This window comes from Mesoplodon mirus (assembly GCF_964341445.2).
Source record: "Mesoplodon mirus genome assembly, chromosome: 5".
Taxonomy (NCBI): Eukaryota; Metazoa; Chordata; class Mammalia; order Artiodactyla; family Ziphiidae; genus Mesoplodon; species Mesoplodon mirus.
This window is the reverse complement of record NC_138980.1, coordinates 95,593,584-96,586,221: the sequence shown is the minus strand read 5'-3', so window position 1 is coordinate 96,586,221 and position 992,638 is coordinate 95,593,584. Positions and strand designations below refer to the sequence as shown.

Here is a 992,638-nt window from a genome sequence, read left to right as displayed (position 1 = left end):
AAAATGCTTTATGGGAAAAATTTCCTCGGGCACGCCCCCTCGTTAATGACCTGCGTGTAAAGCCGACAGCAGCGGCAACCCAGCAGCAGCAGCCGTACCGGAGCGCGAGGCCGCGCGCGTGAACGTGGACGTGGGCGGTGCGGGGGGGGAGTGGGCGTGGAGCGCAGGGCGCGGGGTCGGAGGGCGGCGCGAGCGCCGGTGTGAGCTCCGGACCGAGAGGGGGAGGCGCCGCCAGCCCGAGCCTAGCCAGCGCTGTTGCCGCCGCGGCCCGGGTCATGTGGGCTGCTTTTTTTTTTTTTTTTTTCCTCGCAGTTTACTTGGGAAGGGGTGGGGGGTGGCAGGAGCAGCCAGTCAGGGAAAGGCCTGCTGTTTGCTTACAGATCGAGTTTTTTTCTCTCTCTTTACTCCAACCGGATTGGTCTGCTCCACGAGAAAGAGGCGTTTTCCTAATCTCCTCCCTTCCCCACGCCTCCTAACCCCCCTCCCGGGCCCCACCTTCCAGAAACCTGACTAATTGAATTACTGGGAGTGCTGAGGCGCCCTCTCCTCCGCCCGAACCCGGCAGCCGCGCGTAACCCTTTGGATGCTGAATTCCGTCTGGCCTGAGGAATGATTTGACATCTTTTTAGCTGAGGGTAGGGTCTTTCAGTTACAAAGGAACCGCTTCCCACCCTGTATCCGGAGAGCCGAAATCTGTCTCCGGGGCCCCTCAAGTGACACGCAGTCCCAACAGCCGGCTGGCAGGCAACGACAGTGACTACGTGTTCTTGGAAATCTCTGTCCTGTTCTTCACAAGGCGCATTGCCCGGCGCCGGGCTATCTGAAAACCTGAGCATCTCTCATGTGCCTTTCAACTCCCCTCTTCCTACCAGGGATTTAAAGGTTCATGAGCAGGAAGCAAGACTTTTCTTTAAAGTGATGCTTTGAAAACACGGTTTTTTTAGATCGAGAAAATCACAGGGTAAAGTGATTACAATTCAGTGCGAATCTTCGGCAGGGAGGAAATGAATGCGGCAGGGCAGCCCACCCGAAATACCGTACACCTTTTCTATTTCAACTCCGAGGTTGGTTCACTGCCCACTCCCCAAAGGATAAATGCTTTGAACGAGCCCGGTGGGGGAGGAAATGGAGGTCAGGGAAGGAATTCCTTTATAATTGGAAAAGGCCTTGCGTTCCCGAGTTTCTAGAGCAGGTTGCAGTGCCTCGGGCCCTCGGCCGCCACCGCCGCGCGATCACCTGACAGCGAGTCGGTCCTCGCGCCTCGGGACGTGTGCCGGTGTCCTCCAGCGCCCGGGAAGCTAGCCAGGCGCCCGGCGCTGCGGGGCTACAAACTCTCGAGACTCGCCCTCGTGGGGCTCCGCGGGCTGAGGCCTGAGTGGTATTATTCTCTCTAACTCTCTAGGGAATTTGCTGCCTCAGCGAGAAGGGCTAATCCCAAGAAAGAAAACAGCGTACTTTTGCTCCCAAACCTGCCTGTTCTTCCTTTACTTATTAGCCCAATAAAATCAAAGATCACGTTCTTCTTCCTCCTGCGCTTTCCAGTCCTCGAGCTCTAGATTTCCAGGCGCTTCGGAGCTGTTTGGAAGCGTCCAGACGCCCTCCAGTGGTTGGCCTGCAGTCCGCACCCAGCGGGGCTATTACCTATAGTTCAGCCGGGATTGAGTTTGATGGAGAATCTGGGGTCATGAACAATACCGATTTGAGAGGAAAGGAACAGTCCACATCGGCATGGGATTACCTGTATGTCACGGGCTCTTGCCTAGAAGTTGAGTAGTTTCTCAATTACAGAGATTTTTCCTATCTGCAGACACCTGAAATTGTCCTAGAAAAGTAACTCTTCTGTTTTGTGAGTAGATATAAATTGCAATCTGTGTAATTATAGATTGCACTACAGACCACTCTAACAAACCAAACACCTTCCTAAATTAAGAAATGTAAATTCAGAATATTAATACAAATTCTTCTCTACCATCTGTATATTTCACAAAATTCCAGCAGTGAGAAGTCGGAAAACTTAAGCTAGAGAACTGAAGGATAAGCTTTAATTTTTTTTAATCAAATTTTCACTTAAAGCATTATCTGATTTCCTGCCCGCCCCAGTGCCCCCCAGTTTTGCTGATGTTCAAGTTCTTGGTCTATTTTAGGGTGCACTTTTTTTTTCTGTTGTAGGAAGGATGCATTTCTTCCTTCAGTCTTTCTGATAGTAGCTCTAATAGGTGCTCCTGTGACAGACAGTTTTGCAGGAAATATTCTGGACCCTTTTAAGGGACATATGTATCTTTAGGAAGATGAGAATTCACGACTCCTATCTTGGGGAAAATGCTGATTCTCATCGGAGAGACTTTTTAGTCAGGGAAATATCAGGTATCAGGGAGTTAGCAAGCTGGCTTCCTGTGGCATCAAAGCCAAAAGGAGTAAAGAAAAAGAAATTATATCCACTTATTTCCCATTTAAAACACATACTGTAAGCAAATGTGAAAAATCAATATATCAAAAGAATATAGATGTTCTGATATTTCAAATATTTCCAATTTGTTTTAAAGTCTGGTTAGTCACATTTTAAGCAGAAAAAGAAAATCATACATGATGGTTTTCCTTAAAATGATTCAGGGAGTTGGAATAAAACACATTGGAATTTGCAGCTGTTCAGAACATAATTCAAATGTCTATGAGAAATAATTCATAAACTTAAATCAAATGCCTCCTTCTGGGATTATATACCTAAGTAATTATTGATATTGGAGTAACTAAGCAGCAATATGACAGATACACACTTAGATAAAGTTTGAAGAGAGGTATTATTAAATATACATACCATTAGATAATGTGGCTTTGTCTCCTCAGGAAAATATTGAAGTGATTTGAATTTACACAAATCAGCATTATAGAAAATAATTACGATTAGCCCAGTGTCACAGAGGCAATGACTCTAAAGTTGGCCATTTAAAGGATAAGTAGCGTTTTGCCAAATTCAGAAGGAGGTTCCAGTATGTCAGAGAGAAAACAGCAAGAAGCTAAATCATGGAGGAATAAAGGTGCAGGGAGTGTTCAAATGCTTTGAGTTCAACAACATTGAAAGAGGGTTGAAGGGAGCTGAGACCTGAAAAGTTGGTTGGAAATGGACTGTAAAAGGGCTTAGCTATATTCTAAATATATTTGGGTTTAAAGCTACCGGTAACCAAGTGCACTGGTGGTTTTAAAACAAGTGACACTGAAAAAATGACACTGAAGCAATGCTTCAAATTAAAATACAGATAGGGATTTATCTTTCTATTTATTTGTTTATTTATTATTTTTTGGCCTTGAACTATCTAGGTGGGTGTTCTAACCTTGGCTGTGAGTTAGAATCACCTTGAGAGCTTTTTAAAAAAGAATGTGCCAAGGCCCCACTCCCTGTTTTAGGTTAGGGGCCGGGATTTTGGATCTGTAATTTTTAAAAGCTCTCCAAGGAATTCTAATTAGCATAGAGAATAGAGAATCACTGATCTAGGTAATTTCTTTTTACCTTAATGAGTTCAATATTTCATGAAAAAAAAAAAAAAGTAAGTTCTGTACTTAGGAGAAATGTCCCAGCTAACCATCAAGGCAGGAATGTTGATACTTCCAAGAAATGAATTTCATGATCCTCTCTATTAAAATGAAGTGATACTATAGAAATAATTTTCACACGGCACAAAACAGAATACCATCTCCAAGACGTGGTTGCAGTGCAAAGCTTACTTTTAAATATGGATTAGTCTTCCTTTTTAGACTAGTCTGGACTTCCTTTTTGTATTAGCTGCCTCCAGATAGAAGTGGAGATCTATTGAGTCAAGTGTCCAGATAAATAAATGGAACAAGCTAGTGTATCAAACCCCACAGTCCACAGACTAAGCAACTCTTGTCTAACACAGCAGTTATATGCAGAAGAAATAATAAAGGAAATAAACTCAAGACCAAAGATTAAAAAAATAATAATTAGACGAAAAACCTTTCTAACAGATGACTATCATAATGGCATTTAAGCTAACCCCGCTATCTATCTTCCCAGAACTTTAGAATTCATTCCAAAGGCCTAAGAACCCAGGTTCTATCACCAAACTGTCACCCAGCTATCCTGTGCACAGACTATTTGAAGTTACTTAATGAAGCCTCCTCTCTTCTTTTTTTTTTTTTTTTTTTGCGGTACGCGGGCCTCTCACTGTCGTGGCCTCTCCCATTGCGGAGCACAGGCTCCGGACGCGCAGGCTCAGCGGCCATGGCTCACGGGCCCAGCCGCTCCGCGGCATGTGGGATCTTCCCAGACCAGGGCACAAACGCGTGTCCCCTGCATCGGCAGGCGGACTCCCAACCACTGTGCCACCAGGGAAGCCCCCCTCCTCTCTTCTTTACCCCCTTTTATAAGAGCTTTCTCAGAATCTTTAGGAATAACTCTTCACTAGCTTTTCTTTCCTTACAGACCTTAGGAAATGCTCCTTTTCTATTTCTGATCTAGTTGCCTCTCCTGGGTGCAGCCTAAAAGAGGGAGGAAAAGAACTAAATAGAGTACCATGTCTTTACCTTCAGCTGTGACCTTCAACTTCCATCATGAATTTTCCACTTTTCCTCATTCTCTCTTTAATTTTCTGGCACTTCCTGGAGTTTGTTTCCCAGCATGCCTTCTCTTGAAGTCTGTGCATAAGTAGAAGCAGTTTTACAAGTTGCTGAAATATTCTTAAAGAGGCATTTTTAGAATTTCTTACTTATGAATTGCCTATGTGTTGTTTTGCTCATTTCAAAATACAGTTTAAATAAGACCTACATAGCAAACTTTTTAAACATACAGAATTTTGAGCAGTCATTTTGATAAACAGCTAAACCAAATATTTAGGCACACATGTAAATATGTGTTATGTTTCTGTGTACTACAAATGTGTATGTGCTTACATATAATTTCAAAAGAAGCAAACAAGAACTGGTTGATTCAATCAATTTCCACATCACTTTTCATTAGCTAGACTTCAGTATATATACCATAGAGCTATGTGGCCAATATTCAACCATAAAGCTGATATTGGTAGGTGATATTATTCCCATGAGAAATGTTTGTCTTGTCTTTTACTATTTGAACATGTATGTACTGCTCTGTATTTCCCCTCTTCGAATTTTTAAATAAAAATCACCAAATAAAATCTATCTGAATTTTAAAAATCTAATCAATCAACTAAGTATACTATCCTAAAATGGCCTTTGTGAATTATTAAATAAGATTACACTCCTTGCTTAAAGGAATACAGATTACCATGAACGCACATTACAAAATAAATAAATAAATAATAAATAAGAATTTGTATGTTTTATTACAATGGCAACATAGATATCTGCAGCATACCTTTATTTAAATAAAAAGACTATATGTAGCCTTTTCAGAAATAAAGTTAACCTGTACTTTGTTTTCAAATATATACAAACTAATAATTAGGATACTTTTCTCCCACCAGCTACAACTACCATCATCCAAAAAGCATGTAAGTTTGTGTGCTTTTGTATTTTTTTGTTTAGAGACACCCCCCAAGGGGGCTAGAACATCTTTTTAAAAATTTAATTGATGCCATTATGTACATACACATATATACACATGTAGCATATTTATCAGCATATATACAGGCAGAGAAAGAACTTATTTTTCAATCAATGTTCACCCAAGATTTTCATCAACTTCTGTGAGAATTCTATTTAAAGACGAGCAGAGGATATAACCCTTAGTCAGTGAGCATGATTTCATGAAATAGGAAATGCTGTTTCTAAGCCCCTTTTTAGCATTGGCTTTACGTTGTCTCCCCAGATCTAAACTGGCTAAGCAAAATAGAATTATGGCAAACTAAGAAACTCTTTCCTCAAACTATGTGCATATTTTTTACATAAAAGTCTCAGGGGATATTTTGGAGTGTGGATTTTTTTTTTTTTTGTAGTCATCTAAATAATTGTCTCAAATTTTTTCCCATTTTTCTTGGCCATGGTCGAGATGGTCTTTTAAAGTATATTATTTATTTTTTAGGAAAATTGTCCTCTTACTGCAGATTTATAACTCTAGTCTGAGACTTCCAAATACCTTATGCCAACATTGTAAATTTTACTGTGATGTCATAAAGTTACAGTTAGGGTATAATTTTTAAAAGGCATTTCATTTTGTAGTTTGGAATAATAGTTATAAAGCTGGTCTCTATAGAAACCACTGTAACTTGTGATTTTAGAACATCAGCTAATAATGCAGAGGATTATTGGCCAAAACTTTTTTTCTTTTTGGATTTTTAAAGAATTTACTCTGTTAAGAAATATAACAGGGGATGATGGCCACAGACATATTACAATTGCGGGCCCGGGGCAAATAGTAGAGAAAAAGCCTCCTTTTTTTTTTAATCGCGATTAATCAAAGACTCTACTCCTAGTCCCTGAAATGAAATATAGTCCCTTTCAGGGTTGATGTTGAGTTTCCAGACCTTTAAGCACTATTAACAGCCAGCTCTCATTATTTCTAGGTGAATTCAACAATACTCCATTCTTGGGCTTCCCTGGTGGCGCAGTGGTTGAGAATCTGCCTGCTAATGCAGGGGACACAGGTTCGAGCCCTGGTCTGGGAGGATCCCACATGCCGCGGAGCAGCTATGCCCGTGAGCCACAACTACTGAGCCTGCGCGTCTGGAGCCTGTGCTCCGCAACAAGAGAGGCCCGTGCACCGCGATGAAGAGTGGCCCCCGCTTGCCACAACTAGAGAAAGCCCTCGCACAGAAATGAAGACCCAACACAGCAAAAATAAATTAATTAATTAACCTCCTACCCCCAACATTAAAAAAACAAACAAACAAACAAAAAAAACCCAACATCACTGCAGGTAAAACTCTGAACTTTAATTGAAAAAACAAAAACAACAACAAAAAAACAATACTCCATTCTTGTTAGAAATTGTGAAAGATGTTTCTGTGAAAGCTGTTAAAACCACAGTCAAGAAATCTGGTAAATTCTGCTAATTGGCCAGTTCCATTATTCTGTTTCTCATCTCAATCTAACTATCATTTGTTTGTAAGATACACCCATAAACAAGAAACATCGAGACAGAAATACAGAGGCACTGTCCTCAAACTCTCTGAGGGCTAGCAGTCTTCATGAAACTTCATGTGGGAGTAGAAGGCTTCTTGATCTGGGAAGGTTTTCCCACAGATGTAACAGGAACGGCGCCATCCTCCTTGTGTGAGTGTCGGACATGGCTGTTGTGGGCAGCATGGGACGCAAAAGATTCAGCACAGTACTTGCATTTGAAGGGTTTCTCCCCGGAGTGCTTCCTGATATGTGTGCGGAGTATACTAGAGGCAGTGAACTTCTTTGTACAATACACACAGTGGTAGAGTCTGTCTCCAGAGTGGACTCTCATGTGTTTGTTTATGTTGGAAGATTGAGAGAAACATTTCCCACACATAGAACACTTGTGAGGCCGATGCTTCTCATGAACGTGAAGGATATGGATCCGGAGCCGTTCTCACTTCTCAAAGGATCGTTTGCATAAAGAACCGGGAAATTTCCTGTCACCCTTGTCCACACGTGGGGTGTACTTGAGATGCTTGTCTCTGTAATATTTGTAGGTAAATACTTTTCCACATCTTTCACACCTGTATCCTTCTGCAGGCTCTTCCAAGGTTCCAGATGCCTGGTTCCCCTGCTTTATGACCTGCAGGCTCACAGGAATGTCCAAAAACTTCTCAGAGTAATCTCCATACCACACAAGGAGCTCTGGCTTCTGGTAGATCTCCCTGCAGCTTTCATAAAAGATCTGCCCTTGACATTGTACAGCAACTAAGTTCTGCTCCATGGGGAAATGAGCACAGTTGACATAGGACATCCAGTTCCCTGTACCTCCTTTTCCATCAATAAAGTGGCTCAAATGACCATCTTCAAAGAGGTCCCACATCAGGGAATTATCCCCGTACATCCTGACTTAGCTGGTGTTGACCACTTTACCCTGAAAGGGCCCGAACCTGACTCCTTTGTTTGTGACAGGGCTACTGAAGAACACACCAAAATATGCCACTTCACCAAATTTCGTCCGCCCGAGGCAGAGACTTTCTGGTAGCTGAAGGGAGTTGTTATCCAGAGTCTGAGGAAGAGAATCAGACCCAGAGCTGTCTGTGGGGACCAGGAGGCCCAAAATTGCATGGTGCAGGCGGGCGGAGTTCTGATGGCTGGGCATGACCCCATATAGAACTAAGTGCAGGTCTTCCTGGGTACAGTGGTAATGGTGAGATGCCCTCCCCTCTTGGTTCACGAGTTTGGGGCCATCCTCAGAGCGCTCTCTTTGAGAGTGCAGCAGCCGAGCACTCCAAAACTTACAATGAGAAATATGTTACTGAAATGACTCTTTCTAAACTCAAGTCTGGAAGGAAAATGTGCCGTTAAAATGATTATCTTTTAATCAGAGATTATCACTCTCATTTTCCATTAGTCTACCTTTTTGGGGGCATATGATGTATACTAAATTAAATAGGATTTATTGGTTCATCTAGATTCTGAATTACCCTCCGTTCCTACAGATTAGGAGAGTGTTTTCTTAGCCCTTTTCCTTGAAATCCATCAGGATCTTTTACGTGGACTAGCTAGTATTCTGCACACTTCCAATGCTTAATAAATATTACATTATAATATTAGCATAATAATAAATCATCTAAAGTATTACATGGACTATTAAGTGAGATCCTATTCAGTTTGAGCCAAGACATCAAAAAGTTTTGTTTTCTCTATATGCATACAAAGTAATTTTAAAACTCCCTTTCCAGAAAATGTCCTTGAATCCATAAGATGTCTACATATTACAGAGTGAAGTGGTGAAGTGTGTATCTTCCAGTTATGTATTTCATTGGCTCAATTTATTCTGGGGCCTGAATTTGCCATTTTAATAAGAGGAAATTTAAAATTGGGCAGACAAAAATGGAAATAGCACCATTTGTCAAGTAAATGCCCTTTTCCCAATGGCAATTCTGAACTCTTTATAAAGGATTTCCAGGCCAGCAGCTAGGTAGTGTTCCTTGCCACTAAGAAGTCCTGCTTTGTCTGTGATTGGTTATGTCACACACACCTAGACTAACAACCACTGAAAACAGGAGGATTTTCTTTATAGTTACAGAAACAAGAATGAAGTAAAAAATATTCTGTTAATAAAATCTCATTCTAACTGGTTGCTCTGAGGGAGGTCCTAGTTAGAAACTGCCATCAAAGCTAAAAATAAAGACATTTCCCCTTCCAAAAGTATTGTTCAAATATTACACATTTTATCTACCAATACGCGACTCAAATAGGATAAAAATGATGCAGAATCTGTGATAGATAGCAAAATGGCCAAAACATTTTTCTCCCGTACAGTTTAACTTTGCAGTTAGCCCCTCGCATCAATAGAGTCTATTTTTTCACCCCTTGAATCTGAGCTGACCTTGGACATCCTTTGGCTGAAAGACTGTTGAGCCAATTCTGAGCCACACCTCAAGAGGCTTTCAAGTTTCCACTGTTTCTCTAGGAACCCTGCCCAATGGCCATATGGACAAGCCGAAGCTAGCCTTCTGGTTGATGAGAGACACGTAGCTCATTCACCCCCACTGTCCCAGGCAATCCCCAGATGTAGAGCTAACCAGCTGACTGGCAGCGACCAGCAGATACATGAGAAATTTCCAGCTGAGACTAGAAGAGCTTCACAGCTGAGCCCAGCCTAAACTGCCCACCCAAAGAATCCTGTCCTCAATAAATGGTCCTTGTTTTGAACAACTAAATTTTGGAGTGGTTTGTTATATAGCAATACACAACAGATTCATCCATTTCTTAAATTATAGGAAATAAAATTTTGGATATTATTCACGTCAAATTAATGTTATTCTTTCATAACTTTGATTTCCATTACTGAGTTACTTGGTGCTAAATCTGTAATTGGGGAACTTCCCTGGTGGCACAGGGGTTAAGAATCTGCCTGCCAATGCAGGGGACATGGGTTCAAGCCCTGGTCTGGGGAGATCCCACATGCCATGGAGCAACAAAGCCCATGCGCCACAACTACTGAGCCTGTGCTCTAGAGTCCGCAAGCCACAACTACTGAAGCCGCGCGCCACAACTACTGAAGCCTGTGCGCCTAGAGCCCATGCTCCACAACAAGAGAAGCCACAGCAATGAGAAACCCATGCACCACAACTAAGAGTAGCCCCTGCTCACCACAACTAGAGAAAGCCCGCATGCAACAAAGAAGACCCAAAGCAGCCAAAAATAAATAAATTTATTTATTTTAAAAAAACCTGAAACTTTAAAATAAATAAGTAAATAAATCTGTAATTGGTGACATGGTTTTCTGAATATTTCTAATAGGAGTGTTTGTTTCTGCTACTTCATAAATTTCATAGGGAGTCTTTTTTCTTCAATAAAAACTTTACATGGAACCCTAAATGAACACAATTAACATTCAGGCCCTTCTGATCCTCTTAGCATAATGTCATTTGGTTAGAATAGCAAGCCTGAAGAGATGATTTATCCAGAGGTGATTCTTCTTCTAAAGTGGCATCCAGCCAGAAAAAATGAAAAGGTAAAATCAAAGGAAGCTATGTTTAGCTTCATCTCAAATCTCCACATCACTCACTACATTGATTTAACGTCATGGCACCTCCATCTTTCAGCAGGAGGATCTGGCACAGACAGAAACTGTAGTGACCCTGTAAGGGTCATCTTGCTGCCAGCCTCAAATTACAACATCTCTGCTCTTGGCTGACAGCCATGGCAGGACTGGGGATGTACAGCCCTCTTTCCATAGGTGGAATAGATGGGTTTCAAGGAAGTGAGATATAAAGTGAAATGTCATATATCAAGTCTTCTCTGCCTATAATTTAAAGTTCTAAAATGGGAGAAAGTTTTGTCAAGTTCCTTATATGCAATCCCCCTAAGTCTGTTTACTAACCTGAGTTTCTAATCTGTGCCACGTAGGGTGGAGTCTAATCCAGACTCAAAGTTGTCTTGTCAGCATTCATCTCACTTTCTTCCTCTGCAGCAACTGAACCACTGGCCACCCTTTCTTCTCGAGACTTCCTTACTCTTTGATATTTGTTACTCCACATTTTCAGAGTTCTCTTCTTTTGTCTCCAACTAGTTTCTTCTGCCTGCTTGACTATGACTCACAGCCCAGTGCCAGGCACACAGTGAACACAATACATATTTGTGGTATGAATGTCCAGCCCTTAAATATAGGTGTTTTTCTTTAGCCCTCTTTTCTTTCTTTACTGACATGATCTTTAACAATCACATTCATATTCATAGCTCTAATTATATTTTCTTTGTGGATCAGGATAAAGAGCCCCATCAGTTCCCAAAATGAGAACGTCTCGCTAACAGACTTGATAAAGCAGTGGACTCAGCATTCTGCCAAGGGACGTAACACTTCGTTTCTCGATTTCTCATTTCTATATCCAGTTGCCTCTGAACCAATCTCAGCCACCCACTCTTACCTCCATCCGATATTTACTGCATTCTGCAGCTGGAGTTCCAGAGGGAACCGTCACACTCTACCAGTTAATGGCTTCCCATACCTGTCAAAATAAAGATAAAATTCTTAACATGGCTACCAACCCCTGCATGAGCTGATCCTTGCCTTCCTCTCTGACCTCATCTTACAGGACCCTCCCCACACTCACTAACTCCAGCCACAATGACTTCCTCTCATGTCCTCAAAGAAGCCATGCATCTCCCTGTCTCCAGGTGCCCCCTCTGCCTGAAACATTTAGAGTCCAACCTGTTTGACTCATATCCATCCTTCAAGTCTCAGCTCAGATGCCATTTTCTAGGGGAAGTCTCTTCTGACTCCATAGAATAGAGCAGGACTCCTCTAACCACATGGCACCGAGTTCCTTTCATACTATCAACACTGGTCCCCTGATTGAAATTGTATACTTGTGTGGCATTTCCTCCGTTTCCCCTTCTAGTTCAGTCTCTCCCCATCACCTCTCTAGAGCTTAGCACTGTACACAGCACACAGTAGACACTCTATTAATATATATTCAGTGAGGGAAGGAAAATAGTGTACTAGTACTTTACACTGTGTTTTCCCTTGTGTTTTCTGTGAGGAACCAGATCTCAGGGCTATACAAAAGGCAGTGGGGATGAGAGGGAGGGACAGTTAAGTGCCTCTCAAAGACTTGGAAATGAAGGATTTCCTTCAGAAAGTTTAACCAGAGAAGTTCCGCACAATGAACCCCAGCAGAGATGTACAAAAACAGCCTTAAGGAAGTACTTGCAACCTAGAGCCAGACCTAAAGGAGGGTCTCTCCATTTCTAAAGAAGGGAGGTGGCAACCTCAAAGGGAGCCAGTCAACTATGGAGCAAAGAAAATGAAAGGAACTGAGGCAAATTCAGTTCTAATTCCTGAAGTAGTAGTCCCAGGAAAGGGTGCCTGGTCAGCTTGACAGGTAAATCCAAACTGTAAACATCTCCACCCAAGAGTCTCAGCATAACACCTGAAACATTTAACTCATCTAATGTCCTCCTTTGTTGTGAGGCCTCCAAACATTTGCACACCCTCCCCACCCACCCCCGCCCTCCGCTGCGAGTAGCTTGCCATTCATTTATTTTTTCATTCATTCATAAATTTATTGAGCATCTAATATGTGCTATGCCTTGAGGATATAGTAGTAAGTAAGACAGAGCTGGTCCCTGCCCTCACAGAGTATTACAGTCTATCAAGTGACAGACAAGAAAGCAATTTACCATAAAAGTGTTGTGTCCTAAAGCATAATAATGCTGCCTGCCTGCCTAAAATCCTTTCTTCAGAGAATCTCTCCTTCTCTCATCTGGTGACGCGATCCACTGCCATGACATAGCACACTACCATACCACCGCACCCTTATCACCACAGGGTCAATCAGGCTGGTCAGGGCCTCACTGAGATTTGTGAATGAAGCCAGGATTGAGAGGGCCTCTCTTCTCTGGGGATTTTGAGTTATGTGGATATAGGTTTGGGGCTGCCAGCAACCATCTTGCCTATGCTGGGGAAGACAGGCACCAGATCTAACAAATTGAAATACAGTACACAATTATTTGTTCAATCAACAAACACTTATTGAGCACCTACTCTGTGTCCAGTACTTTTCTAAGAGCTGAGAATTCATCAGTGAACCAAACAGATTAAAATCCCTGCCCTATGGAGTTTCCTTCCTATGGAGAGAGAAATTAACAAATAAGACTAACAGATAAAATATATGGTACATTGAAGAGTGATACATGCCAAGTTAGGGAGGTAAGGGAGCAGCCACATGAATACGGGGAAAAGCAATCCAGGCAGAAGGAATTGCAAGCACAGGGGTCTGAGTGAGGAAAGAGTCCAGAGTATTGGGGATGCCACCCTGGCTGGGGAGAGTTGAATGAAGTGACCAGCAGAAGGAGATAAAGTCCTAGGAGGTAGTAGGGGCCAGATCTTCTAGGCATCACAGGCCTTTGCAAAGACTGCGACTTTTACTTCCATTGTGACTCTTACTTTGAGTGAGATCGGAAGAGTAAAGGATTTAGAGCTGAGGGTCAGACTGACGTTTCAGAGGCTCAATCTGGATATTCTGAGGATCCAGGGCAGAGCAGAGAAGCTGGGAGACCAGAAGGAGGACTTATATTAAGGACAAAGTCTGTTCTTGGTTAGTTGCTACTATCATTAATTACATTACATTCACATTAGGTAAGTTGTACATGTCAGGATTTCAGAATTACTATATACTTTTATGTTTTTTATTAATTTTTTTCTTTCCTTGGTACCACTTGACATTGAAGCCCAACAACGTTCAGTTTGCGGTTGAGGAAATGGTAATGGAGATACTTACATATCAATAAATGATCCCTATCCCAGGATTTCAGTTTTAGAAGCATTATTATATGAGGGGAGATTTTAAACATCGTCACCCTTGTTCCTTGATACCACAAGTCAAAAAGCAACCCTTCTACAGCCAGAGGGCAAATTAGTTGCTGGTTCCTGTGTAGATGAATTATGGCTTAAGGAGTAACAAAAATTTTGAATTTCTAAACAACTTACATTGAAAGAAATAAGAAGAGAGGAAAGATGCATGAGCTTAGGGAAAGGACTTTATAATGTACCCCAGTCGACTCAATGATAAATGTACATAATTAATCATAGATGCCACTTTTGCAAATGATATTTTTAAATGATAGAGGCAATTATCTGTACAATTACATATGCACAGCAATGCATTATTTTCTGCTTTCAACAGGCAACCTACCCTACAGAACAGGTAAGGAAGAGACTTACCTAATTTAGCATCCTAATTTTAACCTCTATCTCAAGAGGACATTTTTTGGTAATTAGAGGAGGTTCAGAAAAGGAATGTAAAATGGTGACTTCTTGGTTCGCCTACTATCCTGGTGAAACTATTTAATCACTATGGTTTAAAGCCATAAAATATAAGTTACATCCTCTTTATTTAAAGAAATATAAAATAATTTTCTAAATGCTTTTCCAATAAACATTCTGGAAATAAATTATAAAACTTGTGAAAATGAAAGAATATTTGCTACTCTCTTTTTGTTGTTGTTGGGGAATGCTTTTTTATTTTTTTCTTTTTCTTTTTTTTAAAATTCACATCTTTATTGGAGTATAATTGCTTTACAATACTGTGTTAGTTTCTGCTCTATAACAAAGTGAATCAGCTATATGTATACATACATCCCCATATCCCCTCCCTCTTGCGCCTCCTCCCACACTCCCTATCCCACCCCTCTAGGTGGTCACAAAGCACCGAGCTGATCTCCCTGTGCTATACAGTTGCTTCCCACTAGCTATCTATTTTACATTTGGTAGTGTATAGATGTCAGTGCTACCCTCTCACTTCATCCCAGCTTACCCTCCCCCCCCCCAGCCCCCATGTCCTCAAATCCATTCTCTACATCTGTGTCTTTATTCTGGTCCTGACCCTAGGTTCATCAGAACCACTTTTTTTTTTTAGATTCCATATATATGTGTTAGCATACGGTATTTGTTTTTCTCCTTCTGACTTACTTCACTCTGTATGACAGACTCTAGGTCCATCCACCTCACTACAAATAACTCAATTTCATTTCTTCTTATGGTTGAGTAATATTCCATTGTATATATGTGCCACATCTTCTTTATCCATTCATCTGTCGATGGACACTTAGGTTGTTTCCATCTCCGGGCTATTGTAAATAGGGCTGCTATGAACATTGTGGTACATGTCTCTTTTTGAATTATGGTTTTCTCAGGGTAAATGCCCAGTAGTGGGGTTGCTGGGTCATATGGTAGTTCTATTTTTAGTTTTTTAAGGAACCTCCATACTGTTCTCCAGAGTAGCTGTATTAATTTACATTCTCACCAACAGTGTAAGAGGGTTCCCTTTTGTCCACACCCTCTCCAGCATTTATTGCTTGTAGATTTTTTGATGATGGCCATTCTGACCAGTGTGAGGTGATACCTCATTGTCATTTTGATTTGCATTTCTCTAATGATTAGTGATGTTGAGCATCCTTTCATGTGTTTGTTGGCAATCTGTATATCTTCTTTGGAGAAATGTCTATTTAGGTCTTCTGCCCATCTTTGGATTGGGTTGTTTTTTTTTTTTGATATTGCACTGCATGAGCTGCTTGTATATTTTGGAGATTAATCCTTTGTCAGTTGCTTCATTTGCAAATATTTTTTCCCATTCTGAGGGTTGTCTTTTCATCTTGTTTATGGTTTCCTTTCCTGTGCAAAAGCTTTTAAGTTTCATTAGGTCCCATTTGTTTATCTTTGTTTTTATTTCCATTTCTCTAGGAGGTGGGTCAAAAAGGATCTTGCTGTGATTTATGTCACAGAGTGTTCTGCCTATGTTTTCCTCTAAGAGTTTGATAGTGTCTGGCCTTACATTTAGGTCTTTAATCCATTTTGAGTTGATTTTTGTGTATGGTGTTAGGAAGTGTTCTAATTTCATTCTTTTACATGTAGCTGTGCAGTTTTCCCAGCACCACTTATTGAAGAGGCTATCTTTTCTCCATTGTATATTCTTGCCTACTTTATCAATGATAAGGTGACCATATGTGCATGGGTTTACCTCTGGGCTTTCTATCCTGTTCCATTGATCTATATTTCTGTTTTTGTGCCAGTACCATACTGTCTTGATTACTGTAGCTTTGTAGTATAGTCTGAAGTCCAGGAGCATGATTCCTCCAGCTCTGTTTTTCTTTCTCAAGGTTGCTTTGGCTATTCAGGGTCTTTTGTGTTCCCATACAAGTTGTGAAATTTTTTGTTCTAGTTCTGTGAAAAATGCCATTGGCAGTTTGATAGTGATTGCAATGAATCTGTAGATTGCTTTGGGTAGTACAGTCATTTTCACAATATTGATTCTTCCAATCCAAGAACATGGTATATCTCTCCATCTGTTTGTATCATCTTTAATTTCTTTCATTGGTGTCTTATAGTTTTCTGCATACAGGTCTTTTATCTCCTTAGGAAAGTTTATTCCTAGGTATTTTATTCTATTTTTTGCAATGGTAAATGGAAGTGTTTCCTTAATTTCTCTTTCAGATTTTACATCATTAGTGCATAGGAATGCAAGAGATTTCTGTGCATTAATTTTGTATCCTGCTACTTTACCAAATTCATTGATTAGTTCTAGTAGTTTTCTGGCAGCATTTTTAGGATTCTCTATGTATAGTATCATGTCATCTGTAAACAGTGACAGTTTTACTTCTCCTTTTCCGATTTGGATTCCTTTTAATTCTTTTTCTTCTCTGATTGCATGGCTAAAACTTCCAAAACTATGTTGAATAATAGTGCTGGCTACTCTCTACTAAATTATTCTTTCTATTAAAATGAGAAAGAAAATTTCAGCAACTACAGTAGGCAATGGTCTTTTTTTTTTAACTTGATAGAATGAATACTCCTCTCTGTGCTATTTCTTTACCCTGATGGTCTTATCTTACAAAGGCAGTAAGCTGTGGTGAAGGGTTCAGTCTGGAATCAGACCAAACATAGCTTCAAATCTGGTTCAGCAATTTACTATGATTCTAACCCTGAGCAACTTACTTAACATTGCTAAGCTTCAACTGCTTTGTAAAAGTGAGTCTAATCATATCAATCTCATAAAATATGCTGTGAGCAGTACAGGAGATAATGTTTATCAAGTATCTGGTCTAATGTCAGGGATTCAACGCATGTTCAATACTGTAGGTAGTATTAATGTTAAGTCCTCCCCCTCAAGTTCTTTAACATCTTACCTGACTAAAATAAATCGTAATGTCAACTATCATTCACTCATTCTACCAATGTGTATTGAGTGCCATGCATACTTACAAGATATCAGTGTATAAATAAATGAGTCATTTTGGATGTAAGTAAAGAAAGGATGGATTATTCAGGTTAGCAATTTTGATCTCTAACTCAGATTGTCTAAAACTGTGTTGTCCACACGACAGCCACACACATGGCTCTTGAGCACTTGAAATGTGACAATTTTAAATTGAGATATACTGAATATGTAAAATATACTCTAGATTTTGAAAACTCATTTTTAAAAAAAAGACTGCAAAGTATCTCTTTATGATTTTTTTTGATATTGATCACATGTTGAAATGATAATATTTTGTATATACTAGGTTACATAAAATGTATTATTAAAATGAATTTTTTCTGTTTCTTTTTACTTTTTTTAGATATATGGCTATGGGGAAATTTTAAATTTTGTTGCTCACATTTGTGGCCACAATTATGTTTCTATTGGGCAGCACTTACCTAAATATTTAAATACAGTAAGAAAGGAGGAAAGATTGGAAAGGAGGGAGGGAAGGGGGAAGGAAGGAAAATAAAAAGAATCTTCAAGAACTAAAAGATATAAGCCTTAAAATATCACATGGTGGAACAGTCATTTCTCCACATAATACCAATGACAAAAAAATCTGGGAGACTGAGATACTGTGCTTATAGTACAATGCCAGTTACTTGGCAAATGCCAGCTTGTAATACTTATTTGTTTCATGATCACCTCTCATATTTTAGGCACCATACTAGTTGCTACAGTTACAATGATGAACAAAACAATCCCGTCTATCCAGGAGTACTCAGTCTAATGAGAATTACAAACAAGAAAAAATTTTGCAAATTTTTTGTTTTGTATTTTATATTGTTCTCATGGACATAAAAGGTACAATGTTCTAATTTTCTTTCAAAGAGCTTGTACATACCTCTCCACATCTGACCCTTATTAGCATAATTTCTGTTTTGTTCTTGTGAAAATTAACAGCAAGGGGATATCAAAAGGCATTTTTAGTTCCTCTGGCAAAAATTTCATTGACTAATATACTGCAAAGTTGTTCAGTAACAAAAATCAATTTAGAAGCATCAACTGGCATATATTTCTATATCATACATATCATTCTCACGCAAAATCATTCCTGAATCCTCCTACAATATTTCAGGCTGCCTATGTAGTCATGCTTGTATATGTGTGTATGCAAACCATTTGCATTCAAATATGCAGAGCAAACCCTTCATTTTGGAGCAATCACAGCCCTCGCCCGCCCCCTTCCACCACCACCTCCCCCCACCAAGCTCTAAGAGGAAGGAGCCCGCAGCTCTGGCGGCTCCTGGCCTTTTGTCGTGCTGATTAGAACTGAGCTGAGCTGCAGGATTTACATCTTAAAGGAAACCAAGCCCTGGCCCCAGAAACCGATCGATCCCTGAAGGAGGAGGAGGGAAAAGGAAAAGCTTACTGGAGCCAGAGTTGGGAAGCCAAGTTTGGGGGAGTGGGGAGAGAGAGAAAGGAAACAGAGAACAGTTACCATGGCGAGCCGTGCAAGATATTGAGATCTGAGATGAAACTGAAATACTGAGCTATTGATAAGGGATGAGATTCTGAGAGAGACAAGAGAACTGAAGGCAGAATGAGCAGAGGCAAGAAGATCCCAAGACTTGCTGAGGGTCATGTAATCCTTTGGTGATTTTCTGAGAGGCTGCAATGAGGATTTCAAATGCTTTTCATTAATTCTTGCCTATCCAACTGGTGTTTCTACCTGCTTTGTAACCATTGACACTGGTGAGAGCAGCTGGGTTAAATTAATTAAACAACGAGGCTGAGGCTGTTAGACTGAAGGGGCTCTAATGCTGTGCCAGCCTGTAGGCAAACCTAAATCTAAGCCTGTAAATGCCTCCAGGTTAGGAATGAAAATGCTAAGGACAGCCAATCACAAACCACAGCCAGTCAAATAATTTCCTTTCTTTGCTTCCACGCTTTCTCTGTATAAGTCTTTCCTGAGCTCCTGTGGTCCAGTGTTCCCACCACTTCTGGTTTGGTGCTGCCTGATGCAAATCAATTTTTGCTCAAACTTAAAATTTTTATTCTGCCTCAGTTTATCTTTCAACAGTTCAAAGCAGCCCAGCTCTCTCTGGGTTCCTGGTGCTACTTCAGTAACTCAGTCTGGAAAGTGAAGGCTGTCCCAAGCCCTGTGCAGCACAGCGGCAACTATGGCGGTCTCTAGCACCCTCAACCAGAAGATGCTCCGGAAATACGGGCTGAATGAAAAAATCTCTGGGGTCTGAAGGGAGATTTGATGTTGGTATCTCCAAACACAGACTAGGTATGCGGCAACTGACTGAATAAACGCATCTGTATGGCTGGAGAAAGTGACAAGTACCGCCCCAAGCACGACCCTTCAACCTTCATGTTTGTGACACCAAGAGCTAGAACAGACCTGGTTTACTGGTTTTGTTCAGCTGTTTTGTTTACTTTGTTTAGTTTTTTGATATTCAATTGTCCTTGACAAGAAATACACATTCTCAGTTTAAATACACAGGTCACTTTACTGCCTCTCCCACTTCCTCCTGCCCCAGGTTCCCTAGTTGCAGGGCCATCCCACTGTCTCTTCAGCCCAGGGCAATCCTGGGGGAAGGGAAGACCAGGGTATGTTGCCTAGAAACCTGAGAGAAACCATAGAGTTCCAGGTGAGGTGCACAATAGAATCATCAAAATCTTGTTTAGGCCCAATCCAGAATAATTAAAATTGAATTCCTGGGCCTCTGTAATTTTTTTCAAGTCCCTGGGTCATTCTGACACTTCGTTAAGAGAAGAGAAGCACTCTCCCCTTCATCCTGACCAAGTTCAAGTCTGAGTCTTCACTTTCGACATCATAATACCATAGGTTACAGTGAAGGTCTCCAGGCCTCTACAATTTAGTCAATAGCCCAGGTGTGAATCTGAAGGGAGATTCCTTACTCTATCCCTAACTATTGAGACCTGATGCCTTGGCTGGCTGGGCCGGTCCCAGATCATGCTGGCATCTTGGAAAAATTACTAACAGCTCCTCTTTCTCTCTTAAAGGAGCTCAGGTTTGGATGGTAAATTATATGGTCCCTCTACACATATCAAACAGGGAAAACCTAGCCTAGCGTAGTATTTACCTGGGATTCCTTCCAGCAACAATGTTAATGTTCTTTCACTCTCTTCCTTCCTCAGATGTCTTTCTTTCCAGTCCTTTCTTCTTTCTCTTTCATCAGATAAGGCTTAAACACTCCAAACAGTCCATTCCCTCACTCTCCCCCGACCCGACATCCCTGAGAGGTTTCCTCTTCATCTCCACATGTGGAGAGCTCAGGAGGAGGCTGCAGCTTAAAGAGTTTATCTTGTTTGTCCTGTTTGAGAGCCAGGAGAGAGGGAAGTAGCCTGAAGCTCTGTGGAGCCAGATCACCCCTGGCTTTTCTCCAGGAAAACTAGAGATATGGATAACTTGGATAAGTAGAAATATGGTCTATCAAGCACAACATTCAAAAGGAAATCACTGCAACTGATGAGGGAATCAGATATTGTCTGGACCTCAGACCTCAGTGTGGACCTCAGACTACTACAGATCGAAAAAGGAAACCATGGGTTTTCCAGATTCACCCAAATCAGACTTCCCAAAAAGGAATGCGAAGGCCAGAAACTGGCATCTGTGTCTTTCTGCATCTGGCTTAGGTTCTAAACTTAGTATCCTAATTCCTGTATCTGATACTTCTTATGCTTTGGTACTGGGTTTGCTTTTTGCTCCACCTTTGCCTTGTACCCTGATTGCAGTGCACTGTAATTCCCTCCACCCCCTATCTTGGGCTGACTCTCGCCTCATGGAGCTCTTCCTGGATTCCGTTTCTAATTCTGGTGATTCCCCAGGAACACAGGCCAGGACTAGGAACTATCACTTGGGGCAAAGATGATATACAGGCCATGTCAACGGCGGAGAGTCTCTGACATTGTTATAAATGTCATTGATTTTTCTTCATGTTTACTACCTGGCCTGCTCTCTTCTCACCAGAATTCACAAGATTTCTCTGCAGAGCTAATACTAGAAAGCAGACTGGATCCCCTGAATCTGTTCTCACATTAAAGCGTGATTCTTTTCATGACCCTCCCCTTCCATTCAGTCAGGCTCTCTGTTTTCATCATATTCCCTACCACCCTCCTAAGCTGCCTCAGCTCTGTATCTGACTTCGATATGAGTTGTTAAATTAGTTTATGAACCAATTTTTGGATCATAAACTAACTACTGACATTTCCAGTTACAGAACTTAATTGTCCCATAAGGAGCAGCAGTTGCAAATTCAAATGACCACAGGGGGCGGAAGACAAGGTAACTGAATGAAGCAGGCTGGGTGGCAACTAGAGCAAGCTGGCAGGCACCTGCCCTGGATAAAGGGTCTAGCTGCTGTCCTTTCTCAGTGAACTGTTGCCATGAAGGAATGCTGGCCCCAAATGCTAGATCTTTCCAATTTTCCAGAAAAAAAAAAAAAGATATCTAGATTCTTATGAACAGTCTACTATTTTTTAGAATATTGATGACTCATTTTAAAACATTTAAATTTCATCCTGGATAAACAAAACTCATCTGTGAGTCGGATCTGGTTTTCTGGTTGCCAGTGTGCAATGGCTTCTCTAGTGTATGCTCAGACAAGTTTCTACATAATTTTAAACATGATTTTAATATGGAAAAATCATCTGAGGCAACCCAACATCAAGGGATATGAAATGCTAAAGGATATTCTGGAAATCTACAGATGCTAGTGTTTATGCATAAAAATGACAGCAGCAACAACAGAAATTCCTACTAAGTGACAAATAGCCACTTAAGAAAATCTTTGAACAAAAGGAGATTTTAAACGTTCTATAAGAGGTCCACTGTGCATGTTTTGTGCCTGAACACTTCATTTTTCATAAACAAAAGCGTCTCATTGTCTTCCATTTTAAAACATCTTTGTCAGCAAAGATATTGAGGAGGTAGTTAGAGGGGAAAATAAAAACACTATAAAAGCTAGCAGTGAAATCAGTTAATCTCTTATCCCTTATGACAGTTTACATTTTGAGTGATAACTAAGGTTATCTACTTTGCAAATACTGTAGCTTTATTCTTGAACAAGGTGATAGGAAAACACATTATTTTCCTCTATTACTGGACATTATCTTTTTAAAACAATCAGGATGTAATGCTTTAATACTTCAACACATGCAATACTTTGAAATGCAAAGTATTTCAACATGGGATGACAAAAATGGTCAACTGACGAAAATGCTAGAGCGGGGCTTCTCAACCTCAGTATATATAACTGACATTTTGAGTCTGATAATCTTTTGATTTGGGGGGGTGTCCTGTGCACTGTGGGCTGTTTAGCAGCACTTCTGACCTCTATCTACGAGATGCCAACAGTACCCTCCCCAGCTTGTAACAACCAAAAAGTATTTCCAGACATTGCCAAATGTCTGCTGGGGGCCACATTTGCCCCCGATTAAGAACCATTGCTCTAGAGGAAATGTTGTACCTCACAACTTGGATTTTGATTTTCCAGGAAAGCCTTAAAATGGCACTTCACACAAAGGGGAAGATACTGGAAAAAGCATCACCCCTGACTTCATTTAAGTCCTCAGGGGACTGTGGGGATTGGGGAGGGAGGTCTTTGAGGCAAGAGCAGTGAATGTATACTGACAAGAAAGCTGCTGTGGGGGGCAGGCGGGGTCACCCCTAGATGTGAAATCCACTCTTCTTGACAATAATGCCGTGACAAGCAGGAACCAATAGAGATCTATCAGGCCAGGCAGCAACATCTGGTAGATTCCAAACTACATATGGGGAACTCCAGCCTTCCTCTGGCCAAGTCTGAGGCGAATTTTCAACATCTTGAAGAATAGGATGATACCAACCAGTTACACATTTAATAGGAAATCCTTTTTTTTTTTTTTTTTTTTTCCATTTTGGAGAGAAAACATTTTTCCAGAAAAACATGAAAGGTTATAATAGTGGTTGGAAATCAGTAACTCTCAATTTTTTCTTTGTGGTTATGGAAGAAATCATCAATTCCATTTCTCAATAGAACCTCATAAACACAACAGGCCAGATGCCAGAACAGAAATTAAATGGCTTTGTGAGCCTCAAGGGAAGACATACTTTAACTATGAAGTATTCACACCAAACTTTGAGAACAGTACACGAAAGAGAATGGGCTAGAGTATGTGGTGTTCGCATTTGCTGCTTTTGACAGCACTGTTTATCAAAATAACTACAGCTTTCAAAGACAAGCCTACTTAATTTTTACTATACTGCTTTTCTGACCGGTAGGAACTATAAAGAATAAGTTCACTAAGTTTTGGGTTGAGTTTTAGTTCATTTAACTTGTTTCAGCCACAGTTAGATGTTTCAAAATGGTATCTTCCAGTCTCCTTTTATACTTAGTTTAAAATCTGTTTGGATGATATTGTAATGGTGGATACATGTCACTATGTATTTATCAAAACCCCGTGGAATGTACAAAGAATGAACAGTAGGGCTTCCCTGGTGGCGCAGTGGTTGAGAGTCCGCCTGCCGATGCAGGGGACACGGGTTTGTGCCCCCGTCCGGGAAGACCCCACATGCCGCGGAGTGGCTGGGCCCATGAGATATGGCCACTGGGCTTGCGCGGCCGGAGCCTGTGCCCCGCAGCGGGAGAGGCCACAACAGTGAGAGGCCCGCGACCGCAAAAAAAAAAAAAAAAAAAAAAAAAGAATGAACAGTAATGTAATCTATGGTTTAGTTAACAATAATGTATCAATATTGACTCATCAGTGTATCATATATATCACATTAATGCAAGATGTTGATAATAAGGGAAGCTGGGGGGTGGAGTGGAGATGTGTGGGCAGAGAGGGCGCAGAAGGGAACTCTGTACTTTCTGCTCACTGTTCTTGTAAACTTTAAACTTCTCTAAAAAATAAGGTTTATTAAATTTTTAAAAATCTGTTTTGTAAATTTTATAATAAAAAACCCAAGAGAGTTAAAATTCTTTAAGTGTCTTTTAAATAGGCCTTTTGATGATTGTTCCGCTACCTGCTTATTTACTGATGAAAGATGATTGTTCAGGATGAAGTGGGGAGAGGACAGGACTTCCTTCCTTGTCTGAGCGTGGTCCCTGACCACTCTCATCTAAGCTCCTGGAAAGCACTATTTGAGCACTGTAAACAGTGAACCTCGAATTGCATTACATTTATGCATTTTCTTCATATCAGTGATTTCACATGCTTTTATGGTTTTTCCCCACAAAATAACTTTTGAAGTAAAATTCACTCAAAACTGTTTATAATGCATTTTACATGACAGGCCAAATTTGTTTCTAATTAACAACATATACTATTTGCTACAGAAGCAGTAAGTTATGATGAATCAAAGAGCTTTTTGTTGGACTTTATGCAACAGCAAACAAGTTGTGTTGCAATATAGTAAATTTGCTTTCTCAGTGGCATTCTATTCACCCTGTCATAAAAACTGTTGGTTCCACTTTTAATCTCTGCCACAATGGGACATTTTTCAACACAGACGCTTCTTGGATGGTTGTCAGAGACCCTCCAGGCTAATTAGCCCATCATTTGTCAAGGGAAGGCTCAGAGCAAAGCTTCACACTAGATGCTCTGAGGGGAAAGGGCAATCTAAAGAAAGTTTTCAATGATCCTGTGTTCAAAGGATACTCATCTAGTTGAAGGGATAGAACTACACTTACGACAACATTAAGAACATACCCAAAGCAGATAAGAGTAAGCACAACTGAATTTAAGAGAAAGCTAGTGCTGAAAATTGCCAAACACTTAGAGAGTTACGAGGTACAGAACAAAGTAGTAAACTCATGGGCTCTGGAGTCCTAGAGACTCAGGTTCTACTCCAGATCGTGGAATCCTGGGCAGGTTATTTCACCGCTCTGGGTTTCCAATCTTGCATCTGTGGAGTGAAGCAAGGTGAGGCCATGTCTTTAGGGAGCTAGGTTCGTGGGAAGAGTGCAATAAGTGATAGTTTTATGATTACTGTTGAGAGTAGTAATAGCAGTAGTAGTAGTAGCAGTAGTTATACATCCTGAACAAGAGACATGTTTTCCAGGAGGGTGAGACATAGACGAAGGAAGGAGACTGGATTTCAAGGTGAACGTCTGTATTTCCAAAGAAGTGGGAAAGAACAAGTCACATTTTGTGGTAAGACTAAGAAAGGGAAGTTCCTCTGGGAGATTTATATGAAGTAAAATCAATGCAGTCAATATCATTTAGGGAATAATATCTGAAGGTTTTGGGGGAGGAGAGCAAAAGGTAGAAAGAAAATTGGTTCCGGAGTCAGAACACCAGGGCTCTGAACTAGGTTTTACCTTCCGAATACTAATTCCTCTGCTGACTAGTTGTGTGACTCTGGGAAGGGCAAATCCTCTCTGGGACTTGAGTTGTTCACCGATGAAACTGGATGTGTGGTCTTGGAGGGTCACACAAGACCTGTGGCAAATAAGAGTCTAAGTTCTTAGGTATACAAGAGGCATGATGAAAACAGGAAGGCAGTTGCTCTACAAGTTCTTTGTAGAATTGATTGGAGAGGGAAATAGAGAAGGACCAGGAGAGAAAAGAGTTACATTTACAAAGTACTGTCACAACAGGACAAGAAGGATTGAATCTGTTAACTTGGTGCAGGAATGGATATTAAGAGGCCCATGAGTTGGGAGAATGGGAATAACATGAAAATTACTAAAATTGAGAGAAAGGAATTATTTGTAGAAGAAAGGGAACATGATAAGCTAATTTTTCAAAGAAGTTAAGTGTCAAGACATGGCAGGAGATCTTTAATATTGACTAATGAGCAATAAATTAGATTTGATATAAGTAGAATAGATTATATTACACATTTTAATTACCACTTTAACACATTAAAGATTTCCTAAAAACTGACTATAAAATTCATATAAGAGCATAAAATTCCAAGGATAACCGAGACAAATTTGAAGAAGGAAATATGAAGGAAAGATTTGCTTCATTAGAGATCATGAATTACTATAGTGTACTACTATATCAGCTAAAATAATGTGGTGTTAGGGGAAGGTCAACATATCAATGAATGGAAAAGAAACCAGACCTATCACTGAATGGAAATACCTAGTCTTACATAAGACCTGAGTGCAAGCAGAGGTGACCTTAAAAGCCAGCAGGCTTTATAAGTAGCTTCACTCTCCATATGGAAAACAGTACAGTTAGAACCATACCTTACATATCATACTTAAAAAAAAAAAAATCCAAATGAATTAAAGACATAAATGTGTACACAACACTTTCCTAATGCAGAGAGGGAAGAAATTCTTAAACCATGCTCAGCAAGTAGAAAATCATAAGGAAAAGATTGATTAATTTGACTACCTTATTGTTGGTGAAAGTATACATTTGGAGAGCAATCTGGTAGAAGATGCATGTACTCTAGACCCAGAAACCCCAGTTGTTGCCATAGACTTTAAAGAAACTTGAACATTTATACAAAAGGAGACATGCTGCATAGTCTATATAGTGAAATATTGGAAGCAAACTAAATCATTAGAAGAATAAATAATTAGGGCGACTATTTAAATTTATTTAAACCTTGATCTACATGTATTCATATAGGTAGAACTTAAAAACAAAATACTGAGTGAAAAAACCGAGACCGAAGTATAATATCATTTATGAACTTTTTAAGAACTCACACAAATACTATTTACCAATTATGGTAAAATTGGTAAAATATACATTCAGTAAAAATGTTGGCAATAGACAGGCACGGTTTATGCCTACTTTAGGATAGAAGCTATTTTGGAGAGCGAGGAAGGGAAATAACACCAGGGAGGGGTTTAACAATTCTCAAGTACATGTACCTATGCTTATTTTTTAAACAATAAAGAAAACTTGTTAGTATTTTAAAATTCTGAGAAGTGGGTAATGAATCTTTATTATATCACTCTTTATATTTGTCTGTATGTTTGAAATATTCCACAATAAAAGACTGTTAGTAAAGCACAGTGGGAAAATTTTTATCACTCTAATAATTTAAATATTATCTATGTATGGCTACTTGAATTTTAAGGCATTGTAATTACTGTTTTGTAAGTGTTTGGAAATTTTATTTCAAATTTTCGGAATGATTTTGTTTGTTTGTTTTACTTCTCCATTTCCCAAATTGTTGAATACAAATACATGGGAAAGAAAACCTGCCATAAAACACTGATAGTTACATCACAAAAGCATTCTTAGCTTATAACAAGATTTATTTCATGTCTCCACTTCAATTTGATGAATTAAATGATCAGGGGCCATTACCAATTGAAAGGATTAGTGGATTAATAAAATTCAACTCACTAAAATTTACTTTCCAATATGTTTCAAACATAGAAGTGCTGTGTAAAATGAGGTACACCCGTAATTCCAAAGTGTAACTCAGGCTCCTGGGACCATAGACCCCTTTGATCTTGTCACAAATTAGCTCCTGGAAAGCAGAAGGCCTCCTGGACTCAAGTCTCCAGGGATTTTACCTCTGAAGCATCTCAAAACAAATAAAATGACTGAGACAGATGCTGGATCCAGAGAGAATGGCAACCATTTCACAAAATTAACCCCCAAATGATGAGAACCGACAATTCTCCACATGTAATTATGGCTTTTGTTATTTTTCTCCCATGAAAGCATTCTATTGCTTTGGCTTAAATGCAACAGATAGAGGTATTCAGCCTCGCCTGGCAATATTTCTGATCCATATTTCAATAGATTATCCTGAATTGGCCTCCTGGAAGCATTTATGCTGACCAGTTTTGAAAACCTCTTTGTCAGCCCTCACCCTTACCTGCTAACGCCCAGCTCTAATGGATGAAAGCAGGGGGTGATAATAATCACTGTCTGCCCAGCCCTGAGTGCAGTGCCTGCGTCTGCAAAACAGTCTGCCTGGCGGGGGAAATAAAAAAAAAGGTAACGAGGAGTGTAATTCAATGAATACTTGAGAACCAAGCTTGAGGGTTACTTTTTCTTTTTAAAGGAGTAGTGATATCAGAAGCAGGATTATGAAAAAGAAAGAGTTAGTAAAAATAGGATCTTTGTGAATTAGAATAGCAAGGCCATTTCAAATTGAATTACACAGGATCATGGCAATTAGAATTGGAAAAGATCTCTCAGCCTTTCTCTGTCAAAGCATGATTACTCCCAAAGGTACATTCTCCCAAGCTAAGTTCAGTCCAATTTTAAATGATTCAAGTGATGAAGCCTCGTTGGCTTCTCTTGGGATATCACTTCACAGTCTAAAATAGCTAACTGGTAGGGAAGCCCCCCCATATATATATTTTTGTCCAAAAAAAAAAAAAAAATATATATATATATATATATATATTTTGCCTTATTTCTTTTTTTTTTTTTTTTTTTTTTTTTCGGTATGTGGGCCTCGCGCTGTTGTGGCCTCTCCCGTTGCGGAGCACAGGCTCCGGACGCGCAGGCTCAAACGGCCATGGCCCCCGGGCCCAGCCGCTCCACGGCATGTGGGATCTTCCTGGACCGGGGCACGAACCCGTGTCCCCTGCATCGGCAGGCGGGCTCTCAACCACTGCGCCACCAGGGAAGCCCTAGCCTTATTTCTATTATTCTGTTTTGTATTTCCCCAATCCACCTTAAAACTATTTGAATTTAATTTTAAATGGGTACAACCTACATTTAAATGATTAAACCCAGCTGAGTCTGGGTCACTTTGGATGGGTTAATGTCTCTCTCTCTCTCTCTCTCACACACACACATCACACATTTACTCACATATACAATCAGAAAATATTACACAGCCACAATGTATTTATGGGAAAAAATTAATAAGGACCCTTAAGTTTTAGGTCATTCATTGATAAAACAATATAAAAAAATCAATAACCTACTGCCTTTAAACTGACAAAGAAGCAACAAACAATAAACCTAAATGTTATTCCACTTTGTGAATATTATATCTATTGTACATGAGTAAAATAATATGATCTAATAAAGTGTTTTCTATAGCTTATTCAGTATAAATAATATAGATATACAATATGGTGCTAATGCCATAAATATATTTATAGAAATTATTTTATTGAAACATTTTTTGCATCCATTCAAACAATAGTGACTCATACTTTCTTTGTAGATAGACTCATTCTTACACTAAATTTGGTTTGAGCTTTGAGTAAGTTGTAGAGCCTGGGGGAGCAGCTTGGAGTGTTCAAGGTTAATGGAGGTTGCTTAAGGGTATTTAAATTTGATCAAGATTTTATATAGCTTTCCATGTCCTTTCCAAAGAGCTGCCCTAAAGTATTTTTCACACCTGTCAATTAATCAACCAATATCCAATCAGGTATGAAAATGAGTACCCTGGGAAAAAGGAGAAAAAATGTAAAGAAATGATTTGAGTTTAATTTAAAGAAATGGAATTTACCATTTTTGTAGGCATGATGTTTTTATGTCATCGGTTCACAAAATTTTGAGCTGGAAGGAGTCTTAGAACTAGGAATCTTTGAGCTAGAATCATCTAGCTCAATGATTATACAGTCATGGTGGAAAAATTATAAAGAGAGACTGTGCAGCAATTTAAACTTTTGAATTTGTCAGTTGGGTGAATTTTAGTTGAATATGTGGATTGAACATGTTTTTACACCAAATTCCTCCATAAGTCTTATGAAAATTACAACAAAGAAATTTAAAAGAACAAAAAGGAAGTGAGAGAAGACAGTAGCCAAGGAGACATGTCTATGCAGTTTTTTGAAGATGAAAGCAAATGGAGGGGTAAGTGAATGACTTGAATGGAGGAAGTTAATAATATCTAATGATTTTTGAGCATTTATTATGTGCTAAGCACCATCATAAAAGTTTCACATAATTTAATTCAGTAAACCCTCACAACAACACTATAAGGTAAGTAACATTTTTATCTCCATTTAATAGGTGATGCTTCTTAGGCAGAGTAGGTTACTAAGAAAGCTGTTAAGTGACAGTAACTGGTGTGTAATCCCAGAGGATCGAACTCCCGCATCTGTGAGAGGGGAATATCAATGACAAGCAAGCCAAATTGCCCCACCCAACACCCTCAAAAGCTAAGTGGAAGAAGGAGTGAGCAGTAGGGCTGAATGATGGTTGAAAGAACATAGAGAAGAAACTTAGACCACTAGCTCCCCTTTACCACACCAAATGAAAGGAGATTTTGAACATCCAAGTGGATCAGAAGATTGGAGGAGTCTTTACGGCAGAAACTGATCTCCTTGAAAAAATATTTACAATACCTGACATTATGGGTTCCCATAAAAAAGCCAGATAGCCAACAAATCCCCACACAGTGGTGCCTGTTTACAAGCTCCACTCGTGTACGGAGAGTGTTAACAGTCAGATTTTACTGCATCTTTCTTGATGTCTGTTTATATTGACTGCTTTATCTTTCACAAAAAGGTTGCTTTTCCCTTGCTTCTTTGTGTCTCATTTTCCACTGAATGCCAGACAGTATGTGCAGAAGACCAATGGAGACTGAGGAAAATTTCGTCTGAATATCCATATTAAAAAAAAAAAGAACCTTGACTCCTACCTTGCCCCATACACAAAATTAATTAAATATGGATCATAAACCCAAATACAAGACAATTAAGCTTTTAGAAGAAATCACAGGAAAATATATCCAGGACCTAGCGGAGCTTTCTTAAAGCCCAAAAGGCACGAATCCTAAAAGAGCAAACCGATAAACTAGATTTCATTAAAATTAAGGAATTTGATTCACAAAAGACAACATTAAGAAAGTAAAATAAGGGCCTCCCTGGTGGCGCAGTGGTTGAGAGTCCGCCTGCTGATGCAGGGAACGCGGGATCGTGCCCTGGTCCGGGAAAATCCCACATGCCACGGAGCAGCTGGGCCTGTGAGCCATGGCCGCTGAGCCTGCGCGTCCGGAGCCTGTGCTCCGCCAATGGGAGAGGCCGCAACAGTGAGAGGCCCGCGTAAAAAAAAGAAAGTGAAATAAAGACACAAACGAATTATAAATCTGTAATACAGATGTATGACAAAATACTTATGAGATTATGCAAAGAACTCCTTCAAATAAATAAAAGACAAGTTATTTGTAAAAATTAAATGAAATACTTGAAAACAAACATCGTAAAAGAGTATATCCAAATGTCCAATGAGCATAGGAAAAAACTACTCAACATCACTAGTCATCAGGGTTATATAATTTAAAATGACAATGGGATATCACTGTTAAACCACCAGAATGGCTAAAATTAAAAAGAGTGACTATATCAAATTTGGGTGAGGCTTAAGAGCAATTTGAACTCATATACTGCTAGTTGATGTGAGTATAAATTGATGCAACCACTTGGGAGAACTGTTTGGCAGTATCTACTAAGTCTAAATAAATAACTAGTATCTACTAAGTCTAAATAAATAACTATTGCACAAGTCAGCAACTCTAGTCCTAGGTATATACTCAAGAGAAATGAGTTTATATGTATACCAAAACATATGTAAAAGAATATTAACAGTAACTTTATATATAATAGCCTCAAACTGGAAATAATCAAAATATCCATCAGTGGGAAAATAGATAAGGAAAGTGTAGTATATTTATATGGTAGAATAGTAAACAGTTACTTTTTTTTTTTAAGTTTTAAAAAAGAATGAACTACTACTATATACAACAACATGGATAAATCTGCCAGGCAATATTTTAGTGAAAGGCAGATGTAAAAACATATATACTACATAATTCAATTTATATGAAGTTTAGGTACAGGCCACACCATCTATGGTATTAGAAGTTAGTGATCACCTCTCTGGGGGTCTTATCTGCAATGCTGAAATGTTCTGTATCTTGACCATCTGTTGGTTACTTGAGTTCATACGTGTAAAAATTCATCACGTACATTTAATATCAGTGCACATTACTGAATATATACACTATTCTCAATGAAAAATTTTAAAAGGCTAAAACAAGTTCAGCTAGGATCATGACATATTTGAAGAAACCTCTAAAAGAGAACAAAATGAAACAAAACAGACTATCCTTTTTCCCAGAAAGTCAAGAGGATATATATATACATCCATGAAATAGAAAGCAGGAATTAAAAACATAAAACAAAGAACAGAGAAAAAGAAATAGGTTTTTTGGGGGAAAAAAAAGATAAAATGTAAAAATTCAATAGAAAATAAAGTTGAGGAAATTATCTAGAAAGCAGAACAAAAAATTGGGAGATAGTCCATAAAAGTTACCAGGGTTTTAAACAACTTAGCCACTCTAGGCAAAAATGCTCATCTCAGGACATGGTAGTCCTTGCCCTCCATGATTTCAGCCTGACCTTGGGAGGGCCTGGGCATATTTTCCTGTAACAAGGCTGCTCAGTGACTGCAACAGTGTATTTTTGATTTTTTGAGAAATTATATCAACCCAGCTTGGTCACAACTATTTCTTCAACTATGATTGGCAAATATAATTTTTTGAAAACAATTGAGAAAGCACATTAGTTAACCTTTACTTAATTTTGTTTGGGAGGTAGAGGAAACATTTCAAAACATGAGGTCTATATGAGAGGGAGAAAATAACAAATATAGTCCCTGGTGGTTATAAAAACAACAGCAACAAAACAATAAGAGAGGTGTGAATAGTTGAACATACTCCTTTTGGTGTATCACAGAATTATTCAACCCTCTGGATTTATCCATTTTAGAATATTGTATGTTATCATTTCAAAATTGTTTGTTTTTCTATTTTCTTAAATAAATAATGTACATTCTAGAAAATCTGGATAATACAGTTAAGACACAAATAGAAAAATCAGTGATGTTTCTTCTGCACACAGATAATCACTACTGATATTTAGTTAAGAATTTTTAGAGTTTTTTTCTCTTTCACCATATATATATATTTGGGGTGATAAAATCGAGATCATACTATATATATATCAATATAAGCTTGAACCATCTTTTTAGTTAATAATATATTGTGGACATCTTCCTATGTATATAATCATTTTTAACTGGTAATATTTCACAATATGGATGGTATATGGTTTATTTACCATTATCTTATTGTTGGACATTTAGCTTGTTTCAATTTTAAAATATTATAAATGATATAAAATATTTGTACATTTTTAAGGTATCTGATTCTTATTGCCAAATTGCCCTGAGAAATGTTATCTAAATTTACATTTACACCAGAAACTGCAAGAAGTGCTTGTTTCACTGAGCTGCAGCCAAATCTGAAAATTTTCATTTTCATAAAATCCTCAACAATCAAAAGGGAAAAAAAAGTAACATTGCTCTTTAAACTTGAATGTCTATGTTTCTAATATTGTTGAACATTTCTTCATATGATTGCTGGCATTTTAATTTTTTTCTTTTATGACTTGCTCATTCATGATTTTTTCCCCAAGTTTCCATTTTTCTTATTAAAGTATAAAATCTTTAATAAATTAAGGCTAAGACCAATAATTTTCAAATGCTTTTTCTCTTTGGGTGTTTTTGTTTGGCAAATTATGCATGTCTACACAAAGGAACACGTGTGATGGGAAGATAAGTGGAAAAACAAGGGTCAGAGGGGTTGACAGCTCACAATACCTTAAGTGTGGACATATTTGAAGATGGCATCAGTAAATCAAGAAGGAAAAGAAGGCTAGAAGAAAATGGTTCTTATGGATAAGATGTATTTTGGGGAGTTTTTCATATATTTGTATAACATAAGTAGGGTATTAGCAGAATAAAGTCTCTCTCAAAATCTGGAAGTCAATTCTTTGAATGATGATAGAAATCTTTCTTTTGCAGCATGAATAAGTCTTTTGGCTAAACATAGATAAAAGCTTTTGCTCAATATGGCATAATAATTCCAGTAGGCTCACAGAAGCAAAACTAAGTCTGTCTCAAAGTGTCTTATTACAATAAAATCAAATTTAACCTCCTAAACCCAAGACGTACATCACTCACTTTTCTTTTCTTTCAAACAATTTGTTAGTATATTATCATAAATGCTACCTGTCACAAGACTGATAGCTGTCAGTAGCTCAAAACTATGAATAAAATTGAAAATGAATTTGAATATGGGAACCATAATAGCATTTCATAGAGAGGTGACAATAATAAGAGGTTGTGGCAGACAAGAAAAATTCTCAGGAATAAGGAAATCAAGAAAACTTTCTTCAAATTAAATAAGCTCCCAAATCAGTCTCACCAGAGTTATATTTCCACCAAACTTAACAGTCAATAAAATACTTATTGGCCCTTGGTAGTCTGTAGCAATGGCAAATTGAGTTTACCTTGTGAATTTTTATATTGTAAGTATGTATCAAGTTGCAGAGCATAATTTCAAAATAACACAATCTGAGTTTTATGTTTCTTTCCAAATGATACCTGAAACTTTCATTAATATTTCTCCAACAATGTAAAAATCTCACTTGAATTTTAAAATATAATTTTAATCACTAACTAGGATCAATAAACACAATGCCTTTTAAAAGATCCAAGTCAATATATTTCAGATAAAAGAAGTTTCATCCAAATTTTAGGACTCAATTTATATTTCTTTTGCATTTTCTGGTTTAAAAAACAGTATTACATGCAATTATTTGGATGGATCTCAAGGGTACTATGCTGAGTGAAAAAAGTCAGTCTCAAAATTTATATACTTTATGGTTCTATTTATGCAACATCCTTGAAATGACAAACTGTAGAGATGGAGAAGTGATTACGGTTGCCAAGGGATGGGTGGAGGTGGGTGTGACTAATAAAGGGATAGCATAAGAGAGTTCCTTTGTGTTGCTAGAACAGTTCTGTATCTTGATTGTGGTAGGAGTTGCAGAAATCTATACACAGGACAAAATTGCAAGAACAATACACACACAGGTAAATAAGTACATGTAAAAACTGGTAAAAAGTGAACAAAATCTGCACTCTCTGATGGACATACTAATGTCAGTGTCTTGCTTTTGATATTGTACTACAGCTATATAAGTTGTCACTATTGGAGGAAACTGGGTGAAGGGATCATGGAACTCTAGGCATTAATTTTGCAACAGCCTGTGAGTTTAAGTATTTAAAAATAAAAAAGGGTTTTAAAAACATGTTTTCCACTTATCCACATGTTTAACTTTATATAGACAATTGTCAGAAAGGGAGCAAATTAGAACTCTTAGCAGCCACTACTGATCACAAAAATTCATGCACTGACAATAATTCATTTTACTTATTGGAGAATTCCTCAGGTTCTCATGCAGTGCTGACTTGCTCGGACTTCAAACACATTTCTAGTATACTTGGTAATCTGTTTTTCTCAACTATAGCAGATACATTCATCCAATCAGTCAGCAGTCATTTATTCATTTATTTATGTTTATTCATTCATACTTTTGCTGATTGTGCCAAGTAATGTGATAAGCATGACGTCCTGATGAATGACACAGTTTCTGTCCCCAAGAAACTTATGACTTAGAGTGGTGATTTCTACACAGAGGTTCAAAGAGAAATGAGGAAATATGTATCTGAAAGTTACAAGCTTTTCAAAATACATACTACCCCACCCCCCAAACTCTTATATATCCCTGAGGAAGACATCCTCCCACTTCCTAGAATAGAGGGAAGATGATAAATGGGAAGGGAGAGGTGAAGATAGATGGGACCAGATCAGGAAGAGCCATATATGTAGGAGCTTTGGACTTCATCCTTAAGGTAATGGGGCACTACTGAAGGGTTTAGGCAAGGGGGTGGGGTAAATAATCAAATTTACAGTGTCTTTCAAGATTACACCAGCTTTAGCATGCAAGTCTGGAGGATGGATGACTAGTTAAAAAGCTGTTGCAGTGATTTTGAGATGGCATAATAATGGCTGTGGGGATGAAGATAAGTAGACATGTTTTTGAATTCATTAGGAAGAATAACTGACAGGACTTGGTGAGCAGTTATTCCTCATCTCCACAGAAATGGAGGTAGCCAAAGTTTACCCATTGCAAGGTGGAGAGGGTAATGACTGGGTGGGACATAGGAGGCCTTCCAGGTTTCCAGTAATGTTTTGTTTCTTGACTTGGGAGCTAGTTAAACTGATCTATTTACTCTGAAAATTCATTCAGCTTGTATACTTATGATCTGTGCACTTTTGTTTCTGTGTATGTTAAACTATGATTAAAATTTTACATAAATTATGTACATAGTAGCAAAAATGCACTGAAATGCTATATGATTTACATGGTAATGAAATGTATTCAACTGCACATCACATGGGAAGAAAAAAGATAAATTTTAAAGATTCTCCTGTCATAGTGATAAGTCCTTAAAAGCCAATATATATATGCAAATAAAAGAAAGAATTAGGCCTTTGGGCTATCACCCATCACATTCAACAGGCTGAAAAAAATATGTGCAAAATTTGGCAGTTTTGAAAGTACATATTTTGTATTAGACCTACAGAGACTGAAAAAAGTTTTCTTACTGACCTTTGATAAAGATGAACACGACTTTCTTTACTTAAACATCATCTAGAGACAAGTCTAGGTTTACCCATAAAAGTAGGTTCAGGGACTTTGTGTTTCTCATTGGTGTAAGGGGCTTAGAAGATGCCATTTCATCCTAACATCAAGTATAAAAGTGAACAAACTGAAAAGTCAGCAACTCTTCCTAGATCTGTCAGAGAAGTGAGGTCATAAGCAAACCCTTGCCCCCCAGATTGGAGAGAGAGACAGGCAATTTCAGAGAATGCCAACCTACTAGAGCAGGAAACTCAGCAGAACCAGTGCTGGGGTAAGAAAACCTAAACTGTAATTGATGAATTGCTAGAGGCCCAGTGTGGACAAGTCTGAGAGTTAAAAACTCCAGGTGGACACAGTCATAGAGGGTACAATACTTTCATTAGTTGTACCTACCAGTTCCTCATATTGAATATCAGAGAAAAATCTCTTCTTGTGCTTCTGGCAGGGTGAGAGGAAAGGAAACCATTTTGAAATACACCAGAGCATTCTGTTTCTCTTAATATAGCCTGCCTGAGGAGAAACTATTTTACTAGAGCCTAACCTGCTAGGGTGTTATCAGAGCATAGCCTGGGAAGTGAGATACCTAACTCCAGCCTCCTGTAGCCATCCAGATTCACCAAAGGAGGGAAAAGGGAGAGAGAGAGAGAGAGAGAAAGAGAAAGAGAGAGAGTGAGAGAGAGAGAGAGGGAGAGGCGCACTGGTGAAGTTCACAGTCCAGAGATGCAGGCTCACAAAAGGCTGAGACCTAATCATAGAACTGTAAAATGCTTTTCCTCCACACTTGCCTTGCCACTTCATTATTAAAGTCTTAATTACTGTAGTTCCTTTTCCAAGTACATCATGTACACCATTCAACAAAAAATTACAAGGCATACTAAAAGACAAAAAAATCACTTGGAAGAGACTGAACAAGCATCAGAACCAGAGTCAGATATGGTGAGAATGTTAGAATTATCAAACAAGAATTTTTAAAAACTATGATTAATATGCTAAGGGACTTAATGGAAAAAGTAGACAACATGCAAGAACAGATGGATAATGTAAGCAAAGAGATAAAAATTCTAAGGAAGAATTTTTTAAATACTAGAGATTAAAAACACTGCAACAGAAAAGAAGAATGCTTTTGATGGGCTCATTAGTAGACTGGACATGGCTGAGGAAAGACTCTCTGAGCTTGAGTATACAGCAACAGAAACTTCTAAAACTAAAAATCAAAGAGAAAAAAACCTGAAAAATTAAAACAGACTATCCAAGGATTCTAGGAAAACTAAAAAAGGTATAACATATACATAATGGGATTATCAGAGGGAGAAGAAAGATAAAAAGGAAAAGAAGCAATGACTAAGAATTTCCCCATATTAATGCCAGACACCAAACCACAGATCCAAGAAACTCAGAGAATACTAAGAAGGACAAATACCAAAAAACCCTACACCTAGGCATATCATATTCAAACTTCAGAAAATTAAAGATAAAGAAAAAAATCTCAAAAGAAGTCAGAGGGGGAAAAAATTCTAAGAATTACATCCAACTTCTCCTCCAAAACCATGCAGGCAAGAAGAGAGTGGAGTAAGATATTTAAGGTGTTGAGAGAAAAAATATCCACCTCTCTAAAATTCTGTACCCTGCTAAATTATCTTTCAAACTGAAGGGGAAATAAAGACTTTCTTAGACAAAAAAAAATTAAAGAATTTTTTTTTGCAAGTAGATCTACCTTATAAGAAATGTTAAAAGAAGCTCTTTGGAGAGAAGAAAAATTATATAGATCAGAAACTTGGATCTACATAAAGAACATTTGAAGAAAGAATAAGTGAAAGTAAAATAAAAACTTTTATTTTTCTCATTCTTAATTGATCTAATAGATAAAAGTTTACTCAAAATAATAGTAGTAACAATGTATTTAGATATATGTAAATCATACATAATTATATATAACCATATGTGATACATAATTATATCTATGTACATATATGATTCTGTATGCTTATGTATAAGTGAAATGAATGACAGCAATGAAACAAGGGACAGGAGGGAGATATTAGGAATATTTTGTCATTATAAGTTACTCACACTACCCATGAAGAAGTGTAGTGTTATTTGAAAGTGTATTTGGATTAGTTGTAAATATATATTGTGAATTCTAGGATAACCACTGAAAAAAGCTTTTAAAATGTATGATTGATATGCTAAGAAAGGAGAGAAAATGGAATCAGGTAAAGTGCTCAGTTAAAATCACAAAAGGCAGAAAAAGTGTGGAAAACAAAAATAGGAGCAAGGAAAAAAGACAACAAATAGAAAACAGTAACAAAAATAGTGGATATTAATCTACCATATCAGTAATAACTTTGAACATCAATGGTCTAAATACACCAACTAAAACATAGAGACTGTCAAAATGGATCAAAAAACATGACTTATCTATACATTGTCTCAGAAAACCTGCTTTAAAGATAATGGCCCATACATATCAAAACTAAAGGAATGGAGAAAGAAATACACTAATCAAAAGAAAGTGGGACTATGTTTTAAATTTCAGATGGAGCAGATTTTGAACAAGGAAAGTTATTGGGGATAAACAGGGGTACTATATAATAATATCTCAAAGAAGACATAGGAATTCTAATGTGTATGTACCTGGTAACAAAGCTTTAAACTACATGAGGTAAAAAATGGAAAAATCTACAAGGAGAAATAGATGAATCCACTATAACATTTGGAGATTTTAACACAGTTTCATCAGAAATAGACAGATCCAACAGTCATATAGTAAATCAGTAAGCATATAGTTGAACTCAACAGCATCATTGATCAACGGGTTATAATTGACATCTATAGACTAATGCACCCAACAACAGACGACTACACACTTTTCTCAAGCTCACATGAAACACTTACCAAATAAACCACATTCTGGGCCATAAAACACACCTTAACAAATTAAAAAAAATAGAAATCATATAATGTCTTCTTTTAACCACAGTGGAATTAAACTAGAAACCATCAACAGAGAGATAACTGGAAAAATCCCAAAGTATTTGGAAATTAAACAACATACATCCAAATAACACATAAGTCAAAGAAGAAGCCTGAAGATTAAATTAAAAAATATTTTGAACTAAATGAAAATGAAAATACAACTTATCAGTATTTGTGGATGCAGCAAAAGCAGTGCTAAGAGGGAAATTTATAGCATTGATTGCAGGTATCAGAAAATAAGAAAGATTTAAAACCTAAAATCTAAGCTTCAATCTTAGGGAACTAGAAAACAAAGAGCAAAATAATCCAAAGAAAGTAGATGAAAATTAATAATAAAAATTAGAGCAGTAATCAATGAAATCGAAAACAGGAAATCAATAGAGAAAATCAATAAAAACCAAAAGATAGTTCTTTAAAAAAGATAAGTAAAATCAATAAGCGTCTAGCCATGCTAACTAAAAAAAAAAAAAGAGAGAGAGAGAGAGAAGACACAATTGATATCAGAAATGAAAGTGGGAACATGACTACAGATCCCATGGATATTAAAATAAAGATATATTAAAATAAAATAAAATAAATTATATTAAAATAAAGATAAAGATAATAAAGAAACATAATGAACAACTCTATGCCCACAAATTTGATAACCTAGATGAAATGGTCCCATTCTGTGAAAGACACAATCTACCAAAACCCACACAAGGATAAATAGACAACCTGAATAGGCCTATATCTATTAAAGAAATTGAATCAATAATTAACCTTCCAAAATAGAAATCACCAGGACTGGATGAATTTACTGGTAAATTGTACCAGAGATTAAGGAAGAACTTATACTAATTCTCTACAATTTCTTCCAGAAGATAAAAGCAGAAAGAATATTTCCTAACTCTTCTATGAGGCCAGCATTAAGCTAATAACAAAACCAGACAAAGGCATTACAAGAAAACTACAGATCAATATCTTTCATGAACATAGATGCAAAAATCCTCAACAAAACACTAGCAAATCAAATCCAACAATGTATAAAAAGAATTATACATGATGACCAAGTGCGGTTTATACCAGCTATGCAAGGTTGGTTCAACATTCGAAATCAATTGATAAAATCCATCAAATTAACAGGCTAAAGAAGAAAAAACTCACATGATCATATCAATAGATGCAGGAAAAACATTTGACAAAATCAAACACCTATTCATGATAAAATTCTTGACAAACAAGGACTAGATGGGAAACTTCCTCAACTTGATAAAGAATATCTACAAAAAAACCTAACAGCTAACATCATACTTAATGGTGAGAAACTCAAAGCTTTTCCACTAAGATCAGGAACAATTCAAATTAAAACAATGAGACAGTACTACCCATCTATCAGAATGGCCAAAATCTGGAACACTGACAACACCAAGGACGTGGAGCAATAGGGACTCTCATTCATTGCTGCTGGGAACGCAAAATGTTACAGGTACTTTGGAAGACAATTTTGTAGTTTCTTAAAAAACTGAACATATTTTACCTACAATCCAGCAATTATTCTCCTTAGTATTTAACCAAATGATTTCAAAGCTTAAATTCACACAGATATTTGCACATGGATATTTGTAGCATCTTTATTCAGAACTGTCAGACCTGGAAGCATCATGATGTCCTTCAGTAGGTGAATGGATAAATATATTGTGGTACATCCAGACAATCAAATATTATTCAGCACTAAAAACAAATGAGCTATCACATCATGAAAGATATGGAGGAAACTTAAAAGTCTATTACTATGTGAAGGAAGCCAATCTGAAAAGGCTACATACTGTATGATTCCAACTATATGACTGACATTCTGGTAAAGGCAAAACTATGCAGATGGTAAAAGATCAGTTGTTACAGGGGTTAGGGAGGAGGGAGGAATGAATAGGGCAAGCTCAGAGGCATTTTTAGGGCAGTGAAACTACTCTGTATGATACTATAATGAATACTTGTCATTATACATTTGTCCAAACCCATAAAATGTACAACACCAAGAGTGAACAAGAGTGACAATGATGTGTCAATGTAGCTTCATCAATTGTAACAAATGTTCCACTCTGGGGGAGGATGTATGTCGATAGTAGGGGATATTGTGCATATGTAGGGATAAGGGCTATGTTAAAACTCTCTTTACTTGGTGCTCAATTTTGCTGTGAACCTAAAGCTGCTCTAAAAAGTAAACTTTATTAATTAAAAAAAGGTATGTTCAGAAAAACTTACACCAATTTTCACACTCACATTTAGAATTTCCCTACACACTGAACTGTGAAAACTAGAGAGAGATGATTTTATTCAATTGCTTTTAGAATCATTGACACCACTTAGGTCTCTTATTTTTTTTGAGCCTTGAGGCAATGCTTCTTTTCATGGCAGAAATATAGAGAAATTCTCTTCTTCTCATGCTACTTTCCATTTCATTTTTTTTTTTTTTTTTTTTTTTTTTTTTTGCAGTATGCGGGCCTCTCACTGTTGTGGCCTCTCCCGTTGCGGAGCACAGGCTCCGGACGCGCAGGCCCAGCGGCCACGGCTCACGGGCCCAGCCGCTCCGCGGCACATGGGATCCCCCCAGACCGGGGCACGAACCCGTATCCCCTGCATCGGCAGGCGGACTCTCAACCACTGCGCCACCAGGGAGGCCCCCATTTCATATTTTTATATAAGATTTCCATTTCATATTTTTATACAATCCTCTATGATTTTATATTTTTATAGAGAAAACTATTTCATTAAATCTCTTAAAAATAACTTTTTGGTGTTTCTGCTGAGGCTTTAAAAATATGCTAATAATTATTTTACTAATCTCTTTTACTTAGGCTAGCATAAATATGAACATATACATAATTTCACTTTAATGCTAATACATAATACATTGTGTTTAGATTGGTTAGATATTGAAAAAATTTTTTTCAATGTGATTTTTTTATTACCAAAGAAGTAATTTATGTACTTGAAGAAAAATGGAGCAAAGTATATGCTATCAGGTACATTTTGTGATTATCTGCAGGTGGTAATGTTTATGAAGAACTAGGCAATTTTTTTAAAAAAAGTGTTCATCCCTGAGCAGATCTTTTTCTGTCATCTAGTCTGTGCCCCCTTCTAACTGCACCTGTTATATTCAGAGATCATGTTGCATATAATGATATAATTATCTGCTTTGGGAGATTACTGATATGCTATGAATGAACGATAATGGATCAGTCACTATGTGTGATTATAATTTTAAAAAATGTTACCAATAATATTTGGACAATGAACTCCATGAGGAATGAGTAGAAATCGATTCTCAAGACTTGGGGAGTCCTAAGAACCAGTGGAAAAAATATTTTAAAAGACTTCTCAAGGTCTCAAAAGCAGAAAGTTTCTACAGACTCACTGAAAAATTTTTAATGTATGTTTTTTTAAAAAGTAACTCCCAATATATTTATAGAAATGGCCATCTGATGTTTCAAGACTTCATTCTCTACTAGAGAGTATTTCCTTCATACCAAATTTACTGACCTTATTTCTAATTATTTTCAACCTCATTTTTCTCTGATTTTACTTAATTGCCTATCCTCCAAAGAATTCCTATAAATGGTCCTAAATAACTATCTTTTAGTTTTCTTCCATGATTTCTGACTACACTTCTATGCATTATTCTCTCTTCTGACTCTGTAGGGATAATGAGCTCCATGCTTTGACTCACCTGCTCAGGCCTCTTGAGAGATGTCTGAATGTCACCATGGTGACGGGGTACCACTCAAGGCCCTGTTGGGAATGGGATAGGGCTCAAGGGCTGAGGCATATGTCTGACAGAATGAGTTTAAGTACTCTTAGTTGGGAGAGAATAAGAAGTAGACAGAGGTACATAAAAAAACTATGTTCTGATGCTGACAGGCCTTGGAAGCCAAATTTAATTCACTATTTCAAGAAACTAAATCTTGGTTTTGCAGCTTCTCTCTCTATTCAGGTGTAAGGGTAGTCAAAATTAAGGCCCCAGAAATGTTGCTGTGTCACCTCTGTGTTAATGAACCTGGAAGGGTGTGTGTGTGTGCGCATGTGTGTACGTATGTGATACTATAACACTCTCAAACTAGGCTGAATGTTAGGTTCCTAGTCTTCTATTTGTAGAGGTAGTTTGGGAGTAATTAGTGTTAGGAAAAATAATCATTAGCAACCTTGTTTTATCAAAGTGCCCTAACAGAGGACAAATAATTCAGCCATTTCTTTTTTTTTTTTTTTTTTGCGGTGCGCAGGCCTCTCACCGTTGTGGCCTCTCCCGTTGCGGAGCACAGGCTCCGGATGTGCAGGCTCAGCAGCCGTGGCTCACGGGCCCAGCCACTCCGCGGCATGTGGGATCTTCCTGGACCGGGGCACGAACCCATGTCCCCTGCATCGGCAGGCGGACTCTCAACCACTGCGCCACCAGGAAGCCCAGCCATTTCTTCACTGACTGATTTTAGATCACTATTGTTTGGAGATGTCCCCACAAATGCTGAACATCTAGGGAAACCTGTTTCCTTAAGAGTCCATAATTAATGATGCAGTAGCCAGGGGCTTCCCTGGTGGGGAAGCAATGGGAGAGGCCACAACAGTGAGAGGCCCACGTACCGCAAAAAAAAAAAAAAAAAAAATGATGCAGTAGCCACTTCACAACTGTGGGCTGGCATATAGAAATATATATATATATATATATATATATATATATATATATATATATATATCAAGATCTTCAATACAAATTTAAATCTAGGTTTTTCATTACAAACTTTTAGAAAGCAAAATTCTAAACCACATCTTTTCTAAAATGTCAAAGCTATTCCAATAACGTTCTCAAATGGCTGCAGAAGGGGTAAATAAGAATCACTTATTGATCAAAGTCAAGAAAAAAGAATCACTGGCTCAAAGGCTAAAGTTAAAGAAAGATTTGAGGCTACAAAATGTGTTTTGAGTTTCAAAATGCAGGAAGTAAAGAAATAACAGACCACTTAGGTAGTGCTTTGTAATTCTAATTTCAAAGGTTTGGTGTGAGAACTGAAATGAACATCTTTTTATATAGGAGAAACATTATAACCCAGCATCCTACATAGTTTCCTCCTCATTATTTGGTTCCATGTGCATCACTCTCCAGTTGGACCCTAAGTTGTTCTTGTCCAGCATGGTGCTAGGAATGAAAATGTTTTCTGCCTCTGGAACACGCCCTCCACAAATACTTCGGGATTAGGGAAATTTAAGGATAATGACTGGATTGGAATGCAGTTTCCTTGAGTGCTAGAGCAATGGATCTCAGACTGGAGTCTGCATCATCTGGAGGACTTGTTAAAACAGAGTTTGCTCAACCGCCATCCAGTTTCTGATTCAGTAGGTCTAGGGTGGGATAAAGAACCTGCATTTCTAACAAGCTCCCTGGTGCTCATCTGGGGAGCACAGGTTGAGGGCCTTTGTTCTAGACCAGTGGTCTCAACCGTGGCTGCACATGACAATAAGCTGGGGAGTTTTTTGACTCCTCACGCCCAGATTATTATCCAGACCAATAACATCAGAATCTATGGTGGTCGTGACTAGGCTTCAGTATTTTTTAAAGCTTCTTAGTAGATTCCAATGTGCAGCCCAGACTGGGAAACACTGTTCAGTCTCATAGTTGTTCTCAGCCCAGGCTGTATATTAGAGTAACTTGAGAAAGCATTTTTTTAATTGAGCTATAATTGACATGGTATAAAAATCACCCACTTCAAAGTGTACAAGTCAGTGGTTCTTATTTATTCACAAAGTTGTACAACCATCACCACTATCTAGTTCCAGAACCTTTTCATCAACTTCTAGGGAGATTTTTAAACAAAGTTCTGATACGTCGGTTCTACTCTTAGAGATTCTGATTTAACTGTTATACAAGGTAAAGGCATCAGTGTTTTTGTAAGTTCCTCAGGCGATTCTAACGTCCAGCTAGGGCTGAGAACCACAGCTCCTGAGTTTGATTACTGACCTTCCAAGACTGTTTTAGGAGTTAAGACATATTCAGGAGATTTCACTGACCCAGGCAGGGATGTGGTAAGTACAGAGGAACTAGCACACATTTTCTGTCTAAACTCCTGCCTGTCCATTAAATATGGTCAATCACAATACAGGGAAGACATCATCCTTGATTTCTGGCGCTCAGAGCAGAGAGCTGGGGTGGCCTTTAACAGATGGACCTGGAGGTGACTCTGGTAGTGAAACTGGCTCCACTGTCTGCGGCATTTCCCTGAAAACCATAGCTCCATCTTAGAGACTTCAAGAGCCTCTAAGGCTCTTTGGGCCCCCAGTAGGACTCAGAGCTGTTAGTTAAATTTTTAAACATTTGCTTCCGTTGGTCTGATGTTGTTTCAGTGACGGGCTTCTGTTGATTAAGGCACAGAAGCCGAGTTAGAGTCCTGGCTCCTGCAATGACTATTGTCTGATGTGGGGTAAAAACAGTTTCTTCATTTTGTAATAATCTCTTCCTCCCAAAGATATTTCCGTTATTAAGGAAAATAGTGTATTGGGTGCATTCACCTCTGTACAATTAATTCAGTAGAAAGATGATGAGATTTTACATCATGTGATCTGGATTCAGTCCCTGGCTCTGGCCCTTTTAGCTGATATGATTTGAGCAAAATGTGAGCATTCACACTCTATAAAAGGGGAATCCAACAATGACAACAATAATAATAGTACCTGACTCACCTTGAATAACACCTTTACATATTTTTGTGAAGATAAAATGGTATAGTTCACATGAAAATGTTTTATATACTATGGCACCATATAAATGATTATGCCTTAGGATGTAACTAGAGGGACAGACTTATGAAAGGAGGAAAGAATGCATAATTTATAAATTAAGATGATTCCTTTTGCTATGTAGACAGTTTGAACTTTAGGACCTCAGGAACAAAAGGATATTTCTTCTACAGATCATTTAAAAGCAGCTATTGGGCTTCCCTGGTGGCGCAGTGTTGGGAATCTGCCTGCCAATGCAGGGGTCACAGGTTCGAGCCCTGGTCCGGGAAGATTCCACATGCCTCAGAGCAACTAAGCCCGTGAGCCACAACTGCTGAGCCTGCGCTCTAGAGCCCGCAAGCCACAACTATTGAGCCTGCGAGCCACAACTACTGAAGCCCGTGCACCTAGAGCCTGAGCTCCCCAACAAGAGAAGCCACTGCAATGAGAAGCCAGAGCACAACAATGAAGAGTAGCCCCCGCTCGCAGCAACTAGAGAAAGCCCGCACACAGCAAAAAAGACACAATGCAGCCCCCCCACCAAAAAAAAAAAAAAAAAAAGCAGCTATTGCCTGAAATCTAGGTAATGAAACCTCATTAAAATGATTTAGGGAGACGGGGACTTCCCTGGTGGCACAGTGGTTAAGAATCCGTCTGCCATTGCAGGGGACATGGGTTCAAGCCCTGGTCCAGGAAGATCCCACATGCCACGGAGCAACTAAGCCTGCGAGCCACAACTACTGAGCCTAGTGCGCCACAGCTACTGAGCCTGCGTGCCTAGAGCACTGTGCTCTGCAACGAGAAGCCATGCAATGAGAAGCCCGCGCACCACAACACAGAGTAGCCTGCTCTCACCCCAAATAGAGAAAGCTGGCGCGCAGCAACGAAGACCCAACACAGCCAAAAATAAATAAAATTAAATAAGTTAATTAAAAAAAAAGATTTAGGGAGAAGGAGATCCTAAGTTGGTATCCCATAAGTAGTCATTTTTTTACTTTTCCTGATTCTATCTATCTCCCCCTTTTTTGGGGTCTTTGCCTATACAGAATTGAGTTAATTCTCCTCTTTAGTTCATAGCACTTAACTGGTCCATATGAGGCCCCTCCTTTTAATTTATTCTCCTCCTTCATCTCCATCCCTGATCCCATTTCCCATCCTTACATAGTCCCTATTCTTGTGCTTGCAATGTGGATTCTTCCAATCTACCTTCTGTACATTTGTTTATATATCTGTAAAAATATTTTTTAGTATGTATGAAATTTTTGACATTTACACAATTATTGTGCTATAAATTTCATTTGTTTCACTTAGCAGTAGGCTTTTATTCATGTGGTAAGAATACTTACATGAGACCTACCTTCTTAACAAATTATGTGTATAATACATTATTGTTGACTATAGGTACAGTGTTGTGCAGTAGATCTCCAGAGCTTATTCATCTTGCTTAACTAAAACTTTATGCCTGTTGAGTAATTACTCCCTACTTCCCTCTTCCTTCAGTCCCTGGCAACTACCATTCTACTCTTTGATTCTATGAATTTGACTATTTTAGATACCTCATATAAGTGGAATCATGCAGCTTTTGTCTTTCTATGACTGGCTTATTTCACTTAGTAAATGTTCTCAAGGGTCATACATGTTGTCACATATTGCAGAATTTCCTCCTTTTAAGGGCTGAATAGTATTCCATTGTATGTATATGCCATTGTGAGATTGGTCGTCCTACTATATGAAGATCTAACTCATTTTTTTTTGACTGCTGCATATCATTCCATTTTAGGCAAGTGCTCTATCATACATACCTATTCCCCTAGAGAGGGATACACACTGCCCCCCAACTCCCACTGCCCAAAACAATGGTGCAGTGTTCCTCCTTGTGTGTCCCCTTGTACATCACGGTACCAGGAGTGGAGTCCCATTTTTCTGTTGGGCTTCTGTCTTTCCTTGAAAAATTTTGAGAATTTCTAATATATTCTGGAAGTTAATGTTTGCCTGTTATAGATGTTAAGATCTTCCAGTCCATGAGTTACTATTTATTAATAATTAATTAATTAATTTTATTTTTGGCTGCGTTGGGTCTTCGTTGCTGTGTGCGGGCTTTCTCTAGTTGTGGCAAGTGGGGGTTACTCTTTGTTGTGAGTGGGGGCTTCTCATTGTGGTGGCTTCTCTTGTTGCGGAGCACGGGTTCTAGGCACGCAGACTTCAATAGTTATGGCACGTGGGCTCAGTAGTTGTGGCTTGCAGGCTCTAGAGCATAGGCTCAATAGTTGTGGTGCAAGGGCTTAGTTGTTCTGTGGCATGTGGGATCTTCCCGGACCAGGGATCGAACCCATGTTCCCTGCATTGGCAGGCGGATTCTTACCCACTGCTCCACCAGGGAAGTGCCCATGAGTTAGTTTTTAATATTGTGTATAATGTTCTTTGTTCAATAGAAAACATGAGTTATTTTGATGTAGTCAAATTCCATCCTTACTCTTTTTAGGGATTGTACTTTGAGGGTCTATTTTAAGACACCCTTTTCTGCCCTGAGGTCCCAAAGGTTCTCCTGCAGGGACTGTTTCATAACTCTATTATTTCTTTATCATTTGTTCTTTCCCCAGTGACATATTAACTACTATAGTTTTTCTTAATATCCATAATATTTCTTAATATCTTTTAGGTCAAGCTCCTTATTTGTTCTTCCTTTTCAAAACTGTCTTAGCTGTTTATGGGCTTGTATTGTTCCATGTTAATCTTAGAAGCACTTTATCCTGTTCTCCCAAAATATTCTGCTGGAATTTTTTTTGAAATTGCATTGAATTTATAGATCAATTTGCAGAAATCTATATCTTTTAATTGTAAAGATATCAATCCATTCACATGATGTGACTTTACATTTATTCAAATCTTTGTTCCTCTTTTATTATAATTTTAAAACTTCTCTATAAAGATCTTTATTAGATCAGTTTGTAGACAGTTTTTAGCTTGTGTGTTATTGTAAATGATGTTTTATTTTCTACTGTATTTTCTAATTGGTTATTGCTGGTATAAAAGAATGTTACTTATCTTTGATATTTTATTTCTCGAACTTGCTAACCTCGAACTCCTTTATTTATTACTTTTCATAGCTTATTAGTTCTCTTGTATTTTTATGTAAATTATATAATCTACAGACAATGGCAATTCTGTCTTCTCCCTTCCAAATTTTATCACTCTTATTTCAATTGATTGTCTGATTGCATTGGCCAAAACCTCCAGGACTATGTTGATCAATAGCATTCAAAGAAATTAGCCTTGTCTACTTCCAGACCCAATCATATCGTGGTTATGAAACTCACTGTCATATCTTCTTGGTTAGAAATGTGGTAGGTTTTTCCATAAGGCTCTTATCTTCCTGTGGTGGGGAAGGGGAATGGGGCAGAACCTGGCTAAAAAAGGAAATATATGAAAAGTCTTAGGTAACACTTATAAAGCCAGGGACTCATTATACCAAAAGCTGGGTAATTCTAGTAAAGATGCATTTTCAGTTTATACTTGAGTGATTACTATAATCCAAAATAAATCCCCTTCCTTTATTTTCACTCTATTCTCTCATGCCTTAAAATTGCTCTGAAGCCCCTCTGTCTTTAAACACCTCCAAACTCTTTCTTGATATGAGCCCACTGGCTTTTCTGTCTCTTCCTCTACAGGTCCTCCTTTCCCGCTTTATTATGTAGCTTACTTTTTCTCCTGGAGAAAACATAACCCTTCGTTTTTGGAAATAGAGTATCCAAATAGCAAGTGGGTGCAGAAAGAGGGCTGTGAACATTCTCATTATTAATTTTTATACTTTCTGCTTACATGGCTTGGCACATTGAGGCAGATAATTAGATATCCAGGTAGAAATATTTGGAAACTCTAGTTCCTTTGGCTCTATATCCCTCTGCCCTATCAGTCTAACCACAATTTGTTCAATATGACATCTGCCTCCATCACCATTGTGTCCTATTTATGCGATGAAATGTAGCTTTATCTGTTTATTTATGTAGGCAGCTGTATCACATTTCTGATCCATTTTGAAATTACACTTAACTAAGCTTCTAGTGTTACCCATTTATTTGTATAATTCGTTTTTGGATTTAATTGAAAGATTTTACATTTGTTCTTAAAATTCCATTCTGACGCTCTAACATATGAAGAGTTTTATAAACTGATTTCTGTTATCTAACATACTATCTATTGCTCCAATCATCTTGTCATCTGTGGAATTTGATAGGGAGGCCATCAGTGTGCTCATCCAAATCTTTGATAAATATGTCAAAAAGGACAGGGCCAGGGAAGAACCCTAAGGCACACCACTATAAAATTTCCTTCAGCTTGACATGGAATTAGCATTCTTGGACATGACTCTTCAATTATTGATGAAGTCACCTGACTGTACTTGCATTCACTCCACATTTCTGCACGTTATCCACAAGGTTTTCATGAGAAACACTGTCAGATTCCTTGCTGAAATACTAACACACTGTGTGTGCAGCATTTCCTTGACCTACCCAATTAGTAAATCCATGTATTATTCAGTTCTATTTTGGCTTCAAGTGACAAAGTTTCAACTTAAACTAGAATAAGCAAAAGAGATAATTCGTAATTTACCTAACTGTACATTCTATACCATCAGAGCACTGGCTCTTTCCACCTCTTGGCTCTACCATCCACTGTGTTGGCTCCATTCTTACATTGTCTCTCTACTCTTGGCTTCAAGATGACTACCCGCGGGCTTCCCTCATGGCGCAGTGGTAGAGAGTCCGCCTGCCAATGCAGGGGACATGGGTTCGTGCCCTGATCCGGGAAGATCCCACATGCCGCGAAGCGGCTGGACCCGTGAGCCATGGCTGCTGAGCCTGTGTGTCCGGAGCCTGTGCTCCACAACGGGAGAGGCCACAACAGAGAGAGGCCCGTGTAACGCAAAAAAAAAAAAAAAAAAAAAGATGACTACCCGCAACCAGGGAGTTTTAACCCAACAGTTACTCTGACATCTAGAATTGAGTCTCATTGTCTCAGACAGGATCATGAGCCCATCTCTAAATCAAACCCAAGGAGATGGAAGGATCTGAGCAGCCAGCCTGGGTCACATGCTCACCCTTGAAGCTGGAGCTGGAGTTTGCTTCACCCAAATTACATAACCTGAGAAAACCTCAAAGATAGCAATGATATCAAAGGAAGAAGAATGAATGGATATTTTCTCACCCAACAAAAATGTCTCAGCCCTCAGTGTATGCTCCAAAGTATCTTCTCAGGAGCCTCACAACTCAAGGATTATTCATATTATGCCTACATTTGTATAATCAGTTACTTTATACAAATATACATACACACACACACACACACACATATATGGAATACATATATTCAACTATGTATATATATATGTCCAGTTGTTACACAGTTGGAAGCAAAGCTCTGTTTGGATAAACAATGTATCATCAGAAGTTTATTTCTATAGGGATGACTAATGAGTGTTCTCCACTCTGCAGCTGGCCGGCTGACTTCAAACCCACTCACCACAGAAATCTGGGCAAGAGAGTGGTCTACAGATGAGGGGTGAGGGTATCATGTATGTATTTGTGGTGAGTTGTCCTGCAATGAAGAGATAATTTCTTGTTCCTGATTTATCTGGATGGCAACAGTAATATATGGTCCAAAATATAGTGGTCTTAAAGCAACAGGAAATGCCAGGGGTGAAAGCTATAAGAACGAGAACTGTATTTGGCTTTAATATATCTATTACAATTCAGGGCTGAATTGCATTTTCAGAGATGGATTCTCTAAAGGCACTTAATGATCTGATTGGTTTGTCACCAAGGTACTTTTCTATGTGCTTAATTTTATTTGTTCCAACCACATTCAAGTCCATGGAGAAGTCTTACTCACTTGTGCAAATCTGCTAATGAGAGAGCCCAGCAATGAGCGCTAGAGAAGATGCTCTTAGGGAACACTTTAAGGGGATGCTCTTGCAGGGGATAACCTTGGGAACTTTTATTTCATGGAGCTTTTCTAGAATCATTTATAACCAGACTCAAGGACAAAATGAGGACACTTCAGGTCTGACTGCCTGATAAGAGCAGCTTTCTCATGTCTATGCTGTCAGGCATCCCAGAAAGAAAACCAATAGCAACAAAGGCAGGACCCCACTCCTGCTGCTTGACCACCCAAACAATACAATAAGGCCCTGGCCTGAACTATATACCTCTATACTTTTGGGTAGTGTCTGCTACCTTTCCTGTTCTTATTTAACAAATGTCCTGTCTTTTGTGTTAGACACACTTGATGTTATCAGAGTCAATATCTAGGCAGCAGCAGAATCACTATATCTTACTTACACTGAGAGACAGATAGGCTGGCAGCAGAGAAATAACAAGAGGATTGTCAATTGTCGGGAATATATTAAGCTTTTCCTGAATGTAGTAGATATAAGAATGAAAGCAAAAATCTGTTGGGAATTTTGCAGCTATGCTATGAATATTAGTATTCATATGAATAATAATTCATATTAATTATATTAGGGGACCACCTTCAGAGAATGTAGGGAACCAGTGGATATCTTAGGAATCCAATAGAGAAGACAAATAAGCCTCATGTTTTGACACGGTAGAGCCAACCTTATAACCATAGGAGTGTTGGGGCATCCTAGCACTTTTCAGACTGATCAATAACATTAAACACTGCAGTTAAGTCTGACAAAATGAAACTAGCAAGAACATATCAATGAACACAAAGAACCTGATCATTATCACTCCTAGAGTGTAAAAAGCAACAAAATTGTAATTTATCTGAGGGTCCCACCATTAGAAAATAGGACAGAGTCTGAATTTCCTTTCTCATTTTCACAATAAGAAAGTCAATCTAGTGCTCCAGGCGCTATTACATTAAATACTGATATGGAGTCACTGTATAGTAAGTTTTCCTTCTAAGAAATTGATTAATCCTTAATGAAGAATAGGGAGACAGAGCCCAACCTAAATGGGTAATTCGTTCAAATACAGTTGACTTTTGTCTTTAGAGTCATTCTTTTCCCATATTACACAACGAATGATTTTCTTTGGAATTTAATTTTTCTGACAGTAACACATACATACCTAATAAATCTTTCTAGATTCTAAATGGACACTCTTGGAAAACTTTCATTTGGCACAAATGAAAATGAGCTAAAGCTAGCAGGGAACTGCCTTAAAACCTATGTTTCATGTCAGGCCCAACAATCAATAGTGCCCACTAAGGATAAAAAGATATATATATATATGTGGTTGGCTGCAAGGCTTCTGCTCCTGCTGCTTTCTGAACGTTTTGAGGCTATCAACGTTCTCTGTGCTTCTAGGGAAGAGTGGAGGGTACAGGTTTCTGGAACTAAGAGGGCCCTGAGATGTCCATCTGCATCAGAGCTACACAGAGCCATGGAGGTGCGTCACTGTCAATTCAAGAGTTCAGTTCCATTCACTTCAGCTCAAAAGTTTTCTGCTGAGCACTTAAGTACAGAGGTGTAATGACAGCTAGAGATAGGAAAGGTGCAAAAGACACAATTCCAGTCCTCAAGATGCATATCATCTAGGACTTATTCAAAGCACCCACACATGAGCTAAATAGTCAGGATCAATGTGTGATGATAATATTTACCAAGCTACATGCAGAGATGCTAAGTGGGTGGAGTTATTTTTTGGATTGAAGTGTAAAGAAAATGACAGGGTCATCTTTTGGCCTTAGGATGCACACACCTATGGTATCACTGGAAGAGTGTCCCAACTGAGATGTGCCTTAGGAGCTCTGGATGAAGAAACCCAATGGGGAATGCTCTTGGTAAGCTAAAAAGGTGTGTTTTCTGGAACTGAGTGTGTATTTTTCTGGAGATCCCAGCAGAGCACTGCTCAGAGGATGGCCAATGAGATGTTCCATACAACTTGCAGATGACCTCTAACCAAATAACCAGAAACTGGAGGGGGCCGCCCAGTCATTATTTTGCTGTTCCCCATTCCAGGATCATACAGAATTGGGGAGCTTACCTGGATCCCAGAAAAAAAGGGATCAGACTGCTAACTGTCTATTCCAGACTGAAGATGCTGACCATATTCCAGTCTGAAGAAGCTGACCATTCTTATTTACTGAGCCCATAATGGCCCCTTAAAGTCTTGTGACTCTGCTGTTTTGAGACACAGTGGCATATAGGAATCTTTGCTAAGGCTTTGAACATGGTCTCACCCCCTGGGTAGAACCTAAAGCCAATGTTTGTGAAGTTGTGCCTTTTGCGGGGGACATTGCCGCAAAGGACACACTCAGTTCTCTATCTCAGCAAACTCTACGCCCTTTTCTGAATCTTAAGTAATCACTCTCTCTCTCTCCTGTGGCTACCTTCAAAGTCTTCAGGGAACTCAGGTTTTAAGAACGTGACTTGCAAGGTATCAGTTAATACAAATTTCCCTCCAAGGAAGAAGACAGCCAAAAAGCTGGGCTGCCTTTGTGGAGTGGGGTAGGGAAAAATAGATGGGGAGATCTCCTATTAATTAATATTTCAAGGTGTTTTCCTGCCACACCTGGATATTTGGAATTTTTCTTATAGACAATGATGCTTTAAGTGGTAAAATGATTCTTCTGAGAGCAGGGGGCAGGATGGATTGGAGAGGGGAAGGCATTATTGGGAAACCAGTTAGAAGTGTATTGTCAAAATCTAGACATGATGTGAAAGATCCTGGACCTTAGTAATGGCAGTGGCCATAGGAAACAGGACAGACATTAGAGGCATATAGAGAAGACTTTAATCACTGACTAGACACAGAAGTTGTACGAGAAGGAGGAGTCAACGACAAATGTGAGCTTTCAAGTCTCAGGGACTGGAAGATATTGACTTGGAGAGATAGGAAGGGGAAAGAGGGGGCATGGAGATATGAAAGTGTTAGCAAGATAGTCAGTGACGTGAGATATTCAACCAGATGAGCAAGTTGTGAGGTTGAAATTCTGGAAAAGAACTAAGGGCTAGGGAAGAAAATTTGGGGACTCACTTGAAAAAGGAAATAGTTGAAAATGTGAAGATGAATGAGAACTCTGACAGAAAAGTATAAAGGAAACCAAGACAAGGCTGGTTCCTGGAGTTTGCTGGTGTCTGGCACAGGCAGCTAAAATCCAGAAAACTGTCTCATGAAAAGGAAGAGAATCTCTTCAGAGATCTGTCCCTGAAGCCTCAGGGTCAAGTCAGGGTCAATGAAACTAGACGTTTTAGAAAGAACAGGAAGAATGGGAATAGCCAACTCAATATCAAGTTGGGAAACTAATATTAAAAAGTTATTGGAGTGGGTTTCTAGCATCTTTGTGAGAAAAGATTTAGTCATTTAGTGGGAAGACAAACAAGGATTTCAGGAAAAACTAGGTGGTGAAGAAAAGGAGACAGGGCTTATAGACCCATTCTTTAAGAAATCTGGCTGTGAAAATATGGTGACAAATAGAACAATAGCTAGAGGGTATTGTAGAATAAAAGGAAGAGTTGTTTCCTCTTTCCACATACCTCAAGAAAATATCTTTTCTGAGGGCCAGAAGTATCAGCCAGATACTGTTGAAGGAAATAACCAGGTTTTATAAGAGTTTGCCATTTGTAATAGGCATAGTGGAAGCTGTTTGCCTAGATTACTTGGCTTAGGCTCTACCATGACTCAATAAATGATTAAATGTCCATTTTTGTGGCTTTCTGAAAGAGACATTGACCACCATGGCACAGTCAGCAAATGACAGTGGGTTCTTTATTCTCTGTTGTCATCACAGTCACTAAAGTTGACCACTCCTGCCCAGTGGCTGTCAGTTCACTGCAGAAGATACAGGAAAGAGAGCAAGAAGTTGGAAAGGAAATGTATACTTCAGTCCCACACAGAGATCCAAAGGGCTGGATCTAGACGTGTTCTCTTTTCAGAATTTGGATTAGAAATAGGCAGAGATGGAGTCTAGGAGAACAGTGCCTCTGGCATTATGACTCACTATTTAAGGATTTCATTAGGAGGGGAAGTACATGTCCTTCAGCCAGTCATCAGCAAATCACGACTGGCCGCTTATTCTACCAAATCCTGAAGAATTTAGCTGGAGAGGGTAAGAATCTGGAGGTGGAAACTTCGACATTGTAATGATTTCCTTGCCTAAATCCAATCTTTTCTATTTCACGTCATGAAAACACATATTTTTAGATGGATTGATAGACATAGACACATACAGAGTGCATATATATTATCTTTTCATAAACATTTACCTGTCAATGTCGGTAACTTAGGGTGCCTTTAAATAAAATCCCAACTGAATTAACCTAAAATACGATGTTCTCTATACCAGTTCCTAAAAGAAGATGGATCCTAAGAAGGACTACTTAAATTCCTTCCAGAGAAAATAGGGAATAAATGAGAATACCAGGTAGAGTTAGAGGGTTATTATGATGAACTGATTTCTATATAATATGACGGAAGATTAGAGCTCATAGGGTTCTGCATTTTAAAATAAATCACTGCATGGAGGCAGAGGAAACATTACTAAGACTTTTGTTCTGATGTCTGGTTAACACTTTCCTCTCTTTAGAGATTTCAAAATTTCAGAGGGAAAGCACAATTTAAGCAGTCCTTTCACCCATTCAACAAAAAAGGCATTGAGGGCCTCCCGTGAGCTAGGCACAATGTTAGGCTCCAGGACAAGAAGGTGAACAAAATAGACCTTTCTCAGTCCTGGAGCTGAGAGGATAGTGGGGAGAGGGGGAGAGCAGTAAACAATACTGGCACTGATGAATGTGTAATTACAAACTGAGATAAGTGCTTTAAAAGAAAAGAATGGAGCCCTCTAAAAAGCAAAGAACAAAGGACTCAAGGTGGAAGGGGGGTGCAGGGACACGGAAAGGCTTCCCTGAGAAAGGGCTGTTTGAGCTGAGAACCAGGTTGAGTTAAAGCTAACCAAGGAAGGGGTCGGGGGAAGCTGCCGATACCCAGAGAAGAGCATGCGCAAAGGTCGATCCCGCCCCCAAGCTCAACCCTCACAGGGGCCTGGCTGTGCAGCTCCTAGTTAAGGGTTTAGTCTTTATTCCGAGAACAGTGGGACGCCATTCAAGGGTTTTAAGCAGGTTGGTGACATGATCAGATTTGTGTTTTGAAAGAGCACTCTGGCTGCCACGTTGAAAACAAATTGGAAAGACATTGTCTAAAAGCCATTGTTTCACAAAGTAAATGCTAAGGCCTGCAGCTGTCACAATCACTTGCTTGTGGTCACCTGACCCCACTCATATTTTTCTGCCCCCCTGTGGACATTTGGAAGCTATTTGAGGCTGAGGATTAAGAATTTATTGATCCCAGATTATTATACGATTATGTCAACATTTGGGCTAGAGACACAACACCTTTCTGTCTGCTCAAAATTTTGATTAGCATGACGAATCACCATCCTTGTCCGTGATTGAACAAACAAGGCCTAACAAACAAACTTCCGCATTTTACAGTCAGTCACGGTATCATATTACCCTTCTCCTCCTTCCACCTCCATCGTTGTAAATGCTCATCATCTTTCTAGTGGCCCTGTCTGTGTTTTGACTCTCCATGTATCTCACCCTGTCTCTGACTTCCCTGGTTTCTCATCATGAGCCCCTGGTCAGTCGTTTCAACAGTGCTCTTGCTGTGGTGCGTGACTGAGGACAGCAGAGAAGGCACCGTCAAGAGCAAGGCAGAGTCTTGGGTACCGGGCAGATTCCAGTCATCCTGAGTCGTCTGTAACTTTATTATAGAAAGGCCTGATTGCATAGGCCAATTTACCAAATTTCAACTAACCAGGACTAAAACCATGAGTGTGCAATTGCCCTCACCAGAACCCTGCATTGCCCTCAGGTTGCCTCAGCAGTAGTCCTGGAGCCCAAGGAGGGCTGAGCTGCAGTATACGCTGGTGGTCTTGGCTGACATACACAGAGGAAAGCAGGGACGGGGAGCCAGGCCGGTCCTGATGATCCCAGCCTGGAGAAACCACCTTTCACCATACCGGCTGTGAAATGTTGCTGTAGAGCTGATGTGCTTAGGGAGCATCCAAAACCTCCCCTCCACCGTGTGAAAAACTCTCTTCAACATTCCAGGCAAGTGGCCATCCCTTGGTGTCAATAACATGGCTTTAGTTGTTATATCTTCCTTATATGGAGCCTAAGCAGACTCCTCCCTTAACTTCCACTAACTTAAACTAACTGTGGCCTCTGCCACCACATAGAAGGCGAATTCTTCCTTGACAAGGTGGCCCTTTAGTACTTTAAGTGTGTCATTATGTTTCCTCAATCTTCTCCATGCTGAAGCTCCCTATTTTCTTGCATGGGTGCTTCTCTGGTGAGGTTACTAGGGCCCTGTTGTCTTGGCTGTACTTCTCTGGACTTGCTAAGAGTTTGAAAAATACCATTCTTGAGAAATGTGTAATTGGCTGATTAAACAAGCTGGGCCCAATCAACTTTATTCTTGTATCCGTTCTTTTCAAACCAGTTCTTTTTCCATCTGTGTACAAAATTTGAAACAGACCCCATAGCTTTTCCACTATGGGAAATATTATTAGTCTCTTTGTTTGGGCACTAAAAATCTAATAACTCTGTCCCAGTCCAATCCACCCCAGTTCAGTAAAAATTCCAAATACATGTCCAGTTTAGGGCTTACGCCCCACTCCTGCTCAGATCTGACCCAGTCTTTGAAGCCTGGAGTTGTGAACAGTGTGGTTGCCTGCTCTACTGTTTCATAGCTCTTCCTCTTCTTCTCGGCAGCTGCTGTTTCCAACCACACCAGAGCTGGGCTGGGGTTGAAGAGACTCGGGGAAACTGGCTGGTACAGTTAGGTCTGTTGATGTCCTCTAGGCATAAGAGATAGGCAAAGCTGATTCTCTTATGTGGCACTTTTGCCTGTTCCTCAGAGATGCTCTGCTGGTGACATCTAAGCCACTGCTTCTCAAAGTGTGGTCCACAAATGAAAAAGTTATTATCACCTGGGAGTTTGTTAGAAATACACATTTTGGAGGCCTTCCATCCTAAGGAATCAGAAACCCTAGGAGTACGGCCCAAGAATCTGTGTTTTAACAAGCCCTCTGGGTGATTCTAATGCAGGCTAAAGTTGAGAAACATCGATCTAAACAATGGCTCCTCCCCTCTGGCTGGTCACTTACAACTTTGTTCATACCCTGGGTTCCTGGGCACATTGCACCTCCAGGCCTGTGTTGTCCTGCTGAGCTGAGCCCACAAACCAACCTCAGGAAACTACACTTTCCCTGCAGCTAAAGGCGGCACATTTCCCTCCCAACATTATCTTCTCATTGCTGTACTCCTCAGGGGTCCTTGCACCTAGATTGTCCATCTTAGACTTATGGGGACATGTAGATGTGAATGTCTCTGTGCCCCAAACTTCAGGAAGTAAGTGCCAAGCTCTCAAGATGTTCTCTTGAAGCCTCCCTCTCTTGGCTTAAGGAGAAGAGTATGCTCCCCTCCTTTACCTCCTATTGAAGTGGGTGATGAGCTCTTGCTGACCAAACTGGACTTATGATCTGTTAACATGTTTCATGAAATGGATCTAGCACACCCCTTTGGGACATGGGAGGACTTTGATCACCCTTGTACTATTCATGTCCTTTGGGGCCTACTGCAAAAATCCAAGACAACAGTGGAGTTAATATTTAACATCTTTTTGGACATGGCAACCAAAACTCAGTCCAATTGGGTGGTCGTACTTTGTTCTGCATGCTACTTTTAGTAATGCAGTCCAAGCTTACATTGGTCAGATCCCAGCATTGACATATAAGGAATATATTGTCAATTTCCTTAAATAATTTTCACTCATGTTCCTCTTAAGTCATGTCTCCCAAAATTTATTCTTAGTTAGGTCTTTGTGTCAGTTTTAAAACTGATTTATGCTTCTCTTTATATTTAGCATGGTTATGTGCCACTCACGCCTTCTTGTATTCATACATTGCTGAGCTCATGGGACTTTTCAGACATTAACTTGCCTAATATCTAGACTATCTGTCCAACTATGCTATCTACTTTTAAGTGAAATAATCACTGTTCCCATTATTCCTAGCATTTTTCCTTCTTGTTGATCAGAATTAAGAACAAATTGCTCATTTCCTGATCAATTCCTCTACATCTGAGAGATGAAATCATCAACAAGGCAAATGAAGAACTTATCAGATGTCCTGCTGTCATTGCATTAAATATCCTACAGATGCTCATTCTGTATATGAGCTATGCACCTTTCCTAGTTGGGCACACACTGCTGCTTGGCAACTGATTTCTTAACTGCTCTTTATTGCATCTCCATGGAGCTTACACTAACTCTTCTTTACCCCTTAAAATCCAGGCACCATTTCTTCCCATCACTACTCATAGATGACCCCTCATCCATTTAACTAAAGAACTAACGTCAGACAATATGAGCTCCCTCAACTTCTTGCCTCTTGATCTCAAAATCTCCCATAATTTGATTCTTTTACTTTCTCCCTGTTATTATCTCAGAAAACATACCTCTTATGCTTGCCAAGACCATGCCTCCATCTTTGTCATCTTTTCTCATCCTCTTTGGGACTTTCATTTCTTGTGCCTCCTTAATGTGTCTCTCTCCACTAGCCCCCTGACACGGGCCAAAAAAACAACAGTTTTAGTCCCATATCCTACAAACCAACCAACAAGAAAACACCCCTAGACGCTGAAGTTGCCATCATGTTGTTTTCCTTTGCTTCACTCCTGTTGACCAATCTCAGCTCGCTTTTCTCCATTCTCCTGATAACTTTCCATTCAGAGTTACTCAATGATCTCCTAACCATCAAATTCAACAGCTTTTTCTTATTTTTCTTCTTCTTGGAACCATAGACTTTTCATATTACACTTTATAGTCTTGACTCTCCACTGGGCACATGATAAGTCCTCAATAGAGATCAGTCTCGATTGTTGTAATCGCATCAGCTTCAAAACTGATCTCCCTACTGAAAATCTCATTGTATATTCCATTGTCAGAATTACTTTTGTAAAGGAAATACAGCTTTGCTTAAATCTCTTAAATAATCTAGCCCCAATATCCATCTCCAGCCTTATTGCCTAATGTTTCTTTTTTCTTTTTCTTTTTTTTTTTTTTGCAGTACGCGGGCCTCTCACTGTTGTGGCCTCTCCCATTGCGGAGCACAGGCTCTGGATGTGCAGGCTCAGCGGCAATGGCTCACGGGCCCAGCCGCTCCGCGGCATGTGGGATCTTCCCGGACCGGGGCACGAACCCGTGTCTCCTGCATCGGCAGGCGGACTCTCAACCACTGCGCCACCAGGGAAGCCCCCTAATGTTTCTTGACACACCAATCAAAGTGGATGACACAGGATAGAACCATTTCCCTCTTCTCCAAACAAAATGTTTTTTATTTCTTCAAGCTTTTGATTATGATGTTTTTCCACTTTGAACTTCTCCTCCATCCCAGTTCTTTGTCATAGTACTTATTCTTTAAAATCTATCACAAATGCTACCTCTTCTGTGAAGACTTGCCTGATTCTGTTAGATGAGTGACTTCTTTTCCTCTAAATTTCTATAGTCTATTGGCATCCCTCATGTTATGCATTCAAATACACGAATATGAATAATCACTAAATTTAGGCAGCATAACTTTTTTTCTAAAATGACTACATCTTTCTCACACAAGGAAAACAGTATAAAACCAATCCAGGGCTTCCCTGGTGGTGCAGTGGTTGAGAGTCCGCCTGCCGATAAGGGGACATGGGTTCGTGTCCCGGTCTGGGAAGATCCCACATGCCGCGGAGCGGCTGGGCCCGTGAGCCATGGCCGCTGAGCCTGTGCATCTGGAGCCTGTGCTCCACAATGGGAGAGGCCACAACAGTGAGAGGCCCTCATACCGCAAAAAAAACAATTAAATTAAAAAAAAAAAAAAAAACCAATCCACCTTTCTTGTCTTGCATTAGTTTAGACAAAACACCATCTGAGAACTGGGAAAACCATAATTTTCTTTAATGTTTTGCCTGTAATTTGTAAAACAACAGAAAATATTCCTGTGGACGTGTTTAAAATTTTTCCCAGATGCCATAATCTCAGTACTGTATGGCAATGTCTTCATGACACCCACTGAACATCCAGATGCTGAAAGAGTCTGGAGGACAGGAACTAAAATGATTAGCAATTGTGGAAATAGGCCCTTTGTGGAAGTAATTTATATATGAAGAAGAAGGAGGAGGAGGAGGACAAAGAGGAGGAGGAGGGTGAATTATTTGACTCAGAGAAGAAAAGGTAGGGGCAGGAAATGTTAGTTATTAGTATCTGAGTGTCTAAAAAAACTATTATATGAGAGACAGTGAGCAGCTTTTTCGTGTTCCTACTCAGAGGAGGACAAATGCTTTGGGCTGTTGCATGAGAGATTACAAAAAGACAGTGGGATAAGTCTCCAGACTCTAAAGTTGATAAAATTGTGAGGTGTGATAACATGTTGTCAAAGAAAGGGAGGAGAGACATCTTTCTACACTGGGGTCAGGGTGGTACCTTGGCTGAAAGAAAAGATACTGGAGATAGGGTTTTTATTCCCATGAGGTCACACATGTAGAGAAATGATTCTATCACACAGCGTATGAGAGAGCTCTTTCAGGAATCTAATTAGGAATCTAATCTATACTCAAGGAAGGAAGAAAGGTTCTGAGAATATGGCCCTGTGGGTAGATGCAGTCTTTGAAATGACATTCTGTTTACTTCTCATGGATCACCCACTCCCTAGCATTGTGACTCTGGGAAAGTTATTCGACTACTCTAAGAATCAGTTTTCTCATCTGCAAAGTGGGGATAATAGCTGTGCCTCCTTCACAGAGATGAGAGTACTCTCTGAGATGATGCTCAATAAATGTTAATTTTTAAAATTGTATTCGATATGTAGCACCTTCTAGGTACTATGTTAGGCATATTCCCAATCATTATCTCCTTTACAGAGCAATCATCCAAGCCCTATATAAAACAGATGATGTGACGACTTTTCACCAGAGTTATGTTCTTTAATTAAAAATAAAAGCCCTAGGTATCAAAGACCAGCCTGCTGAGTTTCCTTACCTTTCCCAACCACGAGACATTTCCCTGATGTCTGCAGCACGTCTTTGACGCCTGGGACAGAAGACCAATTTGCCTTTACCCCCACATGGCTCCACCTGTCACCATTATTATGTGATCTTTATAAAATTAAACAGAGAATATACCAACCTTTTTTTTTTTTTTTTGCTATGCTTTCTACCAAAGCCATTAAGCTGACAAATATGGTGTCTGTTTAGTAAGATGAATGGATACAAGAAAGAAAATTCCTGTATTTAAGTTTATATTTTCAAAACAGTATTTATACCCACTAAAGTATGTGTGATCAATTTGAGCTATAATGTATTTCTCATCTTCTGATGAACTTGTGATAGAGGGTCTATTTTTAGCCAGTGGTTATTATAGAAAGCATATTTTCCTCTGGGTCATTGCTTCTTTCTTCCTCTGCCACTTACCTGCACAAAAAACCATTTTCTCAAGGATTCCAGGGTGTGAATCCTTTAACTCTTCTCTATCAAGAGATCACCATTCTGATCTGGGCAGTAGTTACTGTGTATCAATATAGACAACTGGTAAGCTTTCAATACCCCCATTTGAGAGTCAGTTAAGAAGCACAGAATGCTAAAGTTACCTATGTAGTTGTATTAGAGTGTGTGTGTGTGTGTGCACGTGCGTGTATGTGTGCGTGTGTGTATACATATGCATTCCCTTTATTTATTTATTTACTTATTTTTTGCTGTCCGCGGGCCTCTCACTGTTGTGGCCTCTCCCGTTGTGGAGCGCAGGCTCAGTGGCTATGGCTCACGGGCCCAGCCGCTCCAAGGCATGTGGGATCTTCCCAGACCGGGGCACGAACCCGTGTCCCCTGCATCAGCAGGTGGACTCTCAACCACTGTGCCACCAGGGAAGCCCTTCCTTTTTTTAAGGAAAGTTTGGATACTCAGGAGCAAGGATAATGAGACATATGCTCCATTCTTAGCAAAATAAAGAGTTCAGTACAAAGCATTATATATAGCTTAATGCAAAAATATATTAATGACTATCTCTACGCTAATAGTGAAATTTAAAAATCCGAACTGCACGATTGAATTTATATGGCTGAGTCAGAAAGAGTCATCATAATTGGAATTCGGCAACATGTCTGGATGATAGAAATCAGTGGGGCATGACAATCTTTACTTTGAGTTATACATAAAGATAGCTTAGGACTGGAATGAGACATGTGTGATGTATAAAGGAATCCTTAGACACTATGAAAATAGTTCGCCACTGTGAAGAGAAGAGGGGAAGGTTAAATTACTTTGGCTATAAAACCCCATGTAAGGCTTCCCTGGTGGCGCAGTGGTTGAGAGTCCGCCTGCCGATGCAGGGGACATGGGTTCGTGCCCCGGTCCAGGAGGATCCCACATGCCGCGGAATGGCTGGGCCCGTGAGCCATGGCCGCTGAGCCTGAGCGTCCGGAGCCTGTGCTCCGCAACGGGAGAGGTCACAACAGTGAGAGGCCCGCGTACCACACAAAAAAAAAAAAAAAAAAAAAAGGAAAAAACCCCCATGTAATGCAAAAACCAACTGAACCAACTTTGTTTTCCAGATGTCTTAAGAACTGCATAATTGCAGAAGTTGGAGGAGTATATGAAGATGATTTCAGGGTATGCCTGATACATTATTACAGAAACAGCAACAATAATGATAAAAGTTTTAAATGATCCTAAGATGAACAAAGGAAATACTACTGCACAGGTTTAATAAGACATCCTTTTATAGAAGATGCCTAAACTATCAGCCTTTAGAGTAAGAACCACTTGAGTTTGAGCCCCAGTGTCACCACTTACTCTCTGTTGGACCTTGAAAATGTCCTTTACCTCACTGAGCTTTAGTTTGCTCATCTGTAAACGCTGACCAAACAGGGCTAATGTGAGGTTTAAATGAGATAATAAAATAAATTTCTTAGCATAGAGTCAGGAGCAAGGATTAAGGGCTCAATAAATGTCAGCTATGGTGTTGATAATGATGAAGAAGAGGAGGAAGGAGAGAATGAAGAGGAAAATCAGCTAGATTGTCTATCTATAAATGCTTGTTAAAAGAGACTCCCAAGAAGAAACAATTGTCTGATGATGAAATGAGAGAATCCTCTCCTTCTAGGGGAAAGTTATATTATAGTAAATCATTTAGGTGCATTCCTATCTGTCCTTGTAGAAGAATATTCACCGTAAAATTGAAATGGGGTCATATGACTTCTCTCAGATGGAAAGAGGAATTTTTTTTACCTAGAATTAAGAACAAACCTTAAATATGCTATTAAAAAAATCTGTCCTTTGGCTAAATCCCTATATAGCTAAGAGTTTATGAAAGAGAGCAGTTTCTTCACTGTCCCTGAGTCTGCAGGGACAGTGGGGGTAGAATGTGGCACATCAAAAGTTAAGGTGCGATGAGCAGCAGTTCTTGAAATTGACAAGCCAATCCTAATATTTATATGAAAATGTAAAAGACTTCAAATATTTGGAGCAATCTTGAAAAAGAATAACAAAGTTGGAGAACTTACACTACCTGATTTCAATATTCTGGGAGGCTACAGTAATCAAAGCAGTGTGATTGTGGATTCACAGAGCAATGGAACAGAATACAGAGCACGAGACTCCCACACAGGTGGTCACTGGATTTTTGGCAAAGGTGCCAAAGTAATCCAATAGGAAAAAGAAATTTTTATCAATAAGTTGTACAATAAATAAAAGGAAATAAGTATCAATAAATAGGATATCCATATGGAAAAAAGTGAATCTTGGCCTCTACCTCACATATACACATACATTAATTCAAGATGGATAACAGACCTACACATGAAAGTTAACACCATAAAATTTTAGTAGAAAACATAAAAGAATGTCTTCATGATTTGGGGGTAGGCTAAGGTTTCTTTTGTGTGTGTAATGGGACAAAGAAACACTAGCCATAAAAAATGTTTTGATAAATTAGTCTTCATTAAATGAAAAGCTTCTTTCATCAAAAGACACTACTAAGAAAATGAATAGGCAAACTGAAGACTGGGAGAAAATATTTGTAAAATAGATATCCGACAAAAGACTGGTATCCAGGATCTAAAGAACTTTTACAACTCAGGGACTTCCCTGGTGGTGCAGTGGTTAAGAATCTGCCTGCCAATGCAGGGGACATGGGTTCGATCCCTGGTCTGGGAAGATCCCTCATGCTGGGGAGCAACTAAGCCCATGTGCCACAACTACTGAGCCTGTGCTCTAGAGCCCGTGAGCCACAACGACTGAGTCCGTGTGCCACGACTGCTGAAGCCCGTGTGCCTAGAGCCTGTGCTCTGCAATGAGAGAAGCCACCGCAATGAGAAGCTCGCACACTGCAACAAAGAGTGGCCTCTGCTCGACACAACTAAAGAAAGCCTGCGCACAGCAACGAAGACCCAACGCAACCAAAAATAAATAAATAAGTAAATAAGAGCAATCATTAAAAAAAAAAGAAGAACTTTTACAACTCAGTAATATAAAGTCAAATAACTCAAAAATAAAGGGGGCAAAAGACTTGAAGATGTTTTCCGAAAGAAGATGTATGAATGGACAATAAGTACACAAGAAGATGTTTAACAACATTAGTCGTCAGGGAAATGTAAGGTAAAACTACAATGAATATCAGTATGTATCCATGAGGATACATACTAAACTAAAAAAAAACTGACAACATCAGAATTTGATAAGGATGTAGAGTGATTAAAACTTGAAAATATTATTGGTAGGAGTGGAAAATAGTACAATCTAAAGTTAGTACAATCTACTTTATGACCCAGAAACTCTACCCCTAGGTATTTACCCAGGATAAATTAAAACATGTGTCTACAAAGGCTTGTACAATACTGTTCATAGCAGATTTATTCATTATAGCTAAAAACTAAAGACAGTCCATCAACAAGATAATGTAGAAACAAATTCTGTTCTATTTATGCAATGGAATACTGCAATAAAAAGGGGAAAAGCCATACTGATTACAGACAACAGTATGAACAAATCTCAGAAACAATACTGAGGGGGAAAAAGAAATTTTAGAACAGGCAAAAGTAATTTATGGCAGAAAATGTCAGAACAGTGAGTGCCTGAGGGGGGGAATAATTGACTGGGAAGGAGCATGTGGGAGCTTTCTGGAGTGTTGGTGATGTTCTATATAGGGGTTTGGGTTATATAAGTGTCAAAACTCATGGAATGTTTCTTTAAGATTTGTGCATTTCATTACATATAAATTTTACCTCAAGTAAAAGTAAGACCATAAACAAATATTGAACCCTAATTAATAATATGCATACTGAAATGTTTGGGGGAAAGTGTACTGACATTTGAACTGGCTTTGAAATGCCTCAAAAAATAAGATGGATTGATAGATGCATTGAGGGATGGATAGATGGACTGTTACATGATATGTGATAAATCATGTGACTGATATGTGATAAAGTAGGTATAGTAAAATGTTAATGGCACAGTCTAGGTGGAGGGTATGTGGGTGTTCACTGTAAAATCCTCTCAACTTGTCTGGATTTTTGAACAGTTTTGTAATAATATGTTAGAAAAAGAAGTTAAGGTTGAATGGGTAGTTGATGGGTTGATCTGGGTCTGACCAAGACCCAGATGAGTGAGTCTGGTCCTCTCCTGTGGAGTATAGAATAGAAGAACCAGGAAGGTTTTAAGCAGGGCAGTGCTATCATCAGATTTACACTTTAGAACGACCTCTCTGCCTGAAGTGTACAGGGTGAATTGTAGGCAGAGGGAGAGGAACTAACTGCAGTCTAGGAGACCAGTTAGGAAACTATTCCAGTTGCACATGTGAGATATTTAACAGGGTAAGGTCTATAGAATTACAGTAGGTGATAGTTAGGTAATGGGGGAGAGGGCCAGGAAGGAGTCCAAAAGGGCACCCGGATTTCTGGCATTGTTCACAGAAAGAATGGCCCGACAACCTCTGGAGGAAATGGAGATGAAGCAAATGAGGGGTTGAGGGTGGTGGGTGAGAAGAGATGTTTCATTCCATATCAGACATGCTGACTTTGAGGTTCTCTGTGGTTCTCTGAGATGAAGATGTCCAGGTGGCATTAGCAATAAGGGTCTAGAGCTCAGAGAAGTCTAGGTTGGAGATATGGATTTTGAAATCATCAGCTAAATGATGGCAGTTGAAGCCATGCCAATGGATAAGATGGTCCAGGGGGAGAACATAAGTAAAAGAGCCCTGGGGTTACTCACTCTTTAGGGTTTGGCTGAGGAAGAGGAGCAGGCAAAGAAGGCCAAGGAGGAACAATGTAGAGCAATGTTTGTGGATCTCAAAAGGACTAAGGGCAAAATTCATATAGAGGAGGGTACAAATAACTCTGTTCCGGATTTTGGAGTGGGAAGAAATGGGCGCAGGAAAGTTTTCACAAAGGAAATACCAGTGGAACAAGACTTTAAAGGGTGAATAGTTTTCCATGTGAACAAGGGAGGTAAAAGAAAGGCAAAAGGAACAAAACGATAGGCCAGAAGTTTCAAGGAGTATTTAGGGAATTTCAGGCCATGTTTTGTGGGGGTTTGTTTTGTTTTGTTTTGTTTTTGACCCTAGGTTGGGGATTACAGTTTGGCTTTTTCACCAAATATCAGCCTGTTGGAATATAGTGTTGGGTTAGGGAAGGACGATTTCTGTACTTCTCCCAGATATAAACTACTAGTTTTCAACTGCAGTGCACACCAGAATCCCCTGGACAGCTTGTTAAAACAGAGTGCTGGGCTAGACCCCCAGAGTTTCTGATACAGTAGGTATGGGTGGGCCTGATAATTTGAATTTCTAATAAGATCCCAGGTGATGCCAATGCTGCTGCTCCAGGGACCACACTTTGAGAACCACTGAGAATGCAGAGAAGAAGAGGTGCCACACTACCCCCCAGAATCAACTTCTAAGGGCAGGCTTTCCCTGTCAGAGGGGACTAGTTATATTGGGAATAAGGGACTGTTCACATCACACAGTCTTCACATCTTTCTCACTTTCTTGGTAGACAGCTCCTTCCTGTTTAATCTTCAACTTATAAAAATTTTGGAAAATTTCAAGGCTGGGTTCTCTTCAACAAAGCAGACTCATGCTCGTGAGTCCCAGGGCCTCCTCTGTCCACTCACCCTGGTGACACACAAAAAAGAAAATGACTGCCGTGCCTTTCTCCCCAGTCTTGGCTGCCTTGTGGAACTGATTTACATCAGTTCATCATTTTCCCCTCCTAAGCCAGCCCAGTTATTACTAGAAGATAAAAGAAGCAAGTGGTGCAGTGGTTGGGAGTCTGCCTGCCGATGCAGGGGACGCCGGTTCGTGCCCCGGTCTGGGAAGATCCCACATGCCGTGGAGGCCGCTGAGCCTGCGCGTCCGGAGTCTGTGCTCCACAATGGGAGAGGCCGCAGCGGTGAGAGGCCCGCGTACCGCAAAAAAAAAAAAAAAAAAAAAAAGAAGCAAGCTGATAATATATCAAATTCCCCACAATAGCTCCTGGTCTGGTGGTGACCCTAGTGACACCACAGCCTGTCCTAGAAACTGGTGACACTTTTTCATTTAAAATTGATCTCTTCTACAGTTCTGCGACATTTCAACAACACAATCTAATGCAACACCCCCAAATTAATCAGGAATTGTAGTCCCTCCACACCCTCCCCTCCCAGATTGTAGGGTTTTATGGCAGTTGAATTTAGGACACCTATTACTTTGTGAGAATGAGCTGCTTTTAACTCTCCTCCTTCCCCCCAAACCTTGAGAGTACGGGGGTCTTGCGTATGTCTCTGTGCCACCATGGTGTGGGAATAGCATAGTTGATATGTCTGCAAGGTGAGTGCCAATTTACTACCCCAAGCCTCCTTGAATTGGTGGAGAAGAGCTGGGCTGTTCCTGTGCCCACAAGAGGAGCACAAAAGGGATGAGCAGGAATCAGAGGATCAGATTAATCTGTAGCAAGGAGGACATAGCGTGACCTGCGGGGCCCATGACAAAGGCCATGGTGAGAGGGAAACTGAGCTTGTTAGACGACTGATCATAATCCAGAGAGGTGTTTACACCAGGTAAGAAAGTTTAAATAGGGAGAATTATACACAATGGTAGAGACAGGGCCAAACTAGAATATACTTGCGAGATACTTCAGAGTTTTAGAAGGCATTCAAATCAAACTTAGCCAAAGAAGAGATAAAGTGATGCAATTCCAGGAGATTCTAAGGGAGACATTATCACCAAAACACGAGGCTCCTATAGTCTAATGCATTCCTCTACCAAACTAGGTTCAGTTTATGATAAAGATATTAAAATGGGGGGAGCGTGTAGGATTCAGAGCATCAAAGAGCCCTTACACAGTGTGTGATCTAATAGAAAAAAAAAACAATGCAGCTGAGCCTCAAAAACAGACAATTCAGGGGGATGTGACACTGAATATTTAAAAGTCTGTCATGTGAAAGGGGATGAAACTTGTATGGATGGGTAGATGTTACAGGGAAAAGATTTTAGAGCAAGAAATATAATAAGGAATTTTCTAGAAGGTAGAACAGCTTGAGGAGTTAGGAGATGGGGTTTGGAGCAAAGCTGCTTAGGTTTGAAGGTCCTGTAGTAACCTTCTGATTGATTTACCCTCTTGGTACCTCAGTTCTCTAATCAGCACAATGGCATTAAGAATAGTATCTTCTAAGAGTGTTGTTGGGAGATTAAAGAGTTAACAGTTCTAAAATGCTTACACAGTGTCTGGCACATGCCAAGGGTTATAGTTGTTGTTATTCTTGTTACTGATAGAGCTACTGATGGAAGAATGGCTTTGAGGGATGGTGTGTACCCTCTGAGTTGTTGTCTGAGCAGAGATGTTCAGGTAGGCAGGAAATCAGAGAGGAAGCAGTGGTAGGAGGGCAATGGCGCCAGATTGATGGTTTCAGTGACAGGCAGACACGGGACTTCAGAACAACTACAAAGGATTAATTCTCCACCATCTCTATTTCCACTCGTAACAGCATCGTGACTACTTGTAAAGGTTGTTTTTGCTTTAGTAAAAGCATGAGAACTCACTCCCACAAATACTTCCACAATTATAATATCTTTAAAACTGTCTATAGATGATATTTACATTTTCACAAACTAATAAAAGTCAGTCTTGAGAAAAAGTGAGCATTTTGAATCAGGTAAGATGCGGGGACATTCATTCATCCTTTCATTCAATATTTACCTAGTAATTCATACATCGGGCACTGTGCTAGCATTGGGGATATATATATTAGTAGTGATAAGCTACATTCCCTTGCCTTCAAGGAGTTTACGATTTAGTCATATTGGTCAGAAATAAGATACAAGAGGTTAAGAACCACTATGTGACATAAACCTAAGAGAAGCCTTTCAATACTGAGTGAGAGTCTACAAATCTACAATTCTTGCCCCAGTAAGTAGCAGCAGCAACAGTCCCGTGGACAAATTTAGTACAGAGAACAGATAAAAACCAAAGCCAAACCCCAAAATCACAAAGCACCACTCCCTCCGCCACCCAACCCACAGACAGCAGCCTAGAACCAGCCTTGAGGTTGTATAAGCATGTTGAGTTAAAGGCACTGAGGGTCACTTTGCTTTTGAGAAGTAAAGCATAAGGGCAAGAAAGAGCAATCCCTGTGTGATGAAGCAGAGAAATGACTTCTTCAGAAAGAAAACAGAAATTCTTTAAAGTAAAATATAATCTAAAAAATAAAAATCTACCTGGCTATAGCCATTGAGGTGTTAAAATACATACATTAAATTCCAATGGAACGAGGTAGATAAACATAGGGTACAAAAGAGAGATTGTTGAGAACCTTTATGAAAACTACATATTGTAGTTTAGAAGCTGGATGAAAGAATCTGTTGCTAAAGATAAATTTAACAAAGAATAGAGAATTTAAGACATACAGTTTCAACAAAAGAAGTTTAAGGCAAAACAAAAATTTCTCCTGCAATCATTTTTAGCAAAATGTAGATGGAGACTAAAGTCTCTTCCAGGCAGTCGTTACGTAGCACTTAAGACATGTAAGTGTTTCAACTCTCCAAAGCCAGATGGTATTCATTGTGGGGTCCCAGGAGGACTCACATGTGAATGGCCACAGTATTGGCCAGGATGTAAAATACAGCCTCAGTGTTACATACTTACCTAAACATCAGGCTCCACTGGGATTTTTTTCTTGAATAAAGGTTTGAGAATTGGGTCCCATCATCTATTAGTGCAGAGGAATTATTTCTGGAAATTAGAAAGGTGTTTTGTCCTCCAGAGATACAAGAAATTTAAAAACTCTGAGCCTCTTGAATTCTAAAACACTTTCTTCAAAGATTAATTGAATCACTATGCCGTTATAATCATGATATATTCTGAAGTAAAAAATAAAATCAATATTCAATTTAAATTCTTTCTGGGAAAGGACAACAAAATGGGGAGAAAAATAATCCAACATTACTTTCTAAAAGTGATTTATATTTTTCTGGTTTTTTCCCCAAATCTTGTCTCTTGAATATGTATCATTTCCATAATCAGGAAAGATGGTTGAAACAAAGAACTATAATATACCAATATTAAGACATTTCTTAAAATATTTATCTTAAAGAGTGCAATTAATTCTGGTAGCTCCACTCAAAAAGATTTAGGATAGCCAAGCATAATAAGAGTTAAGGTGACCACTCTGGATTAAGATTCCAAATAGAGAGTGCAAGTTGGATGGTCCAATACATGGTATGAAATTGAACAGTCTAATGTTATTTTATTCTAGAACACAGAAAAATTATTAGAGACTTTGTTGAGCTATTTAAGCCCTCAGTGTAATCTGAGCAACTCCACATTTTAACCTATGTGCTAAGGGGAAAAGAGGGATGCTGCATGAAATTAATAACCAGGAGAATTAGTAAAAATATGAATTAATTTTTCACTCCATATAGAGCTGAAGTATAGAATATTGTGTCAAAGTTTATAGTGGGAAAATCATGGAGGTATATGTTTTACAATCATTAGTTATATTTGTCTCCACAAGTATAAAAATATTATTCTATCAAGTAGGTAATATAAAGCTATCAAAAGCAACAGGACATCAGTTGATTACCTACAAAAGAGATTACATTTATTTCCCTTGCTCAGTAATATCACACATACCCATTGGTTATTGTACTATGGGGTCAATGGCCAGCTTATTTTAGTATTAGCAGATGTTAGCTACTAATGAAACAGGACACCTGGTGAGGGGGACCAAATATTTGATCATTTATGGGAGATCTTTATTTCTCTTGCAAGATTTTTCTTTAAGAGAAGCTCTTGGTCCTTAGTTAGGAAGACTAGTATATTTCCCAGGGAACTGAAAGCTCTGTGTAAAATAACCTCTATTATGCATGAGATACCATCTGTCTCTGGGTCAAAGAGATGATATACTGTGTTGCAGGACACTGGTTCCTTTTTGCCCCCATTAGATTAAGTCAGACACTTGGCTTCAAGGGACCGTCTGCACCAGTCCCATACCCCAAAGTTTACCCATGGCCTAATGTCAATCAACAGTCTGGAGGGAAGAAGCTCTTCCTATGTAGCAACAATACTTCATTTTAACTGACAGCTGACATCCTCCTTAATAGCAATTAGCACACTGAAAACTCCCAACAATTAACCTTGGCGGGAAAATAAATAATTACGATTAATGTCTTTACCAGGGTCAAAGACTATCATTTCATTATGCTCATACCCTTGTTAGTACATAGATTTTCTATTAATTTGCTGATCATGTATGGACTTCAGTCTCAGTGTACATATTTAAAATTTGTAGAAGTTGATCCTATAAAAAACACTATCCTGTGACCGCTTTAATAGAATTAAAATGCCTAAGCAGCCCTGCCGATACAATTCTTCCTTTGCGTATCTGACTTCTAAAAAACACACATTCTCTTTGTAGTGTTCAAGCAAGTAGCCTTGAGCTGGAAGCAAGAGTGAAGGTCACATAAGAGAGGAAATCTTAACTAAATCAGATACATTTCATTTTGCACAAGAATTTTCTATCAGTCACCTCTATCAAAAACCAGCCTATTTTCCAGTTTACTTTTTACCAGGAGTAAAAATTAGTTTGCAAATTGTAAATGTAGGGGGGAAAGATAATTCAGCTCACTGTTTTATCACCGTCAACCCAGTGGTTTTCATAACTGAATCCCACATAGTCTGAGAACGTCATTACTGCCTTGCAGTGTTTGTAAAGCAGAGTGGAACAAGCCCATTGTAAAGCGGAGTGGAACAAGCCCATCTCCGCCAAAGGTCAGAGAGAGAAACCGAATGACCCAGGGAAGTGACCTGTTTGTGACCAAACTCTGAACAAGATCAGCTGAGTTAGTATAGTAGGCAGAATGAGAGCGAAGGAAGATACACACTGGGAGCTCAGCCATATTCCTGAGGTTTTTCAGCCCCCCTGCCCCTGCACACCCTGATGACGCCAAGGCTGATAACTGCTCTTTTTATTTTATTTTATTTATTTTTATTTATTTATTTATTTATTTATTTTTGCGGTACGCGGGCCTCTCACTGTTGTGGCCTCTCCCGTTGCGGAGCACGGGCTCCAGACGCGCAGGCTCAGCGGCCATGGCTCACGGGCCCAGCCGCTCCGCGGCATGTGGGATCTTCCCGGACCGGGGCACGAACCCGTGTCCCCTGAATCGGCAGGCGGACTCTCAACCACTGCGCCACCAGGGAAGCCTGATAACTGCTCTTTTTAGACCAGGGCATAAATGCTCTTTCCTAAGTGTAGTCATTAAAGCCAGGAGAAGGTCAGGATCTTACTTAGTGATGCCAGGATGCACTTCTGTTTATTCCTTTCTACTTAAGGACAGAAAGAGGCAAGGGGAGTTTACCCTGGGTTTCAACATCTGTCCACATCCCTACAGAAACGTTCAGCAGCTGAAGTCAATCAGTTTCCACAAAGTGCTAAGCAACTGTACCAAGCGCTCTCAACCAACATTACCTCCGAATGTGCATGACCAGGCATATTTCAACGTGCTCTGCCAGGCGGTGTTAGTAATGTGAGCAATATGCAGCTCACTTTACTTGCTGACTGGCTTAAAAAGAGAAAATTAAATACATTTCTCATAAGGATATTTTGTGGAATTTTTCCACATCATTAAATAAAATGTAGCCCTGGTTTAAAGGCATTTCCTGAGAGAAAACATTCCTTAACCTAAACTAACTGAACGATGTGAAACAATCTGCCTGTATACACCATAATATTTTTTTCCTGATTACATGTAATGGCTCTCCTATCATCCTGCAAGCTTACCCATATCATCGAATGTTTCATGGCCATCCGAAAAAATTGACTGCCAACTTTTTAAAGCTGTTCTAGGGAAATGGGTGGTTATTCAATTTTCTCCTCGTAGGTACAAAAGACTGGATGGTATCAGAGATGACGTTTCGGAAATAATTAAGGAAATAACGACTTACTTTCTTCAGCTAGGTCCATGCTTCCTTCACGACTTTGGCATAACAAGCTATAACATTGCTTTCTTATTGCTAGAATAAGGAAGATAAGCTCAAATGTGACAGACAGCAAGAAGCAGATGCTATAAAGAAATACAGAATCAAATGGAAAGCTTTCTTGTTTGCCATCAGAATGCATATTTTTCACTTTCTTCCCAAGGAAGGACTGCACATCCCTAGTGATGACTTAAATCCATTCAGAGTTTGGGTTTGCAACACCGTTTAATTACTTTAGATCCCCAGTGAGGTAAATTACCACTCCTAACTCCGTCAGTTTTGGTTCCTGCATAGGGACTGAGGTGCTGTACAAGATTTGTGTTTCTTTTTATTTTCCATTGGAATAGCCACATGAGATGTTCTGATTTTTCAACAGACTCTCCTGGCCTCTTTGTCTCAGTCAGAAGTTTTCTATTAAAAAGAAAGAAAAAAACATGCTCCTTACAGGAGGATACCACACATCTTCTGTTTAACCCCAGGAGTCCTCTCTCCAATTTGAAAGTCAACATCAGACAGAGAGGTAACGCTTCTTTGTTTTGTTTCAATCCGAACTCTCACAGTTGTTCAAATTGAATCAAGAAGCAAGAGTTTCAAACTAAGTGGTGAGCTAAAATAAAACTGGGAGACATTCGTTCTAAAGGTTGTATGGGAGAAGTGCTGAGTACACCCTGAGAGAAGAATAAAGGAGGGGGTAAGGTCTCCATAAAGAGGTTATGGCTACACAAAAATCCACAAAGCAATGTGTAGGAAGAAAATGTACACACCGCCCGCAGCATAATCCAAGTTGCTGTAATACAGCTTGGTGAAACATTTCAGCACTGGGGTTTTTGAAAAAACTCTGTGAGTGAGATGCCTTCAGAAATAAAAACAAAGTTGGGTTCCAAGAATCTTAGTGATTCTTGTCCCCATCTGGCAACACGGACAAATGTGCATGTGTGAGTGCGTGTGCACCCACCCCACACACACACGTGATAGGACAAGGCTGCTGTGTCTAAAGAGAAACATAGAACAATTTTCTCTTTGGGATGCTGGATCAAATTCCCAGTCTCCTAACTAGGTTAGGACTTTGTCCCTGCTTTGGGCATTGCCTTGTGGCAGAGAATAACCTCCTGCTCCATTTCTATTCCCTGCAAAAATAAAACCTTCAAGAAGAAAGAATGTCCTATTGTTGGAGCAGAATTATTCCTCCAGCTTCTCAAAGAGGAGGTATTTTTGGCATCTGGGAAGAGATTGTGTCCAGAGGGGCTTCTTAGTTTTACAGCTGGGTCCACTCAAACCAGTCCAACAAGCCAGCATTACATAGAGGAGCCCAGCCAAACACAGGCACTTCAATCACGCTCAATTCACTTGGGTTCTGGTAAATGAAATAAAACCCCAAAGCTTGGGCTTTTTATTTTTCTTAGGGCAAAGTCCATTTAGAATTGATATAATCGCTTGCTATGGTTACATATGCCACATTTATTTTTAAATAGCTCCACATCCCCAGGGCTCCTGATTTCCATCCACACGGCAGGTAGAAAGGCTGCAGGAAAATAATTTTCAACACAGCCTACATTTTACCAGGTTCCAAAAAAGCACATCTGGAGATGCACACCTAAGTTGGTAAGAAGCTGGGCTGCTTGGTAAATATGCCCTGCATTTTGTGTCCTGCTAAAGGATGCCCAGCCAAAGACAAGGCTGGGGATGAAATCTATCCCATAATCTGCTAGCCAAGCTGAACCTCCTGTCATGGGGCTGCAACTGCCTAGAGGAAGAGGCCTTTTTTTCCCCTACCCTGTGTAAATATGTCACCCACTCATAACTCTTGTGCATGTGGGGCTGTGTCTGCAAGTCACCTAATAGGGGACTGGGGGCCCTGATTAAGAAGTCCCGTGTTTGCTCTCGAATACCAGTGGAGGTGGATCTATAGAAGGCTGTTCCTCTGCTATACGAGGGCTCAGGGGCCAGACTTTCACAGCCCCTGCCAAGAAGCTGACTAAGATGCGGACCAACACTGGGATAAGACTCAAGCTCTCTGACTCGGGTTCCTCTGCTTCCTGGCTGAATGGTATTTTGTGCTTCTCCTGAGGAAGGTGACGACATTTGCCTACTGTTATCCAGGACTGGTGCTTTACTCCTCTTCCTTATCAGTTCCTTGCAGTCAGGGACTGGGTCTCACTCATCTTTGGATGCTAAATAGAGGCCAGCTGAGTCTTGATGGTTAATATCTTGTTTAATCCAGAAACTGCAAACTGTGACCTGTAGACCAGCCTGGCTGCTTGTGTATCATCTGGCACAGATAGAGTTTAGCAAGTTATAAATTAGGTTTTATGTTTTACATACATTCTTGCATTTACAAACGGAGAGGTTTCACATTAAAATCTGCATTTCTGGTTTCTTTGGAAAAACTGGGAATGCTGGCATCACTGGCTTTGCTTTGTCTCATGACAGCATTCAGCCAGAGCAAAGGAGCTGCTATGCTTTTTGATCTGGCGTGTTCTCTAGGTCACAGAGTCACCATGGTGCCTTATTCCTTCCTGTGAACTATCTGCCTTGCTCTTCTACGAATACGATTTAATTGAATAGGAGTCCATTGGAATAATGATCCAATAATCTCCCTTATTATATTCAGTTACCGGATCCAATGCTGTAGCATGGAGTTTGTCAACATTTTTCTTCCTTGTCATCCATGGTAGATGACTGTCACATGTGCAACACACTCTCAAGGGCGCTGTCAGTGTTATTCTAGCTATAACAAGACTGTGAGATGGTTGCTATAGCCTGGAGAACTCTCTTCTTAGAAAAAGAAAGCAAATACTTTGCAGGCTTCAGAAAAGCTATTACTGGTAACAAATTTCTTGTGACATCTCACAACTGATCATGACACACTAGTGTGGAGTGAGAGTGCAGTTGCGAATAGCTTTGAAGCTGAAAAAGGAAAAGCATAAATAAGTTTAGAGAATTGTGTTTATAAAGCACGATAGAAAAGAAGCATCAACAAGACCTCCCAGTAAATAATTTTAGGTCAGGGTAAATACTAGGTTTACTAACTTCAATTCAGTTTCCCACACATATATTTATGACCAGGGCCAGCTCACTACATGGGAGAAATTGGCAGCCACCTTCTTCTTGTGATCGGGCTGGTAAGGAATCTCTACTCTTAGACTCATTTCTAGGATTTAGGTAAAGACAGGGTATTGTCTCTAGGAGACTCTTGAAGACAGAGAAGATCAACAGATTCTCTCAGATGCTCTCCTAGAACTTGAATTAGGGTTGGTGTCTTAGATTTGTAGTTTGTACCAAGAGAGTAGCAGGAAACCTGGATCTGTCTCAAGAGAAGGCATGGAGGCTGAGAGCTCAGCAGCAATCGGGAGGGAGAAACAGTAGGTCTGGACAGGGGGTGATAGAACCAGATGAAGGATTGACAGAGAGCCCTGGGGTGCTGAGTGCTGACTTAGGGAAAGAGACCCAGGAGATGAGGCTTTTGAGAAAGAAGAATGGAGTAATGGCAAAATCCATGGGGATAGATTACTCCAGAAGTTCTTTCCAAAGCTGGCTTTGCTGGTGATTTTGAAATTCACCAGTGTTATACTGGCTCATTTAAGGCATGGTTGATGGATTGCCTTCACCTGGGGGGCAAGTGGAAAGTCAGATGCTAGTCCCTAATGCAGAGTGTGGTTTTTGTCTTAATCACCAATCTTTGTTTTTCAGGATTTTTAATAGGGTGACTGGCATTTTGCCTGAGAGCAATAGGGTCTTAAGATAAAGTATTGAAAGTCTGATGTTTCTAGGAATTAGATTGTTAACAGGCACAGTAAATGGATCAGGTGGTTCATTTTTCTTTGCAGTCTGGATTATGTACAAGTTGGCCTGGGCAAATTAGGAACCATCTATTGAGAATTAAGTATTTATTACTCTGCCCAGGCTCTGATTTCTTCAAATTCTAAGATGAAGAATTTTGAAAGAAAAAGAGGTTTCAGAAGCTTCTAAAAAGGTGGTGTAGACTAATGGTTTTAGTCATAGCTCTTTAAGTTGTTTTTACCACCTCTCAGAGGGACTTACATTTCAGCTGTCTGAGGCTGGCTAATTACTGAGGTAAAGTCAAAAGTTGTTCTGTGCTCAGAGAGGACAGGGGAATAAAAGCAGTGAACCACAAAACGGTGTCAGGAAAGTTTACTTTTCATGGTCATTGAATTAACGAAGGAACACGGCAGCTCTGGTCTGTCTCTGTCTGTCTTCGTGTCACCCTGGGCCTCGGTGCCACAAAGGGAGAGACTCTTGTCAGACCAAGCACCTTTTCCACCAGAGGGGAGCTGGCAAAACAGAATGCTCCTTGATTAGAAAAAAAAAAAAGGTTGGAAATCGCTAATTCTCACTTTTTTAAAATGTGACAATTGTGTTTCTGGGGTGTCCTTTGAGAGACACAAGGATGAGAAGTGGAGTGGGGGACAGAAAACACAATGCCTGCCTTTTTTCCCTCTGGAGACGGAGAGAGAGCAGAATGACTTGCAGGTGGCCCCATCTGCAGCCACAAGGAATGCAACGACTTGGAAAAGAGCTCCACTTTTTTTTTTTTTTTTTTTTAATTGCAAAAAAAGAATGAGAAGAAAATGCTAATAGTTGCAGCTAGAAAATACGCCTGGGAGAATGGCCTTTATCATCTGCTTTTGAAGTAGCGGTTGAGAAAGAGATGAAGCCGGGGAGAGAACCCAGAGGGCTGATCAGGCTTACAGAGCGCTGTGGGCACCAGGACACATTTGGCACCTGAGGGGGAAACTTTTCTGTAAAGTCATTTCAAACTTGCTCGGTGATTTGGTGAGAATAATTTACATGGTCTTCTAAATGGTATATTCCTGTTTCATCTCCAAACAAGAGCACAAGAGATGTTTATAAAGACCTTAGCCTCTGTTTAGGGATGTCTAAATACATTCTGGTAATTAACTTAACTTTGATCCAATGCAGTGCTTTTTCTTGGTAAAATAAATAAATCAGTGAAGGTTCTGGAACACTCTCCCCATTGAGACCCCTATCATTAATATCAAACTGAATTATTTCAATGGATATTGTTAAGTCTGTTTTTTTTTAAATCTCCTATCTGGTTTTCCTATTAATAAATAATATTAACTATCTATTAATAAGAGTTCAAAGTGAAAAACTTTAATTATTAGTGCAATGCTTATCTTTTCTCATAAAACAAAACCTAAAAGTGTTCTATATAAGACTGTCCACACGTTGGTAATATTCTTGTCATAATCTGCATCTCAGTTTCTCACTATATTGTTAGAAAGGCTTAGTCACATGGCACAAGCAATAAAGAGAAGAGACCACAGTTCAGCTTCCATAACAACGAATGGATTACGTACATTCAACTCCTCTTGCCATTTTTATGTATCTCTCTTCCCTGAAACCCAGAAGGGAAAGAGTGAGGTAGAATTACTATTTAGCTGAAAAGTATCACAGGCTAATATATACTAGATATTCTGTCACCCCCCTCTTGTCCCTGTTTCCTGGTATTTCCTCAGTTGTGGTGTCTGTGAAATGGGCTGGTCCCATATCAGACCTGGAGTTATGAAAGGAAGTATGATTCTTTTCATAAAGGGAGAAACAGATATATTTAATCATTTCATATGAACATTGAATTTCATCAATATAGAGCATAGTCTCATGTACTAACAGCTGATATCTTTTTAAAGAAAGATTTTAGAATGCTGTTTCAAATTGTTTAACTGTAAGAGTTTCTAGATAATATTCTTCTATAAAATAGACCTGACCCAAAGGTAACAAAAAAATATACTTTAAGGAAGAAAATTTACTTGTATCTCACCACTTAGAGATAATCACAATTAACATTGTGAACTATTCCCTTTCAGAGTTTTTATATGCACACAAAATGACATTTTTATAAAATTTGGATCCTACTGTATACATACTATTGTACTCTGATTTTTTATTCAAAGTTAAATCCTTTCTCCCATGTGTTATTTTAAAATGACCATTACCTTTTCGTAAATGAAAATTATACCTTTATATGGTGGGGAAAAAACCAATACACTGCAAAATATGATGATGGAAAGGAACACTCCCATTATAGACCTCAGTTTTAAATGCTTCCTAGGGTTAGGTAAGCATGGTCAACAGTTTCTCATAGAGATTAATTTTTAGTGACTGGGCTATACTGTCCTTCTAAATTAGCATCACACTAAAGCATTGAGCAAAACATCCCACAGAATGTTAATTAATGAGAAAGGGAAAGTTCCCATGCTGTACTTTTAAGATGATGTGAAGTCAAGCCCATTGTTAACGTCAACCGAATTATTTATGTGATTGTGCAGGTGAACAACTGAGGATTTGTATAGGTAAGTGCAAACAGCCCTAGAGAGTCATAGTATGGTTTTGCAGCGGTCCCCAACCTTTTTGGCACCAGGGACTGGTTTCGTGGAAGACAGTTTTTCCAAGGAGGGCGGGGATGGGGGTGGGGAATGGTTCAGGCGGTAATGCGAGTGATGGGGAGCGGCAGATGAAGCTTCGCTTGCTCGCCCCTCACCTCCTGCTGTGCGGCCTGGTCCCTAACAGGCCGTAGACTGGTACCAGTCCACCGCCTGGGGGTTGAGGACTCCGAGTTAGACTATCCAGTGACATTGGCCCCTAACGAAAAGACTGTGGCATCCTTGAGAAAGGCAAGGTATTGTCATGCTTGATATAGGATACTGCACCCCACAGTTCTTCCCAGCCACACTCCTGCAACTCGAAGTTTACAAATTCAGGTGCCTACTTGGCCAGGAGAGGAAACTGAGTGACTGAAGTGGGAAGGTGTGAGAAATGAATAGGGAAAGATGGGAACCATGGTAAAGAGGAAAGAATGTCTCATTCTTGTGAGGGTGGAGTTACCACTCAGACTAGTACTTAATGGAAATGCAGCCTAGTGTTACCCTTTTGATTTTTTAAATGAGAAATATGAAACGTAAATTTTCATGTGAATTTGCCCAATTTTTTAAGGTTGGCAATTTATTTAAAAATTTAACAGTGCTGGACTATCATTGCCTATTGGCTGCCTTAGAGGGCACTCTTATTTTTCTTCCATAAAAGCCCCCTCACTGAAGACGACCATTGCTTTAACTTTACCTGCAAGCCCTAGCTTCTCTAATCTCTGGAACAGACCTCCCCCTGCCCATCTGTTTCCCAGAAGGAAGCTCATGTGACACGGCTGGCTGGTACAGGCCCTGACATAACATCACAGCATATCCAGGGCAAAAGATGAGCAGGGCCTTGGGGCAGGCATAGAATGAGGACAGTCCCATTTTTGCCATAGACAGAAAGTGGCATTTTGACCTCCTAGTTCTGCTACTGTGATAATATAAGGGGACACCCGAGGCTGCAGGGTTAGGACGGTACCCACTGCCACAAAATGGCCCTGTCTGTCTCTGGTGGAATTCTCCTTCCTGTGAGGGAGCACGTAGGCCAGGGAAGTTGTGGGTAAGAGATCTGAAAATGGTCTAAACATCCTTTTTAAAAAATCCACTTAAGATGGTCTAAAACCTTTTCCCCCATCCTAAAATATTCTTTCTGAAACCCAGCCCAACTCCCTTTATTTGTGTTAGCGTATTTGCCCTTGAGTGTGCCTGGGTGAGTTTACTCTGTCACCTAAGAAGCAAAAGAAAGCAAACTCAATTTTATGTAAGTAGTGAAAGAAAAATACCATCAAGAATCTTCAGGGGGCTTCCCTGGTGGTGCAGTGGTTGGGAGTCCGCCTGCCGATGCAGGGGACACGGGTTCGTGCCCCGGTCCGGTAAGATCCCACATGCCGCGGAGCAGCTGGGCCCATGAGCCATGGCTGCTGAGCCTGCGCGTCCGGAGCCTGTGCTCCGCAATGGGAGAGGCCACAACAGTGAGAGGCCCGCGTACCGCAAAAAAAAAAAAAAAAGATAAAGATTTCTTGGGCTTCCCTCGTGGCGCAGTGGTTGAGAGTCCGCCTGCTGATGCAGGGGACACGGGTTCGTGCCCCGGTCCGGGAAGATCCCACATGCCGCGGAGCAGCTGGGCCCGTGAGCCATGGCCGCTGAGCCTGCGCGTCCGGAGCCTGTGCTCCGCAATGGGAGAGGCCACAGCAGTGAGAGGCCCGCGAACCCCCCCCCCCCAAAAAAAAAAGAATCTTCAGGGCAGCAATTGTAGATGTTTTGCACCAGGGGAATTGAGAATGTGCTTTGTGAAAATGACAAAAGGTTGCTAACAAGTGTCAACAAACCAGTTTGGGAACTGATGTCCCATAAAAATGATGGCCACTTGACAAGGTATGGGTGCCATAAAGGGCACTGGTACACAACAGAGACCTCAGGTCCTATTTTTACAATGAGGCAGACATCAGTTCACTCAAAATGGCTTACAATTGATGTCTTTGCTATTCTCCTACATAAAGCAGTGTCTCATTATTTGAATATTGAAACATGGAATCAAACAAACCCATCAATCTATTTCTCCTAGTTATTTGCATTTCAAATTAGTGAGGTCTTTTAAAATATTCATGTTCTTTGACTCAGTAACACCACTTGCAGGAATTTAGTCCAAGGAAACAATTCTACACAATAGCAAAAAACAGAAAACAAGCTAAATATTCAATAATAGTGGAACGGTTAAGTAAACCACAGTCTATGATCTCAGTGAAATGTTATACAACCATTGCAATGATTATAAGGACTATGCAATAACATAGAAAATACTTATGTTAAAATGTTGTCAGAAAGGCAAGATGCAAAATTCTAAACCAGCATGATTATATATTATACAAACCAGCCAACTAGCGAGCAAAAAAATCCTTTGTACAGGAAATACAGGATTACAGGAAAATTCATTGAAAAGTTAACAGTAGCACTGCCTGGGTGATATCAGTTTTTCTCTTCTTTCCTTAATTTTCTGTATTTTCTTAAATGAGCATATATTACTTGTGTAATGAAAAAAAGTATACATTTAAAAATGGGGCTCAGTCCCAATGCTTTAGAAAATGATAGCTAGGGACTTCCCTGGTGGCACGGTGGTTAAGAATCCGCCTGCCAATGCAGGGGACACGGGTTCAATCCCTGGCCCAGGAAGATCCCACATGCCGCGGAGCAACCAAGCCCGTGCACCACAACTCCTGAGCCCGTGCGCCACAACTACTGAAGCCCGCGTACTCTAGGGCCCTCGTGCCGCAACTACTGAGCCCGCGTACTGCAACTACTGAAGCCCGCGTGCCTAGAGGCTGTGCTCCACAACAAGAAAAGCCACCGCGATGAGAAGCCTGCGCGCTGCAATGAAGAGTAGCCCCCACTTGCCTCAACTAGAGAAAGCCTGGGTGCAGCAATGAAGACCCAAATGCAGCCAAAAAAAAAAAAAGAAAGAAAGAAAAAGAAAATGACAGCTAACAAAATGAAGCAGTCTCTTCAACAAAGTGGATCTAGGGTTACCATTAGCAGGATTTTCTAAAGCGAAAATGTTCATCCAGCACAATAATAATCCAAAAACACTGCTCATGAGGAGGGGAAATAACTCCAACATTTCCCTCAAATAACTCTGCCCACACTGTGCACAGAGTCAAGTTAATTATTCCAAGGATGGTTTACAACCCAAAGCAAGAGATTTTCTTATTTTTATCGTAATCTCAGTGAAACCTTGTACATGTGGTACAATCAGTGAGAAAATTAACCTTATTAAAATCCAGCTACAGTATTAAATAAGGGATTTCCATGGAAGCAGATTCAGAAAGTTGAATGAATGTAATGTGAAGTGGAATTTCCTTTCATTTTGTACCCCCTCCCCTCATAAATCTCTGCCCTTCAATTTCATCAAGTGATCCTTTGTTCTGACATTCTGAGCAGGAAGTATGGAGAGAACTGATCAGCTTTCCTAACACCTCTTGTGAGTTTTGAATATGCACGTGTTTGAATACATCAAACACATCTGCTTCAAGACAGTCCATGCTAAATAACCTCACCATGTGTAATTCATACACCACACCAGCTCCCTTCCTCCTGTCTCCCCTTCATGTAATAGCAACTCACACAGACACACACTAGAGTTTTCCCAGCCTGATCTTTAAAATGGAGGAAAACAAATTTGCAACAGGAATGTGAAAAGCACTATGTTGCTATGTCCAAATAACCATCAAGAGAGAAATAAATCAAATTCAGCAAGTGAGGGGAGAGATGGGAAAGGGAGAGGACTGAGAGGAGAGGAGAGAAATTTAGGCTGGAAATTCCATTGTGTGCTTTTCAAAGGCTTTTCTGAGCTTTCTCTTTCTATTATCACCTTACAAATAGCCTATTGAGTAGAAGAGGATGCAAATATTTGTTTGGGGTTTCTTGCTACCTTCTTCTAGAAGATGGAGAAAAATGTTAAAGAGGATATTTTATTATTCTTGTATTGTTTTTGCTTTATTTCGCTAAAGTGGCAAAAAGACACAAAGTGAACACACAAAAACAAGCATTACTATTGATGCCACATTGACTTACTTTTTCATCTTGTTTTCTTTGTGTGTGTGGCTCAGGCTACTAGAAGAAATGTATTGATTGGTCAACAATTATTCCTAAGATCCTTCCATAGGGATGTATGTGAATTAAGTTTGTATGTTTTAAGAATTAAGTTTGAAGTAGACAAAGTTTATATTAGCTTTCCCTAGTCATTATCATCTTTCATTTGTACAAATTAAATACTACATGCTTTCCCCTGGCCTCTTTCCTAGTTTGCTTGGTTGTATCTGAAAAGTCTTCAAATTTGCCACGGCTTATCCTCAGAGGAACAGAATCACCGGCATTGACATCTGCAACAAGGCTTCAAATTGGGTTCTGAAAGTAATCTGGGCAGAATTATTTTCTGTCTTTGAGCATTAGTTTACTTATTTGAGTCTGTTCAAAAAACAAGGTTAAGGGCTTCCCTGGTGGTGCAGTGGTTGAGAGTCTGCCTGCCGATGCAGAGGACATGGGTTCGTGCCCCGGTCTGGGAGGATCCCACATGCCGCGGAGCGGCTGGGCTCATGAGCCATGGCCGCTGAGCCTGTGCGTCCGGAACCTGTGCTCCGCAATGGGAGAGGCCACAACAGTGAGAGGCCCACGTACCACAAAAAAACATAAAAAACAAAAAACAAGGTTAATAGTACAGAGCTCAATTGAATGGAATTCCCAAGATGTTAAGTTAAACATTTATGGAAAACCGCATTTAGTTCATAAGCCCATCAGCAACACTCAACAAGGACATGAGGATGGATGTCCGATCACTAAATGCTGCCTCACAAATCCAGCAAGTCCTTCCCTTTCTTAACTGGTTTTCGATTCACAAAGGGATCTGACCTTTACCCTATGGTTTCTTATTTCCTTTAAAAGTCAGAAAAAAGTTATGAAAGAGTTTACTAAAATGTCTTATAAAAGACTGTCCATTCCTCAAAAGCTGGCTCTTGCCTCTCAGCTTTTCTCTTCATCCATCTCCACTGGGATTTGAAACATTACTTTAGTTCCCAAGTCAGGGAGGACATTTCTCTTTATTTCCCACATATTCCTCTGACCGGAGCGTATATTTAAAATAGCAGTAGCTTGCAAAATTGAATAAACGATTCCACAGGTGTTCCAGTGCCCACTCAGACTTACCAGGAGGTGTGGAGATGGCCTCTGAAAGGTTGGGAGACTGGCACAGTGGTGCTAGAATTAACCAATGTTAAGGGTTCCTCAGTGAGTTGTTTCTCAATTAAAAAAAATAAAACAAAAATACAGCCCCATAGCTACTGTGCCCTGTGTTAGGAACATTATGCATTACCTATTCCAATCTGAACGATTCCCTGGGCTCTACGAACCCTTCGTTTTTCCTCCCAGTCCTCTGTCTCAGGAGGAATTTTGCTATGTGTGACCCTAGCAGCCAGCCCAAATCTTTACTGGTCTCAGCTCCTTAGTGATTCCACCAACATCCACCTCGAGAACTTTGACACTTCCTTTTATAGTGACATAGGACAGACCATCTCTTTGTGATTGTCCTAATGAAAATGGAATTCAGCTAGAACACACAAACACACACACACCCCCCCCCCCATATACATACAAATTCTTCTCTTGCTTCCAAATCCAAATGCTTATACTTTCCTTTGATTTTCAGCATGCTTCTTTGGGAGTGAAGAGCTTCATTGTTCGAGGCAAGTTTCAGTGAATGGGTCATTTCCTGGCCTTCTGCATTGCGAACACACTCATGATAACAATTAATGAGAGGAAGGGTTTTTATGATAGCGTCTAGCTTCCGGTTTTCAGCTCTTAGATTCTCCCTATGTGCGCACGGATCCTATTACCTCTGGGAGAGCTCTTATTAATCTCAGTGTCAGAGCTGTTTCAACAAATCTACTGTAATAATGAAAAGTCATCTTATCACACTTTGCTCTCAGTAAATTTACCATTCTTTGATAAGGTTGCAAACAACTGGGAAGTAATTGATCTGTAATTAGCGTGGCAACTGCTGAAGAGAGTCTGGGCTGGGGTTTCATCATTTATCTGCCCAGCACAGCACATCCTTCTCCCCAATGCTACATTATTTAGCATTCCTTTCAAATACAAATGGTCTCAATGGGTTCTCCATTATTTTAAGAACTTTCTGAAGAGGAGGCTAACATTTAAATTTGTGATTATCTGTCACCAGTGCAGTGCTTAGAGGAGCTGGGAGTGGAAAGGGATCATTTTTCACACATGACTTGCCTGCTGAAGCCAGCCTGTGCTATGAATGGAGAAGGACAGGGGCTCTTTGATCTGAACCAAACTTGCACAATTTATCTTTCAAATGCACTAAAGCTTCTGATAAATGTCAATTTGACAATTAAATTCTTCAAGGGCCACAATATATCACCATCACAGTGTCTATTTTTGAGGGTTGGTCAGCCATAACATCTTTCAGCAGACTGCAGCAAGCAGAAGTCACAGGAGAAATGATAGCTCTCAGGCTTTGCTCTTCTACACATGGTATTTTTATCTCTTGCTGAGTAAAAGAGCTGTGATCTTTTCCTTCAAGACAGGGCACAGCTCTGACGGCAGAGTTTAGGGTTTGCCTTGCAACCCAAAGGGATTGTGTTTGAGATCTGTCCTCTATCATTTCTCTGATAGTTCAGGGGAGAAATGAATGAAATTTTTCTTGTCATTTGCCCTTTTTGACAGTCTATTTGCTACATTAATATATATATATGTATAGTCTACTATATTAATATATATACGAATATATATGTATTTCTCTTCTCAAAGGTATTTTCCTTTGTGTTTTGCAAGAGACAAGGCAAGCCTGCCATTTTCAAAAGTGTCAAAGTTGGTAGGAGGGCAAAAGTAGGATCACTGAGTTAGGACTTTGGCTTTATGTAAAACCCAGTTTAATGACAAAAGCCATTGTTAAGTCAAAGAGTGTAGATCGTAGTTGCAGGTTGAAGGGAATGGAGAAAATAAATGGTAGGCATGAGGGTTTGAGGTGAGATTTCACCTTCAAGGCCATTTCAATCTTTTAGGGTACAGGAACTACAAAGTTATTTCATACCTAAGCCTGGATCTTTCTATGCTTCTTTGAGAACTAAAATAGCTATCAGATCATGAAGAAGGACTGGTCGCTGCCTTCTCAGGGTTGATGTTCAAAAGCACTTCTCCTCTTTGCTCTTTTTGCTCCATGAAAACTCAACCCTTACTGGAAGAATAACAATTGTAATGTGACATTTTGAAATGTTTCACATGAAAGATTATTGCGAACTCCATGGTTACGAAGGAGTTTCTGAAGTGCTGACAAAGGACAATGCTTTGGACGGAGCAACAGTGCCTCTGTGATCACCTTTTAAGCTCTTCCGTCATCACAGATAGTGCTGCCATGGCCCAGTGTGGTCCCACCACCCAGACATTTGGCACGGATATGATTCTATCGTTTCTTTTAAGATTACCATCTCTGGACATCTTAGTTTGCTTATTTGTTTATTTATTTATTTATGCTGTGTTGGGTCTTCGTTTCTGTGTGAGGGCTTTCTCTAGTTGTGGCAAGAGGGGGCCACTCTTCATGTCAGTGTGCAGGCCTCTCACTATCGCAGCCTCTCTTGTTGCTGAGCACAGGCTCCAGACGCTCAGGCTCAGTAGTTGTGGCTCACGGGCCTAGTTGCTCCGCGGCATGTGGGGTCCTCTCAGACCAGGGCTCGAACCCGTGTCCCCTGCATTAGCAGGCAGACTCTCAACCACCGCGCCACCAGGGAAGCCCTGATTCTATCTTTTGACAAAACTGACATTTCAGTATGATTCTGAAGAAGAGTAAAGCTCCCTCATCAGTTGGCTGACCTGCTGAAAATACAGACATAAGATGCTGCTCTGATGTCTACGTGGTACCTTGTCTCAAGAACTGAGGAGAATCGCTATAATCCTTACTATCTCTAAGAAAAAGTAAAAAAGAACCAACTGACTGAGTGTCTTGAGGGCATCTCACTGTTTCCAACACAGATTAATTTTTTGGATGGGCTATCATGCACTATTGTCAATCAAACCCTCCTAGAATCATAATGTGACATCAGCCCTCAGTACAGCTAGAGTCATGAGTGCTGAAAGTTAGCTACAAAAGAAATGGAGGTCACGTCCCTGACCTTCAAAATGTTTGCAGTCTCTAACTTTTTTTTAAGGACTGAGAATAACAATTATTCTGTAGTTGGAGCTACCAGAGGATATTTGTCATATGCTTAAGGTTATTTCATGATGGCAAAACTGGGTGTAATGACAGGAAAAGAAAAAGTTATTTTGGTCAATGCCATTTCAAAGTACGGTTCTAAATAGCACCAACAACTCTAGCTGAAATTTAGCAAGTGATCATTTAGCTTTTCTATGGCAGCCGTGTAATATTTAGTTCTTTGTTCTGCTGTGCCTATTATTGTAAGGTACACACATGCCCTGCAAGTAAAATTCTCTTTTTTGTTTTTCTCGTATTTTCTCCAACCGTATCTTATTGGATACACTTAACAGATCAGTAAGTAGGTAAACCTCTACGGATGGATAAACAATTATCCATTTTAAGCACTGATATTCAGACATTCCATATATCATAATGCCTTTTTTAAGAGATGGGCAACGTCCTTTGGAACGATATTGCTGATGTAATAAACTTCTGAACTTTCATTCTCTATGTAAATTGTCTACTGAAATATCACTAAATTAATCATTGACATTAAACATATGAAATCAGATTAAAAAATTAATCCATAATTGAAAATTTCATCATTTACCCCCAAATAGCACTTGGTAAGTATCTCATGTTATCTAACACTCTCCCCTGCATCACTGGATGAACTGCTTCCAGAACTGCCCAGATTTTGTCCTTTTCACTGACTTTTGATACATCACACACTGTAGTAGGTGGAGTCTGAGGCAGAAGCACAAATATAGGCCAATATATCACATCTAAATATTTAAAAGTTACACATTATATCTAAAAATTATAAAACTTACACATTAAAACTAGCACTCAATAAAATATGTTTATTCTTCTACTTTGGTAAATATATGTTCATAATAACAAAATTGAGTAACGTGTTAAAAACAAGTAGAGTTTTTATATGACTGAAAGTCAGCAAAATATAAAAGATGACAGGGGCTTCCCTGGTGGCGCAGTGGTTGAGAGTCCGCCTGCCGATGCAGGGGACACAGGTTCGTGCCCCGGTCCGGGAAGATCCCACATGCCTCGGAGCAGCTGGGCCTGTGAGCCATGGCCGCTGAGCCTGCACGTCCGGAGCCTGTGCTCTGCAACGGGAGAGGCTGCAACAGCGAGAGGCCCGCATACCACACATACATACATACATACATGCATACATAAATAAATAAATAACAGAATTCAGTTACTTTTACACATGTCTGGATGTTTTGGTGATATGCTGCTGATGTTTGGATGAATAATAAAATAAGACATATATAATTCATAAGTTATTATATATATTTATCCCCTAAAATTCTTTTTCTTGCCTTCCTTTCAACAAAATTGTATTGCTTTATTTATTTTTAAAAAATTGTATTTAGGTGAAATTCACATAATATAAAAGTTACCATTTTAAAGTGAACAATCAATGACACTTAGTATATTCACCATGTTGTGGAATCTAATTCCAAAACATTTTCATGACTCAAACAGAAACCCCACCCCCTAAGTACTAACTCACCGTTTGTCACTCCCCCAACACCTGGCAACCATGAACAAAATTATATTGTAATGATTAAGATTTTTTTCATAAATTTTCGTTCTATTGCCAAAAATCATCATGTGTTAAATGTGAAAGGTACTAGTAATCAAATATATGAAATTCAAATACATTTTTTAATCAAAAACTTAAATCACTGGGTGGGAAGGAGGGGACTCTGCCCTGCAGATGCTGGACCCGCTGGCACCATGCATGTGGCTGTCCTGCTATACCTGTGACGCTGGGGCAGAAAGGAAGCAGCTATTTCTATGCTTTAGTGCTCAGAACAGTGGGTGCTAAGAATGGTTTGTAGCCTGACATTGCAAAAAAAGCCAAAAAAACAAAAAAAAACCCACTTAAATCAAACATAAAAATTTATTATTATTGGGTTGGCCAAAAAGTGCCTTCAGTTTTTAAGTAAAAATAAGACACATTTTTCATTTTCACCAAGAACTTTTACTGAACAAAGTATTCTCCATTTTGTTCCACTACCTTCTGCCTTTTTTCAGGCAACTTCATAATTCCATCTTCCCAAAACTTTTTATCTTTTTGAGCAAAGAAGTGCTCCAGGTGCCTTTTACAGTCTTCCAAGGAACTGAAATTTTTTCCATTAAGAGAATTTTGTAAAGACCGAAACAAATGGAAATCCGAAGGTGTGATGTCTACTGAATATGGCAGATGCATCAGAACTTCCCAGCCAAGCTGTAACAGTTTTCGTCTGGTCATCAAAGAAACATGCGGTCTTGTGTTATCCTGATGGAAGATTATGCATGTTCTGTTGACTAATTCTGGACGCTTTTTGTTGAGTGCTGCTTTCAGTTGGTCTAGCTGGGAGCAGTACTTGTTGGAATTTATCGTTTGGCTTTCCAGAAGGAGCTCATAATAGAAGAGTCCCTTCCAATCCCACCATATACACAACATCACCTTCTTTGGAGGAAGACCGTCCTTTGGTGTGGTTGGTGGTGGTTCATTTTGCTTGCCCCACGGTCTCTTCCATTCCACCTTGTTGTACAGTATCCACTTTTCATCACCCATCACAATTTGTTTTGAAAACAGAACGTTTTTGTTACGTTTCAGTAGAGAATCGCACATGGAAATATGGTCATGGTCAAGAAGGTTTAGCTTCACTTATGTGGAACCCAAACATCAAGGCAATTAACATAACCAAGCTGGTGCAAATGATTTTCAACACCTGATTTGGATATTTTGAGTATGTTGGCTATCTCCCGCGTGGTATATGATTGTTTTCAATTAATGTCTCAATTGGATCACTATCAACTTCCACTGGTCTACCTGACCACGGAGCATCGTCCAGTGAGAAATCTCCAGCCTGAAACTTCAAAAAACACTTTCGACAAGTTCGATCAGTCACAGCACCTTCTTCATACACTGCACAAATCTTTTTTTGCGTTTCAGCTGCATTTTTATCTCTCTTGAAATGATAAAGCATAATATGCCGAAAATGTTGCTTTTTTCTTCCATCTTAATATTAAAATAGCTACAAAAAATTCACCGATTTTGATGTTTTTTTTTTAAATGCACGCTGGTATGACAGCTGTCACAATACAATCTAACAAAATTGTTTCGAATGAAGTTAAAGACAACTAAGCACTACTAGAGCCAGCTTACAGAAAAAACCAAACAAACTTTTTGGCCAACCCAATAGTTTTCATACATTTTCCAAGAGTGTTATTTTTCTTCTACAATATTAAAATTACATATTAAAATTAAAAGGCAAAATATAAACTACAATTACTGACTATATGAATTTTTCATAAACTTTCAAAAGTAAAGTTGACTTTTTAATGTACTTTTAAAAAGTTGTATTATTTTTACAAAAATATACACAATTTTAATGTTCAGTGTTCGATACCTACATATATATAAATTTAATAGTAACATTAATTATTTTATATTGCAAAAATTTCCTCAGCTACCACACTTTCAAAACTGTTGCAAATACCATGCTAAGTTGTGGGTACCTCCAGAACAATGAAAAAGGACATGACTAGACAAAAAAAAGAAAAAAAAAGGAAACTTCACACCAGTATGCTGCTAAACCAGCATAGGGAGAGAGGGGATTACTACTAATTAATTACTAATTAGTACTAGGAATGTCCTGATTAGTAGTATTTACCAATTTCATTTAAGGCTACCAGTGATTTAAAATCTGGCTTGCAAAATTCCTGCCTTTTTAACTACTGGCTCTCGGGAGCGGGTATAAGCTAGCTCCAGCATACCACTGTTAGCACCTTGGGAAATGATACTTCACTAGGCAGGATTTGTAACATTTATGCGCTCTGAGAGTAAGAATTTGACAAGTTACTTAATATGTCTTTTCTCATAACTAAGCATCCTCAGCTTAATGCTCCCCACTCTCGGAAGCAGTCTCCATCTGTGATGTAGAGAGAAGCACAACCTCCAAAGTTTCAGGTCACTTGGACATAGTTCCCTTTTGCTTCAAAGACATAGGGCAAGAGATGTGGTGAAGTGTTTCTCTGGGGCCTGAATGGTGTTAATGAAAAGATGGATGTTTAGGAATTCTAGTCACTCTGTGCCAATGCTGAGCAACAGATTCAGAGAGAAAGAGACTCCTGTGTATTATTTAATCAGTTTTATGTGTTTGCAAAATTCAGAGTCCTTTAAATCACAGGGCCCCAGGGTCCCTTAATGGTGAAACTGCTTATCAATCAGATCAACTATACTACTTATGTTTGTTAGATCTATCTCTTTTTTAGGCTCTGATCTACTTGATCTGTCTTACACTCAGAGAAGTAAATTAAAATCTTCCACTTCTAGGACTTCTATCTATTTCTCTGTACATATCCTTGTGATTCTGACGTACATTTGTCTCATGATTAATGATGTTGAACATACATAAAGGTGCCATCCGTATATCTTCTTTGGAGAAATGTCTATTCAAATCCTCTGCCCATTTAAAAATTGAGTAATTTGTCTGTCTACTGTTAAGTTGTAATAATTTTTATATATTCTATCCAAGTCCTTTATCACATATATGATTTACAAATATTTTTTCCCATATTGTGGTTATTTTTTCACTTTATTGATAGCATCCTTTGAATCACAAAAGTTTTTAATTTTAATGAAGCCCAAATTATCTTACTTATTTATATTTTTTCTTTTCTTGCTTGTATCATTATGTCATATCTAAGAAACCATTGCCTAACCCAAGGTCGTGAATATTTACTCCAATGTTTTCTTCCACATTTTATAGTTTTAGCTCTTATATTTAGATATATGACCCATTTTCAGTTAATTTTTGTATATAGTGTAAGGAAGGAGTCCAACTTATTCTTTTGCATATGGATATACAGTTGTCTCAGCATTGTTTGTTCAGAGGATTATTCTTTTCCCCATTGAACATTCATGACACCCTTGTCAAAAATAATCTGACCATAAATGTAAGAGTTTGTTATGGAATCTCATTTGTATTCCATGAGTTTGTATGTCTATCCTTATGCCAGAATCACACTGTCTTGATCACTATGGCATTATAGTAAGTCTTGAAATTATGATATATGAGTCCTCCAACTTTATTCTTACTTTTCATAATTATATTGGCTATTCTGGGTAACTTGCACTTCTGTATGAATTTTAGGATTGGTTTATCAATTCCTTCAATAAAGGTATCTGAAATTTTGATAAGAATTGCATTGAATGTGTAGATGAATTTAGTGATTATCGCCATTTTATCACTATTAGGTCTCCTGATTCATAGACATGAGACATCATTCCACTTATTTAGGTCTTTAATTTATTTCAACAATGTTTTGTAGCTTTCAGTGTTCAAAAAACTTTATCTTCTTTTGTTTAATTTATTGCTACCTTTTTCTTTTTGGTGCTACTGTAAATGGAAGGCTGGAAGTCCAAGATCAAGGTTTTGGCAGGTTTGGTTTCTCCTAAAACTTCCCTTCAAGCCTTGCAGATGACCTTCTTCTCACTGTGTTCTCACATGGACTCTCCTCTGTGTGTATACACCCCTGGTGTCTCTTCTACCTCTTACAAGGACAAGAGTCCTATTGGGTAAGGGCCCCTCCCTTATGATCTCATTTAACCTTAATTACCTCTTTAAAGACCTATCTCCAAATGCAGTCACTTGGGGGCTTAGGTCTTCAACATATTAACTCTGGAGAGGATACAGTTCAGTCCATAATGATCGATAACTTTTGCTTTTGTTTTCTGCCATTTTAAAAAACAGAATCTTTGTATCGATGCTGGGCCTATTCCTTATTTCTTATCACTGAATGAGTTGTATTTTTTCAGACCAACTACTTGCTTGTATAGCTTCCTCTGTTTCTCTGAATCAAAATCAGCCCAGCAGAAGGCTATACAAACTGCCAACCATCATTTGAAACAAAGTATATATAGCTTGTCTGTTTCTGAGTCTCACCTTTAGAAAATGTATTTAAAATTGAGGTATAACTTATATACAGTGAATTGCACAAATCTAAAGTGTTCAAGATGATGAGCTGACCACTGTTCATACCTTGTAACCATCACCCATATCACATTATGGGACATTTCATCACACAGTAAAGTTTCTTTCTTGTCAATCACTACCCCTTCCCACCTTCATTTTCTTGCATGTCAAATGCTATTCTTATCACCATAGATTAATTTTGCTTGTCCTATGATTTCATATAAATGTAAGCATACACTATGTACTCTTGTATATGGCATCTTTCACTCAGCATAAATTGTTTGAGATTAATTCATGTTGTTGGGTAAAACAGTAGATTATTCTTTTTTACTGGTAAATAGAGTTTCATTATAAGACTATACCACAAGTTGTCTATTTATTCTCTTTTTGGTGGACATTTGTGTTGTTCCTAGTTTTGACTGTTATGCCTAAAGATGGTATGAAATCTCTTGTACATGTATTTTTATAGACAAATGTATTCATTAATCTTGGGTAAATATCTGGGAGTGGAATGCTGCATCATAGGCAGATGTATTTTTAACTTTATACATCAATCAAAGTTGTTGTACAATTTTATATCTTCACTGGAAATGTATGAGAATTCTAGTTGGCCCACATTCTCACCAATACTTCATCTTATCAAGCCATTTTAATTTCACCCATTTTCACGGGTTGTAGTGGTATCGGTGTTAATTGGCATTTCCATGATAACTATCAATGTTGTACTACATTTTGTGTACACTTTGATCAATCATATAACTTCCTTTGCAGAGGTTCTTTTGCCCTTTGTAGTAAAAAAGTTAGTCTCCACAAAGAGGAGGTTTGGCCTTTGCCTTTGCTTCTGGAAGATAATCTATATCATACCTGATAGAAGTGTCTTTACTAAGGGCAGAGGCTGGCCACCAAAAGATCAGTCATATGAATAGAGGGTGGGTGCTTTAGGTCACATGGAGTCAGTTGACCTAGAGGCTGAGATCAACCAGATGGGCAATCAATCAATCATGCCAATGTAGTGAAGCCCCAATAAAAATTCTGCACCTCAAAGTTTAGATTAGCTTCCCAAGTTGGCAATACTCTATGTGTACAGTTACACATCAATGCTGGGAGGGTAATGCGTCCTGGGGACAACAGAAGCTTCACATTTGGAACCAACCCCAACTATACCTTAGGAGTCTCTTCCTTTGACTGATTTTCTGAAAAATTTTTTTCTCTCTAATAAACTGTAACCATGAATATCAATAGCTTTCAGTGAGTTCTATGAGTACTTCCAGAGAATAATTGAACCTGAAGGTGGTTTTGAGAACCCCTCTTCTCAGAAGTGAGGGTGGTCTTGTGGAGAACTGTGCCCTTAGGCCCTGTAATTTAGCTAACTCTGGGTATGCCCCCTTTTATTGAATTATAGATGTTTTTACATATTCTGAATACAAACACTTTGCCAGATATATATATAAGGCAAATATTTTCTCCCTGTGTGTGGAGGGCCTCTTTACTTGTTTAACAGTGTCTTTCAATGAGCAAAAGTTTCAGCTCTGAAAAAGTAAAATTCATTATTTGCTTCTTTTATAGTAAGTGCTATCTATGTGCTAAGAAATCTTTCCTGGCCCCGGTGTCATAAAGATATTCTATGTTTTTTCTAGAAGTTTTATGCCCCTTATATGTATTTTAGAATTTCTTGATTATATCTGTCTCCTATCTTCTCACTGAAAATGACGTTTACAGAAATTTCTTCATTTTCTTTTGCTTTTGTACAGAGCAAAGGGGAGACCATGCTGACCTGTACTGCTCTGGTCATACCAGGAGTCTACATCAATGTAATTTGAATTTAGAAAACCAATCCCAATATCCCATTAATTTTATATATTTGGAATCTGTTCTATTACAAAAAGTCATGAATTTATAGCTCATTTAAAAGTAAACTTTGCTCCAGGAGATTGTAGGACCAGCCCCAGATAAGCCAAGTATATGATATTGAAAGAACACCTCAATCCTGAGGGGGGAAGAGGAGGAGATTAATGACATGTGCTTTTGAGACAGGTACACAATGCCCCATGCACAAATATTACCAGCTGGTGTGTGAGTAAAGGAGGAACAATGGAAGAAACAGAACAAAAGAAACCATGGTAAATTCTTCAATCTAAATGTTTTCTTTTTCCTTAAAATAATATTTAGAAAATCTGTAATTCCTCTTTCTATAATAAGCTCAAAAGTCCCTCCCACAACCCTGATGACTTTTACAAATGATGGTCTGGTCCAGATGAAGGAATGAGAACTACATGCACTTTGCATAGAAAAGAAATATTTGGTAAACACAATCTTGAATAAGATTGGTAAACTAAAGTCATAAATACAAATATGTTGCTGTCTAGGCCTACTTACAACTAGTAAAATATAAATGGGCTCAGAATTTCAGTGTTGCAAGAGATTAGATGATGAGTTAGTAAGGTTAGTAGAAGGAATGCATATGACAGTGGATTTAACTATTACTGAGTATCCTAGACTTAGTTGAGATCATGTCAGAGCGTTTACTACTGTGACACTATAATAAGACAGCATTGTTGGGAAAAATCTTTTGTATAAACATTTTGCTGCAGTATCAACCAAATGTGTACCTACATGTATGTGTATACATATGAATGAATATTATTTGTAAAATATGCACATGGTTTTCTCATTCATCATTTCCTGTCTAATAATACAGGGCAAGAACAACGTCTATATGAGTTAAGACTAAGTAATTCTCAATTTTGTTTGTTTCCTTTTGAGTTTTTTATGGTAAAGGTGACTAGTTTAAGAAATTAAGATGTTATATGAGCTTTTTGGTTCCATTTGCAAAACTTATGACATTTAACTCAGACTCTTTATAAAACCCTACTCACCCTTCTAATATGACAGTCTGAAAAGTTTTTTAAATAGGATATAGTCTGGAGCTTGCCCTCTTGTAATGGCTCTGAAGGTGTTTTGCGGCCTCCCTGTGTTTAGAAGGCAAACTTAATGTTCATCATTGGCTATAAAATAGTAATTTCCTTTCACAGATGGCTGCTGAATGCACTACACCCAACAAAAGAATATTCAACTGGTTCTTGCTAATGTAAGTTCATGAAAAAACTGAAGCAGAACTCCTTGGAAAATAGAAAATGTTCTTTCCTTTTCTCTGTTTCCACAAAATGACAAGAGTATCAATGAACTGACAAATGAGCAGAGTGCCAATTTCATCTGAGGATTTCACTATTTCAGAAATACAGGTGCAGATTAATATGTCTTTAGATTTGTATATATATATATATATATGTTTTTGGTTTTTTGTTTTTTTGGTTTTTTTTTTTGCGGTACGTGGGCCTCTCACTGTTGTGGTCTCTCCTGTTGTGGAGCACAGGCTCCGGACATGCAGGCCCAGTGGCCATGGCTCACGAGCCCAGCCGCTCCATGGCACGTGGGATCTTCCCGGACCGGGGCATGAACCCGTGTCCCCTGCATCGGCAGGCGGACTCTCAACCACTGTGCCACCAGGGAAGCCCTAGATTTATATTTTGAGATGAAATTTTAACATTGTAATACCCTTGATATATAATAAAATATAAATAATATTCAGCTGTTATGTTCCATGCTGAAATTATCCTACCAATTCTCATCATTTATCATTCCTTTCTAACTAAAGAAATCTATAACTCTTAAACTGATGAGTTCTCTTTCATTTACTTTGAGACTGTGATTGTAGCAGGATTAATAAATTCACTTCTTGCCTCAGTTCAGTAGCTATCTATAACCTCCATTTGACATATTTTTAATCCCCTCCCTAATTTCAATAAAACGGTTCTTTAGAAATAATAAAAACAAAATAAATGTATTATATTCACATTCATTGATTATATTCTGGAAGGTTTACCTATTAAAGCCACCAGGTCATTTGTACTTTTAATAGAACTGCACTCTGCTGATAGTGTTTTCCTTCTAGTTTCATTTTGCGCTGGAAAAACCCTGTAGCAGCTTTTTCCAAAGTGTGTTTCTTGAAATATCAGAGTCCTGCAGGATATTGTAGTTCTTCAGCCAAAATAAAGGGAGGCAGGATTTAATGAGCCAGTGTATTTGGGAACTTCTGGGTTAAAACAAGGGAAGGCATTTTCACCTCTTTACTACAGAATTCTCAGGGTTTTTGAAATGCTGGTATGTACTGTGACTTTCTAAAAATGCCATGAATTCTAAAACTTTTCTCAAATATTGGAAACCATGAAATCATTCAAAAATATATGTTTTTAAAATGAAAACAGGTTGTATCAAGTTAATATCCCAAGTCCCTTTCCATCAAGATACTGAAATCAATCTTAAATCAGTTAAAGAATAAAGAAATAAATTACAGAATATACAGAATATTGTACAGCCATCAGAAATAATTCTTTAAAATATTTTTAATGGTATTGGGACATGCTAATGATATAATAATATTGAATAAAAATAATATACAACTATGGAGAATTTGGCAATATTACTGGATGTTATTGAAAATTACCAGAAAAATAGTAGAAAATTAATGAAAGGAAATACACAGGAAAAAAATGGCCATGGTGTTCTGGCTTATTTTTTTCCTTGCATTTTTCTATAAATTTTACTTTAAATATTAACATGTATTAACTTTATAATACAAAGAAAGTGAAAACTTTCCCCTTCATTTCATTTTCTCTACTATTGTCAACCCATCATTATTTCTCTGTTTTAGCTGACTCTTTACTTTCTCTTTACCTCAATTCAATCCTCTGTATCAGGAGTCAGCAATTGGGATGCTGCCTGTTTTTTGTCAATAAAGTCTTATTGGAACATGGTCATGCCCACTTGTTTATATATTGTCTGTGGCTGCTTTTGCTCTGTGGCAGAGTTGAGTAGTTAAGACACAGACTGTATAGCTTGCAAAGCCTAAAATATTTACTTTGTCACCAGGCTAGGACCAGAGAGGTAAATAGGGCCCCAGGATGCACTCACTCTCAGGAAAGAGGCACTTCCTCTTGGGGCAATGATGGGTTCAAATGTGTACGGCACTCATCTGTCTAGTAGATGCTTGTGTCAGTTTGGCCTGGGAGAAACAGATGCAATAAAAGAATTGGATGTGCAAGCGATTTATTGGAGGAAATGCCTATGGAGAGGAAGAGAAAGCAGCAGCAGGAGGAGGTGTGTGCTCGGGGAGAGGAGTCATCAGACCCACATGCAGGTCTGACCACTGTGACAGGAGACAGGGACAGAAGATCTGTTAGGAGGAGCCTCACAGTGCAGAGCTGTTCTGTTTCAGCACTGGCCCACACGGAGCCCAAGAGCAAGACTGACGGTACAGGAGTCCCACAGTGAGCAGGAGTGGCCTGAATCTAACACCCCTGCTTCAGCAGGAACGTCCAGGTGTGTCCACAGGTGCCACTGCTGGAGGCTGTCACCTGAATATACATGTATCACAGAAAGTTCTTTTGAAGAGACATCTGAGCGGTACATCTCCATCCACCACAGGGCTTATAATATTTGCTTCTGTGATTTGAGGTGTGTGGTGAGCATTGTGATTATTTTCTCCAAACCATCACACCTCTGATTTTCAGCTTGGGAGAGATTGATTGCATTTTGGACTAAGGCAATCAGGGGTAAGTCATTCTGGGCGATAGTGGTGCATGGATGGTTCAGTCGGAATGAACTTTATGACTTTTATTAAGTGGGTGGAGTTTGTAGCAGGTTCTCTCTCCTTGGATATGAACAAGGAAGCATGTAACCATGGCTGTTGCTGGGTTAGTCAAGAATGCTTTCAGCTAAAGGTATCCAAAATACCTGATTGGAGTAGTCTGTTACAGTTAAAGAACAAGCGGATCAGAGATGCAAGGTTGCTGGCATTAGTTCAATGGTTTTGAAGGAACATCCACTTGGCCTCATGACTGCAGCAGCTCCATCCTCACGCATTCATATTCAGCAGTAGGGGGTAAAGTGGCACAAGGTACCTGGCATTATTTCTCCTCAAGTGCCTTCCGGCCCTCGTCCCAACAGGGGTGAATAAGTATCATTATCAGACACCTCAGAACCATGACTGGGTTACACACTGACATCTAATGCAGACCATGGACCCACATTCCCTGAATCAGGGAATCTCTACACATAAAACAAAAGTAGGGTTTCACCTAGTGTGCAGGTTCCAAGGAGGTGGAAAAATAGCTTCTGGAAGGGCAACACACAGAACTAGCACTTAGTTATCTTACAAGGCCAGCCTGAGGATGAAGCTGACACACAGAGATAGAGCTGGGAAAACAGAGAGAAGTGGAGCCAGAGCCCCCATCAAACCACACGACGATGTTCACGACGAATTTTCTGTTACGTGAACCAATGTAACCCTTTGGCAGTACAGTAAGTTTTAATTGGTTTCCTCCTTCCTGCATCTGAAGAATTCTAGTTAACTGAAGGAAAGAAAGGTATCTTTGTCTTTAGACTTTCTAAAGTTGAAAATAAAGGGGGTTGGGCTGTATTAGTTAAGATGCTTTGGGTTATAAATTACAAACAAACAAAAAAATTCCTAACTCAAAGTGACTAAATGGTAATGAAACACATGATCTCTTCTAGCAGGAAATCTAAAAGTAGGGCAGCATGCAAGAATTCAGCAGCTCAAGAACATCATCAAAAAATGAGATTCTTTCTGTCTCTCCACTCTGCAATCAGCATCAACTTCAGCCTAAGACAAAGATGGCTGTCACTGGCAATGGAAGCTACATCTAAGAGGAGAGAGAAAGAGCACAGAACCCAAGGTTTCTCTTCAGTTTGATAGGATCAACCTGGACCAACAACACATGAAAAAAAATGGAGAAGCAGCAAGGATGAGATTTGGGAATAGCTGATAATGTATGTATATACATGTGCATGCACACACACATACACACATATCTGTGTAGCTAGTGGCCTATTTCTTCAGTTTAGAATAAATATAGTCTTAAGTACCAATTTCATCATAATTACATAAACTAATAACTGCTAGGTGTTTACCTTATGCCAGGCATTCTTCTAAACATCTGTACATGCACTATCCATTAAATCCTCACTGTAACTGCCCTTTGAGGCTATTTTCATCATCCCTGCTGTACAGAGGAAGCAACTGAAGGCACAGAAATGTTAAGTAATTTGGACAAAGTCACATGGCTAGTAAGTGGCAGAGCTGATACTTGATTGCAGGAAATTTGAGTACAAGTTTTAGTTTCAAACAGTCCTGGATTTGGGTCCTTGGCTCGGTTATTTTCTGGCTGTGCAACCTTGAGCAAGTCACTTCCATCTCTGCAAGCTTCATGTTCCTCCTCCATGCAATGAATCAGATAATAGATTATGATCCACATCATGGATATGCTCATCACTGTGCTGGAGTTCTCCAAGACCACCCTACAATTCTTCATTAAAAGGACTCAGAACTCAGAAAAGCTGTTTTACTTATGGTTATAGCTTATTACAGTAAACAGATACACATTAAAATCAGGAAAAGGAGTACAGTGCAGACATAAGCTTCCAGTTATCCTCTCTCAGTTGGAATCTCCAGACAATGCTTAATCCTCCCAGCAATGACGTGGAGCAATATGCACAGTGTACTGCCAACCGGGGAAGCTCATCTGAGCCTTGGTGTCCAGGGCTGCTGATGCAGGTTGGTAATGTAGGCATGGAGTACCCACATGGCTGACCATAGTGGCTCAGGCTCCAGCCCAAGGACAAACGGATGGAGTGTGGCCCAACGCTGCCACCATCAATCACATCATTAACATAACCCAGGGCCCTAGCTATGCAAAGTCACTCTTATCAAGCAGGATATTCTGAGGATTTAGAGGTTATCTCCCAGAAGCCAGAGAAGGGCCAGTCCTTTCTTTGGGATACGAAAGGTTTGAACAACCCAGGCCTGCTAGTTAACCCTTTACTGCATAATCAGATTACATGAAATTTGTAAAATGTAATCAGTAACATTTGTCTCCTGGCAATCACTTGGTTCTCTCCTTTTACCCCCATCTTCATGGCCAGAAAGCAGCATTTAGCAATTAAAGACTTGAGAGGATCTATCCAGTTTCAACTCATTGATTACCCTTATTCAGAGATTAATACTATTCCTGGTCCCACAACTCATAAACATCAATAAATTGCAATATTTTGAAATCTCAGAACCAAGCGCTTTTAAAAGGGAAGATTCCTCAAAAGTCATAGCATTGGGCAGAGTTTGCGTCTCCCCACAACTGGGGCACCTGCCAGATGCTGGTGGGGGACCCCGACGAGCCCAGGGAGACGGGAAGAACCCCCAAGTGAACCAGTAGGACGTGGGGGGACTAAGGGGGGAGGAGAAGTGGAGACCAGATAGGACTGGCACCCCTGAGGGGTGGCTGAGAGGGGGGAGGGGTTCCCACACCTGGAGGGACCCTCAGGGGCTCAGATCAAGGGGGAACAGGCCCAGCGTTTCTCCTGCCCAATCAGCTGGGGAAGTCTGCCCAGTTCTCAGACCAGGTCCTACACACTCAGAGGTCCCCTCGGGGCTGGGTTGGTCCTGTGGGCGTAGGAGGGAGGCCAGGGAGATCAGGAGAGGCAGGCAGGAGGGGCGCTCCAGGACCAGAGGAGCAAGAGAGGAGTGGAAGCTGTTTACCCCACCCACTTGAGCCCAGGAAGCCTGCTGGGCTTCCAAGTGGGGTCCCCTGCCCTCTGAGACCAGAGGCGGGAGGCACGTCTGGGCCCCTTCTGTTCTGTTGAACCTAAGCCCACCCCCCACACCTCCCGGGCCTTTTCCAGGCCTGTGGGTCCTAAGTATAGGCCCCGCCCACCACCTAAACCTCACTCCTGCTTAGGCCCCGGCCTCCACAGCCAGGGCCTTTTCCACCTTTTTTTTTCCTCCTCCTCTTTTTTACTACTGTGGTTCTGCTTTACCTTCCGGTTGTTGTTTCATCTATGTTTTTATTTTTATATTTTTTCTAACGTAGCTGTTAGTTTCCTAGTCTAATTGTATTTTTTACTTTGTTATTGTCCTCCTTTTTTTTGCTGTCCTGAGCAGCTTGCAAGATCTTGGTTCATGAGCCAGGGGTCAGGCCAAAGCTCTTGCAGTGGGAGCTCTGAGTCCAAACCACTGCACTAACAGAGAACCTCAGAACCCAGGGAATATTCATTGGAGTGAGGTCACGCAGAGGTCCTCATCTCAGCACCAAGACCCAGCTCTACCCAACAGCCTACAAACTCCAGTGTTGGAAGCCTCAGGCCAAACAACCAGTAAGACAGGAACACAATCCCACTCATAAAAAAAAGAAAAAAAAAGAAAAAAAAAAAAAGAGAGACAGCAAAAAAATACGTCACGGATGAAGGAGAAAGGTAAAAACCTAAAAGACCAAATAAATGAAGAGGAAATAGGCAACCTATCTGAAAAAACATTCAGAGTAATGATAGTAAAGATGATCCAGAATCTCAGAAATAGAATGGAGGCATGGGTTGAAAAAATACGAGAGATGTTTAACAAAGATCTAGAAGAACTAAAGAATGAACAAACAGAGATGAACAACACAATAACTGAAATGAAAAATACAAAAGAAGGAATCAATAACAGAATAACTGAGGCAGAAGAACAAATAATTGAGCTGGAAGACAAAATGGTGGAAATAACTGCTGAGGAGCGGATTAAAGAAAAAAGAATGAAAAGAATTGAAGACAATCTCAGAGACCTCTGGGACAACACTAAACACACCAACAGCAAATTATAGGGGTCCCAGAAGAAGAGAAAAAGAAAGGGTCTGAGAAAATATTTGAAGAGATTATACTGGAAAAATTCCTGAACATGGGAAAGGGAATAGTCACCCAAGTCCAGGAAGCACAGAGAGTCCCAAACAGGATAAACCATAGGAGAAACACACCAAGACACATATTAATCAAACTAACAAAAATTAAATTCAAAGAAAAAATATTAAAAGCAGCAAGGGGGCTTCCCTGGTGGCGCAGTGGTTGAGAGTCTGCCTGCCGATGCAGGGGACACGGGTTCGTGCCCCGGTCCAGAAAGATCCCACATGCTGCAGAGCGCTAGGCCCGTGAGCCATCTCTGCTGAGCCTTCACGTCCGGAGCCTGTGCTCTGCAATGGGAGAGGTCACAGCAGTGAGAGGCCCACGTACCGCAAAAAAAAAAAAAAAAAAAAAAAAGCAGCAAGGGAGGGGCTTCCCTGGTGGCACAGTGGTAAAGAATCGGCCTGCCAATGTAGGGGACACGGGTTCAAGCCCTGGTCCGGGAAGATCCACATGCCATGGAGCAACTAGGCCCATGCACCACAACTACTGAGACAGTACTCTAGAGCCCACGAGCCCCAGCTACTGAGCCCATGTGCCACAACTACTAAATCCCATGCACCCAGAGCCCATGCTCCACAACAAGAGAAGCCACCACAATGAGAAGCCTGCGCACTGCAACAAAGAGTAGCCCCCAATCACCGCAACCAGAGAAAAGCCCACATGCAGTAACAAAGACCCAACACAGCCAAAAAAAAAAAAAAAAAAAACCAGCAACGGAAAAACAAAAAATAACAGACAAGGGAATCCCCATAAAGTTATCAGCTGATTTTTCAGCAGAAATTCTGCAGGCAAGAAGGGAGTGGCAGGATATACTAAAAGTGATGAAAGAGAAAAACCTACAGCCAAAATTACTCTACCCATCAAGGATCTCATTCAGATTGGATGGAGAAATCAAAAGCTTTTCAGACAAGCAAAAGCTAAGAGAATTCAGCACCACCGAACCAGCTTTATTACCAAGACTAAAAAAACTTCTCTAGGCAGGAAACACAAGGGAAGAAAAAGACTCACAAAAACAAACCCAAAACAATTAAGAAAATAGTAATAGGAACATACATATTGATAATAACCTTGAATGTAAATGGATTAAATGCCCCAACCAATGTAAATTGACACAGCCACTATGGAGAACAGTATGGAGTTTCCTTAAAAAACTACAAGTAGAACTATGATACAACCCAGCAATCCCACTACTGGGCATATACCCTGAGAAAACCATAATTCAAAAAGAGTCATGTACCAAAATGTTCATTGCAGCTCTATTTACAATAGCCAGGACATGGAAGCAACCAAAGTGTCCATCATCGGATGAATGGATAAAGAAGATGTAGCACACATATACAATGGAATATTACTCAGCCATAAAAAGAAAAGAAATTGAGATATTTGTAGTGAGGTGGATGGACCTAGAATCTGTCATACAGAGTGAAGTAAGTCAGAAAGAGAAAAACAAATACCATATGCTAACACATATATATGGAATCTAAGGAAAAAAAAAAGGTCATGAAGAACCTAGTGGTAGGATGGGAATAAAGACACAGACCTACTAGAGAATGGACTTGAGGATATGGGGAGGGGGAAGGGTAAGCTGTGACAAAGTGAGAGAGTGGCATGGACATATATACACTACCAAATGTAAAATAGACAGCTAGTGGGAAGCAGCTGCATAGCACAGGGAGATCAGCTCGGTGGTTTGTGACCACCTAGAGGGGTGGGATAGGGAGGGTGGGAGGGAGCGAGATGCAAGAGGAAAGAGATGTGGGAACATATGTATATGTATAACTGATTCACTTTGTTATAAAGCAGAAACTAACACACCATTGTAAAGCAATTATATTCCAATAAAGATGTTTAAAAAAAAATGCCTCAGGGCTTCCCTGGTGGCGCAGTGGTTGAGAGTCCTCCTGCTGATGCAGGGGACATGGGTTCGTGCCCCGGTCTGGGAAGATCCCACATGCTGCGGAGCGGCTGGGCCCGTGAGCCATGGCCGCTGGGCCTGCGCGTCCGGAGCCTGTGCTCCGCAACGGGAGAGGCCACAGCAGTGAGAGGCCCGCGTATAGCAAAAAAAAAAAAAAAAAAGCCTCAACCAAAAGACACAGACTGGCTGAATGGATACAAAATAAGACCCATATATGTGCTGTCTACAAGAGACCCACTTCAGACCTAGGGACACATACAGACTGAAAGTGAGGGGATGGAAATAGATATTCCATGCAAATGGAAATCAAAAGAAAGCTGGAGTAGCAATTCTCATATCAAACAAAATAGACGTTAAAATAAAGACTACTACAAGAGGCAAAGAAGGAAACTACATAAGGATCAAGGGATCAATCCAAGAAGAGACATAACAATTGTAAATATTTATGACCCAACATAGGAGCACCTCAATACACAAGGCAAATGCTACCAGCCATAAAAGGGGAAATCAACAGTAACACAATAATAGTAAGGGACTTTAACACCCCACTTTCACCGATGGACAGATCATCCAAAATGAAAATAAACATGGAAACACAGGCTTTAAATGACACATTAAACAAGATGGACTTGATTGATATTTATAGGACATTCCATCCAAAAACAACAGAATACACCTCCTCTTAAGTGCTCATGGAACATTCTCCAGGATAGACCATATCTTGGGTCACAAATCAAGCCTTGATAAATTTAAGAAAATTGAAATTGTATCAGGTATCTTTTTGAACCACAACACGATGAAACTAGATATCAATTACAGGAAAAAAACTGTAAAAACCACAAATACATGGAAGCTAAACAGTGCACTGCTAAATAACCAAGAGATCACTGAAGAAATCAAAGAAGAAATTTAAAAAATACATAGAAACAAATGACAGCAAAAACAAAAGGACGCAAAATCTATGGAACGCAGCAAAAGCAGTTCTAATAGGGAAGTTTATAGCAATTCAATCTCACCTCAAGAAACAGGAAAAATCTCAAACAATCTAATCCTACACCTAAAGCAACCAGAGAAAGAAGAAAAAAGAAAACCCAAAGTTAGTAGAAGGAAAGAAATCATAAAGATCAGAGCAGAAATAAATGAAATAGAAACAAAGAAAACAATAGCAAAAATCAATAAAACTAAAAGCTAGTTCTTTGAGAAGATAAACAAAATTGATAAACCCTTAGCCAGATTCATCAAGAAAATAAGGGAGAGGACACAAATCAATAAAATTCAAAATGAAAAAGTAGAAATCACAAATGACACCATAGAAATACAAAGGATTATAGGAGACTACTACAAACAAATTATGCCAATAAAATGGACAACCATGAAGAAATGGACAAATTCTTGGAAACGTACAATTTTCCAAGACTGAACCAAGAAGAACTAGAAAATATAAACAGACCTACCACAGGAAATGAAATTGAAACTGTAATTAAAAATCTTCCAACAAACAAAAGTCCAGGACCAGATGGCTTCACAGGTGAATCCTATCAAACATTTAGAGAAGAACTAACACCAATCCTTCTGAAACTCTTCCAAAAAAATTGCAGAGGGAGGAACACTCTCAAATTCATTCTATGAAGCCACCATCACCCTGATACCAAAACCAGAAAAAGATATCACAAAAAAGGAAAATTATAGACCAATATTACTGATGAACATAGATGCAAAGATCCTCAACAAAATACTAGCAAACAGAATCCAACAACATATTAAAAGGATCAAACACCATGATCAAGTGGGATTTATCCCAAGGATGCAAGAATTCTTCAATATATACTAATCAAACAATGTGATACACCACATTAACAAATTAAGGAATAAAAACCATAGGATCATCTCAATAATGCAGAAAAAGCTTTTGACAAAATTCAACACCCATTTATGATAAAAACCATTTAGAAAGTAGGCATAGAGGGAACTTACCTCAACATAATGAAGTCCATATATGACAAATGTATGGCCAACAGAGTCCTCAATAGTGAAAAACTGAAAGCATTTCCACTAAGATCAGGAACAAGACAAGGATGTCCACTCTCGCCACTCTTATTCAACATAGTTTTGGAACTCCTAGCCACAGCAATCAGAGAAGAAAAAGAAATAAAGGATCCAAATCTGAAAAGAAGAAGTAAAACAGTCACTGTTTGCAGATGGCATGATACTATACATAGAAAATCCTAAAGATGCCATGAGAAAACTATTAGAACTAATCAATTAATTTGGTAAGGTTGCAGGATACAAAATTAATGCACAGAAATCTCTGGCATTCCTATACACTAACAACAAAAAATTTGAAAGAGAAGTTAAGGAAACAATCCCATTTACCATCGCAACAAAAAGAATAAAATACCTAGGAAAAAACCTACCCAAGGAGGTGAAAGACTTGTACTCAGAAAACTATAAAACACTGATGAAAGAAATCAAAGATGACATAAACAGATGGAGAAATATACCATGTTCTGGTATTGAAAGAATCAATATTGTGAAAAAGACTATACTACCCAAAGCAATTTACAGAATCAATGCAATCCCTATCAAACTACCAATGGCAGTCTTCACAGAATTAGAACAAAAAATTTTACAGTTCGTATGGAAACACAAAAGACCCTGAATAGCCAAAGCAATTTTGAGAGAGAAAAGCGGAGCTGGAGGAATCAGGATCCTAGACTTCAGACTATAGTACAAAGCTACAGTAATCAAGACAGTATGGTACTGGCACAAAAACAGAAATATAGATCAATGGTACAGGATAGAAAGCCCAGAGGTAAACCCACGCACCTATGGTCAACTTATCTATGACAAAGGAGGCAAGGATATACAATGGAGAAAAGACAGTCTCTTCAGTAAGTGGTGCTGGGAAAACTGGACAGCTACATGTAAAAGAAAGAAATTAGAACTCTCCCTAACACCATACACAAAAATAAATGCAAAATGGATTAAAGACCTAAATGTAAGGCCAGGCACTATAAAACTCTTAGAGGAAAACATAGGCAGAACACTCTTTGACATAAACCACAGCAAGTTCTTTTTTGACCCACCTCCTAGAGTAATGGAAATAAAAACAAAAATAAACAAATGGGACCTAATGAAACTTAAAAACTTTTACACAGCAAAGGAAACATAAACAAGACAAAAAGACAACCCTCAGAATGGGAGAAAATATTTGCAAATGAAACCGCGGACAAAGGATTAATCTCCAAAATATGCAAATAGCTCATGGAGTTCAATATCAAAAAAACAAACAATTCAATTACAAAATGCATGGAAAACCTAAATAGACATTTCACCAAAGGAGACATACAGATGGCCAAGAGGCACATGAAAAGATGCTCAACATCACTAATTATTAGAAATGCAAATCAAAACTACAATGAGGTATCACCTCACACTGGTCAGAATGGCCATTATTAAAAAATCTAGAGACAATAAATGCTGGAAAGGGTGTGGAGAAAAGGGAACCCTCCTGCATTGTTGGTGGGAATGTAAATTGATAAAACCACTATGGAAAATAGTATGGAAGTTCCTTAAAAAACTAAAAATAGAACTACCATATGACCCAGCAATCCCACTACTGGGCATATACCTTGAGAAAACTATAATTCAAAAAGAGACATGTACTCCCATGTTCACTGCAGCACTATTTACACTAGCCAGGACATGGAAACAACCTAAGTGTCCATCAACAGATAAATGGATAAAGAAGATGTGGCACATATATACAATGGAATATTACCCAGCCATAAAAAGAAATGAAATTGAGTTGTTTGTAGTGAGGTGGGTGGACCTAGAGTCTCTCATACAGAGTGAAGTCAGTCAGAAAGAGAAAAATAAATACTGTATGCTAACACATATATATGGAATCTAAAAAAAAAAGAAATGGTACTGATGAACCTAGTGGCAGGGCAGGAATAAAGACATAGACATAGGGAATGGACTTGAGGACATGGGGTGGGGGGGTGGGTAGGGGGAAGCTGGGGCAAAGTGAGAGTAGAATAGGGTATATACACTACCCTATGTAAAATAGTTAGCTAGTGGGAAGCAGCAGCATGGCACAGGGAGATCAGCTCAGTGCTTTGCAATGACCTAGAAAGGTGGGATAGGGAGGGTGGGAGCGAGGCTGAAGAGGCAGGGGATATGGGGTTATATGTATGCATATGGCCGATTCATTTTATTGTACAAAAGAAACTAACACAGTGTTGTGACGCTTTTATACTCCAATAAAGATTAAAAAAAAAGTCACAGCACTTATCATAGCAAGAAATGTCAATGGTTTGGGGTTACACTTTATGATGCTACATCAGACTGGTTCCTTTTAAAGTCAGATTATCTCTTTTCATTGTATTCAGAAATATGTGGACAGATCAAGGTAGCTATTTTTCTGTTTGCACTTCTATGCCAGTACTCTCAAAGATTTTTTGATTGCACACCTACTTCTAAAATAACTTTGATCTCTCCCCTCCAATTTATGTGTATTAATTATAAATTACATGTAGCTATCCTACTGTACTAATATAATACATGTATGATAACAATTATACTCTCAATAAAAATCTTAAGAGGATGAAATTGAAAAGTAAATGTAAAAAGAAGTTCTAATACTGTCTTCCCTTACTTGAGTGGATCATCTTGTGAAACCCTTGGGGTACCTGTCTCCTACGTGGATATCGTTATTCTCCACATGGGAACCACACCACAATTCCTTTATGTCATGCTATCCTGGTTAGCCTGGGCCTCTCTGAGGTCCTCACTTTAGTATTATGGCAACAGCATTGAATTATGGAGAATATTACTTGATAAGGGAGAAGGAGAAAGAATCGATATGTAGGAAATAACCCAAAGCAATGGAATGCTAAACTGTGTGTCAAGGGGATTAGAGGTTGAAGGCAATCTCCAGGTGTTGGACTTATCGGACTAGCGTATCCAGGAAGGGTCCATGAAAGAGGGAGAATATGGCTGGCTTTTAAGATGGATGGAACTGGGTTGGAAGATGGAAGCATAAAGTGAGCAAAGCCCTGGAGGAAGGATTAAATGTGATCAAAATTGGGGAGAATGTGAGACCGGCCCAGCTGAAAGACACAACCCAGGCCAACCTTGAAGCTCTTGACCCTTTCTCCCATTAGGCCACTAAAGTGATTCAATCTGGTTCCTTTCCTAATTCTCAGGAGCTCCAGAGGCTGAAAGCTGTCCTCTCAAGCCTCATCTGTCAAGGTAACTAAGGACTGTCCATAGTTCTCAGAGGTCAGCTCCTTGCAAACTCCTTTCTGAGCTTTGTAGCCTCTGGCTGGCTTTCAGGCTATCCCCTGAGAAGTCATCAAGCCCAGGCTTCCCCTAGGTAGAACTAAGCTGTAGGTGATGGAAAGGGAGTTTTTGACAGGATTAGGACCTCCCTGCATGGTAAGCAATTTGTGTTTTCAAGTTAAAAGTCCTGACAGTAAGCTATGTAGTGTCATGTGCTGTGTGCAGTTTTCATTTAAAACGTGTGTGGGGCTAAGGTTGAAATAAGATTTCACTGATACATCAACTCTCTCAGTCAAGTTCACTTGGGATCATGTCTTGAGAACACGCCCTCTCCTGTGAGTGGGTCTGAAGGAAGATCACTGAGAAGAGAGCGAGGATGGTGGGTGGTGTGTCAGGAAGTATGAGTTAATGGAGTTAAAAATTAATCGGTGTGTGTGTGGTAACAGGAAAAATGAAAGGAACAGATGTTGAGGAGAGGCCAGTTGCCAGCACACAGGGATGGATGGTCTGCCTCTCTGCCAGGGCTCAATCCGAGCTCCAGGGAGAAATGATTTCGCTGCCTCAAGGTCTTAATGGAACATTAGTCAGGGCTGTGGGGACTAAGTCTTTGCCAAGGAGACGTCATCTCAGACCAGAATTCAGAGAGGCAGGGGAAGTGTGGGACTCTGCCCCTTATATGCTGTTTCAGACAGACAACTTCCAGGCTTGTGTGCTTTTGTAGCACCTTTACGAAAGCAAAACTGAAGGAGCCTGTGGTTTTCTCTCGACACTCATTCTGAGTGATCGCTGACACATTATAAGCCACTGAATCTCCAGATTCAATCCAGTCACAAAACAGGACTCAGGCTGCATTGGTTATCCTTTACAGAATTACAGCCTGTTAGGACACTGGGGCTTCTGCAGAGATAGGTTTCCATGCATAATTCTGTTCATTCATTAAATCAGAACAAAGATACAGTGAGTGCTCCTGCTGTATTTTGTGGCTATGTACCAGAAATATATCAGTGAACAGAACAAACATTTCTGCCCTCATGGAGCTTACATTCCAGTGGGAGAAGATAATCAATAAACAATATTCATAACAAATAAATTATATATTATGATGGAAGGGATGTGTGCTATGGATGGAAAGAAAAAGTAAAACAGAGTAAAGGGGATAGGGAGTGCCAGGGCTGGAAGTGAATGACAATTTTAAATTGACTAGTCAGGGCAAGCTTCTTCATTAAAGGGGGTATATGGATATTAGGGGGAAGAGTATTTAAGGCAGTGGCAACAGCCAGTGTAAAAGCCCAACGTTGGGAGGTACATGAGCAGAATGAGCAGAGGAGAGAATAGTAGCAAATTAGGTCAGAGAAGCATGGGGCCAGAGCACCAAGGACCTTGTAGACCATTGTAAGGGTTTTGGCTTTGAGTCCAAGTGAAATGGGAGCCACTGCAGTGTTTTGAGCAGAGGAGGGACATGATCTGACATGTTTTGAGAAGATGTCTCTGATTGCAGTGTTAAGATAAGGGGCAGTTATAGACACAGGCAGATGCTTTAGGAGGTCACTGCAGTGATGCAAGGAAGAGATGATGATGGCTTGGACCAAGGTATGAAGGTAGGAAGAAGCAATTGGATTCTAGACATATTCTTTTGAGACTGTCCTCCTCTTATGTTTGAGTGTCCTAAAGTATAAGCTACTGCATGGCCTTCACCATGTGTGAGTGACTCACTCTATCTTGAATTTCCCAAACATACTTTTTCATATAACATTCGTTATGATTAATCTTGGAAAATGTTGTTTTAATGTCTAAGCCTCGGGGTGAAGATGGGTAACTGGCATCCACAGGCTATATCTGGTATGAAGCTTTTTGTTTCTGCAAAAACTGAACTAGCATTCTAAGAACAAGAGATTCACATAAAAATCTGAATTCCCAGTTAGCTTCATTTAAAAAATCAGGAAGTTGGCAATACATTTTCTTATGGCAACCATCAGCTGGAATTGAGTAACTGTTCCCACTGTGTCCTTCAATTCCCTGCAGTCTCTACTTGGCCTCTTTCACATGTTGACATTACTTGCTTAGACTATGTACGCATCGGGGTTTATGAAATGGCCCTAGTCCAGGGGGAGTTCTGAGGAAGAGGAGGAGGAAGAACAGGGCTATGGGTCAAGACCACAGAAACTACTGGGCCATTAGTCTCAGACTGTGGGACACTCAAGCAGACGAAGAAGTTTAAAGCTCTTTTGTCTAAACAAATACCTTCTTTAGATTTTCTCTATGGGCACGTCTGTCTCTCTTCCTCAGTGGCTCTGTCCCCTCTCACACAGTGGTGTGATGAATGAAACCAGGCCTCTTCCAGCTTGTGGGAAGACTGCTTCTCTCCTGTAGAGAGCCCAGTGGGTCCAAGGAGGGCTTCAGGCACTAGGACCCATGGAGTGGGTGGCAGAGGCCACATGCTCTAGTCTTTAGGGTGAAGACTGCTCTCTCTTGCTTTCGTATCTACCATTTTCTGCTTTTTCTTGCCTTCTGACCAGTAAGGATTGGAGGGCCAACACTAGTAAGAAGTTCTAAGTGACAGACTTGAGCCAACGGCCTTGGGCAACTCCCCCGCCCAGCTCTCCAGAGCCAGGGGCTCCATGGAGGCCTCGGGACAAATTTTCTCTAGTCATGAAACATGTGCATCTGCTTAGTTTTCCTTGTAAACCTAGAGTGTCTGTAAACAAGTGTTCAAAGACATGGTGACTTGAGGCTCTGACCACCTTTCTTTACATAAGATGTATGTGGCCCTCAACTGAGAGTGCTTGTCAAAGAGAAATATTTCAAAAAGCCTTATTTCTGAATTTATTAGGAAAATGCAAGGAAAGACTCATTCTTTCCCCTCTCCTCTTGCTAGGGATCCTGAGGATGGAGCAAAAAGGTCTACCTTACCCATTTTACAAAACAACCTCAAGCACACACTCTCTTCCATGACCCTTACCAAAATCATCCACACTCTTTTTTTTTTTTTTTGCGGTACGCGGGCCTCTCACTGTTGTGGCCTCTCCCACTGTGGAGCACAGGCTCCGGACGCGCAGGCCCAGAGGCCATGACTCACAGGCCCAGCCGCTCCGTGGCACGTGGGATCTTCCCAGACCGGGGCACGAACCCGTGTCTCCTGCATCGGCAGGCGGACTCTCAACCACTGCGCCACCAGGGAAGCCCTATCCACACTCTTGATGAGGCTTGAAATTCCAACAGTCTTTCATTCCACAGCTAAAAATAAGACTCAAAATGCAAACTGCAGAAACACCATCCTCTAGTACTGCTGCTCCTATTAAGGTCTCAGGGAAGCATGGAGAAGGCAGAGGTGATAAGAGAAAGAATCCAGGTGTGTTTACCCTTCATCACATAATGAGAATCAAGCAATTTCTTGGTCTAGGCTAGACTCAGAGGAGGACATATTCACAAAAGTTTTATAGCATCTCCTCTTCTTTTCCTAATTCCCATCCTCCCATCACCATGGCAACCCACATGTTACAAAGGCAGGTGAAGAGGTTTGTGAATCTTAGCTCCTTGACCTTCAGGCCTCTTTAAGTTTTATTCTGTGCTTTTGAAGAGCATAAGTTACCTAACTTGTGCATTGCAGGGAAGAGGATTTCTATGGAGGATGTAAGAAACAGAACTTCTAAATGTTTAGCTGAAAATAGCAGGAGAGCCTTCACACTAATGAGTGGCCACTCAAGGCTATTCCACCAAGAGAAGAAGATGTCAGGCCCCTAACTGAGAAGGGCTGTGGGGAGAGAACTAAAATGCTTATGACTCATCTAAGTTCACTCCAGTCTTGTTCAAATGTTAGACCTTCTTATCATTAAAGTTTACCTTTGCAGACTAAACTTATTATTGCATATAAGTAGAAACACGTGAGAAAAGTGATGCGTGCACGCACGTGCACGCACACACACACACACACACTCTCTAATTCTCACTAAGGTAGAAATGACTGACTCGAGATCATTCCAGAAGAACCCAGTTTTAAACAGAGGAAAGAGAACACCAAATCTAAGAGCAGAGGTGAACACAATGAAGCAAAGAAAATCAACTAACTAGAAAAGTTAGTAGGCGATAGGTACAGAAGAATGCTGGAGTATAGCATTTAAACAGTTTGCTTTTAGATGTATGAATTACACCTGAGTCTAGAGTGCAATGGGAAGGTCAAGCTGTAGGGATGGTCTTTGCTCTCAGAAATGAGTTTACATAGTGAGTTTGATAGGGTTTTAAATTCTAATGCATGTCTTGATTCTGGGTGAAATTTCAGAATTTCACCTTTCTGGTTCAAATGGGTCTCAGCATTAAATCATTCCTGGTATGAGGCAAGTCCATTCAATGTGGTTCCCAGATGCCCCTTAACAAGCTCTAATTTGAGCCAGGTGCTCAGGCATGGTCACCTCCCTGTACTCAACTAAGTCTGAGCTGTTGCCTGAATGGCATGTCCATTTTTCTAAGCCCAAAGAAGCATACGGTCAATGCATTATTGCTAACGGTAATTAGTGGCCCTGCTGAGGTCTGGTGCTTTCTCCTGGCTCCTGCACAGAGCCACATTTGTTGCTGCCCACAGCCAAAGAAATGGTTCTTTTTTTTTCAATCGTTTGAAATCTGAAGAGGGATTTAGACCTCAGGATGTGAATGACAAAATGCACGTTGTACCCTTGTAAGTGGTTGGAGCCCCTGAGATTCTAGTGTTCTCATCACTGACACAAGGACACAACATGCCAAACGAGGAGAAAGATTCTGCTTCAGCAGAGAGCGATTCCCGTGGACAGCCTGCTGTTCTCCAATAATAGCGCCGAAACGGAGAAACAGGAAAACAAGATCAGCCATTCCGGAAATCAAAAAGAGATGGAGTGGAGGGTGAGGAGGGATGAGACAGCAAACATATGGAAGAGTTTTCAGTTATGGAGGAAGGAAGCCAAACACGGGGGCCATTATTTCAATTTTCTTCAGTTTTCAGCCTTAAGAGATGCCCAGGAAATACTTTATGCTAATTCTCTTTTCTTAAAAAGCTGAAAAATCTTTCAAAACTAGAGAGAAGTAATTGTGGCTTACAGCTGGTTTGGTGTTTTTTTCCCTGTCCTTCAAAATAATCTGCATTTTTTTCCACCCGGGGGGTTAACTAGTTCAAATTCGATTCATGAGTGACAATTTCACTAAAATAATCTGAAAATATTTGCTATGAGGAAATTCTCATGAAGCTAAAGACTGCATGGGAGCCTTTTATACAACACTGGATTCATTCACTTTAGAAATCCTGAACACATAGAGGATACCTTCTATTAAGAAGAGCACTGTGGACTTTTATAAATTTCCACAGTGCTTCTTGGCCTATTTTCACCTTTTTGTCAGTAGCATTCTCTGTAGAGAAGCAATTTAGCAGAAAACAAGAAACAGATCAGAATTTAAAGCAACTCTTTTATTCTTACAAGCCTTAAATGGCTTCTATTTCAATCAACATAGCTTAAAATTTTCATGGGGATAAACATCCTTTTGTAATATTTTGCTAACAAAAATTTTCATACTTCTTTTCAAAAATTACATTAATTAATACTCATAGCCATCAAGGTGAAAATGGTACTAGTTCTATTACAAAGTCACTTTAATCACTTAATAAACATAAGGTGTTGATTGTTTCCTTGGATAGCAAGACAAGCCAATCAAAATAACAGAGAGTAGAAAATAATCTCAGGCAAATAGACCCCATCATCTCTTCATACACAAGTGTAAGTTTGTGAGTGTATGTTTGTGCATGCAAGGTACATTTTAAAGTAAGTTTTAATTCTCCCAAAATGTCACTTTTGAAACAAAGCAAGATTAAAGGTGAAAATTTGAGAAATTAAATCTTAGCAATAGTTCTATCTTTAAGTTTAGTAACAGTACTACCTTTTAAAACACAGTGTTGCTTGGAAAAGAGTTCCCCTAACCTCGTCTTCATCTTAAAATTTAGGTATTTAAATTAAATATGCCTATTCCTTGGTACATATACCAGGATCACAAAAGCCATCGTATCGTTTGCCACAATCAAGAAATAAATATATCATTATCACAAGTAATAAGGAAAATTGAGATGCTTACAGTCCCTTGGCAGTGAAACCTCTTGTATGTGCCAGTTCCTTGTGGTATCAGAGTAAATCCTTTTAGAGAAATCTGTGGAGAACCACACCAATCCCCATAACCAGTGTCAAGGGAGCAGGTAGTGGAGCCATGGGAACAGAGGTGCGGTTGGGAAAGGACGTCTGTTGCGGGAAACTAATCAGAAGTTCTGGCTCCTCTTACAAAAGGGGACAACCCGACAACAAAGAGCACGCGTTCCTACCAGGAAACGCTGGGCTGGAGCCCTGCCCACTTTAGACTTTTAGACGGTGCGCGCATTTCTGTCTGCAGCGTTTCTCACACCTCGCCTGTTGCAGTCACGTGTTACCTTCCTCACAGCTGTAGGCACTTGAGTTGACTGACTTTATGGAACACGTGACCCAATACCCTTCACCTGGCAAAATTCTCCCCGGCCTTAGGCGCCCTCATCTAGGAGCCTTCCCTGCTCCTCTGAAGACGAGCCTGGTGTCTGCCATTGCGCTTTTCACAGGGCCCTGTACCCTTCTCTGCCCTGGCACTTTTCATGTCACCTGTAGAGGACAGCTTAGTGTGTTTGCCACCCCAAGGTTTGTATATAGCCCCTACTCTCCGCCTGGTCCTGGAAGGATGCTGGAATAAGCATAACATATTCTCCAAAGACATGAAAAGATAGAAGATGGGATAGGATAAGGGCTATATTCATTGCTCACTTAAGGAGATCAAGAAGGGCTTCTTGGAGTAATTGACATGGAAAGTGCTTTGTGGAGGTTTTCACAGGAAAAATGAGGCAAGGGATGTGTTCCAGAAGGAGGAGACAGAAACTGGAGGAATATTTAAGGATCAGTGAGTTTATAGGGTGTGTCTGAGGCACAGGAAGGACCAGCAAGCAGGGTGGAGGAGTGGGCACTCGTATAAATAAATGAGAGCTCTTTGGGTTGCACAGAGTGACATAATCAGTGCTGGACTGTGGTGACAAAGCAGGAGGAACCGGAGAGGAGAGACATAATGGGAAAAGAAGCAAGCATTTGTTGAGTGTGCCAGACCTGAGCTACATGCTTTTTATCTATGGTTTCTCTTATCCTCACAGCCCTGTGAAGAGGTTGCTAGGATTTTTGTTGTAATTTCAGAGGGGAAAGCTCAGACACAGCTGGTTAAGTAAATTGCCAAGCTCTCAATTTCTGTACCCTTAACATCTTGCCCGGTGTTTGTTGTATGAGTACAGAAAAAAAGAAACCAATGGGGACTTCCCTGGTTGAGAATCCGCCTGCCAATGCAGGGGACATGGGTTCGAGCCCTGGTCTGGGAAGATCCCACATGCCGCGGAGCCACTAAGCCCGTGCGCCACAACTACTGAGCCTGCGCTCTAGAGCCTGTGAGCCACAACTACTGAGCCCTCGTGCTACAACTACTGAAGCCTGTGCGCCTAGAGGCCGTGCTCCACAACAGAAGCCACCGCAATAAGAGGCCTGCACACCGCAGTGAAGAGTAGCCCCTGCTCGCCCCAACTAGAGAAAGCCTGCACACAGCAACGAAGACCCAACGCAGCCAAAAATAAAATTAAATAAATAAATTTAGAAAAAAGAAAGGAGTGAACAAACAAATGAATGGAGCTGGCACTGAATCAGTTCTGCCTCATGCTAAGCCCATTTCTTGCCTTCCACTGGCTGGAAGGTATTCAGTAGGCAAGAACAGGCTCAGTAAAGGCCAGACCTTGGGTTGTGGTGCTGAGGGTGGATGGAGGAGCCAGCAGGAGAGGGGGCGGTGTGCTATAGACACAGTGTGGAGACGTCATTTCTAGGGAGGCCAAGCACCTGATTTCCCTGGTAAAACTGGGACAATACCAGACAAACCAGGATTGTTAGTTCTCCTAACTGGGAGCCCAGAGGTAAGAGTCCTATATTCCAAGGCAGAGGTTCCAGGACACCCACTGGAAAAGAAGTAATGCTATAAGTGGACAGTGGTGGCTCTAAAACCACCAGCAGGCATCCGCATCCCCTGGAGGGCTTGTTGAAACACAGAGTGCTAGATCCCACCCCCAGAGCTTCTGACTCGGTGGTGTGGGGTGGAAACTGAGGATCTGCATTTCTAACAGGTGATGCTACTGCTGCTGGTCTGCAATCACACCTTGAGAGATGCTGCTTTCCAGTCTGCAAAGCTCTTCTGCAGCCTCAGCTCATTTGCTCCTCATGATGACCTTGCAGGGTGGGCTGGGACCACTGGGAAGGTCTGAGGATGACTGCTGGCCTGTGGAGCTGTACGGCGTCAGACCAGAGAAAATTAGAAACAAATGTCAGACTAGACACTGCCTTGGAGTCGAGTCCCTGGGGGTTTCTGTGTACTTTCTTGTCAAAACTAACCCTGTTGCTCTTATACTGTATACATCCTCGCACCCCCAGAGAGCTTTTACGCACAGTGAATGCTATCCTGAAGTCCCAGAATTCATGAAGTCGGTCTCTTATAACTAGACAGAATCATAAATGTCTTTCCTTTTCCTGCCATATGCTGTGCATTTCTTACCCTGTGATCGTGAGCAAATGGTTTCTTTAAAAAAATTTATTTTCTTGAAGTATAGTTGATTTACAATGTTGTGTTAATTTCTGTTGTACAGCAAAGTAATTCAGTTATATATATATTCAGTTTTATATATATGTGTATTCTTTTTCATATTCTTTTCCATTGTGGTTTATTACAGGATATTGAATATAGTTCCTGCTTCCCAAAAGCACTCTTCCAGAAGCTGCCCTCTTCTGGTGTTTACAGAGATGCCTGGCTATAGGAAAGGAGCTATTCATTTGTAATTATCCATTTTCCAAAAGCACCCATAAATCTTTATCTGACAGTCTCTGGATTAAGCCAAAAGTCGCTTGCATTAGTTTTTATGCTTAACTATTGAAGATGGTATATAGGCTACCAACTTTTACAAAAGAGATCAGAGGGGAAAAGCTTATTTTTATGTATTCCTTACAATTTACAAAGTCTTTCATAGGTCATGTCGTGCCCAATCCACATAAAATCCCTCTGGGTATATTCCATGTTTCATAGATGAAGAGGATAAAGTGATGTATCTTAGGGTTGACAGCTAAGAAGAAATACAGTTAGGACACATTCTCACTTCTACCCATTGTCTATCTCTACCATTCATAAAGGCAGAAAGTCAAACCAGCTGCATTCTTTCATATGTACATCATGAACATGCATCATTCTTTCATATGAATGTCAAGTCTGTGAAATATCCAGATCCTAGCCAGACCTTCAAACCCATATCCCCATTGTGAGCACCCCCTCCTTTCCTATAGTTCTTCATCCACTTTGTATCATAAATTTCATATGTACATGTTTATTTTCTCCAATTAGATGGTAAGTCCTAGCAGACAGAGTCTTGCATTCCTTCCATTCTTCCTAAGACCCTAGAACAATGCTATGTACATAGCAGGAGCTCAGCGAGCATGTGCTGAACGCTCAGTGACTATTAAATAAGAACCTGGTCTTCGTGCAGCTCTATAAATACCAGACAGAGTGAGATGTGTTTTAGTTTCCTATTGCTGCTATTACATATGACCACAAATCTAGCGGCTGAAAACAACACAGATTTATTATCTTACAGTTATGGAGGCCCAAAGTTTGAAATGGGTTTCATGGGGCTGAAACCAAGGTGTTGGCAGGACTGCATGCCTTCTGGAAGCTCTAGGGAAGAATCCCTTTCCTGGCTTTTTCCAGCTTCTTGAGACTGCCTGCATTCCTTGCCACACCATGACCTCTCTCTTCCATTTTCAAAGCCAGCAGAGGGGGTTGAGTCCTCACACTGTGTCACTCTGACCTTCTCTTCTACCTCCCTCTTCCACTTTTGATGACCCTTGTTGATTAGCAATCTTAATTTCACCTGCAACCTTAATTTCCCTTTGCAGTGTAACATAATATTCACAGGTTTCAGGGATTAGGCTGTAGACCTCTTGGGAGGAGAAGGAGAGCCTTATTCTGCTCACAACACTGAGGGAGGAAGAGAGTAAAAGGTGTCCAGAAATCGGTAAAATCCAAATAAACATAACTCACTAAAAGTGCCTGCTACCACTGCCTACTGTTTGAGCACTTATGAGGCATCTAGCTCTTACATATATGAGCACATTGTGTATATTTTGTGCATCATTTGATCCTCACATCCATCTAGTGATACTGGTATTAGGCCCATTTTCAGACTAGGAAACAGAGGCAAAGAGAAATCATGCAAATTGCTTATTATCCGCACAAGGGCTCAGTAAGGGAGCCAAGAGGGCGCTATGCTCTTCACACCACTGCACACCCAGCCTCCTGGGGTCCATCTCAGCTCTGCTCTGCAGGCCACACACGGCCTTGCATTTTCCTCAGCTCCCTTTCTGTAACTCCCAGCCCCAGAACCTGCTTAACTACACAACAAGAGGTAGGGTAAAACAAGACCTGGCAAAGCTCTCCAGCAGGTAACTCTTAGGGGATTTGTTTTTCCTCTTATTCTTGTTGTTCAAGGAGACATGATAATTAAAATGTCAGAGCTCTTCATGCTTCCCTGATCAAGATAACTACTTTACCACAGGTGATAGAAAGGCAAGGAGGAAACTGTCTGCTGCGGGGGAAGGTAGGTGATGATTCTGACAGGGGGCGAAGCTGGGGAAACTGATCCCACTGAGCTCAGGGGGGAGTTGATTACAGCTTCGGCTGAACCAGGATGAGTGCTCACCCATGGGGTCTTCAGGGAGCTTCCCACCCCAGCCCTCCTCCCCAAATCCCCATCCCCACCGGCTCGAAGGGAGCCAGTTCCCAGCGGATCCATCCAACAGCTTGCTAATTCTATCCAATCTCTCCAATTCAGTTAATTCCCAGTTTTAATGACAGAAGAGCAGCTGTCAAGCTCGGCAGCTGTGTTCTTTGTCTCTCTAGCTCTACCTCTCCCCCTTCTCTCTCCAAGTTAACTGAGTGGATCACATACAACCTTCTAGGGGGAAACAGAATAAAAGTCCTGGATAAGATGAGAGAAGAAAGGAGAAACAAACTGGTAGGTGCTTGAAATTGTCAGGTCAGCTGGAGACAATGGAGAGAATTCTTTCCCAGCCTGAAGTCTCAGCTTAACACTGAACAGCCTCCTCAATGCTCATGTGCTCTCTAGAACAGACAGGGAAGTAGCTTTTAAGTTCTAATCTGTTGCAGGCCAGTGCATGGATCTACTGTGCATGACTAGGGAGCAAGCTCACACCACACGTGACTCACCCCCAAGAGCAAGAGTACCCGGGCTGCCCTGCACCCTGTTCAAGAGACCCCATGCATGGATGTTGCAGTAATGACAAGCTGCCATAAAAAATTCCTATACACTTCAATTTCTGTATTTATCTCATTGACTAAGCTGCATTGTCCTATGGGCCTCATGGAGAAAGTATGATCTGCACAAGGATTTAAGTTATGTTAGTTAGCCTTGTGAATTTCTGGGGAAAGCATACTTCAGGCAGAGGGAACAGATAGAACAAAGGTGGGAGACAGGATGGGTAGAGTGGAAGGAATGAGGGGAGAATTTTAAAAAGATGAGATCCAGCAGGTAAGGGAGGGTAGTAGGCCATGCTGGGCACTGCAGGTTGTTCAAAGATTTTGAATTTTTTTTTACTCTGAGTGAAATGGTGTGTGTTATAGGATTTTGAGCAAAGGACTGGCATGATCTAGCTGCAGTTAGGGGGGCAAGCCTAGATGCAGGGAGAACAGTAGGTGCTACAATAATTCAGGCAAGAGATTGGAGGACTGACTGAAGATAGAGGATGGACAGGGTACAAGAGAAGAGGAGCCAGGGATGGTGTCATTGTTTTTGGCCTGAGCCACAGGAAGGGTGGAGTTGCCATCACTGGGTTGGGGAGGGCATCACGCAAAGTAGATCTGGTGAAGGAGAATCCGGACTTTAATATTCAGCACGTTGAGCTATTGAAATATCTAAAACACCTCCAAACTGAGATGAGAGATGCTGAACAGCAGTTGGAGATACAAGTCTGGAGTGTGGGAGAGACGTCTGGGCTGGAAATAGAAATGAGGGAGTTGTATTTCAAGCCATGGGGTTCAATGAGATTTCCAATGGAGTAAATTTAGAAAAGAAGGTACTCCAAAATTAAGAGATCAGGGAGAAGTGGAGGAACGGGTAAAGGAGGGGGAGGATGGAAACCAGAGAGTATAGTGACACGAAAGCCAAGGGAAGAAAGCACTTGAAGCAGGGACTCGGGCAAATTGCCAAGCTTCACTTTCTACATCTGCTAAATGGGAATATTAACGCCTCCTGTGAAGTTATCGTAAAGATTATAAATGAGTTAATCCATTTAATAAATATGTACTAAGTACAGTCACTGTACTGGGTACTTGGATTTGAGTAACGTATGGGTTCCCTACCTCGAGTGGGAGGTTACCCATTTGTAAAACACCCAGCCCAGTGCTTGACCCCAGAAGGTGCTCAAATAGGTAACCTTACTGCTCGGGTAAGAATAGCAATTGCCTGTGTGTGGCCTATGTGGATTCACACTCTCCTCTGTTTCTTGAGGCCAATTAAAATTACTTAGTGCTAATTAGTGAGTCTGGGTAAAGCAGGGGATCTTTCAGTTCCCCACCACACCAACCATCTCGGTCTAATGCTCGGATACTCCACAGAACATATGGATTTCTTTCTTGGTTGGGGAATAAGAAGGGACCGCTTCCGGAACTAGTAACTAGTCTTACTTGTGTACACAACTCAGCCCCAACTCCCCACCTCCCAAGCCTCGAAGGAGATGAAATAAGGTAAAGGGCAGTTTCCAAAGGGGAAGAAGATCAAGAAAGGGGAGCCTGGATCCTGTGGCCTGGAGAGCAGGCCCAGGGAGAGGCTGTAGAGCCTTCATTGCCTACATGTTCCCAGAAGGTGCACATGGATTTATGTGTTGATATATGATTCACTTTTTAATTTTCCCATAAGCCAATCAGCTGCCTCCTTCACCTGTTTGCTTTGATATTCCAGCAGCCTACGGCCTCCCTTCTACAGGCTGGATCCGACACTAGGGCTCCACGGGACAGGTAGCCAAGGTAGCCAGAAGCCCCTGGAGCCCAGGAGGCCTCCCTGAGGACAGTCCCCAAGGGCCATGGGCTCCAGGCAGTCAGCATAGGGTGCTCTCCCAGCTGCCTGTTTTCTCCCCTGATGTGCCCTGCCTACCTGGCCTGCTGCAGAGGGAGGCTCCTGGGGCCTGCTGTTTTCCTTATGACTATGGGTAACATTGCACAGGCACTCCAGTTTCTTTCACAATGCCTTTGTTTTGATCTACAAAAGTCTGCTGAGTTTCTTTTGGGCCTTGTCATGTTAACAAAAACAAATGTAATAATATGCACTTGAAAAGGCTCGCAAGTCTTGATATTCTAATAAGCTTTTGATGCTACAGGGACCTCTGAGGTTTTTAAAAGTTTAAAGTTAATAAAGAGAGTAAAAGAAAAAAATATGAATTGTTTTTAATTATTATTATACAAGATTAACCAAACCAGTTGTGTATAATTAGACAGTAGCTACCTTGCATAGTAGAGGCAGTAAATAGGTCCACAGGGGGGCTGCCAGAAGGCTGAGGTGTTTACAAGGCACTGGAGATGTTTTCACCAAGCACATAATCCCCATTGCAGTTACTATTGCTTTTATAATGGATGTGTTCATTACAACCAGAGGCTAATAGACGCATCAGTCTTCTTTCTAGCACAGATGACTCTGAAGTGGGGGATGGCAGTGGAGAGTGTATGATATAATCTGGCGGTAAAATTATTAAGAGGGCCCATTAGAATGCAGCTTTTTTTGTGGTTTTATTTTTGTTGCCATTGCCAAGAGGAATTTTAAGTTAAAGAAACAATTGCCAAAGGAGTGATGATTAAGATGTTGCTAAGAAAGTGTGGTTTAAAAACAAAAAACAAAAAAACCCTCCAGCATTGAAAGCAATGGGTCAGGAGTTCCAGGGCTTTGTTATGAACCAACCTATGACTTCGGGGAATCCATTCATTAACTTAACATTTATTGAGTGCTGCCATATGCCTGGCATTGTCTTAGGTGCTGGGGGAAAAATAATGAGTAAGAAACACTGAACCTTTCTTCCCAGGTGTTCTCAAAGAAGGACATCCATCAGAGTCACCTGGAAAGTTTTCAAAACATACTCATTGAGACTGCAGCCCAGAGTCAACAGAGCTGGGTATGACCCTGGGCGTATGAATTTTTATAAAGTGTTTCAGTGATTCTGAAGGTTGTTGACTGGAGTGAGAGAGATACATAATTAAACAACAAATATGATGAGTGTTTGATCTGAACTTCCAGTCCTATATTTTTATAGTGGGGATAATAATATCTGTCCTACATATCTATCTTGGGTCAGGTTCCCCAGGAAGCAGACTCTGAGAAGGAGTGTGTAGGGAATTTATTGGGGAGTGGTCTCATTTTGGGGAGTGAAATGGACCAGTCATTATCTCCCCCCTGGTAGGGATGTGACTTGGGGCAGGGTAGCTCTCTCCAGCTCTAGGCTAGTTCCTGGTGTAAGTTAGCTGACAGTTATCAGCCACGACCTCTGCCTGCAGTCCCACTAGCTGAAGGAACAAGGCCCTCAGTCCTGAAGGGGGATGGGAGTGGCATGTCATAGCACCCTACAGTATAGCTCTTTCCTACAGAAATAGATATTGAGATGGAGACTGGGAAGTAGTCTAGACTAAAAGTTACTCAAGACTAGAAGGTACCCATTTTCTATTATTAACCCATCACCAAATTTGCTCTTGACAATGGCTTTTGAATTTTATTCATTTTTGATGTGAGAATGATCTGACTGTGAAGTGTCACCCCATAATTACCAGTGTTGATTAGGCTGAGCTGGCTGGCTGGGTCAAACCTGCACACCGGACTGAGAAGGAAACAAAATGAAAAGACAACCCACAGAATGGGAGAAAATATTTGCAAACAATGCGACCGACAAGGGATTAATCTCCAAAACTTACAAAGAGCTCATGCAGCTTCGTATCAAAAAAGCAAACAACCCAATCAAAAAATGGGAAGAAGACCTAAATAGACATTTCTCCAAAGAAGACACACAGATGGCCATCAGGCACATGAAAAGATGCTCAACATTGCTAATTACAAGAGAAGTGCAAATCAAAACTACAATGAGGTATCACCTCACACCAGTCAGAATGGCCATCATCAAAACGTGTACAAGCAATAAATGCTGGAGAGGGTGTGGAGAAAAGGGAACCCTCCTATACTGTTTGTGGGAATGTAAATTGGTGCAGTCACAATGGAGAACAGTATGGAGGTTCCTTAAAAAACTAAAAATAGAACTAACATATGACCCAGCAATCCCACTGCTGGGCATATATCTGGAGAAAACCATAATTCAAAAAGATACATGCACCCCAGTGTTCATTGCAGCACTATTTACAATAGCCAAGACACAGAAGCAACCTAAATGGCCACTGACAGATGAATGGATAAAGAAGATGTGGTACATATGTACAATGGAATATTACTCAGCCATTAAAAAGAATGAAATAATGCCATTTGCAGCAACATGGATGGGCCTAGAGATTATCATACTAAGTGAAGTAAGTCAGACAGAGAATGACAAATATCATATGATATCACTTATATGCAGAATCTAAAAAAAATATATGTGTGTATATATATATATATATATGAACTTATTTACAAAACAGGAACAGACTCACAGACTTATAGAATGAGCTTACCAGGGGGGAAGGGTGGGGAAGAGGGATAGATTGGGAGTTTGGGATTGACAAGTACACACTTATATTTAAAAGAGATAACCAACAAGGACCTACTGTATAGCACAGGGAGCTCTGCTCAATATTTTATAATAACCTAAATGGGAAAAGAATTTGAAATAGAATAGATACATGTATATGTATAACTGAATCACTTTGCTGTGTACCTAAAACTAACACAACGTTATTAATCAACTATACTCCAATATAAAATAAAATTTTAAAAAAGAGAGAGAGAAGGTACATTTTCAGGGATAAAATAACTGAGTGTTGATAAGAGACATAAATGAGCTGAGGGCTCTTGCTACACGCTTTAAACAAGTTTTCAGGTTCCACTCATAGTCATATTGCAACTACATAAGAAGCGGTAGTTTTTTAATTCACATTTGTCAAATTTTTTTCTTTGATTCTCCTACTCAAGGATGAGTTGCTGGAGTTGATTCACGCATTCAAGCAAAGAGTTGAAACCTGTGCTTCTCCATTCCAGCATCTAGAAATGAAGGGATTAATTTAAATGACCTTTAAGATTTCTCTGGCTCTAACCTTCTATGATGACCCAAGTATTTATCTTGGGCTGGGAAGACCAGAATTCCTCTCAGACAAGAGCAAGCAATGCAAGGAGACCTCCAAGCAGAAGCCTGTTATACTAGAATGAAAGCTTTATAAAACGTCTCTAAATAACAATAAAGCTGGAAGATTTTTTTCCATGAAGCTTCTCCAGTACTGTCTCTTCCTTGTCTACACTGTGGAGCATGCATGTCAATAAGTGTGTATACACAGTGGCAGGAGGGGTACAAATAGGAAGATACTATAGATGGGAAGAAAAAAATTGATTTAAAATTGGGTAAAAAGTTGGAGTCTCCTCCATTGTCTTGGCTGGACACATGTTACACTTCATCCCCACCCTCAAATCGTATTTACCCATGTTCTTGATGTAGTCAAGCAATCTGATGTGTCAATTTTTTTTTTAATTTTACATTTATTTAAAGAGTCATCTCTTATGAAAGCTGCTCCATCTCTCAGCATGTTCAAGAATATTTTAAACAACAAGAAATGCTCCATGTGACTTCACTGGGGCCTAGAACTCCCTGCTCTGGGAATTGAAAATCATAAACCAGTTTGCTGGGGGATAGTAAGCCAAAACACAAATAGAGCTAGAAAAATACTTGGAACTTGAGAACCTAGATGGCAAGTTGGAAATGAGTTTTCAATATACTCACTTGATTTTTAGGACTTTGAGCTTCAACCACAGGCCATTGTATTGGATAGATATATAAAAAGGTATTTGCATAAATACATGTTTGTATAAAATTTCCATAATTTTCTTCCCTCTGGAGTTAGAGATGGGGCCATCAGGACAACCTGCCAGGCCTGAAACCAGACTATTTTGGGACCTGAAAGGGAAATTAGGAGATGGGGTAGCTACCAGGATTTGGTGACTAGGAAAAGTGAATAATGACAAAATGGTTTAAGAAAAGATGAAATCCTTTGGAGCAGAAATGGCTAGGAGGAATGTTAATGGTCTGCCTTCATTGTGCTGTAAAGGAAGTGAAGTACTGAGAATCCAGCGAAGAACCCTCATCCCCCTGGTATAGCTGAGAGGTATAATAGATGGAATTTAAGAAGAGAAATTTGAGACAGGCATTAGGGAAGAGACCAAACTTCCGTGTTCCCAGGGGAAGGGGAACACACTCAAGGCATTTGTAAATTGAGGTTGAATTAAACTCTAGGAAATATTTTCTATTGTCAGCAACAATTCCATGCTGGCCCACTCGGATGGAGTACGTCATCTACCAAGACGTTTTCATTTCTAATTTCTTTAACTTCATGGAAAATCCTTCCTGAATTCTCCACAACTCTCTGTGGTGTTTAATAAGTGAAATAACTTAGTGCCCTCCATGGCCTTCACTAATTTACTATCCACTCGCTCCTCCAAATCAATAATAAACACATTAAATAACATTGGTCCCCAAACGGACCACACTATTAACCTCCCTCCACTCCAAGAGACCAACCGACACTGTTTCCTGCTGCTTAGCTGGTTTTGTAAAAATCTACAGTCTTTGATTGCTCCTGCCCAGCTGAAAGAAGAGTCCAACTCCGCTTTTGTCCTTTCCTGGCTAATGCCGCGTGACTATCAGGTCACAGGGCCTGGACCCCTGGGCGCAGGGGTGGGGTAACACCAGTTGCTTTGATGGGAGGTGCCAAAGATTGAGCAAGGGAGCAAAAGAAGGTAGAAAAAGTTCATTGTTCTTGCTGAAAACTGAATTGCACTGCCATTTTTCAATTCCATTGAGAAATGTCAATGTTCTTTCCTAGCGTCTGGCGGAGGCAGATTTGACCAGGTGTCTCCACACAGAGTGGGTTTTCACAGTTGGGCTGCGTGTGTGTCATAAAGCTAAATAAGGAGCCAGCTCAGCCCGCCACCCCCCTTCGCTTCTGCCGGCCAGACACACTTCCGCATATGACAGTCTTATAAATAGATGCTGAGCAGCTGGTCCTCCTCTCACCCCCTGACTCCATCAGCTTCCCCCATCAGAAGCCCCTGACAGTCACGCAGCTGGGAGCTCTCCCTTTCCCTTCTCCACCCTCTACCTCCGACACGTGGCCACCACCTCAGCTCTGTCCACTATAACCATTCAGAGATTGGCTGGTGTGGGAGAAGGGCTCAAGGAGATGGGGGCTGGATTGGACCACTGAAGCAAGCTGTCACCCCACTAAACGAGGGGATGGAAGGTTGTGTGACACCCAACAGTCCATTGTATGGGGCCCAGATGGCTGCCCTAGCCCAAAATCCCAGGAATCACTCCGAAGTGAGTTAAACGTTCTAAATATCTATGGGGCTCTGCTATACTTCTATCTATATATGTACCTAGTCAAGAATAGTTTGGGGCAAATAAATGTAAGATAAAATGCATTTATTAACGTCTACAAAGTACCAAGAATGTATTCAGGGTTCAAATGAGGGTAGGATTTAGGATAAGGAAAATATATGAAAGAATTAAAGATTTGGAAGCCACTATGTAATTAGGAGGTAATATAATAGAAGTGCTATTTTCTTCCTAAATACTGTTATTTTTTATGAAAAATTAAGGCTTTACAGGATATCAGAGTTACAGGAATGGTCAGAGTCAAGTCATTTTACAGGAATTAATTGAGTGTCACTATGTGCCGGACACAGGGAATGCAAGGAGATATCTCCTGGCCTTGATTGGCCCCTGGGCTGGTGAGACAGACAGGCAAGTCGAGGGCCAGGGAATGATGCAGAAGATGGAGCGGCCAGTTTTGCTTTCCGTAAGGAGAGTTTGGGAAGTATGCCGAGAGGACATAGTGTCATCTAGGCTACAGAGACAGCAGGAGGTGCATCTCCGGCAGGTCTAGGAAACAGTGAATGGAGCCACTGAGGCACAGGGTGCCTGGTGGGGACTGGCTGACACGGGCTGGGGCGGAGTGTGCCACCACAGAAAGGGGATTAAAAATGTGAGAGAATGAAGTCTTTGGACAAAGTGTGTGGTACCCACAGGTTAATGCTGAAACTACAGATCTCGATGGTCACCTAAAGAATCCTTCCACTTTCTGGTTCATTCAGGTAGGCTAACCTGAATATTTAAATCTCTCATAGTTTAAATCTCCTACCGAGGAGTCATCCTTAAACCATGGCCCCATCAAGATCGTTTCCCAAAATACCCAGATATTCACTGGAAATGCACGGGCACACCTCCACTGAGGGATCCTTCACAAAGTGGATAAAAGTTCTGGTCCAGCTAATGCTGGACCAGGGCTCCCTCCTGGGTTAACACACACCAAGTTGTCACATTCTATGGGAAGCCCTCCCCGGCCCTTCCTTATATACTCTCATAGCACCATGTACCTGTTCTTTTCATTGTTGTTGTGACTATGATTTTTTTATTGATATCTGTTCCTTTCTCCTGGAGGACGGCAGGATAGATTTCCTCCCCGCTGAATCTCCTATTTCTACACCTGCCTGGCACACACTATGCACTCAGGAAATAACTATTTCTTGAAGTTTTATAAGAGCTAGTGTTTATGGAGAAGTTTGTGTTTAATCTTTCACAATATTTTATTTATTGTGAAATAAATAGTGTTAATTGATCCCATTTTACAGACAAGTAAATGGAGAATCAAAGGATTAAGTAATCTGCCAAATGCTAATGAGTGGCAGAGCTGGGATTTGAACTCTGGTGTCTGAGTCTAGAGGCTATGCTTTACCAGCTTGCACGGGCTAGGAGCGGCCATGGAGAGGGCCTGGCGGCAGAAAAGGAAAGCACAGCGACCCAGAGAAGGGGAGGCAGGGAAAGTGGTGGATAAGGAGTGGGGGCTGTATGGAAATCCTTTCTTCCTTTTAGGCTCAAGGGACCCCAGTCTCTGGCTTTACCACTAGCTCACCTCCATCTCAGCTGTTGAGAGTATTTTAGTCAGTGAATGAGGCTGGTCATCCTCAAGAAACGCTGCCCACCCACTCGGACGGCCCTCCCCAGCCGTGCACTACCGAGTTCAAGCTGTTGACTGTTTCCTCAGGTCCCCTCGGCAGCAGGTCCCCCCAGCTCCCCATGCAGGCTCCCTCGCTCTCACTTCTGACCTAGGCCCTGTTCTTGGGAGGGTCTCCACAGCAGGTAAGAGGCCAGGTGGCTCTGAGTTCAAGGGTCACATAGTTCCTGGGAAATACAGGAGATGACCCCAAGACTATCATTACATGCGTGGATCTGAAGTGTCCCGTAACCTCCCTGAGCCTGGAATTTAGATGGTCCCCTGCAAATGTGAGTCCTTCTCTATTTCAAAGCCATTTCATTACCTGTAAGTCTTAATTTGATGCCAAGTGGACAATATTTTGTCCTGTCCTGAAAGTCAAGCTGGCTTTCTCAGGGTAGTTTTCTTAAATAAACTGAACGCTGACCTGTGCTAAGTGCTCTACATTTATCGTCTCATTTCATCCTCACAGTAGCCAACGAGTAGGTATTAGTATCTCACATTTATAGATGAAGAAACCAAGGCTCAGAGTGATGAAGGCACTTAGTGTCACCAGGGAGTGAATGGTGGAGCTGGGATCAGAACGCTGATTTTTCTAAATGACAACTAGGGTACTGTAGGTTAAGAGCCCATTATAGCATAGCACAGGGAGATCAGCTCAGTGCTTTGTGACCACCTAGAGGGGTGGGATAGGGAGGGTGGGAGGGAGGGAGACGCAAGAGGGAAGAGATATGGGAACATATGTATATGTATAACTGATTCACTTTGTTATAAAGCAGAAACTAACACACCATTGTAAAGCAATTATACTCCAATAAAGATGTAAAAAAAAAAAAGAGCCCATTATGGCCGCCAGTATACTATATGTATAATTTTTTTCCATTTTGGGCTCTTGAAAATAAGATTTTTGAGCAGTCAAATCTATTACCTGAAACATTGTAAGGAGTCATTGTGAGGATTTCTTTCTCAATCAGCAGCTTGATTGTTTAATGATCTTTTCTTTTAAGAAAATTAGCCACCAGATTAATAAATCCCATCTTGGTCTGTAGTGCTAATTCTAGGAAGCCTAATCTTTATCTTCATAGAGAAAAATGCAAGGGGAAAAGGGGGGGGTAGTATTGGCTGAATGGTTTCATTTGGGGATATTTTCAACAACAGCTTTTGTCTAAGAAATTAAATGTGACAAGAAATTAATCCACATTGTGATCTAATTATTTTTAGAATTATGAGAAAAATGTAAGGTGTCTCAACTATTTAATTTTGAAAAGTGTCTACCAAAATTAACTTTTATTACCTTTCATAAAGATTTTTAGGTTTTTTGACGTCCTTAAATGGCATTTTCAACAGTCACTAATGTTGCTATTGTTGTCATGCAAGGTCACTAGCATATAAGGTAGGGTGTCTTACAAAGCCTGACTTTAAAGAACATGTGACATATGATGATCTGGGCTTGTCCAAATATAATTTATCAAGTTCATGAATCAGAATGTGGGAGCGAATTAAAGACCCAGCCATATTCCTGACTTCCTTTATGTCTCTAAAGGATCAACTATTAATCAGGAAGGAATCCCAAACACGGGGAGCTTCCTTGTGGGGTGTTAAAAGCAATATCAATCTGCCCCTTCAAAATTAGACTAAAGTAAGACCAACAATAATGGAAAAATGGCTAATGGGGATGGAATTAGTTAACCTAATTAAAAATATTTGAATTGGGGAAGAATTCACAATTGTGACGTTTTAATAAGGAATGTTTTGAAGATGTTTAAATCCCACCTATCTTTCCCAAAATATGTCCCCCAACTGCAGGATCCAGCGACCCAAATTCTGAATATTGAAGCTGATCTTCAGGGGAAAAAGCCACTGGATCCAGAAGGCACCAATCAAACTCAAGAGTGTACTCTGGGAAGAAACCTGTCTAAGTCACCTACTCTCAGGAAAAGTGGGCTTTTACAACATTTGGTAGAGAACAAGTCACAGGTGAACTACAAGAAGTTCTGTTGAGGGGAAAGTAAAGGGGAGAACATGGAGCCCCAACAAGAGAGGGTCCACAGTGATGGTGGAACCCCCAGGACTGCGGGAAGGAGCTCCAGAGGTAGGGAAAGCCAGGGGATGCTACATTTTATTTACTTAGCAATTCTGTAGGCCCTTCCATCATTCAGGATCCTAAATTCAGTGCTAACCCCTGGGTATCTGTAATCCAAAACACCGGTTCTCCTGAATACCACCTTTAAGCCCCGGGGAAACTCACATTCACTTCTCTTGTCCTAGATCCTCAACACAAATGGCAAACACATCCAAACGCCATGCAGGTCTGCAGCTAAGGTGCAAGCTGGAGGGGATGGACTCTGCTTCAGAATATGGGAGGGGGAGGATTTCCTCAGCAGAAGCACTTAGGTAAGAGAAATGACAAATTAATTAACTTGTCAAATTCTTACTTTCACAAAGCTTGAATGCAATGGATTTTAACATAACAAGACACCATTTTCTGGCAGTGTCAAGTATCCATTTACTTGCGTCTCTTCTTTCTCCAACTGGGGATTCCAAAGGTACTCACACACTAACGTGGCATTCAGAACAGTTACACATGGCTGCTAATGTGTATCACTCTGGTATTTGAATATATACACGGGTCTCTATGTAACATGAGTGAAGTATGATACTGATTCTTTACATTGATGGCTAGATGGACATTTAATAATGGGGCTGCAAATAGTTTTTTTAACAAAATATATGACAAGATTTATATTTAAAATGTTAAATGGAAATCTAGCCTTTAAATAATGTATATTTAAATTTTTTAAAATTTTAATAGACTTTGTTTATTTTAAAAGAAAAATATTTTTTGTATAAGGATATTTTAAAAGAAAAATATTTTTTTGTATAAAATACATAACATAAAATTTACCATCTTAACCACTTTTTTTTTTTTTTTTTTTTGCAGTACGCGGGCCTCTCACTGCTGTGGCCTCTCCCATTGCGGAGCACAGGCTCCGGATGCACAGACTCAGCGGCCATGGATTCTCAACCACTGCGCCACCAGGGAAGCCCCCATCTTAACCACTTTTAAGTGTACAGTATAGTAGTGCTAGCTATATGTGTCTTGTTGTATGACAAATCTCTAGAAATTTTTCACGCTGCAAAACTGAATCTCTATATCCATTGAACGATACTCCCTCTTTTCCCCCTCCCCAGCCCCTGGCAACTACCATTCTCCTTTCTGCTAAAGAAAAAAATTTTTTGAATATATAAGTCAATTTTAACTTCTTTCATTTTTAAGCTTTACTTTCATTTACATTTTTATAAAAATAAATTCAAATTGTATGTATTTAAATAAAATTGTATCTTAATATTTTAATTCTTTAGACTACTTTCAATAGAACACAAATTATATGAAAAATCTTGACTGTAATGTCTTAATTAGTGATTTTGTTGAAATGAAGTCAAAAAATAAATTTTATGGAATAAATACATGATTTTTTATGATTATGTACATCTTTGTTATTCATTCAAATATCTCTAGCTCATCAACATAACACAGACAAATGCAATAACAATTAATTCAGTCACTTTTGACATTTTGCCAACTTTAAGTCATATAAAGGCTATAATTTTTCATATTTTTCAATTTTGTCTCTATGAAATATGTTTTTCAAGGAAGGAAAATAGAACATATTTTGTTTAACAGTGTATTAGCTTTAAATATTTAGACATATGGTATGTGGGCCTGTATTTGTACTCCTGTCTGGCCACCAAAATATGAGCCTGCCTGATTGCAATTGCATGTCTAATTATCATTAATAATGATACACATGTTATCACCATGTCTTCACCATGTTACTATAAACTTTCAAGGGGCAATTATTTGTTTTGTTTATCATCATATCTCCAGTGTTTGGAATAAACCTGGTGTATAATTGATCCTCCTACAAATGTGTTACATTATATTGAAGTCACCTTCACTGATGACAACTAATTGAGCTACTGAGTGAGCCATTGTATTAAAAATCCATATAGGTACATACCAAGTGCTATGGACAGTAAGTATTGCTAAATTCTAGATCCCATGTGTAATACAGGGATAATAAAATTACCTACTTTGCAAGGTTGTTGTGAAGATTAGAAAAGAGAATGCACGTGAGGCACTTAGCCCAGGGCTGGCACAGAGTATCCACCCAATAAATGGTGATGGTAATACAAGTAGTAGTTTTGTAATAGTAGTAGTGGTCCTGGAAATTGTAGTGGTGATGGTCGTAACAGTAGTAATGGTAACTGATATGGAAGTACAGGAACAAACAGTGCCTATGGGCTCAGATGGTCAGGAAAGGCATCATGAAGGACAACACAGAGGTATTAGAGAGTTGAGCATACTTGAAAAAATGCATTTTTGAAAAGATGTGTCAAGGAGTCTAAGCTAGATAAAAAAGAATTGAAGAAAGGTAAAGTGGAGAAACCCATAGGTTAGTAGATGAAAGCAGCTGTAAAGGAGATAGGGTGATATAGCTGAATGGTATAGTTCACAACGGAACTTGATTGCAGGGAAAGAAGGTCAGGGAGTTACAGTCAAGGAATAACAGCAAGAAGCAGAGAGAACAGACTCTGAACCCTCTTGCCAGCCTCGAGGTTTACTGGATGGGAAAGGATTAAGAGTCACACTGTGAAAGAGCTTCAGGGGATGCAAAATTTGGGGGAAAGATACAAGCTTCAATTAAGGGAATGAGTTAAAGAGAGCACTCTGATAAAAGACTATAGACCTGTTTTTCTGGAATATGGCAATTCTAGACAGCAAGGTAGAAGCGTTGACAGACTTATGGTGAGGACTGGATCAGGAGCAAGGAAGAAAACAGGTGATGGAGCAAGGAAGAAAACAGGTGATGGAGCAGCTCAGCAGGATGTGAAGAATATATCATCCCAGTCCTGTCACCAAATCTGTATGAATTTAGATAAGTGACTCAACTTTCTGGGTTCATCTCTTCATTTAAAATATAAACTTAATAATACTTGCTTTGTGAATCAATGAAAAAAAATTTTAATATATAAATATTTGGAAGCTTGAAAAAGTGAAACATGCTTTAAAAATATAAGGTATGATTATGATATTCATATATCAAGTCAGATTGGGTTCTCAGTTCAAATATTCCAAATACACTAGTAAATATGTAGAGACACGTAGGACACCAGATTCAACTACCTGATGGATTTTTGTGAAATACAAGTGATTCGGAGCATTGGTCATAACAATAACATCGACCATTGGCATGTTACAAGTCAAGCTGGATAAAGAGGTACATGAAGAAAGAAGAGAGCAGACTAGGAGAAAGAAGGAAGGACAGACATCTGGATGGTTCCATGAAAACAAAAAACAGGGGTGATGGAGGAGAGTGCTCCATAGACAGGGCTTCCACTGCCCCACTGGAGCCACAGCTCCATTACATGCCACAAACTCAGCAGTCTTGAGTGCAGAAGCAAAGAATAACTTAACAGGATACAGTTTAAATTAGCCTCATGGGAGGACCTGAGTCATATTTGGGTAGAACAGTGATATGATTTCCCTGGCTCTAGCAATATTTTTCCCCAAAGCTTGGCTGTGTATAGCTTTAGTCACACATCTCTCCAGAAAGCTGTAATTCACTGTAGTTTCTCACGTGTTAATATATCACATTGAGTGTTGACAGAATGGGCATTTAATTTTCTGGGGATTGCTGTACTTTCTTTGCTTCTTGAGTAATGAACTGGATTCTATACCAAAGTGTGAGGTACTTACAGCTTCTCTGAAACGCCAGGGACTCTTCCTTAAGTTGCACAGGGATTCAGCTATTCACATATACCCCAAGACAGTAAGTGAAGCAATTATCTGGAGATTTCAGGAAAGCCACTGACTCATCTTAATTATCTGGATATAAGTAAAATCCAGTTTCAACAAACTTTAAGACACTGTCCTAATTACTTTGAATGTTGAATACTGTTTACAAGAAGTGACTCATCATTTGGGCATTAGATCTCTGTTGTATAGGCTGTTATCATTGTAATGGTGTCTGGGTTAATTAGATTTAACCTGCTTGAATTATCTAGAAAATGGCCTTAAATTATCACTTCATTTTTGCAAAAGTATGTAATCCACCTTGAGTAGAGACAAGCAAAGCAGAAAATACCCCTATTCAGTAATGTACTTGGATTTGAAGACCATGAACTCTGCCACAGTCAAACTATGATTCTCAGAAAACAATTTATTCTGAGTTCACTGGAATGAAGGCAGCAGTGGGTTTAGGCTCCCTGTCCTAGTTAGTTTTGCATTCCGGGTTGCTTGTTTGATCAGCTTGTACATGGTTTAGTTCAGTTGTTTCTGAGTATTGCCTTTCCTTAGCCTGGCCCTTCATGTGGGCTGGTTTTGTGAGCTGCTTCAGTTGCCAAGGTCATCACTCCCTGGCCACATTTAGACAACACTACAGGAGGCTATGAGGTCTTGTAACGTTACATCTTCATACCATTATAAAGGCTTTAAGTACTACAAGGCCACAAGAAGGTGAGCTCCATTAAGAAATGGAAGAGCAGCGTACCAAAGTATTACCTGAAGGCCTAGCATGGTGTCTTACACACAGAGGGTGCATGAATGTTTACTAAGTAAATGAGAACATGGTGTGCCCCATATTCAAACACAGCTGCCACAGAGCTATGTAAAAAATTGCTTCACACACTATTATAGTTTGATCCAACTTCCCTTTTCAAATTCAGATTTATACTTTCAACTAACCAATTGACATCAGCATCTTAAGACCCCATAAGCAGCCCAAAACCAACATTCTAAAAGGTGGTGGGGTAGGCAGACCCTAAAATGGCTCCCACTGATCCTGCCCCTTGGTATTCATGCCCTTGTGTAACCCCCTCCTCTGAGCAGGCTGAAGTTGGTGACGCACTTCTAACCAACAGAATATAACCAAAGTTCTGGGGTACTACTTGTGAGGTTAGGTTCCCCAAAGACTCTGGCATTTGATTTGCTTGCCCTCTCTTGCTCCCTCACCCTCTCTCTGTCTCTCCCTTGTTCATTCTCTCTCTCTCTCTCTCTCTCTCTCTCTCTTTCACAGAGTCCTTGCTCTGGGCAAAGTGAGCTGCCCTGTTGTGAGCAGCCCTGTGGAGAGGCCAGTGTGGCAAGGACCTGGTACCTTGGCCAACAACCAATGAGGACGTGTGGCCTGCCACAGCCACACAAGTGAGCTCGACAGTGGGACTGTTGAGACCTTCCAAGAGCCATGTGAGTGAGCTTAGGCATGGATCCTCCCTTAGTCAAGATTTGAGATGCCTGCAGCCTTGGTTACACCTTGATTGCAGCCTTGTGAGAGACCCTGAGTCAGAGACACCCAGCTAAGCCTTGACTGGATTCCTGGCCTATAATATCTGTAAGATAATAAATGCTTATTGTTTTCAGCTGCAAGGTTTTGGGGTAATTTGTTACACAGCATAGATAACTAATACAGTCAGTTCTGTGTTTTCTAGGTTATATAACGATCTGATAAATGGCATCCTTGCTTCACACTCTATTTTTTCCCACCACAAATGCAATCATACTCACCTCACTAAAGATGTTTTATGGGCTGTTGTTGCTCCAAAAGAAGAATTCTAAAAGTCTGGCACAGAACATCCTAAGTCCTTTGTAATCTGGCATTTACCTGCAGCTTTTCAACCTGTTTTCTATCAGTGATCCAACTTCTAAATGTCTCTGCTCCAACTACACCAAATTACTTGCAATTCCCAAGTGCATTACATATTTTTATGTTCCTCTGTTCTGTCCTGGCTGTTCCCTCTGCCTGGTATGCCCTCTCCATCTCACACCTTACTCTCCTGGAGAACTGCTACCCATCCTCCAGGCCTCAGGCCCCAATCTTCCTCTCTGTAAATTGTTCTATTCCAGGCAAAGCAAGGCACCCCCTCCTCTGTGTCCCATAGCACTCTGCTCCCACTACACCATTCTCTCTCTGAATACAGCATGGGTTTCTCATAGGTAGGAAACATGTTCCCTAGAGCATGATCATTAAAAGCAAAGGATTGGGAGCCAAACTGACTGGGTTCAAAATCCTGACCCGACCTCTTTACTTAGGGGCAAGCCTTGGACAAATTTTTTAACCTAAATCTCAATATCCTAATCTGTAAAATGAGGATAATAATAGAACCTACCTATTGTGTTGTTTTATAGTAAATGAGATAGTGAAATGTGCCGAGCATAGTGCCTCATGGTAATAAGTGTTCAATTCATGTTATTATTATTTGCATTGCTAGCCACAGAAACCAACACATAGTAAAATTTCAATTAATGTTTCATGATTCTTTGAAACTTATTTGCACTTCCAGTGGGGACAAAGTTTGGCAAAGAAATAAATGTTAACAGTGGTAGAATTTCAGGCATTGTGGACACCTGTTTTGCCTCCTCCTAAGGTTGGCCCTGGATATTAATATGAAAAGAGCTAATAAATTAGCAGGTAGTCAAGAGAGCAGGGTTCATTTATTCACTGGGAACTATTTGTCAAGGGTCTGGAAATGAGAAGATTTTCCCTATTAATGTGATGAAGTGATTATAATTTGAGGATGAATAAACAATTTCCATTTTTTTGAAAGAAAAATTGCCAGGGAATCAATTTGAGAAGCCCATAGTCTTTGACAAGCTCTTTCAAGCAGCATGAGACAATAGAAGGGGCCTAGGCTGAGGAGTCTGAAGACCTGGGGTCTAGATCCAGCTCTGCATTTACTGCTGTGTCTCAGGGCAGGACACACTCACGCCATCTGTAAATGGGGGATGGTGGTACCCATTCTCCCTAAGTCACAGCACTAAGCCACAGTTGGGAGGAGCAAATGATCATATATGGGAAGACAATGTTTGAAAGTTTAAGAAAACAGAAATGTACGATGTGTGTATTTTTGTGGTTTCCTATTTAAATAAGAAATAGTCAAGCACGTGTAAGGACAGCAATGGAAGACATAATTGATTCTGCTTATGTAAATGTGGTGTTTTTCTTACACGCTTTCCAAAAAATTCAAAGGAAGTCATAAGACTAAAAGTCATTTTAAGGAACTTTTTTTTGTAAATTGGAGTAAAAGTGATTTTTCTTTTTTGGAACTAACAGAACATGACTTAAAAAAAGAAAAAAAAAGAAAAAAGGAAACCCTGAGGGATTCAATATTTAACACAAAGGAACTCAACTTAAGAGCCAGGAACTAGCTTCTTTACTGTGTGCTTGAGTTCTCACAGATGTCATTGGGTCAGGTAGATCAGCTCCAAGATATTAGTAAGTCTCTGTATTCTCAGAGACTGCTCTGAGTCTGGAATCTGCTCATTGTTACTTGTCTTGAAAGGGCCAACCTATCTGATCTCCTTCAAAACCATTGTTGTAAGTAGGAATTTGAAAACATCAAATGCAAAAGATGATTCCAGATAAACTAGATGAGCATGGTTATCCTTAAAGATTGATTCATTCCAATAGAAAAAAATAATGAAGGAAAATGGTAGCCAACCAACATGGTCTCCATATTAAACAAGGCATTCCAAATCCAGAGGTTTCTCTTTTGATTATCTCTCAGAGACAAAAATCACTCTTCACAATTTGAAACAAAAGTAAATGGAAGTTTGCAATGCTAAGAACCCCTGTGGAAATAAGGCGAAATAAGACAAGGCCTTTAGACCTGTGAGAAAAATCAATCTGATGGAAAATTGACAAACTTGTTTAACGTGAGGCACAAGAGCTGAGGGCTGACCCCAGAGACCTCCACTGAGACACCCCTCAAGTTCCCGTCAGATCCCTTAATCCATTCAATTACACAACAGCATCTCAAAGGGAACCTTTTTTTTTTTAAAAACCAAACATCATTTTATATTAACTTTTTTGCCATTGTGCTTTAAATTCCAATTTCTTTCTCTTCATTCTCTCTTCTATACTAAATTATTAAAATCACCAACTGCTCTACAATCAAAAATATTTCAGAAAGCAGTGATGCCAAATTTGGACTGACTAAAGTGAAATCAGACAGAAGGAAAGATATTTTAAACATTTCCATGCTTGGTGCATTGTTTAAGGATATGGCAACAAGTAATTAAAACTGACTACTTGGCTTTTCCCCATGAAACCAACGCTAAGTTCACTGTTTGGCCCCATTACAACCTAATTCAGACCAGGGAGGCATCTGAGTGAAATGAAACACATTAATATATTTATAAATAAACAGATTTTTTTCTTCATCTATAACTTGTTCCTTTTTTTAATATATTTATAAGCCACGGTAAGATGATAAAATAAGTAAAATTACATGTTGGTTGGAAAGCCAAATTGGAAAGTCAGAATGAAAAGACAAGATAGATAACCTTTTACAACTAGAGAAAGGAAGAGGTTCTTGATTGTTTTTAAAGAACAGATTTTACTCAAATGTCACTTAAATGGACTTGCATGCGTAGCTAGCCATAGCAATTCTGACCTGTATGCTTTTCATTTGCCATCATCTACCTATATACACACTTACACAAATAAAATAGCGTACCCAACTACACAGAGGGAGCAGAATTGCACTTCACCTTCACACACAAGTAACAAACACACCTCCACCACTGGCCTTGCTGCCTTCTGATGGGTGATCACCACTGTCTCCTGGTCAGGAGTTTCTATTCAACGCCTGTCAGCTTCTGGCCTAGCCCCTGGCTTTACTATGCTGTCATATGCATCTGTCATCTCAATTTCATTCAGTTCAACAGTTAAGTTCAACCAACACTTACTGAATTTTCTCTGTGCCAAGCACTGTGCTATGCACTAGAGATGCAAAAATGGCCCCTGTTCTCAAAAAATTTATGGAATAGTGAGTCCCTTAAAGTTCCTTCATTGAAGGGCCCTGTATTCCAGGCAGCACAGAGCAGAAAAAAATTGGTGAATCCCAAACTAACAAGTAGGCTTTGTTTAAAAAGAAAAAAAGGGGGGGGGGGGACTCATTATTTGATTGGAAATCAATTCACATTTTTTTTCTGTGAAAAAAGAATATTCACAGCGATGGTGGTGATTACATGGCTGGGTCTATGGATACTTATTTAACTCCTAATGTGGCTGAAATTCCCTTTGATGCCAAAGAAAAGTGCAATGAAAGGAAACTGCACTGCTGTAAATGTGGACCATTTCAGATATAAGTTTCCTACTTTTAAAAAAGTCTGTACTAACTTTCAGAGACTAGAAACCACTTTCAAATATTACCTCATTTGACCCCATGAGATCAGAGGCTTACTGATCTCAGTTATTACAAATTAGGAAACCAGGCTTGGTGAGGCCAAGGAACTCATTAAGGGTCACCTGGTTAGGAAGTGGTGGTTCCAGGACTGAGGGTCTCGCGATGCAAGAGCCCGTGTTCCTCCTTCTACGTGAGGCTGTCTCAGGAGATCTCTTGGGTAATACAAGCTAGTGCACCAAAACACTGAATTGCATTTAAAAATAGAAATACAATGTTTCACTTTGTTATAAAGCAGAAACTAACACACCATTGTAAAGCAATTATACTCCAATGAAGATGTTAAAAAAAAAAAAGAAATAAAATGTTCACTTAGAACTTTCCAGTGCTCCTGGTATATTTGATTTCTTCCTCGTGACTTCAAGGAGTAAATATACCTTGGGGAAGAATGAACTTATCCTGAAGCCATTTTTCTGGCAGTGGACGAGTAGCTGGTGAACCACATTTTACTTGGCTTACTATTGCAATAGTTAGTTCTTGGTTCCATTTCTAGATAATGACAATCTTTAAAAAAATTTTCCCCTTCAGTTTTCAGGTTTGGAAATTGACATACTGATTAATTAGAAAAGAGGGAAAGGAGCTGCTGCTAAGATAAAAGGGAATGTTTGTAAAGACTGTTTCGTTTTGGACATGGGTCACCTAAATTTTCATTTATTTCTTAAATGAAGGAGTTAAAAAAATGTCAAGTCAGTTATCAAGGCATTAGTTGGACAAAGATTGCATATTTTATCAAGCATTTTATGCAAAAGATAGATCTTTAAGAAAATCAGACGTAAGTAGCCTTTCTAATTATGGGGGCCCATAGTGTCAGCAAATGAGTGACACTTGGAAAAACTTATTTTAAAATTAAAATGTCTGAATTTCAGTCCTGTGCTGAAGATAAAGAAACAAAGGTGTTTAGACCACAAATTGCTACGCTGAGTGTCAGAAGCAAATCTGTTGTAAGAAACGCAGTATCTCCTGCTATTTTCAAGTCCACAATACACTTTCTGTGTGCAGACTTGCTCTTATCTCCTCCACCTAACTCCATTTCACTTAGAATACACACGTAGTTTATTACTCTACCATGCAATGGTGACATATTACTTTTACTTTGTGAGCCGAATATTGCACTTTCCCACATGTTACTGAGCTGCAAGCTTTTGTGAGCTCTCATGGGAAATTTGTGATGGTGTGAAGTGAACTCCTGTCACCACTCAATGGATTGCAAAAATAGTGTAGCTCTTGCTAAAGACCTGCATCATATCTTGAAAGACTGCACTGTTCAAATGAATACCTTCAACAAGATTTGTTGTAGCCAGCCTCGTTTAAATGTGTGAATGGATATAGTATGCTTAAGAACATATAGTTGGCTATCTCCTTCCATTATACTCCTTCTAGCTAATCTTTTGGTATGGATTTTTATAAGTATGAAAAACAAAAGGTAAGTATCCAAGCACGAATATTGGCATTCTGTGGAAAGAGGATGTTTTGGAGTCTCACAGACCTAGATTCAAAGCCAAGCTCTGTTGCTAAGTAGACATGTCGCCTTGGGCAAGCTTCCTAACCCTTCTGAGCCTTGGTTTCCTTCTATGCAAAATGGAGGTGATGATGTCTGCGTCACAGGCTTGAGAAGTACCAAGCACAAAGCAGTTACCCCCTATATGCTGATTTACTCTCTTTTCTTCCCTACTAGGCACCATTCTTCTTTTGCTCCATGATTCACCCACTTCTCATCTCTATATTATCACACTCTTGAGTATATCTGTACACTTATAGGTGTTCATGCATATGTGTGGATTTACCCCTTTATAGTCATACCATTGAATATTGAGCTGAACGGTGACTTTTTTCCTGTATTACCTTTAGAAATTCCAAAATAAGTTCCTTTTTTTTTTTTTTTTTTTTTTTTTTTGCGGTACGCGGGCCTCTCACTGTTGTGGCCTCTCCCGCAGCGGAGCACAGGCTCCGGACGCGCAGGCTCAGCAGCCATGGCTCACGGGCCCAGCCGCTCTGCGGCATGTGGGATCTTCCCAGACTGGGGCAAGAGCCTGTGTCGCCTGCATTGGCAGGCGGACTCTCAACCACTGCGCCACCAGGGAAGCCCAATAAGTTCCTTTTTTATATGATTTAACATAGGCCATTAAAAAAAATTTAATAGCTATTTTAATTTCTAATTGGTACAATCAATAAAAAGAAATGTTTCTCTTAAAAGATGGGATTCCTGACCCCAAAATATGTAAAAGGGATTTGTAATTAAAAAGGAAAGTCTAAATGAGTTCTATTTACTTGAAGCTTATCTGACAATATACTGAAAAATTAAGCATATGAAAAAGGGTGTTTATAAGAGATTTAGTCACATACTAAAGAAAATATTGGCTTCTAAATGGGAGAAATTTAAAGTGAAATACTAGAAAAGGTGTTAAGAAAAGAAAGAGAGCAACATATTGCTGAGGGCCACACACTCCATTTGCATATGAATTTTGCCCTCAGGATATACCAGGAAGAACAAAGGCAGGCTGGGAACAAGACAGATCAGGTCAGAAAGAGTCCTGGTAATATGGCTTTAGAAAGTGTCTGCAGTCCTTTGCTTAAGCCAGGACCTTAGAACACAACAATTTCAGAAAGTAGAAACAAAGTTTAGTGTGCTGAACAGCAGCCATATTTGAAAACCTAGTGGCAAAATTCATAGACTTTGCCCCAAGCCTTCATCCTGATACACTATGCTTCACCCTTAGCAAGCAGGCATTAGGAGCTGCATCAGAGGGACCCCCTCAGGAGAGATTTTTGTTTATTAAGCTCTTTTACCCTTGTGGCCGAATAATATTTTTGAAATTTTAATCAATCAATTTTAATCAACCCTTTCAAGCAGCTGGGCCACTTTAGGGTCACTGTTCAAGGTTAGGAGGCTACAGCAGGGTGGAAGCCAAAATTGCATTCATGGCTTTTGTCATCCAAAAGCCAGGGCCCCCGAGTGTCCTGAGGAGAGAAAATGACAAGAAGTTTGAGAGCTGAGGATCTGAGTGGGAAAATGTAGAAATGTATTTCTCCCCACCTTTAACTCCTCAGACTAGAAAAAATTCCCTGGGCTGGAGAAGATGGAAAAGAGATAGGAAAGAATTCATAAGAAAACAGATGGTGGTGGCTCCTGGTTAGAAGGGTCTTTTGTCCCTATCTCCTGGGCTGAACCCTGTGGAAGCAGGAAAACCCTAGGCGCTTTCCAAAAGCTGAGACCGGAGAGCATCTGTGCCCTTTCCCAAGGGGTGAAATGGCTGTGCAGGGAATCTAGGTAGCCAGGGTAGGATCTACAATAGTCTTGCAAAGATTTTCATGTCTCAGCCTGGCACATGGCACGAAAAGAGCAAAATGATGACTCTGACATCAAGCACGGCACCGAGAAGCAGAGAGAAGAGAGAGGGATTGACCTCAGGGGTCCAGGTGAACAGGAACAAGAAGGCTGACAGACTACTAAGCAGAAACCGGAGCAGGAGAGGCTCCAAGGACTACAAGCGTCCCCTGTCACCCTCCTTTCACGCGGCCCCTCCGTGCCTTCAGATGCCGCCCCAGAGAGAAAGGCAGGGTAGAACCTTTGATGACGGAGGGTAACTTTCCTCCACCTCAGCAGAGCCCGGACTTAATATAAAATTAACCAGAGTTAAAGAAAAATAAACTCCGATAACTCTTGCATACCTGATTTGTGATGTACAGCCTTATCAAAACCTAATAAAAAGTCCAGAGATGAAACTAGATAGGCTGCCGAGGAGAGACTAGGGGGCGGGACAGGGGACAGCTGGAACATGGCTGGGGCAAGAACGTCTCCTTTGGTCGGAAGAGCGTCCCCTCCGCTCCCTTCCTGAGTCTCGCTTACAATTCTGTTTAAGTTTTGAAGCTGAGAGAAGAGAAGGCCCGTCGGAGGGAACTGAGGCCTTTAACACCCTGCACTGCAGTGAGTTCTTGAAGCACAGCAGCTCTGCCAAGGTGTTTAAAAATGAAGTGCAGTTCCTACCTCCCCATGCCTCACATTCAGGAACTTCAGTCAGCTCACATTCCTTTCACATTTGTTGCAGAAGCTCCCCTTACACCTGAGGGGGAAGCTCTGAGTTTTTCAACTGTTCAAATGCAGTGTATTGAGATGAGCACAAAGTTTCCATTCCAAAGCAGTAGCGGTGGAGGATGGAGCCCGAGGCGCAGCAAGCCTTTCTTGCCAGGTCCTGAGCAATGTCAGGGCCTCTGCGAGGCAGCCTCCGAGGAGCTGTGGACTCAGACCCCCCAACAGGAGCCAGAAAGAGCCCGAGTCCAAAGAGAAGACTCTGTGCTCATGAAAACATTGAATAGCTAAGCCAAAAAGACTTCTGGTCACTAAACCACAATAAAGCGGGCTTTACTTTACAATAGGGCATGGGTGTTAGTCCCTAACACGGAAGGAAGCTGACAGATGAGCCATCTATGTCCCAGGAAGGAAACAGGACTGGCTGAATTTTAAGCAAAAACCTTGGAACAATAGAAACAAATACGTTAAGGGCTGGCCAAGGGCAAGTCAATAAATAAATAAGGGAAAGGCTCCCTGGTGTGGCTGCCAGAGGTTGAGATTGATTACTTTGCATGTGTTATAAGAGAAGTTGCATGTAATGCACTTCATATTTTTGCTTCCAATCACACCATTTCTGTCTAACAGGGGAGAGCTCTGGTCCTGGATGCACACTGCCAGGCCTGCCAGATAAGGGAAATGTATTCCTCTGGGCAGCCTCCCTGTAATTTGCGGTCACAGTGAAATCACTTGTGCTGTCTCGGATTCCTTTCAGAGTGTGGGAAGGAAGATGACAAGAGCATCCCCTGGGGGCCGCAGGGCCCTCTTAAGCCACCTCTAAGGCAGGTGGGGCCTTAGAAGGTGCGGGTCTACCTGGTAATATTTCAGTGACACCTGGAAGGCTCTTTGTCCGCCTCCTCCAATTGCTCTCAGTTGCTCAGCACTCTTCTAAATAAATACAATCTTTCTTTCCACTGTTAGAAAGAATTTCATAGTAAGGTGTAAATGACTGATAGCATATCCTTTCCCGAGGATGGGTTTTGATAAGAGGAAAATAAGGGGAACATGGAGTTATTATTGAGAGCTGGAGTAGTGCCTTGAGGAAGGGAGGAAACTCTGCGTTGGGGAAAATGATGAAAAATGGGAAAGGCGTGGTTGCCAAAAGTTGATCACTTCATAAATTTCCATAGAGTCAGTCTTATTCAAAAGTACTGAAATGGCTTTGCTGACCCATGTGAAAGTGTCATTTAGAATAATCTACCAGTTGAGAGATCTTGTATGTTCCACATTAGTAACATCGAGGTAAGAAGAACTCCCACTAGAACATCCTGCAAACGCTTGGCATTCTCCAGCTCTGGCTTTCTGGGTTATGTAACCTCTGAGTAAAACATAGTCCTAATACCTGCCCAGCAGAGCTCACTGCAGTGCCTGGAGGGCAGTGGTCAGAAACCATCAGAATCCCCTTGGACATTTTACAAATGATGGACCCAAAGTGTTCTTGATCAAGAAGTCTTAAGAATCCAGGGCTTCCCTGGTGGCGCAGTGGTTGAGAGTCTGCCTGCTGATGCAGGGGACACGGGTTCGTGCCCCAGTCCGGGAAGATCCCACATGCCGCGGAGCGGCTGGGTCCGTGAGCCATGGCCGCTGAGCCTGCGCATCCGGAGCCTGTGCTCTGCAACGGGAGAGGCCACAACAGTGAGAGGCCCGCATACCGCAAAAAAAAAAAAAAAAAAAAAGAAGTCTTAAGAATCCGCCTTCCAATGTAGGGGACGTGGGTTCGATCCCTGGTCGGGGAACTGAGATCCCGCAAGCTGTGCGATGTGGCAAAGAAAAAAAAGTCTCTTCATCATAAATATCCCAATTCTTCCTAAACTAAGTTATGAATTTGACATGACCTCAACAGAAGTACTAACAGTTCTTTTCTGTACCCAAACAAGCTGTTTTTAGAGGGCAGGGGGTACTACAAATCAGCTCTAGTAGATATTAGAACATACTAAAAAGCCTCAATATTTAAAAAGTGTGACACTGCCACATAAAATGACAGACCTTTGGAACAGAACAGAAATTATAGAAGAATAAAATACATATAGAATTTAGTATATGATAAAGATGGACTTTTTATACAGGGTGTTGGGACAACCAAGTATCATATGCTAAAGGATAAAATTGGATCCATACTTTATACTATACAGCAAAATTAATGATTTAAATGTGCAAAATGAAACCATAAAAGTACTAGAAGGAAACATGGGAGAATTCTTTTATAATCTTGGTATAAAAAAGGCCTTTTTAACTGTGACTAAAAATTTAGAATCCATAAAAAAAAGATTGATAAATTCAGCTACATTAAAAACAACAACAACAAAGTCTTCTCCATGTAAAAGTAGCATCAAGTCAAAGAGAAAAAATAATTGGAACTCATATATAGACAAAGTGTTCATTTCTCTACATAAGGAGCTCCTAGAAAAGAAAGAGGCTAACAACCCAAAATAGAAAAATGAACAAATGACATGAGCTAACAGTTTGTAGAAAAAGAAACACAAATGCAAAACATCAAGATTATCAGTGTCACTCATTACAAGAGAAAAGCAAATTAAAAATATACAGAGATGCTATTTTTCCCTGTGAGATTGACAAAAATCCAAAAGTAGGACAACACATTCTTTTGGTGAGGCAGGAAAAGAGGAGCTCTCATTCACTGCTGGTCAGAGAGCAAAATAGCAAATTTGGAGGTAGGTACTGGGGTGGCCAAAAAGTTCGTTCAGGGTTTTCTGTAATATCTTACTTTTTGGCCAACCCAATAATTTGTCAGTACCCCTAGATTAACAACGCATCTGCCAGACTTCTGCTTTCAGCCATGATAGAGTAAGATAAACCAAATTTACTTTCTCATCTTAAACAACAGCAGCAAGAAAAAGGAAGAAACATTTGAAGCAAAAGTTTTTAGACACTGGACAATAAGCAGCACAGGACAATTTTGATGGTTAATTTTATGTGTCAGCTTGACACATGGGTCATGGGGTACCCAGATATATGGTCAAACATTATTCCGGGTGTGTCTGTGTGGAGGTTTCTGGATGAGATTAACATTTGAAGCGATAGACTGAGTAAGGCAGATTGCCCTCCTTCATCCAATCAGTTGAAGGCCTGAGAAGAACCAAAAGCCTGACCCTGTTGTGAGTGAGAGGGAATTCCTCCTTACTGACTGCCTTCAAGCCACCACGTTGGCTTTTTTCCTGTTTTCAGACACAAACTGAAACACTGACTCTTCCTGGATCTCGAGTCTGCCAGCCGACAGACCAGAACTACGCACCATCCTGGCTCTCAGGCATTTGGTCTTGGACTAAAACTACACTGTCAGCTGTCCTGGGTCTCTAGCTTGCTGACTACAGATCTTGGGACCTGTCAGCCTCCATAACTACCTGAGCCAATTCCTTATAATAAATCTCATATATATTCTGTTGGTTCTATTTTTTCTGGAGAACCCTGACTACCACAACAGTGAACCCTGAAAAGAGAGAAACAAGTAAGGTGACGCTGTGGTTGCTACAGCCTACCACCCAGAGTCAGGTTCCAGCCCAGGGAGGGGCCTCTCCAAGAGCCCACAGCCTTGCTAAGTTGAGGAGACAGAGTTCAGAATTCTGAGAGGCCAGGGAGACTAGAATTCACAGGGCAAAATACCAGAGAGGTAAGAGCTCACAGAAAGTTCAGAGGTCAAAGTGTTCCCCTTGAGGGTTACCCTAAGTCAGGACTCTCTCGATCCATGATTTAGTCAGTTCTGGGCTCTCATGGTGGGAGCATCTTTACAGACTATGATTCTTGAGCTTAAAAGACCCATTTCCTACACAACAGGGTCTCTAAACCCCAACCTGCTACTTCATTTGGTGCATGAATTAAGAACAACAATCTACTCTGAAGGAAAATTTGGCCGTGTTGGACTCAGTGGAAGACATGTGTTTGTTTCCAGCATGGTGCCTTTCTAAGAGATTTTCAGAGGCTATTTTTTTGACCATCTGCTATTTTGACCTGATGTAGGCTTCATCTCTGTGCAAAATGCAAATCAAATGAAATGGCAAGAGCGCTCAGTTTTGCATCAGGAGCCTTGCTGTTGGTTCTAGTCTGTCACATAACCTCTCTGGGTTTGTTCTCATCTTTACAAAAGGAAGTTGCTCCATTCTGTGATCTCTAAAGCCCCTTGAGTTCTAGAATTCTATGAAAATTTCTGATAATACATCACAATCACAAAGAATTTACAGTGCTCCGAGATAAGGCATAATTGCACCAGTTCTAAAATATATAGTTATGCTATTTAATTTTACAATGAGATTTAATTAACTTTCCTTTCCCACTGTCAAAAGCCTCCGTGGAATAACTGTCTTTGCAAATCGTGCAGAGCTTTGGTGCCCTGATCAGACACTCCAGATACCCAATTTGCTCTCATAGCAGCAGGAAAAACCTTGGAAAGCAATAATGCTTTACTCACTGGAGAAAAGGACAGCGTAGTTGCCACAGGAAAGCCACCTCCATCCTCCTCTCCACAGCCCCAGAAGAGCTGTGGTACCAGGCGCCGGCTAAATGCCATGAGAAGGATTTAGCCCGATGGATAAATCTTGTTCCTTCGGCTGCCTCAAACAGGTGGATACATCTGAAGCAAAGGTTACGAATTGGACTTTTTCGTACAGCCTTGTGGAAATATCCATTGCCCTAGGCCCCCAGAGCCATCAGGGAATGTTTGACTTAACCACAGTTTTACTCATCTTTCAGCTGAAGCAGACCTTCAAACATAAACCTGAGTCACGTTGGGGCACTGAGTGGATTTGTGACCTTCCCTGGAGGCGACTGGCTCCAAACCCCGGGAATGTGTTATATGAAAAAATAAATGCCTTTTTTTTTTTTTTACCATCTGTAAATGAAAAACATTCTTCATATGTTTAACTGTTTCAAATTGCCATATGTCACACACACACACACACACACACACACACACACACACACACACGCACGCATGCTGCATGCCTGCTGGGGGCTGGGATCAAGTTGGTACTCGAGATTTTAGGTCCCTCTTCCAACCCTCTGCTTTTTCTTTCAAGGAGGCTACAGGTAAGAAGCTTCCAAGTTCGTACCCACCCGGAAATAGCACAATTTAAATCTTAGTGGGGATGCTATGGCTGGCTTTTCTGGAATTTCAACCATCTGCTGCAATTCTCCCCCTCCCCTTTCAGCCATTCACTTAAACTGTCCCCATGCTGCCACAGAATCATAAACATCTAAGGACTAAAACCATGGCAAAATAGGGTAATGTATTTTATGTTTTATAAGAGGGATGGATGGGTAGAGAGAAAGGGAGAAGGAAGAAACTAAAAGAAACTTTTGAATTCAATTGTCCCTCATTAACTGATTAAGAGGACTAATTAGCTTCTTTCAGAGACTTTTTGTTGGGTGTTTGCTGCTTGAATTAATTTTCCTGGAAAGCTAACAAGCCAGAGCTTTTCTTATTGTCTAAAGTTCCTCATTCCTGCCTCAAAACCATTAGGGGATGAAGGCAAAACCCCTAACAGTACCCACTGCAGGATCTATTTTGGTCTAACCTGACCATGGTGACTGAGGAATGGTCAGTGAGCAAGGTGGTGACCCACGGAAGACATGATTCTCTAAATCTAGAAGGAAACCCTCCCATGGAGGACCTTTTAAATTGACTCACAGGTATTGCCAAATAAGTCCTTTTATAGCGAGCAGTGGGTACTGCTGTTTGCTTATCCAGATCGATCCCTTCCTGACTGGCTGGCACAAATGTTTCTTTGCTTCAGAGGGTTGACACTGACTCCATTCCCCCGGATAGGGTTTCAATGTAGTCATGATCATGTGACCTAATTCTGGACAAAGAGATATAAGAGGCTTAGAACCTCTGGGAAAAGCTGAACAACACAGGTAACGTTCACTAATATCTGGTTCTCCTTTACTTCTGAATACATGGAAAATTGTACCTCCCTACCCCCTTGAAGTGAAGCAGGGCCATGGCAGGTTTCTGGCCAATGAAATCGAAGAGGAAGTTACAAGAACTGTAAGAGGAAGTCACTTCGGGCCAAAAGATTTATCAGCAGCCTTCTTTTTTCTTGCCACTACAAACTCTGAAGTTCTTTTTAAGATGAGAACCTCCATTAGTCTGGGTCCAAGACTGAGCCAGCAAATCTGTGTAAGACATGCAGCATGGGCAAGCAATATGCTTTTGTTGTTTTTAAGCCACTAAGATTGGGAGGTTATTTGCTACTGCAGTATAATCTAGTCTATAATGACTGATACAGCTTTTCTTGCTCCTGAGAAACAGACATAAGATGCAATAAGGAAGAGCTACTTTTCCTACCCTGGAGACAATTTTGTGAGAATATGACACTGGATCAATTTAGTTCAGAGGAGGATGCCAACACATAAAAACCTAAAGAAACTGGGCCCTTGACAACATCATTGAACACAGAATAAACCTGGAAGTCACCAGACTTCTTCTTCTTATGTGAGATAATAAACATCTCATTTTTATGCCACTTTCAGTCTCATATTCTCTTATTTGCAACCAAAAGCATCCTAACCAATACACTACAGAAGAGGTTATCCACCTCTCTCCTTCTTTCTGTATCTTTTTTTGTTTCCATCTATCCATCCATTCATTCATCTATATGACAAACAGATATATCAGTTATTTTTCAGGCCACACCAACCATAGGAAACAAAACACAGCAAAAGACCCCCATGTTTTTAACCAAAGCCATAAACAGATTCCCCGGAACTCTGGCTCCACCAAATCCCCACCCCCTCGTGATCACTGGTGCTGTTCTTATTACTGACCACTCCCAGAGTCCACAGTGACTCCTCTTCTTTTTTTTTTTTTCTTTTTTTGCAGTACGCGGGCCTCTCACTGTTGCGGCCTCTCCCGCTGCGGAGCACGGGCTCCGGACGCGCAGGCTCAGCGGCCATGGCTCACGGGCCCAGCCGCTCGGCGGCACGTGGGATCCTCCCAGACCGGGGCACGAACCCGTGTCCCCTGCATCAGCAGGTGGACTCCCAACCACTGCGCCACCAGGCAAGCCCCACAGTGACTCTTAAGGTATTACTGGAAAGCCGAGGGTCATCTGGGCCTGTTTCTCTTATACTTGCAGGTTTTTTTGTTTTTTGTTTTGTGGTAGGCGGGCCTCTCACTGCTGTGGCCTCTCCCGTCGCGGAGCACAGGCTCCGGACGCGCAGGCCCAGCGGCCATGGCCCACGGGCCCAACCGCTCCGCAGCATGCGGGATCCTCCCGGACTGGGGCATGAACCCGTGTCCCCCGCATCGGCAGGCGGACCCCCAACCACTGAGCCACCAGGGAAGCCCGCTACTTGCAGTTTTTAAATTTACTCCATCTATAAACATGTTTCCTGATATTAGCTCCATGCTGAGCACTGTAGTGACTGCAGGGGACAACACATAGTTACTGCCATGGCAAAGAAACAGGGTGATTGGGCAGGGAGGTGAGACAGGCAAATCAACAGGCCAGTTGAATACAGGGCCTGCCACTGTGAGCTGCAGATCCCCTGCAGCTTCTCACCATGTTCTCTTCTGGACACCAGTCTGCCTACCACATCTGGTCACTCCTGTCAGCAGGTTGTGCCTGTCCTATATGCTCCAAACCATCATAACAAAGGATCCGTCAGGTCCTGAAAGGACTTTGCTCTGCGAGGTCTAGACGGATGCCCGGAGTTGGGTTAGAGCTTTTCTTTCATTCTCCACTTGCCACATTGCAGCCTTGCTTTCCCTACCTCTAACCAGTGATTGCTTCAGGACAGTCCCTTACCTGCAGTCACAAAGCCAGAGCTTTTCTTATTGTCAAAAGTTCTTCATTCCTCCCTCAAAACCATTAGGGGATGAAGGCAAAACCCCTAACGGTACCCACTGCAGGATCTATTTTGGTCTGACCTGACCATGGTGACTGAGGAATGGTCAGTGAGCAAGGTGGTGACCCACGGAAGACATGATTCTCTAAATCTAGAAGGAAACCCTCCCATGGAGGACCTTTTAAATTGACTCACAGGTATTGCCAAATAAGTCCTTTTATAGCAAGCAGTGGGTACTGATGTTTCTTTATCCAGATTGATCCATCTATATGACGAACAGATATATCACTTATTTTTTCAGGCCACACCAGCCATGGGAAACAAAACACAGCAAAAGACCCCCATGGTTTTAACCAGAGCCATACACAGATTCCCTGGAACTCTGGCTCCCCCAAATCCTCCCAGTGATCACTGGTGCTGTTCGTATAATGACCACCTCCAGGAGGTGGTCAGTAGTAAGAGCTGGGTCTGCCTGGTCCCCTGGCAGGTGGCTTCCTAAGTATCCATTCCAAGGACTAGAAGGCAAAATTCATCCCTGTTCCTTGATGCTCGGACCAAAGCCCCTACAGAGCTTGAAATGGAATGTGTTCTCCAGAAGCAGACATTTAGATAGACTTTGGGGTACAAGATGGCTTGGGTTTTTTTTTTTTTAGCGAATAATGGCTGTGAACAAAAGGCAGGATTAGGCAGAGGAAGAAGTAAAACTATGATGCAGGACTGACCAACCTCAGCCAACCCAGTACACTGTGTTGGGCTGAAATGGCCAGGCCTCCATTCTGCTCCTGCTAGCTCAGTCACCAGATGAGAGGGGCTCCAGGAAGAGTGTGACCCTGAGTGAGGCTCCCCTACAGCTGAGGCAGACCATGACCGAGCTGACAGGGAGAGCTGTGTCTGCTGGGCTCCCCGCAACTGGGCGGCAAGTCCTTCTCCGGAAGGGATCTGGCAGACCCAGCTCAGTGTGCACCACAGTCCACCCTTCGGGCTTCTTGGATCTACTTCTCCAGGTGTGCTCAGTGAGCAGCTCCTCCAGGATTCCTGTGGGCCTCTTTTAGAAAGTGGGAACAGGTGGACAATTATAGCCCCCAGTGTGATCGTCTGAGCAAGGCAAGTGCTTTCAGGGCCCACAGTTGATGCTTATTTTCTCCTCCCCCATTCACTCTTGGGTACCACCTCAGCAGACTCAGACCATCCTCCCCAAAGTTCACCATATCCTTCTCTGATGGGGTTGCTGAAATCTGTCCATCCACAGTTACAATCGGGCAAGGAAGTAAAAAGGGGCACCCATTTGGTTCCGTACATATTCCTCACTGGTCCCACGGTGTAACAGAAGCCCACCTCCTCCTGATGATCAGGGTCAGCTACACCTGCAATGATCTTGCCCACTTGTCCCCTGGATACAAGGATCCTAAAATGCCTGGGCAGCAACTGCAGTTCGAATTCAATGGGACTCTTGCTGTGTCCCCTAGAGAAAGTCTGTCCCCTCTGGGACAACTTTGGGTTGCAGGGACATAAAGCACAAAGTTCCCCAGTGAGTCACTGAAAGTGGGGCGGGGGGGTCACTCCTTCTTCCACCTGTTGGTTCCCAGATCCATGTATTCTTCCTACTGAGAGCATAGTGCTATGGGCACACAGCGCCCTATAAAGGCCATTGGTTCAATGCATGCATTATATCCTTCTGGGCAGTGGGGAATGTGATACGACCAACCCGTGGATCCCATGGTAGTGTGCCCAATCCTCATACCTTTGCTGTAAAGTGGGTCCCCTGATGGGATGCCATGTTATACGGGATCCTATGCCAATGGATCAAATACTGCACAGGCCCTTAGAGAGTAGTGCTGGCTGAGCCCTGATGGTGGGAAAGTCAAACTTGTGTCTATTCTTATGACAACAACTGCTGGCTTTTCCAGAATGGAAGAGGCTCAAGGTAGTGAGCTTACCACCAAGTGACCAGTTGATTTCCTTCAGGACTGATGCCATATTGGGCACTCAGTGTCAGTCACTGTTGCTGGAAGGTGGGACAATTAGCAGAGGAGTAGTTAGATCAGCCTTGGGAGGTGGGAATCCCTGCTGTATGTCCTGCATGTAGACTCTATCTCTGTTGCCATGGCCACTACATTCATGTGTCTATTATGCCAGCACTAACGTGGCTGATGGCAAAGGCTAGATAATTTCAACTGGCCTGGTCGTTCTGTCTACTTGGTTGTTTACTGCTTCTTCTGTAGTGGTTGTTCTCTGGTGGCTTTAGCGTGTTGGATGATGATCTTCACACTTGGTGCCACTCCCCACGTTCATCTGCATGCCTCTGCCTCAGATTGGCTTATCCCCAACCTTCTAATCTTTTCTCTATTGGGCATCTAACCAGAAAGCCAGGACATTTGCTATATCTAGCCCACAATATATATTCTAATCTTGGGTCATTTCTCTTTTTGCAATTTGGTGAACAGGTACATTGGGAAACTTCCCACTGGGAAGATTTTCCCTTGATGCTCTCTTTCAAGTCCATTGCTGATGAAGCTATATTGAAGCTGCTGTCCGTTTTTGGCTTAAACCCACATACTGAGCTAATCCATCTGTGTACTAAACTCAGGCGTTTCCCTCTATTTTAAGCTGGTTGTACAAGATGTCCTATGCACTCATTAGCAAGAGCTGAGGCAGGGGAATGTACAAAAATGGTGGATGCTCTGGTCTGGGCTACCTGTTCATGCAGCTTGCTTGTGCAGTAGGTCCTCCTTGGGCTTGATCCCAGATGGATCATGTCCATCTTATGATGGATTGCTGCTGGGCTCACCCAACCTTCTGATGTGAAGGGTGTGACAGGACCCAAACCCTGATGGATAATGCCTGGTAACTTAGTGTCCTGTGCTTAGGGTGACTATCTGTTAATGCAGGACTGAGGGATTTGCCATGATAAAAGACTTTCAGTGTTAAAACTGAAAATCTGGGAAAGTCTTGGGCAAACTGGGATGTGTTCGCCATCCTACCCATGGTCAGTCACTCTGTCTCCAGGAGGGCCCTGTTAACATGCCAGCAGTTGTATTTCAAAAGGTGCATAAGGGTTTCCCTGGTGGCACAGTGGTTGAGAGTCTGCCTGCCGATGCAGGGGACGTGGGTTCGTGCCCCGGTCCGGGAAGATCCCACATGCCGCGGAGCGGCTGGGCCCGTGAGCCATGGCCGCTGAGCCTGTGCGTCCGGAGCCTGTGCTCTGCAACGGGAGAGGCCAGGACAGTGAGAGGCCCGCGTACCGCAAAAAAAAAGAAAAAAAAAAAAAGGTGCATAATTCTCCACTGAAAGTAACATGGCTTTGTTCCAGAACCCCAGGAGCCTCCTTTGTTGTTCTTCCACTGGGACTTGCCACAACTCTTTGAGGGCATCCACCCAGATATTATTGCATGTGTCAAGGTCCCAGGTTTCCCAACCCGGGTCCTGACCTTGGGTTAACATACCTGTCTTGGTTGGTTCGTCCACTCCGACTTGAAGTCCTGGGCTTGGTCCTTGGCTTGCTGCACTCCCCAGCTAGAGAAGATGAGAGCTTCACTGTGTGTGAGCAAAGAGGCCCTCCGGCTTTAATCCCTGACTTTCAGATAATTGCCTGTTACTCATTTTCAGGTGTTCACGATCTTCTGTGGAGTAGCAACAGCGCCTAGCAACAGCCATCCAGTCCCACTTGAGGGCTAGATGTTCATAAGTTTCAGGTGCCTCGTATACTGCTTTCACTAGTACATTCTCTGTTACAAATACACCATCCCAATTCACCACTGAAGGAAGTTTTAATGATAGGACCACCACCTGGTGCCGTAAAATGGGCCCTAATTGCCAGACAGGCGGTGAGTGATTCAGCTTTAAAGCTCCATCTTACCCTCTGCTTTCTAAGACTCTTCTCAGCACCAACTGTTGCAAGGCTGGTTCTTCAAACTGAGACAGTCTGGGGAGCAGGATAGCTATTACAGATGAATATACCTAAAAGGGAAAGGGGGAAGAGACAGGATTGGTCCCAGGAAGAAGACGATCTGTGATGCAGGCCCGACAAAGCTCTGGTGAAGCTGGCGAGGCACTCTGGAATGAGTGTTTTCTGTAGAATCTAGTGCAGGCTGCCCTGAAAGAGTATGACGGACCACGTGGCTTCTGTTGAAGGAGCCAACACCTGGAGGCTGGCTGTTAACTGCACCCACTCCCTGTAGCTGACCAGGAAGTCCTTCCATGATGGGGGCTCTGCACAGTGCACCTCCACACCTACCACCTAACTCTCCTCCGACAACTCAGAGCCCCCCCTGAAACACGGCTGTGGCATTGCACAGGGCCCGTGGTAGGCATGGGCCCTAAGCCATACTGTGATTCCTGGCTTGTGGGTTCTACAAAGTGAGTCCTTTGTTTTCCCATCGGGGAGGAAGGGGAAAGATGGCGGGGAGGACCCAAAGAATCACTGTTTGTAAATTAGGAGGTACAAAGAAAAAAGCACCACAACAATCTGAGGAGAAGAAAAATGAAAGCTGGTCTCTCTCCAGATATCCTCTTTCATTGTCTTTTCTTCTCCATATTTTCCAGTCCAAGACCCAGAATAAAAGCATCTGGACTAGGACTTTTCTTAAAGTGGCCTAGAAAAGAGCCAGACATGTCTGTATGGACCTTTCTTCCAGCTTTCTGCCAGAAATGTTCAATCAAATGATGACTGCTCTTCCTTGTATTGGGGTATCCAAATAGGGAAAGAGAAATCTCTTATCTTGTTCCATAAACCCAAGTCCTAGGAATTCCACCACTGGCCGCATTTCCCACTCTCTCCCCAACCATCTGTGTTCACCCCACGCTGGCCATCCTGCAGGGAACTGACCAAGTGTGTCCCTTTGGCAAGACCAGCCACGCAAACGTAGTGAGACCACTTTCTAGAGGTCTACTACATTGCATGTTTAAAAAGTTAAGAGCAATTTAAAGTGCAAGTATTACTCTGAAAATGCTCCCTAATTAATAAACGTTCTACATTTTTATGTGGGAATGTTTAATATTTAATTTTTCAATAATTTTATCATTTATAATTTATTAAATTTATTTTATGGCTTGTATTTATTAAAAATTGATATACTTCCTATTTCTTTTACTCCAATGTTAGATTTTTATGCAAAGTGAAAAAAACTGGTGCTTTTCAGTCATATGACTTTTTTTAAAGCCTCAGTTGCAGTGTACTAAGGCTCCAACATCCTAAGCTTCCCTTATGGTATCTCTCCTGACATTTTCTCAATGACTATTGCATTTGTGTAGGTCAGGGTATCAGCAGCTCTTTGGAAGTGGGCTAAGATGTTCAGCATTTTTCTCCAATGAGCTGGTTATAGCAGTTATTGCAGCACTAAAACTTCATGGTGTTGGAACTGTATGGACTTGGAGCTACACTGTTCTATACGCCCCTGAAACGTCAGACCCTCTATCAACATGGGCTGAGTAGGGATTTCTGGCCCTCAGGCGTTGACAGCTCAAGTGCATTAAGTTTCCAATCAGGTAACAGAAGGGAGGGGCTGGCAGAGAATACTAGAAGTGGAGTTGGTGTTAAATGCCCCAACCATTGAAAACCAAATATTTTCAGACACAAAGCACGTCTGGTGTCTTTGGTCTGGATTCTGCAAGTTTGCAGCCTCTGCAAGGGAATCTTTGAGACTTTGAACTGAAATCTGAATATTGGGCTGTACATCTTCGTAGGTAGAGGGAGCGCCAATATTAAAAGTCTCCTTTCCATACTGTGGATTTTAGGCAAGCTCAAGTTACGATTAAGGTCAGGAGACCACATATGCGTTAAGTGGAGGAGGATTTTATACCGATAAAATCGGCAGGCACAGAGTGGGTTCAGTTCATTCAGTGCACACATGTTTATTGAGCATTTACTATGTGAGGTGCTCATGAGGTCAGATAAAAAGAGAGGTGCAAGGAGTGAGAGGGCATTTCGATGAACGATGGCTGCAAAAACAACAGAGGGGAAGAATGACCTTTGTCACTCTGTAAGTCACCACAATTCTATAACAAAAGCCCATCAAACAGGGCTGTGAAGTATTTCGAGATGCTGGGTTAAAAAATATGATATAAGGGCTTCCCTGGTGGCTCAGTGGTTGAGAGTCCACCTGCCGATGCAGGGGACACGGGTTCATGCCCCGGTCCGGGAAGATCCCACATGCCGCGGAGCGGCTGGGCCCGTGAGTCATGGCCGCTAAGCCTGCGTGTCCAGAGCCTGTGCTCCACGACGGGAGAGGCCACAACAGTGAGAGGCCCGCGTACCGCACACACACACACAAATGATATAAAATCATTAATGTCAAAATCTACCACTCATCACGTTCGACATTTTAAAAAAATTAATTAATTAATTAATTTGTTTGTTTATTTATTTATTTATGGTTGGGTCTTCGTTGCTGCGTGCAGGCTTCCTCTAGTTATGGCAAGTGGGGGCTACTCTTTGTTGCGGCACGCGGGCTTCTCATTGCTGTGGCTTTTTTTGTGGAGCACAGGCTCTAGGCGCAAGGGCTTCAGTAGTTACAGCATGCGGGCTCAGTAGCTGTGGCTCACCGAATCTAGAGCACAGGCTCAGTAGTTGTGGTGCACGGGCTTAGCTGCTCCACGGCATGTGGGATCCTCCTGGACCAGGGCTCGAACCCGTGTCCCCTGAATTAGCAGGCGGATTCTTAACCATTGCGCCACCAGGGAAGTCCCATATTTGACATTTTTTATGACAACTCTTGAACATGCTTTCTCACCCCTGTTAGAACCGAGGGCAGAGCCCACCTCTGTTTTATCTTTACTTCCCTGCATCCTGTATAGTGCTTTGCTCACAGTAACTCCCATAAAGATGAGCTAAATGAGTTCATGTTTACACCCAGACCATCTCTAGCTTGTAAGCTACAGGAGGATAGGTTGGATGCATTTTTCATTGATGTTTTCCAAGGAGCCTAGAATGGTGCTTTGCGCTGAAGGTGCTGAATAAGTGCTGGTTCAGTCAAAGAGAAACCTCTGACACCCTATTCTTTTTAAGATCCAGGCCTCCCCCAGTGCCCTTCTCTCAACCTGGCAATGCTGAGTTGGGGCTCCTTTAGTGCCAAACACAGCTCACTCCTGTAATATATCTGCTGAGTGTCTGTAGCATTTTGATATAATGCATTAAAACATTTCCTCAGCCAAGTGTTTTACACAACATACAATATTTTCCTATGCTAATGTTTCTTTTATTGAGTTTTTTACAAAAAAATTATCACACATTCTACAGATATTCAGCAACACTTACTCAACTGAAACACAAAATAAAATTACATAAACACCAAATACAGACATTCTCTTAAATTAACTGGAAAGAACTGTTTGTTAGTGAGGAATCAACTCCACGTAAATTGCTGTGTGGCCTCTGCATAGGGCTCTCTTTGGTCAAACGTCACATTGGTGGGGCACTTTCCAGGTGGGTCAACTCCACTGTCCCTCTATCTGCCAACCCAGCAATCAGGACAGAGACTGAGCATCCCAAGTTTAAGTTCATGGAAGAGGGCTTATATTGTAGCTCCAAGGGTCCCAAAGCAGACAGTTGCTACACCTTGTACAGCCCAAGATGAAGGCAAGTGAGGAGGGTATGTAGACTTGGCAAGAGTTACTGAGTTGAGAGAAACACTTGTTGCCAGAAGAATGTGCAAGTGGCCCCTCCCTGTGGAAGGACCACTGTCTGGGGAAAAGGTGACTTAGAGGAGAGAGCAGATAGCAGAGGTCTGGGTGTGGAGATGAAAGCATGAGGAGGAGGAGGTGTAGGGAGCAGGTCAGGTAGGAAATCAGTGAGGGAAGGTCATGTGGGGGCACCTCCATCCTGGGAATTGAGACCACAGCTTGTGTCAGGTGCTCAGGGAAGACTTAGAATAACTGCCCAAAGCTCAATCGTTATACTTCCACTTGAACCCTAAATCACACCAATTTCATCCCCCTGTGAGGTAGAGGCAAAGGGTCAAGGAGCCTAGACCTTGGCAGATAGGGTCAATAGCATTCATGCCTACGTGCATCACTTCTGATCCTTGAAATCACCCCCAAATTCATCAAAATAAGTATTTTCACTCTTAGTCAGATGAGGGGACCAAGCACCAGGAAGTTTAAGTATCTTGCAAATTGTTGCACTTGGCATAAAGGGGGAGACCCAGGACTGGGATTCAGGTCCTCTGGCCACTCACCTACTGGTTTCCTCCCTTGTTTCCTTTATACCTCTGTGCAAATTTTACCCTCTCAGTGAAGGTGATCACAATTTATAAGTAGGAACCCTTACTCCACATCTGTACTCCCTCACCCCCATCCCTTCCCGAATACTCATCAACATCAGAAATACTAATACTTACTTGTCTGCTTATTTATTGATCTTACTTCCTTCCCCTATTACAATGTAAGCTCAGTGCAAGCAGGATTGTCTGTTATATTCACTGCTGTATCCTCCAAACCTACAACTGCAACCGGCACGTCACCCTTGCCTAATCCTATTTGAAATGTCTGGATTAGGACCTCTGAATCATCCAGGGATCTTGCTTGAATGCAGATTCAGAGCCTGGGATAGGTCCTGTACGCTCATATGGCTGGTCTGGGGAACACTCGCCATCACATGTGGTTTTCCTTTAGCTCTGATTTGGTGGTAGGTGGAGATGGCTAAAGAAGAGGGCAGGGTGGGGCCCGAATGGAGGGGAATAGCTGAAAGGAATCTCTTATAGGTAATTTTCTATCCTCAGTAGTTCCCCTTTGATCTCACGTGCATCATGAATGTGCAATATTTCTGAATGGTACTTAAGGAATAGGTATTCTCATCCCACAGCACTTTGACAAGCACCCAGCCTCATTTCCACTGGGCCTCCCTGATGAACACGCTAGGAGCCGCATTCCTGTTGAAAACTTGGTTCAATTCCAAAGCCTACCTTAAAAAACAGAAAAGCCTCAAAGGCTGCAACTAAGGGAACCAACTCTCTCAAACAGGGATTTTCTTTAGGATCTGTTTGGCAAACACATATGTTTCTTACTTTGAGGCAGGCCATGTCAGCAGTTTAATTTAAGACATCAAATGAGAAACAATCTGTCTGGCATAACCTTTTGCCGGTGAAATGAACAGCCTCTGAGCCAGCTCCCAGAAAACACTCTCATTATCCTGGTCTCCGTGACATGGGACATATTGTCTCTTTTCTTGACTTGACCTTAACACATCACTGATGCAAAACATATTTTTAGTTTGAAAAACAGTCATCTAGAAAATAAAACCATTTCATCGTCTCAGCCACAGTTCTGAGCCTCAATGCTATTGAAAATGTGTGTTATTTGTTTGATTTGCACCACTGACTGGTTCTGGCCTCTTAAAAAATTAGGGAAATATTTGTGAGCATAGAGGTACCCTGCAAAAATGTATTCTTTCCATTCAAAACCTAAGGTTAACAAACTAAGATCAATGGGAACATGGACTCTTTGACTCTGGTCACAAAATATTCTTGGAAATTGAGGGATAAAGGGAGTTTTGTTTGGACGTAAAGACTCATGATCAAATTAAAGAAAATAATATCTCCATAACTGTTTAAAATAGCAAAAATGTGATCTACATCATGGAGAGTTCCAGTGGAATGGGAGAGGAAAATTAGAGACCATTTAGTTTAATGAGACATTTTCAGAGATGAGGAAACTGTGGCCTGGTAAGGAGACTTGCTCAAAAATATGTAGCTATAGTGGGAAGAAGCAGGACTAGAATTCAGGTCTCCTGGTTTGTGGCTAATGACCTCCCACTTCACCTACTTTCTTCCCTGTAAAAGTCCTACGCGACAGATATACTTGCACCAATTGGTGCATTGCTTATATGAGAGCCTCTTGTACCTACATCAGTTAGGATTAGCATCAACTACTATTAACAGGGGCTAGAGCAAGATAAAAATTTATATTTCACTCATTTAAAAGAAGGCTGGTGGTAGGCAGATCTGGTGTAGTGACTGCACAGAAATTAGGGACCCACTCTCCTGGTAACTCTTTACTCCATCTTTCTATTGCCAATTTATGACCTAAGATAGATGCTGAAATTCCAACTATTATGTCCACACAACATGCTGGAAGATGAGAAGAAAGACAGTGGACAAAGGGGCTTCCTTCTGCTGTCTCTTTCTCTTTTAAGGTGACTTCCACAAATTTCCTCCCAACAACTTCTGCTTATATCTCACTAACCAGAACTTATATTGCCACAAGGGAGACTGGGAAATGTGACTTTCCATCAAATTGGGGTTCTATTCCTGAAGAAGAAAGAGAATATTGGTATTGGAAGGCAATGAGCTGCCTCTGTAACTGTACAAAGTATATTCATAGCACTGAAAGCCATCCTCTGGTCTAAATTTGGCATTTTTACAGCCAATACATTAGGAGTCATGATTCTGATAGTGGTATAGCAGCTTGTATTGGACTAACCATCTCACAGATAATGATTAAACTCTAGGGAAAAAACAAACACAAAAAACTTCCTGAAGTCACTGGAGAACAACCCAAAGTAGGAACTAAAGGGAATTCAACCATTTAAAGAAAGGAAGGTGGGGGGCAGAGTCAAGATGGTGGACAAGGAGGACGCAGAAGTCGAGTCTCCTCACAACTAGGGCACCTACCAGGCACTGGTGGGGGACCACGGACACCTAAGGGGACAGGAGGAACCCCCAGGTACTGGGTAGGATGTGAGGTGTGTGGGGAGTGAAGGGGGAGGAGAAGTGGAGGCAGGACAGGACTGGCACCCCTGAAGGGTGGCTGGGGGAAGGGAAGGGATCCCACGCCCTTAGGGGGAAATTGGGGGACCACTGGGAGAGCAGAGGATCAAAAGGGAGCGCGGCCAGGTTTCCCCTGCCCACTTGGACCCCCGGGAACCTCTGGAGATCCCCAGCCTGATCCTCTGCCCACCGAGGCCCCCTCCAGCAGTGCGGGTCCTGAGGGAGTGGAAGGGAGGGAAGGGGGAGCAAAAGTTAAGGCCGGACCTCCAGGACTGGCACGGGAGGTAGGAGTTCCTACACCCAGCGGGACTCACCCACAGTTAGGGGTCCAGCAGGGACAGGGGAGACCCTGGGGGAGACAGTGGGGGAGGGGTGCAGAGGAATGGAAGGGAACGCGGCCAGTGCTTTCCCTGTCCACTTAGGCATCGGAAGCATGTTGGGCTCCTGGGCCTAATCCTCTGCCCTTGGAACCTCCCTCCTGCCATGCAGAGCCCAAGCCCCGCCCCTACACCCCCACCCAGGGCCCTACCTCTACACTAGGAGACCCCCTCCAGTGCGCTGGGCCTAAACTCCACCCACACACCCTCACCCAGGGCCCTACCTCCAAACTCCAGAAATCCACACTCCAGAGGCCTTCCTTCCCAGGTGCTGCCTCTCCCCGGTCCTAAGCAGCAGCCTCGCCCCAAGCTTGAACGTCGCCCCGCTGAGGCCCCGCCCCGAAGGCATTTTCCAGCTATGAGGGTCCTGAGCCTAGGCCCCGCTCCCCTCTCAAACTGTCACCCTCCCACCCACCTAGGTCCTGCCCCACCCTAAACCCCACCCCTGCCTAAGTTCCACCCCGCCTAAACTCCGCCCCCCATAGCCAAGGCTTTTTTTTTTTTTTCCTCTTTCAGATTGGGGTTCTGTTTTACCTTGATTCACTGTTAATTCTTTTATATTTTTAGTTTTCCTAATAAATCTTTTATTTTTCTAATTTTATTTTATTCTTTATATTTTGTTATTGTTCTCTTCTTTTAGCTTCTTTCCCCCTCCCCCACCCCTTTTCTTTTTTTCTTTTTTCTGTTGTGGTTTTATTTTACCTTGTTGCAGTTGTTTCAATTATAGTTTTATTTTTCCTAATGTAATTTTTATCTTTCTAATTCTATTTTGTTTTTTATTCTTTGATATTGTACTGCTCCTTTTTTTCTTTCTTTCTTTTCTTTTTTTTTTTTTAACTGCACCACGAAACTTGTGGGATCTTGGTTCCCAGGACAGAGGTCAGGCCCAAGCTCCTGTGGTGGGAGCTCTGAGTCCAAACCACTGGACTAACAGAGAACCTCAGACCCCAGGGAATATCAATCAGAGTGAGGCCTCCCAGGGGTCCTCATCTCAGCACCAAGACCCAGCTCTATCCAACTGCCTGCAAACTCCAGTAATGGACAACTCAGGCCAAATGACCAGTAATACAGGAATACAGCACCACCCATCAAAAAAAAAAAAAAAAAAAGAAAAAGAAACAACAAAAAAATAAGTTACAGATGAAGGATCAAGGTGAAAACCTACAAGACCAAATAAATGAAGATGAAATAGGCAAACTACCTGAAAAAGAATTCAGAGTAATGATAGTAAAGATGATCCAAAATCTTGGAAACAGAATGGAGAAAATACAAGAAATGTTTAACAAGGATCTAGAGAATTAAAGAGTAAACAAACAATGATGAACAGCACAATAAATGAAATTAAAAATACTCTAGAAGGAGTCAATGACAGAATAACTGAGGCAGAAGAACGGATAAGTGAGCTGGAAGATAAAATGGTGGAAATAACTGCCAGGGAGCAGAATAAAGAAAAAAGAATGAAAAGAATTGAGGACAGTCTCAGAGACCTCTGGGACAACATTAAGTGCACCAACATTTGAATTATAGGGGTCCCAGAAGAGGAAGAGATAAAGAAAGGGACTGAGAAAATATTTGAAGAGATTATAGTTGAAAACTTCCCTAACATGGGAAAGGAAATAGTCAATAAAGTCCAGGAAGCACAGAGAGTCCCATACAGGATAAACCCAACAAGAAACACATCAAGACACATATTAATCAAACTATCAAAAATTAAATACAAAGAAAATATTAAAAACAGCAAGGGAAAAGCAACAAATAACATACAAGGGAATCCACATAAGGTTCACAGCTGATCTTTCAGCAGAACCTCTGCAAGCCAGAAGGGAGTGGCAGGACATATTTAAAATGATGAAAGGGAAAAACCTATAACCAAGATTACTCTACCCAGCAAGGATCTCATTCAGATTTAATGGAGAAATCAAAAGCTTTACACAGAAGCAAAAGTTAAGAGGATTCAGCACCACGAAATCAGTTTAAAAAAAAATGCTAAAGGAACTTCTCCAGGCAGGAAACACAAGAGAAGGAAAAGACCTGCAAAAACAAACCCAAAACAATTAAGAAAATAGTAATAGGAACATACATATCGATAATTACCTTAAATGTAAATGGATTAAATGCTCCAATCAAAAGACATAGACTGGCTGAATGCATACAAAAACAAGACCCGTATATATGCTGTCTACAAGAGACACACTTCAGACCTAGGGATACATTCAGACTGAAAGTGAGGGGGTGGAAAAAGATACTCCATGCAAATGGAAATCAAAAGAAAGCTGGAGTAGCAATTCTTATATCAGGCAAAATAGACTTCAAAATAAAGACTATTACAAGAGACAAAGAAGGACACTACATAAGGATTAAGGGATCAACCCAAGAAGAAGACATAACAATTGTAAATGTTTCTGCACCAAACAGATGAGCACCTCAATACATAAGGCAAATGCTAATAGCCATAAAGGGGGAAATCAACAGTAACACAATAATAGTTGGGGACTTCAACACCCCACTTTCACCGATGGACAGATCATCCAAAATGAAAATAAATAAGGAAACACAAGCTTTAAATGACACATTAAACAAGATGGACTTGACTGATATTTATAGGACATTCCATCCAAAAACAACAGAATACACTTTCTTCTCAAGTGCTCATGGAACATTCTCCAGGATAGACCATATCTTGGGTCACAAATAAAGCCTTGGTATATTTAAGAAAACTGAAATCATACCAGGTATCTTTTCCAACCACAATGCTATGAGACTAGTATCGATTACAGGGAAAAAACTGTAAAAAATACAAACACATGGAGGCTAAACAATATGCTACTAAATGACCAAAAGATCACTAAAGAAATCAAAGAGGAAATCAAAAATTACCTAGAGACAAATGACAATGAAAACACGATGACCCAAAACCTATGGGATGAAGCAAAAGCAGTTCTAAGAGGGAAGTTTATAGCAATACAATCCTACCTCAAGAAACAAGAAACATCCCAAATAAACAACCTAACCTTACACCTAAAGTAATTAGAGAAAGAAGAACAAAAAAAAAAAAACCCCAAAGTTAGCAGAAGGAAAGAAATCATAAAGATCAGATCAGAAATAAGTGAAAAATAAATGAAGGAAACAATAGCAAAGATCAATAAAACTAAAAGCTGGTTCTTTGAGAAGATAAACATAGTTAATAAACCATTAGCCAGACTCATCAAGAAAAAGAGGAAGAAGACTCAAATCAACAGAATTAGAAATGAAAAAGGAGAAGTAACAACTGACACTGCAGAAATACAAACGATCATGAGAGATTTATTACAAGCAAGTATATACCAATAAAATGGACAACCTGGAAGAAATGGACAAATCCTTCAAAAAGCACAAACTTCTGAGACTGAACCAGGAAGAAATAGAAAATATAAACAGACAAATCACAAGCACTGAAATTGAAACTGTGATTAAAAATCTTCCAACAAACAAAAGCCCAGGAACAGATGGCCTCACAGGTGAATTCTATCAAACATTTAGAGAAGAGCTAACACCTATCCTTCTCAAACTCTACCAAAATATAGCAGAGGGAGGAACACTTCCGAACTCATTCTACAAGGCCACCATCACCCTGATACCAAAACCAGACAAAGATATCACAAAGAAAGAAAACTACAGGCCAATATCACTGATGAACATAGATGCAAAAATCCTCAACAAAATACTAGCAAACAGAATGCAACAGCACATTAAAAGGATCATACACCATGATCAAGTGGGGTTTATCCCAGGAATGCAAGGATTCTTCAATATACGCAAATCAATCAATGTGATAAACCATATTAACAAATTGAAGGATAAAAACCATATGATAATCTCTAAATGCAGAAAAAGCTTTTGACAAAATTCAACACCCATTTATGGTAAAAACTCTCCAGAAAGTAGGCATAGAGGGAAGCTACCTAACATAATAAAGGCCATATATGACAAACCCACAGCCAACATCATTCTCAATGGTGAAAAACTGAAACCATTTCCTCTAAGATCAGGAAGAAGACAAGGTTGTCCACTCTCACCACTATTATTCAACATAGTTTTGGAAGTTTTAGCCACAGCAATCAAAGAAGAAAAAGAAATAAAAGGAATCCAAATTGGAAAAGAAGAAGTAAAGCTGTCCCTGTTTGCAGATGACATGATACTATACACAGAGAATCCTAAAGATACTACCAGAAAACTCTAGAGCTAATCAAAGAATTTGGTAGAGTAGCAGGATACAAAATTAATGCACAGAAATCTCTGGCATTCCTATACACTAATGATGAAAAATCTGAAAGAGAAATTAAGGAAACACTCCCATTTACCACTGCAAAAAAAAGAATAAAATACCTAGTAATAAACCTACCTAAGGATACAAAGGACCTGTATGCAGAAAACTGTAAGACACTGATGAAAGAAATTAAAGATGATACAAAGAGATGGAGAGATATACCATGTTCTTGGATTGGAAGAATCAACATTGTGAAAATGACTACACTACCCAAAGCAATCTACAGATTCAGTGCAATCCCTATCAAACAACCAATGGCATTTTTCACAGAACTAGAACAAAAAATTCCACAATTTGTATGGAAATACAAAAAGACCCTGAATAGCCAAAGCAATCTTGAGAAAGGAAAACAGAGCTGGAGGAATCAGGCTCCTAAACTTCAGACTATACTACAAAGCTACAGTAATCAAGACAGTATGGTACTGGCACAAAAACAGAAATATCAATGGAACAAGATAGAAAGCCCAGAGATAAACCCATACACATATGGTCACCTTATATTTGATAAAGGAGGCAAGAGAATACAGTGGAGAAAAAACAGCCTCTTCAATAAGTGGTGCTGGGAAAACTGTATAGCTACATGTAAAGGAATGAAATTAGAACACTCCCTATCACCGTATACAAAAATCAACTCAAAATGGATTAAAGACCTAAATGTAAGGCCAGACACTATAAAACTCTTAGAGGAAAACATAGGCAGAACACTTTATGACATACATCACAGCAAGATCGTTTTTGACCCACCTCCTAGAGGAATGGAGATAAAAACAAAAATAAACAAATGGGACCTAATGAAACTTAATAGCTTTTGCACAGCAATGGAATCCATAGACAAGACGAAAAAACAACCCTCAGAATGGGAGAAAATATTTGCAAAGGAAGCAACTGACAAAGGATTAATCTCCAAAATATACAAGCAGCACATGCAGCTCAATATCAAAAAAACAAATAATCCAATCCAAAAATGGGCAGAAGACCTAAATAGACATTTCTCCAAAGAAGATATACAGACTGCCAACAAACACATGAAAGAATGCTCAACATCATTTATCATTAGAGAAATGCAAATCAAAACTACAATGAGATATCATCTCACACCAGTCAGAATGGCCATCATCAAAAAAATCTATAAACAATAAATGCTGGAGAGGGTGTGGAGGAAATGGAACACTCTTGCACTATTGGTGGGAATGTAAATTGATACAGCCACTATGGAGAACAGTATGGAGGTTCCTTAAAAAACTACAAATAGAGTTACCATATGACCCAGCAATCCCACTACTGGGCATATACCCTGAGAAAACCATAATTCAAAAAGAGACATGTACCACAATGTTCATTGCAGCTCTATTTACAATAGCCAGGACATGGAAGCAACCTAAGTGTCCATCGACAGATGAATGGTTAAAGAAGATGTGGCACATATATACAATGGAATATTACTCAGCCATAAAAAGAAACGATACTGAGTTATTTCTAGTGAGGTGGATGGAGCGAGAGTCTGTCATACAGAGTGAAGTAAGTCAGAAAGAGGAAAAAAATACCATATGCTAACCCATATATATGGAATCTAAAAAAAAAAAAAAAAGGTTCTGATGAACCTAAGGGCAGGACAGGAATAAAGACACAGATGTAGAGAATGGACTTGAGGACATGGGGAGGCGGGAAGGGTGAGATGGCATGAAGTGAGAGAGTAGTAGTGACATATATACACTACCAAATGTAAAATAGATAGCTAGTGGGAAGCAGCTGCATAGCACAGGGAGATCAGCTCAGTGCTTTACGACCACCTAGAGGGGTGCGATAAGGAGGGTGGGTGGGAGGCTCAAGAGGGAGGGGATATGGGGTTCTCTGTATGCATATGGCTGATTCACTTTGTTGTACAAAAGGAACTAACACAACACTGTAAATATCCGATAAAGATATTAAAAAGAAAGAAAGAAAGAAAGAAAGAAAGAAAGAAAAGAAGCACAGTCATTTCATGAGATCTACTTTTACATGGGTTTTCCCTTGAGGGGACTCCTCAGTCCACATGGTACCAGGGAGATTAGAACCTGAGAAGAAAGCTTCTGTCTATAGACCTGAAGGGGCAGGGAATGGTCCAAGAGATGGGCAATTGAATGGGAAATCCTGGAAATGAAACAGCCTCATCAGAATCTGCATATAAACCCTATGCCAATCCCTGGCTGACTCCTGTTCTGCACATACATGGGGAAGGCTATAAAGAGACCAGTTAAAGCAACAATTGGAAGGCTGAAAAGATTAAAAAGATATTTCAGCTCTGCCAACACGGGCAAGAGAGAATTGAGAGTTTAAGTCCTTCAAAGTTAGAGGGACTTGGCTATTATTTTTAAAAATAATTTTCACCTCTATTATTTTCTTCCTCTTTGCCTGGGATTCAAATTGCACATACATTAGGCCAGTTGTACTACTTGTCAGTGAGACGTTTTTCTGCCCCCCCCCCAACTTTTTTCTCTCCATTTTCCAGATTAGATCATTTCTACTGCTATATATTCACATCCACTGACCCTTCTGCAAACTCCATTTGCTCTTAAACCATATTCAATAAACTTTCTGTTTTAGGTATTGTACTGTTCAGTTCTAGAATTTCCATTTTTTAAATGTAATTTCTGTTTCTCTTTGGAGATTCCCCATCTGTTCACTCATTATGACCACTTTTTCTCCTAATATTTGGGCATATTTATAATAGTTTCTTTAAAGTCCTTGTCTGCTAATTCTAATAACCGTGTCATATCAGGTCTATTTCAACTGATTGATTTTTTTCTTGAGCATGTCAGATTTTCCTTCACATATCTATTAGTTTTTGATTGTACACAGGACATCGTAGATCATGTGCTGTAGAGATTCTGGCTTATGTTATCTTCCTTTGTTGATTTTTAACGATTTTTCCATTAGGTAATTAGATTATTGGCTAATGACCTTGAACTTGTGGAGGCTTGGTTAGAGAGAAACACAGATCTCTTTGTTAGAGAGAAAATATAAATCACCAATGGCAGGATTGAAAAGGGGTATCATTATACAGCTTACAAACATTAAAAAGATTACAGGGAGTTATAAACAACTTTATGGCAATATTCTATAACTCAGGTGTAATGACAAATATCCCTGTGTTGTCCTGATACAAGAAAAATTTCACTGGGGAATTCTTTTAACTATTTAAGAAATAAATAATACCACTTTTACATCCTCCTTCAGAAAATAGAGGGACATTAAGAGGCTAGAGTATACCAGAAGAAAATAAAAGAATCTATATGATCATATCAATCAATTACAAAAAATACTAAAAAAAAATGTTCTTTAGGATGGAGAAAAATGACATTAGAAGAAGCAATAGATATGAATAGACATTAAGAAAAACACTTGACAAAATTTAATATCCTTTTGTAATAAACACTCTCAGCAACCTAAAAATAGAAGTGAATTTTTCAATCTTATGATTGGCATCTACAAAACTCTACAACTAAGATCATACTTACTGGTGAAAGATTAAATGCTTTCCCCTAAGACCACGAACAAGGAGGTCAGCTCTCATCATGTGTATGTAATATTGTACTGGAGTTCATAAGCCAGTGCAATAAATCAAGTAAAAGAAATAAAAGGTATAAAGATTGAAAAGAAATCAGCATTGTCCTTATTATTGCAGATTTTTTTTGGATTAAACAATCCTCAGAATCTGCAAGACAGCTACTAAGAACTAATAAGTGAATTTAGCAAGGTTGCTGGATACAAAGACAATGTACAAAAATAAGTAGCACTTCTATATACTAGCAGCAAACAAGTCAAAAATGAAAAAAATTAAATTCCATTTACAGTAGCATCAAAGCATAATATACATAGGAATAAATTTAATGAAAGCGGTATAAGACCTCTACTCTGAAAGCTACTCTGAGTTGCTGAGAGTAATTACAGAAGACTGTAATAAGTAGAGAAATGTACCATGCTAATGGACTAGAAGACTCAATATTGTTAAGATGTCAATTATCCTCAAATTTATCCAAACACTGAAATAAAAGCCCAATTAAATCTCTAATGGGCCCCTAAAATGGCTAAATTTGAAAGGCTGACAACATCAAATGCTGGTGAGGATGTAGAGTAATTAAAACTCTCATTCATTGGTACTGGTAGTAGTGGAAAATGGTATAGCCACTTTAGAAACCAGTTTGAGAGTTTTCTTATAAGGACTATGTTTATACAAATATCCTATGACTCAGCAATGCCACTCCTAGGTATTTACCCAAGCTATTCCACTCCTAGGAATATATCACATAAAAAGAGTTACAAAAATGTTTATAGCTCCTTTATACATTAGTCAAAAACTGGTAACATCCCAAATGTCTATTAAGAGGAGAAAGGATAAATAAATTGTGGTATATTTATACAATGGAATACTACTCAGCAATGACTGATACACACAATACGATAAATCTCAAAAACAGTCATGTGAGGGAAAGACATTAGACACAAAGAATATGTGCTCCATGATTCCATTTATAAGATATTCAATAACAGGCAAAAATAATATGCAATAGAAATCAGAACAGTGATTGTGGTGGGGTGAGGTGATAGGGGAAATTTCTGGGATGGTATACACACACACATACACACATAAGTGTTTATATATGTATACACGCATACATTGTATAGCTTGTTTTATATATATTATATAGCTTGTTTGAGATATTTGTTACAAAATCTACATATTTGTCAAAATGCAAAGAACTGTACCTTAATACATATGTATTTTATTGTAGGTAAGTTATGCCTCAATTGAAAAAAATGTGACTTTTTAAACCAGGAGTGCCTATCAGTTGGGCATCTGTTTTGGTCTAAGCAGGTACAGTAAAAGTCCTCTTATCAGCATAGTAAGGACAGCTAGTTGGCCACTTACTTTTAAAAGCTTATTAAAAATCATTTAAAAACATATATGTACATATATTTTTTCAATATTTTACTTTTAATATAAAAACACACACATATATATATATATATGCATTCATTTGCTAATCTTTTGATGTAGAGCCAAGGCCTTTTTTCTTTGATTTGTGTTCTACACTGTCATTCTTGAATAAACCATCTCCATAACGTATCTATGATTTCTAGTTTCAATTTCTTTTAAAAGCAGTAATAAATTAAATTCATTTTTGAAGCAATCTAAATGCAAAATTCCTCCAGGTTTTAATAATTTTTCCACATTCTACATCTTGTGTGCCCTATAACTAACCTGAAAGATTTCTCTTGTGCCTATCTTTTCATCTGAATTTCCAAAGCATTCAACTTTGTTTTTATAGCAGAGGAGAGAGAACTCTCTTTTTCCCATTCTTATTTCACTGGTTTACACAGTATTTAATTTAATTACATCATCACAATAACCATACAATTACATAACCTTAATAACCATACAGTTACAGATCCCTGTAATTTCTCATTTAAATCCAAGGCAATGGCCTCCTTCCATACAAAAAGATGTAATAACGTCATAGGAAGATAAAGGGCTAAAGTCACCGGAAGATGAAGGGAAAGAAAGCTCTGTCTTTTTCATCAATAAACCTCTTACAGGGTCTCTCACTTTCCTTGCCCTCTTTACATACCTTTTTACCCACGAGCTATGATCCACAGTGAAATTGTGGCAATCCTCTCAGGCCTTTCCTGTCTATGTTCTTTCTTTTATCTGAAACGGGAAGGCAAACATTGGTTTAAAGGTCTTTACAACCATTATTTCCTAAGTAGCCAATAAACATATGAAATGGTACCTAGTTTTTTAATATTCTGGAGAATGCAGACTAAATCATAAGATACCACTACAGGGCAATTGGAAGCAAATAGGTGCTCAATAAGAATTTCCATACTCTGCTGGTAGAGATGTGAATTGGTTCAACAGCTTTGGAAAATGGTGTGGCATCACCTAATAAAGTTGATGATATGCAAATAGTAGCACTTCCTCTCCTAAGTATGTATCCTGTGTGCTTGTGTGCACTATGACACTTGTACGAGAATGCTTTTGGCAGCAGAATTTTTAACTGTCCCAAACTGGAAACAAACCAAATGCTTTTCAATAGTAGAATGGCATTTCCACACAATAAAATGGATGGATCCTACAAACACATTTCATCAAGTAAAAAAAGAAAGTTACAAAACAATACACACAGTATGATTCTTTCATGCAAAGTTCAAAACCAAGCAAAACCAAACTATATTTTTCAGGAGGCATATAAGTGGTACAAGAAAAATAAAAGCAATAAAATTATTTCTATAGAGGCCAGGAGAGTGATTATATCTGGAAGGAGGGAGATGCCTGGGCTTGGGGAGGGGTATTTGGGGGGGGGGCTTCTAGGGTGCCAGTGTTGCTCTATTTCTAAAGTGGTGCTTGTTTTGCGATTTTATTACAACTGTATGTGCATGTGTTATGTGTTTTTCTCTGTTATATTCACAACAAAATATTTTAAAACATGGAGTATTTTACGTAATTCACTTAATTCTCCGTCTCTCCCCAATTCCATGTTTGGGGATTACTTTCTCTTTTTTTTTGCGGTACGCGGGCCCCTCACCACTGTGGCCTCTCCCGTTGCGGAGCGCAGGCTCAGCGGCCATGGCTCACGGGCCCAGCCGCTCCACGGCACGTGGGATCCTCCCGGACCAGGGCACGAACCCATGTCCCCTGCATTGGCAGGCGGACTCTCAACCACTGCGCCACCGGGGGGGATTACTTTCAAATCTATCATTAATCCTTGGAGGCATGAAGAGCCTGATCAATAATTTTCTTAGACTCTTTGGTTAATTATAAGAATGAAGTATAGCTAGGAAGAAATGGGGACAGTAACATTCAACAGCAGCCACAGGAAGAGAGTAAGGAAGTGGACTAAACATCCATTAGTATACATGTGAGCAAATTCGGTCATCTGAATTATCTAATAACAAGGGATGTCAGTAACTTAATTTTCACATTAAACCCAATTATTTAAGTTATCTATGAGTGTGTTTCCCAGTATTTGCCTCTCTATATTCAACCATGAACCCTGAATAGTAATCCATCTTTTGATTTGGAATCGAAGAAACACTAATAAAAGCTTCATTGAAATCCAATTATCAAAGATGTCTTTTTTTTTTCACTTAAGCCAGAAAGTGAGCCAGTTGCAAGATGCTGCTTAAATTACAGTAGAATTATTTGCTAACAAAATTAAGGTTGCTGAGCTTTCTCCATTAATTTTGGTATTATTTATAAAAATCACCCTTGTCAGTAGCCACCAGGCCCATCAAGGCAGCATCTATTATTTTAATAACAATTCTTTTTAAAAGCCCTCCTTTAGTCACTGATTCTTCATTTTTGATTATGTTAATCACTAAAAACTCCAAGGAAAAAGAAGACTAAATAGATTGCACTCAGTAAACGTCATTTATGATTGTATGGTGTATGGGAGCACATGAGCGTACACACATACACACGCACACACATACACACATAGTCACACCATTGAAGATTTCAGGCTAGAGAAAGGAACTCAGTGAGTGCCCATCAGCCTGGTCTAGTCATGAATCCTCATGCCACTCGACATGATGCCAGGCTGTGGAAAAAGTACAAGAAACATCCATCCGTTATGTGGCGAATGAAAGAGTTGAAATAAACACTTGCCCTTCGAATGTTTATTTTTTCTTGGGCTGATGACATCCATACATAGTTTTATTAGCCAAGCAAAATCACAGGAAAGGAGAGAAGAGATGATTTTAGTTTTCTGAAGTTTATTTCTTGGAGACAGAAGATTGCATTTCAGGGACTGAGGAAGCAATATTGATACATTTGTATCTACTATCTCTCTCAAAAAACTGGGATTAATATTAATAAGCATAATGCCCAAACAGGAAACAACCTAATATCCACCAATGGTAGTATGGGTAAATAAATTGTGGTTTATTCATATAATGAAATAGATAGACTTGACCCTGCCTGTTCTATTTCAGCTATAGATTATCACATTATCAGACAAGCCTCTGTATTACTAAAAGGTTTTGATACCAGAATTGTGTAATTAAAAATGAAGTGATAGTTCTATTTTTAGTTTTTTAAGGAACCTCCATACTGTTCTCCATAGTGGCTGTATCAATTTACATTCCCACCAGCAGTACAAGAGGGTTCCCTTTTCTCCACACCCACTCCAGCATTTATTGTTTGTAGATTTTTTGATGATGGCCATTCTGACTGGTGTGAGGTGATACCTCATTGTAGTTTTGATCTGCATTTATCTAATTATTAGTGATGTTGAGCATTTTTTCATGTGCCTCTTGGTCATCTGACCCAGCAATCCCACTACTGGGCATATAACCTGAGAAAACCATAATTCAAAAAGACACATGCACCCCAATGTTTATTGCAGCACTATTTACAATAGCCAGGACATGGAAGCAACCTAAATGTCCATCGACAGATGAATGGATAAAGAAGATGTGGTACATATATACAATGGAATATTACTCAGCTATAAAAAGGAACAAAATTGGGTCATTTGTAGAGACAAGGATGGACCTAGAGACTGTCAAACAGAGTGAAGTCAGAAAGAGAAAAACAAATATCGTTTATTAACACATACATGCGGAATCTAGAAAAATGGTACAGATGAACCTATTTGGAGGGCAGGAATAGAGACACAGATGTAGCGAAGGGACATGTGGACACTGCAGGGGAGGGGGTAAGGGGGGATGAATTGGGAGATTGGGATTGACATATATACACTACCATGTATAAAACAGATAGCTAGTGGGAACCTGCTGTATAGAGCAGGGAGTTCAGCTCAGTGCTCTGTGGTGACCTAGATGGGTGGGATGGGGGAGAGGTTCAAGAGGGAGGGGTTATATGTATATGTATAGTTGACTCACTTCCTTGTACAGCAGAAGCTAACACAAGATCGTAAAGCAACTATACCCCAATTTTTTTTAAAAAAAGCTACTTTCAAATATTAAAAAAAAAAAGTGATAATGAAAGGGCCCCCCACTGTTTTACGAAACAGTGTAGTGGTCCTTTGATTCCTGTAGTGGTAATGACATGACAGGTGTGCCAGAAGAATTCCCACAGCTGTCTCCCTGCCACATGGACAGCTGTTCCACTTAAAATTCCAATGATGGTCGGATAGAAACCAAAGAGTTACGCAACGCTATGCTCCCAGCACAGGAGAAAAGAAAGGTGAGACAAGAATGTTCTCCCACTTCTGCCACCTGCTTAGACATGGGATTGTGTAAACTCTGTGTCACACAGAGCTAACCTCCACTACCAAACAGGTAGGGAATCTTGCATCTAGGTTTAGCAATTTTGGATAATCAATCAGTTTAAACAAGGTATAACATTTTCTTTAAAAAGTTAACAAAATATTCGATACAAAATAATTTGTTACATATGAACACATTATGAAGCATATTAATAAAGCAAACACTGGTGAATCCACACTTCAACTAATGAAGTAGAACCTGCAGATTTAGTTGAAGCCCTCCATGTGGTCCCACGCCTGCCCACCCAAGGGTAACCACCACCCTGAAACTGTGCAGTTGTCACCTTTTCCTTTTTCCATTTTTATTACTACACTGTGTCCCTAAATAATAGCTTATTTAATTTTGCTTGTTTTCACTGGATTCTAGGATAGAACACACTCCTGGTTGTCCTCCTTCCTCTCAGGTTATTCTGTGTCACTCTCCTTTGAAGAGTTTGCTTCCTCTACCTGCCTTCTGAATTTTGGAGTGACCAAAGACACAGTCCTTAGACTTGATTTTCTATCTAAAGTAATGGATGATGACCAGAGATGACAATTTCAGACCGGCTTATGGTTTGAAATGCCATCTGTATACCTCTCCTCAGAACTGAACTCCTATATCCAACTGCATACTCAATATACTCATTTGGAAGTCTAATGAGCATCTAAAAATTAAATCATCCAAAACTGAGCCTTTGATATTCTCCTCCAAAATCTTTTTTTTCTTCTTAAATGGAAACTCCATTATAGCTTTAAACACTGCCATTCCCTTATTCTATTTTTTCTTCTGCAAGATTAGATATATTGGAAAGTTTCATATTGTGTCCCATGTGTCTTAACCTCTCAGTCATCCATATGGAAATTATCCACGCAAAAGAAGAAAAGCTTTTTTTTTTTTCAATTTTCCTTTTAGTTTACTCACATCTACCTTTCTGTTTACAAATTATCCCTATAGCTGAATCTTTTCTACTAATGCCTTTCCATTTTAATGGTCAATTATATTTTTCATTTCTAAAAATTCTATTTAGCTCTTTTAAAAATATTTCTGTTCATTTTTTGGTAGTTTTTTTCTTATACATTATAAATAATTTTTAATATATTTGAATATATCAAACATTTATTCTGAATTATCTATCTTAACATTTAATATTGAAGCCTTTGAGGATGTGGGTCTATTGTTTGTTTTTTCTGTTGACTTGAACTAATGTTGGCTTACCCCTGATATTCTCTGTGATTTAGACTGTGAGTTCATATTTGCTGGCAGGCTATTTGTTTTTCTTTTGAGGCTTCGGATGATTTTTGTCTGCTTTGTTGGGCAATGAGCACTCCTGAAATGAATCATTTTAAAAATAAAATTACAAGCGATACAAACAATGCAAATACCATAGATTCAGAAAAACCCATGTGAATGGTAGCCAGTGGCCACTTATTTTCAGAAGAACCTTTTTAAAAAACAATCCATGAATAGCCAAGGCTGAAAATGGTAATTTTTCTTATTGTCTACCTCTTCAACTTTTGTTTTGCTTTGCTTTATTTTAGTTCACTCTTTATAAAAGGGTATTGCCTTTCCTATTTGTGCTCCCTCTAATAATTACATCTACTGTGCTCCGCTACTATGGCTAGTTTTTAAGACTGTCTCCTTGCTATGCTATGAGCAATTGCAGGATGGGAATGAGTTTTATTTATCTTTAAATGCCCAGTGCCTGGCACATGTTTTTTACTCAATAAGTTTATTTATTTACTTTTGAGAAAATGAATAAATGGCTAAGTAAATGAATGAGGGTTTAGGGAATGGTACTTTAAGGGGACCACCTGTTTAAACCCTTGAGGTTTTAATCTTATCTCAGTACTCACTGGCCAAATGCAAATCTCCTAAATTCAGTCTTGTCTGTTATTCTGGGTTCACTGAACCTACATAAAGTCTGCAGTGAAACACCCAAGGACACGGACCCCTGCATACATCACACCCAACCAGCATAAGGGAGGCCATTTATTGTCTCTAAAATAAAACAAAAGACACTGTGTTTTCTTTCTCTTTTATTGCAACCCATTGCAAGGTCAAAAGATTCACAGAAATATAGAAACTCGAAACTGGATGAAGTTCCTTTATCCACTCAAAGAGACGTTAAAGACAAAGGACCAAAATTTTCCACCACAGCAATGTATTTCATAGTCTTTATTCTGAAAATACTGTTGACATTTTGGAGAGGATAAAAAGCCCTGCATTAAACATGTTCACATATATTTATGACATTCTAAGCAAAAAAAGAAACTCTATATTGCCCAGAAAAATCATTTTAAGCCTTATTTCAAAGCATCTAATGAGAGTACATTCAACAACCATCACAGGATCATTCAAGGTGATGCTTTTTCTGGTTGTTTTTGTGATTAATGCTTTGAGGCTGGATGTGATGTTTCTACAGATTCCTACAAACACACCAAAGCAGTTTTCCAGGTTATGATGCATCAGGCTTTCTGGATTAGTCAACATCTTAAAGAATAAGTGCAAGTCCCCAACCCACCCCCACCCCCAAGCTAAAGCATGTTATAGTGCTGTACTTGAGATTCAAACAACGCAACATTAAAAAAAAATTGATTACACACTTCTGAAACCATCTGCCAACCAAACTGTGACATTCCAAGGATTATCACAACTTTGAACTGAAATGGCACCATCTATATCATCGATGGTTCTCCTTCCTTTTGTCCTTTTTAACTATTTAAAATATAGTGTGACATATATAAAAATTAAACTTTTGATTATTCACTCAAGCTACTATTACTTTACATATTGTCTTATAAATTAGTTTTGGATTAAAAATCAGTTAAAATATTGTGAATTAAGACAGTTTTCAGTAGTGGGGAAATGAACATGAAGATGATACAGTTCAAGGTTTAAGAAGAATAACAGTTTGTTAATAGTTTAACAGCTTTTTTTTCTTACATAAATTTTATTTCCTTGAAATTAAATTAGTAAGCCATTTAGTGATGGAAAAAATACTCTCGGTGCTTAGTGGCTGGATTTTCCAAACTGATTGGGATTAAAAGCAAAAACATGCCACATCAGAAACAGGTTGACATAATCAAAGGAAAGTTGTTTACACAAAAAGAGTTATTATAAATAAGTGAATGGCATTTGAATGTAAAGCTATTTTTCATTTCTTACAGCTCGTATCATTTTAGCAACACTGGGACTTATATAAAGTGAATCTCAAATCTTAGCATATCTGTTAAAGACCAAAAAACACTTATGTCCACATTGGGAAAGAATAAATAGCAAACTCACAAGTCAGGGTTTTGTATATCTAACTCTACTGTGAAAGACAATCACTCTTTAGCTTAAAAAGCCTCCCTGCTGTCTTGATTATAAATCTAGACATAGGAAAGGTTATTTGAGCCTGAGTCCCCAATATGAATTACTCGTAAAGATGTGTGAAATCAAAACATATATTCATTGACTAACAGATACTGTCTAAACTGAAAACTGGCAATCTTTAATTAAACAAAGAAATGCTTATTTCTGACAAGTGTAAACAGAATCTTAATGAAAAGATTTTCTAATTTTTCTTCTTAACTCATACATTAACCAGCAACAGATCTTTGCCATAGCATAATAATTATTCAAAATATGATAACATGCATATATCCAAAAAACCTGTTCTAAAGCCCAAAGCAAAAAAAAAAAAAAAACTTAATAGAAAGATTGTCTACTCATATCTCACTCATTAACCTTCTATTAACGTGACTAGCCCCAAATCTCAGAAATATACTTTCATAATTACCAAAATTAACAAAAATAATTAAATGATCTGTAGAGTTTTTTTTTTAAATAACTGCACACTAGTAATTACATTGGTGGCTTTAATGTGGATAATGCTAAGATTAGCTCCAAATATCATGAAAACATATCCAGACCAGTTACTATCCATTGTATTACAAAAGCTAATACAATGTTAACATGAAACTCAAAATACTTAGTACTCAACAGAATTTTGTACAATAATGAATAATTAACGTTTGTGAGCTGGTCAGGGGAGTTCAGATTGTTGCCTCCATATGAAAACTTCACAAAAGGTTTTGTCCTCTATAGTCCCTAAGTTGCCCACCAGACAAGCAGGTTGGGCCACCTTTGGGGACAGTGAGTTAGGCAGAGTGACGGTGGATGCCATGCTCCCTCAGTGGCCTGAAGAAAGGCCCCTGTGTCAGAAAATGATCTCGAAAGAAAGTGCTGTGGGGTGTGTGTGTGTATGAGAGAGTATGAGAACCTATATGTGTGTACGTGCTTGAAATCTTGAAAAGTACTGCTTTCCGGGCTTCTAGTTAGCGCAACGTGGCTCCTTTCCGGTCATCATCAGTAGAATCGCACAATTCTTTCCCATCAAAAAAGAAGGCAGTTGCCTTCATTTGGGGGCATCTCCAGTGGCAGTCATTATTAGAAGCTCAAAATAATGGATCCGTTTTTTTTTTTTTTTTGATTCTACAGCAAAAAAAAAAAAATATTTTTTTTTAGAGAAATAAGCCTTTGAACTTAAAAACTAAATGTCTGTGCCTGTCAAAATCGTTATTTAAGGAAAAAACCAGCTCACCTGGGAACAAAATAGCAATTAAGCTTACGCTACGCAGTATGCAAACGAGACACAGATATACACACTCGGGTACACATGGAGACACGGGACAGTCAAAACCTTTGCAAGAGATCACCCACCCCAACTCTACAATTCCTCTCCGCCCTGCTGGCTGATCCACATGGACCCAAGCATGGACAGGGCTGTCAGGAGGAGGCAGCAGACATGTTGGGGGTCCAGCCCATCTGGTAGGCTCTCTCCAGGGTCCTCTTGCAGTCCTGAAGGACGGTGCTGAAGGTGATATGGGGGTACTGCTGCACCAGCTGCTCCACCGTCACTTCACTGACCTGCAACCACAAAGAAGAGCCACGGTCACCCACAGGGACCACCGAAACCACCAGCCACCCACGCTCACTGGGATGCGCTTTCCATGGCACCAGGAACCCTCGTCTCCTTCCTTTTCAGCAGTGTGACCAATGCTTCGTGAGAAGACAGTGTCGCTTTTTGTGTGACCTCCCTGATTTCCTAAGTACTACATTCACCCTAAGGGATTTTCTGAAAAGACATGATATCAAGAAGTTAGTGTTTTCTAGACGCATAGATAACTGTGACTTGTCAAGATCTTAACAACGTCCATTGAAAATGGAGTGCTTGGGAGGTGAAGCAGCAGATAGCATCCTAGTGTGCATTTGACTTCATTATCCACCTGACAGCTTTTTTAGGAGAGAACTGGTGATTGGGGGAGAGGATACACAGGATTCTGGATAGAAGTGTTGGGGAAAATGTTTATTTTTCTTCCCTTTAAACGTTAAGGTATTGCAAACTTCAAGTCCCTTTGTGGAAAGGGCTGAATTGTGAAGAATCAATAATTAAAACATACATGGCTGGCAGGTCAGGGATGGCCCCGATAGACCTTAACCATCAAAGATACCACTTTGATTCTTGATTAGACAAGGCAATCAGACAGGCCTAATTAAAACTAACACCTTTACAATTGCTATGCTGTGAAGGGATTAATTTGTCAATTATTTTTAAGCTGATTGCAGTTCATATCACAAAAGTAGACAGTTTCCTTCATCCTTTAGATAAATAAATGATTAACCTAAGAACCGCAACTTTTAGGTAGCTTTATTTAAAATCTTTATTGAACACTTGGCATTTTCAAATACATCAATATTTCATTTATACTGGGTAAGCTGGTCTGAAAGAAGGTGCTGGTGATACTCATTTTTGTGCTCCCTCTCCATGTCTGTCCACTATTGAAAAAGATCAGGACCACAAGGAAAAACCTAAAACAACATCAAACCCTTGCTGTTTGCTTTGAAAGAACGCTTGGGAGTATGACGACCATGACATTAAGTCATCTGCACTTTTCTGAAATAACATGGTGTTTTCTGGGTGATTTGGTAAACCATGTTATACATAATCTTTTTGTTACATTTAGATTTGGTATTTCCACATTGCACTGATGATACTTAGTCTTTGTCAGCATTTCTATTCAAGACTTTCTTGTATTAAAATCAATTTTAATTCCAAATTCAACCAAGCCATGCAGTTAATTCTTTTTGTGATATAGATACAATGTATAACATTTTATTCACAAAAACACAAAATAATTTTGAAAAAAAAGAAAAACTGATATACAAATTAGAGTTGAGAATATCAATTAATGATCTTAAAAGGAGTTCTAAGCAATATAATTTTTGATTTTTTAAATTTCAATTTCTATCCTAAATCTTGCTTGAGTTGAGGCTGCTTAGAACAGTACACTTAGAAAGCCATGCATCATCTAGCCATGCCTATCTCTCTAGTATATTTTTGATACTAACCAGTCACCTGACCTAATTTAAAGTTATCAAGCTGTCCAAGTTCCTTCTGGCCTCAGGATCTTTGCACATGCTGTTCTCTTTATCTGGAATACTATTAAATCCACTTCCACCTGAATGTCCCCTTCTCATGCTTACTCCACCTTATTCTTAGTTCTTAGTTCAGTGTCATTTCCCCAGGGAACGTTGATCACTGCCCTCACTCTGCTCCCCTCCCCACATTAGGTAAGGCTTCCAGGTTATTCACTCTTCCAACACTGCCTACTTTTCGTTCATGGTACCTTCAAAGTTAGTTTATAATTGCTTTGTTTAATGTCTACTCCTGTTCCCATGTAAGATCTTACAAGAGCCATGATCAATTTTGTATTCATGAGCCAGGCCTACTTCTCAGTGAATGAATGAGAAAACAATGACAAACTACAAATAAAAAATAGAAACCCAAGAGCAAGGCAAAGCCAGACACTAACATACTAATCACAACATACTAAAGACCAACAATTCCCAGAGGAATTTGTATTCAGCTCAGGAATTCCCTCCTTCAGGAAACCTTCCCTAAGCAAGCTATCTCCCCATGAGGTTGGTCTCAGTACACCTTCTCTGTGGACCCATGGCGGGTAACTGAAAGGCTTGTCTCTTATTTAAGCACTCTCACATTGTGTTGCAATCATCTCTTTACTTGCCTCTCTCTTCTACCTGAACCAAAGTCTGGGGACCAGAGACTGCCTTTTATCTTTAAGGCTATAGAGCTGTATACAAAGTAGAGAAGAAACATGACAACTGTAGTTGACTTGAGAGTCAACCAGGCACAGGTTGGAATCCTGGTTTCACTTTACAATTTGGTTTCCTCAACTGTAAAAACTGGATAATAGTACTGATGTCACAGGACTGTTACAAGGATAAAATAATATGCCTAACACTGTGACTGACATAAAAAGGTCCCCAAATGGTAGCTCTTATTAGTACAGCTGGCGTTCAGTTAACGGTCATTCACTGAGTTAATTAATGCTATGGTAAGGTGACCAGTTCTCTACAGTGATGCTCAATATTGTTCAACTTCTGAGATATTTCAGAAATAAACCTTGATAACATAAGTTGTAATGCTCAAAATAAAATCATCGCAGGATGAGAAGTAACTATACACTATTGATACTATGTATAAAATAGATGACTAATGAGAACCTACTGTATAGTTCAGGGAACTCTACTCAGTGCTCTGTGGTGATGTAATTGGGAAGGAAATCCCAAAAAGAGGGGATGTATGTATACGTATAGCTGATTCACTTTGCTGTACAGTAGAAACTAACACAACATTGTAAAGCAACTATACTCCAATAAAATTTTTTTAAAAATACTTCAGATACAAGAAGAATCTATTCTATCTTAATGCTCTCTGGAGAAGAGCTCAGAACTTTTCTTAGTAATACAGTCCAGGTTTTAAATATCCACTTTCAGGAAATCCTCCCTTTTCTTTACCTGACATTCCCCAGGCTGTGGTTAGGTTACGTTCCACCCTCTAGCCATGAACAAACCCAGAAGGATGCAGGTCCTTCTAAGGGACAGATGAAGTCATCTGGTCAGAGGACTTTCAGAAAATCTGCATTGAATTGGAAAGGAAGTAAACACGGCCCAAATCACTTAGCATTCAAGGAACAACTAACTGAAAAATAGACGAAAAACGGAGGGAGAAGGGAAAACATTTAAACCCACCATAAAGATGGGGCCTGTCTTCTGCAGTACATCTTTTCTAATCTACACATAGGCCTGTACAAAGTTTTATACCGAGGGTTGACAGGCATTTCGTTTTGGAGGTCCAATTTTTAAAAAGTGAAAATATCACTAAGTGATAACTGTTTTGCAAGAGGAGATATAAAGTTCACCTTAAGCAAACTTGATACATGAGATATGGATTTATGAAGTACATAAATTAGGAGATAATTGTTCACTTTAGCAAAGACTTTCACGGTAGGGTTATTTTGTCAGCTCTCTTAATGTGTTTTATATTCCTTTGATTTACCAAAATTCAATTTACCTATTTCTGTTGCATAAGGTAAGGTCCACCTATAGCTAAGAATATAGAGTGTGTTAGATCTCTGGCTTTCATAGGTTATGGGCAAGAACAGACAGTAATTTGGCTTTGTATAGCTGTATGGAAAACGTTACAGGTAATCTTCCATGGATATAATGTGTCTTCTAAGCAATCTTTTTGCTAACTGTGTTAGCAAAACAAAGCAGTAGGGAAAATGCAAATATTCCATTTTAGAGCTTTGTTGGGTAGAAGCTATTCAGGGGAAATACATGTACTCCCACTAGGGAAGGTTCTATCTTTTACTTATAGTGTCTCCTGGCGATACGGTGTGACAAATTTTATACTGAAGTTATTTTCATTTACTCCTCAGAAGTATAAATTATGCTCACCTCTTTGTATAGACTCCATAAGTGCTTTGGTGCCTCAGAGAAAAAGTTGGGTGCAAGACACCAGGAGGGTCCAAATCATTTTAAATCGTTACGCCTACATACACATTTCTGCAGACATTTTGTCATGCACAACTCCACTTGCTAGAATGAAAAGAACCATTCTCTGTTCCAACTCATAAAATGTATGTAATATAAAAAAAGGAACATAAAGATGAATTTTAAAAAGTTTCCCCACGATCCCTGGTTTTCTGTAATTTCTTTTTAACCTGCTGAAAACTATCAATGGCAATTCTTATATTACACATGAGATTTGAAAAATGCAGAGTATCTTCCTAAAGAAGTATGCAGTAGTGTCATTTGAAGAAATTACTGTGATTAAAGGGGAAAAAAAGCATGTACCACAGGTTTTTTTTTTTAATATGTGAAATATAGTTCTCTCCAAAGACTGTATAGCCCTAATTTACATTTTCAAAATTATTATAACTCTTCTTAAGGTAACAGCAATTTGTCTGGTATTTTAATCTATTTTGAGCTAACATCTATTAGCACTATTTGAAAATGTGAGGCAAACTGCTATGCAAATTAAGGTAAATCATACTATAGTTTCATCCTATTGCTGCTGCTACTATAGAAGCGTGAGGAGAGATCCTTCAGAGTTTCTGAGATTCAGTTTAACCAATTTATCCAGACCATCACCCTGTTTCTTCACCTCCTTATTGACACTTGCCCCAGAAAATTCCAGAAAGTGCAAGCCTAGGCCTGAATTATCTCCTCAATAATACCTATTGTTCAAAAAATACAATTTCTAATGGAATTTGCTGCAGAAACCATTTATGTTAAGTGATTCTTATTTCCTCTTTGACTCTTGTTATAAAATAGAACATGCTTCTTATGTCGGGGGGGAATATTTGACATTTGAGTACATTAAAACCACACTTGAGAATATAATGAACCACTTAGGGACTTCCCTGGTGGCGTAGTGGTTAAGAATCCACCTGCCAAGGCAGGGGACACGGGTTTGAGCCCTGGTCTGGGAAGATCCCACATGCCGCGGAGCAACTAAGCCCGTGCGCCACAACTACTGAGCCCACGTGCCACAACTATGAAGCCCGTGTGCCTAGAGTCCATGCTCCACCACTAGAGAAGCCACCGCAATGAGAAGCTTGTGCACCACAACAAAGAGTAGCCCCTGCTCGCCACAGCCAGAGAAAAGCCCACGTGCAGCAACAAAGACCTAACACAGCCAAAAATAAATAAATTAATTTATAAAAAAGAATATAATGAACCACTTAAAATCATCTTTTTTTTAATGAAGAAAGTTTCTCTGCAAAAAGTGGACACTATTTAAAATACCACAAGCAATAAATGTATTGCATTTTTCCTAGACTGTAAGTTCCTTGACAGCAAGGAGGATTTTAGTCATCTTCTTGTTTTCAGTCCTATACACTCTCTCTGGCACATTCTCATCCCATTAGAATATAAGCTCATGAGAGAGGAGTTTTTGTTGTTTCTGTCCACTACCAAACCCCTAGCAGCTAGTGAATGCCTGGCACATAATAAGTACTCAATAAATATTTGTTGGCTAAATTAATATAGTAGTTGTTCTATGAGTGTGTATTGAGGAAACAAAAAGGCACCAAATAATACTAATACCCAGAAATCATGGAGATAAGCTCACCTTGTTCCCAGGGCATTTAGCTATGGTGGTGGCAGTCTCTAATGTCTTGACATTAGGGCAGCTCCAAACTCCTTTAATCTTCCGAAGTTCACAACCAAGGTGATTGTTTCTGCTACTCTCCTTTCTCTTCTTTCCATCTGATATCACCGGGTGCCTCCTTCCAGATACACCTTGCCTGGGCTTTCCAATAATTTTGCACAGGAGACCAAAACAGCCCGTGATGGTGGTTCAGCATCATAAGCTGGTGGTCACTGGGCCATGTGGCTGTTGGGCAGTGCTCAGGAAATGCCTAGGCTATACTTCAGATTAACTGATGGCAGCCTTCCTACTGGAGATGCGTGACACACTACACTGGGTAGGTGACACTGAGAAACATGCTGATGGTCACTGCACATGCGCCAGTTTCCAAAACTTTGCGAAAACCCACATGGTTCAGAAGATTTCATACTTCAGCCTTCAGCATCCAGTGCCCTGCTCAGGGTAGCAGACCCAGGAGGGCCCCACAGAAGATTCTGAAGTTTTGTGATATTTAAGGTTCCTTCTGATGTCACAGTTGTCTGGCGACAGGCGCAACTGTGGGCAGATCTCCTGACTCAAAACAATGCTATTTCCACCCTCTGATTTCTTGGGCTTCAGCAGTTCTACATGTCTTCACTGTTTACCCAGGGGCTGGTTTTTGGTTGTTGTTTTTCCTTGTCACAGTGGTATCTGGCATTTGTTGTCCCAGGGAACATGTAAACAATACTCCAATATACAGTATAGTCCCAGACAAGGAAAAATTCTCCAACTAAAACTGCCTCATGCTCTCTACCGAGAGACACTGTACTCATCAGGATTAGGCTCTCATGTGCTACGGGATAAATCAAACGCATTCTTCAGTGTGGTTTATTTTGGCAAAATACTTGAAAGTAATTTGTTAATTTTTCAGCCTAATGACCAATAGGCAAAATAAAAGTATGTCCCCATTCCAGTAGGGATGGAGGAAGAGGGCAAGGGAAAAACATTCAGTGAGCATCTACTATTTTCCAAGCATCTAAGCATTAATACCACTGATTACAGATGAACTGTGGCTCATACAGAATTAGTATTTCACACAGGGTCACACAGCTAGTAAATGGCAGCCAGGATTTGAATCCGGGACCCTGCAACACAGGCGCTCTCTGCCCTGGGACACATTGCCCTGCACACAATGTGATGCATGAAGCGTCAGACTAGGGCCTAGCTGAGCACCCACTCAGTGAAACGTCCACTGACATTCATTTTCCAGCTAACATTTAAAAAGTGATGGCGGTTTACATATAAATACAATTCAAAGTCCTTTACAAGCTCTTCAAAGTGGCTGCTCTATGGGAATGTAAATTACAATAGATCTCACTTGGCCTGGGGAACATTCTGCTGTGGAACTGTGGTTGTGGAGACTTTGACACATGATGGAAACATGGCGGAGCTGTAGGACTAACAAGGGGCCTTTTAGCAGGGCACCATGCCATAAACTGGCGTAGCTTTCCCTCCAATCTTCTACCCTTCAAAACGTTTTTCTGTGTCCCAGAGGTAGAATGGCCAGCATGACAGATATGGTCCCTGCCCTCTTGGTGTGGGAAGATGGACAATTACAACAGCAGCAAGGCCTGAGAAGTGCTTTCTAGGGGAAGTACAGGTTGCTGTGGACAAAACTTAGTAGCTCCTGACCTCCGCCAAGAGGGCTGGAAAGGGCTTTCCAAAAAAAGTGATACTTAAGGGGACTCCTGAAGGACAAGGAGGTATCGGCTTGTGTACCCCATGCACTAAATATACACATATTATTCAGGGGAGAAAGGAAACCCGCTCATGAGCTAGAATAAAACAAATAATCTGTCCTTCACTTTGTAAGCTTTGTAAGGCAATGCTTCTCCAGCCCACCTAACAAACTCAAGGGTATAACTGAAGTAAGTTCTTGTTTCCAATAGCACTGCTCTGAGGACAGGGGTGGGTGGGTGCAAAGAAAAGGCCCCCCCTCCCTTTCTGCAGGCTGGAAAAGTAAGGAGCCCACAGTAAGTCTGTGAAAGTGTCGCAAATAGCACAGTCAACTCCTGCGTCCTAATTCAGGGCTCTTGCCCTCACGCTGGTCTGTCACTATTCACAGACTCCTGGGCAACGCCACTCACTGCTAACAGCCCCACAGGCTGACTCCTGGGCAATATGCCTCCGGAGTCGGCCTCCCTCTGAGCTTCTTGGCTCCCGGGACAGTGTACTGGCTGTCCGTGGGACCTGGCATTCACCAGGTGCCAGCTGCTTTCACCAAGTGCCCACTGGCCCCAAGATGGGCATGTATTAAAACGGATAAAATAAGGGTGACATGAATTTAGTAACACCTTAAATTTGCATGTAAATGAGATGAGTCATCTAAGTGCAGTTTAAAATATTGTAAATAGGACACTAAGAAGAGAATAAAAGAGCAGACAATGCAGTGATTTGGCCAGGACCCTCACAGCCAACCACATGCACTGGGCTCTCCACAGGCCAGGGTAGATTTCTTTTATGATTCTCTTTCCCTCCCTTTGCAGCAGGACGTTTCACATCCCTGTTTGGGTGACATACCCCATCCGGCTAATGTTTCCCTATGATCAGAGCAGGGAGGTCCAGGACACCAGGAATCTGGCGCCACTGTTACAATCTCTCACCTCATCTCTTTCCCTTCAGCTGCAAGCCTAGCGTCCCAGCAGCCAGCAGCTCCACAGGCAGAACGAGGCTGCAGGCGGACCCACAGGGAAGGCAAAGGCTGGTGAGGGCTGTGGAATGACTCTGGGCATGAGTGGAGCACCCAGCTCCTTTTCTCCACCCTGCAGGCAGCTTCACGTGCCTTTCCTTCCCGCTTCCTTTCTCCACACTCCACAGTGACTCATACGTAACAAATGATCAATCCACGTTTACTGATGTGGGATGAATTAAGCTGTGTCAATAATGCCCCCAAAGGAGAATCATTTAAGAGTTCTTTGGACTTCATCCTCAGAAGTAGCCAAAGAATTCGAGGGACAGTTTGCCCCAGAAAACCTTTTGCAGTTATTGAAATTAGGGTATAACTAAGAATGTTCAGAACACCACACACACAGTTTAGGTTGTCTTGGTATATAACTCATAGGGGTGGAACAGCAGTGTTCGTAAAATGAAAGTAATTAACCTGAACATGCTCTGTCTGGGAGGACTAAGGGGAAGCAGGTGTTCAGCCTCCGAAAACGTTTCTCAGTGGATTTCCTATGAAGTCAAAGTGTCTTGGATTTAACTTTGAAGTACAAATAACGAATTTAAAAAATTAAACTGCATCTGCAACCAAGAATACAAACAAGAATACAGTGGTTCTCAGCCCAACTGCTCATTAGAATCACCTGGGGATCTCTGAAAAATCCCAGTGCCCAGGCCATATCCCAGACTAAACGTAACCCAACCTTGGAGGAGTGGGACCCAGGCATTAGTATTTTTTAAAGCTCCTAGGAGATTCCAATGTGCAGCTCAGGCTGATTGAAGAGCTCCTAGAGAGCACAGGTGGTTTCTGCACTTGGGAATCTGAAACCAAGGTCTGAACTACCATCACTTACAGGTAACAAGTACCCACCCACCTCCCATGCCACCCACCACATTAAACACTGAGTCAGGGGTTCTGGAGGAAAGAAGCTGTTGCTCCTACAGCTTGTTGGTCCATCTTGTTTCAGATATTCATCACTGTCTGAAACAAAATGTATATTCTTTGAGTGTAGTAAAAACAGACTGGTTTCCTGTCCTTCCACCTTGGCCTTCCATCTCCAGTAGGGCACAGCCAAAGGAGGTGGCCACCTGACCTTCCCAACAGCTAACGGAGAGAAAGATTCCCCTAAACCCAGTTCACACAAGGACGTAGTGCTTCCTCAAGGACCACTCAAGAGGTGGAAGGAGAGGGCACACATAACTGAGTAATATAATTTTTAAAAGAAAATGATTATCTTATTGGAGCCTAAAAGCCACCTGCTAAATTATGGGCATCAGCTGATTATAGGACACCCATAATGCACTAAGCCTCATGCATGAACCTCATACCAAGAGCCTAAGGCCTTTAAGGATGTATTTTTTTTTTTTTTTATAGAGAGGTAAGAAATATTACTTTTGGGTGGCAAAAAACTCATCTAAAAATCCCAAAGTGTAGAAGGAGACAGATACTGAGAATGCAATGAACCTGACAGAGGCAGGCTCATAAATTCAGTCAACTTTGTCAAAGGCAGTCATTCCATTTCAGGATCTGCAGTGACTGGAAGTGCCATGCTCTGTCAATATCACAACAGGCCTGGATTCATGCTGTCTCTTTTTCATGAAATGTGGGTTTCCTGTTAACACTAGCATTGCTTCTGTTCACTTGAATTAGCATGGTGAGAAAGCTGCAAAGAACCTGGGAGGATGGAGATCACAGAAACGCCTGCAATATTAAGTGAGAACCGGGGCTCACCAACCTGAAGCCTCTAATTAGAGATTAGTGTGACAGGAGTTCAAAAACTAGACTGTCAGAGAGAAAAATTAGTGACATTTTCATTCCCTGTTTCACCAAGTGATCCTTCACCCAGAAGGATGTTTCAAGCCAATTGGAAGCTCCAGGTACACAGTATTCCATAGGACGTTCTGAGGCCACAAACCCATGGAATTGACCCATCGTGCAAGTCTGTACATTTTTGGTATAGATTTGCATGTGCAGTGCAGGTTAGAACCAAAATTGACATGTGTGGGACACCAGGATGGAGAAAGCCACTTGGGGAGTCTTGGTGGCGCTCTAAATGATTCAGTAAAAGACTATTTGAGAAAACCTGGGTCCTAATAAGATAATTAACACTGTCACTAAGTGAGCGGTAAGTGTAATGTATTTACAGAACACACATCTGCGTGTTTCTAAATTAAACTTGCAAAGTTAAGCTAAAAAACACAATTGAGGGAGAAAACTCTCAGAACCAAAAATTATGTTTTCTTTTGTGCGTAATGGCTTTCTTGATTTCAGTTTTTATTTTCTTCCATAACGTCTAGGACGGTGGTAATTACCCGTGGACACCTGACAAAAAAGAAATCTCTCTAAATTGAGTCTCCATCCGGTAGAATTTATGGATTTGACCTGTTTCCTAAAACAAGTTTATTAGCAGCAAAAATGTATTCTGTATAAAAGTGATAAATCCATAAATTAAAATTAAAAAACCTGAAAATAAGTGATATTTTTGGCTTTCAGAAGAGAGACTCTACATAAATCAGAGCATTTCAGGGTTAGGCTCTGAAGGATGCTGAGTCCCGTCACACAGCAGATGTCTGAACTCTGTCCCTGACTGACCTGAACCCTTAAGGCTGCACTCAGAATTCCCCAGCTACAGGAAACTGGTATTAAATCTAAGGTGTCATCTTTCTTATTTATTTCCCTCCGTCTAGATACTTTTTGTTACCTATCAAATTATTCAGAGGCAGTGGGATCTAATGGTTTTCAAACTTGCTTTTGGCTGTACAATACTTCTGCACACCAAAGTAGTAAGTATACAAACCAAATAAATAACCGGATAAAGCAATATAAGTGGGGTTGCTCTGGCTGATGTTAGGTGCGACCAGGCACCGCGGCCTCTTAGCCACTCTGTCATTCCTAGAGGCTCTGAGGAACCTCCTCGGAACCTTGGGGCCACACAGAATGCAGATGAGAAATAACCCCCAATCCATCTATCCATCATCCAACACATATTTGTTTAGCATCTGTTACGTACCAGCCACTGTGGTAGGGCCTGGCAATATAACATAGACTAGAAGCCCATGGATCTTATATTCCAAGGAGGAGGGGAGTCATGGGGATGAGAATGTAAGAATTCACCACCACTACAAGTAAGAGCTAATGTTCACTGTTTACTTCATGTAAGGAATTTTACACATATTAACTCACTTAATCCTCTCAACAGCCTAGGAGATAGCTGCTATTTTTATTTCCACTTTACAGATAAGGGAACAGAGGCACAGAGAAGCAGTATGGGAGGTGGAGACAGAAAAGCCAGGAGTGTGGCGACATTGGAGACAAGAGAAAAGCATCCTCGCTAAGGAGGGAGTGGTTACCATGTGGATGCAGCTGCTCAGAGATGGAGCAAGTTGTGGTCAGAGAAATGGAAACTGGATTTGGTGACACAAGAGTCACTGGTGACCTTGCAGAACAGAAAGAGAGTGTATGGAGTGGTGAAAAGTAAGGACAACTGTTCACAGTCAGTCCTTTTCAGGAACTGAATGGTCGAGTGCCAGAAAGATAAAACAGTAGAGGACCATAGCTGAAAGCCAGGTGGGACCAAAGTGAAGTTCTTCATGTAGAAGAAACAGAATTGCGGGTACCGCTTTTGAAAATTAATTTGCAGTCTGATAGCATGATAACTGCCCATTTACTTGTCTGTCTTCCCCAGCAGGCTGCAGGCTCCATGGGGTACGAACTCTATCTCGTTCACTGTTTTTTTCTGACCTGTCTCCTATTACAGTTACTGGAACACAGTAAGGAGCTCAATAGATATTTCTTGAATAAATGGATAAAATATATAATAAAAATTGGACGCTGGGGAAGGAAGCTTAGGTTTTCTCTTGAAAAACTACTTGCCAAACAAAGTTTTCACTAGACCCAGCACGGCGGGCCCTGGTAACCTGCTGCTGAGTGGTTGGGCCTCGGGGGCGGGCTGGCCCGTTCCTTTCCACGGAGCCACAGTCCTCCAGTCTCCTGAGCCTCAGCAGGCTGTCCTTGTTTCTACTTTGTGAAGTCAGGTGCTTCGGAGTTCTGGGATCTAATCTGAGCTCCATTAAGAAACTGCTGTTACCTTTTCTATTCCTAAATTAGAAAAATAATATGATCCTGCAACCTAATTCTTTCTTATAATTACTTAAGCCAAATCAAAGTTCCAAGGAGATTATTTACTGCAAAGCAATGATGCTCCAGGGAGCCTTCAGGCAAAGACCAACGTAACATTCTATTCACCCCACAGCATTTGGGGAGCAGTAGGCCCCTCCTGCCTCCTTTTTAAAAAAAACAAACAAACAATTTCACTATACATCCATCCCATAACAGAAGTGAGCAAAACATAAGCAACTACTTGCACACTCCCTTAAAAAGTTCCAGGGAGATGCCGTTTTTCTTGAAGAAACAAACCAGCCTGGAACTGACTGGCGGTCAGACTTGCTGAGTCTTACTCTTACTTACTCTCTCTGTTCACAGAGCCCTGTTGATCTCTAGGTTTCTTCTTCCTCTATAAGTTTCACTGTAATTTAATGGGTCCTAACTATTAAAAAATAAAAGTGGATCGTATTTTTTTTTTTTTTTTAAGAATTGCGGTCTAAGTCTCAGGGGCCTAGTTTTCTTTGGAAGATCTTAGCATGTGAATTTATATTCATGGCTAGCATATATGAACTAGGCAGTTCATATCATGGTTAAGTATCAGATAGGATTCCAGAGCAGCCATGTATACATGAATAAATAATAATGATAATAATTATAATAGTTGACATTTACTGAGTGCTTACAGAGTACATGACATTAGGCTAAGTGCTTTATTGCAATATCTCATATAATCTCATAACAACTCCCTGAGGTAAATATTACCCCCATTTTTCAGATGGTAACACAGGCTTTTAGAGATTAAGTTGTCCAAAGTCCCACAGATAGTAAAGTGAAGGACGTAGAATTTGAAAACGTAGTGGTTTGACACTAGTGCTCACCAATTTAACCTCTGTCATAAAGCTCCACACCAGTGTCTCTTGCTTTATTACTTAAATACAGGAAAGGCCTTTCAGTTACCACTTCGTAGAAGTTTAGGTGAGGAGGGCTGGAAGAAGAAGTGATGGGAACTTAGCTAAAATGAGGTTGAGAGATAACCTCTGAATTTCAGCTGATGTGTTTTTCCCTGTTTCAATTACCAGCAATAATCAGGAGAGGGTTGTAAAAATGTGTTTTAAAGTATTCCTGTGCGGAAATCACTGGAAGAAACTGTTTTATCAGCAAAAGGAACAAGATGCTGATACTTCAAGTGAAGGACTTAAGTGCAGATTTCAGAGCCCCAGCCATACTCTCTCCCCATTTTTCATCTCCCCTTTCTCTTGGCACGCATGGCATTGGGGGCTGTTAGGGCAGTGGTTATTGTCTCCCATGATCTATAGGACTGCACGATCTGATACAGTCAGACCACTCCTGTCTTATTAGGAGAGAAAGTTTTGTTTTGTTTTTTTCACTTTATTTTCTTTGATAAGGCGTACTTTGCAATATTCAATTTTGGCCATGGGCAATCTGGAAACAGCTGTGGATACATTGTGGGGAGAGGGGAGTCCCTGCAGGTACGCACTTTGTTTCATGGCTGAATTGCTACCCAAACAGTCCTAGACACAGTGCCCCACAAATTATTATTGCCTTAAACTGATTTTTCCAGTTAGTTCTGTATATTAGTTACAGAGTCCTATATTATTTTCCCCATAGGGTTTTCCTGCTCATGATTCCTAAACAAGCTGATAAAAACTCCATTTTCCCCACAGAAATCTTTACGTTGTTGAGGCTTTCTCTTGCCATAATTACTTCCTGAAAAATGCAGTGGTCAATTCTTCCTGAATATTTTTACATTAAAATGGGCACATAAAACTTGGCCCTTGAGATTTTAAGGTTGCAAAGCAGATTCCTGGCTTTAAAGAGCTGACTGGTTGCTATTACTTGCTTTCTGTATTGACTTCTCATTGACTTGATTCAATCTCTCTACCATTTCAATGAGGAACTCTGTGCAAAAACAAGGATTCCTTATGACCTGAAGAAATCTTTTCTTATGAAAAAAAATCATGTTTCATTCCTCCACTAAGTACTTCAGGAATTAGGCCAGGTGAGGAGAAAGGTCTTGGCAGTGGCAGTTTGATGAGAAATGAATTAATTTGATTATTTCCATGGTGTGGATCAATAATAGTCAGCCTCCACAGAGGCCCCTGGCCTGAAGGCAGCTGGATAGTCAATAGGATCACACAGAGGTGATCTCCTCCCCCAGCAGCCTCTCTGATCTTTTCTGGGTGGACTCTTCACGCCTGTGTAATTCTAATTTATGTCAACTAGAAATCAAAGAAATTCCAAGAGGCTTTGGTCATAGGACATTGGCGTGGACCTTTCAAAATCTATTTATGTCTATTCCTTAAGTAATGTGTCCCCCACAGCCCTCCTGGCGTCTCTACAGGCCAAGGAGAGGTAGCTTCCCAGCAGAAGGGCTGCTACCTGCTCTGGGCAAAGGCAGAGGAACGCAGTTAGGTAAATCAAGGTACCCTTTCTCCTTCCTATTGACAACTCCGCAGAAACATAAGAACTAATAAGCATTTTAAGCAAAATGCTTTGCCAAGAGTGGCTCCCTCAATAACGCTCTTTGATGATACCCCAGACGCTGGCATTTTCAAATCAAACGAACAGTGTATAAAATTAGTTCTGCATGAAGTTAAAAAAAAAAAGTAGAAAGTGAAAGGGAGCTTTTAAAAGCTCCAGCACTTCTTCATCCAACTGCTTTTCACAAGGGTTTGGCATTTGAGAATTGTTACATTTATGATGCTATTTGCTGCTCATAATTCAGGCCCTCTGTCTCCAAACTTCTGTATTAACACTTGCTGCAGAGGTTTCCACCGTGACATTTTATCACTGAGGTTTCCCAAACCAGCCAGGCTGCCTCTGGTGAGGTCTGGTTTCTCAGCCAATACCATGCCACTGGGCTTCCTCCCTTTTCATCAACGCTGTTACCCCAAACATTTTTCGTTAACATTGAACATTGCATTTCCATTTGCCCTACAGCTTTCCCAGGAATTTTTTTTTCTTTTTGTCCTTTTTAGTTTTGTTCTCCATCCAAACTGCCATGTAAGAAGTGAGAAAAATATCATATTAGTAGAAGAAACAGATCTGTATAGAATCTAGAATTCACTGAAGTTGTGAAAATGATTTCTATGACCAAAGCCACTGACTGTCTGTAATTGTGGAAAGCAGAAAAAACATACTGCTCTTATTAGACAGTCCCGTTGGTTATACAAGTAGTTTTAACTAAATCACCAAATAAATGCGTGTTAAGTTGATAGGTGATTTCGGGTCAACTCTAATTCCCAAGGTCAAGTAAGCCTTTGAACAGTCTTTAAGAATATAAGTTCACCCCAATTCATCAAAGCTGTCTCACACAGCGTTTTCTTCTCTGGGTTCTTACAATGCACTAAAGTTTAGGAGATTAAGTGGCGTCGGCTTCAAAACTGAAAGTAATGCCTCTAACGTGCTTATCCATCCAGCAATTGGAAAAGCTACTCAAACAGGGGCTTCTTAATGCGCTTCCTAATTTTACAAGTGTGTGGGGAACACTGCATTTGTCTAACCGCTGGAGGACTCCTTCCTAGGAGTCACCAATGTTGCAGCCAAATTTACTGCTGTTTAGCTTAGACCCTGACTGATAATCTATATACATGTTGCTTTCATCTGCAAAGCATACATTTAATGTTTCTTATCTGTTCTTTGTCTACCTAATGAAAATGGGAGAAAAAGAAACAGAGGAAAAACACTTTTTTTTCCTACAACAAATACAATGCATTTCGTTATTTAATTCTTCAGAAGCTCAAGTGAGGAAAAAAGCAGACATTTGGTATAGCTTCCAAATCAAATATAAGTGGCCCCAAATGAAAGAAAATATGATTAGCCTTCAATATTTCTGAGAACCCCAGAATTGCAGGACACGAACCCTGGGACACACAGATATCACAAACCCCATCTCTCTCCAATGCAGGGATCCCATTGGCAACATGCCTGACAAGGGGGCTAGTTGTAGAAACCAGTGAGGTCTCTTGCCCCTTCCTTTAGCTCCAGGTGGTGTGCAGAGGGGAAAGAGAACTCAAATGAACAAGTTTTTAGTGGTTAGCAGATTAGGTTAAGGTACAGGGAGAAGAGTAATAGATCCAAATTAATTTTGTTCTTTAATTCTTTGTTGGCACAGATGATACCGTGAGGCAGACAGTGGCTCTTTGTCTCTGTATCCTAATCGTAATTTCACTGTTTCCTGTTTCTGTTCTTCTATTCTTTCTCCATTATTTTTCTTATCCTAGCCACTAGACCACCAGGGAGCCACATCTCCATTATTCTCCTTAATACTTTCTTTTTGTTTCCTTACCTATTTGAATTGTTTTATCTTCAACCCACCCTTTTCTCCCACTGCCAAATCTTTCTTCAGCATTATGCCTGGATCAGTAAGTTGATTCCAAATACACTGTCCCACAGAGGCATTAGTTTTCCTTCGTAAAGTGTGTTGAAAATGTAACTATTGATATATTTATGTCGAAAATAATAATCTTAAATTTAAGTGAGAAAAAAGTAAAAGAGCAACATCTTCTTTAATCTGAGTTCATTTCTTTCTTCTTTTTTAAAATTTCCTTTCAAAATGGCGGGCAATACAGTTTTTTTTCTCATTTGGAAATTCAAATATCAAAACACAGGTTAATATAATGATGATGATAAGAATAATCATTAACACTGAGCATTTTATATATAACAAGCTTTACTCTAAGGGCTTGATATATGTTCACTCATTTAAATGCTCGTAGCATTTCCACGATTATCATCCTCATAGTAAACGACGAAACAGAGAGGTTAAATAACTGCCCAAGATGACACAACTAAGTGCAGAGCCCAGATCTGAACCTGAACTCTGACTGTGTCCATGTCCTCGGCTACTACTAACTTCTTTTCTTTGCTACTCATATCTTCCTTTGAATCTTGATAACTTTAAAATCTGGAGACAGACAGCATAATACAAATGTCAAAGACAGAAGAGCTACTCACGCTAGATCTCCAACCAACTAAATCAACCCGTAGGCTTTTAAGCGCAAGGCTTTACGTGCACTGTGTGTGTGGTTTGGAAACTTCTTCCGTCCTAACAGAACTTCCCGTGTTTGGCCCTGAGCTGCCTTAAGTCTGAGGATGCCATATGGCAGGGCTGGGCCATGCTGCACCAGGCTGTGGTCGGACGGCTGGGTGCGAGAGCCAACGGGCTCTCCGAGCAGCAGGCTGGTTGGAGAAAGGATTCAGAGGCCATCTGAGGAAAGGGCTAAAACCCTCAGGAATATTGCTCATCGAAACCGCCTTCTGATCCCATTTTGGACTAATTTGCATTTAGGTAGAAAAGGATCCATTAGCTAACTGCAAATTGGCAAAATGCTGGTCAGCAAATATGTCTGGAATAATCTTCTGCACTAACTGGAACACAAATTTCTACAATTCATCTCTGAAGGTGAAGCTGATCTCAACAAATCTAAAGAGTATGGACTAGAAACATGGTGACTTCTGAGGATGGTTGTGGCTACAAAGATACATTTTGAATGCATACATTTTGGCATCCTTGCTTAGGTAGTTCTCATGTAGCAATTCCTTCTGGTGAAGCTGAGAAGCTCTGCTGTCACTGTTTAGTGTTTCTAGAACACTCTGCCTACTGTGGCCCCTTTTATCTGTTTTAAAAGAAGTCATTTTAAAGTGACAGGGTTAGTAGCAGTGTTAGGTTAGTTAGTAGTGAAATCTGAGGGAGACTTGCAACCCCTGGGTCTCTGCTGTTGCTTAGTGACAAAGTCAGTCGGTTTCTAGGCTGGGCTTAGAATATATAATAAAATCTCTCTAAACATAACTAACTGGCAAAAGCCTAGTATAAGTTGGGATTGTAAAGCATATGGAGAAAAGAACTAGGTCAATTAACAAAAATGACAAAGATCTTGGACCATTCTTCTTATTTGCCTCCAGATTTGCTACATTTAGAAAATGCATGTCCTTCGAGAGGCATACATTTTTAGTTTCACTCTCATTTGTTGGATTTGCTAGATTTGTCCCTAATCACCAATTGTAAAAGTAGCACACATGTGTAAATCATTACATGATGCCAGCACTTTTGGAGCAAGTATCTGAGGTGGGTCTTTTCCAAGGAAGCATCCCCTTGCCTGGAGATAGCCCCCAGGGTTTGCCACAGGCACTGGACACAGACTTGAAGATCTGGGGTAAAGTCTTGGAGGAGTGGCCTTGGGCCAGTGCCTGGTCTTTCTGAGCCTCTATTTTCTCCCCTTCACAGTACAAATGATTACTTCCTAGACTTGTTATAGGGGAAAACATAAAAGCGACAAAGGGGAAGGCACCTCTCTAATGCCTGGTTATCAATTCAGGTTTTGATCATCTTTAGTAAATGCAGCACAATTTCTCAAACTCATGCTCACGTCTCTGGCCAGCTCCACTGACCTCCCGTGGGGCCCCTGGGACTGTTTCTCATCATGTGCGAGAAGTGGCGCCTGAAACGTGGAGAGAGGCAAATTCCCACATAACGTTCCCTCACTGGCCCTTTCTTGCCCCCAAATGGCCAGAATACATAGATGTTGAGCACTGAAATCACACACTTCAGATTGCGACAAAAAAATTTGGCACTGTGCTTTCCATCTTACTGTTGTAGGAAACTTGGAACCCAGAACAAAATTTTACTGTTAGACCGTGCACATTGCAGTGTGCCATGGAAACATTTTTAATTGTGGTCCATAGACTTATGGATAGGAAGCCAAAATCTAAGCTGAGCGTGTGTATGATTGTTTTTTCTTTCTGCATAAGCACGAAATTCATTTTTAAACAGAGAAATTCAAAAATAATCTCAGATAAGTTTAGAAAACCAGGCAACTTACAGTGTAATGGTATATGCACATATGTGTATACAAACATATATATATATAGGAAGAGAGGAAGAATATAATATCAAGCTATTAACTACAGTGATATGTAGAAAAGAAACTTGATAGGCAACTCTTACTTTATCGCATCTCATCAGTCCCAAATATCTTAGAGACTTGCTGCTCTGTGCAATCAGGGTGGCTCCTTGGTCTGTAATTTCTTTACACCATCCAACATCCACAGTCTCTATTGTCATGCTGTATCGCCCAATGGCTATCAGTGCTGCAGGGAGGGACAAAGGGGAAGAAAGCAAGCATAAATGTTAGCAGGGTAAGGGATCTCTATCTCATTATGACTATTTCTCTCATTTCCTCACTAAATTTGTTCCTGAAATGTTGTGTGTAAATGAATGTTTTGTAAACGAAATTCAATTTAAAATGCTTTAGGAAAGCTTGCTCTATGACAAACCCTTTCACAAAGTGAATAATCATGCCATAATTTCCCTTTCATTGGAACACAACATTTTATCAGTTTTACTCATTACAAGGTTACCTGTACTTCCAAACATTCGTATCTGCAGAAGGCATAAATTAAAATGAATTACACATATAACGTTACAGAAAACCCTAAGCAGTAATTAAATTTTACCCAAGATAACTTTAATAATTAAAAAAAAGAAGAACCCATGTAAACACCATTTTGAGGTGTGTTATACTGCATATGAATTTCTTTACCAATTGGCATTTTTTTACATCTGTTCATGATCTGTAAAATGTAAGAGTATATAATATTTTTCACGTTAGTCCTTCTTGGGACCGCTAGGAATTAAACGTACATTATACATACAGCTGAATTTAATTGGTGCTATGCTAGAGCACAATAAAGGGAATGCATTTGTTATGGGGAATTTCCTCACCATATCAAAAGTCTTCCTTCTATTAACATATGAAATGAAGCCTGTCATCTGAACATTACGACAGCATCTCTAGTCTTCTTGACTGTTTAGCACTGTACCACTACTGACGTGCAGATGCTTAGCCCACAATCTATGATGTGTATTACTTATCACTGCAAAGCTCCATAACCCATCTCCCTGTCAGAGCAACCAGTCGGTGAATTTGGCTCTTTGCTACAGACTTCTGATTAAATAGACGTGCACACTTCTACCTTTGCAGCACAGGAAAACAGATTTCAATACCTCCAGCCAGAAAAATTTACGGTGCATTGGTTTGCAAATGAAAACCCTGAAAACAATGCCAAAAACGTTAAAAAGGAATAATAAATTGTTTGCTAATTATTTCCTCATTCTAAGATAGGATGAGTTGGTTTCTGTGACATTAAAAGCAGATGATATTTTCCAATTGATTAGATTGATAAGAGCAGAGTGAATTACTCATGTAAATAAACATTAACTTTTTTCACTTTAATTTTTTTTATACAGCAGGTTCTTATTAGTTATCTATTTTATACATATCAGTGTATATATGTCAATCCCAATCTCCCAGTTCATCCCACCACCCCACCCCGCCTCCACCCCCGCTTTCCCCCCTTGGTGTCCATACGTTTGTTCTCTACATCTATGTCTCTATTTCTGCCTTGCAAGCTGGTTCATTTGTACCATTCTTCTGGATTCCACATATATGCGTTAATATATGATATTTGTTTTTCTCTTTCTGACTTACTTATAGCTTGCAGAAAAAAAACACTTGGCAAGATCTCTTTGCTAATTACCTAAGTAATTTTTTTTTTTTTTTTTCTTTTTGCGGTATGCGGGCCTCTCACTGTTGTGGCCTCTCCCGTTGCGGAGCACAGGCTCCGGATGCGCAGGCCCAGCGGCCATGGCTCACGGGCCCAGCCGCTCCGCGGCATATGGGATCCTCCCAGACCGGGGCACGAACCCGTATCCCCTGCATCGGCAGGCGGACTCTCAACCACTGCGCCACCAGGGAGGCCCTAAGTAATTTTTTTTAACTAGAAAACTCATGCCCATGCATTCAAGTATCAAAGCACTCCGAAGTAGCCAGATATTTAAAGTTTATAAAAACAATAATCATGATCCCAGTGTTTTCCAGTGAAAATGCTATAAAGGAAGAAAAAAATTCCTGGAAGTTCCTCATGTTATCAATTTGTTGATGTTCTCATCTGTGCACATGCTATTTTGGCATTTAGTTTTCCAAGGAGGTGGGGCGGGGCAGGGGAAATCTGCAAAGGTTTGCTGAATGGTCTGAGTGATATTTTCGTGTAGTATAAGCAATATCCCAGGTTAATCCCATCGGTGTTCCTGACCTAAGAAAACTATTGTTCTCTCTGATATTGTCGTAAATTTCATTGGTTATGATATCCTGAGGATCTTATATGATAAAAGAAGTAGAAGGTGCAAAAAGAAATTCCTTTCAATACAAAGTGCTCAAACTGTGATTTCAAAAGATGGAGCACAAGATGCAGGATGACTTCACATTAGTGGATAGGGTATTTTTACTGAGGTTTGAGACTAGAATGTGAAAGCCCTGCACTATCCAGAAAACAGTAAATCAAGTGATCTGCGGAGTTTCCAGAGGCTGCTTGATAAGCAAATGAAGAGTTAACAGCTACTAAGTCCAGATGCTAAAATCACTAGTGTTTGGTATTTTCCTTTTTTTTTCTTTCTTGTCCAAATTAAAACAAACAGTAAATAAGACAACTGAAGATAAATCAAGGTATTGTTTTTGTTTTGCCATAGTTCTATTTACTGAAGAATTAAATTTTATTTTTCCTTAACTCATTCATTTACTCAACAAACACCTCACGAACACTCACCCTAGAGCATTTCTCTCCAATACTTATTGACTATCCATGTGCTAAGCATTGGGCTAAGAATTTTAGGTGCATTATCTCATTTAATCCTCACAGCAACCTTACAAAGTCTTATTGGTAGTTCCATTTTAAAGATCAGGAAACTGAGTCACAGAATGATGGAACACCTTTCCTGGTATCACAAGATAGTAAGTGGGGAGTAGATAAGTAAGCTGAGAGCCGGCTCTCAGTCCTGGCTGCACATTAGATCTACTAGTTCAGAATCATGGGCCCAGGCACCTGGCAATTCCAACATGCTGCACTGCCAGCGTATGGAACTGTGGTGTGACACACCTGGCCTGTGCTCGGTCACAGGGACAGAAAGGTTCACAGAGCTCAGAGGTCAGTTCAGTGGGGATGGCGGGGGGAGGGACGGTTGGGTGGAAATGAGGAACAACCAAGTAAACAGTCACAACACAATGCTCATCCCCCATCTCTTCCCATCCCTAACTTCTCACTTTTCAGATCTTGAGTCAAAGGTCAGCTTCTCAGAACCGATCGCCCTGTCATTTTCTGATATCGGAAAAGTTACTATTTATTTGTTCAGTTATGTACTTTTTTTGCACCTCACTTCTCCCATTAGAATGACGGATTTCCTATTCACTGTTGTATCCCCAGCATCTAGCATACACCTGGTACAGAATCAGTTCTTAAAAATATTAGTTGAACATGCCAATGACTAAAATGTGGTTAGGTCTATTATAGAGGCATGCCAAGGGGCATGCGAGCCCCTCACTCTTCAGGGGAGGAGAGAGATCACGGGAGCCCTCATGGAAGAGTTAAGCTAGGTCTTGAGGGATGACTAAGGATTCTCCAGAAAAACAAAGGCGTGACTATGGTGGGCTAAGGAAATAGCATATGTAAGGGCAGAGAGATGTGAAAGGACTGGGGAGCTGCAGGTCATTCCGTGTGGCTGAAATAAAAACGAGTACAAGGAAGTGGCAGATTTATTCCAGAAATATTCATTCCATGATTAGTAGCACTGGGGTTGGCATAAGACATACACGGAGTAGCAAAAATAAGCAGAGTCCTTGATGTCATGAAGCCCATATTCTAGAAGAAGAGAGAGATGTGAAGTGGACACAAAAGTATATATAATTCTAAATTGTAACAAGTGCTTTGAAGGAAATGGAATGATCATTGTAAGAATGACATTTACATGGCACCAGGGAGAGTCTTCCTGGTGAAGTTACTTTTCATCCCTCCAACAGCACTGCAAAAACAATATCCATGGTAGAGGTAAGAAAACTAAGGTTAAATACCTCACCAAGGCTCCATGCCTATTAAGTGGCAAAACTAGGGTGCAAATGGAGATAGTTTGGCTTCAAAGCCAGGGCTCATTTTTTCACAGCAGCAGCATCCAGGGTGGTAGAGGAGCCTGTGTATGTTCAGAATGTATTTCCCTTTAGCTCCACTCAAAATTTAAACACTACTGCTCATAGGTAGCCAGGTAGCCAAGTATCACCCTGTGACTATAAAACAGGGTCCAAGAGTGTCTTTAAATCCCGAAATATATACTGAGTAATTTACCTCTCTGTGAATATATCCTACCTTTGGATATATTTTTTTATTGTTTTTCATGAGCTAGCTGTGGTAGAGTCTCAAATTCATTTCCAGCCTCACTACTTAGTAGATGTTGACCTCAGGATGACATTTAACTTTCCTGAGTCTCAGCTTCCTCACCTGCACAATAGCGATGGTGACTATATGTCCTGTCTACTTCATAGGGTTGGTCTGAGGTTCATATGAGATAATACATGTAAGGGACTTCACACTACATAAATGTACTACATAAATAAAATACTGATTTATTCGATATTTTCCCACGCCATTCTACAGTGGTGCAGTTGATTGAAAATGAAAAGACTTGGAAGAGTTTTGAAAAATAAGAAGCTCTGGGCAAATGGGACCATTATATAAATACTTAGTCATTATGTCACTGCTAGAGTTCTTGAACTGCCTGCTCTCCATCGGTGACCACAAACTTACAGACTGCACCTGGGATGATACGGCTGTAAATGGAATGTATGATTACTATCTTCACTAGGGGCTGTTGACACATTATAATGGTATTTATTAAGCCTTGAAAAGGGATAAATTATGCAAGACTAATTCCTTATCCCAATGCCATTTTAATGCACTTCTTAATGTGCTAAGTGTAACTAATAAAGTTAAATTTTAAAAAGTTACAAAAATTCAAAGCTGTAATTCAGAAACATATGATGATCAAGGATATACATTAACCCACTAAAAGGTGTTTCCATAGGCATACAGAGTGACTGAAAGACATGAGCATATACGTAGTTAATTTTGACGAAGAAACTCCATTTCTAGGAATCTATCCTGAAAATATACTTCTAATTATACAAAATTATACACATACAAGTTTACTCATTAAAGCGTTGATTGTAATTGCAAAATAATGGAAACAGCCCCTAATGCCCATACATAGGAGAGTGGTTAAATAAACTATGCTACATCCTCACAGTTGAACACTATGCAGCTTTAAAAAAAATTAATGGGGGAAGATCACTAGGAGCTTCCAAATCATTCAGTGAAAAAACCAAAGTGCAAAAAAGAGTTTACATGATGTGCTACCACCATCCAAAAGACAATGCAATTAAAAAAATAATCAAAAACAAAAACATGAATCTGCTCACTTGTGAAAAAAGAATATGGGAAAGACACACCAGAAACTACAGAGACTGTTTAACTATAGGGGGTTGGTGGGAAAGGGGAGAAAAGAAGGGGGCATGGAATGTGGAGGTGAGGGTGGGCGAGTGAGGGGGACAAACACTTCTTAGACTCTCTCTTTGCCTAGAGCTTTGACTCTCTGAGCCACAGTAATGCTTTACATACTTCCCCAAATTAAAAATTTAAACCAGCCAGGATGGGGAACCCCAAGTGGAATACCAACAGTAACAAATGAACCTAACTGTGTTACAAATGAACAACATGGCCCCAACAAATAATAGAACCACACCAAAGGGGATGGGAATTAAGAATTAAGTGGCTTCGGAAAACATGATTTTGACTGGATATTGTAAAGTGAAAACCAAAAAGAACTGTCAGCAAATACTGCACTCTAGTAAGGAAATCTATTTCTCACAGGGGTGTGAGTTAGCAATTCAGTAACTACTTTACGCATAATCTAGGATTATAAATAATGAGAGCCAGTCTTTTCACTGTTAGGGAAAGAAGTTACAAATAAGAAAAGGGGGGAGGCTTATAATGAACCTTGTGGTATTGAACTGGAATCAGAGATATTAGAATGAACTCATGGTGTTTTATACACGCATTATAGAAAAATACATGTAGAAATAATAAATATGATGTATGTGCATGCATGCATGGCTTAGTATACATACCTACATTTCTTAGCTCTTTCTGCTGAGAGGAACTCAGAGCAAGGATACCCCAGTAGCAATGATCTACTAGCACCCAGATCTTAGTTTTTAAGTATCATATTCTCCAGTAAAGTGAATAAAAGAAATCAGGGCTTCTTAGAAAAATGGTTGATTCCAGAACTGGGGCTGGGAAAATAGACGATGATTCTGGGATATCTTGTGATTGTATAAAAAAGAAGTGCTTAAAAAAGAGTGAGGGTACATCAGAAAGACAGAGGATCCAATCAGAAAGAGCTACCAGTGGCCACAGCTGGAACAATTTGAGCAGCAAAATAAATAATGATAGTACTGGATTATAATTCAGAAAAATGAATAAGCATTCACAGATTCACACTGATATAAATAAAAAAAGTAGCCAAGGAAGGGCACCTTACAGAAGAATTCCAATTAATAAATGTATAAGGAATGAGGGAAATAAAAAAAAACATTATCAGGCGAAGACTAGAGTAATAATTATTGCAGGCAAGATCCACCAAATGGATGCTCAAATCAGCGAGTGAAAGTTTGAGGTGAAACAGAATATTGGTATAGTGCCAAAGATATTTATCAACTACCGAAAATTGTAACTTTATAGTGGAGAGACCCAGCAGACACCACCTTACCCAAATGATCAAGGTTAACATCACCAGTAATAACATATAGAGGTATACTGTATCGCCTGATCACTTCTGCAGTATTCTCACCAAAATGAATAATTTCAATCTACTCATAAGAAAACACCACACAAACCCAAAGTGAGAAACATTCTATAAATAATTCACCAGTACTCATCAAAAGAGTCAAGATAATGGAGTATAAGAAAAGAATGAGGAAGTGTCACAGATTAGAGGAGCCTGAGGAGACATGACAACTAAATACAATGTGGGATGCTGGATTGAATCCTGGACCAGACAAGGAAATTAGGGAAAAACCTGGTGAAATTCAAGTAAGATTTGTAGCTTAGTTAATCTCGTTGTTTCAAGTTAATTTCCTAGTTTGATAACTGTACTGTGGTTATATGTCGTCAACATTAGAGGTAGCTGGATGAAGAGTATACATGAACTCTCTACTATTTTTGCAACTTGTCTGTAATTCTAAAATTGTTTGAAAGCAAAGAAAAAAAAAACATGGATAAGTTAATAAGAGATACCAAGTGAACGAACTAAGTAGAGGATTAAAATTTTCTAAGTGAAAGCAGGTATTATTTTTACACTGTAAGATCTGATATATAAATGTTAGGACTAAAAATACATTTTTTCCTCATAGAAGAAAGATTAGTCATATGAGTGCACTAACAAGTGACCTGCATGTGCCATTTTGTCCTTTCCAGTTCTATCATCTGCTGTAGATCTATGTACCTGTAATAAAATCAGAAGAAATGCCCTAGTGCATGAAAGAATCAGGGTTAAAATTTAACAGTAGGATTAACATCTTTCATGTAATACTTGGATAAAAGCCATTTGCAAAGAAATTTCTTGGCACGGATACAGAGAGATAAATAGGAAAAGTGCTCTTCTTTGTGGAAGCCACAGAAGCCCCCAAAACAAAGGAACGGCGCTTTCAGAGACACTTGTTATTGCATCATGGTCCCTGCAAAGGCTCCCTCTACCCCGCAGGGACTACAGCAGTGGCTCCTAACCCTGGCAGTTCAGGAGAATCACAGGTGCCTAAAAAAAGTACAGATGCCCGAGTCTCACCCCTGGAGATTCTGATTCAGGAGAAGCTATAAAAGCTCCTGTGATCCCAATGTGAAGTCAAGGCTGAGAACCACTGGAACAGAGTAACCTACAACTCCAGCAAAGTCAGTCAACTAAAAACAAAAGAACTCATTTTTAAGGATATAAATAACTTATGTGTTCTGATATTTTAAAACAACTTTGCCTCTCAAACAGTTACGACTTCTTGTACATAATCCAATGCTTTTAATCCCTTTATTTCTTATTTATAGCTTTAATTCCACTTTTAAACATTATTCTGTTCCTCCCATTATTATGTAGCAAACCCAACAGTGACTACACCTTACATTTTTCCAAGTTGTGCTTTTTTGTAAATATTTTTCTTTATTTCACTGCACTTACTTATATTTCTAATGCTGCACTTATCAGAGTTCGTTTCATATTAGAATTATTTATCAAAATGCCCGTCTTCCCCAAGACTGTAAAATCTTTGAAGCGGTGAACATGGAGAGTGTTTTCCTAGGACCCCTGAATCTCTGAAAATCAAGTGTCACTCATTTTTTATAGTTTTAATATAGTTTTTGGAAGTATAACATAAAGGTAGAAAATTACACAAATCCTCAAGGTACAACTTGATGAATTTTGACAAAGTTAACATAGCTGTGTAACAGTATCTGGACTGAGAAACAGAGCATGACTAGCACCCCTAAAGCACCCTCATCCCCGACTCCAGTCACTACTATTCCCCCAAAAGGATAACCACTATCTTGACTTCCCATCACACAGATTAGTATTCTTGTTTTTGAACTTCATACAAATAGTCAAACACCCAACACACTTGTTTCTGGTTTTTTAGCTGTCCATCATGTTAATGAGATTCACCTACATTGCCATGTGTACTGGTGGTTTGTTCATTCTCAATGCTGAAAAGTATTCCATTCTATTCTAGATGAACATTTGGGCTGTTTCCACTTTTTGGCTATTAGGTATAACGCTGTTATGAATATTAGCACACATGTCTTTGTGTGAATATATGTTCTCACTTCATTTGGGTAAATAGCTAAGAGTGGGATTTCTGGGTCATATGGTTAAGTTTATGCTTGACTTCCTAAGAAACTGCCAAAATGTTTTCCAAAGTGGCTATACAATCTTACATTCCCACCAGCAGCATATGAAAGTTCCAGTGACTCCACATCCTTGCCAATACTTGGTAATGTCTATCTCTTTGATTACAGCCACTCTAGTAGGTATGAAGTGGTGCCTGATTGGGGGTTTTAATTTTCATTTCCCTAAGCACTAATGATTTTGTGAATCTTTTCATGGTGTCATACATTTTAAAAAAATCCTAGCTTAGTGCCTCTATCCTTGTAAGTACTCAGTAGATATCTATTAAATTAAATTGATGAAGAGGAAAAGCACATAGATAATTTTTCTATTATTAGACTATAGCAGAGAACTAGCTTTCTAGACAACAGATAATTTTCCATGTAATTTGAAGGAAACTACCAGTAAAATAAACTTAGTCTATCCTCTGGAAACATGAAAAGTCTTGAAGTTTCTTAAAATAATAAAGTAAACTCAGGGAAAAAATAAGGTTATAGATAACTTTCCAAATGCTCATTTACTTCTGGAAATTTCAAAGATTGTGGAGTATGCTTTACTTAGGAACTCTAAATCTCTAAAAATCAAGTGAAAAATAAATCTGTATGAAAATTGTCCAAAAATGGTGGATAACAGAGTGGAAACACTGAATTGTGCTAGAATTTTCAAGATGCTGCACATAGGGCATTTATTTTACATAACTCTGCTTATGAGTTCAGAATAGCAACATGCGAGTATTGTCTGACTTACAAAGGGAGCAAGCTGGCTGTGGCCCTTGACCTTACTGGGAAGAGGCTCTCCTGCCCTATACATCCTGAAACAGAAATGCAAGCACTATTTATAGGCTGTGTCTGCTTTCCTTCCTATGAGATAAACAAGTTGGTGGAAAAGTAAAAGTTCAAATGAAGGAATTTTTAAAATAAAGGCCTTTTGATACATTAGGAGCAAGGATAAGTATTTTTCCTGCTTTATCCCTTCTTAATTATTTTTAGTTTAATGCAGAAAGATACAAATCTGATTGAGTAAGTAGAAACTATTTCTGAATATGTGACATCCAAAAATGTAATGAACAAGGGGTGCATTTAGAACTAACCTTCATTTAACAGGAATCTGATCCACTACTCTGGTTTTCAGTGGTGCTGTATTTGGTGGTAACCAACCCTTTGAGTGGAATGTTAGGCTCCCCTGACGATCTCCTTATTAAATTTTAGAATTTGAGATGAGGAAGAAAAAAAGCCTTACCACTCTAACATTAGCTGAGAACCTAAAGTCCCTGGTTCAATGTTTCTTTTTTATTCCAGCCCGCATAAATACATACATTACTTATCAAAGAATTATGCGTCCTTTTCAAAATCCTGACATTATATTAGATTTCCTCACTTTATGAGAAGTGAATTCTGGGCTTAAATATGTTGGTTCATAGATATGGAAAAGTACATTAGTGTCTCTGTCATCTACCTGCCTTGGCCATCTTTCTGAACTGAATTTTCCACACCACGGTAAAGACAGGGCATCAGTTTCAAGCAGGCGTCAGATACAAACATCTATCTGCCCCAGTGTGCAGAAAAGTAGGATGTGATTTCAGTGACTACCACTTAAGAAATACCAAGGTTAGTGACAACATATGTGTTGTCGAGCTGCCCAGTAAACATTATAAGAGTATCTTGATACTGAAGGGAAGGAAACCAAAGGAAGAAAGAACATGTGGGGATGTCAGCCGAGTGAATATATTATCTCTTCTTTCTTTCAACAATACTAATTGAGCACCTACTGTGCATCAGGAAATGTTTTAGGAGCTGGGGATAAAGAGATCAAATCCCTGCCCCCGTGGAGCTCATATTATGAATACAAATAAATAATACTATATAATATTTTGGATGGTAATAATGCTTTGAAGAAAAATAAAGCAGGGACCAGAGGTAGGAGTGCTCTAATTTTAATTAGGATGGAAGGAGAAGGCCTCACAGAGAAAATAACATTTGAACAAAGATCTGAAGGGGAGGGGTTCAAGCCATACAGGTATCTGAGGGAAAAGCATTCTGTGCAGAGAAAACCTAGTGCCAAGTCCATGAGGTGGGAAGGTTGCTAGCTTGTTCTAGAGTGAGCAAAGGAGCAAGATGGCAAGCAGCAGATTTTAGATCAAGGAATTGATGGAAAAGGGGGTGGACAAAATCATCTTACAGGCAAATTTAATGACATTGGCTTTCACTCTAAATGAAGTGGGAATACATTGGAGAATTTGTGGCAGAAGAGCGTCATGAGCTAAAAAATTTTCAAAGGACTTCTCTAGCTTCTGGATTGAGGACAGAGTGTAAGGAGGCAAGAACAGAAACAGCGAAACCAATAAGGAGGCCATTGCAATTATCCAGACAAGAAGTGATAGTGGCTTGGGCCAGGGCAGCATAATAGAGATGGAGAGGAGTTGAATTATGAATAGAATTTAAATATGGGCCCAACAATATTTGCTGATGGAGTAGATATGGAATGAGAGAAAGAGAACAGTCAAGAATGTCAAGAGAAAAGAAATCTTTTTGGCACTTAGATTTGAAAGAAATTTCCTACGTGGGATTTTACATAGCTGCTCTTGGCGTCCCTGTGTGTCTAAGTGTCCTTGTATTGGTAGGGATTTATTGGCTTCTTCTACCGGATATAAATTCCACTGAGAGGAGCAAAGGCCACCTTTATTCATCTTTATATCATCATTGTCTAGCATAGGGACTTTACTTGTTAGTACTCAAGGTATGTTCATTTAAATATGGGTATCTTAGATATCACAATTACAGGCACTTAGGGAAAATAACTCAGAAAGGGGTTTTATGTGTATTCTCTAGAGTTCATATTATTCTTTTATTCTAAAAATATTTATTGAGTAGCTCTAGTATGTCAGACACTGTGATGACTGTAGGTATCTTAGGGGAGATTATAGGTAACATATATTTCCTTAAATATTTATGCATTCGAAAATGTTCAACACTAGGCAAGTTTTACTTTTATGAAGGATTAAAAACCAGTTTCCACTAAGATCAGGAACAAGACAAGGTTGCCCACTCTCACCACTATTATTCAACACACTTTTGGAATTTTTAGCTACAACAATCAGAGAAGAAAAAGAAATAAAAGGAATCCAATTGGAAAAGAAGAAGTAAAGCTGTCACTGTTTGCAGATGACATGAGACTATACATAGAGAATCCTAAAGATGCTACCAGAAAACTACTAGAGCTAATCAATGAATTCAGTAAAGTAGCAGGATACAAAATTAGTGCACAGAAATCTCTGGCATTCCTGTACACTAATGATGAAAAATCTGAAAGTGAAATCAAGAAAACACTCCATTTACCATTGCAACAAAAAGAATAAAATATCTAGGAATAAACCTACCTAAGGAGACAAAAGACCTGTATGCAGAAAATTACAAGACACTGATGAAAGAAATTAAAGATGATACAAATAGATGGAGAGATATACCATGTTCCTGGATTGGAAGAATCAATATTGTGAAAATGACTCTACTATCCAAAGCAATCTACAGATTCAATGCAATCCCTATCAAATTACCACTGGCATTCTTCACAGAACTAGAACAAAAAATTTCAAAATTTGTTTGGAAAAACAAAAGACCCCGAATAGCCAAAGCAATCTTGAGAATGAAAAATGGAGCTGGAGGAATCAGGTTCCCTGACTTCAGACTCTACTACAAAGCTACAGTAATCAAGACAGTATGGTACTGGCACAAAAACAGAAATATAGATCAATAGAACAGGATAGAAAGCCCAGAGATAAACCCACGCACATATGGTCACCTTATCTTTGATAAAGGAGGCAGGAATGTACAGTGGAGAAAGGACAGCCTCTTCAATAAGTGGTGCTGGGAAAACTGGACAGGGACATGTAAAAGTATGAGATTAGATCACTCCCTAACACCATACACAAAAATAAGCTCAAAATGGATTAAAGACCTAAATGTGGGGCCAGAAACTATCAAACTCTTAGAGGAAAACATAGGCAGAACACTCTATGACATAAATCACAGCAAGATCCTTTTGGACCCACCTCCTAGAGAAATGGAAATAAAAACAAAAATAAACAAATGGGACCTAATGAAACTTAAAAGCTTTTGCACAGCAAAGGAAACCATAAACAAGACCAAAAAGACAACCCTCAGAATGGGAGAAAATATTTGCAAATGAAGCAACTGACAAAGGATTAATCTCTAAAATTTACAAGCAGCTCATGCAGCTCAATAGCAAAAAAACAAACAACCCAATCCAAAAATGGGCAGAAGACCTAAATAGACAATTCTCCAAAGAAGATATACAGACTGTCAACAAACACATGAAAGAATGCTCAACATCATGAATCATTAGAGAAATGCAAATCAAAACTACAATGAGATATCATCTCACACCAGTCAGAATGGCCATCATCAAGAAATCTAGAAACAATAAATGCTGGAGAGGGTGTGGAGAAAAGGGAACACTCTTGCACTGCTGGTGGGAATGTGAATTGGTACAGCCACTATGGAGAACAGTATGGAGGTTCCTTAAAAAACTACAAATAGAACTACCATATGAGCCAGAAATCCCACTACTAGGCATATACCCTGAGAAAACCATAATTCAAAAAGAGACATGTACCAAAATGTTCATTGCAGCTGTATTCACAGTAGCCCGGAGATGGAAACAACCTAATTGTCCATCATCGGATGAATGGATAAAGAAGATGTGGCACATATATACAATGGAATATTACTCAGCCATAAAAAGAAACGAAACTGAGCTATTTGTAATGAGGTGGATAGACCTAGAGTCTGTCATACAGAGTGAAGTAAGTCAGAAAGAGAAAGACAAATACCGTATGCTAACACATATATGTGGAATTTAAGAAAAAAAAATGTCATGAAGAACCTAGGGGTAAAACAGGAAAAAAGACACAGACCTACTTGAGAATGGACTTGAGGATATGGGGAGGGGGAAGGGTAAGCTGTGACAAAGCGAGAGAGAGGCATGGACATATATACACTACCAAACATAAGGTAGATAGATAGTGGGAAGCAGCCATATAGCACAGGGAGATCAGCTCGGTGCTATGTGACCGCCTGGAGGGGTGGGATAGGGAGGGTGGGAGGGAGGGAGATGCATGAGGGAAGGGATGTGGGAACAGATGTATATGTATAACTGATTCACTTTGTTATAAAGCAGAAACTAATAAAAATTAAAAAAATAAAAAAATAAAAACAAACAAACCAGTTTTTAAAAAGGTGCTACTGGACAGATCATTTAATTTTACCAAAGTGAAGAACTTGACATTTCCTATAATACCATTTCTCTCCAACTCAGCGCTCCTTAAGGCAAACAAACACACTTACTGGTGCCAAAATTCAATATCTAAAATCATGGGAAAAAAGCAAAAAGCTATTTGTAAACTAAAATGAAACACAGAAAGTTGAGCTCAGTTATTCCTCCCTGACTATAACCAGAGCATCTGTAACTCTGGGGCTGTTGTCCAGTATATGGACTAGTTTAGAAACTGGCAATAATTCTTGCTGATGGGCATTTCTGCCATAAGAAGGGCAAAGTAAATAAAAATACGAAATTCAAAGTATCTCAATCTGAGATTTTAAAGTTTAGTGCAGAACTAGATTAAAATGTAGAAAACACTAAACTTCCCTATTCTTTTTGCTTTTGAGGGAGAAGAGAGAGTCCCAGCCCTGGATCCTCTTACCTGGGAGCTTGAACCATGCACACAGGTTCACACACTCACATGTGCACACAGACACAGATGCAGACATGCAAACACACATTTATTCCTAGGCCCTAGCCCACAGGTAGACCTACCCTGAAGCTAATGAAGGTTAAGCTTCAGGGTCCATCATTTACATGGACCTTTACCAGGGCCTGGTCCTAGAAATGTATTCACATGGCCATATATTTTTGTAAAATCGGTTAAAGCAAGATATTTTGCATTCATTTTCTTAAAGAGAAACCCCAAACTGTACAAACCTCAGGCCCTGAGAAACCCTGACTTTGTCCCTGACCCAACCCAGAATATTCTGATTCAGTGGCTTTGCGGGTGTATACCAGGAGGCTGTATCTTTTCCTGCTTCTCCTTCTTTTTAAATGTCACCAAGTGATTTTGATACACAGCCAGGTTTGGAAATCACTGACAAAGGACTACAGACTGATCAGTTTAATGAGTCCCTGACATCTAGGTAGTATTTCTTTCTGGAGCTTTGCCACCATTGATTGGGACATAAACCATATAACACTATGTAGTTTGGAAAAAGCTGAATATTGGCAACATTCACTTCCTCATTGCAGTGATGAATCACATAACCCTCTGTGCAGAGTAATTAACTATCCATTTGTATGTATTGGCTGTAGTGATAGAGTTTTTTCCACGAGGAAGGAAGGGAATTTGGACATAACATTAACAGTTGTTAATACCAAGCAAATAGAGTAAATTGGATTTATTAAAGAGTATGTGTGTGGATTTTTTCCCTAGGAGTTGATATAATTTGTCTAGCTTTCTAATTATAGCTAGGACAGAAAATGGCTAAACCCAGAGACCTCTCACGGTATCTAATAAACTTTTACTTACAAGGAGAACATTTCTTGGGCTGGAGAATGACAAATAATTTACTAAGTTTTTCCTGAAAGACAGCTAAAGGTGTTTCACCTATATCTAGCTGATGAATTAGCTTTAGCTAATAATCAGTGTCATGAGACAGGGAAAAAGCAGCCTGTAATTACCTTGAAAGGAATGAAGGAACAGATCTGATAAAGAAACTAAATCAGTTAATTCCTCTAGAGGCATACTGAGTGAGAGAAGCTTACTTTACTGCAAGTTTCAAGTCAGGCAGAGATGGGGGCATCGGTAGTTTTTACCTGCCCGGCATCCATTCATTCCCACTTTCTGGTAACAAACCTTCAATTTTCCTTTCCATAGGTGCAGTTTGGGGGCTCTAATCAAAGGTCCCCTCCCTTCTCCAGGCTGCAGGTGGGCATGTGCCCCAAACTTGACTAAGCACACTCACCAGCAGATATCTGAATTCTGCCTGGAATGACTTAAGAAGAAAAACAGCTAGAGTCCATGCATCCTGGGGGAGTTCCCTAAAGAGACTCTTATTAGTCCCAGCTACTTAGAGATCCCACGTGCTTATCCTTCCCAAGGCCTACCTTATTTAGGTTTTATTTTTGATTCTGGGAATTACCCCATTTTTTTTCAATAATTTCTGTGCTTTTGTTCTTGGTTTTGTTTTCACTTAAAGTAGCCTCTGTTGGTTACTTGCAACCAAAGAATCTTAACTGATACAGAAAACTATGCACAGGATGGCTCAGTTATTTTCTACAATAATATGAAAACCCCAAAAGGATTCTCAACAGTATTCAGCTGAGTCACAACAGCAGAATATATAAATATGGCTCAGTTAATAACCATTTGTTTTGTTGGTAGATGTTACTGAAATATCTGCACTCACTTTTTAAAATTTTACTTTATTTTTTATTGGAGTATAGTTGCTTTACAATATTGTGTTAGTTTCTACTGTACAGCAAAGTGAATCAGCTATATGTATACATATATCCCCTCTTTTTTGGATTTCCTTCCCATTTAGGTCAACACAGAGCACTGAGTAGAGTTCCCTGTGCTATACAGTAAGTTCTCATTAGTGTACTCACTTTTTTAGCCATCAAATGAAAATAACTTTATTCAGATTTTTAAACAATGACTCTATTGAGTAAAAATGGCACAACTTATTACAAAAGTTAAATTAATAAAGGAAAGTATAAGAAAGCTTAAAAATTATCCCAAATCCCACTATCCAGAAATAGCATCACTAACTTTGGTAAGCATTCTTCTAGCATCTTCTGCATATACACAGCAAAAGAAAGATAAAAATAATTTCAGAAATACATATTATTATACATGCTTTTAAAAAGTATTTAATTGATTTTTACTTGAATTTAATGAAAATAAAGAAACTGAATTGAGATTAAAAGAATCATAGAACTTCAGTTAAATATTTCTTCACCATAAAAGATAGCAACTCTTAAAAGAGTTTACATAAATTAATTTTAAAATTTCATGAAAACTTTTAAGAATTCTGAGCTATTTTAAAAATTCTACACTTTAATCTCAGACAGAATCTATTGACTCTCTTCTAGAAAACATGAGAAAACTGGCAGGCTTTTCTTCCTCCTCTCATATTTGTTAGCTATATTATTATTTTTACATTATCAGGTTTCAACGTTTCCATCTGCTTTTCTAACCACAATTCTCATGGCTGTTTTCTCTGGTTCTATATTAAATGGGTGAAATACCATGAGTTTCTCCATGATTGTTTTTTTATCCCTGAGTTTTTTTTTTTTTTTTTTTTTTTTTGATTAATCTCTTGGGTGGCTAGGTAGCATCTTTAAGTAGTTTTGCTTTTTTTCAAAGGCAGATTCATTATATAATTCCCGAAGTTCTTGAATGTTTGAGAAAGACTGTTACCCTTATGTTTAAGGAACAACGTAGCTAAGTATTAAATTTGGGGGTCATACTTATTTTTACTTTCTGAGCTTTATAGACAAGTGCTTCAGTTTTGCTGTGGAGAAACCTAAGTACAACCTGATTTCTCCCCCTTCAAACGCGTCTTGCTTTTAATGTCTAGAAGTTATGTGATTTACTTCTTAAGATCAATACTTTTATCAGGATATGTCTTGATTATTCTGTAGTGATTTAATCTCCTGGAACCTGTCAGATGCTTTTGACTTTTCTACAAAACTCTTCAGACACAGGATCCATGTGTTTCACTCTTGTCCTGTCTGCCTAACTTCCCCCTATCCCACCCCTCACCTTGCAAACGATGTGCTCAAATGAAATGAGAAGCATAGATCTGTTCCTTTCAAAATCGTCTTTGATTGACTGGGATTGGTTATCTGTGGGGAATGTGGGGAATATGGGGAGATGAGTCATGAGCTAGAGCCATTTGCAGCAACTACTTGGGAATCTTCATGTCTGGTATCTTCACCACAAGTCCATTATTTCCTTTATCCTCTCAGGTTTCTATGTTCAAGATGTTACATATTACTAATAACTAAACTATTGGGGTCATTTTTGTGTTGAATTTTGGAACTTTCTGCTTCTCTCCCTCATGATTCATCCACTTCACTCTGGCAGTCCTCCCCATTCCAAAGCAAGCTGGTAGATGAGAGAGATGGCTCATCAACATGGTTTCTCCTTGAGTGACCCATTCCCCAACATTTTTGTAATGTGAAACTGGGACTCTGCTTGAACATTCCCACCTCTTCAGGGACTTGGAGACTCATGGCTCTAATCAAAAATTGCTGGATATGCCTTTCTGAATAGGGGATACCTATTTCATGTTAATCAAAAGTATCCCCCAGGATTTTTTTGTTTGTTTGAGAATTATGAAGTTAAAAGAGTCAATAACGTTGAGAAATAACAAATTACACACAGAATTGTTGAACTGTAGGTTAATTTGACTAATATTTGTTGTATGATTACTGCATGCAAAATGACAAAGGGGATAAAAAAATGAGTAAAAGAAAGTCCCTTTCTTTTATGTTCACTGCTGAGCCAAGTAGTATACTACGACCAACCTTTATTCCTCAATTTTTATCTGGAGTTTATATTTGCATCATTATTTTTTGAATGTTCCTACAGATGGTTCAAATCCCTACCAATATTTTTCCAAAAGCTTAAACACATAAATTAACTTATTAGTTCCATTACCCAACCACACCCTTCTGTGTCTATGCCCTCCACTCTGAAGTCCTCCAAACTCCTGCTCCTGCTGAGGTGAAGACTGCTACAGATAGGTGCCCAGACATCCTAAGATTTCCCTTTTCAGCTGTCCTGTGGATCCCATTTCTTCCCCCTATTGTAGTTTATTGTGTTTTGTGATGAAACACATCTTCTGAAGTGCTAACGGGAGATAAAATTTGAGCCCTTAAATGTCTAAAAGAATCTTTATTTTATTTTCACAATTAATTACTAGTTGAACAGTGTATAGAATTCTAGGTTGAAAACCATTCCTCCTTAGTTTTGAAGGTATTGCTTCATTATCTTCTAGCTTCTCATACTGCCTTTTCCTCTCTCAGCTTAATTGAGATATAACTGACATATAACATTGTATAAATTTAAGGTATATGTTGATTTGATACACTTATAGGTTGCAAAATAATTATCAATATGGCTTGTAAGAGATTTGGAGCCACTCATTTCTGATCTATAGCATGAATCTGGTCTTCTTTCTTGGGTAACTTCTAGAATTTCCTTTTCATCCTTGGCAATATAAAATTTCATGATGATGTGCCTCCATGTAGATCTATTTTCATACATGTTGCTGGGCATTTGGTGGGCCCATTCAATCTGGAAACTCATTCTCTTCCTTCTTTCAGAGCAGACTGTTCTTTTTCAAGGATGTAATTGCTTTTCTTATCTCTGAGAATAGTACTTAAGGTTTTTGATGTTTACTTATGCTATTTGCATTGCCTCTGTTTCCTCTTAGCCTCATTTTTCTGTTTGTTTTCATCTCTCTATTTTACGTCAAAAGCTTTTCTCAAATGTCTGGTCACTTAAGTATTTTTGACCATATCACGAGGGCCTTTTAGCATATCTGATGCTTCTGAGAACTGAGCCTTGCAGGGGTTCTGCAGTCCAACAGGCTCACTTGCAACAAGCTCACCTGTCATGGAGGCCCTCTCTGAAAGCATTGAGGTTATGAGTTCCTCTGCTTTGTTAAGACAGTTAGCACTCTTCCTTCTGATTTCTGTTTTCTAAAAAAGTGTTGACATCTTTCTCATCCTCTCTTATATCCTTTCCTACTCTCTCTCTCTCTCTCTTGTTTAATCCCATTAATGTCACTTTAGCAAGATTTTAGGAGGAAGAGAAGATAAATGCATGTGGTCCATCAGCCATTTCAACTGGTGAGAAAGAACATGGGAAACCTACGGTCTTTCCTAATTGTTCCCAGTTTTAGGCATTCATTAAAAATTGCTTTTTTGGGCTTGAATGAAATATATAGTTAAAGGAAAGGTCAGTCTCTTTACATGTGTACATGTTACATACCCAGTCTATTAAAAGCAAAAATTAAAGGCAGAGTAAAAAGCAGCCCAACTTAGCGTCAAGGGTGAGCAGTATATCCTGGAAAATATAAGTAAACCTAATAATTAAATAATAATATCTTCTTAGTTATTCCTGGTTCTTGCACTATTAATCTGCTCTATATTTTATATTACTCTTCTCTATATTTAGGTTAATCTATGTGGGTGAATAGATTATTTAAAAAATCTATTGGGATATACTTTATCAGCCAGAGTAATATGTTTACCATTGAGTAAAACAATATTTGAAATAGAATCTCAGATGCTTGAAAATTCTCCATATATTCTCAAAGAATAGTTTCTACAATTTAAATCTTTCCTTCATAACATATTTGAAACACTTCTTCTGATTTCACCAAAACCTTAATACGCTAAATATTTTTATTTCAAGATATTTGAAAATAAACAAGTAAACACCTGGCATTTTATGCAAAAGTATATTTTCAGTAAAGGGACTATTTTTGCTAAAGTAAGTGTATTAACGTGACTTGATTCAGTGTGTTTTTTGGTAAGAGAATTCAACTCGATTTAATTGCAGCAAATCTTGATGAAATTCCATCATCTATCCACAATATATGAAATAGTCATTAAATTCAGTCAACTATTTTTTAGGTCCAGAGAGAGATGTCTTCAAGAAAATAGACTATGATTGACAGTTCCCTTAAATAAATCAGTAATATCATAAATATTTATATACACAGTTATAAACAAACTATTATCAGTTTAGGAAATGCAATTTATCCTCAGTGATAATAGCTTCAAAATTTAAAAGCAGAATTTAAACATTTTAGTTCTCTGAAATTTTATGCTTTAAAAAAAACCAAACTCTTCCAACTAAAGAATATCAGATAATGTAGTTCTCTACTAATTATTACATTTCAATTTTTTTGGATATGTATGTAGCATAGGGTAACCACCATGTGCTTAAAAATTATTTGTGTGCACTAAATACATCACTTGCAAGAATGGTTCAGATGCTAAATGAAAGATTTTAAATAAAACCGCATCCCCAAAAGCTTCTATTTAAGTTCTTTGCATTTACTGAAGATTCTTATAAAATCTACTGAATTTCAGGTGATGATCTCTTTCTCAGGTAAAGCCTATAAAAGGTGAAAGTTGCATCCACAGAGGAAAACAAACGAAGTGCAATGTAGTTAATTTCTAGAACATATTTATTAGATGCTAAATAGAGTAAGCCTCTCTAGAGAAAGCACTACATCTCAGGGGATTAGAAGATTTGTGAAGCTACTATCCTCTCATAATGCAGGGATCATCAACTGCAAAATATTTTCAATCATTACACTCGGAGTACATTAACACATCCATGAACATAACCTATATTTCAGACTGTAATGAAGCACGGTACTGTATGTTTTAATTGCTTTTATAAGCTTCACATAATATCTGTAAATATTCTTCTATATATTTTGAATTTTATTAACCCAGATAAATCACTATCTCATTTTTTGATATTGTGGGAAAAGAAGGAATTCCATATAAGTGAAATAAGCAGGTAGCAGAAACTTACTACTTTATCGTAGGTTAATTAATGTGAAGCTGCCATTTTTGTGGGTTGAAATGATTAAATATTGGCAGCTTCAAATGCTTCAACTTACACACTAAAAGTTTCTTATTTTGGCTATTCTAGACTGAAGTAGTTTTGGAAAGTTTTATCTACTTCTTTATCTTTTAAAATAGCATTTACTGGACCTAGCAAAACTTTTTCTTGATTATTATAACTTTACTGTAATGAGAAGCTGTGCTCCAAGCTAGAGAAGAATTCTTTACTAAGCGCAAGTGCCTAAACGGCCATGTAGATAAAGTAAATGAGCAAAGCTGCTTTATTATATTTCTTTGACACAGACACACTTTGTTTGCATATTACACACTGAAACATTTTTCTCCTCTATAAAAAAAAAAAATGCACTTGCTCCCTGTCTTTTAATAACACTCAGCCCACTAAGCCTGCCTTCCCATTCCTCACTTTGATGGACACTCAGATGTAACAAATACTTTCTTCAGGTTTTTTTTTAGCCAGACTGTAGATAAATGTCAACTAACACTAAGCTTCAGTATTGGTGAGACAATGGGGATGAGTGGGGACTGTGAATATTGAAATGCCCTCCCTAAAAGTAGGGGCAGTAGAAAACCAGATACCTCCATCTGCAATCAATATACTGCAGTCAATCTAAATTCCCAAGAACTAATTAATGTTTTTTAGGAATGTAGATTCAGTGCTTCCAGATCTTCAGTTCTTCAAGGGAGATGTGAAATAAATTTTTTTAAATGTGAATCACCTGATACTTGTGTTAGCAACTGAAAAAAATCAACAAACAAAAACAAAAATGCTGTGTAGATCAACAGATTGAGAGCTAAACTAAACATGTTTGTGAGATGGATATGGACCATAAAGCATTAGTTTGGAATCTCTGCTCTAACTGTTCCCACATGATGCTGTGTGGTTTTGCATCTCTCTATGTATTTCTCATTTCCCTGTTGTCATAGCTATTTTACAGTAACTCCAGGTTGTTGGACAGCTTGAGAAATCAGATAATCTCACTTGTCACAACATATAAGGTTGGAATGAATGGGCTTGGCAGGAGTAAAGGACAAGAGGGTTCTTTGAAAATATTTAAATTTACTTTATTGATTCCAACATGACATCACAGGGTGGGTTTTAATGAAATATTTATTATTGGTACAGTACTAATGCAACTAGGAGTGCCAGAGGGACAGGCAAGAAGAGCAGGTGCCAAGGATATTACCCTCTCACAGCATCCCCCTTTTAGGGTAGGAGTTACAGTAAGAGTCATTAACACTATAACATTTCAAAAAGCTAAACAAGGATTATCCTTCAGTAACTAAGCAAAGCATGGGTATCTCAGAGGTTGTTTTCTTTCTTCCATAAAGTAAAGCAGCTCTCTGAAGATGATGCAGTCTTGAAGACCATCTAAAAATATCTTTTCATACTTTCTTCTCATCTGTCTTTATTTATTTCTTCAAAGTTCTTATTATGGAAATTTAAAAACAAAAGTACAAGAGATTTTATGCATGTACTTTGTGGTATCTATTTTAATTGCACAGGGTGTTTTTTTTTTTTTAATAACTTGCAGGCTTTTGGTTTGTGTTCTAGTTGAAGTTGGTTGATAAGTGATCTCCAGACAACTGAAATTTCACTACAGTTTGTATAATAAAAATCATCATTCATGGCATTGCCTGAATAAAAATTGAAGAGAGCAGAAATGTTGTTTTATCTCAGTAATTTATGAGACTGAAGAACTTTTCTTGTGTATTTCATCAACATCTATATAATAAAAATGAAAACCATTAAGTCATTTTGATTTTGTCTTTTTAACTGTAACTTGATTTGTAATCTTTTTTTTTCTTTCATATCTTTATTGGAGTATAATTGCTTTACAATGTTGTTAGTTTCTGCTGTATAACAAAGTGAATCAGCTACATGTACACATATATCCCCATATCCCCTCCCTCTTGAGCCTCCCTTTGATTTGTAATCTTAAGCTTAAACAAAAAGGTTTAAGAAACATACTTCTGGAAAACATTGATATTTCATATTTCACAGATCTTATTGTAAGACATTTCCTCCTATATTTATTTTACTTTAGATTTTCAATGTAAGCAATTTTAACTTTCCTGATATCATTTTGAAAATAGTTAATTGAGGCAATATTTATAGTGGTAGTAGTCAATCATATAATCATTATTAAAAAATTTATTTATTGAGCACTTTCAAGGTAGTCTAAACACAATATCTCATCCTCACTGTAACACTGCACAGTATTGGATTGAACCACTTGAAATTGTTGTCTCTGTAGACTGAACATCTGCAATTGCAAATGAATCAACCCATAAGTAATATTAGCATAACCCTTATGCTACAGAAAAGAACACTGAGCAGACAGAGGTGGAATGTAGCCAGTTAACAGCAAAGCTAGGATTCACACCCAGGTCGACCTGGTCCCAAAGCCTGTATTCTTAAATTGAAGAGCTGTCATGGGGGCATGTGATGACAGGTGAGGACAGACAAGGGCAAAAAGGAGGAAGACAGTCCCTTAACTATAAGACGTTTACAGTTTGCTTGGGGAGAAAATAATAATCTCAAAATTAACCAGGGAAAATAGAAACCATCATACCACAAAGTGCAAAATGACGGGACATTTGCTTTCACACCATGGTCTGAGCTTTACTATTACAATTTCAGAAGCAATTTTTCTCTGACCCTCTTCATCCCCCCCTGAACTGGTTTTCTTGAGGCCATCAAGGCACCATGTCACAAGCTGGTGAGAGGGAAGCCTTGGTCATATGATCCAAGGACTACAAGGGAGCTTTCTTTAATACACCCATAATCACACATTTATAAGAATAACATTTTGAGGGAGATCAGCTTGGTGCTTTGTGACCACCTAGAGGGGTGGGATAGGGAGGGTGGGAGATGCAAGAGGGAGGAGATATGGGGATATATGTATATGTATAGCTGATTCACTTTGTTATAAAGCAGAAACTAACACACCATTGTAAAGCAATTACACTCCGATAAAGATGTTAAAAAAAAAGGGTCATATAAAGCTACTGTTATGCAACTTGTACTTTTCCCTTGTTGGACATTTTTATATTTGTAGAAAAGCATATTCTATTTATAGTAATGCTGTATCAATGTTTGGCCTAAAATCTGTCATTTTATTTTATTAAAAAAATGTTTATATCGTTTTCAAAAAAAAAAAGGAATAACATTTTGACTTTGATATCAGTACAATTCACTGTACAAGAATGAACTTCTAAAACATTAATGACTCCAAGCCTAGTCCTCTCTCCAGAGCTCCCCATTGCATTTTTGCATCTGGGACCTCACCTAGATATTCCACAGGTGTTCAAAGGCCACGTGTCCAAAAATAAATTCACCATTCTTGACTCCAAACCTATTACTCCTCTGATTCCTTATCAGGTCATGGCACCAATGAGTTGCCCAGATCAGAGCCAGGAGAGTCATCCTTTACTCCTCCTCTTCCTTGGCCGTCATATTCAATCAGGAACTTACTCTACTATTGATTCTATCTCCTCAACAGCTCTTCAACCTCCCCCAGATTCTGCATCCCCACTGTACGTATTTGGATCCACAACATCTCTTGCTGACCAGTGACCCAGTTCAATTAGTTTCCCTGCCTCCAGTCTTGCCCCACTTCAATCTAGCCTTCACAGAAAGAAAGTTTTCTAGTTTCTAGTCGTATCAAGCATACTTAAAAGATGAAGAAACAACCTTATTTACTTGCAAAGCACAGTCTAGGGCTTGAACCCCAAAGCCGGGATATAATAAACATCTCAATTTTTTGATAGGTAAGTAGCCCCCACTGACAGCAAGGTCAGGCCTATAAACTTAAGTTCTTAATGGGAAGTTTATACATGGCAATAATCAAATAAAACAGCGAAAACCAAACAGAAGTATATTTTCCCTAAATAAAGTTACTAAAGGATCAAAGATATAAAACAGTAACAACTATCTCAGTGCCTACGTATTATCAGTCTGGGGTCACGCTTGCGTATTATCAGTCTGGGATCACGCTTGCATATTATCATTCTGAGATGATGCTTACGTATCATCAGTCTGGTGTCATGCTCACTTATTATCAGTCTGGGGTCACGCTCGCATATTATCAGTCTGAGATGATGCTCGCGTATTATCAGTCTGGGGTCACGCTGCGTATTATCAGTCTGGGATGATCCTGAATTGCTATTTAGACTTTTTACTCCAGGAGTAACTTTCCAGAAGATTGCTAAAGAACCCTGAATTCTGCTGAAGTACCCCCAGGTACTTCCTCAATTCCAGGGATGGGGCAAAAGGAAGAGGAAAGTGAAAGAGAAAGCAGAGGGAAGAGGGAAGGAAAATGCAAGTAAGCTGGATTCCTGGTTTCCTGCTTCCAGCTCAAAGAGGGCAGTTCAACTATGTTTTGCTAAATATATTGTGGCTCTTCATAAGACTTAATTATAAAAGGGTAATAATACTTTAAATAGTAATTTAAAACTTACTGCTCTAGTTTAATAGAGTAGATGAAAAATGTTAATTCAGGTGTAGCAACTAATTATGCAAAGATAGCTTTTAACTAAATAATCATTAACACAATACCAATCTCTCTTTCATAAATATAGAACTGTCTATTCTGTGTCTTCTTAAACATTCTCTGCTTACAAAATATATCTAAAAGCAGCTTATCTCAAACTCAAGATTTTATCTGATATTATTGTAATCAATTCCTTTTGCTCTGATTTCTAACATGATCTACTTTTGATTAATGAGCAAGTATACCCTTAAAACAAGGTATGTGGAATACCTCTTCAGACTTCTATCTTAATATTTGCTTACTATTTGTGGAATAATGTACACTTAGTACTTAGTATCTACTGTGAAAATGAGACCTTGAAATACATCAAATACATACAATTGCAGATATTTATAGTTAAATACAGCCAGTTACAGGTAAATCTGAACATACAATCACAACATATGTGATGTACATATATACATAAATCAGATACACACACCACACCACATAGGTACATACATGCAACAGATGTACACATATACATACATCTCCTGTCTTTGGATATATAGTTGAAGCTATAACTTACCTATACTAAAAGATTATTTTCAGGCCTTTGTCCATCTGGAATGATTCTCATAGTAAAATTTCAAATCATACTATTTGAGTGGAGACTTGCCTTTTAATACATTCTATATGTTTTATATTTTCTCTGGGCCTCACCTGCCTTAGGCAGCTGTGGTCTCTAGCGCTAATCTGTGGGTTGCCTTTGGGCAACATTTCTTGAGAATGATGTATGGAACTGCAGTTCAACTAAGCAGGAATATAAGGACATGACCATGTTGGGAACCAATCTAATATTAGGCCCAAATGAACTAAAAAGGAAAAGAGGTAGACTGCATGCCTGGAGCAGACTTTTTTTCTTGGGGAGTTCAGCAAATCTGCTTAAATTCCCTAGATCCAAATGTACATTTTGACCTTTTCTTGGAAGCTAGATGACAGGCCAGTCAAATAGCGAGAATAATTTCTACTAATACATATTTTTTGAAAGCATATTCCTTAAACATCACAGGCATTCAAGGTATGTTATATCTAGCATGTACATCCGGAATTTAGTACTTTAAGGTTTCATATACTAAAGCATAATGGGTAAAAACTACTTTAAGTAAAGGTAAAATAAAAGATAAAGCATACTCTGTAATGACCTATATGGGAAAAGAATCTAAAGAAAAGTGGATATATGTATATGTATAACTGATTCACTTTGCTGTACAGCAGAAACTAACATGACATTGCAAATCAACTATACTCCAATAAAAATTAATTTAAAAAAGAGATAAAGCAATATAGCAGCCATCAAAGAGACTATGAATAACATAACAACAACAAAAGGAGTGACAGGGGACTTCCCTGGTGGCGCAGTGGTTAAGAATCCACCTGCCAATGCAGGGGACACGGGTTCGAGCCCTGATCCGGGAAGTTGCTGCAGAGCAACTAAGCCCGTGTACCATAGCTACTGAGCCTGCGCTCTAGAGCCCGTGAGCCACAACTACTGAAGCCCACACGCCTAGAGCCCGTGCTCCACAACAAGAGAAGCCACCGCAATGAGAAGCCCGCGCACCTTAATGAAGAGTAGCCCCCGCTTGCTGCAACTAGAGAAAGCCCGCGTGCAGCAACGAAGACACAACGCAGCCAGAAATAAATAAGTAAAAGTAACAATTAAAAAAAAAGGAGTGACAGTTTATGAATATGTATTATCTGATAACATGGTGTTAAGTTCTTTTATATACATTTACTCAATTAATCCTCATCCCCTTCTTGTGATGTAAATGCTATTTGTGTCATATAAATGAGGAGGTTACATTTCAGATGAGGTTGTATGACTTAAGGACCACAGCTAATAAGAGGTAGGGACAGGACTGGAGCCCAGATCTGTTGATTATACCAGACTCCAACATTGCCCCTCCTACCACTGGATAATTAGAAACAACTCATAAAGAAAAGAAGGCAACAGGATTCCGGTGGGGAGAACATATCTAGGAACATGACTAATAAACGTGAATTGTTACGAATAGTAAACTGAAGTAACCAAAGAGATTCAAAAGCAGCTAAGGACTTTCATTTAAACAGTCTGAACAAGACAAAGAAATTACTCAGTCATAAACATTATACAATTTGGGGGTCGCTTATAATACTACTGTTACATTAAACTTAATTTTCCTTTAATTAGGCATATCTCTAGTTTCCATTCTGCATGGAAAGTAATTTGATACTAGATTACAAGGGCAGACATTTCCCAGTCAGACTTGGAAATATAGTCAACTTTTGAATCACAATTAATACCTTCATAAAATAGATAAAACTCCCATGACATATATAGTAATTCCTTGATAGAGGAAAATATTAATAGCTAATTTGCACCTTCCTAAACTGTTGTCCTCTACCTCTCCTTGACCATATCATACATTTACACTTCACACATTTACCTTGTAAAGATCTATGAAGTATGACTACAGTGTAATGAATAAGGAATAGTCTCAAAAGATGACTAATTTGAAGGAGATAACAGTGATGTAAATAGGAAAGTTCTAGTATGTTGACTAAAGGTCAGTCATATTACTTTATAGATTGCTACTGAACAGTTTCACATGCAATAGCCACAATACGTACATATAAGCTCAGTACCAAACACTGTAATCTCAGCACAGTGCCAAATCAGAATAGCTGCAAACTATTTTCTCTCCAAAACAAGCAAAAAATCAACCAAGCAAACAAATAACCAACAGGACTCTACTTGGTATCTCCTGTACTTAGTATTAGGGTAAGAACTAATTCTCATGTATTTTGGTTATTTAGTCATGGTAGATTTATTTGCTAATTTCACCAATATTCAAAATACTGTCTTCTGTATACAGAAAAATCTATTCATTTATCCAACAAATGATTATAAGTATCTACTAGGTTCCAGGCATAGTTCTTAGGCACTGGAAAATGAAAGAACAGGTTAGCTGGAAGACAGATAAAAAATACATGATTTTAAAGCTAAAAATGTCCATATATTCAAATTTAAAGGAACCTTGGGCCCATTCAAGAAAACTATATATACAAAAACTGAAAAATGTGACCAAAAATCTGTAAACAATTAATTCCCTATAAAGAGCCATGAGTTTAAAGAAAGGGAGAATCCCTGTGTCCTGGAATCATCAAAAAAAGACTCCATAGAAGTGGGTTGTGAGCTGGATCATGAAGCATAAATGGGCTGATAAGTGATGAGAGGGTATTCTAGAAAGTGCACAGGGGAAGCAAAGGCTCTGAGGTGGGAATGTGCATGGTAGGATGGGGTTCAACAAGCACATCAGTGAGCATATGAATCTACGAACAGAAACAGTGGGGGGCTTCCCTGGTGGCGCAGTGGTTGAGAGTCCGCCTGCCGATGCAGGGGACATGGGTTCGTGCCCCGGTCCAGGAAGATCCCACATGCCACGGAGCATCTAGGCCCGTGAGCCATGGCCACTGAGCCTGCACGTCCGGAGCCTGTGCTCCGCAATGGGAGAGGGCACAGCAGTGAGAGGCCTGCGTACTGCAAAAAACAACAACAACAACAACAAAAAAACAAGAAACAGTGGGTTTAAGGTCGTAAATGAAGATTGGGCTCTTCCTACAAGGGTCTGAAATGCTAGTTTGGAAAGTTGAACTGTATTGAAAGATCCCAACAGCCTTATACTTATGGATCTGGGATAGTGATCTCCTGCCGAAATGGCTCTTTCTGCTGTGCCAACACACACTTTTGCTGACTGCAGCACAAGTGGCCACAGTGATAGATTCTGCCCCATGTTAATTATGACTAACCAAACCTGTGATGATCTCACTTGTATACTTAAATGAACATAAACAGATATTTAGAACAACTTATACTGAGATTCCGGGGGAATAAATGAACAAAATTAAACAGAATTCTATATTGTGAATCAATGCAGATTGAGTAAAAATACAGTGAAGGGAATGTTTCCAGTCAAACCATTTTGAAGACTCATTATTAACTCCTTTAAGTGGATCCTGAGTACTTAGACAGAACAATTGCACCAAGTTTCCATGGAAAGAACCACAATTTGTGCATAGTGTCTCAAGTCTGTCAAATTAGTTTCAAATAATGATACCTACTGTATGCAAACAATGTTTATTGCTCAGTGGCTACACATAACTTACATATTCTTTAGACTAACAGAGCTTCAAACCATAATTAGCTGCCTTGCTTAATGAGCACATGGAACTTCAGGAAGGTGGCTGAATGAAATTGTCTTCAAAATCCTTAAACGACAATGGAATGATGGAAATACAAAGAATAGCTATTAGTTCCGCAGGTCTTTGAAACATTTTCCCCCGAACTAAAACATTTCTCCAGCCTATCCTGCATCATAAGCTTAAGTAGCAAAATCTTACTTTCCCCACTAATTGAGGCCTCTTTGCCTCAGGGATTTCTCAAGAAAACATAATACAAATGGCAGCAATCTCCTTCAAATCCTTGCCCAATGAATTCTGAGACTTTAAATACAATATAAATCTTGAATGCAAAAACAAGAGAGGTAAGTGGGAGGGCTGCATCCAAAGATGGGGGAGGCTGTTAAAGTTAACCAATGCTAAGGTTAACTTTCCCTAAAGAATCTTGCTCAGAATTCAGTAAAACTCACACTTCAGGCACTGGGACAGGACCTGAGCTATCTTCTGCTTCAAGGAGGTTTAAACATTTCAGGGATAAAATTCAATCTTGAGGAAGGTTAACAAATATGTTTATATTTACCGTACTATAATTGAAGCTAAATGGCTTCATATATAGGATATATATTGGTTGCATTCTAAGAATCTGCTTCTTTAGAAAAGTAGGGTCATTAAATTCTTCTTGGAGAGCTACGCTGAACTAAAGTAACCTCACCATAAACCACTCAAATAAATGCAGTTCAGAATCTCCAATGTCATTTGCTCACAGTATGGGATGGGCGTTGTGAAGAAAGATGTTCCAGGGTGGGTAAAAGCCTGGCCAGGGGGAAATAGGGGACAAACTGTTCAAAGAAGTCAAGAAAAGAACCATTAAAGGAAGGAAAGAAATAATGGAATTGGGCCTGACTTTTCTGAAAACAAAGAAGGAAATGAAGTAAATTAAAATTCTTTCATTCTTAAAAACTTAATCAGTAACAAATTATAAGTAAATATATTAGGACTTCTGCTTTACAGATGAAGAAGGCTGACAAAATTTTTAAGGCAAAAGTGCAAAATGAGAAACAGCATGGTGTAGTAGAGAGAGTCCCACTAAAGAGTGTTCATCTAAAACTCACAGCAAACATCAGACTGGAAGGTGCAATAATGTAAGTGTCCATTAAAGCCAGGAACAAGCCAGAGATTCTCTGACATTCCTAGCACCCAGGGTATTTATGGTCCTAGATAATGGCAATAAAATAAAAAGAAGAAATGTGAAACCTAAAAATTGGAAGGAGACAAAATGATCAGGATTTTCAAAAGATACAATTACTTACCTAAAAAATGCAAGAGACTCAAACTGACAAACTATTAAAAATACTAAGAAAGTTTAGTAAGTTGGACAGTTACAAGATTCATAAAACCAACTGCATTTCAATATAGTAACAACAACCAGTTAGATTTTTTTTTTTTTTTGAGGTTGAGCAGAGGAAGGTTATTGCAGGGCCAAGCAAGGAGAATGGGTGGCTCGTTCTCAAAAACCTGAACTCCAATCAGTTAGAATTTAAAAGAGAAAAAAGATCCTACTGACAATAGTAACACACATGCAAATAACATTATATAGGAATATACCTAACAAAACATGAAATAGCTTTGTGAGGAAAATCATAAAACTTTATTAAAGGGCATAGAAGAAGACAGAAATGGAGAGTTGTACCTAATTTATAGATGGGACAATTTAATGTTATGAAATACATCCTCTCTTCAGAAAAACCTATACATTCAGTGCAATCCCTCCAAAAACCAATATTGTTTTTAAATAAAATTTAAGAAATTGATTGTATAATTAGTATGAAAGAATACTTTGTAAGAATGAGAAAAGGTAATTTTGAAAAAGAATTAAGGGGGAATAAATCTACTATATTTCCTGTCAAAATATAAAGTTACAGTAACTAAAACAGTATAGTATTGGTGACAGAATAGACAACAGATAGAAGAGATTCCAGAAACAGGCCCATAAATATATGGAACTTCTGTCTATGAGAGAAGTGCCATATCAAATCAGAGGGAAAAAGACATGGATAAATGATTCAGAGACAACTTATGATCATTACATAAAAATGTGTAGATCCCAACCTTACATGTAAAAAAAAAAATTCCAGGTCAATTAGAGACCTGAACTAAAGAAAATAAAATTAAAATAATTACAATACTATAGAAGAATATCTTTTTGACTTTCGGTTGAGGAGGGCTTACTTAATATTAGAAAACAAAAAAATAATAGAAAATGGTGCTCATTCTGTGCCTGACACTTTGCATGTATTAACTCATCCACCTCACAACAACCTATGAGGCAGGTATTATTACTATCCTCATTTTATAGCTGAGGAAATGAAGGCATTGAGAGGTTATGTAAGTTGTCTAAGATCTCAGGGTAGGTAAGTGGCAGAGCTGGGATTCAAATCTCAAGTCTCAAGGCCTAAAGCACATCAAAGAACAGACTGATAAATGTGGCCCCATAAAATTCAATCTCTTAAAGACAAATATATTTTAAGCTAGGGTAAATAAGTGGCAGATTGAGAGAAAATATTTGCATCATGTAACAAAGAATTAGTATCAAGAATATATTTTTTAAAATTTTGACAGAAGTCTATAAAAATAGAAAAATAAACAATGGCTACAAATAATTTAGAAAAGAAATCAAACTGGCTAATAAATATGTAAAAATATTCATCTTCACTACTAATTGAGAAAATGCAAATTAAAATGTCACTGAAAGGATTTTCTTATTGGACAGAAGAGCAAATAAAAAGGTTTGCTAATACAAGGTGTTGGGAAGAATTAGGAAAATGAGCACTCTTACACTGCTGAGGGAATTATAAATCTGTGTGGCCACTTTGGAGGGCAATTCAGAAATACCAATTAAACTAAAAATGAGAGTAACTCAGGATCCAGACATTTATGCTGTATCATAAATGCTCACTTTATGGAGCACTTACTATGTTCTGAGCCTGTAACTCAGCACCTGATATATATTACCTCATCTAATGCTTATAACAACTCTATGTTGAGGAGAATGAAGCTCAGATTGTTTAGGTAACTTATACAAGGTCCCACAGCTAGTAACTCGAGAGCTGGGATTTAACCAGCAAAATATATTGCTTTGTTGCACACAAGGAGGTCCACCGAGGAATTTGTAATAGTGAAAAATGAAAAAGAGCTTAATGTTGATCAACAGGGGAATAGATGAATATGACATGGCATGTTCATTTCATGAAATTCACGAAGTGGTTAAAAGAGTGAGCTAGATATATATACATCAACATAGACAAATCTCAAAAGGATATTGTTAATATTGTAAGGGTACATACATATGAATATGTATAAAAACAGTCTGCAGGAAGTACACCTGTCACAGTGTTTTCCATTAGGGAAGGGGAGCAGTAGCTAAAAGGAATTTCAGATTTATTTATAACATTATACATGCTCTTTAAAGGACAAAGTATTCATATATTATTAGTATAACTAAAATACAATATTAAAAAAAAGTTCACAATTTGGTGCCCAAAAGACTTAAGTTCAGATTTTAGGTTTGCCACTTATTTCCATATTTAGCCAATGAATCAAATGTTGTAAAGAGGTGTAATATAAGGACTTGGGGAAGACTTCAGGTTTGATGTCTAGGTGGGCACTGGGGACCATTTCTGAGGGAGTTTCCAGGTGGCTTAACCAGGGTGGGGAATAGCTATCATAAGACTATAAGTGGTTTACATAGGCAAAACATTCTCTGACATAAATCGTACCAGTGTTTTCTTAGGACAGTCTCTCAAAGCAATAGAAATAAAAACAAAAATAAACAAATGGGATCTAATCAAACTTACAAGCTTTTGTACAGCAAAGAAAACTATAAACAAAACAAAAAGACAATCTACAGAATGGGAGAAAATATTTGCAAATGATGCAACCGACAAGGGCTTAATTTCCAAGATATACAAACAGCTCATACAACTCAACAACAAAAAAACAAACAACCCAAACAAAAAATGGGTGGAAGATCTAAATAGACATTTCTCCAAAGAAGAAATATGAATGGCCAACAGGCACATGAAAAGATGCTCAACATCACTAATTACTAGGGAAATGCAAATCAAAACTACAATGAGGTATCACCTCGCACCAGTCAGAATGGCCATCATTAAAAAGGCTATAAATAACAAATGCTAGAGAGGGTGTGGAGAAAAGGGAACCCTCCTACACTGTTGGTGGGAATGTAAGTTGGTGCAGCCACTATGGAAAACAGTATAAAGGTTTCTCAAAAAACTAAAAATAGAATTACCATATGATCCAGCAATCCACTCCTGGGCACATATCCAGACAAAACTGTAATTCAAAAAGGTACATGCACCCTTATGTTCATAGCAGCACTATTCACAATAGCCAAGACATGAAAACAACATAAATGTCCATTGACAAATGAATGGATAAAGAAGATGTGGTATATATATTCAATGGAATACTACTCAGCCATAAAAAAGAATGAAATAATGCCATTTGCAGCAACATGGATGGATTTAGAGATTATTATACTAAGTGAAGTAAGTCAAAAAGAGAAAGACAAATATCATATGATATCACTAATAAGTGGAATCTGAAATATGACACAAATGAACCTATCTACGAAACAGAAACAGACTCACAGACAAAGAGAACAGACTTGTGGTTGCCAAGCGGGAGGGGGTGGGGAGGTGAATTGAGAGGTTGGTGTTAGCAGATGCAAACTATTATATATAGAATGGATAAACAACAAGGTCCTACTGTATAGCACAAGGAACTATATTCAATATTCTGGCATAAACCATGATGGAAAAGAATATAAAAAGAATGTATATATATATATATATATATATATATATATATATATATATATATAAAACTGAATCACTTTGCTATACAGGAGAAATTAACACAACAATGTAAATCAACCATGCTTCAATAAAAATAAATTTAAAAAGAAGATTGTAAGTGGTTGAAAGACAAGGCCATATTTTGTATCATAACAGTAAGTAGCTTTTCACACAATAGGCTCACAAGAAATACTGATTAGAGATTTTAGGAGGACGTGTGTTTGTGTGGGAGGGTGAAGGCAGAAGGAGTATCAGGAAGCTGGTATGGACTATGATACTGACTACCAAGAGGCTAGCCATGAAGAAAACAGAGGTGTCATTTGTGTGGAAGTGACAGATTGAAGAGAAGTTTGTTTTGCTGCCTTTGTTATATTCTGAATAGGCAGAGGGGGAGGGGGAGAAATGGTGTCAAGTTTTGGAGTAGGACAGAGGAAAATGGGATGAGAGAAGCACACGTGCTGGGTTAAGAGAAGTGACATTTTCTCCTGGGAAGGGAGCAAAGGAAAAGAAGATCTGTAAAGAGTTGGTGGTGATACTGATGATGGTGATGATCACAATGATAATGACGTCACCTTGTAACTTCCCTTGATTCTCTTGGAACACTTCTTAGATACGAATGGTTTAGAGCTTCCCTGAGAATCTTTGATCCTTAAGTGAAGCAGATCCATTAACTCTTCACTGCACTGCATCCTGGAGACTAGGGGTGCAGGTCAGGAGTGATGAAAGGCCACATTCTAATCCCTAGACGCCTTCCCCTTTTTGTCTAAGGACAGCATTCAGGGCTTAGCTTCATAAACTTAGCACGAGAGGATGATATTTGCTAAGGGCAACAGTATCACTGCTCATGCTGCAAATACTGACAGCAGTGGGTGGAAATCCAAACCCAGTTGAGGGCCAAGCCAGGGAACTTTCAGGGCTGTTAAAAACAGCACAAGAGCATGTGCCACACAACTGAAATGGATGCACTCGGATGAGCACAGGTAAAGAAACAGGAAAAACACAGGGAAAAACTTCAGGTTTCATTCTATGAGGTTGGTTTGTTTTTATTTTTTTAATGGGAGACACTTCACACAATCACATGAGTATACAGTGCAACCATGAGTCCACCATACGCAAGTTCAGCATTCTACAGGAATACATCATTATAAATTTAGTAGAAAATCTAAATGTAAAACTAGTAAAATGTTTATCAAATGTAGCTTTTCTCTAAATCGTATAAGCAGTTCACTGAAACCAGAACAGTTTCAAATCAGAGCATACAACTTAAGGTGGAATGATGAGGCACTAGAGTCAAGGGGGAAGACTCCAGTTACATCTGCTGATTACACTCCTCCTTTGAAAAGTGAATTTGTTTTCAAATGGATTAAGAATTAACAGTTGAAGTAAGGTTGCAAAAGTCCTACTGGAAAATACCCAAATAATGGGATTGGATGACCTCTCTGCTGAGAGGTAAAGGGGGATAATGGGCAAGATAAACTTCCCCCGACTGATTAAAGCCTAGGTATCTAAGTCTGTACCCTTTTTAGGTACACAGTTGCAGAGGATATTTGCTGGCTGTTTCCTAATTATTTGCCATCCTCCTTCCCTTGTCCTAAAACCACTCAGATTTCCTTTAAGAATCAACCAATCCCTGAATTCTTAGCTGTACTTGGGTTAAATGGAATCCATCTTTAACCCTGGAGTTAGGCTTTGAAGAGCTTAAACACATCTATGAATTCCATACACCTGGCCAAAGTGATAAGTGGACATTTGATACATGCCAGTCCCACTAGAGTAAACCCCAGGACTTTGCTGGGAATGCTGGGACACAGATTCTTTCTTTCCTTGGGATGATATGTGTGAATTACTGGGTCTACAACTACTATAGCCCTTTTTGCTACCACAAGGAGAGTCAGCCTAAGGGCAACACCAATAGATTGAGGGAGACAAAATGCAAAGAACTGCAGGAAAACAGAACTGGAGCCTGAGAACACGAACCTCACAGGTAAATAGAACTACCTCTTCAGGTCCATGAGTCAATCAAATTCGCCCCTCCGTTTTTGTTTAAATCAGTTGAGTTGGTGTTTTTATTAACTGCAACCAAAAGATTCCTAACTGACCATATTCCATTCGTTTGATTAATGGTTTTGTTTGTTTGTTTGTTTTGTTTTTGCGGTACGCAAGCCTCTCACTGTTGTGGCCTCTCCAGTTGCGGAGCACAGGCTCCGGACGCGCAGGCTCAGCGGCCATGGCTCACGGGCCCAGCCGCTCCGCGGCATGTGGGATCTTCCCGGACCAGGGCACGAACCCGTGTCCCCTGCATCGGCAAGCAGACTCTCAACCACTGCACCACCAGGGAAGCCCTGATTAATGGTTTTAAAAATAAATATGGATAGAACACGTAACTACATTTTAGTCTTTGATGAAGAGGCTAATAAACTATATTTTGTGTAGAGAAAAACTAGTTTCTTACTATAATTGAAATCTTAAAATATATTATTTGCTTAGACCCAAGCATCCCTTCATTATTTTGGGAACTTCCTAAAATTTATGCCATATGCAATCTGGAGGGGTATGTCTGAATTCTAAATGAAGACACTCAACCATTAAAAGCTGCATTAAACATAAGTAAAACATTTTTGCCAATTTTTTTTTATTTGTATACCCTATTTTAGATCTGGGAATCTGACGCTAAAAATGGTCTCAGATTTAATGCTGATTTGTATTCAATGCCAACAATAATAAAAAAAAAAGAACCCTAGTTAATGTCTTTGGTGTTTTTATTTTACAGAACTGCTATTTCATAAGAGCTGTTTCCCAGATTGAATAGAGGCTGGGGTCGGGGAATGGTTTGTTCTTTATATGTGAAGAAAAATTTCCACCAATAGTCTGGAAAAAATATGCAACAGTCTTTTCTGCAAGAACTTATGAAAGTAATGAGATTTTTTTTTCTTCCTTAGCTTCTAAGAAGTTTACAGTGAACCACATTGTTCTTGCGTAATCTAGTCTTGGGACGTATAATTTTAGAAACCAGATGTACCTTTTTGCATGTAAAAATAAAAGTAATTTTGGTGCTTATAATAAATCAATAGCCAAACAGGAGAGCTGTGTTTACTTTAGCCTTGTCTGCTGCCTTGTTCAGCTGCTAGAACAAAATACCTTAATCCAAACTTGACTTCCCAAACATTTCATCGTTATTGCTAGTTCTCGCTGTCTTCCATCTGTGTTCAATCAGGCTGACATCTATTGGTTCAAAGAACTTTACACATATGCCAACAGACAAAGGATGCTTGGTGCCAGATATCCGCGCTCACCCATAGGTACCTTTGGACTTCTCACCTTATCGTTTTGCAGATATTTTCTCTGACTATCTAAAACCTCATTTAATACTTTCTTCCTCAGACAATAGATTTTTCTTCTTGTGGTGGGGCAGTCTAGTAAGCACCTAAACTGGTTGCTTAAAGGTCTTCTGGGTAGAGCAGACTTCACCTATGCCCCACTGGGTGGTGTAGCTGGTGCAGTAAACACAAAATCCAGATCCCAGGTACTATGTCCATATTTATTCAATAAAGACTAGGTGGTTTGGGACTATAATAATCAATCCCTTGTTTTCACAACATTTTATAAAATGTAAGACCACCTAAACATGGTTTAAGGTCATGCTTTTAAAGTCTAAAACAAAATGTACCACAGAGATTGGGAAGGCTCTTAGTCATGGCTAAAGTTACTGTGAGAACTCCACCTGATCCACATGCTAGGTGAACAGAGGGGTGGGTAGAGTTATCCCATTAACTTCAATTTCTTTTGTGACGTAATTTTCCTTAAAGCTGCATCACTTCCTGCTTACCTTTTTTGTTGTTGTTGTTAATATATTGGAAAATGTCTTTTATTCTTTTTTTTAATATATTGGAAAATCTCTTTTATTCTTTTTAAAATGTTATTTTATTTTTTATACAGCAGGTTCTTATTAGTTATCTATTTTATACATTAGTGTGTATAAGCCAATCCCAATCTCCCAATTCATCCCACCACCGCCACCACTCCTGCTGCCTCTTTCCCCCTTTGTGTCCATACGTTTGTCCTCTACACCTGTGTCTCTATTTCTGCCCTGCAAACCAGTTCACCTGTACCATTTTTCTAGGTTCCACATATATGCGTTAATATACAATATTTGTTTTTCTCTTTCTGACTGACTTCACTCTGTATGACAGTCTCTAGATCCATCCATGTCTCTACAAATGACCCAATTTCGTTCCTTTCTATGGCTGAGTAATATTCCATTGTATATATGTACCACAACTTCTTTATCCATTTGTCTGTTGATGGGCATTTAGATTGCTTCCATGACCTGGCTATTGTAAATAGTGCTGCAATGAACATTGGGGTGCACGTGTCTTTTTGAATTATGGTTTTCTCTGGGTATATGCCTAGTAGTGGGATTGCTGGGTCATATATAACTCTAGTTTTAGCTTTTTTAAGCAACCTTCATGCTGTTCTCCATAGTGGCTGTATCAATTTACATCCCCACCAACAGTGCAAGAGGGTTCCCTTTTCTCCACACCTTCTCCAGCATTTGTTTGTAGATTTTCTGATGATGTCCATTCTAACTGGTGTGAGGTGATACCTCATTGTAGTTTTGATTTGCATTTCTCTAGTAATTAGTGATGTTGAGCATCTTTTCATGTGCTTCTTGGCCATCTGTATGTCTTCTTTGGAGAAATGTCTATTTAGGTCTTCTGGTCATTTTTGGATTGGGTTATTTGTTTTTTTAATATTGAGCTGCATGAGCTGTTTATATATTTTGGAGATTAATCCTTTGTCCATTGATTCATTTGCAAATATTTTCTCCCATTCTGAGGGTTGTCTTTTCATCTTGTCTGTAGTTTCCTTTGCTCTGCAATAGCTTTTAAGTTTCATTAGGTCCCATTTGTTTATTTTTGTTATTTCCATTACTCTAGGAGGTGGATCAAAAAAGATCTTGCTGTGATTCATGTCACAGAGTGTTCTGCCTATGTTTTCCTCTAAGAGTTTTATAGTGTCTGGTCTTACACTTAGGCCTCTAATCCATTTTGAGCTTGTTTTTGTGTATGGTGTTAGGGAGTGTTCTAATTTCATTCTTTTACATGCAGCTGTCCAGTTTTCCCAGCACCACTTATTGAAGAGACTGTCTTTTCTCCATTGTATATCCTTGCCTCCTTTGTCATAGATCAGTTGACCATATGTGCATGAGTTTATCTCTGGGCTTTCTATCCTGTTCCATTGATCTATATTTCTGTTTTTTTGCCAGGACCATATTGTCTTGATCACTGTAGCTTTGTAGTATAGTCTGAAGTCAGGGAGTCTGATTCTTCCAGCACCGTTTTTTTCCCTTCCTGCTTACCTTTTTTAAATGTAGTTTCACAAGATAAAAATGACATCAAATAAAGAGATTTGAGGATATACAGTTTCTGACAAGACTATTCTTTCCTCCAAGAAACTCAACAATAAATAGGCATTATGGTTAATCATTTTAAATGAAGTCAAGTCTAAAATTTGCTATTTTTATTCCAGATCACAGGCTATACAAACATCTTTCTTCTTTCTTATATAAGAAAGTAAACTTCTTAAATAAGCTATCCTATTTCCCCTGGCAGCTGGGCATAAAATGTGCCATTTAACTAAAGAGTATTTTACCTCTTCCCTTTATCCTGTTCATTTCCAGCAAAATAATGTACATCTTTTACCTTCAGAATAGACTGAATGAGAAAATGCCTCAAACATATGTGGTTAAAGAAGTTTGTTTTCTGAATTAAAAATCCTCAGAATGAGAAAACGTTTTCTCAACATGCTAAAAATTTAGTCTTTGAGCATGATCAAAGGTGTGTCACTATGACATAGCAACTTTGGGTGTAAGAATCCTATTTAGGATTTCCTATTTCACAGCCTGTCAGGGCATTTCTATCCTTTCCTAAGGGCATTTCAAAGACATGAGTAAAAGTTTCTTCAATATATAAACCTTAAATATATTTAACCCTGTTAACTTGCAAATATTAGTAGATTAGGACCACCATGACCACCACTACTATTACATCTATGATTCCTGGTTGCTGACAGAAACTGTCAGCTTCCTAGAAAGGAATAAATGCAGTGTCATGGGGAGGCTTCTCTATTTTTTTTTTTTTTCTAATTTCTAAGATTCCTGAGGATTTAAAATGATCTTGTGAGGATGCTGGTAAAACCACAGCTGAAAATCCAGAGACTGAGCATTCTATAAAACCTAAGAACGAAATAATATCAGAAGCTTTAGAAAGCTGTGGATTTTTTTTTTTAAAAAAAGAAGTTGAAAGATGAAAGGAAAATCTGCACAAGTAGCATACCAAGAAACAGATGGTCTTTTTAAAAAATGAACCAAGAGTGTGCCTTCCACAAGCATGCTTCTTAATTGTAGCATACTGAGCACTTTTATGCAGATTATTTCATTGCTAAGCAAAGAGCTGAATAAACGGGGTTAGCTCATTGACATTAAATGACATAGTATACTTGGAGCTCATCTACTATTTAGTCTGTAAACACCTGATATGCAAAATCGTATGAAGAAACTAGTGCCAAGAGGGTTTAAGATTGACCAATGTTCAGTGAAGATTTAAAAGCTTGCCTTTCATTTTGCAAAAGATGCTCCCTTTCATATTTAATCAATGAACTCAGTTCTGTTTTAAGCACTCGATTTAGAATATATGATTTTGTTTCATTTCAGCTTATTCCAAATGAGTTAAAGAAAGCTTAGAAACTAGGAGGGGGACGGGGGGAGGGAAAAAATAAGAACTAATGTGAATTAAACAGAAAATTTCGCAAGAAAATTTCCGAAACAAGTAGATTATCAACTTTACCTCCGTTGGACAGACTGAGGAATAATGGTTTAAATGTTTATTTCTATTTAGCACAGGATCGTAGAAACATTAATGACAACCCTCAGCTAAGGTCTTCCTCCTCACTTAGGTTTGCCAGCTTAATGTCCCCTCACTCCTTGCTGAGGAAGCCTTCCAGCGAGGGTGGAGGCAGACCTACCGACACTTAAGAAAGCCAGCTGCTGCCCCAGCTCCTTGATGGGAGAAGAGCTGGACCAATGGGGGGGGGGCTGCTCTGAAGAAGAGGAGGCAGATGTCCCTTGTCGGGGGGGTGGGGGATGGAGGGGGGTGCTCATGGTGGCAAAGCCGGAAGTCATTCAGAATCTGCACACAGCAGCTCTCCAACCTTCTGGGATGGCTGTAACCCAGGCAGGGGCACCTTTAGAGCTGGGAGGGAGCTCTTGGCACATCTACGAGAGTTGCTGAGATTACCGCACCCTGTTACTCAATGCACCAGGCTTTTTCAAGGAATCTGGATCAATATCTTCTCATTAACTTGGGTACTAACTTTCCAAACTGATCTTTTTATTTTTGTGGACAAAAAGCTTTGTGTAGCTTACATGACCTCTTACTTTACTATGGCTCTTACTGATCACAGCAGCCAAGCAAATTCTGAAGACTAAAATTTTGAACAAGAATATGCATAAGTTTGTACTCACATCCTATATTGCTGGTCTGTGTATACATAAAAGACATACATTGAAATATCTATCTATACAGATCTATATTTAATATATCTATATTTATATTTGAAATAGTCACATTATTGACATATATCTCTGTAAATGATATAAATAAAATCCTAGTGCTCCACTGAGTTATGGAAGGCAAGGTACTTTCATTAGACTTTAAGCTCCGCAAAGATGAGGATGTGCCGTGTTCCTTTGTTGATTTCCATGCTTAGCCTTGCTGAGTAACTATTGCAACCAATCTGTGTTCAGCTCTCCTCCGGATTTTGTCTCCCCATCCAGGGAATTCATGCATGAGCGCTTGTTTTTGTTCTTTCTATATTTCAAATTTGACCCTCCCTCTGCTTCCATTACTCATGGATTGTACTTTGGGAGAGAGGGGTGTAGTACAGAACCTGAGCATCTGGTAACTTAATTCTCAAGCAGCATCTCTATTTTGTTACACCATAGTATAACTTTGTTTACCTTGCAGCAAATACTACTTGTATCGTGTTGTTCTTTTTATATACAGAGACACAGATTTTCACTGAGTCAGAAAGAGAAAAAATATGTAGGGTCCTCAACTAAATGGAAATTGGATTTCTTGTTTTGGCTACTACATAACAAGTAATCGGGACTATAATGCTGGCAGGCTTGACTCCTCTCTTGCTCTCACATCTATATTTGCTCCATCAGCAAGTCCTGTTGGCCCTGCCTTCCATCCATCCAGAATCCAAGTGCTTCTCCCCACCTCCTTTGCTACCACTCGGGTCCAAGCCAACTTCCTCTCTCACCTGAATTACGGATTACTGCAACAGCCTTCTCATCAGTTCCTCTCCATCTGCCTTTGTCTTCCTAGAAACCATTCTCACGAGCAGCCAAAGGGATCCTTTTAAAGCTAATCAGTGCAAGTCCCTCCTCCTTGCAGGAGCCATGATAGAGTCTCACCTCACTCAGAGTAATGTCCTAAAGGCTTAAATGTTCTGGCTCCCTTTACCTCCCGGTCTTATCTGCTTGTGCTTTTGATTTTGCTCACTCCACTCCAGCACACTTGCCCTCTTCACTGTTTCACCAACAAACAAATCATCCTCCCATCTCATGGTCTTTGCACCTGAAGTTCCCCTCACCCAGGTATGCTCAATCCTCCCTCTCCCAAATCTTCATGGCTCACACTCTCACCTCCCTCAGATCTTTCAGAGTTCCCTTCTCAGTGACAGCCTTCCTTGATCCCCTTGTTAAATGGCACTACTTCCCACCCTCCCTTATCTCCCCTGCCAGGTTCTATTTGTCTCCCTATCACTTATGAGCTGATTCTACTTATTTACTTACACTAGAATGTAAACCCCCTGAGGGCAAGAATTTTACCTGTTTTCTTCACTGCTTTATCTCCAGCAAGCCTGGGGTACAATGCTCAATAAATACTTAAAGAATAAATGAATTGAATGATGGCAAAATAGTTCAACCAAGCAAACTCTTAAGATCTAGTTTTATGCCATAGTTGCAGAATGCATACTTAAAACTTAAGCTCAGACAGCCAAGTTATTTAGTTTTGTGACTCTTTTTCAGTCATTAGATATTTCAAAATGACATATTAGTTCTTTTTTGACAAATTAGCAAATTGAGAACCAAAGTGACTGGGGCTGCTGCATTTATATCTAAACTGTGGATGTGAATCTTAGTACATGGCCCACAAGTCTCTGCAGCACTGACTTTATCATTTAATCAGCAAAACTCTGGTGGTCAAAAAGGGTTAACAAAATTTTTAGGTGAATATGAATTATTACAGAGGATTGGGACAACCTAGCTTAATATGAATCTGAGATTTTTTGGATGGTCAACTTTAGGGGACAATGAAGCGATATCTGGGACGTGAATAAATCCACACCCCAAATTCTGAAGGTAACTTTTGAGAAAACTGAATGACTTCTCTATAGCACCTTTTATGAATCTAGCAGAAACCAAATTTACATCAATGCCAAAGGCAGAGTGACACTTTCTCCAGGAAGTGCCTAATCCTGCAATAAACCTGTTGAAGAGACAGATTTAATGTTTACCAAGGCTAAGTGTTTAAGAGGTCTCCATGGTATAATTTATCACTACTACAAGTTTTTGCTTTCCTTTCAAAGCCGTGAAAATTGCTCCCCAATCCCACTAGGAACTAAGCTGCTCATGTCAGGATCACAGTTTACAATTCGTTTCTATTTTCATAGCACTTCTTTGTTTATTCCTTGTTGAAAAAATATATGCTATTATATACACTACAAAGCCACAGGATGTAGTCACATGAAAATTCAAAGGATAAAATATTTAAAAACTAACACTGCTTGACTATAATAAACTGGGTAAAAACAAGGCACAATGATTTGAATAAAAGGTTTCAGATTTAAATGGGAATGAGGGAGGTGGTCATTGAATTTTTATTTCCAACCTAGTCAGAAGTTAATTATCCACACTCTTAGCAAAATCTTACAGTCCATGAGGTTTATCCAGGAATTTTGAAGGCAGAACCTTCCTGAGTTCTTTTCATCACACTAGTTGTAAAAGAAAATGTGTGCTAAATTTACCTGCAATAGCGTTCAAAATTAATGCTGCAGGAATCTAAAGAAAACATTTTTGTATTTACATGCCAAATATATAAAAAGAATAAATAAAGACACAGTTGGCAAAGACTTATTTTCCATTTATTCTCCTTTAAAAACAAACCAATTTTTAAAATTGTATAAGTCTATATGCACGCACATGCTAATTTGATGTCAGGGTCCATTTTCAGGGAGACATTCATTTACGACAGTACTGTTTATTAATGGTCACAAGGGGACTGATAAGGCTGAGGAGCTTCTATCATGAATGATAAGCTGAAACCTTTCTCAGATTTCATCTCAGAGCATCCTTTGATAGGGTTTTAGTGTAAAGTGTTAGGAGGAGATTCGGTACGAGTTTTTGAAAATCCTAAACATTTACCCCCAACTTTTTTTTTTTTTTTTTTTTTTTTTTTTTTTTGCGGTACGCGGCCTCTCACTGTTGTGGCCTCTCCCGTTGCGGAGCACAGGCTCCCGACGCGCAGGCCCAGCGACCATGGCTCACTGGCCCAGCCACTCCGCGGCATGTGGGATCTTCCCGGACCGGGGCACGAACCCACGTCCCCTGCATCGGCAGGCAGACTCTCAACCACTGCGCCACCAGGGAAGCCCCCTCCCTCCACCTCTTGCTTTCCAGGGAAGATAAAGGCACATAACTCAAACCTGATTTGGCTCAGATTTACTGAGTCCTGATTCAATTCAATTTCAATATCTATGGAGCACCTGCTGAATACAAAGCTCACATTTCCTGTGACCACACAGGTAGGACAGTACTGCTGGGAACCTAAACCTTGTGGCAGAGACCTGGGCATCACCAGGCAGATCCTGAGCTAGGATGCCTGCATTGGCTTCCTTACAAGGTACCAAGGGATGGCAGAAGTCAGAGAGAGGCCAATAAGATGTGCTTTCCCTCAGTGTACAGAACATTTTATTTCCAAAATGGATTGAGGTCAGACAGAAATACCACAAGGCACACTGAATCTCTGAATGTGGAAGGTTTGCAATGTGTGCTTTGGGCACTAGAGTCACTAATATGTATGGAGGTCCTCAGGACTACCACACCATGTAATATATTACAGCATCTGAAAAATCAATGTCCTAGGGCACAGAAAGATGAATACAGAGCTTTTCAATTATCTTTTTTTTTCCTAAAAATATTTCTCCCTTCAAACAGATTCAAAAGGCAATATGATACTGTTTTCATTTTGGTTAAGAAGATGTTGAGTTTATGCAAGGATCTCAACTGCTGCAATCCCACTGGGTAATGGCCCACTGGGCAAAAGCTGTATAGACCCTGAAAACACAGTAGGTTAATAAAACTCTCCCTAAGAGCTCAATGAATGAGGATGAGGCATCTTCAGTAAATTGACTTGTCTGTTTAACAGTCTAGCTGCACCCAACTTCTTTAAGACTGACACTTTTTTTCTTTTTTAAACCAATGTCTTCTGTCAGTAAGTACGTGGATCACAGTATTGTTTTAAAATAAAATTTCCTGTCACACTCACATCTTGGGAAATATAAGAGAAGCAATCCTAAAAGCCCAGCTTCTTCATATTCAGTCAAATGAGAAACCAGAGTGAGTTTAATACAACAGGCAGAAACCTAAGTTTCAATCTCAGTTATCCGAAGGCACAAGGTCATCTGCCACCTTTGAAAAAATAGGCCTGCACACAAATGATGCAATATCAAGAATAGCCTTGGAGACTTCCCAATTTCTTGGTGGGGAGTGGCAGAGAGGAATATTCTGGTGGGACATAGAGCATTTATCCTGTGTTTCAGAACATCTGTATTCTACCTAATGCCCAAGCACTTCCTACTAGTGTTAATAATGTGTGCAGAGAAGGCTTGGTGGGTTTGTTATAGTGGCAAAGCCCTTTTTCCAAACCAAATTTTACAAGAGAAGTCAATGAATAATGAAGTCAAAAGCAGAGTGTCTCCGTAGCAATGGGTACGCAAGTGTGTTGGGGGTGAGAAGAGCAGGAAGGAACGAGGCTGGAGTCTAAATGGTGCTACGATAAAAGAGGTTTGATAAATATTTGTTAAAAGAATAAATGACCTACCATTTCAGGACAAACTGGACTGCTGTGAACTCCCATGGTATGTTTACCTTAAACACACCCAGCTTGTGCTTTCCTCTGGTGGCCTATAATGGCACTTTCATCTTTGTCCTGGTCTTGGTAAATAGGCCCCTGCAACCGGGGAATAGCTCGACTGTTTGAGCCATGAGAAAGTGGAGATTTATTGAGCCTTTGATTCCTCCTGTTTCTTGGCTGATTCATGTCATCTTAACTTCCAGGTACTTCCCAATTATATTTCCACAGCTGCCTGGCACACTGACCAAGAGTGTCTGCTCCTGGCCATCCTCCAAAACCCTGTACCTAGTGCTCCCTTGTCAGAAAATCCATGGTCAATAGCTTAGCATTCTACTCCTGAGAGGATGCCTCTTTTTCAGATCTTTATATTATTGCTGCAGTGAAAGAAAATGCCTCTTTTTAAGCTGGAAAGAGTTAAAGTTTTTTTCCTATAACCCTAAGGCACTTGATATGCTACATTGATTTTCAAGGACACAGGATTCTTAATATCCATTCTTTCATTGAGTCATTCAACAAAAATTTATTGAGCGCCTACTCTGTGGGAAGCACTGTCCTTGACATTGGGGTATAATAATGAATAAGACAGATCAATTCTCTTCCTCCATGGTGGTAACGTTCCAGTGGGAGAAGTCAAACAAACATACACATAAAGGAACAAGAATAAATAAAGAACACAAGATAGTGATGAATGTGCTGAAGAAATATAACAGGGTGAGGTGATGAACTGAGTGGCCGGGACAAAGGGCTATTTCAGATGGGATAACCAGCGAAGTTCCACCTGAGGAGGTAACATCTGAGTCAGTGAGACTCGACTTTTGAGAAAGTGTTCCTTTGAGACTTCAGTTTGTATGTAGCTTTCACCAGAAAATATCAAAAATATGAAGGAAGTACATAAAAGATCTTTTCATTTGTCTGCACTTATGTGGTTTAGGTTCCACTAAAAGCTAAGCTTCAGGGCAGAGAGCCACATACATTTCTAATCGGGTACAAGGAGTCTTATTAGAAAAATATTTATTACATGTAACTGGGTAAAATACTCCAGATGGCATCCGGGCATTTGTATAGCGCTTCATGTCAAATTAATAATCATTAATTAAGGGTTAGAGTGTTCAGAATAAGCTGGCTTGAAAGAAGATAAATAAGTAGTCAGGCTAGGACTTAACCCTCTATAAAACTTTCAAGCAGATAAGGTTGGGCCTTGAGGTTGCTCTAGTCTCCTAGAATTCTCTTTTTATCACATTCACCACCAATGTATCTGGAGTCCATGTACTTTACAGTTTAGCAATTCTGGATTTAACAAATAATCAAAAGGATCTGCCCTGAAAAGAATCTGAGGAACCCTCATTTTAACCTAAAAGCAATATCACCAGATGATCTGTTTTAAATTGAGTAAACCATCCATCACAAATTTTTTTTTTTTTTTTTTTTTTTGCGGTATGCGGGCCTCTCACTGCTGTGGCCTCTCCCGTTGTGGAGCACAGGCTCTGGACGCGCAGGCTCAGTGGCCATGGCTCACGGGCCCAGCCGCTCCACGGCATGTGGGATCCTCCTGGACCGGGGCACGAACCCGTGTCCCCTTCATTGGCAGGCGGACTCTCAACCACTGCGCCACCAGGGAAGCCCCCATCACAAAATTCTTGAGACCAATTTAAGAATTCAACAAAACTCCTTGTGCCTAATAACACCTTGCTTAGCTGCAGAGGAAAGCTTACGAAGATAATAAGTGAAATACAGCAATTCTGAAATCTTTGCATTTTCCGATTTGTGTTATAGTATAATACAGTGAAAGAATTGCTTTTGACCCTGCCAAGTGGAACCTCAAGGACAAAGATTTTACTGCTTCTTTTCCTGGAAAATTGATGTAAAGATTCAATTTACTTTGGAGTGTCCAAGTGCTTCAGCAACTAAGGGGGAAAAAAAAGATTGATTTTTCATATGGATGTTATGTAATTAAGTTCTAATTTGATAAAAGAGTTGATCAAAAAGTGGTGACCATTCTAAAATGTTCCTCAGAGCTGAACAATTACCTGTAATGCTTTTAGAAGGAAAATTTCTCAAGTAAATTTCCTTTATGTTATTCAGGTGTTGTGTTTCCATACTAATGTTCTCACCTTTATTTAAAAATATATACATGTAAATCCAGTATTTGTACACTCCTCTTATGTTTACTATATATTTTGAGCTTGCCACATTCAGCCTCATGTTGTAGCTTTTGGGTGAGGATCTATGTAGCCAATGCTATTGGTGCCCTCCCATATCCCTCTATAATTACTGTTTCTGAAAAGGCCAACAGTTTCCCATTGCAAGCACCTGTGACTCCACTGAGAGCGCTCTTTGGGCCCAGAGCAGGCCTGGGCAGCACACAGTGCTGGTTGGAAATGCCATGGAATTATCTCCCCAGAAGCAGCCCTTGGCCAACAACATAAAGTCAATGGTTGATAAATACCCCATTTTCTTTTCTCCTTGGGGAGACATGTTCTATGTCAACTTCTTGAGCCCCTCAACTGGGACTGAGCCCCAGTTGCCCACTGCAGTAATGTGTTCACAAATGTGCCCTCTCGTGACTTTCTTTTCCTGTCCATTTTCCATCCCCAACCCTTACAACTGCTCCTTGAGATAGGCTCCTAAATACTTGCATTCAAATCCTTGCCTCAGAGTCTACTCTCAGGAATTAAAACCTAAAGTAATCTACATCTCAAGTATGCAAAGAAACTATTAATGATAAAGGATAGGTCCAGTCCAAACCTTTTTCTGATTTCTTATAAGACATAACTCAGTGCTTTGTACGCAAAATGTGGCATTAATAATGATGAGGAAAGCATGTAACATTGACTGAGCACGTCCTCTACGTCAGGCACTGTACCCTATTCTATACCCTATTGACTCTCCCCACAGCCTTGTGAGGTAGGTACTACGGAAGGTACAGCCTTTTTTCACGACTCACTGTTCACAAGAAGTACTAAAATGTTCCTAATTTATTTTGAAGCAGAATTAAATACTACCACTACAATCCCTCTACCTGCCTCCTTCCATATTATTACCTTTTTAATAATAATAATAATAAAGGAGATACATTTACTTTTTTTACCTAGCACAGACTGGCTAGTTATTATGCCATCCAAACTTCACTGTTAAGCCTCAGCTCCTAGAATAGTACCTAAAACATATCAGGCACTCATTAAATACTTATTGCATAAATCCAATTTTACAGATGATGTAATAGTGACTTAGAAAGGTAAGTAACTTCCCAATGGTTCTTCTGTAAATGGTAGAGCTGATTCCAGAGTTCAAGCTCTTAATCCCGCATTACACTAGAAGATGATCTACATGAGGAGGAGGAGTGGGGAGTCCACTTAATACTTATTTGCTCTGGGCTTGCAGAGAGACTAAGAGATATGAGGGGTTGCTAACATATTTGTTGTCATACCAAAAAAAAAAAAAATCTGCATTACTGCATCTTCATTTACTGATTATACTAGTCATAATCCTTCTGGCTACCTGCATCCTTTCCTGCTCTTTCTCCTTGCATCTCCTGAATAAGTAAATTCATGTGTCTGCCTTGCGTTTGATGAGACTATTCCTATGTTTAATTTGGTGATTAATGTGTGTCGTGATCTATGGTAAATGTCCTACTTGTCTAACAGTCATTTCTCAGGTCAAAGGAAGCAGAATAACTAGCCTGTCTGTGCTATGTAAAGAAGTAAATGTCTCTCCTTTATTATTAACATGAGGGAGGCAGGTAGATGAGGTAGTGGTGGCAATTTTTTTCCACTTCAAAATAAATTAGGAACATTTAGTACTTTAAGAAAAAATTTTTTTCTCAGTTACTAATGTACATTTTTGAGCTACCTATACCTACCTTCTCCAATTAGTTAATGGAGAACTGGAAACCTATCTATTTTTGTTGGACTACTGACTTGAATTTTGTTTAAAAACAAAGCACAATAAAATTACTGATGAAACATTTAAAGAAAATAAAGCAAAAAATGATGTATCTAAAAATAATAATGGTACATTACACAGGTGAATAAGCAATTTAAAAAATATGCTAAACTTTGCATTCAACAGAATGGGTGTTTAGTGGTTATTAAAATGATGTCTCTAAAGTCCACCGACTTTTAATAAAAAACACCAAACAGAAAAACAAATGCTAAGCCAATTTCTCTTCAAATATTTAAAATGTTAAACGTTCATCTATTTTGGTGAATTACCCATGACAGAGTGAAATGTTGTAAATAATAAACAGCCTCTAATAATAACTGTAACTACATTACATAATAGCAGTATTTAAATAACGGTTCAGAGTCACGTCGCATGCTGTCAGTAATTAGCCACATGAGGAAAAAATGCAATGGTAACTCCTACTCCAGAGTTACGTTACCCAAGATTTTGTAGAAGAGCAAGTGAGTACTTAAGACTCTGTAGAAAGCTTTAAAGTCTTTGATTCTTGAGCATCCCATCTGCCCAACAGCTAAGAACAATCACTTCCTTTTATATAAAAGATTATGAGCCAAATGTGAAAACTGAAACATACAGCAAAGAAGTTTTCCAGTTAATCAGCTCTCATAAGATTTTAACTATAAACACATAATGATTCTCTAGTAAATAAAGCTGGATATAAAAAAGCATATTATCTATATTACAAGGTTATGTTTTTCACTAACACAGTAATTTTCTTCTGAAGAAAAGATTCTATAATTTCAAAGAAGTATATTTTAGGGGGAGGAAAAAACACTCAGTTTTAAAAAATATTATGGTAATAAGTTGACACCCAACATAACAAACTCCTTTTCTTGGCACATGATGATCGGTATTCTACATGTATTCCAAGAAGCTAAGGAGGAAGCATAAAAGAGATTGCACATGACCTCTTTTCATATCATGTTAGCAATCACTCTTTTCAATTCACCTGTTCTTATAACTGACCTCATTTGGCATGTAGATATTAAACATCCAAATATTTTAAGGATGGCAGATGATATTATAAAATGATTAATTTCTTACCATTCGTCTACAGAGGCTTTAAAAATATTAAGGCTACCCTGGGAAAAGAGGTTCTTGGATAGTTCCTCTCAACCATAACAAAGGAAATTCTAAACAATAATTAATATGAGAAAATATGATTGCTCTTTGAGCACTGGTGAAGGAAATGTGGATATATCTCAAAATCTGGTAAAGAGAAGCAGCATGTAGAAACACATAAAGAGAAAATAGGGCTCCTATGGGGCCTTCTCAAGCTCTAAGGAAAGCTTTTCACAAAGATTAAAGAGGCAGTGGGAAAAAAAAGCCTTTGACTAGCTTTGGAGGAAAATACATATACAGTAGCAATCCATCACACCCTTAGTTGTGAAACATTTATTCTTTTAAACCTTTATTTACTTAAGAGAGTTCAGCTCTAGGATTTGTTCTAAGAGACAAAAGCTGCTTTGATTTTTTTATAAGTCAGAAAAGATGACCTCCCCAAAATAATTCCTAGATATTCCTTTTAAAGAGGCTATACTGCATTTAGAAATATTACATTTTAATTTTACATACAGAACCTCAACAATTACTACTACTTCTAAATGACCTTATATACTCAGATTTAAGGAAGGCATGTAGCTTGCACACTTAGTTCATTGATCAATAGCTTCAAAATTTTATTTTATGGGAAGGACAAGAACCTGAAGATAAAGAGGTAGTGGTTTTAGCAGGATTCATTCCTAACATATTATTACTATAAGAGCAAAATGATGTATCCCTAATCTTCCCAGTAAGGGTCTTTCATCTGTTATGTAGTTGTGGGTCTGCCTATGATTACACAATCATCACTATAAGTGTATGCAGCCATTTGTAGAAAATATGCTCTTAAAACAGAAGTTATGTATTTCCTAATTACCTCTCTGGAAGGAGAATTTCTTGCTAAAGCAGATTTTTTTTTTTTTCAAACATACATGACACTAGAAAAAAGAAAACAATCTCCTTGTACAGGACTGAATAATCTAAGTCTCTCCATCTCTGCACCGCCATTTTACCATTTACCTTTCTTTACATAGTTCAGTAGAGGGGAAATAACACAAGGCAATGAAAGGCAAAATCTCTCTCTACCTCAAAGGAACTTCCCATATTGGTGGTGAAAAGAAACTCACTGTTAATGCTGGAAACTGTTCAGACTAAACAGATACAATAGGGAAAGTCTTCAGAGAAAAATTCATTTTTAAATGGCTTGTCCTTTTATTTCCTTTGGGGTAGGGTGGAGAATATGGAGCCAAGTGATTTTGAAAGCCTAAATCTAATTATTCTGTGGTTTCCAATTTTTCCTGATGCTTCTTTTCCTTCTCTAGTCTCATTACTTAAAATGAGCCACATTTGTTTGGCATTATTAGATCTGATAAATTAACCTAAATGCTCTAAAATTACTTTTACTACTACTTAGTGGGAAAACATATTAAATTATTATAAAAACAATATTTAACTATGATACGGTATATAAGTGTATAAGTGTATGCTAGTAAAAATAAAAATACTTTAAATATTTTTTCCTGATTTTTAGTTTCTAAATGCTTCAGCAGATTTTCTTGGATTTTACTCTCAATCTAAAATGTTGATTTATTTACAAAATAGAAATAGACTCACAGACATAGAAAACAAACATAGTTACTAAAGGGGAAAAGAAAGTGGGGGGGTATAAATTAGGAGTTTGGGATTAATATATACACACACTATATATAAAAGATAACCAGTGATGACCTACTGCATAGCACAGGGAGCTATACTCAGTATCTTGTAATAAATCTATAAGGGAAAAGAATCTGAAATATATATACATATATATATATATGCATATATATAACTGAATCACTTTGCCATATACCTGAAATTAACACATTGTAAATCAACTATACCTTAATAAAAAAGAAATTTTTAAAATAAAAAAATAAAATGTTGATTTATTGACAATCTGAACATGGTATAAAAGTCAAAAATACGAGTTGTAATCAGATATCTGTGAAACACAATGGTTCCAAGAAACATTTTCCAATATAATTATAGGACCCCACAATGCTTACAGATCTTTGTGGGAGGAATCAAAGAGAGAAAGGCTGTAGGAAAGTAACTTGTTCCATCTTCTCCCACATCTGTGTATACAAAGGCAAAACATTTCTGTGGTGACTACCCTAAAGAGGACAAAGTCCAGGGTGAAGAAAGGATGGGAGCTAGCAGCTGTGAAATTTTTATCCCCTATTTGCTTACATTTCTACATCTACAAAGTCTGGATTTACATATATTCTTCCTGAAAATAATGCTCTAATAACTTCATGTAAATTCCAGAAGAAAATCCAATCCATCAGCAAAGTCTGTTTATTCTACCACCAAAATATACCTTGAATCCGTTCACTTTTGTCCATCTCCATGGTCATCATCATTTGTCCTTGGACCACAGCAACAGTCATCTTTCCACCACAGTGCCCCCACCCCCAATCCATTCTGTACACAGCAGCCACAGAAAATTTAAAAAACATATTTCTGGGCTTCCCTGGTGGCACAGTGGTTGAGAATCTGCCTGCTAATGCAGGGGACATGGGTTCGAGCCCTGGTCTGGGAGGATCCCACATGCCGCGGAGCAACTGGGCCTGTGAGCCACAACTACTGAGCCTGCGTGTCTGGAGCCTGTGCTCCGCAACGAGAAGCCGCAATAGTGAGAGGCCCGCATACCGCGATGAAGAGTGGCCCCCGTTGCCACAATTAGAGAAAGCCCTCGCAGAGAAACGAAGACCCAGCACAGCAAAAATAAATAAATTAATTAATAAACTCCTACCCCCAACATCTTCACACAAAGAAAACCACAGCTTTAAAAAAAAAAACATATTTCTGATCACATTTCTCTGCCTAATACTCTTAAATGGCTTCCCACTGCATTTGGAATAAAAGCTAAGTTCATTGCCTACACAGAACAGTCTACCTATCTATCTGACTTCTTGTGTATTCACCCTGTCATTCAGGTTGTACTGGTCTCCCTTCAACTCATAAGACTTTCCCTCTGCAGGGCCTTTGTGTCTGTCGTTTGCTCAGTTTCTTGATCCAACTCTTCTTGTGCCTGGCTCCTTCTCATTTTTCAGGTTGGGGCTGAGATATTTCCTTCTAGGGGTAGCCTTCTCTGCTAATTCTGTGTAGAGTTGGACCCCTGCCCTGTTCTGTACTTTTCTGCCATAGAATCTTGTAAGTTTCCTTAAGAATTGTTTTATTACTTGGTTTGTTCATGTTTTCATGGACTACTCTCCAACTGGTATACAAACCCCAAGTGGTAGGGGTGATTACATGTGCTCATTCTAGGCTGCAGCCCCAGGGCCTAGGACAGTGCCTGGCACTGTCACTTAATAAGCATTTGGTAAATGAATAAACACAAAAGAAGGAAGTGAAGTGAATAGGAAATCTAGCAGCATCCTAAAGTTCTTTTATATTTCAATGCATGGTATTACCTATTTATATATAATTATGTCCTATAGTACAAACAGTTACTGCATGCTTATCTACGAAAGGTGACTGATTTATAAAATGAGTGCCTTATTAATAAATTCTGGAAAGCTATATCCTTTTTGGGGGGCTTTATTTATACTGGTTTGTCAATGTTTTCTACCTTGACATTTTCAAGTGTTTTCAAGACTGTACAAGCATCTTTTGCAGTTTAGCTCTATTTATCATTCTGTAGTGCTGGGTAAAAAGTAAATAAGGACATTTTTCCTTGGGGCTATATATACAGTCTTTGTGAACAACCACTTTTGGCTGAGCTGAGCAGTTGGTAGAACTGAGCAGAACAGTAAAACCCAGCACTACGAAGCAGTAGTGCTGGCCTCAAGTAGAGTCACTTGATATTGCTTTTGCTGTGAAACATCTAAGAAGCCAAGACCTCTTTAGCATTTTTGAGCTATCTTTTTAATTGAGTAACTTAAATAGGTATCTTTCTACTTTACTGCATGGCAGATTTATTCCTACTCCGTGCAAACATGAGTTCATTCTGACATTTCTACTTCAAAACAGACAGAATCTCTAGAACAGTATGTTTAATTAATTTCTGTTAAGACTTAAAGGCACCAAAGGCATGGAATTTTAGATAAATACTTATCCATGTGCTCACTCCATATGATAGGTCATATGTTCGCATTACATACATTACAAACATAAATTTAAATAAAGTATCTATCAATGCCAATTCTATTAGAATAATTATCACTCAGTGTTATACTTATTTCTTTTGAGGTCCAGCTTCTTGATATACAGGGGCCTCTCAAATTAATGAGCCTCAGAATCACTGGATAAGTTATTCAAAAGTGCAGATTCCTGATCCTATCTTCAGATTATGGTGCTAAAGGTCTGAGGTGGGGTCCAGGAATCTGCATTTTTAACAAATTCTGCAGGTGATTTGGATACTGATGGAAAGGGGCACACATGCTGAAAGTCACTAGTCCAGTCTTCTCCTTAGCAGAAGGGCTTTTATCTTGCACTTTTTAATGTCTCCATCAGCACTTTGCACATCACCTGGCATCTTGTAGGCATCAATAAATTTTTACTGAATGTTCATGAGAATAGAAAGTTTTATGACTTTATGAAACATCTAATGGAATATTATCATTGGTGTATCTTTTGAATAGTAAAATTAGCTAATACTAGTTATTTTTTAAAAAAGGAATACATTTGGGCTTCCCTGGTGGCGCAGTGGTTGAGAGTCCGCCTGCAGATGCAGGGGACACGGGTTCGTGCCCCAGTCCGGGAAAATCCCACATGCCGCGGAGCGGCTGGGCCCGCGAGCCATGGCCGCTGAGCCTGCGCGTCCGGAGCCTGTGCTCCGCAACGGGAGAGGCCACAGCAGTGAGAGGCCCGTGTACCACAAAAAAAAAAAAAAAAAAAAAAAGGGACTACATTTAAGGAATATGTTTATGTTTAAAACTTTCTGTGAATACAATGAAATTGGATATTTTAATGACTTCCATGTGGCTAGCAGCAGGTGGAATTACTGTGAAGAACAGAAAAGAACTCTTTACTACTTGATCTATTTTATTCAGTTCCATTAAATGGTTTGAAATAAAATGCGACTGTTGTCTACTGAACTCTCAGCACCAAATGTATTTAATAAAACAAATTTGATTTGTTTTATTAATATTATCATATCTCAAATCACTGAACTAAGTCTCTTTTCTCTAATACATGGTAAAAGATTTTTAAAGATCAAAGACAATCTTAAAATATTTGAGTTGAACATGATTTATTTCAAAATAAGAGATATCTATTAAAATAAATTTAAAGAGACACTGGAAAGAATACCAGAAGGAGGGGGAGGGACTCATAAACTATCTCTAAAACAGCGTTTAGAATCCAAGTTACTTCTAAGCCTAAAAACTATCACCACCGAAAGCAAGAAGCATGCTCAGGAATATACAGAATGTCTAGTTCAATGTTGATTGTGCATATAAACTAGGAATTCTAGGAGCTAAGTGTAAGGTTATGGGTATTATAAAAACTGAAAATGGAGATAAAAGTTTGAAGAGGAAAAACTGAATGGTATCAGAAGACAGGAGGAGGCAGCAGTGAAGAAAGGATAGGCTTTAGAATTAGAAGGTGAGAGTTCGAGGAACAGCAATGTGACCCTAGCCAAGTCACTTCAAAGAAGTCTCGGGGACTTTCCTCAGGGTCCCGTGGTAAAGAATCTGCCTTCCAATGCAGGGGATGCGGGTTCCATCCCTGGTCAGGGAACTAAGATCCCACATGCCGTGGGGCAACTAAGCCCGTGCGCCACAACTACTGAGCTCGCACGCCTCAACTAGAGCCCACGTGCCGCAAACTACAGAGCCCAGCGCCCTGGAGCCTGTGTGCCACAACTAGAGAAGAGAAAACCCACACGCCACAACTAGAGAGTAGCCTGCATGCCGCAACGGAAGATCCCATGTCCTGCAACTAAAGCCCGACACAGCCAAAAAAATAAGTAAGATAAATAAATAAATTAAAAAAAAAAAGGAGTCTCAGTTTTCTTATTTGAGGGATGAAATGGCACTGAATTACTGGCTTATTCTGGGGATCCACCATGATTTATGTTATGGGTGCCTTGTAAATGGCTGTCTTTTATTATTGGCTTACCATTACAGAGGCACAGAAATAGGATCAATAGGTAAAGAATGAGATGGGACTTGGAAGATATCTACATTTGCCATTTTATCCAATTTCATCAGTTTGCACAAAACTCACCCTCTCACGGATCCCTCCATACACAGCCTGGGAAGACGCATCACAACTATTGACTTACCAACAATAAACAGTCACTTAAACTACACCTAAGATAATGTGACTTAATAGGCTTCTCAAGTGTTCTTTACATCAGGTTAATTAGAACTCAAAGAAATAGAAAATCTAAATCCCTTCTTATTTTCCTAATTATTTCAAATATATAAGGAATCTGTGGTAGGTATATAGACTTTAAACAATACGCCATCCCCCAGATAGGGTTACAATATAGCCACTGACATGTATCCAATTCTATTTTCTTACTTTTTACCAATTTGCCTTTGATTCTGCTTGTGAGTTTTCATCTTGACTTGCTATTCCTCCTTTTGCAAAGTGTGGGGTAGTGTTACAAGTTAAAAATCTGTGATATATTTCAGGATACATTTCTCCCTAACTGTCTGACTTTGACCATTCCATTTATTTTCATTTGAGAAACTCTAAAAAAAAAAAACAGATGGGAACTGGAGGAGAGGAAGAAAGGATGTGAACTCTTATCCCACATAGCTTCATACCAGGACTACATAAAGGAAGAGGTCTGGATTCTCAGGATGAGATAAGGACTGTGGCTGCTCTTGAACACAAGGGACTGTGACTATGCTTCCACGTAACATGGACTTGAGGGGTGTAAGCACGGCCTGTCTTTTGACATCACAAGTGCTACGTTGGGAGACCTGAAAAACTGCATATTCCTTTGTGGTATCTGAAATTCTTCTCCCTGTAATTGACCTAGATTTGCATTACCTCTTTTACTTTCCATGACAAATCTAGGCTTTGGGAAAAGAATTATTTCCATGGTAGAATAATAATCTAAAAGTGAAGTTTGAGCAAAAATACTATTTCAAATGACATATTTGACTACATATGTTGCACTGCAGACTTCAAAGAGAACAAGTCTAGTTAAATCACTTTTTCACTATCATCCAATATTAAATGAGCATTTTAACATAAACTAAATGAATCGTTTTCTTAATTTCAAAAGAGTCAATATGAAAGAATAAGCAGACTTTTTTTTTTTTTTTTTTTTTTTTTTTTTGCGGTACTGGCGCCTCCCGCTGCTGTGGCCCCTCCTGCCGCGGAGCACAGGCTCCCGACGCGCAGGCCCAGTGGTCACGGCTCACGGGCCCAGCCGCTCCGCGGCACACGGGACCCGCCCCTGGGCCAGGGCACGAACCCGCATCCCCCACATCGGCAGGCGGACTCCCAACCACTGCACCACCAGGGAAGCCCTTAGACATGATATTTTGATACTCAAAAAATACTTTTAAATTACTATCCCTTCATTGAAGTTATTGAAAAGTTCAGTTAAGCCTTAAACCTTTTTGAAGCAGGTTAACTTTGCCAAAGATGTTTCTTTTCTTTTTGAAACTAGGTACATACAATGTTAAAGGCTGTTTTCTAACTTTCTTTCCTATTTTGTTTTCTTAATTTCATTTTCTTTTCATTCTTTCACTACACACTCTTTAACTGCAGACTGGCTCTAGTTACCATATCTGAAATGTAGCCTCTGGTGTCCTTATTGGGGGTAGGTGGAGAGGGGAATCGCAGCCATTGCTATGACTGCATTTCAGACAGACCCCTGACTTTAGGAGTCTTAAAAGCTGGAATCTCTTACTATGTACTGTATTTCCTACAAAAGTATGAAAATGCATTTTGAACTACTTATACACATTTTATCACATACTTCAATGTACTTTGTAAAGTACATAAAGTCATGTTAAAAAGTTAGGTGCCAGATGTTGGCCTAAAACATAGTACCGGCATTGGAAATAAAATGTGTTCTGAAAGCGTGGACGTCAAGTCAGGTGGTCTGTGAAATTTATTCCAAGGAGGTTATCACTGTCATTTGTCTATAGAAAAGAATGGTCAGTAGATCAACAAGATGTCTTTTGTTTTATGGTACTTTGTTCACACGAGGTTCTGTTGAATAAAAAGTGGTATTTTATATATTACTTACATGTCTATTTTCTTACAGAAGATGCAAAGAGTGCCTAGATTAGTCTCTTTGTTTGCTATGTATGTACAGCAGCCTTCAAAAGTCAAGGACTCTTAAGAATTGATTTGAAAGTAATTGCTGTCCCTTTTACATTGGCAGGAGACCATAGCAAAGGTATATAAATATTACTGACTCGCCTCAGCTTTCGTGTAAAAACCAAACTAAAGCAAACAAAACAATGCTCTTGATTCTCAGAAGAGGCATATATACACCTCTCTCTCTCTCTCTCTCTCTCTCTCTCTACACACACACACACACACACATACACACCTCATCTCAAAATATTGTGCAACATCTTTTTCAAAAAGTGTTGTCAGTGGTAACAGAACACTTTCCACAGTGATTGTTAGGGATCTTTAAGAGAAAGAAGGTGAATGTGCTCTCATGGTTTGCCTTAAAAACAGCTTTAGAAGGAATGATAAAATAAAAGGTATATCAAATAGAATAACATACACCATTTTTTTTCTTTGACACTTTTGCAAGATATAAACGTGTAAGTTGGCATAAAGGGCCATTTTCCATTTATTAAGCCAAAGAAGAACATTAGGTAACACATCTGAACTGAAATGCCAGCACCAGTTTGTCCAATAGGTTCACAAGACCTCATTCTGCAAATCAGACTGAACAGGGGAAGAGGCAATGGAGGGGAACCTGAGATTGTAACAACCATGGAGGGCGGGGGAGATGCAGGGCACCACATGCCACCTGCTAAGCAATTAGGAGAACTGTTTGCAAGCTCAAGAAATCCTGGAGAATTTGGGGTTGTAGATAGCACTATAGTTAAGAGTCAAGTAACACACAGAAACTTAATGGGAATTCTCTTTTGAACTTATAACACTCAGTCATAATTTTAACACCCATATATTAATAATACTATAGTTCATACCAGCCACTTTGCTGTGTGCCATCTGCTCCAAAAAAGTCTTATATCTTTACATTATTACTATAAGCATGAAAGCTGTTTTTAAAGTTGCACTGATATTTTCCTTTTAGTTTGCATTAATGGCACTGTTGGATGAGTTTGAAAATGAACTTGATTTTTCAAATGCAGTATTTTATAATTTCTCATTAAGGCATTCTGTAGCTTCAATGTTTATGTAACTATTTTACACTCTTAAATTCGTTCAAATTCTTAATACTGAAAAAGTCAAGGTATAAATTCTTTCCTAAGATTTGTTTTACATAGCGGATGGGGTCAAAGAAGCTTGTAAGTCACTTAATTTACTATCTATTTCTTCTAAAATTATTCCCAGAGGCTCTGAATCCTCTTAAGTCTGTTGCTTTTCTTTTGCCTTCTGGCTAACTATTCCTCCTCCCCTTGTGCCACCTTCTACCTTGGAAGATCTAACAAGTATTCTTTTGTCCTACTTTCTTGTATTCGGAACTATTGATGACTTTACATTAGAAGGCTGACTGATGTGTTACACAAAGGCCCCTATGTAGGTGAAGTCTGAAGATGTGCTAAGCAGCCCATTATTTTCACAGTACAGTGATCCGCTTGTGGAATTTTCTGAAAACATTTCCAAGGGACAAGACATCAGAGCCTCCATTCCTGTTTTGCATTGACTTTTGACCTAACATTGGACCAGTAAATCCCATGTGTAAATAGGAGGCTGGGTGGCAAGGCCACTTTCCTAAATATTTACAGTGGTAAACTCTCCAGGTTATAAATTACAAGAGAGACAAGATGATCACCTTTACCCACCATGAACTTGTATTTAACACTTATTTTTGTATTATATTAAGCAGGCTAGCAGAAGTTTAGCAGTATACAGAAACTCAAAGAGGAACAAAAATTAGATTAAATAATTCATCATTTCAAATAACCATGGATAAGAAAAACAGCTGAGAAAAAAAACAAAACAGCCAATGTTAGCATAGGAAAATGTTTCTTAAACTTAAAAAAGCAAGATAAAACTTGAGTAACAAATAAGTCCTATTATTAAGCAAAAATGCCATGTTCTCATTTATAAACATAAAAGGGTGTGAATTAACAAAACATTATACAATGTATGTGAAACATCCAATAATCGTCTGAACGTAAATAGGCTGAGATGCTCAGTCACCAATCGGTGCAGCAGGGATGCAAATCACCCCATCTTATTCAGTCTGTTGTGTGCAGTGATTCTCTGAGAGTAGAATAAAGGGCTCAGGAGCCAGCGTTAGACTGTGATTTTTGTCTTCTGGGAAACTCCACTTAACAGCTCTGAATGTCATTAAAAGCCTGTGAGAGTCATTCAAGGGCTGCTGCTGTAGGTTGACGTGGGAGCTTCCAAAATGCACACATGGAAAGACAGCTCATGGTTACAGATCTTTCTGCAGAATAAATCCAGTGGCCAAGATGCTGAAAAGCTTACTCTGACCTCCAACAGCACTTCTCATCTGTCTCTCCTAATCGTGAGATGGACTTTTATCAGCAGGCAATAATACTGTAAGCCCCTTGAAGGTAGAAAATGTGCCTGCATATCTTTCTATCCGGTGGCACTTGTGTATTTCTAAGCCAGTGGCAGGTGTGCCATAAATAGATGCTGAACTGAATTACAACATGAGATCACATACTTGGCCCCGTCAGCAGAACCCCACACACCACTCACTGGCAATATTGAGATTACAGGGGTCACGGGCAGCACTCTGCCTAATGGTGTGCTGACTGACAGAGTAGAAAATCAAATCAAGGAGGCCAGCGTGACCTCTGAGTTGGGCAGACAGGGTGCACACTTACTGTAGCAAGAAGGTCAAGATCAAAGTGACGAATGTCCAACCTTCCAGTACATGGCTAGAGACCCTGACTGACCACATCTGATTATCTGCGCAATTTCATCAGCATCACCTGTAATACTTTAGCTAATAGTAAACAATGAGAGAGGAGCACAAATAACACAATCCCAGACCACAGCAAATTTACCAGGTTGAAGAAGTGCACTTGACAACAGGCTTCTCGTGGATTATGCAAGCCTGCCGATTAGACATGAAAACAACTGCTTTATGGTGACCCAAAATGGGATTAACGTAAGCCGGATGAGTGTTAGAAATTCTTTAAAGAACTCAGTGAAGTACCATTCAAAATGATACAGCCAAGCTGTTAAAAAAGAAAAAAAAAAGTCCTGGGAAAACAGAGAAGCTGAGATGAAGCTGGTTATCAGTAATCAAGAAATGGGACAGCTCCTACTGAGAAAACTTATGTGGGAAAACATGATTCTAGGCATCAAAGTCACTAGTTTCTATGAATACAGGGTGAAAAGGGTTACTAGTCACTTATCTGTCTGTTAGCCACATCAGTCCTCACAAATGGTAGTCAGGCCATTTAAATACTAAAGACAAAAATAAATATGCTGTATGTAAATATGTATCTAAATGACTTTTACATTTAAAAATAACTTCACTCTCAGCTACTAAAAAGCTCCTTTAATTCTAAGAGAGATAGTCATTGGGTGACTAGGGCACTGCAATTTACATCTGCCTAGTGGTGATATATTAGTCCAGTCTCCAGAGGGCTTCACCTTGATTTTCTCCATATGTTACATTACCATAAACATATCTTCTAGAAAATATCCATATGCTTCACTTTTATACCTGAATAATAGTGGCCCTTCTTTATCCTTTGGTTGTTATCTCTTCTGTGGATTTTGAAATATTTATAGGAATTATATATTAAAAGAAATATTTTTAAATCAGTTGAATATAATCCCTATCATGCATAACATTGCATTTCTAGGATCTATACATTTCTTTCCTATAATACTGAAGTTCTCACACTCGAATATCAAGATAGAATTACTATTTACATTTGGGTCAAACAGAATTTAGCCTGAATTTTAATGCATCATCCCAACCAATGTTCCTAAGTGTGCTCTGGAAGTGGAGGATTTTCTCCTTTTGATGAATGAGTCATGGATAATCATCATCAACCCCGTGATATCAATAACAGTTTATGGTTACTGAGTTCAGATGACATGCCAGGTACTGTGCTATGGGACACCACACGTCATTTTTCATTTTACCTACAACTAAAATATAGGTAAAAACGTAGTAATGATGTTTACAGCTATATTATTTTCAGGTAGAATTCACTGTAATTCTCAGTTACCACAATGGTAATTTTGCACATATGAGACCCTAACAATCCTGGTGCTTCTAGGGCATACAGCATGAGAAAGAGTAAATAAATAATCTGACTCTTTGCTCGCTCTCTTTTTTCTCCATCTTCTTTCTTCTTCTAGCTTTCTAACTACTGGAACCTCCACGGATCAGAAAGGGCTATGATGATCTGGTTTGAACGAATGCCTCTGGGTGGATGACTGTAGCCATAAAGTTTTTTATTTCAGGCTGCCTTAAAGTAGGAAATTCAGAGTCAGTCTCTACCCTCAATAGTCTCATTATTTCATGTCAGATTTTGGGGAGAATCACCCTGTTTCCAGTATCTCCTATTTCCAATCATGTAAAATTGTATAGAATAATTCTGCTCATATACAATCTGAATTATTTCACTCTCTTGCTAGAGCATATCCTTTCAAAACCAAGGATCCTCTCTTTGTCTTTCAAAGTCTTCTACCAGCTGAGTCCATGAGCCCTGTGTACTCCTTTCCCAAAGCCAGCCGATAAGGCCTTGGAAGAGAAGGGCCGGAGGGCTCCATCAACCTAGACCGGACTAATGCAAACTTCACTGACCATGTTTCACCTATTTCACGCTCTAATCCCTATCGCAGATAATACTTAGACTTATATCCAGATAGAAAACAATTAGGAGGTAATAAGAATAATAGCAGTGAACATTTATTTAAAGCTTCCTGTACATTAGGTACAATATTAGCCACTTTACAAATAGTATCCCGTTTAATTCTCACAAGTAGGAAACAGTATTATTCTCACCTAACAGAAAATGAAGTTGAGGCTTAGAAACACTACGAAACTTGCTCAAGTTTACACAGATAGTAAGTGGTAGAGCTGTCATTTGAACCCAGGTAGTCTATCTCTGTAAGCCATGCTACTGCTCCCCATAAAATGAATTTTTATAATAAATTTCATTCCTTCATATGTTGAGTCCTCACTATGATTTAGGCACTGTATAATAAGACACAGAGTAAGTAAGGTGCGCCCCACCCCTCAAATAACGCGTGTTTGAGGGGGAGGGGTCGTGTAGCTAAATAGTGGGACTGCCTGTCTGAGAAAATGGAGTATTACTGTGGTAATCATTTAGGTATATATGTCCAATAATTATGCTGTACACTTTATACTTATACAGAGCTGTAGTATATCAATTATATCTCAAAAAAACTGGAAAACAATGGAGTCATTGGAGGGTATGTACAGCAGACTAGCATGAGCTTATCTGGATGAGTAGTGGAGCCATGCTGGGAAGGATCTTAAATGCTAAGCAGTTAAGCTGTTTTCTGTGGACAAAGGGTTTTAAAGTGTGGAGGCCCCCAGTTGGATGTGCATGTTAAAAGGCAGGGGTTCTCAAACCTGGCTGCACATTAGAATCATCGGGGGATCTTTTAAAGAAATACTGGAGCCCCGACCCCACTCCCAGAGAATCAAATTCAATTAATCTGAGGGAGGGTGTGGGCATGAGTAGTTTTAAAAGCTCCCTAGGTGATCCAAATATGCAGCCTAGGCTGAGGACCACAGCTTCTCGGCTTCTAGTGTCTCATTGACAAAATTTTTAAAATGTACTTTTATTAAACATTTGCCACACAAACAGCAGAACATAACCACCAGTTCAGAAGATTTTACCTAAGATACGATTCTAAACAATGTCTCAAGCAAAATTATTGCTAAATCAAGTGAAAAAAATTTTTAATAAATTTTTTGCTTGTGATTATATGCTAAAAGGTAAGGATTTGCTGGCAAGACGTGAGCCAGAATGCTGAAAGGTTAAGTCACAGCACATGATGATGAAACAGTGGGGAAAATGATTTTAAAGGGGTAAAAAGAAAATCAACCACTCATCTTAAAAACCTTCTTCTCCTAAAATTCTGCAGTTCTCTCTCAATGCATCTTGGGTGACAATAGTTAAAAATCAAACGTATCTTTACACTATTCTACAGAATCGTGGCTAAATTCTGCCACAGCAATTGCAGACCACTCTCAGCTGAGTTACATAACAGAAGTATCTGCAGTAGTGAAAGTTATTCCAGCTCTTGGGTAAAATGACAGATGCTCCACAGTTTCTTCGGATGTGAAGCCACTAGGGACCTGGCTGCAAGCATGTATTTTTATAGACACCTCAGCTAATGTAAAAGTTCTAATGCGAACTTCAGTGCTTGGGAACATTAAATAGGTTTGGGATGCTTCCCCAGAGAGTTTTAGTTCCATTAACACAAGACTTGGTGGCTGAGGAGGATGTAATCCTGATCCCATGTTAGAGATATAGAAAGAAAATCTCCTCACTGTCTTCAAGTTAGCACTCACGTTTCAAAAGATAAGGAGAACCTTTCTATGTCGAGAGGACTAAGGAATTCAAGCGGAACCTAATTCAGCATCTTATACACACCCCCTTCCCCCAACAGAACTCAAGTGGCAGAATATAGCTAAATTATTTCAGCTGTTAGAAGAGAGAGAATTTGTGGGCCTCCTTCAGTGACTACCATGATAGGAAGTTCTGTTTACTAGCTCTTGGCCCTTCAGGCTCTGACTGTTGGCTCTCAAATGGCTACGGGTGGCAGCTGCATGTGAAAATGTCTGCTGCCAACTCAAAGGCACCATGGTGGTCACTGCACATGGAAGGCCTCTGTACACAGATGCTCCTGTATGGAGCGTCTACCTTCTGGCACAAGGCTGAAGTTTGGATACAGGCAACACCAGCAAATCTACTGAGCTCCCATGATTGTTCTCAGAGGGTCTAACGTTCCCTCAGTAGGCCCTTCCCCACCATCATGATCCCAGGAGTCATACAAATTGGACTCTAAAGTAGACTCTACAGCCTCCACCCCATTCCAGAATACAACCGTGTCAAGTGTACTTCCACAACATGTCCTTAGCCATCCCTTTCTCTCCATCCCTACTTTCACAGTCCTGGTTTGGAAGATTTTTTATTTTATTTTTTTACCCAATCCAGTCCAATCATTCTAGTTCATCTTGTCTCCAATACATCTTCTCCTCAATCTATCCTCTATTCCAGTGGTCAGTAAAGTATGGCCAAGGACCAAATCCTGCCTGCTGCCTGTGTTTGTATATAAGTTTAATCAGGCCACACCTATTCATTTATGTATTATCAATGGCTGCTTTCATGCCACAATGGTGAAAGAGAAGGCATGGCCCACAAAACCTAAATTATTTACAATCTGGCCCTTTACAGAAAAAATTCTCTAACTAACTGCACCATTGTCAGGATGATTTTGATCAGAATATAGATCTGATCACACTGCTTCCATGCTTAAAAGACTTTTGTGGCTACATTGGTGGTGAGGGACCAAACTGAGGTTGCCAAATGTAGTATTAAATAAACCACATTAAATAAACTCCTGATCTTGAAGGTGCCTTGCATATTAACACCGACTTTATCCTTCTGTGCCTACGCTGGGTGTTTTGCATATCATGCTCTTCATCTGAAGGATTTCTATTCATCCTCCCAGTTCAGTTCAAATGTCATCTTTATTACCATGTAGACTTCTTTGACTCCTCTCAATGGTCAGATCCTCCCTATGTACTTTCTTCAGTTCCACAGCACATTTTTCAATTTCGCATTTATCACTTAGTATTTCATTCATTCGCCTATCTGCAGATCTGGTTGCCTTGCTAAGTCATAAGGAATTGGCTTAAATATATCAGGATTAAACTTCCAAATAAACATAATGGAGATTTTACGCCCTTATTTATATTGAGATTACTGTTATTTCAAAATAGTTTGAGAATTTCTCTAAAAGTCTGCCTTCAGAGTCATTTTATGTTCACACCAGAAAAGGAGTCTTAACGGTTTGTAGGTGCATCTCATTTCAAGTTAAATGAAAAATCACTCTTTAGTTTCATCACTAAGCTTATTCTAAAGAAGTTCTAATCCTTTCCAAAACTTAAATCTGCCCTTAAAGAAAAATTTACCAATGATGGTAGTTGTGAAATAACTTTTAGCAGGCTTTGAATGTAATTTTAAAAAGATAAATTTCCAAAATATTTTGAGCAATGGCAGCCATCTTGAGAGAATAGATACTTTTGTTAGGCTATTAACTTTCATGGGAATGATACATGGTTTAGAATGTATTTTTTGTTTCAGTAATTAAATGGCACTATGTAAAGAATGGAATACTCAACAATTTGGTTAACCACTTTTTTTTTTTTTTTTTTTTTGCTATACGCGGGCCTCTCACTGTTGTGGCCTCTCCCGTTGCGGAGCACAGGCTCCAGACGCGCAGGCTCAGCAGCCATGGCTCACGGGCCCAGCTGCTCCGTGGCATGTGGGACCCTCCCAGACCGAGGCACGAACCCGCGTCCCCTGCATCCGCAGGCGGACTCTCAACCACTGCACCACCAGAGAAGCCCCAATCTTTATAATTTTGAATAGAAAATGCCTCTAAAAGGCAAAATAGAAGCAACAAAACAAAGCAAAAAATGATAAATGCAACTTCATTAAAATGAGAGACTTGTTCATGAAGATACCATAAACAAAGTAAAGTCAAGCCATAGCTTTGGAGAAGATATTTGCAAAGCATATAGCTGACAACAGCTTCACATCCAGATTGTCTAAGAATGCCTACAAATCAATAAGATAAAAGCAATCTCCTAAACAAACAAACAAACAAACAAAAAGATAAGAACAGGCAGTCCAAGATAAGATGAAACTTGAAGGTCCAATAAACATACCTAAAAATTCTCTACTTCATCAGAAATCGAGTAAATACAAATTAAGCCATAATGAGATATCATTTCACACCGATCAGATTGGCAAACATTAAAATGTCTGGTAACACCAAATGTTGGCAGGGATGTTGAGCAATGAGAAATCTTATACCTGATGGTGGGAGTGTAAATTAGCACAACTTTGGAGAGCAAACTGGCAATACCTAGTAAAGCTGGAGATGCACTCCTAGGTTTATTCTTAGACACAAAGAGATATATCCAAGGATATTCATTGCAGCACTGTTCGTAATAGAAAAATCACCTAAATGTCCTTCAATTGGAGAATGAATAATCAAATTGGGATTGTTTATAGAATGGCAAAAACGAATTAACTAGGACACATATACCAAGTTGGATAAGTCACAAAAGCATAATGCTGAACAACAGCAAAAAAAAAAAAGTGAGAAGCAAAAAACATATATAGTAAAATACCACCTACATAAAATTTGAAAACCTGCAAAGGAAAGATCTATATTGTTCAGAGATACATACAAATAAAGCAAAAAAAAAAAAAAAAAGTTGTGTGTGGGACTGATAAGTACCAAAATCAGGAGAGTGGTTACTCTTGGAGGGGAAAGATGGAATGTAATTATGGACTTCATAATCATCTGGTTTTTAAAGCTAAGGTATACTGATGTTTGTACACTATTCTCTATGCTTTTCTGAGTATCTAGAATTTTCACAATTTAAAAAGTCAATCACTTTGAAGACAATTCTTTTTGAAGGACGTTGATATAACATGCACCTCCACAATAATAAATCCAACAGCCATATTCCAGTACCTGACAGCAAACTGGTGAGATTTTAAACTATTCAGACAGTGTTATCAGTTCTAGAATTAGAATTTACCTTCAAGTTTGGCCAGCCTAGCTCTCTCCCATTTACAAGAAAGGAAATGGCAGGGATAACTCAATTACTCAGTATTGTCAGACTGGCAAGTGACAGGCTTGGAACAGCTGGGTCTGTACCCAAGCTGCTACAACCGCAGACACGGGGTATAATCAAATAGGGGCATTTTCAAGCAATGTCCAACATTCTCGCATGATTACTTTCATCAATCTTACTTAATTTTGAATTATAAATATGTATCTTGAAATTTTCCTTAGGGACAGAAGCACCTGGATACATTTTGGATTTAAATGACTCCTGTATCATGATATAATATTTATCAGATGAAAACAGTAAGGTACAGAACATGTGTGCATAATGCAGCACCACTTTGTAAAAAATGAAGGGAAACAAGAACATTGTATTTATTCAGCTTGCATATGCAAAAAAGAAACCAAAAAACAAAACTGGACAGGATAAATTAGAACAGTGGTTAGCTGTTAGCAGGAATGGGTACTGGGCAGAGTACCAGGACTGGGAGGGTTACTTTTCCCTATATATTTTTTTATAGCTCCTCTATTACAAAGCATACATTATTTTTCTCATCCTCTTTTCTCAGTGAACTCCAGTTCCCACTTATTATCATGCCTACGTAACCTTTTTCATGGACTGATCAGACAATGATGGCTTATGGTCAGGGCCTGACAGGTGGTACAATGCCCATTACCTTGGCATTGCTTATGGACCCCAATTTCAATGGCTCAGCTTCTTATGTACTAAGATTCTGGTTTTTAGCTCCCAGGTTGAAATGCCTCATGCCTATTGCTTTCTGCTTAAGCTCTGGTCTCAAGCTCCTGCAGGTCTTAAGCTTTTCTCACAAGGACACTGTCTTATAAAATTTTCCTTAAGACTATGAGGTAATAGAGAAGTAAACCTTTGGAAAGTAGCGAGCTTTGCCTGGGCTGTAAGATGCTCAGCTTTCTTTTGATGTCTGAAATACGCCTACCAGTCCACTTAGCAACCGCTTTACACCTGACACCTAGGCTCCTGGGTGCTTACTGACTCTCATTATCCTGTCTGAGGTTTGACTGACCTTGACTCTGTGCTGTTGACTCTCACCAGGGTATCTACTCTAAGCTCCTTTCTCCTCTCTTCTCACCTGTTGATCCCTAAAATGTAGAGTTCTCACTGATATATTTTTCTACGATTGTTTCCAGCAATCAAGTGGAAGCTACTTCTTCCTTAACTTAGAATTTGGTTCTTGTTCTACAGCTCTTTTCTAAAGAACTGGGTTCTAAAAGATACTCCAAGAAAAATCATGGCAGTCAGGAGAACCCTAGCCTGAGGATCTAAGGCTCCAGGCTGGATGAAGAACAACTTCTCTGGCCCTTAATTTCCTCAACTCTAAAATGAGCAGTTTAGTAAATATTATCTGTAAGGTTCCTTACAGACCTGAAATTCTGTGATCCTCCTCTTTCTTTTATTCTCTTCTACCTTCTTCCAGCTCTATTCCTTCTTTCACCTCAACATTTCAAACATACTCTGAACAGATGTGTTTAGACACATGTACCCATGATTTAATCTCATAGAAATATATCAGAGAAGACTAAAAAGCTTGGAAACATAAAGGAACAAATGAGAATTGCTGCCTGCCAACTTTCCTCACGGGAAAAAGGCATTTTCTTCTAGAGAGAAAAATCTCTCGAGGTACTATTGTTAAAAAAAAAAAAGGCTCCATTTTCTCATAAGGACATTGTCTTATAAAATTTTCCTTAACAATAGAGGAAAATAGAGAAGTAATAGGAGGTGATAGAGAAGTAAATCTCCAGAAAGTGTTCTTTTAACTTTAACATATATCATCCATTCATGTAGTCACCCACTAAGATATATTATGAGCACATAATCATGTAAGTAATTAGGTCTCTATAACTAATTTGTATTTTTAATCATCACTGTCATGTTGTGGCTGAAGTTAGAAATCTGGGAGTCCTCCCTTTCCTTGACCACAGATCCAGCCAACCACCAAATCCTGAGGACTCAAACTCCAGAAAGACCTTCCCTTCCACTTCTCTGCTGCTCTTCTGCCTGCCTAGCCATGGCTTGCCTAAACTCTTTAATAGCCTCGTGGTGGCCTCTTTGCTCTCTGGCCATTCTCCAATCTTCTCTCTGCAGAGCAGCCAGAGCAATCCTTTTAAAACCACAAACCTGGCTATGCCACTCCCCAGGGAACACACTTCAATGTCATATCAATGGCTTTTCAATCAAATCTACACTCCTTCCTGAGACTTCAGGGCATACAGGATTTGGTTCCTGTCTACCTTTCTGTCATTAACTAGCTATGTGAGCTTCAGCAAGTTATAGGATCTCTCTTTACATTATAAATTTTATGCTATAAAATGCAGCTAAGGGTTTCCCTGGTGGCGCAGTGGTTGAGAGTCTGCCTGCCGATGCAGGGGATACGGGTTCGTGCCCCAGTCCGGGAAGATCCCACATGCCGTGGAGCAGCTGGGCCCGTGAGCCATGGCCGCTGGGCCTGCGCGTCCGGAGCCTGTGCTCCACAACGGGAGAGGTCACAACAGTGAGAGGCCTGTGTACCACAAAAAAACAAAACAAAACAAAACAAAACAAAACAAAAAAATGCAGCTAAGAAGTAGAACCTGACTGTAAAGTGCTTATGATAGTTCTCGGTACATAGCAAGTACTCAAGGAGTGTTAACTCTGAATATTTTATAGTCAATAAAGACTCACAGAGTATCTACTCTGTGTATCACACTAAGCTAGGCACTTCAAAAAACAAATGAACCCTTTCTAATACTTCTCCCAACATATCCTTTTCTCATTGCTATGTCAACAAGGGGATTACTACTTTTAACTTAACTTTTTATAAAAGTTAAAAAATATATAATATAAAGTCTTACATTTGGGCTAAAATATCAACAGCACCAAAAATGGCTTAGAGCTCTTCACAGTTAATGTGAAAAGACCTTAAGGATTTTAGGTGATTTAGGAGTTTAGAATCTAAGAGAAAAGAGCACAGTGGTTTCCACACTACCTCCCTACCCCAATGCACACACAGAAAAAACTACAGAAATCTTAGATAATGATACTGCTTATATCTGTAACAAACTTATGGTTACCAAAGGGGAAAGGAGGGGGTGGAGGGATAAATTAGGAGGTTGGGATTAACGTATACACACTAGTATATATAAAATAGATAACCAACAAGACCTACTTTATAGCACAGAGAACTAGACTCAATATTTTGTAACAATCTATAAGGGAAAAGAATCTGAAAAAGAACTGAGTCACTTTGCTGTATACCTGAAACTAACACAACATTGTAAATCAACTATACTTTCATTAAAAAATAAAACAAACAAATAAAACAAGAGAGGTCACATGTTGCACTGGTCAGACAATATCTGGTTTTATTCTAGGCATCATATTTTTAATGGTTACATTAACATGTGAATTAAGGACCAACTTAGGACAAGTAGGAAGGTAAGGGTCCTGCTAGCAATGTTATATATGAGATAGTTAAGGCAACTGGGGTCATTAGCCTTGGGAAGAAAAAACCTGGAAGGGAGGATGTCAAAATATTTCAAATATTTGAAAAGACTTTTTATAGAAAACACATTATATATGTCCTGATGAGCAGAGCTGGACCCAAAGTCCTGAAGACACAAAGAAGAAGACTTCAATTCTCACTATCAGAACTATTCAGAAACAGTGGGGAAAATACTTGGGAGAGTAACAAATGGCTCTTCATAGGAAAGATTTTAAGTACAGGCTGAATTATCATCCTCTAAGAACCATGTGGAAAGAATTTCCTTTTTGGATAAGAGCAGGGACTAGATAATAATAGTTGACTTTTACTAAGCACTCAGTGATGTGCTAAGAGCTTTACAAAATTACTCATTTAGTGTTCACAACAACTCTAAAAGATAGATACCACCATTTTTCTGATGAGGAACCTGAGATAGGTTAAGTGACTTGCCCATGGTCCAACAGAAAATAGCTGAACAGGAGTCAAATCCAGGCTGCATGACTCCAGAATCTGGACTCTCAGCCTTCATATTAGCCAACTTCTAAACTAGCTGATTTCTGAATCTTCTCTACCTCTAATTTCCATGTTTTCATCTCTCACAACTTTCTGCAGTCACTTGTTGACTGGCATCCCATAGGCCTGTGATTTCCTGTTTCTAACATTTGTAAGGAAAGGAAGTTTATGGGAAATAGATGAATGTGTACCATTTCCTGGAGATGTACAGGAATGCATATGTAAGGAGACAGAGTTGTAGCAGAAGGGGAATATTAATCTATGCAAACCCTCCAAGAAAATGTCTCTATAATCAAAAACGACCCTATAAGAGACCCCTCTGCTCATTCAGAAAGAGAATTTTGAGATGCTTTTAGATATACAATAATTTAAAATATGCCATACTTAACAAAAAGATCCAAGAGAAAAATCAAAAGGTATAGCAACCTTAACAAATATCGTCTTGCCATTACATTAAAAAGTGATAACTGCAGGAAGTTAAGACTATTAACATTCTAAAAGCAGAATAACAACCATACAATATTCCATATAAGGAGAGAGTTTATAAAGTAAAATATTCTGGAATAATTTGAGATCCATATAAAAATCAGGTGGATAGGGCTTCCCTGGTGGTGCAGTGGTTGAGAGTCCGCCTGCCGATGCAGGGGACACGGGTTCATGCCCCGGTCCGGGAAGATCCCACATGCCGTGGAGCGGCTGGGTCCATGAGCCATGGCTGCTGGGCCTGCGCGTCCGGAGCCTGTGCTCCGCAATGGGAGAGGCCACAACAGTGAGAGGCCCGCGTACCGCAAAAAAAAAAAAAAAAAAAAAAAAAAAAAAAATCAGGTGGATAAATAAGATAATGACAAAGAGCAGAATACCCCACAGAATGCACAGATATTCTGGTCTGGTAAAAACTTTTGGGTATATTACTACGCTTAGATGACTTACATGGTCTCATCTGGCACAATTTTGCAGTGATAGTAAAAAAAATACAATTTGCTCATTTAGAACATGTTTTAGAGCTGGGTGAGAAATAATTTCCCTAAATTGAATATGTGGGAACGAATTACAACCCCAAATCTGCTATTAACCTCAAAATAGGTAATTGCAAGTTTGTGTATAAATCCATTTGTCATAATAGAACAAATGAAGAATCAACATGATGGATGTGGTTAATGTGTGACAGTTATCATGAGCACCACGAGCCCAAACTAAAAACAACATCAAAGAGAGATTCCAAATGTGATGCAGCCATGAAGGCAAAACTAATTTTCGAATTATAATAGCAACATCCAAGAAAGCGAATGTTTTCTTTGTGTGATAGTCACAGATGGGCATCTGGTGGATGGCCGGCCACTAATGTCCTAATAAATGGTAGGCACACACTGGAAAGGTTGTAATCACGTGGTGAGCTGAACAAAATTGCTGCTGCTTTTGTCATAATGGATCGGCCTGGCAGCACATCACAAGGTGCTGGAAAAAAGTGAGTCTCATTACCAGTTCGGGCTCCGGGCTGGACGTGCCTAAGAATTCTCAATCCGATGGCATAAACACATTTTCAGTGCATACGGGTAATACTCCTTCTTTACTCTTCTGCAACACTTCTTCCCTGTTTTTCTGTTGGAAGAACAGCAGAAGTCCTGGAAACTACTTGGTAGCGTCACAGCAAGAGCTTGCTTTAGGCAACAGTCACCTCGCAGTTAAGACAGAAAACTGCCTGCAGATTTTGTGAGAACAGAGGCTTTCGTTGATGCCACTTGATACCGGGGGAGAATAACCACTCTGGTAGCCACTGGCAGGCCTGGTACTGCCTGGTGAACTGTACAAGGAAAGGCAATGACCCTACCCTGCTAGACTGAGTGTCATGAGATCAGAGAGAAGGTCTTTTTCATCTTTACATCCCTGGCACCAAGCACTGTGCCTGGAATGGATAGCCAAGAAACAAAGGACAATATAGAAGAGAGTTAAGCAAACAGGCTCAGAATCTTGGCTCTGCTGTTGACTAGCCTATGGGACTCTGGGCAACTTATTTCAGCTAAGTCTCAGTATCTCTCTACAAAAAGGAAAAACAGTTGTGGGGATTAAATAGTGTATTAAAGCATTTAATACATAGTTGTGCTAAAGAAACCAGCAGTTTATTGCATCAAATACATTTTAATGATGAAAGCTGCCTAGGAAGTATGAGGTAAGGGAAAATAGAGAAAAAGCCCAAGATGGTCATTTTTCACAGATGAAAGGGGGCAACAAAAGTTCTCTGCATAGCACTTTGAGGTGAATACAAATGACCTTTACTTGTCCAAAGCAGTTTTTTAAAAAAAATCTAATTGGCTTTTTATCATTGGTCATACAAGGGTTCAAAGACAAAGTCTGTCCCCAAACAGTAAATTCTGAGAGTAAGTAGAAATTAGAATTAATATTTCTTGTCTCATTTTAGCTCAACAAATTTCTTAAAATCTGGACTATTTTAACACTTGTAGAACCTCAAGGACAGGAATACACATACATTAAAAAAAAAACTTCTTAACTTCTAGTCATTGGTTTAAGTATGAACATATCTGCCAAACTAAGTAAGTGTAGCCACATAAAATAATTGATGGCTCCTCTCTTTCAAACATTTTTACATTTATCTACTCTTGGCATTCTTCTATAAAATCATCTTTCTATGATTTTCTCTCTTTTGACAGGATACAATTTGGATTTTTATTTGCACTGCTCATAGTTTTAAAATTAAAGTAGATATCTTAGATGTTGGCAGTTTTCCACATCTGCCTCCAACATGACTGAAACTGTCTTGGTATCATCTCCGGGGATAAATAACTAATTAGTTATTTGAGTCTCCAGTCACAGAATTGGTTAGCAATGATGAGTATTTTAATATAATTGTTTCTTATTGGAGGGTTAAATTTGAAAGAAAGAAACTGTTAGGCCTTCGAAGACTTCTCCAAATTATGGTTTTCTGATGTGTGTCAAATTTTAGGTTCACAAATGTGTTTGTTATTTTAATATACCATCAAATAGCTCAGATAATCAAATGATGTTTTCAGTGGTTCTGTTTAATACATTGGCATGTTTCCAAAATACAGACCTGAAGTAAGTAATCAGAGATGAAAGCAAGGTTATTTGAACTATTTAAATGGCATAAATGGCACTTTCATACATCCACATATTCTGATTAAACTAGATTGTGTACATGAATGTGTATGTGAACATGATTCAGCCTAAAGAAGTCCAGCTTTTCTTAGAATGGTCAATAAGTTAACTTGACTTTCCTGATGAAAAATACACAAATATTCAATGCAAGGTGAAGTCCATATGTATATCTTGTGATTAGTGATTACAGCCTCTTAAGAACCACCACTCCAGTGCTAGAGCATGACATGTGTCTCATCAGACATAGACTGGTCAGAAAGTCAGGAGACATGAACTGTCACTCCTTACTCTGTGATGTCACCACACATGCTGCTTCTCTTCTCTCCTCACACTATCATCTGCCCCATGACAACACATCCCCTTCTGCTTTGTCTTCATCCACTTGGAAACCTCAGTGTTCCTCCAGGATCAGTCTTCCTCCTTTACTCTCACTAAGTATTCCTCTGACCGTAAAAGGTCAGATGTACTTTTATGGGCTCAATTATTACTTGTGTGTAGCAAACTCTGAAATGTTGCTTCATGGAATGTTAAAATGCAAGGAATCTCAGGACTCTTATTTTATGCACAAGAAAATGGAAGCTGGAAGCCATGAAGTCTCTTGGCTAAACTTACCCATCTAGTTGGCATCAGGGAGAGCACTAACTAGAACACAGGTCTCTGCAATTCCAGTTGCCTGCTCTCTACTACACAACACTGCATCCATTTCTATCCTTGGTGCATCATTTGGTCTCTTGCACCTCTACCTTCTTACTGGACCTCACACTTCAGATGTCCAAAACCAGATTCTTCACCTTCTCTCTCAAGCCAACTCCCACGACTTTTTTTTCCCCCCCACTAATGTCATCTCAATCTCCAGGTTATCCTAGCATGAAATCTTGAAATCTCCTTTGAGTCCTTCCTTTTATCTTCTGAATATAATCAGTAGCAGGTCTTTGCTATGGATATGATATTGAAATATACCTATCTTTCAAGGACAAGTGTAAATACTAACTCTTCAATCAACCCTTCCAAGGTCATCAATTCATATTGATTTCTCTCTCCTCTGAACTCACAGAACATTGACTGAGTCTACCAATTTTTTTCATACTTAATCATATATCTTATATATTACTGTGTCACAAATTACCAAACTTTAAATTTTTTTGTAATTCTCATAAGACCTAGAAAAGTTTATGCATATAGTAGGTACTCAATAAATTCTCATTGTATTGAATCATATTTCTTTGTAACTTGTTATTGGCTGACATAGCTCTAAAACATGAATATGATGCTTGCAAATATTTTCTGATAGTTTTGAATATTAAAAGAAAAAAATTGAGTGCTGACTAAATATTCCTCTCAGAAGAGCATCTCATTTAATATAATATTTATAAGTGAGAATAAAGGTAAGTAGATATGCACAAAATAAAATGAATATAAAATAACTCTATCAAGTATTATGGATATTACCAAAATGTGGCCATTTCAATAATGTTTTTCCTGACACATATATGAAACACAAAAATAATGTAAAATAGCAACATCTTTAAGCGGACAGTGCTGTCTCAGGAAAGATCAGTTGAGAAAGTATACTGAACCACACACCGAACAGCAGTCCACTGGCCTGTAGTGCAAAGGAGGGTGCACTGTTACAGAGTGCAGGGGTCCTCACAAAGAAAACATCCTATTTCAACCTCGCACGTCTAACTTGCGGAATCATTAGTAGGCAAAGACAGCTGATTTTAATTGTTGCACTGGTACACAGGGAGAATGACAATCTCAAAAGTAAAGAATTATTTTTCCCCTCCTAATCAGTCAAAGAAAGTTGACATACCATGGCATATTCATGAGTCTACAGGAGAGGAAACAGATTTTAAAAGGAGAGATGAATGAAAAGATAGCAGGCGGAGAGAAAAATGATTTTGATCACAGAAGACTAGAAATGAAGGAAAATTTAGATAAACTAATATTAAAAAGCTGAAATGGTTAGGACGAAATTAATAAATGTAAAAAGCAGAAAGAAATGGAATAAGGTTATTTATAGGAAAACTGACTTTCTCCTTTTTCTTATCCGTAAAATTAGGCTCAAGGAACTATAGATTGCACAATTACTGCTCTGATACAAAAAGCGACTTTAAAGCCAGAAATTTACTTCAAATTCCACACAGGAAATTTAATCTCATTAATTTACTGACATACCTTAGATATGTTAAGTATGGAATATGTAATGCATTTTGAAAATCAACTCTAAATTTTACCCAACTTCAAGGAAACAAAATTTTTCTTTCAAATAATAAAATAAGTTTTTAGAAGTAAATGCTGAAAACTAGTAAACTATAAGGAATTTCATTTTTTAATTACATTTGCTGATATTTGAAAATTGTTTCCAACAAATAGAATAATTCATATGAACAAAATAATGCATTGAGCAGGAGGAAGTACTGACCCTGAAGAACCGCAAATTCAATACACACCACAAAATCATTCTCCCCTTACCTAAATAGCTGTTAGTCTTAAGAAAAAAAAAAAAAAAAGAAAGAAAGAAATTAGAGTGAATAATATCAGTAGCGTGCGTTTGTGATTTTTTTTAAAACAAATAACTAAGAAAGATTACAAAGATGTTTTACTTTTAAAAAACTAATAACTAGAAAGATCACAAAGATGCTTTACTTTACCACAGACTGATTCTGTGACCCTCTTTAATGTTGATTTTTCAGTCAGAGTAGAGGCAGCTCAGAGCTATTGCAGCTCCCTGTGACAAGAGTCTCCGAAGGAGATGAATAAGATCATCCTATTAATAAGGTCACAATGGATCTGAAGTAGACCTTTTATAAATTAGCAAAATGTTGCAGCACTTTAGTAAGTGTCAACAACAGCCTTTCTCCATGAAAAATGCACTGGCTTATGGAAAACTAATTTTTTAAATTAAAAATTTCTCATAACAAAAGATGTGCTGCTACACCTACTTTTTCCCAATTCGTTATTATTTCAGAGACATAGATTCTCAAGGTAGCCTACACTTACATCTGGGTTCAGAATAGCCCACCTCCCAAAAATCTTTTAAAGTAAGTTATGTCCACTAATTAAAATCAATCTCTATGGTTAAAGTGTCAAAAGAAAGTTTTCTCAAAACACTAATAGACGTCAATCTTAAATAAAATTCTGACCCTATTAAAACGAAAATATCTTTAGCAATACTTGAAAAGACTTAACTCAAAATCAATGAACTCTTGTATCAATCTGAAGAAAGCAAAACCAACCCTTTGGCTTTCTTGGGATGAACAAAGTGGACAGAAAAGGAGTGCTTAGATTTAAAGGGGTTGTCATTAAAAGTATCAAAAATATAACCATCTTTTTTTGTATTTTTATAATGGGATATAGCTGGTTTTCAATGCTGTGTTTTTTGCTGCTGTACATCCACTTGATTCAATTACAGAGACATCAATAAATTCTTTCTAAGAAAAAAAAACTTAACCATCATGTGGCAAGAGAAGTCAGCTTTTTTTTCCTTCAAGTAAAAATTATTACGGAAACTCTTCCAAATATACATACACGATAGATGCATGGATGGATGGATGGATGGATAGATATTTACAGATAATTTTATTAATACTTATAGAAAAGCAGTCCTCAAAGTGGAAATCTGCTTCAAAATTACCTGGGGGTACTTGTTAAAAATTCAGATTCCTGGAGGTATATTCAGATTCCTCTGCAGGTATAATAAGGAATCTGCCATTTTACTATGCTCCCCGTGTGATTATTTTGCACAGTGAAGTTTCAAAACTACTGCTGTAGAAAGACTTGGTTGGCTACTTTGCTGTGTACAGTATGGTGCTGGTAACCTCTAGCTTTCTTTCCACAGGCATGAGGTGTAGTGGTCAGAGTTCAGGTAGAATGAGGCTCCAACTCTTGTCTTCCCTTTACAATCTAACTTTGGGCAAGTGACTTCAACTCTCTGTGATTTGGGTTCCTCATCTTGACAATAAGGATTTTAACCTCCCATAGAGGTGCTTTGGGATGAAAGAAAATGTATGTTAAGTCTGGCACACAGGAGCCTCTCAAAGATCATATTATTAGTTCAATCCCCACAGTGGCAATTAACTTGTCCTGCAGCTGGTCCACAAAATGTACCTCAAAACAGCAGCCAAGGGCTTCCCTGGTGGCGCAGTGGTTGAGAGTCCGCCTGCCGATGCAGGGGACACGGGTTCGTGCCCCGGTCAGGGAAGATCCCACATGCCCCGGAGCGGCTGGGCCCGTGAGCCATGGCCGCTGAGCCTGCGCGTCCGGAGCCTGTGCTCCGCAACGGGAGAGGCCACAACAGTGAGAGGCCTGCGTACCGCAAAAGAAAAAAAAAACAGCAGCCAAGAAAAGAAACCGACTATTCTGGGGTGATGTGCTCCTAACTCTCTAAGATAAGGTGATATGATGAAACTCTGAGAAGTTTTACCAACCCTTCACAAAATTAATTTTGTAGCAGTGGGCAGAAGAGAGACTGCCAATTGAACAGTTTAGGGAAAGTCAAGAGAAGCACTGAAAAGAAATCGTTCCAAATCAATGGTAAATTTTTAGTTTTTGTGCCCAAATCTAGGCACCGATAGTGTTGGGAAGGTAGCAAATGAATCTGTATCGATTTCACATTTAAAATTAGGACATAATTTGTTACCTTCAGGACTGTGAGGCTGATTCCTTTCATTTTAAATTTACATGGTTTCACTGCTTTGCTTAATATGGTCATTTCTTGATTATTAGTTTCTTTCCCTTGTGCTTTCTCAACCTTCCAGTGTCACTGATTAAAAATCTTGGTGCCAGAAGTATACAGCTAAGAGGACAAAGGGCATTGGCTTTATAACTAATACAGGTGAGGAAAACGGGGATAGAGACCCTGGAAGAGCGGGTGTAAACAACATCTGGTTCCACCAACTGCTCCACTAGACTCAGCCAATTAGTGTGATCAGGAAGTAACATGCTAATAAACAGTTCTAACACTGGAAAGGAGAGAAAGGAAACAGGATTTTTTTCATTGGTTAGAAAAAATGGCTTCAGGCCAAGTTACAAAAAAAACCCAAAAAACCAAAATCACTCAGGAAGAAGAGACTCTTTATTTCCTACTTGAAATATACATTTAGAAATACATTACTAAAAAGTACTACACTTAAAGTTGATATTAGTGAAGGAAATGTTGCATGTCATCTTTCAGAGCTTCATACAGATTTTAACGCATTGACTACATGTGATTCCTCAAATTGGGGCATATTCCTTTTCTCCACCTAACATAACTGTATAACTTTCTGCCCACATCAACTCAGGTGCCACCTAAGCTGCTTTGTATGTCCAAACACAGCACAAGCACACACTTATGTACACATAAAATGAAAACTAGCACTTTGGATTGTATTTTAATTACAGAGAATACAGTTTGCAAGTATTTATAATTAATTGTGGTAGAAACTTCCTGATGATTCAGTTGGATTGAGGAAAAACAAAAAATGTTTTAAAATGAACCCCTATTCCCATTTTTACTAAGCAGTTTTAAGATGACCTAGTTGATTCTAGGCGGCGATGGACATTGACATGTAGAATGCAGCCGTAAACAGCAGTTTGTGAATCAGGCATCCTGTACAGGGCATGAGGCTCTGTGTCCACGCAATAAACTCTTAACTGTTGATGTGGTAGGGAAAAGATCTAAGGTGAAATGGTACAATGGCCACGTAATCCAGGTGGAGAGCATAATTATCTCCCTTATGATTATGAGTCAACTATGGTACACAGAGATGAAGTGGCTTTTAAAAAAAAGTGAATCATGAGTAAAAATAGAAGGAGAAAAGATAGCCCAGATTCTGGTTTCTTTTTTTTTTTTTTTGGTCAGTTGTTCTCAGCACATAGAGATATAGAACTGTTCCTTTATTTTTTGGTAATTTTAAATATCTCTCTTCCTTTCATAGGCCATCACCCTTTCCCCTTATTTAGTTTTAAGACTCTTATTGACTAATGTAAAATATTTACTCTCAGAACAAAAGATATACTATACAGACCTCAGAGTGATCCGCACTTCAGCCAGCTCAAAATTTAAGAGTCAACATCTAATATATCTTTTTCTATCTCCTTTTGTGAATAAAGAAAAGCTTAAATTATTTATCCCTCTATAGTTGGGCCAGCTACAAGTTAACTTGTCCTTAAAAAGCACCAAAACGCAAATGATTGGGCTACTTAATACAGAGATATTTACAGTGTGCTTCTTTGACCTATGGCCTCACTTAAAAAAAAAAATCATCCATTTCTTAATTTTATTTCAAAGTGATGTCACACAACTAGAGTTCAGTAAAAACAACATGACAAATTAGAAAGAATTTACAAGAAACCACGTTCTTTTAAAATGTGGCCTGCAGCATGTTTGCATTTTGCACATCTCAAAAAATATATCATTAAGAGCTCCTTCCTCATCCTCAAATGAAAAGTTACCAGAATTCTTCCATCCTTCAATCGCTCCCCCTTCAATGGCCACTGCACATGCTCCAGCTGTGACTCATCCATCAACAGCCTATGATGATACAATCTAATGGGAGCTTTGGGATCACTCAAGCTCTGGCCTCACTTCCTTGAGGAAGGGGGCAAAGGCTCTAAAATGAACACTCCTATGGGTGCTCCTGGCACACCTCTAAACAACAGTCTCCTTCTAGTCCTTGTCTCACCTCAGATCATGTGTCTGCCAGCTAACACCCTGTGGCCCATTTTCCCTACATTGGACAGGCCTGTGCTTTCTCCTAAATTAAAACAGTAACATTCAAAATTACGTAGAAAATAATCCTGTGATAATGCTAAGAAGAAAACGAAGGAAAACTTGAATCAAGTTCCAAATTTTACAGGGAATATTGCACATCTTTCAAAATTTTGCATCCTCAGTTTTATGAATGATGGGGCAATCACATATTTTCTTAAAATAAACTCTGTCACATTAGAGTTAAAAATGTCAAGTATGGTCAAGGTTCTGTGGAAATTAGTGGAGACATGAAGATCAGGTGCTTTAGCATCAGGAAGTGACTTGAATGTGGTCGCCATGGTAACAGCCTTGGTGCTTACATCAAAGGCCCTTCTCTTATATGCACAATACCCCGTGATGTTTCTGACTTTCTGACGAGTGCTTGGGCCATGGAATTGTTCTCCTCTTAGGTGGGGGCCCACTGCATTCAGGGCTGATCACTAAGTTTAGTTTAGATGCTGGTGGGTGAAATTCTCTCACAGAACCCTGGGTCTAGCAAAGTACAAAGACCACTTTATATAAAGAGAGGGGTTCAGGAATCATGTAGAAGAACCTCATGTATTTTCAACTTACTTTTATTCAGTTACACAGAAAATTAAAACGTTCTGAATCACGATCATTATTTAATATGTAGGGCTGAGAAATAATCACACACACTCACATGCACACAGGCAACTCTTTGTTAAGGAGATAGATTTTACTTCTGTATGCATTTTGTGATATGCCTCACCTGCCTTTCACCTGGTTCTAATCAACTTCATACTCCCTTCTACCCACTCATCAAATTCACTAGTTTATTTGCTTGGTACGTTTCAATGACCACACTGTGAAAAGCATGCTAATCACCCCATCATATGTTATATTTTAGTAGGGGTAGCTTTTATTATGCAAAAAAGTTCACATGCTCAATGTACTAAGTTTTGTTATAGTGGTTCTTATAGCATGGGGACTATGTCTGCTGAATTTCACTAAAAATATCAGTTTCAGGTCCATTCCAACGTGGTCTCAACCAACACAGACCAGAGCTTAAAGCAGTTTGCTAAAGTTGTGGCCAGAAATGGCCTCTGAGTTCCCTGTTTCTTTTATGCATTTTTTTTTTTTTTTTTGTCTTTCGAACTAACATGGTCTCACAAAGGCAAGAAAAGCTCTGGGAGGTTTATTCAGTGCTTTGCAGTAAAATCCATACTTACTGCAGGGAACATTTCAGTAGATCTGTTCTCAATGACTAAAATTAATCTGTGTACTTTCCTTCTCATGCGACACACAAGTCCTGGGGCCTTATTCTGTTGTGGAAACTGATATTCAGATTAACCAAGAACAGGAATGATATGGGCAGAAGGCAAATTTGGGGAACTTTGTGGTTCCTGTTGGTTCTTGATTCGTTTTTATTTTCACTCCTTTGGATACCTTGCTTTTCATGTGGGCCGGAGCTCACAGTTCTGGGACTCAACTTGTCCTCCTTACATGCACAGTTGCTCATTCATCTACTCTCACCTTAAGAGTAACCCCCAAATGTGAACTGGTACAGCCACTATGGAGAATAGTATGGAGGTTCCTTAAAAAACTACAAATAGAACTACCATATGACCCAGCAATCCCATTACTGGGCATATACCCTGAGAAAACCATAATTCAAAAAGAGTCATGTACCAAAATGTTCATTGCAGCTCTATTTACAATAGCCAGGAGATGGAAACAACCTAAGTGTCCATCATCAGATGAATGGGTAAAGAAGATGTGGCACATATATACAATGGAATATTACTCAGCCATAAAAAGAAACAAAATTGAGTTATTTGTAATGAGGTGGATGGACCTAGAGTCTGTCATACAGAGTGAAGTAAGTCAGAAAGAGAAAGACAAATACCATATGCTAACACATATATATGGAATTTAAGAAAAAAAATGTCATGAAGAACCTAGGGGTAAAACAGGAATAAAGACACAGACCTACTTGAGAATGGACTTGAGGATATGGGGAGGGGGAAGGGTAAGCTGTGAAAAAGCGAGAGAGAGGCATGGACATATATACACTACCAAACGTAAGGTAGATAGCTAGTGGGAAGCAGCTGCATAGCACAGGGAGATCAGCTCGGTGCTTTGTGAATGCCTGGAGGGGTGGGATAGGGAGGGTGGGAGGGAGATGCATGAGGGAAGGGATATGGGAAGAGATGTATATGTATAGTTGATTCACTTTCTTATAAAGCAGAAAATAACACACCATTGTGAAGCAATTATACTCCAATAAAGTTGTAAAAAAAAAAAAAAAGAGTAACCCCCAAAAGGTTCTGATAGACTGAAAATATAAATATAAGCAATCCATTGTACTTGGGTCTGAAAGGTTGACTACAACTGGAAAAACTCTAGTACTGTAACATTTATTAACTATTTACTAACTGCCTCCTCTGTGCCAGTACTGTGCTAGAAAATAGGGTTATAAATATTTATAAGTAACACTACCAAACCTTAGGGAGTTCCCAATCCAGAGGGAAAGAAGGCCGGTGAGTACTTATTCTCAGCAGAGTGTGATGCAGGTTAGCAGAGGGTTTGCACAGGAAGCTACCAGAGTACAGAGGAGAGGCAGGTGGGCTGGGTGCCAGAGAAGGTTTCCTTGAGAAGCTGAGTCTGAGCTGACCACAGAGTGATAGTAACAACCAGCCTGGCTGCAAAGAAGTGGAGGTTCAAGTTGGGGAGGGACACTAGGGCAGAAAAAGCAATACATGCAAGAGGCACAGATACGGGATCACCAAGTGTGGTCACTGTCTGTTAACTAAGGGAATGGCGGTGGGGAGTGGGCCCTAAGAGTGGGGCAAGGCCTGGGGAAATAGAGATGATTTAAACTCATGGGTAAATCAAAATCAGTCAAAACCTGGTACACTGTGGATAAAATAGAACTAATGTCAAATGTTTTTCCTGATAAATATTTACTTCTTGAAAGACAGCTAGTTTGAGAATGGCTTCATTTGGATGTGAGAACCCCTATCTCAGTTGCACAGCTTTCTCAGCTAAACTTCTTAATTTCAAGTGATCATGGGTGGGTATGTGGCAATGGGTGGGAGGGAACAAAGGATAGGAGATGGGTTCTTGGAGTTTGGGTAAGAAAAGATCAAGATTTTTATAATGATACCTTTATTCATTAATTCTTTATAGTAAATGTGACTCATAGAAGAGTGAAATGCCTTTGGAATTAAAAAAAAGGGAACACAGTAAATGTTCACTATAGATCTGTTATATATTTTTTTGTTGTCTAATTCTTTAAAAATGGAAAACAATTTAAAATAAAACATATAACAGTTTCTGTTTGGAAAGTTCTGGAAATGAACAGTGATGATGGCTGCACAACACTGTGAATGTACTTAATGCCACTGAATTGTACACTTAAAATGGTAAATTCTGTGTTATGCATATTTTTACCAAAAAATTAAAAACTATATAAAGTTATATATAATATACACACACACACACACACACACATATATATATATATATATATATATATATATATATATATATATATATATATATATACAGTTGACCCTTGAACGAGTTTGAACTGTGTGGTCCACTTATACACAGATGTTTTCAATAAATATGTACTACAGTACTTCATGATTCCTGGTTGGTTGAATCTGGGGATGGAGAATCATGGTTACAGAGAGTCGACTGTAAAGTCATACATAGATTTTCAACTGCAAAGAGAGTCGGTGCCCCTAACCCTTGCATTGTTCAAGGGCCAACTTTGTATATACAAGTTAGGACTTATAGTACAAAACTCTTCATGTAGGGTAAAACACCAGTAATGACATTATTTAACAACCCATGCTTTCACTGTGACTAACATTCCACTATATAAATAGCTACCAATTATTGACCATCTACTCTGTCAGGCCTGTGATACAACCTACAACACATGCCCTTTGATACTGGTATTATTCCCATTTTACAGATGAGGAATATATACTATTAGGATAAGAAATAACATTTACACGCAAAAATTGAAAGACCATTACATGGAAGTTACTGCTACTACCTTACACGCCACATGGGATTTAAAAATTTTTTCTTACATTCTTTTTTTTTTCTTACACTCTTAAATGCAATTTTAGAAGATACCTATGGGCCAGTTGGTTGTAAATAACAGAGCAAGTGTTAGTTTTTTAAAATGAACCACTTTCCATTTTATTTTAAGGAATCTTGTGTAACCATAAGCTAATTACTTTCTTCATAAATTAGAACAGATAAGTGGATACCAGTAAATTTACACAGCTGATAAATTTCTTTTAACAATTTAAGTAATTTCAAGATTCATATAGGATTCCTCATAGATATGCCAGAATTTGGCAAAAGCATAAAATTTTATAGAGAAGACAGTTATTTCAAACAATGCATGCCACCCAATAATCTAAATTTAAAAAGCTATCTGAATAATTTCATGGTACAAAACCCACCCTCCTTTAGGGAAGTCTTTATCTGTAACAGAAAATTATGTGTTCATGATGAGGAGGAAAAAAAAACACTTAAAATATTTGGAAGAAGTAATCACACACTATCAAAGAATAAAGTATTTGTAGGATTCTCAAATCCTGATCTTTTAGTAAACTACATATATATTGTAAATCCCAGGACTTTACCTGAATACTTGAAGGATCTGGGAGTGAGAAGCCTGTGGCTCTGGTCCTGGGCATCCTCCCATTAATTGACAGCCTACTGTGGGCCAGGCACTCTCACTAGGCACTGATGAACAAGACAGACACAGTCCCTTGCTTCTCAAATGGGGAATGAGAAATTTAACAGGAACAACACATAAATATAAATTATAAGACCTACATAAGAAATGTACAAGATGCTAAGACTAAACATAAGGGAAGGGATCTAATTTGCCACCGATACAAGCTGAAAGCAAAGGCTTTGAAGTCAGGAAAACTGGATTTTAGTCCTGGCTTCTCTAGTTAGTAAGTAGTCGGGTTACTTAACAACTGTGCTACTGAGCCTTTCTAAGCTTCAGTATTTTTACCTGGAAAATGAGGATAGCACTGCTTTTTCTTTCAGTCTCATAGTAAGAAGAGATAAAGTATGTAAAATGTCTAATGTACCAACTGCACACACAGAGGTACCATTATTATTTTAATACCGCCATTTATTATAAAATACACAAACAGCATGAAACACATTTGACTCTGGGAGCATGGAAAATCATGTTACTACTCTCTGACACTCTGCTGTTGTTATCTTTAGCATACTCAAATTTTGGAGATGCAAATCAACAATTTTATTATTTGAAAACACACTCTAGGGTTTATATAACAGAAAGTAAAGTGTGGGAAGTAAATTCTTTTCTAGTTAAATGAGGTTAATCATCAGATAATTCGGAACATCTAAAATCCTGGATAAATGCTTAAGTTTGTCTTCCTTTGCCAGTACAAAGGAGACCTAGCACTTTTATCACCTAGGCAAATGTCCAAATAAACAAAGTTTGAGGAATGTAAATAAAGTGGAATAGGTTTTATGTCAGTAAGAGCTTTTTTTTTTTTTTACATCTTTATTGGAGTATAATTGCTTTACAATGGTGTGTTAGCTTCTGCTTTATAACAAAGTGAATCAGTTATACATATACATATGTTCCCATATCTCTTCCCTCTTGCGTCTCCCTCCCTCCCACCCTCCCTATCCCACCCCTCCAGGCGGTCACAAAGCACCAAGCTGATCTCCCTGTGCTATGCGGCTGCTTCCCACTAGCTATCTACCTTACGTTTGGTAGTGTATATATGTCCATGCCACTCTCTCACTTTGTCACAGCTTACCCTTCCCCCTCCCCATATCCTCAAGTCCATTCTCTAGTAGGTCTGTGTCTTTATTCCTGTCTTACCCCTATGTTCTTCATGACATTTTTTTCCTTAAATTCCACATATATGTGTTAGCATACAGTATTTGTCTTTCTCTTTCTGACTTACTTCACTCTGTATGACAGACTCTAGGTCCATCCACCTCATTACAAATAGCTCAATTTCGTTTCTTTTTATGGCTGAGTAATATTCCATTGTATATATGTGCCACATCTTTATCCATTCATCTGATGATGGACACTTAGGTTGTTTCTATGTCCTGGCTATTGTAAATAGAGCTGCAATGAACATTTTGGTACATGACTAATAAGAGCTTTTTAAGATTTATCATGGACCCAATCTAATATAGACAGGTGAATTCACTCCACAGCTGCCCTTTCTTTTTTTTTTTTTACTTCACTTTATGTAAGGAGGACCCGGCATCAAGAAAAGGTTCCCATTTTCTTTATCCAAATGGATAATTTTGCACAAAGAGATCACTTTGTCATACGAGCTTTCATGTGGTGAGCTGGCAGAGTTGTTGCTGCCTTATATGATCAAACAACAACAATAAAAATCACAGTGTATGGGCAAAGCTTAATTAGAGCCACGAATAATTCTCGGGGATAAAAATTATGATTTAGAGAATAAACATCATGAAATTACTGATTATCTCTTCCTTTCGAAAAAATTACCCAAAGTGAAGAGTACTTAAATGTGATACAAATATCAAATGTAATACAGATATGCTAACTGGATCCTAACTGCATGAGATAACAATCCTGAGCCAAGAAGCTGCACCCAATTCGCATGCTTTAAATGAAGAACCTTAATAAAAATCATAGTTTCCATTAAATGTTGTCCCATTATCATTAGCACACAGTTAAGACTTGATATCGAATGGATAGCTTTATCTTCAAGGCTATTTATAGGAAGCTAATAACTGGGACCCCAAAGACCTCAATTTGCATAAAAAGGAGGCAAGGCTACATTCACTCAAGTATACAAATGGCAACCTTATAGACAAAAGCTCTAAGAACTCATAATCTCTTCTTTTTGGATTTCGTCAGGGATGGCTGGCTAATTGGAGGAACTCATGAAAGTTCCTTACAATCCAATTAGCACTTCAGTGCAATTAAGCAGTAGAGGCTTCCCTATTCTGCAGAGAATGGCTTTGATCTTGCAGTGAAAAGTGTCCTTCCTTAAAGCTGTGGTTTTGATTTTTTTCTCAGTAATTAGTGCTAATTGTAAACCCAAGCCTGACCTGCCATAAACAGAGTGTTTTACCGCATTTGACACTAGGACCTTAAATCAGTGTTCTCTTTTGTCTATATTGTACTTGCTTATTAGAAGTCTGGCTATTTTGCTCATTATTTGATGCACAATGGATAAGTACATACTAAAGTCAGATGAAACAAATGCCTGGATCTTAAGAGCTTGTGTGGGTATTTTCACTGATGTCTTTTAAGCCCAGTTACCATAAAAGTAGTTGATTGAATTTCACTTAAGGAATATACTGTAGTTTTTCCACACAAAGAATGACTATTCAGAAACAATTTCTAAAGAGGTTTAGTGACCCTTGTATGTTTTGAAAATAAAAACAAAAGATGAAAATGGTCTTTTCACAGGAGCAAACAAAGAACTGTACAAATCAACTGCAGCAGTCTGCTGAAAAATACCTATTACAACAATGTCTGTTAAATCAAATCATTGTTTAGATTCATAAAAATGAATTAAAACATAAGCCTGTTAGTGACTAGGCCAATGAGATATCTCTATATGGACATAAGATACTGCAAAATATAAAATCCCATTCCTTCTCTAAGGTACAGATAAGACCTTTTGAAATTAGCACACATTTTCTATGCAAATGCAAAGCGGCTGGATATTAGATGGGACACTTTCCCTCAAATATGTTTTTAAACATACTCTATTCCATTACTTAGTAAATGGAATAGGAAAAAAAAAAAAAAAGATAAAGGAAGCTAGCCCAGTCCAGGTTACATCATTAGACATTCTGAATCCGGACCAATTTACTGATCTTGAAGTAGACACAGTCCAATGTACAGACATATAATTACTAGGAGGAAAAATATCTATCTAAATACAAACATACTCTAGACAAAAAATATGACGACGCCAATTAGCACTACTTAGAAACAGCTATTTTGGTAAAAAAAATTTTCCCTTATGAAATAAAGTCAAGAATCTACAAACAGTATTTTCTCTAAAGGACAACATGACTGAATATGACTAAAGCAAACAAAAGGCAAGATGGACTGTTAGAAATCATCCCTTATTTTATGTCTTTTAAACTTATTCTAATCATTAAAAAAACCAAAGTATTCCATGCATACAGTTTAGAAATCAAATAATAATAAAAGGCCAGTCAAAAACTTAGGGGTACTTTCCCATTCCCTCCCCTCCTCCTTCCTAGAGGCAATGACTTTCAACTCTTTTAGCCATTGCTTCGGCTCTTCTTTGGCTCCGTATTTTAAAATCAGCTACGACTGTAGTGACGTGGCTCACAGGGATAAGCCCTGACTATCTGCATTTTGGAGCTCCTCAGGGGAAGAGGCTAGAGGCTCAGGTTTAGGACCACTAGACTTTCACCTGTGTTTTCAGTGTGGTTCCCTCACCCTCTTCAGTCCCTGTAGCCTCTAAGTCCTGAGACTCCTTGATTCTGTCTTCCCCAGAGCATCATCTCCTACCTGGATGGAAGGGGTGAGGTCATCTGACCAGGGGCAGTGGAAATGACCAGGAGGTCTAGTTGCAACTTGTACACATTTTCAAGCAATCCCTATTTTCACTACCCTCACCCTCTATTACTACATGACCTCCAATTCTGAGATCTTTTTGGGAGGCAGACTGGTAAACTGTTCTTTGGTACTCTCAACCTGCAAGCATTTTTGTTTGACCAAAATCTACTAAATCACTTATCATTCCTTCAAAAAAATTTATTGTGGTAAAAAATATATTCAAATTGTGCCACTTTAACTATTTTTAAAGGTATAATTCAGTGGCAACAATCATACTCACAGTATTGTACAACCATCAACACTATTTCCAAAACTTTTCCATTACTCTAATCATTTATCATTCTCCCATCTGCCTTCCAACTTCACAGGCTGTGTTCTTGGACTACAGTGGGTGATTCCCTACTTTAATCATAATCAAACTTTATGTTTGTGCTTTTTTTTTTTTTCTAGTTGTGGGTGTGATTTTCAAGAGAAGGGTGCAAAAATGCTTTTATTCTATCATTGTAAAACCTAAATTCCCATCTCCTTATTTTAAAGATGTGACAACTCTTGCCTGGAAAGAGTAAGCAATTTGCTCTGGGTGCCACTGAGATTTGCTTAATTACCCAATGGGGCACTTTCCATCAACTAGACTACTCGTTTCATTACTGGGGTCCTTATGGGTTTAGATAATTTTGTGGGGTACACAAAAAAAACTGTGTATACTAAAGAGATTGAGAATGATGTTTCTGTAGAAATTATTAGAACAGTAACTGTTGGACAGTCGATGCTTAGGCACCTAGATCTTCCTAAATTCCTGTGGTGACAGCAACTAGGAAATTGAATAATAGAATTAAGTCTCTGGAACATCTTGGATGTGCAGACATGGAGAACTTGTTGACCAATGTTGACAGCTAAACTTATCTCCTCCTAGAGCTGGCAGACTTTATTTTAGGACCTGTTTCATACAAAATTTTCAATGTTTTACTGTGCATGCATGCCAAATTCAATGTAGATAATACCTTAAACATCTAGTAATGTAATAGCAAAAATGATAAAATAACATTTTCTGTACTTGGATGTGGCTTTTTATGTTATAAATCCTCACTTTCTGTATTTCATGCACCACTGTGGCCACCATTTTAAAGTCTGGCAAGTTATTTTAATCTCAGGTGTCATCTGCTTCAACGATGAACTGGAAAAAAAAAGGGCCTTAACAGGATAGTATAACTTAAATAGTATGGTAAAATTTGAACCTATGGTTGATCTGAATGTCTCTTGAGGAAAGGAGGATGAAAAGCGGAGGAATTATAAGGGCAACAACATCAAAGAAACAGAACAACTATGCTCTCTGGTAGGTAACCTTGTCACACCTACTCTGTAGATGAAAGAGCCAAGGCTCAGAAAAGTTAGGTAACTTGCCCAATATCACACAGCTGTAAATGACAGAATTACAATTTGAACCCAAATCCAGTGCTCTCAACAACTCAGCTATGTGGGCAGATGGAAGAGTTCCAACAACTCAAAACCAAAGTTTAGTTATGTGAATAAAGTAAACTAGAGTAGGCACAAAATATTATAGAACACTGATCATGGTGAGGGCAGGGCAATTTCTTTTCATCTGAAAGGCAATTTAGTCTCTTCTTTTAGAGTAGACACATTTGTTACTCTTGATAAACTAATTCATAAATATGAAAAACAGTGGACGAGACACACTAAATTACGCCCATGAAAATGCAGTTGAAAAATTTGTTTTTACTTTTAAGCAAATGTGATGTATAGTTACAAAAGCCCATTGAACTACAACAAAATTCTTTTAACACAAAACTTATTTTCCACATTAACAATTTGTTCAAGAACCTAGAAATAAATAAAAATGGCCCCTGAGCAAGTATCGAGAAGGAAAGCCATAGTAAATGCACTCTGTGCCTTCTTGACTAGAAAGCCTTTTGCCCCTCCCTTGGAATCTACTGATTCTTACTTTAAGTACAAATCTAACAAGCTACGTTCTTTTCCCCTGTAGGCCAAACCACATCAAAAGCAATAAACAGAAAAGGGTGAGACATTGCTAAAGGAAGGAATACAAGAACATCAGAACAGCAAGAAACGAGAATCATGAACTTCTAATGTTACTCGAGAAAGATGTTAGTTGAGGTCAGAGGTTGTCAAACCACAGCCTGCAAGCCAAATTCAACCACTGCCTATTCAATGACGAAGTTTTATTGGAAATCAGCTATGCTCATTCACTAAATATTAGCCATGACTGCTTTTGTAATACAGTGGCAGCGGAGTAGCAGCAACAGAGACCACCTGGACTGCAAAACTTAAAATATTTACTACCTGGCCCTTTACAGAAAACGTTTGTCGACCTTGTGGTTGAGGTCATTAAAACCATGAGTAAACAGCGTTCTACACCTCATTAGGCCATGTGGGCCCAGCACAACTGAGTTACCCAGAAATTGTTGGCTTATCTTTAGTATATTTCAGTATATACTGTTTAATAAAGCTTTGAAGGATATGATGCACTTTAGAACAGTTTCCCCCAAAATGATTTTCTTTTAACCAACACAGCTCAAACATTTCAGTTATCCAGAAATCTGATTATAAATGAAATTTAATATTAAAAAAAACTATTCAGAAGTTGAAATCTTAGAATTATTCACTGGCATAAGCAGGTGAACAAAATGAAATCATTTCGGTTGCACTTGCTAAAGTATTCTTTCCCCTTGAGATCAAAGTTTGTCTTCTAATTTCCTCCAGGTGATCCAGTCTCATGGCTCTAGAAGCCTCGTGTTCCCTAAACTGAGCACGTTGGAAACACTGATACTGGACAAGTGAATTGGCATTTTTTGAAGAACTAGTGCCGTAATCTAAACTACTTCTTGATCTTCCCCCAAAGCATGCTACAGAACCTAATTTCCATAAAACTTTCTAACCCAGTTTGAACAGTATAATGTGGACAGTGGGGAATAAATAAGTTTGATCAATTATGAATTTATATGATATGTTAGTAAGCTATTCAGGCTAAGTCTTACAATTCAGTATTTTGAACACTAATGCCATGCTACATAATTTTAAAATGGTGCATTTCAGAAAAACCTCACTAGGGCATATTTGCATATTTGGAAATCTAATTAACCCAAGCATATCTTAAAGCTTTCAAGAGAGAACATACAATAACATTTTTGTCAGCTGAATGTTTGCTTGAGGCTATGAAAGGATTTTATCATCTGGTATAATTTAACTCTTTAGCTTCCAATTTTTACATAGACCTGTCGGATCTGGCAGTTAAGTGTGGATAGATGGAACCTTTCCCTCTCTCTGGGCCTGTGACTCCTGGGGTTCAGTGTGAACAGGAGGACTCCAGCCACTTCAAGAACACCATCAAGTGCCTCTGACGACCCTGCTACCCAATCCAAACCCAAATGCAAAACTCTCTCTTTTCCCTGACCTCAGATAAGGTAACTCTGAGCTGCCTTTCTTGCACAAACACGTGAATTAAGTGGGAAAAAAAAAAAAAAAAAAAGACCTCCACATTGCATAGAGAGCAAAACAAAACATCGTTTTTATATCTTTTGTGGTGGAAAATATTTCACAAGGAGACAGAAGCCCAGAGAGGGACGCTGCCTGACCTGCCTCCCCAGCTGCTACCTCCTCTGTCCCTCACGAATTGCCACCACTGGGGTTTTCCTCTCCCCCTAGGCCAGAATCTATGCCCGTTGACAAAAAGGAGAGAGCAAAAAAAGAGTCCAGTTCTAAGGACCTACTGGCTTCCTACTAAAAGGCAGCAGTGATTCCTGTAGGCATCAATCTGTCTGCAAGCCTGGTCATTGAGGTTGATCCATGCCATCTCCAGACATCTTCCTTTGCATTTCTGGCCATTTACCTTGTCAGAGTGAAGAAAAGACCTGCAGTCCTTGTGACTGCATTTCCCCAAGGACTGCTGCAAATATGGAGGCTTAGGCTGCCAAACACTATTTGCAATCTCATGGCCCTCACCTGTTTTGCCAAGTTCCCTGCAGATGCTCCCCTGTTACAGAAGCTGAGAGGAAAATGTAGCTCTGGCAAAAATGGAAGTCACTTATATCAGCATTAAGTAGGAGACTGGATTTATGAGGAATTCTGACATGTCCAATAGAATCTAAACACACTATATTAGAGATTTCAGGATATACTGTAAGAAAATTATGAACTTAATTTGCAACAAATACAGTCAGTTCTGCAATAAGGCTTGTTTGGAAATTGCAAATTTGTTCCAACAGAATTGATACATTAGGGAAGGACTTGAGCATAATGCAAATTTCACATTTGCTTTTACTCCAAGATCTTGGTGAGAAACACTAGGGGAGCACAGAAAACTGTACCCAGCTGAACTGAATTGTGGAGAAATTTACAAAACACGCGCAAGCTCACATCTCAAACTTCTCGTTTCACTTCCCGTGTTATGACTCAGTTATGAGCCATATTCATGCCTATCTCTCATCACAATTTTCTATCCTATTTCTGATCACCTCCCTCCACCACTTCACCCTCGGACTTGACTTCCACAAGTAAACTCCAGGTCTTCTTCAAGGTACACTGCCACATTTTTTGTAGAATCTATGTAGTACTGTAGTATTAGTATGTATTCCTTGACTCTTCAATATGTGTAAACCATGCTACCATTTTCATTAAGCTCCTATCATTTAAAAATTTTGTGTCCCCCAGATGAAGTTTTTGGAGTGTTTGTCCCTAACCCCTTTTTCCTCTAAGCTACAATTTTCTGTGCAGCATGATGAATTTAGAAACATGTATGTCACCTTATAACAGAACTGACTGTAAATTAGCTTTCATTGTTTTATTAAAGATCAAAGAAAGGGCAGAGGACAGAATCAATAACATTTTAGTTGATAAAAAGAAACAAATGCTTTCATGTATCTTGCCAGGTAGTAACAATCAGTTCCTGTGATAGCCCTCTTGGCATTCTGGAGCACAATGGACTCCCTTCTCACCACGCCACAGTTCAGCTCAGATGGCATCTCCTCCAGTAAACCCTTTGAAATCTCCAGACACTGCCCGAGTCTGTACTAGATGCACCCACCACGTCTCACATGTTTCCAAGCCGCCTGCTTATACCTTTGGCACAGGCCAAGTCACATCACACTGCAATTCCGTTTACTTATTATCCTCATTCACTAGCCTGTGGGCTCTTTCGAGCCATCTTCGCACCTGTAGTTGGATTCTGAGCGCGTCACATAGTGTTTAGCACAGGGGAGATGACTATCAAATGCTTGTGAAGAAAGAATAAAGGAGTGTTCAGTTATTTGTATCACTCATAGCCTTGAGCAGTGCTTTACACAGAGCAGGCACTCAACAGACATTGTTAAATAAATGAAAGAAAAGGAAATAAAAAAGTGTACTTACTTAAGAGATAGGGAAACAGTGAGCAAAGTCATCTCTTGAAATTGTCAAATAAAGCCTTCATATTAATAATGTAAATTTATCTTTATAGATGAATAGGAAAGGAAAATGACTACGACATTTTATTTTATAACCACAATAGAACTGTTAAATTCCTCAAAAAGGTTGTCTGGCTCAGTTCTACCATCAAGCAGGTCAACTGTTAAGCCCTCCAACCAGGTGGGTGCTCATTTCATTTTAAACATATTCAAAGATTATATTCTGTCTCTCGGTAACCTTAGACAATGCTTATTGATATTTTATAATCAAGAAATCCCTTCCAATGTAAATGCAAGCTCTCCCTTGCTACTTTAAACTAATTTTCTTTTGTTCCTTCTTCCGTAGGGATAGAGAACTGGTCTGCATTCTTATGATAAACCTCTATACACTATAAGACAGTTATTAAGTCATCTCTTAAGCTTTCTATTTTCCTGGCTAAGCAACCAAACTCTTTTTAATCTTTCCCCACATGACCTACTTTACATCCCATTAAGCATTTCTGTTGTTTTGCTACAGACCTTTTCCAATTTTCACACTTCCTTTTAAAATGCAGAAATTCAAAATTGACAAAATAATTTAATAAAAGCTTATACAACACCAAACATAACAAAGGATTATTTCCTACCTCCCTAAATGCCGGCATCATAGGAGTTTTATAGCACACTTTGCTGAAAGCCAACAAGCTCTTACAGCCTCTCTGTGTCCGCTGGTCCTCATGCACTCCCTGAACGCGTGGTGTCTGAGGTGGGCCTGGCACCCACATTCTCTCTGTGGACAGTTGCTCAGAGGTGCCCTGAGCACACGCTACACCCTCTGTTCTGCTCTCACCAGCTCGCTGAACTAGAGCTTCGGGGCGTGGCGCTGTCCAGGTGGGCCTCGTCTTAATTTTCTGTAGTTCTGGCCGCAAATGAGCTACACGTGCCTTTTGCGGAGCAGGGCTGGCCCTTGTAGTCTTGTTTTAGGGTGAGCACCACTCTGCTGACTCTCCTGGAGCTCAGTCTTTTTCTTGTCCTATCTGTGCTTGGACAACCTTCCTCCCTCTGCTGACAGTATAGTTTGCTTTTCTCTCTTAGGATATAACCTTGAATTTGTTCCATATTTTTGAAATGAGATTTATATAATTTATTAAGATCATTTCAAATTCTAGTTCTAGCTTTCCAAGCATCGTAACCCCTGTTAGCTTAGTGTAATCTCCAAACTTAATCAGTATGCCTTTTATTCTGTCGCCCAGGAATTAATGAAAAGGCAGAATGGAATCTATCATGAGCACCAGGACTGAATCCTTAAGATCTTCAATTAACAGGCCCTTACAGCTCACAACAAGGACTGTAGAGGGTAATCTCCTAAAAAATTTTTTTTTAAAAAACATGTTTACCTAATTGTGATTGTCTTGGGATCTACTTAGACAAAATCTTATTTATTGATAAAGGGTAGTAATTTATGGGGTGGAATTAAAGGTGATAGTGAATGGATAATGACTTTATCCATTGCTTTTCTTTAGCCTGTATGGGTTAATATTTCATCAGAGAAGGAAATTATACCACTTTGGGGAGATTTGCTATTCACAAAACAGAGCAATAAAATTATAACCAAGATTTTGTAATGATGCTTTTCATTATACTGGTTATTGTCACTGTGCAACTTAAAAATAAATCAATACCTAATTAATTAACTATTAAAATGTAAAAAGATTTTAAGTCAATATAAGAAACTAAAGGTAGAAACTTGATCAATCTAGGTAATTGTGACAGTGGTATTATCATGAGATCAAGTTGCTGAATGATTCAACAAAATACTGAGTAAACTGCAGACAGAAGCAAAAACTAGCGAAAAGTAACTAACATTAAGTGCATTCAGCTAAAATGATTGTTAGCTTCTAAACTTCAAACTAGATATCCTATTTATACAGTTAAAAAACGGTAAAGCAATTATGTCAATAGTTGCAAAGTCTTTCTTCTTTGGTAATTTTTAACTAGATAAGTGAATTTAATTTCCACTCAAAAATATTTGATCCTAGAGCAATTTCCACCAGACATTTCTGTCATTGTTGCTACAATCTTCAAAAGATTGAAGACAATGAACAATAATGTCCTTAAAGAGTAGTGTTCAGTTAATCAAAAATATTTATTGATGGAAAATTTGATTGCTATATGGAATCTCTTTCTTGATTATTTCCTAATTTCTTTTAGTTCCAGGTTCAGTTATTTTAGACTACTAAGTTGTTTCGTGCAACTGTTTTAGATGTTTACAAAACTGCATGCACAAAAATGGGTCAAGGGAGAATTACAAAAAGTTATCTCACTAGGCTCCGATTTATGGAATGTTTCATAAAGGGATATCTGCTGTTAACACAAGAAGGAAAATATATCAAAAAAGGAAAAAAATCTGAGCTGTGATGTTCAGCAAAGAGTTAGTGAACTGACCTTGGAATAGTATTGTATAAACATACAATTCTCCCGCATTTAGATTTCTGCTGGCATATATCCTCTGTCTGCATATAATGTTAATGCATCTTTTATTTATATCAAAAGGCTGCCCTAGACAATCATCCTAAAAATATAGTAAGATAACAGTCTTTGTTCTGGGAGTGAAAGAACTTGAGAAAGTTCTCATTCTTAAAATATGCCATTTTATAAAATCAGTTCTCAGATATTCAGTGTCTAGTCATTGAGCTATGGATTGCCTATAAATGTGCTCAAATACTTCTCCTCTTCCTTTTTTTCATGTATTGGCTTTGACTGCTCATTAGCATATCCAGGACAAGACAGGCTGGGTGATGCAAATCTATCAGTTTAGAAGCCTTGCCAAAAACTTGTGGAAATTCACTTCCCTACAGTAATCTTATTTTTCATTACAGTTCTTGAAATATGTTTAATTAACAGGATTAAATCCAAGGTCAGGTAAACAGATCACATAAAGAAATATCATAATACACATTCAATTCTAACATATCATCAACTTATAATGTATTCTTACTAAATACTATCTGATATTTGTACTTTTATATAGTTTTCAAGATTAAAGATGTAAGTGAACCCTTTTAAAATTAATATATTTAAAATTTTGTTTTGGAACAATCTATTCCATTAAAGAGGACTTGAAAAAAACATGTCATTGCCTGAGATTTGGATACTTTTTTATTATAGTATTTTTCATTTTAATGGCATTAGGATTAGTGGAATTTGACTTATGAATTGAAATGGGTTGGATGAACTTACCATTTTCTTAGGTAATACACAAAGAATTCTAGAAATCAAAAGGATGCATGGAATCTGAATCAATCTAAATGTAAATTTGACAGTTCATTTTTGTTACAATGATAATTGAAGTTTTTGAAATAACAAGCTTAAAAATAACACCAAAGATCCCATTTGTAAGGGTCAATGAGGAATCTTGCTCTTACTAGATTGTTTTGTTTTTCCTAGCTTAGTTAAATCTGATTATTCCAAAAAGAAACTTAAAGACAGTTGACCTAATATAGGCAACAAAGTTTTATGGGGGAAATGTTTAATGTTCTAACATGAAGATAATTATACCAATAGTGGGTATGTAATAAAGTGGTTGTATAATATCAAAATGAATATAAATATTAATTTACTCCAGCCCTTTGTTTTATAATACATTGAACAAATGTGGACTTGATAACAGGAAATTCAACAAAAGGTTAGAATGGTTATGTTTGTATATTTGAATGCCAGTGATGGGAATTTTTTTCCCCTACAATTTCTATATCTTTCAAATATTTGACTATGAGTATCATGTTTACAGACAAATAAAAACGTATTAATAAGCTAAATACAATTGTGAGAAGACTGGAAGATTTCTGCTAGCATTCTCCAAGAGATCATAAATCTCCAGATGTTATATATGATACAAGCTGACTTGTCTCAGGGCTGATATATGGCCACTTGGAAGAATCATGACTATTTTAAAAGTCTATCTTATCTTCACTAGTTACAAGTATAAAGAACATTTTTTTCTTTCATAATTGAGATTTTATTGGTTTTGAGGATCAGTATGCAGACATTTCAAGTTGTACACAATTCTTAACATATGTACCAAAAATCTAAAATATCATGTAATTGTGATTCTTTTCTGAACAGTTATTCCAGTGACTTTCCAGCTTAAAATTTGGAGGCAAATTTTCCTTGACAAGATATCAAGTACCAATATCTTCAAATATTGATATGCTGTTACATCGCAAGTCCCACTAATTCACAATTTAATATCATATACACTACATACTCAAATTGTCAATCGTTTACAGCACATTAACAAAGTTACTAGAAGAACTGGACTACCACCACCAAAGATGTTACAGAATGCACAAAATTCTGCCCAGGAGAGCCAAGATCAAGGAGTGAGTGGTTAGCTTTAGGAAACAATTCTACCAAAAACAACATGGGAGGAGAAACACTTTAAAGAACATTTTTAAGTATTAAGGAAGCAGAAGAATCTAGAAATCTGTATCTGCAATTTTTCTTCTCATCACTGAATGTCCCTTAAACCAACAATTTTTTTTTTTTTTTTTTTTTTTTTCTTTTTGCGGTATGCGGGCCTCTCACTGTTGTGGCCTCTCCCGTTGCGGAGCACAGGCTCCGGATGCGCAGGCCCAGCGGCCATGGCTCACGGGCCCAGCCGCTCCGCGGCATATGGGATCCTCCCAGACCGGGGCACGAACCCGTATCCCCTGCATCGGCAGGCGGACTCTCAACCACTGCGCCACCAGGGAGGCCCAAACCAACAATTATTGAAGTTGGTATAAGAATGTCTGAAATATGGGGGAAAAAGATATTTGAATTGTTCATGCTTATTTGAAGCTAATACATAGCATTCAGTCAACAGAGTTATTGGGTAAATTGTTAATTTTACGCAGTACTAGATACTGGACAAAAATGAAGAAAAGAAGACCTACACTTTCCTTCTCAGGGCTCATAATGTATAAACTCAAAGACGAAGTGGCGGTGATACTGGTGTCAGGGATCTGAGGGCAGGTAGGGTCTGCCCATGATTTCCTGTGATTGTAAAGTTTGGGCTTTCAGTTTGACTATTTGGGGACACCCATTCCAGACAACCATGGGAGATAAGATGTGAGTAGAAAAAGAAACATATTTTACTTTTTTAAAAAGTGCTTGAATGACATTTTTTCCTCTTACTTCTTGAGACATTTCATGTTATGGCAAGCAACTGGAGGAAAAGAAAAGGATAAGACAGTAAAAGAGATCATGGAACAGACTTCCATATAAATAAATGGTGCTTAAATTGTGGTCTCAGGCTGTAACATCTAGAGATAAAACACAATTAATTCTAGTCTTGCTGGAGGGAAATTATAAGTATTAGAATACACTAAGAGAATGAGAGACATTTTAAATCCACATTCACCTCCATTCCCTTCCCACTTTCCAAACTCATTATCACTGGGAATTGACTGCAGAAAGTGGTTGGAAATTTCAAGGATGTTTGCTATTTAAGAACCAAATTAAAATTAAAAAATGCTTATCCCTTGCCACTATTATAGGACAAAGAATATATACTTGGGTGTAGGCATGCGAAATCTTATTCGTGTATCATACTAAATTATTCATTGGAGATAATTCTTTCTAAGCAGGTTTACAAAGAATCATAATATACTATTTAGTAAAAACAGGGTTTACTAAACTGTGCATATCCCAAATTTTTTTTTTTTTTTTTTTTGCGTTACACAGGCCTCTCACTGTTGTGGCCTCTCCCATTGTGGAGCACAGGCTCCAGACGCGCAGGCTCAGCGGCCATGGCTCACGGGCCCAGCCGCTCCACGGCAGGTGGGATCTTCCGGGACCAGGGCACGAACCCATGTCCCCTGCACTGGCAGGCAGACTCTCAACCACTGCACCACCAGGGAAGCCCAGAGATCATATTTTTTTAAAGAAAAAAATACTACTGAACACAGAGGTCAGATTTTTTTAAAGGAAAAATACTACTGAACAGAGATGAACTGCTTATTATTGTGTTGTGAGGGGCATATAGGGGCCTTGTATATAATCTTGATGATACTTTACAGCTGCTACCTGAGAGTCTTCACCTGAACTCCATGGTCATCCCATGGATTGGCGCCAGGGAAACATGATTAATGAGTTCCACATGGACATATACACATGCATTTCTCTGGGCAGGAGGTTCATACATACCTTTCATCAGATAATGATTAAATAAAGTGCTTGTTCAAGAGTAAAAGCTAGCACATAGTTTGTTCTTTCAATAAACTTAAGTAATATTCCTTGTATGGCTGGATTCGTGAAAGACAGCAGGGTGATTAGAGGAGGGGCTGGAGGGGTCGGGGTAGATGCCAGAAGGCAGCTGCAGCTGGGCACACACAGGCTGGGAACCTATGCTTGAGAGGGGAGAGGAGTGGAAGGCTGTGATTCTCAAACTTCAGCATGACCAGAATCACCTGGAGGGCTTGTGAAAACAGATTGCTGAGCCCCATCCCCAGAGTTTCTGATTCCTGTCGGTCTGTGGTGGGGCCTGAGAAGTTGCATTCCTGACAAGTTTCCAGGTAGTGCTAGATAAGGAACCACATATAAGGGTTGAGGTCTAGGCTCTGGGGCCCGATGGGGTTTAAATCCTTTGTCTACCACTTACTAGTATGGAATCATTGACAAGTTACTTAACCTCTCTCCACCTCAGTTTTCTAATCTGTAAAGTGGGGATGATTATACCTAATGAAATTTAATACGCTAATGCATGTAAAGTGCTTATTCCAGTGCATGACACATTAAGATATATAATAAAGTTATATACACACACATACATACTTGGATTAAACAAAATTATGTAATACTGAAAACGTCCATAGACAATATGTTAAATCAAAGCAAGCTGAGTATGATATAGTTTTGTCTTTCAGATAAATAAACCCTTTTCAAATTACTGAGTCAAGTTAATCATATCACTGCTATTTCCTTAAATTTGCAGCATTTCAATCACAGCAGGCCTACCAATAAGGGAATCCATGGTAACCACACAAAGTAAACATCCACCTACCCATTAGTGCCAGCAATTATTTGGCATTTGTTATGTTAGTTAAACTGTGTAATGGTGTGTGAGAAATCAGTTTCTGCTTCCATGACCCTTTGGAAAGCTGGTTTTCCAACCCAGTATGCCTTGCTGAGACTCCAGAGTCTGACAGCTGTGACTTCAGACACTGATTCTCTCACAAGCCTCTTCTGAAAATGAGGCAGCAAACATTGTGGTCTCCTCTAAAAGAGTGAGAATCTATTACAGGGACTTGATTATTGATAATGACCATTTCTATTTTGGGGCTAACAGCTAACTAAGGACTTTTATTGTTCATTTTAATAAGTATTCATCATGAACCCTGAACTATCCTTCAGAGAACATTAATTTTAGATGCATGAGATACACAAGAACACAATGAAGGGATTATTTTCATGCCTTTAGATTTCAAGAAATATAACCTGTTTACTTATACTGAAGATGTACACAGAAAAGGAAAAGAGATTTAAAAATAAAGAAATAAACTTTAACAGAACAGTTTTAAATATAAATGCATCTTCATGCTCTTATAAATCTTTAACCTTAATTCTAAAGATATTACAGACCTAAAACTACACAGAAATTTTACCTAATAAAATAATATTTTTTAACTCTACGGATATTTACTGTCTCCTTAGTAAAGTATCCTGTATTAAATTCTGGAAGAGATACAAAAGTGAATAAGTGCTTGACTGTTATCAGGGAACTGATACTTCAAAGAGGAGATGATACACGATAGTGAGGGGAAAAGGGAGGGCATTTGAGGCATGGGCAAGGTCACAGAGACTGGACTGAGGCTGAGAATGAGAAGAAGCCCGGCTTGGCTTGAGGAAGAGCTCATGATGGAGAGAAGCAGGAGATAAAGTGAAATAGGAGACCTGGGGGTAAAAATGAATTCTTTGGACCTGATCATTCCTTTCATGGTCAAAGGCCTTCTTAGCCAGAATCCTGATGTCATCATAGCATTTTATTTTTCCTTACTGTTTCTGCACCCCTGTGCTGGTCACAGATACGCCTTCTCTGTCTCCACAGGGATAGAGATTTGACTAAGGGAGTAACCCTTTGCTACAGGCAGACAGAAAGTGCAGAGGTGGAAAGCTGCTGAGTCAGGGCAGAGAGAGGAGGAGAGACTGGACTACGTCATTGTTATCTACTCCTTTGGGCTTTAAGTGTCCCATTGGTCTAACGAACATTTGCTCTACTCCTGCCAGAGGAAAGTATGTTTTCTTTAAAGAAATCTGGGTTGGCAGTGGCAGCTTCTATTTTAAAGCATAATACAATATGGCACCAGGGCAGGGGACATTATATGAGAAAAACATTCTCCTTGATACTCTTGCCAGCATGTGAAAGGGAGAAAAACCAATGAATAAACATAGTAAGTAAAAACAAATAGTTATTCTCGAGCCACGCCCAGATGACTTTTTTACTCCACCATGTTGGTTGACCTCTTCCACTACTTTCCTTCACTGCAGCCAAGAACACAATGCCTCCCTATGGATAAAGCTATGTTTGCATATATATAACTTGATTACAGAAATACAAAGAGACTTGAACCAAGGCTGATTATGAAAATGTTAAACATGACTCCTTGGTCATTGTGCAACATTTCTAATATAATTTTAGAGCAATACAGAGTGGAGTCCTAACTATAATGATAACTTAACGAGAAGAGTCACATATTAGGTGAAAAAAAAAAGACAAGAATGAACCTTGAGTACAGGGTAAAATACATTTGAAAATACATACTCTCCACTTAAAGTCAGAGATTCTCATTTTTAACTGGTATGCAGATAATACATAAATGAATTTTCTTTCATTTGTAAACACAAAAGCTTAAAAGGATATTTGTACTTTAAGAAACATCAGGGCATACTTTACAGAATTAGAGTACTGGGCCATCAATATTGACCTTATCTATACAAAAGATTTTTATATTAGGATGTCAAGGAAATGTACCAGGTTCACATAAAAACAAGTCCTTCAATATTCAGTTACACAACTAGGAAGTGAGTACTCTTATAATCCTTTCACACAATGCATTGATGAGTAAAATATATGGCAATGAACTTGCCATGGAAACACTTTTATTTCAAAATGAAACTTTGCTGAGAACCAGAGGAAAAACGCATCCATTTTCTCAGGGTGCTACACTGGCTATAGCTCATTTATGCAGAATTTAGGTTAATTGATAGGACTCACAGACAAGGGTTCTATAAACCGTTTTACTGAGCATACATCCTGATTATAATGTCATGTTAAGAAATGGAGTGCAATCTGTCTTCGTGTCATATTTAATAGATTTCTAGTAAATAGCCCACAAGTGCTCCTTCTAACAGGTGATGAATTATATTAATGCCCTGTTGTACTTTCCTAATTAAGGGCCTGGCAGGATTTCCATTATAATCAAGACTCCTCCGAGGGAGGGAACAAAAGGAGTGGTTTTCATGTTTCCTGGCACTGACCACAGGGCTCCCCTCATGCTCCGCTATGGGGTCCATGGGGAACACACCTATGAGGCCTCTCTCAGAAAAAAGTTTGGGAAGTTGGCTGTTTAATTATTAGCAACGTTCGTTTTTATCAAGTCGTCCCCTTTCTTTTCCTAGCTTACTTGCCCTTTCAGCCTCTGCTTCTCTACTTTCTTACTCAAAAGCATCCTATTCTCCTTCATCAGGGGTGGACTTGATGACTTCTCTTTGATGCCATTTTCTTTCCCAGACTTGGTTGCTGCCCTGCTGTTTGCTCTGGAAGAAATCTGTCTGCCCTGCATCTGAGCTGCACAGTGTCAGCATTCTTCGCCTTTTGAATAACAATGAAGGACCTTCATAAGCAAAACCAATACTAAGATGGCAAAGGGAGAGGGGTATACGGTTGATGAGGAACCTCTCTCCACACAATAAACATGAACTTATCAGAAAATTCAGAGGATAAAACTACAGCCTCTAAGGTCCACCCCCAAAGTAGTGTTTCTAACAGTGAGAACGTCAGAACAGCTAAGCCAGAAGAGGTGGGTAGAGCCTGGGTAGGACTGGAAGCTGACGACTTGCATGTTCCCCAAGTTATTTTGTGGGCATGCATCACATCCCACACGCATTAACACTTATCAGAAATTGAAATAGCAGGGATTGGGCAGTGCAGGGAATAACAAAAGTAGAGGGGAGCATAGGACAAAGAGGAAGACACAATGATAAAAAAGGTGGAGGGGTGTTCTGGATTGGTTTAACCTGCTTTGAAATGAACAACAACAACAAAAAAATTGAGGACCTAAAGAGAAGAAATGGAGTAGCCAATCATGCCTCTCAGACATGTGATTTTTATTTTTATTTATTTATTTTGTGGTACACGGGCCTCTCACTGCTGTGGCCTCTCCCGTTGTGGAGCACAGGCTCCGGACGCGCAGGCGCAGCGGCCATGGCTCACGGGCCCAGCCGCTCCACGGCATGTGGGATCTTCCCGGACCGGGGCACGAACCTGTGTCCCCTGCAACGGTGGCAGGCGGACTCTCAACCACTGCGCCACCAGGGAAGCCCCTATTTTTATTTATTATTATTATTAAAAAAAATTTTTTTTCCATAAGTGATTTTTAGGTCTTGTTATTTCCATCACAGGCAGATTGTGTGGTCTCATGAGCAAGCACAGCCTTGGGGGCTTGCACAGGTGAGGATTTTGATTCTCAGCTTTTCCCCTTATGAGCTGGTTCATCAACTTGGACAAGTCACCCGGGGACAATAACATAAACTATCCGGAGCTATTATGAAGGCAGGCTTAGATATTTAAAACATTTTCAGAGTCACAGTCACATTTCCATCTCCTATTATGAACTTTCAAGCTATTTAATTCTTTAAATTTGTAACATAAGTTGTGCTTAATTCTTATTTTTATAAAATTCAGATATAGTGTATTGAGTATTAACAAGTGAGCACACATTGTTGGAGTGACAGTATTAACAAAGGTCTACTCCCTCATACTGTGAGGTCCCCAGAGGTACTCTGGATCTAATTCCAGGGTAAAGGAAGCCAGCCACACAATTTCAGTTCCCAGGTGCCCATGAGTTCCTGGTATCCACTTGCTATAAGGCACACTGCATTCTTCTAATGACCTATCCCTTTGCTCATACCCAAGCAAAGTTTTACTTCTTGCACTAAAATAGCCTAAAACAGTTAAATCAATAAAAATAAATAAATAAAAAATAAATAAAATAAAAATTAAAAATGGTTATCACACCATCTAACTTCTTACCTGTTTTGCACTGGAATTATATGATCATAGAGGGCAAAATAATCTGATATGCTTTTAAGGTGGATAAAAGATACTTAAATATTGAAAGACATTATTCAGAAAGTTAGTATTCATTTTAGTACACAATAAGGATATTGTACATAGAATCCCCATATATTCATTTTTGGACAAAAAGAAGAAAGTATTTCTGTTGCTGAAGTTGTATATACTTTTCTAGAGTAAAAACTTTATACTAATCTTTTGTAGAAAATCAGAATGAATTAGTATGGTGTATATGATAATCTACTATGTCATCATGCCAGAAGTTTGACCAATTCCTTTTCATGGAAGTTTGAAAATGTCAAGTTCGTTTTTAAACCCATGGCTAGTTTCATCTACTTTAAACCAAAAGTGACAAAATAGGAATCGACTGGGGGAAAATTCTGCAATCCACTGTTCTTAATATTTGATAATCCATGTGAAGCAGGTTTACCACAAACTGCTGTGACAGAACAAAGATGACAGATAAACTCCTGTGACCAAATTAATTGGAAATAGGTGCCTCAGACTTGTGATCCTATTTCAGTTTTTGAAAGAATTATATGCACCTTCAGAGCATGCCACATCTAAGGATGATTAGTCCTTGTACCTCTGGCATCAGGCTGATATGGCATGTTGCCAAGTGTCTCAAGAGAAAGCTAAAAAGTTCAGTGGAGGTGGTGCAGACTGTGTAGCTATTCCAGGATTACCTCAGAGAACATTCTGGCTTTTCTGTTGAAAGCCTGTCAGAGTTTGATATCTATTCTCTTTGTGCCTATGATGTGTGTTTTCAGACTGCCCTAAGTGGACCTTCTTAAATTGGTCTCTTGTTTTTTTCACTCTGCCATACTGCTAAGAAACATAATACAAAACAACTTTAGGCATTTTTATCAAGCCATTTTTACCCACATATCTTTTCCTACCTTTATTATGATTTATACATGTCAGAATGATCTGGTATTAAACTATGGCAACTAATTCCAAACAGAACTTAGTGTTTTCCATTTGTCTGAAAACAATGACGCTATGCAAGAAGTTAATGGTCAACTGTCTATACATTTGCAGGTACGCAAAATACAGCCGAATATTAAACATTGACCAAAAGAGCTATTAATTAAATGATTACATGTCATACAAATTGCTAATTGTAAACACATAATAATTTCTCTTGGATTTGCTTCAAAATAATTCTGTGTGTGGGAAGAGAGGAGAAGGTGAGCTATGTATAGAGGAAAAAAGATAAGCTGTCTATTGGTAACTGTTGAAGTTGGGGAGTATGTATTTAGGATTTTATTATTGTTTTTTGTAGAAACTTGTTAATATTTGAAATTTTCCATGATAAGAACATTTTAAAAAGAAAAACCTAGCAACTTTAGAAGGTTATAGAATTATCTAATGTGGCTGAAATCGATTTACTTTACAGAATAGAAATATAATCTATTGAATCACCTGTATTGAATCTACTTTGCACAGTAACCATAATAAATTTATGAGATTAAAATATATCTGCAGCTGGAGTAATATTTCAATGTCTAATATAGATATACATTTTTTTATACTGTTAAATCTACTTCTTGCCTTGTCAAACCAACCATAACTAAGATAATACATGGAAACCTGAAATAAAATTATTTTAATAGGGTTTTTGTTGGCATGTTTAACTTCTCTCATCACAAAAGACATCAGTGCTCTCAACTTAACTTTTTTTAGGGCTAAGAAAAATTATAAGATTAAACACCCCAAAAAAGCAGTTTATTCAAATGTTAGAACAACAGAACACAAGCATAACACTGATTTAGATATACTTATCACTTTACTTGCAATGTGAATAAGGTTGCAAGAAGTATCCCTATTAACATTAAAAGAACTCAAACTTCAATATCATATATTGATAGCCTTTTGAATGTAACAGGAATACACACTGAAGTCAAGTAAACTGTTTAAAACAGATCTAAATCACTTAGAATAGTCTATTAAATTATATTTTATTGGAATTATTTTGACAACTTGATAATTATTTTAATTAAAAAATAAAGCATATACATTAACACACTGAACATTCTAGTTAATAGTGACACATTTAAAAATGTGCAGTCCTATTTATAATAACAATTTTGAAAACTATCAGTCGCTCAAAATTTAACAATATATCCCAGTAATCACATTTGAAGGTGGAAATATCTAACAAATAATATCATTTTAACCTTACTGTAAAATCAACTGTGGGAAAGCTATGTTTATATGGTTAAGCAATATTTTTTCGAATATAAAAGCTACTAAATTTTCCAAAAGTCCATACAAATTTACTGACATCTTAAGTTGAAAATTACTAATAAACTCAGGCTAAAAAAGTCACATAACTGAAACTTTAACATATTTTTTAGCAACAGCATTTATAAAAGGATGGCTGGATATGATCTGCTCCTTTGAGAAGAGAGAGAAGGAAAAACACAGGAGTCAAATTTAAAATATATGATAGCTCATACACTTCAGATAAAATGTCTGTACGATACTTGATTATTTGAAAAAAAAATGGCACTAAGAGAACTATATTTTCTAAGTGATATATAAAAGCCAAAACCACATAAATAGTGAAGATTTCCAGCTTTTCATATCTGCTACTGCTTAATTTTTTAACCAACACTCATCTTTTCTTAAAACAAAACAATATCAGATTCATAATGGTCAGGCAGATAAGTAAAAATTTTTTCTCCAGGTGCTAAAACCTACCCTGAAAAAAAAAATAAGATTTTCATTCTAAAAGAATAATAACAATCAATTACAGAATGAAATCTACTATAAGCCAGGTGCTTTGTATAAGTTCTTTATTCCCTCCTTCGTAAATCCTTCAATTTTTTTCAGGTAAGAAAAAAGACTCACGTATATTTAGTAGCCCAAGACACATACCTAATAAGCAAGTAGTAGTGATTCAGCCTGAGGCCTGCTCATGCTCTTTGCATATTGTGTGTCCAGAAAATAAAACCTGTCTTCAGTGTTTTTAAGGAATGTCTACTATAAAGATATGCAAAGCCAAGAAATCTAGCGTAATTTAGCACATGTTGAATAGATGCTCTGCAACCACGGCTGGGTATGGGAAGACTGAAAAATGGGTCTGAGTGTCCTTAGGAATGATTGAGAAGCTCTGGTCAGGCCAAGTAAGCACTAAATCTATACCTATTTTAATGATAAAGACAACACTTTGATAGTGTTTAATTCATCATGGATGGATTAGGTGAAATTGAGTTGATGCTGATAGCTGAGAGAATTATTTTCTAAACTAATTAAATCTTTTTGTATAAATATAGGCTAAAAGGGAACACTGTTGGATTTATTTTTTTATACTTACATGTTTGAAAACAAACAAAAGTTAACTAATGATAATTTTAAGTCACCAATACAAACACAAATATCGTCAGGTTTACTTTAGCGCACAGAGCCAATTTTAATATATTTATTCTTTTTCTAAAAGAAAAATAATTTAAAAAATAAAGATCAAATGATAAAAAATTCAAATGTCCTCTTCATAATATATGCTGTATGTAATATAGCTACAATATCCTGAATTCTATGATTAGTCTGAAACCAAGTAATTCTATACCTAGGAGTCTAGCAAGATATCACCTTTCAACTCATTACCACTTTTTTCTACTGCAGAAACAGATTAATCTGAGAACTTACTGGTCAAACACTTTTCTTCCACTTTTGAAATTAAAAAAAAAAAGAGTTTCAATCATTTTCTCCTGAAGATGCCATGTAGGGTGCTAACACTTTCATAAGCACGATCAACACCTTTAGAGCACTGAAAAACTGATATACGTTGAATATATAGGCTGCTACAAATAGTCCTTTCCTAAGTAGTATAGTTTTAGGAGTAGTATTCTCATAGAGAACCAAAGAAATTATTTTATAAAAATTCAGCAATGCATTTAAATTAAAGATCATTTTCTATACATGAGTGAAATATCAAACACACAAATAACCAGTACTATTGATAATAGACCAAATTTGGAGGTTTAGTTTTTAAATGTAAAAATTTTGCTTAAATGGATTAAAAGAATAAAATTTCTCATCTAGATATGGTACTATATTTGAATTTTTAGACCCATTAATTAAATGTAAATTGAAAAACAGCCTGATGATCTGATCTTTTGTTTAGTGTAATGTAGGTAACTGCCCACCTGGAATTTAAGCCCAAGATAAATTTTCTCTTAGACAGCAATGAAATTTGAAAAAGAACGAACTTTGGGCAAAGAAGTCTACTCTTGATTATTCCTGAGAATAAAGAGGATAATCCCAAATGGCTATTTAACCTCATATCATGTCTATTTGCCCATGCGGGTGTTGTCATCTGAACATATAACTAAGAGTGTATTTCCTATATTTCTAGATAAATAATGACATACTGTGATTCCTTGAATTAAGATAATTTCTCCACCAGGTTCTCCCTGTTGAAACCGTTTGTAGATCTCTACTCAAAAAGGACCACGACTGCTGGGCTCCAAGAGAAAGCTTTGAAGTTCCTTTCTGTTCCTTTCCTAACCCCTCTTCATCTCTCTATGCAAGAGGAGTGTGGATCTGAAGTTGGATTCCAGGACGGTAATTGAGCAACATGTTCTAGGGATGAAACTTTCAAGAGATAAGAGCTTTTCTGTACCAGCTGTGGTGGCTGCTTTCTTCCGGCATCCTCCCATGAGTCTCTGCTCAGCAGCCTCCCTACCATCCATTTTCCTTCAGCATGCGCAGACAGAACTGGAGCTATTGCCCCAGGGAGGACAGATGGGTGAGGGTGCGGATAGATGTGCCTTTTTGTTTCAATGGGGTTATTAATTCTAAGATTGGTGTTTAGTGGCAGGAACACCCAGGTGGTCCTACAACCAGGAAAAAAGGAGCCCTCCATGTATTTTTTTTTTTTTCTTAATTAGAGTTCTGTGTTAGGTTTGGGGCCAAAGGTGGTCATCATCATTTATTCAGTTAACAATTAATTATTAGGTGAGTAATGAATAAGGGTACAAACTCTGGGGTTAGTCCTTGTAAATCTGAATTCTAGCTCTGTCACTTAAAACCTGCATAACTTTGGGCAAGTTATTTATTTGTGTCTTCATTTTCTCATCTGTAATAGGAGAAAAATAACAATAATAACTCCCTAGTTAGGACTGTTGTGAGAATTAAGTTAATAAATGTGGAAACCCTTAAAATAGACCTCACACATAACAAGTGCTCAATAAATATTATTAGTAATTTTTAATATAAGAAATATGAATAATGCTAAGTCTTGCTTGACAAGCAGCTAAGCAAGGGAGGATGCAGACAGACATGGAAGACAAGGTCCCTGCCAGGGAACCTGTCTGCTGGTATTGGGCATGCATCTTCTTAGGGACTGATAGGATCTGTCTGCGTCAGGATTCCTGAGGTGAGGTACCATCTTAATAACCACCTAATTTTATCCTTATAACAAACACCAATTTTCAGAATGAAGCCAGGATCAAATCTGAGGCTAAGTGGCTAAAATCTGTTTTAGATTTGAAGAAGCCCAACTTTATACTTCAAGGTTGACTTATATTAACGAAAGATTTTAAAAAGCGATAATATTGATAGGCATATGAAAGTAAGACTTCCTGAAGATGAATTGAAATGTACATGACTGTAGATAACTGGAAGCCAAAAACACAAAGAACGTCCGCCTTTCTTCTCGGCTTCTTGTGCCTATCTTCAAACGCGGGGGCTTGCTTTCTAAAAGCCTCTGTTCGGTTTGTCTAACATGACTACACAGCTTCTGAAAGTAGAGATGAGACTATAAAGGCTGAGTTCAAGGAACAAGGCTGAGGCTTCATGGTTTGTAGTCCTGGAGGCCTGAGAAGTGTTGTGGAAAGCAAATATCATACACATAGAAGATGTATATGTTTCTAAATCCACATTTTTTTTTTTTATTTGAAAGAGGATAACGTTCTCTGGAGCAGTGATACCTAAATCTAACTAGTCATAAAACTCACCAGAAAAACACTAAATAACATTAACAAAAAGCTACAGAGCTCTGCCTACCATCCTTATACCCTTACACCACTCCTGCCAAGAGTCAGATTTTAGTAAGTCTGATATAGGGGTAGTAATTTGTACTCCCCAATGCCCCACTTCCCGCAAAGACACCCAGAATATTTGAAGGCAGTACCAGGATTGGATGCACTCATCTCGATCTGATCTTTAGAATCATCACCCAGTCCCCAACTTCCATAGAGACCCTGGTTTCATCAGTCTGGGGTGGGGCCTGGTGCTGGTGTGTTAGAGAGCACACCCAAGTGGTCCTAAGGTGCAGTGAGGGCCCCTGTGGACCAGGGGCCCTAGTTCAATGCTTTCCTGCTGAGCCTTTTATTGCAAAACTGGACATGATTTCTGTGCTTCAAAGCAAAGACCAGATGCTACTGTCATTACCAGAAGGTGTAACCTGAGCTCTTACTCTGCATAAGCTACAGCACTGAGTGAAGACACAAACATAACTTGTTACATCCTAACCAGTGATGAAGCCAAATTACAGATAAGATTAAAAAAATTAAAAAAAAATTAAACTCCAGGATGGCAAACGTGCTATGTAACCTTCATCCACTTCCCCAGAAATAACCTGAAGGCTGCTCTTTCAGATCTAAGTTCCTCTTACTACTTTATCTCTTTCTGCTTTTGGTATTTAGCTACTGCTTATGCTGGAAGAAAAACAATCCTGCATGGTTTATCTGTTATTTTACAATATCCTGTCATCAGCTTGGAAAATGAGGCATCAACATAATTTATTTTCAGGGGCACCTTATATAAAACACACTTTAACATATCTAAGCATATCATTCCATTGCTTCCAGTAGGGAGATTTAATCACAATATTTAATGAAATAAAAACTAAATCAGAATTTCTTTCAAATGAAGGGAGAGGAGAGATGAAATATGACTTCACCTGTTTACATCTAAAAATACCGAGATAAAATTATACACACACACACACACACGACTTTTAAAAATATTAAATTGGGGCAGGTATATAACCATGTAGGCAGGTATATAACCATGTAATGCTGGGATTTTCCTTATGACAAACAAGAACTGGGAGGAACTAGTTACAAATCATCTCTTTTTATACAGTTTAATGATCAACAGATCTAGTCAGACTAGGAAGAAATTTACTTTCTATTATGGAAATATAACATATTACAAACATCCTGCACTAACATGAAAAGTATAGTATTAAATTCAGAGCACAGTGAAATTTTCTATTATTGCACATCAGACAAGAATACTTTGTCTCCTTGAGACTGGAACTAGAATCCAAAAACTGTTGCCCTTGAGAAAAATGTATAAACAAAGCTATGACTCTTCCAATTTTTATCATTTTTTTAATGTTAAAAATCTTGCCATTATTAAGCGGATTTTGAAACAGGAAGAATATTTCAGGTCAGTTCTAAGAGTGCTTTGGGGGACAAATTTTTAAAACTTTTTTATCATGGAAAATTTTCAACATACACAAAAGTAAAAAACTAGTATAATGACCTTCCACGTATTCATCACCTAGCTTCAACAATTAACCCATAGGCAAAATTGTTTCACATATACCTCTGCCTACTTCCACCACCCTCATGGGCACACAGACTGGATTGTTTTAAAGCAAATGTCAAACAGCATGACATACCATTGTGGAGGGAAGGTGTCAGCGTTTCATCAAGCGATTATCCAGCACCTGAATAATTAGGATTTTGTTTTCTTTTTCAAGGCATAGCTCTTACACTTTTTTCATTCCTAGAATTTTTTTCTCTTATGTCTTAATACTTTTATTAGCTTGCCTGGACAAAATAAGATTCTTTTAGACTCACATGGTGAGATGATGAGTGATCATTCTTTAGCCATGTGTTTTTCTGATGTGTAACCTGTGGCTCTATCAAAACAGATCATCAGGTAAGAAATTAGAGATGCAGGGATTTTCTAAACCCCCATTTGCAAACATGTTCCAAACAAAGCTATTAAACACAGGTAGTTTTTCTGACATTTTTGATATATCAGGAAAGTTCAATGTCAGTGCAGCCTTTACTTTTACATTCATTTGACTAAGCAATAAATAGTCTAGGCAGATGTTCTTCATGTATCTAAAAGTCAAGGCCTGCATAATTATGAACATTTCTTATATTTTCCTTTATTTAATCTGATATATATTCTAATATATATTTTTCCGAGAGTGTCCCATTTTTACATATAATATCTTCTTTTAATATAATGCTTAGCTTGAAAAAGTGGGTGTGTGTTATTGTTCTTCAGGAATCTTCCTCTAAATCATACTCCTCTGTATTATAGTGCTATCCCAAATAGATAAGTTATGGCAGTACTAAAACAAAATGTGCTGGTAAACCAAAATTTATACCCAATAATGCCACAGCCAACCAATTTTTGAATACAGCCCATCCTAATGGATGAAGCTCACTTCAGACTAACATCCTTTAGCTCAAGAATGCACGGCTCAAGAATGCACGATCCCGGGCTTCCCTGGTGGCGCAGTGGTTGAGGGTCCGCCTGCCTATGCAGGGGACACGGGTTCGTGCCCCGGTCTGGGAGGATCCAACATGCTGCGGAGCAGCTGGGCCCGTGAGCCATGGCCGCTGGGCCTGCACGTCCGGAGCCTGTGCTCCGCAACGGGAGAGACCACAACAGTGAGAGGCCCGTGTACCGCAAAAAAAAAAAAAAGAATGCACAATCCCTTCAGTGTCCTATTCAGGGCTGTGGTGCAGAGACTGAAGAGTAAGAATTAGCTAGTAGAGATTTTCCAAATTATGTTAAAATTATACTAAAATCGACTTCCGGGGAAGATGGCAGAAGAGTAAGATGCAGAGATCACCTTCCTCCCCACAGATAGACCAGAAATACAGCTACACATGGAACAACTCCTACAGAAAACCTACTGAACTCTGGCAGAAGACCTCAGACCTCCCAAAAGGCAAGAAACTCCCCACGTACCTGGGTAGGGCAAAGTGGAGAGATTCCCGCACAGAGGATTGGTGCCAACCAGCACTCACCAGCCCGAGAGGCTTCTCTGCTCGCCCGCCGGGGTGGGCGGCGCTGGGAGCTGAGGCTCGGGCTTCAGTCGGAGCGCAGGGAGAGGACTGGGGCTGGCGGCGTGCACACAGCCTGAAGGATCTAATGCGCCACAGCTAGCCGGGAGGGAGTCCGGGGAAAAAAGTCTGGACCTGTCGAAGAGGCAAGAGACTTTTTCTTCCCTCTTTCTTACCTGGTGCACGAGGAGAGGGGATTAAGAGCGCTGCTTAAAGGAGCTCCAGAGACGGGCGCGAGCCGCGGCTGAAAGCGCGGACCCCAGAGAGAGGCGTGGGACGCTGGGGCTGCTGCTGCCGCCACGAGGCCTGTGTGCGAGCGCAGGTCACTGTCCACGCCCCCCTTCCGGGGAGCCTGTGCAGCCTGTCACTGTCGGGGTCCTGGGATCCAGGGAGGGCTTCCCTGGGAGAACGCACGGCGCGCCTGGGGCTGGTGCAACGTCACGCCGGCCTCTGCCGCTGCAGACTCACCCCGCACTCCGTGCCTCTCCCTCCACCCCGGCCTGAGTGAGGCAGAGTCCCCAAAGCAGCTGCTCCTTTAACCCTGTCCTGTCTGAGTGAAGAACAGACGCCCACCGGCGACCTACACACAGAGGCGGGGCCAAATCCAAAGCTGAGACCCTGGAGCTGTGAGAACAAAGAAGAGAAAGGGAAATCTCTCCCAGCAGCCTCAGAAGCAACTGATTAAAGCTCCACAATCAACTTGATGTACCCTGCATCTGTGGAATACATGAATAGACAGCGAATCATCCCAAATGAGGAGCCAGGAGTCAGTGCTGTGCCTCTGAGGTGGGAGAGCCAACTTCAGGACACTGGTCCACAAGAGACCTCCCAGCTCCACATAATATCAAACGGCAAAAATCTTCCAGAGATCTCCATCTCAACACCAGCACCCAGCTTCACTCAACGACCAGCAAGCTACAGTGCTGGACACCCTATGCCAAACAACTAACAAGACAGGAACACAATGCCACCCATTAGTAGAGAGGCTGCCTAAAATCATAAAAAGTCCACAGACACCCCAAAACACACCACCAGACGTGGACCTGCCCACCAGAAAGACAAGATCCAGCCTCATCCACCAGAACACAGGCACTAGTCCCCTCCACCAGGAAGCCTACACAACCCACTGAACCAACCTTAGCCACTGGGGACAGACACCAAAAACAACGGGAACTACGAACCTGCAGGCTGCAAAAAGGAGACCCCAAACACGGTAAGATAAGCAAAATGAGAAGACAGAAAAACACACAGCAGGAGAAGGAGCAAGATAAAAACCCACCAGACCTAACAAATGAAGAGGAAATAGGCAGTCTACCTGAAAAAGAATTCAGAATAATGATAGTAAAGATGATCCAAAATCTTGAAAACAGAATAGACAAAATGCAAGAAACAGTTAACAAGGACCTAGAAGAACTAAAGATGAATCAAGCAATGATTACAAACACAATAAATGAAATTAAAAATACTCTAGATGGGATCAATAGCAGAATAACTGAGGCAGAAGAAAGGATAAGTGACCTGGAAGATAAAATAGTGGAAATAACTACTGCAGAGCAGAAGAAAGAAAAAAGAATGAAAAGAACTGAGGACAGTCTCAGAGACCTCTGGGACAACATTAAATGTGCCAACATTCGAATTATAGGGGTTCCAGAAGAAGAAGAGAAAAAGAAAGGGACTGAGAAAATATTTGAAGAGATTATAGTTGAAAACTTCCCTAATATGGGAAAGGAAATAGTTAATCAAGCCCAGGAGGCACAGAGAGTCCCATACAGGATAAATCCAAGGAGAAATATGCAAAGACACATATTAATCAAACTGTCAAAAATTAAATACAAAGAAATCATATTAAAAGCAGCAAGGGAAAAACAACAAATAACACACAAGGGAATCCCCATAAGGTTAACAGCTGATCTTTCAGCAGAAACTCTGCAAGCCAGAAGGGACTGGCAGGACATATTTAAAGTGATGAAGGAGAAAAACCTGCAACCAAGATTACTCTACCCAGCAAGGATCTCATTCAGATTTGATGGAGAAATTAAAACCTTTACAGACAAGCAAAAGCTGAGAGAGTTCAGCACCACCAAACCAGCTTTACAACAAATGCTAAAGGAACTTCTCTAGGCAAGAAACACAACAGAAGGAAAAGACCTACAATCACGAACCCAAAACAATTAAGAAAATGGGAATAGGAACATACATATCGATAATTACCTTAAATGTAAATGGACTAAATGCTCCCACCAAAAGACACAGATTGGCTGAATGGATACAAAAACAAGACCCATATATATGCTGTCTACAAGAGACCCACTTCAGACCTAGAGACACATACACACTGAAAGTAAGGGGCTGGAAAAAGATATTCCATGCAAATGGAAACCAAAAGAAAGATGGAGTAGCAATTCTTATATCAGACAAAATAGACTTTACAATAAAGACTACTAGAAGAGACAAAGAAGGACACTACATAATGATCAAGGGATCGATCCAAGAAGAAGATATAACAATTGTAAATATTTATGCACCCAACATAGGAGCACCTCAATACATAAGGCAAATACTAACAGCCATAAAAGGGGAAATTGACAGTAACACATTCATAGTAGGGGACTTTAACACCCCACTTTCACCAATGGACAGATCATCCAAAATGAAAATAAATAAGGAAACACAAGCTAGAAATGATACATTAAACAAGATGGACTTAATTGATATTTATAGGACATTCCATCCAAAAACAACAGAATACACATTTTTCTCAAGTGCTCATGGAACATCTCCAGGATTGATCATATCTTGGGTCACAAATCAAGCCTTGGTAAATTTAAGGAAATTGAAATTGTATCAAGTATCTTTTCCGACCACAATGCTATGTGACTAGATATCAATTACAGAAAAAGATCTGTAAAAAATACAAACACATGGAGGCTAAACAATACACTACTTAATAACAAAGTGATCACTGAAGAAATCAAAGGGGAAATTAAAAAATACCTAGGAACAAATGACAATGGAGACACGACAACCCAAAACCTACGGGATGCAGCAAAAGCAGTTCTAAGAGGGAAGTTTATAGCAATACAATCCCACCTTAAGAAACAGGAAACATCTCGAGTAAACAACCTGACCCTGCACCTAAAGCAATTAGAGAAAGAAGAACAAAAAACCGCCAAAGTTAGCAGAAGGAAAGAAATCATAAAGATCAGATCAGAAATAAATGAAAAAGAAATGAAGGAAACAATAGCAAAGATCAATCAAACTAAAAGCTGGTTCTTTGAGAAGATAAACAAAATAGACAAACCATTAGCCAGACTCATCAAGAAAAGAAGGGAGAAGACTCAAATCAATAGAATTAGAAATGAAAAAGGAGAAGTAACAACTGACACTGCAGAAATACAAAAGATCATGAGAGATTACTACAAGTAACTCTATGCCAATAAAATGGACAACCTGGAAGAAATGGACAAATTCTTAGAAATGCACAACCTGCCAAGACTGAATCAGGGAGAAATAGAAAATATGAACAGACCAATCACAAGCACTGAACTTGAAACTGTGATTAAAAATCTTCCAACAAACAAAAGCCCAGGACCAGATGGCTTCACAGGCAAATTCTATCAAACATTTAGAGAAGAGCTAACACCTATCCTTCTGAAACTCTTCCAAAATATAGCAGAGGGAGGAACACTCCCAAACTCATTCTACGAGGCCACCATCACCTTGATACCAAAACCAGACAAGGATGTCACAAAGAAAGAAAACTACAGGCCAATATCACTGATGAACATAGGTGCAAAAATCCTCAACAAAATACTAGCAAACAGAATGCAACAGCACATTAAAAGGATCATACACCATGATCAAGTGGGGTTTATTCCAGGAATGCAAGGATTCTTCAATATACGCAAATCAATCAACGTGATACACCATATTACCAAACTGAAGGAGAAAAACCATATGATCATCTCAATAGATGCAGAGAAAGCTTTCGACAAAATTCAACACCCATTTATGATAAAAACCCTGCAGAAGGTAGGCATAAAGGGAACTTTCCTCAACATAATAAAGGCCATATATGACAAACCCACAGCCAACATCGTCCTCAGTGGTGAAAAACTGAAACCATTTCCACTAAGATCAGGAACAAGACAAGGTTGCCCACTCTCACCACTCTTATTCAACATAGTTTTGGAAGTTTTAGCCACAGCAATCAGAGAAGAAAAGGAAATAAAAGGAATCCAAATTGGAAAAGAAGAAGTAAAGCTGTCACTGTTTGCAGATGACATGATACTATACATAGAGAATCCTAAAGATGCTACCAGAAAACTACTAGAGCTAATCAATGAATTTGGTAAAGTAGCAGGATACAAAATTAATGCACAGAAATATCTGGCATTCCTATATACTAATGATGAAAAATCTGAAAGTGAAATCAAGAAAACACTCCTGGGCTTCCCTGGTGGTGCAGTGGTTGAGAATCTGCCTGCCAATGCAGGGGACATGGGTTCGAGCCCTGGTCTGGGAAGATCCCACATGCCGCGGAGCAGCTAGCTCCGTAAGCCACAATTACTGAGCCTGCGCGTCTGGAGCCTGTCCTCCGCAACAAGAGAGGCCGCGATAATGAGAGGCCCGCGCACCGTGATGAGGAGTGGCCCCCACTTGCCGCAACTAGAGAAAGCCCTCACACAGAAACGAAGACCCAACACAGCCATAAATAAATAAATAAAATTAAAAAAAAAAAAGTGAAAGAAGTATGGTCTTAAAAAAAAAAAAAGAAAAAAAGAAAAGAAAACACTCCCATTTACCATTGCAACAAAAAGAATAAAATATCTAGGAATAAACCTACCTAAGGAGACAAAAGACCTGTACACAGAAAATTATAAGACACTGATGAAAGAAATGAAAGATGAGACAAATAGATGGAGAGATATACCATGTTCTTGGATTGGAAGAATCAACATTGTGAAAATGACTCTACTACCCAAAGCAATCTACAGATTCAATGCAATCCCTATCAAACTACCACTGGCATTTTTCACAGAACTAGAACAAAAAATTTCACAATTTGTATGGAAACACAAAGACCCCGAATAGCCAAAGCAATCTTGAGAACGAAAAATGGAGCTGGAGGAATCAGGCTCCCTGACTTCAGACTCTACTACAAAGCTTCAGTAATCAAGAAAGTATGGTACTGGCACAAAAACAGAAATATAGATCAATGGAACAGGATAGAAAGCCCAGAGATAAACCCATGCACATATGGTCAACTTATCTTTGATAAAGGAGGCAGGAATGTACAGTGGAGAAAGGACAGTCTCTTCAATAAGTGGTGCTGGGAAAACTGGACAGGGACATGTAAAAGTATGAGATTAGATCACTCCCTAACACCATACACAAAAATAAGCTGAAAATGGATTAAAGACCTAAATGTGGGGCCAGACACTATCAAACTCTTAGAGGAAAACATAGGCAGAACACTCTACGACATAAACCACAGCAAGATCCTTTTTGACCCACCTCCTAGAAAAACGGAAATAAAGACAAAAATAAACAAATGGGACCTAATGAAACTTAAAAGCTTTTGCACAGCAAAGGAAACCATAAACAACACCAAAAGACAACCCTTAGAATGGGAAAAATATTTGCAAATGAAGCAACTGACAAAGGATTCATCTCCAAAATTTATAAGCAGCTCATGCAGCTCAATAACAAAAAAACAACCCAATCCAAAAATGGGCAGAAGACCTAAACAGACATTTCTCCACAGAAGATACACAGACTGCCAACAAACACATGAAAGGATGCTCAACATCTTTAATCATTAGAGAAATGCAAATCAAAACTACAATGAGATATCATCTCACACCAGTCAGAATGGCCATCATCAGAAAATCTAGAAACCATAAATGCTGGAGAAGGTGTGGAAAAAGGGAACACTCTTGCACTGCTGGTGGGAATGTGAATCGGTACAGCCACTATGGAGAACAGTATGGAGGTTCCTTAAAAAACTACAAATAGAACTACCATATGACCCAGCAATCCCACTACTGGGCATATACCCTGAGAAAACCATAATTCAAAAAGAGTCATGTACCAAAATCTTCATAGCAGCCCTATTTACAATAGCCCGGAGATGGAAACAACATAAGTGTCCATCATCGGATGAATGGATAAAGAAGATGTGGCACATATATACAATGGAATATTACTCAGCCATAAAAAGAAACGAAATTGAGCTATTTGTAATGAGGTGGATGGACCTAGAGTCTGTCATACAGAGTGAAGTAAGTCAGAAAGAGAAAGACAAATACTGTATGCTGACACATATATATGGAATTTAAGAAAAAAAAATGTCATGAAGAACATAGGGGTAAGACAGGAATAAAGACACAGACCTACTAGAGAATGGACTTCAGGATATGGGGAAGGAGAAGGGTAAGCTGTGACAAAGCGAAAGAGAGGCATAGACATATATACACTACCAAACGTAAGGTAGATAGCTAGGGGGAAGCAGCCGCATAGCACAGGGAGATCAGCTCGGTGCTTTGTGACCGCCTGGAGGGGTGGGATAGGGAGGGTGGGAGGGAGACGCAAGAGGGAAGGGATATGGGAACATTTGTGTATGTATAACTGATTCTTTTTTTTATGAAGCAGAAACTAACACACCATTGTTAAGCAATTATACTCCAATAAAAAAATGAAAATTGCAAAATTATACTAAAATCATCATTATGATTAATTCTACATATTTTAAAATAAATTTTAAAGGTAAAGATGAATAACCAAGAAAGCTTGGAAGAGGCTTATGCTGATTCATAAATAGAATAAACACTGATTCATAAAGCTGGATTGTTTTTCTGACTATTCAAGGAGGTTTCAAAATTATTTCCAATAAAGGCTAGTGACATGGTATCACAAAAATTGTTTTTAAAAAGAAAAGCTTCCATTTTGATGCCAAATAATTCCAAATGCTACCAAAAAATCAATGAAATAATGTGTTTTCTTAATATTGCATTGGTTTAAGTCAGAAGAATTTGTGGTAGGGCAAAATCTGTGTGTGTGTGTGTGTGTGTGTGTGTGTGTGTGTATGTATTAGCCTCCCTTTCTCCCTTTGACGCCACAGATAATTCATTTATGAACCATTTATCTTCAGGCTGAAGATAGCATTTTAAATTGAATATTAAAAAAACATAAAAGACAATAAGCATACTAAAAACTTATTTAGATATTTCTATAATGTTACATATGTTTAAAGAAAAATGTTTTTTTAAGTAGAAAAGGAGGCAAAATTAATCTATGCTGTCAGAAGGAATGATACTGATTACCCTTGGGGTAGGGTAATGACTGGAAAGGGTAAAGGGAGGGGTGAGGATTGTGGGGTACTGGAAATGTTTGTTTCTTGATCTGGCTGCTGGTAATATGATGTATTCCATTTGTGAAGAGTCACTGAACTTATATGTTCACTTTATACTATACTTAGAGGTTTTTTTAAAAAGCAGAAAATGAATTAAAATGGTATTAGACCATTTTTCACACTTTATCACCTGTATCATTTGCTATTTCTGAATTTTATGTATTAATAAATACTTTCATATACATATAAAATATACAGAGGTGGTTCTTCTAAATAATTTCAGTGGTGTACAAGGCCAATTTTTTAACCGGATTTATTTAAAATATATGCACCTTTGAGGTTTTAGGAATAATTTTGAATGTAACATAGCCTCCATTAAGAGTAAAGATGGCTAAATAAACTCTTTAGTACAGGATATTTAAACTATGTCAGGTGAATCAAAAGAACCAAAAAACAAGGATATATTCCTTATCAATTCCAGTAGGCCTTATTTTAGAGACTACAAAACTTCCCTTACTTTTAAGGAAAAATATCATCTGTCCCTTAAGAGTTTGTATAGGTATGTATTAATGTAACCCAAAGCCTAATGAACTCAAATTTCCGAGGGGTTTATAAATTATTCAGATCTTTAAAAGAGTTATTTTTGAAAAATAATGAGATGTAAGAAATTCAAGTAGTCTGGTCCCACTTAAAGTTTAATTTAATAATATTATCAAATAAAAATAAATAATATTAAATAAATAAGTAGTATTAAATTAATGAGTATTTAACTTAGTTCTGTGAAACCTAGTAAAAGGCCTAAAACTTCTATTACAAAAGAAGGTGAAAGTTCTGGACATGGAACATGGAAAATGAAAAAACGCAGACATGGAAAAACGCAGGCAATAAAGGAGTCAAAAAATTGAAATCTGCGACTGATGAAGTACAGTGGGGTAGCTGAGTCTGGAAGAGACAGCCCACCACAACAGATTTATTCCTTTAGCTACAGTTAGACACTCAGGTAGAAGAAGCTACTTAATTTTACAGTTAACTTATCACCAAAAACTCAACAACTTGAATCATGTTGAAATGCTCATAAACCATTACAAATTCCGAATGTTCTCATATCTGCCGTGCCTGGTTTTCACCTTTGTTCATATAACGCTGCTCACTCTGCTGCCCAGTTTTCCTGTCCAAATCCTTCCTTCCTTCTTCCACCAGCCTAAAATCTTCATCCTCTCCAAAATCTTCCCTGATCCCACTCCAGTGCTCAATTATTTTTTTCCTTCTCTGAATTCCTTTGACATGGCTTAACTCTTATGTAAGCAGTGTTTTACGAATGAAACTCTCATTTTTTCTGATGGGGAAAGTAAAGAAAGGACAAATCCTGTCTACTCCATTTTCTCTTTGCATCTCTATGACAGTCCAATTCACAGACAAAGAAACTGGGACTCAGGGAGGCTGAATAATTTGCTTGTCTTCACACAGATATTAAGAAGCAAAATTGGGTTCTGAACTCGGGCCTGCTTGACTCCAAAGTATTAAAGCCTCTGCCTTCAAGCAGATGGTGATTTGGGAAGACAGAGAGAATCATATTTCACCATGAAACCTCTCCTAGAAAATGGACTGCATTACTAACTTCACTACTCCCAGCACATTACCTGAGACAGATGTAGATAAAAAATATTGGAAGGAAGATAAAGAATTTGCACATGTTCGTACACACAGTGGCAGGACAGGGACTGGCTCCTCTGTGCCACACTCAAGAGAGTTCAAGGATGAAAGTTTATATCTAAGCAGGCAGCACATTGCAGTGGAAAGAGTACCGGATTTAGGGGCAGAGAGATGCGGGTTTAAATCCTTTCTCTACCATTAATTTATATCCTTAGGCAACTTTTGAGTATATTTCCTTATCAGTACAACAATAATAATACAGATGTTGAAGGTCTATAATGTGAAGACTAAGGGATCCAGCATATGTTAAATTACTAACAAAACACTCAGAGCTAGTCTCTCTGCTCCTCCCAATTTATATGTAATATTAAAATGCTGAATTCTGGTATTCTACTGATACCACATCATTTCCAAGGGTTCATCATAAAGCACAGCCCAGAAATCAGACGGATGTCCTCTACAGGGGATCCACTTCACATGGGTTTCCCGTGACCCCTCTAGGCAGCCTAATGGGAAAACAGTGCTCCGTGCTTTTCATTACCCAAGAATACTAAAGAGATGGCATCTTGAAAACAATTTCAAGAATTGATTATCACATCACCTAATACAGGTTTCATTAAAAGAGGGCAAGGAGTTATGAAGAAGATGGTTTCCTTTTTATTTGTCTGATTTGTTCCTATCTGTCTTCCAGGATGTCAGATGGATAGTCTGCTCTATTTATAAATGATACTACAGCTGAGAACAAAGGATGAGATTATAAAAAGAAAGAAAAAGCCTCAGAAAGATGAAGAAGGAGGTAAACTTAAGGCCCGTTAACTAGATGTATGAATTAACACCCTGAGTCACCAAGTCAATAAAATAAATAAAATCTATTTTCAGTGACTGGTTGCATCTTTGCCACAAAGAAAGAAAAACAGAAGTCACACTGACATCCACTTTTCTCATATTACACTAATTTAGAATGAATTCAGAAATGGAGTTTTACATTAAAGATGGTTAATCTAGAGCTGCACTCTCCAATACAGTAGCCACTCAGCGAATAGTGCACTGGGGCACTTGCAACATGGAGAGTCCAAATTGAGATGTGCTTAAAGGGAAAATACACACCAGATTTCAAAGACTTCATATAAGAAAAAAGAATGTAAAACATCTCGGTAGTAATATTTTTAATTAATTGCATGATGGAATGATAATATTTTGATTACATTTTATTAAGTATATCATTGAAAGGAATTTCACTAGCTCCTTTTCACTTCTTTCAATATGCTATTAGAAAACTTTAAATTACATATGTAGCTCAAATCTGTGGCTTGCATTACATTTGTATTGGACAGTACTGGCCTAGAATGAGAATCAAAGATATTTGATACTCAGGCAAGTGACAATACATGAGAAATACTCTCTCTAACTCAAACAGAAGGGGTTGAACTTCATTAAGAATTCCATATGCAAACTGTTTCTTGAGTCACAGATGCTGATGTGGTTTTATACAGTAGGTATTTAGCATGTTACATTGCTACCTGAAACATTTTTGCTCTTTAGGATTATGATCTACCAAGATAAGATTTAAAGAACTTAATTGTAAATATATACTATAAATATAAATTCTAATACATAAATATAAATTCTAAATGACACAGATGTCACTAGAATATGGAGTTCAGTACATATATATATATATATATATGTGTGTATATGTAAAATTTTTGAGGTCACAAAGTCTAAAACAAAACCTTGAGAAAACTGAGATTTGTCATTTCTTTCCTAAACTACTCCAATATCTTTCCTGTTATCAGTCTCTCCACTGATCTCTTCTCAGTGCAACTCATCCTCACACCGCTGTTAGAGCCCTGTTTTGGAAGATAAATTGGATTTTATCACTTTCCTCCTCAAACACCTCCAATAACTCCCAACATTTATAGCATAAAGTCTAAAATCTTTAGAGTTAAAGCTTGCCAACATCTCACTCCAAATTAACTTTCCACTTTCATCTTTGAGAATTCTCCACCGCAGGCGAATGCCTCGCCCTCCCCAATCATGCCAAGCTTGCTCATAGCTCTGCTGCCCCGTCTCCCTCCTTGTCTGCTGGTGAGCTCTCCCTGCCTTCAGTGCTACCCCCAGGTGACCTCCAGGAATCTGGTACGTGGCTATCGTCATATATCCCACTCACCACACTATACTGTACAGGTCTAGCGCCCCTGCCAAGACCAGTTTGATAGGGAGTAGGATAAAGATAAGAACTTAGTAATGTTTTTTTTTCTTATTCTTTTTAAAAATTATTATTGAGATATAATCAACATATAACATATTATTTCCAGGTGTACAACATAATGATTTGATATATGTATATACTGTGAAATGGTTACCACAATAAGTTCACTTAACATCTATCTCCACACATAGTTACAATTTTGTGTGTGTGATGAGAACTTTTAAGACTTACTCTCTTAGCAACTTGTAAATATGCAATACAGTATTTTTTTGATGTGTTAATGTAGGTTTATTTATTATTATTTTTAAATTTTTATTTCATTTTAATTTTTTATACAGCAGGTTCTCATTAGTTATCTATGTTATACATATTAGTGTATATATGTCAATCCCAATCTCCCAATTCATCCCACCTCCCCCCACCGCTTCCCCCCTCCTTGGTGTCCATACGTTTGTTCTCTACACCCGTGTCTCTATTTCTGCCTTGCAAACCGGTTCATCTGTACCATTTTTCTAGATTCCACATATATGCATTAATATACGATATATGTTTTTCTCTTTCTGACTTACTTCACTCTGTATGACAGTCTCTAGGTCCATCCACATCTCTACAAATGACCCAATTTCATTCCTTTTTATGGCTGAGTAATATTCCATTGTATTTATGTACCACACCTTCTTTATCCATCCATCTGTCGATGGGCATTTAGGTTGCTTCCATGTTCTGGCTATTGTAAATAGTGCTGCAATGAACATTGGGGTGCATGTGTCTTTTTGAATTATGGTTTATTTTACCTTTGTGTCCCCAGTATCTAATACAGTGACAGACATGAACTAGGTGTTCAATAAATATTTATTGGTTAAGAAAATTATGTTTTTTTCCTCTATCACCTTAGTCACTAGCCACGTAAGACTCTCACGTTTCTGAAACATGTAGCACTTTCCTACATGCCTACTGTCCCACAACAGCTTGGAATGCTTTTCTTTTTGAAATTTGTTTACTTTTGCTTTTAGTTCTATCAGAATAATACATGTTTATTGTTAAAAAAAAAAAAAGTTAAATGCTACAACCAGCAGTCTCATGCTGGACGTGTCCTCATTTCCAAACCCTACTTCCTGAAATCAACTACTCAGGTCTTTTTAAAATTTGTCCCTTCATTCTTATATTTCTCAGGCCTTGTCCTCAAGGAGGACATAGGCAAAAGAAGGCAGGTCTATCTCAATCTTCATGCTCACTAAAATGACTTGCAGAGTACTTTACTTTACATATAATAGATACTCAATAAACACTTGTTGCTTGATTAAATGAATGGATAAGTGAATATTCATGCTCTTTGGTGCTTGAGGACAAACTACTCAACAGTCTGAATCAGAGATACGTTCATATACCACAGTCAAAGCAAAGTAACAAGTTAAAATGGGGGGTCAATTAAGAAGTAGGAAGGAGATAATGAAAGGCAAGACAAGGTGGGTGGAAAACACGAAATTCTCCAAAGTTAAAAAGGTCAGGGTAGTCACATAATAGAATGTGAATGAAATTTAGATTCAGATAAACTTAGATTTGCCTTCTAGCTGCATAGGCTTGGGTAAATTACGGAACTTTCCTGGGTCTCAGTTTTCTTATCTATAAAATGGGGATAATGCTCCTTCCTTTCCAGATTTGCCATAAGTGTATGGTATGCTCTATAAATGGAAGCTGCTTTATTATTACTGGGTATGTATATGGGAATATTAATAACAATAACAACAACATCACTCTGGAAACCTTGAAGATGAGGCAGACTGATGGTTTAACCAGAAGCTTCTTATACACTTTTTTTTTTAACATCTTTATTGGGGTATAATTGCTTTACAATGGTGTGTTAGTTTCTGCTTTATAACAAAGTGAATCAGCTGTATGTATCCATATACCACCATATCTCCTCCCTCTTGCGTCTCCCTCCCACCCTCCCTATCCCACCCCTCTAGGTGGTCAAAAAGCACCAAGCTGATCTCCCTGTGCTATTCAGCTGCTTCCCACTAGCTAGCTATTTTACATTTGGGAGTGTATATATGTCCATGCCACTCTCTCTGTCACAGCTTACCCTTCCCCCTCCCCATATCCTCAAGTCCATTCTCTAGTAGGTCTGTGTCTTTATTCACGTCTTGCCCCTTGGTTTTTCATGACCATTTTTTTTCTTACATTCCATATATATGTGTTAGCATATGGTATTGGTTTTTCTCTTTCTGACTTACTTCATTCTGTATGACAGACTCTAGGTCCATCCACCTCATTACAAACAACTCAATTTTGTTTCTTTTTATGGCTGAGTAATATGCCATTGTATATATGTGCCACATCTTCTTTACCCATTCATCTGTCGATGGACACTTAGGTTGCTTCCGTGACCTGGCTATTGTAAATAGAGCTGCAATGAACATTTTGGTACATGACTCTTTTTGAATTATGGTTTTCTCAGGGTATATGCCCAGTGGTGGGATTGCTGGGTCATATGGTAGTCCTATTTTTAGTTTTTTAAGGAAACTCCATAAGGTTCTTTTTAAAGAACCTCCACTGTTCTCCATAGTGACTGTATCAATTCACATTCCCACCAACAGCACAAGAGGGTCCCCTTTTCTCCACACCCTCTCCAGCATTTATTGTTTGTAGATTTTTTGATGATGGCCATTCTGACCAGTGTGAGGTGATACCTCATTGTAGTTTTGACTTGCATTTCTTTAATGATTAGTGATGTTGAGCATCCTTTCATGTGTTTGTTGGCCACCTGTATATCTTCTTTGGAGAAAGAAATGTCTACTTAGGTCTTCCTCCCATTTTTGGATTGGGTTGTTTGTTTTTTTGATATTGAACTGCATGAGCTGCTTGTACATTTTGGAGATTATACACTTATTGCTGAGGCTTCACCAGACTAGGGTGGAAACAGAAAGAAGCGGTTACACTTGGTAATGGAAAGTATGTGGGGAGGACATGAGGACAGGTTCCTTCTAGCAGCACTGTAAAGGCAGAATTCTACGTACATCTATATGTTAATCATCTTTTTTGTTTGCTTGTTTTTTTCCAGAGAGTCTACCAAGGAAAATCAAGTCTCTTTTTTAGATGGCACACTCAGAAGCACAATAACAATATTTCAGAAATGACAATGGATATGTGATTACTGCTAAAATTTAATACATATGCTTGATGGAAAAGTAAATTTCCTAACATCCTATACTAATGTAATCCATACACTGAATAAAAACTCTATCTTCAACTTTCTATTAAGAGAGATAGCCAGAATCTCAAGACAATAAAATCTCACTAGAGGGTATCAAATAGCAGAGCCTTAAATTGCTCTCAGTATCTCCATGATGATTCAGTGCATTAATGATAAGTGATTGGTTAAAAGCATTTAAATCAACCTTACATCCTTGAAATTTTCCATGAACAAAAACAATATCCATTTAGAAAGATCTCTCAAAAATGAGTTTGTTGTAAAGAAAAAGAGAAATAGCACAATAAATTATTTTAAAGCATTTGGCTAGTGAAGTAACATCATCTGCTAGGTGGAATGTAACATAAGCCCTTGAATCACAAAGTAGTCATAGGTGATGGGTAATCAAAAACACCTGTGCTCACTTCCATTTACTATGGACACATGGAATTATGAACTAGCTGAAGCACATAATCATTAAACTGATCTGCAAATATAAAACCTCAAATGATTGAGGTTTTATATGATGTTTTATATGAATGATGTCCTCATGGCCCTAAATAACCTAAAAGTAGAAGGAAGAAAAATTCTCTTCATATATGGTAGTAGACTTTGCTAGTTTTGCAATATTTTTATATATAACAACTGTAACTATTTACTAGCTATGATCCAATTTAGAGGAGAGAAAACCCCAAGCAGAAATAAGGACGGTATGCGTGGATGTTTTTATGTTTGTAATGAAAGCGTGACAAATCAAAACCAAGTCTCCAAAATGGAACTAATTTCTAATTAAATGACTTCATCATTACAAATTTTTAAGTTAATGCTCATTATAATATTAAATGCTCATTATAATAACAAAAGTAGAACTCAGGTAATCTGAATTTAAATATTTGAGTAAATTAAAAATGTATCTCTTTCAACCTAATTCTTTGGCTGAAAGAACAGAAAAGAAATTAGTTTCTTGGGGTTAGCTCTCTTGGGGTTAGCTCTCCTACGTCCTAGAATAAAAACAAAAACAAACTACAAACAAACAAAAACATTCCCTTTCTGAATGAGAATCTGACCTTTGGTTAACTTCCTAGATGTGTTCTCCAAAAATGGTACATCAACCATGTTGCTAGGCAACACTGCTTATAGTATCAATGATCCCCTAATTGGTAGACAGCATCTGTCTGGTTTAAGGGAACTATAAATACGTGGTGGGGACACCACTGCTTAGATTCCCTGAGTACACTCATTCTTATAACTGGACATGTAACTGTTAGGGATGCTAGATGCTATGCCTATTGGTTGTTTTAAAAGATTATTAGTTCTCAGGGGTTTGAAGCTTCTAAGCCAGAGTAGTGCCCACACCCATGCAATGTGGATCTCATCTCCTGGTACTTGAGCCTTCACCTGGTTGGTGAAAGAAGATGTTTCCTGGCTGCTGGGTGAGCTGTGGAATGGGCTGCTGCAAGGCCTCCCACAGAAAAGGACCGGCTGACACTGCCCTATGGCAAGCTGAGGTCCCCATCCTTAGCCCTTCTGAGTAGACTGTGCCAAGTGCCCCCTGCAACAGCTAAATGTCTAAGTGTTTAGTTGAACCTAATATGACCTCACGGTAGGCAAGGAGCCTAAATGTTTAACTTTTAGTATTACTTTTGGTTTTAGCCCTAAAACCAAAGCCCTTTTGGTTTAACCCAGGATAAACAACAATATTGCTAAAGTCGTGAACAAATTAACTTTAATAACATTTTAATTCATTCATTCACCCAAGAATATTTTAGAAAGTTCATCGTAGCTGTTCTGTGATAGACTGTAAGGTAAGGAGAAGACAAATAGGGGATACAATTAAGTGGCCAGTGCAGTTATCAGTGGAGCTGGCTCTATTCGAGATACATTTCGAGGGTAGAGTTGACCTGGCTGGTTAATGCATGTTGATGAGGTATGAAGAAAAGTGAGGCATCAGAGACACCTAAGTTTTGGCTGGAGTACCTAGGTGAATAGTGATGCCCTTTCTGAGTCAGAGAAGACCGGTAGTGCTAACAAAGACGTGGCAGACATGGTGAAGAGTAAACAGCCTTCCACTCTGCATTCAAATTAACCCACTGAAAAGTAAGTACTTACATAAGCCAGTTTGGGGAAATGATGCTCTGAGAATAGTGATAATAAGGATCCAGTTTTATAATCAGCATTACATACTTAATTCCTTTTACAGGGAGCAGGAGCGAATAAAGAAGAAAAAGGAGGAAAGGCAAAACACATCTTTAAGTGTGCAGCACATCATGTGTTAAATTGAAACAACCCCAAAGTTCAACTTCCTTCACTGTTCAAGGAGAAAATCCTTTACTATGTACTTCACGATAAAGGATTTGCAACTATATGGTGCTTGAGAAATATGCTATTGCTGTAATTTAACTCACTGTATGTGGGCTTCAAGATGCACAGTGGCATTCCAAACCAACTTTTAAAGAAAATTGCATGGAATTTTCAAGACATCAGGAGCGTTCTTAAAAGTTATGCAGAGAAAACGGATTTTTGATAGTTATGAATTACATTTAGTGCTGCCAGATTGCAGGGAACGCTCTTTTTGCCTCAGTATGGTAGAATTACTGTTGACAAAGTTTTAATTTAAATTTTTAAGGGTTTAAACGGAAGAATATAGGTCACTGAATTTTCATTCACTGTGTGAGTATTACTAGTGGCAGAAAGCAGGCTTTGTTAGTGAGGGTCCAATTTTGGGCCTGGAGTCCATCTTTTCTGTAGTAGTTGGGAATTGAGTATGTGTTGGCGAGCATAATTTAGCTCTCAGTCAGTCAATCAGTGGACTGAACACGCACAGTTAGAAACCTGCTTGGCACAGAACAGAAACTCTGTTCAGAAAATACTAAATGCATCTGTGAGACAGACTCAAGTCTGCACAAATCATATATTACAATCACAAGCTGGAAGGGATTCGATCTTGCCTAGCAGGTTGTAGATTTAGATAGATTTGTAACAGTCTGAAAACACACCACACAGCTCCAAAGTCTAATTCTAAAATTTTCAACTGGTTTCCTGAAGTTGAAAAAAAAGAGGTAAATATTTGTAGAGCCCACTGCATGTAAAACATGTTTTAAAGAGGCTTGCAATATATCAGGAAACCTTAAGAAATTACAGTAGGTATCCAATTTAAATGCTGTATCTTAAAATAACTAATTTAAAGGTATATGCTATGTAGGTTATTAAAAATAAAAATCATTTTCTTGAATAAAAAGTTAAAAATTCTATTTTTTCATAAATTTGAGAGACTAGAATAGATTTCAAATCAACATTCTGTTTAACGAAAAGATGAAGTATGAGCTATGTGAGAAAAGCGGTATAATTATTGAAAGGCTTTTCCCACATAATTTGCCTTTCTGCACAATTTGTGGGTGGGGGGGGGATCTTTCTCCAGGTTTGTGCTGTGTTTGGTGCCCTACCTGTCCTGAGTGCCCCCAGCTCTAAAATCCATATTTTCCTCCACAGATTGATGAATGTGATGGATAATACTGACATGTGTAGCACATACTCATGCACATTCCCTGAATTTGCTCTAACCCCAAAATACTGTGGAAGTAAATTTTAGGGGAATATGCTTATGTGGTGTAAAGGACTGGCCTTCAATAATAATATATTTTGTAAGCATGTAAATAATTAGTAATGGTATACTGGTAAGTACCGCACTGAATGCTCTGACAACAAAGAAGCCAGAAATTATGTGCAAATTTCAGCATGCCTGCTAAACTTATCTCTCTTTCTGCCACTCAAGAAGAAATTATCAGAATCCAAGTGGGTGAAAAGAAGAAATCACTGAATCTGTTCTAATTTCTAATTTTTTAGAAAGAAAATCCTTTGCAAACCTTGATTGCAAGGTGTGTTGTAATCCCAAAGTTGAAAACGAATGCTTTAGAGGATTTCACCCAATTTCTTATGTAAACTAGCGCAGAAGGTATGATTCTCATAAAAAGCCAAGTACATTTGCCTCAACATAAAATAGGACTGATTGAATTTCAAACTCTTCATTTATTTTGTAGAGCTGAAATGTTAATAAGTTCCTTACTGCTGTTCAAAATTGGCTTGAATCTTATTTATTCTGATATATATGTATATATATCATATACATACTATTGTAATATGTATGTGCTATTATCAATACATATATATAACAGTAGTCCTTCCTTATCTGTGGGGGATTTGTTCCAAGACCCCCAGAGGATGCTGAAACCTTGGATAGCACCAAACCTTACATATACTATGTTTTTTCCTATACATACATGCCTATGATAAAGTTTAATTTATAAATTTAGGCACAGTAACAGAGTATCCAAATTGCCATCATCACTACTCTTGCAACTTTAGGGCCATTATTAAGTAAAATAAGAGTTACTTGAACACAAGCACTGTTATACTCCAATAATCATCTGAGAACTGAAAGGGCTACTATGGCTAATGGGTGGATACAGTAAGCAACCTGGACACACTGGGCAAAGGGATAATTCACCTCCTGGGTGGGATGGAGTGGGACAGTGCAAGATTTCATCATGCTACTCAGAAAGGCACAAAATTTAAAACTTACAAACTTTATTTCTGGAATTTTCCACTTAATATTTTTGGACCGAGGTTGACTGTGGGTAACTGAAATCATGAATAAGGGAGATTACTGTATTCTCATTCATTTAAAAGAAGTTTTTGGTTACTATAGGATATAAATGATTTAAAATTTCAAATATATTCTCCTTAAGTATGTTCAGAAAGTGTTATTCTAGATGGTTTTGTCTTGGTCATGAGCTGCTTCCTGCATGACTGTCTCATCCTCAGTACCCCAGAGAAGCACCTCTGGACTTCAAATCTCCAAATCTGACTTTCCAAGGCTGACTTCAGAAAGATTCTCAAACAGAGGGCAGAAGAGGGGGCTGGATCCTATGAGGGCATTATTGTGATTTCAAATCTAAAAGAACAGAAGAATCCTTTATGAGAGGAAGTGAAATATCTTCAAAGCAAAACTGCTTTCTTGGAGAAGCTCCTAGAGCCATATGTGAGGAAAGAGATAATAGAAAGAAAGAAAATGGGAAATTTAACCTAAGAAAGAGAGAGAGATGATTAAAAATATATTACAAGTATCAAACAGTACTTAGCTAGTTTTCTACACACTTTTTTTTTCCACTTCTAAGAATTATTTACCATATAAAAGTATTTTTGGCAAGCAAAATTTACATTATACCAGTATGAAGGTAGTTCATTTTAAAAAGCCATACATATTAATATATATAAAATAACTCCCTGAAGACAGAGAGAACTTTTTTGTTTACTTCTTATTTCTAATTTTTAAAATCTCCTTTTCTCTGCCCATACTCAGTCATTCTCAGTGAAAGACAAGTTGCTTTCAGGCATTTGGTATGCACTGCATACAGAGGCACATAGGCTGGATCAGCCACATCAAACTCAACACAATTGTTTGAAAAGTTGAAAAGTTCAAACTATTTATTTAATGTCATGCAGATAAACCCAAGAAAAGGAACATATCTGACAGATAAATTCTCATTGACTGAGTCTTAAAAAGCCAAGGGAATGTTTTAGGATATGGGCTAAAATGAATAGTTTAATATTCAAGTTAAAAGTAAGTTTGACTTAATTAGGAAATTAAATTAACCAAACTACCTTTCTGCCTCAAGTGAAAGTTCCATTTAATATCTATCCTAAAGTGAAATCATAAAGGGAATCTATTCGATTCTCTTACTCCCAAAGATATGAGAGGAAAGGAATACTAACTCCTTATTTCATAGATAATAAGATCAACACACTGGATATGATGAGCTTGGGAAGGTTGGCACCTTCTACGTCAAGAACAGTGTCCATTTTGTATCAAGGAAATCCACCAGTTTCCTACTCTTAAGCAGGTCACTGACTGAGAGGTCTAGTTTTTATCTATACTTTGAAGGAGATGAACTACAGCAGTGTTTTACAAACTGCTAGTCATTCTAGTAAGTGATGAAATAATTTTAGTGAAAATCCAACAAGCACTTTAAATGCAAAAATGTATTTTTCACGGTAGAACAAGGAAGTTTAAAAGCCCTGAATAAGATTATGTAACACCATACAGTTTGAACACTTTTCTACGTATTTCCAAATGGGTCCAAGAGGTCATATTTTAGGACTTACTTAAAACAAATGCAGAATATCTGAGACAAAATTAGAAGGAAGTCCCCAGAAAATTGATGGGGTAGCTAAAATGTAAAAGTACCTCTCCTTCCCAAGTTCCACCCCTAATTTCTCCAAAAGCAGAAAATGTGGGTAGAATTAAGAGAGTGTTGGATACAGGCATACCTCGGAGCTATTGCAGGGTAGGTTCCAGACCACCACAATAAAGTGAATATTGCAATAAATCGAGTCACACGAATATTTTGGTTTCCCAGTACATATAAAGGTTATGTTTATACTATACTGTAGCCTATTATGTGTGCAATAGCATTATGTTTTAAAAAACAAGGTACATAACTTAATTAAAATATACTTTATTGGGCTTCCCTGGTGGCGCAGTGGTTGAGAGTCCGCCTGCCGATGCAGGGGACACGGGTTCGTGCCCCGGTCCAGGAGGATCCCACATGCCACGGAGCGGCTGGGCCCGTGAGCCATGGCTGCTGAGCCTGCGCGTCCAGAGCCTGTGCTCTGCAACGGGAGAGGCCACAACAGTGAGAGGCCCATGTACCACACACACACACAAAAAGATATATATAGATATATAGATATATATATCTATATATATATATTTTATTGCTAAAAACTGCTAACAATCATCTGAGCTTTCAGTGAGTCATAGTAGAACGTCAAAGATTACTGATCACAATAAGAAATAAAGTAATAAAGGGAAAGTTTGAAACATTTTTAGAATTACCAAAATGTGACACAGAGACACAAAATGAGCAAATGTGTTGGAGAAATGGTGCCAATAGACTTGTTCGACATAGGGTTGCCACAAACCTCCAATTTGTAAATATTGCAGTATTTAAAGTGCAATAAGGCAAAGCAAAATAAAATGAGGTATGCCTGTGTAAGGAACTAGAAATTTCTAGGGTGCTGAGAATCCCTAAATGAGGATTCTCTAAAACCCAGGGGGCTGATGTTACTGAGTTGTAATGGAAAGGTTGGACTTGTGATGAGATCTAAAATAGGTTTTAAGCTGGAGGCTTAAAATACAGAAAATACTGTGATGTAAGATTCAGAGAGCGGCATAGATTTCGAAGATACATTTTTTTAAAAAGCCTAATTCATTCAAAGAACCAAAGTTCTTTAGAAAAATGGCTGATGCCATGTCTCCAGCATGGAATGCACAAGATGAGCCGGGCATATCTTGACATAATCAGTCTATGTCAAATGGACAGGAGAACCATTTTGAAGAAGCTTGTACTACCAAAAGATAGGACAATTTGAGTATCAATTTAAAAATAACTGCAGTGGATTATTGAGTTTATAATAATACTTAAACAAAAGCAACAGCAACACCTCACTGGTCACCTCTGAAGAATAATGGAAATGAAATTAGCATTTTAAAAACTGGTAAATAAAGAGAAAGAATCATGTATTATTCCTTCCTTTCCTATATAAATTGAACTCAAGTAAACCAAGAAGTCAATAAAGGAAAGTTTCTCTTAATAATAAGGAAATCCTGTTAATAAATAAAAAGAGAAAGAACTTCTGGTAAGGTTTAATCCTACCAGTGTTAATGGATATAACAATGTGAGACTAATTTGTGAAAGACATACAGTAAAATCAATTAGTTTAATGTTTAATTTATATTTTGCTATGAGTGTTACTATCATTTTCTAATGGGAAACTTGGTGGACGTTTGTTTTGTTTTGCTTTTTCGTTTTTTTTTTTTCCCCAAAATGAATCAGATTCCAAGTGTCTTAAGTAGGCTAATTAACCAGTAAATAGTGAAGGAGATTTAGTCAAACACACAGCTGGGGAGGGCATAATTATCTTAAATTATCTTAAAGAGAAGGTGAGACCCTAAGAGAGCACTTGTAGATATAATTTACTGCTTTAGAAGGAAGAGATGCAGCCCTTGGGTTTTCACCCCCTTTCTGCTCCTACTTCTCATGATATTTCAGAAAATGAGGAGCACTGATGCTAAACAGCATAAAGGAGGCAGAGAGCAAAGCCACACTGAAGAGAGATTCAATTTTGACTTCTCAGAGGACATTCTCGGAAGTGGCTCTCCTAAGGGAAGAAAAGCAAGGGGCACCTGATGCAGGTGATGACTCTGAGGCCCCGGAAACTTCTGAGCCCAGGTTTAAGGAAGAATTTAAAGAAGAGGACAATTGCTTATGTTTTTGAGAACGGTACAACTGTGTATCTTTAGAAATATCTGTACTTTAAAAAACTGCTATGGAATAAAATACCTAGGAATAAACCTACCTAAGGAGACAAAAGACCTGTATGCAGAAAACTATAAGATACTGATGAAAGAAATTAAAGATGATACAAACAGATGGAGAGATATACCATGTTCTTGGATTGGAAGAATCAACATTGTGAAAATGACTCTACTACCCAAAGCAATCTACAGATTCAATGCAATCCCTATCAAACTACCAATGGCATTTTTCACAGAACTAGAACAAAAAATTTCACAATTTGTATATGGAAACACAAAAGACCCCGAATAGCCAAAGCAATATTGAGAAAAAAACGGAGCTGGAGGAATCAGGCTCCTGGACTTCAGACTATACTACAAAGCTACAGTAATCAAGACAGTATGGTACTGGCACAAAAACAGAAATATAGATCAATGGAACAGGATAGAAAGCCCAGAGATAAACCCACACACATATGGTCACCTTATTTTTGATAAAGGAGGCAAGAATATACAATGGAGAAAAGACAGCCTCTTCAATAAGTGATGCTGGGAAAACTGGACAGCGACATGTAAAAGAATGAAACTAGATCACTCCCTGACACCACATACAAAAATAAACTCAAAATGGATTAAAGACCTAAATGTAAGGCCAGACACTATAAAACTCTTAGAGGAAAACATAAGCAGAACACTCTATGACATACATCACAGCAAGATCCTTTTTGACCCACCTCCTAGAGAAATGGAAATAAAGACAAAAATAAACACATGGGACCTAATGAAACTTAAAAGCTTTTGCACAGCAAAGGAAACCATAACCATAAAAAAGACGGAAAGTCAACCCTCAGAATGGGAGAAAATATTTGCAAATGAAGCAACTGACAAAGGATTAATCTCTAAAATTTACAAGCAGCTCACACAGCTCAATATCAAAAAAACAAACAACCCAATCCAAAAATGGGAAGAAGACCTAAATAGACATTTCTTTCTCCAAAGAAGATATACAGATTTCCAACAAACACATGAAAGGATGCTCAACATTACTAATCATTAGAGAAATGCAAATCAAAGCTACAGTGAGGTATCACCTCACACCAGTCAGAATGGCCATCATCAAAAATCTACAAACAGGGCTTCCCTGGTGGCACAGTGGTTGGGGGTCTGCCTGCCGATGCAGGGGACACAGGTTCGTGCCCCGGTCCGGGAAGATCCCACATGCCGTGGAGCGGCTGGGCCCGTGAGCCATGGCCGCTGGGCCTGCGCATCCGGAGCCTGTGCTCCGCAGTGGGAGAGGCCACAGCGGTGAGAGGCCTGCGTACCACAAAAAAAAAAAAAAAAAAAAAAAAAAAAATCTACAAACAATAAATGCTGGAGAGGGTGTGGAGAAAAGGGAACCCTCTTGCACTGTTGGTGGGAATGTAAATTGATACAGCCACTATGGAGAACAGTATGGAGGTTCCTTAAAAAACTAAAAATAGGACTACCATATGACCCAGCAATCCCACTACTGGGCATATAACCCGACAAAACCATAATTCAAAAAGAGTCATGTACCAAAATGTTCACTGCAGCTCTATTTACAATAGCCAGGACATGGAAGCAACCTAAATGTCCATCGACAGTTGAATGGATAAAGAAGATGTGGCACATATATACAATGGAATATTACTCAGCCATAAAAAGAAACGAAATTGAGTTATTTGTAGTGAGGTGGATGGACCTAGAGTCTGTCATACAGAGTGAAGTAAGTCAGAAGGAGAAAAACAAATACCGTATGCTAACACATATATATGGAATCTTAAAAAAAAAAAATTGTTCTGAAGAACCTAGGGGCAGGACAGGAATAAAGACGCAGATGTAGAGAATGGACTTGAGAACACGGGGAGGGGGAAGGGTAACCTGGGACAAAGTGAGAGAGTGGCATGGACTTATACATACTACCATATGTAAAATAGATAGGTAGTGGGAAGCAGCCACATAGCACAGGGAGATCAGCTCGGTGCTTTGTGACCATCTGGCTGGGTGGGATAGGGAAGATGGGAGGGAGATGCAAGAGGGAGGAGATATGGGGATATATATATATGTATAGCTGATTCACTTTGTTATAAAGCAGAAACTAACACACCATTGTAAAGCAATTATACACCAATAAAGATGTTAAAAAAATGCTATGAGACATCATTTGGCATTAACTAAAATTGCTTTTAAAGGATCATTTAAATGAAGAAATCATTTCTATATGAAAAGCAGAGAAATTTAAGAAGTTATCTGCACATAATCCAGTAAACGATTTGGAGGGAGGAGATTATAGTTCCGGTTTTGTTAATTAATTAAAACCTGTCTGGGCTCAATTTTCTCATCTATTAAAAAAGTAATATTTCTGCTTCCTTCATAAGCTTTTGGTAATAATTTAGAAGGAGAGTGTAAGAAAAAATTTTAACTCATGAAGAATTATATACAGTTTTGAAATAATTAAGAAAACATTTATTGAATATATGAATACACACTGAATATCAATAAGAGTCTCTATCTTCCAGCTAGGGAATGTTTAATCATAGAATATAACTGATATTTGGTGGCAGCACAACAAAGTTATAGTGAATAAGCACATTAAACCTATTAAGTTCTGTAACTATATAATTAGATCTCATGGGGTAGCTGCTTTGAGACATTGTTTTTTTATACACAGATGGACAAACATGGTTATCATGGGATTCAGTTACCTTTGTTTAAGCTTTGACAACTGGGAAAATCCAACAAAGCTTTCTAGAAATAAATACTACTAAGCATATCACTGACCTATGAGTGGTTATCCAAGAGATATTTAACACTGAATCCATACCATATGGTTATTCACAGACAGTGTGAACCTGAGGCTTTCCTAGCCACAGTTTCCACATCTCTAGGCTTGAATACTAACAGCCCATATCTAAGGGGATTAAATGAATAATGCCCCACAGAAAATATCCAATAAATGGTAACTATTCTATTATATTATGATGAAAATTTACACTTGACTTCTCTCAATTGAACTGGGTATTTGATTAGTAGTTAAAACCCAAAGTAGTGTTTCCTTTTATATATGTTAAGTGAAGTTGTTACCATGGGAATGGTGAATAAGACAGGAAAAGTCTAGATGAAAGTTGGAACTTACCCTGAATTTTCAACTAGAATATTTTCATAAGGTTTCTTCAAAATTTGCCTGTGTGTGCACGTAATCACTTTGGATGATTTCTGCTCTTTCTTTAGATTAACCAATGCATACAAACTCATCCATTCAGACACCTGTTCTTGCTCTGAGCCTTTCCTAAGGCTGTAGTACCTCAAATGCCCTTGCTTCTCATATGTCCTCCCATGCCTCCTCCAAAAAAATCCTTCCCCAAAGACTTCAGCCTCTTATGACCTTGTCCTCCTGCGCCCCTACATCTTGTAGGGCCTATTTGTTAAAAAAAAATTGACACCATCATGTTGCTTAATATGTTGGAAAACATTTTCACTGCTTATGTCTTCTTTCTCTATGTAAGAGTATATACTTCTCACCCATCTCTGTATTCTCCTCAGCACCCAGCCAGTACACATACAGTAAACATTTGCTGAATGAAACAAAAATGGAACTGGTCCAGTATAAATCCCAGGAGTAGAAAGAAATTTAAACATTATGTACGTCAGTTCCTTACCTAGTGCTTCCATCTTTCCATATTCTTTTCGAGAGATTATCTCGGTGTGAATAACTCTTGTAATAGAGAACTCACTACCACTCAAAATTTCTATTTTTAAGAAGTTTTAAACATTAGAAGATTGTTTATTTTGTGGGATACTAGAAATTTAGTATTACTGCAGTTATCTTGGTCCCCTTTAGATCTACTCATTGCTGATACAATACTGATAATGGTCAATAATGACTCTATTTATACTACAGCATATTTCAAGGAAAACAAATGCTTAGTCTGCATACTTAAGGGTACTAAGCAGTGGGGGTTAAAAATAGGAACTCCAAAACATTACTTTTCATGTGATTTGGGATAAATTTCTTTTATCTGTAACAGGACTCCTTCATAAGATTAACGCTAAGACAGCTAATTAATACTAAAATCAAACACTTTATTTTAGAAATGCTAAAAGCAGTTGAGAGAAGGAAAGTGGGAAAGTCAATATTTTAGCTAGTGATTCGGTTGTATATGGAAACCGAGTATTTGGCTATAAAAATTAATAAACTAAATAATTTGCAGCAACAACATTCGTGTATTTGGAGGTGTAAGAAAGTTCAGGGGCAAGCACAAAAATGTCCATTCGCCTTTTACATGTAAGTTAGAAGATTCCTTAATCAAAAAAAAAGAACTCTATTATATAGGAAGCTAGAGATGGCCTTTGAATTGGTTATGGGAGACTTTTCTTAAAATAAATGTCTTAAGGGCTTCCCTGGTGGCGAAGTGGTTAAGAATCCGCCTGTCAATGCAGGGAACACGGGTTCAAGTCCTGGTCTGGGAAGATCCCACATGCCGCGGAGCAACCAAGCCCGTGCGCCACAACTACTGCGCCTGTGCTCTAGAGCCTGCGAGCCACAACTACTGAAGCCCACATGCCTAGAGCACGTGCTCCACAACATGAGAAGCCACTGCAATGAGAAGTCTGCACACCACAACGAAGAGTAGGCCCCGCTCGCCACAACTAGAGGAAAGCCCGCGTGCAGCAATGGACACTCAACGCAGCCAAAAATAAATAAATAAAATAAATACATTTATTAAAAAAAAAAAAAAGTCTTAAGAAGTGCTCCTCGGGCTTCCCTGGTGGTGCAGTGGTTGAGAGTCCGCCTGCCAATGCAGGGGACACGGGTTCGTGCCCCAGTCCGGGAAGATCCCACATGCCGCGGAGCGGCTGGGCCCGTGAGCCATGGCTGCTGAGCTTGCGCATCCAGAGCCTGTGCTCCGCAACGGGAAAGGCCACAACAGTGAGAGGCCCGCGTACCGCAAAAAAATAAAAAAGAAGTGCTTCTCAATACATTTGAGATGAAAGTCTATTATGAAAAGTCTATTATGATAAGCATGGTTATTGTTCAGTCTTTTATTTCAGGGTTATATAGCTGCAGGCTTAGGATGACCTAGGAAATAGGGAAGAAAGTCAACAATTTCTTTGCTGTTGAGCAAAAAGAAAGCATTTAGAAAACAGTTATAATTAAATACCGATTTTTTGGTTAAAAATCATGACAATTACCGAAAAGAAAGAAAAAAGAGAAAATAACACTTGCTAAGTACAACAGTAGACACATAAATACAATAGTGAGGAATTCCAGGAATGAAAGAATTAGAAGTGGAGAGAAATAACTTTTAAGATGGACATAAAAACAAGGGGAATTTGCAACAGTAGAAGATTTAGCAATTTAGTACTATTTTGTTAGAAACAATAAAAGCTATCTATATTTAAATGACAGAATGGAGAGAAAGTGTGAATAATCAACAGTAAACAATAAGACATTCCTTTTGACTTGCAACTGTATTTTCTAAAGTTCTTCTCTGTCACTTTACAACTATTAGAGTTATTCCTGCTGACAAAAGGAGTTGAATCTTACCCAGCAACCTTGGAGCAGTTTGAAATACAATTTGAAAATGAGACAAAACATAAAAGAAAAAGCCAAGAATTAAATATTAAATGGAACATCACTGTATGTAATGCATACCTAATAATATGAAAAATAAGATGGTTAAGAAAGAGCAAAATTATTTTTGGTATAAGATTTTTTTCTTGAATAATATATCAGTGTTGGTTTGGCAAGAAAAAAAAAAGTGAAACACTCCTGATACTAGTATAACCCAGAATGCTTCTTGGGATCTCCTTTTGTTTCTTTAGTGTGCTTATTTTGAAAATGTATCCCAGATCCCAATTTGGATTAACTAACAGCTAAAGAGGTCTGGTATTCCAAGAAGAGGTAGCGAATGTACAACTTATTAATCTTTCAATAGCGTCAGAAGGCCAGCAAGGCTGAGGTGAGGCAAGGGTTAGACCAAAGCAAAGATTTATGGCTGCAGGCACTCCCTGCCATTCTTCTTGTCTGGAAAAAGATGCATTACCTGTTTTTTTTTTTTTTTCTCTCTTTTTTTTTTAATAAGCAGGCCAGCCCTGTCCTCTGGATCCCAACAGGATGAAAGCTCCAGGAATGCAGAAACTACATGTCCTGCCTCTAGCACAGAGCCCAGCACATAGTAGGTAGTGAATCAATATTTGTTAACAGAATGAATATACATCACATCTGTCGTGTGGCAGACCAACTGAAACGACATCTCACATGATAACCACTGGAACAAATGACCTCCTTGTCTTGGAAGACCTTTTGCCCAGAGCAATCCAAAAGCTTTTATGGCAAGCCTTGGGGTTAGGTTTAAAAGTCCCAGATCAGGCAGAAGCGCATTGGCAAGCAGAGTAAGGGGCAGTCAAAGACTGTCCTCAGAGAGCAGCCCCAGGGCCTGCGGGAGTGACAGGAGAATGTGGAGCGGCCCAGATGAGCCTGTGGGTTGTCAGAGACTTGTAGGCCCCAGACATCGATGTCAGTAGTTGAGTGTTTACAGTCCTCTTTAATTAAAAGGTTATTTGACAACTTGAGATGGGAAGCAAAAAGATATCCTCTAGAGTGTATTTCAAGGGCCCTGAGGAGTGCTAAATAAAGTCAAAGGAAATGTGATAACAACCCAGAAAGGAACCTGGGTCCTTTTTACAACTGCTCCCTGACACAGGGTCACACTGGTAACCTTCACTACGGAGATGCTAATGGAGATACGGGCTTTATTCATCCATCCCATTTACTATATCACATGTTCTATGCCTTGCAGCTGGAGTAAGACTGGCTCTGACCTCTGTAGGCTTGAATGATACAAGTTGTTTTCCCTTTAATCCTAAGGATACACTGTTCTAAAGGAGGAGAATTTTCAACAGAAAAGTGTTTGAAGGTGAGCAGAAAGGTTGGTTGGAAATTATTAGTTGATAAATTATTATAAGAACAAAAAACAAAAGCAAAAGGGAAGCCAAGAGAAAATTATCCAAACAAAAATGAAGGTAACATAGAGAAGAGATAGGGAAGAAACCTAAGATAGGGAGACAAATTAAAGATTTTATACTTTTTGCTGCATCTTTCTTTTTATTCCCCACTAATAAGAATCCGGTTTAGATAGCTTAGGTGTGGAAGTCAACTAGGCACGTATAGACTAATACAGGTCAAACTTCTAAATAATGATTCCCACAAACAGAAAGCCACACTTGGAGGAGGAGGGCTGATTCTTCTTCAGAAAAAGAGATGATTCTATAATTATAAAAACTGCCAATTAGTGAGTATCCACTATGCCACCAGGCACAACACAGACGTTTTATATTCATTTTCACTACCTTTTATGGTGTGTACTATCATGTGCTTAACAGATGACAAAACTAAGAGGTTAAGTAACTTGCTCAAGGTCACAAAGAAAAGAAGAGGCGAATTCTAACCTACTTCTCTCAGTTTGAGTTTTCTTCCCACGATACGACCTATAACATTTATTTGTTTAGTTACAGAAGAGTGACAATATTAGATTTCTCTTTAGGGAGCAATTTCCCAAGACTGTATTTTCCATTTAGCTGTGCCTGAATTATTGATTTGTTTATAATTGTTATCCTTTACCATAAAGATCTATGTTCAATCTGGGGAATAAGAAGCCTATTAGAATGATAGTTTTCTTCATGACAACTGTATCATATATCAATTAAAATGAACATAACAGGGCTTCCCTGGTGGCACAGTGGTTGAGAGTCCGCCTGCTGATGCAGGGGACACGGGTTCGTGCCCCGGTCCGGGAAGATCCCACATGCTGCGGAGTGGCTGGGCCCGTGAGCCATGGCCGTTGAGCCTGTGCGTCCGGAGCCTGTGCTCCGCAACAGGAGAGGCCACAGCAGTGAGAGGCCTGCGTACCGCAAAAAAAAAAAAAAAAAAAAAAGAACATAACTGGGCTTCCCTGGTGGCGCAGTGGTTAAGAACTCGCCTGCCAATGCAGGGGACATGGGTTCGAGACCTGGTCCGGGAAGATCCCAGATGCTGTGGAGCAACTAAGCCTGCAAGCCACAACTACTGAAGCCTGTGCTCCTAGAGCCCGTGCTCCACAACAAGAGAAGCCACTGCAATGAGAAGCCTGTGCACCACAACAAAGACCCAATGCAGCCAAAAATAAATAATAAATTAATTAATAATAAAAAAAATGAACATAACTTCCTAACAGCCTGGGCAGGTGTTGCTAAGTACTATAACACTACACTCAACAACTGTGAGAATCTTGAGAAAAATTACAAATGATAAGCCAGGGGAGCTGCTGTTTCTGAATCAATGCATCCTGCAAAAACACTTCAAAAATTGCAGGATACTGTACTGAAAGCATGTACGAACACAGCACCAAAGAAAAAGGAGGTGAGGAGGAGACTAGCTAGAATATGAGCAAAGCAATAGGAAGCAGAATTAGGGAGTAGTCGCTTGAAGGATGAAATTCCCCTGGTATCAGGTGTACACCAAATTTTACAATTTCTAAGTAGCCTCAAAAATCAAAAAGTCCCACAGAATATGTCTTTAATTATCCAGTTAAAGAAGGAAGAAAGCATCTGCTTTTCCTTCTTAAAATTTATAATTAACACAGGGCAAGGGATCACAGCCTCCCCTAGTAGAGCAATGACCTCCAATAACATGCTGTTTCTCTGGTTACAATGAAGAATCTTTCTTGCTGTCTATTTGACAAAAATTGTTCACGTGTTATTGGCATGGTACCAGAGAAAAAAAGATGCACTGAGCTGAGTGTTTAGTAATTTCTTTTAATTTTAAAATCAACTAGCAATTATAGTAAAATCTCATAAACTATTGAGCTTTCCCCCTCATCCTCAACTGTGCCCAAACATTTTGAAAAACAGAACCAACAGATGCACAGAGACTTTCGCCACAAATCCTTAGAACACCTAAAACCTCATGGAAGAAAGAAGAGAGACTAGGTGGGGCAGACAGCTTGAAAGCTGGAGGGACTGAGGTATGAAAAAACTGTGATAGATTTCATGTCTGGGTGGAGGAAGGAAGTCCTCAAAAATTTCACTTCTACTTCCTGTCAACTAGACTAGATGAGTGGTTCTCAACTTTGGCTGACATTGACTTCACTTAGGCAGGTTTCATTGCCTGGGCCCCACCTCCTAGAAATTCTGATTTAATTAGTCTTGTGTAAGGTTCAGGCATCAGAATGTTCTAGAAACTCCCCAGGTGATCCTAATGTGCAGAGAGGGTTGAGAACCGCTGACCTAAATAATTCAGAGATAGGAATAAATGCAAACCACATGGGCAAAGTTCCAACAGTTTTCACCTCACCAGGAGAAAAAAAATCCTGAGATCTCAAAATATCAGAACCTGAGAATATCACTCAACAATAGCAATAAACAACAGCAATAAACCTTCCTTCCTTCCAAGGAAAGGAAAGGAGGTAAAAGAATTTTGTGTGAATCTTTTCTCTGTCCCATTCCTGTAGGAAAGCAATTTTTCTCAGCAGTATACATTGTGCTAATCATTAGACTAGGTACCAGGTACACACAGGAGCATGAAGTCAATTCACAAATGAGGAAACAGCCTCAGAGACGTGAAGGAACTTCCCTAAGGCCAAAGAACAAGGAACGAAGACAGAACTTGATCCCAGATTTGTCCCAAGTCCAAAGCTTTTTCTCTTTTCCGTATCTTCTGGAACATTTCTTTGCACTGGCTAACTTAAATGGTACTGGGACAGAGTATAACTTTAGCAACATTTTCCACTGCAGGACCTTGAAGAGTTCATTCTAAGGAACTTAATCCATAGCTCTCCTGGCAATTAGCAATCTGACATTGACAGCAAACAGGTAAAAGGGAGAAATATAAAGTAAGGTTGTAGGGGCAGGTAGGAGACTAATGGTAAAGGATCTTGAATGCCAAGTAAAGAGTTTGCAACAAATGAATGTACTAGTTAATTAACAAATCTACAGGTATTGAGGATATGCCCTGTGTTGGGCAGAGAGAACACTCTAAGGCCTAGACAATAGGGAGATATTGGAGGTTTTAGAGTTACTGTATCTAAATGGCAATCTAATATGCCAAACCAGAAAACAAACTACAAGTAAAAAGAAAACATATCAAAACACTCCTTTCTCATGCTATAATTAGGAAAAAGACAACAACCCAGAAACATTATGGATAAATCCATGTACGACATTTACCATTCTCAAAAACTAAACTTTGAAAAGAAATTAGGGTTATTTTCAAGCCAAATCCTTTATGTTATTTTTTATTTTTTGTTACAGCTTTCATAGAATTTTTCCAAAGGATGAATTTAGTAGCTGATAAAATACAACTCTCCCACCCAGGGCAGATGGTCAGTATGACATCTTAGGATTGGAGTCGGTTATTAGCATATGTTGGAGTTAACAATAAAAACTTAATGGATTATTAGAGTTCCCTTCAAGGCAGAAAGCATATTCTCCACTTTAAAGGAACAAATTTAAAAATCAGAAAAGAAAAATGGAAACCATTTTAGTCTCCCATAAAGCCAAATAATTAGTTAAAACTCTGTATTTAGATTACATATGCAAATTAATAGGAAAAAATATATAAAGCTGAACGAAAAAGGAAAGGCTAGGTTACTTTTCTTTATTATTCCAATTGGATGATTTCATACTTTTCATATTTTTATAAAACAACTTGCTTTTCTCCACTTTAAAGGGATATTTAAAATTAAGATAATTTAAACTCTTACAAACAAATGTATACTCTTTACTTCCTGTATATCTGAACTTCCTATTGGAAGTTTCTAGCGCTTTAAAGAATTTAAGGCATTAAGAAGGTTGGCATTTGGAATGGCACAAGAATGCATTTTACATGACATTAAGCAAATCAACTCTGTAATAATTACTTTAGTTATATTTATTATATCAAATATTTAACTATCCTAGTATTTATTTTCATCATACAGCAATTTTAGCCATACTTTTTAATCCTATGTGAGTGTGTATGTGCATGTGCACATATGTGTGTATGATTACATGTGGTGATAAACTGATATACATGTTCGTTTTTACTCTGGTTCCATTATCATGATTTCTTGATTCGGGGGTGTATGATCAGAAAGTACAAGTAAAGATAAATCTCCTAGTCTCTATGAGTTAGTAGCTTTTGATTTCTTTTAAAAGAGCTTTCAAAGATCTTGTACCTTTTTATTCTTGAAAATGATTAGGACAATGGCTCATTACATACCATAATCTGTGATTTTACAGGACACCAAATACAGCTCTTTCAGGTTTTGTCCTTCCTTTGCAATGACCTCCACACACCTAAAACACATACAAAAAATGGTGAGTTACACTAATGCGTTTCAAGTTAAATTAGCAAGAGTTTGGCCAGGACTATAGCAGGAAGAGGTCAGTGTTTGATGAATGCCACAGTTCTCTTCTTTCAAAAAACCTCTTTCAAGGTGTTTCAGGAAAAAGTATTATATTCCCTGCTTCAAACTCAAGTGCTCTAATACCTAAATGACTTTAATTAAATACATTTATGACTAGCACATCTTTTAAAACCAAAGTGATGAAAGAGAGATATTCCTGTAAGAGTAGTGTTACATTTGGTAATAAAGGATTAGTAAACATGTGCTATATAATGAACATGTTATTTACATAAAAAATAATGTAATGAAAGTGTAGAATATAGACAGATGGTCATTATAAAAGAATGGTAATATTGCTCATGGTTTAATTATTAATGATGGACTTTGATAACACTGAAGTACACATTTTGTGAAATTTTATTCAAAATAAAAATGTTTTAAAAATCTGTAACACTGATTAAAGATGAAAGAAAAATCGTACACATAAGAACTTTAAAATCTTTTACTTTAAAATGTTTTATTCTTAACATTTTAAATGAATTGTTGCATACATATAGGCCATATCCATAATATATAGATATAGATATGTAAGATTTAAAGTCTTTTCTGGTTTCATTTCAGTTAAAAGGTTTTTGAATGGTGTACTCTGCTGTAATGGCCATAGTGGAACATGTAGTACAGAATTGAATGAACTTTGAAAACAATGATTAACAGTGTGGCTCAGTCCCCTGAATTATCAGAAAAACCTGTACAGTCAAACTGACACATTGGCATATGCATCCTTCAATGCAGCCCCTGTTTTAATCTTTATAAATAACAGTTAAGTAAAAGGGTAAAAGCAAAAAGAGTCATTAACCTTTTCTAGAAAGTAAGGATCAAGTAATTTGATACCTATGTGTGTAATCCATCAAAAAATTACTGAGTATCCATCTATGTCTTTCAGATATTTTATTTGCTGTCTGGCTTATTTGTAGGTATCTTCATAAAATGTCAGGAAATTTTATACAATTTTACTTCACATAATTTATTACTGAAGGTTAAATTAGTTATAGAGAAGATATATTTTTCTTTTAAAAATATTTTTATAGAATATGGTTTTAATGGAATGATAAACATTTCTAAGTTCCTCAGAATAACTGAATAAACATTTTTTTGGCTATTTAAAAAAAAAAGATATATGATAAAAATGGGTAAGCTCTTCCATGGTTACAACAGAAAACTTAAAACAGTAACAATGTAATTATGATTGATACAGGTTATTATGAAGGGAAATTTTTAAACCTAATTCCGGGTCATTTTGCTTTACTGTAATATTTGAATAAAGTCATAAAAAAGGGAAAATAAAACATTACAGGCAACAATCATGTTTTACATATGACTTTAAAAACTAATTTTCACATACTAAGGATAAAAATAAAGGCCCTACATGATAATATTATAAATAGTTAATAAAAAGTCTACTTTCTACCGTATCAAATATACATAGCTCTCTGTCCTCCTCCATTACCTACCAAAAAAGTTAGCAGATCCAACATTTTGTATGACCACCACAAAATGAAATACGTTAGTGCAGAAATAATGTTCATATAATTTATTTTCTTCTCATGGTCTTTTCAAATAGTTCAGAACACCTGATTTTACATCTGATTATGGAAAAACTCTAAGAAATACAATATTCTATTTGTGTTCCTGCCACTTGATTCTAAATTAGGTATGCTACAAGCACATGAGAACATTAAAGACACACAGAGCAGACTACAGACAGCAAATAACACAAATTGATTTCAGTGTACAAGCCAGATCAAATGCTATTTCATAGGCAACAAAAACCGGTATTCACATAAAATCAGATAATCAATCACTGGATAAGAACTGTCCTAAAACTGATGAAAGGCCATGAGCATCAGGTTTCCTCCCTACATGACAGAGAAAAGTTATGAATAGATATTACACATATATTTAGCTTACTCAAGAGGCAATAGCCAAGAGAAAACATGTGATTAAGAAAAAAAAACAGTACAGTACGTACCTTTTAGAGGAAAAAAAAGAGAAACATAAGAGAAAAGCATTTTGCTTTTACAAAGGATCACCTAGGATTTTTGTTCTTTTGTTTAAATTTTTTTAAAATTAATTAATTAATTATTTAAAAAATAAGGAACGCTTCATGTATTTGTGTGTCATCCTTGCACAGGGACCATGCTAATCTTCTCTGTATTGTTCCAATTTTAGTGTATGTGCTGCCGAAGCAAGCACTTGCTCTGTTTTTAATAGTTCAGTCACATAAGGTTTTCCAAATACTTTTAAGTACCCTGTAATCACAGCCAGTGTGCTAGAAGTTATGCACAACATAAAACTATTCCGCAAACAGGAATTCATGGAGGAAAAAAAAAGTATTCCTTGGAAGATTTTTAGCAAACATTATTTTTTTAATTTAAATATCACATATTTCATGGATGTGATATTTGAGAAGTCCCAAGTTCTGTGAACCTGGACTGAAACTCAATATCATATTAACACACAAAATTGAGTGGTTCAAATAAATAGGTAAAATAGCTATTTTTTTGAGAGTTGAAAATGGAAGTGGTTTATATTATCCTGTTACTGCAAATTGGTGAAAATGGAACCCCACATCAGGTCCCTGGCTAGTGTCGTAAGTCCTGTGATTAGTCTAGGCCTAGTTTCCCAGGCAGCTTGTAGTGATAGCAAGTCATGATGAGAGACCACGCTGGTGACTGTCCTTTCCTTCTAAAACTTTTAGAGTCCATTCTAGAGTATATTTACAGGAGGTAACCTAACACAGGTCTGTCGACCACATTTACTCTAAATAATTCTACTCTGTTTTAAGAGTCTTGGCTTTAGTCGTGACCTTTAGTGTATTAACATCAGAGAATTTCCCAGTTCACTGCATAGACTGTATGCAGGCAACAAACAAGGCTTAGTAATTATTTACACCTTTTGACTACAGGTACTCATGTAAATTTTTAAGGGGTATTAAAAATGATACCAAAAAAAGGGAGGACTGTTTGCAAAGTCACAGTCTGTGAGAAGGAGAGCGAAAGAACCAAAGACCACATTTGAAACCTTTGCTTCTCCATCCCCTCTCCTATTCACAGATATCAAATAGGAGAACATTCATTAATCTCAGTGATTAATTATAGTTTTGTCCCTAGGGGTAAGCCATGAATTCCTAAACTCAGAATCCAGAATTCAAAATTTTCCCATTATCCCCCTACCCGTCCCCACCATCCCTAAGGATAAACCTCAGAATACCATATGACCAACATTTTCTATGGGTCAGTGCATTCAAAGATTTCCTATTTCATGCATGACAACCTAAGGAATTACAAAACTTGGGAAAAGAACAATATCCTTAGGGAAAGTAATAATCTATAAGATTATTAAGAACAAATTCATAATATAGGAATATGGCATAGTGGACAAATGCAGGAGAATATCAAATATTGTTAAAGTAGACCATGAACATCAAACACAAGCCTACTAAACCACCTTTCTGAGTTCTGAGAAACAAGAGGAGACATGTTTTAACAAGAGTGAATAAAGAATCAGAAGACATACATTCTATTTTTACCTGCATGAAACCACAGAACAACCCCTATCTTTTTCGAAGTCCCACATCATTATTCTTTATAAAACTGAGGGCCTATATGAAAAATTTCTCCAAATCAAATGTCCTAGGTTCATTTAAATATATTTTAGTTCATTCTGAATTGCCTCCCCTCAGATTATTTTCATGCTTTTATGTTTTCGCAGGGTCCTGAAGAGAATTTAAAAATTGCAACCACTGTAAATTCCTGAGTAACAGCTGTTGAGTACATATATATATAAACTCCGTTAGAACAGTGAATAGGGCTAGAAAACCTGCTCCAAAGTATCCAAAGCATCCAGAATTATTTTTTATAATAATGTGATTTTATGCTCACTTGCTTTTGATAATGTTCTAAAATGCACCTAAAAAATTTGATGAAATATGAAAAACAGCAAAAAGGTACTTTTGTGATCAATATAGGTTTTTTTTTTGTTTTTTGTTTTTTTTTAAAAGAAGAGAAGGCATTACTTAGTTTCAGTGGAGGGAAAAATCTGTCTCCCTAGCAATAGATTCCTAGTAACCTGATTTATGTGAAGGGTAAAGGTTAATGAATTAAGCTGTGTAAGCTTCAAAACTATCAAAGGAATTCAAAAGCGCCTTGAATTATAGAAAACAATGGCCATTCTACATACATACCAAATTTTTATGTTTTTTGTCTCCAACTCAAAAGCTGGAACATGGCATTAGTGACAATTGAAAAGGACTAATGAGGAAATATGACTACATTGCTTGCAAAGAGGAGTGTCCTAGGAGACCTTGTTACTGTTTGTGATGTGTTTCAAATCCAAATGAAGCTAATTGGAGCTGCCAGACACTGGTTTGCAAATCTCACTTTAAAGGACAGGCTCAATCACCTTAGAGGTGTGAAAAGAAATGTCCCCGTTAGAGATGCATTAGTATGTGGCTTGGTGAATTTCTAAATAAACTTTAGGATGTTCTTTCCTAAGTCACTTTTATATTTGAATAATAGATATATCTTCAAGCAGAAGAAAAAATGCAACAAGACAAAAACAACCCTACAGATTTAAAACAAAAAGTATGAACAGTGCTATAAAGTAATTGGCAAATAAGTGCAACGGGCAGCTAAGTACGTTTAAGGTCGAATAAACACGTAGATCAAACGTTAAAACTCCTGAAATACAAACACATCATAAAAGTAATCTATTTGGGGGTTTTAGAAATAGAACTTCATTTTCATAATTTCCTGAAACTAGACAAGCCAACAAGCCACCCTGTGTTATATAGATTGTAAGTGGGTAAAAGCAGAAGAGCCTGCAACACACACACACACACACACACACACAGACATGAAAAGGAATAAAAAGGATTTACAAGATCTAAAGAGAGAAACAAGGGAGCAAACTAGGTCCAATTCTGTGCTACAAAAGCTCATCCTGACTAACTCATATACGGGTCATTTAAATGATAGCTGGGGTCATTTAAATGATAGCAGAGGTCACCAAAACACAATTTGGCATCTACAACAAAGAATAATGATATTTGATTGATTTTTCTAAAGCCCCAAATCGAGTTTTACTGAAGTATAGTCCAATCTCAGTGCAGCAAATGAATGGACATGATTTATAGGTATACCCTGCTTTCAGAATGTGCACTACATAACAGATTTCTATGTTTAAAAAAAAGATAAATTTACAGTTAAACATTTACAAGATGAATCAATTCAAGAATTTACTAACAGTACCCTTCCTGTTATATGTGAATATAATTTCATTTATAAACATTCCATTCATAGGTACTTTTCCTAGTAACATGACACCTTAACCTTACATAGCATGCAGTGGTTATTTTTATATTTAACTTAAAGAAATGTACATAATGACAAATGAAGGCCTATTCTGAGAAAGTGATACATGGCATCAAATTGATACGTTGAGCGCCCTTTGTATTTCATAGTACACTTTCTTGTAAATGTTCTTCTATTCCATCCCTTTAACAGCATAGTATCAAATGTATGCTTAAGTCAATTTTTCATGCAAACATCTAAAGATAATCTCATAAAAGAGATGTTCACTGCAAGAGAGATTTTTTTAAAAGGATGACTTGCAATTAAAATGCTAAAGCGTTTGCTCAAAACACAATATATCTCAGGGGCAAAGACTAGGAGTGACATGCAAAATGTCACCAGCTCCACCAGTTACAATTCTCTTGGGATATTCATTAAGTTCTCACTTACCAAATGTTATTCTCTGGAAAGCCAATATCTGATTAGTGAATCCAAGATTAATTTAGGTAGTTGCTACTTAAACAGCGGTAAACTGATGCCCATTTTGTCACACAGAGATAGTGAAAGATTACACAATGAGAAGAGTGGTTTGTTTGTTTGTTTTTAATAAGATGTACCACAATAAGTGGCCTGAGATGTTATTGAAACATAAATTCTATGGGTTTACATCTCTGCCAACAGAGGTGTTACACCTTTGGAAGAGGTGGAGCAGATGTTGTCATCTGCTGATTCTGTCTGGGCCACCCTTTCCCTGACAGTCTCTAGCATTAAGTAGGTTTCCTAACTGGAGAGTAAGTAGGAGTCAGCATTGAAAAAGGAGTAATACCACAGCAAAATAATATTTTCTAACATACTTAGGAGTGACCATCACAAACCAGCTCTTATGGGAATATTTTGTTCCTTCATTTATATAGGAAAACATGTTTAATGTAATTTGAATGTTTCTTAGAGAACTTTAAAAAATGTTTTTCAAATAGAATAAAGCCTGCAGTATTTTTTTAAATGCACATTTTCCTTAAGCTACTAAGAAACAAAATGGTTAAATGTTTTTCCAAAGCAAGGGGGCAGGGGAGAGGAAACCAAACTAACACATTTGGATAAACTTGGTTCTGGCTTTAATATTTCAGATACATTTATCGAAAAGTCTTGTTTTTAATTTTAGCCGTTGTTCCATCCTTTTACCGCAGCTACACTAAACCATTATATAATAACTTGAGCTAACTTTTTCTAAGCGTGCTTCTGAATATGCAAGAAGCAGAAAAAATATTCTAAGCTATTTCTGATTTATTTATTTCAACAAGGTTTTATTAAGTGCAAATTATGTGTTAGAAATGTTAAAAGATGTAATCAGAAAGCCACATTATTATAAAATGATAGACGTAATACTTATAACCTTGATAGATCAACTACTATTTATTTTTGCTGCTACAGCTGATATTAATGTTCATACCCAGCAGCAGAAAAAGCATACCACTATCTCTATATCTACTGAAAATCAACTGAAAAGAGTCATGTTTCAGGACTGAAGGAAATGCTAGAAAGAAAGGGAAGGGGAAAATTTAAAGGTAAGACCTCCTAATTCAGTAGTTTAGTCATTCTTCAATGGAAAAAAATGTAGTTATTTTGAAATGGGAGAAGTTAAGAAATCTCTTCCATCCTTAAAGGTTTTTGGGGTTCCATCAATTTATAGCCAATATCTCTGGGGGAATCCAGGCATTGCACAATGTTGATACAGTTAAGACTGGTGCTATCTTTATGGTATTCTGGCATATTTTAAGATAGAGGGTGGAAGAGAAGATTTTATTATCCTACATGTAACAAAAATTTACTGTCTGGAAGCAAAAGCCCAGGCCCTGAAAAAAAAAAAAAAACAGGAATATAAAAACATATAAAACTATGGTCCAGTTCAGTGAATTGTGATTCATCAGAGGCCATTCCTTTTCTGAAAAAAAAAGTCAGGCAAAATTCTGGCAAGTTCCAACTCCTACCCCGTCCTGCAATAATAAATAAGAACTTTAATGGTAAAGCTAGAAATATTTCAGAGACTTGTTAGGCTTCCAAACAGCTAACATGAAATTTAGATGGAATATTAAACATACAATTGATGATAATCTCCCTGCCCATCTCCACCCCCATTACACTTACTTCTTTAAGTATTGATGAGAAAGTCTCAATTCAACAGACATCATATATTTTAAGCTCACCTTTAATTTAAAATGGATAAGACAAAATTATTTTAGTGGACTATAAAAATATACTGAAGATGAGATTTAAGGCATTATTCAGGAAAGAGTTAAGTACTTCCTTACCAGAAGACGCCACAAGTCGGCTTTGTAGTGACTAATTGCCTCTTTAACCTCTGTACTGGGGGAGCTGGCCTGTGCTTCAATACCAGTTTTGTGATAGAGCCAAAGACTGATGTTCAACAGAGACCTTCCATGACCTGTGTAGCCAAGGAGTTAACTCAGACAAGATGCTGACAAAAGGTTTCCTTCTCACTTGGGAAGGCACAGAATCTCTTTTTGGATAAGCCAAATTCTCAGAAGACTATAAAACACAGCAGTAAAGACAATTATAAAAGTCAAAAGAATGGTTTCACTTTAGCTAACAATGATTCCCAACATCCCAATGTACCACTCAAAATTTTGTTTGAGAATGGTTTTAGCAATATGAAAAAACTATATTTGTAAAATGCAATGAAGAGGGCACCTAATTTGATATCTTTGAAAGCTTATAATTAGATAGCTGTAGTAGGACACAAAGAAAGCAGGTCAACATTCTCCATTCCAAATGTTTCCCACATGCTTCAAGCGTTCATATTCAGGAAGCCTGCACTTTGTCACTAATTTTTAAGCTTAGCAAATTTCTGGCCCAATCAAAAGCCAATAAAAGAATTTTTACAGGTGATTTTAAGTACAATTATAAAAAACTAATTAATCCTGTAATTGGGAGAGGAAAATGGTGAAGGCTTCTTATTAGTTTCTGAAAAAGAAAGTATGAGGAAGGAGTTCTAGGTTAGGGAGTGGGTAAAGTATAAGCAGTAGGAATAAAGTTATCCACATATTCATTCAGAAAGACCAAAGGAGAAAGATCACATGGCACTGATGAAGACAAGGACACTACATAAATTTGACCTTATTGATGCTTAGCTAGATTGAACTCTGAAACCTTTGAGGCTTAAGGGTCATCACTGCTGAATTCATAAAATCTACTTCCAAAGCTCTGGGACTCCCATTACTTTATTCCTATTTTCTTCCATATCATTACATATTAATGTCATGTCAGGGGTGAAATAATCTTTGCTCTAACATTTACAGGAAAGAGAGGCAGCGGGTCACATTTAGTTGTTTTGGTACATTATGTTTACACGGAGAGATAACTTCCTTACTTAGTAAAAAGAAATAACATTTACACTTCTTTAAAAATAAAAAAGAAAGAAACAATTCATATATTTCTACAGACTACAATAAGGGACATTAACCAAGAATCCTCTTATGAAAAGTATGAGGTTTACATTTTTAATCCCAAAGGAAGAATGACAACTGATTTCAGTTAATTTTTATTTATCTGAAGGATAGAGAAACAAAGGCCTCCCCACTTCCTTCTTAAATAATATTCAAGTAAATGCAATAGAATGAGATTTTAAAATTCCAGAGAAAGGCTACTGAACCTTACCTAGCTTCACCTGGCCAGTTCAATGATACTTGACACTATAAAGTCCATTTGCCTGTAAAATATACTTCTAGAGGATTCTTTCTTAACACTTTAATTTATCCATCAATGACAAGAACTGATTATCAGCAATTTAATTTATATTCAAAGTGCTATGTAGTATAGATGTCCATATGTATATAAATACACTTATAAATACAATTTTTAAATACTTTTCCCTTCCCAATCAACAAATATCTAATTGTTGTAAATCAACAAATTATCTCAATCAAAAAATATCTAATTGTTGTAAATGCACATAGTAAAGGAATTTTAGCAGCCTAGCCCCTGAAATGCCATGATCACTAAAATTCAGGTTGCTTTGCTTGAATTAGTCCTCAGTCTATTCCCTATGAAGGGAAAACACATCTCTTTGTTCTTGGAGAAAGTGGTGGAAAGCTAATGAAACCAGTGCTAAGACTGATAGAAACCATAGGGGGGAAGCATTACACATTTTCTCCTTGCAGAAAGTTGCAAAAGCAAGACAGTAAGTAAGCATAGAGAAAGAAGACAGCACATTTCACAATTTGTTTCAGACAGCAGGCACCTTGCAGGCAACATCATATCTGACAGCCAGCAGGAACAAGCAACACTCCCAACCCCAGTCCTCAGTTTTATGTTATTTTTAAAAGGTAAATCAGGGCTTCCCTGGTGGCGCAGTGGTTGAGAGTCCACCTGCCGATGCAGGGGACGTGGGTTCGTGCCCCAGTCCGGGAGGATCCCACATGCCACGGAGCGGCTGGGCCCGTGAGCCATGGCCGCTGAGCCTGCGCGTCCGGAGCCTGTGCTCCGCAATGGGAGAGGCCACAACAGTGAGAGGTCCGCGTACCGCAAAAAAAAAAAAAAAAAAAAGGTATGAACAGCACATCTCTGGCATGTTTCTAAATGTTCCGCTGTTGATTAGTTGTTGATTATTATAGTTACTGTTCTGTCTGCATAATCAACAAACCATGTAGCAAAATGGAGTGGAGTAACAGTATTAATATTTCTGCTCTACACACAATACACTTCTGTCACGTACCCAAGTAAATAAAGAAATACATTCTGATATTCCGAGGAAGAAGACTGAGGTGAGGAGAGGGGCAATTGATTGTTTTCTAAGGTTGTTAGTGGAATAAAGAGGCAAGAGCAATGCCAGGCGTTTGAAAGGAACGTCGGGTAAATGTGCTTAGAGTCAACTGATCAGTTGTGCGTTCCTATGGTTGGTTACTGGGGGGTACCGTGAGTGCTGCCCTGGTAATGATAGAATTTTATTAAAAAATTAAGTTAGAGAACAAATTCCTTTTTGTGATCCGTTATTGAAAGGTTAAGTGCATGCTCATCAGACACAGGACACTCTTTGGCCATTGGGCAAAATTTGGGGCTTTGGGAAAATTAATGGCAATCCAACGTCACATCATACTTTGAAAAAGGTGAAAGAAAATATAAAGGGTAATAGTATAAGCAAGTCAGTGAACATGATATATACTCAGGGACACATCAGTTGAAATAGTGGCTGTAAAGAGGAAAAAGAAGAAAAACAATATATACAGAACATAACAATATCTATATAAAATAACATTTTATATGTAACATATACAATAATACATTCATATATTTCATAATTACTAAGGAGCCTAAGTTCATTTCATCTGTTTACTTATATCCAGCTTTATTTCCCTAGAAATGCATACAAAACTACAAAAGAAATATTTGAGAGGGGTAAAGAAGATAGAAAATATGGATAGTAAAATAATAAAGTTAGGGATATACTCACCCTGAAGTGATTGATATGATTCATCCTGAAAAGCTGTTACAAGTGGAATAAGATTTTGGAATAAACTTTCAAGAAACCAAAGTAAAGAGGGAATTATGATTATTTATAAGATTCATAATATCAATGAGTTAAAAAAATCTGATCAAAAGAAGTTACAAAAAGACTATGTAGACTTGACATATCTCTGGGGAAAGGCTGAATTTTTAAGAAAGTGTTAAAATATTTGGTATCATTTGGAAAATTTCCTCCCATTTCTTAATACCACTGTGGATTTAATTCACATGAAAATGGCCTCTCAAAAAGCTAAGAATTTAAAAGTATATTGCACATGATTAATAATATAATGCACTAATAAAACAGATGATATTTAGCTATATCAAAATTTTACTGAAATTTAATGTTTCTTGTACAAAATCAATCAGTCATGGACAGTAGAAATATGCTTCCAATGCTCACACTGTCAAAGTTTTGTATGTGTGTATGTGTAAGACACAGTCCTGGGGTTCAGAATGTAATTGAACTTCTCTAAGTCTTTTCTGTAAAATTCTGGAAATTACAATACCTATCTCCAAGGATTTTGTAAATGTTACATTTCATAATGTTTGCAAAGGTGCTTTTAGTTATTCAACAAACATTTACTAACCCTTACTCTGCCCCTAACTAATGGATACAAAGATGGAAAAGAGAAGTCTCTTCCCAAAGGGAATTCACAATCTTGTCAATTTAAACATCTTCCACACAAATAAGACAGGGTTATTTAGGATCCAATAGAATTTTCAAGTACATTTCTTAGAAAACTAGCACTGTGGGACTTTAATAGTTGACACATGCAAGAAAGAAATGTATGCTCCAATAAGTTCATGTTAAACCAGTTTTTTTCCTTAGTAAAAAAATGAATGTAAAGCACATAGGACAACACCTAGCACACAGTAAGCAATTACATTTTAATTATTATTATTTAGACCCTAGCACAGAACTTGGCACATAAAAAAATGCCTGTGGTAGGCTGAATAATGGCCCCCAAAGACATCAGGTCTTAATCCATGCAACCTTTAAGTGTTACTTTATATATACTTTATACTTTTTTATGGAAAAAGGGTCTTTGCAGATGTGATTAAAGATTTGAGATGGGGAGATTATTTTAGATTATCTGAGTGGGCCCTAAATACAATCACAGGTATACTTACAAGAGAGAGGCAGAGGGAGATTTGACATAGACAAGAGAGGTGATAGTAATATTACCCCAGAAGCAGAGACTGGAGTGATATGACCATAAGCCAAGGAATGTTGGTAGCCACCAGAAGCCAGAAAGAAAAGGAATGAATTCTTCCCTCCAGAGGGAGACTGACACCTTGATTTTGGCCCAGTGAAACTGATTTTGGATGTCTGACCTCCACAACTGTGAGAGAATAAATATTTTTGCTTTCAAGCAACCAAATTTGTAGTAATTTGTTACCATAGCCACAGGAAATGAATATAGTGCCTAATAAATGGCATTAAACTAATCACTGGATTACACATGTGGCACCAAGAAATATGACTTATAAAGGTAACAAACTGGGGCTTCCCTGGTGGCACAGGGGTTGAGAATCCACCTGCCAATGCAGGGGACACGGGTTCGATCCCTGGTCAGGGAAGATCCCACATGCCACACAGGAACTAAGCCTGTGTGCCACAACTACTGAGCCTGCGCTCTAGAGCCCGTGAGCCACAACTACTGAGCCTGCATGCTGCAACTACTCAAGCCTGCGTGCCTAGAGCCCGTGTTCCGCAACAAGAGAAGCCACCGCAATGAGAAGCCCGTGCACCGCAACAAAGAGTAGCCCCCGCTCACCGCAACTAGAGAAAGCCCGCATGCAGCAGCGAAGACCTAACTCAGCCAAAAATAAATAAATAAAACGAATAAACTTATTTAAAAAATAAATAAAGGTAACACACTAATTGCAATTAAGATGACATAATTAGATAAGACAAAATTTTAAGTTGTGAAAGGGAGAAAAAACGAAAACCTTAAAGAATCCTACCAAATCTTCAGCCAGAATTAGAATAAATTCCAAAAAGGTATGTCTTCTAAACTTTTTTAGAATAAACACTCATTTTTGCACAATTTATTATTGAAAATTTGAAGCATACCGAAATTTAAAGGAATTGTTTACTCAAAGCCATTATTCACCACCTAGATTCCATAATTAACATTTTTCTACATCTGCTTTATCTCAGATGTATCCCATCTATTTCTCTATCCACCCAGGTATCTATCTATCCATTCTTACTTTTTAATGCATTTTAAATTTAAGTGCAGACATCAGTACATTTCACCCATAAATACTTTATCATACACATTATTAAAGTTCAATGTTTATAATGGTTCTCTTTAAAAAAAAAAAAGTTTTACCTGCTGTGAAACACACAAATCTCAAATGCAATCAGATTTGACAAGTGCATATATCTGTCTACCTTGAACCCCTATCAGATCTAGACTATTCCTAGCACCCCACCAAGTTCCCTCATGCCCCGCCTTCCAGTCAATGCCCATATCCACCCACAAAGGCAACTACCATTGTATACCATTGTATATGTTTTGTTACTTTGTTTTATTTTACCGTAGCTTAGTTTGTTTTGTTTTTTTTTTTCGGTACGCGGGCCTCTCACTGTCCTGGCCGCTCCGGATGCGCAGGCTCAGCGGCCATGGCTCACGGGCCCAGCCGCTCCGCAGCATGTGGGATCTTCCCGGACCGGGGCACGAACCCGTGTCCCCTGCATCGGCAGGCGGACTCTCAACCACTGCGCCACCAGGGAAGCCCTGTAGCTTATTTTTGTCTGTTCAGAAATTTCATAAAAATAGAATCATACTTGAGTAACTTATTTTTACTCAGTGTAAGAGGTTGAGATTCATCTATTTTGTTTAACATTTCAGTAGTTTTTCCTGATTGTACCTTTCAGTTGCCAAGAGGCATTCTATTATATGAATATAGCATAGTTTCTTTATCCATTCTTCTCTTGAAGGGCAGGTGAATTGTTCACAGTTTGGGGGGAATTCATTAATAACAATGCTAGGAACATTCTTATACAGTCTTTTCGTGGACATATGCTTTCATTTCTCATGGGTAAAAACCTGGGAGTAGAATTGCTAAGTCACAGAGTATTACAAGTATGTATGTAGTAGATGAATGAATTTCCTTCCAAAGTTGTTATACCATTTTACATGCCCATCAACATCTATGAGAATTGTAGTTTCTTCAAATCCTCACCAATGCTGATGTTATCAGGCTTTCAGCCATTTGAGTGAGTATGTAATTAAGACCATTCTAAATTAAAAAATTCAAAGATCCCATCATGATAATAATAGTACTCTTTTTTTTTTGTTTTTTTTTTGCGGTACACGGGCCTCTCACTGTTGTGGCCTCTCTCGTTGCGGAGCACAGGCTCCGGACGCACAGGCTCAGCAGCCATGGCTCACGGGCCCAGCCGCTACGTGGCATGTGGGATCCTCCCAGACCGGGGCACGAACCCGTGCCCCCTGCATCGGCAGGCGGACTCTCAACCACTGTGCCACCAGGGAAGCCCCTACTCGTTTTATCTTTTAAGAAAATACACAATACTAAAAGATAGTTAGAAACTGATCAATATTTTAAAATTTATTTGTATATTTCCAGAATTTTTTTAATGCACGTGATATAAAAGTACACATACATGATATAATTTATTCATTAAGCAGACAATGCTCACTGCAGACTCTTTGCAATAGCCTTCTGGCCCAGATGCAACATTCCATCTGCTTGTTCTTTGGGATATCTTCAAGGGATATCTAATTCTATCTCGTCTATCATCTTATTCCAAGCACCTGACTATCCAACAATAACTAGATAACTTCAGGAAAGGGATCTCAGACGGTTCTTAGCCTTCAACGTTATATGCTGTCTTCCACGTTATCTCTCATGAGTTGAACTAAAAGTTAAAAACCAATATAAAATCAGCCCAAAAACTATGATCTCCTTGATAAGCATCAAGCTTTTCATTTAAGGTTCCTACCCTAACTGAATATTTGGTGAAAGACATTATATAATGTTGTGCCTTAAAAGGTAGACTGCTTATCCAGTCACCAAGAGCATTTTTTAAAATGTGTTGCCGTAAACTGGGTTAGGATTCTGGCACTAGTCAGCATATAGTAAAAGCTGGATACCATGGACCTTTCAGCAGAGTCTTCCTCAATCTGGGAAAAAAAATAATGGAACTGCCTTTCTTTTAGTGTTACTAATTATCTAAGTGAATTGCCCGATTTTAAGTAACACACAGTCTGCTGATTTTCATAGCTACATATACTGCACATAAAATAAAAGACTTCACCAAAACATGCTGAAAACCATGGAAGTTGCAAATGAACATAAAGATGCTTAGTACTGCTGAAGAGAAAAGGTCAGTGTTTTTCTCTAATCGTAAGTAAACAAAGAACAAAACAGATCAAAGAAAATTTAACCTGACAGTTTATCTTTTTTCATTCCATTGTAAATTTTATTTTTGTCTCACATAAAATGATTCACCTATGATCGAGATGATTTGTGTTAAGCAACCAAACATTAGGTATTTAAAGAACTCTTTGTAAACAAAGCCCCCAAATAGGATCAAGGAAAGAGTCACACATCTCTTAAAGCATTTAGTTAAGGTTCAAGACATACAAAAGTTCGTGAACAGCCATATTAACATTCCCAAGCACAGCATAGGTTTCTATATTTGAGGATATCTATTAGATCTGAAAGATCTTTTTCATATATAATATAAAAATAATGAAGATATTAATAACATTGGGCATATTACTATAAACCTCACATGACCAGTCTGATATTCAATGAGAGGAAAAGATATTATACCTTGATTTCAAAATATAATATATAAAAACATAGTAAGAATTATATAACCATTATATTATTTTTCAAAAGTAATATTTAAAAATGGAAACCACTGAGAAATAATTGCAAATTTACTGTATGAAAGCCTTTAAAAGTTATTTTATACTTTTATATTATTCAATTACACCATATAACTTTTAAGACATTCAACTTAATTCTTTTCGAAGTAAACTTTAAACACTGATTAGAATCAATGTCTGTAAATCCCTACAAAGGGAGAATAAATGCATGTTTATTGCAAAAATTAATACAGAGCCCAAATCTATGAGTTTGGAAATCTCTCTTAATAGCTAGTACAACCAATGTCAAACATTAATTATAAAGAAACACTCAGAATTATTTGGGGTTGAAAAAAGTTTTAATGGCCAGCAGGTTGTGTATTCATACAAACTGGGTACAGCCACATTTGTTACTGAGCCTACCTTCCAACATCCATGCCCAGTTACCCTGAGTCTGGTCTTTAGCCAAACACCTAATTCCTCTATGCTTGGAATCTTCCATTTTATTGACTTATCCAGGCCAGATTAAGGCATGTAGAGGCCATGAGTCCTGGAAAAAAATATGGTTCCTCTTCCATCTCTAATTTCATAATAATAATTTAAAACTCCACTAAACTGCACAGTTCATGAACGAAACACCAAACTCTAATTTTAATTTTTTTTCTCAGATTGTTGATGCTGTCCTTCTGGGGGTGATACACTAGGCATGTGCTTGGTCTGCTTAACGGTAATCCAGCAGAATGCCAAACTTATACCAACCTACTGCTATATCCTTCACTGGAAACCTCTATGCCCCTGTTTTATGGACCAAGATGACTTTGGCACATTTCTTTTGTTCTAATTTTGTCCCCCATTTATTTCTTTCATTGTAGCTTGAAACCCTAGATATTGACTTCTGGCCCCCAAATTCTACATAAGTCTACCTGACTTGGCCCACTAAACAGAATTATTACATAGATAGTTTCTCAAAACACTAAATTTTTCATGTACTTACACCTTACCAGAGTCACAAATAGGCATCCTAGCCATAGTCTGTGTGGCTGAGTCAGTGTTTTAAACAAACCTGTGAATATGAGTGTCCTTAGATCAGACATGCATTCTTCAGTTGTTACAGTCCCCACTATTCCCCAATGATTACATTTGACCCACTTTACTCATTTACATTCTATGTTTGGTCAGACCCCAGCAGTGGACTCTTCTCACACTGACAGTTGCTCTTGACTCCTAGTTTTTCCTCCCTCTGTTGTGACCACTGTATGAAGTATATGTCATCACCCTGACCTGACTTCAAGTCTGATCTGACATGGGGCCTATGTTTTACTCATCCTTGATGAGATGCTCAAGACAGCTTTGTTGAATGAATGTGTGAAGGATTGGTACACACTGATAAGACAAGTCATGCTCTTATATATACTTGGAATTCTGAATAAAAATAGCAAATGTACCACTTTTAATAAGCATATGTCATCAAAGCAGAACATTATTTTTAGGCACAAGGAATGAATTACTTGCAGTTTTAAAGAGAAATATCTATGTAAAATCTGTCTGATAAAAAGGATGAAGAGCATGTATTAAAATACAGAGGGACTTAAAGGGAAAAAAACTGTACATGAAGATAGGCAGACTTTAAAATATAAATAGGATAAGAATGTGCAAAGGAAACATAAAGTGGATTTTGTTGAATTTCCCTCAGCAAACATATCTCCTACAATAGTTAAGCCAAACTGATTGAGAAGACACTAGAATACTCATCCTTATGTAAGCAAAAGAAGCAACAAAAACTGTAATAATTTCTTTCGTAAATGCTATGGCTATTGAAAATTACAAACTGCCATGAATTTCAAAGAACTCACTTTATATTTCTTGATGTTGCAAAAGAAATGTTTACCTATTTACCTAAGGGAAGTAAGTTTACTTTCTATAAGTTCCACTACAGGAAAAGGAAAATATCACAATTTGTCAATGTAAGAGTAAATATCACAGTAAGAAAATAAACATGGGTTTTACAAGGTATTATTTTCAAAGAAGGTTGATGTGGTAAACAACATAGCTCAAAAATACTTTTTATTTAAAATATATACCCTTTAACATTCATTTGCTTATAGAATTAAGACAGTATGTTTACTGGAGGGGTCTGGTACACACCTAACTATTTTTAGTGTAATTTAGAAATGTCACTGCCTTCAAGAGGCAGAATGGGTGCTCTGGAGCACAGACTCAGTAGTCTCAGTTCCAGAGACCAGACCAAATCCAGGCTTGGGAACCTCAACAAGTTATTTAGCCTCCCTGTGCCTCACTTTCCTTATCCGTACAGTGGATGTAATAAGAACATCTACTTCAAAAGGCTTTTGTAAGGATTAAAAGAAATGATATATATATATAAAGTGTTTAGAACAGTGCCTTGCACAAATTAAATGATACATATCTTAGCCATTATAACTTAATTTAAAATTTCCATTATCTCTAGATAATATGTGCCTCCTGATTTAATATAATAAGAGCTATCCAGCACTCCAGCACTACCTATGCAGTATATTGCCCCCAAACCAGGAACCTAAATTTAATCGAGACTCTAATTTATCTATCAATTTATAGACAATATATGGGGGTGGGCAGGTAGCAAAACATATTGAATGGCACCATAAGAAGATAATCAGCTAAATGCAGTATGGAAGAAATTTTGCAGGACAAACAATTCATGTTCTACAACAAATGAATGACAGGCAAAAGAAGAGTAGTATTATTCATTAAAAGAGACCAAATGCAACATGTAACCTAGTTTGGATCCTAATTCAAATAAATGAGCTGAAAAGAGGCTTCAAGAAATTATCATCATGTTCGTTAGCTGTAATAACAGTATTGTATGTGTGCATTTAAAAAATCTTCATCTGTTAGAGATAACTGAAGCGTTTCCAAATGGTAATTTGTCCAGAATTTAACTTAAAATACTCCAGGAAAAAGTAAGTTGCAGGGATCAATCAATAAAATAAGGGGCTTCCCTGGTGGCGCAGTGGTTGACAGTCCGCCTGCCGATGCAGGGGACACGGGTTCGTGCCCCAGTCCAGGAAGATCCCACATGCCGTGGAGCGGCTGGGCCCGTGAGCCATGGCCGCTGAGCCTGTGCTCCGCAATGGGAGAGGCCACAACAGTGAGAGGCCCGCGTACCGCAAAAAAAAAAAAACCTTCCACAATAAACATAAATTAAAAAAATTCATTATCTTGTGTGTTTGCCCTCAAACCTACTATGCCAATCATATTTGTTATTCTGATTGTGCAATTTAACTAAATTAAATGTGAAAGTGAAAAATAATTATTTTTATAAAACTACACTAAATGCTTCACATATATTTGATAAAAGTCATTAAAATGATTTTAATTAGGTATGAAATGATTTAAAAGTTTAGGAGAATCAAACATCTTTTACAACCATAATGGTATGAGACTAGAAATCAACAAGAAAAAAATTACAAAACCCACAAACTGGAGTCTAAATAACATGCTACTAAACGACCAATGGGTCACTGAATAAATAAAAAAGGAAATTTTAAAAATACCTTTAGACAAAATAAAATGTAAACACAAAAATCCAAAATCTATGGGATAGAGCAAAAGTAGTTTTAAAAGATAATTTTATAGCAATACAAGCCTACCTTAAGAAACAAACAAAAAAAACCCTCAAATAAACAATCTAACCTTACAACAAAAGGAACTAGAAAAAGAACTAACAAAACTCAATGTTAGTAGAAAGAAAATTATAAATATCGAGTGGAAATAAATGAAATAGGGACTAAAAAAACATTAGAAAAGATCAGTGAAACTAAGAGCTGCTTTTTTAAAAAAATAAACAAAATTGATAAGCCTTTAGCAAGGCTCACCAAGAAAAAAAGAGGTAAGGCCCAAATAAATAAAATCAGAAATGAAAGAGGAGAAGTTAAAACTGACACCACAGAACTACAATGGATCATAAGAAATTATGATGAGCAGTTATATGCCAATAAAATGGACAACCTAGAAGAAATTGATAAATTCTTGGAAATGTACAATCTCTCAAGATGAACCAGGAAGAAATAGAAAATATAACAGACTGATTACCAGTAATGAAATTGAATTAGTAATTTAAAAAAACTCCCAACAAATAAAAGTCCAGAACTAGATAGCTTCATACGTGAATTCTATCAAACATTTAGAGAAGAGTTAATGCCTATCCTTTTCAAACTAATCCAAAAAATTGAAGAGGAAGAAATGCTTTTGAACTAATTTTACAAAGCCAGCATCACACCAATACCAAAACCAGACAAAGACGGCACAAAAAAGAAAAAAAAAAAAGAAAGAAAATCACATGCCAATATCCCTGATGAATACAGATGCAAAAATCCTCAACGAAATATTAGCAAACTGAATTGAACAATACTCTAAAAGGATCATGCACCATGAGCAAGTGGAAATTATGTCAGGTATGCAAGGATGGTTCAGTATCCACAAATCAATCAATACGATACACAACATTAAAAAATTAAAAAATTAAAATCATATGATCATCTCAGTAGATGAAGAAAAAGCTTTTGACAAAATTCAGTATCCATTTATGATTTTAAAAAAACTCTCAGCAAGGTGGATATAGAGGGAATATTCCTCAACATAATAAAAGCCGTATGTGACAAATCCACAGCCAACATTATACACAACAGTGGAAAGCTGAAACCATTTCCTCTAAGATCAGGAACAAGACAAGGATGACCACTCTCATCACTTTTATTCAACAAAATATTAGCAATCCTAGTCATGGCAATCCCCAGACAAGAAAAAGAAATAAAAGGAATCCAAATTGGAAAGGAAGAAGTAAACTGTCACTGTTTGCAGAAGACATGATACTATATATAGAAAGTCCTAAAGATGCCACCAAAAAACTGTTAGAACTAATAAATGAATTCAGTAAAGTTACAGAATACAGAATTAACATACAGGAGTTCAGATAGTTTGTTATTAGTGTATAGAAATAACAAACTATCAGAAAGAGAAATAAAGAAAACAGTCCTATTTACAATAGCATCTAGAAGAATAATATACCTAGGAAAGAATCTAAGGAGGTAAAAGACTTGTACTCTAAAACTATAAGAGACTGATAAAAGGAAGTTGAAGACAACCCAAACTAATGTGTTTATGAATTGGAAAAATTAACATTGTTAAAATGATATTACCCAAAGCAATCTACATATTCAATGCAATCCTTATCAAAATATCAATGGCATTTTTCACAGAATGAGAACAAATAATTCTAAAATTTGTATGGAAACACAAAAGACCCCAAAAAGCCACAGCAATCTTGAGAAAAAAGAACAAAGCTGGAAGTGTCACGCTTCCTAATTTCAAATTATACTACAAAACTACAGTAATCAAAAACAGCATGGGGGCTTCCCTGGTGGCGCAGTGGCTGAGAATCTGCCTGCCAATGCAGCGGACACGGGTTCGAGCCCTGGTTTGGGAAGATCCCACATGCCGCGGAGCAACTAGGCCCGTGAGCCACAACTACTGAGCCTGCGCGTCTGGAGCCTGTGCTCCGCAACAAGAGAGGCCGCGACAGTGAGAGGCCCGTGCACCGCGATGAAGAGTGGCACCTGCTCGCCGCAACTAGAGAAAGCCCTCGCACAGAAACGAAGACCCAACACAGCAAAAATAAGTAAATAAAATTTAAAAAGAAATCCTGAATGCTAAAAATAACTTAAAAAAAAAAAAACAGCATGGTATTGGCACAAAAACAGACACATAAATCAATGGAACAGAATAGACAGCCTAGAAATAAACACCCACTTATATGGCAAGTTAATCTATGTCAAAGGAGGCAAGAATATACAACAGGGAAAAGACAGCCTTCTCAATAAATGGTGTTGGGAAAACTGGACAGCTATATGCAAAAGAATAAAACTGGACTACTTTCTCACACCATATACAAAAAGAAACTTAAAATGGATAAAAGACTTAAATGCAAGACGTGAAACCATAAAATTCCTAGAAGAAAACATAGGCAGTGTGCTCTTTGACATGGGTCTTAGAAATATGTTTTTGGATCTGTTTCCTCAGGAGAGGAAAACTGAAGCAAAAATAAACAAATGGAACTACATAAAACTAAAAAAACTTTTGTACAGTGAAGGAAACTATAAACAAAACAAAAAGGTCCCCTACTGAATAAGAGACAATAGTTGCAAATATATCCAATAACAGGTTAATATCCAAAATATACAAAAAAACTCACACAACTCAATATCAAAAAAAACAAACAACCTGATTAAAAAATGGGCAGAGGACCTGGATAGACTTTTTTTTCTCCCCCAAGAAAAGGCATACAAATGGCCAACAGATACATGAAAAGATGTTTAACATTACTAATCATCAGGGCAATGTAAATTGAAACCACAGTGAGATACCATCTCACACCTGTCACAATGATAGTAAGACAACAAATAACAAGTGTTGCTAGGGGATGTGGAGAAAAGGGAACCCTTGTTCACTGTTGATGGGATTGTAAATTGGTGCAGCCACTATGGAAAGCAGTATGGAGATTCCTCAAAAAATTAAAAATAAAACTGCCATATGATTCAGCAATTTCACTTCTGGGTACTTAATTGAAGAACACAAGAACACAAATTCAAAAAGATATCACCCACTATTCACTGCAGCATTATTTACAATATCCAAGAAATGGAAATAACCTAAGTGTCCATCAATAGACATATGGATAACGAAGATGGTATATATACATACAATGGAATATTACTCAGCCATTAAAAAAAAGAAATCTTGTCATTTGTGATAACATGGATGGATATAGAGGGTATTATGCTAAGAGAAATAAATCAGACAAAGACAGATACCATATGTTCTCACTTATACAAAACAAAAATATAGATCCAGAAAACAAACACGTGGTTGCCAGAGGGAAGGGGAGGCGAGGAGAAAGAGGTGAAGGGGATTAAGAGGTACAAATCTCCAGTAATAAAATAAATAAAGCAACAAGGATGTAATATACAGTATGAGGAATATGGTCAATAATAATCTAATAATTTTGTATGGGAACAGATGGTTACTAGATTTATCATAGTGATCATTTCATGATGTATGTAAACGTCATTAGTTAAGCCAAGCAAGCAAGCAAAAGCAAAAACTTAAAAAAAAAAAATAAAATGTTTAGGGAAAGGTCTTTAAAATTTAAAAGGATTCTATTTATATTGCTTTACAAGTATCTTTCTCACCCCACTTCAATGTACTGAAAATTGGAAATCACCGATGATGCAATTGGGGTGTAGTTTACAGAAGAAAGATGACGTGACTCCCATCAGCATGCTCATACAAATAAAATGCCTTGGTCCTTCAACAGAATACTCATGAATAAATGGGCATTTATATAATTTTAAATTACGCAAATTCCTTGAATATATTATTTTACAATGCTCCTACCTTAACTCTTTAAATCAACAAATACTCATCTCCATCAGGGCAGAAAAGAGGGCTTTCACTGAGTTACAAGTTTGCTTCGTTGTTCTTTAATAAAAGTTTTGGACCCCTTTTTTGGTTAACAGAGCCCAAAGGTTATTTATGTTTTAAAATCCTTTTCAAAATATTATTTCAACTATTTAGATTGATTAATTCACAATATAAGATTAAAGTACTATAAAATGAGAAAATGATATGATGTTTTAAAGTTTAAATAATGAAAATCCTATGGCCCAACTATTGTCTCAATAAATATAGTCTAGAAGCTAGAGGCCTTTCCAAATTGCAAAAAGCCATGTTTTGTATTTGACCAAAGACAAAATATACAATAAAATGTACTGATATCAACTAGACTTAATAAATACTATAGCTGTGACAATTTATTTATATTATTCCCATTTGACAAAAGAGTTGGCAGTAGCTTAAAATGAAAGAAAATGTTCATTTTAGTTATAAAATAAGATGACTTTGAACTTTGCTCTAAAAGGAAAAACAGTGCTTAAAATAGGCTTTCTTCTGAAAGCCAAGTTATGTAAAATATTCAAAGTCACTATTACAAAGTTCCAGAATTTAAATATCTTTTCTATTAAAAATTATCATTCTTCATTAGTACAGTTGAATATCAACACAAGCATAATTCTGAGTTTGATTCATACACTTTGGGGACAACAGTATAATCACAGAAAGCTAACCAAAATCCTGGCCTGTGTGTTCTAATAAACTGAAGTTGGGGAAAAAAAAAAAAAAACGGATCTCGATAAAAAATATTTTATCATAGATTTGATTTAAATATAGCCCCCATCTCAAAGCTGTTGGAAATTGAGACAAAAGCAACAAATCAGCATAAAATGAATATATAATTAGTGCCTAAAGCCCCATGCCAGAATTCCTCATCATAAATTTTAAAATGACATTGTTTAATTGTTTATTTAAAAATAGTAAAAATATTGAAGCATATTACTTTATATCTTGGGAAACAAAATAGAAAACTTTATATTATAGTTTCTCTAAGCCAAACTTTCAAAATATTAAAAAATATTTAGGTATAATAAAATCTTGAATTACAAATAAGCACTTACGAATCAGACTATGCCTCTTGAAAAACCAGCGGACTATATGACTGCCCTCTCAGAGCCACTGGAAACAGTCACCACTATGAGTCTCTGGTCATTTGGAGCTTCTATTCTCACTCTAAGAGCAGTTTATTTATAAAAAGGTAACTGTGGACTTAGTTGTCAACTTTCATACCTTGTTGAGGGGAAACAGATACACATGTAGCAACAACACAAATTAGCAAAACCATTCTGGAGTGTAGTCTAGTATTATTCACTCCTTCATTTATATATTTATGGACCACCACATATGCCTAGGGATACACTGGATCCTAGAATTACAGGATGAACAAAACTAAGAAAGCTTTCAATGAGTATGTCCTGTGAACCAGAAATTCTATTACTGCAAATAGAATAGGTTAAATAAATTATGGTATCCACATGCAGGTATGTAATAGGATGATACATATTTTCCTTGACATGTAAAGATGCTCAATTATTATATTAATTGCTAGCTATGATTAAATACTTCTAAATCAGAAAATATATATTTGTAAAATATTTTAAGATTTTTTTCCTTAGTATTTTATATTGAAGGTCTCAACCTGAGAATGTTCCTCCTTCCAACAAAGGAGGCTCATGTTTAATCAACTTTCATGACTGAGTGCTAAGTAGGAAGGATTTCTCATACCATGGTGTTGATACAGTGCTGTGCCCAGAAATGGAACTTACAGAAATTCACAGCCTCATACACTCTACAATAAACACCTGATCTATGATCTTGGGCAATGTCACCAATTTAAGCACATCTTAGATGGAACACAGTGTTACCAATGATTTACATGTTTTGAAATCTTTTCTCAACAGTACAATTTTAAGACGTTTTCTGTCTACACACTTAACTCCTACAGGAAATTACAAAATGCCCACCTAACAACTGGCACTTGGAAAGTGAATTATGAATAGATGGCTGCAAGAGACAGAATAAGCAGCAAGGCCTTTAGAGACATACTTGGTAATCTAGATCTCTCTCCTAAATATCCAGTAAGGAAATGGAGATTTATCAGAAAAGACAGGTAACCTATCAACTACCCAAAAGCATTTTGCAAGTGTCTTCAAAACCATTAGTCTATGCAAAGACATCAGATACACAAATGAAAAACTTAGGCAAAAAGTGTTTGACATAATATAAGATAAACATAATACATGTCTCACAATAAATTTTAAAATCTAGGTTTTTAAAAAAAAAGGCCTAAGCTTTTTGTACTAAACTATCAAAATCTCCCATCAGAAATTAATTTCAGATTGGGATTGACATATATACACTAATATGTATAAAATAGATAACTAATAAGAACCCGCTGTATAAAAAAATAAAATGAAATTCAAAAAAAAAATTTTTTTTAAAGAAATTAATTTCAGAAGAAAATGCTTTAAAATAATTTGAACAATGGGAGTTCCCTGGCGGTCCAGAGGTTAGGGCTCCATGTTCTCACTGCCAAGTGCCCAGGTTAGATCCCTGATCGTGGGAACTAAGATCCCACAAGCTGTGCAGCACGGACAAAAAAATAAATAAATAAAAATAAAATAAAATAACTTGAACCAGATTTCAATGCCAATCATATCTTTGCATTATGAAATTGAAAGATTTAATAATGACATATCTTAAATGTGATAGAAGAAATCAGTAGTATGATTTTTCAAGTAAGAATTTACAGCATTAGTTTCCCACAGTTCTAAAATGTAGTTTTTAAGTCAAAAACAGATTTTTTACATCTTTCCCATTTAAGGGTCCCAAAGACATAAATTTTTAACTCCATCTCCCCAAGCTCTATAAATTCTCTTTTTGTAGACTTTCTGATGCATGGATTTGATCTATATACAATTCAGCTAAAAATTAAATGCACAATCTTCAAAAACTCTAAATCTTTTACAGTTGTGCAGTTGAAGATGAAAGAACTTGTACACAAATGTTTAAATTATATAAACCTTCCTATGTAAGATGGAAAACAAGAGGCTCAGTACTGTTTTTTTTTTTTTTTTTTTTTTGGTGGTACGCAGGCCTCTCACTGTTGTGGCCTCTCCCGTTGCGGAGCACAGGCTCCAGACACGCAGGCTCAGCGGCCATGGCTCACAAGCCCAGCCGCTCTGCAGCATGTGGGAACTTTCCAGACCAGGGCACGAACCCGTGTCCCCTGTATCAGCAGGCGGACTCTCAACCACTGTGCCACCAGGGAAGCCCTCAGTACTGTTTCTTAAATCCATCCTAAGGGATTCTATTAAAACAGTATGCTCTTACAAAAGATCCTATTACAGCAATCCCATTACAATCCCATAACAACAGATATTGCACTGGAAACAAAAAGGTTCCTTTGTCAGACTAAAAGTCAATAATAATTTTACCACTACTAAAAATAAGTAACATTTATTGGTACTTTTGAAATTAACTACAGCTCTATTATCTCAGTTTATACTTTAAAACACCATGTAAGGTAGTTTTATCTTCATTTGATGAGTGAGGGGGCTGAGTTATAGAGAAATTAAATCCTGGGGCCAACATAGTATATGTTGGGATAGTTAGTAATAAATTAGTAATGAAATGAGACCAGGTTACTCACTCCTAGATCTAGGACCTCTCTGGTAGACAATGAAAGAATTAAAGTAGCTAATATTAGTGAGCATTCATTAGCTGGTAATTTGTTAAATATTTACTTATTTAATTCTGTAAAATACAACTCCATTTTACCATGTCCATTTTACAATGCAGAACAATGGCTGAGAGTTAGATCTAGTAAGTGGCAGATTTAAACTGAGCTCAGCATGAGTATGATTACAAAGTTCATGCTTTTTCCCTACAAGAAAAAACTTAAAGCTAGAAATAATTCAGAAGCTAAGATAAGCCTAGTACTAGAAGCCTAGTACTTGTCTACATGGACACTTTCTTACATGAGAAAGGGGAGAGGGGAATGAACTCAAAATACCAGGTAAATTTGGGCCTGGTCTGCAGATTCTTAGTATCCTGACATTCCTACAGTTCTGCCTACCCCTGAACTCATAGCCCAATGCCTTCAGGTGCTCCTGCAGAAGTTGCTCCTGGAGGCCAAAGCAAAGTAGAAGGGCAGATTTTAGGAAGAGGAACACTCACTAAATCTGAGGATCATTTAGTTGAATATGTCTGTGGATAGACTGAAAACAGCCAAAAACATCGTTTCTCAGAGCATAGAGACTTTACACACAAAAAAGGGAGACTTCACTCAAATCAATTGGAAAAACACTGCATTGTGGAACCCTCAGATCCTTGGGTCACAATGCATTCAAGCACAGAAAAAGCTTTGAGCAGTACTGCAGAACAAAGGCTTATTTCATTTGGCTTGACCAAGTATTTCCCAAGGGTAAGACCTATTAATATTCTAGGGAACAGCTTCTGATATTTCAGACTTGAGTCTGAAAATAATCTATGAGTATGAAACCCACTGTGCTTTTCTCTTAGGATAATTACTACAGAGTGAAATCTTTAGGGCATTATCTCCAAGGTCCACACCTCTAGTGCATTATTCTAAAGGTATAGGTAAGAAATAGCCCCAGGGCAGATGAGACTAAATGGTGTAATCTCTGGATATTAGAACTGGCTGGGCCTTAAAGGTCTTATCATTCCTTCATTTACATATGAAGAAGCAAGAGCCCTGAGCGACTGAGATCCTGCTCCAAGATCCTAGGACCTTGAGAAGTGGCTGCACTGCTAATGAGAGATGGCCTCTCCTCACCAGGGTAAGGCCATGGTGTCTTAGCAGCACGGCAAGTCAGAGGCTTCCCATCCACTACATCTTGGCATTCTCTGCTGGTCTGACCCAGGGCCAACAGGCAGAAGGCTAAGGAGGTGTTCTGCCTGCTTGCTTTGCTGTTTTGTTCTCCAAAGGAACCACCCCAAACATAGACAGGTTGCAATTTTGAGCATGAAATGTTTACAGCGGGAATATCAGACAGGTGTCTGACATCCTAAGATGTTTGTTTCTAGGCTAATATACCCACAATTTCCCCCCAACTACTGTATTGACAGGCATTTACAACACCTAAGAGTATTTCTAAATTTTATAAGGATAATTTGAGGTAAAAAAAAAAGTACTTTTTACCATATCTATATAGGGAGGGATTTTAAAGTGGTTTTCTAGGGGAAATAAATACATAAATATCTTGGAATTCAGCAGAAAATTCTAAGTTGCTTTCTGTGATGAGCGGGACTTTGGGAAGATAGATTTCTGAAAAGGATTTTTGGAAGTGTAACTAGATAGTGAGAGACTAGTGGCTAGATAAAGTGCTACTGAGTCAGGGATTATTGAACTCGCCTGTGTGTGATACTTTCTGCCAGGTGAAAAAAATATATCCAAAAAGTGCTGTGTCCCCTACCCCTACACTCTTGTTAGCGATGGGTGACTGAGAGCTAAGGATATCAAATAATGGGTTGGTTGAACAGCAGAGGAACGTCCACGTGATCTCACTGTATCTCTTTACCATTTATAATGCAAACCAGATTAAATTCTTAAGTAACAGAGTTACTGAATCAACTCTAATAAAAGCTCTCATTTCCTCTAACCTCCACATTTAAACCTCTAAATTCTACCACCACTCTCTCAAAGACACAGGCTTCTTTGGTTTTAATTTTTCTCCTTCCACCACCACCTCCACACCTTATGCCTCCTTTCTCAATGTAAGTCAAACTTCCCAGTCATCTCCACTCCCCACGCATGCCTTAAACTAATCTGAACACCACCACCAAAAGTGCAAGAGAGAAAAAGACCTTCTGAGTCCTCATTCCTTTGATTTTCTAAATCCCCAGTCCCCTGCCCCATAGACCCAGTGCAAGGCAAGTTGAGAATCACAGACCTACATCCAGTCATCCTTAGAACAAGATGGTCTTCTAAAATTAATATTTAAAAAAAACTGCCTATTTTCTATTAATCTCTTACTCATGCTTTTATGACTAATAATCCACATTTGAATTCCATTGAGATCATTTATGTCTTCAGCAAAAAAAAAAAAAAAAGGGAGAGAGATTAAATGAGGAAGGGGCTCGTTCCTGAGAACCAGCCTCACCTGCTACACTGACTAGACCCCAGCCATAGGCTGCCCTTTCTCTGGCCTGCTCAACCATAGCCACAAAACTCTAAAAAGTCTGACCCTGAAAACACTCTTTCTTTCCAGCTGAGTTCTTTTTATAATTTTGAATTTAAAGACATGAAATGAATAGTCATGCTCATGAAGTTTCCCTCTGTTAGCACTCATTTTTGTTATGGCACCATTTCCCCTGACTGGGCCATGACAAAAATGTGCTAGTACCAATTTTTACTCTCCACAATTGTGTCACTCTTCAAGCACAGCATATAAACGGATATCCAGGTCAAGAAATCCTGAGTATTTTCACAGATATATATTTAATTAAAATCACGACTTTCATTGTTGCAGGTGTGGGCTTCCTTCAGTCATTTAAGCTCTCTAGGCTTCATTTTTCCTACTTAAAAAAAAAAAAAAAAAGCCAGGGGAAACACTACTTATGCATAAAACACTTTGAGCTCCCCAGATGAAAGCCAGAATATATAAGTGTGATGCATGTTTATTGCCTCTTCTCTGATGAAAAGTGGCAGCCTTCTGCTTGAACTGGGATTAGAAATTCTGACTATAACGGAGAAGAGAGAAGCACAAATGAGTAACAAGCAGTCAGAATAAATAAAACTGAAAAGATGGAGAGTACTCCTTTTACAAAAGGAACATCAGTTGCAAAACTTGTGGTTTAATTTGGTATGCTTTCCACTTTTAAAAAATTGGGCTCCGCTGCATGTATAATGAGCTACAAGCAGAAGGTACATTCAGTAGTACATGAATTAAAAATAACCTTTTCATTTGCTTTTCTGTAGCTTGGCATTCCTATATTATTAAAATATAATGTATTAAAGATTAAGTAAGCATATTAGCCTACAGACATCATGCTTATGTGGCCATGGATATGAGGCTATCCAACATAAAGCTAGAAATCCATCTATATAAAATTCACATTTATCATAGTATAGCTATCAATTAAAAAGAATGCAAACTTTTCTAACAAAGTCGGCTATTCCATCCGGGATAAAAAAGAAAGGAATGAGGAGAGAATCGCTAAAGAGAGCCACAAATAATTACAAGCTATTCAGTAATTGGGAGAGAGCTGGATTCTATGCTATAGGAAACATTAAATAAACTCCCTAGCTTAATGAAAATTAATATTCTCCATGTAGAATTTAAAATACTAAGTCAATTTTCATACCAATATTTTTGGGGATAATAAAGCATTTATTAAATATTTTTCTAGTATTTATTCCTTTCTATGGTTTAATATCCTTTCTCATTTTTTCTTTTTGACATGTAATACATAAATTTACAGAATATTAAGAGAATGGACAACGAAGTAATTGCAAAGACATAAACAACTTAAAATTATCAAATTTCCAAGGACAGGGCTTTCCTTTCATCTCATTATTATGTAAGCAATACAGGTTCATAAAAGAAAATTTGGAGTTCAGGAAAGTGAAGTGAGAAAAAAAGAATCCTATGAGTCTAATGCAATCAGTAGTCACTTCTTTTATATTTCCTTTATTGTTTTCCAATACCTAGCTTTTTTTGTTTGTGTGTTTATCTTTCTTGTATCTCATACACTGTTATATTAGGGATACAATGTTATACCATGCTCTTTTCAGTTAATATGTCAAGAAGCATTTTATACCCAAAGCATGTGTTTCTTTTCTATTTAGAGTTCATATTTCCTTTCAAAAAGTTGCTTTATCAACGGAAAGCGGACATTCCCCAGAACTTGGTCATTTGTCCTACAGACTGTTCCTCAATGGCTTCACAAATGATGGTGATGGTCTTACTTAGAGCACTCCAAGAAAAGTAGATGTCATAGTGCACTGGTATCTAAACTTAGAGAGGGGCCAGAATTTCTCCTAGTCAACTATCTAAGAATTTAGCCTCATATTTCAGTTACAGGAAAGCCTGAGGTGTGGTTACGTATAAGGTAAAAGCTATTCAGTAACCTCAGCTTAACTTGGTTTTTAAAGATGTGAGCTGTCAATTTCTCTCTTCAGCAGCTCTTCCACCCTCTGGGCCCCTCAGCCTACTGCTGTTAACATGTAAGAAAATAAGAAGCCCAATCTTTGAACTACTATTCCCAATTTGTCAGATTCACCAGTGAAGGATCTGTGTTTGAACTTGTAAGAATGTACGAGACAGAAATTCCTTCATACTCACATTCATTGAAATGAATAAAATTCTTCCTTATGTTTAAGAAAATTAGGTAAGATGGAAATCACACAAAGAGGAAGACTAAATTGAAAATTTGGGAAAAAACCAAACCTTTACTTTTAAAATGACATAAAATCAAAACAGACATTTACAATAGATGTGTCTTGTCTTTCTCCATTGTTCTCTTGGATGAAAGACAATAGTGATCTTTTTAAAACAGTTTGCTATGAACAAACTTTATCATCTACTGATGCATTATTTCTCAATTTTTTTCTCTTATTATCTCTCAGAGATAAATGGCAATAACAAAGACACATTAAAATGACACTAAGAACAGCGTTTTATAGTTTTAATTATTTTTTTCTGTTTTTGCAATAAAAATGATGTGGTATGTTTGCATGTCTTATATATTGAGAAGCAATAACACTGTTTAAAAATTCATAATTGTGAAGATAATTTTTACTTGATATTTTAAATATGAAACAGATTGCTTCTGGCCCCTAATATTATAGCCCTGTTTACTAACATATATTGTAGGCACACCTATATTTATGTCAGTCACTTACTGTGCTTTTTATTCTGTTCTGAGGTATTCTGCATAGAGATAATATTCACTTACGAGTCCATCAAGTGTTTTCTCTTTCTGAGAAATAATTTCACAGTTTGTAATACAGATAAACGAGCACTCATTTTCCCAACTTCTCTTGGATTTGAACTCAGTCTAGCCTATGAAGTAAAAACTGAAGACCTGAAATGAAAATCTGAGACAAGGGAGACTGTGGATGGGCAGTGAATGACATGTGCCTCCAGCCCTGCTACAGTCATGGAGGAGAGGGGGCATCTGCGGGTGCCCAGCGGAGGCCTGGCAGGCGTCTCAGGGGCAACACTTCATGTAGGTCACGGCAGTCAGGACCTAGTCCCTACCTTCGCACTCCAGAAATGATTTTGTGCTTAAATTAAAACTGAGAAGGCTCTCTGGGATAAACCCATGAAAATCAAATTCCTATAGAGTGCTAATTTATTAATTTAGAATGACACATTACTGTAATGCAAGCTGGATCTCTGGCCTTGTCAGATTAGTGCATTCTCACCCACACAGAAACTGACAGTACAGAGTTTGCATCATGGACAGAGCTAAACCTAAAGGGCTTGGTGATTTTATCTCAGCATTCCTAGGCTTAATCTATTCAGAGCAGTCTTCCTTCCTACAACTTCATTCTGTCAGAGGTTCTCAACTGGGCTGCTGCTTTTTAATTTTAACTTTTTAAACATAATATTAATTTTAAACATTCTATTTACTTCTAGATGGGCATTACATTTAAATGATACAACAGTAAGATAGGGAAAATGAAGTCTACTTCCTTCTTCTATTCCTAGATGCCCAGTATCTTTCCCTGGAGGCCAGCTACACTACTAGCAATTTCTTGAGTAGCCTTCCCGAGATAATCTATGTACTTATAAATATATGCCATATGGGCGTGTATACATATACGTGTATCTTACATATATATACAGATACATATGTATCTGTGTATATATGCAATTTGTCTGTCTATAAATACCATATGTTATTTTGGCATTTTTTTTTAAACTTTCCATATACAGAACTTTTTAGTTTTAAAATGTACATTGGACATATGAATAACAACAAACATCCTTAAATATTATTTTACTCATGTGAGAGTTTATCTGTTAGATAAATACCTTGAAATGGAATTCTGGGTCAAAAAATATGCACATTTTTAATTTGAAAAGTACTGCTAATTTTTGGTCATATTTTATAATGGTTAAAACTTGGAATTTAAAAACACAACATGGCAATTAACTTCTTGCATGTCGTGACCACAGAATGGTTTACTGTGAATTTTTACAGAAGGGAAAGACAATTCAAATTCAATAAATTTTGCTTCTAGTCACCCTCTTATCCTCAAAGGTAATAATTCAAGGTGTACGACTGATTACTGAACCCTAGAGAATAGGCCATGAATTACATGAAGTATATGCCTGATAGATGGGAAAGCAAGAAAAATAAACGGAGAGAACATGAAAGAAAAGATTTTAAACTTGGGATTCAAAAGGTTTCCCTTTTCTAGTAACTTTGGAGTTTCACGGCAAAACTCCTCTCAAGCAAGAGGTGATGAGAATAAATTTTTTTTTAAAGTGAGAAAAGTGAAATAAAACTACCAGGGCCGTCTGAATAGGAAATTCTAACATTACCAATACAGTCTCCTATGAGGAAGGAATGGCTGTCAAAGGAAATACTGAGGGAACCTGGGGAAGAAAGGTTTCTTAAGAGGACTGGGGACTATTGAAGATCAGGTTTCTGGCAGGAATTTTCAGATATCCTTACTGGTAAGAACTTCTTCCAAATGCTAAGAAGGGGAAGGGAGGGAGAGAAAATGCGCAGACTAAGTTATGAAACTTCAGACCCCAAACCCAAAATGTCTTTGAGAACAAGAGCGATATCATGACATTGATTATGAGGAAGATTACAAAATCTTAGAGCTCCTTCACAGTCTGCTAATACTGTTATTAACTAAGTCAATATGTTGGGCTAAAGAAAAAAATATTTTTTAATATCCAAGGTATAGTAACCATTAAAGGTTTTTTGTTTGTTTGTTTGTTTGTTTGTTTTGCCGTATACGGGCCTCTCACTGTTGTGGCCTCTCCCGTTGTGGAGCACAGGCTCCGGACGTGCAGGCTCAGCGGCCATGGCTCACAGGCCCAGCCGCTCCGCGGCATGTGGGATCCTCCCGGACCAGGGCACGAACCCGCACCCCTGGCATCGGCAGGCGGACTCTCAACCACTGCGCCACCAGGGAAGCCCCATTAAAGTTGTTTTTAACATAAAACCTAAATATATAGATTACCTTTTAACTATTTTTAAGCTTAAAAAGTCTGGGATATATACTTGGCATGGCCTCATGCATGTATATGACCCTCACTGCCTTATCAGAATACAAAATAAAAGGATCAATCATAATTATAATTTCCATTCTAAAGTGACTTCAAACAACTTATATAATTCTAGAGAACTATAATATAATCTTTAAAATTACCTATATATTGATTTTCTTTAATAAAGCAGACTATAAAATAGGTTTAAATGTATTATTTGCATCTAAAGTTTAAGGACAGTGTCAAAATACTGAAGTGCTCTTTTCATTATTTATCATTTTGGAAGGCAAGTAATTACAATTTTCCTCCATTTTATTATCTTTTTTACAAACTTACATATTTTCACAAAACCATCACTTATTTTATAATTTACCTGAAGTGGGATTTAAGAATTTCTCAGTTTTATTCTCAATCATTCAAAATACAACTAATATGCCTTTAGGTTTTCTGATTAGTATATGAAAATAAATGAGATAATTATATCTGAAATTAAATAAAGCATTTGGATCTTGAAAATGAGCACCAAGCATTTAAACATAAAAGCTAAATAATAGTTTAAAGCAAAAATATATTTTACAAATGAAATAATTCAGTTTATCTTCTGAGAATGAATTATTAATTTTCATCTTATATCTACAATAAAGCAAGGTCACAGTATCATATAACTCTGAATCTATACCATGTTTTAAATAGATGTCTTAAAATACATTACCTAGACTTATCTCATGTTTGTTGAATGAATATTCTAAAAGAAATGTGATGGATATCATTAATAATTTACGTAACAGAGAAAAGTTTGTATCATTATCATAACAATATGGATTTTTGGTACTAACTATATGGAATATTTGAGTCACATAAGATAGACAATAAATATACCTCATATCATTTTATTGTTATATGTGTCCTTATTTTATCTTCTCTCCAGCAACATATATATCACTGTATTCCTATTAGTAAGCACCAAACCTCATAAATATTAGGAGTTCAATAATTGATCTCTCAGTGAATACTGAATGAATTAATTGACTATAATATTCAATGTTCAGTTAAAACATGCTAAAGAACTCTTAAAGTAAATGGTAAAATGAGAAAAATTACTATTATACACAACGAGAAAACAAAACCTTAACAGAATAATTATATTGACTAGAATGTTAGTTTCTGTCATCTACAGTCTTGAGGGCCTCTAGATTGCATGAGCCCCTTCCAAGGCCTGAAAGTACTCCTAGCATTGTAGTCACATGATCATAAGTTTCCATAAGATATTTTAACAGTCATTTAAACTATTGCACATTTAGAACGAATTTTTTATTTGTAATTTTGTGTTTGATTTCTTAAGAGGCGGAGGGAAAGTTATAATAGTGGCAGGCTCCACAAACTTGGATCCGCTCCACCATAGTTTCCTATTACACTGAAGATTCCTGACACAAGAATTGAAAGTAAACCAACACTTGGACAGGTAACAAAGATTTGATTTACAATTATAAATATCTGTCATTTCTTGTTAAAAAATCAAAATATGGCCAATTCTAAGTTATGGGCTAGCACACTACTCTGAAATACAGTTCATCATCTAACAAATCATGTGGTGAGATTTCAATTAGTTATCAGCACATTTTCTCAAATTGCAGTTTTCTTTTCTGATAATTATTCTTGGACATTTATTGACAGTTAACAGCCGCTCTACTACTTCACTTATTTTACTTCATGTGTTGACATTTCACATTTAGTCATATTTTCAGATAGCCTAAGGTACTTGAAGAAAACAGACACTTTGATATTACTTTTTTAATTCTTTATGATTCACTCAGCATGTAAAATATCATCAAGTTGTTGTTTTTGCCTGTGTGATCTTATGTCTCGTTAAAAAATGTGCAGTAATTACAATACACATATAACACTCAATTTTCTGTTAAATATTTTGACATACTTATTCTACCAAAATATCAAAAGTCAACCATCATGAAAGCGCCACGAAATACTTGAGTCAATGTTTTTGTTAAAGCTAGGAAAAAAAAAAAAGTTCTCTTTACACCAATAAAACATAAATACTCCTAATTGCTAACAGACTTTTTTTGACAAGTGTTAGCCCAAAACGAATGCTTACAACCTATGCTGAGTAACGGATGCCTGGAAAATAACACTTACATGGAAATGCTGACACAGTTTTCACCAGAAAAAAATACTAAACTTATATATCAGTGCTAGCTTAACAGGGCAATTAGAATACTCTTGGCCTTGGAATGATGTAAGAAAACATTTAAAGAACATCTGATTCTGCTGAAAATAAAACAGTAAGATTTTTGTTAAAACAAATGCCTGAAGGTGTGAGTATGATATTACTTAGACACACACACACACACACACACACTACACACACGCCACACACACACACCATGGTCTACAGCAAGAAATATTTTGATCCTTTTCAAAGGACATTTTGTTATTTTGGGAGGTAGAAGCTAAGAGAAATAAGAAAAACTATATGGAGAACATGCCCTACAATTTACAACTGAATCATGTTTACTACAACTATTACATCATTTGCTTTCCTTTCTTGTATTATGCTATATCTACATTATTTTGTAGAGTATGTATTTTAAGAGATGGAGACTAAAGATTTAGGAGAACAGGACTTAACAGTTTGACTTATAGTAAGGCTACTCTAGAACGCTTATTTTATTTGGAAAGTAGAAACATTAAGAACATACCTTTTTTAAGTCAAGAAGATCAGGAATATGAGTGATGGCCATGTGCAAAGCAAGAATAAGGGAAAAATCATTTTTAAAGGATAATTTTGTGTTATCTGTTACTGTGTTTTCGTGTATGCATCATGCCAACAGTAGGTATAAACAGTAGGTATAAATAGAAAATAAGAACTCATAGGAGAAAGTCGCAAAGGAAGTTATCCTCATTAAAAAGCTAGATTCTATAACCGGCAAGTCAGAAAATCACAGAGGTGAACTAAACTTCCTGCTGATTCACTGAGAAAAGGAAGATTATTTTATTTTTCCTGCTCCCTCTCCTCACCTAGCCCCAGTGGTTAGAGTCAGTCAAGAAAGCTGCCTTCCTTTTCTTGGTTTCAAAGGGTGTCGTGCCCCCCACACTGCTGGAAGAAGAAATGAGAGCTGACGACCCCATACAAATATCTTTCTAATTTCAAAACCTTCCTCATGCAGATGCCTGAAACCAAGTTCTACAGTGCTGATAAATTATTTTGTTTCACTTTGTATTCTAGGCTGCTAGATATAATTATTTTGAGGCTAGACAGCACTCCAGTGGTCAAATAACAAAACAAATCTGCAGACTACTCTTACAAGGAGAATTACCCATCTAGATTAGTTGTTGGATTCTTCCTCTACTGACGTCCTAAGATATTTCTTTGGACACATGGCATATATTTCAAATTAAAATATTACGCATTAAAACAGCAGGTTAAGTAGAAGTTTTTCTCCTTATAACAGATTTGTAAATGAATCTATCAATGTTGGAAATCTCATCATAAATTACTCTGTTCACTATGTCATTCCCTTATATCCAATTAGGCCCTACAAAGCCAAATTCTGCAAAACGTTCAATAACACGTCTAATCTTAAGGCTCTGATCAGGTTAACGATAGTTTCCTTCAGGATTGCATTCATCTTCACAAAGTGTGGTTGTCTTTAAAAACCACTGTTAGGTTCAGAGACATTAACTTTTAAAGATACTTTTAACAGTTCTTCCCTATTACTAAAAATCTTATCTTTCGTGCTAGTAAATACAAAGAGCGTTTCATGATAGCATAAAGAAAGAAACTGCCATAAAATGAAAACTGAAAAACATACTGTTTTTAAGTTACCAAAAAGGGTTTATTTAACAAGGGTATACTTTATCACTACAAATGCTTTCAACCCATCTCACAAGATGCATCTTCTTTTCCTACTGTCGTTTCTATTGCATAAATCAAAACAGTACTCATTAGGGTAAACCAAACTTCAATTGCAAGGATCTCAGCATTTCTGAAAACATAGATATAAAGATACCCAAGTTAATGTCACTTAATTAAAAATATATAGGTTGCTCTGGACAGTTTTTACTAACTCTGGTCCTTATTATCTGAACTAGTGAGATTAAGATAATTTAGGGCTGAATAGTTCCAGAGTGCAGCAGAGCATAAAGGCCTTCTAAAATAGAGAGGCCCAAATCCAGAATACCCACTACCATGTAACTACCACTGGGAAATGCAATTTTAATTTGCAGGAGGATTTTAAGGAAACTCTTTAGGGTAAATAACAGTGAATCCTAACCAAAAAAAAAAGGAATTCAATAATTTTGCAGATGAAGCAGATAAGACACTGCTACAACACTTTTAAAACCAGCCAAATGCAGTTTCTTGATTGGAAAGAGCTCTCTGAGCTAATTAGAATGCAAAGCACCTTGAGATAAAATTTCACGAAAGATCGATTTGTGAAAACATTTTTTGTTACTGACATAAAATGCACTACCATCCATAGACGGCGCGGCTAGGACAAACTCAGTCGCCCCACCGAAATTCCCAATGTGTAACTTTTGGCTTGACTGCCAAAACATGCATTTTAATATCCTGTTTTGAAAGTAGGACTACAGGTACTAAGATTTTTATAATTCTATTATACTCAACCTATCTGTATGAAGTTCTCAGGTAAAAGACAATGAGCAAAATCTGTAACAGGAAGTATGTGCTTCAGGACTAACATTTGAAAAACAAAACTCCATCTGTGGGCTTCCCTGGTGGTGCAGTGGTTGAGAGTCCGCCTGCTGATGCAGGGGACACGGGTTCGTGCCCCGGTCCGGGAGGATCCCACGTGCCGCGGAGCGGCTGGGCCCGTGAGCCGTGGCCGCTGAGCCTGCGCGTCCGGAGTCTGTGCTCCGCAGCGGGAGAGGCCACAACAGTGAGAGGCCCGCGTAGAGCCAAAAACAAAAAACAAAAAAAACACAAAACTCCATCTGTGTCACATATCTCATGTGTAGGCTTAAAATTAAACAGAAAACTTCATCTCATTGTTGGCATCTCCAGTTGTGAGGATGACTTAATTGAACTGCATGGGTTCCTCTTTGTGCCAATCTCAATTCAGATCCAAACCGATACCAACCTGATTCTAAGTCTCCTTCCTTATCCACAGCACTTCGGGGTGGAGTTGGTGCTGAGAATCATTCTGTCCTCCTCTAAGCTTGCCCTGAGGTCACAGAGGAAGCAGCTCTGCACATCCTTCCCAAGCCTAATCTTCAGTCCCCCTGTGATATTGTGATGTATAAGAGGAAACAAATACTTGATCTTCCTCCCTCATTTCTGGCACAGAGCTCCTAAAATCCTTAGACTTTCCAAAGCGCTGAGAGATATAAATGTGTTTTTGTTATGATAATGAGGTGACTTTTGGATCCCATTTAAGGAAGGGGCTGATTGCCAGGAGAACCAACCCTGTCACTAGAGGATTAGAACTTCCTGTCCGGACCTCTTCCCCCAACCACCTCTGGGAGGGGAGAGGGGCTGGAGGTTTAATCAATGATTTAATCAATGGTACCAACTTAATGAAGCCTTCATAAAAATCCAAAAGGATGGTGTTTGTGGAGCTTCTGGGTTGGTGAACACGTGGAGATTTGGGGAAAGTGGCCCGTTTAGAGATGGCATGGAAGCTCCTCACCCTCTCCCCATACCTTGCCCTGTGCATCTCTTCCTCCTGGCTGTTTCAGAGTTATATCCTTTTACTATAATAAACCAGTAACCTAGTAAGTAAAACGTTTCTCTGAGTTCTGTGAGCTGATCTAGCAAATTAATTGAATCCAATGAAGGGCGCATTAGAACCTCCAATATGTAGCCAAATCATTCAGCCAAATGCTTCAGCTGGCATCTGAAATGGAGGGCAGTCTTGTGGGACCAAATCCTTCACTTTGGAATTTGATGCTATCTCTGAGTAAACAGTGTCAGAACTGAGTTGAATTGCAGGACACCCAGCTGGCATCAGAGCTTGTTTGTTGGCGTGGGAAAAATCTCCACACATTGGAATCAGTAATCAGAATCCTTACCTACCTCATTCCAAACCTGACTATTTTTTTCTTCTTATTCCTCTCTCCCAACCTCAGTCAGCCTTTCTCTCTCTCCTGTGTTTCTCCATTCTCCTTTCTCAAATTCTAAAGGAAACTTCCCTTATTCTGTTTTACCCCAAAGTCATTATCACATTTTTCCTTCCCCTTCATGAATACACATCAAATCAGTTAAACTTGCTGTTCCTTGTGTCTCATCTTTCATTTATTCATTGGTACATTATACTCTAGTTTCTAATCCACAAATATTAGATTACAACTCCAGCAAAACTACCTAAGTCACATGATTTCCTAAACCAAAAATCCAGCTTAGGATCTTACCCTAAACAGCTTCCACAATATCTGGTTTTGCCAAATACCCAATTCATGAAGCCATCTTCTCTTTGGCAGCATCAGATTGGTTCTTCTCCTATCATACTGATTGCTTCTTAGTTTCCTAGCATACGTTTCCTCAGCTCCCTTGAATGGCGTAACCTCATTTATTCCAAGTGATGTGTATATCACTCTTCCCGAATGCCTCCCAAATGCATCCTTGGCCCTGATCTTTATCCCTAATCTTTATACCTGCAACACTTGTCTAAATAGACTTCAACTGAGATTTAACATGTCTAAAACCAGTCATCATCTATATCCCCTCACACCTTATTTTACCTAACTAAAGTTTAAGACAGCTTACTTGACCAAATGTAAAGAGTTAAGTAAGAATGCTAAAAGAATTCTTACTAACACCCCCAAACCTTCACAATATGTTACAAAAATGAGAGTTAATACCGCAAATTCAAGAATGAGCAAAAGCCAAGTCAAGAACAGTTATAATGTCACAATCTGCAGAAATATTCCTAGAGAGGATGACAAGGAAGTCCTCAGCAATATCTTTTTTTTTTTTTTTTTTTTTTTTTGCGTTACGCGGGCCTCTCACTGTTGTGGCCTCTCCCCTTGCGGAGCGCAGGCTCCGGACGCGCAGGCTCAGCAGCCATGGCTCACGGGCCCAGCTGCTCCACAGCATGTGGGATCTTCCCGGACCGGGGCACGAACCCATGTCCCCTGCATCGGCAGGTGGACTCTCAACCACTGCGCCACCAGGGAAGCCCCTCAGCAATATCTTGATCTTAACCACCAACTCATTCTTCGTTAACTCTTCTGCATTAGACATTTCAGATTTCTAGCGGCAGGCTAAGGATCGCTCAACCTTCTCGACATGAAATATGTTGCATTTAGCAGAAAAATGTTATGGAGCTAAACAAATAAAAGGACCATACCTGAAGTGGAAAAGATTAAAAAAGGTACATGGGATCCCATTCCTAAAACTGTTGAAATACACGTGCTTATTTTCTGATAACTTTCTTTTCATTTACACATATTTTTGCTTCAGGAAGAACACTTTTAGTCCTATGTCAAGTTACAAAAGTTAGAAATCCCCATAAGGCTATATTTTAATGCTACTTCATAGCAATAGCTGGCTAAATAGCAGAGTAAAAAGGACAAAATAAAAAATGAAAAGCTCTGTGTCTATACTACTACATTTGGAACATGAAATCTAGGGAGAAACCACACTTAATGGATAAAGACTGAACTGCATTGATTTTGAAATTTCAGAGCTAGAGTGGCTATAAGGATGGAAGAGAAGAGTATTTTAAACATCTATGAACACCTTGCTTACTTTCTGAAGTAGCTATGAAGACTTGAGATATAAACAAATAAAAGAAAATCTTACTCATGAATTTAATTACCATCAATTATAAGGTACTATCTACAGGGATCTAAACTGAAGTCAAAACCTAGCATGAAAAACAGTACATAAGAGGAAATGAATGACAACCAAAACTTAAAAATAAAAAAGTAACTAACCTGTTCTACATGGAAGGCTCAGCAGATGAAGATGAGAAAACAATATAGCAAAGCTTTATAGCATAAGCTAGTTTCCCTGAAAATCCAACATGTTAAGGACTTTATTAAGGAAAGCATTCAGTACTATATTTATAAAGCATTTTCTATGATGAAATATAATGGAATAACATAAATTCATACTGAGGATTAGGTCAATCTCATGAAACCAGGCACCAGGAGTTTTTAGGTAGGAAAGAAGTACGGGGGGGAAAATGGGGGGGGTTGGAGGGTGACACGATAACAGCTTCTATACTTGTCTTATAATAAGTCATTGTATGACCAAATCATGCAATCATGCAAAATCAAGTAGATTTGAATCATTTTCTTGTTAGAAAAGTAGGACTGAAAGCTATAGGGTTGCTCATTCATTCATTCTTTATCCAATATTTACCTATTACCCATTAACTGCCAGGCTCTGTGCTAAGTAACAATGAAGATAGCGCCTCTCCTCACAGAAACAGACAAAACTGAGCAACCTGGTGGGTGCTATCACAGCCGTTTGCGAGGGTGCTATGGAAACCTAGGAGAGATGTACCTAACCTAGCAGGTCTCTTTTGTTTAATGTGGAAGAAACGCAGTTAGAACTAGGTTTGGATAAGATGCCAATAGACTGGGTTCCACAGAAGAGGAAGATGCGTTCAGGAATAACTGGAAGCAAGGACAGTGAAGTCCTACTTTCTCTGTGTTTCTTTCCATTTCTCTCTATACATTGGCTTCATTCTCTCAGAATCATTGTCTGCACAACTCAGAACCACGGCTGAGGAAGCTCTGTTTTGACACCTTCCCGGGCTTTACACTGGACTGGCGATCTTGAGCTATGTTTACAGTTGATCCAGAATAATCACTAAACAAGCCCTCTTAGGAACACTACCTTAGAGATCTGAAGCCAAACCCATTTGATGTCTGAGAAGGTGATGAAATGTGAACAGCAAAGGTGAAGTGGTTAGTCCTGGTTCAGCAGGAATTGCACTCCCTGGGCATGCTTACTAGAAAGCTGCGTGCTTCCTAATGAAGCTGGTGTAAACTTTACTGACGGCCTTGACTATGTTGCTGAAAAATAATTTGTATAATGATGAGGCAAAGTGATCCTGAAACTCTCTCCACAAGGGCCTTTTTAGAATTTTGGACATATTCCTTAAATAGGAAGTCTCAAGATTTAATTGCTGACTCCTGATTAAAAATAAAAATATAAATAACATATTTGATATTTGATGTGATGGAAGCCACAGGGTGGAGTTTCAATGTTTTTAAAGACAAGACGTTCCTTACCTGTGTTTTAATCCTCAGCATTATAGAAGGACCAGAGAAATTCATTAGAGAAAAATAAAATCTCCTCAAACTCAAAAATTTCATCATTATTAACCTCTGCTTGAAAAAGTTAAATGTGCAATTATAGGCTCACTGGGAAAATATAACCAACATAGTTATAAAATCTGTATGGTTATTTTGTGGGTGCGAGCAATGAGGTTTGAAGGATTATCTCACAGGGGCTTTAGAAGTAGCAAACTTTTCTTGTATTTCTGGTTGCATAAAGCAGGCTTGTCTCTTGTTTACTACCCAGCAGTTGCAATGCGGGTCATTTACACAACAATTACTTAGAAGTAACTCCTTTGAAATGCATTGTGTGATTAATTGACTTGGCTTCAGGAATGCAATGTTGTTTCTACACTGTTGTTCACTTCAACCTAATGCCCCCTAGAGCACAGATCCAATTAAGAAACAAGGCAGGGAGGCAGATATTAAGCGAACTATTTCTATATCACACAGGACTTTCATACAGGATTGAACACCACCACCTACTGTCTGCAGGCACTTGATTTATTCAGTGCATCCCTGTGACACTGGGGTTATGGGTGATGGAAATGAATAGGATTTAAAGTAAATGTCTTAGAGAAAAATTAAAACCAGATAAATTTAACTTATTAAGAAGTGCTTTTTAACACAAAAGCCTAAATACAGCTAAAACTTAATCTTCTCAAAGAAATACAAAGGATAATGATCTGGCCTATGGATTATTTCGGTATATAGTGATAGTAGAATTTTCCTCTTCAATGAGATGTTTCCAACCAAACTGGCATGGGGAAACAATCTTTTTCACAAGGATTTTCATTTCCCATTCTTTTAAGGAGAAATCACCTACTTTGTTAGTAGAGGCAAAATCAGGAATCAGCAGAGTCACATACCAAATGCTCACACATTGAGCAGTTAGGGCCTTGCCTCCTCTAACATAAAAAGCACGGGACGGTAACACACAGGGTCTCCTTATAATCATAGGTTCAGACAGTACTCAAGCTTTGCCTGGCAAATAATGTCCCAGTTGTTCCCCAAGGCCCCACTCCATCTGAACCCACACAGCTTCCCTTCCCTTTTTTCTCTCTCCAAGTAACTTTCTACTCTGCCTACTTAGCTATACTCCAGCACCCTCTGGGCTGCAAGTTCATTAAGACGAAAAAGCTTAAGTCCAACTCTCAATTCTACATACAAATTGAGGACAAAAGGCTTCCTGGTGAAACAGATCTCCAATGTTTGTCACCAGCATAAGGCCCCAGTGGGTGAGAAAACTGGGGAAGCAGGAAGCACACAGGCTCAACTGTAATTCCATCTCTGTCCCTACTCTCTGACCTTGGGAAAATTACTCAGCGTCTCCCAGCCAGTTACATTTACATATAAGGACATATGGAAAGTAAGGGTTACAGAGTGTTTCTCAAAGTCCCCTCTGGTAACAAAGCACTAAAGCTGTAATGCAGAAAGAGCAGTGGTTCAACCACGGACTTAGGCTCAGATCGCCTGGTTCAAACCTCAGCTGGGTCACTTCCTAGCAATAAATGCCTGGTCTCTCATCTCTAAAATGGTGATACACCTCATAGCACTGTTATGAAAATTAAATTACTCAGTATTATCAATAAGTGCCCAGGATACTGCCTGACACATATCAAATGTTCTGTATGTGTTAGCTGTCCTATTGTCATTCTAAAAATTTCCAACCACAGATTGGTGTGCAGGAGCCACCTGACACTCTGCCTCTGTTGAGAGTAGATACAATTTCACATAGTAGCAATCTTTTCTACTTATTTCAAGTTTTCTTACTTCCTGGAAATCTTCCTTTATAATTTGCAATGTGAGCTAAAACATGAGCCACAATGACAGCCCAGAATGATCCATTTCACATAATAGCAATCTCTTCTACTTATTTCAAGTTTTCTTGCTTCCTGGGAATATTCCTTTATAATTTGCAATGTGCGCTAGAACATGAGTCACATGAGTCACAATGACAGCCCAGAGTGATACATGAGTTCCTTTTTGGAAAACATCAACTGATAATAATAATGAAAACAAAAACTGTAATAGGAGCATTATTGTTTTGTCTTCAGTCCCTTTTATAGAACTTATTTCCCAACTTTTGATGAACAGATTGAACTATGCTGTGTCCGATCATCTTTGGCCAAAAGTAATAAAAGATTGTAAAACTAAAGTGAAAAAAGTTGAATTCTTACAATACCTAGGGGTAAGTGAAGCCTTTCAGTAGTATCTCAATAACAAAATTTGTTATTTAAAGAAACGTTGTCAATCAGCTACCTGCATTTTTTCAGGAAGGCAACATTATACATCAATATTACAGAAATTTTATGGAATTAATGCCTTATTTTGTCTTTGTCCATGACTGAAAGGGCAGAAAAATATAAGGAAAACCAATGAAAAATATAACCTCCAAATAATCAATATTTAAGAAGGTATAAAATATGAAAACTCTTTAAATGGTAGAAAACATCTACCTAATGACTGTTTTTGGAAAAGGAAAATAAAGTGAGAAACACTAGACCCCTATTCTTATGGCTTCATACACACACACACACATATACACACACAAACACACAGTTAAGATATCAACTATTTTGATCACACATATAGGGATACACATTTTCCATTCCTTCCCTAGCTCTGTGTATACTCACAAAACATCTGTGTATACTCTCTAGGATTTTCCCACTTGTGAAACAAAGCATCAGTCTCAGAGTTTATGAAACCATTCAACTATAGACACCTTAAAGTATATGGGAAATGTAAATGTACTCATTAAATATAATTAAACACGACCGAAAATATGTATGGCAGAATTGCACCAAAACAGAGCAGGCAGCCATATACAGAGACCTGGGCCTTGAACCCTGACCAGTTGTCTACAGTTTGGGCAGCAGTGCTTAGCATCATCTGTATGAAGGATCTGTTCGACACCTCAGCTAGGAAAGGTAAAAAAACAACTTTGAAAATGGAAAATAGTTTCAGACTGATTTTCATAAGAAAGGTGGGAAACTCACTGTTTAATCGTTTCTACTTAGCAAATAATTTATCTTTCATATTCTTATAAAGTGGCTTTCTTCTGTGTTATCAGTAAAAACTAACACTGACCTTCCTCCTGGAAGGTTAAACTTTTAGCTTCTGTTTGAAACGCTAGAGTGCCTTTTCTCAGAAGAAATGCTACATATACAGGCAGCGAGCAATGAAAAAGAATACACCATCTCTCCGACCCTTCATTAGTCAGAGAATCTTGCCAACAGCAATGCTACTTGTATACGGTCTCTGCATGAAAAACTGCTTTCAAAGGTAACCTTGCTAAGGGCTATGTCTTGGCAGAAAGAAGCAAACTTTACTTTTCTACCAGTCAGTTTGCTCTGCATGAGAAACAGGTGTTAAGGTATGAAACGGGGCTCAGAGCAGCAGCAAACTAAAACTCACCCCAAATAAGTTTCATCTGGAAAAAAACACATACTAAGCCTGCAGGGCCGACATGTTTCTGCAAAATGCAAATCATGAAAACTGGTTAAGGGATTAAATGCTCTTTTGCAAAAATGACCATAGAGATTATAATCATTAATTAAAATCAGGTAAATAATTTTCTGAAAGAACTCTCCCTTTTTATCTCATAGGTTTCAAACAGCCTAATGGTAGAAAGGTTTAGTCTCAGAAGAGATTCTCTAATTAAAACTAGAAATCTGGTATAATTAGTAAGTGTCAGTCTGCAATCTCAACCACTTAGTAAAGGCAGAGAAATCAAATGCTGTTGTTTTATAAAAACTCCAATAAAATCTCCGAGAAAATGAAATTTTTATAGCGTCTACTTCCTATCTATACAATAGGTGTCCCACATGGGACTAGGAACTTGTTAAGTGGATAAATATTTTAACACTTACAATTCATATATGCCAGTTTTATTCATTTTTCTTTCTCTCTGGAGTTTCAACTTGACCCACAAGTCAGCTTTCAGTGATTTAACTGGGGTTTACATTTTTGAATTTTCTGAGCTCCTTGATTCTTTCACTCCCAAATACCCCATTATTATCTCCACGCAGAAGTGAACCAGAGCAAAAGAGACAAGATGAAACTCAACATATCAGTTACAAATGTTGATTCCATTGTCCTGTGTAGTCCCTCCATCCTCCTTCCCTGCATTGGATGTTCCAACTGTATGAAAGCTTCAGTGTTTACAAGTTTAATTTATCCTCCTAGTAACAGCTCAAAGAACAGGGGAATTGGGTTTTCCGCAGCTAAGTTTTTGGTATATAAGTTGGTCTGTAGTTAAGCACACACAAGTTAGGAAAACCAATTAGTGCTATCAGACAACAGCACAGTCAGGGATAGTTATCAAAACCCCATGTGTCATCATTTGTTGGTGGCTTCCCCTCCCTTTTCAATACCCCTGACTTCTCCTGGGAATCCATGGGCTTCTAGAAATAGACTCTATCCCTGGCTCCAGGAATGGGCCGCTGAGCCTCAGCTAAGCCAGTCAGCGCCTTCAGTACCTATGCCCCTGCACTAAGCTCCCACAGTCCAGGCGGGGTCGTCTCAGGACCGCCTGAGCTCTGCATAGCCCCACCAGATGCTCTTTCCTGCTTTGGCCCAGGTGGTACACAGATGCGAGGCCACAGCTTCTTTTCTACCATCAGAGAGGTCAGCCAGTGGGAAAAGCCTTCTATACCCTGAAGACGACAAAGTCAAGAGAATCCCAGAGAATGGAGCTGAAGCTGCTAGATGAGGAACACTCTGAAGCCCACCGGCCCTCTGGGCCTCTGTTTACATGAGCCAATAAAGTCCCTGAATGTTTGAATGAGTGGTTGTTCTTGCTTGTAACACAAAGAATCCAAACCAATATAAATGTATACAGGGTATTCAACTCAATTACATGGAAAATTACAAGATAGTGTCTTAGCGATGAGATGCACTGCTCAGATCTCCCTTCAAACAAGGACTTGCTGCCAAATATGGGGTGGCGAGGGCACCAGCCTCGTCTGTTGACCTGGACTGTAGGGTCAGCCTCGGCTGTTGACCTGGGCTGTAGGGTCAGCCTTGGCTTCAAAGAGCCGGCTCATCCAAGCAGCAGCCTGTAACAGTGGCTGAGGGGTGGGCGGTACACAAAGACCTGTCCATTTCAGCCCTAAGCAGGACACCTGGACTGGCAATGCTAGCTCCACAGGGTTGGCCAAGACCTTGGCTGCACCAGCATCACGGTTTGAATTTTCCCTCTGCCCAATCCTCCCTCCACACTTCCTTTCACAGTAGTTGATACCTAATAAACATCTTAGACCCCAACCAACCTCCAACTGAGTGTCTACTGCCAAAGAAGCCAACAGTGTCAACTTTCACATTATAACACATCACAACAACTTAAGAAAACAGAAGAAAAATATATGTGTGAAACCACATAAGGAAAATCCTCACCAAATCCCTATAAACAAAATGCATAACAGATTTTCTTCTACCCCACCCAGCCCTCTGCTCTTCCAACCTTTCTTTGATAATACAGTTTCCTTCGGCCACATATATTATAGAAACCTTGGTAAAGGAGTAAGGCATTATTTAACAAATCGGAGTAATACAATTAAGTTGGCTGGGAACCTACTGAAAATTTACAAGGCCTGTGAGCAATGTGATATTTCCCAAGAGTCACCAGTTTTGCTTTTTTTCAAAATCACTTTGAATGTTGCAACAACTTTTTCTCACTATTGCAATTTTTTATGAAAGGAGATTTGCTGTATAATCTGGGTAAGATTTCAAGTATTTAGGTGATAGGAAATAGATGTTTTCAATCAAAATTTGCTGTGAAGCAAATTTCTCTTAAGTGGATCCCATTTTTTAATTAACTGCCATTGTAAAGTTGGAGATCAACTGAACAATAAAAAGATCACATCTGGCGGCTTCCCTGGTGGCGCAGTGGTTGAGAGTCCGCCTGCCGATGCAGGGGACACGGGTTCGTGCTCCGGTCTGGGAAGATCCCACATGCCGTGGAGCGGCTGGGCCCGTGAGCCATGGCCGCTGAGCCTGCGCGTCCGGAGCCTGTGCTCCGCAACTGGAGAGGCCACAACAGTGAGAGGCCTGTGTACCGGAAAAAAAAAAAAAAATCACACCTGGGAATGCAGGTTTTCTTTAAAACTAATACAGTTAAAGGTATAAATAGCTTTGATAAAACAATAATTTAGGGATTCTATTCTCGTTGCTTCCTCACACGTCTTGCTCTCTAGTCATCAAAGACGTTCATATTCCAAAATCCATGGATACTCATCCATCCCTTTTGGTTGTCTTCTCTAAAACATTGTCATTCCCCTGACACTCATCTTACTTTTTTTGTGGTACACAGGCCTCTCACTGCTGTGGCCTCTCCCGTTGCGGAGCACAGGCTCCGGACGCGCAGGCTCAGTGGCCATGGCTCACGGGCCCAGCTGCTCCGCGGCATGTGGGATCTTCCCAGACCGGGGCACGAACCCGTGTCCCCTGCATCGGCAGGCGGACTCTCAACCACTGCGCCACCAGGGAAGCCCACTTCTCTTCCTTTGACTTCTACCACACAACGCTCTTTTAGTTTTACTCTCACTTTTTTCCTCTGTGCTTTCCAGGCTCATTCTCTTCTACCCAGCCATTAAAAGACATTCCTTAACACTTGGTTAAGGCCCTCTTCCCTTCTCACTCTATAAGCAATCCCTGGTGTTCACAACCATCCCTATGGTTCTAGAGCAGCACCTCTCCACAGATTACTAATACACAGATCACACAGTCCACTTACACACAGACCACTCACAGAACATTTCAGATGAAAGCCTCAAAGGCACCTCCCAATTCCACATGCCAAAGACTGAACTCTTGACAGCCCTTCTCCCAGGTTGCCTATCTCAGAGAATGATACTACCTTCCATCCTGTACTAAAAAACCCAAACCGACCAGTCTTAGCTACATCTCCCTCCTTCACTGTCTCCCCACATCCAAATCCATCATCAAGTCCTGTTAGTTCTGCCTCCAAACTTTTCATGTGTCAAGATAAATTCTTCTTTTTATTTATCTTTTCAACCACTGAAATGTAAAAAGCAGTTTTAGCTCATGAGCTTTACAAAAACAGGTGGTGCACCAGATCTGAACTACAGGCTGTGGTTTGATGACCTGGGTCTTATAAGAAACAAACTGCACACCTTCCTAAGTTTGTATTACATGACGGTGTTTTAAGGGGTTCTCAAATATCTGGTTCTGTTTTACTTTGTGGGTTGTTACACATTAACACAACACACATACACACAGTCACCCCCTTTTTTTGGTATACTACAATAACCAGTGAATTAACTTGTGCCACCAAGTTTTGGGTTCCCCCCCATTTGGGGATGGGGGCTCTCTGCTTAAAAGAACCTCTTCTCTGCCATCTTGATTAAAAAGAAGACTATCACAATGTGACAAAGCAAACTACTAAAACCAAACAAAGCTTTCCAGGTACAAGTACTTATTTGTGTGAATCCAGATTTTTCTCTGAAATGTGCAACCTGCACAAAATACAGAAATAGATTTAAAGCTAAAGCCAGTATTGTTTTGCAACTGCTATGCAAAACACGTTATTTAAAACTAATGGCAAAAATAACAAAAGTAACGAACATTTACTGAGTCCTTACTATAGACCAGCCCCTTTGCTTTTTGAATTAACTTCTTAAGTAAATATTATATACATTTGAACTTGTGTGACAAAATTATAGTTTTAAAAAAGTCACATTTTTCTGTTTTCTATGTTGGCATCTTGTGTACAATTTCGTTTGGAAAAGGAGATCTATTTTGACTTTATTTTTCCTTTAATACACCACCTGCTTTGGCATTTTATTGCATATTCTTGTTACCATTTGCTACTTTGCTGTCTGTTTTATGTGAACCTTGCTTCACCCATCGGCAGGCTGTTAAGTATGCTCCTTGAGGTCAGGCATCAGGCCTTTTCTCCCACTCCTTACATGCAAAATATATATTCTACATACTCCCCTAAAACAGGGCTCAGCCCATAGCAGCCCTCCAAGAAATGGACTGCTGCTTATAGAAGTGAATTTTAAACTTAATCTATGAGCTTCTTAAATCTCCATTTGCTTAAAATACATTTCAGTTAAATTCAGGTGCATGTAAGAGTTCTTGTAAATATTTAATAGACTCTAATCCTTATATTACATTGCAGATTAGAAGAGTATCTAGTAGCAAAATAAAAAATTTAGTTTTAGTAACAGTATAAAATAATCATGTTTTCTTTTGTTAATTCATGTGTCAAACTCCTCTGTCCAGAAAACACAACATTCCTCCTCTGTTTATATTCCGGCGTTAGCTTTGGCATCTTCTAGGTTGAGAAAAATTGTGATTTCAGATATCAAGTATTTTTTAGTTCCATATATTAATTTACATACTAAAATTTATTTGAATGCACCAACAAAAATTAACTAGTATCTTTGTTGAGATTAATGATCAGAGTATCTCTACAAAGCCTCCAGTGTACATGTGGACCAGTCCATATCTGGGCTTTTTCTAATGACCTGTCACACACCAAGGAAAGGTGAACACAATGACAGTAGCCAAATGACACCCAACACAAAGCCTTGAGAAACCAGAGGGTGAGGCTGGGGCTGTGTGTCTATATTTATACAAATAAGAAATTTACAGGGAAATATTTATAGGTCTCATTAAAGACTCTCCTGAAATGAGTACACAAATAGGTCTATTAAATACCGGAGGGATGAATGTTTCCCAAAGGGAAGAGAAGGAAAATAAGCAGTAAGTACTGGATTTGTGCATACTGTTAAGATGTACTATATATTTTAGAGAATTTGGTTATTTTGTTTTGTTTTGAAGAAAGCAAGGACAATGAAATGAAGGGCTAATTACAGTATGCTCTCTTCAATCACCAAATTAAATAAATATATAACAAAGCTGTGAGATAATTAGAGAATCAGCAATAGAGAGAAGAATAAAACATTTCTAAACCATTTACTCACATAAATAATAAAATATTCTGTTAAATTTTTAACCTTACACATACACAGACTTCTTCGCACCCCTTCACTCCCCTCTCTCCCTCCCTGCCCCAAAATACCATGCATCATACATACGTCCAAGTATGTTTCTATGGAGAGTAATTAAAATTCAGTTTTTATAATTTATTAAAATCGGTAAATATTTCCCTATTGAAAAATATCCCCTTTTCTGTATTTTATATGCCATAATACACTCTTATGATAATAATCCCACTAAAAATCTTAATCTACTTTAAAAAGGTAAAATGCCTTAGCTTAGGGCAGAGAGTTTTTTCCCAGTGCAACTACAGCCCCCTTGAGTTTTATAAGAAAACTCAGTCTGCAACACCTCCCCTCCCCCCATCTTGTCAGTAATTTACTAAGGAAAAGCAAAACTGTTTTTTTTTTTTTTTTTTTTTGCGGTACCTCTCACTGTTGTGGCCTCTCCCGTTGCGGAGCACAGGCTCCGGATGCGCAGGCTCAGCGGCCATGGCTCACGAGCCCAGCCGCTCCGCGGCATGTGGGATCTTCCCGGACCGGGGCACGAACCCGTGTCCCCTGTATCGGCAGACGGACTCTCAACCACTGCACCACCAGGGAAACCCAAAAGGGACACCCATTTTTTTTTTTTTTTAAAGGAAAAGCAAAACTTTTTAAGAAAGCAAAGTTGAATCCACTGATGTGGAGCATTAAAATGATTATCAAAGAGATTTCCTTTGAATTTTTAATAAGAAACTCCACCTTGAAATGTATCCAAAAGCTAAAAAGGTAATTTACATTGCTAGATATTCCCTAAGGGTCACTAATGAAAAAAAAAGCATACAGTGCTGAGCATCTTAGCATCTCAGAAGAATTTTCTTTACTACCCATTCAGGTTCACAATCCTACACTGACAGTTTTTAACGTCTTTTGATTTAGTAATTTCACTGCATTTATATTTGCAAAGATTATATGCAGACCTGAGTGAGAGTTAAGTGGGTAGATCTGTCTAAGTGTAATGACAATAGAATAAGATTTAAAATTTTTAACTCAGTAGGGTGTCTACGTTTTATTCTAATGCCTAACTTTACTTCAAGATGCAAGTAAATGTAGGATAATGTGGAAAGAAACAAAGCATGATTTTTAAAAATCAAAGCCATTAAGTACTTAGAAAGCCACAAATTCAGGTTGCCAGAGCCAGAACACATCTGCATGCACTATAATCCTTAATTTGAGATGTCCATATGTGAGATGTGCTCCTTTGTAGTTCCTCAATCACTCAAGATTCCAAAATAGCAGCATAAAGTCTATGGTTTAAACATCAAAATTTGTACTTGTACATAGTATGCTCTCTGAAGCTTATAAAGAGCCTTGGGCTCTTAAACTTAAAATGATTACTAGAGCACAGATATAAATGCGATCTGTGGCACTTAGCGGCATGTGCTACTTCAGTCATTATTCTGTGCAAATTATGCTCCCTGCGACCAGTTAGTTAATCAAGAAGCAAGGGCAAAGCACGAGGGAAAAGCTCTTCTGCACAAGTTACAAAATCATCTTTCTGATAAAATGCATAAAATTAATTATACATCTCTGTGTATCTTCTATCCAGAAACTTGTCCAAACCCTGGTAAACTCGGCAGTTCTATAAGGGAGAGGCTGCTATTATATGATCAAGTTTCCTTAGTACAAATGCCAGCAGGACAAGTATATAACACTGTGTAAACAGTATGTGCTATTTGGAGAAAAAAATCCAGGAAACCTCTCCTTACTCACTCATTCTATTTCTCTCCTATATCTTTAAAGAATACCAAAACTATTTCTAAATTCCATTCTGTTCATTCACATGGACAATAAACATTTAGAAATTTCTCATTCAGGCATAAAAATGTGTCTGTGGTTAACTAACACAAACAAAAGCTGCCAATGTGCTCCTGTTTTATGGGAGAAAGGTCTTTTTGTAATTGAAAATATATTGCTTTCAAAATCTGTAAGGGCTCTCATATTCTGTTCTAAAAATGTTACTGTCTAAACCATTTCTGGGGACTAAGTATTACATGATTTACTCTGATTAGAAACCTTATGGAAGCTGAAACAAAAATAAAAATGATTTTAAAAGCCTAAATTTTGAAAGGCTCATATCAAAATTGATAGAAACTTAGGGTACCAAAAAATAAACCGGTGAGTGACCTTCTATGAAAAATCAACTTAATATTTATCTTGGCATGCCTATTTCTTACGCATTTTATCAGAACACTTCAAAACTGGTAGGGAACCAATGTTACCAATCATCACACCAAGGGAAAAAAACTTGCTTCTCTGGGCAAATACGATAAGTGATATATTTAGCTTTTCTATTTTACATATAAGGAGTCCCTCTTAGAAAGCAAATGTGTCGTTTATGACATTCATTTAAAAATCATAACATGTCATATGTTTACATTTGGGGGCGGAAGGACATGTATTTTTGTTTCTATTAAGTATTTTACATGTGCTCAGAATCCGACTTCTGAAGATCTCTGAGCAACTTTTATAAATACCATCAGATGGCAAAGTTGTTTACCTACAACATGAAAATGAAGGAAGAACTGGGAACAGAAATCAGTGGGACCCTCAGACGCTTTCTCACTTCATATGTGGTATTTATTTAGCTTTTACCATACCGTTAGGAAGAAGGAGAGGGGATGGTATTTATGCCCATTATGTGGGAAAACTCAAGCTACATAAAATTTAAATAAATTATTTTAGTAAGCTATTAACAAAGAAATTGGAGAACAGAAGTCTCCTCCAGCTTTCACCCTGTATACTACATAGAATAAATCGAGAAGCTATTCAAATTAACAAGATGAAATCTAACATCGAACTGATTTGATAATTTCCTGACAACTGAGGTCATTTTTCTGTTCAACAAATCTTAACATTTGTTATGTTAGGAACCTTTATGTACAATTTATCACTGTTAATATTAGGCCAGAGGTAATAAATGGCAAATTTAGTTACACTTTATTCACAGTAAGGGCTGATGTGATGATAAATGGCATCATTCATAGAGTTTTCACCTTTAAGTCAGATGCCAGAACAAAATGGCACAAATTCAATTGTTTGAAAAGAACTAGGAATTTTATGAAGATAACTGTCTTCTTAGAAATAAGAAAAACCGATAAATCAATTTGCTAGACAGGTAAAATCAATGCTGAACGTAGACATGCTGTCTACAACAAAACATAACTTTTAAAAACATAGATGAAATTGTTGTTTGAAAGTTTAAAATTCTGAAGAGCTGAAAATGCTCTGGGTCTGTTTAAACTATGATTACCATACCAATCTAGTTATCTTCCTAGATATAGACTCAGTGTTTTAAAACGGTTATGCTTGTTAGCAATTTCATAAAGTTAAAGACTCCAGGAAACATGATCGATTACCGCAACACAAAATATTCTATGATTTTGTTTCTAAATGTTAGTTATCCTTTGCATATGTACAACAATTTCTTTAGGCATGGAGAGCCCACATAGGAAGCACTAGCAAAATGATTTTTCAGCTCAGTAAGAAACCATTAATTCATTATCAGTAACACAGCTCCTGTGCAAATGGAAAATATGGTGTTTTTCAGACATGAGCAGGAACAGCTTTTAATTTAGACAGTTAATCACACAGGACAACCTTAGTGTTACAAGGCCCATTTTCTCCAGAATGTCTTTGGTGGCAGCTCAAAATTAACACCAAGTTTATGGACAAACTTCTGTCTCAAAAGACCACTGGAAACTGTGCTTATGCTACCCTGAAGGGAAAGAATGTGATAGAGAGCAAGGTAGAGCGGAGTAGGAGAAAGAGAAGAACATAGTCCACATATTGGCCCAGATTCGGAAATCAGATTATCCAGGAGTAACCTCTTGGAAGAATGAGTTTGACATCAAGCAGACAGAAAACAATAGGTTCCCCTTATCTGGGGAGTTGGGCGGGCGGGGGCGGGGGGTGTCACGCAGCACCAACACTGTGCCTGGATGTCCAGTCAGCATGGAAGGAAAAAGATCAGGAAGTAAGGAGCTGTCTGAACAACCAGGAGGCAGTGTGAAGTTCTGAGTTAGACAGGGCAGGCCCTACAACAAGGGCTGAAAGGCCCTACAACAAGGGCTGAAAGGCCGGCAGAAGCATGCCAAACCCAAGCGTCCTCCTGGACGTTAAAGAACCCTGTAGAGGGCTTCCCTGGTGGCGCAGTGGTTGGGAGTCCGCCTGCCGATGCAGGGGACATGGGTTCGTGCCCCGGCCCGGGAGGATCCCACATGCCGCGAAGTGGCTGGTCTCGTGAGCCATGGCCGCTGAGCCTGCGCGTCCGGAGCCTGTGCTCCACAACGGGAGAGGCCACAACAGTGAGAGGCCCGCATACCGCAAAAAATAAAAAAGTACATATATTATTTGGAAAAAACCCTACCCCTAAGAGAGTGAGTCACAGCTTTAAGATTTTAGTTTTTAACACACAGAACTAAGAAACTCATCTTTGCGTGAAGGGCTCTTTGTGACATTCTGATCCCAGGTTAAAGATTATATCTTCAGAGATGCTCTTCTTGACCACCCAACATCTCTCTCCATCACATTAAGTTACTCTAATTCTCCAAATACCACTTTATACTATCTGATAGGCTTCTTACTTATTTATCTTCCCACAACCCTAAAATAAAAGCTTCGGGAGAACAGGAAATCTGCCTATCTTACTGACCACTGGATCTACTAGACACTCAGTTAACTCTTAGTAGACTCTACGTTAGAGTTTAGTTTTAAAAACTAAACTCTAATGTAGTTGATAAGTGGTCAAACTAAGCCAAACAAAAATGAAGCATAAAATAGTTTGTTATGTGATATGAATAGACATTGGCATACTTAGCAGTTACTTTTGGTACATAGTACATCTTTCATTCTCTTAACTGATAATCTGTAATCCAAAATTTTTCCATGTCTACAATGGTATGATAAGTCATAACCACAAAAATGCAACCATTTTCTCAGTTACCTTATGGAGAGTAGGTTATGCCTGGTATGGGCTTACTGCTTATACTGCAATATATTAATGTTTTAGAAGAGTGTTCATCTGTGGATAATCCATATTAGAGACTAATTTAACAATCCTAATTATCTCAAGGACGCTAGCATTTTAGCTAATACACTATTCATAGCATGATTTTTATATCCATATCCACCACTAGCATCCTAAATGCAATCACTAAAGGAAAAATTAATTATTTACATGTCAGAATATTGTTTGCATATCATAAATCCTTGTAAAGTTTTTTAAGGTATCTTCAATTTCTAGATTTCCTTTAGCAAGAAAACAGTTCATTCAATGAAGCCATCATTTTGAGCAACCAGAAATTATTTTTTAACTTTTTATTATGAAAAATCTCAAATAAGTAAAAAAAAATAGAGGAAATGGTATAATAAACATTCATGTATGCACCCCACAGGTCAACGATGATCAACTCATGGCCAATCTTTTGTCATTTATGTGTTGACACTTCTCCCCATTCCCCTCCCCACTTTGAATTGCTTTCAGATAACCCCAGAAATTATGTTATTAAATTTGTATGTCAAAATATATTTCTAATAGATTCTCAGATTTTAAATATTTACATAATGCAGGTTTTTCATGGGGTTTTTTTGGTGTCATTCTATTTTATTTTATTTTAAAAATTTTTTAAACTTTTAATTTTATATTGGAATACAGTTGATTAACAATGTTGTGTTAGTTTCAGGTGTACAGCAAAGTGATTCAGTTATACATATACATGTATCTACTCTTTTTCAAATTCTTTTCATGGTTTTATTAACCTGTTTATACTTTATTAGGAGCCTGTTGCTTTTTTTTTTAACATCTTTATTGGAGTATAATTGCTTTACAATGGTGTGTTAGTTTCTGCTTTATAACAAAGTGAATCAGTTATACATATACATATATCTCCATATCTCCTCCCTCTTGCGTCTCCCTCCCACCCTCCCTATCCCACCCCTCTAGGTGGACACAAAGCACAGAGCTGATCTCCCTGTGCCATGCAGCTGCTTCCCACTAGCTATCTGTTTTACATTTGGTAGTGTATATATGTCCATGCCACTCTCTCACTTCGTCCCAGCTTATCCTTCCCCCTCCCCCGTCCTCAAGTCCATTCTCTACGCCTGCGTCTTTATTCCTGTCCTGCCCCTAGGTTCTTCAGAACATTTTTTTTTTATAGATTCCATATATATGTGTTAGCATACTCTATCTGTTTTTCTCTTTCTGACTTACTTCACTCTGTATGACAGACTCTAGGTCCATCCACCTAGAAGCCTGGTTGTATTATACAAAACTAAAATATGCTTTAAAAGGACACTTAGGAGGCTCTGCTTGATAATTTATAATATCAACAGTAGTTTTAACACAGCTAAAGTAAGTTTTTATTCCTGGCTTCTTCAGGTACCTTCTGGAAGGCTCTGATTACCAAATTTTTATTCTGTTTTTAAGAATAAAAATTAGAAATGAAAGGCAAGTTATAATGTCATAGTTTTAATCAATCACTAGAGCTTAATTTTTCTTCCTTTCTTTGCTTTCAAGGCGAAAATACTCATAAAAAGATCAATTCATTCTTGGAATTTAGATGTACTACGACAAATTTAGACACTTCACTACAAATACAGATGGAGCTGTAAACATAAAAGATCAGAACATCAGAATTACATAGCAAAAATCTGTGGTAAATTACCACAGATTTCAGAAGGAAGACATTTTGGGGGGAGAGAAAACACTGAATGTCTACACTGCTCTCTAGCTTAAAGAATTTGTTCTCCAGGTCTTTGATGTGAATTTCGGAGAGCTACCAAATAAAGGCGTAAGGCTATGTCATTTTTACATCAGCCACTTGTTTCTGGGCATGCTAGGAGGAGAGGCATTCAAGAACCTCTTCAGAACTTTGCTTTCAACGTTTAATTATGAATGGAATAGCATAGGAGGAAGACAGAGAAATTCAATGTGTGTACGTAGACCTCTGTCCACAGGCCAAGATTTTATTTCCAAAAGGACACAGGGCCTTCTCATTGAACAATGCCATGGTTAGCTCATCATACCGACACAGGGCTTGTGCCAGGACATTTAAGGCTTTCGATGTTCCACTATTCATTACTCCCTGATGCTTGCCAAGGACCAGACTGAACCCATTCAGTATAAACTTAGTGCTGGGCCCAATCAAAGGACTTCAAGGAAAACATGAACAAGTGTTTTGTATGCAGAATCCAGCCGCTGGCAGTGTCTATTAATGTAACACTGTTCCCAGCTAATTCTCATTTAAAAAATGGCTTTTGAACTAAATTGAGTTACCTCTCTGCTGTATTTTAACATTAACTGACACAAAAAGAAGAAAATGTTTATAATTAGTCAAGTTAAAATATACTTCGTGATAGTAATTTTCCAAGCAATCTTCTCCCATGCTTTAAAATGGCACATGGGCAGGGAAACTGGACAAGTACCAACTTTTAATCATCATCTATTGCTTTTATTTTAATTAACAAAAAATTTTCAAAACCACTAAAAATATAGAATTGAATGTACAAAGGATGCCGCTTCAGCTGGGAGAAATGGTAAGAATATACTTTACAAAAATTTCAAAATAGACATCACAGAGGCGAAAAACCCTTGAGAAAATGGTGACAGAGACCCATGTGAATGGGTTCACCAGTTCCCAGGGCACGCGCACTCCAGGGCTGGGGCGCTCATTCCATGTGGAATGTGAGCGGCTGTGGCTCAAGTGAGATGAGTTCAACCAGCCTCGGCAGCTTGTCCTCAAGGAAGGAGGATTAAATACAGCTTTCTTCTCTCAATCCCCAGAAAGGGTGGCCATTACAAACTACAGGGTTTCTGTCTCCAAAGAGTGAGATTCATGAAAATGAAACATGGAGAGATAGAGGGGGCATCAGAGAAGCTGATCCCCCCAAAACAGACTCCTAAGTGGCATTGTATCGATACTATTTTTAAATACTAAAAATTTTAGTGCCAAATCAGTCTCAAATTAGGAAAAAAATTTATTACAAGTTTTAATTTCCATTTGGTAGCTTTATTTCCAGCAAATTTTTAGAACTGAGGAAACAAAATCAAGAGTGTGGTGATTAAAGAGATGGAATGTTGAATCGACAGAGCTGAGTTCTAATCCTGATTTCACCACTAACTGGGACCTTGGACAAAATATTTAATCTCTCTTAGTCACAGGTTCCTTATTTGTAAAATGGAAATAATGCCTATATTGTCGCTTTGAATTTGGAGTGTGTGTGGTGATGGGATATCTTTCCCATCACCATCTTTCAGCTTAGTCCACCCTGTTGATCAGAAACACTCCGGTCCAAAGCTACTGTCTTACTGCTGGCCCTCATTATGGTTTTGCTCTTGTTTATGTTCACCACTGTACTTATGGTACCAACAAAACAAATACAAGACAAAAAGCCTTCATGGGAAGAAACTTCTGCAAACCAGCACAGTGTGTTGTAATTTTCCCCATGTATCAGTAATGCTTGACTGCCTAAAGAATTCCTGGCAGAAGAAATATTTAAATCACGTCATTTATAAGATTGGAAATCTTATGACAAAGCAGTTTACTCATGATTTTTTTTCTGCTAATAACATTAACTATTCTAAACACTGTAAAGTCAGAGTCGAGAGACTAAATAAAAGAATGTTGGCTAGTAGAAAAAGGTAAGTATGTGATAAATACCACAAAGAAGCCAATCAGGGGGGAAGAAAGGATATTTGCCATCATAATTACTGGGTACTTTGCAAATATGCATAACACCTTGTGAAAGTGTAGAACTACTTATTTTTTCTGTCTTTAAAGGTTTTATTTTATGTGAGCCAGTTAATCTGTCCTTACTCTGCTTAAAATCATCAGCTGTGAATTCACTTGGATAGAATTTAGAAAGCAATCAGAGCAAAAAAGACCCATTTCATCAGCTTTATACAGTTTTGCAGAAGGTAACCTGTATTCAGTAATTCAATTTCTAAAACTTCAGAAAACTTCCTGCAACTTATGATTTTTAAGCTGCAGCCATTTTGCTTTCAAGGGGCATGAAGAACTTTCAAATTCAAACAGCATTCCTTAGAAAAATGCACAAGGCAGGGCATTGCCTCTGCTTCAAAAACAGTACATTTGTTGTTTTTGTCATTGTTGTTTAAATGATCATTTGGTCAGTTTGGATCCTATCATCTAATATTTTCAACAAAAACTTGCAGTATAAAACACTAGTAATCTAATTTAAGAAAAAATAAAATATAGCACTGGTCAGCAGAGGTTTGTGAGCACTAAAAGTAAAGAAAATGTGTGAGAAGATTAATTTTGAGCTTTTATGTCATGTCATATATCTTACCAGGAAATCTCACACTCTTGTAGTAAAACTTTTTATTTTTCAAGTGTTTCAGGGAAAATAAGATATTTTCTCTTTCATTTACCACAATGCTTATATCTCCTTCACTTTTTTTTTTTTTTTTTTTTTTGCGGTACACGGGCCTCTCACTGCTGCGGCCTCTCCCGTTGCGGAGCACAGGCTCCAGACGCGCAGGCTCAGCGGCCATGGCTCACAGGCCCAGCCGCTCCACGGCATGTGGGATCCTCCCGGACCGGGGCACGAACCGAGTCCCCTGCATCGGCAGGCGGACTCTCAACCACTGCGCCACCAGGGAAGCCCTTTCTTTCACTTTGATGGAAGAGATATTTTGGAAGCTAGTAGGTCTCTTATTTTATAGTTAAAAGGATAATAGGTCTCTTCTGCAGTTTTTGTATTTACTGTATTTAGTTTACTTCTCAAAAAGTTTCCCTTAATTCACCCTTTTTCTCCAGTTCACAACCAAGTTGCTCTTATGCTTTTTATTGATTTTGCCTCTATTCCCCTCGAGTTGCCATCCTCTTCCTGCTTCCACGGAGCAAACTGTGCCAGACACTATGTCTTATGCTGGACATTCTCAAATTTCCTTCATCAATTTTATTCTCTCCCTCAGCCAAATATTAATTTTACACATAATTGCATTTCTAAATATTATTTTCATTAGAAAGGTTACCTACAATAAAAATAAAGAAATTAATCAATCCTCTAAGACTTCTCCTGAATTTATAGAGGATCACACTAAGATATAGGCTCAAAATGTACAGTTCAACCAACTATATTTATTGAGTGTCTCCTACAGGACATACCTCTGTGCATCCCTGATGACGAAGAACAAAAGCTTAAGATATAGCCTCTGTCCTCCGAGAAGCTTCTTACTTTAGTTGGGTAAGACTAACACATATGAAAATGTTAAAAACAGATACAAAGAGTAAAGGATTCATTCACTGAATGTAAAACATTTTTCAGAGTTTTGGGACAAAGCAAGTGTCACAAAACAACATGTATAGGATGGTCCTATTTCTATTAAAAATATATTTAAAATGACTAGAAAGATACATAGAGAGAACTCTGGGGAATAGAAAGAATTTTACCTTTTTCTTCACACAGTTTGGACATGTTTTTAAAAGTATGAATTAACAAAGAACTAACAATAAATAAAATGGATTCAGATGGGTGAAGGCTTCTTGTAAAAGGCAGAAAGAACTGGTGTGAACCTTGAAGAACAGGCAGAGAAAGCACACAGCACTGTGGAAGAAAAGTTTTTAGCACTTAGAAAAGATGTAATTTTGCTTCAGGAGATGATTCAGGTAAAGCTGTAGTAGAAAAGCCTGGCTGTTGTAAACTGGTGAAGGCTTTGACGTAATGTATTATTAAGCCATTAGAACTTGCATATGTTTCTCAAAGTTGCTTGTAACTATAAAAAAGGTAAAGGATAAAACACAGCTTTCTCTGGGTACATACCCAAGTTACAAACACAGATAGGAAAAATGTGGGAAAAAATTTTAAATGCTAGAAAAGAAAGAGAGCTACATTTAACTCTTAACAATCTGTATATGTAGCTTCATTTCTTATCCTAGACAACTTAAAAGATTCTTCCCAAAAGGAATAGGACAGGAGAGCTCTACTTTCAACATTTTTGCTGATATAACTATTCTAAAGTTAACTAACACTTATAAAGACAAGAAAGAAACATAAAGCTTTTGTAGAGTTTATATTCTATTAGAAAAAAGGTCATTAAAGCAAAAAACTTAGTATCTCTCCCTATTTACTTACTTAAGAATATGCATCAAAAAGAGAATAAAAGTGACGGTGACAGAGAAGGAACAGGAAGAAGGCTGATGCTTTACAATTTGCAAATTAATTTTACATATTATTTTATTGGATGACTGCCAGAAAGTGAGGAATTAATCCTATTTGAAATGGTGGAAAACTGAGGCTCACAGAGGTGGAGTGATTGAGTTACTCAAGGTCACTCAAGCAGTAAGTAAGAAGCTGGGCCTGAAAGCCAATTCTTCTAAGTTGAGGGCTCTTTCTACTATACCACTTCTACCAACGCCACCACAGTATGCACCAGGGGAAAACTGAGACTGCAGAATAACAAAGCAGGACAGGATTCTACTTCTTGTAAATATGAAAATAAAGTACAACTTAAAAGACAGACAATAACAGGTGCTGACAAAAATGTGGAGAAACTGGAGGCCTCATACACTGCTGGTGGGACTATCAAATGGTACAGACACTTTGGAAAAGAGTCTAGAGTTCCTCAAAATATTATACCTAAAGTTACCATATGACCCAGCCATTCCACTTCCAGATAGACAAACAGGTAAATAGATAGATGGAGAGAAAGAAAGGAGATATATATGTAACCTCCAAGGGAAGTGAAAACATATGCCCACGTAACAACTTGTACACAAATGTTCATGACAGCATTATTCATGTTAGCCAAGACGTAGAAGCAACTCAAATGTCCATCAACTAATAAATGGATAGATAAAATGTGGTATATATCTATTCAATGGAATATTATTTGGCAATAAAAAGGAATGAAGTACAAATAAATGCTACAACATGGAAGAAAACTGAAAACATTGTTTTAAGTGAAAGACACAAAAAGGCACATATATACTATTCCACTGATATGAAATGTCCAGCATAGGCAAATCTGTAGACAGAAAGTAGACTGGTGGTTGCCAGGGGCTGGGGAAGGGGGTAATTGGAAGTGACTGCTATTGATTACTTTCTGGGCTAATGAAAATATGCGATAATTAGATTGTGGTGATGGTTGTACAATTCTGTGAATACAGTAAATACCTCCTGAAGATGGTGAATTTCATGGTATGTGACATATATCTCAACAAAGCTGCTATTTTTAAAGGAGGTGAAAAAATGGAAAGAAATAGAGAAATTTAAAAATAGAAAATAATTACAAAAATAAATTATATAGAATTTCTTTCCTAACAACCTCTGAATTTTAAACACAACTCTGAAAAGTATATTATTTGGAATCTTTTGTTAATTGAGATAAAGAAAGTTTAAAAACTACGATTAGGCATTGTTTTATAATTCAGTTTCTTCTGCAGCTTCAAAACATCATTTCACTAGGCTCCTTTAAAACTTCATTCTTTTCACTCCACAAGTCTTAAAGACATGAGAAATTAAAAGGTGAATTACGGAATTCAAACTGTTTTTATGAAATCCTTCATTTGAATGGAATATGTAGAGAGATAAGGCAAAAGGTATTTTTAAAGGGACAGATGACACATACATAAATAAATACACCTCTCAGGAGTCATAAGGACTTTGACAGGTCAGGATGGACACCTGTTTCCTTAGGGTTGACTCATGTAAGCCCGCCCCACGTCTTCTTTCTTGATCATCTCTCTCTGACATCATGTATCCTTCTAATGGATGTCTGCCAAAAACCACTCTTAGTTTGATTCTGTTTTTATTGAAATTGAATTAATTCTATCCTAGGCAAAAAAATTTTTCTAAGCCTTTATTTTTCTTTGTTTTTCTAAAACTTGAAAATTTATACTATGAAATGTAAATAGCATTGTCCTGTTTCATTTGATTCAACACACATGCTTACTCTTCATGAAATGTATGGTGCAGAGTTAAGAGCAGAACAGCAGAGCCAGACTTCCCGAAGTTCTAATCCTGGCTCTGCAATTTATTAGCTATAGTTCTATGAACCCAAGGTAAGTCACTTGACCTCTCTGGGGTCAGGTTCCTCATCTTAAAATAGGAAAATAATCATAACTTCCTTGCAAGCTTGTGTGAGGGTTAAATGAGTTAACATGTGTAAAGCACTTTGATCAGTGCTGTGTACATAGTACAACATTAAGCACAGCCTAAGTGTTAGCTAATTCCTTAGTAATGAAATCAAGGACCATCTGAGTGCCTTCCTTTATTTGCAGCTTGCACTAGGGTCAGCCTTAACCCATCTGGGCTTCCAGGCTCACAGAGCACAGCACAAGGAGCAGGACTGCTGACTCTGTTCCCTAGCCTGTCGCTCCACGGAAAACACCCTGTGGGTCCATATCAGAGAGACGAAGGGGTGTTGGGACCATCACTCCTGAGAGATAATAATACGCACGAAAGATAACCCTGTCCATAAATGAGTTATTTCAATTCCCAATGTTCCTTTTTACTATCTACTTATTGCCTCCATTATCTATCCTGTTCCTGATTTATAAGAGCCCTTTCAATTTTTTTTTTTTTTTTTTTTTTTTTTTGCGGTATGCGGGCCTCTCACTGTTGTGGCCTCTCCCGTTGCGGAGTACAGGCTCCTGACGCGCAGGCTCAGCGGCCATGACTCATGGGCCCAGCCGCTCCACGGCATGTGGGATCCTCCCGGACCGGGGCACGAACCCGTGTCCTCTGCATCGGCAGGCGGACTCTCAACCACTGCGCCACCAGGGAAGCCAAGAGCATTTTCTAAGCATTTCTTTCTCCTTCTAAAATTACACATGGCTGTCAGTCATTCATTGCTGCACTACTTAAGAAAGGTCACTTGGAATGGAAAGGAGGAATCAATCTTAAAGAAAATGACCTAGAATCTTGAGTATGTTCTTCCAAAAAAATGCAATGAAAATTTTTGTAGTCCTTATGGTGATAAAATAATAATGTGTGTTCATTATAGTCATAATGCTGATACCCAGATTACTGTCTCCTTGCCTGCATATAGGATGGTCTTAGTTTTCTGAATAGAAAGAAATGGAAAAGACAATGGACTAGAAAAAGAATTTAACATCTTTTTTTCAGACCCAGTCCAGGTTCTGAAACAGAACAAGCTTTGCGAAAGTACTCAACACCTTAGAACTCCATTCCTTAGCTGCCGTTTAGTGCAGCAACATGGGGTTATATGTGGACCAAGACCGATCATCAAGGGAGGACATTCTCTGCTCTTCTTTTTAGTTCCTGCATATAATCCAGCAGCAAATGCTTTTAGCTCTAGCCTTAAACTATATACTAATCTCCACTTCTGTCATGCAGGTCCACACCACAATCATGTCTTACTTAAGCTGTTATAATACTGCCTAACTAATTTCTCTGCTTCCATCCTTTCCCTGGTACTGTCTATTCACTACTCAACAGGCAGCATGATCATTTTCAAATGAGATCATGTCATTCTCTCACTCAAAACCTTCCAAAAGCTTTTCACCATATGTAAAAATCCAGACCCCTTCACATGACCTACAAGGCCCCACATAATCTGCCTGCTGCCATGCACTCCGACCTTATTTTCCTATCCCTCCTTCCTTCACTGACATTTGCTCTGGCCATACTGCCCTCCTTTCTGTTTCTCAAACACACCAATGTGGTTCTGCTTCAAGGACTTTGTACTTGCTATTTCCTCAGTGATTCACACAGCTCACTCCTTGACTTCACTCAAGTCTCTGCTCCAGTGCCAGCTCTTCCATGAGGCAGACCCTCACAAACCTGTAGAAAACTGCAAACTATAATCCCCAGGCACATATCCTACTCCCTACATCCACTTAAGCTGTTATACTTTTCTTACCACTATCTGAAGAATATTTTCACTTGTTCATTATCCATCCCTCCTACTGGAATGTAACTCCCCGAAGGCAGGGTCTATTTTGTTCACTGCTGTAACTCCAGTGCCAAGAATAGAGATCAGCAAGTATTCGTTGAATAAATAAATAAGCCGGTGAACCTCAATGAAAGTGCTTGGAGAACTATGAAATATTATGAGCTCTTCGGATACAGGAATCACCTTCATACCCTTAGGGCTGAGCACCTAGTAAGTTTGAAGAATGAATTCATGAATGAATGTACCAAGTTAAGTTTGAAGGATGGATAGATGGATTCATGAATGAATGAAGTTGTTGTGTTTAAGGATAATCAGGTTAGGCTAGGTCTATATATCTGAATAAAGTTATAAGTAACTATTACTAAACATTTTTAAAATTTCCTTTGGCTTTTCTATCGTAAAAAATGTTTTTGTTAACCCTCTCCATTTTTTTTTTTAGCACTAAGTAGAACACCCCTTAGATATCCTGGGTTTGTGTTCTTACCTAAAACAAGACAAACTGAGGGAAAGCATCCATTAGATCATGTTCCCTAGTAGGCCAAAAGATTCACACCCTTGGACAAAGACCTACTGGGAAAGTAAAAAGGTAGAGTAGGCAGGGAAATACCTGGGCTTTGCAAAAGGAAAGACAAGGAGTGATGGAGAGAATGGAATACTGGCCACTGCTCCCCTCCCAGGATTCCCAAACACGCAGTCCTATGAGCTTTCATTATTTTATTGCATATGCTTAATATAAACAATGTATAGCAATATAAGAGCAATACATGATTAAGATGTTTTGTGATCTTTTTTGATAGTAATACTACATTTTATTTGAATCACTTTTCACACATCAAATACATCAAGTCTAACTTTTCACACATCAAATACATCAAGTCCAAAGAAGGTGAGGGGGTGAGTGGGCAGAGGTGGGAGGTAGAATATATCCACTCTGTTAAAATCAGAGAAAGAATTTCTTTTCTTTATAATGTCTGTCATTAGAAGTCTGTCATATAACAGAGTCAAATGCCTTTATTCTCAACCAAGCTTAAGGGTCAATAAAGTGACCACAGTTTATCAACACTAAGGTGTGGTTGTTGTTCCTCACCCGAGTCCTGGATGGGACGGGTGCACCCTAGCTCGCTCTGGCTCTTGGACCAGAGCTAGGCAAAGCTCTCAGTGCTCTGTCAGCCTTCGTCTTCACTCATCTGCTTTAAACTGTGTATGAGAAAACCCACTGGATTCAAGAACACCCGAGCAGAACCTGAAGCATAATTCTGAATTAATCTCTTTTTAAGATCCTCTCTTCAAGTTTAATTTGAAACAAATTCTTCAGTAATGCAAGCTATTTATTTATAATAACACTTGAAACTGACTAAAATATGTACTTCCAAATATAGAATTTCTCATATTTCTTACCTGGATACTAATAGATATAATTACAGTGCATTATAGCTATACCATTCAAAAAAGACAAAGACGAATTAATACATGTATCATAAACAAACTTGCCACTTGACTGTGGAATTAGATTTTAATTAATGGGCCCTTTCTCAAGTTTGTAAATAAAGTTTACTGCTTGAAAGCAGTTTCCTATTTAGAGTCCTAATTTCCACACAGAGGAAAAAAAGGCTTTTAAATGATTTAAACTTTCAAATGCTGAGTAATGTCGAATTTTTTCAAAGTATTCTTTATTTTAATACTTAAGAATTTGTTATTTTTGATGAGAATCATCATTTGTCAATCCTACTGCAGTATGCTTTTTTTCCTGGTAGTAAATTGGCATGCTTTAAAAAAAAAGCAGATTTGTGCCTGAAAAACATCACACTATCATTTGCTGTACCTTAATTTTTTTAAGGAGAAGAAGCCCCACACACCTAATTAGGATGGAATTTTATGTGCTTCCTTGTTTCTAATTAGTGGTTCAAATAAAATATCCTAATATGAGTAGTTATTAAACCTGGGTTCTAAGTCTCCTTCTTCCTCTTGCCAATACACTGAAGAGTCCATGTTACCAGCACCAAGTCTCTTTCATCAGGCCAATGGCAACAAGAAATCTTCAACAAGTGTTGGCCTGACCCCTTTTCTTTTTCTACAGATCCAGCTGAACATCAAAAACTGCTTGAAATTCAGCAATCACATTTCTCACTGTTCCAGAATGACCTATTTCGCACTAGAATGAACCAGTGAATTCATACATATAAATAACTATCTGCAGACGCTGCTTTTAAAAATATGAACAGGAATGAGCAAAAAAAAAAAAAAGGAGTGGGGAGCAGTAGTTAAAAATGAAGATTTGATTGAATTGGTATTCTTCAACTGTCTGATACGACAATTAGAAACAAAGCAGACCTACATAACTTAGCTATCAATGCTACATTTAAAGTCTTAGAAATTGTCAAAAATAATATTCATGAGAGTACAAGCTAAATTAACCTTTTCTTAAAACATATATCATCATATTTTTCTTGTGTACTTATTTAAGCTATCTTTTCTAGATACCTAAGAAAAAGTATGTTAACATACTTCTAAGCAGACTATGTCTATAAATTAGTTGCAATATTCTTCATCCATAAGCATTTATTGAACACTATTGTGCACAAGATCTAATGATATGCTACATCCTGCAAACACAGTGTTCTAAGACCTTCTGATCTCTCAGAAAGATCTTTCCCATTTTTATAATCTTTCAGTCAGTGTATAAAATTGTACATTCCAGCTTTTCCCACTAGACTATGGGATCATGCTTTTTTCATTTCTATATTCCCAGTGACTAACAAAATCCTATCACATAATGAAGTTTCAATGAATATTTGCCAAATGGATCGATTACTTAGTTCCAGTCCTTGAGAAGCTTATGGAAGTCCAGGCAGTGGCCACACAGAACCCACTACATCGCTCACAGTAGAGCTCTGTGTGGTAAACCTAGGGCCCTATGGCATACCCTGAACTGACCAAAAGATTCCGACTTCAGGCTCTGATTAAATGACCAAGAATCTTAATTAAATCAAGAGATAAAGATTTTTTAATATGAAACAACAAAATTTCGGTGGATTCTGGAACTTCTGCTTCCAGCCATGATGAGAACAGGAACCAGATTTTCCCTCCTACCTCAGAAAATCACTAAGCTAGACAACATATTAAAAAACTGGGCTTCCATGGTGGCGCAGTGGTTGAGAGTCCGCCTGCCGATGCAGGGGACACGGGTTTGTGCCACAGTCCGGGAGGATCCCACATGCCGCGGAGCGGCTGGTCCCGTGAGCCACGGACGCTGAGCCTGTGTGTCCGGAGCCTGTGCTCCGCAACGGGAGAGGCCACAACAGTGAGAGGCCTGCGTACCGCAAAAAACAAACAAACAAACAAAACTGGTATTCAGACACTGACAACAGGCAATGCAGGACAGTGATCTCTGACAGCAAGGAAACAAACAAGTGAGCCCTACACATCAAACACTCACTGCTTAGAGCACTTCCAGATCACGGCATGGGAAAGGAGACCCCAAATAGAGCACAACAGTCTTGCTCAGTTCAAGAGACAGAGTTCAGAGTTCTAGAACACCAAGGTGGCTAGAATCTGCTGCATAGAGAACCAGAAAGGAGGGAGCTACACAGAAAAAGCAAGTGAGTGAGCTGTGCAGATATGCACAGGAGTCCCGTAGAGTCTTGGGCTGAATACTGGTCTGGTTCTGCATAAAAGAAAACTACTGAGGCTAGAGAAAGAACCATCATTCAGGACTAAGTGGAACAATGTCTGGAGCTCACAAAGGCCTGGAAATACCTTGATTTCCATGAGCCAGGATACAAAGACCTGCTAATCCACAGGGCATCAACTCAAGGCCTCAGAAGGACAATGCCCCACTAGTGTGGCCAAATTAGCCCTCAACTAAAAGCTGTTCTGGATCCACCTAACAAAACTTAAAAGCGAGGCTTAGATGACCAAACTGTGTCCAAGTAACTTAACTGCATCCCAGAACAAAGTCCAGACATATTTAAAGGGATATAAAAAAAATCAGCACCCAACAACCTAATATTCACAATGTCTGGCATCCAATCAAAATGAACAGTCATGAAAAGGAGGAGGAAAATATATCCCACAACAAGGAGAAAAATCAATCAATAAAAATAGATAAAGAAATGGCACAGATGATAGGATTAGTGAACAAGGATGTTTAAGCAGGTATTATAAATATACTGCTGGCCAAAAAGAAGGAGGAGGAGGGGGCTTCCCTGGTGGCGCAGTGGTTGAGAGTCTGCCTGCCGATGCAGGGGACACGGGTTCGTGCCCCAGTCCGGGAATATCCCACATGCTACGGAGCGGCTGGGCCCGTGAGCCATGGCCGCTGAGCCTGCACATCCGGAGCCTGTGCTCCGCAATGGGAGAGGCCACAACAGTGAGAGGCCCGTGTACCAAAAAAAAAAAAAAAAAAAAAAAAGAAATATACACTTTGATTTCTTTCATTTTTTGGAACTTTTACAAATAGAAGAAAATTTTAATTATTAATTTTATGAGTCATTTGAACAACAATCCTTTATATATCTTTTTCAGTTATAGAACTGTGGCAATATCTATATTACACAGCAGGCTGTATATGAAAGTCATAAAGCTAACCTTGGTTGCCATTATCTGTAATAAACAGAAAACACCCTGCAAGAGTTTACACACCATTTTGTGAATATAACATGTACAGATTTTTACATACGCCAATTCCTAGAACTTATTTATTTACGGATTTATTGTGCATAGTGACAATTTGTTTACTCCTAAAGTACTTTTGATTTGCTAGTATCTTAGTGAACACATTTCATTCAATTCCCAAAAGTTGTCGTCTCTGGCTTCCAAATTACTATAAATTCAATATGACATCAAGCATAAATCATCATTTATATTAATTGAGTGTTATTGTTATTGAAAGACAACTAGGTACACATCACTAAATGTCTGACTGAAACAAATTAGGCAAGAAAACAATTTTATAGCCAGTAATAAGAAATAAAGTTGTTGTATGTTCAGTTGCCCCACATTCTTTGTTTGTGATGGTGTAGGATACTAAATGACTTTTATATTCTTATCTGTGGCCATTTGTTTTTCAAACTGTGTATATCAGAAAGACATTCAAATGGGCAAAATTTACCCTGATACTAAATGAAGCACACAAATGCTTGGCACATTGCAAAATGTTTCAAGCTTGGTTGGCTTTTCAATGCTTGAAAAGGGAATTAGAGATAGGCCACTGAATGCTAATCACACTGTTGCATCTACTCACCACATTTAAATTCTTAGGGTGAACATATTTATCACTGACTTGTGATGCTACATGATTTTTAAATATTGCTCTCAAGCTGCTGGATAGAATTTCATGTCCTAAGTCCAGAAAACCAAGGTAAATGACAAACATGTTGCAGATTTCTTTTCTTACCCAGAATATTAACAGAGTGCCTCTAATCCTATACAGAAATATAGCCCAAAAAGCACAGCCATGCACTCTTTTGAGTGTATACAAGAGCATAATCTCCAAGCAATTTTTTAAACGAATGCATCAATCACCTGACAATTGGGCAAATTCAAGACATATTAGAAAAAGCTGAGGGATAACTGGGAAATATACGTCTAGGTACAATAACCTGACAGAACAATAAGTGCTCAAGTTACACAAACAAAAATGCTTGTCCCTTCCAATTATGCATGGTAAAATCAGTTAAGTTCTTCCTAGAGGGAAGAAACAGAAACAGAAGAAGCATGGGCTTTATTCATTGACTATGAAACCTAAGTTAGTTTTTAAAATGTGAGAATTCAGTGTGTGTGTATGTTGAAAAATAAATGTATAGTAAGCTAAAAAATTGTTTTCTTTTAAAATGCGCATACTATCACACACATAAACATTAGTCCTTAACTTCTAGAACTGGCCTCGTTTTTAGACTCATTTCTAAGTAAACGCCATACATATGGGGGGACTGGGGCAAACTGGAAAGCACAGGTCCATCCAGAGATGGTAGTCAATATTCATCTCAAGCTGCTGGGGGAGAAGTGGGAATGCAGACGTCTCCCAATTTTTAGAAAAAAAGAAAAGAAAAGAAAATCTCCCAATTTTTAAATTTTTGCAACTAATTCAAAGTTGAAAAGTTATTTCTCTGAGGAGTTCTACAATATGGCCCACATATACAGACCATGTCCGTAATGAGCAGCTGAGCGAGATGAAAAGGAGTAATTAGAGCTATCAGTGATAGAGAAGGCCCCAAGACTGCATCTCATCTGGCTCCCTGCCTTCAGACAGGGAAGATATTCATCAAGTTTAAAAACTGAAGCAGCCAAGTCTCAAAGAGATTAAAATGAACTTGTTCACAGTCACACTAAAATTAAATAACAAAACAGAGGTTGCTCACCTTCCACAACTATTTTTTGTTTGTTTTTAAGCTAAAAAACCATTGGCTTAGATATTTTACCGAGTAATTACTGGCTTGAAAAACGACAAAAAGATATACAGTGACAGAAATTTCGAAATGAAGATGACAGTGAACAAAATCTCCTTAGAAAGAATGTAGTAAACCAGAAAGATAATAGAAAGAAATGAGAGAAGTCCTAAAGTCACGGAAGCATATAATACAGAATACAGGAAGGCCCTCAGCCTGACATCAGTGAAATGACTCCAGAAGGGAGGTCTAGAAGAAGGACCAGAAAGCAAAAGAGGAAGTGAGTGCAGAACCAGGTCAGGTGATGAGAGATTAACAATAATTCACGGTGGGGTAAAGAATATCATCAATACAAATTGAACAACTAAAAATAGTAAGAAAGGTTAAGATAGAGAATAATGGGATGAAAAAATGCATGATACGTTTTGCAAGAAAAAGTCATGGGCACAAAAAAATCTAATCATTCTAAAAAGTAGCAGAGATAGATCCCTAAAAGAATGAACACCCAGGTTTTCAATTCCCAGTGTGGCCAACAACCCTAAATCCTTAGCTTCGGCAAGACTGGGATGATGATTCTCCGTACTCTGTCAGGTAAGTGACCTTGCAACACCAAAGAGGGAAGGGATACATACAAAAATAATGAAGTAGATCAAAACAATAATTTGTATACTTTTGCTAGGGTTAGGAATGTTTTGTTTGATATTTAGCGTGCTTGAAACATTTAAGAGAATCTGACACATTAGGAAATCTGACATTTTAGGCTTGTGATTTTTATTTAAAATATTTAAAAGAAGTTGACTAATAGTAAACTTGAGATTTGAATTTAAACTATTTAAAGATAGTCTGGGGCTTCCCTGGTGGCGCAGTGGTTGAGAATCTGCCTGCCGATGCAGGGGACACGGGTTCGTGCCCCAGTCCAGGAAGATCCCACGTGCCGCGGAGCGGCTGGGCCGTGAGCCATGGCCACTGAGCCTGCGCGTCCGGAGCCTGTGCTCCGGAATGGGAGAGGCCACAACAGTGAGAGGCCCACGTTGCGCAAAAAAAAAAAAAAAAAAAAAAAGATAGTCTGATTGACTAAGTTTATACACATCATTTGAAAACTGATTGGCTAATACATACATTAGGTTTCCAGTTTGTAAGTTGTGTTTAAGTGCTCAGGAAGGTTTCTGTAAGGTTATCTTGCTAAAGGTTAAAGTGCTTGGATAAATTAAGTATATTGGGTGTTATTGTTTGAAATGCCTAAAGGAATTTAATTAATCAAGTTTGAAAATGGTGTGAAATGTTTAGGAGAATTTCGGCTGTCAAAATTATGAGCTAATTGACAGTTAATCAAGGAAAAAATGAAAGTGAGTGTTTAAATATTACTAACTTTACTAACTTTAAAAATGAGATTTTAAAATTACTAACTTTAAAAATGAGTTTTGTAAATTGAGCTTAAAGGTTTATAAAAACTCGGCTTTAAGACTGGAAACTTTAAAAAACTGAGTATGAATTAAAAACACAAGGAAATGTGAGTATTTCTTTCAAATATAAAAGACCCTCAAAGATTAAAAGTCCAATGACTCTATGGAGATGACATTAACTTCTCCAATCAAGAGGTTTTTTGTTTTGTTTTGTTTTGTTTTTGCAATACCTTGAGATATTAATAGGTATTCCAGGAAGAAAAGGGGTCTGTAGTTGAAAAAGAAAAACTTGGGAAGGAGCTATTAGCTACATACCCCTCTTGGAAATTTCTAGTGTATGTACATTATTAAAGGTTTTGAGAAGCCCTACAATAAAGAAATGTTCCATTTTTGTGGGGGTTTTTTTGAATACAGGAGTTAATGCTTATTAACATCTGCAGAATTGCAGAAGGTGCTCCATAGAACACAGTTTGGGAAACCCCACATTAAATAGTTGTGGAAAACTCCCTCAAGGATTCTTCTTTGTCAGAATGCTGGCAGCAGAAGGAATGAAAAATCAGTTATGCAGGATCCGTTTCCATTATTTGATAGTATCACCCAACAGCTGGCAGGTAGGCTGCCTTAATGAAATGGGATAGTTCTGTCTCAGGAGATGTTCGTGTATTCTCAGAGTTCAAAACCACTGCTTATGCTTCGCTGAGTATTACACTTGAGACTCTTCTCTAGTCCCCATTCATATATACACGATTTTCACTATGATCTACATCCTGATGGCTCCAAAATCTTTATCTCCAGTCCTAATTTCCATCTTCAGATTCAGACCAAACTTTCTAGGTACCTAAGGATTATCTCTGCTTGGGTGACCATGATAACTTCAAAATCAACATGTCCAAAACTGAGTTCATTCTTTTCCACCTAAAATCTGTTTATACTCCAATTTTCTACAATTTAGTAACAGCATACTGCCTACCCAGATGCCCAAGCCAAAAACCAAAGTAAATTCTAGAGTCTCTCAGCTCCCTCAGCCTTTATATCACTAAGACCTATACACATCCTGAATGACTCAAGTTTATGCTTTCCTTTGCATTCTGCTTTTCACTACTGATGTTCAGGATGTCAAAATTGTTTTCCCTGGACCACTGCAGTAGACTTCTATCAGGTTGCCCTGCTTCTGATCTCCCTCTAATCCACTGTACGTTGCTTTTTTTGTTTGTTTTTATTATAAACCATTCAATGCCTTCCTATCATCTATAATGACAATTTCCTAAATTCTTAGTGTGATATCCATGGTCCCTTATGCTCTGGCTCCTATTTATCTCTCTAAACCCCTCTCTCACTATGGCGTCCACATTTACCCTGTGTTTTAGGTACTTCTAACTTCTTACACTTCCTAGGATAGGCCATGACCCTTCAAATCTCTCTATCTTTACACATGTGGTTTTCTCGATCTGAAATGCCTTTACTATTCTCTTCTTCCAAAAAACTCCTAACTTATCCATTAAGATTCAAGTGAAATGTTACCTCCTCTCGGGAGCCTCCCCTGTTCTTTGCATACTTCCCTTTCTGATTCACTGTACTTTTATTCATATACACAAAAGGCACTCACTTCAAATTGCTGCAATTATATGCTTTATATTAGTTACCTTGCCCACTAAGACTGAGGTGGCATGCATTATTTTCCAGGTTTAAAAAATTTTTTTAACTCTCTAATACTGTACCTAAATTGAGATATTTCTTAAAAATAAGTTTTTAAAATCCTAAGTTTGTAATTTGACCATTTCCTTCCTTGCCTTATTCTAACCTTCTTAGAAACTCCAGCAGAAATGCCTATCTCACATCCTTGCCTATTCCCTCAATTTTTTTTCCCAACTGTAAACAATACCCCTTTCTATCTTCCACAACTAAAGCACAACATACACTGAAGTTTCAAATATCTTAATTTTAGGGGGCTTCCCTCGTGGCGCAGTGGTTGAGAATCTGCCTGCTAATGCAGGGGACACGGGTTCGAGCCCTGGTCTGGGAGGATCCCACATGCCGCGGAGCAACTGGGTCCGTGAGCCACAACTACTGAGCCTGCGCGTCTGGAGCCTGTGCTCCGCAACAAGAGAGGCCGCGTTAGTGAGAGGCCCGCGCACCGCAATGAAGAGTGGCCCCCGCTTGCCACAACTAGGGAAAGCCCTCGCACAGAAATGAAGACCCAACACAGCAAAAATAAATAAATTAATTAATAAACTCCTACCCCCAACATCTTTAAAAAAAAAAAATCTTAATTTTAATATAGGCCTCTCTTGGTCATAAATCCATATTCTGGAAGGATGTGAGGATCTGAAGTGCTTGGGCTGATTGTGCTGACAGCATCAGAGACCTCAGTCTCTCTTCCTCTAAGTTGAAAATTGATTCAATTCAACAAATATATACTGAGCAACCACTAGAGTAAAAGTCACCCTGTTAGGAGAGATGCAGCCCCACTAGGAAGATACCAGTTTTCCCCTACCTGGCAAAAACTACTTATGACAGCTAGCCTTCCATTCATTTGGACCTTATTTAAACACTCTAGGACTTACAGTACAATTTACTATCTACAAGAAACCTTTCCTAATCACTTTCTGTGATTTGTTCTTTGTGTTTAAATATAACTTAGTCATTTGGTTAGAACACAGTATATAAGGTGTTACTGATTAATATGTTTCCTTCTACTTGTTTCTCAACTTCTCCATGGCTCCATGTTTTCCCTTGCCTTGGGAGCAGAAGCACTGCTTTCTGTTTTATTTCTGTTGTTGATAGAACCTAGTGCAGTGCTCTGCATACAATACAAACTCTAAAAACACATGGTTTCTAAAAGGCAATATTCCAAGAGTATGATTTTCCTGATCCATGTATTAATATCTTTCATCTAACAATACATTAAATCAGCGCACTTTTTGTAATCAAGTTACTAGAAAGTCAGGCTCAGATAAAAGCAAAAGAGGATGTCAGTACCTCATTAAAAATACAAATAAATGTTAGAGAATGTGTTATTCCAATAGCCTCTTATCACTCTTGGTAAGTGCCCGGGGCGAGGACCTCGCAGGGTCAGATAGGCAGTTCCCACCTGACCATGGCATGGATAATCATGTCCTGAGGTTGTGCAAGGGGAATGCCACTAGTCCCAAATCAACAAGCTCATTCTATTCACAGCCTGGAATAAATTAGGCACTTCAGGGAATGGAAACTGCTATTCTCCCCAGGAGGAACCAGGGCTATATGAGCAGGTCAGAGTACCTGCCTTGGGCATGTCAGGTGCCCAGCCAGCTGTGAAGTTCTTCCTAGCCTTACTCAGTTGGAAGCATCATAATAGGGCCCATTGTTAACACTGAGAAAATCAGGAGCCTCAACTTTAGAAAGAATGTATTTCCCATCTCTCCAAGTCTCAGTGAAGAAAGTTCTGGAATGTAGACCTTTAGAATCAATGAAATTGTAGCATTCATTTTTCTGTCAGAAAATTAAATGAATACATCTAATATTCTAATGAGGAGTTGGCTGTATAGTAACTTCTTAAGTGAATTACACACTTTGCAGAAGTTTATATGTAATGAGAATACAAGTCAGCATGGTCTACTCATTTGAGATCTATTTAGCCTCCCTACACTGTAACAATAACAACTCCTGATCATTTCTCTATGTTTTCAAATAATTCCGGAGAACAAAATTTAATAAAAATTAATGCGTAATTGGATTTCCATGGTATACAACTTAACGAAATTCAGAAGGTGGTCCACCAACAGTGGTAGTGGTCCACAAATAGTGATGAGCTGCCCACTGGCTCTAGGCACTGCTTGATCAGGCCCTGGCATTAGCTTTGCTTCATATTGTGCATTCACCATTGAGCTGCTGTAGTGTTAACATATGCTGCATTGGTGGTATTAGCATTGCCTTTACAATTAACATTCATCTACACTTCATCCCATTCCAGAAAGTAGGTGCTAGGTGAAGGGAAATTTACTTGAGAGCTGCATCTTCACTTCACTATGAGGAATACAAACTCCCTGTGGAAAAGAGGAGGGCAGAAAATTTCCCTCTTCCAGCTCCTTCGCCTTTTGGAACAAAGAGGTCAGTCCACAGGCTAAATAAAACCAGTTTAAATCAGGTAGCAAACCACAACTTATCCAAATTTGATGAAAAAGGTGGCTTATATATCAAGATGGAAGTTCTACGAACAATTCCCTTGTGTTTAATCTCACCTTCTCTTAGATGGTGTTTCAGACTTAACCACTGCTATAATAACTAAGGTATCTTATGGAAGAGAGGAAAAAGTCATTTTAACCCCCATGAAACAGGTAAAAGAAGAACTCTGTGTACTGAATGTGTATATGTATGTCATTAATAATTATAACCATTAAGTTCCTATATCATGGAGTAAAAAAACTTACTAGTTTATTGTCTGATCCAAAAGTTTCACTGATGTATCTTTAGTGCCTAGAACAGTGTCTGGCAGTATAGAAGAAGGCACTCAAATATTGACTGATCAGTTGACTGACTGACAGAATGAATGAGTCTATCCTTTTCATCATATTTATTATTTCTTTATATTAGTCAAAAGCTCAAAAGAATAAACGGATTTCAGATTTAATCCATAACCATTAAAGAATTTCTAAATAAATAGGCTACACTATTAAGAGAATCTTTATGTTTTTTGGCAATGAAATATATAAAACATATAAAATGATGATAGATTGACATACATCTACGCTTCCCCACATACACGAAGGATTGGAAAAGAAATATTTCTAAGTTTTACAGGATGATCTTATGCATATTTTAATACAGCTGTTCATTATACAAAAGACAAAGACTACATAAATCTAATGGACAGAAAAACGTGGTTACAGTTTAAACGTTTTCTTCATCTTATTTTTAAAGGTACTGAAAAGTGACACTTCATTACTCTGTATTTTTATATTCCAACCTAAACATTTTACATTTTATTTGGTAACTAATACTCTTAATTCCATGCACTGGAAGAGGGTGGAATCTAATTAATAAATACTAAAACATCTTTGAAGAGCAATAAAATATTATTCTCCAAATTATAAGTCAAATTTTGAAAGTATATTGGGCACTCAGAATAAAAATAGCAACAATAGGGCTTCCCTGGTGGCGCAGTGGTTGAGAGTCCGCCTGCCGATGCAGGGGACGCGGGTTCGTGCCCCGGTCCGGGAAGATCCCACATGCCGCAGAGCGGCTGGGCCCGTGAGCCATGGCCACTGGGCCTGCGCATCTGGAGCCTGTGCTCCGCAACGGGAGAGGCCACAGCAGTGAGAGGCCCGCGTACCGCAAAAAAAAAAAAAAAAAAAAAAAAAGCAACAATAGCAATAGCAAACTCTTATAAAGGGCTTATTATGTACCAGGTAGGTACTATCTATAATATAGATAGATAATTTTATATAATTTGTATAACTTCTAAAATAAAATACCAACTAATATATATACATACATATATATACATACACACACAAATACATATATATTTGATCCTCATAAAAATCCTATGAGATAGATACCATCATTTCCATTTCAAACATGAGGAAACTGAGGCACACAGAGGTTAAATAATTTACTAATTAGTCATTTAGCAGAAAAAAAAAAAGAAGAAGAAGCCTCCAGGGAATTCCCCGGTAGTCCAGTGGTTAGGACTCTGCACTTCCACTGCAGGGGGCACAGGCTCGATCCCTGGTGGGGGAACTAAAATCCCACATGCTGTGCATCACGGCCAGAAAAAAAACAGAGGTCACATAGCTAGTAAGTAACAAAGCCAGTATTCAAATTCAGACAGTCTGGCTCTTGAGGTCGTGGTCTTAATCACTGTTATATTTCACAGAGAAATGGATTTTAATTTTTTGTGAAAGCATCATAAATTAAGTACATTGTTAGAAAATGTAAAGATAAGTACTTGCAGTTTATTCTAATAAATCTATTCATGGAAATGCAAATCAAAACTACAATGAGGTATCACCTCACGCCAGTGTCAGAATGGCCATCATCAAAAAATCTACAAACAATAAATGCTGGAGAGGGTGTGGAGAAAAGGGAACCCTCTTGCACTGTTAGTGGGAATGTAAATTGATACAGTCACTATGGAGAACAGTATGGAGGTTCCTTAAAAAACTAAAAATAGAACTACCATGTGACCCAGCAATCCCACTACTGGGCATTTACCCTGAGAAAACCATAATTCAAAAAGAGTCATGTACCAAAATGTTCAGTGCAGCTCTATCTGCAATAGCCAGGACATGGAAGCAACCTAAGTGTCCATCAACTGATGAATGGATAAAGAAGATGTTGCACATCTTCAATATAAAATGGAATATTTCTCAGCCATAAAAAGAAATGAAATTGAGTTATTTGTAGTGAGGTGGATGGACCTAGAGACTGTCATACAGAGTGAAGTAAGTCAGGAAGAGAAAAACAAATACTGTATGCTAACACATATATATGGAATCTAAAAAAAAAAAAAAGCTTCTGAAGAACCTAGGGGCAGGACAGGAATAAAGACGCAGATGTAGAGAATGGACTTGAGGACACGGGGAGGGGGAAGGGTAAGCTGGGACGAAGTGAGAGAGAGAGAGGCATGGACATATATACACTACCAAATGTAAAATAGATAGCTAGTGAGAAGCAGCCACATAGCACAGGGAGATCAGCTTGGGCTTTGTGACCACCTAGAGGGGTGGGATAGGGAGGGTGGGAGGGAGACGCAGAGAGAGGAGATATGGGGATATATGTATATGTACAGCTGATTCACTTTGTTATAAAGCAGAAACTAATACACAATTGTAAAGCAATTATACTCCAATAAAGATGTTAAAAAAAATCTCATGCATTTCCCTTAAAATGTGCACCTAATTTTTATTATCATAAATGGGAGGTACACGCATACAGGAGGAAAAACACAGAAATAACCTCTAGGGAAAAATATTTAAAATTAGAAAATCAACATTATGGGATTTAAGCTATATGCCAATTTGTATTCATATAAAAACAAGACCTCTGAGTACAATATACTCAAAGTCAGCGAGGCAGATGCAAGTGACTCTCAATAGTGTCTAGTGCATTATCTGTCAGCAAAAGGCTTTAGAGAAAATGCCCATGAGGAGCTACCCAGACATTGCTGCTCCAGCTTCTTCCCACGGCGTGCTCATTCCTACAGCCTTTGAGAAGAGCATGCGCAAGAAGACAGCAAGCTCCCACAATTACCCCTGCTTATTGGTGGGCTATCACATTCATTAGCCTAACATTTAGTTCACTAGAGCACCTGCTTCTAATACTGCTAACACATGACCTTAATCTGGGCTGCAGGATACAAGCATTATTATTTCTCATCTTCTAGTCTGATTTTTACTCTTTATTCTTTTGCTATATATAAGATTTCCTACTTCATGCTGGATCTTTTAGGAAACATATTTTTGTTGTGGCACTGCTTGCTATGTGTATGTGCTTGGTTGAGTTTTTTGCCTTTTTCTTTTTTTATTGCCACCACACAGTTTTGGCAAAACCTTCCACAGGAAAGTCAAAATTCTGTAGGAATTACTCAAATATCTCTATTTTTATTACAGCTTTCTCCTGGGAGAAATGCATTAGTCTGTTAATTTCTCTCAACCTCACATTTTTTTCCCCCTCAGCACAGGCAAAGCTCTAAAAAGTAACATCAAGCACTCAAAGTAATTGAAGGAGGCTACCTAAAGAACAGCAAATCATGTGTGTAGGCCAATTCCTAAAGACAAATCTTAAAATAAACATCACTGTGGGCACTGAAACATATTCAGCTACTATGTTTACATTTCCATTGATAACTTTAATGTAAACAAATTATATTCTGGTGTTTTTATACTATTGAATTTTTCATAAAGACATAGCACTGAATCTTTTCCTTGGAGCTTACTTTCTAGAATGGAAGAAAAAGCAGCAGTCTGAGTGAAAGCAAACCCTAGTTTCATCCTATTTCAGCACACCTCGAACTATCGTCTCATTGTCATCTTTCATTCGCTGATGCGCCCTATTCCTGTGTCTCTTCTACATACCAATAAGGAAAAATAAATCACTGCAAAACATACGACTTCCTAGATCCTGCTACTGGGTAAAGGGGAAGCAAAACCAAGAACTTACCCTTGGAAATGCTCAGTCAAAATCAGTATCTTCACATACAAAACATATTGCATTATTCTTAAAAGAAGGCACTCACAAAATGAATTGAAATTCCTGTGTACCTTGGGCTGTGACTTCCTCTCTTGAGTTCCAACGACAGAGCACCTACCAACTAGTATTCTTTGGAAACTATATTAAAGCGTGCACTAAGTTTGAGTCAGTGACTGTCAACTTATTTGTGGTAAAGAATCTCTTCACACTCCTGATGTTGACATTACTAAACTGCCTTGACAAAGTAAGATAAACATTGGATTTGCTTATGCTTACTTTAGTCTACGGTTTTAAAGTTTTGGCTAACTTCACCAAGTAAGTCCTACAAATTCATCTTCAACACTGCACATTTCAGGTCATCTAGAGGTTAAGTTAAGCTGATAAGGAGAAAGGTATTTATATTCCTGAAATAAATACATATTAATCACAACAATTTCCTTAGATATGAGATATATCAGAAAAGGGCCAAAGTGATGAAGAAAAACTTAATTTTGGTCGCATTCATGCTAATTTCTAGGTCTTTGGCATTGGTATATTTCTTAACGCCGCTGGGCCTCAGTTTCTTCACATGTAAAATAAGAAGGATGGCCCAGATAAACTCTATAGTTGTTTAAAAATTTTAAACTCCAAAACTTAAGCAAATTTATCTGAGTTTTAGAGAACAAACATAATTACAGGTACTTAAGCCCTGGAATTACAACAATATGCAATGGTACTGAAAACATTTCACTCTGGCTCCAAATGTGATTCAACTCTAATAAGAGTGCTACCCAGCTAGTAAGCAAATACCTGTACATTGAAAATATTTTTAGAGCAAGCATAAACAGTTTGACAGTAATTTGTATCATTCTCACGGGAAAATAACTTCTCCAATCTCATCTTTCTAGTCTATGTAGCAGTGCCAATTTATAGGCATATAAAATTCGAAACCTCTTCTGTGCATCAATTATAACTTACACAGCTCCCTGAGCAGCATTTAAAAAGCAAAGAAGTGCAAACAATATTCTGCTTGCTGACATAGTAAAAAATTTAGCTAACGTAGCTTTAGAACTTCACAATTTAACTGCAATCAAATATCCCCTTTTCGAGACAGGAAAGCGACTAGGGCAATTATCCTAAGTATAAAACTCCATCCCTGAAATTATCTAACTCATTACCCAAGGAAAAGGGATGTAGGTTGGAAAACTGGCCAATGATATTTTCCTTGTTATCAATGTACAAGAAGCTATAAAATCCTACATTTTATTTTTTTTAAAAAAGGAATGCATTTAAAATCACAGACATACATATCTAAGTGACACAAGGAAAAAATGTAATGCAACATAAAGAATATTAAATATTTAAAACTTTTCTACTTGTACTATAAAGATAACAAGATTAATGTACATAAAAATAAAGAACTTGAGAATTTTGTGAAAGTTCCAGAAAAATCAATAAAAGTAGGTCAGGATCAAAACTGAACAAAATGAGGAAGACTTAAACATCAATTAGAATTTAAGTTAGACAGAAATAAGAACTTCCTGAAATGAGATACTCAGAATTTATATCTATGTCTATGAGTAACTATTAGAGTCTTTGGGCGGGGAGTAATGGAATTTTATGAAGCCTTTTTTAAAATGGAAGACAGTTTTGATCAATGGTGATGGCTTTGGTTGGCTATGTCAAAGGATATTCTGGCTGATATTTGCATATAATTTTCATTGTGTTACCAGAACTATGTTACAGTTTGTGCGTGGGAGAGAGGGGATCCTTTTTAAGCTGGATGAGTTTATGGTATTATCATTCAAATATTATCCAAACCCCAGGAAGAACTAGAAACCTTTCCTTAGTCCATATATGTTCTTCCATTTTCCTGAGAGATGTAACCAAGTGAAACACAACACCTGTATAAGCTCACAGTCCAAAGAGCCCAAAATAGTCAACAAAAATTCTAAAAACCCACAAGTGTAAAAATCCTATTTCGTAACTCCTTAATTTTATTTATTTATTTATTTATTTTTTGCTGTACATGGGCCTCTCACTGCTGTGGCCTCTCCCGTTGCAGAGCACAGGCTCCGGACGCACAGGCTCAGCGGTCATGGCTCACGAGCCCAGTTGCTCCGCGGCATGTGAGATCTTCCCAGACCGGGGCACGAACCCGTGTCGCCTGCATCGGCAGGCAGACTCAACCACTGCGCCACCAGGGAAGCCTACTCCTTAATTTTAGATTGCTCTGATGGAATGGGTCTTTTGAGAATTTTCTCTAGAGCAATCATCTGCAGTTACGAGAGGTGCTGAGGTAGGTAGTTTCTGGTCAGCTGTAGACCAGAGATAGTCCTAGAGAACCCGGCTAATAGCATATGGCTTAACTAAAATAGAGAGTATAATTTAGCCTCTAATTTGATCAGTTTAAAAATCAGGTAGAAAAAAAAATTGGGCCCTAGGCTAGAACCTGGCATATGAGATATCAGCCCAAGGGCGTATTTTCTTAAAAGTATTTTGGAGGTTTTGTAGGTAAAACTAGATTAGGGTCACTCACTTCTCTCTCTTTTCATTTAAGCTTCAGTTTCTTTTGTTAAACTACTAAGCATTTTTTAAAAATTTGTCTGCTAAAGTAACAAACCTGAAAATTCCATCCAATTCAAATCAGACTATCTTTACTTCAGATTAAAAATGATTTTATTAACATTCTAGACAGCTAAGACCCTGGGAGAAACTGCCAGTTTATATTTTTACCATAGTCATAGTTTTATTTCATATATATGTGAATATATCATTAATTCTCAGAGCAAATATAGAGCATGGGTCAGCTGAGGGCCTATTTTCTAAAAGAAGGGTCAGATGAAAAAGCTTACTGTCTTTAAAGCTATTAAGGCACAACATTTTAGATAACCAGGTTTAATCTATTCTTTAGCTCACTGAGAGACACATTTAGGGAAAATAAAATCTCAGTGGTCACTGAAGAGAATATTACAAACATCACACAGATTCCATTTAAAGTCACCAGAAGCCTTTGGGTGTCTAAAATCTTCAAATCAATACAATTTTAGTCCTGTCTTTGTGTCTTTGTATTATGCTTTGTTGTTGTTACTTGGCTTGTGCCAATAAGAATACGGAGAAAGATATAAACATAAAATTTAAGAAGTCATTTTTGGCTAAGAAAGTAATGATAAATTTGGAAGAGTCAGACATTTATGTCTTTGTAGAAGTGGCTTTCTAATTGTCTGTCATCCTCACTATAGCACAAATTGAGGCTATGGTGAGTCCACGGTGATAAATTCTGATGCTCAGCTACTATGAGGACTAATACCAAACAGCTGCCATTGTCCTGTCCAAAACATAATATGAAGAAAAACAGTATAGAAAAGCTGTGCAAGCTCAAGAGGGTTGTTCATCTTGATTCCCTTTTCAAAACTGCCATCAATGCTTGTTCGACTCATGTAAGTAAAATGCAGAGTCAGCATAACTAAAGGACTTTGGGTTTCAAAGGTTATTGACACAGAATGCTTGGAGAAAGGGAGGTGCTTAGTGTTAGGAAGATGATGAGGAAAGAGGTGCTTAGAAACATAAGAAACTAGAAAGGAGAAAATTCTACAGCAGGCCATTGTTTCAAAAAAAAAAAAAAACCCAAAACTTTGTTTAATAGATTTTTAAAATTCTGTTTCAAAAAACTATGTGTAGTAAAATAGGAACTAAAGATCACAGTTTTTAGCATTTTGTAAAAAATTTCTTCTCTAATGCCAATTCTTTTTTTTTTTTTTTTTTTTTTTTTTTTTTGCGGTACGCGGGCCTCTCACTGCTGTGGCCTCTCCCGCTGCGGAGCACAGGCTCCAGAGGCGCAGGCTCAGCGGCCATGGCTCACGGGCCCAGCCGCTCCACGGCATGTGGGATCTTCCCGGACCGGGGCACAAACCCGTGTCCCCTGCATCGGCAGGCAGACTCCCAACCATTGCGCCACCAGGGAAGCCCCTGCCAATTCTTTTTAATGAAATCAATAAAAAAACAAAAACAGGCATGGATTAAAATTTGATTTTTAAATATGCTATGTATAAAATCATCCAAACATTGAAAAATGATTTGAATAATAAGCCTAATTGAGATTTTTAAATCAGAATTACAAGTTTTCATGAAACAATATTTTTTCTGCTTTCTCTACTTATTCATTAATAAGAATTTCTCCATAACCCTCCATTAACCAGAAAATCTGATTATCATCCAGTCATAATTTTTTGCTTTCCCTGGATTTTGTCTATTATCGGTGGGGGGACAACGTTTTATGCTTTTCATTTCCAGTGTAGTTTTCTCTAATATTAACAGTCAGTTGTGTTACTGAGGGTTCTTTAGTCAACTAGCCTGTGCCAGCTTCAGTGCTAAAAATACTATTATAATTAGAAAGAAAGCCATGAAATAAATGAAAAGTGAAAGAGTTAATATACCAACAATAATTTATCACCTTATTATAACTTGCCCTGTGGCACACAGAAACTCTGTGATAAAAACATAACCAAGAAAGCTTCCCTTAACACAACACTTCTGATGGCTTGTCATGATAGCTGATTAAAATACCAAAATCAACAAGAGTCTACAAAGCACAGTTAAAAATTATGTGAAGATCCATAGCACAGTTTTTTTCAAGCACTTTAAAATTTAATGAGATATAGATCGTGCAACACTAGCTAAAGAAAGTAACTGGGATACACTGGGGAGTACAGCTTCCAATGTATACTTCTGCAGATAATGCCAACTGTAAGGAAAATAAACTTTTCAATATTATATATAATTTCAGCAGAAACATCTGGATATTTAAATATTTGTACTATAAAAACAAGTACAACCAAGTTCAATTATTACATTTATGTTCATGGTATTATAGAAATTCATTTCCCCATCTAGCTAATTAAATGAAAATTTCTGGTTGATGTGATTTTTTAAGTAGATGTGATACCAACTGCTACTGAGAATTGCATTCTCAGAGAATTGCATCATAAAGATTGACTTAAAAATGTACTCCAGTCTTGATTATTGTTAGCAGAAAATCTGAATTTAAGTATTTTCTTTGAACTGTAAGCAATCAATCTACATATATTGCATCCTGACGGGGCACATGAGTTAAGAAAGAGAAAAGCAAAAGAAAGGGTCTTTTAGCACTGTCTTTTCACGAAGTAGGGTTTTACCAATTTGTACTGTGGTTGTATAGGCTGTCAGCTATTATGAAATCAATGCAATGTATTCACTGGTTGTCAGTCACAGGATGACAGTATTGTAAATTAAGGGGATGCATCTTCAAGCAGAGTTCCATACACATATTCCTAAGGAATCCATTTGCAGTCTGATTTATGCTTTTAAAATAGACAACCTACCACTATCTGTTGAAAAGTCTCACAGGTATGAAACTGTCTAATTGAATATCATTTTCCTTTATAATCAAAGTAGGCTCCCATTTAGCTTCAATCACTTTGCAGTTTTAACCTTAATATTTTCTATACAGTGAAAAGGAGTCAAAAGACTTCACGAACAGTTTTGAATAACATTACTTATTTAAATATGTATCTACTGAGATGAAAATTACTGAATAAAAATATGTCACAGTAGTTGCATAACTCCTGAGAATATATTAATAGCATTCCTTAAAGCAGTATTTCATTACCATGATAGATTGCTAAAATCTATTCTAAAACCTAATTAGAACAAAGATTTTTCAAAATAAATGAAAATAATTATTGGCAGGTACACTAAGATCTCTTAAATTTAAAATAATATTAAATTACCATTTTTTGGATAGGTTTTTAAAGACACTGTTGCATAGCCTTTTATCTAAATTAACGATGTCTTTTAATCACATATGCTTAATAATCTATAAAAATGCCCAGGCCATGTAAGAATCGATAAAAGTTCTGATAAGTCTATGTAAACAATTCTGTTCTTCATAATTTTTTATTTAAATAGTAACATTTTAACAGGAGAAAAAATTGTTTTAAAGGAAGGATATTTATAAACAAACTTTTTATTTTTCATGTTCCCTTCCAGATTTTGTCATACATTATTATATAACCATGAACATATAATTGACTTTTAATATATAATTTTTATTATAGGTGAGAAAAGAAACATTAAAAAGGTTTTGTGAAGTCAAAACTGAGACTTAGAATAGGAAAGAAATGAAAGGAAGAAAAATTTCTTTTTCTCATATACACGTGAAATTGCCATTCTAACGTAAGAATCACAAAACTTAAAATTAGCAGAAAAATCATATATCTTAGTAATCAAAAAGCTGTAGTTGGGAGTGAAAAGAAAAAAGATATTCATAAGTATTTGGATACAGTCATATAATTTAGGGAGATGCCTTTAAAACTACAATGAAATTACTATGTGTCAATGTCATTATAAGGCCCATGGATAGGATGTCAAGGGTTGATATTACATGTGGATTCAATTTATGTGGATGAAGAAAAAAAAACCCACTATCTGTTCAAGATTTTACTCTAGGTTTTTCTAGGTAAAAACCTAGGAAAAGTTCACTTGTAAAGTGCTTTTCTTCATGCTGAAAATTTCTTAAACCAATTATTTTCTATTGCTCCCTTATAGGCACATTTATCAACTTCTAGGGTTGAAAGTGTTAAACAAAATCTGCTTCAATACCGCACTGTATTTTTTTTAAACTTCATATAGACTATCAGTTGTGTTCCAACTACATAATAAGACTTATGTGCTCAAAGACGGCCACAACCAAGTTAGCCAGGTGTGCTGAGAGTAGGACAGCTCTTACACATTCAATTAATAGCCTCATATTGCTGTGACCGAACCTGAAAGACTGCCTTTAAAGCTACAGTCCTCATTTTTAATATATTTCTCATTTAGATTTTGTTTCTGAAAAATGAAGGTAGAATAAGTAATATTTTTCATTACTCCAAGTTTTTCAAGTCTTTCTAAACCTTCAAATTTTAGCAAAACAGCAAAACTCAAGAGATACTATCCACATAAATCTCTATGCAGTTCTTGACTCTGTTACTGAAATAAATAACATATTTCAAACAGGAATAGGAACAGCTTTACAGGTTCAGATCTACTCCTGTTTTATGTCTATTCTGACACAAACTTCTTGGTTCAAGGTACTTCTGACACTAGTAAATTATTACTTCCTGGTTACATTAAAAGATTCCTTGAGTATCTAATGAATCTTAAATAATAAATGTGTTTCCTTGACTATTTTGCCACTGGAAGTTCTGAATTCTATTATAAATAAGTCCATGACTGGTAATAATATTTTTCTTTAAGAGTGCTTTGTGAAAGATCTGCAAGCAGCCCAAAAGTTCAGGTATCAAAATCACAAATGAAGAGACCCCCAGAGTCTTCATTAATAGGATGACTATAAATGATTTAAAATTGTGGTGAGGCAGATGTTTCTATGGAGAGACAAACTACATGGGCATTATTGGTTTTAATAATGAGAATACACACCTTTGAAGGAAAATCCTAATAAAACATTCCATTAGGAAAAAAAGTGGGGGGAGGGGATATCCTCCTTACAAGCTAATCACCACTGTGAGTTCCCTTATATTCTCAGAACAGCAAGAGACCACATTTTCATCAAAACATAAATCGTTACTACAGAGGGAATTCAGAACACTGACTGGTTAGTAAAAATGAAATAATATTATAGTATTTGTTATAATTATGAATGCTAATTATTATATAGCTATCATAATTATGGTTCCATTAAACCTTTAATTTTCTCTTATAATATCTAAAATTATCTTAATAAATGTCAAGGCTGAATTTTAGGAATTTTTTTACGAAATCATTTTAGTTATTTAGAGTAAAATTATTTTATGTTAACTTTGACTGAAGTCCCTTTTAAGAAATGCAAAAGTGTAAACCGTTTACACACAGCTTTGACAATTCAAAATTATCCCTTATGGGATATGGGAACATATGTATATGTATAACTGATTAAATTTGTTATAAAGCAAAAAAAAAAAAAAAGTATCAGGAATAATATCCAGTTGCATATGTGCTGGCTGTGCAAATAAACACACATAGGTGAATGAGAAAAAGAAACATTAAAAAAAAAAATTATCCCTTACATATAGTTAACAATGACCACAGGAGACTGAAATCTGTGTACTGTTATTAATGTTAAATACAAAACAGTTCTAAACCCTAATTAGTTAATACACTAATGAATAAACTTTTCTTGCTTCATATAATATGTTGTGTTTATAACAAATATTCAAAAGTTATATAAATAATATTTTCTCTTTAAGAATTACTTTAAAAGGACTTCATTTTCTAACTGATTTGATTTGCAAGTTTAAAAAGCTTACATTTCAGTAGCCTTTCATTCAAGTAAACAGTGATCTACAAAATACCTTTACCTTCATTACTACTTCCTTTTAACAAACACTTTAACTATTTAACAATGATGTTCTTATAGTGCAAAAAGTAATATGATTTCCCAAGCCAGCCTGTGTAAACATCACCAAAAAACATTTACGTTTACACTGCTGGACGTCATACACACTCCATTAACTCCAAATATGAATAGAACATCTCCATTTGGATGTCCTAGATTAGTTTACCTCAAACTCAGCACATAAACATGGAACCAAAAGAAAGGAATATTATATGCATAAAAATGTTGCCTGCAGTATTGTTAGCAGTGGGAAAAATCAGAAATAACTTTAATAAATTTTCCCTTCAAAGAGGGAAATGTAAATGATTAAGTAAACTGTGGTAAATATCCACTCAGAGCCACACTTGGCAGCAAGCTAGTAATGAATATGATCACTCTGACGATTCCAGAGGAATACGGAGGCAAACACTGGTGAACTGTACAAGCACTATGATTACAATTTAAAAGGCACTATTAATAAAGAGTTGGGGGAAAGAACATTAAAAATTCTGAAATTATTAAACCTCAAACTTCTCCCATAAACTATCTCCTCTCTGAAGTATCCTCTTTCTGTCTGTCCATGTCTAAAAATTTTTACATTAAATCTGGTTCTTAGATATAAATAAATAAATAAATCTGGTTCTTTCTTTGAGGGGAGACCAACTAGTACTATATCTTGGGAAAGTGGACACCATTGAGATTTTACTACACTATATTTTAATATTTCCTAATTGTTCATTTTAAATTCTATCTGCCAAGTTAGTCTTATTTACTAATAGCAATAATAAGCTATTTGAAATTATAAGAGAAATCTAAAATTTCTATTTTATTTTCTCCATTCATTCATTCTTCCACACATTCATTCCGAGCACAAAGGAACAGCCCATTCTGGAGAACGAATTTTAAGTTCCCTGATAGCAACAATGAATTCCCAGTGTCAACCCCCGTGTCAGGATTCCAGACAGCATGTAGAGGAAAGAAAGAAATGGAGGGGTGAGGGGAAAGGAAGGAAAAGGATGTGGTCTGTACACAGCATATGAAAATAAGGGAAAGAAAAGGAAGAGGAAGAGAAGAAAGAAGAGAGTGAAAAAATGCTTAAATTTTAGAGTCAAACATCTCAGCTTGAATTCTGTCTATTCTTACTAGTTGAAAATCTTGAATGCATTTAAATCTTTATGTTCCCTTTTCCTCATCAGTTAAATTGAGAGTCAGATGAGTTGGCATCTGTAAAAGGTTTAGTAGAAGTCCAACACATAGTAGGTACTCAGTACATACTGGCTGCCCTGTTAATGCCTCAATATACTTCGAAGAATATATATTTTAAAATCACTTCTAATGTCCTATACTACAAAGTTAAGCACTGCCAGTAAAGTAAGGCTGAACACTGGCTGCCCTTATTAGCTGTTTTGAAGATATATGACCATTATTTGGAAAAGCCCAAAGATCTAACTTCATTTTTTCCAAAAATGGCAAAAAAACAATAAATAGCCATTCTTAAGTCCAATGGCAAACAACTCTAGTATTTGTTACATGACCATAATAGACCACCAAGGGAAATTATATGGAAGGACAAAAAACCCTTGTATTTCATCTCAAAATCAGAGTTGGAAGCAAATATATGAATAAATATGTGAAAATAAATATAGAAAATATATCAGGAGAGCCAAAGAGAGAATCCTTTTTCTGTCTGTTTGAAGAAATCATTTTATGGTGAAAATAACTCCCTCTTAAATTTGTCTTATTTTTTATTTTATAATTTAATACATCAGGTTTTCTTAAACTGGGGCATACTTGTTATGTCTACCCATAAATTTTAAAATAACAGAGAGATGTAATTTCAGAAAATGACAAATAAAAACACAACTAATTTTTCCCTCAAACCACACAACTGAACCACAGCCACTCTTTCTAAGATAATAGCAGAGTTCTCTTTCCAAGGAGTGCCTGGCACAGTGCAGTCAAGAAAAGAAAAGCACAATTTTATCCTCAGAGGCACCAAAGGAGACTAACATTGTGACAAAAGTAAATACTGGAAGTTCTCCATGAAGGAGCAGACTTTAAGATCATACGTGTATGTAAAATGTGTACTGTACTAATGTATCCATTGACTTCCAATCCTAATTCCGACAGCCTCCTGGCTCTTGAAGTCACCCATAGGTTGGCAGCTTCTTCTGTAGAAATTCTCAGATCATGATTCCTTACCCTCCACTTCTGCTACGCCTTAAGCCTCCACTGCAATTCCTTTTCTTTCTCTTCCTTATTGACAAAGAGCTGCTATGAATTTAGAAACGTGTTTCATAAATTTATATATATATATTTTTAAAGAAGATGTTGGGGGTAGGAGTTTATTAATTAATTTATTTATTTTTGCTGTGTTGGGTCTTCGTTTCTGTGCGAGGGCTTTCTCTAGTTGTGGCAAGCGGGGGCCACTCTTCATCGCAGTGTGCAGGCCTCTTACTATCGCGGCCTCTCTTGTTGCGGAGCACAGGCTCCAGACGCGCAGGCTCAGTAGTTGTGGCTCACGGGCCTAGTTGCTCCGTGGCATGTGGGATTCTCCCAGACCAGGGCTCGAACCCGTGTCCCCTGCATTAGCAGGCAGATTCTCAACCACTGCGCCACCAGGGAAGCCCCTATAAATTTATATTTTAATAATCACAGCATTATCTAAATACATTTTTTGTTATTATATGTTTAGATAGAAAGTATTACTGCTGTCTCTTATGGTCCAAAATAATGCTTTGTAATCAAACCTTACAGACTTAAAAAGATTAGCAACCACCTAATATATTCCATATATTTGGTGGCAGCTTCAGAATTTCATTAGAGAAGGGGTTTGGGGTGTCAATCAGATGGGAGGAGGTCGTCTATGGAAATCATCTTACCAGCGTGTTTATATAATTGGCCCATAGTGTTTACATGTTATCTCTTCATTTAGCATAGATTTGGAGGGTGAAAGCTGGTGGTAGTTCTAAGGGGAGCTAAGACCCCCCACAAACCACTCCTTGATACAGCTCCTTCATGTTTCAAGAGGATGGTTTCAATGAGGAGTAGAAGCAAAGGTAGGAGTCGAGAGAATACTTACTCACAACGTGCTATTTTTGTTCCTGGTAATTTTACCCTGACATTCAAAAGGGTAAGAATTACGCAAGCATCTGGATCTTGGTGAGAAAAGGGACTTGGCTAACTTCACGCATCCTTGAGATTCAAACCATGTTTGCAAGAGATTCAGTCCTCTGTTAATGCCTTAAGCACTCATCAGCAGTGAAGTGAACAAATCTAGATGTTTCTACTGTTTGGCCTCCTTCACAATTCTTTACACTCTTAAAAATTTCTTTTTGACTAAACAGCATGGAACTTTGGCTACATGTGGGATTTTGAGAAAACCAGAGACAGGAAGGGAGTAAAAAGGTCTTTATTTTAAAAGGTAACATTTGCATTTGGCATTGCCTTTTCTTCTCAATTTTTGATTTGGGGTTTTGGGGTTCAGGGGAGAAAAATAAGACAGTTATTTCCTCTCTAATCAATCATTCTAATCTCTATAATAAGTTGAACATCTCTGATCTCTCAGAAAAAGAAACATTTTAGATGAATATTTTAGGGAGCAGCAGGATGGAGGCAAAGAAAATTCTGAAATATTCACCTCTTCCTCTCACACCATCCAGCTGTCAGTGTCTCCAATACAGTTAGTACTTCGTAGGCATAGCAAAGATAAGGGGTATTTCAATCATCGATGAGCAACAACAGTTGCTATTTCCAAATACAGGAGAAAAAAGTAAGATTCCTTTTGCAGAAAACATTCTGTTTTCACCTCTAAATGTGTACATGTATATATGTGCGCTGTGTTCAGTAAAAGAAAAATATTGCAGCTAAGTTAAATCTCTTAGATTTGGAAATGGAAAGATCCTCTTTTATCTATTTATGAGCTTAACTCTAGAACTAATTCAAATTACTACTGGTTAATGTTTCTTGAATCATTCGTTTCCTCTGAATAAGTTTCATTCATTCTCACAAAAAGGAAAATGGACTTTTAAGCTTGCTAAATGTAAGAAAAAAGTATTCATATATCAGATCCAAAACCACTAAGTTGCAGTGATAGCAAGTTTCAGTAACATGGTGCTTGGTATGCTGTAATCAAGTTTAAACAATGGTACTTCTTGTCCTAAAGTGGGCTGTGGATATAAGAACTAGCTTTTCTTGCCCAGCCAGGCAATATGGAATGAAGGACTATGGTCAAAGAAGTAGGTACAAGAACTGCTATAGCCAATCTACACAAACACACACACAATGTAGTATTTAATAGTACGGTGCTTACACCAAAAAATTTATCTACTAATACATAAAACTGATCCCTCAGGAGAAAAGTTTATAATGATACTAAATTTGCACTGTGAAAAGAGCCCAAACTAGTGAAAACTTAGAGGACTTGGTAATCCCAGAAGTTTCTGTGAATGGTTATTAGAAATGTGGTCCAAACTCAGAGGGAACCCTCATGTTTCTATATTAGTCTGAAAAAAGTTATTTTGATCATTCCACTTTTTCTTAATATAGCACAAAAAGAAAATTTAATGAATCTCGGATTGTTATGTTATTTTGAAATCAGGTTTTAACTTATTGTTTTAAAACTATAACTTAAAATTATATATACGTAAACATATATAAAGAAAAGGTCACATTTACTTTAAATTCCAAGAAACTCACTTTGATGATCAGATAACATCATCCATCTTTTAAACAAAAAATAATAGATTAAAAACTAGAGTCATCAGAAATTCCATATTAACCTGTAGTATTATAGAAGTTGCCATTAACTGAAATTCTCTATGAACTAAATACATCTCCTCTATGATGAAAATCATAATGTTAAATCATGAAATATGGAAAAATCTTGAAATGTCTGTCATTTTAAAAGAAGGATAATGACACTCAGTGTCATTTCTTATAAGTGTAATTTATCTCATTCTAACTCTATGGAAATTGGTTATCTGCACCACATGATATACAGCACGTGCTGCCTGCCTAAGGCTGCTTTTTGTGGCAGGAGGGTACGAGGATCGGCCACTGCTCTCTTTTTTGTGTTACTGAGAAAAGCCTCCTCCCTGCACTTTGCCTCCACATCAGGACATGTGGCTCCTAACCTCCCTATCACCCACATTCACAAAATCAGGAACAACACCCGTAACCTCTGTGTTTTAAAAAACTGGCATGATCACCTGCTGGTAATCACGTATGACAGTGAAGTGGCATGCCTCCTTTGAAAAAGCTGCTCTAGATGATAACTGTACACTGATGAGAGCATTTAATTATTCCAGAGCTTATCACTGCCCCACAATTATCTGCTTCAGAAGACGCACTATGCTTGTGAATGATGTGTTTGTAGTGAAAGTCATGAAATCAGTTTGATAACCAAAATTTCTGGATAGGTATCTTGTTAGTGCCCTCTTCCTCATAATAAATAGTCTGACATGACCACTTTTACATTTATTTCATACAGTAACTGTTGAACAATGTGACACTTCAAATGATGGGGAAAAGAGGAGTATTACAGTTAAGTTTAGGTCCAGGAAAACTGGATGAGCTGCTAGGAAATACACTATCTATGGCTAGACTATTCATACTCTGAGCACAACACTTCTAAGATAAAAACTCCAAAGCTATTAAAACTATTTATAACTGCTTATTACTTAAATTTTAAGTTACTTCGTCTTATTTTTCTAAATTCTTTGTGCCTATTTTTTGTCACTCCCCATAGAAGTTCTCAGGACTAGGGTGCTTAAAATGTAAAGATAACTTAAAGATCCAAAATCAAAAGGACAAGACTATTAGCAAGATAATGTATTGTTAAGGAATTTGTCCAAAGTTATTAAAAAAAAAAAAAAGACTAGCTAATTGGGGGAAAGGGTCTTATGAGCAAAAGTGAGAACATGTCAAGCAAAGACAATATGGTTCAGACTACAAACATCAAGATTACTGACATTTATAGAAAACCTTTACTTCTTTCCCATTTTCTCCGTCTTCTGATATGTCTGGCTAATTTTTCATTGGCTTTATTCTAAATATGCATTATCCATAGAACTTAAGCATAGAGAATAAAAGAGAAAATTTAAAACTCTCAGTTTTTTTGTCTCACAGTAATTTTGGTAAAATATTTTGCGTGGGCTTTTAGATTGTATGCAATTTTATGCTTTCTGCCTATTTCATTGCCTAGAATAACTGGGCTTGATATCAAACAGAAAAGTAAACACCCCTTCCTTTTTTTTTTTTGTGGTACGCGGGCCTCTCACTGTTGTGGCCTCTTCTGTTGCGGAGCACAGGCTCCGGATGCGCAGGCTCAGCGGCCATGGCTCACGGGCCCAGCCGCTCCGCGGCATGTGAGATCTTCCCAGACCGGGGCACGAACCCGTGTCCCCTGCATCGGCAGGCAGACTCTCAACCACTACGCCACCAGGGAAGCCCCAAACACCCCTTCTTGAATTGCAAAGGTAAACCAGAGGAACCGCAGTGGGGTGTAGGGGCAAAGAGAAATTATAGCTAATCACAAATAAAGTTTTATTCTTCCTCTTTCTCACTCATGGCCTTTACACTGAGGAAGTAATGAGTCATTCATGCATTTACTATTATTTTATTCATGCCTTTATTATTTATTTACTGCTTATTTACTGTCTAATTTGTACCAGGCAACGGGGAGACATTGGAAGTACAAAGACTCAGTCCCTGCATTCACAGAACTCAAAAGTGTATGGAAAAAGCCATGAAATTCTGTGATAGATGCTTTACGGACAAGGTATGGAAAACAGGCTGCTAGAACAGGCAGGCAGAGGAGATCAGGTTGTCTATCTAAAAGGGGAAAAAGACCTTAGGGCAAGTTTTATGGAGAGGGCCACATAAGAGCTAGACTCTGAGGTAAGCAGTGCCTCAGATTTACTAATTCATTGGGAATGAGCGTTTATTTCCCTTCAAGGGACATCATGCATCAAAGAAAAAACTTGTATTCTTACATGACCAATTTAGAAATCTTCAATACTTAGAGTAAGTGATCTGACTGAAATAAGGAAGCTTCCAGGCATAACATAGGCAATAGAAGAATTAAGATCACATCATACTTAGAGTGAGTGTGTATGTGTGTGTGTGGGTGTGTGTGTGTGGTGAAGAAAGTGGGTAGGGGAAGGGGATATAGAGTGAATGTACAGTGTTTAAGTAACTGATGATATTCCTGAATAGAAAACACTAAATAAGAAACAAATTATGTCCATTTAGCACCTGAGATACAGCACTTGCTAATTTTAGAATTCATAGGATTATTGAGTCTACACTGTCATCTACAAATTTGAATTTATGGAATCTGATACCTGTCTTATACCATCCTAGGTTCACAGCACCTCCAGATTCAGTTTCAATCAACGTTTTTTGAGTTTTCATCACCGGGCTGCTGAGTTCTGCTGAAGGAAATACAACAACCATGTGGACTGGTGCCACTACAAATTTACGGTTTCCAAGCTCTCAAAACCACTCAGCAATTCTATATTCTGCTTGTCAGCTCCCTCTGCCACTTCCCACAGCAGCTTTCCAAATTTTAGCTCCTGTCCCAAGGGCCCTACCCAATTCCTTCATTGCCTCGGGGCTTTTATCTCAGAACTAGTTTGGCTTCAAAGAACAATTAGGGGCCATCGAGCATGTACTCATTCAACTTCTTATACTCCACAAACCCTAGGAATGTTTAATCAGCATCCACCCTCTATTCTCAGAGCTAGAGGATATCTCTCCCTCTCAAGGTTAATTCCTCCTGACATTCCCTTATTCCTAACCATGTCCCCTGAATTCCCCTTGGACCTCCCTCCATGAATTTCTGCCTCCTCTCACCTATATCTCTCTCCATCTCTCATCTCCTTTGCCTCAGCCTCCCAACAAGTTCAAGTCTCACCCACTTTAAAAAAAGGAAACAAAAGTCCTCAATTTACTATAATCTTGGTTTTCTCCCCCACTACTTGGCTAAAACAGCTTTCCCTAAAGGCAGCATCATCCTCGCAAATGCTATCAGCACAGGCCTTTCCTCAGTTCTCAACTTCATAACTATCTCTAAGGCATCTGACAGCTCCTTCTAGAAATTTTCTCTTCCTTTGGTTTCAAGTAACAACAACTTTGCCTATTTTTCTGATTCCTCTTTTTCATTTTCTCTGGAAATTCATCTGTCTCTGCCCACCCTTTATCCATGGTTTTGTTGAGGTTACATCTGGATCCTTATACTATAGCAATCCTAGGAGAGTGCATCCACACCCAAGGCTTTAACAGCTGCCAAACAGTACTGACATCTCTCAAAACCTGGCTCAGATTTCTCTCCCAAGTTCTCGCCTCTAGATTCAATGGTGAAGTATATATAAACTCAAGGATATCCCACAAATTCAAGATTACTTACCTTATTCAGTGAATGGCACCATCCAATTACATCCACAAGAAACCTGAGCCATCCCTTTTTTCACTCCCCACATCAAACCAGATGACAAGACTCATTAATTCCATCTCCTAATTTGTAAACTTATTTCCCCTAGTACTTTCTCCCTGTTCCTGCCTTAAGTCTAGGCATCATCATCTCTTACCTGGACCACCCAAATTGTCTCCCTTCATCAATTTTCCTGAACCATGATCTTGAACTTCTCCTATCTGTCCCAACATGGAAATGTGACGATGTTACTTCTCTAGTCAGTTTTCTTCAGGATGGGCCCTGTCTGCCTCTCTCGTTTCATCTCCTACGCTTTATGCTCTCGTAACAATGAACTATCCTATTCCTCCAGATGTGGTGTTCCCTCCTATGGTCTAGATCTGTCTACCCAGAGAGGCTTATTTACCTGGCAGAATGGCTCAACTACTCGACAAAGTTCCACTCAGCTTCCAGGTGACAGATCCGGTGTTCCTCCCTTCTTAGTGTAAACAATCCTCAGATTGCCCCCGACTCCTACCCCTTACACACACACAGCCCTGGCAGTTTCTCACATTCCTTTTCCTTTTGTCAAAATGACCACTAAGACCGTAGTCCTTGCCACACTACCTTCTGATTTGTCGAATGTCTGTTTGCCTCTTATTCTGTGAACAGAGCCAGGCCAGGTTTTCTTTGCCTTGTAACTCGAGCCTCAAATCACGCTCAAGCCATTGTAGGAACCAGTCAATACTTTCTCAGTGAAAAAGGACACTAGTCTGTTCTCTTTCCAATCACTTTTCTCCTTCTACACACCTACATGAGTTCTATTTCTAAAAATGGATCTGAACAGGTTACTCCTCTAGTTAATCTGAAAGCAATGAGAGACCTCTGAAGGAATTTCCAAATACCTCAAGATGGCATCCAAGTCACTACATGACCTACTTGAACCTTGCTTACTTCTCCACAATCACTTTCTGCTCCTTCACCCACAAATCAGACATTCCAGCAGTATCAGACTATTTGTCATTCTATGCCTACCGGTCTGCACACATGGGTACGACATTCCTCCAGGGTCTATATGGGAAAATCCCTCTCATCCTACAAGTCATTATGACTGTATGAAAGCATTTAATGTCAGGGCATCACACCTCCATGAAACATTTCTGGCCTCATCATTCAACCCAGGCTGAGTTGATTCACCTGCCCTCTGGTGTACCTTTTTTTTTTAATTTAACTTCTCCATTTATTTCACACCCTTTAATTATTTGTTTAAAAGTTTGTTTCTCCTATGAGAATGTCAGCTCCTTCAGAGTAGGAGTTGTTATATTTACCTTTAAATCTCTGACACATAAAAGCCTATGTTTCAAGCACTAGCAGGATAAGAAGACAAGCCAAGTATGTACAAATACAAAAATACAAACACGTTATAACATACTTTAGTTGGCATTAATTTGTCTACACTTAAAATATTCTCTCCCTCTATTCTTATCACTTTTGTACTGGCACTTTAGAAACTATAAGAAGCTACACTCTAATTATAATTATTTTGAATTCAATGTTTTACTTCCCCTGTAATCTTTTTTTGCAAACAGTAATTTTTCAAAGACTGCTTGGGGAATTTTTTTCCCACTCTACTTCCAGCAAAAGGAGATTCTTAAAAGGTGTTTAAATGAGCTAAATCTGTACAGAACCAAAATGATACAGTAAATCGTAAATTAGTCGGGCTTGAATTTCCAGATGCTCCTTATTATTTCCTTAAATCAGCTCAAAGCAACAGTACTCTGGCATTTGCAAGAGCACCTCTGTCCAAAAATGCTGTCTGTTTATAAATATATATCAGTTTGTTAACTGATTTTTTTCCCCTGAAGCCTACATAAGTAATACTAATCATTGTGTTTAAAAACTAATTGGAAACGAGGAAAACAGTAAGGAAAAAAATGTTGATGAGGAATTGGACAAGATTTCTTTTAAACTGTAAAAAGTCCTTACATGATGAATTTCAATGCTTAAAGAAGAAATGATGGCATTACAGGTACCATTATGTAGAATTATTCGGGTATTAAATACATTCTTCAATAAAACAAAATGAACATAGATTGCTAATGTGTTTTACCAGAAGAACAGCATTCACATATACATGAAAAGAACACGCTATTCATGTATTTATTCATTGCTGCCGTATTTTATAAAGAATCGTAAGTGCCACCCCAGCCATCTCTTCATGCCCAGACTTTTCACAACAGACATTCACTCACCATGGAATACTCAACTTTCTGGCTACACCCTGTTCTCTCCTACCTCCATCCTTATTTATGAGTAGGAATATGTGAGTACAGTTTGAAGCCCAAAATGTACTCAAACAGTTCTAACAAAGTTGCATCCAATAAACCTTTGTTGGGCCTTTCAACTGAAGTGAACTGCTCTTCATACCTGTGACCTTGCATTTTTTCATGAAAAAAACAAGTAAGGCTGCTTTCTTAGATGGATACTCCTGCTTTGGGTGCTTCTGCAATTTATCTCCATGCGAATGTGGGAGAAAACTCCATTTTGACAGGAAAAGTACAACTCACATTCTTTAGTTCTTTAATTTATGTCCCAGGAAGCTGGTAAAGATAACTTGATTTTTTAAAAACTTGAGCCAATAGAAAAAAACTTATGACTGAAAAATTATAGAGAGATGTTACGACATCTCTTCATCTGTGGCTTTCAAAAAATAGATTAGCAACGCATGTCTCTAAGACGAGCAGAACCAAGGATGTGTGATATCCCTGGAAACCTCTCTGGTTCTATAATTCTTTGGTATTTCCGACACACTCAGATCAAATTTAAAAGAATCAAAAATTAAATAAAAGTTTTTTTTTAATTTGAACCATTTCTCAAAGGAGGAAACTCTACTTCACTAGATTAATGTAATCTCATATACTTGATTATACTCTAATGCACTCAAAAGTTAATGCACGTGCTATTAAGAAAAGTGATTCTTAAAAGGTGTTTAATAAGCTGATCCTATATGAACCCAAATGATACAATAAACGTTAAATCATTTGGGCTTAAATTTATGTACTCTCATGGACCTATATACTAGAATTACTTTTAACATAAAAAGGCCCTCATTTAACCATTTGTCAACTGGAGAAAGCAATTTCCCACAGCTAAAACTATTTAAAATCTGACATAAGAATAAAATTATATTAAAATGCAATAATACATGAACTTGGTAACTTGCCAAGCATAGATATGGACTTCCGCAGATTTCTCTTTCTAAGATATACCAAGCATTCCAACATTTCTAATCATTTGATAGTCAACTGCTATAGGCAAAAAACTGTGTCTAGTAATTCTGTACTGCCAATATATTTTAAACAATTTCATAAACATTGCTCATACAGTATGTCTAATAGATTTTGCATATTTTTTCTTATCAGAAACTTTTAAAGCACATATAATCTGCTGAAATTCTCAAACTAAATTAAATCATAATAGGAATGAAAGTGACAAAATCTTTTAGTTGGACTGTTTTACCTGGAGAAACTAGTAAAATGGAACTCATGACTCTGAATCTCCATATATATTGAAAATAAACATGTTTAATATTTAAGTAATTTAGTTAAATCCTCAGACAATAATTTTGAATACTTTTCATATTTAAAAATGCAAATGTGATAGAGGAGCACAATAACATTTTAAACCCATTGTTTTAGAATTATGCATTTTCACTCCAAACCCACCAGAACCAAGAAATTAATGGCATTAAATAGAGAAAACAGTTGCTTCATTATCAGTTTTATGAAAGTTTTTTTTTAATAGTAAAATAGGACCCAATTTTTCCTATACTTTGATAAATTCTAATTTATAGCACTTGCCAATGATAAATTAAGAAACATGATTTGTGACTTAAAAGTATGCAGGAAGTTTACTTGACAGATCATTTTCTAATACTGTTATTGTGCATTTAGATGTACTTGTAGGATAAACACATCAAGAACAAAACAATTAACTTAATAAAAGCAAATGAGTAGGGATCACATGGCAACAAATAGACTTCTATTTTTTAAGGAAACTAGCATCTCAGACCCCCTCTCTCAGAACAGTTAGAGGCAGACAGAACTTTGAAGTTTGTATAATCCAACTTCAGGTAGGTCAAGACAAGTTCCATTTTCTCTCCCCACCAAACCAGCTTACTTAAAAATTTCCCTAATTAAACACATACTAACTCCATTAAACTCATCAGTTTCCTTCATTCTCCTACTTATTTTCATTTACTAATACAAAAGGTAAGAAGTGTCTTACAATGTTTATTACTGTGGGGAAGTCAGGAATATGAAAGAGGTTATATTTTTAGATGCAGTTCTGCAAATAAATAAAGTGACTTAATCAGATAAAGGGAATTACTCTAAAAAAGAGAGGTCAGTTTTAAAGAGTTATTTAAAATCAGAACTTTAGGTGCCTCAGTTAGTTCCCAAAGGGCATTTTTAAAGGACAGAGAAAGATATATAGCACTACATCTCTGTTGCCTTAAAATTTTTTTCTTACAATTTGGAGACAATCATTGTCAACACTGAGAGAGAAATGCACAAGACAGCAGTAGTAAGCATAAGCTATTAAGCCTCTTATCACCAAAGCAACCAGAATCTTAGAATCTGAATTAAATTGTCACCTCTTTGGCATAAAAAGAGGGATTTACAAATCCCATTTAAATGAGGATTGTTTTAATTCATGCTAAGATAATTCTGAAGTTACTTTCTGTTTCATTATCACTGCAGTAGGACTTAGTAACAGGAGTTTCCCTCTTCCAGCTCAGTTCCTGGTACTCCATGCCTCATCCTCATGTCCAAGTGGCTACGACAATCTACCTCACTGCCTTAGACAAGGAATCACAGGAAAACAATAATCAAACCCTTCTTTTGAGTTTCATAAATCCAGACTTCTGAGTTGCAACATGATTTTTAAGCTTCAAAAGCCATAAAGACTTAAGTTACATGGTTCATGCCATCAAAGATCTAGAAAACTACTGGAGAGTCAGTCATTCCTCCCACCCCCAAGACTACAATTTCCCCACAAGAAAATGAAGTATGAAGAAGGATCCAGCATGAAATGGGAGCAGAATAAATATCTGCTAAGGCAAGAACATCCTCCTCTCTCATCCTCCTCTTCTACACCCTCTGTCCTCTATCATTTGAAAGTACTGTGTTTAGAGAAAATTGGCAGAAATATAATTTGATGACCTCTCTTCACAGAAAAATGAAAAACACTTACATTCTTACTTTCCAAAAATAAAATGCAAACATTCATAATTTATCAAATTATATTTTTCATTTTTGTTTTATAGAGCTATTTTTTTTTACAGGTATTCCTTTTTTGGCATTATCAAACTAAATATTTATATCTTTTAAAGGCTTATTTCTATTTTTTTCATAGTGTATACATGCTTTAACCTAATTTTACCAATCTGCAATTATAGTGCTGTTAAAGTATTTTCTCCTTTTTAAAAGAACTTTCCTTAAAATAAAATCTATGATCCCAGTTTTTATTTTCCTTTAAAGGACCTTTCTGTTTTGTTCATTATGTGCTTTCTTTTTTTTTTTTCCATTATGTGCTTTCTTGAAATTTAATTGAATTTTAAAAGGAAATATTAAATTATTCAGCACCTCAAAATCAAATAAACATGTTTTCAATTTTAAAGTGGTTTTATTGGTGCAATGATAGTGAATCAAACAGAATAATTGTAATATTTTTAATTTAAATGACTATTACTCAGAAATTATTTGACATAGAGCCAAGTTCACGTTTAGTTGGAGGAGCACTTTTAAAGTAAGAGATTTCTTTTAAACTCATAAATAAAGTCATTTGACACAAATAACAGGTAAATGAAAGGTAAAAGATGCACATAAAACCTTAAAGTTAGGGGCCTCCCTGGTGGCGCAGTGGTTGAGAGTCCGCCTGCCGATGCAGGGGATACGGGTTCGTGCCCCGGTCTGGGAGGATCCCATATGCCGCGGAGCGGCTGGGCCCGTGAGCCATGGCCGCTGGGCCTGCACGTCCGGAGCCTGTGCTCCGCAACGGGAGAGGCCACAGCGGTGAGAGGCCCGCATACCGCAAAAAAAAAAAAAAAAAAAAAAAAAACCTTAAAGTTAGCCCTGATGCTAATTAAAATTATTAATACACATCTTAGAAAATAAAATCAGTTGATTTGCTTTCAAATTAAAAAGTAAAATAAGACATTTTTGTGAAATTGGGAAATATTTTTAGATACAAAAAATATAAATCTCAATTCACATAATTATTTATATGTAAGAAATGTCATTTTTTCATTTTTCTATAGGACTGTGTGAGTATTCTACTGGAGTAAGCCATTGAGACAGCAGCAAATTAATTCACTTTGATGCTTCAAATTCTTATAGAATATAGTATTAAATTTCACTTGTCTTAATTATATTCTTTACAATTTAGAGAAAATCGATATCAAGACCAAGAAGTTCAAGACAAATCTGAGGAAATTATTCAGAATGTAGAACAGACAGATAAAGAGAAGAAAAATATGAAGGAGAGGTTAGGTGATATTAAGCAGGAGATATGTAGAAGGAAACGACATTCTACATAATCAGAATTCCAGAATTCCACACAACACATGGGAAAGGAAAATTTTTCAATGACACAATGGCAAAGATTTTTGAGAACTGATGAAAACCAATCCTCAGATCTAAAGAGTCTAATAAATTATAAGCATAATAATAAAAAGAAATCCACAGCTTGATAAATCATGAAACCGCATGATACCAAAGACAAAGAAATGTCAAAACCTGTCAGAAAGTAAAGACTGCTATCCATAAAGGAATAGTAATTAGATGTATAATGACTTCTTAACAACCACAAAGGATGCCAGAAGATGGTAAAATAATATCTTCACTGAGTTGAAAGAAAATAACTTGTAAATCAAAATTCCATACTCAGCCAAACTATCTTCCAAAACAACAAAGACAAAATATTCAAAAAAACAGAAACTGAAAGAGCCTCTCATTAAAGAAAACTCTAAAGAACACCATGGGGGAGGAAGGAAAATGATCCCAGATGGAAGGAGAGAAATGTAAGACAAAATGTTAAGCAAAAGTACTGGTTAATACATGGGTTAAATCTAAATAAACATCAATTGTATAAAACAATAATTTCTGATGGGAGAAGGGAAAGGTAAGTTTGACCAAAGAATACATATTGATTAACTTTTATACTTTGTTAAGTATGTATCTTAAAATAGAGTGGGTAACCATTAAAAAAACAAACATAGAGCATATAACTTCTAAAGAGAGAAAAAACAAATGAATCAGTGAATCCAAAAGAAGGTAAGAGTGAATATGGGGGGAAAGGTTAGGAGAGTGAAATAGATAAAAAACATAATAACTTGATCAAAAAAATCCAATATATTAGAAGTCACACGAATCCAAATGATTAAACTCTGCAGCAACAATTAAACTATTTACAGTAAAAGAAAGCCAAGGTCCTACATTAATATCAGACAAAAAATACCTGAAATCAAAAGTATTAAGAGAGAAAAAGAGGGTCATGACAGAATAATAAAACATTCTCAACAGAAAAATATAGAAATTCTAAACTTGTAAGAACACAGTAACAGAGCCTAAAGCAAAAAGTTACGCAGCAATAGATAAGAAACAAAACTGTCATCATTTACAAATGTTGCAACTGTCTATGTAGAAAACCCCAAAGAATCTACAGATAAATTAATAAGAGCAGATAACAAATTTGTTGGATACAAAAATCAACATTAAAAGTTCATTGTATTGCTATATACCAGCAAGAGTTAGGAAACTTAAAAAAATTTACAATAGCAATACCATATCTAGGAATGATTAACAAGATATATACTAGCTCTTGAGGAAAATTACAAAATCTTATTGTAAGACATAAAAAGACCTAAATAAATGGACTAGCATGCTATCTAATCCAGAAAATGCAAATTAAAACTACAATGATATTTCTGTTTAAAACCTCACTAGAGTGAGGAATAATTAAGAACCTAGTCTCACAAGCATTTGTGAGTATATGGAACAAAGGGACTCTGACACACCTCTGTTTTGAGAGTAAATTTATTTGACCACTTTGGAAAGTAGTTTGGTATTTCACTGGGAAGTGGAAAACACACAATCCTACATACAATTCACCTGTCACATTCCTAGGTGTGAAACTTTTGCACATGTGCTTAGGAGACGTGTATAAGAATATTCATTCATATAAGCAGCATTGCTTGTAATAGCCCCAAACTGGAAACAATCCAAATATACTACAAAATAAAATAGATAAATAAATTATGTTATCTTCATTCAATCAAATCCTAAACAACAGTAAACTCCAACTCCATACAAGATGGATGGATCTCAAAAAATAATTTTGAGTGAAAGAATCAAATCACAGAGAAATACATACAGTATGATTTCATCTATATAAAGAAATAAAAATAGGCAGAACTAAGTTATTCATATGCAATTACATACATAGGTGATAAATCTATGATAAAATGTGACAGACTAAGTGTGATGAGGAGGATTCTGAAAAATTGAATACCCACATCCAAAGATGAAAGATTAATATCTCAGGGAGGGGTCTCAAAGGGCAAAAAAGGTCAAGTTATTTAATCCTCCATACTCGTGTATGTAATTTTGATGACTACCACCAAGTGGCAGTTGATGCTACAGATTCTGGAGAAAACACAGAATGCTGAACTATATAAAAATAGGCCGCAACAATATCATTACTATTATTATATATAAAGTATTAACAATGTGTCAGCCACTGGACATTAAGACATTATCACTCCTCATGGCTCATAAGCAAAGCAGGGGTCTCTCACTTTGCTCATGATAAAACCAAGTCTCGGGTCAATTTGTCAAGGTTACATTGTACATGGTAAGTGATAGGGTTCTATTTACGTGACTTCCAAGCCTGTTCTCTCCCCACCACTGTTTTGTGGCACGTACCACAGTGAAGCTTGTAGGATGACGGTGATTTATAGGCATATATCTGATTCAGCTACCCGTACATTCCCTGAAGTTAGGATCTATATCTGATTCATTGTCCTTCAAAGTAAACATTCAATTAAAGAATCTCTAAATTGTACATGGAATAAACACTTTAATTTTTCCAACCTTTTCACATGAGTGATCTCATTTAAACCTTCTAACAAATTCTCTGAGGAAGGTGTGTAGGAGGCATACTGAAATAAAGGCCTGATAAGTTAGATAGTCCAGGCTCAGAATCAACTGTGTCACCACCATGCTGAACCAATCTGTGCCTTGGAGTAAGTCATTTAACAATGTACACTGTACACCTGAAACTAACGCAACATTGTGAATCAACTATACTCCAATAAAAATTTAAAAAAAAACAACGTACATATCACAGGCTTTTATGGAGGAGGAGAAGACTTTTATTAAATAGCCAAAATAGCACAACAACTAAATAAGTGATTAAACAGTAATGATCAGGGGCTTCCCTGGTGGCGCAGTGGTTGAGAGTCCGCCTGCTGATGCAGGGGACACGGGTTCGTGCCCCGGTCCGGGAAGATCCCACATGCCGTGGAGCGGCTGGGCCTGTGAGCCATGGCCGCTGAGCCTGCATGTCCGGAGCCTGTGCTCCGCAGCGGGAGAGGCCACAGCAGTGAGAGGCCCGCATACCGAAAAACAATAAAAAATAAACAGTAATGATCATTATGTATAAACATTAAGAGATACTGACATTTGAAAGATGTCTTAGCTACAAATTTTTTTTTTTTTTTTTTTTTTTTTTTTTTGCGGTACGCGGGCCTCTCACTGTTGTGGCCTTTCCCGTTGCGGAGCACAGGCTCCGGACACGCAGGCTCAGCAGCAATGGCTCACGGACCCAGCCGCTCCGCGGCATGTGGGATCTTCCCGAACCGGGGCACGAACCCGTGTCCCCTGCATCGGCAGGCGAACTCTCAACAACTGCGCCGCTACAAATTTTTTCCTTCAAAGATAGTTTCTGACTGGCACTCAGTTTCTCATTACTCTGATTCTCACCCATTTGTATTACTTAAGTATAAGTAGATTTTACATTTAAGTTTCCTTATTCTCCACTTTGAAGTGCGTTAAGCATGTGTAAAGCATACAAGATCTGGGCTCTAGTCCTAGCTTCATTTACTACCCTTGACACTTGGATAAGGGTAGTAAATGAAATCGTGGACTCTTTGGACAGTCCATGATAGTCGCTGCAGCTTGGCATTCCAAATACCACCCTTAGTATCTTAGCCCACACTCTTTGTACTTTCAGGAAGTCACATTCATTCTTTCTCATATTAAGTCCAAGTTAATTATCCATTAATTTATTATGAACAGAAAATAACAGCCCTAACTTTAAGATATCACACATTCTCTAAGTGTTTTCTTATGAACTATATGGCTTGTGTTTAAAAAAGTACTTTTTTGTACCTTGATTATTTTTCTCTTCCTATCTAAATCCAATGCATAAGAGAGAGAGAAAAAAAAGAAAAAAACGCTGGCAGAAAACTCTTGGGAGACTTCTCCTGATCCTATCCCCTTAACTTTCAATGTTGTATATGATGAGGGATCTGATGCTTATTTGTTTAACTTTTAATTTTGAAAATTTTCAAACATGCTGAAAAGAAGAAAGAGTAGAATGTATACCTATGAACCTTTCACCTAGATTTATCAATTGTTAATATTTTACCACATTTGTTGTATTGCTCTCTCAATATACATTTTTTTCTTTGCAGAATAATTTGAAAGTCAAGTTGCAAACAACATAACATTTTACTTATAAATGCTTCAACATATATATCCAAAGAACTAGGACATTCTCCTATTACATTACGGTATCATTATCACACCTAAGAAATTTAACTTTGATAACAATAATTTTTTTTCTTATACAGACTATCTCCACCTGTCCCAATCATGTTCTTAATAGATTTTTTTTTCAATCCAGGATCCAATGAAGAATCATGCTTTGCATTTAATTGTCATATTCCTTTAACTTTTACTCATGACTTTCATCACATTGACATTTTTAAAGAAAGAATCCATATAAATTATCTTTACAGGATGTCCTATAATCTCGATTTGTGTGTTACTGTTTTGTGATTAATTTCAGATTAAGCATTTTTGGAGAGAATACTACAGGAGGTGCTGTAACTCCCACAGGATCACATCTGAATGCACATAATGTCCATTTTCCCCAATACTGGTGGTTCTGATTGATCACTTGATTAAGGTAATATCTGTTGGATTTCAACATTGTACATGTACCTTTTGCCCTTCACAATTAATAACCTTTGAGGTTACAAAAATATCTTTTCCCCAACAACTTTCACACAATGATTTTAGCATCACTGGTGAATCTCACGACTTTAGTTTTCACGTGGGGCCCTCATTCCTCATGGTTGCTATATTAACCAATCTCTCCTCAGAATGCCTATTTAAGGAAAATACCATAAGGTTCTTTTGTGAAGTCTGTAGTTTTAAGTCTGTTACATTTGCTCAAGTTATCAGTGTAAAGAGTCCCTTTTTTCCCCCTTTCTAAATCTTCTGAACTTTCTTCTAGTAAAAGCTTCAAATACAGTATTTTACATAGTAGTTGCCTCATAGCTCATACTGGACAAACTCTAGTCTATCTGCTCGCCTTACTTTCTATAGAAAGAAAAAAGTCATCAAAATCCAAGCAGAACTAAACTTAGCCCATCAAACTTGAGCCCATCTGTCTCACTGGTTAATAAAGAAAATTCTCTTTGCTTCACAAAATACAGGACAATCTGTCAATCAAACTCTTAGCTTTTCTCCTAAAAGATTTGTACCAGGTTGTCTGTCATATCTCCAGCGTTCTGTATTTGCTGTGGATCTTACTTTATCAGCTCTAATGAAGCAAGCTACATAGGAAGGTGAGATAAGGTTTCCATCAAAATCTTAATTCCCAAATCAGAAGTCAAGAGGGCAATCCTGGGAAGAGCATAGCCATCTGTAGACACTGAAAAGAAACTCTGCTAAGACAGATAATTATAATAGTGGAACTTTTTGAGCAAGTAACTATGACCTAGGCTCAAATGTTACCCATAAAAATCAAAACTGATCTTTCTATTATGCAAAATGGAAAAGCAATTTAAATAAGGACACCTACGTTTCCACTTTTTTTCCTCTGTTGAAAAACCTGGCCGACTTTTAAAGTAAGTGATCTAGCAATGAGCAATATGCATTAATGCCTCCAGTAATGAATACAATATGCTCCAATGACATTCTTTATCCTCAAGAACTTTAATATCAAAGGTGAAAAAAAATGTTTGACTTAAATGATGCATTCTTCCACAGGGAAGCCTAAATGGCCAGCAGAAAGCATGGTGAGCAAGGAAATCTAGTCTCAACTTGGCCACTATGATCAGTTTCTTCATCTATGAAAAAAGAGATTAGACTTGATGAGTTCCAAAGATTTTATAGTCACAGTCATCTATGAACCTGAATATATATGTGACTAAGATATCAAAACATAAATAGATACTAAAATAAAATAACTCCTTGCTCTCCCCCAAAAGATTGAACCAGAAGCACAAGACTAAAAGAGGCACCAAAAATACTCAGCCATCAAGATAATCAATAGTTTGGTGCAATATTTTAAAAAATAAAAATTATCGCAAAAATCCATGATGAACAAAATATCAAAATTTTAAACAAAGACAGTCATTGTTGTTTGTTTTATGACCCTGCATTAATTGTGCAACAGGAACTGTCATTTCCAATCAGCTCCCAGTCCATGAGGCTGTTCCCCATCAGGAAGGTTTATAAGGGTCGAGCACAGGGTCCAACAGACTGGGCAATATACTTTATATACAGTCATACTTCTTTTATAGAGCTTTTATCAACTTTTTCCACTTGATACAAAATATGAGAGGATATTTTGATAAATGTACATAGGGACACATTTTTTAATATTTTTCTGCAGCTCTAATGTGATTCAGCAGGGCACTAAATTTAAGGATTCATTTTTTCAACGGGTGAAGCACCAAAATGTTGCAAATAAATGCCTTTACTCCAGGAGCTTTCAGTAATGTAGAAATGAAGAGTCAGTTTTACAAAGAAGTAAAATGAAATACAAAGTACCATAGAGAGAAAACAAAAATCCTAGAATTCAGGGAGATCAGAGCTTCCTCTGTTGGGGGAAAGAGAATTAGGAAAAGACCCCTGGAAGTTGTATAGAGTACTATATTTACCAAATAAAAATACAAACATTGCATGAGATATATTCATACTAAAAAGCATTTGTTGTTTTTATTCTGAAATTCAAAAAATTTTTAACATCTTTATTGGAGTATAATTGCTTTACAATGGTGTGTTAGTTTCTGCTTTATAACAAAGTGAATCAGCTATACATATACATATATCCCCATATCTCCTCCCTCTTGCGTCTCCCTCCCACCCTCCCTATCCCACCCCTCTAGGTGGTCACAAAGCACTGAGCTGATCTCCCTGTGCTATGTGGCAGCTGCCCACTAGCTATCTATTTTACCTTTGGTAGTGTATATATGTCCATGCTACTCTCTCACTTCATCCTAGCTTACCCTTCCCCCTCCATATGTCCTCAAGTCCATTCTCTATGTCTGCGTCTTTATTCCTATCCTGCCCCTAGGTTCTTCAGAACCATTTTTTTTGTTTTTTTTAGATTCCATATACATGTGTTAGCATACGGTATTTGTTTTTCTCTTTCTGATTTACTTCACTCTGTATGACAGTCTCTAGGTCCATCCACCTCACTACAAATAACACAATTTCGTTTTTTTTAAAAGGATCTGAAATTCAAATTGAACTGCACATCTTATATTTTATTTGGCCATCCTAAAGTGGTAGGTAGCATATAAGTTGAATCTTCATATATAGATATAAATAAGAAACTTCTATACCACTACTTTGAAATTACTATTCAACAAATAGGAAGCATTATGACATAGGCACTGAACTGAATTCAAATACAATTGTGGTATCAACTGACTGGATAATTTATTTCTGTGAACTTCAATTTTTCCACTCAATATACTATTATCTGCCCTACGTACACTGCAGAGTAGGTAGGTTCAAAAAATCTGAAGATGCTTTTTGAGGTGTAAGTATCAGTGAAATAAAAATTTAAGATAAAGCATTGCTTTATTGTGGAAGCCAACACCTATTCTGTTGATCTAATGGGTGGTTACCCCACAGTTCATCCACTTGATCCACGGACCATGGCGTCTGCCACTAAGAGTTAGTAAATTTCATTCAAAAAATACCAAGAACTATCTTGCCTTTTTGAACACAAAGCTTTATTCAAAGTCGGGACCATCCTCTGATAAGGGGTAAAGTTCACAAGAACACTCAGTTCCACTGTCGTCAGGATCCTCTACCAATGATGAATTATTGTGTAAAAATGTGTTTAAAACTGTTTTATAAAGTCCGGAATGCTCAAACACCTTTGACACTGATATCTCTGTGTCCTCTCTAGGTGTCCAGGGCCTAGGCAACTTGTAAAATTTCCTTCTTGCAGGCAGTGTTTCCTTCTCCGACCTGTGAAGGAACTCCCACTTAGCCCAGAAGCCCACAGTCAAATCTAACTGGTATATCAGGTAAATGTCAGGGTAAGACCAATAACAAGTGATTTACCCTGCTGTACTCCATCTTCCACCAAACCAAAGATGTGAACACAAAATTAACCTCAAAATGGAAGGATGGGAGATAGCCAAGAGAAAGGAATAATAAAGAAATAGAGATGGGTAAATTCAAGAGATGAAAGAAGAAAATGGTGTAGAAAGGATTATAGATAATCTCAAAGATGAAATGAGAGAGCTAGGGAAGAAAAAGAGATATGAAAAAAAAGCCAAGGGACGGGCTTCCCTGGTGGCACAGTGGTTGAGAATCTGCCTGCTAATGCCACAGGTTTGCAGCCCTGGTCTGGGAGGATCCCATATGCCGTGGAGCAACCAGGCCCGTGAGCCACAACTACTGAGCCTGTGCGTCTGGAGCCTGTGCTCCGCAACAAGAGAGGCTGCGATAGTGAGAGGCCCGCACACCATGATGAAGAGTGGCCCCCACTCGCCGCAACTAGAGAAAGCCCTCGCACAGAAACGAAGACCCAATACAGCAAAAATAAATTAATTAATTAATAAACTCCTACCAACATCTAAAAAAAAAAAAAAGCCAAGGGACGATGATAAAGAAATGAAAAAAAAGGGGTAAAAAGAGGAAATATGGAGATTTACCCAATCATTAACCCCTGAGCAGACCAACCAACACCAGAGAAATCAGGCAGGACCATAATCCTCACAGACTGCTCTGAAAGCAAGAAGCCAAGGATTGGAGTCAAGAAACTAGGGATTTCTGTAAATTTAAGCAACAGGCCAGAGATAAACAAGAAGTCAGGCCTCCCTTCAGCCTTAATAAGAAAAACAATCCAAATTCGCCACTTTTTTCTAAGTAGCTGCCAGTAAATTAATCTAATAAACTAATATTCATGGTAAACTAATTGAATCATTTTGTAACAAAGTAGGGAAGTAACTTAAAGATACACACACACACATATTCAAATACATACACACATTTTAAAGGTGTCTTCAAGCGAAGTTTCTCAGACTGAGAAAAATGAGATACATAAAGCAGGTTTTTACAGTTGTTTGTTGTTTCCAATTAGAGATAAACATACAAATTTTAGCCCTGGCGTCTAAAATTAACCCCCGAGTACCTTGGCTTTTCTGGGTTTGAACAATGAAGGAAATCCTGACTAGCAGATCCCAGAAATGTTCTGTAAGAATTTATCTTGATTTTTGATTAACCTACAAGTGTGCCTTCCTAATTTCCCTAACCTCCTGGTCTATAAATTCATTATTTGTAAATAAACATCTAGCATACTATTAGAGCTCAGATATAAATCTGTCTTAAAATAAATTCTAATTTAGAACAAAAAATAAAAATAAAACTTCCTTAACAGATCCATCTTGCAATACACACCTTATACTCTCAAATTATTTTTTTTTTATTTTTTTATTTTTTGCAGTAAGAGGGCCTCTCACTGACGTGGCCTCTCCTGTTGCGGAGCACAGGCTCTGGACGCACAGGCTCAGCAGCCATGGCTCACAGGCCTAGCCGCCCCGCGGCATGTGGGATCTTCCTGGACCAGGGCACGAACCCGTGTCCCCTGCATCGGCAGGCAGACTCTCAACCACTGCACCACCAGGGAAGCCCTCAAGTTATTTTTAATTGTAATTATTATCTTTCTTTCTCTGCATTGTTTTTTAAATTCTACTTATAGCATATGAAAGTTACAGAATTCCTAGAGACTGCCTGGAAAGCTAGAGGATTACAAATAAAGAGGCTACCTTTTGTCAAAAAAGGGACACTGATTAAAATTTAATTTTAATTCTATAGAAGCAGCTTATATATTGTTCTGATTAACCGCATACAGTCATAAACTACTAAAATTTAGGGTGAATATTTGCCTTGACCATAATAAGGGATTTACTTTTGCTTCTCTTTGATTTCTATTATAATAAGCATCATACCATGATACAGTTATTCATCTGTAAATCTGTCTTTCCCCTTATTGATGCCAATGAGCAACTTATCACAAGAAATCACATTATTTATTTACCTTTTTCTGCCCAGCGCCTAACATAGTATCAGAATATATTAGGTGCTCAAAATACACATACATATTTGAGTTCATACAGTTAATCAACAGGACAAAATTCTTTATGGAATATAAAATGTAAATCTATTCAACCTAGGAACAAAATTTATGTACTTGATATCAAAAAATAATTTCCAGAGAAATGTACATTAATCGTCATTCTGCTTACAAAATCCTAAAAGGAATAGCTGTGTTTTTTCACAACTTGGGGATTTAAAAATTTCTGGAGTACAGAAAGTATCAAAGCTAGCTGATAGCTTAGCATCTTACTCTGAATCAACCCCTACTGTTTGCTTTTCCTCACTTAGAGAAATTTTAAATGTGTTGTTATTAAAACACTTAATATCAACAAGTTTTCATCTGCTCATAAAACAGGTTTTAAACGTCATTTTATGTATCTATCTAAAATGGAGTTTTTCTTAAAATATACTTCTAGCTTTACATATCAAAAAACAAAAAATAATAGCAGCACTTCTCTCATCTGAAGTTCCAAGAAAAATAATTTGATTCTAATGCACATGTTAGCTCTTTTGCATGGCAAACAGACACCAAAAAAAAAAGAAAGAAAAGAAAATTAAAATAGTGGGGACCAGTATAATTAGTTATACAAATGGCTACAATAACAATCTATTAAGTTAATATAATTTTATTTTTAAGCACTCTTGAAATGATCTATGTTATTCAAATTAAAAAACAAGAGTTTTGATAAATTTATTTTACATCAAAAGATAAGAGTTAGACCTAGCTGTTAGATATGCAAATATCCATCATCTGAAAATATGCATCATGTAGTATTTGATTTTTCACTTCATGCACCCCTATAAATGGCACTGAACAAACTGGGAAAAAAAGAGTAAGCTAAGGACAACATAAAAATGTGAGATAATTAAGGGGATTTCTTCTTTTAGGATTAGGGGTAGGGGGGAAATATTTTTTTCCGAAACATTTTTCCATTCCAAATAATTCATTTTGTGGTGCAACTTAGAGCCATTAAAATACATTGCATCAACAAATAGTCTAAAATTCTAAATCACTACTATAAAGTATGTTTTATATAGATCTAGTCATAGAAATATGCCAAAGTATCTCTTATAGGAAGGTTCGCTTTTTTGAGAGAAGATGCAACAAAACCCAATGCAACACTTTTTATTTGAAAGATCATGTTTGCTGTGTTCTATGGAGTTTTAGGAATGGTCTATGAATACTCAATAACCAGTGAATTCAACTTTGATTTTTCTTAAAAAACAAAACAAAACTAAAAGGCATAGATGCATTATTAGTTTCAGTACACTATATACAATATAAATTATATAATGACACTGTTTGAGAACACTCAAATTTTAATATGGCTACGTAATTAAAAGAAAAGATAAAAGAAAAATACCTCTGAAAGCCAATAAATTTATACTTGATAGGAATCAAAAGCAAAAGTAAAACTCAGTTTAGCTTTTTAAATGTTCAGTGTTAAATAAAATTGATGCACCAATTACTTCTATAAGTCACCTTTCAACTCTAATTACCCAGACACAGGTAACTTTCCACTAATACTTTTCACCATTTTCTTTCATTTAATATATCTACTTTAAAAAAAAAAAGGGTGTGTGTGTGTGGCACCACCACTTCTGGTTCGAGGCAGCTGCTGTAGTGGGGTGGACTATGGCAACTCAGAAAGCCACTCCAGGAAGCCATTCAGAGGAGAGCAATGCTTTGGACCTGCCATCAGCTTATGAGGTAAAGGATTACGTGTTGCAGAGACCCAGCCAGGAGGCCAACAGTGAGGCTTTTAAGTGCTGAGGAAGCCCTTTCTATTCCTTGCTCTTCTGATGTGGATCCAGCAGTGTGGCTGACAGGGTCTTGGTGCTCCAGCCTGGTGTCAGGCCTGAGCCTCTGAGGTGAGAGAGCCAAGTTCAGGACACTGGACCACCAGAGATGTCCTGACCCCACATAATATCAATCAGCAAGAAATCTCCCAGAGATCTCTGCCTTAACGCTAAGACCCAGCTCCACCCAAAGGCCAGCAAACTCCACTGCTGGACTCCCCAAGCCAAACAACTAGCAAGACAGGAACACAACCCTGCCCATTAGCAGAGAGGCTGCCTAAAATCATACTAAGTTCACAGACACCCCAAAACAAACCACCGGACACTGCCCTACCCACCGAAAGACAAGATCCAGCCCCACCCACCAGAACACAGGCACCAGTCTCCTCCACCAGGGATCCTACACAAGTCACTGAACCAACCTCACCCACTGGGGGCACATACCAAAAACAATGGGAACTACAAACCTGCAGCCTGAGAAAAGGAGACCCCAAACACAGTAAGTTAAACAAAATGAGAAGACAGAAAAATATGCAACAGATGAAAGAGAAAGGAAAAAACCCAGCAGACCAAATAAATGAAGAGGAAATAGAAGTCTACCTGAAAAAGAATTCAGAGTAATGGTAGTAAAGATGATCCAAAATCTTGAAAATAGAATGGAGAAAATACAAGAAACATTTAACAAGGACCTAGAAGAACTAAAGAGCAAACAGACAATGATGAAAACACAATAAATGAAATTAAAAATTCTCTAGAAGGAATCAATAGCAGAACAACTGTGGCAGAAGAAGGGATAAGTGACCTGGAAGATAAAATAGTGGAAATAACTACTGCAGAGCAGAATAAAGAAAAAAGAATGAAAAGAATAGAGGACAGTCTCAGAGATCTCTGGGAAAATATTAAACGCACCAACATTCAAATTATAGGGGTCCCAGAAGAAGAAGAGAAAAAGAAAGTGTCTGAGAAAATATTTGAAGAGATTATAGTTGAAAACTTCCTTAACATGGGGAAGTAAATAGTCAATCAAGTCCAGGAAGTGCAAGTCCCATACAGGATAAATCCAAGGAGAAACATGCCAAGACACATACCAATCAAATTATCAAAAATTAAATACAGGGCTTCCCTGGTGGTGTAGTGGTTGAGAATCTGCCTGCTAATGCAGGGGACACGGATTCTAGTCGTGGTCTGGGAGGATCCCACATGCCACAGAGCAACTAGGCCCGTGAGCCACAACTACTGAGCCTGCGTGTCTGGAGCCTGTGTTCCGCAACAAGAGAGGACACGATAGTGAGAGGCCCGTGCACTGCGATGAAGAGTGGCCCCCGCGTGCCACAACTAGAGAAAGCCCTCGCAAAGAAACGAAGACCCAACATAGCAAAAATACATAAATTAATTAACAAACTCCTACCCCCAACATCTTCTTTAAAAAAAAAAATACAAAGAAAAAATATTAAAAGCAGCAAGGGAAACGCAATAAATAACATACATGGGAATCCCCATAAGGTTAACAGCTGATCTCTCAGCAGAAACTCTGCAAGCCAGAAGGGAGTGGCAGGACATACTTAAAGTGATGAAAGGGAAAAACCTACAACCAAGATTACTCTACCTGGCAAGGATCTCATTCAGATTCAATGGAGAAATTAAACCTTTTACAGACAAGCAAAAGCTAAGAGAATTCAGCACCAACAAACCAGCTTTACTACAAATGCTAAAGGAACTTCTCTAGGCAGGAAACACAAGAGAAGGAAAAGACCTACAAAAACAAACCCAAAACAATTAAGAAAATGGTAATGGGAACATACATATCGGTAATCATCTTAAATATGAATGGAATAAATGCTCTAGCCAAAAGACATAGGCTCACTGAATGGATACAAAAACAAGACCCATATATATGCTGTCTACAAGAGACCCACTTCAGAACTAGGGACACATACAGACTGAAAGTGAGGGGATGCAAAAAGATATTCCACGCAAATGGAAATCAAAAGAAAGCTGGAGTAGCAATTCTCGTATCAGATGAAATAGACTTTAAAATAAAGACTGGGCTTCCCTGGTGGCGCAGTGGTTGAGAGTCCGCCTGCCGATGCAGGGGACACGGGTTCGTGCCCCGGTCCGGGAAGATCCCACGTGCCGTGGAGCGGCTGAGCCCGTGAGCCATGGCCGCTGAGCCTGTGCGTCCGGAGCCTGTGCTCCGCAATGGGAGAGGCCACAACAGTGAGAGGCCCCCGTACCGCAAAAAAAAATAAAAAAAATAAAAAAAATAAAGACTATTACAAGAGACAAAGGACACTACATAATGATCAAGGGATCAACCCAAGAAGATATAACAATTGTAAATATTTATGCACCCAACATAGGAGCACCTCAATACATAAGACAAATGCTAACAGCCATAAGAGAGGAAATCGACACTAACACAATCATAGTAGGGGACTTTAACACCCCACTTTCACCAATAGACAGATCATCCAAAATGAAAATAAATAAGGAAACACAAGCTTTAAATGACACATTAGACAAGACAGACTTAACTGATATTTATAAGATATTCCATCCAAAAACAACAGAATATACTTTCTTCTCAAGTGCTCATGGAACATTCTCCAGGACGGATCATATCTTGGGCCACAAATCAAGCCCTGATAAATTTAAGAAAATTGAAATCGTATCAAGTATCCTTTCTGACCACAATGCTATGAGACTAAATATCAATTACAGGAAAAAAAAACTAAAAAAAATACAAACACATGGAGGCTAAACAATATGCTACGTAATAACCAACAGATCACTGAAGAAATCAAAGAGGAAATCAAAAAATACCTAGAAACAAATGACAATGAAAACACGACAACCCAAAACCTATGTGATGCAGCACAAGCCCTTCTAAGAGGGAAGTTTATAGCAATACAATCCTACCTCAAGAAACAAGAAACATTGCAAATAAACAACCTAACCTTACACCTAAAGCAATTAGAGAAAGAAGAACAAAAGAAAACCCCAAAGTTAGCAGAAGGAAAGAAATCATAAAGATCAGATCAGAAATAAATGAAAAAGAAATGAAGGAAACAATAGCAAAGATCAATAAAACTAAAAGCTGGTTCTTTGAGAAGATAAACAAAATTGATAAACCATTAGCCTGACTCATCAAGAAAAAAAGGGAGAAGTCTCAAACCAACAGAATTAGAAATGAAAAAGGTGAAGTAACAACTGACACTGCAGAAATACAAAAGATCACAAGAGATTACTACAAGCAACTATATGCCAATAAGATGGACAACCCGGAAGAAATGGACAAATTCTTAGAAAAGCACAACCTTCTGAGACTGAACCAGGAAGAAATAGAAAATATAAACAGACCAACCAGAAGCACTGAAATTGAAACTGTGATTAAAAATCTTCCAACAAACAAAAGCCCAGGACCAGATGGCTTCACAGGCGAATTCTATCAAACATTTAGAGAAGAGCTAACACCTAGCCTTCTCAAAGTCTTCCAAAATATAGCAGAGGGAGGAACACTCCCAAACTCATTCTACGAGGCTACCATCACCCTGATCCCAAAACCAGACAAAGATGTCACAAAAAAAGAAAACTACAGGTCAATATCACTGATGAATATAGATGCAAAAATCCTCAACAAAATACTAGCAAACAGAATCCAACAGCATATTAAAAGGATCATACACCATGATCAACTGGGGTTTATCCCAGGAATGCAAGGATTCTTCAATATATGCAAATCAATCAATGTGATACACCATATTAACAAATGGAAAGATAAAAACCATATGATCATCTCAATAGATGCAGAAAAAGCATTTGACACAATTCAACACCCATTTATGATAAAAACTCTCCAGAAAGTGGGCATAGAGGGAAACTACCTCACCATAATAAAGGCCACATAGGACAAACACACAGCCAACATCATTCTCAATGGTGAAAAACTGAAACTGTTTCCTCTAAGATCAGGAACAGACAAGGTTGCCCACTCTCATTACTATTATTCAACATAGTTTTAGAAGTTTTAGCCACAGCAATCAGAGGAAAAAAAGAAATAAAAGGCATCCAAATCAGAAAAGAAGAAGTAAAACTGTCACTGTTTGCAGATGACATGATACTATATATAGAGAATCCTAAAGATGCTACCAGAAAATTACTAGAGTTAATCAATGAATTTGGTGAAGTAGCAGGATACAAAATTAATGCACAGAAATCTCTTTCATTCCTATACACTAATGATGAAAAATCTGAAAGAAAAATTAAGGAAACACTCCCATTTACTACTGCAACAAAAAGAATAAGATACCTAGGAATAAACCTATCTAAGGAGACAAAAGACTTGTATGCAGAAATCTAAAAGACACTGATGAAGGAAATTAAAGATGATACAAACATATGGAGAGATATACTGTGTTCTTGGATTGGAAGAATCAACACTGTGAAAATGACTATACTACCCAAAGCAATCTACAGACACAATGCAATCCCTAACAAACTACCAATGGCATTTTTCACAGAACTAGAACAAAAAATTTCACAATTTGTATGGAAACACAAAAGACCCCGAATAGCCAAAACAATTTTGAGAAAGAAAAATGGAGCTGGAGGAATCAGGCTCCCTGACTTCAGACTATACTACAAAGCTTCAGTAATCAAGACAGTATGGTACTGGCACAAAAACAGAAATATAGATCAATGGTACAGGATAGAAAGCCCAGAGATAAACCCATGCACATACGGTCGCCTTATCTTTGATAAAGGAGGCAAGAACATACAATGGAGAAAAGACAGCCTATTCAATAAGTGGTGCTGGGAAAACTGGACAGCTACATGTAAAAGAATGAAATTAGAACACTTCCTAACACCATACACAAGAATAAATTCCAAATGAATTAAAGACCTAAATGTAAGGCCAGACACTATAAAACTCTTAGAGGAAAACATAGGCAGAACACTCTATGACATAAAACACAGCAAGATCCTTTTTGACCCACCTCCTAGAGAAATGGAAAAAAAACCCCAAAAATAAACAAATGGGACCTAATGAAACTTAAAAGCTTTTGCACAGCAAAGGTAACCATAAACAAGATGAAAAGACAACCTCAGAATGCGAGAAAATATTTGCAAATGAAGCAACTGACAAAGGATTCATCTCCAAAATATACAAGCAGCTCATGCAGCTAATATCAAAAAAACAAACAACCAAATCCAAAAATGGGCAGAAGACCTAAATAGACATTTCTCCAAAGATGATATACAGATTGCCAACAAACACATAAAAGGATGCTCAACATCACTAATCATTAGAGAAATGCAAATCAAAACGACAATGAGGTATCACCTCACACCTGAGTCAGAATGGCCATCATCAAAAAATCAACAAACAATAATGCTGGAGAGGGTGTGGAGAAAAGGGAACTCTCCTGCACTGTTGGTGGGAATGTAAATTGATACAGCTACTATGGAGAACAGTATGGAGGTTCCTTAAAAAACTAAAAACAGAATTACCATATGACCCAGCAATCCAACTACTGGGCATATACACTGAGAAAACCATAATTCAAAAGAGTCATGTACAACAATGTTCATTGCAGCACTATTTACAATAGCCAGGACATGGAAGCAACCTAAGTGTCCATCAACAGATGAATGGATAAAGAAGATGTGGCACATATATACAATGGAATATTACTCAGCCATAAAAAGAAAATAAATTGAGTTATTTGTAGTGAGGTGGTTGGACCTAGAGTCTGTCATAAAGAGTGAAGTAAGTCAGGAAGAGAAAAACAAATACTATATGCTAACACATATATATGGATTCTAAAAAAAAAAAATTGGTTCTGAAGAACCTAGGGGCAGGACAGGAATAAAGACACAGACGTAGAGAGTGGACTTGAGGACAAGGCGAGGGGGAAGGGTAAGCTGGGATGAAGTGAGAGAGTGGCATGGACATATATACTCTACCAAAGGTAAGGTAGATAGCTAGTGGGAAGCAGCTGCATCGCACAGGGAGATCAGCTCGGTGCTCTGTGACCACCTAGAGGGGTGGGATAGGGAGGGTGGGAGGGAGACGAAAGAGGGAGGAGATATGGGGATATATGTGTACGTATAGCTGATTCACTTTGTTATACAGCAGAAACTAATACATCATTGTAAAGCAATTATACTCCAATAAATATGTTTAAAAAGGGGGGGGAGGTGGAGAAAGTTTACAGTAAAAGCAAGAACTAGACTTTTTAAATTAAGCTTTAAGCACTATAACTTGCCTCTTGACATTCTAGAGAATACAATCAAATATATAAATAAAGGAAATAAAAGGCAAAATCTTAGAAAAAAGAGGGTAAATTTATCATTATTTTCAAATGGTGTGACTGTCTACCTTTAAGAGCCAAGAGAATCAACTATAAACCTATTAGAAACTATATAAATTCAGAAAGATGGTCAATTACAAAATTTACATACAGAAGTATGTTTAAAATGTACAAAAAGTATACTCTCATTGACCAATAATAACCAGTTAAAAAACATTAAATTGGGGCCTCCCTGGTGGCGCAGTGGTTGAGAGTCCGCCTGCCGATGCAGGGGATACGGGTTCGTGCCCCGGTCTGGGAGGATCCCATATGCCGCGGAGCGGCTGGGCCCGTGAGCCATGGCCGCTGGGCCTGCGCGTCCGGAGCCTGTGCTCCGCAACGGGAGAGGCCACAACAGTGAGAGGCCCGCATACCGCAAAAAGAAAAAAAAAAAAAAAAAAAAAACATTAAATTGATATCATTCACTACAGCAATAAAATAAAAGTAAATTTAATAAAAACTAAATTTAATATGAAATACATAGGACCTATAATAAGAAAACTATAAATCTCAAGAATGAGAGCCTTAAGCAAATAGGAAGTGCTATGTTTTATAATATTTAAAGATATCAGGGACTCCCCTGGTGGCGCAGTGGTTAAGAATCCGCCTGCCAATGCAGGGGACATGGGTTTGAGCCCTCGTCCGGGAAGATCCCACATGCCGCAGAGCAACTAAGTCTGTGTGCCACAACTACTGAGCCTGCACTCTAGAGCCCAAGAGCCACAATTACTGAGCCCGTGCACGTAGACCTAGTGTTCTGCAACAAGAGAAGCCACCGCAATGAGAAGCCTATGCACCCAACGGAGAGTAGCCCCCGCTCGCTGCAACTAGAGAAAGCCTTCATGCATTGAAGATCCAATGTCAGCCAAAAATAAATAAATAAATTTATATTTAAAAAAATCAAATTTCCACAAATAAAACTGTAACTATAAAGCCATAACCACCAACTTCTAATGGTGTGTGTGTGTGTGTGTGTGTGTGTGTGTGTGTGCGCATGGTGGTTGTGGTCGCTGGCATTATTATTCAAACATTAGTAAGTGGAGAGATTGGAGGAGAAAGAACAGAGCCAGGGACTATTCCAAGGTGACATACGGACCAAGGATTTAAGATCATAAAATCAATTCAATCCAAAATTTGATTTTTAGAGGGTCAGGAAAAAAGTCACTGCATAGAAAAGTGGAATGTCTCAGTCCCAGTTTGACTTAGAGAAAAGTAGGCTTGGTGGGGAGGTTAATGTAATCAACCATGACATATTCAGATCTTGGAGTTCAAGACAATAGCTTCTAAGAGCTAAAACAAGAAAAGAAAGCCATGATAAGTCTACTAAGTTTTACATTTTCTCTTGCATGTAGAAGATACTGAAAGAAGCAAATATAGCTATGGGGAGCTTCAAAGGCCTGAAGGTATACCTTGAACCTTACTGGAACAAAGAAAAAGAAACCAAGATAATAGGTCCCTAGCAAGTAAATGGTGGTATTTCAATTAGTATTCCCATATTTTAGATTTGTAAAGTCTCAGAGAACAGGAATCAGAATGTCCTTGGCTAATATTACAGACAATTACTCTGAATAGAGAAATCTACTCTTGGAATATCAAGTTGTAGGTATGTTCTCATAACCCTCACAAGTCTAAGCCAGACAAACTCAACTTTCCCACCCACCTTTTTCTTGATTCAAAACACTATGCGGGGGGCTTCCCTGGTGGCGCAGTGGTTGAGAATCCGCCTGCCGATGCAGGGGACACGGGTTCGTGCCCCGGTCCGGGAGGATCCCACGTGCCGCGGAGCGGCTGGGCCCGTGAGCCATGGCTGCTGAGCCTGTGCGTCCGGAGCCTGTGCTCTGCAAGGGGAGAGGCCACAGCAGTGAGAGGCCCGCGTGCCACAAAAAAAAAAAAAAAAAAAAAAAAAACACTATGCGGGGCTTCCCTGGTGGCACAGTGGTTGAGAGTCCGCCTGACAATGCAGGGGACACGGGTTCGTGCCCTGGTCCGGGAAGATCCCACATGGCGCGCAGCGGCTGGGCCCGTGAGCCATGGCCGCTGAGCCTGCGCATCCGGAGCCTGTGCTCCGCAACGGGAGAGGCCACAACAGTGAGAGGCCCGCGTACCGCAAAAACAAACAAACAAACAAACAAAAAGCACTATGCGATTTTATTCAAAAAACTACTAAAGCAAAAGGATTACTTAAGAAGACAACATTTCAGATTTGCGACAACCTAGTGATATGTGATACATCCTGCATGGCATATAAAGATATATTGTGTTCAGACTTTTCATAATGGGTGAAATTAACACAAATATTTAATTTTCAATCATATTTTCTTAATGTACTAAATCAATGATGTTAAAAATCCTTAAATACTATACAGATATAAAAATGGAAATAGCAAAGATAAGAAAATAGCAATGAAAAATCAACTTAGATCCCAGGATTATTTTCTCACTAGGATAGTAAAAGTTTATAGATTTTTCCTATATATAAAATGAAACATCATAGCAATGAGAATTTTAGTTATATAGTATATGTCTGTTTGTCACTGAAAAAAAGTTAGAAAACCTAAATCACAACAGGTTATGTTATTTTGTCAAATAATTAAAAATAAAAGGATCAGCCAGTGACTCGGAGAGTCTATTCCTACTTATTATGATGACCAGGTTTTACAAAATCCAGATCCTAAAATCCATGATGAGACACAATGAAAGGATGCACAATTAATATGTCACTCGCAATAATGTCTTTTCCGCAGCACCAAAGGCCTTTAAAAGGGTGAGTGTACTATAATACCAAAATTAGATTTATATATCCTAGAAAACAGGTTACACACTGATGAACAGCATTAAATTGACATAATGGCTCTTAGTGGTTATAAATGTAGCTTTTTCCTACTTTAATTGGCAAGGACTAGACTGACCTTTTCTCTATAATTCAACTACAGTACAGTAATTAGACAAACCACTACTTACTTCTGAAATAAAGAGGAGAGGAAGAAAGCTCTCAGCCACCAGCTTTGAGAATGCAGAGTAAAATTGGGTTGGCATTCTACTGGGGGAAAATGGGCCACCACACCAATAAGAAAAATCGCTTTCCATAAATTATGTTCTATGTTTAGTTTAATATCTGAACTAAAGAAAAAAATCCCAGAGGAAAGCCCTTTTCATATACTTAGAGACAGTCCCCCACTTGAGGATAAAAACCAGTCCTAAAACCAAGTTTGAAAGTAAAAAGAAAAGAATTAAGATGTTACTTGGGACAGATGGAGGAAGGGTAGGATAAAATCCCTAATTGTGATCCTGCAGGCATGTCTTCCTTGGGCCTGCATAATTCAGCAGGGAGGTAAGAGTCTTGACGGGGCCTTAAGGAAAAGTCAGCCTCATGGCTGAGGCTGAGAAGGGAGCAGTTTCCCTTACCTAAGAACAACCGCCCTTTTTTCCACCCTGTTTCTGGGTCTCAGGCGAAGGTCAGCCAGCCCCTAAGCCGTTTAGCTTCCAAGGTGGGAAACACTAGGTCCCTGAAGGAGAGGTGGGAGAAGCTTTCTTTTTCAGCAGCGCAGATTGCACATAAGTGATCGCCTCTCTGCAAGACCCTGGGGAGAGAATCATGACATGCTGAAACAAAAAACAGTACAAACTCAACCAGTGAGTGAGTTCTCATCACAAGTCACTACCCATTAGCATGCCAAGGTCTCCACACAGGTCACACTCTCCCAGCAGCTGCAGTAGCTGGTAGTCACACCACTGAGCCCTGATAAATCAACTCAGGACCCAGAATTATTTTCTTATTTGGACAGGAAAAGTTTACAAATTCCCCAATATGTAAAATGGAATATAATTGCAGTATGAATTTTAGTTAAACAATATATCCCGTTCGTCACTGAAAATAAGTTAGAAAATCTGAGTGAGAGCCAGGGACCCTCTTTCATCAGTGAGAGCAATGAGATTTGGTATATAAACATCAGTTTAAGGGAGTCATTGCACAATATGTAAAAATCCAGGTTACACAAAAGTGCAATGTACAGTAATTAAAAACTATCTATTCATGGAAACTGGAGACCATTGACTCCCTCAATTATAGGAAGAGCAAACAGGGTTTCAGAGCGGGCTCAACAAAGTTAAAAAGAGTGCACAGAAATGATGAAAATGAAAAGCGGCAAAAGTATCATACAATCATCCAGAAATCCCCTATGTCAGAGGCAAGTATTGCTAACTATCAACTCCATGAAGGCAGGGAACACAAAGATTCTGCTTACTGTCCTAGCCCAAATGTCCGGTCATGGTAAGTATTTAATAAATACCTGGTAAGTGAATAAATGACAAATAAACAAAATCATATGCAGTAATTTTCTCTCACAAATTCTTGGGTCACACGACAATTACTTCTCATAATGCTTATCAGACACAAAAGAGACATGTGAATACTGCTTCTCTAAAGAGTTCACTTGGAATAGAAAACTGTATTTTACTTATGTGACACTCACTGGGCCACTTAATCTCTTGTGCCTTGGTTCCCTTATTTGAAAAATGGGAATAATAATAGTATCTACCTCACAGGTTGTTAGAAATTTACTATATGTAAAGCACTTAGAACAGTGGTTAGCAAAGTCAGTGCTATAGAAGTGTTAGTGTTCCAGCTGTTATTCTATAACGATATGCAGGTAGGTTTTTTAAATCCTATGGCTATTCACAAGTCTTATTAGCCTCTCACTACCCTCCCCTGCTCTGGGAGGCAGAGACCATTTCTTATTCTACTATGTATTGCCAGTACTAAGCACACTGCCTGGCATATAATCAATGACTAAAAAAAAAAAAAAAAAGGAATACAAATTATATTGAATCAAACACTAATATTATAATATGACAATGTTCTCATCTAGATCAGAAAAAAGTCATCTAGGCCCACTATGATTCAGAGCATGAATTTCCTACACAATAAATCCAAATGTGACAAGCATCTTCCTTTAACATTTGATAATATCTAATTAAGAGATAGTTATAATGAGAGCTAAAAAGTGTTTCATTTTTGCCAGGGCCCAGCATAGTCAACCTCTATTCCTTTATGTTCTTTCTTACCATTTAGTCATCATTCAAAAACTAAACTCTCAATCTTTTAAATGTATTATTGTGACATCAATGGCAAGGAAAGCAGATAAGAAGGTTCAACTAACAATCAAATATTAGGAAACTGGCTAAGATGTCAACACTGCAGGACATTAAAATATTTTTAAAAATCTGTACTGAAGACGTGGAGAACTACACATTGCTCAAAACATGTTTATCACTACAATCACACATGTGTGCAAAATAACATGTTAGACCTCTAAGGAAGAGTGGATTTGCTTTATTTATAAATTTAAAATTGTCCACCTAACTGCTATAATTCACTCTGAAATATTTCTCCCTTTGGTTTCAGAAAAATAAAGCCTCAGTTGATACCCTGATGCAACATGCTGGATCATCAATAATCCAGCAATAAACTATTGTTCTCTGGCAGTAAACCAAGTTTCTCTTCTAACATTTGTAAGCAGTAAGTGATAGTTAAGAATGAGCTTTCCCCTGAGCACCTGGAAATAAGATTGTCCTCTAAATTAAACTATAAAATTGATCCAAAATAGAACAAATGGGCAAAGATAATAGTCAAAATAGCTCCTAGGCCAAAGCAAGAATTTGACATCACATCATCATCACAATGACATTCACAGAAAGGTATCACTAGGATAAAAGGGTGACCATATAATTTATCATCCAACCATGATATTAGGCCAGACACAAACCAGGACTGTGGTGCACAAATTGAGATATACAATCACCCTAAATCACAGGAGTCTGTCCTGTTGGGAAAAAAAGAATACAAAACAGTAGAGCAAACTGCAGTATTGCTCTTCCAAATATTATAATGGAAGCCTGTTTCATGAATATACCATTCATTTGGTAATTAATAATGTTTTAGTCCATGTCTGTTCTTACAGTGTAATTTTGTGTTGTTATTTAACTTGATTATGTAACTTTCATTTACTACTTATGCCTTATCTCTGGTATGTGGTGGGTCTTTTTGATCAGTGGGATACTTGTGTCTTATATTTCTTTTCAAACCCCATATTCCAGCATTGTGTACTATAAACTGTAGATGGAAATCAAATGCTCACTGACTGATAGTAATAATAATTATTATTATAGCTGGCACGTATTGAGTAATTAACTACGTGCCAGAAACTGTCCTAAGTGCTTTACATGTATAATCACATTTAAATCAGACAAAAACATTATGAAGTGAGTACTATTGGAATCTTCATTTTACAGATAATAAGACAGAGGGAGACTAAGCAACTTGCCCAGTGACAAATGTGTAGCAAGTGGCAGAACAGGGATTCAAATCCAGACTGTCTGGCTCCAGGCATAACTACTATACATACTGTCTCTTAGTGGAAAGTAATTTAGTGCCTAAATAATTTTATTAAACATTAAAAAACATTAAATTTAAACATTAAAGTTATTATTATTATTTTTTTTTTTGTGGTATGCGGGCCTCTCACTGTTGTGGCCTCTCCCGTTGCAGAGCACAGGCTCCGGAGGCGCAGGCTCAGCGGCCATGGCTCACGGGCCCAGCCGCTCAGTGCCATGTGGGATCTTCCCGGACCGGGGTACAAATCCGTGTCCCCTGCATTGGCAGGCGGACTCTCAACCACTGCGCCACCAGGGAAGCCCTAAAGTTATTTTTAAGTGCTCCAAAATAGGTGATGATTGCATCCAGGGTTGGCATAGGTATGGAGAAACAGATACGCTTCTCCAGGAATATAGACATATATTGATATAATCTTCTATAGGGAATTAAGCAAGATGTATAAGAAGTTTACATATATTTACCCTTATATGCAGGAATTCCATTTCAAGAATTTAACCCTAAGGAGACAAAAATTAAAAGTACACAAAGACACAGGTATAAGGATGTTCACCATACAGTTATTTATAAGAGTAAAAATTGGGAATAATTAGAATGTCTATCAATAAGAGATTGGTTAAGTGCAATGTGCTAAAACCCTACCGTAAATCCATGAGAAATGGTGAGAGGTATCTATATTTATTAAAATAAAAATAAGTCCGTAGTATATTGTTGACAATAAACACAGACTGCAAAATAGCACACACAATGCAATTCCAAAAGGAGGTGGGTGGAGGACATGCACATATGTGCATATCTAAAAAGATGTTCACCAAAATGTCAACAATGGAAACGTTTAGAAAGTGAGATTTTAGATAGTCTCCATTTTTTTAAAAATATTTACTAAAAACCTCCTTGTGTGTGTGTTGTTGTTTTGCCAAAGGGGCATAAAAGAAACACAAGAGTGTACAATCTAGAGATACCCAGTTCCATTCTAGGCCATGAAAGAAAACAAGTGTTGATGGCAAATAAGTGGCTATAATGGAATGTAAGGGAGAAGCTCAGCCAAGTGGGACCCAGCAGCCTAAGGGCCACCTTCACCACTAGCAGGCTGTGTGAACATAGACAAGTCACAGACGATCTTTGAGCCTCAGTTTCAAAACAGCAAGATGAAGAAGTTACATGAGGTGTTCTCAGAAGTCTTTTCAACCCCAAAGGGCTGTGGTTAAAATTTTCAGAAAGAGCAGGTAGAAATATAGTAACGCCTCAATCCCTTGCTAGTCACAGGTGTATTCTGCAGTCTATTAGTATACACGTTACGTCAGTTTGTACAAGATGTGAAATACCAAAAACCAGAAAATAAGAACAGCAATGAAAACCCATAAACACACTCAGGCACTTGTTATTGGAAATATGATTATTCCTCAGAGAGTGGGATAGCACACTCACCTAAGGCTGGAGCCCACGGGAGACCCCTCACTATCCCAATAAAAGCTCATTTCCAAACAGTTGACAGTGCTCTTGTAACATTTCACTTTTATACAGATAAAAAAACTACAATATGATCCATCTGACATTGTGGTATTTATACTTCTACTGACAAAAATCTAGGGAAAAGAGTCAAGAGAGACCTTGATGTTGCATTTCACTGTTATTCAGATATATCAATAATCAAATCTGGAGAGCTGCCAATAAAAATAGAATAAACATCATTAGCATTTTAATAAACCTGCAAGCCACAGGGCTGGAAAAACAAAGCAAGACAGACAGTGCAAAGGGAAATCAGCATGTGCAGTGTCTTCCCTCTAGCGGTTTACCGCCCCCCCCCCCACCGCCGGGCAGTCCACTGTGTCCTCCCCACTCCACTCCTGCAAAACACATGCTCCAGGGAGACGTCTCTGTATTTTAAAACCTCTCATACACCTGCCCAAGCTCTAAAGTTCAGGGGATGTGTTGCAGTCTTTTTTTTAAAACTGAGAATAAATAACCTGATTTTTAAAATACTTTCAGAAAATGCTGATCTTTTAGTTATGAAGCATTTTGAATGTCAGATAGTCAGAATGTTATTTAATATGTTAACTAAATAGACCCAGATGAGAGATGAAGGGAAAGTGGTAAGAAGATGGGAAGAAAAGAAAAAAAGAAAGAACCGCATATATGCAACAGATGAAGAGTCAGCAGTTTACAGGTAGAAGGCTGAGTTACATGTCCTTTGAAACTACTTCCAAATCAGATCCTAGGATTCTTGGAATATATCAAACACAGAATTACATATAAACACTCAAAGTAAGCAGTTAATTTCCTTAATTTTCAGTCATTATATTTCCTCAACTGAACCAGAAATTAGAAATTGAAAGTCCTGCTTCCTTAGATATTTTGAATTTCATTTAATCTCCTTATTAGTCCATTGTGTGTGTGAGTATGTGTGTGTGCAGATAATGTTCAAGTATATTTTGAAAAGTGTAACTCATTAAAATATACAGTATTTGGATAAAAACTGCAAGTGAAAAACGGTCAGATATAACATAGCTATATATTAAGGTACTTTACTTTATGGCAACATAAGTAGGGGTCACTTGTTTTTTTTTTTTAAACTCCATTTATGAATCTGAAAACACTTCACCCATTTAATCTGAAAATAGAGACGTTTATGAAAATATACAATAATGAGTACACACTAATTGCCTTATTTTCTTCAGATAATTGTGAACACTTCAGTATTACCACACAATAAGCAATAAGTAGCCATCAAGAATCTGCTAGTGTCTTTAAAATGTTTGATATAAGACCTTCACTGTCAATTTGCAGGGAACCATGAGGCTACAATGGTGATAAAGCATCAATGATAGATGGTACCACCCAAGCCACCATGCTAATAATCAACAAATGATTCATACTCAAGTTGCTTTTGGAACATGATTAAGCCTCCAAACATTTCACTAAGGTAGGTCCTCATTAACTCAATCTTATAAAAGAGAACTTAAATAAGTTTACCAAGGTTATATAGTGAATGACAATGATAAAAATCTGGAACAACAATAACAACAACAAAAAGAAACTACACAAAGAACCCCAGACTCCCCTAGTCCTCTGCGAGCCCTATTCATTAGTATTGCAGAGAATCCTTTCAGGGTAATTTATTTCATTGCTCCGCGTCTAACTGACCTTCTCTGGTAGCCACTGGCAAGTGTTTGCCAAAATGTCACTGACCAAAAAACTCCTTACAATGCCATGTATTATAAAATGAATATGTCAAGAACCAGATGAAAATGTCATCAGTGACACTGACAACAATAAAAGAAAATACTCTATAGACTGAAGGAATGGAAGAAGATCCAAGTTAAAGGGGAAAAAATTACCCAAGAAAATGTCATCAATGACTTCATCAACAAAAAAGTAAAAGAGACCACGGCTTTAAGTAAGGAAAGAAGGCACAAATTAAAAGGGGAAAAGTTCCTGAGAATCAAATGCTCTGTAATGGATCAGAAAGAGGAAAAAAGACTCCTTTTACAAAGGCTTGTGGGAAAACTACAACATCTCATTTACCGATCCTCCTGTTATTCCTGGCGGGGAGACAGAGGCGACATGTCTAAGCACCTGCGAGAGCTCTTCAGAGCTGAATCCCAAAGTCGCTGGTTTTCTTATTTGCATGTCAAAATTAATGACATAATTTGTAAATGTCAAAAGCAGTCACAGCAAATTAAACAGAAATTGAACGAAAATTTCCTCTGTGCTGCCCTTAAAATATAAAGTCAAAAGTTGTTGGTTATAGATAGCCAGTGGGAAGCAGCTGCATAGCACAGGGAGATCAGCTCGGTGCTCTATGACCACCTAGAGGGGTGGGATAGGGAGGGTGGGAGGGAGATGCAAGAGGGAAGAGATATGGGGATATATGTATATGTATAGCTGATTCACTTTGTTATAAAGCAGAAACTAACACACCATTGTAAAGCAATTATATTCCAATAAAGATGTAAAAAAAAAAAAAAAAGAGGAGCTTAGGGCCAAAAAAAAAAAAAAAAAAAAGTTGTTGGTTTTCCCACTCTGAAGTCTTTGGAAATAAGTTTCACTCGTACAAATCCTTAAACAACCCAGTTGGGTGTATCTACTTTAAAAAAAAAGTAATTTCACTAAGAAATTACTTTTACACTAAGATTTGGGATATTTTATTTTATTTTTAATGTTTTATTTATTTATTTTTGGCTGTGTTGGTTCTTCGTCACTGCCTGCAGTTTTTCTTCTAGTTGTAGCAAGCGGGGGCTGCTCTTTGTTACGGTGCATGGGCTTCTCGTTGCGGTGGCTTCTCCTGTTGCGGAGCACGGGCTCTAGGCACATGGGCCTCTGTAGTTGTGGCACACGGGCTCAGCAGTTGTGGCACACGGGCTTAGTTCCTCCATGGCATGTGGGGTCTTCCCAGACCAGGGCTCGAACCTGTGTCCCCTGCATTGGCAGGCGGATTCTTAACCACTGCGCCTCCAGGGAAGCTCAGGATATTTATTTTAAATGGACCTAGCTTGCAAATGTGATTCTTAAAAGAAATGATTGCAGCTCAATGCTGATTATTATAATATATTTGGGGTATATTCTGGAATTTTCATCTGGATATGATTGGCACTTTTAAGTAACAGCTTTAACAGAACTTTCAAAATAACACGTGTATATTTTTTATTACCTGCCTGAGGATGAGTTGCACTGAAGATTAACTATAGTCCACATTTAACCCTAGGCATTTTGTTCCACCTAAATGCTTACAGGACACCATTATCTCAACAATGAAATGAAATCAATGCCTATCAGTGCTAAAAACATGGAGAGGTGCATGTTAGGATTTCCTGCCACTTTGAATTACTATCTGTCCCATGTTCTCCCCCATACATACTCCCAAGCCCATCAGTGTGGATCACTACAAATTCTAAATTCTTTACCAAGTACAGTGTGCACATATACCATCTATTTAGAGGATTGAAACGTAGTATACAACTAACAGTGACAAGTTAGCAAAGATAAATGTAACCATTCAAATTAAACATTAGAAAGATACTGTCAGTGGGGAAAGAATCACAAGTAAAATATATGTGCATACAACAAGCAACAGGTGTGTAAAGTTACTGCGACCTTGTCCATTTTTAAATAGCTACATTTTCAAAATGGGAGACACCATCAAGTAGCAGCAGTGTCTGTGTGGATGTCTGAATGTCTGTCAGGGCCTGCCTGGTGATAGTTTATACTTCTCCCCCTTTAACAAGCTTCACTGTTACATGTTACACTGTACTTGGAGATGGATGGCTGCCAAAAGCCATCACCAAAACAGAAAACAAAAACAAAGCTCCTCTATAACAAAATGATGTCTCAGTACTGGAAATAAACTCATAAAAGAAAAATCTTGGAAACAAAAAGAAGATGTACATCTATTTAAAGATATAAATTACTAAACATTTCTAATTCCAATAAGACCATAATATGCAAAATACTAACTGTGTGATAAGTAATATATATTTCTTTGAAGATATTTATCCCACAAACATCTATAAATCTGCAGAAAAAAATGTTACAGAAAAACTCTTCTTTTTTTTCCAAAAATCATTACTAAATTTAATGAAGAAAGCCAGGGCATTGTCTTGACATATTTTGTCATCCCCTTTCCAAATAAATTGCTGCCACAAGGATATGATGTTTCTCCAGGATTTTTCTCCCCTTGTCTTCATTCAGTTTTTTTTTAATCCAGCAAGGTTAACATGTTGTCAGACTAAAACTGTATCCAAGTACCTCACACATAAACCACACCCCTGTCAGAGAATTCAGTGTGTGCCTCTTTAACTCTTCAATTACATTTAAAACGCATTTTTAAAGGCTATGTCTATATTCATTAAATGAACTTGACTCTTTTGACTGACTTATTTTGATTTGCTCTATTTCTTTTTTTTTTTTTTTTTTTTTTTGCGGTACACGGGCCTCTCACTGTTGTGGCCTCTCCCGTTGCGGAGCACAGGCTCCGGACGCACAGGCTCAGCGGCCATGGCTCACGGGCCCAGCTGCTCCGCGGCATGTGGGATCTTCCCGGACAGGGGCACGAACCCGTATCCCCTGCATTGGCAGGCGGACTCTCAACCACTGCGCCACCAGGGAGGCCCGATTTGCTCTATTTCTTGACGAATGTGAACAGTTCATTTTCTTTTTCTTTTACCTTGAACATAAGCTTACGTTTACTAGGTTTATTTATACTGCCATCTAATCAATCAACACACATTTACTAAACTTCTGGTTAGGAGCCCAGGAGTATGGAAAAGTAAAAATTCCCAGATACAGTTTTAATTCCTATGCTGTTATCAATGTCACATTCTAAGAAATTTACAATCCATCTGCGTGTAAGTTAAAACTAAAAGAAAAAAAATGCAACCTACTCTCTCTCCTCTCCTCAAATGCAGGAGTCTCCAGATATATACTCACACAAAACAAAATATTCAACTCTGTGTGTAATGCAACAAAATATCAAAATATTAAAATACACTGGTAATTTGCTAATGGAAAAAAAAAGATTAATCAAAACCAAAAATAGGAATTGAGTTTAAATTCAAGTTAAAAGGAAAACAAATGGAAACTGTATTTCCCAAATGAAACTACTTCTCCAAATACCACAATAAATCATGGAGGAAATGCTCCCAGGCTTCATTTAACAGGCAATAAAACCCTGAGGCAGGTCTGATTAGTGTGGTGCTATAGTAAACGGTAAGATGAGATATGATATACATGTCAGAATCACCCACTAGTCTTAATTAGTTTATTGATGTATGGTTTCTAAGGTGATAGCTAAAATTTTTTAAAAAAGCATTTCAAAAAATGAAAAGACTACCACTTCTATTTGTAGAATTTTTTGTGGTATTTTCGTTATAGGTATTAGTACCATTACTGCCTATAGGCCATAGAAGTTATGTCCTTACAAGACTTATTACTAAAAAACACAGTGTTGAAGGCAAACATGACAGTGATTAAGCTTCAGTCACAATTATTCTAAAAGACGATCTCCTCTTTTTCCATTTCTCCCTAACTTGACAATAGGGTAGAAAGAGATCTATTCTGAATAACATGAAATGCCAAAAACTGTTTTAAATACATATAAAATCAAGGCCTTATATTTATGTATTCTTAATTTTGTATTCACATTATTCCTTTCAGAAGAACTGCCTCTTTTCCCCATGCATTTTTTAGGTGATTACCCAAGATTAAATAGTTACACTAGAAACTGCAAATGGATGTTATTTTATTGTAATATTTATTTTAATCAATGAGATGTATTTTATTATAATGCAATTTAGCTAGTACTTATATTCATAGACTCTACTCGTAGGTTTAACTGCTTATCGCAACCAAATGTATTTTTAAACTTAGAATAAGCTTTTGGAGCTAATTTGATAGATGAGACTGAGGTCAGGCAGATCTGCATTCAATCCTGACTGCACTTCCTAGCTGTGATCGCCAGCAAGATCTTTTACCTCTCTGAGCCTTTTTTTCTTTACCTCATCTATAAAATAGGGCATAATGACACCTATGTCACAGAGTTGATGCGATAATTAAATAGGATAATGAATAAAGCACTCTTGGCACCTTGCCTAACTTAATACAAAATGTTCAACATAGAGCAGCTACATAGTCAATGTCTGAATAACAAACTACACCAAAACTTCACAGCTTAAAAAAACTGCTCTTACTTGCTCACAACTCCCTGGGCTCAGCTGAGCAGTTCTGCAGGTTTCATTCACAGGACTGCAGGAATCCAAAGGTTTGACTGAGGCTGGATGGTCTAAGATGGCCTCTGTCACACGTCTGACAGTTGACCCTGGCTGTTGGCTAGACCTCTATCTCCATGTGATCTCTCATTCTCAGAGAGACTACTCTGGGCCTCTTCAGGTGGGGCAGCTTCCAGAAAAGCAAGTTGCAAGCCCCCTTGAAGCCAAACCTTAGAAGTCCCACAACATAATTTCCACTACATCCTATTGGTTAGAGCAAGTCACAAAGCCAGCCCAAGTTCAAGGGGATAGAGAAATAGATGTCACCTCTTGATGAAAGGGTAGTCAATATACCAATGCACAAAGCCATGCATATAGGGATAGGGTAAATATGTGGCTATAATTTGCAATCTTCTAAAGTCTGCGAAATAGTGACAAATTTTATAGCACCTATGCTGTCTTTCAACTATAAATAATTGCAGAATTCATGTTTTAAAGGCCAAAAAGAAGTACTAGCTTGAGTTTTCCCCAAACTAGAGTAAAACTGTTCTGCTACTTCAATGACAGATTCAAAAGAAGACCAACATCATTTAGGTTTCTTTGTTCACTTTTCGGTATTCTAGGAGTCCTCCACACTTTTCTATTTATTCTAATCAATGTATTTATTTTCATCTGATTTGATATTTTTACCTTCAACATGAAGCTTTCTAATCAAACATTCCACAACAAACAGCATCACTGGGAAATCTGGATCAAGTATGCTGCACTTCTAGAAACTATGAAGTTTTGTAAAAGAAGTAAAGAAAAATATATCCTTGTAAAAACTAAATATACTTCTGTTCTTCTCCATGAAAGTGATCACTAGAGAAAAATTTAGTTTTGTGATACAGTTAATTAGCTAGGCTTAGAGATCTATTCATATCAATTTAAGCAGAAATAAAGAAAATAATTTTTATATCTATTAACAAAAAGTAGAATGCCAAAACAAAATCTGAAATTTAATTGATTGCATCAAATCTAATTTTAATGAATATCTTCCTAAATTTCTTGTCACACACCCAGAAAGTCACAAAATAACTGCTACCAAGACTTCCTTTAACAGGTGTGTCTCTCAAAGATTCACTCCGAGAGCCACAGTTCTTAATACAATCCAGTCTATTTGCTTTGGATAATTTCATGGGGCAGGACAGGCCACTAAACACACTGCGTGATAAGAATGGCTCCTTAGGGAAGGAGAGAGATGAAAGAAATAGCTACTTGCTGTTTGACAATATGGTGAACAGAGAAGCAGTTTGGGGAATGACTAATTCCCCCACTAATGACATTCCTACATTTCCAATGAAGAACTGATTCCTAAAGTTGCCATTTTTTTTAGCTGAGGTTCTGTTACAACATGGCTTCATATAGAAACAGTTGGAAACTCAAGTCGTTTTCAATTTTAGACAAATTGGTCCTGCCCAAATTATAATGTTCAATAAAGGAAAACTTCAATAACATGAGGTATGCCTAATCTGTTTTTTAAGACATTTAAAAATCCTGATTATGTTAGGACAAGCCATACAAGAACCCAAAAACACATCTGTTAGAGAAAATGTCACTAGCCAGTGCCATCTTCGGTGGTTATTTCTCCCCCTATGTGAACAAACCTCCTTAGTGTGCATTATTGAAACTAGATAATTCTTCTTGATAATTAGAGATTAAAGATAACCCTGTGCTACAGTTGCTGAAAAGGTAATCTACTCAATTTATTTTTAAAGGGAAACTTGTGTGCTAAAATACTCCCATTTTGCTTTAATTATTTCAAAGTCCCACATGGGTGATACATCTACTATATAGGTTCATATGGAATAATTACCATTTTTGAAAAATAGTGACAATTCTAACATTCTTTAATTATATTGCTTACTAATCTTAATTGCCATGATTTCAAAAGACAGTTCCAAAGTGCAACTTGAACAAACAGAAAAGCAATTAGCCTAAATTAATTGCTTTGCTGATGTGATTTGCAGTAGGTATGCATGGTGGTTTTGAAACTCCTGCCACTGCTTTCACAAGTTGATGTTCTGATGATTTTTTAGCCTATTTTTGCACAAGAGCAATTAACCAGATAATTGTTCTAATGTGAACCTGGACTTAAATCAGTATGTTTAGGTTCATAGTTACAATTAACCAAATATTAAACATACATATAAAGAGCAGCACTTAAAAGTGCTACAAGGAAGAATTAAGAAAAAATATGCAACCGTTTTTTCATATAGCCATACTTTTCTCACCAAGAAACAGAAAAAAAGCCGTTAACTCTCTCCTCTGCCTCTTTTCAATTAATACAAGGTGTCACTACATATGAAAAGCAAATGAAGTTTCTGGATCTTCATTTAAAAGTATTCCAAAGACTCTATTAAAAAAGCAGAAACCAATGATTCAACATTAAAACCTAGGTATTGTTCAAAAAACGAAGCTATGGCTTTCAGATAAAAAGCATGCAATACATAAAGCAAGCTCTATCTAAATCAAGACAATGACATTGTCCTCACTTTATTAAGTATCAACTTTACTCAGAAATAAATAAATCTGGAAGAAGGAGGACATGTGAACCAGTTGCCTGGATTTCAGCCAGAGTTCAAGCCAAATCTAAAAACAGACTTACACATCCTACAAAAGCAACATTTATAATTCCCTCAACACGTAGGTATTAAATTGCTTCTCTGAGCTGGGCTCTATGTGAGGTTCCAGGGGCTGAGGCTGGGGCAGAGGGCCAAAGATGAAGACGCAGATTCGCCCTTGCAAAGAGAGAGGTTCATAAACAAAACATTACACAGCCACACAATGATATATGCCACCAGTAGACTGATGTGCTATGGATTTAGCCAACAGTAATCTGATACAGCACTTCATTACAACCACCATTATTATTTCATCTTTTCTTTAAATATAAACGAATTCACATTCATTTTAAGGGAAATTATTAGCAGTGCAACTATAACTGTTAATGAAACAAGTTTGCTTTTGTCAACTTCAATAAGCAAGGAGTTATTTTATACTACCTTAAACTAAATATTTTATCAGTTGAGGAATGATATACATAAAACCTTTCCATCTTCATAAGACAAAAAGGTTCAAGCTGAAAGTACTCTGTCATTCTTCATGTCTTCATGTATTCTTTTTTAATTTCTGAAAGGACCGTCATACAGAAAGTAGCTCAGGCACATACATGTCAGGTCTGCCATTTTTAATTAATACCAATCAAGTTCCAGCTATTTCTCCTCTGGTTAAACATGTGTGTACCTATCTTCTAAGATATTTCTTTATGCCACTGTTCATAAAATATTTTAGGCTGAAGCAAAATCTCTTGCACTAAATTAATAACTAATCACAGGAGATATTTATCATCTCAAGCCTTTTACAAGGAAATTGTCAGATTTAATCACCTTTCTCATATTTTCACTATTTACTGGGCTTCATTTATCATACATTTTAAAATTTTGACAACAGTGAGTTATTTTAATTACCATTTCTGGTTGGGGATTAAGAATAAGACAACAGCTGGGGGGAAGAGGGGGGAGGGCAGGAAGTCATAAATTTGTCTGAACAGTCAATAAACTATTATCGTTTTCATCAATAAGTGAATATTCTGTTCATTGTTGGTAATTTTAAAATGGGTTTTGAGGTTAGGAAGCCTCCAAATTTATGCGTATACAGCACTGCATTCATCATCATATATTGTACATTGTGTCCCATTCTTTCCCATAATTTGATCATGAATTCTGATTCATAACATATAAGACATAATTTTTTAATCTCACAAACTAAGTGCTTAATATATACTTTTACTCATCTTTATATTGTCTTAAAAACACAAAATCAGTGGCAGCATTTAGAATAGCACATCCAGGAATACCAATAATATGATTCTATAAAAGCTCTGTTAATTATTATTATTTGCAGAAATGTTTACTTATGCATTATTGCTCACTAGGAACCAAAGACAAAGCAGAAATTAAAAATTACCATTATATATTGGAACTATCATAAAAATTTGCATTTTTCTATATGACAAAATGTGAACATGGAGAATCAATAAGACAAACTCTTCCACATCAAATCCAGTTTCCATCCCATCTCCAGAACTGGAGTTAAGAATCAAAGCAGGCTGACATAAATGAGATAAAGACGATCTCATACAGATTTCCTTTCAAGTGACGGTACTAGGTTAAATGCTCTAATGTTATATATCAATTAATATTTCCTTTAAAATGATATTCGGCAATTAGAATTATTGAAAGAACCAATATCAGAACCGATACCCAACAGCACTACATACCAAACAATGAAAAAGTACCTTTAATTTGAATTTCATCTGAGGATAAATGCACAAATCGCTTTATCAGAAAAACTTCTCCTTCTGTAGAAAAATATCATTAGCTATTTGAAAAATCACATATGCTAGGAAAACTGTACAGATTAGTTATGGCAGTTATTTTTTACGAAAGGTACTGAAACCTTCAATGAAGTTAACTTCCTTCTTTTTAACTCAGTAACAACTTACTCAAAGTATAGACTACCCAGTATTCTCCTTCACTCTGCAACGATTAATTTGTTACAACTGACAGAGAGCATTTATAGATAATAAAATATTTGTAAAAGTAAATGTGTATCATCACATGCTTAAATATCTACTCAAAATTCATTCTGAAATTCTTTTTGATATCAAGTATGAGCTAGATGTGGTATAAGACACAAAAACGAGCAATACTTTCTACTTTTCTTCAAGAAACTTAGTAAGAAATGAAGAGTGTTTATAAATGGAGTTGTTGGGGGAAAACTGCTTTTTATTACAAAACTAGATGTTTTTAAAATCTATAGGTCTTATCTAAAACTTTTACCTCTCAGATACCCCATATAGAAAAGAGAAGGTAACACTCTAATGATGCTCAGAATGATCAAGCATAGCCTGAGGTAGGATGACCACATAGTTTATCATCCAAAGCAGGACATCTGGAACACAGAAAGGAGCAATGGCAGCGCAAGTGCTAACCCTGACAGAATTCCAAAACAACAGGAATGGGCTGAGACTGTCCTGAGCAAATCAGGACATTAGGTCATTAGGTCTGAGTCAGAATAAGGTACTGGGAGACAGTGAGCCCCTCGTGGTTAGAGCTTGGACTTTGAAGACACAGAAAAATGGGTTCCAGTCTTGGCTCCACCGCTTACTAGTTGAGAGCAGTCTAACCTTTCTGGACCTTAATTCCTCCATTTTAAAATGAGGTTAATTTCTTCCTCAGGGCTGTTGTAAAGATTAAATGAAACACTGGGTGTAAACCCTTAGCACACTGTATGGCGCAGATTGTAATAAATGGTAGCTATTATTAGCTGTTGTTATTATCCTTGGTTAAAAAACAAAAGAGAGAAAATATTATACCCTCCAACCTCAGGGGCACTACAAAAAGCTATCATGGTTTTAAAGAGAGGGTCTAATGGATAGAAGGACACCTAAGACATCATTTTTGAAGATGGTTAGGGGGCCTGAATAGTAGTTACCCCAATATCATACTATTCTTCTAAGGATGGACTTACAAATAACTGTGACTATAAAAGAGAGTATCAATAATAAGCCAACCTCAAACAAGCATCACTAGCTCAGAAAGGCTCCATTCTGTCCCTGCTACTCTCCTAGAACTCAGTAAAATATATTCATCCTTTAAAAAAAATATGAATAGATACAGAACATACTCAAAACTATGTAGTAAGTTACAGAAATAACTAAAGTTCAGCTTTACTAAAGCTCCACCTAACCAGCCCTACCACATTATTAGGCACCAAAAGTATGCAGATAGACTGCTCAGCATGCTACACTGGCAGGAGAGAGCTGCTCTAAATACCACCATGGAGCTGCTTCTATGGGCAGCATTATTTTTACCACCTGTTTATTTCCAAGTTTTCATGCTTTTATAGGAGCAAATTGTTCAAACTTCACACTCAGTACTCCAAGGTGAAAAGTATTCCTCTCCTCCAGATCACTTAACTTTAATAGAAAACAAAATATTCTCCAACTCTAATTCAACCATGCCTGCTGGATGTAATGGATAGGTTTGTCCCCCTTGGGCAATCTTTAAACCTCAGTCTCTAGGAGAATTAAGTAATATTAGGGGATTGAAATGAAATAAAATTCTAAGTCCACTGTGACGTGACATTCACAGGAAGATGGTAGATTATCCACCCAGTCCTCGAACACTTATAAATACAATATATAGCATATGTTCACAAAACAATTCTTGGAACTAAAACACAATGGGCACTCAGCAAATATTTTATATCACCAACACCTGCTCAAATCCTCTTTGAACTTTATTTCTAAATGTCACCGTTTTTTATTGAATCAACGGAAATTTTAAAGAAGAAACAGAATAAACATCCAGAGAAGATCAAGGGAGTTAGAAAAATCTTTATAGAAAGCCTCATTGAGTGTTACATGAGCCAGGATGCTGTCAGTCTCCCTGAAAGGGGTGGTGGAGTAATCTGTCACTCTACAACTTCAATCTCAGTATACCTAAAAGACTAAAAAGGGCTCTGCACAGAAAGAGAAAGAATAGTCTTAAGATTTTTCTTAATATTATAAACAAAGGAATTGTGAATCAAATACTAAGCACTGCAAATAAATTCATTTTAAATCACAGGCTTGGAGTTGGAGTTAATTTAGTAAACTAGTTCAACCCTGTTATTCAGGAAACTGTTTAGAACACTCATTTGAACACTAAGTGGGAGTGAGTTCTCCATTTTGGAAGGCAGTCAATGAAAACGAAGGTTTTAATTTATTTTAAACTGAATTCTGTCTCCCTCTGTAACTTCAACATGTTGGCCGAAGTTCTGAGGCCTGAAATAATGAAGAACTAATTTAGGTAAACTAACCAACTCTATATTATCTGTTAACATATGTTATCAGACTCAATTTAAAAAGAACTACTTGATTTAAAATAAGAAATCTTTACCTAAAAATCTCTCCATTCTGGATTTCAATAAAGGAGAATTCAATTCGTAGACTGGGTAAGGAACAAGTAGATAATATAAAAAAATAGGTCATGCTGGGTGGGAATAGTGGAGAAATTGGAGAATGGCCAACGAGAAAAGCCCATTACTCATCCTGGAAAAACTGTTGACATGAGAAAATGTGGGTCCAATGTTGCTAGATTTGCAACTTTCCCAAGAGAAGGCCAAAATTCAGAATTTTTATGTGAACTACCCCAATTTTTTTAAGTTGGTAACTAATTCAATTTTTAAAATATTGTATAGGCCAAACAAAACAGCTTTGTGGACCGGACTCAGCTGAGCCCACCAGTTGGCAATTTCAAAATGATGGTATTCAAAAGTTTTACTTAAAGAGAAGATATTTATAGTTACTATTCTAAACACAAGTACATACAAAGTGAAAGAGTAACATATTGTAAACGTTATTTTATACTTGAAAAAAACTGGTTGCAACAGTCTCAGGTTTAAAAGCCCTCAAATTTTAGAGTGTCCACTGATGCAACAGCTGCCTTTACATAAATATAAGATTCATACAGCAAATTAACTCCTTAAAGAAGGTATCCTTAGTTATCCATGTCCAACAAACTTATACATTCAATTTTGTTTTAAACTGCAAATTCAAAGAATAAATCTCTAGCTAGGCAAGTTCAACTAGCTGGCAGCACAAATGGCTTTAACAACCAGCCTGACTTTTGCTGTTTTCTGACTTTAGCTGATGGATGCTAGAGAATCTTTCACCTCTCTTGTATTGTTATCTTCTACTGTTTTCCTAATTCATGAGCAAGCATGGTCAACTGTCAATGAATGAATCATATATTAGATAATGGGTATATACATTATATGATCAAATTTTATTTTCAGGACTAACGTTAAAAATTGAAATTAGGGGGCTTCCCTGGTGGCACAGTGGTTGAGAGTCCGCCTGCCGATGCAGGGGACACGGGTTTGTGCCCCGGTCCGGGAAGATCCCACATGCCACGGAGCGGCTGGGCCCATGAGCCATGACCGCTGGGCCTGCGCATCTGGAGCCTGTGCTCCGCAACGGGAGAGGCCACAACAGTGAGAGGCCCACGTACCGCAAAAAAAAAAAAAAAAAAAAAAAAAAAAAAATTGAAATTAGGAAGATTAATTCTCTCTTTGGTAGCCAATTTAAATATTAAAAATAGCTTCCATAAAGATCTATTAAAATAAATTAGATTTCACTTAATTCTTCTTGACAAAAAAAAAAGCCATTATAGGCATATTACTATAAAGATGCTCAGAACCATTTACGTTTATATATATCTGTTTTTTACATCCAAAGCATGCTGCTTCTGGACTCTATACCAAACATACAAAAACAAAGAAGACCAAATTGAATGTGAAATAACAAAGGATTTATATCAAATACAAGTAAACATTCCAATAAACTTACAGTCAGAGAGAGTAGAGGAGACACAATAACCAGATGTTTAATTTAAATCATTGATAGAAATAGTCAGTGCCCTCTTTTCATAAACCACTTGGATTTGATTTGTATTCAAAAGCAATGGTAAATGTCAAATGACTACTAAGACCATCCTTCTGAATACAAGAAAATATCACGCTGTTTAACTCTCTAAACACAAAAAGTCCTTTTAGAAAACAAAGATAAAGAACAGAATGTCTTAGTCACACAGATCAATTCAAGAACCACAGAATGCTAAAAGGTTTCATGAGCTTAACAGTAAAGACCTTCAATTACTAAATATTTTAAAATTTTGAGCTTCAAAAAAAGTTTATTGATAAAATCTTTTAAAAGCCAGAATAAATCTTATATCTAAAGATCTGGGAACAGTATCAAAGTGTATCTTCTTGTGAGGAATCCTTTATTAAAGCTAGCAGCATTAAACATAGATCCTTTTCACAGGTATTAAGTTTAAAATAGTATCTAAAGGTTCTATTGTAACTTTATTATGAAAGAAAATAATGAGATTAGTCTAAAAAAAACTAAGAATGTTACATATAAATGTCAATTGTGAGCGAACCTAGATATGAAATGGAAATTGACTCATTAGCCATTTGCTTTTTCTTGTTTGTCCCCATCCAGTTTTTACTGCAGCAAAGATGGAAAACACATACAACTGGAAAAGCCAAAGAAAAGTCAAACAAATGGGCTAAATTTAATAGGAATAGTATGACCTTCCGCTGACAAAAGATGTTGAAAGGATTAAATGAGAACACATGTAAAGTGCCTATCAATTACCTGGGTAATAAAGGTTACCTTCCTGCCCTCTATCCTTACAAGGCTCACTATTATCTCACTCATTAAGTCTTATGTCACCTAAAGAGAAAACCTTCTGAGAGCAGCAGGGACTCAGTGCTCCACAGTCTGAGACACAGCACCAAGTATTTAGTAGGGGGTTAATAAATGCCTCCTGATTTACTAGAGGATACTAATAATGAACAAATGTAAAACAGATGCTAATTGATAGGCTAAATGCATTAGTGCATTCCAGTGTCCTCTATATGAAAGGTTACTAACCCATCTCGGCTAAGTGCTGAAATTATAATTAAGTCTGATGGGAAGTCCTAGATTTATACCAATATAATTACAAATATTACTTAGCTTAGTGATAGAGTATGGCAAGAACAATGAGCTGAGTAATTTAGATGATACTACAAAGTGGGTTTTAATGTTTGGAACTCCTATTACAGTACACAGGATAAGTGCAAGCAGTGTAATTAAAACCTAAGAGTCTGATCTTTAAAACTCTACCGCTCAGCCTCATTAAAATGCATGTTTTCTCAATTAATCCAAACTTTTCCATTAAAAACATAAAAATACACTTTCATCCCTTGCAAATAAATCTCTACAGTACAGGTATTTAGGATCAAATATCAAATAACCATTATAATTAGGAAAAAAATGACTGAAATAGCAAGAGATTTGAGTAGATGGAACCTAAGAAAGGGAAGGTGAGGGCTGCCCACTTTTTCATTTGTAAATACCCAGTTATGGCTAAATAAGCATTTGAAGAGCTAAAAGATGAGAAATCTCTGAATATTTTTGTGTAAATAATACAAACCTAAGCAAAATGTTTACCAAGCAGATAGCCCTTATAATCATATATGGACTGCATCTAATTTACCTCTGTAGGCTCCAAGTAGAGTCTTCTATGCATGGACATAGAAAACTGTTGTGCAATGAAAGGCAATCATTTTCATAACCATATTGTGGCACAAATAGTTTTCACCTTTCAACCTGAAGCATTACCAAGAAGTTTACCTCAATATTAAGCTAATGCTAAACACCTAAACCACAGGATGATGTTTTTCATGTACTTTATTTTATTAGTTATTATGAAAAACACTTAAAAGATTATTTTTAAGTTGCCACATAATTGGCTATGTAGGTGAATGTTGATTATAGAGAATAATTTAATTTTTAAAGTTTTCATCAATTTCCTTTAGATTTTGATCCACCTCACATAGTGACTGTTACTCAAAAACAATAAACACCTTTTATAAATGATAACCATGGGCCAATTCTGGATTAGTAAATTTTTCAAGAAAAATTTTACTAAGAAAGAGCTAAGTCAAAAGCTATCACATAATTTAAAGAGCAATGCAAGGTAATTTATAAAAATGTCACTAGAATTTACCATACTTGGGGAAAATGTAGTCTACAGGATTTTATTGTTAAAAGTATAAAAGGAAATTAAAAGTGAAAGGGGGAGGTGTATTGAATTTAAAGCATTATCTGACACAAACTTAATAAACCTCTGCTCTAATTTGTGAAAAATATTTAAGTCTAAATAGGTTCTAATTATAGCTGAAATAGTGCTTTCTATTTTGAAAGCAAAATATTTTTGGTGGCCTAACATTTTTTAAAAATTTATTCTTGAAAAGTTACTGGGCAAGAATCTTATCTCACGCTTATATTTAAGAACCTATCTAAACTAATCAGCAGTAGTAGAGTAGTGCTAACTCTGCAGCTGTTTTCATTATAAAGAAGTTTATTTTCAAGGGTTCTTGCATATTTTTTATTTCCTTCATTAAATATTTCAGAAAAAACTGGCTTATCATTGTTTGTTTTCAAAACTACCCATTTTACACATTTTTACACTATATATTAAACTGTCCATCACATAACTTCCATTTTCAAAACATTCTATTTATACAGAAAACAAAATGTCATCCTTGAGAAAGGATCTGAATGCATAATGTTTGAAACAGTTTCTCAGAACCATTTTCCTTGATAAGTGAAAAGTAAAATTAACACAAAAGTTGCAAAAATATTAAAGTGACAAATAAACAATATGTCTTGGATGGGTGACAGAGAAAATTCAATAGACTTCTATTATTATAACTGTTCAGGCAAACATTTGAGTCTTAGCACATAAAAACCTTGTTGCAAATATAAGCAATGGATGGGTTAAAAGTATACTTCTAAATGGTTTTCAAAACTTAAACATATCTATTTTAAAAGTCATGGCTTTATCACATTTTCCTTAAAGTAGACATGCCTTATTATAATGATAATCAGTACTTGGTACATAGAGCACGTGTTTCCCTATGGAAAAGTATTTTTTAAGATGTTACAATGGTTACCTGTCATTTATGATCCAGTTCAGGCAGAGATTGAGAGAGCTTAGATTTTTGCACCTCTTGACAATTTCCATCACGGTTTCATTATCCAGTTCAGTGATATGACGTAGGTCCAAGCTGGAAAGGTTTCTTAGCTAATGAGATAAATAAAATGAAAGATGAGAAATATAAATACTACATTCATCCTCAAAAACTATAAATATAGTTTATTATAGAGTATCACTGTACAACAGACAACAGTCTAGAATCATTTGATTAAACTAAATGGTTACATAATATTTTAATACTAAATTAGAAATGAGGGCAGAAATCTATGATGAACAAATGAATGGCAAAAAACATTAAAATCAAACAGATTTATTGAGGCATCATAAAAATCAAAAAAGTTAGCAATCTAATAGGTGGGAAAGCTGTTAAATCTCTCACATTAATTACCCACAATTTGATAGGCTTATTTTCTTTAACATTGTTCCATTTCAGATATTTATCTTCATGATTATAATGCCACTTTTGTATAGGTTTTCTCTTTTTTTTTTAAAGATAAAATATGAGTAAGTGGCTAATTCAGAGATATCTTGGTGATACTTTATCAATGTACTCCAAATTGCAGTATTATGGGTTGTATGTTCCACTATGTGAAAAGCAATATAAAACATTGTTTAAGAAGTAAAGATTTTCTCCATGTACCACCTTCCCTATTTGTTCACTTTCTCTACTCCTTTCTTGATGTTTCCTGTCTTCCCCTGATGTTGCCTCCAAGGAAAATTAATAATATCATTTACACAAAGATGGTAGCATCTTAATTATCCTCTTCAAATAAACTGTATCTCAAATAAGCTATTTTTGCTTAATAACATGCAAAGAATTAATTTGGAAGCATGTGGTAGACCAAATAACACCCCTCCCAAGGATATCTATGCCCTAATATGCTACCTCATATGGCAAAAGAGACTTTGCAGATGTGATTAAAGTTACGGATTTTGAGATGAGGAGACTACCCAGGGTAGGCCCAATCTAGTCACGTGAGTCCTTATAAGCAGAGAACCTCTCCCAGCTAAAGTCAGAGAGATGCGAAGGAGGAAGATGCAGGGGACATTTGAATTGTGAAAGGGATTCAACCTGCCTTTACTGGCTTTGTGTCTGGAGGAAGAGGGCCAGGAGTCAAGGAATGTGGGCAACTTGTAGAGCTGACAGCCAGTAAGAAATCTGGACTTCAGACCTACAACCTTAGGGAACTGAATTTCCTCAAAAACCTGACGGAGCAAGAAAACAGATTCTCCTCTCGATCTTCCAGAAAAGAGTACAAGGTGGATGATTTTAGTCTGATGAAACCTGTGGTGATCTTCTAATAAACTATGAGATAACAAATTTGTGCTGTTTTAAGCTGCTAAGTGTGTGGTAATTTGTTACAGCAATAGAAATCTAGTACATGGCCTTTCCAGCACCATCAGGGAGCCCTCCAGGACATGGCAGTCTTCTCTAGGCCACCCTCAAGTCCTGCTGTAGCGGAAGGAGGTAATTCCTGCACGAAGCTGACTTGCAGGCGTAACTCAGAGCAGTGAGTCAGGCAAGCTTCGACCCCAAGAGAAGAGAAGACACTGGTATTGCCGCTGCTGTAGGACAAAAGGGAAAGAAACACTCTAAAGCACCACCGTCCCAGAGAACTTTCTGCAATGATGGAAGTGTTCTCTAATTCTGCTGTCGAATATGGTAACCACTAGCCACACGTGGCTACTGAGCACTTGAGACGCGACTAGCGTGAGGAAGGACCTGAATTTTTTTTTTTTTTTTTTTGCGGTACACGGGCCTCTCACTGTTGTGGCCCCTCCCGTCGCGGAGCACAGGCTCCGGACGCACAGGTTCAGTGGCCATGGCTCACGGGCCCAGCTGCTCCGCGGCATGTGGGATCTTCCTGGACCGGGGCACGAACCCACGTCCCCTGCATTGGCAGGCGGACTCTCAATCACTGCGCCACAAGGGAAGCCCAACCTGAATTTTTTTATCTTATTTAATGTTGTTTAGTTTACATTTACTTTTTGTATCTGTGGCCAGTGGCTACAGTGTTGGACAGAGCAGCTGTGGAGAACTGGGTCTGCCAGGCAGCACGCACACCCTCCTCCCCACCTCAGCTCACAGAGAGGCTTCATGCAGAGTCTCTGCCCACTGCTCTGATGCATGCTGCAGGGCTATGGAGAGAAACAGGGATGGCTAAGAGGGTGAAATGCGAAAGGGTCCACAACAGTAGGGAACGCTTTCTAGTTGAGACAGCAAGCCTCTGTTACTAAGGCTGAATTCTGAGCCTTCAGTATGAGATTCAGGAAAACCTCTCTGCAATTAGCCTCTCAGGTCAGATGTTCCAAAAAGTTGCCGTCCAGTGTGGGACTCAGGACAACACGAGAGAACGGAGGCAGGACCAGGAAAGAAGAAATGGGTTGGACAAACCTCTTCCTCAAGTTACCATGGACTGAGGCTTTACCAACATCAGAACATGGTTGGCACTTGGCAACCAAAGCATAACAAAAGGGAACAGACTCACCTTTGTTAAACAAACAAAACAAGAAACACTAAACAAACAAACAAAACGACAGACTGCTCTGGCTGTCTCAGCAGCTCCATACAGTTGACCAGTCAGAACCTGGACTGACTCGCTGCTTTCCCTTCCTCAAGGGTCTCCTCACCCCACTGTCTGAGAGCTACAGCCAACACCACACCCAGAGCCCATAGGTGGGCTGCCTGGGCTCTAGCTTTATACCCCAAACATGGCACCTGATTCCTATCCTTTACCTCTCTACCTACCACAAATAAGGTAGGCTGGTATTAAACAAAACCACAAAAATGTTTTGAAGTACCTAAAGGAACAATAACCAAAAGCCTATATAAAGTACAAACCAGAGAGCAAAATAAGTTTCTAATAATCTTTCAGACATCATTAAAGTCATTTAAAGAATCAAAGGGCTGATGCACGTGCTCCTTGCTATGCTTTCTTCCCTCCCAACTCCTGACGTGTCTCCATGCAGTGATGGAAACAGAAATCATCCAGAATAACAACTAGGCTTAGAGCAAAGTACAAGGTTGTGAGGCCGGTACCCATGTCTTTTATGAAAGAGCAGGAGACACAAGGAGTACAGAGAAGACTGCAATAAAACAGGAGATACAATGGTAATGCCAAATGGAACAAGTCTCAAAGTCTCGATATTTTGTTAGTTATATTTGTTGTTGTTATTTTTCACAACTGTTGGAAGAGTAATGGTCTGGAAGCAGCCGTGGAGAGCAAAGAGGATCCTGCCTCCACTTTCTGACCCTGAGAAACATGGTGAGAAAATAAACAGGTATGGGAGGTAAAATTCTAAAATGACCCCAAGGACCCATGCCCTAACATAATCCCTGACCTTGAGTGTGGGCAGGACCTTATAAGGAAAAGTAAAAGGATTTTGCAGCTATAATTAAGATCCCTGACCAACTAAACACTGAATTAATCAAAAGACAATATCCTGGATGGGCCTGGCCTAATCAGTTGAGCTCTGACAGAGGGTCTAGAGGTCAGAGAGATTCTCCTGCTGGCCTTGGAGAAGTGAGCAATCACGTTTTGAGAGGGACTGTGAAAGGCCGTGTGAGAAGACCACATGGCTAATACCCTCAAGAGGCCTCTAGGAGCTGAGAGCAGTCCCTGGCTGACAGCTAGAAAGAAAATGCGGACCTCAGTCCTATAACTATACAGAAGTTTTTTTTTTTTTTTGCGGTACGCGGGCCTCTCACTGTTGTGGCCTCTCCCGTTGCGGAGCACAGGCTCCGGACGCGCAGGCTCAGCGGCCACGGCTCACGGGCCCAGCTGCCCCGCGGGCCAACAACTACCTGAGCTTGTAAGAGGATCTAAACTCTAGAAAGAGATGCAACCCCAACTGACACCTTGATTGTGACCTTGTGAGACCCTGGAAAAACCAAGTTGCAGCATCTGGACTTCTGACCCATGGATATAGTAAGATGATAAATATATGTGGTTTTAAGATGCTAAGTCTATGGTAATTTGTTGTACAGCAATAGAAAATCAATACAGAAGGGCTATAGGGGACTCTGTACACTTGAAAAGAAGTCAGGTTTCTCTTAAGACAAGGGGAATATCCTTAGCCACTTTAAACTCTGAGGCTCAGTGCCCTTCTTTAGATACTTATGTTCACAAAAGCTTAGAAGGAGATGCTTGCTCCATTCAGCCTTCTCTCTAGGTGTATCTTCCGTGGCCAAGAAAACAGTTCCTGGGAAGACAAGCAACTCTGATGTGGTCACTCTTATTAGCTCCAATTGGGGAACTAAATTTCTCAAACCAGTCTTCAATCATGGAAAGATGACTTTAATGGAAATCCTTTATGAAAATGTTTGCATAGCTCCTGGCTTTCAATTCATATTCTGAGAACAGTCACATATTTCCTAAACACATCTTAATACCACAAGGTAACTGTCTTTTCACTTTCACTAAACTTTTATTTTTCACAAGATTTTGCATTGGAGCTAAACTAGTAGCTAAAATGGTTTCACTGGTCAAGTTTTCTTATTCTTGATTAAGCAAAGACAAACTTATACATGTCAAGGATCAGAATCACTGTTAAATTTGATATCCCTCTTAATGTTCCCCTCAGTAATGTACCCCGTATTTCTATTTTCTATATAAAAATCACCATTTCTTATGACTATAAATGGAGTATAACCTATAAAAATTTTGAATCAGTCTTATACACCATAAACTAATATAATATTGCCAACTATACCTCAATTAAAAAAATCACCATTTTCTAAAGTCACATTACTTTTATAGTTAGCTTTCTTTACAGGGTATTTTGATCCCAACACCCCCAAAATTTTCATCACTACTGTTCTGGGAACATGTAAAGAATGAAGTAGCCTCTGTGAGTTGCAGGTACTGGGTGGCTTGCTGAGCTCATGTCCTGACAGCAGCCTCATGTCTGTACCACAGCCAAATCAGAAATACATGAAATGGACGCACAGAGCTGCTAGAAAATATTTTGAAGCATGACTATTAAACCTATGAACGTTAAGGCTGAATTTTGCTACGTGTAACCATACACATATGTGAACTGTTATTAAATATAGCCACGTATAATACACATATAACATCACTTTATTTTCCCAATTATACTGTATTATACTCACTACAAAGATGACAATCATAAAAATTCTATCCAGTCACATAAATATCTCCTACTCATGCATATTCTGGGGTCTAGCATAGCTTCTGGCACAAAGTTTCTATGTGAATTATGACTTTATCTCTTAGCTTCCTTCACTGTAAAATACCTTATCACAACACTGTGAATGTACTTAACACCACTGAACTGTACACTTAAAAATGGTTAAAAAGGTAAACTTTTGTTATGTACATTTTACCACAATAAAAAAAAAATTACTTCTTCGACCAGGACCCAGTGGGAGGATACAATAAAGTTCTGTAGGAAAGAAAACTTTATTTGTGCCAAATCGGTCCCCTCACATTAGGGAAGGTAACCGAGGACCAAAGAGGTTTGAATAACTTATTAAAGTGCCGATAATAGGCAGAGAGTCGATGGCAAATCTAAACTATTTTTCAGACTTAGGAAAACCCAAAGATATCTTCAAGAACTAATGGAATAGCAAGAAGTAACAATTCCAGAAACTATCTACATGTGATAAAATTCTAATTCTAGTTCATTGACTCCTGAGCTTTCAGAAATCCTACATCCATGCCCATTCATCAGTTCAAGGTGGGTCAGATGATGACACTGGGCCACTTGTGGCTGATACTGCCCTGTATTTATTGTCCATAAATGGAGCATTCTTTCTCTTCCAATGGAGCACAGACTCAAACATGAGGAAACAGGTTTACTTTGGCTCTCACATGCCAGCTTTCTATTGAGATCTTGAAGAGTGTTTTGCCCTTGGATTCAATTAAGGCTCATTTTTCATGAGCTGACAGTCACTGACTATGCTTGTGTCACCTTCCCTATGACCACACTGACCAGTTCAACTTGAAATATGACAGAATCCAAAGGCAGTTCCAGGAGGCTAATTCCTGGTAGCCGGCATCATTATACGACACATACGGAGCACCTCTACGGGATGTGGCATTTTTATTCAGAACCCCACAAACAGCTCTGTCAAATTCATCATATTCCTTCCCTTGCTGTGGGAATTTCATAATAGTGCCCTCTAGCATTTCATAAAAAGCTACCTAAAATAATCCTTCATAAACAAATAATTACATTTAGGAAACTGACATTTTAATTAAACTTACTTTCCCTTACAAATTCACTGGTAGTCTTGGGTTAACACAAATCACAGAGGATTTGAATAAGCAAAGCCATACCACCAGGATCTTTTAAATGCTTCATTCCAATTTTTAAACAGTAAGATATTTTAAAAGAAATTCAAGTCAGAATGTAGAATGCAGGTAATCAACTTTCAGTTTAATATTGCCTTTATTGCGAAAAAATATTACTTATAGCCAATTCAGGTTAAAGGCTAAAATTAGTCAATGAATGTATGGCTGTGGATGTACTTAAGAATAAAATGAGACACTAAAATGTTACCTAGGAAACACAGACTTGGAGGATTATAAAAAGACCTCAAATAGCTTCTAAATTTTGTTAAGACTCTGGAAAAGTAAAAAATGAAACAAAATCCTCAATTGTGCAGGTTGACTAAAGGGGATGAAGCAGCATAAGACGACTCACAGTACCTTGGCAAAGGCAGCAGGGATGTTCCACTGTTTCAGACTAACAAGGATAATTTACGTGAAGCCAGTTGGAGGTGATAATTGTTGAAAAGAGTAACAACTTCTGTATAGGGCTTCCCTGGTGGCGCAGTGGTTGAGAGTCCGCCTGCCGATGCAGGGGACACGGGTTCGTGCCCCGGTCCGGGAAGATCCCACATGCCGCGGAGCAGCTGGGCCCGTGAGCCGTGGCCGCTGAGCCTGCGCGTCCGGAGCCTGTGCTCCACAACGGGAGAGGCCACAGCAGTGAGAGGCCCGCGTACCGCAAAAAAAACAAAACAAAAAAAACAAACTTCTGTATAGTTAAATATGTTCAAATGTCAACCAGTACCTAAATTACTTCTTGCCAGCCCTGTGGATGTTGGCTTCATTGGGACTGAGTTTCAAAGCAATCGATTGTAATCTCTCTCTTTTTTTTTTTTTTGCGGTACGCGGGCCTCTCACTGTTGTGGCCTCTCCCATTGTGGAGCACAGGCTCCGGACGCGCAGGCTCAGCAGCCATGGCCCACGGGCCCAGCCGTTCCGTGGCATGTGGGATCTTCCCAGACCGGGGCACAAACCCGTGTCCCCTGAATCGGCAGGCGGACTCCCAACCACTGTGCCACCAGGGAAGCCCTCGGTTGTAATCTTTAGAGAGCAAAGTCAAGGGTTAAGACAGGCTGCTGGGGCCGTAGATCAGCAACACACACTCACCTGCCAATCACCTGACAGGCTGCCAAGATGGGGATCACGGGAGAGACCAAAAGCACAGGGAGACAGAGGGGTCAGAGAAAGGCATTTATAAGAAAGTGGGGAGAGCCACCTATTAAGGACAGGGAGGGAGATACAAGGAGAAAGGGAGGGGGCTATAGTATGGGTTGTGCATGGCAAGACTAAAAATAATAGTAAAGAAACTGAGACTGCTGGGAATGGAAAGGGGCAGAGAGGGAATTTCTGTCCCTGAGCACAGGAAGGCTTCCGCACCTCGACAGGTTCTGTTATCTACATTTAGAGAAGGATTTGGTTGGACAAAGGAGAGAGTGAGGGGCATCCCTTCTGCTCATCAACTAGGCTGAACCTCAGTTTGGTTAAGGCTGGTACTCGAGTATGGAGAGTAATAAAAGCTAGATAAGTCACATTTAGGACATCAGGCAAATGCTTCCCAGCACCTCACAGAACTGAGACACTCAGGGTATAACTGAAAGCTTTTAAATAGCCTGAGAGCCTGGCAGAGACAATAAAAATTTCTAATTCTAACCATGAAAATAGGACTTCCAGGGTCTGGAATGCTTATCATATCCACAATAGCTACCACGTTAATTCTCTGGCTCCTTCTTTATGTGTTCCTTCCAACCACTGTCTTCTTAATCACAACGGGCTGCTGTCTCTTTGCTTTATTTCCAAATCCAAGGCCTGGTTGGTTCTGCCATTCTCCTACTGGATCTGACATCTTTCACCATTTTATTCATGCTCTGTTTTGCTTTCTAGGACATTTTACTCACTGCTTCTCTTCAGAGCTATCCCTTCTAACTCCTTCTTGCCACATAACCAGTCAGATAAATATTCCTTAAATAACTCTGATCATATCTCCCACCTTCTCTGAAACCTTCAGGAAAACAAAAACATTTCAACTGCAGAAAGGAATCCCAGAGCTTGCGTATCAAGGCCGTTCACTCTCCATACCCACTATTCCCTGACATCTTAAGTTAAAATAGCTCAAATCTCTTTCTCCAAGTTTTGAGAAGTTATTCTCACTGTGCTCAGAGACCTGTATTCATTATTTAAAACTGAGCTCACTTCCTGATTACTTCAGAGAGAGGAAAAATTAGTGAGTCTTAAAATATAATATACCTGCCTTAATACAAATTACTAACTAGGCAGCCCACAACAGAACTATGCCTTTTAGACAGAAATCGTCAATTGGCAACAGCTGCCAAGGGACCAGGGGAACAAACTTTCCTTCCTGCTACAGCTACTTGGGAGTCCCCTCTTTGTTTTCTCCATCTACTCACTTTCCCTTTCCCCTTCCCTTCCTCCTCCCCTACCAGCCCTCCCTGCGCTGTGCTGCTCAGGACCAAGCTCTCATGGCAAATATTTGACATCCAATCCTAATGCTTGAGCTGGTCCAAATCTGCATCTCTGGTGCAGTAGTTGTGGTGCACTTTCATTCATTCATTCATACTTATTTACATGTTCCTGAGCACGTGGCTCTAACCTTGGCTGCACATTAGGATCATATGGGGAAACTTTTAAAAAAACACTAATGACCAGGGCCCATCCTTAGAGGTTCTGATTTAACTGGCTTGGGGTAAGGCTAACCATTCTTATTTCTGAAAAAGATACCCAGCTGATCCCAGCCTGGACAAGGAACCACTTCCCTAGTGCAGAGCAATTGATATTTAAATCCAGGTACTGAAAGTGTAAAAATAATTTAAAAAGCTCAGCCTCTTCAATCACTCAAAAAAGAACATAGAAGACTATTATTCATATAGTCAGTAACTATTTATTGGGTATCCATTATGTACCAGAAAATATTCCAGCTGCTAAAAATATAGCAGTGAACAAAACAGACAAAAAAATCCCTGTCCATAGGGTACTTATATTTCTAGTTGGAAGGGGGCAGTAGAAACAATAAGTAAACAACTTATATAGTATGTTAAAAGGTGTTAAGTACTATAGAGAAAAAAATAAAGCAAGGCAAGGCAGATGGAAACCAGTGGGGGGAAGAAAGATGGAGTGTAATTTTAAATAAGCAGTCAAGAATATCTCATTGAAAAGATATATGGGCACAAGTTTGAAGGAGGTGAGGGAGCAAATAGAACCATGCTGATGCCTGGGACAAGAATAAGTGCAAAGGCCCTGAGATGGGAACTGGTCTAGCGTTTTGGAGGATTAGTAAGGAGCCAGAGGTTCTGGAGCAGAGTGAATAGAAGGAAAACTAATTAGAGGCATGGCCAAAGAGGGGAGCAAAGAAGGGAAGACTTATGAGGCCTTGTAGGCCAAAGTAAGGATTTTAGCTTCTGCTCTAAGGAATGTGGGAAGTTGGTGGGTTTTAAGCAGGTATGTGACAGGATCTAAGTTACATTTTTAAATGATTATTCTAGCTTCTGTGTGAGTCTAGCTAGACTAGGAGCAATGGTAGAAGCAGAGAAGCTGTAATGAATTAATCTAGTCAAGCAACATCAGTGACCTGGGCCACAGTGACAGCAGCTGGAGGTAGTATAACGTGATCAGATTCTGGATATATTTGAAATTAGAATCAACAGAATTTTTTTTTTTTTTTTGCGGTACGCGGGCCTCTCACTGTTGTGGCCTCTCCCGTTGCAGAGCACAGGCTCTGGATGCGCAGGCTCAGCGGCCATGGCTCACGGGCCCAGTCGCTCCGCGGCATGTAGGATCCTCCCGGACCAGGGCACAAACCCGTGTCCCCCGCATTGGCAGGCGGACTCTCAACCATTGCGCCACCAGGGAAGCCCTAACAGAATTTTTTGACAAATTAGTTATGGAGCACAAGAGAAAAATAAGAATCAGGGATAATTCCAAGGTTTTTGGTTTGAGCAACTGGAAGGTATTACTGCAATTAACTAAGATGCTTTGGGGACAGGTAGGGAGAGACTTTGCTTTTGAATATACTACATCTGAGATGCCTGTTAGATATCCAAGGAGAGATGTCAAATAAATGTGGGCCTCATCAGCACATAGGTAGCACTTACACTTCTAAATTTAATATATAAAAGTATTAATTATATATAAATGTGCTAAATTCATTAGGTTAGCTAGGTACAATCATACTAGCCTTTCAATTTATAGTGAGTAAAAAAATTATTAATTAATTGATTAAACTACTTTGTGGGCATACATACCCAGAGTAATAAAAAATAATACATAGTGGACTAGCATGATTCTAAAAAAAAAGCATTAGCAGCAATATTGTCCCAAGCCACCTGGAGCAGTTACAAGGCTGGCTTCATTTCCTGTCAAAGCATAATTCAGCCTTCACACCTCCAGTACACATCCTCTGTAAAACCTCCCAGGATGCCCACCGTCAGATTAAGAGACTCTGCCCTCTGTACACCCACTGATGTTGCTCATTCTCCCACCACGGCCTTAAACACACTGCTTTATAATTTAGTCTAAGTAAGTATATGTTTCTCCCACTAGAGTCTAAGGCAAGCTAATGCAGGTCAGTGACCATGTCTTATTCACTTTTGTGTCACCAGTGCTTCACACAGTACTAGGTGCATCAAACGAAATTATTAAATGCTGATTGCTGAATGAGTAAGTTTGAAATCATGGCCAAAACATTAAAAATAATTTCATGTACCTAGGTTTCCGTAAACCAGGTCTCCGTTCTTTTAACTATATCGAATGCAGGATCTGCAGCTCTGAAGCTACATGTTTCTAAAAGTGATATATTTGAACATAAACCTCACTAATACAGAAGCATTAAATAATAAAAAACAACATTCTCACTCTACACAGTTAAAGATCATTTTAGAACAAGAAGCATAATCAGTTCTCTATTTTCATGTTTGTTCTTAAAATGAAGAACATTTAGGGTTTCCCTGGTGGCGCAGTGGTTGAGAGTCTGCCTGCTGATGCAGGGGACACGGGTTTGTGCCCCGGTCCGGGAAGATCCCACATGTTGCGGAGCGGCTGGGCCCGTGAGCCATGGCCGCTGAGCCTGCGCTCCGTAACGGGAGAGGCCACAACAGTGAGAGGCCCGCGTACCGCAAAAAAAAAAAAAAAAAAGAACATTTAAACAGTCTCTGTAAGTTTTCAGAGTTTTGACGTGTGTGGCAGGAATTTTGAGTAGTTCACCAAAAATTTTAATCACTGTCTTCTGCTGCAGAAACGTGCATTTGTTAATTGGATTCCTGTTTTCTTCATACACCAAATCAGAATGGATGCTCCGCTCCTCCTCTTCCACTCTGGCAGGCAGCGCAGTCTCTAACTGACTTTTTTCTAGGACTTCTTTCTACCAAATCCCTTTCTTTTCTCCATAGAAGATTGCTAGAGCTCATAACAGACTACAAACAGCACTTAAAGTTAGCAGCACTAAGCAGCCCTGTCACTTTTTTACCTAGCAGGAGCTAAGAAAAAGAATTTCTCCTCAGTTAAAAAATAAAACATTCATACTGTTTGACTTAAATAAGAAAAAAATCAAAGCTTAAATAAATTAAGGGTAAATTAAGTCAAATGTGAAGCAAGCAAGGAAAGATTACTTTGTCTAATTGGACTGGTTGTATACTTCTCTTTCATTTCCTCATACCAAATTCACAGATCTGTTTTTTTTAAAAAGACAATTCATGGAATTTTGAACCCATTTCAGTCACCTGAATCCACTTATCACACTTCAATGTTGTCAAAAATTTTGGAAATATATTCCAAATAAAAGTTTTACGACCTTATTTTTAAAAGTAGTAAAATAACTGAAATGCCATTAGCCCAAGACAAAAGCTTATCATATCTAAGCCAAGTGACCTGTACATTGACCTCTTGATATTATACTATTAAAGTCAAACAGCCAAATTATTCCATTCTTTATTTCTAAATGTATGAAACTGAAAAACAAAGAAATGACATTAATGATTTTTAATTAAAAATACTCTGGCATATATTGTCATTTTCCGGCATTCAAAAAATGTTACAGAAATGATATACCTACTCTCTAAAATGAAGTGCCTTTTATTTCTTTCTTTCTGGTTTAGAATATGGAACTGATTTCTTTCTTTCTGGTTTAGAATATTCACCTTCACATGGAAAATCTCTTGGGCTTTCACTCTCATTTCTGAGCCTTAGACTAAAGTCAAAGTTCAGAGTGAAAGAGGCCCAAAACTTAATTTCAGACATTAGTCTTGCTAATCTGTGACCAGGTACTGTTCACAGAGGAACAGCATGAGGTCCCTTCAGTAGGTACCTGCAGCTTCTCTCTGAGGCTTACCCCATAGGTCTGGAGCGCCCTGAGTCATTCAGGAAGAAAACAGCTAACCTAGGCATCCATTAGCTTTCTCTTCTCTCAATCTCCAAGCCATTTTTATGAGAAGAAACATTCCAAAATGTATATATAACTCTGCCCCCCTACCCTCCCTCCTGAGTCTCCAAATAAAGCCTCAAATACCCCTTCTAGTTGGAAGATAAGTCTGATATTAATAATCTAAAAATGAATCAATCAGATCACCCTTACTAGTGAGAAAAAAAAAAAATCAGGATGCACGTTTGGAAAAAATACTATTTCTTCCACAGTCTTCATTTCTGGCATTATACTTGATATTATGTAAGTGCAACAATCACCTATAATAATAAAAGAATGAACACTTTCCAGGTGAGAAAAATCTTAGAAAACTCAAACTTTTTAAAGAGCATGTAAGGATTCATACTCAAAATCCAAATCAGGAACTCTACAAAACACTGAATCAGGTCCCATTTGTTTTACTTAGTTTTACCTTTGTCCTACAAAAGCAGTTCCAAGAGGCAACAGCATTTGGTTTACAATGTATTTAAATTTGGAACTGACAAATCACACTCAATGTTAAGAGCTGGAAGTAAATGATCTAAAATTCTAGGTTAATGACTATGCTATAGGCAGTATATCAGTTACCAAAAAGAAATGGCACTCAGAACGAAGGTCTTTATGAACTTTTCCTTGATTTTAAGTAACATAGAACATGAAACTACATTATTATTATAAAATGCAAATTTTTCAAAAATGAAGTGTAAAAATTATATAACTGATTTATATATTAAAGCACTACTTTCTGATACAAAGAATTAATTCTGTTCTCTCAACCAGTTTCTTCCATCTATGAGTTGAAAGCTTCAACTAATTGAAATGAAATTTTAAATAACAGTATCTAGTATACAGCTAACTTTAAATATCAAAATTTATGATTTACTTTAATATTATGTACTTTGGGTCACTTATACCTTCTCACATCAACAAAAAGCATGACCAAGATTTCTGAAAATTAAAAAATAAACAGAAGTACTGACACGATAGCATGTTACTTGTTGCGGAGCACAGGCTCCCGACACGCAGGCTCAGCGGCCATGGCTCACAGGCCCAGCCACTCCACGGCATGTGGGATCTTCCCGGACCGGGGCATGAACCCGTGTCCCCTGCATCGGCAGGCGGACTCTCAACCACTGCACCACCAGGGAAGCCCAGCATGTTACTATTTAATTGTCAGTCAAAACCATCCAAGAGGGCTTCCCTGGTGGCGCAGTGGTTGAGAGTCCGCCTGCCGATGCAGGGGACACGGGTTCGTGCCCCGATCCCGGAAGATCCCACATGCCGCGGAGCGGCTGGGCCCGTGAGCCATGGCCGCGGAGCCTGTGTGTCCGGAGCCTGTGCTCCGCAACGGGAGAGGCCACAGCAGTGAGAGGCCCGCGTACAGCAAAAAAAAAAAAAAAAACCATCCAAGATATAACTTAAATTAACTGGTAACTAATAATCGATAACTCAAATAACTAGTTCACAGCAATTAACTTATTTAGTCAAATATTTTTCTTTACATTTGCCTCTGTGAATTGACATTATACATTATAGCACTGAGAAACATTTAAATTTTACTCTTTCTAGGGGCATGTATAAAACCTATTCTTTTATAATTAAGCACCTAGCCCTCTATCCTATTCTTGGGAATCACCACAGCCTTGTAGCTTCATTATTCCTAATTACCACATAGCTAGCTTCCTCTACCTCTCTAGTTATAGCTTTTCTAGATCCGAGACCAAAGTATGGCTAGAGAGTGTCTAAGGAATGGTCAAGTCTAATTTAAATGTTATATTATGTGCAATTCTCTGCTTTGTGCTTGACCCCCATTGTTACAAGACTCTCTAAGGGGAAATAAATATCAGTTCTATTCTCTTAGATGTGGTCTCACATAAGAAACCCTGAATGACACAAAAAGGAATATGTATTAGGATCTAACCAGGAAAACAGAAACCACCATAAGCATTTATTAAATTACACGAAGGGAATTTCATTAAGGAAAGTGGTTATTCTGATGAAGTAGAAGGTGAGAAGACAAACTGGAGAGACTAATGTAAGCCACAGATTTAGCAGCAGCAGGAGGCCACAAGCACCCTAAGGCTAGAGAAACAGAAAGAAGACTCAGTGTTCATGGCCACAGGCCTGGTCTTCCAATACAAGCTGGAGCTGCAGGAGGTCTGTCCAGGGCTGGAACCATGGAGATGAAGCTGTTGCCAGAAATGCTACCTGAGACAGACAGGGAGGTTGAGAAATACCAGACTGTCTCCTTCCCTTTGCCTTCCTGCCTCCCACTAAATGCAGCCTGCAGGGGGAAGCCCCCTGTGATATATAAGAGCACGCTTAGAGAGAAGAAAGGATGTGAGGGCAAACAGACCTAGGACCAGCACAAAGCAAAAGGAAAGAAAGGGGAAGGGGGAGCCAGATTCCAAAATGAAAAGTAGTCAATCTAATGAGAGTTCATTATCACAACCCAGAAAAAGGAATAACTGCCAGAGCATTCCCCACACCTTGTCTGAGAAACCCAAGGTGCTAATAAACTTTTTCTCTTTTGAGCTAGATGAAAGCTGTAAAAGTATCCTGAGCTGCTTTCTGCTTTCTCAGGCACAGGGGTATTGTTTCATTTTTAAAGATCAAAAATTGATAGCCAATTGCATGTTGAAAAGTACCTCTGATCAAACATAATAACCAAGCATTTCCACTAATGAATATAACAGAGAAAGTTCCAGTGGGCACCTTTTTTCTTGGAAAAAAATGTTGATGGCCAATCATCCCACTGGGATACAATCAATTGAAAGGAAGTCTACAGTAGGGAAAGCAGCTATGTTCCTGATGGTTTTGTAAGTACACTGTGATCAACAGCTTTTGTGTATATACCTGTGATACCTCTGGGCTGGAGAGCAAACATATGAAGAGCTCAACTGTCTTTAGTCAATAGACGCTACTGGACTCTATTATTGGGCCAGTGTGCCAGGAGAAGAGGGAGCTCACAACCAAACTCTATTCTAAAAATTATTATGGAAAATAATGAGTAATATTATGTAGACCCAAATTCTGGTTAAATACTGAGGTTCCAAGATAAAATTTTAGAACACACCTCTGCTGTTACATAGATAACTTTTGACTAATAGAGAGTTACCATGGAAATGAATTCCCTGTTTTCAAAGAATGTGACTCCAATAAAGATGCAACATAATTTTTCTTCCCCTCAGTATTCAGGAGCCCCTTAGGCCATCGTTATAAACACTGCACAATGTTAAACAAAATTGTAAAGAAAAATCTGATTATTTGGATTCTCTATGATTAATGATTGGCACGGTGTGGGTATGTACTATGTTTGTGTATAAATGAATATATAATATGTACATATGCAGGCATTTCCCTGTGGCTAACAGGACCTGCCCAGGGGCAGTGAAAATAGTGTTTAAATAAGACAGTTGAATTAGTTGATAATAAAACACCATTAAATATTTTATAAATGTTCAAAACTATTACGTGAATATAACTGTCAATGTTTTAATCAATTAAATATGTTTTCAAATTAATTGGACTCTGTAATTCTCAGTAAATGTTTATTTTAAATTAATAACTGAAAACTGAATCACTTTGCTGTACACCTGAAACTAACACATTGTAAATTAACTTTACTTCAATAAAAAATTAATTAATAAATGAGATCTGCTTACTTTCTTTCCCTCAGTAGTATATCTCCTCATTAAGTTTCATTATAACATATTCTCATTAAGCCCCAGATCTGGTTTCTCTAATTCAGGTAGTCTATTCTGTCAGTTTAGAGATGTGACCCCATCCGTGCCTGATATAACTATGCATTTATGTATAAACCACAAGATTGAATGAAGCAGATTCACACTGATCCTTAAATAAAATTTCTGTTACAACACAGTGTGAATGAATCTGAAAGTCAAAAAGAGCTTGAAAGCAGTGTCTCCTAATATCTTTCTTGGATAAAGACTGACCTCATGTGTTAGAGACCAGATAAATAAAGTTGAAATCCTTTTTTACAAGAATACTGGCAACGAAAACCATAATTTACGAACAAGTGTGTGATAAAAATTCAAGGAGTGAACTGAGGATAACATAAGCAAAGTAAAATAATATTTAAAGTATAAAGCCAAGATCCAGGAAAGGCCCTTCCAAAAAAGATAGCCAGCTTTCCTCATTTTGTATTTATATATTTATAGTAGAGCCTGAAGCAACCATTTTATAAAAGGATAGATGCAACAAAGAAATTCATTTGTTCATTTTACTTGTTAGGACTTTCACAAACTGAGTCATTTGAAAGATGAATTCATTTATTTTACTAGTGTCACATTGATACATCCTGCTGTTGTAGTTGCGGAAATGAAAATGTAGTACAAATATACATTACGACTAGAGTAGGAGTAATAGAGTTATAAAATATAAAAAGAGTAGCCTCACTGAAGATATTACTGACTTAACAGAATGAAAAAAAAATAAGTGTGATAGGGCCTCCCTGGTGGCGCAGTGGTTGAGAGTCCGCCTGCCGATGCAGGGGATACGGGTTCGTGCCCCGGTCTGGGAGGATCCCATATGCCGCGGAGCGGCTGGGCCCGTGAGCCATGGCCGCTGAGCCTGCGCATCCGGAGCCTGTGCTCCGCAACGGGAGAGGCCACAACAGTGAGAGGCCCGCGTACGGGAAAAAAAAAAAAAAAAAAAAAAAAAAAAAAAAAAAAAAAAAATAAGTGTGATAAATTGCCACAGCTTACATAGACAATGCCTATACTAATTTAGAAAAATAAAAATCAAAGTCACTAATTTGTGCAATAACAATAAGGTACAACATACCTCACACCGGTCAGAATGGCCATCGTTAAGAAGTCTACAAAGAACAAATGTTGGAGAGGGTGTGGAGAAAAGGGGACCCTCCTACACTGTTGGTGGGAATGTAAATTAGTACAACCACTATGGAGAACAGTATAGAGGTTCCTTAAAAAACTAAAAGTAGAGGTGCCATATGATCCAGCAATCCCACTCTTGGGCATATATCTGGACAAAAATGTAATTCAAAAAGATACATGCATCCCTATGTTCATAGCAGCACTATTCACAATAGCCAAGACTTGGAAACAACCTAAATGTCCAATGACAGATGAATGGATAAAGAAGATGTGGTATATATATACAATGGAATATTACTCAGCCATAAAAAAGAATGAAATAATGTCATTTGCAGCAACATGGATGGACCTAGAGATTATCATACTAAGTAAGTCAGAAAGAGAAAGATAAATACCATATGATATCACTTATAGATGGAATCTAAAATATGACACAAATGAACTTCTATGAAACAGGAACAGAATCACAGACATAGAGAAGAGACTTGTGGTTGCCAAGGGGGAGGTGGGGTGGGGAAGGGAAGGATTGGGAGTTTGTGGTTAGCGGATGCAAACTATTATACATAGAATGGATCAACAACAAGGTCCTACTATATAGCACACAGAACTATATTCAATATTGTGATAAGCCATAATGGAAAAGAATATTTACAAAAAAGAATGTATATATATGTAAAACTGAATCACTTTGCTGTTCAGCAGAAATTAATGCAACAATGTAAATCCACTATATTTCTATAAAAAAATGAAAAAATAAGGTACAAAAGTGTATTCTTCTGATTCAGTATATTGCTATGGTAGGAACTTTTTAAATCATTTTATTAAAAATATTATTTTAGTTGTTCAGTGTATTAAAGGGGAAAAAACAAAACAAAACCATGAAGAGCAGACAAACAGTTTTTAATCTTAACATTCAGCATTGGCACTCAGGTAGAAAGAAGGGTCATAAAGTTTTTAACTGAGATTTATTTTCATGAAAATTATTTTTCATTCTTATTTTAATAAAAGAATATGAATGGATTAGGACTAAAGAATTATAAGAAGCTTTTATACATAATGATGAATATTTTTCTAATTAATTTATATATATTATTTTTCAAATGCTGCTTTAGTATGTGTCAAGCACTCTTCTTCTAAAACCCAAGAGATAGGTAGATGTTATTATTATCCTCACTTTACAGATGAGAAAACTGAGGCTAAGAGATTAGGTGATTTGCCCTAGGTCATACAATAGCAGTCATCCTATTAGCTTTGATGACAGCAGTAAGCAGTTTGCTCTCTGTTGTGAACTTCAAAGAAAAAATCTATTAATGGATCACACCAGGCCTAGAGAATCAGCGCCTAAATTCTCAACACTTGATTTTTGGCTCAACTCTTAACTCCCGGAAAGCTAAAAAGAACCAAAAGCACAGTCATCCTACAAATACCTCTTCAGAGTCCTCACTGGTCATACTCACTAGGGAATATTTCAGAGCTGAATGAACTTAAGAACACACACTTGCCACATCTCAAAATATCACTCAAGTACCTATAATTAATCAGAAACAAATGAAATGATAATCTATAAGTTAACAGCTATAACAACCCTAAAGTAGCAAAATAATATGTTCTGCCTTTAGAATAAGACATTCTAAACTGATGAGTTGTTTGGAAATTTGAAAGACAAGAAAGTTCATCTTTCATTTCTAGTCTCTGAATAAACATGAAAAGGAAGATGAAAATTGAGTTAGCTGCATGAATGAACATTCTTTCACTTATGTTAAATTGACTGAAAAAAATCAATTTTGTTTTTCTTTAGAAAATATTTCATATTTTCAGCCATAAGCACTTTTAAAATATGTGTTTTTAAAAAAGTTCTTTAATATGATATGGTCCAAGAAAATATCTGAACTTTGGGCATTTTTTAGCTGTTACCTTCCAAAAAAAAAACCTCTATTTAAAAACAAAAACAAACATACCCATATCTGACACATCCTAAGAATTCAGTTCATGTTTATAAACTGAAAAACTGAGGCAACAATAAGATCTAAGGTATCATCAGAATTAATATCATTAATTAATATATCATCAAAATTAATATCATTAATTAATAAACACAACTTTTAAATTTATCAACAATCTTAAGTTATGACAAATATACATTTTTATATAGCATATAATGAAAATGAACATTTTGTCAAAAATTCTTCACCATCATCCTTACTAGTCATATAAAATAGCATCTTCCTGACTACTGGTAGAAATCATTTGAACTTATCTAAGTCAATTCACAATGGATCTGTGGCATTAAACTCATGAACCCACAGCATTTCTGAGGTTTGCCCTCCAACTATACGTAAAAATAATGTGTCACTTTGACATTTCAGATTCCATTGGCTTATCTGTTCAACTGATTTTAAATTAATATTATATATTAATGCATATGATTATTATTATCCTGAGCATTTTCCATGGTATTATGCATTCTCAAAAAGCATGCTATTGAATAGTATGATTTTATCATGTTATATTAATAGCAACATTTTTAACTTTTTAACCCCTTAAAAGCTTTTTTATTATTATGGAAATTTTCAAATATAAGTAATGAGAATAATATAATGAACCGCTATGTCCTATAGCCCAGCTCAATTATCTATATTTTGCCATTTTTGTCTCCTTTAGTGGCCTATCCACTTTTTTTCTTTTTATCCCTTTGTAATATTTTAATATAAATCCCTAACATTGTGTCATTTCACTAGTAAATACTCAAGTATGTATCTCTTACTGACAAAGTTTTTAAAATATATCAGATATTTGGTAGAATTCACCAGTGAAGCAATCTAGGCACAGAGTATCACTGGAGGGAAGGTTTTTAACAACAGACGTAATTTCTTTAAGAGATATAGAGGTATTCAGGTTATCTATTTCTTCTTCAGTGAGCTTTGGAAGTTTGCATCTTTCAAATAAATTTTCCATTTCATCTAACTTGTTGAATTTAGAGGCATAAAGATGTCCATAATATTCGCTTGTTATCCTTTTAATATCTGGAGAATCTGTAGCTATGTTACTCCTCTGAGTCATGGTATTGGCAATTTCTCTCTCTCTCTTTTAAGTAGTCTGAATAGAGATTTATCGAGATTTATCGAGTTTATCAAAGAACCAGCTTTTGCTTTCATTAATTTTCTCTTTTCTTTTTGTTTTCCATTTCATTGATATCCAGTTTGATCTTTATAATTTCCTTTCCTCTGCTTACTTTGAGTTTAATTTGCTTTTCTTTTTTCAAGTTTCATAAGGCAGAAGCTAAGGTCGTTGATTTCAGACCTTTTTTTTTTTATACAGGTGTTTGGTGGTATTTAAAGTAAGTACTTTAGTAGCATCACACTAAATCTGATGTGTTGTGTTTTCATTCTCATTCAGTTCAAAATACTTTCTAATTTCTCTTTTGACTTCTTTACTCATGGGTTATTTAGGACTGGATGAGCAAGGAAGGGAGAGCATACACCAATCTCTGGGGTTTTCTATGCAAGTTCTCTCCACCCTGGTACTCTGTCCTCTGAATTCTGGCTATCCTGGTCTCCCTGGACTTTCGGTTCTGTCTCAACTCAGATAGTCTGCTGAGTTTTGCCTGGGTTTTCCCTCTCTGTGCTACAAGCTGGAAACTCTTCCAACATATTAGACGAAGGCAAGCATAGGGCTTCTCTTGTTTGTCTCTTATATCTCAGGGATCACTGTCCTTGGTTGTCTGATATCCAGTGTCTTGAAGACCATTGTTTCATATATTTTGTCAGTTTTTCTAGGTTGTTTCAGGGAAGAGAGTAAATCTGTTCCCCACTACTCCATCTTAACTGGAAGAAGAAATACAGTTCTGTTTTGTTTTCTTTATAGATCATTGTAAACTCATGACTTTTATACATTTGTTTTAATCCATTTCAGCCATTTTCCTTTTTGATGCTCAATGTATCCCAGCTTAAGCCAGTGAGAGGCACTTCATGTTGGCTTTTGGGTCCTCTGACATGCTCCTATTAGTCCTTAATGTGGCAAATGATACTTAGGCACTACAGTCTAGTCACTAGGGGTTAACTATACATTTGCATTTGCTGAACTTGTTTTTGAAAAGTAGGAAGGAGAGCAAAAGTTCAAGATAGAAATATTTTACATTTATAAATAGGTACATGGCAGTGAAAAGAACACACCTGTGTTGGAGGAAGCTCAATTCTGCCGGATACAAGTCATTAACACTCTCAACTGTTAGAGACCTCAAAAGTTCTTATCATTGCTTCCAAACCCACTCCGGTAAAGCTGACTTTATCTTCTCAACCTGTGGGCATTTCAGTCTTGGCTACTTCTGGACTCTCATTTACATACTCACAGCAGCTTAGAAGGAAGGCCTCTTACTTCAATATTGCTTGATATTAGCAGAATCTATCTGAAGACTAAGAGTGTGTCATCAATAAATAGAGTCCAGCCAAGACTCAGAGCATCAAAGTAAAATTAAGTCCACAAGACCACAGTAATAGAATATCAATATTCTTCCATTTATTCCCAATCTTCTGTCTTCTTGCCCTTGATTTAACAATCTAAGATGTCACAAATCCCCAGTTTTCCCTTCTAACTTACTAAAGACTTGACATTCCTTAGTTTCAGTGACAGCCACTCACAGTCCCGTCCAGGCCAATGACTCAAATTCAGAGATTTGTCTGGCTGTAAGAAACTCTAGAGATAGATCACCTAATACAGGCACATCTCTTCATAGGAGGAAACTAAGGCACAGGGATTTTATGGCACCTGCTTCTAGTAGTAAACTTAGAGCCAGAGACTTAGTAAAGTAATAACTTGGAGAGATTTTCTAAATCATATAAAATTAAATGTATTTATACCAGTAACTCTCAACACTCTGTATCTCATATCTCCCTAATCATTTATTTAAGAATTGCATACCATGTTGATAATAAATTATTTAGAGCTATATACCATGATTATAATAAGGGTAACACAACTTTCTAGGAACATTTATATATTTACAAACATTTTGTGAGTGTAAATTACATTTTGTATAAATGTCTTAGTAGAAAAACACTGTCAGAATGCAAATATTTTAACAAAAAAGCTTTTATTTTATTAAAACTTGAGTTCTACCCTTGGTTTTCAAGAGATAAGATAACTAAAATAGCTTTGCAAAAGTTATGCATGTTTAAAATGCTATCTTGCCTTTACCTGAATCCATGAAACTAAGCAATATTATGCCACAAACCAGTCTTCTCATCAAAACAAATACTGTGCTGAGCAAGAAAGATGCTCCTAAAATGCTGTGGACCAGCTTTGATATGAATCCAGTATATTCTGACTGCTAACAGGCCAAAACACCAATCCTGGTTATATAATCTTCAGAATAATCTTCTCAGCAAATTAAGCCTTCCAAAGCTGACATTTGCTGTCGCTGCTATTTTGTCACAGAAAATAATTCTGATCTTTTAAGTACCAGTGTACAATAATTTTTGGCCATCTCAGAATGCTCAGGGAAGCACTTACTGATCTAATAAGTCTTGTTTAGTCTTTAATGAGTACAATTTCAAGTGATGGTAAAAAGCCCACATATGGTCATTATAACCCTTGTTGTGCACAATCTGTTCATCCAAAGGCATTTCTACTCTACACCATAAACAGCATTAGATGTGACTAGAAAAACAGTCATCTACCAAAATGTTCAGGCCAAGGTTATAGAAAATGAATAAAAAATTATGGTTACATATGGTCTTGGTTACACTGAGATGTTTTGATAGAGCAATAAGAGAGAATAACGTGCCTATCCTCTCTGCTGGCTTTAGGTTCTGATCCTCAAAATATAATTAAAGTTGATCAGTCATTTAAGACACAGAACAACCACAGGCTCTGTTTCAGATACACTAGACTAGAACAGTGATTTGATTTTCTTTTTCAAAGTTTGCTCTGATTTTCCAGCAATTCAGATATTGTAGCACCTATTTTAATAATAGTAGCTAAAGTTTACTTAGCACTTACTGTGGTTTTGATACTGAGGCAAGCATCTTGCATATATTACTTCAATTAATTCCCTGAAAAATAATTTGCTCACTTAGGTAATAAATGGCAGAGCCAAGATTCAAACACGAGCTGACAACAGAGCCCAGACTCCTATACACTGGGCCTTATTGCCATAGTTCTAGGTAACTCATAAACATTTGCTCTTTTCCTAGGAAGAAAGAAAAACATTATATCCCACTAAACTGTAAGCTTGAAGAGACCTGACAAATTTCAGATAATACACAAGTAAATTTTATAGTAGCCAGTTTTCTAAAGCATGTATATAAGAATTAGCTCCTAATTATTTTAGAACTCTGAAAAACAGCAGAGATGACACATTGAAAGGGAGAGATTACAAAGGAACTGGTATTTTCATTATTGCTAAAATATGAGATTTCATATATTTGGTATATAAGTAAACTCTCTTTAATATAAAGTTAATTTTTGACATACATTCGCTTCTCTTTTCACGTTACATACTCAGCTTAATCATATGCACTGACCATATTCACTTCTTAGAAGACAAATGCTCAGAAGAGCTAATGATATGGGACCAGTGAACACTTTCATCAAAATATCTTCTAACACAATACATTAACATCTCAATATGTTCTGTCATATATATCAGTTTCTTTAATGTATATATTTCATAGTCATTAGCAAATGAAAAAGCAAAAAAGTTTCTTGTTTAAATGAATGTACCATTTCAGAAAGGATAGATTTTGTATTGTTGCCTTAAACTGATTTTAATTTTACCAAACGCTACTTACACTTCTATAATGGTCTGAGTAGTCCTCATTCAAGTATGTATAACATTGCTAGGGCACTGATATGAATGATACTCGGAAAAACTAAGGAGACGTAGCCACGGTTCCTACCTTGGTTAGATGAATGACTCCTTTAGAAGTAACTGAACAACCCATGAAGCCAACGTACTGAAGTTCAGGACAGTGCTCAGCAAATGCTTTCACCGACTGATCTGTCACCTAGGGAAGAGACATGAAGAAAGTCAAGATGGCATTACAGTGAGTGAATTTAAAGATCTGGCTACTGCAAACTCCCTCTGCCTTACCTTGCATCATTAATATTTCCCTTTCCAATGGATCATTTGAATCCATATATAGCCATGCTGCAACATGTCCTGTGGGATTTTTTTAAAATCCTCCCTCAACCCCACATCCCTTTCTATCACCCCACGTTTGTTTACTTCTTCACAGAAAGTGTCTCAGAGATGTCAACACTATCTACCTCCACTTCTTCACATCTCTCAATAGATATGTACATATTTTATTGACATACACTTCACAAACTACAAAATTCACCCCTTCAAAAGGAACAGTTCAGTGGTTTTTAGCAAATTCACAAGTTGTACAACCATCACCAATATCTAATTCCAGAACATGTTCCTCACCCCAAGAAGAAACCCCATGCCCATCAGCAGTCACTCCCCTATTCCAACTCCAGCCTCCAGCCCCTGGCGACTTTCTGTCACTATGAATTTGCCTAGTCTGGACATCTTTTATAACTGAAATTGTACAATTGCTTCCTAAAGTGCAACAATGGTCTCTTTATAAGGTTTCTCCCTACAAGTGTTTCTTCCAAGAAATCTGGTTTTGCCCCTCACTGCTTCCAATTCCTCAGATTTGGATGGTGTGATGGTTAATTTTATGTGTCACCCTGACTACACCACGAGGCACCCAGATATTTGATGAAACATTATTCTGGGTATGTCTGTGAGGGTGTTTCTGGATGAGATTAACATTTAAATAGTAGACTGTGTAAAGCAGATTGCCCTCCCCAAGGTGACCACTCAATCTTAGTCACATCCAATCCGTTGAAGGTCTGAATGGAACAAAAAGGTTGAGTGAAGGAAAAATTGCTCACTCTCTCTCTCTTTCTCTCTCTCTGCCTTGTCTTCAAGTTGAGACACCAGTTTCCTACCTTTAGACTCAAACTTGGACTGGAACTTATATCATCGGCTCTCCTGGTTCCTATGCATTCAGACTCAGACTAGAAGTACACCATCAGCTTTCCTTGATCTCCAGATTGCCGATTTGGGGACTTCTCAGCCTCCATAGTTACATGAGCAATTCCTTACAATAATCTCTTTTACAGACACACACACACACACACACACACACACACACCTCATACTAATTCTGATTCTCTGAAGAACCTTACCTAATGTAATACATATTAGAATCCCCTGAGGAGTTTAGTAAAATCTCAGAGCCAAAAGGGGTGTGGTCCAAGAATCTGTATTTTTAACAAGCCCCTAAGTGACTCTTAGGGATGTGAAAACTTGAGGCCCCAGAGCTGCAAAGAAGTTACACTGACAGCTTTTGGCATTTCTACATGGCCCTGCTTTAAACAAGGGCAGACTGAAATTCCTTTTTTTGTCTCCCTCAACCTCCAAAAACTTTCCATGTATAAAATTATCTTCTTATAATTGTGCTAACATTTTCTTCACTGTTCCACAAAGTTGTAGTTTATTAAAGAAGGTCCAAATATTCTCTATCATAGGCTTAATTTCAGATTCACTTTCCACACAGTCAAGATGAAATCAACAAGTTAAACACCACTGTTAGTTTTTCAAACAGCAGTGACTTGCATCTCCTTTGCATTAAATTTAATATGGGTGACTCTTACTTTGTATCTTCCTTATCTATTCTGAATAGATATTGGAAAATAAACGTATGTGGGTAGCATTAATTCTGAAATAACCCAAGAACATTTTCCTAAAATAATGAAACCAACAGCATCCATGGTACGTCTGATAAAAGATTAATTCTGCCCTCAAAAGTAAAGTATGCTTCAGCAGATTAAGAGTAAGGGTGCCATTGATAAATTAAAAATGGGCCTTCCTGACACTCAGCTTTCTAAAAACATTACGTTAACAAAGAATATTTAAGGCATTAAAACTGCCTGAAGCTTTAGTGAAAACAAACCTATTAAAAAGTGGGGTGGGGGGGAAGATGAGAGAGAGCAAAGGTTAAATAACTATGGCCATTTGGTTAAATAACCCTGCCTAATCTCACTCTAACATCAGGCCTCTCCTAGGTCCATCTTCAAAAGGGGGAAGAGGAATTCAGATAAGGATTAAGGACACAAGAAAGCTCAAGTCCAAGGTGTTAGAGCTTTCAGAGAGAAGAAAAAAAGGTATTAAAATGTGCTTGGTGGGTCTTTCTCTTTCAGCTCAAGGAATCAGAATAAGAGAGCTCGGAGGAGCCTCCAGCATCAACAGAGTCTTATAAGCCAAACAAGACCAGAGTAAGTCCTTGGAGTACAGAAACACTCTTAGTAGGCTTAGATGTGTTTTAGGAGACTTAATAAAAGGCCTTAAACTTAAACAGTTGTGCAACCAACACCAGGATCCAGTTGAAGAACACTTGCATTGCACCACCCCCAAAATTCCCTTTATCCCTTATGCCCATATGTTCAATCACAGCTCCCACCCCTAGACAACCATACTTTACACATCCATACCTGCCTTTTCTAGAAATTTCATATAGAGTTCTATCATAAGTAGTCTTTTGTATCTAGCCTCTTTCACTAGTGTAATGTTTTTGAGATTCATCCTTGGTGTTACATGTATAAGTAGTTGGCTCATTTTATTGCTGAGTAGAATTGCACTGTAGGACTATACTACATTTTGTTTATCTGTTTACCAGTTGATAAACATTTTAATTGTTGCCAGTTTGGAGCTTTGATAAATAATGCTTCTGTGATCATTCACATACAAGTCTTGGTATGGACATTATGTTTCATTTCTCTTGTGTAAATATCTAGGAGTGGAATTACTGAGTCATGTGATAAGTATAAACTTAATTTTTTACACATTTTCAAAATCGGGTTGTTTCCTTATTAAGTTGTAAGAGTTCTTTATATAACTTGAATACAAGTCCTTTATCAGATACTCGTTTCACAAATATTTTCTTCCATTCTGTGCCTTGTCTTTTCATTTCCTTAATGGTGGTCTTAGCTCTAACATTTAGGTCTATGGTGCTCTTGGAGTTGATTTTTGTGAATAGTGTGAAGTAAGGTGAAAGGTTCATTTTTTTTTTTGCATATGAATTGCCCCAGCGCTATTTGTTGAAAAGACACCTGTAACGGTTTGATTTTGAAGGATCATACTTACTCACAGACTGTGGGAAAAGCAGGCAGTAGAAAAGAATTCGTATGCAAAGAGAAATGTGGCTCAGGATTTGGAAAGTAGTATCGGAAAATCAGGGGGGAATGAGATCAGCTTGCAAAGCAGATTTTCATCTTTTAGTCAAAGCTGTGATGGAGAGAAGGAGGACGATGAACCTCAGATTCAATAGTGTCATCTCTTCACATGACAGAGGTAGAGAAGACCGTCTCCTTAAGCTGGCATTCTAAAAGCCAGCCTATACTTTTACAGCGGCATGGAAAGCATGCAAGTGCATTTAGTGTTACAAGGTGGAAAAGCCCTGGTGATAAGGAACGTCTATTGTGCCTTCAGAGTCACAAGAACCAAGAAAAGCCTCAATAATATAAACACACACAAAGATTCCTGTAGAGCTTCCATTTGTGAACCTTAAGGGGGCCTTCTCTAGTTGCTAAACCCTAAGCAAATGAAAACCAGAAACACAGGGGGCAGAGGGAAAAGGAAAATGTTAGTTCTCATAAGCTCTTGAAAGCTGCACTCAGAAATCCTTTGAGGGTGGTTTCTTGTGAGATCAAATGTGGCTACAAGAGAGAAACCTCTCCAGGAGGTAGAAACAATAGGCCTAGAAAATTTTAAAACGGGGCAAATGTAATAGCCACTGTGTTAGAGGTGTTCATACATGACTAAACTATTCTGGGCTAGAAGAAAGAGAAAGAACAGAAGGTGAGCAGTACAGGGTCACTCTTTTTTTTTTTTTTTTTTTTGCGGTACGCAGGCCTCTCGCTGTTGCGGCCTCTCCCGTTGCGGAGCACAGGCTCCGGACGCGCAGGCTCAGCGGCCATGGCTCACGGGCCCAGTCGCTCTACGGCATGTGGGATCTTCCTGGACCGGGGCACGAACCCGTGTCCCCTGCATCGGCAGGCGGACTCTCAACTACTGCGCCACCAGGGAAGCCCAGGGTCACTAATTTTGCTTGGAGAGTTATTGTTTACAAAATTTTTTTTTTGAATTGTTGAATCTAGGGATTCAGTCTCTGGACACAGCTCACTCTCTTGAGGTTTGGGGTACTAGCAGCCAAAGAGTTTAAGAGAGAGTAGATAATAAAATGGCTATATTTACTAAGGCCTTACTGTGTGCCAAGCTAAGTCCTCTCTATGAATCACAGGAGATCCTCATAATAGCCTCGAGAGGCAACATTATCCCCATTTAACAGGTGACTAAAATAAGCCTATTAGAGATTGACTTCCCCAAAATCAAATCACTAGCAGTTGGCAAAGTAGGGCTTTAAACTTTGGTCTTTTAGGTTTTGAAACCCATGCCCTTTAACTTATACACACTAGGTTGTGATTCATTTGATGGTGCTACTTTCACTCAAAAGCAAATTTAAGGCCCTCCCTTTAGCCCCAGAGAAGTAGAGTGAAAAGGATCAAGGCACAGTAGGTCTACTTTTTAAAGAATTTTCTGAAGAGAAGTGCTACCCTTGATTACTTTTTTCAGTCTCCTATAGGTAGACCAGGTGTGCTGCCAATGCCGTGATAGTCCTGTATATCCTGAGAACCCTCTCAAAAGAGGAAAGCATAGGAGAGGGCTGGGGTAGTCTAATTCAGACGTGTTGAAGAAGCTGGATTAACGGTAGTGAATTATAAAACCACGTAAGTAGAACCTGATAATCCAGGAAAGCACTTTCACCTAAAAAGGATTAAAATTAAAGAATAAGAAAATAAGGATGGGAGAAGCTTTTACAAAAATTTCAGGATTCTAAATAAAGAGATGCAATTTATTCTTATTTTAAGACAAAGTTTTCTTGGAACATGGGAGGAGAGATCTATCTTTATCAGAGTAAGACTGAGTCAATGAAAAGGGTTTTGTAATCTGCACTGAAGATTAACTTTTGGAAATGATGCTAGCATATCTGGGGAGGAAAGGAATTTGTAGTATTAACTCTAAAAAGGTGGAGCAATCTTTGGACATTTTTATACTGCTGGCACCAAATAATTGTTTTGTGTAATCCTACATGAGTATCCTAAATAATATAAAAGTATTTTGTGACCTTGCTCAGAAAAAAAAAGTTTTCTCTAGACTTCACCCCAAAGCTACTAATTCAGGACCCAGAAATATATACTTTTAATAAGTTCTCTTAAAGAGTCTTATGAAATCAATCCAGAAACAGTCCCATAACTAAATCTAACATTCACAACTAGCTAGACCCTCCAAATATTAGTACCGAAGATGACCCTGGGTATACATGGGGCTATCTCTTTGCCATCTGTACTGATACCACAGACCACCATGGTCCAAGACATGTCCTCCTTCTCCTGGACATTTTCAATAGCTTGCACACTGGACCTCTTTCTGCCACTCTTGACCCCGCAAATCTGTTCTCCACCCATCAAGCCACAGTGATCTTTTTAAGTGCGAATCTGATCATGTCATTCTGCCATTCAAAATGTTCCAATGGCACTAATTACTCCAAGAATAAAATCCCAACTCCTCTATAACCTACCAGGCCCTGCATAATCTGACTCCTCCCTAACTCTTCCACCTGTTTTCATCACCCCACCACCCCCTACCCTTGCTCACTAAGTGGTGTTCTCCCCACCTATCCCATTCACTGCACTAAGCCCAGTGCTTGGCACAGGGCCTGGCACACAACAGGGGCTCCAAAATGAAAAGGAATGAATGAAGTCCTGTCTTGATGCATGTTAATGCCTTGTTTCGATGTTGAAAAACAAGTCCTTTTTAATGCTAAGAAAATTTGATCTGTTGATCTTATTGGTTCCAAGTGCCACAAAGAAGCCATGGCTAAGAATGGGATATACAGCTTTCAAAGAAAGAAACAGCAGCACTTTGATTCTGGAGTGAACTGGAAAACGAATGGGAGGAAATTAGCAGGGTGACTACCTAATCTCACTTAGGACTTTAGGACCAATTCAAGGCCTTCTTTCCACCTCCAAGGACAAAGAGCAACAGGGATCAAGGACATAGTGAGTCTACTTCCTAAAGAATTTTCCAGGAAGAATGCTAACCTCATTACTTTTATTCGTGTCTTTCAGCCAGAGTGGTCCGTGGGCCTATGGGGTGCCCTCACCTTCTGAATGCAAAATAAAGCCAGCATAAAGCAATCTGCTTAGGCTGGGTTCTAACTGAGCTTTATAACCGAAGGGCAAAAACATTTCCATGTGTTCCAGTTCAGCAAATTTCATGAGACTAGAAGAGTCACATGATTCTGGACAGAAGTCAGCTGGAGTAGAGTTTGGTTGTCTAGGTATCCCCTATTGGTTTAGGAAAGCAGAAGAGAACTGACCCCAGTAGTCAATGGCTAGAATCAGCAATACCTTCAAAATTGAAGAAAGCACATTTATAGTAAAGGGCTTATTTCACTCAGAGTTGCTCAGTCTCTTAAATCCCTTTAGTTCAACAAACATTTGAGTACCTACGATATGCACAATGCCTCATGTCAAATACTAGTGCAGTATGAAGATGAGGTACAGAGAGCAGAGAGGAGACAGGTTGGGATATGAACAAGTATAACTGCCACGACTACTAGCGAGATCCCTGGGAATATTTTAGCCTATGTACTGCATCCCAGTCTAGTTTAGTTCAGTTTCCCAGGACCTTCTGCCTAGATCTGAATCCGAGTTTGAAGAGGTGACTAGACTATGGAGGGCTGAAAGCCTGGCAGAATGGTTATGACTTGATATGGGAGGGAGGGAGGGAGGGAATCTATTTTATTGGTAACATGAGTAATATCGGGATTAAAAAACTGTAAGGTCCCCTTGAGTTCCGGCATACTGCAGGCACATAATTGATGGAGCCATTCATTGAAGACTCTAACGGAAGGGTGATAAAGGGAAAGTTGTACTTCAAAATCCAGCAGGTGTACCCAGGACCAGCTACAGGGATATTCTGGCCTCGGAGAGGCTGCCAGTGGACTATGGCTGCAGCAGGGTCCCTGCCCCAACGTGAACAGTAGCATACCACACAGAGGGGTACCTCAGTGAGGCCTAGGCACGTGCCAGAGTCAGAAAGCATCCACGTCTAACAACAAAGAAGTGCTATGTGAAGTACTGTGATGATAAAAGTCCCAAATGAAGAAATTTTACTTAGATACCGAGTAACCATACATTATACTTGTAGGAGCTTTAAAATGGAACACAAAATTTCTCCATTGCTTTAGTGGAGTCTTCAAACTCTACGAAAAAATTCCTTTTCATTTTCACCTTCCTTTGTTTTTCTGTATTATTTTTCACAGGGTGTAGTGTACACTTACAATTAATGCACTAGAAATCCCCTCCTTTGAAACAGTATAACAAAAACACAAAACAAATTGGTACTGATCATATCAAAGGAAATAGCTAAATATGGAGACAAAACACTTGGTATAGATTCACTTTATAAATCATTTCATTAAGACCTTTTCACTATGCTCTTTATGTAATAAAATTTTCATATCGTTAGTAAATTTTAAAAAGAAATCTAAAATAATGTTATTTAAACAGAAGTAGTTTTCTTTTAAACTATGTTCAGACAACAATATTTACTGAGCAAATACTATGTGCCAAGTACTGTGTAACATACAATGATTAAGACAGACTGCCTTCATGAAGCTTACAATCTAGTGAGAAGAGTAAATGTTAAACATTTATTACAAGTGTGATAAAGAAGATGTGGTACATATATACAATGGAACATTACTCAGCCATAAAAAGAAACAAAATTGAGTTATTTGTAATGAGGTGGATGGACCTAGAGTCTGTCACACAGAGTGAAGTCAGTCAGAAACAGAAAAACAAATACCGTATGCTAACGCACATATATGGAATCTAAAAAAACGGTACTGATGAACCTAGTGGCAGGGCAGGAATAAAGACGCAGATGTAGAGGACAGACTTGAGGATATGGTGGGGTTGGGGGAGGTGGGAGAGGAAGATGGAATGAAGTGAGAGAGTAGCACTGACATATATGCACCACCAAATTTAAAATGGATAGCTAATGGGAAGCTGCTGTATAGCACAGGGAGATCAGCTCGATGCTTTGTGACGATCTGGAGGGGTAGGATAAGGAGGGTGGGTGGGAGGGAGGCTCAAGAGGGAGGGGATATGGGGATATATGTATACATATAGCTGATTCACTTTGTTGTACAGCAGAAACTAACACAAGATTGTAAAGCAATTATATTCCAATAAAGATATAAGAAAAAACATTTATTACAGGTGTGATCACTACTTTAATACAATCATTTGCAGTAGTCAATGAATTATTACTTTCTATATATATGCCATAATTACATAGTACACATAGAAAGAAGACAAAAATATGACTAAAAATTATACTCAATTATTACAAATAAGATTTTTCTCAAACATTTTAAGCTATTGTATGCCCGATATCATTATACACCTGATATCATTTCAGTAGCAAGCTAGAATATGTATTGCTTTTATATATCATGAGAAAAATAAGGATTATTTAAGAACTCATATTTACTAATACAACTTTGACTTTTAATTAGCATGATACAACTATTCCATTAAGCAAATCAGAAGCACAAAACAGTAAAATTTTTTACCCCTTTATTATGAAAAATTTCAAAAATATAAAAAAGTAGAAAAAACAATACATAAAACTCCATTTACCAATCATCTAGCTTCAATAGTTACTAACTCATGGCCAACCTTATTTCATTAATAGCCCCATCCACTTCTAAAACATCACATTTATCAGTAAATATTTCAGTATATTTCTAACAATAGGCTCTTTAAAAAATCAGAGCCATAATACCCTTATCATTCCAGCAAAAATGTTCATGTGAGACTTAATATGAAAAATGAACTATGTATAGTTTTATAAAGATAACATTTCAACACGGTAATTTAAAAATCTCATTAAAAATTTACCACAATTTTATAAAAACTGACCTTTTGTCAACAAAGGGCATTGAGATTCATAACTAATCATTTTCTAAAAGTCTAAAATTCCATTAGTGTCCAATGAGAATCTGATCATTTGATTGCTTATTTGACCTTGCCTGATTTTTGCTCATCCTGTCTTGCTTAATGTTAGTCTGGGTTTGGAAAAGTCAGATTGGCTGATAAAAAGAGATTTATAAGTTATGCATTAAAGTATTGTGAAAGGGAAAGACACTGGTCCAGAACTAATGGCATAGATATCTGTCCCTATTAAAAAGATCTATGATAAGTTAGGTATGACTCAACCACTTTCCTTTAATATGCTGACCAAGTTTCTTTGACGAATACTGCTTTATTTTATTGAAATAATATTTGGGTAATGTAAATGAAACAGAACAATTAGTCTATTCTGCATCTGCTCATCCTTTAATTAATGAAAGGAGTAATCTAAAAAGAAATCTACTAACCTAACAGCCATAGTTGTATTCAGCAATAATATTTACAAAGCATTTTCTAGTACACATATACATCTGTCCACTCACCCAGTTAGATAAACAGGCAGGTGTAATTTCCATTTTACAAATGGAAGAAACAGAGAAGTTAAAGTAATCTGTACAGGGTTACATAGGAGCCCAGTACTCTTTTCATTAGAACATAATATACTTAAAATACAACCAAAGAATCTATATGAGCACTAACTTTGAGACCTTAAACATAATTGATAATAAAGTAGTTGCTTCATAAACATACAATTAATTCTTTGGTCATATCACAGAAAATATGTTTTAATTCTCTGAAAATAAAGCCTCTTCCATTCTGTCAAGCTTTATTTCATTCCTAAATAAAACTTTTAAATTAAGAGATATGGTTAGTTTGAGGATTCATTTCAAAGAGTATAAGGAGAAAATCATAAGAATATGACTGAAGGCTACATTAAATCCACCAGACAGATCACTTACCAAAATTTGATTGTGTGGATGTATCATGAGTTATGTAAGAAAACAGGAAAAAACAGAAGTAGTAAACACAACTTGAATTCTGAATCATCTAACTTTGATTGAGGTTTCATCGCAAAGGGTGAAATGAACTTAAGTCCCAGAAGGCTAACACACAAAAAAACAGGGGAAGTACTCTGAATAGCAGAAGAGCTAGTTAGTATTTCGAAATGCACTTTAAGATTCACAAAGCAAGGGAAAAGCCACCATTATAAGGTAACTTAGACTTCCAAACCATCTGGGTTCTCTCCTTTTCTATATAATTGGGCATTCTCTGCTTCCTTCCTCAACCTCTGCCTGAATATCTCTTCCTCTCCAGGACATTTGCTGTCCTTTCCCCTTTCCTGTGTTTCCATCTGTCACCTTACCTCCTTTCTCTGGTTCTTCCCTTTCCTTTTCCTCATGTTTCTTCTGAGTCTTTTATGCCCACTGTCACACCTTTCTTAACTGGCTGGTCATAATATGGAATGAAAGCATTTCAAATATAATTATTGTACTAATTTCAAATCAATGATATTAAACTTTTTATTTATCTCAAAAAGAAATGTAAGATTATCTGACTGCATGAAATCACTGAACTCAGACTGGGCTGCAATCCAGCCCCACATCTTACTAGCTTACTACCTTAAAGAAGTGACCTGTTTTCCAAAAAGTGTGAAAATGAGATAGAAACCTAATGGGGTTCTTATGAGCATTCCAAGAGAATTCCCATGTGCTGGACACATACCATACAAAGTGCTTAATAAAGATTAGTCACTACTCAATGTATACACTTCCTTTCCCCAGTTCCATGGAGCTGTCACTTCAAACATTATTGTACAAAATTAACTTTTATTCCTATCATTATACTTGATAGAATATAAAGTAGCATTTAATGATAGTCTCTGTTATGATATGTCCCACCTACCTACCACTGGGCCATTAGAAATAGAAATGACAAAAAAAAAAAAAGAAATAGAAATGACAATACATAAATTGTCTATTCTATACTTGTTCACCAGGCTGAAGTTACGTATCAATGGAAAAATGTAAGTTAAATGAGACTTTCATTCAGTAAAATAAAAGTAAAAAGTTTAACTGTACGAAACAAGTTTACCTGTACTTTGTAATATATCTAAAATTATAGATAATAAAAGGAAGTAATCCAAATAACCTTATATTTCTAAGGGTATATTGATTCTACTTTTAATGTTCTAACTTGACAATACTCTAACAGCCCTTGGAGATGACAGTACATTCCTACTGTTGTTAAAGCCTTTGGAAAGCACAACAAAGTATATATACCAAAATTGGGCTTTGTAATGCTCCTAAATATCCAAGGTCTTAGATAATAAGTAGAATAGCAAAGTTTCTTACCTGTGATTATAGGAATTTAACTCATCAATATATAATTAGTTTGATTTATTATAAGTATAATATTCTATAACCACAAAGAACCACCTCCTCCCTGGGAGGCTGATGCATAATTTGCAAAAAGAAAACACATACAAGCAAGAGCACGACCTTCAAAAAGTCACTTGTGTTTGTGAAAATATTTCAGATTAATATTTTAACAAGAGAAAAATGCTTCCCAGGATGAATAAAATCTAACCAAGGTATAAAGTCCTAACAATCCGTGTTTTAATCATAAATGAAAGCCAATAATCACCTGTTTAAGAAAAGCATACGAACACCCTAATGTACGAATATAGAACATTTCTTGCATATTCATGTTTCACATTCTTTAAACAAGAAAACCTATTATCAAAAAACAAAACCTAAAATTAGGTTATACATTTTTCATCATGTCAGACAAATACATTCACAGCTCACTAAATGTTCTTTCTTACATTTCAAACAGCTTATAAAATCCCACCTCCTTTAATAAGGTTCCCACAATAACTGGAAGTAAGATGGCGAGTCCATCACCCACCCTGACCTAGTCCACTTGGTCCACACACTTAACCTTCACAGAGGAAGCCATGCTAAGTAACAAGAATGTGAGAAAAAGGCATTTCCCTTGTCAGTTTTGGCAGAATAAAAAAAAAGTTATGTTGTATAAATATGTTTAATTTCATTTTTTTAAATCAGAAGCTCAGAAAGGGCAGAGCTCATGTTATACAATATCAAGACCCAGATTCATCTCTCCAGGAAAAAGGGGTCAAAGGAAGTTTTTAAGTATTTTCATAACATTCCCCAAGTCCAAGTTAACATATACCTTAACAGGGCTGGACAGATAGTAGGTGCTCATTAAACATTTATGGAATACATGAATGAATCAGTCAAATTTAGGAAAGGCAGGTACTAGAAAAACCATATCACTGAGGATGAAATGACAAGTATACTGCAGAATTTCTATGTTAAAAGTCAGTATTTGAGTGCCTATTTGCCAGGCACTGTGCTAGATGATTTTTATTACACTTATTTAAAGTACAGTGTAAAAGTCTTAAAGGTGTTACACACTTTTACTCAAAAAGAGCACATCTGGGGACTTCTGAGCAATAGGCTCAGCAGACAAGAGATGGATTTGTGGACCAGGATGCTCAATGCAGCAGTATTTGTAGTAATGAAAAAATACAGAAGCCTCCCAAATGTATTAAAATTAGGATAATGGTTAAATGATGGTATATATTTTTGATAGACTGCTATGTGGCCATGAAAGATCATATTTTCTTAAAACATTTAATGAAATCGGAAAATATAATGTAATTGAAAAAGCAGGATATATAATTATTAGGAGTTTAAACATCATTCTATTAAGTATATAAGCAGATTGAAAAAACTGAGGAGATAAAAATGTTAACTACCTCTTGGTAGTGGGATTATATGTGTGATTTTAATTTTCTTTATGTTCTTCTTTTCCAAAGTTCTACATCAATACTCCATTATCACAGAAAACAAATGCTAAAAAAGGAAAAAAAACAATGGGAGAAAGCTTTTTAAAATTGATTCTCGTATTTTAACCTAAATAATTCTCATATAAGTTTAGAAAACTTGGGGACTTCCCTGGTGGTCCAGTGGTTAAGACTCCACACTCACAATGCAGGGGGCCCAGGTTTGATCCCTGGTCAGGGAACTAGATCCCACATTCCGCAACTAAGAGCCCGCATGCAGCAACTAAAGATCCCGCAGGCAGCAACAAAGGTCCCACGCGTGGCAACAAAGGTCCCGCCTGCCACAACTAAGACCCAGCCAGAGCAGCCAAAAATAAAATAAATAAATAAATAAATAAATGTTTAAAAAATAAGTTTAGAAAATTTTAAGAAACTAAATGTAAATTTTCTTAAAATTTAGAAAAATAGGATGTCGATTACTTTAACCTATAAAATATTAGATATAGATTAGTACCATATGGGCTACCCTGGTGGCGCAGTGGTTGAGAGTCCGCCTGCCGATGCAGGGGACACGGGTTCGTGCCCCGGTCCGGGAGGATCCCACATGCCACGGAGCGGCTGGGCCCGTGAGCCATGGCCACTCAGCCTGCGCATCCGGAGCCTGTGCTCCGCAACGGGAGAGGCCACAACAGTGACAGGCCCGTGTACCGCAAAAAAAAAAAAACAAAAATTAGTACCATATTTCTCCCTGGCTTTTATTCTTCCATGCCATAAGAAGAAAATGTATTATAAAACAATATACAATACATCTAAATACACTTTGCTTGGGTAAGCCAAAAACAAGTTTTTGAAAATCTGTTTATATATTTCCCCTACATATTGAGAAAACATACATTTAAAAAAATTTGTTAAGGAACATAATACTATGTAGAGCCAATTCACTAGTTTAGACCCAAAATATAAAGCAAAAATTTAAAACACTGAATCACTGTTCCAACATATAACTGGACTGCAGAAAAAGACATACATCTAGAACACAGTATTAAAAGGTACTTTAAATGTACACAAATATGCAATGCTTAGTGGAGGGATACATTCCAGGAATTCTCAAAGCCAACGGCTTCGGCAACATGGTGATAATGTGCTTGTATTACACAGCTTCTCGCCTGTACTTTGTGTGAAAACAATAATCAAATATATCCCAGACCTCACGTGCATGGAATTACAAAATAGAGACACATTTGCTTTTAGTGACCTAATTAGGGAGCTAGAATTCCCCACTAGCCTGACTGATGGAAATTAGCATCTCTAAGTTTTCTCCATGGTCTTTTCTGGGATGCCCAAAGTAGTGACTCGCTCCTGCCCAAGCACTCAGCTTTAGCTGCTGTCCCACAGGTGCTGACTTGCTGTGGTTCCTGTTGCCTCCGTGTGCCTTGCAGCAGAGCCACTCAACAGAGCTCAAGGCTTTTCCTGCCTCCTATGATCACTCCAGTGTCATGGCATTGAAGTTCCTAGTCCTGGGAGTGCCAGAGCACTGCAGAAGTGGAACCAGTGGCCTCTGCCCCAGTTCTGCCCCAAACCTCACCACCTGAGCCCCGATGGGGCCACCATCTCACAATGTCTGTCTGTCTCTCCATACACAGTTTCTTCAGTTTCTGGCCCTCTCCCTCTAACTATAGGAATTAAAACCAAGTACCAGGGGTCGAATGAGGAATAGATGCCATACAACTTACACCTTCCCTTACTCCCCTACCACAAAGCTCTCCCTCTCCCTCATGTTTTCAAAATATGTGTATCAGGATCTGGCAAATGCTACATATATAAGCATGTATATAAAAAGAAATGGGCCGGCAGGAATCTACAACTTTAGGTGGTTCAGACTTGAAGTCACAAGGACTAGATCTGAGTCACTCATTTCACCTCACACCAACTACATACTTAACTCTCCAAATCCCAATATTCTCATCTCAGTTACTGCAGTACCTACCCCCACTGAGTTGTGTGAGGATTAAAAAATATAATGCATGTGAAGAATTCATATAATACAAACTTAATATAATTGTATTCAAATAAATTGGTTCATTTGGCAAAAGAGAGAAAAGATTATATGTTAACCTGGGTGAAAACTAAGTTTCTGGAATTTCATAAAGAAAGAAACACTAAAGCATCAAAAGAAAAACATCTTTGTTCAATGAGATTTCTGGTTTAGTTAGTTGAAGAGGCTTGGTCTTTTGAAATCTTAGGCAATCTGTCCTTACCTAACATTGTAGAGTTCATTAACTATTTAGAGGAGGCAATGCAACATGACAAAGTAGTGTCTAACTGGGAGTCAGATTTTAATTTTAATTCAATTTACAAATGTTTATCATCAAGTATGTAAAAGCCCTGTGTAGTATGTATGTATGTGCAGTGGTGGTGAGGAGTAATGTACACAGATACCCATAATAACATGAGATAAATGCTAAAATAGCCATGCAAAAATTGCTTTTGGATCACAGAAGAGAAAGCAATTAGTTTTACGCATTTGTGGGGGGGACCAAATGGTATCTTGAAAGTCACAAAGGAGAGACCTTTAAAAGATCATTTCAGGCATGGAGGAGAGGTAGAACCACTCAGAACAATAGGTACAAGGGCCCAGAGACGTGAATGTACAAAACATATGGTAAGAATGAAAAATCCAGGTATCAAATTCTGGCTCTGCCCTAGGCAGCACTGTGGCCACCTTGGACACATTATTTAATCTTCTATACCTCTGTTTTATATTCTGTAAAAATGGAGGTAAGACTATCTGATTAGAGCTTTCTCATAAATAAGGTCACTTTCATAAAAATATAACCTATTATAGTTAACTTTGTTTTATGTGTCATCAGATTTCTTCTAATGTCAGGTTTGAAATTTTTAACTAATACATCTTAAAAATTAATATATCTAAATTTTTGATATTCAAAGTTGAATTTTTAAAGTTTTGAGCATGTTTTAATTTTTACTCATAGCATTTAACTTTTACTGCCTTCTAAAAATCTTCAGGGTGTTCATGGCTTCTGAGGGTTTGTATTATTCATCTGTATGAAGCTAGGAAGTGACGTGATCCATATTCACCACATGTCAGGGATTAACATTCACACCAGCACTTCTCTTCTGGTTCTAGAATGAGATGTATTATCCTACTCTTCCCACAAAGTACAAAAACAAAACAAAACAAAAAAACCCCTGGGCATCATATATAAAACAAACACATGTAGACTTTTACTTTGGCTAGAAACAGCAGGACAGCAGGGTTTTCCTGAGGTTTGTTTTTGTTTTTGTTTTGGCCTGTGTTCACTGATGTTTCCAGGTTGCTAGCTTCTCCAGGACCCAATGAGGGATGTGTGAGGCAAAAAGGCAATCCAAGGAATTCACCACTGTGTTGTCCTCAGGTTCCCAGGGAAAGATCAAGAGATGCCAACACCATGATGATGCAGATGTTGGAATTATCTGACAAAAGTGTTAAATCAGACATCATAAAAAGTGCTTCAGTAAACAAGTACAGTAGAGACATTCTTGAAGCAATTTTTAAAAAAAGTCTCAGTAAAGAAACAGATGAAATAAAGAAGAACCAAATGGAAGTTTTAGAACTGAAAAGTAAAATAATCAAAGGAAAAAAGTCACTGGATGATCTCAAAAGCAAAATGAAGACGAGAGGGAAAAACCAGTAAAACAGAAGATAGAAAAATAGAAAGTACCCCATCTGAAAAACAAAGAGAAAACAGACTGCAGAAATGTAATATTCATGTCATCAGTATTCCAGAAAAAAGAAGAGAAAGAATGTTGAACTAAAACAGTACTCAAAGAAATAATGCCAGAAATTTCCCCAAATTTGGTTAATGAAATAAACCTACAAATTCAAAAAGATGAGTGAACTCCAAAAGAATAAACATAAAGAAACACATGCCAGAACATATCATAATCAAACTACTAAAAACTAAAGACAAACAAATCTTGAAAGCAGAAAAATCTCTCTATAATTGAAATGTGAAAAACAATTCAATATTACAGCAGATTTCTCATCAGAAACCAAGGACACCAGATGGAAATGGAACAATATTTTTCAAGTGCTAAAAGAAAAGAATTGTCAAGCCGAAATTCTATATCCAGAAAAAGTATCCTTCAGAAGTGAATAGGAAACCAAGACATTCATTCAAAGATGAAGAAAAACTTAGAATTTCTTGCCAGCAGACCTACCCTGAAAAATAACAAGTAGCTCTTGAAAAGGAAAAGAAATGATAAAGAAATCTTGGAACACTGGGAAGTAAGGAAGAGGAAGACAAAAAGTAACAATTTGGATTAATACAACATACTTTACTTCTCCTCTTGAGTCTTCTAAATTATATTTGATACTGAAACATTCAAGCAGAGATAGGCTGAGAAAAATTCAAAGCCAGGTTCAACCCATCCTAATCCTCCCTCCTTCCTATTCCTTTCTCTTTCTCAACTAACAAATAGACACACTGATCTTGATCATGTGGCCTAGAGACCTAAGTCCTTCTTGAACCTGCACTACAATGTCTAGACATGCTTTATCCCTTTTACTGCTTTAAGAAAAGAGGATTTCAGTCTCTTTCCCTGCTAGGGATGGTATGAAACAAGCCAGGAATGCATCTGACTGATATGAGACCTCTGAACATGACTTATAACCATGGTAAAAAAAAAAAAGATTAAAAGTGAAGGCTGATTCCTACTTATGATCTGGTCCAACACTACTAAATATACTGCTTTATTCTGTACCAACATGTTAATTTACAGAAACATATCAAATCAGTATTAAAAATAGTATCATGCATATTTTATTACAAACTGGGAGAATTCTATATTTAACATTCAAATAGTGAAGCTGTTTGGTATCTTTGTAAGGACATGAACTTGCATAAGAGTACAACTTACACAGAAACAGAAAGAAAAGGGAGCACACTGCACCCCTGCATTAGAAATGCCCTCTACTCTGGCCTTGGTTCATAATCCACTACCCCAAGCAAGATGCCCCGAGGAGCAGTGCAGAGCTGAGAACAAAACATACCTGACCCGTATTTTCTGAAACATGCTATTAGAGGTCACCTGCCCACAATTAGACATATTCCTATACTAACAAAATATGAGTGCAGGGGAAGTCCCAATGGAGGCTACCACATTAGGACAGGGAAACTAACTCCTTTTTCCTTTATCCAAAAGTAAACCCCAATGAATGAAGAGATTGTAAAAATAGTTAGAAAAAGCTGACAACTCTCTTCTACATCTAGGAAACACATTTTTTGCATGCAAGAAAAAAGTGACCTTATTATTTTTTAAGAACTGTTACATATCCGAGAAACCATATAAATCTCTTCAAAGGTTTTTAAAAGGTTTAAAAGCCAGGAAATTTAGATGTTTCAGCACCATTAATGCTAACCTTGGCACTGTGACTGCTACCAATCAATTTTTTCCTTTTGGAAAGAATGAATAATTTTGATGAATGCTATTGCAAATTACACACTAAAACCACAATTTTTCATATGAATGGGGCCAATGTCTTTTGGCACGCTTGTCACCATCACAATATAACTGCTAATCTTCAAATACAGTTATTAACAACTTCAGAAAATCATTTAGAAGACCAACTCTCCTTTTTAAGGTCAGTGATTATCACAGTTAATGACCAATTGGCTTTAGCCATTACTGTCCTGAACTTTACATCATGTTTTAAACTAACAAGACAATAAATAACTATTAACACCAACATATTTTGAAGGGTGTTTTTCAGTCACCATCTATGCTTACCAAAAACATAACTGCTTTTGTGTTTTATATAATCACTTGGTCACTTGCTGATTTTTGCTTGTTTCCTTGTTGTAGCTGGTGTTATTTTATCATTAAAGTAGGAATAAGGGTGAAGGGTAAAAAGACAAAATCAGAGATAAACCCTATTAGCATTTTTCAAAAATACTAGTTAAACCTGTATTAGTTTAGAAAATATAAAGGGCACTGAAAGGTATCAAATGAAAAATAAAAGCCATCTTCTCTTCATTTTCATTTCTCAAAGGTAATCACTCAAGTCTCTTAGAGTTGCTAACAAAAGAACTGTTTAATGTATATACTTGTGTACAGTATATGTACCTCTTTATTTTTCTTTCCAATTTCATACAACAGTTTCATACATGATACACTGTTCTGCAGCTTTCTTTTTTCCCTTATAATATCTTGGAGATCCTTCCATATCAACATGCATAGGTTTATCTCAATTATATAAGAACTGCAAAGTATTCTATCATGTGAAAATACAAACTTATTTAACCAATCTTATACTGATGGATATCTAAATTATCTATTGTTTTGTTGTCTATTTTGTTTTGTTATTGCAAACAGTACTTCAATGAATATCCTTGTACATATATTTTGAAAAACATGTGAAAGTTATCTGCAGTATTCCTTATAGTGTGACTTCTGGGTGAAAGAACGTGTCTTTTTTTTTTTTTTTTTTTGCAGTACGCGGGCCTCTCACTGTTGTGGCCTCTCCCGTTGCGGAGCACAGGCTCTGGACGCACAGGCTCAGCGGCCATGGCTCATGGGCCCAGCTGCTCCGTGGCATGTGGGATCTTCCCAGACCGGGGCACGAACCCGTGTCCCCTGCATTGGCAGGCGGACTCTCAACCACTGCGCCACCAGGGAAGCCCAACATGGGTCTTTTTAATTTTGAGAGATTTTGCTACACTATCTTCCAGAAAGACTATACTGACTGATTTTCATTGGAGAGAATGTCTCTTTCTCTACCAGGTATTGTCACACCTCTTATTTTCACCAACCTGCAAGGTAAAAATGATCTCAAGGTGTTCTCACTTCGAATTCTTTAATTATTAATAAGGAGGATGTAAATCTTCTTGTATGTTTATTCAGAGGCAGTTGTTCTTAGCTATTATTATTTTCTTATTTAGTTAGAACAGGAAAATCAAGTCTGATCCCTTTAGTTTAGGGCTTGATACATAACAGCTACTCAATAAATGCCTGATCCCTTATTAGATGAATCAAACAACAGTTTAAAAGAAACCTTCCTTATAGCCACACTGTATTGTCCTGATACAATCTAATACCTGGTTTTCAAAATTCTCAAGATTCCTTGACAATGAGCCAAAAGAAGTTGGCAAAACTATAGAACAAGCAGGTTACAAACAAAAGGACACACAACAGTAAACGCATTATGTAGTCGCTCTCCTGTAGCTATAATCACAGACGACCTTCTACCCTGTTATACACAACACACATTTCTCCATATTATATAAACCTTTTAAAAAGCTAAATAATATTCCACCAATCCTATAAAGTAGTATTTTCCAGGTTTTATTCTTTCTATAAAAAGTATATTTTATACATCCTTCTACAATTTGCTTTTATCTTTTCATTCAACATTATGTTGCTGAGTTGTAAACATAGATACATGTAAATCTACTCCATTAATTCAACCACTTCCAATTATTTAATATACAGTGATTTATCAATTATATTATCAATTTATGTTTAAATTATTACAAACAATGTTGCAATGGAAGTCCACGTGCAGCAACAAAGACTCAATGCACCAAAAATAAATAAATTAATTAAAAAATTAAAAAAAAATTTTTTTAAATCACCATGCCAATAAAACATTCTCAGAAAAACCATTCAAAATTGTTACTGCATGTTCAAAGCAACTGTCGAAACTAATGTAGAAAAGCAAAGCTTTCCCAACTTGTATATGAAATTTCCCTTTAAAGACAAGAATTATAGAAAGAACATTTTACTCTAAGAAAAAAAGTGTTTTTTTAATCTTCATTTCTGTGCCTCAGCAGGTTTTCTATAATGGTAATCCTTGTATTTAAGCATGTGGAATGGTTCTTTGAAGACTGCCTTCAAATAATTCATACCTGCTAAATGTATTACTTTCAATCTTTACAAATATTTTTGTATTTGTTAAAGCATAACATAAGGTGCCACCTCTCCACTCAAAGTCCTTTGGATTGCAGAAATGCTATCTCACCATTTAATGGCTTCTCTCCCCCTTCCTCTCCCCCTCCCTTTCCCTCCCCTTCCTCTCCCCTTCCCTCTCCTCTCCCTCTCCCCCTCTCCCTCCCCCTCTCCTTTGCTCTCTTTGCAAGATAAAATGAATAAAGTAGGTCATCCTCCTTGATTCTAACATCCAGCATTATCTATTGAGGATAATTAGACTAGCAATAATTTAAGAAATATTTAGGCAAATAATTTAAAATTTGTAAAAAAAAGTATCCACATAAAAGTAATAATAAATATGAAATCAACTTTTCCTACAATATTGGTACCCTTAGGTAAATTCATGTTTTGAATTCATGGAAAAAATTAATTAAGGTATGAATACATTTTATAGAATCTAGAACTTCAAATGTAAAGAACTTTCAAGGTGCATTATGATAAAGAAACTTACTGGTAAAATAGTTCTTAAGTGGCCAACTGTGCTTCTAAGAAAGAAAGAGGAATAAAGTTTTAAGAATTTGCAACATATTCAAGTATATTCCCTCAATTGAGCTTGAATTGGCTAAATTATATATTCTCTGATATTTCAGAGGAAACAAGACATCAATTACCAATTCCCCAAATTCTGACTATACATAGCTTCTTCCTTAATTCAGTACCCACCTAGAGAGAAAACTCTGTCCCTCACGCTTTCCTACTCTCCACTATTTAAATCACTGATGTGACTAAGTTTAATGATCCAATAAGAATTTAAAATAATCATCAAGACATCCTAAAGACATCACTTATTCCCAAGGGATGCATCGGACACTGAGAGAAAATGGAAATCATAAATGCGTCTAATTTCTCCACCATTAATTCTGCAATGTTAAAGAGTAACAGATTCCTACTTAATTGTATTCCAAGGAAAGACAATATGTTAACTTGTAGAAATAATATTTAATAATTTAACATAATCCACAATTTCACAAGGGACTTTCCTGGTGGCACAGTGGTTAAGAATCTGCCTGCCAATGCAGGGGACATGGGTTCAAGCCCTGGTCCAGGAAGATCCCACATGCTGCGGAGCAACTAAGCCCATGCACCACAACTACTGAGCCTGCACTCTAGAGCCTGCACGCCACAACTACTGAGCCCACGTGCCACAACTACTGAAGCCCATGCGCCTAGAGCCTGTGCTCTGCAACAAGAGAAGCCATGGCGATGGGAAGCCCACGCACCGCAATGAAGAGTAGCCCCTGCTTGCCACAACGAGAGAAAGCCCGTGCGCAGCAACAAAGCCCCAACGCAGCCAAACATTAATTAATTAATTAAATTTTTAAATTAATGAAATTTTTAAAACTTTCATAAAAATGTTTTTTACTCCATAAGTGTAAGCTAAGTTATAATGGTAAGAACAAAGGACAATGGACCTAGGGGGTATTATGCTAAGTGAAATAAGTCAGACATAGAAAGACAAATGCCATATGATTTCACTTATATGTGGAATCTAAAAAAATAAATGATCAAACATGAAACCAGACTCACAGATACAGAGAACAAACTGGTCTTTGCCAGAATGGAGGTGGGGTAAGGGGGTATGGGTGAAATAGGTGAAGGAGATTAAGAGGTACAAACTTCCACTTATAAAATAAGTAAGTCATGAGGATATAATGTACAGCATAGGGAATATAATCAATAATATTGTAATAACTTTGGTGAAAGATGGTAACTAGACTTAATCGTGGTGATCATCTTGTAATGTATAAAAATATTGATCACTATGTTATACACCTGAAACTACCATAATATTGTAAGTCAACTATACTTCAATTTTAAAAAATGAAAATTACTTAATAGCAATGTTTATGTTAATCCTAATGTCCTCCTCAAATGGGCTACATACATGTTACTTGTTCATAGATTTATTGTAATAGGACACTGTGCAACCTACATACTAACTATGTTGCTTTATATGCATATCTATGACATTAGAAATAATTTACTGTGGCTTTAGTGAATGTACAAAGGACTTGTACAATGCAATGGAGCAGAGTGTTGAGTAGAACTCTGTCAAAGAGATTAATCAATCTTGAAGAAAAGTTTATATGCATGTATCTCAATACACATTTGCTGTTTATTCTGACATATTGAACTATATTTCTTCCAAAATCCTGAAAACCACTAAGACAGAACATAATTGTGGCATACAGATAATTACTTTATAAATAAAAATAAGTTATGTTCTAGGGTCCTAAAGGCTTAACATGCAGCATATTTTAATACATATACACTGTAAAATGGATTTTAACTTTTTCATTTGGTTGTTCCTACAATGTTTTCTTTGTAGTATTTTATAAAATACTACAAAGAAAATGAAAACAATATGATTTTCAATATATCTTCATTGATCCCTACATTTAGGCAGATTCAAAGGTAAATTCAAAAAAGAGAAAGAACAGGTTTCAGGTTTTTTTTAAGCAATCCAATAACTGACTTTTAATTCAGTAGCCATAGGTTTCCCTGGTTGTTGGGAATATAACAGAACTGTGTTGGGTGCATACTGAGGCTCAGCCCCAAGGAATCCTGAGTTTGTGTCCATGGAAAGACTGACCAACTGCATAACATGTTATGGTTCCACCTCCCAGGATGTCATTTCTAACATGCGAGACGTCAATTTATTTCCACACTTTATTTTCACACATTATATTCTTGAATTGGTTGAAAATCACATAATGGAGTTCTTAAGATCTGAAATAATGCAATTTCTTTCCAAGGTTTTTATAAATAACACATCACTTTTTTTCTAAAGCCTCTTTCTAGCAAGGCAACCCTAGACAAATCACTTAGGAAAACTCACATTTAAAGATTTTACTAAAAATAGATTTCAAACTTTGTATCTGGTTATCAGGGAGGGGCAGGAAATAGCACCTAAAACATAAAGCTGTTGTGCTCACGAAGTGAGAAAGTGCTTAGCAAAAAACCAGGCACATGATAAGCATGAAAACATCTTAGCCAAAACTTTGAATACTGGCTTCTCTGTTGACTCTAAAAACAGCCAGCTCTCTGCCCTTAGATAAGCCACTAAACCTCTCCAGGCTTGTTTTTTCACCTGTAAACCATTCTACTGGATTCCAACCCTTGCAGTCAGAAGAGTCTGACTCAAAAGACCAGTCTGGAAGGAAATCTGAGAGAACATCTGGTTCCTATCTCATATAAATATTATAAATAACCTTCAGAACATTTACCTCTGCCCTACCATTGGTACTCAGAAAACATCTGTTCTTATATAAGTAAGAGTAAAATTAAAAATAGAAATAGAACTACTGATGAAGATATTCTGTTCCTGCCTACTGGCTTTCTCTAACTGGGCGAGTATCTTCCTAGGTAAAGTCCACCCAAAAAAGTGCTGAGAAGCCATGAGAAAAGGGTCAGGACCATCAAGACTGGAAACAGATTAAGATCTAGAACAAAGCCAACTCTGCAAATCATAAATGAGACCACAATCACCGGAAATATGAGCTGTATTATTAACCTAAGGCCTGAGGCAAAGCTCAGAGTCAAGAAGGCTCAGGAAAGCCAGCTCTCCTGGCAGGTATTTTGTACCATCCTCCATTTAGGTTATTTGCATATATCTCATCTCTTGACTAGATCACAACTTCCTTGGAAGCAAGGATTACTGTCTAATTTACATTTACATCCCCTGCTATGCCTAGCACATTGCAGACATCAAATTAATATTAGGCAAATTAATTATGATGCCTTCTAAAGAAAATCAATGCTTATCTTGACATTCAAAAAAACATCAGCTAAGTTTCGTTAGCTGACAAAAGTTAGTCAAAACATTTATCACTGGGCTAAAGTTTGTTTTCTTTCTTTATTTTTAGGTTTCATTTTATTAAAATTATATATGCACCTGGCTTGAATTAGGAAATAACTTCAGAAGGTTTTGTTTCTTTTCTGTTTTTGTTTTTGTTTTTGCTGTACGCGGGCCTCTCACTGCCGTGGCCTCTCCCGCTGCGGAGCACAGGCTCCGGACGCGCAGGCTCAGCGGCCATGGCTCACGGGCCCAGCCGCTCCGCGGCATGTGGGATCCTCCCGGTCTAGGGCACGAACCCATGTCCCCCGCATCGGCAGGCGGACTCTCAACCACTGCGCCACCAGGGAAGCCCCAGAAGGTTTATTTTTTTAAAAATAGCAGACTCCTCTCCCCTGCCTTCATTTCCCCCTTCTAAGAAGTAATAAGCATTTTCCGTTCTTTCAGATTATTATTTTGGAATTGACTTCCTTATCTCTAAATACCATGCTTATGTTGCTATTTCTTGATTTCAAGTTTAAGGCATTATCCGTTGACTTTTCAACACGAAACAAGGGTTGAGTTCTATTTCCTCCACTCAGATCCAACATACACACAATCTTTCCCACCTAGTTATATTATAATTTTGGTTAGATTCATATTAGTGTTTATATAATTGTGACTATATAAACAGTATCTAGAGCTGAGCCATTTAGTGTGATATTATTACTTCTATGAGGTTAACAAATGCCTTGGGGTTTGTTGTGGTCGTGGTTCTGTATGTTCGTTGCTTAGTTATCTGTGTATCATGAATTCAACATCAAATTCTATGCCAGAGAATATTTTTAGAAGTTTTGACACTCATTATGGCCTGCTGTGGCACTTTGGCATTTTCAGGAACAGCACAAATATTTATATTATTTTTAACGGAGTTTTAGTTATGTTGCTTCACTGAATAGGATTATGTTAGGTCTGGGTCACAAACTGCCTGGGCTTTATATGGGTTACAGGTATTTCTAATGTTACAAAATTTTACGCTCATCAGATTATCACTTAAAAGTGTTAGATTGGTTTTAATGTGGTGCAATGGAAACAGCAAAAGATATGAAGACAGACAGACATTGTAGAGAATTCTGGGCTCACCCTAACTGAACAAGTACTAACTTCTTTGAGCCTCAGTTTGCTCATCTATAAAATAGGGACTGGTGGAATATCATAAGTTGATTTCTGATTTTTCTACCCACAGGAATAATTTGATAATAATTTTTTAAAACCTGAATAAAAATGCCCATAGGCATTTATCCTATCAAGATAGGATATAAAATTAACTGAAACTTACCAAGGCCCTAAATGACAAAGGGAGGAATAAAGAGAGTAAGTTAGAGTCACTTGGGCCCCAATGGTCAGGAAGAATAGCACATGAAGATGATAATAATCACTATTATTAACTGAATACTTACTATTTGGCAGATACTATCTCCTTTAATCTTCATTGCCAGCAGATGTGAGGTAATTTTGCCCACTGATGAGAAGTTGAGGCAGAGGGACAAACACCCTGTCCAAGTTCACAGTGACTTAGTGGCAGAGCCAGGATTCAAACTTAGGTATTCTGATGCCAAAGTATGTGCATGTGTTCACTCAATCATGACCTTGATCGTGCCTTCCATGAAGATTCAAACAGCAATGTAAATGGTGAAATGATATTAAATTGATCACAGATTTAGTAAATGTTTTGAAAGATAGGCCTATTTGTGCCTGGATTGGGGAATTGGGAACAATCCTATGCGGTTGTGTGTGTTTTGTCAAAGGTTGCAGAAGACATTGTGTTTGCATCAATCTGCATCTCCTCAGACCAGTCACACCTTGACCCTGAAGACAGATCACATTAAGGACACTGGGGCAAGCATGTCAGCAGCTGTGAGGAGTGCTAACTACTTCACAGGGTTATGATATATAGAGCATGCTACTGACTGAACTGTGTACCACCAAAATTCATATGTTGAAGTCTTAACCCCCATGTGATTGTATCTGGAGACAAGAGTCTTTAGGAAGTAATTAAGGTTAAATGAAATAATAGGGTAAGGGCCCTTATGGGATAGGACTGTGGCCTTACAGGAAAAAAAAGAGAGAGAGAGAGAGAGACCTCTCTCTCCCTCTCTTTCTCTCTTTTTCTCTTTTCCTGCCATGTGCCATGTAAGGACAAGAGTGGCAAGAAGAGAGTTCTCACCAGAAAATGAACTCGGCCAGACCTTCATCTTGGACTTTCCAGCCTCCAGAACTATGAGAAAATAAGTTTCTGTTGTTTAAGCCACCCAGTCTACAGTATTTTGTACGGCCAACCAAGTAGACTAATACAGAACATGAATTTAGAAGGAACTTGATAATATTAACTCTCTTCTTCCTCTTTCTACCCTTTCATATGTTGGAGTTAAAAACAGGTAGCAAAGAAGCAGTTAGTTGTTGAAACGAAAAATCATGTGAGATTCCCACAGGAGGAACAGATTCAAGTAAAAAACACAAAATTTCTGTTTACTACTCATTCAGGAGATTAAGTGGAACAGTATAAAGAATGAGAGATAGAATCTAGGGAGGCTTGGGCCCTTACTCGCGAGACGGCTTTGGCCAAGTCATTTAATATTTCCTTTTGCTCAGATTTAATCACGGAAATCAGGCTAGATGATCTTTAACTGTTTTCTGCTAAAATACTCTAGGATCCTATAATGTAGGTGGTAAAAAACTAGTCAACAGAAGAGTCTGCTCAGGATATATTCTTAAAGTAGTAACACACTGAGAATTTAAAATGATATAAATTAGATCCCAGTAACCAAGAGAAAAACTGCACATAATAAAAAACCATTATATGCTATATCCAGAGCCTACGTATTTCCAGGGCAGTCTATAGATCATAATGAAAGCAATTACATAATTTCCATTTAAATAACAAGTTTCTGTGATTTAAAAGTGACAGGTTTTTCCCCCCAACAGCAAGTCCTTGGCTGCTATCAGCTATTTTCACAGAATAATTTGACTTGGAGAAAAGAAAGCACAAACAACACTTTTTCAAGCTGTGAGTATCAAGAATCGAAGAGATTTGATCTAGGAGGGATCAGGTACAAGCAAGTATGTTGGTTTAAAGAAAACACAATATGATCTATCAATAATGTTTATCAATATTTAATATATGGGGTGCGGAAATCCTTGACTTAAAAGTTTCTGAACAGCAAAAACTGTGAAACTCATTTTACTATGAAAAAATAGAATTAAGAATAGTTCTCAAAGAATTCAGAGGATTCTAATGTAAAAAAATTATTCCCCATGTAGCTGGAGTATATCAGACAAAGCCCTGGAACTGAAACTGGTCCTGTGTTTACATCCTTGGCTTACCATATACTGGCTGTGTCACTGTGTCCAACAAACTTGACCTCTCTGAGCCTTACAGTTTCTTCCACACAGTGTCAGTTTGAAACAAATATGATTAAGAAATGTAAAAAGGCTGTGTAAAAATGTTGTTGCTGGGGCTTCCCTGGTGGTGCAGTGGTTGAGAGTCTGCCTGCCGATGCAGGGGACACAGGTTCGTGCCCCGGTCTGGGAAGATCCCACATGCCGCAGAGCGGCTGGGCCCGTGAGCCATGGCCGCTGAGCCTGTGCGTCCGGAGCCTGTGCTCTGCAACGGGAGAGGCCACGGCAGTGAGAAGCCTGCGTACCGCAAAAAAAAAAAAAAAAAAAAAAAAAAAAAAAAAAATGTTGTTGCTAAAAATATGAGAGCTTCTAGGAAGTCCAAAGGCATGTTCAATTTCTCAGTGTCAAAGATGTGATAATATGAGATGTAAAAAACACAAAGCAAAGGTAAAAAATAATTCCCAAAAGGTAAAAAAGAATTCCTAAAGCAAAAGAATCATATAAGGATACAGACAGTACCCTAAAAGACCATTATTTCAATATCTAATAAAATCAAATTTTAAATACCAGAAGGTAATGGAATAAAATACCACTTTTAAGTTTACTAATTTGAGAATACTAGTCTTTTAACCTAAGCTAAGATGAAACTTGCTTTGTAGTTACCTATAAGGTAGTATATTTTCTTGTTTCTATCAAGATGGGTAAACTCCCTACACTACTGGTTCCCTCCACAAAAATCAATACTGGAGAAACTACAGCTTAGTGAGGGAAACAGTTGCAAGGAACTTAAAAAAGAAAGAAAGAAAAAGATAAAACCATACAAAAACAAACAACAAAAACTATGTACGATGGAGTCAGTGTGCTGAACCTAGGTTGGGAGGGAACAAGTTGTTGGAAAACTTTCCAGTGCTGCTCTTGCCTCTCCTCTGAGATAAGCAAAGCATACACCTCACCACATCATAGAAATAAGGCAGCAGGGTAATACGGGGCAGCTTAAAGGCTTTCATGAGGTGAGAGTGAAACCCCTAGGTAGAGAAGAGACAATGAGTGATCAACAGGAAGTCAGCGGTGCCTGGAGTTGAACATGCCAGATTAACAATGACCAGAGGCTGGCCCTCGGCGCTTCCCAATTCACATTAAGAGGCAGAGTGGCTATGTCCTGGGAACGAGAAAAGATCTAGAAATCTAGACACTTAGACAACTGTGAAGAACACCCACAATTAAATAAATACACAAATCTAAACATACATTAGCTTTCCTTTCTGGCAGGTATGAAGAAAGGGTGGGAAATAGGAAATGAAGGAGAGGGCAAAGCCATGCCAGGCAACCATTTCTATAAGCAGAGAGGGAGAAAGTAGGTTCCTATGCTCCCATATTTCTCCTGATTATTCCAATTAGGCCCACAAAAAGAGAGACAACTGCTGCTGCTGTCTTGCACTTAACTAAATCATGCCCATGGAAATTTAAGCCGGGGGAGGAGATGGTCACTAGGGGGCACCAAACCACAGCCAGTACTAGGACAGATTTGGCTCTCAGCCCAATGCCCTGAAATTCTGGCAGGTGAGATGCAAAGACTTGCTTTAGTCAATCCATCAATATTGATATCACACATTCTTGCACTTACACAATTAGAAACTTGGACTCCCTTTACTGTCTTTTGGAAGAGTTTTACAAATCTGCTGAAGCAGAATTATTAGAACTGATGTATCAATAATATAAAATAAACATGATATAACAAAAGCAATAAGGAAAGATATAAGCATGTGAAGCATGAATAGGAAATCATTAAAAATAATTTTAAATATTGGTACAAAAATATAATAACTGTAATAAAAATCTAATAGAGGAAATACACAGCAGGATGGGTACAGCTAAAGGATGAATTATTGATTTAGAAAATCACACTGGAGACCTTTCCTGAAAGGCAACAGGAAAGGATAAGATGTAACAACGTGAAAGAGAAGCCAGCAGATGGAAGCAGATGTGTGAACATCCAGATAATAGGAGTCTCAGGGAAAAATGGTGGGGAGCAGAAAGTAGAAAGAGAGAAAAAGTAAATCTTTGAAGGAATAATTAAAATAAATGTTACAGAACTAAAGAAAGATGAAATATTTCAGAATGAAAGAGCTTTCTGACAGGATAAATGAGGAAAACTCTATATACCATGACACATCTTTAACCTTAAGTTGGTTACATTTTAGATAAAAAAAAAAAAGATAAAATTCCTAAAGTTTCCATAGAGAAAGCAGATAAACTTTGAAACAACACTGGATACAATACAACACAGTAACATTTTAAAGTGAAGAAAAGTAATTTTGACTCTAGAATTTCCCATCAAGCCAAACTGTTTCTCAAAGGTAAGGGCAGAATAAAAGTTACTCAGGCATACAAGAGTACAGAAGATTTGCCTCACAAAGGCCCAAATTAAAAACATTCTTAGAGAAGGTACTCAAAAAAAAAAAAAAGAAAAGAAAAAAGAAACCAAATCAGGAAGATAATGCAAATATACAGGATATAAGGATTATCAAATATCTTTTTTTCCCAAATGTCTTAACTGTTTATGTCTTACAAAGTAAGCTAAACTAAACACAAACTAAAACAAAGAATACCTATAACAACTGAGAACCAAAACTCTAAACAGGGGGCTTCCCTGGTGGCGCAGTGGTTGAGAGTCCGCCTGGTGATGCAGGGGAAACGGGTTTGTGCCCCGGGCCGGGAAGATCCCACATGCTGCGGAGCGGCTAGGCCCGTAAGCCATGGCCGCTGAGCCTGCGCGTCCCGAGCCTGTGCTCCGCAATGGGAGAGGCCACAACAGTGAGAGGCCCGCATATGGAAAAAAAAAGAAAAAAAAAAAACCTCTAAACAGGAACAAGAAGCAAAGAAATAATATTAATAAGAAGCTAGGAAATAATAAAAAATATAAATCAACAAAATACCGAACAAAAAAGCAGTACGAGAGATGAAAACAAAGGCTGCTTTTCTGAAGACTTAGAATATTAACAATTACTGACAGACTTTTCATCAAAGACATGGGTGAGGTTGGGGGATGGAACAAAAAAGCAAAATACAGAATGAAAAGGGGAAATATTAAATGTTAAAGAGATTTTTAGTGTCATAACAAGTATAGGCTGAGTTGAAAATCAAGATAAAATTGATAAATTCCTATAAAAATGTAACTTGCCAGAAATGGCAAAGGAAGAAATAGAGACCTTAAGTACACCAAAGAGCATGAAATAATTTGGAATAGTAATCAAAACTCTCCTCTCAAAAAGCCCAAGGCCCAAAAAAGGGTTTTAATAAATTTTTAGGAAACATTAATGGCTTTATAATACAGGTTGTACATGTATTATACATGGGAAGAGTGTGAAACTTCACAGCTCATTTTAGGAGGCTAATTAATGGAATCTTGATTCCCAAACCAGACACTATGAGAAAAGAATATGGATTTCATTTATGAATTAAATGGAGAGCCAAAAACAGAAACAACCTCCAAATAAAATACTAGCTAACTGAATCCAACATTATATTCAAAAATAATAATACATAATGATGCCATGAGGTGTTTGCAATGCAATGAAATGCTGCAATGCAAAGGTGGTTCAATATCATCATATGATTAGCTCAATTAATGCAGGAAAAGCACATGATAAAGTTTATTACCTATTCACAAAATTTTTTAAAATGCTTAACAAATGAAAAATGGAAGAGAACTTCCTTAAGTTGGTATAAGCTACAGAGGAATACTGTTCCATTTGAACTTAGCTGAACACCTGCTAGCAGAACTTAGTAACAAAATTAATTCAAATAAATTTTCAGTTTTCAATTTTCCTCCCTATCTTAGCTCTCACCACTCACTATCCAAAATTGATGAACCATATATAACCAACTAATTGAGATCATCTTGCTCCACCAACTAACTATCTGAATTCAGGCTCCAAGTAATCTTAGATAGCAAAGAATATCTGTATAGCAAAAAGCTACATGAAACATTATATTCAACATAGAATCTCTATTCTCTCTAAGATCAGGAACAAAAGAAAGGAGACTACTCACACCATCACTCTTAAATACAGTTCTTGAGCTCTTGGTCAAAATAAAATGGAAAAGAAAAGTTGTAAAGATTGGAAAGAAAAGGGAAAAAACATCATTATTTTTGTATGATATAAATATCCACCTAGAAAAAACAACACAAATATTTTAAGTTCAGAATAAGAGAGTTCAGCAAGGTTGTCAGATAAATTAAAGGGTTCTTATCATAGAGTCCATAAACTCTAATGGATACATAAATTTGGATGGGAAAATAAATTACATTTTTACATTCGGTAACTTTCATATACTTTCCTTAACCTCTATTATATTTTACTTTCACTTTCCTCTATACAGCACTTACTTCAATTACGAATATAGGCAACAAAGTACAGTAGCTGTCACCAATAGAAACCACAGTTGTTTCCAAACTGCATTACAATATTTTTAGTTATCTTGAAATAGCATTAATGTTCATTATTATTTCAAAATTATGAGAGTTGTTAGGCAATGTTATTATTTAATACATTAAAAACACATCTATATATTTTCATATATCTATGTGTTTTAACATTATCCTGAGAAAGTTTCCATAGACTTCACAATATTGCCAAAGTGTCCATGATACTTAATCAGCTCTTCAAAAACCAGAATTAGGAAGAGAAAATTATCTTCATCTGAACAAACTACCCAATATGAAAAGAAAATTTCAGTATTTAATGTGGACTGTGTGTTTGTTTTAAAGAATCTCTATACTTTTTTCAATTAACACCTTTTTTTTTTTTGCCAATTAACTAATTTTATCCCAACTGAACCAGAAAAACAACAGGTATTCTTGTCCCAGTTCAGTGTCTACAATTTTTTTTTTTTTGCGGTACTCGGGCCTCTCACTGTTGTGGCCTCTCCCGTTGTGGAGCACAGGCTCCGGACGCGCAGGCTCATTGGCCATGGCTCACGGGCCCAGCCGCTCCGCAGCATGTGGGATCCTCCCAGACCGGGGCATGAACCTGTGTCCCCTGCATCAGCAGGTGGACTCTCAACCACTGCACCACCAGGGAAGCCCCAGTGTCTACAATTTAAGAGTACCACAAACTTTCAAACATATGCTCTGTCCCAAAGATAAGGAGAACCAATGATGGAACTAAAATTATATAAACTGGTAAAGAGAGAAGAGACAAAAATATTCAGTCAATTTGGGCTTCCCTGGTGGCGCAGTGGTTGAGAGTCCGCCTGCCGATGCAGGGGACACAAGTTAGTGCTCCGGTCCGCGAAGATCCCACATGCCGCGGAGCGGCTGGGCCCGTGAGCCATGGCCGCTGAGCCTGCGTGTCCGGAGCCTGTGCTCTGCAACGGGAGAGGCCACAACAGTGAGAGGCCCGCGTACCGCAAAAAATATTCAGTCAACTTTATGTATCATTATACAAAGTAAGATAACAAGACGGTCCCTGTCTCTATGCTTTGTTTCAATGTTTATAAATTACAGGAATATAGGCTTAAAATGAAAATAAAGTGATTTCAATTCAAAATAAATTAAAATTTTCTGACACCCAAGTGAATTAGGAAGTAATCAAGATTTTCATCTGGAAGTCATTCTAACTAGATCTTCCTTTGTTGAAAAAAATTCAAGGCTGAGTAAAGAGATGAGATCAGCTCTCTAAGCCTTGCCCACTTTACTCACCCAGGACAGTAACTTCAGTAAGACAAATCTTAATGTGAAAGTACCCATTATGACTATTCTAATTTCAATGAAAGATGAATGAACCAGTCAATTAGTTTTTACATCGCTAGCCTACATTTCTTAATGCTGTGCAACATTAGTAAACATAAAATACTGTAGAGAATTATGACGATAGTTGAGAAATATATTTTAAACTTTTACTGACATTGTCATAGGGTCAAAGCCATATTTCATTTATCCATGATCATTGGTTTGTTGTATATTTTAAACCTATTTATATGAAGTAATATTGTCAAGAACACAAAACTCTATTTAGAAAATGCAATAGAATAATTTAGAATTTTGCTTTAATCGATGATTTGTCTGCATTAAAAGATTTTTTCTGGGACTCCCCTGGCGGTCCAGTGGTTAAGACTTTGCCTTCCAATGCAGGGAGTGCGAGATCAATCCGTGGTGGGGGAGCTAAGATCCCACGTGCCTCGTGGCCAAAAAAACAAAACATAAAACAGAAGCAGACTTCCGGGGAAGATGGTGGAAGAGTAAGACGCGGAGATCACCTTCCTCCCCACAGATACACCAGAAATACAGCTACACGTGGAACAACTTCTACAGAACACCTACTGAACGCTAGCAGAAGACCTCAGAGCTCCCAAAAGGCAAGAAACTCCCCACGTACCTGGGTAGGGCAAAGCGGAGAGATTCCCGCACAGAGGATCGGTGCCGACCGGCACTCACCAGCCCGAGAGGCTTGTCTGCTCGCCCGCCGGGGCGGGCGGGGCTGGGGGCTGAGGCTCGGGCTTCGGTCAGAGCGCAGGGAGAGGACTGGGGCTGGCGGCGTGAACACAGCCTGAAGGGGCTAATGCGCCACAGCTAGCCAGGAGGGAGTCCGGGAAAAAGTCTGGACCTGCCAAAGAGGCAAGAGACTTTTTCTTCCCTCTTTGTTTCCTGGTGCACGAAGAGAGGGGATTAAGAGCGCTGCTTAAAGGAGCTCCAGAGATGGGCGCGAGCCGCGGCTGAAAGCGCGGACCTCAGAGACGGGCGTGGGACGCTGGGGCTGCTGCTGCCACCGCCAAGAGGCCTGTGTGCGAGCGCAGGTCACACTGTCCACGCCCCCCTTCCGGGGAGCCTGTGCAGCCGGGGTCCCGAGATCCACGGATGGCTTCCCTGGGAGAGCACACGGGCGCTCCTCGGGCTGGTGCAACGTCACGCCAGCCTCTGCCGCCGCAGGCTCGCCCCGCACTCCATGCCCCACCCTCCCCGCCTGAGTGAGCCAGAGTCCTCGAAGCGGCTGATCCTTTAACCCTGTCCTGTCTGAGCGAAGAACAGATGTCCTCCGGTGACCTACACGCAGAGGTGGGGCCAAATCCAAAGCTGAGACCTATGAGCTGTGAGAACAAAGAAGAGAAAGGGAAATCTTTCCCAGCAGTCTCAGAAGCAGCAGATTAAAGCTCCACTATCAACTTGATGTACCCTGCATCTGTGGAATACATGAATAGACAACAAATCATCCCAAATTGAGGAGCCAGGAGTCAGTGCTGTGCCTCTGAGGTGGGAGAGCCAACTTCAGGACACTGGTCCGCAAGAGACCTCCCAGCTCCACATAATATCAAACGGCGAAAATCTGCCAGAGATCTCCATCTCAACACCAGCACCCAGCTTCACTCAATGACCATCAAGCTACAGTGCTGGACACCCTATGCCAAACAACTAGCAAGACAGGAACACAACGCCACCCATTAGCAGAGAGGCTGCCTAAAGTCATAAAAAGTCCACAGACACCCCAAAACACACCACCAGCTTGGACCTGCCCACCAGAAAGACAACCAGCCTCATCCACCAGAACACAGGCACTACTCCCCTCCACCAGGAAGCCTACACAACACACTGAACCAACCTTAGCCACTGGGGACAGACACCAAAAACAACAGGAACTACGAACCTGCAGCCTGCAAAAAGGAGACCCCAAACACAGTAAGATAAGCAAAATGAGAAGACAGAAAAACACACAGCAGGTGAAGGAGCAAGATAAAAACCCACCAGACCTAACAAATGAAGAGGAAATAGGCAGTCTACCTGAAAAAGAATTCAGAATAATGATAGTAAAGATGATCCAAAATCTTGGAAATAGAACAGACAAAATGCAAGAAACAGTTAACAAGGACCTAGAAGAACTAAAGATGAATCAAGCAATGATTAGAAACACAATAAATGAAATTAAAAATACTCTAGATGGGATCAATAGCAGAATAACTGAGGCAGAAGAACGGATAAGTGACGTGGAAGATAAAATAGTGGAAATAACTACTGCAGAGCAGAAGAAAGAAAAAAGAATGAAAAGAACAGAGGACAGTCTCAGAGACCTCTGGGACAGCATTAAATGCACCAACATTCGAATTATAGGGGTTCCAGAAGAAGAGAAAAAGAAAGGGACTGAGAAAATATTTGAAGAGATTATAGTTGAAAACTTCCCTAATATGGGAAAGGAAATAGTTAATCAAGCCCAGGAGGCACAGAGAGTCCCATACAGGATAAATCCAAGGAGAAATACGCCAAGACACATTTTTTTTTTTTTTTTTTTTTTTTTTTTTTTTTTTGCTGTACGCGGGCCTCTCACCGCTGTGGCCTCTCCCGTTGCGGAGCACAGGCTCCGGACACACAGGCTCCGCGGCCATGGCTCGCGGGCCCAGCCGCTGCGCGGCACGTGGGATCCTCCGGGACAGGGGCACGAACCCGCGTCCCCTGCATCGGCAGGCGGACTCTCAACCACTGCGCCACCAGGGAAGCCCCCAAGACACATATTAATCAAACTGTCAAAAATTAAATACAAAGAAAACATATTAAAAGCAGCAAGGAAAAAACAACAAATAACACACAAGGGAATCCCCATAAGGTTAACAGCTGATCTTTCAGCAGAAACTCTGCAAGCCAGAAGGGACTGGCAGGACATATTTAAAGTGATGAAGGAGAAAAACCTGCAACCAAGATTACTCTACCCAGCAAGGATCTCATTCAGATTTGACGGAGAAATTAAAACAGAAGAAATATTGTAACAAATTCAACAAAGACTTTAAAAGGTGGTCCACATCAAAAAAAAAACAAAAATCTTAAAAAAAAAAAGATTTTTTCTGTTTTCATCTTTGGCCACTAATTATCTCATTGCCCTTTTATTTGCTTTTATGATATAACTAAGCTAAGGCAGCTGTTCCCTTATTTCTTGAAATACTGATTTATCAGTCATTCTACCTAATCAGGGAAAAGAACAAAACTATTTGTACTCATCTTCCAGAAAGGAATTTCAATTTGACATATAAGGATATTGATACAATTCTTAAATCTAAACAATTGACCCAATTAACCCTATTTTCAAATGATAGAGACCAAAAGCCATCATAGCCAAAACTATTTTCTCAACTATTTCCTTTTATTATATCTAGAGTATGTTCAGCCCAATTTGTTGATTTAATGAGTAAAATCAACACATACTAAAAAGATCCCACTTGTGATTCCCCAATGTGCAGCTGTATTTTGTCAACCTCTGTATTAATCATTAAGATATAAATCAATCAACCATTGTTGTCAGGGCTCACATATATGGTAACATGCTTACTTCCACCAGGACTTATGGAACTTGTTATTATTAAATATCTTAATAATCTCTGAAAAACAATATTTAATCATCTTAAAGTCAGGTTCTGTTTTCCTTTTTGCTTAACCAGCTTATTCTAAACCAGAGCATCTCAAACTTTAATGTGCATTCATATCACATCTTGCTAAAATGCAGATTCTGATTCAGTTAGTCTGAGATCCTACATTTCTTAACAAACTTTTAAGTGACGTCTATATGCTGCTGGTCCTCATATCATACTTTGAATATCAAGGTTCATAACTGGAATTAAGTTTAACTTCTACAGAAATGCAATATAGTTCTCTTCATACATAGAGATACTTAGTTGTCCTTTAGCTTCCTCTTACACAGGTGAACTAATTCCAATTCTTTCAAGTTTATAAACTTTAGAAAGTGATATATGAGGGAGTATGGTAGAGTTGAGGCATAGATAAATATAAGAATCTTTTCAAGATTTAAAAATATGAACCAAAATTTGCTTGAAATCTTATATTGTAGCTTTAAGTAAGGTGCAACCATTAACCAGAACTATATTAACAACTTTAATGTCTGAATACTGGGAAATAATTTTTAATAACACTAATGATGGGGAAATTTATATTTATTCTATAGCATAATAAGTTGCAACTATTTAAAGTTCCCACAAAAAAAATTTAAAAATCAATTTTTTACTATTAAAGGTATTTAACATTTAGATATTAGTGAAATTTTTAAAAGACTAGCATAATATTTTCAGGATTTTCCAATAACAGATATCATTCGAAATTTTTTAGAGAATCATTAAAAATCTAGTTGGCATTAGAAAACCAGTTTCCCTAAATAAAAATAATGAAAACATGAATTATGGAAAGCTAATACTATTATCAATACCTTTTATACTTGGCATTATGTTATATAATCTAATTATCAAACATCTAGAAGTGTTTGTATCTAGATACTCAAATTTTTTCTAGGAAAGTCTTCATAATGTGTTCACCTAATCTTATTTTTCTGGGTTGGTATGAGCTAAAAGTTTGTTAAACAAAACTTACAAATGCCACCTTGAAAAAAGTTTCAAGTTTGGAAATGTATTTTCTAAAATGTGTACCCTTGCTGTTATTCCAAAGTTTCTAAATTTACACTCACAAATCTAAATGTTTGAGATTATTTTTTTCCAATGGACTTTTCAGATAATGTATAACAGAAAATCTGACATTTCTGAAATGGCTATGCACAGAATTCTCCAAACATAGCGAAGGTGGTATTTCCAAGACATACTTCAGAACATTAATAAAATAGACCAAATTTTTACTACTAGACTGAAAATCAAAAGACTCCACTATGAAATGATGTATAACCACCAAATATTCAACTTTTACTTTATATAAAGATTAACAAATTTAAGTGGTTAGAAATTCTTAATTATGTAAATTGCAATGTTCAGTATATACATTATACGATTCACGGTGTTACTTAATCCTACCCCTACTAGTAGTAACGTAACCTTGGTAAATTATTATATTTTAGTATTAACTTCCATTTCTATAAAATGGAGAAAATGGCTTCCTTTGCCAGTGGTTTATTCAACAAATATTTTGTGCCTAGTCTGGGGCAGGCACTGTGCTAGAGTGAAAAAGACAACTACCTGCCACAATAAACATGGTATATAGGTGGATGGAAGGTAGATGAATAAATAAGTCCTGTGAAGATAAAGCTGGGTAAGAGGATAAAGAAAGACTTCAGGCTGCTGTATTAGACAGGGTTATATTAGGGAAATCCTATCTGAGAGAGTGACATTTGAGTAGAGACCTATCCCTAGGATGTTTGAAAAAACAATGATCATGTCCTTTTCATTTCAAATACATTTTCTAAATGTTATTATTAAAAAATCAACTTTCATTAATCCATTATAATGATAAATAGGGATGGCATAAACAACTATATGCCCAAAGTAATTCCCATCTAATTTTGGTTCTTAGTTTGATAACTGCTAACAAGGTACAAAGCTGGCTAGTTAAAATTACTGTGTGTCCCAGGCATGTTCCACCCTCTAGTAGAGTCAGTAATGAGAAAGAAAAACCAGAAGTTTACTTGTAGGAAGCTAATGGGGGGAAACATGCGAAAGGGGAAGAATAAAGAGAAATAAAGGGTCTGAATGATCAATAAACTGGATAAACTGCTCATGAATAAATCATGAGTAAATGACATTTCTATTTTCATTTTATTCCTAAGAGGCAACAATTTAAATGGAGTGGGGTGTGTGTCTATGCACACAGGCGTGTATGTGCCATGGCTTTTATACCTAACTTCATCTAGCACTCTCCCCGTTTTTACTTTCAAAGCATTTTATCTCAAAGTATAAGGTTTAAAGGCAAATCTGTAACTATGAAACGGCTCTGGTTCAATGTTATCAGAAAAGGACCAGAACTTTAGATTATATAAATTCTCATGTTTTTCTTCTGAGATGCATCAGCCACTTCGCACAATACTTCAGTCGTTGCAGGAAGCCTGATGCCTCACTCCTTCCCTGATAAACTGTTCAATCAGAACTATGCTGAATTTACTTTTAAGTATCAAACTAAAAAGTTAGAATTCAACTCCTGAAGAAAATGACATAGAGGGGAGAAATTCATCTTCTTTAAAGATATATAAACACTACTAACAAGAGGCTGATATAAATTATTTCATGTTATAACTCCTTCTATAGGTTTTTAATGTAAGAACTTTGACTGTATAAATTGAATTATTTTGGAATGTATTCTTTCCTTACACTGTTATGAAAGCTTTCAGTCTTTTATTTATATGAGTACTGAGACCATTATCTAGAGATAATCCAAGACAGGAATAATCTGAAGAATTTAACAGGAAGAATGTACACAGAAGGGCTAACTTCATCAAACTTAATTATACTGGATACCAATGAAAAATATAGGAATCCCTTTATTTTTTTAATTGAGACTTCATTTTTTAAGAGCAATTTTAGGTTCAGAGCAAAATTGGGGGGAAAGTATAGATATTTCCCATATTATTTCCTGGGATACGCATAGCCTCCCCATTATCAGCATCCCCCACCAGAATGGTATATTTGTTACAACTGATAAACTTACATTAACACATCACAGTCACCCAAAGTCCTATTTTTACATTATGGTTCACTCTTAGTATTGTAGTACATTCTATGGGTTTGGACAATGTATAATGACGTCTCCATCATTACGGTATCATACAGAGTATTTTACTGCCCTAAAAATCCTCTGTGCTCTGCCTATTCATCCCCTCTAAATTCTTTCATTTGTATGTATTTTTCATATCAGCACTAGCCCCACATCATCATAAAGCTGGTGCACAAAAGAAGAATCTTGATTCTCTATACTGTAGTAATCTGAAGTGAGGCAAGAATATAAAAATATGGGTATTGTATCTCCTCTTCTCTCTCCCTGCCCCTCTTCCACCACCCAGACTAATATCTCCCCAAAAAAAGAGGATCATGTATTATTCATCTTTGCATCTCCAGCACCTAAGACAATACTGCCACAAAAACAGATATTCAAAGAATAATGTTCCTGAAATCTTTTAGATGAGTTTTTTCCCACCAGATTACTTTATTACTAGAAATACCAAACAAAAAATTGGTACTGCTCTAAAACACAATTTCTCCTACTGTTACTACAAATATTAGTGTAAAGTGGTATGGCTATAGCCCCCTCAATAAAGAGACTAGGCAGGTCCCAGGAAAAGCAAAAAAAAGCAGCAACAGCAAATATCCAAAGCTAAAAGATTGCCTCGACAACTTTGAAACTAAGTTTCAAGCATGTAGATTAAAAAACATTAGAGAAGTAAACAATCTCCAAGCATCTAGAAGATATCCACAGGGAGGTAAAAAGGAGGGATGCCAGGCATATTACCATATAAATGGTAAGATTCTAAAAAACAGTAAAAGCTCTTAAGAATAAAAAGGGTACCTTAAATACTGAGAAACTCTAAGTGTCTGTAGACATCCTATGAAGAAGTGACGGTCTTCTCTACACTCCTTTCCAGTGGCAGGTTGAGAAGAGGGTGCTCAACCCTCTTAAATGTATGTCATACATTTAACAACTATATAATGAAAAGTAGAGCTTTAAATTGTTTAAATTGTTTAAAAAACCACATGTTCCCAAAGAAATTCATCTATTAAGACCAAAGAAACAGGGAATTCATTAGTCATTAACCTTGAGAAAAATGCCATTTAAAATTTCCTCTCTCAGTATTAAGTTTATGTTTTACATGAACTTAAGTTTTATATATATGTTCATAATATTTTACTAAATTATGTCTCCCATATCCCATTTTAATGTTATCAGTATGGGGAAAATCACATAAAAATAAAGAATAATAGATTGCTGAAACTCACCCCCAAAAGTCTATTTATTCTTGGGAAACATCCCTCTCTATCTCCCTCTTCTTCCCCCTCTCCCTCCTCCTCTCTCGTCACCCCCTGGCAGGCACATGTACTCATCTCTCTTCCATATAATTACATCCAAGCAAGCAGTGGAAATGATGAAATGATTTGGTGAATAAAACAATGTAAAAAAAAGAAAGAAAAGAATAACACAGGAAAAATAATGGTTAATGAAAATCAGTACCTATACCTAAGCAAATCATGGTAGAAATCATGACACCTGATAGTCTCTCTTTCCCTAGTGAACCACTGACATAAACTACTGAACTTGGAGCTTTCTTCCCTTTCTATTAAAAGGTCTATCTTCTCTATTAATCCCACAAGTGTGCAAGTCACATTCACGTGTAGCAGATGCTTCTCCATCGTTCACTTTACATCCAATATCTGTTTGCGATGAGAAAAGGAACCTACAAGTTAAAGAAAGGGAACATTCATCTCATCCATTCATTTATATTTATTCATCACACTTTTATTAAACATCTTCAAAGTTCCAGGCCCTAAACTTGGGCTAGAAAGGATCACTGCTGAGGTAAGGAGTGCTGAAATTAAGGAGAAAGTTTGCTCCAAACCCAAGATTTAGTCCATGAAATAAATGGGCTCTCTTAGGCTTTTTTTGTTCTTCTTCTACCTAGTAACCTAGTAGAATGTAGGGGAATATACACGTGCGCGCACACACACATAAACACACACAGAACAAAGGCAGTTAAGATAGTTGGTGAGCCCTCGACACCGGACCAGTTCTCTTTATTCATTACAACACAGATTCAAACTCTGGAGGAGAAAATGGGAAGGTGCAACAACCCACACACGATGAAAAATGGGCCTCTAATACAAATAAAACTCTTCTTACAGCCAACTTCTTGAGAACACATTTGTGGGCTGGCACATGGCTTACGAGTTGGGATATATCTACCAATAAATTACATACTATAAAACAACAACTCTAAAATAACATGCTAAGAGATACTCAGTTATAAATGCAAGGTTTCACCAAGTATCTAACCGTGACATCTTAGTATTTCATGTAGATCCTTTCATGCAGTTGGAAGAATCCTTCCAAAGTACTTAGTAAGCGAACTAGACAGGAAGCATAAGTAAGAACTCTTCAAAGATCTCCAGAACAGGGATTTCTGGTTCCCTCACTTACTACCTATGTGACCGTGAGCAAATTAATCTCTGTGTCTTAGTTTCTTCACCTATACAATGTGGCTAGTAACAGTATGGGGTCATAGTGAGGATTAAATGAGCTAATATGCTGGCATAACATACGGCATATAAAAAGCAACCAACAGGTTAGCTATGATGTTTGTAACGAATTATGCCACACTTTCCCAGTAACAGGGTCTCTGATTTCACTGAGGAGAAAACCAATATTCTCTTTGTCAGAAACCTATTACACATAACTAGTCACCTAATTATAAAAAGTCACATTATGAATACTTACTTTTTATACATGTGTGTACATGTATATAAAAATAATCCATACAGAGTATGGTATGAAAAAGTAATCATAATTAATGAAGCACTTTCTGGGTATTAGGACCTTTGCATATATTATCTTTTTTTACTTCAGATATAATTGACATGTAACATTATATTAGTTTTAGGTATATGACATAATAATTTGATATTTGTATATATCGTGAAATGATCACCACAGTAAATAGAGTGGTAGATTTTCTTTTCCTATAATGATCACTTTTAAGATCTATTCTCTTAGCAATTTTCAAATATACAATACAGTATTATTAACTATACTCATCATGCTGTACATTACATCCCATTACTTATTTTATAACTGGAAGTTTCTACCTTTTGACTACCTTCATGCCACAGGTAACCAGCAATCTGTTCTCTGTATCTATGAGTTGGCTGGGTTTTTTTTTAGATTCCACATATAAGGGAGATCATATGGTATTTGTCTTTCTCTGCCTAACTTATTTCACTTAACATATGCCATCTGTGTTGTTGCAAATGGCAAGATTTCCTTCTTTTTTATGGCTGAATATTCTATTGCATTTATACACAGACCACATTTTCTTTATCCATTCATCTATCCATGGACACTTAGGCTGCTGGCCATTTGTACCACTTATATGTCTTCAGAAAAAAAAGTCTACTCATATCCTTTGCCCATTTTTTAATTAGACTTTTTTGATATTGAGTTGAATGAGCTCTTTATATATTTTGGATATTAACCCCTTATCAGATACGTGATTTGCAAATATTTTTCTCCCATTTGATAGGTTGTTTTTTCATTTTGTTGATGGTTTTCTCTGTGAAGCTTTTCAGTTTGATGCATTCCCACTTGTTTATTTTTGCTTTGGTTGCCTTGGTTTTTAAAGTCAAATCCAAAAAATCATTGCCAAGACCAATGTCAAGGAGCTTATTGCCTATGCTTTCTTCTAGAAATTTTATGGTTTGAGATCTTACAGTCAAGTCTTTAATCCATTTTAATTTTTGTGTATTGTGTAAGATAGGGGTCCAGTTTTCCCAATACCATTTATTCAAGTGACTGTCCTTTCCCCATTGTATATTCTTGGCTCCTTTATCATAAATTAATGGACCATATATGCATGGGTTTATTTCTGGGCTCTCTGAATTCTGTTCTATTGAATTTGTGGCTGTTTTTATGCCAATATCATACTGATTTGACTACTGCAGTTTGTAATATAGTTTGAAATCAGGAAGCATAATGTCTCCAGCTTTGCTCTTCTTTCTCAAGATACCTATATTATCTTATTTAATTAAAAACAGAACCACAAATGTAGGTACTATTATTATCCTAAGTAAGGATATAAGGAAACTTGAAGAACAGAGAGGTTAAATAACTGCTCAAGTCCGCACAAGGGAAGTGACTGATTCACAATTAAAGTGCAGGCTGTGTAACCCCAAACCAGAGTTCCTCGTCAGTATGAACACTGCTCCCACAAATAACTAAGAATTTCATATACATATGTGTGTGTATATACACACACATATATACATAGAGACAGAGAGACAGACCTTTAGGATTACTTACCATGAATACTAAATGCAAATGTATACCTCATCAAGTAGATGACAAGGACACTTCCTTCACCATAAACTACAATGAGAGTTCTGACTGACCATTTGATCAAAAAAAAAACAGGTCAGGTTTTTTGTTTTGTTTAGGCAGTGGTGCAGGGAGTAATTTAAATCAAAACAGTTACATGAAATCATTCAAAAAAAACGTTTTTAAAAATATGCCACAATTTTCACCTTCTAGGTGTCCCTGGCCTGTGGTAAGCCTACTGTGACTTACCCTTATTTTCATTAGAATGTATAATAGTAACCATGCCTCCCTTCTACCTACCTCTATAGCCATTAAAGAGATCAACTGTTTTGCTATCTTTGCTCTCAGACAGTAGAGGTGGGAAGAGGAATGAACTAACATCTTTGAAGCGCTATTTTGTGTCAAGAACTATAAGCCTCCTACAAAGGCTGTGGTATTAATCCTCACAACCACCACATGGGCAAGGGATTATTATTCCCATTCTGCAGAAAAGGAAATGAGGACAAAGAAAGATTTATGGCTCTTGATTAGATCACCCACACATTAAGGACGGAGCCTAAATTTCAACCCAAAACTAACTCTAAGGCCTTGTCAACAAGGATTCCAAGAAGCAGCCTAGGCTATGCTCACTGGGAAACGTACACCCTCACTTTCTTCTCTGGTCTCAGCACTCCTTCCCATTTACTATCCCAGAATTAGTGTGGATGGGGAATCCAGATAAAAGGGAATTTACACTACACAATGCAGATTTCCCCTTCAAGGTAATAAGAGAAATTAATTTGAAGAGATATTAAATGTAAATTTTTAATATAGTATTAAAACTTGAAAACAAAAAACAAGAAAGTAAATGTGATCCAATCTAAAATTATCTTTTATATGTATTCTTTAGCCAGACACTTGAGTAATCTATCACTTGAAGAGAAAACATGTCTATTTCCAAGGATGAAATGAAATGTTTAATGAATTAGCTGGATTTTTTGCATGTTTCCCAACTTTTTAATCCCTTCTATTTCATTACTTGATTGTACCACACACAGAACTTTAGAAAGTGGACATAGTATTTTATTTTAAATATTTGAATTGCTTTGTGAGAATATGAAAACATTACTTTCAGAGACGCTATCAAATGACCTTGATGATCTATACAACATTCATAATAGACTGGTAAACATTTGTGAAAATCCTTGCTGTGATGATTGATTGCTTTTTTTCTTGCTTCAGTTACCTCAAACTAAATTGCCTGTCATTAAAATGATGACTTCTGTCAATGTAGTTTCTTAATCCTTCCTCAATCCTTTCTAGCAGTGACAACCTTAGAATAATATATTGTAAGTCTTTATGGATCAATAATGCTCAGTATAAAACACTGCAATCTACCACCAAGATTTTTATCCCCCTATTTATAATGATGTCTGACAAGCTAACAGTAAAATTTCTTACTGAGGAAAAAAAAAAGACATCTAACAAACAAGTCAAATACAATACTATAAACAGCATATGCCAATCTAAATAAGTTAAGAATTTTGAGTGAAGCTTAATGTTAGCAAAATGCTTTTATCCTGAAGTAGTTAATGACTGAGATGTCATTTTCAGACTACTCAAGAAAAAAATTATTCAGGCCGTTACTTAGACATTTTGAAATGATTTATGGGAGGTTATTTATGTGAAAAGGCTTCTCGGCAATGTCAAAAACAGAAAGCTTCCACTTAAAAACCATAAAAGATAAGCCAACATGCATACTCTGGGTAAATATTTCCATAGGCAATTAGAAAAGACATTGTTTTATTTATCTATATTTAGATTGTACCTTGAACATCTTTATATGGAAATTAGTTTATAATTACCTCTAAATACTACAATTTAGACGTTTCCATTTAAGCCAAGAATTACTTAAAATAAATGCCATTTTTTTTATATCAATGAAAAGAGCCATGACACTGCTTTACAACTGACAGTACCTCTTTTATATAATGAGTTATATTAACTATGTCTTCTCTAAATCTCCACGTGTTTCATAAGTTATTAAACTCAAATAACCTGAAATTTCTGACAGCACTAAACTGGAGGGGAAAAGTTTCAACAAGCTAGAAGTTCACGATATTTTTCCTCCCAAACTGTTTAACTACAGAATGAGAAGAAACAATTTATATTTACTATTGGGCAACTTGAAAAACATTATCAAGCTGGATTTAGAGAATTAACTCCATATCAAATATCTCTTTAAACTGGGGGGGGGGGATATAAACTCCATTCATTCTTTCTCAAGAAACCATTGGAGGAAGTAAAATTGAAGAAGTAGGACTTCCTCGATGGCGCTGTGGTTAAGTATCCGCCTGCCAATGCAGGAGACACAGGTTCGAACCCTGGTCCAGGAAGATCCCACATGCTGCGAAGCAACTAAGCCCGTGTACCACAACTACTGAGCCTGTGCTCTAGAGCCCGCATGCCACAACTACTGAAGCCCGTGTGCTGCAACTACTGAAGCCCATGCGCCTAGAGCCTGTGCTCCTAGAGCCCGTGCTCCACAACAAGAGAAACCACTGCAATGAAAAGCTCACACACTGCAACGAAGAGTAGCCCCCACTCGCCACAACCAGAGAAAGCCCGCACACAGCAACAAAGACCCAACGCAGCCATAAATAAATAAATTTTTAAAAAAGATTGAGGAAGTAAAACAAGTGAAAGGAAAATATGGAAACCAAGAACAAAAGACCCAATGCAGCCATAAATTAATTAACTAAAAAACTGAGGAAACAAAACAAGTGAAAGGAAAATATAGAAACCAGGAAACAGGGATGTAACACAGAAAAGAGACAAAAGAAATCTAAACTGAAGAAGGGTTTAGGGCTCCAGGAGCAATGTCTCTAATGAAATACACACACACACACACACAGTTATGTTATTAGTTTGGTCATACTGAAAAGAGTTTATAGTTCTGTCAGAGTTCAAGGTAAGAATTAGTAACTGGTACAAAGAAAACTAAGCAAATGGGCGAAGTTACTAACTCAAAAAACTTTACGCAAGGAAAAAAAGTGAACATAGTACAATATATAGCTCTGTTGTAAATGTTCCCATAGTCATAATAATGTGATATAAATATAATGGAAGATGAGAAAAGAGAAAAAGGAAAACAGACTATGGTAGGAGGAAAGGAGGGAAAATGCTAAATCATTTTTTCACAGTAGAAAGACATTGTGTATTAAAATTGCAAAGTCAGGAAATGGTAGTATGGATTTGGGGAAGGACGATATAGAGGTAAATAAAAAGGAGGAAACAAAAACAAAAAGTTGAAAGCAGTTGTCTCTGTGGAGGAGGACTAAGGCATGAAGACAGAGGTACCCATTTTTCCCTCTAAGCTTAATATACTTTGACTTTTTAAACTATGTACACTTACTGGTTTCTGAAAATTGTTTAATTATTGAATGAAGTGGAACTACATGAATCAACACTGACAAAATCTCTAAAAAAAAATTGGGCAAAAAAATAGAAAACTGCAGACTGTTAGTTCACTACTGACATTTATGTATCAAGTTTAAAAACAGAAAACCAAAACAGAGTGGGAAGGGTACAAAATTGTTCCAGACAAACAAGAACACTACTTACTAGCAATGACACCATGGACAAATGACTTACCAACTCTTCACCTCCATTTTCTCATGTGTAAAATATAGATAACAATAGTATCTATCTGATCATGTTATTTTGCGAATTAAATGAGATAATGCAGGTGAAGTGGTTGGTACACAATATACTTTTGATAAATGTGTCTTATTATTATTCCTTTTGTTTTTCATTTTTCAATTTTTCTGTAATGGATATGTAAATTTTTAATCGAAATTTTTTCCCAAAATGTTCCAGAATTTATTGAAATAGGAAATGGCATCTATTATTTGAACTATCAGTTGGTGTCAAAAGAATAGCTCAGCCTCAATTATGCCTGCCCTGCGCTGACTCCACACACAAACATGAACAAATATTTAAAGAATCATTGGTTTGAATGGGGTGCCCTAACCTCCTCTACTTTTATTCATTCAGCAGATACCGACCACTCACTAGGTTTAAGGAATGTATAAGAAGGTACGCGGAACATAAAGATGCAAAATACATGGTTTCTACACTCAAATAGCTTACTGTAATCAAGGTAGGGAAGCTGAGAGGTAGGTAAATGCAGTGTGATATGCCATGTCATGGCTGTGAAGTCAGGCAGTCTGGGGTTCCAATCCTGGTTCTGCAATCTTAAACTCCAAGCTCCAGTGTCCTATGTAAAAATTTGAATAATAGAAATTGCCTTACAGAGTTACCTAAGGATCAAGATAACGTTCTTAAAGCAACTACCACATGACACACAATAGGTGCTCAGTATTTGGAAACCCTTGGTCCTACTAGAATTGTTGTAGAAGATACATACTTTCAGAAATGGAAAATTCAGGGGAAAAGCCCTGCACATCTGTTACTCTGTAAAACTTTCACAAAAAGATATAAATAAATGATTACAAATTCTTAGTGAGAAAATTTACTTTCAGAGAAGGGAAACCAAGGATTATTTTTTGTGGAGACACTGGCATTTTAAATACCATGTTCCAAAGATCCTAAGACACATTATTTTCCTGTTTTAATATCTCTGAAACAGAATGTACTCAGCAATGATGATGTGTCAGTTTAACTGGCAACATTTTTTCTTAATGGTACATAAAATAATAGAATCAGTGAAGTATAGTAGACAAGCATGAAGGGAATTATGTAGAGAATAGCAATACTAAAGGCACAGTACTGAAATTCCCAAGGCATGAATGTTGGCATGTACAGTTCGGGTTGGCCAGTATGCAGTTGTATACAAAGAGGAGTTAGGAAACAAGGGTGAAAAGGCAGTCTGTTCCATTAGTTTGTTTACTGGATCACTACCATACTAGTTAATTAAGTATTGCTGTATGTGGCAAGGTATAAATCTTGGTATGTGGTAGGGTGACTTCACCCATATTGTTCTTCAAAATTATTTGGCTCTTCTTGCCCCTTACACTTCCGTATCAATTTTAAAGTCAGACTGTCTAATGCTGTAAAAAATACTAGTTGAGATTTTGATCAGAACTGTATTATTGAACTTACTGGACTTATTTGGGGGATAACTTCTATTCTTATGCTTTCCCGTTCAAAAGCATAGTACCTCTCCCCATTTATTTAGCTTTTAGGTCTTTCAATAAAGTTGTATAATTTTTTTCCATAAAGGTCTTGTACATCTTTTGTTGGATTTAGTCCCTGGTATTTATTATTGGGTTTTTTTAAATTGCAAATGGCATTTAAATTACCTTATGTAAATTGATGGAATATTCAGTAATCTCAAATATATAGGGTAATATGATTGTTAACATGTTTAATCTTGCTTTTCTGTATGTTTATATGTATCATAATTTAAAATATAACAAAAATATTTCCATGATACACAGATTAAAGCTTCAAAAGTCCAAATAAAAGATTCATAACACATATGCAATTTCATTTAAAACAAGCGAAGCACAGATGTAAACTGTCCTGTAAAGAACATAACATCCAAAACCCATATTCATAGATATCATACAATACATATAAAATGTTGGGTTATTAAACACTGGACTAGTTCCATTTCTGCAACCTTGAAATAAATGATAGGAGTGGTAGTGATATCAAAACAATTATTCTTGCTCACTTTAGTGATTTTATTAGAGTCAACTCTCTAATTGCCCACACCAACAGAGAGAAACATTGACACTTGCAACAGAAAACTACAGATAACCAACCCAAATGAGTTGAACATACACTAAAAAATTAGGCCTCCCCTAAATTTATAAGTATCCAGAACAGCTGGATCATCATCTGCTCTACTTTCCCTCAAGACAACTTCATTGATTACATGAGACAGCCTGTGGCAGAGAACTGGCAGCAGAAATGAATCCCAGTTTCCTTAAAATCTGAAACAGACTATACAGACATTTATTTTTCCAAAATTTCTCTAATTCAAGTTCTAAAATGTTCTTACTCTCATAACTTTACCCTTTTCTTAAAAAGTCATTAGCAGACTAAAGAATAAAATCGATGAATGAGTTCGGAACCAGTATGCTAACTTCCAAACCTCTGTCTCTTGGGCTCCAAATCTTTAGACATCCAACTGCCTACTTGAACATTTCCTAAACTAGTGTCCTCTGACGTCTCAAACATGACCTTTTTACTAAAGCAGTCCACCCCAAGTCCCAAAACTATGTCCCTTTTCCAACAGTCCCTATGTCAGTGAGTAGCACCTCAACCTAGAAACCTAGAAGTTGACTTGGGTATTCCAACAAACCTAGAAGTTGGTCTAGGTACTCCTAGAAGTTGGTCTTGGGTACTCAAAACAAAACTGTTGTTGTGAACCACAGCATCCATTTAATCGTCAAGGATGACTCCACCTCAATACTCCTTCTACTCACTGCCACTGCCTTCATCAGACACTCATTACCCTTTCCTCTACTACTGCAGTAGTTTCTTTACTTGGTCTTTCTACCCTCATCCCTCCACTAGAAAATCTTCTGAAAATGTAAATAGGTACATGTCACTCTCCCACTCAAAATTCTTTAATGTCTCACCAATGCTTACAGGATAAAATCCAAAATTCTTAGCATAACATCCAAAAAGCTTTTATAGCCTACATTTCCAGTCAGCCTCATAGGTCCATAGTCTCCTTTTCCTAGCCCTGCTCTCTAAATGCCTCCATACCTCTGCACATAATGTTCCCTTAACCTAAAATCCCTTCTTTATTTTCTATTACCACCTGAAAATATTCTTCAATTCTCTGTAAACAAGACAAAGCATCATCATCTCACAAAAACCTTCTCTGAACCCTGAAGAAGACTTAAGCACTGCTCTAAAGTTTCCTTTGAATCATGCCTTATTATATAGCACATATAACACTGCATTTTAATTCTCTATTAATATCTTTCTCTTCCTAAATAACACTTAATTGGGAAATATCCAGAATTAAAGCATAGTGTCAGTATTCATCAGACACCAAAAAACATTTGAATAAATACTGTGTATTTCTATTAACTTCTTATTAATCTGAAAATATAGTTATCACTGATACTTTGAAATTAAAATATTTCTTGGTAGGAGTCATTACATCTCACAATGAGGAATTTTCATTATAAAATGAAACACTGCCTATTAATATGAGTTATATATAAAATTGAAATATTTTACACTAGTTTTAAGTGACTTATTTGTTTAAAAAAGGATTGAAAATTTTCTAATCTAATACAAAGTATGAAAATTGTAAATCCAATAATTAAAAGCTATTTTCAAATATGGAGACAAGCATAATTTTGTTCCTAGAAAATAATTCTGGAATATTTATGTCTCCTCTAAGTTTAATGTCTCTACTTGATTCTGAGCACACAAATTTGAAGGAATAATTTTCAATTTACTGAACAGTAAAATATAACTTTAAAATTGTACATTTAGACTATATTCATACTCAAATGTTTAATTAAATCCCCTCAAAATTATATTTACTGAATCATCATACATTTGATAACATATGATGAAACAACATACAAAAAGTAAACAGAAAGCCATTTGCAGTTAAATTACTCATTTTAAACTGCACAAATTATTAAGAACACTATCAACAGCAAGGATCTCACTCATTACAAGGAGTAATGTATGTCAATCATTAAGAAAAATAATTCAAAGCAGACACACATAATATTAAGCAAACACAGACTGTCAAGTTAATACTTATTTCTAATATAAGCACTCAACCACAGAAAAAATGATATATACCAATGATACTTTTTAAAACTTATGCAATATGTACACTCTTAATGATACTAAATTGCAAAATATACGATTCAACCAAAGATCAAATTTCTGTGTACTCTATTGTCTGAAATACATATGTTTTATAATTCCAAGAAGTTGTAAGTTCCTTAAAAACACTTTGCGTTTACAATCTAATATTAATACTACTCAGTGATTCTCATTCATTATGAATGTTTTTATGAATTTTTGAGAACTGTCTAGATTCAGAAGCATAGATCCCAGTGGATGCTTTTAACCTTCATCTTACCAGTGCCAAATGGTGAATAAAAATCTCTAACTGAAGAAATCAGATTTAACTATAACATTATATATGTATATAAAAAATATTTCCTTGACATTTCCTTATGTATCCACCTATCCTCCCTCCAAAACCAATGAAAGAAAATCAGGAAAATCTTTACATTCAACATGGTTGGAAGTGATGAGAAAATTAATCAGACCAACAAGGACGGGAAAAAGTAAAAAACAAACCCTCTACTGAGATTACTATACTCAGCCTATCTTTAAAAAAAAAAAAAACAAAAACCTATGCTACGTCTTCATTTTTTAATTTAAAAGTCTACCTAAAAGGATCAGGTGCCAATTTCTGATTTTATTTTCTTAACAACATTTCTCTATATCTCAAAAAAACCCATTTTGGTTCATAGTTATTTAAAGTGATTTTACTGTACCATAATATAGCAACAACTCTAATAAAATATTAGTCATTTATACACGTGCATATTTTTTTAAGTCTTAAGGATAAGCTTACTAAAACTTAACATAATTGAATTCTCAGTTATTAAACTTTTAAACAAAATGGCTTTCAGATATTCAAGAAAAGATTTTAAATTAGTTTTAAAATGTGATATTTTACTGAAAAAATGATCTTTAAGAACTATGCTTCAAATTTATGTACTTTCTCAAATTTTGAAATATAATATTATCTAACTGACTTATTTTATTTTTAAAATAAAAACTGTTAACATTTAGTAAGCATTTACTATGTACCAGGCACTATTCTAAGCACATTACATATATAAACATATTTAGAGGCTCAGGAATTAAATAAATTGCTCCAGGAGACAAAGCAAAAGAGCTGGGATTTGAACCCAGGCAGTCTTGTCCAGAGTCCATACCCTTTACTATAAGTTTACAGCCTCTTCTGTGCCAAGGACTATGCTTGGGACTTGCAATTCAAAGTTCACACAATCAAACAAAACACACAGTCTCTGCTTTCAAAGAGTTCATAACTATTTATACATATATAAAACAACAATGTTTCTTCTAGTGATAAGAGACCTTCTAGTAATATGATCCAACTGCTAGTAAAGCTCAAATCAGTATAACTAATTCTTAAAGTAACTCTTCACAAAGGAGATGACATTCGGTTTCAAAGGGTGGGAATGCGAAGGGAAAAACTCTAGAAAGGTAGATTAGAAACAGACTCTAAGGTCCCAGTGAATGCTGTTCTAAGGAATTTAGATTTGACTGTGTAAGCAATTGAGAGCGAAAGAAGGTTTTTACTCTGTCCAGCCAAGTGTTTTAGTAAAAAAAAAAAAAAAAAAAAAAAAAGCAAAAATACTTTTCAGTGTTATTGAAGATAGGTGGAACAAGAAAGAGATTGAAGACAATAACATTAGTTAGAAACCTACTAGAAGAGTCAGAAAAAAAGTACAGAGAGAAGAAAGAATGAAGAGTTATTTCCAAAGTTTAGAAACTGAATTTTATGGGAAAGAGGGAAAGATGAGAGACTGGATTGAGTCTGAAGTTTCTAGCTTGAAAGACTAACAAGTGATAACATTAAATGGATACAGAAGAAAGCAACAGGAGTCAAGGGGAACTGGGATATGATTCATGATTTCAAACAATATAGCTGACACTACAAGTCTTGATCTTTATAATAAAAATATCAGTTGCTTTCTGTTATGAAACATATTTGTATATAAAATACAAATGTAAGTTTCTTAAACTTGTTTCTTTTGACCCTATTTATACTATTTTCTTGATAAGAATACATCTAATACTAAGCAAGGAACAATTTCTTCTTAGAAAGTATGACCTAAAATAAAAAGATCAACCTCCCTAAAACCCAAAAGCACTGATTTATTTACTGTACATTATTAATGTATGATGGCTAAGACTTTGATACAGCTGTAGCACTTACTTTGATGTCAGCAGTAGCAGAAGTACCCCAGTTGCTTTCTATACCCAGTCTTAATGAAAATATATTTTTAATGCCTTTGAGTATCATATGTCACTTCAGACATTTTCTGCTTTGCTCTGAGTAATAGTTTATTTTATTAATTTTGTATTAATATATATTAAAATAAACATTTTAAAATTAATCATTTGTTTTATTAATGCCTACTAGAGTTATAAGTATGCATTTCAGATGAAACAAAACATTCAATAGTCTAAAATTATAAAAGATACATAACTGCAACAAAAAATAGTAATTGCTGCTTTTAATACAAGAATTCATTGTTTTTTACTTCAAATTGTTATTAAATAAAAAAACAAATAGAAAGGATTTCATTTTCTTAAAAATTATATCTAGCATAATTCAGTTAAGACACAGTTAACAACATAGGAACTGACTTCCTCATTTTGATAATTTCCACATGAGGCAAATAAAATAATCATCTCCTTTAATAACTTCATAAATAAACCCAGGGTTAAGACCATTCACTTCCTTAAAAAAGGATAACTTATAATTCAGTAGCAAAGAGCAAAGTGAAGAAAACAAATAGTAAAGGTGGATCATTTTATAATCTATAATAAACAAGGCGTTCTGGTGAATTTCATGAAGTATAGTTTTCAGACATAAATCTATACTGTGACAGAATTATATAATATATTAGACCTCAACAGTTAAAGAATGCAATCATTAAATTAAAACAAAATTTTTTTGCTGAATTCACAAATTAAAATACATTAGTTTGACCAACAGGTGGTGCTCAATCTCCATTTATAAAGAGACTAAACATTCCCCCAAAGCATTTCCAATACAAAGAAATCATCTGCAGACTATGTGGCAATTTTTAAAACTCAAACATCAGAAAACCCCATGTATAAACATTATTTTAACTGTTTCACTGTGCAGAGGAAAATTGGTTACCTTGCAAAAGAATTTTAAAACTGATAATGACTGCCCATTCATCCATAGAAGACTTTGCTAAAACAGTTTTTTAAATATTGCTGAAACATTGCTTTTAAAAAGTAACATTCGATACCGTAAAATGTTATGCAACACAGAAATAAACTTTTAAAAATTATCCCAGTGTTCATTATAAATTAAGAAAAGACTAAAGTCATTTTAGTTTTTTACTTTTTTTTAGTCATTTTATACCAGCTTAACTCATGCTTTAGAATTCTTACTAAGTATTTAACACTCTATCCTTTGCTAGAAAGACAGTTTTTAAAACTAACAAAAACTAAGATATTTGGCTAAACTAGAATCAGCCGATTTTTGAAAATTCAGGTTTTTATATGGCACTATATTCTTTATTTGTAAAAACAGCTTAAGACTCAATTGTCTGGTTGAATTCTAAATGCAAGTTACTCTCACCAAAAGCAATATCCTTACTTCTTATCTGAACTGTGTTCAAACAGTTTCACTCTTTCATTACCACAAATACCCAAGTAGGACTTATACAATTTTAATTTATCTGTCACATAACTAAATTTTTTTTCTTCTTAGAGAGAAACACAGGGTACTACAAAAATTTTGCAAAATATAGCATTATATGATAGAAAATGCCCCAAGACAACTTTTAGTCTATTCAAGTTATAGTCTTCTTGCTACTTAATGTGAAGATAAGAAGGCATACAGTATTTGGTTTCTAAATGTCCAAAAAAAAAAAAAAAAGATAGAAGACACTAAGAAAAATTACTTTTTGTATAAATTCTGTGCATAGAAAAAAGACGTTGCTACGTATTAGTCAAAGGGAGAGCAATAAAGCAGGATAGAGATGGATTTAAACTAAAATCTAAACAAAACAATTTCAATGGGCTTATAGTTTTGCTGGAAGCACCTAAAGCCTTAAGTTTTATTTTACAAAAATTAAATGCCACTGATTACTAACTCAATAATGTTAAAAAGAAATCAACTCTAATTCAGTCTGAGATATGGGAAACAATGTTGTAATCGTGGAAAATATTTTTAAAATTTTTAAAAAGCAATGTTCTGGATCAACAAAATACAGTGCATTCCTTGATAACATACTATCTTCCTCATACAGAATTTTAAAGTATCAGAGGTCTTATTCCCAATTCATTCTTTAATTTTTAGACCCATGTTTATTTATTTACTGTTATTAACCACAAATTAAAAGTCTAATTTAGTTCTTACATGTCTTCAAAATGAAACAAAAAAATTTAAAACTGAATATTTTGGCATTTAAAACATACATATTTATTCTTGTTTATAAAATGAAAGTCTTTTTTTCCATATCCACATTGAAATTCTGGCTCATTGATCTAAAAATTAACCTTCAGTTTTATATAGTACCAATATTTCATTAAAATACAAACAAATCATATTTTCCTTTGTTATCTAACTGCCAATATTGAAAACCTAGTTTTAACATGAGTACACATCTGAAATAGTAGCCCCAAATTTATGTTGCTGTTCTAAAGCAGTCTGATTTGTAACAGTTTCTAAAATCCTCTAATAGTGTTAAAGTCACTTAGACAAGATTCTACCAAAATCTTGTTTTTCTTTTAAACTGATGGCAGAGTTGGTTGTATCTTTCTGACACACAGACTAAATTCCCAATTCACAGCTACGTAGCTTAAAGCTCCTTAAGCAAATCCCTCACTTCTACTTCCCTTGAGGTTATTACCCCCCGCCCAAGATACCATTAAGGTATATTTTGTGCATACACAGAAAAGTTTCAAACTTTTTTTTCATACCTATACAAGCAGGCTTACATAAAAGAAATATGCATTAGAAAACAAAAACATGCCTAATTTTTAGGGACAGAAAAATATTTAAGTTACAACGTAAACATTATTGAAAAAGGAAAGAAAAACCAGCAGGTAGGCTCATTTCTACATAATCCTTCCTTTTTAAGATAAATATTCCCTACAGTAAACTTACTGGATTTTACTTTTCAATAGCTAAAATGAATATCTATACTTTGAAATGCAAAAAATATATAAAAATTTTTTTTAAAAAAAGGCCAGTCTGCCCCTGTTCATGATTGGCCGCTTGTCCAGTAAGACCTGGGTCCCTAGGTATGTTATCCGCTCTGCAGGAGCTGATTGAAGCAGTGCATGTGAAATTCGGAAGAATCCAGGAGGAACTAAATAGCGTGGAACACAATAACACGATAAAATGTCAGTCGAGAATCTGAAAAAAAGGGTAGATGTCATGGAAAAATCATTAGATATTTCTTCCCAGAACATCTGAAATGATGGGTAAATGAACCTACATGTCCAAATTTATAACCTGCACTTAAAGTTTCAGAAGATGAATTTCTTAAAGCTCAAAATGAATGTGTCCATTCTCACAGAGAATTCTGATTACAGTTTTGAGTTTGTATAATCTATAATTTTTAAAGCCATAAATAGATGGTCACGTATCAGTCTCAGTTGAAATTTTTAACACATTTTAATCGAATCATTGGGTCTGCTAATGATTCGATTAAATGATTTAATATTTATATCTCTGACTCAAAAAAATTTTAGGGACTTAATTTTCAAAAGTTTCACTCAACTGATACTAAAGCATTCCTTCAATTTGATGGAAAAATTTTAACAGGGAAGAAAACATATTCAGATCTAAAATGAAGGATACTTTATATAGAGACACACACTCTCTACTACTTGTTCAGTGCCCCAATTTAGAGACAAATAGATTCATGATTCTGTTTTCATGAACAATTTTGGAATTGTACAATAAATGCTTCCAAAAAGAAAGATAATGGTTTTAATTAAATGTGTGGACCAAATATCTACTGTACTATAGGGCAGTTGTTAAAAATTACTAACTATAAAAGAGCTGCTTCTTTTCTACTACTTAATTATCTCCATATGGAGGTTTTTTCTGTAAAGTATATTTAACAGTGCTCTATATACAAAAGAGATATATTCATTCTATGAAGTTTTGTTTAATTTCATTTTGCTATGGTAGCAATTTGAGAAAACCTAGAGGGCAGCTCCTAGACCTAAAAATTATTCATTAGTATAAAATAACTCAGTTTCTTTTACACAGAAAGAGGCAACAAAGAGAAAGGAAAAAATAAAGATGTGTATTTCTGGCTACATTTTTATTACCTAGAATTTTTACAATGAAGGTCTATATGCAATTATTTTACACACATAAGGGTAAAATTCCCCTAGTTCCAAAAATTGATGACTCAAAATGATTTATAATTACAGATGGTAGTTAGTAAAATAAAATGAATATTAAAGAATATGTATATATGTTTAAATCTTTATAGTTTAATAGCTTAAAATATAATCTATAACTAGATTATAGAGTAAAATGTAGTATACAAATACATGAACATAATAAAAAGTAACGGACCTACTAAAGTTTTTTTCTATGAAATGAAATTGATTCATGGAGTAACCACTAGAGCATTTTAATTGTAGCTTTCTACTGCATTTTTGTCTACCAATTTTAAGAAAAGATACAGATAAAACTCAGGGATCTCTGAATTCTGTTATTTCCACCACTTATTAATTCTGTGACCTTTGGCTTTACTTTGTTGCTCAGTTTTCTATTACCCTGTCTGAAAATGGAGGGGGCACAAAATTATATAGATGAATTAAATAATAAAAATCTAAGATGAGTTTAAGAGTTTTTAAAAATTCATCTTAATAAAGGAAATTTTAAGAATAAAACAAGTCATCTTTTCATGGAGAACTGTTGGCATTATTTGAATTGCAAAACAATTCTAAGCCAGCAATTTTACTAAATTTCTTTTAGCACACAATTACTACAGCTTGTCTATGCTGCAAAATTCTTACATCTTTCTTACGCAGCACTTTAAGTTACAATTCTAATAGGCAGAAATGTAAACACTACGTTAACTACTATGTGAATGCAATAGAAATTAGTTATGGTAAATTTTGTATTTTTGTTTTTAGTTGCATTAGCATAGATCTAACCCTAAGAAAAAAGACAAACACTGGAAAAATAACACTTATTCTTACATGAATTGTAAATAATAAAACTGCATTATTCCTGGAAAATGTGTATCAGTTATCAGTATAAATGGAGTAGGTTAATAATTATTTTACTAAGAGACATGGTATGGTTCTTCTATTTAGGAGAGCCATAACAAGTTGGAATCCAAAAATCTGTGGCACATCAGTTCCTAGAAAGATAATTTCTATGGATCTGTAAGTATCATATTTTTAACTCTGCTAGTAACAAAATCCAGATATTTCTCATTCTTAATGGGAGATACAAGTATTGATATAACAGGATAACTAATTTTAAGAATACCTCCTAGTAGGACAGGCAATCCAACCATTTCTCATGTCGTGATTGGAATATGACATTTCTTTGCGCCAACCCATCATAAGTCTTTCTGAAAAACATGCCACAAATTTGGACCAATCAATAAAGCAGTTGGTCAAGGCTAATTTAGCTGAAAATACAGATGTCAATGTAACTAAACTGGCACATCCCAGGAAAAACAAAAGTTTACACTAAAACAGAGACAAAGATACTATAATGATTATCTCTAGATGAGTATAAAGTCATCAACAGTCAAAAATACTTCCATGAATGTATCAATACATTGTAACTGAAGTGCAATTTCTCTCAAAAAGGTGGATGGAGGATTCACGTTTGGTTTATGGAATAGCCATTTCAAACAAAACCCCAAAATTAAAGTTGGAAACACATACTGCTTCTTGACCTTATTAAGTCTTAGAAGCCTCCCTAAATGAGTCTTTAGCCTGAGGAAATAATCACTTTCAAATTAACCCTTTTTAAAAAGTAAATTAGCTTATCATTGTTTAGGCTGAGAAAGCCTTGAAAAATTAAAACACTTACAAAATATAATTTCTACAAAGTCTGAAAATTTTCTTCTAACCAAACAACTGTAATTAAGATAATAAGTTTTCTCATCAAATCCTTAAACCCAATTGAACCATTTAAGAAATACATTAAGTGTTTTAATTTAAATGTTTTCCTATATTTAAATAATACTTTACGGAATAATATGTTTGTATTTTGTGGGGTATTTTAATATAAATTATTTTTTTCAGAAACTGACATATATCTTTTATATATACACTAATAGTTTTTTCTATAAGGTAACCTATGGAATTCATATATAGATATATTTCATTTTTTAAAAAACTGATGTTGAAAGAGAAATCAGTGATAATTCACAGTTCAAAGTAATTTTTCATTTTGTTAAAAAAAAAAGTTACATAATTTCTTTAGGCCCAAAATGTCACAACTAAATTAACATGTTACCAAGGTAAAATAAAAAAGGAGATTTGCATTCACTTTTTAAAATAGAGAACCTAATACATAAAGCTACAAATACTACCATTGTAAGAAAACAGTTGTACATGAAATTGTATAGCTTTACCATTACATTCAAGTCCCTGATGCAGATCCAGCTAGTGGTAGCAACAACACAAAATGCTGAAATCTTAACATAAACACTCTTCCTAAGCCTTATAAAAATCATGAGATTCTCTCATACATATGAAATGCTTCAAAATATAGTCCCTTTACTAACTGTGGCCTCTAAACTACCCAGTACAGGACTCAAATAACAGCCATACACTGAACCATAACATATGGCTAAAGACAGAGAGCAAAATGACCACCATTTATTAGATGAGCCACCTAGAACACACTTCTAGTACCAGCTCAATTCCATTTGACTAAATCACTTCCCCCAAACACACACATATAACACACACACACACACACACATCCCACAATCAACACTACCCATTCTTTTTTTCCATATCTTGGTCTTCTAATTTAAGACTAAATGCAAACAAAGACAAGTTCAATTGCTTTATTTCACTGTGGAAAATAACTCTGAATTTGAGAGAGATGAGTCTGTTCAACATAAAATATATATATTCTGAAAACTTTACTTGTTACTTCAACTAAAGCCTTCTCTCCATTTAAAGTAAAGAAATTCAAAACTGAAGTATTTTAACTACAGGAGCAATTTTTAAAGTTTGGTCCAGGGATTCTCACTCAGGACCTGCTCAGGGTATCTGCAATGTCAAAACTATTTTAATAATAATACTAACGCATTAATTGTTTATTCCACTCTCATTCTCTGAATATAGTGAAGTTTTTCACCAACTATATAACCTGTGATGACATCACTCTAAGGAGTGATGGAATATATGCTTGTAAATTAAATTTTCTCATTTTTAATTTCAAATGCAAAACATATCAATAGATACAACAACATGAACAATGTTGTTCATGAGAGTCCTGAATAATTCTTAAGAGTGCAAACAAGAAATCCATAAACCAAAGAGATTAAGAAATACTGAACAGAGGAAATTTGGTCCCCAGAAATACTGCCTTTAATGGAGGGGAGATCATATACTATGTTCCTTCCTCTATCTCCTTCACAGCCCCAAGACATGTATCTCCAGCCCTTTTAATTTTATTACAGTTTCAAACCCAAAACAAATAATCTATCATGAATACTAAACACTCTCAATACAGTTGTTTTAAATAAATACAAAGCAGCCACAATTTCCATGCAAATTTATATCTACTACTTTACGATTATTTAATTAAATCTGTTTTTCTTCAAGTACCAGCATTCAAGAAAAATTATTTTAGTCTTAATTTGAATTACTGATTCTGTTTTAGTAACTATATTTCAATAGTGTTATTTATTTTTATTTCATCATAACTTTCAGTAGTTAAATCTAATAGGTTAACTCAACATTTATAAACTAACCAAAGAACATAATTATCACTTAATTGTTTTCATGAGAAACCATTTTCTAAATTCCAATCAAATTCATAAATAAACCTATGGAATACAAACACTTTTCAGTGAAGATTTCCTCTAATTATTGAAACAAAGCTACCAAGTATACACAAATATACACGTTGCTTTAATTTTGCCCTTTGGGTTGCCAAGAACAAAAAATCAATTCAAATGAACTCCAGAGAAAGGAAATCTCAACAATCATCAACACAAGAATGAAAAGACCTAGGCACCAAGAGAGCTCTTAAACTCCCTCTCTCTGTGTTGTTTCTACCTCTCACATTCAGTATTTTTCTTACCTCATATCTAACCCTTATACATACTTGATAAAAAACAATTTCCGTACCCTGTGGGGAGTGAGACTTCTTCCCGATCTTTCTTTACAGTAAAATAAAAATAAAAACTTTTCCATTTGAAACCGATTCTCTACTGTACATCTACAATAAAACTTTTCTGTTAGGAACTGATTTATTTTTTACAAGTTCTAACTCCCAGGAGAAAAATTTGATCAGTTCTTGGGAAAGGTAAACTTTCTAAGCTTCAATTTCCTCCTCTGAAAAATGGGGAGATAATAATACCTACCTCATAAAGCTGTCATAAATCAACAAGTCTTAAAAGATGAGCCTGGTGGAAAAGAGGGGAAAGAGAATTTTGAGCAGGAAGAAGTGAGCATGAATGGCATGTTCTGCAAACCACATATGGATTCAGATAAGGCAGAATGGGTTTGTAAGGACATAGTAGGAGCAACGCTTGCTAAGCAGAAGTCAGGCCAAGGGGGTATTGTCAACCATTCTAAGGAGTGTGGGGTCTCTACCTTATATGAGAGGAAAAAACATTTAAGGATTTCTACCTAAGAATGAACACAGAAGAAAAACAGGTTGAGAGAAGGGGGTAGGTAAGATTATGAGTTTAGATCTATTGAGTTATGGCATGCTCAATTTGAACTGAAAATAAAGGTTTATAAAAGAGAATAAGACTAAGAGAATTATTCAGCAGTCTGAGCATACAGGGAGTAGCTGAAGTCGGAACTCAAGCAGTTGTTAAATGGTCCTTTTCCAACTATTTAGACCAATCTCCACAGAAACATCCATACGTTTACCTATCCACTTCTAAAACTAAAGTTTCTTAAAACAATATTGACCTTTACTATTTAATACATCTGAATGCTTCCATTCCTATTAAAAAAAAACTGCCAAATTGGGTCCAATAAATTTATATCAAAACCCACTACTGGAGGCTTTACTGACAGAATAATACTGAGTTAAGGTACTGTTGTAGTACTCAGAGCAGACCCCTATATCCAAGAGCCATTATATTTGTATTTTTAAGTCTTATCCATAATTGTTTATGTACATGAAGGAATAAACACATGTGTGTATTTTTAGAGGATCTTTTTATTTTGAGGGTAAATCTTTATACATTTTCATGAAAAAAAAAGGATGTATATATATTTATTGTTGTTTTTATTCTGTGAGCATTTAAATATTCAGAGAAAACGTACTTCCCAGTGCCTCAAGTAGAGCTAAAGGTTTAATGTGTAATGCTGTGAAATAAATGAGAAATCTACACTGGTGGTTATGTGTTTGATATATATTACTAATGGATACAGGTCTCAAAGAGGAATTTTTACTATGTTTAGGTCTAAAACATTAGGTTCAAAAACTTCCTATAACAGAGGTAGTACAGAGCAGTGGTTAGGAACATGTATTTTGATGTTATACTGCCCAAATTCTAACCTTGGCCCTGAAATTTACTAGCTGTCATCTCTCTGTGCTTCAAGTTTCCTCATCTGGAAAATGGAGATAATAACAGTACCTACCATAGGGATGATGTGAGAATTAAAGGAGTTAAAATATATTTAGTGTTTCACAGAGTGTTGGACTCAAATGTTAAAATATTATTATTTACCTACTTCTTTTAAGTGAAGGGGCTTCCACTGTGTCAAGTATTTCATCATTCTGAGTATAGGGAATAAAGCTGCCATTTTTACCATCATGGTGTCCACAGACTGCTGAGTCATAGGATTTTAAGTTAAGTACAATCTGAAGGTCTTTTATAAAAAAAGAACTTGAACCTTCATATTCTCTTCTCTAATTATCACTTGTGAGTATATAAAAAAATCCAAAATACTGACACTAGTAGTTGCTGCTTACCATTTAATGACTATGCCTTCCTCAATACCTGTCAATTTTCAGTTCTTATACTTTCTCTTTTTGATGGTATACCCCCAAAGTACTAAGTCTGGAACCACTGACTATCAGATCAAGTACCCATATACCTTTCAATTATCCCTGCCTGTATCACTGTACATAACATAGTAATGTCATTGATAGTTGTTATAGTGATGACCTTCTCGAGCCACCAAGAAAAGGCTAATTATCTTAATATATTCTCTTTAACATATTTTAGAAAGACTGCCTTTTAAAAGGTTTAAAGTGAAATGAGTGACCTTCAGTTATCTAGTCTAAGGTGTTAACTCTTTGGTAGTATAAGTAAAATCCTGTTTTACTCTATACCATATCAACCTCTGATTCTGTTTAACATATGTATTTCCATTTGCTTATAGATGATCCTTACATGAAGATACTTGGCTGATATGCTGATAATAAGTTCTATTGGACAAAATATTCTGTAGAACGAATTACCTTTAATCTTGGCCCATGAGAGTATACTCATTGTAATAAAAGTTGCTTCTATTGAGATATATTGTTATAAAATATTGAGGAATAAAGAAAAGACTGGCCGTCGTAAGTTTTCTAAGCATCTCCAGTTTGTTTTAAGTTTTATCTATGTGTGTATGTGGTTTACAATGTAACTATTTCATTTAAATAGTATATGTCATAGGAGACATAATAATAAGATAGGATTTCTTAAATATCAGTTGATCAATGAATACTGCCTTAAAAATTCATGTTCTCAGTTGTTTGTTCCTATAAACTGACAGAAACACGACTTTGTCCAATTTCTACCCCATCTACCTAAGAAAATTCCTACTACTGCTGTTTCTAACTATCTTGCTTTTCTTTTTTAAAAATTTTTATCAAATAAAATTAAGGAATGAGAAAGAACATTTTGTATTAATAGTAAAAACTAACAAGGGGGAGGTAGTAGTACTAGTAAGAACAACAGTAGCATGAACAGCAACAACAACAATAACAAATAATGGTGATTTTCATTTTTGAGTGCCTAGAATGCATAGGCACTGTGCTAAGCATATTATATATATTATCTCATTGCAACAATCCTATGAGGAAAATTTAATTATCACTTTATGGTTTAGAAAAACTGTGGTTCAGAGAGGTTAAGTAGCTTGCCCAAGATTACAATGGCTAGTAAGTGGTGGAAAAGAAATTCAAACCAACTTGGCTTTCTTAACACTACACACAACCCTGACTCCTGCTGGTATACTTCTGCAGTCCAAAAAAGTTTTGCTTTAGAGAAAAAATGTTAATCTAATTTTGGGGGAACCTCTCTTGTAGATTATATATAAGCAATTATTCTACAAAATTGCTTAACTACTAAAAGAATCTAAGTGAGCGGTGTGACACCTCTTGCTGTTATTTAGAAGAGAAGTAATTTTGTCCTCATTTCCTCCATCCTTTGCCCTCAATGGGTGAGAAAACTATTTTGCTTGAAAAGGAAATAAACAGGTAACATTAATTTTTAAAAAAACATAACTGTTCATTAACTGATTTTTCAGGAATTAAAAGATGGATAACAAATGGTTTAGAATAGACACAGGAAAATGAGCATTCAGATATACTGTGGGTGAGAGTACAAACTGACACAGCCATTCACCGTGAAGTGTATTCTGCCAACAGGTAGCAAATTTTAAAAGCAAATACCCTCTAGACTCCAAAATTTCACTCTCGGAATATATTCCCAGGAAATAATTGCAGAAGTAAAAGAAAAAAGAAGAAACTGAGGCAAGGATATACAATGGAGAAAAGAGAGTCTCTTCAATAAGTGGTGCTGGGAAAACTGGACAGCTACATGTAAAAGACTGAAATTAGAACACTCCCTAACACCATACACAAAAATAAACTCAAAATGGATTAAAGACCTAAATATAAGACTGGACACTATAAAACTCTTAGAGGAAAATATAGGAAGAACACTTTTTGACATAAATCACAGCAACATCTTTTTTGACCCACCTCCTAGAGTAATGGAAATAAAAACAAAAATAAACAAATGGCACCTAATGAAACATAAAATCTTTTGTACAGCAAAGGAAACTATAAACAAGACAAAAAGACAACCCTCAGAATGGGAGAAAATATTTGCAAATGAATCAATGGACAAAGGATTAATCTCCAAAATATATAAACAGCTCATGCAGCTCGATATCAAAAAAACAAACAACCCAATCAAATTTGGGCAGAAGACCTAAATAGACATTTCTCCAAAGAAGACATACAGATGGCCAAGAGGCACATGAAAAGCTGCTCAACATCACTAATTATTAGAGAAATGCAAAACAAAACTACAATGAGGTATCACCTCACACCAGTTAGAATGGGCATCATCAGAAAATCTACAAACAATAAATGCTGCAGAGGGTGTAGACTGCACTGTTGACAGGAATAAATTGATACAGCTACTATGCAGAATAGCATGGAGGTTCCTTAAAAAACTAAAAATAGAATTACCATATGACCCAGCAATCCTACTACTAGGCATATACCCAGAGAAAACCATAATTCAAAAAGACACATGCACCTCAATGTTCATTGCAGCACTATTTACAATAGCCAGGTCATGGAAGCAACCTAAATGTCCATCAACAGATGAATGGATAAAGAAGATGTGGTACATACATACAGTGGAATATTACTCAGCCATAAAAAGGAACAAAACTGGGTCATTTGCGGAGATGTGGATGGACCTAGAGACTGTCATACAGAGTGAAGTAAGTCAGAAAGAAGAAAACAAATATCGTATATTAACGCATATGTGGAATCTAGAAAAATGGTACAGATGAACAGGCTTGCAAGGCAGAAGTAGGGACACAGATGTATAGAACAAACGTATGGACACCAAGGGAGGAAAGCGGGGGTGGGGTGTGGGATGAATTGGGAGATTGGGATTGACATATATACACTAATATGTATAAAATAAATATAGCACAGGGAACTCCACTTCGCTGTAGAGTAGAAACTACCACAACATTGTAAAACAACTATACCCCAATAAAAAAATAGAAATTAAAAAAAAAGAAACTGATATAGCAATAGTTAATTATTTCAGGGATGTTTATAATACTGAAAAGTCAGAAATATATGCAATAATAAGTAATAGTTACATAAAGCATAGCAAATCAATACAATGGAAAATAAAATAGCTTTTAAAAATTATATTACAGTCTGTATTTACTAACATAGAAAAATACATCTGAGATAATTTAAAAAAAAACACAAAACAACACTTAATATGAGCCATTTTTATATTAAAATAAATATTTATATGTGATGCCTATATGCATTAACAAGTTGGAAATGGGGCTGACCAAATTGTTCATAGTAGATTATGTAGTTTCAAGAACTCTGAAACCATATACTTTATTCATTCATTTATTTATTTTTGGTTATGCTGGGTCTTAGTTGCGGCCCACAAACTTTTTTAGTTGCGGCATGCATGTGGGATCTAGTTTCCCTGACCAGGGCTCAAACCCACGTCCCCTGCATTCGGAGGCAAATTCTTAACCACTGCACCACCAGGGAAGTCCCTGAAACCATATACTTTAAAAAATACTTTTAAACATACACTTTAAAAGTATTAAGTTGCAATCAACATGTATTCCCATCATAATCAGAAAAGGGGGTCATTTTCATGACATTTTCATGTTTTACATCCTTTAAAAACAAAAGAAATAATCAAGATGCCTACCAAGATTCATGTGCAAAGGTATAAAGAGCAAAAAACAAATAATGTAAATACCAAATGAACATACTTCCCAGCCTTGAAGAACTAATGTTCTATCAGATTATTTCTTGTTATGGGATAATGTTCAAAATATATTAATTAGTGAAGCTATACATTAAGTATAACTTCTTTGGAAAATACAAATTACATTTACATAGAAAAATACTGAGAATATTCACTCAGTATAAACAGGTATAAACAGTGATTGATTTGTCTTTGGGTTGTGGATTATGGGTAATTTGTGATTTCTGCCATTTGTGCTTTGTGTTTTCCAAGCTTCCTTTAGTGAGGATGTATTGATTTTGTCATTTAAAAAGCAAAATAAAGAAATATAAGGATTCTTCACTTCTCATCTGTTTATGTTTCAGGCAACAAACTCTACAACCAATACTTCAAATGAAAACTATTCTATTTAGAATAAGTATGACAGATGGCTAAAAATCACTAAAAAGTTTTTCTAAAATTGAAAATTTCTGTTAAAATGCAAAGTATGTCTCTAAATTAAATATTTAAGAGTTTTGTAAAGCAGGTGAATTTCTGTGCATTAAGAGCTACTTTTAAATAATTCTGTTTGAGGAAAATTCAAGCTCTTCCTAAGCATCAGCAGGATTTTCTGGAATAGAATTTCCTACAGAAGATCACAGTTCTACAGTTGGAAGATTTCACAAAACAGGTAGTATCTCGGAGTGGACTACCTTCTTCAATAGCTGCAAAAGGACAGTGAAGTTAACAAAAAAGCACTTACCACACTATCCACTTACCCTGACCCTTGAATTATGACCTAACCATTCCTTTTCTACCCAAGTATCTCCTTATTACAAAATGTGAAAGCTGTTTTACTCTAAGAAACCATTTTAAAAAATTTTCTGCCCAAAATTTAACCACTTATTTCCATTTAATGATCCCATTAGGCTATGTGATATCCCTAAATGTTTAATTATGTCAGAAACTGACCACTTAAACTCTGTAGCTTCAATAAATAACCTAACTGTGATTACAATATATATAGTTTGAAATACTGTAGTAAATTGCATAAATAAAAAAATTATTCTATTAGAACTTTGAGTTATTTTTAAACTATTTCAAAAAACCAATATAGAGATATCTACTCAACAATTAACAAATTACGTATGTTAGGAAGTTTGTTCAATTTTATTGCAGGGCCCTTCTCTCATTGCCATGTTAGACAGCCATCACTTAAGTATCATATTGTGGAATTTAAGTTTCTTTGGTTTTAAACAAAAAGCATATGTGACTTACAAGCATCCCTTACTTACACATGTCCTACACAGCCCAAGGCTGAAAAGTCCACAGATAATTTTCCTTCACTATCTGCTGCTGCTGGCTGAGACTTAACCTCCTCTCTTCTCCTAGCTAAACTGTCAGCAAACTTCTTCAGATAACTCCAGCCACTGCCATGCTGGCTTTGAGCAAGGAACAACTCCAGAGCAAGTCAACGCAATTTAAATTTGGGACTGAAGGGGGAAAGAAAATGAGGGTAAGATAAGCACTAATGAAATCATTGCATTTTACCTTCTGTTCCCCACTGCAGAAAAGTTAACTTACCTACCCTTTCCTCAGGTACTTTTTATCACTAATTCTCTTCATGCTGTTCCTTAGGAATGCTCCAAGGAAGTCTCAGTATTCTTCCAAATATATACAGAAAATGACTTTCAGTTTCTGGGTACTCCAAAATACACCACTGGTATCTTTTCTTGGACTGAGCCCTTCCTAAGAGTATTTTTATTCCTTTCCCAAATCTCTGTTTGTTTGGTATCTGTATAAACTCTTACAAAACTTTTTAAAAGACAGAAGAAGACTTGCTCTGATGACAGGAAAAGATAAAGAAATGCTAATACTATTTTGTGTCTTATAGTTGAAGAGGAAAGAAATCCTAGTCACAAAAAGAATGGGTGGTAACAAGAGGCTAATAATGAACTGTGAAAGAGAAGAAGAAAGATGAAGGCTCAACGCCAGGAAAAGCTGAGTGTGATCTAGTATTTCCAATGGAAGAGTTCTAGTCAGACCCTTTAGCTTCCAAACTAGAAAACCTGTTCTCCAGACCCCAGCACCCACTCCTGTGCCCCAGCCAACACTTTGGAGCCACCATGAGAACACAGAAATGTATCCTTTGAACCACCTAAGCTAGTGCTCTAAAGATTATTTTTCCACAGAAACATTCTTATAAAGGCTGGCTGGATCCCATATTACCATCAATATGATAGTTCATGTAAAAGACTACTGTACACCAGATTAGGGACCCATTACACAAAACACTCCTAGAAAGAAAGAGTGTTCCTAGTTCAACTCCTAAAAAAAAGTACAACTTTAAAAAATCAACTCTTCAAACACTGCCTATTTGTATGTCATGAACTACCTATTCTTCTGATGCAACCAGAGCTAGTACAGCAACATTTCCATGTAGAAAAGCAATTTCTTTTCTTCTTATATATATAAGAAATGGATCTCCTTTTTCTAAACTTAAATATCCTGAGTAGCAGATTGCCTGACTGTAGCAGTCCAATGCATTGCTGGAAGGCAATCCAACAGTAGGATGAGAGTAATTTCACACGTATCTTCTATTTAAGCAGTCACACATGTTATGACACTGTCCAAATGCCAAAGTGTGAGCAAAGAAATTAACTTTTATAAAACTAAGTTTCAATTGAAGAGTCCCTTAAAACTTGAGGGAAATAAAGCCTGCTGTTCTAGTTCTGAATTTGTTACTTCAAAAGTACAGGTCATGTACTAAATGTTTTTATATCCTTTAAAATACAACTATAGAAACTTTTTACTACTCTGCAGAAATACAAAGGAATGATTTTTACTCCATTATTATTTGCAGGCCAACTAAATTATTCTACATAACATGTTCACAAATGTATTATTTTTTCAGAAACTTCTAATTAAAATGCTCCAATAATGACCATTTCTAAGCTAATGCATAGTCATTTCAGTAGGTAAAACGTATTCTTTTCTAATTTCACCATAATAAATTAATGGCAGAGACGCTGAATTCCTGCTTTTATGTCAGACCCAAGTTACTTACATGAAATAAAACATGAATTTAAACTTAATTAATTACAAACTCCAATTGATAATTTCTATCATGTTTTCAAATGAAAGTAAACATTTAATATACAGCCAAATCTCAGTTAATAAAGATCAGACTGTTCAATGCTCATGATGCTTTTATTTCTCCTTCCATCTTCCACTTTTAGTTCTTTTTCACTTCTTATCTGTTGAATAGACAGTTAAGATGATGCATAAAGTTGTAACAAAGAAGAATTCATCTATTCCAACTTTCTACCTGATGAATAATCCTTCCAACAATATTGATGTACATATAAGCCCTTCTATTCAGAGAAGCACCTGAGAACACAATTCCTCTGGAATAAGTCCTACACACCACTTACATTTACGCCCAGCCTTGGGCACCTGACTGGATACATATCCTTTAGGACTAGATATTACAATTTGAAAATGATAGGCTGAGTATCTTCAAAAAGAAGAGACTTAAGGCCATTTAATTTCAACCCTACCTTCTACCACATAGAAGTCTACCACGGTGTTATTGAGGGAAAAATTAAAACAGAGAGACCTAATTCTGTCATTCATTTATAGCAAGCTAACAACTGCAAAATATACCCTTAGTAGCTATACTAAACTATTCTGCTCATTTACCTTTCAGTAAAAGTTGGATAGTAGCAAGGGAAAGATTAAACATAGGTCAGTATCAGGTTTGGTGATTGTCCTCAATTATTTATATTTATATATTATATATATATAATATATATATTATTTCTCTACTCATTACTAAGATAAGGGTTATCATTTCACTCAACAGTCTCAATGACAATGAAGACAGAATATTCTGTAAAATATGTAGGTAAATATCACCATTTATAACTCTATACATTGTAGTTATTTAATGCCTATCAGCCTTAGTTCCAATGCATATATAAAAATCATTTATGAACATTCAATGTTATAGTGTTCACTTTATTTTACATTATATAATAAAAGAGTTACATAGCATAGGAAAAGGAACATCTGATTAAAAATCTGAAAATAAAATTCTTAGTAATATGAGCAGTTATCATCAAGAAAAATTTATGCTTTCACAATTAAAACAGGGTGGTGAGAAATATATTGATGGCAAAACGTTAAAAATTAGTGAATCTGATTAACAGATACAAACTACTATACATAAAATAGATACACATAAAATAGATACAGACCAGAAAAGAATTCACTGTATAGCACAGGGAATTATATTCAGTATCTTATAACAAAACTACAGAGGAAAATAATCTGAAAAAACATATATTTTATATACATATATATATATAAATAACTGAATCACTTTGCTGTATACCTGAAACTAGCACAATAGTGTAAATGAACCATACATCAATTAAAAAAATTAGTGAATCTGGGTAAAGGGCATATGAGGTATCTGTACTACTCTTGGAACACTTCTACTCTGAAATTATTTCAAAGTAAAACAATTTAAACACCTAAATGAAGGCAAGAAACACCAGATTTAAAACACTGTCTTTAATACAACCAACAGTTAAAAAGTAATCAAGCAGCCTTAAATGCTAACATTTTTCCACATTCTTCAGAATACATTTTCTCCTGAACTGTGGTAAAAGAAAAATCTAGAACTTCAAATACACCCTTAAAAATAATCATAGACTTTGAGTTGTCTGCCAATATCAAAATGGTTTGATCAAGATTATGTTTACAAAGACTAGATTTAAAAAAGAAAAATAATTCAGTATGCAACAACAAATTCCTAAGATTTTCCCATAGGTAAATTCCAAAAATTAGCACAAAAAGGGAAATAATTTATAATTTAATATCCTATTCATACGGTTGCCGCACGTTGCGCTCCAAATGCCATACTGATATTATTTACTTTAATGCTAAATATTGTTCTTAGCCTATTTCTTCTTCCACATTACAAACTTAATTCAGATTAAGTTGGTTCAAAAGTTAAATGGTCTCTCTATACTACCTGGAAATTAGGCACACACACACAAAAAAACCCAGTAAAAACTAACATTCAGATTCTGAAATTACTACTTATAAGAGCAACGAGATATGTTTATTTCATTTCATTATTTTGAAATCAGGCAAGAAAATCATTGCAGTTCTAAAAAATAATATTACTATATTTGTGTAACATTAATACTTTATAAAATGCTTTAAAATCTATAATCATATTTTAGTCTCATAATAACATTGTGTACCAGGTAAAATAGGTATCATAATATCAACTTAATAGGAAAATTTCATAACTTACTGCAATATTAAATTTAAGATCATTTACTGTCCTGTTTTCATATTTTTAAAAAGTTTTTCCATTTTTACTTATAGTTTCATGAACAAAAAGATACTCAGCAAATGCCATGTAATATATCATGTTTACCATGAGAACTATTTCTAAAAATCAATCAAGAATGATAGATTAATTATTTTTGGAACTGATCAACTAACAAGGCTGCAAAATGCAGTTCATAGTAAGTAAGGGGGAAATAATCAAAACTTAGGAAAATAATGTATCAATAAGGTCACTTCATTACTGAAGTAAAAAATAATAAACACACATTCACAAAACGAATTCTCAAGTATATTTTTCAGAATCTATCTATAGCTATGAGATCTAGAGAAGATAGGGAGAAAATCAGCTTGAGTGACTTATCAGTTTTACTTTTTTTAAATTTGTTGTTAAAAATAGAAATGTCTTAGTAAGATTATGAAGATTCTCTCATTCATAATTTAATGTTTTGTTTTTCAATGGTGAGGTGAAAATATGTATTTTATGTACAATTTTAGTAACGTTGTTATAAATTAATTGTGTTAAATACACTATATTTCAAAATATTTTTCTAACATCAATAAACTGAAATAACACACTACAAATTACCCCAAATGTGCATAATTTTAACCAAATCTGGTTAACACTTCTCTTTCACTATTTTTCTTCCAATTACAATACAACCAAGAGACCTTTTATTTTCCCCAAAAAATATGAACCTTGTCAAAAAAAGAAAACATCACTTAAGCAACTAAGCATCAAGCATATGCTTATTTAATTCAGCACCACAGTCTCATTAAAAACTCAAAGAATCATCAAACACAACTGAAATTATGCTCACTAATCTATATCTTTTGGTAATTCAATTAGGGTATAAATCTAATATCTTTCAAATATTTTTAAATATATATAGACTACTTAAAAACAAATTAACGTGTTCTAAATCTATATAACACTTTGGATTTATAATGTTAGGAAACAATTGTCTGTGATATACAGAGTACATCTAATAGATAATTATTTTTAAGCATCCCAAAATGGGCACAAAACATAACTAGAGTCTGACTGCAATGCTGCCCTGCAAATACACACCCTTGCTGATAAGGTCGTCTCAGGATATCTATTTAACAAGGGTCTTCAGCAATGAAACCTCTTTGAGTGAGGTCCACACAGATCTATCTCAAACATGATGCATTATGATTCATGAAAAATGATGTATTATGAATCTGATGAAACTCTATCCTTAAGAAATATTAAGACTCAGTAAACTCCATCCTGCTTACCTGACCCTCTAAAAACTTTACAGGAGAAAAACACTGGCGATTTACTAATAAATACTTGCTAGACAAATACATTTTAAAAAGGTTACTGACAACAAAAGAACTATAGTTGAAATGTAAACCATTTTTATATGGCAATATCAATTTTAAATTCTAATTTCTCATTAAATAACTCCCTACAACAATAAATTACTTCTGTCATAGATTACAAATTAAGCCTAAAAGACACTTAAATAGATGATTAATAAAATCCTATCTTTCAAAACACAAGCGCTAGTCATCATTGAGTTGGCAGGCATTCAAAAGTTTATACATATAAATGATAGCTGTCTTTGAATATGAACTGTAAAAATTTTAATATTAAAATATCAAAACAAAAAAGTGAGGAACATCTTCTAATTCAGAAGACAACACTTATTTCCTGTGTTCAATGATGTCTACTCATTATTAGACAATCAAGTAGTCATTTTTAAATAGTATAATAATATTCTAAATATAATAAACAAATAACATATTAGGTAAAAGCATAACAGAACAGACCAAAAAATTGTACATATTGGATATTATGCTGTTGATATTTTAGAGATCAGTAATTCTTAAATCACACCAAATTAGTAAAATATTAGAGACCTTATCAGTTATTATAAACCCAGCTAATTACATAAAATATCAGTTTTAATGTCAAGCCAATATAATTTCTCCACTTTCGCTTTTTAAAAAATTACTTGTTAGTGTATTTATCCATCATATTTAAAATCTTTGTAATAATAATTTCAAGTTATACATAATGGCCTCAATACCTAGTTCTGAGCTACGCTTGTATCAAATCCCATCAAATTTTAAGTGGAATAAGTACACTGGTAAATGTTAAACTTTTTAAATTTAATTTTCCATTATAAAGTTTTTTTTTAATGTAGCTAAAGTTGACACATTAGTTCTCCAAAAATTAAACCTATGTATTATGTTATATTAAACCTATGAATATTTATCTGTTAAAATCATACTCCCAAAACCTTGTACATAACTTTTTAAAAACTGATACAAAGGGCACTTTTAATAATGACAGTAATTTTCCTGCAATCTGCTAAAGAATATAAGTATTTTGGCATAAAAATTAAGATATGTTACACTGAAGGTTAACCACCTTAAGTACAATAAGAAAACATTTCCATACATCTTAATATGACAGATTCATGAAAAAAATTACACCAGTAGGCACATTCTACTTACAGTCACATTAAGAATATTACCTTAAAACAAAATGATTAAATATCTATTCCAAGACCTATATAAAATGTCAACTGTCAATCGAGTGCAACAGTATTATTTAGTGTAAAATAAGAACCTTACGAATATGGATATTTAAAAGCAAAAGCATTTAATGTATGCTTCCTATCTATCTATCTGCAAATAAAATCACATGAGGCTTGTTTTTATTGTTATTGTATTTGCCAAGATAAAGATTTTAATAGATCATTAAGTAACAATAAAATTCAATACATGGTTTTGCCCAAAACGACTTCTATGAAGTAGTTCATAAAACAATGGACTAAGGTAACTATAAAGACTGTAAACATTTTTCCTTCTAACAAATGAACGTTAGATTTCCTAATACAGAGGAAAAAACAACCCATGCACACAACAAAAAGATGTCCTGTACTCTTAATAATTTTCTACTAGTAGTAATAAGTTTCTACTAGTTCAAAAAAAAAAGTAATGAGCTATAGCCAGCATATCACACATCAAAACAGAACAATACTACAGCCAGTAACTTAATGCCTTATCAGCAGGTTTACACCCTTCCTACGGCTTTGCTAAACAGTAGGTAGGATATACAGATATCAACCAAAAGTATTCACTAACCTCTTGTTATAATGTTAATATACTTGCAGCTATGTATTACGTTAATATATTTGCAACTATTCCTATTTCAATTTTTAAATAGGTCCTAAATAATCCAGTATTGATTAAAAAAAAAAAAGTTCTTCAATAACCAACCTGCAAAAAGGCCCTGAAATTTTAGGCAAGAAGTGGAAACCAGTTTTAAAGACTGATAGCATTTAATATCTTTTACTATTCATATACGATTTTTTCAAATATGAAATATTATTTTCATTCTTCCTCATCAAAACTGTGTTTAATTAAGCTTTTCTGGCACTGTATGCAATCATAAATAGAAAACAGAAAACAGCAGTCTAATTTTATAGGCTTGAGAGACTTCTAGTACAAAGAATCACTAGCACACAAGATAAAGATACAATATGACTGCTCTTCTCATAGTGAAACATTTAACGTTCCCACCCATGGCATTTAAAATTATAAACCAAACAAGTGATGGTTATGAAAACAATTGTCTAATGTCCATTATATTAACCATAGGACAACTGTAATTAATAATTTGAAAGCTCTTTTAACTTCATAGCTATAAAAATCACAGTGGAAATTAAATATTCATTTAAAAAATAAATTACAGCAAATCCCAAAATCAAGGCCAAACCCAACCATGACTGACTATGCCTGATCTGACACAGCTGGAACATTCTGCTTTGTCTACTCCCACGAAAGACACGAGGTGGGGACAAACAGAGCTGCCTTCCAATAGTTTTACTCTACACATACAGACAACAAAAGAAATATTTCAAATAAGACATTCCACTTAAAGTTTTCTTCAATGTAACAGTGTTAAATTTATATAACTAATTCTTGAAATTGATCATTCTAAGTGCAGAATGGGCAGAATTAGCAACATAGAAAAAGAAAAAAAATTCCCATTAAGACATGTTTTAAAACATTTAAGATGTACTTTCTTAGAAATTTTTCTGGATATTTGTAAGTGTGGCATTAAATCTACAGTAAAACAAAAGCTAACTATCATATTTCTTGGATTAAAGCAGTCCTATTTTTGTCAGGACAAGCAACTACCATTAGGGGGAGGTTATGTTTAATGAATTTTAGCTGTGCACTGCCATGCAAAAAGTATTAACAAATGAAACAACTGGAAGTACTTAATATTTTTCAAGAGAATTTACTTCATAAGACATCTGAAATAATGTGAAGATTTTAATGTTTTCCTATCAGCATTAAATTAATATTTCTTAAATATTTAAAAATATTTTAGTTTTAAATAAATGCAAACTAATTTTGAAAATAACTATTAATACCTCTAAAAATAATATATTTTAAATAGGCAAAAATCAATACTCTAAAAGTAATTATTTTAATTAGATAAAATTATCTCTCAGAAAAACAATGTAATTTAAATTTTTTGATAACTTTCACTTTTTAAATTTAACAATTTACTTCTAAATATGTCACTTCTATTAATACTGTAGCAAAAACTAGGATAATTACCTCTAGAATCTAGGCTAGGCACTACCAAAAAGTGAACAGCAATATTTTTTCTCAAATATATGTATCTGAGATGTGTGCAGTGAAAAATGTTTATCAACTACGATCTAAAATTGTGTCCTAAGGTCCAAAAGTGATCTGTTGGCCTTGAATATTATTTATACACCATGAAAAATTACTCAATTTTGATATTCCTACTTAAAAACAATTATTCTTTCTTTAAAAAAATTTTTTTCCCTTACCTCTAAAAACATTTTGTAAGATGACAATGAGATCCTCCTTTAGAACATTTAGCATTCATACTTATCTCTCCTTACTACTTTGAACTTATTTCATCTTTTTGAATCCTCAACGTTCTCCTGTTCTTTTAACTTGAGCTTTGTTCCTTTCCTTACCTTTTACGCCCTTCTTTGTTTTTGTCTTTTCATATTTCATTCTTTTCTTTAAGCCAGCATCATATGAAGCCAAAGTGGCTTATGTCCCCAGGTTGGAGATAGCTATAAAAAATAAATTCTTACTATTTTTAAGGAGAGGAAAACAAGCTAGTTATCATCTGAGAGAGGATGAGGGGATTTTAACCCACCAGACAAGCCTGTCCAATAAAACTCAGACCTGAATCAAGTGATTAGAACTTCTCATGCACACACGTAGAGTTCTTGGAAAGCATCCAAAATTTTTTTTTGGTTTCTTCTCCCTTGTCTAGAAAAAAAGGACTAAAAAAACAATTGGACTATAATCATTTAATCAATTTCACAAGTCTATTGAACACAAAAATGCTTTAAACAGAATCTTTAGAAGCTGGGAGTTTAAACGTTTTGACAATTTTTAATTACATTTAAATACTTAAATCTGAGGGAAGGCTAAATTCTGTTTTCTGCTTCTCACAATTTCTGCTCAACTAGTAAGGGGATCAATTACTAAATATGTAATTTCTAGCTTATCCTAGAATGAAAATCCTACATTTTGCACTAAAAATAAATAGCTAAAGTAATTCCATAACCCTTTAAAAACTTGATTTTCAGCATATCATCATATTTGAGTAGGTTATTTGTAAACAGTTTTTTTAAAAAAGATTAGCTTTGTAACAACTTACAGATAATGCTGATTTTAATTTCAGAACAATCATACAAATTTATTTAAAGAAAAAGCCAAAATTTAATGCCTATATGCAAAGAAAGCTTTATGACAAAGATCTAAAGTTAAATTATCACCAACTGGTTCACCTAGCAGGGGTGTCCTAATAGTATGTATTCAATGACATATTTAATGAGCATAATTTTCATGTTGCCTAACAGTTGTTCCTTACAAAAATACTATTATTAATATTATTACTACTACTTACCTATCATATGGCACTTATTGTAGTATGTTCAAATCTATAGCAATACTCACATGTAAAGTCTTTAATTACTGAATATATTACCAATAAGGCACAAAATTTAAAGAAATTGATATGGAAGTGACTATGGCTAGAGATACACTCACAACTTTATAATATTTACTCTGCTTCTTTGAAGATAGAAGAGCAAAGAAGGATGCTTCTTCCCAAATGCTGACCAAATTTAAATGCATGTCTTTTATTAATGCAGATTTGAAAGAATGGTCACACTCTTCCCACACTTTCTTCACATATGAAGTGGCCTCTGTTTTATACAAAAGCAGACTGGCGTTGATGCTATTATACAAGATTACATCTGCATATTACTGTCCTGAAAATGTTTCAGTGTCTCTCCCACACATTAAGTTGTACAATTTAGGTGGCCGATGATAGTCCTGTCCATTCAGAAACTACTTCTTTTGCCTTTCTAACTATAACTCAAGATTCAGAGGCCAAAAAAAGGAAACAAAAAAATGATTAATGTAGATAAAAAATCTTTAAAAAATAAAACGTCTGCATGGCAAAACTGCTACAGGCAAAGGCTAAAGCAAAATGACAAAATGGAAAAAAATATTTATAACTCTAATCACATACAAGGAACTAATAACTAATATATAAAAAGTGTTCCAGGAACAAAGAAGAGAAAGATCAGCAACTTGGTAGCAAAATGAGCCAAGGATGAATAATCACAGTTAAAGAAATCCAAGTGGTTTTTTAAACATATGAAAAGATGCCCAATCAGACTCACAATGGGATAAATACAAATTAAAACTAACTCAGATACCATTTCTTGCCTATCAAGATGGCAAAAATCTAATAGACTGACAACACACTATTGGCAAGGCTGTGAGAAACAATCACTCTCAATGCATATCCACTGCTTACATGACTGCAAAATGATACAGCCCCTAAGGAGGGGAATCTGGGAGTATCTACCAACATCATAGGTGCCTGTACCCTTTGACCTAGCAATCTTACTCTGATAATCTCTCCTACAAGTACACTTAAATTTGTACAAAATTATAGATGTATAACTGGCCTAACAATTCTTGTAATAGCAAAAGAGTGGGCACAAATTAGATACATACCATGAGTGAATGAATTATGCTACTTCCAAACAATTAACTGCTATATCACAGTTACAGAAGAGAAGAAGAAGAACGAAAAAAAAAAAAAAAAAGAAAAAACAATGAGAGCAATCTTATGGATCTATTATGAGAGATCTACGAAGTGAAAAAAATAAAAGTACAGTATATATACCAATTTAACTTCTGTGTAAATAGCATGCCATCCTTTGTGTAAGTACTATCTATTTTTTATTTAAGAAAAGAATATAAAAATATATTATTCTTTTTCTTATATTTTCATAAGAAACACTGGTTACACATAGGGAGAAAGGGAGAAGATGGAAATGAATAGGAGCAAGAGTTCTTGGTGTGTATTTTTTAAAAGAATTTTATTTTTGATCCACTAACCTTTCCAAAAATTAAAATCAAAGGGCTGACTTGCCAGATATTAGTGGAAAAAACTATTACCTTAGCCCTCTTAAATCATTTGTAATATTGCCATCAATTATTTAATAGATGTTCCCAAACAGAATAATGAGATCACAAGTGCCATATCAATGCCTGTAAAGTAATTAAAAATATTACTTGGGAGCTTACTATAAGCAAGGCTTCTGGAATAAGACCAAGCTTCAAAACTTTAATGCCAATAAAACATGATAAGTTTATGTCTAGAAGCAGTATACTGTGTACATTGGAGGTGACCAATATTGTTCAATAAAAAATAGAAAGGGCTCACCACAGCTAACATCATATTCAATAGCGAAAGACTAAAATCTTTTCTTCTAAGATCAGGAACCAGGTAAGGATTTCCATTTTTTGTCACTTCTATTTAATATAGTACTGGAAGTCACAGACAGAGCAATTAAGCAAGAAAAAGAAATTAAAAGCATTTGAATTAGAAAGGAAGAAACAAAATTATCTCTGTAGATTATATGATCTACACCCTAATATTACACCAAAAAAACTATTAGAATAAATGAATTGAGTATAGCTGCAGTATACAAAATCAACACAAAAAAATCAGTTGTATTTCTCTACGCTAATAATGAACAACCTGAAAAGGAAATTAAGAAAATAACCCTATTTATAATAGCACCAAAAGGAATAAAATATTTAGAAATAAACTCAACCAAGGAGTTTTAAGAATCGTATACTGAAACTACAAAACATTGTTGGAAAAATTAAAGATGACACAAATAAATGGAAAGACACCCCATGTTCATGGATTGAAAGATTTAATATTAAGATGCCAATACCGGGGCTTCCCTGGTGGTGCAGTGGTTAAGAATCCATCTGCCAATGCAGGGGACACGGGTTCAAGCCCTGGTCCAGGAAGATCCCACATGCCGTGGAGCAACTAAGCCCGTGAACCACAACTACTGAGCCTGCACTCTAGAGCCCGCAAACCACAACTACTGAAGCCCACACGCTGCAACTACTGAAGCCCGCGTGCCTAGAGCCTGTGCTCCGCAACGAGAAGCCACTGCAATGAGAAGTTCATGCACCACAACAAAGGGTAACCCCCACTCGCCGCAACTAAAGAAAGCTCATGCAGCAACAAAGACCCAATGCAGACAAAAATAAATAAATAAATAAATAAATAAATAAATAAAAATAAAGATCCCTTAAAAAAAAAATTAAGTGCTTAAGAAGAAATCCACAACTTGTGAACTGGTAATTGGTAATTCTGGAATTGAAATCTCTACCTGTCTGATACAAAAGCTACCTTTCCTCAACCTCTTGATGAGAATAAGCATCAAGATGTCACTGTGTGTCCCTTTGTCTGACCTGTCCCACAGGAAAGAGTCAGTTACTTCTCACAAGAAAAGTACGTCCCTTAATGATATGACAGAGCACAGAGAATCAAAGATTTTTTTAAAGCATCTTGTTTATTCTTATCTCTGCCTCTAAGTGTAAAACTATTTGATGTTCTCAGAAAACTCCAGCAGCAGACATGGTCACTATTTAAAAGAAAAACAAAAACACCTGGAATGGAGATGAAGGACAGTATGTAGCAAAGACATGTTTCTTGGTTTTGTGAAAATTATTAACAAGATATCATAAAAAGGGTACATATAAAAATATATTCTTTTGATAGAAAACCATTGAAATTTATGGCTATTATCATTTCTAATGGGGGAAAAAAAAAGGAAAGAGCCTAAGTATTCACCAATAATGACATCTGTAGAACAGAATATGTGGTACAGTTTTTTAAATAAAAACATATGTCCCCAAAAAACTAAACACAGAACTACCATATGATCCAGCAAATCCACTGCTAGGTGTATATCCAAAGAAAACAGAAACACTAATTTGAGAAGACACATGCTGTTCACAGCATTATTATTATTATTTTTGCGGTACACGGGCCTCTCACTGTTGTGGCCTCTCCCGTTGCGGAGCACAGGCTCCGGACACGCAGGCTCAGAGGCCATGGCTCACGGGCCCAGCCACTCCGCGGCATGTGGGATCTTCCTGGACTGGGGCACGAACCCGTGTCCCCTGCATTGGCAGGCGGACTCTCAACCACTGCGCCACCAGGGAAGCCCCACAGCAGCATTATTTTAAATAGCCAAGATATGGAAGCAATCTACGTGTCCATCAACAGATGAATGGATAAAGAAGATGTGGTAGGTATGTATATGTATACACACACGCGCACACACACACATGCACACGCATACACACACGCGCGCACACACACAATGGAATATTACTCAGCCATAAAAAAGAATGAAATTCTGCCATTTGCAACAACATGGATGGTCTTAGAGGGGGGTATTATGCTTGGTGAAATAAGATGGAGAAAGACAAATACCCTCTGTTATCACTTACATGTGGAATCTAAAAAATAAAACATGCATAAAACAAAACAGAAATGATTCACAAATATAATGAATAAACTAGTGGTTAGCAGTGTGGAGAGGGCGGGGGTGGAGGGGGCTGGATAGAGGTATGGGATTTTGAGATACAAACTACTATGCATAGAATAAATGAGCAACAAGAGCATATTGTACAGCACAGGGAAATATAGCCATTATTTTGTAATAACTTTAAATGCAGTACATCAAGAAAAAAAATACTGAATCACTATGTTATACACCTGAAACTCATATTGTAAATCCACTATACTTCAATTTAAAATTTTTAAATAAAAAAGTTTAAAGAAATAATAAAAAATAAAAACATATGCACACATATTTGTATGTGCATTAAAAGTTTTCTGAAAATAATCACCACAGGGATTAACAGGAAGTTCTCACTTTTCACTTTCTACTTTTCTATACTATTAGAATTTTGTAAACATGCATAAGGATTTTTTATGACAGCAAGGGTTATTTAAGCCTCTTTTCTTATATTTCTTAGTATTTTATAAAATCCTCCCCAAAATTCTTTGAACTATGGTTAGCTTTCAATATTATTAACAGGGTGACAGATAAATGACTAAAGAAAAATATCTTACTATTCCCTTAACATGAGACTACCACTTTTACATAAACTGCCTGAGGTAATATTTTTATTCATTCCTCAAAGAGAAAATCACCTCACGGGCACTTGCCCAAAGTCACTCAACTAAGATACAGAAGCCCTATGTAAACCTATATCTTCCTAATTCAAGCCTCAAAGCGCTCTCCATTATATCACAATTGCCTATTCAAAGAAGATGGTGTTTTAAAGTTAAAATAAGCTTATATAAGTACTTCGGTTTGTATTCAGGTATACCCCTCCTCTTTCCAAAAAGGAATTGAGACAGTTCATGAAAATTGACCCTACAGGAGAAAAACAAGTAGAAAATGAGGCAAGGGAAAATAAGGGTTAAAAAGAAAAGTTATTCTATAGTAAAGAGAGAAATTCTGAGTGCTTTTAGATGAATTACTAGTATTTTTCTTGATTTCTAAGATGCCAAAAAAAAGAGGGAAAACAGACCACAACATCTTTTTTAAAAATTCACAGGCCTTCCCTGGTGGCACAGTGGTTAAGAATCCGCCTACCAATGCAGGGGACGCGGGTTCGATCCCTGGTCCAGGAAGACCCCACATGCCACAGAGCAACTAAGCCCGTGTGCCACAACTACTGAGCCTGCGCTCTAGAGCCTGTGAGGCACAACTACTGAGCCCGCATGCTGCAACCACTGAAGCCCACGAGCCTAGAGCCCGTGCTCCACAACAAGAGAAGCCACTGCAATGAGGAAGCCTGCACACTGCAATGAAGAGTAGCCTCGCTCACCACAACTAGAGAAAGCCCGTACGCAACAATGAAGACCCAACACAGCCAAAAATAAATAAATAAAATAAATAATTTTTTTTTAAAATTCACAGTAGTTAAAATAATAAAGGAAAGCAATTGCTCAGAAGTCTAGCTTTCCCCTTTGCTGTACACCTGGAACTAACACAACACTAAATCAACTATACCCCAGTAAAAATTTAAAAAATAAATAAAATAAAATTCATAACATAACAAAAAAAAAGAAGTCTAGCTTTCTCCAGTACCAAGTCCAGAGGGAATATATAACTGAGGGCTCCCATGAGGTAGAACTCTGTGTGATATAGATGACAATCTCCTTATAAATATCCTAATAATAATTAAAACATGGGCTTCCCTGGTGGCGCAGTGGTTGAGAGTCCGCCTGCCGATGCAGGGGACACGGGTTCGTGCCCCGATCCCGGAAGATCCCACATGCCGCGGAGCGGCTGGGCCCGCGAGCCATGGCCTCTGAGCCTGTGTGTCCGGAGCCTGTGCTCCGCAACGGGAGAGGCCACAGCAGTGAGAGGCCCGCGTACAGCAAAAAAATAAATAAATAAATAAATAAATAAATAAATAAATAAATAATAATAATAATAATTAAAACATTAAACCAACGGAATGCGGGGGTGGGATGAATTGGGAGATTGGGACTGACATATATACACTATTATGTAGAAGACAGATAACTAATAAGAACCTATTTTATAGCACAGGGAACTCTACTCAGTGCTCTGTGGTGACTTAAATGGGAAGGAAATCTAAAAAAGAGTGGATATATGTATACGTATGACTGATTCACTTTGCTATACAGCAAGAAACTAACACAACACTGTAAAGCAACTATACTCTAATAAAAGTTAATTTAAAAAAATAATGAGAAAAAGAGCCCAATGGAATAATGCCAAAACTCAATTCATTAGATTTAATTCTTCAATTATTGCTACCCATATACTACTCAAGTACTACTATGGCTCAATGGAACAAATCTATCTTTAACAGCAAAGTGTCTTCATAAAAAAACTAACATAACAGAACAAGTCACTGTAATGAATATAGCATGTTTTATACATAATAACTCCTTTAATTTTAATCTTCAAAATATTTCACCTTAATTAGGTAACTAACTTAGAGGTTATCATCATTAGCAAATAAAATATTATCTAGATATCATTATTTTCAAATTCTTACTATTAAAATGTAGTTTTCAATATAAGAAAGGCTAAGAGTCCAGGCTCTAAAGCAATGGCTTTTACATCTAGTTACTGTCCCCCTCCCAGTGGGCTCTTACATAAGTAAATACAAGATGGAAAGAAATTGCTCATGTTAATTGAGTTACTTTATTGTAAGTGGGCTGGCATGACCCAAGAAAAATTGGCTCTAGAAGCATATGTGGTTAGTACTCAATAAATGGTTAATGAATGAATCAGTGAATGGTAGGAGATAGGACTTATGGAAAATAATTAATTGATCCATGTAGCTAATAACCATGAAGGAGCCAAGGAAAACATATTTTCCAGAATTATATGACTTGTAATGACAGCACCATTAATTTCCAAGCTTTCAATATCATTTTCTAGGGTATAAAATGTCATTCCACCCTCTAACCTTTGCCTCTATAAATTTAGCTTCTATTCTCCCAAATATCATAAATCAATGTATTTAATAATTTATTTCCATCAAATTATCTAAATGACCGGTCTACACTGAGAAAAACCAAGAAAGTATACCATTATATCTTTATAAAGCTATTTGACATTTCTAAGAAGCATGCAAGGGATTTACTGCTTTGCTTCTTCAGGTAGGCCTCACATTACAAAACACTGAATAAACCTCAATGGAATGAACTACGTGCAGCTTCTCAAACTACAACCCTAAACACTTTATGCCAACTGTATCTGTCACTCAAGCAATCTCACTAAGATACATTTTTGAGAGCAAAGACAAATCAACACTCCACATGGACCTCTTAGACTCCTTCATAAGGCAAAGAAGCATAATCCATCAATAAAGAAAGAGGAAAAAATCTCCCTCTTAAATTCAAATTACATTAATCTGAAATCACTTCACCACCTTATATTATTTTGTATATATGGATACAAATATATATTACATGTGTGTGTAAACATACATATACACCCACATGTGAGCTCTCCATTTAGACTGAAAATCTCCTAAAAATGGAGATTGGTTCAAAAATTTACTCTATATTCCACATTCTTGTAAATATGATCAATCATAACTTGTTCAAAGGAAAAAATCTGTGTCAATCAAAGTTGAAATGTGCTAATTTGATCTCCAATAATATTTTATTAGTTAGCTCACTCAACATTTACATATCATTAACCATTCTGAGTACTGACTAGTCCTAGGTATAATCAACCACATTTCCAAAGGATTCGCAGAAACAAAAAGGCATATTTTTTTTATACTACATGTTAGAAAACAGCAACTGGAGAAAAATCCACCTACAGTTAAGAAAATATTTTGTTTGATTTGATTTCACCAAAACTTGTGTATCAGACCAGTACTGAATTACTGACCAATGTGATTAAGCTGGAAAAAAAAAAAAAGGACTCACATTTGTCTACAAATTAGTAGCTCTAAAATCACAGGAAGTCTTAAAATCAACATAAATATTTAATGTGGTTTCCCCCCCAAAGAAGTTGTTGTTAAATCATAGTACATCTAGAAACCAAAGAAATATCGTACGATCATCTTATCCTTATGAAAGATGACAATGGTTGGATTTATTAAATTACTAGTGATACTACAAGCTGATAAGTAAAACAAAAAGGTCACTTGGTAAGGTTAAAATTCACTTACCTCCATACCAAACAAGTGATTAGTTAGATATTCCTGACCAGCTACCCTTACCACCTAAAAGAGTTAACTTTTCTAACCTGTGAATCAATTCACAGGAATTGCTACAACTGCAGCAAACCAAAACTAAGAAAAGACCTAATTTGGCATATCTATGAATACAATTTATAAATGGAAGGTGCAAAATGCAAGGGACCAATATGTAGTTATTGTACCTGCAATCAAAAGATCTAAAAAGAACATGAAAATGCAACAGAGAATATCTTAAAAGTTAGATTTAAATAGTATCAAGTTTAAGATCAGAAACATACTTTCCTTACATTAATTTACTAAATTATACCACGCTTAACTAATATGTTAAAATACCTGCTAAAGCACTACATTTATAGTTCATCAATGACCTCTTTAAAAATTTATTTGATTAAAAACAAGTAAAAGCTAAACAATTTATTGTTTAGGCAAATATACATAGGTAACAAATTGGGGAAAATGATAAACATAAAATTTAGGATAGTGGTTACTTCTAATTACCTCTGAAAGGGAGTCAGAGATGAGAGAAGTAAAGAATACAGAGGTAGATGAAAGTTACTGGAAATACTCTAATTCTTGGTTTAGATAGGAGGTTCTTGAGTGAATGTTAAATAATTTTTAGATAAACTGACTTTCATAAGACAGTAAGATCATGCATGGACCAATTAGGATAGTATGCCATGAACCAAAGATTATGACTAGTAAAATTTTATGCTGGTGAAGTCCATTTTGAAAAATTGACATTTACTTTAAAAATTTACCTTTCACAAATGTTTCTTCCTAACATTAATATTAAAATATCAGCAAACTCAACTCCTTTTATCAAATATTCAGACTGAAGGACAGACTGCAGGAATGCCCTCAGACAACCAAGAGCCAAACCAAAATCATTCTCCTTAAATCAGAGGAATATTATCATATTGGTTTCAATTTTCAGTCCTTCAAAGGCAGTTCGGGGCAAACATGTGAAAAAAATGATCAGAAACAAAAAAAAGAGTCTAACTGTATTTAGATTGTGTATTGAATCTGTATTAAGATTTCTTAAATTTTAAAAAGCTTCAAAAATAGATATAGAATCTTAATTTACAAAACATTTTATTTCAAATAAAATTAATCAAATAAAAAATTAGGACACCTGACTCAATGCCAACATTAGAATTCCTAAGTCAAACTACTTAAAAACGCTGAACGCTTTATGTAATAAGTTTATCTAAAAGCCAAATCAGAAATATCACTATTTATAGGTATGCTCAAATATATTATTCTGAAATTGCTCAAGCATAAAATGTATTTATAGATAACAGTAGTCTAGAAGCCAAATATTAATTTAATGTAAAGGTAATACAACATAATATATATTGTTTTATATTCTTTTATATATCTAAACGTATAAAGGAAGACTTACGCTACTTAATTATCAAAAATAAACAAATATGAGACTTTTGGCAAAGATGAACAAATTATGAGATTAAAAATCACTTTTAAAAGGCTGCCCCACTAAGATTCTTTATTCGTCTTACTGGAAAATCAGTATTTTCAAATCAATTCTTATGTGAGGGCAAATGACTGTTAACTATGAGCCTGAATGAAATTCGGTAGTATTTAAAATACCAAAAGTTAAGACACTGAAATCTAGTAGCAGTCAAATCTTTGCTCTTAATGTAAAGGAAAATATCATAATTAAAAATTTTAGAAATATGCCTCAATTGTCAATTTATCCACACAGAAAGCTAATGAAAGATAAAAATACCATCCTTGTTCTAGACTTTAGTCACATACCTCTAAAGATGAAAGGGCAGAGAAAAGAACCACACATACAAAACCCCAATGAGATTGTCTCAAATTGTCTCAAATTTTCTTTCAGCTGACTTAGAAAGGGTTACCTTAAGAGAAAATACAATAATCATTTATAATAATAACATAATAACAATTTTCCCACTTAGGGGTTAAGAGTTAATTCAAATTTTTTGATATTAGTGAGGTTACTTCCAAAATTTTACCACTGAAGGGTCCTACTATGTGTCAAGCTTAGCACTATCCACTTTGTTACCCACCATTATAATTATATAAATGTTCTAATTAGTTATAGTTAAGATGCTTGAAAGAAAGAGTTTGGTGACTTCCAAGCCTGTAGTATACTGTATTGAAACTTGCTTGTTCATTAGTACTATCTCTAAATATATATTGATAACAAAGTAAGTATGGTTAAGTCTTTATATTTTTTTCAACAGAGAATGACTCTATAACCTCTAGATAATTAAAGTAAAAAATTTAAACACCCAAACTGCTCAAGAACTAGGAAGTAAAAATCTGTACTCCAGTTAAGCTTCCATTCTGACTTCTAATTCACTGTACATCAAAGAAAATCAACTTGTCCTGACACATAAGGACTATTCCCTTCAGTGATCAGGCAGGTGTTGAGGCCAGAAAGAGAGCCTATTTTCCACAGCCCTTTACCTTGTTTGATCACTGGTTACTTTTGATCTGACACTGCCCTCTCTCTAGTAATGACTTCCCCCTCATAGACCCTACCTCACATCTGTCAGAAAGAATAAAGGGCATCAAACTGAGACCTGACAACGCCTATGGGCCATGCGATGGGCTGCCAACTGAATGCTCCCCAGCTCCCACAATTTCTAATTCAGTTTCTTTTGTTCTGGTAGGTACAGGGTTAGGGTACCAATGACAGCAGAAAGGATTATGCACCAACTGTGAAACCGAGCCTTCTTGAATGTGTATCTTTTATCTCTGCTTCTTCATCTTCTTAAATGCTGCAAACTTCATGGTGGTTACTATGAAATACATATTCAACAAGTGCAATAGAAAGGTTGTTTAAATCCTTTTCCAGAAGAAAACAAAGGACACAATGTATTGTAATTCAACTATAAAGCTTTAAGCAAAAAGTTTCAAACCCATGGTGTGAGATTATTAAAGGCCAACTGTCAAAGAGCATGTTAATTGTAAATGAAAGACAAAAGTTTTACGAGGACCACTACTTAGTGCCATACACCATCTAAAATGGAAAGGTCCCCTAAAACAATGCACATATTCAGAAGAGGCAATCATTTCAATTGTTAAATTATAGATTCTCACACTAATTTGGTACTAACCAGTACTGAAAATAAGTTCCTCTAGTCCTGTTTAAAAAATGTGGTGAGTGTATGTAATCTTTTTTTTAAAAAAGGCATTAGTAACCATCACTTTAAAATGTTAAAATTTTGTAAATTTGGCCAAATATCATTTTGACACCATTTTATTTATAATTTTTCAACTGTCATTAGAATATTGCATGAGTCCTTGTATATTCATTAATAAATAACCTTCTACACACACACACACACACACACACACACACACACTGGTGGAGAGCTCTTTATCAGTCATGCAATAAAAGGATTTGTAGGAAGCAGGTTTAGAGGCCTTCTAAGATCACTTTCAAGGCTAAGTTACTCTTTTTTTTTTTTAAGAAAGGAGGGTCAGAAGAAGGAAGTACATGATCAATAATATAGCCATGCAAGTTTAATGTACCTTTAATACTATAATGCATAAAAACAAATAACTAACTTTAGACATCGACAAATACAGAATCTCAAAGGTGAGAGGGAAGCATTAAGGTGATCACCAGTTGACTCTAATGACTGGAGAAGTTAGTTTCTACAACAGCTAAAGAAAGATATGCCTTGATGGACAGAAAGGAGAAAGGCTCTCACATCTGAGAACTAACCTGTGACACTGGGGAAATCCATACACTAGACTGATAATGATTAACCCCTATGAAAAAGACTATATGTGAAATACCTCCTATTCTAAGACTGATCAGTAATCAACACCATTATACTCTTTAAAAAAAAAAACAACCCTGTCTTGACTCTGTAATCTAAAAGTATCATAATATAAAGTATATTATAAACATGTGATTGTTTTAAATAGACTTTAATATATGAAAACAGATGATGCCTACATACACACTTGGACTGACTGTACAGAAGAAAATCATCTAGGTATACTAGAAAAAGCACTTCTAGATTGAAAAAACAATCCAAGGTTAAACAATTCAGTAGGCTGACCCAATACTTGCCCATTTTTTTCCTTAAGTTTTCCAAATGCCACTTAATTGTCCAAGACAATGAAGAAATAAACTGTATTATTCTAATAAGATACCTAGTTATGCTTCCTTTGGGGTATTCTTTTCCTAATTTTTGATTCTACAAAACCATTAGGACATATTAAAAAACAAAAAGATAATAAAATAAATGGAACCAATTTATGATATTTAAAACTAACAACTTTATATAAAGTATTAAAAAAACTGTCAGGGCCTCCCTGGTGGTGCAGTGGTTGAGAGTCCGCCTGCCGATGCAGGGGATACGGGTTCGTGCCCCGGTCTGGGAGGATCCCATATGCCGCGGAGCGGCTGGGCCCGTGAGCCATGGCCGCTGGGCCTGCGCATCCGGAGCCTGTGCTCCGCAACGGGAGAGGCCACAACAGTGAGAGGCCCGCATACCGCAAAAAAAAAAAAAAAAAGAAGAAAAAAAAAAAAAAACTGTCAGTGTAATTTCTGCGTGTTATATCACGCTCAAAGCAAGCAATGTCAATGTTCTGACTACATTTACTGCCAGATATGCTTGATGCATTTTCTGGGTACCAAGCAATCAAGATATGTATCAAATATATTTAATTTATCTCTTTCTAATGTGCAACAATAAAAGCAAGCTCTTCTAAACAAACTCAAACATAGAGGCAATTTGTTAACTTTCACCTTTTTAAGAATCAAGTGATGAAATATGAAAAAAGAAAAAGGACTACAATTCTTAGCAAACTTAAGAGATTTTTGTTAGGGTTTTCTGAAAGTAAAAGAAGGAAAATGCACTGGGAGAAGCACTGAAACAATTCAAATATCCTCAATGGAATGTAAACCAAGAAATGAAAATATCTACCAGGTAATCTGCAATAAAAAGAACTTTAAAGCCACAAGCTTCAACATTCACTCTTTTTTGTTTGTTTTGGCTGCATTGGGTCTTCGTTGCTGCGCGTGGGCTTTTTTTCTAGTTGCAGCAAGCGGGGGCTTCTCATTGCTGTGGCTTCTCCTGTTGCAGAGCATGGGCTCTAGGTGCGTGGGCTTTAGTAGTTGTGGCACATGGGCTCTACAGTGCGGGCTCAGTAGTTGTGGCCCACGGGCTTAGTCGCTCCCTGGCATGTGAGATCTTCCTGCACCAGGGCTCGAACCCATGTCCGCTGCATTGGTGGCAGATTCTTAACCACTGAGCCACCAGGGAAGCCCTCAACATTCACTTTAAAAAAATCATTTCTTAAAAACTACTTAATTCTTGAAGAGGACATACTTATTTGGGATTTTACTTCCTCAAACTATGACTGCCATTCTTCTGGTAAGAACACTAATGAAGAATCACTTCACACTGCTATAGAATGAAACATATTACATCAATTCCGTTGTTAATAAAAATTGACACTTGTATACTAAAAGCTGTATTGTATGTACATATCAAAGTATAAATAATCATACTTAAAGTTACTGACATGTGCCTCATTAAAAATATTAATTTTTAATAGTTTTCTTTTTGGCACAAAAAGAATTTTTCCCAGGACAAAACCAAAAGGATTTGAGGATAAATGGTTCATCTTAATTAACAGTCCTTTTCAGAAAATTTATAATTTTTATGTAAAAAAAGATTAATTTTTAACCATTTAGTCAAAACATTGACAAATACACAGTCAGTTACTAACTACAAGTTTACAAAAAAGACAATCTCATCCCCATTTTCAAGGAGCTTACATGACTAAACTGAAGCCTTGAAACCTACAACAAATTATCAATGGATTAATAAGAAAAATAAAGGAAGCTGATAGAATATTGGAAAGTAATAAATGGGGAAGAATTCTTAAAGAATATTTGACCAAAAAAAATATTTACCTCAGCTTGAACACATACTGTAAGAAAGCAAGATGACAAGAGAAAATGAAGACTAAGTGGACAAGTTAAGAACGTAATGAGAACAGAGACAAATAACTGCAGAAATCTTTGTAGTTAGCCACTACAGATTCTTGAAATGATAAAAACAGTATTTTAGCAAGAGTATTTCTGTGTTGTGGATGTGAAAAAATAAAAAGTCGATCTTTAGAAATGTCTTAGGTCATGACTGAATTCAGTGGAATACAATATACCATCATCTTTCACACTGTTTTCCGTTAAGTTCTTTACTCATAAGCTTATAACACTTGTAGTTTATAAAATGTATAATAGATTACACAATGGAACTGACTACATTTATGCATGATGAAAAAAATACTTAATATATCAGTGAAGAGGGGTACATACATATACGTGTGTATGTGCATAAAATTGTGTCCTGCAATAACTTAAAATATATGAAATATCAAACTACTCGTAAGTATCTTCAAATATTTAAAGTTAACATTAACCTAGTAAATAGATATGGAATTATATTTTGATTCCCATTCAGAGGATCTACAAATCACGGCGCCACCTAATTCTACCATGTTCTCAGAGGAGTTAAAACAAAAAGCTAGCATTAAATGATGAAAATATTGATAATTTTATAATCTGTAGGCATTCATGTGGGCATTTAAACAACAATGAATATAAATATATACCTTCCTCTTTATTTTCTCAAAGATATATATTCAATAAGAAGAAAATAAAAGATAAGGATAATCACCCAGATACAGCTCAATTAGAAGGACTCTGATATATAACTATTTTTCTTTGGATTACAAATTCTCAATATATTCATTTATGTATCGTATTATAGTGAATGATAAATACCTAGATTTTATGCTTAAATCAAAAATAGTCAATAAAAACCTGGCAATAGATACTATAAATTTTCTACCCCCAAGAACTCTCCATAACTCATTTCTATCATATTTTAGAAACCAAAAACAGTGAAATAGAGGACCCATTAAAGAAAAGTACTGTATTGATCTTTTCTACAACCTAAATTTTATGTGGCTCCACAAAATAAGAAGCGATAGGAGGGTTAAAAAAATAATATCAAAAAAGTACAGATTTCATCTGGCCTCAAATTATCAGCTACTAAAAACCAGAAGGTACAGTCCAAGGGAAAGATTTTACCCTAACACTCTCATCTGAGCAACTTTGTCTTTAGATCTTTAATAAGAACTTGAAGAAAGACAATATAGGTAATATGAATAAGCAAAATCTGTAGCAGGAATAGGAACAGTAGTCACCACACAGGATGCCTAGATGCACTTTCATGACAATGTATCTTTCTGATAATAACGACAAGAAAATGCTTGAAAGGAAGCATCTTATCAACTGGTAACCAGATTCAACTATAGTTTGTAAAAGATATTCAGAAAGGCACATCTTAAAAAAAAAAGAGAGAAAAGGAAAAAGAGAAATTCTTCTCCCCTTAAGCCTAATCACTAAAATATTAGATGGGATTAAGTCTTGGATATCCTAAGACTCTAACACCTCTGTGATAGGTAGATGAAGAAAAATATAAGCCAAAACTTCTCTCTAGATCCAAGCAATACATCTCACTTGTTGACTGACAGTCTAGAAAGGCAGTTGAAGAATGTGTGCTCATAAATGACAGGCTTAATGTACTCCCAGCATTCCACTGCCATCTAAGGTTATAAAGTTTCTATTTGCTAAGTCTAATGACTTGGCTCTTTATCTCAACCCACTATCAACTGTTACCAACACTTGAGCACAGAGACTGAGACAGCACTTTCATGTTTATATCTGAAAGATAATTTGATTTGCTCCAAAACTCTTTGTGATTTTTTTTAATATGCACTCCTAAAAGAAGTAAACAAAAATTACATTTTAATAAAAGGATCTAGGGGCTTCCCTGGTGGCACAGTGGTTAAGAATCCGCCTGCCGATGCAGGCGGACACAGGTTCGAGCCCTGGTCCAGGAAGATCCCACATGCTGCAAAGCAACTAAGCCTGTGAGCCACAACTACTGAGCCTGCACTCTAGAGCCCACGAGCCACAACTACTGAGCCCAAGCGCCACATCTACTGAAGCCCGTGCACTCTAGAGCCCGTGCTCTGCAACAAGAGTAGCCACCACAATGAGAAGCCCGTGTACCTCAACAAAGAGTAGCCTCTGCTTGCCGCAACTAGAGAAAGCCTGCGCGCAGCAATGAAGACCCAATACAGCCAAAAATAATAAATAAATAAATAAAAATTTATTTTAAAAAAAGGATCTAAACTACAGACTATATAAGTGGAAAATAACACCAGCAAAAGAACCGCAACACTAGGAATAACCTACCAACTATAAATTTTAAACCCAAAACAAATTGGGTATTTTTAGTAATCTAGAATTTGATCCAGAAAAATTTTTTTAAGAATATGTAAATACTATTTAGAGTCTCCTATTTTTAGCTATAATAAATTCTGCATTATCAACACTGGAATATCTGTATCAGAGTTTTTAATACTAGGCTAGCTTCCTCCTGCAATCCTGTTTGCATCTGAGCAACTCCTACCATCAGTTGATGGGCTCCCAAAATTTGTGAACTAATTTTAGTATTACTAAATTAATATAATGTTAAATAAATATGCTGGGTAAAAAAAATAATGCATTCCAAAGAAAAATTATTTGGATACTATCAAAGTCACTGCTTGCCCTCTACCAAACTGGTTCACAGGGGAAGAAAAATATACATACACACACACATACTCATTCTTTATGGTTTCCTATGCCTTTCAAATGATGGAATACAATTCTGTCATGCTCTTATCAAGATACCTGATAGATAAAAAAGATACCCACAGGAGAAAAATAGAAAATAGGAAAACAGATTAAAAAGAGAGACAGTAAGCTCTAACAAAGAATATATAACGAATAAAAATGTATTTATTCTTTAGACTGAAAAATCTGCCAAATAACATTTTAACTTTTTTTTCAAGTGGATCTTTCAAATATCACTGAACAAAATAAAACCAATTTTATTAATCGTAAGGATGTACAAGTCAATGTAATTCAGACAAGAATAGAAATTATACTCTAGTTGATCAAACTCCATATTGTTAAAAAAAATATATTGTCCCAGAAAATACTCCTTGAGAACATTAATGACTCTGGCTAGATAAATTTGATACATGAAGAATGGCATCATTAATATAGTAACTAGATCAAAGAAACTTACTTATTTGAAAAGTCAGAAAACCACTGACTCTGCAACTTTAACCTATTTTTCAAGCTTTTATTTATATGCTTAAATCCACCTTCTTTTTAAAGCATGTTCCCAAAATACTGGAAGAAATATGTTTTTAAAAGTATGTTTAATTCAGCAGTAAGCCATCTGTCACTAAACCAACATTTATTGAATGACTATTATGTGTCAACACGCGGGTGGATGGGCTAAAAAGATAACTAGATACTCTCCACCCTCAAAAGAGTTGACAATCCATCAGCAAGATACAGCTGTAAACCATAATTACAGTTATTCATGGAGAGCAATTTGACATTATCTAGCAAAAATTTCAAAATGTACCCATCCTTGCTCCCTTTGATTACATTTCTAGAATAGATCCTAGAGAAATTCTCACAGATAAGCACAGAGACTTGCACAAAGATTTTACTGCAACACTGCCTATAATAGCAAAACAACAGAAGCAATATAAGTGTCCCTCAATATAAAATGGATAAACAGGAGATATATACATATATAGGATACCAAAAGTTTAAAAGAATGAATTACATATTCATTACGGCTAAATATCAAAACAACTTAAAAGTAAAAATGCAAACTGTAGATTGACATACTTTGTGAGACCAGATTTTAACCATATAATATCAGATATAAACTATTTGGGACCACATACTGAACAATATTATATTGTTGTTCATGGTATCCATTATGTCTGTTAAAGCAGTTGTTTTTTTAAGCATTTTAGATCATCACAGTAGTTGCCTCTAGAAAGAGATAGTGGAATAACATGGGATGCAAGACAAGAGACTTAAAGTTTATTTGCTTTAATAATTCAAGAAGAAGAAACAAATTTAACAAAATGTTAACAACTGTCGATGCCTAGGTGATGGGCATATATATGTTATTACTCTTTTCAGTATTCCAAATTTTTTTAATTTCCTAAAATTAAAAAAAAAATACAAGACCGAAAAATTTGATCACCTTTCACATTTGAAATCCCAAGTATAATCCCAATTACCAAGAGAAATATAAATTTCTTAGCATGACACTCAAGAAACTTAACAACCTGGTCCCCACCTTCCTTTAGAGACCCAACTATGAACACTTCGCCCACCAGCCTGATATAATCCTAATCTTACTTTAACACCCACCACTTATTAAACATTCCACATATCTTCCTGATGCCTTATCTTTGTTAATGATATCACTTTCCTCAAAAAAATGTTTGCTTGCATCACAATTGCCACATCACTATATATCATTCAAGATCCAGTTATAAATGTCACCTACTATTTATAGGATTTCCTGATTCCTCCCTAATCTCTCACACAAGTAACTATTTTGCGATTGGCATTTCCATAGCACTTATCACTAGAAAAGGATATTCTTTCTTTGGCAATATAACTCTTTTTAAATTCCTTAACACTTCTCATAGTGCCTGGCACATAGTAGGTATTCAAATGTTAATTCCACTGAAACATCTGAAACAGTGTTAAGGAACAGAGTAGAAAGTTACCAGTTCATTAATCCATTAAAATTTCTATTAAATACATCGAACAAAAATGAAATGGTATTTAGCTTCTGAATCCAAGTATCACAAAAAACACAATATTATGTTTCTGCCAAGTAAAAATTTTGCATAATGAGTGCAATTCTACAAAAGTTCATTAGGTTCACATTTATACAGGATTAAAACCAACATTAAGTACTATCCTGAAGACAGTTTTCCTCTTTGGTAATTTTACTAATTTTCCTAGAAAAGATTTCAGTGTATCTCCATTGGTACTAGCAGCTTCCCCTAAAATCAGTTATCATCCTTCTGCTCATGCTAATAGCTCATTTCCTCCTCTGATGTCTCACAACACCTGACAGTTAAGTGTTTTAATGGGGATAATGCCTTTCGGAAATTATTGCTTGGTTCAAAGGCATATATGGATTAGCTCCACCTGTGATGTATCCATGCAATCAAAGGTCTTGAGGACAAACTTTTGAGAATCCAACAGATCTGGGTTAGAATCTTGACTCTGACATCTGTTGTTCCTTAACCTTTCTAGGCCTCAATTTCTCCATCTGTAAAATGGAATAAAAATAAACTACCTCATGGGGACTTCCCTGGCAGTCCAGAAGTTAAGACTCTGCACTTACAATGCAGGGGGTTCAATCCCTGGTCGGGAACTAAGATCCCACATGCCACAAGACACGGCCAAAAGATAAAAATAAATAAATAAAAAATTTAAAAAGTAAGCTACCTCATATGGTGGTTGTGAGGATTAATTATGTAAAACTACCCAGTGCCTGGTACATTATAAACAGTCAATGAGCTAACTATTATTAAATATTTTTAGATATCAAAAAATGACAGCAAAATACTGAAAGTATATAATAACAAGATGAAGTTTATTAACTTTAGGGCACCTTCTTTAGAATGCCATATTCATGTATCACTGTTTATTGGAAACTACCACTCTCGGTGTAAGTAAATGCCTCATCCATTCAGAGAGGAAAGGGCAATGAAGGCGAATATCTACCCTTGGAGACTTTGGAGGCTGAAGTGTTTACTTATAAAATGGAATTCTTCATAAATGTACATTATTTATGTCTGGGATTACAAGTAAACTCACTTCACAAGGAGTATCTGAGGAATAAGATAACAAGAATGTATTGGGGGTGTTGGGGGGTAGCAGGGACCAAATCCCTTAATGTATTAACTCAAAGTTGAAAAGTAAAAGAGTCAGGAAATGCAAGCCTTAATATAATGCTGAATTAGTTACTGTTATTTAAGCTCTGATGCAAATGCTTACCTTACTTACCCTAGTTGATGATAACACGGCTACCAGTCTATTCACTTAGCTGCTGCAACAACCTCACAATCACAGCAAGCAGCAAAAAAAGAATTAAACTGTGGGTAACTAACAGATGAAATCAGAACATAGTAAGTGACAGTAGGTACTGACACAGCCCAATTCAAACTGGTAGACTCCAGAAAGTGAACTCTGATACGGAGAGGAAGAAAAAAAAAAACATTTATTAAAGAACTTCCTACGTTTGGGTCCATATATTTTGTACTTCACCTCAATCTCATTTAGTCTGATCCTCATAAAAACAAGTCTGAGGTAGTATTATATCTTTTATACAAACAAGGAAATGAAAGTACAAAAATTAAGATAACTAACTGAATCACATGATTAAGAAACAGTAGGATCAAGACATGAATTGAGTTCAATTCAACTCACACTCAGTATTTGCCTCATCCATCCCAGAAGGAAGCAGAGAGAGGTAAATTTAGGTCCTACGTCATACATGTAAGCCTCCAAAGGATAATAAAATTAAAAACAGTGAAAAAAAATGTTACAAATAATGTTACAGCAAGAGCCAAAAGACTATGGGAGATGGCACAGAACTGTAAAACTAGTAAAATAGTTCACCAGGAGGTTGAAAAAAAGTAAAAGGTCATAATTAACCATTGGGAAATCAAATTTTAACCAGAAAACATTTACCATTTCCCTAAAACTTTCTAAAATCTATTCATAATACATTACTACTTTCTTCGGTAACTCAGAAATCTATACTAGTTTCATAACTCAACTCTACAGAGTAGAAGGTGTTAAAAAAATAAGCCAAATAAATATAAGACATAGAGATCTCTATCAAATATGCTGACCCTAGAACTTAGCATAGAAGCCATTTTCAAAATCGTAAAATCCTAGTACTTTAGAACATCAGGTTGGATAACAAATGTAGATAATCTATCTGACCCCATCATTTTACAGCCAAATAAAAAGCTGCCCAAGACATAGGGAATGGACTTGAGGACACAGGGAGAGGGAAGGGTAAGCTGGGACGAAGTGAGAGAGTGGCACTGACATATATACACTACCAAATGTATAACAGATAGCTAGTGGGAAGCAGCCACATAGCACAGGGAGATCAGCTTGGTGCTTTGTGACCACCTAGAGGGATGGGATAGGGAGGGTGGAAGGGAGAGGCAAGAGGGAGGGGATATGGGGATATATGTATACATACAGCTGATTCACTTTGTTATACAGCAGAAACTAACACAACATTGTAAAGCAATTATACTCCAATAAAAATGTTTAAAAAAAAAAGCAGCCCAAAGAGCTTCTGTCCAAAAAGTAGAGAAGCAGAATCTGGAGCAAGGAGAGTAAGGAAGCAGAGAAAATATACTTAATGAAGTTTCTAGATCATCAATAACTATACACACAAACTTAATATGGCTTTAAAATAATTTTGTAGCCACTACTGCACAGAAGTGATATAAATGCTATAGCTAAAAGACGGCGACAGTTGGATATAATATGCTAGACACTCACTATAGTTGTATTCCTCAGATCTGTTTTTATAGTCTATACAACAGTTTTATAACAAATGCAAAATACATCCATGTAGGTGCATGGCAGTTGTCTCACTCAAAAATTACTAAAACAAAAACTCATTCTTTGGGGGTAAGATTTTACATGTATGTCCTCAATTATTTGCCTCACCATAAATCATCTGAGTACTAAGATGTCAGATCATTGTCCTCTTTCCACCTGAATAAAACTCCTTGTGATAAATACAGGAATCCTTTCTCTATGCTAAAGTGTACCTTACTTACAGTGCCACAAATAAGAATATTCAAGTGTCTTGCTACTTTGTGTAAGATAGCAAGTTCACCTTGTAACACTCTAGATGCAACTATTATTTCATATTTTTTTAAAAAAATTTCCCTAAAACCATCTAAAGGACAAAATTAAAAATAAACCATAAATATCTGCAGAAACCATGTACGAGCATTTTATCTTTATAGTTACATCAAGGACACAAAGCTATGTCACTGAAATATACAAAGACAATGCTGCCATCTAAAGGCCAAGATATAATATGAAAAAAATGTATACTTAGTCATATACTGTCAACGTATAAAAACAACCAATTCGATATTTTAAAGTCAGCAAAGTTTATACTTTAAAAAAGCACTATGCTACGATTATTTTTAGGCTACACAATAAAACTCTAATATTATCTTGAGAAGATTCTTTTTGAGAAGACTGATAAGAGAATTAGCGAAATAATTTAGCTAATGATCAATATCTGCACAGGTAAAGTTCTGCTGGCATCCTTTCAGACACAATATTCTCCTGAGTACTGAATATTTCTATTAGTTGTTTATCCTATTTAATGATGTTTATTATTTCCTTCTGTAATTAAATATACGGTATAATTATATATATGCATATATAAATATTATTTGCGTTTAATCCGACTATTATTTCTACTCACCCTTTTTAAAATATTCGTCATTAAAGGACTAACAACAATACATCTCAGAGTGAAAAAACCCAATCTACTTAAAATTGTAGCTTTGCAAGTAATTCAAATATTTCTCCTTATTTCATAAATTCTAAAAATACAAACTAAAGTTCCTATGGGAGACCAGTTATCAACAGCTCAACTGTTCAACAGAAAGAGTTCATACTATTCTAAATTTCCCTTTCTAAAAACCTTAAATTGAAAGAATTTCATTGAACTGAACTTTACTTAAGATTTAGCAAAATCACTTCTAATTTGCAATGAAATCAAAATGTTTACTGAATAACACTACATAGGAAACTGATTCCCTTAGCATTTAAGTATATAACACCTTTCTAATGGACCACAATATTAAAGTAATTTGAACATAACTAGAACCTTCAAAACATATGGTTTAATTCCTTTGAAAAACCACCAACCAAAATTTTTAATGTGTCAAGAAAAATGTTTTTCTGGTTTTGCTCAACAAGAAAACAAATATTAATCACTCAACAAATATTCCCATTATGTGAGAAATATAAAAATTGTAAGCTGGGATTACCATCTTTTAATTTATCTTGAGTGTAAAGTGGAAACCAATGGACAACAAATATGGTCAAGTTCTCATAAAGACTACTAGTTTTTTATTGTCTCCTATGAGTCAGAGTTTATACTAGACAATTTAAGGACATTATATCATTTAATCCTCAAAACCACAACCTGCAAAAATACAAATACTAATAACCCCATTTGCAAAGGAGGTTCAAAGATCTTAAGTAACTTTCCCAAGGTCACAATGCAAGTAAATGGATACTGGGATTCAAAAATTCATTCTCTCTTACCCAGAAGACCTTACTCTATCCACAAGAACATAATGTCTCAGGAGTGATTATTAAATTTGTATTAAATGTGAACAGGAATAGGAACTATTTTTACTGTGTAATTTCACAGAAAAAGATAATTCTACATGGTAATAAAAGTGTTTACTTTTAATTCATAGTATTTCAACTTTTCTAACTGTAATCTTTAAAAAAAAAAAAAGCATTATCTCACTTGAAGTGCTGAGGCTTCTAGAGACCTTTCAAAACTTACATTAATATGTAAATTTTGTAAACTAACTCCAAGGGGCAACAAAAAGATCTCGTTATTTTGAAGATACAGTTAAAAAGCAAATCTTCTTTGTAAATATACATATTCAGGACCACCTTGCCTACATTTTAATGTACAGTATTTTTCAACATTGAGAACTCTACTAATGCCTCCCCAGTGACAACTTTTTCTGTTAACCTGTACTATATACCTATCAAAGCAAAATTAAATGGATTTGGAATATTATTCAGCCATAAAAAGGAATGAAGCTCTGATACATGCTACAATAGTAATGAACTTTGAAAAAATATGGTATGTAAAAGAAGGCAGACACAGAAGACCACATATTGTGCGATTCTATTTATATGAAATGTCTGGAACAGACAAAAGTCCACAGAAAGTAGATTACCAGTTGCCATGGGCTAGAGGAAGGGGGAATGAAGAGTGACAGCTAATGGGCACAAGGTTTCTTTTTGGGATAATAAAACTGTTCTAGAATTAGTAATGATGACTGTACAACTTTGTGAATATACTAACAAACACTGAACTGTACACTTTAAAAAGGTGAATTTTATGATATATAAAGTATATCTCAATAAGAGAAAATTACATGGCTTTAAATATATTTATAATATACAATAAGTGTAAATGAGTTACCTACACATGTGCTTAAAATATAATGTAAAACCTATGTAACTAAACTAGTAGTCTTTACAACTAAAAACAAGATTATCTGTCTCAATTTACTGAGTCCTATTTTACACCATACTAAGTGAAGGCTCTATTTCACAAGCATACATCTTCCTGAATATTAAAAATTCCTAACTATCTAAAATTACTACAATCCCTAGGGGAATCAGAAGGAACGACAACTACATACTTATGTTTGGCAGCCAAATTTAATTTTTTCAAATTAATTTTTTCCACTGTCAGAGTTTAGAAAAAAGCATATTAGTACATGCTAATGAAGAATTTTTAACATGTAACTACCACATACAAGCACCCACACAGTTATAAAATCAATTTATACAAATCATTGTTTTGAGAAGATTCTTGCTTTTAAGTAGAATCTGCCTCTAAACCATCAAAAAATAAGCAGAAAAAATTTATAAGCTAAGTTATAAGGAATTCAAGAGTTAGAAACAAAATGAAAAACACAAGAATGGTAACAAGTACTTACTAATTTGTTTTCCTGCATGTATATTCTTTGTAATTTCAGACAGCCTTTAGCTATGACGATCATGCCTTCATCTGAGATCTTGTAACACTGGCCGAAATGAATATCTTTGAGTTCTCTGCATTTTGAGCCCAGCTGTAAACAAAGAGATTTGACTGAATGCTCCAAAAATAACAAACGTGACATATTTCGAGTGGGATTTTCATATAATTTTTTTAAATAGCCATACCAAAGTTAAATAATTGCTTATAAATTACTCTTAAAATAGAATGTAGGCAATCTATCATTTAAAATAGTGTGGTGTAAGCCTTTTCACCTTCTAATTATCTTCTTGCTTCAACTGCCTCATATACTATATGCCCACCTAGGTGCCTAGATTCCATAACACTTCAAATTCATGTCTTAATTTCTCTTGAGTCTTTTTATCAGTCATAGTGTTAGACTGAGTGGAACACAGGTCCAAGGAATAAAACCAAGGTCCAAGAAGTGAGACAAAGGTCCAGTGAGTGAACGAATATTTAATTCAGGAGATTCTACTTCTAGTTCTGATTGCCCCAATGTATCATTTTTCTCCATCGGTTCATTTACTCTGTGAAAGAGAAAAAAGACTGAATATGCTATAGGCAATATTCTAGTTAATACTTATTTACACACTTATTGCATAAACTAAAAAAAAAAAGGACTAGTGATTTCCTGATTGAAATCTCAAGTGTACCTTAAATAGTTACTGAACAGGTACAATGTTCCCCTTAAAAAACATTAAGTACAACAAAGAACAAATTACATAATTTCTTTTCAAAATCTACAGTAGAAATTAGATGATCTAAGCAAACTATAAATAAATGTTTTATAAGTATTACATATAAAGAAAGTCATCTTAGAGATAAAATAATAAACTTTAGTAAAAACCTATATATCAAAAATTGTCTAAAAAATTACATTAAGACAATAAAATCCAGTTTGGCAAGGGTTCAAAGTGTGCTGATATACCACTGGTAAGAGTATAAAATTAGTACTAAAATTCTTCTTGGAGGGCTAGTTAGCATAAATGAAAAAATTTTATAAAATTTGCCTGAAAATTATGACTCAGCTTCTAAATATTTACCAAAAAATGTAAGAGGGATGGATAATTGTACAGATACATAGTAAAGTCAACATACTACAACGTTAATTATACAATCGATGTAGTGGGTATACGGGTGTTCACTGTAAAATTCTTTCAAATTTTCCATATATTTAAAATTATTCATAAAGACTATTGGAATAATTAACTAAAGGTGTTTGGTAAGATTTAGCTTCAAGAAATTAGCACAAGAATTTTTTTTTAAATAGTGAAATACAGAAAACCTAAAGTTATAAATTAGGGTGTTTTCATAAAATTGAGTATTATATAGCCATTAAATTGAAGTAAACACTTGACAAATAAAAACTGTACATGTTTTTATAATACAATTTTTATAAACAAATTAGGCACATTTAAATATACATATACATATTTAATTATACACATGTATATAGAAAAGAGATAAAATATACACCAAGGTGTTTACAGTGGTTATTTCTGATCAGTGCAATAATGGGTACTGTTCTTTTTTTCTTTTCTGTCAGTCTTCTCACATCTTTTTAAAAATAAATATTTTTGTAATAAAAACTTTCAAGTCCTGTTTCAAGTAAAGTAATGATATTATCAGAAAGATATGCAATTTCAGTTAGTTTTTCCAGGGATGGTGATATATACAAGCCATCTTATTTTAATCTAGGTAACACTATAACCAATTATATATTCCACTAGAAATGTAAACTCCATGAAGACAGAAGCTTGTTTAACTAACATAGGCCTGGTGCCCAAGTGTCTTACAGGCAGTTGATACTTAGTAAATATTTGTTGAATGAATGAAAAGGCTGATCAGAGTTATTCATTGTAAAGAGGCCTCTTTGAAAAATGGACAAATAAAGGAAACCATGATTATGGTCTCATATACCACCATGTTCTATTTAATTCAAGAGTTCTAAATTGGGTCCACAGGTGGAAATCAGGGATTCCAGGAAAATAGATGAGAAAAAAAAAAAAAGAGTACATTTTTATTTTCTTACTATTCTCTAAATGAACTTTAGCTTTTCCTTCACTTATTAAACAGAAAATCACAGTAGTTTAGCAGTATGTGTGACTCTGTAAACAACAGAAATCAAAGATAATTTCACATAACACTACTGTTATTGCAGATAGTGAAGTATCATTTTTGTTCATCAGTATTCATCATGTTTATTAGATCTACTACCAGATCTTATAATGCATTAAAGAGGCACATATATTTCTAGAACAAACTTACAATGTCATGTTACTTAGACCCAAGAAAGCTGAATCCAAAGCCAATAGTGGGGAAAGCAGAAAAGCAATATGATAATCACTACAAAACTCCCAATAAGCTCACATATGTCTGGCAGTGAGGGCGAGGTTGGTGTTAAAACCACCAGGATTCTTGAAAGTCTACTTAAGAAGTAGTTAACCACTCAGATCACCTCCTCATTTCTGCACAGCCTGCCCCTGCCCACTCTCTCACAATAGCAAGAGACGGGAGTTCACTGAGGGGAGTAAACCATAGGGTCTTTGGGGTATGCCATGCACAGCTGACAGCAGAAGCACCCTCCAGAAAATGTGGGGATGTGAAAGTTTATACAGTGAAAATGGAGGAATTAAAAGAAATAATTCTATAAAATGTTCCAAGATGAAAGGATATGGACTTCCAGACTAAAAGGACTCACTCATATGTCCAATACAAATGACAAAAGCAGACCTGTATCAAGGCAAATCATCATAAAATTTCATAATCGTAGGTATAAAAAATATTCTAGACTTCTAGTGAGAATCAGATTTCATACAGAGGATTAAGGATAAAAAAGGCAACAAACTTCTTAATTATTTAAGAATAATTATTTCAAACCTAGAATACTGTACTCAGGATTCAGACTATGAATTAAGTGTGAGGGTAGAATAGAGATATTTTCAGACACGCAAGCTCTCAAAAGATGTACCTCCCATATATTCTTTATCAGGAAGCTATTACAATCTGTGCTCTACAAAACATGAGAATACATCAAGAGAAAGAACACATGACATCTAGGTAATAGGACATCTAATAGAACAGCAAGGTGAGGAAAACATTGAGAATAAGGGTGAAGATAAGGTACTAAGATGACCATTAATGCAAGAGTAGTTATATACAGTAAGTCCAGACTGCTGTCTACTTTAAGAAAATAAATTCGACTAAGTAAATATATATAGGTATACTAAAGCAACTGGGGGAAAGCTGTGGACTCCATCACTATTAAGATATAAAAACTAAGTAAACTAAATGAGGACAAAAAGACATTTATTCATTCCAATAAAAACAAAATTCCAGAGGGGGAAAAAAAGGTAGGTAATTATAAAATGTAAATACTGAATACTTATTTAATAAAAATTATAACAGAATTATTTTGACACAATGAGGGCATAGGAGATAGAAAAGGATAGTGAGCTAAATCCTCATCTTTCCATAGCAAGGAAATAGCAGAGATCAGCGGTCCGCAACCTTTTTGGCACCAGGGACCGGTTTCGTGGAAGACAATTTTCCCACGGATGCAGGGGAGGGAGGTTCAGGTGATAATGCAAGCGATGGGGAGTGATAAGAAGTGGCAGATGAAGCTTCACTCACCTGCTGCTCACCTCCTGCTGTGCACCCCGGGGGTTGGGGACCCCTGGGATGGTCTAAAATGGATAAATCAAGAAAATACATACAGACATAGACGGCAAATGCTTCTTCTCTACCACTGCTTCCTTCTTCTGGACGGAGTTCAACTGGTCTAACTTCTGGTCTCTACACTGATTAGTTTGTATTTAATAAGCTGAACATGTTCAGTTCATCTCTATCTTTTTTCCGCTTGAGGACAAACTGCCCACAAGGAGCAAGCATCTACTTCTACATTTGCAGGACACTGCTGGTCCAGCCTAGTAGATGACGACTGGGTCGCCTGGCCAAACTCCAGCATTTGAGTTAACAAGTCTATTTAACTCTATTACTAAGCAACATTCCCAATCTAGCCTTTCTGTGTAATAAAGTTGGTGTTTTTCCTCTGTCACTATTCCAGTGTCTTATTTGTCAATTTATTGAGATGCTGGAGCAATAAAGAGACTTCAACACTTAGTGCACCAGCCAGGTGATCTCTTCCTGTATCAAGTTTACCCCCATTAACTCTTTTTTTTTTAAGATTTTTTTTTTGATGTGGACCATTTTAAAGTCTTTATTGAATTTCTTACAATACTGCTTCTGTGTTTTTTTATGTTTTGGTTTTTTGGCCGTGAGGCATATGGGAACTTACTTCCCTGACCAGGGATTGAACCCACACCCCCTGCATTGGAAGGTGAAGTCTTAACCACTGGACTGCCAGGGAAGTCCCCCCCTCCTTAAGTCCCCCCCTCCTCTTACCTTATCCCAGCAAAAAGTCAGTACAGCTAAAGGATCTACAAACACCTCAAAATTACCTCCATAACACTTCCTACTTTACCAAAGAACATTCTGAAATAATAACTACTCATCATAAGATACCTATCTGGCTGATATTGACGGGATGCATACCACCACTCACCTTGGTTGGATACTGGAAAACTCCTCCCTGAGGGCCCTTCCAGGTAAGAGAGGTTATCAACCTTGTGAAATTTTAGCTCCAACCACACCTATCCATTCACACCCAGCCTGTCCTTCATTGCTATTTGCACCTGACACTCATGCCAGGTACAATCCTAACTCTCACTCTTCACCAAGTAAATGGTCTTAGTTACCTAAGACATAGAAGCCCAGTGTGTCATTTAAGAGGTTCTGAATCTTTATCAATACAAGTCCAATATCTAGTTCCCTAGAAAAGGTGCAAGTCAGATGGACAGTAATAGAAGCCTTCCTCTAACTCTAATAATGTGTCAAGGGCACCCATCAGTCAACCCTGAAGGAAATCATTTAATGAAAAGGGTGTTAGTAGCCACTTTATCACTTAAATGAAGCTAGTCCACCTAGTAATCCATGGTTCATTTTAGCACATGACAGTAATTAGAACTGCAAATGGACTAAAGTAAATAAACATAATATAAAAAGGACCGTCTTTGATTTATTCTTTTCTTCTTTGTAATAATCATTTAAGATTATTCACAATTTTGCTCAAGAACTCCAAAGGTATTTTTCAAATTTTTCTATAAATAGTTGGAGGTGATTTTCCCAGCATCTCAAAATTTAATTAAAATTTTGCACACCATCCTTGAGAATTTACAAAAGAGAATTTGTTTTAACAAGCTATACGTTGTTACTGGGTTATTTTTGTAATAAAACAAACACCTTAGGAAGTATATACTTCGACAAAGAATCTAGATAACTGAAACCAGAACATGGAACCCACTGGGATAAAAATAAGATCAGGTCTTCCAATGTCACACGAAATCTGCTCAAAACCAGTATTAAGAACATATTTTTAAAACATGAGGTATGCCACCTTCAACAGAAGAGGGAAGCTGTTCCTTCTACTTTCCATTCCCAATATGTCACCACCGTCACTATTATACACATGCAAAAGAAAACAGTGAAGAAAACCCAATCCATATCTTCTAGTAACTTCACCCAACTATGCTAACTATTCATGTTTGTGAAATCATAAAAATGACAATTTCATAATTTGATTCATTAGTTTCATCATTTGTAGTAGAGTAGTACAGACAATGAGATATGAAAGCAAATTTTTCAAACTGCCACTCATCTGACCCTCTTTAAGGACTCAAATTTGAACCTTTTTCCTAGATTTATGTTGTCTAACTTTGCCTCATTTAAAGAACATTCCATTTAATACAATGAAAATATGCTACATAAGCTCCCAAAATGTGTACCAATACTATTTCTTAGTTGTACTAGCATGATGTATAATTAAAACTCAAGAGTAAATGAAAATTGAGAACATACATGGAATAATCACTTGATTAATTTGTTACACACTAAAAAGATTTTTTATTTTTTAGAAAACCAGCAAAAATGCTATTTTAGTACCAGTACATAGAAACATTTGTTACTTATTAATGTTTCAAACTTTAAAATACTGTGATTAAAACTTTTGCAGCAGTGGGCTTCCCTGGTGGCGCAGTGGTTGAGAGTCTGCCTGCCGATGCAGGGGACACGGGTTCGTGCACCGGTCCGGGAAGATCCCACATGCCGCGGAGCGGCAGGGCCCGTGAGCCATGGCTGCTGAGCCTGTGTGTCCGGAGCCTGTGTTCCACAACGGGAGAGGCCACAACAGTGAGAGGCCCGCGTACCGCAAAAAAAAAAAAAAAAACTTTTGCAGCTTAACTTTAAAAACATGGGAAGCCATCAAATGTCCATCAACAGGTGAGTAGAAAAAAATATGGTTTATACATACACTAGAATATTATTCAGCCATAAAATGGAATGAAACTGATATATGCTACAACATAGATAAACACTGAAAACATTATGCAAGTGAAATAAGCCAGACACAAGAGTTAATATTGTATGATTCTACTTACAGGAGGTAGCTAGATAGGCCCAGAAAGTATGCTAATTAGAAATTATAATAGAGCCTACAATGGTTACACAACATTGTGAACACAAAGTCACTGGAACTGCACACTCAAAAGCTGTTAAAATGGTAAATATTATGTAGATTTTGCCACAGTAAAAAAAATCAACACAATGAAACAGCAAATGTCAATAAAACCTCAGATGAAAAAAAACAGTCAAGAGAAAGTGATATTTCTTCCCAAACCTGTTTTTTCTAATTATAATTATTATAACATAATTACATTAGATATTAAATAAACCGACAAATGAGAAGGAAAAAGAAAGCTCTTGCTAAAAAAAGTAGGTTGAATGTTTTATGTTCAATGAAAGTAAGCCATAAAAAAGTGCTGATGAATTAGTTTTCAGTGACAACTATAAAGTTACAAAATATTGGGAAAATCATATTCTAAAACAAGCTGCACCCATATTCCTTCATAAGTAGTGACCACCTGTCCCACTTCAATTAAAAAAAAAACAACTGAAAATCATGGGTGCCACATCATTGTTATAGTTTAAGTAAAATAAAGTCGAACTCTAACTAGCTATCTCTAACTCTAGAAAAAGGCCCTGACCCTATATCAAAAGACTCACTAATGAATCTACAGTTACATAGCATTTTTTAATTAAAATGTTTATAGTACATATTGATTTTTGTGATTCTATCATTTAACTGATTTTCAATTAACTGACCAACTTCCATCCTCAGGCCCAGAAGGTTTATGCTGAATTATAACAATGCCTACCTATACCTCACTGGGTTGTGGAGAAGATCTAAAAAAAAATAACACAAATGGAAATGCTTATTAAGGCACACTGCAAAGCATATAAAAGCACTAAATAAATGTTTTATATCTCTATTATTATTAATGGGTAAAGAAGGAAGCTGTTAGAACACTATTTATTAGGATTCATGTGAAGGGAACTTTTTAGAAGTATTCAATACTATAAAGATAAATTTCCAGAAAGAAGCCTTCTTGAATTACATGAAGGCTCAATACTCCCAGTTACAGATGGAAAACTTTCTCTCTAGTCATTGAACTGAAAATTCCAGCTTAAAATCCTAGATATGATTCCATATGACATGATTCAGAGATCAAGCAAAATTTAGAGAATATTGGCTCCATATCCTCCCAACTATGTGAACTTGGACAAGTTACTTAACTTCCAAAAGATTCAACTTTTCATCCTGAAATACCTCAGCGCTGCTGTGAAGATTAAATTGGACAACAAAACAAAATACAATGCCTGTCATATAGAACGCACCCAAAATATATTTACTTCCCTTTGCAAATTGTGATGCTAATTTAGAAACAGAATACTTAAAACATTCTTAAACTACCTAAATGTAACACATTTTGATAAAGGAGGCTTTTCAAGATCTCTAGTTTCTCAGTCTCATTATAAATACCACTTATCATTATAGGGATAAAATGAGTGTCATGTAATCTGAAAAGGGGAGGAAATGAGCTAAGTGGATTTAGTATGAACTCAAGACATCCCTGCCCATGCGCAGCAAAGAAGACCCAATGCAACCAAAAAAAAAAAAAAAAAAAAAAAAAAAAGACATCCCTGGATAAGAATGCCAGACCTATCACTTATTACTTTATCTCAGGTAAATTACTTATGGTCTCTCTGTAACTGCTTCCTCATCTATAAAAATGAAATAATACCTATCTCACAGAGTGGCTGCAAATCAAAAGAGAAATTAAATGTATGAAAATATAGTTAGAATATATGAACAGTGCCCTACCCATGGTAGATACTCATAAAGGTTACATACTTGCTCTTTACTTAGTTGACTGAATATCACTAGAACATGTAAAGATAGATGAGACTGACATTTTCCTTTATCTCACAGAAATTCAGCATCTAAAAACAAGTAATGTTTCTTTTTTCCTTTATTGTGGTAAAATATATCAAACATGAAAATTGCTATTTAACCATATATAGGTATATAATTCAGTGACATTATATTCACAGTGTTGTGCAACCACCACCACTCTTTCCAAAACTTTTTCATCACCCCAAATAGAAACTCCCTACCCATTAAGCAACAAGTACCCATTTCCTACTTCCCCTAGCCCCTGAAGCCCTCTACCTACATTCTGTTTCTGTGAATTTGCCTATACTGGGTAATTTATATAAGTAGAATCTTATAATATTTGTTCTTTGTGTCTGGCCTATTTAACTTTGCATATGTTTTCAAAGTTCATTCATGTGGTAACATGTACAGTGTTTCACTCCATTATAAGGCTGAATAATATTTCATTGCATGACATACATTTCATTCATTCATTCATCTCTTAATGGACAGTTGGGTTGTTTCTACCCCTTGGCTATTGTGAATAATGATACAATGAAAATAAGTGAACAAGTATCTATTTGAGTCACTGTTTTCAATTATTTGGGGTAAACATCTAGGTGGAATTGCTGGGTCAAATGATAGTTCTATGTTTAATCTTTTGAGGAACCACCAAACTGTTTTCCACAGTATGTGCACCATTTATATTCCCACTAGAGATGTATGAAGATTCCAATTTCTCCACATCCGAAGAAGCACTTTCTTATTTTCTGGTTTTTGCTTTTCTTTTTTTTTTTAATATCCATTGGAGTAGGTGTGAAGTGATGTCTCATGATTTTCATTTGCAATTCTCTAATGACTAATGATGATGAGCATCTTCTCATGTGCTTGAGGGCCATTTGTATTTTTCCTTTGGATAAATATCTACTCAAGTATTTTGCCAATTTTTCAATTGAGTTTGGGGGGGTTATTGTTGGATGGTAAGAGTTCTTTATATATTCTGGATATTAAGCCCTTATCAAATATATGATTTCTACACATTTTCTCTCATTTTATGGGTTGTCTGTTCACTCTCTTGAGCATGTCATTTGAAAAAAAAGTTTTTAATTTTAATCAACTCCACCTTATCTGTTTTATACTTTTCTTGCCTATTCTTTTGGTGTCATATTTAAGAAACCATTACTAAATCCAAGGTCATGAAGATTTGTACCTATACATTCTTCATAGAGTTTTACAGTTTTAGCTCTTAAAGTTAGTTCTTTGATCCATTCAGAATTAATTTTTGTAGATGGTATAAGGTAAGGGTCCAGTTTCACTCTTTTGCATGTGGACATCTACTTTTCCCAGCACCATTTCTTGAAGAGTGTTCCTTCCCCCAGTGAATGTTCTTGCCACTGTGGTAAAAAAAATCAACTGACCACAAGTGTAAGGGTTTACTTCTGGACTCCCAATTCTACTCCATTGGTCTATATGTCAATCCTTATGCTAATATCACATGGTTTTATTTACTGTACCTTTGTAGTAAGTTTTAAAATAAAGAAGTATGAATCCTCCAGCTTTGTTCTTTGGATTCAAGATTGCTGTGACTCTTCTACATCCCTTAAAATTCCTTATGAATTTTAGGATGGATTTTCCATTTCTGCAAAAACCACCATTGGAATTTTAATAGGGATTGCATCAAATCTGTAGCCCACTTTGGGTAGTATTATCTTAACAATATTAAGTCTTCCAATTCACAAGCTCAAGATGGCTTTACGTTTATTTAGGTCCTCTTTCTTTCAAAAATGTTTTGTCATTTTCAGTGTATAAGTCTTGCATTTGCTTGACTAAATTTACTCCAAAATATTTTATTATTATGGATGCCATTATAAATGGAATTATTCATTTATTAGGCCGAACAGTTTTTTTGTGGATTCTTTAGGGTTTACCATATAAAAAATATTATCTGCAAATAGAGATAGTTTTTTGTCTTCCTTTCCAATTAGGAAGCTTTTTATTTCTTTGTCTTTCCTAACTGCTCTGGCTAGAACTTCCAATACAATTTTGAACTGAAGTGGCAAAAGTTGGGCATCCTTGTTTTGTTCCTGAACTTAGGGGAAAAGTTTTCAGCTATTCACCACTGAATATGATATTAGCTGTAGCTTAGTCACATCTGACCTTTATTATGTTGAGAAAGACCCTTCTATTCCTAGTTTATTGTGTGTGTGTTTTTTTTATCATGAAAAGGTGTTGGATTTCACCAAATGCATTTTCTGAGCTAATTAAGATGATTATGTGGGTTTTTTTCCTTCATTCTGGTAATGTGGTGTATTACATTGACTGATTTTTGTAAGTTGAGTCACCCTTGCATTCATGGGATAAATCTTACTTGGCCATAGTATATAACCCTTTTAATATGTTGTTGACTTCTGTTTGCTATGTTTTTTTGAGGATTTTTGCATCTATAGTCGTTAAGGATGTTGGTCTCTAGTTGTCTTCTCTTGTAGTGTCTTTGTCTGGCTTCAGAATCAGGGTAATGCTGGCCTTGTAGGAATTAGCAAGTGTTGCCTTCTTTTAAGTATTTTGAAAGAGTTTGAGAAGGATTGGTATTAATTCTTCTTTATCTGTTAAACCAAATTCAACAGAGAAGCCATCTGATTCCTGACTTTGCTTTGTTGGGAGGATTTTTATTACTGATTCCATCTCCTTACTTGTTACAAATCTGTTCAGATTTTCTACTTATCCCTGAGTCAGTTTTTGTAGTTTTTACATTTCTAGGAATTTACCCATTCCATCTAGGCAATCCAGTTTGTGGTATACATAGTGGTTCATAATTTTCTTGTATAATCCTTTTTATTTCTATAAAGTTAGTGGTAATATCTACTCTTAAATTTCTGATTTAGTAAGTTGAATCTTCTATTTTTCTTAGTCAATATAGTTAAAGGTTTGTCATTTTTGTTGGTACTTTTGAAGAAACCAGTTTTGGTTTCATTGATTTTATCTATAATTTTTCTGTTTTCTAGTTCATTTATCTCTGCTCTGATCATTATTTCCTTCCTTCTGTTAGCTTTGGGTTTAGTTTGCTCTTCTTTTTCAAGTGCTTCCAGGAATACAATTAAGTTACTAATTTCAGATTTTTCTTCCTTTGTAAACATAAACTTTTACAGCTATAAATTTCTCTCTAAACATTATTTTTGTTGCCATAATTTTTGCTATACTGTCTTCATTTCCATTCATTTCAAGATATTTTCTAATTTCCCTTGCAATTTCTTCAATGTTCAATTGGTTGTGCAAGGGTATGCTGTTTAACTTCCACATATTTGTGTATTTTCCAGTTTTCTTTGTGTTACTGATTCTTAGATTCACGTCATTATAGTCAAAAAAGATACTTGCATGGTTTCAATCTTCCCAGATTTATTAAAAGTTGTTTTATGGTCCAAAATATCATCTAATCTTAAGAATATTCCATGTGTACTCTTCTGTTGTTTAGTGTAGCCTACTGTATACGCCTGTTAGGTATAACTGGCATACAGCATTGTTCAAGTCCTCTAGTTTCTTGTTGATCTTTTTCTGGTTGTTCTCTCTATTACCGAAAGTAGATTATATTAAAGTTTCCAACTATTCATGTAAAACTGTCTTTTCCTCCCTTCAAGTCTTTCCATTTTTGCTTGATATATTTAGGGGCTGTGTTGTTTGAGTCATATATGTTTATAATTGCTATATCTTCCTGATTAATTGAAACTTTTATCAATACATAATGACCTTCATTGTTTCCTGCAACCTTTTTTCACTTAAAATTGATTTTTTTTCTGGTGATAATACAGATCTTCCTCAATTTACAATGGGCTTACATCCTGATAAACCCATCGTAAATTGAAAATATCGTAAGTCAAAAATGCATTAATACACTTAACCCACTGAACATCATAGCTGAGCCTAGCATAAGTTAAATGGGCTCAGAACACTTATATTATAGTTGGGCAAAACCATCTAACATGAAGCCTGTTTTATAATAAAGTGTTGAGTATCTTATGTAATTTCACTGAAATTGAAAAAGAGAACAGTTGTATGGGTACAGAATGGTTATAAGTGTATCAGTTGTTTACCCTCATGATTGTGTGGCTGACTGGGAGCTGCAGCTCACTGCTACTGTCCAGCATCATGAGAGAGTGTCACACCACATATTGCTAGCCTGGGAAAAGATGAAAATTTAAAATCTGAAGTACAGTTTCTACTGAATGCATATGGCTTTCACACCACCATAAAGTTGAAAACTTTTAAGTTGAACCATCATAAGCTGGGGACCATCTGTATAGCCACTCTAGCTCTGATTATTAGTATTTGAGTGGAATATCTTTTCCCATTCTTTTACTTTCAACCTCATTGTGTCTTATCTGAAATGAGTCTCTTTTAGAGATAATAATCAATGCATGATTGATTATTTTTTATTCTGCCAATCTTTGCCTTTTAGAGAATTTAATCTATTTATATTTAAAGTACTGATATGGAAGGATTTATTTCCACCGTTTAGCTATTCATTTACTGTATGTTTCATACTTTTTTTATTGTTGTTCCTCAGCTCCTCCATTACTGCACTTTTTGTATTTGGTAGATTTTATGCAGTGTACCATTTGATTCTCTTCTTATTACTTTCATGTATATATTTTAGTTATTTTCTTAATGGTTATCATGGAGATTACAATTAACATCTGAAACTTATAACCTTATTTGAATATTACCATGTTGGTTTCAACAGTATACACCCTATTCCTGTACATCTCTATCCCTCCTACTTTATATGGTTATTACCACAGATGATACATTATGTGCCCATTAACAAAGATTTATAAATACTGTTCTATACATGTGCCTTTTAAATCATATAGAAAAAAATAGTTAAAAACCAAAAATACAATAAAGCTATCTTTTACATTTACCTATGTGGTTACTTATACTCGTATTCTTTTTTTCTTCATAAGGCTTTCAGTTACTATCTAGTGTCTTTTTATTTCAGCCTGAAGAACTCTCTTTACCACTTCTTGTAAGGCAAGTCTACGAACTTCCTCAGTTTTTGTTTACCTTGGAATATCTTAATGTCACCTTTATTCTTGGAGAACAGTTTTGCCAGATACAGAGTTCTTGGTTGACATTGTTTCTTCACCACTTTAAATATGTTAGCCAACTGCTTTCTGGCTTCCATGGTTTCTGATGAGAAATCAGTTGTTAATCCTATTGAGGATCCCTTGTATGCTATGAGTCACTTCTCTGTTGCTTTCAAGATTCTCTTTGGCTCTAGCTTTTGAAAATTAGACTATTATGTGTTTTAATGTAGGCCCCTTTGAAATCATCCTGCTTGGAGTTCACTGAGTTTCTTGGATGTATAGATTCATGTCTTTCACCAAATTTGAACAGTTTGGGCCATATCATTTCTTAAAATACTCTTTCTGCCTCTTTCACTCTCCCTTCACTTTATGGTATCCCACAGGTCCCTTAGACTCTGCTTACTTTCCTTCATTCTTTCTTCTTTCTGCTCCTCAGACATGATCATTTCATTTGTCCTATTCAGGTTCACTGAGTCTTTCTTCTGCCTGCTCACATTTGATGCTAAATCCTTCTGCTAAGTTTTTTATATCAGTAATTATACTTTTCAGCATCAAAATTCCTATTTCATTCCTTTTTATACTTTCTAGCTCTTTATTGCTATTCTCATTTTGTTCATGCATCATTTTGTTGAATTCCTTTAGTTCTCTGTCCATGCTTTCCAAACCTTTCAACTTGATTTACAGAATCAACAATTCAATCAATTGCTATGTTTAAGAGTAAAAAAGAAAAAAATACCAGGAAAATTCATCAATTATTGAAAGCTCCATACTAGGCCTTTTGAAATTTTATTATACATTTTTAAGTTGTTAATTCACCAGAAGTGTAATATAGTCCACATCAGAGCTTATCAAATATCACTGGGTCATGAAATTAATTTACTGAGTGGATCAAGATCAACATTTATTTAACATAATAGTATAGAATAGAAAATATCAATTGCACTGTTCATAAGGCTATATATTACTTCATAAAAGTTTTACTTCTATTTTGTGTATATATGAAAGCCATTCTCTTTCTACTATACCGTAAAACTATCCCAACAGAAGAAAGAAGCTAAAAGAGGACACACCCTACCACAGCACCATCTTAAGCATAGGAAAGGATTACTCATTGTACTGCAATGAGGTTCATATGCAATTACTTTTAAAAATTACTTAGAATGAAAAAGATTTATTTCACTACTTTTATCAGATTATTACTTCATATATAACTAATTCATAATTCAGAAACCATAAAATATGAAGCAAACATCTAATCTATCATAAATTAATGGGTTCTAAAATACCTCACATTCTAGGGAAGATTTACATAATTAGTCTCAAAACTGTAAATATTAGATAAATTCATAATACTTAACTGGCATATTAAGTCTTATTCCTTAAAGAACTTTTTAGTTTCCCTCTATTTCAACCATAAATATGACCTTTTTTTACAAGGAACACCCTTGGCACTCTGGTCAACTGGTACCTATTTGTGTTATATCAGATTTAAATATATAGCAAATTTAATACATTTCTTAATAAATACATAGACTTTTTTAAATGTTTCATTGTGAAGTATAACTTGCTGGGAAATTTCTGTCACAAAAAAATCACACCATGTCTATAAAATTTATAATTTACCTCAAAGATTAATTTGTTTCAACAGACTTAAGAACTTCATAAAATGCTTTGCTAGTGAATAATCCTGTACATAGCAGGAATAGATCAGGACAAATATTACAACAGGTAAGACTGTTGCTGCACAATTAGCCTGTGCAGACAAAATAGGCTCCCTTACAAATTGCAGGATTCTTAATACATAAAATGGATTGACACACCTAGTACTATTTAGAATAGTCTTTCCAAATTTCTTCTAATACTGAGCTGTCAGTTAATTCATATGCAGTGTTTAAATTCAGGGATCTTCAGGGAATTCCCTCATGGTCCAGTGGTTAAGACTCCACGCTCCCAATGCAGGGGGACCGGGTTCGATCCCTGGTCAAGGAACTAGATCCCACATGCCACAACTAAGAGCCTGCATGCCACAACTAAAAGATCTCACATGCTTCAACTAAAAAGATCCTGCATGCTCCAACTAAAAAGATCCTGCATGCCACAACAAAGATCTCACACGTGGCAATGAAGATCCCACGTGCTGCAATTAAGACCCGGCACAGGGGTCTTCCCTGGTGGTGCAGTGGTTAAGAGTCCGCCTGCCGATGCAGGGGACACAGGTTCGTGCCCCGGTCCGGGAAGATCCCACATGCCGCGGAGAGGCTAGGCCCGTGAGCCATGGCCGCTGAGCCTGCGCATCCGGGGCCTGCGCTCCGCAACAGGAGAGGTCACAACAGTGAGAGGCCCGCGTACCGTAAAAAAAAAAAAAAAAAAACACCCGGCATAGCCAAATAAATAAATAAATATTTAAATAAATAAATAAATTTAGGGAGCTTCATATTATTTCTGACTTCATCTCAGATCAGACTTAAGTCTAGGACTTTACTGATACTCTGCTTTTCCTGGGAACTATTAGGACTACATCTCAATTCTAAACTTAAAAAATAGTTCTGACAAAATGCTTGAGTGGAATTATTAATTCTTTCTTTCAACAAATGTTTGCCAAGGGCACTGTGGGTCGAGTGGTAAATGTGCATAGCCTCTGCCCTCATGGAACAGACTCCTTTATTCGAGGTCTAGAAGAGTACAGTCTATTGGCATGGAAAAGTGGAAAGACTGTAGGGCCGTAGGGCTTTGGAGAATCCAAGCTTCAAATCCCAGGTCCACTGTCTACTACACATTAGGCAAGTTTCTTAATCTCTCTAAGCCTTAATCTCTTCCTTTACAAAATGAGTTTAATATCAACTATTTCCACAAAGTTATTTCAAAGGTTAAATAAAAACTACAAAAAGTGCCTAGTACAAGAGAGGGAACATTACTAAATATTCAAAATATTCACAAATTCAGGGACTGGCACACAGAATCCATTCAATATCCACTCTGAGACAAGAAACCTTAAATACCATTTCCAAAGAAAGTGAATCAACCAGAAAATACACATGATACTATATTTAATCCAATTATTGCGCCTAATATAGGTAATTACCATTTTTTTCTTCATTTTATACTCCTTAACTTGGACTTCCATTTAAAAGATATTTTAAAACGTGTAAGCATGTCATCTAGTAACATAAAAGAGGAATTAAAAGTTAATTTTTAAAACCTCATGCTGACCCAAACTGCATACTGTTGTTACCTAAAGCAAAATTTCATATAAAATTTAAGTAACAAAAGAATAAATTAATAAAATGGCTGGTCAAAGTTCAGGCACTTATTAAAAAACACAAAAAAGTTAATTTGTCAATTACAGCCATGGCACTCTAGTTCACTAACCCAAATATTCATAGATACATAAAAAGGATGACTTATTTTAGTCTCCGAACATTACAATATGTATGTTGCTACATATCTTGCTACAACATAGCAATCTTTCAAAGTGTTGCTGCAAGAAAACATGTTGAGTTAATACAAGTAAAACCATTTTATAGATGCTAAAATTTACCTGTTTGAGTCCTTCATCAGTAAGTTTGTCCTGGTTGCCTACATGAACTTTCTGAAGTAAAGGACAGTGAGAGGCAACCGCAATAATAGAGGTGTCAGAAAGCTGTTTACACCTGTAGGCTGTATACCTAAGAAGTCCAGGACATTTAAATGCTAGAACACACACGCCAGTATCAGACATACTGCGACAATCAGAAATGTTGATTTCAATTATATTTTGACTTCTTGACGCAATTTTTTCCAATAATTCATCAGTGACCTATGAGAGGAGAGAAGAAAAGCAATAAATTTAAAAATCTGCTAAAAGTAGAAACTTACATTATATTATTAAATTCTCCCCAATAAATAATATAATAATTAGATTATAGCATGAAAACCACAATCAAAAGAAAACCTTCTTACTTAATATTAAAGCATAATAAGAACTGTGGTATAATAAAAAAATATATTTGGTCTTTGTCTCCAGTTCCTGGAACAGAGCTCCTAAAGTTCTAGGAATTTCCTGAGTGATAGGAATGTCTTTTGTTATTTTTAACAAGCCCCTTTTACCATGCCTGAGTTTATACTAATGAAATGACTTAAGTTGGGGCCCCTAGATAGCTTCAGGATGGGGGCTGGTCACCAGAAAGACCAAACACCATGTGATTAGAGGGTGGAAACTTTCAGCCCCATCCTCCAACTTCCTGGGAGGGAAGGGGAGCTGGAGACTGGATTATAAAAACTCTTGAACACTGATTTGAAGGGCTTCTGGGTTGGTGAATACATCAAAGTGCTGGGAGGTCGATGTGGATGTAAACAATATAGAAGCTCCAAACTCTCTCCCCCCATACTTTGCCCTATGCATATTTTCCATTTGGCTGGTCCTGGTTTACATTCTCTATAATAAATCAGTAAACATAGTATTTTCCTGAGTTCTGATCATTTTAGCAAATTATCACACCTAAGGAGGGGGTTGGGGGAACTTCCAAATTTACATCTGGTCAGTCAAAAGTATAGGTGGCTCCTAGGACTTGTGACTGGTATATGAAGTGGAGACAGTCTTATGGGACTGAGCCCTTAACCTGTGAGGTCTACACTAACTCCAGGAGTTAGTGTCATAATTGAACTGTATTGTTGGACGTGCATTTAGTGTCAGAGAATTTGTTGTCAGAATGGAAAAAAACACATATTTGGTGTCAGAAAACACCAAGTGATAAGGTATGTGTTAGTTTTCATTAAACGCCTAAAAATCTATCCTTATTAGGAAAACTTTCAAAACTTTCAAACTCACCAAAAACTTCCCACAAACAAAACTGTATTGAGATTTGGAGTTGGTTCTGTTTTTAACCCAACAAATAGTATATAAAATAGTATATATCAGCCATCATGATGTATGACTCTTGACTTTTCACATTTATTATGAAATGATACCTACCAAAGTATATAAATTTCAATTGTTTTACTACTTTTATCTGAATACATTACATATAACTAAATCCATAGCTTAGACAATATATCATTTTGGGTTTCAGCACACTGAAGACTTCATAGAAAAGTCCATTTAAAAAAGTTTTTCTCGGAAGACTCAAAGCTACATGTAAGTAACCTTAAAATTCATCTGCTGAAATTCATATGGCCATCTCAATTCTTTAAACAAATTTTTAAAACCAACCTCTACACATTCCCTGCCCAATCATATTTCCAAAAAAAGAAAACAGAGTTAACATTATTCAAGTCTTTTGTGTAAAAATAATGGTGAGAGAAAATGCACATGATGAAATTTAGAAAGGAAAAAGAAGGGCTTCCCTGGTGGCACAGTTGTTAAGTATCTGCCCGTCAATGCAGGGGACACAGGTTTGAGCGCTTGTCCGGAAAGATCCCACATGCCACAGAGCAACTAAGCCCGTGCACCACAACTACTGAGCCTGCACTCTAGACCCCACGAGCGACAACTACTGAGCCTGCGTGCCACTACTGAAGCCTGCGCACCTAGAGCCCGTGCTCCGCAACAAGAGAAGCCACCACAACGAGAAGCCCATGCACCACAATGAAGAGTAGCCCCCGGCCACCACAACTAGAGAAAGCCCGCACACAGCAATGAAGACCCAACGCAGCCAAAAATAAATAAATAAATAAATTTATTTTTTTAAAAAAAGGAAAAAGGAAAGAATTGGAGTGTTGAGGGATATAAGGAGTAAGAGCCAAGGTTGAAAATACCTTTGTTTATGCTTGTTGGAAACAGCATACCTCTCTTTTTTTTTTTCTTTTTTCTTTTTCACCTCCAGACCTAACTACCAGGAGAGGGGAAAAGCTCTTCTTAGTCTGAGTTTGTAACAAATAGCTCAGACAGCCAAGACTAATGAAGTAAAGAGCCAATGGATTACTTCACGTTACCTCTCTCCACTGTACCAGCTACAACTAACTAAATATTCACCATTCCCCCTGGACACAAATTTCATGAACCTGGACAGGTAAATGACTAATTCTATAACTGTCTTCACCTCTTACCAATGAGACAGAAAAAAAAAAAGAAAACTCATACACAAATGCTCAGGAACTTGCTTATTTTGTTTAAAGTACATGTGTTTATAAACACACACAAATGCTACCAGTGGTGTGTTGGAGTTGGCTTGTACCAAGTCACAAAAGTCTATAGTATATACCACTTTCGAAGTCAGTCATATCACTACATTCAGTGACATCACATTGGTAGCTTGAAATTGGTCATGGTGAAAATATTTGTACAACAAAAACTGGAAAATATAACAAATCAGGGCTTTTTCTTTGCTCTTTTTGAAAGCCAGCTGTTAAACATTTACCAGCACATCACTAACAATATCACGGAAGGATTTAGAGCAGGTTTAGAAGTCTAATAAAATCCTATTCTTATTGGATATCTTTTTAATGTTTCCAATGCCAAGCACTGAAAACCAAGTTTAAGGGAAGAATTTAACAAATCCAACAAATTATTTGTAATAAGCACTATTAACTATTTTCTTTCCTAATTTATGCCACCATATAAACATATTGGCAGTCGGGCAATAGGGAGGATTAGAAAATTCATCAAAATGAAAATTAAAACAAAATAAGTTATCTTATTCCATTTTGCTTCCATTTCTTCACACAAAATAACATTATAAGTATACTGTTATGAAAAGTATAATAATAATAAATTAATAGGGATAATGATAGTATCAACTCATAAGATTGTTGATCAAATGAATACATATAAAGCTCACTGAACAGTATGTACATGGCACGTCAGCAGTACTATATAAATGTTTGCCTTATTTTCTACTATTAAACTAATATTCATAAAATGACCCCTCCAAAAAATGAAAAGTTTAATAACTCTTTTTAAAGGTAGTAAAAACCAGGGGGGATGAAGAGGACTAAGACAAAGAGGATTAAGAACCAACCCCAAATCACCAATCCAAACTAAAAAATGTATTCTTCATCATAGGAACCTAGCTTCAACTTGAATTTGAAAAAAAAGTACTAAAGCACAGAATTATAGATTACAGTCATTTGAACTATCTTGAAAAACTACAGCGTGAAAGAAGTGATTTCTGAGGAGGAAAAAGATATTTTTTGAATAGATCAACCTGAGTGTTTCTTTAGAATTAGAATCCATACCTGCTGACGACTACTAAGATCCAGCTGCTTCCAAAACTGGAAATCTAAACAAAGGTCACGCCAGTACTTGCAAACCAATGATGCAGAAAGGCAACGCTCATCCAGGGATAAATTGGAAAATATCTGTGAATAAAAAAGGAACCACATAATATGTGCTAAAAATTTTAAAGGCAATGAAAAGGTCTTTATCAGTTAGAAAAAAATTACCCTTTTTTTTTTTTTTTTTTTTAATTTATCCTTTCTGTCGAGGGCTGACTTTAAATAGATCGCAGTGAGGGAGCTGCTCTGCTACGTAAGACACCCTGACCCAGAAGCAGGTCATCTACGAATGGTTTAGCACCAGGTTCCCTATGAAAGTGTGTTGTGTGAAGGGCGAGGGTGCACAACAGGCAAGGGGGTGGCCGCCTTTCCAGCCGTGAAAAATCAACTTTAAAAACAGAAAACCATCTTAAGTACAAGTGGCCATTATTAAAAGAATCATTGTTATGGACTGTCCTAAAGAGGAAGTATGATATGGGAGAAGCTAAGAACACAACCAAGAGAGGAAAAAAAAAAGCAAACACTCAAATTACTAAAATCATGAATAAACAGAGACATTATTACCAACCTTACAAAAATAGAATTATAAGAGAGTATTATGAACAATTGTATGCCAACAAATTAGATAACCTAAAGGAAATAGACAAACTTCTAGAAACATAAAAACTACAAAAAAGAAGAAATAGAAAATTTGAATACACCTATAACAAGTAGAAATATTAAATCAGTAATCTAAAAACTTCTAACCAAGAAAGACCAAGGACCAGATGGCCTCAATAGTGATATATTTAAAGAACAAATACAAATTCTTCTTAAATTCTTCCCAAAATTGGAGCATGAGGGAACCCTTGCTAATTCATTCTATGAGGTTAGCAATACCCTCATACCAAAGCCAAAGACATCACAAGAAAACTATAGACCAACATCACAAGAAAACTATAGACCAACGTTCCTTATGAATTTAAATGCAAACAATCCTAACAAAATACATTTGACCCTTGAACAACGCAGAGGTTTGGGGTGCTGACCCTCAGTGCAGTCGAAAACCCAAGTATCACTTATAGTTGGCTCTCCCTATATGCGGTTCCTCACCCATGGATTCAACCAACCAAGCATCATGTAGTACTACAGTATTTACTCTTGATCAAAAGAAATCTGCATGTAAGAAAACTTGCACAGTTCAAATCCATGTTGTTCAAGGGTCAACTAAACTGTATTACCAAACTGAATCCAGCAGCATATTAAAAGGATCATACATCATGTGGTGCCCAACTGGCACCACAACATGAGACTTGCAAATATGTGGGTTTTCACCATTTTTTTCCTAACAAGTTCATCACTTTTAGTTGACAAACACAGGTTGTTACTTATTGCCCCAAACTAAGTGGGATCTATCCCAGGACTGCATAGATGGTTCAACATGCAAAAATAAATCCATTTAACATATATTAATCCATTTAACCATATTAATAAAATGAAGGTTTAAAAAACCCAACCATCTCAATTAATGCAGAAAAAGCATTTGACAAACTCCAATACCCTTTCTTGACAGAAAATACTCAGAAAACTAGGAATAAAGGGAAACTTCCTTAATGTGATAGATGGCATGTATAAAAGTTCCACAATTATCATTATACCTAATAGTGAAAGACTGAATGTTTTCCCCTGAGATGAGGAACAAGAAAAAGATTTCTACCATCTCCACTCCTATGCAACATCATATTAGAGATTCTGGCCTGGGCAATTATGTAAGGAAAAGAAATAAAAGGCATCCAGGCTAGAAAGGAAGAATTAAAATGTTCTATAGTCACAGATATCATGATCTTATATACAGAAAAAAAATACACACAAAAATTTAGAGCTAATAAGCAAATATTTCTGTATACTAGCAATGAACAATTCAGAAATGAAATAAGAAAGCACTTCTATTTGCAACAGCATCAAAGAATACTTTTTTATACTTTCCACTTCTTCATACTGAGATTTCCCATTTGTTGGGTCAATGTTATCATATTCTTCTATAATTTAAATCATGTTTCCTTCCATTCTTTTAACATGTTTATAATAGCAGTTTAAAGTTTTTATCTGCTAAGTCTAATATCTGTGCCTACTCAGTTTCTATTAACTGCTTTCATTTCTCTCAGTATAGGTTCCATTTTTTTCTGTCTCTTTACATGTCTCAATTTTTCATTCAAAACCAGACATTTTAGATAATATATTGTAGCAACTCTGGAATTTGATTTACTTTTCAGAATTTTTTTTCAGCTTTAATCTCCCTGGCCCTAAATGGTAGGATATGAGTCCCCTGAAGTTTGAATGTCTCTGCTCAAGTTTTAATTCTTATTCACATTTTTTTTTTAGCCTGGCTTCTTAGGGAGGTCAACCTCTGTCTAAATTGCTTAGTTTCCAGCTAGTTATTTGGGCAAAGATATGCTCAAACATCTCAAGTCTGCTCTCCAATCTGTGCGTGGGATGGGAAAAGCATATTCAAGGCTTATACTCGTCTGCTTTAGCCCTTGCTTTCTGCTAGATACTCTCAAGTCTCCCCTGCACATATGCATAGTTTCAGAGTAAGCCAAGGATATGTGAAGAGCTTATTATCCCTTTATGGTTCTCTCATTTCCAAGGTCTGCCTGTTAAATTCCTAGCTCGTCCCCCACTCATCCCAACTGGCACCACAACATGAGACTTGCAAATATGTGGGTTTTCACCATTTTTTCCCTAACAAGTTCATCACTTTTAGTTGACAAACACAGGTTGTTACTTATTGCCCCAAACTAAGTTACCCTCTTAAGACACCTAAGCTGCTGGCTTCCCAAGCTCCTGATTCTTGCCAAAGGTACTGGGGTACGAAGGTACAGTAGGGGCCTCATTCAAGTGTGGTGTAGACCTCCACTATTCTTACCTGAAGCTCTAGTAGTTTTCCTAAGAATAAATGCGTCTCATTTTGTTGTGTGTTTCTGGTCGATTTCCAAAGCCCAAATAGTTTTGGGCAATTTTTCCCAGTTATTTATTATATATATATATAATAAATAAAATATATATAAAATTTATATATATTTATTTTGTGTTTGTGGAGAGGATTCACCAAACTCTTCATGCAGCCAAAGCTGGAAGTCCCTCTCTGGTGGATATTTTTAATGCTTGTTCCCCTCATTTTATAGATGAGAGAATTTAGAGAGATTTAGTGAGACTAGATCATTTGTTTAAGGTTAAAGGACTACATCACTTTAAAGGGCTAATTTGTCCCTTAACAAAGAGAAGATTCGTGGAACATAGTCACTGGAACCAAGAAACACCTTGCTTAAAATATGTCTGACTTTCGATCGTACCTTCTTTGAACCTTAGTTTTCTCCTTTGTTAAAGTGAGAGGATTGTTATCATTAACAGAAAATTGACTAATCTAGATAGATCTAGATGGGTCTTATTTATTCAGGTGAAAGGAAATAAATAAGTGAGTAAAGATAAAACCAGTACCAGCAAAGATGGATAAAAGTAAAAAAGCAAAATACTCAGCTAAAATACCAATGCATATTTAACAGATCTTTGCATATGGTTTGTGGTAGGCAACCTACAAAATGGCCCTCAATGACCCCACCTGCTGGTATTTACACCTGTGTAATTCTCTCCTCTTGAGGGTAAGCTGGATTTACTGACTCACTTCTAATGAACAGAGTATGGCAGAAGAGATTAGATTAAGAAAACTGTGGCTTCCATTTTGAGTGTTCTTGACACTGTTGCTCTATGTGATTAGCCCTATGGAGAAGCCCAAATGGCATGGCAAGGAACTTAAGCATCTGGCTAACGGCCAGTAAGGACCTGAGGCCTGCCAAAAACCATGCGAGTAAGCTTGGGTGAAAATTCTCAAGTCCTAGTCGAGTAGCCCCAACAAACACCTTGAATATAACCTCATAAGAGACCTTGGATCAGAAGGACCCAGCTAAGCCACAAAGGGATTCTAACCCACAGAAAATATGAGATAATAAATGTTTGTGGTTTTAAACTGCATAATTTGTTAAACAGAAATAATTAACTAACACGTGTTTAAATATTCCCGCTTTTCTTTGTCATTAAAATGCTATCTTGCCCCTATCCTAACTCCTCAGAAAATAACTACTATGCACCATGCTATTTTCTTAACTCATTTAACAAACATCTGTGCACATGTACCTAGGCTTCTGTGGGAGACACTAAGACATGAGATTTATTCACTGGTTTCAAGATTATGTGGTCAAAGGCATTTCTGAATTATCTTTGGATCATCTGAGATTCAAGAGAAAGAACATTTCAAAGGTTGCTTTGAAGAGAACATAGGTCTGTAAAGGACTGGCCTGGAACATTTTTGCTAAATAAGAAAGAGGAAAAAATGACAATGAAAAAACTGAAATGGCACTTGCATCAAGCCAGGAAATTGCTTACTTTAACACAGGCCTGTTAGCAATGTCTTGAGCGTGACAGAAGTCCAAGCCAAGTAGGTACTCTAAGGCTGTATTAGATCGAGGGATCTATCACCTTATATCTTGTTGCTCTTTCATCACTGCCCTAATTTATAGGGTTGAAAATGGGTTACTCTTTTAATCCAGGTGGTCTAGCCCTGGAAAAGGGAAGAGGAAGCAAAGGACAAGCAGCTGCCTTTTATAGTGTGATCTGGAAGTCATATACATTGCTTCCACTCATATCCTATTATCCAACATTTAGTCACATAGCCACCCCTATATGAGAGGCTAAGAAAGTCTCTAGTTAGGTGATCATGTGCCTAACTAGAACACGATGGGTACTGTTACTAAAAAGAATATAAGGGGAATGGATATTGGGAAACAACAATGACTTCTAGTCAGGACCTGGGTTGAAAACATGCTTAATATTCTTAATCTTTATTGGCAGATCTGGACAATGCAACTAAGCTATTAATTACCAGAAAATGTACAAGCCATATTACTGATATAATCTGAACTAATCACTACCAGGCCAATATCCAAATATTTCTAAAACTTGAGGATTCTATTTTTGACTGAGGCATTGATATAAGGTATCAGAAGATACTTCAGACTAAAAAAACTTCCAGAGAACGTATCATTGCTTAACATTTGGTCATACATATCCCACAGACCTTTATAGTACTTAAAAATCAACCATGCCAACACCTACATTTGGCCATTTCACTTCTTGCTGAAGAGATCTCATCTGCTATCAGATATTACTACAAAAAGGAGTTAAGGCTTATGAGCATGCAGACTGTATTCAAGTTATAGAAATACAAGAAGTAAATCTGTGTAGCTATTTTATATTGATTATCTTCTCTGTGTCAGTTTAACTTTTTTGGCCTTTTCAATTTTTTTCCTATGTACATCATATCTTGCCTCTTTCTTTTTTTTGTGTGGTACGCAGGCCTCTCACTGTTGTGGCCTCTCCAGTTGCGGAGCACAGGCTCCAGATGCACAGGCTCAGCGGCCATGGCTCATGGGCCTAGCCGCTCCGCGGCATGTGGGATCTTCCCGGACCAGGGCACGAACCAATGTCCTCTGCATCAGCAGGCGGACTCTCAACCACTGCGCCACCAGGGAAGCCCTTGCCTCTTTCTTAAATATTCTACTTATATTGCTTGCCAAAAGCTTGAAAGTAAAATTTACTAAACAGTCTGTTGAATAAAGCACCATTTAGAAAAACAGAGACACAAAACATATTTCTGATACTTATTTTTTGGCCACACGGGGCTTGCGGGGATCTTAGTTCTCTGACCCAGGATTGAACCTGGGCCCCGGCAGTGAAAGAGGTGAGTCCTAACCACTGGACCTCCAGGGAATTCCCTTTCTGGTATTTTTCTAACCGTACAGCCATAGGGAAGTCACAGATTCTAAAACTATTTCCTAATCTGTAAAATAATTTCTCACAATTTAATCATTAAAATTTAAAGCACAGCAAACTAATAAAACCCCCAACTGTTACTACATAGAGTGTTAGTCTATAGCAAAGTCAGGTATTTACACAAGAATAAGTTTTATTCGAAAGCCAGTCACAGAATTCAATAAAACAAGACTCTTTTTTTTTAAGTATTTTGGGAGGAGACACTGAAATGATGTGTTCTTTTGACATATCTCCATTATTCTCTGAGCACTTCCTTGCATTCTGGCTCAAAATATTCCAAGCTCATCTTGTGCTTTACTTGTCCCAGCCCTGGAATCAGTCATTTCTCCAAGGAACACTGATTCCTTTTAGCAGAGAATGATATTTAGAAGCTAAGATCTGGACACTAAGTGTACTCACTGTCTTGGGTATTGCTGCTCAAAGACCCTCTCAGAGGGCAGAGCGAGGGAATGCATGCATGTATGTATGTATGTAACCAATCTCCCATTGCTGTTGCTAGCTTCTTCCACCACATGGATGCCCTTACCACATCACTTGAACACCAAATTGGCGAAGACTTGGGCAATATTCTTTATTTTTAATTGAAGTATAGTTGATTCACAATATTATATTAGTTTCAGGTGTACAACATAGTGATTCAATATTTTTACAGTTATACTCCACTTAAAGTCATTACAAAATAATGGCTATATTTCCCAGTGCTGGACAATATATGTTTGTTGCTTCAAGATTCTTGATAAGCATAAAACAGGATATTTAACCAAAGTTAAGTAACTTTTTAAGAAACTATTATTTTAATATTAAATGCTTCCATATTTGCCTTCACATATCTTCCCTTACATTCCCTATCATTTATACAACCTGGTATCTTAAGTTGGTAAAGAACAGCTTAAGGTTACCCCCCTTGACAGCTACTCCTTACAAGGCACCAAAATGTATAGACTTCTCAAAATGAGAAGAAAAAAAATCTCAGCTTTTGGTAGCCTGATTTGATTAAATTATCCAAGATTACTAGGCATTCTCCAGCAAAGAACAATCTTGAACCTGACTTCCTAAGGACACTCCATTTTAGCACTGGCTAAACCATCCCTAGAACTCCAGAGACATACTTTCTAGAATTTATCTGGTACTGGAACCTTAAGTCAAAGCACTCATGAAAAGCTACATGTAACTTAGCTCCTCTTACCCACTAGTAATCTACATTCAAAGCTTTAAAAAGTCGCATCACTTTTTTTCTTCAACTCCCATTGTCATTGCTTTTATCCTTGTTTTCATATCTGAAAAAAATAGATCAGATACATAAGCTTTCCTCCAAAGCACACTTCTCTTATAAAACTCTTTCTTGATCACTAAAGCAACCTGTTCGTAATAGAGCTATAAAAATACAGATTTAATAACTACTGATACATTATCAGAGATGCATTCATGGTGAAGTGGTTTTCTAATGGTGGTGATAGATTTTGGGTCTCTCACCTGGTTTCCTTTGGAAAGAAATAGTCTGCTGACAGAGAGCAAGATATCTAAATACATAGCATACAAAGCCTCTAAAATTTAAATATAGATTCAAAATACCCAGTTACTCAAATAGCTACTACTTAAAGAAAAATATTCCATTGCTATCATTTGGTAAAACTGTTATAGTGGATCCACTATATAAAAATCTAATTGTGGTATCAGTAGGTAAGGTTGCTTAAAGTAATAAAGGCAACAGGTAGCAAAGACTGAAGCTAGCTTATATGATCCAAAACAATCCATTTACCAGTCCAAGTTCATATGTAACAGGCTTAAGTACTTTAGAAAATGCTATTCCCACAGTTGACCTTTGAAGAGCCATTCCCTGCTTCTCAAATTTCTAATATTTAAAGACACAATCCAACCTTACAGACCCAATTATAAAATTAGCCTCTGACTCATAAGGTTAGATGTTGGTTGGTGTAAGCTTCCCCCCACCCCCTAATTCAGGAATCTCTTTCATAAAATTCTAAGAGAAGACTATTTAAGCCCTTTTACACCATATGTTGAAAAGATCTCTAAACCTGGAAACACTGAGCTGGGTTCTAGCCCAGGGTCTGCCATTCACTATCTGAAATGTCTTGGGGTAAGCCATTTCACTTCTACAGGCCTGTTTCTTCATGCATAAGAAGTAGGGAGTGACAAGATGACCTCAAAGGTCTCTTCCTGAAGTTACATATTATGACTTCCCATGAAGTTCACCATTTTAAGAAAGAATTCATTTCATCTTTACAGAGCTCCTATAGTTAGAAAGGACTTCCTGAATTTTCAGAGAATCACATTCTTCAACCCTGAAATTCCACTTCTTGAAATCTACCCTAGAAAAATGACCACATGTGCACAGAAAACATCTATTAGCATTGTTTACAGTAGTAATAAATTGGAAACATCCAATTATACCATACTGAAATAAATATAGTATGGCATAATACTATGGGATACTATACAACAGTTAAAAAGAATGAAGGAAACCATACACTCACTAATAAAAAAAGACCTCCAAATCATACTGTTAATGAAAACAATTGCAGAACATGTACATTTTGATGCCATTTATGAAAAAGGCTATGAAGTTTTACACAGGGCTTTCTACAAAGAAAAAAATATTCTGGAGCTGCACAGTCCAGTACAGTAGCTGCCAGCCACGCATGACTACTGATCCCTGAAATGCAGCTACTGTGACTGAGAAACTGAATTTTAAATTTTATTTCATTTTAACTACTTTAAATTTAAATAGCAACATGTAGCTAGCGGCTACTGTCCTCCACAGTACAAGTCTAGAAGAAAAATCTAAACTGATAACAGTGGTTAGTGACCTCTGGAGAGAAAACTAGATAGGAGAGTAGGGGGTGAACCAAGGCCAACTTTTGCTTTACAGTCATTATTTGAATACTTTAAAGCAAGTAATACTACTTACATAAAAGTAAAATTGAAAAAGAAAAAGTCTTATTGATATTGGGCCAAAAAATCTGCCTATGAACCACAGTAGAAAGAATTTAGTTTTCTTTTGCTTTTGCCATACCTGGAAAAAACTGAGCAAGTATGGTAGTTTGAGTCAACTTTCCTAAAAACATCTTTGAATCAGATTTTCTCATGTCTCTCTCCCAAACTCTCTCCCCTCCACATCCACCTTTTCTACAACTGTAGTAAATTCTGGTACAAAGGCCACAGCAATACAATTATAGAAGTTATGGCCCATTATCAGGGGAGTAGGACATACTTTCTAATGGGGGTAATGGATTTGTGCCTCTCTATGCAACAACTCTCTGGTACTGTAAAGAAAATTGTCATAGCTCCCTAAGTCTTCTCTTCTCCATGCCTAAGCAGAGCCAGAATCTCTTCACCATCCAATGGCTCTACTATGGCTCAAAACAACAACTCAGGATAGAAACACTTCTTAGAGACTTCCCTTATTGGCATGGCATATTCACCCAGAGTCTCAGCCCAGGCTTCCTAAAAACCTGGTCATTCACTTGTTCATCAGTATTTACTGAGTGCTATTAAATGCCAGGCACTGCACTTAGGGGAGAAGATAGAGCAATGAACACTATATATGTCACCAGAGCCTCTGCCCCGCAAAGCCTTATCCCCAAAAGTTCTACTTCGGTTGGTAAACACTAAAAAACTTCGATTTCAATTCATTCCAGACAGTCTGACTCACTCTGTGCTGAATACCACCAGGACCATGAAAACCACACAGTATCTTTATCCAAGTTTCTAATACAAGTAATGTAAATCTATATAACATGTCTAAATACTCCAACACAATAGGGTAAGTCCAATAAGTAATTTCCCCAAATGTCCCTTAGATCAGGTTTTCAACAGTCCCTAGCAAAAATGTGGAAAAGAACAATGTAGCAAATGAAATAAACTTGTTCTATAAGAAGTCTCTTTATTATGAAATCATGTCCTACCACCTTTTTTTTCTTTTTTTTGTTTTTGTATTAATATTATCTATTTCATGAAATAATAATGGTTTAGGTAGAAAGTGGGAAGAACCTGGGTTTTGTTTTGTTTTTAAACAGTTTTACTTACCAAACAAGACAGCAATCAAACCTCTATACCAAGTATTCGTTGATATTTAATTTGTCCATGTCATCCACTAATTTAAAAGGTTCAAGAATGTTTCCTCCACCCTAAAATGCACACCCTGAACATACAGAGGTGGCAATTACTCCTCCAAAAATACACCTCTGTAAATTAAACAATTACATTTGGACACAAGGAAAAGGTAAACTTTCCCACTCCTTTGCTATACTATTTACAAAAATATTAATATCACAATAAAACAGACCCCAAAACACAGGATTACAAATAGGCAAAAAGTCTAATCAAAGCATATTGTTGACAGTATATAATTATACTGTCAACAATTACAATTGATGGCACTTCAGTAACAATAAAAGTTGCCAAATTCTTATCTAGGTTTTTCTATCTAGTCTTAAATATCATCCACACTGAGTAACCGGGTTTATATTTATTAAGCTTCAGAAAGCTGCAGATGTGGGGGTGGGAGAGAAGAGAGAAAATGAGGGAAAAAATAACTTTTTAATAATAGCTTACTACAAACGATCACATAACTAAGTGACTAGCACTAGCATTGACAAAATTGCAAATGTTACTTAGTAGTTGCGAGACGAGGCTCCCACAAGACACCTACCTCTTCCCCACTCATCTATCCCCCAACAAAAAATACATTTGTCCTTACCTTCTGGTAATCTGTATGCTCTTATGTAAGGGTTAAAATGTAGAAAGGTAATACAACATAGCATAAATAAAAGGGTTTTCAAGTCAGGCAGGCCTAAATTCCCCAGATCTGCCCCTTACTGTCTGTGTGTGACCTTGGGCAAGTCATTCAACCTCTTCAAGCCTCACTAGACTGTAAGCTCCGTAGGAGCAAAGACCACTTCTGCCTGACTTACTACTGTAGGCACATGGCACTGAAATATCAGTTTCTTCTTGTATAAAATAAGGATGTTAACAATATTTCTCTCACAGCGTTAACTGAAGGATTAAATGAGATATTATGTATATAAAGCTCTGGCACAGTGCCTGATCATGGTAAATGATCAATAAAATTAACTGTTTTTGACATCAACTAGCAGCTATCAAACCTGAAAATACTGTTTGAAGACTTTCAAACACTAATATACAAAGTCTTCACCCAGTCATTGTAAACTGCTCAAGTGATAAAACAATATTTCACACAAAACTTACGAATAGTTTCTAAACCACTGGGCTGGGAATCTAATAATAGATGAACGCTGAATTATGCGCAACAGACCCAAGCTATTAAAAGACATTTAGTAGACTCCAAGTTTTTCTACTTCAATAATATGCCATAGGCATCCTCCCCATTGGCTTCCCAATCTCCCCTTCGGACATCTCCGGCTGTCAGGGAGCCCCCTCCTCCGTGCTTAGAGGGAGGAGAGAGAAAACCTCCGAGGCGGGGGCCGGGGTTGGGGGACAGCGCGCATCCCCGCGCCACTCGCCCGGACCCACCTTGAGCAGGATGGATGGCGGCAGCTGATTGATGTCTGGGGTTTCGGGGGATGGCTCCCTATGACAGTCGCACGGATTTTCGGGGGTCTCCTGACAGTCCGCGTCGCCGCATTCGTGGTGCTGCTGGGCAGGCGAGGGGGCGGTGCCCCCCGCTCGGACGGCGTTCCCACCGGCCTCTGTGGGGGCACCTTCCGAAGTGGGAGAGGAGCGCTGGGGGCAGAGAGGCTGCGGTGGCTGCTCTGGGCCCTGGCAGCAGCCGGCGTCGGGGGGCCGCGGCGGCGAGGCGCCTCCCCCCGCAGGTCCTCCTCCTCCTCCGCTGCCGCCGCCGCAGGCCCCCCCGCCACAGCGGGGCTGCTTACAGGGGGTGCAGGCGGGGACCCCGGCCCCCTTCCGCTTGCACACCATCTCGGGAGGCGTGGGGGGCTCGGCCGGCGGCGGCGGCCCCCGGAAGAGCTGCACGGCGGCGGGCGGCCCCAGGAAGCGCACGGGCCCCAGGCTGGCCAAGAAGAGGCTCCGGCCCTGCTGTTCCCAGGCGGCTGCCGCGGCCAGCCCCAGCTCTTTGCAGCAGGAGGCGGGCGACGAGGCCGAAGCGGCGGCGGCGGCGGCGGCGGCCGAGGATAGCAGGAAGCGGCGGGCGGCGGCGGCGCAGTCCTCGGCGGCCAGGGCCGCGTAGCGCCGCGCCAGGTGCTGCGAGGAGGCGGCAGCGGCGTAGGCCCCGTCCCGCGGCGGCGGCGGCGGCGGCGGCGAGAGCGGCAGCTCCTCCTCTGGGCCGGCGGGGGCGGGCGTGCCGGGGCTGTGCACGATGAAGCAGAGCATGCAGGGCCCGCGGAAGAAGCAGTCCCGGCTCCGGGGCGCCGCCGGCTGGGGGGGCGCCTTGGCCGGGGTCCGGCGGGGCAGCCTGAGGAGAGGGCGGCGGCGGCGGCACCAGCTGCAACAGCGAGGCCTCTTCTGGCTTGGGCGGTTACGCGGCTCCTTCGAGAGAAGGTGGCCCATATAGAAGGCCCCGAGGAGGGGGACCGGGACAGAGAAGTAGGGAGGCCCGGACAGCCGGGCTCCCGGCAGCGAGGCAGGCCCCTCTCTGGCTGGGCCTCGGGCCCGCGGCGGGCGGCGGGGTCGCCCGCCTCGCGCACACACACGCACACACGGGCACACACGCGACGGTGGGGGGGGTGGGCGTCAGCTGCGGGCCGGCCCGGCGCCGGATGGGGGCTACATGCTTTGCCCCGGGAAGCCGGGAGAACGATGGGCGCGAGCTTTGGGAGCGCGACGGAGGGAGCGAGCCTGCCGGCTCAGTCAGTCAGTACGGAGGCAGGGGGAACGCGGGGTCCGGCTCGGACCATTTTAACTGCGGCTCCGCTGGCGGCGCGCGCGCCCGCGACACAGCTCGGAGCCGCAGGAGCGCGCGGCCTGTTCGGGGAGGGGGCGGAGCCGCGGCAGCGGCGCGCTCGGGGCGGGGGCGCGGGGGCGCGGGCGCCCGGCTGCCTACCCGGGACGGGTGGGGACTGCTGGGAAGCGGGCCGGCGAGGGTGCGGGGCTCGCGGGGAGCGGCGCGCGCCCTTCCCTCCCGTCGCCCAAGGTTTCGCGTAGCCCACGCCCCTTTTGTGGGGCGGGAGGAGACGCTTCCGAGCCAGCTGTGTGGCATCCGTTTGCACTGCCGCGCTGACGTCTCTAGGTATAAGTTCAAGGACTGCCATTGGCCGGGAGCCTCTCGGCTCTTTCTTTCGCCCCCACCTCCCGACTCGGAGACCCGGGCCACGAAGAATAGGTAAACCCGATTCCGCCTGAAGGCCGACTTGGGTCCCCGGCGGCCCCTCGGGTGGAGTGGCAGATGCGCGGCCCTGGGCTGGTGAGGACTCTAGTTCTCACGTGAGGGACTAACAGCAGGTAGTAAGGCACTGCAGTGTTTCTCCACTTGTTTGCATACTTGTTGCTTGTGACAGACTACTGACTTTCCATAACTTTATTTCAGAATGAAAGCATATATCAAATTATTTATACACACCAGAAAGATAAACAGTTTTTTTCAACCCAGTTAGTCATCCAACATCCCAAGCTGCAAGCTATGGATGACTTTATCGTTTGCACCCTCCAAGTCCCATCTATCCATCCATCAGGTACAGTACTTTAAAAATGATTATGCAGTGCCTGCTCTAAGATAAAAGGTTCTAAGCAGACTTGGGAGACCCAGATGAAAAAGAGGAAATAGTCTTGGCAGACAGCCCTTTAGAAGATTTGCCTACAATGAGACCAGAGAAAGAAGGCAATAACTAGGAGCAGTATCTGGTGTTGAGAGAAGGTTAGTTTTCACAAGGGAGAAATCGGGAGAGGCTTTTGCAAGGAATTGGACATGCTGATAGGAATGAGCCAGTATAAAGGAGGAAGTAGGGAAATGAGAAGAGATAATACAACAAGACCCCTGAGAAGATGGAGTGACGATTACCTTCAGAGGGATACCATCTTCACTGTGACTGGAAGGAAGGAGGAAAGGATAGATCAAGGTTGAATACAGATAGGTGGACATTTTTGGCAAGAAAGTGAAAGAGTTCCTTTCAAAAGGTCTCTACTTTAAGTGGAGCCTGGTTACATACTGAAGGGTGGAAGGCCGATATTTTTAAAAGCTACTTAGGGTAACTGAGAGAACTGACTGAGGAAGCAGTATTGCAATATTCAAGGCCTGTCAGCGTAGAAACCTTTGTTTGAGCATGCCTGACTTTCCCACCCCAGTGGCCAGCCTCACCCCACCTTCACCCAACATACCATCAAACCTTTGCTAATATAAGCCTCTTTGTCAGGAATCACTTTTATTTTGGGTCTGCCAGCATTCACGGATCTCCCTTTCTCAGCTTAAGAACAGTGAGATGGAATTCCAAGAAACCTAGAGGCAAAGATTCATCAAAGGGTTTAACATACATTTCTATCAAGGCACTGCCCAAACTACATTTACCTACAGGTATTATCCACACAGCTTTCATCCCTCTGACTTTAAAGGGTTCTTTCAGGGCCCCAGAGCTTCACTAGTGAGGAAGGGAGGTTAGGAGTGACAGGGTTACCTGAGGCCTATAACAAATCCTTTGCATCTCTTCCAAGCTACACTTTGAGCAAAAGGAGAGTGTGTTCTAAGCCTTTTTATTACTCTATGTCAAAATTGTGGACCCATTAACTTCATATAAATTAAACACACATTATGACCTAGCAATTCCACTTACAGGTATTTATCAAAGAAAAATAAAAACTATACACACAAAAAGACTTGTACAAAAATGTTCATAGCAGCTTTATTCATGATAATTAAAATCTACAAACAACCTAGATGTCCATCAGTAGAAGAATGGCTAAACTGGTATGCTCGTTCGATAGAACACTACTCAGCAATTAAAAGGAAGGGAGGGAGGGAAACATGAAGGAATCTCAAAAAATTTAGGCTGAATTAGACTCTGGAGTTGGAGGCCTAGAATTTTTATCTGATTTTAACAAGTTCCCCGTGTGATTTCTACACAAACAGCCTGGCACCATGCAGACCTATCAGAACTACACATAAGATCTAACTACAGCTTCTTGTTTTCAGAGGTGAGGCAAGTGACTCTGAGACTTTTGAAGTGGTTTCTGAAGTTTACAGCACTGGTTCTTCCAATTCCAGAGCCATTCAGCCACAAGCAGGTGGCTGCTGTACCACAGCATGTAGCAGAGGGTTTCATATGTTTTAATAAGGATTAAGCTACTACTGTTGCCTCCAGAGCTATAATGAGTTTTAGAACTCATTACCCTAAGTGATAATACTGATAAGTATTCTAAATATTCAGGAGACAGAACTATGAGTAAGAGTAATAAATTGCAATTTAGAGACAATTATAGCACTGGATGGCCTTTTTAATGAGAAAAAGGAAAGCAGCCTGAACAACCAGGAGCTGGCCTGGAACTATTTGCTAGGCCTTGGTGTTACTGGCATTCTCAACTAGGTTTGAGTGTTCTGTTGTACAAAAACAATCTCACAAAACATCAACATCGAACATGGCCACTCTGTGATCATAATAGACAAGAAAAAAATAAGATGCCTCCATAATCATGTCTGAACACAACCAACACAAGAACACTCCAAACCACAAAAATGACCAAACATTCTGCCTAATATAAGTGATTACTGTTTCTTGACCAATTACAACCTAAGCCTTGCTCCACTCTTCCTACCTTCTAGATAATAATTATTAAAATATCCAATCATAGAATAACCTCTGCTTCCTGACAGCATCCAATCCAGAGCAAAGCCTTAAACCTTCCTCAAAATCACCAAGCACAAGCCCAATCCTATAAGTCTTTTACACCTTCTTATTGAGACTCTCCCCAATTCCTCACATGTGCTATGTGCCTTTTTGTAACAAGTCAGTAAACTCAACTTGGTTTAACTATGGGTGTGCTCCTGTTGGTCTTTGGCTGGAGAGCATTAACATTTGTTATAATCAAATGTCATCACCCTGTCTAAAATTACTCCCTCTTTATGCTGTACACCTTAAATGTTATAGTGCTGTATGTCAATTGTATCTCAATTAAACTGAAATAAAATTATACCTTCCTTTACTTTTCCTCTTACAGTGCTTTTATTTTCTTTATATCTCATTAGCATGTGTCTGTTTTGTCATTTTTTTCACTTTTAGTCTCTAGTGGAAGAGTGTAAACTCCATGAGGACAGGGACTTTTCTCAGTTTTTAGGAAGATAATCTGGCAACTGTATAGAAAATGGACTAAAGTAGGAAGAGGCTCTTAGCAGGAAGACCAGTTAAGACTGTTTGAAAGATCAATGGATGGGCCTTAAAAGCATGAATTAAGGCCAGCATGGTGGGGATAATGAAGTAGGGGTGGGATTGAGAAACATTTTTTATGTGGAGTTTTCAGGATTTAGTAACTTACTTATGAATTAGGCAGAGAGGAGGGGATGATGGATAGGGAAGAAATGAAGAACCCCAAAATAGCAATGTGTATATTCATATGACTTATTTCAGTGTGTAACATTGTGGTGAAATAATGGATTCTACAATATAAAATATTTACATATTTGAATAAAATTCAAACCTGGAGTAGATATGTATTATAACATAGATTCACACTGAAAGCACATAAATTTAAAATGTTGAAAGCAGTTTAAAAGAAAAGCCTTTTCTTTCTTCTTTGCTGATATAGAATATATGTACTCACTTTGAAATTCACATTTGCCTATAAAAACACACCCACATATAAAAAGCTTTCATGCTTACAGTTGGCTAATGATGGTTGTTATTAATGGCTAAAACATCCTATGGCACCAGTGATGTAAGTAGAGATCAGTTAATGTGCCATTGGTCCCACTGATTGTGGTAGGTGCAATGGATGACCTAGAAGGACACTCTGGGGGCAGAAGACATTGTTTATGCATCTGGAAATCATGCAACACCCCAAGTGTTCGATAAATTTAATCCATTATTGAATTGCATTTTTGCTGCAATACTCAAAGCCAAAGATACAGATAACTTAGCAAGCTTTCAGAGAATTCCCTTAAGGAACTGATCTGTACTCTTTAATAGTTTGTTTCAGGCACAATATAAAAGTGCAACTGGTACCTCACTGGTTTTCCCTCAGTTCTTCCCATGACTGATTCATGCTCATCTTCCAGGTCTCAGCCCAGGTACCACCTCCTGTCAGAAAAGCTTTTCCCTGGTGTCATACCACCCTGTTCATTTCCTTTACAGCAGTTACCAGAGTCTGCAGCTGTGGTATTTTCTTTTAGTATTAGTTGACTATCACCAGAATTAAGGCCTACTTTGTTTACCCTTGAATCACCGGCACCTAAAGTCGCTAATCAGTTGCACTTTAAAGGGAAATTATTCTGGGTGGGCCTGATGTAGTCATGTGAAATCTTTAAAGACAGTCTGGAAGTCAGAATAAGGGAGATTCAAAGCAGCAGCGGTTGCTTTACCTATGGCGTTAAAGAAGCAAACTCTCACGTTGAGGAGAGGGCTGCACCTGGCTGATGGCCAGTGAGAAGGCCAGCCCTCCATCCTACAGAATTCTGAATTCTGCCAACAAATGCATAAGCATGGAAGAAGAGCCTGAACAACAAAGGAGCACAGCCCCACTGATGCCTTGATTCCAGCCCCATGGGAACCTGACCAGAGACTCCGGCTGAGCCCACACCAGGATTTCTGACTTACAGAGCTATGAAATAATAAAAAGGTGTTGTTTTAAATCACTCCATTTGTGGTACTTTGTTATTGTGGGAATAGAAAACGTATTCACCAAACAGCCCTGTGAAACTAAGACTTCATGCAATTTAATGGGAGAAAGAGAAAGCGAAGTAATCAATTATCCATAACTCTCTGAAGATTAATTCAAGCTCATGAAAGGAAACAACCAGAGTTAATACAAAGAATTCATTGTTCTCCCACTTTTATATAAGTTAATGTGGTAATTGAGGCAAACGTAGGGGTTTATTTTACTTTTTTTTTTTTTGCTTAAGATTCACATATTTATCTTTTCCTCTATTTAAATGAAATTAATACAACACAAAGATGTTCTACCATGTTTACATTCCCTCAATTCTGTGCCCAGCTATCTCCTATATTATAACTGGTATTTCCTTATTTTCAACTGGTAAAATAGGGCCTTTAGAAAGAATTAAGTTATGTGTGACTCCCTAGCCAATTTAATGTTTTTCCCTCTTAAGTTTAATAACATTTTTGTTTCTTATTGTATAATTTTAGAATACTTATATATGTGCTCACAATAAACAAAGAAAGGAGAGATAATAATATTTACTTTTAGTGACTCAGAAATGGCAAGCCACAATTCTAAATGTTGACAATTTGTGGTATCAGTATAATAATCAATCAAATGTCTATGCTCCAAATTTGTTTGCTCCACTCCTAAATCTGATCACAAGTATCAGGTTGCCCCTTCCTAACCTGTTCCCTTTATAATACGGGTTTTATCTCTCCTTCCAGAGATAAAACAATCATAACCAGGATCCACAAACTACAGGGACTGAAAGAACCATTCAAGGTGTCATCCCTCCTGGGGCAGGTGGGAGACAGAGGAAGGGTGGCTGGAGTGGTGATGTGAAGTAACTCCCACCTCTCCTCTGATCCTCTTTCTGATACAGCTGGCTTCATTAATCCCTGGATTATGGGATTTTCTTGTTTTATGTTGCCTCCTTAGCCAAGTGATAAGATGTTATTCTTTGTTGCCACTCAGTGAGTTGATACTTCTCTTTGGATATAGAAAGGGATGATAAAGTACTTTTTTCCGTTGCAGAGCACAGGCTCTGGACGCGCAGGCTCAGTGGCCATGGCTCATGGGCCCAGCCGCTCTGCGGCATGTGGGATCTTCCCGGACCGGGGCACGAACCCGTGCCCCCTGCATCGGCAGACAGACTCTCAACCACTGCGCCACCAGGGAAGCCCTTGAAGACAAAGTACTTTTTAAAGTTATTTTTCTTCTCTAAAATATTTTTTTTTATTTTTCTCTAAAAATAGAGTCATACCTAAGTGTGAAAACAATGGAAGAAATGATTTTAGCAACTATTCTCTTTAACCTCATAAATTACATCAATTCCCTCAACTTTCTGGAAGGACACACTTTATCAGTATACCACCTGTGTTACCTTGAGTAGCTTCAAGTTTCAATTCTGTTCTACTTGCTTTTGAATTATACATTACTGTTTGTTTATCTTTTAGTTTTTTGTGTGTTTATTCAGTTATGCCTACAGTATGTTGTGAAGCAAGTGAATCAACCCTATTTGGAGTCCATTATTTCCCACTAATTAAATATTAAGACTAGGGTACAGGGATTAAAAATTATATTGTCTATCATCCAATTGTGAAAGCAGACATAAACATAATCTGCTCTAAATTTGGTTATTCAGCAACACTTGCTATTAAGAGTCACCTCTCCCACCCTCACTTAATAATGGGAATGAGAAATATGGGTGTTAGGGTCTTTTGCCCCCTCCAGGAGAATAGATCCGGATAGCTGAGAACCACCACTGTTATAGGAAGCATGCTGTTCTTTGTGATTTATTGTCCTTTCACCTTATGTATTCATTTCAATCTTATGTTGGAAGTAAGTGTGTGTGTGTGTGTGTGTGTGTGTGTGTGTCTGGGGAAGAATATGGGGAATCAGGACTTCTTCCCAATTCCTATTGATTTGCCAATGATTTTCCCTGGCAAATTGATATATTTTCTTCCATATTTGTAAAAATTGACATTCCTAAACATTAGTGAATCAAATCTAACTGGAATAATTTGAATCTTTATTGGACTACATATCAAAGGCATTTACTTACCAACAGGTAACAAAACTGCAGATAGTGATAGGTGCTGTTTTCATGTGCTGTGGATCTAGAGGAACTCTATTTCTAAACTTAATATAACTGTTTTCCATGTCAACCATGAAATGATAAATAATAATCTCCCTATGACCAACATGCTACACATTCTTATAAATAAAAAAAAGAAGAAAATTTACTTTGAAGTCTTAAGAGCACTAAAGTGTGTGAGAATCTTCACTAAAAATATATGTGGAGCACATGGTCAAGTGACAAGAATCTATAAAGAACTGCAAGAAAATTTGTTACTTCAAAAGGAACTTTAATTCTAATGGAAATTAATCCTAAAAACCTACTTTAAATTGTATTGCCTATTTCATGCTGTTTCACCAACTTTTATTACCAACCAACCTCCCATCACCCCTTTAATGTCTCATTTCTGACTGTGCCTTTCTATTCCAAACTGCACCTCAACAGTGCTGAGATATGCTTCATAGTCTCTTCTTATAGATGGAGTTTTGGAGAATAGTCTATGAAGAAAATTAATAATCCTTTCAGACATGTTATAGGGAATATATGCTAAGATCAAATTGGAGAATGATTACTCTGAATAGAAATTCTGAAGAGTGGGTTAATGGGGGAATAATAGTTTCTAAAATAAAACATGAGCATGGAATACATTTTCTGTGAAATCATCAGTTCTTTGACTACGTGTTAGGTGCGCGTAGGTGTGTGTGTGTGAAAGAGAAAGTGGGAGCAAGAGACAGAGAGATAAAGCTATTTGTGTATGCTACCATTGATAACAATTTTCAAGAAGTACCTAACAATTCCAAACTTTAACTCATTTTCTTCCTTTGGTAGAGAAACTCTTATTCACACAAGCATGTAAAAAATTTCAGGTTGGGAAAATTTTGGCATCCTTCTGACTAGGCTGAGACAAGCATCCAGGATTGGTTTATAATCTAGGCCAAAAGAGAGAAAGCGTAAAAGGAGGAAACAAAAAGAAGACAATAGAGAAATGACTTTAATGTTTTGGTGGGATAGGATACTTCTAATGGCACTCAGTCCAGAAACTATCCTTTCCTGCCCTCCGAAACATAGGCCTCCACATCATCATTGATTAAGGCAATTCAAATTAAACTCATAGGGGCTTCCCTGGTGGCGCAGTGGTTGAGAGTCCGCCTGCCGATGCAAGGGACGCGGGCTCGTGCCCTGGTCCGGGAGGATCCCACGTGCCGCAGAGTGGCTGGGCACGTGAGCCATGGCTGCTGAGCCTGCGCGTCCAGAGCCTGTGCTCCACAACGGGAGAGGCCACAACGGTGAGAGGTCCGCGTACCGCAAAAAAAAAAAAAAAAAAAAATTAAACTCATAATGAGATACCATCACACACCTACTAGAATGGCTAGAAGTTAAAAGATTGACATAGCGAGTGTTGGCAAGGATGTAGAACAACTAAAACTCTCATATACTGATGGTGGAAATGCAAAATGGTACAGCCATTTTGGAAAACACTTTGGAAAACATTCTGCCAGTTTCTTATAAAATTAAATACACAATTACCATATGATCCAGTAATCCTAATCCTAGATGTTTACCAAAGAGCAATGAAAACATGTTTACACAAAAGCCTTTATGTAAATGTTTATAACAGCTTTATTCACAATTGTCAAAACCTGAACACAAACATTTTCCACTGGTAAATAGATAAACTATGGTACATCTGCACAATGGATAAGTCTCTAGCACATTACACTAAGTGAAAGAAGTCAGATTCAAAAGGCTACATCTTGTATGATCCCATTTACATGACTTTCCCCAAAAGGGAAAACTGTAGGGACAGAACACAGTGCAGTGGTTGCCAGAATCTGGCAGTGGAGGGAGGGGTTTACTACAAAGAGGTAGAATGGAATTTTGGGGGGAGTTAGAAATATTCTATAACCTGATCATGGTTGTGGTTATATGCCTGAATGCATTTGTCAAAACTCATCCACTAAAAAGGATGAATTATCTTTTTATCCACTAAAAAGGATGAATTTTACACTGTATAAATTATATCTTAATAAACCTAAGTTTTAAAGAAAGGAATATAAGTCAATAATTTATAAGACATCTAAACTAGACTCTTCAAAAATTCACTTCATGAAGAAAGAAATGAAAAAAAAGTGGGGTATCTGAACTAAATCTAGAGACCGAAGAAACAAAAATACCAAATGAAATACATGAACCTAGTATGGATTCTACTTTAAAATAATGTAACAAAACAACTAAGAAAATTGTTTTTGTACAATTGGGGATAGTTTAATGTGGACTGGATATTAGATAATATTACATAATTATTTTTAATTTTCTTAGGCATTAGAAGAATATTATGATTATATATTTTTTGTTAAGGAGATATAGACTGAAAGATTTAAGGTGAAATGTCATGGTATTTACAACTTACTATCAAATGGTACTGCAAAAAAAGGCAGGAGGGAGACATGAGAAATGCTGATCATTATTGAAACTAGCTGAAGAGTCTGTGGACATGAGTTGTACTCACCAGATAATATCTTTTAAGTGTAGTGATAACACTCTGATCTATAACATCACCTTTATTATATACCAAATGCCCATAACGGTTAGGAGTAAAAGGAAAACTGTAGGCAAGTATGTATCACACAATTCTAGTTTTTTTTTGTTTTTTTGTGTGGTTTTTTTGGCTGTACCGCACGGCTTGTGGGATCCTAGTCCCGCAACCAGGGATTGAACCCGGGTCCTCGGCAGTGAGAGCACGGAGTCCCAACCACTGCACCTCCAAGGAATTCCACAATTCTAGGTTTTCAGAACATATGTGTGATTAGCATATTTACATCTATCTTTATAAACTCTTAAATAATTTGGCGTTGATACACATTATATTGTTAATAGTAGCACCCACTAGCGGCTTCCCTGGTGGCGCAGTGGTTGAGAGTCCGCCTGCCGATGCAAGGGACGCGGGTTCGTGTCCCGGTCCTGAGGGATTCCACATGCCGCAGAACGGTGGGGCCTATGAGCCATGGCCGCTGAGCCTACGCGTTCAGACCCTGTGCTCTGCAACGGAAGAGGCCACAACAGTGAGAGGCCTACCTACCGCAAAAAAAATAAAATAAAATAGTAGCACCCATTGGTAAATCAGGTGGGGGGAGTAGAATTGGAAGTACTCAAGTGGAAACTTCACTTACTATTCTATACTTTATGCTTTAAAATGCTAAAATGCTTTTGGATGATTTCTACTTTTCTTGTAGTAAAGACTCAAGGTGGAAAGGAGGTCATCTAAAACCTTATCATTTTCAATTCTTAGTCTCATATCTGTAAAATGAGACCAAAATTCTTTCTGAAAGACTTTTTTTTTTTTTTTTTTTTTTTTTTTTGCGGTACGCGGGCCTCTCACTGTTGTGGCCTCTCCCGTTGCGGAGCACAGGCTCCGGACGCGCAGGCTCAGCGGCCATGGCTCACGGGCCCAGCCGCTCCACGGCATGTGGGATCCTCCCGGACCGGGGCACGAACCTGTGTCCCCTGCATCGGCAGGCAGACTCTGAAAGACTTTTGACTCTTCCTAAAATAAAATCCACCTTAAATGGATGGATTTCTACACTGGGGTATTCACAAGTGTACTTCTACACTTTAAGTGTACTTCTACATTTGAAGGCAATTCCAAAGAAGAATTTCAAGAAACATTCACAACAATAACAGCATCATTAGGAAAAGTATCTGCAGTCCATGGATAATATAGGCAGTTCCCAATATAACAGAGTAGTTTAAAATTCGTTTGTAAATTGTTATTAATCTTGCAGTGATGAGAAATTATGAGAGTAGGACCTTTACCTCCTCTATTTGAGAAAGCTGTAGAAATGTTACTAAGGTTTTTATTTAATCAACAAAAGTTGCTTGAAGTACATAACACATTTTTCCCACAGCAACATTGTTAAACATGTTAGTAAGACATGAAGATCAGACTGGAAAAGTTTTTTCAACCCAAATGTGACTGAGCTGTAGTACTAACAGTAGACCTCAATAAATATTCATAGTGTGAGAGTGAGTGAATGGATGAATCAATGTTAAGGACTGGGGGTTCACTAGATCGTGAACTGTCACAGGAAGGAATTGGTCTTCCTTATTCATGTTTATATCCCTAACACCCTGCCACATAGTTGGTGATTAGTAAATGCTGAATGGATAATCCAAGAGCTGTTCTCATTTTTCCTAGGTGTGGAACTGGACTTTTATAATGTTATGTTTGTCTTAACCAATTATTAAGGGACATATTTTTTAAGATAAAATCATGAACCTTGTACAAAAATAAAATAGACATGTGTTAGACAATGGTTTTACTGAATTATTGAGGAAACTAGAAAAGTGTAAAAAGCCAGTTCAAAGAGATTCTGAAGACAAAACATAAATAGAGGCAATCAGAGTACTGAAGAGTACTGAAATAGATTTGTTAACAGACCAAAAAATGGTCAAAATTCACAGGGAAGTTATTAATTGCATCTTTACCAGCAAAAGTCATCTGCATTACCAGCAGTTTTCTACAAGTAACAAAGTGGTAAAATTACTCAGAGGCAATGAAAGTTACAAATCATGACAAAAAGGGGGTTAGAAAACACCTAGCATTTCATGGAATGCCCAGTAATATTTTTTATTTTGTCATTTCAAAGTCTTTCACAGTTTTTCCTTACAGTTTCCTCTCCTTGTGATAATGATAATTTCAAAGATTATTCTTAATCACACACACAAAAAAAACTGGTTTTATTAGGTTTGGCCTGATTGTCTACATAGGTGAAGCAAGGGCAGGAATCAGCAAACTACAGCCTGTAGGCAAATTCCAGTCAAAAGCCTAACTTGCAAAATATGCAAGTTAAGAATGGTTTTTACATTTTTAAATGGTTGTAAAAACACCAAAAGATGAATAATTTGTTGTGACATAAGAATTATATGAAAATCAAATTTCAGTCTCCATAATTAAAAATTCATTGGAATACAGCTACACTTGTTCATTGACACATTGTTTGTGGCTGCTTTCTCACTACAGTGACAGAGTTGAGAAATGTCACAGAATGGCTCACAAAACAAGACCAGGACTAGGTGAGGCAACTGAGGTACATCCCTTGGGCACAAGATTTAAGAGGGCACCGAAAACTAAGTAAAGAATAAATGAATGAATACTACTTTGATGCGTACTTTTTAAAATCAAAAGAATGACCCCCCAAATTGACCAAAATGTCAAATTTTTAAATGAAGACAGAACCAGTAATACTGTTTTTCCTTTTTCCCTTTTGCCTCGGGCTCCAGTATGGCTTGGCAAGGCTTTGCTACATTTTACTGCACCCTGATCCTGGCCCTGTTGCAAAGCTAAAAATATTTACTACTGGGCTTTTATAGAAAATTTGTGAGTAAGAGTGTTAACCAACCATACAAGCTTCCTTGAGTTTGCTATTCAAACTTAAGCACTAAGCATTAAGGCCACAAATAAACTTCTGACTGGGAAATTTCATAAGGAATCTTGGACTGGAATCTTAAAAGCTGCTATTATTTGTTATCCTGAGGCTAAGAAATCAAGTCCCCAAACCTCTCTCCACCAGATTTCTTCTGCAATACCTATAAATTTGATGACTTCCACTCTTTTAGAGGTCCTCAAAATAGGCTGTTTCCTGGCTTGCCAGAAAATGACATTTTCTTATCATTTGTAGGCGTGGGACCCTGAAAGTCAATTTTCCTAGGTGGGCTTAACAGGTATTGGTCCTGTATGTAAAATCAACCTTCTTTTTCCATAAAAATGACCTGTCATACCTGATTAAAAGGGCATCATTCTCAAATCATAAATTCCAAGTAATTTGTCCAATTGTATCCTGATATAAAGGCAGATAGAGTCTTATTGAATGTATGCAAATAACTACATTATCATGAAAAGCAACAAGACTTAGTAAAAGTTTCTGAATTTGAGAGAGCCAGTAAGAATCAAATACCATGTAAAAATGTTTAATTTAGCTCACAAAAGCAGTCTACTAAGTTGTGTGGGTTATAGATTGCTTAAGAAGAAAGAGAAAGGGCTTCTTCATATATCCAAAAAATGAAACAGTAACACAACATCAACAATATTCCAAACAAGGGGGTTCCTGAACAATATTCCAAAAAAGTAACCATAATAATGTTTCCCCCTTCACTCCATTTGGTCCTCTGTAATTAATTTTTGCTTTGCTGGATCTTGGACAGCAGTCTGCTCTCTGGACTAAAAAGAGTTCTGGAAATTCTGACTCAGTTCGTTGGTAAGGTCTGAAAGTTGTCTAAGTGATATCAACTCAGAAGCCTGGGCAAGAGTCTGTTTTTTGAAATGCCAGTATTTTGAAGTACTTATTATGGTCCTTTCCCACTAGTCTCTAAGACTGTCCTTATTTATTGAAGACACAGACTCTGGGCTGTAACTTATAACAGAGTTTCAGGCAAGCATCAGATTACAAGAGATAGATAGATGATAGATAGATAGATAGATAGATAGACAGATAGATGGATAGATAGATGGATAGGTAGATGGATAGATAGGTAGATAGATGGATAGATAGATAGGTAGATAGGAAGATAGATAGAGATAGATTACAAAGACTCAGTGGCTGTAGTTCATTTATTACTGTGGCTAATAATATCAGAATGAAAGAAAGTAAAATTCTCTATTGGGATACAATGCATACTATTTCAAATTTTGGTCTGATTTCTCCTGAGAGTAAAATCCTATTATAGACAACAAGGGCACTGGCAAACTTCTAGGGACATTCAATAAAGAATACAAACTCTGAAAGATATCTCAATATTTGTCTATACAAACCTATTCTAGAGAAGAATGAACATCTCTCCTGATATGACAACTCTTCCCATCCAAGTCTCACAATAGGAACATCTCAAACAAACCTAATTATTTTTAGCATCTCTCTTTTTATAAGGTGAGAAACCAAATCTTTGTGGTTTTCCCAGGAAACTTTTGCAAATCCAAAGACACTTTTAGGTGTAAAAGACATCCTGAAATTTTTATTTTATTTTTTCTAAATTTAGGGTTCTCATTTGGGGAAGGCAATTTCCAAAGAATTGGCAGAGGATATGTGGACACTTTATTAAGGTAGGATCATGGGTTACTGAGTAACAATACTTGGTTACTTATTTAATCAAAATGACAATAAAAGATTTTAAAAGTAAATATATAAGGTAACATGAATGTAAAGAACCTTAGTTCTTTCAAAAGTAAGAAGACTTTGTTCTTTTTTTTTCTTAAATAAACAAAATTATTCTGATAAGCCACAGAATCTCTGCTATGTAGGCAGATAACCCAAAAGGTAAAGAAAGCTTTCATATTACAATTGAAGGTTATTAATCAGGGAACCAAGGAAGTAAGCCATTAAAACACAATAATCTTTGCTAAAATTTAACATATCTTTTAGCCTCTTTTCAAGCTCAGGTATTATAAAATCAAAGAAAATAAAATTCACTTTCCAAGTTTTCCCCATTACACTATTTTATATTCTGGAATAAACTGACCCTTTTCTTAAAGACTGTATTAATCCATTTGGGCTTGATGGGAGAAATTTTCACATATTCCGGTATGGAGAAGTCATTCTGGCTCATGTGAGATTTGGCTTGAACTTTATGCTAACTCAAACAGCCTTCTTTATGGCCTATATCTGCTTTAACCATTGAAGAAAAGAATGCAATTAAAAATCAAAATGGAGTTATTGTGGTTCAGGCATTCAAAATGAAGCCAGGTGGCCACTGTGAGTGTGGTTTCAGACACATTCCTCCATCACTGAGAACCTGAATTTTTTGAACTGCATCAGTCTCAAGGACACCATCAGCCATTCTCAAAACAATATGCTAGCAGCTGCCAGCTGCAATCTTACAGTCTCAATGTCTCCCCTTGTAACTAGGCAACCATTTTGGACCCTTGCTTAACAAGCACCCTAACTTCCTGTCAGCTCCAATCCTAACCCTTGACAAACAACTTATGTAATTCTGTGGGTTTTGTCTTTATAAGCCTCCCCTGTTTTGTAGTCCAGAGGAACACAATGCAAAAGCTCCTTGGATCTGTCTCTCAGGCTACAGTCCTCATTTTGGCTCAAATAAAACTCTTTTCTATTCCTATTATGGACTGGTTTATTGATTATTTCTGTCTACAGGCTGCTATAACAAAATACCATATACTGGGCAGATTAAAATATAAACATTTATTTCTCACAAATCTGCAGGCTAAGAAGTCCAAGATCAAGGTCCTGCCAGAATCAGTGTCCGGTGAGAGCCCCGCTTCTTGGTTCATAGATGGCTGAGTCTCATTGTGTCCTCTCATGATTGGAAGCTGGCAAGAGAGCTCTCTGGAGTCTATTTTGTAAGAATGCTAGTCTCATTCATGAAGGCTCTGCCCTCCTGACCTAAGTACCTCCAAAAAGCTCCACCTCATAATACCAACATATTGGGGATTAGGTTCAACATATGAATTTTCAGGGGGACACAGACATTCAGTCTATAGCAAGGACAGAGTCCTAAAGCTCTTTCAGGGGATGCATGAAGTAAAAACTATTCTCATAGTAATATTAAAATGTTATTTGCAGGTCTTCCCTGGTGGCGCAGTGGTTGAGAGTCCGCCTGCCGATGCAGGGAACAAGGGTTCGTGCCCCAGTCCGCGAAGATCCCACATGCCGCGAAGCGGCTGGGCCCGTGAGCCATGGCCGCTGAGCCTGCGCGTCCGGAGCCTGTGCTCTGCAACGGGAGAGGCCACAACAGTGAGAGGCCCGCGTACAGCAAAAAAAAAAAGCCTTTTTCATTCTCATTTTCTCACAAGGGTACAGTACAGAAGCTATGGGATGTGTAATATTACAACAGATTACATGCAGAAGTAGATATGAGAATCCAGCTTTCTTCTGGTAAGCCAGACATTTAAGAGATTTCCAAAAACATAAAACAATGCTATTGCCATATTTTTTTGGTTTTAGAAAATATATTGTTCATAAAAATATGTTATTATTTTAATATGCAATGGGTTCCTTTGATATTGCTGCTTTCCAATGATCAAAAAATAATTTTTTTTATATTTCTCATACAAACAAAAGCTCTTTGGAGCCCTCAATAATTTTTAAATGTAAAGGAGCCCAGAGAATAAAAAAATTATTTTATTTTAAAGGAAAAACCTTACTCTTTTTTTTTTGAAAAAAAATGCACAGTTTTATTTCTCTGTCATTCTTGCTCCTATTATGGTCTCAACTACCCCTAATAATTATAACTTTTAACAAAGTTATTGGGGGGTGGGATGAATTGGGTGATTGGGATCAACATATATACACTACTGTGTGTAAAATAGGTAGCTAATGAGAACTTACTGTATAGCACAGGGAACTCTACTCAGTGTTCTGTGGTGACTTAAATGGGAAGGAAATCCAAAAAAGAGGGGATATATGTATACATATAGCTGATTCACTTTATTGTACAGCAGAAACTAACACAACATTGTAAAGCAACTATACTCCAATAAAAAATAATTTTAAAATTAAAAACAATAAAATAGCTTGGAAAAAAATCAATTAAAAAAAAAAGAGAAAAACAACCAAAGTAATTACCTGCTATTTCACAGAGAAAAATGGGAGTGAAGGAATTAAAATTTCTTTAAGCTTAAAACACCTGAACAATCAGCTGCCACAGAAAGAAACCTTATCTAAACTTAAGCAGATACTCCTGAAAATACAACTGCCATTGACTCTTTTGTGAGAGATTTTCCTGTTTGGAAGGAGACTGACCCTTAGCACCAGGAAGTGCAAATTCAGCTGCTCATTAGCATCATGACGTCCAATAGAACCTTCCATACTTTCCAGTGAAGCCCTAAGCCCCTAAACATGCCTCTTTTTTGTTAAGTTGGTATATAAACTTTTACCTCTGGCTAGTCAGTGAGTTACTCATTACTTAGTGACTTCTGTGAGCATGGGTGTAAATAAACTGTGTCTTTTCTTCTGCTTGTCAGTTAATTCACAAACCCACAATGAACTGAACCTAAGTGGATAAAGGGAAAGTTTTCTTCCCAACAGGGATGGATTATTGAATTGGATGTCATACACAAGCACTTGAGCAAACTAGTCTGTGAACACATTTTATACAACTTTCTACAGCAATGCACATCTCTTTTACACCTCTTAAGATGGCAAAAATGAGCACATTCATTAACATGACTGAAAGATATAGCCTTTCTGTAGCATATAAAATAAAATGAAAAGTTGATAAATCTCAAACTTTGTTTCATAATCAGTGGTTCAGTATTCTAATTTACCCAGAAATTATCCTGATATTCAATGATTATCTATTAATTCATTAATTTAATAACAATCCAAGGTTTTAAATTAACTACAGATCCTGAAAATTATCTTAAAGCTGACATACTTAAAGCTGACATAACAAAACATAACTGCTGTTGAAATTAAAAGTTTGTTGGAATACCAAGACATGGAAGCAACCTAAGTGCCTTATCAACAGATGATTATATTAAGATGTGGTGTGTGTGTATATATATATATATATATATAGTACTCAACCATAAAAAAAGAATAAAAAACTACCATTTGCTGCAACATGGATGGACCTAGAGAATATTATGCTTAGTGAAATGTCAGGCAGGGAAAGACAAATTATATGATGTCACTTATTTGTGGAATCTAAAAAATAATACACTAGTGGGAAGCAGCCGCATAGCACAGGGAGATCAGCTCTGTGCTTTGTGACCATCTGGAGGGGTGGATAGGGAGGGTGGGAGGGAGGGAGATGCAAGAGGGAGGGGATATGGGGATATATGTACATGTATAGCTGATTCACTTTGTTATAAAGCAGAAACTAACACACCATTGTAAAGCAATTATACTCCAGTAAAGATGTTAAAAAAATAAAATAAAATAAAAAATAACACAAATGAATACATATACAAAACAGAAACAGATTCACAGATATAGAAAACAAACTTGTGGTTACCAAGGGGAGAAGAAAGAGAGGAGGGACAAATTAAGGGTATGGGATTAACAGTTACACACTACTACATACAAAATAGATAAGCAGCAAGGATATACTCTATAGCACAGGAATTATACCCATTATCTTGTAATAACCTATAATGGAATATAATCTACAAAACACTGAATCACTATGCTGTACACCTAAAACTAACACAATATTGTAAATCTACTATGCTTCAATAAAATAAAATAAAATAAAAGCAACTACCAAAAATAAGTTTGTCAGAATAATGACTCAATTTAATCGAACAAAATTTACATTTTCCACAGTCCTAAATGTTATGTAAGAGTAATGTCAATTTATTTGATCAATAAACCTATAGCTTAGGAAAAACAAATCCAAGTAAAATAAGAGGTATGTGAAGGGGTCCAGAATATGTCACTGTGGCACAAAAGTTATTTTGAACAGAAGGCATTTGAGTTCCTGAAATCCCTTATCTGCCTAAAAGCAGAGCCTTCCAAACAACTCAAAAGAATTTAGTTGTTATTACTCCCCTCCCTGGGAGCAACCAGGGAACATTGACCCATCACCAGAAATGAGAAGACTCTACACCCCACCTAAACAGACATGGGGACAAAACTCCGTCTCCTTTCTATGGCCCATTTATCTATCCAAAAAATCATTTGTTTTCCCATAAATGCCCTTCTGCTTTTGCTCCTGTCCCTATTAAGATGATATATAAGCCTCAAATTCTAATCGCCCCTTTGAGTCACATTTTTCTGTGAAATTCTCAGTTATATATACATAGGTACATGCATAAAAATCTGTCTTTTCTTGGGGCTTCCCTGGTGGTGCGGTGGCTAAGAATCCGGCTGCCAATGCAAGGGACACAGGTTCGAGCCCTGGTCCGGGAAGATCCCACATGCTGTGGAGCAACTAAGCCTGTGCGCCACAACTACTCAGCCCTTGTGCCACAACCACCGAAGCCCACGTGCCTAGAGCCCATGCTCTGCAACAAGAGAAGCCACTGCAATGAAGAGTAGCTCCTCCCGCCTCACAGCAACTAGAGAAAGCCTGCATTCCAGACCCAAAGCAGCCAAAACTAACTAACTAACTAACTAAATAAATAAATAAAATCTATCTTTTCTCTTGCTAATCTGTCTTTTGTCAATTTAATTTGAAGGCACGCAAATCCTGAACCTAACAATGTAGAGGAAAAGTTTTTTTTGTTTGTTTGTTTTTTTGTGGTATGCGGGCCTCTCACCGTTGTGGCCTCTCCCGTTGTGGAGCACAGGCTCCGGACGCGCAGGCTCAGCGGCCATGGCTCACGGGCCCAGCTGCTCCACGGCATGTGGGATCTTCCCGGACCGGGGCGCGAACCCGTGTCCCCTGCATTGGCAGGCGGACTCTCAACCACTGCGCCACCAGGGAAGCCCCAGGAAAAGTTTTTACTCCATGACATACATTTATATTATACTTAACACTGATAAATCAAAGAGAAGACAGAGTTCTCTTTTTTTTTTGGAACGAAAATTATTTAACTATTCTCATTTATTCAAGATTCACATAAATTATGTAAATTTGAATTCTTAAAATGTTTGATTTAGCTCATTCTGTAGGATAGATTTATTTTTAAGTGAAACACTTTTAAAATATTAGATATTTGATTTCCTTATTTTCTGGAAACCTAGAAATATACAATTTATGTAAATTCTTAGCTGTCTATAAACCAATCAGAACAGTGTTGTTTAAGAAACTTTATTAACTAGTATATTAATATTCTCCAAAGATAGGAAAACCTTTTACAGTTACAAACCAAGAGGTAAAGGCCTTTCTGAATTATAAACACACACATATATATAGACACATTGAATACTTATAACTCCAGTTCTACAGCTTCAGCCATAGGTCAAGACTAAACAAAGAAACAGAAAAACTCAGTGATCTATATGAGTTTGTGCCAATGGGAGGAAAAGTCAACAAAATTAAAGTCCCGGTATTGCTTGGTATTCGCCCCAGCTGAGGTACCGGGGCTCCCTCTGAGGTGTACTTCTCCACGGTGCATGTTCCCTGGCTCTGTCAGGTGAAGCCACTGGGCATCTTGGAGGATGGTGTTTTAAATTGTTAAAATTCAAATTTTTAAAAAAGGAAAATCAGAGCTGTCAATCAAATGTAAAATGAATGTATGTCAAAGATTTTTTAAAAACGTGGTATTTAACGGGGGAACCAGGAAGGTTAAAAATCAGGTCAGAGGAGAAGTCAAAGAGCAGATAAAGATACAGGCAATCAGATAGGCTGAAATGAATTCAGTTACAGGTGCCAAACTGCTCAATATTGCCAGGACAATAATCAGTTACATCCCCACTAACAAAAATGTATTTGTGTTTCTATGGACAAGGATTATTTGTATTTGTGGGAGATGAAAAAATTTTCCTTGACACTCTTAGAGACCTTGGATGGGTCTGAAAATTAAACTAACAAAGACAGATGAACAGGAGAGAAGCATATGAGTTTATTTAAGTTTTACCAGACATGAGAGCCTTCATAAGGAAATGAAGACCAAAGAAATGGTTAAACCTGATTGCTTTTATGCTAGGTCTGATAAAGAGTGGACAGCCATGGAGAAAGACGGTAAGACAAAGGGTATGAGGTAAGTGTAGTAAACTGGAGAAATTTCACAAGACCTGCTTGGATTCTTCTTGGTGTTCTTTCATCTTGGAGATAAGGATGACCCTTTCTTCTGGGTATCGTAAGGGCACCTCACACATGAGGGTCTTATGACTGCTTCAGGGGAGAAGGGCAGAGAGGTGGGGTGGGGAAGGGAAAGTCAGAGACACCTTCTTGCTTCTGTTGTTTTCTCAAACTCATGCAGCTTCAAATATTCAATTTTCCAAAGTGCCATATTTTAGGACAGTGTGTCCTGACCCCCACCATACTACTCTCTGTTTCCTGCAGCTAACAGTGATAAGATAGCTCTGAGACAATGAAAGATGTGGATAACCAGGGAGCTTGGGCTGAATAACACCTAACCTTCCATAGAACACCCAGTAATCTTTTTTCCCACTTTTCAAAGTCTTCCACAATTTTTCCTGACACAATTTTCTCCCACCTCTCAGCATGTCCCTTCCCCCAATCCTCACAAAGGCAGCCTAGTGAGACCTGCCCTTTCCCTTCTCTATCTTTCCCCTCCCTCATCACAAGTCCATTCACCTTTGGCTCCATCTACTTCATCTCCATCAACTTTGAGAAAAAGCACTAATTTACAATAATTTATAATAAGAAGCTCTCAGCCCTTTACACCTTATCTGCCCAAAGGTGTGGGTATGCTAACAGTAACAACAGTAAACATGCTTCTTGTCCTAAATGAAATCTCTAATTGAAGGTTTTTGTTTTTTTTTTTTGCGGTACTTGGGCCTCTCACTGTTGTGGCCTCTACCGTTGCGGAGCACAGGCTCCGGACGCGCAGGCTCGGCGGCCATGGCTCACGGGCCCAGCCGCTCCGCGGCATGTGGGATCTTCCCGGACCGGGGCACGAAGCCGTGTCCCCTGCATCGACAGGCGGATTCTCAACCACTGCGCCACCAGGGAAACCCAAACTGAAGGTATTTTTAATGGATATCAAAGTAAAGTAAAAATTCTTTAGATAATTTACAGAGAACAAGTTTTTGATGTGGGGCAAACACTTAGGCAGCCCAACCCCTGGCTGTTCTCATTTTTTTTTTTTTAAGGGAACTTTTAAAAATTATTTTTATTTATTTATTTTTGGCTGCGTTGCATCTTCGTTGCTGCGCGGGCTTTCTCTAGTTGTGGCGAGCGGGGGCTATTCTTCGTTGCGGTGCACAGGCTTCTCATTGTTGTGGCTTCTCTTGTTGCAGAGCATGGGCCCTAGGTGTGTGGGCTTCAGTAGTTGTGGTTCGCGGGCTCAGTAGCTGTGGCTCGTGGGCTCTAGAGCGCAGGCTCAGTAGTTGTGGTGCACGGGTTTAGTTGCTCCGCAGCATGTGGGATCTTCCCGGACCAGGGATTGAACCCGTGTCCCCTGCATTGGCAGGCGGATTCTTAACCACTGCGCCACCAGGGAAGGGAAGCCCCGTGGCTGTTCTTGATCTGCAGAATTTCTGACTTCATAGACAAGCTCATAGCAAAGGTCCTATGAGCTCCAGTGGTCAGGGAAGTGAAGTGGGGGTGTGGTCAGCAACAGCCTGGATATGCAGGTGGGTCTTGTATAAGTAGCATGTTTAAAAATCTGTAACTGTCTGTTTTTTGAAGGGGACAATAATCACTGGGTAAATGACTAAGTTCTGGTCATTTAAAATCATTTTGTTTATGTAAGTCAACCTGTGGTGACAAAATATTGTGAGTAATATGTTTTCCATGTTGCAAAAAGTGGGAGAATTGTTATGAAGTCTTTTATTTACCTAAAAGTAGATACTTCAATGCAGTGATTTAGATCATTTAAATTTGGTAATGTTTCCTATTTTTATTAAGGAGAGTTGAAATAGTTAAAGCTCTAATGTTACAGTCTTTAATATTATTTTTATTTTCACATTTCTTCCATCTCATGCAATTTTTAACATTGTGGAATTTATTGAAACTTACTACACATGTCTATTTTAAGTTACTGAAATATTTTCTCCTGCAAATAATGATGACAAAGATTCTTTGCTTGACCAAACTTTAGTCAGGCTGCTGAACCTTTTCCGAGGTCCATCCATGAACTTCCCTGTAAAAATCTAATTTTAGCAAGAACCCTGCTAAGTCATTTTAGCCAGAGCCCTTCACCCTAGATATCTGATCACCCTGGATATCTGATCAGGTCGCTCATCCCCTCCACCGTCCCCCACCATCCCCCAGGTGATGTCTGTTTACTCTGACCTGTCTTCAGCAAGAATCCTGTTAGGTCAGTTTCTTGCCAGAATTTTCCTGATCCCTGATGTTTTCTCTTAGTAATTTGCCATCCACTGACCCCTCACCCTGCTCCTTGGCTATAAATTTCCCACTTGCCCATGATGTATTCAGATTTGAGCCCATTCTCTCTCTCCCACTGTAAAATCCCACTGCAGTGGTCCCTATACCTAACACAATGGTACTAAATAAAGTTGCCTAACTATCTTTAACAAGTGTCAGTAAAAACTTTTTAACAATGGCTTAGAGAAAAATTCTGTGAGGAAAATTATGTAATTGATTTTGTTAATTTAGAAAATACAAGAAAAGAAAGAAGTGATGTGATGACAGGTGGTATCTTGGACAAGGTTCTTATTATTCTCATTTTTGGGAGAAAACAATCAATAAAAATTTGTGTTCATCTTATCATCTCTTTAATCCCTACTTTTATGATTTACTGTCTCCAAACAGCTAGAATTCAAGTTCTCATTTTCCTTTCTCCGAGCTGAGTTTCTAAGAACATTTTGAGGAAGTACCAAAGGTATATGTCAAAGCGTAGGACAACACATTTTTATCATTTTACACTCACTTTCCTCTGACCCTGTAAGAAATCAGTTATATCTTAGAAAAACATAGAAAATTTGTGTACTTTCTTTATACATCTGATAGAAATCTTAAGAAGATACATAGCAAATTTTGAAGTTGGATGTAACAAGATTCCCTCGCTTGAGGAGCTAATGATGGGGGGCGGGGAGGAATAAACAATTAGCTATGAAATGAGACAATAAAAGAAGTGCTAAGGGCAGGAGTAATACAAGTCCTTTGGAAGGCCAGAATCTCAGGACGGGAGGTGGAAAGGCCTTTTGGGAAGGCTTCACAGAATAGGGCAGCTGAATGGGTTTTTAAAGGATGATATGATAATGACAACAATTAACATGTGGTAGTTGGGTGCACATCAGTGCTGCTTGGTGGTGGTCTGAGGCTGGAACAGAAGATGATTTTGGAAAGGTAATTTGAATCCAGGTTACGTGAAGTCTTCAGTTACACCCAGGGAAACCAGCAGTAGATATGCAAACCTCAGCATGTCTTGACTGGCAAAAAAAAAGACCAAACAAAAATCACTCTTCTCACCCTATGTTCCTCTTCTTCTCAACCTAGTATTTTCATGATCTCTCAGCCATATCCTACCCACACCTTTCCAGTGAGTTTAGCTGCCCTTCAAAAATCCCATTTTCACTAGTAACAATCAGGAAAAATACACACTACTGCAACTGTATCAACCCCCCTCTTCTACAGGAGAGTAGGGAAGGGTGTTTTGGGTTTCTGTGGTGGCTGTTGGTGGTAGCATCAGCATTTCTTAGGGGAGATTTCAGTTACTTCTTAGAAAAATATTACTTTTTAAACCCCAAACTGACTCAGGCTCCTGGTCTTCCAGAATTCCCATTTATATTCCCATCTTCAGTCAGTACTTCAGTCAGTGGGTACTTCCCCCAAGACTTCCAAGGCGGTGCGTGCGCACGCGCGCGCACACACACACACACACACACACACACACACCTCTTTCGGGTGGTAAGAGTGCATTTAATCCACCAAAGTCAGCTGTTCAAATCCATCAGGTGGAGATAGGATTCATTAACATGTCAATGACTGCTATCTCTTATCTAAACCCTTCCTGCTAAACAACGGAAAAGTCAACTTAAACTCAATAATTCTCTGATAGAGCCTCCTCCAGAGCATTTATAAAGATGCTAAGAAAGGCGGATTCTACCACTAAGTCTTAAGAGATCAACTCTTCACACTTCTCATTTATCTCCTCCATTTGCATTCTATCTCCAGGCCAACTTTCAGGTTTGGACAACTCCCACCCATTTCCTTGTCTTATTTCCCATAGCGAATTGTTAGGAAAAACTATGTCAGCATTTTCTGCTTCAAAGAATTCGAATAAGGCATACTTTCATATTGCAAACCACCACCCACATATTGGTTTTCCATTTGGTAATCCTAAAACTTATAAAATCCACTAGCTCAGTTGCATAAAGTGAAAGTTAAGGCAAATTACTTCTCTGGGAGTCAATATTCTTACGTGTTAAAAAGTCCGCACCACAGGCCACTTACATAGCTAATGAACAATTATGAGAGACCCTAGCACACCGGCCTGCAGGTTCATGATCACTACTGTTCTGCTCCAGCCCAGCTTGCTGGCGCCTCCTCTTTGGTTTACCACTGACTCTGCGACTAGCTTCTGAGTGAGTGTCCACATCTAGCACAAGTTTACTAAGTCTGACCCACAGCGGTTCAATTTTATCCGCCAATATCTTGAGTTCTCTGGTGTTTTACTTTTTTTTTTTCCCTGCCCTAAATCCTTACATTAATGAAGCAGGATACTCTATGCGTACTTGCATGTGTTTTGTCAAGTGGAACTTGCAGCATTTTAGATGTGAATCTCTCTTTGCTGTAGTAACTCACACATCCATTTCAGGGGATCATATATTCATTCCATCAACAAATACTCTTGAGCATCTACTCTGAGCCACATACTTCTAAGATACAGAGTTGAATAAAACTGTCTTAAAGTACCTGCTCTCAGGGGATTTGCATTTTTAGCAAATGGAGTATGTGTGTTGGGGGCTGGGGGCTATTTTAGATAAGATGGTTAAGGAAAGCTTCTTGGTGAGGTTAACATTTGAACAGAGTGAAAAATGCAATGAACAAGTAGGTTATGCTGATATCTGTGGGTGTGTATGTGGGGGTGGGGGGGATCAAGTAAGTGCAAAGGCCCTGAGGTAGGAATCCCACAACAGCAAAGAGCCAGTGTAACTGAATCAGATTGACTGAAGGCAGAGTGTAGCAGAAGTTACAGAGGTAGGGAGGGGCAATATCAAGAATGACCTTCTTGACCATGATAACGACTTTGGATTTCATTCTGAATGACATGGAAAGCCGCTAGACAGAATTCTATTTCAAAATGTGTCTTTCTGGTGTTTAAAAAACAATGTGCAAAGTCAACTCAGTCTGTACACTACTTTATTTTGACTCTGGAGCATACTTTTAATTGTATGATAATTAACTGATGCAGAGATCACAAACATCTGTACAGGACCAGATAGTAAATATTTTCAACATTTCAGTCTATGCAGTTTTTGTTGCAGCTACTCAACCTTGCCATTGTAGTGCATAAGCAGCTGTGGCCAAAAGAACATGACTGTGTTCCAATAAAACTTTATTAATGAACACTGAAATTTGAACTTCATATAATTTTTCTTTCATAAAATATTGGATTGGCCAAAAAGTTCCTTCGGTTTTCAAGTAAAAATAAAAGACTCAATTTTCACCAACAACTTTACTGAACAACATATTCACCGTTTTGTTCCACTATCTTCTGCCATTTTTCAGGCAGCTGCATAATTCCATCTTCCCCAAATTTTTAATCTTTTTGAGCAAAGAACTCTTCCAGGTGCCTTTTACAGTCTTCCAAGGAATTGAAATTTTTTCCATTAAGATAATTTTGTAAAGACCGAAATAAATGGAAATCCAAAGGTGCAACGTCTGGTGAATATGGCAGATGAAGTTTCCAGCCAAGCTGTAACAGTTTTTGCCTGGTCATCAAAGAAACATGCGGTCTTGCAGTATCCTAATGAAAGATTATGCGTTTTCTGTTGACTAATTTTGGATGCTTTTCATCGAGTGCTGTTTTCAGTTGGTCTAATTGGGAGCAGTACTTTTTGGAATTAATCTTTTGGTTTTCCAGACAGAGCTCATAATAGAGGACTCCCTTCCAATCCCACCATATACACAACATCACCTTCTTTGGATGAAGACCGGCCTTTGACGTGGTTGGTGGTGGTTCATTTCGCTTGCCCCACGATCTCTTCCATCCCATATTGTTGTACAGTATCCACGTTTTATCGCCCGTCACAATTTGTTTTAAAAACGAAACATTTTCATTACGTTTAATTTAAGTAGAGAATCGCATGCAGAAATACAGTCAAGAAGGTATTTTTCGCTTTGCTTATGTGGAACCCAAACATCAAAGCGATTAACGTAACCAAGCTGGTGCAAATGATTTTCAATGCTTGATTTGGATATTTTGAGTATGTCGGCTATCTCCTGTGTGGTATAACTTTGATTGTTCTCAGTTAATGTCTCAATTTGATCGCTGTCAACTTCAACTGGTCTACCCGACCGTGGAGCATCATCCAGCGAGAAATCTCCAACATGAAACTTTGCAAACCACTTTTGACACGTTCGATCAGTCACATACACTGCAAAAATCTTTTTTGTGTTTCAGTTGCGTTTTTACCTTTCTTGAAATAATAAAGCATAATATGCCGAAAATGTTGCTGTTTTCTTCCATCTTCAATGTTAAAATGGCTACACAAAAATTCACCAGTTTTGATAAGTTTTTTTTAAATGCACGCTGATATGACAGCTGGTACAATACAATATAACAAAATTGTTTCGAATGAAGTTAAAGACAGCTAAGTGCTACTAGAGCCATCTTATGGAAAAAATGAATGAACTTTTTGGCCAGCTCAGTATTATTTTTCTTCTGATTTTCTTCAACAATTTAAAAATGTAAAAAGTTTACAAAACCATTCTTAGCTCATGGGCCATACAAAACATGCATTGGGCCTGATTTGGCTCATTGGTTATAGTTTGCCAACCTCTATCTAAACCATAACTACTACAAAGTTGGGTTTTTATTTCTAGGCTACTGAAAGAGGAAATGAGAACTTGTGGCAGAAGGAAAAAAATTAATCCCATTTGAAATCTCTCAAGTAATGCATTCATTTATATATTTAAGACAAACTCACAACACTGTAAATCAACTATACTCCAATAAAATTTTTAAAAAAAGAAGAAGAAGAAGAAGAAGACAGGACTTCCCTGGTGGTGCAGTGGTTAAGAATACTCCTGCCAATGCAGGGGACACGGGTTCGAGCCCTGGTCCAGGAAGATCCCACATGCCGTGGAGCAACTAAGCCCATGTGCCACAACTACTGAGCCTGCACTCTAGAGCCCGCGTGAAACAACTACTGAAACCTGCGTGCCTAGAGCCCATGCTCCACAACAAGAGAAGCCACCGCAATGAGAAGCCCGCACACCGCAACAAAGAGTAACCCCCGCTCACCACAACTAGAGAAAGCAGCGCACAGCAAGGAAGACCCAACACAGCCAAAAATAAAAAAATTTAAAAATTTAAAAAAAGACAAACATATATATGAAAATGTACTGAAATCTTAGTGAATACAATCTCAAGTCTTTATGATCAGAAAGAAATAAGATTATATGTAAAGTAGAGAAGGAAAAAATAGCTTTTGTCAGTAATCTGAAAAAGACACCTACATTTTAGTAGCTCAGAAATAAAATAGAAAGTATATACAGAAATATAGATTTAAATGTGGATTTTTCTCAAGAATCTAAAACCAGAGTGCATCTTATGTGCAGGCAAAGGATGATAACCATTAATGAGTAATTTCCAGGGCAATGAGCAAGTACTAGCACCTTCCAAAATACTTTTACTATCAGCTCCATGATACCTGAAGTTTCTTTAAACAGGATGAATCCTTTTAGTCCATTAATATTAGGTTTAAATTAGAGTTAAGTTTTAAAAGATAACAATAGGTATGCACACCCATGGTGATACCTGAAAACTTTCCAAAATGTGCACTTACATGAATAGTTTAAAGTGATGTCAACATCCTTATGTATCTTTTCCTCAAATTGATCTGTCTGAAATATTTGAGTCCCCAGTGGTATGAGAATGGCATACCTGTCTTCCACCCTTAATCCAAATCTCATCACAGTCCCATCACATCTTCTGTGATGTAAATACCTCTGAGGAGGCAAACAAATATCAAAGCTTTTTTTTCAAGGAACCCTCTTGCAATGATTAATTGAGGCATGGGATCTTACATACATTTCTGTTAAAGGTGAAGTTTGGCCTGAGAAATAGGGTGTTTGGCCCATGTTGGGACACTAAATTCACAACAGGATAGGAAGCATAGATAATGATGCTTATTCCTTTAAATGCAAATGGAATGGTTTGTGAGGCTACCAAAATGTTGACATACATTGGATAAAACCCACAGATAAAAATACAACATCACTTCTTTAGGTGGGCTATGCTTATTCAGCAAGGTAGTTGAGACCTATTTCATCAAATTTTATCTTAAAATATTGATTCCAATTATAATCAATCATCCTATTTTATCTTACCATATATTTAATATTTGTATCCTCTATTAACAAGAAACTAGCTTATTTAAATGTATGATAAAATTTTAGTGACTTTAAAAATGAGCAGCAAGGTATACAGATTTTCATACTTATTTTAAGGGATAAGTGAACAAAAATGTTTGAAGACAGTTGCTCTAGAGAACTGAGAGGGGCACTTGGTTCCTGCAGGGAAAACAAGAGGACAGGGAGAGGTGGGAGGCCTTGGGAAATCTGGGGAGAGCACAAAAAGGTTGTTGAGGAATCCAAACACACACATCTACTTTGCAATTTTCCCAAAGAGCAGCCCTAGTTCTACCCACTAAATCTATCCCCTTCTCCCTCCCCTCCATTAGAGATTGGTAAGAGGAAAGGGAAGAGGAAACATCTTTATTTGGGTTTCCATGGGCAAAAAAAGTTAAGGATTAGCTAGTTTGAGTAATTTTAGTGGGATTTGGGCTATAGGATGGTCTCTAGTTGTCTGGTACCTGGCCCTACGATGATGTAAAGCAGGAAAATACTGGTTTGGTGTGTGAGAGTAAGACAAGGAGGTGGTTGGGGTTATAGATTTGGGACCGGTTGGTTTGTCTGTAAAAGATGTGCTCCCAGATCAGTCTTTGCTATCTCTAGAATTGGCTATCCCTGGGAGGGGCAGTCTCTCCCCAGCCAGCAAGCTTTGTAAGATGTCAAAACATCATAAAATACAAAAAAAATTTTTTTAAACAATTAATACATTAAAAAGAGTGAATATGATCTTGGGTGGCCTCAGCTTGCAGGGCCTTGAAGCAGGATTTCAGTTCCCAACTGGTTCCCATTCAGTTCCCAATCCTGCTTGAAGCAGGATTTCGGTTCCCAGACTGAAGTCAGGCCACAGCAGTGAGAGCACTGAATCCTAACCACTAGAAGGCCCTGGCCCATACAGCCTTGCAGAAATGAATTCCCATAAAGGCGGAAAGTAGTGAAACAAGTAAAGTGTTTATTAGGAGGAAAAAGAGTACAGGTGGATAGACACACGGGAGGACTCAGAGAGAGAGTCGCGCCCTCGTGGTAGTTTGAATCACTTATATGGGGCATTTTTTCTGGGTTTCCTTTGGCTAATCATCTTGCTTTGCCTTGTTCTGAGTTCATATTTGGTTTATCTCAGGGTCCTCCCACGTGTGCACGTGCATTTCTTGGCCAAGATGGATTCTAGCGAAGAGGTCTATGGATAGGTTGACATCACCTACTATGGTGTGGCACCTCCTCCCTTTCTGACCTTCAAGGAGCCTTTCTATGCATGTGTAGTCAGGAAGGTCTCCTTGACCTTGAAAATGAGAAATATGTGGTCTCTTATCTGGGCAGGGCTTAGCTCCTCCTCCTCTTCATCTTGGAGTATCTGTCCACAGGGGACAAATTCCAGCTGTTCAGCCAGAGGCCCATCTATCTCCTACCTCAAATATATGTATATGTATAGCTGATTCACTTTGCTGTACACCTGAAACTAATACATTATAAATTAACTATACTCCAAAAATTTTTCTAATAAATAAATAAAATGATTAATACAAATTATCTGTTCATATCTTTTGTCCACTTTTAAATTGAGTTGTTTGCCTTATTATTGAACTGTAAGAGTTTGTAACCACAGGACCAGCCCAAATTGGACCTACTCTGTTGATTACAAGATACTTAGTTGTTTTTCAGAGATGACAGAACAAAACCACAAGTCATGCAGCTGAGCATAGGCAGAGGAGAAAATTTTGACCTCAAAGTCTCTACCTCCCCTCCCCAGTGACAGAACCAAAGGACCTGGGACATGACTGGAACCTGAACACTGGAACCCTTTCAGAAGCGAAGGGTTCACTGACCAGGAATATCCACTGCTGAAACCCCTTTACTGAATCTTTTTTTTTTTTTTTTTTTTTCTTCTTTTTGCGGTATGCGGGCCTCTCACTGTTGTGGCCTCCCCCGTTGCGGAGCACAGGCTCCGGACGCGCAGGCCCAGCGGCCATGGCTCACGGGCCCAGCCGCTCCGCGGCATATGGGATCCTCCCAGACCGGGGCACGAACCCGTATCCCCTGCATCGGCAGGCGGGCTCTCAACCACTGCGCCACCAGGGAGGCCCCCTTTACTGAATCTTACCATGAATGTCCAAGTTCCAAAGCCCTTCAGTTGAAACCTGCCTTGCCAGCATTTTCACATACCAATCTGTTCCCCAAAACCCCTTAAATTTCACCCTGAATCCTGGATTGGGAAGATAGATTTGAGAGCCCCCAGTCTCCTTTCAGGCTGACCTTGCAATAAAGCTTTTTCTTTTCTGAAAAGCCAGTGACATAGTACTGGCTTCTGTGTGTGTCAGGCAGTAAACCCTTGCTCGATAAAAAGTTCTTTGTAAATTTTGGATAGTGGTCCTTTATCAGATCTGTGTTTTGCAAATATTTTCTCCCAATCTATGACATGTCTTTTTGTTAATAGTTGGAGAGTTGTTCTTAAAGTGTTACCAAACCAAACTTGGGTCTGCTTGACTACTTTTACTGACACCAGGTTGTGGTGAAAAAAAAGTGTGGCATTTATTTGCAGAGTGCCAAGCAAGGAATGAGGGCAGTTCATGCTCAAAAGACTAGAGTTCCCCAATGGCTTTCAGGGAAAGGTTTTTAAAGGCAACATTTGGGGTGAGGGCTGCAGGGTGTGTGACTTTCTTGTGATTGGTTGGTGGCGAGGTAACAGGATGGTGTTTCAGGTATCTTAATCATCAACCTTCTAGCTCCAACCAGTCTTGGGTCTACGTGTTTGTGGTCAGCATGTAGTCACCATCCTCCACCTGGGTGGAGGTGTGAACAACTCAAAGATATGTGTCAGAATGGTGTGTATATCCCTTGAGGAGGAATTAGGACTCTGTTTTAGAGCTGAACTATTGTTTCTTAATGGTTTTTCCTTTGTTTCTGCATTCCCTCACTTCCCTAATTAGTAACTGCTTGTGCCTGCTCTTTGGAACCCAGGGAAGGCCTAGAAGACCAAAGCCTTTTTCCTACAAACAAGAAACAGGGGAACCAGAGAGGCTTTTGTACCCAGGAAGGCCCTGCAGGTTCTGCTCGGTTTCCCTTTTCTTTGATACTCCTCAATCCTGAGAACAGGAGCAGGACAAGACAGGGAATAAAGTCTTGGATTGAGAAGTTAATCATAAACTTGGCAGGAAACTTGGTTTTAGGGGGACTAGATTTCACAAGTTATGATGATATCTTTCCTTAGCATAAAATTACTCAGGTCAGTGATTCTCAATCATGACTTACACATTAGAACCACCAGAAAAACACATATCTTTGCCTGCCCCCTCCAAAGATTCTGATTTCATTCCTCACTGCTCCCTCTCCTTCAATATTTTTTAAGGTTACCTAAGTGACCCTAATGTGTAGCCGGGATTGAAAACCACCATATTAGGGAAAGCATATAACAAGACTGTTAAAGGCATAGTCAAGGATAATCAAAGAGTGAGGCTTGTTTGATATTCTCTGTTCCTACCAATAAGCAACCCAGCCCACTGGCCAGCTTTCTTGGATATCAGGACTTGGTTGCCTCTCCTCTGAATGCCTCCCTATGTGCCAAGTCATGTTTGGCACTTTTATGTATATTATCAAATTTAACTCTCCCAACAAATCTTTGGGAGTAGATATGATTCCCTCTTTAGCAGATACAGGAAATGAGATTGAGAAAGGCCAAGCAAATCAATTACAAATATGCAGTTATTAGGTGGTAGTGACACAAAACTTGAAATTTGTGTTCTGACTCTAAAAACCACATTCTTTTAATCTACACCTCAATTTCACTACTGGGAGGCAGTACCAGCTTGAGTCAACACTTACTGCATGATGTCATTCTTCATCAGAGAACACCGTCTCATGTCCTGAGGCTTTCAGAAAGAACCGGGTGTTTGAAGCAGACAGGAAGACCACAGCTTCATGCAAAACTTTCTCAATAATTAATTCCCCAGTGCCTTTAAGATTTTCTGAAGCAGATTTCTTACAAAAAGTCAAAGACTTTTAAAGGTGAAAGAGAAGAAATGAGCTCCAGAAAATTTTCATGTTTAAGAAATTCACCCTTGCTTTAAAACTAGGGCACTAGGAGGAGGAAAATATTCATTAAAAAAACCCTTCCCTGGTGGCGCAGTGGTTGAGAGTCCGCCTGCCGATGCAGGGGGCACGGGTGCCCCGGTCTGGGAAGATCCCACATGCCGTGGAGCAGCTGGGCCCGTGAGCCATGGCTGCTGAGCCTGCGCGCGTCCGGAGCCTGTGCTCTGCAACGGGAGAGGCCACAACAGTGAGAGGCCTGTGTACCGCAAAAAAACAAAAAAAACAAACCCTCCCTAGCCCAGAGCAGGGGTGGGGGGGAACCTCTATTAAGTAGAAGAGAAAGAAGTAGATTTAGGGTTAGCATCCTAAACTATTCCCCAGAGTCTCATCTGGAATTTTCAGCTTCTGTCTCTATGGTCAGGTTGTCAGGAAAGAAAACAGGGAGAAAGAAAAAAATCAAATTACTTGGAAGCTTCTCATTTAGAAAAATCCACTAAGGTCTTTAAGAATCTAAAGTTGGCAAAGAAAGAATAACTTGTTTTTTAAATTCTCCTTAAAAATTGTCCAGAACCCCTAAAATCTTCACAAAGTCTCTTCAGGGCCTTTAAAGTGAAAATGAAGAAAATGGTAGAACTTATTTAAAAGCATACAGTCTTAGGTCTTTAAGACTATGAGGAAATAAGAATATCTGTGGGGGAAAATAGGCTCCATGAAAACTCTTAACAAAAGAAAATTAAAAGCGCTAAGTGCGGGACTTCCCTGCTGGCGCAGCGGTTAAGAATCCGCCTGCCAATGCAGCGTACAGGGGTTCAAGCCCTGGTCCGGGAAGATCCCACATGCCTCAGAGCAACTGGGGCCGTGCGCCACAACTACAGAGCCTGCACTTTAAAGCCCGTGAGCCATGACTACTGAAGCCTGCGCGCCTAGAGCCCGTCCTCCACAACAAGTGAAGCCACCACAGTTAGAAGCCCGCGCACCGTAACAAAGACCCAATGCAGCCAAAAATAAATAAATAAAAAATAAGTTTATTTTAAAAAAAATTGCCAAGTGCAAAATAAAGAAATACAGATGACACAAAGAGAATTTTAGTGGAGAAAATGAGTACCCTTATGTAAAAATCTTCTGAGATATTTGAGAATATGTGTTAGAGCAATCTGAACATGTTTAGGCTAGCCTGCTGGAAGGGTAAGAGGAATCAGATTTGGCATGACGAGAGAAAAAAACTTCACAGAAGTAATTACTTTAGGTACGAGAAAAAAAGAAAGAAAGGGAGAAAGAGAGAGAGAGAGAGAAAGGAAGGAAGAAAGGAAGGAAGAAAGGAAGGAAGGAAGAAAAGAAGGGAGGGAGGGGAGGGAGGGAAGGAAGGAAGGAAGGAAGGAAAGAAGGAAGATCTCATGCAATATTTTTAAAATAATTAATTTCCCAGTGCCTTCCATAATTAAGATAAACTACTTCAGAGGGTAAAAAAAGAAATATTGGAGAAAGAAAAAGAGTATTGAAGAAATTACTTTTGCAAAATTTTAGGGTTTCTAAATATTTAAAGCTCCTGTCTGCTGCCCCCTGCACACCCCTATCTGGTTGTATTATCTGCTCCCTCTCTTTATTCTTCAAGCGCAGGGACTGCAACTGCTCTCCGCTTTCCCTAAACCCCTACCCACATCTTAAATTCTCATCAAACTATCCAGTTTAAGAAGGTCATTTGTTTCAAACAGGACACTGGCAAACATCATCACCACATTTTAATGCTTAAAAACAAAACAAACACCATACATTTCCTGCTTACCTTATTTGCAGGAATGCAAACGTGAATTAGAGTCCACCAATCAGATGCAACCTCCCGAGATTCGTGGTCGTTGCGGAGTTATCCAGAGAAGCATCCACTTTGCAGTCATGGATTACTGCAGAGGGAGTGTTTCAGTGAAGTTCATTCAGGGAAGCAGAGCCACTACAAGTATATGGAATAAGGATTTATTATAGCAACTGGAAGCTTGGTGCCTTTTTTTTTTTTTTTTTTGGCTGCACCGTGCGATATGTGGGATCTTAGTTCACCCACTGGGGATCAAACCTGTGCCCCCTGCAGTTGAAGAACAGAGTATTAACCACTGGACTGCCAGGGAAGTCCCTATGATAGGAATTTGTCAGTACACTAGTGGGAGAAGGGTTGGGGCACTAAAGTTTGGAAAAGGGAGTTGGGGGGTCAGGGAAAAGGGCAGTTGTTCTGGACTATGGGCACAGGTGGACAAGTCCGAGCGTGAGCGTGGAGGAAGCCAGGCACATCCACTACTAGCGTGGGACCCTGAAGGGCTGGCGTCAGCGTCCAGGGAAGGCCGCTCCCTCCTCTTGGCTGTCGCCTCTGAGTTACAGAGGAGCATTTGGTGGTGGGTGTGGGGTTGCTTTGCTGCTTCTCAGAACAGCCAGCTGTCGGGAAGAGCTGGGAGTACCGGAACCCGCCGGCACCTCTGTGTCTGGCTCACACCGTCTTTAACCACAGTGACCTTCAGAGAGCACTGACTGAAGCTTCACTTCTGTTTTCCAGATCTCCCCCTGATTTTTCTTCCGGCCAGCTCTAACCCGGCAGCAGACTGCTGCAGTCTTTCAGGGAGTTTGGGGGTCTGCATTTCCACTAATGGTCACTAGATGGCAGAAGAAGATCCTGGTCTTCTTCAGACTTCAAAGTGATGCTAAATCCACATGTCCAGGAGCAGCCGCAGTCTTTTTTGTTTTTGTTTTTTTTTGTTTTTTTTTTTAATATCTCCATCCAATATTTGAAGAGGAGGTTATTTGAGACTAGTCTTTTTAAGCTTTTTAAAATATATATTTATTTATTTTTTGGCTGTATTCGGTCTTAGTTGCAGCACACAGGATCTTTCATTGCTCTGCGTGGGTTTCTCTCTAGTTGTGGCCCCCGGGCTTAGTTGCCCCGCAGCATGTTGGATCTTAGTTCCCTGACCAGGGATTGAACCAGCGTTCCCTGCATTGCAAGATGGACTTTTAACCACTGGACCACCAGGGAAGGCCCCAGACCCAGTCTTTGCTGTCTCTCCTGACAGGTGCTGTGTTGGCTGCAGTGAGGTGATCTGCACATAGGGCGTTTGCGGAATTTCTGTAAAGTTTTTTCCTGTGGCCCCAGGGTTGTTCTAAGTTGTCGCAGCCATTTTGATCATCACCTGAACTGTCATGTAACTCCACCTGGCCTTGCTGGACAGACCAGAGCAGGAGAGTTTGTTAGCATGAGCTAGGTCATATTTGACATGGTATGGAGAAGACCTTAGAACATGGTGACCTGGTGTGGTCAGCAAGCTTTCCTAAAGGGATGTCACGTTCATTTTATCAACGCTACCTTGCAATTAAATTATTGCCTCGACTGGAAGCTCCCTGGGAACAGGCACCTGAAGATATAGCACTTCTAATCTGTTAACAACTAAGGATGATTATTTTTTTCAGAAGAAAAAGAAATCCTCTGTTTGAGGAACAAAGCATGGGTTGCATCAATTGTAAACAGGAAGGTTTGACTGTGTAATCTACCTAGTAAAGAGATTTATAACAGAAATAAATTTTGTGTTTTCACCTCTGCATTTTCTTTTTATGTAAAATATTTGATAATTAACATTAAACATATACAAGAATATATAACATGTATAAAGTATAAAGAATAAAATAAAAGGCTCACTCTTTTAAAAGAGTCATTCATTCATTCATTCAGCAAATGTAGGAAATCTGCATAGAGATGGAAATGCATAAAAATATACTTATTCATTGGTCTCTCCACTTTCTTTCTGTCTGCCAGCCATTTTTTTTACACTACTCTTTTTTCCAGCTTAAATTAGAAGGTTTATTGTTTCAACAATGTCTTTGCCAATTGTCTAAATTCCTATGCTCTTTTATCTTTTGTCCCATGTCTGGCAAAACCTTACCCTGGATTAACCCAACTATCTGCTGTTCATGTCTGCACCAGCTCAGCTGGACAATGATGATGAAAGTCACACAATAGAGAAGATCACCCTCACTGAAAACTCATGATCGTTGACCCTAATCCAGCTGGATTTATCTAAGAAAGTTGACTGTCTTGTCATTACAAAGTCCGCCCCCTCCCAACACTGCAGGTTTTACTTGCTGGTCAGGACTAAGATCCCTCAGTGCCTCTTCAGTTCCCTCAAGCAAAGAAGTGAAGAGACACTGGAGGTGAGAACCTCAGCATACTGGAAACTGCCTATAGCAGGTACACGTGAACTCATGGGGTCAGGGGAGGTGGGATGGGACCAGTTATGTCTGCTACATCTGGGGTGAATGAGGTAGTGAGAGAATAGCTTAGGGAAAGGGTAATAATGTGACCTTTCATGTTTTAAGAATTAAAAATAAAAACTCTGCTCTGTGGATTATTTTCTGTTGTGAAAGGCAGACATAGTTTTGACATCATGCAGAGGCCAAAACAAGAAACCAGTCCCACTCCAGAACTTCTGGCCCAACAGAGACCCAGAGATGTGCCTGTGTATAAAAAATGGAAAGAGCTGAGCACAAAAAGCTATTCTCCAAGGAGCCCAAGAGTGGGACAGACTTGGCTGGGACAGCACTGAGGATCACTCCCTTTTCAAAGGACAATGTACCCCTGACAGGGATCTGTGTCAGGATTAAATGAATTATATAGACTTTAAAAAACCTTTCTATTTTGAAATAATTCTAGACTTGTAGAAAAGTTGCAAAAACTGTACAAAAAATTCCCATTTGCCCTCCACCCACCTTCCCCTAATGTAAACAACAGATTGCATAATCACAATAGAATTATCAAAACCAGGAAATTAACATTGAAACAATGATATTGACTAAACTACGGATCTTACTCAAATCTTCTCAGTTTTCTCATAGTGTCCTTTTTCTAGTCCAGTATCCTATGTGGGATCCCACATTGCATTTAGTTCATGCTTACTTTACCTCCTCTATCTGTCACATTTCCTCAGTCCTACTTTGTCTTTTAGGATCTTGACGCTTTTGAAGAGCACTTACTGGTCAGTTATTTTTTTAGAAAGTCCCTCAGTTTGGGTTTGTCCAGTATTTTATTATGCATGATTAGATGCAAGTTATGCATTTTGGCAAAAAAAACACGGAAGTGAAGATGCTCTTATCAGTGCATCCTTTCAGGAGGTACAGTGATGTCACTATGTCACATTACTGAGGATGACATTAGCCTTGATCACTTGGTTTAAGTGTGTTGGCAGCATTTTTCCAATGTGATGTTTTCATTTTTCCTTTTCAATTAATAAATATCTTGGAGGGAGATTCTTTGAGACTACCCTATTTCTCATTATACTTGGCCCACTCATTTTTGGCATCCATTGATTGTTCTTGCCTGCCACATTATTACTATGCTATTTGCCTGATGATGATTTGCTATTTCCCTCATTTATATGAACTGATTTTCAGTAACCTGTTGGGTTACTGCAGTGGGACCTAACGATGGAAATGGACTGATCGTGGTGCAGTTCTATTCCTGCATAGATGTGGAGGCTGGAGTAGCCTCCTTTTGACCTTTTGGAGATTGTAATGGCCACAAGAATTCTTGTATAGATCTGTAAGAGGATGGAGATGCAACAGGAAGATAATTGGACTTCCTGCTAATAAAGCAGTTAGGAAACTGAATAATTAAATAAAATGAAGGAGACATCAATCATATTTATACATGAGTTTGTGGAGCAGTTTATTTCAGTTAATTAATTTTTATCTGTAATACCATGATCCCTTTAAATCTGTAGATTTAGGTAAGCCTCCATTTAATGAAAAATTTTAAAAATTGTTAGTGTTCCATAGGGCCTGCCCTTTTATTTGTACCAATTATTTATATTTTGGCTTTCTGTAGTCTTTCGTCTATATCTAATTATCTTTTTTCTAAATTATCTTTATCCTTTTTTTCCTCGGCATTGTGTAGATATCTTAAACATATCTCAATGTCATTTTTTCATTTCTCTGTAGGGTAAATTTTGCTCCTAATGAACTTGAGGTCCAACAATGTTATCTTCCTCCTAAAATACTGAACTGTGTTCTGTTTTTATTCAATTCTCTTATGTCAACTTTTCTCTGACATTATTAAACATTGTTTTCTAAATTTTTTTCTATTTGCAAGAGTAAACTTTGTCCAGAGTATTCTCTTTGATGCTGGTGTTTGATTTCTTTTTCTCTTTTATAGATATTACTAAGGATTGTCTCTCTTATTCTCAACTTTGAGTCAGAATAGTTTATTCAGGATTATTATTTGTCTAGAAATAACATCTATGGCTTCTTATTGACTTATTTTCCTATTTCTCTGGGCACTATTAAGTCTTCACTAGAGCTAGAAGATGAAATGTTCTATCCTCTGTTCATTTACGTAGCTGCATGAGCTGGATAGGGAGGAAGCCATGTCTATGGGTAACTACATTCAGAGAAATTTATCTCCGCTTTCTCTTTCTTCATAATTGTTAAAACTCCTGCACCTGAGACTAGATGAATTGAGATAGTGGTATTTCCTAACCAATTGTGAGGACACATTATTTTCAATGTGTTTTTCTCTTATCTTTAGGATGAGTGAACCACTTTGGGAACAGTCATCATATGTTTTGGGGTGTGTGTGTGTGTGTGTGTGTGTGTGTGTGTGTGTGTGTCTGCACCTACATCTCCACACTTATCTGCTTTTCCTTGCCACTATCACTCAAGATTGAGTTAGTGGTCCCAGGAATTATCCCCATCCCCTCCCCACTTGGTGATGGGTCGAGGAGAACACCTCTCCTGCTTGGTATGTCTTCTAGCTTCTGCCTGGGAATGTGGGCTGAAGGGCTCCAAAGACTAGATTCCATGTCTTTTTCCCAGTATGCTCCTGTCATCAGTTCTAGTACTTCCAAACTGGGCAACATGAAAGAAGTTTTTTACAATGTCTTGCCCTGCCAACTTGTCCTTTTCTCTTTACTCCTGGCATTTATATTTACCTTGCTCTAAATTGAATTATTCTTCATTGATGCCTTGTGAAGTTTATAGACAAGATTAGACATGTCCCCTTAGTTCAGTGTTGATAATATTGTCTTTATACATTTTTGTTGTTGTTGTTGTTGCAGTATCTTTTTTTTTTCCTTTTGATGCCTTTTTTTTTTTTGCTATATAACAAATTTAATCAGTTATACATATACATATGTTCCCATATCCCCTCCCTTTTGCGTCTCCCTCCCACCCTCTCTATCCCACCCCTCCAGGCGGTCACAAAGCACCAAGCTGATCTCCCTGTGCTATGCAGCTGCTTCCCACTAGCTATCTACCTTACGTTTGGTAGTGTATATATGTCCATGCCACTCTTTCACTTTGTCACAGCTTACCCTTCCCCCTCCCCATATCCTCAAGTCCATTCTCTAGTAGGTCTGTGTCTTTATTCCTGTCTTACCCCTATGTTCTTCATGACATTTTTTTTTCTTAAATTCCATATATATGTGTTAGCATACAGTATTTGTCTTTCTCTTTCTGACTTACTTCACTCTGTATGACAGACTCTAGGTCTATCCACCTCATTACAAATAGCTCAATTTCATTTTTTTTTATGGCTGAGTAATATTCCATTGTATATATGTGCCACATCTTCTTTATCCATTCATCCGATGATGGACACTTAGGTTGTTTCCATCTCCGGGCTATTGTAAATAGGGCTGCTATGAACATTTTGGTACATGTCTCTTTTTGAATTATGGTTTTCTCAGGGTATATGCCCAGTAGTGGGATTGCTGGGTCATATGGTAGTTCTATTCATAGTTTTTTAAGGAACCTCCATACCGTTCTCCATAGCGGCTGTACCAATTCACATTCCCACCAGCAGTGCAAGAGTGTTCCCTTTTTTCCACACCCTCTCCAGCATTTATTGTTTCTAGATTTTTTTGATGATGGCCATTCTGACTGGTGTGAGATGATATCTCATTGTAGTTTTGATTTGCATTTCTCTAATGAGTAAAGATGTTGAGCATCCTTTCATGTGTTTGTTGGCAGTCTGTATATCTTCTGTGGAGAAATGTCTATTTAGGTCTTCTGCCCATTTTTGGATTGGGTTGTTTGTTTTTTTGTTATTGAGCTGCTTATAAATTTTGGAGATGAATCCTTTGTCAGTTGCTTCATTTGCAAATATTTTCTCCCATTCTGAGGGTTGTCTTTTGGTCTTGTTTATGGTTTCCTTTGCTGTGCAAAAGCTTTTAAGTTTCATTAGGTCCCATGTGTTTATTTTTGTCTTTATTTCCACTTCTCTAGGAGGTGGGTCAAAAAGGATCTTGCTGTGATTTATGTCATAGAGTGTTCTGCCTATGTTTTCCTCTAAGAGTTTGATAGTGTCTGGCCTTACATTTAGGTCTTTAATCCATTTTGAGCTTATTTTTGTGTATGGTGTTAGGGAGTGATCTAATCTCATACTTTTACATGTCCCTATCCAGTTTTCCCAGCACCACTTATTGAAGAGACTGTGCTTTCTCCACTGTACATTCCTGCCTCCTTTATCAAAGATAAGGTGACCATATGTCCGTGGGCTTAACTCTGGGCTTTCTATCCTGTTCCATTGATCTATCTTTCTGTTTTTGTGCCAGTACCATACTGTCTTGATTACTGTAGCTTTGTAGTATAGTCTGAAGTCAGGGAGCCTGATTCCTCCAGCTCCGTTTTTCACTCTCAAGATTGCTTTGGCTATTCGGGGTCTTTTGTGTTTCCATACAAATTGTGAAATTTTTTGTTCTAGTTCTGTGAAAAATGCCAGTGGTAGTTTCATAGGGATTGCATTGAATCTGTAGATTGCTTTGGGTAGTAGAGTCATTTTCACAATGTTGATTCTTCCAATCCAAGAACATGGTACATCTCTCCATCTATTTGTATCATCTTTAATTTCTTTCATCAGAGTCTTATAATTTTCTGCATACAGGTCTTTTGTCTCCTTAGGTAGGTTTATTCCTAGATATTTTATTCTTTTTGTTGCAATGGTAAATGGGAGTGTTTCCTTGATTTCACTTTCAGATTTTTCATCATTAGTATATAGGAATGCTAGAGATTTCTGTGCATTAATTTTGTATCCTGCAACTTTACCAAATTCATTGATTAACTCTAGTAGTTTTCTGGTAGCATCTTTAGGATTCTCTATGTATAGTATCATGTCATCTGCAAACAGTGACAGCTTTACTTCTTCTTTTCCAATTTGGATTCCTTTTATTTCCTTTTCTTCTCTGATTGCTGTGGCTAAAACTTCCAAAACAATGTTGAATAAGAGTGGTGAGAGTGGGCAACCTTGTCTTGTTCCTGATCTTAGTGGAAATGGTTTCAGTTTTTCACCATTGAGGACGATGCTGGCTGTGGGTTTGTCATATATGGCCTTTATTATGTTGAGGAAAGTTCCCTCTATGCCTACTTTCTGCAGGGTTTTTATCATAAATGGGTGTTGAATTTTGTCGAAAGCTTTCTCTGCATCTATTGAGATGATCATATGGTTTTTCTCCTTCAATTTGGTAATATGGTGTATCACGTTGATTGATTTGCATATATTGAAGAATCCTTGCAATTCCTGGAATAAACCCCACTTGATCATGGTGTATGATCCTTTTAATGTGCTGTTGGATTCTGTTTGCTAGTATTTTGTTGAGGATTTTTTCATCTATGTTCATCAGTGATATTGGCCTGTAGTTTTCTTTCTTTGTGACATCCTTGTCTGGTTTTGGTATCAAGGTGATGGTGGCCTCGTAGAATGAGTTTGGGAGTGTTCCTCCCTCTGCTATATTTTGGAAGAGTTTCAGAAGGATAGGTGTTAGCTCTTCTCTAAATGCTTGATAGAATTCGCCTGTGAAGCCATCTGGTCCTGGGCTTTTGTTTGTTGGAAGATTTTTTTATCACAGTTTCAATTTCAGTGCTTGTGATTGGTCTGTTCATATTTTCTATTTCTTCCTGATCCAGTCTTGGCAGGTTGTGCATTTCTAAGAATTTGTCCATTTCTTCCAGGTTGTCCATTTTTTTGGCATAGAGTTGCTTATAGTAATCTCTCATGATCTTTTGTATTTCTGCAGTGTCAGTTGTTACTTCTCCTTTTTCATTTCTAATTCTATTGATTTGAGTCTTCTCCCTTCTTTTCTTGATGAGTCTGGCTAATGGTTTATCAATTTTGTTTATCTTCTCAAAGAACCAGCTTTTAGTTTTATTGATCTTTGCTATCGTTTCCTTCATTTCTTTTTCATTTATTTCTGATCTGATTTTTATGATTTCTTTCCTTCTGCTAGCTTTGGGATGTTTTTGTTCTTCTTTCTCTAATTGCTTTAGGTGCAAGGTTAGGTTGTTTATTCGGGATGTTTTCTGTTTCTTAAGGTGGGATTGTATTGCTATAAACTTCCCTCTTAGAACTGCTTTTGCTGCATCCCATAGGTTTTGGGTCGTCGTGTCTCCATTGTCATTTGTTTCTAGGTATTTTTTAATTTCCTCTTTGATTTCTTCAGTGATCACTTCATTATTAAGTAGTGTATTGTTTAGCCTCCATGTGTTTGTATTTTTTTTTTTTTTTTTTTTTTTTTGCTGTACGCGGGCCTCTCACTGCTGTGGCCTCTCCCGTTGCGGAGCACAGGCTCCGGACACACAGGCTCAGCGGCCATGGCTCGCGGGCCCAGCCGCTCCGCGGCATGTGGGATCTTCCGGGATCGGGGCACGAACCCGTGTCCCCTGCATCGGCAGGCGGACTCTCAACCACTGCGCCACCAGGGAAGCCCGTGTTTGTATTTTTTACAGATCTTTTCCTGTAATTGATATCTCGTCTCATAGCATTGTGGTCGGAAAAGATACTTGATACAATTTCAATTTTCTTAAATTTACCATGGCTTGATTTGTGACCCAAGATATGATCTATCCTGGAGAATGTTCCATGAGCACTTGAGAAAAATGTGTATTCTGTTGTTTTTGGATGGAATGTCCTATAAATATCAATTAAGTCCATCTTGTTTAATGTATCATTTAAAGCTTGTGTTTCCTTATTTATTTTCATTTTGGATGATCTGTCCATTGGTGAAAGTGGGGTGTTAAAGTCCCCTACTATGAGTGTGTTACTGTCGATTTCTCCTTTTATGGCTGTTAGTATTTGCCTTATGTATTGAGGTGCTCCTATGTTGGGTGCATAAATATTTACAATTGTTATATCTTCTTCTTGGATCGATCCCTTGATCATTATGTAGTGTCCTTCTTTGTCTCTTCTAGTAGTCTTTATTTTAAAGTCTATTTTGTCTGATATGAGAATTGCTACTCCAGCTTTCTTTTGGTTTCCATTTGCATGGAATATCTTTTTCCATCCCCTTACTTTCAGTCTGTATGTGTCTCTAGGTCTGAAGTGGGTCTCTTGTAGACAGCATATATATGGGTCTTGTTTTTGTATCCATTCAGCCAATCTGTATCTTTTGGTGGGAGCATTTAGTCCATTTACATTTAAGGTAATTATCGATATGTATGTTCCTGTTCCCATTTTCTTAATTGTTTTGGGTTCGTTATTGTAGGTCTTTTACTTCTGTTGTGTTTCTTGCCTAGAGAAGTTCCTTTAGCATTTGTTGTAAGGCTGGTTTGGTGGTGCTGAACTCTCTCAGCTTTTGCTTGTCTGTAAACGTTTTAATTTCTCCATCAAATCTGAATGAGATCCTTGCTGGGTAGAGTAATCTTGGTTGCAGGTTTTTCTCCTTCATCACTTTAATTATGTCCTGCCACTCCCTTCTGGCTTGTAGAGTTTCTGCTGAGAGATCAGCTGTTATCCTGATGGGGATTCCCTTGTGTATTATTTGTTGTTTTTGCCTTGCTGCTTTTAATATGATTTCTTTGTGTTTAATTTTTGACAGTTTGATTAATATGTGTCTTGGCGTATTTCTCCTTGGATTTATTCTGTATGGGACTCTCTGTGCCTCCTGGACTTGATTAACTATTTCCTTTCCCATATTAGGGTAGTTTTCAACTATAATCTCTTCAAATATTTTCTCAGTCCCTTTCTTTATCTCTTCTTCTTCTGGAACCCCTATAATTCGAATGTTGGTGCGTTTAATGTTGTCCCAGAGGTCTCTGAGACTGTCCTCTGTTCTTTTTTTTTTTTTTTGCGGTACGCGGGCCTCTCATTGCCGTGGCCTCTCCCGTTGCGGAGCACAGGCTCTGGACGCGCAGGCTCAGCGGCCATGGCTCACGGGCCCAGCCGCTCCGCGGCATGTGGGATCTTCCCGGACCGGGGCACGAACCCGTGTCCCCCGCATTGGCAGGCGGACTCTCAACCACTGCGCCACCAGGGAAGCCCTGTCCTCTGTTCTTTTCATTCTTTTTTCTTTATTTTGCTCTGCAGCAGTTATTTCCACTATTTTATCTTCCACCTCACTTATCCGTTCTTCTGCCTCAGTTATTCTGCTATTGATCCCATCTAGAGTATTTTTTATTTCATGTATTGTGTTTTTAATCGATGCTTGATTCATCTTTAGTTCTTCTAGGTCCTTGTTAACTGTTTCTTGCATTTTGTCTATTCTATTTCCAAGATTTTGGATCTGGGAAATAGAATCTTGGATCATCTTTACCATCATTATTCTGAATTCTTTTTCAGGTAGACTGCCTATTATCTCTTCATTTGTTAGATCTGGTGGGTTTTTATCTTGCTCCTTCACCTGCTGTGTGTTTTTCTGTCTTCTCATTTTGCTTATGTTACTGTGTTTGGGGTCTCCTTTTTGCAGGCTGCAGGTTCGTAGTTCCCGTTGTTTTTGGTGTTTGTCCCCAGTGGCTAAGGTTGGTTTAGTGGGTTGTGTAGGCTTCCTGGTGGAGGGGACTAGTGCCTGTGTTCTGGTGGATGAGGCTGGATCTTGTCTTTCTGGTGGGCAGGTCCACGTCTGGTGGTGTGTTTTGGGGTGTCTGCGGACTTTTTATGATTTTAGGCCACCTCTCTGCTAATGGGTGGCGTGTTCCTGTCTTGCTAGTTGTTTGGCATAGGGTGTCCAGCACTGTAGCTTGCTGGTCGTTGAGTGAAGCTGGGTGCTGGTGTTGAGATGGAGATCTCTGGAAGATTTTTGCCGTTTGATATTATGTGGAGCTGGGAGGTCTCTTGTGGACCAGTGTCCTGAAGTTGGCTCTCCCACCTCAGAGGCACAGCACTGACTCCTGGCTCCTCAATTTGGGATGATGTGTTGTCTATTCATGTATTCCACAGATGCAGGGTACATCAAGTTGATTGTGGAGCTTTAATCCGCTGCTTCTGAGGCTGCTGGGAGAGGTTTCCCTTTCTCTTCTTTGTTCTCACAGCTCCTGGGTCTCAGCTTTGGATTGGGCCCCGCCTCTGCGTGTAGGTCGCCGGAGGGCGTCTGTTCTTCGCTCAGACAGGACAGGGTTAAAGGAGCAGCCTCTTCGGGGACTCTTGCTCACTCAGGCCGGGCGGGAGGGAGGGGCACGGAGTGCGGGGCGAGCCTGAAGCGGCAGAGGTCGGCGTGACGTTGCACCAGCCCGAGGCGCGCCGTGCATTCTCCCAGGGAAGCCGCCCCTGGATCCCGGGACCCCGGCACTGGCGGGCTGCACAGGCTCCCGGAAGGGCGGTGTGGGCAGTGACCTGCGCTCGCACACAGGCTTCTTGGCGGCGGCAGCAGCAGCCCCAGCGTCCCACGCCCGTCACTGGGCTCCGCGCTTTCAGTCGTGACTCGCGCCCGTCTGTGGAGCCCCTTTAAGCAGCGCTCTTAATCCCCTCTCCTCGCGCACCAGGAAACCAAGAGGGAAGAAAAAGTCTCTTGCCTCTTCGGCAGCTCCAGAGTTTTCCCGGACTCCCTCCCGGCTAGCTGTGGCACATTAGCCCCCTTCACTCTGAGTTCTCACCGCCAGCCCCAGTCCTCTCCCTGCGCTCTGACCGAAGCCCGAGCCTCAGCTTCCAGCGCTGCGCGCCCCGGCGGGCGAGCAGACAAGCCTCTCGGGCTGGTGAGTGCCGCTCGGTACTGATCCTCTGTGTGGGGATCTCTCCGCTTTGCCCTACCCAGGTATGTGGGGGGTTTCTTGCCTTTTGGGAGGTCTGGGGTCTTCTCCCAGCGTTCAGTAGGTGTTCTGTAGGAGTTGTTCCACGTGTAGCTGTATTTCTGGTGTATCTGTGGGGAGGAAGGTGATCTCCGCGTCTTACTCTTCCGCCATCTTTATCACACTCTTTTGATGCCTTCTAAATTGATTTGTGGGAGGAATCTTCTGCAAAGTCCCCATATATTTTCAGAAGAATCAATATACTTTTTGCAACCTAAAAACATGAAACAAGATAAATCTAATTGCCATTTTTGTGTGTGTACTTTTGGAATTCAAAATGTCCCCTAATTGATTTTCATTGCATACAAATCCCTTATTACTTTTGTAATCTTCTACAAATTTTACCTCAAAAAAACTTTTTTTTTTTGGCTGCGTTAGGTCTTCGTTGCTGCCCGCGGGCTTTCTCTAGTTGCGGCGAGCAGGGGCTACTCTTCGTTGCGGTGCGTGGGAGGCTTCTCACTGTGGTGGTTTCTCTCCTTGTGGAGCACGGGCTGTAGGCGCACAGCTTCAGTAGTTGCAGCACGCAGCCTCAGTCGTTGTGGCGCACGGGCTTAGTTGCTCCACGGCATGTGGGATCTTCCCAGACCAGGGCTCGAACCCATGTCTCCTGCATTGGCAGGCTGATTCTTCACCAGTGCGCCACCAGGGAAGTCCCTCAAAACAACTTTTGAAGTTCACAAAATATGAAAGTACTCACTGAAAAGTTTTTAATTTTATCTTTGTTTGTTTCTTTGTTTAATAAAAAGGAGACTTAAAACCCAAACGAAATATTTCCAATGGCATAACTGTATGTAATGAACACATATGACCACCAGATGCCAGTCTTGCTTCATGCTAGAGTTCAACCAGCGGCTAGAGAAGAGATAATGCAAAACTGGTTTTCAAGTGGTAAAATATTTTTATCACTAGGGAAGACTTATATCCTCTAATTAAGCAACAAGGCATAAAAGGGGGGAGTTCATTTTGATAGTAGAAAGACAAAAATTTTGCTTGGCTTTAATTACCAAAAAAAAGAGGTAATTCTTTTTTTTTTTTTTTTGCGGTACGTGGGCCTCTCACTGTTGTGGCCTCTCCCGTTGCGGAGCACAGGCTCCGGACGCGCAGGCTCAGCGGCCATGGCTCACGGGCCCAGCCGCTCCGCGGCATGTGGGATCTTCCCAGACCGGGGCACAAACCCGTGTCCCCTGCATCGGCAGGTGGACTCTCAACCACTGCGCCACCAGGGAAGCCCGAGGTAATTCTTTAAACCGCGTGTCACCTAAAGAATGAAGGAGTTATCTAACACATGGAGCTTAGCTTGCTCTTAATTATATACTGGCTTTATTAACTTGACATACACAATGGCTGCTTCATACTTTTAATTTATGTAAGTAAAATTACAACAAAATTTAAAGGATTATTTTCTCCTAAGTTTTAGCAGAACGGATGAAGTTTAAGTAGGTACAAACTAAAAATTATTATATTATGTTTTGAATTTTTCTTTTAAAGAAACATAAGTGTTAACTTTTTCAAAAGTCACTCTTTTTTAAGATTGGTAAGGCCATTTAATTTCATGAGTACTATACAAAATTATATTAAGGATTTGCACACTTAAATGTAATGTCAATACCTTAAATTGCATTTCACTTCTAATTCCTAACATTTATTGTGTACTTACTAGATACCAGGCACTATTCAAAGCACTTTATATGTTTTAACTCATTTCATCCTCTCAATAAACCTATTAGGTCAATACACATCATTTCTTTTTTAGAGTTGAACAAACTAAGTCTCAAAGGAATTCAGTAAACTACCCAAGGTCTTGTTTCCAAACCCATGAAGTCTGGTTTCAGGATCCACTGCTATGCCATCTAATAAAATTTTACACACCAGTAAACTTAAAAGTCTATAGAAGTTAAACTACCAAAGAATATAGAGTAGTTAGTCATTTCAGAGTAGTTTTAGAAGCTTGGTTATATATCAGAAAGTTATAGCCCCTTCACTTAGAGACTAGATTATTTTTGTGTCAGTCTTCCTTACTAACTTTCAGAGGCTAACATTTCCAGTGGGGAACAAACATAAACACTGTTCAGCAGCTAGAAGAATATATACATCATATATATATATAGAAAACAAAACTACTAAGACTGTAGGTTAAGATGCTGACTGGGATAAAATAATGCATATAATCTCATTCCTTTCCCAAAACATGCTAAAACTTCAGCCAAAGTTTCTTTCCCTCCCCTCCCAAAGTTATTGATATAGTTGACATACAACATTGTATTAGTTTAAGTTGTACAACATAATGATTTGATACATGTATATATTGCAAAATGATCACCACAGCAACTTTAGTTAACATCAATTACCTCACATAGTTACAATTTTTTTCTTGTGATGAGAACTTTTAAGATCTACTCTCTTAGCAATTTTCAAATACTGCAGTATTGTTAACCATAGTCACTATGCTGTACATTGCATCCCCAGTACATATTTATCTTATAACTGTGAGTTTTTACCTTTTGTCCAGAGACAAGGTATACTTTAAGATGTCAGAAATTCTCAACATAGTGACAAGTTGAGAGGAGGAAACAGCAACACAATTTTGTAAGGTGGAAAGTGGATCGTGGAGGGTAAACTGACTAGAAGACCAGATCTTCAGCTAAGAGCTGAGAAAGCTGAGGATGAACACAATTCACAATTTCCTCCAGAGTCTTGAGAAGGCTCAGGAACCGTTAGTTCCAGGTACATTTGGAAATGGATGTGAAGTGTGTTCATGTATGGGTGTGTGTGTTGGGGTCAAACTATAAAAAGTAGTACAGGGTTAATATTGTTTCATATATGATTATATTTTAAAATTACCTCTTGCTTTCCACACCTTTGGGCAACTGCCCAGTGTCCATCCAGGCAGAAAGCCAGAGGTTTATCTCTGGAGAGAGTAAATCAGAATCTCTGTACAGGGGGTGATAGGGAAGGGAATTCATCCACAGCTGAGGAAACATGGGTACAATGACAGAAACAGAGGGAATAAGTGACCATACACTTTACTGAATGCTAAATGCAGAGACCTTCATCCTTCACTGAGCATCTGGAACGGTCAGCCAGACTCTTTCCCTCCAGTCAGTGTCAGAAGACTCTTAGAAATCTAACAAGGCCAAGAGGAAATACCTAAATATATCAACATCAAATGAAGTTTATCCAGATAAACTTAAAAAGAAGCTCAGAGTTGATAGCCCTCATTCACATGCCCATTTCTAATTAGCTTTTAAATTTTAATTTACATTTTATTTTATTTTTATACAGCAAGTTCTTATTAGTTATCCATTTTATACATATTAGTGTATATATTTCAATCCCAATCTCCCAATTCATCCAAACACCACCCCCACTTTCCCCCCTTGGTGTCCATACATCTGTGTCTCTATTTCTGCCTTAAAAACTGGTTCATCTATACCATGTTTCTAGATTCCACATGTATGCATTAATATACAATATTTGTTTTTCTCTTTCTGACTTACTTCACTCTTTATGACAGTCTCTAGGTCCACCCACGTCTCTACAAATGACCCAATTTCGTTCCTTTTTATGGCTGAGTATTATTCCACTGTATATACGTACCACATCTTCTTTATTCATTCACCTGTCGATGGGCATTTAGGTTGCTTCCGTGACCTGGCTATTGTAAATAGTGCTGCAATGAACATTGAGGTGCATGTGTCTTTTTGAATTATGGTTTTCTCTAGACATATGCCCAGTAGTGGGATTGCTGGGTCATATGATAATTCTATTTTTAGTTTTTAAAGAAACCTCCATACTGTTCTCCCTAGTGGTTGTACCAATTTACATTCCCACCAACAGTGCAAGAGGGTTCCCTTTTCTCCACACCCTCTCCAGCATTTATTATTTGTAGATTTTCTGATGATGCCCATTCTAACTGGTGCGAGGTGATACCTCATTGTAGTTTTGTTTTGCATTTCTCTAACAATTAGATGTTGAGCAACTTTTCTTGTGCCTCTTGGACATCTGTATGTCTTCTTTGGAGAAATGTCTATTTAGGTTTTCTGCCCATTTTTTGTTTGGGTTGTTTGTTTTTTAATATTGAGCTGCATGACTTGTTTATATATTTTGGAGATTAATCCTTTGTCCATTGATTCATTTGCAAATATTTTCTCTCATTCTGAGTGTTGTCTTTTCTTCTTGTTTATAGTTTCCTTTGCTGTGGAAAAGCTTTTAAGTTTCATTAGGTCCCATTTGTTTATTTTTGCTTTTATTTCCATTACTCTAGGAGGTGAGTCAAAAAAGATGTTGCTCTGATTTATGTCAAAGATTGTTCTTCCTATGTTTTCCTCTAAGAGTTTTATAGTGTCTGGTCTTACATCGAGGTCTTTAATCAATTTTGAGTTTATTTTTGTGTATGGTGGTAGGGAGTGTTCTAATATCATTCTTTTACATGTAGCTGTCCAGTTTTCTCAGCACCACTTATTGAAGAGACTGTCTTTTCTCCATTGTATATCCTTGCCTCCTTTGTCATAGATTAGTTGACCATAGGTGCATGGGTTTATCACTGGGATTTCTATCCTATTACATTGGTCTATATTTCTGTTTTTGTGCCAGTATCATATTGTCTTGATTACTATAGCTTTGTATTATAGTCTGAAGCCAGGGAGTCTGATTCCTCCAGCTCCATTTTTTCCCCTCAAGATTGCTTTGGCTATTCGAGGTCTTTTGTGTCTCCATACAAATTTTAAGATTATTTTGTTCTAGTTCTGTAAAAAATGCCATTGGTAATTTGATAGGGATTGCATTCAATCTGTAGATTGTTTTGGGTAGTATAGTTATTTTCACAATATTGTTTCTTCCAATCCAAGAACATGGTATATCTCTCCATCTGTTTGTGTCACCTTTGATTTCTTTCATCAGTGTCTTATACTTTTCTGAGTACAGGTCTTTTACCTCCTTAAGTAGGTTTATTCCTAGGTATTTTATTCTTTTTGTTGCAATGGTGAATGGGATTGTTTCTTTAATTTCTCTTTCTGATCTTTCATTGTTATTGTATAGGAATTCAAGAGACTTCTGTGCATTAATTTTGTATCCTGCAACTTTACCAAATTCATTGATTAGCTCTGGTAGTTTTCTGGTGGCATCTTTAGGACTTTCTATGTATAGTATCATGTCATCTGCAAACAGTGACAGTTTTACTTCTTTTCCAGTTTGGATTCTTTTTATTTCTTTTTCTTCTCTGATTGCTATGGCTAGGACTTCCTAAACTATGTTGTATAAGAGTGGCGAGAGTGGACATCCTTGTCTTGTTCCTGATCTTAGAGGAAATGCTTTCAGGTTTTAACCATTGAGAATGGTATTTGCTGTGGGTTTGTCTTATATGGCCTTTATTATGTTGAGGTAGGTTCCCTCTATGCCCACTTTCTGGAGAGTTTTTATCATAAATGGGTGTTGAATTTTGTCAAAAGCTTTTTCTGCATCTATTGAGATGATCATATGGTTTTTCTTCTTCAATTTGTTAATATGGTGTATCACATTGATTGATTTGCATATATTGAAGAATCCTTGCATCCCTGGGGTAAATCCCACTTGATCATGGTGTATGATTCTTTTAATGTGTTGTTGGATTCTGTTTGCTAGTATTTTGTTGAGGAATTTTGCATCTATATTCATCAGTGATATTGGTCAGTAATTTTCTTTTTTTATAGTATCTCTGTCCGGTTTTGGCATCAGAGTGATGGTGGCCTTTTTTTTTTTTTTTTTGCAGTACGCAGGCCTCTCACTGTTGTGGCCTCTCCCGTTGCAAAGCACAGGCTCTGGACACGCAGGCTCAGGGGCCATGGCTCATGGGCCTAGCTGGTCTGCGGCATGTGGGATCTTCCCGGACCAGGGCACAAACCCGTGTCCCCTGCATCGGCAGGCGGACTCTCAACCACTGCACCACCAGGGAAGCCCGATGGTGGCCTTTTGAATGAGTTTGGGAGTGTTCCTTCCTCTGCAATTTTTTGGAAGAGCTTGAGAAGGATGGGTGTTAGGTCTTCTCTAAATGTTTGATAGAATTCACCTGTGAAGCCATCTGTCCTGGACTTTTGTTTGTTGAAAGATTTTTAATCACAGTTTCAATTTCATTACTTGTGATTGTCTGTTCATATTTTCCATTTCTTCCCGGTTCAGTCTTGGAAGGTTATACCTTTCTAAGAATTTGTCCATTTCTTCCAGGTTGTCCATTTTATTGGCATAGAGTTGCTGGTAGTAGTCTCTTATGATGCTTTGTATTTCAGCAGTATCCCTGGTAACTTCATTTTCATTTCTAATTTTATTGATTTGAGTCCTCTCTCTCTTTTTCTTGATGAGTCTGGCTAAATGTTTATCAATTTTGTTTATCTTCTCAAAGAGCCAGGGTTTAGTTTTATTGATCTTTGCTATTGTTTTCTTTGTTTCTATTTCATTTATTTCTCCTCTGATCTTTATGATTTCTTTCCTTCTACTAACTTTGGGTTTTGTTTGTTCTTTCTGTAGTTCCTTTGGGTGTAAGGTTAGATTGTTTATTTGAGATTTTTCTTGTTTCTTGAGGTAGGATTGTATTGTATTGCTGTAAACTTCCCTCTTAGAACTGCTTTTGCTGCATCCCATAGGTTTTGGATCATTATGTTTTCATTGTCATTTGTCTCTAGATTTTTTTTTTTTTTTCCGGTACGCGGGCCTCTCACTGTTGTGGCCTCTCCCGTTGCAGAGCACAGGCTCCGGACGCGCAGGCTCAGCGGCCATGGCTCACGGGCCCAGCCACTCCGCGGCATGTGGGATCTTCCCAGACCAGGGCACGAACCCGTGTCTCCTGCATCGGCAGGCGGACTCTCAACCACTGCGCCACCAGGGAAGCCCGTCTCTAGATATTTTTGATTTACTCTTTGATTTCTTCAGTGATCTCTTGGTTATTTAGTAACACATTGTTTAGGCTCCGTGTGTTTGTGTTTTTTACGTTTTTTTCCCTGTAACTGATTTCTAATCTCATAGGGCTCTGGTAGGAAAAAATGCTTGATATGATTTCAATTTTCTTAAATTTACAGAGGCTTGATTTGTGACCCAAGCTGTGATCTATCATGGAGAATGTTCCATGTGCACTTGAGAAGAAAGTGTAATCTGCTGTTTTTGGATAGGATGTCCTATAAATATCAATTAAATCTATCTGGTCTATTGTGTCATTTAAAGCTTGTACTTCCTTATTCATTTTCTGTCTGGATGATCTGTCCATTGGTGTAAGTGAGGTGTTAAAGTCCTCCACTATTATTGTGTTATTGTCAATTTCCTCTTTTATGGCTGTTAACATTTGCGTTATGTATTCAGGTGCTCCTATGTTGGGTGCATATATATTTATAATTGTTATATCTTCTCCTCATATTGATCCCTTGATCATTATGTAGTGTCTTTCCTTGTCTCTTGTAGCATTCTTTATTTTAAAATCTATTTAATCTGATATGAGTATTGCTACTCCAGCTTTCTTTTGATTTCCATTTGCATGGAATATCTTTTTCCATCCCCTCACTTCCAGTCTGTTTGTGTCCCCAGGTCTGAAGTGGGTCTCTTGTAGACAGCATACATACGAGTCTTGTTTTTTAATCCATTCAGCGAGCCTGTGTCTTTTGCTTGGAGCACTTAATCCATTTACATTTAAGATAATTATCGATATATATATTCCTATTACCATTTTCTTAATTGTTTTGGGTTTGTTTTTGTAGGTCCTTTTCTTCTCTTGTGTTTCCCACTTAGAGAAGTTCCTTTAGCATTTGTTGTAGAGCTGGTTTGGCCATGCTGAATTCTCTTAGCTTTTGCTTTTCTATAAAGCTTTTGATTTCTCTGTCAAATCTGAATGAGATCCTTGCCGGTAGAGTAATCTTGGTTGTATGTTCTTCCCTTTCATTACTTTGAGTATATCATCCCACTTGCTTCTGGCTTCTAGAGTTTCTGCTGAAAAATCAGCTGTTTACCTTATGGGAGTTCCCTTGTTTGTTACTTGTTGTTTTCCTCTTTTTTTTTTTTTTTTTGCGGTACACGGGCCTCTCACTGTTGTGGCCTCTCCCATTGCAGAGCACAGGCTCTGGACGCACAGGCTCGGCAGCCATGGCTCATGGGCCCAGCTGCTCTGTGGCATGTGGAATCTTCCTGGACCGGGGCACGAACCTGTGTCCCCTGCATCGAGAGGCGGACTCTCAACCACTGCGCCACCAGGGAAGCCCCCTTTGTTGTTTTTAATAATTTTTCTTTGTCTTTAATTTTTGTCAATTTGATTATTATGTGTCTTGGCATGTTTCTCCTTGGGTTCATCCTGCCTGGGACTCTCTGTGCTTCCTGGACCTTGGTGGCTATTTCCTTTTCCATGTTAGGGAATTTTTAGGCTATAATTCCTTCATATATTTTCTTGGGTCTTTCTCTCTCTCGTCTCATCCTGGGACCCCTATAATGTGAATGTTGGTGTGTTTAATGTTGTCCCAGAGGTCTCTTTGGCTGTCTTCATTGCTTTTCATTCTTTTTTCTTTTTTCTGTTCCGCAGCAGTGAATTCCACCATTCTGTCTTCCATGTCACTTATCCGTTCTTCTGCCTCAGTTTTTCTGCTATTGATTCCTTCTAGTGTATTTTTTATTTCAGTTATTATATTGTTCCTCTCTGTTTGTTTGTTCTTTAATTCTTCTAGGTCTCTGTTAAACATTTCTTGTATCTTCTTGATCTTTGCCTCCATTCTTTTTCCGAGGTCCTGGATCATCTTCACTATCATTATTCTGAATTCTTTTTCTGGAAGATTGCCTATCTCCACTTCATATAGTTCTTTTTCTGGGGTTTTATCTTGTTCCTTCCTCTGATACATAGTCTTCTGCATTTTCATTTTGTCTATCTTTCTGTGAATGTGGTTTCCGTTCCACAGGCTGCAGGATTGCCGTTCTTGCTTCTGCAGTCTGCCCTGTGGTGGATGAGGCTATCTAAGAGGTTTGTGCAAGCTTCCTGATGGGAGGGACTGGGGGTGGGTAGAGCTGGCTGTTGCTCTGGTGGGCAGAGCTCAGTAAAACTTTAATCCCCTTGTCTGCTGATGGGTGGGGCTGAGTTCCCTCCCTGTTGGTTGTTTGGCCTGAGGCGACCGGCACTGGAGACTACAGGCTCTTTGGTGGGGCTAATGATGGACTCTGAGAGGGCTCATGCCAAGGAGTACTTCCTAGAACTTCTGCTGCCAGTGTCCTTGTCCCCATGGCGAGCCACAGCCATGCCCCGCCTCTGCAGGAGACCCTCCAACACTAACAGGTAGGTCTGGTTCACTCTCCTACAGGGTCACTGCTCCTTCCCCGTGGGTCCTGATGCACACACTACTTTGTGTGTGCCCTCCAAGCGTGGAGTCTCTCTTTCCCCCAGTCCTGTCAAAGTCCTGCAATCAAATCCCACTAGCCTTCAAAATCTGATTCTCTGGGAATTCCTCCTCCCGTTGCCGGACCCCCAGGTTGGGAAGCCTGATGTAGGGCTCAGAACCTTCAGTCCAGTGGGTGGACTTCTGTAGTATAATTGTTCTCCAGTTTGTGAGTCACCCATCCAGCAGTTATGGGATTTGATTTTATTGTGATTGCACCCCTCCTGCCATCTCACTGCGGCATTTCCTTTGTCCTTGGATGTGGGGTATTTTTTTGGTGAGTTCCAGTGTCTTCCTGTCTATGATTGTTCAGCAGTTAGTTGTGATTCCAGTGCTCTCTCAAGAGGGAGTCATCTATTTAGTTTTTTAATTCTTTACACTTAAGGGCAAAAAGCCAAGGATTTCCAGGCACACAAGGAAAGCTAACACAGAAAACAGGGCTTCCAAAGAAGATGTAGAAATGGCCACTAACCACAGGAAAAGTTGCTCAACATCATTAGTCATTAGGGAAATGCTAACCAAAACCACAATGAGATACCACTTCACACTTACTAGAATGGCTGTACTAATTTATTTTTTAAAAAGACAGTAAATAGCAAGTGTTGGTGAGAATGTCTGACCCTTGAGAGAGGAGGAGCTATACTTTCCCACAGACCCTGTGATCTCCTGGTGCACACAGCTAGTATTCTTGTACAACTCCTATAAAAGCCAGCACCTCAGGACTTCCCTGGCAGTCCAGTGGTTAAGACTTTGCCTTCCAATGCAGGGGGTGTGGGTTTGATACCTGGTTGGGGAGCTAAGATCCCATATGCCTCACAGCCAAAACACCAAAACATAAAATAGAAGCAATATTGTAACAAATTCAATAATGACTTAAAAAATGGTCCACATCAAAAAAAATCTTAAAAAAATAAAACAAAAAAAAAGCCAGCATCTCCAAACCAGACTAGGTAGTTCCCTCCCCTTGAATCTAGGCTGGCTTAAGAGACTTGCTTAACTAATAAAATGCAGTAGACATGATATTATGGAACTCCCAAGTCTAAATTCTAAGAAGGCTTACAGCTTCCACCCAAGTCTTTTGGAACACTTGCTCTTGGAACCCAGCTGCATGCTGTGAAGAAGCCCAAGCAGCCTGCAGAAAGGAAATGAGCCTCCCCTAAACATCCCAGCTGAGCTTCTAGACAATAGCTGGTACCAACTTCCTTGTAAGTGAGCTATCTTAGAAGTTGAATTACAAACCCCAATCAAGCCACTCCAACCAAAGCTGTGTGGAGCAGAGGTGGACCATCTCTACCAAGTCCTGCCCAAATTACAAGATCTTGAGCAAAATAAATAGTGGGTGTTGCTATGTTTTTCCTTTTTAATCTGTTAATATGATGAATTGCATTAGTAGATTTTCTGATGTTAAATTCCCTGTGTTCTTGGAATATACTTTTTAAATCTTGATGTAGTCCCACAATTTTGACACTGTACTGAGCATAACCATTACTGTTTATGGAAAAATAGATTTTCCAAGCAAATAAATAATGCTAATAAATGCATTAAAATGTTTCACCTATTTCAGAAAGTTTCAGACATATGGGTAGAATATCATTAAGTAGTCCAGAAGAACTCCTGGCTGGCAACACTGTAAAAGCCAGTTTTCCTTATTTTACACAATTAGACTTTTCTTTAATTTGGAATCCTTAATCCAAATGAGCTATATATATATTTTTAGCTATTTTGAATGTTGCACTTGAAGTTTAGTTTTTCTTTTTTTGTTTTTTTGGTGTGTGTGTGTGTGTGTGTGTGTGTGTGTGTGTATGATTCAAATTACAGACTTGATTAATGGTATGCCCTTTAGGAAATAACCAAGGCTTTACTAATCTGAAGTACTCAGAGGCGGAATTTTCTCTCTCTCACTCTTTCTCTCTTTGTCTTATCTCACTGAGTGTTTTACTTAATGCATATAATCAGCTGTTTACATAAAAGTGGAGAAACACAAATGAGCCTTGAAAGTCTTTGAAAATGAAAAATTAAAAAAAGAAAAGTAACAAGGCAGACTAGAGGCTTGGGATTGCTCTAGTTTGAAATTTTATCATGTGAAAAGATGTTTTTCTGCTTTTTCAGATACGACAATATTTAGGAGAGACCCTCCCAGCCACCCCCACTCTCCAGCTTCTACCCCAGGCACACATACACACACAGACACACAGACACACAGACACACACACTGTCTCTCTGTCTCTCTCTTTCTCCTATACTTCCCCACCACCTCTACAGTGACTCTCTTTTAACCAGTTCTCCAAAGCAGTCTTTCTAGGGTGGAACCAGTTCTCTGAAACAGATTTTCTCCCCTCCTTCTACCGTCCTACCACCACCACCTTAAGAAACCTATTTTCTAGGAAAAAGAAAGAGAGAGAGAGAGAGACCTTGAAGTCAAAGCAAATTCCATTTCTAAAGTTTTTCAATAAAAATGTCCTCTAAAAGATGCCTGCTCAGAAAAAGTTACTGAAGTGCCAAACAGTGAGAGACCAGCATTTATTGCCAGAGTGACACAAGCTGAGAGCAGAGCTCCCAGCGGGAAGCTGTCATTATGTAAATGTGCCTGCGTGACAGCCCTCCAAGGAGGACAAATGACTCGACAGTGACTTCTTAATCAGCCTGTCTCTAGCAATAATAATCTAACCACTGGTCACCTAATTAAAAATGAAAGAAATCAGTGTCTTTTCCAAACACTGAGTTTCTAGAGTCTCAGGTTGCAGACTGTCATGAAGCAGAGAGCTGTCAGCTGTTTGCACTTCATGTCACAGACAAGCAGACCCTTGTGAGGGGCCTCAAACTCATGTCTGTGATTTGATTATGTTGCCATCATTCAGTTAATGCATTGATCTGGATGATTTGCTGCTATGGGCCCTTAGTCATTTATTCATTCATTCACCAGTTTCACAAGTATTTATTCATTCACAACTATTTATTACAAGCTTACTGTATGCCAGGGGATATATCCTGGGGATATAAAGTTGAATAGGACACTTATGCAGCATTTGGCGAATCTCTCTGTCGCGGAAACAGATATAAAAATATTTAACTATGATACAATTTGATCTAGCTGTAATACAGAAAACAAATATATATGTGTATTGCATATTATGGAAGATGCAATATGGTGGCCCACTGGACAGAACCATTCTACAGAATTTTTTTAAATTAATTAATTAATTTTTGTCTGCTTTGGGTCTTCATTGCTGTGTGCGGGCTTTCTCTAGTTGTGGCGGGTGGGGGCTACTCTTCGTTGCAGTGTGCGGGCTTCTCATTGCGGTGGCTTCTCCTGTTGCAGAGCATGGGCTCTACGTGCGCAGGCTTCAGTAGTTGTGGCACTTGGGATTCAGTAGTTGTGGCTCGCGGGCTCTAGAGCACAGGCTCAGTAGTTGGGGTACACGGGCTTAGTTTCTCCACAGCATGTGGTATATTCCTGGACCAGGGCTTGAATCCGTGTTCCCTGCATTGGCAGGCGGATTCTTAACCACTGTGCCACCAGGGAACTCCCCATCCTACAGAATTTGAGATGCTTTTATTTGGGGCATGTACCCCTCAGGTTACCAAAGACTCTGCCATATCCTATTCTTTTAAACTTAATCCACTTCATTCATTTACGTTACCTTCTTGGTCCTTGTTAAGCACTTGAGTTTCAGATGCTGGTGTAAAGATAGGTCTAACAAGCAGACACCTGCCATGAAATGTGATATTAAAATTTAAGTATTGTTCTTTTAAATAAGTTTTAAAGAAAATTGTGTTTGATGTGTTAAAAAATTCTTAATCACGCTTCTCTCAGGTATGGAAAAAAAAAAACCTCACCAGCCACCTGTGCTGTGTAGCAGCGAAAATAACCAAATATTTAAAACTAGCCGATCAATAGTATCTCAGTCTGTTTCCGTTTTAGTTGTCTTCATTGCCGTCATCGAAGGGGAGGTTCATTCTCTCTGGGTTCAATGCTAATTCTTTTTTTTTTTTTTTTTTTTTTTTTGCGGTACGCGGGCCTCTCGCTGTTGTGGCCTCTCCCGTTGCGGAGCACAGGCTCCGGACGCACAGGCTCAGCGGCCATGGCTGACGGGCCTAGCCGCTCCGCGGCATGTGGGATCTTCCCGGACCGGGGCACGAACCCATGTCCCCTGCATCAGCAGGCGGACTCTCAACCACTGCGCCACCAGGGAAGCCCTCAATGCTCATTCTTTTACTTCTCTTCTCTACGAGCTGCTTCTCTTCAGATAGTGTTGGGGTGTCTTTCTTGACTCTGGAAGGGTGTGAGAAGTATCCTTGGAGCACTGCTGGCCCTCCTGTCCAGTGGCTGCTTGGCTACCTCTGGACCAGTGACTGGGGCAGGACAGCCAGTCCCTGGCCATTTGTGCACTATTCAGGTACAGGCACCACTGGTTAGTCCATGGTCACAGTCACTTGTTCCTGGCTCCAGAGTGTCCTCTCCTGGCAGCCTCCTTTTCCTGATCTCAGCACCTGCTCATGTATAGCCAACACTCTCAGCACTTCTAGGCTACACTAAGGCACTGAAAACTTCTAGATTCCCCAAAACTCATGAATAGATTATTGTGTTAATTGTACCGAGATCAAAGAACATAGTTTATGCCCTAAGACCTTGTTGTGGTCAATTTAATAAATATTCAATGTGTGGTTGAGAAGAGTATGCTTCTCTAATGGTTGAGTCTATATTGGTGTTCTATTCCTGTGTAACAAATTAACACAAATTTAGAGGCTTCAAACAACATCCTTTCTTTTTTTTTACAACATCCATTTTTAACAGCTCACAGTTTCTGTAAGTCAGAAGTCTGGGCATGGGTTCTCTGCTTAGGGTTTCACAAGTCTGAAATCGAAGTATCCACCAGCAGTGTTCTCATCTGCAACTCAGGGGCTTCTTCCAAGCTCATGTGGGTTGTTGGTAGAATTTAGTTCCTTGCAGTTGTAGAACTGCATTTCTCAGTTGAGAACGGCAGGCCTCATTTTCTTACTGGCTCTTGGCCTGGGGTTGCTCTTAGCTCCTTGAGCCCACTCTGCTCCTAGCCATGTGGTTTCACCCATGGTAGGTTATTTTTTAAAGCCAGCAGAAGGGTATCTCTCTCCAAAATGATAAGATGGAGTCATGTATGACATAATGTAATCAAGGAAGTGACTATCCCATCATATTCAAAGGCCCTGCACCCACTCAAGGGGAAGGATTATATAGGATGTTTACCTCAGAGGTGGGAATTTGGGGACCACCTTAGGATTCATCCTACCACAGAATATGAGTTTTTATAAATGTTGATTAAATCCCACTTTTTAACTGTTATTCAAATCCCCCTTATACTTAAATTTTTTTGGTCTGCTTTACCTATTTTAATCACTAATACAGTTGTGTTAATTTATTTCTACTTGTAGTTCCATCTTTTTCTTTTTTTCTACTTTATTCTGAGAACATTTATTAGGTGTATGCAGTTTAGAATTATATTGACCCTCTTTAACTCTAATAATGGCTTTTGTCTTAAAATGTATTCTGTTTGGTATTAATATGTAATGTTGAATTTTCATCTTGCTAGGATTTGCCATGTATATATATTTTTAATCTCCACTCTGTACTTTATATGTTAGGTGTGTATCAGTTATCTATTGCTGCTTATTATACTGCTCCAAAATTTAGTAGCTTATTATAGCATCCTTGCTCATGATTCAGTCATTTAGGAATATGAGTTAGACTCAGGGGGTTCTTCTGCATTATTAGCATTATTCTTGCCTAGTATTATTCATGTGGTTGCAAGTCATCTGGCAATTTGACTAGAGCTCAGTGGTTTAAGATGTCCTCACAGGTCTGGCAGTTAGTGTTAGTGTCAGCTATTGATTAAGCTACTCTCTTTATACAGTCTCTTATCCTCAAGGAGGATGCTTGGGCTTCATCATATAGTGTTGACAGGTGAAGACAGAGAGCAGAAGCTGCAAAGTCTCTTGAGGACCAGGCTTGGAAATCCACATGTTCCTTCTCTAGTACCCCTGCTGTGCTCAGTCATTGGCTGTGAGCAGTCAGAGGGTGTGTGGCCTCAATGTGAAACTTTGGAAGGTCCAGAGACATGTCAGTCAATAATGCTCCTCAGAGCAGGTCCTTTGAGGGATGAGTCTGAGCAGTGCTCCTTCATGGTCACCACATAGATATGGTTTAGTATCATAATTTAAAATATTTCAGACTTTTGTTATTAATGAGAAATCTTGTTATGGACTTCTGTTTTCAGTGGTTGTGTTTTCCTTTCACATGTATCATATAAAGCATTCAAAGCATGAAAGAATGAAGATATAGCTATTGGATATAGGTTCACCATTAAAAAACCAATTGCTTGAACTATTGGTCAATTAACTCACACAGAAAAAAAATAAATTTGTTTCCTGATTTTTGGTAAAATTCAAGTACACTTTTCTTCTAAACTATCATTAAGACAATATAATTATGTAGTAAAGATCTTAAAAGACATTAAAACAACAATTAACTTCTGCTTATTAACTCTATTTTTCAGCTTAAGGGTGTAGTCTACAGAGTAATGCTCATCCCGATTCTCTCCTTTCTGAAGCACAGCCCATGGCCTCTCAATATTTGTCTTCCCTTCTTCACTTTTTTTTTTTGCTGGGCATATGGCTGCTACTAATGAAGACTAGTTGTAGTTGTGTAACTCAGTTCTGGAAAATGGGATATTGATGAAAAGTGATATACATGACTTCTAGATGAACGCTCTTCTCCTCCTGCTTTTCTTCTTCCTATTGGCTTAATGTTGACAAGAGAGTGGAGCTGGAGCAGCCATTCTGGATCATCAAATGATACCTTCATGACGGGGTTGACAGAGCAGCGAGGTAAAAGAAGCCTTGTGCTCGCATTCCAACTCTAGGTCATAGGTCTGGGCATTTAGATGAGAGAAAAATAAAATTCTATCATGTCTAAGCTATAGTTATTTGGGGATTTCTGTTATTAGTTGCTAAAGTTAATCCTAAATATCTTTCATATATTTGTTTGGTTTGCTCCCCATTTTATCCCCAGCATCTGTTATGGTACCTGAAGAGAGCAGAACTACGAGAGGCAGCCACCCAGCAGGAGAAATATGATGGACCTTCCCCAGCTGTAATAATATGAGTTGAAATTAAGGACAAAGCCCATATCTGGCATACAACATGCACTCAATAAATATTTGTTGAATGAATTCATGAATTCATTAATTAATGAATTCATTAATGGCAGGGGGCTGCCATGTTTTTGAACCCAACATCACACCTGTCTAGAAGATCACCTCCTTCTTACATTAGTCAGCCAACTGCTACTAATCTTCCAAGATCCAGCTTAATTGTGACTTTTCTGTCAAGCTCCCCCAGCTTTTCCTGGCGTTGGGTAGTGCCTACCTTCCTGGTAGTAAATATCTCTGCCTCTCTTACATTTACCTCCCTTATCTCTCATCATATTGAAACTTCAGACTTTCTTCTTCGTGTTCTTAACGGCCAACATGATGTTTGGAAGGATGGAGGAGAAGCAAGGAAGGAATACTTCTAAACATGCAAAAAGTCATATAGGACTTTCCTCTGAAGATTTAGGAACTGGATTAATCAGTGTTCTCCAGAGAAACAGAACCAATAGGATGTGTGTGTGTGTGTGTGTGTGTGTATAAGGAATTGGCTTGTGCAATTGCGGGGGCTGGCAAGTCTGAAATCTGCAAGACAGGCTGGCAGGCTGGAGACCCAAAGAAGAGTGGATGTTGCAGTCTCAAGTCTGAAGCAGTATTCCTTCTTCCATAGGGGATCTCAGTCTTTTCTCTTAAGGCCTTCGACTCACTGGATGAAGCCCACCCACGTGATGGAAGGTAATCTGCTTTACTCAAAATCTAATGATTTAACTGTTAATCATACCTAAAAAATATCTTCACTGCAACATCTAGATTGGTGTTAGGCCAACAACTGAGGTACCATGGCCTAGCTAATTTGACATAAAAAGTTAACTATCACAGGAACCATAAAGAGAAGTGGGTTTATTCCATAATTTTAAGTTCCAGTACTACTATTTAGATGACATCTGCCAGGAAAGTTGCATGTATTAGCAAGTGTCGTAGCAGGTTATCATGAAGCCAGAAAAAAAGACTGATTATGACAATGAGGGAGAAGATCCTACAGAAAACGATTAGAATTATAATCAGATGTGTTTAGTTACTTCAAATTCATTATTACTGTTTGCATGGTTAAAGAAAGTTCACTCTCAGAGAGCATTTGCTATGTAACAAAATTAAGTGAAGCTTATGTAAACAAAGATCTCTGGGGGGAAAACTTCCTGCTTCTTTCAAATTAATTTTATACATATATATAATTTAATTATGTTATATATATTTTTTTTTCCCAAATTGAAATAGGTTTTTTGTTTTTTATATTATTTTTTTACTCTGGAAACCTCAAGATGGCAGCGTTTTACTTTGGAAGAAGGTGTTCAGTGTCAGCAGTACTGTCCTGCTTTTCAATTCATAACAGCACCCAGGAATCAGGTTGTCAATAGGGGGAGGGGAATGGAGACAAGCTGGTAGATGTGTTTCAAAAATTTCTGACCTCTTACACTCTTCCCTAATTTCCCATCCACAAAGACCTCTGTAAACTGGCAGTTCAGGTTAATAGTTTCTCTACAGCAGCTGGTCCCCAACATTTTTGGCACCAGGGACTGGTTTCATGGAAGACAATTTTTCCACAGACGGGCGGGGGTGGGCAGGAATGGTTCAGGCGGTAATGCGAGCGATGCGGAGCGGCAGATGAAGCTTCGCTCCTTGCCCTCTGCTCACCTCCTGCTGTGCGGCCCGATTCCTAACAGGGCCACCGACCACTACCAGTCCATGGCCCAGGGGTTGGGGACCCCTGCTCTACAGTCATTATAGAAACCAGTATTTTATTCTAGCTGCATTTGTACTGCTACAGCTAAATAGCTGATTTTTCTGGTCCCAACACACCACTTATGCAGAAACAATTTTTATTTTTCATCTCGGAATTAGGCAGTAAAGAGTCAATATTATAATAGTGCATTAGTGTCAGCCCTTGCTTGGGCTACTGAAACGGCCTTCTTCTTGTCTCCTTAGGGCCTCTTTTCCAAACTTCACATCATGTCCCTCTCCTATTCCCAACCATCCAATGGCTTCCCATTGCAACTAAAGTAAAACCAAACTCCTTATCATGACCTGCATGCTCTACAGGGTCTGGCCCTCCCCACTTCTGTGGCCTCATTGTCTATCCTTCTCCCTCTTGCCAGCTCACCCTGTTCTAGCCACCATGGTGTTGCTGTTCCCTGAACACTGTGAGCTTGTTCTGCCTCAGGGCCTTTGCCCTTCCTGACAGTCTCTGAGTTTTACATGACTCACTTCCTCCTCTAGTTCCTTCTCAAGTGTCACTTTCTTCAGATAGGACTTCCCCGATCATCGTCCCTCTCTCCCTCACCTTATCCTTCCCCTGCTTTATTTTTCTTCAGTGGAAGAATAATACCACCTAATAATTGATTATCTGCCCTCCTCAAGCAGAATATAAGTTCTATGGAGGGTTGGGACTTTGTCTTGTTTACTCCTGTTTCCCTAGAACCTAGAAACATGCCTGATTCATATTAGGTGCTCAATAACTAGTTGTTGAATGAAAGAAAGAATAAAGCAAAGTTCAGTCAATCTGGTGTCTTTATTCCATCTCTTTTATATGTGGCAGTGTGCCAGATACCTAGAAAGTAGCAGTATAAACCCTAATGAGGCAGTCTTATTGACACTAACACATTGGGTTTTTTTTGACATACGTGATTCTCTATTTTTTAAATAGATATTTGATTTTTAAAAGTCTCCCCCAAATTGTCACTAAAACAAAAGTGATCAGATAAATGATAGCAGTTAGGTGTCTTTAGTATTTACATAATTAAAAAAAAATTAGCATCAGATTTTCCTATAATAGATCTGTGAAATTTATTCCTTTTTAATATATATTTTTTATTGACGTATAGTTGATTTACAGTGTTGTCTTATTTTCTGCTGTACAGCAAGGTGATTCAGTTATACATACACATACTTCTTTTTTTTTTTTTTTTTTGCAATACACGGGCCTCTCACTGTTGTGGCCTCTCCCGTTGCGGAGCACAGGCTCCGGACGCGCAGGCTCAGCGGCCATGGCTCACGGGCCCAGCCGCTCCGCGGCATGTGGGATCTTCCCGGACCAGGACACGAACCTGTGTCCCCTGCATTGGCATGCAAGCCCAATATATATACTTCTTAATATTCTTTTCCATTATGGTTTATCATAGCATATTGACTATAGTTCTCTGTATTATACAGTAAGACCTTGTGTTTATCTATTCTATGTATAAAAACTTACATCTGCTAACCCCAACCTTCCACTCTGTCCCCCCCACCAACTCCCTCCCTCTTGGCAACCACCAGTCTGTTCTCTATGTCTGTGAGTCTGTTTCTGTTTTGTAGATAAATTCATTTGTGACATATTTTAGATTCCACATGTAAGTGATATCATATGGTATTTGTCTTTCTCTTTCTGACTCACTTCACTTAGTTTGATAATCTCTAGTTGCATCCATGTTGCTGCAAATGGCATTATTTCATTCTTTTTTATGGCTGAATAATATTCCATTGTATATATGGACCACATCTTCTTTATCCATTCATCTTTTGATGGACATTTAGGTTGTTTTAGCTATATTGAATAGTGCTGCTATGAACATAGGGGTGCATGTATCTTTTTGAATTATAGTTTTGTCTGGATATATGTCCAGGAGTGACATTGCTGGATTGTTGGCAGCTCTATTTTTAGTTTTTTAAGGAAACTCCATACTGTTTCCATAGTGGCTGCACCAACTTACATTCTCACCAACAGTGTAAGAGGGTTCCTTTTCTGTGGAATTAATTCTTTTTTTTATTATTGGAGTATAATTACTTTACAATGTTGTGTTAGTGAGTCAGCTATATGTATACATATATCCCCTCCCTCTTGGACCTCCCTCTCACCACGCCCCTCCATCCCACCCATCTAGGTCATCACAGAGCACCGATCTGAGCTCCCTGTGCTATATAGCAGGTTCCCTCTAGCTATCTATTTTATACATGGTAGTGTATATATGTCAAACCTAATCTCCCAATTCGTCCCACTCTCCCCTTCACCCCTGTGTCCACATGTCTGTCCTCTATCTCTATGTCTCTATTCCTGCCCTACAAATATGTTCATCTGTACCATTTTTCTAGATTCTACATATATGGGTTAATATACAATATTTGTTTTTATCTTTCTGGCTTACTTCACTCTGTATGACAGGCTCTACATCCATCCACATCTCGACAAATGACCCAATTTCATTCTTCTTTATGGCTGAGTAATATTCCATTGTTTATATGTACCACATCTTCTTTATCCATTCATCTATCATTGGACATTTAGGTTGTTTCCATGTCCTGGCTGTTGTAAATAGTGCTGCAGTGAACATTGTGGTACATGTGTCCTTTTGAATTATGGTTTTCTCAGGGTATCTTCCCAGTAGTGGGATTGCTGGGTCATATGGTATTTCTATTTTTAGTCTTTTAAGGAACCTCCATACTGTTCTCCGTAGTGGCTGTATCAATTTACATTCCCACCAACAGTGCAAAAGTTTTCCCTTCTCTCCACACCCTCTCCAGAATTTACTGTTTGTAGATTTTTTGATAATGGCCATTTTGTCTGATGTGAGATGGTATCTCATTGCAGTTTTGATTTGCATTTCTCTGATAATTAATGATGCTGAACACTTTTTCATGTATATATAGGCCATCTGTATGTCCTCTATGGAGAAATGTCTATTTAGGTCTTCTGCCCACTTTTTGATTGGGTTGTTTGTTTTTTTGTTACTGAGTGAAGTAAGTCAGACAGAGAAAGACAAATATCATATGGTATCAGTTATATGTGGAATTGAAAATATGATACAAATGAACTGTTTCCCTAGTGGCTGCACCAACTTACATTCCCACCAACAGAGTAGGAGGGTTCCCTTTTTGTGGAATTAATTCTTAAATGAAGCTAATTTTACTGAGAAGCTATTCAAGTTACCAAAAAGAACTTGTCACCTATGTCAAAAGAGTATCTGCATTACTAATCATGGGTGATATTTTGCCTGCAAAACAACTCTAAGGCATAGAATATTTAGGCTGCAAAAAGAAGAGTGTAAATAATTAAGATGTAAATCCAATTATGGCTCTCCCCATTACAGTTCTTTTTTTTAGTAATAGAAATATACTGTCTCCTCAGTTTATAAATGAAATTGCATCCAGACGCAAGCAGGTGGAAGAAGTTTTGAAAAATTCTTGGTAAATAAAAAGCAATTCATTAAACATTATTCCTAGTAATACAATATTTGATTCAGTTTTGCAACTACATAGAATCCCCAAATTCAAAATATAATAATATAAAAATATTCTATTTTAGGGCCTCCCTGGTGGCGCAGTGGTTGAGAGTCCGCCTGCCGATGCGGGGGATACGGGTTCGTGCCCCGGTCTGGGAGGATCCCATATGCCGCGGAGCGGCTGGGCCCGTGAGCCATGGCCGCTGAGCCTGCGCGTCCGGAGCCTGTGCTCCGCAACGGGAGAGGCCACAACAGTGAGAGGCCCGCGTACGGAAAAAAAAAAAAAAAAAAAAAATTCTATTTTGAAAAATATTAAGATAACTCCCTAAATTTTTTAGTAACAATAAATTATCTTTAAGCTAAAATATATTAAATACCTTCTTCTTTGAATTGGAATTAGGAATTAAAAGAAGTAGGACTTGTTTTTTTCATAGTAACTTAATGAGTCTCCCTGTCTGTTATTTTTCTAAATGCTCATTAGCTTAATTCTTATTTATTATTTTAAAAAATTTTTGATTTGATCATTTTTTTACATTATTATATTATAATCAATGATAATAGCTATATCTATTAAGTGTTTACAATGTGCTAGGCACTATACCTAGCATATTCAAATTACTTAATTAATACTCATGGGCTAGCCTTGGAACCCAGTCCCCATTTTTAATACATTTTCAATGGAAAAATGGATTCCAACTTTAAAAGCACTGATTTACAAATGAAGTTTTTTAATACGACGTATTTATAAGTGACTGAATTGGGTGACTGCAGCTTCTAATGAATGGAAATCTATGCAGCCTGACAAACTGAGTTAAATCAGAATAACCTTTGTGTGCAGGAAAATGTAGAAGCTCTTTCACGTTTTATTTCCAAATAGAATTCTTGGCATTTGAAGATATTACGGCTGTCAACATTGTCTTCTGCATATTTGCAAAGCTACAAAGTCTGATGCATGCACGACTTGCAGTTACTTTCACAGTAAGCATCATCCACGTGAATTCAATCTGTTGACTGTAATGTGGCAAAGTACTTTACTAGCAATGCCTCTCTACCCTCTGTGCTAAAGGTTGCCTTTGCTCAAATAGTCACACCATCTCAGATTGCCACAGCTGGCTGGGTATTCTACTGCTGCTCTGTGTACACATCTGCATTGGTATGATTCAGTGAAACCTTGTTGGTGTTCTTCTGCTCACTCTTGCCTTAACTCACCACAGGCTAGCTCATTGTAGGAAAGTCATTTTTTTTGTTTTTTTGTTTTGTTTTTTTTTTGTTTTTGCGGTACACGGGCCTCTCACTGTTGTGGCCTCTCCCATTGTGGAGCACAGGCTCTGGACGCGCAGGCTCAGCGGCCATGGCTTACATGCCCAGCCCCTCCGCAGCATGTGGGATCTTCCTGGACCGGGGCAGAAACCCGTGTCCCCTGCATCGGTAGGCGGACTCTCAACCACTGCGCCACCAGGAAAGCCCTAGGAAAGTCATTTTGATGGAGAACCCCAAATGTCCTCAAAGTGATATGGTAAGATGGAAACTTATTCTTCTGGTGTGCCAGGCTGAATATACTGGACATTTGTGGTTTATACTGTTCAGCATCTATTTCCCTATATTGAGGTAAAACCATGCTCCTTTAGGGGAACCACACTCTTCTACTGATGTAGCTGAGGCACGTCATTCTGCTGGAGCTGAACCTTCTTCTGGAGTCAGTGGTTGGTACATGACATATGAGAGCAATATATGCCCTGGCCAGAGAGACTAGTTCAGAGGTAGACCTGAGACCCAAGCAGGCCAGTCACAGCCATAAATGTCAGTTTAGGACTTTCTGCCAGAACCACTGTGAAAGAGAAACTGTTGTTGTTTTCTGGGGTTGCTAAGCCTAGACCTTCTAATAGCTATTCTGCCACCACTTGAAATCAGCCTGAGAGTGAAAGCAACATGGGGGTAAGCCAACTGGGAGGTGGAAAATATACAAACTACATTGTTTAAGTATCTAGATCTAGCTTCACCTGAAGCCAGTAGTGAACCCTAAATACTACACTAGCTTAAGTTACATTAGCTTAAGTTAATTGAATTGGTTTCTGCCCTTTGCAACCAAAAGAATCCTGAATAACACAATGGGAATGACCACAGACTGAATCTCAAGAGCAGTTTTATGGCTGTATTTGCCTTCCCAAAGAGGTAAACAGTCATTCTGAGGACTTCAGTTAACATGGAGGAGCCCACAAAATCAACTGTTGACATGTTCCTGAAGATCAGCAAGTGTGTTGCATGTTCCTGGTGCTGTGTTTTGGAATTCTGCTTTGCTGTCCTTTTTACTTTTCATAAAACTGGAGTGGCAGAGAGCAATAATCAGGGAAGTGCTGGTGCTATATCATCTTGCCAACTCTATAATCTTGAAACAAATCTTAGTATTTGGTTGAAAAATATAGTAATTAATAAACAGAAGAGTTCCCATGTGATGGACATGCTTTTGAATTTAGGTTTTGCTCCCCAGATCATGGTCAAGTTACTAACCTCTCAGCCATAGCTGCCTCATATTTAAAATAGGAATAATAATAGTCCTGCCTAATAGGGCTTTAAAAAAATTAAATGGGTTAATTTAGGTAATAAGCTTGGAACAGTGCTTGGGTATAATAAGTACTCAAGGACTTCCCTGGTGGTTAAGAATCTGCCTGCCAATGCAGGGCACACAGGTTCGAGCCCTGGTCTGGGAAGATCCCACATGCCGCGGAGCAACTAAGCCCATGCACCACAACTACTGAGCCTGCACTCTAGAGCCTGTGCTCCGCAACAGGAAAAGCCACTGCAAAAAGAAGCCCGCACACCTCAATGAAAACTAGCCCCCGCTCACCTCAAGTAGAGAAAGCCTGCACACAACAGCAAAGACCCAAAGCAGCCAGAAACGAATTAATTGATTAATTAATTATTTTTAAAAAGTACTCAAAATACTTTAATATTAGGCATCACAACATATGGCCCCAGAATGGAACCCTGAATTCTCACATCATGACACCATCCTCATCATTTTCTTCAGCCACATCTGGACATGGTCTGACAGCCCAAGGTACAAACACAAGACCCTAGGCTAGACCTTACCATGTTTTCAGTTCCTCGTAGGTTAATGGTTAATACAGAAAAGCAACAAACTATGACTACTGTATCAGGATTGTATTCAGCCTTGAAGAAATTTCCATTTTTCTGTGTTCACTTAGACCAGTTTGTATGATATGAAATCAAATTGGCAAGAACTCTGCCTAGTAAAAAAAGACATTTTCTTAGACCACATATGCCTTTAAACATTGTTATTTAAAAATTTGTTATTTCCTGGCAAAGATATGATTACAGCATTACAAGGAAGATATTGTAGTTGCACAATAGGCTTTGTTCAGCTCTCTTGAAGCAACTATTATAGATGTCTAGTGTAAGTACAACCACATGTTATAATGGGAAATTAAGTAAAGTATGTAACATCTGAAATTGGTCAGAAAATCAGAGAAAGTTTGGCTTTTGGGGCACATTTTTAAACCATTCTTTTTTGGCTTGTATTGCATAATATGAGCTTCTATTACAGAAACAAAATTATTAGAGAATGAAAATAAAGCATTAAAATAATTTAGTGAAGACTTTTTTACTGAGGTAATTCATCTCAGTTTCAAGTAAATAATTACCACATCTCTCACTTTATGGCTGCTTTTAATACTTTTTCTGCCTCTTTCTTTATTTTCAGATGGTCAGCTATCAAATGTTAAAATGGTCAGAATGCTTGAGTCTAGAACCTACCTCTTTTAATTTCTTGCTTCTATTCTGCAGTGGAGAGAGGAGTTAGATTTTCTCTAAATTAACAGTGAATAGCCTCTGAGAGTCAATTTTCTCATGGTGCATTGGATGATCTTAGCATAAAGGATTTATGATTTCCCCCCCCGCCCCGGATATTCAAAGGCTGCTTGTTGCTTACTTCTTGTTTTCTCAACCATGTCCAGATGAGGTTGTGACCTTCGGTTAATTGAAGTACTTCTATAACTAATTTTAAATTTCAGGGACTTTTTATACAGCTAAGCTCTGCACTTATGCATAATTTATTTTCCCTTGCTCACTACCTTGTTCATGACCTTTCAGTGAGGGTGTTCAGTGTCAAGAAGAACAAATCCATATTCTATATTTTGTATTAGTTTCTCTAAACTGACCCCCTCTTCCTTCTCTAGCCAATCCAAGACAACCTTTGGCCTTATCATTGGTTCCTAAATATACCCTGCTTGCTCTTGCCCTTATGCAATATTTATACAGTTGAGTTACATTTTCCAACACGTCTCAACCCTCTCATGTTCCCAAGTCATCTCACAGCCTAATGTTTCCATGACGCTAACTCTGGTCCATGTGAATCACTCCCCATTCTAATTGTCTATAACTGCATAGTCATTCCCATGCATTGGGGAGCTGATCAAATACTACCACTTATTTTTCTCTATTTGGGAGAATACATGTTTATTATCTCTAAGTATGTTATTATCTGCTTTGAGCAGTTGTACATTCCTTATTCAGTACAGAGAAGAAAAGAATATTATTGTCTCTTTTTACATTCTTCCCATCATCTTGTCTTATGTCTGGTAGAAAGGATATGACATTATTCAGTGAAGGATGATGGAGCAGCACAGGAAGGCTGGTGATTTGAGCAAACTTGTCGACCTTTCTTTGTTCATATCTTTGTTTCTCCTGGCACAAGCTTTCTTTGTTTAAAGGTGTCTGGATGTTGTCATGCTACCTTGAAGTGGGTAGGAAAAAGTGATTCCTTGATCATTCACATACACCTGTGAAGGGATTTAAAGGAAACTTGGCCTCCGAGATCCAGTTGCATACACAAAAGTTGAGAGATAAGGTCCGCCCGTACACAAAAGGTGGTTTCAGGCATTTTTTTTTTTCAGATAGAGGATTTCTTGTTTCAAACATATGGTCCAGATATATGACTAATATAGCTCTCTAATCACGAAGACTTCATATTTCCAACTACAAAAGAGCGTCTTTTTATAATTCTGTTATTCCCACCTCAATCTTTATGTTTTATCAAAGGGAATCTTTTCCAATATGTTTCTTCTCTGTTTTGAAACCATTTTGTTGGAAAATTTGCTCTATTTATTTTTGTACATTCCAGATGAAGGTTATTTTACTCTTATTCTAACCACTTGTCAATGAGTCACATAAATCCCTTGGGTTTTCCTGACCCAAATTCCAAGTGGTTTTTTAAAATCTCATAAAATGGTAAACACTTATTAGAGATGAATAAAATCCTTCCTGGAAGTAAAATTTATGTCATTAGTTGGATAACCCATCAGAGTCCCCACTTAATAATTCATGGAACCCAGCAAAAGATTCAAAGGTATCTGGGTTGTTTGCTTACAATAGGATGCTAATTACATAAGGTCAGAAGAGCCTCATTTCAGCCCAGTTAGTTTATGCTGATGAAATTTCTGTTCCAAACATGTACACTATTATTTTTTGGTGTAGGCAGTTATCTCAATGAGCCACCTGCTCTGTCAGGAAGGAAGAAAACTGAATGGCAACCTCACCACTGCGAGTGAAGTTTCAAAGTGAAGAGCTTACATTTCTGTAGATGCAGGGTCAGTGTATGTCAAACCATAGTCATTTATTTCTAAATAATCTCAGAAATTAAATATCTCTATAATGCTGTGTTCCAGTTTATGTTGACCCATGACCTTTCTCTTCCTGGTGCTATAGCTAGTTTACAAAGTGACACAAAGCATCAACCTGCCATATTTCATTACCTATACTCCCACACACTTCCCCAAAGCTTCTTATAAAGGAGAGTTAATTACAGATCTAACTAACTACACAAAGCTGACACATATAACATATAAAAAGCTTTTTGTTGCCAGATAAATTCTTTGTCAGTTGCAGTCATATTGAATGGCAAGTGGTGATACCCAAGAATGGCTAATTACAGGTCTGATTCCCAGTGGATTATGGTGAAGCTGTGCTCTGGACTCACCTCATATTTCAATGCAGAGGCATAAATTTGAATTAGGTAAAACTTCTTACATACCCATTACAGCTAAAAACGTACATTTCATGACTCAAAAGGGCAAATGATTAGTATAAACTGCATTTTATATTTAAAATACATTAAACAACAGGATAACACTGGCATTTGACATTCTTGAAATTTTATACAAAGAGATTTCTGATATTTTCTCACTTATTTCCCACCACTTACTTGTGAATAACGTGTTCCTTCATAAGTTTTCAGTGGAGACTTGAAAGTTTGAAGGAAAAATGTCATATAAGAGGAAAGTTTTAAAAAATAACCCAAATCTTTATTCTGTTCTGGTTAAAGAAACTTTTAGGATCCTATTATTCTGTGGATGTCTGGTGGAGAATTATTGTTTCTAACTATAGTGTTTAGATTGTTTATGTTTTCACTTCCTACTCTACAGTGTTATCACTTCCTACTCTACTTGTCCAAGTGTTCATTTATTCTTTGGTTGTAGAGGATCGTGATTCAACAATCATAAAATAGGCCAAGCTTCTCATAACATTAATTTTCAGTGTGGCCACATGTGAAAACTCTCCCATGGAAAATGTGTATGCCTTGTTAAGAAAAGGATCTAATTGCAAAAGCTTATTCTATCAACAATTTTGGTGTCTTTTTTTTGTATAAAAAACCTGCATCATCTTTATTTTGCATACTTTAATTTCAGAACAAAACAAACAAAAAAACACAATACACAACATTCAAACCCCATGTCAGATGTGGAAAGGGAGAGGGCTTGAGGCCCTTATATCCTGCTTTAGACAGAAGGACAGAAATAAAATCACTAGACATCAGCAGAAGGAACCAAGTGGGCCAAGGCCACTGGGGCTGCTGCTGGGGGAGCCATGGGGACACTATACAGAGGGAACAAAGTCTGCAGGTAGAAATTCCTAATCTACTTCTTCCATGCAAGAGGCATCCTCATCACCCTTAAGGGTGGGGGGGCAGATCTCATCAGGAACAGCAGTACTGGGCTCCTCTGCTGTCATTTCATCTTCATCAATGCCCAAGCCTAGCTTGATCATGCAGTAGATGCTGTTGGAGTGGGTCTGGGGATCCTCAAGCGAGAAGCCGGAAGAGAGCAGTGCAGTTTCGAACAGCAGCACAATCAGGTCCTTGACGGCCTTGTCATTCTTGTCTGCCTCTGGCTTCTGCCACAGGGTCTCCACAATGGGGTGGTCAGGATTGATCTCCAGGTGCTTTTTGGCCATCATGTAGCCCACGGTCAAATTGTCCTGAAGTGCCTGGGTTTTCATGATGCTCTCCATGTTGGCAGTCCAGCCGTAGGTGCTCATCACGATACAGCAGGGTGAAGACACAAGCCTAATGGAGATTGTCACCTTCTTCACCTTCTTAGCCGAGATCTCTTTCATGAGTTTGCAGAGGTTCTCAAACTTGGCCTTGTTCTCCTCCATCTTCTTCTTCTCCTCCTCATCCTCAGGAAGCTCCAGGCCCTCCTTGGTAACCAAGACCAGACTCTTCCCATCAAATTCCTTGAGCTGCTGCACACATTACTCATCGATCATCTCTGTTGTGTACACCACCTCGAAGCCCTGCTTCCGCACTTGCTCCACAAATGCAGAGTTGGCAACCTGCTCTTTGCTCTCACCAGTGATGTAATAGATGGACTTCTGGGTCTCCTTCATGTGAGACACGTATTCTGAGAGAGAAGTCATCTTATCTCCAGACTAGGAGGTGTGATAGCGCAGCGGCTCAGAAAGGCATTGCCGGTTAGTGGAGTCCTCATGGATTCCAAGCTTTTGATTTTTAGAGAACGCCTCATGGAATTTCTTGTGGTTCTCCTTGTCTTCTGCCAGCTCTGAGAAGAGCTCAAGGCACTTGTTCACAATGTTTTTATGAATGGCCTTCAAGATTTTGCTCTGCTGGAGCATTTCTCGGGAGGTGTTCAGGGGAAGGTCTTCAGAGTCAACCACAACACGGATGAAGTTGAGATATTCTGGTATTAACTCATCACGGCTGTCCATGATGAACACACGGCAGACATAGAGTTTGATGTTGTTCTTTTTCTTTTTGTTCTCAAAGAGGTCAAAAGGAGCCCGATGAGGGATGAACAGCAATGCTCTGAATTCCACCTGACCTTCTACAGAGAAGTGCTTCACTGCCAAGTGATCTTCCCAGTCATTTGTAAGGCTCTTACAGAACTCTCCATATTCTTCCTGGGTGACGTCATCAGGTTTTCTGGTCTTGGTCTTGTTCAGTTCTTCCTGATCAATATATTTCTCCTTGATCTTCTTTGTCTTCTTTTTCTTATCTTTGCCACTATCATCCTCCTCATCTGAGCCCACATCTTCAATCTTAGGCTTCTCCTCCTCATCTTTATCTTCCTCTTCTTTCTCACCTTTCTCTTCCTCTGCCTCATCATCACTGATTTCCTTCTCACGTGCCTTCTCCAGATAGAGTGTGATGGGATAACCTATGAACTGTGAGTGCTTCTTCACCACTTCTTTGACCCGCCTTTCTTCTAAGTACTCTGTCTGGTCTTCCTTAAGGTGGAGAATCACTTTGGTACCCCACCCAATGGGCTCACCATGGTCAGCACGTACAGTGAAGGAACCCCAGCAGAAGACTCCCAGGTGTACTGTTCATCATCATTGTGCTTTGTGATGACAACCACCTGCTCTGCCACTAGGTAGACAGAATAGAAGCCAACACCAAATTGCCCAATCATGGAAATGTCCGCACCAGCTTGAAGAGCCTCCATAAATGCTTTAGTACCAGACTTGGCAATGGTTCCCAAATTATTTACAAGATCAGCTTTGGTCATGCCAATGCCTGTGTCTACCAGAGTCAGGGTGTGCTCCTGGGGGTTGGGAATGATGTCAATTTTCAGCTCTTTACCACTGTCCAATTTGGAAGGGTCTGTCAGGCTCTCATAGAAAATCTTGTCCAAGGTATCAGAAGCATTACTGATCAACTTCCGAAGAAAAATTTCCTTGTTGGAATAGAAGGTATTGATAATAAGAGACATGAGTTGGGCAATTTCTGCCTGGAAAGCAAAAGTCTCCACCTCCTCCTCTCCATGGTGCACCTCCTCAGGCATCTTAAAGAATAAGAATCGCAGATACTAGAGAGCTGAGCGGGCAAGGACTGCCTCAATCTCACTCGCCACAACAGGGGTGCATGGGGATGACTCAAGAGCTTGGGTGTCTTTTTGACATTAATAATTCCATTAAATTTTTTCAAACCAATTTTTCAATAAGCAATACATGCACATAGAGTTTTAAGAGTTATAAAAATTACATACAGTGAAAAGTAAGCCTCCTTCTTACTCATCTTTAGGGCAACCACTGATACTAACATTCTTTGTATCCTGCTAGAGATATCCTATGCATATATACACACATAAAAAGTTCATCCACTTTTATATACAAACATCAGCATAATATATTACATCTTTACACCTTGCATTTTCATATAACAATATACCTTGGAGATCTCTATATTTAGCTATTTTATTGGTTTTTAGGGTGGTATAATATTCCATTACAATTCTTAAATACACAAAGGACCTCTGACTTTTTAAGACATATTTAAAATGAAAAAACATTGCCTTTCCTGGTAATCAGAATACATGGTGGCTTATTTTCCTATTCTTATTTCCGATTCTTATTTTTGTGCAAGAACCTCAATGGAACATATTTTCTTATGCATAAGGCATGCAAATGGAATGTGGTTTCCAGCACTGACACTTTTAGGGAAGCGACTTTGATGTGTTATTTAAACTCTCTGAATATGAGTTTTTTCATTCATAAAATGGGGTAGTACATCTCAAAGGATTGTTGGGAAAATTAAATAAACTAGTGAGTATGACACTTTAGCTCATTATGTGGCACATAGTGCTGTATCTAGAACATTTACATTTATCTGTATATTTATACCTGTATCTATGTTTATACCTATATATGTCTATGTCATGTGTACAAGAATGCCCATATCTTTACTGTATGGAATTGAAATTAAGATGACTGCCTCATCTGTAACCACCCCCATGACTCTCTATCCTTTTTCTATTCTCTATTTTTCTTTATAGCACTTATTGACATGAGTGATGTAGCACACGTGACATTATATTATATATTTACCTACTATCTGTCTGTTTCCACTAGAATATAAGTTCCACGAGAGCAAAGACCTTGTCTATTTTATTTACCACTGTGTCCTACAGAGTCTAGAATTGTGCCTGAAACACATCATAGGTACTCAGTAAATATTTGCTGAATGAATGAATAAATTTTATAAATATTTGTTGAGTATATTAAATCATACATTGAGCTTGACTCTTACAATAAAGTTTACATTGAATATTCAGTTTTTATCCTATTAAATATGGTGCATGCTATGTGATAGAATCTTCGAAAAAAAGCAATACGATGTGCATGGCGGGCATTATCATAGCTTCTCATCAAATAGATAAAATAATTAGTATTGTTAGAATCAGACTGCAGCAGGTGAAGAGGATCTGAGTGATCATGGGTCCAGGTTCCTCAATTTACAGATAAAGAGAATTTAGTCTGAGGGGTAAAACTTGAATTAAAAAAAAAAATGAGTTCTCCCGACTCAGGTACCTTCTACCACATTAATTTGCCTCTCAAACACCTATTCCATGTTCAATACTCTACAAACCACTGTGGGAATCTAGGGGTATAAAACAAGGTCTCTGTCCTCAGGGACCTAAGTCTAGCACACGTGAACTATTAGAGAATACCAGGAGATAGCACAGTTCTAAAGACCACAATATGCAGTAAAATAATTCAGAGATAGTCAAGGAAAGGCATCATGGGAGCCACAGATCTTCAGCCAGACTGTGAAAAATGACTTAATTTGGAAGGGAAGTTTGGGAGAAATATTAGAGATGAGGAAAATATGTGGAAATGGGCATGAGTGTTTATGAATCGGAGAGAAGGGAAGCAGATGACACATCGCAGAAGTATATGATAGGTAAGTGGTGGGAAATACTGTTGGCTAGGGAGTGAGGGGAAAGGAAAACAAAAGGCCTTCACAACATTCATTTCTCTCTGAAGTAAGAGTTGAGGTTTCTTATTTTAATGGTGAAGGAACTAGAAAGAAATGGAAGGATTTAAAGAGGAAATTGAAGTGTTGAAAGTGGTGCTTAAGGCCAGTAGTTGAGGCAATGATGTGCTGAATGGTTTAGGTGGGATTTAGGACAGCTAGAGATATTGGAGGGGAGATATTTTCCTCTTGTGCTCTTTTGGTGCTTGCAACTCTCACTTGGAAGTCATGAGACTGGATGCTGTCAACTCCCTTCATCACTCTCATGTGTCTATTTCCTAATATTACCCTCCCTTGAGTAACTCTGGCAAGCACTACCTTCTCAACAAAGTCTTCTCTGAACTTGTCAAGTTGTTGACTATACTTTCTCCTTTGTATGCCTACTATAATTGGGCATTTCATCTCAATTATTATTTATCACATACTAAATGGGATATTTACCAATTTTACTCTGAACTCTTTTAGTTCTTATAAGGTCTGATTCATGACTTAATACAGTACCTGACACCAAGAGAGGCTTTATAGGAGTTCATTGAATTGTTGCATTCTTCCTCACCTGAAGTCCTCCCATTCAGTCACCTGCTCCATGGCTGATCCTTCAACCAGATTAGATCCAGATGAAATCTTAGACCCCTGCATGTTACTACATGATTAAAACATCATACCATGTTGGTTCTCATACTGCCTTACACCCTGGTATCCTGTCTCCTAATCCCTCCATCATCTCTCAGGTTATCAGCCTTGTCCTGGCTTCACTTCCTTTCTTCTGGCAGAGATCTATGACACATAAACACTGTTTACCTTGGTCCCTTGTTTTCACTCTACCATCCATGGAGGAGAATCACACAACCAGGTTGATATGGAACCTCTACAGATTCATGGCCTCCAATGTATGCTGATCTTTTATGCTGACTGGAATTTATCCTAATTCTCGTAATCAGCTGTCTTTCTCTATCATTTTGGCGACTATTTCAAGCTTTTATTACTCTCCTCATATCTTTTAACCACCATGACTCTCAAGAAAGAATCTCAAATCCCGCTTCATAGACAAAATAGAATTAATCAGGCAGAAACCTCTTCAATTTCCCCCAAGATACCTGCTGATTCTATTGCAGTCTATGTGCAGGATAATCGCTCTACCCCTGGTCATTGTTTTCACATCTCCAGTCCATGTGAAATAGCACTGGTGTTTCAGTATTTAGCCTGCTATATCAGTCATCTCCTTGGAGGCAGACTTTGAGTTTTTTTCTGTCTGTAGCACATCACCTACAGTAGAAGCTCAATAATTATTTAATGTTAATAAATGAATTAATATATGTGATGGATGAAAATAGCAACACTATTGATGGGGGCATTTATTGAGAAGTAGAAACTGCTATTAGAAGAGGTGTTTTCATCTATAAAAGAGAATAATTTTAATTTTTCATTATAGGCAGCTTTCTGGAAAGGATAGATGGGACCAGATACTTCTGAATGAGAAAAGATTTGAATTCAAGGAGAACATTGGAGAATATGGAGAGGAACCATGCCAGATTCAGGGAGAGTGGGAAGCCCTGAAGCAAGGCCAGGCCCTGAGATCTTGTTTTGTCCCATAAGACCTGGTAACACTCTGCTTTGCAAGAGGGCTGAAGGACAGACCTACAAAGAGTAACATCAGAAGGTATGACATCTAGTATTAGTTCAATTCTAGTGTAGCTAAAATGCTCTAAAGAGACACTTTTTTTTTTTTTTTTTTTTGCGGTACGCGGGCCTCTCACTGTTGTGGCCTCTCCCATTGCGGAGCACAGGCTCTGGACGTGCAGGCTCAGTGGCCATGGTTCACGGGCCCAGCCGCTCCACGGCATGTGGGATCCTCCCGGACCGGTGCACGAACCCATGTCCCCTGCATCGGCAGGTGGACTCTCAACAACTGCGCCACCAGGGAAACCCTAAGAGACACATTTTGAATAATGAAATTGGTAAAATCTTGTGGAAGACTCTGGGGAGAAGGGAAGCTTACTTGAATCATGAATTATTTATGCTTCACTAGAAAACAATGAGTCAGAACTTTGGCTTTTATTACTGCTTCTGATATATGTGATTAGTTTTAATTTTAGATGATTGCACATGCTTATGTAACACACAAAATTCTATATAGATATTAACTTTTCTTTTTTGACTATTCCAATTTGAAATGATTTACTTTAGGTTATGGAATTGTTTCTTTCTAATGAATGCATTAGAATTGAATATCACAACATATGGAAGAATTCTTCCCAGACCTCAGTTAATCAAATTAAGTAATTTTTGCCTCTGATGCAGAACCGGAGACAAATGGATCTTTGAACTAAAATTAGATTAAACCAACACAGTCATCTGAAGAATGGAAATATACATACCCTTTGCTAATATTTATTATAAGAGAACATTCTTCTTTTCTGCTGTTGATTGTAGAGGTGCTGGCTTTACCATGACTGAAGTCACAAGTTGAGTCTCTAAAGTTGGCAAGGTGGTTCAGCTGTTTCCCCACAACCAAGAATATTGGTTATGTAGTGATAAACAGAAACAATTTAATAGCAGATTGTGCACCATAATAATCACATGAATTTAGCCATAGATTTCCTGTTCGATTTTTGCTGATCAATAGTTACCACAGGAATTTTAAATCCAGAATTTCTTTGGTCATCTTGCATATTCTGCATCTCTTCAGGTTAGAGGGAGGAGTAGTTATGGATCCCTCCTAAAGCTTGTTTTAAAACTCTTGATGCTTTTATGTATTTTAAAGTAGACTTATTTATATCATCCAGTCCTAAAAAAAAGTGACTGAAGCAGAGAAAATGACCATTCTTCCTGTGATATCATAAATTCTTCTGCTATAGGGAAAGTCAAGAGAATGGCTGCAATAATTGAAAAAACAATGGGTGAATTAGTTTTTCAGTTAACCGAAAGGTATCAATGGAACTTTAACATTAAAAATCCTGGTTTTAGTATTAAGGAGATGATAACTTTTAATCTTATGATCAACACTTAATTTAGATTATCAGACAGAAAACAACAACCCTAAATACCTTTAAACCTCTAGTCATCACAGACTGTGTCAACCTCCCTCAGAAAGAAATGAGGGGACTTCTCCAGTGGCACAGTGGTTAAAAGCCCTGGTCCAGGAAGATCCCACATGCTACAGAGCAACTAAGCCCGTGCGCCACAACTACTGAGCCTGCGCTCTAGAACCTGTGAGCCACAACTACTGAGCCCAGGTGTCTAGAGCCCGTGCTGCACAACAAGAGAAGCCACTGCAATGAGAAGCCCACTCACCACAACGAAGAGTAGCCCCCACTTGCTGCAACTAGAGAAAGCTCGTGCAGCAAAAGACCCAATGCAGCCAAAAATAAAGAAAGAAGGAAAGAAGAAAGAAAGAAAGAAAGAGAGAGAGAGAAAAAAAGAAAGAAAGAAAGAAAGATAGGGAGGGAGGGAGGGAGGAAGAAAGAAAGAAAGAAAAGAAAGAAAGAAAGAAGGAAAGAAGAAAGAAAGAAAGAGTCTCCTGAAGTGTGTTTTTTAAAGAATTCTTGTGATGGACTGAATTTGAGAAAAGTTTTAGCTTCTACATTTTGAAATGTGGAAAGAATGAAAATATCTTAGATTTCAGAAAATATGTAAAAGGAGGTACATACATGCAGAGGGATGACTTATAGAGTAAAAAACTCATTTAGGTAAAAGGAGAAGGATAGGGAACTGTAGGGGTGAAGAGAGTTTGTTTAGTTTCAATATAAAGTCCTCTACACAATGATAAATAAAACCCCCATTTATGATAGCAACAAAATATTTAAGAATAAAGTTAAGAAATGTCCAAAACCTATATGTGGTAAACCTTAAAACACTCCTGAAAGACACAAACATGAACTTGAACAAATGCAAAATATATACTCTATTCTTGAACAAGAAAACTCATTACATTCTCTTTAAGTGAATTTGTTAATATTATGCAACCCCAATAAAAACACCAACAAGCTTTAATATAGAGTTAGAAAGTTGGTCTTAAATTTTGTATGGAAAAACAAGCATGCCTGTATTGTCAGGAAAAAACAAAACAAAAATATGAGGAGTACTCTTACTAGGCATGAAAACATAGTACAAAGCCACTATAATCAAAGCAGTGTGGTACTGGTGCATGAATAGACAGACAGAGAAGTAGAACAGAATAGAAAGCCCAGACAGATATCCAAGTTCATTAAGAAATTCAGTGTATGATAAGGGTGGCATCTCAAATCACTGAGTCAAAGATGGACTTGGGTAGCCATTTGGGAAAAGGTAAAATTAGATCTCACAATATACACAAGAATAAATTTCATATTCATCAGAGATCTAACTGTAAAATTCTAACAATTTAAGTACCAAAGGAAATACGGGTAATGCCTCTTTAATCTTAGTGTGGAGAATGCTTTGTAATTATAACTCAAAATCTAGAGACAATAAAAAAAAGAGAGCAATAAATTTAACCACAGAAATAAAAGAATTTTCCCATTACTTCTGTGATGTTTTTGCCAAAGACACTTACTGAATCTGAATCTCATCACAGGGAAATATTAGACAAACCTAAATTGAGGTACATTCTACCAAATAAGTTGTCTATAATGCTTTAAAGTGCCAAGATCATGAAAGTCACTGAAAGATAAATTTCCTTCCACACTGAAGGGAACTAAAGGGATGTGATAACTCATGGAACACATGATTCTGAACTACATATTTTTGCTGTAAAACAGGGGTCCCCAAACCCTGGGCCGCAGACCACTACAAGTCCGCGGCCTGTTAGGAACCAAGCCACACAGCAGGAGGTGAGTGGTAGGCAAGTGAGTGAAGCTTCATCTGCCGCTCCCCATTGCTCCCCATCACTCACATTACAACCTGAACCATCCCCCACCTCCATCCATGGAAACATTGTCTTCCACAAAATCGGTCCCTGGTGCCAAAAAGTTGGGGACTGCTGCTATAAAAGACATTGTTGATGAGGGCCTCCCTGGTGGCGCAATGGTTGAGAGTCCGCCTGCCGATGCAGGGGATACGGGTTCGTGCCCCGGTCTGGGAGGATCCCATATGCCGCGGAGCGGCTGGGCCCGTGAGCCATGGCCGCTGAGCCTGTGCGTCCGGAGCCTGTGCTCCGCAACGGGAGAGGCCACAACAGTGAGAGGCCCGCGTACAGCAAAAAAAAAAAAAAAAAAAAAAAAAAAAAAAGACATTGTTGATGAAACCTATATGGGGTTTGATGATTTGATGGTAGTAATATATCAATATTAGTTTCCTGAATTCCTTGTATTTGGGTTATAAAGGAGATTTTCCTTGTTTGTAGAAAAGTTATCCTAATGTTAGGAGATAATAGTGTGTCAGGTCAATGAGTCACTCTCAGAGGGTTTGGGGGAAAAAAAAACTTCTTTGCACTGTATTTGCAACTTTTCTGTAAGTTTGAGATTATATATATTGCATGTATATATATATAATATGAGATATAATATGACCTTGTGTATATAATATACATCTATCCTGGTAATGTGAGTAATTGCATAGGAAAAATTAAATTACAAAAGCTGATCTCAGAAGACATTTGAAAATACAAACAGCCATTACCAGAGAAGAAATACGAAATGTTGTCAAAAAGCAACGCCCAAAACATCATCAGGTCCAGATGTTCTCACAGGAGAATTCTATTTATCTCCTAAAAGCCAGATAGCCAATGCTATCTAAATTGTTACAGAACATATGAAACAAATTAAGCCTCCAAACTCTTTTCATAAAATGAGAAAACAGCAATACCCAGATCCCAAATATGGCAGCAAAAAAGAAAAAGAAAAAAAAGAAAATGACAGATCAATCTTTCTTATGAATATCTATGTAATAAATCTAAATAAAACATTAACAAACAAAATTCAGCAACACATTAAAAAGATAATAAACCATGACCAAGTGACATTTTATCTAGAAGTGCAGGAATAATTCAACATCAGAAAAAGCTATTAATATAATTTATCATATTAATGAATCCAAACAGAAAAATTACATGATCATCTTCGTAGATGCTGAAAATGTGTTAATAATGCTCAACGTTCATTTTTCATAAAGAATCTATAAATAAAACAGAAACCAGTAGATATGTTTTATTATGTTAAAGATGAATCCATCTCCACTCTCAAGTGACACCACTCTCAAGTAATTTAAGATTGTACTGGAACTGGTTCATAAAGTGATGAGCAAGATAAAGATGTCAGGGCTACTTCACATTGTTCCAGAAGTTCTGGTCAACACAATTAGACAAGACCAAGAAACAAAATGAATACACATTGGTAAAAAGGAGGTAAAAATATTGTTATTTCTAGATGATATAATTATATACATGGATAACATAAGAGAATCAACTAAAAAACTATGTAAACACTGAGAGAATTCAGTAAGGTATCAGAGTACAAAATTATATAGAAATAGATATCCTTCATAGATATATAAAACAGGCAACATTGATAAATCCAACTCCTGGTATAGGTTGGAAATACTCAACATTTCCAGTAATACCACTGGGAATTTTCTGTATTACATGGATACACCTCAGAGGTCAGTTACCCAAGGCCATCACTGTTCTTTTGTAGGTAATCAGAATTTCTCTTTGGTAGCTTTTAGAATTTTCTCTGTGATTTTCATATTCTCAGCTTCACTATAATGTGGTTAGATGTGAACTGGTTTTACTCTCCTCAGGACCTGGCATGCCCCTTTCATTTGTGACCTCATGTCTATTTACGATTGGAGAATCTAAGCCATTTTTAATTTAAATATTGCCTCTTCCCATTCTCTCTATTCTTTACTCCTGAAACTTCATAGATATATATTGGAACTGATCTTTCTATCCTCCATGTCTCAATATCTCTTTCATATTTTCTATCATTTTATCTTGCTTTGGAATTCTGTGTGTTTCCTAGATCTGTTTCCCAATTCGATACTTCTTTTTTGGCTGTATTTAAGCCACTGTTCAACTGGGCACTGAGGCTTAAAATGTTTTAAATTGAGCTTATTTATAGATTTAAAAATTTTAAGTAAAATTTTAATGTACTTGAGGTGGAGGAGAAATATCAAACTGTCATACTGGTCAAAAGTCTATAAACAGTTTTTTTATGTATGAATAAATATTCATGATTGCATTAATTTATGGCTAATATGCCATTTGTTTAACATCTTCCTATTCTTGACTACTGAGGTTGTTTCAAATTTTTGCTAATGTAAATAATTTTTAAGTGACTATCTTTATGCACAAGAGATTTTATTTTTTTAATTTTAGATTATTTTCTTAAGAAGGATGGAACAAAAAGTATGCATGCTTTTAATGTTCTCAGGGCATATTGTCAAAATATTCTTTAAAGAAATGAGCCAGTAAAATGGCAGACTATAGCAGAGTGACAGACTCTGCCACCTCAGCTTCACTGGGTACTTTAATTTTGTTTAATTTTTTGCCGATTTAAAGGATGTAAGCAATACCTTTTTTAAAAATTTGCATTTATTGGATTACTGGTAGGTACTGAACATTTCTCCAAGTTTGTTTACTGGCTATTTTTACTCTTTTGAGGATTGTCTCTTTGTGCATTTTGCATTTCATTTATTAGAGTCTTACTGTTTTTCTTGCTGGTGTGTTTTACTCCATTCATGATACCAATATAAACCTGTTGTCATATTTGTGGCAGTTTTCTCCCTAGCCTATGGTTTAATTAATCTACAAATTGCCATGAATACATCTATTCTCATGCATTCTATTGAAGCAGAACCAATCCTTTGATCATTTTAGTCAGCTTAATACTGAGAGACACATCTTCTTCATGGAAATATAGAAACCAAAGCTCTGATTTCAGCTTCACATGATTCAAAATGGCCTGTAATGCTGTCCCTCTAATGAGTGAGGGTTACAGTTGTGATGGCCCCTCGATAAAGCTACACTGCTGCAGGTTGGGACAAATAGGGGCTGTCTACCTGAAAGAACTATGGCCAATATATTATGAAGTTACTACAAGATCAGCACACAAATCCATGCTAGCTTGAATTACTCACCTCTGAAGTGTATTCACATAACCAAGAAAAATTCCCAAAGGAATTATTAGACATAATAATATATGAATAACCTGCTCATAGTTAGGTTTCAAAATGTAAACCATGGAAATGCATATATATTGTGGCTGAGTCATTGCCCCTTTTCAAGTAATATGAGCTGAATTATGAACTAAGCAGTTAGTTTAGTTCTGTTTTAAGCGTGGCCAAGTAGACTCACAGATATGGGAAATATATTCCAGCAGGTGTTATAAAATTTGTGAATATAATCTTGCCATTTGCAACCACAGGGATGGAACTTGAGGATATTATGCTAAGCAAAATCAGTCAGATGGAGAAAGACAAATACAGTATGATTTCACTGGTATGTGGAACATAAGACAAACAAACAAAACAAAACAAAAACAAACACATAGATACAGAGAACAGACTGGTTGTTACCAGAGGGGAAAGGGGGGACCGGGAGGAAGGCTAAATGGGTAAAGGGAGTCAACTGTATGGTGACAGATGGAAACTAGACTTTTGGTGGTGAGCACGCTATAATATATACAGAAGTCAAATTATGTTATACATATGAAACATAATAAGTCAAAGTTACCTCAGGGAAAAAAAAGTTGTAAATATATATAGTGTTAGAGATTAAACAGATGAGGTAATTAGGAAAAACTTATCATATGTAATAATCAGCATTATTCAAATTGGAGATAATTGGCCCCAAAAGAGCCAAACCTGAATCAGTGCTAAAAGACTGAAATTGAACTGGCTGTGGCCAACATAGCTAATACTATCAGTAAATCCAAAAGTGGAAGAGTGCTCTCCCTGAATGGAGATAAAAATTGCATCTTTAAATGGAGGTTCCACTCCCCCAGTCCCAGTAGAATTGCTTAGGTTTAGCCTCAAGGCAGCGTTTTTTAAAAACTGTAAATGTAAATCCAATTGTCTTTGGGGTTCCTAGCCTTTCTGCCCAGAGCAGGGTGATTCAGAACTAGTCTTTTACTACTGTACAAGAGCCTCTGCTGTCTGGACGTCCCTCCCTCTGCCCAGAAACTCCCAGTGACCCTCTCCATACCCCACAGAGCCCCCCATCTGATTTCATGGACAATCGTAATCAAAAGAACCAGAGCCCCATCCTCATCCCTTTTATTTCTGGAAGCTAACTGAAGCAATGAATTATATTTCAGACATCCTACATAGAGCTACAGGATTTATTTTCGACTACTTGGCTTCCACTTCTCAGTAAAAGCAGTTATGCTAACCATGGTAATCAGTTCTTTCCACAAGCAATAAAGCACAAATATCACAGGTTTGAGTTCTTTTTTAAAAGAAGCACAGTTTAAAAACCTTTAGAACTCTGATGCCTGGAGTTGGATGGTATAATAATCTCTCCTTTCAAATCAACATTAGACCCAGATTGTATTTCCAAGTGAAAAGGCTGCTGGGCCAGAGAAAGTGACCTTTGGCTGAGAGACTACTTGTTACCTCCTCAGCTTCAGTGCTGCCTGCCATTAGGAAGAACTACCAAGTAATAAACTATTTACAGCCCGCACTTATCTATCTCCTACTGTGCCCCTTCTGGGGAGGAAAGTAAGGCAATTGATTTTTTCTATTCGATAGTCATCATCTTATACTTAGATCATCTAACTGCCCAGCATTGCTTATGTTCAATTCTCAGGGTACCTTATATAACAAGGGTGATTTTTTTTTGTTTGTTGGTTTGTTTTTGACAGATTTTAAAAGTCTAGAGCTTTTGTACAACATAAAATAATACCTAGAGCCATAGACAAAAAACGTACACAGACAAGGAACACAGAAAGAGGTTTTCCTGTCCTAAAGGATCTCATTTGAACCAACCTATAAAAGGAAGGACTAAATTCTCTCCCCATCTGCTCCAAACATTTTTATTCTGATGAATTAAGAATCATCAGATTCTTAATTTCTGGAAATTTCTTTTTGAAAATGTTTTTTAAAAAAGCAAATTCAGTTACTCTCTCCAGATCTTGGTTTTCACATCTGAAAAATAAGGAAGTTCTTTTTACCTCTGCAATTGTATAATTTTAAGTAGATTTGCACACACCTGCAACTTCAACCTGCAGTTGGGAGTTCCAGCACACTATAGCCACAGGCAAAGTGCTTGATACCAAGTTGTTCAGAACAGTCCAGTATTGACCCAACTATAGGATTTATTGACCTGAAGACTACAAGACAAACTCTTCAATAGTGAAATATACTAGAGCTCATGTCCTCTGTAATGCATTTATAGCTACTGTGCCTTGGAATAACTATCCTTGTGGAAGTACCCGGCACACCTAAAATCATGTATATTATGTTCATGTATATTATGTTTGAATAAACACAACCATGAATATATTTGAGGCAAACATACTGAGTTTGTGATTTAAAAAAAAAAAGGTGACACTAGTCTATGTTTGCTAGAAAAATTGCCTAACGCTATGTCTTGACTGCCTGGTTAATGTCCTGGCTTTGGTAAATTGTAGTAGTTTGCACCACTTTTACCTTTAGAAGTCCATGTTGCCAAAGACACAGTATGGCACAGTGGTTTGCATTGGAAAGTTGGTTCTGCCAGTTATTTAGCTGTGAGATGAAGGTAAGTCACTGAATTTCTCTAAGTGTGTTTCCTCATTTGTAAAATGGATAAAATAATAGTTCCTAGCTCATAGGTTATTGATAGGATTAAATAAGGTAATGTGTTACAATGCTTAGCTCAGTGACTGTCTTATGGTTAATGCTTAATAAATATTAACTATTATTGTAACAGTTATTTAAAAGACTTTTGAATGGCCTCTCATACCTATTACCCGCCCCATTCTACTGGGAGTAGGAGCTTTGTCCCATGTGCCGGAAGTCTTACCTCAGTGGCAGTCTTTCACCGTCTGTGAACCAGGAGTGTCAGGCATCAGGGTTGGGGTTTACTCTCCCAGGAAGAACTCTTCTCTCTGGCTCGTGTTTACCACCTCTGGTCTGCAGACAGTGGTACAGAGGGCAATAAAAGGAGCCTGGGTGAGACAGTGCAAGATCCGATTTGGCTGATGTACAACAAATACGTCCCTCCTCTTCACCCCCTCTTCACTCTAGGGAATGGTGACCTTCCTTTCACTGGTCAGGGAGAAGTCTGGCATAGCTTATTTTGTCCTCTCAGTGAAAGAGAAAGTTAAATACTCTGAGGGAAGGACAGGAACTGATAGAGAGCCAGGGGCTTGAGAGGAAAAGTCTACTTTACTGAAGTGCTATTATACGTCAGGCACTATTGTTAAGTTCCGGGGATGTAAGTAAAATACACACTGTTCCTGCCATCAGAAAACTTAGGAGATTGATGTGGAAGGAAAAGCACAAGAAGTGATAAAAATAGGACCTGACCTAATCAAGAAAGTTCTCCCTGAGGAAGTGACATTTGAAATGAGATCTAAAGTTTCAAGAAAATACAGCCTGCTACAGGGATGGCATACAAAGCGGTCAGCAGATGTCAGAAACCTGGGGCAGGAGAAAGACTAGTGTCCTCAGGCCTGAAAGAAAGCCATTGTGAATGGAGTAGAGAAAACACAGGTGAGAGTGTGGAACATGAGCCTGGAGAGGCCGGCAGGCCCAGACCCTGCAGGATATCTTTGGCCAAGCTAATTATTGTAGTACTTATCCTAAGAGCACCGGGAAGTCACTGGATGGCTCTAATATAGGGAGAGATTGACATGCTTTAACTTGCATTTTTACATGCTGCAGGGTAGAGTATAATGAGAGTGGATACTGAAGGCCATGGAGGAGCTGCTGCAGGAGTCCCTGCAAATGATGAGAGCACTGTGAACTAGGGTGGTCGTCCTCAGGAGGCATTAGATGCATTAGCTGTCATGGACAGGAAGGGGCTCTTATCAAGGATGACTCCAAGCTTCCTGGCTTGTACCAAGCCTGTGTGATTGTGCCATTTACTCATGTTGGGAGTGCTGAAAGGGGGCAGGTTTGAAGGAAAAGATAGTCTAATTTGGAGCATATTGAGTTAAAAACACCTTTAAGGCATTGAACGAGAAGCCTTGCACTGAGCATAGGTTCTACCCCAGTGCCTTTTCACTCGCTGTTTCCCTGTCTGGACGTTCCTTCCTTCAGGTACCTTCATGACTCACTCCCTCATTTTGATCAGGTCTCTGTTCAAATGTCAGCTTATCTGATGAAGGGCTCCTGACCATGTTGTCTAGAACAGCAGATCTCACTTTTGCTTTCTATTATCTAATCCAAAGAGAGGCCCCTGCCTTTTCTGGCCTCTGGTGCCCTTGAGTGGGCAGTCCGACCTAGTGGTTTCCTGACGCCCGCTCATCCATGATGGCCATTGCCCTCCCAGGTTTCCTAGCCTCAGCAACGGCCTCATCTTGTTCTGAAGCAGAGGCTGTATTTTCTTCCAAACTCCCATAGTTGTCTTGGCATAATTTTTTGGTTTGTTTTTTAACCTTTCTTCAAGTCCTAAGGTCATGGTTGATCTTCTTGGAGGTTAGGGACAAGCCCTAATGAATGTGTCAGGTTGTATTATTTTCCCCCAGTTTAATTGACCACTTAATGTTCACATGAATGAGAAGATGATGGTTCAAATCTAGTATTTCCTTCTTTGACTTTCAAAAAAATCAGGGTTTAATATTTTTATCAAAGCAACATATTACGTAGAAACAAGAATACCAAAAAAATTGATATGAAGTGCTATAAAGAAAAAGGGTATAATCTCCTAGCCATTTCTTTCCCCACAGAAGCAGCCAACTAAAATCTTTTTTAAAACTTTTTCTGGTGATTATGTCCATACTACTAAATATGCTCATAATGCTGTTTTTTATTTGATCAGTTAAGCCCCTGTCTTTTACTCCCTGCCTTGAAAGATGGATCTTTTCCTCATCTTTTGATCACTTCTGTTCCTTAGCTCATTTCCCACTTCTAATTTTTAGTAGTTATTATTTTAGTTCTTCTATTGGTTACATTTGAATATTTACACATTTATTTATTTAAATTCTATCTCTTGGCTATTCCTCTTTTAAGGTATTTGTTTATTCAAAGAGTTTTTCTTGACTCCTGCTATGGTGGATGAGAATATTTGCATTACTATCATTATGTAAGTATGGTCCCTTGAAGAGGAAAGAAGCCTGCTGGGTCCAATGTCATGACCCCTGAGCCACTAGAAGGCTAATATTCCTATCATGAATATTCCTACATGAATTCTCTTTTCATATTTTGCATCAAGTCCAGCCATAATTTAGTTTGCTTATTCGGAGCATGACTTTTATACTCTTTTCCCCCTAAAATTTCTCATTTTTCTTCTTCAGGGAGAAAGCATTTGCTTTTTTTTTTTTTTTTTTTTAAAAAAAAAAAAAAAACATATCATGAACAGCTATTCCCCTTTTGCTATTTACTTTCTTGGATCCATTCTATTTTGCCCAAGAACACTTCTGATGGTTCTATTTTTTTTTTTTTTTTTGCAGTACGCGGGCCTCACTGCTGTGGCCTCTCCCGTTGCGGAGTACAGGCTCCAGATGCGCAGGCTCAGTGGCCATGGCTCACGGGCCCAGCCACTCCACGGCATGTGGGATCTTCCCAAACCGGGGCACGAACCCATGTCCCCTGAATCGGCAGAAGACTCTCAACCACTGCGCCACCAGGGAAGCCCGGTTCTTTTTTTAAATAGGATTTTTGTTTTGTCTGTATGATGTCTTTCTCTATCTCCTCCATGCTGATGGTTTTCTTTATATGTCTATGATCTTGTTTGACTATGTTGATTGCTCCTGGTAGCTGGCCTGGAGTGTCTGTACTGTTTTGCTCATCTGATCTCTAGCACAATCAGGATGGCTAACCAGTAGTTCTGCACACCTGAGGTGTGGGGACAGGGAGGGAGCTGGCCAGGAGACAGGGGTGGCTCTAAATGTCAAAATGGTAGTGGCTGCAGGCGCCTACCCTAATAACTAACTCTCCTCAGGCAGAGCACTACATGTTTAAGAGAAGAATCCCCTCATTTTTAATTAATTTATTTTTTTAAACATCTTTATTGGAGTATAATTGCTTTACAATGTTGTGTTAGTTTCTTCTCTATAACAATGTGAATCAGCTATACATATACATATATCCCCATATCCCCTCCCTTTTGCATCTCCGTCCCACCCTCCCTATCCCACCCCTCTAAGTGGTCACAAAGCACCGAGCTGATCTCCCTGTGCTATGAGGCTGCTTCCCACTAGCCATCTATTTCACCCTTGGTAGTGTGTATATGTCAATGCTACTCTCTCACTTCATCCCAGCTTACCCTTCCCCCTCCCTGTGTCCTCAAGTCCATTCTCTACATCTCTACATCCCTCCATTTAGATTCCATATATATGTGTTAGCACACGGTATTTGTTTTTCTCTTTCTGACTTACTTCACTCTGTATGACAGACTCTAGGTCCATCCACCTCACCACAAATAACTCAATTTTGTTTCGTTTTATGGCTGAGTAATATTCCATTGTATATATGCACCACATCTTCTTTATCCATTCAGCTGTCAATGGACACTTAGGTTTCTTCCATGTCCTGGCTATTGTAAATAGGGCTGCAATGAACACTGTGGTACATGACTCTTTTTGAATTATGGTTTTCTCAGGGTATATGCCCAGTAGTGGGATTGCTGGGTCATATGGTAGTTCTATTCATAGTTTTTTAAGGAACCTCCATACCGTTCTCCATAGTGGCTGTATCAATTTACATTCCCACCAACAGTGCAAGAGGGTTCCCTTTTCTCCACACTCTCTCCAGCATTTATTGTTTGTAGATTTTTTGATGATGGCCATTCTGACTGGTGTGAGGTGATACCTAATTGTAGTTTTGATTTTCATTTCTCTAATAATTAGCGCTGTTGAGCATCCTTTCATGTGTTTGTTGGCAATCTGAATATCTTCTTTGGAGAAATGTCTATTTAGGTCTTCTGCCCATTTTTGGATTGGAATCCCCTGATTTTTATCTAGGAATAACATTCAGTCAGGGGGAAGGGTGGGGAGAAGGGATAGGTAGGGAGTTTGGGATTGACATGTACACACTGCTATATTTAAAATAGATAACCAACAAAGACCTACTGTACAGCACAGGGAACTCTGCTCAATATCATGTAGCAACCTAAATGGGAAAAGAATTTGAAAAACAGTAGATACATGTACATGTATAACTGAATAATTTCGCTGTACACCTGAAACTATCACAACATTGGTAATCAACTATACTCCAATACAAAATAAAAAGTTGAAAAAAAACAAACACATTCGGGGCCTGGATGGAGAGGTGGAAAGCTAGGGGAGGAAGCTGTCCAGTGGAACTGTTCACAGTGAAGTGTTAAATATGGCGTTCAGGGACTTCCCTGGTGGCGCAGGGGACTTCCCTGGTGGGGCAGTGGTTAAGACTCCACGCTCCCAATGCAGGGGGTCTGCGTTTGATCCCTGGTCGGGAAACTAGATCCCACATGCGTGCCGCAACTAAGACCCAACCAAATAAATAAAATAAATATGGCGTTCAAATAAATGCCTCCTATAAAGTATAAAATGCTGACTAAGCACACAATTGTAAACACTCATCAGACCCAGTCTCGGATAAAATGGGAAACTTCATAAGAAGCAAAAGGATAGAAGGAGAAGATGGACAAGGATAATGAATTCATGAGTCAGCTAGTAGAACTTCCTGTATCGGAGAAATGAACACCACATTTTTCCATAAACATTTAATTTCCATTTGAACATTGCTATTGAGCTTACCATAATTACTTCTTTAGGGAAATGGTTCCATTTTCTGACTGCAGGTAGCTCCAGGAATATTTTCCCAATTTCAGTTTGAGTTTGACCTTTGCTCTTGTTTTACTGTTCTGCAGTTGTCGTCAGTCTGAAGTCTGCCGTCCTCTTAAGTTAGACACTTTTTAAAAAGTGTTTTTCTACCTGAAATGTCATTTCTTTAATCTAAATAAATCAGATCTCTTGATCTCTTTCTGGCAGTTTCCTTCTAATATTGGCAGCTTTTTTGGTTTGTTTCCAGAATTTAAGGTTCTTTTAACATTTTATCTCCCAAATTCAATTTTCACATAATGGATAAGTCAATCTTTTATCGAAATACAAAACACCACCCTAACCATTAGGTGGTGAAACCCCTTTCACTACCTTTCAAATCACAATTGAGTGAAACTTTCTTTGACAAATGCATACTCTGTATTCAATATGCTTATAATATGTCTCCCGGGGTGGACTCGTAAGGCAATTTTGAGAATCATATGCTATTCACTGCCGTATATGACCTCTCTTTGTGCTGTTCAACCCATAGATTCTGCAAGTGTTACTTTATTGACATTGTGGGTCTTTGTTAAGGCCCACAGCTATTCATGCAAAACCTGAGCCCAATCATTCATTCATTCATCACCAGTTATGTGCTAGACACTGTGGTGGGCACTATGAAGCAAGAGGAATTAAAAGGAATCTGGTAGGGGAGAAAATTTTAACCATGATAAGTGCTATGAAGGAAAAGAATGGGATTAACTCTGATGGGACAAGAGGTGCTCAGGAACTTTTGCCTGAGATTGGAGATGCTATATACAAATATATTTATTTGTGTGCATGTGTGTAAGTGATATTTAAGAAGTATCTGGGACTTCAGCAGCAATAGTTTTTTTTTCTTAAATAGCAGGTTTATTGAAATAGAATTCACAAAACACAAAATTTACCTAAAGTACACAATTCAATGGTTTTTGGTATGTTGCATTATTAATTTTAAAAATTGTGGATATATGTAATAAAATTTTATATTTTAACTATTTCTAATTGTACAAATCAGTGACATTAATTACATTCACAATGTTAAGCAACCATTACTACTATCTATTTCCAAAATTTTCAATCACCCTAAACTGAAACTCTGTAGCTGCTAACTCCTAATTCTTCCTCCCCCATACACTGGTAACCTCTATTCTACTTTGTGTGTCCATGAATTTGCCTATTTTAGGTGCCTCATATAATTGGAATCATGTAGTATTTACATTTTAATGTCTGGCTTATTTCACTTAGGTAATGTGTTCAAAGTTCATTAATGTTGAAGCATGTATCAGAACTTCATTTTTATAAATGAATAATGTTTCTTTGTGTATTTATACATCGCATTTTATTTATCAGTTCATCTGTTGATGGACACTCGAGTCGTTTCCACCTTTTGGCTATTGTGAATAATGCTGCAGTAAACATTGGTGTACAAGTATCTGTCTGAGTTCCTGCTTTCAATTCTTATGAGTAAACACCTAGGAGTAGAATTTCTGGATCATATGGTAGTTTTATGTCTAACTTTTTGAAGAACCACCAAACTTTTTTCCACAGTGGCTGCACCATTTTATATTCCCATCTGCAACATATGCAGGTTCCAGTTTCTCTGCATCCTCACCAACACTTCTTATTATCATTAAAAAATTATAGACGTACTAGTATGGGTGAATTGGTGTTCTATTTCAACTTTTGGAGAAGCTGTCAGACTGTTTTCCAAAGTGGCTACACCACTTTACATTCCCAGCAATATATTAAGATTCTGATTTTTTAATATCTTCACTAATACTTGTTATTATGTGCATTTTTTATTCTAGCCATCCTAGTGGGGATGAAGTGATAACTTACTGTGACTTGAATTTACATTTTCTTCATGACTAATGATATTGAGCATCTTTTTATGTGCTTATTAGTCATTTGTTGGTCTTCTTTGGAGAAATATCTATTCAGATCCTTTGCCCATGTTTTAATTGGTTTATTTCTTTTCTAATTATTGAGTCGTAAGTGTTCTAACAACAATAAATTTAATTCCAAACTACTGGGCAACTTTGAAAAGGAGCTCTTCTTCATTTCAGTAGTAAGATATTCCAGTCTGTAAATCCTGGGATGTTTTTCTGAGTTGTCCAGTAATGCAAGGATTTATGGACGGTAGTTATTCCTTGATTTGATTCCTTTAAAGTTTTCACATGAAGTCAAATGATCAATTCTAAAAAGAAGAGAATCTCACTTTACTTCAAAGCAATAGTCAAATAGCTAAATCTCATTATTATGCTCTACAATTTTCCTATACAATAACTTACCTTGGATTTTTTTTTTTGGCTGCATTGGGTCTTTGTTGACACGCACGGGTTTTCTCTAGCTGTGGCGAGCAGGGGCTACTCTGCGTTGCTGTGTGCGTGCTTCTCAATGCCGTGGTTTCTCTTGTTGCGGAACACAGACTCTAGGTGCACAGGCTTCAGTAGTTGCAGCACGTGGGTTCAGTAGTTGTGGCTTGCAGACTCTAGAGCACAGGCTCAGTAGTTGTGGCCCACGGGCTTAGCCGTGGCATGTGGGATCTTCCCGGACCAGGGCTTGAACCAGTGTCCCCTGCATTGGCAAGTGGATTCTTAACCACTGTGCCACAAGGGAAGTCCCTTCCTGTATTTTTTTTTTTTCTTTTCTTTTTGCGGTATGCGGGCCTCTCACTGCTGTGGCCTCTCCCGTTGCGGAGCACAGGCTCCGGACGCGCAGGCTCCGGACGCGCAGGCTCAGCGGCCATGGCTCACGGGCCCAGCCGCTCCGCGGCATATGGGATCCTCCTGGACCGGGGCACGAACCCGTATCCCCTGCATCGGCAGGCGGACTCTCAACCACTGCGCCACCAGGGAGGCCCCCTTCCTGTATTTTTAAAACTGTTTTGGGTTAGTGTTTAACTATATCTATTTCCACTTTTTATTCCTTTGAATTTGGTTAGACTCATTGAGTTTTATAATTATACAATTTATACCACTCCCAGGCCATGGGCAATTTTGATTCATGTCAAATTAACTCACATTTGATTAATGTCAAATTCATTTAAGGTTATTAATGAGAACTCATACTTGGGATTTATAAAGCAAGTGTAAAGAGTGTACTACATGCACTCTTCAGATAGTAACTAATTATACTTTACAATATACCTGAAAGATAGATTTATTATTAATAATATTTGTCCTGATGTCAAACTCCATGAAGCACCCGCTTGACATAAATGTCTAATGTGATATAAGTTAATTGAGAAGAACCTTTGCTTTTTAACTTGCAGGCAACTGTTTATCCAGATATTACATTACTAATCTCTTGGCAAATGTTCTTTTCAAAAGCAATACATCAAAATGTTACTAAAGCTTGATAAAGTATACCTTGTCTTAGTAGAGGAACTGTGAATAAAAATCTGTCCTGTGGCATCTTATTTCAAGATAAAAGGAAGGGGAAATGTTTCAAATTTTTTTAGTTTGAAAAGTAAATGTCTCGGGCTTCCCTGGTGGCACAGTGGTTGAGAGTCCGCCTGCCGATGCAGGGGACACGAGTTCGTGCCCCGGTCCGGGAAGATCCCACATGCCGCGGAGCGGCTGGGCCCGTGAGCCATGGCCGCTGAGCCTGCGCATCCGGAGCCTGTGCTCCGCAACGGGAGAGGCCACAACAGTGAGAGGCCCGCGTACCGCCAAAAAAAAAAAAAAAAAAAAGTAAATGTCTCGAGAAATGATTAACCTATTTAAAGCATTTTGAATTTCAAGTGGATTATTTGACTACATAACAGTGGAACAAATTTCAATGAATACTTAGGATAAAGGGAGTGTGAGGGACAACAAGAATTGAGTTCTAATCCAAACCCTGACACAAGTACTTTCATGATGCTCAGGCAGGTCTCCTAATCTATTATTTTACTTACACAGTCATGGGATCACAGTAAGTCAGTTCCATAAACTGATAGGTAGTAGTCTGAATACAGTCCCAGTTTTCAATTGTTTGGCCAACACATTTTTCAAAATATTTGGCTAGTTTGCAACATTTTTTAAAATGACAGATTACACATACAAATTCAAATTTCTAACTTCCCTTGAAAAAAATCATGTGATCTGGCAATAGTGGTCCACATCCTTGAGTGACATTTGTTTGGGGACGAGTAGCTGCCTCTCCTGCTAAACAGAGCAAGGCTGTGTCATTTGCCAAACCTGGCTCAGGTTGCTCATTTTTGTCACCTGCCTATCTTCTGTAGTCACTTCAGTGTGCTTCAAAAAAAAGTAGGATATTTTGGGGATTTTTTCCTAAAATATCTGTGATATCTGTGGCAGAATTCCAAGATGGCCCTAAGTTTACTACCCCTGGTGTACAACCCCTGTATAATCCCACGTCTTGAGTGTGGTCTGAACCTGTGAACATGATGGATGTAACTCTCATGATTATGTTATGTTATATGGCAAGAGATATTATAGACGCAATTAAGATCCCTAACAGTTGACTGACTTAATCAAAAGGGAGATTACCCTGGGTGGGCTAAACCTAATCAGGTGAACCCTGAAAGAGTCAAGAAGCAACAGCAAATACTTTCCTGTGGATCTTAAAGAAGAAGAAACCAGTAATGTTGTGAACTGCCTATAGAGAGTGGTGTCTCTAGAAGCTAAGGTTCTCGGACCCACAACTGCAAGAAACTGAATTCTGTCAACAACCTGAATGAACTTGGGAAGAGGGCCCCGAACATCAGATAAGACCCCCATCACCGGTCGACATTTAATTTCAGCTTGGTGAGACCCTTAACAGAGGATCCAGCTACTTCATATCCAGAGTCTTGACCCAGAGAAACTGAGAAAATAAAGGTGTTTTATTTATTTTTTAAATTTATTTTTATTAAATTTTTTTTAAAATTTTTGGCTGCGTTGGGTTTTCATTGTTGCACGCAGGCTTTCTCTAGCTGCAGTGAGCGGAGGCTACTCTTTGTTGTGGTGCACGGGCTTTGCATTGTGGTGGCTTCTCTTATTGTGGAGCACAGGCTCTAGGTGCGAGGGCTCAGTAGTTGTGGCATGCAGGCTCAGTAGCTGTGGCTCATGGGCTCTAGAGCACAGGCTCAGTAGTTGTGGTGCACAGGCTTAGTGGCCCCACAGCATGTGGGATCTTCCCGGACCAGGGCTCGAACCCAAGTCCCCTGCATTGGCAGGATGACTCCTAACCACTGCACCACCAGGGAAGCCCAAGGTGTTTTATTTTAAGCTGTTAATTTTGTGGTAATTTTTTATGCAACAATAGAAAAGTAATATGGTATCTATGAAGGAATAATAAAAAGGATACATATTTAAAAATCAAGGAATATGCCAAGAAATTGAATTATTTAATGTATGATATATATTTCATTTAAAAAGAAGGTTATGACTATAAAGGGAGAGTGTGTGAGAGAGGTGGACTCTTACAGTTCTGAAACAACTTTGAATGTATAATAGAATTAAGCAAATGAATTAATATGTTGATGTTGGGCACAAGGGTTTTCAGTGAAGAGGACGGGACATACGAATGTGGAATATAGGAAGGGATTGGAGTTGGAGATATGAATGTGAAAAAATATATATGTATGTGTATATGCATATATCAATTATCTCTTGCAGCTTAAAATTTAGTAGCTTGAGACAACAAACATTTGTTATCTTACAGTTCCTGTGGGTTAGAAATCAGGGAATGACTTGGCAGGGTGGTCTGACTCATTGTCTTTCATGATGTTGCCATCAAGTTGTTGACTAAGGCTACAGTCATCTTAATGGTTGGTTGAGGCTGGGGGACCATTTCCAAACTCACTGATGTGGCTGTTGGCAGAAAGCTTCAGTTCTTTACCCTGTTGGCCTCTCCAAACACTGATCATGGCAGCTGACTTCCCCCAGAGAGAGGAAGGAGAGGAAGAAATGGAAAGCCAGAGAAACCACAACGGAAGCCACAGTGTCTTTAATAACCTGAACTCAAAAGTAGACATGTCATCACTTCTGCCATGTCTGGTTGGTCACTCAGACCAAACCTTATACAATGTTGTATGTACACCAGAGTGTGAAAGCCAAGAGGCAGGGATCACTGGGGGCCATCTTGGAGGCTGGCATGGCTACTATAATGCATGTGTATATGTACATGTATATATGTGTGTGTGTATGTTTATTTGTGTGTATGTTTGTTTGTGTGTATGTATATGTATATGTAGATATACATACATGTATTTCCTAGCCCTGTCTGTTGAAAGGGCCAAGAAGCAAAGACACGGTAGCAGCAATCAGTGTACCTAGCATCCAGATTTTTATCTTTACTATCATTTTCACTAAAAACAACTAAGTTTTCTCAGAGAAATAACTGATACCAGGGTTGGGGCAGGGTAGGTACAAGATGATACAGGAACATCATGTTATTCTAGAGAGTAAAGAAGTACTCAAAAAACATGATAGGGACATGTCACAAAGACATAGAAGCCAGCTCAATGAATTTCCACTTGCCAAATAAGTAAAATAATGAGTTTTAAATCACTGAAAAAATATGTACTCATGAATTTTTACTGGTGCTGTATAGACAGGTGACTTCTCTTGCTTAAAGTGGAATGACTGGGCCTTTCTGGTAAATGTAGAGGGAGTGCTGGATTTGGGAATCATCATTTGCAACCATAATGGTAAAGACTGGATTATACAAGAATCATCAATGCATGGTAAAACTAGAAGTGAAAAATAGGATATTTGCATAGTCTTAAAGTACCTCCCCACACACTGCTTTTTGGTTGCAACTGAGGAAAACAACTCAGTAATTAAGGAGTGGAGAAACTGGGCAACACTTTAAGCAGGTGATCAAAATTAACATTGTCCATCAGGGACAGATGCACACTGTGTGCTTCCAAATGATATACTCTAAGAAGAACACAACATCTCTGTCCTATGCAATACTCCACCCAAGAATGCAAAACCTTAATCTAAGTAAGAGAAAACATCGGACAAACACAAAAGGAAGAAACTTCTATTTAAAAAATTATGTAGAGGGATGGCATTCTTTAAAAATGTCAAAGTTGTAAAAAAAAAAAAAAGGCTAAGGAGATGTTCCAGATTAAAAGAGGCTAAAGAGGCATGACAATTACATGCAATTAACCAACACTAGATTCAGTCCCGTACTGGAGGAGGAAAAAGTGCTGTAAGTCATCTGGCAAAATGAAATATGGGCAATAGCTTACATAAAAGAATTGTGGAAGGAAAAGATTGGTCTTTTGTGTTGGCTAGAGTTTGGTTTGAATGCTATATTCACCACTCCTCAATGTATGATTTCTGTGCCATGTAGAAAAACAAATGTGATCACTACAAAACTACCTGTCACCCCTAATGCTGTGAAAGATTTAAATAATTTCCCTAGGGATATATCTTACTACCATGGGGTAATTAAGGCCATTGCTACATGTTGTCTGATTTTTTTCAGCTACTTTAATTTTAATGGTTGGTGTTGGCACAGTCAATCAGACTGGCCGTACAGCCTTGCTATTTGATTATTAACTCCCAAAACCAGTTTTGATTATTTTCAGAGTGTTAGATGCCTGCTGAACACAAAATAAGACATGACACCAACCCAACAAGCTGGTTGTCTTAATGCCAAGACTATCTTTTCTCGTGTCCTATAGCTTCTATTTTGGGCATTCTATCAAGGGCATTCTTCAGAAAGGTAAGTGATATTTCAATAAATATAGAGTTGAATTAGAACAACCACATGCTTTAAGTAATTACTGGAATTTCTTAGAGTAATAGAACTAATTGAAAGAGACTGTATAATTCTCTGGCACAATTTTTACCTTTTTAGTAGTCTTTTAGCAATTACCTTTTTAGTAACAAAGGCAACTCATTAGGAACACTAATAGTCACCAAAAATCAACACACAGCACAAAACAAAACAAAACAAGAGTCTCTGGAGCTCTCACATAACTGTACACCATACATTGACTGTCTCTCCTACTGACACCTTAAAGCTGGATAAGATCACCCTTTGCACCCAAGGTGATTTTGATCTATTCTAATCTGCAAGGATTACCTGAAGATACAGAAATTCATAGGCATATTTTTTAAAATGTCTTCTTTTATTTTGGAAACAATTAATACCTTCACTCTAATATTCAAAGGGTGCAAAAAGCCATATGGTGAAAAGTCCTTCTTGAACCTTTGTTCCCAAGTCACCCAGTTGCCCTCACTGGGCAATCAATGGTATGAATTTCTGGTACATCTTTCCGGGCATATTTTGTGCCTCTACAAGCAAATCTTAATATATACTGTCCCCCTCTTGTGCAAATGATAGCATATTACACACACTGTCCTGCACTGTTTTTATTTTTCACCTGCAGTAGATCTTCGAGACCCTTCCATAGCAGCTCATAAAGAACATTCTCGTTCTTTTCTGGGGTTAAGAATATGTCATTGTACGACTGTAACATTATTTAATCAGTCTACTACAGATAGACATTTAGATTGTTTCTCATCTTCTGCTCTTGTAAGCAATGCTGTCATAAATACCCTTGTATATGTGTCAGTTTGCTCATGCTTGAACATATCTGTAGGTTAAATAGTAGAGGAATTGCTGTGTCAAAAAAAAAATCCAGGGCTTCCTTGGTGGCGCAGTGGTTGAGAGTCCGCCTGCCGATGCAGGGGACATGGGTTCTTGCCCCAGTCTGGGAAGATCCCACATGCCGTGGAGCGGCTAGGCCCGTGAGCCATGGCCGTTGAGCCTACGCATCTGGAGCCTGTGCTCCGCAACGGGAGAGGCCACAACAGTGAGAGGCCCACATACTGCAAAAAAAAAATCCATTTGTAAATGTGATAGATACTATCAAATTGTCCTCCATAAAAGTGATATCAATTTACATTCCCCTGTAGTATAGAAGTGTGTCTGTTGATCTCCTTGATCTTCCCACAGTGTTATCAATCTTTTTGACCTTTAACAAGCTGGCAAACAAAAAGTGCTGTTTCAATAAAGTTTTATTTGCATTTCTCTTATTATAAATGGGATGTAACATTATCTTATATGTTTATGACCCACTTGAATTTCTTTCTTCTGTGAACTGTACGTTCATATACTTTGCACACTTTTTTCCTTGGGTTGTGGATTTTTTCCTTTTTTTTTTTTGTTTTTTAGGAGGCTTAGTATTAGGAAAATTAGCCATTGGTCTGCAATATGAACTGAGAATATTTTTTCAAAGTGTATTATCGTAGAGGCTTTTATAGTACCTATTTAAAAAAAACATTTTATTGAAGTATAACATACACACAAAACATACTTAAATTCATGATTTTATTTTCAGTGAAGACACTTCTGCAACCACTATCCAGATCAGGAAATACAATTTTTTTTTGGTATTCACAGATATTACTAATTTCAAGAAGAAGTGTAAAAATAGATCTTTCAAGCAGATATATTATTATGGACAGATTAGAGACAATAGCCAATTAGCATTTTAATTTTCATTATTTGTTTAGTGGAGTTGTTTGGATAGTGATATCAAAAAGTGGCATTTTATAGAAAAACAGAAAATTGTAAGGAATAATAATTTTTTTCGGGCTAGATTGTGTATTTTAACACCAGTTTATGCATACTCTTCTCTGATGAAGTGAAACATAAATGCTATGTAAAAAGTGAAAAGTAAATGCTATGAAGGGAGTCTTGAAGAATGTTAATTTTAGATGGGCCCCAGAAGGATGATTCACCACTTTGCTCTTGAAGCAAAGATCTAGCTTGTTCCACTGTATTCATACTTGCTATTAATTATTTTAGGTTGGTGGACTTCCGGGTAAGATGGTGGAAGAGTAAGACGCGGAGATCACCTTCCTCCCCACGGGTACACCAGAAATACAGCTACACGTGGAACAACCCCTACAGAACACCTACGGAACGCTGGCAGAAGACCCCAGACCTCCCAAAAGGCAAGAAACTCCCCACATACCTGGGTAGGGCAAAGCGGAGAGATCCCCACACAGAGGATCAGTACCGAGCGGCACTCACCAGCCCGAGAGGCTTGTCTGCTCGCCCGCCGGGGCGCGCAGCGCTGGAAGCTGAGGCTCGGGCTTCGGTCAGAGCGCAGGGAGAGGACTGGGGCTGGCGGCGAGAACTCAGCCTGAAGGGGGCTAATGTGCCACAGCTAGCCGGGAGGGAGTCCGGGAAAACTCTGGAGCTGCCGAAGAGGCAGGAGACTTTTTCTTCCCTCTTGGTTTCCTGGTGCGCGAGGAGAGGGGATTAAGAGCGCTGCTTAAAGGGGCTCCACAGACGGGCGCGAGTCGCGACTGAAAGCGCGGAGCCCAGTGACGGGCGTGGGACGCTGGGGCTGCTGCTGCCACTGCCAAGAAGCCTGTGTGCGAGCGCAGGTCACTGCCCACACCACTCTTCCGGGAGCCTGTGCAGCCCGCCACTGCCGGGGTCCCGGGATCCAGGGGCGGCTTCCCTGGGAGAACGCACGGCGCGCCTCGGGCTGGTGCAACGTCACGCCGACCTCTGCCGCTGCAGGCTCGCCCCGCACTCCGTGCCCCTCCCTCCCGCCCGGCCTGAGTGAGCCAGAGTCCCCGAAGAGGCTGCTCCTTTAACCCTGTCCTGTCTGAGCGAAGAACAGACGCCCTCCGGCGACCTACACGCAGAGGCGGGGCCAAATCCAAAGCTGAGACCCAGGAGCTGTGAGAACAAAGAAGAGAAAGGGAAACCTCTCCCAGCAGCCTCAGAAGCAGCGGATTAAAGCTCCACAATCAACTTGATGTACCCTGCATCTGTGGAATACATGAATAGACAACACATCATCCCAAATTGAGGAGCCAGGAGTCAGTGCTGTGCCTCTGAGGTGGGAGAGCCAACTTCAGGACACTGGTCCACAAGAGACCTCCCAGCTCCACATAATATCAAACGGCGAAAATCTTCCAGAGATCTCCATCTCAACACCAGCACCCAACTTCACTCAACGACCAGCAAGCTACAGTGCTGGACACCCTAAGCAAAACAACTAGCAAGACAGGAACACAATGCCACCCATTAGCAGAGAGGTGGCCTAAAATCATAAAAAGTCCACAGACACCCCAAAACACACCACCAGACGTGGACCTGCCCACCAGAAAGACAAGATCCAGCCTCATCCACCAGAACACAGGCACTAGTCCCCTCCACCAGGAAGCCTACACAACCCACTAAACCAACCTTAGCCACTGGGGACAGACACCAAAAACAACAGGAACTACGAACCTGCAGCCTGCAAAAAGGAGACCCCAAACACAGTAACATAAGCAAAATGAGAAGACAGAAAAACACACAGCAGGTGAAGGAGCAAGATAAAAACCCACCAGACCTAACAAATGAAGAGGTAATAGGCAGTCTACCTGAAAAAGAATTCAGAATAATGATGGTAAAGATGATCCAAGATTCTATTTCCCAGATCCAAAATCTTGGAAATAGAATAGACAAAATGCAAGAAACAGTTAACAAGGACCTAGAAGAACTAAAGATGAATCAAGCATCGATTAAAAACACAATACATGAAATAAAAAATACTCTAGACGGGATCAATAGCAGAATAACTGAGGCAGAAGAACGGATAAGTGAGGTGGAAGATAAAATAGTGGAAATAACTGCTGCAGAGCAAAATAAAGAAAAAAGAATGAAAAGAACAGAGGACAGTCTCAGAGACCTCTGGGACAACATTAAACGCACCAACATTCGAATAATAGGGGTTCCAGAGGAAGAAGAGAAAAAGAAAGGGACTGAGAAAATATTTGAAGAGATTATCGTTGAAAACTTTCCTAATATGGGAAAGGAAATAGTTAATCAAGTCCAGGAGGCACAGAGAGTCCCATACAGAATAAATCCAAGGAGAAATACGCCAAGACACATATTAATCAAACTGTCAAAAATTAAACACAAAGAAATCATATTAAAAGCAGCAAGGCAAAAACAACAAATAACACACAAGGGAATCCCCATCAGGATAACAGCTGATCTCTCAGCAGAAACTCTACAAGCCAGAAGGGAGTGGCAGGACATAATGAAAGTGATGAAGGAGAAAAACCTGCAACCAAGATTACTCTACCCAGCAAGGATCTCATTCAGATTTGATGGAGAAATTAAAACCTTTACAGACAAGCAAAAGCTGAGAGAGTTCAGCACCACTAAACCAGCTTTACAACAAATGCTAAAGGAACTTCTCTAGGCAAGAAACACAACAGAAGGAAAAGACCTACAATAACGAACCCAAAACAATTAAGAAAATGGGAACAGGAACATACATATCGATAATTACCTTAAATGTAAATGGACTAAATGCTCCCACCAAAAGACACAGAGTGGCTGAATGGATACAAAAACAAGACCCATATATATGCTGTCTACAAGAGACCCACTTCAGACCTAGAGACACATACAGACTGAAAGTAAGGGGATGGAAAAAGATATTCCATGCAAATGGAAACCAAAAGAAAGCTGGAGTAGCAATTCTCGTATCAGACAAAATAGACTTTAAAATAAAGACTACTAGAAGAGACAAAGAAGGACACTACATAATGATCAAGGGATCAATCCAAAAAGAAGATATAACAATTGTAAATATTTATGCACCAAACATAGGAGCACCTCAGTACATAAGGCAAATACTAACAGCCATAAAAGGAGAAATTGACAGTAACACACTCATAGTAGGGGACTTTAACACCCCACTTTCACCAATGGACAGATCATCCAAAATGAAAATAAATAAGGAAACACAAGTTTTAAATGATACATTAAACAAGATGAGGACTTAATTGATATTTATAGGACATTCCATCCAAAAACAACAGAATACACATTTTTCTCAAGTGCTCATGGAACATTCTCCAGGATAGATCATATCTTGGGTCACAAATCAAGCCATGGTAAATTTAAGAAAATTGAAATTGTATCAAGTATCTTTTCCGACCACAAGGCTATGAGACTAGATATCAATTACAGGAAAAGATCTGTAAAAACTACAAACACATGGAGGCTAAACAATACACTACTTAATAACGAAGTGATCACTGAAGAAATCAAAGAGGAAATTAAAAAATACCTAGAAACAAATGACAATGGAGACACGACGACCCAAAACCTATGGGATGCAGCAAAAGCAGTTCTAAGAGGGAAGTTTATAGCAATACAATCCCACCTTAAGAAACAGGAAACATCTCGAATAAACAACCTAACCTTGCACCTAAAGCAATTAGAGAAAGAAGAACAAAAACATCCCAAAGTTAGCAGAAGGAAAGAAATCATAAAGATCAGATCAGAAATAAATGAAAAAGAAATGAAGGAAACGATAGCAAAGATCAATAAAACTAAAAGCTGGTTCTTTGAGAAGATAAACAAAATTGATAAACCATTAGCCAGACTCATCAAGAAAAAAAGGGAGAAGACTCAAATCAATAGAATTAGAAATGAAAAAGGAGAAGTAACAACTGACACTGCAGAAATACAAAAGATCATGAGAGATTACTATAAGCAACTCTATGCCAATAAAATGGACAACCTGGAAGAAATGGACAAATTCTTAGAAATGCACAACCTGCCAAGACTGAATCAGGAAGAAATCGAAAATATGAACAGACCAATCACAAGCACTGAAATTGAAACTGTGATAAAAAATCTTCCAACAAACAAAAGCCCAGGACCAGATGGCTTCACAGGCGAATTCTATCAAGCATTTAGAGAAGAGCTAACACCTATCCTTCTGAAACTCTTCCAAAATATAGCAGAGGGAGGAACACTTCCAAACTCATTCTACGAGGCCACCATCACCTTGATACCAAAACCAGACAAGGATGTCACAAAGAAAGAAAACTACAGGCCAATATCACTGATGAACATAGATGCAAAAATCCTCAACAAACTACTAGCAAACAGAATCCAACAGCACATTAAAAGGATCATACACCATGATCAAGTGGGGTTTATTCCAGGAATGCAAGGATTCTTCAATATACGCAAATCAATCAACGTGATACACCATATTAACAAATTGAAGGAGAAAAACCATATGATCATCTCAATAGATGCAGAGAAAGCTTTCGACAAAATTCAACACCCATTTATGATAAAAACCCTGCAGAAAGTAGGCATAGAGGGAACTTTCCTCAACATAATAAAGGCCATATATGACAAACCCACAGCCAGCATCGTCCTCAATGGTGAAAAACTGAAACCATTTCCACTAAGATCAGGAACAAGACAAGGTTGCCCACTCTCACCACTCTTATTCAACCTAGTTTTGGAAGTTTTAGCCACAGCAATCAGAGAAGAAAAGGAAATAAAAGGAATCCAAATTGGAAAAGAAGAAGTAAAGCTGTCACTGTTTGCAGATGACATGATACTATACATAGAGAATCCTAAAGATGCTACCAGAAAACTACTAGAGTTAATCAATGAATTTGGTAAAGTTGCAGGATACAAAATTAATGCACAGAAATCTCTGGCATTCCTATATACTGATGATGAAAAATCTGAAAGTGAAATCAAAGAAACACTCCCATTTACCACTGCAACAAAAAGAATAAAATATCTAGGAATAAACCTACCTAAGGAGACAAAAGACCTGTATGCAGAAAATTATAAGACACTGATGAAAGAAATTAAAGATGATACAAATAGATGGAGAGATGTACCATGTTCTTGGATTGGAAGAATCAACATTGTGAAAATGACTCTACTACCCAAAGCAATCTACAGGTTTAATGCAATCCCTATCAAACTACCACTGGCATTTTTCACGGAACTAGAACAAAAAATTTCACAATTTGTATGGAAACACAAAAGACCCCGAATAGCCAAAGCAATCTTGAGAACGAAAAATGGAGCTGGAGGAATCAGGCTCCCTGACTTCAGACTATACTACAAAGCTACAGTAATCAAGACAGTATGGTACTGGCACAAAAACAGGAAGATAGATCAATGGAACAGGATAGAAAGCCCAGAGTTAAACCCACGGACATATGGTCACCTTATCTTTGATAAAGGAGGCAGGAATGTACAGTGGAGAAAGGACAGTCTCTTCAATAAGTGGTGCCGGGAAAACTGGATAGGGACATGTAAAAGTATGAGATTAGATCACTCCCTAACACCATACACAAAAATAAGCTCAAAATGGATTAAAGACCTAAATGTAAGGCCAGACACTATCAAACTCTTAGAGGAAAACATAGGCAGAACACTCTATGACATAAATCACAGCAAGATCCTTTTGGACCCACCTCCTAGAGAAATGGAAATAAAGACAAAAATAAACAAATGGGACCTAATGAAACTTAAAATCTTTTGCACAGCAAAGGAAACCATAAACAAGACCAAAAGACAACCCTCAGAATGGGAGAAAATATTTGCAAATGAAGCAACTGACAAAGGATTAATCTCCAAAATTTATAAGCAGCTCATGCAGCTCAATAACAAAAAAACAAACAACCCATTCCAAAAATGGGCAGAAGACCTAAATAGACATTTCTCCACAGAAGATATACAGACTGCCAACAAACACATGAAAGGATGCTCAACATCTTTACTCATTAGAGAAATGCAAATCAAAACTACAATGAGATATCATCTCACACCAGTCAGAATGGCCATCATCAAAAAATCTAGAAACAATAAATGCTGGAGAGGGTGTGGAAAAAAGGGAACACTCTTGCACTGCTGGTGGGAATGTGAATTGGTACAGCCACTATGGAGAACGGTATGGAGGTTCCTTAAAAAACTACAAATAGAACTACCATATGACCCAGCAATCCCACTACTGGGCATATACCCTGAGAAAACCATAATTCAAAAAGAGACATGTACCAAAATGTTCATAGCAGCCCTATTTACAATAGCCCGGAGATGGAAACAACCTAAGTGTCCATCATCGGATGAATGGATAAAGAAGATGTGGCACATATATACAATGGAATATTACTCAGCCATAAAAAGAAATGAAATTGAGCTATTTATAATGAGGTGGATAGACCTAGAGTCTGTCATACAGAGTGAAGTAAGTCAGAAAGAGAAAGACAAATACTGTATGCTAACACATATATATGGAATTTAAGAAAAATAAAATGTCATGAAGAACATAGGGGTAAGACAGGAATAAAGACACAGACCTACTAGAGAATGGACTTGAGGATATGGGGAGGGGGAAGGGTAAGCTGTGACAAAGTGAAAGAGCGGCATGGACATATATACACTACCAAACGTAAGGTAGATAGATAGTGGGAAGCAGCCGCATAGCACAGGGAGATCAGCTCGGTGCTTTGTGACCGCCTGGAGGGGTGGGATAGGGAGGGTGGGAGGGAGACGCAAAAGAGAGGGGATATGGAAACATATGTATATGTATAACTGATTAAATTTGTTATAAAGCAAAAAATTAAAAAAAAAACTGGGAAAAAAAATGAATAAAAATGGCAAAAGATTTGAAAAATAAATAAATAAATAAATAAAAGTGTAAAAAAAATTATTTTAGGTTTTCTGATGCATTTAAAATAATATAGAATCTTTTCTTGTTTGGGTCAATGATTCATTCAAACGCTTATTTCCTCTGAGTTCTGTAAATGTTCTAAGTGATTGTCCATTTTAACTTCTCTCCAAGTACAGCACTGAGAGCCTGTGGCAGCCACATCCAAGCAAATAATTTCAAGGCTAAACATGCAGCATCAAAAAGACCTTTCTAAAGTATCGATTTTAAAAGGCATTTATAAAATTTGGCCTTAGGCCATACTTGATAGCTATTAAGAATGATAACAGAAGAAATCTTTTTTGAATAAATGACATTCAGCCATATTCTCAAAGTGGTGCAATTACGTGTTGTCTTCCTTCCTTCCTTCCAAAAAACGTGTTGAAGTTTTAACTTCATTTTTAATAACAAATCTTCACACCCTTATGGATTTTAGAAATATCTAAATTTATATCAGCTTGGTAGCCCATAAAAATCACAGATGAGCAACAAAAAACCCCCAAGTAAGGCAGTCCAAGTAAACTGTAGATGTACAGTGTCTTCCACCCTAAATTTGATCAGTTCTGAACTTAGGCTTTAGTTGAATCCTGGAGAATAATGAAGAAAATGTACTAATTTTGTAAATTTTGTGAGGGTTTTTGCCTGATTTACATAACAAACATACCAAAGACTCCTTTCTTGCATAGCATTGTTTTAAATTGTCATTATGAGTGGTGCCCTTTGTTTTTGGTTTTTTTAAAAATTTTTATTGGAGTATAGTTGTTTTACAATGTTGTGTTAGTTTCAGGTGTACAGCAAAATGTAATCACAAACATATATCCACTCTTTTTAAATTTCTTCTCCCATATAAGCCATTACAGAGTACTGAGGAGAGTTCCCTGTGCTATATGGTAGGTCTTTATTAATTATCTATTTTATATATAGTAGTGTGTATATGTCAATCCCAATCTCCCAATTTTATCCTCCCCCCAACTGGTAACCATAAGTTTGTTTTCTACATCTGTAACTCTATTTCTGTTTTGTAAATTAGTTCATTTGTATCATTTTTTAAGATTTCACATATAAGCAATATCATATGATATTTGTCTTTCTCTGTCTGACTTAATTAGTGATGTCCTTTGTATAAGACTTCCGTGTAAATACGATAAGGTCAGAAAATCAAGGCTACAGAGGTTAACTAAAAGCTGCAATGTCCATGAGAATTTCTACGGATGAGGAAAGAGCTTCACCTGCTGTGAGAACTTCACCTCTCTCTTTTTGTAACAAGCAGAATGTGAAACAATGGGAGACAGAAATCCTCCGTTCAACCCCAGTATAAGAATAGCATTGTTCTCATGGTTGATATTCAAATATGTGGTTTGCATGCGTGCTCTGAAGAGCTCAGAGCATCTTGCAAACTTCAGTAGGAATAGCACACACGTCAGCTTTTTTGAGGCTAGTTCAGTATTCCAAAATACCCAACTCATCTCTCTTAGTCAAATTTGATCAAGAGCTAGGACTCAGCAAAATACAAAAGCAAACAATGGTTTTCATTTCTACCTTCCTTTTTTGTATCCTTTTCCACATGGTTAACATTCACAACCCAGCCCAAAGCACTGAGGATCCTTGGCTCCACTTATAAAACTCCTGTTCTTGTCTCCACCATGAAGAGGCAATGGGAATGAAGAAAACACTTCTTCAGATACTTGAATGAGTATCTGAATTTTTATAGTCCTGACTCTATAATGAAGTAAGTGTCAGATTAGAGTTTCTTGCTACATCTCAGTGGTCTCTAAGTATCCCAGAGTATCTGCATTCTGTATTTTACATTAAAGTATAAATGACTGACAACCAGACTTGTTAATTTATACACAAAGTAAATTCAAATCCTGAAAATAGAAGTCTCCCCTCTTTCTCAGCCTTTCTGTTGGAATTGGGAGAAGGACAGGTAAAGCAAGCAAGGACCACAGAGGCACACAGGAAGAAGGATGATGAGAAGAGAATATCAGAGCCTATACTGGGCTATTCTGTTGCTTCTGCTCCTTCTAAAGAGACCAACCCAAACTGGTAGTGGCTAGAGCTGGGTTATAATGGGTATATATGGCTTATATGTTGCAAGGCTAAAAATAAAATATTGGCCCAGATTTCTATAGCTCTGATATTTCCTCTGATCCTTTACTGATACTATAGTTACCTTTCACGTATCAAAATTTCACCTGAAGAACTGGCATAAAGACAGACATATAGAGCAATGGAATAGAATATAGAGCCCAGAAATAAACCCTTGCAAATATAGTCAAATGATTTTTGAACAGGGTGGCAAAACCATTCAATGAAAGGACAGTCTTCTTAACAAATGGTGCTGGGAAAACTGGATATCCACATGCAAAAGAATGGAGTTGGACCCTTACCTTACATTATATACAAAAATTAACTCAATAAATGTTGGCTGAATGAAGATAAAAACATTGGTTGAATGAAGTTAGTTTTTTCTTTTTTTCTCCTTTCTTGTTTTGCTTAGTGGAAAAAAGAGAAATTAAAATCTGATTTCAGTTGTGTGTTAGAAAAAGGGACAGTCGGTAATTATTCATCATGTTGAAGTACTTAGAACTAGCAGCTGTGAGAAAAAGGTTTTTGATGACCATAGATTTGATTGTGAAACTCTTTTTCTAGGAGAGAAGTTCTCAGCCCTAGCTGGACACAGAAATAATCTGGGCCATTTGAAAAAAAATACAGATGTCAAAGTCCTACCCGAGAATAACTGAACCAGTTCCTAGGCATCAGTGTGTTTTATAATTACTCCAGATGTAATGCACAGTGCAGTTTCTAAGAGCCATATATCTCCCAGAGACAATTTCAGACAAGTTAGAAGGCAATTATTACTACAACATTGAGAATTAGCCAGAGAAATATTAAGCTATGATATCATACCAAATTAGGATTTATTATTGGAAAAGGTATCAAATTATCTTTTATGGGCAGTAACTCATTTCCTTGTTTTTCTTATTTCCCATGAGTTAATTCAAACAATTGTCCTTATATGCTATTCCAACCCCATTTCCAGAGTCCATACCAATGGAAGACAGTAAGAATATTTGGAGTCCTCTGCCATAACTTGGTGATGCTTATTCTTTTAGCCAAGTTACAACTCTAGCACACTTCCTATACAACACAGCCTGTGTCTTACTAATTTTAGCTAATGTTCATTGAGTTCTTACTGTATGCCAGGGTGATATTCTAAGTGCTTTATCATGTATTGATACTAATCTTCACAACAACACCATGAGTTAGGTGCTATTGTCATGCTTGTTTCACATATAAGAAAACTCAGTCTTAGAGAAGTAAAGTCAGTAAGTTGTGGAGCTAGGAGACCAAGCCAAGCCTCTGCCTGTCCCCAGCTCACTAGAGTGCCAAGGTCCCCTCATCCTTTGCAGCTGAGCCAACCCCCAAGTTAAAAATTTGTGTGTTTATTTCATTAGAAATAGCCAATGACACCAAAAACATTAATATTTATTAAATCCTCACTATGTGCTGTGCACTGTTGCAAAGCACCTTCTATGTACTTTTGCATTTGACCCTCACAATAACTCTATTAGCTAATGTGACAATTAACCCTATTTATTCACAGGTAATGAAACAATGGCACAGAGAGAGAGAAAATAATTAGCCCCAAATCAAAGGTAGAGAGGGGTAAAGCATGAACTCAAAATCAGGACTCTGACTCTTTAACACACTATGCTATCTGCCTCTTAAGAAAAATGTTAAATATATCTTTGTGACTTAGAAATTATAATAAAGAGTTACAGTTTGACGTTTTGTTTTTCTTTCAGGTAGACTTTGAAAATACAAGATTTGTGGTATAAATTTCTTATGTATTTCTGGAAACATAAGCATCTTTGGTGGCAGTTCCCTTAATTGTAAAAAAAGAATCTTAATAGATTTCTTCAAAGAACTTGTAAACTTAGAGTCAGTGATGCTCGGTGGACCACTCTCACTGACTCATGTAGTCTGATTACCTGCATCTCTTCTCAACTCCGGAATCCATGTCACATTTGTAGCTTGAAATCGGCCATAGTAGGCACATTTACACTATGGAAATTGGCAAATGATACAAATCCTCCAGAACATTTTCTCCCCAAAGAGCCAGTTGTTAAACATTTATCAGCACATTACTGTCTAAAGTTATAAAATAGTAACAAGTTGTCTTGTTAATATTTTAGTAATTTAAAATGAAGGAGACTGTTGTCGTTTCGGGAAATTTTATTTCTTTTTAACAGGAATTTTGCTTATAGGAAACTGAAGAGTAAAATTCATTAAGTTTTTCAGATGTCATCAAATGTCAAACGCTTTACCTGTTAACTTAGTTCAGCTTCAGAGGAGATACTGAAAATGATTTTACTCTCATTTTTTGCAGTGGACATACTATCTGGGCTACTGGCCAGAAGACTTTGGTAATGATTTCGCCTTACAAATTCAAGTATATACTAGAACACTAATATTCTAACTCCCCTTGCCTTTCTTTAGTTTTATATAACTGAATATTAGAACTTCAGATGTTCTGCCTCAAAAGGAGTAAATGTGAAACATCTGTAAAAGACTGTGATAGACGTGACTTTGAATCCTTGCTTTTTGGGACAAGTACTTTATATGTCTATTAATAGTCATGTTTGAATTTGAGAGTGATTCTCCCCCTTGCTGTTTAATAAAATGGAATGTTTTATCAATTTATGTGACTTTCAAATATTCAGTGTATTCAGTATATATGCAATTGCTGCTGTGTAGGACCCATTCTTTCTGAATACTTCCTTCAGCACTACTATCTCACCACCACCCTGCCCCCTGAAGATCTGGGGCTCATCCACTGGAATGTCAGGGCTGGGAACTGTAGCCAAGGCTGGAGCTGGTTACTCTGACAAAGATACCTCAGCATGCTGACATCCCAAGTGACAATTCCACAGGGGAAAGCTGAGGTTCAAGGACATTGAGAGAAGAGTTGAAGGAGGGGCTTATAGAGCTAGGGATTCAGAGTCAGGTCCATGAGTTCAAGAGTTAGCAAGGTGACTGTCCCAGCACTAGTAGGGACTCTTAACTCACCTCACAGTCTGGATGTTGTGGCGCATATATACAATGGAATATTACTCAGCCATAAAAAGAAACGAAATTGAGTTATTTGTGATGAGGTGGATGGACCTAGAGTCTGTCATACAGAGTGAAGTAAGTCAGAAAGAGAAAAACAAATACCATATGCTAACACATATATATGGAATCTAAAAAAAAAAAAAAAAGAAAAAATGGTTCTCATGAACCTAGGGGTAGGACAGGAATAAAGATGCAGATGAAGAGAATGGACTTGAGGACACGGGGAGGGGGAAGCGTAAGCTGGGACGAAGTGAGAGAGTAGCATTCATATACATACACTACCAAATGTAAAATAGATAGCTAGTGGGAAGCAGCCGCATAGCACAGGGAGATCAGCTCAGTGCTTTGTGACCACCTAGAGGGGTGGGATAGGGAGGGTGGGAGGGAGATGCAAGAGGGAGGAGATATGGGAATATATGTATACGTATAGCTGATTCACTTTGTTATACAACAGAAACTAACCGAGCATTGTAAAACAATTACACTCCAATAAAGATGTTAAAAAGAAAAAAGTTTCAAGGTGTGTTAAAATCCCTGATTCAATTTTATAGTCTCCCATTAGAATGACACCTCCATGAGGGCAGGATCTTTGTCTAGCTCTTGCTTATATCTCTAGCATCTAGAACTCTGCCTGCCATATGGTGATCATAAATACTGAGCATTCATAAATATTTGTGCAATGAATGAATGGATGGATATTGGAAATATCCATCCATCATCATATTGTGAACTATATGAAAAAAAGATTTAAGGAACCTCCCATCTGGTTGGGTTATCATTTTATTCCCTTAGAACCTGTTTACTTCAAATGTGCTAAGGAAAAAAATTCTTTTCTTCATCCAAAATTGTAGCATCTTTCCCCCAAAATGTTCTATGACACATTATTTCTGCAAGATGCTATCACAAAAGGGTTTAATAATAAAATAAAATGGGGAAATGATGAGTGAAACAGAAATTAGAAGTATTCTTTGATGCTGGACCTCTCAGAGCTCTTAATATGCTACTGTCGTGTGGAATCTCCAAAGAAATGAGAAACAGTGTGTGGGATTTTTCAAAATCAATTTGCCATGGAGCACTTTTATGCAGAGAAACTTGGGTATTCCAAGGAAAAACTTCTAGAAATTCTTGTCTAGATGTTTTGTTACTGAACCAGGTTCGTTTTGCCCAAGGTGTAACAAACCAAAGCACTGAGATGCCAAGATTTGCAGCAAAGAGGGTTTATTCACAAGGCACACAAGCAAGAAAACATAAAAACAAGTCTCAGAACCACCTCCCCAAAGGCAAGGGGCTTGGAGTATTTATGGGATAAAGAGTAAAGCAGCAGGGCAGTCTGAGGCGTGGGGAGTGTGGGGAGCATGGGGAAAGGTGTTTGGAAAGAGGTTCGGTAATCATTGTCCTGCACAGGTGTAACTAAGTTATGGGCCTCTGCAGGTATAAACATGGAGGCATTTAGCAGGATCTGAGGGTGGAGTTTTCAGCCCTCTAAATCAAAAGGTTGCCAAGGCTTCCCTGGTGGCACAGTGGTTAGGAGTTCGCCTGCCGATGCAGCGGACGCGGGTTCGTGCCCCAGTCCAAAAGGATCCCACATGCCACGAAGCGGCTGGGCCTATGAGCCATGGTCGCTGAGCCTGCGCGTCCGGAGCCTGTGCTCCACAACGGGAGAGGCCACAGCACTCACACATGACCACTTGGAGGGTTGGTGGTCCTGACCAGTCTTAACCAGCTCAGCTTAAACTAGACACAGCTGACCCCAAGTTCCTGGAAATCAACTCCGGTAAATATCTTTTTTTTCAAATAAACATTTGTTTTGTTTATTTATTTTTGGCTGCGTTGGGTCTTTGTTGCTGGGTGCGGGCTTTCTCTAGTTGCAGTGAGCGGGGGCTACTCTTCTTTGCGGTGCGTGGGCTTCTCATTGCGGTGGCTTCTCTTGCTGTGGAGCACGGGCTCTAGACACGCAGCTCAGTAGTTGTGGCGCACTGGCTTAGTTGCTCCGAAGCATGTGGGATCTTCCTGGAGCAGGGCTTGAATCCATGTCCCCTGCATTGGCAGGTGGATTCTTAACCACTGTGCCACCAGGGAATCCCTCCAGCAAACATCTTAATATTTAGGCTACGTGCCACTTGGAGGATGTGCAAGTCTTTTGTAGCAAAAATTAAAATGACCTTGATTTGTGAAGGCAGGTGAAATGGATTTGACTAATGATTACCCACAGTTTCATTTTCTACAGTTTTACCCTATCTAAAACAAATGCATGTGGAATCTTTTTCATGATCTGAATCTTTCTTCACCTGCTCCATACTCCATCAAAATTTATGATTTTAACCCATTTCCACCAGAGTCTGCCAGGGAACTGACTAGTCTGCTAAATTATATTGAGGTAAAATGTTAGCACCCGATAAGAGCTTTCTTACCTCCCCAGGCTACCTTGGCATGGCAAAGAAACTCCAGGTAGCCCCAGCTCAAGTGTCAGCCAATTCAGAATTTCAGGTAGGATCAATCAATGGAATGGCAGCAGAAACAGGGCTGAGGATAACAAGCAGTTTGGTTTGGAAGCATAAGGTTTTTGATAACCCTTCAAATTATATCTTATAGGGATCAACTGCTTTATCTACACAAACAGCAAACTATGTCCCCTGCTATAAAACCTATTGGGGGAAGTCTCTTTCTTTTTCAGCATCAGAGGGAGAAATCAATAAGATGACCAACCATCCCAATTTTTCTGAGAGTAAGGGGTTTTCTGGGACATGGCTTTTCAGTTCTAAAGCCAGGAAGGTTCTAGGCAACCATGACAAGTTGTTCACCCTCACAAAGCAGTCACTTCACAAAATGAAATGAATCTCTAGGTCTTTAAAATTTCTGGAATCAGAAGCTTCAATGTGAACCACATATAATATTTTTCACTGATTTGCGAAGTGCATTTGTGAGTTTGCTTATGGTGAAGGAAAATAATCCAGGAAAATAAAATGTACAGTATTCTCTCAGTCATTTGAAACCTAATCATGTAGTTGGTGGAAGGCCCAGCCTCTTCCTTCACTTTCCCACTCTTCTTCTTTCCTTTTTGACCGTTTCACTGCTTTTTTTGGTAAGAGCATCACAGGGGGCGCTGAAGCTGGAGGGAAAACTCTTGGCTCTATAGGTCGAGCCTACTACTCGTGTTCTGACCCTGTTTTTTCTCACTCCCCAATCTCTCTAACCTATTCACTGATGTGCATCCAGGCTTTCTATTATTAAATTTTATTCATTTTTCTTCTACTTATTATTTTGTTTGCTTTCCTAGTGTTATTCCCTAATTTTTTTAAACCATTTATTTTTATTACTTATTTATTTTATTTATTTTTGGCTGTGTCGGGTCTTAGTTGGGGCACGTGGGATCTTTGTTGAGGCGCATGGTCTTCTCTCTAGTTGTGGTGTGCGGGTTTTTCTCTTTTCTAGTTGTGGTGCACAGGCTCCAGGGTGTGTGGGCTCTGCAGTTTGCAGCACGCAGGCTCTCTAGACGAGGCGCGTGAGCTCAGTAGTTGTGGCGCACGGGCTTAGTTGCCCTGCAGTATGTGGGATCTTAGTTCCCTGACCAGGGATCGAACCTGCGTCCCCCGCATTGTAAGGCGGATTCTTTACCGCTGCACAACCAGAGAAGTCCCTATTCCCTAATGTTTTTTTGTGAAAAATAAGAATGATGTCCAACATTTACTCTGTGTCATGAACTGTGCTATAGACTTTGAATACATTTATTTTATCTAATTTTCACAAAACCTTAAGGTGAAAAAATAATTTATCCCCATTTTACCATGAAACAGGTGAAGCGACTTGCCTGAGGTCATAATTGATAGATGGTGAAGCTAGGATGCAAATCTGGGCTGAGTCTGAGCCACTATTCTTAAATCCTGCTTTAGCTACACTGTCTCTATAGCTTTCCAAGGTTTGAAAGAAACCTAATGAGTCTTTGCCACCTTAGGCTGTCATCACCAGGTGAGATGGGTCTGGATGTTAAAAACTCTTACCAGTCTGACTGTCAGGTATTTTTATTACACACAATCTTATTTCAATAGCTGGATTTCCACTTTTCTCTCTGGCTGTTCCTTCTCAGTCCATTTGCATGCTTTGCCTCTAGCCAGTCATTTAATGATGGATTCCTCAAATCTCATTCCCAGCCCTCTCCTCTTTTCACCCTTTACTCTGCCCTTAGGCCAACTGATCTATGCCCACGTCTCACAAATTTACATCTTTAAATCCTCTCTTCTGAGCTCCAAACCCCTACATCCAGCTGGCTACCTGCCCTTGTCCTGGATGCGGCAAATGCTCCTCATACCAAATATATTCTGAATCAAAATAAAGGAACTCCTTGCTGTGCTCGCTTGCTTGGATTTGGAAAGCCTGGTTCTTTCCACCATTCTCCGTGTTACAGCCACTATATCATCTGGTTATGCAATCTGGAAACCTGGGAGTAATCTTAATTATCTCCTCATCTAATCTGTGACAAGCACAGATTCTCTTGGGCAGTTGAAAAAATGTCCTAATTGATCTACCCACACCCATTCTGGCTTTCTTAAATTTTTTTTTTTAATTACACCAACAGAAATCTTTTTAAAAAGTATATCTGATCATATTAGTATGATTGTTCCCCTACCTATCTCTTCAGTCTCATCTCATACTAAAATTATCTATCTATATCAGTCAGGGTTCCAGCAAAAATTATATGGTATAATCAAGTTGGATAATTTGTTAAGAGTTCAATAAAGATATGGGCAGTGTTAATGTCCTATGGGGCTACTAGTAAGAGGTCCTATAGGTTACCACCCAATGCCAGAAGGGGCAAGAGAGGGGAGAATTACCATAATGAGGAGGTGGTAACAGTATGGAAATATTACCTGGCAGGAGCTGTGGCCTTGGGTAGAGGGATGCAGATAATCCATGACTACCTGTCAGGGAGGGTGCTAGGGAAATAAATAACCTGACTTATTCTCTTTCTACCCTCCAGTCCCATCCCAGGGCTGCTCATTGGTTGCAGTCAAATGAAAGTCAAGTGTCCAAAAGAGACCATTGTGAGTGCATCAGCCTCCAAGGGCCAGAGCAGGGCAGAGAAGGATAGACAATGGAGGAGGGGCAAATGGAAGATGGACAGGATGCTTACTAAATCAGGAAGGATTTTCAAATGTAGAAAGAGTATCAAAGCAAAATAAAGACTAACTTATACAACCAATAAAAACGATCATAAACTCAAAACTTGAACTCACTTGAAATAATAGTCTACTTGTTGTGCTGTGTGTAGTTCTAGAAGAAGACTTTCCAGGTTTACACAGAGTTCCATTCGCCGGAACTAGAGTTATACTTGCTCGTACTCTCAACCGCAAAACCCCATTTTATTAGACAATGGGCCCCTTCTCATACTTGAGTTAGTCAACTCAATTCAGAAATGCTCTCTCTCACTAAACCTGGTCTAACCACTTTGGAGACTGTCCCTTTCTTCTTCTTCTTTTTTTTTTTTTGTTTTACTTTTTTTTTTAAACCACTCTACTAATTGCCTCTGAAAGATTTCCCTCTCTTTTTACCTTAGTGAAGGAAAAGTTTGTTAGGTTTTTTTTTTTAACCTATTAGGCATGTGTTGTTATTCTCTATTTGAAACTATAGAAAATGTATTTATGTAAACAAAAAGCATCATATGAATGCATTAATGCTGAAACAAAGTGAGTTGTTTAAATGAAATTGACACACCTCTAAAAAAAATCCAGCAGGTGTTTCGTAAATATCTGTCAGCTATTTAAATTGTGAGATTCTTATGGGAGATGATTGTATGCTTGTGTTAACTACAATATTTTTAGAATGTTTAGGAAATATTTTGAGACTTTTACTTCCAGAAATTTCTCAGATTAGATATTCTGAAAAACTCTCCTGCTACAAACACCCAGAAATGCTGCATAAGGTAAAATAAACATAATTTTAAATGTATAGGTGAGCTCACTATAAAACAATGGAAATCCTCAAGTGTCAAAAAGGAAGAGAGAGACAAAATCCCCGAAGGTGGTGATGCCGACAGGCTGCCCTGGGGCATCTCAAGTCCTGAGGAATCTGGAGACTAGGCTGTGAATGGGTCCTCAGACTAGGCATGGGGCCCTTGTCAGGTGGGGAGTTGGAACTGACACCCCTGAAGAAAGCCCAGACCCTCAAAAAGTCAGTATTTCTCTTTTTCTTTCTAGAAGAGGATGCTATATAAAATTTTAAAATAATAAAAACTAATATTAGATATTTGGGGAGGGATATAAAATAATTAACAAATTCTGGTTATGGGAGGAGGAGAGGAAGGAGAGTGAAGGAGGTGAACACAATGGAAAAAGTGCACAAGTAGGCTTCTAGTATATTTGCAATGTTTTACTTCTTGAGGTATGTCCAAAGGTGTTTGTTATATTACTTTCTGTATTCGTGAAATATTTTAGGATGAAAAAACATAAAGAAAAACATGAGGCTACAAAGTAGCATGTATAGTATGTCTGTATATGTGTGTGCACAAGTATGTGTGTAGAACTTCTAGAAGGATGTACACTTAAATGTAGACTAAGGTAAATTGCAGAAGAATTCACACAGTACAATAACACACAATTTAAAATATGCAACACAATAAATAAACCATGGGATGTAACATAACAGCATAAGGAATATGATCAGTAATATTGTAATAAATTTGTATGGGGACAGATGGTTTGTACACTTATTGTGGTGATCATTTAATAATATATGCATAGTCAAATCCCTATGTAGTACACCTGAAGCTAACATAATATTGTACATCAACTATATTTCAATTGATAATTTTAAAAAACATGCAACAGAATACTACTGGTGCTTAAAGATATATATCCATATAATTACCAAAAAAATATGAGATTAATAAATACCAAATTATGTCCAATGGTTACACTGCAGGGGAGAGTGGGGAAGTCATCTGGGGAGGGCCACACTAGGTGAACTGAACATTGTTGACAATATATTGTCACTTAAGCTGGTGGTAGTACATCGGTATTAGTTATGTTATTCTTCATTCCCCTTTTGTAATAACTTAAATACTATAAAATTTTAAAGTGAAATATATTGGTGCTGTAATCTTCTGAATAGCAGCTGTTCATTCCTCAGGCTCTGAAGAGATGCTGGTGGTCTGATAAACTTAGAGAGTGAATACCTCTCCCAGAACAGTCTTATAAATTTTTTTCTAATGCAATGATGTATCTTATCAATAATATTTATTGAGTGTCTACTATATCCCAGGCCCTGTTCTAGGCACTGGAGATACAGTGGTGATTAAAACAGACAGAAACTATATTCTCGTGCATATCAGGTTCAGACAACATCAGAAAAATTGCTGAGCATTTTCTCTTATTTGCTGTTAGTGGGCTTGGCAGATGGGTTGGTAGAAGGTGCTGGAAGGTTCTTTGGGATTCGATTCTGAGAATGCCGTACATCCTCAAACAAACCTAGAAATTGTGATTGGATCCTGAATCAGCATAAAGTGCACCTATAATTACTACATTACACACTCTCTGGGTAGACTCATTAGACAGGCCTGGAAGAAAATTGGATTGGAATTAAATTGGATACTATGATGGTATTTTTTATTTACAGGTCGTCCTGAGTAGATATTCTTGATATTTTTGTGGTTTAGATTGGCTCTCTTAGAAAATAGCCAGGAATCTGCTTCTGAATTTGTGAAGCCACCATTCATCACCCCCGTTCTTAAGCATTGATTATAGTTTCTTTGCATATCAGTCATATCACTAAGTGATTACAACCATCTTTTTTAAAGGAGTAGAGAGTCATGCTTTCTTGGAAGGATAAAAGTCAATCTACCTGCTTGTCCTCTCACCTATTGTCACTTCACAAACCACCCAAAATTTAATTCCTTAAAACAAGAACCATTTCATTAAGCTCAAAAATCTTCGGGTTAGGAATTTTAGCAGGGCGCAGCTAGGCAATTATTCTACCCCATGGGACATTGATTGGGATCACTCAATTGTATTCATTTGGTGGCTATTTAAATTTGGAGGGTCCAAGAAGGGTTCATTTACATGTCTGGTGCCTTATTTGTGCTGACTGATGTCTGGGCTCAGGTGGGCACCTTTCCCTCTCCTGTAATTTGAGAGCTTCTCCACGTGGTCTTTCCACAGGGTAGTTGAACTTCGTACATGGTGGCTCAGGGCTCTAAGAGAGTGTGTTCCCCACGGCGGGAAGTGAAACCTACCAGTTTCTTAAGGCCTGGACCCAGATACTGGCAATGTTACTGTTACCAACCCTCCAGGGTCGGTTCCCAACAAGGGTCCCCCTGCCCAGTGTCCTTCCTGCCAAGAGAACGAGACCCAGTTCCATCCACAACAAAGGGAAGCTTTATTCTTTGATCAAATAACAGAGAGGGCTTCCCTGGTGGCGCAGTGGTTGAGAGTCTGCCTGCAGATGCAGGGGACACGGGTTCGTGCCCCGGTCCGGTAAGATCCCGCATGCCGCGGAGCGGCTGGTCCCGTGAGCCATGACCTCTGAGCCTGCGCGTCCGGAGCCTGTTCTCCGCAAGGGGAGAGGCCACAACAGTGAGAGGCCCGCATACCGCAAAAAAAAAAACCCAAAAAACAAACAGAGAGGTGCAAGCTCCGCGCTAAAGTACATGCTCGCCCCTAAAAGGCCCCAGGTGCGGCTGCTTTATAGGGTTATTGTCCTTGGGGAAGGGAGACGGCGGAATTCTCACAGGTCGGGCGCAGGTGTGCTGCTTCCCGCGCTCTAGACCAAAGCACCGGCACAGTATCCCCGCGATCGGCCAGTCGCCGCCATCTTGAATTGCAGTGTCGTGCACAGCGCTTGCGCACATGCCGCAGGCGGGGCTGAGGTTTCGGGAGCAGCCGGTTGGCGTGAGGAGTTCTCGTCTGAAGCGACAGGTGCAAGGCCTTCACACGCAGCACCCTGTGAGCAAGTGAAACCGGACCAAGCACAAAGGAAAGAAAGGTTAGACTTTATTTTATTACCCAAATTCTGCTTTTATTTCCCAAGAATTGTTAATGGTAACAAATCCCTCCTCTGCCTTTTGTCCAGCCCCTCATTACTGAGAGGTGCTGAGGGGTGAGGTAGTCTTCTGAAACTATTTCCTGCTGGGTCTGTGTGTCGTTATAACCACCATTTGTCTAACCTTTCGGAGACAAAGAATGCCAGACAATTTAAGATACATGGCCCAAATACTAGCAAGAGAATAATGGTCACAAGTCAAATTTTTCCTAAAAATGAAGATATAGTCAAAATTTTCCTAAAAATGAAGATATCTAGGTCTTTCCCCTGTAGGCACAAGTGTGCCCTGATGTTGAGGCTCACTGCCATGGCCTGAATCGCCCTGGTCACACTTTCGTTGTTTTTCCGGAAGAGAAGCTTCAGGTCAGAGTTTCACACAAATGGTCAAAGGGGGGCATGGCCTCAGGGTGTCTTTCCGGAGGTTGGGGCTCAGGGCCCTCTTCACTTGAGTGTGATGTCCCCATGGAATGATCCCCTGCACATTCAGGGCATTACGGGTGGTTAGGATCCCCAAGTGGTGTCCATTCCACTTAGGGGTGAGTGGGTCTTGCAGGCTGACAATTTTCCAGGTTTTTAGGTGCACCCAGTCTCCTGGCGGAAGGGGTGGAGAGTCAGGTCAGTGGGTGCACACAGCACCTGGTTACCATATTCAGTGAGACCTTTCATGGTTGCTCCTACCTGAGGCCATACTTGAGTTGTTCCACTTCAAGGGGTGTAAGGGGTCTGTTTTCTCAGGCTTGGGGAATGGATCTACCATACAGGAGTTCAAATGCAGTTAACTTTAACTTATTCCTTGGGGTTAACCACATGCAGAGCTGGACAATGAAAAACAAATTAATTCAATTTTCTTGGGCTTCCTGATATAGCTTGTCTCAGGCCTGTGTCAAGTTCTAATTGAATCTCTACTTGCCCAGACAATTGAGGTCTCCAGGATGAGTGCAAGATCCATTTTATGTCCAGGGTATTGATTATCCCCTTCATCACTTGAGACACAAATGCTAAATCATTCTCACTTTGTAGGGATCCTGGAAGCCCAGACTTGGAGATTATTTCTTTCAGTAATGCTTTGGCCACTTCAGCTGCCATTTCAGTTCTAGCAGGAAATGCTTCTGTCTATCCAGAAGATGTGTCTACTTGCACCAAGAGATACCTGAAATTTCCCGGTACTCTTGGCATGACAGTGAAATCATTCTGGCAGTCTTCCCCAGGATATGTTTGTCTGGTCTGAATGGGCCTTATCTGGGGACCTCTTGGGGTGGGGGTGTCTAATGTTGGGGTTGTTTATTGTGCAGATGGGGTGTGTCTCAACTATTCAACTGATTATACTTTTCATGCCAGGAATTACCATGACCTCAACTGACCAGTTATATAGGGCTTCCCTCCTGTAGTCATTTCCTTGATGAGCCTCCCTGATGGCTTGACAAGCTGTAGTCTGGGGAAAGAAGTATCGCCCATGATCATTAACTAGCCACACATGGCCTCCTAGACCTCTATTGAAGCCCCATTTTCGGGCTTTGTCTAATTCTTCCTTTATGTAGATTGGGGAGTAATTGGATGGATCTGGCCTTTGAGGTATGAGAGGTAGTTGCCAAGTTAGTGGCTCTAGGGCCACCCTTTTGGCAGTCGTGTCCTCTTTGTTATTTCCCTTTATTACCTCTGCATCGCACTTTGGGTGACTCCTACAATGAGTCACTGCCACCTTTATTGGAAGCTGCACTGCTTCTAGGAGTCTCAGTGTGTTTGAGCCATGTTTCACCTGCTTATTCTCCTCATTAAGCATAACTTTGTCCTTCCAAATAGCTCTGAGTGCATGTAGGATGGCATACACCTACCGGGAGTCTGTGTAAACATTTAAAATCTTCCCTGTCCTGAGCTCTAAGGCTTGGGTGAAGGCTATCAGCCTGGCCTTTTGGGCAGAAGTCCCTGGGGGTAGGCTTCTCACCTCTATGACTTGGGTCTGGGAGGCCACTGCATATCCCACCAGCCTTCTTCCCTCTCTCTTAAACTGCTCCTGTCTGTGAACAACTCCTCTTCAGCATTTGAAAGAGGTTTACTTCCTAGGCTGGGAGACTGGAATAAATCGTGACTGTGGTTTCTATACAATCACGCTCCGGGGACCCCGTTTCCGTGGGTAGCAGGGTGGCAGAATTTAGCATGTGGCAGAATTTAGCATGTGACAGGTTTCTATGGTAGCCACTGGGTTGTCTAAAAGCATAGCCTGACCTTGAATCCACCTTCTGGGGGACAGCCATTCCGTTCCCTTAGAACTTACTAAAGCCTGAACCTGGTGGAGTCTATGCAGTGACTGGCTGACCAAACGTTAACTTTTCAGCCTCCTTTAGCTAGGTGGTAGTAGCTGCTCCTGCCCGTAGGAAAGTAGGCCATCCATTAGTGGTTTGATCTAATTTTTCAGAAAAATAAGCCATCATCTGAGTAAGGAGTCCCAGTTTTTGAGCTAATGCCCTGAGGGTGATTCCCGTTCTCTCCTGAGTGTAAATATCAAAGGATGTAGCTAAATCTGAGAGGGTCAGGGCAAGGGCCTGAAATAATTGCTTTTTCAATTCTTGAAAGATCCCTTTGCATTCTGAGTTCCATTCAAAAGTATTATCATCCTTTCCTTTCAACTTTTCACATAGAGGCCTTGCTATTAGACCCTAGTTAGGGATCCAGATGCAGCCAAACCAGGCCATCCCCCAGGAAACCCCTAAGCTGTCTTCTAGTTTTAGGACGGGCAAGGCTGCAAGTGACTTCTTTCCTTTCCTTTCCTGGGATGGGTTTCTCTGATCTTCTGTGAAAATGAATGCTACATAGGTCACCCTAGTTTGTGATATTTGAGCCTTTTTCTTGGATACCGAACGTCCTTTATTGGCTAGGTGGTTCAGGGTGGTTACAGTATTTTTGTCAGAGGCCTCCTTAGTAGGACTGGCCATCAGAACGTCATCTACATACTGGAGGAAGGTTCCTTCTCCAGACGTAGATCTTTTAGGTCTTTAGATAAAGTTTCCCCAAAGATGGTGGGGGGATTTTTGAACCCTTGGGGAAGGACTGTCCCGCAGTGTTGTTTTTGTTGCATATTTGGGTCCTCCCATTCAAGACTAAAAATTTCCTGTGTCTCTGAGGCTAATGGAATACAGAAGAAGGCATTTCTTACATCTAATACAGAATGCCAGGTACTAGTGTACAGTAGAGTGGCCAGCAGGGTGCAGGGATTGGGGACCACTGGATGTATATCCTCGATGGCTTCCTTGACTGCCCTGAGGTCCAGCACCATTTGGTATTCCCCATTGGGTTTCTTTACAGAGAGAATGGGGATATTACATCCTGATTGGCATGATCTAATAGGCCCTGGTCAATTAGGCCCTGTATAACAGGAGCAATGCCCCAAAAGACCTCCTGACAGAGAGGATACTGTTTTCTATTGGGCCATGTATGTCTGGGTTTTAAATGGACTATTATGGGACCAGCTCCTACAGCTCATCCTACCTGTCCCTGGACCCAGAGCTCAGGATTTACTCCGTAGAAGTTGACTTACTCTGGCTGGGGAGATTTGTCCTCAGCCATTAACATTATCATCTTGTGCCCTTTGTCTAAGGGGACGGCAATCTCCAGTTTGTCTTCCATCAGGTGGATAGTAGCCCTCAATTTATGTAAGCTATCCCTTCCTAGAAGGGTTATAGGGCATTTGGGAACATATCAGAAGGAATGGGTAAGAGTTTGTTCATCCAATTTGCATTCTAGTGGCTCTATGAAAGCCTATTCTTGGGCCTTCCCTGATAGCCCCATAATGACTGAGTTTGCCTGATCTTGTGTTCAGAACCAAGTAAGTGGTACTGGTGTTGACTAAGAATTCAACAGACTTTCTCCCTATTCCAGTGTCACCCAGGGCTCCTCAGAGGTCATTTGAAGTGCCAGCTTAGGACCCCCTGGGCCCGTCACCCTTCATTGATTTGGACCATCTGCCTTCAAGGGGAGTGGTCGGGAACTGCCAATTCTGTCCCCCTTTGGGGGTGAGGAGGGCATTCTCTCTTCCTGTGTCCCTCTTGTCTACATATGGTGTGCTGATCGGGTCCTAGTTTCCTTGGCCTGCTATCCCTCAGAGGGGGGCGGGGGTCACTCATTGGAGTAGAAGCTCCGTGGGCAGTTAGTCAAGGTTCCTGTGCCTACCAGTTGACATTGGAGGGCAACAGCCAGAAGATGGGTTTACATCCAGGCCTTTTTATCTTCTGACTTTTCCTCCTCTATATCTCCGTTTTTAAACACCTAGTAGGCAACCGCAGCCAGAGATAGGGTTATCTGGTTCTATTTCCAGTTTCTGAAGTTTATGTCTAATATTGGGGCACTTTGAGAAATGAAATATGACCTCAGGATTGTGTTCCCTTCTGTTGATTAGACAGGGCCATTGTTAGTATAGATTTGGAGACATTCCCTCAGGTGCTCTAGGAATGCCAAAGGGTTTTCTGTTGGCTCCGGATGGATTTCCTTTAATTCCAATTGACAGGTTTCTTTCCTGCTGCCTGGATTCCCTTTAGGATCATATTTTTGTAATGGATCAGCCTCTGTCTTCCACCCCATTCTCCATTGTCTCAGTGGTCCCAGCTGGGTTCGTTATCTGGCACCATTTGATTCCCCCATCTGAAAATATTATGACCTGCATTGTTTCTGTTTTGTTGTCTGCTTCCTCTTGGGCTTTCAAAAAGATTGTGGCCTTTTCTTCATCTGTTAGGAGTACATTGAGGTGGCTCTCGATATCAACCCAGGTGGGGTCATGGGTCTGAAAGTTTCCCCTAATCAGGTTCAGAAGCCTCTCTGGATCTTCCCTCAACACTTACTTTGACTTTCCCAGTTATACAGATCAGAAGTGGTAAATGGGATGTGTATCTGGATGAGCCTTCCTTCTCCATGGGCGACTTGTCTCAAAGGGCGTTCTTTTCCTGGCAGGTTGTTGGGCCCTTGCTGGTAATGATTCCTGCTTCATGTACTTGCTGGACTGGGTTCTGAGGGAGGGGTCTGGTATGGAGGGGGCCCCTAGGGCATCTTGAATTGCAGTGTCATGCACAGTGCTTTTGCACATGGCCTGCTGAGTTACAATGCTAAACTTAGCCATTTTGCACCAGGAACTCTGGTCTGAAGTGCCGGGTGCAAGGCCTCTGCATGTGGTACCCTATGTGCAAGTGAAACTAGACTAAGCACAAAGGAAAATAAATTAGACTTTATTACCCAAATCCGATTTTTATTTCCTGGGAATTGTTGATGGGCTTTGCCAGTAACACTACTTCCAATGTACTCCATCAGCCAAAGCAGTCACAGAACACACCCAGATCCATGGGGAGTAGACATATTCTCCCAGACATATACCGAGGATTAGGGTCAATGAATTTGTGACAATCTTCAATCTGTTGCACCATCCTTTTCTATTGTTAGCTAGTAAACCTGGATCATAGGTACTCATTGTCAGGACCCCATACATAGGCTCAGTCCACTGTCTTAAGCCAAACTCAGTCAAAGCAGAATAGGTCAGAAGGTGACTAAAATACCAAATTGTCTCTTGGACAATTTTTTTTGTTTTGTTTTTTAAAATTGTTCTATTTGGGAAAAGTGCATCTTACCAAAAGGCAGCTGCAAAATACAGAGACCTCTGCAACAATTACTTGTTTTTGCTTAACGTGAAAGAATGAGTGGTATCCAAGGAATCAAAGCAGTAGATGGACAAATCAGGGGCATCTCCAAGTTATTTTCAGGAAATAACTGAAATATCAAATTGTCTGAGAGGAAAGCCAGATAATATAACACTGGGCAGCAGGTTAACCTAATAACTAGAACAATAACTCCAGCACCTTGGAGCCAGGGGCTAAAACCAGAATGTCATTCCTTCATTCATTTACTTCATTCCATTTAATACATGTTTATTGAATGCCTACTAGGTGCCAGTTAAAATTAGGCACAAGGGTGAGATACTTGTTCTTATGGAGCCTATAGTCTGTTGGAGGTTAACAACAAGTGGATAAATGATTAAGTAATCTACAAAATGTGACAGATTTGTCAGGGAGTGAAAATCTATTGGTGATCAGGAAGGACTGTTTATGGAGTGGACGTTTACATCAGATTACCTGAGCGTGACAAAGGAGTCAAGATCAGAAGGAAGCACGTTCTAGACAGAGAGAGAAGTGCCAAGTAGAAGGAGCAGAATAAAGGTCAGTGTATTTGGAGCAACATGAATGATGGGAGAGTTGTAGGAAATGAAAATGGAGAGAGGCAGAAGTCAGATAATCAGGGGCTTTGAAAGCCATGGTAAGGAGTTTAGATTTTATTTGGAGTGTGAAAGGAAGCCAATAAAGGGATTTGATTCAGGAGAGTGACATATCTTGATTGATGTTATAAAAAGACCTCTCTGGCTACCATGTGAGGAATGGACTATGATAGCACAGGAATGAGAGAAAGGAGACCATGGATTGGGAGTGGCAGGTGTGTGTGTGTGTCCAAGGGAAAGCTGAAGTCTAGGTATTCGTCGTGGAGATGGAAACAATGGATGGATTCAAGAGATGTTTAGGAGGTAACATCAATAGGGCTTCATAAAGGATTGAAAGGGGTACAGAGGGAGAGGAAGGCCTCAAAGGGGAGTCCTAGGTTTCTGATAACTGAGATCCGCTGTCATCTCAACCTGCCTTGTCATCCAAACCAGGACAGAATATTTATTTAGATCATTATTTTCACTCATCTCAGCTTGCTTTTGAGAATGAGGCTTCTCTATCACCATGTGGCTTTTATAAATGCTACGAGCAGTGAGCACAGAAAAGTTCAAAGACACTAAATGTATTTTCAAAGTTCCTTTCAATTCACGAAGGGAAGGAAAGGGGGAAGTGCCTTCCTAACCCTTTCACTGTCAGCGTATTTAGCTGAGCCAAGTAACACAAGCTTTCCCCTATGTGAGTGTCACAGTGCATCTTTGAAAAGCAGCTAACCTGATTATGAAAATGAAATTGAGAGACTCAAGCTCTGTGGGACACTGACTTGTTCTCCCAGCTTGCACAGAAATAGCTCTGGGATACCTTACTTCCCTGCCACATGGTGCTGCACCCCTTGATTTATTTTCTCAAATGAAGGGATGTTGAGTGATCACAGATCTAGCTTTGTGCTGTCATGACCGACCTTAATCAATTATAGCCTCAGATTCTGGGCCAAACAAGAAGCCAGAAGAAAATCTGAGTGAGAATTATTTTCTGGGCAAACCTTTACAACTCTTCAGATTGTAGTTTATCATTCCAGTGTGAGTGGAAGGTGAGTTGGACACCAGAATAAAAATGTAGTTTATTGATGTGAGGAGTGACAGACAGGCACACTCTGAAGACGTAGCAATAGAAGGAAATAAACATGCTCCGTTAGCCAGATGTTGTGGTCTCTGTCAAGGAAATGCCCTGGGTTCAAATTTTCAGGCCGGCTTGGCTTCACTGCTTAGCTGGTTGCTGATTTTCCTTGTGTAAATATTTCCAGGCTCATGTGAGAAACTTGTACAAGTAAATTTAAAGGTGATGGCTTCCCTGATGGCTCAGTGGTTAAGGATCTGCCTGCCGATGCAGGGGACACGGGTTTGAGCCCTGGTCCGGGAAGATCCCACATGCCGCAGAGCAACTAAGCCCGTGAGCCACAACTACTGAAGCCTGCGTGCCTAGAGCCTGTGCTCCGCAGCAAGAGAAGCCACCGCAATGAGAAGCCCGTGCACCGGAGCGAAGAGTAGCCCTCGATCCCCGCAACTAGAGAAAGCCTGCATGTAACAAGGAAGACCCAACACAGCCAATAAATAAATAAATAAATAAACAAATTAATTTTAAAAATCTATTTAAAAAGAGAAAAAGAAAAAAAAATTTTTAAATAATAAAAAAAATAAATTGTTCTTCCTCGGTCCAAAAAAAAAAAAAATTTTAAAGTGAGAAACAAAACACATTGGTATTCAAAAGTCACAACCCTTACCTCCAACAAATAAATTCTGCTTCAGCAGAACTGCTTCCCTGCCTCTTCACATTCACCAACGTGTTATGCTCAACGTGGAGCAAGAGGTTTTAGAATTATTTCTAAATCAGTCTAAATGTGCACAAATAAATAGAAATATACAGTCAGTACCTTCTGCTCTATATGCACCAGGCTAAGAGTTGTACTTAAATGTGTGGACTAGGTATCTTCCGCTCAGGGCTACCACATGGGATGACTCCAGTGGACACCATTCACATTGTGTTCCCTTTGAATTCTGTCCGCTGGGCAATGCCAAAGGGTGCCGTACACATGCCCCTTGGAGTTGTGGAATGAAGCAATCTCTTTGCTCATCCATCCATGAACCAACCTCATTAAATGTCTCTTTCCCAGCTGTGGCATGGTCTGTGGCACCTAGGATGGCTCCCAGGCAGTCTTGGACTTACCAGGCTGCAGACTTTCCCCTTCACCCTGGTGGTGTACACTGCTTATAACTGGGCTTTTGCTTTGGTTTCTTATTTTGTCCTACTGGTACTAGAATCCTGCCCTAAACCCCACCCAGCACTTTTCATTCCCTTCTCTAGGGGACTGGAATCTGTTCTCTGTACCCATCGTTTGGCTATGGTCTTGTCCCACCAAGCTAAGTTTGCTTCAGTTTACTCTAGAAACTCTTTCTAGCAAAACTCATCTGCCAGATCCAACCCAGATCAAGCTCAGGTGTGTTTGACCCCCTAAAACATTGTGACTCATCCTGCTGTGAAATCAAGACCAGGCTTCATCCTGCCATTTTGGAATTATTCCCTTCTTACAAGATCACTTTTGAGAGTCCTGTGGGCAACACAAGAGATGACATTATCCCATTATAGATCCATATTTTTGGACACTTCAGTTTGGGCTGAGTTATAAATTACTTCAAGAGTCTCTGACAGCAAAGTTTTAAATTTAGTTCATGAAACATGTCAATAAATACCACATTCTTTCTATTTTTTATATGAAAAGCTCAAAATATTTGGAATATCAATTCCCAAGCATCAGATCCTCTTATATTGAGTCAGCTAGTGACATAAACTTTCTTGTCCTGCACTGTAATTCTCTCCTTCCCATCCAAGCTCCCCTATCTTTTCACCCCATGGAAACCTTAGGAATTTGGACAAAAGGAGGAAGTTAGATATAAGAGATGTAAGCCACAGGGTATCTTCAATGGTTGTTTTCCTTGTGGTGAGTAAGATGTGATCTGTCCTTATCTTCCAAAAGGGACTCATAAAGCTTTGGATGTAATGAGTTCTATTCTGGGAAATAAACCAAAAATTGAAGTTTGGGTTTTTTTTAGTGCTACACTCCAGTCATCCAAAGAAAATAATGAGTTAAATATTTATAAATACTGTAATATGACTTAGTTACACGATTGTAATCTGGACACAGATTTAAGACACATGAAATCCCAGTGCTCCCTGGTGGTCCCCCCAGGGGTGACATCACTTATTATGAGGTTGAGAGGGCGTATCTCAAAGAATGTAGTGGAAAAATCCCAATGCACATGTAATTGGTTATGAATTCCAGAAAGTTCACTGTGTTTATACTGGGAAGACTGACTGCATCTTTTAGGAATCAAGAGTCTTTTGCTGTTACCACAAAACTGTCTGTTGAAGATCCTATTCCTCCCACTTATGAACCCAGATTTTGTTGGTTAGGAACCCAGATGTAAGCACAGGGACCTTCGGGCACTGCCTTTTTTTTTTTTTTTTTTTGGCGGTACGCGGGCCTCTCACTGTTGGGGCCTCTCACTGTTGTGGCCTCTCCTGTCGCGGAGCACAGGCTCCGGACGCGCAGGCTCAGCGGCCATGGCTCACGGGCCCAGCCGCTCTGCGGCATGTGGGATCCTCCCGGACCGGGGCACGAACCCGTGTCCCCCGCATCGGCAGGCGGACTCTCAACCACTGCGCCACCAGGGAAGCCCACGGGCACTGCCTTTTTGAGAAGAATGGGAGGTGGGGTATTTAGGGACAAGGGGCAAAACACCAATCCTTGTCTCTTACAACCTCTCCCCACTTTCAGAATGAGGGGATTTGGATAAATGACCAAAGACTGTTTCCCTGGTTCTGTGCAGTAGCCATATATGTACTGGTATAGTGAAAAGAGCCCTGCTTTGGCATTGGACTCACTGGCCACCACTGGTTAAAAGTGCCTTAATCTCCCTGAATCTGTTTCCTCATATGCAAAAGTGGGGATAAAAATACCTACCTTGCAGGAATCATTGTGAGAACTGAAGATGATAAATAACTATTATTTTCATGTTTCCCACAGAGTAGAAATTTATAGCCAATAATAGCTATTATAAGTATTTGTAATCATTATTATTTTCTTATCATCTCTTTCTTCTATTGCTTCCTCCTAACAATTCCTTATAGTGACAGCTAAGTCCTGAGAAACATTCTCTTTCTTCCTTTCTCTAGGAGTGACCTAGGTACTGAGGCAGAAATATTGTCCACTGTTTCCCCCACAAATTGCTGAGAATTCCTCAGCCTAATGCATGCCCTATAAGTCTCCTTACTCAGAACCTGAATGCACAGGAGCTGTCTTGCTTTAGTTACCTTTGTGGGGTCTCCTCTCCCATGCTGAGGGCCTCCCGGAGACATTCTGCACCTCCACTTTACCACTTAAAATCTGGCCATTGAATGGAGCACAGCATCATGGGAGGCTAAGTCAATGTTTGCCTAAATAGAGGAATTAGCTTAATCATCAAACTTCACTTAGATATCAAAAATGGTCAGACACTTATATCTAATGTTTAATGCCTTTCGCACCATAATCATAGACTTACCCATGATTATAGATTTAAAATTTATATACTACTCAAGTGTGCAGAAATGTAACTTTTTTATATTTTTATGATTGAATTCAAATGACTCAGGACCCCACCCTATCTCTGCTTACCATTTCTTCAGATGGTGGGAAAAATAATCTTGACCTTAACAGATTAAAGATAATTTAGTCACATTCAGTTTAAAAATTAGTCTCTCAGCTAATTAGGTTCAGTTCAGGATTTAGAGTCATACGGTTCAGAGTTCATAGCCTATCTTTCCATCCCCCAGTGGTACCGGGGTGCAGGGGGAGCTTATGTACCATTACTTATGTTGGGGCAGTGTATGTGGTCTATAGTCTGGCCTCAGCTCTTCACCAATCTCCATTGGCTCTTTAGAGATCAGCCTCTGTAGCACTTCATCTGCTGCTGATGTACCTGGTCACATTTGGTTGGGGGGCTTGGATGGAAATATGATGCTGATGCATTGTTGTTTCTGCCAGAGCCTCTGGTGAGCAGGTCCACATCTTCTGCATCTTCTTCACCCCAACTGAGGCCTCTTTTAGTCCCCAGCTCCTCTCTTTGCCTAAACACACCGCTCTACCCTTCCTGCCCATCCATCCTGTGACAATGCCAGCAAACTGAGAGTGAGTCTTCTCGCACAGTTCCAGACAGGAAGTAGAGCAGAAATCTCTTCCACTTTCAGCCTTCTCCCAAACCCCCTGGGATTTTCATAGTCTTCCTTAGGCTGAGGATCAGGGGATGGGGACATTACTGGTTATGATTCTGATAGCTCTTCCTTCTGTCCTCCTTGCTAAAAGAAACCCAATTTTTTCAGGGTATCAAAGTTATTAGTACAAATATTTACCCTTTCAGACTTCTTTTCGCTAGGCATGGGCAATAAGATAATAACTGAAAATTACTGGGTAAACTTCTCAAAAGTTACTGTTTCCAGGACTTAGAAAAAAAAAGCTGATATGTGCCTTTAGCCTTTGCCTTTCTTCTTTCTTGTTGATTAAAATACATATGTGATGCCAGGATGTAGAGTGGGCATCTTGTAACCAGCAAGACACATACTAAGGCAGAAGTTATAAGCTAGGAGACACTGATGATTGAGTACAGATTTGAACTACTTATCTTCAGACTTCTTGTTAGAGGGGAAAAAAGAAAATCCTGTTTACTTACACCTCTGTGATCAGATTACTTGTACATGAAGCTAAAAGCAATAAAAATTGATTGACTTGTGCACCATATTTATCTTAGTCTTGCTGCCTGTAAATATACCTCCACCTGAACCCCCCAGATTAGCAAGTGTTCTTATTGCCATCCTACATGTCAGGAAACCACTGTTACATCATGGCGGGGAAATAAAACTTCCCTGGATTCCTTAGTGCTGTCGTAAAAAGCCGAGCTTCCTGAGACACAGAAATATAAATGATATAAAGATAGAGAATATTGGCTTCCATTTCCCCTGGACACATTTTCATGTATCATAAGGATTAGATCTGTAGCCATTTGTTCCCTAATGATGTAGCTAATTGCTCTGATCTGGAAGGATAATACAACTTTTCTTATCCCTCCCAAAGCCAAATATCCGGAGACAGGCACCCAGGTTAGCTCCTAGGAATATATCTGTAAAAATATATGAAGCCAGAGACCTCTCTAGGTGGAACGCTCTAGGCTCTTTGACTCCTGGAGAGACTTTATTTACAATCCAGATGGTTAGGGTAAGATCCCAGCATCCTTTTCATCCTCATCTCAAAGCAACAAAAGGTTTTTTCCCCTTTCTTCTCTTGTTTTGGGAGGAGAGTAGAGGCAGCTTCTCTCCTGTACATAAACAGAAAATCCATTATTCTTCACCCAACCCCACCCCTGCCGACACGAGTTAAAAGATTCCATGGCTCTCATCGAGAAGCCTGTGGGACTAGGTTTGGGGGACTTATGCTGCAGCGTTATTCTGGTTGTTGATCTGGTTGTGTCAATAAAGAATTCTCTGGCCCACATGCCTCCTGTCTCTGCAGTATTCACATATAAAAAGTAACTGTGCAAGTGACATAACATGTCACAGTTCTTGAGAAAACAATCATATCTTTATCCTTGCTATTCTGTGGCCCATTTTATAACCTCTATTTTTGATTCTCCATAAGTTCAGGCTCATTTAAAACTGCAAGTCCTTACTGGCTCTAAACAACCTGACTTTCACACTCTTGTGTGAAATGGACTTCATGAACTTAATGAAGAAGTCCAAATGGGAACATATAAACGTTTGTCTTTCCTGTGTTCTTCCCTCACTCTGAAGAGCGCCTTTGGAGAAGTAATCTTATAGGAATAAAATATGGCTAGTATAATACTTCAAAATATTAACCTGTTGTACTTTTTTGTATTAGCTAGCATGACATTGTCATGTTACAGATGCTATAACCTTTCATGATATTGTAAATTTAACTCTTTGTCAGCTTCCTCCAGGACCACAGTAGCACTACCTCTGCTGACCTTACTGTTCATTTTGCACTGGGCCATTTCCCTCTGTCTCTTTTCTCAATGTCTTTCCTGCATGGACATGGTAGTTTGCATCTTGGAGAGATGTAATGTGTGTCCATCAACCTCTTTTTCTCTTTCAAATTTGGTGGATTAAGTGGCCAAAAGTTCTTTGATCCTTTTCCATTGAGGGGGGATGTTTATTTTCCTTCCCTCTAAGTCTATGCACCACCTGTGATAGTGACCAGTATAATACAGTAGAAATGATGCTGCACTAGTTTCTGGGCTGCTTCCACTTCTACTTCACAGGAAACACTCGCAGCCCTAAGCCACCATGTAAACAGTTCAGTTACCCTGCAGAAAAGATCATACGGAGAGGACAAGGGGCCCAGCCAAGCCTAAGCTTCCAACCCTCCTTGTCAAGGCATTGAGCACATGAAATAGATCATCTTGAACCTTGCAGATCAGCCCGTCCTCCAGCTGAATACCTTAGTGACTCTAGCGGATGCCTCATGGAGCAGAAAAATTGTGCAACTGAACCCTACCTTAATTCCTGACCCCAAAATTATGAGATATAGTTAAGTTGGCTATTGTTTTTAGCTGCTAACTTGAGGGGAGTTTATTACACAGCAATTGATAACCAGAACACCCTGGTTCATTGCTGCCCTTCCTCTTTGTTGCCTCTGTTTGTCACTAGCATTTATTTTTTCCCTTCTTCTCTCTAAGACAGCCTCATAGCATCCCCAACATTGATTTTACCCAAATGCTATTTATTATGATAACAGTGGTTTAAGGAATCATATAGTTAATTGCCAGACAAATTGCTTAATAGCCTAGAATATGAATTGTAATCATTATGTTTAGATATCTTCAGGATCTAGGTCTGTCCTCTACATGGTGAGACAAAGTATTCACTCAGAAATAGATTTTTTAAAAGTTCTAATCAGCATTATCATTATGCTGATGGAAGTATTGGTATTAATAAACCCTAAGCAGCCTCAAGGTTTGAATTTCTTTTCCGTTTAGATCTATCAGAATTCATAAAACAAAACTTGGATTAATGCAAAGAAATATATCCAACATGCAGTGATGTAATTAGTGTCCAAAAACGTAGGGGAAAAAGAAACATTTAACAAATGTTCAAAGCAGAATCAAGATTGAAATTACAATATGTTTCTCAGAGGGATTTAGAGAGATGTGAAAGGAAGAGGTGAAGTGGTTGCAATATGTTTGCATAGTCATGCCATTTTGATTTTTCTTGTAAAATTTTAGAACCTTTCTTCCTTCAAAGTTCTTTTTTCCACTGGACCCTATCCACGTTGCATGGTAGGCAAAACAGGTCCAAGTCCCCTCCAGCAGTGGGTATCGAACTTATCAGACCCAAGTTCCTCTTACTCTTCTGAAATGAAATTCATAGGTAATGTGATCTATCTCTGCAAATATTTTGAACAAAATATATTATGCCTTAATTTTAATGTAAAAGAGAAATAAAATGAATTTATAATACAATATTTTCATAGGTAAGAATTTGGGCTCAATATTATAAGAATAATGAAGAATCTGGTGATGCACACACACACATATAGAATCATTATGATGGTAACAGCTACAAATAATTTAAGTGTGGCATATTGGTGACTCAAATACCACCAGTACTGTTGCCACAAGTGATATGATTTTCTGGAGTGATGAACAACTGTTGGTAACATACTGAACAAAACAAAGTAAAATCATCCTTTAATTTACATAGTTGTTGCATTCTGATTTTTAAGACTCTGTTATATGTTAAATCCATTATACATTAAAACTATCCCTACTTACTTTGTTTTCATGAGTGTCCAGTGGGCTATTCAGAAGTCATGTGGCTACAGGACAATTTTTTACTGTGTAAGATTGGTCAACACGTCACAATATCTAGCATCCCTGTTCCCTCCATCACTGTGGTGACAAAATTCCTTCCACAAATTATAGAAAATCTCCCTAGAGTAGGGTTATCAGATTAAATCCAGGATGCTTTGTTATATTTGAACTTCAGAGAAACAAAATATTTTTCAATCTAAATATATCCTATACAATATTTGGGATGTAGTTTCACTAAAAAAATTATTTCTTTGAAATTCATATTTTACTAGGCATCCTATATTTTTATTTGCTAAATATGACCACCATACCCTCAAGGGAGGTACTGATCTCTTGCGAACCACTGCTCAGCAGGCTACTCTCAAGACCTCAAACCAAACCTCCAACATCTGGAATCATGACCCCAGGGCACATGGCGGCATCTCACAAGGAGAAGAGATAGGCAGCAGGGTGCAAGGGCACAGCCACTTTCCCTTTGTGTCATCCACTCAACATGTAGAAATTCCCTCATATCAGAAACTGGTTTTGGGGTCACTCCAAACTTGCCTATGGCATTGTATTTACTTGTCATTCTGTTCTCTGTGCTAATTTTAATTTAAAGGAAGTTACAAAGGAATACAAGGCCAAATTTTTCTAAGAAACCATTTAAAACATTTCCTTTATTAGGAGAAAGGGACAGTTAACCTTTCACTGATTTTCACGTTGGCATATTTTCTCTCTGGAGATAATGAAGATAAAGAGAGAAATAACATAGTACTTTATTGCATCTTTTGCTGCACATATTTCTTCTGAATACCAGAGACAGATATAGGAGATATGAAGAGAGAGGGGACAGATGGAAGAGATAAATAAACATATATGTACATGTCTGTCTCTCCGACATGACTGAGAGATTTCTTGAGGGGAGGTGTCATTATTCATTCTCATGAGTCTCCCCAAAAGTGCCTAGCATAGTACCTTGTAATGGTGGAAACTCAGTTTCTCTCTAATGTGATAGAAAGAAACAAAGGCACCAGAGTAAAGTAGATTTCATATTAAATAACATCATGACAAATGTGAGTCAAAAATAAGTAAACTATTTTTACAAGATCTAAAAATATTTTGGAGCAAATTTCCTCAACTTTATAGATGAAGAAAAGTCAAAGAGGTCTTCTGTGAATAAAATGTTAGAGCTGCAAGTTAGACCTCTTGAAAATTGCTCCAGATTTCATTTCATTTTCCAAAAAGTGTGCTTAAGAAGAATGGTCTCGGGAGGTACCCTAGGAAAAACAAAAGTTTCTTTAATAAAAGAAGATAGAAAGAGGGAGTTCCCTGGTGACCCAGTGCTTCAATCACTGGTTGGGGAAGTAAGATCCCTCAAGCTGCGTGGCACAGCCAAAAAAGAAAAAAAAGAAGAAGATAGGAAGCATTTCATACTATCCTTCTCTACTGCAGTTCACAATGTACATTATCCTTTTAAATTTTTGAAAAGTCCTACAGTAAGTAAATTTATTTCACTCTGATTAACTCAATTTCCCAAACATTTAATCATGGATCTCTGCCAATATCATGCCTAGGAGCTTTAAGAAATAATGTTCTATTTTGCCCCAGAAGAATTAGAAATACGTAAAACTGACATTGGACTTGGCAAGCAGTGGTCAGAGACTCACTGGGAACTGAACTCTACCCTAGAGGTTCCCGAGTACTGTCCTGTGAGTATAGCTGCATCAAAATCACAAAAGGAGCTTATGAACACACAGACTTTTTGATTCTGTACCCCAAAATATGATTCTCTAGATCTGTATGGGGCTCAAGAATGTGTATTTGTAAAGTTGTATAAGACTGTTAACTACTGCCCTTCTAGAACTTAGTCTGGAAAAGGGTGTAAGTTACCTGATGTTCTGTCAACACGCATTAAGGGAAGGTAAAATGTGTACTGCCTTGGACTTATGTTTCCTGTGATCCCAGGCTTTGAGGAACTTGCTCTGGAGATATCTGCATACATGTAACAGGGGAAAATGCATGATCATCTAAAATCAATTGCAGATTGTTGGGCTGTGAAGGCAGACATCTATATGGTTACAAAGAAAGAGAGAGACTTCATGGAGTCTTCAGGATTTAGGTGGAAGTCTGGATTTTGGACCTATAAAGAAATAACATTTTGAATTACATGGTATTATGGGTTGAATAGTGTCCCCCTGCACAAATTAATATGTTGAATTCCTAACCCCCACGACCTCAGAATGTGACCTTATTCGGAATAGGGTTGGTTGTTGCAGATATAATTAGTTAAGATGAGGTCATTAATCAAATATCACTGGCTGTCATAAAAAAAAGAAACTGGGACACAGACATGTACCGAAGGATAGCACCATATGAAGATGAAGGAAGTGGTTAGGGTGATGCTTCTACAAGCCAAGGAATGTTAAAAATTGCCAGCAAACCATAAAAAGCTAAGGCAGAGGCACGGAACAGAATCTTCCTCACAACCCTCAGAAGGAACCAATCCTGCTGACACCTTGCTCTCAGACTTCCAGCCTCCAGAACTGTGAGAAAAAACATTTCTGTTGTTTGAGTCACCTAATTTGTGGTACTTTATTATTACAGCCCTAGCAAATTAATACACAGGGACAGAAGTTACCATAGCCCATGAGGTTATCTTCCTGTTCCTGTGTCTCCAATGCCTCCAGAGTTCCCCAGCCTCTGATGCCTTCAACCCTACTGCTTCCACAGCCCTTCAGTAGCAACCGTCTGTGGATAAGAGGTTAGGAAAGCTGTTGGTAATGATAAAAAACTGCCCCCCTCCTCTTTCCACTTCCTCTACTATCCTCCATATTATAAAAGCAAACATGGCCTTTCAGACTCATCATTATTATTACGTATTACTATTAGTGATAATCGTAATGAAAAAGCTGTATTGATTATATACAACTAAGAAGCTTAGAGTTTGCTTCTTAGTACTTTTTTGTCCCCAAACACACTTAGGAGTTGAGCTCAGGGCAGGAAAGAAGCACAGACTTTCGATGACACAGTTATTAAATCACTTAGCATAAAAACCTGATTCTGAAACCAGTTCCCTTGATTTTCAGTTCACACACAACACAAGTCTAATGGTTGTAGCAGATGTTGTTGGATCCGGCCCGTAGAAACGTTTATCACTCAACATGCTGGTAGACTTAGATATCACAAGCACTCAAAACTCTTTGCCTGAGTGCTTTCTCTCAACCCAATCAAGAACAGGCTAGCTGTTCCTCTGAGAACAGCCCTCAGCCAGTGACAGACAGGGGTTAAAGGGAGAATATCCTACTTTACTTATCCTACAGGTGGGATAACTCTTTAGAGTATTTCCAGAGGGTTTGAGCCCCAGTTGCCCACAGTAGCAACTGTTATCACACACTCATTTTTAGCTTTCTTTCCTTCCTCTTTCACATCCTTATCCACTATAATCACTTCTAAAATAAACTACTTCTACTCAATTTCTTATCTCAGGGTTTGCTTCTAGGGGAAGCCAAGCTAAGACAATGATATAATGGTATAATTAATTTGTTTAATTTTTAACCTGTTATTTTATGCATTGATCTGTTTGTAGCTGGTGAATCCCTCTACAGAGCCCAAAGTAATTTTATTTCATAGACAAAACATGGCTGTCATTGGGATTGTTGGTAAATAATTGTTTCTCCTCTCCCCAGGCATATGTAGAATTGTATCTCCCCTCTCCTAAGACAGGTATGGCCATATGACTTGGTATGGCCAATGAAATATAAGTGGAAGTGATGTGTCTTTAAGGGCCAGTGCCTGGCCCCTCATGTTTACTTTTCTCTGTCTTGGTGACTGGTGGACAGACCCTAAGATGATCCCAAAAGACCTCCACATCTTAGAATTCATGTCCTTGTGCAGTCCCTTCGAGTGTGTGCTAGTCTGGTGACTTGATACTAACCAATAGAATATGGCAAAGGTGATGGGATGCCTTTTCCCTTATTATATCACATAAGATTGTAAGTACAGCCTTGCAAGCACATTCTTTTCCCTGCTGGCTTTATTGAAATAAGCTGCCATGTTTTGATTTGCCCTGTGGTGAGGTCCACATGGCAAGAAACAGAGGCCCCCATCCCAACAACCTGCCGGATACTATTTCTTGCCAACAACCACATGAGCTTGGAAGTGAATCCTTCCCCAGTCATGCCTTCAGATGAGACTCCCAGCCCTAATACCTTGATTGAAGCCCTGTGAGAGATCATAAATCCAAGGACCCTGCTAAGCTGTACTTACATTTCTGGCCCACAGACCCTATGACATAAGTGTGTGTGTTATTTTAAGCTGCTAAATTTGTGATAGTTTGATACACAGCAGTAGAAAAATAATTGGCAGTTGTGGTAGCACAGAGATGTAACCTCATCCCAGCTAGGTCTTGGCTGACCCAGTGAACATGTAGTATGATTGAAAGATAAAGCTTTGGTATTTAAAGCCACTATGATTTTGGAGTTGTTACTGCAGCATAGTTTAGCCTATCCCAGCTGAACTATAATGCAAAGTCTTTTGCTCTCCCCCACCTGGCTACCAGATTTTTTAAATAAAGAAAAAAAAAATCCATCTGTGCTAGTCACCTCAAGTTATGCAGAAAACAGAATTTTACATGGAACCAAACTTGGTTTAAAAATCTTCCCCCCTAAATCAATATTCAGCTATAATTATCTCTGTCTTTCTCAGCTACTGGTTCTAAAATGTGACCTCATCAAAGTTAAAACATATTCAGATCTCATCTTTGACATGCAAATATCCTAATACAAAAGTGCTAATATCCTTCCAACTTTCAGAGTAGTTGCCTCAGAAACTAAAACAGCTAGTTCTATCCCTATTGAAAATAACAACAACCCAGCCTCTAGCTCTAGTTTGATGATTCGCCTTTCTGACATTTTGCGTTTAGCAGGAGGTTAATTAGACACAATTGCAACACTGCTGTGCTGCCCTAGGTCACAATACAAAGGGCCAATTTGGAGACAACTGTATCTTAGAAACCCTGGGAGATACCAGCTTGAAATTTCCAGCAGGTTTAAAACAGAATCTTCTTTACAAATTTAGTGGCTTTATTGGAACCTTAAGTCTGTGGCATAAGCCCTAATTGGGCTAAAGTTTCCATTGCAATGATCTGCTCAAGAACATAATGAAAAGTCAACTTTCTGATGTGTTTATCTACTTCCTGGCTCCAAGGCACAATTGGACATGCTAGTATCCAGATGCCCTTCTACATAAAGAAACTGAGGGCTTTTTATTTGAATTATAGTGTGCAGGTTTTTCTGTAACCTGAACTAACTCACAATTAGAAAGTGAGTATAGAAGAGACAGCCAACTGCTTAGCTCTAGGTATGTTATAACAAAAGGAAGAGGTAATCACCCCCAGGATTGAAGGCATTTCCTGGGCTGGCAGGCAAGCCTCAGGCTCCACCTTCCAGTCCTTGGTTCCTTCAGACCCCAACTCAGGAGGCCCTTGCTCTTCCCTTGGCCAAAGCTTCCTTCCTTCAAGACTTTGCTCAAGATCACTTCTCCCCCTAAAAACTCAAGTCATTGGAGGAGACAGGTCTGGATTCTAGTCCTTGACCCCTCACTTACTAGTTTACATGAATTTTTATCAAATTATTTTACCTTTATAAACTTCAGTTTCCCCAAATGAGGATAATCACTCAGAGGTTGTGGAGAAGATTGGGTAAGACAATAAGTGGAAAGTCCTTGACCCAGGGCTGGGCACCTGGTTAAAGAGTTTTGACTACTTTTTTATACCACTCATTCTACTTAGCCGCTAATTATGATTGGCCTTGAAATACCTGAAAAACGGTTGAACCTGTCACACTTGTGTTTGCTCCTCAGCCAGCTTCTAGGTTTCATAAAAGCAATGACCAGTTGTCATTATTCTTTATATTCAGTGCAACATCTAACACATAGTAACAGTTGGTTTTATGGTGAAAATGGTGAAGACATTCACCTTACAGGGACCTGTCACAGTGCCTTGCCCTCAAGAGTGACTTAAGGCATTGAATGATTGGTGGGACACACAATAGAGGGGTCACAGCGCTAATTTCGGTGACCTTCCTGGAATATGATAATCTCACTAATGTGAATTATAAATGTGACCACTTGAAATAAATAACTTGTATTTTCAAGATTTGTGAGCAAGAAACATTGTTTGCTGAGCTTTATAAAGTTAAGGAGTGATTTGATTTGCCTCTATATGAGTGCTTTCAGGCATATTCTTGTATTAATTAAGTCTGTTTTTCAGGGGTTTTCAGCAGTGCATGCCCCAAGTACTCAGGCATGAAAGGCAAGATCCTCTATACATATTCATATATTGGGAGAAGAGATTTGAACTTCTCAGGAGAGGGTAAATTTGTGGCAAGGAAGGTCTCAGATGCTTGAGGCTGTTTCCTCTTCCAAGGAGAAATGTTCACATTGGCCTCTTTTATGGAATGTACAAGGGAGTACACACATCTGTGAAACTTCTAATACCCAGAGACATTGTCCTGAGTCTAGAATAAACTCTTTAGTGTGTAGCTAAGCAGGACTAGTGAATAATACAAGTATTCTAATATATTCCATTTTTGCATTAAAAACCTTTGGAAATAGAATTCTAATAACACACAGAAACCTATAGACAGCTTCACTGCCAGGAATTTCTGTCAGCCTGCAGCTGCCCTGAGTCTCTGCTTAGCCAGCCTTCTCTCTTGAGGATAAAAGGGGTGAGTGACAGAAAACAGGCCTGTTCCATGTCAGTCTGAACAGGTGAGGGATTTTACCTAATGGCACAACAAATTGGATGATGCATGTTATTCCTCTGCCTTTTTGCCCTCTGTGGGTGGTATATTTGCCCTAAAGTTTCACTGAAACTGTCAATTTTAGTTTCAAAATATATTTTAGTACCAGTTACTTAGCAGCAAATGTCTTTCCAAGAGAGATACAACTTGTGGTTCCATACTTAGCCACATCTCTCTGTTCCCATTTCCCAATTACACTCTTTCCTTTTCCAAAGGATCTGTACACATGTCACCTCCTGTCTGATACTCCAGTCTCTGGTGAAGAGATGTGAAGTCTGCACATGCACACTACTCTGGCATGAAAACACTGCTCAGCACGTATGTCTGCTATTGTCATTGTAAACTTCACAGTGTGTTATATTGTACCTATTATGTTGTATGGTGTCATTGTTGATTTTGAAATATGGTAATCTTGACATGAGAAGTTTATTAGTGAATACATCAGGTGATCATATTATATCATTAGGACAATGAAAATGATAACGACTGTGCTGGATCTTACAGCAGTTAAGATTTTCTACGTTGTTCCATTAGTCAGGACACAGGCTAAGTTGAGGTAACAGAGACCCCAAAATAACGTAGCTTAAATTAGAAGCTTCTTTCCTTTTCATGTAACAACTCAGAAGTAAGCAACCTGTGCTCCACGTGTTCATCCAAAGACCAGGCTGCTGGGTTGGCCCAACCATGCTTAATATGCAGCTTACGTCTCTACATGTAAGGCAGCTCCTCTTGTTGCCATTTCCCCCGATGGTGGGAAGGGGGAAAGAGGGAGCCCAAGGGAAGGGGCTTTTCTTTATGAACATGACCAGAAGTTCCCACATTTCTTATGCTCTCATCCCAATAACCTGCATCCCATTCAGCCTCATGTAACTATGATGCAAGCTGAGACATGTAATTTCCAGCTGGTCGGTGATGTGCCAAGCTAAAACTTAGGGCATTTTTTTTTTAAGTAAAAGGAATAAAGGAGAATGAATCTGAGAGATAATTAGCACTATCTTTTAAATTCCTTTCAATGTTAAACAAAATGGAGCAAGAAAAGAAACAGACCCACCAGGACAGCCAGGAGAGGCCACTCATCTTTGTTATACAATTCCTCTCTGACACTTATATCCAGAAATGTTTGATGATCAATTAAGACACATATTTCTGGTCTCCGTCTAACCTTTATGACATTTATGGAATCATTGGATCCACCAAATAAAATAGCAGTTCTAGAAAGCATAGAAACAAGAGGCCTACTCAGACCTGAACATTATTTCCCACTATTCTTCAAGAGTTGCTAGATTTCCTGCACAAGATGGCAGTCTTCGGCCCAGCTACAGACCTTGTGAGCCCCATGGTATGGGAACCAACACTACACATCCCTCTTTATGGAGAACCAGCATGTGGAGAGCAAAAAGGGGGTGATCAGTAGACATTAATAGAAAAGACTGACCCAGAATGCATCAGCAGTAATAATAACAACAACAATAATAGATCTTGAATGTGCATGTGTTTGTCAGATACATACAATTACATTCAGTTTAGAACCGTATGGTTTTGCTAACTGATAAGTAAAAGAGGTCACCCTCTCTAGGGCTGAACCCATTTTCTATTTTCATGAGGTATAAATAACAACAGGTAATTGATCAGTGATAAAAATGCCTTTCTTCTTGTTAACCTTGCTAAAATAGAATTTTACAAATATAAGTGTAAAGCTCAAAGCCTCAGTTTAGCTCAGGGTTCTTTTGGTTCCAAAAATAGTAGATGAAGGAACAGTCTTCTGACAGCAAAAATTTAATAATTTAAATGATGGTTAAAATGTGCACACAAAACTTATTGGGAAAATATGTATTTTAAAAATATAACTACAGGGGAGACCTTCATGATTGTGGAGGAGTAAGATGTGGAAATCACCTTCCTCCCCACAAATACATCAAAAATACATCTATATATGGAGCAACTCCTACGGAACACCCACTGAATGCTGGCAGAAGACCTCAGACTTCCCAAAAGGCAAGAAAATACCCATGTACCTGGGTAGGGCAAAAGAAAAAAGAAAAAACAGAGACAAAAGAACAGGGACAGGACCTGAACCTCTGGGAGGAAGCTGTGAAGGAGGAAAAATTTCCACACACTAGGAAGCCCCTTCACTGGCGGAGACGGGGTGGGGGGGGGCGGGGGGAAGCTTCGGAGCCATGGAGGAGAGCGCAGCAACAGAGGTGCAGAGGGCAAAGCAGAGAGATTCCCGCACAGAGGATCAGTGCCGACCAGCACTCACCAGCCCAAGAGGCTTGTCTCCTCACCTGCTGGAGTAGGAGGGAGCTGGGAGCTGAGGCTCAAGCTTTGGAGATCAGATCCCAGGGAGAGGACTGGGGTCGGCTGCGTGAACACAGCCTGAAGGGGGCTAGTGCACCACAGCTAGCCGGGAGGGAGTCTGGGAAAAAGTCTAGACCTGCCTAAGAGGCAAGAGACAAGGAGAGGGGATTCCTTCCCCATCTGCCCACAGAAGGCAGAGCAACGCCTAAATGAGCTTCAGAGACTGGCCCAAGCCACGGCTAGCAGCTCGGACCCCAGAGACGGTCATGGAACGCTAATGCTGCTGCTGCAGCCACCAAGAATCCTGTGTGCAAGCACAGGTCATTATCCACAACCCCCAGGAGCCTGTGCAGCCTGCCACTGACAGGGTCCTGTGATACAGGGACAACTTCCCCAAGAGAACACACGGTGAGACTCAGGTTGTTGTAATGTCATGTTGGCCTCTGCCGCCACAGGCTCCCCCTGCATTCCAAATATGACTACTGTACCCCTCCCTCCCCCCAGCCTGAATGAGCAAAGACCCCCTAATCAGCTGCTGCTTTAACCCTATCCTGTCTGGGTGGGAACAGATGCCTGAAGGTGACCTACATGCAGAGGCGGGACCAAAACCAAAGCTGAACCCCAGGAGCTGTGAGAACAAAGAAGAGAAAGGGAAATTTCTCCCAGCAGCCTCAGGAGCAGTGGATTAAATCCCCACAACCAACTTGATGTACCCTGTACCCTGCATCTGTGGAATACCTAAATAGACAATGAATCGTCCCAAAATTGAGTCGGTGGATTTTGGGAGCAACTGTAGACTTGGGGTTTGTTGTCTGTGACTGATTTGTTTCTGATTTTTATGTTTATCTTAGTTTAGTGTTTAGCGCTTGTTATCATTGGTGGATTAGTTCATTGTTTGGTTGCTCTATTCCCTTTTATTAATATTATTTTTATTTTTAAAATAATTTTTAAAAATTATTATTATTTTTTCTTTCTTTCTTTCTTTTTTTCCTCCCTTTTCTTCTGAGCCGCATGGCTGACAGCATCTTGGTGCTCCAGGCTGGTGTCAGGCCTGAACCTCTGAGGTGGGAGAGCTGAGTTCAGGACATTGGTCCAACAGAGACCTCCCGGCCCCACATAATATCAATCAGTGAGAGCTATCCCAGAGATCTTCACCACAACACTAACACTCAGCTCCACCCAACAGCCAACAAACGCCAGTGCTGGATGCCCCATGCCAAACAACTAGCAAGACAGGAACACAACCACACGCATTAGCAGAGAGTCTGCCTAAAATCATACTAAGTTCACAGACACCCAAAAACACACCACTGGATGCGGCCCTGCCCACCAGAAAGACAAGATCCAGCCCCACCCACCAGAACACAGGCACCAGTCCCCTCTACCAGGAAGCCTACACAAGTCACTGAACCAACCTCATCCACTAATGGCAGACACCAAAAACAATGGGAACTACAAACCTACAGCCTGCAAAAAGGAGACCCCCAAACACAGTAAGTTAAACAAAATGAGAAGACAGAAAAATATGCAGCAGATGAAGGAACAAAGTAAAAACCCAGCAGACCCAACAAATGAAGAGGAAATAGGCAGTCTACCTGAAAAAGAATTCAGAGTAATGATAGTAAACATGACCAAAATCTTGGAAATAGAATGGAGAAAATACAAGAAATGTTTAACAAGGACCAGAGGAACTAAAGAGCAAACAAACAATGATGAACAACACAATAAATGAAAGTAGAAATTCTCTAGAGGGAATCAATAGCAGAATAACTGAGGCAGAAGAAGGGAAAATTACCTGGAAAATAAAATAGTGAAAATAACTACCACAGAGCAGAATAAAGAAAAAACAATGAAAAGAATTGAGGACAGTCTAAGAGTCCTCTGGGACAACATTAAATGCATCAACATTCGAATTATAGAGGTCCCAGAGGAAGAAGAGAAAAAGAAAAGGTGTGAGAAAATATTTGCAGAGATTATAGTTGAAAACTTTCCTAACATGGGAAAGGAAATAGTCAAGTCCAGGAAATGCAGAGAGCCCCATACAGGATAAATCCAAGGAGAAACATGCCAAGACACATAATAATCAAACTATCAAAAACTAAATACAAAGAAAAAACATTAGGGCTTCCCTGGTGGCGCAGTGGTTGAGTCTGCCTGCCGATGCAGGGGACACGGGTTCGTGCCCCGGTCCGGGAAGATCCCACATGCCACGGAGCGGCTGGGCCCGTGAGCCATGGCCGCTGGGTCTGTGAATCCGGAGCCTGTTCTCCGCAATGGGAGAGGCCACAACAGTGGGAGGCCCACGTAACACAAAAAAAAAAAAAAAAAAAAAAAATTGGCTAGGGAAAAGCAGCAAATAACGTACAAAGGAATGCCCATAAGGTTAACAGTTGATCTTTCAGCAGAAACTCTGCAAGCCAGAAGGGAGTGGCAGGATATATTTAAAATGATGAAAGGGAAAAACCTACAACCAAGATTATTCTAACTGGCTAGGATCTCATTCAGATTCAATAGAGAAATTAAAACCTTTACAGACAAGCAAAAGCTAAGAGAATTCAGCACCAACAAACCAGCTCTACAACAAATGCTAAAGGAACTTCTCTAGGCAGGAAACACAAGAGAAGGAAAAGACCTACAAAAACAAACCCAAAACAATTAAGAAAATGGTAATAGGAACATACATATCGATAATTACCTGAAATGTAAATGGATTAAATGCTCCAACCAAAAGACTAGACTGACAGAATGGGTACAAAAACAAGACCCGTATATATGCTGTCTACAAGAGACCCACTTCAGACCTAGGGACACATACAGACTGAAAGTAAGGGGATGGAAAAAGATATTCCATGCAAATGGAAACCAAAAGAAAGCTGGAGTAACATTTCTCATATCAGACAAAATAGACTTTAAAATAAAACTATCACAAGAGACAAAGAAGGACCCTACATAATGATCAAGGGATCAATCCAAGAAGAAGATATAACAATTGTAAATATTTATGCACCCAAAATAGGATCACCTCAATGCATAAGGCAAATGCTAACAGCCATAAAATGGGAAATAGACAGTAACACAATCATAGTAGGGGACTTTAACACCCCACTTTCACCAATGGACAGATCATCCAAAATGAAAATAAATAAGGAAACCTAAGCTTCAAATGACACATTAAGCAGGATGGACTTAAATGATATTTATAGGCCATTCCATCCCAAGACAACAGAATACACTTTCTTCTCAAGTGCTTATGGAACATTCTCCAAGACAGATCATATCTTGGGTCACAAATCAAGCCTTGGTAAATTTAAGAAAATTGAAATCATATCAAGTAACATTTCCAACCACAATACTATGAGACTAGATATCAATTACAGGAAAAAAACTGTAAAAAATATAAATACATGGAGGCTAAACAATACATTACTAAATAACCAAGAGATCACTGAAGAAATCAAAGGGGAAATCAAAAAATACCTAGAAACAAATGACAATGAAAACACGATGACCCAAAACCTATGGGATGCACCAAAAGCAGTTCTAAGAGGGAAGTTTATAGCAATAAAATCCTACCTCAAGAAACAAGAAACACCTCAAATAAACAACCTAACATTACACCTATGGCAATTAGAGAAAGAAGAACAGAAAAAATCCCCAAAGTTAGCAGAAGGAAAGAAATCATAAAGATCAGATCAGAAATAAATGAAAAAGAAATGAAGGAAATGAAAGCAAAGATCAATAAAACTAAAAGCTGGTTCTTTGAGAAGATAAAAAAAAATTGATAAACAATTAGCCAGCCTCATCAAGAAAAAAAGGGAGAAGACTCAAATCAACAGAATTAGAAGTGAAAAAGGAGAAGTAACAACTGACACTGCAGAAATATAAAGGATCATGAGAGATTACTACAAGCAACTATATGCCAATAGGATGGACAACCTGGAAGAAATGGACAAATTCTTAGAAAAGTACAGCCTTCCAGGAGTGAACCAGGAAGAAATAGAAAATATAAACAGACCAATCACAAGCACTGAAATTGAAACTGTGATTAAAAATCTTCCAAAAAAAAAAGTCCAGGACGAGATGGCTTTACAGGCAAATTCTATCAAACATTTAGAGAAGAGTTAACACCATCCTTCTCAAACTCTTCCAAAATACAGCAGAGGGAGGAATACTCCCAAACTCATTGTACAAAGCCTCCATCACCCTGATACCAAAACCAGACAAAGATGTTACAAAGAAAGAAAACTACAGACCAATATCACTGATGAACATAGACGCAAAAATCCTCAACAAAATACTAGCAAACAGAATCCAACAGCACATTAAAAGGATCATACACCATGATCAACTGGGGTCTATCCCAGGAATGAAAGGATTCTTCAATATACACAAATCGGTGGGATTGCTGGGTCATATGGTAGTTCTATTTTTAGTTTTACCATATGACCCAGCAATTCCACTACTAGGCATATACCCTGAGAAAACCATAATTCAAAAAGAGACATGTACCAAAATGTTCATTGCAGCTCTATTCACAATAGCCCGGAGATGGAAACAACCTAAGTGTCCATCATCGGATGAATGGATAAAGAAGATGTGGCACATATATACAATGGAATATTACTCAGCCATAAAAAGAAACGAAACTGAGCTATTTGTAATGAGGTGGATAGACCTAGAGTCTGTCATACAGAGTGAAGTAAGTCAGAAAGAGAAAGACAAATACCGTATGCTAACACATATATACGGAATTTAAAAAAAAAAAAGGTCATGAAGAACCTAGGGGTAAAACGGGAATAAAGACACAGACCTACTTGAGAATGGACTTGAGGATATGGGGAGGGGGAAGGGTAAGCTGTGACAAAGCGAAAGAGAGGCATGGACATATATACACTACCAAACGTAAGGTAGATAGATAGTGGGAAGCAGCCGCAGAGCACAGGGAGATCAGCTCGGTGCTTTGTGACCGCCTGGAGGGGTGGGATGGGGAGGGTGGGAGGGAGGGAGATGCATGAGGGAAGGGATGTGGGAACAGATGTATATGTATGACTGATTCACTTTGTTATAAAGCAGAAACTAATAAAAAAAATATACACAAATCAATCAATGTGGTACATCATATTAACAAATTGAAAGATAAGAACCATATGATAATCTGAATAGATGCAGAAAAAGCTTTTGACAAAATTCAACATCCATTTATGATAGAAGAAGAACCCTCCAGAAAGTAGGCATAAAGGGGACTTACCTCAACATAATAAAGGTCATATGTGACAAACCCACAGCCAACATCATTCTCAATGGTGAAAAACTGAAACCATTTCCTCTAAGATCAGGAACAAGAGAAGGTTGCCCACTTTCACCACTGTTATTCAACGTAGTTTTGGAAGTTTTAGCCACGGCAATCAGAGAGGAAAAAGAAAGAAAAGTCATCCAAATCAATAAAGAAGAAATAAAACTGTCACTGTTTGCAGATGACATGATATTGTATGTAGAGAATCCTAAAGATGCTACCAGAAAACTACTAGAGCTAATCAATGAATTTGGAAAGTAGCAGGATACAAAATTAATGCACAGAAATCTCTTGCATTTCTATACACTAATGATGAAAAATCTGAAAGGGAAATTAAGGAAACACTCCCATTTACCACTGCAACAAAAAGAATAAAATATCTAGGAATTAGCCTACCTAAGGAGACAAAAGACCTGTATGCAAAAAACTGTAAGACACTGATGAAAGAAATTAAAGATGATACAAACAGATGGAGAGATATACCATGTTCTTAGATTGGAAGAATCAACATTGTGAAAATGACTATACTACCCAAAGCAATCTATAGATTCAGTGCAATCCCTATCAAACTACCAATGGCATTTTTCACAGAACTAGAACAAAAAATTTCACAGTTTGTATGGAAATACAAAAGACCCCGAATAGCCAAAGCAATCTTGAGAGTGAAAAACGGAGCTGGAGGAATCAGGCTCCCTGACTTCAGATTATACTACAAAGCTACAGTAATCAAGACAGTATGGTACTGGCACAAAAACAGAAATATAGATCAATGGAACAAGATAGAAAGCCCAGATAAACCCATGCAAATATGGTCACCTTAACTTTCATAAAGAAAGCAAGAATATACAATGGAGAAAAGACAGCCTCTTCAATAAATGGTTCTGGTAAAACTGGACAGCTACATGTAAAATAATGAAATTAGAACAATCCCTAATGCCATACACAAAAATAAACTCAAAATGGATTAAAGATTTAAATGTAAGGCCAGACATTATCAAACTCTTAGAGGAAAACATAGGCAGAACACTCTATAACATAAATCATGGCAAGATCCTTTTTGACCCACCTCCTTGAGAAATGGAAATAAAAACAAATAAACAAATGGGACCTAATAAAAGTTAAACGCTTTTGCACAGCAAAGGAAACCATAAACAAGACAAAAAGACAACCCTCAGAATGGGAGAAAATATTTGCAAGCGAAGCACCTGACAAAGGATTAATCTCCAAGATATACATGCAGCTTAATATCAAAGAAACAAACAACCCAATCCAAAAATGGGAAGAAGACCTAAATAGACATTTCTCCAAAGAAGATATACAGATTGCCAACAAACCCATGAAAGGATGTTCAACATCACTAATCATTAGAGAAATGCAAAACTACAATGAGGTATCACCTCACACTGGTCAGAATGGCCATCAGTAAAAAATCTACAACCAATAAATGGCTGGAGAGGGTATGGAGAAAAGGGAACTCTCTTGCACCATTGGTGGGAATGTAAATTGATACATCCCCTATGGAGAACAGTATGGAGATTCCTTAAAAAACTAAAAATAGAAATACCATATGACCCAGCAATCCCACTCCTGGGCATATACCTTGAGAAAACCATAATTCAAAAAGAGTCATGTACCACAATGTTCATTGCCGCACTATTTACAAGAGCCAGGACATGGAAGCAACCTAAGTGTCCATCAACAGATGAATGGATAAAGAAGATGTGACACATATATACAATGGAATATTACTCAGCCATAAAAAGAAACAAAGTTGCGTTATTTGTAGTGAGGTGGATGGACCTAGAGTCTGCCAGACAGAGTGAAGTAAGTCTGAAAGAGAAAAATACTGTATGCTAACACATATATATGGAATCTAAAAAAAAAAAAAGGCTCTGACGAACATAGGGTCAGGACAGGAAAAAAGACACAGACATAGTGAATGGACTTGAGGACACTGAGAGGGGGAAGGATAAGCTGGGATGAAGTGAGAGAATAGCACTGACATATATACACTACCAAATGTAAAATAGCTTGTGGAAGCAGCCTCATAGCACAGGGAGATCCGCTCAGTGCTTCTGACCACCTAGAGGAGTGGGATAAGGAGGGTGGGAGGAATATGCAAGAGGGAGGGGATATGGGGATATATGTATACATATAGCTGATTTACTTTGTTATACAGCAGAAACTAACACAACATTGTAAAGCAATTATACTCCAATAAATCTGTTAAAAAAAGTAACTACAGGGGGCTTCCCTGGTGGCGCAGTGGTTGAGAGTCCGCCTGCCGATGCAGGGGACATGGGTTCGTGCCCCAGGAAGATCCCACATGCCGCGGAGCGGCTGAGCCCGTGAGCCATGGCCGCTGAGCCTGCGCGTCCGGAGCCTGGGCTCTGCAACGGGAGAGGCCACAACAGTGAGAGGCCCGCGTACTGCAAAAACAAAACAAAACGAAACAAAACAAAACAAAAAAGTAATTACAAAGAAAAGTAAATAATTCTAAATACATTTCTGTGATTTCATTTTATGCAATTCCTAAAGAATAATGCAAGTAAATTTAAGATTTTTTTCTACTATAGATCCAGAATCATATTTGTATCAGTGTACTGGGCAAGGCATATTTGAAGTTCAGAAGTAGGTAGATATTTTTAAAAATATCATATTACTCATTATTGTATATAAGAAGACTCCTTGGCTAGTTGTTTCTGTGTGTATGATAAAACATCCTATGATCTCCTTAGTAAAGCACTACAAAAAAATGAGGAGGAGGATAAAATTTTTTAAATGTGATTACAGAACTAACAGAAAGCCTTCAAAGGAAAAGAAAAGGCCTTGCTTGTTTTGACTCACAAAATTATAATATAGAAATTCCTTCATTATAAATAACTGAATATTTATATGAAACCACTCCTTTCTTTTAAAGAAACTCTGATGAATTGAGGTATATAATGTTGTAAATTAAAATTTAGCCACATACAGCAGATTCTTAGGAGAAAAGATTGTGTGATGAAGATAAGAAATTTCCAATTTTCAGATTGCTTTTCAATTTTCTTCCTGTTAAAATAAAAAGTGTCATTGAATTTACACTTTTGGCCTCCTCTCATCCTCCTATAAGGTTAAGAATTTCAGAGAGTGAAAGTTCTGGTTGATTGAGTTTTATAATAAGAATCTTCAAGTCAAATCCAATTAGGGTGGCCTTCAAGGACTAACTCAATTCTATATTTATACTGATATTCAGCTTCAACTTGTGAAAAAGCAAACCAAACAAGCATATTGTCTTGGACTTAGGGAAATTTAAGGTCCAGAGAGATTTCCATTGTGATGTTATATCGAAAATTGGGACTTAGTTTGGAGCCAAAGCAGTGAAGCCTTGTGGAAGAGCCAGTAGGTTAATGGTAGAGCACCAAAGAAAGGCCAAGAATTGGGAAGGGGAACTAAGCACAAAAGCAGGCAACAATCTGATAATTGATGACATCTGTCACAAGCAGGTTACATGCTAAGCAAGGAGTGGTAAGACAGGGGAGAGTTAGAATACTCATGTTGCTTCCATGAGAAGGAGAGAAAAGTGTTCTATGCCAGACTAGTCAGATTTAGAGGACATTTTCATATGCTAACTATTGTTTTTTATGTGCACTTTGTTCCTCCCTACTGCATGTATAGTTGACAACTTTAAGCGCTTTTTTGGACATCTAATCTTTCTAGATGTTACGAAGTACATGATACATGTTAAATGTAGAAGTAGTAACACATCACATTTTGTAAATATATTTTTGTTAAAATTCATATGAAATGTTTTTTGGGAGGAATAGCCAAAGCACCTCTTTAAGCAGTGCATACAGGAGGGCAGAGGAGAAGGAAGTAGAGCTCTATGCCACAGTGTTTATACTGAGGCAAGAATTAACCACTGTCTCTTGTGTTCCTGTGTTTTATTTTACTTTGCTATGTATATTGTGTGTATCATGGACAAATGAGTCATAACTTTACAACATCTAGTCTTTCTAGATGTTCAAGAGGTTGCAGTGTATGACAAAACTAGACTTAGTAACCAGTAAATTTTGTACATTTTGCACAAAAATTCCTGGGAAAGATTATCTTCTGAAAATTTGAGCATTATATTCCACTGGGTTGATAGAGGAATGAGAGGAGGAAAGGATTTTAGGCCAGCATATTCACATTTTGAAGATACTTTCAGATTAGGACTGTTGTTACATGTGTGCAGTTTATTCAAGACTGTTGTGTATATAATGGAGAAATTAAGTCCTTATTTGAAACACTTAGTCTATCTAGATATTTAGAAGTGCCTGGTGTATGTAAAATGTAGAGGTAGTAAAATATCACTTTGTAAATACCTTTTTGCTAAAATTCATAGGAAATATTGTCTTTGGAGACTAGAATTGTTAAATCACCTCTGTGAGCAGTATACTATTATCTATACTTGTTCATTGGTTTGGAGGAAGTGGGAGGGAAAAAATTGCAAAAGGTTAAGGCTAGTATGACCATATTTGGAACATGAGTCCTAATTTTGCAACACCTAATCTCTAGTTGTTAAAGAAGTTGCCAGTATATGACAAAGTATTTAGTAATACTAGCACATTTTGTACCCTTTGTGTTGAAATTCAGGGGAAACTTGTCTTCTGTAAATGACTTTCAGGTATGAATTTGTTCAGCCACCTCCAAGCATTACACATGCCTTTACTTGTCCACTGGATTGGTGGTGGAGAATAGGAGATGAGGAGGGAATTGTTTAAGGCCAAAATGGTCATATTTAAAAGATACCTCAAATTATAACCATTGTTATGTGCATGCAGTTTTATTTAGCAGTGCTGTCTGTGTACATAGCAGACAAGTACGTTCTTATATCTAGTATTTCTAGATATTTAGAAGTGCTCAATATATTTAAGAGTAGAAGTAGTAAATAACACTTCTTGTAAATAGCTTTAAAAAATTGATGGGAAATATTGTCTTTGGAAAAATGAAATGGCTAAAACACCTCAATGAACAATATACTCTTTGTACCTGTTCATTGGGTTTAGGCGGTAGAAGGGAAGAAATTCCAAAAGGTGTTTTGTTAGTGTGTAACAGAAAATTTTAGCTTATCTATATGTTACGTTTAACTGAACTTTGCTGTACAATTATTTTTACCCACCTATCTATCCTTCTTTGGTTACTAAATCCTGCTTTCCTCTCAGAATCATCTCATCCATTTTCATTTCATGAAATGAAACTTCCTCAAGGAAGTTCAAGTGACTCATCTAGCCAATCAGAGCACTGCATTCCCTAATTTGTAGTTATTGGTTCAGAGATGGACACACACCCAGTCAGAGCTAATGAAATAGAGTAAGACTTTTTGCTGGGTCTGCTGAGGGAAAGGCATATTTTTTTGCTATTAGACTTAAACCTGGAAGGTTGTTGGCGTGAAATTATTGGTGCCATCTTGTCACTATCTGGAAGCTAAGAATGAAGAAATGTAAAAGTTGCAGAGCCACAGAAAACTGGAGACACACTGGATCCTGATGACATTGTTCCATTTCCTTAATTCAGCCATTTCTGAAGCCAGATCCACACTGGACCTATCAGATACATGAAGCAATAAATCCTTATTTGATGAGCTACTTCTAGTTGAATTTTTTGAATCTTGGAACCAAGAGAGTTATGAATGATCAACTGAACAGCATGATAATATGTTAAGAAATAAAAAGCCAACTGGTGTACCATTTTTTTCTTGCCCTTACTCCTGAAAAGAAGGTCAACACAGTGTTTCTGAAAGTTTGAGCACATCTCTCAGGGGGAAGTTAAGTGTTTTTCCATTTCAGGCTCACTGAAGTGACTTGCCCTAAAACAACAATAATCCTTTATTACCTCTTATGATTTCTGTGAGTGGGGATGACTTATCCCTGCTCCACAATGTTCAGGGGCTGAAATCTTCTAAAGGCTTATTCATTCACTGGTCTCATTGTTGATCCTGGCTGTTGTCTGAGGACCTAGCTGAGGTTGTAGGGCAAAACACCCATATGTGGTCTCTCTATATGGTTAGAGCTTCCACACAACATAGTGGCTGGGTTCCAATGGCAAGTGTCCTGAGAGAGAGATCAGACAGAAGTCACAGAGCATTGCTTCTCCCACATTTTGTTAGAAGTGAGTACTGCCTACATTCAGGGAGAGAGGAATTAGATTTCATTTTTTGAAAAGAGGAGTGTCAAAGAATTTGTAGACATGTTTTGAAACCACCACAAAGGAGAAGGGGAAAAAGAAGAGTTTCCCTGACACTAGGTAAAACTGGAACAGTGTATTTTTCTGATAAACAGTTCCTTCCAGATTTCTCATTATATGTATTTAGGTATGCTTGGGAGAAATTATGTGGGTTTCTCTATCAGCTTTTCTGTGTGTTTTCTGAAGTGGACTATTGGGGATATTATGTAGCCATTATGATTTTCTGAAAGATTCTGGTTTCTATATTATTTCCCACTAACAGAATCAGGACTCCTTGGAAAAATGGTCGATTCTAGGTGTAGGGCAGGTAAAGAACAAGCTGTTTTGCCAAAAAGCAAATCAGTAGTCAAAGATTAATGGAGGGCTTCCCTGGTGGCGCAGTGGTTGAGAGTCCGCCTGCCGATGCAGGGGACACGGGTTCGTGCCCCAGTCCGGGAAGATCCCACATGCTGCGGAACGGCTGGGCCTGTGAGCCATGGCTGCTGAGCCTGCGCGTCCAGAGCCTGTGCTCCGCAACGGGAGAGGCCACAAGAGTGGGAGGCCTGCATACCACACACAAAAAAAAAAAAGATTAATGGAGATGTATTAAAAGAACACAGGAACCAGCTTGAAGGGACTCCCACCGGTGAAACTTGACATAACTTTAGCAAAAGAAGGATAATTATAATTTATGGTTAAAAAGAAGTTGAATAAATAAAACTTCATGAGGATTGTTGGGTGCACACAAGAATAGGTGCATTTCTGACATTGGCTATTAAGAAGAGGATGTGTGATGTAGGCCAAGAGTTGCTAGGCTGATCAGGTAATCGCTAAGGCAAAGTGAAAATTAGATGGGCCACCTAAAATAGAAAGAAGCTCACCAAGGCTCTGACTTGTACAGTATACAAAAAAGAAATAAAGAATAATGTATATGTTGGAAACCTTCCCACCACTCTCCATTGGGTAAAAAACATATTTCAAATCTGTTTTCAGCCGAAGTATATTCAAAATGTGCATTTTTAAAGAAAATGTTATTCTTTTGTGATATTTGCAAATTCTGGAGAAGTTACTCATGCTCATCCAAAATGTGCACATAGGTTGGGAATTCCCTGGAGGTCCAGTGGTTAGGACTCTGCACTTCCACTGCAGGGGGCATGGGTTCAATCCCTGGTTGGGGAACAAAGATCCCACATGCTGCGCAACATGGACAAAAAAAAAAAAAAAACAGAAAAAAGAAAAAAAATGTGCATATAGGACTTATGAAGGCCGAAGGCTGATTTTGAATATGGCACATGTTTCCCACAGAAATTATCTGCATGCAAAATGACAGGATCTGACTACTTATGTGTAAAATCATTTAACTGCAAGTGACATTGATGTAGTGTAACTTCAGGAATAATCTGGACCCCCAAATATACCATAAATGTGGAGCACTAGAGCTTTCAGATGTAAGAACCTGACTAATTGCTCCCCTGCTCCAGAAATAGTGGAAAATATTTTGAAAAGAGATTCAAATTAATTATCTGTAGTCTGACTTATACATTCTTTTTATTTGTGCCTTCTGACCTCCAAGCAGTTCAGCTTTCCCATTAGTCCTATAGACCACTTCATTGTCCCCAAGGCCACCATGAATGAGAAGAAAGAATAGCTAGAGAGGTCTCTAACTCAGGCAAAAGTTCACCTAGTTAGCTGAATGAACACAAGGCAGAGACTCCTGTCTATGTCGCACAGTGTCCTAAGTCTACAGTGCCTAGGACAGACTGGGGACTCAATCAATGTGTTAAACTGAACATTTGGTATTAAACTCAGTCAAATTATTCAAAACAATGGCAAAGCTGCACTGACTCACAGATCACCAGGCTGAGACCATTCTCCTTATGAGGTTACAGCTCCAATCAAGAGAAGACAACCCAGATTTTAAATCTAACCTCTCTGTTTTTCAAACTCCCCTCCTTTCTTGACTTTACACAGGGCAAAGCCTGCATGTCCATTATGACAAGAAAAGACCCTGCTCAACCAGAGAGCGCCCAGAGATCCTATCTGAGGGGCTATTATTCAAACTGTTAAACCACAGTGACTCATAGTTTCGCATTGCCAATTTTAAGTGAAGAGTGAAATTTGAAGCTGAGAAAAGCAATCAGCATGAGTGTACAAACCATGCAGATGGCAAAGATGTCGACAATAAACTTTGTCATGACATCAATAGACTCACATTCATCTAGGAGAGAAGTGCAGGCACACGGTGAATTCGAATGTAACTTCCCTTCCCAGTCAATTAGCAACCTCAACATGCTTCCTCGACATGGAGGAAGAAAGAATTTCCAACTGAAAATCTTTCTGTATTTAAAAAAGAAAGACTAGAAAACCTTTCCAGGGAAGCCTAGGTTACTAAAGTTGGCTCATTAGTGGAATAAAAAGTTGATTGTAAATGAAAAAGACTGAGGTACAAAATCAGGGAGTAAGAAAATCAAAAAGAATTACTTTTCCTTGATATATGAAGTAATATGTAGCAACTACTAGAAAACTGGTACATCCTTGAGCAGAGTTTTACTTCCACACACCTAGAAATCCCAAAATACACTCTCTGTGAAACAGAATTAATTCCCCACTGTAAACCAGGGTAAAAACAATCCTTTGGGAATGACTCAGATAATTATTATTATTATTATTTTTGATCCTACAAACTGAGACTATCCCAATCCATTTTCTAAGTCAGAAGAATTGTAGGGGATAAAGTTTCGAATTATCACTAGGATAACTGGAGTCAAGAAATCTAGAATTTAAGGAGATACTGGAGAACATCCAGCCAGTTCTTTCCTTAGACTCATCATTCTGTCCTTATAAACCACATGCCTTTCACTGTCATTTTTCCTCCTAAATAAATTAACCCCTGAAAATCCAATTTATTTGGAATAAGCAACTTGGTCAATCAAACACTCTGAGCCATTAGAATGTATTATACTTACAGGCTTAGCAAGAATTGAAGTAAGTGAGCTAAGAAAGGAGAATACACAATTCTACTACTATCCACAATCTAAGTCTAGTTTCCTATAACTGGATTAAGGTCAACTGAAAAAAAAAGATAAAAACAAAATTAGTTTTAGGGAAAAAGCATTTTAGTTAAGCACTTCTCAAATATATGACTTGCAAAAGAAGGCCCTCATTATGGATAAGTAGTATCCAAGTTTTAAACCTGGCTTTTAGAAGCACATCTTCTGCCAAAGCTGGGAGACCAGGCATTGTTTGGCTCTAGGACAGTCAGGACACAGGCTGTGTGACATCAACTCGCTGTTACATCAATTCTCTTTCATAGAATTCTGAGTTCTGGTTCATGTTCAGGCACGTTATAGAAAAATAAAATGTTAGAATATTAGTTTTAATCCTTTCATTATAGGTTTTTCACTTTTGAGGTTTTCTTTTTCTCCAAAGAAAATTTTCAGGGTTTGTCTAATCAAAAACCTATTTGGGAATTCAATTTTTAAAAATGGAACAAAAATCAGGCAACTGGGGAGGATAATCATGTCTTTAAAAGTCTAATCGTAGAAGAGTGTTCAAATTTTATGTTTTAGTCACAAAATGGAACACTATGTAGTCATTTTAAATGATCCATATATATGTTGACATTGAAAAGATTTTTCATACTATATGATTAAGTGAAATTAAAGTTACAAAAGAGAAGGTAAATACTTGTTCTCATCAGGTTTGTGTGACTACTAATTTCAGTAACTCAACCATGTCAGTCCAATTAAATGAGGGTTATTTTAACTACAAAGGGATTCTTATGGATTTCCAGAAACACAAACCACAGTACAGTAGGGCATCATGAAAACAGGTGTGGAATCTGGGAGGACATCTAGCCCTGGGACAATTCTCTCAGATATACAATGACCACACAGGAAGTAAAAAATGACCAAGGGCTACTTTAAATTATTTTATTCTGTTTTTTCACCTTAGCTTTTTGTTTTACTGAAAATTCTTAATAATTGTCTTTCATTCAAAGCTATTTTTTTCTGTTTTTTTCACACACACACACTGTATTTTATTTTTACAAGAGATAAACTGACACCAAGCATTGTAAATGGATGACCACAACAAAAGCAACAGTGATTGCAATTACCAAACATGAAACACACTCATACTATGTCATAATATTGACATTCAGTCCAGTAATCCTCCCATGTAAAATGTCCTTTACTTTGCAGTGAAAATTGATTTGTATATTTTTTGCCTCTGAGTCCTTGTGGGATTTTTTTTTATTCAAACAGAAAGTCACAAAAATTATAATCATCCTCATCAGTTCACTCAGTCCCATGTAATTAATTTTTTTCATCATCTTTTTTTAGCACTTTTCTGAATTCATCAGTTTTCCATTAGAGTTCTGAAAATGCTTATTCATTCAGTGCAGCAGTATAGTCAGTTACCAGAAACGTGTACTTGTCAGAGTCTTTTCCATGAATTCCTTGAAGATGAAAACCTTTTATAGGAACAGTTTTGCAAAAGCATCAGAGTACACCCAGAACTGTCTGTAAATGACAGAAGACTTAAAAATGACATGGTTAAAGATTTGATGAAAGTTCATAATAATGCAATTAACAAGAAAATTTAGTTATTTCTGAGATACACATTTTAAAGTAGTAACTAGAATTATAACTTATAACATTATACCAGAACATATAAGATTTTTAGAAATTTCATGTAATGTCTGAAACATTTATATTAACATATTTCCATACAAATAACCCAAAGAAAGTTTAGTATTTTTGTTTGTTCGTTTGTTTATACTGCAGGTTCTTATTAATCATCAATTTTATACACATCAGTGTATACATGTCAATCCCAATCGCCCAATTCAGCACACCACCATCCCCACCCCACCACGGTTTTCCCCCCTTGGTGTCCATACGTTTGTGCTAATATTAGAATTAATATTCTTTTCATGTGGCCCATTTTGCAAGCCCTGGCTTTCTCTAAAACATTTTTCCTCTGATTCCCTTTATACTACTTTCTGCTGAAAGTCATGTGAAATGGCTCTCCCTTTTCCTATATGTCAGTTACTGTTACTCTCTCAGGGCCTGAATTTATGCTCTGGTCTCTTATATGCATTTAACATACAAGTATACTCAAGTATACTATAAACTGAGTTAAAAATCTGACCACCTGTGAATTGGACTAGTCTCTCTCTATATATATACATATATATATATATATATACACACACACATACACACACATATATATGTTATATATGTTGTTTGATCTAATACTTACACGCCCCTTTCAAAATCTGATTCTTTAAAATCTCTCCCTTAAATCATGGGCTAAACCATGCTGTGTTATCTCTTGATAAGACATTGTGCACTTTATTACCTAGTTAGGAAACTCCATGATTCTCTGTGAGGTTGTGCTCTCTCCGTGTTTTCCACATTAGTTCCCTAAGAGAAGTTGCTAACTTGATTCCACTCTCTTTTTGCTTTCGATGGCTTATTAAATAAGCCTATTTCATGAAAATGTTCTCATCATTTGAAGGCAATGAAAGTGCCTTGGTTATCCATGCACTGGGTATTCAGGTGGGGAGAGAATGCACTAATCAGAGGCTTCATTATAGCCAGAAATTTCAACCAAAATCAACTTTTTCACAGTGGATAAACACAGAAGGAAAAGTAGTATTTGATTTTCATATTTGCCTTTTCTCTGTCCTTTATACTTGGAGAACTAAGGAGGGAAGAGTAAAGATTAGAAGAGCAAAGGGTAAGGATAACAGCTTGAGAGCTTTATTAAATTACGTGTAGACAGTTAACCCTAATTGCAAAAAAATCTTGATTTTGTAAAGTTAAAAACATCAAAATTAGAAATTAGAGCAAAATGATGAAATGGGCAAATGCATTTACCTCCCTTCCTAACTCAAATCCCTTTTAAATATAGAAAATATATTTTACGGTGAATAAATCTTTAGCAGCATGAGAAAGCAAATTTTAAAATTATGCTGTCAACAGATAAAAGATTGTGAGAAATTCCTGGAAGATAGAAAGTAGATGGGACAAAAATGGAGAAAAAGATACCCTCAAACACACATACCACCACCACCACCACCACCGCAACCAACAGCAACTACAGAGGTAACAACAGATCCAGAAAAACTGCAAGCTCTGAATAAATAGCAAGCTCAGGAGGGAGTTTTGGGACAGCCGTTAGGAAAGTTAATTAGAGAGATGAGCAAAGAACAGCAGGGCCAGTGAGACCACCAGCGCAATCCATCTCAGCAACACTTGATCACAGGTTGAAACCCAGCATGATGAAGAAAGTAAACTACCTACTTAAGAAAGTTCCTGGTTGAGTGTAGGAAATTAAGAGAAGAACAGACTTCATGGTTACTAGATATCCCATAGAAAAAAAGTCATTTTCCTGGAATAAAATGTCCTAAGAACCCTCATTCCTCATGTAAAGCTTCCTTATTTTGGATAACGTGCAAAACCAGCGAGTCAACACACTTTCATCCCCACTCCACTTGGCTAGTTTTCAGTTCACTGTCCTACAAGAGAAATAGCAAGCCTGTAGGGGAAACAGATCGACACTTACAGAAAAAAATTATGCCTCCTCTGATAGAATTCTGAGATGGCACCCAAGATTCCGGCCCCTTGGTGTACACATTCTGTGTAATCTCCTTCCCCTGAATGAGGACAGAACCTAGGAATACAGTGGGATTTCACTCCCACGATTAGGTTACTAATAATTTGACTTTGAGTTAATCAAAAGGGAGATTACACTGAGTGGGCCTGGAATTATCAGGTGAGCCTGCAAAAGAAGTCAGGGAAATTCAAAGCAGCAGAGATGTTTTCCTGCTGTCCTTGAAGAAGTAAACAATCATGTGAACTGCATTTGGCAAGGCTCTAGGAGGTGACAGTTACCCTGAAGAAAGTAACCAAGGAAATGAGGACTTCACTTATTCAAGAAGGAACTGAATTCTGCCAACAACGAGTGAGCTGGGAAGAGGACCCTGAGCATAAGATGAGACCCCAACTATGAGTCACATCCTCATTTCAGCCTAGTGAGACCCTGAGTAGAGGAACTAGCTGACCCACACTGACTCCTGATGCACAAAAACTGTGAGATAATACATTTGTCTTGTTTTCAGCTGCTAAATTTATTGTAATTTATTACAGTTGCAATAGAAAGCTAATGCACTACCTATTATTATGACCTATTTTTTTCAGTCATAAGAGTACCCTGACAACCAAGGATACCAAATGCATGAACAAGTCTGAGATGGATGAAGAGAACAAATGACTTCTGAGAAAACAAAGATAATTCAGAGACCAGAAAAGAACTTTTAAAAAAATGTATTGATATTCTCAGAATAGAGAGGATATTGTATCCATTAAATAAGAAAATACCACATTAAAAAAAAGCACAAAAAGTTTATTTTAACTTAAAAACATGATTGTTGTAATTAAAAAAAATAGAAGGGTTTAACAATAAAATGGATGAGGCTGAAAACAAAATTAGTGATCTAGAAGATCAAGTTTAGAAAATATCCTAGAATACAAATTAAAAGAAGAGAAATGGAGTAAGGGAGAAAGAGAGGGAAGGAGAGAGAGAATGAGAAAGAGGACAGAAAATTGGGCACATGGAAAATTATCCCAGAATAATAATAATAAGTTGTTTAAATATGTCCATTAAATATATAAAAACAACTTCTAGAAGAGTAGAATCAGTATGACTGACTTCCAGATTATTAGCAGAAATATTAAAAGAGAAAATTAAAATGCAATTAAGCCAATAAATGGTAAAAATATGAAAAAAAGAATAATTAAAAGGTCAATAGAAACATAAGATGAAAGGGAAAAGTCCAAGTATAATACAAAAAAGTGAATGAGTTGAACTCCAAATAAAATAACCCAGGGTTACAGAAAAAAAAAAAAGAAAAAACCAACTGTATGCTCTTAACCAAGAGACAAACTTAAAATGACACAAGAAATTTAAAAAATAAAAGAAAAACAGATATACCAGACAAATGCTATAAAAGAAAGAAAACAAGTGTAACAATAGATTTGAAAGATAAAATGTATTAAAAGAAAAAGTAATATTTAAATTGAGCAAGAAGTTATTATCCACCAAGTCATTATAACAGTCAGGAAATTTTATGCATCTGAAAAAATAGATTTGAAATATGCTGACAATCACTGATATGTAAACTTATTAAGTTTACAAAGAAAGGTCAAAAAAACAATTTAGGGCTTCTCTGGTGGCACAGTGGTTGAGAATCTGCCTGCCAATGCAGGGTACACGGGTTCGAGCCCTGATCTGGGAAGACCCCACATGCCGCAGAACAGCTGGGCCCGTGAGCCACAGCTGCTGAGCCTGCGCGTCTGGAGCTTGTGCTCCACAACAGGAGGGGCCGCGGTGGTGAGAGGCCTGCACACCACGATGAAGAGTGACCCCCGCTCGCCGCAACTAGAGAAAGCCCACGCACAGAAATGAAGACCCAACACAGCCAAAAATAAATAATCAAAAATAAATAAAAATAAATAAACAACTTAAATAGGAGATGTCAACTTACTCCTCTCATAAATAGTTGACAAAATAGATGAAAAATAAACAAGGGTATTGAAATAAAAAAATTAGCAAGTATGATCTAATAGCTATACAAAGAATTTTGAAACCTGCAAATTGAGAATAGTGTGGTACATACTCCATCAGATATCAAAAATTTATATAATGTTATAGCAATTAAAATAGGGCAGTATTTGAGGGGCCATTTACAAATGTATGTATAGAACAGATTTGAAAGTTCCAAAAAAAATCCAAGTATATAGGGGTATTTAGTATAAGATAAGGGAAATATTTCAAATGCATGAGGAAAGAATATTTAGTAATAGTTGGATCAATTAGTTATCCATTGGAGAAAGACAAAGGGAAGATGACTACTCTGTACACCAAAAGAAATTCCTGTGATTAAGGAATTGTCTGTATAAAATAAAAACCTACAAAAGTATTAGAAGAAAATATAGGATAATATTTTTACAACACTGGAGTGGAGAAGACTTTCTTTTTTTTAAAAAATAAATTTACTTATTTATTTTTGGCTGTGTTGGTTCTTCATTGCTGCATGCAGGCTTGCTGCACGCAGACTTTCTCTAGTTGCATCGAGCGGGGGCTGCACTGCATTGCAGTGCACGGGATTCTCATTGCCATGGCTTCTCTTGTTGCAGAGCACGGGCTCTAGGCACATGGGCTTCAGTAGTTGGGGCATGTGGACTCAGTAGTTGTGGCTTCCGGGCTCTAGAGTGCAGGCTCAGTAGTGGCACATGGGCTTAGTTGCTCTGCGGCATGTGCGAGCTTACTGGACCAGGGCTTGAACCCATGTCCCCTGCATTGGCAGGCTGATTCTTAACCACTGCACCACCAGGGAAGTCTGAGAAGACTTTCTTAAACAATACCCCAAAGTCAGAAATCATAAAGAAATGAAAAAATTGACTATATAACAGTTTAAAACTTCTGAAAGACAAAATGACATCTTAAAGTTAAAAGATGAGTAACATACAACCCAAAACAATATCAGGATTATATAATGAGTTCCTAAAACTCATTAAGAAAAAGGCAAATATTCAAACGTTAAAATGCATACAAAGCACAAATAGTACACAGAAGAAAATAAATGAATAGCTAATTAAGGTAATTTAAAAATGGTTCACTTTTTTAGATATGATAGCAAAGCATATTAAAATAAATAGGTATAATTTATCCTCTATCTTATTTGCATAAATAAATAAAAATGAATATCCACTAAGGGCAAGGGTGTAAGGGAAGCAGGTATTCTCTTGCATTCTTGGTGCACAATGACCAAGCCTTTAGTAGAGGACAGTTTTGTAGTGTCTAGTAAAATCTTTTGATTTTACCTATGACCTAGAAAGTCCACTCTCAGATATCTATCCTAGAAAAATACAAATGTGCACAGTAATGGAACAGTAATGTTGTTTGATACATTATTTGTAGCAGTGAAAACTAGAAACAACTAAATATATATCAAATAGGTTATACGGTGCATGCATTACTATGAAATACTGTATGGAGCAAGTTTAAAGAAGTGGGGTGGATCATAGGGCAAGGTTACCACGATACATCATTAATAGATAAAAAGCAAGTTGAACTATAATACATTGTTGTTTAACTTCAGTATTGTTAAAGGTAAAGAAAGCAATACTAGATATTTTTATGTGTGTCTATACATATATGAATAAAAGGATAAAAGTCTGGAAAGTTACACACAAAACTGTTAAGAGCACTTGGTTTTCTCTGGAGAGTGGATTCGAATTTGAGGGGAGTGGTAAGGATTATGATCTTCACTTTATATTCTTTTGTACTGTCTGTATTTTTAATAAGGAGAATATATTTGCAGTTTCCTTACAAAAATTGATGATAAAAATATTTAAAGAAGAGCAGTTCTCTAAACAGTCTGTATTTTCCCTTAGGGTTAATTTTAATTTAGCTCCAAACATGTACAGAGAAAAACACACACTGCTTTCCAAATTAATTAATACTCAAGTGAGTAAAATTAAGAAAAGGTGTTATTAATTTTTTCTATCTCATTACTGGGAATTAAAATAATTACCAAGGAATTTCTCCTAGAGACTGCATATTCTTACTGAGGAAAAATGCTGGAAAACTAAGCAGCAAGTTTCTATGGGCTGTAATGGATGGGAGGTGGGAGAATGCAAAGGGTACAGAGATATTCAGGAACAATGGAGAAGGTGAATTGTGCATTGAACTACAGATAAGAAGACATCTATACTTTAGTCATGTCCAAATGCATTTATTTTTCATACTGATTTGAGAACCTATACCCTGGGTGAGCATGATCCCACTTAAGGGGCCCTGAGACCAATTCCCAAAGGAATTGCAGTTTAGCAGAGTCTCAAGAAATGCATATTTGAAATGACAGGCAGCAGGCAGCTGAGTATTTCTCTATTACTTTTTAAAGTCATATTCATGTGGATCTGATCAAGCAAATCTTAGGCTCAAATCAGTTCCTATTTATTTATTGAGAACCAACCATATGCTAAGCCCTGGACCAGGTGCTTTCACATACATACCTCATTTATTCCTCAAAACTACACACAAATTAACAAGTGTGAAAATAACTGTGCTTATTGCCTTTGAAACATGAAGTCAATCTGAAGATATGCAAAAGCAGTTTAGAATCCCCTTCCTTCCTCTATTACATTCAGAGATTTAATGATTATCTTAAAGGCTGAATGATTCTAATGCTCAGACATCAGCATTTAGAGCTTATTTTTGTCCCCCACCTCCCGCCTTTTTAAAAAGACTAACTCAATAGTGCTCAAACTTTAAAATTACTATTTAAAGTTACATACACAAACCATTTTAGAAATTTTCAAAGACTGTTTTGACTACAGGGGATTTCTGACTTACACAAATGACTTTAGAACCCAATGCTACTGGAAGATATATAATCTAAAAGACATGGGATTGATTCCCATGTTTTTAACCTCAGAAGTTCCTACCCTTATGTACAGGTTAGATTTCCAAGTTTGATCCTAAGTCCATTTATCTATGAGGACAGCATGTCTAGGGACAAAGTATATTTGTGTAGAGACAAGATCACTTTGGTTTCCATCATAATCATGTACCTGTTTTTCTAAACACATTCAATACTACTATGTTTTTGCACTTATGGGATTTGACAGGGTTTGTAACAGATCTGGAAACAAAGCACAAATGTGACAAACTTACTATGGGTTAACAACCAGCACTGTATCACCACACAACTGCTGACCCCATTTTCTACAGAGGGGGCTGATATGACACTCTTGCACAAGCATGCAGCTTTGCTTAATCTCTCCAAATTCCTAAGTGAAAGTTGGTTTGTAGAGGAGCTTCTGTTTTACAGTCTTTATTCCCAACGCTCCCATCTCCACTATATTTTGTCAAAGCAAATTTGGTCAGTTAAAGGGAAGGAAGAGAATTTCATATCATTAATTACCTTCTCCTGACTTCTATGGATACTGAGATATTATTTACACAATGCAACTATTGATGTGTAACCATCACCTAAACTGCTGTTACCACCCAACAGTACCACCCAACAGTAAAGTGGGGAAATGGCAGCCTGTCTTTCTACACTGCTTTATTATAATTCATTCACTGTCTGTCTCTCCAAATAAAATAGTTTTTTAAGGGCAGGGATTTCATCTGTGTTGTTCATCTCTGTACTCCCATGCGTAGAAGGATGTCCAGTATCCATGTAGTAAAGGAAGAAAAGAAAGGAGAAAAGGAGGAAGAAAGAGAAGAAGGAAAAAATAGGAGCAAGAGTGTAAGAAGTTAATTGATCTTTATTACAGTTCTTATCTAGCAATTATATTTCCTATTATACTTTTATGCAACCAAAAATTATATTTGACAAATGGGACTTCCCTGGCAGTCCAGTGGTTGGGACTTCGTGCTTCCAGTGCAGGGGGCGAGGGTTCGATCCCTGGTTGGGGAACTAGGATACCACATGCCGCATGGCGCGACCAAAAAAAAAATTATATTTGACAAATGATGCAAGAGAATGCAGTTCTCTGCATATAGATTTTATTTTCAATAAGCTTTTGATCTCTCAAGTCAGTTGTCATCCTTATGAAAAAACTTTTTAGAACTTTTCCTCTCTTGCAAACAAATTTGCACTATAAACCAAGATAACTGCTAGAAAATCCTCTTCAATATCCTGCTGATCTTTAGTTCAAGTAAAGAAGGGAAAATGTATGTATGGTAGGCGGGTGGGGGGGTGGCATAAATCAGAAACTAATAGAACTGAACTGATTACCCACAAGTGATGAATGAGAACAGAATGGAAGGAATAGGGAAGGAAGTGAGACCTTCTGAATATATCTTTTTTTTTTTGCGGTACGCGGGCCTCTCACTGTTGTGGTCTCCCTTTGCGGAGCACAGGCTCCGGACGCGCAGGCTCAGTGGCCATGGCTCACGGGCCCAGCCGCTCCACGGCATGTGGGATCCTCCCGGACTGGGGCACGAACCCGTGTCCCCTGCATCGGCAGGCGGACTCTCAACCACTGCACCACCAGGGAAGCCCCTGAATATATCTTTTAATATAAGTTTTACCTTTGAACCAAATCAGTGTTTTACATATTTAAAACAGTATAATTATAACAACAAGGAGGGGAAAACCCTAAAATTGAATATAAACAAAAACAAATGAACCTAAAATTTTGCATATCAAATTTGTAACGAGCACAAAAATGCATCAAGTAACATCTGAACACAGTACGTTATATGTATACAGTATGTACACTCAGAACTGCAAAGGAATCTGAGATTTTACTTGGTTTGTCATTGGTAGTAGTATAAGTATAGTGCTTCTAAAGTAATTTTATTTTTATTTTAGAATAGAGTAAATGATTAAATATATCAGTGTTTGGAACCAAAGCTCTCACTGAGGGAGTTAAAATACAATAAGGAATGGAGGTGGTGTTGAAATGGAATAGGCAATATCTATACGAACTCACGATTAAAAACAACCCTCTTATTTCTTCACTTCGTCACTGAAATGGTTTAGAAATAATGATGCATGTGGCAATGTGCACATTTAGTGCTCAGGTTTCTCATTGCTACTCCCCAGTAAAAGGAACCAAATATCCATGGAGAAATAACCTGACTCCAGGCCTGAGGCAAGGAGAGCACAAAGCAAGCTGGAAGATCTTATGCTAGAAGGAAAATGCTCAAGGACAAATGACAACATATCAAAAAGTCACAAGAGCCAGCTTGAGGACATTGTAACTGGCCAAATTTGGAATCTGGGACAATTTGAACATCAAAAAGAATAACTGTGAAAGATAATACATTGAATTTTAAAAATAGAGTGAGCTTCTGGCTTCTTCTTAGGATCTGGAAAGTTGGAAGGAGTGTCATTCCCACCCTAGGATCAGGCAAATGCTGCATATTGTATAAAATCATTTTCTTGAACCCATTTAAGAGCTAAGTTTTCAGTGCGTCCAACTATCATGAAATCTGAATTAAAAATGGGTGCCTTCAGGAAGAGAGAGTGCATGAGCCCTGGTTTGCCTGAGGTAGGGCACTGAGGAAGGTGGGGTCACTATGCAAGCAAGTAAGATTTCAGGTCACTTTTAATGAATTGCTAAAAGAAGAGAGTGAGCAAGCATAAGAACAGAACGCCTCTGGGAACCTCATACACAAGGATGTCATAGCACTTCCAGGCTCCTCTCTCAGACCCCAGAGGGTGCTTGCAAGGGGATTCTGTGGGTAGAGAGGGTAGATAACCTCCCTCCTGGGACTAGCTGGGAACGGGAGAGCAACAGTCACTGAAGAGACCTGACAACTAATTGTAAGGAGCCTGGCTTTTTAAACAAACAAATAAACTACATGACATTATTGAGGAAATTGAGAAAATCTGAATACAGAATTTACATAAGAAACAATTTTTTCAGTATGATAATTGAATTGGGGTTATGTAGTACTTTCGGTTCATGTCCTTGTTCTTAGAAATACACACTGAAGAATTTAGAAGTGAAGTGTAGTAATGTCTACAACTTACTCTTAACTGGTATAGATAAAATGTGTGTGTATGTGGATAGAGAGAGGGAGAGAGAAGAGAGAGAAAACAAGTGTGGCAAAATTTTAACAACTGGTGAATATAGGTATAGAGTATATGTGCGTCCAATTGTATTAATAGTCTTTCAACTTTTCTGTAGGGTGTAGCAAAGAGTGAGGACCTGTTAACATTTGAGTTCAGGTGTTATTTGAGTTTTAAAACTTTTTTATTGAAGTATAACAGCTACAACGTTTATACAGAGAAGTAAGCAAATTATGAGTGTGCTGTTGGATGCATTTTTATAAATTGAGCACTCCTGTATAATCAGCACCCAGATAAAAACACCGTGTATTCCTACATATAAGCCCACATATAAAGCAAAGATGTATGTACTGTGTAGACCCTGTGCTTTGAGTCAGCAGACTGGGTGGGAGGAATAGTTATACACATGATCCAAGAAGGAGATAAATGCAACTTTCCTTGCCTGTCCATGTAGTACAGGTAGATACTAACACAAGACCTACCTGTTATCTTTGGCTACTTGACCATATGTACTAACAAGGAGACATAGGAGAAAGAACATCAAATAACTAAACATCCTAAAAGGTGAAAAAACTATACTTTAAAAAAATTTTTTATTGGAGTATAGTTGATTTACAATGTTGTGTTAGTTTCAGGTGTACAGCAAAGTGAATCACTTATACATGTACATATATCCACTCTTTTTTTAGATTCTTTTCCATATAGGCCATTACAGAGTACTGAGTAGAGTTCCCTGTGCCATACAGTAGGTCCTTATTAGTTATCAATTTTATATATAGTAGTGTGTGTATGTCAATCCCAATCTCCCAATTTATCCGTCCCCCCCAACCCTCTGGTAACCATAAGTTTGTTAGAAAACTATACTTTTTGACAAGCTTATTTCATTGAATTCAGTTTGGCATTTTTTTGGTGACCAATGAAGTTGAGTGTATTCTCATATGTGTATTGGCCATTTGAATATTCCCTGTTCAAGTAAAAGTTTATTTTTGTATGGTCTGTGTTTTTCTTTATGACTTTCTTTACATAACATGTTTCCAAGTCTTTGGTTGGTTATCTGTATCACAAATATCTCTCCTCATACCATGGGCTGTAGTTTTGCTCCTTTTATGGTGTCTTTTGATACACAGTTCTTCATCTTATAGTTCAGTTTATCAATTTTTTTCTCAATATACTTAAATGCCTTGTGTGTCTTTTTTTTTAATACATCTTTATTGGAGTATAATTGCTTCACAATGCTGTGTTAGTTTCTGTTGTACAACAAAATGAATCAGCCATATGCATACATATATCCGCATATCCCCTCCCTTTTGAGCCTCCCTCCCACCCTCCCTATCCCACCCCTCTAGATCGTCATGAAGTACCGAGCTGATCTCCCTGTGCTATGCTGCTGCACCCCACTAGCTATCTATTTTACATTCGGTAGTGTATATATGTCAATGCTACTCTTACGTCGCCCCAGCTTCCCCTTCTCCCCCACTGTGTCCTCAAGTCCATTCTCTATGTCCGAGTCTTTATTCCTGCCCTGCCACTAGGTTCATAAAGATATTTTTGCCTGTGCCACAGTCATGAAGATATTCTCCTGTTTTTTCTTCTAAAACGTTAACCTTTCACCAATTAGAACGCACAACCCTCTTAGAATTTATTTTTGTATATCCTTGGGGGGATACAGATTCTTTTTTTTTTCATATGGACATCCAATTTACCCAGCACTAATTGCTGAAAGGATAATCCTTTCCCCCACTGCACTGCATTGTCACCTTTGTGATAAATAATTTCTGGAGATCTAGTGTACAGCATGGTGACTATAGTTAATAATACTGTATTGTATATTTGAAATTTGCTTAAGTGTTCTCACCAGAAAAAAAGAAAAGATGGTAACTGTGTGAGGTGATGGATATGTTATTAGCTTGATTGTGGTGATCATTTAACAGTGTATACATATATCAAAACGTCAAGTCGTACACCTTAAATGTATACAAGTTTTATTTGTCAATTATACCTCAATAAAGCTGTTAAAATATATAACCATCCTAGATAATAGATATTATTCAAGTAAAATACACTGATCCATATTAATCCCTAAATTTAACTCTCCATTCTTGAGTCTAGTCATTTCGCATCACAGAGTAGTCAAGGCAAATAATGATGAAAGAATTAGAAAGAAATTACAGAGTTCAGAGTTCACATGAAACTTGCTAAAATCAGATCCCTTTGCATTTCCAGTCAATACATTTCACTTCCTTTCATTTTGTTCCTTTTTACTCACTTTGAAAGGAAACAAAAGTGGAGCCATGTCCTAACATTACCATTTGTTATGCAGGTCATGGCTGCTGTCACCTTCTCTGTGGAACAGCCCCTCATTCCCAGCTGTTCTGTATTATCATGGTCTGCATATATTCACTCTGTCTTTCTCCTAATTTTCACATTCCACTTGCAGCCCCTGGTATCATTTTGGTGTTGTCTCTGGGTGACAAATGAGTGTTCAACTTTCTCTCTTTTCATGAGAGTGTTATGTCATAGTCTCTAAAACTCAAGAAATGCCATAATATCTTTGTGAAACCGATGATAATACTGTCAAAGCTACGGGAAATTTCTTTAGACAAAGGAAAAAAGAGAATAAATCTTTGTCAACAAGATTCTCTATCCATTAGAATAAGAATTTCATGCCAGCCACATTTAAAGTCTTGTACGATATTAATACCAATCAGTGTTTATTAACATTCAGACATGTTCACAACTGTTGTAGCAGCTGAGTGCCTGTAAGTTAAATTGATTTTAGTCCTTAGCTACCCATTAACACCATTGCTTCCCATTTCAGTAATGGAGTACAGTTGTTTGGGGGGTGTTTATGAAATGACATCTATTTGATTTATAAGTAACCCTGACTAGGAAATCTCTGTGTGTTAGAATGTAAATGATCAGCTCCTGCACTTTGACTGCCACATTGCAGGTGTGCATTCTGATTTCCAAACCGTAAGAGACCAGAAAGATCTGGAAACACAGCAAATACTTAGTCTCGCAGCCTAGAGCAGATGCATTAGTGGAAATCGCTTTCAGATTTGCTTTTAACCGGCCCAGCCACAAGCCCACTAAGGGGACTGTGTGAGGATGTAGTGAAGAGACCTGGGAGTTTTTCTGAATTCGAAAGAAGACATTTTTTTTGAATTCTGGCTCAATATGCTAACAACCTATTCTCAGACACATTTTAACCCTAAAAAAACTTAGAGTCTGACATGCCTTGTATTGATTTGAGATATTCAATCAAAGCAAGCTCCAGTGTTATAGAGGAAAGAAAATACCACCCCCTGGTTTTCTGCCCAAATGGAACTCAGCGTCGTTTCAGAGATTTGCTGGAACCAACCTGGTTGCAGACCCCAGGGTCAAGACACCTCCCTCTCATTCTCTGAAAAAGTCTGCACAGAGAGAATAGAGAGGTTGACAGACTGTTCCTCTGCTTCCGTGATACTCCCTTCTGAGTACTTTTATTTAAAGATTTTTTTTTTTCTTTTGGAAGAGGGTGAGTGCACTGGCCAAGAAAAGATAACTCCAAGTGCTACTCTTCTCTACTGAGGGGAAAAGAGTCAGGGAAACATCCCAACCCAAGCCCACTTTTAGATTATAACTACCTACTTTCTGAATTTTAGCTTGAGAATTGCATCAATTTTATTTTAAGCACGGCAGAAGTCCCAACAATGTTTTGTACTTCAATGTTTTATTATTCAAGGCTGAATCACAATCTCCCTTACGTAGGTATTGCAAAGCAGATTTATAGATGTGCTTACTTACTTTCCAGGGGGATTCTTTTTAAAAAAAAATAAGTTTATTTATTTATTTATTTTTGGCTACTTTGGGTCTTTGTTGATGCACAGGGGCTTTCTCTAGTTGCAGCGAATGGGGGCTACTCTTCCTTGTGGTGCGCAGAGTTACTGCACTGGCTTCTCTTGTGAGCATGGGCCCTAGGCACGCGGGCTTCAGTAGTTGTGGCTCGCGGGCTCGAGAACACAGGCTCAGTATCTGTGGCACATGGGCTTAGTTGCTCCGTGGCACGTGGGATCTTCCCGGACCAGGGCTCGAACCTGTGTCCCCTGCATCGGCAGGCAGATTCTTAACCACTGTGCCAGCAGGGAAGTCCCCAGGGGGATTCTTTAAGTACCAGATTCTTCTTTGTGTAACACTAAGGGGGAAAGTTTGTATATGAGGACAGGTTCCCACTGGGCTCCATGGCTAGAAGGTTTTCTGAATGCTGATGTGCTGAGCATCTCCATTTTAATTTACAGGCAATATTACTGTTTCCACAGACTATAATTTTTTTTAGGGAATTTTATGGAAAAAAAGCAAATAAATGACTGTAGAATTAAGAAGGAAATGTAAAAACTTGCAGGTTTCATTTGCAATAATATAGATAGTAGAAAACATGGCAGGAAATGGGAGGTAAGAAAATATGCAAGATAGAAGTACAACCTCACGCATGCATCAGGAAGAGATCCAGTAGGGTTATCCTCACAGAAAGGACAAGACAAAATGCTTTCTTTGCGGGGAAGAATGGAGTTATTAGTTGTTGGGACTGGGGAGAGCTGACCTAAAATAATATGATAACAACAGCAATGAAACCCACGTCTATTTCATGGATAATTTTTATGAATCTCCATCCTAGATTCTTGTCCATTCTACAACATAACACCCACCTCACATGTCCTGTACTTTAAAAACGGAGCAGTCCCAAAGTGGAAGGTTTACAGATTCTTCAAGGCTGTTCATAGTAGTTGTCTTTCCTCTTTTTTCTGCCTTCCCCTCGTCTACATCTCTGCTTCCACCAGACCAACCTCTTGGCTCTGTACCTTCAACTTCAGTCCTGCCTCTGACCCTTTGTCTGCCCTTCTCCTGCAGAGTCTGCTGGCTTGCTTTGTCCTTTGGCTCTCTAAACCCTCAGGACAAACCCTCAGATCCACACCAACAATTTATGCAGTGCCAAGCCAGCCAAACCACCATTCACTTCCCATAAGAGGTCCTGAGTTCACAACGAGGTCCAAAGCCAATAATTTCTATCCATAAGGAACTCACAAGCCAGGCTAGGAGACACAGGCAGAATTTTTCGGAGGGATGTGTGTGTGTATCTTCCTGTCTGGTTTTGTTTGTTTGTTTGTTTGGTTTTTGGTATTTGTTTTTTGGAAGGGTAAGTCTTGATGAGGGAGAAATTATACGGGTTCTCCTGGACTATCATTTTAGTAGTTTTTTTTTTTTTTTTAATGTTGAGCCTTCTTTTAATTTATTTATTTTTATTTTTGGCTGTGTTGGGTCTTCGTTTCTGTGCAAGGGCTTTCTCTAGTTGTGGCAAGCGGGGGCCACTCTTCATCGTGGTGTGCGGGCCTCTCACTGTCGTGGCCTCTCTTGTTGCGGAGCACAAACTCCAGACGCGCAGGCTCAGTAGTTGTGGCTCACGGGCCTAGTTGCTCCGCAGCATGTGGGATCTTCCCAGACCAGGGCTCGAACCCGTGTCCACTGCATTGGCAGGCAGATTCTCAACCACTGCGCCACCAGGGAAGCCCATTTTAGTAGTTTTTAGAGGGATATGACCACATTTTTCCTAGGACTGCTGTTTTACTCTGCTTCAAATTCCCATGCTCATGCAAATAGGAAAAGGGAAGAGAAGCCCGTGGAAGTGAAAATACAGAAGGGAAACTTGCATTACTTGAGGTATGAGTAATTTGCTCCCCAAAGGCATAATATTTCCATATAGTTCTTCCTCTAAAAATTGAGCAGCCTCAAGGTGGGAAAGGGTTACTGAAATCTGCTTTCATTAAGTCATACCCCAAGTTGAAATATGTAATAAAAAGAGCATAGAGTCAGACAGGTCAAATTCTAGTTCACTCACTCTCTGTGTAGAAACCTGGGCAATTTACATATTGTCAGCCTCAATATCCTTACCTGTAAATATGGAAATAATAATTCGGATGTAACAGGGTTTTCTAGGACTGTATGAGATAGGGTATGTGAAAATCCCTTATACTGAGGCCTAACCTTAAATACGCACTCAGTACCTACTTGTTTCCTTTCCTTTCACTATCTTTATGGATGCCAAATAAAGAAGCTAATGTACTTTAATTTTTTCTCCCATTCTTGTGGGGATAACAGTTATTTGAGCACATTAGAATGAATTTGTTGTGCATTTTCACTGACTTATTCCCTGACACGTGTCTTTAATAATTAGTCCTTTGCAGTCCAATCATGAGGATGTACAATATATGCATTACATAAACAAAAGTTGTCTTTAAGCTGCATCTAATAAAAGGGATGGATCTTAAAAACACACTCTGAATATACCTAAAAGCACTATTCAGCAGAGAAGAGCAGTAATAACAGGGAAATATTCTTTTGGAATGAAGAGGTAGAAATCTGGTTGAAGCCAGCTGACATGTCACCAAGCTTTGTGGCCCCTTCCGCTCTTATGGCTCTCAGACCTTTTATACCTTAACCTCACAGGGGATGTCACAGTTGTGAGAAGTGCTTGTTTGTTCCCAGACCACACAGCAAGTCGCTGATCCTATGTTCTGTCTCTGGCCTGTACTCTAAGCTTGGTGCACGGGACTTCTCAAATGCAGTCTGCTCTCTTGGTTGCTGTTGACAATTATGATTTTATAGCCTGAAGTAATTTGTTTGAGGGAAGGAGCTGCAGCTTTGGGTATCCTCTGCCATGATTGGTGGGATGGGCTTTCAGCCTCCATAATAATGCACAACAGCTGCTGAAGAACATCTCATTCTAAGTGACACCACATTGGAAATGGAGAACCAGCCTCCACAGTCATTTGTACAGTCATTTGTATGATTGAATTTCCCATTTTGAGGGAGGCAGATGACATTTTTATCTAAAAATAATTTAGCTTTCTTTCTTTGGTGAGGAGGAGCTAGATCTACCAGCAGAATACAAAACAGGTTATGGAAAGAGGGAGAAGGTCTGGATGGAAGGAAATGAAGCAAAGCAATAAAGTGAGGAATTTGCATCCACCTGTTTTTGTGGACAATGATAACACAATAACTATTTCTGCCCTTGAATGCTTACTCCCTTAAACTGGCTCCCCAGTGCTCATAATAAAGAAGGATTGGAACAGCCAGAAGTTTAATTTGTATTTATCACATGGTCGAATTGCTGGGCATTTGAGCAGCTTGGGAAACAGGATAGCTGCCTGGGTGAGAAGTGAGAGCTGTTCTGAGACACCCCAGGTGCCCTTGCACCAGAGCCTTGAGCAATTTAGACTGGTTGTCCATTAACTAAACTCCAGCTGTCTCCAATCTGGCAGTTCCCTCCCTAAAATGAAATACTTCAGGCTGTAAATGTGTAGTCTTTAATCTGTTGTCACGACTGAGTTGGCATCAGATTGTACTCTGCTTGGTTGTGACATCTAAATTCAAAAAGGGCATTGTGATGGAGAAAGGCTGGGTTTTAAGACATAGTTCTATGTATGGTCCCAAAGAATGGCATCTGGGGGAAGAATTAGGAGCTTGAACCACCGAATCCAATGTTAGTTTGCTGCAACTTCTGAGTTATTTGTGTTCTCTTCCAAATTTCCCTTCTTCTGCTCTTTCTCTTTGGGAATTTCCCAGAACTTCTTTTAAGAAGGAGGGAGCCTTTTCCCCTGACTTCCCACAGGCCCTTTTCTGTACACCTCTGCACATTTCACAGACACAGAGCAGGAGGGTTGGATTCCTGCCTTGGCAGGTTTCTAGGTACCACTCTGACCACATCTTCCTTATAACCTGCTTTCTTTCTAGTTAAACATGTAGTTGGACATTCTAAGTAAACCCAGGTTTACATATGAACTACTCTATTACTGAGTTCATTCTTAAGGAAGTGGTTTGAATTCTACTTGAAAACCATGTGTTGGGCTATGCTTTAGCAAAAAGGAATAGAGTAACAAGGGCTAAGAGTCTAAAATACAGCTGTGCTGGATACAAAGTGCTGTCCAGGGACCCTCTGCAGAGCTGGCATAGAAGTGCAACCAGATCTCTAAATTCCAGGGTGTATGTGTAAGGTGAGTGGTAACCTCATCTCAACAGCTGTTTCTCCTTTGAAGGAGGACTTGTTCCTCTTTCTCTTGACACTTCTACAAGCAGGAAGAGAGCTATGAAGGAAGAAGTAGTGTAATAGTGTTTCTTTCCTGGCACAGCCCCTTTCCCAGGGTTTTCCCATTTTTACCAACAATGAGGCATCTTCTTTGCTCTCAGACTTCAATCTGGAAATAAGAAAATTATTCTATTTGAGGGCAAGAGGAAAAGAAAAATGGGTCTCTGAGTCTGGGAAGAGAAAAACCTTCTTAACATAAAGTACTCTGAAATAAAATGCTTGTGAAAATTGATAGCTGGACTGAGATTTCCTTTCTCCTTATTACATGAGGGGATTACATTTTGTCAGGGGTACATGTTGAGTTAATACATGGAGATGTGGAAGCTATTAAGTACAACTTAGTTATGAACCAGAGCTGCTGTCTCTCTACTAATGTGACAGAAAAACTGAAGTTTAGAGAGAAATTCATTATTTGTAAATAAGAAACATGTAGCCTTGTTAGTCATTGGCAGCCATCTCACTACCATGAAGGAAGCCAGATTGAGGACCAAACCAACACAGTGTGAGGGCAGAGCCAGCAGTACAGAGAAATGGGCCAAAGTCCTGATCAAACCATGCTTGAAGGCTATCCTACCACCAAACTGTTTATCACACGAACCGATAAAGCACTTTTGATGTTTAAACCACGCTGCATGTTCTATTCCCTTCAGTCAAATACATCCTAACAGACACAATTTATTCCCAGAAATAAGGTGTGGAAAGTAACAGACTATAAAATGTGAGAATAACTGAATAGAAATTAGGTAGTGAACGTACTTTATTCAAGGCTGGGAAATTGGCAATCATTGTCATATGATAGCAAAACAATTGGTTAAACATAAGGATGGTGATCATGTGCCTAATGAGGATATAGAACTAGAAAAACTGGTAAGAAAAATTCAGTAGGTTAGAATGCCTTGTGGTCTTCAGTTTGATCCTAAAATAAAAAGGCAAGCTTAGGCTTAAGAGGGCTTGTACAAAAACAAGGAAGAAAGTACATGTTTTCTAAGAGAGGCCCTCTCTGGAAGCTTGAATCTAGCAGTGCTGGAAAAGCCAAGAGAATTACAGAGAAAGACATGCAACCCTGATTAAAGCTCACCTGAAGCCCCAAACATAAATGATATAAGCTATAAATCCCCCTTCCAAGCTCGAGTTGGGGTTTCAGTTACTTATAGTTACTTATCTTCCATTGAAGTTTTACTTACCTTTGGTTACTTTCTTTAAATCAATACAACAAGGCCTAAAATGTGTTGTTGCTGTTGCTTTTTAACCTTTATTCCATTGTATTGTTTCTGCCTCTTCCAAGAGATTCAAGATTTGAATATTCTTCTCTTGAGTATCTGGCTTCTGCCTAATCCTAAAAGACAGATAAACTAAATGCTATATATTTGAGTAGGGTGACTCCTTAACTACATGATATCAGATCAGGATTCAGAAAATAAACCTGAATGTGTGCTTCAGCAATGGTAGCATAATAAGACATTCATCATTAAGGCTAGCTCTGGACAAATCTGGTGTCTGAATGGTGAACCAGCAGTCTTTTCTTGGTGTTGGCTTGTAGCTTTCTCCCTGTCTTTCTACTGAGGGCTTGATGATTTCTCCTGGGGCCAAGCCTTGGGAATGTAGTTCTCTATACCAGGGGTCCCCAACCCCTGGGCTGCGGACTGGTACCGGTCTGAGGCCTGTTAAGAACTGGGCCGCACAGCAGGAGGTGAGCGGGGGGCAAGCGAGCGAAGCTTCATCTGCCGCTCCCCATCGCTCGCGTTACCGCCCAAACCACCCGCGCCCTGGTCCGTGGAAAAATTGTCTTCCACGAAACCAGTCCCTAGTGACCAAAAGGTTGGGGACCGCTGCCCTACACCTTCTCTGCCTCCAACTTTCCAATATACACATTATCTCTCTAACCCTTTTTTAAAACCCCCTTCTTAGGATGGTCGTGACAACAATTGGATAGTCTTTTCCATATTCTTTTTTTTGATGTGGACCATTTTTAAACTCTTCATTGAATTTGTTACAATATTGCTGCTGTTTTTTTGTTTTGGTTTTTTGGCCGCGAGGCATGTGGGGGTCTTAGCTCCCCGACCAGGGATCGAACCCACACCCCCTGCCTTGGAAGGTGAAGTCTTAACCACTGAACCACCAGGGAAGTCCCCATATTCTTACCTAAAGCAGAAATGTCCACGGATTCTCAAGATCTCAATTGTAAGGTGCAGAAACACAGTTCCAACTATCTGAAGAAGGAATGAATTAGCTCACATAACACACCATGGAAAAGCTGGGATCTGATTCCAGGGATGATTGGATATAGGACTCAAAAGCCAAACAGGACTATTGCTATGTGTGTGTGTCTCTCTCTGCAAGTTTCATCTCTGCTTCTTTCCATAAGTCAGCTTTGGTCTTCCAGGCCAGCTGTCCTTATGTCCTTCCAGGCTCTAATGATGACCAGATTTAGGTTTACATCCTGATAACTTCCTGACCAGATATGAAAGAGAGTTCTGCCCAGCCAACTCCAAGTACGAAAATCTTGAGGAATGATAGAAGCTATAAATGCTCTCATTGGCTTCACATAGGCCACAAGCTCTACCACAGTCACTGTGGCCTAGGGGAAGAGATACAAGATTGGGCCAACCTGGGCAGGTGCCCACTTTTCCTGATAGAAGAGGATCATCTGTATCTCTCTACAGAGTCATGTGGTTGAAATGAGTGAGGAGCACTTCCCAAAAGAAGGGGAGGGGGTACTGTTCTAGGGAGACACAATAATACCTGTCTGTCCACTAAAGACAGCACTGCCAGCAAAGGAACAATCTGTTTGGTAGTGAAGTGGACAAATAGTATAATAATTGCTGACTCACATGCAATATATCCTCAATAAATGCTACTGAATAGATAAGTTAGTCTTGAGTTCTCTAGCTTTAGAAATGGATTTTACTCATTTCTCTGCCTAGAGATTTCTGTTTAATCTCTGTCTCACCCCTATTCTCAGTCTGGAGTCCTTCTGCCTAACTTCTCAAGAAACCTTATGACTCTTTCAGAAATAAAGCTACCAGTAAGTCACGCCATTTACTTGCCTCATTCCTTTTGAAAATGGAAATATTTTCTCCTTCTCAATCTTTGCTATCCCTCAGCCTCAACTCCTGGCTCCTCTTTGAACTTAGTGGTTTCTATAGCCACAGTCATGACAGTTTCCTAGAAGAATCATCCTGTCAGCCAGATGCAAGATTTATTTAAGGTATGTAAACACCAATGGCAAAAGTCCAATTACACACACAGACTATATTTAGGAACCTTCACATGGGGATGCCTCCATTTATGATAAATCCCTGATAGGCTGTTGGTGACAAGTGCAGAATGAATACAGGCATACCAAGAGATTTCGTGGGTTCAGTTCCAGACCATCACGATAAATAACTGCAATAAGCCAAGCACAGGAATTTTTCGGTTTCCAAGTGGGTATATAAAAGTTATGTTTATACTATACTATAGTCTATAGTATGTACATACCTTAATTAAAAAATAATTTATTGCTAAAAAATGCTAACCAACATCTAGCCTTTCATTAGCTGTAGTCTTTTTACATTAGTAACATCACAGATCATAGATCACCATAACAACTGTAATAATAATAAAAAAGTTTGAAGTACTGTGAGAATTACCAAAATGTGATACAGTGAGCAAATACTGTTGAAAAAAATGGCACCAATAGAGTTACTTGAGGCAGGATTGCCACAAACCTCCAATTTGTAAAAAAACAGTATCTGCAAAGTGCAGTAAAATGAAGTAAAGCTGTACTTCCCAAGTCCTATTTCTAACCAGCAATAAATGTGGAAAATCCTGAAGCCAGTTTTTGAGGGGTTTCTCTGAAATTTCTTGCCAGCCGACTGCTTTGTTGCAATCAAACATGTGGGACACAGACAAGAGTTCCTGAAGAGTGATCATTAGGTGACTATAAATAACCGGGAGACAAATGTCCACTGGAAGCACAAAGAGGATTAGCTTGGCAAATAATGTAACAGAGAAGAAGTAGAAATGGATAATTGCTTCCTTCTTCTTGGTACAAATACAGAGAAATGGAATAATCTCTCAATGTCTTAGAAATAGGAAAGTGCATTCTTCTGAAAAACAAGGCAATAAAATTATGTATTGCTTTGGAAGAAGAATAGACGCAGGATCACACCATTTTGCAGCATAACTACAAGTAAGAAGCTCAGATAATTTCAAATAGAAACACATGGTATACAGCATTACCACCATGAATCCTCTGAGAGACACAGAATCTAAAACATTGATTCTGGCAACTCTTGTATGACTTTCCATTTACAGCAAAGTTACTGAAGGGGAAACGTGGACTGCCATTTTGCAAAAAGGATAATCTCAAAAACATGGCCATCTTGAGAACAAGAACATACAGACATTGGACTATTTATTTCTTGTCCATTATTGCTAGATTTATCACAATTCATGAAAACAAAACAAAATACTTGGTTAGCATTTACTAAGATGGAAAAAATAAGAATCTCCTATCTGGTATGTCAGATTAGTCATTGAGAAAAATGCAAATTAAAACAGCTTGTGGGGAAAATGTGATGTTCTGTAAATATATCTAGCAAGTTTAAAAAAGGAAAGTGTAGAGGATAAAAGGAAGCTCATAATATTAAGAGCAGCTGATGTGACTTGTCCAAAAATATCTATCAGAAGTTTGTACACTGTGAGCTTCATAGCTTATCACTGATGATGTCAGTCTCTGTTATTAATTGAATGATGAGCATTCAGAGTTAATTTCAAACACTTAATTTTTTATTGTGATTTTAAAGCAAAATATATTTCAGGAGAAAATCATAAAGATTAAAAATAAAAAAAATTAAATTTCAAACCAAATAAACCATTTATTTATGATATTAAGGATATTCTTCCCTAAGGAAGTCACATTTTAAATGCATACATATTGTATTTCTCTTTGCAAGAGATGGGTGTGAATCCCAAGATTAATGGCTAGAAGATAACATAAGTGAGAATTGGCATTTCCTTAGATAATTTACAGTTATCCAAAAATAGTGTAGGCAGGGATCAAAGTAAAAAAAAAAATAGAAGAAGAAGAAGCAAGTGACTTAGAACTGACCACAGTCATGGATAGATGTGGCCAAAGCTAGAGAATTAATAGAAAGACAGTGGAAGAAGTGGTAACATGTAGTACTGGGGCTTTTGATCCAGTACCCACCCACATTGGTGGTGTGAAGAAAGTTCATTGAGTTGATTCCAGGAGTATGTGATATCATGGAACGTTTGCCCCATTAGAAACCCTTCAATGAGCCCCACCCTTCCATCTGACAGGCAGACCAAAATGGGCTGCGGGATTAGCTCAAGGTCACAGCGTCTTTCCAGCTCTTTCTGTCTGAAGACCACTTACAGGTGAGAGTTTCTCTAGTTCTTCTCACCATCACAAACACAAAATCTTTGAGGACCTTGCCCGTGGAAAAGAAGCATAGGTTTAATTTCATTTTTTTTGTCTTCATTTTCTGTCTTTTAAAAAGCAGTTTCAAATCTGTGATTCAGAATATATATATATTCTGGGGAAGTCCAAAGTGACAGAGCTTTTTCATTTGACTTGCATTTTGGATCAGCCCACACACCACCTGGTGAATATTAGAATCTCAGAATGTTTGCAGTGAAAAGGCCTCAGGGAGCATTTAGAAGCACATCCCTGCTTAGAAATGGCGGGCTCTCTCACCTGCTGGAGTCTGAAAGGAAGCGGTGAGGCAGAGCAGGGCATGGGCCCAGCACTCCGGACCTCCACTCTAACACTACTTCCACTGTTCCCTGCTTTCTCCCTAGCTTTCAATTTCTTCCACAGCAAGAAAAAAAAAAAAAAAGAGAGGGAGAGAGAGAGAGAGGGAGAGAGAGAGAGAGAGAGAGAAATAGGGAGTTCTCATACTGACCTGATATAGAAAGCCTTTTAATTATCTGACATTTTTGCCAATAATCTGTAGCGTCTATTTGGGGAAATCATCATTCAGGTAGATAAATCACTAGTCCAGCCCTCTCATTTATAAATGATCATTATTCATGGACTGTTTGGGACTTGCTTTTTTTTTTTTTTTTTTTTTGTGGTATGCAGACCTCTCACTGTCGTGGCCTCTCCCGTTGAGGAGCACAGGCTCCAGACACGCAGGCTCAGCGGCCATGGCTCACAGGCCCAGCCGCTCCGCGGCACGTGGGATCTTCCCAGACTGGGGCACGAACCCGTGTCCCCTGCATCGGCAGGTGGACTCTCAACCACTGCGCCACCAGGGAAGCCCTGGGACTCGCATTATAAGAACCACCTATGACAAATGATTCTTTCATTCATGCATTCATTCAGCAAATATGTATTGAGAAGTTACTCTCTGCCAGAAACTGCTAGATATGGGGAGAAAAAAGCCCTTCCCTTAAGAGGCTCATGGTCTAGTAGGAAGGACAGATGTACGTCAAACATAAATGCACTTCCATGTTATGAGTGCTATGCTACAACCGCTGTACAATATAGTAACTTAGCACAGCAGTTAATTGTCTCACAGTGCCAGGGGAGACGTCTCACTTCTGACACTTCTGAAAACTTACTTAATCTCTCTGAGCTTCAGCTTCCTCCTTTTCAAACTGTAAACAAATAATAGTTCTTATGGCATAGGTTGTAGGAGGATTAATGGAAATATAACTTGTAAACATGACTGGCATATAGTAGGTGCTCAATAAATGTTAGCCATTGTTATTATTCTTTCTACAGTAGAAATGAAAAAGAGACAGTGTTTTATTTGACTTGTGAGGGTCTAAAAATGCTTCATGGAAAGGATTTTCTCTAGCTGAGTCTAGAAAATGAACTATATTTCTGCCAGGTAATTGTGGGGAGAGATAGGTTCTGGGCAAAAGTTACATGAGTAGAGTGCTAAAAGCAGGGCACAGCCTGACACATTGGAGAATCTTCTGGCCATAGGGAGTAGCCAGTATTCAGGATGCAGGCCTGGCTGTCCCGCACACAAGGCCCAGACAGGGCCAGGGCCAAAATGCTATGTGTACTTGGTTCTGTCCTACTCTCCGTGACCTGGGCCAAGCCAGTCCTTTGCCTTGGCCTTAAGTTTCTTATTTGGAAATTAAAGTGATAAAAGTAGATGACCTATACTGTGCCTCCTAGCTCCAAAACGCTATAGTTTTATCTTAGGATCTAATCAAGTCAAACCGGAAGATTTATCATGTGTACTGGCCCAAACTAAGTGAGTGCTACGAGTTGGGAAGCTGCTTAAGAAAGGTATCAGTTCTTCTGTTACCAAACCAAACTTGGGTTCATTTGCCTGATGTGCAGCAAAGCCAATTTACTGATCCCAAGTTTTGGTGGAGGCAAGGACAGCATTTATTGCAAGGTGTCCAACATGGGGCCAAGCAAGTAGAAAAAGCAGCTCATGCTAAGAAGACCTGAACTCCCCGATGGCTTTTAGGGAAGTGTTTTTAAAGACAAAGTGAGGGACAGGGTCACAGCTTGATCAGCTTATGCATGGTTCTCTGATTTGTTGATGGTGAGGTCACAGGGGTCAGCATTACCAATCCTCAGGCTCCAGCTGGTCTGGGGGCTATGTGTTCATGGTCATCATTCAGTTAGCTTCTTCCACCTAGTGGGGGTCTTAGTGTCTGCAAAACAGCTAGGATATGGCTCGGGATATTACCTGTAGCCCTTGAGGAGACACTAAATGTCCTTGACTTTGTTTTATGACTAAACTATTATTATTTTATCTTACTTGACAGTTTTCCTTTGTTTCTGCATTTTCTCACTTCTCTGATTAAATTTGCTCTTTGGAACTTGAGGAAGGCCTAGGAGGCTAAAACTTTTCTACACACAAGAGGCAGGTACTGGACATGGGGGTTTGGGGGTCTGTCTCTGGGAAGGCCCCTCAGGGTTCCTGCTCAGTTTCATCTCAAGGAAGTCTGTGTGGGGAGGTGCAGAACTGTGGGGAAAGGGTGGGCACAAATTCCTGAGCAGCCAGTGAATTAAAGGATCAGCTCCTTCATCCTCATACTAATGACTACCCAAAAGTGAAGGATTGATATGACTCAAGTATAGTGCACTACTCTCTTTCAAACTTGTGAAATTGTTCAGTTTTTTTTTCAAGGTGTTCAAATGCTTCTGCTTTTGTCACTAAGTAATTTTTCAATCGGTGGATACTAAATGTTCTGCTCCTACAATGTGGGGATCACATTGTTAACTTGTTAAAGGGTCTTAAGTATGAAAATCCTGAGAATCACTAAACTAGACACTGCTAAATTGCTATGAATTGACTTTTACCTCAAGGTTAAAAATTAATCCACCCAGGGCTTCCCTGGTGGCACAGTGGTTGAGAGTCCGCCTGCCGATGCAGGGGACACGGGTTCGTACCCCGGTCCAGGAAGATCTCACATGCCACGGAGCGGCTAGGCCCGTGAGCCATGGCCACTGAGCCTGCGCGTCCGGAGCCTGTGCTCCGCAACGGGAGAGGCCACAACAGTGAGAGGCCCGCGTACTGAAAAAAAAAAAAAAATTAATCCACCCAACCTGAAACTTTAAAAATATAAAGAAAGTAAAATGATGCCCAGGCAAATAACATGACACTAAGAGAAAGTGAACTATGACAAAAATGGAGAAGCATCTCCTGAAGAATGAATGCAGTCTTTGTTGGAGCTTTTGGAGTTTTTCTGTACCAGAAATCTGGTACTGAAGATACTGATAATGTGGGACAAATTATGGACTTTCTGTAACCACTCCTCACCCCCATGAGTTTGAAAGCTCCCAATAAGACAATTTACATAGAAGACATTTGCATGGCAGAAACCACCACCAGGCTAGGTTAGTCCTCATTGGTGCTGACTGGTGTGATAGTAAGAGCCTTTCATATTTTCAAAAGCCCAGGTGAGCTCCATGTTTGAAGACAGGGTTCATTCATAGTGGAAGCTGCCCCAGGAAGGGTGCAGGACATAGATCAGAATCTCAAAGACAGTTCTCTACTCTAATCCAGGGGTATTATCTCCCATTCATGAGGCATATCTCAGAATATTCACATAGATGGTGTTTTAGGAAGTTCAGGCTCCAACCTAAGAGATGCAGAGTGGTAGCGGGAAATTGGGTTCTGAAAGACAAGTGTGTGAAACTTGGTAACAGCTATAACTGGCACTGAGATCACATGCACCCTTCAGTCTATCCATAGGGTTCAAACCATGACTTGAAATGTGGTCTGTATTTAACAAAGGACATTGTCTACCTCTGCCACTCCCACTTGCCAATACTCTTCTCACAGGTCTCTTCAACACTCTCAATGTTAAGTCAGTGGCAGGTTTTTTAGATTTGAAGAGACTTTCTCACTTCTACTTGTATAAATAATTCAAAATTATTTTATAATTATATACAATAATTCAAAATTAATTTATTTTGGGTTTTTTTTGTTTTTCCTTCTTAGAAGAATCTTCCATTTATGGTTGGAGGATTGGGGAAAGGTAATTGCTTATGGGTCCAACTGTAGCAAAACCCTAAACCAAAATTTGGTGGTATTCTTCCTTTGAAGTTGTCACAGATTCCATATTTGGTTATCTACAATGTCTCAGAAACAAATCTTGCTTTGTTTCTGATGTCACTGAGATGCTTCAAGGGTAATAGGCAGCAAGTGGATGCAAAGTCTGTTGCCTTCTGGGCTTTGTACTAGTTAAGATGAAAAGACAACAAAGGTGAGATGAGAGGAAAAAATGGAGCTCCCCATGTTGACCAGCACTGCCACATATAATATTGCAGCACAAAGTCACTGCACCACTAGCCTGAGAGAGTCCTGGAGTAAAGGTGCCAGAAAGAAAGGAGATGGGCCCCATGCAGGACACATGAAATTTGCATATATTATTTCATTTAATCTTCACACTAACCCCAGTGATTTATAAATGAGAGATCTTATGTTTCAAGAGATGAAGCAACTTGCCCAAAGAGCTAAGAAGTGACAGAGCCAAGATTAAAATCGTGCTATAATTTCAGGCTCAGGAGAAAGGACTTATGGAGAGTAAAAAATTATTGCCTTGACTGGTACATGAAGCTTTGTTGTTAAAATTAATTTTGTGTAGTGGTTTTCCAAATACATTCTTAGAAAAACCACTTCTCTGAAGTTTTAGTGGTTCTTCAGTGGTTCTAGAATAATCTATTTTAACTTCATTCACAAGATAGAGTTCTAATTTTAATAAAACATGTGTGTTATATACCAACACCTAGGAAACCATGAAATTATTCATTTAAATTCTTATCGGTTAATTTCATAAGTAAATGTTACAATTTGGGACTTGCAAAAAAAGGGGAGGGGGGATTCTAGTAAGAAAAAAGTTTTTTTCTACAGTTGGAATTCTGTCACCATCCCATTTCCACCATCCCATTTCTCTGCTTCTCTTTTCAGCAATATTTATTGAAAGAATTCCTATTTTTGATCACATCTCCTAAACCCCCATGCTCTCTTCAACCCACTCCAGTCAGCATTCAACCCCATCTACTTCACAGAAGCTTACTCTAGTCTGTGCCAACACTCCCTTGGCCAAATTAAGTCAGCCACATTTGGGGGGTTTTTTTGGTTTGTTTTTTGTAGGTTTTTTTGGGGCTCTGATTTTATGTGACCTCTCAGAAACATCCAACATAGATGACAGCTCCATTCTCCAAACCTCTTGCCCACCCGCACTCCCCCAACCATGTCTTGCAGGATACCACGTTCCTCTGGATCTTCCACCTTAATTTGGCCCCTAAATATTGGGGAGATCAGCACTCTCCCCTCTGCCCCTCCCAGTCACTGCTTCTTCTTAGGTTATCTATCTAGTCTCAAGACCTTAAGTACTATCTACATTATGCTAACTGTTACTAAAGTAGGTTCGATTTGCTAAAGCCCTGACATGCCGAAATCTGCAGCAAAGAGAGGATGTATTTGCAAGTCAGTCAAGCGAGGAGACAGGAGAGATCTCAGATCTGCCTCTCTGAAAGCAAAGGGCTGGGATAATTATAGGATAAAGCATACGAAGCAGGGTGGTCCGAGGCTCGGGGAACGTGGGGAAAGGTGATTGGAAAAAGGTGTGGTAATCGTTCTGTCCTGTGCGGGGGTAACTAAGCTACAGGTCTCTGCACATTCAAAAAATTGAGGCATTTGCCAGGCTCTGAGGGTGGACCTTTTGGCCCTCTGACGTCAGAAGGTCACCAAACTGGACACTCGCGCATGCCCAGTTGGAGAGTTGGTGGTTGTAACCAGTCTTAACCAGCTCAGCTGGAACTAGACACAGCTGACTGCAAACTTCTTATTGTTTAGGCCATGTGCGGTTTGCGGGATAGGCAAGTCTTTTGAAGACAACCTTGATGAGCGAAGTCAGGTGAACTGGATTTGACTAATGATCATCCATGGTTTCATAACTAACCCTGACCTTTAGATTCAGACTCCTATTCAGCTGCTCAGTTGGTATCTCCACTGTCTAACAGACGCCTAGAACAAAACTCTTGAACTTTCCCTTCTCAATCTATTTCTTGCCTATTCTTCCCCATCTAGGTAAATGACCTGACCATCTACTTAGTTGCTCAGACTAGAAACATGGGAGTCACCTTTGACTCCCTTCCTTAACTTCCCACAGCCAACTTATCAGCAGGTCCTGTCAGCTCTATCTGCAAAATATATCCTGAATCACTCTACCTCTCTCCAACTTTGTTGCTGCCATTTTAGTCCAAGTAACCATCATTTCTCCTGGGTTCCTGCCCCGGCCTTCTGCTTCCACTCTTACCCCTTCCCGAAAAATCTATTCTCTATATCATTAGCTCAGGGTTTCTCAACTACAGCAGTACTGACCTTTTAGGCTGCCTATTTATTTGTTGTGAGGGCTGTCCCAGGCATTATAGGATATTCAGCAGCATCCCTGGCCTCTACCCACTAGATGTCAGTAGCACTTTCCAGTTGTGGCAACCAAAAATGGCTCCAAACATTGATGAATATCCCCTGGAGGGGAGGGCAAAATCTCCCCCTGTTAAGAATCATTGCCATAGCAAGAGCAATTTTTATTTAAAAAATGAATCATAGATAATAATGATAATAAATATTAAAATAAAAATAAAATAAAAAATAATGTCACCTCCCTACTTTAAACCCTCCAGTGACGCCCCAGGTCTTTCGCGTGTCCAGGAAGGCTCTGCATGATCTAACTCTGCCAATTTCTCTGATTTTAAGGCTCCCGGTGGCCTTACTTCTATTCCTCATATAAATTAAGCTCATTCTCACTGCAGGACATTGCCCTTCCTATTCTTTCTATTTAGGGTACTTCTCCCCTAACTTCCTAACTTTTGCATGACTTCTCTCTGCACATAATGGATCTAGCTTCTCAGCAATTCTTCTGTCACTGCTCTGCCTTATGTGTCCCACTTTACATTTCCACATCTCCTTTCTTCATAGCATCTACAGGTACCTGAAATTACCTTATGTCTATGTTTGCTTGTCTGTCTCTCCAACTACAGTGTAAGCTCTGTGAGGGGAAGCTCCTAGTCTGTGGAACACCCTGACTGCATCTCCAGTGCCTAGAATTGTGCCAGGCACACAGTAGCTGCCTGAGTAATATTGATTTAAAAAATTTTTCACGTCTTGGCTAAACATACTGAAGGGGTTACACGTGAAGCTTTGCAGTCTAATGTTTGCAGGTGTTTTTTAATAGAACAGGATACCTATCACACAGAGCTCAAATGAATTCCTGTGTTGACACCATGTGTTTGATGTGACAAATGTGGAAAATGCCCCTTTTGTAAGGAAAAGCTGCTAGCCTGATGGGATTGTGATTGGAGCCCAAATGCCAATAAATAAAGTTTGGCAAAGTTAACACCATGAAACTCTTCCTTTCAAGTGACCTAAGCTGTGTGGAAACCCATTCCCAGAGGTGAAAGCCTAATGAATCTGTCTCCTGTGCCATCGACCCTTCTGTTTGATATAAGTTTTGTCAGGGGAATGAGGTATTGATGTTTTAATGTCTGTGGATTATGGTAATGTGCTTAACTATATTGATCTGTTCAGCATTCTGTACTTGCTTTGGCTGCCATCCCAAAAACTCCAAGAGAAGGAGGTGTCCAGATGGTCATAACACGGGCTATGAAAAGGGATCAAAGAAGTAGCACATCAGTGTTACTCATAAAATATTAGACATCACATTTTGACACTTCACTTAAGCCACAAGCCTAAGGGGAAGGTGCTTAACGGGCTAAATTAATCCTACCACTGACAAAAATCGTGTGTGTGACAAGAATAAGAACTTCCCAGCTGACCTGCAGTCTGGGAGGGACAGAGAAGTAGCTTTCCATGGGTGAAACCTTGGGCTGTGCCATTCAGGCAAGGACCTCAGAAGTAATGCAGGAGTGGGTCACACAGAGGAGGCACAGAGCACTGGGGGGTCCAAGAAGGCCTGGCAAAAGAACCAGGACAAAAATCAGAAGGGTGAACAGTACTCAGGCTGTGAAGTTGGGCAGTCCGGGGTTAGCCCCCAGCTCTGCCACTTGCTGATAACTTCTTATCTGCATCCCTGCCTGTGGGTTATTTTATTTCCCAATGCTTTCTTTTTTTTTAACCTATAAAATGAGGTAAATAATGTGTCTTCTCTCATAAGATGGAAGGAGAATAAAATGTGCTAATGTAAAGTACCTGCAGCAGAATAGGCACGTCAATTTTCCTCTTCCTTCTTCTCGATTTCCTTCCAGACTCTGTAGTGTCTACTCTAAATAAGACACCGTGTGCATTACCTACCTGACCTTGAAATCAGCAAAGACCTTCAGAGAGGGAGCCCAGAGTCACTCTTCTGTTCCCAGGAGAGTTTTTGTCAGCTGCCTCAGGGGAAAGATTAGCATGTGTGAGTTGCTGGCATTGAGTCGCCCTCTGTTCTGTAAAGGTGATCTAAGGTTTGGCTGCAGACATTGGGGGATGGGAGGAAGTGCTTGGGGCAGCATCTGCGCCCACTACCCCAAATTGCCAGCCTGCAGGAGAAGAGCAGGGAACAGCAGAACCCTGTCCTGCTAGGCTGATTCTCATCACAGATGCCACAGACACTTTACAGCTATTATTATAAAAGCTGAGTCTGCCAGCCCTGGCTTCATAAGATGAGGGAGTAAACAATAGCTTGTAGATTAAATAACACAGGACATTTTACATTCAAGTTTGAGAGTTTAGTAGAAACTGAGAGCATAATAAATAAAAAGGACTGCAATAGCCTTTAATAAAGCAAACAGACCAAGGAGTCATTCATTTACCATATGAAGGATTTGTTTTCCAGGGCGATCATGCAAAAAGGCTTAGCCTATACTGCAGATGAAAGATTGGCCTGACCCTATCCTGCCCAGCTGAATGAACTCTGCAAACAGGATTTTCAAAGTGCTCTTTTTCAATTAATGTTTTAATATTTTGAGCCTTTTCATGGAAATCATAGCTTTAGCTGCTCAAGATGACTTAAGCGACTGCCTGACTTACAAATGCACCCAAGCAATGCCAATGGCCTTTGCAAATTAGATTTTTAAAATAATTCACATGGTGGCTTTTTAATGTACTCAAGTGCTTCCCATATGCTGCCTTCTAGCCTCATTCTGAAAAACAGATTTTCAGAGCATGGTGCACATTTCAACTCTTTTTTCATACTCGCCCTTTCCCTTTTAGATAGCTTCAACACTGCTTTTATTTATCAGTATAGTGAAAAAAAGAGTCATAGAACTCAAGATGAGATGTCAGTCATCAAGGTTTCCTTCACGTTGAGTCTCAGATCATCACCAATCTTCAACCCTCTCCTCATCTAGCATCTGTATCGTTGCCGCAGCCCCTTGCTGTTTGATCCACTCCATACATTGTGGCCAAGGTGTTCTTCTTAAAACATTGCTCTCATCACTATTCCCTGCTCAAGAAATACAGAAACACCCTGCTGCCTCCAGCCTAAACTTTCCATTCCCCATACTGGCTTTTTTCCTCCATTAAAAAAAAAAAAAAAAAAAAAAAAGGCTATTTTTTAGAGTAGTTTTAGGATCACAGAAAAATTGAGCAGAAAGTAAAAGGGTTCCCCTATACTCCTTCCCCCCCACACAAATAGCCCCCCTCCCCACCCATTATCAGTATCCTGACTTAGAGTGGTACATTTGTTAAAGTTGATGAACCTACATTGATACATCATTATCACCCAAAGTCCATAGTTTACACTAGGGTTCACTCTAGGTGTTGTATATTCTTTGGGTTTTGACAAATGTACAATGACATGTATCCACCACTGTAGTACATACAGAATGATTTCACTCCCCTCAATCCTCTGTGCTCTGCCTATTCATCCCTCTTTCCTCTCCAATCCCTGGCAACCACTGATCGTTTTGCTATCTCCATAGTTTTGCCTTTTCCAGAATGTCATACAGTTGGAATCGTACATTACACAGCCATTTCAGATTGGCTTTTTTTCACTTAGTAATATACATTTAAGATGCTCCATGGCTTTTCATTCTTTTTAGCACTGAATAATATCCCATTGTCTGGATGTGCCAAAGTTTATTTATCTGTACACCTACTGAAGGGATTCTTATTTGCTTCCAGGTTTCAGCAATTATGAATAAAGCTGCAATAAACATTTATGTGCAGGTTTTTGTGTGGACACAATTTTCATCTCATTTGTGTAAATCCCAAGGAGTGCGATTGCTGGATTGTACGGTAAGAATACGTTTAATTTTGTAAGAAACTGCCAATTTATCTTCCAAAGTGGCTGTTCCTTTTTGTATTCCCACTAGCAATGAATGAGAGTTCCTCTTGCTTCACATCTTTGTCAGCATTTGGTGTTGCCAGTGTTTTGGATCTTTGCCATTCTAGTAAGTGTTGCAGCCTGACTTTTAAATCCTGATTTCAATTTACCTTGTCTCTCCAAATGTGTTTGCAGTTTTTTCAAACAAGAGTATCCTACTGTTGTCCAACTTGTATTCCAACTGAGCCTCCACCAGCCTCAGTTCAAGCTCTGCGCCTTTACCCATGCTTTCCCTCACATGAAAGTACGCCACCTTCTTTTGTGTCAAAATATCCTTTGCTCTTGTCTGTGGGATCTTCTTGACTGTACCAGACATTATTTCCCTTCCTTTGCTATGAATTTCTCTAAGGATACGGTTGTCAACCCTAGACAGCTTTAAGAGATACTGGAGGCTAGGTCCCATCCCTAGAGATTCTGATGTTTTTGAGCTGCGAGCAAGGACTTTTAAAAGTCCTCCAGATGATTCTAGATGTGCCCCCAGTGTCAAGAACCAAACACTGGGACTTACAGTCTTCACTGGACTATCAAGTACATTGTATGATCCAGTTCTCCGGAGGTAGGACTCAGCACCAGTAAGTTTTAAAGCTCCCCAAGTGATTACAATGTATAGTTAAGATGGAGAACCACCGGCATTCTACCTTACAATTTACTTCACATGTATATTCTCTACCCAGTTAGATTCCCAGTTAATAAACGGGGTTTCTACTTTTTGATTGCTGATCCCACCCCACCCCCTATTCCTAAAATACACCGTAATACTGAACACACAGCAGAAATTAGTCAGTAAGTAAATATCTAAGCAGGTAAATTAGTAAGTCCTTCTGGTGGCCTGTTTGATTTTATCAATTGTTGAGGTCCAAGGATTAGAAGCAAGATCATAGGTTTCAATGTCAAACTGGTTATTAATCTTCACTCAAATTAAATTACTGCCCTATCACCAAAGGCTAAAAATTTACCCTCTGCTAATTGCCTGATAAATGTGCCATCTTTTAGAGCAAAGACCAGCTGAGCAAGTGTAGATGATATGGTACAGCCTGTCACATCATTGAGGAAAAGAAAAATGTCAATAAAAGATGAAGAAAGGAAGCATTCACATTCATTACTGATTTTTTGTTTTGAGGATTTTGCTGAGTCTTGTTCCATGGCTTTGTTATGATGCCATCATTATCACTTGCTGACTTAAAGAAAAAAAAAAAAAGACTGTCAACCAGACAACAAATGCTACTTGCTGGCCCACCTCAGCTGAGCTTCTAGATTTTTCTTACCAACTTCGGCCCATCCTGAAAATATGATTCAGCCCTCTAGAAATTAGTTTTCTTCATTTCTTTACCAGGCACAAAGCATATCAAGAAAAATCCACTGATGGTCAGTCACAGCAAAGTTTCCAGGGAATGAGTCCCTTCCAGATAGTGATGGCAAATATTAGTCCATTGACTCAGTTCTCTGCTGGAGTGGTTGAACTTTGCCTTTCCTAAAATTCACCTCTTTTAAAGTTTTCTGCTCACTGTGATGCTGCTATAATACCAGAGCAGTTAGAATGTTTATTTTGTGAAAACATATTGCTTTCAAGGATACACATGATGTTAAAGTGAACTAAGCCCATCAAAATGCAGAAGCCAGGTTTTGTTTCAGAAAGTTGACTGAAAACCTGTATTTATTTATTCTCCCCCATGTCCCATAGAAATGACAGTAAAGATAGCCAAAGAGGGATAAATCCATAGTAATATGTGACATGCCTCCTTTCTTTTACCCTTTCAAAAAAGAAATCTCCTTTGAGTAACCTTTAAATATTTCTCTGAAATGTGTTGGTAAGGTCCCCTGATACCATAAGGATGTAGAAATCCTCCCTCCCCTTTATCATTTATATGCTCTTCTAGGCATATATAGCCATATACATCAGCAATACATTATGAGCTGGCTTGTCCTGGATGGACCAAGCTTTGGAATGTTTGCCATGCCCACAGCTCTTTTAAGACGTGATCTTCCCAAAAGTTGCCTCACTGTTGCATGTGGTCCCAGGTGAATGAACAAGGGCAGCCAATCAATAAACCTACTGGCTGGAAACATTTCAGGGGGTGAACAGGTGAGCTTTGCCTAAAAAGATCTCACTCAAAAGTTCTGAATTTAAGGCATTAGAATGAACCATTCATTTTGGGAATGAAGTGAAATACACAAGGAGAGACAACAAAGTCATGAATAATCACGAGTAATGAGGGACAATAAATAGAAGCCATATAAAAGAGAGGAAAGTGGAGAGAAGTTGGTGGGAAACAGCAGGAGTAGTAAAAGCAGAGATAATAAGTAGATGAATGGACCAGTAGAAGAAAGATAGGGCTTTGGGGAATCCTTTTTAAGGACAGTCTTGACCAGCATGTTTTTCTGGCTTTTAGCCTTTCATGAAAATAAAAGTCCCATACACTAAAAATATCAGTGCAGGAAGTTAGAAAAAGGCATAGACTGTATAAAATTCCTTTTCTAAGCTACTTACCAAGGTAAACACAACCTCCCAGATTTTTTTTCTGCTTAACTGTAAAGAAGCTCTTCAAGTATATGTAGCCTATGGCAGTGAGGAAATAAAGGGAAAAAAGGTCTAGATTTCAGTCCTAGGATTCCTTTTGAATTCAGCCTCTGATTCTATAGGTTGTGTTAATATGACATCAAAGTAACTATTTTAACTTGTGGGATAAAAAAATGAGTCTTTGACACCACATAGACAAGAGACTCAAGGATTTTTCTTGTTTAACCTCTCCAGTTAGCATCTATAGAAAGAGCCCCTCTTCTGCCAGACTGCAGTGTCATTATTTTCCTCATCCATAGAGGAGCTGTAAATCACTCAGTGGATAAACTGACAGGTGCTATATAAACACTGAATACAACTGAACATTCCTTTCAAATAGTGTCATGGTAAAACTCACAAGGCTCAAAGAATTTGCAATACTCTGAAGAAGAAAGCAATACAATAGCCTCAGAAATACATTGCTAGTGAAATAGATCTACAGTATTGACTTTGAGAAAAAAAACAAACAACAAAACAACAAAGTCTATATGTAAAAGGAAGCAACCAATGTTATAGTAAATAAAATGTCTTCCTATAACCAGAAATACTGCTGCTTCCGACAGGTTTAAAGTGCTTTTATGCTGTAAAATTACAGTTTACAGTTGCTTGTGTGATTAAGGAAGTGCAGTGAAAATGCCTACCTATCTTCTGGAAGAAGCAAAAGCCAGGTATGAAGTAGGAAGGATAAAATCTATTTCCTGTTATTTTTCTCAGGACTTAAAGTCAGTTCACTGCAACAAATGTTAGCTTCATTTCTACGTGGAAAGCCCTTCATTTTCCTTTTCTCTTTGATCCAAGTCACACTAGTTTATTGAGCATCTACTCTGCACCACTGGTGAAAGATGCTGAATATTTAATGACAAAGAAGATTCACTGGGGGGAGTGGGATTCAAATGGGGATAAGAACCTATGTGGCTGGAGGGCAGAGAAGATACCAGATGGGAAGTAACATCTGAAAGAGACCTTAAAAGAATGAGCAGGTGGAGATGGCTACAGATTGTGTTCCACATTGAAAGAACCGCACAAGAAAAAGCATGAATATACAGTCATCAGGCTCTGAGACAAGAGCAGATAGTTTGGCATAATTGTAGAGGGGTAAGAGGAGATGTTTGAAAAGGTAGATGAAAGCTGTATTAGTCAGAATTCCTTAGGTTCAGGATCCTTTAAGCTCAGAAATTGGCCCACAACTGGAAAGTCAAGGGGGGCTCTGGCTTCAGTCATAGGTGGATCCAGGGACTCCCACCTTGCTCTCTAAATGTCACCTCTTTTCTCTCTGTTGGTTTCATTATCATGTTTTACCTGTTAACTCCTGGCAGCTTCAGTCTTTTATCATACCACTTCTAGCAGTCTCAACAGAAAATGAGCTTCTTTTTCTCAACTGTTCAGCCAAAAGACTCAGAATAGAGATTCACTGGTCTGACTTAAGTCATTTTTGCCTATCCCTGAACCAATTACTGTGTCATAAGTCCACTCCTAGAGCCAAGAAGAGGGATCGGTGCCAGCCAATCCACATGGACGAGGGAATGGGGAGTGGGTCCCCATAAGGAATCTTAAAGACACCTACCAAAAAAAGAACTGGCTTCTGGGAAGGAAAAACAGCAGGTGTCCCCACCAGCGGCCATATTTTGGGGGCTCTGAAACCAAACTGAAGAATATGCACTTGATTCAGCCATGGAGAGTCACCGAACATTTTTATGCAGAGAAACAGCATAATGAGAGGTATTCCAGAATGATCTAGCACGAATATGAAGGAAAAAATAAGAGAGATGAGATATAAGAGGATCCAGTAATAATTTCTGAAAAAGAAAATGAGGGTTCAAACTAGAATTGTGGCCCTGATGGGAAGGTGATGGAGTAGAGATGGAAGATGTATCAACTTGGTTATTGGTTGAACTCTGCGTAAGAGAAAGAAAATGAGGCAATCAAAGATGATTGTTGTTTTCAAATCTGGTCAACTGGAGAAACGGAGTCAGGAGGAGAAATAGTTTGGGGGTGGAGTTAGTTGAACTCGGCGGCACTGAGTTTGAGGATAGATGGTGCTCCCAGTAGAGATTTTCATCAGGCAGCTGGGAAGGGAAGTCTGAGTAAAATCCAGAAGCAGAGCCAGGTCCATACAGGTAACAATGGGAAACATCAAGGTAATCCCAGGAGGCAGTAAGGTGGGCATAGGACAAGAGCAATCCGGGAGCAGAGAATGACCAGTCGAGCTGGTTTCCATGTTCACACCCATTGGTTGTGTATGAGGTCCTGACAGGTACTGAAGAGCAGTCAGGGGCCTGGGGTTTTGCCCAGGTGGTCACCATGGATAGGTAACAGAGGTAAGGAAAGAGGACAGGGCAGATTGTTGTGTGATCAGCTGATTCTTTTCTTGATCTCTTCCCTAATAATTGAAAGTTTTCATTTCTTCCTTCCACTGTCTTACTTTTCATTATTCATATATATTCTAACCCTCCAAGGTTGTTAGCTGGTCTGCATAATCTTTCTATTCCCAAGTCTCTAGATTATTGTTGTGAAAATTGCTCCTCTGTGGTTTATCAGCTCCCCCCCACCCCTTACCTCTGTCACATTCATTCCAGCAGTTCTTGTGAAAGAAGCCATTCCAGCACGGCACTAAGAACTTTGCTCTGGATCACAGTTACTGTGTGACTGTGGCCAAATTATTAGCCTTTTGAATCCTCAATTTCCTCATCTGAAAAAAAAAGTTAGTAACCATACCTACTTCATAGGGTTGCCATGAAGATTAAATACATGTAGTGCAGAAGCAATAATGATGTGTTTAACTTACCCAATTTTGTGTCTCAGTGGAGAATAATTTGCAAGGAAGGAGTTCAAATCTGGATAAGAATTCCATCTTTCTGTTCTTGAATTTTTTACTCCACTCCTCATGGGCCCTGTTCCATACTACCCTCCCCAGAAGCACATGGACAAGCTCAGTGTGAGATTCCCATGGACAGCCTTCACTTTCACAGGTCACAGCAACTGAACAGATGGAAGAATGAGGTGACCTCCTTCACCTTCACTGAGCGCAGTGAGGCCGTTGTCATGGCAAAGACTCTCATGATCCTGGGTGTGCAGCAGCAAAGGAGGATGAGGCGAGCTTCCAAACCTCTGAGCTGCTATCTCCTCCTTCACAAATAAACCAGGATACCGTTAGCATTAGTTCCACCAAGGTGAGGACCTAGGGATGTGTGGTGTGTGTAGGGTGTGTTGTCACCAGAGATATGTAGGAGAGAGGCTGGCATATAATAGTAAAGAGGAAAGGAGCAGGACAGTGTTACAAGCACAGACCAGCAAGTGAACTAGGAATACAGGGGATGAGAAGGAAATGGTGCCATCTGGATGAGATGCAAAAGGCAGGACAGGGTTGCCAGAGCCAAGTGTGTGTCTGAGGCCAGCCTCTATCCTCTCACTGTATAGAGGGTAGAAAAGAATAGAAAGCGTTAAGGAAGCCCAGGAATATCTACTTGAGAAAATTTGCTTTACGAGATTTTCTGCTTTCTTCATTTGCTACGGATTAGAGTCAAGAGCCTACACCTTCTTTATTCTTTAAATGTTGTGGTATCCCACCAAAAGAGTGAAGCAGGAGGACATGGACAGCCAGCACAGGTGGCCTTGGAGGGGAACAGGAGGCCTGTGTGTACTGCAGGTGCGGCCGCGTGCAGCAACACTGATTCCTCATTCCCACAGTGGGACCAGGCCAGCCCCAAGAGCATATGTAGGAACGACTCTTTAATGAATCGTGCTATTTTGAAAGGGCCGTTCATCTATCAGGCTGACCCAAAATAAATACAACTGTCACAGTCGGAAGCCCTGAAGAAAGCCCTTCTCTTTGGCACTCTGATTACAGCTGGAGCTGACATTCCACAGAATGCGATGATTTATGCAGCAGGAAGATGACTGGCTGCGGGGCAACAGGGAGATTTTCTTCTGCAAGAATTTCTGTCATGGCCTTTCCTGACCCTTCACCCTGGTGATTGAAATTTAAAAGTAAAATGAATGCCTTTTCCATGAGTTATTGAGTTTTCCTACCCTGTACTTAGCATAACTTGCTACTTGGGGGGAAAAAAAGGGATAAAGGGCTCTGTTCAGTCAAATGTCTGAATTAATGATCTCCCTAAGTGTCTTGGATTTAAATCGTAGGTTTGAGGGTGTAGAGAGCATGGGTGTTTTCAATGAGATATGCAGCTTTAATAGGGCTTGTTATAGAAAGAGAAGCTAATCAGCAAAACGGTGATGAAACTCCAGTGAGGATGATGACCCCAGTTTGAAGTGATTTTAAGCTGTTCTAGTGAACCAGAGGAACTTGGTTTCCAAGTCCTCTCTGCTCATGTTGACCTGGTTTCAGGAAATTGATTCACAAAATCACCAGCCCTGACACTACCAAAGGGGGGTGGTAGAAAGAGGGCAAAGCGTATTTATCTTAGATTTGCCAAAATAAATCTGGTGATTTAATTGAAAAAGAATGGGTATCAATTAGAGCTGGGGGCAGAGAAAGCCAAAAGGAACCATATGGCAGCTCTCCATTTCCCTGAGATTGCTTTACAGAGAATTTTTATATTTAAATCCAAAGTTTCCAAGATCTTTTTACAATAACCATCTGACACTACAGGAAGTTAGAGAGAATGGATGTATGTTTTACTACAATGGACAAAAAACCTGTGCACTCAGCACCAGCCTGTGGGTTGGCACTGTTTTCTTCCAGCTAGAAGTTTACCCTAAAGCCATCAACATCTGCAACAAGGCAAGTTAAAGAGAGAGAGTGAGGCTGGAAATACAGAGGTCCACATTAAACAGCTGAGATAAGCAGTGTAATGCAGAGAGAACAGCATCTGACTGGAACCAGGAACACCTTCATCCAAGCTGGCTGCTTAGACAGCCCTCACCACAGCAGCCTCACACTGGAAGGACACAGAGAGGTGTGAAAGAGAGGCTTTCTGAAAGCCTTCCATCCACTAAGCATACCTACGAAGTGTCAAGAGCCAAGGGACTATACACAGAAACGAGGCACAGCATTTGATGAGTAAGAAATGCCTACATAAACAGCCATAATGCAAAACGCAATATCATAAGCATACAAAAATCTCATAGTTAGCTTTCTGACAATCTCTGGGACCCACCAGGCATATCAGTAACTGCCTGGGAAGTCAAGATGTGACTACAGTACCCAACAAGCACTTATTTAGCAGCACCCGTTAGAAAGTATACCCCACAAGGCAGGGGATTTTTGTCTGTATGGTGCACTGCTTTACTGTTCCCAAGAGAACAAGAACAACGATAGCAGCTACCCGTTACTGAGGGCCAACTATGCCAAGCACTGTGGTACAAAGTGTACATGTATTAACTCATTTCATCTTTTCAACAACCTAATGAAATAGACATCATTATCCCCATTTTATGGCTGAGGAAATTGTGACAGATCGGAAAATTAACTTGCCTAAAATCTGACAGAGCTAAAGCACAGAGAAGCAAAGATGGAACCTGAGCCAACCACTGAAGAATAGGTAGGAGGAAGGCATGGAGGTGGCCAAGCAATAAGAAACGCAGAAGTACGAGATAGTTAGATGCAAGTCAGATTGCAAGCCAGGGTTTGGCAGCTGTGTCAAGTTTGTACAAGGGGATGACAGATAACAGAGAATGTTCTTGCTGGACAGCATTGAGTCTAAGGCTTCTCACACTTTAATGTGCATACGAATCACCTGGGGATCATGTTAAAATGTAGACTCTGATTCTACCAGTCCTGAGATTCGGCATTTCTGACAAACTTCCAGGTGATGTGATGTTCCTGCTCTAAGGCTTCAATTTAAGTAGAAAGAATCTAGTTGATTGGTCCTGAACACTGGCCTAAGAACCAGTGCTCAACAGTCTATAAGGTCCACAAAGCTAAGTTAAAAACAATAAAGACAGGGCTCCCCTGGTGGCGCAGTGGTTGAGAGTCCGCCTGCCGATGCAGGGGACACGGGTTTGTGCCCCGGTCCGGGAAGATCCCACATGCCGTGGAGCAGCTGGGCCCGTGAGCCATGGCCGCTGGGCCTGCGCGTCCGGAGCCTGTGCTCCGGCAACGGGAGAGGCCACAACAGTGAGAGGCCCGCGTACCGCAAAAAAAAGAAAAAGAAAAAAAAAGTTTAAAAAAAAAAAACCAATAAAGACAAACTGAGTGGTTTTGTTTTTTTTCTGCTTACTAGATTGCCGGTTTTTTAATAAAAGGATACCACTCAGAACAGCCAGATGGAAGAGGCTCACAGGCCAAGGTATGGGGAAAGGGGTACAGTTTCCATGCCCTCTCCAGGTGTGCCTCCCTCCCAGCACCCTGATGTGTTCATCAACCCAGAAGCTCTCCAAACTCCAGTTGCTGAGTTTTTTATATAGTTAACTTTATTCAGTGTTTTCTTGTTATTTATGTTAAGTTGTAATTCACTTTATTTGCAACACAATCCTATTAAGATAGACTAACTGTATGAACATCAAATTTAATCGTAGACTAAAACACTGGGAACCCTATGTCAGTCTACACATTTAAAGAAAAAAGAAATCTAGGAACCAATGATGTAATCCAACTTCTTATTTTATAGATGGGGAGACTGAGGCCTGGAGTGGAGAAGTGCTTTACCAATTGATAGAAGATGTAGGCTGGGAGTCTCCTCGTTCTGAAAGGTAAAGCTAAGGCTACAGAGGTAGGTAGATTAGAACACACTGCAGAGAGCGTTATTTGTCACATTGAGAAACGCAGATTTTATCATATAGGCAAAGGCAAATTATTGAATATTTTGACAAGGAGAAGTGTCGATGAAAATTCTGAGTTAGGGTAACTAATCTAGCAACACAGCACAGCATAAGTGCCCAGAGGCTGGGAGATCAATTCAGAATCTTATGCCTTATTACCTTGATCTATAAAATATAACCTAAGATGCCACCAGTTATAAGAAGCGCTTATGTACCCCAAAGAAAGAAAAATTTCTGTCAGTAGAACTATGAAAAAATGATTTCTTATTGCTTTGGAATGTTGATTTTATACGTATTGAATTGCTCTTATATACTAATTTAGACATTACTTTTCTATTATGTATTATTCTCATGCATTCATAAAAATAAACCATGAGCCAAAAGGATTGACTAAGGCTATGGCTCCCAAAATATGCACCAAGCCACCTCAAGGAGCCACAAGGAGTGGTTCCTCAAGGAGTGAACTAACAGGGTACCATGGGATGGTTTTATTTTCAGAGGAAACACAGTAAAACTTGACATCTGTTAGACGCAGTACCAACTATGAGCTCAAAGTTATTTATAATTTCAACATTAGATCAGGCTACACTCCTTTTGATGACATCGTATTTTGTGAATCTGGGTTATTGGCAATTGCTGCGATAAAAAAGCAAGTACTGAAAAAAATAACGTGGAACAGGAAATGAGGATGGCAGTGTCCAATTTGATTACAAGGTTTGGAAAGTTGTGTAGTGCCTCCAAAGCACGTCCGTACTATTAGTAAGTAATTCTAGTTATTTAAGAGTGAAATTAAAAGTTATTTTTTCAAATGGCTATTAAGTTGTTGAACCAAAGCATTTAAAAAAATGAAACCGTTAGATAATTCTTTTAGCCTAGGGGTGCTATGAAAAAGTACTCAGACCCTAGAAGTGTCATGAACCAAGAAAGTTTGAGAATCTCTGGGGTAAGGTATTCCTAAAGCTTCTTCACATTCATAGTGCAACTCACCTGGATCACTCTTTGTTTCAAAGTAGTCTGCACGCATGTTTTATCTATATAGCACCATCCTCTGTGCCATGGATGCATTGGTGATATGCCATATTTTTAAGAATGCTCCACTACTGTTTCTGCAATTTTTAAAGCCCCATTCATCCTGAAAATTTTGTTGCTGGCAAATATCCCAGTTTGTTCAATAAAAGGTTTTTAGGCAATAACCAGACCTCATATTCCTTCCTTGAACAATCTATTAGGAGCTAGCAGTTGAGAACAGTGAATTAACATTTATTTCACCAGGAAAAATATGTCAGAATGAGCTAGCATAGACAATGACAAATACACCACTACTGCTATCTTCTGTTAATACACCACTACTACTACACCAATAACAATTGTAAGTTGACATTGAGAGTAAAACCTATTACAATTTCAAATATATTAAAATGTGAAAAAAGGTATATGTATCAAGAAACCAACAAAATATGATATCTATCTCACAATGCCATGAGAGTTGAGGTAATAATGCGAAAAGGTGTGTTGGAAACTGTAAAGCACTACCAATATTAATCTGATTACGCACCAGGAGATAAGGGCCTGAAGGAAAGTATTGAAAGAGGCCATAGAAAAAGGGCTACAATGTTAAGAGGCACTGAAGTAGAATCAACAGGATTTCAAAATTAGAACACAAACTTGGGTCATTCAGCAACTCTCAACTCATGAAGATTGTCCTATAAGTGCTTGGTGAGGTACCTGTACCCACCATAACTCATAAGTTAGAACTTATGAGAAACATACAATCCACCTGGCAACTCCTTGATCCTCTGTTACATTTTGTTCCAAAGTCATGGCCACAGATTCAAGTTACATGTGCTTGACCCTGATATTTATTCAGTGGTAGAATCTAGAGCCCTTAGTAAAATTATGAAGAAAATGTCCTAGATATTTACAGAAAATCACATACATTTCATTCTTGAAAAGCAGTTTAGGTTGGTAGCTAAATTTTAAACTAGTTTTGGTAGAAACAGTCCTAGGTTATAGGACTGTTTTTCTTAAAACATTTATAGGACCTTTTTTTTCTTAATTGAAGTGTAGTTGACTTACAATATTAAATTAGTTTTGGGTGTGCCAAAAAGTGATTTGATATTTTTATAGATTATACACCACACAAAGTTATTATAAAATACTGACTATATTCCCTGTGTTATACATTACAACTTTGTAATTTATTTATTTTATAACTGGTAGTTTGTACCTCGTAATACCCTTCACTTATTTTACCCCTCCTCCCACCCCTCTCCTGACTGGTAACCACTAGTTTGTTCTCTATGTCTGTGACTTGTTTCTGTTTTGTTATAGTTATTCATTTGTTTTGTGTTTTAGATTCCACATATAAGTGAAAGCTTATAGTATTTGTCTTTCTCTGTCTGATTTATTTCACTAAGTATAATACCCTCTAGGTCCATTCACGTTATCACAAATGGCAAGATTTCATGCTTTTTTATGGCAGAGTAATATTCCTCTGTGTGTATGTGTACACCATATCCTCTTTTTTCTTCATAAATGTATTTATTTATTTTTGGCTGTGTTGGGTCTTTGTTGTTACGTGCAAACTTTCTCTAGTTGTGGCAAGCAGGGGCTACTCTTCATTGCAGTGCGTGGGCTTCTCATTGCAGTGGCTTCTCTTGTTGCATAGCATGGGCTCTAGGTGTGCAGGCTTCAGTAGCCGTGGCATGTGAGCTCAGTAGTTGTGTCTCGCGGGCTCTAGAGCTCAGGCTCAGTAGTTGTGGCGCATGGGCTTAGTTGCTCCGCGGCATGTGAGATCTTTCCAGACCAGGGCTCGAACCCATGTCCCTTGCATTGGCAGGCAGATTCTTAACCACTGCACCACCAGGGAAGTCCCTACACCATATCTTCTTATCCATTCATCTGTTGATGGACACTTAGGTTGATTCCATATCTGGGCTATTGTTAACAATGCTGTTATAAACATTGGAGTGCATATATATTTTCTAATTAGTGTTTTTGTTTTCTTTTTATAAATACCAGGGGTGGAATTGCTGGATTGTATGGTAGTTCTATTTTTAATTTTGGGGATAACCTCTATACTGTTTTCCATAGTGGCTTCACCAATTTACATTCCCACAAACAGTGCACTAGGTTTCCCTTTTCTCCACATCCTCACCAACACTTGTTATTTGTGTTCTTTTTCATGATGGCCATTCTGAGAGGTGTGAGGTGATATCTCATTGTAGTTTTGATTTACAATTCCCTGATAATTATAGTAGGCACACGAAAAGATGTTTAGCATCTTTTCATGTGCCTATTGGCCATCCGTGTATCTTCTTTGGAAACAACTATTTAGTCCTCTGCTCATTTTTTAAATTGTATTGTTTGTTAACTATACCTTTTTTTAGCTATGTGACCTTGGCTCTCTAAGCCTCAGTTTCCTCATGTCATAAAATAGAAATAATTATAATACCTCCTTCATAGGGTTGAAAGGAGGATTAAATGAGATAAAGCATAAATCACAGAGCTTGGCTTACATTTAGTATTTAAATGTCAAAAAAACCAAGATATTCTAGTTCTTTTGCCAATTCTTTGACATAATTGGATTCATTTCTCATGGGAGTTTGTTCTCCTGCCTAAAATTTCATTTGGAAAAATTTCATGAGCAATTAATAAACTGAAGCCAAGTGTGAATCACATGTAGAATCTTTTCACTCATTCCATCTTCACAAGTATCTCCCTAGTCTGTGCTGCCACCATGTTTTCACTGATGAAGAACTATTCCTTCTAACTAGAAATCTTGCTTCCACTCTCAACTCACTGGAATCTGTTCTCTACCCACATTTCTAAATTTTCTTCAGAGTCTGTCACTACTCATGTTAAAATACGTCCAGCAGCTTCCCATTGCACTAAGAATAAAATGCAAATTCAGTACCTAGACTTTCCAACTCTACTGTTTCATCTCACTTCCTGCCATATACTTACCACTTCTCTCCACCCATGTTGACCTGCCTTTTTTTCCTTCAACATGCCAACCTCATTCCCACTGTAGGGACTTTTATATTCCCTGTGCTTAGCACTTTTCACTCTCTGGCATTTTCCTTGTTCATTAATTTATTTAACAACCATGTTTTCTTCATCCACCCCCAGCCCCAGCCTTCAGAAGGTAAACTCTGTGATAGCAGATATTGTTTTGCTCTCTGCTATATACCCAGTGCCTAAAGCACTATCTGGCATTTATGAGGTATTCTATAAATAAGTGCTTCATCATAAATAAACACATACAAATTAAACATCAGCAAAATACCATTACATATGTACCCTTCTGGGTATACATTTCTTCAGAGACAACATTCTGTAAACAATAAATAAAAGCACATATTATAATTCATATCTGACAGTGAAGAACTGAAAGAATCTTACTCAGGTACTGATAAACTGAATTTGCACAAAGCCAAGGAAATTGTTTTATTGTCACCTCCCTTTGTTTTAAATTGCTCTGTAACCAAAAGCTCACTCTAAGATTTTTCCTTTTATATTTAGAAAGTCTTCTGGTTCTGGTTCCTGAAAGATTTTCTTGTCAGTTTATTTGCTCAGACAGTACGTCTCAAAGATTGACATTCTATTGCAAATTGAATCCCTTACAATTACTTGATCCTCCTAGCATTTAACAAGTAAGCTATTCCAAAATTCCAGGCTAGTAGTATGCTCTGAATAGCTATCAAAGGAGGAGAAATTTATCTCCCTATGTATCAATAAACATATAGGAATCTCCCTTTCTCTCTCTCTCTCTCATTTTCTCTATTTGTTATTGGTGGAGAAAATGTCAATTTACAGTAGAGATTTATTTCTTCAAATTCTTTACTCATGAAGCTGGCAAAAACTGAGAGCCAGATACATTTATTCCATTCTGAAGGACTAGTCTCTTTCAAGCAATCAGCAGTAACAGCATATAAATCTGTCAGCATAATAGTAGTTGTTTGAGGAAAATCCGTAACTTAATTACTGAGAAGGTACAGCAGAAGAAAATGGTCCTCAAACTCTGAATCAATGTAAATAAGATTCTATTCAATTCATTTAAATTAAAATGTTCATTGAACAACCACTATTACTCTCCAAGTACAATGCAATAGCAAGTCAGACACCTGAAGAAAGAGCTTTAGGAAAAGTGTATGAACTGTCAAGCACAAGACTAGGCACACAGAAGTTGCTCAGCAAACACTGGATTTCTCCCAAAGTCTCTTGATTTTGTGCTGTGACTCTGGGGATGTGTCTTTAAAAGTACTATCAAGCAACTCGACTCAGACATACCCCCAGGTGGGCAAAGGTGGGGGCAGCAGCCCAATGGGACAGCCTTGTCTGTGCCCAGCATGGGGCAAGACACTCATGTACATAAAATCTCATTTCTGTCCTCATAGATAGGTATTTTATTCCCATTTGCCAAAATAGGAAACGGAGGCACTGGGAGATTAAATAAATTGCCCAATAATGTGTGATAGATACAGAACACAAATTAAATTCCTCTCATCCATAGCCATACTCATCTCACTCAGAACACATTTATTGATCACCTTGAATCCCTGAGGCTGAGAATTCAAACAAACAGTACATGCTCCAAATAGCCAAAGAGCTTTCATTTAATGTGGGATGATACATATAAAAGAATTAACTTTCTTTTTAACATCTTTGTTGGAGTATAATTGCTTTACATTGTTGTGTTAGTTTCTGCCGTATAACAAGGTGAATCAGCTAAATATATACATATATCCCCACATACCCTCCCTCTTGCGTCTCCCTCCCACCCTCCCTATCCCACCCCTCTAGGTGATCACAAAGCACCGAGCTGATCTCCCTGTGCTATGCAGCTGCTTCCCACTGGCTATCTATTTTAAATTTGGTAGTGTATAAATGTCCATGCCACTCTCTCACTTCGTCCCAGCTTAACCTTTCCCCTCCCCATGTCCTCAAGTCCATTCTCTGCTTCTGTATCATTATTTCCATCCTGCCCCTAGGTTTTTCAGAACCATTTTTTTTTAGATTCCATATATATGTGTTAGCCACAGTATCTGTTTTTCTCTTTCTGACTTACTTCACTCTGTATGACAGAATCTAGGTCCATCCACCTCACTACAAATAACTCAATTTCATTTCTTTTTATGGCTGAGTAATATTCCATTGTATATATGTGCCACATCTTCTTTATCCATTCATCTGTCGATGGACACTTAGGTTGCTTCCATGTCCTGGCTATTGTAAATAGGGCTGCAATGAACACTGTGGTACATGACTTTTTTTTTTTACAACTTTATTGGATTATAATTGCTTCACAATGGTGTATTCATTTATGCTTTATAACAAAGTGAATCAGTTATTCATATACATCTGTTCCCATATCCCTTCCCTCTTGCGTCTCCCTCCCTCCCACCCTCCCTATCCCACCCCTCCAGGTGGTCACAAAGCACCTAGCTGATCTCCCTGTGCTATGCAGCTGCTTCCCACTAGCTATCTACCTTACGTTTGGTAGTGTATACATGTCCATGCCTCTCTCTCGCTTTGTCACAGCTTACCCTTCCCCCTCCCCATACCCTCAAGTCTATTCTCAAGTAGGTCTGTGTCTTTATTCTTGTTTTAGCCCTAGGTTCTTCATGACATTTTTTTTTCTTAAATCCCATATATATGTGTTAGCATACGGTATTTGTCTTTCTCTTTCTGACTTACTTCACTCTGTATGACACACTCTAGGTCTATCCACCTCATTACAAATAGCTCAATTTGGTTTCTTTTTGTGACTGAGTAATATTCCATTGTATATATGTGCCACATACTTCTTTATGCATTCATCGGTTGATGGACACTTAGGTTGTTTCCATCTCTGGGCTATTGGAAATGGAGCTGCAATGAACATTTTGGTACATGACTCTTTTTGAATTATGGTTTTCTCAGGGTATATGCCCAGTAGTGGGATTGCTGGGTCATATGATAGTTCTATTTGTAGTTTTTTAAGGAACCTCCATACTGTTCTCCATAGTGGCTGTACCAATTCACATTCCCACCAGCAGTGCACGAGTGTTCCCTTTTCTCTATACCCTCTCCAGCATTTATTGTTTGTAGATTTTTTGATGATGGCCATTCTGACTGGTGTGAGATGATATCTCATTGTAGTTTTGATTTGCATTTCTCTAATGATTAATGATGTTGAGCATTCTTTCATGTGTTTGTTGGCAGTCTGTATATCTTCTTTGGAGAAAGGTCTATTAAGGTCTTCTGCCCATTTTTGGATTGGGTAATTTGTTTTTTTGCTATTGAGCTGCATGAGCTGCTTATAAATTTTGGAGATGAATCCTTTGTCAGTTGCTTCATTTGCAAATATTTTCTCCCATTCTGAGGGTTGTCTTTTCATCTTGTTTATGGTTTCCTTTGCTGTGCAAAAGCTTTGAAGTTTCATTAGGTCCCATTTGTTTACTTTTGATTTTATTTCCATTTCTCTAGGAGGTGGGTCAAAAAGGATCTTGCTGTGATTTATGTCATAGAGTGTTCTGCCTATGTTTTCCTCTAAGAGTTTGATAGTTTCTGGCCTTACATTTAAGTCTTTAATCCATTTTGAGCTTATTTTTGTGTATGGTGTTAGGGAGTGATCTAATCTCGTAGTTTTACATGTCCCTGTCCAGTTTTCCCAGCACCACTTATTGAAGAGGCTGTCCTTTCTCCACTGTACATTCCTGCCTCCTTTATCAAAGATAAAGTGACCATATGTGCATGGGTTTATCTCTGGGCTTTCTATCCTGTTCCATTGATCGATCTTTCTGTTTTTGTGCCAGTACCATACTGTCTTGATTACTGAAGCTTTGTAGTATAGTCTGAAGTCAGGGAGCCTGATTTCTCCAGCTCCGTTTTTCACTCTCAAGATTGCTTTGGCTATTCGGGGTCTTTTGTGTTTCCATACAAATTGTGAAATATTTTGTTGTATTTCTGTGAAAAATGCCAGTGGTAGTTTCATAGGGATTGCATTGAATCTGTAGATTGCTTTGGGTAGTAGAGTCATTTTCACAATGTTGATTCTTCCAATGCAGGAACATGGTATATCTCTCCATCTGTTTGTATCATCTTTAATTTCTTTCATCAGTGTCTTATAATTTTCTGCATACAGGTCTTTTGTCTCCTTAGGTAGGTTTATTCCTAGATATTTTATTCTTTTTGTTGCAATGGTAAATGGGAGCGTTTTCTTGATTTCACTTTCAGATTTTTCTTCATTAGTGTACAGGAATGCCAGAGATTTCTGTGCATTAATTTTGTATCCTGCTACTTTACCAAATTCATTGATTAGCTCTAGTAGTTTTCTGGTAGCATCTTTAGGATTCTCTATTTATAGTATCATGTCATCTGCAAACAGTGACAGCTTTACTTCTTCTTTTCCAATTTGGATTCCTTTTATTTCCTTTTCTTCTCTGATTGCTGTGGCTAAAACTTCCAAAACAATGTTGAATAAGAGTGTTGAGAGTGGGCAACCTTGTCTTGTTCCTGATCTTAGTGGGAATGGTTTCAGTTTTTCACCATTGAGGACGATGTTGGCTGTGGGTTTGTCATATATGGCCTTTATTATGTTGAGGAAAGTTCCCTCTATGCCCACTTTCTACAGGGTTTTTATCATAAATGGGTGTTGTATTTTGTCGAAAGCTTTCTCTGCATCTATTGAGATGATCATATGGTTTTTCTCCTTCAATTTGGTAATATGGTGTATCACGTTGATTGATTTGTGTATATTGAAGAATCCTTGCATTCCTGGAATAAACCCCACTTGATCATGGTGTATGATCCTTTTAATGTGCTGTTGGATTCTGTTTGCTAGTATTTTGTTGAGGATTTTTGCATCTATGTTCATCAGTGATATTGGCCTGTAGTTTTTCTTTCTTTGTGACATCCTTGCCTGGTTTTGGTATCAAGGTGATGGTGGCCTCGTAGAATGAGTTTGGGCGTGCTCCTCCCTCTGCTATATTTTGGAAGAGTTTGAGAAGGATAGGTGTTAGCTCTTCTCTAAATGTTTGATAGAATTCACCTGTGAAACCATCTGGTCCTGGGCTTTTGTTTGTTGGAAGATTTTTAATCACAGTTTCAATTTCAGTGCTTGTGATTGGTCTATTCATATTTTCTATTTCTTCCTGATTCAGTCTTGGCAGGTTGTGCATTTCTAAGAATATGTCCATTTCTTCCAGGTTGTCCATTTTATTGGCATAGAGTTGCTTGTAGTAATCTCTCATGATCTTTTGTATTTCTGCAGTGTCAGTTGTTACTTCTCCTTTTTCATTTCTAATTCTATTGATTTGAGTCTTCTCCCTTTTTTTCTTGATGAGTCTGGCTAATGGTTTGTCAATTTTTTTTATCTTCTCAAAGAACCAGCTTTTCGTTTTTTAAGTTTTTTTTTTTTTTTTTTTTTTTTCGGTACACAGGCCTCTCACTGTTGTGGCCTCTCCCGTTGCGGAGCACAGGCTCCGGACGCGCAGGCTCAGCGGCCATGGCTCACGGGCCCAGCCGCTCCGCGGCATGTGGGATCCTCCTGACCTGGGCACGAACCCGTGTCCCCTGCATCGGCAGGTGGACTCTCAACCACTGCGCCACCAGGGAAGCCCCCCCAGCTTTTAGTTTTATTGATCTTTGCTATCGTTTCCTTCATTTCTTTTTCATTTATTTCTGATCTGATCTTTATGATTTCTTTCCTTCTGCTAACTTTGGGTTTTTTTTTTTTCTTCTTTCTCTAATTGCTTTAGGTGCAGAGTCAGGTTGTTTACTCGACATGTTTCCTGTTTCTTAAGGTGGGATTGTATTGCTATAAACTTCCCCCTTAGAACTGCTTTTGCTGTGTCCCATAGGTTTTGGGTCGTCGTGTCTCCATTGTCATTTTCTAGGTATTTTTAAATTTCCTCTTTAATTTCTTCAGTGATCACTTCGTTATTAAGTAGTATATTGTTTAGCCTCCATGTGTTTGTATTTTTTTACAGATCTTTTCCTGTAATTGATACCTAGTTTCATAGCGTTGTTGTCAGAAAAGATACTTGATACAATTTCAATTTTCTTAAATTTACCAAGGCTTGATTTGTGACCCAAGATATGATCTATCCTGGAGAATGTTCCATGAGCACTTGAGAAAAATGTGTATTCTGTTGTTTTTGGATGGAATGTCCTATAAATATCAATTAAGTCCATCTTGTTTAATGTATCACTTAAAGCTTGTGTTTCTTTATTTATTTTCATTTTGGATGATCTGTCCATTGGTGAAAGTGGGGTGTTAAAGTCACCTACTATGAATGTGTTACTGTGGATTTACGCTTTTATGGCTGTTAGTATTTGCCTTATGTATTGAGGTGCTCCTATGTTGGGTGCATAAATATTTACAATTGTCATATCTTCTTCTTGGATCAATCCCTTGATCATTATGTAGTGTCCTTCTTTGTCTCTTCTAATAGTCTTTATTTTAAAGTCTATTTTGTCTGATATGAGAATTGCTACTCCAGCTTTCTTTTGTTTTCTATTTGCATGGTATATCTTTTTCCATCCCCTTACTTTCAGTCTGTATGTGTCTCTAGGTCTGAAGTGCATCTCTTGTAGACAGCATATATACGGGTCTTGTTTTTGTATCCATTCAGCCAATCTGTGTGTTTTGGTGGGAGCATTTAATCCATTTACCTTTAAGGTAATTATCGATATGTATGTTCCTATTCCCATTTTCTTAATTGTTTTGGGTTCGTTATTGTAGGTATTTTCCTTTTGTTGTGTTTCTTGCCTAGAGAAGTTCCTTTAGCATTTGTTGTAAAGCTGGTTTGGTGGTGCTGAACTCTCAGCTTTTGCTTGTCTGTAAAGGTTTTAATTTCTCCATCAAATCTGAATGAGATCCTTGCTGGGTAGAGTAATCTTGGTTGCAGGTTTTTCTCCTTCATCACTTTAAATATGTCCTGCCAGTCCCTTCTGGCTTGCAGAATTTCTGCTGAAAGATCAGCTGTTAACCTTAATGGGAGTCCCTTGTGTGTTATCTGTTGTTTTTCCCTTGCTGCTCTTAATATGTTTTCTTTGTATTTAATTTTTGACAGTTTGATTAATATGTGTCTTGGCGTATTTCTCCTTGGATTTATTCTATATGGGACTCTCTGTGCCTCCTGGACTTGATTAACTATTTCCTTTCCCATATTAGGGAAGTTTTCAACTATAATCTCTTTAAATATTTTCTCAGTCCCTTTCTTTTTCTCTTCTTCTTCTGGAATCCCTATAATTTGAATGTTGGTGCATTTAATGTTGTCCCAGAGGTCTCTGAGACTGTCCTCAGTTCTTTTAATTCTTTTTTCTTTATTCTGCTCTGAAGCAGTTATTTCCACTATTTTATCTTCCATGTCACTTATCCGTTCTTCTGCCTCAGTTATTCTGCTATTGATCCCATCTAGAGTTTTTTTAATTTCATTTATTGTGTTGCTCATCACTGCTTGCTTCATCTTTAGTTCTTCTAAGTCCTTGTTAAATGTTTCTTGCATTTTTTCTATTCTATTTCAAAGATTTTGGATCATCTTTACTATCATTATTCTGAATACTTTTTCAGGTAGACTGCCTATTTACTCTTCATTTGTTAGGTCTGGTGGGTTTTTATCTTGCTCCTTCACCTGCTGTGTGTTTTTCTGTCTTCTCATTTTGCTTATCTTACTGTGTTTGAGTCTCCTTTTTGCAGGCTGTAGGTTCATAGTTCCCATTGTTTTTGGTGTCTGTCCCCAGTGGCTAAGGTTGTTTCAGTGGGTTGTGTAGGCTTCCTGGTGGAGGGGACTAGTGCCTGTGTTCTGGTTCATGAGGCTGGATCTTGTCTTTCTGGTGGGTAGGTCCACATCTGGTGGTGTGTTTTGGGGTGTTTGTGGACTTATTATGATCTTAGGCAGCCTCTCTGCTAATGGGTGGCGTTGTGTTCCTGTCTTGCTAGTTGTTTGGCATAGGGTGTCCAGCACTGTAGCTTGCTGGTCGTTGAGTGAAGCTGGGTCCTGGTGTTGAGACGGAGATCTCTGGGAGATTTTCGCTGATTGATATTATGTGGAGCTGGGAGGTCTCTTGTGGACCCCTGTCCTGAAGTTGGCTCTCCCACTTCAGAGGCACAGCACTGACTCCTGGCTGCAGCACCAAGAGCCTTTTATCCACACGGCTCAGAATAAAAAGGAGAAAGAAAGAATTAATAGAAGTAGAAAGAAAGAAAGAAGGAAAGAAAGAAAGAGAGGAGGGAGGGAGGGAGGAAGGAAGGAGGGAAGTTAGGAAAAAAGAAAGAAACAAGATAAAGTAAAATAGAATAAAATATGATAAAATATAATAAAGTTATTTAAATAAAAAATAATTATTAAGAAAAAAGTTTTTTTAAAAACACAAAATGGACAGATGGAACCCTCGGACAAATGGTGGAAACAAAGCTATACAGATGAAATCTCACACAGAAGCATACACATACACACTCACAAAAAAGAGGAAAAGGGGAAAAAATCATAAATTTTGCTTTCAAAGTCCACCTCCTCAATTTGGGATGATTCGTTGTCTAAAGGAGGGAAGGAAGGAAGGAAGGAAGGAAAGAAAGAAAGAAAGAAAGAAAGAAAGAAAGAAAGAAGATAAAGTAAAATAAAGTTATATAAAATATAATAAAGTTATTAAAATAAAAAATATTAAGAAAAAAAATTTTTTTAATTAAAAAAAATGGATGGATAGAACCCTAGGAGAAATGGTTGAAGCAAAGCTGTACAGACAAAATCTCACACAGAAGCATACACATACACACTCACAAAAAGAGCAAAAGGGGAAAAAAATCATAAATCTTGCTCTCAAAGTCCACCTCCTCAATTTGGGATGATTCGTTGTCTATTCATGTATTCCACAGATGCAGGGTACATCAAGTTGATTGTGGAGCTTTAATCCCCTGCTTCTGAGGCTGCTGGGAGAGATTTCCCTTTCTCTTCTTTATTCTCACAGCTCCCAGGTCGCAGCTTTGGATTAGGCCCCGCCTCTGCGTGTAGATCGCTGGAGGGCGTCTGTACTTTGCTCAGTGAGGACGGTGTTAAAGTAGCAGCTGCTTCGGGGACTCTGGCTCACGCAGGCTGGGGGGAGGGAGGGGTACGGAGTGCGGGGTGAGCCTGCGGTGGCAGAGGCCAGCGTGACGTTGCACCAGCCCAAGGTGCGCTCTGCGCTCTCCCGGGGAAGCCGTCCCTGGATCCTGGGACCCCGGCAGTGGTGGGCTGCACAGGCTTCCCAGAAAGGGGGCGTGGACAGTGACCTGCACTCACACATAGGCCTCTTGGCATCAGCAGCAGCAGCCCCAGCATCCTACGCCCGTCTCTGGGGTCCGCGCTTTTAGCCGAGGCTCATGCCCGTCTCTGGAGCTCGTTTAAGCAGCGTTCTTAATCTCCTCTCCTCGCGCACCAGGAAACAAAGAGGGAAGAAATAGTCTCTTGCCTCTTCGGCAGGTCCAGACTTTTTCCTGGACTCCCTCCGGGCCAGCTGTGGTGCACTAACCCCTTCAGGCTGTGTTCACGCCGCCAACCCCAGTCCTCTCCCTGCGCTCTGACCGACCATGACTCTTTTTGAATTATGGTTTTCTCAGGGTGTATGCCCAGGAGTGGGATTGCTGGGTCATATAGTAGTTCTATTTTTAGTTTTTTAAGGAACCTCCATACTGTTCTTCATAATGGCTGTATCAATTTACATTCCCACCAACAGTGCAAGAGTGTTCCCTTTTCTCCACACTCTCTCCAGCATTTATTGTTTGTAGATTTTTTAATGATGGCCATTCTGACTGGTGCCTGATGCCTCATTGTAGTTTTGATTTGTATTTCTCTAATGATTAGTGATGTTGAGCATCCTTTCATGTGTTTGTTGGCAGTCTGTATATCTTCTTTGGAGAAATGTCTATTTAGGTCTTCTGCCCATTTTTGGATTGGGTTTGTATTTTTGATATTGAGCTACATGAGCTGCTTGTATATTTTGGAAATTAATCCTTTGTCAGTTGCTTCATTTGCAAATATTTTCTCCCATTCTGAGGGTTGTCTTTTCGTCTTGTTTATGGTTTCCTCTGCTGTGCAAAAGCTTTGAAGTTTCATTAGGTCCCATTTGTTTACTTTTGATTTTATTTCCATTTCTCTAGGAGGTGGGTCAAAAAGGATCTTGCTGTGATTTATGTCATAGAGTGTTCTGCCTATGTTTTCCTCTAAGAGTTTGATAGTTTCTGGCCTTACATTTAGGTCTTTAATACATTTTGAGTTTATTTTTGTGTATGGTGTTAGGGAGTGTTCTAATTTCATTCTTTTACATGTACCTGTCCAGTTTTCCCAGAACCATTTATTGAAGATACTGTCTTTTCTCCATTGTATGTCCTTGCCTCCTTTGTCATAGATTAGTTGGCCATAAGTGTGTGGATTTATCTCTGGGCTTTCTATCCTGTTCCATTGATCTATGTTTCTATTTTTGTGCCAGTACCATACTGTCTTGATTACTGTAGCTTTGTAGTATAGTCTGAAGTCAGGGAGCCTGACTCCTCCAGCTCCATTTTTCTTTGTCAAGATTGCTTTGGCTATTCTGAATCTTTTGTGTTTCCATACAAACTGTGAAATCTTTTGTTCTATTTCTGTGAAAAATGCCATTGGTAATTTGATAGGGATTGCACTGAATCTGTAGATTGCTTTGGGTAGTATAGTTATTTTCACAATGTTGAATCTTCCAATCCAAGAACATGGTATCTCTCTCCATCTGTTTGTTTTGTCTTTAATTTCTTTCATCAGTGTCTTATCATTTTCTGCATACAAGTCTTTTGTCTCCTTAGGTAGGTTTATTCCTAGGTATTTAAATCTTTTTGTTACAGTGGTAAATGGGAGTGTTTCCTTAATTTCACTCTCAGATTTTTCACCATTAGTGTATAGGAATGCAAGAAATTTCTGTGCATTAATTTTGTATCCCGCAACTTTACCAAATTCATTGATTAGCTCTAGTAGTTTTCTAGTAGCATCTTTAGGATTCTCTATGTATAGTATCACATCATCTGCAAACAGTGACAGCTTTACTCTTCTTTCCGATTTGGATTCCTTTTATTTCTTTTTCATCTCTGATTGCTGTGGCTAAAACTTCCAAAACTATGTTGAATAATAGTGGTGAGAGTGGGCAACCTTGTCTTGGTCCTGATCTTAGTGGAAATGATTTCAGTTTTTCACCATTGAAAATGATGTCGGCTGTGGGTTTGTCATATATGGCCTTTATTATCTTGAGGTAAGTTTCCTCTATGCCTACTTTCTGGAGAGTAAAACAAGTAACTTTTTAAAAGTGGAAATATTGTCACAGAGGTACACTTGGTAGGACAGAAGAGAAAGTAACTCAGTCTGCCAAGGTGGAGTGAGGGTGAGGGATAGTGAAAGCTTTACCAGAATGTAATAACAGATGAGTCTTGAAAAAATGAATCGGAGCCCATGGGGCAATCTATGGGAGGAGGAGAAAGAGGAGATGGTGGCGGTGTAAGAGTGAGGTGAGTTGGGCATTGGGAACTGCAAATGTGGGTCCAGGGGACTTTAGAGAACAGCAAGTCATTTGATTGGTCTGGAATGTCAATGTGTGATGGGGATGGCAGGAGTTGAGCCTGGAGGAGGGAGCAGAGGCCAGGCAGGAGGGCTTTGTGTCAGGCTGAAGAGTTCAGACTTTATCATGAAGGTCACAGGGACCCAATAACAGATTATTAAGGAAGAGGATGACATCCTTAGATTGGTATCTTCTAAAGGTCCTCCACCGGTGGTTTGGAAGAAAGATTAGAAAGAGACTTATTCAAGGATGCAGGAAGACCTGAGAAGAGGCTTCTCCTCCAGTCCTGGCAAAAAAGGCCCCAGTCCAAAGAAGTGGCTCAGAGATGCTCCTGTCTGGGCCCTCTCCACTGCATAGCTCAGCGTGGTGTGCTCCTTGAAGCAGCTCTGTTCCCTCAGCAAAGTGAACCAACTTCAAGGAACAGGAGAGCCCTGCTGTCAGCCGGTGCCTGGCACTCACTCTCCTGTTCAGTCCTGCAGTTGGATTTTGACCTTGCAAGAGTCCTGAAATTAGCCCATTAATCACTTCTTTGCATCAAGTTAAGGAGACCCCTATTAAATTTACAGCAGATGCCCTAAGAGGAACAGAACATTATAAGCCACTAATGCCCTGCCCTTAATTGCTTCCCCAGATTAATTAGGTGGCTCCCCAGCAAGGCCCTAATCAAAGGGGGACAGAACAGGTAAATGTTGATGGGGTGAGGGAGTAAATGAGATTCAAAGCACTGGGCACAAGCTGGGAGGGACTGCGCTCAGCAATCCGGGCAGAAATGGAGCACCAAATACAAAGAAGAGTCAAGAAAGAAGGAAGGGCAAAGAGCTTTAAATTCAAAGGAGGCCAGCTGGGCTCATCGGGCATGGATTCCGCTTACATCCCTTTCACCATCTCTGATGGGTCCTCTGTCCTAAAAAGAGATCCTCACCTGGGACAGCAGTGGGGACTAATCAATGTCGTTTTTACATCCAGCCAGTTCCTATAACATGCTGAGCAGAGTACTGGATGCTTTCTATGCGTTCCCTCAGTCAACCCACATGAGCATGCTCTGAGCTACACTTACTGTTTCCCAGGAGGAAACTGAGGCTCAGAGAGCTTAAATAAATTGCCTACAGTCATACAACTGAGCACCAGAGTCAGGATTTGAGTCTAGATCCACTTGGCTCCAGTATCTTAACTGCTAAGTCAACCGCGCCACGTCTTACCACTCACTCCAGCAATCACTACCTCAGCTCTTCTCACTGGTTTAGGGTTCCCATGGCTTGCAGATGTAGTTTGATATTTAGAAGTCCTTGGATGCATTAAAAAAAAACCCAGTCCAGCTCCATTTGCACCCCATATGGGCACCTTACTGCATCCTCACCATAGCCTGGCGCTGCACTCTGTGGTGCACCAGGAGACTCTATCACTGCAGTCTGAGCCCCAACAGAAGAGTTTACATACCAAGGGAGCTGCTGGATTCTTACAGCAGTAAGTGGTAGAACTGGAATTACAACCCAGGTCTGTTTGACCGTAAAGCAAATGCATGTGTATTGTATGACTTTCTCAGGTGATGCTTGAGATGAATTTGAACAATGAGTCACAGAGGTACAGAAAAGTAGAAATTGTAGACAGAGGCAACACCGTCGGCAAAGGCATGTAATGTAGGCCTGATGTGGCAAAAAAAAATGCTTGGAGTACGTTGAGGAGCTTAATGTGCTTATGAGAGAAGACAGATGACAGGAGATGAGGTTGGAAAAGAAGTCTGGATCGATGTTGGAAGGTGATGATCTGGGAAGCATGCAGTGGAGGGGAATGCCCTCATTGATGAGATGATGCAGGCATCTGAAAACCATGGGGAGAACACGGCCTGCAGTGCTGTTGGCTGGTTACTACTAAGTTGTATTGAAGCCTCACAGAGGGATAATTAGGAGCCAAGAGCTCCTAACAGTTAAAGGATCAAAGTGAGCGCTTACCTGGTAGTTTACAATGAGGCCTTTATATCCTGCAGAGGGAAAGCATCATAGCTGAGGAGCCAAATCAAGATCTGGTAGTTGAGGTTCCTGAACTCTAGTGATATTTAAGTATTCAGCCAAAGCAGGTATGTGTGATAAGGTAAGGACTGAAATTGGGAAAACCTGGGACCCTGAAATGTGAAATGGGGACATCTGGGTGGGTGCTTCTTTGTAGAGCTCCCTGAAATATCAGAGCTTGAAGAAGTGGCCCACCTCTCTGGAGGAAGAGCTAGCAGCCCCAAGAAGGAAGATTCTGCTGAGTTCTTTTCCCCATAAAGCAATAGATAACCCCCTCAGGAATTAATTCTACCTGCACTTCTGGCTGCAGGCTAATTACTAGGATTAAGCGCACATAATCTGACTGGGGACTTACTGTACCTAAGAAGGAAGGAAAGAGATTTCTGTTGAAGGAGCTACAAGAATTAATCAGCATGTATTATATATGAGCTGGGGGATTGCCTCTAGGATTGAATTTGGGGGAGGGGTACTTGATCAAGGGAATCACAACATAAAACTGGATAAGCAAAAAGCCCGTAACTTGAGACACTTTCTCAGGTCACAGGATTTACCACCCTGGCAAGGACTCAAGGGGATGGGACAAACCTTCAGCTATGATGGCTCTTAGAAGCCTGGAAAACGCAATGTCCTATGCTAGACAAAGTAGAAATGCCTGAGTTGCCCTGCACATAATATAGGAGGGAATAAAAAGGCTAAAGAAAGTGGGTTGCTGGAGTAGATATATTATTGAAACCAGAAGATCTACTGCAGGATTATAGATTCCACAGAGGGGCCCCGAAGATACCAAGGCCATTGGGAATATGCTGGTGAGAGGGGCACCAGCAGCATTCAAGAGTTCAGGGCCGGCCTCATGTGCAGGCCAGGGAGATCACAGAACTGGACTCATGATGGGAAGTGAAGTAATAGTGGCCAGTGAGTGGAGCTCAACCATTAAAAGCCAGAAGGCCACAATTATCATAACAACCAGCAAGGATAGAGGGGCAACCAAGGATACTTGATCCAGGAAGTTGTGGAGAAAATTAAAAGAGCATGGTATCCCAAGGGGCAAAGTTGATCAGTGTCACTTAACATCTACAAGCAGAAGCAAGACCAGAGGGCACAAATAAGCTGCATGAACAGTAGCCTAGCCCTTTACCTCAGTTGTACAAGAACCCCTGTCCCAGATCACATCTATGACTATCTATAGGGCCCCTTATGACCAGCTGTAGGAGGGGAAAAAAGCCTAAGCTTGGTTTGCATGTGGATCAGGTCAATATGTGGGTACAAACTAAAAATGAATGGCAATTGTATATAGCCGTATACAGAGATGGCTCTGTAACACAATGGAGAGGCAAAATCTTCCCAGTGAGCAAGTAATATGTCTCATCATTAACTGTGTTTGTAACAAAAAGTGACTCAAGGCAAGAATATATATAGATTCCTCAGCAGTGACCAATGACCTAACCAGGTCATTAACCAGGAGCCTAAAAGGTAAAGCACTGGAAAATCAGAGACAAGAAGCTCTGGTGTAGACACAAATAGATAGCAAATGATAGCGGGTACAAAGTATGAGGATTTTTGATTTCCACAGTAATGCCCAGCAGAAAATATCTGCTATGGAAGAGACAGTGAACAAGCAAGTAAAAAAAAAAAAAAAAAAAAAAGGCAGTTGACATTAGCCAGCTTTCATTACTGGCACCGCAGAACGGGAATGATGACCCAGTAGAAGAGATGAAGGCTACACATGAATCTACAACGTGTACTTCCATTTGCTAAGGCGGATCTAGCTGCCACTGCCTCTGAATATTGAACCTGTGAGCAACAGAAACAAATCGGTGTTGATCCCTCAATCTGGCATTACTCCTTAAGCAAACCAGCCATCTACTTGGTGGCAGGTGAACAATATTGAGACCCTTCTACTTTAGAAGGGCCAGTAGTGCACCCTCAGAGGGATAGATACCTATTCTGGATATGAGTTTGCCTTTCCTCTTCATAGATCCTCAGGCAGCATCCCTGTCTTGAGGCTTACAGAATGCTTGATCCATTGGATGGAATCCCACATAACATGGCATCCAATCAGGGGAACCACTTCTCAGCAAACAACACAGTTTCTATCACCCACTGTCCCATCCAGAATCAGCCAGCCTCACAGAACACTGGAATAACGTACTGAAGGCACATCTGAAGTACCATCTTTAGGCACAGCATGCTACAAGCATGGGCTGGCATCAGAGGACCTCTAAATGGTCTCAATAGGAAGAATACATACATCTGGGAACCAGAAGTAGGCACAGAAGTGGCCCCACCTATTTTCACTCTCAAGACCTACTGGGGAGCCCCATTCAATTCTGGACTCTGCAGGGCTAGAGGGCCTGGTCACCAAAGGGGCACACTCTTGTGAGGAAGCATAGCAAGTGTCCCTGTGAACTACAAACTATGACTGCTGCTAGATCCTCAGGTCCAAGGATCAGCAGGTGAGAAGAGGAGTCACCATCTTGGCAGAGAGAATTTACCCTAACCAGCAGAAGGAGGTAGGAGCTGTATTGACAAAATGAGGGCAGAAAAGATATGTGGAACCTAGATGGTCCACCTGACTGTTTCTTGGTACTCCTGACACAATTGTAACTATGAACGGGCATGTGCAACAACCCTGGCCTGGGAAGGGTATGATTTCCAAGATATCAGACCCATCAGGTATGAGGATTTGGGTTATACCACTGGGTAAGCCAACAAGACCAGCAAAGGAGATATCTGGGGGTGAGAGGAATTTAGAATGGAAGGAGGGAGAGCATGGTTATCATTATATGGCAGTCCTGGAGAAGGGCTGTCCAGATCTCCAGCCTGCTGTAAGGAACATAGTTCCTGATAATTTCTCCCTGCTGCCCCTGGCAGCACTAAGACACACTTCCCACAGGCTGCTCCCAATCACTGACTGAGCACAGCAGTGGTAGGAGAGCCAGTCCACTCCTGCTCAACACAGTTTCTCTAACAGGAAACTTTTTCTCACTGATGTCTCATCAGCACAGCTGAGATTTTCTTAGAGCTTCGCTATGGCCTGTGACTTTTCTCATCCAACCCTTCCTTCCTTCTCTACTTGCACAGCATCTAAGAGCTCTCCCTGCCTATGGCAGCTCCTGTATCCTGCCCAGGCATTTCCCTCAATATATCTCTTGCATGTCTAATCCTGTCTCGGCAACTGTTTTTTTCAAAAGTCCCAAACTGATACACCTCCTATACTTTATGTTCCATGAAGGCAGGAATCACATCTGCCTTGTTTGCTACTGTATCCCCAGTGCCTAGCAACATTCCTAGGAATTGAATTAATGCACTCATTAATCATAGCAGCATCGATTACATGGAAGGAATGGAATCCAGACTGGATGGAAATGGAGACAATAAGTCCAGGACACACTTTCAGGAATACTGGCAGTGAAAGAGAAATAAGACTGGGGGTTGAAGGTAGCTAGAGGAGATTAACAGGAGTTCTTTTTGGATTGGAGAGGCTTGGTCACATTTATATGCAGAGGAGAAGTCAATGAAGAGGGCAAGACTGAAGATACACTTGACATGGAAAAAAAATAAGTGAGGAACAGAGCTCAGATGGGAGTAGAGGAGGAATGAGGAGTTGAACACCTGCCTTGGGGTCTCTCTTTTTCTAGTGTCATAGGAGGAAAGATCATCTGCTGAGAAAGAGAATGGGTAGTGAGGGATAGTAGAGACCATGAGGGGGAATGAAGCAACTAGCCCCCAGTGGTGAATGGACACAAGAACACTCTGGGCCATGTGTAAGGCTGACAGAAGGAGTTCTTCTGAGGCCAGAATCATGAATCTATAATTCCAGCCATGGGATTTTCTTCAGCATCCCTTAGGGGTCCCTATGAAGAACTGGAGATGTTAGACAAATATGGTGATACAGGGTGGGGAAAGGCAGCCTATGAGGAGGGTTCTGGGGTGGAATTACAGGAATGAGAGGAGGTTGATGGTGACTGATTTTAAGCAGTGATTTACCAAGGTCCAAGTTTGGAGGAAGGAACTCCCATTGAGGGAATAATAAACTGACCACATTTCCTCCCTGTATCTTGTCTAATTCTCCCACATGAAAGTATTTTCTGCCCACAGATGAGGTCCTGGAGGCTCAGAGAGGTTTGTAGAGCATGCCCAGTTTCCCTCAATTTTTGTGTATTGAAAAACTCTTCCAAGATGTAGAATTGGCTCATTCCACAAGAAGGTTTTTCTTCAAGGGAACAGAGACAGTTGCCCTGGTTATGTTCAAAATGGGCTCTGACAAGAATTTTAAGAAGTTTTGCAAATGAGATTGCTCCCAGAAACTTGTTTGCTCATTATGAGGGCCCTCATCCATTATCTGATAAAGATAATTTGAGTCAAGTAAAGGGTGAAGTTCAAAATGAAAGCAATAAAGGATTTATTTTCAAATCTGGTGATGACTATGTTTCCATGAGCATTCTAGTGAATTTAGATTTATGGACATATGTGACTCTGCAACATGTCTTAAAATTATATTGCATTCCCCGTGGTGCCATCTTTGACAGCTGGTCCCATGTAAATGTGAGACTGGACTATTAACCACACAACATCACAGATGAATGTGAGAAGCATGGTTCAGGCTGTCATTTGTTTTAATTTTTTAAGAAATTAACTAGAAGAAATGTGAAAAGATTCATTATATACAGAAGAGGGAGCGAAATTTCTTTCCTGATGTTTTCCTATTGGAGTTGAAAGAAATAGTTCACTGAATTATCAGTAATGGATAAGCTCTTCATTAAGGAGGAATTTTATTAAAATAATATTTTAAAAATCCAAAATGAATCAAATCTACCAAAATTTTGTGAATTGTTTAAAAAAAAAGTAGTTCAATAGGAGTACCAGGAAGAATTTGTGCTACAGGTTGATTCTGAATCACTGTTAATGTGGTAAGACCCTTGCTCATTACAAGTAATACCCAATTTACAGTGGGTTTATGTTTCCATTTTTTCATAAGTGGGTAATTTAGAGCTTCAGAGACATCTTGCTAAAGAAAAAAAAAATACTGCCACAGAACCAATGTGGGTCAGACTCATAGTAGGAGTTTTAGATACCTAATGCTTTAGACAACTAATCCTGCAAGGCTGCCCGTTTCATAAGTGAGAGAGTGGAGGCCCAGAGGTTACCTGCGTGGAGCTAGTCAGGACCAGCAGTGTCAGTCTAAGCTCTGCATCCTGTGAGAGGGCCATGGCATTCGAGAGGAAAGACATGAAGCTTAGAGAAAATCTACCTAATTCTTAGTCCTGGAGCAGGGCAATGAAGAGGGCAAGTGCTCAAAAGGGCAAGTATCCTGAAGGTCTGGAGCCTTAAGGTTAAGAACTTTTTATTTTCAAAATCCTGACTCTTTTTTTTTTTTTAAGAGAAGGAGGGCTCTGTTAATTGAATAACAGGGAAGAGCCCAGCTGTAAGTAGAAGTGGAGGGGTGGTGGGGTCTAGTGGTTGATAGTTGTGCCCAGTGGCTGACTTGGGTGCAGAGGTAGCAGATGCAATGATCAGCAGAAAACCACATAATGATGAATAATGAGGATCTCAGTGCAGTTCTGATGAGCTCAACACCAGGCTACTTGGGATTCCTATATAATGCTTATAATGCTAGAGAGGAAGCCCTCCTAAACAGGACTTATACTGAATTTCCTTGCATGCAATATGATTTTGAAAACTTAAACAAAATATCCTTTGTTGTCCCAAAGATTTTTCAAACCAATCCTGCCCAGCTATATACATACATTCCTGAATGACAGATATTACCTTAACCATCCCAGAAGTTTTTGCAATCTTATAAGAGGCTTTGATATTAATTAATCAAATGAATTTCTCATTGGTGAGAATTTTAAGCAATGTAAAATAATGAAAATTTAAGAAAAAGTCACGGGAAGATAGTCATCTGGGCTTTGGGGGATCCGTTAAGCTGCCTTGCTCCTGAGCATACCATTCCTCCACTTCTGAAACTACAAGATCTTTCGAAGTTCCAAGATGGTTTCAGCTCTTAAAGTTTCCAAGGTGATATTCATTTGTTTATTTGTTCCCTCTGGTGGAGATGTCAAATGCAGAAGTTTGTGTAACACAAAATATCCAGGTACACATAGCTATTGCTATGAATCAAATCTTCTCTATACCAGGGAAGATCTCCCAAACTACTCTCATTTTATTTCCCAGTAGCCTTTAAAATAACCAGATAAGATCAGTCATTTGGGTTTAGAGACCCAGAAACTGATTGCTGGAAGCATTTAATCCTTAATGTTGCCTCACTGAAATAAACCAGTCATTTGTCTTTGTCCATGAAATAAAACTAGATAGACTAAGGTCTCTTCTCAATATTTTTTTTTCTCTCCTAAATATGTATTACACTTGATCAGAGCAATTAGCCATGATCCAATTCAGGTAGGAAGGTATTTTCAAAAACCTGACAACCAATCTGAATTCCAAATCCATGAAGAAGACTTGCCAGAATGCTGTTAGTGTGTACAAATATATGCACTGTTCAAAATCAAAGAGAAAAAAGACGAAATTCTGTTAAAGGTGGCCCAAGATAAAGGCATTGAAACTCCTGTTCCTGAGAACTGCTGCTGAGTTCTTTCTTTTATTTATTTTTTATTTTTTAAACAACTTTATTGGTGTATAATCGCTTTACAATGGGGTGTTAGTTTCTGCTTTATAACAAAGTGAATCAGTTATACATATACATATGTTCCCATATCTCTTCACTCTTGTGTCTCCCTCCCTCCCACCCTCTATATCCCACCCCTCTAGGTGGTCACAAACCACCTAGCTGATCTCCCTGTGCTATGCGGCTACTTCCCACTAGCTATCTATTTTCCATTTGGTAGTGTATATATGTCCATGCCACTCTCTCACTTTGTCACAGCTTACCCTTCCCCCTCCCCATATCCTCAAGTCCATGCTCTAGTAAGTCTGTGTCTTTATTCCCGTGTTACCCCTAGGTTCTTTGTGACTTTTTTTTCCCCTTAGATTCCATATATATGTGTTAGCATACGGTATTTGTTTTTCTCTTTCAGACTTACTTCACTCTGTATGACAGACTCTAGGTCCATCCACCTAACTACAAATAACTCAATTTCGTTTCTTTTTATAGCTGAGTAATATTCCATTGTATATATGTGCCACATCTTCTTTAGCCATTCGTCTGTCGATGGACACTTAGGTTGCTTCCATGTCCTGGCTATTGTAAATAGAGCTGCAATGAACATTTTGGTACATGACTCTTTTTGAATTATGGTTTTCTCAGGGTGTATGCCCAGTAGTGGGATTGCTGGGTCGTATGGTAGTTCTATTTTTAGTTTTTTAAGGAACCTCCATACTGTTCTCCATAGTGGCTGTACCAATTCACATTCCCACCAGCAGTGCAAGAGGGTTCCCTTTTCTCCACACCCTCTCCAGCATTTATTGTTTGTAGATTTTTTGCTGATGGCCATTCTGACCGGTGTGAGATGATATCATTGTAGTTTTGATTTGCATTTCTCTAATGGTTAATGATGTTGAGCATCCTTTCATGTGTTTGTTGGCAATCTGTATATCTTCTTTGGAGAAATGTCTATTTAGGTCTTCTGCCCATTTTTGGATTAGGTTGTTTGTTTTTTTAATATTGAGCTACATGAGCTGCTTGTAAATTTTGGAGATGAATCCTTTGTCAGTTGCTTCATTTGCAAATATTTTCTCCCATTCTGAAGGTTGTCTTTTGGTCTTTATGATATCCTTTGCTGTGCAAAAGCTTTAAAGTTTCATTAGGTCCCAGTTGTTTATTTTTGTTTTTATTTCCATTTCTCTAGGAGGTGGGTCAAAAAGGATCTTGCTGCGATTTATGTCATAGAGTGTTCTGCCTATGTTTTCGTCTAAGAGTTTGATAGTTTCTGGCCTTACATTTAGGTCTTTAATCCATTTTGAGTTTATTTTTGTGTATGGTATTAGGGAGTGTTCTAATTTCATACTTTTACATGTACCTGTCCAGTTTTCCCAGCACCACTTATTGAAGAGGCTGTCTTTTCTCCATTGTATATTCTTGCCTCCTTTATCAAAGATAAGGTGACCATATGTGCATGGGTTTATCTCTGGGCTTTCTATCCTGTTCCATTGATCTATGAGTTCTTTCAATGTGAGGTGCGCCGTTGTGTGCAGACAGGACATAAAGGGATCAAAGGAACAAGTAAACAAACAGAAAGTGTTCTCAGAACTCCTGCTTGATGGCCTCAAAGAAGAAGCAGAAATAAATCAAATAAAAGCCTTTTTTATAGGTGCTGAGATGGCTTTTTAAACATCAGCATCCTAAATGCCAGATGGTTAATGAAGGTCAGGCAGGCAACTTTCATAATTTGTCATTATGATGTTTAGTCATGTGCCTTTATTAGGAACTGGTGGATAACTTCCCAGTTGGCAATATTTTAGGGAGTATTTTTCCTATAATAAGTAAAGTTTTAAAAATATGAGGATAAAAGTAATTTAAAATTCTTTTTTTTTGATAGAGTTAGGAAGGCAAATGAATTGCTCAATGGCCATGTTTATGCAGCCAAATGAGATTAATTGCCTGCTTTACTTTCACCTGGAGCAGTTTCTGTGACTCTGGATCACATTTTTGCTGACTTTTGAGTTCAAGAACAAAAGTTGAGGGGGATAAAGCTGAAGCAACCACTGTTAAAATGGCTTTTGCAATACAGATTTCAGAGGCTAGAGGGCATAATTGTTTTAGCTGATCCAAAGCAAGGAAAAGCAAAATCTATTCATCTGTTTCTTACACAGTGACCTAGAGGCTTTAAAATTTGGATCATGAGTGCAAGCTCGTTTCTCATTAAAAACCAAATCAGTATCTGCAGAAAGGAGCAGAATAAGATGTACATTTTCTATGGTTGTTGGGGGTGTTTTTGCAGAGGCCCTGGGCTTGTGAGGGAATGTAGAGCACGCTCAGAGGGACCCTTTGGTTCTGCATATATTCCTATCTTTAGGTTTGTCAAGTGGTCTACTTGATCTCCACTTGGGCTAGTTTTCCCCCAAAACAGCAGCCTTCCCACCAAAGAATATGTATATATGTATGTATATATACAGTGTCATCAAGGATCTTGATAAGTAGTTGAATATCATTAGGAAATGAGAAGGCTGATTCCAGGTAGTAGGATTTGACTTTTATGAAAATGGTTTCTTTTTAAAATGTATGAACCTCGATAATTTTTCTTCCAAAGTGGTTAGCTAATCAGTGACATTGTATGGAACTAACGTGGTTTCTACCTTTATTTGGCCTCTTCCTACTTAGGACTTTCTGAGTCTTCTTTGCCATTTTACCTTCTTTATTATGATATACTTCTTATTTCCTCTCCTCACATATTGTATGTGACCCCAAGCCCCAGATCACCTACCTCTTCATTCATTTATTCTACTCCTGTTCATGCCAACATACCCAAATGGAAGGAGAACAGTGGAAAAAGTAACTTCCACACTCACAAATTCCTCCTTAATTTCATCATGTCTTTGCCTCACAAGCCACAATTTCTATGACCACATTCAAATTTTTCTTGAATGACAGTTGTCTTTCCCCTCTTTCTGCACACCAAAAGCCCTCAAACAGGATATTTGTAGACTAATGAATGCAAGTACTCAAGGAAATGATGGGGTGTCTTTAAGAAGTTTCTAAATAAGGGATAAATGTATCATTAAATAAAATGTTAAACACTTTTTGAAGCAAATCTTTTCACCTCCACCTCCAAAATATATTCCAAACTTACCTATGGTAGGCAGAATTTTGGTCCCCATGATCGTTATTCCCTGATGTTACTCCAGTGAATATGTTACTTTATGTAGCAGAATGGATTTTGCAGGTGTAATTAGGGTCACTAATCAGATGACCTTAAAACAGGAAGATTATTCTGGATTATCCTGGTGGGCCCAATGCAGTCACATGAGTTCTTTAAAGCAGAGATATTTCTCAAACTGTAGCAGAAGATGAAGTCATATTTGAAGCATGAGAAGGATGTGTTGATGTACCACTGTTGGCTTGAAGATGAAGAAGACCATATCAAGGAAATGGAAACCTAGTCCTATAACCCCCAAGGAATTGAATTATGCCAACAACCTGAATGAGCTTGAAAGCAGAATCTTCCCAAGAGCCTCCAGATAAGAGCCCAGTCCAGCCGATACCTTGATTTCAGTTTTGTGAGGCCCTGAGTAGCATACCCAGTTGAGAGATGCTGTGCCCAGACTTCCAACCCATGGAACTGGGCTTGTGGTAATTATTTACAGCAACAGTAGAAAACTATTAGACCACTCCTTCTTGTTATGTGGGATTTTAAAAGTCTTTGCTACTTAATGTCTTCATTTTTACTCTTCTGTTATTTATAATTGAAAACTAAAGTTTTATATCTGCTTCTCAAGCTGTGAAAAATAGTCCTAAAATTCAAACTTTCCCTTCTTTTCTGATGGACTGTTGTATGTACTGGCCTTTTGATGAAAGAATACAATTTTCTTTGCATTAGCTGAATGTCTATCAAGGACAAGGCTCTATGCTATTCAGTTTACAGATCCTACTTCCAATCTTCAGAACAACTTTTATGTCCCAGAAGGGAATATAAATGTTCAAATTTGGGAAGAAACAGTAACCATCTCTGATGGTAAGAAGAACAGGAAACAGTATTCCAAAGGAAGCAGGTATGTAAGGAAACAGTTTATTTTTGAATCTGACTCCAATATGCAAAATATCCAGGATTTCAGGAACCAGCTACAGAGCAGAAATGTTTCTATTTTTAAGTCTTATGTCACAAACTGAACTGTCCAATAAATGAAATTTAAAAAATTTTATATGACAGATTGTTTACTTTCGAGTTCTATAAAAGAAACATTGTGCCAGACCAGTAAAACAGTCAGAGAAAACTTTATTCAACACAGTTGCAATAGGGGAGAGAAACTGAATTCAACTCCACTGAAACAAAAGGTGGGAGGATTTTTAAATGCTGGGATGAGCTAGTGGAAAAGTACAGGGGACTTTAGGGAAGTTGGTCACTGTGATTAGACCATCCAGATTTACTAATTGTCACTTTTCAAAGTTAGGATCCTACCTTCCCCCAGAGACTATGAGACAGGGCTTCTATCTTTCTTGCTGAATTACATTTCAAAGGGATGGCTCCCTTGTTCTTGAGAAAGACATTTCTGGGTTGTATAAAATTTACATTACAAAGAGACAAAAGATTTACAACTGCAAGTTTTCTAAAGTAAATGCTCTAGGAAAAAGTTGGTCAGGAACCTATAGTCAAGAACAAGCTTGTCTAAAGTTTAGTCAAGCTGAAGGGAATATTAAGCCTATCTTGGTCAGTCCCCATTTTGCTTACCTTCAGGAAATTTAAACATAGTGTTTTTGGAGAGTTTTGCTTCTCAATTCCAGGATTCATTCCAACCCCTACCTACCTCTCAGCCATTGAGTTGTGGTTCCAGGCACCCCGCTGAATATCAATTGTCCACCTGCCCAGTTTATGGCAGAATGGTCCATTGTGCTGGTTAGCACAGCTCCTTCAAGACCAAAGGCTCTTTGCTGCTTCTATGCCATATTTGGAGCACAGGAATATTACTTGTAAGTGGCTTGTGAGCCAGTCCGCCTACATAACCAGGATAGTTCTCTCTCTGCCACATTTCTCATCTAATCATCTAAACTTAGCCTGATGGAGACAACAGGAGTAGAAGAAATAAAAAGAAAAATAACACAGTTAATTTCTCAAACATATTTTCCTGCCACACATCCTAAAGAATAGGTGGATTCAGTCAACAGACACGAAAGCATTAAGATGCTAATGTTTTGGGGGACCCGGAGGAAGATGGCGGAAGAGTAAGACGCGGAGATCACCTTCCTCCCCACAGATACATCAGAAATTCATCTACACGTGGAACAACTCCGACAGAACACCTACTGAACGCTGACAGAAGACCTCAGACCCCCCCAAAAGGCAAGAAACTCCCCACATACCTGGGTAGGGCAAAAGAAAAAAAGAATAAACAGAGACAGTAGGATAGGGACGGGACCTGCACCAGTGGGAGGGAGCCGTGAAGGAGGGAAGGTTTCTACACACTACAAGCCCCTTCGCGGGCGGAGACTGCAGGTGGCGGAGGGGGAAAGCTTCGGAGTAGCGGAGGAGAGCACAGCAACAGGGGTGTGGAGGGCAAAGCGGAGAGATTCCGGCACAGAGGATCGGTGCCCTCAGGCACACACCAGCCCGAGAGACTTGTCTGCTCGGCCGACGGGGCGGGCGGGGCTGGGAGCTGAGGCTCGGGTATCGGCTTTCAGTCGGAGCACAGGGAGAGGACTGGGGCTGGCGGCAGGAAGAGAGCCTGAAGGGGTTAGTGCACCACGGCTAGCCCGGAGGGAGTCCGGGGAAAGGGTCTGGAGCTGCCGAAGAGGCAAGAGACTTTTTTCCCTTTTGTTTCCTGGTGCGCGAGGAGAGGGCATTAAGAGGGCTGCTTGGGGAAGCGCCGGAGACAGGCGCGAGCCGCGGGTAAGGCGCGGACCTCGGAGAAGGGCGTGGGCCGCCGCCGCCGCCGCCGCCGCCGCCGCCGCCTCGAGGCCTGTGTGCGAGCGCGGGTCACTCTCCGCCCCGCCTTCCGGGGGGCCTGTGCACCCGGGACCCGGGGACGGCTTTCCCGGGAAAGCGCACGGAGCGCCACGGGCTGCTGCAACGTCACGCCGGCCTCTGCCGCCGCAGGCCCGCCCCACACTGCGCGCCCCTCCCTCCCCTCTGCCTGAGTGAGCCAGAGCCCCCGAATCAGCGGCTCCTTTAAACCCGTCCTGTCTGAGCGAAGAACGGACGCCCTCCGGCGACCTACGCGCAGAGGCGGGGCCAGGTCCAAGGCTGAGACCCGGGAGCTGTGAGAGCAGAGACAGGGAAATCTCTCTGTGCAGCCTCGGAGGCAGCGAATTAAAGCTCCACGGTCCATTTGATGTGCCCTGCGTCTGTGGAGTACATGAATGGACAGCGAATCATCCCAAATTGAGGAAGTGGACTTTGAGGACAAGATTTAAGACTTTCCCCCCTTTTCCTCTTTTTACAACGAATTATCCCAAATTGAGGAGGTGGACTTGGAGAGCAAGATTTCAGACTTCTCGCCCTTTTCCTCTTTTTACAACGAATTATCCCAAATTGAGGAGGTGGACTTGGAGAGCAAGATTTTTGATTTTTCCCCCTGCTCTCTTTTTGTGAATGTGTATGTGTAATCTTCTGTGTAAGATTCTCTCTGTATAGCTTTGCTTCCACCATATGTCCCAGGGTTCTATCGGTCCGTTTTTTTTTCAATACTTACTTTTTAATTTTAATAACGCTACTATATTTCATACTTTATTCTATTTTACTTTACCTGCTCTTTCTTTTTTTCCTACCTTCCCTTCCTCCCTCCCTCCCTCCACTCCTCCTTTCCTTCTTTCTTTTTCTTTCCTCCCTCCATCCCTCCCACCCTTCTTCTTTCCACTTTCTTTTTCTTTCCTCCCTCCCTCCTGTCTTTCTTTCTTTCTTTCCTTCCTCCCTCCCTCCCTCCCTTCTTCCATTCACTCTTCCTTTTGCTTTCATTCCTCCCTCCCTCCCTCCTTTCTTTCTTCCTTCCTTCCTTCCTTCCTTTCTTCCCTTCTTCCTTTCTTTCCCTCTCTCTTTGTTTCTTCTACTAATTCTTTCTTTCTGCTTTTTCTCCCTGTTATTCTGAGCCGGGTGGATGAAAGGCTCTTGGTGCTGCAGCCAGGAGTCAGTGCTGTGCCTCTGAAGTGGGAGAGCCAACTTCAGGACACTGGTCCACAAGAGACCTCCCAGCTCCACATAATATCAATCAGCGAAAATCTCCCAGAGATCTCCAACTCAACACCAGCACCCAGCTTCAGTCCACGACCAGCAAGCTACAGTGCTGGACAACCTAAGCCAAACAACTAGCAAGACAGGAACACAACGCCACCCATTAGCAGAGAGGCTACCTAAAAACATAATAAGGCCATAGGCACCCCAAAACACACCACCAGACATGGACCTGTCCACCAGAAAGACAAGATCGAGCCTCAACCACCAGAACACAGGCATTAGTCCCCCCCACCAGGAAGCCTACACAACCTACTGAAACAACCTTAGCCACTGGGGTCAGACACCAAAAACAACGGGAACTACGAATCTGCAGCCTGCAAAAAGGAGACCCCAAACACAGTAAGATAAGCAAAATGAGAAGACAGAAAAACACACAGCAGGTGAAGGAGCAAGATAAAAACCTACCAGACCTAACAAATGAAGAGGTAATAGGCAGTCTACCTGAAAAAGAATTCAGAATAATGATAGTAAAGCTGATCCAAGATTCTATTTCCAAGATCCAAAATCTTGGAAATAGAATAGACAAAATGCAAGAAACAGTTAACAAGGACCTAGAAGAACTAAAGATGAATCAAGCATCGATTAAAAACACAATAAATGAAATAAAAAATACTCTAGACGGGATCAATAGCAGAATAACTGAGGCAGAAGAACGGATAAGTGAGGTGGAAGATAAAATAGTGGAAATAACTGATGCAGAGCAAAATAAAGAAAAAAGAATGAAAAGAACAGAGGACAGTCTCAGAGACCTCTGGGACAACATTAAATGCACCAACATTCAAATTATAGGGATTCCAGAAGAAGAAGAGAAAAAGAAAGGGACTGAGAAAATATTTGAAGAGATTATAGTTGAAAACTTCCCTAATATGGGAAAGGAAATAGTTAATCAAGTCCAGGAGGCACAGAGAGTCCCATACAGAATAAATCCAAGGAGAAATACACCAAGACACATATTAATCAAACTGTCAAAAATTAAACACAAAGAAATCATATTAAAAGCAGCAAGGGAAAAACATCAAATAACACACAAGGGAATCCCCATCATGTTAACAGCTGATCTCTCAGCAGAAACTCTACAAGCCAGAAGGGAGTGGCAGGACATAATTAAAGCGATGAAGGAGAGAAACCTGCAACCAAGATTACTCTACCCAGCAAGGATCTCATTCAGATTTGATGGAGAAATTAAAACGTTTACAGACAAGCAAAAGCTGAGAGAGTTCAGCACCACCAAACCAGCTTTACAACAAATGCTAAAGGAACTTCTCTAGGCAAGAAACACAACAGAAGGAATATACCTACAATAACGAACCCAAAGCAATTAAGGAAATGGGAATAGGAACATACATATCAATAATTACCTTAAATGTAAATGGACTAAATGCTCCCACCAAAAGACACAGATTGGCTGAATGGATACAAAAACAAGACCCATATATATGCTGTCTACAAGAGACCCACTTCAGACCTAGAGACACATACAGATTGAAAGTAAGGGGATGGAAAAAGATATTCCATGCAAATGGAAATCAAAAGAAAGCTGGAGTAGCAATTCTTATATCAGACAAAATAGACTTTAAAATAAAGACTATTAGAAGAGACAAAGACGGACACTACATAACAATAAAGGGATCGATCCAAGAAGAAGATATAACAATTGTAAATATTTATGCACCCAACATAGGAGCACCTCAATACATAAGGCAAATACTAACAGCCATAAAAGGGGAAATCGACAGTAACACAATCATAGTAGGGGACTTTAACACCCCATTTTCACCAATGGACAGATCATCCAAAATGAAAATAAATAAGGAAACACAAGCGTTAAATGATACATTAAACAAGATGGACTTAGTTGATATTTATAGGACATTCCATCCAAAAACAACAGAATACACATTTTTCTCAAGTGCTCATGGAACATTCTCCAGGATAGATCATATCTTGGGTCACAAATCAAGCCTTGGTAAATTTAAGAAAATTGAAATTGTATCAAGTATCTTTTCCGACCACAAGGCTATGAGACTAGACATCAATTACAGGAAAAGATCTGTAAAAAATACAAACACATGGAGGCTAAACAATACACTACTCGATAATGAAGTGATCACTGAAGAAATCAAAGAGGAAATTAAAAAATACCTAGAAACAAATGACAATGGAGACACGACGACCCAAAACCTATGGGACGCAGCAAAAGCAGTTCTAAGGGGGAAGTTTATAGCAGTACAATCCCACCTTAAGAAACAGGAAACATTTCGAGTAAACAACCTGACCCTGCACCTAAAGCAATTAGAGAAAGAAGAACAAACAACCCCCAAAGTTAGCAGAAGGAAAGAAATCATAAAGATCAGATCAGAAATAAATGAAAAAGAAATGAAGGAAACGAAAGCAAAGATCAACCAAACTAAAAGCTGGTTCTTTGAGAAGATAAAGCAAAATTGACAAACCATTAGCCAGACTCATCAAGAAAAGAAGGGAGAAGACTCAAATCAATAGAATTAGAAATGAAAAAGGAGAAGTAACAACTGACACTGCAGAAATACAAAAGATCATGAGAGATTACTATAAGCAACTCTATGCCCATAAAATGGACAACCTGGAAGAAATGGACAAATTCTTAGAAATGCACAACCTGCCAAGACTGACTCAGGAAGAAATAGAAAATATGAATAGACCAATCACAAGCACTGAAATTGAAACTGTGATTAAAAACATTCCAACAAACAAAAGCCCAGGACCAGATGGCTTCACAGGCGAATTCTATCAAACATTTAGAGAAGAGCTAACACCCATCCTTCTCAAACTCTTCCAAACAATATCAGAGGAAGGAACACTCCCAAACTCATTCTACGAGGCCACCATCACCTTAATACCAAAACCAGGCAAGGATGTCACAAAGAAAGAAAACTACAGGCCAATATCACTGATGAACATAGATGCAAAAATCCTCAACAAAATACTAGCAAACAGAATCCAACAGCACATTAAAAGGATCATACACCATGATCAAGTGGGGTTTATTCCAGGAATGCAAGGATTCTTCAATATACGCAAATCAATCAACGTGATACACCATATTACCAAATTGAAGGAGAAAAACCATATGATCATCTCAATAGATGCAGAGAAAGCTTTCGACAAAATACAACACCCATTTATGATAAAAACCCTGTAGAAAGTGGGCATAGAGGGAACTTTCCTCAACATAATAAAGGCCATATATGACAAACCCACAGCCAACATCGTCCTCAATGGTGAAAAACTGAAACCATTCCCACTAAGATCAGGAACAAGACAAGGTTGCCCACTCTCAACACTCTTATTCAACATTGTTTTGGAAGTTTTAGCCACAGCAATCAGAGAAGAAAAGGAAATAAAAGGAATCCAAATTGGAAAAGAAGAAGTAAAGCTGTCACTGTTTGCAGATGACATGATACTATACATAGAGAATCCTAAAGATGCTACCGAAAAACTACTAGAGCTAATCAATGAATTTGGTAAAGTAGCAGGATACAAAATTAATGCACAGAAATCTCTGGCATTCCTGTACACTAATGAAGAAAAATCTGAAAATGAAATCAAGAAAACACTCCCATTTACCATTGCAACAAAAAGAATAAAATATCTAGGAATAAACCTACCTAAGGAGACAAAGGACCTGTATGCAGAAAATTATAAGACACTGATGAAAGAAATTAAAGATGATAGAAATAGATGGAGAGATATACCATGCTCCTGGATTGGAAGAATCAATATTGTGAAAATGACTCTACTACCCAAAGCAATCTACAGATTCAATGCAATCCCTATGAAACTACCACTGGCATTTTTCACAGAACTAGAACAAAAAATTTCAAAATTTATTTGGAAAAACAAAAGACCCCGAATAGCCAAAGCAATCTTGAGAGTGAAAAACGGAGCTGGAGGAATCAGGCTCCGTGACTTCAGACTATACTACAAAGCTACAGTAATCAAGACACTGTGGTACTGGCATAAAAACAGAAAGATAGATCAGTGGATCAGGATAGAAAGCCCAGAGATAAACCCACGCACATATGGCCAACTTATCTTTGATAAAGGAGGCAGGAATGTACAGTGGAGAAAGGACAGCCTCTTCAATAAGTGGTGCTGGGAAAACTGGAGAGGTACATGTGAAACTACGAGATTAGATCATTCCCTAACACCATACACAAAAATAAGCTCAAAATGGATTAAAGACCTAAATGTAAGGCCAGAAACTATCAAACTCTTAGAGGAAAACATAGGTAGAACACTCTATGACATAAATCACAGCAAGATCCTTTTGGACCCACCTCCTAGAGAAATGGAAATAAAAACAAAGATAAACAAATGGGACCTAATGAAACTTCAAAGCTTTTGCACAGCAAAGGAAACCATAAACAAGATGAAAAGACAACCCTCAGAATGGGAGAAAATATTTGCAAATGAAGCAACTGACAAAGGATTAATCTCCAAAATTTATAAACAGCTCATGCAGCTCAATAGCAAAAAAACAAACAACCCAATCCAAAAATGGGCAGAAGACTTAAATAGGCATTTCTCCAAAGAAGATATACAGACTGCCAACAAACACATGAAAGAATGCTCAACATCATTCATCATTAGAGAAATGCAAATCAAAACTACAATGCGATATCATCTCACACCAGTCAGAATGGCCATCATCAAGAAATCTAGAAACAATAAATGCTGGAGAGGGTGTGGAGAAAAGGGAACACTCTTGCACTGCTGGTGGGAATGTAAATTGATACAGCCACTATGGAGAACAGTATGGAGGTTCCTTAAAAAACTAAAAATAGAACTACCATATGACCCAGCAATCCCACTACTAGGCATATACCCTGAGAAAACCATAATTCAAAAACAGACATGTACCAAAATGTTCATTGCAGCTCTATTCACAATAGCCCGGAGCTGGAAACAACCTAAGTGTCCATCATCGGATGAATGGATAAGGAAGATGTGGCACATATATACAATGGAATATTACTCAGCCATAAAAAGAAACAAAACTGAGCTATTTGTAATGAGGTGGATAGACCTAGAGTCTGTCATACAGAGTGAAGTAAGTCAGAAAGAGAAAGACAAATACCGTATGCTAACACATATATACGGAATTAAAAAAAAAATGTCATGAAGAACCTAGGGGTAAAACGGGAATAAAGACACAGACCTACTTGAGAATGGACTTGAGGATATGGGGAGGGGGAAGGGTAAGCTGTGACAAAGCGAAAGAGAGGCATGGACATATATACACTACCAAATGTAAGGTAGATAGATAGTGGGAAGCAGCCGCAGAGCACAGGGAGATCAGCTCGGTGCTTTGTGACTGCCTGGAGGGGTGGGATGGGGAGGGTTGGAGGGAGGGAGATGCATGAGGGAAGGGATGTGGGAACAGATGTATATGTATGACTGATTCACTTTGTTATAAAGCAGAAACTAATAAAAAAAATAAAATAAAAAAATAAAAAATAAAAAGTGGAAAAAAAAGATGCTAATGTTTTGCATTCACATGCTAATTCAGAAAACAAAGGAAATGTATCTCATTAGCCTAAAGTCATTAGAGTGAATTTCACCATCCTTTCAGTTTAGTTTCGTAGTATTCAAAGAACTTGTCAAGATGGAGCAGTAAATTGAAATATTAAATACATTTTCTTTTCAGTAACACCCAGCATTGGAAACCATCATAATAATTCAATTTAAAAATATGCTTTTTACTCTCATATTTTTAGACGTTTTTGATTGTGTACTATTGTTAGCTATATAGGGATTTTATTTTTTAAGGTTTTTTTTTTGACCTTTCTGATAATCACATTTAGTGAGAAAAGTATAGGACAGAGTATAACATACCACATAGAATGCATCTATTTGTGTAATTCTGCAAAAATAAGGTATAGTCTTTTTTTTGAATTTTATTTATTTTTTTATATAGCAGGTTCTTATTAGTTATCCATTTAATACATATAAGTGTATATATGTCAATCCCAATCTCCCAATTCATCACACCATCACCCCTCCCCCACCACTTTCCCCCCTTAGTTTCCATACGTTTGTTATCTACATCTGTGTCTCTATTTCTGCCCTGCAGACCAGTTCTTCTGTACCATTTTTCTAGGTTCCACATATATGTGCTAATATGTGATATATGTTTTTCTCTTTCTGAGTTACTTCACTCTGTATGACAGTCTCTAGATCCACCCACGTCTCTACAAATGACCCAATTTCGTTCCTTTTTATGGCTGAATAATATTCCATTGCATATATGTATCACATCTTCTTTATCCATTCGTCTGTCAATGGGCATTTAAGTTGCTTCCATGACCTGGCTATTGTAAATAGTGCTGCAATGAACATTGGGGTGCATGTGTCTTTTTGAATTATGGTTTTCACTGGGTATATGCCCAGTACTGGGATTGCTGGGTCATGTGGTAATTCTATTTTTAGTTTTTTAAGGAACCTCCATACTGTTCTCCATAGTGGCTATATCAATTTACATTCCCACCAACAGTGCAAAAGTTTTCCCTTTTCTCCACACCCTCTCCAGCATTTGTTTGTAGATTTTTTGATGATGCCCATTCTAACTGGTGTGAGGTGATACCTCATTGTAGTTTTGATTTGCATTTCTCTAATAATTAGTGATATTGAGCAGCTTTTCATGTGCTTCTTGGCCATTTGTATGTCTTTGGAGAAATGTCTATTTAGGTCTTCTACCCATCTTTGGATTAGGTTGTTTGTTTTTTTAATATTGAGCTGCATGAGCTGTTTATATATTTTGGAGATTAATCCTTTGTCTGTTGAATCGTTTGCAAATATTTTCTCCCATTCTGAGGGTTGTCTTTTCGTCTTGTTTATGGTTTCCTTTGCTGTGCAAAAGCTTTAAAGTTTCATTAGGTCCCATTTGTTTATTTTTGTTTTTATTTCCATTTCTCTAGGAGGTGGGTCAAAAAAGATCTTGCTGTGATTTATGTCAAAGAGTGTTCTTCCTATGTTTTCCTCTAAGAGTTTTATAGTGTCCAGTCTTACATTTAGGTCTTTAATCCATTTTGAGCTTATTTTTGTGTGTGGTGTTAGGGAGTGTTCTAATTTCATTCTTTTACATGTAGTTGTCTAGTTTTCCCAGCACCACTTATTGAAGAGACTGTCCTTTCTCCATTGTATATCCTTGCCTCCTTTGTCATAGATTAGTTGACCATAGGTGTGTGGGTTTCTCTCTGGGCCTTCTATCCTGTTCCATTGATCTATATTTCTGTTTTTGTGCCAGTACCATATATACAGATTCAATGCATTCCCTATCAAATTACCAGTGGCATTTTTTACAGAACTAGAACAGAAAATCTTAAAATTTGTATGGAGACACAAAAGACCCTGAATAGCCAAAGCAGTCTTGAGGGAAAAAAACGGAGCTAGAGTAATCAGATTCCCTGACTTCAGACTATACTACAAAGCTACAGTAATCAAGGTATAGTTTTGTATATAATCTCTGTACATGAAGATGAAGCCTATGATAAATTTTTTAGAGATCATTTATGTGTTAAATATGGATCTGGTGTTCACATCAGGAATAAGCATCATAAGTCCATGGAATGATTTCTGAAAAGATTGAAAGATAAAAATTGAAGACTTTTTAAAGAAAACCTTGCAGTTTTAAATAACATAGCAGACATCAACAAACATTAATGTTGAACTACTCAATTCATGATGTTGCCATGACAACAGATCTCAAAAACTGAAAGGCGAGGATAAAGTTGAATGAAGATTTGGGTTTTAGACCTTATGCTCAAATCCTTAATTTGTTTAAAAAGAAATTTTCCAATGGACAAGGTTCCTGTAAGAATCCATGGACAATAGTACTTCTCTCTTTGCCTCCTAAGGGTTTCCTGATGCTGCCACTGCACCCAGCCTCTTGAGTCTTTCTGCTTCCCTTGACTGTTGGTTGAAAAGTGACAAAAAAAATTCCATTCCTTGGTAGTGCAACAGAAACAGCTTGGAATGCTCCTAGAGAGACTTTAATAAGAAAACAGAGAAAAACAAAAAAACAATATGAAAGCTCCCCAAATCATTTTTCAACGATTCCTAGGTGTGTCTCTCTTGTGTGACCAGTTATGGAACTATGACTAGGGAGACTAACCTGTCCAAGCTTTCCCAGGAATTGCTTGGTTTTAGTAACTGAAAGTCCCACATCCTAGGAAACCTCTTAGTCTTTTGCAAACTGAAATGGTTCATCATCCTACCTGTCTGTTAGGGGGAATTCCATAAAGGGCTTCTTTTCCAGTCCTTGGTCTTTTTCCTATTCAACTCCTCCAGTGTCCCTTGATGGTAGACACAGATGATAAGAAGGTTGAATGAGCTGGTTTCAGTCTGAGAATGGAAGGGTCCTGCTTATTCAGATATGTTAGTGTGGCAATAGCTAGTCAGAGGGTCATTGAGCCATGGACTTGTAAATGAGTATTTCACCATAGACCCTAATCAGTACTCTTAGAAACAGATGTCATCAAACTCCAATAGTAGACAGCTGCCCAAAAGTTTATCACAAGTGTAGCAGGTACTGGTGTCAGAGATAAGCTGAGGGTTTCCCTGGTGGTGCAGTGGTTGAGAGTCTGCCTGCCAATGCGGGGGATATGGGTTCATGCCCCAGTCCGGGAAGATCCCACATGCCACGGAACGGCTGGGCCCATGAGCCATGGCCGCTGAGTCTGCGCGTCCAGAGCCTGTGCTCCACAACGGTGAGAGGCCTGCATACCGCAAAGAAAAAAAAAAAAGATAAGCTGAATCTTTGGATAGTGTGAATATTCAAACAACAGCTATTCAACTGAGTAATGTGTAAGTGGTCAAAACAAAGTGGCTTTAAAGACTTTTTGACCCAAAAGTCCAGCACACTTGGTCTTTTGTAGACTGAACGCACAAGTATGGACAAAGAGAACACTCTCAGAAATATCAGAATACCATATACAGTGATAAATTACAAGTGGAGGATTGACTTTACTAAAATTAGAGTTGCCATTAACCTCAAATATGAGTGGAATTTTTATAAGTGACTTTTATTCTTTTTTATGTGTACCCATGTAGAAATATATATCTATACAAAATAGAGAAGACAATGAAAATCACCAATAATCTTATTACACAGGGAAATCAACAGATAACATTTTATCGTTTCTTCCTGATCTCTCTCTGTATATACTAACACATATATGCATATGTATCATATAGATATAATATATGTAGTTTTCTAATCTTTTTTTTTTTTAAAGATTAAAAATTTCATTTATAATAGCATCCAAAAGTATACACTGCTTAGGAATACATTTAACCAAGGAGGTAAGATGCTTGTACACTGAAAGATACAAATCATTGTTCATGACAATTTTTTTCTTAAATTCCATATATATGTGTTAGCATACAGTATTTGTCTTTCTCTTTCTGACTTACTTCACTCTGTATGACAGACTCTAGGTCTATCCACCTCATTACAAATAGCTCAATTTCATTTCTTTTTATGGCTGAGTAATATTCCATTGTATATATGTGCCACATCTTCCTTATCCATTCATCCGATGATGGACACTTAGGTTGTTTCCATCTCCAGGCTATTGTAAATAGGGCTGCTATGAACATTTTGGTACATGTCTCTTTTTGAATTATGGTTTTCTCAGGGTATATGCCCAGTAGTGGGATTGCTGGGTCATATGGTAGTTCTATTTGTAGTTTTTTAAGGAACCTCCATACCGTTCTCCATAGCGGCTGTACCAATTCACATTCCCACCAGCAGTGCAAGAGTGTTCCCTTTTTTCCACACCCTCTCCAGCATTTATTGTTTCTAGATTTTTTGATGATGGCCATTCTGACTGGTGTGAGATGATATCTCATTGTAGTTTTGATTTGCATTTCTCTAATGAGTAAAGATGTTGAGCATCCTTTCATGTGTTTGTTGGCAGTCCGTATATCTTCTGTGGAGAAATGTCTATTTAGGTCTTCCGCCCATTTTTGGATTGGGTTGTTTGTTTTTTTGCTATTGAGCTGCATGAGCTGCTTATAAATTTTGGAGATGAATCCTTTGTCAGTTGCTTCATTTGCAAATATTTTCTCCCATTCTGAGGGTTGTCTTTTGGTCTTGTTTATGGTTTCCTTTGCTGTGCAAAAGATTTTAAGTTTCATTAGGTCCCATGTGTTTATTTTTGTCTTTATTTCCATTTCTCTAGGAGGTGGGTCAAAAAGGATCTTGCTGTGATTTCTGTCATAGAGTGTTCTGCCTATGTTTTCCTCTAAGAGTTTGATGGTGTCTGGCCTTACATTTAGGTCTTTAATCCATTTTGAGCTTATTTTTGTGTATGGTGTTAGGGAGTGATCTAATCTCATACTTTTACATGTCCCTATCCAGTTTTCCCAGCACCACTTATTGAAGAGACTGTCCTTTCTCCACTGTACATTCCTGCCTCCTTTATCAAAGATAAGGTGACCATATGTCCGTGGGTTTATCTCTGGGCTTTCTATCCTGTTCCATTGATCTATCTTTCTGTTTTTGTGCCAGTACCATACTGTCTTGATTACTGTAGCTTTGTAGTATAGTCTGAAGTCAGGGAGCCTGATTCCTCCAGCTCCAATTTTCGTTCTCAAAATTGCTTTGGCTATTCGGGGTCTTTTGTGTTTCCATACAAATTGTGAAATTTTTTGTTCTAGTTCTGTGAAAAATGCCAGTGATAGTTTGATAGGGATTGCATTGAATCTGTAGATTGCTTTGGGTAGTAAAGTCATTTTCACAATGTTGATTCTTCCAATCCAAGAACATGGTACATCTCTCCATCTATTTGTATCATCTTTAATTTCTTTCATCAGTGTCTTATAATTTTCTGCATACAGGTCTTTTGTCTCCTTAGGTAGGTTTATTCCTAGATATTTTATTCTTTTTGTTGCAATGGTAAATGGGAGTGTTTCCTTGATTTCACTTTCAGATTTTTCATCATTAGTATATAGGAATGCCAGAGATTTCTGTGCATTAATTTTGTATCCTGCAACTTTACCAAATTCATTGATTAGCTCTAGTAGTTTTCTGGTAGCATCTTTAGGATTCTCTATGTATAGTATCATGTCATCTGCAAACAGTGACAGCTTTACTTCTTCTTTTCCAATTTGGATTCCTTTTATTTCCTTTTCTTCTCTGATTGCTGTGGCTAAAACTTCCAAAACTAGGTTGAATAAGAGTGGTGAGAGTGGGCAACCTTGTCTTGTTCCTGATCTTAGTGGAAATGCTTTCAGCTTTTCACCATTGAGAATGATGTTTGCTGTGGGTTTGTCATATATGGCCTTTATTATGTTGAGGTAAGTTCCCTCTATTCCCACTTTCTGGAGAGTTTTTATCATAAATGGGTGTTGAATTTTGTCAAAAGCTTTTTCTGCAACTATTGAGATGATCATATGGTTTTTCTCCTTCAATTTGGTAATATGGTGTATCACGTTGATTGATTTGCATATATTGAAGAATCCTTGCAATTCCTGGAATAAACCCCACTTGATCATGGTGTATGATCCTTTTAATGTGCTGTTGGATTCTGTTTGCTAGTAGTTTGTTGAGGATTTTTGCATCTATGTTCATCAGTGATATTGGCCTGTAGTTTTCTTTCTTTGTGACATCCTTGTCTGGTTTTGGTATCAAGGTGATGGTGGCCTCGTAGAATGAGTTTGGGAGTGTTCCTCCCTCTGCTATATTTTGGAAGAGTTTCAGAAGGATAGGTGTTAGCTCTTCTCTAAATGCTTGATAGAATTCGCCTGTGAAGCCATCTGGTCCTGGGCTTTTGTTTGTTGGAAGATTTTTTATCACAGTTTCAATTTCAGTGCTTGTGATTGGTCTGTTCATATTTTCTATTTCTTCCTGGTTCAGTCTCGTAAGGTTGTGCATTTCTAAGAATTTGTCCATTTCTTCCAGGTTGTCCATTTTATTGGCATAGAGTTGCTTATAGTAATCTCTCATGATCTTTTGTATTTCTGCAGTGTCAGTTGTTACTTCTCCTTTTTCATTTCTAATTCTATTGATTTGAGTCTTCTCCCTTTTTTTCTTGATGAGTCTGGCTAATGGTTTATCAATTTTGTTTATCTTCTCAAAGAACCAGCTTTTAGTTTTATTGATCTTTGCTATTGTTTCCTTCATTTCTTTTTCATTTATTTCTGATCTGATCTTTATGATTTCTTTCCTTCTGCTAACTTTGGGATATTTTTGTTCTTCTTTCTCTAATTGCTTTAGGTGCAAGGTTAGGTTGTTTATTCGAGATGTTTCCTGTTTCTTAAGGTGGGATTGTATTGCTATAAACTTCCCTCTTAGAACTGCTTTTGCTGCATCCCATAGGTTTTGGGTCGTCGTGTCTCCATTGTCATTTGTTTCTAGGTATTTTTTAATTTCCTCTTTGATTTCTTCAGTGATCACTTCGTTATTAAGTAGTATATTGTTTAGCCTCCATTTGTTTGTAGTTTTTACAGATCTTTTCCTGTAATTGATATCTAGTCTCATAGCCTTGTGGTCGGAAAAGATACTTGATACAATTTCAATTTTCTTAAATTTACCAAGGCTTGATTTGTGACCCAAGATATGATCTATCCTGGAGAATGTTCCATGAGCACTTGAGAAAAATGTGTATTCTGTTGTTTTTGGATGGAATGTCCTATAAATATCAATTAAGTCCATCTTGTTTAATGTATCATTTAAAGCTTGTGTTTCCTTATTTATTTTCATTTTGGAAGATCTGTCCATTGGTGAAAGTGGGGTGTTAAAGTCCCCTACTATGATTGTGTTACTGTCGATTTCTCCTTTTATGGCTGTTAGTATTTGCCTTATGTATTGAGGTGCTCCTATGTTTGGTGCATAAATATTTACAATTGTTATATCTTCTTCTTGGATCGATCCCTTGATCATTATGTAGTGTCCTTCTTTGTTTCTTCTAGTAGTCTTTATTTTAAAGTCTATTTTGTCTGATATGAGAATTGCTACTCCAGCTTTCTTTTGATTTCCATTTGCATGGAATATCTTTTTCCATCCCCTTACTTTCAGTCTGTATGTGTCTCTAGGTCTGAAGTGGGTCTCTTGTAGACAGCATATATATGGGTCTTGTTTTTGTATCCATTCAGCCAATCTGTATCTTTTGGTGGGAGCATTTAGTCCATTTACATTTAAGATAATTATCGATATATATGTTCCTATTCCCATTTTCTTAATTGTTTTGGGTTCGTTATTGTAGGTCTTTTACTTCTGTTGTGTTTCTTGCCTAGAGAAGTTCCTTTAGCATTTGTTGTAAAGCTGGTTTGGTGGTGCTGAACTCTCTCAGCTTTTGCTTGTCTGTAAACGTTTTAATTTCTCCATCAAATCTGAATGAGATCCTTGCTGGGTAGAGTAATCTTGGTTGCAGGTTTTTCTCCTTCATCACTTTAATTATGTCCTGCCACTCCCTTCTGGCTTGTAGAGTTTCTGCTGAGAGATCAGCTGTTATCCTGATGGGGATTCCCTTGTGTGTTATTTGTTGTTTTTGCCTTGCTGCTTTTAATATGATTTCTTTGTGTTTAATTTTTGACAGTTTGATTAATATGTGTCTTGGTGTATTTCTCCTTGGATTTATTCTGTATGGGACTCTCTGTGCCTCCTGGACTTGATTAACTATTTCCTTTCCCATATTAGGGAAGTTTTCAACTATAATCTCTTCAAATATTTTCTCAGTCCCTTTCTTTTTCTCTTCTTCTTCTGGAACCCCTATAATTCGAATGTTGGTGCGTTTAATGTTGTCCCAGAGGTCTCTGAGACTGTCCTCTGTTCTTTTCATTCTTTTTTCTTTATTTTGCTCTGCAGCAGTTATTTCCACTATTTTATCTTCCACCTCACTTATCCGTTCTTCTGCCTCAGTTATTCTGCTATTGATCCCATCTAGAGTATTTTTTATTTCATTTATTGTGTTTTTAATCGATGCTTGATTCATCTTTAGTTCTTCTAGGTCCTTGTTAACTGTTTCTTGCATTTTGTCTATTCTATTTCCAAGATTTTGGATCTGGGAAATAGAATCTTGGATCATCTTTACCATCATTATTCTGAATTCTTTTTCAGGTAGACTGCCTATTACCTCTTCATTTGTTAGGTCTGGTGGGTTTTTATCTTGCTCCTTCACCTGCTGTGTGTTTTTCTGTCTTCTCATTTTGCTTATGTTACTGTGTTTGGGGTCTCCTTTTTGCAGGCTGCAGGTTCGTAGTTCCCGTTGTTTTTGGTGTCTGACCCCAGTGGCTAAGGTTGGTTTAGTGGGTTGTGTAGGCTTCCTGGTGGAGGGGACTAGTGCCTGTGTTCTGGTGGATGAGGCTGGATCTTGTCTTTCTGGTGGGCAGGTCAACGTCTGGTGGTGTGTTTTGGGGTGTCTGCGGACTTTTTATGATTTTAGGCCACCTCTCTGCTAATGGGTGGCGTTGTGTTCCTGTCTTGCTAGTTGTTTGGCATAGGGTGTCCAGCACTGTAGCTTGCTGGTCGTTGAGTGAAGCTGGGTGCTGGTGTTGAGATGGAGATCTCTGGAAGATTTTCGCCGTTTGATATTATGTGGAGCTGGGAGGTCTCTTGTGGACCAGTGTCCTGAAGTTGGCTCTCCCACCTCAGAGGCACAGCACTGACTCCAGGCTCCTCAATTTGGGATGATGTGTTGTCTATTCATGTATTCCACAGATGCAGGGTACATCAAGTTGACTGTGGAGCTTTAATCCGCTGCTTCTGAGGCTGCTGGGAGAGGTTTCCCTTTCTCTTCTTTGTTCTCACAGCTCCTGGGTCTCAGCTTTGGATTGGGCCCCGCCTCTGCGTGTAGGTCGCCGGAGGGCGTCTGTTCTTCGCTCAGACAGGACAGGGTTAAAGGAGCAGCTGCTTCGGGGACTCTTGCTCACTCAGGCCGGGCGGGAGGGAGGGGCACGGAGTGCGGGGCGAGCCTGCAGCGGCAGAGGTCGGCGTGACGTTGCACCAGCCCGAGGCGTGCCGTGCGTTCTCCCAGGGAAGCCGCCCCTGGATCCCGGGACCCCGGCAGTGGCGGGCTGCACAGGCTCCCGGAAGGGCGGTGTGGGCAGTGACCTGCGCTCGCACACAGGCTTCTTGGCGGCAGCAGCAGCAGCCCCAGCGTCCCACGCCCGTCACTGGGCTCCGCGCTTTCAGTCGCGACTCTTGCCCGTCTGTGGAGCCCCTTTAAGCAGCGCTCTTAATCCCCTCTCCTCGCGCGCCAGGAAACCAAGAGGGAAGAAAAAGTCTGTTGCCTCTTCCGGAGCTCCAGAGTTTTCCCGGACTCCCTCCCGGCTAGCTGTGGCACATTAGCCCCCTTCACGCTGAGTTCTCGCCGCCAGCCCCAGTCCTCTCTCTGCGCTCTGACCGAAGCCCGAGCCTCAGCTTCCAGCGCTGCGCACCCCGGCGGGCGAGCAGACAAGCCTCTCGGGCTGGTGAGTGCCGCTCGGCACCGATCCTCTGTGTGGGGATCTCTCCGCTTTGCCCTACCCAGGTATGTGGGGAGTTTCTTGCCTTTTGGGAGGTCTGGGGTCTTCTGCCAGCGTTCAGTAGGTGTTCTGTAGGAGTTGTTCCACGTGTAGCTGTATTTCTGGTGTATCTGTGGGGAGGAAGGTGATCTCCGTGTCTTACTCTTCCGCCATCTTACCCGGAAGTCTTCTAATCTTTTTTTGACATAATATTTGTTAGGGACTGAATGTTTGTGTCCCCCTCCAAATTCATATGTTGAAGCTCTAATCCCCAATATGATGATATTTGGAGATGGGGTCTTTTGGAGGTAATTAGGGTTAGATGAGTTAATGAGAGTGGGACCCTCATGATGAGATTAGTGACATTATAAGAAGAGACACTAGCTCTCTCTCTCTCCCTGCCATGTGAGGACACACCAAGAAGGCAGCCATCTACAAGCCAGGAAGAGAGCTCTAACCTGACACCAAATCAGCCAGCACCTTGAACTTGGACTTCCCATTCTCCAGAACTAAGAGAAATAAATTTCTGTTGTTTAAGCCACTCAGTCTGTGGTATTTTGTTATGGCATCCCCAGCAGACTAAGAAAACAACCATGAAAATTTTCCTATGTTAAACATTCTTCTCATACATTTAAAATGACCAGTCATCCACCATACAGTATGAATGTACTGTAACTTATTTTACCAAACCACTAGTTTAATTCAGTTACATATACAATGTACACTTTTGGTTGCCCTTCCTATTTTCCAAAAAAGAATAACGATTTTGTTCAGGAATATACTTCTCCTCCATGTAACCTTGCACCTCAAAGAGAAATAATTCCACTACAAAATCCAGGAGTGGACCTGATTGGTCTAAGAGTAATACAGTTCTTTCCCAGTGATTGGTTCAGAAATGGCATATGGCCACTTCTAGCCAATAAGATGTGAAGGGAAATTCTGATGGAGAGATTTGAGGAAGTTTTCTGACATCTAAGACAGAATCATAAGAAGTAACAGACTCTCTTCTTCTTGAGGCCATTGTGAATTGTGAATGTGCAGCCATCTTACTTTTGGCCAGCTTTGAAAACTGCAGAAGAGATTAATGAAACCTAGTTCTTTGGTGAACATTGATGAACCACTGAGTCACAACCCTGAAACCTACCTCCTCCTCTGTACTTCCTGTTATGTGAGATAAATTTCCTCTTTATTTAAGTCAGCTTGTGTCAGGGTTTCTGGTACTTGCAGCTAAAATATTTTATAAGTTTTGCTGTTACACTCATCTTTGTACATAAACCTTTGTCTTTGTACATAAACCTTTGTACATATACCTCAGATTATTTCCTAGGATAGAATCTCTGAAGAGAAAATCCTAGGTCAAAGGTAGGAACACGTTTAATATTCTTCATACCTATTGCCAAATTTATTCTGAGAAAGGCTGCATGACTTTACACTCCCATCAGCAATATATAACTGACTATTTCAATGTACCTTTACTAGCATCAAATACTATCCTTTTAAAACCTTTCATTGCTGTGATGGAAAAATAATGGTACCCTGTTGTGATATCAATTTGAGTCTTTGTTAAGGGGGTTGAGTATATTTTCATATACAGTATTTATTAGTCACTTATATTTAGGCATCTGTACATTGTCTATGGCTGCTTTTTCTTACTGTTTTCTTGAATTTGAGGACAAGTAGTCATTTTAAAATGTTGGTTATAACATACTTTTTATTGTAGTATGTTTCTAGTTTGGATGGAAAGGCATATTATTACAGGAAAGAAATTAATTTTGGCTTTTTAGTTCATAAAATGAAAAAAACCCCAAAACCCCCTAAAACTCACTAGAGACACAAAAAGCTTCTCTTCTTTAAAAGATGTTCTTATCTATGGAGTTTGGGTAAATTCCTGAAATAGTTTGATTGTTGTAACCCAAATTCACATGGAATCTTCTTTTTTGATTTCTCTAATCAGTACTCTTAGGCTATCTAACTACTCATTTTAAAGCTTCATTTATTGTAAAACTATGGATGGCTAGTGGGAAGCTGCTACATAGCACAGGGAGATCAGCTTGGTGCTTTGTGACCACCTAGAGGGGTGGGATAGGGAGGATGGGAGAGAGGCTCAAGAGGCAGGGGATATGGGGATATATGTATACATATAGCTGATCCACTTTTTTGTACAACAGAAACTAACACAACATTGTAAAGCAATTATACTCCAATAAAGATATTTAAAAAAAAAGAAATACTACAAAAAAAGCTTCATTTATGACCTGTTCAGCAATATTTAGGTTTCCCTCTACTGTTTTAATAACTCACTATGACTTTCTTCATGTAACCTCTTGCTAAAAATTGCTTTATGTCAGGGCTTAGCAAATTTGTGATCAGCTGGAGAAAAACATGGGTGTGTGAAAGAAAAAATGAGCTCTAGTAATAATACATACTCAAGATATAGGAGCCAACACTTGTCCATTTTTATTCTGAATGTGGCAGTTTTCAGTGTGTCTGTAACCCTGAAAAATAGCATAATGCAGTCTTCATTATTAATGTGTTCAATTACACCTTTTTATATGGGTTGGCATTAGCTAGGTGCTCTCTTGAGAGAAAAGGGGAGATGTGATTAATGATATGTACTTCCTCATTGCCAAACTCCTCCTATGATTTTGGCTGGATTGGAAAGAAGAATATTGCCAAGTATGGCAGCCTGTTTTGCCCAGAAGCTTTGTGAAAAGGAAAATCTTTGTCACCTTTGGGTCTGGCCTTGTGTGTAGGTGTGCAGGAAGAATGGCAGCCTCCTCAGTGTGACTCAATAGGTCCCTCTCAGGCAGGAGCACAGGAGCCAGGAATACTGGATGGGTGATCCTTGAGTCAGACAGGCTTATCCTAGAGGTCAGTCCCCAGACCAGGCAGTGGGGCTGCAATGACTGAAGTCTTGGGGCAGGGCTTTAGTAACCCAGGAGAAGCTGGCAAGGGGAAGACAGGGTAGCAGGACCAGATAAAAAAAAGCAAATCCTGGGAACTGAAACACATAGTGGTAGAAAGAGCTTCTGCCAGATTTGACTGGTGGCAAACATGTAGACATGTAGAAACCCAGTGGTTGGCTCTGCACAACCCAAATTCCAGGTCTGTTGGAAGTGACAAATCTTTGCAAACTAGTTTTAGCAAAAGAGTGAGGTACAAAAGGGTATCATAGGACCCATGGGCAGGAATTCAAGGAAGGATTAGAATCAAGAATAGGAAAATCATCATTGAGCCATGTTCTGCCATCTCTGCTTCCCATTGTCCATCTGCTACATTCTTCTCTCTATGTACCTGTGGATAACTTACTTTGCTCCACACAGAATGTAGCAGCTCCCAGCTCCAGAGTTTACATATTAAAGTCCAGCCACACAGACCCCGAATCTTCCTTTTTTTGTCACTCTTAGTCTCTTGCAAACGTTTCTCTTTTTTTTTTCAAACGTTACTCTTTAGATAGATTGATAGATAGATGGTAGGTAGGTAGATAGATAGATTCTATTCCAATTTCTATTCACTAATTGGCCCAGCTTTAGTCCAATGAGCTGTGTTTATGGCAGGTGAGGTCACAGTGAACAGACAGGACTGTGGAAACTCAACCCTGGGGACTGGAATGAATGAGGGGTATCAGGATGGGCAGTTAAGAGATTATTGTGAACCATTTACTCAAATTCTGTATTTCATTAGATTGGAGAGGAAGAGTGAGGCTGTTGATATACTGCCTGCTGCATAATGAGACTGGCCTTTGATCTATGGACGCAGCTATTATTGAATTAAGGACAGTAGAAGCCACTACTGATATAGTTCCTTTCTTAAGAAATATTTCTGAGGAAGTGGCTATGTAAGTGCTTATAAATTGTTTTGTTAAATAAGCATATATATTTAATATGTATTTGTTTTTATAGTTTAAAAAAATACTGAAAACTTTCTGCCATGATGGAGCAATAGTGTCTAGATTTGCCCTCCCACCTTCAACAGTTAAAAGATCAGATAAAATATATAAAATGATGGTTTTCAAACATTAAACAATGAGTACTACAGGACTCATAATCTACAAGAGTGGAAGCAGTATACCCCAGTTTGCTGCCTGGAGAGGCTGCAGAACAGGTAAGCAAACCCAAACACAGCCCAGCACTTTCATGAGTTGAAAGTTCAAGGAGGCCAAGGGAGCTAGAATTTGTGGGGCATGGTGATGGAGAGAAGGAGAGAGAGAGCTCCATAGATCTGCAAAGGGCCTTCCTCGTATCTTCATTTGAGTAATGATCTGAGTAAGCGTGCATGTGAGGAAACTACCCGAGGCCAGGGAATGAACCAACAGAAAAGAATAAGCATAAACATCACTGGAACTAATGCATAGCTAGGAGTAAGTCATGTTCCTACTAGCCCAGATGAAAAGATTTCCTAATACATAAGGCATTGGGTAGACCCCTCAAGGGCTGTTGCCTTGGTTTTGGGACCAAATTAGCTCTAGACCAAAGGCCATTCTGGTCCAAACCAAAGCTTAAAAGCAAGCCTCAAAATGATTAAAACTCATCCCAAGTGACTCAACTATGTCCCTAAACAGAGCTCATCAATGGTTATCAAAAACAAAAAAACAAAACCACTTAACAACATAAAATTCAAAATGTCTGTATCAAACCAAAAATCACCAGACATCCAAAAAGCAGGACAATATGATCCTTAGCTAAGAGAAAATCAATCCCACGTATGTTAGAATCAACAGACTAAATATTGAAACAGCTATTGTAGATGTATTACATATGTTCAAGAAGATAGACAAAGACATGAATACATGAATATGATAAGAGAAATTGAAAATATAAGAAAGACCTATGTGGAATTTCTAGATGAAAATACAATATCTGAGATGAAATCTGAAAACAATACCTGAAATGAAAAATACATTGCATGGTGTAGACGAAAAATTGTCACTCGCCATCTGCCTTTACAGGGATTAGGTCACTATCCACTGAAGTCACTGACCTTCAGAAAGGAGTTCAGGGCAGAGATCAGGAATGAGACACCCTATGCTCTGGGAAAAACTGGCAGAACAGGCCTTCAGATAGTTAGATGTTTTCTGGAGAAGATTTTATGAGCCCAATGTCTTGCATCTTCTCATATCTAGAAAAGCACTAAAATCATTAATGGAGACACATCTGCTCCTTGTCACTAGAAGCAAACTTCTGCCAAAATATGTGCTTAATTGCACATAGCCCCCCTTTGCTAAAATCATATATATACTGACCTCCCCCCTACTTCTTCAGAGCAATTCCTCAAAGCTATCCGAGAGGCTGTCTTCCAGGCTATAATCCTCATTTTGCCCCAAATAAAACTTACGCACAATTCTTGTGTTGTGCTTTTTTTTTCTTTTTTCAGTCGACAATGGAATTAACAGCAGATTAACACTAACAAAAAAAAATTATTGGACTTGAATGCAGCAACAGAAACTACCCTCAAAGAAAAAAAGAGGCTGAAAAAAAAAATGAATAGAGCATCACTGACCTGAAGAACAGCATTGAGCAGTCTCATACACGTTTATTGGAGTCACAAAAGAAAAGATGGGCTGCAAAATGGAAACAAATTTCTGTGAAGAAGTATTTTCCAGCAGAAGCAAGAAGAACTACAATCCTCCAGCCTGTGGAACAAAAACTACATTCACAGAACAATAGGCAAGATGAAAAGGCAGAGGACTATGTACCAGATGAAGGAACAAGATAAAACCCCAGAAAAACAACTAAATGAAGTGGAGATAGGCAACCTTCCAGAAAAAGAATTCAGAATAATGATAGTGAAGATGATCCAGGACCTCGGAAAAAGAATGGAGGCAAAGATCGAGAAGATGCAAGAAATGTTTAACAAAGACCTAGAAGAATTAAAGAACAAACAAACAGAGATGAACCATACAATAACTGAAATGAAAACTACACTAGAAGGAATCAATAGCAGAATAACTGAGGCAGAAGAACAAATAAGTGACCTGGAAGACAGAATGGTGGAATTCACTGCTACAGAACAGAATAAAGAAAAAATAAGGAAAAGAAATGAAGACAGCCTAAGAGACCTCTGGGACTACATTAAATGCAACAACATTCGCATTATAGGGGTCCCAGAAGGAGAAGAGAGAGAGAAAGGACCCAAGAAAATATTTGAAGAGTTCATAGTCGAAAACTTCCATAACATGGGAAAGGAAATAGCCACCCAAGTCTAGGAAGCACAGAGAGTCCCATACAGGATTAACCCAAGGAGAAACACGCCGATACACATAGTAATCAAATTGGCAAAAATGAAAGACAAAAATTATTGAAAGCAGCAAAGGAACAACAACAAATAACATACAAGGGAACTCCCAAAAGTTTAACGCTGATTTCTCAGCAGAAACTCTACAAGCCAGAAGGGAGTGGCATGATATACTTAAAGTGATGAAAGGGAAGAAGCTACAACCAAGATTACTCTACCCAGCAAGGATCTCATTCAGATTATATGGAGAAATCAAAAGCTTTACAGACAGGCAAAAGCTAAGAGAATTCAGCACCACCAAACCAGCTCTACAACAAATACTAAAGGAACTTCTCTAAGTGGGAAACACAAGAGAAGAAAAGGACCTACAATAACAAACCCAAAACAATTAAGAAAATGGTCATAGGAACATACATAATAATTACCTTAAACATGAATGGAATAAATGCTCCAACCAAAAGACACAGGCTTGCTGAATGGTTACAAAAACAAGATCCATATATATGCTGTCTACAGGAGACCCACTTCAGACCTAGAGACACATACAGACTGAAAGTGAGGGGATGGAAAAAGATATTCCATGCAAATGGAAATCAAAAGAAAGCTGGAGTAGCAATACTCATACCAGATAAAATAGACTTTAAAATAAAGAATGTTACAAGAGACAAGGAAGGACACTACATAATGATCAAGGGATCAATCCAAGAAGAAGATATAACAATTGAAAATGTTTATGCACCCAACGTAGGAGCATAAACATGCCCAATACATAAGGCAACTGCTAACAGCTATAAAAGAGGAAATTGACAGTAACAAAATAATAGTGGGGGACTTTAACACCTCACTTACACCAATGGACAGATCATCCAACATGAAAATAAGGAAACAGAAGCTTTAAATGACACAATAGACCAGAAAGATTTAATTGATATTTATAGGACACTCCATCCAAAAACAGTAGATTACACTTTCTTCTCAAGTGCGCATGGAACATTCTCCAGGATAGATCACATCTTGGGTCACAAATCAAGCCTCAGTAAGTTTAAGAAAATTGAAATCATATCAAGCAACTTTTCTGACCACAACACTATGAGAATAGAAATGAATTGCAGGGAAAAAAACGTAAAAAACACAAGCATATGGAGGGTAAACAATACGTTACTAAATAACCAAGAGATCACTGAAGAAATCAAAGAGAAAATCAAAAAATACCTAGAGACAAATGACCAGGAAAACACGACTATCCAAAACCTATAGGATGCAGCAAAAGCAGTTCTAAGAGGGAAGTTTACAGCTATACAAGCCTACCTCAAGAAACAAGAAAAATCTCAAACAATCTAACCTTACACCTAAAGGAACTAGAGAAAGAACAAACAAAACCCAAAGTTAGCATAAGGAAAGAAATCATAAAGATCAGAGCGCAGATATAAATGAAATAGAAACAAAACAATAGCAAAGATCAATAAAACTAAAAGCCAGTTCTTGAGAAGATAAACAAAATTGATAAACCATTAGCCAGACTCATCAAGAAAAAGAGGGAGAGGAGTCAAATCAATAAAATGAGAAATGAAAAAGGAGAAGTTACAACAGACACTGCAGAAATACAAAGCATCCTAAGAGACTACTACAAGCAACTCTATGCCAATAAAATGGAAAAACTGGAAGAAATGGACAAATTCATTGAAAGGTATAACCTTCCAAGAGTGAACCAGGAAGAAATAGAAAATATGAACAGACCAGTCACAAGTAATGAAATTGAAACTGTGACTAAAAATCTTCCAACAAACAAAAGTCCAGGACCAGATGGCTTCCCAGGTGAATTCTATCAAACATTTAGAGAAGAGCTAACATCCATCTTTCTCAAACTCTTCCAAAAAATTTCAGAGGAAGGAACACTCCCAAAGTCATTCTATGAGGCCACCATCACCCTGCTACCAAAACCAGACAACGATACTACAAAAAAAGAAAATTACAGACCAATATCACTGATGAACGTAGATGCAAAAATCCTCAACAATGTACTAGCAAACAGAATCCAACAACACATTAAAACTATCATACACCATGATCAAGTGGGATTTATCACAGGGATGCAAGGATTCTTCAATATACGCAAATCAATCAATGTGATACACCATATTAACAAATTGAAGAAGAAAAACCATATGATCATCTCAATAGTTGCAGAAAAAGCTTTTGACAAAATTCAACACCCATTTATGATAAAAACTCTCCAGAAAGTGGGAATAGAGGGAACTTACCTCAACATAATAAAGGCCATATATGACAAACCCACAGCAAACATCATTCTCAATGGTGAAAAGCTGAAAGCATTCCCTCTAAGATCAGGAGCAAGACAAGGATGTCCACACTCAGCACTATTTTTCAACATAGTTTTGGAAGTCCCAGCCATGACAATCAGAGAAGAAAAAGAAATAAAAGGAATACAAATTGGAAAAGAAGAAGTAAAACTGTCACTGTTTGCAGATGACATGATACTACACATAGAGAATCCTAAAGATGCCACCAGAGAACTACTAGAGCTAAACAATGAATATGGTAAAGTTGCAGGATTCAAACTTAATGCAGAGAAATCTCTTGCATTCCTATACACTAATGATGAAAAATCTGAAAGAGAAATTAAGGCAACACTCCCATTTACCATTTCAACAAAAAGAATAAAATACCTAGGAATAAACATACCTAGGGAGACAAATGACCTGTGTGCAGAAAACTATAAGATACTTATGAAAGTAATTAAAGATGATACCAACAGATGGAGAGATATAACATGTTCTTGGATTCGAAGAATCAATGTTGTGAAAATGTCTATATTACCCAAAGCAATCTACAGATTCAATGCAATCCCTATCAAATTACTAATGAAATTTTTTACGGAACTAGAACAAAAAATCTTAAAATTTGAAGACACAGAATACCCCGATAGCCAAAGCAACCTTGAGGGAAAAAAACGGAGCTGGAGGAATCAGGATCCCTGACTTCAGACTATACTACAAAGCTACAGTAATCAAGGCAGTATGGTACTGGCACAAAAACAGAAACATAGATAAATGGAACAAGATAGAAAGCCCAGAGATAAACCCATGCACATATGGTCAACTAATCTAGGACAAAGGAGGCAAGGGTATACAATGGAGAAAGGACAGTCTCTTCAATAAGTGGTGCTGGGAAAACTGGACAGCTACATGTAAAAGAATGAAATTAGAAAACTACCTAACACCATACACAAAAGTAAACTCAAAATGGATTATAGACCTAAATGTAAGACCATACACTATAAAACTCTTAGAGAAAAATATTAGAAGAACACTCTTTGACATAAATCACAGCAAGATGTTTTTTGATCAACCTCCTAGAGTAATGGAAATAAAAACAAAAATAAACAAACGGGACATAATGAAACTTCAAAGCTTTTGCACAGCAAAGGAAACCATAAACAAGAAGGGAAGACAACCCTCAGAATGGGAGTAAATATTTGCAAATGAATCAACGGACAAAGCATTAATCTCTAAAATATATAAACAGCTCATGAAGCTCAATATTAAGAAAACAAACAACCCAATCCAAAAATGGGCAGAAGGCCTAAATAGACATTTCTCCAAAGAAAACAAACAGATGGCCAAGAAGCACATGAAAAGCTGCTCAACATCACTAATTATTAGAGAAATGCAAATCAAAACTACAATGAGGTATCACCTCACACCAGTTAGAATGGGCATCATCAGAAAATCTGCAAACAAAAGTGCTGGAGAGGGTGTGGAGAAAAGGGAAACCTCTTGCGCTATTGGTGGAAATGTAAATTGATATAGCCACTATGGAGAACAGTATGGAGGTTCCTTAAAAAACTAAAAATAGAATTACCATATGATCCAGCAATCCCAGTACTGGGCATATACCCAGTGAAAACCATAATTCAAAAAGACACATGCACCCCAATGTTCATTGCAGCACTATTTACAATAGCCATGTCATGGAAGCAACCTAAATGCCCATCAACAGATGAATTGATAAAGAAGATGTGGTACATATATACAATGGAATATTACTCAGCCATAAAAATGAGCGAAATTGGGTCATTTGTTGAGACACGGATGGATCTAGAGAATGTCATACAAAGTGAATTAAGTTAGAACGAGGAAAACAAATATCACATATTAACGCATATATGTGGAACCTAGAAAAATGGTACAGATGAACCAGTTTGCAAGGCAGAAATTGAGACACAGATGTAGAGAAGAAACGTATGGACACCAAGGGGAGAAAGCGGTGGAGGGGTTGGGGTGGTGGTGTGATGAATTGGGAGATTGGGATTGACATGTATACACTGATGTGTATAAAATTAATGACTAATAAGAACCTGCTATATAAAAAAATAAATAAAATTCAAAAAAAAGTATTTTCCCAAGTTTAATGAAAATTATAAACCCATAGATGCAAGAAGTTCAACATGAAAAAAACAACAACACTTTGGTAGGCAAAATCATGGTCCACCAACGATATCCATGTTCTAATCTCCACAACTTGTGAATATGTTACCTTACATCACTTTGCAAGGTAAGGTTCTTGAGATGGAAGATTATTTTGAATTATCTGGGAGGACCCAATATGATAACGATGGATCTTATGAGATTGTTGCACGAGAGAGGCAGAGAAGGAGATGTGACAGTGGAGGCAGAGCTTAAAGTGATGCAAGGAACAGGCCAGGAGCCCTGGAATGCAAGCAGTCTCTAGCAGCTGAAAAAGGCAAGGAATGGATTCTCACCTAGAGCCCCTAGAGGAAGACCGCCCTGCCACCACTTTGATTTTAGCTCCATAGGACCTATTTTTGGACTTCTGACATCTAGAACTGTAAGATAATAAGTCTGTGTTATTATAAGCTACTAAGTTTATCATCATTTGTGACCACAGCAATAAGAAACTAATATGAAAGTTTTGTCTAAAGCACATCATAGCGAAACTGCCAAAAAAAAAAAAATGATAAAGAGAAAAATCTTGAAAGCCATCAAAAAAAAAGAAGAGAGCAGTCAAAAAACAACAACAACATTGCATATTGAGGAATGAATCTTAAAAGCAACCAGGGGAAAAAATGCACAATATATATAAAGGAACAGACCCTTTCTGAACACACTGACACTGTTGGAGTTCACTCGCTATGCCTTCAATATATGTTTTGGCTCTCATTTTTACACAGCTTGGAATACCATCCTTTCATGAGTAATAATAGTTCCCCCCGCTTTTTTTTTTTAATGTGCCCCTGCTAGAATCCAGGCTTTTTGGTTATAGTTTCACTATTCCCAACCCCACCCCTAAACTAACCAGTAAGGTTTTGAACCTGAAGATAGATGATTAGTAAATGGAACAGGCAGGATTCAAATCCAGATCCTCTTGAGAGGATATGCTCATTTCACCATGAGCACTTTTCTTTCCTTAGGGAGAACCTACACATCCATCAAAGCCTTATTTAAGTCCCACCTCTTCAGCGAATGTCTTCCTCGACAGTCCTAAAGACAATAATCCTTATTGTCACTGAGCTATGGTACCTTGTCTTTAAGGATATACCACTCACCTTACCCTCATCCCCTACCCTACAAACCATACACCTGATAAACTCAAGGCCAGCATAGCCCTCATCTGAGCTGACTCTGTAACTCACTTTTTGACCAATGGATTGTGATGGAAATGGAACTGCATAACTTCCAAGCCTAGGAAATAAAATATCTAGAAGCTTCTTCCTGTGTCTCTGAAATGACTCCCTCCTGGGGACGCCAGCCTTCATGTAAAAACTCGGACTACCCTGAGACTGCCCTGCTTTGAGGAAGCCAAATGAAGGGGACACGTGGGGAAAGAGACAAATGTCTGATCAGCCTCTAACACTTCCAACCATCCCCATCCCAGCTGAGGCAGAAGAAAATGATATTGGATGGAAATTTGATCCTAGGTAGAGAAATGAAGGGCAGTAGGAATAGTAAATATGTGCAGAAATAAAAAATAATTTTTCTCATTTAAAAAATCCTTAAAAAAAGATAATTGGCATTAAGCAAAAACAATAACAGTGTACTATGGAGGTTATAATATGTATAGGTAACATTTATGACAATATGACCACAACAGCACAAAGTAAGAGAGGAGAGAAATGGAAGTGAACTGTAGCATAGTTCTTAAAAGATACTTTCAAGTGGTATAATATTATTTAAAGGTATGTTGTGATAAGTTAAAGAAGTATATTGTAAACCGTAGAGCAGGTGTTGGCAAACTACAGCCTGTGAGCCAAATCTGACCTGCCATCTGTCTTATAAATAAAGTTTTATTGGAATACAGCCAAGCCCATTTATTTTCATATCTCTATGGCCCACAAAGCCTAAAAGATTTACTCTCTGGACCTTCAGAGTAAGATTTGTCAACCCTGCCTTAGAATAACCACCAAAAAACCAGCAAAACAAAGGAGTATAGCTAATAAATCAATAGTGGAGCTAAAACAGAAACATAAAAAAATACGCTTAATCCAAAGGAAGGCAGAAAAAAGAGGAACAAAGTAACAATCTTTCTGCTCCATCTTAGGCAGCTGAGCATGCTGTCCTTGATTCTCCTTCTCTGGCTCGGGCTTCTCCTTCTCAGTCTCCTCCCCAGATTTCTCTTCCTCTGCTCCTCTCTGAAATGCTGGCCCCTAGCTACCAGCTTGTCTACCTCACTAGCTTGTCTGCCACTTGCCACATACGTCCTCCTCTCCAGAACCAACTACCACACTATATACTCTATGCTGAGTCTTTGCCTAAGATATTCCCTCTGTGTGGACCTCCTCACTCCTTTCATCCCTCAGTCCCTACACCAGCTGCTGCCCTGTGCCCTTGTTAACTCTGGTTAACTCTAGTTCAAGTTTGAGGATTTAACTTAGACGTGATCTCATTCATTCCCAAAGCCTCCCCTCAAACCACCCCCCACATGCCCAAGCTTGTTTCTGCTATTAAGGCTCTTACTGCATTGAACTGTAATTATAAGTTTACATTATTTTCTTTTCCATGAGACCCTAGGATCCTTGAAGCTAGTAATAATGTCTTACGTGGCTGTTTTTTATCCCCAATACCTATACAAAGTAGGGTGATGAATAAATATTTGTTAAATAAATAAATGAAAAGTTAAATGAATATCTACTTATAAAATAAGGATATTATAAAATAACTTGAATAATTATTAAAGGATACTTATGTGCTAGGCACTGTCCAATGTGCTTTACATGCATTAACTTATTTAATTTTTTTTTTTTTTTTTTTTTTTTGCGGTACATGGGCCTCTCACTGTTGTGGCCTCTCCCGTTGCGGAGCACAGGCTCCGGACGCGCAGGCTCAGCGGCCATGGCTCACGGGCCCAGCCGCTCCGCGGCATGTGGGATCTTCCCGGACCGGGGCACGAACCCGTGTCCCCTGCATCGGCAGGCAGACTCAGTCACTGCGCCACCAGGGAAGCCCAACTTATTTAATTTTTATAGTAATACCTATTAGGCAGGTATTATTATCCTCATTAACTGATAGGTTAAGTAATTTTCCTAAAGTGGTAGAGAAATAATCAGGATTCAAACCGAGGCATTCTGATCCCACAGCCTAAGATACAGAATGTTAGAGTTAAAAGAAACCCTAGAGATTGTGTGTTCTAACCCCTTCACTTTAGAGATGAGGAAGCTGAGGTTCACAGAGCTGATGTGTCTTAATCTTCAAGAGGATAACTGAACATTCAGAAATATTTATAAATTTGTCTTATTTAATTTATGAACTAAGTATCTTCAAACTATTAACACCTCCAGAGAGTGGCATTGTGTAATCCCAGTTGGGTTACAGGAAAGCAAGCAGTTCTCCTGGCAACTGCTGTCTTAATGAAAGAGTGGAATGTGAAGAATTTAATAAACATTTTGAAATCCTTGGAAGAGGGAGAGATGCTGCCAAAGATAGAGGAAGAAGGTTAATTCAAAGAGAATGTATGGATTAAAACACAGCAACAGAAATCTTTGTACTTAAAATTAAAAATGAAGAAAGATAATAGAAGGCAGGAATACAATAATTTTGTTATCTATAAATAAGCACTCATGATGGACACTGTGCGACCTTATTTGTGCTTGTGTTTATGAAAATGTAATATCCAGGAGTCTATATGCTGAGGTTATGTTTTCACTAATATAGACATAGCATGACAAGAAATGAAGTCCTGTATTCCTACTCAGTCCTTGGTAGTCAGGTTTGTTTATTCATCTTTGAAAATAAGTAAGAGACTCTGAGACTGGCTCTTTTTACCACTCCCCTAAGTAGGATTTACAATTTTTATCTCATGTTTTAGAAATGGTTATATTTGATTATTTCAAGAAAAGTTTTTCTTGTTTTACCTCAAATGTTTATCTGTGAGCAGATATCAATAACAAAATAATCCTTTGTACAATAGTAATTCTAATGGTGAGACTGGTGATACCAGTTGCAAAGGACAGGTAAAATATGCTCTACATTCCTGGTGTCCTAACACAAAGAGATGATCAAAATAGGTTATAACTGAGACCTAAGAAATAATTGCAGACAAAGCAAACAGGCAGAGAATTTTACAAGAGTAACTTCGTATTCACAGAGTACAAGGTCTGGCAGTTTTAGGTTAAGTTTTTGCCTAATGAACTTGTAGTAAAAAAATTCTCCAAATTCCCAAGGTTGGCCACCTAGATGGATTCAAATACTGAATGTTAAATTAGAAACAAGACTTTGATTATGATGGAAAAAGGATACAGTCTTCTATTATTCATTTTTAAGTTGTTATTCAGTCTAATTATCCTATGAGGCACTTTTCTAGATTTAAAGAAAATATCCATGGTAACAACCACATATTAAATAAAAATTACACCCTAAGTCACATTTGGATTTTTTGCCCACTTTTTTTTAGAAGACCAAAAAAAAAAAAATCTTTAGAATGACTATATATTTCCCATCAACAAGTACAGTTTTCAACTTTTCAAACTCTGGGGACTTTTAGTCTTCTTAGACCTACCTCTGGATTTATATCAATCTCTCTCTCTCTCTCCTTAAGCAGGTGGGTTGTGGGTGCTTTCTTTTTATGAGGCGATAACTGCAGTCTCCACTAAATAAACTCAGTGGCTGAGGCTTTTATAGGAAATAAACTCAAGACTAAAAAGCTAAAGGGTTTTTTAACTTAGGATTTGATGATAGTTGAGTATTTCCAGGGGTACACCCTCAAGTTAACTCTGTTATTCTGAACTGGCATCTCTCTCCCCCTTTCCATTTTTCTTCAAGATCTTAACTGACTCTCTCCACATTTAAAAAGTAGCTCTAAAAATTCTGTAATTAATTTCTCATTTCTCCATAACAAATGCTTTATTTTTAAACTGTCAGACTTTAAACTTCCTGCAAACTCACCAATTACAAAGTCAACACAGAGCATTCAAAATTTTAAAAGAGAGGGGCTTGGGTCTCCTCTTCCTCTACTACAAGAAGCTTAGGAAAAACATTTATTAGCACTCATGATTTAGAATCAATTAAAAACTATAGTCATATGATAAGGAAATAAACAATATTAAAACAGTCCTGAGCTCTGTCCCTTGGGGAAATTGGGATTCGACGGTTTACTACCTTAGCTTGTTTCAGTTCTGAAATCCAGTTTGTTACCTATATAAAGAAAACGGGGTCTCAAATAAAAGGGAGTCTTTGCTTGCTTATTGCTACAGCATGAAAAAAGTAGCTGAACAGATTTTCACCAATTTTGTAGGGTATGTTTAGAATGGTCTGATGTAACAAAAAACAAACAAAAATTAGTTTACAAGGGTGTACACATGATTCATTTTGAAAAGTCATTAGGATGGAACTTCAAAGAGACAGGACAGTATCCTCCGGAACAGCTGTAGGCTTTCAGATTTGCAGGGGCAATTTGATCACATGTACATACATATTACATGTAAAAGCAGCATTTATTTGACAATGGCTAGTGATACTCCAAAGCAATGCTGGGTTGGCCCAGTTAATGCTGCCAATGTTTTTAAATATGTAAATCTATAATCAATTGTAGTATGGTCTTAGAAATGAATATCATTTGAGTTTCTCTTTTTATAAGTCTTCCTTAAATTGGGAATTAAAAGCTGAAAGCTAATTTATTTTATGATACAATTTGACTGAAGCAGAAATTCACTTATTTATGAAGTAGACTGTTCTAATACAATTAATAAAATTTCTGGTGATTAATTGTTTTGAATTAATTCATGTCCTGTAGCGGATGTTGTCAACATCCAGCTCATATCTCATGGGTCCAACCCATGTGTGTTTCAGTGGTGGTTTCCACATATACCAAGGATATCCTTCCTTAAGCACCTGCATCTCCTGCTCAGCACATCTATGCTACAGGCCAGAAATGCCAGGGAATTCACCTCTTTAGGAACTACAATCAATCAATGGGGATGAAAACTGGCAGGTAAATACACCAACTTCCTTGCCCCTTGGTCGGTCTGTTTTGAGCCATGTTCTCCACAGTATCTCATAGTTCCCAGGGGACTGAGCCCACACAGTAATGTATTTGTTAATGCACGCTTTATCAGCTGTCCTCCTTTCTCTGCCTTACCTCCTCACACTGTGCCTCCCGAGATCACCTCTCAGATGACCTCGCATGCATCCAAAGCCTTGTCTCAAATTTGCTCTGAGGGGAATCCAAACTAAGATAAATTTAAAGCAGTAGCAATTCCATAACTTGGTAGCACTAATTTTTTCCTTTTTTACATCTAATGAGGAGGTTTAAATTACATGCTTTTCCACCAAGCAGGCCCAGATTTAAATCCTGACTTCCCCTCTAATTAGCTGGGTAATTTGAGCAAGTTACTTAACTTCTCTGAGCTTCAGTCTTCTGTATCTATGGAGTGGGGATAATAACAGCACCTATTTTAAGGTGTTGTGTCTTGTGTCTATGGAATTAAATAATACACTCAACATAGTGTAATACATATAGTGCCTAATACAGGCATATCTCAGAGACATTTCAGGTTTGGTTCCAGACCAATGCAACAAAGTGGATATTACAATCAAGTAGGTCACAAAAATTTGGGGGTTTCCCAGCGTATAAAAGTTATGTTTACACTATACTGTATATTAAGTGTACAATAGCATTATGCCTAAAAATTAATGTACCTACCTTCCTTAAAAAATAATTTATTGCTAAAAAATGCTAAACATCATCTGAGCCTTCAGTGAGTTGTAATCTTTTTTCTGGTAGAAGGTCTTGCCTTGATGTTGATGGCTGCTAACTGATCAGCCTGGTGATTGTTGAAGGCTGGAGTGACTGCGGCAATTCCTTAAGACAAGACAACGATGAAGCTTGCTGCATCTATGCAATCTTCCTTGCACAAACAATTTCTCTGTAGTATGCAATGCTGTTTGATAGCATCTTACCCACAGTAGAACTTTCAAAACTTGAGTCAGTCCTTTCAAACCCTGCTTCTGCTTTATCAACTAAGTTTATGTAATACAATCCTTTGTTGTCATTTCAACACCTTTCACAGCATCTTCACCAGGAGTAGATTCTATCATAAAAAACTCCTTCTTTTGCTCATCCATAAGAAGCAACCTCTCATTCATTAAAGTTTTATCATCAGATTGCAGCAATTCATCTTTTCAGGTTCCACTTTTAATTTTAATTCTAGTTCTCATGCTATCTTTTTTTTTTTTTTTTTTGCGGTAGGCGGGCCTCTCACTGTTGGGGCCTCTCCCGTTGCGGAGCACAGGCTCCAGACGCGCAGGCTCTGCGGCCATGGCTCACGGGCCTAGCCGCTCCGCGGCATGTGGGATCTTCCAGGACTGGGGCACGAACCCGTGTCCCCTGCATCGGCAGGTGGACTCTCAACCACTGCGCCACTAGGGAAGCCCTCATGTTATTTCTATCACATTTGCAGTTACTCCTTCCACTGAAATCTTGAACCCCTCAAGGTCATTCATGAGGGTTGGAATCGACTTCTTCCAAACTCTTGTTAATGTTGATACTTTGACCTCTTCCCATGAATCACAAATGTTTTTCATGGCATCTAGAATGGTGAATTCTTTCCAGGAGGTTTTCAGTTTAATTTGCGTAGATACATAAGAGGAATCACTGTCTATGGCATCTGTAGCCTTACGAAATATATTTCTTAAATAATAAGAATTGAAATTCAGAATTACTCCTTGATCCATGGGCTGCAGAATGGATATTGTGTTAGCAGGCAAGAAAAGAGCATTAATCTCCTTGTATGACTCCATCAGAGCTCTTGGGGGACCAAGTGACCATTGTCAATGAGCAGTACTATTTTGAAAAGCATATTTTTTTCTGAGCAGTAGACAAGTGGGCTTAAAATATTCAGTAAACCATGTTGTCAACAGATGTGCTGCCGTCCAGCCTTTGTTCCCCCATTTACAGAGCACAGGCAGAGTAGATTTAGTATAATTCTTAAAGACTCTAGAATTTTTGGAATGTTAAATGAGCATTGGCTTCAACTGTAAGTCACCAGCTGCATTAGCCCCTAATAAAAGAGTCAGCCTGTCCTTTGAAAATTTGAAGCCAGACATTAACTTCTCCACTCTAGCTATGAAAGTCCTAGATGGCATCTTCCAATAGAAGGCTGTTTTGTCTACACTGAAAGCCTATTGTTTAGTGTAGACACTTTCATTCATTATCTTAGGTAAATCTTCTGGATAACTTGCTGCAGCTTCTACATCATCACTTGCTGCTTCACCTTGCGTTTTTGTGTTATGGAGATGGCTTCTTTTCTTAAACCTCATGAACCAGCCTCTGCTAGCTTCAAACTTTTCTTCTGCAGCTATCTCACCTCTGTCAGCCTTCATAGAATGAAGAGAGTTAGGACCTTGCTCTGGATTAGGTTTTGGCTTAAGGGAGTGTTGTGGCTGTTTTGATCTTCCACCCAGATCGCTAAAACTTTCTCCATATCAACAGTAAGGCTGTTTTGGCTTTTTTTTTTTTTTTTTTATCATTTGTGTGTTTCCTGGAGCACTTTTCATTTCCTTCAAGAACTTTTCCTTTGCATTCACAGCTTGGCTAACTGTTTGGTGCAAGAGGCCTAGCTTTTGACCTATCTTGCCTTTTGATATGTCTTCCTCAACTAAGCTTAATCGTTTCTAGCTTTTGATTTAAAGTAAAAGACGTAGTACTCTTTCTTTCACTTGAACACTTAGAGGCTATTGTTGGCTTATTAATTGGCCTTATTTCAATTTATTGTGTCTCACAGAATAGGGAGGCCCAAGGAGAAGGAGAGAGATAGGGAAATAGCCAGTCAGTGAAGCAGTCAGAACACATACAACATTTAAAGTTAAGTTCACTGTTTTATATGGCTGTAGCTTGTGGTGCCCCAAAACAATTACAATAGTAACATCAAAGATCACTGATCACAAGTCACCATAACAAATATAATAATAATGAAAAGTTTGAAATATTGCGAGAATTACCAAAAACACAGAGACACAAAGTGAGCAAGTGCTGTTGGAAAAATGGTACCAATAGACTTGCTCAAAGCAGTGTTGCCAGAAACCTTCAATATGTAAAAAATGTAATATCTGCAAAGTGCAGTAAAGTGAAGCACAATAAAGCGAGGCCTGCCTGGACATACAATACAGTGCCTAATAATAAAGTATAATACAGTGCGTAATACATATTATAAATATTCAGTAAGTGTTAGTGGTGGCTTCTTGGTTTAATATCTTCTTGTTTTGTTGCTAGAAGCATATAACCTATAGATATTTGTTGAATAAAAAAATTAAATTTTAAAAATCACAACTTTGGATGTCTAGAATGACCAAAGATACTTATAGAATCTTAATGTAGGAAGGGCTCTTACAGATGCTTTATCCTCCTCACTTTAAAGTGTGAATGAGAAACTTAGGCTTTAAAAGGTCACATAGCCACTAACTGGCGGTGCTTGATAGAACACAGGCAGTGTTCTTTACTTCAGCCTGACACTTCCCGAAAAAGCAGGTGGCACTCAAAGCCCTGCCAGAGGCAGCGTGGGGCCCCTACTATTGCCACTCTTGTCCACAGCCGAGACCCCAGCATGTTCTTTCAGCAGCACTGCCCACCAGCAGCGTTGTTGATACATAACACCCTCAAGCCGTTGCCCCAAAGTTTCCCAACCTCCTATTCCTCTGGATTCTTGCTGGCAAAAAACAACTACTGATTCTAGATAATTTAGACTAAAAACAAACCAAATGAACTTACTGTAAGTAGCCCATTGAGCTGGTAGGGCAGCTGGAACCTAGACTCAAAAATGGACAGGAGCGAACAGGGCCAACCTACAGTCAAAATTACATCATAGTATCAGTCTGTGGCCATTGGAGGGATACTCAAGCCACTCTGCTGAACTCCACATTCCAGCAGGGTGGCATGAGTACTGGCTACCATGAGGCAACCATCTCAGGTTATCCCCTGACCCTCACCCCACAAAGCCACATCCAATTGGCCAAGACTTGTTTTATCCACCATACCCTTCCCCTCCCCAAGTGCCTTAGCTTCCGAGAGCAGGACTATTTGCTGCTCTTCAAGTTTAATCATGGGAGGCAGTGCCTTTTTTTTTTTTTATGGTTTCTATGGGAACTTCTTACTAATACATTTCAACAAAATCATTGCCATTAGTATAAATTAGAATTAGGATTAAAAGTACATGTAATTTTCTGCTCTTGGATTGGAAGAATTAATATTGTTAAAATGGCCATACTACCCAAAGCAACCTAGAGATTTAATGCAGTTCCTATCAAAATACCCATGACATTTTTCACAAGACTAGAACAAATAATCCTAAAATGTATATGGAACCACAAAACACCCAGAATTGCCAAAGCTATCCTGAGGAAAGAGAACAAAGCTGGAGGCATAACCCTCCCAGACTCCAGACAATGCTATAAAGCTACAGTAATCAAAACAGAGTGGTATTGGCACAAAAACAGACATATGGATCAACAGAACAGAATAGAGAGTTCAGAAATAAACCCACACACCTATGGTCAATTAATCTTTGACAAAGGAACAATGGAGAAAAGACAATCTCTTCAGCAAATGGTGCTGGGAAAGCTGGACAGCTGCATGTAAATCAATGAAGTTAGAACACTCCTCCACACCATACACAAGAATAAACTCAAACTGGTTTAAAGCCCTAAATATAAGACACGACACCATAGAATTCCTGGAAGATAACATAGGCAAAGCATTCTCTGGCATAAATCATAGCAATATTTTCTTGGATCAGTCTCCCAAGGAAAGAAAAGCAAAAATAAACAAATGGGACCTAATTAAACTTAAAAGATTTCGCACAGAAAACCATAAACCAAACAAAAGGACAACCTATGGAATGGGAGAAAATATTTGTAAACAATGCAACTGATAAGGGGTTAATATCTAAAATATATACAACTCAATATAGAAAAAACAAACATCCCAATCAAAAAATTGGCAGAAGACCTAAACACACATTTCTTCTAGGAAGACATACACACATAGCCAATAAGCACATGAAAAGATTCCCAACATTGCTAATTATTAGAGAAATGTAAATCAAAACCACAATGAGGTGTCACCTCACTCCAGTCAGAATGGCCATCATCAAAAAGTCTCCAAATAATAAATGCTGGAGAGAGTGTGGAGAAAAGGGAATGCTCCTACAGTGTTGGTAGGAATGTAAATTGGTGCAGCCATTGTGGAAAAAGTATGGAGCTCCCTTAAAAAAACTAAAAATTGACCTACCATATGATCCAGCAATCCCACTCCTGGGCATATATCAGGAAAAGATGAAAACTCTAATTTGAAAAGATACATGCACCCCAATGTTCATAGAAGCACTATTTACAAAAGCCAAGACATGGAAACAACTTAAATGTCCATGAACAGAGGAATGGATCAAAAAGATGTGGTACATATATACAATGGAATGTTACTCAGCCATAAAAAAAATAAAATATTGCCATTTGCAGCAACATGGATGGACCTAGAGAATATAATACTAAGTGAAGTAAGACAGAGAAAGGCAAATATTATATCATTTATATGTGGAATCTAAAAATTAATACATGGACCTAGAGACTGTCATACAGAGTGAAGTAAGTCAGAAAGAGGAAAACAAATATAGTATATTAACACATATATGTGGAATCTAGAAAAATGGTACAGATGATCTTATTTGCAAAGCAGAAATAGAGACACAGATGTAGAGAACAAACATACGTATACCAAGGGGGAACGGGGGTGTGGGGTGAATTGGGAGATTGGGATTGACATATATACACTACTGATACTATGTATAAAATATATAACTAATGAGAACCTACTGTAAAGCACAGGGAGCTCTACTCAGTGCTTTGTGGTGACCTAAATGAGAAGGAAATCCAAAAAAGAGGGATATATGTATACGTATAGCTGATTCACTTTGCTGTACAGCAGAAACTAACACAACATTGTAAAGCAACCATATTCCAATAAAAATTAATTTAAAAAATAAAAATAAAAAGTAAAAATTAATACAAATGAATCTATGTACGAAACAGAAACAGACTCACAGACATAGAGGACAAACTTATGGTTACCAAAGGGAAAGGGGAGGTTGGTGGGATAAAATAGGAGTACAGGATTAACAGGTACAAACTACTATACATAAAACAGATAAGCAATAAGGATTTACTGTATAACACAGGGAACTGTATTCAACATCTTGTAATAACCTATGATGGAAAATAATCTGAAAAAATATGTATATATATAATGGAATCACTTTGCTGTACCTCTGAAACTAACACAATATTGTAAATCAACTACACGTCAATAAAATAAATTAATTAATTAAATTAAAAAAAAATTTCCAGCACCAAAAAAAATAATAATAAGTACATGTAATTTTCATGGAGTTGAAAATTGAATACAGCGTATAATGATGGAGTGCTAAAGTTACTCTAGCTGTGCTAAAAATCTTAATATATTCACTGTTAGAGCCCCTTTAGAGATTTTTTCCCTTTCATAAACCCCACAGTAGTAGGCTAACAAAGTTACAACTGTAAGTTTGATAGGATTGTGACTATGACAGGAACAAATTATATTTAAAACGTATCTTAAAATTAAAGTGTAAAATTTTTTAAATTTCATAAGGACATTCCAAAGATACTGTGTTGTCTTGTGCTCTACATGTTGCTCAAATGTTTGGTGTGTATTTCTTTATTCTCACCAAAGTGACTGTAAATTCCTTGAGAGCATAAGGGAGGCTGTACCTTGTATTATTTTCTTGGGCCCCACAGACCTCCAGTATTCTGTGAATAGCAGACATTTAATGAATGAATCGCTGGCTGGTGTACTAAATGAATATATACATGCACTATGCATTACTTTTCCAGGAGTAGATTTATATTAATTTGCAGTCACTTTCTTGCTCTTCATCACAATGAGAACCACTGGCATGAGGTAGAGTCTGTGACCACAGAACATGTGGGTTTTCCTGAAATCGGGATTCTATCTTGTTAGGCTACACCAAATATTAATTCCTTTGCCTCTGCCAGATTCATGTGTCATGAATTCTGCTTAGTCATGAGAGATAGAACAAATTCATACTCTAGGAGGGTGGTAAGGGCAGCCTGTGCCCTTGGGCAAGTTCTTCACCTTGCTTGTACGTGCAGACCATAATGGTACCTCCTCCTCTTGGGATCATCCTAAGAATTAGAAGGAATAATGACCTCTGACAAGCACTCCAAGAATGCTAATCGTTGTTATTACTTCTCTCTGTGAATTGTGTAGGTAAGAATGCTGCACTAGTGAACTCATAGTTTCCATCCTTGGTGGCCCAGTTCTTGGCCACACCCCCTCTTGTGCTGTCCTTAGGGCAGGGTTGGTAAACACGATGAAGTCACGGGGGCTGGAGGTTTTGGTGAGAGGCATAAACCTATAAAGGGCTCTACTGTAGGTTTTAAGATGAAGGAATGAAGGTGTTTCTAAAACAATTCTATATATTACAGAGATAGGAGAGCAAATGGAGATGTGGGGTATTCTATATGATTAAAATATCACATGGTTAACGTTTGTAAAAATTTTTAACCTATCTTTGGTGTTGTAATTGAGCTACTAATGCCACTTGTGTTTCAGGCAGTGTGGGATGAGTTTTTTTCCCATCTTATTATGTAGAGATGTGTACAATTGATAAAATAAAAATTTATTTTCTAAGGCAAGTCAAGGAAAATTTAAACATAAAAAATTTCCCTGCCCTTTGACCTTTTCTCTCCCTTTTACTGTGCACAGTGTATCCTCATTATGTGTCAACCAAACTTCCCCCTCCGCAGAAATAGCTGCTCAGCCATTAAGAGCAACATATCCTAGCATCAACAAGATAACTCCTTAGAAGGTAACCTTCCTGCTTAATCTTGGAAGGGGCCACAATGATCCATGACCCACTACTCATTTTGTATGCTTAGATATGGATTATGTAAACCATCAATAATATGTTATTTAATGTACAGCCTTCTGTCTCAAAAACTTATATATAACTGTGGTTTGACCTTACCTAGTGGAACAGTTCTTGGAGCTTTCTGAGAGGCTGTTCCCAGATGATAGTCCTCAATTTGGCTCATATAAAATCTTCCATTTTTTTCTTAGAATGACTGATTAATTTTTTTGTCGACAAACCAAAGATAGCACCTCCAATTTTACTTCTTAGAATTTACTGTATTCTCAAAGATGTTCATATTTAGATCGACGTTGATTGGTGCATTGTTTGTAATAGCAGAAAGTTGTAAGAGTACTACATATCACCCCCCACACACACACACACACACAACTGGGGACTGGTTAAGTAATTTGTAGTGGATGGATACTGTGGAACACTGTGTGGTTTACGGTCAATTAGCACTCAGCACCCATTTCTACCCCTCTCTATGTTCTTTCCCAAAGGAAAAAACTATTTTTCTCAAACTCACTTACAGATAGGCTTCTGGATGAGAATTTGCTTCCACCAATGAGAAGTGTGTGTGTGTGTGAGACTTGGAAGTTGGAAGTTAGAGGGAGGGTTCCTTCATAATGAGCTGCCAGCTTATTAGTATTTGAAGCTAGTCTCAACATTCCAATGTCTCGTTATCTCCCTTGTCATTATCTAGAGGCAGCAGCCCAGATGCAGCAGTCAGAGTCTGGTCACCAGCTTCAGGGGGAACTGAGGCAGCTGTGGGGCTCTAGCAGTAGAAACATCAACAATTTGCCAACCTCTGGGTTATAGTGGTGTGCCCTTGAAATCAGTATTTGGTAACACATCACTGTCTTCTGCTCCTTGAACCCAAACTACAATTTTGTAAGCACCTAATTTAAATCCCTTTCTATCTGAAGTACTTACTTAGAGTGATTTCTGTTTCCTGCCCTAAATTCTGACAGATAAAAATACTATATGGATGTCAAGAAGAATTAAAATAGCTATGGGCTGTAGAACAATATTCAAGTTATAGCATTAGAGTACAAAAATAAAAGTAGAGAATAGTGTGTAAAGTATATTTTCATTTGTGTAAAAATTAAGTGTGTGTGTATATTAACTTATATTGTTGACCTGAAACAAATGACTGCCAGATATTTCTCCAGCAAGGATGGGTTTATTCTGGATCAGCAAAGAATTGCAGTTGGGAGTCTGAAACCAACTGCATGTAAGTCACCACCTGGCAAGGGAAAAAGAAGTCTTTTATAGAGAGGAAAAGGAAGTTGGGAGGGCTGTAGTAAACAGAGTCCATGGCTTTTCATTGGCTGAGTCCCTGCCAGGAAAGAAGAGAAGTCTTTTTCCTGGCCTCTGTTATCGTCATAGGGCATGAGAGTTCCCCATCTGGCCTCCCAACCCTATTTAATTATGATTTCTGTTTATTAATTTTTTTACAACATATACGTACATATATATGCTTCTTTATATGTAGAAAAAATTCAAAAAGTTTACATAAGAAAATGAAATCAGTAATTGCCTCTGGGAAAACAAAAATGGAGTCTGGGATAGGAAAGAGCTTTACATTTCATTTATATACCCCTTAAACTGTTGACTTTCTTTTTATATGTTTATGAAATACATTTTTTTCAATTAAAAACATTTTTAATTATAAGAAAATGGCAAGTTTTTGTAACAATTTGAAAGCAAAAGGAAAAACACCCATTAACCCACCAACCTGACATATTATCATGTGTTTTCATGTATGTTTTCTCTAACTCTTACAGAAAGATATGTACACAGACTACTTTATAGTCCAGTTTGGTTGTTTTGTCTGTTTTGTTGGTTTTGTTTTTGTTTTGCTTATCATATATAACTAGCACTTAGGAAGTACTGTTCATTTCTCAGGCACAATGGTTAGAAGTTTCCTTGAATTATATTTCATTGAAACTAAGATGTTATTGATTGTAAGATGTACCATTACCTTATGTATCATTTTTTTTATGTATCATTAAGAAAGGAATTAAAAAAAACTGCCTGCTAAATTCTTACACAAACCACACATGGGCTTTCTCCCTCAAATGAACCATGTATCTCTGGAAGTTAAGTAACTTCTATCTGAAGGCAACAGGACATTTCTGACACACTGATGCTACCACTCTGATGGTGGTTTTACAGAAGGCATGAATTGGTCAGACCAACCTCTCACTGCTTTGAGACTTCTTTTCATCTCTTTCAAGCTATTTCACAGTTTCTCTTGCCTTTAATGGCATTGGCTGGTGTATGACAGGCTCATCTCACAGTGACAAAATGCAACACAGCTTCCTCTTCAAGGTTGCTTTGCATGAATGTGTGGAATTGCAGTCTTTCTTTCAGGGACAAATATTTGTTTGCTAGGATCGTATGTAAGCCCTCCTGCTCTACTTCTGTACCTTATCCATACACAATAACATTTATTTCCATGCTGAATCATAGTGTAATTTTAAGGCACTTAAAATGGCAGCTAAATTCAAATTGTGTGGTACCACGATGTACATAATCCAGTTGATGTGACAACCACATGAACAGAGATGGCCAGGTTTACATGTGTAAACAATACCAACTCTGTGATTATAAGACACTTTCAACTATAAGTCACAGCCCAGAGATGTTAAAATAAATGTGAAAAAAATATTCTCCTTAGAATAGATGAAACATTATCCATTTGATCCTCAAACAACCTTTAAGTCAATTCTATTAAGCCTCAAGTAAGAAAACTGGGAAACAAGGAGGTTATCAAGGTATTTAGCTATTAAAAAGCAGGTTTTTTAAAAATGTAGTCAATCTGGTTCTGATGCCCAGAGTCTTAATCAATAAGCTATGTTGTCCTCTTGTTGTTATAAAACTTTTCCTTTATTACTACATACTATTCATAATATGGCTGCTTAGTATTCCATTAAAAGGACAAATCAGAATTTAATAATTATCAAATATTAGATAGATTGCTTCTAATTTTCCCATAATAAAGTTATGCAATTAACATAACAATGCATATGGCTTTTCACAACCCAAAGAGATATATTTTATTTTTTTAAATACAAAAGCAACACATGTTCTAGAAATTTTGGAAAATGCAGAAATTATAAAGAAGCAAACAACAAAGTTATTATAATCTCATCACCTAGGGGCAGTCATTGCCAACATGGTAGGAAGTTTCTTTTCAGTTTTGTCCATAAGCCTTTTCATATAGTTAAGATTATAGTGGAAATACCTTTCCATGTTCAACTTTATTCTCTTAGAGTGTTGTATTAGTTTCCTGTGGCTGCCATAACAAATTACCATAAACTTTGTACCTTAAAACAACAGAAACCTATTCTCTCACAGTTCTGGAGGCCAGAAATCCAAAATCAAGCAGTGAACAGGACCACTGTACTCCCTTAATCATAACTGATCAAAACGTGTTGCTTTTATAATGTTCTAAGATTATAATCATAAATGAAGAGGGTAATAACCAGTTGTGAATACTGGCACCTCACTGCATTCTCTTTAGAAGCTAGACACACTCAAATCAAGGAAGACTCATTCTCTATAGTCAGTAATCAACACTTTTCCTTTATAAATTTTATTTATTTATTTATTTATTTAGGCCCTGCCACGTGGCTTGCAGGACCTTAGTTCCCCAACCAGGGATTGAACCCTGGTCCAGCAGTGAAAGCGCTGAGTCCCAACCGCTGGACCGCCAGGGGATTCCCAATCAACACTTTTCTTGTTGCTTTAAAATTGGCTTGGAGAGTTGTGGATGTGACTCATTTGTGACTGTGGCAAATGACGATGTGACTTCATCAAGTTGACGGGTCCTATGCCCTGTGTGTACCACTTTCCTAAATAAGGCTAGACATGTTTGCTTCAGGTAAGTGTTCAAAACACAACAAAAATGCTGAGAAATTTCCACAGTCTTGGTGAATATCTCATTTAACAATGTTGCTTTATAAAGAGACTGATGAGTCAGCTGTGTTGGATTTGTAAAGATTGCTGTCCTTTATATTCAGGTGGTTAATTTGAACGTAGAACTACCATTTTAAACTAAAGAATGGATTTGCTGGAGAGGCAGTGCTTTGTGAAAAGAGGAAATATGAAGTCAGATCTGGATTCAAATGCTGGCTCTGGCTGCTTTATTTTCTATAACATTTGGGAATTAAACCTACCTTTAAGAGTAAATGAAGATGATAAGGAGTATTTAGACATTTGTGAAGATTAGAGATGGAATATATAAAAAATATTGCACAGCCAAATTGTTTTAGATGGCAGATTATCCTTCTAGAGAATAAGGCAGTGAGTAGACAACTAAAGACCTTGTTTATTACTCAGATGCCATTAAGCTTCAGTAGCGGTACAATGTGCTGCCTTAATGCTAATGTTAGCTGCTTTGCATCAACAATGAAAACCAGTTAAATGCTTAGTGAAAGATTTCTCTTTGAAGGCATATATTCTCCTTCTCCCCATTCAAAAGCAAAGGTTCCTGGAATGAGGCAGTCTACATTTAAGGGTAAATCTACACTTCAACAGATCAAATGAGTGATTCACTATTCACAGCACATTGAAGAATTAAGTTGACACTGATGCTTTGGCCTTTCAAATAAAGTAAATAAAATGATGAAAGATAAATTGATGTTTCTAGAGTAGCAAAGCTTAATGAAGTGTAATATAATTAGCAGACCAGCTCATGGTGCTTCAGCACTGATAATTCTGACACCAGAGTGATCTTGAAATGACTTATCAATGAAGATATAAATTATTCTCTTATTGCAAAATGAAATTATAAACCTGTTATAGTAAAGGTCTTTGGATATATTTAAGTTATTATGTGTTGCTTTAAATTTACAAAATTCTGTAGTATTTAGAAAAGTCTTTAGCTCTCTTGGAAATTAAACCAAAAAACCCTTTGGCAAGAAAAAACCCCTCATGACTTTGACAGCAGCTGGGGTCATGGGCTTCTCAAGCAACTGCCAGGACAGAGCTCCGAATGCAGGAGATCACTACCCCAGAGTTGTGAGTTCTTTGATGACAGAAACGTTGTCATATATGTTCGTTCCTTATACAACACTGTGTGGCTGGACCAGAGTTCATGCTCGATAAATGTTTGATGGATCAATAGCTTATCTAGAGAAGCATTGTTTTCCATTGTGGTGCAGCATCATTGTTTAGGAAGTTCTTCACATACAAATCCTACGAAAGTAGTAATCCTAAAGTATTTGCATTTCTGTTCTATTCCCTTCATGTTCTCCATGTGTGATATTGATTCATTAGATAGAAAAGGGAAGCATGTTAAACTTATAATTAACCTTTTCTCTTGACATGTAATTAGCTAGAATTTATGAGATGCTAAAGACTTCAATGTCTGAGAAAGGGAGCATAAATAGGGCTAATTTTGTATTACTAAGCTTGGAGTAATACAGTCATTTATTTTCATTGAGACATTATGTATCTGATATATTTTTATTTTAAAGTGGCTAATGATCTTCTAAAACCTTAGTTATATTATTCTAGTCTAATCCTGGAATAGAGATCTGATTTTAACTTTTCTCCACCATAATTGGGGATCATATCAGTTCAAGTCCACATGAAATTTTACAGAGTGTGAACTCACTTTCATCTTCATTTTGTTAAGATAATTTTATTATTCTACTATCATAATTCAAAATTATACTGTCGATAGAGTAACATTTTAGATGAACCAAATGAATCTTACAGGAAAAATATATTAACATTTATATTAAACTAGAACTTAAAACTATTTGTACTGTTTTACAATACATTGCAAGCAAACTTTTATCAAATAATAGTTATTTTGCATTAGATGGAATTAATTTTTAAGGTTTCTTCTCCTTTATTTAGGAAGAAATATTTCCCCCCTAAATTTAGTAGGCTACCTTCAAGAGAAAAAAATGCCTATAGTAAGGAAATAGATTACAAAGTATCTAATTTTTCACTTATTTGGAAACAAATCTAATTGGCTTGCCCAGCGAAATATGAGAGATTTTTAAACTTTGGAGTCTTTCTCCTAAACTTAAAAGTGTCTCACAATTTCTGTGTTGTCAAGAACATAGACATCCAACCTCACCTGAACTGTCTTTTACCTTACAATTCTTGTGCTTCTAAATCTTGTGAAAACCTCTCTAACATCAGATCAGATATTTTCTTCAGGTCCTATACTTTATCATGCCAATTGATTAAGGAGGCTAAAATTAGTAGCTGGAACTCTTGTTCAAAGCATCACTTTTCCTCATCCGTACTGTAGTAAAGCACTCTTCTTATACTTTTTTAATTCACTTTCTAAAGTTTAAACCAGAAATAGTAGATATTTGCTCCATACTTAGCAATATTCCTTGGCTTCCTATTTATTTCAATTTTCAAATAGGAGCTCTACCTATAATTAGTATCATTATTCATACTATTCTTAGTCTTTCATAAGTACAACTTATGTTCTGCTGATCCCCTTCCCTTCTTGCTAGTTAGATGTGTGTGATCTTTCACTGATAGGCTTATATTATAGTCTTCACAACCCCTTTCCTGTATTTACTTTTCCTAATCATTTGAATAGCATTTATTTTGTTCTATGATTTAATAATTGTTATTAAACTTATTGTTGTGACTTATGGTAAAGAGTTTTTTAAGAAACATTTTAATAGCATAAAATATGTGAGTCGCAGGAAGTAAAAATGCAATAAAAACAAGAAAGACATATGAGAAGAAAGAAGCAAAGTTAAGTTAGCTGAACAATGGTCTTTTGTTTAGGAAGTTCCATACCTTCTTATGAGACCCGCCGTAAATCAAAGATAGGCTGGTCTAGGTTCTTCTTGATTTTTGCTTATGATAGGGAGGAAAAATGGCTTTTAGTTACCCATTCCATTACCTATTCATCAAGAATCTGGGCATTAGTTTTCATTTTATATTTTGACTACTATCCTCAGAGAAATTCTTTGTTTCCGGTGATTGCAGTGGTTTCTCTCTTTTGAGAGTTGCTGATCCAAAGTTAAAGTTGATTATTCCCTCAATCTTCTTACAAGTGTTTTATTAAATGGTACCTGTCTGTGCTTAAATATTAGATAGCAGAGCTATTAAAAAGGAAAGCCAGGAGGATAGCAGACATAAATACCTTTTTCTGTGCTGCTGGGACAAGGTGATCTGGAAGCCAGTTGCTGTGTTACTGTTAATGAGGATAAACAAGCCCTATAGGAAGACTCAGATTGCAGAGCCCAAATCATGTTAGTTCAAAGGGTACCAGGCTCTGTGGTCGGAATGCAGAGATGAATGAGATGCTCTGCCCCGTGAAGCTTGTCTAGATTCTTTTTTTCTGTGAGGATAGGAAAGCCCTATAGAATTGAGGCATCACTATTGGAATAACGTAGAGGAACCCCTCACAGTGAGCCAGTGGGCATATCTCAGAATGAGAAAAATCAGACTTCATGTGACACAGAATTTTTAGAAAAAAAAAATAGGATTTTTAGCAATTTTTACTATTCATCTCCAACTTTTTACTACTAGACTTTTCAAATAGCTGGTGTGCCACTACCATCTTTATTTCCTTGCCACTTCATTCCTTAACTTCTTGAGATCATCCAGCCTGATCACTCCTCTGAAACTACATTCTGATCACTTAACTGAAACTACATTCTAAAAGGACATAATTTCCTGATTGTTAATTTAATGGTAAAATGTAGATGGAACAGCAAGGTAGTTAGTAGAATGAGCTTTGAAATCAGCAAACTTGGGTTAAGATTCTGATTCCACCACTTACTAACTAGCTCTGTGACTTTGAGAAAGCATTTTTTAAAGTCTCATCTGAGAAATCAGGATAATAAAATCAATCTAATAAGATTATCATAAGGATTGAGAAAATATATAAAGCACCTATCACAGGCCAAGGCACACAGTTGATACTCAATACTTTCATGATTTTTTTAAAAGGCTTTTCACAGTCTTTATTTCTCCTGACATTTCTATAACATGTAAAAAACGTCACCATCTCATACTTACTAAAAATGTTTTCTTTCTTCTTCTAGGTCACAAACCTTAAACAATCCTTAATGTTCAATCCTTGTACTGCTATTCTTTATTCCATAAGAAGCTGTTATCACATTTTACCTAAAGGGATGAAGGGAGTGACTTAAAAAGGCAGTGCTTCACTTTGAAAGAAGAAATAACCCTCAGTGGAGGGACATAGCCAACCCAAGACAACCTTGTAGGAGCTAGAGTAGTCAGTATTACCCTGATCTCACTCTCTTCCTTCTCTCTGATCTGCTGCTGGGGCCCCTTATTGGCTAAGAGAGCCAGAAAGCATAGGAAACCATGGATGGAGTCTGTGTAGTCTGTACTTCAACATAAGTTCCACATGAATACTGACAAAGTTTCAAATCAGTTTGTGAAAATTAATTATTCTACGGATACTGTCTTTGATATGTTCTATAGGAAATGCAGCTTTGATCTTTGAATGTTCTTGTGTACAGAACAGATGCGATTAGAAAAGAATTACAGCTAGAATGAATGAATGATCCCATCAAAGAATCTGTTATTTTAAAATATTTTACTCTCCTATTTCTCAGGGTTGTATACAAGCAGGCCTGATTTTTTCCCCAAGGGACATTTGACAGTGTCTGGAGACATTTTTATTTGTCGTACTTGTGGATGAGGGTGGGTGCTACTAGCAGTTAGTGGGTTTAGTGTGTAGAGAAGCCAGGGATGCTTCTAAACAGCCTATAGTGCACAGGCCAGTCACCCACAATACAGAATTATCTAGCCCCAAACCAAAATATTAACAGTGCCAGGATTGAGAAACACTCCTCTAGAAGAAACTAAAGATACCAACAGTATATTTAAAAAGATAAAATAGATCTTTTTAAAGATATATATGTATATATATATTTACACTGAATACACATGTATGACCTGTGCTTATAAAGTAATGAGACGGGCTTCCCTGGTGGCGTAGTGGTTAAGAAACCTGTCAATGCAGGGGACACAGGTTTCAGCCCCGGTCCGGGAAGATCCCACATGCCGCGGAGCAACTAAGCCCGTGAGCCTAGAGCCCGTGCTCCACAACAAGAGAAGCCACCTCAATAAGAAGCCCGCGCACCACAACGAAGAGTAGCCCTGCTCCCCTCAACTAGAGAAAGCCTGTGAGCAGCAACGAAGACCCAACGCAGCCAAAAATAATAAATAAATAATAATTTAAAAAAATAAAGTAATGAGACCACTTTGATAGCATATGAAATTAATTGTTAACATTTCAATAATGGTCTACTGTTTATGAAATTCCTTCTAAACACTCTCCCTGGCAATATTATCTATTCCCACAGCCTCAACTTTCATCTCTATAATTTTGGCTGTCAAAGATTTATCTCTAGCCCAGGCTTCAATACGTTACCACATACTGATTTTCTGTCCTCAGTATTTCCTGTCACTCCCCCTGCCCTCATACCACTGCATTAGTTTGGCCTCATCCTTGTTTGCCTGGATTACTATGTGACCTCATTGTCCAAGATCACACCATCTTGTGGCTATAAATAAGGAGACATCTTTTTCTTAGTGCACAAACTATAATAGTCTCAGTTCTGATTCACTTCCAGAAATCAGCTCTCATCAAATTACCTGCTGGCTGCTTCTGAGAGCTCCCAGGGTTCTGCCGTGTAGTCTCCTGAGCAGGTCCACAGGGATCCCTGGTAAGGTTTGAATGCTGCCATGTCTCCCTGTAAGATCACACTGAGGACTCAGCTGGGCATGGCTTTCTGCAGACTGTTACCAGCACCCCAGTCTCAAGGAGGAGGTATACTGCTCACCCCTTTGCAACTCTTTCTGAAGCACAGGAGGAGCACTTCCTGCATCCCCCACAGTGTAACCGAGTCCAGACTGTAACTTTTGACAAAATTTTACTGCATGTTTAGGAATTTTAAAAAAGGGGTGTAGAATGAGGTAGTTACAAGCTGCCCAGGCCCAGACCCATGCAAAGTTTCCATGCAGGGATCTCATTCCCAGCCAGTCCTCACCTGGCAGGGTACCTCCCACTCTAGAAATGCCCCAGGAAACTTTATGCTTGAAGTCCATTCCAAACTGATTCTGGGACCAGAAACAGGATAGTTTTCATTCAGTCTGAGATCTCAAGTATGACTGGAAGAAGAATTTAAATTTCTTGTAGATAGAACTTCACCACACCCCGTACATAGAGGGATATGACCCAGTCCCCCAAAATAATCATTTCAGAATACAGTGGCCAATTTCAGTTCATTTACCAGAGGCTGGATAATTCAATCTTAAAATAATCTCTCATGGGCCATCAACAGCCTAGTGGAAGCTGGGCTGCACCAACTTCATGCTAGCTTATTTTCAGTCTCTCCTTATGAAGCATTTAAAATCTTCATGTCAGTCTCACAAAGAATCACCTTGTTATGACAGAGATGAGTTTCCAACTAATCTCCTTCCTCCAGTCTGGTCTCATCAAGTTCACTCCTTCCCTGCTGCCTATGTCCCATCAGAAATGCAAATCTGATCACTTTTTTACTTAAGACTCCATAGTGATTCCTCTTGCCTATTTCTCCACCCCTGTCACTTCTGTTTTCCCTACCCACACCCTGTGTTCAAGTCCAGATGCTCAGGTTTCCTACAAACCCCTAACCATGGATTCTCTCTCATGGATCTGCCTTTGCTGTTGTCTAGTCTAGGAATGCTTTTCACCCAGTCATCAGGGGGCCATATCTTATTCATCTTCCAAGATGCAACTCAGTTGCCACTCTCTAGGACTTCTCTGTTTGCCCCATCCCCAAGCCTAGAGCACATTGTACTTATCTTTGACATACCTCTTATCACACTGTAGTGAAATGGTCTGTGTCTTCCAGAAGACCATGGGAACTCCCTAAAGGCAGAGGAAATGGTGTTGCCCTCTGTATTTTCATGCACCTGGCACAAGCATGCAATATAGTAAATCCTCAGTTAAGTTTAATTGATGTTGACTCAATATTTTCATTTGATCCTCTTAACAACACTGGGAAGCTAGTATTATTTCCAACAGTGCTTGTGGAAAGCAGTGAATGCATTTAATTTAAGACTAAGATGAAAACAACCATGAAAATTACGGTTACAGAATAGAATGTAAAGTTTATGAATCATGACAATGTAGAAATAATTAACAAAGAAGAAAGGAGAATGGGGTGAAAAAGTGGGATGTGTGTAAGTTGTTGATTTTCTCTGTTATAGACGAGGTTATAAAGGTAGGTTTTAAAGCTGACAGATCAAGTAATAAATGTACAACCACATTATGCTATATAAAAGCAAACAGAAAATATAGAAAAATAATGCAGTTAATTAAAATCAGGGTTTAGAGGGTAGGGAGTGGAAAAGGGTGATACTACTCACAGTGGGGATATATATATATTTAGATATATTTTTAAAAGAAATAGAGAATAAAGTATGTTATATAAAGTTATGGTAACTTTTAGCCTAAAAACTACCCAGAGTACAATTAATTTTTTTACATATTCAGGAGAAATACATGTACAAAATATGAAATACAAATATAAAAATATATGGAGCATATATAGTAACAAATAAAAACTAGAAAACATAAGAAGGGGTATCTATCATACCAATAAATTTACCTATGAAAACAAAATGTCTCTCAGAAGGATTAGAAAACAAAATCTAATTAAATGCTATACACAAGATATATTCCTAATACAAAATATCGGAAAATGTTGAGTATTAAAAAGTATAGAAGCAAGTCACAGGGTGAAACAAACATAAATAACTAATACTGAGAAGATACTTGCTATAAAATATTAAGGAAAAGACTGAAGGAAAACAATAGAAAAATGGGCAAGAAACTTGAGCAGACACTGTCAAGAGCACATCTTTTCATTAACACATGGAAAGGTGCTCTACCTCATTGCTGATCAGGAAATTAAAGTCTCTACATGTAGCTGTAAGAGTGGGTTTGCCAATCCCACACAAGTTTCTCTCTTTGTCTCTGCCTCTACAATAGGCAGTGTTTCAGATGGTGGCTTGAGTTCTGGAGTAAGGATGCAACAGAGGAGCATCCTCAGCCCACCACAAGGACATGACGTGTGATCAAAAACTGTGTGGCTGACAGGATCTTGGTGCTCCGGCCTGGTGTCAGGCCTGAGCCTCTGAGGTGGGAGAGCCGAGTTCAGGCCACGACCACCAGAGACCACCCAGCCACATGTAATATCAATCGGAGAGAGCTCTCCCAGAGATAGATCCCCGTCTCAATGCTAAGACGCAGCTCCACCCAACGGCCAGCAAGTTCCGGTGCTGGATGCCCCATGCCAAACAACAAGAAGACAGGAACACAACTGCACCCAACCTCCACAAATCACATCTTGGGTCACAAAGAAGTAAAACTGTCACTGTTTGCAGATGACATGACACTATACATAGAGAATCCTAAAGATGCTACCAGAAAACTACTAGAGCTAATCAATGAATTTGGTAGAGTAGCAAGATACAAAATTAATGCACAGAAATCTCTTGCATTCCTATACACTAAGGATGAAAAATCTGGAAGAGAAATTAAGGAAACACTCCCATTTACCATTGCAATAAAAAGAGTGAAATACCTAGGAATAAACCTACATAAGGAGACAAAAGACTTGTATGCAGAAAACTATAAGACACTGATGAAAGAAATTAAAGATGATACAAGCAGATGGAGAGATATACCATGCTCTTGGATTGGAAGAATCAACATTGTGAAAATGACTATACTACCCAAAGCAATCTATAGATTCAATGCAATCCCTATCACACTGCCAATGGCATGTTTCATAGAACTAGAACAAAATTTTACAATTTGTATGGAAACACAAAAGACCCTGAAGAGCAAAAGCGATCTTGAGAAAGAAAAATGGAGCTGGAGGAATCAGACTCCCTGACTTCAGACTATACTACAAAGCTAAAGTAATCAAGATAGTATGGTACTGGCACAAAAAAAGAAATATAGATCAATGGGACAGGATAGAAGGCCCAGAGATAAACCCACGCACATATGGTCACCTTATGTTTGAAAAAGGAGGCAAGAGTATACAGTGGAGAAAAGACAGCCTCTTCAATAAGTGGTGCTGGGAAAACTGGACAGCTACACGTAAAAGTATGAAATTAGAATACTCCCTAACACTATACACAAATATAAACTCAAAATGGATTAAAGACCTAAATGTAAGGCCAGACACTATCAAACTCTTAGAGGAAAACATAGGCAGAACACTCTATGACATAAATCACAGCAAGATCCTTTTTGACCCACCTCCTAGAGAAATGGAAATAAAAACAAAAATAAACAAATGGGACCTAATGAAACTTAAAAGCTTTTGCACAGCAAAGGAAACCATAATCAAGACGAAGAAACAACCTTCAGAATTGGAGAAAATATTTGCAAATGAAGCAACAGACAAAGGATTAATCTCTGAAATATACAAGCAGCTTATGCAGCTAAATATCAAAAAAAAAAACAACCCAATCCAAAAAATGGGCAGAAGACCTAAATAGCCATTTCTCCAAAGAAGATATACAGATTGCCAAGAAATACATGAAAGGATGCTCAACATCACTAATCATTACAAAAATGCAAATCAAAACTGCAGTGAGGTATCACCTCACACCCGCAGGAATGGCCACCATCAAAAAATCTACAAACAATAAATGCTGGAGAGGGTGTGGGGAAAAGGGAACCCTCTTGCACTGTTGGTGGGAATGTAAATTGATACAGCCACTATGGAGAACAGTATGGAGGTTCCTTAAAAAACTAAAAATAGAACTACCGTATGACCCAGCAATCCCACTACTGGGCATATACCCAGAGGAAACCATAATTCAAAAAGAGTCATGTACCACAATGTTCGTTGCAGCACTATTTACAATAGCCAGCACATGGAAGCAGCCTAAGTGTCCATCGACAGATGAATGGATAAAGAAGATGTGACACATTTATACAATGGAATATTACTCAGCCATAAAAAGAAATAAAATTGAGTTATTTGTAGTGAGGTGGATGGACCTAGAGTCTGTCAAGTAAGTCAGAAAAACAAATATAACACATATATATGGAATCTAAAAAAAAAAAACCAAATCGTTCTGAAGAACCTAGGGGCAGGATAGGAATAAAGACGCAGACATAGAGAATGGACTTGAGGACACGGGGAGGGGGAAGGGTAAGCTGGGACGAAGTTAGAGAGTAGCAGGGACATATATACACTACCAAATGTAAAATAGATAGCTAGTGGGAAGCCCCTGCATCTCACAGGGAGATCAGCTCGGTGCTTTGTGACCACTTAGAGGGGTGGGATAGGGAAGGTGAGAGGGAGACGCAAGAGGGAGGGGATATAGGGATATATGTATACACATAGCTGATTCACTTTGTTATACAGCAGAAACTAATACAACATTGTAAAGCAATTTTATTCTAAGAAAGATGTTAAAAAACAAAAAAAAGAGAGCCTCTACCAACCCACCAGAATGGCTAAATATTAAAAAGACTAAGAAACCAAGTATTTGTGAGGATACAGAGAAATGGGAATTCTCATACAGTGCTGGTGGGTGTATTAATTGATAGAACCACTTTGGTAGACAACTTGTTATGCCATTATGTTGAAGAATGTGTTCTCTATGATGCAGCCACTCAATTTCTAGATATATACCCATCATAAATGTGGGCATACGTGTACCAGCGGACATGTATAAGAATGCTCACCGGCCAAAAACAAGAAACAATTAAATGTTTGTCAAGGGTAATGATAAATTCATACAATTTAAAACAACACAACAATGTAAATAAATGGATTATAGTGTAAGCAATGACACAGGTGAATCTTACAAACATAATGTTGAGCTAAAGAGAAAAGACTACACACTGTATGATTACTGAATGATTACATTTGTATAAACTTCAAAAACACACAAAACTAAATTCTAATGAAAACAGATGGCACACTTATATAGTAAAAGAATTAAAAGAATAAGGAATAACTACATAATATTTCCATAAATATCAGGAAAGGACTACATTTAAGGAGAGAGAGGAAGCCGTGGTTGGGAATGGGCATGGAAGTAGGGGTGCTTCTTGAGCTTTACCAGTGAGCTACTTCTTGAACCTGAATTGATTACACGATTTTCTAATTGTAGTAATTCACTAAACTGCATATTTATGTTTTATGCAATGTTCTATATATGGGTTTCATTTGACAATAAGAAACTTTTTAAAAAGTAAAATATAACAGATTCTAAAAACTTCCCCTGAATTTTTTAAATAGACTTTGAGAGATGTTTATAAATTTCTAGTGTAAGAATGTTTTTCTTTTAAAAAACTTTTGAAAACTAAAAATATGAAAGAGTTTACAATGATAAAAAAATCTATCAAATACATTATATCTGTGCATGGAAACTTTATCAAGATCACTCATTTAGCAAATTCACTCCTCCCAAAGGCTATAAGTTCTAACGCTTTTCTCACGATGCTACTATATCTTTGCTTTGAGATAACTTGGGCTGTATTCATTCAAAGTCAACTTTTAAATTTTAAATAATAACAAACCCATGAGTCATAAAGAAGGCATATTCTAAGAGGAGAGAAAATTCCTGAATATGGTGGCATGACTTCAGAGCTAATAAAAATTTAAAACATCCAATTTTTTAAAATTTCTAGTATTCATTCGATATTAACTATTTCTAAAACAAAATATGAAAAGCAAATAGGAAAGCATTTACTATTGATTTGCTAATAGCCATTTGGTAGTGTCAAAAAAAGAAAAAATGCTTAATGTTATTTTATATAATTATGTAAATTAATTGATTTTGTCCCCCAAGGGATATTTGGCAATGTCTGGAGACATTTTTGCTTGCTGCAGCAAAACGGGGAATGGTACTAATGGCATCTAGTGGGTAGAGGTGATGCTGTTAAACATCCGACAATGAACAGGAAAGCCCTGCCCCCGTCCCCAACATACAATTATCTGGCCTCAATAAATCTAAGGTTGAAAAAAACCCTGGAATAAATGAATCAAGAGAAAAAAGTTATCACATATTGTTAAGCAAAAAGGGAGATTACAAAAGATTAAAGTTAAGGGGACTTCCCTGGTGGCGCAGTGGTTAAGGCTCCGCACTCCCAGTGCAGGGGGCCTGGGTTCGATCCCTGGTCAGGGAACTAGATCCCACATGCACGTCACAACTAAGAGTTTGCATGCTGCAACTAAGGAGCCCGCTTGCCGCAACTAAGACCCTGCGCAACCAAATAAATAAATATTAAAAAAAAAAGATTAAAGTTAAGTGTGATTCCATTTTTGTTTTAAAAAAAAGTGATTGTCTCTGTGTATGTAATATGTGTTTAGTATATTTACATATAAATGCACAAAAATGTCAACAGGGTTTGGCCCTCAATGATGAAATCATGGATGAGTTTTATTTCCTTTTGCTTTGTCTTACTTGGCTTACCTGGAATTTCTAATTTTTTCTATTGATCATTATATTACTTGAACAACAAGAAAAATACAAAGTTTGGTTTCCACCAAAGAAAGAACACGGCTTTGGCATCAGAAAAGAACTGAGTTTGAACACTGGTCATCTTTCACTAAGAGTATGACCACTTTTAAAATTCTGAGACTGTTTTCTTATTGGGAAAATGAGGAATTAATACCTCATATACTTGCTCCTTTTCTTTTGTTCAGTTTAAATACAACTATACATACTCACACATACATGCATACTTACCCCAACTCAATAGAAAAATGTTGAGAAAGAATTCATTTTACTGCTATCTTCAATGTTTGGAGAGTATATTTATTTAAAGGGTAAAAAGATAGATGAAGATGTGTGACGATTCTGAAGGGAATTTCTAGGCATTTTCAGACTTCAGAAGTTAACCTCCCATTTACACCTATTTCACTTAAAACTTTAACAATGAATTCCTTTTTTTTTCCATTCAAAATACATTCACTGAGTACCTATAATATACCAGGCATTATGCTAAGCACAGGGAAAACAAATGGAAAGAAAGAAGGAAAAAAAAGACTCAGTCTCTATCAGTAAGGAAGTCTAATTAATGAGTGGAGAATAATACAAACAACTAGTCATAATACAATGTGGTAAATACAGTCATAGACATATTCACTGGATATTATGGAAACAAACAGGAGGAACAGTTAGCTATACTAGCTTATACTAGCTAGTATTACCACTATCCTATAGTACTATGCTTATGCTACTTATGATTAGATCTCTTTTTTAGTTCATAAATAAAACTGATAAAGTAATTTTCTAATCATAAACAAAAAAGATAAAAAAAAGAAAAAGCAATGGATATGAACATATGAAAGGTGCCTAAAGTAGAATTACAGTGCTGTGAGCAGCAATAAGCAAAGGAAATTAAAGAATAAGATATGTACACAATATCCAGTCAGGCAGGAAAGTCGATGGTGGGGTGAGCTGAATCAGTCTCCATCCAGTTACTATCGGATGGTTCTGAAATGCCTGGCTGGCATCTGGAGTGGAGGAATAGGAGATGAAAGCCTCCTGAGTGGGAAGAAAAGGAATCCATGCATAGTAAACAATTTATATGTTGGATTGGGATAGAATTCTTATAAATAAAAAGTACGCCTATATTCAATAATTGCAACTATTTAAAATAATAGTATTGTGTTAGCAAACAGTGGTTAAAGGATAAACATTTTCTGGAGTTAGGGAAATATTTGGGATATCAAGAATCAGTGCGCTAAATAAGAACACAACTGCTTCATAATACGCAATGCTTTGAACAGCTTTTAGATTAGAGAATTGAGATAAATACAGGCTCCAAAAGAAGTCAACATCAACTGAAGAAAACAGTGAAGGGTGCAGCAGAGCAAAAGTTGGAATTGAATATGGATCCTTGGTTTGATAGAGAACTTTGCAAGCAAGTTAGTTTAAATTTGATTTAGAAGGCAATGAGAAACCATAGATGATATGATACTGTTTTCTTCAGCTTTTCAAAAATACCTGTTTTGATCAAACAGGTCATAGGAAGAAACTGCATGGTGCTTACTATAAGTAAAAAAGATTAGGACCAAAATTAGCTGCCGGCTTCATTGCCTTACTATGGGGAGGGCAGGGACATAAGGAAGGGGAGAAAACATATGAGTAAAGCTCGCTATCGGTGCTTTGCCAATACTTCCAGCGTGAGTCCTCATACTCTTCCCTAGGCTTGCAATACTAGTAGAATCTCGTTGATTCCTCCACATCTTTTAGGTCTCTTCCCCATCTCCACCTCCTCCCCATAGGAATCTCCCTGTTATAAATTCTCAAACTTATAATTGTGTTTTTTGGTTAATTATTTAGAGTCTGTCTCCTCTTCCATACTCCAACCAACCTCTCATCTTCAAATAAGCTTCAGAAGGGCGCGGACCCTGACAGTTTTCCTCACCAAAGTGTGAGTGTTCTTCTCCAGCACCTTGCACTATTGATTGATGCATAGCATGCTACAAGCATGTCTTGAATGAATGAGAATGAGCTGCCGTGTTTAGTGGTTAACAATACCAGGCCCCCAGGAAGAGCTCAAGAAATAAACAGCACTTACTGGTATTCACATTTATTATCTCATTTATTTCTCACAAAACCCGGTAAGTATCAAACCCGGTACTGGGATCTAGAAAACTAAGGAAGGTTAAGCAGCCCGCCCGGCGTCAAGAGACACCAGAATAACAGCGCCGGGCCTGGGACCAGCACCGAGTACCTCCCTGGCCGGGTTCTTCTCAGCTACCCCAAGCAGCGAGCCACAGTCTCGCCCTCCGCGGCTCGGTCTTCAGCCGCCGGCCTGCCGCAGACGAAGCTCGTTTCCGTGGTTGGAAGGAGGCTCGGGGCAGGAGGCAGCGCCGAAGGCGGGACGAAGACGACCTAGGGTCAACACAGGCGGGCGCCGGAACCGCCCGAGCCTGTGGCTGCTCAGTAGGCGGAATCCCGCTCCTCGAAAGGAGCCGCTCCCCCTGAGGGTCGCAGCCCGGCGTAGGAACTCGAGGTCCTCTCCCCAAAGGGCGAGACGGCCCTCCTCTTCCAGGCCTGGAGCTGGCAGCTGAGCCGAAGCAGCGAAACTCATGCGGGGACCCCAGCCGCGCGCCGGCTCTCCGCGGCCGCTCTAGGACGCCGGAGGAAGGGCGGGGCGGCGTGGGGGGCCCTCCTCTCTGTGGTTGGGACTGGGCCGCCCTCCGCCGGAAGCCGGCCACCTTCGGGCGCGTCCTGGCCTGGGTCCTAGGTGAGGCGCAGGTCCGGCGTTAATCCTCCTGCGAGCGAGATGGAGTAGGAGCTGGGGGACGCTGGGAGAGGCTTACGCTCTGGCCTGTGTTCCCCTTCCACGCGCAGGCTGTCTCTAGAAAATCTCTGATTTCTAAAAATCTCGGAGAACAACCGTGGTCAAGTTTTGCTCACAATTCCACCTTCCTTTGCTGTGTAGAAAAAAAGGAAAAGAAATGCTAGTATTTCTTAGTTTGTCTTTATTATTTTCAAATGATTTCTTGTGTATTTCTTAGTTTTGTTTCTAATTCTTGCAAAAGAAGCTTCACGTGGTGGAAGCACATGAAAGGAGCCTCTCACTGCAATTTCCTAAGCATTGGGCAGAGTATGGGATCAGGACGTATTTTTTCCCCCATACAGAGCTAACAGCCTTTTTTTTTTTCTTTTTTAAGGATCCAGCATTTGCTCTACTACACTGTAGCCAACTCAGCTAATTAATTAATAAATTTATAAGTACCAAGGGAGAGGGGAAAAATTATACCGTTAGAACCACAAATATTAAAGATGAGAAGTTTATAGAGCCCCAAGTACTGAAAGTGCTACAGATCCCATTTGAAACTTGAGTAACTCTGTATGCGATAAATGGAAATAGCAAGGGAAAATGAAGTGATTGGTATATGTATTAATAAATGTACAATTATCAACTAAAAAACCCCTTTTATGACTAGGTTTATTGAAGTGACATGCACTAATCCTTTTAAAAATTTTTTTAAATTTTATTATATTAATTAATTTTTGGCTGTGTTGCGTCTTTGTTGTTGCACGTGGGCTTTCTCTAGTTGTGGCAAGCGGGGGCTCTTTATGTTGTGGTGCGTGGGCTTCTCATTGCGGTGGCTTCTCTTGTGGAGCACGGGCTCTAGGTGCGTGGGCTTCAGTAGTTGTGACACGTGGGCTCAGTAGTTGTGGCTCGTGGGCTCTAGAACACCAGGCTCAGTAGTTGTGGTGTGCGGGCTTAGTTGCTCTGCAGCATGTGGGATCTTCCAGGACCAGGGATTGAACCTAAGTCCCCTGCATTGGCAGATGGATTTTTTTTTTTTTTACTTATCTCTGAGACATACATTTTAAAGTAATAACTAGAATTATGACTTATAACATTATAACAGAACATATAAGATTTTTACAAATTTCATGTAATATGTGAAACATTTATATTAACATATTTCCATACAAATAACCCAAAGAAAGTTTAGTATTAGTTGTTTTTTTTTTTTTATACTGCAGGTTCTTATTAGTCATCAATTTTATACACATCAGTGTATACATGTCAATCCCAATTGCCCAAGTCAGCACACCACCATCCCCACCCCACCGGGTTTTCCCACCTTGGTATCCATACGTTTGTTCTCTACATCTGTGTCTCAACTTCTGCCCTGCAAACCGGTTCATCTGTACCATTTTTCTAGGTTCCACATACATGCGTTAATATACGATATTTGTTTTTCTCTTTCTGACTTACTTCACTCTGTATGACAGTCTCTAGATCCCTCCACATCTCAACACATGACTCAATTTTATTCCTTTTTATGGCTGAGTAATATTCCATTGTACATATGTACCACATCTTCTTTATCCATTCGTCTGTTGATGGGCATTTAGGTTTGCTTCCATGACCTGGCTAATGTAAATAGTGCTGCAATGAACATTGGGGTGCATGTGTCTTTTTTTTTTTTTTTCTTTTTTTTTTTTTTTTTGCGGTACGCGGGCCTCTCACTGTTGTGGCCTCTCCCGTTGTGGAGCACAGGCTCTGGACGCGCAGGCTCAGCGGCCATGGCTCAGGGGCCTAACCGCTCCGCGGCATGTGGGATCTTCCCAGACCGGGTCACGAACCCGTGTCCCCTACATCGGCAGGCAGACTCTCAGCCACTGCGCCACCAGGGAAGCCCTGCATGTGTCTTTTTGAATTATGGTTTTCTCTGGGTATATGGCCAGTAGTGGGGTTGCTGGATCATATGGTAATTCTATTTTTAGTTTTTTAATTAATTAATTTATTTTTTTGCAGTACGTGGGCGTCTCACTCTTGTGGCCTCTCCTCTTGTGGAGAACAGGCTCCGGATGCGCAGGCGCAGTACCATGGCTCACGGGCCCAGCTGCTCCGCAGCATGTGGGACCTTCTCAGACCGGGGCGCAAACCCGTGTCCCCTGCATCGGCAGGCAGACTCTCAACCACTGCACCACCAGGGAAGCCCTATTTTTAGTTTTTTAAGGGACCTCCATACTGTTCTCCATAGTGGCTGTATCAATTTACATTCCCACCATCAGAGCAAGAGGGTTCCCTTTTCTCCACACCCTCCCCAGCATTTATTGTTTATAGATTTTCTGATGATGCCCATTCTAACTGGTGTGAGGTGATACCTCATTGTAGTTTTGATTTGCATTTCTCTAATAATTAGTGATGTTGAGCAGCTTTTCATGTGCTTCTTGGCCATCTGTATGTCTTCTTTGGAGAAATGTCTATTTAGGTCTTCTGCCCATTTTTGGATTGGGTTGTTTGTTTCTTTAATGTTGAGCTGCATGAGCTGTTTATATATTTTGGAGATTAATCCTTTGTCCGTTGATTCATTTGCAAATATTTTCTCCCATTCTGAGGGCTGTCTTTTCGTCTTGTTTATGATTCCCTTTGCTGTGCAAAAGCTTTTAAGTTTCATTAGGTCCCATTTGTTTATTTTTGTTTTTATTTCCATTTCTCTAGGAGGTGTATCAAAAAAGATCTTGCTGTGATTTATGTTAAAGAGTGTTCTTCCCATGTTTTCCTCTAAGAGTTTTATAGTGTCTGGTCTTACATTTAGGTCTCGAATCCATTTTGAGTTTATTTTTGTGTATGGTGTTAGGGAGTGTTCTAATTTCATTCTTTTACATGTAGCTGTCCAGTTTTCCCAGCACCACTTATTGAAGAGACTATCTTTTCTCCATTGTATATCTTTGCCTCCTTTGTCCTAGATTAGTTGACCATAGATGTGTGGGTTTATCTCTGGGCTTTCTATCTTGTTCCATTGATCTGTGTTTCTGTTTTTGTGCCAGTACCATATTGTCTTGATTACTGTAGCTTTGTAGTATAGTCTGAAGTCAGGGAGTCTGTTTCCTCCAGCTCCGTTTTTTTCCCTCAAAACTGCCTTGGCTATTCGGGGTCTTTTGTGTCTCCATACAAATTTTTTTTTTAGAAGTTGCGGGTAGGAGTTTATTAAATAATTTATTATTATTTTTTGTCTATGTTGGGTCTTCGCTTCTGTGCAAGGGCTTTCTCTAGTTGTGGCAAGTGGGGGCCACTCTTCATCGCCATGAGCGGGCCTCTTACTGTCACAGCCTCACGGCCTCTCTTGTTTCAGAGCACAGGCTCCAGACGCACAGGCTCAGTAATTGTGGCTCACGGGCCTAGTTGCTCCACGGCATTTGGGATCTTCCCAGACCAGGGCTCGAACCCGTGTCCCTTGCATTGGCAGGCAGATTCTCAACCACTGCAACACTAGGGAAGCCCTCCATACAAATTTTAAGATGATTTGTTCTAGTTCCGTAAAAAATGCCATTGGTAATTTGATAGGGATTGCATTGAATCTGTAGATTGCTTTGGGTAGTGTAGTCATTTTCACAATATTGATTCTTCCAATCCAAGAACATGGTATATCTCTCCATCTGTTGGTATCATCTTTAATTTCTTTCATCAGTGTCTTATAGTTTTCTGCATACAGGTCTTTTGTCTCCCTAGATAGGTTTATTCCTACATATTTTATTCTTTTTGTTGCAGTGGTAAATAGGAGTGTTTCCATAATTTCTGTTTCAGATTTTTCATTATTAGTGTATAGGAATGCAAGAGATTTCTGTGCATTAATTTTGAATCCTGCAACTGTACCAAATTCATTGATTAGCTCTAGTAGTTTTCTGGTGGCCTGTTTAGGATTCTCTATGTCATCTGCACACAGTGAGAGTTTTACTTCTTCTTTTCCGATTTGTATTCCTTTTATTTCTTTTTCTTCTCTGATTGCCGTGGCTGGGACTTCCAAAACTATGTTGAATAATAGTGGTGAGAGTGGACATCCTTGTCTTCTTCCTGATCTTAGAGGAAATGGTTTCAGTTTTTCACCATTGAGAATGATGTTTGCTGTGGGTTTGTCGTATATGGCCTTTATTATGTTGAGGTAGGTTCCCTGTATGCCCACTTTCTGGAGAGTTTTTATCATAAATGGGTGTTGAATTTTTTCAAAAGCTTTTTCAGCATCTATTGAGATGATCGTGTGGTTTTTCTTCTTCAGTTTGTTAATATGGTGTATCACATTGATTGATTTGTGTTTATTGAAGAATCCTTGCATCCCTGTGATAAATCCCACTTGATCATGTAGTATGATCCTATTAATGTGTTGTTGGATTCTGTTTGCTAGTATTTTGTTGAGGATTTTTGCATCTATATTCATCAGTGATATTGGTCTGTAATTTTCTTTTTTTGTAATATCTTTGTCTGCTTTTGGTATCAGGGTGATGGTGGCCTCATAGAAAGAGTTTGGGAGTGTTCCTTCCTCTGCAATGTTTTGGAGGAGTTTGAGAAGGATGGGTGTTAACTCTTCCTTAAATGTTTGATGGAATTCACCTGTGAAGCCATCTGATCCTGGCCTTTTGTTTGTTGGAAGATTTTTAATCACAGTTTCAATTTCATTACTTGTGATTGGTCTGTTCATATTTTCTATTTCTTCCTGGTTCACTCTTGAAAGGTTTTACCTTTCTAAGAATTTGTCCATTTCTTCCAGGTTGTCCATTTTATAGGCATAGAGTTGCTTGTAGTAGTTTCTTAGGATGCTTTGTATTTCTGCGGTGTCTTTGTAACTTCTCCTTTTTCATTTCTCATTTTATTGATTTGAGTCCTCTCCCTCTTTTTCTTTGGTGTTTTTTTTTGCGGTACGCGGGCCTCTCACTGTTGTGGCCTCTCCCATTGCGGAGCACGGGCTCCGGACGCGCAGGCTCAGCAGCCATGGCTCACGGGCCCAGCTGCTCCGCGGCATGTGGGATCTTCCCGGACCAGGGCACGAACCCGTGTCCCCTGCATCGGCAGTTGGACCCTCAACCACTGCGCCACCAGGGAAGCCCTCCCTCTTTTTCTTGATGAGTCTGGCTAATGGTTTATCAATTTTGTTTATCTTCTCAAAGGAGCAGCTTTTAGTTTTATTGATGTTTGCTATAGTTTTGTTTCTATTTCATTTATTTCTGCTCTGGTCTTTTTGATTTCTTTCCTTCTGCTAACTTTGGGTTTTGTTTGTTCTTCTTTCTCTAGTTCCTTTAGGTGTAAGGTTAGATTGTTTATTTGAGGTTTTTCTTGTTTCTTGAGGTAGGATTGTATAGCTGTAAACTTCTCTCTGAGAACTGCTTTTGCTGCATCCCATAGGTTTTAGATTGTCATGCTTTCCTTGTCGTTTGTCTCTAGGTATTTTTTGACTTCCTCTTTGATATCTTCAGTGATCTCTTGGTTATTTAGTAACGTATTGTTTAGCCTCCATGTGTTTGTGTTTTTTACGTTTTTTCCCTGTAATTCATTTCTAATCTCATAGCACTGTGGTCAGAAAAGATGCTTGATGTGATTTCAATTTTCTTACATTTACTGAGGCTTGATTTGTGACCCAAGATGTGATCTATCCTGGAGAATGTTCTGTGCACACTTGAGGTGAAAGTGTAATCTGCTGTTTCTGGATGGAATGTCGTATAAGTATCAATTAAATCTATCTGGTCTATTGTGTCATTTAAAGCTTCTGTTTCCTTATTTATTTTCATTTTGGATGATATGTCTATTGGTGTAAGTGAGGTGTTACAGTCCCCCACTATTATTTTGTTACTGTCGATTTCCTCTTTTATAGCTGTTAGCAGTTGCCTTATGTATTGAGGTGCTCCTATGTTGAGTGCATATATATTTATAATTCTTATATCTTCTTCTTGCATTGATCCCTTGATCATTATGTAGTGTCCTTCCTTGTCTCTTGTAACATTCTTTGTTTTAATATCTATTTTATCTGATATGAGTATAGCTACTCCAGCTTTCTTTTGATTTCTATTTGCATGGAATATCTTTTTCCATCCCCTCACTTTCAGTGGCAGATGGATTCTTAACCACCCTACCAGGGAAGTCCGACATGTACTAATTCTTAAATATTCTGCAATTAGAAGAGTTTCTATGTTATGAAGGCAATTTAGAAGATTATAGCAAGATGGTGAAGCCTGACTCCTTTATATGCTTATTCTTCATTTGAGAGGCTTTTATCAGTAACCCAGATCTTTTAAAAGGAAGCCTAATTCCACTTATTTTCATATAACTACTCTAATAAATACCAATACCAAAATCAAATGTTTCTTTGTGTTTAGATACAGGTAGAAACATTCTTGCATGGATCAAAAAAGAGGTATGGATAATTTAAACAGAAAAAAAATTAAAAAGTTGATGCCTTTGACTAGTTAAGAACGCTAAGGAATTCAGTTTCAGTTGGAAAACCTTAGAGCTATTTCAGAATACTTATTAACGAGCTTATTATATTATCCATTTTAAGACTCTGTCTTGGCAATCTTTTATTCATAGTGGCTCCCTCTGACAACTTCCTCGTTTTGTTGCTGTGTGCATAATGATGTTCTTTAGTATATCCAAGAGAGTTTTTGATGTTGGAATATGCAATGACTCAAGTTTCTCTCTAGCAGCTTGAAAGAGTGATAATGAGGTGCTCTGTTTTTTTACTCTGTTTATATGCCCCTTCCAGGTATATAATTTCATTTAAAAGTTGATGTTGTTCTTCTAGATTTTCTATTCAATAATGAAATGCAAAGCAATGATTATTCCCCTAAGAACAACTTTAAGTTTTCTGAGAACTGTGTTAAAGACTTTGCAGCGAACTCTGAAGGTATCATTTTGGGAATTTAACACAATATACTTCAAAGCCAAATAAAAAGGAAGGTTCTGAATTAAAAAGTGTGGATGATAATCTATAATCTGGCACTAAATCAGTTGAGATGTAGTGGCAAAAAAAATTGCAAGAAGAAAGTGAAGATTCTGGTTGCCTGTAGCTTTTATGAGTAGAGCTCAACTCCAGTTTAAAATTATAGGAAGAATTACTTAGACCACAAAGACAGAAGGAAAAATGGTGTTTGAAGATGAGAAGATCAAGCAAGTAAAATACTAAAAATAATAGTAACAGTAACTAACACTTATAGAGCATGGTGTCAGGCACCATGATAAGCACTTTATGTGCATGGTGCCATTTAATCCTCACAACAACCCTGTGAAGTTGGCACTGTTGCTATCCTCATTTGACAAATGAGAGAATTAAGATTTAGTTAAGTAATTTCCCCAAGGCCACAAGCTGGGAAATTGTGGAGCAGGTTCTCAAACTTAAGTCTGTCATACTTTTAGAGCTATTAAGAGATTTTTATATCAGCTACGCTATTTTTTACTTTGAAAGAGCTGATCTCCCCTCCATTTTGTCATTTTGCTTGGATGTTGATCATCTTTCTTTCCTCTCAGAATCACTCCTCTACTTCTGAATCAATGGACTTAACTGGCAAAGCAGCCTAGATAACAGTTAAGAGGCTCTTGCATTAGATCATGTGAATTCAAATCACAATACCTGTACCAACAAGCTGTGAGACTATAAATCATGTATAAATCATGTATTTAACTTCTCTTTGCTTTTTTTATTTAACACCTGTAAATTGGGATAATATTAGTGCCTATCCTACAGGGTTTTTATGACTTAAATAAGACAATATGTGTAAAAGCACTTGGTACATATCTGAGCATATAATAAGTACTTAGTTTATATTATTTTTACTGGGACCCAATAGTGCATATGAAAACATTCTCTAACAAGATCCTATGAAGAATCATAGGCCCAGCTGGTAGGAGAATGAAGTAAAACATTTACCTCCAGGCCCCTTTGGATCTTATGAGCAGTTCACTCAGGGTTGGGGAATAGGAGATGAAATAAAATCTTATCAGTGACTAAATACAATCTATAACTGCTGTAGAAAAATCAATTTCTGTGTATTTTATACCATTGGTGATGGACTAAGTACTAAAGACTTCTTACTAAATTTAGACATTGATTAACATCATTAAATAGGCAGCAAAAGCTCAGGCTCACTCTGCATGGAAAGGATTTATAAAGAATGCTTTTTTTATATCAATCAAACAGTGCTTATTAAAGCAGGAAAAAAGTGCTGTTAAAGGTGCTAAAATACAAGGCTTTTTTTCCCTTTCTTCTGCAGCCTCTCTTTCTTTCTCTCTCTCTTGAGATGTGCTTTTTATTTGCTACTAAATAAAAGAATCTTTAATTTTAAATTATTAGCATGAATTTACTGTTCTTCTTTCTATGGTGTATTAACAATTTTAAACGCGAATATAAGAGCATTTAACTTATATGCAGAATCACCAAAACTATAGAATTCATATTACGTAGTTCATATATGAGTACAGTATATATTTCATTCTTACCAGAACAGTGTAAACTACACAAAACTAACTCAGTTTTTAAAATTTCACTTTTTGATGTATGCACATCTATCATCCCTCTCTAGCTTTAGCTTGCTAATGAGTAAGAAAGGACAAAAAGGGAAAGTAACTATATGATGCCCTGTGTCCCCCTTTCCTCCTATATCATCATTTTAGTATGAATAGTTGGCTAATACAGGAAGTAACACAAATAAGAAAGAATATGATAGGATTCCTTGCGTGTTCATATTTCTTTCTTTTTTTTTTTTTTGCGGTACCCGGGCCTCTCACTGTTGTGGCCTCTCCCGTTGCGGAGCACAGGCTCCGGACGCGCAGGCTCAGCGGCCATGGCTCACGGGCCTAGCCGCTCGCGGCATGTGGGATCTTCCAGACCGGGGCACGAACCCGTGTCCCCTGCATCGGCAGGCGGACTGTCAACCACTGCGCCACCAGGGAAGCCCGCGTGTTCATATTTCTTAGAATGGCATTGCCTTCTTTCTGCACTTGAAGCAAGTTCTGGTTTGAATGGAAAGCAGACCCTCTCAGGCTTGTCAGTGTTCCTTTTAACTCAGTCATAGATGTAACACACTGACCTTGTGCTCACTTTGAACTCGCTGAACTCTCATGCACTGTGGGTCCACCTGAAGGCTGTACTCGCGAGGCATTGGGAATACTACTGAGAACAGAGTGGCAAGGAGCAGTGCAAACGCGTATCTTGCATATCTTCTCTGTTTACATGTATGTTCCATCGTTCCTTCAGACTTCAGTTACAAAACACAACTTCAAAGATAAAATTACTAAGAATTTCAAGATGGCGACAGGAGAGCATTAAATGAAGGACAAGGCCTTCTGAGTGCGGTGACATGTTCAATTATATTGTACCTGTGCCAGCAGGTACAATTATATTGTACCTGTGTTCACCTGCTGAGTGCGCCCACCTTTCCTTAATGTGTATTTATTGGGAAGCTCTGTATATAGTAAGCCTATTATCTTAAAGTATTTGGAGGAAATATCCATGTTACATATTTTCCTGGACTCTTGGAATACTGCTGCCTAGGATATTAATTTATTAAGGGCTCCTTATTTGGTCCTTAGCACTAATTCTAGGCCTAGCAAAGGGGGCTGCATTTAAATTTAGCAAATCATGGCTTTTTGAAAAATGCAGTTGGGCTAAATGACCTCCAGAATAGACAAAAGCTTCTGATTTTCAGAGAAAATGATAATACAGTAATGTTTGGCAAAAACTGAAACTGAAGAGGATTGCTATTTCAACAAAATCGATAAAATATATAACTTAGAGTTTTTCCATTTTTTTAACTTTCTATAACTGTATACTTAGACAAATACATATTCAGAGATCCATACCAGACATTATATATAGTTATAAAATATACTTTACCAGACCTGCCCTAGTTAGATATAACCTCCCTAAGGCTAAGATATAATGTAAGCAATTTGGAGTCTGTAAGATAATGCCATCCATCCATAGTACTTATTATTTCAGTCAATAAAGTTTCATTTCATTCCATGGGAACATACTGAAATATATCAAGTGTCTGGCAAATACATTCAGGTTTTTAGTTAAAAAGAGGACCAGAATATAAAGGTATATTTATTAGTGTATACATTGTATTTTACAGGAAAGTAATAATGGCTGAGAAATGTTCATTCATTCATCCACTAATGGTCCAGACATATGGATTCTAGCTCATCTGGTCTTTGAAGTTTTCACAGAGCTGAGATTTGAGTTGAGCCTGAAAGAAGGGAAAGCATTTCTTTAAAATCAGAGAGTTGTATGCTGCATATATGCCCTTCTTCAGATGTGTGATTTGAAAATAGTTTCTGTGGCTTGTCTTTTCATTCTCCTGCCCATATCTTTCATAGATCACTTTTCTTTTCTAATTTTAATCAAGCCCAATTTACCAATTTTTTTCTTCCCCATGTAGTGCTTTCAGTGTTGTATCTAAGCACTCTTTCCTTAACTGAAGTTCACAAAGATTTTCTCCTGTTTTTTCTTCTGAAACGTTTGTTGTTTTATTTTATATTTAGGTCTATGATCCATTTTGTGTTAGTTTTTGTATAAGGTGAGAGATATGGGTAAAAAACAAGCCACCAGAAAACTTTTGCATGTCAATGGCCAGTTGTTCCAGCAACTTGTTGAAAAGGCTGTCCTTTTCTCCACTGAATTGTCTTTGCACCTTTGCCAATAATCAACTGATCATGTTTACATGGGTATATTCTGGATTCTTTATCTATTCCATTGATCTGTATATCTATGTTTTCACTGATACCTCACTCTCTTGTTTATATTAAGTCTTAAAATCAGGATAATAGTCCTTCAACTTTGTTCTTTCTTTCAAAACAACAATCCAATTTTTAAAAAATTTTATATTTTCTTTTATTTATTTATTTATTTGGTTGCTCTGGGTCTTAGTTGCGGCAGGTGGGCTCCTTAGTTCAGCTCATTGGCTCCTTAGTTGTGGCACACGGGCTCCTTAGTTGTGGTATGCGAATTCTCAGTTGTGACATGCATATGGGATCTAGTTCCCTGGCCAGGGATTGAACCCAGGCCCATTGCATTGGGATTGTGGAGTCCTTAATCACTGTGTCATGCAGGAAGTCCCAACAACTACTGAAGCCCATGTGCCTAGAGCCCGTGCTCCACAACAAGAGAAGCCACCACAATGAGAAGCCTGTGCACCACAGTGAAGAGTAGCCCCTGCTCACTGCAACTAGAGAAAGCCTGCATGCAGCAACAAAGACCCAACACAGCCCAAAAATAAATAAATTAATTAAATAAAAAAATTTTTAATTAAAAAAAAGAATTAGTGCATGTCACTTCAATAAACCTAGTCATAAAAGGGTTTTTTTAAGTTGATAATTGTACATGTATAAATACATATACCAATTACTTCATTTTCCCTTGCTATTTCCATTTATCTCCTACAGAGTTACTCAAGTTTCAAATGGGATCTGTAGCACTCACTTTCAGTACTTGGGGCTCTATAAACTTCTCATCTTTGATATTTGTTGTTCTAATGGTATAATTTTTTCCCTCTCCCTTGGTACTTATAAATTTATTAATTAATTAGCTGAGTTGGCTACAGTGTAGTAGAGCAAATGTTTGATCCTTAAAAAAGAAAAAAATAAAAGGCTGTTAGCTCTGTATGGGGGGAAAAATACATCCTAATCCCATACTCTGCCCAATGCTTAGGAAATCGCAGTGAGAGGCTCCTTTCATGTGCTTCCACCACGTGAAGCTTCTTTTGCAAGAATTAGAAACAAAACTAAGAAATACACAAGAAATTATTTGAAAATGATAAAGACAAACTAAGAAATACTAGGATTTTTTAAATTTATTTTTAAAATAAATTTATTTATTTTATTTATTTATTTTTAGCTGCGTTGGGTCTTCTTCGTTGCGCGGGCTTTCTCTACTTGCGGTGAGCTGGGGCTACTCTTCGCTGCGGCAGGCAGTCCCCCCATTGCGGTGGCTTCTCTTGTTGCACAGCACAGGCTCTAGGAGCGTGGGCTTCAGTAGTTGTGGCACGCAGGCTCAGCAGTTGTGGCTCGCGGGCTCCAGACCATAGGCTCAGTAGTTGTGGTGCATGGGCTTAGTTGCTCCGCGGCATGTGGGATCCTCCCGGACCAGGGCTCAAACCCATGTCCCCTGCATTGGCAGGCAGACTCCCAGCCACTGTGCCACCAGGGAAGTCCCTAGGATTTTTTTTTTTAATGGGCAAAAGCTTTGAACAGATACTTCACCAAAGAAGATATGTGGCTGTCAAATAAGAACATGAAAAGATGCTCAACATTATTAGTCCATAGGGAAATGCAAATTAAAACCACGATAATATACCACTACACACCTTTCAGAATGAGAAAACAAACAAACCCACCAATCCACCTCCCCCTCCTCAAAAAAACACTTGACAATACCAAGTTTTGGTGAAAATGAGGAAAAATTGGAACTGTCATGCATTACTGGTGGAAATGTAAAATGGTGCAGCCACTTTGGGAAAAGTTTGGCAGTCTCCTACAAATATGTACTTACCACAGGACCTAGCAATCTCACTCTTAGGTATTTGCCCAAGTGAAATAAAATGATCACACATATATGTGTTAATATATGATATTTGGTTTTCTCTTTCTGACTTACGTCACTATGTATGACACACTCTAGGTTCATCCATGTCTACAAATAACCCAATTTTGTTCCCTTTTATGGCCAAGTAATAGTTCATTGTATATATATACCACATCTTCTTTATCCATTCATCTGTCGATGGGCATTTAGTTTGCTTCCATGTCCTGGCTATTGTAAATTGTGCATGGAATCTAGAAAAATGGTACAGATGTACCTATCTGCAGGGTAGAAATAGAGATGCAGACATAGAGAACGAATGTGTGGACATGGATTGGGGAAGGGAGGTGGGATGAATTGGGAGATTGAGATTGACATATATACACTACTATGTGTAAAACAGATAGCTGGTGGGAACCTGCTGTATAGCAGAGGGAGCTGAGCTCAGTGCTCTGTGATGACCTAGATGGGTGGGGTGGTGGGGTGGGGGTGGGAGAGAGATCCAAAAGGGAGGGGATATAGGTATACATATAGCTGATTCACTTCCTTGTACAGCAGAGACTAACACAACACTGTAAAGCAACTCTACCCCAATTTAAAAAAAATGATCACACAGTAAAACCTGTATGTGAATGTTTATAGTAACTTTATTCATAATAGCCCAAAACTGGAAAAAACCCAAATGTCCCTGAACTGGATGAAAAATGAAATACTACATACACTGCAATAAAATGAGAGAAACTGCCAAGACATGCTATAACATAGATGAATCTCAAATGCATTATTCTTAGTGAAGAAGTCAGACTCAAAAGGCTATATACACTATGACTGCAATTATATGACATTTTGGAAAAGGCAAAACTATAGAGATGAAGAACAGATCAGGGGTTGTGTGAGGATAGGGTTGACTACAAAGGGGTAACATAAAGAGACTGTGTTCTCTGTGTGTGTGTGTGTCAGGGCAGGAGAGGTTTGGAACTGTTCTGCATCTTATATGGGTGGTGGTTTGATGGCTATAAAATTGTCAAAACTCATAGAACTCTACACCAAAAACAGTGAATATTATTGTATATAAATTTAAACTACATGTGGAGGTGTAAAGTATTCTACTGCTGAAGGGAAATGGGGAAAGGTAACAGTGAGGTGGGAGGGAAGTCTGGATAGTTAAATTGCTTGTAGATTTGTAAAGGCTGAAGTCAAGGTTAGGAAAATAGATTTACCTCTAAGTTAAAGCATTTGAATGTGGAAACATCAAAATTAAAATGATGGTTAGGTGGCTTAAATCTGTTGACAATGTGTACCATAGAACCTTAGGGAAGCAGTCAAGGAAACCAGTTAAGAACTGATAAGGGCTCCCCAAGAGTAAAAAACTTATGTTTGAATAGGAATTTATATACTGAAAATTCATTCATTTACTCTATCTCAATTTATTGTCATAAGAACCAGTCAAGTTAGAATTATTATTTGCAATTAACAGATATAAAAATGGAGGCTCAGAATGGTTAAGGGATTTGCTTAAGTTCATAGTATAAAACTGTGAAGTTAAGACCCAAATCTTAGTTGTTTGATTCTTTCCAGTTCTCTTTATTTTCTCACATTTTATTCATTTCCTTCCTGGCATTTATCAAATCTATAGATGGTCTGTTAATTTGTTTTCTTGCTTATCGTCTGTATCTCCTACTTGACTTCAGGTGAAGAACCCTGCCTCTACAGTTTCCTGTCATATCCTCAGAACTTCTCACACTGTTTGACACATAATAGGTGCTCAAGAAATATTTACTGAGTGAATAACCATCTAAGTTAGAAGGCAGATTATGTCTGGTTTTATTGTTTTTACCATGTATGCTATATGCAGTGATAGAGACAGGTGTTCCTGTTCCTTGTCCTGTTCTTTATCCCAGTAGTTCTTAAACTGGCTGTGCAACAGATTCACCAACAGACTTTTTTTTTAATGTTTATATTTATCAAAGCAATGCAAGTGAAATGATAGCCCAAGGTTGATAACCTCCAGCCCTAACCACTGTTACTTTTCAGTTTCCATCCTCATCCCCATAGTTGAACTCTACTTCTCAACACTGGTGTTTATCCTTCCTAGCATGAAGCAGGCTTTGAATACCCTGTCTTGATTTTTTCAGAATTAGCAATTATCTACTAACTTCCTACTATGGAAGAAGAGGATTTAGCTCTCTTACATTATTTCCACTCAAGAATTTCCTTTACTCTATTCCTACAATATTGTAGGAATTACCGTATTGTAATTTTTTTGTTAAATCAACATTCAGTGCTTAGAATAGGATGATTATGTAATTATCTTTTTAGGCTGAGTCAAATGTACACTATGGTTGCATTTTTTAATGTAAAATTTTTTTAAATAAATTTTTTTTTCCTGTGGCTAATAATTGCTTCATCTTTTATATGCCTACTCTTAAGTCATCTCCAAATTGTGTCATAATGCTAATACATCTCTCCTTGTAGTAAAATGCATCAGGTAATGTATTGATCCCACTATTGTTTTTTTGTTGTTGTTCTTTTTTCTTGGAAACATCAGTTCTGGAGACTTCCATTCTCCTGCCTCAGTCTCTACTGGCTGCTTTTTAGGCCCCTCATACAGTTATTATTCTGGAAATTTCCTTCACCATCATTCTAGGCATTCCCTTTTCCTTTCTCCAGTGTTGATCCATGTCTTCATCTCTCATTTTTCAATCCCTCTTTTTGGTGGAAAACACTTTTAAGTAACTTCCTAAGAAGAGGTTTCATAGGAAGAAAACTTTCTGAGATCTTGCATATCTGAGGATAATTTTATTTTGCTGTTAGACTTGATTGATGGTTGGGTTTATAGGAAATTCTAAATTGTAAATAATCGCCCTTTGGAATCTAAAGATATTGCTCTATTTTCTTCTAGTTTCCAGTATCATTGTTGAAAAGTCCAGTGTCATTCTCTATTATCATGCCTGATTTTTTGTCTGCAATCTGTTTGTTATTCTATTTGAAGCATTTAGGGAATTTTCTTTATCTCTGCTATTCTGATATTTTAGGATTACATGAGTCTTTTTCATTTATTTTTCAGACACTCACTAGATCCATATGATTTGGAAACACACTTCTTTCAGTTCTGTGGAAATGCCTTTCTTTGATAATTCCACCCCTCCTCCGTTCTCCTCCTTTTCTTTTTTTATAACTTTTATAGTTTAGCTGTGCAATCTCCTGGATTGATCCTAAATTTCCTTTTATCTCATAATTTTCAATTGTATTTTTGATCTTCTTTTGAGACTTCTCAACTTCATTTTGTCATCTACTACTGAATTTTAAAATTTATTTTTTAATTTCCCAAACTCACTTTTTTCCCTCTGAATATTTCTTTAAAAAAGAGAAAGAAAAGCATCCTCTTTTTATTCATATAATTTCTTTCTTTAATGACATTGCTCATAGTTCTGAAATTTTCTTCTGCTCTCTGCTTTGGTTTTGTTCAACTCTCCCCCGCCTCTTCCCATATTTTTTTTCTGTTTGTTTTGGTGTCTGATTTTCATGACTGTGGGTTTCCTCAAAAGTGTGGTGATCCCCAAATGTCTCCTCATATTTAAGAGTGAGAGAAGCAACCTGCATGCTTGGAACTCATGGATTGGCAGACTTCATTTTTGATGTGATTAGGCAAGGAATCACAATGTTGGAAGATTCTCCCCTCCCCTCCACTACTCGTGAAAGTATTTTCCTTGGGCAAGTCAGTTAGTTTCCTCAGAAAGTGTTGACCTTAAAAACAGAAGAGCCAGGGCTTCCCTGGTGGCGCAGTGGTTGGGAGTCCGCCTGCAGATGCAGGGGACGCTGGTTCGTGCCCCGGTCTGCGAGGATCCCGCGTGCCACGGAGCAGCTGGTCCCGTGAGCCATGGCCGCTGAACCTGCGCGTCCGGAGCCTGTGCTGCGCAACGGGAGAGGCCAAGGCAGTGAGAGGCCCGTGTACCGCAAAAAAACAAAAGAGCCAGCTATTTTACCAGCAAAATAAGTTTATTTGGGAATAGCAGAGAATTTCAACTTGGGACAAGCAAACGGTGGTAAACCATAGGTAAATGTGGAGAACCAAGGAGAGAGACTTGCTTTTTTAGAAGAAAGGACGAAATTGGGGAGGCTGTGGTGGTTCTTCACAGGCTGCAGGTAGCGGGCAGCTTGTTGTTGGGTCAGAAGGCTACAAACTGTGGTGTGATACCTGCGCGAGAGCTCCCCCTTCAGGGCTTCCCAACTCCACTTTAAATGAGGTTTCACACACATGAAAGGGCGCTCAACATCACTGATCATTACAGAAATGCAAATCAAAAGTGCAATGAGGTATCACCTCACACCTGGCAGAATGGCCATCATCAAAAAATCTACAAACAATAAATGCTGGAGAGGGTGTGGAGAAAAGGGAACCCTCTTGCACTGTTGGTGGGAATGTAAATTGATACAGCCACTATGGAGAACAGTATGGAGGTTCCTTAAAAAACTAAAAATAGAACTACCATGTGACCCAGCAATCCTACTATTGGGCATATACCCTGAGAAAACCATAATTCAAAAAGAGTCATGTACCAAAATGTCCATTGCAGCTCTATTTACAATAGCCAAGACATGGAAGCAACCTAGGTGTCCATCGACAGATGAATGGATAAAGAAGATGTGGCACATATATACAATGGAATATTACTCAGCCATAAAAAGGAACGAAACTGAGTTATTTGTAGTGAGGTGGGTGGACCTAGAGACTGTCATACAGAGTGAAGTTAAGTCAGAAAGAGAAAAACAAACACTGTATGCTAACACATATATATGGAATCTAAAAATAAATTTTAAAAAATGGTTATGAAGAACCTAGGGGCAAGAAGGGAATAAAGACACAGACCTACTAGAGAATGGACTTGAGGACACAGGGAGGGGGAAGGGTAAGCTGTGACAAAGTGAGAGAGTGGCATGGACATATATACACTACCAAACGTAAAATAGCTAGTGGGAAGCAGCCGCATAGCACAGGGAGATCAGCTCAGTGCTTTGTGACCACCTTGAGGGGTGGGATAGGGAGGATGGGAGGGAGATGCAAAAGGGAGGGGATATGCGGATATATGTATACATATAGCTGATTCACTTTGTTATACAGCAGAAACTAACACAACACTGTAAAGCAATTATACTCCAATAAAGATGTTAAAAAAATTGCATTTCTTAGCATGGTGCTTGGCATATGGCAGGCAGTTTTTAAGTTGGGAGTGAATAGGTGAGAACTGAGAGAATTGTTGAAGAACTAGGAAGATTCTTACTCTTTTCAGAGATCTGAGTTCCTTAAAACACACACACACACACACACACACACACACACAATGTATAGCAAACAATTCTATTTTTCACACCAGACTTTTATTTAAAGCTACTTTCTGCACATATGTAATAACAAATTCATAAACCACATCTTTCCAGATTTAGATTTTCTTTGTATAAAGACAGAGAAATCCTAAGGTTCTTGGAAAAGATATGCCTTGGTGAAGCAATCCCCAAAGTTGTATTTTGGCTTTGTCTAACCATATAATGCATAAACATTCATCAATTTCTTTCATATTGACTTGACATATACCACAGTATTTAATATTCATAGAAAATTAATTTCTTTTCTATTTTAAGAGGTTTATTCACATATGTTTAGTTTGTGCAGTTAACAGTCATTCCAAAATACATACGAAACATTAACTTTCTTATTTCTGACTCAAAATGTATTTTTAGTTCGGCAACACATTATCATCTAATGTGAGGTCATTTTCGAGAACAAGTTAAAAACTAGAAACTAATTACTTTCTTTAACTTCACAGTCTTGATATTTTAGGCATAGGTATTTTTTGTGGAATATAAATAAAAAGAAAATGTTCTCCCAACCCAGAAATTCTCTCCACAAACGCAGTGGAGAAACAATACTTTTCTTATTGAATAAGCATTACACCAGAATGTGATGCGCATTGCAGGCAATCTGCAAAGAGACTGCAAAGACAGAAAGCAATCTCACCCTTTTATACAGCCTAGCAGATACAACCCATTACCTATGTTTTCAAGATAAACAATAACTAGTCATCAAGTAATAGGCCTTGATAACATGGCACACATAATTCATCTTGACTTTATTTCCTAATTGGGGTGACCATTAGAGTTAGCTAATAAGCATTATTCACAAGCAAAACAAATGTCTCATCTTTATGACAGAAGGTAGTTTTGCAACTTGGAAAAATTTGCCCACAAAGTTAGGTTCCTACTATCCCATAGAAACTGGGAGAGAGGGGTGCTATCTCTCTCTCTCGCTCTCTCTCTCTCTCTCTCTCTCTCGCTCTCTCTCTCTTTTAATTGAGGTATAATTGACATATAATATTACAACAGTTTGAGGTGTACAACATAATTCCATATTTGTATATATCTCTAACTGATCACGACAGTAATTCTAGTTAACATCTGTTACCATATATAGTTACACAATTTTTTTCTTGTGATGAGAACTTTTTAAGATCTACTTTCCTAGCAACTTTCAAATATGCAATACAGTATTATTAACTACAGTCATCATGCTATTACATTCCTATTTTTTATTTTATAACTGGAAGTTTGTACTTCTTGACCATTTTCACACATTTCACCCACCTCCCACCCCCTTCCTCTGGCAACCATCCATTTGTTCTATGTATCTATGAGGTTTTTTTTTTTGTTTTTTTCTAATTCCACATATAAGGGAGATCATATGGCATTTGCATTTCTCTGTGACTTATTTCACTTAGCATAATGCCCTCAAGGTCCATCCATGCTGTTGAAATGGCAAGCTTTCATTCTCTTTTTAAGGCTGAATAATATTCCATGCTGTATATATATGTATACCACAACATCTTTATCCATTCAAGGGCGCGCTAGCTCTTGACATTTGCATTTCAAAGAGATAGTTCCCAGGTCCTTGAGAAACACATTTCTGGGATATAACGCTAACAAAACACAAAATGACAGAGACCTAGCCAGTCTTCAAAATAATTTATATACATTTCAAAGAGATGAAAAAGTATACAACAATTACCAGTTTTCTAAGGCAAGTGCTCTAAGAAAGGGAAATCCCTTCTTCCATATCCAATAGGGAGAATTAAGCTTTTTTTAAAAAAAATTTGTCATTACATTTGTCTAATTAGTTATGTGTAACCTTTGTAATTTTACTTAACCTTTCTCAACAGAATAATTTAAGAATAAAATAAAAGGTCTTTTAGGCTTAAAAAATACAAATAAACAATTAAAACCCCCATAACACAATGGAAAAAAAATAAAATTCTTGTCTTTATAGCACGTTTTGGTTTCTTTAAAAG

General features: G+C 38.2%; 2 protein-coding genes and 2 pseudogenes across 5 annotated transcripts; 1 reads left to right on the top strand and 3 right to left on the bottom strand.

Annotated features, from left to right (window-relative positions):
• Positions 1 to 7,109: 7,109 nt before the first annotated feature.
• Positions 7,110 to 63,972, bottom strand: LOC309805385 (PR domain zinc finger protein 14-like; annotated as a pseudogene). The gene is made up of 4 exons: positions 63,957 to 63,972; positions 63,526 to 63,576; positions 11,478 to 11,506; positions 7,110 to 8,335 (listed from the first exon to the last, which is right to left on the bottom strand). The product of its transcript is annotated as a PR domain zinc finger protein 14-like (transcript).
• A 119,689-nt stretch (positions 63,973 to 183,661) lies between these two features.
• Positions 183,662 to 671,931, bottom strand: FBXL17 (F-box and leucine rich repeat protein 17). Of its 2 annotated transcripts, XM_082621243.1 has the most exons (9): positions 670,817 to 671,931; positions 659,399 to 659,521; positions 655,785 to 656,042; positions 638,778 to 638,909; positions 533,955 to 534,062; positions 509,454 to 509,584; positions 358,453 to 358,529; positions 205,916 to 206,058; positions 183,662 to 186,553 (listed from the first exon to the last, which is right to left on the bottom strand). In XM_082621243.1, exons 1-9 carry the CDS (start codon positions 671,807 to 671,809, stop codon positions 186,413 to 186,415), a joined length of 2,106 nt encoding a protein of 701 aa, XP_082477369.1. In that variant the 5' UTR covers positions 671,810 to 671,931; the 3' UTR covers positions 183,662 to 186,412. The 2 variants fall into 2 exon arrangements, with proteins under 2 accessions (XP_082477369.1, XP_082477370.1); XM_082621244.1 differs by lacking the exon at positions 659,399 to 659,521.
• Positions 477,223 to 477,482, top strand: LOC309804425 (shieldin complex subunit 1-like; annotated as a pseudogene). The gene has a single exon. The product of its transcript is annotated as a shieldin complex subunit 1-like (transcript).
• A 75,736-nt stretch (positions 671,932 to 747,667) lies between the features above and the next one.
• On the bottom strand, positions 747,668 to 750,197 carry LOC309804758 (heat shock protein HSP 90-beta-like). Its single transcript, XM_082622316.1, is given in 4 exon segments — positions 747,668 to 748,538; positions 748,542 to 748,715; positions 748,719 to 749,605; positions 749,608 to 750,197. Coding segments are annotated over 4 exon segments (2,163 nt in total). The 5' UTR covers positions 750,089 to 750,197; the 3' UTR covers positions 747,668 to 747,917.
• Between the last annotated feature and the right edge of the window lie 242,441 nt (positions 750,198 to 992,638).

Excerpts from the sequence above, each read along its gene's own strand:
- FBXL17 (XM_082621243.1), bottom strand. The coding sequence starts at position 671,809 with ATGGGCCACCTTCTCTCGAAGGAGCCGCGTAACCGCCCAAGCCAGAAG. Across the intron at positions 534,063-638,777 it reads ACATGCAGGAAAACAAATTA|GTGACAGATCAGTCGGTGAA; the intron begins GTAAGTACTTGT and ends TCTCTTCCCTAG. Across the intron at positions 358,530-509,453 it reads AACTGGATCATAAATGACAG|GTGTGTGGAGGTCATTGCAA; the intron begins GTAACCATTGTA and ends TATGTGTTTTAG.